The 856,939-nt window shown below is 45.9% G+C and overlaps 1 protein-coding gene across 1 annotated transcript; it reads left to right on the top strand.

Annotated features, from left to right (window-relative positions):
- The first annotated feature begins 249,797 nt into the window (after positions 1-249,797).
- On the top strand, positions 249,798-749,285 carry LOC144822681 (peroxisomal bifunctional enzyme-like). The gene is made up of 7 exons (XM_078680454.1): positions 249,798-249,975; positions 341,295-341,398; positions 420,965-421,149; positions 455,799-455,910; positions 503,822-503,926; positions 656,143-656,484; positions 747,450-749,285. The coding sequence occupies exons 1-7, from the start codon at positions 249,902-249,904 to the stop codon at positions 748,718-748,720; spliced, it is 2,193 nt and encodes a 730-aa protein (XP_078536580.1). The 5' UTR covers positions 249,798-249,901; the 3' UTR covers positions 748,721-749,285.
- The last annotated feature ends 107,654 nt before the right edge of the window (positions 749,286-856,939 follow it).

Below are 856,939 nucleotides of genomic sequence, written 5' to 3'. Positions count from 1 at the left end.
GACAGCAAGCTAGTGCTGCTGCCGACCACAGACATGATTCTGCCCTTCTGCTGGTGAGCCATGCTCGAGCAGGTGAAGGTAGAACAATAGGTTTCCTGTCACAGGGAGATGTGACCACCTTCCCGACAGGGCTTATTGTATAGGGCTGGGAGTGCTTGCCAGCACCTCTGGACTGCTTTGAAGGGCACATTTGGAGCCCTCCTTTAATACTCCAGTAGGAGCCAGTTTAGGGAGCTTTTGGCTCCTGCTCTGACGTGCAACTGGACAAAGGACATGGGAGTATCCTCCCCACTGTCTAGCCACACCTCTAGGAGATGGCCCTGAGTCATTCCAACCCTTTCCCTAGGGTACTTAAGGGCTTACCTGTGGGTGATTCTTGTGGGACAAGATTCAAGCCTGAAACCACATCACTCTTTAACCATCTGGACACTTGGACTTCGCCTGGAACCGAGACCGCACCAAAGAAGACTCCTGCTGCTCCTAGTCGCGCTGTCCTGTTCAATCTTCTTCGTTATTTGTGTCTGTGCTTCTTCGAAGATTTTCCCCAGAACTGTGGGTATCAAGGGTACCCAAAGTAATTTCCCTTGGAGTGAAGGAGTCACTCCTCTGCAGGCACTGCAACGAAGCTGAACGGTCGGCTGCTCCTGATGTCCCGCAGACTTCAAAAGGCTCAGCAACACAAGTGGTAGTTCTGCAACTTCCTCGAGGCCTGCCCTCTCCTCTCTGCAAATTTGAGGCCAGTATACCTTGTTGCAACCGCTGGAACCAGACCCCTATGCACTGCGTCGACTTGACATTGCAGAGGCTTGTTGGCTCTGCACTCCAGAGATCTTCAGTCTACAAGAAGCTCCAGCCTTCGGCATCTCTTACTGCATCATCTGCACCATGGGTTTTTCTTCTTGGTGAGCTGCTCGAGGTCCTCTTGTGACTTACGTGCCTCCGGCCTGTGGGTCCTCGTGAGGATCTTCTTCTGCATCAGTGTGCTTCCCTGCTTGCTCGGGGACCACTCTGACTCTCCTGCTTTTGGCGAGTCTCTTGGACCTTGTTGGTCCAGACGTTGCTCCTTCTTCGTTCTCCACACCAGTTACGGCTACCAAGGCTTGTTGGACCTCCCACCGGACACCTACCCCCTGGTCACGGACATCCGATGTGGGACAGTTAAGGCACAGTTCCTGGTCTTCCTCAGGGTCGCCTGGTGCTCACAGCTGCAGCAACAAGGTCGCTGTCAACTCGTCAGAACTGTCCAACATCAGTGAGCATTGATCTTTCCTGCCTCCTAGTCACTTCTAAGTGGCATAGACTCTGTCCCCTCTAATTTCAGGTTCTTCACTTCCAGGATCCACCCTTGGATTCCACTGGACTTCATCATCTTCTTCTCGAGAAGCACTTTTCTCCAAGTCTTCAATTGTCATCAACGGAGGTTTCCAACATCTCTACACCCCTATGCACCTGGCTTCTCTGGTGTAGGTAACCTAGTCTTAGTGTCGTCCACGAGTGAGGTGGCTCTCCAACCTCTGTCCTCCAGGGGGATTCTTTGGGGTCCCTGGCAAGGACTCTTCTTCTGCAAAACTGCAACCATGACTTCTCCATTGACTTCCATTGGGCACACAGCTGTATTCCCACTCTCACACAGCCTCCGTGGGGTTCCTGGGTACTTACCCTGGGTGGTTCCTTGTGTCCCCAGCTCCTCTGGGTCTTTTGGTCCAAGTCCCTTCCTCCTCTGCAGTTTGTATTCCACTTTTTATAATATATATCTATTTTGGGCTACTTTCCTTATTGTAATTGAAGTATTATTGTGTATTTGTGTTTATATCTCCGGGTAGGAGATATGCCAGTGTGTTAGTGAGTGTTGTGTAATAAATATAAATATTTTTATATGTACACTGTGTTTTTTTTCCTTTAACCTACACTACATGATTAAACTCGTAAAAAAAAGCTGCTTAACACTCCTTCAAGATAAGCCTGAAGGCTGCTCTCCACAGCTACCACTTTGAGAGCTCTCTATGGTTATCAAAGATCACTAAAATCCCCATGAGGGTTGCTGGATTAGAGCAAGGTGCATCACTTAAATAAGTATGTACCATATACCAGCCTGCGACAATGACCATATCTCAAAAACTATCTTCAGTATGCCAAAGCCAGTATTTTACTATGGTTTGCTTCCCTATGTGGTAGTTGCCATCTCCAGGGCCACAAATTACACCCAGTATGGCAGCACCAGTATTTTACAGTGGATGCTTCATAAGCTGAGAAGTAGCTCAAGTATGCCATCACAAGTAACAGATACACAAGCAGAAACCAGGCTAAAAATGGCACTCTAGCTCACTCACGCTTCCTCACATACTCATCCTCACTTAAACTCACTCTCACTTTCTGTCACATACAAACATACTTATACACCCTCACTGATTCTCACTCGCAAACACACGCTCATACTTACACACTTACTGTCACTCTTAACTCCTGGTATACAGATGCTCTGCTTTTACAGGATTCAGTAGGAGCATCTGGACTCTGATCCCGGTGCACCTGGACCTGCTGCACCAGTGATAGCTATACCCCTGACTCACTCTGCCTCCCTCTCACAGTGCCCCTCACTCACACCTAAGTTACTCACATTTTCTCGCTCACTCCCTAACACTCGCACTCACTTTCACTCACTCACTTTCCCTCTTATTGGCACTCTCAAATACACTCAAAAACATTTAGTCTCACACTGATGTGATGGGCAAATCTGTCAGCACAGGTTGCTTTAGTATGTTGCGTTTGCACTTGCACAGAGATGAATAAAGGTATAAGATACCAAGCTCTGTGTATGGCAAAGTCATTTACTGGCTGGGAAGACACTACACAAATTTTTAAATAAAAAAGCACTCAAGCACATTAGATTCGATCACTGTCCTGAGTGGCATTTATTAGCACTAGTAAACCACACTCCTACCTTGATGATTTTATTAATGACTCAGAAGTAAGTCTTGAATTGTGGCTCCTAGATAAATGAGCATTTATTTGTATAGAAACAGCAACAGTATGGTCTACTAAACCATATCAAAGAGATATATTTTAATAGTGCGCATCTTGAAGTAATTTTCTGTGATGAAAACAAGCCGTAAAGTGGAATTATTACTAGGTCACTCGGCGCCTCTCAGGAGAAAGCCACGTTTGTAAATACACTATAGTACCTATCCGGGTAACAGTGCTGCAGGGTGAAGAGAACCACCTACCTCCCCAATTTTCTAGCCTAAGCTAACAACGTATATACAAACTCCCCAGCACACGTCAGAGATATCTCAAAATTAAGAGTAGACCGTGCATAGAAATAAGCACAATTAAACATAGATTCCAGATATTCTCTGTCTCCTCTTCTCCTTTATTCGGTAGATCTTCTTACAATGAAACAGCCGACACGTGTTTCGTCGGATACATGGGAATAATCCTGTGACTTTTTCAAGGCTCAATCTTATTTCTATGGTGATATTTCCAACCCACAGAAGGTGTCTGTTTTCCGCTGTGAACTTAAAATCAAGTTCCTGCGAGTCCTGTTATCACAGATTTATGTAGCTTCTAACTGGCTTATTCATTCTTGGATGCAGACGGTCTCATGCTGCCGAGTACGCAACAGGCTGCAGTGTCACATAGTTTGCTCAAGCTGGGAGGCCCGAAGTGAAACCAGGTTCTCGGGTTCACGGCCCGCAGCTCGTTTTTAGGTCTCTCCAAGACATGCAGTATACACTTTAGTTTTGAAGCTATGTGGAAGCTCCGCCCACTCGCCGCCCATCTTTTTCATTGGCTTAGGTCAGTAAATGCGGCCTTCCGATTTGTTTAAGGCTTGCTAACCCCTCCTCATGACAATTATGTTGTCATTTGTAACCTTCCAAGGCTACTGGCCCCTTTACTTGCACACTTTTTTCTGGCGGAGGTCTAATCACAACTGAGTGCACGCGATGACGTGCTCTCTTCCTGGCTGATGTTCCTTAATTTCCAGCTCCTCTTCTGTAAGCGCTCCCCCCGCGTGTGTGCGCATATCCATCATGTTACGCAACAGCATTCTGCACGTTCGAATTGTCTGTCAGTAGCACAGGCGACGTGGTTTGATTGGCATTCGCTTGAGGTGCTACCCATAAAAGGGCTGCATGTTGCGAGGTCTGTGCCTGACAGTCTGGAAGGACCGGCTCACATGGGAATCAAAAATCACCACAACTTTGTAAGGAGCGAGCACTGCCACGGCGACGTTCGTAGATTGTGGAATTTTCGTCCCCTCCCTCCCGGTCTTGCACTCTCTTCGTCCCTCGGTCCTCCCGGCGCATCCTTCTGCGCCTACTCGCAGGCGGGTGTGTGCATGCGGGCTATATATAACGATGGTATGTAATGGTTTCACGTGCTTACCGCTTCACATGCCGTTAATGGCCTGTCATTTACATAGATCATGGGCTGGTGCGTGCACAGCCATTTAACAAATGCACTCTCACTTCCGTGAGCAAGATTAAGGGGTAGTGCTAACCGGTCCCCCTAAAAAGAGTGATAGTTTGGCCTTAGTGCTATGCCATTTGCCATCTTAAAGCACCCAGCACCGCTTTGCTTCATAACGTGATGCTAGACGATAATTGATCGTCATGTATAATAGGTGTCTTTCTTCGACATGGCCTTTTAGCTGCTTGTTTGCAACACATCCTTTTGTTACATTTATTTAGCAACAAGTGATAAAGCAAAGTTGTGTGTTTCTGGACCTTGACGCGCCCCTAAAACATGTGTGTACATGTGCGATTAAATTTTAGTTGCGCCAAGTAGATGGTTCATAAAAAGCCTCATGTTTGCGCTCTTCAACTATTTGCTCAGACTCTATTTTTTTGGTCTCGCATAGGCAGGGCATGCGCTGCCTCTACGAGGCATAAAGTAATTTCTATGTGTTGGCAAGCGGCCAGTAGTTTCTCCTGCCTCTTGCCATTTGCTGAATGTTGGCATAGTTCCAGTTAGCTGGCTATTTAGTGGCTGTTGATGGCAAACTGACTTCCGTGTAGTCCGTAAGCAGTGGCTACCAACTACAGTTTCATCCGCCATATCGCACTGTTTTGTTTGTCTCGTGCATTTGGGAGGGAGGGCGAGGGGTGGGAGAAAAGTAGACCAAAAGTTGTTTGTGTGTGTAAAAGGCCGCTTTATTAAGACACAGGTGCACATTACAAACACAAACCTTGGCAACGCCTTACAAAACTAAACCTCACTAAATAAATAAATAACTACAAACTCAGCCCCCCGAACCCTCCCCCACCCCTAAAACATTTGAGCCCTCCCGCTCCCAACAATACATCAATAACAATATAACAGCATTATAACATTACGTCATCAATAAAACATTACATCATCAATAAAACATTTCGTCATTAAACAAACATACGTCATCGTTAAAACTTTATTCGTCAAACCACAATTGCAATAACAACGGTCAGGTCCTCCATAACCATAAACCCTGCCTGACCCTGCACTCCTGCAGATACCCCCCTCACAAAACTGAACGGTCAAACCATGACCAACATACCCCAGCACTTGTCAAAGAAATACTCGAACTAATACTCAACCAGCAATCTGCCTAAAACCGTAATGATACCCAAAAACACCGCACAGCACCTGTGTCTAGCGACGGATACAAATACAAGAGAAAAACCCCTGCACACCGGTGGCCCACAAAACAGCCTTTTACTTAAAAAAGAAAAATTGGAGCAAAACCCCCAAAAATGGGAAAAAACTGGGCAGCGAGGGGAAAAAAGGAACATTTAATGCAAAAATTTAGGGAGGGAGGGTGGGACAAAAAAGCTATAAGCCCACCTAGCCACCAGGTCACCAAACCTAAAATGGTGGCTGGTAGGCAGTGGGAGGGGAGTTTATAATTGGGCTATTCTGGTCCTACTAGACCAGCCCAAATCTAGAAACTTCTGTTCACTCTTAAAGTGATACCCCTCGCAGCCCTCCCAAACCGCCCGGGGGAGGAGACCTCCCGGCGGTCGGCTCCCTCCCCCAAGCCCCCCTTGGGAGGGAGGGCGAGGGGTGGGAGAAAAGTAGACCAAAAGTTGTTTGTGTGTGTAAAAGGCCGCTTTATTAAGACACAGGTGCACATTACAAACACAAACCTTGGCAACGCCTTACAAAACTAAACCTCACTAAATAAATAAATAACTACAAACTCAGCCCCCCGAACCCTCCCCCACCCCTAAAACATTTGAGCCCTCCCGCTCCCAACAATACATCAATAACAATATAACAGCATTATAACATTACGTCATCAATAAAACATTACATCATCAATAAAACATTTCGTCATTAAACAAACATACGTCATCGTTAAAACTTTATTCGTCAAACCACAATTGCAATAACAACGGTCAGGTCCTCCATAACCATAAACCCTGCCTGACCCTGCACTCCTGCAGATACCCCCCTCACAAAACTGAACGGTCAAACCATGACCAACATACCCCAGCACTTGTCAAAGAAATACTCGAACTAATACTCAACCAGCAATCTGCCTAAAACCGTAATGATACCCAAAAACACCGCCACCCAGAAAGGTAGGCGAGGAAGACACGCCTCCCTTTCTGCCCCCCAACCGCGAAGCGAAAGAGAAACCAGAAAATCAGCGCTGCATGGCCAATGCCCGGGCTAAGACCTCACGAATCTCCAACAAGTAAAGTTCCATGCCCACACGGGACAAATGAACTCCATCATCCCTAAAGAACTCAACAGACTCAAACTTAATGTCCCTGTGTGAAATCCTGCTGAAACCAAGGCTCCTACAGCAACGAGACACCTCCGAATTCACTTTCTTCCTAGCCCGATCGACAGCCCTGGGATTCACCGCTCCTCTCCATATCCTGCGAGGGATTAACTCTGTCCAAAAAACATGACACCCAGCCCACCGTTCCTTAATGAGGCCTAAATCTCGTTTCATAGCTCGCAGCAAGACTACACCTTTCGTTGCACATAGGTCATTTTCTCCCAAATGAATGACTAAAATATCCGGGCAGACACCGCCCACCATGTTGTTGTTCAAACAAGGGATCAACTCTCTCCAGAGCATCCCGCCTTTACCCTTCCAAAGAACGTTAAACATTCGATCATTGAAACCAAGTAGATCTCCAAAGTAACTCCTCGCTGCCTGGACTCTGGCCCACTTGACAAAGGAATGCCCCACTATCCAGACCGTTACCACCGAGGAGCGAGGCCCAGCAACGGATCCTGAAAAAGAAAAGAGAGTTAGAATCATGTGGAGGAGGATGACGCATGCGCCTCCTCCGCCGAGCTCCTCACATAACGCTGGAAACAGTTAGAAGACCAGCGCCCCAATCGCTTAATATCCCTTTCAGACCAATTTCTGTGAAAAGCTTCAGTGGCTGCACCTATTCTGAAAGAGTGAGTACCATAAATATTGCCATCGAGACCTATGTGCTGTAGCGCTTTGCGCAAAACCATACGTAATTGATAAGGTGTTACAGGGGTGCCATTGATATGTTGGAAAACCAGGACTTCATCGCCACCCCCACACAAGGAACGCCAGCGCCGCGCCAGCAGTAGAGGGCAAGTAAGCTTCGGAGCACATGCCTGTAACCACACACCTTTCCCCTTACCCGTCTGATCAGTTTTAGAACTGGCCAACCATACATGAACTCCCTCATCATAACAAAAAACGTCCTTCCAAAACAATCCACACTTATATTTTGAACCCAACAACTCCGATACTCTGAAAGCACCAAAAAACATGAACGCCATCAACATTGAGAAAAGACATGCCTCAAAATCATCCGAACAAACTAAAGGCAAAACCGTAATTAACCTGGCAAGAACTTGCCAAGATATAGGGGCTCTGGATCTACCAACGTGCCCTTGCTCCCTGGCCCAGCCCTCAAGCATCCTTCTACCAATTTCCCCCGCATATGGAGGATAGCCCCACCACAACTTCCCCATGAAAGCAATCCCCGCCAGTTTCCCAGCAATGGTTACTTTGGTCAAACCCTTATCCATGAGGTCCAGTATAAAGTTGACCACATCATCCGACCGACTCGACAGATCCTCCCTTCTGACAGCACCAGATTCCAGAAATTCCTTCCACGCAAGGGAATACGCAGAACGCGTGGACACAGACAGAGAACCTACCACCAATTGAACGACCCGACCTCGCCGACGTGCCACAGATGACTCGGCATCGGAGTCGGGGATCTGTCCGCATCCCTCGCCAGTCCACGGAATCTCCCCCACTGCGAACGAGACAGAGCATCCGCAATGTCATTGTCCACGCCAGGAATGTGTAAAGCACGAAAATGAATATCGTGTTTCAAACAACCAAGAACAAAAACTCTCATAAGTTTCAACACTTGTTCGTCCCTGGCCGATTGGCGATTCACTATCTCCACCACCGCCATGTTATCCACACGAAACAGCACTTTCTTGTGCGCCAATTCCTCCCCCCACAGTGTCAAGGCGACCAATAAAGGGAACAGTTCCAGGAAAGTGATGCTGCGACCTCCATTCAACCATTCATCGGGCCAACGTTCCGCACACCATTTGCCATTCCAAAAGAGCCCAAAACCATCACTGCCAGCAGCATCCGAAAACATTTGTACATCCCACTGAAAGTCAACCTCTCTGACCAAGGGGACACCATTGAAGGAGTTCAGGAAAAACTTCCACATTCTCAAATCCTCCTTGACACCAGCAGACAGACGAACACGATGGTGGGGCAAATGATGACCTGCCAAAGCCCTGCCCAGTCTCCTACAAAAGGTCCTGCCCGCTCTCACCACTCTGCAGGCAAAATTCAAATGACCCAAAAGCACTTGAATCTCTTTCACCAACACTTTTCTCTTTGACAACATCACATCCAGTAATTCAATCATGTTGACCCTTTTGTCCTCGGGCAGTCGAGCAGACATAACCACAGAGTCTATTTCAATACCCAAAAAGGAGAGGACAGTGGCAGGGCCCATTGTTTTCTCGGGAGCCAAAGGAACTCCCAAATCCTCCATGAGCCCTTGGAATGTGTCCAGAGCCTTCTGGCACTCCGCGGAGCCCGGGGATCCGACAAAGAAAAAATCATCGAGATAGTGTGTTACCAGGGTATGACCGGACTGATGGGAAAAATACCATTGCAGAAAAGTACTAAAACACTCAAACAAGGCACATGATATGGAGCAGCCCATCGGCAGCGCCTTGTCCACGTACCATTTACCAGCGAACTGAATACCTAAAAGGCTCCAATCGTCCGGGTGGACAGGCAATAACCGGAAAGCAGACTTGATGTCACACTTAGCCATCTCAGCGGCTGCGCCCGCTGTCACAACAAGTGACATGGCCACGTCAACCGAAGAGTAAGAGACAGACACTGCCTCTGGGTCAATGAAATCATTAACAGACGACCCTTCAGGCCATGACAAATGTTGAATCAGTCGAAACTGTCCCGGTTCTTTCTTCGGGACAACTCCAACCGGTGAAACAATCAAGTTATGGATCGGCCAATCGTGAAACGGGCCAGCCATCCTCCCTTCATGTACCTCCTTATTAAGTTTGTCTTGTACCACTGTGGCATGTTCAGAAGCTGATTTTAAATTGGCAGACCACCTCCGTTCCCTAGAACCTAAGTAACCGAGTCGGAACCCAAACTGAAAACCTTCCAACAGTGTAACTTTTGCTGACTGATCTTCGAAACCATGGAGGGCAATACGCAGCCTTTCTAAATTAACTGGCGTACGAGCCCTTGGACCCAGCACCCTTAGCACCTCTGTATCCCCTTCCTCCTGAAAATTGTGAAGTCGTATTAGATGTTCCTGAAACCGTTTGCTTTCCATGTGTACCCTCCGATGGCTGATTGTCCCAACACTTGGACAACGGGTGCTTCCTACCACAACCTGAGCATTCATGTTTAAATTTACAATACTCCCTGGTACAGGAGCCCCTATTAAATTCCCAACAGAAACCAGACCCTGAGTGCAAGGTTGCAGTGGCCCCCACCCCTCCCCGGGTGGGCTTCCCCTGAAAGGGCCGATAAACTAACGGCAAACCACTGGCCGTAAAAATGGTTTTCCCCCCTGACGCCGACCCCATTGTGTGTTGCCACAAGTCATTATCCAGCTCCCCCCACTTAGCCTCCGGGTCCCAAGCCATCCTGGCCCTAAATTCCTCATCATATTGAGACCAAGCAAAACCACCCCCGGTGATCTGGGCCTTGCGAATGACGTCCATGTATTTAAAAAGGGACACGCTGCGCTCAGGGAACTTTTCGCAAAATACACTGGCATAAATCAAAAATGCAGCTGTCCAGTTTTCAATAGTTAAAGGCACTCTGGGGCGTTTTGCCAGCTCAAACTCCTCCTCCTTAGACCCCTCTTTAGACCGGACTTCCCTGTGGAGTAGCTTCAGTAGTTCCACATACTCACCATTCCAAATTCGTTCCTTGGTACTTAACATGAGATGAGCACCTAACGGTTTCGTAACCCCCATGTAAGGCATTTTCTTGATTTTTAATTCTTTACTGGCCACAGGCTCTTTAACCTTGCTGGAAGCACCAGCCATAACACCACTTACCACCTTGTTCGTAACGTCTACCACATCATCTGTACCAACTGCTGTGTCTTTTACATAACGACCTTTGACCAGACGGCCATCACCACTAATCACTTCAGTTTCACCACCTGTACCCACAGACACCATCGTAGGTTTGGCCTGTGTGGCTGATTGCTCACCTGGCAACAGAGAGACCACTCTCGATGGCTCCGCCCGTGTCTCCGAGGTCAATGCATCTGGTCTGCGAGGCGCCCTACTCGATGGGCCGTGCTCTCTTCTCCCTTGCACTTGACTTTGGACCACTGGAGCCTGTAACACACTACAAGAAACATGAGAGGGCACCCCCCCTTCCGGATCCCGCACTTCACCTTCTTCAGGACTCTCCTCGTCGTAGTCCAACACCACTGAATCGACACTGGTATGTAACAAATCACCACGGGTCTTACCCAACCCGGTATCAACCACCGTACATTTAAATGATTTTGAAACTCCAGGAGGGGGAGCAGACTGTACGCGCCTGTACCTCCCTGCGCGTTGACTCTGCAGCTCCATAGCCGCCGGCAAGGCCTCCACCTATACCTGCTACTCGTTGGGGCCAGCGGGGTCACGCCAGACCCTCGTGTGCTGACCGCGGCGGGATCCCTCGGTGGAACAGAGAGGGCCGCGCTAGGCACTCTCCTCACTTCCCCTTGGCGAGATGGGACTGGACCGCGCCCTGCCAAGTCTGGACCTCCGCACCTATTCCTATCCTGAAAAGAAAAAGTTTGGACTGGTGTGCTAGGGTCCCTGAATACAACACCTGAAACAGCCCTTGGCCTCTGTATATTAGCATCACCAATCATCCCATGAAACCTCTCCAAAGAACGCCCCCTAATACAACTTCTCAAAGGCCCTCCCCTACCCGGGGAGTCGCCTATCATCTCTTCATCCTCACTCACATCCAAATTACCTCCCGCTGCCACAAAAGAAGAGGCCTGAAGAGGGGCCCCCGTACTCCCAACCTGGCCCTCAAAGTCTCTGGGAAAACCGCGTTGCGCCAAACCTGCCGTGCCGAAATGCTCCCAACCAGGAGAACCAAACATGAAATAAGGACCTCTAGCATCCCCTTGCATGGGCGCCCCACACACCTGCTTGGAAATCCCCTCATGCTCTAAAAACGTGCTCGATACACCCACATCCCCTGCAAACCTTACCTCAGGATGAGAAAACCCCCCAAAAGCATCCGCACCAGCCCTTCCAATACCCCCCAGCCCCGGGCCATGCTCAGAACCTGACCCAGTGCCTTCACCACGAAAGACTCCAAGACCCCCTAGTGACACTCTATTACCATCCCTCCGCAAATGGTCACCCCTCTCTTGAACACCAGGAAAAACAAAATCCCCAGGCCGAGAACAATCCTGGCCCAAATCAACTACAGACATAGAACTACTTACCCCCATCTGTGCCCACTCGCCCTCCCCCCTGGATCCCCCTCCAACAGACAAAACAGCCCCCACAGAGGAACCAGGGGTAGAGAATAATAATGGGCTGCCCACATTACTGTCCACCTCTCCATGTGTAGAAACAACATCCTGTGGAAGAAAAACTTGGCCAGCCTGCAGCTCCAAACCAACATGCCCTCCCAATCCACCTGCTACTGACTGACTGGAAACCCTAACATCAGCCACATTAATCCTTGGTACAGAGGGGGTTAATAACATGTGAGCGCCTGGGTCAACAGTACACTGCGTCTCTGCCACAAAATGCTGTGAAACATTCATGCCCGTCATAGCTTGCTGCTGAGCCACTCCATAACGACCTTCTAACTGCACCGAGCCCCTGCGCCCCCCTCGCGCAGACACAACGAGCTCTGGCACCACGCGGCGCCCCTCAACGGGGTCAGACGCGGAGCGCTTCTTGCTCCCTCTCCGGCCCCCCCTCCCCCGCTTGGCCGGTAAATTGCCCACTGAAGCGAGCGCATCAGTCGCCAGGCCTGGACCCCCCCGTCCCTCCGAGGCAATTGAACCCGCGCCAGGCGCCGGGCCCGGTTGCATGGGAGCCAAATACCCCGCCACCGGAGCACCTCCCGCCCCACCCTGCCGCTGAGGGAAAACCAAAGGGGCCGCTCGCGCATTCAAAGCAACAACCACGGGAGCGCCCAAGGCTATCGGCGCTCCCCCCTCCCCCGCCGCCGCACGCGCCTGCAATGAAGGGGCCGGTTTCCTCGTACGGGACCGGCCCCTTTCACTTACCTGGGCAGAACGCCTCTTTTTAGGCGATGAACACGCTATTACCGCCGCGGACACGCCGGCGGAGGCCTGGCGCTGGGGGCGCGCCGGCCCTCCTCCCACCAACAAGTCCATGCGACCTGCTTCCGACAGCAGTCGCATGGCCTCCAAAACGCGGTAATCTTCCATCTCGTAATGACAGCGCTACAGTCACCAAGACCAGGTTAACCAAAAGCACCTAAAACCTGACAATAATCTCTACACACTACTGAAAGACAAAAAAGCTATAAGCCCACCTAGCCACCAGGTCACCAAACCTAAAATGGTGGCTGGTAGGCAGTGGGAGGGGAGTTTATAATTGGGCTATTCTGGTCCTACTAGACCAGCCCAAATCTAGAAACTTCTGTTCACTCTTAAAGTGATACCCCTCGCAGCCCTCCCAAACCGCCCGGGGGAGGAGACCTCCCGGCGGTCGGCTCCCTCCCCCAAGCCCCCCTTGTGCCTGATCTAAACATGGCAGTGGCTCATGTGCAAGGCTGCGGCAGGAGCCAGTGTGCGCGAGGGGTGGGCAGAGCATGCTGTTTGTCTTCCAACGCATGCCCACGCATGCTGATTATTTATATTACGAGTGTTTCCCTGTGCCGTGTTTGCTCGCACCACCACCCCTCTCAGATCACTGTTTTTTTCCCTTCTGCACGCACACATCACTCTCGTTTGAGCCTTGTTCGAGCTTTCAGCGGCTCATAGCGCATTATAAAACCTCTAAATGAATGAGCATCACAATCAAGCTGTGGAGTGCCAGGACCTTTGAATGCTGCTTGTTCCTTTACATCACGATTGATTCAAGTAGTAAGTTACTTACTACTTCATCCTCTCGACTGGCTCAAATTCTACTTTTCCAGCGACCAAAACAAAGTGTTCATAATTCAGACTTCACGCTCTTACACATTTCTTATGGCAGATGGTTTGTTGTCGTAGCAAATGTGCAGGCAGTTAACAGCACATTTGGCACAGAGTCAATGTAATTTCCTTGATAGCGCGAGCATATCTTCAAATATTTTAACAGACATGAATCCTGTCACAGCTCGGGCAGCAATTAATAAAAAAGTTCTCTCCAAAGGCATTAAGCGCATGGTAAACATTACGTGAACACACTTGAATAAATGAACTGTCCTTTGTTTCCATGGTTGCCATAGGCGCTGCAAGTTAAAACTTTTCAAGTGATGGAGAAAATGCCCTTTGACAGTTTTCCATTCAACCTCATTTTAAAAACCAACAGGTAGCACTTGAACTTGAGTGGAAAATATGTAACTCGCCTCTAAGTTGTTATAATTATAAAAACTGTTGCTGTAATAAGTCTCACAAAAACTGGGAAAGCTAGGATTACATTCGGAGACTCCTGTCTCTTTGTCAGATTGTCTGTGTTTGTGCGCGGCTGTTTCAGTTATCTCTGCAGGCTGGTGCGGGCGGGCTTCTATTATGAGCAGCTTCGTTCTGGTTTGTTCTCGTGTTTTACTTATGAAAGGACATTGAATAATAACAACAGGAGAATTACTCCTTGCAAAATGAGCTCTTCAATCCGGCTTCAGCAATTGAGACATTACTTAACTTACTTCTGTCTGTGAGGAATGTCTGGGTGGTAAACGGAGCTTTTATAAATCACACAAGTGGTGAGGAAAGTAGAACTGGCCGGTTTTATAGCTGTAGTCAAAAGGGTGGACCACAAGACAGTTTTAACTGATGCTAACTCATAGCCTTGGTGGGAAATAAGGCAGTGCTGGTGCAAACACTTTTTACCGCTGTATTTTCAAAAAAGGTTTCTTGATGTGGTAATATATGACAAGAATGTGTGTCCTTATTTTTCATATGCATTTTGTTTGGTTATGCTCTGTTGTTTTTTTATTGTGCTGTGTTTTTGTAATATTATGCAGTTGAGTTGATCTGTGTTGCTGTGTTCTTTTCTGACTGTTTTGTTGTTTTCTGTCAGTTATGTTTAAATTGAGTGTTAGGTTGCTTTGTATTGTTTTGGGTATGTTATTATTATGCTCTGTTGTTTACTTTAGAGAGGCAAAGAAATGCTACTGTCAATTAGCATATTCTAATGACCCCACTGGGAGACAGGCCGCTGGGTGCAGTAAAAATGCTTTGCTAGATAAACGGAAGGATAAGGTTGGCATAACTCATGTCTTTATTTGCCTCTTTTTATGAAAATGTACCAAGGCCTTTTCTCCTTCTCATTCCAGATTGCTGTACCACTGTTCTTTCTATAGGTGCTTTTGGTTTAACTGAGTTTGAAAGGAAAGTGCATTCCTGCTTGGGAGTGGAGAATAGTGTTGTAAATTTTTTAGAGGATCTACATAAGTGTACTAAAGCCAATATTAGGTTTTCTCAGGATTTGCACATTACGAGGGATTTTAATATTAGGAAGGGAGTCCGGCAAGGCAGCATTTTGGCTCCTTTTTTATTTAATTTCTATATTAATGAATTGAACAGCGTTTTAAGGGAAATAGGGGCTGACTGTCCCAGGGTAGGACGGCGAGGGATCCCCGTCCTGTTATATGCGGACAATGCCGTCCTCATATCCAGGACTGAAAGAGGATTACAATGTCAGATAGAGATTTGGCAATTAACAATACCAAATCTTACGTCATGCAAGTGGGGCACCTTGCAAAGAAGAATTTCCAATTTAGAGTGGGATATTCAAAGATTCCCCGTACAAATATGTTTTCATAACTAGGGGTACTCTTTGATGATAAGCTCTCTTGGGGTCCCCTATTATTAAAAAAAAGGAGACGCTGCCGGGGTGAATGCAGCAAGTGTTTACTAGGGAAGAAACCCACTGGAGCTATGCTGCAAGTGTATCAGGCCAAAAGCCTGGCCATAGCTTCCTATGGCAGTGAAATATGGGGATATAAATTGGGAGAATCCCTCCAAATAGTGGCAAATGACTTTCTGAAACGCCTATTAGTACATCCAATTTAGCGGTCCATGAGGAGCTGGGGGTTCTGTATGTAAATGATGTACTTTCCTTGCCACCACTGATTTGCTGGTTAAAGTGTTGGTTGAACCCAGACCTCCCTCTGACTCATGTTATCATAAAAGTCTGTATGTCTCTTGATAACTCGGCTCGTATTCCATGGCTGAGGTATGTCAAGAAAAATGTTGGCAGATTAGGCCGGGGGGATCTATTTACTAACCCTGAATGTATCACAAAGAGAGATGTGGAGGAAATTAAAACTGCCTTTCTCTTAGAAAGGAATCTGGATAGAGAAGCCAAGGAGGTACAGAAACCAAGCGTGCGGACATACATAATGCTTAAAACAACCCCAAAGGCAGAGCCATATCTTATGGGGTCATTGTCTACGCACGAGAAATTTTTATTAACTAGGTTTCGTATGAACCTTTTCCACCTTTTGCTTGCCAGACCTAAATGTTGTACTAAAAATAAAGTGGCAGCTCCCTGCGGCTGGAACGGAAAGTCTCCGCAGGATATGCTGGATTTTATGTTTTTATGTCAATTGTATGAATTTCCTTGTAAACGTTATCTGGTCCCTCTTTTAAAAAGATTGAACTTTAGGCAGGCTCGACCTGCATTGGTGTATCTTCAGTTACTGAAAGAGGACTGCTTATTTTTTATAGTGGGATTTTTAAAAGCAACTGTTAATTCTAGAAAGTATATGGATTTGTAATGAGTTGTCCTCAGGTTTTTAAAATTATTTATTTCTTGCTGTACTGGATATCACTCTAACAATGCACTGTTACTTATATTGTATTTTGATGTGTAACTTTTATGGTTTGTAATATAAACCGAATAAAGTTTTTATTGATTGCATTCCTGCTTCATTGAAGACCTGTGTGAAAGATTTCCTATAGTTTCTGGTAAATGCTGACCTAATTTCAGCATTTTAACATTTTGAACCAGGAACCTCCATTTTATTCTCGTAGCAGACTTGATATTTAAGTCATCAATCCTAATTTAGGAATCTTTAAAAAAAACTCAGCAGGACATGTAGTGCTTCGGGGCCGCCTTGATAGGTGCCGTCTTCCAGCTCCAACTGCTCAAAGTATTCCAGCAACAAAATCTCTTCTAATTTTCAGTATGAAAAATGTAACTAGGACAAACCTACTTCTTGAAACCATTGAAACAGTTGCAGTTACTACCAGCCATGCTTCTTGTAAGCAACAACTAAAAGTACAAAGTGCGTGTGTATGCACCACTTGCAGGTTTTCAAAACACATCAAAAAAAGGCATTCTCATTTACAATGTAAATAGCTCAAAATGTCACAAATGCGAGACCTATTGCATTGTAAATGCTTGTTTAGACTTTTAGCTCCACACCACTCTACATAACGAAGCTGGAAGAGTCACAGCCTTGTTTACACTCCTTATGGGCCACGTGGCACCCTGTTGCTGCACTCCCCTCTGAAAGGCTGCCCTCCCTGGACGTTCCAGCTGCAGGGGAGGGGGCTCTCTGCCCCTGCAGGCTTCTGCCGTCTCCCTGTCCCTTTCTCCAGTGCTTTCAATGGAGAATTCACAGTGTATGTACCTGCCGTGAGCTCAACCGCTGGCAGTGCTTGCCGTATCAATAACATCGCTGTGCTCCTTTGCATGCATTGAAGTCGGGTAGGCGCTCCGCAGCCGCCGTCCCCCGATACTTACTCCTCCTAATATATGGCACGGTCTGTCCCATTAAAGCTATAACAGCGGCGGTGGCTTTAAAGCGTCAGTACTTGTTTCAGCTGGAGTATCGCTAATACTGCCCAACTAAAAGACAACTTTTGAAGTACTTCCCAGAATGTGCATTAACATCAAAACACATCGCCCAAACATAAACTCAACAGCAATTCACGTTTCCGGCACCCATGTAAACCAGACACTCAAATGGTTTCACCCTGAGAGTAGCTAACCCACGGACTAATTAGCCCGATTGGCAAACTTCAAACTGTCCCACGCCAGGAGTGTGCAGCCCTTTCTCACAATTTAATTGTTTACAGTCTCATAATTGTTCCCTTTCCTGAAAACGGTGGTTTAACCGACAAGTCATCAAGGTCACTCCCTTTACGGTTATGGCAGCTCAGGTGTTGATACCTGATAGTAGATTTGGGCTTAGTCTTTTTTGTGCATTTTGGAGCTCATATTTTCACTTTTCCCATTATAAACGTTCATGGCGGAAAATGTTAGAGCAGGATGACATACTCACATCTGAAAGAATACAATGTGAGAGTCTGACTCGCCATAGGTTTATCGTCAGTAACTGCAAAGATGTAACTGAATTGTAGAAACACCATCAGTGCTTTAAGTGAGCTGGGTCCTGCTGGGTCTCAGCACGGCAGTTCTTAAAAGCATGTGCTGAGACGGGTCCCTATCGGACTTGCCATTATTGCAACACCACTGCTCAAAGCCTTTGATGCAACTTCGAAGAGATTTGTTTTAGTTTGTTTACAGTCTCATCATTTCACAACTGAAGCCTTTTCAATATTATACACAACAAAGCCTTAATTGTTGCTTATTTATTTTATGCAACTAACCATTGACAAAAGCCAATAATACTGACTCGTATGTGTAATGTTACGTGTTGTAGTATATAGCTGGATGTAATGACAGGAGCAGCAAAATACCAGTCGGGGAGTTTTTATGTTTTTAAGCCATGTCCTTAATTGCATCAGCCATGCCCCTGTGAGAGATTCCACTTAAAGCCCAAAACACCATGGTACCAAGTTGAGAGACTCAAGTAATGAGGTTTAATCCAGCAAACACCTCAGATACTCTCCTTCAGCTGTCTCCCTTCCTTTTAAAATATGCTCTCAGACTCCTTCTCTGTGCATCATTCTACATTCTATGTGGAATAAGTTGTTGTACATATATAGTATTTATATTGTCTTCCAGTCTCAGACAAATTGAAAAGCTGACTGTTTGCTTTAACACTTTAAAGGCCAGATGTGTGAAGCGTTTTTAGATCGAGACTAGCAGATTGCATACAGTAAATATTGCTTACATTTTCACAGAAAATTTCAATCTGACTGCACCCAATGCTCAACTTCTTAAAAAACAAGCTTTTGCAATTCAACAGGTCTCGCATTTACGCGAGTTTGAGCTATTAGCATTGTAAATGAAAATGCCTATTCATGTTTTGGTTTTTGAAACATAAATAAAAGGCATTTTCATTTACAATGCCAATAGCTTAAGCTTGTGTAAATGTGAGACCCATTGCATTCCAAATGCCTGTTTTCCTGGGCTACACAAATGCTTCTTCTTCAGACGTTCAGTGCAGGTAGGCAATTCTTGCAAAAAAATATGTACAGATCTTTTTAAGTCTAACCTTTACGACTCCTTTATCTTACCAGGAATTAACCGCTTAACCGCTGCGGCAATTCCGCTGCAGTTGCGCGGTTTAGCAGAGTAGGCAGGGCCGTGTCGGCCAATGGACATGCGAAGCACTACGGAGGTAGTGCTTGCGACGGCTGTTGGCCGACAGAAGTATCGAAGGGGTTAAGTGGCACGAGCACTGTGATGGCAGCATATTAGTTTTGTCTTTCATAGTGATTAGTAGTGTGAACAGTCCTTTTTCTCTGCGTCATGGGAGAGTGCCTACTGGTCCAGGTAAAGTTTCATGGCTCTGTACATCACTCACCCTTGACCTGCATAGATAGTGAGTGGAGTTGTATGTGCGTGCTGGGATGTGTGCATGCCTGTGTTTGATGCCCAACATGTTGGCCTGCGGGTTCCATTTATGAAAAATATGACCTAGAAAGGCTAGGTGAGGTGAGGATTGTAACCCCCAGACAGTAGATGTGTATTGCTGACATTCCTGACTAGGAGAAAGCATACACTGAACAAAGGGAAGCAGACCCTCCTCTGTCACATCACCAGTCTCTTTGATTCCAGGAAAGGTTTCTGGTCAGTGGGACCCTGGCTCACTGTCAGCAAGATGGTGAGACTAATAAAGCTGGCACTGTGGACCAGGGAATCTTGTTAGTGAGCATATATCAGTGGAGGCTTACAGCCAGGTGTGGTCCCCAGCTACGCCATTGGCCTGTGTTTTGATTCAATCATAATTGGAGCCACTCCTGCTTGGCAGTGCAGAGTAGAGAGCTCTTCAAAGAAGCAGATACGTCCAACATACGTTACAAAGGCTCAGATCCTAAATCACATTTGCATCTGGATTTGGGCTAAACAGCTGGGAGCATGAGTCCCCCACCTTGTTTAACAGAACTGTTCAATGGGAGAAACAATCACCAGAACTCCTAGCTGTTGGAACCAGGACTAGGGACCAAGGTTTACTAGTCTCCCAGTTGGATGATTGGCCATCACCCCAGAAATCAAGACCACTTCCCTAAGCCCGGCCACCACAAACAGTGGACCTGGTGATAAGGAGCAGAGCCCCTGAGGGGAGCGAGGCCAGCGAGCATCTTGCAAAGTGGATCCAGTGAGCGAAGGATGAGATGCCCGATCTCGTTGAGAACTCTGCATTGATTAAGTCAGCAACTACCACCACCTTCTGGGTGTCATAAGAGGGCCACTGCTGAAGTCAGGGGTAAGGGTTGTCAACATTGTGCACGACTAGTTGGTGACCCCCCCTCCCCAACCCCCCTGTGTGCCAGGTGGGGGCCACAGTGAAGTAAAGGCTGTCATTCTTGTGCAGACTAGTCAGCACTCCAATGTGCCTGGAGGGGGACACTGTGAAGTAAGGGCCGTCATTCTTGAATGGAGGAAATCCTCAACCCTAGTTTGAATGAGGCCACCATGGAAGCAGAGTCATTGCTGGGGATCGTCGTGCACAGGCTGATGTGAGGAACACTTACCGATTGTGTGGAGCCACAAAGGGGGATGTTTAACACTGATGCAGGCCATCCAGAGACTGAAGGAGGCCCAGTGTATCATCGGGGAATGGCCCTGAGAAGTCGCAGATCCTCAACATTGGGAAACGAGTCCACAGAGTCTTCCACTAGTCCTCCCGCACTTGCCAGATGCTATTGGCTTAGGTAAGACTGTTTGATTCCGCAGACCTGTTAAGGAATTGCAGAAACTCAGCAGGTAGCACTGCTGAAGTTGGCTCTTATGCCCAAAGCCATACTTTGTCTCATAGGGACTAGCATGGGCAGCATCTGAATGTGACCTCTAGTATGAAATGGGGAATAACCAGACTCACTAGAAAGGGGGGAAGGGAAATGGAGATACTGCCCAGGAAGACGCTAGCAAGACAACTTAAATAGGCTGGAAATTATTCAATGTGTTACCGCTATGCATGTACTAAAATGCTACTTTTTCATAAAAAGGAAATATTTGATGAGACAATCACCTTATTATAGCTACTGTTTGTCCATTGGGTTTTGCACCTGTCTGTGCCTCACACCTACCTACACCTCGAACGGCCTTGGATATGCTCGACCCGCTCTACCACTGAGAGTGAAGTGCTGATAGGGTTAGTACTCCACTTACTCAGGACCTATGGTAGTTTGGGCTTAGGGACATTAGCAGTAAAAGAGTTCAACCCCCATGTTTGGTCACAGCAAATAATTTTTGCTGTCTGAATGGGATTTTGACACCTTACATTGGGTTCTCTCATCAGCCTCGTTCACTGATGTCACATAATATCAGTTTCTTTCCTCATTAAGTGAACCCTTCTTCCTTCACACCTCCCCACCACAGCAAACCTCACCACACCAGTTTTGTCTCTACTTGGTTCAGTGAGATTTTATGCACCCACCTTTTCTACTAAGCAATCCAATGGGTTCTATATAACACAGAATGCAGGGCTCCTTTTTAGCTAGTGCATCACTTCAAGTTAACCCTTGGAAAATAAGGAATACTATAAAGATACATCAACCAGAAGATTTACAATACCCATCACAAACTGAAACAGGGAAGCGCCAACAGCTGAAACATAATGCAAAAACATAATATATTCACATGCACAACATAAGGCCTTTTCAAGGGTATATCACTATGATTTATCCCCGGAAACATTGGCAATATCAAATTTTACACCAGTATTTGGTTTCCGACTCCAAAAGAAAGATGTAAAAGCACCCAAAATTATTTTAAAATGTACAGAAACGTAATCTGGTTTGTATCGAATAAATGGCAACTTGAAATGGTGCATCACTTAAAGGTAAACACAGAAAAATAGAGGATCCAGTATATTAAACCTGTATATATCAGGTTACTGTATTTGGTATCCACATTCAAAAAGATTTTGGAAGGAGGGAGAGAATTAGGAAGAAAAGGATTAATTTAGCAAATAGAAAACCTTTTCAATTGTAGATTTGTAATTGTTAACCCCTGAAAACTTGGAGATACCAAAAATTATAGCACCATACGAACGACTACTTTTAGTATCTCCCTCAGACACGGATGGGAATCCTTGTTGAAAAAATGCATAAACGTACAGTAATCTTCGGTCAAATAAAGGTATTTGCAACTGGTCTCAACTAAAAGGTAACCCTAGCAAGGGAGGGGAAGTGATATATAGCAATATATATCAGGTGTTATATTTGATATTCCCACACAAAAAAATTATAGGAAAACAAAAGGCCCATTTTAGACCATGTCAAATTATATATAGGTACGTGTTAACTCTTGAAAACTATCAGATCGCAAATAATAATGAGCTCTTTGGGCCCTTATATTCTATATCCCCATGAAACATTGGGTGAGTGAGCCAATGTTATGGCAAACAAAATACATAAAGATGATGTAAACTCCTGCCAAATTTGAAGCATTTCAAAATATCTGTCGCTAAAATATAACCCTTGAAAAGTAGGAGATATGGGATGTTCTAGCAAAATATCAGCTGGTATATTTGGTATTTCCAAACAAAAAGATATTGAAAATCATGAAGACCAAACCGGTGAACAGATCTGGAGGGCAGCCACAAATGCTCTGGGATGGACGGGGAGGCCGACTTTGTGGAACAGTGGTATTTTGAGAGAAGTAGGAAAGCTTCAAGGATTAACAAAATGGAATCGTATTGGTATCTCTACCATGGTAGATGTTTGGAGGGGGGACTCTATGCTTAGTCTGTCTGACATGCAGGCCCAATTTGAGTACTCACCAGTGTAAACTTTCAAATAATCTCAGGCTTCGAAATGCGCTAAAGGCGCATATCCCCCAACATACTCTGATCATGGAGTGCTCACCATTGGAGGACCGGATGCCCACAGAACAGCTACTGAGAAAGGCCATTACTCATGTATAAAAAATTGATTTATAACTCCCAGTCGCGCATACTGCACCGCTCATATTACACCCGCACCAGCAGTCGCGGATCATGCAGGTAACAGCAGTGGGGCAATGTAAGGGGCGATTTCGAGGGATGATGCTGAGGGAAAATTAAATAAATAATTCATTTTCCCTCAGCATTGTCCCTCGAAATACCCCCTTACCCGGCCCTACCGCAGTTACCTGCATGGACCGCAGCTGCGCACCAGTATACATGCTATGGGTCATAGCAGTCCAGATTTATGGCTCCAGGGGTGTGGAGGGAGGGTGACGTTTTTCCACATCATATGGACGTGCCCCATGATTCAGCTCTACTGGTTGTCACTGCAGAAGCTCACCAGAGAAGTATTGGGAATTGAGGTGCCAGACTCAGCCAAGACGTGATTATTACACATTTGGGGGGACGCTCCACCACCCCACTATAACAAATTTGTGGTTTTCCCTGGATCTGTCAGTGGCCAAAGGAAATATAGCACAGAAGTGGTGATCACAAGACACGCAGCTGCTGGCGGATGAGGAAAATATATAGATTGGTGCATGTTAACTGAAAGAACTATCCAGCTAGGTCAGAGATGCCCCTGAAAATGAGAAAAGATTTGGTCCCCGTGGAGATCATATCTGGGAATAGGGGAAGACACCCTGGTAAATCCTGAAAGAGGTGTGGAGCCCTGACTGGGAGGTTAGGGAACATGGTTAGGGCTGTGTCTATGTACTTTGCTCGCTTTTGGTATTATTTATATAATATTATGGCTGCACTACTCCCTTGAGGGCTCATGTCTGTACTATACTGCTTGTGATGTATGTGTTTTTATTAACTTCAATAAAAAGGTTTTTAAAATAAGAAAATCACATAGAAGGGTAAATTTGGCAGAAACCTATTCCAGTCATCTAGCCAATTCAAGACCATGCCAAATTGAGTATTGGTAAATGTTAAACCTTGAACACAAGGACATACCAGATAGCATCAAATAGGCCTTAATATTTGGTATCCCCTTAAAAAAAACGATGTGAAATCTTGTAAAATAGTAAAGGAAAAAAATATATACTGTAATCTCCTATCAAAAAAAGGTTATTTCAGAGAGTCTACTTTTTAAGGATTCTGTAAGGATTTGATGCTGAATTTAGAATGTATGAGCTCATCGATGACATATGATGGAACCTGGAATTTTAAAGAACAACAGCTAGAGAGTTGTGTTCAGCTGGGTATGTTGTGATCTTATCTTCTCAACCAATACGTTTCTCCTACACATCAAGATTAAGTATATGAGCATCTTCACATTGGCGACGAGGGTGGGATAGAAGTGGTTAACTATTGATTTCAAAGGTATGAAGGTGTATGGTAGAGTATACATTACTGATTACGGCTTCAATTTATTAGGTTAGCACCATCAGCGTGACTTAGGAATAATCATCAATCCCAATGCCCCTGAACCTGTAATGCGAGCTGAGCGTGAAGGAGTGAAAGAGGTTGATGTTACCGATGTTACTGACTGTGAGGATCTCATTGGAAAATATCCGGATGTATTCTCTGATAAATTAGGATTCTTAAAAGGTTTCTCACATAAAATCATATTGAAAGAGGGAGCGGAACCCGTTGTACATAAGGTGATTAATGTACCTAATGCTATGAGGGCTCTCTTAAAGATAGAACTAGACAAGTTATTGGAACAACAAATTATCGAACCCATTGAAGCCTCTGAATGGTTGGCGCCAATTGTGGTAGTGCCTAAGGCTGTAGGAAAAATCTTTTTGTGCATTGATCTTCGCGATTTAAACAAACCCATCTGGGACGATAGGGTCTTAAAAGGAAGAAGTCCTGGAGTAAAGGAGTGTCCGTTATGGTTGAAAGGAGTGGTAACTAAAATAATGTTGATCGAGAAGAAATTCAGAGGAACGTTTTAAAATCGCAAATCCAAAACAAGATGTATTATAATGAGAAGAAGGGTGTGACGCGATGTGTGAAAGCCGGAGATTGAGTGGTTGTCAAGCTAAGAGGGTTTGTTTGTGAGTCAGAGTAAATATTCTGCTCCTTTCAAAGCGAGAGAGGTCAAGCGCAATGTGGTGGTTTTAGAAAATGGAACTACCAGAAGTATGGGTGCTATTTGTAAGATCCAGGATCAAAATATGATCCAGAGTTAACTTATTGTATTATTGTTACCATGCTTGTTATTCTCTATTATTAATGTAATGTATATTGTAGCTCTTAAATGTTATCATAGTATTCCTGTTTTGTTAATATATTATAAGGGGGACCATATGTAAGGATTTGATGCTGAATTTAGAATGTATGAGCTCATCGATGACATATGTGGTATCTCCTTAACAATAGAAATACACATACATATGGTAGTTAAATAAAATACTATTTCAGTCAGTGTACCACTTAAAGACAATCCTTTCAAGTCAACAAACCCACTGCACCCAAACCCCTGCACCCCGCCCTACGCAAAGGAACTAGAGCAAGGTCACCGTGGAGCACCTCAACTCCACCCTCAGCCGCGAACCCCCCCCACATTGACTGACGCCAACTCCACAACCAAAGAACTTCACAGATGGATCACCAACTGCGCAGACGAGCTCACCCCCTTCCGCAACCCCAACAGACAGTTCGCCAGGATGGCCACCTGATTCACCACCAACCACCAAGAATCCAGACTCACCTGCACACGTCTTAAGAAGAATTGAAGAAACAGAAAATCTCCGGAAGACCGCTCCACTTACAAGAACGCCATGACAGAATACCACCAACTCATTTGATCCACCAAGAAGACTTTCATCCAAAACAAAATCCACGCGAACGTACACAACTCCAAGGAACTCTTCAACATCATTCAGGAATTCACCAAGCCGCCCAGCAAAGCCACAGATGTCACACCTTCACAGGACCTCTGCAGCAAACTCAGCTCCTACTTCCTTCTGAAAATAGGATCCCCCTTGAGGAGGAGCTTGTGCGCGCCCAAAATGGCCGCGTAAGTTAGAGGCTCCTGAGCCCCCGCCGCCCCTGGGTAAATCCTGCTGCCCATCCTGACGCCGGACCGCAGGAATCGGTGGCGGAAACAGAGCGGAGCCCGATGCTGCAATCCGCGTCGTGCTCGGCTGCCGCCAGCCTGAAATCGGAGGCCCCGAAGAGTGCGACCTACTCCTGAAGAAAGCCGGGGTCTCGAGTGGAAGGTAGACCCCGGCTGCAGTGCAATAATACCGGGGCCGAAACCGGAAGCCCCCGGCTCGGCCCCGTCGAAGCCCCGCCTTTCTTTCCTTGCTGGCAAGACGACCCCCCACTCACGCATTGCCCCGACGGATTGCGGTATCTGCCCAGCTGGGTCTGCCTCCGCCGCGGGGGTGGGGGGTAATTTTCGGCGCTGCCTGTGTCTTGCGCCCCAGCCCCAGCACATGATAAGGTGGCCTTCCTGGACTGTTTTGAATAGGCAGGGGGGCAGAACTGTTTGCTGAGGGCCCTCGACCAAAACCCTGGAGAACTAATGACGATCGGTGATGGCCCCCACAGCTGGCAATGGACTCAGAGTGGCAGAGGTGATGCCGGAGCAGAGGGGCATGAAGTGGTGGTCTCCGGTGCATGATACACAGATGCTCTCCAGCTACGTGAGCTAAGGTTGTCGCTTGGAAGGTGGTGGCATTGTGCGCATATCCTGTGGCCTGGCGGCTGGGCTGGATATGGATGACTGGCGCGGTTTGGTGGCCACTGTTGCGGCATAGGGAATTCCTGTCCCCCTGGAACGCGCGGCGGTGTAGCTGGTGGTGGGTCAGGATGGATTTGTGAGAACGGCTGTGTGCTCGCCCAAGCAGTGCTGCCAGTGAGTTGGTGCTTTAATTGCGGGCCCTCCACCGTGGCTGGCCCTGGTCTTCACTTGACTACAAAATGGCAACTAAATCGGATGCGGAGAAATAGCAAGTCAAGATGACCAGAGGAGCTAGATACGTTCAGGCCAACAAACTGGACCATTAGACGCAACCTGAGGGGTCACCTGCTGCATCCTGGAAATCGCATGACGGAAGTGCTGAGGTAATGGCCTCTACGGCGGAGCCTACGTTGCAGGATGTGATGGCCGCGATCGACGGGGTGAAAACCTCCCTGGGTCAAAAGATGGAGTCCTTGGACCATAAGCTGGACACAATAACGATAGAGGTTAACTTAATCCGGGCGGATCTCACCAAAACCGGTGAAAAGGGGAAATCACTGGACATCAAAACCTCCAGTCTTACGGATGATGTGGCTCTGTTGCAACAGGAAGTTCGTGAACTTCAAGCCTCTAATAAAGTCACCGGCCGCAAGTTGGACGAATATGAAGGTAGAGCTCGCCGAAACAACGTGCACATTATTGGTGTGCCTGAAAAAGCCGAGGGGCAGGCAGCGGACCTTTTTGTCGAGGATATTATACTTAATCATCTGAAGCCCAGAGGCCTGGGGAAATTCTTTACAGTGGAAAGAGCGCACAGGATATCGGGAGGGAGACCGCGACCTGGCGCACCGCCCCGACCAATGATTGCACGGGTGCGTAACTTTAGGGACCGATACGCTATCCTGCAGGCCTCCAGGAATGGGGGGCCTCTCCAGTATGAAAACTCCACCCTCAGTTTTTTTCCGGACTTTACGCAGGCGGTACAGAAGCAACGGCAAACCTTCATGGGTGTTAAAAGAAAACTCCGTGATAGAGGACTGAAATATGCCATGATTTATCCTGCGAAGTTGAGAGTCGAATATCAGGGCAAGGCGTTCTTCTTTGACAATCCTGAAATTGCCTCGGACTGGTTGGAGACACTTTCCTCTCGAGAGGAGCGGGGGCGGCGGAGTGGAGGAGATGATGAAGGCGCACAGGAGCAAGAATAATGACTGATATTGTTGCAGGTGGGATTGGGCCAGGGTGGGGGATGTATCCTGGCTAGCGGTTATTCGTAGATAAGTTGAGTGTAGTAATGGTTCCAACAGGTCCGATGGTAATTTTGGGGTTAGGCCGGGAACCGGGGGGTTGTACTCCTCCTCCAATTTCCTTTTTGATAGTTCAGTAGTTAGAGTGTGGGGCGACAGGCACACTGCGAGTTGGGGACTGAGGTACACCGTGAGCAGGGGTGCAGGGAGGGGGGTGGTGAGTGGGGTTTGTTTGGGGGGGGATTTTTTCTTTTTTTTTGTATTGTTTGTTGTGGTTTTTCAAGGCATTGAATTGGAAAGTGTTCAGTGGTTGAGGGGTGACTGCTCCATCTGTGTTTTTGATGATGGGGGGTAGGGAACTAAAGGTATTAAGTTGGAATGTCAATGGGTGAGGTGATAAAATTAAGCGTAGTGTGGTTAGTCAGTATTTTAAACGGTATGCTCCTGATGTGGTTCTGCTACAGGAAGCCCATTTGGTCAGAAATACATGTAAAGCGATGCATAGAATGGGTTACAGGTTAGTGGCGCATGCAGGCTTTACTACTGGCTCTACGGGAGTAGGTATTCTGACTCGTAAAACGCTCCCATTGGTTATCGATTCAGTCTTTGAGGATGATAGGGGCAGATATGTTGGTGTGACGGGTCGTTGGGAGGGGCATGTTCTGTCATTGTTGTCTGTATATGTGCCTCCTGGCATGCAAGCTCTTACTTTTGTTGATCTGGGCAAGGCTCTACTAGATCTCCCGAGTGCTCTGTTAATATTGGAAGGTGACTGTAACGCAGTTATCTCTGGAGCTCTTGACAGGCATCCCCCGAGGGATGTGGGACGCGCTCATGGCTGGTTACCTGACTTCCTCGAGACCATGGGTTTGGTTGATGGAGACTGCTCCATCCGGATCAGAAACAGTATACCTTTCATTCTGGGGATCATGGTAAATGTAAATGTAGTTGAGCTTATATAGCGCACAGCTACCCGCAGTGGGTTTCCCGGCGCGTGCTTAGGGAACCCGTCCTGGTCTTCCCCTGTGAGATATCAGGGTATCCACAAGGTGAAAGTCAGGCATCCCGCCGCGAGGGGCCGTTGTGGAGATTAAGCAAGCTATTGCCCAGAGTCGCAGAGTGTGAACCCGAGAGTCGAGGAGGCACCGGGGCGAGAATTATCGAGTCAGTGGAATTTCTAGCCCAAGACCCGCCGAGGCGGGGAATTGAACCCTGGTCCAGGACCGATCTCAGCTTCCGGGTCTGCTGCCTCTAACCCCTGAGCCACACTTCTCCAATCCAATCTAGTCATGGTAGCATGACTAGATTGGATTATTGTCTTGTCCCTTCTGTTTATGCATCTTACGTGCTGGAAGCGACACACCCCGCTAGGGGAATCACTCCCCGCTTTGGTTCCGTTTCGGTGTGGCCTTTCATTCTGAGGATAGAGTGGCCCCCATTAATCCCTGGCACTTGCGTAATCCCAAAATTAGAGGGGACCTGATCAAGGCATTAGACCATTACTTTTTTTTTTTTTTTTTTTTCGCAAGACCTTTATTGAAAATCAAGCATTTGACACAGCATGAGCCTACAACCCGGAGTTTATTCCATTAACCATCATTGTGATCCAATGTTACACAGGTTTCAGAATATTGCAGATTGTTGCACATATGGTTAATAGCTGGCATTCTAACTGAGTCTCACTTTTTTCCACTTTTTATAACAAGAACATTAGAACAACATACCCCAATTCGGCCGTATCATGTAATCTTAATGTACTATCCAGCAGTCGCTACAATTTACCTAGGGCCCCTCTCCCCCCGCCGCCCTCTCACACCTGTCCCATCAGCACTCATGCAATCATGCAACCCATTCAGTCTATGTGTGGAAGTTCCTCATTATCCTGCAATGACGTCAGATAATCCTCTAGATAGACCCACATGTTTTTGGGTCTAGACTTAGCTGGTAGCAGTTCTTCGAAAGTTTGTAACTTGTCACGGCATGTGGACATGTCATGCAACCATGTTTTTAACTTCGGCACTTTCCGACTATGCCAGCATTGTGCCACTTGTCTCTTAGCCAGTAAGAGCGCTATTGCACAGAACTTCTTCTTCAAGGCTCTTAACTGCGGTACTATCCCCAGTAAACAGAGCTTGGGTGTGCAGTGTACCTCCTCCTCCAGCATGACAGATAAAGTAGTAGTTACCTGCCCCCAGTACCCTGCCACCTTTGCGCAGTCCCACGCTAAATGTGCAAAGCCCGCACCCTCCATGTTGCATCTTTTACATCTGTCCTCCTCTTGCAGCCCAAATTTAAACAATTTCTCTGGTGTGTAATATACTTGATGGAGGAATTTAAAGTGAATCAGTCTCAGATTACCATTCGGCGTGAGTATGTGTGTCAAAGCGCATGTGGTAGCCCACTCTTCATCAGATAATGGAGCTTCTAGTAGTGCATCCCACCGCCCTCTCGCTTTAAACGCTTGCCCGTCCAGGTCCAGTTGTGCGGCCGAGTACAGCCTGGACACCAGGTGTGATAAATCATTAGTTGTGATTAATAGTTGCAGCGGTGCAAGGCATTGCGGTTCTGAAGGGAACGTGGGGTAGTGCTCCCTCAGGGCTCTATTGAGTCTGTAATATGTGAACCGAAACATGGTTGTCTGGTTATTAACATAATCTAGGTTGTCTAGGCCCACGAACTCCCCATCTCGAAACACGTCCCCCATCCTATCGATACCGGCTTTGGCCAGTAGTGACATTCCGACGCTCTCCCCAGTCACCGAGAGCTCCTGGTGGTGGTGTAGCATCATGGCTGGCGCATACAGTGGTGTCTTGTGAGCTAGTTGCCCCAATTTATGCCAGGCTTTGACCGTGGTATCTACCGTGTTTATATCCCTAGCGTGGAGCGGGGGGCGGGTGTGTGAGATGATTGCCGTGAGTGGAATAGGGTGCGCGTCGCTTTCCTCTATAGCGGTGTGGGCGAGGTAAGGAACTGCGTGATACCAATAAGCTGCATATTGTGCTTGCGCGCACAAGTAATACAGGAGAAAGTCAGGTACCCCGAAACCGCCTCTTGCAAGTGGGAGTTGCAGAGTTCGCAGATCCACACGTGCCTGTTTACCTGCCCATATCAGGGTCCGCACTAAGGAGTTAATGTGTCGGAAGATAGTCTGCGGTGGAGTGATTGGTATGTTGTTAAACAGGTATAATAGCTTGGGCAGTATGTTCATTTTAACAATCGCAATCCTGTCCGCCAATGAAAGGGGCAGATGTATCCATCGTTGCACACTGTCCTCCAGTTTTGTCAGCACCACTCCGTAGTTTGCCCTGAGCACCTCATCCGGATCTCTGTGGTACATGACCCCTAGGTATCGTATAGGATCTTGTTGCCAACCCAGCGGAAAGTCCACCGCAAACGCAGACGTGGTGTCCGTGAGGGGTATGATAGATGATTTGGACCAATTTATGGCTAGTCCCGAATGTCCCCCGAACCTTATGTATTCCCTGAGTATGGCGTTCAAATGAGTCTCCGGGTCCCGGACGTATAGCAGCATGTCATCTGCATATAAGGAGATGTGAAGTGGCCTGGCTATGAAGTTCAGTGCCAATTCTCTGTAGTTTTGACGTATCAGGCACGCCAACGGTTCTAGCGCTAATGCAAATAATAGTGGCGAGAGTGGGCAGCCTTGCCGCGTCCCTCGCTCAATCGCAAATTGGTCCGAAATATACCCATTAATCCTGACCCTAGCATTCGGTTTCGTGTAAAGCAGGGTGACCCATTGCACAAAGCGTTTGGGGAACCCCATTCTATTGAGGACTGTTATCATATACCTCCATTCAATAGAGTCAAACGCCTTCGCTGCGTCTAGCATGACCGCTACGGCTTTAACTGAAGATTGTAGATAGTGCGATAACGCAAATAGAGTCCGGGTGTTATGTGCTGTCGATCTTGTGGGTACAAAGCCGGACTGATCCGGTAGTACCAGACTAGTCATCAGTGGTGATAGCCGCTTGGCTATAAGCTTAGCCAGAATTTTCGAGTCTACGTTGATTAAAGATAACGGTCGGTACGAGTCACACTCCTCCGGATCCTTAGATGGTTTCAGGAGAGCAATAATCATGGCTTCGCGTAGCGTTGGGGGAAGTATGCCTTTCTCAAAGGCGGTGCCATACATATTTACTAAGTGTGGCGCTAACATGTCCGCATATTGTTTATAAAATTCCGGGGTAAACCCATCCGGGCCAGGTGCCTTGCCGTTCGGAAGTGAGCCTATAATTTCTTTAACCTCATCTGCCGTGATAGGCCTTGCTAAGTACTCCCTGTGTGCATCTGACAGCCACCCTATCGCTACATCTTGCAGGTATGTGTAAGTGTCCTCTGCCGGAGCCGTGGGTTGTGATTTGTATAGGGATCCAAATGAATGTACAAAACATTTCAGTATGTCATTAGCATGGGTTTGTGCGTTGCCCTCACTACTCTTAACCCTAAGTATCGTAGTCTGGCCTCTACCTGTGCATATTTTCCTAGCCAGTACAGCCCCTGGCCGCCCTCCTTCCCCAAAAGCTCTAGCCACATGTGTGCGGTTTAAATATTTCAGTTCAGAGTCTAGAAAGGTCTCGTGTTCAGTGTGTATTTCGCGAAGCTTGGCCAAGTGCGAGGTGTCCTGAGTGGATTCATATAGGGATTCCAGGTCTCTCATTTGTTGTTCGCATCTGCGTATCTGAGTTCTAATATCCTTCAGAACCCCCACTGTGGTGCTTATACAGACCCCTCTTATCGTGGCTTTGAAAGCTTCCCAGAGGATGCCAGGATCGTCAATCGATGGGGCATTAAGGTCAAAGTAATCTTTAATCGCCTTCTGAAGCGTGTCTGCATAAATGGCATCAGTAAGAGCACGCGCATTAAAGCGCCATTGGAAGGGGGGGGGTGTGTATAGTGGAACGTCTAGCTGTAGTAGGACAGGATTGTGATCGGACAGCGTGCGAGGAAGCACCCGTATTTGTCTCACCCATAGTGCCAGATCAGAGGAGCCTAGCCAGTAATCCAACCTGGACCAGCTATTGTGGGAAGCATTAACGTGCGTGGCCCCAGGTGCATCAGTGTGTCTCAATCTCCAAAGATCCTCCATATCCAGATCCTTCATCATGTGTCCCACCATTGTGCGTGATTGCTTGTGCTGTTCCACCGAATTAGCTGAACGGTCTAAACCGTCACGGAGTGTTACGTTCCAATCCCCACCACACAATATATGCGCGCTATTGTGTACCTGCAAGTGTCCCCATACCCCCCTGAAGAAATCCGGGGCATCAGTGTTAGGACCGTACACATTCAGCAATGTAACTTTCTGTCCCCTCAATGTCCCTGAAACCATTAAGAACCTGCCTTCGGGGTCCTGTGTTACTGTGTGACTTACAAAACCCACCCCTCGTTTCACCAAAATGATCACCCCCCTAGAGTATGAAGAGTACGAGGCCCTGAAAACCTCCTCCGCCCATCTTGCCCCCAGTTGTGCTTGTGAGTGTGGGGCCAGGTGAGATTCCTGGAGGAAGGCTATATCAACATTCCACCTCGTCAGGCTCGCAAAAATCTGTCGTATTTTACGCGGCTGCGAGAACCCTCTGATGTTCCAGGTTAGTACGTTTAAACTGCGTCCGCCCACCTCTCTAGTCCCCATTAGTTTTCAATGACATAATGCCTGAGCGTTCAATACAAAGCATTTGCAGATTGAATATAAGCAGTTCCCCAATAGGTGTTCCAACCGATCCAGTAGTAACAGGGACCAACTCGGAACCAGTACAAAAAGACATTACATATTCTGTTGGCCTAACAGTACAAACACACATCCCGCCCCCCCAGAACCCACCCACTCCAGCAACCCCAACCTGCCGAAGCCAGTCCCGTCCCGTGCACCAACTTAGAACTCCCATAAACAGTAACATAGTGCCAGAACCAAATTCGTATTGGGTAATACCCTCGCAGAGGTCCGCCAGGGGCACAACTCTCCACCCGGTGTACAGGTGTGGGCGATGCTAAAACAGCTGTATGAATCGCAGTTCTGGTGCATACCCGCCGCCCCCTTCCCCCCCCCACCCCCCGAACAACCAACAACCAAGCCACCGGCTAAGTGACATGACTGGCATAGTGTGTCCCAATTGCAATACAAACAGTTCGTCAGCAAGGCACATTATTCCTCCCTCCATATTCCCCCTGCTAACCACACAAAGTGCATTGGACCTCTCCCATAATCAGCGATGGAGGCCACCCATAGTTCGACTATATCGAGCATAGTACACCATACAAAGGGGCAGTTTCTCGCCAGTCGCGTATTTGCCTGCATTGGGAAGTTGCCACCTGGTGATAGCGTCACTCCATTGTGTATGCCCACACCGCCCCATGGGATGTGCATGAGTTGTAATGTACTCCCAGTGCAAAGTTAGTAGTGAGTCGCATCTTCAAATAGAGTCCTTTTAGCCCCAACTGGGTCTCTATACTCAGGCATTTTGCATATTTTGAGTCAGTCCCACCACCGGGCGAACCGGAAAACAAGTTCTCAGCAGGTTAGCAAGTGTGGAAATGAAAGGCCATGCTAAAACGCATGATTTAGTAACTGAATTGGACACTCACCAGTGGCATAACACGAAAGAACCCTTCATTGTTAGTCCGAGTCTTGTCGTTGTTCACGTTGCGAATTGTCTCTGATCTCCCGTTGAACCCTTTTGAGAAATTCTTGTGCTGCTTTCGGAGTTGGTAGTATTGTCGCTTTCTCCTTCCACACCACTCTGAGGCGCGCTGGATACATCATGGAGTAAACAATGTTCAACTCACGCAATTTAGATTTCACTGTAGTAAATTCTTTCCGGGCCTGTTGGACCGCAACTGTGTGGTCTGGATAGAATTCCAAGGAATTCCCTTGATGCTGGATCTTCCCTTTCTCTCTTGCTAGCCGAAGGATCGTGTCCCTGTCGCGATAGTTGAGGATACGCGCAACAATCGGTCTCGGCGTGGCACCGGGTGGTGGCTTCGGGGCCAGCGATCTATGAGCACGTTCCACGATAAAGAGGGGCGACAGGGCCTCAGCTCCGAACAGATCCCTGCACAATGTTTCCACGTAGGTTTCCATGCGGCCTGTGTTTGTGGACTCCGGCAGGCCCGTGATCCGTACGTTGTTACGCCTCGAGCGCGCTTCTAAATCCTCCTCCTTCGCCTTTATAACCTCCAGTAGCCTTTCCATATCTGCGCACTTTGAGGTGGAGGCCCGCGCCTCATCTTCGACCGCAGATATCCTAGTTTCGGCCTCGTCCAGTCTTTCCCCATGCTTTTCCTGTCGCGCTGCCATGGTGTCCATTCTACAAGTTAAGTTATCCAACTTGCCATTAATATCCTGCAGGTTTGACTGTATCGCTAGCAGGATCTTCTCGATGTTGTTATTGGGCGCCTGACCTGCCTCCTCTTCCGGTACCCCGTCAGTGGATTTCTGCGTTTTCTTCGTCTCAAAAGGCAGCTTCTGTTGGTGCTTGTCCGGCTTGCCCATGTTCGCAGATGGGGAGGTTGGCTTTCTGTACGTGGACCCCGAAGCCCTCGTCTGTCTGGTCGCTGACGCCGTGTTGAACCCCGCCCTTAGGGCGAATGTCTCCTACTAGACCCCCTGCACTTGGTGAAACTTAGGCTTTCCAATCTCGTAGAGGATATCACAGGCCCTCCGCGGCCCACAGCCGGTATGTTGTCGTTCTATGGCCAACACTCTCCCCCCCACTCAGTGTTAGAGTAGGCAGCCTTTCACGTTGGTGCAATATTTCCGTAGGGTTAACATATGCCAGGCGTTGTCTCTCCGTGTGGCCCGTGCCGGCGTGTAGGTTCGGGGTCCGTGAGCGACCCACCTAGAGAGGCCGCCCCGCACGTGGTCGTCTGAGAGGATACGCTATTTACAGCAGGCTCCAACCCCGGCGCCAGGGCATGCAGCGATCCGTTCACATGGGCAGATGGGGTCCGGCAGCGGTGGCCACAGGTCTCTCAGCCATGGGCTAGCCCCCGCAGGTGACTTGGCAGCACTGGCCACTGCAGACCGTTCGTTCCTCACAGCGCCCACCCCCAGCAGCCAGTACCACCCACCCTAGAGGAGCGCGGGTACCTCCACCTCTTCGTTAGCGGTCCGCACTGTGCATAACGCTGTGGACTCTCCTGCTAGCTGACCTCCCCTCCGTTGTAGCAGGCCACCGCCAGTATCCAGCTACTTCCACAGGAGACGGGGAGCATTCGATTAAACCCGCGTTTTTCGGGTCGCCGCCGCCATTTTGTCAGGCAATGTCTCCAGCGCTGGAGTATGGCTATCCGGTGCTTCGCAGCGCCACAATTCAACATGTAGGGGTAGCGGGGGGGATATCCCTCAGAGTCCTACCTCCGCCATGTGGCCCTGCTCCTTGACAGTAGTGGGGCGCCTGCCCTCCGTTCGCCCGTTGCGTGGATGTCCCAACACGGCGGCCATCTTGTCAGGCGCCCGGGTTCCTCGCTACTTTTGATCGCAAATTATCGGGTTGCCGTTGTCTGCCGGTGGCCGGTTCTCATCCCGACCTTTGCACGAACAGTTCACACATCATGTCAGGCTGCCGAGGGGCCGGTTGCGCGGGCGGGGGCGGCGAAAAACACCACAGTTCGTGATCGCCCGGCGGAGCTGCTTCTCAGGCGGCCATGTCGCCGTGCGCCCCCTAGCGCCTCCAGGCATTAGACCATTACTTCCTTGAAAACGAGGGAACTGTGCCCTCGTCTGTTACGCTTTGGGAGGCTTTCAAGGCTGTATTTAGGGGTCAGGCTCTTTCACTGATAGTAGGAGCTAAGAAAGACCGGAATAAAGAAATTGTTGGGGTGGAGGCTGAGATTGTGAGCCTGGAGGGGGAGCTGGAACGGGAGGTGACTTGGGCTAAGCAGCATTTCCTTAGTCTCAAGCAGCATGAGTATAGAACGCTGGTTACGAACAGCGCTAAAGCCCTGAGTAGAGAGCAGCAGGGTCGGCTGTATGACGTCAGTGATAAAGCTGGGAAGTTGATTGCTTGGCTGGACAAGAAGGATAGAGTGGATCGGGTTGTCCCGGAGATTGTGACAGAGGACTGGCAGGCTGCGATCTCTAGACCGAAGGTAGTAGCAATCCCAGCGCACTTGCGCCTTGTTCACCTGAAAATATTGCACAGGGTCTATGTCACGGGGCCCCGCTTGGTCCGGATGGGACTGTCGGAGACGGGTCTGTGTAGACGGGGTTGTGGCTCTGTGGGTACTTTCCCTCACATTATTTGGGAGTGTCGTTCTGTGACCGAGTATTGGAGTGGGATACATGATGTCATGCGAGAGGTTCTGGGAGTCGCTGTGTTGCCAGAAGCGCGGAGATGCCTCCGGAATATTTGGGAACCTATGGATCTAAATGTTTCACAGACCAAGTGGGTAACTTTAGGTAATATGATTGCGAAGCGGAATATAGCACAGTGGTGGGGGTCAGAGAGGGTCCCGACCGTTGAAGAATGGGCGGAGAACATGGATGGTGTATGTTCCATGAATTTTTTTTTTATATGGCGAGGGGCCGCCCCCGTAAGTGGACACCTGTGTGGGGGCTGTGGACCCGTTATAGGGGGGACATTTGTGGGCCACCTGTTGATGTGCCCATTGATATTCCTACCTCTCCATGATTGTTTATGATTATGTACCATGTTTCCCGCTTTAACCCCCCCTCTCCTTTTGCTGAATGATGAGCGGTATGGGAGACTGTCTCCCCCATGTAATGTTATTTTCATTGTTTTGATGCCTTGTGTTAATAAACAGAAATATATAAAAAAAGAAAATAGCATCCCTCTACAGCAACTTCAACAGACAGACCCCGGACACCGAACCCACTCCGCCCCCCAGCAACGACAGTCAGCCTACCATCTCCTCCTGGATATCAGTCACCAGCTAAGCCACTGCAATGACCATAAAAGGCATTCACTCATGAGCCCCCACAGACCCTTGCCCTCCGCACATCTTCCTTTCAGCTGCCGTTGCCAATGCACCAGAGCTACAATGCACCATCAACGCCTCTCTCAAAGCCAGCACATTACCCAACGAATGAAAACATGCAGAAGTCAAACCCCTACAGACGACATCCGCACGCTCCTCGACCAAGGACACACCTCAGCCCTGATCCTGTTCAACCTCTCTGCAGCCTTCGACACCGTCTCCTACCACAATCTCACCGCCAGACTCCATGACCCCTGCATACAGTTAACCGCCCTAGACTGGCTCCACTCCTTCCTCACCGGTAGAACCCAAAGAATCAAACTCCATCCCTTTCTCTCAAAACCCACAGAGATCAGGTGTGGAATACCCCAAGGATCATTGCTCAGCCCCACCCTCTTAAACATCTACATGGCCCCCCTCGCCGCCCTCGTCAGACAGCATGTGCTCAACAAAGTATCCTAGACCAACCACACCCAACTCATCCTCTCCCTCACTAAGAAGCCCCTCACCATCAGACTCCGCTTCCAGGAAGGAATGAAAGACGTTGCATCCTGGATGAGCAGCAGCTGCCTAAAGCTCAACTCGGAGAAGACAGAAGCCTCATCCTGGGACCCACCCCGTCTGCATGGGACAACACCTGGTTGCCTCTGCCCTCGGCAGCCCCTGAACCCTCAGGGACTACGCCCGGAGCCTCAGCATCATACTCGACTCCTCCCTCTCCATGGCCCGAAATATCAGCGCCGTTGCCTCCACCTGCCTCAACACCCTCCGCTTCCTTCGCAAGACCTTCAAATGGATCCCCCCCCGAATCAAGAAAGACAGTCACCCATGAACTCATAACCAGCCGATTGGACTATCAACAAATCTCTGCTACACAAGCTTCAGACCATACAGAACACCGCTGCCAGACTCGCCCGGGCATCCCTCGACACAAACAGATCACCCCTCACCTGCGAGACCTCCACTAGCTCCCCGTCAAGAAGAGAGTAATTTTCAAGTTACTCACCCACGCATACAAATGCCTCCACAACACCTGACCCCAATATCTCAACAAAAGAATCGCCTTCCACGTACCCAAGAGAAACCTCAGATCTGGCGACCTTGCCCATTCCCTTGCCATAACCCCACATATCCGCAGAGCCAGAACGGGTGGAAGAGCCTTCTCCCACGTCGTGGCAAAGACCTGGAATGTGCTCCTGATCAACATCAGACATGCCCTCACTCTGCACATCTTCAGGAAGACCCTCAAGACCTGGCTCTTCGACTGACTAGAACTGCTCCCCCCCCCAGCACCTTGAGACCCTCATGGGTGAGTAGCCTTCTTCACAATTCCTTGATTGATTGCAAGGTAGGGCATATGAGATATATATGCAATTAAGTAACCCTTGTCTGTGACCATGTAGAGGAACAAAGCTGGATGCAAAATTCCATTATAACGTCATGTGACTCTGAGGTGATTTGAAATATCTTGATTATGTGTATTGGGGGACTTTATTCCTCTTAATATATGGTCATGCCATTACTGTTCTCGTAAACTTCTTAAATCCTTGATCTTTCATAATAAAGAGAGAGTGTTGCACAAAAGAAGAATCTGTAGTGCAAAATTAAACACACCAAAAAGAAGTTCCATATTTGTTCCAAAAATATATTAGAATCAGTTTAATACAAATCAGGCTGAACAAAGAAAACTGTGGCACAGATTGTCTAGAAACATGCTAATAGGTTCTATCTTTCAAATGATTAGCTATATCATGAAAAACATAAACATGTTGCCAGAAATCAAAATAGTATACAAGATGGCAGTGGTAATAACGAAAAGTTAGCACCTCCGTTAGGTTTGTAAGTACAATATGGAAGCAGATATAGCATGCTCAGATGAATAAAACACTATGCTATCATTTTAGTGTGTGTCAATATATGAAAACTCAATTTCACATATAAATCAAAAAATTATAGACAATTCAGAGCACAGCAATAATGTAGTTTTGATCCGACACTGTGGTTGATCTAAATTAAGTTAGAATAACATTCCAAAGTAGCCAAAGTTGAACAGCACAACAAAGTCCATATATACACAGTATTTACTTTGGCTATTTTAGAATGTTGCCAGAAATATCTGCTAGTTGCTGATGCCACCAGAAGAATATTTTTGTTTGTTTTTGCTATCTAAACTGCAGCTTTAAGTATGCTCTATATCCTGCTTTTTCCCTTTGATGATTACTCTGGCAGCAGGGTTTGTGATGTCAGTTCTCAATTGTGATAGCTTATTACAGTTGAGCAGCGACATCAAATCTGTTATTATAGGCCACTAGTGATGCACAAGTTGCCTTTAATATGAAATTATAGACAAACTTCCATACAGGAATGGTAGGCTCACATGTATTGTAACAATTTATCAAATGTTCTAGTTACAGAGACCAGTACATTCAAAGTGTGAGATCAATTAAAAGATGGCTTACAATATATCCACTCTCTAACTATTACACACCTGTACTTTTGGATGGCTTCAGAAGTATCTGCAAGAGTATGAATATGGTGTATAATAACTTGCTGAAGGATGAGTTCATTGATGTTAATGTTGAGTGGTTTTGTTAAGTGCACAGTTACCCAGAGGTGTTCTGGCACACCCATGAAATGTCCAGGTCACGGATGAGAAAAAAGGGGGCCTAGATGTTAAACAGCCAAGTTTTTAGCTCATTCCTGAAAATGAGCAAGTTGGGGGCAGAGCGTATGAAGTAAGGCAGTTTGTTCCAAGCCTTGGCCATTCAAATGATAAAGCTTTTTCCACTCCAGCTAGATTTCTTACATTTGGTGATTACCAGGGTTTTGGCATCCAAGCAACCAAGTATTCTATTGGGTACATACCAAGCGAACTTTTGTCTAAGGTGAGCAAGACCAGTATTGTGTAATGCCGCGAAGGCAGTGCACAGAGCCTTGAATCTGACCTTGTTCTTGACAGGTAGGCAATTCAGTTTTTGGATTGCTGGTAAGACTGAACTTAATTTAGGAGAACCAGACAGAGGTGTAGCAGCGGCATTTTGAAGCACTTGCAACTTATTGAGATGTTGCTGCTGCACGTTAAGAAATAATGTATTACAGTAATCGGAATCCAGCCTTGACAAGAAAAGAGTCTGAGTCTCGGCATCCCTCTCTCTCCCCATATGAAGCCCCCAATGAGATGCTGGAGTTGGGTCACCAGTCTAGGCAGAGGATATAGCGGTAGAGTCTGCATGATGTACAGGATGTGTGGAAGGAGGGTCATTTTGACCCCCTGTAATGGCCTGATAATTCTGCCAATCACCAGGACACACGACCTTATCCCCTCCTGGGACCCAAAAGGACACAACACTTCACCATACTTACCCAAGAAAGGAATAATACTAATAACTAACTAGAATATATGGCCATTGCCGAGAATCTCGCAAACAACAACAATGCAAGAACATTACCACTGGCAACAACAACTCAAACAACGCATCCCGGGGTACAACAACGCAAATGAGGGGCCACTAGGTACAACAACGCAGCAAAGCCCACCCAGGTAAGACTACATAATCACCGCATACTCCTCCTAACAAGGCCTTCGGGTGGAATAATTGTTATTTTGGGCTTACCTGGATGAGAGCGGGCCGTCTCTCCTTCTACAATTACCTGCAGGAAGGGAAACTTACCATCCTTCCTGTGCTACAGCATTTGGGTCAGAAAGGCCCTGACCTCCCATCCCAAGGAACACAAATAATTATACACTCTGGGGTTTCTTTATTACACAATGATAGACGGACAAAAGAAAGAAATCACTCTTATGTCACAATAGGCCTTCTTCAAATCAGTACCTAAGCAATTGCTAAATGCAATCAGTAACACATATATAGAACTTATATGTATATAAATGTATGGAACCTGAAAACAGGAGACAATAGTTAGATAAGAAACGCTAGAATATAAGAGTTAGTGAAACACCTCACCAAGTTTCTACACATCTCGCTTCCACTTCGCCAAGGAGTCCATTTCTCCAGCCGAATCAGGATTCTCTGCTCCACCGTCACAGCTACACGTCTGTACTGTGATGAACTACCAGTGGTCGAGACCCGAACACCCCTTTAGTACAAGTGGAAACGTTGGTCCAAGCTTCTAGCGAGCCTCGCCCATTTTCTCATCAGATTCCATACCACTCCGCGCCAAGGCCCCAGCATCAGCTAGCTAGGCGTTTGTTATGACTCCGGGGCAGAGTGAGCACATTCTTCCGACAAGAACCGGTTCCTACCTGCACACGAAGTGCAGAAAACAAGTGAGAAGCAAAACACGACTCCTCACTCAGAAAGGCTCAGAAGATGGCGACAGCTTACAAAATGGAGTTGCATAAGCATAGGCCACTACTCCCGCAAAGAGCCTAAATTAGTATGCAAGATGGCATTAAAGTAGGCCAAAGCCAGTAGGCAAGCCCTGCCATTAAGCATGATACAGTTAGGAAACTTAAAAGGTATTATCGAGCCTTGCTTTGCAGCTAATTCATATTATGTAGACCTACACAGCACTATATGGGAGCAAAATATACTGAGATGGTAGTGGGCAAAGGTCATAATCGAGCTGTTTCCATAAAAATGGCTCAGTCACTACACCATCGAAAGTATATATACATCAGACAGAATGTAAATCATTACTTGAATAATAGGAAACATAACTAACAGATCTAGTCATAGTACCTGGTCGAGACATATTCAAAAGGTATGGTACACATTGAATACAACGACAAAAAGCGGTGAGAAAACAAATGACCAAGAGTGCACCACCCAGAATAGAACAAAGTAAATTAAAACCAGGCAGCCACCCAAAAACCCAATTCAACCACCCTTGATCCAAATTTTGACGAACTTCAAAGACAGATTGCGCAAGGCATTAATATGGGATTGAATAGATTTCGAATGGTCAGAGAGATTAAAACAAAATAGACCTTCAAAATCTGAATACCCATGATCATGCTTTAACAATAGATAATCAATAGCAGCCCTATTTTGTAAAATAGCTCGGTGTTCACCCTGTGCATCTAATAAAAATTCTGACAAAGCAGTTGAAGTGTGATTGATAGATTTGACCATAAGACAAGTCAGTTTACTAATGGCTCTGGAATTTTAAATCGATAGTCCAGGAATACCTACAATTGAAGCAGCTAAACTAATATATTCTGATTTGGAAAGAAAATGCAAATTAGTTTCACAATGTTCATCCAATGGAGGTGCTTCACGTACAGTTTGAGTATGAGTAGAGGAAAACAAAGAGAACATAATAAGGCTAAGTCTTGTTAAGGCACACGGTCCACCAGAAATGTTCGCTGGAATAAAGGACCAAGAAATGTTCCCACAAGAAAAGAGCCATCCAGTTAGCAGTAACACATTTTTGTAATAACTAACGGAAAAGACAGTTTGCCTACAGGTCATAGAATTACGAACTGAAGAGCACATGTAGGGTTTACGACTGTAGCACAACACCTGTACATGCTGGGGAAGTGTGAAAACGTTTTCCAATTTAGTTTGTATACATTTGCCAATTAATCGCGGGCCACACGTAAAATCAAAACAGACATCACCTTCTGTGATGTTATAAGTGGTGACAGCGAAAGTCTGGGGTGCATCGAAATCAGTTAATACTGTGCAGGAAGCACAATAATCGTACACTGACAGTCGACTTTTCACGGTCTCAATGCTAATACTTTTGTCGATGTTTGTAACATTGAAAGCATCAATCAGAACAGCTGTCGGAGTTGGAACCAAGACTAAACATGTGGAAAGGATGTCAGGGACACTTCTCATGTTCGACATGCAGAAATAGGAATTGTTGAGTATCCTGCGTGCAAGATTCTCCCAAATGTTTAATTTATCAGTCAATTGACTTCGTCCTGTGCTCTCGGACGATCGTCTCGCTTTCGATTCTCCCCGGCCGACCTCGGCCCCATGCGTACCATGCCGAAAGGAGTACAGCGGCGACAATCCATACAGTGACCTAGTGAAAATAAGTCAAAAACAGGCATTATTCATTCTCGAAGATAACATTTGTCAGCTGGGACACAGTCCACTCTACCTGTCCAGGTTTCATGACTAGTATTGTATTATCATTGCCTGTGGCAATTATTTCAGCCAGTTCAGGGGGTTGATTAGGCGACTGTACCCACACTCTGGCTCCTGGATTTTTATCAGTTGAGCCAAAACCTCCTTCTCCACGTACAGTTAGGAGGGTCGGGCAGTCCCTTTTCTCACCTCACCTCCAAAGACTGGCATTATAACAAATTGGGCAACTCGATCTCCAGGCTGGACTGTTAAATCCAGATCACCACTGTTCAATAGAATAATTTTGATTTTACCTTGATAATCAGAGTCAATTACGCCGCCCAGGGGAGGAGCCAAGATGGCGATCGGAACAGTCGCATAAACGCCTCGCTCCGTGGTCCCTTCCTCCCCGCCGCCTATCCTGTCTTTAATCCTGATCGGGGTGTTCCGAATTTGGTTACCTGGGAAGAGCCTTCACTTACCGTCTTTTTCCGGGGCTCTGGCGTGCAGTGGTTTCCTCGTTCTGCCCTTGTAACCTTGCTGCCCTTCCCGGCCCTGACGCCGGGGCCTCGAGTGCTGTGTCTGCCCGGAGGTGTTCGGAGTGCCGGCGGCCCGGAACCGCTGAAGAGACCCGATGGTGGGAGCCTGAGAGCCGTGAGCCGGAAGCGCCGGAGCGGACCCACCCCCGATGGTGAGCCGCCCCGCATGCCTGATTGTTTGCCGGCCCGACGAGAAGCCGCGTTGTCCGGCACCCCTCGGGTGAGAAGCCCACTCCTGTTGATTGTCCCGCCTGGGATCCGGTGCAGGGCTCCCCCGAGTGTTGTGGGGAGCACGCCCGTTCTTCTGGTGACTCTCCTTTCTCCGCCGAGCGCCATCCGCCGCGGATCGGCTGTGTGTCCTGGGGCCTCCGGCACTCCTGGTGGGCTTGGTGGCGGATGCGACAATGGCGGCGGGCGATATGCACAAGATGGCGGATGGCCCCTCGGAGTGTCTTCCTCCTGGAGACAGGGACGTTGCTGCATTTGCTCTCCCCAGACCTCGTTTGACTCGGGCGGCCCCTACACGGAGTACGGTCTTGTTCGCCCTGGGTGCTCTGCGGATCGACCTGTCCTTGCACTGCCGGGACTTGGAGTTGCGGATCGCCGCCATGGTTGTTCAGCCATTTTGTGACGCGGTGTCGTCTCCCCGAGTTGGTATTGTTGAGACTTCTCCAGCTGCTGTGCTGGGATATCCGGCTGGGTGTTCGATTCCATGGGATCAAGTGGACCCGGTGCCGATGCAGCAGTATTTTCTACATCCTGATTTCTTTGCTTTGTGCTGGACAGCCCGGACTTTGTGCTTGGCCACGTGGATCTTTGGGTTATTTTTGCATTCTGATTGCTGCCGAGTTTTCCTGGCTGCTTTTTGTTCGCCGAGACGGTGTTCCGTGAAGATCCCACTTGCTTTCCCTGACTGGTATGGACCTACTGTATCATGCTGTTTCCTGGCCGTGGCGGGGTCTGGCAGCTCTGCTTTTCATAGACGTGGACAGGGGTGATCGTGCCTGGGTGCCTGCGGGACTTTTGTTTTGTTAATTGGCATCTCCGTGCCTCATCATTTGGACAGTTCCTGTCTTTATCCTTTATGTAGGCTTTTCTCAGTATCCCCTTTTTGACCTCGACTAGTGATCCGTTATTGCGGGTGGGGTGGTGTTCTGTTTTTCGATCGCTGGCTCCCCTCCTCTCTTCTCTCTTCTCCTTCTCTTCCCTCTTTTTCCTCTCCTTTTATCCCTTTCTCTTTTTCCCTTCGTTATTATTCCCTTTCTCTTTCTTCTATATTTCGGGTGACTCTGGGCGACAGGCACGCTGTTTAGTGGGATAGGCCATAGCCATTACAGTGATGTAGGGTGGGGGGGGGTGTTTGTTATTTTAGTTTGTTTTCTTCTATGGTCCCTTTTTTGCTTTCTTTCTAGGGGGTGGGCTATGTCCCTTTGTTCTTTCTCCTTCGTTTCGTAAGTGTCTGCACTTTCTCCTTTTTCGGGGCGGGAGGGCGGTCTATGCGGTGACCCATTTATTTGTTTGCTACGATTTGTCCTTTATTTTTGAACCTTTGAGGGGCATTGGATGTATCTGGGCTTTGCTCTACTGTGGTTATTTCATTGCGTAGGGGGCTGCATCCCTCTCGCCCCCCCCCCTCTTTTTCTGAGTATGTTGCATGACACATGGGTAGATATGCCTTCTGCCTCCTCTATACATCATAAAATGAAACCTTTCTTATCCTGGCGCTTACTGTGTAACGATTTCATTACTCGTCTATCCTGTATTCATCCTACCGTACACATGATGTTGTTCCCTTTTAACTCTCCTGATTTTGCGGCCGGCCCTTGTGGTTGTAGGCCTGCGCTTGTACTTATACCTGTTTCTCAATAAAGGTTTTTAAAAAAAAAAAAAATTACGCCGCCCAGCTCCTGGATGCCTTTTAGCGCTAGTCCAGAACGTGGGGCAATCAGATCAAAGTGTCCTGCTGGTATTTGGACACCAATTCCAGTTTCAATGAGGATATTATCTCTTTGTTTTAACACATGCTGTTTCAAAGTATGCAAGTCTAAACCAGCAGCTTCAGGAGTCGCTCTATGTGGATTCAAGGCTCCGGAGGTAATCTCCCAGTAAACAATGGTAGTCACTGCCGTATGGGGTTGCACATTTACAGAAGGGGACAACATTCGCATAATGGGTGTATCAGAATTATTTAATGGACGATTGTTGAGAATTTGTAGGGCATCAACTAAATGGTTTCTCCACTTACGTAATGAACCATCAGACAGTTTTCTCAATTGATCTTTTAAAAGGCCATTCATATGCTCATCAATCCTGCAGCCTGTGGGTCATAAGGGATATGAAAAATCCACTCGATATTGTGTCGAGCACAATATTCTTGTACCATTCTCCCTTTAAAATGTGTGCCGTTGTCCGATGGATTTTGTAATGGGTTTCCGTAATAGAGGGCGATCAAATCTAAGGTCTTAAGTGTATTTATCTGAGTAGCACGTTTATAAGGGGATGCAATAAAATATCCTGAGTATGTGTCTGTAACTGTACATATATATTGACAGCCTCTACAGGTTGGTAAGGGACCTATGTAATCTATCTGCCAAACCTGTGCTGGTGACTTACCTCGATTTAACTGACCTCTCACTATCTGTGGTATCTCTCGTTGTCGAGAATGCTGGCAAATGGGGCACTGTAAAATTATGGTTTTAATCACATCATGGGGGAGATATATCCCTCTATCTGCTGCCCACCTGCCAGTAATATTGTCTCCAAAATGTCCACACTTTTGATGTGCCCACCTCGCCAATCCAACCAGGTCAGAATTCTGGGTTTCCACCTCTGCCTCAGAGATCTTAGCATTTTCGTCTACAATAAGGTTAAACCACCTATCAAGTGAATCAATGGGAGAGTGAACATCGACATGAAACACTGTTACAATATTTTGAGGAAGCATATCCCACACCTCTTTCCACAACTCTTTTCCTCATAATGCTTTCTTATTAATTAACCAATTATGCGCGTACCATGTGGGAAGCCATGTCGCCAATCCATTAGCAGTCGACCAGGAGTCGATATAAATATGGCAAACTCCTGGTAATTCCTGTTTCAACGCCTGATAAACAGCATAAAGTTCTGCAAACTGACTGCTCCTGCCTTCACCAGTTGTGCTCAACAATTTTTGGGTAACAGGGTTGTAGGATATTGCTTTCCATTGCCTCTTTACACCAACATACCTGGCTGAGCCATCCGTAAACCACACATGCTTTCTATCCTCCACGGAGAGATCGCTAAATGGCTTACCCCATTTAACAGGGGATTCCTGTACTATCGGTAGGTTGTACTCAACATCAGTCTCTTCTATTGGCGCCTGCGCCACCTGCTCATGTAACATCGCTGTACCCTTAGGACCCACTCGAGCCCTGTCCTGTATGAACCACTTCCACTTGATCACACTAGCTTCCTGTATTGTCCGAATCAATGGGTTTTAGGAGAGCTCATAACCTATTGCATGATTGGAATCTCAGGTCTTAAAATTACATCATGTCCCAAAGTCAATTGTTCTGTGTCTACCAAAGCCCAATAACATGCGAGTAACTGTTTTTCAAAAGGTGTATAATGCTCACCAGCGTCAGGCAATTTCTTCGTCCAAAATCCTAGGGGTACTTTTGTCTTATCTTGTTTTTGCCATAAACTCCAATTCGCATATGGACCCTGTACAGTCACATTCAAATCAACATCACCATCTCGCACTGGCCACAAATCCAAAGCATGCTGAATAGCCTCTTTCGCCAGTTCAAACGCAGTCTGTTGTGGCTCACCCCACTCAAACCAATAAACAAACCAATAAATCTCTTGAGTTTCTTTCCTATTTCGGGGTACTGCAAATTCTTTAATTTTCTGTCTCACTTGTGGGACCACCTCTCGATTTCCCTGATGCCACTGAATACCGACTGGAATTTTACACTTTGTGCTGGACCCTGCAATTTCCCATCCTTTGCTTTGCAAATAGATTACAATTTGATCTAACTGAGTTTGGATTTGCTCTTGTGTCTCGCCTTGAATCAATGTCATCAATGTAATGACAGATCTGCACTCCAGAAATTAGCGGTACCTCATCTAAATGCTCTGCCACCAGCCGGTGACATATCGTAGGACTATGCAAATAGCCTTGAGGCAGACTTCGAAATGTCGTTTGTCTGCCACCCCATGAAACATGGAATTGTTCCTGACATTCGGGAGCTATAGGAATAGAAAAGAAGGCATTGGCAATATCGATAGTTGCATACCGAGTCCCTGAATGTTTCTGAGTTCTCTCTATCAATGTAACAGTGTCAGGGACGGCAACAGTCAAAGGTGGTGTGTGTTTATTCAGTTTCCCGTAATCCACCGCCATGCACCGTGAATCATCACTTTTGCGCACCGGCCACACAGGATTTTTCCATACAGTAGTAATCGGAACCACAACCCCTGCGTCCATCAAGTCTTGAATAGTAGCACTGATCTCATCATGCCCACGTGGAATTCTGTATTGTTTCATCGAAATCACTTTAGTCGCCTGAGGCACCTTTATAGGAGGAATTTTCAAGCAACCTACTCTCACAGTGTTAGATGAGATATAGGGCCAGATGTAGGTAAATAGTATTTACCGATTCTAAAATACCGAATTTTACCGATTCGGTATTTTAGAATCGGTAAAAGCTATGTAGCAAATAATTCAGTACAAATTACCGAATTATTAGGATTCGGTATTTACCGATTCGGTAATTGCCATTCATTCCTAGAATGTCAATTACCAAATCTGTAAATACCAATTCGGTAAAATAGGGATAGAGTCAAGGGTGGCAGGGTGTCACATTGACACCCTGTTGCACCCCTGAATAGTGCTTGTGTGCACATGTGGCACACATACATGCCCTGTGGGCATGTATGTCTGCCACATGGCACTGGTGTAAATGCACAGATTTGCAACTAATAGTTGGTGATCAATAACGAATCCTTAAAGCACAGAAGCACTCTTCAAAGTGCTTCCTACATGTCATTTACCGATTCGGTAAATACCGAATCGGTAAATGATGATTCGGTAAATACAGAATCGGTATTTACCGAATCTCCCCTACATAGCAAATGGCTCAATACCGGTCGGTAAACCTGAAATTTACCGAATTTCGGGTTTACCGACTGGTAATGGGCCACCTACATCTGGCCCATAGTGTTTTGTTCCAAACTGTTAATACCCATCATCTAAACACAACGTAATTCCTTTTAAAATGTCAATTCCAAACATATTTTCAGAAAGGGTCACAACTAGTACACTATATTCTCTTTTTGGTATTCTTCCGATTCTTAATTGGAGAGTAGCTTGCACTGCTGGGGTCTCTTTACCACCCAATCCTGTGATTGTGAAATACTGTCCTCTAAATTTCTTGGGATTTCCATATATCAAGGCGGCTTCCGCTCCTGTATCAACTAGGGCTCGGGCCCGTTGCATATTACGCTGCCTCCCAAAAATTTCTATATCTACATAGGGTGTATGATCTTTGGGAGCCCAATTCTGTACCGGAGCTTGACCTATTTCCTAGTCGTTTTTATTCCTGTCATGCGCCCAGGACAAATCAGGGTAAAGACTTTCATATTGTTTAGGTCCTAGATGTACTTCCTAAACTTTAGGAAGTACATCTACCTCGTACACTCTCTCTCCATAATATGAATTTCTCATATTTCTGTCACTCTGCGATCGTCGATCAGGGGATCTACCTCTTTTATTTCAAAGTCTCAGTTCTGAGATCTGCCTCTTTCATTTCTAGCACTGCGATCTGAAGATTCTTCCTTCTCGTACCGTGTTCTATATACGGGGGATCCTTCCCTTCTCCCTCGGTACACTTCATCACCACTTCGTTCCGAATGTCTCTGTTCATGATCCTGTTTATTAACTCTCCTGCTCCCTTCTTTTCTTTCTCTTTTTCGAAACATGCTCCATAATTTTGGAGTAGGTTCCCCATCTATTTCTTCTTTTCTCACCCGTCCATCATTAGAGCTGTAAACAAGTCTCGTCTAATTAATCTGTTTTTATCTGTATAGACCTCAGGTCTAGACGGTCTTTCTGACTTCATCCATTCTCCCAGTTCGCCCAACTCATGAACTGCCTCAATCACCTGCGCTAAAGTGTTCCCTGTTTGATTTATTAACAATGTCATCATTACCTGCTTATAAGCAGGAGGAGCAGTACGAATTATCATATTTCTTACAGAAGTGTTAAGTAGTCCTTCCATTAATCTGTGTGCAGTATCTAGGAAAATAGAGGTTTTCATTACCTCTTCCTTTAATCTCTGAGTCGCATCTCTTAACGTATACCATGGCTTCTCATTTACTGGCCAGTCTGATTCAGTTGGTTATTTATTACTACATCCGGGCACAGATTCAAAAAGAAAACCCAAGGTCTTTGGTTTAGAGACCTCGTCCACAGATTTAAGGCTCTTGACTCGTGAAGTTAGAGAAAAGCATTGAAGACAGAAAATCTTTTTCTTTCTTGAATCCCCTCACTCACCAGGGTTTCCCCACGGTGACATGCTTCATCAAAGGGGTCATCCCAGTCCTCTGCGAACTGAGGCGTGCTGCGACTTGTGGAGTTACGTAGGAGCACTTATGGGTAGACTATGTGAAGTGCAATTATTGGGGGAGTGGTTGGAAAGTGAATAAAAAAACCTTGCTAGTGGGCATCAACACATTTTATTATTGCTCCTAGATTGGTATGTCTAAAAGGGGGTGCACTGAGGAACCTAACTATGATGAGTCGGACCCCAGTGTGAGATCAACATGTTTCGAGCTTCCCCTAGCTCTTCTTCATGACCACACAGGGACCAGCCCAGTGGTTGCCACTCCTAATGTACCTAAATAGGAATCTAACTGTAGTGAAGTGAAGAAAAATTATTAAATAAAGTGAACGCTGCTGCTAATAAAGCATGCGCCGTTGATACATACGTTCCCTATGTCACGTTGTATATCTGAAATGGTAAAAATAAAGAGATTGCGTTAGAAAACAAAAGCCCTCCTCAATCTTGAGTGGGGGTGATGATTGTATACTTCCAATCTTGCAGTGCACCTTATGGGTGAGTTGCTCCATACTGGCGTGTGCAGCCATCCCAGACAGTTGTGATAGTGCCTAGGAACCTTTGAAAAAATTGCTTGGTGGACTCTCCAGGCAATCGTGTTTGTGCCTAGAAGAAAACAGATGCAAAACAACAGTTGATGGACAGAATGCAGAACAATGCCATACATTCACCCCAGTACAGAGATCTGGGCCTAAATCCATAGTTTTTTTGCTCACCACCCCACCCCAATTCAGACATGGCCATATGCAAATCAGCCTTGACCCTGTGCCTCATGGGAACAGTCCAGCCCGAACTGCCAAGCCATGTCTTCCTTGGACCGGAATCAAGCATCCTAGGACCGGTTTCTGGCTATCGGCCGTCTTCAGCCAGGATAGCTTGACTCCAGTGGTGTGGAGAGCACAGGACTCGCGTCTGAGCATACCCGTCCCACTCGGGGTGACAAATGTAAAACAACAGTTGATGGACAGAATGCAGAACAATGCCATACATTCACCCCAGTACAGAGATCTGGGCCTAAATCCATCGTTTTTTTTGCTCACCACCCCACCCCACCCCAATTCAGACATGGCCATATGCAAATCAGCTTTGACCCTGTGCCTCATGGGAACAGTCCAGCCCGAACTGCCAAGTCATGTCTTCCTTGGACCGGAATCAAGCATCCTAGGACCGGTTTCTGGCTATCAGCCGTCTTTAGCCAGGATACCTTGACTCCAGTGGTGTGGAGAGCACGGGACTCACGTCTGAGGGATATATGATGTTACCACGCATACTTTTACCACGCATACTTTTACCACGCATTTATTACCACGCAAATACTATTACAACGCATGCTATTACCACGAGTACCATTACAACGCAGTATAGTGTATTAAATAGAAATGTACTATTACAACGAATACGATTAATACGCATACCATTACAACGCAAATGGAATATAATGATAATTTTTTTTTGTACAATAAATACTGGAACGGGATGCAGGGAAAATAGGGGTTTTGGGTGGGGAAGTGTTTTAAAAAATGTTAAAAAAACTACAACGGAGTAATCAAAATATTTGTTATTTTAGTAAAATTAATACTCGAGTATTAAAATTAATACTCTAGTATTAAAATTAATACTCCAGTATTTGAATTAATTTTTTTAATTTTTTAAATACATTAAATAATTATAAATATTCAGTGATCCAAAATTAAAATTTTTAATTATACTTACTTTAAAAAAAAGAGGAACGAAATACATTGAAATTTGAGATTTTGGGTGGGGAAGTGTTTTTTAAAATGAAAAAAAAAACCACAACGTATTAAAATTGATTATTTTACCAAAATTTATAGTCGAGTATAAAAATTAATACTCGAGTATTTAAAAACGTAATACATTGTAATACTTATTTCAACAAAAGCATATATTTTATTACCAAAACAACGCATGCAGAAATACATTAAATAATGTGCTCATTTAATTATTACGATTTATGATTTTTTTTTATAATAAAGTCATCATATTTCATTGTTTACGTTTTGAAAAGCAATCGCCATTTTAAGTAAGTAAATCAAATATTAGTCCTACAACAATTTCAATGACAATAAAATCATAACACTACTTACAAAATGGATGCCAAAACGGCAGAAATAACCTGATTTACGTTTCTTTTAATAAAATTAAAAACTATATGTTTACACAGTAAAAGTTTACTTTTAAATTTTACATTACAGCGCTGTGTCTATGTAAAAAAACAGAAACATTAACCCTAAACATATAAATACGAGACAGAAACCATTTTAAGACCAGTTGATCCGCAACTACCAGAGTGAGCAGACGCCAAACATGACTCTCTCACCTTATCACCTCTTCAAAAGAGAAATCAAATCTCTGGAGTATAATTTTGCGATTTAAAAGTAAGTAAATAAAATAAATAACTACATATTCATATAATTAAATATTGATATAACCACAAAATAAAAATGTTTATATATATATTTATATTATCAATAAAAACGTATATTTTAAAAATTATATTATTTATTAATTTATAAATAACTGGATATTTAAGAAAGCGATATAAAACAATCCCAAAAAATATTTAATTAAGTCACAAAAAATGTATGTTAATATTTTGACGGTTAAATATTTTTCCTCAACCTTTTTTTTCAAATAGTCGAACAATTGAAAACATTTGCGCAAAGAACTATAGCTACCAAACTGTGCTAAAAAAAATTCCAGGTAAAAATGAAACATAATTATACATAATTTCGAATCTTGTGAAACGCAAATAAAATTATTAATAAAGATATTTTTCAAATTTTCATCAGGTGAAATTATTTGACCAAAAATACTACTTTTTAGAAACATCGAGAATTTCAAGGTCATCACCTTATAAGGTAAAAGAAAATATATATTATTGTGTTAAAGTTTAATTAAATTAGAGGAGACAATATTATGGATAGCGTAGTAATATTTTAAGGTAGTATAATGGAAAAATTGTATCGATGCTGTAAGAGTGTGGTCGTCCTTAAGATTTAGGATACTGTAAGAGTAAAAGTAGTATGGGTACAATAAAAGTGTATTAGGTTTTAAAAAAGTGTAAGGGTGGATATAGTGTGAGTAGTGGGAAAAAGTATTACGGATTAGAATAGTGTTGATGTGCAAATAATGTTGCTTGTGTAATACATTTTTTCTGATTAAAATACTGTTGGGGTAGAGTAGAATGGGTAACGTAATAGTCTTTAAAAACTTACAATAATAATGAGGTGGAAAAAGAGTGGGTAACGTAGTAGTATTTTACAGTTAAGAGTACAGTTAAGGTTTAAATTAGTATAAATGTAGAAATAGTGTAGGTACTGCCTGTGTTGTACCTATTCTCTGTGTGAGGGAAGCTTACACTGCTATTGCCTATACTGTACCTATTCTATGTGTGAAAGAATCTTCCACTGCTGTTCCCTGTGCTGTACCTGCTCCGTGTGTGAGGGAAGCTTGCACTGCTGCTACCTGTGCTGTACCAATTCTATATGTGTTGGAAGCTTGCACTTCTGCTGCCTGTGCTGTACCTACTCCATACGTGAAGGAAGCTTGCACTGTTGTTGCCTGTGCTGTACCTATTCTATGTGTTTTGGAAGCTTGCACTGTTGCTGCCTGTGCTGTACCTGCTCCATGCATGAGAGAAGCTTGCACTGTTGCTGCCTGTGCTGTACCTATTCTATGTGTGTTGGAAGCTTGCACTGTTGCTGCCTGTGCTGTACCTGCTCCATGCGTGAGAGAAGCTTGCACTGTTGCTGCCTGTGCTGTACCTATTCTATGTGTGTTGGAAGCTTGCACTGTTGCTGCCTGTACTGTACCTACTCCATACGTGAAGGAAGCTTGCACTGTTGTTGCCTGTACTGTACCTATTCTATGTGTGTTAGAAGCTTACACTGTTTCTGCCTGTGCTGTACCTGCTCCATGCGTGAGAGAAGCTTGCACTGTTACTGCCTGTGCTGTACCTATTCTATGTGTGTTGGAAGCTTGCACTGTTGCTGCCTGTACTGAACCTACTTCATACGTGAGGGAAGCTTGCACTGCTGGTGTCTGTGCTTTTCTGTCCTATGCGTGAGGGAAGCTTACACTGCTGTTACCTGTGCTGTACCTGCAATAAACACAATAATAATAATAATCAACATTTCTCTCACTTATTTTAGAGAAAGCGAACTATATATAAACTGACAACCCAAGAAAACATCAAACAACAGAACAATCTGACCACATTTTCCAACAAAAACAAGCAGCTACCAATAAGGTAAATAAATTCATAAAGTGCTATTGTAGTTAAAGTGCTGAATAGTGTAAATGTATTAATTACTATTCCAACTCCAGGTAAGTGCTGCAGTAGGGAAAGTGCTGGATAGTGTAAGGATATTATTTACTATTCCAAAACCAGGCAAGTGCTGCAGTAGAGAAAGTGCTGGATAATGTAAAGGTATTAATTACTATTCCAACATCAGGTAAGTGCTGCAGTGAAAAAAGTGCTGGATAGTGTAAGGGTATTAATTACTATTCCAACTCCAAGTAAGTGCTGCAGTTGAGAAAGTGCTGGATAGTGTAAGAGTATTAATTACTATTCAAACACCAGGTAAGTGCTACAGTAGAGAAAGTGCTGGATAGTGTAAGAGTATTAATTACTATTCCAACTCCAAGTAAGTGCTGCATTAGGGAAAGTGCTGGATAGTCTAAGGATATTAATTACTATTCCAACTCCAGGTAAGTGCTACAGTAGGGAAAGTGCTGGATAGTGTAAGGGTATTAATTACTAATCCAACACCAGGTAAGTGCTGCAGTAGAGAAAGTGCTGGAAAGTGTAAAGGTATTAATTACTATTCCAACTCCAGATAAGTGCTGTATTAGGGAAAGTGCTGGATAGTGTAAGGATATTAATTACAATTCCAACTCCATGTAAGTGCTGCATTAGAGAAAGTGCCAGATAGTGCAAACATCTCAATTTTCTACATATGTACAGTCAAAAGTTTATCAATTGCAATAAATAATTAGTTTTCTGCTTCAAATTTACAGACACAATGTTTATAAAACCAATTAAAAAAACACAATAATAAAAATCAACATTTCTCTCCCTTATTTTAGAGAAATAGCTCTATATATAAACCGACAAACCCAAGAAAACATCAAACAACAGAACAATCTGACCACATTTTTCATCAAAAACAAGCAGCTACCAATAAGGTAAATACATTTATAAAGTGCTATTGTAGTTAAAGTGCTGGATAGTGTAAGAGTATTAATTACTATTCCAACTGCAAGTAAGTGCTGCATTAGGGAAAGTGCTGGATAGTCTAAGGGTATTAATTACTATTCCAACTCCAGGAAAGTGCTACAGTAGGGAAAGTGCTGGATATTGTAAGGGTATTAATTACTATTCCAAAACCAGTAAAGTGCTGCAGTATGGAAAGTGCTGGATAGTGTAAGGGTATTAATTACTATTCCAACATCAAGTAAGTGCTGCAGTAGAGAAAGTGCTGGATAGTGTAAGGGTATTAATTATTATTCCAAAACCAGTTAAGTGCTGCAGTAGGGAAAGTGCTGAATAGTGTAAGGATATCAATTACTATTCCAACACCAGAAAAGTGCTACAGTAGGGAAAGTGCTGGATAGTGTAAGGGTATTAATTACTATTCCAAAACCAGTAAAGTGCTGCAGTAGGGAAAGTGCAGGATAGTGTAAGGGTATTAATTACTATTCCAACATCAGGTAAGTGCTGCAGTGAAAACAGTGCTGGATAGTGTAAGGGTATTAATTAATATTCCAACTCCAGGTAAGTGCTGTATTAGGGAAAGTGCTGGATAGTGTAAGGGTATTAATTACTATTCCAACTCCAGGTAAGTGCTGCAGTAGAGAAAGTGCCGGATAGTGCAAATATCTCAATTTTCTACATATGTACAGTCAAAAGTTTTTCAATTGCAATGAATAATTAGTTTTCTGCTTCAAATTAACAGACACAATGTTTATAACACCAATTCAAAAAAACACAATAATAAAAATCAACATTTCTCTCCCTTTTTTTTAGAGAAATAGCTCTATATATAAACCGACAAACCCAAGAAAACATCAAACAACAGAAAAATCTGACCACATTTTTCATCAAAAACAAGCAGCTACCAATAAGGTAAATAAAATTATAAAGTGCTATTGTAGTTAAAGTGCTGGATAGTGTAAGAGTATTAATTACTATTCCAACTCCAGGTAAGTGCTGCAGTAGGGAAAGTGCTGGATAGTGTAAGGATATTAATTTCTATTCCAACTCCAGGTAAGTGCTGCAGTAGGGAAAGTGCTGGATAGTGTAAGGATATTAATTACTATTCCAACACCAGTTAAGTGCTGCAGTAGGGAAAGTGCTGGATAGTGTAAGAGTATTAATTACTATTCCAACTCCAGGTAAGTGCTGCAGTAGGGAAAGTGCTGGATAGTGTAAGGATATTAATTTCTATTCCAACTCCAGGTAAGTGCTGCAGTAGGGAAAGTGCTGGATAGTGTAAGGATATTAATTACTATTCCAACACCAGTTAAGTGCTGCAGTAGGGAAAGTGCTGGATAGTGTAAGGGTATTAATTACTAATCCAACACCAGGTAAGTGCTGCAGTATAGAAAGTGCTGGATAGTGTAAGGGTATTAATTACTATTCCAACTCCAGGTAAGTGCTGCATTAGGGAAAGTGCTGGATAGTCTAAGGGTATTAATTACTATTCCAACTCCAGGTAAGTGCTACAGTAGTGAAAGTGCTGGATAGTCTAAGGGTATTAATTACTATTCCAACTCCAAGTAAGTGCTGCATTAGGGAAACTGCTGGATAGTGTAAGGGTATTAATTACTATTCCAACACCAGTTAAGTGCTGCATTAGGGAAAGTGCTGGATAGCGTTAGGGTATTATTTACTATTCCAACTCCAGGTAAGTGCTACAGTAGAGAAAGTGCTGGATAGTGTAAGGGTATTAATTACTATTCCAACTCCAGGTAAGTGCTACAGTAGAGAAAGTGCTGGATAGTGTAAGGGTATTAATTACTATTCCAACTCCAGGTAAGTGCTACAGTAGAGAAAGTGCTGGATAGTATAAGAGTATTAATTACTATTCCAACTCCAAGTAAGTGCTGCATTAGGGAAAGTGCTGGATAGTCTAAGGGTATTAATTACTATTCCAACTCCAGGTAAGTGCTACAGTAGGGAAAGTGCTGGATAGTGTAAGGGTATTAATTACTAATCCAACACCAGGTAAGTGCTGCAGTAGAGAAAGTGCTGGAAAGTGTAAAGGTATTAATTACTATTCCAACTCCAGATAAGTGCTGTATTAGGGAAAGTGCTGGATAGTGTAAGGATATTAATTACAATTCCAACTCCATGTAAGTGCTGCATTAGAGAAAGTGCCAGATAGTGCAAACATCTCAATTTTCTACATATGTACAGTCAAAAGTTTATCAATTGCAATAAATAATTAGTTTTCTGCTTCAAATTTACAGACACAATGTTTATAAAACCAATTAAAAAAACACAATAATAAAAATCAACATTTCTCTCCCTTATTTTAGAGAAATAGCTCTATATATAAACCGACAAACCCAAGAAAACATCAAACAACAGAACAATCTGACCACATTTTTCATCAAAAACAAGCAGCTACCAATAAGGTAAATACATTTATAAAGTGCTATTGTAGTTAAAGTGCTGGATAGTGTAAGAGTATTAATTACTATTCCAACTGCAAGTAAGTGCTGCATTAGGGAAAGTGCTGGATAGTCTAAGGGTATTAATTACTATTCCAACTCCAGGAAAGTGCTACAGTAGGGAAAGTGCTGGATATTGTAAGGGTATTAATTACTATTCCAAAACCAGTAAAGTGCTGCAGTATGGAAAGTGCTGGATAGTGTAAGGGTATTAATTACTATTCCAACATCAAGTAAGTGCTGCAGTAGAGAAAGTGCTGGATAGTGTAAGGGTATTAATTATTATTCCAAAACCAGTTAAGTGCTGCAGTAGGGAAAGTGCTGAATAGTGTAAGGATATCAATTACTATTCCAACACCAGAAAAGTGCTACAGTAGGGAAAGTGCTGGATAGTGTAAGGGTATTAATTACTATTCCAAAACCAGTAAAGTGCTGCAGTAGGGAAAGTGCAGGATAGTGTAAGGGTATTAATTACTATTCCAACATCAGGTAAGTGCTGCAGTGAAAACAGTGCTGGATAGTGTAAGGGTATTAATTAATATTCCAACTCCAGGTAAGTGCTGTATTAGGGAAAGTGCTGGATAGTGTAAGGGTATTAATTACTATTCCAACTCCAGGTAAGTGCTGCAGTAGAGAAAGTGCCGGATAGTGCAAATATCTCAATTTTCTACATATGTACAGTCAAAAGTTTTTCAATTGCAATGAATAATTAGTTTTCTGCTTCAAATTAACAGACACAATGTTTATAACACCAATTCAAAAAAACACAATAATAAAAATCAACATTTCTCTCCCTTTTTTTTAGAGAAATAGCTCTATATATAAACCGACAAACCCAAGAAAACATCAAACAACAGAAAAATCTGACCACATTTTTCATCAAAAACAAGCAGCTACCAATAAGGTAAATAAAATTATAAAGTGCTATTGTAGTTAAAGTGCTGGATAGTGTAAGAGTATTAATTACTATTCCAACTCCAGGTAAGTGCTGCAGTAGGGAAAGTGCTGGATAGTGTAAGGATATTAATTTCTATTCCAACTCCAGGTAAGTGCTGCAGTAGGGAAAGTGCTGGATAGTGTAAGGATATTAATTACTATTCCAACACCAGTTAAGTGCTGCAGTAGGGAAAGTGCTGGATAGTGTAAGAGTATTAATTACTATTCCAACTCCAGGTAAGTGCTGCAGTAGGGAAAGTGCTGGATAGTGTAAGGATATTAATTTCTATTCCAACTCCAGGTAAGTGCTGCAGTAGGGAAAGTGCTGGATAGTGTAAGGATATTAATTACTATTCCAACACCAGTTAAGTGCTGCAGTAGGGAAAGTGCTGGATAGTGTAAGGGTATTAATTACTAATCCAACACCAGGTAAGTGCTGCAGTATAGAAAGTGCTGGATAGTGTAAGGGTATTAATTACTATTCCAACTCCAGGTAAGTGCTGCATTAGGGAAAGTGCTGGATAGTCTAAGGGTATTAATTACTATTCCAACTCCAGGTAAGTGCTACAGTAGTGAAAGTGCTGGATAGTCTAAGGGTATTAATTACTATTCCAACTCCAAGTAAGTGCTGCATTAGGGAAACTGCTGGATAGTGTAAGGGTATTAATTACTATTCCAACACCAGTTAAGTGCTGCATTAGGGAAAGTGCTGGATAGCGTTAGGGTATTATTTACTATTCCAACTCCAGGTAAGTGCTACAGTAGAGAAAGTGCTGGATAGTGTAAGGGTATTAATTACTATTCCAACTCCAGGTAAGTGCTACAGTAGAGAAAGTGCTGGATAGTGTAAGGGTATTAATTACTATTCCAACTCCAGGTAAGTGCTACAGTAGAGAAAGTGCTGGATAGTATAAGAGTATTAATTACTATTCCAACTCCAAGTAAGTGCTGCATTAGGGAAAGTGCTGGATAGTCTAAGGGTATTAATTACTATTCCAACTCCAGGTAAGTGCTACAGTAGGGAAAGTGCTGGATAGTGTAAGGGTATTAATTACTAATCCAACACCAGGTAAGTGCTGCAGTAGAGAAAGTGCTGGAAAGTGTAAAGGTATTAATTACTATTCCAACTCCAGATAAGTGCTGTATTAGGGAAAGTGCTGGATAGTGTAAGGATATTAATTACAATTCCAACTCCATGTAAGTCCTGCATTAGAGAAAGTGCCGGATAGTGCAAACATCTCAATTTTCTACATATGTACTGTTAAAAGTTTTTCAATTGCAATGAATAATTAGTTTTCTGTTTCAAATTAACAGACACAATGTTTATAACATCAATTCAAAAAAACACAATAATAAAAATCAACATTTCTCTCCCTTTTTTTTAGAGAAATAGCTCTATATATAAACCGACAAACCCAAGAAAACATCAAACAACAGAACAATCTGACCACATTTTTCATCAAAAACAAGCAGCTACCAATAAGGTAAATAAAATTATAAAGTGCTATTGTAGTTAAAGTGCTGGATAGTGTAAGAGTATTAATTACTATTCCAACTCCAGGTAAGTGCTGCAGTAGGGAAAGTGCTGGGTAGTGTAAGGATATTAATTACTATTCCAACTCCAGGTAAGTGCTGCAGTAGGGAAAGTGCTGGATAGTGTAAGGATATTAATTACTATTCCAACACCAGTTAAGTGCTGCAGTAGGGAAAGTGCTGGATAGTGTAAGGGTATTAATTACTAATCCAACACCAGGTAAGTGCTGCAGTAGAGAAAGTGCTGGATAGTGTAAGGGTATTAATTACTATTCCAACTCCAGGTAAGTGCAACAGTAGGGAAAGTGCTGGATAGTGTAAGAATATTAATTACTATTCCAACTCCAAGTAAGTGCTGCATTAGGGAAAGTGCTGGATAGTCTAAGGGTATTAATTACTATTCCAACTCCAGGTAAGTGCTACAGTAGTGAAAGTGCTGGATAGTCTAAGGGTATTAATTACTATTCCAACTCCAAGTAAGTGCTGCATTAGGGAAACTGCTGGATAGTGTAAGGGTATTAATTACTATTCCAACACCAGTTAAGTGCTGCATTAGGGAAAGTGCTGGATAGCGTTAGGGTATTATTTACTATTCCAACTCCAGGTAAGTGCTACAGTAGAGAAAGTGCTGGATAGTGTAAGGGTATTAATTACTATTCCAACTCCAGGTAAGTGCTACAGTAGAGAAAGTGCTGGATAGTGTAAGGGTATTAATTACTATTCCAACTCCAGGTAAGTGCTACAGTAGAGAAAGTGCTGGATAGTATAAGAGTATTAATTACTATTCCAACTCCAAGTAAGTGCTGCATTAGGGAAAGTGCTGGATAGTCTAAGGGTATTAATTACTATTCCAACTCCAGGTAAGTGCTACAGTAGGGAAAGTGTTGGATAGTGTAAGGGTATTAATTACTAATCCAACACCAGGTAAGTGCTGCAGTAGAGAAAGTGCTGGAAAGTGTAAAGGTATTAATTACTATTCCAACTCCAGATAAGTGCTGTATTAGGGAAAGTGCTGGATAGTGTAAGGATATTAATTACAATTCCAACTCCATGTAAGTGCTGCATTAGAGAAAGTGCCAGATAGAGCAAACATCTCAATTTTCTACATATGTACAGTCAAAAGTTTATCAATTGCAATAAATAATTAGTTTTCTGCTTCAAATTTACAGACACAATGTTTATAAAACCAATTAAAAAAACACAATAATAAAAATCAACATTTCTCTCCCTTATTTTAGAGAAATAGCTCTATATATAAACCGACAAACCCAAGAAAACATCAAACAACAGAACAATCTGACCACATTTTTCATCAAAAACAAGCAGCTACCAATAAGGTAAATACATTTATAAAGTGCTATTGTAGTTAAAGTGCTGGATAGTGTAAGAGTATTAATTACTATTCCAACTGCAAGTAAGTGCTGCATTAGGGAAAGTGCTGGATAGTCTAAGGGTATTAATTACTATTCCAACTCCAGGAAAGTGCTACAGTAGGGAAAGTGCTGGATATTGTAAGGGTATTAATTACTATTCCAAAACCAGTAAAGTGCTGCAGTATGGAAAGTGCTGGATAGTGTAAGGGTATTAATTACTATTCCAACATCAAGTAAGTGCTGCAGTAGAGAAAGTGCTGGATAGTGTAAGGGTATTAATTATTATTCCAAAACCAGTTAAGTGCTGCAGTAGGGAAAGTGCTGAATAGTGTAAGGATATCAATTACTATTCCAACACCAGAAAAGTGCTACAGTAGGGAAAGTGCTGGATAGTGTAAGGGTATTAATTACTATTCCAAAACCAGTAAAGTGCTGCAGTAGGGAAAGTGCAGGATAGTGTAAGGGTATTAATTACTATTCCAACATCAGGTAAGTGCTGCAGTGAAAAAAGTGCTGGATAGTGTAAGGGTATTAATTAATATTCCAACTCCAGGTAAGTGCTGTATTAGGGAAAGTGCTGGATAGTGTAAGGGTATTAATTACTATTCCAACTCCAGGTAAGTGCTGCAGTAGAGAAAGTGCCGGATAGTGCAAATATCTCAATTTTCTACATATGTACAGTCAAAAGTTTTTCAATTGCAATGAATAATTAGTTTTCTGCTTCAAATTAACAGACACAATGTTTATAACACCAATTCAAAAAAACACAATAATAAAAATCAACATTTCTCTCCCTTTTTTTTAGAGAAATAGCTCTATATATAAACCGACAAACCCAAGAAAACATCAAACAACAGAACAATCTGACCACATTTTTCATCAAAAACAAGCAGCTACCAATAAGGTAAATAAAATTATAAAGTGCTATTGTAGTTAAAGTGCTGGATAGTGTAAGAGTATTAATTACTATTCCAACTCCAGGTAAGTGCTGCAGTAGGGAAAGTGCTGGATAGTGTAAGGATATTAATTTCTATTCCAACTCCAGGTAAGTGCTGCAGTAGGGAAAGTGCTGGATAGTGTAAGGATATTAATTACTATTCCAACACCAGTTAAGTGCTGCAGTAGGGAAAGTGCTGGATAGTGTAAGAGTATTAATTACTATTCCAACTCCAGGTAAGTGCTGCAGTAGGGAAAGTGCTGGATAGTGTAAGGATATTAATTTCTATTCCAACTCCAGGTAAGTGCTGCAGTAGGGAAAGTGCTGGATAGTGTAAGGATATTAATTACTATTCCAACACCAGTTAAGTGCTGCAGTAGGGAAAGTGCTGGATAGTGTAAGGGTATTAATTACTAATCCAACACCAGGTAAGTGCTGCAGTATAGAAAGTGCTGGATAGTGTAAGGGTATTAATTACTATTCCAACTCCAGGTAAGTGCTGCATTAGGGAAAGTGCTGGATAGTCTAAGGGTATTAATTACTATTCCAACTCCAGGTAAGTGCTACAGTAGTGAAAGTGCTGGATAGTCTAAGGGTATTAATTACTATTCCAACTCCAAGTAAGTGCTGCATTAGGGAAACTGCTGGATAGTGTAAGGGTATTAATTACTATTCCAACACCAGTTAAGTGCTGCATTAGGGAAAGTGCTGGATAGCGTTAGGGTATTATTTACTATTCCAACTCCAGGTAAGTGCTACAGTAGAGAAAGTGCTGGATAGTGTAAGGGTATTAATTACTATTCCAACTCCAGGTAAGTGCTACAGTAGAGAAAGTGCTGGATAGTGTAAGGGTATTAATTACTATTCCAACTCCAGGTAAGTGCTACAGTAGAGAAAGTGCTGGATAGTATAAGAGTATTAATTACTATTCCAACTCCAAGTAAGTGCTGCATTAGGGAAAGTGCTGGATAGTCTAAGGGTATTAATTACTATTCCAACTCCAGGTAAGTGCTACAGTAGGGAAAGTGCTGGATAGTGTAAGGGTATTAATTACTAATCCAACACCAGGTAAGTGCTGCAGTAGAGAAAGTGCTGGAAAGTGTAAAGGTATTAATTACTATTCCAACTCCAGATAAGTGCTGTATTAGGGAAAGTGCTGGATAGTGTAAGGATATTAATTACAATTCCAACTCCATGTAAGTCCTGCATTAGAGAAAGTGCCGGATAGTGCAAACATCTCAATTTTCTACATATGTACTGTTAAAAGTTTTTCAATTGCAATGAATAATTAGTTTTCTGTTTCAAATTAACAGACACAATGTTTATAACATCAATTCAAAAAAACACAATAATAAAAATCAACATTTCTCTCCCTTTTTTTTAGAGAAATAGCTCTATATATAAACCGACAAACCCAAGAAAACATCAAACAACAGAACAATCTGACCACATTTTTCATCAAAAACAAGCAGCTACCAATAAGGTAAATAAAATTATAAAGTGCTATTGTAGTTAAAGTGCTGGATAGTGTAAGAGTATTAATTACTATTCCAACTCCAGGTAAGTGCTGCAGTAGGGAAAGTGCTGGGTAGTGTAAGGATATTAATTACTATTCCAACTCCAGGTAAGTGCTGCAGTAGGGAAAGTGCTGGATAGTGTAAGGATATTAATTACTATTCCAACACCAGTTAAGTGCTGCAGTAGGGAAAGTGCTGGATAGTGTAAGGGTATTAATTACTAATCCAACACCAGGTAAGTGCTGCAGTAGAGAAAGTGCTGGATAGTGTAAGGGTATTAATTACTATTCCAACTCCAGGTAAGTGCAACAGTAGGGAAAGTGCTGGATAGTGTAAGAATATTAATTACTATTCCAACTCCAAGTAAGTGCTGCATTAGGGAAAGTGCTGGATAGTCTAAGGGTATTAATTACTATTCCAACTCCAGGTAAGTGCTACAGTAGTGAAAGTGCTGGATAGTCTAAGGGTATTAATTACTATTCCAACTCCAAGTAAGTGCTGCATTAGGGAAACTGCTGGATAGTGTAAGGGTATTAATTACTATTCCAACACCAGTTAAGTGCTGCATTAGGGAAAGTGCTGGATAGCGTTAGGGTATTATTTACTATTCCAACTCCAGGTAAGTGCTACAGTAGAGAAAGTGCTGGATAGTGTAAGGGTATTAATTACTATTCCAACTCCAGGTAAGTGCTACAGTAGAGAAAGTGCTGGATAGTGTAAGGGTATTAATTACTATTCCAACTCCAGGTAAGTGCTACAGTAGAGAAAGTGCTGGATAGTATAAGAGTATTAATTACTATTCCAACTCCAAGTAAGTGCTGCATTAGGGAAAGTGCTGGATAGTCTAAGGGTATTAATTACTATTCCAACTCCAGGTAAGTGCTACAGTAGGGAAAGTGTTGGATAGTGTAAGGGTATTAATTACTAATCCAACACCAGGTAAGTGCTGCAGTAGAGAAAGTGCTGGAAAGTGTAAAGGTATTAATTACTATTCCAACTCCAGATAAGTGCTGTATTAGGGAAAGTGCTGGATAGTGTAAGGATATTAATTACAATTCCAACTCCATGTAAGTGCTGCATTAGAGAAAGTGCCAGATAGTGCAAACATCTCAATTTTCTACATATGTACAGTCAAAAGTTTATCAATTGCAATAAATAATTAGTTTTCTGCTTCAAATTTACAGACACAATGTTTATAAAACCAATTAAAAAAACACAATAATAAAAATCAACATTTCTCTCCCTTATTTTAGAGAAATAGCTCTATATATAAACCGACAAACCCAAGAAAACATCAAACAACAGAACAATCTGACCACATTTTTCATCAAAAACAAGCAGCTACCAATAAGGTAAATACATTTATAAAGTGCTATTGTAGTTAAAGTGCTGGATAGTGTAAGAGTATTAATTACTATTCCAACTGCAAGTAAGTGCTGCATTAGGGAAAGTGCTGGATAGTCTAAGGGTATTAATTACTATTCCAACTCCAGGAAAGTGCTACAGTAGGGAAAGTGCTGGATATTGTAAGGGTATTAATTACTATTCCAAAACCAGTAAAGTGCTGCAGTATGGAAAGTGCTGGATAGTGTAAGGGTATTAATTACTATTCCAACATCAAGTAAGTGCTGCAGTAGAGAAAGTGCTGGATAGTGTAAGGGTATTAATTATTATTCCAAAACCAGTTAAGTGCTGCAGTAGGGAAAGTGCTGAATAGTGTAAGGATATCAATTACTATTCCAACACCAGAAAAGTGCTACAGTAGGGAAAGTGCTGGATAGTGTAAGGGTATTAATTACTATTCCAAAACCAGTAAAGTGCTGCAGTAGGGAAAGTGCAGGATAGTGTAAGGGTATTAATTACTATTCCAACATCAGGTAAGTGCTGCAGTGAAAAAAGTGCTGGATAGTGTAAGGGTATTAATTAATATTCCAACTCCAGGTAAGTGCTGTATTAGGGAAAGTGCTGGATAGTGTAAGGGTATTAATTACTATTCCAACTCCAGGTAAGTGCTGCAGTAGAGAAAGTGCCGGATAGTGCAAATATCTCAATTTTCTACATATGTACAGTCAAAAGTTTTTCAATTGCAATGAATAATTAGTTTTCTGCTTCAAATTAACAGACACAATGTTTATAACACCAATTCAAAAAAACACAATAATAAAAATCAACATTTCTCTCCCTTTTTTTTAGAGAAATAGCTCTATATATAAACCGACAAACCCAAGAAAACATCAAACAACAGAACAATCTGACCACATTTTTCATCAAAAACAAGCAGCTACCAATAAGGTAAATAAAATTATAAAGTGCTATTGTAGTTAAAGTGCTGGATAGTGTAAGAGTATTAATTACTATTCCAACTCCAGGTAAGTGCTGCAGTAGGGAAAGTGCTGGATAGTGTAAGGATATTAATTTCTATTCCAACTCCAGGTAAGTGCTGCAGTAGGGAAAGTGCTGGATAGTGTAAGGATATTAATTACTATTCCAACACCAGTTAAGTGCTGCAGTAGGGAAAGTGCTGGATAGTGTAAGAGTATTAATTACTATTCCAACTCCAGGTAAGTGCTGCAGTAGGGAAAGTGCTGGATAGTGTAAGGATATTAATTTCTATTCCAACTCCAGGTAAGTGCTGCAGTAGGGAAAGTGCTGGATAGTGTAAGGATATTAATTACTATTCCAACACCAGTTAAGTGCTGCAGTAGGGAAAGTGCTGGATAGTGTAAGGGTATTAATTACTAATCCAACACCAGGTAAGTGCTGCAGTATAGAAAGTGCTGGATAGTGTAAGGGTATTAATTACTATTCCAACTCCAGGTAAGTGCTGCATTAGGGAAAGTGCTGGATAGTCTAAGGGTATTAATTACTATTCCAACTCCAGGTAAGTGCTACAGTAGTGAAAGTGCTGGATAGTCTAAGGGTATTAATTACTATTCCAACTCCAAGTAAGTGCTGCATTAGGGAAACTGCTGGATAGTGTAAGGGTATTAATTACTATTCCAACACCAGTTAAGTGCTGCATTAGGGAAAGTGCTGGATAGCGTTAGGGTATTATTTACTATTCCAACTCCAGGTAAGTGCTACAGTAGAGAAAGTGCTGGATAGTGTAAGGGTATTAATTACTATTCCAACTCCAGGTAAGTGCTACAGTAGAGAAAGTGCTGGATAGTGTAAGGGTATTAATTACTATTCCAACTCCAGGTAAGTGCTACAGTAGAGAAAGTGCTGGATAGTATAAGAGTATTAATTACTATTCCAACTCCAAGTAAGTGCTGCATTAGGGAAAGTGCTGGATAGTCTAAGGGTATTAATTACTATTCCAACTCCAGGTAAGTGCTACAGTAGGGAAAGTGCTGGATAGTGTAAGGGTATTAATTACTAATCCAACACCAGGTAAGTGCTGCAGTAGAGAAAGTGCTGGAAAGTGTAAAGGTATTAATTACTATTCCAACTCCAGATAAGTGCTGTATTAGGGAAAGTGCTGGATAGTGTAAGGATATTAATTACAATTCCAACTCCATGTAAGTCCTGCATTAGAGAAAGTGCCGGATAGTGTAAACATCTCAATTTTCTACATATGTACTGTTAAAAGTTTTTCAATTGCAATGAATAATTAGTTTTCTGTTTCAAATTAACAGACACAATGTTTATAACATCAATTCAAAAAAACACAATAATAAAAATCAACATTTCTCTCCCTTTTTTTTAGAGAAATAGCTCTATATATAAACCGACAAACCCAAGAAAACATCAAACAACAGAACAATCTGACCACATTTTTCATCAAAAACAAGCAGCTACCAATAAGGTAAATAAAATTATAAAGTGCTATTGTAGTTAAAGTGCTGGATAGTGTAAGAGTATTAATTACTATTCCAACTCCAGGTAAGTGCTGCAGTAGGGAAAGTGCTGGGTAGTGTAAGGATATTAATTACTATTCCAACTCCAGGTAAGTGCTGCAGTAGGGAAAGTGCTGGATAGTGTAAGGATATTAATTACTATTCCAACACCAGTTAAGTGCTGCAGTAGGGAAAGTGCTGGATAGTGTAAGGGTATTAATTACTAATCCAACACCAGGTAAGTGCTGCAGTAGAGAAAGTGCTGGATAGTGTAAGGGTATTAATTACTATTCCAACTCCAGGTAAGTGCAACAGTAGGGAAAGTGCTGGATAGTGTAAGAATATTAATTACTATTCCAACTCCAAGTAAGTGCTGCATTAGGGAAAGTGCTGGATAGTCTAAGGGTATTAATTACTATTCCAACTCCAGGTAAGTGCTACAGTAGTGAAAGTGCTGGATAGTCTAAGGGTATTAATTACTATTCCAACTCCAAGTAAGTGCTGCATTAGGGAAACTGCTGGATAGTGTAAGGGTATTAATTACTATTCCAACACCAGTTAAGTGCTGCATTAGGGAAAGTGCTGGATAGCGTTAGGGTATTATTTACTATTCCAACTCCAGGTAAGTGCTACAGTAGAGAAAGTGCTGGATAGTGTAAGGGTATTAATTACTATTCCAACTCCAGGTAAGTGCTACAGTAGAGAAAGTGCTGGATAGTGTAAGGGTATTAATTACTATTCCAACTCCAGGTAAGTGCTACAGTAGAGAAAGTGCTGGATAGTATAAGAGTATTAATTACTATTCCAACTCCAAGTAAGTGCTGCATTAGGGAAAGTGCTGGATAGTCTAAGGGTATTAATTACTATTCCAACTCCAGGTAAGTGCTACAGTAGGGAAAGTGCTGGATAGTGTAAGGGTATTAATTACTAATCCAACACCAGGTAAGTGCTGCAGTAGAGAAAGTGCTGGAAAGTGTAAAGGTATTAATTACTATTCCAACTCCAGATAAGTGCTGTATTAGGGAAAGTGCTGGATAGTGTAAGGATATTAATTACAATTCCAACTCCATGTAAGTGCTGCATTAGAGAAAGTCTTATAATCAGAAGGGGGAAAGGATCACTTGTCCTGCTTAAACCTTGGGTTCACAAGTCGAGGAACTGGTATCTCCCAACAAATATGACTCTCATACACGTGTATTCAGATGATCTCTCTTCAGCGGTATATACTGGGTACCCGCTTTTCTACACGTGCGTGCGTAATCATTGAGTCATTTTTTGTATTGTGCACCCTCCACCAGGAGGTTTTGCCTTAGGTTTAAGGCAGTAGTGATCGTGGAAAGTGGGGGGTATAGTGGTGGTGTCGTTATTAAAAGTCCGGACAGCCAGACAGAGACAATTTTAATAAGTCTGGATTCGGACTATAAGTAAAAAGTTAGGTGCACTTTCTGAATTGGTTAGGGATTCGAGTGCATATTGTATATAGGGTTTAAAAAGAGGTCAACATGTTTCAGCCTTTGGTAGTCAGAGGATCTTAGGCTTTCGTCAGGACCAATGGGGGTGAATAAATAGTGAGAAAATCGTTGTGAGAAGAAAAAAGGTATATTGACCTGATTCTTCGTGATTCAAGGTTTCATTGTACCTGAAAAAGAAAACACACACACAGACAGCAACAAACAGGGAGACGGGGTGCGGGAAAATACATATTATGTACAATAGTACCTTTTTGTTATTAAGGAACTAGAAAATGGCAATACTTTTCTTCATACTCATTTCAGGCGTCAACTCTTCCTTTGTCATACTTCGGTGGGCAGAAAAGACTAATACTGTATTGAGGTGCCCATAGTTTTAACATTGTACTCTCTCAGTGCGTGTTCTATGGTGAGAACCGTTGTAATTTGTGGCCGCTTTGTGGTTGCATTCACACTCCAGTCATACCATGCTTACTTTCACATATCATTCAGGGGTGTGATTTTTACGTGCTAAAATGAATTATTCACATGCTCTTTTGACCAGAAATTGTCCGTGGGTCATTATTTCGGGAGTGCGTGATGCGTGACTCGAGTGGTGCCCAGTGCGCTATGTGCGCTTTTGTTCCTTGTGCATACCTTGTTATGTTAGAAGAATTGCTTCCTCGGGGATTTTAGGCTGATCGAGAGAGGCCTTACTAGAGGGGTATTAAAGGAAAGATATTACAGGGCGCGGTCTTGTACTTGCGGTTAGTTCTGGGACTCGGTGCGCTCGGGTGTCAGCGTTACCTTAGTGCCTTCTTACTCGGTCTTTGTCGCATGTGCTGGCTCTGCCTGTCATCGCCCGGAACTACAGGGCGGTGTATTTCCGGGTGGATTTAAACATAGTGATGGTAGAGATGGAAGAAATACTTTCCGCTCGTTCTTTTGACCATTACTACTTTCCCATTAACTTCACAGGTAGACATTATTAAAAATAATAAATTGAAATAAATGATATTCGGTAGCAACTTGGATTATAAGATTGATTATGCAAAGAATAGGTAGATGCACCAAGTTCGGAAGAGATACTTCACGATCGGTCTATGACGGTGGTTAATACTCTCGTTAGGTATCCTCAATACTTTTGTCATTTGACTCATGGGTGGGTAACAAGGTGATTAGTTCAATCTATAGTAATTATGTTGCGAAGGTAGATGCACTGCTGAGTGCAGCCGTTTTATGCCGAGTTGGTGGCCTAAGGTGCACGTATGGGAAAATGCAAATTTTAATTTAGTATGTTGAGGTTGGCATGGGAATTGCCAAGCCTTATATGTAGGCACACAGGTTCTATTGTTGCTCTCATAAAGCACTATCAGAAAATCACTGGTGTGTGGTGTGAGCAGGATTATCAGGCCACTTGTGTTCTACACTTGAGGTATAGTATTATAGACGGGCTTGGAGTATTGATTATCTATTGAGGGACAGCCAAGGAACAGAATCGTTAAGGCCCTGGGTGTCTGTTTTGAGCCTGTGGACCCAACGTTGTTCCTTTTCGAACAGTATCTTGGCTGCGTTTCTGTCTACTGTGTCTAGGCTTTCTAGGATTACCCAGTGCAGGTCATTGGCTGTATGTTGTTTCTCTTTGTAATGCGATGACATCTTTGTCGTGCTTTTCTTACAGTTGACATTGCTCCTGTGTTCACAGAGTCTCTGTTTTGCTTTTCGGCACGTCATCCCAATATATCGCATGTCACAAGGGCATGTGATCATAGTTAGTCCTGTCATCGGTCTGTTTTGGGTGACTTTCAAGTAGAGATTCTCTGGGTTGGTTTCTGGCTCGTTTTGCACAGGAATTGATAATTCTTTTAGGGTAGTCTCTAGCCGTTAGTTTTTCACAGAGATCAGTTGCTTGGGATTTGTAGTCTTTTATGGAGCTACAATTTCTTCTCAGTCGTAAGAACTGACTGTACGGAAGGTTTTCTCTTAAAGGGCGGGGATGAAAGCTATTGAAGGATAACAGACTATTTTTGGCAGTAGGTTTGAAGAATGTTCGTGTTTTTAAGGTGTTTCCTTCGGCAAAGATGGTTATATCTAGGAAGTCAAGGCTCTGCGCATTGGATGTATATGTAAAATTCAGGCATTCATCCTGATTGTTCAACCACCTATGGAAATCTGTTAATGATTCTTTGTCTCCTTTCCAGATTAAAAAGATATCGTCAATATATCTCTTCCAGAAGAGTATATGACGAAAGAAGGGGTTGTTTACATTCTGGATGTAAGTCTGTTCAAAAGTGCTTACATAGAGACCCGCCACGCTGGGAGCAAAGGTACTCCCCATAGATGTACCATGTTGCTGGAGATAGAGGGTGTCTTTGTATTGGAAAAAGTTTTCCATGAGGGCCAGTCTGCAGCATTCCATTACAAAGTGTCTTGGAGTTCGATGGTGCCATTCGATGTTGAACAATATTGATTCGAGAGTCTCTAAAGTTTTCTGTTGTGGAAGGCTTGTGTAGAGGCTCTCGACGTCTAAACCTACTAAGAGCATGCTGTTTTCTGAGTACTCGAAGTTCTCTAACTTATTGATCAAGTCTCGTGTGTCTTTAAGGTAGGTAGGCGTGGTTTGGACCAGTGGTCTCAGGTACTGGTCCGCAAAATTGTGACAATGGCTCTAGAATAGAATTGATCCCCGAGACAATTGGTCTTCCTGGTGGGGGCATCTTGTCTTTATGTGTCTTGGGTAGAGAGTAAAAATATGGCGTGACTGGTTCTTTTGTTACCAGATAGTCCGCCTCTTTTTTAGATAGCCAGTTGTTACACTCTGCTTCCTCAATCATAAGGGCTATTGTCCTTTGTAAACGTGGTGTTGGGTCAGTTGTAATCACTTGGTAGAATTTGGTGTCTGCTAATAGAATCATACATTGATTGTCATATCCTTCTGCTGATAGTAGGACTACACCTCTGCCTTTGTCCGCAGGCTTGATGACTATGTCATGATTATCTTTCAGTTCTGTCCATGAGTAGAGGCGGTCTCATACACGTGTATTCAGATGATCTCTCTTCTAGTGAACTTTCCACGATCACTACTGCCTTAAACCTAAGGCAAAACCTCCTGGTGGAGGGTGCACAATACAAAAAATGACTCAATGATTACGCACGCACGTGTAGAAAAGCGGGTACCCAGTATATACCGCTGAAGAGAGATCATCTGAATACACGTGTATGAGAGTCATATTTATTGGGAGATACCAGTTCCTCGACTTGTGAACCCAAGGTTTAAGCAGGACAAGTGATCCTTTCCCCCTTCTGATTATAAGAGTTAACCACGGAGACTGAAAGGATCTTCACTCTACCTCCCCCATCCCCATGATTATACATGTCAAGCAGCGAACAGCTGTGGGAGAAAATCTCATAGGCACCCATAAGAGCCTGTGATATCATACTGCCTAACAGAACATTGTCATCATGGCAGGAAGCTTTGGACTCAGTTACACAACTGAGGACATCGATGAAATTTTGGCAAGACCGCCTCTACTCATGGAAGGTGACCTCAACCAGACTCTGTCTTCGACAGCAGAATGGGACGAGTTAACAGAAGTAAAGAAAGAACAAGTACGAACAGCAGTACATGGCATAATCATGACCGAGTATCTCCGAGTCAACGCTGCACCCAAAGGCCTTTGGGTGACGAATGCACCACGCATTTTCTTGAAAGATCTAGCGTTTAGAAAACATTGGTCTTCCATATCATGGAAGTGCACCAGAGACTACCTAGTGCTGATAATAAAAACTGCGACAAGACTCACGGACGAACTCGCGATCAAGATCGAGATTTTGGAAACAAAATTGAACAACACAATCAACATAACCATCTACAAAACTCGTCTTGACGAGATAAACAAAGAAATGAAAGACAGTCAAGAATATCTAACACAGACGAAATTGCAGAAACTTGCAAAAGAATGGAAGAGGTTCTCCTTAGAACGCATTCATCCTTACAGTAGCAAAGACTACAAACTCAATGATAACTCAGACACAAACAGTATGTCATCAGACAACAGCTCAGATCAGAGCGGAGATGATACCACAACACGAGGTCGTGGGAACTTCAGGAATAAAAGAGGACAACAAAGAGGCCGCGGCAACTACTGGCGCCCCCCTTTTTTTCAAAACAATGGACAAGGAATACCATTCCACCCATTCAACCCCCAGTTTCAAGGGTGGCCAAACCCATATTTCCCGATACCCATGAACCACCAAATGCCCCCACAAGGTGCCCAAAATTACCAGCAAGGCCGTCCTTTTTTAGGGAATGGCCAGAACAACCGGAGGTCCAGGCAAAAAGGAATAACATGGTCCGACCAGACGCGACAGGTTCAAACCAGAAGCGTCACCAAAGCCAACACAGGACAAGGTCCGACAATCTAATAGTCAACCTAACAGGACTAGAATTGACAGAGAACCAAACAAGCGTCCTGAACAAAGGATTAGGCTACGTGCCAACCCCAAAAATAGATATTTTCAGAACTAAGTGCGAACTTGCAAACTTTTGCCGCACGCTGAAACTGAAAGCGTTTTTCAAAGGAGAACAACAACCTCAAGAAGGAGACACCTCTTTAAGAAACAAGTCCACCTTTTGCCCACTTAACTCGCAAGTACCCATTGAGATTAGTACATTTGAACAGGCCATCATGAAGGAAGTTGAAGAACTAAATCAACATCCTCCGAGACCTTTCCAGAACCTAACAAAAGCGGAAAAAATCGCTCTGACAGAACTGAAAGATAATCATGACATAGTCATCAAGCCTGCGGACAAAGGCGGAGGTGTAGTCCTACTATCAGCAGAAGGATATGACAATCAATGTATGATTCTATTAGCAGACACCAAATTCTACCAAGTGATTACAACTGACCCAACACCACGTTTACAAAGGACAATAGCCCTTATGATTGAGGAAGCAGAGTGTAACAACTGGCTATCTAAAAAAGAGGCGGACTATCTGGTAACAAAAGAACCAGTCACGCCATATTTTTACTCTCTACCCAAGACACATAAAGACAAGATGCCCCCACCAGGAAGACCAATTGTCTCGGGGATCAATTCTATTCTAGAGCCATTGTCACAATTTGCGGACCAGTACCTGAGACCACTGGTCCAAACCACGCCTACCTACCTTAAAGACACACGAGACTTGATCAATAAGTTAGAGAACTTCGAGTACTCAGAAAACAGCATGCTCTTAGTAGGTTTAGACGTCGAGAGCCTCTACACAAGCCTTCCACAACAGAAAACTTTAGAGACTCTCGAATCAATATTGTTCAACATCGAATGGCACCATCGAACTCCAAGACACTTTGTAATGGAATGCTGCAGACTGGCCCTCATGGAAAACTTTTTCCAATACAAAGACACCCTCTATCTCCAGCAACATGGTACATCTATGGGGAGTACCTTTGCTCCCAGCGTGGCGGGTCTCTATGTAAGCACTTTTGAACAGACTTACATCCAGAATGTAAACAACCCCTTCTTTCGTCATATACTCTTCTGGAAGAGATATATTGACGATATCTTTTTAATCTGGAAAGGAGACAAAGAATCATTAACAGATTTCCATAGGTGGTTGAACAATCAGGATGAATGCCTGAATTTTACATATACATCCAATGCGCAGAGCCTTGACTTCCTAGATATAACCATCTTTGCCGAAGGAAACACCTTAAAAACAGGAACATTCTTCAAACCTACTGCCAAAAATAGTCTGTTATCCTTCAATAGCTTTCATCCCCGCCCTTTAAGAGAAAACCTTCCGTACAGTCAGTTCTTACGACTGAGGAGAAATTGTAGCTCCATAAAAGACTACAAATCCCAAGCAACTGATCTCTGTGAAAAACTAACGGCTAGAGACTACCCTAAAAGAATTATCAATTCCTGTGCAAAACGAGCCAGAAACCAACCCAGAGAATCTCTACTTGAAAGTCACCCAAAACAGACCGATGACAGGACTACCTGTGTCACAACCTATAGTCCAATAACAAACCACGTGAAAAAAATAATCAACCGTAACTGGAGGATTATAACATCCAACACCCTGACCTGGTCAAAACCAAGATTTGCAAACAAAAGGAGCAGCAATATAAGAGACCTTCTGGTCCACACAAGACCACCTCCTAAAAAGAAAAAACAACAACCAGGCCTATGGAATAACCCTCCAATCACTGGACACTACCCCTGTGGGACCTGCGTAGTTTGTGCAACCACAGAACCAACAAAAGAACTGCAGTTACTTCCAGACTTTTCATGGAAACTGAAAAAACACACCAACTGCAACACTAGCCACGTTGTATATATGATCACATGCCCTTGTGACATGCGATATATTGGGATGACGTGCCGAAAAGCAAAACAGAGACTCTGTGAACACAGGAGCAATGTCAACTGTAAGAAAAGCACGACAAAGATGTCATCGCATTACAAAGAGAAACAACATACAGCCAATGACCTGCACTGGGTAATCCTAGAAAGCCTAGACACAGTAGACAGAAACGCAGCCAAGATACTGTTCGAAAAGGAACAACGTTGGGTCCACAGGCTCAAAACAGACACCCAGGGCCTTAACGATTCTGTTCCTTGGCTGTCCCTCAATAGATAATCAATACTCCAAGCCCGTCTATAATACTATACCTCAAGTGTAGAACACAAGTGGCCTGATAATCCTGCTCACACCACACACCAGTGATTTTCTGATAGTGCTTTATGAGAGCAACAATAGAACCTGTGTGCCTACATATAAGGCTTGGCAATTCCCATGCCAACCTCAACATACTAAATTAAAATTTGCATTTTCCCATACGTGCACCTTAGGCCACCAACTCGGCATAAAACGGCTGCACTCAGCAGTGCATCTACCTTCGCAACATAATTACTATAGATTGAACTAATCACCTTGTTACCCACCCATGAGTCAAATGACAAAAGTATTGAGGATACCTAACGAGAGTATTAACCACCGTCATAGACCGATCGTGAAGTATCTCTTCCGAACTTGGTGCATCTACCTATTCTTTGCATAATCAATCTTATAATCCAAGTTGCTACCGAATATCATTTATTTCAATTTATTATTTTTAATAATGTCTACCTGTGAAGTTAATGGGAAAGTAGTAATGGTCAAAAGAACGAGCGGAAAGTATTTCTTCCATCTCTACCATCACTATGTTTAAATCCACCCGGAACTACACCGCCCTGTAGTTCCGGGCGATGACAGGCAGAGCCAGCACATGCGGCAAAGACCGAGTAAGAAGGCACTAAGGTAACGCTGACACCCGAGCGCACCGAGCACCAGAACTAACCGCAAGTACAAGACCGCGCCCTGTAATATCTTTCCCTTAATACCCCTCTAGTAAGGCCTCTCTCGATCAGCCTAAAATCCCCGAGGAAGCAATTTTTTTAACATAACAAGGTATGCACAAGGAACAAAAGCGCACATAGCGCACTGGGCACCACTCGAGTCACGCATCACGCACTCCCGAAATAATGACCCACGGACAATTTCTGGTCAAAAGAGCATGTGAATAATTCATTTTAGCACGTAAAAATCACACCCCTGAATGATATGTGAAAGTAAGCATGGTATGACTGGAGTGTGAATGCAACCACAAAGCGGCCACAAATTACAACGGTTCTCACCATAGAACACGCACTGAGAGAGTACAATGTTAAAACTATGGGCACCTCAATACAGTATTAGTCTTTTCTGCCCACCGAAGTATGACAAAGGAAGAGTTGACGCCTGAAATGAGTATGAAGAAAAGTATTGCCATTTTCTAGTTCCTTAATAACAAAAAGGTACTATTGTACATAATATGTATTTTCCCGCACCCCGTCTCCCTGTTTGTTGCTGTCTGTGTGTGTGTTTTCTTTTTCAGGTACAATGAAACCTTGAATCACGAAGAATCAGGTCAATATACCTTTTTTCTTCTCACAACGATTTTCTCACTATTTATTCACCCCCATTGGTCCTGACGAAAGCCTAAGATCCTCTGACTACCAAAGGCTGAAACATGTTGACCTCTTTTTAAACCCTATATACAATATGCACTCAAATCCCTAACCAATTCAGAAAGTGCACCTAACTTTTTACTTATAGTCCGAATCCAGACTTATTAAAATTGTCTCTGTCTGGCTGTCCGGACTTTTAATAACGACACCACCACTATACCCCCCACTTTCCACGATCACTACTGCCTTAAACCTAAGGCAAAACCTCCTGGTGGAGGGTGCACAATACAAAAAATTACTCAATGATTACGCACGCACGTGTAGAAAAGCGGGTACCCAGTATATACCGCTGAAGAGAGATCATCTGAATACACGTGTATGAGAGTCATATTTGTTGGGAGATACCAGTTCCTCGACTTGTGAACCCAAGGTTTAAGCAGGACAAGTGATCCTTTCCCCCTTCTGATTATAAGAGTTAACCACGGAGACTGAAAGGATCTTCACTCTACCTCCCCCATCCCCATGATTATACACGCATTAGAGAAAGTGCCAGATAGTGCAAACATCTCAATTTTCTACATATGTACTGTTAAAAGTTTTTCAATTGCAATGAATAATTAGTTTTCAGTTTCAAATTAACAGACACAATGTTTATAACATCAATTCAAAAAAACACAATAATAATAATCAACATTTCTCTCCCTTATTTTAGAGAAATAGCTCTATATATAAACCGACAACCCAAGAAAACATCAAACAACTGAACAATCTAAACACATTTGTCATCAGAAACAAGCAGCTACCAATAAGGTAAATAAATTTATAAAGTGCTATTGTAGTTAAAGTGCTGGATAGAGTAAGAGTATTAATTACTATTCCAACTCCAGGTAAGTGCTGCAGTAGGGAAAGTGCTGGATAGTGTAAGGATATTAATTACTATTCCAACTCCAAGTAAGTGCTGCATTAGGGAAAGTGCTGGATAGTCTAAGGGTATTAATTACTATTCCAACTCCAGGAAAGTGCTGCAGTAGAGAAAGTGCTGGATAGTGTAAGGGAATTAATTACTATTCCAACTCCAGGTAAGTGCAACAGTAAGTAAAGTGCTGGATAGTGTAAGAATATTAATTACTATTCCAACTCCAAGTAAGTGCTGCATTAGGGAAAGTGCTGGATAGTCTAAGGGTATTAATTACTATTCCAACTCCAGGAAAGTGCTACAGTAGGGAAAGTGCTGGATAGTCTAAGGGTATTAATTACTATTCCAACTCCAAGTAAGTGCTGCATTAGGGAAAGTGCTGGATAGTCTAAGGGTATTAATTACTATTCCAACTCCAGGTAAGTGCTACAGTAGTGAAAGTGCTGGATAGTCTAAGGGTATTAATTACTATTCCAACTCCAAGTAAGTGCTGCATTAGGGAAACTGCTGGATAGTGTAAGGGTATTAATTACTATTCCAACACCAGTTAAGTGCTGCAGTAGAGAAAGAGTTGGATAGTGTAAAGGTATTAATTACCATTCCAACACCAGATAAGTGCTGCATTAGGGAAAGTGCTGGATAGTGTAAGGGTATTAATTACTATTCCAACACCAGGTAAGTGCCGCAGTAGAAAAGGGCTGGATAGTGTAAGGGTATTAATTACTATTAGTACTCCAAGTAAGTAATTCAGTAATTAAAGTGCTTAAAAGTGTATATGTATTAGATACTATTCCAGTTCTGGGAAAGTGCAACATTTAAGAAAGTCTTGAATCTTAAAAATGATTTAGTAAGTATTCTAACCCTGAGTAAATAATGCATTTTTAAATTAGCAACAATCTCTAAAGGTATTACTCACCATTCATACTTCTCACAAAATGCTGTAGTATGAAAGCTAAATCTTGTAAAAATAATTATAATTTTTATAAATGCCCAAAATTTCATAAAAACTCTTTTTTTTTCCCCTCTAGAACATGACTACTCATCCAACTGCAAATTTTATTATGTCCCGAAAAGGAAACCGACTATTAAATCATGGAGGATACATTTATTGTAGGGAAAGAATAAGTTTAACAAGGAATCATTGGAGGTGCGTGAATTACTTTTCAACCCGTTGCAGTGGCAGAGCGGTTACGGTTGATGATATTATTGCAAGTACAACTGACCATAACCACTCTGCCTCTGCAACGGAGGTTGATGTAAGAGAAACGGTAAATGAGATGAAAGTAATGGCAAGCACCTCCAATGATTCTACAGGAACAATTTTAAGAGAGGTTGCTCAACATGTCCCTACACATATAGCAAGTAATATGCCTACCATCCATAATTTGCGTAGAATAATTCAACGTCAAAAGCAGGCAAGTAATACCCAAACTAATACACCACATACCTTTTCTGACATAGTTATACCTCATGAACTTACAATATCTTTTTCTGATGAATCTTTCCTTTTACACGACAATGAAAACCCTCAGAAACGTATATTAATATTTAGTACTCCCCGTAACCTTGTAAAACTAGAAAGCAGTGAAATTTGGATGATGGATGGGACGTTTAAAAGCACACCCCATCCATTCACCCAAATTTATACAATACATGCTAAAATTAACAATAGTGTAATCCCCCTAGTATATAGTTTGCTGCCTGATAAAACTTCTGCAACATACACAGAATTTTTGTCTGTTATTAAATCCAAAACTCACCAAAGTCCTAGGAAAATAATTATTGATTTTGAATTGAGCATGATCAATGTGATCTCCAAAATGTACACGGATACCCAAATTCAGGGGTGTTTTTTCCATTTTTCCCAGGCATTCTGGCGTAAAGTACAAAAACACCCCTTGTTACAGAATATTCATCAAACAGCAAACTACAAGTTGAAATAAAAAAATTAACTGCTCTTTGTTTTGTCCCTCCTGAAAGTGTAGACGAATACTACGCTGCCATTATAGAATCAGAGTATTATTTAAGAAATGAAGAAATATTGGCACCTATTCTAAATTATATGGAAGACACATGGATTGGACACCTAAGCAGATCGGGTCGCAGGAGGAAGCCGCGTTTTCATGTGGAGTGGTGGAACTGTTATTCGAGTTGCTTACAGGGAGAGGCTAAAACAAATAATGCCATAGAGGGATGGCATAACTCCTTCAACCATGTAATTGGCAAAAACCACCCAAATTTCTACTCTTTTTTGGAAACTTTGAAGAAGGAGCAAAGTTTCCAAGAAATGAGAATTTCTCAAACTCTTACAGGTAAACTAAACTCACGAATTACTCAAAAAACAAAGGAAATGTCTGAACGACTATTGGCAGTATTGCAACAGTTTTCGTTGTGCGTGGCTTTGGATTACCTGGAAAATCTTGCTAACATTCTCTCATTTTAGTTTTTTCCATAACATTACTTTCCTGCTTTGCCCTAAAATTAATTCCTCATTAAATTTAAATTTGGCTTATTTTTAAATAAAAAATTATTTTTTCCAAAAATAAGTCGCGGTTCCTTTTTTAAATTTTTTTTAACACTCTATAATACAATATATTTGAGTGTTTTTCTACTAATTGGTGAAGAAACCAATTTGTAAAAAGTTTATTATTATTTTTTTGCCCATTCTGGATTTTAAAAAAAAGCATTATTGATAAATTCTCTAAACTCTTCTCTACTTTACTGTATCTCAAAATATTGTTTTATTAAAGCTTCTACAACGACCCTTTTTTATTGGCAAATGGATTAAAAAAATAAAAATTGTTTATATTTTTTATGAATTATTAATTTTAAATATCTGATACAAATTTTTTCGAAATTTATAAAGATATTTTTTTCATACTTTGCAAAAACTTTGTGTTTAGTAACGATTGCAAATTTTTATATAATTTTTTTTTCGAAACAACATTTTTCTAAATAATTAAGAAACATAACACTCCATATTATTCAGATAAAAGAAAGACTTGCATAATCTTGTAAAATATTATCTCACTGCAAAATTATTAAAATGCATAATATTTTACAAATATTTTCTTAAATGAATAAGTATTCAAAATCATTTCAAAGTTCACAAACACGTAATCGCAAATTTCAATCTCATTCTAATAATTACAATTTTCCAATGAATCAATCAGAATCGCTGACCAAAATAAAACCAAGAGAAAGAAACATTACTTTCTGTCTACCAACTTTAATCACCAAAATCCTCCAAATTTAAACAAAGTTCGCAATTTTTTTTTCCCGTTTTCCAAAAATATGAACAAAAAGGCCAATCCATTTGCCTAAATCAAAAATAAATCAATCATTCTTTCCCATAGAAGCTTTTTTAAACGATAAATTAACCTTTCATTTCTGTCTCTTTTATTTTCCATAATATTTCGGAACATTCAAAAATGCTTTTTTTAAACAAATAATTCAACAAAAATACATGCATCATAAATATGAAGCATATACATGAAGCATGAACGTAAACATCTTTTTACATATTTAAAAAGTAATGTACCTTTTTTGTAATGAAATATACAAATCGATATATTTCAACATGGAACCCGACTTAGACATATTCTCGATATATGATTAGCGACATGCATTTATAAGTTCGTTAACATTTTTTTTTTAAGAGCAACCTCAACTTATTCTTCCCTTACAATAAATGTGTCCCTTTTTAAAGATTTTACAGTTTAATAAAGCTTTAGAAGTTTCCTACCTGAACGCAGATCAGCTTCCTGCTGCTTCCTCCAACGATGATCTTCAAAATGGCCGCTTACGCACACGTGAACGTTATGACGTCATGAATGCATACAACGAAAAAAAGGGACTTCTTTTTGTAAAGAATATTATTTCTTTGTTGTATTTTTCAAGAAATGTACATGTACTGCAAAATAAACATAAAATATGTAATAAATTTAATAAAAAAAGTACTTTAATATAAAAATATATTTATGATTAATAAAATTTCCAATTAAATTTCTGGCTCGGTTGTTTGAATTAATTTATTTATCCTGTATATAATTAATTATCTACACTGTCTATATATTAACTGTCATGTCTCCTTACCTGTTTTCTTGCTTCTTTAACTTTTTTTTCTCAGTCTATCCTCTTCTTTAAATCATCCTAAATCTGTATCGCGGGACCCATATGCAATGTCATAGAAATAAATGAAGGACAAATCTTACCATAGAAAACAGTGTTAAACCGTGGGAACCAAAACTTTCAATATGGTTTTGAGTAATTTATTAATGTTAAATTTACAATACATTTCCATTAAATATTGATAAATAATTACTTACATTTTCTAGTAAGTTTATAAAATTGTAAACATTTATGAAAAATTAAATTAAAATTTTAATATTCAATTTTTAATATAAATTACTATACATTTTTACATTTACATTAAATATTGATAAATAATTACTTACATTTTCTACTATGTTTATAAAATTGTAGACATTTATAAAAAATTAAATAAAAATTTTAATATTCAATTTATAATAGAAATTACTATAAATTAATTTGAAAATAAACATAATAATAAAATCAAAATAATTAATATTTCAATGTTTTTAATTAAATATATTTAATTATAAATAATTAATTTTTATCTATATTAATAAAATTTACATGTAAAAAATAATAACATAATATTGCTCAATAATTTATTTAACACATTAAATACATTACTATTAATTACAATATAATATAAAATATTTGTAAATTTAACCTAATTCAAATATTACTTATTATTACAATTTTAAAAATACTTAACAAATAATATTACTCATTTAATAAATTATTATTGATTTAATTACAATGAAACTTATTTTTAAAAAACACTGCATTTTTCTGCAAAATTAATACTCGATTATTAAAATTAATATTAATATTACTTATTAGTACAATTTTAAAAATACCTAACAAATAATATTACACATTAAATAAATTAATATTAATTTAATTACATTGAAATTTATTTTTAAAAAACACTACATTTTTCAGCTAAATTAATACTCGAGTATTAAAATTAATATTAATATTAATATTTAAATTAATACTAATTTAATTACAATGAAATGTATTTTTAAAAAACACTGCATTTTTCAGCTAAATTAATACTTGAGTATTAAAATTAATATTAATATTAATATTTAAATTAATACGCGAGTATTTAAATTAATATTAATATTAATATTTAAATTAATACTCAATTATTTAATAATTTAATGAGCTAATATTTAAATTTATATTATATATATATAAATAATATAAATATATATATATATATATATATATATATATAAAAACATAAATATTTAGTGATCCAAAATACATAACAAATAATATTACACAATTATTAAATTATTTTAAATAAACACTGCATTTACATTAAAAATGCGTTGTAAAATACATGCGTTGTAATAATACATGCGTTGTAATGGTACTCGTGGTAATAGAATGCGTGGTAAAAGTATTTGCGTGGTAAACGATGCGTGGTGATGGCATTGCGTGGTAAAAAATGCGTTGTAATGGATGTATACCACGTCTGAGCATACAGATGTATAGATGTATAGGCATTTATATAGCGCACTACTTACCCGTAGGGTCCCAAGGCGCTTCGACCGCTGCGAAACCCTTCCTGGCTTCCCTGAGAGATGGTCCCTTAATGGGTATCTCCAGGGTGAGACCAGGCATCCCCGGCGGTCTGGTGGAGCCGTTAGTGAAGATGAGGCAAGCTAATGCCCAGAGTTGCCGAGTGTGAACGCTGATCAGAGTGGGCACCGAGGCGAGAGAATTATCGAGTCCGCTGACCCTGGTCCAGAAACCTGCCGCGCCGGGAATCGAACCCTGGTCCCGGGCCGTCCTCTGCTCTCGGGTCTGCCGCCTCTAACCAGTGAGCCACACTACTTCACTACCCGTCCCATAGCCAAAAACCGGTCCTAGTATGCTTGATTCCGGTCCAGGGAAGACATGGCTTGGCAGTTCGGGCTGGACTGTTCCCATGAGGCACAGGGTCAAGACTGATTTGCATATGGCCATGTCGGAACTGGGGTGGCTTGGTGAGCAAAATAACGATGCATTACACCCATATCTGTGACTGGGGGTGAATGTTTTGCCATTGTGCAACATTCCGTCCATAATCTTGTGTGTTTTGCTGTAAAAGAAAACAGAGGCATGCTTGTCTAACGCGCAGCGTGCTTGTTTTACCCCAGCCATCAACACTCATTCACAATTTAAGCAGTGACATACAGAAACACACTTCATACACTAGTATGGTTAGATAATTTGTTACTTATTGGTTTGAGATATCTTGCTTCATGGACTCGGGGGGGGGGGAGGAGGGCGCTGTTCTCCAACCCCAGCACCGGCACCAACGACATCACTCCGTCACAAGACCTCTGCGACTCCCTCGCCTCGTTCTTCCACCGCAAGATCGCCGACATCCACAACAGCTTCGGCGCACCACCCACGCACCCAACCGTCGAACCAACGACCCCCACCGCCACCCTCCGCACCTGGACCACGGTGACCACAGAAGACACAGCCCGCACTATGAACACCATCCACTCCGGATCACCGACCGACCCCTGCCCACACCACGTCTTCAACAAGGCCGACTCCACCATCGCACCCCAACTCCGGAACATCATCAACACCTCATTCAACACCGCCACCTTCCCGGAGAGCTGGAAGCACGCCGAACTCAGCGCCCTCCTGAAGAAACCTACAGCGGACCCCACCGACCTCAAGAACTTCCGCCCCATCTCGCTCCTCCCTTTTCCTGCTAAAGTTATCGAGAAGATCGTCAACAGACAGCTGACCGCCTTCCTCGAGACGAACGGTTCCCTCGACCCCTCGCAGTCCGGATTCAGAGCCAACCACAGCACCGAGACCGCCCTCATCGCAGCCACCGACGACATCCGGACCCTGCTCGACAAAGGGGAAACAGTGGCCCTCATCCTCCTGGACCTCTCCGCTGCGTTCGACACTGTCTGCCACCGCACCCTAGTCCAGCGCCTCAGCAGCATCGGTATCCAAGAGAAGGCACTGGAGTGGATCATCTTGTTCCTCGCCGGAAGAACACAGAGAGTCCGCCTCCCCCCGTTTCGCTCCGAGGCCACCGAAGTCATCTGCGGCGTCCCGCAAGGATCTTCACTCAGCCCCACTCTCTTCAACGTCTACATGAGACCACTTGCAGCCATCGCACGCCAGCACAACCTCAACATCATCTCTTACGCCGACGACACTCAGCTGATCCTCTCCCTCACCAGAGACCCCGACACCGCCAGAACCTGCCTACACGAAGGGATGAAAGACGTCGCCGAGTGGATTAAGGACAGCCGCCTGAAACTGAACTCGGACAAGACGGAAGTCCTCATCCTGGGATCTTCGCCCTCCGCCTGGGGCGACTCCTGGTGGCCCCCGGCCCTGGGCACCGCACCCAAGCCAACCGACCACGCACGCAACCTGGGCTTCATCCTGGACTCCTCCCTCTCGATGAACAGACAAGTCAACGCCGTCTCCTCATCGTGCTTCAACACCCTGCGTATGCTTCGCAAGATCTTCCGCTGGATCCCGACCGAGACCAGGAAGACTGTCACCCAGGCACTCGTCACCAGCCGACTGGACTACGGAAACGCCCTCTACGCCGGAAACACAGCCAAGCTACTGAAAAGACTCCAGCGCATCCAGAACGCCTCCGCCCGACTCATCCTGGATGTCCCCCGACGCAGCCACATCTCCAGCCACCTGAGGAACCTGCACTGGCTCCCCGTCGACAAGAGGATCACGTTCCGGCTCCTCACCCACGCACACAAGTCTCTCCACGACCTGGGCCCCATGTACCTCAACGACCGCCTGACCTTCTACACGCCCACCCGCCAGCTACGGTCCACCAGCCTCGCCCTCGCAGCCGTACCACGCATCCGAAGAGCAACCGCCGGAGGAAGATCCTTCTCTTACCTGGCTGCCAAGACGTGGAACTCCCTCCCCATCCACCTTCGGCTGACCCAGGACCACCTCGCCTTCAGGAAACAACTCAAGACCTGGCTGTTCGAGCAGTAGCATACCCGCTCCCCCAAGCGCCTTGAGACCCTCCCGGGTGAGTAGTGCGCTATACAAATGGTATGATTGATTGATTGATTGATTGTCGCCTTATGAAACAATCCTGCTGGGGATGAAACATAATGAACGTAAGTACTCGTGTTTGACAAAGGAAAAGGTTATTGGGACAAGGTTATGCAAAAAAACGCTAGTAAGTGAGTTACACGTATGACTCATGGTGTATGCGCCCATGGATCGTGTTGAATCCGAAAGTAATTGCGGACTCTGGTTATGGCCAGCTGATCCTGTCGGTTGGCAATTGGCACTTACTTCCAGTAAGTGAGTAATATATGTATGACTCAGGGTGTTAGCACCTAAGGGTCTCTTGAAAACTGAAAGTTATTTTGGTCTCCAGTTATCGCCCGCTGATCCTGTCAGAAAGCTATTGGCACTTACTTCATTACAGGGGCCACCGCGTACTAGCACCTATCCTCATCCCCGCCGGACCGCATATTGGCATGTATCCGGCGAGGGATCGGTAATGTAGCTCTCAGGACTGTGCCGCGTGGTCTGCAGAACTAGACCGTGTGGGATGTTAGAACATGGCCGCCGTAGTTGGGAAGGGTGTCGGCCATCTTGGATGGATACGCGGTTGCGATCCATCATAATCCATGCTGTAACCCTCATCGGATCGAGTGTTTAAGCTCTGGAAATATTTTAAATCATTGTCGGTTGTGTTACAGAGATAACTAGAGCGGTTTTTAACACCCACCTAAAATGTTAATAATATTTTAGAAAAAATGATAATGCATCGTGTTTATCTGTAATTAAATACCCCTCAAGTTTCCTGTGTTTTTTGACCTGCCCAAGGTGGTTGGATAAGGGCAGATACACATTGTATAATAACATGGGCCCATATGGTTATACTTCTCTGTGACTTCTATTCTGCCAGTGCATCCTGGGAAATAAGTGGCGCAATGACACTGAAGTTAATGCGTGCAAGCTGGTCGTCTTATGTATCTTGGATACAATGGGTCAATAGGATGCGGTCTGGGAATGAAACAAGTACTCATGATTCTATGTGAAATCAAATGAACATACCCCAGGGTATATCATCATTGAGGCCCTCGGTGTCAGTGCGGAGTTTAAAGACCCAGCACTGTTCCCTCTTGTGCAGCTTTTTCTCCAGGTTGTCTTTAATATTGATATGTTCTAACACCACCCATCTCAGATCGTTGGGTGTGTGTTGATTCTCAATAAAATGTGAGGTCATTCTTGTGGTTGCATGTTTGCACCTTATGTTACTCCTGTGTTCCACTATGCGGGTACTCACTTTTCTAGTGGTCATACCTACATAGTGGTGGTTGCACGGGCAAGTAATCAGGTAAACTTCTCCATTTGTGTTGAAGTTTGAGAATTGACGTAGTTTCCAGGTGGTGTTGTTGTTAAGAACAACCGTTTTGGTAGCAGTGGTCAGGTGGCAAACACTGCAGTTATTGCAGGGGAAGTGCCCTGTTGGTAGTGGGTGGAGTCTCCGTATGCTGCCTTCATTGGTTTTGGTTGTACTCAGTCGTGTGTGCACTAAATGGTTTTTTAGGTTCATGCCACGTCTGTGTCTGAACATCTTTATTATTATTTTTTTTTTTTTATGCGATTTTATATAGCGCGGACTTTACCCAAATGTGTCAGAGCGCTTTACATAAGAACCAGTTGCAAAACATAAGGACTTAGGATTTTATGTGTTACATAAAAGATACACACAGAAAGAAATTGCAAATGTACAAGATGTAAAGTCACACGAAGAAGAGACTGGTGATTATAATTAACTCTATATACATAGGGGAGGGATATGAATGGATGTACTCTAACAGTCACATAGGAATGGTAGAGAGTACAAAGGTCTACTGCATATACTAGTGATTAGAGTTATCTCTATATACATAGGGAAGGGATACAAATGGATATACTCTAAGAGTCACATAGGAATGGTAGAGAATACAAAGGTCTACTGCATATACTAGTGATTAGAGTTATCTCTATATACACAGGGAAGGGATATGAATGGATATACTCTAAGAGTCACATAGGAATGGTAGAGAATGCAAAGGTCTACTGCATATACTAGTGATTAGAGTTATCTCTATATACATAGGGAAGGGATATGAATGGATATACTCTAAGAGTCACATAGGAATGGTAGAGAGTACAAAGGTCTACTGCATATACTAGTGATTGGAGTTATCTCTATATACAGAAAAGCAGAGTTCCATTAAGTGGGGTCGGAGGGGGGATGCACCAAGGGAGGGACAGAGAAGGGCAGGAAAGTGAGACAAACGAGAGAGGGAAGCAGATAGTAATGAGTAAGACAGTGAGGAGTGTGTCAGAGGCAATTGGAGAGACAAAAGAAAGGTCGCTGGGACAGAGGGGAGGTCAGAGATCGCTAACATTGCAGAGGAGAAAGGTAGAAGAAGAAGCGAGTCATAAAAAGAAAATGGCGGGGAGCATAAAGGTCTAAGTCCGAAAGTCCAGGAAGAGGGCTGCCATAGCCAGCACGTCCGGGGGGAGAAAGGCAGTCCGCAGCAAAGTCACAGCCTCATCGTCCATGAGGAGCTGGGGCAGAGGAGTTCAATCTGGAGGCCAGGGGTCAGGGAAGAAAGACCACAGGCGCCAAGGCAGCTGATCGCAGAGCGGGAGGCAGCAAAGTCTAAAACAAAGTTTAAAGGGAAGGAGGAGGGGGGCCTCTCACCAGAGCCCAATTAAACATGCTGTGGGTGGTGGCGTTGTGCGTGGGGGGCTCAGCGGCAGCCAAAAAAGGCTCTCAGTGTTCCGACAGACCCGCAGTCTGCCCCCGAACCGACCCGGTGAGCCCCGGAGCTTCTCCGCAGAAAATGGCGCCCACCCTGGCGCTGAGCTGTTGGTGGTGGAGGAGAGAAGTTGTCTCTTGCATCCTGCTGTCCCGCTTTGCCCGGTTCATAGCCAGAGCTGAGAGCCTCCTCTGCCGATGTCTGAGAGAGCTAGGGGGTCCTGCATCGGGCCTCCGGACCTGAGCTCCGATGTCTGGGAGGGCTGGGGGTCCTGCATCGAGCCTCCGGCCATGGTGGTATGTATGTTATGTTTAGACCCCCGCTGTTAAGTATGAGCCAATGTTTTTTCACTATCTTGGTGACTTGGTCAGAGGCCACATTAAAGGTGGTAATACAAATTGGTCTCTTGGGTTCTGAGTCGTTGGTTACTTTGGGTCCAAGTGGGGCTTCTCTGTTGTTGTTCGCGGCCCTTTTGCATGCTCTGGCTACAAGTTGTTTAGGATAATTGCATTGTTGGAGTTTTTCACTGAGGTCCTTAGCCTGACTTTTGTAATCCTGTTTATTGGTGCAGTTCCTTCTAAGGCGAAGGAATTGCCCAGAGGGTAGATTTTGTTTGAGATGTCGAGGGTGGAAACTCTCAAACTGAAGGAGACAATTTCTAGCTGTTGGCTTGAAATGGGTTGTTGTTATCAAAGTACCCTGTTGTGCTAATATATTCATGTTTAGAAACACCAGATGAAATCTGCTCATGGTGTGGGTGAATTTTAAATATGGGTCTTGCAAATTTAGCCATCTTAGGAAATCATTAGCATCCTCTTCAGTGCCTTCCCAAATCAGTAGAACATCGTCTATGTATCGTTTCCACATAAGGACGTGGTGTAGATGGGGGTTGGTGTTATTTAGAATCTAATGCCTCTCCAAATGGTGCACATAGAGTCCGGCCACGCTCGGTGCAAAGGTTCTACCCATGCTGGTACCATGTTGTTGGCGGTATAGGTTGTCCTCAAATCTGAAGAAATTCTCCGTAAGTGCCAGTCTTCAGCATTCCTGCACCACATGTCGTGGGGTGTAATAGGTACACTCATTCTCAAAAAGGACCTCCTCTAGTATCTCCAGGGTTTCTTTATGAGGGAGGGAGGTGTAAAGACTCTCCACATCCAGGCCAATCAGTATGCTGGATGTGGGGTCAAACGTTTGATCTTTCAAAAGGCACAGGACCGCTTTAGTGTCCTGTAGGTAAGTGTCAGGCTTTTGTATGATGGGGCGTAAGAACGCGTCCGCAAATTTGGACAGTGGTTCCAGAATGGAAGCTATCCCAGATACTATTGGTCTCCCAGGTGGGTTTTCCTGATGTTTGTGAATTTTAGGGATGGTGTAAAAATAAGGGATGACTGGTTTGGTATTCTCCAAAAAGCCAGCTTCCTTCTTACTCAACTAGTCATTTGTTAGGGATTCTTCAATGAGGATTGCTATCTCAATTTGAAGCCTCTCAGTGGGGTCTTCCTTGATGAGTTTGTAGTTTCTCTCATCGGCTAGTAGGCGTAGGCACTCTTTTCTGTAGTCTACGGTATTTTATAAGACAATGGCCCCTTCTTTGTCCGCTGGTTTTATTGTAATTGTGTCATTGACGGATAGTTGATGTATTGCCTCTTTCTCCAAGTTGCTCGTGTTGTGGAATACCTTGATGGTCCTTGGATCCAGATCCTTCACTTCCTTCATTACAGCTTTTTCAAAAGCTAATAGTTCCACTGGTAGGTTGGCAGGTAGTGGTGTAAAGTTAGACTTTTTCTTTACCCTGTGTCACTCCTTTGATTTTTGGTCGGTGTTTTATCCTTGAAGAAAACTTCAAGTTTGATTTTCCTCATGAACTCCTTGAGTTCACAGCAGAGTTTGAATTTGTCCACAGAGGGGGTTGGTACAAAACCTAGCCCCTTCTCCAATACTGTCAGTTGTGTAGGTGTTAGCATCGCATCTGATAGATTGACAACTAGACTGTGTTGTTGCTTGTCGTAGGATGGTCTGGGGGACCAATACTCCGGGTGTGGCTCCTCAATGCCTCTAGAGGTTGTGCCCACTGTAATTGTTGGCCTTTTCTGTTCCGTCCTTTTTGCATCCCCTTGCCTCGGCCTAAAAAAGACTGATTTTGTTGACCTTGTCCTTGGTCCCATTGTTGATATTGTTGTTGATGGTACGCCTGGGGGAATTGTGGGGGCCCATAAAAAAATGGTGGTGGTGGACCAAATGGTGGAGGACCTGGGTACATCGGCCAGTTGGATGGTTGTCCTTTTGGTACCTCCCATAGTTACCGCGTGCTCTTCTGGTCCTCCGGTTGCTACTGCAATTGTAACCGTTTGATGAATCCGAGTTATCAGAGCTGGAATCAGTTCCCTCGCAGTCCGTGTTGTAGCCAGGGTTTCTCCCACTCGGTATGTAATCATCCTTCACGTCGGGGTACACCTTCTCATGTGTGAATGATTTTTGGTCCTTCCTAAGTTTTACGTACTTGGTGTCTTTTAACCCAATTTCAAATTCGGTCATAGTTTTGTTAAGTTCTTCTAGCTGCTTTTTTAATTCTGAAGTGCCCTGGTAGGACTTCAGGCAAATCTCTAGTGTATGGATATCTTCTTTCAGTAAATCAGATAGGCTTGCTGCAGTTTTTATTATCAGCACTAACCAATCCCTGGTACAGTGCCAGGAGATTAGGGACCAATCTTTTTTGAATAGTTTGTCCTTTTGAAAAATGAATGGTTCATTGCTTATGATTAAATCTCTTGGTGCGATATTGGCCCTAAGGTACTCTGCCATCATGATCCCATGGACTAGTGTCTTGATCTGGTTGCGTTTTAATTCAGTTAATTCATCCCAGCACTGGCAAGCTTCGCTGTTATCTTTGTTAGGTGCTCCAGTCAGTGGTAACATGGAGACGATAACCCTGTCTACCTCTTCATCCGTAAAGGTAAGACCCGTTACCTCTGCCATGGTGGTTTTGGTAGTGATAACCTATGTTAGTGTGTATTGTGCTGTGGTCAACTGCTATGGGTTGTCAGCAAAGAAAGCTTCCGCGGTTTAAAAACTACTATGAACAGAACGTAAGTAGGGGGGAGTAAATAGGAGGAGTTGAGACTAGGTCGTCCTCCGGGCATACAGATTTAAAGGTTACTAGGCACTATCACAGCTGTCTGGGATGGCTGCACGCACCAGTATGGAGCAACTCACCCATAAGGAGCACTGCAAGATTGGAAGTATACAATCATCACCCCCACTCAAGATTGAGGGGGGCTTTTGTTTTCTAACGCAATCTCTTTATTTTTACCATTTCAGATATACAACGTGACATAGGGAAAGAATGTATAAACGGCGCATGCTTTATTAGCAGCAGCGTTCACTTTATTTAATAATTTTTCTTCACTTCACTACAGTTAGATTCCTATTTAGGTACATTAGGAGTGGCAACCACTGGGCTGGTCCCTGTGTGGTCATGAAGAAGAGCTAGGGGAAGCTCGAAACATGTTGATCTCACACACGGGTCTGACTCATCATAGTTAGGTTCCTCAGTGCACCCCCCTTTTAGACATACCAACCTAGGGGCAATAATAAAATGTGTTGATGCCCACTAGCAAGGTATTTTTAATCACTTTCCAACCACTCCCCCAATAATTGCACTTCACATAGTCTACTCATAAGTGCTCCACCGTAACTCTGCAGGTTGCAGGACGCCCCAGTTCGTAGAGGACACGGATGGCCCCTATGATGAAGCATGTCACCGTGGGAAAACCCTGGTGAATGAGGGGACTCAAGAAAGAAAAAGATTTCTTTCTTCAAGGCTTTTCTCTAACTTCACGAGCCAAGAGCCTTAAATCTGTGGACGAGGACTCTGAACCCAAGACCTGGGGTTTTCTTTTTGAATCTGTATGCCCGGAGGACAGCCTAGTCTCCACTCCTCCTACTACCCCCTACTTACGTTCTGTACATCCGGCCACAGCCATTTGTAATAGGCTAATCTGGTTATGAAGCCCATAGTTTCTGAAATGTTCCTGAATTGTCGGGTCTGTGCTTATCGTACAAAATCTCAGTGCACGTCCTTGGTCTAACATCACACCTGCAGCACCCAAGTCATAGATGCGGACCATCCATGTAAGTAAGTTCTCACCAGGTCTCTGCCAAAACCTGTCCAAAATATCATTAATCAATTGTTGCGTAAAATTCTCCAAGCTATCTAAAGCTATTCCCCCCTGGGGGTATTGTGGACCACCCTGTAGCTTTCTCCAATGTATCGGCTGCGCATGCACCTCTCTACGCTCCTCTGATTTATTCTCGGTCTCAGTTCTAATAGGCTCTGTTTTCTTGTCCTCTTCCTCACCCGAACCTGAAAACTCTGAAGAATCCCTAATATTTCCATCCCACTTCTCGTGATCCCAGTCAAGCCCTGCTTTTGCAATGACTAAGTGTACTTTCCTCTTATTAACTCTCCCTCGCTTGTTCCTGTATTTGTACTTTGCAATGCGCACTGCAGCCCTTTCCGCTACGTCTGATAAGTCTCTATCTTGTCAAACAATAATTTATTTTGACATGTTAACAACCTAGTGGCATTCTTTGCTTCAACATACTGTTCTTCCAGTTCTTTACACTCACGCTGCAACTTCACATATTTCTCTTGTATCATTCTGTAAGCATTTAGCAAAACCCATCCTCTCCGTCCTAATATAGGAAACTCTTCTCCTCTGATTACTGGCACTTTTTGCAAACATGAAACCACCTGAGCCGGTTCGGCTTCGAACAAACACGCATTCCAGTTTTTACTCAAACCAGCACATTTAGCCCATTCATGAGCCAATACTCCATACGAAGTCAATTCCCATCCGGGAATTTCCATTGACAATTGAGAGTCAACCTTTGTTTTCCTAGAAAACATAACCTTCTTTTTCCCCTATAATCCACTTCCTCGATCCTGTGAGTCACGACGCCAAGATGTAATGGCTTGATAATTCTGCCAATCACTAGGACATAGACCTTATCCCCTCTTGGGACCCAAAATGACACAACACTTCACAATACTTACCCAAGAAAGGAATAATACTAATAACTAACTAGAATATATGGCCATTGCCGAGAAGCTCGCGAACAACAACGCAAGAACAGTACCACTTGTTTGCGTTGTCGGGGTACGACAACGCAAACAAGGGGCCACTTGGTACAACAACGCAACAAAGCCCACCCAGGTGAGACTACATAATCACTTCATACCTCGGGGTGGAATATTTTGGGCTTCCCTGGATGAGAGCGGGACGTCTCTCCTTCTACAATTACCTGCAGGAAGGGAAACTTACCATCCTTCCGGTGCTACAGCATTTGGGTCAGAAAGGCCCTGACCTCCCATCCCAAGGAACACAGACAAATAATTATATACTCTGGGGTTTCTTTATTACACAATGATAGAAGAACAAAAGAAAGAAATCACAATGTCACGATAGGTCTTCTTCAAATCAGTACCTAAGCAATTGCTAAATGTAATCAGTAAAACATATATAGAACTTATATGTATATAAATGTATGGAACCTGAAAACAGGAGACGATAGTTAGATAAGAACAGCTAGAATATAAGAGTTAGTGGAACACCTCACCAAGTTTCTACACATCCCGCTTCCACTTCGCCAAAGGGGAGTTTGTTTCTCCAGCCGAATCAAGATTCTCTGCTTCACCGTCACAGCTACACGTCTGTACTGTGATGAACTACCAGTGGTCGAGACCCGAACTCCCCCTTTAGTACAAGTGGAAACGTTGGTCGAATCTTCTAGCGAGCCTTGCCCCCTTTTCTCATCAGATTCCGTACCACTCCGCGCCAAGGCTACAGCATCAGCTAGCTAGGTGTTTGTTATGACTCCAGGGCAGAGTGAGCACATTCCTCCGACAAGAACCGGTTCCTACCAGCACACGAAGTGCAGAAAACAAGTGAGAAGCCAAACATGACTCTGACAGGGGTCTCCTTTATAGTTTACTCCTACCACGGATTAGGGTTCCGCCTGCAGCCCCCCCTTGCATAAAACTGTGTTATTGTACTGGAAGAGGGCACTTCAATACACCAAAAGGCCCCCCCGTACTCCCCCAACATTCCCTTACTGGGGATACCTACTAATACTGGTTTAATCTCGAGGAGGGCCCTCTCCGTGTGGGAGCAGGAAGGTGTATAGACCGTTGGAGCATTCTTTACCGAGGGCACCCTAGCAGATCACGATAACTTTGTCCGCACTCAGGGGGTCTCCCCGACACTTATTTTATTACACGCAGCTACTTCACACTACATCAACGCTGGTGATCCCCTGACGGTATTGAACCCCCTAAGCATTAACTAATATATGCTACACATCTCATGGGAAGAAGACGTCACCTCACCCGCTGGCTATATAGAGGTGTTCGGGCTCACTCAGGGATTCCATTACTGCCACTTCGTGCTAAATGGTTGTTGGAGCTGGGACGGGAATTGTTGGACAAGGACTGGTCCACTGTTTTGGAATTCCCTAAGAAAGTGTCCTGCAATGCTAAATTTAAATACATACAGTACATGATTGTCCACAGGGCATACCTCTCACCATATCGCCTTAACTGTATGTTTCCTAACGCACAACTCACCTGCCCTAGGTGTCAGTAAGAAGATGCAGACCTCATTCACATGCTGTGGGGGTGCCCGCATTTACGCATGTTCTGGCAAACTGTGGGAAATAGGGTGCAGGAGATTACTGGAACAACTGTTTGGTCTTTGGCGGAAAGCTGCTTGCTGGGTCTGCATAAACGGCCTATGGGACGGAGGGTCCAATTTAGATTTGCTGACCTGGCTGTACTTATAGCAAAGAGAGCCATCACAATGCAGTAGAAATCTGCTTCCCCCCTACACCTCTCTTATGGCAGATGAAAATGGTACGCTGGGGCACTGCGGAGAGTGTGATTATTAAGCAGGAGGAATTTAGAGGGCTACGTAAGGTCCCTATCTCTTTAGATTGGGACCAGATGCGTGAAACATTCAAAGCCATTGATATGCGGACCCCTCCATCATCACAGAGCGGCCCCACCCCACATATCGCATCCCCAAGAGGAGAACTGCTTGCTTTCTGATAGGGCCGTTCACCCCTTGTCACTCGGAAGATCTAGAGATCTGTATATATGCCTGCTGTGGAATGATATGTTATTTCATGTGTAGATACAAGCTTTATTCACATTACGCTGTAAGTTAGTAGACCAGGAACTGGGAAGGGGGTGGGGGAATTTTTTGTATTCGTATTAAAGTTTATACTGTTTAGTTTGCACAATATTCATTGGTCTGCTAGGACTCTGCTACCTCGCTATTTTATTAGCATGTATATCTCATTTTTTCTACTCTTTAGCTAATATATCACTGTCAGCATATGTATTCTTGGATATTACTGTCCGCATTATCATTTACATCCTGGAACTAATGTATGCACTCATGTTCTATATTTATTTTTCTTATTCTTAGCGCCCAATTGTTATGGAACTGCACCGCATTATTCTATTTGAAAACTTAATAAAATTGTGTTTAAAAAAAAAAAGAAAAAGAGAAGCAAAACACAACTCCTCACCCAGAAAGGCTCAGAAGATGACGACAGCTTAGAAAATAGTCGCTTAAGCATAGGCCACTACTCCCGCAAAGAGCCCGAATTAGTATGCAAGCCAGTAGGCAAGCCCTGCCATTAAGCAAGATACAGTTGGAAACAGAAAAGGCATTATCGAGCCTTGCTTTGCAGCTAATTCATATTATGTAGGCCTACACAGCACCACATTAGAGCAAAATATACTGAGATGGTAGTGGGCAACGGTCAAAATCGAGCCGTTTCCATAAAAATAGCTCTGTCACTACACCCCCACCAACCGGCCCAGCCACAACATTGCCCGCTTTTTCCAGGTACAGAGCTCCCGTTGTGTTTTAGCTAGGAGATCTGAGTAGTTCACAGAGGATATCTTCTCGACAGTGGGGAATATATGTAGTCCCTGGATAGTAATGCCTGCGGGAGCCCACTTGAATGGAAACTGCATCGCCAGTTGTTGTTGATCGCCTTTAGGAAGGGTGAGGCTATGGGCCTGTGTCTTACGAAACCAAGCTAAAGGGCTCTATATCCGTTAAGAGGGCGGGTAAGGAGAGCACAGGTTGTGTGAGAACCACATCATCCACATAAAGCTAAATCTTGTGCTCTCTATCTCCCATCCAAATCCCAGTAATCGTAGGTGCTGCCTAATTCTCACCTTGAAAGGCTCCATATAGAGCGCGAAGAGAAGGGCTGAGAGCGGGCACCCCTGCCTAGTCTCCCTCCCAATCCAAAAGGGACGGGAAGCAACCCTGTTTACTCAGACACAGGCCTCTGGGACTTTGTATATGCAATTCACCCAGCACGAGTATTGCTCCCCAATGCCGAATCTATGCAGGATCTTTCTCAAGTAGGGCCAGTGGACCCGGTCAAAAGTCTTCTCTGCGTCGACCGACAGTAAACTGCAGGTAGTTGCGTGCCCTGGGTCTTATCCAAAAGGTGGCATAGATGCCAGGTTCCATCGCTATAGCTACGTTCTGGAAGAAAACCAGATTGGCCCGGGTCCACCAGCCCTTGCATGTGGAGAGCAAGATGGGCTGCCAGGATACTGGTAAAAATCTTAAAGTCTACATTTAAAAGGGATATTGGCCGATACGATATGCAATTCAGGGAGTCCTTACCCTGCTTGGGTATCACAATGACCTCGGCCATTGACATCAATGGGGCCAAACTCCCTGTATCGCTAAAAGTGTTGAACAGACGGGCACTAGTGGAGGGAAGGGGACTCCTGGGCAAGATGGCAGCCACGTCAGTGGCCGAGTGAGCACTGCAACTGACCGCATCCCCGACTGAACTAACCCGTGCCCATACTTTTAAAATACAGATGATTAACAGCTATAAGCAGCAGCATATAACTATCGCCATCTGGAAATGCTCGGGAGCTTACTTACAAGACGGAGATGGAAAGATTCAGTATCGGGCTCCTGGGCATCGCCTCTGCTTTTGGTGCGTTATACCTTGGGGGGAATCAGCCGGGACGCACTGAGGATTTGGAGTGAGGTGCTGAGGGTAAAGATGCCTCCCAAGAATACCAGGGGAGCTAAACAACGCGCTGAAGCCCAGACAGAGATCTCCTCGGGCAAGCAAACAGGAAACGCCCAGAAAGAGACAGAACGACAGGGAGAGGCTACAGAAGACACACTCAGTGAGCTACGATCTGGGAGCTGTCGGGCTGTGGAGCCAGGGAAGAAAACTCCTGCTATTAGAAAAGCAAAGAGCTGTAAACTGGGCAGTTCAGCAATGGAGGAGGATGCTGTATTACTGCAATGTGATGAGGTGAACGGCGAGAACGCAGGGGATAATGATATTGGCTGGAAACAGTAACAAACTAGGGGAACTATGAAGGACAAATGGATAGTGGCTCTGCTGTATTTACCCGTAGGGTTGCTGATGGCTCAAGTAAATAGCATGTCACAACTTATGCGATGGGGGGCCAGGACCCGGTCTAAATACAGCAGAATTTATTTCTGGAGACTTGGAAAAAGATAAAAGTACGAGTACCGGTGTTAACGGCAAAAGCCAAGCATCTGTAGTGGGAGAACAAGTGGGAGACCAAGTTGACCACAGTAAGGCCCAGGCTTTGATTGAAGGGGACATGGTTGAAACATTTTTCTCGATGTCTGACCACTCAAATTCATCAGGAGACGAGTTGGTACAATTGTCCGTTGGTCCAACTAGTTCGCCAAACGGTCAGTGGAGCAAGACTAGTAGTATACACTTAGATGAGACTTCTGGGAACTGGACTAGGATGTCTGGCCCGGATATTATATGGAAAATAAATCCATCTACAACGATAGCTAGAGAAGGGTCTAACACAGTGACTCTAAATAATCAAACATCACCATCTGTAGGCCCAGTTGACCCTCTTGAGGAGATGGGGGCATCCAAATTTAATGGAACAAACAGAAGAAATCTCTCTGGCAGTTATATACGAGACAATAATGTCACACAGGGAGGAGACCCGGGCAGAGAGTCAGAAAATACAGGGGGCCGGCTGCAAATTACAAAATTCACTTCAACGAGTTGTCAAATCCTGCTCCGAATTTACTGAGCGGATAACGGAGGCTGTGAATCGTATTTCTAATGTAGAGGATGCAATAACTGCTCAAAAGACAGTGATAGATGACTTGGCAACGCAACGCAGTGATATGGCATGGAAACTTGAAAACATGGAAAACTGACTCCGCCGCAACAATTTAAGAATCCTGGGAGTTCCGGAAGGCATTGAAGGGAGTGACTCGCGGAAGTTTGTGGTGGGACTGTTCACCGAAGCCTTCCCTGAACTGACGCAGTGGGTATGGGACAACGAAGTACAAACAGCCCATCGGTTCCCCTTTCGACAGAACTCTAATCAGGGGACTAGTAAACCGGTGCAACCAAGAGCAATCCCTATATGTTTATCTATTTTTTTATCCAGACAAGCCTTGTAGGATCTGGCTAGGCCAGACAGGAAGAGAAGGGGGTACAGGGTTGAATATTTTGTTCATCCTGGTTTTTGCCATCAAATGGTGGAAAAAAGGTGGCAACTTAGGCAGTTAATTTCTCCGTTTCAGGCTAAAGGAGCCCAAGCATTCCTCATGAACCCCGCCAAGCTTAAGCTTATATATAAGGATAACACCCGTTTTACATCAGCGGTTAAGGCCAAAGAGTATCTGCATGATATTAAAGTGTAAATTATGGTATTATGAAAGGATGCATGTATAATGAGAGGAATGCTATCCGGGCTATACCACCGTTGTTTTTTTTACATTTATTTTTTACGTTGATTCGATGACGATGTGCTATAGATTGTCTTTTAGATTTAGTATAGCTGCATTAATGTATCAAAGTATATTAGAGAAAGGTTGAGGACTTGCATTTAGCAGTGCACAGGTGTGGAAAATTCTGGGGGGCAAGGGGAGGCAGTCTGTGCTGGGGCAGGGCTCTCCATCATCCAAGACCCATGGGTCTTGCAGCCTCTATGGTTGGGTGGACAGGGGGGTCTCTACTGGCAGAAGAGACAAAGGGGTGGGAAGGGGAGAGTTGGATGGGGCGCTAGGGAGGTTGGCTGCTATACGGGCACAGGGCTTGGGAAAAATGGGGTAAAAAAGCCAATAAATGTTTGTTTGCAGAGTAAAAGAAGCAAGTTATTATGCTGGGAGAAAGGGATCTGTTGGTTTTCACAGTATGAAGAAGGTTAACGATGAGTGTTTTCAGTCTGTTCATTTAATGTTCGGGGTTTGAATGAGAGAGCTAAGCGGCAAAGGGTAACGCAAGCAATTAAAAAATATGGTCCGATGTGATTTGTATCCCAAAAACGCATATCCCTTGGTCCAAGCGGAAGGTTTTAGCAGAACAAGGGTATAAGGTATTGGCTTGCACCTCACAAGGGACTACAACTAGAGGTGTAGCTATATTGGCTAAAATACTCAATATAACGGTAGGGAAAAGTCTTGCGGATAAATATGGGCGCTGGGTCATTGTTGAGTGTAGCATGGCTAATAAAAAGTTTACAATTTGTTCTGTGCATGGTTCCAATCATGACGAAGCCCAGATAATGGATTATTTAAATATCGAGCTAGCTTCCTGGGTATCTCCTCTGATTCTATGCGGGGATCCCAATATTCAGCTGGCAGAAATCATGCAGGGCTCTACCGGAGATAAATATCACGGTCGGAAACCTAAGGTTTACAAGGCCCTACGGCAGCTTATATATGATCATGGGTTGGATGATGCCCGGCCTCGATTAAAGCAGTCAGACCCAGGATACACGCATTACTCTTGTCCACATTCAAAAAGTAGCAAGGCTTGATTATTTTTTGGTTACTAAAATACCAATGGGCAAATACAGACCTTCCCAAGAATAACCTCAGATCACAACCCAATGTTCTTAAAAATTAAAATGCTGGGAGTGGTTCAACCTCGGGGAGTTTTTTCTTTTGATCGGAAGTTATTGTTAAATGATCAGTACGTCAGCCATATAAAACAGTGGTTGAAGCAATTGCTAGACATAAACCGGGATACCACTAAAAATGCCGTTTTGTGGGATGCACTAAAAGCAACACTTAGGGGGGAGACCCTGAGTTTTGGACAACATTCAAAAGCAGCAGAGACAGCTAACTCAGGAAATGCATGAAAACCTCAAACAAGCTGAATATGCGCTAATTTGGGCTGTGAGAGAAAAGAGGGACAGTTCCCTAGCACAAGAGGAGGTAGCACGCTATAAGACCAAGATAACGAGGAATGGGCTAAAGGCAGCGTCAAAAAATATGTGCATATCGAAGGGAATGCTATGAGTTTAGGGAGACTACAGGCAGATGTTTGGCCAAGAAAATCAGGAATAGGCAGGTAAAAGACACAATTACTGCAATAAAAAATGAGGGCAGATGCACAAGATGTGGAATAGAGCAAGCTGATAGCATCCATATGTTTTATGACTATCCAGAGCTGAAGAAATTGATTCATAAAATGGAAACCTTCCTGGCAGAGGTGACAGGGGAACAGATTGGGATTACCCAGAAGGTGATGATGTTTGGGCTATTGGATTATTCATTGATGGAAGAGGGGGGTCTATCAATATGGATATTTTTATCTCTGTAGCAGTAGCCATATTATGTATTGCGTCGTTATGGAGGGAGAAAGAGCCACCATATTTTGAATTGTGGAGGGACGGACTCTATACAATATATAATTTAGAATTTAGTCTGTATGCTTTAAAAGGGCTCCATAAGTGTAGGCTAGGAATAAAAATATGGGGGACGTTCTCAGAATATTTAAAATAATTATGATATAGCAAATTGGTTCGCCTTCTCTATATTTTATGCAAGATTTGGCCGGCTTTAAGGTCTGGCGACTAGATATGTATATTATAATGGTTTCTTCTCTGACTGAATTACAATTGCTATGAGGCAGATTGATTTTACAATGATGTTCATGTTTTTTGTTTCCTTTTCTTTCTTTTATTTGTTATGTACTGTAAGGACATGTATATCGTGATCCCTCTTGATTTGTTTTTCTGTGTGTGAACAAAGCTTCTGTAAATGTTTATTGAATGGCTATGGCTTCATAAAATATAAAAAAAAGAAAGTGTTGAACAGACTGGTGAGGAGGGGGACGAGATCTGACGCAAATACTTCGTAGAAGTTGGCAGAGAAGCCATCCTTCCCCGGGGGTGAGTCCCTGTATGGTCCCTAAAACCTCGTTGGTTCGGATATCCGCTTCAAACCCTGTAGCGTCCGAGGATGGGAGGGAGGACACCGGCACCTCGTGTCTGTATTGTTCAGCAGCCGAGGGATCTAATTGGTCGGCCGTGTAAAGAGCCATGTAGAAAGACTCAAATTCGGCTGCAATGTCCTTGTCCGACCTGAGTACATCTTTCCAATCATTCCTAATTGGTGCGATGCAGCTGGAGTTTGTCTGAGTTCCGAGCAGGTGTGCTAGTAGTTTCCCGGCTTTATTCCACCCCTCATTGTAGAGCTGCCTCCCGGCAGGGCCTGACTAACGGTCCAGGCCCAGCAATCAGGGTTTAACTTCCCCCCCACCCACGCCCGCCGAACCACAGAGCAGATTGGAGTGTGCATTCTGGCTGTGAACCACATTATGGACTACGGTCTTGCCTTTGTGGGTTTTGGCACCTGCTGAAATAGATCAGATTCCCCCCCCCCCCCAGCCCGCGCTCGTCACAGTTGCAGATCAGGATCCCCTAGGCCACACCATAGTATGAATAACCCAAAGGGTTGGGCTTGTCCTTACCTCTACTAGTGGAGACCACTTAAGTCAAGATTATAGAAGGAGGAACAAGAAAAGTAAAAAGGAGAAAGAAGAAAGCAAACAACTTAAACTGGCGATCTGCTGTCAATCAGCTGTGAATCGCACCAACATGCATGGGTCCATGTGTCCGGCATTTGGTCATCTCATCCAATGAGGTGGGCTCCCCCAACCTGGGCCGAAATTGCTCACCCCAAGGTCTGTCTGTTGGTTTTCCCAGCTCATGAGCCTCAGTGAAGTATGTCCCATATTTCACTCATTCAGGGGGTCGCCAACTCCTTCGCGGCTCTGTATTTTTTGCAACAGAGCTTCCCTCTGTTTCTGGCTTTCCTGTTCAGAGTGTTTTGCACTTTTCTCTGCGATTCGTTTTGGGTGGCCGTTTTGATGTAGTTTCGTCCTCTAGTGACTTGAGCCTCTTTCTTCTCTGTCGATTCCCAGGACTTCCTGTGCTTCTTTGAGGGATCCCACCGCTCTTTGTTCCAGACAAATGTCTGTCGAAATGGATGCCCCCACCGATAGCAGACGCCTTGGTCCCGTAAGTAGGACGTGGCTGGCTTCAAGGCTTTGCTGTGCTGGAGAGTGAGGGGCGAGAGATCCTTGAAGATGCCCACCTGTAAGCCTTCAAACGCAATGGTCGCTTTGTTTTGAATAGAAGACATAATGATCACCTTCTGCCTATAAGAGTGGAGACAGGTAAGGATATTTTGCTGCTGACCCGGTCCGGAGGCTGTTCGGCCAGCTCGATGGGTGCAGTCCCGAATGATCTCTTCGGTCCCTAGTGCTAGAGCAGCTTGTCGAAAGAAGCGAGTCACTCAAACTTCCAACTTGCCCCGTCTGCTTGAAATAGCACACCTTTAAGGTGAATGTTGGATCGCCTTGAGCGGTTTTCAAGATCCTCCAACTTGAGGTAGAGGTCCTCGTTTCGTTCATGCATATCTATCTCTGGGTTGTACCGTGATTTCTTTCTCTCTGCGGTCACCATTTCTTTGCAAGGAGTCCACTCTGTCTCCAATTTCCTGGATCTCCGTCTTCAGCTGCTTGATGTCCGAGACTACATCCTGCCGTAGGCCTGCGAAGTCCTCTCTAAGCATGCTGAATAATTTCTCCAGGAAGCCTCGAGTGATCAGATCATCTGTGTGTTCCCAGGTAGGATCCATGTCATTCTCGTGGGGTTGTGGCACCTGCTGGTCAACTCTGTGTCCTCCTGTTTTCTTGGTGCCTGGTTTCTGTAGGAGGTCCTTATTTGTAGGGTAATTCTTGGATCATTGCGTAGACAATTTTGTGGTCAGGGGACTGCCCAGTTGGCAATGGCACATCGTGGCCGGCCATCCACCAGCCAGTCCCTGGGTCAGCAACCACCGTCTTTCGCCTCTCTGACCTAGGCTGCCAGTTGCCCAGGGGTGGGGCCTTGGGACAAAATCGAGGTTCCGACCATCAATGCTCCCTTACTTGTTCCCGTCTGCGGCGGCCTCTTCCCAGTCAAAGGAGCAATGTTTACCCACCGGGGGTAGTAGATACCTGCGACAGTCAAGATGGCTGCCTGGCCTACAGTGTGCGCTGGGCTCCAAAGGCACTCCCCAGGGCCCGTGTCACTTGCTCCACGTCACCACTTTCCTCCCCAGGGAGGGCTACCGACCGCTCAAATGCTGCCCAGGTCTGCAGTGCTTCCAGAGATTTGTGCGGAGTCGATGTATAGGATCTAAATTCTGCGCGTTATTACAGTCTGTGTGCACGCCCCATGCCCCCTGTGAGGGCCTACCTACCTGCCTGAAGGATCCAGGTGTCCGACGGGCCGTTCAGTATTTCCGGCGAGGGCTTTGAGTTGCAGCTACAGCATCACTATTATATTATGCCGTGTAGGGTCTCAAGGCCTAGCTCAGGCCTTTCACTCGGGCTAACCTTAGAGGTATCCAGCCATGTGAGGTGAGGGACACACATCTTTCACTGCCTCAATCGCCTCACTGACCTCCGTTTTGGCCTCTACCTTAGCTGCGACGTGATGGAAGTGCCAGTCCCCTGTGGAGAATACGCTGTTGGTGGGCGCCCAGCAATGTTCAGCCCCGTTGAAGGCCGTGTAATGCTGAGCGGGATCGGCGGCCTCAGTAATCATCTCTGCCACTGCTTCTCAGCTCTCTCTTGAGCAGAGGCTGTGTGCCACCAGCTCAGGAGTGCCACCGGAGCTTTGTCAGCACCGCCACCAGTAGTCCCCACGAGTGGCAGCCTGCTCCTGCACCACCCGAGGGGCGCAGGTATTGCGCTGTGGTCTGGGCCTCAGAGCCGATCCGTGGTCGCCGCCTCTCACGGGGCACCCAGGGGCAGAGCTCCTTCCTTTTTAAGACTGCTAATTCTGGGCACACAGGGCTGCGATTTCCCTGCTCTTGGGGTCTCAAGTACCGGTATGGATGCCTGTGTCGGCCCTTGTGAGCGGAGCTCCGAGAAATTGGTGATACTCCGCCGCCATCTTGGCCACGCCCCTGGAAATGGTCTTTAGAATTTGAAATAATACATTAATGGTGGGCTCTACAACTTGCTGGATTATACCAAAAGTGGCTTCCAGAACAGGTCACAATACATCACAGTTGGCTTAGAACTGCATACAGCACCAAAGAAGTAGCCAGCAGAAGTGGGCCAAATACTTCAGATATGCTCCCTTTAAGTAGTAATGGTATGATCTCTTAAGATAGGGCTCTGATATTGGACACACTGCAAAATGCATTGCTTCTAATATTAGGAGCAATACCGCAGATGGGGCATTCAGAACTGCACATAATAGTCCAGAGCTGACTTCAGGCATTAGACACAGTGCTCCAGATCTGGCCTTCAGTCCTGGACACAAAATGATAGATGTGAAATCAGAAACTTGACACAATATTCCAGATGTGACCCTACGAACTGGACATAACACTTATGATGTGGCCTTCAAGAAATGGATACAACTCATCAGATAATGGGTCTCTAACAAGGCACAATACTCTAGATAAGAACACTGGTTATGGACACAATATAATTGAGGCCTTCACAACTGAGTGCACAACATTTCAGATGTATTCAACAAAAATTAACCAAGTACTACTTTTGATGCTTTATCGGTGATTTACACACCATAGATTGGTAAAATAACCTTTTTCTGCTGGTAATAATTACCCACTATTATGTGCAGGGGCACTCACTGCATGGGGCACCATCACACCATCATGCCTAATGCATTGGAATAAGCATATCCCACATAAGCCAATCCATAAACACCACCCTGTCAACCATGAACTCGTGAGGACACCCAGGAATCAAAAATGTTTTGCAGCATTGCACGGTCATGGAGCCCAATATAAATAATGCAGCCAGAAAAGTGCTTTAGGCCTCGGAAGAGGTGAGGAAATGCTATAAAAATCACCACACAATACAATATCTGACCCTCTACTCCCCACATTCCTTTTGATGTCTCCATAGTCATGTTGTGTTAATTACCCAAATTCAAGGAGCTTTATTCGAATTATAAAAGCAAATTCATAAAAGCATACCGATAAAAATACACATTAAAAACTCTAAGTGCTATACATATTGAGTTACTAGATTTACAGTAGATAATTAAAAGGAATGCACAGATTTCTAAGAACATTAAAAAACAGATTTCATAGTATAAATCCGGGACACTGTTAGAAAATTCATTTTGATTTTTGATTTTTACAGTTACCATGGGCTAGGCATGATGAGGAGCATATTAAATTTACATCGAATTTCTGTGCCTTACAATTGCCTTTAGGAAGGAAGTTACAGTTCCAATAGTTTTCTCGTTTTCTAAAGATTTTAATTTATCATATGCCCCTCTGCAGGTTCGCAGGCCCCATGATAGAAGTAAAGGCTTCAACAGGTTTTCCTGGGATAGGAATAAAAAGTGCAAAAGAGGATACAATGAATGCTAGACTGATTGGAAACGTCATCACAAGGACAAGTTCTTTTTTCCTTGGACCAGTCATTACACTGTGGGAAGGTTATTAACCTGAAAAATGTATCTAGCCGGAAACGAGTCAGGAGCATACGGTTAAAGGGGGGCTGCTCAATCAGCAGATACAGCTGAGCCCCTTCAGTAACTGTAATTAGGTAGTGATCCATGACTGTCCTCTTATGTTTTTCTGCCCGCCATCTTTTACTCTCCTGATGTTGCAAGAGAAGTTTTTTAAGGGCAGCTCTAGACACATTCATCATACTATCGGGTTTAAAAAAGAATTCAGGGTGCCCAATTTCTTTCAGCAGGTCCCTGACGTAGCAACACCATTTGATGTTGCCGGCTCCATCTGTTGCCAAGCAATCCTTTAATATCTCTCTGATAGTTTCTGTATTGGCCCACACATTGTGCCAAAGGAGGACTGGCGAGGATTTAATGATATCGGTAACATATGACAGTCCCACTTCCGTGTGAGCGACATATGTTGCTGTACTCTTTGGGGTGGCCAATAGATAGCGAAGGAATCGGTTTTCGACGCGTTGAATGGATTCCACCGACTCCATCCCCCAGAGGCCAGCCCCATATGTCCGGTGGAAATACATTTGGCCTTAAAATCTGAAGGAGTTCTTTTACTGGTCTTCCACCTAACTTTTTAGCAAAGTTCACCAGGGCACCAGTAGCTCTATTGAACGCAAGACCCCTGGCTGTTACTGCTGGTTTCCATGAGCCCCTTCTTTAAAAACGTATACCTAGATAGCAAAATGTATCAGTAGGTTCTATCTTTTTGCCATCCAGGAAAATTGGGCAGGGTGTCCTTCGATTCTTAATTCCACAAGACATGGTGAACGTTTTAGAGACGTTCACACAAAGGCCTCTGGATCCCATAAATTCTGAGAATTTTGACACTGATTTTTGTAAACCGACCCTAGTCTGGGACATAATTGCCGCATCATCTGCGTAGAGAAGTATGGGTATTGATGTCCCATTTACTGTGGGATAATCGTGGTACACCTCGGTCAAGATGGATCCAACCTTATTTATATAAAGGGTAAAGCTCAGGGGCGCCAAGATGCACCCCTGTCTTACTCCTCTGGAACATATTAGAGCACTCGCCCAGCCTGCCAAATCTAACACGTGCACCCGCCCCATGGTAGAGTTCTTTGATGAACGTAAGGATTTGGTTGTCCAGGCCTATATCAGTTAGTGTTTGCCAAAGTATGCCATGGTCAACGCAATCAAATGTGGAACTGAGGTCCACATAGGTTACGAAAAGATTTTGTTTTTTGGCATGGACGTAAATTGCAGTTATCATGGCTAGGTTTAGTCCTTGCTCAATAGTCCCTTTACCTCTCCTGAACCCGTATTGCAGGTTGGAATCCACCTCTTGCTCTTCTAGCCAGTCCTGCATTCTATTTAGAATGATCCTGCCTGCTACCTTCATTAGGCCATCAAGAAGTGAGATTGGCCGGTAGCAAGCAGGATCATTCCGATCCCCCTTTTTATAAATTGGCACCAGGATAGCCTCAGACCAGGTGGCTATGAAGCCAATGTTGTTTGTGGAATTAAGAACATTGGTAAACAGGGGTGCCCAGAGGTCAGGGACAGTCTTAAAGATGTCTGTTGGTATGCAGTCCGGTCCTGGAGCCTTCCCCGCCGGGATTTCTATGTGTGCCTTGATCACTTCATCAAGATGGTACTGAAAGCCCAGTGGGAAAGCGCTACACTGATTCTGTGGCAACAGTGCCTCCGCATCACTAGGAATTGTTTCCTGGGTGTCTGTAGTGTTGTAAAGACCCTCGAAATGTGTGACTCAGGCGTGGGCAGGGATAGCTTGATCTATTGTGGGCCCTGATGTCCTTGCAGAAATGGGGCGTTCACTGCCCTCCAGAATGCAGTATTGTCATTCTGTTCTGAAGCTTCATGGAGGGCTAGCCACGCCTGTATTTTTAGTTCTTTTTTCCTATTTATTAGTGCGGCCCGGTACGCACGCCTAGCTGTTTGGATGTTTTCCCTTGACCTTGGGCATGAATGGAGTGCCTTTTTTAGGGTGGCAAGCGCCTTGGTACAGGTCCCATTAAACCATCCTTGACTTCCCTTTAGGGGGTTACGGGGTAATCTCGTCAGCTGGTCCTTTATACCGGAATAGATTTTTGCAAATGAGTCAACAACCTTTCGGGGGTCGACTACATCTGAAAGGCAGGATATAAATTCCTCGTAGGTATTCCCCACCAGCTTTTGTAAGAAATTGGAGGGAACTACCTTATCCCATTTAATGCAAAACCCATTGGTGGTTGCTAGTGTTGGAGTGAAGTTGTATATCGGATTATCCTTTCGGTTTGAGTCACCATCATTATCCTTCAGTGTTACGGAGATAGGATAATGATCGCTAATTGGAGAGTCAATAGTGTCCCAGTTTATTACCAACCCTGCATATCGATATGATAGGAGCGCAAAATCAATGATTGAGTTGCACCCCCTCCCGTTGTCGGTTGGTTTAAATAATTTGGCGGGGATGCATAATTCATTTATAAATGACAGCGAGAATTGGGCTAAAATGGAGTTAAACAACTCCCCTAGTTTTGTATAAGGGAAATGACTCGGAGCCCCTTCTTTGTCGTCACCCATCCCGCATATACCCGCTGGTCCCCGAGGGCATAGGGGACAATTAAAATCCCCTACCCATAGTAAGGACATGTCTCCTCCCATTCACTCCTCAATTTTAGTAAGCTCCGTCTGTAGTTTTTTTTTGTTTTTTTTTAAACATGTTTTTATTGCAGATCCATAAATCGACACCAACATAAGGCCACCTTCTCAGCCATACACAATATAAGGCACATTTCAAAGATAAAATTGCACACAGCCATTTAGCCCACATCCCGGAGGCTGGGCGGCGTTCGCGCTCAATCCGTCAGATATGGTAAGGAAACCTCCTCATATAGGCGGTCAGGGAACCACACAGTCTAGTATCCGCTTTTCTATCACCGCCCCCCCCCCCCCCCCGGTCCCAGTACAAACCTCCAAAGTGTCGTTTAACAGATGGTAAAGTACGGTAAACCCCCTACTGCCTGCTCTGCCTATCGCGCGTCGGTGCTCCTCTATGCTAGGATCCCCCACTGTTTGACCCGGGTCCCTTAAACTACCCCCATAACCCACCCCCCCCTCAACTGCTGCTGATGTGGGCCGCCAACTGAACTACTCCATCAAATCCATGCTGCCTAAAGGATTTCTGCCTAGTTATCTTCATGTCCCGTGGAACCTCCCTCACCAATCAGCTCCTAATCTTCCTCCACAGTCAGGTAGTCCTTCAGAGCCTGTACAATTGGTTCCCATGCCCGTGCCATTTCTAGAGCCTTCTCATTCGCTGTGCGAGTGGCCTGCCGCAACCTCACCACCCCTTCACATCTAGCCCATTTCTGCAATTCGTTCATCCATCTCTTAGGCGATGGGCCTTCCTTCGACTTCCAATGCCAGGTGATCTCTCTCTGGGCCAGTATGAGTCCTAAGTCAATAAATTTGCTTGTGAGTTTCGTCTTGGGCGTGTGGGGGAACCAGAGCAATAGACATGCTGCCATATCGTATTCCACCTGTCGGTCAGTAACTGTATTGAGAAGCTCCCCTACCTCCGACCAATATGTCCCCAGCTTAGGACATCAAATGGTCCAGCTCCACCTCAGGTGTTAGGCATCGCGGGCACGCTGCATCCAGCACCTGAAAGTATCTTCGTATTTTCCCCGGGGTCAGATAGGCCCTATGTATTACAAAGAAATGTACTTGCTGGAAGCGGGCATTCCTACAACCCTTCCATGTTCTGTTCAAGATGTGTCCCCAAACCGTATCTGGTATAGGTTTTCCTACGCTCTCTTCCCAGGCTGCTTTCAAGGATACAAGCGGCTCCAGTCCCTCATGCAACATTCTAGAATGAAGGCAGGTAATCGCCCTAAAAGTGCCCGCCGCCATTACTGTATATTGACAAGCCATCGTCGTACAGGGCTCAGTTAACCCCGTCCTCCAGTGCTTCTGGATCGCCGCCGTCACCGCCGCATGCAAGAGAAAGCCCCCGTCTGGGAGGCCAAACTGTTCTTGGAGCACCCTGAAGGGTACCAGTACCCCATCAATATACAGGTCTCCCATCATTTGTAGGCCCAGGTCCTCCCAATCCAGTAGTGAGGACCAGTCCCCCCCATGCGGCAGCGCCGTCAGCATCCCCAGAGGGATCTCCGGCGCGTATGGTCGATTCGCCTTCGCTCTCTTCAATACTCCTATTCCTCCACAATCTTAAGCTGTTCTCCTCCATGGTTAGGGTCCGTATTTCTAACTTTTGTTGCATAACTATGTAAGACAATATATGCCTCTGGATGCCCGTTCCTCTGGTTTCATCTGGGCCTCTGAACTCTCTAGCAATGTGCTGCGTCAGTACCTGTAATTGCGCTGCCAGATAATATAGCTCGAAGTCAGGAACCGCTATTCCCCCCTCAAGCTTGGGCCGCATCAACTTATTCAATGCTACCCTGCGCCTGCCATGTCCCCATATAAAATCAGTGGTCAATGTCCGCAACTCTTTAAAAACCTTCTGGGGTATCCACACCGGCAGTGTGCGGAAATAGTAAAGCAATCGGGGCAGGGCCACCATCTTTAGCAATGCCACCCGACCCTGTACCGAGAGGGGAAGGGAGGCCCAGAAGGCCATGCAGCCCCTCAGGGCCCTAATGCAGTGTCCTACATTACCCTCAAACACAGTCATGGGTTCATGATATACTCGTACTCCTAGATATGTAAAGCACGCTTCTTCCCAGACTACATCTACCGTCAGGTGTGGGCGAGGCATATTTATCCTTACCGGGAACACGCATGTCTTGGTCCAGTTAACCCTGAGGCCCGACAGCGTACCAAAGCTCGACAGCAGTGCAACTGCCCCTTCTAGCGCCGGTCCCGTGTCTTCCAAATACAGCAGCAAGTCATCCGCGTACAGTGAGATGTAGTGCAATTGCCCACCGCTCACAATCCCGCTGTACGCCGCGCCCGAGCGCGCCTGGGCCGCTAGGGGTTCCATTGCCAATGCAAACAACAGCGGGGAGAGCGAGCAACCCTGCCTCGTCCCCCGGCACATAGGGTAATCCGCGGATATCACAGATCCAAGTTTCACCCTGGCCGTTGCAAAGGAGTAAAGAACCTTCGTCCAGCGCCTAAACTGTTCCCCTAAACCGAACTTCTCTAGTACTCTGTCAAGGTATTCCCATTCTAAGCTGTCGAAAGCTTTCTCAATATCCACTGACAGCACCACCGGCCACTGATCAGGCTCCAGTTGGCATTCCAGTTCGCGAACCAGGCAACGAATATTAATCGATGTGTTCCTAGTGGGTATGAACCCGGCTTGGTCCGAGCGGATCAGTGTTGTCATATGTGGCAACAATCTGGTGGCCAGGATGCGACTCAATATTTTATAATCCACCGTCAACATGGACAGCGGTCTATACGAGGTGACATCAGTTGCTTCTCTGCCAGGCTTCAGCAGCGGCACTATCATCGCCTCCCTCATCGACGGAGGCAGGTGCCCCAACTTTAGGGCCTCAGTGTATACCTCAAGTAATCTGGGTGCTAGGACGTCGATGTACTTCGCATAGAATTCAACCGGTAGGCCGTCGACCCCCGGCGTCTTGTTCCTAGCCATTTGTTTGACTGCCACTCTAATCTCCAACAGCGTTATCGCCCCCCCCAATTCCTTCGCGCTATCTTTATCGAGCACAGGAAGTCTAACACTCATCAGGTAGTCCTCAATGTCGGAAGCCTCAGCGTCTAGTTGGCTCTGGTATAATGTGGTATAATAGGTCAGGAAGCGCAACAACACTGCCGCCTGCGAGTGAACCACCTCCCCACCGGCCTCTCGTATGCTCATAATCGGGATTCCCCTAATTTACGGGTTCGCAGGTCTCGCCAGCAACGTTCCTACCTTGTCCCCCTCTGCGTGCACCTTGGTAATATACAACTTATAATCATAGCTCCTCAATCGCTCTGTTTCCTTTGCTACTAGTTCCTTAGCCTCCAGTAGGCGGGTCTGCAATTCCGGTCGTTCCGGCCTCTGCTGCTCTAGATCTCTCAGTATTCTATCCGCCTTCTCCACATCAGCCAAGACCGCTGTCCTTTCACTCGAGAACTGACCAATACATATGCCTCTCACCACCACTTTCAGGGCATCCCACTCCACCGCCCTAGTGTTGGTCGTGCCACCATTTTCTACAAAGTAATGCTCAATACCCTGCCGGACCGTGTCACTGAACACCTGGTCCTCCAGCGTGTCAGGCCGCAGCCTCCATGTGGGTACGGCTGACCTGACGCGCTGCCATTGTATAGATATCAGCAAAGGATTATGGTCCGAGAGGATCCTAGTCAGATATTCTGTGTGTGTCGTCATGGCAGCTATTTGTCCACTGCAGAGTATGGAATCTATTCGTACATGTAGAGCGTGTAGTGCTGAGAAGAAGGAGTAATCCCTAAGGTCAGGGTGGTGCTCCCTCCACACATCAATAAGGCCCCATCTCGCCTGCCAGTCCTTCCTGTGTCTAGCTAGTCTGCGCACTGGGGAGTCAGTGAGTGGTGGGTGTGATCTGTCTAGCGATACATCTGTAATGGAGTTAAAATCCCCGCCCAGTACTATAGGTCCTGCCAGATAGTGAGCCAGGGCACCAGTCAAACCATCAAAGAAGCGGGCCTGGTCCATATTAGGTGCATATATACTACACAAGACCACATCACGGCCGTACAGTCTCCCCTCCACCGCCACAAATCTACCTTCGGGATCCACCATGTGGTTCGTGGCCCGAAAAGGGACTCCCGCTCTCACCCATATCAACGCTCCTCTGGCAAATGCAGAATAGGTTGTACCAAAGACCTGGCCCCGCCACCTCTTTTGCAGCACGCTACATTCCTGCTTGGTGAGATGGGTTTCTTGCAGCAGCGCTATTTGGATGCCACGCCTAACCAGATGAGCATGCACTTTGCCCCGTCTCGACATAGTTCTCAGTCCGCGGACGTTCCATGTGAGACATTTCAGATTAGGTAACGTCCCCATTGTAGTCAGCTCCCAGGCGCCCCCGCAGGATCATCCTCCCGCCCACATCAATACAGCATGAACCTGAACTGAAAATTCCCCTTAAAACACCCGCATCCCTCCCCCCCAGAACAGGACCCAATAACACATTATCAGCCCCCGTCCAAACTTCCAACACAGCACACATGAATCTATTCTGTGGTCGCCACCACAGAGAGCCTTAAGGGCTATGGGAGGGTGGGTCAGGGCCAGCGGGGGGCGGGTCATGCCCCCATCCCGCGTCCAAGATCCCATTCAAAAGCCCTTCACAGTACCTGTCGGTCTGTTGCCTACCGGGGACGACAGTGTCATCACAGCGTTAAAGTAATAGTCCACCTCCAACAGCATCACTCATTAAATAGTCCATCCGCCGTCTGAGGGGTGACCAATGGACCCCCAGCGCTGTCTTCGTCCGACAAGTCTGCCCCCGACTTTCTTCCATCGTCTCCGGATTCCGAGCCCACCGATTGTCCATCACGTTGCGAGCCCGTTATGGCTGCCGTTGCCACCAGTGCCCCCTTTCTGTCCGCTGCAATCTGGCCATCCTGCATCATCTTCTTGAGTTTATTACGTTTGCGGATGCGTTGCGATTTGCGCACCTAAGACTGGCCTTTGCCATTCTCGGTCGCCCCTACCTCTGCGGTCCGTACCAGCCCTGTAGGATTCCAGCCAGGTCCATGCCTCATCTGGTGTCTGGAAGAAGTGGGTCGTCCCATCTATTATCACCCTTAGCTTGGCTGGGAAAAGCAACAAATATTGTATCCCCTCGTCTCTCAACTCCTTTTTTACAGCCAGAAACGAGGCCCTGCGTTTCTGGACCTCCTGCGTGTAGTCCGGGAATATCGTAACCGCACTATTGTTCACCTGAAAAGGCCCTGCCGACCGCGCACGCTGTATCAACAGATCCCTGTCCCTGAAGTGCAGGACCTTGATCACCACTGGCCGGGGAGGGCGGCCCTGTTGTGGCGGTTTGGCCGGAACCCTATGAGCTCTTTCCAAGGAGAAAAAGGGGGATAGGCCTTCCGGTGCCACCACCGTCCTGAACCAGTTCTCCATATAGGCGACCGCATCATCTCCTTCAGAATTTTCAGGCAGGCCGACGACCCGTACATTGTTCCTCCTATTGCGACTTTCGGAATCTTCCGCCCTTCTTTCCAGAGTCACCAGTCGCTCCAGTATATTGGTCAGCTTGTGTTCGGCCGTCACCACCGCAGGCTTAAGTTCCTGAAGCAACTGTTCATTGTTTTTCACTCTGTCAACCAGCTTTGCGTGGTCCGCCCTTAACCCCTTCCATGCTCATGACAAGGTCAGCTCGTCATGAGATACACTGGAGCTGTGCTAATGACGAGCTGACCTTGTCATGAACAATGGGATTTGGAGAAAACCAGCACCCAGCGGGAATTGCCTTAGCACCAATGTGGTTAAAAGACCCAAACCTGTTGCGACCTGTGCTATGTCTTGATGGAGGGATTCTTTGGTCGCTGTTATGGCGTCTAGTATCCCGTCCAGACGCCTGTTCAGTCTCTGCTCCTGCGTCGTTCCCTCCTGATCGATAGGGTCAACGCGATTGGATTCCAACCCTTTCGCCGGGTCCTGCCCCTGTTTCGTCGCCATCGCTTGGTTAGTCGTGGGCACCTAGTTCTTCGGACCCTCGGGTGGTCGCTCCCAATCGCCTCCTCGGTTGAATCCAAAATGGCCGCTCTGGTGACGCAGTTAGCACTTCCCAAAGTTCGGCATCTTCCACCGTAAAGTCAGTGGGTCATGAACATTCTTCACACCCGTAGACCCCCGGTACACGCTATGTTCATCTATCATGAATCGATGATTGGACGGGACACAATCGAATAGTGTGCCAGAGGCTGTGGTGCCAGTTCTACCCGTCTGGGCCAGTGCTACAGAGGTCTTCACCGCTCAGACGGCTGCACAATGCGGCCCATCCAGTCCATCTCCTTGCAGGAGCTGCCCCCTCTCCTTGTAATCCTCTCCAATCTGACCACTTCGCGCCAAGGAGCCGCTTCACATCGCCAGTCCCGTCATCTGGTGATCGCTCGGTTTATGGCATGCGCTCCTTCGTGGTCCCAACCGATCCCGTACTCCGCCGAGTCGGAGTCCCAACGTGGAGTCGATACCCAACTACTTTTTGGGTGAGGCTAACACCTCTGCGTGGCACCGCTCCTCTGCCGGGTCTCCTCAATCGTTGTTATTACGGTTTGCAGTCGGTGATCGGGGTCCACTCCTCACGACCGCCATCTTGAGCAGCAGATGTCGCATCTGTATTTTCGAGCCTGGGAAGCCTCAGGGGATTTCAATCCTTTCCGCCCTTCGTTAGTAGTGGCTCCGTGGGATGGATCACACTCTGTTCTCTCCCTCAATTTCTCACCAAACGCTTTAACCGAGCCGTCTCGCTCCCACGGCGTTCGGCTCCTTTCGGGGGGCCCACTTCAGTACGGGGCTGCCCCCATCTTGCACTTGAGCCGCGGTTTCGTCAACCTCGTGAACCACGCTCTCCTCTCGCCGCCTGGCCCCCTACGTCGTCGATAAGGAGCTCCTCTGCTGCCCCCGGTATTCCGACAGAGTGCCAGCACCAAAACCGGCGCTAAGGCTAGGTTTATCAGGAGAAATTTCGGGATCGGACGCGGAGCTACAGGCTCACGCCGCCATCCCCATCGGCGTCCAAGCCACGCCCCTCTCCGTCTGTAGTTTGTTAATGACATTTTCTATTGATAGGGGAGGAATGTTATTATAAAAGTTCACCAGCACCAAGTTTTGTAGGAATCCCCATGATGTAACTATGATTTGGTATTAATCATCAGTTAGGAATTTAACATTGGGGGATCCCGTGGTGGTTGCAATGTAGGTGCTTTGGCTCTGAGTAGCTGGGGTGAAGAATGTTTTATAGCCCACTATGTGTAGTTCAGTGTTAGCCCAGGTTTCTTTGACACATATAGTACCATAATGTAGTGTGAGAGATTGCCATATCGGGTCATTGATTTTGGAAAGCAAATCTGCCACATTCCAACTTATAATGCTGCTAGACGATGTGGGCTTCATGGTGGAACCTGTTTCTTTAATCTCGGGAGGGCTCAGTTCAACGCTTCCCCCAGGGTGTGCAGGACAGGCAAACAGCTTGCCCCCCTCAAGGTTTGTTGTACGGGAGTTTGTTAGTTGTTCAGCTAAGAAGGACTCGGATCCCACAGTAAGACTAGCATTGCCATCAGTATTAACTGGGTCCATGGGTAGAGGACAGAGTTTTATTGGACTAATATATTGTTTTTCTTGAGAGTTATTTAATGCACTGGTCGCCTGGCTATGGTAACGAGAACCATTATTGCTCATGTTTAGTTGAGGTGTTAGAATATTTTTATTTCTATCAGGGCTCCCATCCCCAGCAAGCGCCGTGGGGGTTTCCACAGCGATATTGGTTACATAGGATGCCTCACTCATCCAGTCCTCACATTCACCTCCAATATTAACTTGTGCGGGGATCTTTATATTGTTTGTGTAGTTACTTTGACCCACATTCGACTGAGGGAATATTGTTGAAGGACCCCTATCGGCATTTAAAGAGGCAGTGTGTATTAATACACAAGGGACCCTGTGTTTTATGCTATTGAGTCAATCGACTCCATCCAGTCCTGTGAGCGCATCGAATCTATTTAGGGTAGTAAAGTTAGGTATCAAGCCCCTCTGAGAACCTTGATATAGGTTCATTCGACTAGGGTGCTGAGATAGTAGGGACCTGGGATAAAAATAACTCAGATCGTGTAGTTGAATCCCGTCCCCTCCAGGCTCATGGTACCAATCATTCAGGTACCGGGTAGCCCTCCAGTCCCTGAAATTGATTAATATGACATCGCCCTGGATGTCTTTGGGCCTCTGTCCTACCCATCTAAGCCTTCTCACGTTAAGAATTTCCCTGTTGATATTAGCGGGTAGTGGCCTATTATTTCTAAGCCAGTAGATGACTTTACTTTTTAGTTCTCCGTATCCTTCTGTTTTCCCTGGTTTTAATTCTGGGACCCTTGACAGTATAGCAACACAGGGGGCCGCTTCTGGCGGCAAATCTATTTGTCGATTTGGACCGTTACTTTTGCTTGGATCTGAGTTGCCCCTACCAGTGTTTACCTGCCTTGTCTCAGACTTGTTTACGTGGGCCACCGCAACGTTGGTCCTGGGTGTTTTTGGAGCGCTACTTAATGTGGGTCTTTTGTCAGTCTGTGCGTGTGTAGAGTTGGGAATATTATTTACCTTGTTTGTATTGTGTGTGACAGATTCCACAGTTGGAGGTGTTGTGCTTATGCTGACAGGCAAGTTCTTTAGTAAGGCTGTGTTTGAGGTGACAGCAGCTTCTATAATCCCCAGATGATCAGGTATCCTTTTCACTCTTTCGATCAGAGGCAGGAGTAGTGACTTCACTAGGGCATGGATGTTCTCAGTTAGCTCATGTATTAGGGGGATAGGTGTTGCAGTCTGGGCTACGGTTGTTTTCCCTGTTCCAATGGTATGATTTCTTAAGGAGTGTAAGGAATTCTTAGAGATTTTGGACCGACTACCTTCATGGCTATTTCCCCCCCTTTTCCTCTTCAATGTGTTTCCTTTTGGTGGTACGTGGACCTGTGGATCATTTACTGTATTAGGTTTGGGGGGTTTCTTCCAGGGTTATTCCTAGTATGGAATCGGTGTTTAAATCACCGCTGGAATCCTTATTATTATATGACCTGCCAGGCTCAGGTGATGATGTGACATCTTTGAGCAAAGACGGAATGCTAATATCGCTGTAAGGTGACCTTTCCTTCTCAGTAATGGGCGTCGGTGTAGTAGCCAGTTGGAGGGGGCCTAAAGATGAGCGTTTATTCTAGAGTTCTAATGACAGGCGGCGCTCAGTATTAGCAATCTCCTTCTCCAGCCTTGAGGTTGCCCTGGTGATAAAGTGGTCGAGCGTCCCCCTCATGGAACCACCCTGTAACAGAGTAGACTCGCAGTATACTCCTGTTCATGATCACGGGACATTACAGGAGGTTTCACCACCTTCAACACCCCTCTTCTACCCTTCACAGACCGTCGATACCGGACCCAGCACACAGGAGAACGAAGAGATACACTGGCCCTTTAATTCTGAAACAGCTGAGGAATGGGCAGGTCTCTGCGATGAGGCGGAGACGTCTTATACGGAAGAACGCCAAAGCCAGGTGTGCTTGTTCACCCGGAGCGAAGAGGAGTCGTGGAGAAAGAGTGTCGAGGAGCAGAGCGGAGTTGAGGAGGAGACGGAGAGAGTGGAGGACGTAGAGAGCGAAGGAGCAGCAGTGCCTGTGACGGAGGAGAAGCCAGGAGGCCAACGTCCTCACGAGTCGCCCTGCCACACACCCAGGGGAGGTGTGTGGCTAACCCAGGTACGCAATACAATCCGGAGCTGGGTTGGTATCTCCCTGTCCCGGTTTTTCCCTTCCCCGAGCACAACCCTCTCATCTAGTACCTTGTACAAAAGAGTGTTGCACGGGTTATTGCGTCCTCACACCTTTTCCCCATCACTTGTATATTTGAGAACACCACTCTCACGAGACATTTTTGTCTGTTTGAACCGAGAGGCAAGATGGATACGGAGGAAGTAACGCCCCGACGGAGTCCTGAAGGCTATCGCCGACTCGACCCAAGCAAACATCGCCATAGGAGGTCCAGTAGAAGTCGATCTCCACGTCGAACTGTGCCCCTAAGGAAAACGTGTACTGATCATCTATATAACATAATAAAACCCGTTAAAACTAAGACCCGCTTATTGCCCATTTCTCTCGAGCCTGTCACAGTGGTGGAGAATGCGGGCAGCGACACCATCTGTATAGAGAAGATGGAAACAGTCGTTCAACAACTAGTGAAAGGGCAAGAGAGACTAGAGTGGGTCGTAGAACAACAATTGACGTCGGCACAAGCAGGACGAGAAATATGGGAGAAAGCTTTAGAAACACGACCCGAAATTTCCCAGCCATGGAGTGAGCCCATACAGAGGGGTGGAGGCGGGGAAAGACCCATTACACACGGAGCACCAGCAGTATCCCTCCAGAAATACCAACCCGGAGAAGACCCTGACTCTTTCCTACTGAACTTTGAACGAGCAGCTAGAGCCTGCGGATGGCCAATAAGTAAGTGGCCCTTCTTCCTGGCACCACTCCTAGGAGGTGAAGCACAGGCCGCCTACCAGGTAGCAAACCCTACCGGTGATACTCCTTACAAGGATATAAAAAAAAAAATAGTAGACCATCTAGGTCTCGATGCCGAGGCCTATCGCCTGCGTTTTCGAAAAGAGAGAGGGAACACCGGAGAAAATCCAAAAACCCTTTTTTGTAAGACTCAAAATGGCAGCCGATATATGGCTTACTCCAGCGACTAGTACCAAGGAAGAAATACTAGATCGCATTTACTTAGAACAATTCCTGGAGGCTCTCCCCTATGCCACTCAGAGGTGACAACACCATAATCTGACAACCAATCAGGCAGTTGAGATGGCCTCCACCTTTTCTCGAGCACAACCTAAGCACCCCAGCTGGGACAATGAAAGATCCTCCAAATTGATTCAAAAACCCGAGAAACGAACAACGCGACCATTGGACCCTCCCCGACCTCGTACATGGAGGACCGAGCATGCGGGAACCTCAGAACCCCAGTGTTTCGACTGCGGTAATTGGGGACTCATCGCCCGACTATGCCCCAAAAGAAGTACCGAAGAACCGATGGAGGTGGGATACCTACCTAAAGCCGTACTCTATTCTGCAGAGATGGGAGGTTCCTACAGAGTAAGTGTCAAGGTGAATGGTTCTTCTATACAAGCACTTTTAGATTCAGGCTGTCGGCAATCGGTCATTCAATCCCAACACGTGCCCTTTTCTTAGTATATTCCCCGGGAGGAAGTAAATATCAGATGTGTACACGAGGATAATAAACCTTACCCTTTGACCAACGTACCAATCCAACCCGCCCTGGGAAAACCTCATACTATTAGGGTGGGAGTCCTCGCAGAAGACTTAATCATAGGGACAGATAACCCGGAATTTTTACATATGTTTAAAAAAACTTTGGAACAGGACTCCCCCGTCCAGCATCGATATATTTGTCGTCCAAGAATAATCACCAAAGAAAATAATCACAAAGAGACAACCGAAGTTGTCCTACGCTTCGTAAAATTGTCGGAACATGCCACTACGCCAACCCGAGGCTCCAGTAAAGCAGCCGGATATGATTTATACAGTGCTTATGAATATGTGATTCCTGCACAAGAAAAGGCACTAGTAAAAACTGACATCCAAATTGCTGTTCCCCCATGATGCTATGGACGAATAGCGCCACGATCTGGATTGACGGCGAAATACTTTATTGATGTAGGAGCTAGGGTCATTGATGAAGACTACAGAGGGAATGTCGGAATCATACTTTTTAACTTTGGAAAAGAGGAATTTCAAGTAAAAAAAGGCGATCGAGTGGCCCAGCTGATTTGTGAACGCATATCCTATCCTACCTTGGAAGAACTAAGCGTTTTAGATGATACAGAACGTGGTTCGGGAGGCTTTGGGTCCACTGACAAATCTCATGGTCCATTTCCGGCGTTACTCTCTCCAGATCCCTGGGTTATGGATAAGAGTTTTCGGTTCGCACAGTTTAACGATCCTACCCTCTACAATGCGTGGGAACAGGCTCACGAAGGTCAAGATAAAAACATCAATGTCTACCCCAAGTTCGTGATACGCGACGAACTACTGTATCGACAAGGAAAACCAGACGATTCCCTTCAACTCCTGGTACCCACGTCCTTTCGGGACCAAGTATTGTTTTTCGCCCACAGCCATTTAATAGCCGGACATGCAGGGTCCGAGAAAACTGCCCAAAATATCCTCAAAAAATGTTTGGGGCCAGGAATTTATAAAGACACATCCGTGTATTGCAAAGAATGCGGTATATGTCAGAGAAAGAATATGACCAAGCCACCATCGGTCCCACTGCAACCATTGCCCATCATTGGAAAACCATTTGAGAGAGTCGGCATGGACCTCATTGGACCCCTGCCCAAGACCAGAAACGGGTTCCAACACATACTGGTGGTTGTTGATTATGCCACCCGGTTTCCAGAGGCTTTTCCATTAACCACCGCTACGTCGAAACAGGTTGGTGAAAAAATTATTGAGCTGTTCAGCCGAGTGGGATTCCCCAAGGAGATCCTAACGGATCAGGGCACCCCCTTCGTATCAAAATTGATGAAGGAAATATGCCACAACCTGAATATCCACCAGATTCGTGCCTCAGTATACCATCCTCAGACGGACGGTCTGGTGGAACGTTATAATCGCACCCTGAAGACGACCCTTAGGAAGATGATGGAAGTCAGCGGAGCCGACTGGGACCAAATGCTACCCTTAGCACTGTATACTATAAGGGGACAGAAACAAAGCAGCATGGGAGTATCCCCCTTTGAACTGCTATATGGACGGTGTCCACGCTCTCTCCTGGAGATGACCGAAGATGCGTGGGAGAAAGAGACACCAGAAGAAACGGTCGCCACACTAGACTATGCCAAAAACCTAAGAGCCCGACTCGGGAAACTAAGAGACTTGGCTTCTACACACCTTGAATAGAGCCAGAAGCGACAAAAAATTGCCTATGATAAAGGGAAAAAGTGGAGACAGCTCAAAGTAAACGACTGGGCTCTGGTTCTCCTCGCCTCGTCCACTCAGAAATTTTGTGCTGAATGGGTCGGACCCTATAAGGTGGTCGAGACGATAGGGAGGACCAGCTACAGACTACAGATAAGTCCGCACAAACGACAATCTTACCACATCAATTTGCTAAAGAAGTGGTTGGGTCCTTTGCCTGCAGGAGTGAATATGGTATCTGATCCACAGCAATCCTCCTCCACACGTGAACAACTGATACTAAACGATGAACTAAGCTCACAACAACAGAAAGACCTTCAGGACATGTTGCGGAGACATGATTCCTTATTCTCTAATAAACCAGGAAAAACAACACTCGCAGAGCATTGCATAGATACACCTCCCGGCAAGAGAGTTAAGATTCGCCCTTATCGAATACCAGAGGCGAGACGCGCAGCCATCAGAAAGGAGGTCAACGACATGTTAAACATGGGGGTTATTCGACCATCAAAAAGTGACTGGTCAAGCCCCATTGTCATGGTTCCAAAACCCGACGGTAGTCGGCGGTTTTGCATGGATTTCCGTGCCCTGAATGAGATTTTGCTTTTTTTTTTTTTTTTTTAAAACCTTTATTGAAATACGCGTATCAGTACAAGCGCAGGCCTACAACCACAGGGGCCGGCCGCAAAATCAGGAGAGCCAAAAAGGAGCAACATCAATGTGTACGGCAAAATGAATACAGTATAGACGTGGAATAAAGTCGCTACACAGTAAGCGCCAGGATAAGAAAGGTTCCATTTTATGCTTTATAGAGGAGGCAGTAGCCATATCTACCAGGGCGTCATGCAACATACACAGAAAAAAGGGGGGGGGACGGGAGGGATTTAGCCCCCCACGCAATCAGGTAACCATAGTAGGGCAAGGCCCAATGACATCCCATGCCCATCAAAGGGTCAAAAATAAAGGACAAGCCATAGCAGACAATTGAATAGGACGCCACATAGACAGCCCACCCGCCCCGAAAAAGGAGAAAGTGCAGACACTTGCGAATCGAAGGAGAAAGAACAAAGGGACATAGCCCACCCCCTAGAAAGGAAGCAGAAAGGGACCATAGAACAAAACAAGCTAAAATAACAAACACCCCCCCCACCCTACATCACTGTAATGGCTATGGCCTACCCCACTAAACAGCGTGCCTGTCGCCCCAGAGTCACCCGAAATATAGAAGAAAAGAGAAAGGGAGAAATAACGGAGAAAGAAAAAGATGAAAAAGAGAGAAGAAGAGGAAAAAGGAGAGAGAGAGGAGAGGAGCCGGCGATCGAAATACAGAACACCTCCCCACCCGCAACAAAGGATCAATAATCGAGGTCAAAGAGGATACTGGGAAAAGCCTACACAGAGGATGGAAACAGGAACTGTTCAAATAACGAGGCCCGGAGATGCCATTAACAAAACGAAAGTCCCGCAGGCACCCAGGCACAATCACCCCTGTCCACTTCTACGAGGAGCAGAACTGCCAGACCCCGGCATGGCCAAGAAACAGTACGTTATAGTGGGGTCATACCAGTCAGGGAAAGCAAGTGGAATCTTCGCGGAACACCGTCCCGGCCACCAAGAAGCAACCAGGAAAACTCGGCAGCAGTCAGAATGCAAAAGTACACCAAATATCCATGTGGCCAAGCACAAAATCTGGGCTGTCCAGCACGAAGCAAAGAAATCAGGATGTAGGAAACACTGCAGCATCGGCACCGGGTCCACTTGATCCCATAGAATCGAACACCCATCTGTAGATCCCAGCACAGCAGCTGGAGGAGTCTCAACAATACCAACTCGGGGAGACGACACAGCGTCACAAAATGGCGGGGCAACCATGGCGGCGATCCGCAACTCCAAGGCCCGGCATTTCAAGGACAGGTCGATCCGCAGAGCAGCCAGGGCAAGCGAGACATCACTTCGTGTAGGGGCCGCCCAAAGCAAACGAGGTCCGGGGAGAGCAAATGCAGCAATGTCCCTGTCTCCAGGAGGAAGACACTCCGAGGGGCCATCCGCCATCTTGAACAAATCGCCCGCCGCCATTGTCTCGCCCGCCTCCAAGTCCACCACGAGCGCCGGAGGCCCCAAGACACACAGCCGATCCGCGGCGGACGGCGCCTGGCGGAGAAAGGAGAGTCACCAGAAGAACAGGTGTGCTCCCCACAACTCTCGGGGAGCCCTGCACCGGATCCCAGGCGGGACAATCAACAGGAGTGGGCGTCTCACCCGAGGGGTGCCGGACAACGCGGCTTCTCTCTCCGGTCCGGCAAGCAATCGGGCATGTGGGGCGGCCCGCTATCGGGGGTGGGTCCACTCCAGTGCCACCGGCTCGCGGCTCTCAGGCTCCCACCATCGGGTCTCTCCACCGGTTCCGGACCGTCGGCACTCCGAACACCTCCGGGCAGGCACTGCACTCGAGGCCCCGGCGCCAGGGCCGGGAAGGCCGGCAAGACAACAAGGGCAGAACTCAGAAACCACTGCACGCCGGAGCCCCGGAAACAGACGGTAAGTGAAGGCTCTTCCTTAGTAACCGAAATCGGAACGCCCCGAACAGGATTAAAGACAGGATAGGTGGCGGGGAGGAAGGGATCACGGAGCGAGGCGTTTATGCGACCGTTCCGATCGCCATCTTGGCCCCTCCCCCCGAGATTTCGCTTTTTGATGCCTACCCTATACCACGGGTAGACGAGCTTATCGAGAAACTGGGTGACTCACAATATATCACCCCCTGGACCTCACAAAGGGGTATTGGCAGGTGCCCCTCAGGGAGGAAGACCAAAAAAACCCTGCTTTTTCCACAGAGGACGGACACTTTGAATTTACAGTCCTTCCCTTTGGCCTGCACGGCGCTCCTGCCACGTTCCAGTGACTCATGAATACTGTATTGAAGGGTTTGGCAGAATTTACCTGGGCATATCTGGACGACATAGTCATCTATAGCCCTGATTGGTCCACCCATATCTCCCACTTACACACCCTTTTTAAAGAGTTGGAAAAAGCTGGCCTCAGGATAAACGCAAAGAAATCCAAAGTGGCCTTCCAAAAGGTGAAGTACCTAGGCTATTTACTGGGACATGGAGTCATAGAGCCCCAGATTGAGAAGCTACGGGCAATAGCCGACACCCCATTCCCTACGAACCGGAAAGAAATGAGGTCCTTCCTAGGGTTGGTTGGATACTACAGGCGATTCATCCCACAGTTTGCTCATGTAGCTGCCCCTCTCACGGACTCGCTAAGACATCAAGGAAAATCCACCGCCCCTATTCACCCAAGACTACCATGCAGGATGCATTTCACAGGTTGAAATCAAGTCATCACGTCTACCCCTGTCCTTACCTCTCCGGACTTCTCTAAACCTTTTCTTTTGCACACCGACGCCTCGGACTATGGTATTGGGGCGGTACTCTCCCAGGTGGGGTCAGACAATCATGAGCATCCTATCCTATACATAGGCCGAAAATTGTTCCCTCGTGAACTAAAGTATGCAACAATTGAAAAAGAATGCCTCGCCATAAAATGGGCAGTGGAGAAACTCGCTTACTATCTAGAAGGACACCATTTTGCCCTGTACACAGACCATGCCCCCCTGTTGTGGATGGCTCGCAACAAATCGAACAATGCCAGAGTTTTGCGATGGTTCTTGTCCCTACAGCCCTATTCGTTTACAATACATCATCGCAAAGGTTCAGACAATATAGGGGCTGATTTCCTGTCCCGTCACCCATTCCCCGATCGTGAGTGTCCAAGAGGGGAGGTGTGTAACAGAGTAGACTCGCAGTATACTGTTGTTCATGATCACGGGACATTACAGGAGGTTTCACCACCTTCAACACCCCTCTTCTACCCTTCACAGACCGTCGATACCGGACCCAGCACACAGGAGAACGAAGAGATACACTGGCCCTTTAATTCTGAAACAGCTGAGGAATGGGCAGGTCTCTGCGATGAGGCGGAGACGTCTTATACGGAAGAACGCCAATGCCAGGTGTGCTTGTTCACCCGGAGCGAAGAGGAGTCGTGGAGAAAGAGTGTCGCGGAGCGGAGTTGAGGAGGAGACGGAGAGAGCGGAGAGCGTAGAGAGCGAAGGAGCAGCGGTGTCTGTGACGGAGGAGAAGCCAGGAGGCCAACGTTCTCACGAGTTGCCCTGCCACACACCCAGGGGAGGTGTGTGGCTAACCCAGGTACGCAATACAATCCGGAGCTGGGTGGGACGTAAGGGCGGTTCCACTGTATAAACTTGGTATCTCCCTGTCCCGGTTTTTCCCTTCCCCGAGCACAACCCTCACATCTAGTACCTTGTACAAAAGAGTGTTGCACGGGTTATTGCGTCCTCACACCTTTTCCCCATCACTTGTATATTTGAGAACACCACTCTCACGAGACATTATTTTTGTCTGTTTAAACCGAGAGGCAAGACGGATACGGAGGAAGTAACGCCCCGACGGAGTCCTGAAGGCTATCGCCGACTCGACCCAAGCAAACATCGCCATAGGAGGTCCAGTAGAAGTCGATCTCCACGTCGAACTGTGCCCCTAAGGAAAACGTGTACTGATCATCTATATAACATAATAAAACCCGTTAAAACTAAGACCCGCTTATTGCCCATTTCTCTCGAGCCTGTCACACCCCCCCCAAGAGATTTCCTCCCCTTTGAAGCCCTTGGTGACATGGTCCACAGAATATATGGTCACAAGCTAGAAGACTTTGGGAAGATTAGAAAAAAAAACCCGCCCTAAGAAACAAAGTACTAGCAATGAGGTGTTGCGTTCAGGGACTAAATGTCACAGTACCTTATAGTCAAAGTCCCAGGTGGCCAATGTTCAATGTAAGGGGGGTTGCCCAGCCCAGCCTCCTCTGGCCTCCTCTGGCCACAGAGGGCCCGCCCTTTGCCCGGGCTTGGCCCGGCGCCGCTCGCGCGCATCCCGCGACGCGTAGGGAGCGTCGGTCTTTTGTGTGCCTCCTGGCGCGTAGATGGCCGTGTGCGGCCGGGACTATTAGCTAGCAGGTAAGGCTCTCCCTTCGCGGTTCCGAGCGACGGCAAGCGCAGCCAAAGTAACAGGTCAGCAGGTCGGGAAAGTTCCCATAGGCAACAGCAGCTGTTCTCTCAGTTTAAGCAGCGTCTCCCGCTCCTCTGCGGGAGCGTCGGTCTTTTGTGCGCCTCCTGGCACGTAGATGGGCGTGTGCGGCCGGTGAAGTCCCGCTATGACTTATGGGAGGTGTAGTCCCCCCGCTCTGGGGCCGCAGGTGTTCCAAGGTGCGGCGGCCGGGGGGACTATTAGCTAGCAGGTAAGGCTCTCCCTTCGCGGTTCCGAGCGACGGCAAGCGCAGCCCAAGTAACAGGTCAGCAGGTCGGGAAAGTTCCCCTAGGCAGCAGCAGCTGTTCTCTCAGTTTAAGCAGCGTCTCCCGCTCCTCTGCGGGAGCGTCGGTCTTTTGTGCGCCTCCTGGCGCGTAGATGGGCGTGTGTGGCCGGTGAAGTCCTGCTATGCCTTATGGGAGGTGTAGTCCCCACGCTCTGCGGCCGCAGGTGTTCCAAGGTGCGGCGGCGGGGGGGACTATTAGCTAGCAGGTAAGGCTCTCCCTTCGCGGTTCCGAACGACGTCAAGCGCAGCCCAAGTAACAGGTCAGCAGGTCGGGAAAGTTCCCCTAGGCAGCAGCAGCTGTTCTCTCAGTTTAAGCAGCGTCTCCGTTAATTACCCATTTTGATTACTGTGAAATGTAGAATACAAATTGTTGTAGGACAATGGAAATGTGTGATGTATCCAGTGGTGGCTATTTAATAGCTGTCAGCCACTGGCACCATAGCCTCATCAGGCAGATAGTGCATTTCCCCCCACATACCAATAACAGATCTAGGCTAGGTTTCTTAAAAAACCAATTATGTTTCAAAGTTGTCCTTTGATTTTGCATGCACTTCACTTGAAGCCCTAAGCAAATGACTAGTTAATCTGTGTCTGTAACTGTAACATTTCATTGTAACTATTCTATGTATGAGGCAAGCTTGCACTGCTGCTCCTGCCTGTTCAGTCCTGATTCTTTGTGAGGTAGTGCACATTGAACTGTTGAAGACCACAATGTGCCCCTAGTATCCTTAGGTCAGACAGCACTTTGCTTGCTATGATTTTTTTAGTCCACATTGTAAAGCTGTTAAAATGTAAAATCTGATTCTTTCATTTTTTGATTAAGCTGTGCTTCATCCATTTTCACCCCTGCCCTACTTTCAGCCTGGCTATCTTTTTGACATCACATCTGTATAGACATGAGTAAAGAATTGCAGGTTGGGACATTGTAGGCTGTGTAAACATGCAGAGACAGCTTGCTCGAAGGTTTTCAGGCAATAGTTAAGCCTCAAGTAAAGTCTACTCAGAATAGCATATCTTGCTGTTCAGCCTTAGGAGGTAGCAATTGAACAAGACACAGAGGCTGTTGATTCTTGCCTTGCCTCATTTGTGTGTTTTTTTCCAAAGTTCTATTTACCTCTGGGCATTCCTTGTTTGTGATCTTCCCTATAAAAACCCATGTAACCATCCTTCAAGTATGCTCTCTCCTTGAGTAACGCCATGGTGCTCGTTGGATGGAGACCCATTCATGAAGATTAATAAATGACCTATGGTTTGACTTCGCTACAGTGTCGCTACAGCTTACTTGATAAGGACCTGTGGCAAGAGTGGTGACCCTGCACCTGCAGATTAGAATTAATCTGCTCCACAAATTGGCGCCCGAACCTTCGGCCCCATCAAAGGCTTGCAGTTGGACCAGGTAGAAGATCGGGTCGGTAAGATGAACTTCGCTGAGGTGCGCCCCACCTGAAGAGACTAGTGTTGCTCATGGTCCAAGGTGATTTCTCAGCTCTCCGACTCTGATCTTCCTGGCGGCTGCTGGCCTTGACTGGGGTAAATCTGTAGTGAACCAGTTCATTTGATTAAGATTTGCTTAGTATTTACTTGGTTTAGTATTTCTCTGGTATCTGCTTGAAATTTTGAAACTTAGCCTTTGTTTTTGGACTTGCTATTTTTTTTTATAAAAAAAATTTCTTACAGGTAAATGTGAGAATATTTTTTTATGTCTCTGTTTATAGTTTTTTTTAATCTTATATAACATGCCTGTGATTAGCACTCTTTGTAAGTTTTGTTGTTGCTGCTGCAATAAGCAGAGCATTTTGGAAGCAAGTCAGCCTGCGCCACCAGAAGGTACGCCGAATTTTGAGATGTACATCAAATATGGTATTTGTCCCATCATGTATAATGCATTGTGGAACAAATATACACAAGGGGATCCCCAGTTGCAATGGCCATTAGAGGGAACCATGGACCCTCACAAATTCAAGTATCTAGAGAAACAGTTTTTTTGTTTTGTTTTTAAAGAAAGTTAGACAAGCTATGTTTGACAGTTTGCGTATATGGAGGAAAGAAGTGAAGGAGCGGCAGCTCAAGGCAGGGAAGGTACAAAGGAAGCAGGAAAGGAAAACAGAGTATCAGAAATATAAGGAATTGAAGGATAAGAATGTTCAGGAGAAAAAGGCATGTTTAGAGCATAGATTACTAACATATAAAGAATATATCGTTAGACCAACCATAGCAGTTCAGGTCCACCAAGAAGATGTGGACTCAGATATTGATGGGTTGTTGATAGAACGACCCCCGTCCCCATATGTACCCTTAACACCTCTTCCCCCTGGACCTCCAAAGGGTGCCCCCTGTACCCCCGGCTACCCCTCCTTTGCCTGCGGTTGCCCAGCTCCCTATTTTCCAACCAGTACCGGTACATCCCTTACCTCCTCCATACCAGGCCACTGCCCCTGAAATGATTGATGATCCCGTACTTCCTGTATCTGCCTCCACCCCTTGAATTCTTCGTTCTACTGTACCTTAGTTTCATCAGAACGCAATACGGTTGATAGTACTGAAGTGGTTAAGTAATTTAGAAATGGAAGTAGAAGAAATGATAGATCAGATACAGGATTTTTCAGAGGGCGAACTTCTTTGCCTGATAAATAAGCTTTTTCATCAACTTAAAGTCCAATGGGAGATGATTACAGGTCAGAATGGCCCAGATGATATTAGAGCTATTAATCAACAGTGTCAGATAGGGGCCTTTCCTGTAAGTAGAGGTAATGCTGCCATAGTAATGATAATGGAATATCATAATGATCTCTCTTCCTCTCCCAGAATTAGACCTATGAGGGACGATGCACCACAGTTCATTCCTGAAAGAGAGAATGCAGATAATGATGACCCTAATAGTCCCAATGCTAGAGAGCTTAGGGTCTAGCCACATCCCTAAGTTCTTCTGGGGTGGGGGTGGTGCCCAAAGTCTGCGGCCACCACCTCGGAGACCACATCGAGGGAGCCCTACCTACAATCAGGACCTCTGCATTGCATTCATTCAACTTTAGGCAGTTGTTCGACATCCAGACTGCCAGCTCCTAAAGACATGTAGAGAAGTTGGTATATAGGGATACCACTAGTTGCGTGTCATCTGCATATGACACAACACCAATGCCATATTTGTCAATGATGTCTGCCAGAGGGGCCATATAAAGATTGAAATGAGTGGGGCTCAATATCGAGCCCTGCGGGACTCCTTGAGCCAGCCTGATGCTCTTAGAAAAATATGGTCTTTGAGAAACTTGGAAGCTTCTGTTCTGTAAGAAAGATCTTAACCAAGTCAGGACCAGCTTGGTTAATCCTCCCCCCTTGAGACGTTGTGAGAGAAATGGATGGGTGACGCTGTCAAAGACCACACTGAGATCTAACAGGATCAGTGCCACCGTCTGCCCCTCATCCGCATGTCTACGAATGGTTTCTGTGGACAGGAGCAACGCCGATTCTGTAGAATATATTGCCCGAAAACCCAATTGCGTGAGGTGGAGTAGACTGAGCTGGTTCATATGTGTTGTTAATTAAGTGTTGACCATTTTTTCTGCAATTTTAGCAAAGTATGGCAGATGAGAAACCGGTCTCAAGTTTTCCAGCTGACTTGTGTTCACCTCCGGCTTTTTCTTGATGGGGATAACCACTGCCTCTTTCCACCTTTGGGGAACCACCCCTGATTCAAACGAAAGTTTGAGGAGGTGACTGATATATGTGGCAATGATGTCCATGCTCTCCCTCCTATTTTTAGGTTTCATGGGATATCTTGGAGCCTGACTTGATGCTTAGGGCCATAGCTTAAAGATCGTCCAAGGAGGGGAGGTTAAATCTGGAGAGGCAGAATGCCTCCTCCATATTGTACACTCCCGTCCTATCTGACCTTCCTCTCAGTGCCTCTTCCGTGAATCTTAATGATTCACACTGTCAAATACATAAAACGCCCTTAATGTTAATTAAGCCACACAAAAGCTTCACCAAATAGCTGCAGAAATACACCAGGAAAAAAGAGCATGGACTTCGTCAGAATGGTTTTGAGGTATTGTTTCTGCTTGAAATTTTTTAATTATTGGAGCCATCTTTCTCACTTGCTGTCTTTGCATTCAACATGCCCCTGTGACATGTACAGCTTATAAAGCTACTTGTAACAGTGCCAAGCCTTCCCCATTAATGCTCATGAATTGAATAGAGAAATAATGATGCATACTGAAATTCATGAATTGATGAATATTAATGTACACAATTAATACGTGTACCTCTTAGAATGGATTCAGTACCGCTGAAAAGGAAGGTCTGTTAACCCTTTCCGTGTGCAGGGAATTCCCGTGCTGTGCGGGCGTTTCCATCAGTGGGTGGGGATTCGGACAGCCGGGGGCCGTCCTGCGCACACGCCCACCGTGACGCGCGATGGCTCCCGGCCGTCACGAGCATGGAAGAGGTTAAAATGTAAAATCTGATTCTTTCATTTTTTGATTAAGCTGTGCTTCATCCATTTTCACCCCTACCCTACTTTCATCCTTGCTTTCTTTTTGATACCGCATCTGTATAAACATGAGTTAAGAATTGCAGGTTGGGACATTGTAGGCTGTGTAAACATGCAGAGTCAGCTTGCTCGATGGTTTTCAGGCAATAGTTAATCCTTAAGTAAAGTCTACTCAGAATAGCATATCTTGCTGTTCAGCCTTAGGACGGAGCAATTGCACACGACACCGTGGCTGTCGATTCTTTCCCTGCCTCATTTGTGTGTTCTTTCCAAAGTTCTATTTACCTCTGGGCGTTCCTTGTTTGTGATCTTCCTTATAAAAACTCAAGTAACCATTGTTCAAGCGTGATCTCTCCTTGAGTAACTCCATAGTGCTCGTTGGATGGAGACCCATTCATGAATGTTTAATAAATGACCTATGGTTTGACTTCGCTCCAGTGTCGATTCCTCCTTACTTGATAAGGACCTGTTGCAAGAGTGGTGACCTTGCACCAGCAGATTAGAATTAATCTGCTCCACAAATCTTAAAAGAGCAAACTGCAAGTCTCAGAATGGAATGTGATGTACACTGTAAAGAGAAAACTTACATAACACTTAGGATACAGCGACTTCGTATTTCCTCGGCATGAGGTCCCCTTAGAACTTTGAGCGCAAAACAAGTCGAACTTTCATGTGGCATATGGCTGCCACCTATACTCTAAACCTCATGCACCAAGAATGCAGAAAGTGAAACCAGAAATCAATCAATCATGGCTTACCCACATAATCAAATACAGTGATCCTAGGGAAATATGTTTTTTCATTAAGGCTCTCTTTTTATGTCTTCCCTGAGACAACGCACATGCTATTGCTTGCGTTGATCTATTATTTCTAAAAGAAAACTTGTAAAAAGGGCATTGAGCCCGTCTATTACTTCCCATTGGTTGTCTTCATTGTCACTCGTATTTTCTTTCTTTTCATTGGTGAGCATGTCTGCACGTCAGCTTCACTATGTCCCCGTGTTTTTATTTTGTTCCCTGGAGCATAAACCAAGTATTGATTAACCCCTTCGCTGCTAGGCCTTTTCCCCCCTTGTGCTAAGCCTGTTTTGGGCAATTAGGGGTAGTTCGCGCTTAGGCCCCTATAACATTTTGTCCACATAAGGTATCCATCCCAAATTTGCATATTTTTCTTCCAACATCCTGAGGATTCTACAGGTACCCAGGGTTTTGGATTCCTCTGGAGCAGACAGAGAAATCAGCCAAAATGCAGCTACATTTGTTTTTTGAAGGGAAGGGAATGGTGCAGAATAAAGCGTCTGTTTTTTTTTCCTGCAAATGGTATCAATGAAGGGTTTGCGGTGCTAAAATCACCATCTTCCCAGATTTCAGGAACAGGCAGACTTTTGTCAGAAAACTAAAATTTTCTGCACAGTTTTGGCATTTTACTGGCACATAGCCTATTTTTCCTATTTTATATGCTTTCAAACTCCTTCCAGTTAGTGGTAGATATGGGTGTGAATCCAACAATGGATCATGGAAATCTATACATTTCTGAAAAGTAAACAAAGGTTTGAATTCAGCACAGGGTGATTTGTGTAGATGCTTCAACATTTTTCTATAGAAACTAATAGTTGAAATAAAGAAATATTGAAATTGAGTCAAAAAAAAACCAGCCATTTGTACCTATGTATTCACCTGTAACTTCTTCCAAGTATGGTAGATTTTTTAAAGCAATATACCGTTACGTCTGCTGGACCCTTCTGGTTGCGGGGATATATAGAACTTGTAGGTTCACCCAGAACCTGAGGTACCTAGAGCCAATAACTGAGCTGCACTTTGCAAAAGTTTTTCATTGTGTATGTTGTTTGCAGTAATTAATTTGGTAAAATATAAACAGTGAAAACTAGGTATCAAAGAAATCTATGTATTACTGAAATAGGAAGCAAATATGGAGGTGAGAAGCTGTGGTTATTTGCACATTTCCGAATTTGTGCGTACCAATACTAGCATGTGAATTAGAGGGCAATTTTCAAAATGACTTCTTTTTTATACATTGTCTTACATTTGGAAGTCAGAAATGCATAGAAAATTCAATTGATAGTAACACCTGTTCTACTATTCTTAGTTCCCCAAAGTCTCACGATAAAAATGGTACCTCACTTGTGTGGGTAGGCCCAGTTCTCACAACAGGGAATGGCACAAATAGCAAAGTGGACACATCACATTTTTCTAGCGAAAGCGGACCCGTTTATTGCAATGTGCCTAGATGAGGCTTTTGGACCCTAGCACGTCCAGCACCTAGGGAATCCTAGCAAACCTGTACCCCAAAATGTAATTTAGTGTCTGAGACTCCAAAGCTGATTGCCCCACAACACAATTAATGGGAGGGACCAGAGTTCACACCTGAATCGTAGCTACAGTGATATGTGTATCAAAAGGTTAATCCAAAATTGATGTTTACCAAACAAGGGGGTGCCCACAAAAATATGCTAAGATATGGCAGCGGTGGGTGGATCATAGAGGCATAGTCTTGGCCACGGTCTCCCTGGTGGACTTCCTCCTTAATACTGAAATACAACAATATAATGGTGGATCGTGAGGCTCCTTGGTGTCCATACTGGGCTGGTGTACATGATGATGAGAAAATTAGCATATCAATTGTGGGTAGGATGGTGAAATTGTTTTTGTATTTACCAACTGTGTTACGGAAGGTGGACAGTAGGTTACTGCTGCACTGTATTATTTGATGGGCCATGTTGGCCGGAATGTAATGACTAAAAAATCAATATCATTTGTTATAAAAAAAGAAAAAAGGTTAATCCCAGACCCCCAGCCCCACTCTTGATTTTCTTAATAGCCCAATCTCCTTTCCTCAGATGCTTCCAGGCCCCTTCCCTGTAAGCTATCACTGAATCAGTCTTTTGAAATGTAAAGAATCTTCCTTTTCCCTCCAGTCAGTGTCCCACCCAGCTTACAGGAATACAGCAATACACAGATCTGTCTGGTGGGGTTCCTTTCCTCCACATGTCTTCACCGGAGAAGCCTGGAGTTTTCAAAATGGAACCCAGGTCTTTAATGTAATGTACTATTCCAGGGACACTTACTCAGAGTAATTCACCAGAACACTCACTGTCCAGCATTAGTACCTCCATGCAATGTACCATTACATGCACCCATGCATTCAGCACACACACTCAATCTGCGTGTATTTTCCAGCACTGAAGCTTTTGTATATTAAACCAGTGTACCATTTACAAACACACATGGCCACTGTGCACTTGTTGCACAGCGCTTCACCCTTCATATATTGTACTTCAAGCAAGTACACATACCCCGAGGACATGCTCTCATTGCTCACACACTGCACAACACTACACTACATCTTTCATGTCATGTACTCCTTGAAGGTATACATAAACTCAGCACATGCACTTATCTCACATTTACTACGCAGTACTGCTCTATCCCTGTTCTGTACCCATCCCAGAGACAAATACAACCAGCGTAGAGTCACTACTCCTATGCTATGCAGCTCTCCACATCAACCTGAATGGGCCAAGGATGAGCTAAGCACACAGTAGCAGAACTTTTAGAAAGTGTGTTTTGGACCTCGCCCTCTCTGCAGGGTCACCCCCAAACTATATGCCTTCCTACTTCTACTTTTTACTGAATTCATTTTTGCTGCCCTTAGTACTTTACCACTGCTACCCAGTGCTAAAGTACTTGTGTTCACTCTCCCAAACATGGTATATTTGGTTTACACCTTTTAGCATATTTAACTCAAGTCCCTTGTAGAGTGGCGTACCATACATCCTGTAAATGATATGCTTCCAGTTGACCTGCAGTGCTTATTATGCCACCTACCTTAGTAGCCTCTAAAACTTGCCCCAAGCCTGCAATTGCAGCCTGAGTGCAGTGACACTGACATGTAGACTTAGCATTTATTGCCTCATGCCAAGCCTTAAACTTCCCTTTTATTACATATAAATCACCCCTAAGATAGGCCCAAGGTAGCCCATAGGGCCTGTTGCTATGTAACTGTCATGAACCCACTGTTCCTGCACCTATCATTACAAGAACCCACTGTTCCTGCACCTATCATTACAAAGGTCTAAATATGTAAAACTCCTCAGTGGCTACTTAAGGAGATTTACATGACCTTTTATATCCTTTATGAAAGCCCACCCCTATCCCGTGCATCCTGCACTCCTGGTATGTGTAATGTGTGTTTCAACATTATGTATTAGCAAGAAAACACTGGATGTTTGTTTTTGCAAATGCTTCTTGCAAATATTGATGGTGCCGACTTCTAATTTATGATTGTAGTTTAATGCGGGACAAACGCTCAGAATCTATACTTGGAACAATGGTTTTCCCTTCTGAATTGTTAGAACTGAAGAACTGAGAAGGGCTTCAGAGGCACGTTTGCGTTAGCAGTTTCTCTCACGCTGTGTGATTCCTGAACACAGCGTGAGAGCGTAGAGACGCACACGGCAGAACGGACGTCCACGAGTGTGGCTGGAGTATAAAAGCCACACCCGGACTTCCAGAAGGTGCTTAGCCTTCCAGCTCTCTTCGAGGGAACATCGCGCTTGGCAGTAATACTTACCAGAGGACATCAGAGATTCTTCAGAGCACCCAGGTTTCCAGAGTCTTCAATCCTGATCTGCTTTCAGAGTCTTCTATCCTGGTCTGCATTGCACGATGATTCTAGAAAAGAGAAGAAAGAAAGCTAAGTAAAAAACTCTTTTTTCTTAAAGGCGCCCACCGCAATCAAGAACTTTAATTCTTGGAAAGAAAAACAATTTTTGGACACTCTTTTAAAAAACAAGGGGACAGATTCACAAACTCAACAGTCAGAAAGAAGAATTACAAGTTTACTTATTTTATGAATTCACAGGACAAATCTGGAGTGTAAAGAAATGTTAGTGTATTTGTTTTTGCAGTCTTATTTTGATTTCTTTTAGAAGTGAAAGTCGTGATGAGCGTCGAGCAGGAGGTTTACTAAGTGAGTTAAAGAATTGAAGAGCAGCAATTATTGTGAATAATTTGAGTTAGGGAATGTGTACAAATTTATCTTTGTTGTTTCTTCTAGAATGTGAACAAGGTCAATCAGCACATACTCCAAAGAGTAACATCCATCTGACGCACGCCCCCCAAGGACAACACTTCAATTAACAACATCCCTGCTGACCAGACTTCATTCACAACGACTTCCAGGACGTGAAGCCTAACTTGGTAGATCGCAGGTAGGAACCTTTAGATTCTCAAGTAATGACTATTGCTTAGAACTTAAACTAGGATAAGTAGGTTAACAACATAGAACAACAATATCAGGAGGACTTTTCTTAAGGACGTTTCTTGTTCCTTCGCAGGTTGACTACAAGAAACCTCCTTAGCGTCTGATTCCGGCCTCCCTCCCTAACTACTATCATCAACCCTAGTGTAAAATCGAAATCACAGGTTGTAGGATAGGGTTCCTGGGAGTTTGGCTCATAGCGTCTCTGCAAAATTCCATCAAGCACCTTACAGGTAAGGGTTCGAGACGACACAGGTATGAGTGCCTTGATAAATCTGACAGAAGGCTAAGCCCATGAACATTGTTTTGCCCAGACGCTATGAAACAAGTTTCGCAGGATATAGCTGCAATGTTAGCGGAGATAAAATCAGAAAATGCAGAATTACGGAGAGACGTGTCTGCATTACAAAATAGTATGCAAACTCCTAGTCCTACGACATGGAGTTTCCCTTCAGAAAAGAAGCCTATACTAAAACCATCCGCCTTCCAACCAGCCATGCAAACTTTATATAGTGGAAATACTACTCCTATGACCTCAGCTCACACTCAAATACAGGTAGCAACACCGGTCACGGTACCCCTGGCACCCTCAGAGAGATTTTATGGAGATTGTAATAAATTCACAATATTCTTGAATCAATGTCATTTACATTTCGTGGCAAAACCCACCATATTTCCTGACGATTCTGCTAAAGTCGCTTTTATTATATAATATTTGGGAGGTGATGCAGCTTTATGGTCAGTACCGTATGTAGAAAGAGACGACCCAATTCTATATGATCTTAGACGGTTTAAAAACACCATGAAACAATTATTTGCAAAGCATTTATTTGTACAATCAGCAGATCATGAATTACACAGTTTAAAACAAGGATCTTCAGATCTCTTACACTACATATCCACCTTCAATAGGTTGGTCATTGAGGCAGAACGGCCAGAAGAAAAACGGGTGTGGTTATTCTATCGTGGTTTAAGGGAAGAGTAAAAAGACATGGTCACACAAATCTTGGATCCTCCGACTGATTGTGAGGAATTTATTGATCTTGTTGTAAAACTCAATCACCGTATTTCTGAAAGAAAGGGCGAGAAAGGAAAGTCTGACTACAGAATGATTGTATTGAAAGATAGGTCTAGCACTAAAAACCAGTCTTCAGCTAATTTAGACATGGTTGAACCTATGCCAATAGGAACCATTAGAGTGCATTTATCGAAGGATGAAAAAGAAAAGTGTAGAAAATTAAACCAATGTTTATACTGTGGAAAAACAGGACATTCTGTAAAGGACTGTCCAACTCGACCCATAAAACCGAAAACTAAAACCGCTGATTTTGTCGCTATACAGCAGTCGGAAAACTAAAACACTCGGTGGATGGGGAGGAGCTACGTCAGCAAACAAGATGGCTGCTTAGGCTCCCGGCTCCGCTGACCTCCGTAACCCGCCGCGATATCCTGTACATTATCCTGACTTTACGCCCGGTCTCTGTGTGCATGAACTGTTCCACACTCCGATGGTGAAATCCGGAAACTTTTATCGGCTTGATGGAAGAAGTTCTGTCGTGTTGAAGTTTGCGGCCTGCTCCAGCGGTGAAGCCGGGGCCTCGAGTACTTTCACAGCCGGGCTGCAGTGCAACAACATCGGCCAGAAGAACCAGGCTGGGTCCGGTCGACCGGAGTGGAGGCTTTGTTTAAGCCCGAATTTGGCGGTGATCGTTTCAATTGCTCATTATCGATGGAGGAGTGATCCCGCTTATTGCTGGCTCTGAGTGGGGGTTTCCATCCCGCGGACCCGGTATCGGGGGCGCCGGAGTTCGTGGTTCGGGGCCCCTGACCTGCGGCCTTAACGGTGTGGGCAGTGGCTGCGAGCAAAGACCGGTCACCCTCCGCATCTGTTTGTTCGCGATCCTGTTTGTCCCCCCCGAGGATGCCGGATTCACCCGGGGAGGTGATTGAGATTGATATCGGGCATGAGACCGTGAATCGAACGATGCATGAGCCATCGCTGAAGTCAGTACTAGCGGAAATTTGGGCGTTTCGATCACAGGTTGATGTCTTATTGAGCAAATTGGACTCGCGCCTATCAGAGATGCTCCTGGTAGACCCAGACCCGGCCTTACGATTGAAACAGGAATCTGCAGCCATTCAAACCGTGGCCATTTTGACTCCGTGCGAGAGCCCCGTGAGGAAACCGGCATTGGAACCATCGGACGGTGCCCTGGGAGACCGTGTTCCCGAGGATGGTATGGTATCACCGAACCTTCCGCCGCTACCGGCTGGGGAGATATCAAGAGGCATTCCCCTCCCGGAGACTTTTGTTTGTGACTTTCCTTTCACTTTATGGTCGTCTTCTCCTCTCTTGGTGACTCTACGACTCCTGTGCAGAATACATTGGGACTGTTCGTCCAGGAGGGAGAGGTCTTCAGCGTCTAAGGTTCCCGTGGACCTACTGCCTGCGAGTCGCCATGGATTGCTTTTTGATGACTCTTTTCTCCTTTATTACCTCTTTGTGTGCCTTTGGGTCTCGATGGGAGGGGTCCGTGTTCTTGTTCGGAAGGGCCAAGGTTAGGATTGACCAGGTCGGGAAGGGTAGGAGTGACTTTCACAAGTGTTCGACCTGTAACTGCTTGCTCTGAGAGGCTGGGCGGTGTTTTCCGGTACCCTCTACTCTCTTCTATACTGTTGTCATAAGTGTTCTTTTATTGATCGGGGGTGGCTGTATCTGGCGGGGGGTCTAAAGGGGCTGGGAGCCCGAATGTCCATGCCCTCCTCCATTCTTTTTCCTTCCTTTAGGGTTTTAGTTATTAGGGGCGACAGGCACGCTGCTAGTGGGGTTAGGCTGTAGCCATCTGCAGGGGTGCAGGGTGGGGGGCTGGACGTTTTTTTTTTTTTTGCCTTTTTTATTTTCTATGGCCTTTCTTTTCCTTCCTTTTCTTTCTTATGGATCAGTATAGCTACGAATCATTCGGACTTTTCTCGTATGCGTGTATCTAATGATCATGCTTTTCTGCTATCCGATTTCCGGGTGGGCAGGCTCCGAGAATTGGCGTAACATGGAATGTATATTGTGTGTTCATTTGCATCGATCTGTATTCTTTGGCGCCGATTCTCCGTCACAGTGGTTATTATGTGTCTATCCTGTTTCTTACCCTGTCCCCCGCATTATCTGGTTTGATTGTATGGCACCTGATCCTCTCTCATATAATATAAAACGAAACCTCTGACTCATTCTGAAACTTAATTTTGCATTCTTATACCAGTTTTGTCCTGAATCGCCGCCGAACCTCTGGGTTGTCGGCTGATGGGCTGTGTAGTACTGTAATATCGGTGGTCTTAATCTATCTAGCGGCCAGCCCCCGCGGTTGTAGGCCCATGCCTGTATTTTCTTGAATGCTATAATAAAGGTTTAAAAAAAAAAAAAAAAAAAACACTCGGTGGATAAAGAGGTCAGTTTACCGAGTGAGCAAACCAGTTTGGCCTCCATAACTCCAACTGCCTCTCATTGTCATCTTAGTATAATAATCTTGCTTCAGTCACAGAATGATAAAACTAGATCTTGGTCTCTTGATGCTCTGATTGATTCAGGAGCTACAGGCAACTTCATAGATACTCAATTGTTCGTTGAGTTGGGTTTACAGAAAGTAGTGAAAGTCTCTCCAGAGATAGTTCGAGCGGTTGATGGGAAAGAATTAACTTCAGGACCTATACAACATCATACTGAATTATTAAACATGACTTGTGCTACAAAGCATGTTGAGGAGATAACTTTTGATATCATTGATGCTCCTCAGTTTCGTTTAATATTAGGCATTCCGTGGTTAGTACTTCACAATCCTTACATAGATTGGACTAATAGAACCATACTATTTAAATCAGATTACTGTCATGCCAAATGTTATCAACAATAATATCCTGGCTCGGAACTTTTAATACAAGGGTATGGTTTTCCAAAAGACTCAAAAAGCATCCTGATAATTGAAGGAGTTCTAGAGGAATATAATGATTTAGTGGATGTTTTCGAAAAAAAAAAGGCCAACACTTTACCACCTCATAGGTACTGTGACTGTCAGATTGATTTACTTCCTGGGGCAACTCTACCTTGCAGTCATATATATGCTCTGACAGAGAAAGAGAACAAACATTTACGCACTTATCTAGATGAGTATTTAGCAAATGGTTTTGTAAGCCACTCTAAGTCCCCGGTTTCCTCCCCCCTTTTTTTTATTCCGAAAAAAGGGGGAGAATTGCGCCTATGCATAGACTATCGCGCCATCAATAATGTGACTGTTAAAAATAGGTATCCGCTACCGTTGATACCATCGTTACTTGACCAAATCAAAAACGCCACCATTTATACGAAACTGGATTTATGCGGAGCATATCATCTGGTAATAGTCCGTGAGGGCGATGAATGGAAGACAGTATTCCGTACTAAATTCAGATTATATGAATATCAAGTCATGCCCTTCGGACTCTGCAACGCTCCAGCTGCATTCCAGTTTTTTATAAATGAAATTTTAAGAGATTTTCTTGACATCTGCTGTATTGTCTATATAGATGATATTCTCATTTATTCAAAAACTAAGTCTGAGCGTGTAAAGCAAGTACGAGCCATTCTGCAACAGCTTTTGCTAATTTCTTTATTTGTAAAATTGGAAAAAAGTTTGTTTCATGTCACCACAGTGGATTTTTTTAGGATATATCCTCAGCCATTCTGGCATAGAAATGGACCCAAAAAAAGTTCAAGCAATTATAGGATGGCCTAGTCCAACCACTGTAAAACAAATCCAAAGTTTTTTTAGGGTTTGCAAATTTTTATAGGCGATTCATTAATAATTTCTCAAAAATAATCACTCCAATCACAAAACTGTTTGAGACAAAATACAAAATTTGAGTGCAATTCAGAAGCAGAATTGGCTTTCCAAGGTTTAAAAAATCAGTTCACAACAGCCCCAATTTTAAAACATCCAGATCCCACTCAGCCTTTCATAGTGGAAGCTGATGCCTCCCAATTGCTATAGGAGGTATTTTATCCCAAAGAAGTAAAAATACTGGACAAATACATCCAATTGCATATTATTCAAGGAAATTGTCTACCACAGAATAAAATTATGCCATTGCCGATAGAGAATTATTGGCTATAAAAGTTGTTTTCAAGGAATGGCGACACTATTTGCTAGGGGCTCGACATCCTGTAACTATTTACACCGATCACAGAAATTTACAATCTCTAAGATCTGTCAAAGCATTGTCTGCTTGCCAATTACGCTGGACTTTATTCTTTAATGACTACGATTTTATCATCACTTACAGTCCAGGAAAGGAAAACAATAAAGCGGATGCTTTATCAAGAATTGGTATTAGTGATGAAATGAATATAAAACAAGAGACTATTCATCCAATTATTCCAGCAGAACGCTTTCTTATAGGCCTTATTGATTCTGATGTACTATCTGATATTGAGATTGCACTTAAAACACACTCAAAAGAAGAATGGAGCAACAGTTATCCATTATTACAATGGAAAGATAACTTATTGTATATGAATGATCAAGTGTATGTCCCCACTGAGTCAATTCAGAAACGTATATTACAAACATATCATGATTCACTTCTATCAGTCCACCCTGGAGTCACTAAAATGTATCAACTAATTAAGAGACGATTTTGGTGGCCATCTATGTTCAAGGACATTCAAAGTTATGTAGACACTTGTACTGGTTGTATTCAAAACAAAACAATTCACCATGCTCCTAGTGGTTTACTTTTGCCCTTACCTTTACCACCACAGCCAGGGCATACAGTTTCTCTTGACTTCATTGTAGAACTACCTCGTACCAAGAACTCTGATCATTCTTCCATAGGTATGTCTCCCTTTTTTTGTGTGCATGGTTTTCACCCCAAAGACATGTTAGGAGTAGACAAAAAATCAACCTTAATCCCAGCTGTTACTATGTGAATCATTTGGTAGCTGTTCAACAAAAAGCCCAAAACATTTAGCTCAAGCGAAAGAAACACAAAAAGCCTTTGCTGATAAACATCGATCTAAACCACCACTTTATTCAGTAGGAGACAAGGTTTGGTTAGCTACTAAAAATTAAAAACTTAAAAGCCATAAGACATTTCATCCACGATTCATAGGTCCCTTTACCATAGAAAAAATGATCAATCCTGTCAGCGTAAAATTATTTCTTCCATCGAAATATCGTTTTCATCCGGTATTTCATGTTTCTTTGATAAAAACATGTAACTCAGAAACAAGATTATTACATCGTCCCCCGGCTATCAAAGTTGATGGCGTTCCAGAACTAGAAGTAAAGGCAGTGCTCGATTCAAAAAGGATTAAAGGCAAATTGTTTTACTTAGTAGATTGGAAGGGTTAGGGCCCAGAGTGTGCTCATGGGAACCACTTGCTAATTTACAAAATGCTCCAACGGTTCTAAAAACATTTCATGCCAGGTATCCTGACAAACCAAAACCTGTCCCTATAGTCTTAGGGAGGATTCTACAGAGGGGGTACAGTCATGAACCCACTGTTCCTGCACCTATCATTACAAAGGTCTAAATATGTAAAACTCCTCAGTGGCTACTTAAGGAGAGTTACATGACCTTCTATATCCTTTATGAAAGCCCACCCCTATCCCGTGCATCCTGCACTCCTGGTATGAGTAATGTGTGTTTCAACGTTATGTATTAGTAAGAAAACACTGATGTTTGTTTTTGCCAATGCTTCTTGCAAATATTGATGATGCCGATTTTTAATTTATGATTGTAGTTTAATGCGTGACAAACGCTCAGAATCTATACTTGGAACAATGCTTTTCCGTTCTGAATTGTCAGTACTGAGAAAGGCTTTCAGAGGCACGCTCGCGTTAATAGTTTCTCTCACGCTGGGTGATTCCTGAACACAGCGTGAGAGCGTAGAGACGCGCACGGCAGAACGGACGTCCAAGGGTGTGGCTGGAGTATAAAAGCCACACCCATACTTCCAGAAGGTGCTTAGCCTTTCAGCTCGCTTCGAGGGAACATCGCGCTTGGCAGCAATACTTACCAGAGGACATCAGAGATTCTTCAGAGCATTCAGGTTTCCAGAGTCTTCAATCCTGATCTGCTTTCAGAGTCTTCTATCCCGGTCTGCATTGCATGATGATTCTAGATAAGAGAAGAAAGAAAGCTATGTAAAAAACTCTTTTTTCTTAAAGGCGCCCACCGCAATCAAGAACTTTAATTCTTGGAAAGAAAAATAATTTTTGGACACTCTTTTAAAAAACAAGGGGACAGATTCACAAACTCAATCAGGTCAATCAGCACATACTCCAAAGAGTAACATCCATTTGACGCATGCCCCCCAAGGACAACACTTCAATTAACAACATCCATGCTGACCAGACTTCACAACGACTTCCAGGACGCGTAGCCTAACTTGGTAGATCGCAGGTAGGAACCTTTAGTTTCTAAAGTAATGACTATTGCTTAGAACTTAAATTAGGATAAGTAGGTTAACAATATCAGGAGGACTTGTCTTAAGGACGTTTCTTGTTGCTTCGCAGGTCGACTACAAGAAACCTCATTAGTGTCTGATTCCGGCCTCGCTCCCTAACTACTATCATCAACCCTAGTGTAAAATCTAAATCACAGGTTGTAGGATAGGGTTCCTGGGAGTTTGGCTCCTAGCGTCTCTGCAAAATTCCATCAAGCACCTTACAGGTAAGGGTTCGAGACCACACAGGTAAGAGTGCCTTGATAAATCTCACAGTAATTGCAAGGTTGTACATGTACTATTAAGTTTTACATGTCCTGGTAGTGAAAAACTCCCAAATTCATTTTTCGCTGCTGTGAGACCTACTCGTCTCAAAGGATGACATTGGGGATTCTTTATTACGTTTAATAAATTCCTAAAGGAGAGACAGCAGGTATGCCATGTTTGGTACCTATAGAATTGTAATGATAAACCCTCTTTAATGGTAAAGTCAGATTTTTCATTAAAATTTTGAAAATGCCACTTTTAGAAAGTTGGCATTTTCCTGCCCTTAGCTGTTTGTGCCTGCAGCTCGTCTTGGGTCACATGGCTGGTTGTAGCTGACAGACTTTGTGAATTCCTCCCAGACAGTCACACAATAGAGGGATTAGGTGTGCCTTAATGGGCCATCACTGAAAGGATGGGGGAGCGGACCTGAGCGCAGCCCCACTTGCACCTGAATAGGCTGAGTCCTGTCTCTTCAAAATAGGTCTATCAACCAAGTATTATCACCGCAGCCACCTTAGAGTCGGGGCAGGGTAGTTCAAAGAACACACTTCAAAAAACATTTCCAGAAGCTTCTCCCACCTTCCATTAAAAGGGCACCAGGGTATTAAAGAGGACCTTCAGACCCACTCTTCAGTTCACTACTGGACCTGAAAAAGGACTTTCAGAGGACTGCCTGCTGATGTGACCCGCTGTACACTCTGCCAGACTGCTGATGTACCTGGAAGGACTGCTTTGCTGCCTGGAGCCTGCCTTGAACCCTCAGAGGCCGGCCAGCCCTGTGTTGAGTTCTACATCTTCACTTGCAGCCGGGATTGCTAGAAGTGACTCAAAGGGCTAGTTTGCTGGCCTCCTGTTCAGAGCCAGAGGTCACATATCAGGCTCCCACCATCTTGAACTGGCACCTGGACCCAGCCTGAGTGAATCCTGAATCCCCAAGAGGTCTCCATCCACTTCTGGGACCTTGGTTGCGGTGCTAAATGTGCTCAGCTGACCAATTTCCAAAACTGAGGACTTAACCATAACTTGGACAAAATGTGCTCTGGGAGCCAGGAGGAGACTGAGACCAACCTGCTTGTCTATCTGCAGGAGGTGCAGCGCAGGTCAGAATGACTTTGCGACTTGTCTACTTCATTCTCCACTGCAGCAAATCTGTTTCAACTGTCCTGTGCCAAAGGGGTATGCAACCTTGTGGAACTGTATTCAGCTACAGCCCTCTGTTTCAACCCCATGGGGATTTTCGACTTCCATCTCGGTAACCAAGCCCGAAGGTAACATTCTTCACCACAGCTTCGCTCCACAGCCATCCAAAGATGACGATTCCTCCTCGGACACTACTGCAGCCTTGCTCCGTTGAACTTCTACCTTTCCGACATTTTTCTATCATACTTTTTTAAGTCAGAAGGTAATGGCTGCCCGGGCACAATCACTTGTATACGGACCACACTCCATCACGGTCGGCTTTAAATTTTGACTTTCAGACGGTATCATGTGACCAGATGTCCGCTGTTGGTGCTTTGCTCTGTTAGGTGCTAGATTTCACATAAATCTTTAAAAATTCATAAATCTGGTTCACTGATTGGATTTTTATTGTTTTGGTGTCAAATTATTTATAAAAATGTACTCTGTTCGTCCAAATTGGATTTTTTTGTGTTGTGTTTTCACGTTATTTACTATTTGAGGGCTTCATAAATACTTTACACATTATCTGTAAGCTACGCGTGACCGCTTTTTGTGCCACGCTACCCAGGGTCGAGCACTGATTAATTTAGTGATTTTTTGTGGTTCACTCTGCAAGGGACTGTGACTGTTAGTTGACCAAGGCTCATACTCTAGTCATCCAAAACCCCAAATTCTCAGTGATTGAGTCTGCAGGTCTCACGCCATTGACAGAGTATAAAGGCCTTGTTCACTACTAACAATCATTACATGGTATTCTGTAAACACAGCACTTGTGCTGCTTAACTCCTGGTGTAGGCTGTAGCTTTCCACCTCAATGAGGGCAGTGCTTTCGGTGCAACAAGACCGCAATCCGTGAGACAGGCCTATGTCATGGTGCACAGGCTTGATCTGTTTTTGTCTCTGATTTTAAAATTGTGCATTCGGGATTCAGACAACAGTACAGTTGGGCACTCAGGGCAGGAGTACATGTCTTTACCATGAAGAGGACTTTTCTGTCCCACAGGGATTTTTATCTGAGTTGGGTTCCCCAAGGAAGTGGACAGGGGCACCAACTTCATTTCCGCACAGTCTCTGTAGTATTAGTGTGGGGTAATCTACAAGTTCTCCACACCCTATGATCCATAAATCAATGGACTTGTTGAATGGTTCAACAAGACCTGAAAGGTATGTTTATAGCTCATGAGGCAGAAGTGGGACGTCCTCTCACCTGCCTGCTCTTAGCCTACATGGAGGTGCCACAGAAAGGAGTTGAATTTAGCCCATTAAATCTTCTTTATGGAATCCTGTTAGGGGGATGTCTCAGTCTGGTGAAGGAAAGGTGGACACTAGCTCTCAACCCCTCCCCCCCCCCACAGCAGTAGGGGTCAGTGACTCTCAATAGGGAAAGGGCATGGAGCAGAGGGAGAGCCAAATGCAATGACAGGCATTGTAATAAATCACAATGCCTTTAGGCTGAAAGGCCAAAGCTCTCAATCATGGCCTGTTAACATATTTAAAATGGGCTGTCCCTGAGAGCACTGGCGTTAAGGCTCAAGGCAATGGGAGTTTCTAATAGTGCCTATCAGTTGGCCAAAAAGATAAGAAAACAAAGAAATTAACTTACCTATGATTCTTTCTCGTCCTGTTTTCTTCTTGAATGCCTTTAGTGCAACAGCACCTCGAGGAGCCTCAGCCAACCCCTTCTGCAAACCCGAAACTGCTTTCATGCTGCAGATGAGTAGCATGAAAGCAGTGGCAGGATTGGCTGGAGCAGGCTACCTCTATGCTCCTGCAGACACTGGGTGCCTGTGGTTGCTCTCCACCCAGCTAAGACAGCTAGGTGTAGAGTTTTACACTGCCATGTCAGACTGGCCATCGCAAGGCAGCCGGCCAAAGTGAATTGCACAGTGTAAACAGGCAGAGTGTGCCCTGTACCACTGCTACTAGTCAGCAGCAATGGCGCCACCCACCAACACTGCTTGGGCTGGAAATAGTGAAAAATAAAATGGTAATTCATTTTATCACTACTTTATTTTTCACCTTTTCTGCACTGGCTGCAATTTAATCCGCTTGTTTCTTACAAATCCTTTGTGTAGTTTCTATTGAATAGACAATGAGGTCTCTGCTGCATTTGGTGCTGATGTAGGTGAAACCTTTTTTATATTCTGGGTCCTCGGTGAATATGACAGGTGTATTTTTACTTGAAGGCCCCAGAGTGTAGTGCCTGCTCTAAGGTGTACCAATAAAAAATGACCATGCAACTCAGTGTGTATATGTTTCTTCTTTAGGTCTTCCCTGGACGGGAAACAAGCAGCCTGTGACCGGTTTCGGGGTAACATCCCTCATCAGCCAGGCTACCTTGTATCCAGTGGCAAAGTGAGCAAGTTATCCACGTCTGGGTATACCCTGCCAACTTAGGGCAAAGAAAGCAAACACAAGGAGATGATGGGGTGAACAAAGCAAATACAAGGAGATGATGGACAGAGCGCTGAAGCCTTTCAGACACTCACTTCCAGTCACAAATCTGGGTTGAATCCATCATCGTTCTTTAGCTCACTTTGCCACAGCTATTTGCAAATCAGTCTTGACCCTGTGACATATGTAAACAGTCAAACCTGAACTGCCAAGCGAGGTCTTCCCTGCACCGGAAACAAGCATCCTGGGACCGGTTTCGGGGTAACACCCCTCATCATCCAGGCTAGCTTGAATCCAGTGGCAAAGTGTGATATACATAGGCAATATAGGCTCAGGTAACATCCCAATCTTTCACCTATATTCATCCCTACACTACATACATACCAGCCTGCTAGCATGGACCCTTTACCTCGTTATAGTACTGCTTACATAACATGGGGTTTTCCCTGAACAAAAGCCTCTTACTTGTATGCATAAGGATCCTTGGATGTACAAGGTTCATTCCAGTTGTCATCCTAAGTCTGACAGTGGCACAGCAAGGTAGAACCCCTGGGGATACCTTCGGGTATATAATCATCACATCAGGACTTCCATGCCGACACACTGATGTTAGACGCTTAAGCCCCTGCATGCAGCTATTCCGGCTCGCAGTGGTCTGACATCCCCTGCGGGGTGTCCAACCCGAGACCAGGGTCAACAGTTTCTCACTTCAGGTAATGGGGGTTGACTTTATCCTAGAGGGATTCTTGGCTTAACACCTACATACATACATGCTAGGTACATTCAGGCACATCTAGTTAGGGCAGCATCGTATGAGTATGCATTTTATTGTCATGTATTTTATATACTTGCTTGTATTAATGGTTGTAGCAAGATGGTAGAACTTTAACATCCTTTTACTTTCCTATTACTTCTATTCATCTATATCTGTTACTGTCTAATGGTTGTTTCAGCACACCTATTTTACACTAGAGTAACAACTGTTCAATAAGTACTTATTGAAAACGTCTCTAGCGTTTATTCTGTGTATCTCTCTGAGACTCAGTAAGCACGAGTGACTGAGCGAAAAGTAGAACACTGTTTCCACGGTCCTGAGAGGTCAGGGTTGTCATGTTCAATAGTTGCCAAGAACTATTCTCTCCTTGATAAGAGGAGTTTCTAGTGGCACTGTGAGCTAGCTGGTACACAGGCCAACATACCGGGTGGGGGTGTCTAGAATCAGTCTGACACCAATCCCACAGTATATGTTGTCTAAATGTGCAGATCCTGTATAAGTTTAATAGGAACTACACAAGTGAACAAGGGACCTACGCCTGGTCATATCCTGCCAATTTAGGGCGAACAAAGCAAACACACAAGAGGATGGACGGAGTGCTAAAACTTTTCAAACACTCACTCCCAGTCCCAGATCTGGATTGAATCATTCATCGTTCTTTAGCTCACTTTGCCAACCAAGTTCAGACCCAGCTATCTGCAAAGCAGTCTTGACCATGTACCTCATGGGAACAGTCCAGCCACAACTGCCAAGCCAGATCTTCCCTGAACTGGAAACAAGCATCCTGAGACCGGTTTCAGGGTAAAACCCCTCATCAGCCACGCTAGCTTGAATCCATTGGCAAAGTGAGCAAGAGACCCACAGCTGGGCATACCCTACCAACTTAGGGCAAACAAAGCAAACATAAGTAGATGATGGGACAAACAGAGCAAACACAAGGAGATGATGCACGGAGTGCTAAAACTTTTCAAACATTCACTCCCAGTCACAGATCTGGGTTGAATCCATCATTGTTCTTTAGCTCACTTCGCCACCCCATCAGACCCAGCTATATGCAATTAAGTCTTGACCCTGTGCCTCATGGAAACAGTCCTGCCCAAACTGCCAAGCCAGGTCTTCCCTGAACCGGAAAGAAGCATCCTGGGACCGGGTTCGGGGTAACATCCCTCATCAGCCAGACTAGCTTGAATCCAGTGGCAAAATGAGCAAGGGACCCACGTCTGGACAAACCCTGCAAACTACGGAGAACAAAGCAAAGACAAGGAAATGATGGACAGAGCGCTAAAACTTTTTAGACACTCACCCCCAGTCACAAATCTGGGTTGAATCCATCCTCGTTCTTTAGGTCACTTCGCCACCTTCGTTCAGACCCAGCTATATGCAAATCAGGCTTAACCCTGTGCCTCATGGGAACAGTCCAGCCCGAGCTGCCAAGCCAGGTCTTCCCTGGACCAGAAGCAAGCATCCTGGAACCAGTTTTGGGGTAACACCTCTCACCAGCCAGGCTAGCTTGAATCCAGTGGCAAGGTGAGTAAGGGAGCCACGTCTGAGCATACCCTACCAATTTAGGGTGAAGAAAACAAACACAAGGAGATCATGGAGGGAGTGCTGAAACTTTTCAGCCACTCACCCCCAGTCACAGATCTGGGCTGAACCCATCATTGTTCTTTAACTCACGTCACCCCCCCAGTTCAGACCCAGCTATGTGCAAATCAGTCTTGACCCTGTGCCTCATGGGTACAGTCCAGACTGAACTGCCAAGCTAGGTCTTCCCTGAACCAGAAACAAGTATCCTGGGATCGATTTTGCAGTAACACCCCTCATCAGCTAGTCTAGCTTGAATCCAGTGGCAAAGTGAGCAAGGGACCCACGTCTGGCGCAAACCTTGCACACTTAGAGCAAACAAAGAAAACACAAGGAGATGATGGACAGAGCACTGAAACTTTTCAGACACTCATCCCCAGTCACAGGCCAGACTGGGAACCAAAACCGACCCTAGCACAGTGCTCGCCCACCCCCCTCGGAGGGTTGGGGGTGCGGCCGAGCTGTTTGCTAGGGCTGGTTTTGGCGATTTTGTTACAGGGGCTGATATTGCAGCTGGGCTGCAAAAACAGCCCTGTAACAAAAACGGCCCATCAGGGTCCCAAAACCGGCCCCCACTGTGGCGGCCCACCGTGGAAATGCCCAGTGCCCGCTATAGCCAGTCCGGCCCTGGTCACAGATCTGGGTTGAATCCATCATCGTTTTTTAGCTCACTTCGCCACCCTAGTTCAAACCCAATCATTCTTGACTCTGTGCTTCATGGGAACAGTCCAGCCCGAACTGTCACGCCAGGTCTTCCCTGGACCGGAAACAAGCATCCTGGGACCGGTTTGGGGGTAACACCTCTCATCAGCCAGGCTAGCTTGAATCCAGTGGCAAAGTGAGCAAGGGACCCACATCTGGGCATACCCTGCCTACTTAGGGTGAACACAGCAAACACAAGAAGATCATGGACAGAGCATTGAAAGTTTTCAGACACTCACTCCAGTCACAGATCTGGGCTGAATCCATCATCGTTCTTTAGCTCACTCTGCCACCCTAGTTCAGAACCAGCTATATGCCAAGCCATATCTTCCCTGGACCGGAAACAAGCATCCTTGGACAAGTATCGGGCAACACCCCTCATCAGCCAGGCTAGCTTGAATCCAGTGGAAAGGTGAGCAAAGGACCCATGTCTGGGCATACCTTGACAACTTAGGGAAAACAAAGCAAACACAAGGAGATGATGGACGGAGCACTGAAACTTTTCAGTCACAGATCTGGGTTGAATATATCATTGTTCTTTTTTTTTTTTTTTTTGTTTTTTAAACATTTTTATTAAGTATTTTTTTTAAATTTTCTGCAAAATTCCTCTGTATATGTTACAGCACAGTACAACAGTACATCAGGTTATTATATAACATAACCACATTACAGCATGCTTCTAGTACATGACATCATAAGAGGACCCCCAAATAAACATACAATATATCTCCATACAATAAAAAATAAACACACAACCATACAGGAAAAAGAAAGATACGAAGCTTGCGTATTGAGCTAACCCACCTTATATGCCAGACCTTATATAACAGGTATCAACATTTCCCCCGCATGTACCATCCCCAACCTGCGGCTTTTCCAGTTTGTGATAGGCTGCCATATCCTTTGACCTAATAGCTTAGCTTTCCTACCTTTCCTATCATAAATTGCCTTTTCTAGATTATACATAGCAAGTAGGCTTGCAATCCATGCTTGAAACGGGGGGAGCCTTGTCCAACCAAGTCCTTGCTATGCATATACGAAACACCGCAAGGGAGACAAACATAAATTCTACTGGCAATCCATCTGCCATATCCCCCACCCCCAAAATAATTAGTTCATCTGTAAGCTTTATCTTAATCTTTAGCGTAGTATCCATAAACTCCTCAATGGCATTTTTTAGGGTGTACAATTGAGGACATCGTGCAAACATATGTACGATGTCTGCATCAGTTGAGTTGCAGCGGGGACATGTTATTCCAGTCGTACCGCCCCATTGGGCAATTCTAGCCGGAGTGTGGTACAGTGAGTATACAGTCTTATAATGTTGGGATTGTAAGGTAGCTGAACATAGCACCGTTCTTCCCAAATCCAGAGATACCTGAAAGCTTTCTGAATCTGCCCCCAGTTTTTCTATCCATTTTAGAGCATATTTCACCCTGTCATCAATTTTACTTGCTTTCAGCTCCGCATACAACTGCCTAATGGTGCACATATTAGAGCCTTCTATATACTCCATGATTTTACATTGCCCCAGCCCTACAGGGCCACCCTGTTTTTGCAAAAGGAAGCTTTTGATTTGCAAGTACTTGTAGAAACTGCGAGGTTCTAGCCCGAATTTTGCTTGCAGCTCCCCAAACTGTAATATACTCCCCTGACTATCCAATAAATTGCCCACTTTCACAATCCTCTTGCTATTCCAATCCCTCATTGTGATATCCCTAAAAATGTCCCTTGGTAGTGAACAGTTCGTATACAGTCGTGTATAATTATTATACCTTCCTAGGCCAATTTTCTTTGTAACCCCTTTCCAGACCCTATAGGCCGCCATTAATGTCTTGAACCGTGTGCGCTTAAAATAGCTGAAGTCAATTGTATTTAAAAGCCCATTCTCTGCCCCCTCACCCAAAAGTGTAGTGTAAACATTGGTGAACCCTAAGCTGCCCTCCACTGTATGACCTGAGCCTCCCCCTCCTATCAACCCCTGACAGTACTGCAGGGCAGCAGCCCAGTAATAAAGCCTAAAGTCTGGTGCTCCCCAGCCACCCCTTTCTCTGGATACCGTTAGGTGTCGATAGGCTCTCCTTGTCTTCCCCTGAGCCCATATAAACTTATTCAAAATTGCTTCTAGTTTATTAAACCATATGTTGTCAAAGAGTAACGGGATGGCTCTAAACAGATAGAGGAGCTTCGGGAATGTTACCATCTTAATTACGTTGATACGACCCATCAGGGTCAGATGCAGATTGGTAATCCTTTCAGTATTCTCTTTTACCTTTTCCAGCAAGGGGCCCATGTTTATCTCCACTAGCCTATCTAGGTCAGTTGTGATTTTTACTCCTAAATACGTATGTTGGACTTTGGCCCTTAGGGCAGGTTCACCCCTAGACTTTTTGCTTGAAATGGTGACCTGGAGATGGTGATTTTTGGATTCTGCGCACTTTCACTGTGTCCCAGTGGAAAGTGCGTGCGCACTCTGAGTGCATGTGCTGAGCTAGGCCTGCCCGCCCATAGGAATGCATGGGGAATGTATGTGTCCCTGGTAGTTCCTGATGCGTGGGGTGTACAGGCTTGAGTCTGGTATGTGTGAACTCGTGAGAGTGAATGCTGCGAGATGGTGTATGCAGCATGTATGTGTCTAGTAGCGAAGCGCCATTTCTAGACATGGCTGTACGTGTGCTGTGAGGGTGCTGGCGTGTGATTGGCTGGAGCTGGCTGGCATGCCAGGCTCCAGGAAGTCTGGATGGGTCTGCCCGGTGGTGAGTGGGAGATTAGCATGAGTGATGTGTGGGAGGAGTGTACCTGTGTCCTGGATGGGCTGGGTTTTCCCCACACAATGCTGGCTCCGCCCCCCTGTGGAGAGTCTAATGACCCAAGCCCTGCCAGTGAATAGAGAGGGTGGTTGAGGTAAACAGAGTACTCAAGAACCAGCTGCGACTGGTTCCGCCCCCACTCTGCACCCTTGAACAAAGAAATGCACTGTATAAAAATGGGGCTGTGTCCCCACAAATGTAGTTCTCTTCCAGGATCCTGAGGGGGCTGCTGCTGCTGGGGCCAGGAGGAACCGCCACTTGGACTGCCTCCCTGCCTGGAGGGCCAGTGAGCTGGCCCCTGGCCCAGCCTTGCCCCCCCCCCCCTGCCTACCAAGGAGGACTTCTGCTGGGCTTATTAGCCCCTAGCGCCTGGGAGCACTTTTTATTGCCTTTTGGCGCTTGAGAGCGCTTTGCTGTGACCCAGCGCTTAATAGCGCTTGAAATTGCCATTTTAGCGCAGGGAGCGCTTTAAATTTCATGTGGCGCTTGAGAGCGCTCTGGGTGCTTTTGGCCTGCGTGCTGTGTTGCCGGCCGAGCGAGTGGCACCTCGCTTCATATTTTTAACTGGAAGCCGGTGCCCACCCGGCATTGCCCAGAATCGTGAAGCCTCCCCCCCGGGCCGCCGCTCTGCCTACGGCGACCCGGAAGTCCCGCCTCCACTCCCCCCAGCGCCGCGCTGCTATTGGTTGCAGCGCGACCCGGAAGTCAGGCAAAGCCCAGGAAGACGGGGGCGGGCCTGGTCGTGCTCTGGGCTCCACGGAGAAGGGAAGCCCGGAGCAGAGAAGACTGAGGCTGACCGGCGAGGCCCCGGAGAGGAAGAGCCCCGCCCGCGGTACCAGAGAAGAGTCCCGCAGCCTGCAGAAGCCGGTGAGTGCACCAGACACGGGAGGGGCGCCGGGACACATTGTCGGTGTCCGCCCCCCCCCCCCCCTCGGCAGCGCGACCTCGCTCTTTGTTCTCTGAGCCCAGAGGAGGCTCACGGGGGCCTCTGTCTTGCTTCAAGAGCCCAGAAAGGCTCATAACGGCGGCATTTGGTTGTTGGAGCCTGCGAGGCTCAGGGGCATTTTTCTTGGAGCCACGAGGTGCCCCGGGGGCACCAGTTGTTTTGCAGAGCCCAGAGAGGCTCGTGAGCCCCACCATTGTGTTTTGAGCCCAGAGAGGCTCAAGAAGGGGAATTGGTGTTCGAGAGCCTGAGAGGCTCGTGGCAGCCAGTGCTGGTTGAAAGCCCACGAGGGGCTCAGGTGCATTATTGTTGGCGAGCCAGAGAGGCTCACAGCCCCCACTGTTATTTCCAGAGCCCAGAGAGGCTCAGAGGGACCAGACATTTGCTAGAGCCCAGAGGGGCTCAGGGGGAAATGTATTTCTGCAGAGCCTGTGAGGCTCCCCCAGCGTGTTGGCCCCATCAATTGCTACCCAGTTGCCCAGCACTTTGTGGGCAACTACTCCGTTTAGGCCCCCCTGACTTTGGACACAGGGCGTCCTAGCCCCAACAAGGCCAGAGGGCCTAGGGACAGTCACAGAGGGTGACTTACGTGAGTTTGGCGCAATTGTACTTTTCTATGCACCTCTGAATGTATTGTGATGCATCATGTGTTTTCCTCCCTTACACCTCTGAATGAATGTTATGCATTGCATCATGTGTTTTCCTCTTACACCCCTACAGGTATTGTAATACATAGGTGGTTGTTTTCTCCCTAGTACAGGTGGTGCTAGTGAGGTCCTGGTTACCAGTGATTACTGGTTGTGTGCTATTTTGTGCTATATCCTATGTACTAAGTGCTATTTCTGAAAGTGCTACTTCTGATTCCTGACAGTGGTCCAGGTGGCCCTGTCTTGTACATATCCCTTGTAAATTCTGCCCGTGCCTCTGGCACATTGTAAAGTGTGTGTTTTATCTAATGTGTTTTGGTGTAATACAAAGGCTATTTTTATATAACCTTGTGTGGAGTTTCCTTTGTGGTGGGCCTTTGGTTGTTGTTGCTGGGGTGCGTGCGCAAATACTTAGCCTACATCGCCTCCAAGTTTAGCCTTGCTGCTCGCGCCACGTTACCTAGAGGGTGAGTAGGGGTTATCTTGGCGTGTAACTCCCTTGCCCTGACTTGGGTGTGGTGGTCTCTGACTGACTTTGGCGAAAGCCCTGGCCAGCCAGGGATCCCATTTCCAACAACGTAGCTTCTAGAACCACTCTTATATCCTGATAATTGACCAAATTATTCTGTACAATCTGTGTCTTTTCTTTATTTAGGGAATAGCCCAACACTCCACCAAAAGCTGCGGCCTCCTGCTCTATTTCTGTAATTGCAGATTCCGGATTTGGCGTGACCACTGCCACGTCGTCTGCGTAGGCGAGTATTTTATACTCATAGCTATGTAGCTTTACCGGACAGATATTGGTATTCCCTTCCAGCTTACGCAGAAGGGGATCCAGATATAGCGCAAAGAGAAGTGGCGAGGCCGGACAGCCCTGCCTTGTGCCGCGCCTTATTCGTATTTCGGCAGTATACCCTCTGTTTATCCTCACTTTTGCCATAGGTTCCACATAGAGAGCCTCTATGGCCTTAATAAAACCTACCCCCATACCGAACCAATCCAAGACCTTCCATAGATACCCCCAGGAGACCCTGTCGAAGGCCTTTTCTGCATCTAAAAAAATAGCTGAAACAGGGTCCCCCGTGGCTCCTGCTGCATCCAAGATGGTGACCATCTGTCTTGTGTGCTGGGTGGTCCCTTTCCCTAGTATAAAGCCGTGCTGTGTTACATAAACTAATCCCTCAATCACCTTACTTAACCTTTGTGAGAGTGTCTTAGAATAAATTTTTGCGTCAGCGTTCATAAGTGTTATTGGCCTATACGACCCCGGCTCCAAATGTGGGAGTTTGGTTACTGCATTTTGAACTTCCTTCAATGTCAATGGCATCTCCAGTGCTTCTCTCCTCTCGTCACTCAGCTCCTCATGTGGAATACCTGTTAGATAATCCTCTATCTCAGCCTCTACATTACCCAGGTCTTGATCATATAGATCAGAATAAAACTCCCTAAAGACTTCCCGCACATCCTCTACCTTATTCACCACCCTTCCCCCTCTATCCTTAATTTCTTTTATTTCACCAGCTGCCATATTTTGTCTAATACGGACTGCTAAGAGATGGCCTACCCTTTCATTAAATTCGTAGCATTTTTCCTTTTTCGTCAAGTAATTACTTGCTGCTTTACTTGCCAAGCTCTCACTAGCCTCAGATTTTTTCAGCTCAATCCCCAGTAAGATCTCCTCCAATGGTTCTTGACTAATGACTGCTCGAGTAAGTTGCTCTTCCAGTTCCATCAGGTCCTTCAGTCTTTTTGCTAATGCTGATTTTTCAGTTTTACCCCTATGGAGTGTATAAGCCAGTGTTTCCCCCCTTACCCCTGCTTTAAAAGCATCCCAGACCATCCCCGCAGATGCCGTACCTCTATTCCCTTCCCAGAACTGCCTAATCCATACCCTCATTTTAGTCACATAGTCTTCTTCCCTAAGTAACCCTCTCTCAAACGTCCAGTTATACGCTTTGTGTTCTCCCCCAGGGTTCTGGGGGATAGTTAATACTAAAGGATTGTGGTCTGAGAAGACGCGAGGGAGCCTCTCTATTTGTATATCAGAAACTAGTGAGCTGGAAACCAAGAAGTAATCTAATCTGGCTATCACCCTATGAGGAGCAGAATAGAAAGTACTGCATGTCCCAGTTGGATTGTTGGCTGCCCAGACATCTACCAGCGCATTGTGATATACTAAATTGCCAATAGCCCTACGTGTTTTCTTTTTGCGATCCCCCTGAGCCCCCCTCCCGACAAACCCAATCCTAACAAGCCATTAACATTAAAATCCCCACAGCAGATCACAGGTTCTGGCCAGAGGGCTAGTTCCATATCTAGGAAGTCAAATACTTCGGGTTCATCGTCGTTTGAGCCATATATGGAGACAATAGTGTAACACCCCACAGATGTTTCCCCTTCGATCATGACCCATCTCCCCCCATCATCTTCCTTTTTCTTCTTCACCTGTATGACTCCTTTTTTAGCGATTATAGCAACGCCTTTTGTTTTGGAATCCTGCTGCGTATATGCTAAGACCTCATAGCCAAGCTGATCCATGAGGTATTTATCCTTACCCCTCAAATGTGTCTCCTCAAGACATATAACATCCAGCTTCAGTAACCTAAGCATCGCTGCAACCTTCTGCCTCTTCCCGCCTTCGTTTAGTCCACAGATATTAATAGAAGCAATTCTTAACGCCATCTGATCTTAAAAAATGAACTAACCAGTCGCCTTCCTCTTAATGTATCTAATACCGGTTTGTTCCTATGTATCATCCTCTCTTGTGCTGTACATGTCCATAATTCATCACCACTCCCCCTCCCCCCGTCAGCCCCCCCCTTGCCAACCCCCCCTACTACAGGCAAATAGGTCAACCACGACCTATGTGTGACCGCTCACTGTTGTAGCGTCGCCTCCCCCTCCTCCCCTCCTTCCCATCTCCACCCAGTCTACTGGCATATCCAATACTCTCCTGTACATTACACTATGCTTCCTTGGCTGGCTCCGTGCCTCTATTATTCTTTCCCTTTTGATTCTCCATGATCTCTGCAAGGTACTCGCCTGCCTTAATTTCCTAAAAGAACATTCTGACGCGACCCCCTGTAATGACTTTTAATTTTGCGGGAAACATCAAGTATGCTTCAGATCCCTGTCGCTGAAAGGGAGTAATTAATTGCCTAAGCTTCCATCTCCGTTCAACTGTCGCGTGACAGAAGTCTGGCCTTGAAAAAAAGGTAACCCCCTCAAAAGTTCTCTTTTTGTCTGGCCTAGCCGTCTCCATGACTTCCTGCCTGGCCAGAAAATTCCCAAAAAAGACTAGCATAGCCCTCGGCAATGAGTCCTGGCTGCCACCTCTTGACTTTTTCTGCGTAAGTGGAAATCTATGAGTTCTCTGAACTTCAGATTCCCATTGCCACTGCTGCGCCTCTGGGAATGTTCCTTTCAGCAACTTGACCACATACTCTCTTGGGTCCTTCCCTTCCACCCCCTCTTCCAGGCCAAGAAGTCTCAGGTTATTCCGCCGCTGGCGGTTCTCAAAGTCCTCCAGTTTCCATTGCAAGTCCTCGACCACCTTCACTTGCTCCATTTTGTACATCTGCCAGTCCGTTACCTCGTCCTCCAATCTGCCAGTCCTTTCTTCCACTTGAACAACTCTCTCTTCCACTTCTTCATATTTTTTATTCATTTTCCTAATACTTGCTTGGATTTTTTTAGTATCCTGTCTGGCTCTCCGGCTTTCAGTTCTGGCCTCTGCGTGCATTTGTTTCAGCATATTAAACATTCCCTCTAATGTAGCATGTGATGTTGATTCAGCATTGGTATCCTGAGAGGCATGAATGGCATGAGTAGCAGCCCCCTCTTCTATATACTGCTCCTGGTATACTTTAGAGGTATTGCCGTAGTCCCAAAGTAGTTTTCTATTTGTACTAGATGCCGATCTGTCCCTATCCCGTCTTAGTACTGATCTCCTTTTCTTCTGTGTTTTCTTGCCTCTAGAAGCGCTAGAGCAGGATCCCTCTGACTCTGACTCTGACTCTGTAGATAATTCTGTAACACTACCCTCCTCCTCCGTATGCACTTGTGAGGAGTCAGAACCTTCAGTCACTGAATAGAACTTCTCTCCTTCTGGGGATCGAACTCTCCTTTCCTTGGCCCCCTTATGCCCCTGCTTGGAGGCACGACTTTCCACACTTCTCATACTTCCCCAAGTTGCAGTCTGCAGCAGTGTATTATTACCACCAGGGGGGGGGGGGGGCGAGATCGACCTGCATCAAGGCTTCTAACATTGGGGAATTATTATAATTTTCAATGTCCCTCAAGCCTGCCCCTGCCTCCTCCAGCTCCCCTCCGCTCACCGTAGCTGTGCTCTCTGTGTTCTCCTTTCCCAGCGCGGCTTCCGCGGGAGGCGTGTGCAACAGGAGCTCCTGTTGCTTGGCAACTGCCGTGCTTGCGTCCTCGAGGACGGTGAGCACGGCTCCAGCGTTCGCTACCGTGGGGGCCTTGGAAGCCTCGGAAACCTGATTCTCCGGTTGGATTCTGCCCGCAAAAGCCTCCGTGACGGTAAGCTGCCTCAGGTCTTTGCTGGCAGCGGCGGTGATCGCATGCTTCGAACCCCTGCCTTCCTTGGGGAGCGTGCTGCCATCCGACTGTGAGCGCCGCTGCTGTTGTCCTTTGGTGCCGGGAGCGCCTGCCTGCGCTGCTGCCTTATCCAGTTTATCTTTGGCAGATTTCTCTGTTTTCTCCCCCTTCTTGGGCTGCTGGGGTTTTTGGAGGGTACCGCTTGCAGGAATAGTTTTTTTGCTCGTATTTGGGAGCTTCGGGACTGCACCTGAGCGATGTGCCATTTTCACGGCTGCCCTGACTTTTTCCCCCCCGAGCGCATAAATTCCTCCAGTGCCTCCCGAGGTTGACGAAAGTTGCAGAGAGGGATTTCCGTACTGTCTTAGCTGTGTGGAATAGAATGCCAGTGCGTCCTTCGTCCTGGATCTTGCCAAGTCCTTGAAAAAACAGCATATCTGTTCAAACTGCCAACCACATATTCCGTGGGTCAGGAGAGGGAGTAGGTGCGACTACTCTCTACAGCAGCTTAGCGGCCATCTTGCCCCTAGCGTCCTTGTATATCATTGTTCTTTAGCTCACTTTGTCACAGCTATATGCAAATCAGTCTTGATCCTGTGCCTCATGGAAACACTCCGGCCCAAACTGCCAAGCCAGGTCTTCCCTGTACCGGAAAAAAGCATCCTGGGACCGGTTTGGGGTAACACCCCTCATCAACCAGGCTAGCTTGAATCCAGTGATAAAGTGAGCAAGGGACCTGTGTCTGTTCATACCCTGCCAACTTAGGGCAAACTAAGCAAACACAAGGAGATGGGGGACGGACCACATAACAAATCCTGTTTGACATTCCTAGATTTTGAAGTGAGAACTTCAGAGGATACACTACAACTCTACACTGGAAACCCACCAACAAGAATAATTGTCCTACACTGTAGAAGCTTCCACCCTACGAACCTACAGGACAACTTGCCTTTTGGGCAATTTTTAAGAATTCAAAGAAATTGCTCCAGGAAACAGGATTATTTCCTCCATGCAGACATTCTATGAAAACAATTAAAAGAAAGAGACTATCTGCACAAACTATTGGAACAGTAACAGAAGACTACATTTCTGGGATTGGTGAATAGAAAGTAACAGAGGACTACATTTCTGGGATTGGTGAATAGAAAGTAACACTGGACTACATTTCAGAGAAGCTAGGTACAGTGAAAGAGTCATGGGACTATGCTCCAGACTAATGCTTTCATGGCAGTCATCTTGGTGGGGGCAATGTATTGCTAACATTTGCATTTTTGTTTAGACAATTAGTCCAATTAAAGATAGAGAGCATGAGCATTCAGGCACTTATATTCCCCTGCTTATTCACCCTTCATATATAATATTAACTTAATTACAGAGGATTTAATAATAAGGTACGAAATCTTTAAATCATAACCATGTCAGGGCATCATCTAAAACCTGACGGAAGGAATTCATAATCAATACTAAACCCTCCTAATCTCTCCAAAAATGCCTCCAAAACTTTTAAACATTACCTACTCAGAAGAAACCCAGAAACTTTAATCTTAGACCCATCTTTCAACATAAAAAAGGTACGATTATTAACGACTTTATTTTCTTTACTTCCAAATGGCGAAATACCTTAAATAACTTGTTGAAAATACAGGAATCAAAAATATTCCTTATGGCACTAAGATGCTAATAACACCCTCTCGAAAAATGAGAGGAACATTTAGCATAATTTGTTTCGGTACGTTTCTCATTCAAGCTGCCAACAAATACCTGGAACGATTTGATGAATATTTCTCAACATTAAAAATCCATGTCCTTAACAGCCCCCCTCAAGAATCCGACCAAATAAGAATTCACAAGCCATCGCCCCACATGGGAATCAACCAGCTGTGATTGAAAACTTCATCTTGATAGAACCCCAACAGATGAATCAAGCTATGACGTTAGATTGCACAATCACCAATGAGCACCAACAGTTAAATCAGGAAGCCAATAATTCTAAAGATAGGAGTAACAGCCCACATCTATCTATAGCTACATCATCCACCGATAACCACAGTGACTATAGCTCCTATCCAAGCCAGAACACTGATCACAACCTTCTACCGGGAACAGATAGTAGGTTGGAATCAACAGTAGTTGACCAGGTTAACTGGAGAGGCTAGCATATGACCGACACAGGAAAATGCGAACCAGTTTCTAGACACAAAGAAACATGCACAAAACATCTTAAAAGTTGTCCCTATCCCTCAGAGATATTCAAAGCTAGCATTCAAACTGGGGCACCCACACAACTTCCCACCATTACTCAACCTAGAATAGAGTCTGAAAAGATTAGAGCCCCTCAACATAATAGGAAATTTGATAATCTCAGTCAATCAATCAATCAATACATTTATAGAGCGCACTACTCACCCGTAGGGTCTCAAGGCGCTAGGAGAGGGGGGTGCCGTTACTGCTCGAACAGCCAGGTCTTGAGCTTCTTCCTGAAGGAGAGGTGGTCTTGGGTCAGGCGCAGGTCGGTCGGGAGGGAGTTCCAGGTCTTGGCGGCCAGGTAGGAGAAGGACCTTCCTCCTGTTGTCGCTCTTCGGATGCGTGGGACGGCGGCGAGGGCGTGGCTGGATGATCTGAGGTGGCGCTTGGGAGCGTAGAAGTTGATTCGGTTGTTGAGGTAGCTCGGGCCTTGGTCGTGTAGGGCTTTGTGTGCGTGGGTGAGGAGACGGAAGGTGATTCTTTTGTTGACGGGGAGCCAGTGCAGGTCTCTGAGGTGTCCGGAGATGTGGCTGTTTCGTGGTATGTCGAGGATGAGTCTGGCTGAGGCGTTCTGGATCCGCTGGAGTCTCTTCTGGAGCTTGGCGGTGGTTCCCGCGTAGAGGGCGTTGCCGTAGTCCAGTCGGCTGGTGACGAGGGCCTGGGTGACAGTCTTCCTGGTCTCGGTGGGGATCCACCAGTCGATCTTCCGTAGCATGCGTAGGATGTTGAAGCATGACGAGGAGACGGCGTTGACTTGTCTGGTCATGGAGAGGGAGGAGTCCAGGATGAAGCCCAGGTTGCGTGCGTGGTCCGTTGGTTTGGGTGCGGTGCCCAGGGCGGGGGGCCACCAGGAGTCGTCCCAGGCGGAGGGCGAGGAGCCCAGGATGAGGACCTCCGTCTTGTCTGAGTTCAGTTTCAGGCGGCTGGTCGTCATCCACTCGGCTACATCTCTCATCCCTTCGTGCAGGTTGGCTCTAGCGACGGCGGGGTCGTTGGTCAGGGAGAGGATCAGCTGGGTGTCGTCGGCGTAGGAGATTATGTTGAGGTTGTGTTGGCGTGCGATGGCCGCGAGGGGGCTCATGTAGACGTTGAAGAGGGTGGGACTCAACGAGGATCCTTGAGGGACGCCGCAGATGACTTCGGTGGCCTCTGATTTGTACGGTGGTAGGCGGACTCTCTGAGTTCCTCCGTCGAGGAAGGAGGTGATCCATTCCAGTGCCTTCTCCTGGATTCCGATGTTGCTGAGGCGCTGCACCAGGGTGCGGTGGCAGACAGTGTCGAATGCCGCGGAGAGGTCCAGGAGGATGAGGGCCGCTGTTTCTCCGTTGTCCATCAGGGTTCGGATGTCATCGGTGGCGGCGATGAGGGCGGTCTCGGTGCTGTGGTTGGCTCGGAAGCCGGACTGTGAGGGGTCGAGGGATCCATTCGTCTCGAGGAAGGTGGCCAGCTGCTTGTTGACGGTCTTTTCGATGACTTTGGCCGGGAACGGGAGGAGCGAGATGGGACGGTAATTCTTGAGTTCGGTTGGGTCCGCTGTCGGTTTCTTGAGTAGAGCGCTGAGTTCTGCGTGCTTCCAGCTCTCCGGGAAGGTGGCGGTGTCAAAGGAGGTGTTGATAATGTCCCGTAGGTGGGGTGCGATGACAGCGTCGGCCTTGTTGAAGACGTGGTGAGGGCAGGGGTCGGTCGGAGATCCGGAGTGGATGGAGTTCATAGTGCGGATGGTGTCTTCGGTGCTGATCGGAGTCCAGGCGCTGAGGGTGGTGGTGGGGGGCGTTGGTGCGGTCGTGGGGAGCGTTGTTTGTGGGCTGAAGCTGTTGTGTATGTCCGCGATCTTGTTGTGGAAGTAGGAGGCGAGGGAGTTGCAGAGGTCTTGCGACGGGGTGATGTCGTTGTTACCGGCGTTGGGGTTGGAGAGCTCTTTCACGATGTTGAAGAGTTCCTTGCAGTTGTGTGCGTTGTTGTCCAGCCGGTCCTTGTATGCATTTTTCTTGGTGGCGCGGATCAGTTGGTGGTGTTTCCGGGTGGCGAGCTTGAGGGTGGTCATGTTGTCCGTTGTTGGTTCCCTTCTCCATACTTTCTCGAGGGCTCGGCAGTTCTTCTTGGAGCTCTTGAGTTCGTCGGTGAACCAAGGGGTTTTTCTGCTGCCGGGTCTGCTGGGCGGGGCCCTTAGAGGGGCGAGTTCGTCCGCGCAGTTGCTGATCCACTTCGTGAGGTTGTCGGCGGCCTGGCTCGGGTTCGCTGAGCTGGCAGGAGGGTGCTGGTTCAGGGAGGCGGTGAGCTGGTCGGCTGTGATCTTGTTTCAGCTTCTTCGGGCAATCTGTTGCTGGTGGTGGTGGATCATCGTTCTTTTGAAGGTGAAGTGGACGCAGCTGTGGTCCGTCCAGTGGAGTTCTGTAGCGTGATTGAAGGCGATGTCTTTGCTGGATGAGAAGACGGCGTCAAGTGTGTGTCCGGCGAGGTGGGTGGGGGTGGACACCAGCTGCTTGAGTCCGAGGTTGGCGAGGTTGTCGAGCAGGGTGGTGGTGTTGCGGTCGCTGTTGTTCTCCAGGTGGAAGTTGAGGTCCCCCAGGAGGATGTAGTCGGCGGAGGGGAGGGCGTGCGGGCTGATGAAGTCGGCGATGTCCTCGCTGAATCGTGTGCGTGGTCCCGGGGGTCGGTAGATCAGGGTGCCTCTGAGGGTGGTCCTTGGGTCGGTGTGGATCTGGAAGTGCAGGTGTTCGGCGGTGGTAAGGGTGTCGTCGGTGTTGGTCGTGATGCGGATGGTATCTCTGTGGATGATGGCGATGCCTCCTCCCATCTGGTTGGCGGTGCGGTCCCTCCGGGTGATCTTGTAGCCCTCTGGTATGGCGATGGCGATGTCAGGCGCTGAGGAGGCGTTCATCCAGGTCTCCGTGAGGAAGGCGATGTCAGGGGCTGTGGTGTCTAGGAGGTTCCAGAGTTCGATGGCGTGTCTGTGGACGGAGCGGGTGTTGAGCAGGATGCACTTGAGGTGGTTGCTGCTGGTGTTCGGCTTGGCGGGTGCAGGGTAGGTCCGGATGCAGGTGAACTTGCAGGCGTGGCAGCTGAAGGGTCCGTGGGTGTGCTTCGGGGTGGCTCGGTGACATCCCGGGATACCGCCGGTGTTGAGTGCGAGGAGTTCCGCGGCGTTGTAGGTTCGTCGGGTCGGCTTCCGTCGGTGGGGGCCAGGGGTCCTGGCACTGGGCGCGGTCCAGGCGCGGACGGGCGCAGACGGGCTTACCTTTGGCGCGCCTTCGGCGCACAATCGGCGCGCCCGCTGCACGTCAACGCTGCGCGTTCACACGGTCGCCATATATGGCGAAGTGCGCGGGGGGGGCGGAGCAGCTGGGAGGCGGGAGCGGGGAGGGTACAGAAGTAAAAGGGGCGGGGTTAGCGGCGGTGGCGGGAAGCGGGGAGGGATGACGAAGGGCGCTGCAAGACAGGGAAAACGGCAGATACGGCGGAAAAACCAAAGTACAGAGATCAGGCAATACAGAGACTAAGGCAACAGGGAATACAGCAGAAAAGCAAATACAAAAACAGAAACCAGGCTATACACGGACAAAGCTATAATCACATCAGGGGCAGGTCGGGCGGCCACGGCACACGCTGCTCGAGGCAGGGGGCGTGGTCACTCGGCGGCAGGGAAGCAGTATCGGCAGGGAGGCACTCACAGCAGCTGGCGGCCGTGCGGTGCGGGGGTGTCCTAGAGCTAGGTCACACTCACCTGCGTCGCACGGTCGCCATATATGGCCAAGTGCGCGGGGGCGGAGCAGCTGGGAGGCGGGAGCGGGGAGGGTACAGAAGTAAAAGGGGCGGGGTTAGCGGCGGTGGCGGGAAGCGGGGAGGGATGACGAAGGGCGCTGCAAGACAGGGAAAACGGCAGATACGGCGGAAAAACCAAAGTACAGAGATCAGGCAATACAGAGACTAAGGCAACAGGGAATACAGCAGAAAAGCAAATACAAAAACAGAAACCAGGCTATACACGGACAAAGCTATAATCACATCAGGGGCAGGTCGGGCGGCCACGGCCCACGCTGCTCGAGGCAGGGGGCGTGGTCACTCGGCGGCAGGGAAGCAGTATCGGCAGGGAGGCACTCACAGCAGCTGGCGGCCGTGCGGCCGTGCGGCGCGGGGGTGTCCTAGAGCTAGGTCACACTCACCTGCGTCGCACGGTCGCCATATATGGCCAAGTGCGCGGGGGGGCGGAGCAGCTGGGAGGCTGGAGCGGGGAGGGTACAGAAGTAAAAGGGGCGGGGTTGGTGGCGGGAAGCGGGGAGGGATGACGAAGGGCGCTGCAAGACAGGGAAAACGGCAGATACGGCGGAAAAACCAAAGTACAGAGATCAGGCAATACAGAGACTAAGGCAACAGGGAATACAGCAGAAAAGCAAATACAAAAAACAGAAACCAGGCTATACACGGACAAAGCTATAATCACATCAGGGGCAGGTCGGGCGGCCACGGCCCACGCTGCTCGAGGCAGGGGGCGTGGTCACTCGGCGGCAGGGAAGCAGTATCGGCAGGGAGGCACTCACAGCAGCTGGCGGCCGTGCGGCGCGGGGGTGTCCTAGAGCTAGCAATCTAGCAAGACTTCCAAAGCCATGCTTTTCGCTATTAGTGATATGAAGAACCTGTTGTGTTTATCTCAAAAATGGCTTTAAAAAATGGAGGTTCTACAGAATTCCATTCATGAAACACAATTTATACTTCGTTCTACCCCTATGGCTGCGTCAAGCAGAATATTCCGTCCCCGTAAGCAACTCAGCTATCTGACAGACAGTGAGATCCAAACCATTCTGTCTTCATACGAACCAACCCCCACTACTCCCACTAAGATAGGTGAAAACAATATCCAAACAGTCCCAACGAATGCTGGCAGAACTGCTAAGACTAACAATAGAAGGCTACATTTTAGCAACCTAAAAATGTGTTATTAATTCCTGACAAGATTGTCTCGTCAATGATCAATCCACAGAAAACACATTTGTTGCGCACTACTCAACTGTCGGTCAGCAAAAAAGCATGCTGCAGACATAGCCGACCTCATACTAAACCAAGAAATTGATGTAACAATATTAACAGAAACATGGCTATCTGACTCTTCTTCCCCATGCATATTTCTTTTAGTCCCCCCAAATTACTGTATTATGAGACAGGACAGACGTGACAAAACGGTAGGAGGCATTGCTTGTATACATAGATCAGACATTACCATCACAAAAATACAATCTGACCCTTTAGAGTCTTGTGAATATCTGGGCATGTCTTTAAGATCGTCTGATAACCAAAACTGTAAACTCCAAGCACTCTACCACCCCTGGGTAAAAAGACCAAGTTCATAGACCAGATGATAGAAATCATCACGGCCAACTCTAATCTGCAGTCTAATTATATTTTCCTAGGAGACTTCAATCTTCATTGGGAGGATCATACTGACAGTCAGATCACCATTTTCAAAGCCTTCCTGGAAGATCACTCGCTGGTCCAAGGATGTCATCTACCTACCCACTCCAAAGGTTCTACCTTAGCTTGGATCATAGCTAAAGAAAAAGCTTTCGATAAAATTGTAATCAACCCCTGCAATTGGCCTGATCATCACATCATTACCTTCGAAATACCTCTCATAAAAGCCAAAATGTCTTCACAACCTATTAAGCCAAAAAATTGACTTGTGACACTAGAGGAATCAATACGGATAACGTTGCAGCTCATTGTGAAATAGAATTTCAACCACCTAAGAGCATGGTTGACGTCAGTGACCTTACAAAGCAATATAACAAGACAATGTCGAGCATTATTGAAGACATAGCTCCTTTAAAATTCAAAAGGATCACTGAAAAAGTCAAAAACCCATGGTTTAATATTGCCCTTAATGAAGAAAGACGTTCACTGAGACTTTCAGAGCGAAATGGCAACAATACCCTTCATCGCCCCACTTAACCCAAATAAGACAGTACAGGAAAGCCTACAATAAAAGCATTCTAAAGTCAAAAAAAGACTTCTTCAGGAAAGAACTGGATAATGCAATAAACAGACCAAGGAAACTATTCGATCTACTAAAAGATCAATCCAATAAATCTGCCAAATCGGCCCAGCCACTATAAAAACAAGCTTAAATAGTGAAGATTTCTCTTCCTTCTTTACAGACAAAGCAAATTCATACCTTAAATGAACATCAGTTTCAACTACAATTAGATAAACCAAAAAACAATGCTCGATGGTCAGTATTTAAGCCTGCCAGTGACCTAGACATTGCAAAGATCATTTCGACCACTAAACCTAACAATCACCATAACGATCCTTTACCTGCAAAGTGTTGGTCTTCGATAAACCATCTGCTCATCCCGTCATGGGCAAAGGTCATCAATGCTTCGTTGACACAATGCCAAATATCGGTCTGCCTAAAAACGGGGCTAGTCATTCCACTCTTAAAAAACCAACAGAGAACCCCTCTGATCCCAACAATTTCAGACCAGTAACAAACCTTCCCTTGCTAGCCAAAGTCCTGGAAAAATGTGTGCAACAACAATTGAGCCTTCACATTTCGGAATTCAATCTGTTAATTGACTTCCAATCAGGATTCAGACTAAACCATAGCACAGAAACAGCAATTCTGCACGTCATGGATGCCGCTTTACTTGCCCTCGACGATAACCAAACATGTCTCCGAATCCTGCTGGACCTTTCGTCGGCTTTCGACACGGTAAACCATGCTAAAATACTGGATCACATGAAAAACAGAATGGGGCTAGAGGGAATAGTCCTGAAATGGTTTAGTTCCTTTCTTGAGAACAGATCGCAAAAATTCATTATCAACCAAGCATTGTCAGGTGCAACCAGAAATACAATCGAAGTTCTGCAATGGTCAACACTATCTTCGGCGTTATTTAATCTACACGTAGAACCGCTCACGGATATACTACAAAAAGCAAACATTTCTTTCCACATGTTCGCAGATGATACTCAGGTGTACATCAAAGTCACATTGACAGAAGAGATAAGTGCCATGAACCAGGCATTAATGAGAACCCTCCAATGGCTAACCATCAACCACCTGTAGCTTAACCCTCATAAAACCGAATTCCTGCTGATTACGCCCCAGAAAAGCACATCAAATATAGTAGAATGGACCAACCTAATCACAGTTTTAAAGTGTACTCTGAAAATTGTTGGCTCTACTAAATCTTTGGGAATTATACTGGACAAAAATCTGAACATGTTAGCACATATCAACATGTTGGCAAAAAATGCCCCGTTTCATTTAAGCTACCTTACAAAACTAAAACCATTCTTAAATAAGACAGACCTCAAAACAGCAGTTCAGGCATTGGTCATATCAAGGATCGAGTATGGATGCACAACTCTGGCCAGGCTCCCCAAGATCTCAACAGTCCCACTGAAAGCTTGTCTTAATGCAGCCACAAGACTAACATCTGGATCCAAAAAAGTCGACCATATATCCCTTCATTTGAAAGCACTCAAGTGGTTGCCCTTTGAAGCAAGAGTTCAATTCAAGTTGGCATGTATCCCTCACAAAGCAATACATTACAAAACACAAGGTTACGTTGCCCAGAAACTCACTCTATCAGGAGGGTGCCGGTTCTCCAGGAGCCACGCAGACCTACTACTGAAACCGGCTCGCTTTTGTAAGAAAAGAACTTCTGACCGAGCATTCTCCGGTGCAGCTCCTAGAAACTGGAACGCTCTCCCGCCTAACATTAGAAGAATCCCATCCATCGCGGCATTCAAAAAGGAAGCAAAACCATTCTATATGAGGAAATATCTCCCTTAATTTTCAACAGTCTAGCTATTGTCTACGGACCTGTCATAACCATATTCTTGCTACCCCTCGTCGATCATTAACCCTTTGTGGGTTTGTATACATGTATATTAAGCTTAATGTTTAGTTCTAATCATGGTACAATAACTGATGATTTGGAAACATAAATGGCTTTGGTTTTGGAAATGCAATTGTAAAGTGCTCTGATACCCTACACAGGGTCATGTTCGCGGTGTAGAAAACACCAAATAAATATATAAAATAAATGAATAAACTCCATGAAATGAGCCTTGTTCACACCACGAGAAGACTTAATAGTGAATAAACATTAGGAACAATTGACAAAACTAGTGTGCGTGACAACATTATGTCCCCAAACGTACAGCTTCAAAAAAATCATCAGCAGCAACTGGCACTTAATAAAGAATTCGGAAGACTTGTTGGAGCTTCCATATTTGCCATGAAGAAAAATACCAGCGTAGGGAAACAAATAATACAAGCATGCTGCAACCAGCAATCCAAAAAACATTTTGTGATGGAATTTAAAATCAGTACAAGGAGATTACAAATGTGGTAACTGCACAGTGTGTGGCCAGATGAAAGAAGGCACAACATTTACTAAAGCAAGCATTAAATGGAAACCCAATCAATTTTCGAACTGCATGATGAAAAATGTGGTATACGCATTGATTTGCCCTTGCAAGAAGATGTATATTGGGAAAACCAATCTAGAGATTAGGCAACGAATAGTCCAATATAAATCTAGCATTAAGATAAAAATAGCATCAGCGCCATTGGTGAACCATTTTGCTGAGATGAAACATTAAGAAAAAGATTTCAGGTGGATGGTGTTAAGTGCCATCCAGTCCAACCCCACAAGAGCCAGATCTGGAGGTGATTCTGATGAGAAAGGAAGCATACCTCATCCTGAAATTTAACACAGCAAATCAGGGTCTTAATGAAATGTCAGCAATTAATAAATTATAATTCGACTCAGTTTTTCCAACATATAACCATGTGAAGAACCGGGGTTTAACCCAGCGGCGTCAGGGGCACGCCTAAGATCTTCGAGTTCACCTGTCTTGGTATTCAAAGACACGGAATACTTCTGGATGGCGTCAGAGACCAAGTTTATTAGCTGCAGCTAGTAACAGTGATCCTAGAAATACATCACTGTGTAAATTCTCAGGAGACTGCTCATTTTACTAAGGCGAGACGTCTCCTTTTATACCCAATATTCACATAATAAATGTACACCCACTGCACAAAATTCTAGTCTATAAGATACATTTTCAAACAAAGTATCACATAGCAAAAACTCAATTTACAATATCCCAACCCAAAAGTTAATTATTAGGAATGTCCCAAATTCAATCTCCACAAGCCGGCCAAACCTATAATTGAAAGCATAACCCATGTAATGAAAAAACATTAAAAAAAGAAACAGTAACAGATGCTGAACAAGATAAGGCATGTGCAAGGAAACTAAAAAGATAACGATGCCCTGAACATTGATTGGCAATCTCAGACAAAGATCGATCAGGGAAATTGGCTTTGCGAGGTCAGTTTCAGGTGAAGAGGTCAGTTTCTTACAGTTCATTTCAGAGTCAAAAAGAAACCTAGTTAATGTATACATGAACTAAGAAGGACAGGCCACTTTGTTCGCCAGGCTACCTTTACAGGCCTACGTTAGGGCAACACAAAATGGTGGCACAGAACAAAATGGAGTCAGACTCAAGAATTACAGAACCTCAGACCTTTCTTTTGCCATTACGTAGGCAATAACCTAAGACTCATGTTAATCTGAATCTAGGTCTATATCGATATTCATTAGGTCATCAAAGTGTTGCTGTATCATCATTTTATTATTCTCTACTTCTCTCGGGACAGATCTCCGAACACACATAGTAGCACAAAGACTACAAATGGCGGGACCACACTGGATGCCAAGACAACAAGAGAAAAGAATGGCTAAAACCATACCAAGGAATGTCAGAAACTTACATCCCCATTTGGACAGCAGTCCCCAAAACCAGCCCATCAATGACCAGTCTCCTTCGTCTACATGGATAGACTCAGAGATCTTATGCAACCTAGAGGTGGCTTGGTACACTGTAGGGGCATTATCTGGTATGTAAACACAGCAACTGGATCCAATCAATTTACATACTCCTCCTCGATCTGCAAGTATGATGTCTAATACCATACGATTCTGCAAAGTCATAAGGCGGTCCGCTTGAAGCTCATCTGTAACATTACTAAGAGCACCTGCTGTCTCATTAATAGTAGCTTCAACAACGCGGACAAGCTGTCGAATTTTTCTACTATTGATCATAGGACCCCAAAAGGGCAGGAAGCCCTTGAAGAAATCTCCTACTTTGTGTGCGGCAGTATCTTCCTTATTGAAGACACCTCTACCATATCTCGTTCTATGATAGTCTGAAGCAGTAGTGTATGTAGGGTGAGGCAAAAACGCCACAAAAACATGTTCCTGAAAAATCAGGTGGCAACCATGGGTAGGCTCTGTCATGACAAACAAAATATGTGCCTTTAGCTGGCACAAACAGTGGAGAAGTCCGGGATGAATAGACATAGGTTTGAGCACACACACTCTTACCTAGCTGAGCTTTCGGATTCCGACCAGTACCTTGCAAACAAAAATGGCCTCGGTGGAGTACAATCCAAATAGGGGGAGACCTTTTTCCTCTCTCCTTCTCTGTCAAGCTGGTACTATAGCTAGTCACGTTCCAACCAACATAAGCCTGCACCTCATCCTTAGGGATAGCATTATATGCATCAATATCTCGGATCATAGCTACTATTCCCCTTATCAAGGCACTATTGCTGGAGTTCTCTTTAAGGGAACGTAAGGGGCGTACCTCATTTGCATAGATAAACATGGTCTGTAAAGCCCACACAGACCCATTAAAAGAAAAAGGCAAAACCAAATATGGTATACCTTTATCTGTCGTATGAGGCATAAGACCACAAACCCAACAATTAGTGGTATTTACTACTAACTGATGCTGATGCAACAACTGTATGAACGCGTTGTTGACAAATTCTGATCTCCTTGTTTGTTCATGTTCAGGCAATGTATAAAACTGGTGCAAAGAAACAGTAGTGAAAGAAAGCATAGGTTGGGAGGTGGGTGCAGATGTCTGTTGTGTAACATAGACAATCCAACCCACACAAGCTAATGTGATACTTAAAAACATCAAAAAGCACAATATTATAAAACATTTGCTATATATCAATGTACAAAATCTTGTCTTAAGATCTATTCTCTCAACATCCCTTTCAGTTACAACAGACTCCATCCTCTAGCGTGCTTCTCGCGGCAATTTTCCTTCTTCACTCAGGTGTGCGTCCAGGCGTCCTAGACGTCCCTAGAACCGCAAACCTTTCGTCAATACGTGGGCCACCCCTTAAATTTTATACCGTGACCCTGCAGCTGAACCCGGATGGTGGCTCAAAAAAGAAAAAGAAAAATAGTCTCTTGTCTGAAAGAGTGTAATTCACAAAAAAAATCAGATTTTATTTGTCCTTTTTAGACCTTAAGTTGTAGCGTTCTTTACCAGGCACAGTTTGATCCTGAAAGAGTGTCTCTGGATACGTAGTATCAAATCTCAAACACGGCGCCACAGCTTCTTGCAAGACTTCATTATCCACACGTTCTGACTGAGTCCATTCCAAATGTGCATCGATAAAAGGTACAAATCTTGGAACCCTTTCACTCTCGGAATCGGCAACACCTTCCCGGACCCACTTATCGTGCGATAAGGGCAAAGGTATCTTCTTGCAATGGGTACCATGTACCCAGTTTTTCTTGCCGAACACCTTAATAGCAGTCCGAGTTGATAACAGGACTTGGTATGGACCGGTCCATCTTGGTTCCAAGTTCTTTGACCTCTGGAAATTCCTGGTTAGAATCCAGTCGCCAGGTTGAATCGTGTGGCCTGCGTCTACAGAAACTGAAGGCAAAGTGTCATGGACCTGTTGGTGAAGAACACGCAATTTAGTAGTCAAATCATGTAAGTAGTTAACCAACATAGGGTACTCGATATCACTGTACTTCTTAGGCCTCGGCACACCCCAGACATTCGCTGGGCATCCAAAAACAATCTCATATGGGCTAAGTCCCACACGAGAATGTACTGTCGTTCTCGTGGACAAAAGTGCCAATGGTAAGGCATCGGGCCATGTCAGACCAGAGCTCGCTTGCACCTTGGCCAACTTCAGCTTCAGAGTGCCATTATAGCACTCGACCAGGCCTGCTGACTGGGGGTGATTCGCAGCGTGAAATTTCTGTTTAATACCCAGACTCGCACATACTTTCTTCATAATCTGACCCACAAATTCACTTCCATTATCACTCCATACCATCCTCGGCAAGCCATATCTGGAAAAAAATTCTTTGAGCAAAACCTTGGCTGTAGACAAGGCAGTATTATTCTTTAGGGGGTAGGCCTCTATCCATCTAGAAAAGGCAAAAACAACCACAAGGACATACTTCAAGTTATTGCATCTTTCCGTATGAATGTAGTCTATCTGCAGCACCTCGAACGGATACGTTGGAGGGGCAAAATGACCCGCTGGAGTTGGGGTTCCCTTTCCAGGATTATGCATCAAGCAAATCATGCAGTATTTAACCAAATTCTCAGCACACTTAAGAATTCCACCATTCTGCCATACCGGAGCCAACAACTTACATATCCCTTTTGAACTAATGTGAGCCAGCCCATGAGCCATAGTAACCACCGGGAGCACATATGTATCCGGCAACAACCATCGCCGGTGCTCTGACAACTCAACCCAACAGCCTGTCGAATCCAGAATTCCCGTACTCTCTCTCCACATACTCAATTCTTTCTCAGTAGCTTCTGCCTGAATTATCTTCACACTCTCTGTTGTATCTTCACACATTCCTCCTTCCACAACCCATCTGGCAGGACCTGCAACATACATCAGACTCGTCACATATTTCGCTGTTTCTCTCGCTACTTCATCTGCAAACGCATTCCCTCGACCCACATCATCCGTAACCTTCTTATGCGCACTACACTTTACTATCGCAATTTGGGTCGGCAAAGTAAGTGATTCAAGAAGTTCACTCACTAATTGTCCATGCTGAATTTTCGTACCATGGGAAGTAAGAAATCCTCTCTCTTTCCACAAACGACCAAAACTGTGAGCCACGCCAAATGCATATTGGCTATCAGTAAAAACATTCACTCTCTTTCCTTTTGACAACACACACGCTCTAGTCAATGCTATCAACTCCGCTGCCTTTGCTGAATTCTGTGCAATACGTGCTGTTTCAACAATCGTCTCTCCATTCGGAAGCTTAAAGCACGAACCATCTACCCATAGGGTACCATCAGGAGTCGAAAGAGGAGTATCTTTCAGATCAACTCTACCCTTCGTTTCCTCCTCTGTCCGGAAGAAACAGTCATGCTGTTCCTGAACATCTGTCTCTACAAAAATTGGCAACAATGTAGCTGGATTCAATGTGTTGCACCGCTTGATGTGCACATGGCTAGCCAAAAGCGTCAACTCATAACCTGACAAACGTGCACTGGTAAGATGTTGAGTCTTTGTTCTGTTCAATAGGGTATCCACTGCATGTGGAACCATCACAATCAATGTATTATCCAATACCAAACCAGCAGACTGTCAGATAGAAACAGCCGCTGCTGCTGTAGCTCTTAGACAACTAGGCAACGCCCTAGCTACCGGATCTAAAGTGGCTGAAAAATACGCACATGGGCGCTGCTTGTCTCCAAATTGTTGCGTCAACACTGACAATGCACAACCTTCTCTCTCGTGTACATAAAGTGTAAAAGGTTTACTATAGTCGGGGGTACCCACCGGAGCAGAACACAATGCATCACGCAATTCAGAAAAACTCTTCTGACATTCGTCAGACCAAGGAAGAGGGTGTGGTGTGTCCTTAAGAGTAAGTGCCAACAAAGGTTTCGCTAGCAAAGAAAAATTCGGAATCCACTGTCTACAATACGAAGTGATACCTAAGAAGGCACGCACCTCTCTCTGTGTGCATGGCACAGTCATTAGGGCAATCGCTTGAATACGCTCTGGGGTCAATCGTCTTCCCTCCTTCGACAAGAGATGACCTAAGTAGGTCACTTCTTGTCGGCAATACTGCAACTTCGAAGGTGACACTTTATGATGACAGGTGTCGCAACAAAGAAAGAGTAACCTCTTTACAAATCTCTTCATCATCAGCAGCAACCAACAGATCATCAACATACTGTATAAGAGTAGCACCAGAAGGCAATGCAAAAGTATCAAGCTGAGTTTTCAAAGCCTGACTATAAATGAAGGGACTCTCACAATAACCTTGAGAAGCGCGTTTAAACCGGAAACTGCGGCCTCCTAAAGAGAAGCCAAAAATATCCCTACTTTCCTCAGCAATCGGAATACTGAAGAAAGCGTTCTTCAGATCAATAACAGAAAACCAAGCAGCTGAGGCAGGGATCATAGTCAATAAAGCAGTAATGTCTGGGACAACAGGAAACTGTGGTACAAAAATCTTATTGACCTCTCGAAGGTCAATCACAAACCGATACACAGGTGGCTGAGAAGAGTCAGTACGCTAAAGGACAGGCAGAACAGGACTATTACACACATTACCTCTCGTTTCTTCAACCACACCTTTCTCAATCAAATCATAGATAATCGCTAAAAAGAGCTCTTTCGCCATCACTGGAAATTTTGTACTGAGGAATGCGAGGCAATTTAGCATTCGACTTAAAGGTAACAACGTAGGGTGGAATCTGCAAGAGAGCAACATCATTAGGACCTGTAGCCCAAAGTGTATCAGGGAGAGAACGCAGTTCCAGTGGAAGGCGATCCTTAGACAGATACATCGGGGAAATCACTTTCTTACCCACTGTAAGATGTACTCCCAAAGGAGAACAATGTAATGTTGCATGCAATCTTTTCACCAAGTCCAAACCCAACAAATTCTCGCCACAGCCAGTCGTTAGAATAAGGGGAGCCTCCAATTCACAAGGACCAACAGAAAGGGGCAAAGGACAAGAAACCGGGTTACAAACTGGGGCGCCAGAAAATCCTACTAAAACATTAGTCAAGCCAGACAAGGGTGCGCCAGGGAGTTTAGAGTGCATGATAGAACTCTTTGCTGCACCAGTATCCAAAAGAAAAGGTTCTGCCACACCTGATTTAATCACTTGAACATAAGGTCCACTCTGGTCTACTGGAACTGACACTACTCCCTCCCTTTGTCCATGGCTGTCCTAACTATCATTAAAACCAGCACTCTCACTTCCAACATAATAATCATCAGTGTAGTACTGAGCGGACTGAACGGTCGGAACATTCTGTTGGTCAAAATAATTTATAGAATTCTGAGGGGAAAAGGAACGTTCATTCTGGGGAAACATACCACGTCCCCTACCCCTAGGTACTTGTTGGTAACCACCACGACCTCTCAGACCAGACATACCATTCGCACACTGTAGCAAGATCAGGCAACTATTCTTGAAGTGACCTTCCTCTTTACAATAAGCACAATGATTAGGGCCTAGCGGGAGTCGCGAAGCAAAAGACTCAGGCTTCTGCAACAGTTTCTGAAACTGTGGGGGTTGCTGAAACTGACGCTGATTAGGGCGAGGCGGATAAGCCTGCTGCAGAAGAACTTTCGTTTTTAATTCTCTAGTCTTCTTCTCTACTTTATCCTTCTCATCTTTATCTCTATTCTCATAGTATTGTGCAGTAGCTAATATCTGGGCCGAAGAAGAAACAGCCCATGAACTCTCAGAGTCCTTTAACTTATTAGAAAGTTCAGGATGTAAATTAAAAACAAACTTATCTACAAACAACCTCTGACCACCTTCTGTACTCATGTCCTGACCACTATGATCAATGAATGTTTCCTCAAACCTAGTGAAGAAATCAGACACACTCTCATCTTTCTTTTGTTTGTATGCTGCTAACTTGTCCCAATTCACCCGCAAAGGAGGCATCATAGTTTTCATTAAATTAATAATCCTACCAGGTAGTTCTGCAACTAAGGGTTCAGGTTTGGCACCTCCTACCTGCCGACCATCTGCAGCAATAATATTAACCCACGTATCTCCTAACTCTGGCGCTTGATCCTCGCGACGGATCTTCGCCCACAAGGGTTGAGGAACTACATTACCCATCAACATATCTATGTCAGCTAAATTCATAACACACGCATCAACTGTCTGAGACAACTCCTTGTAATAACCAGCAGGATTTTTACGGGGGTCAGGCAAGGTCTGCTTAAGAGCCAGGACCTCAGCTCTCTTCCAAGGGACATGCACCCACACTCGCTGAAAATGAACCGGTGCAGCCGCAATACCATGAGCGGCATCAGCCACAACTGCCTCTCTCCATACAGGGGGAACCTCTCTCATAGGATACTGCTTCACTTTTCTCCTAACAGAAGGGTCAGGTTCGAACAATAACTGAGGTGGAAGACTAGACCTAAAAGTGAGTAGTGTCTCTACCGCTTCTTCAACATCGGAACCCACTATCGTTCCTTTAGCAAATTCAGACTGAACATTAATCAATTCCAGTGGAATTGAACCCAACTCATTATCTTCCCACTCATGACGAAGGAAGGTACACATGACATCAAAAACATACCTTTGTTTTGGTGCCTCCCTCTGTAGGAAGATATCCATAACCACTTGTGGACCGTACTTGGAGGCATTCGAAACCCATCTACGAGCAAGGCGATCTAACACTGCCCGCTCTTCGGGACCAGGAAGCTGACTACGTCTCTGCTTACGTTCAGAAACAGGGGTCATATTCAGTGACCCAAAGAAAGGAGACAAAAGACTAGTGACAGTCTCAGTCATTCGTTGCCGAGCAGAAGGAGAAGAAGTTAACATGAGGAAAGGAGACAAACAGGCACATGCATCATCATTGCATTTTGCGATTCCTTAATTGCGAAAAATAAGGAAACGCAATTAAGGAGTTGCAAAATGCAATGCATCAAGAAATTGCATTAAAATTTGCGATTTCTTATTATTCCTTAATTGCGACTCGCAATTTGCGAGTCGCAATTAAGGAATACCTCCCCATTCATTCCTATGGGCCTAGAGGCCCATAGGAATGAATGGGAAGAAATTCTCAATTTGCGATTAGCAATTAGCGAATCGCAAATTGAAAATGCGATTTCAAGGGTGCAGGGGTGTCCAAAGGACACCCTGTTACACCCCTGAAATCAATCTGTGCACCTATGTTGTGCAAACACATACCCTTAGGGCATGTGTGGGCACAACATGAAACTTTGAAAAATGCACAAAAGTGCATTTTTCAAAGTTTTCGCAAATTATCATGAGGTTCAACCTCATGGTAATTTGCTCCCCTTAATTGCGAAATCGCAATTTCTAAATGTTTCATGCATTGCATTTAAGGAATCGCAAAATGCGATTCCTTAAATGCAATCGCAATTTCAGAATTCGCAAATATTTACGAATTCTTAAATTGCGAGGGCCTTGAACCTTCATGCATTCCAAAATAGGATTTTGCGATCGCAAACGGACGATTTTTGCGATTCGCACCATTTGCGATCGCAAAATCCTTTGATGCATATACCTGAAAGTGTTTTGAGGCAAGAGAGACGTAGGGACAGAAATAAGAGAAGTCGAAGATAAAGGAGTGTAAGGCAAAGGAGTTTGAGGCAAGGCTGGTGACAAAGCTGGCGGCACTGGAGGGGGCTGCGCCGCGGGAGGAAGAACCACCTGTGAAGCAACAGATGGCTGGACAACAGCAGGGGGTTAAACGACAACAAGGGGTGCAACAACTGGAGGTAACGGAGGTGCAGTAGCACCCTGCACATAAGGGGTTGGTAATCTCAGTAAATGTGACATCAAAGGATCCTTTTCAGAGTCTTCAGTCACATTTGAAAGGGGAGGTGGCAAAGCCGGGTAACATTTGTCAATGGCCATGCAATGTTGACTATCTGACACTTCAATCGCACGATCTTCTTCATCTTCCTTAAACTGCCTAGCAGCTTGCATTACCGACATATTCCTTTCCTTACTATCTCTCTTAGCTTGCTTAATTTCTCGCTGTTTGGCTTCCTTACGCCAAAGGTGGAAAGGGTCAAACATCGCCGGCCGGGCTTTCTTCTTAAATAGCGCAACTTCTAGGTTATCTAAAACATCTGATTCAAAACTACCATGTTGGGGCCATCGTAAAACACCATCTTTCCTTGTATAACGGACCCATACTTCATTAAAGGTAATTGGACCCACACCATGCTTTGAATAGAGCTCATAAGTTGGAGTTCCAACCGGAGGTATCGGACACAAGTCCTCCAATCGGGAATCCTTATTACAACTACAACAAAACCATTTCCTAATTTTGCTAAAACCAGGCATCTTTAGCTCACTAGTCTTGCTTCAAACTTCAAGGGGTTATCAAAAATGATACACTCGTAAATATACGAACCCCTCGGGAGTGACCCACTTATACTTAACCAAAATGTCTGTCACGCCACCAGAAGACCGTCTAACGTCTCGCCTTACAAATCATCACAAGAGGGTCCAAGACAGGGCGACAGTCAGGGCAGCAGTCCTTCTCAGCCGTCGGAAAGGGGAAGCCTCGCAGAAAAAACCTTCAGTCCACGTCGACATGCAGGGGTCAATGAAGGGGCAGCCGTCCTCCAGAATTTCCTCACGGGGCTCCTCACAATTTTCGGGCTTGGAACAGTACCGCTGAAGTCGCCCCATGTTGGGCACCAGTTGAAGAACCGGGGTTTTAACCCAGCGGCGTCAGGGGCAAGCCTAAGATCTTCGAGTTCACCTGTCTTGTTATTCAAAGACACGGAATACTTCTGGATGGCGTCAAAGACCAAGTTTATTAGCTGCAGCTAGTAACAGTGATCCTAGAAATACATCACGGTGTAAATTCTCAGGTGACTGCTCATTTTACTAAGGCGAGACGTCTCCTTTTATACACAATATTCACATTATAAATGCACACCCACTGCACAAAATTCTAGCCAATAAGATACATTTTCAAACAAAGTATCACATAGCAAAAACTCAATTTACAATATCCCAACCCAAAAGTTAATTATTAGGAATGTCCCAAATTCAATCTCCACAAGCCGGACAAATCTATAATTGAAAGCATAACCCATGTAATGAAGAAACATAAAAAAAGAAACAGTAACGGATGCTGAACAAGATAAGGCATGTGCAAGGAAACTAAAAAGTTAACGATGTCCTGAACATTGATTGGCAATCTCAGACAAAGATCGATCAGGGAAATTGGCTTTGCGAGGTCAGTTGCAGGTGAAGAGGTCAGTTTCTTACAGTTCATTTCAGAGTCAAAAAGAAACCTAGTTAATGTATACATGAACTAAGAAGGCCAGGCCACTTTGTTTGCCAGGCTACCTTTACAGGCCTACGTGAGGGCAACCCAAAATGGAGGCACAGAACAAAATGGAGTCAGACTCGAGAATTACAGAACCTCACGTGTAATGGACCTACAGTGTTCCCATGGGGAACTACACATACCAGAATGCACCGACCTATGACCAAACAATAGACACTTGTCTGCATATATCTAAATTGTAAATTGTAAATAAATAAATTGATACTTGTATAGCGCACTACTCACCCGCAAGGGTCTCAAGGCGCTTGTACTAATACCGCTGTGGAACCCATCCTGGCTTTCCCTGTGAGGTGTCCACTCCTGGGCACCCCAAGGTGGAGGCCAGGCATCCTTAGCGTTGTGGGGGCCGTTGTGGAGATTAAGCAAGCTATTGCCCAGAGTTGCAGAGTGGGACTCCATGATTGGAATAGGCATCGAGGCGAGAATTATCAGGTCCGTGGAATTTTTGAGCCCAAGACCCGCCGAGGCGGGGAATTGAACCCTGGTACCGGGCTAGACCCCTGCATCAGGGTCTGCCGCTCTAACCATTGAGCCACACTTCTATGGAGTACAACGAGGCCCTCTCCACTTATAACCCTTATGGAGTAATGGTGAAAGCACCAAAGAACCAGGAAGGAATACAAGAATTTGAAGTAAGATTGACTTTGACACAAATTCAAGATGATTGTAAATGCATAGTGTTCCCTAAACCGTGATGTCCCCTTCCCCGAGTCAAGTTCACATTTGATGAAACGAGATTGAAACAATGTATTGGCAACTTCTCTGTTATTGTTATGTTTCTTGCTCTTTTCCATGGCCAGGAGCTCAAAGCGCCGGGACACTCCTTTGGAGTAGCCGTTGCGCTATAAAAGTCCCATTTTAACATTAACATTAACATTAACATTAACTTGAATCTGGCGCAGCTGAAACCTATTTAGGCCACCGCACAGACGCGGGCTTACAATTAGTTTCATTCAATTAATAATTATATTTTTTGCTGCAATCAGTAACACATAACCCCCTTGTCTATTACAAAAATGTTATATTGTCATACCCAACGCATGGGACAATATCCAATGTGCAGTGTCAACGGCTTTAGCAAGCGGCCGCCCACCTCGCTAGATCGAACCCAGTAACGTTCCCTTTCAAACTGTTCCAGCGATTCTGCTTAGCTAAGTCGGACCACAATCAGGATTGAAAACAAAGTACTTTCATTGAACAGCTACTTAGCCCCTGGGTTTATAAATAAAAAAATAAAATTATTTGGGGAAGTCTTTGCACTTCAAATAATGCATCCATGAACAGAGACAATACCTAACATGAATTATGCATCCGTAGCCGGACTGGTGAGCATTTACTGAATAAAAACAGGATCGAGCAAAACAATTCACCTGGAACAATGCATCTAAACAGGTAACTTGCCTGGCCCTGAAGATACAAGGTATACATCAGAATATTGGGAGTGAAAAAACGCCAAAACTATCAGATAGGTCACAGGTGACAGCTAATACAGTTTCGAACATATTATTTTACAGACACACAAGAAAACAACCAGCCCTAATCCTGGTGAGAACCCCTAATCACCAGTGGTTTGAAATGCGTCAGCGAGAACCATCTGGGATTTCTTCTTTCTGACCTCCCATCAGAATGGACAGTAAAAAAGATATTGTAAAATCACGAACCCATCCATACTAGATAACATTGAAAGCCCAATGAGGACACTAAGAGGGCCATGATATTTTAGAGTAATAGTGATAGGCTCATCTAGTTCATAAAATATCTTACTGATTTCAACAATTGGCTATACATTTGTGTCCTTAAATGTACTCTTCATTACTTATTTTATCGAATGTAGAGCACTCTTTGTTACTTATGTATTTAATGTACAACAGTCACTACACAGTGTGTGTCACAATTTTGTTGTCATCAAATGTAATAATGCATCGTCACTGTCTTTTGTGTGGTAGGCTTGAATAATGCTAAAGATGAGGGATTTTCCTTTTCATGACACGTTAAAAAGCAACGGCTATGTTGGAATGAACTGTAAAATGAATACCGAGGCCAAGTCTATTGATCTACTTGTTCTTGTCCATGAGTAATGTGCCTCTAATTAATACAGCCATCTCTCTTGTTTAGTGTGCTTTTAGAAAGTTGCCATTTTCGAGCCCTATTTAATGCCTGTTCCTGGGTCACATGATTGTGTGTAGTGGGCAGATGGATTTTATTTATTCCTCCCAGACAGCCACACAATAGAGGTATTAGGTGTGCCCAGGTGGGCCATCACTGGCAGGATAGGGGCTGAAATGGGTACAGCCAGACTTGCCACTGAATAGGTTGTGCCTTGCCTTCACATAAACAACTTGTCATCACTACATTGTACAAGGCAGGAAATATCCATCACTTCTAAGGGAATTCTCTAGAAATATTTCCTACTTCGAAGAAGGCACCAGGTATAAAAATAAGACCTTCAGACATCTCTTCAGTCCACTTTCTGTACCAGAAGGACTCACAGAGGTCTGCCTACTGCTGTAGCATGCTGTCTACTTAAGAAGACTACTCTGCTGCCTGAGCACTGCCCCTTGTGGCAGGAGCTGGCCTTGTCATAGCTCTTTATTTGCTAAATTGCGGCCATGCTGAACAGCAGCAATACTGCTGTACAACATGGCTAAAAGAAATTGACATAGCCAATAGCTCTTCCTTTGGAGAGACCTATTGGCTTTGCCAATGCTTGTATTAATTGTCATATATAAGAGCACCTTCAAATGCATTAGAGTTCAGGATGTGCTCTATACAGAAATTTCTTGTGTTTGATTTAATAGACTATAATATTGCTTCATCTATTCTAAGAATCTAGATCACTGGTTCTTAACCTGTGGTCCAGGAACCAGATAGGTTACACATGACAACTGACTTTTCTTCTAGTTCACTAATGTTGCTGTCCTCAGAGTGCGGGGGGATGTTTCTAAGTTCATGTTAAAAACTATCACTTGTACTAAAGCGAAACACTTTCCCATGTTAAATATACGTTTTGAATCTTGGAGACTTTATCAGATTTTTACATAATGTTAGTTTTACATGATTTACATGGCAAACAATTTAAAGCCTTGACTAGGCTTCCCCTCTGTAAATTTGTTGCCTCGCATACCACAACATTTCCCTCCTTGGGCTTTCTTTTTTTCTGCCCCAGCCCTCTGCTTTAATTCTCTTTCCTCCACATTTTTAGGTCTCGCTAAAGCCAGCAAGACATTTAGAAACTGGCTTTTAAAAGTGCTACCAAAGCCTTTTGCCGGCCACCAGCGTGCGGTCATGCGCGCGTGAACTTGCACAGGCCATCTGGCTTTTGTAATGGCTCATTAAGCCATGCTCCTCCACCCCCTCAAAGGCACAAGGCTAGGAGAGAAGAGCACTGCCTGAACAACACAAAGGGTTCCTTCCAGGTTACGCAGGTGTTAAAACATGCAAATCGTGCTCACTTCCCAGCCCGCAGCTCAAGGACTAAATACAGAGGCCTGCAATGCGTGATTAAAGGGACATCTCTCCCATCCCCCAGCGCCTTGAAACTCATTCTGCTGTAGTTAAATAACCTCTTTAAACTAATCCGGGAAAGTTGCGAGCAAGAGTCAGTTGACTCTTTCGAAAGGCTGTCAAAACGTAGCCGTACTTTTTGACGATGAATGGGCTAACTGAAAACCTGCTTCATTAGCGCTTTTAAGAAAATGATGCCTACACAAATGATTTTTTTTTATTTCGATTTTCGTAAAAATGTATAAATCAATGCATAAATATAATTTACATATGCATTGTTCGTGCAAAGCTTTACAAAGGTCACAAGCGAGAAAATGGAGCGGTCTCTGCCAGCCCGTCTGCCTATTGTTACTGAATTATAACAGTTTGTGTACTTTGCATAGCAGGAAGAGATGGGCCTTTTAACCTTCCAATGTACCTTGAGGGATCTGTGGGCACCCTATGATCTAACTAATGTACAGCCTGTGATCCACGACTACAACTCCCAGAATATATTGGCAGTGTGAAATGAAGTCCGTGACTGGAAGGCAGTGTCTGACGCATTGTCTGGTGTTCTTGGTAACGCACTGCCTTTTAATGACCTTTACTTGGTGGCTCGTGGCCAGGAGCGCAACACCCATTGGACTCAAAGGGCTTCAGCCCCCTCCATCGTGTGTGGCAGCCCGGGATGAGACAGCTTCCCGGGCACACACACAGCCGCTCCCGAGCACTTCACAGGTCTTTAAAAGACCATTCGCTTGTTAATGAGGTTTTGTTGTTGTTTCACCCCTTCTAAGACCCCTGCAGCTCTACTCTGCCTATTGCTTAAAGTTTCAGCCCCCCCCGAATTTTTTTCTTAGCCCTCCCCGAAATTTGGCTCTAGGAGCGCCTCTACTAGTGGCAGTTGGGTGCCTTCCTGTGTATGCAACGCCATTCCCTGCCTCGGTTCCCTCGGAAATCCTGCCATGAACGCGCAAGCCTCCTGCATTGTGCTTTATTTGTGGCCTTTGATGTGACTTGTTCCCGTCCGCCTGGAAGGGATGGCACACTTACCATCTTAAATCTCACTCAACAGAGAAGTACTAAAAACAATATCCTATCCTCTGGGATCCAAGATAGGCTGGAGCTACAAATCATGTAGCTGTCCACAAGGGAACGGTAAATCTCATATCTACTCAGACCCAAGACAAACAAGGGGAAGACAAAAAAATTCTTAATACTGCCCTCACACGCTTTGCAGTGTCATGCTTCATCATAGGGCCGCATCATGCATCCAGGTGCAGACCAACACTCTCGATGGAGCGCAATGTGTTTTTTCGATGAAGAACAGTGGTGAGGGTAGACAAAGTAAGAAAACGTAATAGAGCACACAAAAGACACTTACAAAAAACGTGATACAACTCAAAAAGGGGAGGTCTATTCCCCTGTAAAACGGGACCAAACAGTGCAGTACATATACTTAAACCAACCTAAGGGTCAACATAAATTATGTTATTCTGTCTGTAAACCCCTGGTAGGATTAAAAATACACTCATGGGTATAAAAGGGAGGTAACGACCCCTATAGCCCCACTGCAGATACCAACATGTTTCTGCCAATATTATGCCCCGACAAGGGTCACGCTGGCATTCATCAGGGTGTTGATCCCTAGTTAGTGGTCTTCATCCAAAATCGGGTGTTTTACCTTTTTATTTGGTCTGTGGAACAGTATCCAATTCTTTTGTACTCTGCGGAATTTGCGAGAGGGAGCAAATTTATGCGTTCACAAGCATTTCTCTGAACCCAGGACATAAGTGGGACTGTGCTCCCGCCGTCACATAGTCACAAGAGACGCGCAGGCTATTGTCCTCACGTCAGTCCACCGTCGACGGTCCCGGGTTCAGAGAAATGAGAGAGATCAGAGATCAAGAAAAGACAGTTTATAGCACTGCTTAAATAAAACTGCTGAGCAGCAGCGCACCAGTGGCGTGCGCGTGCTGCTGCGCAGGCTTGGGGCTCCCTCTGCTGAGAGGCTTCAGAGCTTAATGCTACAATGTAGCATGAGGCTCACGGGGACCGACATGACGTCACATGCTGGAGCCGGAATAAATTTGTGGCAGGCAGGAGTTGCAGCAAATCATCGTGGCCTGGGCTGGCAGCGCTGCCTGTCCACACCGCCGGCCGTCACCTCCTTCCTCACTGTGTGGCTCACCTGTCTCAGTGTGAGGCACTGGTAGCGGCCGTAAATTCGACCCCCACCTGCCGCGTAAATTAAATTCTTGACAGAGAACTCACTGGCTGTGGAACGCGGGACTCTGTTCTCCAGGACACGCTGCATGCTCTTTGCAATTAGCTGATTGATCACTGTGAAGGCCCGCAGGGAACTCTTCAGTCTCGTACCCTTTAAGACCACTGGTGGATTGAAATGTGTCTGCAGATGCGTCGCCTCTTTGCATTTCTGCAAATGGGAAGCATTTTTTCACAGGCACATAAAAGCTGTGGTGAAGAATATGTGTTGCCTCTGAGTACGTTAGGGGTCATGTTTGTGACAAACATCATCTGCCATTGAAATGCGGGGCCGGGGTGAGCTTGCCACTGCAATACACAGGGCTCGGAGTTTCAGGGAAGAAAAATGTAATACATTTTTTTTAAAACGAGGCACAAATCGAGTCAAACACTCAAGTTTTGTGCCAGATGAAGTTATAATTCTGTTACATAAGTTGCAGAGAGATGGAGGAAGGGGGACCCTGGGATAGTAACGAGAGTGGAGGGAAAGAAAGGTATGGAACACGGAGAGAGGCAAGAGGAAGTAGGGGGAAGAGAAGAGGTAGGAAGGAATAGGAGAGGAGAGACGGTGGTGAATGGAAACAGGCTGAGGCAAGAAAAAGAAAGGAGAGAGCAAGCGGATGTGTTGACCCTAAAAGATCAGATGTAAAAATCGGTATGTAGAAGAGGGTAAGAAGATGAAAAAGATACAAATGACAGAGAAAGGAGCATGGTCTTGGACTGCCGGCCACCTCCCCCCTTAAAATACTGACTGAATTACCCAACTCAACCAGTCAACACATGGGGGTCTTTGGAAGTCAAGGGGGGGTACAGGGCCCCCCCCCCTGGCCGTATTTATTAAAATATAAAAACAAATCAAAAATTTTAATCAAATAAACATTTCTGACAATTATTAAAATGCACACTTTTCAGAAGATTAGATTGACATCCGTTTCGACATGGTATGATGGGCTAACCTTAACAAATAGCTAGTACAGCGTGTTTCCTAACGTAATCTAATCATCCTGAAAATTAAACTGCATTCTAATATTTTTAATAAAGTCCTACGGCAAGGTCGCCAACCGGTGTCAGATCCTTTTACAGCTGCGCTCTCACGTTGAAGATGCGCATGCGCAACCCAGGGCACGTTACACCCACGTGCGCTCCCTGAACTCCATTTAACCATAACAGGAGGGCCCAGACACTCGCGCACCTTAGTGACGTCATAGTGTTGTGAGGGGTGGCTACCAGCCTGAGGAAAGCGTAGACTCCCTCCCCCGCACCCTTTAAAACGGGATATCATATCCTGCCCCTGAAGTTCTGAGAGAGACCAATGGCCCCTCCCGCGGGCGGCCCCTTTCGTGAATGGGTCCGCCCCCCCGTAAGGACCTTAAAATGCTGCTCACCGATTAATGACCTTACCGCCAGACACACATAATAAATACGACATTGCTATTCTAAAAGGAAAAAGGCCTAAGGAGAAAATTGTTAATACACAGCAAAGCACAAAACATATACATATACCGATACTCCTGTAAGCGGGAAAAAGGCCTAAGGAGAGAATTAGTTAAATATCACGGCACTGCACAAAATATTTACATCAGTTCTACCTTCCAGTAAACGGGAAATTCAAGGCCTACTGGATCAAACCCCCTAACCCTATAGTCCGGCACATTGACAAACCTGATTCTTACCATTTGCCAGGCCCCAAGGTCTGCCAACAAGGGATGGAGGGTGGGGAAAATTACACGGCCCCACGGTGGGGCGAGGAGCGAGCCTGGGAGCGCGGGCACAAAGAGGCCGCTTCCCGCGCTCCCCAGGCTTTTAACCCTTTCGCCGCCGCGACCCCGCCCCCTCGCCCCGGAAGCACACCAGTACTTCCGGGGCGAGGGCGCGGGGCAAGCGGCCCCGAAAGGGACGGGGTGTGGGAGGGGCCGGGCCCCGCCATGCTTGCGTGGGGGCCTATTGGCCCCCCCTTGTATCATGGTCTTGGACTGCCGGCCACCTCCCCCCTTAAAATACTGACTGAATTACCCAACTCAACCAGTCAACACATGGGGGTCTTTGGAAGTCAAGGGGGGGTACAGGGCCCCCCCCCTGGCCGTATTTATTAAAATATAAAAACAAATCAAAAATTTTTATCAAATAAACATTTCTGACAATTATTAAAATGCACACTTTTCAGAAGATTAGATTGACATCCGTTTCGACATGGTATGATGGGCTAACCTTAACAAATAGCTAGTACAGCGTGTTTCCTAACGTAATCTAATCATCCTGAAAATTAAACTGCATTCTAATATTTTTAATAAAGTCCTACGGCAAAGTCGCCAACCGGTGTCAGATCCTTTTACAGCTGCGCTCTCACGTTGAAGATGCGCATGCGCAACCCAGGGCACGTTACACCCACGTGCGCTCCCTGAACTCCATTTAACCATAACAGGAGGGCCCAGACACTCGCGCACCTTAGTGACGTCATAGTGTTGTGAGGGGTGGCTACCAGCCTGAGGAAAGCGTAGACTCCCTCCCCCGCACCCTTTAAAACGGGATATCATATCCTGCCCCTGAAGTTCTGAGAGAGACCAATGGCCCCTCCCGCGGGCGGCCCCTTTCGTGAATGGGTCCGCCCCCCCGTAAGGACCTTAAAATGCTGCTCACCGATTAATGACCTTACCGCCACAGGCCAGGTAGTTTACCGACTGTCTGCCCCCCCCCCAAACCGCCTACACTGAAAGGTCATAACTTCCTAATCCAAAAACCCTCTACCCCTGCTATTTAGTTCCCTATCCCTAGGGCATCCCCGACTCTGTCCACTGGACCCCCCACCCTGTGAGTAGAGCCTCTAATAAACGTCAACCCCTCATTATCAACCGACTGTTAGTCTACTTGGTCCTGAGATGACCCCCTGTGGGATATTCTGCGATTAATGTGTATGAAATAGTTTCTCAAACCAAGTGTTGATCCTCTTTATCGAGTGATTCTTCACCGAGTGACTCCTTGCACTCGCCTAGTCCCCCCCCCCCCTTTTACGTGCAGCCTGGGGAAAACTGAGCCCCCCCTATGGTGCAGTCTGTGTCCTAACACCGTTACCCCATGTCCTAACATGAATGAGGGTGTGGGGGGGCACGCCTCTCGAGGCTCCCTGCAGATGCTATGACCGGGGGTATCCTGGTACTACCATTCTACCCTTCCCACTGGCATACTGTACAGTCTGCTAACCATCCACACCTAGCCACTACGCTCTGGAAAGTGTTAAGTGTATGGTACTACTTTTACAATGGAAATCCCTACTTCCTGAACAGGGGAATTGAGGCGTTGCATAGGCCTATCATTCCTGGGGTTGCCGAGGCCGGGAATGCACACCCTTGTGTACTGTCCCATCTCTACCGTTGTCACTACCAATTGTTGACTATGCATATACCATGCTGACACTGGTGGCCCTGCGTGCACAGGCGCCGTTACTGTAGGTATACCTTTTCCTGTTACGGTAAATACTTCCATTTTTTGTGGAACCACATCCTGCTACATTACTGCCGCCAGCCCAATGTAAGGGCTTACACACCGAAACAATCAACTCCGTGTTGGCACCTCCTGCGTCTTTTGATCGCTCGCCCATCACACTTGCGTTGTTGTTTGCCATCCTCTACCTGAGGTCAGCATCCCTTGGGCAGTCCACCTGTAGCAGCTGTTGTGATGCGTAGCCCTCCAGATATCCACCATGGACTCGGCCATACATAAATGAAAAAGATAAACACAAACCATTAGTGTTTCTGGCGATAACTGCTGTACACGTGATAATCTTAAAGTGCCATCCCTTGCCACGTTTGAGATACTATTAGCATCAGATGCATACTCCTAAACACTTCCGACTAAGTGTTGAGCATAGCCTCAGTTTGTGTCCCCTGTAGCGTGACTGTACTAGTGTCACGAAGAGTGCCCTGTGACATGGCCTTCCTTAACGAATACTACCCAGTGTGTAGTGCAGTGACACAAAGCATGGAGTCCCCAGTACATACCATAACGCCCTCATGACTCCTTAAGGATTATTCGTATCTCAGTTTAAAAGGAACAGTCCGTTTGTATTAGCACCCACCCAATCACAACTTGATGAGATATACGTTTTCTATGTATCGAACCCCTCGTGCCTGACTGTTGGCTTGGACCGTAACGCGTAATATAACACAGGGGCAACCATAAACTATATATATTATTCCTAAGGTACCAGACTGAGCATCATTCCCTTAACAAGTTGCAGTAACCGGTGGCCCTCCAACTGCCACACATTATTTTCCACAATTCATAGTATACCGCCACCTATTGTAAATCATGATGCAACATTAGTTTCAACCGATCAGGGTTTAATGTATTACCGTTCATCAACCCATTCTGCTTCCCCCAGTTCCGCCCTGTTCATATGCACATCTGTCTGCCCCTCCTGCCCATACAGGAGCTCCAGCAGTATCAGAGACGGGATTTAGGCATAGTCCCTACCTTCCACTTTAGATCAACTCTACTATAGTGAGTCCTTTGCGTGCCCTAAGGCCTCTGAGAAAATTTCTTGAAACTAACAGGCCTACTATGGAATGGCAATTTCCTGGCTAACATTTGGTACGGCTGACTTATTTAGGAAATAAAACAGGGGGGGAAGAATTAAGTGCCAAATGCTGTTAAGTAAACACGCAAGTGCACCCAGGTGACCCAGAACTAGTATTGTCAATATTCCTGATATATGTATCCCTTACGTAGCCACTTTACCATGGTACCGTTGGTAAGTAGCCTTACCTCGGTCCGGGGGCGTCAAAGGTTTTCTTCCACTGTAACCAGGCTTACATCGCACTGTGCCGGCTAACCTGTTCTACACCTTTGATAGATCTGGCTAGATCAATGTTTAACGCATTTAGCGCCCTCTACAGAGCCTCTCAATGAACAGGAGTACCACTATAAATCAACTGTAAGTGATGTAGACAAAACCGGGTTCTTTGCCTCGTAGCTTCTAAAGGGACCCGAGGGAAGTGTTCAGAATAAATACCTATATCCATATCTATATCCCCCTGGTGTGGTAGTACTTTAATTTCCTCACTCGTGAGAATTTTTGCCTGGTAAAACCATCTGCTTTTCCTCCCTAGCCGCCTGAGCCTGACGGCTGCTAACCACAGCTACCCCTAGGGTAGCTTTCTAATAAGGTTGTCCTTAATCTACCGTCAATAAGGGTCGCCTAGACTGGTGCAGAGCGCCCCCTATAATGTCAATCAACTCTCTCGCACTATGCTCACATAATCTAGCTCCCTGATCTGGCCAGATCAATGTTTAAGGCCTTCTGAACCATCTACAAAACCTCTCAGGAAAAGGAGGAACACTACAAACAAAATGTCAGCAATGCGGACAACCGGAGTGGCAACACCCCTGATTCTCACTCAAGATTCACCAAAGAATCCACTTGAGGACTCCCTTTTCCCAGTGGCCAAGCGGAAGAGAGAAGAGTTGGCTGCTCATGTAATAACTACATGACTATGAATCCTGAGCTTCGGGCTAGTCCCTTCGTCTAAACGGGGCAAGAAAACAAGGCCCTAGACTTGCTGCTGTAGTAGCTCGTAATTCAACCAACTAACATTTCATGGCAGAATGCTATTCCATACCGATGAGAAAGGAGGGGGGGGGGATGCCTAAATGCCAGTCCCTAAACCATAGGTCCACCTACTAGCATATATCTGCCCAACCTCCTTACACCCGCATGAGAAAAGGCGGGGAACTTAACATTTAAATGGTGCCCTTGGCTCAATCTATTATAATCACGGCGATTATATGTGACTCATATGTCTTGTATTCCTCAGTGTATTAAATAACATTTCCTATACCTTTATTTACACACTTGTATGATTTATTGTCTCTGTATCAGGTGTTTATGATGTAAATGTCATGGGGGGGGGGGGGCGCCAACAAAGATTGTCGCACTGGGCGCCACCAACACTAAAGCCGGCACTGCTTTCCACCATTAAATTAATACTTTAGCTCAATCCCAATTTGTTTGCGTAGCGCAGTAAAGTACGACTTAGTTACACCAAATGTTTGTTAGTTGGGCTTAAAGATCCTCACTACAGGTTCCCTGAAATGTGACGCACCCAACATAGGAATGATCCATAATGCTAAACACAGATGTTAGTCTTTAATTGCATCGGCCACGCCCCCTTGCAAGACCCCACCCCCAGTTTTTCCATCCAACTCGAAGTCCTGAAAAAAGGCAGTAGTCAAACCTAAATATAACGAGAAAAGTTCTCTTTAGCGGGCAGCTAAATCTTTCTGGAAACCGAAACCATGTACGAGCCACAAGGAGGAAGGACAACCTCTACTGGCCTCGGGTGGCCAGTTACCAACATGACTCGTACTAATGGAAAACCATGTTTCGAGACCAGTACTTTACTTTTGCGAGCTATTGAATCATAGTACCGACAATCAGACTGGTTGCAGTGTGAGAACATTACTACAACTCCCAGAATGCACCGATGTATTGAATACAGTGGTGGAGCCGCCTGACAAAATTGGTATTTGTTGGTGGTTTTATAAACATTTCGTAATATAAACAATTTGTAGAGCAGTACTTTTTTGCTAAAATATACAGTCGTCAGGCACGTAGAGAAAAGTTAAATACTTTTCACCAGTCCGGTATTTCACATATTCCTGGGGTGTGTGCGGCAACTGCCCTCCTCCAATAGCAAAGCAAATAACCATGTATCTGCCCTCGCCCACAGAGACCTACAAAACCCAAGTTATGGAAGCTTTCTGTTATGGCATCATGTGTCCTCATGCAGACTTTGGCATAACCCTTTTCACACATGGTGCTCAAAAAGGCTTCCTATTTTATTATACGATTACCCCATATGTAAGATCTGGCTCGGAGGCCTAGAAGTAAAGGTTCTCCGCCCCAAACGACACCCGTGATGACATCACTTTCTAGGATAGTATTTCTGAAAAATTAAACTGCAGAATGTAACGCTAAGGCCTTTGGGAAAAAAGAGCAGCGCCCACGTCATAAAGGTTTCTTGGCTCTCTACTGCGGAAGAGCGACGAAATTTACATATCTTTCCCTGTCAGTGTTTTCAGACAAACAGCACACTCTGGCAACTTCCTGATGCAATCAAAACTGCTCAGCACAACAACCCCGTAAGACCTTGACTTTACCTTTTGCAAAGGAGCATCAAAACAGATCCTGGGACCAGACCATTTAGTGCCGGGGCAATGTTTTAATGTACAAAAGACCGGTGGGACCGGAACCAATTAGTGCTGGGGCAATGTTTTAATGTACAAAAGACCGGTGGGACATGTTTTCAAATATCTATAAATATGTATTTGTCACAGTTTCATAAGTATTGTCCTGAATACACGTACTGCAATGTTGTATAACACTTCAATGTCTTGACGAAGAGCCTTTCACAAATGGTTGTTAGAACCGAATTGTGGCTAATCATAAGCGGGGAAAAATTCCAGTTCCAGCTATAGCACAGCATAAATAACCCACCAACTGATGCAAGCAGTCACAGACACGAATATTTCTTAAAAAGCCACACTGCGCAACAAAATGAGACAGTGCCGCCAATGGTTATACTGCTAAAGACAAGCCCCGCAAGATTAAGCAAATATCACGTACTGAACCTTGAAGATCAATGTACTGGCATAAAACAGGCAGTGTCATACAGATCATAGTAATAGCGTTAATTGGACATGTACAAAACCAGGTCTACTCGAGCTGCATGAGCATATATTAGTAATGACAAAACACCCCGCCAGGTACTACCCTGATTAATTGGCATGCGCTTCTGCCTGCATTTCATAAAACGATATCATTTGGCCTTTTCACCAGCCACATTCCCAAAATTGTGCAATGCTTGATTATTTATATCACACCCCCTCTGGTCTCCCCTCCGTTCCCTGCCCTAGCTGAGCCTGCTTAGCTTCAAAAACGAGAAGGGACAAGAGCCAGTCACCGGTCGATGAAACTTGCCCGGTATAGCAAAGGCAGCCCCAGCTGCTTGTGGCCGCTCTCTGGAACCTAGCTGAGCCTGCTTAGCTTCAAAAACCAGTTACCGAGGTCGAGAAAACTTGCCCGGTATAACGAAGGCAGCCCCAGCTGCTTGCCGCTCTTGGGAACCGCCGACGAGCCCCACCCGCCCCGCACAATACCTTGAGTCCCGCTGGCGTCCCAGAGCTGCTGCGCGCCTCGTGCCTTTCACTTCACCGGTCACGACTAGACGCCGGCCCCAACGAGAAGCCGACAAAGACAGTCCTTCTATTCGAGCCCGCTAAATGCTCCGTGCCTCGCCTCCACAGCGTCGCGATGACCACGTACTCCTTCGCGGGAAAACCTTCGAACGCCGCTCAAGTCTTCGCGCCCGACCAACCTGAAAAATAAAACTAGAGAAAATTACACGGCCCCACGGTGGGGCGAGGAGCGAGCCTGGGAGCGCGGGCACAAAGAGGCCGCTTCCCGCGCTCCCCAGGCTTTTAACCCTTTCGCCGCCGCGACCCCGCCCCCTCGCCCCGGAAGCACACCAGTACTTCCGGGGCGAGGGCGCGGGGCAAGCGGCCCCGAAAGGGACGGGGTGTGGGAGGGGCCGGGCCCCGCCATGCTTGCGTGGGGGCCTATTGGCCCCCCCTTGTATAGAGGCTTGATGGAATGCAGTGTTTCATTCCAGTTTTCAATCTATGATGCCAGCTCTGCTCTAACTACCAGTGATAAATGAGCTGAGGATGGAACCACCTTCCTTACATGGTGGAATTATCTTTTATTAATTTTACGACAGTGAGATTATCTTTTATTTATTTTATCATAATCATAAATTGCTTTCATAGCTGCTGCCTAGCTGAGATTATTCTCTCTTAAAGGGGCTTATTCTGACAAGAAAGCAACAGGCCTCTCCTGCACCACTAACAGGCATCACCAGTAAGCATTCCAGAATGTTCTTTCTTTGATGACATCGTCTTGGATGTTGATACCTATTGTTACATCTAGATGGCCCCTTTAATTAATGGTCTTGTGTAGCACACACAGTATGATTCCGACAATCTTGTTATGCACAAATGGGTGTAATGTCAGATATTTATTTCCCTCAGCTTCGTTCCTTGATTTTGCTCGCCAGAAAGTGTCAATCATAGTCGTTGAAATATCAGTCATAATTACACTGAAATTATGAAAATGTCACTCATAGGAATCTGAAACCTTGGCAGCCAAGCTTATAAGGTTCAAAAGGCGAGACCTTTTGGCTATGCTGAATGAAGTTATCACTGGCTATCCTAATGCTTGTTAGGGCTCGTGCTCTGCGTACACTGCGCAGCAAAAGTCCTGTTCTCGGCGTTTTGAAAATGGACCTTGAAATGCCACATAGCTCGTGCGTGTGGCTTTCCAAGGTCCATTTTCGTGCTGTTTCTAAACAGAACACGCAATAGACCATAGGCGGACGCGTAGCTCCGCCTATGGCCTATTGGTGTCTGTTACGCGCACCAGAGGCCATATGTTTTGAATTATCACGGCTATAATTCAAAACATATGCTCGCAGTGGCGCGCGCGCACCACTCGCTGACTTTTTTTTTCTGTAGTTCGATTCTATCTCATGGTCTCTTTCTTCTACAAAAAAAGACCGAGCACGTAAGACTTTTGAAGTGCCACATGTTTTGGCCTTCCAGTCTCATACAAAGCAATGCTTGGTAACAGTTGAAAAGAGATAACGGGTGAAATGTGATTTCTCATTAACGTATCCTGAGAAAAATGTAACTATAAGAATTTAAAAATAAAAACATTTCTGCTAATATTGGCTTGCATGCATGTCAATAGCCACAGTGTTACTGTCGTCACTAGAGACCACCACCGTATGTTTATATCTCTGGCTTGAACATCTCCCTCCCCCAGATCCATGACTGCTGCCACCTTAAACTCCATTCAGCGACAGACAGAACCGGCCACGGAAGGGCTCTTACAGGGGCTCCCAGGAGGGAGGAGGGATTCGTGCGGGCTGAGGCCATTAGAAAGTAAGAAAGATTCGAGGATCCCCCGCCCGGAAAGGTGCCTCGCCTTTACGTAAGGAGTCCCTGGAGCAGGCTGGGCTGGGCTTGCATTCTTTGCTGGGCGCGTCAGAGGCAGGCGGGGAGCGCACGCATCCGCCGCCACCAGCCCCCACCTCCCACCACACATGCGACATAAGCTGAAGAGTGGCACCCCCTCAAACACACAGGCCACTGAACACAGGGAAGTATCTTCCCCCACTAAATACTGGCAACCCGGAGGAGTATCGCCACCCACACGCACAACAGCACTAACTGAGCGGTGAGAGCTCCCCACAGAGTGAAGGCACCACAACTCCGAGTTGACTAATGCTCCTCCACGCATCAATCAGTGCATCCCAAGGGCTGTCCACACAGGGCTATAATCTGAGACCCTCCGAGATCCCCCTTTCACATTAAGCTCCCGCTGTACCCCAATAGGGGGATTCCCTAAAGTGCGCAACAACATTCAGCTCACTCAGGTTTTTCAGGTCCACTGGGGAGTTGGCAAACTGTTTGTTATCTGCCTTTTGGGACCTTGTGAGGCATGAGCCTCTCAAACGTGAAAGCAACACCCTACGGGCCACCCAACCCGTGTACACCGATTAAATCCAAGGGGTGTCCTTGCAAATGCATTGCCGAATGAACTAGTTCTCACAAACCACGCTAACTAAACAAGAGGCAAAGGTACGCAGGGGGGCAAGTCCTCAGTTACCAAGGCGTGACTCGCTCAAGATATCCGTTAAAGTATATCTTGGGAACCAAATTGTGTGGTAAGACACCACCCATCAAAATAAAGTGTCCTGACTACTTTCCCAAAAATATTCAGAGGCCCAACGCAGGCTTACCCCAGAGTTCGCATCGAATGGCATTGCTGAGCATGGCAGGGTGTGGAAAGGCAACTGCCCATTCAGTGCCAGCCAGCATTGCCCCCTCTTTTTAAAAAAAAAATATTTTTATTTGCATTTTGTTCATAACTCAACTGTACAGTCATGTAATTAGCATCACTCAACCCCCTACTCCCACTCCTGCCCTTCCGGCATCGTACTTGCTGTTACGCTTTATATCATACATGTTCAGTGTCCATCGATTCAATGTACTGGTATCTCTCAGCGCCTCCTCCCAAACCCTCTCTCCATTGCCCATGTGGACTTGTAAACTGGTATTGAGCTCACCTCCCTCCCAGCCCCCCATCTAAACCAAGTGTCGCCACCTGGTCCAAACCCTACGGAACTTCCTTGGACACCCTCTAGATTTATAGGTCACTCTCTCGGCAGCCATTTAGAGATCCAACCCTCTTCTCCACTCCTCCAGCTCCGGGGAAGTAGGTGACCCCCAGTATTTCGCTATGTTTTTTTTGGCTACCACCAAGGCCAGAAGCAGAAAGGTTAGGAGAGGGCGCGGTAGGTTCACGTCGTTAGTCATTCCCAATAAAGCCAACTTGGGCTCCTGTACAAGTGGAACTTCCAAAACCTCCCTCAGTTCCCTAAAGATGTGGTTCCAGTAGATTTGAATCACATCGCATGTCCATAGTATGTGATAGAAATCTCCGTCTTCTCTGTGGCATCGGAGGCATCTAGTGTCCTCTATTTTCCCCATTTTATGGAGTCTCACCCTATCATAATAGGTTCTGTGAAGCACGTTGTATTGGATGAGGCGGAGCCTAGACTTAATCGCCACCTCTCGGGGATGCATTAACACTATGTCCCAATCTAGATCATCAAGTTCTCCTACCTCACCTTCACAAGTATTTCTAAGTTTCGCCAGATCCCCTAGCATATTGTTGGTTAATGTTTTGTAAGTGAGCGAGACCGCTTTTCCCTGGATCTGTTCTTGCAGGAGCCTACCCTCCAGTGGTGCATATTCTGGGAGCCCAGATAAGTGTATGTTTTGTGCCCGCCAAGCATGACGCAGCTGCGTGTATTTGAAGAGCTGTGAGTGCTGAAGCCCAAACTCCGACTTTAGGGTCCGAAAGGATTTCAATTCCCCCTTAGCGATCACGTCTCCTATGGTGGAGATTCCAATGTCATCCCACCGTTTAAATCCCTTAAGTTTATGAAGTTCAGTTAGCCACTTGCAATGCCATAATGGCGTCTGCCGGGTGGGTTTCTTCTCCCAGCCTGTACGTTTCGTGGCCTTGTTCCATGCACGTAACGTAATAACAGTCGCTGGAAGGAGCGGCTTCCGCACAGAACCCCCGTATAAGTAGTACAGTAGATTGTGTGGGGACAGTTTGTGTTGTTCTAGGGCATATGTGGGGTGGTCTGCCTGGGTATGTAGCCATTCATTAATCGGGGTCATGTGTTCCGCCCAATAGTAGGCTTTTAGGTTTGGGAGCGAGATTCCTCCACTATATTGATGCCTTTGGAGAGTGGTCAGTGCTATTCTAGGTTGTTTACCCAGCCAGAGAAAAGCCCCGAGGTCCGAGTGGATTTTATGCAGCAGCGCTTCCGGGAGTAAATAGTATTTGTTCTGTAGGGCGTATAAATATTTGGGGAGAATAATCATCTTATACATGGCCACTCGGCCTAGGAGTGTAAGTGGTAGCTGTCTCCAGCGCTCCATATCAGCTGTGGAGTTCAGCATGATCCTCTCTATGTTTTTCCGAAGCGATAGTTTCCTATCAAGTGTGATGTAAATCCCTACATATTGAAAGCCCTCCGTCGTCGTAATTAGTTGCCCTGGCAATGTCGCCCAGCGCTCACTGCCCCTTGGGTCGTATAGGATCGATTTATGCCAGTTTATTTTGTAGCCGGAGTATCTACCATAACATTCCAGTTCCAGGAACATCTCCGGGACAGCGGTTTCCGGGTTGGTAATGTATAGGAGTACATCATCGGCGTAGAGGGATAGCTTCTCTTGTGCTAGTTCTGTATCGGTTCTTCTGAATCCAGTGATCCCTGGGTTTTGCCGGACCCTAGCGGCTAGAATCTCGATGGTAAGTGTGAATAGGAGGGGGGACAGAGGGCATCCTTGTCGGGTCCCTCTCTGGATCTGGAATTCACGGGACAGTCTCCGATTCACCTTCACCCTAGCTCGTGGCGTGGTATAGAGGAGCCGGACCTAAGTCTGAAACTTAAAGCCAAAGCCAAATTTTTGTAGGACACCCTCCAGGAACGGCCAGTGGACCGCATCGAAGGCCTTCTCCGCGTCAAGGGAGAGAAACCAGTGCGGTGACTCTCTATCTCTCACCTCCTGCAGCCAGTTGTGGGTGCATCTAAGGTTCAGCATGGTGGCCCTATCTGGCAGAAAGCCGGTTTGATCTAGATGTATGAGGTCCGGAATCACCGACCTCAATCTCGCCAAGACAGTCGCGAGGAGTTTCACCTCAGTATTCAGGAGGGAAATGGGTCGGTAGGACGCGCAGTCCTCTCGTGGTTTGCCCTCTTTATGGATCGGGATGATTGTCGCCATAGAGAGGTCCGTGGGGAGTCTCCCCTCCTGATATGCTCCCAGAAAGAGGTTCCTCAAGTGGGGAGCCAAAAAGTCCATCGTACAGTTGAAAAATTCTGCCGGAAAACCATTTGGACCCGGTGTCTTTCCAGATCTTAGTCTAGCAATGGCTACAGAGATGTCTTCCACTGTGATGTCAGCCTCAAGCGTCTCAAGGGCCTCAGGATCTAACGAGGGAAGGTCAGTCTGTTCCATATATTTAATAGCATCTTCACGAGTCCCTAAGTCTTTGGCGGTGTAGAAGCGTTCGTAGTGAGTAGCAAAAGTCTCAGCAATGTGTACATCCGTGCTAACAAGCACCCCTTCTGCATCTCTAACATGTTCCACCCATCTAGCTGCCCGTTCCTTCCCACTAAGCCACGCCAGAAGTTTGCCTGATTTATCCCCAACGTCGTAGAGGCGGTGGAGGGTAACCAGGTTTTGAGTCTTTGCCTCATCAGTCACTTGTTCTCTATATTGGTGCTGTTTATCAACCAATCTCCGAAGAGTCTCGACATTTCTCGTAGTCAGGTGTTCTCTCTCTAAGTCTACGATGGCCCGCTCAACTGCAGCCACTTCCCCCTGGCGTTTTCTCCTTTCCTCTCCCAGTCTTTTCTGTATTCTGTCTCGCATCACGGGCTTCAAGGCTTCCCAAAGGGTCACCCCCGAATAAACTGAACCCTAATTTTCGGCGATGTAAACCCGCGTATCCGCTCTCACACCTCTCAACACCGCTACATTTTGGAGGTCCCATGCAGCAAGGCGCCAGGAGGCCACTTCGGCACCCCAATTCTGACCCAGTTTCACTAACAGTGGTGAGTGGTCAGAGATTCCCCTCGCCTTGTATTCCGCAGCAGCCTCTACAGTCAAGTCCTGTCTGGACATGAATATGTAATCCAGTCTCAGGAATACCTTATGTGCGGCCGAGTAGAATGAATAGGCTAACTGGCCCGGGTGCAACCATCTCCAGATATCCGTGAGGCCTATAGTGGTAATCAGCTGGGCTAGGGGGGTCCGGCTCCCCCCCTTAGCTGGCACCCCCGATCGGTCCATCCCTATGTCCATTACATCGTTGAAGTCTCCACCCACTATTTGAATGGTGTCAGCCCTGTCGAGAAGTATGTTGGCCAATGTCCTAAGTGTGTTCGCCTGTAGTTTGGGCGGTGCGTATACTGATATAAGCGTGTATGTGCGTCTAAGCCATGTCCCCTGAACCCCCACACAGGTCCCCAGTGGGTCTACCTAGGTGCGCGTAGTACAGAACGGGGTGGTGTTCTTTATAATGACTGCTACCCCTCTTGAATCAGTTGTATAGCCCGCGTGTGCCAGAACTTTGTCGTCCCCTGGCTATGAAGGGGCAGTTGGTTCCCTTAAGATGAGTTTCCTGTAGGAAAGTTATATCTGGGCCTAGTCTTTTAAGGTAGAAGTTCACCAGTCCTCTTTTAATCTTATTACCAAGTCCGTTCACATTCCATGTCAGGACACTAAGTTTCCCGTGGTCTGTAGGTTGTGTTGCTAATGCACTCGCCATTCTAGGGTACAATCAAGACGGTGTGAGCAATCTCTGGTGTAAGAGTGTAGCGTGTCACGCCAATGCACATGACTGTGTTCAACCAACTGTTTCCCCCTCCCTCCCAACCAACTTCCCTCCAACAAAACTGTACGAGGAACCCCATCTCCACCCTCCCCCTCCCAACCTTTTCTTCCCGTCCATCCCATCCGTGCAACCATTGACTTACAGGACTTTCAGGTGGTAAAGGTCTGTCGCCCTCCCACTAGCAACCCCAACTAGGTTATCTCTAAGGCTCTAACTGAGGCTCCCACCGGGTCTCCCGAGTCTCAACTGCCCAGCTAACAGCAGGACGGGTCTACCCGTGCCGTGTGGGGCGATAAAGGCGCCAGCAAACCAATAAACAATGGTATGAGTCTACACCAAAAGAAAGTGCTTGTAACTTGCGTGTCCCCAGAACGAGAACTGCTGTTTCGAATCTCAGCTCCATCTTTCTTCAGGAGTGGGAATCTTGCGTTTCAATGTCGTGCTCGTCTGAATTGCCAGTCGCTCCATGTTCCAGCTCTCGGATTGCTGCGACTAGAGGATGAAGAGATTGTTCCGTCGGTTCCTCCATGTCCGACATATGATTACTTCCCTCGTATTCCACCTCCGCATCTGTGTGGTGTGCCAGGCAGCTGAACCTGGATCCCGGCACCGGATCCTTCCCTGCAGTCGAAGCCTTATTCTGGCCCCCTCGGCCCGTCGCGGGGTGATCCGGATATGGAGTTAATTGCGAGTGCCTTCTCGTCCGTGGATTTTGCGACCTTTGAGCCTTGGGCGGACTCCTCCGGAAATTGGCGGCCGCCATTTCGGTTTGGATTCTGTGACATTCCTCCTCGGCTTCTCGTAGCAGGGGGCGCTCTTCTAACCACTGCCAGGCCTCCTCCGGTCGGTTGAAAAAGTGAGGCTTGCCCTTGAAAAGAACTTTCAGTTTCGCAGGGAAGAGCAGCATGTACGATATGTGCAGATCTCGCAGCTTTGCTTTCACTGAGTCATAGGAGCGTCTTTGTTTCTGTACATCCTGACTGTAGTCTGAGAAGATCATAATATTCGTGTTTTCAAATCGAAGTTCTCCCTTTTTTCGTGCTTCTCTCAGGATGAGATCCCTGTCTGCGAAATTAAGAAATCGTGCAATGATCGGTCTCGATCGCGCCCCCTCCGGCGGTTTCACCAGCAAGGCCCTGTGTGCCCTTTCGATGACAAAACAGTTTGAAAATGGGGCCTGTGGAAACGTTGACATTAGCCAGGAATGCAAGAAGGCCGCTACATCTGTCTTCTCGATGCCCTCTCTAAAGCCCACGAAGCGTAGGTTGTTCCGTCTCGCCCTATTTTCGGCATCATCCACTCTCCACAGCAGCTGTCTGTGTGATGCTTGTAGCTCCGGCATATCTTTCTGGAGGGTGGTGAGGGAATCCTCTGCTTCGCCGATTCTGGTCTCTGCTGTGGTCACCCTCTCATTCAAATTCCGGAAGTCTTGGCGCAACAAGAGGACTTCAGAGCCCACCTCACCTATTTTGGTCTCTAGTGCCGTTCTTGAGTCCTGGATATCTGTCCTTGAGGCTTGGATCGCCTCTAGAAGCATGACGGTATCCGTGTTGGTGCCCAGCCCCCCCAGGGGTCGTCTCCTTCTGTGCCCCTGTCGTTGCATAGTTGTCGATGGTTTCCTGTCTCGCCGGTCTCGCCACCGGATCTCTCTTCCCCATCTCGCCTTACCGACTAGTTCGGGTGTTGACTTGGATGGCGGCACGTGGGGGGGTGGCTCGCTCGATTCACGTCTGGCCCAGCGAGCCGCCTTGAGCGGAGAGGTAGAGTGGGCGGAGAGGGTGCGGGGCCGGGTCGCAATCCGTGCGACTCTCGTGTACTCACCGGAGGGGCCGCGCCACCAGCCAAGTCACGCAGCCAGTAGCGGGCTCTCTCCCCAACAGTCAGTGTCAATGGAGGGCCCCCGGAAAGTCCGACCCCTATGAGACTAGTGTGGCAGGCCTCTTGATAGCAATGACGGATCGTAGGCTCAGCGGGGTCCCCCAGGCAGTCTCCGGGGAGCCACCTACCTCAGGCCTCCCCGGGAGGGTCGCAGTGCATCCGGGGTCGGGGCTCCGGGGTCCCAGGCCTCGCCGCCGATAAGTTCCCGATATGGTTTATGTCGGGGTTGCCGCACAGCGGGGACCTCCGTTTCAGCGTGTCTCCCCCGCGGGCGCCAATGTTCTGACAGCGATGTTTCAGGCCGTGGGACCCGGCCGTCGCATAGAGTGTTCAGGATCAGATCCTTTTCCGTGTAGGAGGGGGGAGGGCAGTCGTCCACTCACCAGGCACTGCAGGAGTCTCCCATATCTAACTGGCTCTCGATGTCGTATTCCCAAGCGCGGGGGGATCGTCGCCGCAGCGGTATGCCTCGTCAGGGCTGGCCTCAGTGCCATAGGTGGTGTCCGGTCGCCGAGTCAGGGAGGCCCACCGATAGGTCTTCCGGGCGTCTCCGCCTCTCGGCCTCTCCCGTGCCACAAATCCTGCAGTCCTCCGCCGGGACGGCCCCCTCTCGGTCTCTGCACAGCCCATGGCAGGGCCTGGCCGGGAGTCAGGACTCTGCTGGGCGCTTTCTCATCCCCCGCGATCGCCGGTGGTACCGGCGCCCTTGATAGTTACTCCCAGAGGAGGGGGGCGGGGGCCGCTCCGCTGCCAGCCGGGCTCTCTCTCCGTTCCCGGATGGGTGAAAACTCCCAAGTGCGGCAGGCTACGAGGCTGGGGTGTAGCTGTGTTCAGGCCGATGGAGCGCCACCAGCCGCCATCTTGGGGGAAGTGGTTTCGCGCCAGCGAAACTTCCGAGTTGAATTTCAGCTTGCAGTCGAGAGTATTTCTTGGAATTCTTAGCTCCACAGATGCAGCCACCAGTCCGATCAGTAATTTTTCGGTTTGTTGTAAGTTTTGGCAGTGTTAGATGTCGGATCTAGTGCAGATTCTACAGGAGCAACGCAGAGGCACGTCCTACCCGGCCATGTTGCTGGCACGCCCCCAGCATTGCCCCCTCTTAATAGAGATTTGGAGGTAAGAAGATTATCTACAATTCCAGAGTAACGTGATCGAGGGGATTACAGTAATGCATTGAAACAAGTTCGGTCACGAAACTCACGCACTGTCTAAGAGAAGGTAAGGGAAACAGGTCCCCCACCACACACACACAAACAAACCCACCCCAGGGCCTTTCCCTCGCGCTGGTCGCCACCCACCAGTATCCACATACTAAACCACACTGACAGAATTAACACGGCCACCCCAACACATTATAACCCATTAAACAGCCTCAGACTTTGCGCCTTTTCTTACACCGTCACGGAGGGCGAGTAAGGACGCTCCCTCCGGGGATAATTACCCTGGGCACAAAAAGCACGCCTGCCTGCCCGCCCACACACCCTGGAGCTGTCAGAGGGTGAATCAGGCCATTAGTTTAGATCGTGTCCACACAGCACATTCTCTTACCAGAAGTGTCCCAGAGGCTCAGCTCTATCCGCTGCGTATCAATCTCAAAGCTGGCCGTGTAGTTCTCAAACACTGTGGGGACGTAATTCTGAAGAAAACAGAAAAGGGAGGTGGTTAAACACCCAGACTAGAAACACACATCAAGGAACTGACTCCAGGGTGAGAGTGACTGCAGGGTGAGAGTGACTGTAGGGTGAGTGACTGCAGAGTGAGTGACTGCAGAGTGAGTGACTGCAGAGTGAGTGACTGCATCGTGAGAGTGACTGCAGAGTGAGAGTGACTGCAGAGTGAGAGTGACTGCAGAGTGAGAGTGACTGCAGAGTGAGAGTGACTGCAGAGTGAGAGTGACCCACTTGTGGGACACCCCCGCGCCGCACGGCCACAAGCTGCTGCGTGTGCCCCCTGCCTGCCTTCTGCCTCAGCGCCGGCCTCGCTGCCGCCTTGCTCGCTCCCCTTTGGTTTTCGCCGGTTTTGCCCTAAATTTGTGCTTGTTTTCTTTTTGTGCCGTATGATCGTTTCTTTAGCTGTTTTCCACTGTTTTGCCCGCCATTTGTGCCTGTATTCTTTGTGCCGTTTTCCTTCCTGTTTTGCCCTCCATTTGTGCCTGCTTAATTGATTGTTACCTCTGTGCCGTGTCTGTCTCCTTCCTGTTTGCCCGCCTACCTCGCCGCCCTCCGCTCTCCCTCCCCGCTTCCCGCTTCCCGCCACCGCCATTTGCCCCGCCCCTTTTCTCTTCTGTTCCCTCCCCGCTCCCGCCTCCCAGCTGCTCCGCCCACCCGCGCACTTGGCCTTAAATGGCGACCGTGCGACGCAGGTGAGTGTGACCCACTTGTGGGACACCCCCGCGCCGCACGGCCACCAGCTGCTGCGTGTGCCCCCTGCCTGCCTTCTGCCTCAGCGCCGGCCTCGCTGCCGCCTTGCTCGCTCCCCTTTGGTTTTCGCCGGTTTTGCCCTAAATTTGTGCTTGTTTTCTTTTTGTGCCGTATGATCGTTTCTTTAGCTGTTTTCCACTGTTTTGCCCGCCATTTGTGCCTGTATTCTTTGTGCCGTTTTCCTTCCTGTTTTGCCCTCCATTTGTGCCTGCTTAATTGATTGTTACCTCTGTGCCGTGTCTGTCTCCTTCCTGTTTGCCCGCCTACCTCGCCGCCCTCCTCTCTCCCTCCCCGCTTCCCGCCACCCCCACCGCCATTTGCCCCGCCCCTTTTCTCTTCTGTTCCCTCCCCGCTCCCGCCTCCCAGCTGCTCCGCCCACCCGCGCACTTCGCCTTAAATGGCGACCGTGCGCTCGCGCAGCGGGCGCGCCGATGGTGCGCCGAAGGCGCGCCAAAGGTAAGCCCGTCTGCGCCCGTCCGCGACCGGATCGCGACCAGCGCCAGGACCCCTGGCCCACGAAGATCCCGACCGACCCGCCTGACGTACTCCGCCGCCTCCCTCATCGCACTCAACACCGGCCGACACCCAGAATGCCATCAAGCCACTCCACGACGCACCCACGGACCTTTCAGCTGCCACGCCTGCAAATTCTCCTGCATCCGGACCTGCCTCGCACCAGCACCCGCCAAGTCGAACACCAGAAGCACCCACCTCAAGTGCATCCTGCTCAACACCCGCTCCGTCCACAGACACGCCATCGAACTCTGGAACCTCCTAGACGCCACAGCCCCTGACGTTGCCTTCCTCACGGAGACCTGGATGAACGCCTCTTCAGCTCCCGACATCGCCATCGCTATCCCAGAGGGCTACAAGATCATCCGGAGGGACCGCAACGCCAACCAGATGGGAGGAGGCATCGCCATCATCCACAAGAACACCATCCGCCTCACGACCAGCACCAACAACACCCTGACCACCGCCGAACACCTGCATTTCCAGATCCACACCAACCCGAACACCACCCTCAGAGGCACCCTGATCTACCGACCTCCGGGACCACGCACCCAATTCAGCGAGGACATCGCCGACTTCGTCAGCCCGCTTGCCCTCCCCTCCTCTGACTACATCCTCCTGGGGGACCTCAACTTCCACCTGGAGAACAACAACGACCGCAACACCACCACCCTGCTGGACAACCTCGCCAACCTGGGACTCAAGCAACTGGTGTCCACCCCCACCCACCTCGCCGGACACACACTCGACGCAGTCTTCTCTTCCAGCACAGACATCGACTTCAGCCACGCCACAGAGCTTCAATGGACGGACCACAGCTGCGTCCACTTCACCTTCAAGAGAACGACGACCCACCACCACCAACAACAGGCCGCCCGCAGAAGCTGGAACAAGATCACAGCAGACCAGCTCGCCACCTCCCTGAGCCAGCACCCTCCTGCCAGCTCAGCGGACCCCAGCCAGGCCGCCGACAACCTCACGAAGTGGATCAGCATCTGCGCGGACGAGCTCGCCCCGCTGAGGACCCCGCCCAGCAGACCCGGCAGCAAGAAAGCCCCGTGGTTCACCGACGAACTCAAGAGCTCCAAGAAGAACTGCCGAGCCCTCGAGAAAGTCTGGAGAAGGGAACCCACACCGGACAACAGGACCTCCTTCAAGCTTGCCACCCGGAAGCACCACCAGCTGATCCGCGCCGCCAAGAAAACAGCATTCAAGGAACGGTTGGACAACAACGCACACAACTGCAAGGAACTCTTCAACATCGTGAAAGAGCTTTCCAACCCCAGCGCAGGAAACAACGACATCACCCCATCGCAAGACCTCTGCAACTCCCTCGCTTCATACTTCCACAACAAGATCGCGGACATACACAACAGCTTCAACAACCAACCAACGCACACCATGACCGAACAATCACCCCCCACCACCACCCTCCACGCCTGGACCCCGATCAGCACCGATGACACCATCCGCACGATGAACTCCATCCACTCCGGATCACCGACCGACCCCTGCCCTCACCACGTCTTCAACGAGGCCGACGCTGTCATCGCACCCCACCTGCGAGACATCATCAACACATCCTTCGACACCGCCACCTTCCCTGAGAGCTGGAAACACGCCGAACTCAGCGCTCTACTCAAGAAACCAACAGCAGACCCCACCGAACTCAAGAACTACCGCCCCATCTCGCTCCTCCCGTTTCCAGCCAAAGTCATAGAGAAGACCGTCAACAAGCAGATGGCCGCCTTCCTCGAGACGAACGGATCCCTCGACCCCTCACAGTCCGGCTTCCGAGCCAATCACAGCACCGAGACCGCCCTCATCGCCGCCACCGATGACATCCGAGCCCTGATGGACAATGGAGAAACAGCGGCCCTCATCCTCCTAGACCTCTCCGCGGCTTTCGACACGGTCTGCCACCGCACCCTAGTGCAGCGCCTCAGCAACGTCGGAATCCAGGACAAGGCGCTGGAATGGATCATCTCCTTCCTCGACGGAAGAACACAGAGAGTCCGCCTACCACCATACAAGTCAGAGGCCTCTGAAGTCATCTGCGGCGTCCCTCAAGGATCATCTCTGAGCCCCACCCTCTTCAACGTCTACATGAGCCCCCTCGCGGCCATCGTACGCAAACACAACCTCAGCATAATCTCCTACGCCGACGACACCCAGCTGATCCTCTCCCTGACCAACGACCCCGCCTCCGCCAGAGCCAACCTGCACGAAGGGATGAAAGAGGTAGCCGAGTGGATGACGACCAGCCGCCTGAAACTGAACTCTGACAAGACGGAGGTCCTCATCCTGGGCTCTTCCCCCTCCACCTGGGACGACTCCTGGTGGCCTCCCGCCCTGGGCACCGCACCCAAACCAACAGACCATGCACGCAACCTGGGCTTCATCCTGGACTCCTCCCTCTCCATGACCAGGCAAGTCAACAACATCTCCTCGGCGTGCTTCAACATCCTACGCATGCTACGGAAGATCTTCCGGTGGATCCCCACCGAGACCAGGAAGACCGTCACCCAGGCCCTCGTCACCAGCCGACTGGACTACGGCAACGCCCTCTACGCCGGTACCACCGCCAAGCTCCAGAAGAGACTCCAGCGGATCCAGAACGCCTCAGCCAGACTCATCCTCGACATCCCACGAACCAGCCACATCACCGGACATCTGAGAGACCTTCACTGGCTCCCCGTCAACAAAAGAATCACCTTCCGCCTCCTCACCCACGCACACAAAGCCCTACACGACCAAGGCCCGAGCTACCTCAACAGCCGGATCAACTTCTACGCTCCCAAACGCCACCTCCGATCAGCCAACCACGCCCTCGCCGCCGTCCCCCGCATCCGAAGAGCGACTACAGGAGGAAGGTCCTTCTCCTACCTGGCCGCCAAGACCTGGAACTCCCTCCCGACCGACCTGCGCCTGACCCAAGACCACCTCTCCTTCAGGAAGAAGCTGAAGACCTGGCTGTTCGAGCAGTAGCGGCACCCCCTCCCCCCCCCAGCGCCTTGAGACCCTACGGGTGTAGCGCGCTCTATAAGTGTCACTGATTGGATTGACTGCAGAGTGAGAGTGACTGCATGGTGAGAGTGACTGCATGGTGAGAGTGACTGCATGGTGAGAGTGACTGCAGAGTGAGAGTGACTGCAGAAAGAGAGTGACTGCAGAGTGAGAGTGACAGCATGAGTGACAGCAGAGTGAGAGTGACAGCATGAGTGACTGCAAAATGAGAGTGACTGCAGAGTGAGAGTGACAGCATGAGTGACAGCAGAGTGAGAGTGACAGCATGAGTGAGAGTGACAGCATGAGTGACAGCAGAGTGAGAGTGACAGCATGAGTGACAGCAGACTGAGAGTGACTGCAGAGTGAGAGTGAGAGTGACTGCAGAGTGAGAGTGACAGCAGAGTGAGAGTGACAGCAGAGTGAGAGTGACAGCAGAGTGAGAGTGACAGCATGAGTGAGAGAGATTGCAGAGTGAGAGTGACAGCATGAGTGAGAGTGACAGCATGAGTGAGAGTGACAGCATGAGTGACTGCAGAGTGAGAGTGACTGCAGAGTGAGAGTGACTGCAGATTGAGAGTGACTGCAGATTGAGAGTGACTGCAGAGTGAGAGTGACTGTAGAGTGAGAGTGACTGCAGAGTGAGAGTGACAGCATGAGTGACTGCAAAATGAGAGTGACTGCAGAGTGAGAGTGACAGCATGAGTGACAGCAGAGTGAGAGTGACAGCATGAGTGAGAGTGACAGCATGAGTGACAGCAGAGTGAGAGTGACAGCATGAGCGACAGCAGAGTGAGAGTGACAGCATGAGTGACAGCAGAGTGAGAGTGACTGCAGAGTGAGAGTGACTGCAGAGTGAGAGTGACTGCAGAGTGAGAGTGACAGCAGAGTGAGAGTGACAGCAGAGTGAGAGTGACAGCAGAGTGAGAGTGACAGCGAGTGAGAGTGACAGCAGAGTGAGAGTGACAGCATGAGTGAGAGAGACTGCAGAGTGAGAGTGACAGCATGAGTGAGAGTGACTTCAGAGTGAGAGTGACAGCATGAGTGACTGCAGAGTGAGAGTGACAGCAGAGTGAGAGTGACAGCAGAGTGAGAGTGACAGCAGAGTGAGAGTGACAGCATGAGTGAGAGAGACTGCAGAGTGAGAGTGACAGCATGAGTGAGAGTGACTGCATAGTGAGAGTGACAGCATGAGTGACTGCAGAGTGAGAGTGACAGCATGAGTGAGAGTGACTGCAGAGTGAGAGTGACAGCATGAGTGACTGCAGAGTGAGAGTGACAGCATGCGTGACTGCAGAGTGAGAGTGACAGTATGAGTGACAGCAGAGTGACTGCAGAGTGAGAGTGACTGCACAGTGAGAGTGACTGCAGAGTGAGAGTGACTGCAGAGTGAGAGTGACTGCATGAGTGAGAGTGACTGCATGAGTGAGAGTGACTGCATGAGTGAGAAGACTGCAGAGTGAGTGACTGCAGAGTAAGAGTGACTGCAGAGTGAGTGACTGCAGAGTAAGAGTGACTGCAGAGTGAGTGACTGCAGAGTGAGCGTGACTGCAGAGTGAGCGTGACTGCAGAGTGAGAGTGACTGCATGAGTGAGAGTGACTGCATGAGTGAGAGTGACTGCATGAGTGAGAGTGACTGCAGAGTGAGAGTGACAGCATGAGTGACAGTAGAGTGAGTGACAGCATGAGTGAGAGTGACAGCATGAGTGACAGCAGAGTGAGAGTGACAGCAGAGTGAGAGTGACAGCATGAGTGACAAAAGAGTGAGAGTGACAGCATGAGTGAGAGTGACAGCATGAGTGACAAAAGAGTGAGAGTGACAGCATGAGTGATTGCAGTGAGAGTGACAGCATGAGTGACTGCAGAGTGAGAGTGGCTGCAGAGTGAGAGCGACTCAGCAGTGTGAGTGTTCCAGAGAGAGCAGAGTATGCTTGTGCGCCTACACGGTGCACTGACACACAGGAGCTAAAACAAAGACCAGCTGAACACGTGTCTTGGGAGCTTCATGGAGGCAGCCGGCCCTCTGTGAGGGGAGCAGCAAGGAGGGGACGCCTCAACCAATCAAGCGCAACTACTCACAACCTACTGTACGATTACAACACAGGCCAAAGGGCAGAGCTAGGTCTTTTCGCATTACGTAGGGTGAGCAGTGTGTGAATGTGTAGGGTGAGCAGTGTGTGAGTGTGCAGGGTGAACAGTGTGTGAGCGTGCAAGGTGAGCAGTGTGAGCATGCAGGATGAGCAGTGTGTGAGTATGCAGGGTTAACAGTATGTGAGCGTGCAGGGTGAACATTGTGTGAGTGTGTAGGGTGAGCAGTGTGTGAGTGTGAACATTGTGTGAGTGTGTAGGGTAAGCAGTGTGTGAGTGTGTAGAGTTAGCAGTGTGTGAGTGTGCAGGATGAGCAGTGTGAGAGTGTGTAGGGTGAGCAGTGTGTGTGTGCAGGGTGAACAGTGTGTAAGTGTGCAGGGTGAGCAGTGTGTGAGTGTGCAGGGTGAACAGTGTGCAGGGTGAGCAGTGTGTGGGCTGGGTGAACATTGTGTGAGTGTGTCGGGTGATTAGTATGTGAGTGTGTAGGGGCAGTGTGTGAGTGTGTAGGGGCAGTGTGTGAGTGTGCACGGTACAAAAACTCGAACTAAGTCCACCACACACTCTCACCACCACACTCTCACCACCACACACTCACCACCACACACTCACCACCACACACGCAACCACACACACACACTACCAGCCATCAGTGCACGCTTTCACCGGGCACAAACACCATCAGCCGTCAGTGCACGCTTTCACCGGGCACAAACACCACCAGCCGTCAGTGCAGGCTTCCACCAGGCACACACCACCAGACGTCAGTGCACGCTTTCACCAAACAGACACACACCACTAGCCATCAGTGCACACTTTCACCAGGCACACACAACACCTGCCGTCAGTGCATGCTTTCACCAGGCACACACACCACCAGCCGTCAGTGCACACTTTTCACCAGGCACACACACCACCAGCCGTCTGTGCACGCTTTTACCAGGCACACACACCACCAGCCGTCTGTGCACGCTTTTACCAGGCACACACACCACCAGCCGTCAGTGCACGCTTCCACCAGGCACACACACCTCCAGCCGGCAGTGCACGCTTCCACCAGGCACACACACCACCAGCCATCAGTGCACAATTTCTACAGGCACACACACCACCAGCCATCAGTGCACACATCAATTGTTAACACATCCACAATTAACTAAAGTAGCAATTGCAGTATGGTGCACTTTACTTTTAAACATATTCATCTAAAGCGCAGCAAGCCACCATTGCTACAATTCCAATCCAACCCACATAATTCTACTACACACCACATGCATACACTTCATAACACATGGCTAAAAGACATTGCCATTTACAATGCCATTAGCTCTAACTCAAATAAATCCGAGACCTATTGCATTTCCAATGCTTGTTTTTCTACCTTTTCCGTTCTGTTCAGCAACGAAAAGCTGCAGCCACAGGCATGTGTGAGATAACTTATAGTCTGAGCTGAATTTGATATTCCACAGACTTGAGTATTCAGGCAACCCGGACGTGTCTGCTCCTCCTGCCGCTTTCTAGTTTATATTTCAAAAGATACCCGAAGGGCGCGGGAAACACAATACCAGTAGTCATGTGACTTTCTCTTTTCCCATTAATCCTAGCTGTACATTTACGTACAGATAATGCCTTTACTGTTTACTCGATATCCCCTTCGAGCTGTACTGGAAATAATCACGTGACTACGAGGAGTGAAACGAAAACAACAGAGCTGAGGTAAAATCAGTTCTGTGGCTAATGGACGAGTGTGAGGAAATCTGGCAGTAGCGAGTTTAATAATCTAGGCATATGCTCAGCAAATATGCGTTAAAAGGAGAGAAGGCTACAATATTTGTTTTGGGATCATATTTATTTGCATTTCACTGTAGAAGTTTCAATTCAATTTTCAAAGCTTTATTCGACAGCATGTCATAAAAGCAGAAAAAACATCTTATCACAAACATTATAAATACTACATAGCAAAAAAATTACAATGTTAAAAAGTTATAGAAGTTTCCTTAACTCCCCCACTGCCTCCCCAGCGCATTGCGACTTTGGACTTTGTTTTGCCTGTTTGTGGAATCATTAACATGATTTTAACGGTTTTAGAATGTTATTTACTCCTGTATCCAGGCCAGGTCCAGGGATTGACCCAGAACTTTTTTTTTAACTGTTGTGACTTTTGTCACGCCCTTATTGATATTTAATTGCATTTCTGTATCAACTTGTTTATTGAGTAACTTGGAGGGCAGGGGTTTCGGGGTAAAGGGCCATGTGATTCCAATGCCCTTGGATAGGCGGTTTCCTGTTCATTGCGTTCAGATGACTATAATGCATTCTGGGAGTTGTAGTTTATATTTTCTTTAATTTCTTTTTCTTCAGGCCTCTTCTGGATACAAATGACTGAGTCTTGAAAATCTATTGATTTACAACCCCCTTTTTTCACCCACTGCGCTTTGTCTATATTGTGTTCCTGCTTTTTTAATTGATTGTTTAACCCCTTTGCCGCGGCGCGAATTTTACTGCGGTGAGCGGGTGGGGTTGTGGGCGCGGCTCCGCGGTGCTCATGACTGCTCCCGGTCGTCATGAGTCACGGTAGGCGTGTGCTCAGGATGGCCTGGACTCGTCAGAACTCCACCCACTGATTAATTTGCCCGCACAGGTGGGAAATTAATTGCGCCTGGGCGGACCGTCAACGTTCTGACGGCTTCAGGCCTCATGATGGCCTTCATGAGCACCGAAGTGGTTAATAAACACATTATTTTCCATCTGGATGTATACAAACACAGTTCTAAATGTAGTTCTGTGTCCATTACTTTATGTTCTTTTGGTAGGGGCCACTGTTTCTTGTAATACGTTCTATACCCACGGTCCTTCTTGACTTACAGGGTTCCCTTGTTTCTATGCCAACTACTCTGTATAACTTGGCACTTGAGAACCTGTTTGGAAATTTCCCTTTATCGCTAATTTCTTATTTTTGTAGTATTACTCTTTAACTTTTAATTAACACAGAACTCTATTATTGAGTGGGACCTATTCCTTATCTGAACTGTTTTACTCTCCTAATTGATGTTTTGGTGTGCAAGTTAAAGTGCAAGTTAATCTGTGCGTGAACTATCTGAGGTCACAATTTTAGGGTGTTCAAATTTTGGGGTGAACGTAGCAAAGTTTAAGTAGCTGGCATTAACCCCTCTATATATACACACCCATATGACATAGAAACAACAATATGTACAGGGTGTAATATAAACCTGTACCTTGTGGCTAAGTATTCAATTTTTCCCCTCACTCATTATTAACAAATTTGCTTATAACAAAATGTCTAAGTCCAAAAGGTTTGATTGAAATGGTCAAAGTCAAACACTGTTCTTTTCCAGTTCCTCTACCTTTCTCGCATATGACATGACACTGGGCTGTGTAGGAATTCGAGCAAGTGTTTATCTTTCCATATTCCAACCCCAATCTGCACTTCTTAAATTGGAAAGGAAGTTTCCAGGTGAAGTTATTTGTTTGTGGTGTGTCTGTTCATTGTTCTGCTGTAGCTCATACCATTATGTAGCAGGAGTCACTACTCTCATCTGTCTTATCATCATGTATTCGTACGTCCATGTACATCTGTGTGGGTGCGTCTCAAATGGGTGGGGCTTTGTTGGCGAATGCAGGTGGCTTCCGCCCCTCCTCCCCAAGCTTCCCATGCATTTAATGATGTGCCTGAGGATGGGTTTATTTATTTTACATTTTTAGAAAGTGCCAGAAAGCTACCATAAAGATGCTTTGTGTACTGTACACGCAAACAACATAGGAAAGTAAACAGCTTGTACGTACCTTCTTCAGACAGGAGAATGATGGATTTCGGAAGTTTCTAGGATAAACCATTTCAGCGGATCCAGGTAGTGTTTGAACAGGTGAATTCTTTCTTTTGGAGAAACATCCTGCCTCTTCTCTTCATCTAACAGGAGAGTGTCTGGATCAGAATGGCTTTAACTCCACTGCACATCAGGACTAGGTGCTTTGCCACTGGTGGCCTGCTGCAGGACCTCACATTGAGGCTAAAGGGAATGGCTAGTTCTCCTTCCAGTTACAGGAGGTGAATGTCCACTTCGCCTTGTGAATGTCACCTATCTCACGACAGAGGCTTGAACATTTTTTTTTTAACTTATATTTATTGATTTTCACAATAAATAGACAAAAGACAGTACTGTTGAACATTTACTGTGTTTGATGTTCATTTCAGGTCAATATGCATACATATGTTATCAAAACAATCATTATTGATGACGATCCTGGATAGCAGGGTGAGAGGGAAATGCATATACATCACTATCACATCAGTGTCTACCCAACAGACGATTGACTGTGTTCCCCGGCTTATCCCAATACTTTGAGGGGTGTGCTGCTGTGAAGGCCACGTGTCTCCCAGATCCTGTACAGCTAACACATAAGAGTGGAATGGCTGCCTTATGTTGAGCTGCATGGAAGCAGGCGGTTCCATCAGTGCATATGTATCGCTATTCGTGTTGCAATATGTCATACTGCGTAACCATGCTTTTGATGTGGATGAGAATTGGCTACCCCAATTTAAAGCTACTTCACTTTTGGCAATAAGGAGTGCAATTGCGACAGAGTGTCTCTTAGGTTTAGGGAGGTTGTGTGTGTGTCCCATAAGTGCCAGTAGCGGGGACGGTGTGAGTTCCATATCAATCATACAGGAGAGCTCCGTAAAGACTGCTTTCCAATATCTAGTGCACTTATTACAGGTCCATGCCATGTGTCGGAATCCCAGGTGCGCGGTGGGACACCGCTGACCGCCACTGCCGAAGCGGACGATCCACGCGTCAGAGAATCAAAAAACTACAAAGACCGGCATGCCTAGCGCACTTCTCGCGCACCCGGAAATGCGTATTTAATGCGCATTGGACGAAGGGCCACTGTCGATTATTTTGGACGCTGACCGGCCATCCATTGTGTCCCTCTGGCCCTTGGATCCCGGGACGACGGAGCCGGGTGCATTGTTCGGCATCGGAAGGAGTCCTGCATTACGGACCTCTGGGACTCTGCTGCAGGAAGCGAGCGGCTGCTTGTTTCAGTATCCAGACTTGGAGTCAGGGTAGAGCGTTGGTTGTTACGCTCCCGTGACGAACAGGTACAGAGACGCCCACCAAGGGAGGTGGTTGCCGCGTTTCTGTTTTGGGGACTTGAGTGCCTCTTCTGACCCCTTGGTGGAGCGCCCGGCCGGGTGTTCCCGAGACGAGTGTCAGACCCCGACGACACTTGGCGAGAGAGCCCCATCAGTCGTCCTCGAACGGCATTTTCGGCCGTTACTCTGCACAGTGTCCTCTGTTGGCTGGACACTGGGACCGGTGCCCATGCAGAGGACGGTTGGACCACAGCCCTACAGAGCCCTGGGCTAACGACTGATGGGTATCGTATGACTTACTTTCTTTTGGCAAGACTAAGCATTGCCTGTACTATTGTTTTCCCTAAACTAAGTGTACTTGTGTTTATTAAACAAGTATCTAACTGTATCATTGCTTATCGTGGGGGTTTTCTTACCGCTAGAATCGATCCCGAGAAAACAGGGAGATTACATAATAATCGACCTACTCCAACCAATCCTCTCCCGGTCGAGGCAAGAAAACCATGGCCACCCTGGATGATGTGGTGGCGGCTTTGGCAGCCGTCCAAGTAGAGCTGACGGCTTCCAGACAGGAAACGGCGGACCTAAAAGCTAGGTTTGAAGCAACGCAGCGGAATCCCTTTGATGCCGGCAGTCAAGTAACACCTCCAACTCCGGCGGTGGTGGTAGAGATGCCTGTGTTCGTTCCTCTGGCCACTCCGGAACGCTACAGCGGAGACCCCGAGTCAGTACAAGTATTCATGATGCAGGTGGCATTGCACCTATCCTGGAAACCCAAGGCGTTTCCCACGAGCCAGGCCAGAGTTGCCTTTCTCATCTCCTACCTCGCTGGAAACGCGGCTCAATTGGGGGTGCCCCTGGTGAGCAGGGACGACCCCATCCTTTGCGATTGGGGGGCGTTTCGTGAGGAATTCCTGAAAGTATTCGACCGACGGGCAGATACATATACGGCGGACCGTGAACTACTGGAACTACGTCAAGGCACCCACGACGTAGTACAATATTTGAACACCTTTCGCCGGTTGGTTGCGGAAACCAAATGGCCGGTTTCAAAACAGATAGCCGTGTTCCACCAGGGACTGAGCGAAGAGCTCAAGGATGTTGTGGCGCAGATCGACCCCCAGCCCAAAACTTGTGAAGGTCTTATTGCCTTGGTCCTACGCTTGGATCATAGGCTGGGGGAACCCAGAGGAGATCACAAAAGGAAAGGGAAACCCATGCCAGTCCCAGGAACGCCAGGAGCCGTAGAGGGCGTCGTCGCTGCCAAGGCCGAGCCCATGGATATCGGAGCCGTTCGGGCGAGTCTTACTTCTACGGAAAAGGAAACCCGCCGTAAGCAAGGCCTCTGCCTGTATTGCGGCAAAAAGGGACACTACGTCCGTGAGTGCCCTGCCAAACCAAAATCCAGCCGCAACAGGTCCTTTAAACCAATCACCGCAGCAGTCGACATCCAGTCGGAAAACTAACGGACTCCCTGAGAAGCGAAAGGTCCTCTCGGAGTCGCTCTACCATCCCTTCTTTGTCGAGTCCTTCTCGGTCGCAACCACAGCACCTCTACGTCACAGTCCAAGTATCCATAGACAACCGGTGGAAGGCAGTAGAAGCCATGGTTGACTCGGGGGCCACTGGCCTATTCATGGACGAAGAGGAGGCCGGTAGGTTGGGGATCACCCTTGTGCCCAAGGATCGCCCTGAGGACGTATATGCCGTGGATGGAAGACGACTGGTTACCGGCCCCATAGGGCATCACACTGGGGTACTACCGGTAAGATACGGGGTAGCTCACGAAGAGAGCATCGATTTCAACATCATCCGCGCCCCGAGGTACAGGATCATCCTGGGTTTGCCGTGGCTCGAGAAGCATAACCCGACCGTGGATTGGGTTACCCACCAGATCAGGATGACATTGCCGTATTGCAGTCAACACTGTGGGGTACAGAAAGGGCTCGCACTCGGGTCTGGAACGGAGTACACGGTGGCCACAGCAGCCGAGAAGGCAGTTGCGTTACCAGGTGTTTACCGTGCCTTCCAGGACGTCTTCGATGAGGCCCGGGCTGAGGTCCTCCCCCCGCACCGGATCTACGATTGTCAGATCGATTTGGTTCCGGGTGCCAGTATCCCCAGCGGCAGGCTGTACGCTTTAACGGAACCGGAAAACCTCCATCTGCGCTCATATCTCTATAAACTCCTGAGGTTGGGGTTCATCCGACCCTCCAAGTCTCCAGCCGCGTCTCCCCTTTTCTTCATCCCGAAGGCCAATGGTGAGTTGAGGGCCTGTGTGGACTTCAGAGAGTTGAACGCGGTCACAGTAAAGAATCGGTATCCTCTGCCGCTCATAAACGTCTTACTGGAACAGGTGAAACAGGCCCGGGTGTACACTAAACTGGACCTCAAAGGGGCATACCATCTGGTGCGAATGCGCGACGGCGACGAGTGGAAGACGGCATTTAAGACCAGATTCTGCCTCTTCGAGTACCTCGTCATGCCGTTCGGGCTCTGCAACGCCCCTGCGGCCTTTCAGTACTTCTTAAATGAAGTATTCAGGGACATCATGGATGAGTACGTCGTGGTGTACATTGACGATATCCTCATCTATTCCAACACTGAGGAAGAACATGTACACCACGTGGCCACGGTACTCCAGAGACTCTGAGATCACCTGCTGTTCTGCAAACTCAGCAAATGTGACTTCCACGTCACATCCGTGGAGTTCCTGGGAGTGATGCTGAGTCCGGAGGGACTGGAAATGGCAGAGCGCAAAGTCAAGGCTGTGGAAGATTGGTCAACACCACAGGGGGTGAAGGACGTGCAGTGCTTCATTGGGTTTGCCAACTTTTATCGCCGCTTCATCGACGGATTTTCAGGGTTGGTGGCCCCGATTACACAACTGCTGCGTAAGTCACAGCCCTTCCGATGGAACGCGGACGCTCAGGAAGCCTTTGTGGCGCTAAAGAAGGCCTTCATTTCTGCCCCTATCCTGGCACATCCGAACCCTGACTTGCCATACATGGTGGAGGCGGACGCCTCCGAGGTCGCAGTAGGAGCCATCCTGTCGCAACGGCACCAACACTCCGGAATCTTACACCCCGTGGCGTTCATGTCCAGAAAACTGAACCCCGCGGAACGGAACTACCACATAGCGGAGAAGGAGCTTCTGGCCATAAGGGACGTTTTTGCGGAGTGGAGGCACTGGCTGATGGGGGCCAGGCATGATGTCACGGTGTACACTGACCACCTCAATCTGCAGTTCATGATGGCGGCGAAACACCTGTCGCCTCGGCAGATGCGGTGGATGCTGTTCTTTTCCGGTTTTCGTTTCCATATCACCTACAGACCGGGCTCGGAAAACAGGAAGGCGGACGCGCTGTCCCGTCAAACGTCTGCTCTGGCTCCACCTCCTGCGCCGGTGCACTCCATCATACCACCGGGCGCGGTGATTGGGGCGGTGCAGCCGGACCAGTTCCTTAAGGGCATCCAGAAGGGGATACAAACGTTCGCCTGGAAACGGTGGCTCTCGTGTCATAAGGAATGGAGGGTGGTAGGAGGTATGCCAGTGCACGGTAGCCGCTTGTTGGTGCCCACTCCCCGCTTACGGAAGCAGGCCTTTGAATGGTGCCACACGTCGCCCTGCGCGGGCCATCTGGGGTTTGAAAAGACCGTGTCCAGCCTGGGAAGATACTTCTGGTGGCCGTCGCTGCGTTCAGACGTCCGCAGATGGGGGGATGAGTGCTCGGTCTGTGCCACCGCGAAAACGGACCATCGCAAGCCACAGGGCTTGCTGCAACCACTTCCGTCGCCCAGTAAGCCCTGGGAGAGCATTTCCGTGGATTTTATCGTGGGGTTACCGAAGGATCAGGGCTGTACAGCTGTCATGGTGGTAGTGGACTATCTCACGAAGATGGGACACTTCGTGGCCTGCAGGCAGGTACCCACGGCGGGCCAGCTAGCCTTGCTCATACTGAAGAACGTGGTGCGGTTGCATGGGTTGCCCACAATTATCGTGTCGGACAGGGGCGCACAGTTCACGGCCCAATTCTGGAGGAAGTGGTGTTCGGCGCTACACGTCACATCGGCTCTGTCGACGAGCTATCACCCGCAGACGGATGGGCAGACGGAACGCCTTAATCAGTCACTCAAGCAGTACCTGCGTTGCTTCGTCGACCAGGGGAAGGAGGAGTGGGTGGATCACCTATGGCTAGCGGAGGTCGCTTACAACAATGCCACCCACAGCTCAACCAAGTCGTCTCCGTTTTACACCAACTATGGCCATCACCCCAGGTTTCTGCCTTTCGTTCACCCTGTGAAGGTCCTTAGGGTGCCGGAAGCCGCTAAGAGAGTGGCATGCATCAAGGAGACTCCGGTTCAATCTCGTGCCTGCCTGGAGGCGGCCAAGACTGCGTACAAAGCCACAGCCGACAAGAAGCGACTGCCCAGTCCTCTGTATAAGGTGGGGGATTACGTTTGGGTATCCCCCAGAAATCTGCGGTTCCGGAAGCGCAGCGTATTTCAACCTAAGTTCATCGGCCCGTATCGCATCTCTAAATGCCTAGGCCCTGTGAACGTGCGCCTGTGTTTGCCCGGCCACCTGAGAATCCACCAGGTGTTCCACGTATCCCTACTGAAGCCTGCCGCTCGGAGCAGTCGGGTGCCTTCGGGCCAGTTTCGATGGACGCCGAAGTGGAGTACGAGTTGGCGGGGATCCTGGACTCCAAATGGAGGGGCAACAAGCTCTGGTATCTGGTGGCGTGGAAGGGGTACGGGCCGGAGGAGCAGTCATGGGAGCCCGAGGCGGGCATCCACGCCCCACGGTTGGTTGCTGCTTTTCACAGAAACCACCCTGCCTCCGCGGGTCATGTTCGGGGGGGGGGAGTTGAGGGGGGATGTACTGTCGGAATCCCAGGTGCGCGGTGGGACACCGCTGACCGCCACCGCCGAAGCGGACGATCCACGCGTCAGAGAATCAAATAACTACAAAGACCGGCATGCCTAGCGCGCTTCTTGCGCACCCGGAAATCCTTATTTAATGCGCATTGGACGAAGGGCCACTGTCGATTATTTTGGACGCTGACCGGCCGGCCGTTGTGTCCCTCTGGCCCTTGGATCCCGGGAGGACGGAGCCGGGTGCATTGTTCGGCATCGGAAGGAGTCCTGCATTACGGACCTCTTGGACTCTGCTGCAGGAAGCGAGCGGCTGCTCGTTTCAGTATCCAGACTTGGAGTCAGGGTAGAGCGTTGGTTGTTACACTCCCGTGACGAACAGGTACAGAGACGCCCACCAAGGGAGGTGGTTGCCGCGTTTCTGTTTTGGGGACTTGAGTGCCTCTTCTGACCCCTCGGTGGAGCGCCCGGCCGGGTGTTCCCGAGACGAGTGTCAGACCCCGACGACACTTGGCGAGGGAGCCCCATCAGTCGTCCTCGAACGGCATTTTCGGCCGTTACTCTGCACAGTGTCCTCTGTTGGCTGGACACCGGGACCGGTGCCCATGCAGAGGACGGTTGGACCATAGCCCTACAGAGCCCTGGGCTAACGACTGATGGGTATCGTATGACTTACTTTCTTTTGGCAAGACTAAGCATTGCCTGTACTATTGTTTTCCCTAAATTAAGTGTACTTGTGTTTATTAAACAAGTATCTAACTGTATCATTGCTTATCGTGGGGGGTTTCTTACCGCTAGAATCGATCCCGAGAAAACAGGGAGATTACACCATGTGTGCAAAGTCTGCCTCTGGGGAGCGACACCTAGGACACGTGTGTGGGCGAGATGGGTCCATGTGGTGTATTCTACTTTGTGTCATGGATTCCCGCCAAAGAAACTTGAGGTGCAACAACTTGTGCCTGTGGTTAGGAGAGACTCAACGTATTTGTATACAACAGCGACGCTGCTGTGACTCAGAAATGAGATGGCCCAGATCCCCCTTCCTGGCGGCATGCACTCCAGCATCCCTACTTGGGAGTAGAGATAGGGTGGCTTTATAAAGTTTGGATATAAGATGGAGCCCACTCATATCTGTGATAACTCCTGTCAGAAGAGGAAATTCAGGGGGTTTGAGTAAATAACTGGGAATTCTGGCCCTCTAGGCCCCCTATAGGTGTCGCTATACAAAGTGGTCCATTACTGTGACACAGCCAAAACGCAGGTCCTCTGTACGCGAGTAGATATGGCCGCTGGGAAACAAGTCTCCAAATGTTGCCAGGGGAAACTTTTCTAACGTGCGTTTCACAAACATCTCCTGCTGAATGGGAGTCCAGCCATTCCCCGCCAGTGGCAGTGAAGGGGCGTATAGGAGATGGGACCCAGTCACTCTAATCAGATGACGCCAGGCCCAACTCGTTGTGGATAGCATCTGAATGCCCTGCGGGTCGCTTGGCACCCCTCTGGAAGAAGTGTATTCAAAGGTGTCAGATGTACGAGGTCTGCTTCTGGCCTAAGATAGAGGATCCCGGAATCAGCGTGGTACCGGTGCAGTGCAAAGCTAGCTTGCACAACAAAGTACTATATGCGAAAAATTGGAACCCCAAACCCACCCTGCTCGTACGGCAACATCAGGGTTTCCCAACTTATCTGATGTTGTTTGCCTCCACACACAAGCCTAATCAGGTGTGACTGAAGATTTGGAGAAAAAAACCTGTTATATAATGGGATGGGGATGTTTTGAAATAAATACAAGAATTGAGGAAGAACAACTATTTTAATACTGGCAATCCGCCCGCCATTGTCATGGATAATTTTAGCCAGCTTCTCAACCACCGGGCCGTAGTTGAGCTGCAGGATTCGGTCAGCATCCCTGAGTATGTGACTGCCAAGATACTTGACGGAGTCCTCACACCATGCCAAGGGATATTCCTCTGTTCTGTCACAGGGCGCGGGAGTAAGCGGGAAAACCTCTGACAGTTGATGCGGAGGTCCGAGAGAGCGCCATACCTTGTAACTTCACGAAAGATTGGCACAAGGTTTTCGTCGGGGTGCTGCACATAAAGTATATTGTCGGCATACAGAGTGAGGAGCGAAAGACCAGTATTGAACTGCAAACTGCAATGAAGATGTTTCTCTTGTAGGTAACGTACCAAAGTGTCCAGCACCATCACAAACAACAAGGGAGAAAGTGGGCATTAGAGTGCCTTTTAGACTAATGCACGCTGTGGGTTGTGTATATAACAACTTGATTACTGTCAGGAACCATCCCAAGTCTGCCCAGCGTGGCGTATAAAAATGGCCATCTTTGTTGTGGGGCAACATCTCGCCCCAACCAGTCGCACTTTTGCGGTATTGTGCCATCCTAGGCAACATCTTTATAAACGTACTCCTTTATAAACGTACTCCTTCTTATTTCAATGTTTATCCTTCTTCTTTTACTCATTATTCTTATTCTTAACATTGCTTAAATTCCACACGCGAAGTGAACATGCTATTTCCCAAGTTTCTTGTGTTCTCACTGTGTCCATCTGGACCTCTGAGAAAGACCACGACTAAGGCATATTTCATTCAGGGCAGCATTTCGTGCTTAAAAGCACTTCTTCAGGGGTCACTACAATCAATAGAGAACAACCAGTCATTATTACATTAACATTTGCTGCACACGTATTTTGCTTTATACTGAAGTCTTTCAATATTTTATAACCAAATAGTTTTTTACTGTTATTAAAACGTAAACCATATCCCTCCCTTCTGCCCAACCAACAACTGCTTCCTTCTTGCGCTCAAAACATACCAATATCTCGACCCTCTCTCCCTCCTGATCCTGTGCCTCTCATCCCCTTTTTTTCCGGTACAAGACACATTCTCCTCTACTTCCCCTCCGTTAACAAAACCTTTTTCTAAACACACCTCAATCACTACATAGCTTCACCTTCCACCTCTAATCTAACCCTCCCACACCGTCCCTTGTACATATCCTTGTAGTTAAACCCACCTTAAATCCGCCCTATCGCCTGTGACTATTTTTCCAATTCACCTTATAATCAAAAATACTCTGCATTTACTCCCCTCAACAATATTTCTTCTGACAAACTCCACATACCTGCCCTGAACCGTTAAAAACCTTCCATCCTCTAGGCAGCTGCAGTACAAGCATGTCTGCGCCCCGCCCTCCCTCTCGCTTTTAACCTTTCTTCTAATCACCCAATTAGCGCACTACTGAGGTTGATACCGTTCCCTCAGCCCCGTAATTAATCCCCACCATAGCTGTTGCATAAAAAACTCCATTTCCCACAAAGCAGTTCGTGTCAGCCAACCACACCAATGTAAATCTCATTATTTCGTACCAATGATGCATCGTAAACACTGTGTGTACATGAATGATCTGAATAATATAATGTCCATCTGTTAATCACTGAACTCTGTCCATAATGAATCACGATGGAAAAACGTGTGGAATCGCATATTTTCTCTTCATCTTAAAGCTTCAACCATTTTCAACCAAGCAGGTGCAATCCCGATATTGGGCATTCTTTATAAATCATCATGTGTAGGGACAGGATGCACACTTTTTCTTAAAACAAAAAGGGGATGAGAGGCACAGGATCAGGAGGGAGAGAGGGTCGAGATATTGGTATGTTTTGAGCGCAAGAAGGAAGCTGTTGTTGGTTGGGCAGAAGGGAGGGATATGGTTTACGTTTTAATAACAGTAAAAAACTATTTGGTTATAAAATATTGAAAGACTTCAGTATAAAGCAAAATACGTGTGCAGCAAATGTTAATGTATTAATGGCTGGTTGTTCTCTATTGATTGTAGTGACCCCTGAAGAAGTGCTTTTAAGCACGAAATGCATTGGGTTTTTAGGAAATAAACGCTACCCTGAATGAAATATGCCTTAGTCGTGGTCTTTCTCAGAGGTCCGGATGGACAGAGTGAGAACACAAGAAATTTGGGAAATAGCATGTTCACTTCGCGTGTGGAATTTAAGCAATGTTAAGAATAAGAATGAGTAAAAGAAGAAGGATAAACATTGAAATAAGAAGTACGTTTATAAAGGAGTACGTTTATAAAGATGTTGCCTAGGATGGCACAATACCGCAAAAGTGCGACTGGTTGGGGCAAGATGTTGCCCCACAACAAAGATGTTTGATTCCAATGTGCTTTTTGGGCATTGCACTACACCAGTCTGCACGCACAGACAGCAAACATTGAAAAAGTTCTGGTGAATTTGAAGAAAAAGTGTGCATCCTGTCCCTACACGTGATGATGTATAAAAATGGCCACCCAGGAGAGTCGAAGACCTTGTCCGCCTCAAGCAGCACAGCCGCCGCGGGCACTGAGCAAGGTGGCAAACAGTGTGAGGAGATTCAGGGCAGTCAACTTGCATGGGATAAACCCCAACTGTTAAACAAATAATCCCTTGTACCATGATATATGTAACATCACCTTGACCACTCCTAGATTGAAAATTTGCTATTGCCTATCAAGCGACCACCCTGGTATTGTTCCCAGCCCACCCGACAAATAAAATCATATGCTAACTCGTTCAATTTAGAAAATTACAAAACATGTTTTATTCAATTACTGATATCACGATATAAAAAGCCTTTTTATAAAACCAGTTAAAATCACACAAATATATCTCAAACAATTCATAAAATAATCACAATATTACACAAAACATCAATCACAGTACGAACCAACATGGACAGAAGAGAAAAATAAGTTTTTAGACAATATAATCTGTCATTAGATTGAACACATGCTGTGGGAAAATTATAAAAAATCCGGCCTAGATGCACTCCTTATCTTGCAAATACAGGACCGAATTAACCCAAGGATTATGTGGATCAATATGCGTCGACACGTTTAGATGGTTAAAATTATTGTTCCATCTTTATCAAGACCGTAGATTAAATTTTTTGTGTTGTAGTTCCCAATTTTTATGTCCTAGTTCAAGTTGTCTGTGTGTGTCCCATAAATTGCTTTTGCTCATAACAGTCGACACCACAAGGAAGGCCAGTGTCGGCATTTCAGCTATTGGCAGTATTGTGAAAAGGGCTGACTAAGATGGGTGTAGATGCAAACGGGTATGGGACACATTCTTTAGGTCTCTCTTGAGCCAGCGCATGTGCTGCTCTGCGAGGCATTTAGTAAGGGCTTTTGAGCTCTAAACACACGCTTCTGCGTGCGCTTTTTTTTTAATTAGCGGGCAATTTGCCTGTGCATGTCTTTTTTTTTTTTTAAAACACAGCACACAATTGGTACAAGGCGGGTAATTGTCCCGCTTGTTTGTTCCATGGCCTAGGGTCCTCGGGTGTGCGCGTTAATGCCATCTGTTTCCAATTATTACGTTTGCGTTAATTGGAAACAGATGGCGCTCGCGCTGGCCCTGCCTTTTTTTTCACCCTTTCACAGGGATTAAGGCTGCGCTTGTTGGGGGCGTGGCCTGGCGGCGACTAAGATGGCCGCATAGATCTGCGGTGCTCCAGTGGCGAACCCTAGAACCCCTGAAATCCGTTAACTATCAGGCAGACAGACGGTATCCAGTACCGGCGTAAGAGAGATCTGCCCTTCCGACGCCTGCCGCTGCCTCCCCGGTCTCGATCCGACCCAGGAAGGCGGAGAAACAAGGACAGATCTGTGCGGCCCGGGCGGGATATGCCCGCCTTTGAAGCACCGGCCTCGAGTGTTCGCCGGGCGGAGAAGAGGTGGTGAGGTGGCGGTCTTTGCCATTCCCGGCCCCCGGGGACTCCTGCGTGTGGCGAGGGGAGGCCTCCTCCTCCCTTTCTGGATCAGAGGCGTCGGACGTGGGCTCCCTCCCCCCCTACCTATCTACCGGGGGAGCGGGGAAGTGGCATACTGGCCCGCACAGCCGGCGGGAAAACAGTGGTGGAGCGATAGGTCACCACGCGTGAGGAGCCGTGCCCGCACCATCTGGGGCCCCCGTGTTGTCCCGTGTGGAGAGACCGCCAGGAGACACTTGACTCCGGACCCAGGACCACAGAGGTGAGTGACCGCAGGCCGCAGGTGCCAGGCATACCGCGGCGAGGTCACAGGGCTGTGGCGAGGAGTGCTGCTCGATGCTGGGGCGTCCAGGAGTAATATGTACTTTGTTCTCGCCCCTGTGCGGACAGGGAGTGCGACCAGCCGCCCCCCCCCTTGCAGTGGGTGAGGGAAGTGAAGACCGGGACCGGCCGGCCATGAGGTGCGGCTACGGGGCGGCGAGGCCCGCTAATCCAGCGCCAGACCCCTCCCCCCCGGACAGCAGGGCACTGTGGGAGACCCGCGGCGGCGGCGGAGGGGTGCCAGGGGGACGGCTGGTCCTGACCCGGGCGCACGAGCAGTGTGGGGCTAAGAAGGCTTGTTCCCGCTCCTCTCTGGGACGACCGGGTACGAAGGACCGGCGGAGGGCCTGCAAATTGCCGCGTGCTCTCTCCAGCGGCCATGCGGAACAAGAAACCCACAGCGACCCAGTCCAACACCATGGACAATTACACGGCGGACCCGAGCAGTAGCGGTCAGCCCCACCCCGGGTCGTCTGAAGAGCCCAGAGAGCCGTCTCTCTCCTCCATCATGCAGGCCATTCAGTCACTGGGCACCACACTGGAATCTAAGATAGACAAAATGTCTATTGAACTGACGCTTCAGCGGGCGGACCTGAACAAAACGTCCAAAAAAGCTACGCAAAATGCTACCGCCATCACGGACCTTCAGGGAACCGCCAAAACGCTGCAGCAACAGGTCCAACAACTCACGCACCAACAGAGGCAAATGGCGGCACGGCTGGAGGACCAGGAAGGGAGAGCCCAAAGGAACAACCTCAGGGTGGTAGGTGTGCCGGAGAAAATGGAAGGGGCCAGTGTAGAACTGTTCCTGGAGGATCTCATTCTGAACACCCTGAAACCCAGGCGTCTATCTAAGCTCTTTGTCATAGAGCGGGCGCACAGGGCGCCGATCCCGCCGCCGCGACCAGGGGCCCCGCCAAGAACCATCCTCGCACAGATACTAAACTATAGGGACAGGGATGCAATCCTACAAGCGGTGAGGCAACATGGAGATCTACGTGTGGAGGATGCTACGATACGCTTCTTTCCTGACTTCACCCTCAAGGTCCAGCAGGAGCGTAGATCATTTGACGCGGTTAAGAGGCGACTCCGAGAGCGTGGCCTCCGCTACATGAAGTTCTTCCCGGCGCGATTGAAGGTCCTGGTGGAGGGAAAATCCGTCTTCTTTAACACCCCAGAGGAGGCCCATGGCTGGCTGAAAGAGCGCCTTCAACAACAGCGGGTGGCCCGGACCGGGAGGGAAGCTGGAGGAGCCCGGCCCCCCAGTCTCCGGCCTCGTCGATGGGGTTGACGGGGAGGGCGCGACGGCAACGAGAGAACCAGCACCAACAGACTACAAGAAGGACCCGCAGCCTCTCGGCCTCGCCGGACCTGGAGTGAGGAGGTGGACTATATGGACTCGCACTGGTAGCATTTTGCAGCCTCGCAATGTTGGGGGTAGCGATGATTGTCAGCATGGGTGGCTGGCTTTGTATGGGGAGAGGCCTCGGCCTGTGCAGTGGGCTCTACAAGACTTGATGGATAATCTGCACGGGTATTTGACTTTATTGCTAGCAGCCAGTCCGGCGGGGAACCAGAGCTGGATCATGGGTGGCACTTACTTTAATACATGACACTGAACTAGCCTGGGATGCTCGTCGGACTGTTTATCAGACTGCGAAGGGGGGTCAGGGGGGGAGCACTGGATGCTGAACTAGGTTGCTCCGCTCACCCCTGAGTTTATCATTCGACTGGCTACAGGCGCTCTGCTTGTTGGGGATGTCTGGCACGGTTGGCCGGAGTAGCAGGGTAGCAGGGTGGGGGGTTGTTCAGGGGAAGGTTAGGGGGAATGTTTTGGTTGTTGTCTTTTGCTTTTGCATTGTTTACAGGCGTTGACTCCATCGACACACACAGGGGACGGGTGGGAAGGGGGTGGGGGTGGGGGGGGTCGGTGGGCAGTGCCCACTCAATTCAACAGATACAATGGCAGAGTCACCCACATGTAAAGCGCAGCACATAGACATCCTATCCTGGAATGTGAACGGCTTGCAGAAGAAGATCAAACGCACTGTGGTGCTGCAGTACCTTCGCAGACACGCCCCAGATGTTGTCCTCCTACAGGAGACGCATCTCCTAGGGAACCACTGCAAGGCCCTGGACAGATTTGGTTACACTCTCTGCGCTCACGCGGGTTTCACATCCGGATCTAGGGGAGTGGGCATACTCATTAAGAACTCCATACCGTTGGTCCCGGGGCGATGCTGGTCAGATCCCTTGGGCCACTTTGTGGCACTGTCTGTGAAATGGGAGGGTCGCATCTTGAACCTTTGCTCACTATATGTTCCTCCGAAGCTGCATGCATCCACGCTTCCTGATGTGGGGAAGCTCCTGCTAGAAATGCCTCCAGGAATACTGGTCATGGGAGGGGACATGAATGAGGTGATGGATAGAGACCGAGACAGATCAACATCTACACTGGGTCGGGGAGGTGTGAGCCACCTTAGGGACTTTGTTCAGGCGCTGCCCTGATCGATTTGTGGAGAACACATAACTCGCACCTACGACAGTACACACATGTCTCCGCAGCTCATGGGTCCTCTTCTAGGATAGATTACATATTCACACAGGCAGATGGCGTGAACCTGTTTCGCGACGGCCATCACAAGGCTAGGGGGATCTCTGACCATGCGCCAGTGGGGGTGCAGTTGTTGGGGCCCAAGCAGGATTGGAGCGTCCCACCCAGGATTAACTCCTTTATATTCAGAGACAGTGATTTCCAGGAGAGGTTCAGAGAGAGGGTCGCTTTGTACTTTGAGGACAACGTAGGGTCAGTGGATGTAAAGGTTACAAGATGATTCCACAGGAGCGTCAGGAGTCCGAAGATAAATCCACAGCCTTCCCCTGCGGCCTTCCGACTCTATCGAGCACTAGAGCTCGAGAGGCGCGCCAGGGGAAAACAGGGAAACAAAACAAGGAAAGGTTGGGGGAAAAAATGTGTGATGGTAATCTTCAGACAGGATGTTTTTTCCACTTCACTTGAGTGCTTGGTAAGGAGTTGGCTGTAACACAAAGAAGTAATAACATGTATCTGAATACAGCAATATTCTACAATCACTACAACCGTGACCCATATGAACCTCTCCTACCCTGTGTAAGCTTGGAGTAGCTTAAATATCGCAGAAGGGTTGTGGATGGACCTCTTGTAAGGAATTCTTTTGAAGCTATAGAAAAAGATGGTAATATCAGTAAGTACAGTGTGCCTGAAATACACGCAGTGTAATATATAAGGACCAATACACTGCTCACTCTGGTGTTTGTGTAGTGCTCGAAATACTCCTTTACAATGCAGATGGAACGCTCCAACTCTTATACCAAAACACAGGATAGCTGTACTAACATCTGTGGAAACATACATATATTCAAATACTGCAATAAGTCATAACACGTAACCAATGAAAATGCAGCGCTACCGCGCTGTTACCGTGATTCTAGAAGAGTAGAAATGCGAAATGCCCTCTGGTCCACGCAAGAATCAACTGCCAAATAAATGATATCCCGAGATAGCAGTATTCCACAGTGAAAGAATGGATTGGGAGATTTATATATAGGGAAGGGGAAAGAAGTGACACACTGGGAAATGCAAAAACCTTACTAACTAACTAATCAGGAGCACTGCAGTAAACCCAGCCGGGCAGCGGATAGCAAGACCGGCATGCCGGGCGAAGCAACTCCAGTGGGGGAAAAACAAAAAGAGTGATAGCCCGGCCTGTCAGCGGAGCAAAAACCCGGCTGAAAGGCGGAGCAGAGGGAGCAAACAGAAGCACGGAGATAGAGCCCGGCCGGTAGGCGGGGAGAAAGGTCTGGCCGCCGTGCAGGGCTTCACAACTGAAGCAGACTCACGGAGACTCCGTGAATGGAATTCCAACAGGCGAGCGCTAGCTGGAAACAGCGCTCGGGCTGGAACCCGCGAAGGGAGGGAGCAAATACCGGAGCCCGAGTTGGACAAGGGGGCCGGGAGCTCCCTAGGGGGAAATGCGGAAGGCACAAAATACCGGAAGTCAGGCAACTGGACAGTGGGACGGAAGTAAACCAAGGGAGCTAGACGCATGAACGTGAAGCGTCTCTCCATGGGTCAGAGAGTCTTATATAGTGAACGATTAAAGGGACAGTGTAGGAGGTGGAGAACGTGTGAGGCATGACAGTGGACTCCCCCGGGATAGTGTGGGAGGCGTACAAGACTGTAGCCAGAGACTTTGTACAGGCTGAGGTGGGGCGGAGACGCAAGGACAGGCATGTACAGGTGGAGCGATTAGAATCGGAGCTTCTGGCACTGGAAACTGGGACAGGGACCACTCCCACCCAGGATCGTGACATACTGCATAAGGCGCGCCTCTTGAGCAAAGAAATACGGGACGTCCTGACGGAACAGGCAAAGTCACACGCGCTAGCCACACAGCGGAGGGTGTACGATCTAGGAGACAAGGCGAATAAAATGATCGCCTGGTTGGAGAAGAGAGACAGAGACCGCAGTTGGGTGTCGAACATAGAACGAGCGGATGGATCAGTGAGCACCACAAACTCGGCAATCGCGGAGGACTTTGCACGATACTATGAAGAGATCTATTGGTCGCACACGACGAGGGACGAACAGGAGTGCTGTTCTTTCTTGGCCCCTCTGCAGCTCCCGGTACTGGAGCCTGCAGACAGGGAGCTGCTAGATGCAGATATCACGGTCAAAGAGGTAGAGGAGGCTATGGGAGACCTGCAGACAGGGAAAGCCCCCGGGCCCAACGGGTTCCCAGCGGAAGCATTTGGATGTGTGGCTAGCCTCACGGCACCCCACATGTGCAACATGTTCCTCGAGGCGCGGGAGAATGGACAGCTCCCGAGGGACCTACGATTGGCCACGATCGTGGTGATCCATAAGGCAGGGAAACCACAGGGGGAGTGCAGTTCGTACCGGCCCATCTCCCTCCTTAATTACGAGACAAAGGTCCTGGGGAAGATCCTGGCCACGCGCCTGGGTGCGGTGATCCAATCGCTGGTACACCCGGACCAGTCGGGCTTCATGCCCCACAGGAGCGCGAGACTGAACCTGCGCCGTCTATTCGGGGTCCTGCAGACGGTGACTGCGCGGCAGGAGGTGCCGGCGTCTCTGCTCTCTCTTGACGCCCACATGGCCTTTGACAGTATCGAGTGGCGATACATCTACGCAGTCTTGGAGAAGCTGGGCTTCGGAGACAACTTCTGCTCCTGGGTGAAGCTACTCTACACAGGACCACTGGCGAGGGTTCGGGTCAATGGGACTATGTCACGGGAATTTCAACGGGGTCGTGGCACCCCTCTTTGCCCTGGCATTGGAGCCGCTGGCGCACTGGGTGAGGACGGACCCGGGGGTATAGGGTGTAGATGTGGGAGGCGGATGGGAGGAACGCATATCGCTATATGCGGACGATATTTTGCTCTACACCTAGCGGCCATCGGACTCCATACGGCGACTGATGGTCGTATTACGCACGTTCGGAGAATACTCCGGTTACAGTATCAACTGGAGCAAATCCCTGGGCTATGTCTTGGCGGGACCCCAACCACAGGCAGTGCCCGGCTGCGAGGGCCTTGTTTGGCGCACAGCTTTTCACTATCTGGGGATTTGGGTCACGCCTTCCGACACTGAGTTTTTCCAGCTCAACGTGCAAACTCAACTGAACGGCCTGCACAGTGACGTACAGCACTGGCGAACCCTTCCAGTCTCCCTAATGGGCAGGGCCATTCTATTCAAAATGATGGCCTTGCCCCATCTGCTATACATGCTGCAGAGCTCGCCATTCCCGATCCCGGAACAAGTCTTCAAAACGGTGGAATCGGAGCAACGCTCCCTGTTGTGGGGCCGGGGATGTCCAAGGATTGCTCTTCGAAAATTGCAACGGGGTCCTTACGATGGGGACTGGCAGTGCCCGATATCCGCCTGTACTACTGGGCGACACAACTGATCAATATCTATGGATGGGTGTTCGCCCCACAGGAGGAACCGGCATACCGAGTGGACCGGATGGTCCTGGGGGAAGGCTCCTATTTAGCAGCTCTTTACTCCAAACCACGGCGCAACCAATCCTTGCCTCCCCAAACGGCGGTAGTGGTAGATGTATGGCACCGAGCATCAAAACTGCTTGGATGGGGAAGGAGACTCACGGCCCAAACGCCCTTATGGAAGGGGGACTTCCATAAAGAAGTGGTGAAACTCCGTGACCTGCGACAGTGGAGCCTGATAGGTATAGATACGCTGGGGGACGTGTGGAGGAGGGGACAGGCGGTGGAGTTCACGACTCTCCAGTCGGACTTCCAAATGGGAGACGGCGAATTCCTGCACTATCAACAATTCAAACAAGCCCTATATAGACATCTGACACAGGGGGATCAGGTCCCAGAATATGCCCCTCTCGAGGACAGACTGCTGTTAGACCCCATGATTGACAAGGCCATATCACTTACTTACAAAAAGCTCATTAATAACGCTCCTGATATCCTGGGGCCACTGCGGGAGAAGTGGGAATCCGACCTTGGCTTGCTAGAGGACGACGACTGGAATGAAGCCCTACAGTGTCCTAGGGAGGTAGCGATCCGAGCCAGATTCAGATTGGTGCAGTTGCGCATCCTCCATAGGTCTTACACCCCACGAACGGCACTACTCAAGATGGGATACGCAGCGTCACACTTTTGCCTGAGGGGCTGTGGGGAAGAGGGAACATTCTTTCACATCCTCTGGAATTGCCCTAAAATTCGTACATATTGGGTGAACCTGAAAGACATAATGGAGGAGGTAGTGGTGGCAGAGGTTCAGTTGGAAGCTAGGTGGCACGTTCTGGGGGTCACGGGGGACATTACGTGGCCCAAAGGAGATAAGATGTGGCTGGCCTTGGCGAGTATGGTAGCCAAAAGGAACATCGCAAGGCTCTGGGGGAATGACTTAGTTCCGACAATTGAGGAGTGGGAACGGGATGTAGATTGGTGCCAGAGGGCAGAGAAAGTCATCTATGACAGCAGGGGGTGCCCAAAAAATGGGAGAAGATATGGCAGGCATGAAGGAGGTATAGAGGAGAATGGATGGATACCCCGGATGCCTCACCTTAGGAGTTCCCCCAATGAGATACCACGTACTACATACCTTGGACACACCCTCTCCTTGGGAGGCCCTGGGCACCGACTGGTAGTAGAGTCTGATCACAGCACCGAGGGATGGGGGAGGAGGGTAGCAGGGGGGTGGGTTCTGGCCAAGGGAGGGGAGGGGTGGGGGAGAGAACGGGGCGGATTAGTGGACCAGCTTATATTCGGTGGGGGCAAGACCTGGGGGTAGACTGTGGTACTACCCATTAATGACTGTTGTAATCTACTCAATTAATGTATAAAGACCACTGCTTTTTCGCCAATACCTGATGTGTCTTTTGATGGAGCTGTTTTGTTTCAATAAAAAGATTTATAATAAAAAAAGGCTGCGCTTGTTACTCTTGACCCTTCGTGGAATGTTAAGATTTATTACTTTGTTTTTTTACTTTGGTGAAATGTCTTGCACGTTTTTGCTTTTGTGTAGCTCTCTGTTTACTATTTTACACGGGCATCTTTATTGTTGCGCAAATCGTCCGACTCTAACGATGTCGCATTAAGCTGGATGTAAATACTCTCCCCAAATCATTGGACCGTTGTTAACTTGTATGTGGTCAGCAGTTTGAAGATTTTCATTCTGTGGCACAGCACTGTCCAGATGATCGCCCCTCTGCGCTTTCACACCCAAGGAGAGCATCACGCAGTTAAGCCTTAATTCTCAGATAGAAGTCGAGAAGGGGTAGAGACCTGCACAGGCATCTGCTCAGTCGACCATTAAATGTTGACCATTCAAACAGTCCATATGTCAAACGCTATCGGGTCAAAGTGTTTAAAGAGTGGTTATTACCAAACGGTGCTCCCCTCACCATCTCCAGAAGGAGGTCACCTGCATGTTACGTACACGCCTCCGCTCCAGAGGCTTGTGACGCTCGGCTGCCCCGGGCTCATGTCGGCTTCTTAATGGCAACCTCCACGCACAGTCCCACTGGCCCCGGACTGGAGCTCATCATCAGCACTTCCTCGGGCGGGAAGCAGTAAAACAGTGCATCTGCCATGGTCAACTGACACCTTTCATCCCCAGTGATGTTGGGTACACTTAAAATAAAGTAGGAAGAGGACGCTTGGAGTGAGGTCAAAAGTACGAGACCCTTCTGGGAAATTGACGACCTCTTTCTAGGAAAGGCCGCAATTGATCCACATAGTCTATTTAGCAGGGCACATAGCAAGACACTGACTCGAGCAAAAGTGAAAATGCAGCTTAAGTGGTTAAAGTTCCTGCTGCCGAGATCTGTATATAACCTACACCTTTCCCGAAGCATGTGGAAGAGTGCAGTTGTGTTAGGCCCGTTGTTTAGGGGGGTTTAGTATACACAAACAGGGCGAATCAAGTCTATGATTGTTGAGCATGTCTGAGGGATGCCCATCTTGACAGTTGTGAGCTCATATAAAGTGACATGCGCCCAGACAGGCTGCAATTCTAGCTAATGCTCAAAAGTACTGCAACTAAAAGCGAGGTGTTCTTGGCTTAGAAGGTGTAAAACCGCAGATTCCTCATTTGTGTTTCGGAGGTAAATCGCTCAAATTAGATGCTGAAGGAAAATCTTTGTGTTCTACCAGACAATGTAGAGGATGTTATGTTTTGCTCGGTGCTCTTTGGACCACTGTCACTGTTTAATGGGGTCCGTGTAAATACATTTTGTCCATGTGTCAGTTTGGGCTGTGGTAGAGGAAGGCGGCTAGCTGATGTCGGCTCTTTCTGCAGGCCCTTTAGGCCCACCTTCTTCCCTGCCCCGCTTTCCTTCCATCACTGCAGAACTGGCATTGGGTGCATGCTAAGAGTGGTCATTGTTTCTCATTATGGAGGCTCTAAATGGCATTCTTATAAAAGTATAGTGGCTTTGGACATGTAAGCGCTCTCTCTCTCTCTCTAAATCTTTCTCTCTAAATATCTCTCTAAATCTGTCTCTCTCTCTCTCGCTCTCTAAATCTCTTTCTCTCACTAAAAATCTCTCTAAATATGTCTCTCTCTCTCTAAATATCTCTCTCTCTAAATCCTTCTAAATCTCTCTCTCTCTCTTTCTCTCTAAATACCCCTCTAAATCTGTCTCTCTCTAAATCTCTTTCTCTAAATCTTTCTCTCTAAAAATCTCTCTCTCTCTCAAATCTCTCTCTCTCCCTCTCTCTCTCTCTCTCTCCCTCTCTCTCTCTAAATCCCTCTAAATCTCTCTCTCTCAGAATCTCTCTCTCTAAATCTCTCTCTCTCTCTAAATCTCTCCCTCTCTAAATCTCTCTCTCTAAATTTCTCTCTCTCTCTCTCTAAAACCTCTCTCTCTCTAAATCTCTCTCTCTCTAAATCTCAATCTCTCTTGCTCAATCTCTCTCTCTCAATCTGTCGCTCTCTCTCTCTTAATCCCACTAAATCTCTCTCTAAATTTCTCTCTCAATCTGTCGCTCTCTCTAAATCTCTCTCTCTCTCTTTCTCTCTCTCTCTCTCTTAACCCCTCTAAATATCTCTCTTTAAATCTCTTTCTAAATCTGTCTCTCTCTCTCTCTAAAACGTTCTCTCTAACTCTCGTTCTAAATCTCTCTCTAAATCTCTCTCTCTCTCTCTCAAATCTCTAAATCTCTCTAAATCTCTCTCTCTCTAAATAGCTCTCTCTCTCTAAATCTCTCTCTTTCTCTCTAAATCTATCTAAATCTCTCTCTAAATCTCTCTTTCAAGCTCTCTCTAAATCTCTCTCTCTCTCTAAATCTCTCTCTCTCTAAATCTCTCTCTCAAGGTCTTGCTCTCTCTAAATCTCTCTCTGTGAATCTCACTCTCTCTAAATCTCTCTCTCTAAATCTCTCTCTCTCTAAATCTCTCTCTCTAAAACTCTCCCTCTAAATCTCTCTCTAAATATATCTCTCTAAAACTCTCTCGCTCTAAATCTCTCTCTCTAAATCTCTCTCTCTCTAAATCTCTCTCTCTCTAAATCTCTCTCTTGCTCTAAATCTCTCTTTATAAATCTCTATATAAATCTCTCTCTTTTTCTCTCTAACTCTCTCTAAATCTCTACCTCTCTCTAAATCTCTCACTCTCTAAATCTCTCTCTCTCTAAATCTCTCTTTCTCTTTAAATCTCTCTCTAAATCTCTCTCTTGCTCGATATCTCTCTTGCTCTAAAACTCTCTCTCTCTCTCTCTTTCTCTCTCTTTCTCTCTCTTTCTCTCTCTTTCTCTCTTTTTCTCTCTCTAACTCTCTCTCTGAATCTCTCTCTCTCCCTCTCTCTAAATCTCCCTCTCTCTAAATCTTTCTCTCTAAATCTCTCTCTCTCTAAATCTCTCTCTCTTTAAATCTCTCTCTCTAAATCTCTCTCTAAATCTCTCGCTAAATCTCTCTCTAAATCTCTCTCTCTCTCTAAATCTCTCCCTCTCGCTCTAAATCTCCCTCTCTCTAAATCTCTTTCTCTCTAAATCTCTCTCTCTCTAAATCTCTCTCTCGCTAAATCTGTCTCTAAATCTGTCTCTAAATCTGTCTCTAAATCTCTCCCTCTCTAAATCTCTCTCTAAATTTCTCTCTCTCTCTCTCTCTCTCTCTCAATCTCTCTCTCTCTAAATCTCAATCTCTCTCAATCTCAATATCTCTTAATCTCTCTCAATCTCTCTCAATCTGTCGCTCTCTCTCTCTCTAAATCTCAATCTCTCGCTCTAAATCTCAATCTCTCTTTCTAAATCTCTCTCTAAATCTTTCTCTCTAAATCTCTCTCTCTCTCTTTAAATCTCTTTCTAAATCTGTCTCTCTCTAAAACGTTCTCTCTCTCTAAAACGTTCTCTCTCTCTAAAACTCTCTCTCTCTCTCTAAATCTCTCTCTCTCTAAATATCTCTCTCTAAATATCTCTCTTTAAATCTCTGTCTAAATCTTTCTCTCTCTCTCTCTCTCTCTCTTAAATCTCTCCCTCTCTCTCTAAATCTCTCTATTGCTCTCTAAATCTCTCTCTCTAAATCTCTCTCTCTCTAAATCTCTTTCTAAATCTCTCTCTCTAAATGTCTCTCTCTAAATCTCTCCCTCTCTAAATATATCTCTCTCTCTAAATCTCTCTCTTTAAATCTCTCTCTCTAAATCTTTCTCTCTCTCTCTCTTAAATCTCTCTTTATAAATCTCTATCTCTCCAAATCTCTCTATTGCTCTCTAAAGCTCTCTCTTTCTAAATCTCTCACTAAATCTCTCTCTCTAAATCTCTCAATCTCTCTAAATCTCTTTCTCTCTCTAAATCACTCTCTGTGAATCTCTCTCTCTAAATAGCTCTCTCTTGCTAAATCTCTCTTTATAAATCTCTCTCTTTAAAACTCTCTCTCTAAAACTCTCTCTAACTCTCTCTAAATCTCTCTAAATCTTTCTCTCTTGCTCTAAATCTCTTTCTCTAAATCTCTCTCTCGCTCTAAATCTCTCTCTCTCTAAATCTCTCTCTCTCTAAATCGCTCTCTCTCTAAATCTCTCTCTCTCCCTAAATCTCCCTCTCTCTAAATCTCTCTCTCTCTAAATCTCTCAATCTCTCTAATTCTCTCTCTAAATCTCTCTCTAAATCTCTCTCTCTTTAAATCTCTCTTTAAATCTCTCTCTCTCTCTCTCTAAATCTCTCTCTCTCTAAGTCTCTCTATTGCTCTTTAAATCTCTCTCTAAATATCTCTCTCTCTAAATCTCTCTAAATCTCTCTCTCTCTAAATCTTTCTAAATCTCTCTCTCTCTGAATCTCAATCTCGCTAAATAGCTCTCTCTCCCTAAATCTCTCTTTATAAATCTCTCTTTAAAACTCTCTCTCTCTCTAAAACTCTCTAAATCTCTCTTTCTCTCTCTCGCTCTAAATCTCTCTCTCGCTCTAAATCTCTCTCTCGCTCTAAATCTCTCTCTCGCTCTAAATCTCTCTCTCTAAATCTCTCTAAATCTCTCTCTAAATCTCTCTCTAAATCTCTCTCTCTCTAAATCACTCTTTCTCTCTCTCTCTGTCTCTCTAAAACTCTCTCTAAATCTCTCCCTCTCTCTCTCTCTCTCTCTTAATATCTCTCTCTAAATCTCTCTGTTAGACCTGGCACCATTGGCGTGGGTCTCCCTTCCATTTTTGCTGTTGCCTCATGTGTTTTTCTGGTGTTAGATGCTTTGGGCACTGTGCCACTGCTGTCCAGTGCCACAGTGCGAGTGCTCCCTACTGTAAATTGATGTATTGATTACTGGTTCCATGATTGGATGTTGGGTTTACTTGTCAGACCATAGTACAGTGCACTGAGTGTGCCCAGGGCGTGTAAATCCAAATGCTGCTAGTGGGCTTGCAGCACTGGTTGTGCCACCCACAGAAAAAGCGGCCTAGTAAAATGTGTCTAAGGTCTGCCTTTGCAGAGCCTGCGTGCAGTCTGGTACTGTCATGCTGACTGGGCAAGTGCACCCACTTGCCAGTCCCTAAACCTTCCCTTGTCTTCATATTAGTCACCCCTATGGTAGGCCTAAGGGCAGGGTGCATTGTAAGTATAAGGAAGGACAAGCCCTGATGTGTGTGGCATGTCCTAGTAGTGAATTACAGCCATTTTCGTTTTTCACTATTGCAAGTCTACCTGTTCTCCATAGGCCAGAATGGGCTGCTGGATTGTTACATGTTTATAATCCTAGCAAACTCAGAGAACATGGTAGAAATTCGAGTTTAGTGTGCCTGGAATAATAAAATACATATTTTAGTAAAGTTTAATTTAATATTCTGTGTTTGCAAATACCACTTTTAGAAAGTAGGTATTTTCTTGCCTAACCATTTGAGCCTGCCTCTGCGAGGTTGTGTATTCCTTGTCTGGGTTTGTGTGTGACAGGGCTGGGGAATTCCAGGAGACAGGCTGGGGCAGCCCGGTGGTGAATAAGGAGATCTGCATCTAGATGGGAGGGAGGAATTGCACCTGGGCCCTGAATAGGGCTGGGCCTTTCCCCTACAATGCTGGCTCCACCCCCTGTGGTGTGTCTGATGTCTCTGCCCTGCACACTGGAAGAAGAGAAGGAAGACTGTCAACAAAGTGCTCCAGGACTGTACTTGCCTTCCACAATGTTGGCTCCATCTCCTGTGGGGTGTCTGATGTGCCTGCCTGAAGTATTGGGACCCTGATCCCAAGAAATTAGAAATCTTCTGGACTTACAAGACGAAACCTCTGCTGAGGAGAAGGAACCTGAAGGAACTGAGGAGAGACTATTCCCAAGCTGAAGTGCTGCTTGGGGAATTGGCCTGCAGTGGTTGCCTTGCTGCCAAAGGGAGGAGAAAGAACTTTGTAGACTCTTCGTTCAACTTGTGCAAAGATCTCCAAGGGCTTGGAAGAGAGTTTGCCCCCTGACCGAAGTCCCAGGACCAGTGGACTTCATCAGCCTTTGTGAATTGCTGCTGGAAACAAGTGGCTACAGAGGCAGGGAGCTGTGACCGACTCTCACGACCGGCCCGGTGTCCTGTAGGCACCGCACCAAGCAACGTCCGCCTCGAAACAACGCAAGCTCTGCGCTCACTGACTCCGTCCTGATGCCGTCAACGAGCCGTAGCCTGCACCGCAACTGGAAGGACACAGCGACGTGCAACGCCTCGCTACACCGAATCGAACTGGTCTGACCAACACGGTCACTGCTGCTGATTTCGAGTCCTGTGACCGCACCAGAGTTGGGCACCGCCTCGCACGATTCGCGACGCACCGCCCAACTCGCACCGCTGTCCGGACTGATCGACGCCAGCTTCCGAACTCCGGCTTGTTCGCCGCACCGCAAGTTGCAAGCACCGCATCAAAGCACCGTCTCGCCCTGCAACGCAAGCCTTGGATCCACCGACTCTGTCAACGGGCCGCTACCTGCACCGCATTGAGGGACAACGCGTCCTGCAACGCTTCCTTTCTGCACCGAGATGATCACCGGAACCGGCTCGCACATCCGTGCCGGCTGCCCCAAGTAAAAGGTACTGTGACTAAGTCTGTTGACCATTTGAGTGGGCCCGTACCGACGCGGTCTGCTGGATTTGCTAGACTCTTATATTTTTAACAACGATGTAGCCCGTCCGGGCTACTGACTCGCACAGAACTTTGATTTAAGCCTTTTTAACAAGAACTCTTGAAAGCTAATAGTACTGTGGATTCTTTGTGTTGTTTATTGGTCTTGTGCTAACTCTATATGAAGTACAACCTATTTTTGATATAAAACCTGTGTGGTGTCCATTTGTAGTGTTGTCACTGGGTTACTGTATGTAGTCATAAATGCTTAACTTACACCGCCTCTGAAATAAGCCTTGACTGCTTGCGCCACTCTACCTAGAGGGTGAGCAGGGGTTATTTTAGGAGTGTAATCCCCCTTACTCTGACCAGAGGAGAGCGTCCCTATTTGTCACAAGTACCTACCTGTGCCAACTAGAGACCCCCAATTCTAACACTCTCCCTCTCTAAATCTCTCTTTCTCTCTCTCTCTCGCTCTTTCTCTCTCTCTCTCTAAATCTCCCTCTCTCTCTAAAAATCTCTCTCTCTCTCTCTCTCTAAATCTCTCTCTCTCTCTCTAAATCTCTCTCTCTCCATCTCTCTCCCAATCTCTCCCTCTAAATCGCGCTCTCTTAATCTCTCGCTCTCTCAATCTCTTTCTCTCTCTAAATCTCTCTCTCTCTCTGTAAATCTCTCTAAATTTTTCTTTCGCTCGAAATGTCTCTCTCTCTCTAAATCTCTCTCTCTAAAACTCTCTCTCTCTAAATCTCTCTAACTCTCTCTCTCTCTCTCTGACTCTCGCTCTCTCAATCTCTTGCTCTCTCAATCTCTCGCTCTCTCTAAATCTCTCACTCTCTAAATAAATCTCTCTCTCTAAACCTCTTTCTAAATCTCTCTCTCTCTCGCTAAAACTTTCTCTCTCTCTCTCTTAATCTCGCTCTCTCAATCTCTCTCTAAATGTATATCTCTCTCTCTAAATGTCTCTCTAAATCTAAATCTCTTGCTCTCTAAATCTCTCGCTCTCTAAATCTCTCTCTCTCTCTCTCTCTAAATATTTCTCTCTCTCTGAATCTCTCACTCTCTAAATCTCTCTCTCTAAATCTCTCTCTCTAAATCTTTCTCTCTCTAAATCTTTCTCTCTCTAAATCTCTCACTCTCTAAATCTCACTCTCTAAATCTCTCTCTCTCTAAATCTCTCTCTCTCTAAATCTTTCTCTCTCTCTAAATCTCTCTCTCTCTCTACATCTCTTTCTCTCTCTCGCTCTAAATCTCTATCTCTCTCTCTCTCTCTAAATCTTTCTCTCTCTCTATCTAAATCTCTCTCACTCTCTATCTAAATCTCTCTAACTTTCTCTCTCTAAATATCTCTCTCTCTCCATCTCTCTCTCTCGCGCTAAATATCTCTCTCTCTCTATCTCTCTCTCTCTCTAAATCTCTCTCTCGCTCGCTCTAAATCTCTCTCTCTCTCTCTCACTCTATGTAAATCTCTCTCTCTGTCTCTCTTTCTATCTCTCTATCTCTCCCTCTAAATCTCGCTCTCTCAATCTCTCTCTCTCTCAATCTCTCGCTCTCTCTAAATCTCTCTCTCTGTAAATCTCACTCTCTCTAAATCTCTCTCTCTAAATCTTTCTAAATCCGTAGCTCTCTCTCTCGCTCTAAATCTCTCTCTAAATCTCTCTCTAAATCTCTCGTTCTCTCTCTCTCTCTATCTCTCTAAATCTCTCGCTGTCTCTCTCTCAATCTCTCCTCTAAATCTAAATCTCTTGCTCTCTAAATCTCTCGCGCTCTAAATCTCTCTGTAAATCTCTCTCTCTAAATCTCTCGCTGTCTAAATCTCTCGCTCTCTAAATCTCTCGCTCTCCAAATCTCTCTCTCTCTCTGTAAGTCTCTCGCTCTAATTCTCTCTCTAAAACTCTCTCTCTCTGTAAATATCTCTCTAAATCTCTCTCTCTGTAAATCTCTCTCTAAGTCTCTCTCTCTCTCTCTAAATCTCTCTCTCTCTCAATCTCTTTCTAAATCTCTCTCTCTCTCTATCTTCCCCCCTTCTTCTCAATTTTTCTTCCCCCTTACGGCATTGTCTCACTTTCAAACTCATCCAGAATCTTTTATTATTTTCCAACTAGCGCTTTGAAACCCGCCGGGTGGTGTTCGCGCTCACCCACAAGTCCTCTCCCCCCTACCCCGTTTCCCTCAGTCGTTCTCTGTGGTAAGCGTTCGGAAGAACCCGCAGAGCTACAAGGCGCTATATAAATGCAATTAAGATCCAGTCAATGAAAGATGGTTCACTCAGGGTGAATGTTACTCAGCAGCAAAGCAGGCTGTAGCTCTCTTTCTCTGGCTGTCTCTCCAAATTCTCAGTCGCAGGAATTACAATCTCAGAAGTGCAGAGTAAGACCCCATAGACACAGACAAGTAAGCGCTGGAGATCATGTCATCGCCTTAAGATGATGACCGCCTGACAGGAGCCAGACGCAAGGGTCGCTCCTTCGTAGCCACTTTGGGACTCTACTGATGCATAGGTACGTAGGTCTGAGGAGTGCGCACCAGTAATGGAAGAAGAAACAAGCATCTGCAATGCAATGTGTCTAAATACACTCCACATAATACCACACAGTGCTACATAATTATATGCTACATAATTACACTGCACTCAATGAAACATACACTCCACACAATACCACTCAGTGCCACCAAAGTATATGCTGCATAATTACACGCCACATACTTACACTGTACTCAATGCAACATAAATACACTCCACATAATACCACACAGTGCCACATACTTATATGCTACATAATTACACTGCACTTAGTGCAACATACACTCCAAATAATACCGCTCAGTGCCACATAATTACACACCACATAATTACACTCTACTGAATGTAACATTCACTCCACACAATACCACTCAGTGGAGGAAAAAGTTGCCAGCAGTGCAAAAAAAGTAGAAGACAAATTTTTGTTACATAGCACTGAGAAAGTCACCATGGAAGAACCCCAACAGGAGGATGTGGGCAACCTTGGACAAATTCCTAGGCCCCTACGAACCCCCATGAAAGGAACCAGCCTGTACTAACTAGAGGGTCTACCTACGAAAGAACGACAAGAGCAGGACACCCCCCCGCCCACCTCCTAATCCTTCACGCTCTAGATTTGTATGGTGAGGTTTTAGTTTTGTAAGGAGAAAGAGCCAGAGTTTATATATGTGATGCACACTTGTTTCAATAAAAGCAGCCGTTTTCACACTAATCCGGTGTACGTGGTCTGTGCTGCTCCTCTTATCCCCAATGGGGTTTTGGGGCAGCCGACCACAGGGAGGTCTGCCCCCTGGGATAATTTGTGGAATGGAGCAGTCTAGCAAATACTGTGGGTTGGGCTCAATTTGGGTAGCTTTGTAGCCCAGGGGTTTAAAAGCAGTCATTTTGCACTGCCAGCTACCATTTTAATAGTGGTGACACAGTGGCTGGTAGTAGGTCCCAGTGCTCTTTTTCCCTCCTGCCCACTCCTTAATTATGAGATTTCAGGGTCTGGTTATATTGAGGTTGGTGTATCTTGGCTAGCTTATAATTGGAAGAGGTGTACGTGTAGCTTATAATTGGAAGAGGTGTACGTGTAGCTTATAATTGGAAGAGGTGTACGTGTTGTTTACAGTGACAATCCAGGCTGAAAAGGAACGGATAGACACGCTCACTCCTGGACGAGGCAGGAAGTTTAAGGTTCATTAGGAAGTTAAGTTAGGTAGAGGTTAATAGTGGCAGTAAAACAGTCTGGGAGGTTAAAGGTCTGTGTTACTGAATATCAGCCCAAGAGAAGGTAGATACGTTATTTATGTGATGTGTACCTGTTTCAGTAAATGTGGTCTTTTTCACACAAATCCGGTGTAAGGGGTCTGTGCTGCTTCCCCACTTCCCCAATCCCTATATTGTTTATCAACCAAGAACAGGATGTGATATTCTTGCCTTTTAGACATGCACCTTTTATTATCTTTATCATTTTTCACGTGTGTGCATCATTGTTGAGAGAGCCCCGAGCATGTTTGCTTCACCCTCACCCACTGCGCCACTGTCTGCTGCTTAAAATACTTTTATGTTCATTGTTTGAATAAATAACCATTTTGTTTCCAGTCTAGTTTTATCTAATTGTCTAGGAACTACTGTTTTGAATCAGTGTGTTATGGTGTTATGTCTTGTAGTACAATGCAGTAACTGAAAGGCAACATGAAGCAGCACTCTATGAAATTTCGCATTAAATATATGCATGTGTCATGTTCTGTATCATATTGTGTGCACGGCCTTGTTAAAATTGATCCGCTTTACTGTGGTGGGGTCATTTCTTACAGGGAAGCTTGGACTTCTGCAGTCTGTGCTGCACTGATGTAGAGGTGAATTTCTGATTGTGCATGGGAATGAAGCTTGCACTGCAGTTGCCCATCTTGTTGTGTTTGAATGAGAAATGCAGAAAACATTTTTGTGACTACTAAAAACAAAATGATTGATATTGGAAATGAATTTAAGAAATGACCTCGCCAGGGAGTGACAGGCAGTGAGTAAAGAGGGCTGGGGGTGGAATCGGGGCTGTGCACGCTTGCTATTCGCACCCTGACCAGCTGAGGGTGTCTGAGCAGCACTTTGAGCACCGGCATCTATTTATTATTTTACAAATAAAGCACTAGATCCAGTTTTTTTTTATGTAAGCGCCACATGCCATTAAACTCTAAAAAGTGCATTTTGAAAATCAACTTGAAATTTAAATAATAAGATAATTCGCATAACTAGGGGCCTCGTTTAGTTTATAAAAATAACCATTTTTATTTATTTTTTATTTTATTTTTATTTAATGCATTTTCAAAAAGCGCGGAGATTACCCGAAGGTGTCAGAGCACTGTGCAATAGAACCAGTTATGTTACATGAGAGAACTGTTGCAAGAATAGAACAAAGAAAAATAGCATGCAATAGAGTCGAAGCAACGCAGGCAAAAGGCACACAATCTCAAGCACAGCATGAACAGACTGTACAAGCAAAAGTAAGAATAAATATGACAAATTTTACAATGAACAATAGCAGGCAATAGAATCAAAACAACGCAGGAAAAGGAACACAATTTTAAACGCAGCAAGCACAGGATGTACAAGCAAAAATATAAACATATGTGACAAATTTACAATGACTAAAGAACTTCCTGGCGGGGTCTGAGAAGGAGGGAATCAAGTGACAAACGCCCCTCTCAGTTTGGTAGAAACAGCTTGCAGGGTTAAGAAGTGTTTAATGATTACTTAAAGATTAGACACCGAGGGTAAAATACGGTAATATGAACTGACTGGGTGAGAGTGCAAACTGAGGCCGGTGTTTTGGCTCACAAAGGTGCACGCGCTGCTCTCGCCAGGACCCGGTTGGCCAATGGATTGAGTGTTTGTGTGAAAGGGGCGGGTCCGAGTTCTGCTGCACCCCTCACCTACAGTACAAAGTATTCAGCGTCGGGCACAGGAAGCGAAGCGTTGTGCATCTCTTCTTCCGCCATTTGACTTATTTCTGTGTGTTTTTCAGTGTCTGAAGAAGGGAAATGTCGGCTTTTAAGCACATTTTGGGTCCAGTCGCTGTGATTACTATACGCAACCCGCCTGTGAACGCATTAAGGTAAGTAGAATCACTGCCGTTTTGCGTTGAAGCTCTTGCTTCTGAGGGTTGGCGCTGCAGGGGATGGCTGTTAAATACGATGTCGCAGAATAAAAGCATGGCCGTGCACAACTAAGGTACTGTTCTCGAACCTGTAAGTTAAAGTATACAATCATTATGCTTTACCGTAGTGTCTTTTTCTTTAAAACGATCATTGACCTGTAAAGGTTAATGTGGCATCCAGCACCCGCTGTGCCAGATTAACGCAATTCTATTGGTCATTATTAGTCACTTCTGGTTTTGTTTTTGGTCGTCTTCATGAGTGGCTTGCTAATTCTGATGATGGGTTTGCTCACTCAGTGTAGAGCCGAGCACATATTTTTATTCGCCTTTATTACGTAACGTGAATGCATTTATGTAGTACATTTCCTTATGTTAGTGCTTTATTTTCTGACCATACAGTGAGTAAGCGTTGCCTCTTTCTGTTTCTGAACTGTGATGTCTAAAATAATGCGCTAACACTAACAACATTTTGCGCCCTGTTCTGAATTTGCAAGTTGTACGAAATTACTAATCGACCAGAAATTTTCACCAGTTCGATTTCTGCAGGATACTTCTTGGAGAGGGCAAACTTCCTACTTTGTCAGGGGGGCTGAGCTATTTATTGGGTAAAACCTGTGGCCTCTCGGACATCAAAAGAAGTGAAGTCACAGGACGAGATTTCGTCTGCCGTTATAAAGAACAGACCAGCTTTAAAGCCTTCAGGCAACACACCAAAGTTCATTCAGCTCCAGTGCCAAAAACATGACCCACTGAAGCTTTAAGTTGCTGTCATAAAGAGTGAAGTGAGACAGGCATCTGAAACGCTGGACAATCCTGCAAAACGGTCCACCACTGTACTTTTGACCCTGAAGCTGTGCTTGGTAATATATATATTTTTTATCAACTTTTTTTTTTTTTTTTAAAGGCCTTAGACTGAAACATGTTAATATACATGGAATGACAACCAACATCTAATACAAAAGGCAAAAGCGAAAGGCATATTTTCTGTTATTACCAGTAACTGATTAGTTAAATCACTAAGGGTGCAAACTCTTCTAAATCGCTTTGAAATCCCAATCATTTTATTTACGCTATCTGCCTGCAGCTAATTTAAAGGAAGATTGATTTTAACTTTTTTTTTTTATATAACTCTTTTTATTAACTTTGCTCATGATCTCATTCAAAATACAGCAGTGTTCGTATGACATGAAGGAGAACAACAGTGGATCATACAATCCTAGGCAAGAAAAGCGATACAATAGACTGGTTACTCTTATACCCCTTGACCACTTCCCTGTGTGGCTCGGTACTTCCTCCAGGGCCCCCATACTTTCTTCCATTTTTTGGCATAGCCCCTGGACTTGTAAATGGTTTCCTCTGCTCTCTGACACCAGTCCAGGTCCCGCAGCCATTGGTCCCACAGTGGGGGTGCCTGCGCCCCCCAGCAACTGGCTATGTTGCGTTTCGCCACCCCGGCTGCCATTGCCAGCCATATCTCATTGTAACTGGACCAGTCTGTGGTTCCTTTGATCATAAGTAATAGCCAACGGGGCTCCACCGGGACCGGCGATCCCACCACTGTTGCCATTGTACGAGCTACCCTGGTCCAGAAGGGCACTATCTCTGGACACTCCCACAGGACATGGTAAAATGATCCCTCCCCTGGCATCCCCTCAAACACAGGGGGATAGACTCTTCCCCCAGGAATACAAGTGGTTTCGAGGATAGTACACTCAGTGCGGGATTTTTAATTGTACAAGGCGGAACCTATTTAGAATCGCGATTTCACAAGGGCTTTGCAGGGCGTCCTGCCAATCCGCGTTCCTGCCAATCCTCGTCTTCCAGGACCCCGACATCTCTCTCCCACCTCTCCCGCAGGGACACCAACTGGTCAGGCATGTTATTTATGAGATTACGGTAAATCGTGGACGTGGGTTTCTCTAGAATGGGATACACGAGAAGCCTGTCTTCCATAGGGGAGTATTCCGGGATTGAGGCATCTTGTGTATGTGGGAGCGCAGGGCATGGGTAAGGCGCAGATAATGGTAGTGTTGGGAGTCGTGTAGTTGGTATTCTTTTTTAAGATAATCGAAGGATCTAGGAGCACTCCCTTTCCACACATCCCCCAAGTACTCAATTCCAATCAGCTTCCATCCCTTGAAGCCGGTTAATCTTGTCACCACCGCTAGCTGATCTCCTAGCCAAATTGGGGTCCTACCCGTCAGGGAGCCCGCCCATCCAAGGAATTTATTGGCCTCCCTCTAGCACTGAAGCACAACCCCTGGGTGTGAGGGTAGATCCCTACGCTGTCTCCGGGCATACAGCAGTGGTTCGCAGTTGCCTCCCGGCATGACATACCTATCAACTCTATAGGCTGATTCTGAACCTTCCGCGTATACCCTGTCGTTGACCACTTGCAGCTGGGACGCTCAGTAATACAGTTGGACGTCCGGGAGGGCCAGCCCCCCATCATACACCCCTCTTGTGAGCTTACGCAACACTATCCTTGGGTTGCCACCCTCCCAAAGCCGGGTCCGCAGTGCCTGGGTTATGCGCCTGAACACCCCGCCAGGGACCGGATATGGTGTGTTTTGTAGGATATATAGCAGTCGCGGCAGAACCAGCATCTTGAATAATGCAGTTCGCCCCATAAGGGAGAGAGGCAGGGATCTCCAGTGGTTCACGTCTGAACCCAGTCGCGCCAGGTGGGGCTCGAGATTTTTTGCGAAAACCCCCACTTTATCTCTGGTGATGTAAACCCCCAAGTATTTGAACCCATCACTCACGACTGAGGCAGGACACCTCGTCGAAATACGTGGGGGGGGGGCGTGAGAGGATATAGCAATGACTTGGCCCAGTTTATCTTGTATCCTGAATAGCTGCCAAACAGTTCAGAGAGATTGAGCGCCTGTGCTATTGAGTTGTAGGGTTTGGCCATATCAAGGACAATGGCATCCGCGTATAAAGACATATGCTCCTCCCATTCATCAGTAAGTGACAGGCCCCAGAAAGACCTATCCCTCCGAATCCAGTGAGCCAGCAGCTCAAGGGCCAGGTCGAAGAGGAGGGCAGACAGGGGGCACCCCTGCCTGGTACCCCTGCACAGGAGGAATACTCAAGACATCGCGCAATTCTCACCCTCGCAACCGGCTGTTCGCACAGCAGTTGAACCCAGCAACAAAACACCGGACCAAAGCCCAGTCGCTGAAGAACCATGAACAGGTTAGGCCATTTGATGCTGTCGAAGGTCATTCAGGTGTCCAGCGCCATCAATGCCATTTGAGTGCTGTCCTCGCCTTATGTCATATAAAGGACCCCATAAAGCCAATGTAGGTTGTGCTGAGTGCTCCTGTGTGGCATGAACCCTGACTGATCGACATGTATCAGGTCTGGCAGAACAGGGAGCAGTCTCGTCGCTAGGGCCTTAGCCAAAACCTTGGCCTCCACATTTAGAAGTGAAATGGGCCGGTAGGATGAGCATTGGTCAGCCGGTTTCCCCGCCTTGTGAATGACCACAATTATGGCCTCCCGCTGGTTAGGTGGGAGCATCCCAACCTCATGTGTTGTGATGAACATGTGTCTAAGAGGTTCAATAACAATGTTCGCCTGTCTCTGGTATATTTCCACTGGGAGCCCGTTAGGTCCCTGTACCTTACCAGCCTGAAGAGAGTTAAGGGCTTCCCCAAGTTCCAATCGCGTGGGTTCAGCCTCTAGGCAATCTTTTTGCTCCGCAGACAGTGTGGGCAGCACAAAGTCCCACAGGAACTCCGCACAGTCCTGTTCCGTCCCGGTGCCCACCAGGGTGTAGACCTTCTCATAGTATGACGCAAATGCCTCTGCTATATCCCTACCGGTGTGCGCCTGGATCCCCAACTCATCCCTTACATCGACCACCCAGGATCGCTCCCTATCCCGGCGTTCGAGCCACGCCAATAATTTCATACTTTTATACCTTGCGTCGTATATCCGATGTTGCATGGCAAGGGAGTAGGCCTGCGCCTCGACCTCTGCCAACAAGCGGAGTTCCTTTTGCTTGAGGGTTAATTGATGACTATGGTCTAGCGAGGGCGTCTCGCCGGCACCCCGTTCCAGGGACTCAATTTCTTTTTCTAACTGCTTGATCTGCATTGACTCTTCCTTTTTCTGGGCGCCAATCAATGCTTGGGCCAGGCCTCTCAGGACCGTCTTGGAGGCTTCCCACAAAGTTAGCTGGGAGTTGACCGAGCCCCGGTTCTCTGCAAAATACTGTTGGGAGCCCTCCCTTAGCTTATCCCTTATTGAGTTGTCTTTGAGGTGCCAGGGGTCTATCCTAGGGAAGGCCGCCCTGGTGGTCACCACACCCTTAAGGAGAACACTGACCGGGGAATGATCGGAGATTCCTCTGGCCATAATGCAAGGTTCCACAAAATCGCCCAGCTGGTCTACCCTCATGAAGAGGTTATCTAACCTAGCGAAGGATCCATGCCTAGCGGAGTAGAAGGTGTAGTGCCTATGGGCGGGGTGATGTGTGCGCCATAGGTCACTAAGACCCACTGCCGTGACAAAGCCCTGCAGTCCAAATTCCTCCCTGTTACCCTGCCTCTTGCTTGAGCGATCTAAGTCAGCATCCATGACCGCTTTGGTGTCCCGTCCCCCCCCGCCCCCCCCACCCAGTACGACAAATCCCAGGGAACATCCGCCAAGAAGGCGCCCCGTTTTGTATACGTTGGGGCATGGAGGCTGGGTGGGATGTAGCACGAAACCATGACTATTGTTCACCCCTCCCATCTGGCCGCCATACACCCAGAGTCTTCCGTCCATGTGCCTGTGATTACCATTGGCAGGGTATTGCGAACCAGGGTCCCTACTCCCCTAGAGCCAGACGTGAACCCAGAATGGGCCACCATTTTGTAGTCAAAACGATCAAGGGCCCTGCATCTGTTCCCATGTAAGTGCATCTCCTGTAGGAGAACTATGTCAGGGGAGTGCCGTTTCACGTGTTGTAACACTAGTGTCAGCTTGATTTTGTTGCCCAGTCCATTAACGTTCCACGTCCATATTTTCATTTGTGCTTGTTCACCTATTCGTGTATGGGGGCCAACACTTCCTCGGATATTTCATACCCCACTGCCTGTCTTTAAGACCGGATAACCAACCATTTGAATTAGGATAACTATGAGCTAAACATGAACTTGCCCTAGACCCAAACCCCCATCGCTCTCCCCCCTCCCTGCCTCCCTGCTAAGTGGGCCCCCAACCTCAGACCTTTCAAACTTGCAGAGTGCCTGTCGTCCCATTATCCTCAGATCAACTGAAGAAGGGAACATAGACCTACAGTTCGCAGAAAGAGACATTCATTATTACTGGAGTAAACACCACGTGAATGAATAGTTTAGAAAGACCCCTAACCCACCTCCCTGGGCCCACCTCCCTGGTTTTAACTTTTGACTGTGATCTTGGAGTGCACAAGAGAACCTGCATTTATGATCCTCTTTTTCTGGCTGCAATAAAATGTTTTCCAATAGTATGTTAGTCTACTCACTTGAGGTAACCAGAAACACCCACCACTGCCAAGTAGATCCATGTCCTTTGTGATATATTCTCCGAGTCCTGGTGGTTTATCTGAATGTATATGTATTCTATTCTCCTTGTTCCCCGTTCTGATTCTGTGCCCTGTTCTCTTTTGCCTTCTGTTTCCTTCGCAATTGTATTGCCCTATCTGTTTATTGTTTCTTCCACCCTGTTCCCCGTTTAATTCTGTGCCCTGTGCCTTTTTGCCGTCTGTTTCCTTCGCCATTCCTAAACCCGTTTTCTCGCCGCTGCGTCCCCTGCTGCACCGCCCCGTTCGCCCATTCGTCCGCTCCCTCCTCCCAGCTGCCTCCTCCCTCCCACCTCCCCTTCTTATGGTAGCTGCTGCGCCGCTGGCACGCCTAAGGCAACCCCCTCTGTGCCTGGACCGCGCTCAGAGCCAGAACCACTGCCCTCCCGTGAACGCCATGACACCTGCCTGCCCTAAGATTCCAGCACCCTCCACGCACTTCATGCCGGACGATCACACACCTGCTGCCTGGCCGCACCGATGCGGACCCAAGGGACCTTCTCCTGCCGGACCTGCAACTTCACCAGCATCCGACCCGCCAACCCACCTACTGGGAAAGAACCCAACGAACTTAGATGCATTCTTCTCAACACCTGCTCCGCCCGCAAACACGCCGTTGAACTCTTCGACCTACTCGTCTCCACCTCCCCAGACGTCGCCTCCTGACGGTGACCTGGCTGAACCCCTCCTCGGCACCCGACATCGCCTTAGCCATCCCGGACGGCTACAAGATGTCCCGCAGGGACCGCACCAATGGAGTAGGAGGAGGAATCGCCATTGTAGACAGGAACACTCTCAGAGTCTCAACCAACACAGACGACACCCTCAGCACTGCCGAACACCTGTACTTCCAGATCCACACTGATCCCAACACCACCCTCCGAGGAACCCTCGTCTACAGAACCCCCGGACCCTGACCACAGTTCAGTGACTCCATCGCCGACTTCGTCAGTACACACGCCGTCACCTCCACAGCCTACATCCTCCTCCGAGACCTGAACTTCCACCTCGAGAACAACAACGACACCAACTCCACCACCCTGATCAACAACCTCAGACTCAAACAACTCGTCACAACACCGACCCACTCTGCCGGCCACACGCTTTACCCCATCATCTACGCAAGCTCCCACGTCTCCTTCAACCACACTACCGAACTCCACTGGACCGACCATTGCTGCATCCACTTCACCTTCCAGAAACCCAACACGCACCACCGCACTCAACAGATCCCCCGCTGCTGCTGGAGAAAAGTCACCGAAGACCAGCTAACCACCACCGTTGCCCAGAGCCCACACGCCGACCCCACCGACCCCGACACCGCCGGCCACAACCTCAGACAGTGGATCTACGACTGCGCCAACACCCTCGCCCCGTTCAAGAAACCCTCCAACAGTCACCCCAGCAAGAAAGCCAGCTCATTCACTGAAGACCTCCAGGCCTCCAAGCAAACCTGCCGAAAACTTGAGAAGAAATGGCACCGTGAACGGACACCGGACAGCCACGCAGTCCACAAGAACGCCACCTGCAGACACCATCACCTCATCAGATCCGCCAAAAGGGCCTCCTTCAAAGACCACCTAGACAACAACACACACAACAGCAAAGAGCTCTTCAACATCGTGTAGAAACTCTCCCACCCTCGCAAGACCTGTGCTACTCCCTTGCCACCTTCTTCCATAGCAAGATCGCAGACATCCATGACAGCTTCAACGCCACGACTGCCCTGACTACCACTGAGATCTCCGCCCCCAAGTCCACCATCAGCAACAACCCCCTGCTCTCCTGGACTAACATAAATGACGACGACACCATCAGAATCATGAACACCATCCACTCTGGATCTCAGTCAGACCCTTGCCCACACCACATCTTAAACCAAGCCAGCACCACCATTGCACCCCATCTCCGGAAAGCCATCAGTATCTCCTTTGAGACAGTGATCTTCCCAGAGAGCTGGAAGCACGCCGAGATCAACGCCTTACTCAAAAAACCCAAGGCCGACCCCAAGGACCTCAAGAACTTCCTGGCCATCTCCCTGCTCTCGTTCCTGTCGAAGGTCATCGAGAAGTCTGTCAACAGACAACTGACCCGCTACCTTGAGGAAAACAGCATCCTGGACCCGTCCCAGTCCGGGTTCCACAGCAACCACAGCACCGAAACTGCCCTCATCGCCGCCACAGATGACATCAGAGCCCTGCTAGACAACGGAGAAACCGCGGCCCTCATCCTCCTGGACCTGTCAGCCGTCTTCGACAAGGTCTGCCACCGCACCCTACGTACTCGGCTCCACGACACTGGGATCCAAGAGAAGGCCCTGGACTGGACCACCTCATTCCTCTCCGGTAGAACCCAGAGCGTCCGCCTCCCCCTTTCCACGCCGAAGCCACCAAGATCTGTGGCATACCCCAGGGCTCATCCCAACACTGTTCAACATCTACATGGCACCGCTCGTCCACGTCGCCAGACTGCACGACCTCAACATCATCTCCTACGCAGATGACACCCAGCTGATCCTCTCCCTCCCCAAGGACCTGCACACCGCCAAAACCAACCTCCACAATGAAGTACTGGGTTTTTCAGAACCCAGCGGTGCCAGGGAACACACCCTAAGACTTCGAGTTCTTCCTGTTTCAGACTACAGAAACACAGAGTCTTCTTGGTGAAGTCAAAGATCGAATTTATTGGCTGCAGCCAGTAACAGGTATCCTAGAAGTACAACACAGTGTATATTCTCAGGAGACTGCTCAACTTACAAAGCCAGCCTTCCCTTTTTATACAAAATATTATGCTTTAGGCAAAACATTCCTTATTTTACAGTTGACCATTCACATATTTTCACTACAAAGGAAAAGCAGATTCATGATGACAAGCCCATATTTCAGTTTGTCCAGCCCACAATCAATTACCCGGCAAGGCCCAACATTTTCATCAGATATCGGCGGACCCCTAATAAAATCGGGCACCTCCTCCTCGTAAAGCAAGTCATAAAGCAAAAGACAGAGACAGGTGTGTGTAAGATTAGGCATGGTTTGTATGCGATGAAAGGTTTATGGTATGTTGTGCCTTGATACTAATCTCGATCGGCCACTGGGAGAGGAAATGGCTGAACAGGTTTGGCTTCAGGCAGTGGAGTCAGCTTGCCCAGGTCACAGAGAAGTCGAAAAAGGTGTACGTGTCCTTCAGATTCGTTTTTGGCCTTAGTCCTCGGCCTATGTGAGGGCAATCACAAAATGGCTGCCGTACACAAAATGGAACCCGAGGGTTCAGGACGGAATCTCTGTTTTGAGGGTGATCGAATGACTCGAATACGACGAAAATACTCGTGCATAGTATACTCGTCATTCTCGGTCTATTGATACTAAAATCGTGATGATACGACGATGTTTATGACACGGGTCCAGAATTTTCAGTACCACAGACCCTCCTTTTGCCCTTACATAGGCAATAACCTATACTCACGCTAATCTGAGTCGAGGTCTATATTCATAAAGTCGTTGAGATGTTGCTGTAGCATCATCCTATTACTTAGCTCGTCCCTCGATACAGGTTTCCTTACACACAATGTAGCACAGAGGCCACATATAGTAGGAGCACACTGTACGCACAGACAGAACAGGAAAAGAATGGCTAAGATCATCCCAATGACCATCAGAATCTTCCATCCCCAGGCGGATAACAGTTCCCAGAACCACCCCATCAACGACCAATCTCCTTTATCCACATGAATAGATTCGGAGATCTTATGTAGTTTGGAAATGGCCTGGTACACTGTTGGAGCGTTATCTGGAATGAAAACACAGCAACTGGATTGGATCACTTTACATACCCCACCTCGGTCTGCAAGTATGACATCTAACGCAACTCTGTTCTGAAGAGTCATAAGACGATCCAACTGGAGCTCAGCAGTCAAGTTACTAAGGGCACCGGCAGTTTCAACTACAGTGGACTCGACCACCCTTGTCAATTGCCTTATGTTCCTGCTGTTAACCATGGGTCCCCAAAACGGCAGAAAACCTTTCACGAAGTCTCCAAATTCTTGTCCTGTAGTGTCTTCTTTACTGAAGACACCTCTAACTATCCTTGTCTTATGGTAATCTGCCGTGGCTGTGTAAGTGGGAGGCAACAGGAACGAAACAAAACATGTGCCCGAAAAGTCAGGGGGCAACCATGTATAGGCTCTATCATGGCAGATGAAATAGGTACCCTTAGCTGCTAGGAACGAAGGGGAAGTCTGGGACGCAAAGACATACGTCTCATTGCAAATACTCTTCCCTAGCTGAGCTCTGGGATTCTTGCCATTACCTTGCAGACATAGATGACCCTGATGGGGTACAATCCAAATTGGGGAGGATCTTTTTGCTCGCTGGTTCTCACTCAGAGTGACTCCATATCCGGTCACGTTCCATCCAATGTACGCTAGTGTCTCATCTCTCGGGATAGTTTCATAGGAAATAGCTTCCCTAATCATATCTACTATACCCTTAACTAGAGCACTATTCTTCGGATTATCTTTCACAGAACGTAGGGGGTGGACTTCATGAGCGTAGATTAACATTGTTCTGTATGCCCACACAGAACCATTATGGCTGAATGGCAGGACCAGATAAGGGATACCTTTGTCCGTAGTGTGAGGCATAAGACCACACACCCAACAGTTAGTCGTGTTTATTACTAGTTGGTGTTGGTGCAAAAGCTGAACGAAGGAGTTATTAACGAACTCTAACCTTCTAGCGGACTCATGTTCAGGCAGAGGATGAAAAGAGTGCGAGGAAATAGTGGAAAGAGGTGTGGGCGGTGTAGTGGGTGCAAATGTCACTCGAAAAGAGAATAAGACATATCCTATTAAAAACATCATTACACTAAACAACATGAAAATGCATAATATCAAAAAACGTTTCTTGGTCATCATTCTGCAAATTTTAGCTTTAAAGTTTATTTCTTTGGCAGGTCTCTCCATCTCGAAAAACTCCATCCTCTCTAATTGCTGCTCGCGGTGGTAGGGTGTTCTATGCTAAAGAATGCTTCTGTCAGTCCAGGGCAACTCCCTTAGACCAACCAGAACTGTCGACCTAACGTCTTCGGCCGCACTCCAAAGACTTCGGCAACCGCGACCCTACAGCTGAACCCGGATGGCGGTTCGAAAAACAAAAATACAGAAATTTCTCAGATGAGAGAGCTGCACGTTCTAAAAAAATAGCAAAAATTCTTTTTATTTGTCCATAGTTCTCGGCCTTAGGTTATAACGTCTTTTTCCAGGTAATGTCTGGTCTTGAAACAAAAGTTCAGGTTCTGTAGTGTCCAATCGAATTGACGGTGGCACAGCTTCTTGCAAAAGATTGTCACTTTCACGTTCAGAATTCGTTCCTTTTACACGTGCATCACTGAAAGGCAGAAAACGAGGCACAGTCTCAGTTTCAGAGTCAGCGATACCCTCCTGGACCCACCGGTCGTACGGCAGAGGCAAAGGGACCCTCTTGCAGTGTACACCGTGGATCCAGTTCTTCTTTCCTTCCACTCGAACGGCTGACCTCGTTGACAAAAGGACCAGGTGGGGGCCTGTCCAACGGGGCTGATCGTTTTTCGTCCGCTGGAAATTTCTCACCAAGACCCAGGAGCCAGGATCGATGATGTGGCCTGGATCTGCAGAAACCTGAGGCAGAGTATCGTGAACCTGTTGGTGTAAAACACGCAATTTAGCCGTCAATTCATCCAAATAATCAAGCAGTACAGGGTGTTCGATTTCACTGAATTTTGTCAGCCTTGGCACTCCCATATGTTGGCCGGACGGCCGAACACTATTTCATAAGGACTAAGTCCCACTCGCGAATGCACAGTCATTCTTGTTGATAGGAGTGCTAAGGGCAGAGCGTCAGGCCATTTAAGACCAGAGCTCGCTTGAATCTTGGCCAATTTCAGTTCAGTGTGCCATTGTAGCATTCTACTAGTCCAGCTGATTGGGGGTGATTTGCAGCATGGAATTTTTGCTGGATACCTAGCCCTTCAAATACTTTCTTCATCACTCGACCCACAAATTCACTCCCATTATCACTCCAGACCATTCTCGGCATTCCAAACCTAGGGACGAATTCTTTGACAAGGGCTTTAGCTGTGGATAAAGCAGTGTTGTCTTTAAGGGGATATGCTTCTACCCATCTTGAAAAGGCACAAACAACGAGTACGTATTTCAAATTGTTGCACCTTTCCATGTGGATGAAATCTAGCTGCAAAAACTCGAACGGATACGTAGGAGGTGCAAAATGACCAGCTGGAGTTGGGGTTCCCCTACCAGGATTGTATTTCAGACACACCATGCAATTCTTGACCACATTCTCAGCACACTTAGGAATTCCAGCATTTTGCCATACTGGAGCCAACAACTTACAAATCCCTTTCACACTAATGTGAGCCATTCAATGGGCCATTGTAACCACTGCAAGCACATACGCATCGGGTAGCAACCATGGCTGATGCTCTGACAATTCAACCCAACAACCATTTGTATCCAATTTACCCGTACTTTCTCTCCACACACTCAACTCTGTAGCTTCAGCTTGAATAGACTTCACACTCTCTATCGTATCTTCACACATTCCAACGTCACCAACCCATCTTGCAGGGCCTGCAACATACATTCGACTCATCACATCCCTTGCTGTTTCTTTTGCAATTTCATCAGCAAATGCATTGCCACGACCAACATCATCAGTAACCTTCTTGTGTGCACTGCATTTCACAATCGCGACTTGCAACGGCAGGGTCAGTGCCTCAAGAAGCTCATTCACCAACTGACCATGCTGTATCTTGGTTCCATGTGAAGTCAGGAACCCACGCTCTTTCCACAATCGTCCAAAACTATGAGCCACACCAAACGCATACTGACTTGTCAGTATATATGGTAACTTTCATTCCTTTTGATAACACACACGCTCTCGTAAGTGCAATCAACTCTGCTGCTTGAGCTGAATTATGTGGGATACGTGCAGCTTCAACAATCGTATGCAAAGTCGTAACAGCATATGCCGCAGTCGTATCACCATTCGGAAGCTTGAAGCATGAACCATCCACCCATAAGGTACCATCACACTTCACAAGAGGAGTGTCCTTCAGATCTACTCTCCCTTTCGTTTCTTCTTCTGTCCTGAGAAAACAATCATGCTGTTCAGAGGCATCTGTCTCTGTTACAATCAGCAACAACGTAGCTGGATTCAACGTGTTGCATCTCTTTATGTGCACATGACTCGCTAACAGTGTTAACTCGTAACCTGACAATCGAGCACTAGTTAAGTGCTGTGTCTTGGTCCTGTTTAACAAAGTGTCCACTGCATGTGGAACCATTACCACTAGCGTATTATTCATCACCAAACCAGCAGACTGCCTAATAGAAAGAGCTGCCGCCGCTGTGGCTCTCAAGCAACTCGGCAATGCTCTAGCTACCGGGTCCAAAGTCGACGAAAAATACGCGCATGGACGCTGCTTGTCTCCAAAAGACTGTGTGAACACTGACAAAGCACAACCTTCTTTCTCATGGACATACAGTGTAAAGGGCTTCCCATAGTCAGGGGTACCCAACACAGGAGCCGAACACAATGCATCACGCAATTCAGAAAAACTTTTCTGACAATCTTCAGGCCACGGAAGGGGATTAGGTGTATCTTTACAGGTCAATGCTACCAAAGGTTTGGCCAGCAAAGAAAAATTCGGTATCCATTGTCTGCAATATGATGTTATACCCAAGAAAGCACGTACTTCTCTCTGTGTCTTTGGCACACTCAATTTTGCAATTGCTTGCTGGGACAGTTTCCTTCCCTCCTTCGATAAGAGATGACCTAAGTAGGTCACTTCTTGTCGACAATATTGCAATTTTGAAAGAGACACTTTGTGATGTAAATCAGACAAATGACGTAACAACGACAACGTGGCTTCTTTACAGATTTCCTCAGTATCTGCAGCGACGAGTAAATCGTCGACGTACTGAATAAGGGTAGCGCCATCAGGTAAAACAATCGTATCAAGCTGTGTTTTTAATGCCTGACTATATATCGATGGACTTTCACAGTAGCCTTGGGGAGCGCGTTTGAAGCGGAAGCTTCGGCCATCTAAACTGAATCCGAAAATATCCCTACTCTCCTCGGCAATCGGGATGCTGAAGAAAGCATTCTTCAAGTCAATCACCGAGAACCAAGTCGCGGAAGCTGGAATCATAGTCAATAGGGCAGTGATATCAGGAACAACTGGGAATTGAGGCACAGCGATTTTGTTCTCCTCTCTAAGATCAATGACAAACCTGTAAACAGGTGGCTGAGAAGGGTCAGTACGTTTCAAAACAGGCAGAACAGGACTATTGCAAACGTTGCCTCTTGTCTCTTCAATTACATCTTTTTCAATCAAATCATAAATGATCGCTAGCAATGCTCTTTCACCTTCACTAGAGATTTTATATTGGGGAATGCGTGGCATTTTAACATTGGCTTTCAATGTCACAACATATGGCGGTATTTCCAAAAGACCTACATCATTAGGACCAGTAGCCCAAAGAATATCAGGGAGAGACGACAATTCTGTCGGAAGTTTATCCTTTGACAAGTACATTGAGGATACCACTTTCTTACCCAATGTAAGTTGTACTCCCGAGGGAGAACAATACAATGTCGCGTACAACCTTTTCAACAGCTCTAATCCTAACAAGTTCTCACCACAACCTGTTGTCAGAATAAGGGGTGCTTCGAGTTCAGAAGGTCCAACAGAAAGGGACATAGGACTAGAAATCGGGTTCCTAACCGGGGCGCCAAAAAAACCTACTGAAACATTCGTCTCGCCAGACAAAGGTGCGCCAGGGAGTTTAGAGTGCATAATAGAACTCTTTGTAGCACCAGTATCCAACAGAAAAGGTTCTGACACACCTGATGTAATCACCTCAACATAAGGTCCACTCTGATCTACTGGAACTGAAACAACTCCCTCTCTTTGTCTATGGCTGTCCTAGCAATCATCACCTTCCATATTCTCATCTTCCGCATAGTAGTCATCAGCATAGTACTGAGTTGTCCTAACAGACGCGTTATTCTGCTGATCAAAACTATTCATTGAATTTTGAGGCGAAAAGGGACGCGAGTTCCAGGGGAAATTTCCACGTCCTCTACCTCTAGGTGCTTGTGGGACACCTCGACCTCTTGTGCTAGAAACACCATTCATACGTTGTGACAAAACAGGGCAGCTACTTTTGAAATGACCTTCTTGTTTGCAATATGCACACTGATTAGGACCTACAGGAAAACGTGGTTGAGAAGGCTCGAACCTTTGCGAGTTTCTCTGAAACTGCTGAGGTTGCTGGTAATCATGCTGACCACCACGAGGCGGATACGCCTGCTGTAAAAGCACCTTCGTCTTTAATTCTCTAGTTTTCTTGTCTGCTCTATCCTTCTCATCTTTATCCCTATTTTCGTAGTACTGTGCAGTAGCCAATATCTGTGCTGAAGAGGAAATGGCCCAAGAACTCTCTGAATCTTTCAATTTCTTACACAACTCGGGAAGCAAATTATGTAAAAACTTGTCAACGAATAGCCGTTGGCCACCTTCTGTGCTCATGTCTTGACCACTGTGGTCGATAAACGTTTCTTCAAACCTAGTGAAGAAATCAGACACGGTTTCCTCTTTCTTCTGCTTACATGCAGACAATTTATCCCAATTTACACGCATCGCTGGCATTAAAGTCTTCATGTAAGTAACGATCCTACCAGGGAGTTCTGCAACTAAAGGCTCAGGTTTAGCGCCACCAACCTGTCTGTCATTCGCAGCACTAATATTAGTCCATGTGTCGCCTAGCTCTTGCGCATGATCTGCATGACGAATCAAACCCCATAAAGGCTGTGGAACAACATTCCCAAACAACATGTCAATATCGGCTAGATTCATAATGCATGAATCTGCGGTCTGTGATAATTCCTTATAATACCCTGCAGGGTTTTTACGGGGGTCAGGTAAAGTCTGCTTAAGAGCCAAGACTTCAGCCCGCTTCCATGGAACATGTACCCAAACATGCTGAAAATGAGGCTGAACAGGTGGATTAGCTGCTAGATCCCCTTCTTTCCAAACTGGGGGAACTTCTCTCATCAGATATTGTCGCGCTTTTCTCCTAGCAGAGGGATCAGGTTCAAACAACGATCGAGAGATAGCCTCACTCCTAAATGACAATAATGTCGCAACTGCCCTCTCAACATCGGAACCCACAATCGTTCCCTTTGCAAACTCGAACCGTACACGGCACACCTCAGGCGGATTGGATTCCAAATCATTATCCTCCAATTCCCCACAAAGAAAAGCACACATTTTCTCAAAAACATATCTCTGCTTCGATGCTTCCCATTGATGGAAGACATCCATAACAGACTCTAACTCATATCTTGTAGGATCAGTAACCCATTTATGTGCTAAATGATCCAACGTTTCCCGCTCCCTAGAGTCAGGCAGTTGACTACGCAACTGTTTGCGCGTTGACACAGGGGTCATACTTGCTGCTCCGAAGAGAGGATATAGAAGACTAGTAACAGTATCAGTCATTCTCTGGCGAACAGAGGGAGAAGTTGATGAAAGGACAGGAGGAAAAGCAGAGTGAGGCAAGGCAGACGCAGAGGCAGTATCAGAAGGAATACCGGGAATGGTAGTCGGTATAGTAGGCAAAGTCGTAGGAAGTAAAGGCGAAGCAGATGGCAAGGTCGGCGGCCCTTGAGGAGGCTGCGCCGGAGGAGTAGAAGCCAACTGAAGAGGAGCTGGCGGCTGTGGAAGAACCTGAAGCAAAACAACTGGGGGTTGCACAACTAAAGGTTGCGAAGGTGCTGTAGCACTCTGTGCATAGGGGGGTGGCGAACTCAACAAATGAGACATTAAAGGGTCTTTTCCTAGTTCTTTTGCTGCATCTTGCTGAAGAGGCGGCAAAACTGGATAACATTTGTCAATCGCCATTTTACGTTGCCTGTTCAACTGCTCACTCGCTTGTTCTTCTTCGTTGTCTTTAAACTGTATAGCAGCTTGCATTATTGAGATCCCCTTTTCTCTTTTATTTCTTTTTGCTAATTTAATTTCTTTCTGTTTGGCTTCCTTTCGCCATAGGCGAAAAGAGTCAAACATTGCCGGCCGGGCTTTCTTCTTAAAAAGTATAACCTCTAGATTATCTAGAATTTCCGTATCAAAACTACCATATTGGGGCCATTTGAGGACACCGTCCTTCCTTGTGTACCTAATCCATACTTCATTATACGCGATAGGGCCCACGCCGTGTTTCACGTACAGCTCATAGGTTGGAGTTCCAATTGGAGGAACCGGACACGAGTCCTCCAATTGGGAATCCCTATTACAACCAAGACAAAACAAATTTCCAAGTCTGCTAAGACCAGACATCTTCGCTCACTAGTCTAGCTTCAAACTTCAAAGGATTATCGAATACGATAGTCTCGTGAATACACGAGTCACTCGGCTTTGGTACTTGCAAGTTCCAAATCAAAGATCCCAAGGGGATACCCAAACTAAGAACCAAACTAAGGACTGGGAGACGCTCCACTTATACTTAACTGAGGTATCGATGACGTCACCAGAAGACTCGTCTATCGTTTCGCTCTCCAAATCATCAAGGGTCCAAAACAGGGCGATAGTCAGGGCAGCAGTCCTTTGTAGCCGCCGGGAAGCGGGGAACCTCGCAGCAAACACTTTCGGACCACGACGACATACAGGGATCGATGAAGTGGTTGGCCTTCCTCCAGAATTTTCACACGAAGCTCCTCACAAACCTCTGGCTTGGACCGGTACCGCTGAAATCGCCCCACGTTGGACGCCAACTGAAGTACTGGGTTTTTCAGAACCCAGCGGTGCCAGGGAACACACCCTAAGACTTCGAGTTCTTCCTGTTTCAGACTACAGAAACACAGAGTCTTCTTGGTGAAGTCAAAGATCGAATTTATTGGCTGCAGCCAGTAACAGGTATCCTAGAAGTACAACACGGTGTATATTCGCAGGAGACTGCTCAACTTACAAAGCCAGCCTTCCCTTTTTATACAAAATATTATGCTTTAGGCAAAACATTCCTTATTTTACAGTTGACCATTCACATATTTTCACTACAAAGGAAAAGCAGAGTCATGATGACAAGCCCATATTTCAGTTTGTCCAGCCCACAATCAATTACCCGGCAAGGCCCAACATTTTCATCAGATATCGGCGGACCCCTAATAAAATCGGGCACCTCCTCCTCGTAAAGCAAGTCATAAAGCAAAAGACAGAGACAGGTGTGTGTAAGATTAGGCATGGTTTGTATGCGATGAAAGGTTTATGGTATGTTGTGCCTTGATACTAATCTCGATCGGCCACTGGGAGCGGAACTGGCCGAACAGGTTTGGCTTCAGGCAGTGGAGTCAGCTTGCCCAGGTCACAGAGAAGTCGAAAAAGGTGTACGTGTCCTTCAGATTCGTTTTTGGCCTTAGTCCTCGGCCTATGTGAGGGCAATCACAAAATGGCTGCCGTACACAAAATGGAACCCGAGGGTTCAGGACGGAATCTCTGTTTAGAGGGTGATCAAATGACTCGAATACGACGAAAATACTCGTGCATAGTATACTCGTCATTCTCGGTCTATTGATACTAAAATCGTCATGATACGACGATGTTTATGACACGGGTCCAGAATTTTCAGTACCACAACAAAGGCATGAAAGCCGTCGCTGAGTGGATGAAGACCAGCTGACTGAAGCTGAACTCGGACAAGACGGAAGTCCTCATCCTCAGCTCCACCCCCTCAGCCTGGGACGACTCCTGGTGGCGGACCGCACTGGGAACAGCTCCAACACCCACCAACCACGCACGTAACCTAGGGTTCATCCTCTACTCTACCCTCTCAATGACAAAGCAGGCCAACGCCGTCTCGTCCTCCTGCTTCAACACCCTCCGCATGCTTCGAAAGATCTACAGGTGGATCCCCAACGAAACAAGAACAGTTACACAGGCCCTCGTCAGCAGCAGGTTGGACTACGGAAACACCGTCTTCGCAGGAGCCTCGGCCAAACTCCTGAAACGACTTCAACGCATTCAGAACGCCTCTGCACGCCTGATCCTCGCCATCCCTCCCTGCAGCCACATCACACCCCACCTAAGATACCTGCATTGGCTCCCCGTCAACAAGAGGATCACCTTCGAACTCCTGATCCATGCACATTAGGCACTCCACAACACCGGACCAGCATACCTTAACAGACGACTCCGCTTCTACACACCCAACCGCTAGCACCGTTCCGCGGACCTCGCCCTCGCCACAGTCCCCCGCAACCGAAGAGTGACCTCCGGTGGCAGATCGTGCTCCCACCTCGCCGCCAAGACCTGGAACACCCTCCCCATTCCCCTACGGCAGACCCAAGACCCGCTAACCTTCAGAAGACTCCTCAAGACCTGGCTATTCGAGCAGTAGCAGCACTCCCCTCCCACCCCAGCGCCTTGAGACCCTCAGGGGTAAGTAGTGCACTTTACAAATGTACGTATTGATTGTATTCTAGGACATGTAGTTGTGCTTTTAGCATAGTAAGACCAGGCTAAACAAAGTAAGCATGCCAAGAGTTCTTGGCTTAAAAGTCTAGACTGACTGAAGGTGTGAAACTTGTCATGAGCCCACTTGGCATCTACCAACATCACCTGTAGAAAAGCACCATATACAGAGTTTTGCAAATAGTATAGTAGAAGTAGTACTAGTGGAGTGCGAGACTTATTAACATGTACAAATATGCCCCAAAATCTGCAAAGGATTGCAACATCAGCTCAGCCAGTTGTGCTAGGTTTTGCGACCTGTGTTAAGGGAACCAAGAATGAGTCCATTTAAGGGCAACATTGTGTATTCAATTATCATCAACCTAGCCTCCCGGAAGCATTTTTGAATTAAAATGTTCTTTTTCTTAAAAACAGTGACAAAATTAGCAACAGCGTTTATTATTTTTAGGGATCACATTTCCAAAAACCCAGCATGAATTACTGTCCCTGATGCGGCCAGTTCTAAAGCATCTTTAAGCAGAATATGAGCCATAATCAATGAAGGCACGGGTCCCTTCATTAATGTATGAATGGTTTCTTCAAAGCAAGTTGAAAAAGCACTGTACAGTGCCACTTTTTCGTGTCAATAAAATAAGTATCACGCTTGTATTTTTTGCACTTGCATGATAGTTTCATTTTTCTTAGTATACATAAGAGCCTAAAAAAAACTATTAGTCCCAGAATGCAACATCCTATTGGCTGAAAAGTCTGTAATGATGGTACATGTGATCCAATATATCTTTGGAGTTATTAAAATTCACAGGAAAAGCAAAGTATGCATATGCACTGGACACATAAGCCAATGGAGAGGTACATATTGGGAGGATGTGTGTGAGAAGACGGAGAAATCAAACCAATGGGAAGAGGTTGATACTTCTAAGAGAAGGTGTGCATAAGGTCAAGTAATACCTGTAGGAAAGTACCCCTTGTTGACATAGTCACCCTCACCTCTTGCCCTAGTACTGATGCTTTTTAACTGAAAGTGCATTGGGTCCCTCCTAACTAGGCCAGTGCACTGGGTCCCTCCTAACTAGCCCAGTGCCAGTGCTATTTCCTTTTAAAACAGGTAAGTGTCTAATTGTAACCCAATTGACAAGGACTTTAGCACCCCTGTAAGTCCCTAGTAAATAGTACCTCTGGTACCCAGGGCATGGGTACTAAAGAGGGTCCTTGTGGCAACAGCATGGATTATGCCACCCAAAGGAACTCGCACAAAAACTACATGTAGCCTGCCATTGAAGGGCGCATGAAATGGTGCAAACCATTTTGAAAACACAACATGGCACACTCCATGTTAAGCAGATGTACAGGACACTGGTCATTAGGAGTTATGCTGCTATGTAATGACTTCACTGAAATTAATGGTGTTTTGGTATCAAACACCTCGTCTGAATAAATACACGCCGATGCCAGTGTTGGATTTGTTATCTATGCTACTATTATAAAGGAAGAACTTTGAGGCTTTGAGGCGGGTAAACTCGGGAACCACAGCGCCAATCCACACACCCGATACATCTTTGTAATCCTCAGGGTGTGCAGATGGACATAGGCTATATAAAGTAAAAAAAAGACGTTATATTTAAAAAAAATTACATTAAAAAAAAAGTAGTCGCTGAGAAGTAGCGCCGGCCGCGACCTGCGTGCTCATGTCAGGAGCGCGAGGAGGAGCAGCGGACATGGCGCGGGGGAGGAGCGGTGACGAGCGGCCGGTGAGGAGCAGCGGACCGGGCGGACATGGCGCGGGGGAGGAGCGGTGACGAGCGGCCGGTGAGGAACAGCGGACCGGTGGGAAGAGAGGTGAGCGGCGGAGCGGTGAACTGAGGAGCGGCGAAGAACAGAGGTGAGCGGTGGAGCGGTGAACTGAGGAGCGGCGGCTGAGGTAAGGCTCCGCGGGACAATGTCGGGGCAGGTGGGGGACTCAGAGCGCCTCAACACGGACAATGTCGGGTCAGGCGGGGGTCGGGGCAGGCGGGGGACGGGGACTTACGGACATTCTGTTGACAGACCGTGGTAGAGGCCTTTGCATAGTGGTAAGTCTGTCACCCAAGCTGGGCTGTGTTGATAGGTTCACCGGATTTCGAAAATCAAACAACGGAACATTGCTTAAACAAGGAAGTAAGACTGCAATTTATCATCGATCATTGGGCACAGAATGACTTAACCAAAAGTGATCAGCATCATAGAAAACAGTGAGTCACTGAAAGGAATTAAATGCAACGTTTACACACAGTGTCCTCTGTTTTATACTGCCATAATTGTGTACTTTTCAGCATTTCACAAGGTAAGGCTCCGGGGGACAATGTCGGGGCAGGCGGGGGTCGGGGAAGCCTGATTGCTCCCGGACAACGTCGGGACGGGCTGCTAGTTATTTATATAACATACGGTTCCTTTTGGGAAAAATTATTTGTATACTGAAATACACAAAGCGCAATCACTTAGATGAAAGTATGGGAGAGGGAGTTAGGGAAGCCTCCATACTGCGAGCATATCTAAGTAATAATACAAACACAAAAGACCGTTCTGAAGATGTACAATATATAATGTGCAACAGCATATATATAATATTACGTGTTCCATACAAAACAGGAACCCATGGAAACAAATATACAACAAAATATGAACCTACAAACATAAGAAACAAGGGTTTCCAGCACCAAAAACAAGCAACCTAATTTTGATGTACACAACATTTCTACACTAAGCCTTTCCATTCAAAGGATTGGACTGTAGAGTTTGTATAGTATTGTCGCCGAAGTTTCAACCCACTATGACATATGGGGTCTCACCAGGACCATATAATAAGAGAGACAGCTGATATAAAACCATTGCACCCCAAAAAATGTGCACACCCCTGAAAAGTGACCAAATGAAAACTACTTATATAGGGAACCCCTTGCAGGAGAAACCCGGAAACGATATCACAGGATTGGCAAGCCACCAGGACAGCCAAAGTCACAGCAATCCATCTGTGACACAGTCGGACAACTTTACATTCAAGAATGCCTATCGGGGGAGTAATGGAACAGTCTCACTTGGGGCAATTTAATATTAGGCAGTCTAAGCGACAATAAATACTATAACTGTATACACAATCGGATGGTAAGCGAAGGTGGCTACATCCGTTAGCCTCACTCTGTCTCTGGGAGTACGTTCATTTATTATGACATGCACCGAGAGGGCACCTTAGAGATATCCCCTGACACATACCAGTATTTTGGTCTGTTGGCCGCCTGGACTCTTACTGCCTGCCACCACAGACTAGTTTCTGAATCCCCTGCTCGGGAGAGCCACTGCTCTGAAAGTCAGGAACAATGCCCGCTCCAGAGGAAGGTGAACACACATCCAGCAGGATGGCTAGTGAATTAGCGTACAAGGCCCGAGGCTTCAAAGCCTTGGCCACCTTTGATATGAGACCCTGACTTCCTCTAGACTTTGAGAATGCCACCACCTGCCCTGGAGTTCATTTGGCACCAGACCAGGTGGGAAAATTAGCTAGTAAGTTGGCGTGTCGCACTATAAGGCTAGGCATACCCCTAAGGTAGGCCACTTGAAGTGAACACTCGAAGAAGGGTTTTGCCATCTTGATTTTGGTGAAACTTTATAACTGTGGGACCGGTGTATGCCTTCTCTCCACAGAAAGTGGTCATATAAGGGTGTAGTCACCCCAGGGGCAGGTAGCCCATTGTCTACTACCGTACACTCCCCTAACTTCAGTATTTAGGTGTCTCCCTGAGACCAGGAACTCAGATTCATCTACCTGGGAACAGAAGAAGGACAAAGAGCCAAAAACGCTAGCACTGAGGACCAGCACTAGAATTGGTACCAGACGCTGCCTGACTGCTGCTCTCCACATGATAATTGCAAGAAACAACTCATCCTGCCACTGAACAGCCTCCCCAAATCCTTAAAGGTCTGTTCGGTACTTCAGCAACCAGGCAGCATCTCCCTGGAGGTGGAGAAGCCATCTCTCTGCATCTGACCGATTCATTCTTTTGATGACCATTGGGTCCAACAAGGGAGCAACTCGCCAGGAGGAGGTCACCGAGAGTCCAGGAAGTCAGCCCCATTACTTCACCAAGTCTCGAGACATGGGTACCAGAGCCCTTGCAAGCACCTAGGCTTGTTGTGGTCCTGCTCTAACACCACCAACGCCAACACCAACCTGGTGACGAGGGACATCCGGATCTCCAAGGTCATCACCGAACGTGGTCCTGCTGTCTTCGTGTCTCTCCCTCTCCAGGTCACCAAAACCAAGTGACAGCCTCTGACTTGAACGACTCACCGGACAAAACACCTATGCACCTGAGCCCCCAGCCTGGGTCCATGTAAACCGACTGTTTTCATGCTCCAAAGACCCTTAGTAGCCAAGCCCCCCTTTGGGTTCTGCTTGCCTGGTCCCCCAGTCCTCCCTTGCAGCCTTTCTTTTTGCAGGTACTTCTCTATTGACTTTACCACGTAGCGCTCGAGGCTACCAACGCTCCCAGCACCTCTGCATCCGGACATACCAGTGCACGTAAAACTGAACTGCTGGTAGTTTCTTGGACCGTGGTCTCCTAAGCCCTTTAAGTCCAGGAGAAGAGCCCTGAAAACCATTTGCAAGTATTTCAATGCAGTGTATGTTTCTCCCTTTGGATAACATCACCGCTTTCGAGCCTCTTACCTCAAAGTCGTTATTTGAGCGGTTTACTGTTTTACTGCAAAAATCCTAACTCCGAAAGTACTTACTGATCTTGATGATCTTGGTGTCTACAATGATATAAAATGTTATATTATTTTTTTTAATTGGGTTCAGATTTCTTTTTAAGTGTGTGTCTCATTTACTAACTCTGTGTGAACAACAAATGCTCAACACTCCCCTGTGATCAGCCTAAGCTGCTCGCCCACACTACCACTGGAAGAGCACTTGGGATTATTAAAGTAACACTACTTAACATACTTAACACAAAAAAGGGGAGAGGGTCAGCTACTCATCTACCCCAAACCCCCTCGTTCGACATGCTAACACCAAGAGGGGTAGAGAGGAGAAAAAAAGTGATTCACACGCAGTGGCTCAAGTTGTGTTATTGAAAGCTGCCCTCACTCACACACAAACACCCTGGTGTAGCCACGCACAGGATGGAGCATAGAGAAGGGGGAAGACAAACAACATAAAAATAAATCAAAATGGTGTATATATGTGCTATAATCAGCGACTGGGGACAGTGATAGAACAGGTGCAGTGAAGAAAGTGGTTAAAACCGGCTCGTGGGTAACCTATCAACCTTTATTCCAGGGTCCCATGGCCAGGATTAAAATAGTAAAGGATGGGCGTGTTATAGAGATGGCAAGGTACTCACAACACCCCTCCTTAAACTGCCAATGTCTGACTGAGTGTGTGAGTGAGGGCAGTTTTTAACAACACAACTTGTGCCACTGCATGTGAATCACTTTTATTCTCCTCTCTACCCCTCTTGGTGTTAGCATTATTAAAGAAAGCCCCTGTAAACCAATAAGGGTCGTCTGGACTGTTTGCATGGTGCACCCCTACATTTGGTACACTACATAAACAGCCAGTTTCCTGCAATACCTAATTACTCTTCGCTTCCTAAAATACCTACTTACTCTTCCAGCAAACAAATGTAAAGACTTTATTGCAAATTAACACAAAAATGAAACCTCATGTTTGGAAAACAAGTCTACAGTAAATCCTAAGGAACACAAAATATTTCTGCACATGTGAACAACTGTGAGCTCTATAGTGTCATGTGATATGCTAGAAGAAAGTTTAAAAGTCACAAAAGTTCAGTGCCTAGTCTACCAAACACAACCCAGACAATGTGTTCTGACAACTTTTTCCTGAAATATATTCCTGTGTCATTGACAAATGCTTTTCTCGTGGCAGTAATATGTTTAGTCAAAGGGCACGTGCTTTCAAAGAGTACAACTGAATTGCCCCAAGGCGCTCTTAATAAGATATTGGAACTGGGGTGGACAAAGTTACTTGCCTACGACCGCACAGTTTGGTAAAGTGGGGTAACGGATTCAAAGTGCAGCCTCCTGAAAAAAAGGCTGCAACTTGGACAGTGTATGAACAGCTACTAAGACTTTTGTCATCTGCCCAGCTTCACCCCAACAGTCAACCAGCTATGAGCAACATGTAATCAAGAAGTTGTAACCCGATATACACCAAAAAGTAATTTTTAAAACAAAACCTCGCACCCTCACAAGTCATTATCATCTTGCACAAAAGGGAAAAGTTATGCTTAGCTGTACGATAAAGATCCAAATCCAGAAACACTGACCTCAGCCTGCACACCTCCTGTGTTCCAGCCAGAGTCTTGCTGTGGGTCACAGCCCACCCTCTTGGCACCTGGCCGTTTTTTCCAGAAAACATCTTTTTTTAATTGCCTTGGCTTGTGCAGCCCCTTTGCTCCCCCCCACCCACCCACCACAGGCAAACAGTAAATCGAGAATGAAGATCTTAGTGTTTCGGATCATTATTAAACATTGCAAGCCAGCCTACCTTTGCTGTTTGCAGTTAAATGATCTTCCGATCTCAGTGATTACCCCAAGCAGGCAGACAGGAGGCACAAAAACACTGGATTTGTTTGACTCATTATGCTAAAATTTTATTTTGTGTATCTTCTGCACTTTGGAGCCAGTTTTCACTGCCGACGATTGATTGTGTGTGTTTTAAAATTTTTTTTTTAAAGTCTGTCATCAATGTTGCTTTTTAAGAATATATAAGTGTAAGCGTATTTACATGAACCTAGCCCCCACATCTCCAAATCCAACAGCACCACAACCGCCCAAGAGGCTAACACTTAACTCTAAAAACCACCAGGTTTTTCTGTCCCCATCTTGAGACCATGACAAGTGTTTCTTCCTTATTTGCACATCTAGTTATTTCATGCTTTTTTGCCAAGTTCCCCATCCCAATCATGTTTCAATGCATCAGCTGCGGAGTGTGAATGACCCAGGTAGCCTGCAGTGGTCGTGGTTCGAGATACTTGCCCCCATCATCGGCCTGCTGCTGGGTCTGTTGACTTCATGGAGAGTGCGGCGTGGAACGTGGACAGGGTCGGATTGGGATCACAATTCGGCCCAGGCACCCCTTAAAAAAGTGGCCCACATTTGCGGATTTCACCCATTTATAAAACAGCATTTGGCTAGTCTCATTGGGCTCATTTTTAGGAAATGTTTGATGAATTACTTATTTTAAAGCTTATAGAGCCAGACACATTGGTGAAAGCTGGAAACACTACCTTTTGGCTGGTAGAGTGAGGTGAAATAAAGTGGCCGAAACGCCACAACTCCTGATGCAGACTCTTAAAACATGGCAAACAGAAGATTATTTTTTATTGTAGTTTTAGAGTAAACTCAGCCAGAGGGCAGTGATTATATGAGCACCAGTCATATTAAAAAAGATCAAATTAATGTTTGTTTTAGGCCGTAGCCAATTAAGTTATTTGTCCAGAACCACAGCATGTTGCGCTGAGGCTTGAAATCGAACCTATTTCAAAAATTCAGCAGCGCTGACCCTAACATTACATCCTCTCCATTTTTCTCGCTGAAAGATGCCTCACAGCGAGGCCTATCCAAACACGCACCCGTCCATCTACTAAGGCCTGAAAGACTCTGAAACTAAGTTGCCAACAACAGGCCCCCAGCGGTGCCCTTTCACTTACCCTTCAACCTCCCCAGCCAAGTATAGCAGTATAGCATCAGGGCGATGACATAGCAGGGGAGGGGTAAAGTAAAGTACAGAGCTGCCGTTGCACCAGGGAGCTGAGGCGATAATGGCCCACCGGCTGCATAACCTGCTCCCAGCTGGGCCCCTCAGATTAACAGCAGAGCAGGGAAGTGAACGTATGTCCCGGCCCCACGGGGGTCAAGGTAAAGGCTGCAGGGAGAGAATACTGACCGAGCGACGTTACTGCAAGCTACCCCCTCGAGCCTGTCCTGATGATTGCTCCATATTACAGTCACTGGGCTGGGAAGAGGCAGTAAGGCACTCTGGGCCGGTTGATAGAGCTAACAAAAACCGGCCCACCACAGGTGACCCCTAGGCACCAGCCCATCCACCGATGCCCGACTGCCCGCCTTCCCAGTCCGATGCTGAACGTGGAGACGTGCCTGAAGAGCAGAAGTAACTGAGGGGGCCCAGCCTGTGATGACCGGAGACGTGAGGGGAGCTGCTGCAGAGGCTGGGAAGTGAGTACTGCGAATGGCAGCCTGACCCAGATGCTTCGGGGAGTCGGGCCGAGGCCCTGCAGCTGCGGCCGATGCTCTGCCTCTGCGAGAGGGCTTAACCTGGTCTATCGGTGCTGTGGAGCTCATGGCTTGCAGTGAGGGTTGTGTAGTGCTGCAGCAGGTTGGCGACCCCGCCGGAGTGCACTGATGGCGAGATGGCTTCTTACATTAGGGGCTGGGACCGGCTGTGGATCTGTGGAGGTGCTGGAGATGGCGGCAGAGAGCATGCAGCTTGGAGAGTAGTGGCTGCATTGCGCTGTGACCCTCCAGAACCCAGGGCCAGCTGGGCCTGGCAGATCTGTCAGCACAGAGGTACTGGGGACGTGGAGGAACCAAGGAGACCACAACAGGATTCATTGAGCCTGCCTGAACACTGAGAGGAGGATGGCTCTCTGCCCATTGGTGAGCGCTGAAGATCCCAATCGATTCTCGAGCGCTTCTTATCACCAGTGTGTTTCCAGGCACTGGGGAGTGCTGCTGCTGGGACACTGCACAATAGAGCAGGGGTATAGACTTAAAGCCACAGACATTACTGCAGCAGGAGCCGCCCACCGCTGGCGTTGCACTCAGCGCCCTGAGATGCCTATTTGCAGCTGCAGGGGTCCCTGCCAGATGAAGCTAGGCTGGGCCCTCCCTCTTGGAGCTAGGATCCAGGAATCCTTCACCAGAAATCAGCAGAGCTTCGCGGGAAGGCAGGACGCCCCCAATATATTATTATGGGGAAAAGTAAAAACAACGGTAGTATTGTTACCTCACACCACACTGTTAGCATTGACTCTATGTTAGAAAGAGTTGTGGGGATAGTCTCCAATAATAATAATAATAATCCACATTTGTAAAGCGCACAATCACCCGTTAGGGTCTCTAGGCGCTGGGGGCCGTCGGGAAGATTAAGCGAGCTATTGCCCAGAGTCACATGGTGCTGGGCTAACCTGCCGCCGGAGCCGGGGATCGAACCCTGATCCCCAGATTCCAGCGTCAGTCGCCCTGGCCGCGGCGCCACACCTCTCCCTTGAGATAGACCTAGTAGAGCGCAGCTTATCACTGGGCCCTGAGAGGTTGCCAGTGCCTCAAGCCGAAGGTGGGAAGCTGTCTAGTAAAATAAAATCTAAGGAAATTACCTCCTCACAACAGAGGACATTTAATTCAAGCGAAAGCATTGCACATGCTCATAATGTGGTCCCTCTTGAGCCTGCAGCTTTGGTGATAGACAACTGCTCACCTGCTGCTCCGACTGTAAAGCGAAAAAAAACCTGGTAAACCGATGCCCACAAAAAGGAATCAGCCTAGCCGAGTTTCCAGTACCAATAACCCCCTTTTTACCTTGATACACCTAGTACAGGCAGCATCAGCCCCTAATCCACAATCAAAGCACCTACCCCATACACTGACCCCGGACACTGAGGGAACTGCTGGCCTGCTCGCAGAGCTCCTGTTTTTAACAGTACTAACAGTACTGTTCTAAACTTAATATCATACTAGATGATAAACTCAAGCCATTGTTGGAACGTCTGGTTAACATCGAGAAGAGCCTGAACACAATTCAGAACTGCATAATGGCAGGGAATGAGGTTGAGGACAGGGGCAGTGTACCCCATGTCTACTCCACGAAACATACTCCAATAGGGCATCTATTTACCAGACTCTAAATTTACCCTCCAGGGATGGGTTAACTAATGCAGCCCCAACTGAGTAGTCCCACAGATTAATCAAGCCTGATTAAACAAACCATCATACGGGACATTGTTATCGCAATTAATGAAAGTACTACACAAATGGAACCAGCATCCTCCATTGATAGAGGGGCAAGGCTGGAATCGCCTACCACCTGAAGTCACACCCACAGCCGCCCACATGTTGTAAGGCATGTTCCCATTAAGGATCAACTGGACTTACCACCTGCAGCATGGCCATACATAATGGTCCTAGTCAGTGTGCCCCCAACTGAGGGAATCCCAAAGTGAAACATGTTGGGAACTGAGTAACAAATGTATGGACTGGTTCACTAAACATAAACATTTTAATCCAGCAAGATGTAAGGACATTTTGATGGTACGGAGGGTTGGGAGGCTTGGTCACCAGAACAAAGATCTAGAGGATGACTGTATTGTCATTGATTTTGACCGACCCCAGATAGTGTTTAATATGTTAAAATAGCAGTAGGATTGTGGTGGCCCTAATTCCAAAATCTGTTGCCTCCCTTTGGGTTACTTTTACGGACCAGTACTATTAGGAAGCCTTTTTCTCCCACAGATGATCACACACAGTAATAGGTTCTCTATTTTAGAAGGCCATGATTTTATTTGTTTATTTCAATTTATATAGCGCATTATCACCTATAGGTCTCTAAGCGCTTGTACATGGAGACACCGGACATTACAGAAACAGGCAACCAGCTTATAACACGCCCCATGCATCTTGAAAAAGCACAGTTTTTAGCATCCGACGAAACGGCAGTAGATTAGACTCCTTCCGACGGTGCAATGGCAGTTTGTTCCAAACTGCCGGAAGAATGGTTGAAAAGGCACGTCCGCCCAAGGTGGACAGGCGGAAGCGAGGGCTGACCAAAAGAATATCCTCTGACGAACGCAATGTCCTCCCAGGAGTGTAACGAGACAGTCGGGCTTTGATGTAACTGGGCGCATTGCTATATACTGCCTTGTGCGAGATGCATAGACCTTTAAACAATGCTCTCTGCTTAATAGGGAGCCAGTGTAATTGGCGCAGGAGAGGCGAAGCATGCGTACTCCTGGGTTTTTTAAAAATCAGTCTAGCGGCATCGTTCATAACGATTTGCAGCCTTGAAAGTTGTTGCTGCGGAAGCCCGACATATAGGGCGTTACCATAATCCAACCGTCCTAGGATCATCGCTGACACCACGCTCCTTAAGGTAGAAAAAAGACAACAGTTGGGAGATTTTACGAAGTTGCCTAAGGAGGCCGACGCATGTGCCCACCACAGAAGACACTTGCTTCTTCATAGACAAATTACCATCAATGTGGATGCCCAGACTTTTCACCACGACTGCCGGCACTGGAGTCCTACCCAACTCCTTGAGCCAGAAACGATCGTTCCAAGGGTTGCCCGAGATGGTGATAGGCAGCACCTCGGTTTTATCTGGATTAATCTTCAAGGAGTTGGTGGACATCCAGTTGATTGTATACTTTAAGATGTTATGCAGCCTGGCTTGGGCTCCTGGCGAATCCTCAATTTGGATGATAATCTGTGTGTCGTCAGCATAGTTGTATATCTGACAATCCATCTGATTAAGAGTTGAAATCAGTGGCTGCAAATAGATGTTAAAAAGGAGCGGTGAAAGAGCAGAACCTTGCGGAACTCCACAGGTTATGGTCGCTGCTGTAGATACTAGGTCTGACAACTGAACCCTCTGCGATCTTCCCTGCAGGAAGAAGTTAGCCAGCCTAGTGCGGTCCCCCCGATGCCCAGATCTCTCAGACGCTTCAGCAGTTGACTATGACACACCGTGTCAAAAGCGGCGGAGAGATCAAGGTGCACCAGGGCACCGGGGATTGGCTAGACTGACTGAGATCTAACCCAATAGATGAGGGTGGGCCCGCATTTACCAATATGGCAACTGAGTCATCCCCTATAGTTCCACCAACTCAGCGCACATACAATGATAACCAAACATTAAAAATCCTGAGGTAGAATATTGCAGGATTCCACTCTAAACTACTGAGCCTGGAATGGCTTACCTTTATTAGCAAGTTCGATACTTTAATGTTTCAAGAGACCTGACCTACCCACAAAATATTTGTCCATGATTTTGCTTGATATTATAACTTAGCATTACCATCAAAATCAGGCCATGCAGTAGGAGGGCTAGCTATCTGGGTGAATACCAAACCATGGAGCCTGTTTGAAGGTTAAAGAGCCGCACAGTAACAGCATCCAGGCAGTGAGGTACCAGAGAGGCCCCACTACATATCTAATCAACTTTTTTATAACAATGATTTTACGAAAGTACGGAACACATATTTTCCAATTTAGTTTGAATACATTTTGTCCTTACAGAGTGCTGTAGAGGATAGTGGCCAATTGGCTGTTTTTTCTTTGGCTGTGATTTTAATGATAGTTTGAATTCAGCACTCACCCATTCCCATTCCCCGAATACTACTGTATGCATCAACACTCCTTCATGTGTACAGACCAGATCCGGCAATCGGGGACTTGACCTGGCATCGTTTTTGGCCACTTGTGAATTAACCAACGTTATGGATGTGATAGGTAACTGCTCAAAAGGAATTCTTACCTTCAGGGGCCGATTTGTAAATTTTATGAAACCCCTGGATTTACACACCGATTTAAAAAAATCATACATAATGACATGTGGGCCGAATAAATTTAACCTGGAAACACTTAAGGTGGGGAAGGCCTCTCTAAAATGCACTCACACTTTCTCATATCTGGGAATAACGTTTACAGATGATGGTTTATGGACTGAACATGTTACACAGAGCAACTATAAATGATCAAGAGCTGTTAACTTGCTGCTTAGCTTGCCACGGTGTCGGGAGGAACTGGGAGCAGAGGAATCCCGGACCGGTAATGCTGACGCTATCCTGTTAACAAAGGTACGTGACAACGGTGGTCCCTTTAATTCCCCTCACAGGGAGAAGCTCAACGGCGTGATGTCAGCATCGGAGAGCCTATCCCAGGGCTCTAAGCCCTTGACGGAGGAACCAGGAGAGACGAGCAGCGGACGGGTGATGACGAAGGAAGATGCCGATGAAAAGAGGGGAAGACGCTGTATCTGAAGTCGAGCTGGAAGACTCTCGCTAACGAGGAGACCAGCACGAAGGACCCCCATTAGGAAGCGGAGCCCGGGGAATACCTCGGAGGAGTCGGACAACGCGCAACAACCCGCCACACTCCAGGAGGAGGGTGGCTCACCCAGGTACGTCAGCGTATCCTGAATATCGTCGTACCACGGGGAGGGCACGTATAATAGGGGGAGAACACCGCTTTCTTGCTATGGGCTCCACATCTCTATAGAGAAACTGTGAACGCTCCCTCACTGGGCCCATCCTTAAAGTGTCACAATCAGACAGCAACCACTGACGAAAGTTTCCTTTTCTTTGTCTTTTTATTTTTCCTTCTTTCTTGTTTCGTGTTTCTTCCTGGACGCCCTGAACTCCTATCTCGGACCCGGGCTGAGAGCAAAAGGCAAAAGCAAGCCCAAGAACTGGCGTAGTAAAAGAAGAATCCAAGGACTGCATACATTTGTTTTGTATTCAATTTTTTCGAATAACCTGGCATTTTAATAAATACTCCCAGCAAATCTTCTGTGTGTCTTACGTCATTAGAATAGGGGTTCAGCTCCTCTATCCTACACACAGGCAAGGAAGGGAGGAGCCCTTCTCCCTCTTCTGCAGATTTGTAAAATACACTGTTGACCAACATCCACATGCGGGCAGAGGTATGGGGCATTAATAAGTCTAATACTATTCAAATAGAAGAAAACAGGTTTTGCAGAAGAGTATTAGGGGTTCCCATTTACTACAAACTCGGAAGGATCACCAACCGTTCATAAAAAGGAGCTTCAAAATGCCCTGTATAAATCTCTCAATGGTGACGGATTGGCAACTGAGGTTTTATAGTCCAGCGTAGCAGCATATATTAATTTAGGAGCGGACAGATTACTGGCGCTGTATTTAACAAAACCTTTTGGGCGATGGGAGAGATGTTTGTCTTTTCAATTCAATGAAATATATGCTATGCTTCCCCTTAGGGTTTCAGTAAAATTTGAACTCCACCCCCTGCCCCTGTATTGGGAGTTCAGGCCAATCACTACTACACTTTTTTTATTCTTTTGTGATTTTTAAACTATTTACACAAAAAGAATCTTGCGTCCCCTAATTAAAAGGTTTGCAACCAGTGACTATAGAGAAGTATACAGGAAGTGCTTCAACTCACAGAGGATAACCTTTTTTAGGTCTCGCCTAGCGTTGTAGCGCACATGCACTACTCGCTCTGTGAGGCGTATAGTAATTGATAAGATTTCAGAAGTGATGTTAAAGCCCCACCCATGATTTTTATTGGCTGGCGTCATCATTCATGCTAAACGCTGGCTCTTGATTGTAAATGAGGCTTCTTAGTTACCTCCCTGTTTCCTTCTGCGTCGGCCCATCCGGACTCTATCACTTACTTGCGGCGTTACACGTTCTCCTTTATTAGCCAGTAGGCACTATGTTTTTTTCATTCTGCTTTGGCAGTGGCGACATCTTGTTCTATAAAGTGCATACGGCGGCCACGCAACTTTATTGTTGTGTGCGCGCGCCCCCAAAATGCAGCGCTTTATATAAACACCAGTTCTCTAGCTATAGAGTGGCCTCTCTTAGTTCATTGTGGGCTCGCCCAACACAGCGTTTTTTTTTTAAATGTCAAGCTTTATCTCTATCAATGGCGGTCGTGTGTCTTTTCTTATGTAGCGCGCCACCACCTAACTCAACACTTGTGACTGCATGGCAACCACTGTGAGCTCTGCACCGAGCCACGGCACAAAACAACTAAAGAATATGGCACAGCGAGGACACCAGCGTCACAGGCAGGAAGCTTGCACCAAACGTGGGGCACGGACAGATAGCGCGCGGCCGCCTAACTCAACGCTTGTGACTGTACGGCATCCACTGTGAGCTCCACACTGCGCCCCATTTGTTTAATGTATTTGCTTAGTTATATAAATTATTTATTTTTTGTCTGCACCACCGCATTCTTTCAAGTCCTGTAATTATGCACATAGCGTTGATGCACACATCAATGGATGTGTTGCTTGCAAGTCATTCCTCTAATGGAAACTTTGCACAGCATGTTTGTGTAGTGCTAGGCATTGACCCCGACGGACATTGTAAACATCCTACCACGGGTGCGTGTATAGCTAAGGACCTCCTCCCAGAATGTTTTGAGGTGAGGAGAACAAAAGCTGGCAGAGGAAAGAATCTTACGGGCCCTGTTATTTGAGTACTCCTTCTGTATCTCGCTCCCTCACCTGTACTCCTTTTCATCTCGCTCCTCCACTACATTAATGTTTTTTTTTTGTTTTTAAATGGGTGACTGGTCCAGTCACACATTAGGAGTGCTATTGTTTTAATGAGTGGCCAGTGCCGAGTTTATACATTTTTTTGTTTGTCGTGTGTCGCTTGGCTTCTGTTTGAGATGTTCATTGGTAATGCCTAAATGCCTCTCGCTGCATTTTTTTGGGGGCAGTTTTGTATGGTGTCCCCTCACCCCCACAGCCCCCTGTTTTTGGTTTCACATACAACCACCCTTCTTCCCTCGTCGTTGTGTCCCCCTCCCCCATCGGTTCCTGCGCCAGCAGCATGCCTCCAGGACAACAGACGCAGCAGATCTTGGATTTTTACAGCATATTATTCATGTGCATCAGATGGCTTAGTGCAATAAGCTGAAAAAACAGGTAATTGTGTAGGGTCTGGACATTATTGATATTTCATTTCCACAAGGGAAGGTTGTTGACCAAGTTATTGGAGTTGGCAAATGTTACTAGCTACATTATGAGTTCTCCTCGGCATCTATCATCTAGAAATTGTTATTTCAAATGTGACTTAATCCAGCACTGCTTTTGAAGTGCTAGTGCTGTCCCGTTTAAAGTATAATAACTGTGCTAAAAAGTGCCAGACGTTACATTAAAAGTAAAGTATCATCCGCTAAAGGACTTGTGTTATGGAAGTATAGCGAGCCAGCTTTGAACTGCTGCATTGTCAAATTAAAGGTATTGAGCTCCATCCCCCTCCCCACCCCCAGATACTGGGGCAGGGTTGTCTTTAGGGGGTTGTGTGCACTGATTTTGGTGTGGGCGCTGTCTTTAAGAAGCATTTGCAATGCAATAGGTTTCGCATTTACGCGAGTTTAATGTATTGGCATTGTAAATAACAATGCCTTTTATTTATGTTTTAAAAATGGAAACAAAAATAAAAGGCATTGTCATTTGCAATGTCAATAGCTTAAACACACGTAAATGCAAGACCGATTGCATTGCAAATGCTTGTTCGGTTGGAATGTTCTTAAAAGCTGCAGTTCGGGCACATATGTCAATGGACATAGACTAGCAGTGGTCTATGGTTGGATTAGAGGACATGGTCATGAATTTTAATCATAATATTTTATATAGAATGTTAGTTTTTACTGTTTTGTGAGATTTTAACAATTTTGTAAGGATACCTCTGTATCAGAAAAGAGCAAACTGAATTGTATACGCAAGGGTAGCGTCAGGTTGTTTTAATCATTAACATGGCGGACCATCAAGTAAGTTTTGTTTTTAGGTTTAAAGAGCTTGCGCTGCCCAACTAAAAATTCTCACGTTTTGCTATTGGGAAGGGGCACTGAGAAATCGGATATTGTTTTAAAATGTTACTTTTTTTACTGTGTCATTTTATGGTATCCCCTGTGTAAACTGAATAAGGATAATGAAATACATTTATAAATACAATTCATCACAAGTTGTGGAGAACCCCACGTGTGGTCTGGTTGAGATCAGGAGTATGGTGTTGCAGGCCCACACATCAGGGATTGCCTTCCTCTAGTCAGCTCCTTGCTGTCCTCCGCTCTGCAGTGTTCCTTAAAATGCTGTTGTGAACTAGGCTTGTCGGGCGGAACCTTTCCTGTCAAGACAGACATGCGTGTGGCAGGCCTCTCCATCAGGTTGATGATCCGCTCTTCCCTCATACACATTTAGGTTTCTAGCATTCAGTTGCGCATTGAGGGTAGCAGAGGGTTTTGTGGATGCTTGAAAGGCGAATTTGCTATACTATCTCCAGTTCTAGGCTATCTAAGGAAAGTGAAACTTTCCCCAAAATAGCCTAGGGAGCTTATTTAATATTCGAACTCCCCTTCTTCTCAAAACATTGCAGGATTGAAGTATTTTATAATAGTAATGAAAAGCTGTATTTTGTTTTGCAAGGAAAAACCACTTACGACAAAAAACAAGGAATATCGACCCCCTAGGGACCTTCTTAACAGGGAATGCCTTGCAAACATAGCAATGTATTTTTGAATGATGTTATGACTTGTCTTTTAACAAATCTAAATGAAAGCTTATTAAACTTGTCACAATTTTTTTTAAATTTGAAACCAGTATTTGCTCCTCAAATCCTCTATAGATTGGTGTTTTTTTATCCTTAATGTTTGCATTGCAGCAGTGTTCAGCTGTAATAATTGATTTCTATTCTGTAAGATTCCCAATTTGCAAACAGTTTTGTTTAATTTAGGTGTATAGAATTAGGCATTTCCAGTTTTAATTTCCAGATCATAAGTAAGAGTATTGGTACTGTTCAATTTCCCCCACCACACTACTGGGCTCAGCCGACTGTAACAAGACTCTCTGCTGGGGTAACCACGTGGTCTGTTAAAGCATCATTAGTCCACATACAGTTTTCTTCCCAATGTCCTCTACTGGCTGCCTGTGATGCCCCAACTATGAGAACCAAATGCACGAATTGGGCAAATGGGCCGGCTAGAAAGACAAGTCACTATGGCACTTATACCAACAGTGAGACTGATCCCTGGTATGATAGGATGAAGGACCGCAATAATTCATAAACAACTAGCTTACCCTTCGCGCGTTGCTGTGATCTCAGAAGAAAGGCAATTTAAGGAAACTTGTCATGATAACATTTAATTTACATTGTGTCATTTTTATTGAAATTTATTCATTTTAATATGGAAAACATTTTAAAGTGTTGTTTTAATTCTGTTTATTTATTCGAGTGCTTGTGGATACACGGTATTTTTCGTTTTTCCGTCTGGTGCGTACACAAATAAATCAGAAGGTTTTCCAACGAGTGAGCTGGCCACATACATTTGTCCATGTGAGAAGCACGGATTCTCCAAATCTAGTCCACACACTTGCAGCGAGTGTCCTTGTGCTTTGTTGATGGTCATTGCAAAAGCGAGTCGCACCGGAAACTGTAAACGTTCAGTATTGGAAAGATTATGAGGGCCCTGTGGACCCGGGGGGGCCGATATTTAACAATTTTTTATTTAATATTATTTTTTTTGCCAGAAACCTTCGCGGAAGTGTACTCAACAACTTCCCAAAGTTTCATGCCGATCGGATGAATGGTGTAGTAATGCCTAAAGGACAAACAGACATACTTTTGTTTTTATATATATAGATGAAGGCGGGAACTTACCCTGGCACATATCAGTTTGAGAGCTGTTGCCTCTTCCCCTGACTCCCTATTGAATAGTAGAAATACTATTTGGAATCACTATGCCGCTGAGGCAGAACGAAGACTGCTCTGTTTTTGAGATCCCACGATTGGTCACATATAAAGTTTCAACACAGACATACATTGCTAACATATCTATGAATGTGCAGACCACCTTTACCAAAAGACTAATGGCTAAAGAATAACCTGGCAGCATTGTCATTTTCTCAGAGCTTGCATGAAGATGTTTGGAGTCTACCTCTAATGCAAAAAGAACAATTGATGGACAGAATGCAGAACAATGTCATACATTCACCCCAGTACAGAGATCTGGGCCTAAATCCGTTGTTTTTTTGCTCATCATGCCATTCCAGTTTGGACCCAGCCATATGCAAATCAGTCTTGACCCTGCGCCCAATGGGAACAGTTCAGCCTGAACTGCCAGGCCAGGTCCTCCCTGGACTTTAAACAAGCATCCTAGGACCGGTTTCGGGCTTTCAGCCCTCATCAGCCAGGATAGCTTGACTCCAGTGGCATGGAGAGTACGGGACCCACGTCTGGGCATACCCGTCCCACTCGGGGTGACAAATGCAAAAAGAACAATTGATGGACAGAATGCAGAACAATGTCATACATTCACCCCAGTACAGAGATCTGGGCCTAAATCCATCCTTTTTGTGCTCACCAGCCATATGCAAATCAGTCTTGAGGGGGGGCGTGGCCGAACAGCCACGATGGCGGACGGCTTTCACTAGCGCTCCGTGCCCGGCCGGGTTATATATCCTGATTAACACGGATTTGCAGGGGACATTGCCTTGCAAAACCAACAGCAACTGCTGCGGGGCTCTGTCCGGAGTCCGAGAACCCATGTTCCAATCCAGTTTTAAATACCTGGGAATATACGTATACCGAAAGCCGGAAGACCAACTAGAGGGCAATATTTCTAGAGCCATTGCCGGCCTCTGGGGTACCGTGGGTTTTTGGACCTCGCTCCCCTTGTCGGTCATGGGCCGCATTGCGATAGCGAAGATGGTAATGTTACCGCGCCTGCTGTACTACTTCGTGAACCTTCCCATATGCGTCCCACGCCGTACCTTTGAGTCCCTAAAAACATTATTGATTACCCTGATATGGGGGTCGGGCAGGCGGCGGATTAGTTTACGGAAATTACAACTCAGCACCTCACAGGGAGGATTGGGTGCCCCAGATTTCCAAGGCTATTTTTATGCAAGCCAACTTCAATGGTTGTCTTACTGGCTGGCGGGGAGGAACCTCCACGAGATCGGATGGTTGGAAGGCCGGCTGAGCCGAGGGGAATTACACGCTTTACTACTACCCAAGAGTAGAATCCCACATGAGTGCCACTCACTGCTCCGAGTTGCCCTTCTGTGCTGGAAGAAAGCTTTAGCTTATACGTCCCCCGCCCTGCCATATGCAGATAACATACCACTGCTCGGGATCCCGACACCACAGGGACGGCTCACTAGACATGCCCTTAGAGACTGGACGGCGAACGGGATCGAGGGGGTGGGCAGCTTCTTCGGAGACGACTTATTGCTAGACCACCGCACTTTCGTGCAGGTGACTGGGACCTCGGACAGACATTACCTACTACATGCCACGATCTCTCACTACATCAGGACGACTTGGGCGCCACAACGCACCCACCCACAGCAGCATGAACTAGTACACCTAATGTACTACATGGGGGCCGGCGGGCACCTGGTACGATGGCTGTATACCGGGATTAGAACCCATGCCGCAATCTCCCTCGACACACTACGAGAGCTCTGGTCCCGAGATACAGGGGAGGAACTCACTGATACGACTTGGCGGGTGGCATTGGAACACTCTAGGAAGGTCTCCAGAAACGTGAAGTTCAAATTCATTCAGGCCATGATCCTTCATAGGGCATACCTCACCCCGAAGAGGATACACAAGATGTTCTCCAGTGCCTCCCATCAGTGCCCGCGCTGTGGGACGGATGAGGCGGACTTCCTCCATATGCTCTGGTCGTGCCCGCGGTTGATGGGGTACTGGGGGGAGGTGTGTCAGACACTACGAGAGGTGTCTCGGATTCAGGTAAAGGACAGTGCATTGTATTGCGTAGTCGGGGCCCGGCCTCGCCCTAAGACATTAAAACCCAAGCTGAGATTTGTAGACCTGGCCCTCCTCCTAGCGATCAGGAAAATCACAATGCAGTGGAAGTCCCCGAGAGCGCCCAGGGCGGAGGCATGGCGAATCGACGTAGTGAAATGGGGTAAGGCAGAGAGTACTGCCCTTAGAAAGGAGGAAGAAGGGGGGGGGGGGGCGAAAAATCCCGATGGCACTGGAATGGGACACTATGCTACTAACACTGGAGGGTATTGACCAGCCCTTGTCCCAGGACACCTGAGCACACTGATACCTGGAGGAACTAAGGTGACACGTGAAAGGCATTGAGAAGAATGGGAGTTGGTTGAAAAAGGTTTAATTGCAAAATCCTAGTGGAGACTGAACAGTGTTGGGGAGCGTAGACCGATTAGGCAGGAGGAATTAAGCACCAGAGTTAGACGGGTGGGGGAGGGCTAGTTGGGGAGGGGGTAGGAAGGGGAAGGGACAGCCCCTGAAGTTAACAGAGACTGCTACTACTGTATGCAAACTTGGATGGAAAGACTCAGCAGTTGGGGCTCTGATTATGGGAAGTAGATAGGGAGAAAATTGAAAACCGTGACGTATGACCTGTTTCAGATGACAAAGTATGCTATGTTGGTAATATGCATTCACGAATAAAGTAAAAAAAAAAAATCAGTCTTGACCCTGCGCCCAATGGGAACAGTCCAGCCCGAACTGCCAGACTGGAGGTGAATGTTTGCATTGTGCAGCATTCTGTCCATCAATTGTTTCTTTTTGCATATGTCACCCTAAGTGGGAAGGGTATGCCCAGACGTAGTTCCTGTGCTCACTACACCACTGGATTCAAGCTAGCCTGGCTGATGAAGGGTGATGCCCTGAAACCGGTCCCAGGATGCTTGTTTCCGGTCCAGGGAGGACCTGGCTTGGCAGATCAGGCTGGACTGTTCCCACAAGGAACAGGGTCAAGAGTGATTTGCATATGACTGGGTCTAAACAGGGGTGGGGTGGTGAGCAAAAGAATTATGGATTAAACCCAGATACTTGTGACTGGGGGTGAATGTTTGCATTGTCCAGCAGAATTACGTCCGTCAATTGTTTTTTTTGCTGGAGTCTTCCTCGAGGCACCACCAACCCTGACTGCTTTTTTGGCACAGAGCTGTGGAGTGGGTAGGTTTGGAAAATGGTTTTGGGGAAGGAACAGCCGAGATGGAGATCTGAAAGAGAACAATTAAATTTTTAAAATCTTTAGTGCTTAAATTCCCTCTTTCTCTATTGCTGATTGAGATGAACATAAATGATTAACCTGCTCCTTGGGGTAGTTTCTGGGGTTATCCTGAAGTGAAGAGAATTTGCAGTGTCACCAGAACAGCTGCTGTAATAGGAAAACAAACCTTATGAATTCTTACTCTTCATCAAAATACTACATTTATCAAGTCATCTCAGTCTTTAAGTATTTTAAAACCAGAACCTACCGCTATATATGACTTTGGGTCTTGTTGTCTCTCCCCATTGATTAGGGAGCAGGACAGTCTTCAATCACCGTGGTTTTAGAGAGTCAATATGCAGACGCAAACTACTTTCACACCAAGGGAAACTTGTATTCTTGGAGGAAAAAAAGTGTTTCCGCCTTTCCTTTGTTAACAGTTTTTACCTTGGAGTTCAGAGTTTGTTTATTCCTAGAACTCCTTGTAAACATGCTTTCAAATTTTAATCTATTTTTTATCAGATTGTGTACATTGAAATTGGGTGTTCCGAAGTATTGAAATGGCTAACTAGGCCCTTACGGCTTAAGACCTGGCTGGTCTCCTAAACTCACTAGAATCTGCTCTCCGCTCTGCTTTGCACAATCCAGATGGATGCCACCTAATATTTGACAGAAAAGGCAAGCAGCGAAGGGCTCCCGGGGTGGCTTTGCTTTTGAAGCAGTCCAGGACCCAGGAACACAGGATCAGAAGACAGTCTCTGCTTTAAACTTCCCAAACAGTGAACATGTGTACTGGTGTGGAGCCGGCATTTTTACTCGAGCCCCATCCGATGACTCAGTACACTGGAGAGAGCACCATTGAATCTGGGAAGTGTGCCTCACCCGATGCCTGGTGAGTCAGCAGTCTGGAGAAAGCACCGAAGAACCTTGGAAGTGTATGCTATCCAACGAGTCAGCAGCCAGGGGAGCACCGGGCAACTATGGATTGTTATGCCTCCGCACAGGCACATTCCCATATTAATGATGTATTTCAAGAAAACAGTTTATGACATAGTTTATCAATTCTGCACATTTCTTATATTATATTACAACAAGGTAATAAATATAGACTTCTCAACTATACATTTTGATTTCGGTACCACTGTTGCCCATTTCTCCTTTGAGAATTCCGCCACACCAGCTGAGAACCGCATACGTGTGCTAGTGTGTTGGTGGCCCGAGAGTGCACACTGCAGAGAACCCATTAGACATAAAAACAAGGAAACCGAGACAAATTCACCAAACTCCTTTAAACTAGACAGCCACCTGTATGGCAACTATGGCATACGATCAAACAGAGGTACTGCTGCAAGACCATTCCTCCACAGCTACTGATTAATCCTCTAACCAATTCAAAACTCCAAAGCAACCCACGAGGCCAAGATCAATGCCATGGAGTGGACGTGACCCTCCTACGACAAGACTACCAAATGCAGTTGAGAGCGATATGGAAGCTGAAGAAAAAATCTCAGAGCTAGTGGACACAGTCAAATAACTGTGATCTACTGTGGCACTATTGACAGCGATGTGAAAGCACCTTATTTAGCAGGGAGAAGATTCTGAAGGTTGATCACGAAGGAATAGCCTATGGTTTGTGGCCTTTTTGTTGGCTTTCTAGAGGCTATTGAAGGAAGAGATCCATAACAATTCTTAAGAACCTGACTAATCTCCTATCCCTGATGCTTATAATTGAGCATGCCCCCCAGAGCACTGTTGGCACAGCTGCCCCCAGGTGCCCGTTGTGCCCTATCATAGCTAACTTCCTAAAGTGCCCGGATAGAGAGTTAATCCTCCATAAAGCACGAAATATCGGCAAGAAAATATACAAGTCCAGGAAGAGTCTAATTTTTTCTGATTATAATACCTGCGTCCAAAATCAGCACAAAACATACGATCGGTCCAGTTAAAACTCAGGGGCATATTTATAAGAACATTACGTGGCCGTAGCATCAAATTTTTGACGTTGTAGCGTTTTTTTTATTGCCATATTTGCAAGTTGCTGCTAACTCCAGTTAGAGGCAATTTTCTAGAGTGAACGGGAATTTTTCATATTGGCATTCCTGTTAGTATGACTTACCGAACATGAGATGAAAGGTAGGTGTTCCCTCGTAAAAGCTCCAGCAAAACACACAACACAATATTTACAAGGATTTCCTCGTATGTCACAAAACCAAAAAAAGGTATGCTAAGTCCAATTAGAGTCAGTTTTTTAAGACCAGAAAATACCTGGTATTAAGATTGGTGAAAAAGTTTGGGGCCACTTATAAGATGTTTGTGTGCTGGATAGTACTGTATGGAATATTGCTGCGCTGCCCTGTGCCAAAACAAAAGGTCGGGAATGCTCCCTTTCAAGAAGATGGTGCGCATTCCTGGGACCCATTCATGAAAAGTGTTGCATTGCTGCGATAAAACGGCGATTGGACACTTTTCACTGCGCCCTCCTTGCGACATCAAAGATGCGCCTTATTTACTGTACGGCGCTCCACGTCGCAATCCATGAAAGGTACATCTGGAATCCTGATGTATGTGTCAGCGCTAAAGTCCCGCATTGCTGCAGTTGTGTCGCAAGCATGACGCAACTCCAGCAATGCATTGGGCAAGCCTTGCCCTATGGCACTGCATCATCTTTATGCTTGCCATGAGGCAGGCGTAAGTTTTTGAATCAGTGGCGTCCTAGAATTGTTTCAGTGAAATCTGATAGATTTCACTGCACCACTCCTCTGAGGATTTATTGCTTGAGAACTCCCACCCTGCATACATCATACCTGGCGTACTTATAATGTGGCGCAGGGCTTTACAAGGTTTTGCATATGCCTAGATGCGTCACTTCTTATATACGGTGCACCATGTTGTAAAATTCCTGATGCAAGTATATCAAGAAAATGACACACGGCGACGTTAAACTGTCACAAGGGGTTCATGATTAAGCCTCTGTGTCTTTTTCCCCTACGTCAGCGCACAATGGCTGCAATTCACCAATGCAGGCTCTCTTGCATCATGGTGCAAGGGTGACTGTGTCGCGGAGTTGATTGTTTTTTTGCAGGAAGGGACACCAACCTGCAAAAAAAACTTTCAATCCAGGGTGTTTCCTCTTTCTCAGTTTGCTGCAGAATGCTGCACACATAGATAAATTGAAAAAAAGGAGCAATTAAAACGTTTATCCTCTTAGAGCCTCCCAAGCGCCACCCTTTTCGGGTGGTTAGATTCTGTCGCATTCCGAAGATTTACAGTTTCTCGTAAACCTGGGAATGCTTCAGATTCCATTGGCTTGGTGTGGAAACGCCCTCAACACCCATTGATCGCCCCTTTCACACTGTTTAATGTGTGAAAAAAGGCACATATTTACAAGGCCATGAAAAGCCACGTAAAGTGAGTGTAAGTGTCCGTGTAAACATGCTGTGGCACATTGCACCACCGGAACGCCAAACAACTGATGTCACAGCGTTGCAAGAGTGCCGATAGGACCTCATAAATGACGCCATTGGATAATTGAAGAACTTCCACAGTTCATCCTTGGCAAGGTCAACGATGCCACGGACCTCCTGCCATTGCAGCTGGGAGCACCAAGGAGACCACCACCACTCCTGACATGCATTGCTAACCTGAACAACTGCTCCGTTCCTTTTGAGTGTTGACTGGATCTGACCCCCTCTAAGTGCTGACCTCAGTAGACCAAAACTTCAGCAACAGGAAACTAGAGACCAGGAACCGCAGAAAGCCAGAGACTCTCCGGAACTGTCTTTAACTGTGGAAGAAGGAGGGATGCACAACAAGTCAATACTAAATTAGGTTATCTGCCATCTGAGGAGCCACATCCGGGGGTTGCACAGACTCCACCAGATGACCACGTCGCAATGGACCCCACGTCGCTGAGGGAGCTTTCTGGGGAAGTGTTGGGATTCTGTCTCTGAGCATGCAGTGCCATCTGCCTCTCTTGTATAACCTGCTGCAGATTGGGGGACTTTGTAGTTGTGGCAGGGGACGCCAGCTCCATCTACACCTCCCAGTATGACTGGCTCCATGAATGACAGCTTGTTGGGCAGACCCTTCACTCCCTGTCCGCAGCACCTGGCGACAAGAAGATTACAGCCAGATCCAGACCTGTTCAACGGTGTCAATGATTTGCGTGTCAACATCTGAGATCACTCGCAGCCTTTACAGGTAGAAAAGGGAGTATTTGATGCCCAACTTTCGTAGCCATGGCTTAACCACTAGAGACGAGTCCCTCTACTTTTGCACAACCATGGCATAGTCAGGGAAGAAAATAACTGTGGCGTTATCCACTTTCACATCCCCAAGCTTGCATACCACCCTCAGGACAGTGTCCCGATCATTGTGTGAGGCGGAAGAGAAAGTGTTTAGGACCTCTCCCTAGCAGCGGATGGTTCGCCTGCACTCAATGGGCCTTTTTCCACAACAAAGAATGAGTAGAGTGCATCTGCTGGCAGTAGGTCACGCAACCATGTCTCAGTACATGCCACTGCATCAGCCCCTTCTGCTCCCTCGGGCAGACCGAACACCCTCACGTCGTTACGGTGGAAGCGGCCCTCCGCATCCTCTGCTGTTCTTTGCAGTGACTTCACACGTGCCATTAGCTGCTGCACCTGTAACGCTGTGCTCAGGGTAATCGGGGAGCACTTTTGCCAGTTCTTGCTCAATGTCATGTACCTTGCAAGTTGGCTTGTGGTGATCTGCGCATTCCAGGGTGAAATCGACTGTGATTTTGTTTATGGCCCTCAAAGGAATTGCACGTTTGTTTGAGGGAGGTACCCGCTGCACGTACAGAGTCTAGTTTGGAGTCTAGGGTGTCCTCTGTCACATGCCCTGCCAGACAGCGAATCCCAGCCGCTCGGTTCACCGACACGGAGGTGCGTCCAAATGTCAATACCGTCCCCGTCTGCAGACGGGATATTGTTGTGCCAGACACCAAGGCACTATGTATAATATGCGGTGCATTGCAGTGTGGCCGGCCAGCCAGCCCCTCTCCTCCAGTCAGGTGTATGCTAGCCAAGAATCTTCGTTCCGGCGGCACCATTGGAAATCCCCCGTGCACCCAGATCTATAGATTTATAGTCTATTTGTGCCTCTAGAGGCTGAAAAGTGATGTTGGGCTGATTAACGTGAATTTTTGGGCCGTTAATTGGCCTCTCATGACTTTTTTACTCACTAATGTCAAATTTTTATATCCCCTTGACGCTAGTGTTAGCAGCAGTTTTCGCCGCTACTAGCTGATACTATCGCCATGTAGCAACGTCGCTTACATAGAAATGAATTTCGGCGATATTGGGAAAAAAATAGCTGTTAAGCAACCTCAAATTTGCAATTCTTGTAAATATACCCCTGAGAGTAATGGGAATCAAATATATATCCTATTCTCAGCTAAAATAACAGGAATCTTTCAATGTAAAACCTTTTTCTTCGAGCTATAGGATCAAGTATGGAATTGGATCAAAGAACTTCAGATACTAGCGTATAGGGAAGTACGATGTAAATCAATCAATCAATCATAGCATTTATAAAGCGCACTACATACCCGTGAGGGTCTCAAGGCGCTGGGGGGGTGAGGTGTCTGAGGCGCTGCTACTGTTCGTAGAGCCAGGTCTTGAGAAGTCTCCTGAAGGTTAGGCGGTCTTAGGTCTGCCGCCGGTGGACGGGGAGGGTGTTCCATGTCTTGGCGGCGAGGTGGGAGAATGATCTGCCGCCAGCGGTCACTCTTCGGATGCAGGGGACGGTGGCGAGGGCGAGGTCTGTGGAGCAGAGCTGGCGGTTGGGGGTGTAGAGGCTGAGAAGGTTGTTGAGGTACGCTGGTCCGGTGTTGTGGAGTGCCTTGTGTGCGTGGGTGAGGAGTTTGAAGGTTATCCTCTTGTTGATGGGGAGCCAGTGCAGGTCTCTAAAGTGGGGTGTGATATGGCTGCGGCGGGGGATGTCGAGGATCAGGCGTGCAGAGGCGTTCTGGATGCGTTTGTAGCCGTTTCAGGAGTCTAGCTGGGGCTCCGGCGTAGAGGGCGTTTCCGTAGTCCAGTCTACTGCTGACGAGGGCCTGGGTGACCGTCCTTCTTGTTTCAGTGGTGATCCACTTGAAGATCCTGCGAAGCAGGCTGAGGGTGTTGAAGCAGGAGGAGGAGACGGCGTTGACCTGTTTCGTCATGGAGAGGGTGGAGTCGAGAATGACCCCTAGGTTGCGAACGTTGTCGGTGGGTGTAGGGGGTGCTCCTAGTGCAGTAGACCACCAGGAGTCGTCCCAGGCCGAGCGGGTGGGTCCGAGGATGAGGACCTCCGTCTTGTCCGAGTTTAGCTTCAGTCGGTTGTTTCTCATCCAGTCGGCGACGGCCTTCATTCCTTCGTGGAGGTTGGTTTTGGGGGTGAGGGGCTCTTTGGTGAGGGAGAGGATCAGCTGGGTATTGTCTGCGTAGGAGATGAGGTTGAGGTCATGTCGTAGTGCGACGCGGGTGAGTGGTGTCATGTACACATTGAATAACGTTGGGCTGAGGGATGAGCCTTGAGGTACGCCGCAGATGATCTCGGTGGCTTCGGAGCAGAAGGGGGGAGGCGGACTCTTTGTGTACTGCCGGAGAGGAAGGAGGTGGTCCAGTCCTGGGCCTTCTCTTGGATTCCGGCGTCATAGAGGCGTGTTCATAGTGTGCGGTGGCATACCGTATCGAAGGCGGCTGACAGGTCCAGGAGGATGAGGGCCGCGGTTTCTCCGTTGACAAGCAGGGTCCTGATGTCGTCTGTGGTGGCGATGAGGGCAGTTGCGGTGCTGTGGTTGCTGCGGAACCTGGACTGGGATGGGTCCAGGATGCTGTTCTCCTCGAGGAAGCTGGCTAGTTGTTTGTTGACAGCCTTTTCGATGACCTTTGCCGGGAACAGGAGCAAGGAGATGGGTCTGAAGTTCTTGAGGTCCTTGGGGTCTGCCTTGGGTTTCTTGAGTAAGGCGTTGATCTCTGCATGCTTCCAGCTCTCCGGGTAGGTTGCTGTCTCGAAGGAGATAGTGATGGTTTTCTGGAGATGGGGTGCGATGGTGATGCCGGCTTTGTTGAAGATGTGGTGTGGGCAGGGGTCTTCCGGGGATCCGGAGTGGATGGTGTTCATGATCTTGATGGTGTCGTCGTCATTGATGTTGTTCCCGGCGAGCAGGCGGTTGGTGGTCGAGGGAGCGGGGGTCTCGGCGGTTGCCAGGGTGGTGACGGCATCGAAGCTGTTGTGGATGTCTGTGATCTTGCGATGGAAGAAGGTGGCCAGCGAGTCGCACAGGTCTTGTCATGGTGGGATGTCGTTGGTGTTGGAGCTGGGGTTGGAGAGTTCCTTGCAGTTGTCAGTCGCTACCTGGGTCAAGGAATCCCCAGATTGTAAACCCCTCAAACTTAGCGTGGGGCTTTGCCACGTGACCTGACAATGTCACTGGTTTGGGGCTATCTTGGGAGGAGGAATAAACCCAAGTCTTACTGACTTATTCGTGTGCTATCTCTAACTTATGGAAAGTATTTTGACTACTCTCATATGTTAGAAATAGAGTCTCTAGTTGGCAGAGGTATTTACCCTTGTCCAAGTATGGGCCACAATCTTAGTCAGGGTAAGCCAGAAACACACGCTAAATTAACCTGCGCTCATCTTCTGGTTGCTTGACACAGAGCTTAACTTAAGAGGCATTGTGAAAAGTATTTATGCACACAACACACAGTAACACAGTGAAAACACAAAAAACATACTCCACACCAGTTTAGAGAAATAGAGAATAATTTTATAAATAAAAGAAGACAAAAATCCAATCAGTAGAAGGCAAGACATTAATTTTTTAAGATTAGATGCAAAAATAGCGCTTAAAAGCAAATAGCTCTCAAAGAGTTAATTGGTTATGCTGGACTGCGACTAAGTCCAGAGTTCAGGCCACCAGCAATAGAGCGCAAGCCTGCTACAGGACCCACGTATGGCCCGCTGAGCAAAAGCACCTTAATCCTTGTTGCAGCACTAGATGCGTTGATGATTCCCTACGAAGTTGGGGTGTTGCTCCTGACTTCTCCACGCAACTGCGGGTATGTGTTGGTTCTGTTGTGCGAAGTGTCTGTTCCGAGTGTGGCTGTTCCAAATATGATGCGCTGGGTTAATCTACGCTGGAGGGGTGATGCTTCTATCTACTCCATGCAGTGGCAGTGATGCGTTTGTTCCGGAGCAGTGGTCCTGGATTCGATGCACCTGTTCCGAGTGTACTGCGCTGGTCCAGTCCCTCCAACAGCGGTGATGCTTTGATCCTGATATCGCAGGAGGAGATGCATTGGTTCTGATTGGCACAATGGCATAGTTGCGCAAGTTCTGGTTCCTGCAACAGCTGTGATGCATCAATTATGATCGTGCAGCAGGAGATGTATCGGGTCGGATCGACGCAATGGTGTCGATGCTCCGGTTCTGGCAGATGCAGCTATTTAAAATCAGGTCCAATTCCCCTGGCCTGGGTGTGCACCATTGGCAGGGCAAGACTTCCAGCAAGTAAAGTCCAGGTGCTTGATGAAGATTAAAGTGAAGTTGTTGATATTCCAGAGACTTCGAAAACAGGAGGCAAGCCAACAAGCTCTTTTAGAGTACATAGGTTCTGGGGTGTAGAGATGCAGGTCCAGTCCTTCTCACTCTCAGGCAAGAAGCAGCAGGCCAACACAGCAAGCAGTTCAGCAAATTGTTATTCCTTCTTGGCAACACAACAGCCTTCTTCCTGGTAGAATGTCTTCAGTTCCAGAATGTTCCTGATTTGGTGGTGTCAGACGTCAAGTGCTTATACCCAGTTAGGCCTTTAAGGTAGGGAGAATTCAGAGAGATGCTTTGAAGTTCACAAAACCCTGCCTTTCCTGCCCTGGCTCCAGACACACCCCTGGAGGGTATGTAATCTGTGAGAAGTTGATGTAATGTAAGAGGTTGTTCCTACATGGCCATATATATCAATTATGTGCATACATCTATAAATATCAAAAGTGGGTGACAGAAAAGATTTGTACTAAACAGGAATTATTCAAAGAAATATATATATTTTATTTTTCCTTTTTTTTAATATAAGTTCATATAAATAATGTTTTAAATCAGAGATTACATAAAAGATATGCATCCATTTACTTCAAAAAATCAGAAATAACACAAAAAGTCATAAATATAAACAACAAGAAGAATACCCCTTGGTATCAATCATACCAATCAACATACTTGCGTACTAGCAGTCATACCACAATCAAACCACATACTCAGATTGAAAAAAGGAACTGGATTATAATTAGCAAGATCAAAAATGCTATTGTTGTTGTTGGGGCCTCAAGATGTAATCTTCGGCCCTTGTAGCGGGTCTACGCGCGTTTCGGCGGCTCTAGGCCACCTTCATCAGGACCTTATTCATCATATTAGTGTAAATACCAGGGGATCTGAAAGATATGTATAAAAAAGAAATCTGTCACCAAACCAACATCACCAAGTAAAAATAATTCATAAAAAATTCATTCACTGTTTAGTTAAAGCACGGGGGCTCATCAACGTGACCATAGAGAACAAGTTATACACAACTTCAGAACATATGTACACAAATAAACCTTTACATAATATTGACCTAATAAAGGAAACTGTGTCATAAATCGCATTCTCAAAAGACAAGGCAAAAAGGACAGAGACTTTCATACTGCGAAGGGGAATTGGGCACATGATGGCACACAGTATATAGATTAGTCTACTCATAATACAACTCAAGAAAATCCTATCACCTGTGAAAATATCGGTGAAATCAAGGAGGCATTACTATGGGGGAACTAGTTAAAACTCTTATGTATTCAGAGGTGGAAACCTTACCAATAACACTGCTCACGGCGGAAACAGAAAACGTCAGAACTTCAAAACTTCATGTCAGAGCTAGGCAAGCACTGTATCTCATCTAAGTGGCTGCAAGAAAGATTATTTGTATCACGATATAAGCACTAGAGATAAGACTAGTTAAGGGTGATAAGGTTGAATCTATGTATTATATAAGGCTACACCTATTTAAAGAGGTTTTTTTGAAACCCTAATTGACATACCGGGATGGTGCTTGAATCTCTGTTTAACTGTATCTTCTGTCTGGTGTCGGGGTATTCAGACTCAGATATGTGTGGCCGGCGAGGGGACTGAATTCCGTTACTTCATAATCTAGAGTGGATAGGAAGATCTAAATTAGCTAGCAAAGTACACTTAAACATTTGCATCCAAATGGAAGATGACTACGCCATATGATTATGCGTGATCTTACTTATGTGGGCGACGACAGTCCAATTCATAGGTAGTGGGTATTTCAAAGTCCTGCAACCCTGAAACGTGAGAATATCGGGAAATGTTAGTAAACAGGGAGAAGGGAGTCGACAAGCGAGGTGTGCACGAAGTCTAATGGTCACAGTTACGAGACCGCATAGGTAGAGTACCACATCTTGCAGCATATATTGTTATCCTGAAAAAAAGGGGGATGCCTCTAAGGTCCCCAAATATCGTAGGATAGAGTATCCGAAGGGCATATTATAAAATAATTAGACCTTTCTAAGCTCGAAATGCCAAGCCATCCGAGCCGCTGATAACAACGTATCCTATTATTTTAGCATCAGAGAATTTACTCCGACAGCGCCTACAACGATTAAACGAGTTACTCATGCGGTTCGCCTACCTTGTTTTTCGAAACAACACGACGTCGACCCTCACCGTTGACGAAAACCCCGACAAACATTCGGGTGGATCAGCTGTACCTATTTAAACCATCTTGAAGGGTCGGAAATCTCGCGAGAGATCGCATGGTATTGGCGTACTGAAGGTGCCTCCAATAATGAACATAGAAATAGGACTATGACGAAAACTCCATCTTACTAGGGGAGAACTCCTAAGGCGAGTGAGTCCACAAACTCAAGGTAAAAGAGGACGTGTCTCGTAATAGACAACAACAATGGATTAAAGATTCCTCTTTTGCTGGGGAGTCGTGTACCTAAAAACTAACATGGGGAAAAGAAAAAAGCCTACATAAACAATAAAAACCCAAATTTGTCAAAATTATCACATATATAGGTCATATATGCGGAGTGTATAAAAAGATGGGCAGTGTTCCCATATAAGACGCTTAATGATACGAATAACACTATCGTCCAGGGCACCTGTAAGGAAGAGACAATAGTCAAAAGGGTGTAGCCTAAAGACTGTACGTGAATATCTAGAGCTAATGAACAAATGAATCGAGAGGTGAAGTATTTACTTGGTCACATGCCAAGACAATTCTTCATTCAAGCCTCGTTTTACGCTATCCAAGAGGTAGATCCAAAAGGTTTCACGTTTTTTACGAGTGATTTCATTCGATTGCCCCATTTTGGGTGTAACCTTTTCCAAAATAGACCATTTAATCTAATTTTCCTTATGAGATTTTTCAAGACAGTGTTGGACTAAAGGTGCAGACAACTTTTTGGTCCTAATGGCAGACTTGTGTTCGCTGAAACGGACGCGAAACTCACGACCCGTCTCACCCACATAGGCCAAACCACAGCCACAGAAAAGAATATATACGATATTACTACTACGACAGTTTGTAAGAAATCGCAGTTTAATCTGTTTTTCATTGTATTTAATTGTGTCAGATGTAATGGCTGAGTCACAGGCGTGGCAAGAGCCACATCTGTGATTGCCCACAACCACTGGCAGTCCCGTGACGGAGAGCTGATTGTCGGACTGTGAATTTTTTGTCAGTGGTCTGGTATGCACCAACATGTCACGCAAATTTCTGTTCCTTCTGTATGCGAGCATTGGGAGAGGCAGTGGAGGAACGCTCTCGTCAGTATTCAAAATTCTCCAGTTTTTATTGATAATATTCCGGATCTTGAAATTCAATGTAGAGTGATTAATCACACATGTGATCCGATTTTGTTTGGCCCGTGTGTTACCCTGTAGGAGTGCAGATCTGTCTTAATATTTGGCTCTTTTGTAAGCATGTCGCACAAGGCGATGTGGGTAACCTCTCTTAAGTAGCCTTTCTTTGAGTGCATCTCCATGTTTATGGAATGAGCCAATATCAGTACAGTTCCGGCGGATTCGTAAAAATTCACCGAAAGGTATAGATTCCCTTTGGCAGTTCGGATGATAACTGCCAAACTCCAAGATGGTATTTTTGGCAGTGCTTTTCCTGAATAGGCTAACAGTTAGATGTCCATTGGTGCCTTCAATGCTGATGTCTAAGAAGTCTACTTTGCAGATATTCGAGTTCATAGTAAACCTAAGGTTGGTATCACTCGCATTGAGCCAAAGGAAGAAGGCCTGTAGTTGTTCTTCCGGTCCATTCCAAATGAAAAAAATATCATCAATAAAACGCTTCCAAAAAAAAATATTCTCAAAAAATGGGGCCAGTTCGTTGTAAATATTTTTAAGCTCCCATTCTCCCATAAATGTGTTTGCCACACTCGGGGCACAGGAAGCCCCCATCGATGTACCCTTGATTTGCTTGAAGACCCTCCCATTGTACTCAAAAAAGTTATTCATCAGCACAATCTCCAAGCATTGAAGGATGAAGGCATCAGGGCGGTCAGACGGGTATCTCATCAACAGGTCCGACACCGCCTGTAACGCTCGACATTGAGGGATGTTGGTATATAACGCGTCAATGTCGAGCGTCACCAGAATGTCTGTATCAGGGTTGAATGGCAAGCCCTCTATCTTATTGATTATATCACCGGTGTCACGGATATAAGAGGCATATTTTTGGGTTAAGGGGCACAAAAACCTGTCCACATACTTCGACAATGGTTCTGTACAGGATCCAATAGTCGAAATTATGGGTCGCATAGGTGGATTAGTTTCTGATTTATGCGTCTTAGGAAGACCATATAAGACAGAAGTGGTCGGAACTGCTTTGTTTAAGAAAACAAGCTATTCCTCACAGATATAACCATCCGTGAAAGCCACCTGGGTCATTTCTTGGATGTATCTGTTAAGTCTGTCCAATTCCTTCCGCTGGGCAGGTCTATAATGTTCAGTCACAGCCAACATTTGGTGGTGTCAGACGTCAAGTGCTTATACCCAGTTAGGCCTTTAAGGTAGGGAGAATTCAGAGAGATGCTTTGAAGTTCACAAAACCCTGCCTTTCCTGCCCTGGCTCCAGACACACCCCTGGAGGGTATGTAATCTGTGAGAAGTTGGCCTGGTATATGATGTTCACTATCCTAGTGAACACCTTGCCAGTCCAAACAACCCTAGGGTGATGGTTGTAAGTCAACCTTATGGACCAGCTATCCTAGAGGTAGCGTGGACAGAACAGTCTTAGGCTAAAAGACTCTTGAGGGCGTGTAAAGCCAGCTGTTTTACCATATGTAACCCCTTGAATATCAAATAAAAGGACACCACACAGGATATATATAACATATATATGTATTTATTTACTAACACACTCCTCTGAACTCTTTATGAGATCAGAGGCAAAAGTACATAACAAGTTATACTCAGAAATACTTTAAATAGCACAATTTACAGTTAGGCCCTAGGGGCGCGTAAAACCATATACTAAGTAAGTGGTATAAGAACCACGACTTTGGAAAGGAGAAGGCCTAGGGCCTTGGGAATCGCTGGGGCTACACTATCTGACCCTTAGGTTAGGAGTAGGAGGCCCACAGGCGGCGTGTGCAGAGTCAGTACTCTCACGCGAGAGTCAATAGAAAGTCAATAGGAACGTAAAAAGGTAAGTAATGAAGTTTTAGGACACTTCCGGTCTAACTAGGATTACACAACTAGCAAAACTGGACAATAGGATAGTCAATCCCTACACAAGCACCGAAGTACTCGCGTTACCTCACCCACGGGCTGCGGGTGCATAGGTGTCAAAGTGTGTCTGGTTTTCTCGTCGTTTCCTATGGAGCTGCGGAATAAGATGCTGCAGGCGACCAGGAGGAAGATGTCCGGGTGGATCCAAGGGTGTATCAGTGTTGAAGAAGACCTGAAAGCAGAGGGGACAGAGTGTAGGTCACTAGCCAGTGACCGGGTGGTACCAGGAAGGAACCAGATGTCCTCGAGGAGCAATCAGGTGTGGATGTGAAGCTTGTTGTTGCAGCCACGCGGACCAGGAGGCGTCGAGGACGACCAGGTGCTGGAGAGGAGCTATCCCACAAAGGTTCTTGCAGATGGAGGGGTCGACTTCAGGATTGGAGCCAACAAGCCTAAGCAAAGGCAACCCATGCAGGATACACAAAAGGCTTCTGGTGCAGACCAGGAGGGTCTGAGGTACTTCACATTTTCAGGAAGCAAGGGCCAGTCTGGAGCACCCAGACCAGCAATGGATTTTCTCAAGGATCGTCGTAAGAGGGCTACTAGCCAACGGGCCAGCAACCGGACAACGCGTCGAGCAGAACAAAAGCAGAAGGTCCCCACGCAGATCTCGTGGAGTGTGGAGGGCTGGTCTTCGATGCAGGTGGAGCTCGGTGTCGGGGTTTCTCAGTCCCCAGTGCACAGCTTCGAGGATGCCTCAGGAGCTGCGCTGGTAGGAAGTTGAAGACTTTCCAAGTTGCCTGCTTCCACGGATTCCAACGCCTTCCACGGAGCTCAGCTGGGCTGGAGTCGTGCAGTGGGGTCAGAGGAGTCCGGGGGTCGAGGTCTTGTCAGGCTCTGTGCTCGAGTTCGGGCGGGAACAGGGACAAAGCAAGACGTCGAGTTGCTGGATGGTGCCAGGTTGCCCAGGGTGGTCATTCCTTGGCCACAAGGGAGATTCTTCAGTCTTCAGCTTCTGTTGAATGTCAAAGGGTCCACAGTTTCGTCTTCTATTCAATTCCAGGATTAATCTAAAGTCTCCTGGGTCAGCTCCTACCTTTATACAACTAAAGGGGGCTGGTTTACTCACTAGGTCCTTCCTATGGGTCGGACCAGGAAGGGGGGTGGTTACACCCCCTTTCCTTTGTGCAGTTTCATGCCAAAGCTGGGGCTGGAGTGCCCCAGCAACCGGTTTGAACTGGGGTATGCATAGAGCACCTAGTGTGCCCCAGGCATGTCTCATTCTATTCAGCCCTCCCTGTCCCAATACACAAAATCCTGTCTGGGGTGGTGCTCGCACCTCTCCAGGCAGGAAACCTATTGTCCAGGCCTCCCTCGCTGGAAGGACTCCCAGCAGCAGGAGGCCAGACTTGTGTCTGTGGCAGCAGCGTCCATTTTGTGACGCTGGGGCTCTGGTTAACTTTAACCGGGATAGTCAGCAACAACATGTCTTCTCCCTCTAGAAGGGGGGAATGCTACCCCCGTCGCCAGAATTGGCGAGGGGGTAGTATTCCAAAGCGTATGACACCTTACACGACATGTTTAGATAAAGCCAAACCAAAGTTAGCATTCAACCCCGAGGATTATAATGCACTTAAGAGTATATGGTATGGCAATATCATAGAACAGCTATAAGGACATGGTTCCGAAAGCTGCAGACAGGCTCAGCTCATGCTAGAGCACCATCTCACACATAACCAAGCACTCTGCCTCCAGGATTGTTAAGGCCTGCCATAGGAGTGACCTATAGGTTGCTGTGTGTCTATATTTAAGGGTAGATATAGGAATACTATATCTAAGCAAGGGGTGATTACACGACCTTGCCCCAGCTGAGTGATCAGCCAGTTGTGTCCGTTTGAGTGGCCAGCCAATGGTGGCATAATACATGCTGCAGCCCCTGGTAGGCCTTGGTTACACCTATGCCCTGGGTACTCAGGGTACACTTCTACAGGGGCTGATTGGATGTACCTATGGTACATGGTGTGAATTTAGAGAGAGTGCATCTGGGCTGTGGGTCTGATTAGCAGGCCCACAGCCACATCTAAGTCGAAAACCAGTAAAGCAAAAGCAAAAAGTGGGGGTGACCATAGGAAGCAGACCCTACTCTCCTACACAATCCTTTGTGTGGTGACAGGACACAGCCCTGGTGTGAGGTCCTCCCTCCCATCCTGCTCAGGATGACCCATCAGCATGCAGATGGCTACTCAGTAACACATACTCTTCCTTTGTGTGTGGCTCTGTAGAGGGAATGCGGGAAGCTACCCACCCCAGACATGTATTCCAGAGACAGGCAGAAGGCACCATATGGTTTAAGTAAGAAAATCTAAACTTTTAAAATTGTGATTTAAATACCAACTTCACAGTAAGTTATTTTTTTTAATTGTGTGCGCAGAGACACCAAATTTGAGTGTCCCGTCTGTTCCCAATTGGAAACGACACACAAAATGCAATCTCAATGTTATCCAGTGGGAGAGAGGCCTTCTAGTAGTCAAAACGAATTTGAGTATTTCACTTGCAGGACATGTAAAGCGTGTCTTTCTTACTAAATACACTGCACCCTGCCCATGGGCTTCCAGGGCCTAGCTTAGGGGTGAAGTATATGCAATAAAAAAAAAGGTGTGGGCCTGGCGAGTAGGTTAACTTGCGAGGTCGTAATGGCAGTTTAAAACTGCACTAAACAGGCTCTGCAATGGCAGTTGTGGCTTCAGTAGAAGCCACAACCAATCCTGCAGGCCCATTAGTAGCATTTGATTTATAGACCCTTAGCACATGTAGTGCACTTTACAAGGGACTTCTAAGCAAATCAAATATGCCAATTGTGGATAAACCAATGTTACCATGTTTTATGAGTACATGCACTATAGCACAGGTTAGTAGTGGTAAAGTGCCCAGATATCTAAAGCCAACAAAAACGAAGTCACTGAAAATAGGAGGTCAGAAGGCAAAAACTCAGGGGTAACCACACCAAGGATGCCTGGTCAAACACCAAAAATGTAAGAAAATCTACTCCAAACATAGAAAGAAAACTGTGTGTAGATTCAATACTTTTTGAATCTGGGTCAAAGGGTTTAGCTTAAGTAACCATCCTTTAATTACAATTTTACAAAGCAATGCATATCTGTTTTGGCACAAGGGCAGCTTTTAAATAACTGTTAACCTTGAATGCTCTGACTCTACCTTCCTTCTGCCCCCTTTACGGGATGTGTTTAAAATTTACAAATCAATTTGAACTCTATACAGCAAGACTTTGCTGTGCACTAGCCCAATCTGGTTATTTTCAGGGTACACAGAGCATAACATGACCTGAGCTAGGATTCTCTCCAGTAGACTGGTAGCAGCATGCTGTTTGAGGGACTGATATTTCAACATATTTTTTAGATATTGGTCTTTGGCTCACAAGGTTTCGTCGTAAACAAGGCCGCAGCTCGACTATGGGATTATTGTGTGTAGAATTTTTAAAACAAATGCATTCACCCATTGCGAAATTGCATACCAGCATCCTATTGATGTGCTTTAAGTTACAAAAGAAGAAGTCAAGATGGATATCAACTTAGCTGTTTTGAATATGCTGGCCAGTGGTTTGATGATGCTGACCACTGGAGGCTTTCTACTCTTTCAAACCTATAACTTCAAGCTGCGAGGGTAAATCTCACTTACTTACTGCAAAACTGCTGCAATGCATGTGCATCACAAATCACCTGCATGCTGCTGAAAAAATTAGGAGCCAAGCTTGAAGCCATACATCTATTATACTCCATTACCTCCTCGTCCCTCTCACCATGATGAATCCCATAGTAAGGCCCCTGTGCCTCCATTCACAATCCCTTCCCAATGAATAAAAGAGACCCCCTCCTCGCTTCCTGTTACTCTTTTGTACAGATCTTCACTTTTACTTCTGGGCAGGTGCGGTGCGCGTGCTCCAGTGCTTGGGCTGGCCTGTCGCTTGTGATTCATGTGTAGTTCTGGGGGACTTTGCTGTCAGAAATGTGTCTAGTGCTATGGTGAGTGTTTTTGTTATTCCCCGGGACCATCCACGTGTCTGCACCTGCATGCGATGGCAAGATTCTCTGGTCTGTGCTACTGATGGTGGGAGTTCTGTGGCCACGCTTCCTGTGGATGGCTCTTTGCCAGAGTTTCTTACAACATGGGTGTGTTCCGTCTGACAAATGGGTAAGGTATATCGTGCAGAACGGTTATCGTATAGACTTCATCTCGCTTCCTCCTGATACGGTGTGCATCCCAACTGCTGTTCCCAGGAATCCAGTGAAAAAGGAGGCGCTGCTGGAAGGGATCCAGGCCTTGGTGCGGAAGCATACAGTAATTCCGGTGCCTTTGAATCAGGTACTTCAAAGGGTGTACTCAATCGTGTTCCTTGTTCAGAAGGTGTTCGGGGAGTTCCGGACAGTGTTATATTTCAAGCTCCTCAGCAAGTGGGTGACATTGATTCCTTTCAAGATGCTGTCTAGGTTACTTTATGACTACGGTCAACCTCCAGGATGCCTACCTGCAATTTCCTGTTCATCCTTTTTTTTTTTTATCATATTTTTATTAACTTTTCGTCAAACATCCTACAAACATTCAGCGTAAGAGGACCACCAACACAGTGGGTCCGTTTTTCAGGATGCAAATCCAAATTATTCTGTATCCCACGTCCCTATCCGACTCCCCCTCCCACCTCCCCCTCTACCCCCACCCCCCCATGTCAGGGTGCCTTCTACTATTCCTCCTATGGATTGGCATAAACCCCTCATGCTGCAGCACCCAACACCTTCCGAGGACATACACAACTACATCCTGCAGGAGTCCGGCAACCCCAAGTAGGCACGCAAAGCGTTCCGTGTCCCCCTATCTGGTTCTTCGTTCCCTTCCGGCCAAAACGTGGAAACCAGCACGTGCGGTGAGGTTCTAGGTTCTAGTTGGCCCTATCTCCTGTGTGTTCCCCCGTGGTCCCCAGTCCGGTCTCTGGTGCCTGACTCGCTGGCGCATCCGCCCCATCCCCCTCATCAGCCTCTACAGTTAACCGAAGGTCCGCTAACAGCGCGCCCCACGCCCTGGCCGCATCCAACGCTTTGTCATTAGAGGTGCGTCTCGCTAATTGTAGTGGAAGAGTCCCTTCGCTACTCGCCCATTCTTGGAAGGTCCCTCGCCACCTCAGAAAGCTGGGTCCCCCCCTGGACTTCCAGTGCATGGTGAGCTCTCTTTTGGCCATAATCAGCCCCAGGTCAAATAATTTGTTTGTTATTTTTGTGGCAGGTGTATGCGGAAACCAAAGTAAAAGGCAAGTCCCCATGCTTACTTCAATCTGACGCCCTGTTACCCCATTAAGACATGTCATAACATCGGTCCAGTATGCACCCAGCCCTGCGCAAGACCAAAACATATGACCAAAGTCAGCTCCTTCCGCGTTACATCGAGGGCACATTGAGTGAACTCCCCCAAAGACCTGTTGGATTTTGACTCGCGTCAAATAAGCCCTGTGCAGCGTAAAATATTGGACCAACTGAAACCGGACGTTGCACGTGCCCTTCCAGGCCCTTCGCACGAGCTGTGACCAGGTCGTCTCCGGTATCGACTGGCCGAGGTCCTCTTCCCAGCACGCCTTCAACCTATCCAGGGGTGGGAGTCCCTCCAGTGCTAACCTCCTATATAAACAGGTGTTAGCCTTGAAAGTGCCAGCGGCCATCGTGATATATTGGCAGCCTAATGACGTGGGGGGTTCCACCAGGCCCACCTTCAAATGTTTCTGGATTCCCGACACTAAAGCAGTATGCAATAAAAAGTCCCCCCTCGGCAAATCAAAGGCGCTCAGCAGCTCGTGAAATGGCAGCAAAACACCATCCTTATCTAGGTCCCCTATCATGTGGACCCCACGCTCCTCCCAGCCGGCCAGTGCCGGCCAATCCCCGCCATGCGGGATGGCAGTACACATGCCCAGAGGAATCTCCGGGGCATACAGGGTGGTGATTCCCGCCCGTTTCTGGCTACGCAGCCAGCATTGACGAATGGTCCGCTCATCGAGAGTGAGCTGGTCCAACCGAAGCTTCTGCTGGAGCACTATAAAGGACAGGACATGGCGCTGAATAATTCTGCCCTGTGGACCGTCGGGACCTCTAAATTCCTGTGCCACCGCCTGCGTGAACCACTGCAGCTGCGCCGCCAGGTAGTACCACTCAAAGTCTGGTACCGCCAGTCCTCCTTCCTCCCGCGATCTGAGCAGGGTTTTCAGTGCCACACGTCTCCTGCCGGTGCCCCAGATGAACCCTATTACCATCGACCGCAAGATCCTGAAGAAGGAAGTCGGAATCCACACCGGTAGCGTGCGAAAGAAGTAAAGCAGCCGCGGGAGAACCACCATCTTTAACAACGCTATACGTCCGGCCACTGACAGTGGAAGGGTACGCCAAAACCCCATACTGCCTCTGATGCCCCTCAACGCTCTGCCTACGTTTCCTTTATAAAGGAGCGAGTGGGTATGATAAATATGGACACCATACTAAGCACTCCGATTCCCAGCGCAGACCCTCTAATGCCGTGGCTCGGGTGCAATTCGGAGCCAGTGGGAATAGACAAGTCTTGGGCCAGTTAACCTGCAGCCCCGACAACTCACCGAACTCCCGGAGGAGGGCGCGTGCCCCTTGCACTGAGGTCTCCACGTCGGCCAGGTAGAGTAAGAGGTCATCAGCGTACAGGGAGATGTAATGTGGTTCGCCACGCAGCAGCACCCCCTCATAATGTCGTCCCTGCCGGGCTCGTGCCGCCAGGGGCTCGATCGCCAATGCAAAGAGGAGCGGAGACCAGGAGCAGCCCTGTCGGGTGCCTCTCTCCACCGGACATGCCGCTGATACCGAACGGCCCGTGCGAACCCTGGCGGTAGCGGAATTATACAACAGCTGCGTCCACCGGACGAAATCATCCCCCAACCCGAACCTACGAAGCACGCAAAACAAATACGACCATTCCACACTATCGAATGCCTTTTCGATATCCACCGAAAGCACCGCCGCGCCCGACGGACCTTCCCCCTCGACTTCCATGACCCGTATCAGTCGCCGTATGCACGTCGAGGTGTTGCGCGTGGGAATGAAGCCCGACTGGTCCGGATGTACCAGCGTGGCCAAGATCGTACTCAGCACCTTATAGTCCACAGTAAGCATTGAGAGAGGACGATAAGCCGTCCTTGCAGTAGGTAGCCCGCCCTTCTTTAATAGCGGCACTGTAATCGCCTCTCTGGCTGAAGGTGGCAGCCTGCCCAGTTCCCAAGCCTCACCATATACCTGGTGTAATTTTGGCGCAAGGAGGTCAATGTACGAGGCATAAAATTCCACCGACAAGCCATCCGCCCCCGGCGTCTTTTTCCTGGCCATGTGTTTAATCGCTGCTCTAATCTCCCCTAGTGACATAACAGCACCCACCGCGTCACTCTGTTCCGATTCCAACTGTGGTAACTGCGCCTCCTCTAAAAAGGTATCTAAGCCAGCCGGTGGCACCGTCAACCTTCTCTGGTAGAGTGTCGTGTAATAATCCAGAAATTGGTCGTTAATCTCTTTCTGCGAGTGAAGCAGGCCCCTGGTGGGCGTAGCCAATGTCAATATCGGGGTGCCCCTAGTGTGTGGGTTGGCCAGCCACGCCAGCAGCATTCCCACCTTATCTCTCTCCGCATGCTCCCGAACCATGTACTCTTTGTAATCAAGACAGCGAAGCCTCTCAACGTGAGCGGCCACCCGTTCCCGTGCCGCTAGCACTTCCTCCTTACTGCCCCCAGGAACGTGATTAGCTTTCTCCACCTGCCGCAGGCAGGTCTCCTCCCGTTCTATGTCGCCTAACAATGTCCGACGCGCCCCCGCTGTGGATGAGAGGCACACACCCCGAATTTCCTGTTCATCCTTGTTATCATCAAACGTTTCTGATGTTTGCTGTGGTACCTTGTCATTTCCAATTCCAGGTTCTTCCCTTTGTCAAAGTCTGCTCCCTGTGTCTTTACCAAGGTCTTAGCTCCTGTTCCTCATCTGCATAGGGTGGCTGTCTTCCCTTACCTGGAAGACTGCTTGGTGACTTGACTTGTTTGTATGTCCAGAAGGTCCTGGACTTTCTGTCTTCCAATGGATTCTTGATCAATGCGAGGAAGTCACAACTGGTTCTATCTCACAATCTCAATTTCATTGGGAACCAGTTCCAGACGGATCTGGGCATTGTCATATTGCCAGACTAAAGGATGTTGAAAATAAATTCCCATCTGATGGATTTGTTGTTCGCTCCGGTTCCGCCTGTGTGCCTTTGGATTCTGGTACAAGAGGACCTGGCGGTCACTGTGTTCTTGGTTCCATAGGCTCGTTGGCTCCTCAATAATAATAAACGCTTTATTGCATTATTAGTTAAAACCTTCGCAAACAGGTAAAACATAAATTCACAGAAAGTAGCTTCATCATTAAATAATGCTAAAAGAGATTGCGTGTGAGCAATAATTCTATAAAATTGCGGAAGATTAAAAACTAATAGGTGAGGCAGTACATCAAAACGCTTGTTCTCGTGGATAGTTGCGCTCCGTGAAGAAATGTTTATGGAGAATATTAATGTCGATGAACTCGAAGCCGGCCCAGGCTGACTGCTGACAGCTTAGGGACCAAGGCAGTAATCGTGGATCTAGTCAAAGTCCTAATCTTCGGCGTTGTCATGGTTGTCTCGTAAACCAGATGACATGGCCTGAAGACCGGTAACTTGTGGGTCTTCTAGGCTTAACTTTGCGTTTGCTTCCCTCATAAACCGGACAAGGCTGCAAGCAAGGCGGATGTTGCTGCCCTCAAAACAGGCCTTTACCGACTCCCTGCACGATCGAACTTGACTAGCAATCAGGAGCTGCTTTAGAAACTGTCTCCTTTCCACTCCCAAGCCATTGCAGATGCAAAGTAGATGTATTACGTCTTCATTTTGGTCTCCACACAATCTGCAGCAGTTAGAAGTGTCTGTACGTTTCCACGGAGGGAGGTGGCGCTTTGCTGGTAGGATTCCCAGCCTCAGATGTAGGAACCGTTCTTTTGTAATTCTTGAAAAACCTGTTCCTAAGTATGATTGGGGCTTTGTTTTTTTTATTTTATTTATTTATTTATTTTTAAAACCTTTAGTTACGTCCAAAAGAACTCAAAACATCAAAAAGGACCCCTAGCGACTTACGGGGAGACGTCAGGTACAACAAAATGTCATCGGCATATAGTGACACACGATCCTCGAAATCAGGGGACCACCGAATACCCTTCAGGGAAGGCTCCCAGCGGAGCCAAGCAGCGAGGGGTTCCAACGCAAGTGCGAATAGGAGCGGCGACAAAGGACATCCCTGCCTCGTGCCACGCCCAAGAACAAAGGGTTCCGAGGCTCTACCATTAACCACAACCTGTGCCAACGGTTGCTCATACAGAAGTTTGACCCACGCAATGACCAAAACCGAATTTGGCTAGAGTAGCCCACAAGTATGGCCACTCAACCGTGTCGAAGGCCATCGAGGCATCAAGAGAAACCAAGATGGCCGGCTCGCTGAGAGATCCCGCCCTCGCAAGGACGCCATGAAGACGATGAAGATTGAGCGCAGTGTTACGTCGGGGAATAAAACCAGACTGATCAGGGAGAACCAACTCGCCAATCACCGTGACCAGGCGGTTTGCCAAAAGTTTTGCCAATATCTTGGGTTCCGCATTTAAGAGTGAAATCGGACGATACGAGGAACAACTCTCGCGTGGCTTGCCATCCTTATGGATAACCACAATGGAGGCCAGCCTCTGGTCCCGGGGAAGGGACCCAAGGTCTTGCGATGCCGCAAACATACGAAGCGGATACAGCGCCATCTTATCAGGGCATAGCTTATACAACTCAACTGGTATACCGTTAGGACCAGAGGCCTTCCCCGAGCGAAGGGAGCGTATAGCGAGCGCAAGCTCGTCAATAGAAAAATCCGCCTCCATAAGCACCCTGTCTGACTCAGAGAGACAAGGCAGCACAAGATCACGAAGCAACAAGTGCGAATCCTCCTCAGGCATAGTCGAGACCGGTGCATACACAACCCGAAAATGCTGGGCAAACACATCGACTATCTCGACAGGGTCCACGACTCGCGTTCCATCAATCTTCTCAACAAAAGGCACCACACGATTCAGTCTATCACGCTTATCCAGCCAAGCAAGCAACTTCCCCGCTTTATCACCCACATCATACAGACGCCCTTGTTGCACACGATTCATTGCCTCAGCCGCGTCAGCCACCAAGGCCCTGTAGTCAGATTGCTTAAGAGCCAAGAAGTGCAATCTCTCAGGTGTAACTCCAAACGTTCCTCCAACACGGCAATCTCAGACTCCAACTTCACCATCTCCTCATTCTTGCGCCTCCTCTCGCCAGCCACCAGTGACAAAGTTTGACCACGGATCACAGTTTTATAGGCCTTCCATAGGGAGACCGGGGAGGACACAGATCCCTCATTTTCAGCGAAGTAAAAGTTCATACATTTGACCACCTCCGATCTAATTTTGGGGTTCTGAAGATGCCATGGATTGATCGGGGCAATCCGGCCCCCAGCCCCCGGATGTACGTCTATGTGGAGCCAGAGCGGGGAGTGGTCGGAAATCCCCCTTTGCCAAGTGCTTAACTTCTCGCACCGAGACCAACTGCACCACCGGCACAAGTATATAGTCGAGTCTCGAGAGACTTCCGTGAGCTCCCGAGTGGAAGGTATATTGAAGCCGGCCAGGGTGCAGCTGTCTCCAACAGTCCACCAACCCAAAAGCATCCAGAAATTTCCCCAGCCATAGCTGCGATGCAGGGAGGAGCCTGGGGGGGCTACGATCACACTCTCCATTTAACACGGAATTAAAGTCCCCACCCACCACCAGCAAGCCATCAGGCAACCCCAGAATTACCCCACCCAAGTCGGTGAATGTAGTAGATTGCAGACCAGGCGGAACGTAAACAGACAATATGGAGATCAACTTTCCCTCCCACCTCCCCATAACAGCTGCATAGCGGCCTCTATCATCCAACACCGTGCCATCTATCTCCAGGGGGAGGGAGTTTCTAACCAGGATACCCGCCCCCCTCGATCCGGTGGTGAAGCCGGAGTGGGCCACCAAACGGTAGCCCCGTCTGTTCAGCGCATGACATGTATTACCCACCAAGTGAGTCTCCTGGAGCAAGACCACATCCGGGGAACATCTTTTCAAATATTGCAGTACTATCCCACGTTTTATCCTGTCCCCGAGACCGTTAACGTTCCAGCTCAACACCCTAAGCCCCCTACCCCCATCCCAGAAGAAAACAGTCTGCCCCCCCACCCCGGGACAATCACATAGCAGCCAATATGAAACAAAGCGCAGCCTCGAAACAAACAAAGAGGAAAGAACCCCCCACCACCCCCAGTGAACCCACCAAACACAAACCCCCCTCCCTGCACCCCTGCGGTAGACCTGAAAGCCACCCCAACTTGCAGTGTGCCTGTCGCCCCATTACCTAACCTACAAGAAGAGAGAAAAAATCCCCAGAGGAGGAAGATTCCCTACCCCCCCCCCCACACCCCCGGGGATTCACAACATAACAGAACAAAGTCTCTGAGCCACTGCCGCAGATTCAAGGTCGCCGATGTAGACTCACTGCTCCTGGTCCTCCAAGCCACCTTCTGCGCCCCTCGAGGTCTCCGAGTCCTCCTGGCGCGTCGACAAAGTGTCCAACCAGTCACTAACCACCTCAGGGCGGTCAAAGAAAAATGCCCTATCTTCACGTTCGATACGTAGGCGGGCCGGGAAAAGCATGGCATATTTCAGTCCCAAGTCTCGAAGGCGCCGTTTCACTCCCGTAAAGCCCATTCGTTGTTTCTGCACCGCCTGAGTAAAGTCTGGATAGAAACTAATCGATGCATTCTCAAATTTAGTGGGTCCATTCATTCGTGAAGCTTGCAGATTAGCGTCCCTGTCACGAAAATTGAAAAGCCTGGCAATTATGGGTCGTAGAGCGGCTCCCAATTTCGGCTTCCCACCCGGAACACGATGAGCATGCTACACAGCGAAGAATTTACTAAGGCCCTTTGGTGCCAGATGTTTCAATACGAGGTCCTCCACCAGGATATCAACAGGCAGGTCAGCTGAGTTCTCCGGGACACCGACGATGCGCACGTTATTGCGCCTGGCCCGGCCCTCGAAATCTTCCAGCCGACTGGCAAGCAGATCAGAGGTAGTCCGGAGATTGCGGACTGTTGTCTGGAGATCCGAGACATCCGTGGTCAAGCTAGCAGTCTTGATGTCAAGGGACTTAACACGTTCGTTAGTTTTCCCCAAGTCCGCTCTGATGAGGGTGACATCAATCGCCACCGTATCGATCTTAGCCGCCAAGGTTTCGTATTGCTGGCTCATGGTGGACTGAACACTCGCAATGGCGCCCATAATGTCCTTCAGGGTCGGCTCCTCGTTCTCAGGAGAACCAACACCAGCTTCCTCTAGGGTACCACTCGACCCGCCCGGGGAGCCCCGCGGGCGAGTAAATCGATCAATAGTTTGGGATTGGGCGACCCTGCCCCCCCGGGACGGGCCTCTGGTGGTACGCTTCTCGATAACCGCCCTGCCCGCCATGACGGGCAACCAACTCCAACAGGATCAGTAGGGTCTGATCAAAATAATGTCCGTTGTGGCAAGCTCGAAACGGCGAGAGAGTATAAACCAAGCGCTGGCTGAAGGTCGGCAGCAATAACAGGTCTGGAGCGCCGATCGGCAGCAGGGCGTGCACAATAGCGACCAAAAACGAAACCGTAAGTACACCAGGGGCAGAGGGCGTGGCACATCAGCCGTTGTCGTTCAATTGCCACCCGGGTACCTCGGGGACTCAAGCCCCCGTTGGCATACGATGTAGGCCGCAATCTTCAAAGTGCAGTAAGTCCGGCATCCGGCGGCCAAATCGAATTTCGAAAAGGAAGTGGACATCAGCAGGGCATCAACGAAAAGTACCCGTCGTCATAATCAGGATCGTTCACAGGATAGTCGCGGGACGCAGAAAGGGTCTCGGGAGCCCTTAGCTCACGCGTCCATCATGGAAACGCACGAAGCTCCTCCTGATTGGGGCTTTGTTGACATGTAGCTCTGGATTACAAACCAGCCATAGGCCCTCCTGCTGAGGGCAGCTTTATCTTCTGCGAGAGATACTATCTTTACTGATTTGTTTACCAGGGCCTTGAAACTTTTTTGGGATGAGCAGGAGTCCCATAAGTCCTGTAGAGCTAGCAGCTTGATTGCTGAGTGAAGGTAACTCATGGCTGGACTGTCATTTCTCCTGGTGATTTCAGGTGTGAGTTCAATGTGCCTGGCTCGGCTCCCTTTATTTTAAACCAACACTTGGCGTAGGCCCCCTCCCATGAGATTTGCTGCTTTTGGAGTCCGAACTCAAGTCTTATTTGGGCTGGTGAGGTGAATTGCAGAAGATTGAATATCATTCTTAAGGCCTTGGCGACCACTGTGTCCAAAGTAACCTCGTCTCTTCCTCTCATTGATTCGCTTCCATAAGTGATCGAGGGTAGCAGTCGGGCTCAAAGCACTTCTAGTATAGGGAGAAGACTAGCGCCGGTTATTTTCTGCTTGATGTTTTTTAAAGCAACTACCAGTGCGGTCCCTCTGCCTTTGATGGATGCTTTCTGTTTGGAGAATGAGGCGTTTCTCTCAAATATGACTCCCAAATACTTGTACTCCTCTGTTGGCACCATCAGCCGGTCCCTCATTGACCATCGCAGGTGGGGTTTGTTGATTCCTTGGGTTAGTACCATTACTTTTACAGGTTTATGGTCAGCCCATTCTTATCGACGAAGATACTTGTGGTGTTTATCAGATGCTGGAGGCCAATTGGAGTACGGCTGATTAGTAGCAGATCATCTGCATACAAGAGGTTCGATAGAGTTAGGCACCCCAGGTTCGGGCGTGATGGTTACACATGTCCAGATCGGTGGAGAGGTCTGAGACAAAAAGGTTGAACAGAGTTGGGGCCAGGACACAGCCCTGCTTCAGGCCTTTAGTAGTTGGTATTCTGCTAGACAGGGTGTCTCCCGCTCCAACTTTAATCTGGACCCACGTTTCGGAGTGAAGCAGGATTAGCTGGTTTAGAAGGTTTGTGGGAATTCCCCACCTTGCAAGTTTGGCCCAGAGTATCCCCCTATCGACGCTGTCAAAGGCTGCTTTGTAGTCAATAAAGCAGACAAATAGCGGTTTGTTGATATTTTTGGAGGCGTCTATCAAAAGAGAAAGGGCGAGAATGTTTGTTGTAGTCCCCAGACCTTCCTGAAAGCCAGTTTGATTGATGGGAATTAGGGCTTTTTCCTGAGCCCAGACTGTAAGTTCGTTTAGTAAGAGCCCTGCATAGAATTTGGCTTCAATGTCAATTAAAGCGATGAGCCTGTAGTTTTTTGGGTCAGTCATGGCGCCCTTTTTGTGGATCGGTGAAATTATTGATCCTTTCCAGGAGTCTGGGATTCTCTCAATTTCCAGGATGTTGTTGTAAAGGGGTAATAGTGCTTCAACCCAGTAGTTCGGGTCCTGTTTAAATATGATTGGTGGAAGACCGTTGGGCCCAGGAGCTCCGTCTTTCCGACCTTTCATAATTCTGCCCCCGAGCTGCTTGGTTGTAAAGACGATGGCAAGGTCTGGTCCTTCGAGTCTGGAGTGCTGTTGGTCGCTTTCGAGCTCCAGTGAGACTTCCGTGGTTTCGCCGGCTTCTGTGTTGAAGTGACTCAATAGGTGCTTTGCCCAGATATCCTCAGTTATATATGAGTTAATTCCTAGAGCAGATGAATTCTCTAGGGTTCTGACGGTCTGCCAAAACCTGGCGCTGTTGTTGTTTTTTGCATCGTATGTCAGTTTAGCCCATGTTGATTCGTCCCTTTCTTTTTTGGCGAGCCAAATTATTTTTTTCCTGCGTGCCTTAAGCCACCTTAATTCAGACTGGATGTTATCAACTGGGCCGTGTATACGGAGACTGCGCAATGCCCTGTTGATGTTGTTTTTTAACTCCCTTAGTTCTGCATCCTGATATCGTGAGAGGTGGATTCTTTCGCTTCGTGCCTGCTTGCATGAGGCGGCGCCGACATTTTTTGGTCTTACTATTCCTTCTGTTGACTTGTTTTTTGACTTCGTTGAGTCGAAGCTTTCCATGAAGTTCTCTCATGCCATTAAACGGCTAGTGCTTAATTGCTTGCTATCCTCCCATCTTTTTTTCGCAAGGGCCCGGGGTTGTTCTGGATCGCGAGTGTTGCATTTGATTCGCCGGTAGTTTGATGTTATCGTTAGGTTTGGGTCCTCCATTGGGTAAGTGGTTGCTGTTCCGTGAGCATCGATTATAAACTCTTGGGGTTGATGGTCGCTGTAATCCTGCTTTACAATCCAAAACCCTCTTATTAGGCTGAAGATCGATAGAGACGTGAAAGTGTAGTCGATTGCGGTGTTAGATAGGGCAGTGTGGAAGGTGGCGGCCTGAGGGCGGTCTCCTGCGAAACGCCCGTTTAATGCAACCAAAGACAGAATTATCAGCTCGATCAGAAGGTCCCTCGAGATTTTGGATGGCTTGCCCCATCTGCAATCGTTCTGGCATGGGATACCCCACGCTGCGTGACGTTCTGCTGCAGGACTATCCAGGTCAATCCCCCCTGTGAGGGACATGTTAAAGTCCCCTGAGACAATATAGTTTGAAGATGGTTCCACAGTGATGAGATTTGTCAATTCGGCTCCTCAATGTCCTGATGAGGTTCATATTGAGCAATTGGGTCCCCAATGTGCAGGAGTTGACTTGTCTTCTCCCGGTTACTCCTGTAATTCAGGGTGAACTGGAATGGTGGCTCTTTCAGGCAAACATTCTGAAGGGGGTATCTTTGTGGTCTCCAGATCTTGTGATCAGGTAATCGTCACCCCGGATGCCAGTGAGAGTGGCTGGAAGGGCATGCTCAAGGTCTCTCACAGTCAAGGGTCTGTGGCTGGCGTGCCAGAGTTCAAGGTCTTCCAATTTGAGAGAGTTGGAGGCTATTCATCTGGCTCTCCTCCATGTCTCTCCTTATCTACAGGGCAGGGCTGTCCTAGCCCAGACAGAAGAGTATAGTAAAGCACGGTAAAGTCCCATGTCAATCGATGTGAGGGGGGGGGCTCTGTCTTTGTCCGCTGTTGCAGATCAGATATTGCGGTGGGCTCAGTTGACACTGATCTCTTTGAGGGCCATCTTTATTCTATGGATTTTGTCTTGTCGGGCCGATTGCCTGGGCAGGGAGATGCTGTCCTTTCTCCCCTGGTGTCTGCCGAGATGTGTCCGTTTGGGGCCACCCTTGGGTGGACCTGTTTGTGAGCCTGGACAACTCTCTTCTTCCCTGTTTTTTTCCAGGGGGAGGGTGGTGTTGGCTTCCAGGCTGGATGCCCTTCCCTGTCCTGTTTTTGGCCTGTCGGCCTTCTGTTTCCTTTCCCTCTGTTTTCTTTAATACTGAGGTTTCTGGTTCGGGTTCGAAGGGAGACGCTGAGATTGTTCTGGTGGATCCGGCACAGCCTGCTTTCTTTGGTTTCCTCTGTTGATGGAGTTGGAGGTGAGTCTTTAGTGGAAGTTTACATTGGTTCCATCTACTCTGAGGTTTTCGACACTCCAGGTGTCCTCACTGTCACAGCTCCGGTTGACGGCTTTGGGGTTGAACGGGTCAGTTCGATGTTTCGGGGCCTTTCTTTCTGCTTCTGTCACTTCTTTTGTGCAAGCCGCTCGGCGGTTGTTGACTCATTCTTTTTATGCTGGGCATTGAAAGACCTTTCAGGCTTGGTGTGATTGATGGACGTGGTCCTCTTTCTGTTGCCCTGCCATAGGTGCTGGCGTTTCTCCAGGATGGTTTTTAGTTGGGCCTTAGTCCTGCCACTCTTAGGGTGCAGGCTTTTCGGGGGGGGGGGCATGGCTGATCAGGTTCTGGTCACCCGGATAGTTAAGGAGTTTGACAATCTCCATCCCATCCCTCCGGTGGCGTGTCCTCTTTGGGATCTGAAGTAGGTTTTGCAGGCTCTCCAGTATCCTTCTTTTGAGCCTCTGCTGTCTGTGACCTTACGCCTTTTGACTTTGAAGGTGTTTTTACTGGTGGCAGTTATGTTGCTCCGTGGTTGGGTAAGCTATGTTCTTTGTCTTGTCTGTCTCCTTTCTTTTTAGTATTTGACAACAGGATTTTTCTTCGTTTGGGCCCTGACTTTGCTCCACTTGGGCTGTGCCGTCTACTTTTGTGTCCCATTATCGGGCGCTCCAGGGGCCGGAGATGCCTGATTTTCACAGTTCCAGGGTCCTGTCTTCTGTTTTGTTATCTGTTTTATTCCTATGGATTAAATTTGTATTTGCATTTCTGTACAGTTGTCCGGGTCCTTTTTTGTGACTTTGGTACATCTCACTATGTGAGTCATCACGCAATAGGGATGAGGAGGTAATGCTGTGATTACTTACCGGTAATAGCATTACTCTGAATCCTTTTCTTGTAGTGATGAATTGGGCCCTCCCTTTGAGCCAGTACAACTGTGTTGTGTTTGGACTAGGAACAGAACAGGAAGTGAGGAGTGGGGGAGGGTCTTTTATTAATTGAGAAGGGATTGTGAATGGTGGCACAGGGGTGTCATAATGTGATTCATCACGGAAAGAGAAAGACTCAGAGTAATGCTATCACTGGTATGTAATCACAGCTTCGTCACCAACATAGGGCTCACACTTTTGGCAAGGCAGCATGAGACTGCTTCAGCAAGCTCAAATCAGTGGTCCGGGTATTGCTGTGATTCTCCAGGCTGAGGGGGTTAAACCAACTACACTTCTTCATTAACTGCTTTCATTTCATTTCATGAAGCTTTATTCGGTACATGTTAGGCAAATGACCATAAAAGCATACAGGCAAAGGAAAAAACAATTACATAAAATATACAACATAAATGTAAACAGGATTAAAACATCATGCTTTTCCGATGATAGATGGATTTGCATATAAAAGTAGCAGTAAAAACACATATATCCGACGAATACACATTAAAAATCAATGTCATAGCCTCGTCAACGCTGCGGATTCCATATTTACTGAATAATGGCTTAAGGTAAACCAGTCTAAGGTGCAAGAATAAAGGACAAATTAGCATAAAGTGCAATGTGCTTTGCTTTGTGTGCCCGTCACATAGGCAAGGGCCAACAGGTTGTTTCTTAGGATGCGGGAAGGCCACCAAAACGTGGGCCAATCCACATCTGAGTCTGCTAAGAAAGAACCTGTGGGCCGGTCTGGAAACCTGGCTTAAATACAACTGTGGTCCTTCACAGTCATTATATTTGGTGAAAAAATTCACTGAAGTCAGGCGAGCGTTGTTCACTTGACACCTCTCCACTTGATATGCTAAAAATGTGTATTTTAAAACATGTTTAGGAATATCTCCTGCACCAAAGGGATTCTCTATTATATCCATACCAAAAATGTCCAAAAAAGCATCAACGGTATATTTTAGCCAGGAGATCTTTTTATAGTCAATCCCGCATGACATGTTGGTTAAAAAGTGTCTCTTCCTTATGCCATATGGCGCGCCAGATCATTAGGGGCCTTAATGAAACAAGGTCAGACAAATAATCAATGCCCAGTTCCCTGTGGGTCAGGTCAGTTGCAGCTGACGCAGGTAGGCAGAGAAGTTTTTTCAAGAAAGTATTTTCTTCCGTTTGTAAACTGCCTACATTAGAATAGCCCCAAACCCCTGCCCCATATAAAGCAATCGAGACACTTCTAGCCTTACAAATCTGCATCATGTCAATAATTCGCCTATCACCAATTTTGGAGGCAAATTTAAAAATTCCGAAGGCACTTTTAGACATATTGGACCTTACACTAACAAGTTCTTTCGTCCAGCTTCCATCGCTGGAGAAGATCACACCCAAATACTAAAATGTTCCACTTGCTGAACTTTCACTCCTTCTATAAAAAATATGTGTTTTTTCTTCGTCCTAGCACCACAAATCATGGTATAGGTTTTGCTATTGTTAATTAATAGTTTCCGTTCACTGATAAAAGCAGAAAATTGATCCATCAGGTGTTGAAGTCCTATAGGGGTCCGGAGACAGAAGCACAGCGTCGTCTGCATAAAGCAGTACTGGTACTCCAGACCCATTGACCTGAGGTGCCTCTGCATTAACAGTTTTTAGGATCTTGTCAACAGCATTAATAAAAAGGGTAAAGAGCAAGGGGGCGAGAACGCAACCTTGCCTTATTCCTCGCCTAACATTAAAATTTGGGATACATTCCCCGCTAGCCCCATATCGCACACAGGCTTGCATCTTTCCATATAAGCGGGCCAGAAAGAAAATAATTCCTTCTGGGGCCCCAAGGTCTAACAGAACAGGCCATAAGAGTGAGTGGTCAACCAGATCGAATGCACTGCTCAAATCGGCGAAGCAGAGATATAGAGGGCTTTGCTTAGCTTTGGTATATTTGCCGATTAGAAGTTCTAAATTTAAGCATTGATCCGTTGTTCCACGGCCCTTTCTGAAACCATACTGGGAGGGAGCCAATATCCCCTCTTCTTTCGCCCACTCTTCCAGTCTAGTGAGCAGCACTCTGCTTATAATTTTCACGGACGAGTCGAGCAAGCTAATTAGGCGATAGTTACAGGCTTCAGACTTGTCGCCCTTCTTATAGATGGGTACAATAATAGAGCCCCCCCAAGTTGGTGGAATCATAGTAGTTACGGCAGCATTAAGGACCAGGGTAAGGATAGGTCCCCATAGCAACGGGAGAGTTCTATAGACATCAATGGGTACCCCATCCGGACCCTGGGCCTTGCCCCTTTGCTGATTTCAATGCTGGTTACAACCTCAGTTAGGGTGATATCTAGAGGGACTATAGGCCAAGATGTAGAATTTTGATTATTTGGCCCAACTGCCTGGAATATATTTGAGAAGTGTAAAACCCAAGCATCACTACTAACATTTGATGCGAGATGGGGGCCCTATCGTCTCTAAGAAAGGGGGAATTAATTGTAGCCCAGAGCAGACAGCAGTCAGAGGTGTCCGCTGTCCGCGCTAGGTTGTCCCAGGCTTCCTGCTGCAGCTCCCTCTTCCTGATAGAGACAGCTGATTTATATTCGTGTCTAAGGGATATTACCCATTCTTTGTCCCTGGGTCTAATAGTTAAAGCCTGTTTCAATTTGGAGTAAAGAGCTGTACATGCGTGGTCAAACCATCCTTTATTTCTGCTAATTTTCTCTTTGCTAGTCCTAGTAAATATGGTGTCCACAATTATGTTAATATTAATAAAATTAGCTACGATAAAATAGGGGTCGCTCCCAGGGGTTAGGATTTCATTTATATCTGCCATTAATTTTGTTACTATTAAACTCAGCACCTTTTCGTTTTTTTCCCCGTTCCATTTTAACCTAATCTCATTAGATCTATGCGGTTCGATAGTATCGACACTTTTGGAGATCTGTGGTGATCTATTTTTCCAGATCGTATTCCGCATTATAATACCGTTATTATCACTAATAGAGGATTCATCAATGACCGGGGGCTGACAGTAAGGTACAATACCCGATGAAACCATAACGTGGTCAATGTGGGAGCTACTGTTCCTGCCTGTAAAAGTCGGAATTGGCTGGCCCTTGACATCCGACGCCGGTTGCAAGAGCTCTAACAAAAGTTGTCAGAAACTTGTTTATGGCCTCACCATACTTATTATGCGGGAAGTGTGGTGTGTTAACACCCCTATTGTTATGTATACCACAAGCCCTGGAAGTCGACAAAGAACAAATTGGGGAATTAAAATCACCTAACCAAATAAAATCTAAAACAGTTGTAGCCTGTAATGTAAGCTTCAATAAAACACCTTCCAGTTCCTCTATAACTTTGTATCGAGTATTATCGAAACAATTATTATAAAAATTAGTTAAAAGCACCTCTTTACCTTTTTTCTCACGTAACCATAAAATTTGTGAATGAGTCCCGACAGTTAGGTGTTTAACAACAGTCAGCATAAGGTTCAATGACAATAAAATAAGCAAACCGCCTTTAGCTCTGCCATAACGTGACTTGGTAGCTTCTAGATGGTAACTTACAAACCCATCAGGGCTCGGTTTAATAGAGCACCAAGTTTCTTGAAAGCAGAGGATATCATAAGACCTTATCAAATCTGTCCACCCCAACATTTTTTCTTTGGAAGCCCAACCAGCTATATTCCAACTGATAATAGAAGTCCCCCACACATTGCAACAGTTAGGCTGCACATGGGCATTAGAACAGGTATTACCGTCATCTCCAGCCAATATATCATATATATCAGCATTAATTGGTTCCGCATCAGTAGGGCCTAGATCAGAGGCGGACCTCTCAATAATAAAAACAGTTTGATCCCCTACATTGGTCGAACACAGTTCACTCATCACAACTCTCCCCAGCTCAGTGCTATTAACACCTGATTCATTTCCCAGATGAATAGGAGTCACATACACAGGAGGCTCACAATCCCGTGTATGTCAATCATTCATATCCAAAAAACTCAAGGCTTGGTACCTATTTTGTACTGGGACCTCATAAAAGGGGAGCTGAGTGGGTGTTAAAGTAGGAGTGAGTGGTCTACCTCTTCCATTACCCTGTGATGGTTTGATGAGATGACTGTAAAAATACCCAAGAGGGCGGACATGTATACTGGTCTCGTCATATGTCAATGAAGCCGCTCTTAGCAAGACTGTAGCAACATGTTGGGGGTATTTAAAATTAACAATGACGCAGTCGCCCCTGCAAGATTTACTGGCGTTACCGATCCAATTTACCCTTCTAGTAGTGAGTATTTGGTCTGAAAAGGCAACGGGGAACCCACAATGCTTGTATAGCCAAGAAACTGTTTTGTTTTTAAGCGCTTCGTGAGTTTCTGGCTGGGGTTTACTCAGATTTAAGTCAGAAGAGGGTACATTGGTTAAGACTACAACATATGGAGCACATTCAGGTGGGAGGTTAATAAAAACGGCTCTTCTTTGCCGTAGTTACCCCTGTCTTACTTTCGGGTATAGGCAGCACTTGTTCTTTCTGACGTCTTAATGACGCAGGGACAGACAAGGTTTCTTTAGTTTTATTATTTCTAATGTCAGGTGTCATTTGAACATTCGTGCTGACTTCAGGGTTTTTAGTGACACCCCTACAATTTTCGCACTTTTCGCCTCTATCGTTGTGCCCGGCTAAAAGCCCACCTAGTCTTAACACCTCTGCTGACATCTGGTCAAGCTTAACTAATAAAGGTTGGATAATTTTCTCAAGCTTTGCCTCGATGAGACTAGTTAATAAATGAAGTTGTTCTGAGCTCCGGGAGACTGCCTCATTGTTACCAGATATGATAACATCAGAATGAGTGTGTTTAGAGGCAGCTTCATTTTTCCTTTTGTTATGATTCCCCCCTCGTTTGGGTTGGACTTTCCTGCAAGTCCTCACTGCTCTAGGGGCTGGGGAGCACTGTCTAGGAGTGTCATTATCTGAATCACAACTATCCTGAGCAGGTATAGGAATAGGTAACGCTTCCGGTGTAATATCAACAAGGTCACAAGTATCATTAACTGGTGATGTTGAGATTGGTGAAGGAGCAGTAAGTATTAAGGGTAAAGCCGGGGTACTCCCCCTACCCAGCGATTTTCTCCGCTCATCATTAATTTGGTTAACAACTTTCACCAGATAATTATCCAGTGTCGCCTTTTGCTTAGACATGATTACTTGACTGTAGAGACTCGCGGTTACAAGGGGACAAACACTAAGTATAGAGTGCTGAATACTAAAGACAATACGAACAGAATATATGGCTCTAGAGGTCCTTAAAAGAGTTATAGTCAATTAAAAGCTGTATATATATCAAAGTTTGACAATATGATGATCAGAACAAATGTTATAGAAATTAGGGTCTCACTAGACTCAAGTAGAGGACCTGCGTTGCAGCAGCCAAGGTTTCTGGTCCAGCCCAGCCTCGGTCTGTCCCGGACTGTCACAGACTGTCCCGCCCTTGTCCCGGGCTTCTCCCGGCGTCGCCCCGCGTGTCCCGCGACGCGGAGGGAGCCTCTGGTCTTAAGTAGCGCCTCTGGGCGCGATGGTGGCGAGAACCGGACGTGCCCGCTAGGCTGTCTGGGAGCTGTAGTCTCCGGCCGCAAGATGGAGAAAAGCGGCGGCAGGGAGACTCACAGCGTTAGCCCCCCAGAAGCTGCAGGCAGAGACCGGTCCAGCAGGTGAGTGCAGCCTTTGTCGGAAATGACCCCCCATAAGGCTCATACCCTAGTGAGGAACTGTAACAAGTTGCTAGTAAAGAAAGAGTCCTCTTCATTCAAGACTATTACGTTGCGGTGCTCACATTTCTGCTCATTTACAGTGGTTACTAGGAAGTGGAATGAGCCAATGAAAATATCTGCAAAAAGCCGACTGCACTCGACTGTACATCATTGTTTGAGAATATTCCCAAATGACTCCTGGTGTATTTGAAAAAGGAAATAAAATTAGCAGACTTCACCTGTATGAGTGATGAGAGACCAACTGGCCTGTGGACTTGGTGTGCATCAACTTTTTTCTCACTGAGAGCTGATACATTTTCGGATATGCTGCTAGTGACATCCTACCTCTACTGTTATGCACGGTCTACCACTTGAGGGATCACAAAACAACCACTATTCAGAAGATACTTTGCAAAGAGCACTGTGGGGATTGTAGATCGTTAGCCACACTTCATACTGACCAGCGAAGAGATTGCAAGAGCCCTCTTGTCTGCGAAATGTTGACTTCGATAGGTGTTACGAAGACCAGTAGGGCATTTATCACACACAGGGTGATGTACATGCAAAATCTTTTTAAATCAGACTGATAGCTATATTCGAGACATTGAAATCACATCAAAAGGTTAAGTTGAACTAACATCTTTCAACATCTCTGTATGAGTACTACTAGATATTGTTTGCAATAAATAATGTGATGTTCTAAAGGAATGGTTTGCTATTGTTGGGTATCTGTTTTCTTATATTGAAAACTGGAGCAGAAAGGAAACTTGAGCTAGTTTTATTGAGGACTGAAACAACAGTTACAGCGAGCATATGACCTTGCTGCTGAAAAACTTCTACCTAAAGTGTACTTTATAAATGTATTTTCTTTCATTCATTCATTCATTCATTCAAAGCTGCTCCTAGAAAGTTGGAAGAAATAAAGCTTCTTTCAGCTCATTGCCAGAGAGCAGGAAATTGCAGTTGGTGGTCGATTTCTTCTGAGTCTCTGTGCTGCAGGAAGAAACCCACCTCGAGATTGACAGTGCTCCATACCTTTCAGCATGTTTCTCATGTATTACCATTTAGTGCATAATGTCAATAAGGAGAGCAGTAAGAGGGACTACAATTCTGCACTGGAACTGCCTGCCACCGTACAATAAGAGGCTACTGATATAAATTCTATTGGAGTTGGAATAACTGAGAGGACTCTACTTGACTGGATTATTTAGCCGCATGTCCTCACATGTGGCGGACCTTTAACAGCTGTAAGGGACAGTCTCAATTTGCCCACAAGCATGTCTGGGAATTGCTTTTTGGCGCATGGGAGATTGACTGTTAAGCTGTGCCCATTAACGATACAGAGGTGTTTTCAGACCTTCTCTATGAAAGGAAGTTTGTGGATCCTGGCAGATTGTGCAGCCTATCTGCAGTCTCTGGAAGATGAGGGTGTGCCAAACAGCTTCTGTTAACAGAAAAAGAAATTGTGCTGGCTCTCTCTGCCCGAGTCCCAGTGACCTACTTTGTCAACTGTGCATGGTCTGTCTAGTATTCATTCATTTCACGTATTATATCGTGAGTTCAGCCTGAGTGCTTTCAAATGGGTATTATGTGTTCCTCATCAACCACCTACCTCTGGCCTGGTAGACCAGACCAGGGTGTCAAAGTCCCTTGGTCAGACTGAGACGTTTCATTTATCCTGTCTCCTTTCTCCCTGGGCACTGTGCCCTATATCAGCATCAGGCTGCCTGCTGCGTTAACTCCCCTTTGTAGGGGCCAGGCCTGCACAGTCGTTTCTCTTCAACTATCTAAGTGACTTTATTCTTTGGTATCTCATCCCTGCAGTCTCAAACATCCCACTCTCCCTGACAAGGAAATGGTTCTCTATTGTAGTAAGGTACAAGCACACACCTGATCTGGGTGGATGCTGAGCAACTGTAGCAAATAATTGATCTCTACTCTCTTTTACTATTTGTGTACTCTCGCTATGCAGCAAACGGTTCATTACTCTGTTTTAAAAACTTGCACTTTACCTGTTCAGCCCCTGCCTGAAAAGCATCCCCAACAGCGGTTCCAGCGCTGAGAGGGAGAGCTCGCGGGAGTCTTGTCAGGCGCCATCGGCCACGCTGAGTCGAGGGACACGCCCCCCTCGAGGCCACGCCCCCTTTTACTTGGATAAATAGAGCGCTGATCCACGAGCGCGTCAGAATACCGCCACCCTCCTGAGGCACAGCCGGGAGATAGCTATAGCGTTTTTTGCACATTACTTCTTTTAAAATTGTTATTACTCTGTTTTAAAAACTTGCACTTTAAAGTAAAGTCCACATTTGTAAAGCGCACAATCACCCGTAAGGGTCTCTAGGCGCTGGGGGCCGTCGGGAAGATTAAGCGAGCTATTGCCCAGAGTCACATGGTGCTGGGCTAACCTGCCGCCGGAGCCGGGGATCGAACCGTGGTCCCCAGATTCCAGCGTCAGTCGCCCTGGCCGCGGCGCCATACCTGTTCAGCCCCTGCCTGAAAAACATCCCCAACAGTGGTTCCAGCGCTGAGCGGGAGAGCTCGCGGGAGTCTTGTCAGGCGCCATCGGCCACGCTGAGTCGAGGGACACGCCCCCTCGAGGCCACGCCCCCTCCCGCCCCATAATAATGTGCATGCACCGGAAGCGCAGCGGACGAGCGCAGCGGGCGCGACGATTGCGCGCCGAAGGCGCGCATAAGGCAAGCTCGTCTGCGCTCGTCCGCGCCGAGTCCGGGCCTAGGGCCAGTCCCCCTGTATCTCAGGCCTCAGACCTCATATACTACAGTGCTGAAACCCTCTATAGTCTCAGGACCCCCACCAGCAGCTGCTGTCAACACAGCTATCAAGCTGACACTCTGCCGCCTGTTTGTCCCAAATGCGACAACTCCCTCAAACCCAAAATACCTACTGAACTGCTACATGACTTCCGCATGTTCCTATTGAACTGCCGCTCCCTCCCTAAACATAAGGTCGAAATTGCGCTTTTAATAGAAGAACACACACCAGACATATTATTTTTAACAGAAACCTGGTTATCCCCGTCGCTGAGCCAGCGGTCATAGACGCCCTCCCACCAGGTTTCCAAAGACCGACCGGAAGGCAGAGGAGGAGGCCTGGCGATAATTTACAAAGAACAGCTTCATTGTCGAATAATTCCCGAAACCATCCCGGACTGTGAAAGCCTTACTTTTAACATTGAACTTTCACCTAACAGATGCCTTTCTGGCACCCTTATTTACCGCCCCCCCGGTTCCCCGAAGCAGTTCCACGTCAGTCTACCCTCAAATGTGGCTGAACGTCTCTATACCACATCCAACTTCACCCTGCTAGGAGATTTAATTTTCACTTTGACTCAACCTCAGATCACATAGCCGCAACCTTAGCAGATGATTTAGCAGCTCTACAACTCACCCAACGAGTCACTTCCCCCACCCATGTGAAGGGTCATCTGTTGGACCCGGTTTTTAGCAACGGCCCTGATCTCCTAACTAGTCCACCTATCCCCTTGCCCTGGACGGACCACTTTCTTATCCCCATTAGCTGGTCCGCGCCCAAACCCCCTGAAACTGCACCCACCATGAGACTCTCGAGAGCCTGGTCTCACCTAGCAGTTGATAATTGGATTAGCAAACTTGCAGAGAATCCACCTTTGATTGAAGACAAGCCCGGCCTAGCAAATAAGGCATATGTCAACTGGATTACTAATTCTCTAGAAGTAGTTCTCCCCAAAAAAGAAATCACGCTCAAACGCTCCCACAAAACTGCCCCGTGGTACACAGATGCTCTTAGGAATAAGAAACGACTCTGCAGGAAATCAGAAAGACGTTGGCGTTCTGATTATTCCACAGACAATAAAATCCTTTATCGAGAAGCCATCAGTGAATATAAAACACTGATAAAAGCGGCCCAGGCCACATACTTCTCTGAGAAAATTTTGCTTGCTAAATCCAAACCCAAGGAAATTTTCCGGATCATCAAACAACTATCAAAACAATCCCCCAGCTTGCAGGCGGACAAGTCCACCACTCATTGTAATAATGTCGCTGAATCCTTCCATCAGAAAATTAGCTCCATCTACTCTGCCTTCCCCCCGAAAAATCCCACCCCTTTAGCCCCTTCTCTCCTTCCTACAGCCCCCCCCTCCAACCAACACCTACCCACGCTGATTCACTTCCCTCTGTTGGATCTCGCTTCCCTTGAACCCTTAGCACGGAAAGTAAAATCCGGCTCTCCTAATGACCCAGCCCCGCCAGATATAATAATGGCAGCTTCGCACACGACCCTGCCTATCATAAGGGAGGTTCTAAATGCCTCCATCTCTTCTGGCACGGTCCCGACAGCATGGAAGCAAGCCATGGTCAGAGCCCTATTGAAAAAGCCTACTTTGGACTCTACTGACCTGAGTAACTATCGTCCCATATCCTTGCTCCCATGGGTAAGTAAGATCCTGGAGAAATATATAAATCAACAACTAATAAACTTCCTAGAAGATCACCACCTACTGGACCCTACCCAGACGGGCTTCAGACCGAAACATGGGACCGAGACCGCCCTCCTCATGGTCACCGAGGAAGCTAGAAAAATCCTAGATCAAGGAGGATCAGTGGCAGTGATCCTCCTTGATCTCAGTGCGGCCTTCGATACGGTCAGCCATGACACCCTGCTGCACCGCATGTCCCAGGTCGGGATTAAGGATAAAGCCTGGTCTTGGTTCCAGTCCTTCTTAGAGGATAGATCTTTCCGTGTGTTCGAAGGTGAGTCTGTGTCCACCAGCAGACCTTTGAAATGCGGAGTCCCCCAGGGCTCCTCCCTAAGCCCTGCTCTCTTTAACCTGTACATGAGGCCACTGGCTGATGTCGTCCGCCCATTTGGGATTAAGATCATCTCCTATGCGGACGACACGCAGCTGGTGGTCTCCCTGACGCAGGAAGCCAATCCACCGGCTCTGGGCGGGCTTAGAGAGTGCCTGGAGGAAATAAAGACCTGGATGTCCCTATCGTCCTTAAAACTGAATGGGGACAAAACCGAGCTGATGCTCCTTGGCCCCCCAGACCTCAGCATCCCTGCCTCCCTGTGGCCGCCCAGTCTGGGTCCCCCACCAACTCCCAAAAACAGCATCAAGAGTCTCGGAGTATGGCTGGACAGATCCCTGTCCTTCAGTGTACAAGCCACAAAACTCTCAGCCACATGTTTCGGCATCATGAGGATGCTGAGGAGAATTCTTCCTCTCCTTCCCCTGGAAGCCAAACAGGCAGCTGTACAAGGTCTAATTCAATCACGCCTTGATTTTAATAATGTACTCTACCTTGGTGCCCCGGAATCCACTCTGAGTAGGCTTCAAACAGCCCAGAACTGCGCAGCACGCATTTTACTCGGCATCCCCCGCAGACAGTCAGTGAGGGCCGGATTGGTAACCCTTCACTGGTTGCCAGTGCGCCAGAGAGTTATGTTCAATGCTATGTGCATAGCTCATCAGGCCTTCTGGAACACAGGCCCCAGGATCACTCGGGACCTAATTACCCACTATACGCCCAATAGAAGATTACGCTCTAATCAGTCCTTCCTTGCAGTGGCCCCCAGAATAAAAAGATCTAGATCCGGAGGCAGGTCTTTTTCACACAATGCTGCCAGGGCCTGGAACGCCCTTCCGTTGCAATGCAGAGCCAACCCTGATCTGTCAGCCTTCCGTAAGCAGTTGAAAACCTTTCTATTTCATCCAGTCTAATTATTTACCATTTCTCTCCCCTTCTGGGTCATAGGGCTGGTTCCACGGTTATTTTTTAGCGCTTGGACGCCCCCGGGCAGCAATTCGCGCTCTACAAATATACATCCAATCCAATCCAATCCAATTATGCCCCTGCAGGAGTGTTTGAGTCTCAATTCCTTGTGCCCTGCTCTAGGAGGGTCCGGCACTGGCAGTGGTTTTAGAATTCCAGTATTCATCCATGCCATCCATATGGATATAGTGCATATTTTCCCTTGGTTATGTTTGTTGCTAGTAAGTCCTAACTTTCACTGAGCCCTGTTAGAAGGGGCGATCTCAGAGGGCCAGGTTGTACTCACCCAACCACCCCGGGACCCACCTCTCCCACAGATCTTGCCGAGTCTTATCGTGAGGTCCTCACCGGGGAGGACTTCGAGTCTAGGATCGTACCCACTGAGCTCACACCACACTTACGAACAGACACCACAACGTTGAATTTCAATGACAAGTTCTTTATATGCAGTAAAAAGAAGGAAGCACGCTTATGTACAGAATGATCGAGGGATCACAGAGTCTCTGAGGATTCGGGAAGAGGGAAGCGGGACAGTCTTTAGCCTTTGGGCCAGTACGAGGCGTACCCTACGCACAGCTCTCAATCCTCGAGCCGGGGGATACGGGATGCTGGTTGTACTGGCTGCTTCACTCACGTCGAGTTGGCTCGGGTCGTGACGGTGGTCTCGATGGTCCAGCCGGACCAGAGTACTCCTCGAGCCGCGACGAGGTCAGCAGGGCTCGGTCCGGAGACAGTCTTGGGGAGGCGCGACAGCGTCAGCAGGGCTCAGGTGGTCACTAGTTCAAGCTTGAGCCGCGACAGCGTCAGCAGGGTTCCGAGGTCTTTGCAAGTTCGAGCCGCGACAGCGTCAGCAGGGCTCCGATGGTTAAGAGGTCAAGCTCGAGCCGCGACAGCGTCAGCAGGGCTCCGATGGTTGCGAGTTCAGCTCGAGCTGCGACAGCGTCAGCAGGGCTCAGGTGGTTCAGTTCCATGTTGCGAAGAGGGAGCCGCGACAGCGTCAGTAGGGCTCAAGGATGCAAGGTTGAGTTCGTCTCAGGGTCAGCCGCGATCAGATCAGCAGGGCTTCAGGTCCAAGATACAACTGCCCGCTAGTTGTCGGGCGGGCCCAGATATAGTCCATTGGCCCTTTGATGTCCGGACCCTCGCAGGCGGAGGTCTCATGCCCTGGGGGCTGGTCGTTCGCGAGGTCCGACGGTTGGTTCTTTGATCCTTTGACGATGGGTCCCAGACGCCAGCGGGTCTGGAGCCAGCACTGGGGGAGGCCAGAGGTGTGAACGAAACTGGCCCACACGGGAAGGCCAGAGGTGTGACAGATACCGGTCTCTCAGGGGAGGCCGGAGGTGCCATCGAAACTCCCTGGCTTATCTCACTCAGGGAGCCCTTTACCCCCCAGCCGGGACTGGCGCGCCTTTGGAGTCTGGGTTTCGCTGGGGCCGGGGTCACGCTAGGCCCAGGGAGACAGGGATCTCGGGAAGGGAAAATGGCTGCCGGGCCTTGTGGGGCATGCAATGGTTAGGCGCTCGGAGCCGGGAGAGGGACGGGATAGTCAGGCCTGGTCGTTGGTTACGAGGGTCGGACTTATCGGGAGTAGGACGACCAGGCTCGGGGTGCAGGTTACGCTAACGGGGAGGCTGCGCAGGGGACTCAGGGTGCAGGCCTGCGCTCGCAGGGTGTGGGGAGACAGCAGCGGACCGCGCCACGAGGCCGGGTCCAACAAGCCCTCTCTCCCATTGAAATTGTCAGTACATTTAAAGCTCCAAATATGAACCCGATCTCTGTTTCATGTTATTCTGTTATACCCCATTGTCTGTTTCTTGGGCAACACTAATGTTTGACTCTGTATAATGTATCACAATGCGGAAGGATCCTGAGATGGAGGCCTTTCTAGATAGTTGGCAAAGTAATCTGACAGCGGAATTCTGGATGACTTGCAGCTTACGAACCACCTCTTTGTTGGCTCTCAAATATAGGACGTTGCCATAGTCCAGTCTAGACACCATCGGGCCTGTGTAACTGTTCTTTGCGTAGACCTAGGCAATATCCAAAGTATTGTTTTGAGCAATCTTAGGATGGTAAAACAGGTCGAGGTGACCTTAACCGCTTGCTGTCTCATAGAAAGTTGGTCATTATTGATTATACAAAGTTTACGGATTGATTGAGACTGTTGGGGGAGATCACCCATTTGAGGCGGCCAATGTTGGGGACCCCAGAGATCTTTATTTCTGCCGAGGATGAGAACTTCAGTTTTCCCACAGTTTTAGTTTCAGCCATTTGGTATGCATTCAGCCAGCTATAATTTGCAGCCCTACCTGGAGAGATGACACATTGAATGTCTCCTTGATGGACTAGGAGAAGATAAGCTGGGTATCATCTTAATAAGAAAAAATGGTTAGCCCAGCTTCTTCAGCAATTGTGGCCAGGGGGCTAGCGTAAATGTTGAAGAGTAACAGGCTTAGTATGGATCCCTGTGGTACTCTGTACGGGCAATCATGGGTCTTAGAGCTAGCGGAAGAGGAAAAGACCTGAAAAGTCCTGTCAGACAGAAAACTAGACAGCCACTTGAGTGCTGATCCGACAATACCCCAAGAATGTAAAGCTTGTAAAAGGGCAGTATGAGACACAGTGTCGAAAGCAGCACTCAAGTCAAGCATTGTGAGTACCACTGTTTCTCCCATGTCCAGACATTTGCAAAGGGTTTCTGTGACGCCCAAGGGCATGGATTCTGAAGAGATGCCATCTCTAAATCCTGATTGTGATGAGTGGATTTTTTTGGGAGTCTGCAAACTGTGACAGCTGCTGACATGTTTCTCCAAGATTTTAGAAAAGGCTGGGTGTAAGGAAATAGGGTGGAAATTAGAAAGTTCAGCCGGATCAGCATTCACTTCATCAGCAGGGGTAGAACCTTAGCATGTTTCCACGCTGCTGATACTATTGCTTCACGTAGCGATGAATTAAGCAGTCCCATAATAACATGAAGCAGCAGTAATTCTACATTTTGAAGAATGGGGATGGGGAGCGGGTCCTTGTGGGAGCCAGCTCTTAGACTGGTTAGGATTCAACTAAAATATAGTGTATCTAGATGCAGCCAGTTTTCCAGCGCCTTACCAGGGGTTGCAGTGGTGGCCTGTGTCATAGAAGAAGTGGTACAGCCTGATGTCGGTGCATTGAGCTTTAAGCACAACTCTGCATTAGTAGTCATGATATTAAATTCTGTATAAATTATTTCAATTTTTCCAATGAAGATCTCAGCCAGGTTTTCACATTGCATTGTATTTAACTCCGGTGGCGTGGGTTGGCAGGATGCGCATGACCACTCTTTCACATCTTTAAATAGAATAGGACTTTAGGATTGTTATGAGCCAAAGTGATGGTGTTATTTGCATGCTCAGCAGCTTTACATAGTTCATGGTAATCCTTTTTTGCCCGTTTATAAGTACGTTTTGACTCTGGCGCATAGTTCTTCCTCCACCGTCTTTCCAGAGCTTTACATTTGGTTTTTACTATTTTTAATTTATCAGAGAACTATGGGGCAGTAGGACGATGATTGTTAATTTTTTTGCTAGACATAGGTAGACATGCATCAATAGATGCCATCAACCAGGCTTGAATATTGTCCGCATCCGCTTACTTTGTTGGGGGGTGGCAGGAATGTTGTTGAAGAGATGTTGATTAAATCGATCAACATATAGATTCTTCCAATTTCTAAACCCAACTTTGGAAGAAAACGTAGAGGAGTTTGTTTGCACTGCATCTCGAATTTTACCCTAAAACCAACCAAAAAGTTATCTGACCAGATAATGGGGAGGGCTGCCTGGCATATGATGATAGCTAAATTGGAAAAGATAGGGTCTAGCAAATATCCAGCCTTGTAAGTGGGACCTGAGTTATGAAATAGAACATTCATGGCTGATAAATCAGCAGTCAAAATGGAGCTGATAGTGCATGAAGGGTAATTAAAATGAATGTTTCAGTCTCCTACAATAGTGAAGTTCGTAGCTTCCATTAACAGAGGGGCAATAAGTTCTGGGAGCATCGATGCCCATGGGCCAGAAGGACCCGGCGGTCGATAAATCAGGATCCCAGAGAATGTAAATTGAGATGCAAGCAAGAGTTTAACCCCTTCGCTGTGGGGGTTAATCCCCCGCTGTGCTGGGAGGGAGGGGGCCGCGCACAGCGCCCGCATGCTCATGACGAGCTGAGCTCGTCATGAGGCACGGCGCACCTGTGCTCATGACGAGCTCAGCTCGTCACAGGTGCATTACCTGCAGTGGAACGCTCAGCACAGCAGGGGAATTATCCCCGCATGCGAGCGTACCACGGCTCATGACGAGCTGAGCTCGTCATGAGCACCGGAGCGCTGTGGCTCATGACGAGCTCAGCTCGTCATGAGCGTGGAAGAGGTTAAAAGAACTGGCTTCACAGCCTATGAAGGATCGGTCCTCCCATTTACAAGTGTGTTTTAAAAATAAGTGCAATTCCCCCTCTAATTTTATCTATACGGTCCTTTCTGATGATTGCATAGTTGGGGGTAGGGCGAGTGCCACATCTGGTCCTGAACTCTCATTTAGCCATGTTTCCGTAAGGAAAATGGCATCGAGCTGTGTTAAATAAGAGGTCAGGCATATCTTCCTTATGTTCGGGAAGTGATCTGCAAATTAGGCTAAAAAAGGTGAATTCTTCTGAGGGAGCAGCTTTAGTTTTAACAGAAGAAGATCGCAGTGGATTACGTTTCAAGGGGCTAGTAATAGTATCACTATGTTCCCTCCTGAGTAAAAGAGAAGCCACAAAAGCAACAGCTAGAAGTCAGACTATCTGGTGTTAGGGACCTACATTTCACTTTAGGCCGCAGATCAAATAATAATTTCTGAGAGTAAGTCCTTATGTTTTTTGAAAAAGAGGCCGGGGTTGTGGCCCCTGGACCCGGACGGGCGCAGACGGGCTTGCCTTTGGCGCGCCTTTGCTAGCGCCTTGGTAACTACAGCCTCAACAATTGTTTTTTTCTTTGGATCATGACTACCAATCAACATGACAGACTAAAGCCTAAGCCTTGTTTACTTGAGGTCTTCACAAAAAGTGAGGTATTAAAAAAAGAAAAAGGAGTGGACAATTCATCCTTGAAGAAATAAAACATAGTATCAAGTCATACATTCTAACACATTCTGCTTAGCACATTGGACAACTTAGAATAATATTCACTGGTTTAACTCATAATAGCACAGAAATGTATCCTCGTCCCATTACAACACACTCTACCCTCAGCACGCGACCCCTTCTGTACGCTTTTCAGTCCGTGCCTATAGCCTTTCCTTCTGACCTTGTCCACCTCAGTGCACAGTCTCCTATAATTACCTTTAAGGCGCTGTTTCAGTGCAGAGGGCATCGGCCTGAGGCACAGTGCTTGTCAGCACGGAGGCTCCTTGATGGAGGCCACTCTCTGTGACGCCAATGCTGCTTTTACTACATTTATAATTCAAGTACTCCAGGTCTTTATAATTGTTACTAGTGTTATTGTAAATAAAGTACAGCGGTGGTACTGTGCATGAGAATTCAATGTCTCATAATTATGCCTCTTAGTGGCCATAAACTATGAACCTTTCACGTACATTTTTCACTTTGGTGACTGGTTTAGGTATAGTTTCCGATTCTAAACGTTTACTGATCAGACAAATCAGCTAATTTCCTCATGTTTCTACCTTTTAAAACTACTGAAACAAATTCTCCTTTACATCACGTCTGATAATCAGACAACAGTTGTGGTCACTTTAGTGTTATCGAGGCTGGATTATTGGGCATGTAGCAAGGATTACTAAAAAAATACTCCAGAGCCTTTAGACATTAGAAAATATGAATCGGGCTCCAAGGGTTTGGAGGAGCCACAATGGCTCCCGATAAAAAAACGAAGTGGCTTTTAAAGCACTCTCTATTGCACATAAGGCCCTTCATGGGATAGGGCCAGAACATCTGAAGAAAAATGTCTTTGTTTTTCTCCAAGAAGATGCCTTCGATCGACAATGGCTGAAATTATGCTAGTTCCCAAGATCTTTAAAACCACTTGGGGAGGCAGATGTTTTGTTCATGCCACTTCTTTGATTTGAAATCAAGTGCTTTGCCCCTGAGTTGGGGGCTCAAGAAGAAGATCAAATTTGCGAAGATTATGAACCCTCTGGAAAACCATGTTCTGGACCATGAGCAATTTCTAAATCGTGTCCACTGGAAAGCAAATATCCCATAAAATGATGTAATCAATCTTGGTGGAGATCCCTGCTGCCACGATCACGGCCCTCTCCTTCAGAGACATTAAGGGGATTATTTTTCAAATTAACCTCTTTTCAGTGTAGCATCAGGAAACGACAGTGTTAAACTGCTCCTTCAACCCAATTTCCCAATCAAAAAAGAAACCAGGGCTATTTAGCAGTCTCAGAAACAGGAGAGGGGCCCATACCAGATGTCCACAAGATATCGTGGCCAAAACTCAGAATCTCTGTCAAAGGTACCATTTTGCATCAGACTGCCATACTGCAAGCTTCTCTTTCTTAAGAGGGGTGTTAAACCTTTTACTGCTAGGCCTCAAGGCACAATACTGTTCTTTGGAGATGGAAGGGAGCAGGACCTTTTTGAAGGTCTTGCTTAGGCAGTCTCTAGTGTTTGTTGCTAATGATTCTGCATGATCCGTAGCCTGCTGGGAATCCCTGTATACCTCCACAAGTATTCCAAGCTTTCACAGTCTACATTTTATTGATGGCCAAGTGATGCCTGACTTTCTAAAAAATGTCCCCTCTCTAGTCTTTCTGACACTCTGATAATAAAATGTATGAGAAAGTGGTCTGTCCAGATCATCGCAATGAAAATCGTGCTAATCATGAATTTAATGGTGTCACACCTTATGAGTGCCTGACTTGCCTGTCAATGGTAATGAGAATAGCAAAGCTGTCCTTTTAGTGCCCAAGTTTTTTGTACGTTTTTAATTGAATGAGTATTCTATGGGGTGATACTTTCCTCCTGGATAGCCTATGCAGTCCTGTATTTTTTTGTGAATCTTGTGTTCCCAATGGATCCATTAATTTCTTGCCTCAATCCAAGGGAGCAGAGGTATTCCAAACACACCAAACCCTTGACCATTCGAATTGGCTTCAGACCACAAATTAAAGGTTTATCAGTTCAGTCGTCAACTCTATAAGAAGATCCTGTGCCATCCACGGGGCTGAAGGAGGGCTGTAGACTTTGACTGAACTAAGACAGCAGGAATGTGTAATCTGAAGATCACCTACCAGCAGTTCCTCTAACCAGGTATCCATTGTGCACTTAATGGGGTGTAGGAAGGTCTCCCCTTCAAATATTTATGATTTTTCTAAATGTTCTGTTCATTGTACTCCCTGTTATTCAACCATGCAAGCACCTTGCAGTGCCACACATAAACATTTTTCCTTCCAAATCACAGCATGTTAAAGTGTATATGTGCTTGGTAATAATCTAACAACTATGTGTGATTTTTGTTTAATCCTTGTGTTTTACAAAAGGTTGTATGTAATGTGTGAGAGCAGAAATGAGATGTTCTAGAATGGGCTAATTCTTTGGTTTGTGTTTTTTGTCCATTAGCCCACAGGTTCAGGTGTCTCTCTTGGAAGTACTGAAGGATGTAAATCTTGATCCATCTGTAAAAGCTCTTGTCCTCTGTGGAGAGAATGGCAAGTTCAGTGGAGGTAAATATTTATAATCTGCACTTTGAAAATACTGGTTAAACTCTGTTGATGTCCATGTCAAATTAATTGAGCATCTTCTGTTACTTGACATTTCTTGTTTACTTAAGCTGTGGAACCAATAGGCTGAGACAAAAAACACACACACTTCCACACCCAACCAACCAACACATCCACCCAACAACTTATCCCCACTTACTGTGCATCCCAAATTGGAAATTAAATTAAAGTGTATTTTGCCGGTTCATTCTCAAACTTCTGAATATTGTCACTGGCACCCTCGCACATAGAAATGTTTCAGTTTTCCTCACTTAACAAGTTCAAAAATGTCTGTGTTATCCTATTCACCCTGCCACATTTTTCAATGTTTCTCTTTTCATCCTCGAATAGTTCAGATCTATTGTATGCAGTCTAGTGTAAATACCATATGCACAATCAGATTATTTGCTGCTGTAACTCAGCGCTTAGAAAAGTTTAGCTGTGCTGCCACCCCGGCATGTGATCACTTGGCCTGGAAACCCTTCAAAGAAAAATCACTCAAAAAATGATGGTCATCAGTAGAAAGCTCTTCAACAGGGTTTTCATTTGTAAGAAAGAATTTGAATACCTAAATCAACAGGACCCACAGACTCCAGTGATCTATGGGGTTCCTAAGATACACAAAAAAGAACCGAATCTTCCTTTGTACCCGATTGTGTCTACAATCTACTATTGGGGCAGCTACTGAACCTCTTTCGCAGTATGTCTTTACGCGTCTTAGCGTTCTAGTATCCACTTTTACCTCTTATGTAAAGGACACAGGACAACAAAATCGAGGCCCTCTATACTAAATATACTGCAAACTGCAGCAACTGAAGCGGTTAATAGTATACTTACCCGTATAGTTAATCTTGCAATGTGTGGAGATTGTACTGGGGGAGATTTACTTTGACTTTGGTGAAAGGGGCTAGCAGGAGAGCATCATATTCTTCCATTGTAGCAAATAGTTACATGGTCCTGTTTGAAGAGAAACATATCTTCAGTCAAATAGCTTAGTTCTTTGAAAACATAAAAAATTGGTCACTATACAACCATGATATTTTCTTTATTCGCCACGGTGAGGAAGACCAGCTAAGCAAATTCATACAATGGATCAATTCCTGTGATACCAATCTAAAGTTTACTCCTAGCATTAGCAGGGTCAGAGTTGTGTAGTTGGATATTTTGATACAACATAATGAACATAGGCTGGAGGTTTCTTTATATACAAAGCTAATAGCTAGTAATACTCTTTTACACTTTGAGTTTTTATCCCCAGTGTCAGAAACCAGGGATACCATTTAGTCAATTTCTCTGCATCTGTAGAAATTGTTCCAACCTACATGATTTCCTCAATTGCTTAAGGAGAATTTAGAGAATGGTTACTAAGTGAATCATTCAAGAGAGGAAAATATTATAAAAGAGAGGCCATTTTAGAGGAAAAACGATAGACCGAAAATGACCTATTGGTCTGTTTTGCCCGTGTTTCTAATTTAGATCAGAAAATCAGACAGATGATCAACTCTCATTGGCACATTCCTAATACCAATGACGAGGAACTTAAATTCACCTAGACCTTGATTTGCTTTTTGGAGAAATTGTAACCTTAGGTATAAGTTAGTATAGCCAAGATTTGCAAAGCAAGATCAATACTTCACATAAATCAATCTCAGGTACTGCCCAAGTGACAGGAAACCATATATGGAGACATTGTCAGGCCTGTGAAAGTACCATGACTGCTAGTGACCTGACACATATATGCATACATATTATTCTTAAGGTGGTGGCCAACTGCAGAACATTGACTGTGATCTACCTGATCATATGTCCATGTGGACTAGGTTACATTGGAGAAAAAAGGTGTGAGTTTAGTATCAGGTACTGCATGCGCAAATCAGCAATCAGAAATAAAAAAACTGCAGACTCCAATGGTATAAGAGTTTGTTGAGAATAACCCTTCAGAGAATACCTTGAAATGGATAATTCTGGAGATGATTAGGCCATTGGAAGAAAGAGATAGTATTCAACATCAGGAAAAGATGTAAGTATTAATAGTAGATATTTTCTCTAGGGACTTACAAGGATGATCTTAATGAAATGATTTTGTGCTATAGGATAATGATAATTTCTTCCCCCTGTGAAAATGTTTGTCTCTCCGCGTTGTTCCAGGATTCCAGTCAATTACATGAGTGCAAGAATACATCACTAGATAGTATAAGATACTCCCTGTATGTAAATATTTGTTATGAATAGAGCTCAGCATTTACATTCTTTCTTTTATTGATGGCCAACATTAGTGTATGGGTTTTTGACTTTGTACAGAATAACAGTATTTATATTTATGGACATCATTTAATACAGAGAGCAGAAGAGGTTGAGCCTTATTACATGGGCATGGTATTTTGTATAGCAAAAAATTATTAACCCTATTACAAGAGTGTTATTTTTTTTATTTTGGGTATTTTGTCCATATTCTGGTGTGTTGACAAGCTAACCTTGTGAAGTTATGTTGAGTTCCATCGTTTTGGAGGTAGCGTCTGATTTGGGTTACAAAATGGACATTGTGACCCTTTTGTTTGAATTGTGGGTTCCTTTGTTAAGATGATGAACGCAAAGGCAAGTTTACATAATAATTGTATGGTTGTGTCTTATTATAAGATCCTTGTCTCAGAAGACCTCAACTGGACACCATATACTACTAAGGTGACAGGTGGTTTGTTGAAGGCCACAGTACCTGTCGGACAATTTTCCTCGGTTGCCTATGTGTACCAGGTTTTCATGTTTCAGGCGGATATGTAAATAGGTTGGTGGTGTAATGCTCTTTATTTTTTAGAGAGTTGATACTTACTTGGGCCATGAGATTATGAGTTATAGATGTATGGTAGTTACTGCTTATCTCTTCTCCCTTTATATACTATTTGTGAGAAAACAGGATGTAGGGAGATAATTGATTACTACAGATATGGCTGCCGTGTTCATCACAATTGTGGTATTTGGAGCACTACCTTCATAGTGCAGCGTCTACCTACCTCCCTCCCTTACGGACCTGACCGGTGATATCAAGATTTGAACGGAGGTCCGAGTGAAGAAGGTATATCAGTTTTTGCTCATGTAAATTCCCTTGTTCACTATACATCGGGTAATACTCAAGGGTATTATTCCTTATGAGGAGAGGCAGATAAAGTAGTCAACTATAGATTGTTTGATGAGAGTTTGATCTTGTCAGTGTAACTGTAATTTTGGTTGGCTAGGTTCCTTTGAGCGTGGGGTCCGCTATCAAGTGGAAGTAAATGGAAGGGCCAGGCGTGTGGACCTTTGACATTCCACTATAGGGTTTGTTACTATCTAGCCCATCTGTAGGAGGATTCACATTTATCACCAGTGTTGAGGCCCTGTTGGTAGAAAGATAAGGGAACCAGGTACTCGATAGGTTGTCATACGTCACAGACCAACAAGTTTATTGAGTGTGGTACTGGAATTATTAACACCCTATTTTACGTTTTGGGTAGTTTTGAACTTTGTAAATAGTGGACTCAAGACAATTTGCTCATTGCAGATGTGCTCATAGTTTACTAACGGAGGCAAACCTAAGATCTGTTTAGCCTGATACATGCATTTTTTGGTCCAGTGCATCAGCGTCTGATCCCTTTTTATTCATCTAAGCAAGACACATATTTAGCTTTTTGACTGTGGGAGCATTCATGTTCACTGGTAATGTACCTTGAGCAAGCTATAGGCCGTCTGTGGCTAAATGAATCTGAGCCTTCTGATCAATCATAAACTAACATAGGGACCAGTGATAGCAGCCATTTAGCAGTCTACATGTACCTTGATCTCTCAATATTTAATGCAAACTTTTGCAGATACTCTGTCCTTCCTTATTGAGAGGCATACATGGTGGCTAAACCCTTCCAGCTCTAAAATGAGGTGCTGCTTTTTGGTTGCTATAGTGTTAACGCACATTTCATAAAATAGAGGTGCTTGATGGAGGGCAATAGGTTCCTTTTTTTAACTGGTTGCATAAGGTCCCAAGCTCTGCTTCATCTTCTTTCCTGGCCTTCAAAGGGGATAAGCAGCTTGGAGCTTTCAAACAACCCGTAAGGGGGCAATTATTTAAATGTTTACTTTTCCCAAAGTTTTAGATCACCTTGACCGCAAATGGGACTTTTATAGCCAGCATATGTGGATTATAAATATGTTTGTCATCAGTAAGCAAGCACACCTTTAAAATCTATGAGAGTAATTTTAATCTCAGGAACATAAAACCACATATACAGATGGGTTTGCTATTTATATGTTTATGTTACAGATTTTGCAGCTCTTTCAAATTAGTGTGGCTGGGGTAAATATTGATAAAGGAGCCAGGTTATGTGGCCTATATAGAACTGATGTGTATTCTGTGTGACTCCTCCTTTGAGATTGTTTTGCCCTGCCTTTACTGAGAGGTGGTTCTATTGTTGCCGTTCTAGGACGTTGAATGGGTGATATTCAATTGCTCCAGTGCACACATCCTAGACCGTATCTAACCTGGATAGTATGGACAAGTGTAGTGTAACTCTCTAACTTTGAATTGAGCATTATCATCGTGCGAAGGTACTGCAGGGTAGAAGTCGTTGGGTATAATATTGTGTGAGCACTTGTTTTGGAAAGGTCCAATTTCATTATTCTTTATTGTGATTGATTCAAATGAATTGTTGTATTATTTTAAATGCTCTAATGTGGTCTCAATGTTTATATTAAGGGTAAGTTAACACCCAATATAAATGATGTCCTTTCTCATGTGTGGTAGTGTTAATCCATTTCATAATGCCTGTGTCCTGTAAGTGGCGGGGGGAAAAGACTCCCTTTTTATCTTCAACTTGCTCAGCCCATATATTGAGGTCAACTGAAATTGAAACATGCTTGTTGTACTCTATCTAAGAGTTAGATGCCTCTTTTAGCGCATCTTCAAACAAACTGTGCACTGAGAGTTGGTATATGAGGTAGAGTTTTCATAGAGACCACTCACTGTTCTAGAGTAATTAGAATTTAAATTCTATTTACAGACTATCACATCAAAGACCAAGAAAGTGGTTAACGTAACAAACTTTGTAATTCGGCTTTCCATGAACACCACTATCAACCCAACCTGCAAACTTGATTTGTTTAATGGAGTGTTTATTGGTCAGGTAGCATGGGGTTTATAGCAATATTAGCAAAATGATTCAATGATAACTAAATTCCAACTGATCTAACACTAATGGAAGAAATATTCACCAAAATTGACCAGTATTGACCTCATAATTGACCATAATACACCAGGTGCAGACTTGATGGTAAGATGTTGTTTAAATGTTATCTTCACAAATCACCTGTAATTTACATTGATTTCAGGGATACAGTTACATTTTTGAGATCTAACAACTGATACTACAAATACCCAACATCTTCAATTTGTTTCTGATGATTGCTACTGTGCCTTGTATTGTATTTTGCCTTGTATTGGTTCTCATCTAATCTGACCACTATCGATACTCAAAATCGATTACAAAATTTTAAATACAATTCAGGCAGCTAGCCTCTTACCCTTAATGTCTAAATGGATCCACCCAGATCAAGCAGGATTTATCCCAGGCCGCAATACAACAGGTAACATCTGACGACTACTGGCCATTCTAGAAGCTGGGGAGGAAGATCGAGGGGGTGTAGCAGCCTTTGCTGTCAATATTAAAATAGCATTCGAATGGCACTATCTGTACGAAGTGATATCCCACATGGGACTGGGTGAGAGCTTCAAAGCATGGACTTGATTACTTTATACTGGACCTACTGCTAGAGTGTACACAAGTTCAAGTTCGAGCATTTATATAGCGCGCTACTCACCCAGGGGGTCTTGGGGAAGGGGTTCATTATTTGTCGAATAGCCAGGTTTTGAGTTCTTTTCTGAAGGAGATGTGGATTTGAGTAAGGCGGAGGTGAGTGGGGAGTGTGTTCCAGGTCTTGGCAGCGAGGAAGGAGAAGGATCTGCCACCCATGGTGGATTTTCGGATGCGCAGGGACTGCGGCGAGGGCTTGATTGGACAATCTTAGTTGGCGGGTTGGTTTGTAGAAGGACAGTCGTGTGTTGAGGCATTCGGGTCCTTGATTGTATAGGGCCTTGTGTGCGTGGGTGAGAAGGCGGAATGTAATTCTTTTGTTGACGGGAAGCCAGTGGAGGTCTTTTAGGTGTCCGGTGATGTGATCTTGGCGAGGGATGTCTAATATGAGTCTCGCTGATGCGTTTTGGATGCGTTGGAGTTTTTTCTGTAATTTTGCTGTGATTCCGGCGTATAGTGTGTTACCAAAATCCAGTCGACTCGTGACCAGTGCGTGGGTGACAGTCTTTCTTGTCTCTAGGGGGATCCAGCGGAAGATCTTTTTGAGAATGCGGAGTACGTTGAAGCAGGAGGATGAGACTGCGTTGACTTGTCTGGACATCGAGAGAGAGGAGTCTAGGATGAAGCCAAGGTTGCGAGCATGGTCTGTGAGTGTGGGTGCTGTGCCCTTTTTTTTTTACACAGGGAGTGTAATCTCTGCGGGTTATTTAGTGGTACAGAGAACATGGTATGGATGATCTCATGTCCTCCCTGCTGTTTGTTCTCGCTATGGAGCCCCTCGCGGCTTCGGCTAGATCTGGACATGTGTATAGGGGATTGTGTATAGGAAGACCTCATCACCGAATTGCGCTCTATGCAGCTGATTTCTCATCTTTTTGAGCATCAGGGGGAAAGACGTCAATCTGTGCTAGAGGAGTTAAGTCTATTGTCTGGTGTCAACTGGCAGAAGTCCAGGCTCTTTCCTACAGTGCAGAGTGATGATCCCCCAGAAGGGCTGACCCAGCTGCAATAGGAACCCCGATCTTTGGCTTACCTTGGGGTTGAGATTTATCATGACCGGACCGACTTGTTGAACAGGAATGTGGGTCGAGTTATAGATCCCGGTGGATTTTCGTTGATTTCGGGAGGACGCTACTGCTTTCGGTGGCAGGTAGAATAGCACTCCTGAAAATTGTGGCTCCCCCCCCCTTGCCTCCTATATTTTTCTAACACCCTTCCCTTATGGGTCCGAAAAGCATCCTTTAAGGAACTGGACTCCTTGATCACTATGTTTATTTGAGGAACAGGGCTCAGGCGAGTGGCTGTAGTGATATGCAACATGCAACAAAGGCGGGAGGGTTGACAGTCCCTGATTTCGAGACGTATTATGTTGTAGCCCAATTACAATGGCTGATCCAGGGACTGGCACAGAGGCGAAATAGGAAACTGCCCCTTTGTGGCACCATTGCTTGACCTCCTTAAAGTGTTTCTTACAAAAAAGTCAAATGACACCTGGCTTTGCCTCACTTTTGTGAATAATTTTGTGTTTTAATTTTATGCCAGTGTTTTTGTATTGTGTCCTTGGAGAGCCCTACTTTTTCCTGTGTTGCCTATTAAATCCTGACACATTGAAGTGTATGTAGATTTAGGTAGCACAAACCTAGCTGAAAAACAAATGGCTGTGTGCATTTCAATGTGCCCATACCAAGGTAAAAGAAGGTTGGGGATGGGGCAAGTAGTAGGTGGGAGTCGAGGGTAAAGCTGGTCAGGTAGGTCAGACCACACGAGGGAGTGGACGTTTCAATGGGAAAGTTCAAAGGGCAGGGTAATTTGGAGTTTCCATTGGAAGAGTATCATTTTCAGACCTCCACTGAAGGCCTGGATGGACAGAGCCTGGCAAATTGCCTTTGTGATGGTATTCCAAACACTGCAGGTGTAGTAGAAGAAAGCATGGTATAGGGTTTTCTCTTTCCTGTTTCAACTTTTTTTCTAGACTGCTGATACCGGTGCTTTGTATTTCACTTGCCTATTCGGGTGTCTTGATCTTGGCAGCCTGATATGATAAAGCGCTCTAGTTGACTGCCTTGTACCTGATTAATTTGGATTTTAGAGGATATGGGAAGGCAGACCGAGCCAGTGGGGAGCTTTGAGTGTGTATTTTGATGTGCATGTTAGCAAAGAGGCTCTTTCTAGTGGGTGTCCACTGTTTATCTGTGGTGCCTCTGAGCAGGGTGTTACCTCTTTTCACATGGCAAAGGACTAGTATTTCAACGGGCATTCTCAATTTTTCTCGTGGAGGAAAGGTTTTATTCTTCAAAATACTGTGAGCTGATGCAACCTTGTTATTTTTCCTCTGTGTTTTGAAGTTATAGTCCCCATTGATATGGAAGACAAAAATGTGCTGCTTCCAAGGCATGATGTCCTTTTCTTCCCCAGTTATTTCATCAAGCCGTAGTTGGACATTACCTTAATTGTTAACAGTCGCGATGGGGAAAAAGTTGTCTTGGGTTAACTTGAGATAGCGTCTGGAAAATCAAGGCTACAGTAAGTGTGCAGCAAGTCTTCAGGCGAGTGATGTCATTACCTGATATCCTTCTTGGGTATTACTGGGTGTCGTCTATGGATTGGCAGATGTTGATGTCCATGCCAGCCCGTATGGCTGTCGGGGGCCCCACGTGATGACTGAAAATTATTGGTGAGATAATGAGGCACTAAGGATACTGCATATCACAGGGATGCTTTTGGATCTAGAATCTCATCCAAAACCAAGTGGGCATCATTCATCAGATATGATATAAACAACTATAGGACTGTTCCATCAAAGTCCATTTTATCTTAAGAGTGTTCAGTAGGCTTTTATTTTCAGCAGTGCTAAAGTCTTCAGAGAGGTCGAGTAAAAATAGAAATGTAGGGCTCATCATTATGTCAACACATTTACCTAATAAATTAAAAGGGTTAATGTGCAGGATCGGGTCCATGTGAGCCCCACAGAACAGCGCCCCTTGGAAAGTAAGGAAAACCTCCACAGGATCAAATTCAAAGGCGAAACCATAACGTTTTATTAATTAAGGATCATTACAGAAGGCACAAATAGGTAGTAAGTCATATTCAAATTAGCATCAAAAGTGCATCAAATGAAGCCATTCGCGTAAGTAAGGTCATAATATAAAGTCGGTCTTCAATGCATGTATCTAGCCAGACACAAAAAAATAGTTCAGCATAGAACAAACATAAATCTGCTCAGTTCAAAAGTCAAATGGGCAGACTAACATAGAGTCCACACAGTTTGAAAATCAAGAACAGTCAGCAGGTATAAATCAGATGACAGACCAAAAGGAATGTGCCTTCAAGAAATTAAGCCAAAAGTCAAAGTGTAAAGTCTAGTAAAAGTCTGAGACTGCTCAGTTTAAAGGCAAGAAAAGTCTTGCACACATCTCTAAAAGAATGCCTATTTTAGGTTTCAGACAGCGGAAAAAAACACTCAGGACATGGTGAAAGTCAGCATCATAGAGTTGAGCTGTATTGAAAAGGATACGTAACACGAACTGACAAACTAATATTTAATGTAATTGTGTTACATTAAATAAAACGCATATAGAAAACACCTACATTATGCATACCAAAACTCGGGGGCTGGGGGCGGGGGGCATCTCTGGGGACTGCCTCGCCCACAAAACCTTGCACCAAAGGAGGAGGCGCTGACGTCAGCTGTGCCGTACTGCCAGCATACATGCAGTTCTTCTCCCTCAGCATGTGATTAGGGTGACCAACAGCTTGCCCGTGAATTTACTGTCATGTGCGTTGTCTTGAAGGAAGTTTCCCCGGACTACATTTGTCAGTAATTTTAACCTTTGTACCAAAGGACACATGTTCAGCAGTTGAGATGGCTCCGCTCAGGCAGAAGGGAGGGGGGATCTCCTGTGCAGTGATTCAGAGGGAGGGACAGCCAGGCTGCTCCAAAGAAATGTTAATGTGGAGACTGGGTAATCTGGCCATGCTAAAGCTGCTTGAATGAGAAATAAATAGGTGTTAATTGACCAAAAGCTGCCTGAGGTGAAAGATTTCTTCTTTTTCTTTTTTTTAAAACTGTTTTTATTTAACAAAAGATTCTGGTCATCACTTACAATTAGTCATTGGTTGCATCAGTATCACTCTTTAAAGTCGAATAAATACATGGCATTTGATGTTCTACACAGCAGAGAAAAAAGCTCAACATTTGTGCAAATTAAGGCGATAATGGTTCGTCTAGGGAGGGGACAAGAGGAGGTTCACAAATATTGCCACGATGTACATTCCAAATATTCCAGACAGCCATCCATTTCTGGGGGCAGCCACGTGCAACATACACCGTCTTTTCCCTAATCATACTCCAGCCCATGTCTACCTTCCAGGCACTCAGCGTTGGTGGTGCAGCTGCTCCCCACAGTCGGGCAATATTTTGTTTGGCTACCATTTGGCCAAGGGTCGCCCAAAGTTTGCCCTTGCTGTTAAGGTCCGTGGGCTCCCACACAGTCAGAAGGCACCTTTTGGCTTCGGGCCGAATTGCCACTCCCCAGGCTGTACTCATACATTTGTGTACCTGTTTCTGAGGTACTGGGTTTTTAGGAACCGGTACCGAACCGGTAACCCAGCGGTGCCAGGGGATCAACACACCAAAGACCTCGGGTTCTCCTGAGTCAGACCCACAGAAACTTCAGAGTCTTCCAGGTGAAGTCAAAGATTCGTTTATTGGTTGCAACCAAGGTGACAGGGTCCTAGAAGTACGTTACAAGTATATTCAGGAGACTGCACACTTTCGCAAAGTTAGGCTTCTCTTCTTATACACAACATTTACCCTTTGGCGAAACATTCCTTGGGTGCGCGGTATTTCATTTATGGTTACTGATTACAAAAAGAAAGCAGAGTCATGATGACATGTACATATTTCACGTCGTGCTGCCCATAACAAATCATCCGGCAAGGCCCAACATTTCATCAGATATCGCTGGACCCCTAATAAAAATGGTCACCTCCCCACCATAAAATAAGTGAGGAAAAGGAGTGAAGAAAGATGTGAGCGAGATATGGCAGGTGTGCGTGCTGAAATGGCTTTATGGCCGGTTGGGCCTAGATACTATCTTGCTTGGCCACTGGGAGGGAACTGACCTAACGAGCTCGGCCTGGGGCAATGGTTCTAACTTGTACTGGGGTCAGGAAGAAGTCGATTAAGGAGTACGTGTCCTTGTGGAATCAAATTCGACTCGATTAAGGCCTATGTAGAGGGCAACATGCAACTAAGGGTTCAGAAGGTAAATGACGGTTTCGAGGTGAAATTGTCACTCGAATATACCGAAAATACATGTACTTGATGTACTCGTCATTTCCGGTCTTTTGATACCAAATTCGTCCTATTTCGACGAAGTTTTTATTCTCGAGTCCGGTACTATTACGGATCCATATTTTTCAGAACCACAGACCCTCCTTTTGCCCTTACATAGGCAATTAATCTATCCTCATGTTAATCTGAGTCCAGATCTATATTCCTAAAGTCATTGAGGTGTTGCTGCAACATCATTCTAGTGCTGAGTTCGTGTCTTGACACAGGCTTCCTTACACATGATGTAGCACAGAGGCCACATATTGCAGGAGCACACTGTATGCATAGACAGAACAGGAAAAGAATGGCTAAGACCATCCCAATGACCATCAGAATTTTCCATCCCCAGGCAGATATCAGCCCCCAGAACCATCCCATTAATGACCAATCTCCTTTGTCCACATGGATAGATTCGGAAATCTTATGTAGTTTGGAGATGGCCCTGTACACTGTTGGAGCATTATCTGGAATAAAAATGCAACAACTGGACTGGATCAATTTGCATACTCCACCCCGGTCCGCAAGTATTACATCCAAAGCGACCCGGTTCTGAAGGGTCATCAGTCGATCCGACTGGAGCTCAGCAGTCAGGTTACTAAGGGCACCGGCAGTCTCAATCACGGTGGATTCAACTACCCTTGTCAGTTGCCTTATGTTTCTGCTGTTAACCATGGCTCCCCAGAACGGCAGAATACCCATTGCAAAGTCACCAAATTCTTGACCCGCAGTGTCTTCTTTACTCAAAACACCTCTAACTACCCTTGTCCGATGGTAATCCGCCGCTGCTGTGTAGGTGGGGGGTAACAGGAATGAAACAAAACATGAGCCCGAGAAGTCAGGGGGCAACCATGTATAGGCTCTATCGTGGCAGATGAAATAAGTACCCTTTGCGGCTAAAAAGGCAGGGGAAGTCTGAGATCCAAAAACATATGTTTCTGTGCAGACACTCTTCCCTAGCTGAGCTCTGGGATTCCTACCAATACCTTGCAGACACAGGTGACCTTGATGGGGTACGATCCAGATAGGGGACGATCTCTTGGCTTGCTGTTTCTCACTTAGTGTAGTGCCATATCCGGTCACATTCCAACCTACATATGCAAGTATCTCATCATCTGGGGTATCTTCGTAAGAAATCACTTCCTTGATCATGTCAACTATACCCTTGACTAGGGCGCTAGTCTTGAGGTTGTCTTTTACTGAGCGTAGGGGTTGGATTTCTCGTGCATATATGAACATTGTCCTATATGCCCATACTGACCCATTGCGACTAAATGGCAGGACCAAATAGGGGATACCTCTATCCGTGGTGTGGGGCATGAGACCACACACCCAACAGTTGGTTGTGTTCATTACAAGTTGGTGTTGGTGTAATAGCTGAACGAAGGAGTTATTAATGAACTCTAATCTCCTATTTGATTCGTGGTCAGGCAAAGAGTGGAAAGAATGCGAGGAAACAGTAGGGGGAGGTATGGGTGATGTAGTAGGCGTGAATGTCATATGAGAAGAGAATAAAACATAGCTTATCAAAAAGACCATTACGCTAAATATCATAAAAATACACATCATTATAAAAATTTTCTTTCTCATTGTTTTCAAAAGCCTCTGCTTAAAGTTCATTTGTCTGGCAGTTCTCTCCACATCAGGGAACTCCATCCTCTCTAAGGTGCTGCCCGCGGCGGTAGGTTGTTTCTGCTAAAGGATGCTTCCGTCAGTCTAGGGTGGCTCCCTTCGACCAACTGGAACCAGCAACCTATTGTTGTCAGCTGCACCCAAAAGTCTTTAATCAACCGCGACCCTAGCAGCGGAACCCGGATGGCGTTTCGAAAAAAACAAAAATAAGCAAGTTACCTAGATGGGAGAATCTGCATTTTCAAAATAGCATTTTGGAAGGAAAAACTTATTATTTTATTAGTCCACAGGTTTTTCTCTCGGATCAAAAAATAAATCACTTTTACTTTAGTCTGTTTTTCTCGGTCGTAAATGGTAGCGTCTTTTCCCGGGTACTGTCTGGTCCGGAAATAGTAGCTCAGGTTCCACAGAGTTCAATTGTTCTGATGGCGGTGTAGTTTCTTGAAAAATGTTCCCACTTTCACAATCACGTTTAGCTTCTTTTACGCGTTCATCAGTTGTGCGCTTTGAGTCAGTGCCTCCTGTCCGGACCCATTGGTCATGTGGCAGAGGGAAAGGTATTTTCTTACAGTGGATCCCGTGGACCCAATTGGCCTTCCCCTCCACTTTAACAGCCGACCTTGTAGACAGGAGGACGAGGTGAGGTCCGGTCCATCTGGGCTGGTCGTTTCTTGTCCTCTGGAAATTCTTGACCAGAACCCAGGAGCCAGGGTCAATGGAGTGACCCGGTGTCTCGGAAACCGGAGGCAAGGTGTTGTGGACCTGTTGATATAAAACACGCAATTTAGCCGTCAATTCATACAGATAGTCGAGCAAAATGGGGTGTTGCAGCTCGCTAAACTTCGTGGGCCTAGGCACTCCCCATATGTTGGCTGGCCGACCAAAGACTATTTCATAGGGGCTGAGTTTCATTCGCGAATGCACAGTCATTCTGGTGGATAGGAGTGCTAAGGGTAGAGCGTCGGGCCATTTAAGACCCGTGCTCGCTTGGATTTTGGCCAATTTAAGTTTAAGCGTGCCATTGTAACATTCCACTAATCCAGCTGATTGGGGGTGATTTGCAGCGTGGAACTTCTGACTAATGCCTAGCCCTTCACACACTCGTTTCATCACACATCCCACAAATTCACTTCCGTTGTCCGACCAGACCATTCTAGGCATTCCGAATCTGGGGAAGAACTCTTTCACAAGGGCTTTCGCTGTGGACAAGGCAGTATTGTCCCTTAGGGGATAGGCTTCTACCCACCTTGAGAAGGCGCAAACAACCACAAGCACATATTTTAAGTTGTTGCACCTCTCCATGTGTATGAAATCTAGCTGCAAAACCTCGAACGGATACGTAGGAGGTGCGAAATGACCAGCTGGAGTTGGGGTTCCCCTACCAGGATTGTGTTTCAGACATACCATGCAATTCTTGACAACATTCTCTGCACACTTGGGAATCCCTGAATTCTTCCACACTGGGGCCAACAACTCGCAAATCCCTTTCGCGCTGATATGGGCCATCCCATGAGCCATTGTAACCACTGCAGGCACATATGCATCGGGTAACATCCATCTTTGTTGCTCTGTCGATTCAATCCAACAACCATTTACATCCATTCTCCCTGTACTTTCTTTCCACATGCTTAACTCTTTCTCCGTGGCCTCAGCTTGGATGGACTTCACACTTTCTATCGTGTCTTCACATATTCCAACATCACCAGTCCATCTTTCTGGGCTCGCAACATACATTCGGCTCATCATATTCCTTGCTGTTTCTTTTGCAGTTTCATCAGCGAATGCATTTCCACGACCAACATCATCAATCACTTTCTTGTGTGCACTACATTTTACAACTGCTACTTTCAGGGGCAACGTCAGTGATTCAAGGAGCTCATTCACCAACTGACCGTGCTGAATCTTAGCTCCATGCGAAGTCAGGAACCCACGTTCTCTCCACAATCGACCAAAACTGTGAGCCACTCCAAAAGCATACTGACTGTCGGTATAGACAGTCACTTTCATTCCTTTTGATAACACACATGCTCTCGTTAACGCCACGAGTTCGGCGGCTTGAGCCGACCCATGTGGTATTCGCGCAGTTTCAACGATTGTGTGCAGAGATGTGACAGCATATGCTGTAGTCACGTTACCATTTGGGAGTTTAAAGCATGAACCATCCACCCATAATGTACCATCACATTCGGCGAGAGGAGTATCGAATAGATCAACTCTCCATTTGGTCTCCTCCTCCGTTCTGAGGAAACAATCGTGCTGTTCTGAAGCATCCGAGTCCTCAGCGATTGGTAACAATGTGGCTATGTTCAGAGTACTGCATCTTTTGATGTGCACATGGCTCGCTAGTAGCGTCAATTCATAACTGGACAGTCGAGCACTAGTCAAGTGCTGTGTCTTAGTCCTATTTAACAATGTATCTACTGCATGCGGGACCATCACGATTAGTGTATTATTCATTACTAGACCTGCAGACTGTCGAATAGAAACAGCTGCTGCTGCTGTAGCCCTTAGACAACTTGGCAATGCTCGTGCTACCGGATCCAAAGTTGACGAAAAATAGGCGCATGGCCGTTGTCTATCTCCGTATAACTGAGTCAGCACGGACAATGCACAACCCTCCTTCTCGTGGACATATAATGTGAAAGGTTTACTGTAGTTGGGGTTACCTAACACAGGGGCCGAACATAATGCTGTGCGTAATTCGAGAAAGCTTTTCTGACACTCATCGGACCAAGGAATGGGATTGGGTGTATTTGTACACGTTAGTGCCAATAAGGGTTTGGCTAATAACGAAAAATTTGGGATCCACTGTCTACAGTACGATGTAATGCCCAAGAAAGCGCGTACTTCTCTCTGCGTTCTTGGCACATTTAATTTTGCTATTGCCTGAATTCTTTCTGGGGTCAGTTTCCTTCCCTCCTTCGATAAGAGATGACCTAAGTAGGTCACTTCTTGTCGGCAATATTGGAGCTTGGAAAGTGACACCTTGTGATGCAGATCACATAGATGACGCAGTAATTCCAACGTGGCCATTTTACATATTTTCTCAGTATCCGCAGCTATGAGCAAATCGTCCACGTACTGTACGAGAGTGGAACCTTTGGGCAAAACCATTGCGTCAAGCTGACTTTTCAGAGCTTGACTGTATATTGAGGGGCTTTCACAGTAGCCTTGAGGAGCGCGTTTAAAACGAAAACTGCGACCACCTAGACTAAAGGAAAAAATATCCCTGCTTTCCTCAGCAATCGGGATACTGAAGAAAGCATTCTTCAGGTCAATCACCGAAAACCAGGATGTAGAGGCTGGAATCATAGTCAATAATGTTGTAATGTCGGGGACAACTGGGAATTGTGGCACCACTATCTTATTTACTTCCCTAAGATCAATCACAAATCTATACACAGGTGGCTGAGAAGGGTCAGTTCGTTTTAAAACAGGCAGAACAGGACTATTGCAAACATTGCCTCGTGTTTCTTCAATTACGTCTTTCTCGATCAACTCGTAAACAATCGCTAGCAAAGCTTTTTCGCCCTCATTGGATATTCTGTATTGGGGAATTCGTGGCATTTTGACATTCGACTTCAATGTTACAACATATGGTGGAATTTCTAAAAGACCTACATCATTCGGACCAGTAGCCCAAAGAATATCCGGAAGAAGTGTCAATTCTGTTGGAAGCGTATTTCTCGACAAATACATGGGAGAAACCACTTTCTTTCCTAAAGTCAGTTGTACTCCTGAGGGAGAACAGTACAAAGTCGCATACAATCTTTTTAGCAAATCTAATCCTAGCAAATTTTCACCACAACCTGTTGTCAAAATAAGGGGTGCTTCGAATTCACAAGGACCAACAGAAAGAGATAAAGGGTCAGAAATCGGATTTCTAACCGGGGCGCCAGAAAAACCTACGGAAACGTTCATTTCGCCAGACAAAGGTGCGCCAGGGAGTTTGGAGTGCATAATCGAACTCTTTGTAGCACCAGTATCCAACAGAAAAGGTTCTGACACACCCGATGTAATCACCTCAACGTATGGTCCGCTCTGATCTACTGGAACTGAAACAACTCCCTCTCTTCGTCTAAGGCTGTCCTAGCAATCGTTATTCTCCCACTGCTCATTTTCTGTGTAATACTCATCAACGTAGTACTGAGCTGTCCTGTCAGGTACGTTATTTTGCTGGTCAAACCTGTTCATAGAATTTTGTGGTGGAAGGGGACGTGCGTCCTGAGGGGCGTTTCCACGCTCTCTACCTCTAGGCGCTTGCTGACTACCACGACCTTTTACACCAGAAAATTCATTTGCACGTTGTGGCAGGGCAGGACAGTCATATTTGTAATGACCCTCTTGTTTGCAGTATAAACACTGGTTGGGACCTACGCGGTTTTGATTGTAATCGAATCTCTGCAAGTTTCTCTGAGGCTGCTGAAAAGTGTTCCGGTAGTGATTTGGATCATTATTATTTTTATTACCACCACCACGTGGAGGATAGGCTTGCTGTAGCAAAACCTTCGTTTTGAGTTCTCTAGTTTTCTTCTCTACTTTATCTTTCTCATCCTTGTCTCTATTCTCGTAGTACTGTGCGGTAGCTAATATCTGGGCTGAGGATGAGACTGCCCAAGAACTTTCTGAATCTTTTAATTTTCTACACAAGTCTGGAAGCAGATTGTGCACAAATTTATCGACGAACAATCTCTGACCACCTTCTGTGGTCATATCTTGACCGCTGTGGTCAATGAATGTTTCTTCAAATCTGGTGAAGAAATCTGACACAGTTTCTTCTTTCTTTTGCTTGCATGCAGATAACTTATCCCAATTTACACGTATCGCAGGCATTATTGTCTTCATGTAATCTACTATCCTACCAGGTAGTTCCGCTATCAGGGGCTCAGGTTTTGCACCACCAACTTGTCGTGCATCTGCAACAGTAATATTAGCCCACGTGTCACCTAATTCCTGGTCATGATCTTCATGACGAATTTTTCCCCATAAAGGCTGTGGAACGACGTTCCCGAATAACATATCGATATCGGCTAAATTCATAATACATGATCCAGCAGTTTGCGACAATTCTTTATAGTAGCCTGCAGGATTTTTACGCGGATCTGGTAGCGTTTGTTTGAGTGCTAAAACTTCAGCTCGTTTCCATGGAACATGTACCCATACTCGGTGAAAGTGGGGCAGGACAGGTGGGACAGCTGTCGCGTCACCCTCTCTCCACTGTGGGGGAACTTCTCTCATAGGGTATTGTCGTGCCTTTTTCCTACTAGATGCACTAGATTCTGATGGTGACCCAGAACTACTTCCCTTACTTCGATATGATAATAGCATTTCAACTGCTTTTTCCACATCGGGACCTACAATCATACCCAGGCTAAAGTGAAACCTTATACGACACATCTCTTGTGGGAGGCAATCCTGATCATTGTCTTCTAAATCTTCGCAAAGAAAAACACACATCTGTTCGAACACATATCTCTGTGTCGCTGTTTCCCATTGATGGAAAACTTCCATGACAGACTGTAAATCATATTTTGCAGTGTCCATGACCCATTTCCGAGCTAAATTATTCAGGGAATCTCTCTCTTGATAATCGGGCAGTTGACTTCGCAACTGTCTTCTTCCTATGTTAGGGGTCGTAGCAGGCGACCCAAAAAGTGGTAAAAGAAGATTAGTAACGGTACTGGCCATTTTCTGCCGAAGGGAAGGTGAAACGGAAGAACAAACAGATGAAAGAACGGGGTGAGATAAAGCGGGTGTAGAGATGGCAGAAGAGGTATGAGGAATAATAGATGTGGTACTAGGCAAAATCATAGAAGGGGCATTTGTAGAAAGTACAGTAGGCAAGATCGTAGAAAACACAGGAGCAATAGAAGTGGTCGGTGGGCCTGGAGGAGGCTGCACCGAAGAAGCAGGAGCCAGCTGAAGAACAGCTGGTGGGTGCTGTGGAAAAGCCAGAGGCGCAGCTTGTGCAACTAAAGGTTGCGGGGGTGCTGTAGCATTCTGCGCATAGGGCGGTGGCGAAGTTAACAATTGCGACATTAATTGGTCTTTTTCACGCTCTTTTGCTTTCCCTTGCTGAAGAGACGGCAAAACTGGATAGCACTTATCTATTGCCATTTTACGTTGCCTGTGCAATTGTTCATTTATCTGCTCTTCCTCATTATCTTTAAACTGCGCGGCAGCTTGCATTACTGAAAGTCCCTCTTCTCTCTTATTTTTCTTCGCTAATTTAATTTCTTTTTGTTTGGCTTCTTTGCGCCATATGCGGAAAGAGTCAAACATCGCCGGCCGGGCTTTCTTTTTGAAGAGTTTAACTTCAAGGTTGTCTAAGATCTCCGAATCAAAGCTACCATATTGGGGCCATTTTAAAACACCGTCTTTCCTAGTGTATTTAATCCATACCTCGTTGTAAACGATGGGGCCTACCCCATGTTTAACGTACAGCTCGTAAGTCGGAGTTCCAACTGGAGGAACCGGACATGAGTCCTCCAATCGGGAGTCCCTATTATTATTACCAAGACAAAACAAATTCCCGAGTCTAAGACTAGGCATCCTTTCTCTCTAGTCTAGTTCCAAAACTTCAAAGGAGTTATCGATTACGATATTGCTCGTGAAAACACGAGTCCTTCGGTTATGGTACTTGCAAGAACCAATAAAAAACCTTTATGTATCTCTAAGATATCACAAAGTAAGTCCAACTAAGGACTAGGAGACGCTCCACTTATACTTAACTGAAAATTATCGATGGCTTCACCAGAAGACTCGTCTCAGCGTTTCGCTCTACCGAAAATGTCAAGGGTCCAACATCAGGGCGATAGCCAGGGCAGCAGTCCTTGTAGCCGTCGAGAAGCGGGGAACCTCGTAGTAAAGACCTTCGGACCACGTCGACATGCAGGGGTCGATGAGGTGGTGGGCCCTCCTCCGGAATTTTCACACGAAGCTCCTCACGATCTTCAGGCTGATTGGTACCACTGGAATCGCCCCACGTTGGGCGCCAAATGAGGTACTGGGTTTTTAGGAACCGGTACCGAACCGGTAACCAGCGGTGCCAGGGGATCAACACACCAAAGACCTCGGGTTCTCCTGAGTCAGACCCACAGAAACTTCAGAGTCTTCCAGGTGAAGTCAAAGATTCGTTTATTGGTTGCAACCAAGGTGACAGGGTCCTAGAAGTACGTTACAAGTATATTCAGGAGACTGCACACTTTCGCAAAGTTAGGCTTCTCTTCTTATACACAACATTTACCCTTTGGCGAAACATTCCTTGGGTGCGCGGTATTTCATTTATGGTTACTGATTACAAAAAGAAAGCAGAGTCATGATGACATGTACATATTTCACGTCGTGCTGCCCATAACAAATCATCCGGCAAGGCCCAACATTTCATCAGATATCGCTGGACCCCTAATAAAAATGGTCACCTCCCCACCATAAAATAAGTGAGGAAAAGGAGTGAAGAAAGATGTGAGCGAGATATGGCAACTGTGCGTGCTGAAATGGCTTTATGGCCGGTTGGGCCTAGATACTATCTTGCTTGGCCACTGGGAGGGAACTGACCTAACGAGCTCGGCCTGGGGCAATGGTTCTAACTTGTACTGGGGTCAGGAAGAAGTCGATTAAGGAGTACGTGTCCTTGTGGAATCAAATTCGACTCGATTAAGGCCTATGTAGAGGGCAACATGCAACTAAGGGTTCAGAAGGTAAATGACGGTTTCGAGGTGAAATTGTCACTCGAATATACCGAAAATACATGTACTTGATGTACTCGTCATTTCCGGTCTTTTGATACCAAATTCGTCCTATTTCGACGAAGTTTTTATTCTCGAGTCCGGTACTATTACGGATCCATATTTTTCAGAACCACATTTCCAATAGTCTTGAATCATCGCACATTCTGAGTTAATATGCATATAGGAGCCCTCTAATCCACACTGTCTCTTACACAGACCATCGTCAACCCTACCCCATAGTACCAGCCTAGGACCGGAGATGTAGATTCAGTGTAACATTTTTAATTGGACAAGTCGCAGTTTGGATGAGAGAGCAACTTCCCTAGGGCAGGACAGTGCTTCCTGCCATTCTTCATCGTCTAGTTTGAGGCCGCCTCTCTTCCATCGCTCCCTTAATGATACTTGGGTGTCAGGGGGGTTGTTGATGAGCTTTTTGTACGTGAGGGAGATGGCTTTGTCTGGCAAATACCCATCTAGCAATCTGTCCTCCAGAGGAGAGGATTCCGGAGGGGAGGACCTGGCGGGGATGTTAGTTTGGAGGGAGAGTCGGACCTGTATGTACCTAAAATATTCTGTGTATGCTATCTCGTGTGTCTGTTGGAGTGAGGCGAATGAGACCACCCCGTTCGCTTCCCAAAGATCCCCAATGCGGGAGAGCCCGATTAGGTCCCGTTTATCAAAGCCCCTTGTCCTCCCAAGTGAGCCCAAGCGCTCGTAGTCCCACAGAGGAGTGGCGAGTGCCTAAGCTACTGTAGTGTAGTTCCTATTATCCCAATAGGCTCTGCGCATTGGAATAATACCTTCAATAGTATAGGCCTAGACCAGACGTTAACTAGGTCTTCTACTGTCGATATTAGACTTAAAGTTTTGGGTTTGCCAGCTAGCTCAGAGTTCACTAGAAACTTTCTCGAATAGGCAAGGAGGAGTTGCACCTCCCTGGATAGACAAGAAGGGATTTAGTTTCTGACAACCATAGAACATGACAACTTTGCTCTCCCCTAATCAAGAGTGTATCTCTAGAGTTGTGTGAAAACAAAAGACAACTTATTTTACTCAGTCAGTATGTGCATTCTTAGTCTCACCAGATTGTAGAGAAAAGGAAGAGACGGGCGTGTTCAATAAAAGATGTTATTTATTGATCAGTCTCTTTTCTCATACAAGAGAAATGGATCGATATTATCGCAATACTTATGGTTAAGTAAAGTGCATACAATAAAAGCAGAAGTATAAAATAATACTGTAAAAACATTTATATGGTTTCTAAGCCATATGGTGGTTTAAAATGGATAAAATAGATACATACACATATACATTTGACTAATCGTACTCAACTGGTGTTTCTAACTACGCCTACCCCAGTGTACCTGACCTAAGCCTAATACGTGGGCGGGAATAGAAAGTAGCAGTTTAAGTTAAGTTTGTTTTGCCAAGTGACTGACTCAAGATTTCTCTGCAAGGGGTTATTCAGTTCTGTACCTGGAATCTAGGATGAATGAGGGATGGTATCTCTCGTCTCTGGTCTCGATATTCCAGGCTGCCTGCGAGGGCTACCCGGAAGCGCCGGAGCTGGATTTCTCGGCAGGAGAAAGCAGCGTCTCGTTCTCAGCGCGTCAGGAAGGCGGGGCTGCGCCAGCGGGGTCTGCTCTGCTCTGGGCTTCGGCAAGTCTGGCTGCTCCGATCTCGTCACCACCGTGTGTGTTTGCTTAAGGCAATACCGGTAATATTTATACCTGTAAGGTGCCGAGATTGACGTAAGGATGGACATAGATACGTCAATAAGGATGTCATACGACTTGGTCGTTAGCACATTCTTTTGCTGAAGTTCTCGATGAAATCAAAACAATGGCCGCAGGGTTTTTCCCAGGTTGTCATAGGTTTGATTTGTTTTGAGAACTCCGTATGCCTTATCAGGGGCTGGAGGAATATCGCTTGTCTAATTAGATGGCAAGCGTTATGACCTAATCAGATAACGCGTTCCTGTGCCGTGGTGTGGCTTAATCAGATAACGGTTTCTGCATCATGGGATGGCTGCTAGTTAACTTGTTAACCAGAACAGGGTCAGGAATAGGGAGATCGATACAGAACCTATAGGAATACATCACACCCACTCCACGCTAACTATGGCCATGTTTACGAATCTAGGCATAGTAAAACATACTGTAGAGTATCGTGTATACCTTACCACCCCAAAATACATAAAATGCATTTCGAAATTATCTAATATACGGAAAAAACAGTCACATATATTATATGCACTCAAGCTGTAGAATAATGCTAAAGTAATCACGCATATGTATACATTATTGCTAATTGGTATATGAGAATTTACACATGAAATGGCTCTTAATACAGAAGAAAAAAGTTCGAGACCATTTCATCACAGAATAAAAATAATTATGAACATACCAGCGGGCAGCTAATGTCTATAAAGTTTCTAAAAATAGAAATTTTAGTTCTCTAAGAATAGTTCTTACTTTAAGCAGAAGATAAGTGTCCCGAAAAAATCGTAAAAATGTTTTGGGGCTGCTGAAAAAATCGCTGTCCGTGAGCTGGAGGGGAAATTGTTCATGTTATTTTGCTATTATAGCTGAAGGCCAAATTCAGGGAACGCCGTGTGCTAGCTTGCTCAAAAGTCTCTATTTTTGCTCTGGTGAGAACATCATATCATTTAGACTGTCGAAAAAGCTGTCAACAGCTTCCTGGGAGAGTTCCACTAACTCGGAAAAAGGTGTAACCATGCATTCGTGTGCATGATTGTCTCCATTGACGTTTTGATTAGTATTGCTGACAGAAGGTCGTACCTGATCGATGCTGCTTTCATCTTGAACTTCACTACCCCTCAATCGTAGTGGTGAAGTTTCCACGAATGCCGTCATCAGGATTGGTAGCCGTTGAGGGCAGCACAAAGCATGAGCCTTTGTCGGACCCAACAATGTTTCTGCATCCATTGGCGCATCTGATTGTAGCGTCAGACAGGTGTCCAACACGCATTCTTCTCCACACAGCAGGCACCTTAATACAGGTAAAACACATCGATGCCACATTGGTCGAAATGAAAGAAACCAAGTCATGTTCAGGTCTCTAAGCCGGGAAAGTCCCAGGATTTTTGATATCCGGTCCCGGTATCCAATGGCTCGGATTGTTTCTTCCCTTGTCGCAGGTGTTTTGTCTGTGACACGGTTTGCCATAACGAAATATAAGGACTAGGAATAGGATTCCTGCAATTAGTCCTAAAATGAGGGGAAGTCCGCCAAAAATCGAATGGACGAAATCTGGAAAAATACCCAGTATGGCTTTGAATTGTGTTAATGCCATCGAAAATACTGTCTTAAATACTTTTGAGACTCCACTGGTATCAGAAATATTTAAGATTTCATTCAGGATTTCTGCGAAATGTATGGGGGAATTAGTTGATAACAATGAGTGAATCTCTGCAGTCGTCCTTGCGACTAGGAGATCATACGTTTCTTTTGATGACGTGAGCCTGGTCGGCGTCTGAAGAAGCACTGTTTTCATTCTGCTTAAAGTATCTATTCGAATAGAAGTAATTTTCAAGTTAGGCCATGCCCTTGCCTCCCTCTCTGGAAAGGAGCTGGGGAACAATAAGTGTCCACAGCACATGACCTTCGCAGTCGTAGTTACGAGATAAGGAGTCCCGGGCATAAGACTACAACATCTGCGGTCCATAATTAGAATGTAACTCCCATTATAGAGTCTTTTAAAGAATGGTTCTATCTCTGTTGCAGGTGCGCCTAGCTGGTGACATGAAAGGTTATTTGAGTTCCCTTCACAGGCTCCATGTAAACTAATTCCATTACACAGAAGTGTACCGCTTAGTGACATCGCACAATTATTGCCACTAAGAAACACTTTCTGTCCTTTATTACTGACACATGCATGTGAATAGGGCAAGTTCCATGTTGTCTTAATGTACCCTTTTCCCAATTTTTCGTACATGCCAGCCTGTATATATTTTTGGCAGTATTGAAACCTGAAGGTTGATATTGGAATATTAATTATCCCATGTATTATCCATTCACTGACAGGTCGTTCTGACATTGTCACTGGTAATCTCTCGAGTTTCTCAATGCTCAGGATTGTATAATCAGCACCCTTTTGTGCCATACTGATTTGTTTATCAGTAAGGTTAAAGATATTGAATAGTGACGTTGTGTTTATTAAACGCCAAGGCACATAGCCTGAACGCAGATTTTGTAACGTCCAGCCAAGCTGTACAATAGAACGCAATTGAGACTGACCGTGTTGTAACAACAGTAAGTCTTGCGATATTATGTCGATTGCTGAAGACACAATGCTGTCCAAAGAAAAAATTCTGGAGGACAGAGTCATTAACCCATTGTCCACTACAGAAAGTGATTTTTCCAAATTAATACGGTCAATTTCCCGTATACTTTCTGCTGTCTCAATTTGAGTAACCTTCCAGGCCTCGTTGTAAGCTGCATATACAGAGGCTGCTATGAAACGTTTTTGACGCCGTTTGCGTGGTCCCATAATGAAATCACGCAAGTCAGCACCATCAGTAAGTAAAGTTAGGTGTTGCTTGATTTCTGTCAGTGTGGAAGTTTGTAGCCATTGAAGGCATAATTTGCCCACACTGTAGGTGGTTATTATCCCTGGGTGTTGTCTTTGGGAATATCTAGGGTCTGGCCTGGTCAATTTGAACCCCTGTGTTTTGTTCAGGACTCTGTCTTGACAGTTATTAGTATCTGTGGGCCAGATCAACCACTGTTTCCAATCAGGATGTGTTCTGTTTTGGTTTAATACATAGTTTACGTCTATCTCTTCATCTGTAGAGCTATTGCTGTTCATTGTTGGCTTTGGAATAGACGGTTTATTTAAGTCTTTGATTTTGGCTAGGCCAAGACAGGTAGTTTGTTGAACAGTGTCATTCAAAAATATAATTTGTTCTGGGATCATGCAGGCTCTAAACAATGATTCTATACCTTGTACTTGCCATTCTTTTGTACCCCAAACACTTTTTACTTCAACATTTTTGTCCCAATAATCAAAACCAAAAGTATTCATTTGTTCAAAAAATGAGTCTGAATATATAAATTTCGTGTTTGTTATCATGGTCTTTGTCCCTGTCTTATTTGACAATTTGAAATAAAATGTTTCAGCATTACTTGTGTTGAACCCTGAAAAGTATGAATATTTGTCAAAAAAGGTTCTTGAGCTTCCTTTTGGAGGGGTTGCACAATGTTCCCATTGATTATAATTTAAAACATTTCTAGGTTGTGCAGATTTATGTAGAAAATGGTTACCATAGTGGTTGTAACAGTACATACTATCATAATTAGTCGAACCCTGCAAATAATCATGTTTGGTAAATTTAGCAGACATCACTAAATCAGACATCATATTATTTATACTTTCAAAGTCCCAATCATCAGCAAATGAGCTTGGTTTTACAAAGTCACTCAACGAGATCTTGATTTGGTGTGGATATTTCAGGATTTCGACCGGACCATAAATTTCATAGTCAGTATTGTCCCATGCTACCCCACCCGGTATAGGATTGGCTGTGAAGTTGACTGAAGAAAGTTCTCTTTTCTCGACGTGTGAAGATGTGTGTGGTTTGAGGATCAAGTTGATTTTCTGACTTGCTGTGTCCATTTTAGCATATTTTCCCTCAATGAAGCGTCCCAAAGTTAGTACCATGATGAGCCAAAGTATGAGGATAAATGCACCAAAGCCCACCCAAAATTCAATCCATGGAGAAATCAGATAGGTTTCTTTCAGTTGTTTCAAAAGTTCTTTAGCTTTATCTTTAAAGGTTTTTGTTGATGGCTGTGTCTTTGATTCACTGAGGTCTTCAGAGGAATCATCGAAGTTTATGAAGTAGCCGGATGCAGTTCTGTCAATTGTTCCAATTGCTTCAGGATTACTGTTTCTTGCATATTCGTTTGTTACTTCATTGTATGTTGGTGTGTCTCTACTAAATGTTTTTATTTGGGTTTTCAGAGTTTTAAGTTCCATTGCATTGTTGCACAGTCCTTGTTGTTGTTCTGTAGGCGTTTCGAATGTGATTAGCCTCTTAGTTTGGACCTCTGTATTTGTAGCAAACCTTGGTGTTCTACTACTTATCGGGAGTCCACTTGGCCTACTGTTTGTTATCGGCCACATGATTGTGGTTTTACCAGGTCGATGGATACAACTCGGTTCTCCTTTTTACCAGCAAGCGGCGGTAGTACAACTGATCTTGTCCCGTTGATAGACAAGACAGGAACTGCTTTTCTGTAAGAAGGCCCAAATTCCTTCTTTACCGCGATCTTTTCTCTGACTAGATCCCCGACTTTTGGAATCCAGACAGGTCTTGCTGGGACAGGTGGTGGCTCTTCAGTGGTTGTTGGCTGCTGTTTCAACTTTATGTTGCTCAGGTCTTTTCTTGTTTCGTTTAAGTCCTGCAAAATAGCCAAACGATCTTTGATATCAAAGTTTTTTTCCTTCACCACTGAAGTCTGACTGTCGAGATCTAAGACTAACATCCTAGTTCCAAACAATAATTCGTACGGACTGAATCCCTTCAGAGAATTTCTTGGCAGGTTATTTAGACTACGTTGGACACTTATTAGATGTTTGACCCACCCAGCTCCCGAACCTAATATCCTTTCTGTTATAGATAGCTTTATGCCTTGGTTTTTTCTTTACACCATCCCGTATCCCTCAGGAAGGAAGTGAGAAGAATCCCGCATCGCTATGCTCATTTGGCTGTGCTTCCCCACAAGCTTGAGGGCTAAAGTGAAAACATTGGTCAAACGTAGCATGCTCCTAGCGTATATGCCATTTAGACTCGCAAATCTTTGTATAACAGTCCAGACGTCAGCCGAGTGCTGGGGATCTACATTATAAGTGGAAACTAGCCTGTATATGTTAATCGGACGCTTTGCTTTTTACTGTTGATCCTTTCTGGAGTGAAACGCCACGGTAGTATACCGTTTCTCTCGCCACTGCGATCTCTGTTGCAGTCCGGGCATTTTTTTACAAAAATGTGATGCTGCAGGCTCATGCCTGGCCACCAGTACATTGATTGTAATTCTTCCAGAGAATCTTTTAGTTTGAGGTGTCCGAGACCCTCACCCATATGTGCGTCTGCAATTAACAAGGTTCTCCTGTCCATGTTTGGAATTACTCTATCCCCCACTCCAGGGATTCGAGCAAAAGGGACGGAGTTTGCATCGATTATGTATGTATAATTGAGTGGATAGTTGATCGGTAGCGCTGAGCAGTCGCCTTTTGATGACGTTCTCACCGCCAGCACTGTTTCACCGTCAATGTATTTCACTGTACGCTTTTTTCGAGCTACGGAAGCCGATTTAGTTGCTACCGCTGTGGCTGTCTCAGCCAATGAATTCCCTGCAACGTGAACGCCATCACGCTGATGACTCAGTGTATGTATCACGTGAGTCTTTGGTAGTTCTTTTTGTAACAGAACTATTTGTTCCCAAAGCAGTTTTTGCTTTATTGTTGCACCTGTGTCATCTTTGTAACCGTTTTGAATCCATGTCTGCAAATCGTTGTTATATGATTTGACGCAGTAATATGAATCGGACACTATAAGTGTCGGGAATTCGCGATCTGCATTATCTAGCGCCATTTTCAATGCTATTATTTCAGTCTGTTGTTCTGAATTAGTTTCTACTGAGTGTGTTTTTGTTAATAGAGGTCTTAGTTTACCTCCGCGCCACACTTCTTTTGTAATCTCACATGTGGGGTTGTATGCTTGTTCTCCCCAAACGGAGGGTTGAGCATGTCCGTCTGTATAGATTACACTGGCGTATTGTCGTAAGGGCAGAATGTCGATTGGCAGAGGGAATGTTCTTTCATATTCTAGATTTTTCAATTCTTTTAATTCTGGATCAAAGTAGTATTTTACTTTGTCTGTTGTAATTGAATTCACCCATTGTATCCATTCCGGATTCAATGCTGTTGTTGGTAAATTACACGGTGTTGTTAATGCCTCAAAGGCTGATTCTGCTGTTCTGACTGTGATACGTCTACCGTCAGCTTTATCTTTTTCTCTAGCTATTGCGGTTTGAACTGCATGAACAATGTTTTCTTTAATGCTGAACTTCTTTTCAGCTTCTGTGTACAAGTGTGATTTGAATGCAATTGGTACCTTTTCTCCCTCATTAGAGGTCAGGTATGTGAATCCGCATCTTCCTGGGATGACTCGAATCACAAGATTGCGTGTGTTATCACGAGTTTCTAATTTTGTTTTTATTAACATGTCTGTTTGTAAGGATCTCAGAATTTCTGTGTGTATTTGAGTCCAATTGGTTCTTTTAAAATCTGGTTTTATTAGATCATAAAGGGGCTTGACCCTTTCTGCGTAATTTGCAATGTATGTTCTTCCGAAATTTAGGAAGCCTAGAATTGACTGTAGGTTTTTTAGTGTTCTAGGTGCTTGGAGTACGGCACATTTCTCTAGGAAATTGTCAGCCAGGCTTTTGCCTTCACTTGATAATTCATATCCTAAGAACAGGACTGTTAGATGGGCAATTCTAGATTTTTTAAAGTTGAATTTGTAACCCTCTGCTGCGAACCGAAGTATTATGGTGTTCACTCTCTTCAAGTGAGTATCCAAGTCATCATCTGTTAGGTATATGTCGTCGACATAAGATAATGCTTCGTCATCATATGTTTGTAGTAACTCTGTTACCCTCGCTGAGAATAATCCTGGGCTGTTCTTGAACCCCTGGGGTAACCGACAGAATTGTTTTTGAGCGCCATTTATTGAGAACGCGGACAAATATCTGCTCTCTGGTGCTATGTTTTGACAAAAGAATCCATTAGAGATGTCTAATGTTGTTTTGTATTTTTTGCGCACTATGTTATTCATTAGTGCAGCACTATGCGAGTTTTTTGCACTGCAAAAGTTTTGCAACATGAGTTAAGGTGTCTGTAATCCAAAACTAGACGATATGTATTGTCTGGTTTGGAGACAGGAAACAAAGGGTTGTTCATTTGTGAGGTGCAAGTTTCAATCACCCCCTGGTATTCTAATTGATCTAGGATTTCTTTTACCTGTTTTTTAGCTTCTTGCTTAATTGGGTACTGTCTTTGTGCAGTAGGTTGTGTTTTTAACTGGATTTTGTGAGGAGGAGAGTCCTCATCCCATCCTACGTGATTTTTATATAAAGCAGGAGCTTGAGCTACTGCCCACTTTCTGGCAAGTGTGTATTTTTTATGAATTGGGATATGATTTGAGAAGGCAGGCATAATTATTTCTTCGCCATGAGGGCAGTCCCTGACAAACTCTGGTGGCCAGTCTTTTTCAGCTAGAAGGATGTCATAGCCCTTGGAGAGATTATCCCAAAATAGTCCCCTTATTTTTATAGTCTTATCCCCTTCTATACGTAAAGTTATTTCATATATTTTGTGAGGTTTGCTAACTCTGGTGTCTGCAGTTTCCACTTGAAGATATTCATTCGTGTCCACTGTCTCCAGATGATTCATAAGGACTTTGCGAGCTATGCTCACTTCTGCTGCGCTGTCTAGCATTGTCTGAGCCCATTCTCAGTTTTTCAGTTGTGTCCTCAGTATTCTCGGCATTGTTAACTACTTTAATACTGGCTACCTTCTTTTTTGGAAATTGTAATTTCTTTTTTAGATGAGCAGGTTCCTTGTCTTTGGACTTGGCGTGCTCTTCTCTTTGTTCTGATCGTCCTCTTCTTTCCGATTTCTGCGAGGAAGTCTGAAAAGATTGAGAGGGGCGTGTATCAATTTCTTGATATCTATCAGGTTTCCTTATATTATCCCTATTTCTAAGGTTGTATTTTTTCCCAGAGTGCTCACTTTGGGGAGACCTGTGTCCTTGGTTTGGAGATTTTTCTCTCCACCGAGGAGACCTTCCTCTGGACTGGAATTTCTTTTCTTTAGGATTGGATTGTTTGTTTCCATCCCAGCTCTTTTTTTGTGATGTTAAATTATTATTAAAAAATACTTTTTCAGGACTTTCAATCAGTCGGGGTTTTACTGGTATTCCACCTAAACTATCTCTACCTAGTTCCTCATAGGATTTTTCTATAATTCTGGCAATTTCAGCTGGTTGGTCTGCTATATCTGTTTCTTTTAACCTTTGGCGGATCGCCACGTTTGCTGCTTCTCCCTTTATATTGGCTAGTAATATAGCCGAGACCTGCTTGAAGTCTTTTAGTAATTTCATACCAAGAGTTAAAGCGGGTTCTGGACCGTATTCATCTTGAATTTGTTTTAGCACATCTGGTATTACCGAGATGGATGGAACACCATGCGTTTTTGTGTAAATGGAAGCAAAGACTGTACCCCAAGTGTCACAGTCCTCCACGTGTGGTGCGATTCCCATTGGAAGACAGATAGTCAGAATCCTGTGTTTTTCCAACGGGGTGGTGTCTGGAAACACCGCCTCTATTTGGGTGATTTTTTGTGCTAACCAGAATGGTATTTGTTCCCGTTTAGCTGGTACTTTACCCAGGCAGGATTGTATGTTCTGCGGTGTAATTTTATTTGTGTTCCCCTGATGAGGGGTCAGTTGGGGAATTTTAATTGCTGGTTGGATTGTTGAAGTCCGCATTACATATTGGACTAATTGTCTATGTACTTTTATTAATTGTTTTAGTTGTATTAAAAGGTTTGCTGCAGACATCCCATCGATGTCTGGATGTGGTGTGTATCCGGCTAGGACCGGCCACGTTGCTCCTGGTCTACCTAATGGACCGAGTCTGGTGATGTGATTATTATGTTTTAGGGCGCCATTAAACAAGAGCAGGTGCTCTTGAAATTTAAGTGGTACTTCCACCTCCTCGAAAGGAGTGTACTCATTAGGAGGTTCCTCTGTTTTGTAATAGTGGAAGACCTTTGTTACAGCGTTTGCTGCTGGAAAGTGTATCCATGAATAGAATACCTCTGTCTGCCGATATTCGTGTGCCTCTATTACGAATATGACTGTGCCACCTCTAGGTGTCAGTCCATTTTCTATAAGTTTTAAAGTTATAGATTTTCTTATGTTGACCGCGATGAGTATTATATTCGGGTCTGTTTCTTGCATAGCATTATCAGCTGCTACGAGTTCAGCTGCTATTCTAGCTGCCTCTCTTTCTCCTTCACTGTCTGACATTGTACTGTCCAGAAGGTTATTCCGTTTGTTTGCAGATCAGGTTTCTTATGGAAACAAAGATTAGATGCACAATATTTTGGAACGGTGTATCCTTCAACGTTGACTAAACCAAGAACCATACATAGGAGTTTCCTCCTGCGAGGTTTGGCGGATATTACCTTTCACCCACTCCAGACGTCTTTGGAGTATTATGGGAAAAAAGGGGTCTGAGTGAAAAAGCACGACTGAGTTACTCTAATGTCTTGCGTTAGTTTTATCGCCTTTCCAAACGTTTGGGCGCCATGTAGTGTAGTTCCTATTATCCCAATAGGCTCTGCGCATTGGAATAATACCTTCAATAGTATAGGCCTAGACCAGACGTTAACTAGGTCTTCTACTGTCGATATTAGACTTAAAGTTTTGGGTTTGCCAGCTAGCTCAGAGTTCACTAGAAACTTTCTCGAATAGGCAAGGAGGAGTTGCACCTCCCTGGATCGACAAGAAGGGATTTAGTTTCTGACAACCATAGAACATGACAACTTTGCTCTCCCCTAATCAAGAGTGTATCTCTAGAGTCGTGTGAAAACAAAAGACAACTTATTTTACTCAGTCAGTACGTGCATTCTTAGTCTCACCAGATTGTAGAGAAAAGGAAGAGACGGGCGTGTTCAATAAAAGATGTTATTTATTGATCAGTCTCTTTTCTCATACAAGAGAAATGGATCGATATTATCGCAATACTTATGGTTAAGTAAAGTGCATACAATAAAAGCAGAAGTATAAAATAATACTGTAAAAACATTTATATGGTTTCTAAGCCATATGGTGGTTTAAAATGGATAAAATAGATACATACACATATACATTTGACTAATCGTACTCAACTGGTGTTTCTAACTACGCCTACCCCAGTGTACCTGACCTAAGCCTAATACGTGGGCGGGAATAGAAAGTAGCAGTTTAAGTTAAGTTTGTTTTGCCAAGTGACTGACTCAAGATTTCTCTGCAAGGGGTTATTCAGTTCTGTACCTGGAATCTAGGATGAATGAGGGATGGTATCTCTCGTCTCTGGTCTCGATATTCCAGGCTGCCTGCGAGGGCTACCCGGAAGCGCCGGAGCTGGATTTCTCGGCAGGAGAAAGCAGCGTCTCGTTCTCAGCGCGTCAGGAAGGCGGGGCTGCGCCAGCGGGGTCTGCTCTGCTCTGGGCTTCGGCAAGTCTGGCTGCTCCGATCTCGTCACCACCGCGTGTGTTTGCTTAAGGCAATACCGGTAATATTTATACCTGTAAGGTGCCGAGATTGACGTAAGGATGGACATAGATACGTCAATAAGGATGTCATACGACTTGGTTGTTAGCACATTCTTTTGCTGAAGTTCTCGATGAAATCAAAACAATGGCCGCAGGGTTTTTCCCAGGTTGTCATAGGTTTGATTTGTTTTGAGAACTCCGTATGCCTTATCAGGGGCTGGAGGAATATCGCTTGTCTAATTAGATGGCAAGCGTTATGACCTAATCAGATAACGCGTTCCTGTGCCGTGGTGTGGCTTAATCAGATAACGGTTTCTGCATCATGGGATGACTGCTAGTTAACTTGTTAACCAGAACAGGGTCAGGAATAGGGGGATCGATACAGAACCTATAGGAATACATCACACTACGGTTGACCGTATGCCAGAGTTGGACTAAGTGTTGTGTAGGTCCTGTTAGTGAGTATTTGTTCGGCCTGGAATAAAGTGCCGTAGTGAAGTTGCCCACTGGGAGTAGCCACCTGTCCATTCTGTAACCCGGGTCGTCACCAACACAGTAAGTGCAGTGATTTACGGCTGCGAGGTGAGCCGCCCAGTAATATTTTTTAATGTCAGGGAGCCCTATGCCTCCGTCATACCATCCAAGCGTAAGTTTGTGGAGCACTATGCCTTGTCTACTGTCCCATAATAGATCCCTTTGGATGCTTTCGACGTCTTTAAAGAACTTCGGCGGAACAAGGTCTGGGAATTTCTGGAGGGCGTAGAGGAAATTCGGTTGGGTCATCCTTTTAAAGAGCACTGCTTGTCCCAATAGTGACAGCGACAGCGTCTTCCAGGTTGTGGTGTCTTATTTGAACCTCTGTAGAGGGGGAAGAAGGTTACGCTCATAGCGGAGTTTAACATTGGCTGTGATGAAAATGCTCAGGTATTTAAATCCATCTGCAGCTGTCAGGATGGGGGCAGTCCCTTGGCAAGGGGGGGTCTCCGTGCAGAACGTATAGTAGCGACTTTCTTCTTTTTCCATGGTATTTTTAAGGTGTTGCAAGCTGAGCTGGGATGTGTGTGCTTTGCTACTACAGCTGAGTTCACAAACCACTGTTACATTACATTGTGACTCACATAGAGGATGCGAATAGCTCTTTCATGCTGGCTCTTGTTTACAATTTTGGAAGGTGTCGCAAAACCCCTTTCACAATTCAGAAACACTTTCCTCTCTCAAAACAGGTTCTGTGAATTGTAAAATGATGATCTGCTATCCGCACCCTGATTTAAAGACTTTGAAACTAAAAAAAACCTCTGACATGTGGCCCCTGGTGGATTGACCTGTCGGCATTCTTCTTGCATTAAACAGGATTTTATTTTCTTCTTGCGCTTTTCGCTGTGAAAATGCAGACTCTGGACAGTGGGAGTATATTAGCTGCAGTAAATATACATATATCAATTTCACCTTGCAACTAACCTCAAAATAAATCACAGATATGATGTGAGATTGTGTGCCGGTGCCTCATGAATCAGGATGCTTTACTAGGTCAGGGCTTTAAGTGTGCTGTGTCCGGCCTCTTCTCACCACATAGTGCAGTTCTAAAAAGCAGGTGCTCAGACGGGTCCCTATCGGGCTCTTCATGTTTGCTTTAATCCTCCTGGTGGAAGCAAAATCTTAACTCTGCAGCAGTTCCACCCTTCACTGCCCTTGATGTAACTTCAAAGAGACTGGTTATAGTACTTTCACAGTCTCATAATTTTAGAACTGAAGCATTTTCAATTTTATTTACAACGAAGCCAAAAGTGTTGCTTATTTGTCTCATGCAACTAACAAACGATTGACAAAGCCAAGAGTACTGGCTTGTTCTAGGTGGAATGTTACCTATTGTGTTATTTATCTGAATGCACTGACAAAAGCAGCAAATTTACCAGACGGGCGGCAAAATATGCTAAGCACAGATTTCTTAGCTGACGTGTTTTTAAGCCATGCCCTTAGTTACATCGGCCAAGCCCCTTTGACTAACCCCACCAGTTTTTTCATCCCACTTCAAGCCCTGTACTAGGTACTGTACATATGGCTCTCCTGGAACTTTTCTTCATCATTTTACTACAGCAGTCAGCAGAAACAGATCATGCACCATTTAAGGTCATTTGTATCCTGCGAGCTAGAGTCAGTGGAGATGTAAACCTTAGGGGTTTGCATGATATCACCTCAGTACGTTTGCTGACACACAAAACAAGGGAAGGGCATGACACTTTAGGCTATACTGCCCCACCTGTGATCCTCAACTTCTTGATATAACTATACTACTCTCTTACCTTTACCCTATTTTCCCCCACTCTTCGTACTTGCCGCTCAGATTTACTCGGGTATATCTTGCTGGCATCTTTTTGGAATGGATTTTTTTATACTGTGGACATTTCAATATCTCAAGGTTAGCACTGATCAGGCAATTCCCTAGTTATGCTTTCTTGTCATAACCCTTCTGCACATCTATATAGACATGCTACAATGATTACTGTTTCTAAGCTAATATCATCCTTCTAAATGTTAACTCATACGCGCTCCGCAAATTGTCTCTCTGCACTCCTGCTGTTGTGAAATCTGTTGTGTAGTGCGCTGTAATAGTTTCATCATGTGCTTCCTCCTACCCTTCCATATTCCTTTTACAGATCCCTCAAGCCAGTTTGAGTGGTGTCTACACAACTGAAAAAAAGAAAATAAACTGGTAGGCTAGACATTTTATAAAGAGAATGTGCGTGTTTTATTTTTCCCAGAGTTTGCTTTAACTTTCTCATGCACAATGTATGGATTTAAGACAAAGCATACTTTCAGTGCTCTGGAAATAGGAACGCACAGGGCAGGAGAGATGTGGTACTATCCTTGTGCTCTCTTTTGCTGTATATGTGAACAACAGCAGTTTAGTGACTTGGTGCAATTTTAATATTTCAGACTGGGGTGAAATGTCATGGCCACTAACAGCAAATGTACTTGCCCATGGACGTTGGCACAATTTATTAGGTCTTGCATTAGCGAAGACCTTTTGATTTTGCTAAAATGATATGTATAATATATTCATCTGACACAAAGCTGGCCACTCTGAAGACTGCACTCTAGTCCAGCAGTGCAGGACCCATTTAGCTATGTCAAATGGTTGCTGCTTTACATCTCACAGTGGCACTCTATGAGATTCTAGTAATAAAGTCCGTCTGAGCAGATCTTCCCGACCACTTCTCTCACCAAACATGCTTTCTCAGGACCATGAACTGTAAACAAAATATTGGACTGGACAACTCAGTGCAGTAACCATATAAGTAGATTATGATCATATGAAATACCACAAAAAGACCTGCAGATTTGCTCAAAACTGCGAGCATACCGAAAAAACTTGAAGTGCATGATTGTCTGAAACTAATATAAGCTTTTTTTCACTTGTATTTATGTTGGTTGTCTATTTACTTACTTATATACTATTGTGCGACCTCCTCTGATGTGTCTATAAAACGTACCTTTTTAGCAAATTTTTGTTCTGAATTTTGATTTTCTGTCCTGAATTTTGATCCTTTGTCCTGAATTTTTACACTCGCTGTCCTGAATTTGCACCCATGCCAGTTGGTCACCCTACATGAGATGCCAAAACTTAGTGGGGGCATCTAAGAGGTCTACATTGCCCACAAAACCTTTCACCAAAGGAGGAGGAGCTGTCCGCTGTGCCCCACTGCCAGCCACAGTACTCATAAGCGCAGTTGTTTTCCCGCAGCATGGGGCACCAAAACTCATTGGGATTGCATCTCTTGAAAGTATGTTGCCCACAAAACCTTGCCCCAAGCCAGCTGCAGCACTCATAAACCCCGTGTTCTCCTGGCAGCACGGGTTGCCAAAATGCAAGTTCTGGAAACTGCAACGCCCACAATACCTTGCTTCAAAGAAGTAGGCGGTGATGTCAGCTGTGCCCTACTGTCTGGCGCAGTGCTCATAAGTGCAATTGTTCTTCCGCAGCGTGGGAGTCTTGCGGGCAAAGCTCGGATTAAGGGGCGGGGGGGGCCTGTCCACACCTATCGGAGGCTGGAGGAGGAGGCTGGGCTGGGCCACCACTTTTTTGCCTTTTTTAAGGTACTGATATAGTGGGATTGGTCTTCAACTGTGGTCAAATGCCTTTGAACCTTTATTGATCACTAATGGTCCCAGGGCTTTGGTTCCTCAACCTATTATATTTCTTTGAGGATATTTATTTTGTATTTTTTTTTGAGTGAATGAGCTGGAAGTGTTGGGTTTTACCTGGCTTTGGTGTTCTCGGATAACAAGGTCCCTGCGCCAGGAATTGTAGTCATGCCCCTTGTAGCTCCCACCTTAGTAGTCACACTAGGCTTAACTTTCAGTGGCCGCAACTGAGGGTTTATATTTGCTGGGAAGGGGGTATCCTTCCACTATGTATGTTGTGAAAACCGTGTGTACAGAATGGAAAAAAGGAAGGAGCTTGATGTAGCAGCAGGTTCCACTAAAGCAAAGTAATCTCTCAAAACAGCATGGGACATTGTGTGTTGGATAGGATTGATAATTTGTTAGAAGAAATTCTCACTCCCACCACTCCTCTCTGTCTGACAATTCTAAAAACCCACCCTTGTCCAACTATCAGTAAAGAAAATAAGCGTATTCCAAAGATCTTCGAGAAAGTAAGACACAAGCTATCCTAGACGCTCCAAATGGAAGCTCCCAGGACACTTCAACTCAAGTCCCTGATTTGGGGGCTCCGACTCCAAAGCAGTCTAGTTCAGCAATTGTGTGTCAAAATAGATATTCTGCTTTGTATATTGATGGAGTGGATATTGATGGGTGGGGTTGGTGAGGGAGATCAAATGCAATAGAAAACCCAGCGAGCAACAAGCTGTCCCGAGGGATCTAGAAAGTTTAGTGGATATCATATCTGGACTAAGGGAGGAAGTCTGTGACCTGAAAAAGACTATTGCTGCCTTGGAGAAGAAAGTGAATGAAACCTTAGACCAGAATAGAACTAGGCAGGGTGAGAAGGCTGCTAAGCCACCAAGGGTGTGAGCAGGGCTTATCTTGGGCGTGTATCTCCCTTACCCTGATTAGATTGGTGGGTTCTGCCTGGCTTAGGTGCATACCCTAGCTAACCAGAAACTCATTTCTAACATTGGTGCTCAGCGGTGAGGATAGGACTTGCGTTTGAACAGTACCACAGTGACTCATTGTTGCACTACAAACTCTGCATCATGTATTTTGTTTTTCTCCTTGGTCATTTTTTGCTATTGTGTACTCCTGTTGCGTCAGCCCTTACCCCTCTGAATCTTACTGCTGCACTTGTGGTTGTGTACCTTGCAAGAATGGGGTTAGTCTATGATGAGGATGACCTGTTGGAGTACACTGTGGAAGCGTTAAAGGGGTTCTGCAGAGAAAGGGGAATAGCTGGGGGTGAGGAATTCTACCTGGGGACCTTCGCAGAGCCCTTTTCCAGTTTGAATGAAACCACAGGAAAACAGCCTTAAAAGAGAACAAGGGGGTAGTGGCCCTTAAGAGAGTGAGCTCCTGCTGGATCTAGTGCCTGGTCAGAGCAGTGGTTCCTCCTAAGGTCGGTCCCCAGAGGAGCTGGCTGATGGGTGGGAGGAAAGGCAACACCAGCTGGCGTTGGAAAGGCCCAAATTGGAGCTTGCCGAGGAGCTAGCACAGCTGGCTTTGGAGAAGAGAAAGTCTGAGGTTGAGAAAGCCTTAGTTCAGGAGAGAAGGCTGAGGTAGAAAGGGCCTTCACCAGAGGCAAACTAGTTCTTCAGAAAAGGTTTTTCCTTGAGCGTAGTTTCAGTGTTCTGGGCTCAACAGTGATACATGTGGAGTCCAGTGGTGGCAGCAATGATGTGTCCACTGTAGAAACTTCCACTCACAGAACCAAGAGTGTGGTACGGGGGCAGTAGGAAACTGTCTCTCCAGTCTGGGGAGAGTTTGTGGAGGATTGTTGCAAAGCACTGGAGAAATGGCTGATGGGTAGCACAGCAAACACATGTGAAGGGTTGTTCAATGTGATTGTCAGAGAGCATTTGTTCCGTTGTTTTCCAGGGCTCTGTCGACATCTGTTGGAGTGTAAGTTCTCTGACTCCAGGGACCTTACACAGGAGGCAGACCTCTGGATGAGTGCCAGAGGGTCTGGAAAGGCATTTGAGAGTGCTCCCAAAGGGAGTGGCTCAGATTTTTCCCGACCAAGGCAGGTAGGATAGGTTTGAGATAGCCCAGCTAGATCCCAGTGTACTCCCCAGAAACTCCTGGTTTGCTAGGCACATGCTTAGCTGCATGGTGTAGTCCCTGGGTTGGGAGACCAGGTTCAAGTTGTCACCCCTGACATGGAGGGAACGACTGCTAGCAGTGTCCCTACCGTGCTGTCCTCTGGGGGTACTGTTTCAGGTGGAAGGGTGCAGAAGTCTATGAGAGGGGGGATTGGGGAGGAATGACTCTCACCTGAACCCTGGTTCAACCCTAGGGTGCTGACCCTGGGTTGGGAGACCAGTTGCAGGCTGGAACCCCTGAATTATCTATACTTTTTGTACTTCAACTTTGAACTGTTAGAAGTTATAATATGTAGGGGAGAATTGTGCGGGATGGCTGACACTAGTGCACTGACGGTTCTGGGGTACAACTCCTAGGAGGAGGGTGAGGAACTCCAGAAGGACGAGTAGGGGGAGGAGAGCCTCACACGTGACCCCTGTCCAGCCTAAGGGTGCAGACCCAGTGCCAGAGCACCGGTGACTGGGTAGAACCCCTGCACTGGTGGGAGGTAGAGTAGAGCAAAGAAGCTATGCAGCTGGGATTACTGCCCCCACTCTGCGAGATTCCAGAGACGAGAAACCCCTGGATGGCCTGGGAACTGGTACTTGCCACTGACAGCTAAGGAATCCCCATGGGTTAGTTTAGTTGGTCTTGAGAGCATAGATAGAGGGACCCACATGGGTTCAGTTCGCCGTAGAACGGCAACGTGCCCCGGCAGTTGCGGGCCAGGGTCCATGTTCTATCGACCCCATGCAGAGAAGCCCATCAAGGTATTGATTAGTCTATCCTGGCTTTCAGCTGGAAGTGTGTTCTGTTGGACCTGGCCCTTTTTGCAGGGTTATCCCATAACTTTTTGCCTTCCTCCTGTATTTTTCTGACCCTGTTTTTGTTGTTTTTTTGACTGCTGATCAGTGCTAAAATGCATGTGCACTATCCTGTTAACTTGGTAAGATTGGTCTACACCTGTTTGGCATATTTAATTTACCTTTAAGTCCCTTGTACAGTGGTATCCTATATGCCCAGGGCCTGTAAATTAAATGCTACTAGTGGGCCTGCAACGCTGCTTGCGCTAGCCACAGAAGTAGCCTTTCAAACCTGTCTCAGGCCTCTGCCACTGCAGGGCCTGCGTGCACAGTATACTGTTACAGTGATGTGGCATTTAAAGTGCTTGCCATGTCTGAAACTCCCCTTTTACTACGTATAGGTCACCCCTAAGGTAAGGCCTAGGTAGCTGATGAACAGGGTGCTGTGTAGGTAAAAGGTAGGACCTGTGCCCTTCTTGTATGGCATGTCCTGGTAGTGACATAGAGCCTATTTGGTTTCTCACTGCTGTGAGGCTGCTCCTCTTATAGAGTAGCATTGGGAAGTCACTGATGTGTGTTACAGTGATAATTTCTAATCTGGAAAAAGTAGCATTGCCATGTTTGGTATGTTTGGGATAGTGGTGATAAATCTGGCTTTTTGGTGAAAGCGGAGTTTTTATTACTACGTCAGAAATGCCACTTTTAATAGTGGGCATTTCTGTGTGCTTATGGTTCTTTGGGCTTTGCAGCCTGACTCCAATCAACGTCTGGTTTAGACTGACAGGGGCCTGTTTTCTGCATTCACTCTAGACCAGTGGTTCCCAAACTTTTGACTCCTGAGGACCCCCATTGAGTCACCACTGGAAGCCCGGGACCCCCAAGCAATTTGTATGAGTTAAATTTCAAATATTAAAACAGTAATTCGCAAAAAATACACACGTGTGCACACAAAACAAATACTCAAAGTACTTAGGGGCAGATTTACAATAAGTGACGCATCCATGCATATCAGCAGGGATGCGCCACTTATTGTGCGCCATGCCTCCGCCACCATTAATGCGCCGCATTTACAATGCTGCGCCTCATGGGGCAAAAAAGCACAGATGCATGACGCATCTGTGCTGTAAAGGTGGCGCAGTGCTGGAGTTGTGTCGCAAGCGCGACACAGCTCCAGCAATGCTCTGGGGGGGCGAATCTTGTTAATGCTGCGTCAATCCGCAGGGTTTTGATGCAGCATGGGCCCCAAAGTGACTGAGTGAAATCTTGTAGATTTCACTCAGCCACTTTTAGGAGGCGTTCCTGCGCCGGAACGCCTCCTTCTGGCGCAAGGCTTTACAACGTGGCGCATCTCTCAGATGCGTCACGTTGTAAATACCCTGCACCATGGCGCATCACGAAAGTGACGCAACTGTGGCGTAAAAGAGGAGCAAGGGGCTTGTAAATCTGCCCCTAAGGATTTTGGGGCCAGATGTACGACCATTTCATTTAGCGCCTCGCAATTGATGACACATTGCGAGTGGCAAATTGCGAGTCGCTAAATGAAATGTACAACACTGTGTTTAACACTGTTTCGGATTCCCAATGGGGTCGCAAATTGTGAGGTTCATTAATATTAATGAGCCTCTCGCAATTTGCGAGCCTATTGGGAATGCCAGCCCTCCGTGGTATGGTGCCTGCTGGGCTCTGCAGTCCACCATGTCTGGGACTGCTTTTAAATAAAGTAGTTTAAAAAAAATAATGCAGCCCATTTACCATGCATTTAAAAAAAAAAGAAAATGAAACGTTTTCGTTTCATTTTCTAAGGGCAGTGGTCCCTGGGACCACTACCTGCCCTTAAAAAATAATTTTGCATGCATTTGCAAAGGGGAAGGGGTCCCCTGGGGACCCCTTCCCATTTGCAAATGCATTACCATCTACTTGAAGTAAGTGGTAATTGCGAGTATTTTGCGACCGCAAAACATTTGTACATGGTTTTAAGACTCCCTATTTGGATGCGAATGCCCCTTCCAAATAGCAAGTTGCAAAACCCATTTAGCGAGTCGCAAACAATTTGCGACTCGCGAAATAGGCAATGTACATGGCCCAATACGTTTTTGCATGTGAAAGCGGGTTCACGAACCCGTTCACGCATATAAAAACGGATCGTACATCTGGCCCTTAGTATTTTATATTGAATTAATAGCCCCTCTGTCACATGTATTTCATTTGTTTTATAGCATCTCTCATACCATTGTAGGATGTCAGAGCACTTTACATCACACACATATAGAGACATTGAATCGTACATGTAAAACAGTGTGTATATAAAATGTTTAAAGAGTGCTTGGTCTGGAAAAGCACAAACTCAGGATTCAGAACATAACACAGTGGCTAGCATTGACTTTAACATTAAAAAATGTATTTCCACCCAAATAAATCTTTTTAGCAGAATCAGGATAATGAATAACTGGGAAAAAACAAAAGTTACTAACTGGTACCATGCAGTTTGCAAGCACCTCTTTGATGACAGTTTATAGGTCCCTCTGCTACATTACGATTGTCACTTATGAAGTGCACAGTAACAAAAGAATATCTGTGACAAAAGCAGTAACCACGAACCTATGCACATAAAATGCTGCTTTTTAAAATGCATGTTACACGTTCTTTGCAGTAGGCACATTAACCCTCTGTGCTATATTAGTTTAGTCAAAGCTGCCACTAAACAAAACTCTCCTCACGCTCCAGCAGGTACATTAATCACTGGCTTTATCTTGACACTTTTATTGCTGCTGGAAAGCTGCTAATTATACAAGAAACTTTTCTGTCCTTTTAAAACTGTTGCCTGCGGACCCCCTGGGAATGTGTCACGGACCCCTGGGGGTCCGCGGACCACAGTTTGGGAAACACTGCTCTAGACTGTCACAAAGGGAGCTGAGGTGTGCCCCCCACATCCTGATGAGACTTCCTGAGCTCGAGTGGTGGGAGGAGTTGTCACCTGCACCTGAATAGGGCTGTGCTGCCTTTCATAATGCTTTCTCCATACCTCTGTAGTTTGTCTGGAGCCCCTTGGGGCATTGAATGGAGGTGTTGTGCAATTGTAAAGTCTGTTTGAAGTCACCTCCAGAACAAAGACATTTTGAGTATAAGTACACGGGCTGTCACACCATTTTTTTAGAAACTGTGTGGACTTGTGACTAGTGGTGGGCTGTGAACTCCGCTCTGCCAGCGGAGTTTGCAGAGCTTTGCCAACTCCGCCCTCCCTTTGGCAAAAAACTTAGATTCCGCCAAATGGCGGAGTTTGCCCCTGCTGCCCACCTGGCAATGTCAGTTCTCCACGCTGGCAAAGTTGTAGCTCTGCTCTGCATACTGGTACTTCTGGGGGGCCCACTCCGGCCAGACCATTGGTCCCCGGGATAAAGAAGGTAATTCACCCTCCGTACGTACGTCTGGACCCCATGCAGCTTCTGTGCATGGTCCTGCAGGGTGTCCCACGATGTTCTGACAGGCCGCTGTCCTGGCAGCGCCAGTGCAAGGCCGAGGACAACACAGCCCTCTAGAGGTAGGGACCGACCAGAACAGCTCATCAGGCCCCCTGGCGAGGTCTGACTCTGCTGCGTAAAAATTATTCGTCACAGCCGGGTTGGTTGAAGCAACAAATAGATGGAAGCGATACGAGGGGGTGATCGCGGCTGCGAACGGTTCGTTACCGGCGGTCTGAGGACGATGTGCAGCCCTCACTAGTTCAGGCATCGGCGTGACCCATGAAGGGTGCAGCAATATGTGGTGCGAAATCCCGTAGATGGCTGCTGCCGCCACAACCGGACGGTCAAGAGAAGGCAAGTGTCCGAGAAAACCCCGGGTCCCGTGGACACTTTGCTACTGCCCGCCAATCTACGTGTCCGACATGTCGGTGACCCAGAGGATTTTGCTGTGCTGCAACCAGAACCTTGAAAACTGCAAGGTAGGTGGACCTCTTCCATATTTAGTTTTACCTGGATTTGTACGAGTTGCGTGAAGGACTTGTACTGGTTCCAGGGTCAGGGAGGGTGTCAAATGTAGGGCGCAGCGTAAATCTGCAGAATTCCAGAGTTTTTGTGCAACTCTGCAGAATTCTGCAAACTCACCCCACCCCTGCTTGTAACCAGACCCCTCTAGCTCTACAGACTGCACACTGTCAGGAGGAACTGTTATGCTACCAGGAGGAACCGCCATGGAACTTTGCTTGTGTGCTGACCTATATCCTGCTTGTGCTGCAAGAATCCTGCTACTTTAATTCAAGGACCCTGATGTGCTGGCCTACTGCTGGTTCCCTGCTCTCGTGCTCCCCAGTTGTTCTCCAGGGTTTGGATGGCATGCCCCACTCCCTGTTTTGCTATAATCTCTTCTTCCAACGTGAGGGAGAGCTGGGTTGGAGTGCTCCTTTGTGTTATTGACAATACGTGGGGAGCGCTTTCTACTTTATCCACAATCTGCACATGTAACCTCTTCATTTGTGGCCACAAACGTGTGGAGTGCTGCTTTGCCCTCCCCCCTACCCAGTAGCATGGGCCAGAGAAGTACAGCGGTGGCTACAGGAGTTAGCATCAAATGCAGTCCGAGATGCACTCTCTATTGATACGCTGCACCAGATGTCAGCACCACCTTTCTGCAACTAGACACGTTGCCTGGTAACCAGAGTCGGGCCAGGCACACAAAGCCAGTCCGCCTGGAACCGCCACCGAGCATCGCCGTGTGAATCTGGCCCGGTGCTCCATGATCTGCAAGAGTGAGTCCCCACGGATGTGACCACCGCTTTAGTTACCCAAGGAGCCAAGTGAGTGAGTCGGGCCCCGGGAAGTTTAATAGCCATCCTGCTCTACTTTGTGGGTGGCTATGCAGTTGTCAAGGAGGCCAGTGGGTCTCCGGGAAATACGGAGGCCTGCCCCTTCCTGCATCTTGGCCTCCTAGTACGGGGCAACTACTTTGTAATAGCTAATGGTAGCTATAGTTGATTCATTCAAATGCGGGGGACCCTGTGAAGTCCCCTTGCTGATCCTGCAGTATGCAAGTGCCCCCTTCCCCGTTGGGACGCAAATGGGGGCAAGTATTCCTTTATGGTGGCATTACGGGGTGTCATCAATGGAAGCCTTCAATTGGAAGCCTTCAATTGGAAGCTTGCCACATAATTTACTTATAAGAGGTGATAGAAGCACAGGAGCTGCTGAACCCTACATCGGTGTTGTTCCTAAGGATTCCCGCATTCCCTGGAGTCGGACGGCAGGTGTCACTGTACCCACGTGGGGGAATCAAAAGTACCATAGAACTTGTGATAGAAGTGCAGGTGCGCTGGATCTATGTGATGACTGCTTTTATGGTAATCGGGTGATTCAGATATGTTTCTCTACCTAACCTAACTGCTGCATTTCATGCCTTGTTATCGTGATTTTTGTTGCTTTATACCTTAAAATGATAGGATAACGAGTACCATTTCAGGACCTGCATAATATGTACAGTGATAGTGTAGGATGTTGTTTTATGATGTGTGCAACATATAAGTATTTACTTTAGTGCACTAACTGTGATGATTGACAGTTGCCTAGTTGTAAAGTGGTTTTATGGGATTGTGATCTATGTGTTATATACAATATATTAGATTTTTTTATATAATACTGTGTGGAGTCTCTTTTGTGGTGTATTTATTGTGTCACTGGTGTGTGTGTTGCGCAAACGCTTTACGCACTGCCTCTGGTATAAACCTGACTGCTCTTCCAAGCTACGAAGGGGATGAGCAGGGGTTATCTTGGGTGTGTCACTCCCTTACCCTGATAAGAGTGGTGAGTTCTGCCTTGCTTAGGTGCATACACTAGCCAACTAGAAACCCATTTCTAACACCCGTCCTTGCTTTTTATTGGTTTGTGTGCTTGCCACTTACTTTGCCTCCGTTTCTATTGGCTGTCGCAATCTATTTCCTGTTGTTCTGCGTGGGTTTGCTCTTATCAGTGCACCAGGCCCAAGTATTCCTTTTCAGCCGTCAAACTCTTTGTGAGGCTGCTCTCTTGATATCAACAAAAGTCACCGTTCTAGTGTTCTTGCTCTTTAGTGTGCCCCTGGACGGCACAGCACTTCCTGTTTGTATACCCCTTGTAATCTGCCTGTGGCCACACTAGAGTAAACCTCAGTGAAACCAGAAGCTGCATACTCCGATCTGAACTGCACTCACTAGTCCCCACAGGGCCGAAGCAGGGACCCACTCTAGTGCTAAAGCTGCATCAGAGGCTGGCGCTCGTTTTAAGATTAAAACATCAGCCTGTGCTGCTGTAAGCCTGGCTTAAGCCATAAGTGGAAAAGTGCCTGGTTTGTATGTGTTAGTTGTGCATTTGACAATGCATGGCTTGTAGCAGCCTTGAAAAGGGTAAATAAAAGCATTGTTCTCACAAAGGCATTTAACCATTCATCTGTTCCATTCACCCTTCCATACATCCATCTAGTCACTCATTCATTCAACCACCTGTCAATCAATTCATCCCTGATCTCTAATGCAGTTTTGCTGTCGCAACGAGCACTCCCCAGTCGTCGTCCCCCTACCTCCTCCCCCACTCAGCAATGTGGACTCACCAGTCTCCCCTGGGCAGAGGCAGGGATCTACTGTAGTGCTAAAACTCCATCAGGAGGCGACACTTGTTTTAGATGAAAACATCAGTCTGTGCGTCTTTGAACCTTAAGCCAATAGTGGGAAGTGCATAATTTTTTTGTATCCTGGGACAGGTTTCGGGGTATCAACCTTCATCACCCAGGCTAGCTTGAATCCAGTGGCACAGTGAGCTTGGGACCCACGTCTGGGCATAACCTGCACACTTAAGGTGCGAAAGCAAAAGACACACAAATGATGGATGGAATGTGGAACAAATCAAACATTTACCCCAAGTCAAGAGATCTAGGTTAAATCAATTATTTTGTGCTCACCATGCCATCCCAGTTTGGACCCAACCACATGCAAATCAGTCTTCACCCTGCTCCTCATGGGAACAGGATTCAACCTAACCTGGCTGATGAGGGGTGACACTCTAAAGCCAGTCCTAGGAAGCTTGTTTCCAGTCCAGAGTGGACATGGATTGGCAGTTCAGGCTGGACTGTTCCCATGAGGAGCAGGCTCCAGACTAATTTACATATCGCTGGGTCTAAACTGGGGTGGCATGGGGAGCAAAAGAACAATGGATTTAACCCAGATCTCTTGACTGGGGTGAATGTTTGATTTGCTCAGCACTCCATCCATAATTTGTGTGTGTTTTCCATTTTGTTTGTAAGCGGTTGCCCGGAGTCCACGTCCTCTTTGTTGTGCAGCTGCTTGTTCACCACTGACTATACTGCTGATTACCCGAGGTGCTACATTTTCCTGTTTAGGGCTCCTCTGAGATTGCATACTTTCTAATTGCAGTTGCTTAGAGCACTGCCTGGCTGCAGGACAACGTGGGTGCTGTGTTTATTTATTTTTATTTATTTAGTTATAAAGTTTTATATAGCGCAAACATGACCCACGGGGGTATCAGAGCGCTTTACAATAAAAGAACATACATGGTTGAGATGGTAAACAAACAATCAAATTTGACAAATTATGCAATAGCAATATAGAATATATACATAACAGACAAACAACGTTGTGCAGTAAACAGTTAATGAACGTTAGGAGAATGTATTAGCGAACATACATATTATAACTTCGAACAGTTCAAAGTTGAGGAACAAAAAGTATAGATGACCAGGCGGACCTAAACACAACACACAGGGCGCCATGCTGACTTTTCTGTCTGCAGCTGCTTGTTTGTAGGTCAAGCCTATAGCAGCAGCGCTCATAAGCTGCTCGCTCTGCAAGGCATGCAGTATATTCAGTACGGAGTGGAAGATCCGTGGAAGCTCCACCCACTCTCCTCTCATCTTTTTCATGGGCTTGTGTCTTAAATGCTGCCTTCCGATTGGTGTTAGGCGTGTTAGTCCCTCCTTATGCCGGCCATGTCGTCATGTGTGTCCTTCCATGGCTACTGGCCCCTGTACTTCGAGTGTAGAATAGCACTACTTTCTTCCTGTTCTCCCCCCACGCAGTCCGTGCCTTCTCACCCCTTACCCCATTGTTCATGTGATATATATCCAAGACATCGTTTTTTACCCCACATGCCCTCGGGAGGCTGCTCACGTTGTCATTGAATTTCATAATAATAGCTTTGAGATACAATTTGTTCCTCGCTATCAAGTTAGTATAATGTTACACAGCCACATCTACGGTGAATCTTGTTACTACACTGACCAGTGGACCATTAATATAGTTTATCAGCAATTTGTTTATAAAAAGAGCGCTCGCCCTGTACACAATGTTTTAAATTGTTTTAAGATGGAAAAATAAAGGTGAATCCATAATGTGTTAACAGTTTTGTGCTGTAGATACACGTCTAAGGCACTAGAAGAACAGAAAAGAAAGTGCTAAGTGCAGGCTGGTTGATTCCTGTAGGGTTATGGAACTCAAGACACTTAACAGGAGAGTACATCCAGGTGCTAGTCTCGACTGGATTGATATCCTGGCCGCACTGTAAGGCCTACAAAGGGAGATAGTTTAGGGCAGTCCTATTGGGGTGAGGCAATGCGACTCAGGGTTAACAGTGCACCTGGATAGCTATATTGTGAAGTGGTATGAAAAACACATTACTGACTGGAGCTCCTGTTTCATACAAACTGTCATACAATTGTTTTACAAGATAAAAACACTGAAATTCGAAACGTAACTTTTTCTTTTTGTTTAAATTTGTTTATTAGTCTTTAACAGTTCAGATACAGAGAAGCATAGGTTCATACATGAAATATATGTTGAAATAGACTGACATTAATGTGGCTGTAGATTATACATTAGTGGTGATTTTTAACCATAATAGCCTCTTATCATTTGTATTGTCCTGGAAGTATATACATAATAGGGCTCTCCGCATAGTCGAGTTGTTTTAGATATGACATTAGTGTCGCCAGGAGCCTTGGTTTTCTGACCCCCGAGTTGGGTTGTATATCTGCTAATGTTGATACTAAATGGCTGGCCCATATCCCTGATTAATCAAATCGCCAGTGATTCTATGGCCAGGGCGAATAGTAAGGGGACACCCCTGTTGTGTACCCCTCTCTATCCGGATCGGGGCAGATATGTATTTGATGTGAGGTGCATGAATAAGAGTCGTGTATATGCCAACAGGGTCAGACCCACACCACTTCGCTGGAATATGGCGAAAAGATATGGCCATAGGAGAGTGTTGCAGCCCTTTTCTAGGCCGAGGATCAGGCACGCTGCATTAGGGAACCGGGGGTGGGCACTATCCTTCACATGGAATAGCCTTCTCAGGTTCTGGGACGTGTTGTGTCCCGGCACAAACCCGCATTGATCGCTGTGAATCAATGTGGGGAGGACTTGAGAGTACCGGAGCGTTCGTATTTTCCCCAGGATTTTACAGTCTGCATTTTGTAGCAATATCAGCCTATACGAGGCTGGGAGCCTCAGGTCTCAGTCAGGCTTTGTGAACGTCACCAGAATGGATTCTCTCAGTGAGCTTGCTAACTAACCACGCTCCAAAGCTTCCTCGAACATGTCCACCAACCGGGGGAGGAGCTGACCTAAAAGAAGCGCCATAGTATTCTAACAGGAAACCGTCAATGCCCGGGGTTTTGTTGCGTGCTAGGGCACGGATTGCGCAGGAGATATTAGCGGACACAATGTTCTCTTCCAGGGCGTCCCTATCTGCTGCCGTGATTTACGGTATAGTTAGAGGGTTCAGGAATCGTTCGATTGGTATCAGACAGTCTGATGTTGGGCATCGGTAGATATCTGAGTAGAAGGCGTGGTAGATTTGCAGTATCTCCACTTACGAGTATCGAGGAATCTCTGCCTGGTCTATCAGCTCCGTGACCGGCTGTGGCTCCGTATCTTGTCGGGCTAGCCAGGCTAGAAGCGTCCCGGCTCTGTTACTCTCTCTATGGGCCCTGGTCGCATGTGCTCTAAAGTTGTATTTGCGTAGGTCTCGTAGTGTCTCTGCGTAGGCCGTCTTAGCCATTGCTAGTTGTGCCGGGGTGGCTATGTTCGCATCTGCCTCCTTAGTGAGGGTCGCTAAGGTGGTCTCTGCTCATAAGAGCGCCTGCTCAAGTGTTTTCCGGACCCCTACTATCTGCCGTATACACTGTCCCCTTGCTACAACTTTGAAAGCATCCCATTCTAGCGATCTGGACGTTGATGTGTGGGCATTGGTTGTGAAATAGTCACGGATGCTATTCTCCTGGTCGTGTTTAAACACTGGGGGTGTGGCGGGGTCTCCATCTTAGGGTTACGATGGGGGTAATCCCCCTCCATTTCTTGCACAGTCTGTCAACTTCTAACGCCACCCTGAGAAAGATGCCCCCGGAGGTGTCCCTCAATTTCTTGTTGAACCTGTGGTGCCTGGTTGTGTCCCTGTTGGGTCGCACCCTTTCTTGTGGCACCTATGTAGCTGGGAGAGGTGGTGGTAATCTTGCTAGCCTCTGGATTCCAGCGATGGCGGTGATATGCACGCCTTTTCTTCAGCCCTCCCTTTGTGCAGCCTGGAGTCGTGCGGACGAGAGGACCGTGTCGCTGTGTGCGGGATTGGAGTGGACCGGGCCGTAGTTGTTGTTGCACTGACAGCTTCTCCTGGGCCGACAAGCCTCTCAGACACACTAGCTGAGCCCCCGGGGATCAGGGGGATGATGATTTACTTTACTGACGGCTCCTGTGGCACGCTCTCACCTGCCTTTACATCGTGGGTGGGCCGGTGCTACAGTTGGGTTGTTCCCGCTGATTACCAGTCGGCAGGGAGCTTTCAGTGTTGTCTCAGGCCCCTCCCATCTGTAGTCTCAGCGGGGAGGTCATCAACGTAGACCGGACGCAGCCATCTTGATTGGAGGCCTCACGTCCCCGGGCGCGCTGTCCGTTGCGTGCTCTGCCCCCAGCCGACAATTTGGATCACCGATCCCCTGCCGATGGGGTCTTCATCACTGGCCACACTTTAGGGGGGTTCACTGGGACTCCGCCTGCATCTGAATGCACCTTTGGACAGGCCGCCGCTCGGAGCCTCAAGCAGACGTGTACGCCATCTTGGCCTTCGTGGCCCCAACAGAAACGTAACTTATTCTCGATTTTATTGTTAGAACATTTAACAAAAGCCTAAAATGTGAAACTCGTAGTTCTGAGTGTTTTTAGAGACTTTTTCCTTCCTGTTTTACGTGTCATCTGTTTACTGAGGGTTTCAATTTGAGTTAATCCGCCATCTCCGAAGTCATTACACTGCGTTACAAGACATGCCTTTACCTTTTCTGCCATATGGCTCTGGTGTTTGTGGTGTTAATGTCGGAAAAGTTTGTACCAGTATTTTTACATTGATTATATGCAGTTTTTTGATCGTGTTTTGTTAAAGAACAGTTACTTGGCCCTTCAAAAATAGTTTAATATCTGTTTAACGGATTAGAGGCACTTTTTCTACTGCATGTTAAAAGTGCACAAGGCTGCAGAGCCGCAGCAGGAGACAGGTAATGTTCAGGCGAACAAACCCCCTAGGGTGTAATCCGTTTAGGGTCACGTGGGAACATGGATGTCTCCCGAACATTGTGCAGTCCCAGGTACAGCATGGTGACTCTCTCCAATCCTAAAATACAAAATAGTATTTATTTAAATGCTTCATTGGTAATGTGTTGTCTAACCGTTAACGCTAAAAATACAATGTTCTAGTCCTATGCAAAGTGCTAATGAAAGACCGCACAAAGATGCATTGAACATTAAGGGCCAGATATAGGTAATCCCCGATTACCGATTCTTAAATACCGAATCATACCGATTCGTTATTTAAGAACTGGCAATCGGGATGTAGGTATATTTACCGAATCAATTACCGAATCGGTAAGATTCGGTAATTACCGAATCGGTATTTACCGATTCGGTAATTGCCATTGATTCCTATGGGCCTTGAGGTGTACATGCACAGATGTGCATGTACACAGGAATTCGTTATTTACCATGAGATAGTATTTCATGGTAAATAACGAATTCTTAAGGGCCTGTGGCACTATTTTAAGTGCCACCTACATCTGGAATTACCGATTCGGTAAATATACCGAGTCGGTATTTTACCGAATCTGTAAATTTACCGAATCTGTAAATTTACAGATTCGGTAAAATTCGGGCCCCCTACATCTCAAAAACCAATTACCGGTCGGTAACGGCCGAAATCGGCCGTTACCGACCGGTAATTGGCGACCTGCATCTGGCCCAAAATGCGGCAAGCCTGGATTAACCATTGTGTTTCACTTTAAACTAAGAAGCAGGAAGAAAAATAAGTTTCCAATAATACATTTAATTTCCCAGAAAATCCATGGAAGTTTTAAGTCCATCATAAACATCCAGCAATTATTGAAGCAAAAAACAATGACAACATCCTGTCCCTGCTCCTCCTCTTGTGTTTGCAGTTCTGGTACAAATAATTCCCCTTTTCACTTCTCTCTCTGTGACTAGACTGTGTAACACTGGCGGCTGCTTTTACAAACAATGTTCTGCAAAACTATGGCCTGGTTCTGGGCCAGACGATTTTCTGCGCCCCATTTTGTGGCCATGCCAAGTACCATAATGTGTAGCTTTCCTATCATCAGGTCAGTAAGTTACTTACCAATGGTAATGCTCTTTTGGTGAATACCCTACCTGCAGATTCCTCACCTTGCAAATCTCCCCAGGCACCACACTCGATGCAGAAATTATTACAATACCTCCTACATGCAAGCAGGTAGTCCATTGTCCTCCTTATCGCCTGCGAACATGGCAGTATAGATCCGCATTCTTCACCCCCTCGCCCCTGCATGCTGACACAGTTTTCTTCTATTTTTTTAGGTTGCGCATTCGAGAGCTCTTGTATATACTTTAGTATATATATACTTATATGTGTATGTACTTTGTGGGCTCTGGAGATCGAATCACTTTAGCATTCTCTAGATTCCAGTCCATAGAAATAGTCTTCCTCGTGGACCCATAGACAATAATAATATTTTTCTCAAAATTTTAATTTTCACCGGAGGCCTTGATTTTATATTAAAAACAGAGCATTGGACTATACCATTTTCCGCTGAAAGGCAATGTTTCTCTCCATGTGTTCCCATACCTGGTGTGTCACACAGTTTGGTACTTCCTTTCCCTCCATGTTAACCCTTTTGCTGCGGCAGCTATTCCGCCTAAGGGGGTGGGGCGGCCGCTTATGGCGGAACCGCTCCGTCATGGCCCTCGGGTGGGCTGTGCTTCCGACGGAGCGGTTCCGTCATGGCCCCGCCCGTTCTTTAGAACGTCAGCGCAGGCGCGAAATCAGCGCCGCGCAGGCGCGGTGAGCGGGCCATGACGGAACCGCTCCGTCACCAGCACAGCCCACCAGAGGGCCATGACGGAGCGGTTCCGTCATAAGCGTGGGAGGGGTTAAAGAACAGTACCCAATCAAATGTGCTGCATAGCTAAATACATATAAGGAGGTCCCAAAGGTGAGACCGATTGCATTGCAAATGCTTGTTACTCTCCTGCAGTCCCTGTCTAACGCTTCTCGATGCACTCTAGAAGAGCGCATGTGTCTGCTGCCTGTCTCCCTCCTCTGTGTTGCCTGTTACATGTGCTGCATGTCCAAAACAAGAGGTCCAATATCAGGCCATGTCTTCTGACAAATTCCTGCTTGCTCGTTTAACGCTAAGATTGGTGTTTACATTTCGTTTTCTGACTGCAAAGTGAACTTTTTTGTAGCAGTACAATATGTAAATACTCGTAAATGTATTTTACAAACATTTCAAAATATACTAGCAGTTAAATCACAAATGAAGTAGTGTTTTTGTAATTCGGAAATGTGATGGAAGCAAAGATTTTAACTTGTTGTGATCAGCCCACATAGGATGCTTAAACAAACATAACAAAATTAAAAAGCTCATTATTTTGAGTAACATCAAAGGTATCTTCAAATAATTGTTTCCTAATGAATAGCATTACTTTGTTGAAAATAGTGTTTTCGTTTTTAAACAATGTATAGGATTAGTACCCTTGAAGGGGTTTTACACTGTGTGTGAACTGTGCTTCAAGAAAATGGATGAGGCTGGGCATAGTTCTCTCTGACACTGAATGCCCCACAGCATGGTATCTACTTTGCCATTTTCCAACAGTGAAATACTAGGTCTGTTTTTTGTCTTTTTTTAGGTTTCACTTGCAATAGCGCTTGTGCTATGCTTGTTAGGTTTCTCCTGCACCACGCTTGCGCTGTACTTCTGAAATCTATTGTATATAATATAAAACTTAAAAGGGGCTTCAGTAACCTATATTGCAAAACAGCTCACCATGCTACAACTTCCAACAAAGACAGCTTATTATTAATCACATAGGCGAAACCTATTGCATTTACCAATGCTTGTTTCCTTTGAAACTGAACACACCTTTTGATTTAGAGGCATGTAGCGCCACCTACTGGAATATCAAAGGTTAGACACTTTAGTCATGTAACCATAATAATTATTTTCGTATTTCTTCATTTTGCGTTTTTATTTTATTTAGTATGGGCAGGGTTAATTAGGTAGAAGATGCAAATAAAAGCAAATAAAATCAACCTGAACCGTATGTGTATGACGATATCTGCGTCACTAGCGTTTAGAATATGGAAAGCGCATCTAAAGTACATTGCAGACAGTGGGCATCTTCAGATGTATGGCGTATACCACTTCCCAAAAAGGGGAACGTGATACAAGCTAGTCCTCCTTTTTGAGGCAGTCATTAAATAGATCCAGGTACATTCAGGAAAATTTAGTGGGAAGTTGCTGTTATGAAGCTACTTTTAACCATTATTGCAGCTGTCTGTACGTTAATGAGATTCCTAATGTGGCGGCCGGCATCTGTTGCAGGTAAAGGATGATGGAAGGGAGTGGATGCTTCGTAGGCGCTGTCACTTGAGCATTGAGTCATTTTATATGATGACACTTAGGCACTTTTAGCTACGCCGGGTAATGTTAGTAAGTAACGCACGGCAGTCCTTTAAACGCATGCACTCCGAAGGGGGAGTCAATAACAATTATCACGAGGATTCCTAGACCTTCCTTTCCTGATATAAAAACAGTTAAACGCATATGATATAGCTCATGAACGAAAAGCCGCTTGCTTCTCATTTGAAAAAGGCCAACAAAGTAAGATTATCCAGTTGCTGTAAATCATCTTGTTCTGAAAGTGCGGGTGACATTTTGTAATGGTCAGTGGTGGACGTGAATTAAAAAGAAGTCTGAGAACTGTGATGGTTTGTGTAAATGGGGGTGGGGTGAGTCTGGGGCTGGGTCAAAGACGTGGCGAAACAAACACAATATTCTGTCACTTTTTTCAGTCTTTCTCCTTCGGGTAAATACATATAAAATAACGCACAGCTTAAATGAAAAATAAATGCAAGTTAATTTAATCAGTGGGATATATATATATATATATATATATATATATATATATATATATATATATATATATATATATATATATATATATATATATATATATATATATATATATATATATATATATTCTGAAACCTCTATTAGTTAATGCACTGCGGAGGTCTGTGTCTGTAACCAGAGAGCCGAACACGAAGGAACCACATGGTTCCCCTTCCAAGCTGCACTGCCAAACGAATCCAATGAACCAAATTCATATTTAGCTCCTTAGTTAATCCACTTTTCACTTCCTTTACTTCATTTTTGTACCCTTAGTTTATTCAATCCATTTTACTCGTTTTTCTTGAACATTCGCAGTTTTTCACAAAATACGCAGGAGTATCTGATGTTCCACTTTATTAAAAAACCCAATGCATTTCGGGACAACCCTTCATCAGGGGTATCGTGACATGTGTTTCACAAGCTCGTCAAAACCTTGTGCGGTGTCATATCTTGTAACCAGAGAGCCACAGAATTGAGTCCTGGTTGGTGCAGTGGAGAAAAGTAACTTGTGTTTGTTTAGTGCTTCAAGGTCCAAGTCTGTGACAGAAAGCACTGTGAATATCAAGCCATTATTTTAAACTTGCATTACACACGGTAGAAGATAGGCTGATACAAAATACACCATAAGTTTTAAGGAAAAAAAGGCTTCCAAAATATAGATTTGAGTAATACCCCGAGTGTACGAAGTGCAATCTTTGTGATAACTGTCCTTTAAAAGCACACACTTCCCAGCACAGCTGGATACTCTCTTACACTACTCTTCAAAAAGAAGAAACCTGTCTCATCAGGAAGAATCAAGTGGTTCCATCACTTAAAGCCAATGCCGACATCCAAGCTCCCTTTACATTTGCAGATTTACCAGTTGGGCACTTTTTGTTTCTTTCAGGCAAACGGGCACCCTATCAAGAAAGCCAGTTTACCTGTTTGCCCCTCCCTCTGTTTCACAGCACTGCAGACGGCTGTATGATGGTACCACGCATGCCTCAACAACGAATGCGTGAACCGTGCTGTCTCAACCATGAACGTGTCTTTACCACAAAATTACGTGGTGTAAAGACTTGTGTGGTAAAGACATGATTGATAAAGGGACATGTGTGGTAAATATCACACCCCTGCCCTGAAAACGGTCCCTTCTCCCCACCCTGGGACCTAAAAAGTAACCCCACGTCCTAAAAACGACCCCAGCCTCCCACACTGTGCCCTAAAACTCTCCCCTATACCTGTAAACTACTCCGACCCAGCCCCTCTCCGTAAGGCCTAAACCTAGCCCAGCCCTGAAAACTGTCCCTTCCCCTGCTCGAGCCCTAAACACTGACCACATGCCCCAAAATCTACCCAAACCCCAGCCCCCTGCCCTGAGCCCTAAAAACGGACCCCTACCCCTGAAAACTACCATGCCCCCTTCTCCCGGAGCCCTTAAACCCGACCTCCTGTCCTATAAATAACCTTGACCCAGAGCCCTAAACACTACCACCCCCCAAAAAAGTACCCCCCCCACAACCCCTGGTCCTTGGCCCTGCCCTACTTACCTGACCGCGCTACCTGTCTCGATCCCTCCTGTTCCTGCCCGCCCATTCCAGCATCAACACAGCGCACTGCTGGGGGAGGAGCTACGCTAGCAACCAAGATGGCCGCATAAGCTCCCGGCTCCCAGTTGCTCACAAATCCTGACGATTATCCTGATTTCTCACTGGCCTCCCATGCAGCTGATGTGTTCCTGACTCTAAAGGTGCAATCCCAGAATTTCTAGCTGCTTGAATAACGAAGATCCACCGTGTTCCATTCTCGGCCTAACCCAGAGTTGAAGCCGGGGCCTCGATTTCTAACCCAGCCGGGTTGGAGTTGAATAACATCGGCCGCTGGACGTGGGTAGCGTCCGGTCTCCCGAAGTGGAGTGTTTCCTGTCCGATTTGGATGGTGGATCGGTGGCAGTTTTCTCTCGCAGCTACGGCGGCGTGACCCATCAGTTGCTGTGGTCGGGGAGCCGCTGCCCGGAGGCCCCGCTGGGCTCCCGGGGTCGATGGGCTTGGTTCCTCGCGGGCGGCGACGGTGTTGAGATCGCGCTTTTGAGAGTGCCCTCAGTTGTCATCGGATTTGCCTGTGCCTGGTGCCCTGGAGTAGTCGACCTCCGGAGTTCAGAGACCTGCTTGGTCGCTTCGTGAGGGGCGATGGAGCGGGTGGAATGTATACCGTCGCTGCATACTGTAATGGCCGCCATTGGGGAGCTCCATTCCCAGGTCACCGCCATCATCCAGAGGATGGTCGTAATGGTTGATATCATCTGCCGGAGACCAGACTCCGACCCTTTGTTGGTTCTGGAACAAGCTGTTTTACCCGAGGAGCAAGAAGCGTCTGAGACGGAGGGCCCCGCGCTGAAGCCAGACTTGGTATCTTTTGTCGACCCCCGAACGACTGCTAGCAAGCCCCGGACTATCAAATCTACATCATGCCCTGTGTCGATACCGCCCCAGATGGACATGGATGATCTTATATTTCAGAGCGAGTTCTCCAGTGACTGTAGGACTGTTACCTCACCCTTTTTCTCCTGGATTGTTCAAATACGCTCTAGCGATTAACTTTGGTGGACAGCGGACATCGTTTGACTCTTAGACTTTGTGTACTATTATCCTGGCCTCAATCCTTCCGTACTGACTTTGAACTTTCTCAACATTTTGATACTCTCATTGGGATGGCGGATCGAGCGGACAGGGCTTGCATGAAAAATCGCAGTGGCCAGGGTTGACTTTGACTGGATGGGTTTCAACAATGACTTCATTTGATACGGGATTTGTAACCTATACTAGCGCGGGAGTTGGGTGGTTCTTACAAGCTCCCCCCGTCTGATTTTAATTGTTGCATTTTATTATTCTGGATACGTGTAGGGGCGGGTTGCTACTGGCGGGGGGTAAGAGAGACCGGGGGCCTGTTTGATATTTCCTCCTCCACTCTTTCTTTTTCCTTCTTTTAGGTTTAGTTCCGGGGCGACAGGCGCACTGCTAGTGGGAATGGGTCCTTGCAGGGGTGCAGGGTGGGGGGATAGGGGAGGGGTTTGTTATTTTGCCTTAGTTTAGTTCTATGGCCTTTTTTTCTTTCCTTTTTTTCTTTTACGAGAGACGGGTTATTTATCCTGTATTGATTTTCCTATGTATCGGGGTGTCCGATTTGTCTTCATTATCCTGAACTATGGGTGGGTGAGCCCTGCTGGCTGCTACTTCGCTGGATTGTTGATCGTACTTCTCCTTATTGATGTACCGAACTAAGTTGACACTGCATACTCCTTTGAATTGAATTTTCCACATTGATTTATTCACTCACCTATCGCAATATTGTATTCTATGTATGACACCCGATATATGTAAATTTCTCTTGTTTTCTTCAATGTGGCACTGCTCAGCCGAGTGAGGCGCTGAAGCAGCCAGCAGGCAACCGCCGCGACCTCCCGGGCTCCGCCCACCGAGTCAGGCCACGCCCCCTTTTTTATATGAAGGCGCGCTCTGGTGACAGCGCTGACTAGATACGAGCTCTTGAGGCGGAAAGCCGAGAGCGAGGGGAACCTCCTAAAGTTGATTTTAAAAACTGTACTTGTGATTGATTTGTGTTTTAAAAGCTATTTTGCACGTTGCTTACCTGATTGCTCTGTGGCACTGCTCAGCCGAGTGAGGCGCTGAAGCAGCCAGCAGGCAACCGCCGCGACCTCCCGGGCTCTGCCCACCGAGTCAGGCCACGCCCCCTTTTTTATATGAAGGCGCGCTCTGGTGACAGCGCTGACTAGATACGAGCTCTTGAGGCGGAAAGGCGAGAGCGAGGGGAACCTCCTAAAGTTGATTTTAAAAACTGTACTTGTGATTGATTTGTGTTTTAAAAGCTATTTTGCACGTTGCTTACCTGATTGCTCTGTGGCACTGCTCAGCCGAGTGAGGCGCTGAAGCAGCCAGCAGGCAACCGCCGCGACCTCCCGGGCTCCGCCCACCGAGTCAGGCCACGCCCCCTTTTTTATATGAAGGCGCGCTCTGGTGACAGCGCTGACTAGATACGAGCTCTTGAGGCGGAAAGCCGAGAGCGAGGGGAACCTCCTAAAGTTGATTTTAAAAACTGTACTTGTGATTGATTTGTGTTTTAAAAGCTATTTTGCACGTTGCTTACCTGATTGCTCTGTGGCACTGCTCAGCCGAGTGAGGCGCTGAAGCAGCCAGCAGGCAACCGCCGCGACCTCCCGGGCTCCGCCCACCGAGTCAGGCCACGCCCCCCCTTCCGGATATTTAAGTATGTGCTGTTTCCGGAGGCGCAGCGGACGGGCGCAGCGGGCGCGCCGGCGGTGCGCCGAAGGCAAGCCCGTCTGCGCCCGTCCGCGACCTGACGGGACCAGGGGCCACAAACCTTGGTTCACCGACCTCCCAGGGCAGGCCATATAGCTCGGCAGCCCTGCATAGTATTGGAAGAAATGTCGCCGCTCAGTGCATGCATATATATGCTCCCACAGAACTTCCCCTCAGTTGCCCAGATTGTAAACACCCCTTCCGGAATAATCCTTTGGTCACTGTTCCGAAATACTGCATGTATGCACTAAACTGCCGATCACTGCCCAAGCACTGTATACAAATCGCCATGCTGCTTGAGGAGCACAAGCCAGACGTGCTCTTTTTAACAGAGACGTGGCTTACGGCCCAATCTGAGCCCGATATCGTTACAGCCTTACCAGCTAGCTATCACATTTGTAGGCTCGACAGACCAGAAGGGAGAGGGGGTGGATTGGCCATTATTATAAAGGACCAGTATCACTGCCGCACTACAACATCTACCATCCCTGGCTGTGAGAGTCTGGAATTCTGTATAGAGTTTAATGCCAACCACTCTTTCTCTGGTACGCTGATCTATCGCCCCCCCTGAGTCTGCAAAACTATTCCTTCGAGCACTACCAGAGATCGTAGCAAAAAGATCCCTATCGGCGGCTAGTTATACAGTATTGGGAGATCTCAATCTGCATTTCAACTCGCCGTCCGACTGTTCTGCGAAAGAGTTAGTTGATGACCTTGAAGCCCTTCAACTGACCCAGCTGGTTACATCTTCAACCCACGAAAAAGGGAACCTTCTTGATCCTATTTTTAGCAACAGTATAGATTTAATAACAGCCCAACCTATCCCCCTCCCATGGTCTGACCACTACCTGGTGCCGTTCACCTGGTCCACCCATAAAGCCCCCCAATTATCTCCCCAAATTTCGATGAGAAGAAACTGGAAAAAACTCCCCAGCGACCTTTGGAGGCGTGAGTTAGACGCCACCCGCCCGCCATCCTGCTCAGACCCCAATCTGGCATATGGGAACTATGTTAGTTGGATTACAAATTCCCTAGACTCTCTCTTGCCTCTTTGCAAATCGTCCTCTAAGCGAGTGCAGACATCAGCCCCCTGGTTTTCTGACTCACTGAGAGAGCTAAAACGTCGATGTAGGCAACGGGAGAGAGCCTGGCGCGTAGACTTTCTCCCGGGAAAAAAGGCAGCTTATAGAGAGACTATCAAAAGCTATAAAGAAGGGATCAAGGCAGCCCAGGCAACTTATTATGCCGACAAAATCTTGGAAGCCAGCTCAAAGCCTAAAGAAATTTTTAACATACTAAAGCAATGCACGAGTGTCCCCACTGCTCCCCCTCTAACCAAGACCAAGGAGCAATGTAATGAACTGGCGGATTTTTTTCATGACAAAGTGCTGAACATATACTCCACCTTTCCAGCCATGGCCTTGAATCATGAGACGTCCGACCTTTCCAACTCGCCAAATCTTCCCTGTCTAGACCTATCTACTATTGAGCCGACTCTGGACCACTTCCCTCTCCTGGACCTTGTCACCTTAGAGAAAGTGGCTCGCCAGGTTAAGTCGGGCTCCCCTCGAGACCCAGCCCCCCCAGAAATCCTGATGCAGGCAGGAGATGCCATCCTCCCTGTAGTCCTGGAGCTGCTAAACTCATCTCTGACCACTTGTACAGTGCCCACTGCCTGGAAGCAAGCCTCGGTGCGGGCGCTCTTAAAAAAACCGAATTTGGACCCTGATGACCATTCCAACTATCGCCCCATCTCATTGCTTCCGTGGACCAGTAAGGTGCTGGAAAAACATATAAATGCCTTCCTGGTTCAGTTTTTGGAGAATCACTCCCTACTGCACACCTCCCAGACAGGCTTTAGGCCTGGCCATGGGACTGAAACCGCCCTACTAGCAGTGACCGAAGAGTCTCGAAGGATACTGGATCAGGGGGGATCAGTGGCAGTGATCCTCCTTGATCTGAGTGCTGCCTTCGATACGGTCAGCCATGTCACTCTGCTGAACCGTCTCCAGAACATCGGAGTCTCGGGAAACGCACTAGGGTGGTTTAGGTCCTTTCTGGCTGATAGATCCTTCCAGATCTTTGATGGTAATACAACATCTACCACCAAGCCTCTTAGCTGTGGAGTCCCGCAGGGCTCATCGCTGAGCCCTGTATTGTTCAACGCCTATATGAAACCGCTAGCTGGGGTAGTAGAACCATACGGCATTAAAATCGTGTCGTACGCTGACGATACCCAGCTGGTGGTCTCACTGGCCCAGGAGAACGGTGGGCAAGCCTCGGCCGGCCTGCTGAAATGCCTGGAGAGCGTGAGGGAGTGGATGACCAACTCCTCCCTCAAACTGAACGGTGGGAAAACTGAACTCATGCTCTTAGGCCCAGCCTCTCCACTACTTGTCTCCTCCTTATGGCCTGCTGGTCTAGGGGCACCTCCTACCCCATAGGAGAGCGTCAAGAGTTTGGGAGTCTGGTTAGACCATAAACTCTCCTTCTCCATTCAAGCCACCAAGTTGTCTGCCACCTGTTTTGGCCTTCTAAGAACACTGAGGAAGGTCCTCTCACTTTTACCTCTAGATGCCAAGAAGGTGGCAGTACAAGGCCTTATCCAGTCCCGCTTAGACTCAAATAACGCCCTATATCTAGGGGCGCCCGAGATGACTCTTCGAAAGCTGCAGGTGGTACAAAATTGTGCAGCACGTACCATACTCCAAATCCCACGGTCACAGTCTGTTAGACAGGGACTGAAAAGCCTACATTGGCTGCCGGTGAGACAGAGAGTGGCCTTCAAGGCTCTGTGTATCACTCATCGAGCTTTTTGGAGGACCGGATCAGCAATCAACACCAGCCTTGTCACCCCCTATCACCCTAACAGGAATCTCTGGTCCTCCGGTGCTTTTCTGGCAGTGGTACCCAGAGTAAAGAGAGCTAGGTCGGGGGGCAGGTTGTTCTCACTGAACGCCGCCAAGTTGTGGAATGCACTCCCCGTTGATCTTCGATCCACACCCGACCTACTCCCTTTTCGCAGGAAACTGAAAACCATACTATTTAGGAAGCCCTTTTAGTTCTCCCTGTGTTCCGTCTCGTCTCTGTCTAAACTCAGCGCTTGGACGCCCCTGGGCAGCAACTGCGCTTAATAAATCGATAAATAATAATAATAATAAAACCCTAAAAAAAAAAAAAAAACACAGCGCACTGCCTTAACCATGCGTATGCGTGGTTTGGGCATATGCGTGGTTAAGGCAAGCATGGTTCGGCTTGCAGGGAAGCGGAACGCATGACTCAGCCTGCGTTGTTAAGGCAGTTTCCCATCCAGACTCCCTGCTTTATGCTTTAGCATTTCTACCGTCAGAATTAATTTTCTTGGGACGGTTGCCTTTTCATAAAAAGTAGGGGAACTATTGTTATTAAATGTGAAAAGTATGGGCACGTTATACCCCCAAAATCCCACCCACTTCACCCATTGGTAATGGCATAAACCTCCATTTACCAAAATGACAGGGGTAGGGGAAGCGACATCACACTCCCATTTACCTTCAGTTTCACTCACACACACATGCTTACACATACATTCACACTTTCTCGTGTAAACATACACTCACCCGCAAGTACGCACACAACATACATTTGAAAGCATTTGCTTTATGTACCTCCGCTGCCAGGGAAAGTCATATTCCAGCTAATTGTACTTCATTTTTTTATTATACAAATAGTGAATAATGAAACATTCACTATTTGTGTAGTAAAACAAATTTAGAAAGAACGTGGATCCCCAACCAACGTCCATAAGGACGAGCTGCCACTGTGCCCATAGCACTGATTTTGCCACCTCTGATGCAAGGGATCACAAAGGCAGTGCCAGGTGTGGCAAGGGACAAGTCAGGGGGTGCAGCTGTGACCCCCTTAAATGACGTCCATGGGTAACGGTGGAGAGGAGTTATGTTTTATTTTGTGTTGCTGTGTTTTAGAACTGCAAGTGTGATGAGTGTTACCAAGGGTGTTGCGTTGCATCGTGCTTTGATTGCATGTTGCCTTTTGCCATGTTTTAATTGTGTAATGCTGTTTTGTTTGTGCTATTCTGTATTTTCATCGGCTATGTCAACACATGCTCCTTCATTTGCAGCCCAAAGCAGCACACACCTATAACGTTCCTGTGACAAGTAAGCAACTATTTACCACCATCTAAGGTGGTAAAACAGTGCTGTTTCAGATTTGCAGCTGTTTAATATTCCATCCAGCCCACAATTGTGGTAGAGATCATATCACGCTTTGTGATATGTCCCTGAGGCTTTTTACTACCCTCAAACGTATTAATTCATTCAATATGAATAAAATAGTATGGACGATACTAGGTCTATACAGCTTAATAATGTATTCTAGTGTATATAAAGTAATGTTTTATGTTTATTTTAAAGCTTTAACAATATGCTAAGACTGAATCAGTGCTTTTTAATGCCAAGCTTCATTAATGTTATCCAACAAGCTTTGAAATGGCATTCCTTCTGAGTCTACAAGGCAAATACTTATTTTTCTTTAAAGACAGATATTTATATGCACACGTTTATTCATGCGTTGTTATTCTTGGTGCGTTGGGATGTCTTATTTTACTCAGCATCTCTCTGTTTCCCATACTTAAACATGCACTTTTGCTTTCTTTCTTTCTTTCTTTTTCAGTGCATTTATCTTCTCTTCTCATTACTTTCGCAGTTTTAAAATTCTAATCTTTCCGCATATTGAAGGTCACTATGTCCTTGATTGAGCTGCTAATAAAATAGTCAATTATATCTCATTGGAGGTTATGTTTTCTGAAGAATCTCAAAATATAAAAATGTTTTCTGTCAGTTGCTCTTTGGCTTTATTTATTTTGAAAGAGTTATTGCTTAGTCAGCGGAAGACTTGACTATGTTTCAAACATCAATAAAAAAAAAAAATCAATTGATCGGGTATGGTTCGTTTTTACATTTCGTTAAGGGTAATTTATTTTGGAGGTGTTTGAGTTTCATACGTATGCTATATACACCAAAAAGACCAACCTGGGCATGTTTCGCTCCCTTGAGCGTCGCAGGGGCCTAGGGCTTCCTCAAGGCTGTGCATAAAGATGACTATGCATTAATATTTAGAGTGTAGGGCAACATAAAGATTGGCAAAGCTATTGGCTTTGTCAACATTTTTCAGTTATGTTATGTATTGTATGGTATGGTAAGACCTGCCCTATTTTATGGTTGCTATGTTATGACCTGGCATTGTATAGTAGGTTTGGTATGATACGATACATTAGCTGATTCCACGCTTCTTACATGAAACTTAATGAGGCTACGCCATTTCACCATCTTTATGGGTACTCAAGATATCGTGCATTTGATCCCTTCTCTCTGTTGGACACGCCGACTGAAAGAGCGGCCATTTTTTAGGTTAGCGCTCTAGCGGTTGACGGGCACAAGCTATTTAATGTGCCTGCCACTGCGGCCATGCGCAGCAGCCGTGCCAAAGGCAAGCCCGTCTGCGCACATCCGGAACGTGGCAGCGCCAGGAATGTTGCCCAACTTGAACCAGGTATGCATTTGACAAAAGAGTATTTACGCTCTTATAATCAGTCACCATAATTGTGGTTTCTATTTGAATGTTGACCAATGGGCAGGTCCCATCTCGTGCAATAAATGTAGACTATGATTGAGCCAGTTCACTAAAGATTTTGATACCAATATGGTCCCATCAAATGCAATGTTTGGTGGGCTGATTAACGTGTGCTCGTCTTTGATCTGATCCTGGAATTACATTTAGATGTAATTTTTATTACGGAAACCTGGTTTAAAGATGGGTGGAATCCCTAAATTGTACAGGCTCTCCCTCCGGGTCATCACACAGCCAGGATTGGGTTGAATCCCAGGAAGGAGGTTTGGCCGTAATTTATCGAAATGTACTTAAATGCTCCCTGTTTGAGCTCCCTGACCTTAAAGGAGCAGTAAGCTTGGGTTTTTGCTTCCAAATTGAAGGCTCACTTTCATATTCTGGAGAATTGATTTATCGTCACCTGGCCCGAACTCTGCGTTTCTAGAATCTTTGGGCCCCTAATTTTAAGATATTCAAACTTTACATTACTGGGGGATTTTAACCTCCACTTAGAGTTTAAAAAGAAACCTGGAGTTGGAAGCTTCTTGGACTCCATTGAGACTCTGAGCCTTGAACAGATAGTGTGCACCTCCCACACATCCTTGATGGAATATATGTTCATTAACTGTTAACTGTTAACTCCTTGATCCTGTTACCTTGGTCAGACCATGAATTTATTCGGTTTGGAATCACATGGCCTCATGTTGATCCCCCACTGCCACCTACCACAAGTACCCACAAGAAAGTGCGCAAATGGGGCAACATGTTCAAGCCCCCGGATCTAGATAATCATGCACTAGGACTTAGACCCTCCTTATCAGGTAACACCTCCCAAGATAACTAGAGCTTTACCCATTGGATGACCACTCCTAGCAATATATTTGCCCCTCCCCATTCCTTTGAAAATTAAATAGACTACTAAAGTATCAGCACCCTGGTATACTAACAAATTAACTGAATTGCATCTTTAATGTAGACAACTTGAGCGTAGATGGTGGAAAGGTTACAACTCAGAAGACTTAATTCAGTTCAAAACTGCTCTGAAAACATATCCTAAACAAATTAGGGTCGAAAAAAGCATGATGTTTAAAATCATGAAATCATTCACTCATCCTAAAATATTGAATCAAGATACCTCCCTTTCACAAATGTTATGTACAATAGTGCCAATTGTTTTAACAAAAAATTCAAAAGCTACAAATCGATTTTAACATGGGATATGTTCCTCCCATAGATATACCTACAGTATCCCAGAAGGCCATTCCCAATTTTCAAACCTTCCATACCATGAGTTTAGAATAGTCACGCCAAGCCATCCTTTCCTGCGAGTCCGGCTCGCCCTTTGGCGCTTGCTGGCTGGAAGCGCTACACACTCATTGATGTTGTCAATCCGGTTATCAATGATGTCATCAATTCTTCACTGCTAACTGCAGATGTTCCCACTGATTGGAAAGTTTCTGCGGTAAAGCCCCTTCAAAAAACAGCAACTAACAGATCCTACCACTCTTTCCAATCTACGGCCATCTCTCTTTTACCTTGCGTCGGTAATATCACAGAGAAATTGGTCAATAGTCAATTGACCACCTTCTTAGAAAAGACTAACATCCTGCATCCTTGCCAGTCTGGCTTTCAACCTAACCATTGTACTGAAAACACCCTATGAGAAATTACAGAGACCCTCAAATTTGCTTTAGACATTTGGAAATATGCAGTACTGATCCTATTAGATCTATCAGCTACATTTGATACCATCTCCCATGATATTCTAGTGAATCGTCTGAAGACTTGTCATCTTCCATCTAGCCTTGGTCTAGCTAAAGTCCTTCATTACCGACCGTAGGCAAGTGGTTACGCGTGGTCATTACCAGTCAACTGAACAGCCACTGAAGTCTGGCCTTCCGCGTGATCCGCCCTCAGCCCGGTCCTATTCAATTTATATATGTCCCTCCTTACTGAATTAATATCCTCCTTCAAAATTGAAACCACCTAATATGCTGATGATACTCATATGGTTTTAGGGCTGGAGAAAAATTCTACCACTGTAGAACAGCTATTTCAATTATGTCTTACAGAAGTAATTTGTTTGCTGCAATTTAACCATCTTAAATGTAACACTGAGAAAACTGAGATCATATTATTGAGCAAGGCCAACCTTTTTACCCCCAGTTTATGGTGGCCAAAAGATACACCCCCTCTCCAGCCACTGGATACAGTGGACTTGGTAAAGAATTTAGGAGTAACATTTGACACCCTGCTTTCTTTTCATCCACAAGTACTAGCAGTAGCTGGGAAGTGTTTCCAGTTGAATAAAACGTAATTCTTTTTTTTTAACCTATTACCTCTAATGGTGAGAAAAACAGTAGCCATTGCCCTATTTACCTCATGATTGGACTACTGTAGTAGCCTGTATGGAGGGACCAATAGTACAATTCTGTAAAACTACAGATGGTACAACATGCTGCAACTCGTCTGGTGCCTAAATGTCTTTGGCATTGGCAGCCCTCAAATCACTAAACTGGCTCCCAATTCATAAGAGAGTGCTATTTAAGATCTTGCTCATCACTTCCAGAACGAATATAGCATCTGGCCCTAAATATCTAGCAGTCAGGTTTACTCCATATGCTACGTCTCGACTGCTCAGATCTTCTTCTGCAAATCTTCTCACTTCACCCCCTTTCAGGTGCAAAACCAAATGTGGAAAATCAGTAGCTGTCCTCTGAGCTAAAGCCTGGAACGTGCTTCCTGGCCATCTTGACATTCTTACTCAGAACCTGCCTTTAGAAAACTGCTGAAAACGTGGATCTTTGCAGCCCCTGACTCTTTGTGTCTCTCTCTAATCTGATCCCCGTATAGTTCCATAGCAGCCTTGAGCCCTCCCTGTTCTCCTTTTCGTACAGCGCCAAGATGCTCCTTTGGATCGATAAAGCGCTTTATACATTTGTTATACATGCATACATACCCAGGAACATCCTGAAGATTTTCAACTGATTTTGCCAATTACAGTGTCTATGTGATTTAATATTCTTTTCCAGTATGGCTGGATTTGCCCTCACTCCCACCATATGTGCATGATCGTACCTCGTTGAGCTTCGCAGCACCAGCATAAGTCTGTCGTATTTGGATACATCAGCTTCAGCCAGTAGGATGATCAATACCATCTCAACAAGAATCTATATTCCATTTCCCTGCATTGAACACTTCTAAAGCTTCAAAGCATATTACTCCAGTTGCAGCTCGATTCTTTATCACTAAAGGATTTATCCAGTTCTTTCTCCCACTGCTTCTTTAAAGGCCATCTGTGTTTGTACTGACCTTCCAGCAAGAACTGGTAGACTTTCGCCAGCAGACCCTCAGTCCTCTCATAAGTACACAGATGTGTTTCAAACGCTGCTAGTGACCTGATCGTGGCTTCTCTAATAGTGGGGTGCAAAACGTTTTCAGACAATTTAAAGACATCCCTTTATAACGGATGCTACCCTTTTTAAGTTTCCTTTTGTGATTCAGTCACTACAGTGAATAATGTGAATACCCAAGTATCTCATCTAGTTATTGTCAAGTCTGGTAGTGTTCTCCGTGTTCCAGGTCATACGCTCGGTATTGTTTTGGTTAATGGAATACCCTGAAAAGGCACCAAACAGTTGTTCAAATCTCTGAATGACTGTCTCAGGATGGCTTGTGTAAATTATTAAGTCATCTGCATAAAGTGTAACTTTTTCTTAAACCCCTAAGACTTAAAAGGGACTCTTTCTTCCTCTGCCCTTATTTGCTTGGCTAATGGTTCAATGAATAAGTCGAAAAGAATAGCCGAGAGAGGAAATCCATGCCACTTGCCTCTTTTTATCAGAACTTTATAGGCCACAAACTTGCTTATCACGATACTGGGAACGACTTTACCGAAAAAGGCTTTAATTGTCTCAAAGTTAAAAGGGATACAAAGCTATTTTAATATGCCTCTAGGTAGGCCCAGTTCACCTGGTCTAAAGCTACATTGTAATTAAAGCTATGAGTGAACAATAAGCTATAGCAAGGTATATGCTCTAATGTCCTTGTGTACTAGACTGCTTAATTGCCCACCAGGAATGAAGCCTTTCTGATCCTCTCAGACCGACCAGCAAAGATTGTATAATAACTGTTTTATAATGAAATTAGACTGTAAGTCTCACAATCAGATGGAATTGTTTCTGGGATGTTCAATTGTCTCTGGAAATATTTTAACGCTTTTGGATTGGCATAGATTTTTAATTCTACCGCACAATCTTTGCATCTCTTAAGAAGCAGTGGTGTTTTAAGGCATGGGCAAAGTGGGCCCCGACCTTCCAAAGGGCCCCCTGGGAAATTGTTTTTTTTTGCTGTGTTATTTTAAGGATATTTGGGGTCTAGAGCAAGACCTATTCAAAGGTTTTTGCGGCCCTGTTCAAGTTTAACATATAATTTAGTATTGTTTGGCACCATGCAAGTTTTAATTAGCAGAAAATGGGTAATAAACTTCAAATGTATTTCGTCCAGAGGTACCCAAAAATGTCCTGACTGGGGCCCCCAAAATATTAAAAATGACACTGAGAGGCATGCTACATAAGGGCCCTAATTTAGCACAAACCTTACAAACAGAACACCATTGGCCTAACAATGCCTTCTAAGTGGGAAACAGTCAGAACACCTCGGTCTGAACCATTAGTGTTCCGAGTACGCAAGCTATACCATACATGCCTTAACCATGTCTTTGCCTTAACTATGCATATACGTGGTTAAGGCAGTGCGCAGTCTAGCTGTAGAAAGACCCTAGCAGGAAGATGCTGTGGTGAGGTAAGTGGGGCTGTTTTTTTAAGGGCTGGGAAGGGTCAGTCCAGGTGTTAGGGCAGTGGAAGAACCTGGGGTCGTTTAAGGGACAGCGCGGGGGGGGGGCAGGTATCGTAAGTTAGGGTGTAGGGTTGTAGGCCTTAGGGCAGTGGAAGGGGAATGGGTAGTTGGGGTAGTGTTTAGTGTTGGGGTTGGGGTAGGTTTTAGGGCAGTGGAAGGGGTTGCTGTAGTTAAAGGCACAGCGCGGGGGCATGGGTGGGGGCCGTTTGTCGTGTGGAGGGGATAGTTTCAACTTAAGCCACACATACTCTTTTCCCATGAAATTTTGTGGGATAGGCATGAATGGTAAAGACGTGCATGGTAAAACAATGCGTGGTACAAGTATGGTCACCACCCAGATAATCTAGATTCTCAACATTCTCCTCCCTCCTCCTAGCCTAATTTGCTTTTTAACCTACTTAAACACCATGAAGAACAGGAAGTCCTGTGTAATCCTTAAACGGGTGTAAACTCCGTTCCTAAACAATTTTTTTTTCTAACTGGTGTTCTGACATCACTAATTTACTGAGATTTACTTAACAAAAATATAATCGAATACAGGGAAAGCAAAACCTATTCACATCTGACGAATTTTTGGTGAGTGCTCCGATTTTTAGCACACATCTTCTTTCCTGAATCACCCATGTTATGTAGCTGAACAGGTGGAGATCTTTGTAAGCTATATCCACTGGTCACAAGGCTAAACACCTTATCCCATAAACAGTATTTGTTATGGAAACAGCAGCAGGGACTGCTAAATCGTCTGTTCACGAGGCACTTCAAGAATCTCTGACTTAGACATTCATGATTGACAGTAGTCAAATCTACAGGGAAACTACTGATAGGATGACGGAAGTTCTGAGTGCCAAGTGCAAGACCAGAATTGGATTCTCGAAACAAATACGGATCATCTATGGAATCAAAATTCTGTTGCTGAACTAACGGGAGTTTTAGCTCTGTGCTGAGTTTTCTGCATAACAGTATACTCACTATGTCATGTGTCATACAGTCTGATATACAGGAAAAGGCCAAGAGAAGTGCAGCTCCAAATTAGGAAACAGACAAATGCTGGAATAAAGGATTCCGAAGCTAAACACTAAAACACCAACTCGTGTACCAGTATTACTCCTGCTATGAATGTTTAATACAAAGCAGGCACTAACATTTCATTATAATAGGTACACAAGCTTTTTATATGGGTTTGGTCAAGGAACCTACCTATGGATATGTAACTTAGAAGGAGCCTTTGCTGACACAGTGTGGGGTGGGTGTTGTGGTCTGTCCATTCTGGGACAGGGTACACTCCGAACTAACTAACTTCAGCTCTGTAGGTAGAACTGGAATTGACTGTGTTAGTGATGGGTTTGATGCTGGCATGCAGAGACAGGGCACCTCAATGGGTAAGGTCCACAGCCCCATGGCTGGGTGCCTTAGTGGAGTGGTGTATGCTGGCACAGAGGACAGTATATGAGAGTTGTGGGTAGCTAAAAAATTATTTGGGCTATAAGCCTTGACTATTAGATATAGATTGGAGCTGTTTGTGGGTGGGGTTGATGTTGCTTATGGATTGATTGGGCCTTAGTGGTACACCCTGTAATAATGTTATGATTTGCTGGTTTAGTAGTGGCTCTTCCATGGAATGTGTTCCGAAATTGATGCTGAATGCTATATCTTAAGGATTGTTAAATCACTGTTGATTTGTGCCTGGTATGTTATTACGAAATTTAAAAAAAGAACATTATCAGGGCGCGTTGCATTGCATAAGTTGCATTTGCCACTCAGGATAGAACAGGTACCTTTAAGAGAAAATATATGTACTCTTTTCTGGACTAGTCTACTTTTATTTGTGTGTGATAGCAGCATAAAAGGACTAATTGGCATCTCACATCGTTTTTTGTCAGTATGTATTTTACAGGGTAAACCCTGACCATGGGTCTTTAACATTGGTTAGGTGTGCACAATATGCACGACAGATTACTGCATTGTTATGGGATTTTGAGAAGTCAATAACAGCGTCAATTCCTCATGACAGTGATCATCAAAATTTCTGAACAACTGAGCTAGATTGCACTTGGTGACTACATAAGGGATTATCAAACTGTGTCCCTTCTATCTCTCATCATGAATCTCTAGATGGCTCTAGCCACGTCAGTGGTGCAGCGCAAATTTGCCCATCCTTCACAGATACGCCAACATTTCATAACAGATACATGATATGAACGTGCACTTTTGTTTAAGTTTGAAAGCTTTATTGAAGGAAAATAATTAATACAAGAAGTTGACAACAGCAGAGCAAAATGAGAAGGGTACAGGCATGGGAGAAATAGAAACATAATCAGCTGGTGTCACAATGAAAAAACCAAAGCATTTTTAAAAAAGTTTGTTTGGGGGGGGGGGGAGGAGAAGGGGAGGGAGTGGGTAGAAACAATGCTAATATATTGAAGAATAAAGTATAAAACATACATAGCATGCTAACTGTCGGCAATAAAGTACAGTAAATGCACAGATAACTAGAAAACACGTGGAATAAGAACATTATCAAAAACATGAGCAAAGAAAAGAAACTACAGTAGTGAAATCTAAGATCTGAAACTACAAGCAGGAATACAACTGCTCAAGGAGGCTTAAAATTGTCAGAGGAGAGCGGAGTGTATGTCGTTTTGGCGGATTGATCTAAATATAGGGTAAGAGGCAACCAATAGAGTTCAACATTGCGAAAAGGTTGGCAGGTGGAGGCAAAGGCAACATCCAAGCAGTGAGAATGACATAATAGGTTCCACCAGCAATTTATGGAGATCTTGGATAAAGACTTCCAATTGGAGGCGATGTGCTGGAGCGCAAGGGCTAGCATAAGGTCCAGCAGACCATGTGAATGTGGAGGGAGGTCCAAAGATTCGGATAGGCTACCCAAAAACACCAAAGAAGTAGAAAAAGAAAAATTGAAAATACTGGAAATGCGAGACCATACATTGGTCCAGAAAAGTCGGACTGGAGGACAGAGAAAAAAAAGATGGAAGAGGTCAGCAGTGGGCGCAGTACAGGTCCAGCAATTAGAGGTAGAAGAAGAAAGAAAACGAGAAAGAGAAAGGGGAGAAAGGTAGAGTCTGTGGTAGAAGAAAAATAGAGATTGAGTGAGAGATGCCGTACGGGATATTAAGTGTTGCACTTGACATTTTTTCTAAAAGTGGATTTACTGTAGAATTAGTAAACTTCTTCTTGAGGTGTGTAGGGTATCCTGTGCACTGGCAATGACTTCAGTAGTAGAATGCCCAGTGGTTGGTGGGATGTACTTGTGTATATATGTGTTCTTAACCTTGTTGACTGTTGGAGGTTGCTGTGGCTGGCTGGGATCTCAATTACCTGCTACCTATTAAAGGAATGATTTCCTCATGCCTAGTCTCTATTTCTTTTGGCCTTGAGGAGAACTTAACATTTGGTGACAAGGATGGGAATATTTGAGAGGGAATGTTTTCCTTCAACCCTTCTCAAGGACAATGGTGTGTAGTTCACGCTTGGGGGTGTGGAGGAGTTCCTAAGGATAAGAAGTATAGAGCATTAAAAGGATAATTTTATCATCCCAAGAGTAATGAAGTGGTTGAAAGATGTATAAAATTGCTAAAGGAAAGTTTGCAACAAGCAGTTGTGGGTGAAGGCAATTGGGAGTATGAACTTGGGAGGAAAGTGGGTGAATATCGGCTAACTCCACACTCGTCAACAGCTATTACTCCATTTAAACTGTTCAGGGATAGGCTTCATAATAGTGGAGTGGTTCCGTTGTGGGCGAATAAGAAACATATGGTGGTGGATGGTCAAGTTGGTAATACAGAAGGCTGGAGAGAGAGGGAGAAAGAGAAGATGAGTAAAAAGGAAGAGTTTGTATGATGTACGGAAAGCGATAAAAATAATTATTATGCTGGTTGGAAACTGGCTTAACATCAAATCTCATAGAAAGAGGAATACATTTTCCAAGTTCAGTCATCCTGTAAAAGTGATCAAGCAGTTTAAAAATGCTGTAAGACAAGCGATTACAAAATTTGGAATCTGAACAGAGTAGCCTGATTTCACCCAGCAGAGGGTGAATCTGGGTCAGTGGCCGCAGGGTCCGAAATTCAGGAGATATTGGTACTGCTGTAGATAATGATGCATTATAGGGCTGTACTGCGTTGAGACCACAACAGATCCAGAAGGATATTCTGCTTCTTAATGACTGTTTATTGACTATATGTGTCCTAAACAAGTGTTACCCTTCCCTCACATGGAACCAGGGTATCTTTCATATACCAAGGGACAACGGTTCCTGTGGACTATGTGTTTGATCCTTGATAAATAGAACGCCCAATGGCATACACTTGTGTGGGAGGTGAATGTCGGAAAGGAATCAGAACTATACACTTAGTAGAATTGTCAAAAAACACTTTTACTGAATTGATTCCTTTAACAGAAAAGTCAAACAAAAAAGTTCTTAGTGTCCCAAGTGAAATAGAACCTTATAAAAGAGGGGGAGTGCTAGTGAGTGGTACAAAAGATTTCTATATATTTCAAACGACCACAATTCAATATGTTAGATAGGGAATCAGTCCTCTAGACAATGCTAAAAGGCTAAAAAGGTGGTTAATTTGTAGTATGTGTCAGCGACGTTTCGACCCTAAGGGCAATTGGGGGTCTCATCAGGACCTTATGATGGGTGGCAGGGTCAGGGGGGATTTGGTTTTCAAAGAAAATGCCATGCTAATAAAATACCAGTTTAGGTTGTGGTATACAGTTTATTTACGAGGCACGGTTACTGAATTAAGGAACTGAACAGATTCACAAAAACAGTAATATTATATGATTTGGAATATAGTCATGCTTCATCAAGAGAAACAACAATTGAATGTATAGGGATATAACTCCTCAAATGATATAACATTATGTTTACTATCATACAGTACACATAAGCATGAACCACATTTAAAAACACAAATGTATGCTAATTATTGTTTCAAGTACATAAAACATGAGAAATCATGTAACCTGTGATCATATGTCCATAAAACATCAATATCAATTTGTATAATAATAAATAAATCATAACCTTATGATATGGAACACCTGGATAAGGCCAGTGGACTCCCAGTGGGCATTCTTTTTTATTAAGCATCAAACACATAGTCCACAGGACCCGTTGTCCCTTGTAATATGTTTATAGCCTAAGTATGTTTTCTTGGGGAGTTTAGAGGGGGACATTGTGTATTGCCTTTTGTATATATGTTGTGGGATGTATTGCATTATAATTCTCTTCTTTTCATGGCTGATACTTCAGTAGTAGAATTTCCATTGGTTGCTAAGATATCAATCAATCAATCATTTGTAGAGCGCACTAATCACCAGTGAGGGTCACAAGATGCTGAGCAAGGGTGGGGGTGCAGCTACCGCTCGAACAGCCAGGTCTTGAGAAGTCTTCTAAAGGTCAGCAGGTCTGGGTCTGTCGCAGCTGTGAGGGAAGGGTGCTCCATGTCTTGCCCGCGAGGTAGGAGAAGGATCTACCGCCGGTGGATGTCTTGTGGATGCATGAGACGAGGGTGAGGTCAGCGGAGCGAAGCTGGCAGTTCGGGTGTAGAAGGTGAGATGCTTGTTGAGGTATGCTGGTGGAGCGTTGTGTAGTGCTTTGTGGGCATGGGTGAGGAGCTTGAAGGTGATCCTCTTCTTGACTGGGAGCCAGTTCAGGTCTTTTAGGTGGGCAGTGATGTGAGTGTGGCAGGGTATGTGGAGGACGAGGCGTGTAGAGGCGTTTTGTATGTGTTGGAGCCTCTTCTGGAGTTTGATTGTGGTCCCTGCATAGAGGCCGTTGCCGTAGTCCAGTCTTCTGCTGACGAGGTCCTGTTTGTCCGTCCTTCTGGATCTGGTGGGGATCCATCTGTAGATCTTGCGGAGCATGCGGTGGGTGTTGAAGCAGGAGGAGGAGACGGCGTTGACTTGCTGGGTCATTGAGAGCGATGAGTCTAGGATGAACCCCAGGTTGCGTGCGTGGTCGGTGGGTGTGGGTGTGGCTCACAGGGCGGCTGGCCACCAAGAGTCGTCCTAGGCGGAGGGAGTGGATCCGAGGATGAGGACCTCTATCTTGTCAGAGTTAATTTTCTGGCGGCTTGTCTGCATCCAGCTGACGATACTGGTATGTAGGTATTCTAGCCCTGTTGGAAGTTGCTGGGGTCTTGATTACCTGCTACCTATTAAAGGACGTATTTCCTCAAACCTAGTCTCTACTGCTTTCTGCCTTGAGAAGAACATAACAGCATGCCTTAACAGTACTGAATGAATTATTTATTAACCATACTTGACCATCCTCGCTCTGTAGACATGTACTCACTGTAAAATGAATTCAACTTGCCTCATGTGTGCCTTAATACATTGAATGACATTCACTACTTAGATGTTTGAGAAGAAACGAAAAACATACTCGCGTTATGAACTATAATATATATTAAAGCAAATTTGCTTAGGTAAAGTTTGAACTTATGTTTCATGCATTTTCTTAAAAGTGTAGTCCCTAGACATACTTCTATACGTATGTATTTTATATTATACTATATGCCTCATGTAATAAGAATCGAATGTACTAGAAACTTATATTAGTTGGTGTTTAAATGTGCAACCGCATATTAAATGTGAACCATTGGGCTAATCTTTTTAAGTTGTCTTCAGTATGCCGGCTTGCTACATAACCTATTTTTTTTACCTTTGTCTGCTTACACTACATTTCTTTCAAACATTCAAAGGCATTGTTAGCTTAATAATAGATACATTATTTTACTAGTATTAGAAGAAGAGAGCCTGATAAGACCTTGACGAAAGAACATGGAGAACCATAGCGTTAACTGAGAGGTCTATTCAGCAATGTTGCACCCTGGCCTGTGGGTGAAAAGATGATGTTTTCATTTCCAGTGTGGGATTCTCTGCAATGTGTCAATCTGCAACGTGAGAATAGAAGGTGTTGCCCAGGAGACTCCTGTGTGTTTATAACTTAGTGTTGACACCATCTGTTCAAAACACTTTCAGAACTTCTCCTGACCCTTTGGCACATTTTCCTTTTGACTCTGAGAGGTTTAGACCTCAATGCTTCCTTTTGATTATTTGATGAGTGTAGCTTAGGCTAACACTTATCCGTGACCATAGAAGACTATTGAGTGAGCTTTCGAAATGCTGACACCTTAATACTTAGTTGTTCCTTGCTTTGTTCTAATTGCCTTTACGGAAATTCTCTGATTATTGAGATTATTTAGGATTCTAAAAACATACTCTTAGCTTATACTGTGATTTGGGAGATTTAGATTTACTAATGCGTAGATGAGAAAACCTAAGATTCTTCTCTGAACATCAAATTCTTGTATTACTCTTTTGTAATGCTGTTACTAAACTTTTTGTTTGCCTGATATTGGTCCGCCTCAATTTCTTCTGGAGGTTGAGCTTTCCTGTTATTCTGTATCTTTATAGTTTGGTGGTAAGAGTTGGGTACTTGAACTTGATTGTTAACTTGCTATAAAGCTTCTTAACTATTGCGGATTGCTTGTCCTTATTGGGTAGCTAAATGGGTTTCACTATTAAATTATGGTAATTAAATGCTAACTCTTCTCACCCCTCAGTGTCGATAAGAAAGGTCCATCAGAGGGAGATAAATGATAAGAGAGTAGGCCCAGTACGATGCATCAACTGTATGCCCATGGCCACTCCAGAAGCAATTTTAGTTTGGCATAATAGATTTTCTTTTGCTTGCCTACATTCTGAAGCAAACAGTGGCACGGCAGTTGTTTTCTTGGTTGACCTTTATGAAGTGGCGTGTTTTCAGTAAAAGCAGATCTGCGCCTCCTGGTAGTGTAATACAGTCCCCAGAATAGCACTGTAATCCGACACTAGACCCGGCTCTTAATGGAGGAGGATATAACTGATAAAACCCGAATAATCTCCATCCGGTTCAGACGGTTCCTGTTGGCAGCCTTTCGGTTGCTAGCGGGTCTATCACTAACTGCTGATTAAAGCGCTGCTATACTGTACCTTCAATCATTTTAAGTTCAGAGTCATTCTTCGAATGTCATGGTGTATTTAAACATTGACTAAGTGGGCCATGATCACCTCCTTCTGTTGCCTAAATTAATACTAAAGTAATACCACCCAGAACTCCCTTGCCAGAAAGATATCGGGTACAGTTATAGCAACAATTGATTTAACATGTGTGATGTTCCGCTTGGACAAACCGTTCCTTACCACTGGCAGCTCATAGATCGCTTGTTAGTAGCAGGTCCCTCTGTTACATTTGTGATTGTGTTCTCTTTCCTGATGTAAGTATTGGCAGTGCCTTTGTCAGAGCAGCCTGAGAGTTCTGTAAGGGAGTTCCATAGTCCATCCTGGGAGGACTGTCATTACTTTCATTTAAGTAATTAACCCACAATACATATATACCACAGGTGTCAGGTAAACATAAAAAAGCCAGGACCACCGTGTTTTTATGGGAGATGGTTATCACCCTGAGGGCAGCTACTTGTTTACTCTTCGTCACTGCCTTGATGACTATGAGAGACAAGAGGCTTACATCTGTATCTCGCACTACAGCAACATTCATGAGAGCTTCTGTTAACCACATAATAAAATCTTAGGGTAAAGTCGTCCCCGAGGCAAAGAAACATTCATGCGTGTCGTACTGGCACATTGCCGGAAACTAAAGCCTTCCTCGCTCAAAGTGAGACAGGGTCATGAAAGACACGAAAGTGAGATTAAGCGGCTTTCTTCTCGGTTTTTGCTCCCAGTGTCTGTTAATCCCATGTGTTACAAGATACTTTGTTATTTTTAGTGGTACACTTAGCAAAACACATGTATTATTTTATTTTCAAACTAGTCTTTCGTGTTTGCCATCATCTTCGTAAGTGCTGAATTCTCCAGTCAGTGATTTTATTCCATGGACGGTAGGGAGAGCTCATTTTAACCACAGGACGTGATCACCGGTTGCCTTCACCGCGTGGCACAAAGGAGTTAGCTCTGTCGGCCAGAATATTCATAATTACTCTAAAGTCACATTTCATGAGTTAAGTTTCTGCAGGTCGTTATTATTATATCCCTAAATGTGTGTTAGATTTTTTGTTTATTGGGCTGACAAAAAAACAGCAGAATCTCGTATGAATGAAACTATTGATACTGTCCAATCAGGGCGATGATGGTTTGCTATTTTATCAATTATCCTGAATTCGTTATGGTGATCATGCATGGGGTTGCTCTTAGTAAAGGTGTTATTGATCCTCAGAAAAGGTATGAATATCGTGCTTGAAGTACCGTGGCAAAAACATCTAAGATATTAGCAGTAAGCAGTCATAAGTAAAGTTTCTATTTTAACTTTATTTTCTTTAGGAGCTGACATTCGAACATTTTCAAAAACGGATCCAAACAGCAACGTAAAAAGAATGAGCTTGGAGGACGTAAATGCGATGGTGGAGAAGAGTGAGAAACCTGTAGTTGCTGCGATTGAAGGGGTCGCTCTTGGAGGTGGTCTGGAGCTGGCTCTTGGTTGTCATTACAGGATTGCACATGTGAAGGTATTGCAACCTTTTCGCAATATGTCTCAGCAGTGTTATTTCTTTTGTATTACACCTTATTCATGTTTTGGAATGTGTTATTTGTATTTCTACACTGTAGTTAGTTCTCAGATTTTCAACCACTGACAAAGGCAGCTTATATTGCCACCTCTCCCCTCCCCCTAGTCTTGGCCAGGGTTCTAGATGTTTCAAAATACCTCGTAATTGAGTGGAAAGCTACCTGAGAGTGCTAAGATGGTAAAGACCTTTGGATTTCTGGAAGAAAGCAGCAATGCATCGAGTGTTTCGCTCGTATAACTCCTGTTATTTAATAATTTGTGCGCATAAATCATACTTCAATGTGGAGAAAGCAAAGCCTCTGCCAGAAAGCAACAATCCCTGATTCACTTCTCCAGGATCTGAGGACCTTTACATGCTTCAAAGGAACTTACACAGGAAACACATTTACCACAGTCACAAGTACTGAGTAGCAGTTACTCCAAAAATGTTTGAAATAAGTTTGTTTTTAGGATGTGGGATGGACCCAAACTCTTGCATTTTTAGTTGTAGATGCAGCGGCTTAGTTGTTTGATGTCGGCCCAACACATTACATACAGAAAAGAGTTTGAGTAGCCGTGTTCAGTTTGTGCCATGTTTTCTGACCCACCCTCCATTCAGTCTTGATGGGCTCGCCGTCTCATTGTAGATCAACTAGTGTATTTAGATGTGTACAATCTTTGGTGCAGTTGTAGCTGATAATAGTAGCCCTTATATATTTTTTTATTTGGCGCTTGGAATATAGTCTCATGCCTCCTTCTTCTGATGCTGTTCTGCTGCTGCCTTTTTCTTGCACTACCAAACAACGTCCTTCCTACCTTAAGGGTGCACTGATGTAGCTGCTGCCTGGTGCTTCTTTCTATTTAGGGTATCTAGCTTCTGTGACTTGATGTGGTTGCTAGAGATGCCCGTGCAATATTTCTCTAATTATAGGGGTTAGTTCCCATCAGAGGAATTACTTTTGGCATCCCTATCAACTCCATCATTATGTGTTTGAAACAAGCAGTCTCTCTTTCCTCTAATGATGCTGCCTCCCCTATTAGAGGCTTTCCTTTCACCTCCACTGTAGTTGCTTCTACTGGGTGCTCTTTTGCGTGACAGTGTTAATCTTGAATGACATGAAGTATTTACTAGGGACGTCAAAGAGTTGTTAGTTTAATGTTAACATTTAGTTTCCACTAGAGGAACCAGCCCTTCAAGTTCCTAGCGATCACATCATTGTGAGCTACCTCTGGACCCTAAATAGAGATGCTGTTGACAACTTTTACTTCACAAGCTAGATGCAGATGACACTTGAAGCATTACAGGTGAGTCGGAGAAATGGAGGTAGAGCTCTCCATTAGCAAAGCATGTGAGACATTTTGTTTACAAAAACATCTTTTGCAAAAATCTCCTAAAAAACATGTTTTACAATAATCTTGCTATCTTTGAATGCCCTGGTGTTCGCAAATATTATATGTATCAATTTGAGTAATATATTTGTGTTCAATCATCAAAGTAAAGCTCTATTGTTAAAAAAACGGCTGTATTAATAACACTGTTACATTCTTATGTTACTGCTGTTTGTTTATAGTTGTAACATACGTTTGTTACACTTTGTTAATTTGCATCTTCATTTTTGTTGTGTTATCTATACAATTTAAATTCAATCCTGGACTCTTTTAAGTAATCTTTTTTATTTTTTTAAATAATGATTTTGAATTTCATCCAGTTAACAACATTCACATCAGTTTAGAAATCCTATGTGGTGACTCTCTATTCTTGCACAATATAATTCTTCCACGGAACCTTTTCTTTACAATGGTATTTTTTTTGTAGTCCATACAATAAATGACATTCATATTAGATTTTTAATCCTATTTGATAATTTGATGTTCTTGGTAGATATAATTGACTCGTAATGTAAAATTAAATGCAATTTACTTCTGCATTCAACCTCGGCAATGGAAGTGTATGGCCTTTCAATTGAGATATTACTTATGATGTCTGCAAAATATCATGCTATTGGATCTTTGCATTTTAGTCTAAAAGTTCAGTGGTATTCTGTAAATATTATGTTTGCCTTGCATGTATGTTCCCCACACAAACCAGGTGACGCAGACAAATTATTCTGTACATTATGAAGTTACTCTTACAAGCACAAAAATATTGTATCTTGTATTTTGCTAGAATATTGATATGATGAAGTATTCAAATTAGTGACAAAATTACAATTGATGCAGACCAAACGTGGGAAGCTATCCTTTTTCCTTTCAAATAAAGTATGTTGGTTGTGTTATTGGAAACGTTTGTATTTTAAATATTTCAAGAATATATTTTTAGTGCAGCCCTTCAATATTATCTCCCCTTTACAGAAAGGTAGTTTCTGGTCATCCACTAAATCATTACATTTTGTTAATCTGCTTTGATCCTAGTGAGAATTTAGTTGTTAGTCGTATTAGATTTTCTTTTTCCTTCACTTGTGTTTTAAATACTGTTGATGTTGCATTCAACAATCATAAATAATGTTCTCTAATCTTAATAGTTGGCATTAAGGTAGCAGCATAATCGTGGATTGTTGGATGAAACTGTGTTTTTAATCAGTTGGTTCCTGACAAACAGAAATAGTCTGCTTTAATGTGAGTTAAATGACCTGAGTATCATACATTTGGCTTTCTAATGTTAATTGCACACCTGGATTTACATTGTTCGAGTTTTCATAGAAGATCTCTGGTTCTGCTTTTGACCTCTCGCATATGGCAAAAATACGTTTAGATATCTAGGCCAATATTTTAATTTAGATTGCAGATAGCCATTTTAAAAAATGTTTTCCATTTGAAATTGGTATACACAGATAGTTGCAGAGGATAGGACAACATTGCTGTACCTAATTTTTGGAGTTACCATTTGCTAACGTATCTGAAGAAATGATAGTTCTGGTTGTAATGTTGTAGTTTAAAATAGATTTATTGACTACTTTATTGTCTGTTTGTAAGTGTATTCAATCTTATGCTTTAAGGCCACCAGCATGAGGTATTTCTGTTTCTGAAATGTTAATTTCCAATTTAAAGAGAATATCCATTCTCCTTCTAGCTTCAAGGTTCGCAGCATATTAAAAAAAATCCTTAGTGCTTTGTACAATGCCATACATTTTTTAATCAAACAAGAACAAGTCCAAATATATTGCTGGGGCTTGTGCAAAAGAATTTATTACAACCATAATGGATATTTTGGTTTTTTTTTTCTTCTCTTGAGTCCTTGTCAACATTTGAATCATGAGGGAATAACTAGAATCACCAGGTTTATGTTCAAAAGAAACCCCTATGTACTTACTGCTATCTTACTTGGTTTCATTCAATAATGAATCTAAACCCTTTGAAAACTTAAAAAAGTATTGATATCTTTTTTTTTTTTTTTTAAAAACCTTTATTGAAAGACACGTATAAGTACAAGCGCTGGCCTACAACCACAGGGGCCGGCCGCAAAGTCAGGAGAATCAAAATAACAAAGCAATGTATACGATAGGGAGAATACAGGATGGATGCAAATAAAGTCGTTACATCGCCAGCGCCAGGATAAAAGAGGTTTCATTTTACATTATATAAAGGAGGCAGCAACCATATCTACCAGCGCGTCATGCAACATATACAGAAAAGAAGGGGGGGGGGGGCGGGAGGGAAATAGCCCCCCACGCAAGCAGACGACCACAGTAGGGCAAAGCCCAAAGACCTCACACGCCCATACCAGGTGCAGAATAGAGGAAGAATACCAGCAAACAAATAAAGTGGACGCCACACGTACAGCCCACCCGCCCCGAAAAAGGAGAACGTGCAGACGCTAGCGAAACAGAGGAGTAAACACCAAGGGACATAGCCCACCCCCTAGAAAAAGGGCAATAAAGGGACCATAGAATAAAACAAACTAAAATAACAAACACCCCCCCACCCTACATCACTGTAATGGCTACGGCCTACCCCACTAAACAGCGTGCCTGTCGCCCAGAGTCACCCGAAATATAGAAAAAGAGAAAGGGAATTATAACGAAGAAAGAGAGGGGAATAGGAAAAGGAAACAAAGGATAAGGAAGAAAGAGAGAGGAGAGGAGCCAGCGACCGAGACATAAAACACTACCCCCCCGCAACAATAATGCACTAATCGAGGTCGAAAAGGAGAGTCAAGAAAAGCCTACACCGGGATGTAAACAGGAACCATCCAGAATAACGAGGCCCGGAGATGCCATGTAAAAAGGGACCCACAGGCATCCGGGCACGATCACCCCTGTCCACTTTTATGAAGAGTCGAGCTTCCCAACCCCGCCACAGCCAAAAAACAGCAGAACACAGTGGGTCCACACCAGTCAGGAAAAGCCAGTGGGATCTCCGCAAAACACCGTCCCGGCAAACCAGAAGCAACCAGGAGAACTCGGCAGCAGTCAGAATGCAAAAGTTCCTCAAGGATCCATGTGACCAAGCACAGTATCTGAGCCGTCCAGCACGAAGCAAAGAAAACAGGATGTAGAAAGCACTGCAGCATCGGCACCGGGTCCGCTAGATCCCATAGAATCGAGCACCCAGCCGGAGATCCCAGCACAGCCGCCGGCGAAGTTCCAGGCAGTACAATTCGGGGAGACGACACTTCGTCACAAAATGGCGGAGCCACCATGGCAGCTATCCGCAATTCCATGGCTCGACATTTCAAGGACAGGTCGATCCGCAGAGCAGACAGGGCAAACAAGATAGCACTCCGAGTAGGGGCCGCCCAAACCACGCGAGGGCTGGAGAAAGCAAATGCGGCAGCCTCCCTGTCTCCAGGAGAAAGATACCCCGAGGGGCCATCCGCCATCTTAAGTACAGCACCCTCCGCCATCGCCACAGGTTCTTCCAAGTCCACCAGGAGCACCGGCGGCCCCAGGGCTCACCGCCAAACCGCGGCGGAAGGCGCTCGGCGGAGAAAGGAGAGTCACCAGAAGAACGGGCGTGCTCCCCACAACACTCGGGGGGAGCCCAGCACCGGATCCCGGTCGGGATTAACAACAGGAGTGGGTTTCTCACTTGAGGGGTGCCGGACAGCGCGGCTTCTCTTCTTCGGGCCGGTAGGCGAACGGACATGCGGGGTGGCCCACCAGCGGGGGCGGGTCCGCCCCGGGGGTCCCGGCCCGCGGCTCTCAGGCTCCCACCATCGGGTCTCTCCACCGGTTCCGGACCGCCGGCACTCCGAACATCTCCGGGCAGGCACAGCACTCGAGGCCCCGGCGTCAGGGCCGGGAAGGCCAACAAGGTGACCAGGGCAGAATGCCGAAATCACTGCACGCCAGAGACCCGGAGAAGGATGGTAAGTGACGGCTCTTCCTCAGTGACCAAATTCGGAACACCCCGAACAGGATGAAATACAGGATAGGTGGCGGGGAGGAAGAGATCACGGAGCGAGGCGGTTATGCGACCGTTCCGATCGCCATCTTGGCTCCTCCTAAGTATTGATATCTAAGGGTTATATCATTGATTCTGTATGAAATTCCTATTTCTGCATTATTACCACGGCCCACCTTTACTGCCTCTTTGAATTCAATGTGAGCATTTCATTCCAGTTCTAAAATTAATTGCATTCTCTTTTGGTAATATTCATAGTTTTCATATGAAACTTTAAGGTTGTTTCCTGATAGCTGTTGTTATTTGAGATTCCATATTCAAAAATCTAATGTTGTTTTATATGTGTGTCTAAAATGTGCTCACTGGATTGAATTCTGTTTATTCTGTTTTTTTCATTGTGACATTTTGTGGCAATGTAGGAAAGCAATGGTAGAACAGAAGACCCTGAATGCAGTTAGTTGAGTAGAGACAACTGCAGACTGACTGTCAATTATGTGTTTGTCTTTCTATTTTGTAAACAATGTTTCACATTCAGAAATGATGTCTAACTGGCTTAGTGATCATGATTTAGTAGGAACCAGATTAAATATTCAACAATTAACAAACCGACTGAGCTGTTTCTTCTCAGGAAGCACATATATGGTATCAAATTAAATGGTCTGACTTCAGGCGCTTTTTAAGTTTCACCTACTTCTTCCTTTTAGCTGTCTGTTGCAGTGAAGAGGACCTATTGTGTACAATACCAATACGTAGGTACTCTGGTTCCCATGGCTTATCAAGGGTTTATTTATTCATTAAGGGTTTTTAGAGACTGTGTACATGGGATGTTAGAGCACTGTACAGAATAAAGAAGCAACAACAGGTCACAGGATAGACAGTTTAGTTAGACATATGAAGTAAAGAAAGCCCCCCCCACCCCTGTCTGCAAAAACATAAATTGGTTGAGATAATACAGTCCTATAATTACATGTGGTCAGTTTAGAAGGAGAGAGAAAAGAGGAACCAGTAAATTCCCCACTATAGAGGACCCCATAACTGCACTCATTACATAAGCATGACAGGTCAGTGCATTAGGTATCTTTCGAACAGAAGAGATCTAATGATCTTCATGAAGGCCACAGAGGAAGGGTGTGTGCATTTATCCACAGGTGGTAAGTTCCAGCTTCCGGGAGTGTTTCCAGTGAAGGAGCGAGAGTAGGATTTCTCTTCCTTGAATCTGGGTGGCACTAGAAGTCTAGAAATAGCACGTCTGAGCTGCACGTGGAGTGGCTACCTCAAGGCAGAGTGATTCTCTCGTCCAGGTATTTAAGCTTCCCAAAGTGAGGTGCTTTTCGGATGCTACAGACTACCTTGAGGATCCAGTATGCTTCAATCAGGAGACACTTGACTGTGATCAGAGATGGAGTACTGCGGTCAAGGCATCTAGTTCCTGAGACTACCTTAGCAGTCTCATTGACTTCGGTCTTCAATGACGCAAGCTGAGTATTCAGCTTCCCAGCTAGAACTAAATTTCATTAGTCAATTCTAGACATTACAAGCACTTCTGCATAATTTTGAAAGTCATGCAGTGAGGTGGAAGGCTTGTCCTTGATTGCTTTGAGCATGGTGTGCTTCTGGTAGTGGAGTTAAAATGAGCAAGCAGGCACAGGTGTTTGTCCAGATAGATTTAAAGAGATTTGGTGTCTTCAATGATTTAGGGAGTGCAATTGAGTACATCTTAGCAGCTCAACCAGTGTTGGATTGGACGAGAGGTGAGCTGAGGAGGATTGGGAAGAAATCCTGTCTTCAGAGAATTTCGTTTTTATGCGGTTGGTTGATAGCCATGAATATTCTTTTTAAGGTTTGATTTAAATCAAGTACATTGTCTAGAGAAGAGATGTTTAGGTATAGCTCCATGTCATCTGCGTATAGATGATATGCAATTCTGGTATAGTGGATAATCAAGGTCGAAATATCCAAGTAAAGATTGACGAACGCAGGAGCTAGAATGGAACCCCGAGCCACCACTTGACTGGCAGAGGCAGGGTTTGATGGGGAGTCCTTTAGTTTGACTTGTTGGAAGCAGTTGTTGAGATACAAAGTGACCAAGTTCAGGACTGTGCTGCCAAGCCCAATACACGAGTTAAGTTGTTGAAGTGTGTTGTAACTGACTGTGTTGAAAGCCAAGGAGAAGTAAATAAGCATGTTGAGACATGAGTCCTCTTTACACATAATGGAGAAATGGCAATCTCTATACAGCAGCTAACCCTGATTACAGACTGAAAATTGTCTAGTAGGACATAATCCGCAATATACTGAATGAGTAGTTTAAGAAACTGACTCTTTTTGCATGATTAACCCCAAAGTTTTGGACTGATTCTGCTGTGTTTATGACTTCGAGAGAGTACTGAGGCCTGCGAACCAGACCTCGGTGCCAGGATTCTAACCCCTTACAAAATGTTTGGTAAATTGGCTATCCCCAATTGACATACACCTACTTACTCATAACTCCTTAATACATAGCACCAAGGGTATTTGGGGCATGTGAGACAGTGTGTCCTCCCAGGGCTGTAGCCCTGGTTGTCCCACTCTGTGTCTGACAAAGTACAAAGTGGCTCCCAGCTGCCGATGCAGCCTGGAAGAGCAGTTATAAACTGCTAGTTTGACTTTGCCATTTAAACCAGTGGCAAAGTCACCATTTCCCTTAGCAACATATATATGCCTCCCCTAAGGAAGGTCTATGGAGTCTTAAGGCAGGGAGCTCTATGTTTCTAAGTGGGACATGTACTTTTAATATGTCCTACCAGCAAACTTTCCAAATTGTCGCTTTACAAAGTTACTAGCTGACCTCTCAGTCTGGCTACTACTAAGATGGTTACTTTACGCTATCAAGGAAGGGTTCAGACTTCTTGAGAGTGGGCATAATAGTGTACGCTGGGATCGCGAAATGCACATATAGCTCGAAGTCATCCCGGAAGCCATCCCAGGGTGGGGGGATCCTGGTAGCATCATCCTCGCAGGGTATTTTCTGGGTATGAATATGGCACCCCTAGTACTCTGAACCTCTAATCCCAATGGAACTGGGGGAAGGACAAAAGAAGGACTGCCCTTCTGGCCATACTTGCAGCTCATTTACTTACCTGTAAACCGTTAACACTCTTTTCCCCATTGGAACTAATGTTACAAGTTTTTGATCCTAAAAATGTGTTGACCTGTGTTTTGTATGGCAGAAAAGTGACTGTGTTTCAAATCAAAAAGTGTCTTATTTATCTTTGTGTTGTATGATCCATGGTGTGATATGTAGGCATATCACCCTGAGTAGTTTATGTAATCCAATGTAATCTTAAAGAATTCCAAAGTAATCTTTATGTATTTTAAACAGTTTAAAAGCAAATACACACATGTAAAAGACTACAAAAAAGCAGTTGTGATTGAATCTGCAAAGTCTTGCATTTCATTGTAAAGTCCTGCATTTCAGAGTATATTTCACTTACCTATACCAAGTCCTGCTTGGTTCTAAAAATAGAACTTAAGTATACCTTTTTTATGCTTACCAAATTGGTCTGGATTCTGTCTCGAAGTGTGTGCTACCAGCCTTGAGTGAGTTAAATGAATTTGAATTTGTACTTGTAAAGCGCACTGCTGCCCCAGCAACGAGGCTTCCTAGTGCTGTACTCATACTGCTGTGGAACCCTTCCTGGCTTTTCCCTGTGAAATGTCCACTCCTGGGTACCCCCAAGGTGAAGCCAGGCATCCCAGCGTTGTTGGGGTCATTGTGGAGATTAAGCAAGCTATTGCACAGAGTTGTAGAGTGGGACCCATGATTAGAATAGGCACCGAGGAGAGAATTATCAGGTCCGGGGAAATTGAGCCCAAGACCCGCCGAGGCGGGAATTGAACCCTGGCACTGGGCCAGACCTCTGTATCAGGGTCTGCCGCTCTAACCATTGAGCCACACTTCTCCACATGAGTGAATGCAATAAATGCTTAAAACATCTTCCTGATAAGCCGAACGACCAACCCACACTACCTCGAAGAGAGCTGTTAGTACTTGCCTAATTTAGCCTCTGCTATACCTCTGGATACTACCTGGACTCTTTGCACACTATACCTTACTTTCGTATAGTATATACAGAACCAGCTTCCTACAACAAGCTGCAGTTTAAATGCTCACTTTTTGCTCATCCATACCCATCCATGCACCACATGGTGCATGGCACATGGTGCATGGAGGTGCGTGGGCACTTCATGTGCCTCTAGGACCACTTTACAGTGGCCTGCGAGGGAGGGATCCCTGTTTGGGGCCCCCAAAGTCAGTTTTCAGCAGGTTTCACAAGGCGGTCTTCCCTACTTGAAAAGGCTGTCAGAAAGGGACATTGTAATCCCGATGGCAGTGCCTGCCTCGGCATCGCCTCTTGTTGGCATTATGATTCCAACTGCCGCTCCGTCAGAATCTGAGATCTTGGCAGAGGTGCCTGTCTGTCCCCTGACTGCTGTAGGTCCGACCGCATGCATAGAAATGCAGCGGCTGGACCGAAGGGCTATCTGTCGTAATCCAGCCCTAAGGGTCAGTCGGATGACCTGATACCAGCACCATGGCCATCAAAGCTGAAGAAGCCCGTTCTGGCTAGTCAGGAGCTACTTTCTTTGAATTGCAATTGAACACTTATAGGCACCCCGAGAGAACGAACCTTTCTGGCTAAAAGTTGCACCTAGTCTGCTAGACCTGGGAGTGTCACCTGAGGCCTGATTGGTTGCCAAAGAGAGACACCTGCCTTCACCAAAGGATAGCATTGGACCTGCTGTGTGCAGAGATCGGTACCCCATTCACAGCAGGCCTTCTACTGGCTCAAAGAGGACTTCAAGGGACACCGACACATGTGGCCAAAGCCGCCCCACTTTATCAATGGACCAAGGAATACCCGCAAGGACACCCCTGTCGACCGCACAATTCCCAGAGCATCTTTGAGCATCCTCCACATCCTGCATCCACAGCATCAGAACCACTCCATTGAAGCCTGTGACGGTCTTGATGTAAACTGTCGAACTGGACTTGAGACTGCTTTGGTTGCCAGGTAACTGCCCAAATACTCCTTAGTGGCCCCCTTGACCTTCTCCCACCTGGAATTGGCCGCCCCACTCAGGCCGGAGTGGCTGGACACAACTCTTTTAAACTTTTCTAAAGGTTCTAAACTTTACAGTTACCAATGCTTGTTTGCACTTTGTACTAAAGATGACATTTACGTTTTAATAAAAACTTTAACCCTGTGGTGGATTTTGCTCATCATGGTGTCTAAAAACTCATACAAATATGAATTAGTATCCGATTTCTTTCATTGTTTCATGCTTCTAAATGCTTTACACCAGTTCCTTTGTTCAAACCTGGCTGCTGGAAGCAACAGCTACCCAGAGTTGAGCTAAAGGTTTTAAAAACAAGACTGACTGGACCTAAGATGGTTTGCAAGTGTTTTGCACTGTAAAATGGCACAACCATACCATTTAATACTCCATAATCCTCTGCTCACGCGTTAAGATAGCACATATTCTTCAAGGACTTTGGCAGGATCGAAATGCTGTTCATGGGCAGAAATGTTCATGGCTTCAGGGTCAGCTCTAGATTTTTTAAGGAGCGGCGTGTTTTTAGGAAGTCCGGGACTCATAACAGTGAGGAGATGATTATTGTAATTCAGAGCGGGTAGAAGAGCGGTCTAATAGCTTTGAGTAAGCATGAGAGTATAGGGTCAGAGTTGCTAGAGGCTGGATTTGTACTAGATCTAATTTTGATAAGTTTCTTAGAACCCTGAATGCATTCCAGGAGGCATTGTCTTTAAGGTTCAGAAGTTGAGGAATGAAGTTGACTGTCTTACTGATGTTGACCCCTGAGAATGGCATGCAGAGGTGTGGATAGTAAATGAAGCAGGAACTTGGCATTTTCCCAGTGGGCCGGAAGAGTGTGGGTTGTTTTTTGAGTGGTGGGGGTGTTTTTGTTACTGGGGTGGGGGAGGCAGTTTTGCATCACTGCAATATCTCCCCCGAAACAAAAGCAGCAGCAGTGCTTCTCACTTGCACTCCCCTACCCCTGTGTGGCCGGTCCAACTGAAATGCCAGGGCTGTTTTGTGTTACCATTCCGACCCTGAAAGGAAGGTTATCTTTACGCAAAGAATGTTCCATCTTTTTTTTTTTTTTCTTTAAAGATTTTATTTGCAATATAATAGTATAGAGCAAAATAGCATTTGTATTTATTACGTTTATAACTTCAGCATCCTGAGGGATACTTTGTTTTCAAACATTAGCTCCGTCTTTAACAGTTTCTAAACATAAATTTGGGTCGAACTGAACTGAATACTCTGTGTTGTATCTGAAAGTTCTGGGTGTATGTCTATGTGTTGGCCAATTGTGCCCTTCTGGTTAGTTCCCAAGCTCCCCCGCTTCCTTCCACGGGCCCCATATTTTGTCAGTTGGCTAACATACACTAGTCCATATTTCGAGCCCACTGATTCATTCTAGGAGTCCCCTTGCTGCCCAATGCGTGTTATATATCCCTCCTGGCCTTAGTGTGGTAACGTATGCTCCCCCCAGATGCCCAGGCACACCATACGTGCCAATAGTTTTACCGGTTCCCCCACTGCCTCTGTATGGTTTGCCAAAAGGCCTCCAGTCTTGGACACCTGGGCAAACCGTTCCGTTCCGTTCTATATTATAGAAATTATGTGGCGATGTGAGGGGGTTGTTAAGAGTCTGTATTCTAATTGAGTCTCTTGCTCTACCCCCTCTGGGTATCCAATCTGACTGTGAGTCTGCCAGCTTGTATTGAGCTTGGAGGTTCTCAAACGACAGCATGTCTTCTCCATCCCAGAGATCCCCAACGTTGGCCTGCCAGTATGCCAGAGTCCCATAGTGATGTTTCTAAGGTAAATTTCCCCTCCCATCCCGTTGCTTTGGTCGCCTTTTTCCAGGTCAGAATTACTATGGCCGTGGGATTCTGACTCCTCTGTATGTTAGTATACCTTTACAGTGCCCTCTGTTTCCTTTAGAACAGAGCTTACCTATCTACCATAAAGCCTGGATCACGCTTCTCCTCAAATGATCGGTCATTGATTTCACTGAGCTGCGTCGCCCAATGGTATGGGGTTTGAGAGGTAACTCCCATCCCTCATTCACCAGACAAAGTGGTCCTCTAACAGTGTGCCCAAACAGAAGTTCAAGTGGGCTGTAGCCAACCCCCGTCTGTGGAACCTCCCTGTATGCAAACAAAAGGCAGGGTAGCAGTATATCCCATCTCCGCCTGAGCTTTTCTGGGAGACCCTTAATTATACCCTTTAAGGTTTTGTTGAATCTTTCAACTAAACCATTGCATTGTGGATAATAGGGTGTGGTGAACTTGTAGTTCACTCCACACTCCTTCCACATTGCAGTCAAGTAGCTAGACATAAAGTTTGCACATCTGTCAGATACTACCTCTTTAGGGAACCCACTCTTAAGAGGGCTCTTGCCACAACAGGTGCTGTAGTGGTCCTAAGGGGAATTGCCTCTGGGTGCCTAGTGGCATGATCCACTACCACTAGGATAAACCTGTGCCCAGGTGCAGTTTCGGGATCCATTGGTCCAACAATGTCAATCCCTATACGTTCAAAGGCAACCCCCACCACATGTAGTGGTTTAAAGGGGACCTTTGTAGTGCCACCTGGTTTGCCACTGGCTTGGCAGGTTACACAGGAGCGACAAGACTCCTTGGTGTCTTTAGACCTGTGGGGCAGTGAAATCGAGGGACAATTCTGTCCCAAGTCTTGTTCTGGCAAGAGGTGTCCTGCTAAGGGAATATCATGGGCTAGTGTCAAAAGGAAGTCCCAGACTGCCAAAGGTATGGCCAACCTCCTGGCTGCACCAGGCTTGGGGTCTCTACTCTCTGAATACAGGAGTCCATCATCCCAGTAGATTTTATGGGTGCCACTAGCATTCCCAGCAGCAGCTTGCTGTCTGAGGGGTTCAAGAGAAGGGTAGCTCAACTGTGGCTGACTCAGATCTGCCCTGGAAGGGCCCCCTGCTCCTAAGAACTCACCCTGATCAGGTTCAAGCTCCTCTGGGACAGTTCCTTCTTCAGGCTCACAATCAGCTTCCGCAGAAGGCTGACCCTCACTCTGAGTCAGAGGGAAGGCACTGCCTTAACCCTACTGCTCCTTTTCTTGGTAGGAAATTGGTCCATTATTCCAGAATCCAGTGCCTGTCCAGTGTTAGACTTTCTGACCTGTGGCCTAGTCACAGCAAACTCATGTGCAGGAATTCCAAGCATTGCTGCATGGGTCCTCAACTCCACTTCAGACAAGGCTGAAGTTTCCAAATCATTGCCAAGCAAGCATTCTACAGGGAGGTCTGCACTGATCACAACTTTCTTAAGGCCAGTTACCCCTCCCCAGGAGAAATCAACAACTGCCAATGCATGGTTTGTCCTGACATTGCTGGCGTCGATCACTTGGTAAGTCTCACCAAGTATGACTTGTCCAGGGTTCACAAAGTCTGGTGTTACCATTGTGACACTTGTCCCTGTAGACCTCAGCCTCTTCCTCATTAATTAAAGGTGTTTGTCTGTAGTTGCCCAGATTACTGGGACTCACAGAGGAGGTCATATCCATACCTCCATCACAGATCAAAACAGCTTGAGTTGACACTCTGACTAGGCCAGAATCCATCTCAGATCCCAGGGTTAACCTTACTACACCCTTCTGCTGGGAACCACCACTTGTAGCTGAACTAGGGGGAACAGTTGCCTTTGGGGCAATGGTGGCTGGAGCTGTCTCCTTTTTGGTGCAATCACTAGTCCAGTGACTATTATTCTTACATACATTGCACCATGGTTTCTTTTGGCCTTCATTCTTTTTAGATTGGGGATCCCCACCATTAGAAGCTTTTGGGGGATCTTGTGAAGACTTCTGGTCTTTACCCTTCTCCCCACCTTTTTGATCTTGCTTCCTTTGGTCACCACCTTGGTTCTGTTCCTTCTGCTTCGCCCTGGTTCAGACCCATTTGTCTGCCTTCTTTCCGAATTCTTGGGGAGAGGTCAGATCAGAGTCCACCAGGTGCTGATGCAACTGCTGGTTCTGACAGTTATTAAGAATTTGTTCTCTCATGATCAGATTATACAATCTTGTATAGTCACACACTTTACTGCCCAGTAACCAGCCCTCCAGAGCCTTAGTAGCACAATCAACAAAGTCAACCCAGTCCTGAGTCTGTGCCTTCTGGATTTCTCTGAACTGCAACCTGTACTGTTCAGTGGTTAAGCCAAACCCATCTATCAGAGCACTCTTCAGGACCTTGTAATCATCAGCATCCTATTCTCTTACAATGAGGAGCTTATCTCTACCTTTGTCTGCAAAGGAGAGCTACAAGATTGCTGCGCACTGCTCCTGGGGTGCCTTCTGTACATTGCAGGCCCTCTCCAGTGCAGTAATCCATTCGTGGATGTCATCCCCATTCTGATAGGGAGGGATAATCTTGTTTAGGTTTCTATGGTCATAAGACCTATCCCTACCACTAGGGATATTGCTGCCACCATAGGGCTCCAGCCCCATCTTTTATCTCTCTCTTTCAAGAGCTAGGGTCTCCTTTTCTCAGTCCACTTCTTGTCTCCTTATACTAAGCTGAGCTTCTCTCATCCTAGCATTATGCTCCCTCTTTTCAAGTGAGGTACCCCTCTTGTGAGCAGAGGCAGAAGACCCTACAGATGTACCAGAATGATTCGACTCCTGGGAAGCAGACCTTTCTCTTCTAGGCACACCACCAAGTCTACCTGAGGGGACAAAGAGCGGGCCTCTTTGGCCTTCTTCATCCCCATGGAGATCTGGATTCCGCAGGTTTAGGTCACTGACATCTACCTGGTCTACATCATCATCAGAGTCCTGGGGAGGTAACTCACCAGTGTTCTCTTCTTCAGATGTACCCACCCCACTGCCTATCTATTCAGGATCTGATGCTTTCTTAAAGTCATCAAGCATTAACACCTCTATAAGGCGTTGGGTATTGGGATTCTGTCCTGGCTTCAAATTTCTCATGGCACACAAAGTCCTTAACTCTTGGAAAGGAAATGTGTCATATTTAGATACCAGTCCTTGACTGGCATCTGGAGCAGATCCACTGGGTCCCTCCTTTGACTCTAGTGAGGTGTGGTTTGTGCACCTACCTACACTGTTTGGTTTCCTACTAAACCTCTCTTGAGTTGTAGAAAGGGTGTGCTAGGCCCTTGACACACAACTCTAAGTTCAGTAGAACTTACTGTATTCTAAGCTTGGATTATATGTACCTAAGGTACATTTAGTGATTTTTCAAATGATATTCTCAAGATTATCTGGTAAAACAATGCAAGCTGGAATCCCACATGCTGCACATCAATGTGAGAAGTTGGCCTGGTTTTTATGGTGTATTTTGTAACACATAAAGGAATTTTGGCAAGAAGATTTTGTAGAGCACTGCCCTACCTGTCAGAGATATTGGCAGCTTCCTCCATCTGACAAAGTCAGTTTATATTGATTGCAAAGATTTTCCACGTTCTGAGCGTAAAAATCTGTAGGGCGTCCAAGGCAGACTTTAGGATGTACTGGTCTTTTACTCTCAAGAATGCAGTTGGTAAAGTGCCTGTTACTGAGCTCGCCTGAAGGTAGGCAAGTTTACCCTCCCTATGACTCCAAACCAATTCCTTCCTTGAAATTGTGGGTCATGCTTACTCAGGGTTGTACAATAGGCTCACTCTACCCATATCCAGAAGTGTATCCCTAACATGGGATTACCAAGGTAGTTTCCCAGCGCCCTGCATGCCCAAGACCTCCTTTACCTCTGCCCTATATACAGCCAATATTGGGGTTATCCAAAATCAATGCCAAAAGTTAGGGGTCTGAGAGCAATTTTTTCTGCAATTGGTCTCACCCATAAGTCCAGGCGAAGCGGTATGAGAGGGGAGCTGAGGGGGGAGACCAAAATGCTAGCTAAAAAAAGTGTTCTCAGTCTTGGCGATGTTTCCCGGAGAACTATGCCCCCATTGTTCAGACCCGTACATTGCAGTACCCCTTGTATGCACTTTATAAATCTCCACAAGCGGTCAGATAGGTTTGTGGCAGAAATTCCTAAATAACTTGGTCAGCCCCCCTCGTAGTCTGTGCTAACTTTAGGCATGTTTTGTTGATTTGTGTCCCCCAAACAATTTTTTCGGTTAGAGTGACCCCAAGGTACTCAAATAGATGTATAGGATTTGGGCAAGTTGAACTGGCTGGGTTGAAGACCATGTATTTAGTCTTCTGGATGTTATTCTCCAGCCCCATGAATTTTCAGAAGGCATCAAAGCAGTCGAGGATCCTCTGGATGCTCATGGGTGATTTTAAGAGCAAAAGGGTATCATCAGCGAGCATCATTGCCAGCACTTTGCTGTTCGCTAGCTTGGGCGCATCAATGTCCTTCCCTATGTTCAGTGCGTCAACAAGTGCATTTATAAATAGGTAAAACAAGGTGGGTGCTAGCACAGAGCCTTGTCTTACTACTCTGTCAATGGCTATTGGTGTGGTTAGTTCCCCGTGTTTACCGAACCTAGGGGCACATTACAAAGGAGGATTTTCCGCATCCTACGGGCCGGCGGAAGCCACCGCCGGCCCGGCGGACGTGGAAAATCCTCTGCGGACCCACCAAAGACCCACCGCCACATTAGGATGGCTGGTGGGTCTTGGTTTCAGTCCGCTGCTTTTCCGCCGCGGTCGGCTTACAACTGCGGCGGAAAAGCTCTAATATGGTGGCGGTGTCTCTCAGAGATGCTTTTCAGCGGCGGGTTCTCCGCCGTGGAAAAGCATACGGATCTTCACTCTGCTGGCCCCCTGGGTGAAGGGAGGTGGAGGGGTGCACATGGGGGGTACCTATGGTACCCCCCTGCATTTAAATGCAGAAAGCGGCAGGCACCGCGCGGTGCCTGCCGCTTTGTGCATGTAAATGCAATCCATGTGTTTTTAACATTGCGGCGGGTGCAGCTTGAAGTCGCACCCGCCGCAATGTTAACAATAGAGGATGTGACCGCCAGGGTGGCGGTCACATCCTAATTGCACAGGAGGGAACGCCGCAGCACATGCGGACGCTCCCTCCTACACAGGGCTCGCGGACGGACGCAAGTCTGTCCGCGATCGTAATGGGCCCCCTAATGTGGGCATTATTGCCTTTGTGTAATTGCCTGAGCATGTGACATAGATAGGTGGGGACCCCCAAATCTCTTACGACAGCTCACAGTTTGTCTCTTGGTACCAAATCAAACGCGGTTTTTAGGTCCACAAAAATCAGATAGAGGCTGCCACGATACCTTTTGATATCGTGTTTAATAATATAGTGGTTAAAAGTATAATTTTTCATGTATTTGAATGCGTTTTAGGTGATATTAATTTTAACCCTTACTATTGTTTACATAAAGTGTTTTTTTTTTAAACGCAGCTTGTAATTTAAAGTGATTTAGGACATGATTACGATCTTGATTGACAGGGTACTCCGCCACAAATGTGGCGGATATCCTGTCTGCCAAATTACAACTCTTATCCTGTGGAAGTTGTAATAAGGCGGACAGGATATCTGTCCTGTTTGTGACGAAGTATCTCATCCGCCAAGATCTTAATCAGGCCCTTAGACTTATTAAGTACATTTTTTATAATAATTTATAGTATCGGAGTGGGTGTTGATTTATAGAGGGATAGGTTGGGAAGTTAATTAGTTAATAATAATCATGAATTATTTAATAAATGTTATTGGTCATTGATATTTATTTTGTAATTACGTAATATTGATTTATTTTTGTTAAATGTTATTTGCGGACTGTTAGGTTTGTAGGGTGAGAAGGTAATTAAGTAATAATCAATTAATTATTGTTTATTTTAGTTGATTTTGATTACGTAATTTGTGGAATATTCTTTTATTTTACTTCTATTTTAGTTGTGGGCAGCTAAGTTTGTAGGGGACTAGGGTTCGTACTTAATTAATTAATAATTTATAAATATGTTATTAGTTTTTAAAATTATTTAATTCATTTTTAATTATTTAAAATACGAAATATTGATTACCGTTTGATATTTTAGCGGCTGGATGCTAAGTTTGTAGTGGTATATGGTGGGAAGTTAATGAATTCATTATTATTTGTAAATTTCTTATTTAATTGAATTTTAAATTATGAAATATTAATTTAAAAATGTATTTATTTGCTGGCTGCTAGGCTTGAAGGGGTCTAGGCTGGGAAGTTAATTAAGTAATTAACATTTATTAATTGTAAATTATTTAATCGATTTTTAAATATGTAAATTGCAGAGTAATTTTTTAAGGTATATTTTAGTTGCAGGCTTCAAGGTATATAGGGGTAAGGGATGAGAGGTTAATTAATTGAATAACAACAATTAATTGATAATTATTTTATTGAATAGTAATTATGTAAATAGAATCATGTTTTTATATTATATATATTTTTTATGTTAATCTTTATATTAAGAGTTTATTATTTTTTCTACATTCATGGTGTTACTTATATATGTAATGTTTGAGGAAAAGTACTTTCCCTACTCTTGTTTATGCTGCAGTAGGAAAAGTAAAATGAATCTCTTTTGAAATCAATGTCTTCCCTACTGCGTGAGAATAGAACATCTTACCCCTCTGAAATCCAACGCTTTTCTACTGTTGCACAGACTGGAGTGGGAATAGTAAATGTGTATCCCTTTTAAGTCTAACACTTCCCTTGCAGTTGCGCTCTTTAGAGTGAGAATAGAAAATGTCATCCCACCTAAAAGCAGCGCTTTTAATTGTGTTGCACAGACAGGAGTGAGTATAGTAAATTTTCCCCCTCCGAAGTCCAACACTTTCCCTATTATTGCATAAAATAGAGTGAGTAATGGTATAGTTAATATCCTTAGACTCCAATTGATTTCACAATGTTGGTTAAGTAGAGTTCATAGCATTAGTTGCTTTTTTATATTTAACATTATTTGTTTTAAGGATTTTTCAATTTTTAATATTTCATTTATTGACTACATTAAAATATGTCAAGTCAAAGTTACTTTATTTCGGCAAGACCATAAAAGTTTTCCTTCAATGCAAAAAAATCCCCCAACATTCCTGATCCAATCAGTGCTAATATATTGCTGCCTAAAACCACATCATATAGGATGCATAGTAATAAATATAATTACAATTATTTTAAATGGCATGAGTTGTAATATTGATAAAATCAATACTCAACGAATCGTCATTTAAACTAACATAGAACATCATCATTTGATAGCTTGTCTTCTTTTTGCCCACATCTGCCTCGAAAAAGTGGCTTTTGCTCTAGCATACAGCGCAGAAGAATCCGTTCTTAGAATCCTCAAGGCAGTGTGGCGGCACAAAGTCCCCATAAGCCTACGCACAGTTGCCAGCCGAGCTAAGCGAATCTGGGTATAGACATTAAAAAGATTTCTTATTAAATTTGTATATTTGAATGCATGTTACACTTTATACATTTGTTTATGTATTATATGGTAAAATATAAATATCCATAATACATGTGTTGTCACAATGTGCAAGTTGTTGGCGCTGTAAAGTGACATGGTTGATAAGTTGAGCCCCATTCGATTGTCTATTCTTGGGCATGTGTGCTTAGGAAAGCCTGTGCACCTGCAAGTTTATTGCTGGAGCTTTTTAGGAGCTTCATAATTCCTAAAGGTACATTTTGATAACCAGTGATCCTCAGCATAAGGTAGATACAGGCACTCCTGAAAGTGAGCGACAAAGTACATGGACAACATGGACTGGCAAAACAAATGATCACATCATGCTTAGGCTCAATACAAACCATTAGCAGTGGAAAGCAATGTGGCAACATATGTTGTTGGAATATAAACATTATTAACCGTTTATTAAACCAACTACAGGGACTAAAAGCAGGTTTTGATATGATAGACACAAGGTAAATTGTGCACAAATCACTATAGCGAATCTAAACATATACTTAGTATATACATGCATGTACACCAGTGAACTGGAGCCTGATAAAATATGTATTACTACTAATAGTACTCATAATAGCCAGGACGTTTTTCCCCCTACATAGTAAGATAGAAATTAGGACAGCTTAATTTAGAAAGGTTTTAATAGGCTCCACAGTGGTATGTATGGAAATTAAGAAACCATATATATATTTTATAAAATTGTATGGGTCACTAGTAGTGGTTTGGTATCACTTTTTTTTGTTTTTGTAGTCAATATTAGGAATACGTTGAGAGTAGCTGGGAAAACATTAGAAGACACAATGGGTAATTGACACCTGCCACTTTAATATTGATTTTTCAATACAGTTTTTGCCCCAAAAATATCTTTGTGCAAATTTTGGAGGGAACTTATAAATAGACCAGAATAGAAACTGCGTAAACATAAGTGCGATATTTAATATAAGTTGGTGATGTAATGAGAATTTAGGAAGTCAATTCTTTAGTGCAAAAAGGCAATTTTAAGAAGTAAGTTTGTAATTGATTAATACGGCCCATTAGGATGGCGGGCGGACTTTGCCCGCCCGCCATCCTCCCGGGATTGGGACCGCCCGCCATAAGGGCGGGGGTCCCGTGGGGGGGTATTAGGATGCGCCCGCCACAGGGGCAGGCGCATCCTGCATTTTTAACATTGTGTACATGCATGCATTTTTAGCATTGCGGCAGGCGGTGCTGAGTGCACCGCCCGCCACAATGCTAAAAATGCCTGCCGCTTTGTGTATGCAAATGCTGGGGGGTTCCACAGGTACCCCCTGTGTGCACCCCCACCTCGCCTTGACTCCGGGGACCCGCAGGGGGCCCCCAAAGTGAAGACCGCATGCGATGCCGCCACGGAAAACATCAGATTGGGCCCATACTAATATGGCTGATGGTGTCAAACAGACAACATCACCATATTAAACCTTTTCCGCCCAGGCGACTGGGGCGGAAAAGCGGCGGACGGTCTTTCCGTCCGCCGCGGACCCCCCGGCCATCCTAATGTGGCTGGGGTCATTTCAGTGAGGATGGCGGGCGGATTGCCGCCGCCAGGCCGCCGGTGGCTACCGCAAGCCTGGCGGGGGCAATCCGCCCACCATCCTAATGGGCCCCTAAGTTACTTTATTTGACCCAGATGGAGGATAGCATAGCAAAATACGTTTACATCTGCACCTTTACACTTTATGAAATTCCACTCAGGACTGAATTAAGATACAATTATACTAGCACGCAGTCACTTTAAAATATTTATCTATGTACAATAGGATAAGTTTATTCTGGCACTTGGACACTTTATTTAAGCCCTTGTAGTGTGAAATTAGAGTATAATGGTCACCCAAGGGCAGGGAGTGATGATTAAAATTATTGTCAGCACGGAGTCACTTTATTCAGTTACTAATGTGCAATAGGATGATGTTATACTAGCTCTGTAACACTTTATCAAAGTCCATTTAGTACTTAATGAAATGACTATGGATAATTAAGATCAGAGAGTGACCATAGGGACCATAGAAAAGACAAATTCACATGTATTCATTGAAAATATATATAACCATATACAAAATAACAAGATCATATGTTTGTTCGAAAGGTTAAAAGCACAGATAGCCATACAGGGTTTAATCATATGTAAGGAGGCAGAGTATTAAGTCAGCAAAGGAAATAAAGGAGAGTGAAGAACTAAGAAGCCTTCATAAAACAAAATAACAAGTATTTATTGCTTATTTATAATCGATTGTTGATGGACTAGTAATAATGGGAATATTGGTGTCATACTGTTAAAATATGTGGAGAAATATGTGGAAAAGGAAAAAGTACATAAAAGTAAATATATTTGTAAAATGGCTGCACCAGTTGCATGGCAAGAAGTAGCAATTACTGTGTAAGCTCATCATTAACTGTTGTGGAAAGCTTTTTGCCAGAAGCAACATGTTACAAATGTTTTTTTTAAAAGATTGCTGACAGCAAAGAATCTGTTTGTCAGTTTATGGGGGTTTTCAAATAAAATATGGAAAGAAATGCTCCTGAGTGCGCTATGTTTCTTTATGGAGGTTGTTTAGTTGGACGTGGAATCACCTCTGTGAGTAGCGGCACCCGTTGCAACTGAGAGCGTTGGCGTGAATATACGTGTATGTATATAAAATAGGTAGCTTACAGGTTACAGAGAGATAACTATTTTAATCAGTCAGTCAATAGGCTTTATTTCGATAAAAACATATCTTAAAAAGCATTCTCATAGCACAGATAAAAAATACATACAAATAGTTTAAAATTTACACAATAACAATAATTTAGTTAAGAAGGTCCAACATAGTGGCCGTGATTAAACAGTTTCATACAGCCTTATGATTCCAACTACTTAGCCATACCACACACAAACAAGGGCCGGGTATCCGACTTCAGGATACGCATAGCAACTATGTGGTGTCTGGTCCCCAGCTCCTTGCACAATGGTTTTAACCATCTCTCTCTTGGGGATTTGTAGGCAGGGCATTCAAAAAGAAGATGGGCAACAGACTCGACCCTGATTACACAACATGGACAAAAGGGCGAGGTTTGGGCCGGTATTTTCCAACGGGCAGTTAATTCACCTATCGGAAGCATGCCTATTCTGAATTTAAAGTACAGAGCCCTATCTCTAGATTTTGAAATTAGGTCAAGATAAGGTTCACGGGAGGGCATGTCCTTAATTATAAGGAACTCACTTGCAGTTCTACAGAGTTTAGGGTCAGACCTACTCCTCTCGTCCACCCAATTCCAATAGATTTTCTTGAGAAGAGACTTGGTGGGGGCTGATCTAGTTAGCCAAGCCTCCCCAAGCCCCAACTCCCCTAGAAGGGATTTAACGTCCCTGAGCCATTTGATTTCTGACCACCCGGGCAATGACAATACCTCTTTTAGGCCTTCCGCCTAGCTTGCAAGTTCTGGCACCCTCCACAAGCGAGCCCAAAGTAATAGGGGCGCAGCATTGCCAGATCTTTAATAGGGCGACATCCCATATCTAAAAGCAGGGGAAGGGTTGGAGTATTCTGGGGAAGGGCCAACAAAACCTTCAGAATTTTTTTTTCTGAGCTGGATAGCTGGTCAATATTATCGGTTCCCCAGAGCTCAGCCCCATAAAGTGCTGCACTGACACCCCTCGCCTTATAGATGTCTAATACGGGGGCTATGGGTTTAATGGAGGACGCCCGCTGTTCTTTAAGTAAGGCTCCCACCACCCTCTTATGACCTAGAAGTAACTTATTGAGGTGGGAATTCCACCGCATAGAGTCAGTTAGGCGGATGCCTAGGTAATCAAATTCTTTTACCCTTTCCAACGGAGCCAAGTTTAGCGTGTGAGCCTGCCCTAGCTTTTTTGGCGGGTTCAGTACTAACTATTTTAATAGAGAACTCCTTCCTTTGAATTGTGTCTCTCAGGCAGGCCCCGGGAAAACCAAGTTCTGGCATGAATAGTAAAATAGGTTTTGAGGGCAATGTCCTCACCATTATCTCTTTTCCCACATGGATTGCCCACTGTAATCCACACCAAAGGTCCTCCCTGATAGCCACAGGGTCTCACAACTTGCGGCAGTAAAATTTGACATTCTCTTTGCATTCAGATTGTCTGATAGAGGTTTACCAGAATACAAAAACAAAGGACACTTGAGATGCAGGCTGAGTTGGTGAGTCTGATCCATCAATGGCCTCCCTGGGCAGACTGACCTGGAAAAAGGGGAATAGTTGGTAATAGTCGTGTCCCACTATGGTTTGAAATTACTTCAGTCTCTCTCTAGCACATTGCCAGCAAGTTGAAAAGAAGACCTCAGCAGTGAAGAGCAGCTGGCCAGCTAAAAGACCTTCCTTTAGCATGTTCCCCTCAGAAGAGCCCAGAGCCCTATCAGAAGAATCCTAATATATCCTCCTTGCCCAAGAGATCAATTACGCCAGTTCTTGAGCGGAAAGAACCCCTCTAACCATCTCAAAGCTGCCATCACTCAAGTGTTAGCAACAGTGTCTGAGGGAAATTACTTAAAAAGCCATAGCTTTTGGAGGCAGCTCTGGAAAGGCACTCAACCAATATTTCAAAAACTAAGGGGCCTATTATGATTGCGGTTTTTCCGCATCCTCCGGGCCGGCGGAAGCCACCGCCGGCCCAGAGGATACGGAAAAACCGCAGCGGACCCACCAAAGACCCACCACCACATTAGGATGGCTGGTGGGTCCTGGTTTCCGTCCGCAGCTTTTCCGCCGCGGTTGGCTTACAACCGCGGCGGAAAAGCTCTTATGGTGGCGGTGTCTCTCAGACACCGTCCACCATATTAGGAAGGGCTTTAAAAGATGCTTTTCCGCGGCGGGTTTTCCGCCGTGGAAAAGCATGTGTAACTTCACTGCGGGGGCCCGTTGTGGGCCCCATATGTGAAGGGGGGTGGGGAGTGCACATGGGGGGTACCTATGGTACCCCCCTGCATTTGTATGCAGAAATCGGCAGGCACCGCATGGTGCCTGCCGCTTTCTGCATACAAATGCAATCTATGCATTTTTACCATTGCGGCGGATGCAGCTTGAAGCCGCACCCGCCGCAATGGTAAAAATAGAGGATGTGACCGTTAGGGTGGCGGTCACATCCTAATTGCACAGGAGGGAACTCCGCAGGCAATGCGGAGGTTCCCTCCTGCTCCATGGTGGCGGACGGACTCAGGTCTGTCCGCCATCATAATCGGCCCCATAGTCTGGTGAATGAATGTGATCCTGATTAGGCTCCTGTACTTTTTTAATTATTCCCTTTCTGAATACATTTCAGCCATATAATAATGCTCAGAATTTGCTTGGAAATGACAGGACAGGTACATTATGTTGCATAGCCCTCTCAACCTCAAAATTAAAAGGGCAAAGTTGCCTTTCATGTTGCAAATTCATTGAGAACTCATATTGATTAGGATACACCGATTTTTGCATATGCACGACAGAACTATAAAAATGTTACAAGATCTAAACAGAGCTCTTAAATTGGCAAGATTTATGCATGCACAAGTAGGTAATGAACTATGGGTCAGATGTACGATTGTTCCGTTTTGCGGGTCGCTTTTTGCAACTAGTAAAACATAATGCACTAATGTGTCACGGACACATTTAGCAATTTCCAATGGGGTTGCAAAGGACCTGCCTCATCAATATTCATGAGGAGAACACTCGGATTGCCCCTCCCTTATTCGCTTAATTGATAATGGGATAGTTTGGATGGGCCTACAAAAAGTGTTTCAATTAGTTCTGTTATTCTGTATCCATACATATACTTTTTTAGGTCACTCATCTGGCGCGAAACGCTGTCGCCAGCGAGACGTTATTGTTGCCGACTTGCTTCGGAAGTGGGACAGGAGATGGGTACGCGCAGAGCTTTTGGCGATTTGAGCAGGTGTACGCGCACGTATAGCCACACGCATGTGGTGTGCACATCTCCTGTCCCGCTTCCCAGGCAAGTCAGCATGCAGTTTCACTTTCCATTCCCCCCGTCGGCTCCACGTACACATCTTTGTTCATTCTGGTTTCAGCCAGCCAGTATTCCCCTTTCCTTTAACCCAATTGCATCCCTTCTCGTACGTCATTCAACTTCCTCGTGAGAACAAGGCACACGCGGTAACGGGGTCTCGGTTAAGGTCTCCAATACATACATCAGCCGCTCCGTGCTCCCACACCAGTGTCCCCAGGACGGAAATTTAAAACAAGCACAATGTATCTTGAAATACGCAAAATAAGAGTAAGTCCCAACAAAACAAGACCAAAACAAGTTTATTATTCCCACACAACGATATCAGTCGGCTAAATTACCGAAACACAAAGACATACTTTAGTCTTAACGAAATAAGAGTCAGGCAAATGTTAGGTTATTATCATTTATCTAGTGAGTCACGCAGAAACTCTTAGGCATGTTTTGGAAATGTTTACAAAACAAAAAAAACATGAAACTGCTCTTGTTTTCTTTACCATGTGCTGCGCATGACGTGACACCTTCCTTTAAATGCTGTTCCCGCATTGCACGTGTACCTTGTGTGAATGCTGAAGTGTTGCCATTTGTATATTATCAGACTGTGGTGATGTGTGCTGCCCATGCGATAGCCCCTTCATGAAGTGCTGTTTTTGCAGTGAGTGCTGAAGGTCTGGCACTTCTGGTCTATCCGATTGTGGAGGGTGGTACTATGCATGCCGTGTCCTCTTCATATAAATGGTATTTCTGCGTTGCACTTGTTCACTATCCGACTGTGGAAGTGGTGAGACTGTCACGTCACCTGACGGCTACTGGCCCTGCGCTATCCACGCCGCGTCACCTTTCTGTAGGTGCTGTTTGTGTACTGCAGTACAAAAGGGGGTGGTGATAGACGGAGCATCTGAATCGATCAAACACTCACACCCAGTCAAAAGATCTGGGTTTAATCCATCACCGTTCTTTAGCCCACTCTGCCACCCCAGTTCAGACATGGCTATATGCAAATCAGTCTGACCCTGTGCCTCATGGGAACAGTCCAGCCCGAACTGCCAAGCATGTCTTCCCAGGACCGGAAACAAGCTTCCGTGGTCCGGTTTCTGGCATTCCAGCCGTCTTCAGCCCGGCTTGCTTGAATCCAGTGGCAAAGTGAGCAAGGGACTCACGTCTGAGCATACCCTGCCACACTTATGGCGGCCAAAAGCGGTACAAAAGGGGGTGGTGATGGACGGAGCATCTGAATCAATCAAACACTCACACCCAGTCAAAAGATCTGGGTTTAATCCATCACCGTTCTTTAGCCCACTCTGCCACCCCAGTTCAGACATGGCTATATGCAAATCAGTCTGACCCTGTGCCTCATGGGAACAGTCCAGCCCGAACAGCCAAGCCATGTCTTCCCTGGATCGGAAACAAGCTTCCGAGGACCGGTTTCTGGCATTCCAGCCGTCTTCAGCCCGGCTTGCTTGAATCCAGTGGCAAAGTGAGCAAGGGACTCACGTCTGACCATACCCTGCCACACTTATGGCGGCCAAAAGCGGTACAAAAGGGGGTGGTGATGGACAGAGCATCTAAATCAATCAAACACTCAAATCCAGTCAAAAGATCTGGGTTTAATCCATCACCGTTCTTTAGCACACTCTGCTACCCCAGTTCAGACATGGCTATATGCAAATCAGTCTGACCCTGTGCCTCATGGGAACAGTCCAGCCCGAACTGCCAAGCCATGTCTTCCCTGGACCGGAAACAAGCTTCCGAGGACCGGTTTCTGGCATTCCAGCCGTCTTCGGCCCGGCTTGCTTGAACCCAGTGGCAAAGTGAGCAAGGGACTCACGTCTGAGCATACCCTGCCACACTTATGGCGGCCATAAGCGGTACAAAAGGGGGTGGTGATGGACGGAGCATCTGAATCAATCAAACACTCACACCCAGTCAAAAGATCTGGGTTTAATCCATCACCGCTCTTTAGCCCACTCTGCCACCCCAGTTCAGACATGGCTATATGCAAATCAGTCTGACCCTGTGCCTCATGGGAACAGTCCAGCCCGAACTGCCAAGCCATGTCTTCCCTGGACCGAAAACAAGCTTCCGAGGGCCGGTTTCTGGCATTCCAGACGTCTTCAGCCCGGCTTGCTTGAATCCAGTGGCAAAGTGAGCAAGGGACTCACGTCTGAGCATACCCTGCCACACTTATGGCGGCCAAAAGCGGAACAAAAGGGGGTGTTGATGGACGGAGCATCTGAATCAATCAAACACTCACACCCGGTCAAAAGATCTGGGTTTAATCCATCACCATTCTTTAGCCCACTCTGCCACCCCAGTTCAGACATGGCTATATGCAAATCAGTCTGACCCTGTGACTCATGGGAACAGTCCAGCCCGAACTGCCAAGCCATGTCTTCCCTGGACCGGAAACAAGCTTCCGAGGACCGGTTTCTGGCATTCCATCCGTCTTCAGCCCGGCTTGCTTGAATCCAGTGGCCAAGTGAGCAAGGGACTCACGTCTGAGCATACCCTGCCACACTTATGGCGGCCAAAAGCGGTACAAAAAGGGGTGGTGATGGACGGAGCATCTGAATCAATCAATCACTCACACCCAGTCAAAAGATCTGGGTTTAATCCATCACCGCTCTTTAGCCCACTCTGCCACCCCAGTTCAGACATGGCTATATGCAAATCAGTCTGACCCTGTGCCTCATGGGAACAGTCCAGCCCGAACTGCCAAGCCATGTCTTCCCTGAACCGGAAACAAGCTTCCGAGGACCGGTTTCTGGCATTCCAGCCATCTTCAGCCCGGCTTGCTTGAATCCAGTGGCAAAGTGAGCAAGGGACTCACGTCTGAGCATACCCTGCCACACTTATGGCGGCCAAAAGCGGTACACAAGGTGGTGGTGATGGACGGAGCATCTGAATCAATCAAACACTCACACCCAGTCAAAAGATCTGGGTTTAATCCATCACCGTTCTTTAGCCCACTCTGCCACCCCAGTTCAGACATGGCTATATGCAAATCAGTCTGACCCTGTGCCTCATGGGAACAGTCCAGCCCGAACTGCCAAGCCATGTCTTCCCTGGACCGGAAACAAGCTTCCGAGGGCCGGTTTCTGGCATTCCAGCCGTCTTCCGCCCGACTTGCTTGAATCCAGTGGCAAAGTGAGCAAGGGACTCACGCCTGAGCATACCCTGCCACACTTATGGCGGCCAAAAGCTCTTTTGACTGGGTGTGAGTGTTTGATTGATTCAGATGCTCCGTCCATCACCACCCCCTTTTGTACCGCTTTTGGCCGCCATAAGTGTGGCAGGGTATGCTCAGACGTGAGTCCCTTGCTCACTTTGCCACTGGATTCAAGCAAGCCGGGCTGAAGACGGCTGAAGATAGGTCCCTAGGGGCCCGATGTAGGTCACCAAATACCGGTCGGTAACGGCCGAATTCGGCCGTTACCGACCGGTATTTGGTGATTGAGATGTAGGGGCCATTATTTTACAGATTCGGTAAATTTACCGAATTGGTAAATTTACCGATTATTGAAAATACCGAATCGGTCATTTTACCGATTCGGTAAATCCCAGATGTAGGTAGTACTGTTTACAGTGCTACAGGCCTTTAGAATTCGGTATTTTATCACCCAATACAATTGGTTGGTAAAATACCGAATTCAGGTGTACATGCCCTTAGGGCATGTATGTGTGCCACATGACACACAAGCCTGGAATTGGGGTGCTACAGGGTGTCAAAGTGACACCCCGTTCACCCTTGCAGGATTCGGTATTTACCGAATCGGTAAATACCGATTCGGTATTTCCCATTGATTCCTATGGGCTTCAAGGCCCATAGGAATCAATGGGAAATAGCGATTCGGTATTTACCGATTCGGTAAATACCGAATCCTACAGAATCGGTAATTTATTACCTACATCTGCCTGCTTCCGATTTACCGACTCTTAAATACCGAATCGGTATGATTCGGTATTTAAGAGTCGGTAAATCGGAATTACCTACATCGGGCCCTAGGTCTTTTATTAATTTGGACCAACATTGTATTGTATTGTATTGTAGTATATTTGTATAGCGCAACCTGTCACCACCAAGGGCATCCTGGCGCTTTGAGCCATGAACCAGCGGATTCAGCAGCTAGCCTGTCCTGGGGAAGAGATAAGTTTTCAACGCCTTCCTGAAGGCTGATAGATCCTCAAGACTCCTTAAGGGTAGTGGCAAGGAGTTCCAGAGTTTGGACGCCGCCACTCTAAAGGAGCGGCCGCCCATCCTCACTCTCTGGAACCGCGGGACTACTAGTAGCCTGGATGAGGAGGACCGAAGAGCTCTAGATGGATTTATCCATCCTAGCAATTTCCTTCCTATCTTTTCTTTACACAAATCCAACTCCTCTTATATTTTATGAGGAAATTGTATCAATATTTTTACACTTCTTAAATATTCCAATCAAGCTACTCCGTTTTAGATGTTTAAACTTAGCCCATTTCCCCCCTTTTTTTGATAAATCCATTTACAATGCAAACTCTTCTTCCCCCTGTTTGGGGTATGGGTTCTGACTTGTATGCAGATTGTATTTCACTGACTGTTTTGTTTTTCTTTGTTCCCTGTGCCCCTTTGAGATTAATTCCCACTTTTATAACTTTGTCCCTTCAGTGTGCTTTACCTATCTCTATAACTCTTCATTCTGAACATCTTTATCATTTTTCAGTGATTGCATACCCATCAACTTTCTCTTAATGTTGTTTACTTCTTTTTCTGTCACCCTTGCCCATGTTGAGCCCTAACATCAATAGTTGAGGATTTCTGTGCATGGATGAAGGTTTTCACCTCTTTAATTTGGGAGCCTTCCAACTTATTTTTTCGTCCCCTGTTTTTATTTCATAGTCTATATGACCAATGTTTCCTAAAAAAAGAGATAATCACTTCGCCTCTTCACAAACATTGGTTGGTGCGACACAAAAACAGTGGTTGGCTCCCTTTGGGAGATAGCTTGGGTTTCAGCAAAGTCCTCTACTGGCCTTACCATGGTTGCCATACATTTGTTTATAGTTTTTATTTAATCAGCTATTGTTTTTAAAACAATAGTTTGATTTTTCATTGCCTAATTATTTAAAAGCCCTGATTCTAATATCGCATGAAGAGTATTCTGCATCAGTAGCATTACGTCAGCATAGACTAGGACGGGCAGGTGGGGGTTTCTGGTATATTATTCAAAGATTTGCTACTTAACCTTTCTTGAGAATTGATCCTTGGCCTCCTGTTATCTCCTATCCAGGGACCATTTCCACCCTCCTGTTGTACAAAAAATTTCAATACATCTTAGTACGGGACCGTTCAATACTGCCACTAATTCGCTTGGCATCTTCCTCTCTCATCTCCCTTTTATTTAGGGCCCCAGAGATAACCAAAACTTGGGGGAAGGAGAGAGTCAGGGCAATTAGGGCAACCTCCATATACAAGGACTCACTGAGGTGTTCCTCGTAAAGTAGGAGAACAGATTCTACCTCAAGTGTAATCTTATCTGCGCTTGGATCATCTGCTATGGTTCTCTCTCCGTCTTTTCAGCTCTTAAAACGTCTCCCCACATTTTATTTTATGAGGCTGCTAACTCAATTACTGACGGAATTATTCTTGCCCCTTCACTTTCTTCCAGGGTCCGAGACAAATTCTGAAGCCGGGTGCTTTTTCTCCCTCTTTTTTTCTGTCTATTCTTTTCATTGTTGGAGTGACACAATTAACGCCGGGCCGAGTACTCCGCTCCGACAGTGGAGTTTGCAGAGTTTTACCAACTCCGTGCTCCACTGAGAATGCGAAGTTGCCGCAAAACTCTGACTCCATGGTGGAGCGGAGTACAAAGCCAGCCCCCTTTAAAAAAAAAAAAGAATTTTTGAGCCACTTACCTTCTCTTTTGCACGCACTCCTCCTCGCCGCGGTACCTCCTTCGTTCCGTCCTCTTCCTTTGTCTCGGTACATATTACGTCTTGCGTGAAGTGCACATGTACAGTTCATGCAAGACGTAATACGTACAGGGACTTGAGGAGGAGGACAACGGAAGAAGGAGACACTGCGGCGAGGAGGAGGGCAGGCAGAAGAGAAGTTAAGTGGGTTTTTAAAAAACATTTTTGGACTTTTTTGTGGTCCTGGAGCGGAGCGTAGTTACAGAGTTTTTTTAAAATTCAGTGGAACTACGCGGAGCACCACTTCACATACTACATCCAGGGTTAGACACAATGTGAATCATCCCCTCCACTATTTCCCTTTAAATAACATATCTCTCTACTTGCACTTTCTTTCCCTAATACTGTTTCTCTAGTGGAGACTTATTTGGGCTGCTTCCCTTGTCTTTTCTTTTTTATAGGCATTGCCTTATATCTCACCTACGGCCATATGTATCAAAGCAAAATGGGTTCGCAAACGCCGAAATTCGCAGAATTCCGGCGTTTGCAAACCCATTTTCGCTAAATGGTATGTATGAAACATTTTTGGTGCAAAATAAGGAATCGCTAAATTTGCCATTCCTTATTTTGCGATTGCATTTAAGGAATTGCAAATTTTGCGATTCCTTAAATGCAATGTATCAAGGAAAAAAACATTCCAAAATGCCATTAAGGAATCGCAAATTACCACCAACTTCTAGTTGGTGGTAAGTTGCGAATTCTTTTAAAAAAGCTTTTTTTTAAACATCAAAAGGTGCCATTTGACGCTCATACATCCCCTTAGGGCATGTATGTGTACCATATGCGCACACATGTCATTTTCAAGGGCGCAGGAGGGTGTTCTTGAGACACCCCTGCACCCTTGAAAATATTCACAATTTGCGATTCGCAAATTGCGAATCGCAAATTTCCTCTTCATTCCTATGGGCCTCCTGGCCCATAGAAATGAATGGGAAATTATTCCTTAATTGCGATTAGGAATTTTAAGGAATCGCTAAAAAGAAGCGATTTCCTACATACATACCATTTTGCGATTTCTAAATAGCGATTCCTTAAAAATCGCTATTTAGGAATCGCAAAACGGAATGTTGATACATATGCCCCTAGACCTCTAAACTCTAAATATAAAATCAATTGTACTCTTATTAAAATCAGAATGTAAATATTACTTAAGATACTTAATATGACTATTTATATCAAACTGGAGCGTCCCCAAATAGTCCACAGTTGAACAAGTACTCTTCGTGCTGTATAATTCCCACTCCTAGCTTGGAGAATACAAGCACTACCCCACCTTTGTCAAATTCACTTAAATATCCCATATATAATCTAAATCCATCACTTTCACACCTCCAGCAGTATGAATAAGTTCTTCTGTTCATTTCGCAAAGGTTTCTTCCATCTTTTCTTCCATTGAATTTTCCCACAATCAAAAATATCTGTTCCAACCAAAGGCACTAATGACAACATCATTTTGTACCATGTAAAAAGAGAAAAAGAACTAATAAAACTATAAAAATGACTTGCTCCCTTGCCTTGCTGCTGCTGCCACCACCAAACACCCAGCCTTTTTCTTTTGTAACACACAGCAACACCAAGTGCCAGTTAACGGAGTTACCTCCAATGCACTTATGCAATCAAGGTTAGTGACCAGTTTTGTACCAAGAGACAGAGGGCTGGAGGAATCGGAATGGGAGATCAAGGGCTAAAGACACTCCTTATCATGTGCTTAACTCCTCTGCTCCCTGGGTTGTAGCATAATGGCATTAAAAATGATTCTGCTTGTAGTATTACGCTTGGAGAATTTGCATACTCTTAGCATCTACTTTTGCCTTAAAGCCTGGATTAGGCTGTATGATGGCTAGATGGCTGTGTGGTATCTTGTTCATCATTATTTATTTATTTTATTTATAAAGTTTTATATAGCGCAAACAAGATCCCGAACGATATCAGAGTGTTCTACAATACGTTGGAAGAGAGGACAAAAATGAAATGTACACAGCAATTGTGAAAATACAATAAACAGTGGTACAGGTATAGAGTATAATATTATGCAGAAGAGGCGATCCGTGACTGTTAGTTGTACCATGGAGATAGAAACCAAGAACAGCCGCTTTATGAGTACCTCCACCCCTTATGGTATGAATTTGCTCATTAGGAGTCCTTTGGCTTCCAGTTTGAAAGCCGTTGTCGAGGAGAGTCTGCATACATCCGGAGAAAGAGAGTTCCATATTTTAGGGGCAGCACCAGAGAAGGCTTTGTGACAAGTTCTCTTTTTGCTCAGGATGATCGGTTTCAGGAGGAGAGTAGATGCGCTTCTTGATGCCCTCTCCCCACAAGATAGTTCAAGTTTTTGCACCAGATACGTGGGAGTATCGTAGTGAAGGGCTTTGTGCGCCAGGATTGCAATCTTTAGCTGGATTCGAGCTTCAAAGGGTAGCAAGTTGAGAGATTTAAGAACTGGGGATATGTGCTCATTTCGTTTGGAGCCTGTAGTCAGTCTTGCTGCGGAGTTCAAAGAGGCCCTAAGTGGAGCCAAGTCGTATTTGGGAAGGCCACAGAGAGTTGCACAACCATAGTCTAACCTTGGTAAGACAAGCGCTTGGATGTGTTTCCTTTCAAAGCAAGCTACAGTGTATGTTTGTACATGCAAACAATCTTTTGTTATACTTAAATATGATGCCCGCTTATAAAAGTTGGATTGTGCCTTTTTAAATGTTAGTACAGTACCAATGGATTATCCAAATTGGATCCAAAATGGATCATCCAAACTGGATACAAATTATAAATCCCTGTCTAGCTAATTTAATGTTAGTAGCTAAAATCATGCTTTGAGTGAATGGACTGTGGGTAGCCTAGAAGATGCTTTTATGTGACACGTTCTTTATTGCCTGCTTTAGGCTCGAGTTGGTCTCACAGAAGTGCTCCTTGGATTACTTCCAGGAGCTGGTGGAACTCAACGCCTTCCTCGACTGATTGGGGTACCTGCTGCTCTTGACATGATGACTACAGGTAATTCAATTAAATGTTCCTGGACATGTGTTACAGCTTGACGTAATATGTTACAATGTGTTTTTAATAATTATAGGTTTGTTTAAGGTTACCTGATAACTCCATGGCATCAGTGTCAGGCACTTCATTCAACAGCCAAAATAATTACGGGAGTAACAATCTTGAGTCACCTGGATTAAAGCCGTAGGTGAAAAGATTTGTAAATTGGAAAACTTGGATACATAGTCCCCGGATGACATTGAGTTATCCGATAGCCTTAAGTTGATTTAATAGCAGTACCATGGCCAAATCATGAAACGATATACAGTGCCTCACATGCAGTTAAACATATGCATCACTAAGGCTAAACAGAATATTACATATCCATTATGCACTGCACATGATTACAAATGTAGGGATCAGTCCCAAACATGTATACCACATGCATAGCAGCAAACCTTCAGTTTTTCCTTCCTGTCGTTCTCTTATTTTAAAGGCTGAATTTGAAATATCAACACATTCACAGAGCCATACATAAATGTGGCATTAAAGGGTATTTTCGCAATCTTGAACGACTATAAAGCGAACATATTTTCTTACATTTGTTTAGAATCACTTTCTACAGACCGTTATTTAATATTTGACACAATCACGGCACGGTATTAAAACGGTTGATGCTGCTGCCTATCACAGTGCAAATTCTACATATAAATATGTTGTTTACATGTGAACTTCCTAATCTAGAAGCCATTCGCAAATTCAGACACAGACTGCCATTGTCCAGTTTCATGAGTACATTGTCTGTGATGAAGTTAGCTTTAGGCAATCAATGAGTTGAAGGAATATTTGGAAGCCATCTGTAGACTCTACTTGGTCACAATATGAGAGGATTCCAAGTTACTTCCTTACCAAAAGCAATTATTATGTCGTACGGGTAAGTAATGTTGTACATAAGTATACTAAGTTTTTTGGCGATGTACTAGAGGTAAGAATTTAGAATCTAACCTGGGCAACCAGTGGAAGCCTAAATCAAGATAAAGTATATTTTCACCCAGCCCATAAAACAAAAATATCTCTTTAACAATGCACCGAGTGAATAAATGTTAAGTTGAGAGAAGGGAAGAGCACAGGGCAGAATATAAAAAAAATCCTATATTTCATTAAGAATGGGGATCTAAAAGGCCTCAAACTATACCCCAAAAAAGTTTGCAGTTAAGATAACCTAAATAAGGTTTCTTACAGTAGAATTTCGAATAGTAAAATATGGTGAAAAAACTGAAAAGCTAAATCTTATTACCTTAAGTCTGAGCTTGAGTGCAAATTAGTAAATCATAGGTACCAATAATTAAAGGCTGAGCCCATGTCTGAAAAGAGACCAGAGACTAAATCCTGTACAGTAGAGCATGGTTATTGACATCCCAAGATTAAGCATAGTTAAATTTAACAAAGGTAGCACCCATATATTAGAAACGGTTAGAGGTCACATATAGCAAAGCAAATAAATTGGAACGCATGCAGCAGGGGCACTTAACAACTGAATCCCACCCCAGCTGAGATTGAGATCAATCCCATGGGACTTGCAGCAGAGCGTAGGCACAAGGAGAAGAAGATCGACTGCAGTCAAACGTCTAGAGAAGTTTCAAATAATATCGAGTTAAGACCTCAGTGGCACTCTTTAAATTGACGATTGTCCAACAAGGATGAAGCAGAGCTGCCATAGGCTAGTGTAAGCATAACAACCTATAGAAGATCTTTTCTAATGTCAAGAACAATTATGGCAGTGGTTCATTTTTTACACAACTAGAAAATATATAAATAATTTAGAAATTGCAGCTATACCTCTAGCTTGATAGGATGTAAGGCCTTTGTGTGCATCACCTAGAGTCTTGGCCTCTGGTGTCATCAGTAAACTGCTGACACACCTTTATGTCTTGTTCTCCATTGAGCCGCTGATGGCACACTGAGGAATTGGCCTTATTCTACCGCAGAGAATTGTTGGATGACTAAGCTGAGGGCATGAGCCTAGCCTAAACTCTTGCATGTTCAAAAGGACATATGAAGTGATATGGTTGCGGTGGCTGTAATGGCTGAAATAAATATTTCTGGTGATGTGCCCTAGAGAGACATAACATTCATTCTTTTTTTTGCCAGATGTTCAGCCAGAGCTAATCCTGTGTGCACAGAAACAATATGACCGCTTCTGGCTAGAACCTTGAAGCCCTCTGCTAATAGTTCTATGTCTGTTCCGTACTAGTAGTTCAAAAACCTGTCCAGTGTCCATCGCATTTCTGGTCTATTTGTTGTTTTCTTTCTATGTATGGAGGCTAACCTACTCCATCTGGACTTACGTAGGCCATGGATAGCAGTGACAAGGAGCCCCTGCTCCCGATTGTTTTTGTTTTTTGCATTGTTGACCTAGTCAATAATGTGTAAATCTTCCTAGTGTATTGCTCCAAATGATTCACTTCCATGTCATCTCTGTCTTTATGGTGTCTTTGTTTATTGTTTTTCCAGAGCCACTGTGTGTGGCGGATGAGGTGCTGGGTGTCCTTCCTTTGTAAGATTCCTTGCTGGCACCTGCTGCCACAACTAAAGTCCTGGTGCATTGACAGGGATATCACCTGCACGGAATTACCCGAAGTACAATCTGCCTTAGTCACTGACCCCCCGAGTGAGAATAAAAATAACAAACTGACAATGTCTCAATGCAGTCTGGATCATAGAAAGTCACTTGCAACAGATATGAGAGTGATCTTCTTGTTATGTTGGTTCCTCATTTTAGGATAGGAACAGTGCAGTTGAAACTGGTTTATTTCAATTAAAATTCTATAACCTCGGGCATGCACAATAATGTAATTTAAAGAAATATAAATGACTGTCTTCACTACTTCACCCATAAAACTAATAAAGGTCAAAATGAGTAATACTAGATGCAACATTTCTAACTTATTTTGTTTTATTTATTTGGAATTACTTCAGTGAGGAAGATTTCTTCAATTGGTATAATCGGCTATAAAAAAACCTTTTTAAAACATAAATGATCTAATCAAGATTGCAATGTTGTTAAATCATTCCACCCAATGTAGCATAGTCAATAGCATGTTGTTACATCATATGGCTAAGCCCATCTCTAGAGTGTAGCTAGCCAGTCTATTTTTTTCCTAATTACAAATGGTCAGTTAGTTTTGAGAGATAAGGAGGCCCTGTCCCAGTATCAAAGTTCCTTGTCTACTTACTGGGATAATGACAGTTTCAGTCCTCCACCTGTATGGAACCTAGGTGTTAGGCTAATGCAGAGAGTGTACATACAAAGGGCCTTGGGAAAACCATCAATTCAACTAAGGCTTGACTAAGGGTACAATAGAATTACAGACAGCTATGAGCTAGGTGAAAGGAGCTGGCCTGGCCTCTCCTATCATGCATTATGTATGTGAAAAACCTACTATTACCTTGTTCTCATCAACTGCCCCTCCCAGACTCTTTTCTCCAGCTTCTTCTTGTGTGGTTACCGTGCTTGGAGCGAAATGGAAAAGTGTTGTGGGGGAGTTCCTTCCACTTGGTGACCCTTCATCCAGATACGGTCACGTACTGGATGCTAAGGTCCGTTGAGTCCAATTCTTGATTACGTGAGGAAAGGACAACTTTTCCCAATAGCCACAGTGCATGCTTGCACAGAATAGTAAATGTGAAAAGTGGCAAGAGGACTCCAGGTAGGTAAAAAAAGCCCACTTGGCAGTCTTGTAGCAGGTACGAACTCCTGCTGGCATCAGGTAAGAGAAAACTGGCAAACAAGGATATTCAGAAGTAGAAGTTGCAACACCTAGAAGCAAAAATCAGGGACCAAAACAGTAGCAAGGGGGCAGAGAATCTGACAAAAAATAAGGGAATTAATGTGCTGTGGCACATCCTTCACTTTGAAATGCCTCTTTATGCTTTATGTATGATTAAAAAAGGAGCTGACATCACAGGAAAATGCTCTAATTAATCTTGGATTAGGAACCTCTAATAACATCCAATGGACAGATCACCATCTTGGGAAGGATCGTTTATAAGGCTTCTCCTCATCCTTTTCTGGCTTTCATTTGGTTGACAATGAACCCCAGGTTTTGTTTCCTTGCCCAATGATACATTTGTGAGTACCTCAATATTGGAAATCCTCATGACTGAAAGACACATGAATAGATGGACTCATTTGGTGATTGAAGAACTGTAATGTGAACTAAGAGATTGCAGACTGAGGACAGAAAAGTCTATCGTTGGCCATTGGGAAGGACAGCTGAATCTTGAAGCCATACACACAACCGTAAAATATCATTGTGAGAAGCTGGCTTGGTATATGGTGTACATTTATGTAAGTGGGCACCCTGCACTAACCCTGACAACCCTTATGGGGATTTTAGTGGATTTAGACAACCTTAGAAAGCTCTCTAAGTGGTAGCTGTGGAGAGCAGCCTCCAGGCTTAGACCAGAAGGAGTGTAAAGCTGCTTGTTTTACCAGAACATAATCTTATTGATATAGACTAAGTGAAAAAGAACAACCCAGTGTATTTATAAAAATATGCATTTCTTATATAACACTCACTAACACATACAGGTATCTCCTAGCCGGATATACGCACAATGCACACAATACTTTTCAATAGAAACCGGTAAGTAGCACATAATACCAATCCATACACTAAAATAGTGGAATGCTACCCACGACTCGAGTCCAGACTATACCCAAAAGAAGTAGAGCTGCCAGGGACCCAAGGAACCACCCAAGGTAAGTAACTAGGAGCCCCATGAAGGCAGTGTGCAGAGAGGGAACACGACTGCGAGGTCAATGCAAGTCAATAGCCAAGTCGCAGTTTTAAAGAAGAAGGACCCTTCCGAGTGGACTCTAAAAAAAAATGGACTCTAAAAAAAAAAAAAACTGTGGAAGACAGAAGGTTGGAGAACCACCCTACCCGTCGATACCTTAGGAACCAGGATACCTGCCCCAGGGGAGCTGGGAGTATAGGTGTGAAGTGGCGACGTAAACCGCTGTCGAATCCAGTAGAGGACTTCAGGAAGATGCCGTTGCTGGAGAAGGAGAAAGTGTCCGGTGGATTCAAGTCGAGAATTACCTGAAAGCAGAGAGGACAGAGTCTATGCCACTTGGAACTGACCAGGAGGCACGGAAGACGGATGCCCACCAATGTCGGGTGCTGCAGGAGAGTTGACGTGACCTTGTATCTGCAGCTGTAAGGACCAGGAGACACTATGGAAGACCAGGATCTGTTCACAAGCTATCCCACATCGGATGTCGAGAGTTGAGGCGTCGGTGTCCGTCGGGAGCACCAAAAAGTCTTTGCAACTGCAAACAACGTGGAAAGCGAAGAAGGTGCAGTGTCTGGACCAGCAAGGTCCAGGTGAGTCACCACACAAGCAGGGGAGTCGGGCAGGCCATAGCAATCAGGGGAGCCCAAAGAATATGAAGATGACCCTCAAGAGGACCCACAGGCCGGAGGCCCTGGAGTTGCAACAGTACCTTGAGCAGCTCACCAAAGAAGCAGGCCCACAATGCAAGTGTTGTGGTGAGGACAAAGATCTTGGTCCCTGGAGATGCTTGAGGTTTGGGGCTACTTGGATCCCGAAGATCTTCGTGGAAGGAAGTCAACAAGCCTTTGCAACTGCAAGTCAACGCAGTGCACAGGGGTTCGCTTCCTGCGGCTCCGACGAGGGATACTGGCCTTAAACTTGGTGAGAAGACCAGACAGGCCTCAAGGAATGTGTAGAACCACCACCTGTGTTGCTGAGCCTTTCGGAGTCCGTGGGCGCTCATGATCAACAGAAAGGGTTTGGATGATTATGGGGTCCCTCCCAAAGGAGGGGCTGGACAAGGGGGAGGATACACCCTGTCCTTTGTCTAGTTTTGTTCCAGACCGGGAGCCAGCAGCTCCCTGAACTGGTTTGAACTGGACTATGCATGGAGGGCACCAAGTGTGCTCTGCACACAAACTATGTGGCTCTGGCAAGCACTCCCACCCTGCCCCAATACACTAAATCCTGTCTGGGAGGTGGCTAAACCTCCCAGTGACAGGATAACTATTATTCTGGCTTCCCCTGACCAAGCTTGGCTCAGCAGCAGAAGGGCGGAACCGAGTCTCTGACTGGCAGCAGCTCTGGCTGGCTGTCCAGGTGTGGAAGACTGATACTCTGAGCACCGAGGGCCCCCCAGAGGATCTTTACAGTGCATGGAATCATACCTCCCACACCATTGTGTATAGAATCATACCCCCCACACCTTTTGTGGTGTGGGGGTATAATTCCAACATGTTTGATACCAAACATAATAGGATTCGATACAGCCAGTTTTGAGATGGTCACAGCATAATGACGCAGTGCCCCTCTATATGTCATATGGTAGTCTCACTTACAACCCAGGAGAAGGGACCCCATAGCTTGTAGTGGTGTCCTGCTCATGCAGGGGCACCCTCACACTTAGGACCAAGCACTGTTATATTCCATATAGGTACCCTATATAGGCCCCGGTTCACAGCAACCTTTCACCTATATCCTTCCCTACAGTTCATACATAACGGTTCATATGGACTGACCTTTTACCTAGATACAACACTGCATTCAGAACACAGGTTTTTCCCTGGTTGATGCTCATACATTATGCATGAGACTTCTTGGAAGCACAGCAGGATGAACATCTCCTGTATAATATCTATGTTAAAGTTCAAGCCCGACGTCATCCTTTAGGCCGACACAGTAACACAGCAAGGTAGGACCCCAGAGGAGACCTGTAGGGATATGTACATCATGTCTTGCTCAGACACTCAGAGGAGACCGTGACTTCCGTGCTGACACACTCACCAGAGACGCTGAGGTTCCTGCATGCAGACGCTCCACTAGCAGTGGTCTAATATCCCTTGCGGGGTGTCCAACTTGAGACCAGGACGGGGTCTCCTTACTCAGGTAATGGGGTCGACTAGACCTTAGAGGGATTCTTGGCATAACGCATAACACCTACACAGATGCCAGGTACCTTTAGTTACACCTAGTTAGGGAGGCATCGAAGGAGTACGCACTTTCTTATCATGCGTTTTATGTTCTTGTATATATTCATGATTCCTGCAAGATGGTAGAACATACCATCCCTTTACTTTCAAAGTACTGCTCACTATATATCTCGGTTACTGTCTAATGGTTGTTACAGCAAATCTATTCTGCACTAGAATAACAACTCTTCAATAAATCCTTATTGAAAAGCCCAGACTATTTATTCTGTGCATCTCTGAGACAAACGAAGTAAGCACGAGTGACTGAGCGAAAAGTAGTATATTGTTTCCACGATCCTAAGGGATCAGGGTTGTTATTTTCTGAGGTTGCCAGAAACTACTGTCTCCCCTATAAGAGGAGATTCTAGTGGCGCTGTGAGCTAGCTAACTCAAACAGGTTAACATATCCAGTGGGGGTGCTCGGAACCAGTCTGCCACCAAACCCACAGTTAGTTATCCAAACGCACAGATACTGTATAGGATATATAGTACCTACTCGACAGCAACCTGCCTTCAGGATTAAAAGGACTGCTCTTTGGGTGGCGTATTGGTTTTAAGTGCAGTGACCTTCGATATAGGTAAACCTATATTTTTCGTAAGTGGTGCTAGCCACTTACCAAACCAATTTAGGGGAGAAAGCACAGAGACTGGGGTCCTGATTTTCAGGACCCCAGTCAGACTAGTCAGAAACCATCAAAGCACCTGGCAAAAAGTGGGGGGAATCATGCAGAAGGATCCTACCTTCCTACAGTCATTTATAGAAAATGAAGAATAAATACCTTCCCACACATATACGAGTCTAGGTCTTCCGGTGAGGGAACAAAACACCTCTTCATACCTCGAACTTCAATTTTTCACTCACTAAGAGTCAGAACAGGATTGTTCAGTTACATAAACGGGGCAAGAGTGATATTTGCATTTTTTGTTCAGGGGAACATGCCTTCTAAGAGCACGAACTGAGAATGAAGTGCATGCCCTGGAGGAGTAATAATACTCAGTAAATCACCTTAGTAGGAGAAGGCATATAATAGTTAATCTCTCCTAGCTTAAAAAGTAAAAGTAATATCTTTGTTAAATTAGGTGACTGCAGTAATTGTGGTATAAATAGCCACAGTTAGACTGCTGATAAGAAATGATTGTAAAATTATGATTTTTGTGTGATACATGAATTATGACAAATGTATTCTTTTCTGGATAAATTCGCAACTGAAACGCAATACCCCTTTCTCCTAATGTAATAACTATGTCTAATTTATTAACTGTAATGGCCAAAACATACTATGTACCACGGCTTTTAGTTAGGTTATTCCTTCACCTGGCACCCTTCAAAATGGCCGCCGCGTTAGCACACCCTTCTCACTTCACAAACACCAGACTTAATATTGATCACATGGTCTCTATCACATGACATGTAGAGACTTAATGGAGGTCAGCTCCACGGCAGTTAACAGCCACCCAGAGCATCGCCTCGACTGTTTGCAGGGACCCCATTCAAGGACCTCGAATTTATATCACACGGTAAGGTTCATTCCGTCCACCACGGCTCCGCCACGTATAACGATCATAGTTCACTCATCATTCCATGCTCCTCGTTATACTGCTCTGCCAAGTAAAACGAACTTATTTCACTCCTCATTCCATGCTCCTCTTCCTTCACAGGTTGCATTGCCTCCGTAATAGCATAACTCGCCAGCCAATTCTAGGTAAGCGTTATCGTAGGTTCCTGCCCGCATTCCCCGATCCCTTATATCCCTCAATTAACTCCAGCTCCTTTCTCCCACAGTCTCTGGATAAGCTTCGCAAAACCTATTTTATACTTCGCTTCGATACTTCATTGAGATATCTTCGCGGTAAGCACGATCCTAGAAATCACCGCAATCACATTTTTCACTCACGCCATTTCTCCTTTAGCCCACGACATCCACCCCTCTGTTTTCACCGGTAGAAACTGTTCAGTGTTTCGTGTTTCACTGCACTTTATTTTAAATATTTTCACTCACGCCATTCTACTGCTCTTTTCACGGTCCTCCCAACGCCCGGAACTTATTCGTCCACTTCCTTCGACACATCAATAAATCGCTTTTAATACTGTTGAGACATGCAACCTGAATGGCCCTCTGACTAAATAGCAAAACTGTATATATGCTTGATAACCACGTTAGATCGCTCCTCTCTGGAACATTAATCTTTATCATATAAGGCAAATTAATCAATTGTTTTTATTAGGAGACGTTGCCACATAGAACTTTTGTTGGCCTTGAATTGGTTTTTACATGCCTTGACTATGTGTAATTGAATTATTTTCTCCCTCCCCCCCCCCGCACCCTAATTTTCTCCTTCAATTTTTTTCTCCTTCAATTTGTGATTATGTTTTATGTTTATGTGGTTTTAAATTCTCAATTGGGCTTAAAGTTGATAATGTATTGTTAAAACAGGCATGAATTAAATGTCCTGAGGATGATCCTCTTATCCTTTTACAGGAATAGAAACGCTGTCGACACCATATACACTATATGTTTTTGACTGTATTAATATAAGCATGTCACAATAGTGTATTCACGTTTCATCAGTCTGCATGGTTAGATTGTACGCAGACCTTTTTCTCCTTGCCAGACACTCTCCTTTGTATGTCAAACTTGTCTATATGTGGTAGTTGGACACAGGCTGTGTCCCACTTGGATCTATATGGATAACTGACTACCTTAACTTATGATATATTAAATTCTGTCCGGCTGGATAAAGAATATAGAAACATTTGATCTATATTTATTTTTTCGCTTCCATCCTACGTTGTCTAGGACCACTGTTTTAAGAAACACTATAAGTACCCAAGGTCCCTGACCAATTGCTTAAATTGGGTTCCCTTGTACTTTGAAACAACATGAATTGCAGCATCGCTGTTAGACTACAACAAGGCATAATTAGCTGCATAAACACATGGTTCTACATAATATCACTGCACTTCCATATAGCCTCTACATTTTTTACTAATCTGTGGGGTTTGACTACTAAGGAAAACATAAAATGTGTTTGTTATTAATATAAACAACAAACGATTATGGGTGGAATGCTTGTATATCATAGACAGGTCATCTCTGGGACTACATTTCAGTTCATAGCATTTCTGCCCACTTCCCTAATCAAGGTGAGAAACAACAAGGTGCTGAAACATTTACAATCAGCCCTTTTATTGTTATAATTATACATTTTTGACTTCTAACTTTATTAGTTTGATGTATTTACATAGTTGAAAAATTACCCAACCCCATTAAATCAAACAGAATTAACCTGTGCCATCCTTCTCTCTTGACCTGGTTAGGTCAATTTCTTTTTTCCACTATAAAGCCTAATCCTTACAGGTAAAGAGAGTTATTAGATGTGTCTCTCTCGTCTGCATATGCCATTTATGGAGCTTGTCAATATGAAGGGTGCAACAATGCCAAACAGGTGTGGAATTAATTTGTCCAAGTCTACGCCACATCAAATACACCACTTTAAATTGTAGCCCAGGGCAGCAAATATCTGCCCATGAATGCCACAGGTTGGGCACAGGGTGTAAAACAAATCCTCACTTTCCGGCTTCAGCTGATACATTATGACATCTTCTTGGTTGTTAGGTTTATATAGTCATGGGTAACAGAATGCTTCTATGGCCTATTTCAAATCTCCTGTAATAACTTGGCAGCCTAGGATGGCCCATGCTCTGAACTGGTACTTCGAATATCCTGTTTATCTAATTTTTGTATTGATAGTGTTCTTGTCTCACATATATTGCCAGCATCCCTTTCCAAAGGAACACAGCGTGATCTTCTCAACTAGGGCTGTAGACAATAATATAACTAAGATAGACAACACTGTTGTCCTCATGACTAGTCAGCTCTTGGATGGCTCTCCTCAGAAATCTGGCTGCAGAATTCACCCCCTCCCCCTCCCCCTCGGGCACCCTTTTAGAATGATAGTACTCCCAAGAGGTGAGAATGCAGCTGCATCTTTGACACCTTTGGTTATGATAATCTGTCTGTAGTCTAAAGTTAAATCAAAGATACTGAGAACCATGGCAGACACTGACTTATGAAAATGTTCAGCTTCAGGTATCGAGTGTGCATAAATTTTTGGTGACAGACTTGAGTACCGCTTCAACTCGCTCACGCATCCAATCTTACATATCTCATTGATGTCAGTACTAAAATCGGTAACGGAGGTCTGACCCCACATTTGATATTTTCTGGCCAAATTACCAATTGGATACAACATTTTACAATGGCCACTGACGTGCCTGAGGATCAAAATCCGAATTGATTTATATGTATCCTGATGAGACATAGGTCTTGTAGCAATATATTGTACTTCACAGTTCCAGAACTGATTCAGTTGACACTAATAGCACTATGTCCTTACAACGAAATATTTATTAATGTGTCCACATTATTCAGCATCAGCTTCCGGCTGACGCAACCAATCATACCAGTCCATAGGGGCATGGGTTGCAGTGTTAGAACACAGGTCTAGAATTATAGCAAAGCATACGTGGCTGAGTTCTGCTTAGGAGATCGCAGACCTCAGTAGAGTAGAGGTCTAAAGGTCAACAATGAGAAACAAAATAGGCACACCTATTGCTCCAATGGATTTCCCACACACTCCTGTCAGCTCAAGCTTAATGGGACGGCTTAACAACCCCAGGTGATATTTCCTTCATCTATGTTGAAGACTGAACATTTCATTTTTATAGTATCTGATGAGTTTGTGCTTCCAGTGAAGTTTCTTCTGATGTCTATTCCAGTGCCAAACCTCTCCATTTTGGGACTTTACTCTCATCTTAATAAGTCCATCTGTGACTGTCTTTAGCTTGCCAGTGGGGTCCTCATTTCTTACATCCATGAGGAAGGTGGTGGGGTAGCCTTGCTGATGCAAACATAGCAAGGTTTTCTCTATCAGGGACTCAACTACTTTTGAGTATGTTGCAACAAGATGTACTACAAACCTGATGCACCAAAGGTTCTGGTATTAGTAGTCTATTTCTGTAATGGTCCTGTCTTTTCTAATTGGAAATTCTGTAATGTTTCAAGATAGCAATGCTCCCGACTCCTTGTCTTGGTACATCCTCTTCCCATACAAAGCAGTAATTAATTATTAGTGATAGCCTATCTTCTAAAATTACAACAGCTATAGTTATTATTGTCTAACTAGATACATATGAGATCAGAGGTGATATTCTAGGGGCTTCACATTAGAGAAAGTGAAAGAGTTACAGCAAAACATCAAACACCAAATGGTCTTTGAAGCATTTAAAGCAGCTCAACTTGCATAAACCTTGATTAAACATCAGTCACCAGAGTGTAAGATTAATTTGGCCAATATCAGTAAAAAAATATATGGTGCCCATCCTAAGGGCCGTTTACGATCTCGCTAGGAAAGCCCTCCATATGACTCTGATGCGGAGGGCTTTCCTAGTGAATCACGCTATGCGAGTGCGACCAAACGCGTAAGATGCAGCCATATGCTGACAGACTCTGTTCGCTCAGACTCCCTTTTAACTCTAAGGGTAGCCTGTGTACCGGCGCTTACACAGGCTCCTGTAGCAAAAAAGGGGTGGGTGGAGAAAAGTGTACACCCTGTGGTGGGCACCCTCTGTTGTGCTTCACACTGTGCATGCTTGGATCAGGATGAACCATGTGCACCCCCTTGTGACCGATTCGGAGGGCTCTGGGTAAATGGGGGGCCTGCTACGGCCCCCCGAACTCTGATTCTGACAGCCGTTTCATCTCACTGACACAGAGTCGATACAGCTGTCCGAACCGTGCATCATGCTTGCTCGTTCAGAATCCGGCTCCATTGCGCCGCACGATTCAGCTCCGAACGAGTCGGACGGACAGGATCTGGTTTGGAAATGATTCAGTCGACCAGGACGAGATCTTTGCATTGTTCTTGGTCGTTCGGAATAGGGGGACGAATTGGATTGACTTGTTCCGGAACCCGTCTGATGGTCTTCCTAGCCAAATCATAATCGACCCTTAGTGGTTAAATCTTTATATTTTGAGATCCTAAAATGAGGTTGTTACCAATCTGAAAAAGATGTTTAAAATTCTTCATTTGGAGAACCCCCTTCTGCAAGCCTTTCTGTGTTTAGGACCCTAAATTGGGTTGAATAAGTAGTGAGCATCAATACTGAGGTAATTTTGAACATCAGAGCTAGTATCAGTGCTGACAATGCTTAAACAGAGTCATTTTTTTTACGTTCTTTCACAATAAAATGTGAGCAAAGGAACTACTACAAAGCTGTTTAAATATTAACCCATTTCTTAGAAAATCCTAGGAACTACCTGGTTAGAAGTATAAACACCACCTCCAAGCCAGATGATAGATACCAGAGTGCTGTTTTTTTAGTAGTTAATTCCAGTCCTCACTTCTGTATTGGCTAATTTTGTTAGTGCATCACTCCAGATTCATCACCTCCGTCTACACTCAAGAATACTGGATTCTTCAATTTCTGAAAATGTTGTAACTCAAAACTATACTTTCCTCTTCCTATTTCACATTAGCCATCACATCCTTTCAACTTAAAATCTTAGAAGGAGTAGGGCAGCCTCAATTTCAGAATCACTTGGAACTAAATAAATTCTTAGGTGTGATACAATCTGGCGTTCGCCTTGGGAGGGTGCACTCAGCTGGTCCTACTAGATGTACAAAATATTTTTGGGGGACTTTTGTACAGTGGCAAGGCAGCCATTCTTGTCCTTCATAACATTTCAGTTGTTGTTCAACTTTATTTCGGCTTATGTAGCCATAAAAGCAGGAAGTACAAAAGAAAAACATTTACAAACAATTATATACAGTACCCTATACCAGCAGTTTGTCACATAATCAGGTTACAATACAATGAAAGGGGGCAATCAACAATTAATTCATATCAATAATTTTGCAAATACTACATTAAAATCACGAACTTGCTTTATAAATTAAATAAAAAGATAATTTTTTATATTTTTTAAAAGCCAGATTTAAAACCTTTAAAAACCATGTTTAAAATATAAAATCAGTGCTATCTATGGTAACTTGTGCAGAGTAAGGGAGACTACGGACCCCATGATTACATTACAGCTTGTAACCAAGCTGTTTTCTAATTAGGTACACGTTGAATAGAAACCTGCTTATACAAACCACTATCAATTGAGAGGTATTAGACTTAATTATACGCTCTGCTTCTTTATAGGATCTAACCCCCATGTTTTTACAGAGGGGTCTGATCCAACGGTCTCTAGGTAACTTATAGACCGGACAAAAAAACATTAGATGGACGTCATCTTCTTTTGCCTTTTGAGAGCAGAGAATACAAAAACCGCTATCATTTTTACCCCCCCACCCACAGGTATTTGCATTCGTCTGGAGCACCCCATATCTAAATTGCAAATATAACGTTTTTGCTAGTGGTGGTCTTATCTCGTCCATAAACGGTTCAAATGCAGCATTATCCTTTACATTCAGGAATTTGTGGGTCAATATGCCAATTGATGAACTAAGGAGTAGCTCACCATTGACATAAGACCAGAAAGTGGACTTTAGGAGTTTTTTACATGGGGGTGTCATATTCTGAGGCTCTTCCCGATAATGGGATAACCCTAACCTAGTACACCAAAGAAAAATATGTTTTAACCATACAATTTTCTTGTACTCATCAATCTGAATAACTTCTAGCAATCCACTTTTATAATTGCTCAGCTCCGGAGTAGTCCAGAGCCTTACCCAATACAACAATGGCCTTAAAATAGCTTGGTGATCTGTCCGTTTAAGATCAATATCCAGGAACACTGGAACTAAGGGAGTTCTAGTTGGAATTTTTAACAACCTACGTATGAAATGATTCTCTTCCCGTTCAAAGTAACTTTTGCAGCAATGTCCCCAAACCTCAGCACCATAAAGTGCCGCTGATTGGGCCTTTGTCTTAAATACTTCAAGTGCCGACGTGATAGCTTTGGAATGACTTACGCCGTGCACTTTTAGTATGGGCATCGAATTTTGTTTGAAAGACAATCTACTTTTTACCAGATGCCCCTTCCATGAAAGGGTACTGTCCTACATAATACCTAGGTAATTAAAGCTCTCAACATACTCCAGTTTTTGATTATTTAAGGCCAAATTCTTCCTGAAGGACTTTTGCGGGTTTATGGACATATATTTCGTTTTAGACGAAGTTATTTCTAACCCCTTCTCAACACAGTAACCATAGAATTTGTTCACACGATTTTGGAGGCCCTTCGGACTCTGAGAGATGAGGATTGTATCATCGGCAAAGAGAAGTGCCGTGATTGCCTCATCTCCTAGCTTCGGGGAGTCATGATTACAATCCCTCAAATATGTAGGTATGTCATTAACATATAGTGAGAAGAGCGTAGGCGCCAGCACACAACCTTGGCGCACGCCACGAGTCACAGGGATGGGCTTTGATACTTCACCTCCCTTCCCCTATCTGACTTTGGCATAGTTCCCTGTGTGTAGTCTGATAAGTTCTTGAAGTAACTCACCGGGGACCCCCATATTTCTTAGTGTGGTCCACAGGAGATTACGTGGGACGAGGTCAAAAGCGGCCCTCAAGTCTATAAACACCACATGCAGGCTGCCCTTTCTTATGTTAACATACTTCCAGCATATGCACGTGAATCTAAATACTTAATCCACCATGCTGGTTTTTGACCTAAACCCTGCTTGATAGTTGGTCAATATCTGAGTCTCCTCTATCCATTCTAAAAGTCTATTTAAAATGTGTCTGGCAAAAACCTTCTGTAAAAGATCAATTAAACTAATTGGGCGATAATTGCCCGGGTTATAACGATCCCCTTTTTTAAAAATTGTTACAATTTCTGCCCCTTTCCAGCTATCGGGAATCGGTGTTCCAGCCACTATCGAGTTGCATAAAAAGTTAATATAAGGCCCCCATACTTCCACATCGTGTTTTAATAGATCGCCGGGGATCTTATCAGGTCCTGGGGCTTTACCTGCTTTGATGGCCTGTAATGCCTGCATAGTCTCCTCTATACTAAATTGTAAAGGAACAATACTCAATGCTAAGTTGCTCTCTTGGACTTGTATGGGCAACCCCTCTTCGCCATGTGAGTAGAGTTTAGTAAAATGGTCACACCATGTTTTTTCGTCTAGGTAAATATCCTTAGATGATCTACCCTTTCTATTCCCCTTCGATATTATACTCCAAAAGGTACTCTGATCTCTCAATTTAGCTGCAGTTAGTAGATCATCCCATAATGCATCATCCCACGCTTTTTTTGCCTGAGTCAGGGTTTTATTATATGCATACCTACTTTCTCTTATGCACTGGGATTTCTTAGTTTTAACAGCCTGAATCAAGTGGGACTGCGCTAGACGACATTCTTTGTTATACCAAGGATTAACTAACTCTAAATGACTATCATTTGGGTCCTTATCCCTTTTACAAATTTTACTCAAAAAGGGAGTTAGAGCATCTACCAGTTGATAATGTAAATCTAACACACCCTGGGTGCCTAATAGAGGCTTCTGGCAAGATGCAATGGTGTCAGAGAAAGTATTATAAATGTTTAGCATCGTCGAGTCTTTAGCCAGGATGTACGGCCATCTCAGGGTGCGTCTATTATTTGATACCTGCAGTTCCCCAGAAAAATCATTCAATGCGACCTCTACAGCTGGTTTAGATATGAAGGGCTGAGGGTTTAACCATAGTTGAAGTGGAAAATGGTCACTCTCTGTCATGATATCTATTTTAAAGTCGATAATTAAGTACCATAGACTCAGAGAGACCAATATAAAATCTATATGTGACTTGCAATTACCTTTAGAAAAGGTTGGGGCTGCTGGTCTATCAGACTGTAAGCGGCCATTACATGCCCTTAAGTCGTGCCCCACGGTCAACTGTAGAATTTGAGTTGCTGCTACAGTACATTTAACTAACCCAGTGGAATCCAAAATCGGGATATCATTTGCTATATCCTGTTCATCGAGTAGGTTATCGAGGCCCAACACTGGTTCATATTTACAGTTGAAGTCCCCCCCTACTACCACTAGTGCATTTGGTCCTAGTGTATCTAGAAAGGAATCCAGTAGCTCTACTACCTTTGATTCCTTATTTAAGTGGATGTGGTCTATTATATATATTGATTAGATATACAGATTCCTTTTTTCTTGTCACCATCTTTAATCCCAATAAATCCGGGGAAGGAATGGACAGTTGGGTAACTTCTATTTCTAAATTAACTCTTACCCAAATCACCAGCCCCCCCGACGCTCTCCCTCTTACTGACGGAATTGCGACACAGTGAAAAGTTTTATACCCAAGCCTATGCGGGATATCTAAGGCCCAAGTCTCCTGGAGGAGAATGATGTCATAGTCCTCAATGTAGGTACACCAGACCAGGTCACGTAGATTTCTAGCTAACCCTGCTATATTACATGATATTAATCTTATGGGTATATTTTCCTTGGGACTGTGTGGGGCTACATTCAACAATTTGTCTTGTATAGATGTACTATCTAGGGGAATAGTTACAGTACTTATTCCTTGCATTGGAATGTTTCCAGTAGTATTACCCTCAGACACAGTACTACTGGTACAGCATAATCCTACATCTCCTAGGCTGCCATTGCTATCCCCAGCACATTTAGGAATCTGATCGCTCACCGCTGCCATTAAAACAGGACCAAATCTAGGGCTATCATTATTAATCAAAGTGGGCACCACTATCTGTGATTGCTCAAACTCTAGATTATTTGTATATAACTTCCCAACCTGAGTATTAGAAGATGCCCCCAAACCTAGACTACCAACTGACAAGAGTCAATCGTTCTGATCCAAACTACTCAATACTTGATATTTGTTATGAGTTGGGATCTCAAAGTTTGGGCCTATGCTAGGATGTCCCCCTCTATGCAAAGAACCCTTGGCTAAATGGCTATAGAAGTATCCCAAGGGATGCACACCCACACTATTATCACCCATTTTCAAGGATGCTGCTCTAAGTAGCACAGTCGCAAAGTGTTGGGGGTGTCTAAAATTGATAACAATACATTCACCCCTACAAATTTTCCTGGCATTACCAATCCAGGGTACCCGTCTCGTTGTTAATATCTGGTCTGAATAGTTTATCTGGAACCCACAGTTCGTATTCAGCCACGAAACGGTTTTATGCTTAAGCGACTCATGGGATTCCTGACTGAAATGGGCTGTGTAGTGTCTAAGGGTGGGACATTGGAAAGTACGACAACGTATGGTTCACAATCTGGTGGAAGATTAATTGGGCTTACTTTCCTCGGTTGGTCTGGTGACCCCACTATATTCGTTGGGACCACTTTAATCTGTGTAGTCTGACCAACCGATCGGCCCATCTCACTAACTTTAGCCGTGCTTACCCTCCCCACCAGTGGCTTCTGTACAGCATTGTTAGGTAAAATGTCCCTTTCCCTTGGTTTCAAGCTCTCATCGCTAGTTGTCTTAGTTAAAAGACCACCTAATCTAGACACTTCAGCTGTTAAAAGGTCTATTTTTGCCATTAGAGGCTTAACAACAATTTCTAATTTAGCCTCAAGCATCTTGGCTATTTGGTCCAGAAGGTCAGAATTCATGTTTGTGTCACTGATAGTAGTCATGGTTTCCTTGTGACCAATGGTGCTCCCCTGCACTATATCTGGTGTTTTCTTATGGTGTGTTCCTCCCCGCTTAGTCTGTGTTTTCCTGCATTTTCTTGCCGCTCTCTTAACTGGAGAGCACCGTATAGATGCGTCCATGGAGTCATCTTGTAAATCCTGGTCCAATACATCCTGATCTACAACTAATACTGTCGGAATCTCCACTAGAGGGACATCAGTAGGAACATCAGAGTTAGGAGAAGAGGCCACAGTCAAACCACTTCCGGCACCAGGGGGTGTAGTAATTATCACCGGTGGATCTTCCAGACCCAGTGATTTCCTCCTATCGTTATTAATCTTGCTCACCATTTTGACTAAATAGTTGTCCATGGTTGATTTGTTCTTAGCCATTGTTAATAACTGAGCAAAACCCAAAGAAAGTTTGTACCGTTAGAATCACAGTTAGTTGGGGTTAGTTGAGGATAGGCAAACACAATGATAACTATAAGCTTAAAAAGTACTTCCTATCTATGGTATGAACAAATGGTGATATTAAAACTAGAAAGAACAGACATGAATATATGTCCAGGTGCTTACTTCACAGGTATAGGCACGACCAGGGGGGGTGGCCCTGCCCTGCCTCGGTCTACCCGGACTGCACAGACTGCCCGCCCTTTGCCCGGGCTTCGCTCGGCATCCCGCTCGCGTCCCGTGAGACGGGGGTCGCGCTGGTTAACCCCTTCCACGCTGATGACGAGCTGGGCTCGTCATGAGGTAGCCTCATCGCACGCTCATGACGAGCCCAGCTCGTCATGTAAAGTGCGGTTTGAAAAATCTCAGCGTGCGAGCGGAATTCCGCCCGCACGCATGCGGTTAAATGCCCCTCCCGGCGCTCTGTGTCCGTCAGTGGTGCGCGCCGCCGCTTGGCCTGCCGGGTGATGTAGTCCCGGAGCGGCGATGCGAGGAAACTGCACCCGGTGACTCCTGGCGGTGGCGGCTGAGAAAAGCTTACCCCCTGGCTGCCTATCGTTTCAGGCAGCGTCCGGCGTCCAGCTACCAGTGTCCGTGGCCTCGCAGGTAAGATCCCCCCCCCATTTCAGTTGTTTTTGACAACCACAAAATTGTATTTGCTTGGTTAGAATCAATAGCAAGAGTATCTGAGATCATCACTAGAAGTTGCTTTGCTTCCTGTCTATAAGACTGATCCAACTATGTGTTCATGGAAGGGTTTTAATCAGCTGAATGTAACTGAATGATGGTGTTGACAACACTCTTGTTTGACACCACCATTGTTCACTGTGAATGAGTTGACGAGATGCTTTTGGAATTGGAAATTGGGTTCTTCACATATGCTGATGACACACAGCTGCTCTTCAAGCAGGACTGTCAGACTCAGCACAGTTTGTCCGTTTACAAGATAATTTGTGTCTGGGTTAAGGTGAGTTGGCTAAAGTTATATGACGCTAAAACTGAAGCTCTGAACTGGGGTGTCGAAAGTCCCAGGATGCTCGTTTCTGGTCCAGAGAAGACCTGGCTTGGCAGTTTGGCCACTCTGCTTTGTTTCATCTGTTGTTGAAGCAGATCTGCAGGCCATAGTGGATCTTTACAAGACACAGAATTATCTTAAGTAACTTGCCATTGAGACTACTAACATTAACTTTATAAAAGGATATACTTTAACTTTAACCAATCCTTTGTAATTTGATATAAAAGTCTGATTTCTTGACAATAAAACATATATAAAAAATAAGTATCTCAAATATGCACATGCACTGACACCTCTCCCTTTGTTTGTACAAATACTTCAAGCTTCGTCACTGTTTTCTCTTTTGTGGAAGATATGTATAGTTTCTAATTTACTTCAGAGGAACTGCAGAATAATATATACTATTAGAATCTTGTTGTTGCCTACTTTCACCAATTGTATGGACATACTAGAAATCTATTAACTTGTACACAACATTTTAAGTAGGTAGTTACAGTTAGGACCTAGGAAAAGCATTTTTTTACTTTCTTAACTGTGGCGCCATTTGATGAATCTTCACAACATTTTCCCAAAAAGTGTGCTGGTGATTCTAGTTGTGCATGATAAGTTTCAGGGTGATCTGTGAAGCGAGGCCCGAGAAAAGTGTGGGTGGCGGGGAGAGTGAAAAAAAAGTAAATTTCCCCATGTTAATTCCTATAGGGATGTTGAACACAACTACAGCCCAAACTCATGGACTGAATTACACCAAATTTGCCAGAAAGGTAGCTTTTGGTCCACAAAGAGCCCTTTTTGTTGTTTGGTGTAAAAACATTTGGCGCCCGTCAGCGTCCCGGCGGCGGCTGGGGCTGAGAACTCTGCCGGTCTCGCACTGCAGCTGAAAAAGGTAACAATCTACAGCAGGGAGACCCTTTTGGAGCTGGGCTACACTCTCAAATGTAAAAACATCCCAGACATAGGGACATGTAATGTATTACCACGTTGCCAGTATTGCAGCTGGGAAGCCGCTAACCACACCTTGAATAGATCGTCAGCGCCTAATATACAGAAAAAGGACGAGCCGCAGCAGGATTCAATGTTAAAGAATCAAAAATATTTTAATGCTTTATTGTTAAATTGTCGCTCGCTTAACAGACATGATCTACACATATATGATATGTTATGCGAGTCTTGGCCTGATTTTCTATTCTTGACTGAAACATGGCTGTCGGACACGTCGAACCCAACCATTGCTACATTGATCCCCCCCGGTTATTCAATTTTAAGGAAGGACCGTGCTGGACTTGCTATTATTAGCAAATGAACATAGCCATTACCTGCATTCCCATAGAAGGAATTGTAGGGGTTGAATGCCTCTGTTTCCAGGCTATTCTGTCTCCCCATCAGTGCCTAGCAGGAGTCCTAGTATATAGACCCCCTGGCCATGCAGGGGCTTTCCTGAAGTCCATTAGTAATGCTATTGCCCCCGTGGCCTCTAGATTCAAACACTTTGTGGTATTGGGTGATTTCAATGTACACATGGATAAACAGGATAGACCTGAGACCATCTTGCTGTGGGAATCCCTGGATGCGCTTCACCTCACACCACAGGTTTTTGGCCCCCACTCATGTAAAAGGTCACAACCTTGACCAAATATTTGCTAATTGAAAAATCCAGATATAAACACCTCTACCACATCTATGGACAGACCACTACCTGGTGGGTATTAAATTACTAAAAGGTAATAAAAACGTCACTGACACAGGCCAAACGACCAGCTTTTACCTCTAGACCGTTGCACAAGATCACCCTGACCTCCCTCAAACATGAACTTGACCAACACCTGTTCATACCATCTGGCAATGTTGATCAGGATGCGGAGGCACTTGTCAAATGGATCGAGCTAGGAACTTCTGTCCTTGCACCCCTAAGGCTGAGTTCTATTAAACCCACAAGACGCTCAACCCCCTGGTTTAATGATACCCTGCGACCATGTAAAAAGGATTGCAAACGCCAGGAAGGAGCCTGGAGGAAGGATTTTAACTTCGATGATAAAAAGATTTATAAAGAGGCCTTAAAACACTATCACAAGAAGATACAGGCAGCAAAAAAGAGCGTTTTCGCATCCAAGATAGAGTCCGCAGGTAACAAAAGTAAAGACATTTTTAGTATTGTTAAAAATGTCTCCACACCCAGGGCTATGACGAGGCTCCCCCACCTCCCCCTTTCCACCCCCCTCTACCCCCCCCACCCGACTGGATTGGGAAATTAGCCAACTTCTTCTATACAAAGATCACAACAATCCAATCCTCTTTTGATGACTGGGGTGAGAAAGATTCTATGGTTTCCTTACAAACGGCCCCCCAGAATGATGGAGACAAGACCTCCCTCTCCATCTTCCCTCCTGTGTCTCTAGAGACATCTTTATCAATAATGAAGGGCCTTAAATTTGGATCACCTGTGGACCCGTGCCGTGCCACATTTTTGCAGGAAATGGCAAAGATCCTGACTCCCACAGTGAACAGTGTGCTGAACACGCCTCTTCTCAGCGGTCAGGTCCCGGCTGGCTGGAAGAGTGCGAAAATAATCCCCTTACTGAAAAAACCTATGGCTGATCCCATGGTTTTAACTGATTACAGACCTATCTTTCTGTTGTCTTTCTTTGCATAGACAATTGAGAAATATGTCCACTCAGTGATCAGCAATTTTGCTGAAACAAACAATCTGTTTCACCCGAGTCATTCTGGTTTTAGGCAGAATCTTAGCACTGAGATGGCGCTGCTGGAGATCTCGGATTCCCTCAAAGAGACCCTGGATAAAGGAGGCAAGGCGGTCCTGGTCTTACTAGACCTCTCTGCGGCTTTCAACACTGTGCCCCACAGCCTCCTCCTGCAGAGATTGCAAGAGAGCGGGCTTAAGGGCGCAAGGTGCAGAAGTGGTTTTCCTCCTTTATAGAGGCTAGATCAAGAGGTCTGGTCACCTCCGTTTTTAGCCTGTATGCCGCCCCTGAGTGTAGGTGTGCCACAGGGATCTATCTTGAGCCCTGTACTTTTTAATCTGTACATGGCTTCCCTGGCCTCATTGATTGAAGCAGGTGAGGCCACAATTATATCCTATGCCGACGACACTCAACTGCTGTTCACCTGTAAGAAGGGAGAGAAGTTCAACGGGGAGAAGATTAACAAGTGTCTGAGTGAAACCTTTGCTTGGTTCAGACTTACTCACCTCAAATGTAATTCATAAAAGTATGAAACTATCTTTTTCGGCACCCCCCCTCTGGACGCCTGCAAACAATAGTGGCCCCAGACATGTCTCCCCCCCCCCCCAGTCAGCAGTCAAGATTGTAAAAAATCTGGGAGTACAAATGGACGAGGCCCTACCTATAAAACCCCAAGTACAGTTGGTAGTTGGGATGTATTTTTTTCTTCTCTTGAAAATGCTCCATAGGCTCCTATTTTTATTACCTAGCCCTCACAGAAAGACGGTAGTACAGGCCCTCATCGCCTCCAGATTGGTTTATGCCAACGTCCTCTATCTGGGCCTTCCGGAGTTTTTGCTCAACAGACTGCAAGTCTTGCAGAACGTGGCAGCTAGGGCAGTACTGAGCCTCTGTCCTAGAGACTGGATTTCCCTCTATTTGAAGAATCTGCACTGGTTGCCTGTCCACTGCAGAATATTCTTCAAAGCTCAGGTCCTGGCTTTCAAAGCTCTGCATGGCATGGGGGCGCTTTACATCCGTAGAGGAATCTAATACTATGTACCAGGTAGATCTCTTAGGTCAGCATACCAACATCTAATGGTGACTCCTAGATGTATCAAAGCCCGCTGCGGTGGTCGCTCTTTCCAGGTGCTGGTGGCTAGATTCTGGAACAGGCTCCCACTCCCACTTAGGCAGGCCACAAACATACTGACCTTTAGCAAACAATTGAAAACCTGGATGTTCCAACGCACTCTGGGCTTGCTGTTCTTCCCCCGCCCACCCCTCCTCCCTTTCTGGCCTCTGTATCATTTTCGTCTCAGCGCCGGGATACTCTGCTGAGTATCTATGCGCTCTAGAAGTCCAACAAGTCCTTTTATAACATAACAAGTCCTAGAATATGGCTTCCTCAATCTGCCTTCTGAGTGTATGTCTAGCCTCAAGTAAGCACACAGACCTACTACACAGACATGCTTCGGAGCCAGATGGAAAAGTTTTGTTTACTACTGTCTGCCTAAACACATTGACCCTCTCAAGGCAGCAGTCCAGGACAAAGTCTGCTACCTGCTACAATTAGAAGTGTAGACAAGACCTGGTGTCTCCATCAGACTTCACTTAGCAGCTGTTGCTGCCTACCTTCAGAATAGCGAACACACTTCACTGTTCAGAGTCCCCATTTATCAAAGCCTTCATGGAAGGACTTAAACAAGTTGTTCCACCCAGGGTACCTCCTGCCCCTTGGTGAAACCTCAACATTGTACTTGCACGACTCCTGGGTACACCTTTTGAACCCCACCATTTGTGTCCACTGCAGTTCCTCTCTGGTTAAGTGACCTTCCTGATGCCTATACCCTCTCTTAGACAAGTCAGTGAGCTTCAAGCCCTCACTCTAGAAGAACCCTTTTCCAGGTCAGTAATGAAAATGTCTTCTTCAGGACAACATTTCTCCCTGAAGTAGTGTCTTCCTTTCTCCTTAATCAAACCATTGAAATCCTGGTATTTTTCCAACACATGTTTTTGTTGCGGAGAGGGCACTTCACAAACTAAATTTCAAGAGAGTCCTCACGTTTTACATTGACAAGAAAAAAATTACCACAAACTCAACAATTTTTTTTCTTTTACCTAACCATGCAATGGGAGCATCTGTGGCTATACTGGGTAACATTCCCATAGTCGAAATCTGTAAGACAGCTCCTTGGTCCACCTCATATCATTTTTCACCAAGCACTATTGTGTGGATGTCTTTGCTCGCCAGCAGGCTAGTGTTGGCCAAGCTGTTCTACGTATGCTTTTTCAATCATCTGTAACATCCTCTGGCTAGCCACCGCTAAGGGAGATTATTGCTTTTCCGTCTATGCATAGCATGTGTATCTATATCTAAACATGCCACAAACGGAAAATGTTATTTACCCAGTAAGCATCTGTTTGTAACATGTAGTGCTGTTGATTCACATGTTCTCAGCCATCCTCCATGGAAGCCTCAGGTTGTTGTAGATACCAATTCTTCTAATTCATTACATGATCATCTTTTCTATTCTTTGCCCCTTTCAGCCTCAACCGCCATACTGTAAAAGCAAGCTATCAATGAGGAGATACTCATGCGCATTACCAGTCATAGGTGAAGTCACCATATCTTGTGACTCGAAAGGCTTTTTTAAAGAAAAACAAGTTACTCACAACCACGCCTAACACTAGATGGGAGAAGTAGGCAGAGCATGTAAATCTACAGCACTGTATGCCTTGAACAGATGCTTACAAGATAAGTAACATTTTCCTTTCATCAAAACTTGAATTTCAAGATAATTCTCTGTAACCAAATGCCCCTAAGAACAATCCTTAAGGAAGCAATAAGTCTGGGCAAAGGAAATCTGAGATTCGTATAGGGAGGTCATGGCTCTAGCAACATTGTAGCACGATTGCCCTGCAAAGGATGCTGTGAACTACAAGGGATGTTATACCTGAAGATCCAAGATTGCCGCAGGTGGGATTGCTATTGATGGTGCAGCAGGTGCAGTATCACCAGGTCCCACGGGCTGAGGGGCCCACTGGACTCCAGTGTTTGCTTGTTTTTAATAACAGAAGGGGGATTAGGGGGATGTTTTCCTTGCTTGCATGAGGGCCCATGGTTTCTTTGTCATGCCACTTTTGCCACTGTCTCTCTAGACACACAAAGTTTGTGGCCTGCTAGGAATTGTAGTTCATTGCCAGCGTACTGCTATGCAGGGCACCATCTGTGCGCAGCCTGAATCCAAACAGGATTCGAGCTTGACTGTCTCCACGAGGCACAGGATGCATATAGTTAGGTCTGAACTGAGCTAAAGAACGATGATGGATTCAACCCAGATCTATGACTGGGGTGAGTGTCTGAAAAGTCCAACATCTCCTTGTGTTTACTTTGTTCGCTCAAAGTTTATCAAGGGGTCCCTTTCTCAATTTGCCATTGGGTTCAAGCTAGCCTAACTGATGAGGGGTGTTAACCCAAAACCGGTTCCAGGATGCTTGTTTCCGGTGCAGCAAAGACCTGACTTGGCAGTTCGGGCTGGACTGTTCTCGTGAGGCACAGGGTCAAGACTGATTTGTATATAGCTGGGTCGGAACTGGGGTGGCAAAGTGAGCTAAAGAATGATGATGGATTGAACCCAGATCTGTGACTGGGAGTGAGTGTCTGAAAAGTTTCAGCCCTCCGTCTATCATCTTCTTTTTTTTTTTTAACCATATTTTATTGGCATTTAAACAACATCGACATAAACGTTCATTCAGAGGCTCGAATCTAGCGTCCAGGGTACATAACGTGCCATTGACATTCTCTGGTGCATTTTCATCAACATTCCAGCCGAAACAAAACTAACCCCCTCTCCCCTTGAGTTGCGCTTTGGTAAACAGGCAGGTGTGTCTATACATGCTACCGGGTTCTCGTGCGTCATACTCTCAGAGACTGTGCAGTACAGTGCTATACCTTCTGACGATTTTAGGCCGATTGTCTCTCTTGTCTAGCTTCTTGTTCTGGCTCTGCCCCCCTTAGAGTGCCCGCTCCACTAATGTTGTCCTGCTCATTCGCCACAAGTTCACACACTAAGCTTTCCCAGGCTCTGGCCCTCTCCATCTTGCCTATTCCCCGGCTTGCCTCTCTGAGTGGCAATCTTCCTTCCACTCCTGCCCACCTCTCAAGTTCTTTTTTCCATGTGGTGATCCACGGCCCTCCCGGCGCTTTCCGATTCCTGGCTATCTCCCTCTTGCCGAAGACATAGGCAAGGTCCTGAAACTTTCAATAGTGGGCAATTCCTGAACATATGGAGTATGTGTGCCTCTCTTTCCCCCATCTCGGGTAAGCCACGGATTCTGCACCAAAATGTCCCCTGATGCTGGCTGGTGTTAGATATGCTTTGTGCCGCACGTAGTAGTTAATTGAAATCGCGCATTCCTAGACTCTTTTGGGGTACGTTTAAGGATGTTATCCCACTCTCCCTCTGGTATCCGTTTACCCAAGTCTTCTTCCCACTCTAATCGCAAACGCTCTAACGGCTTTTGCATATCCCCCATATTGCCTTATAGAGGCAGGACACAGTTTTAATTATTCCTCTGACAGTGCAACATACCTGTATCCTGCCAGTGCTCTCGGTTCCACACCCCCACCTCTCCAATGCATCCTAATCCTGCGAGTTACGGCCCCATGCTTCAGGAAGTGACCATGGGCAAGTCATACGCATGTTGCAGGTCTTCAAATGGAAGTAGCGGGGAATCTCGGTATAGGTCCCCCATCTCTCTTAGTCCTGCCTCAACCCAGTCCTCAAGTCCTTCCCAGTGTTTACCCTGCGAAAGATAGCGTAGCATTGTAATAGGTATGTCATAGGAACAGGGAGTAGCAGCACCCACTTTACTCAAGTATCTGTCCCAGCAGCGCACCACCACCCTAGTTGCGGTTGTGTCCTCGGAAGTATTCCGACGCAATCGCAGGAAGGATTTTCGCCAGAATCGCAGTGTATGGTGCAGTTGGGCATTGTTCCCCGTCCGGGTTACGATCCACTGCCAACAATTGGATCAGTCAGTATAGATGTGCAGCTAAATAGTAATTCTCGAAGACGGGCATCGCCAGGCCGCCCTCCACTGTGGGGCGTCGCAGTGAGGCCAACGCCATTCTCCTTCTTCCTGCACCCCAAATAAATGACGTGACAACTGAGTTGAGCTCTTTCAACATCGCTCGCGGGATCCACACCGGTCTAGTCCCGAAGTAGTATTGTAGGCGCAGCAATGTTACCATTTTCAGGACTGCTACCCTCCCAGCCACAGACAGTGGAAGCATTGCCCAGAAGTCCATTGCTATTTTCGCTGACCTTACTGCCTTACCCACATTGCCTTCCAGTAAGTCCATCACTCCGGGATATATTTAACCCCAAGGTACTGTAGGCAGTTAGGTTCCCACCTCAAGTGTTCTAGAAGAAACGGGGGGGGGGGATAAAGAGGGGGTAGGTATCAGGCACCATTGGGTATACGCTGGCATTTTGCCAATTGACTTGAAGGCCAGATGCAGTGCAAAATCGGGCCAGCAGCTCGCCTGCTGTGCTACATAAAAATATCAAGAGGTTGTCCCGATACAATGCTATGAAGTGCTGCCCCGTTCCCGTCGCCAGGCCCCTATAGTCCTGGCCGCTCCCTGGCTCTGCACGCCAGGGGTTCCATAGCCAGGGCAACCAGGAGTGGGGAGAGGGGACATCCTTACCTCGTGCCTGTTAGACCTGGCATCATTGGCGTGAGTCTCCCTTCCATTTTGACGGATTGCCTCCTCTGTTTTGATATGTTTTTGCTGGATTTATGCTTTGGGCACCGTGCCACTGCTAATCAGTGCCACAGTGCAAGTGCTCCCTATGTTAAATTGATGTACTAATTGGTTATTCCATGATTGGGTTATGTGATTTATCTGTCAGCCCCTAGTACAGTGCACCATGTGTGCCCAGGGCTTGTAAATCAAATGCTGCTGGTGGACTTGCAGCACTGGTTGTGCCACCCACAGAAGCAGCTTGTAAATTGTCTCTCAGGCCTGCCAGTGCAAGGCCTGTGTGCAGTCTAGCACTGCCATGTCGACTTGGCCAAGTGCACCCACTTGCCAGTCCCTAACCCTTCCCTTTGCTTCATATTAGACACCCCTATGGTAGGCCCATGGGCAGGGTGTATTGTAAGTATAAGCTAGGACATGCTCTGATGTGTGTAGCATGTTCTAATAGTGAATTACAGCCATTTTTGTTTTTCACTATTAAGGGCTACCTGTTCTCATAGGCCAGAATGGGCCGTTAGATTATTACATTCTTATAATCCTAACGGACTCAGGGAACATGGTAGAAATTCGAATTTAGTATGCCTGAACTCAGAATAATGAAATACATCTTTTAGTAAAGTTAGTTTTAATATTCTGTGTTTAAAAACACCACTTTTATAAAGTAGATATTTTCTTGCCTAACTATCCATGCCTGCCTCTGCTGGGTTGTGTATTCCTTGTCTGGGTTTGTGAGTGACAGGTCTGGGGAATTCCAGGAGACAGGCTGGGGCAGCCCGGTGGTGAATAGAGAGATCTGCATCTAGATGGGAGGGAGGAGTTGCACCTGGGACCTGAATAGTGCTGGGCCTTCCCTCTACAATGCTGGCTCCACCTCCTGCGGCTTGTCTGATGTCTCTGCCCTGCACTGTGAAAGGAGAGGAGGAATCATGTCAATAGAGTGCTCCAGAGCTGTATCTTCCCTCCCCTGTGCTGGCTCCACCTCCTGTGGGGCGGCTGATGTCTCTGCCCTGCACAGTGAAAGGAAGAAGAGAGTCATGTAAACAAAGTGCTCAGGACCTAGGCCTCTGCCTTCAGAGAACAAAGGATTTTGGGGTATAAATATTGGGACCCTAATCCCAAGAAATTAGATCACTTCTGGACAAGAAACCTTTCTGCCAAGGAGAAGAACCAAGGAAGCTGCAGGACTTGTACTGCCCCTCTGCCAGTGTGCTGTTTGCTGGGTTGGCTTGCAGTGGGTGCTTCATTGCCAAGGGAAAGGAGAAGGAACTTTTTAAGGACTTTCATCTACAGACTATTCTCCAAGGGCTTGAACTGTGCTTGCCTCCTGCTGAAGTCTCAGGGACAAAAGACTTCACCTCCAGCTCCCCACTGAATTTCCTTGCTGGGAATTCTGACTCCAGACACTTGCGTGCCGCTGAGAGCTGGAAGCGCGACGCATCGAGAAGAAGCGTGTCGCCGACGCAGCTGAAACCATCGCATAGCCGGAGAAGCGAGCCTTCGTCGCATCTCCCTGGAATCGTGTGTTCATCGAAGCTGCCTGCTGTCGCTGTCAGGGACTGTCCGGGACTATGTGGGGAACACAGTCAGGGACTTGGGCAAGGACTAGGAACTGGGTAGAAAACTTACACAGGAAGGGGAGTACAGCGCTGCCCAGGATCACACAGGGAGTCAGAGGAGAAAAAGGGATCCAAAGGGGAAGCCTGTACAAGTGAACAAGATGGGTAAGACTAAGAAAGGAAGGGCACTCACAAGGCAATTTAGCATTCAGAATAACTACACCCAGGATGAATGTGCAAGACATATATATGAAACAACATTAACAATAAAGGGGGGTGTGGGGTAAAGCACTCAGGAGCTCCACATGGTAAGACTGAAGCTCAGTAAGTTTCTTACCCACAACTGCTGTTACAGATACTGACTGCAAATACCCACATGTAGGATATGTATGCAAAGGCAGGGTCTGTGGAGCTTATACCTATGGTGATGTTATAAATGTAACTCAAAGACAATACTCACAGTGAACAAGAAACACCGCCTAGGTAGTCAGCTGTGCCCACGGATCCTGGCAATCAAACAGGAACACGCAAGGCAGTAACAGCAAGGGGGTAGAACTAAACACAAGCACAATAGACAAGGAGCTAGCAAGGAGGAGTGCTTAACAGGAAAGGAAGGAAATCACAGGGCACACTTGGCAGAAAGCAGGTAACAAACATACAAGGTAACAGAAGTAAGACAACAGAATAGAAAGGCTGCAAACTAGAACTGGAACCAAGGAAATGGGAAGCAAGGCAGGGACTGGAAACGGATATACAGAAGGGGAGGCTACAAGGTTATACTGCAATAGTGCAGGTTAATGAATCAAGAAAACAAAGTAGCATAGAAGGCAGTGCTGGGGCAGGAACAAGAAGTGAGCTAAGGCTCAGGAGTGAAGGCAGCACTGCAGACAGTGCTGGTTCAGGAACAGGGAACTACCAAAGCTTCAGGAGTCAAGGTAGCACTGCAGACAGTGCTAATTCAGGAACAGGGAAATTACTAGAGCTCAGGAGTCAAGGTAGCACTGCAGGCAATACTGGTTCAAGGAACCAGGACATAGCTACAGCTCAGGAAACAAGGAGTCAAGAGAGCACTGCAAGCAGTGCAAATCAGGAACAATAAATAGCTACGCCCAGGAACAAAGAATAACTATAGCTCAGGAACTCAGGAAACAAGGTAGCACTGCAGGCAGTGCTAATTCAGGTACAGGGAATAGCTATAGCCCAGGAACTCAGGAAACAAGGTAGCACTGCAAGCAGTGCTAATTCAGGAGAAGGGAAACTGCTGCAGTTCAGGAACAAAGGAGTTCGAGGCATGTGGGCTGCTGAATTCATATCTATAGCATAGATCGCCGCCTAGTGTTGGGTCCGGATGATTGCACATTGTTGTCCTGGAAGAGTCTTCGAAGTATCACGAGATAGGTGGCTCCTCCCCTGGACTACAGTGCGCATGGGCATCGACTCCATCCTCAGATTGTTTTTTTCCGCCATTGGGTTCGGATGTAATTTCGTTATCTCCAGTTCGGAATCAACATAAACTTTTCGAGGCCAGAAGGCCTTTTTCGAACCGTCGGTATTGTTTGCGTTCGGTCCCCGGTTCAGTTCCAACTCTGTTCGAGTCGGATATCCAGGGAGTCGTGTGACTCTTCGGTGATCGAGGCCCAGTCGACGCAGCAAGACTTTCGACGGCATGGAACGGAGTCCGTTCAAGAACTGTCCCGTGTGTGGATCGAAGTATCCCCACATTGACGTCCATCCAGTGTGCAACAAGTGCCTGTCGCCGGACCACGACGAAGCCAGCTATATGGCCTGTTCCAGGTTTCATTCAAAGAAAACGATTCGGCTTCGGCGCGTGGCGCGCCTCGAGGCCCGGCGCTCGGCCCCGGCACCGGTGGACATCTTCGACGACGAAGAAGCAGACGGACAACAGGTTCAGATGCAGATTTCACCTCCAACGGTGGACATCGAATACGACTACGAAGCGGATGTCGAAGGCCAAGACGTAGAAGTCGTCGACGAGGTAGGAGACGACGATGAGGCCTATGGGGCCATGGAAGATAGCTCGGAGGAAGAGCTATGCCCCGTTCGAACAATTACAAAGGCTCAGGTCGAGGGATCGCCACACGACCTTACCCAAGACCTTTTACCAGAATCCACGGCCCCGCCTTCCGGCCCGGCCACGGACACTTTGTCGAAAACGAAACCGAAACTGAAATCATCGGTGTTGACAAAAACAAAAATGGTCTAGGCACCATCGAAACCGAAGACGTCTGCTCCCCCATCGACGCCATCGTCTTCCGAGGTGTCGGGGCAATCGAAGCCAAAGAAAGCTGTCGACCCGGTCAAGGTGCCGAAAGTGGTCAAGATTGTCGAGCCGAAAACAAAAATGGCCGTCGACTCGGAGTCAAGCAAGGCCGTCGAGCCGAAGTCCAAAAAGGCCGTAGAGCCGAAGTCAGGCAAGGGCGTCAAGCCGAAGACTGGGACCCCGACGCCAGTAGTCAAGGTCGCCGATCCGAGACCGTCGGCGTCGACGTCTGCGGCCAAGGACAAAGATCGTAGCGCCCCTAAGGAGGATGCTCCTACGCCTCGATCAGAGAAGCCAAAGTCATCGACGCTCGGGTCTTCCCTTGGGGGTGGACCGAGGTCAACTGTCGGGTCGACGAAACCATCCGCTTCCTTTACGAAGCAGGTCTCGGACTCCCTCAAGCGAATTAGGGACAAAGCTTCAGCGTCGGAAACGAAGACACCTTCCACCCCGAAGCAAGCTGTCCCGACGCCGAAGACTTCGACGCCGATCCTCTTCACGTTGCCGCCGAAGGTGGCGCCGAAGGCCTTCGCACCACGCTCGGTGCCCAAGGACTCTGTGGTGTCGAAGCCGACTCACCCGGCTGGGAGTTTAAAGCATCGGCCACCCTTACTAGAAGAGCAGTCAGAGCATTTTATCGATGCCGACACCGGGAAGCTTACGCTTTATAAAAGGAAAATCACGGCATCGCAGCCTTTGGAGTCATACACAATTCATCTAAAGCGCAAAAGGCCTGCTCCAGAATCACCGGTCTTGATCGAACCAATAGTTCCTCAGACTCCAAGAATTGCAACTCCCTCACCCACTTACTCTGAGGGAGAGGATGCAGGGGATCAGGACGAGGAATACAGTTTTCCTGCCACCACAGACCCTGATGAACAACAGGACTCATGGGTAGGGGCAGGTGACCAAGGGGATCAGCACACCGTCCATGACCCTCAGGTGTACAACGTCAAGACCTCTCCCACTGAGGATTCTGCGGCATTTAATGCCTTAATTGAGAGGGCAGCTAAAAACCACGACGTGGAAATGCATGCTGACCCTGTGGAGGTGGACTTCCTCTTTGACACTTTCTCAACTGCTGAAAAGACTGTAAAGACTCTTCCTATGCTGAAGGGGGTCCTTAAGCATGCTGCGGACATTTTTAAGGAACCCACTCGGTCAAGGGTAGTCAACCCTAGAATTGAGAAAAAATACAGACCGGCACCTGGCGATCCTACCTACATCAAGGGCCAGTTGCCATTGGACTCTTTGGTAGTTTCTAATGCCCGCAAAAGGGCGAATTCGCAGACCACCGGTGAAGCTCCTCCCCCAGACAAAGAATCTAAAGTGCTGGAGGCATCGGGAAAGAGAGTAGCAGCTCTGGCGGCCAATATCTGGCGTATCTCTAACACGCAGGCACTCTTGGCTAGATACGACAGGCCACACTACGACACACTAGAGACCCTGTTGCAGCATCTACCAGATCAATATAAAGAGGCAGGGGAGATGCTTATCCAGGAAGGGAAGCTCATCTCGGACGCTTCCATCAAATGTGCACTAGAAGTTGCGGACACTGCTGCCAGGGCAATTAACACCAGTGTGATGCTGAGACGTCAGGCATGGCTTAGGATCTCCGGGTTTAAGCCGGAAATACAAACTACCATCCTTAACCAGCCGGTAAACCCTGAAAGATTATTTGGTCCTGAGGTGGATACCACCCTGGAAAAAATAAAGAAAGATACCGAGACTGCCAAGTCCATGGGGGCACTCCAGTCCCAGCAGTTTCGGGGGAGCACTTTTCGTCGTTCGGGCAATAGAGGTGTTTCCAGGGGCCAAATGTCACAGCAAACACAATTCAACAAAGGTGGGGCGCAATCCTCTTACACCAAGCAGAGTAGAGGAGGATACCGTGGCAACAGCACCAAGGGCAGAGGCAGGGGCAACAACAACTCCCGTTCCTCCGCCACCAACAAACAGTGACTCCCTGTCACTGCCCTCCGACCATCCAACACCTGTCGGGGGGAGACTCCAGCAGTTCCTGCCAGTCTGGAACTCCATCACCACAGACAGGTGGGTCAGGAAACTTATCCAGTTTGGCTATTGTTTGGAGCTAACATCCACTCCACCCAACATACCACCAAGACACCGTCCTATGTCCACAGAGCATTTGCACTTATTGCAGCAGGAGGTTCTTGTCATGCTGCAAAAAGGCGCAATAGAGCACGTGCCAGTGGAGGAAGAAGGCACAGGGGTGTATTCCCTGTACTTCTTAATCCCAAAGAAGGACGGGTCCCTCAGACCTATTCTGGACCTAAGGCCCCTAAACCAGTACATTCTCTCAGAACACTTCCACATGCTAACACTGCAGCAGGTTCTTCCATTGCTCAATCAGGGAAACTTCCTCGCAACCTTGGATCTCAAGGATGCTTACTTTCACATCCCACTCCATCCATCCCACAGGAAATACCTCAGGTTCACCATTCAGAATCGGCATTACCAATTCAAGGTCCTTCCTTTCGGGGTGACCACAGCCCCCAGAGTGTTCACAAAATGTCTGGCGACTGTGGCGGCGCACCTCAGGAGACAAAACATCCATGTCTATCCTTATCTGGACGACTGGCTGGTTCAGGCACAGTCAGCCCAGCAGTGCGCCGCCGATATGTCCCACACCATTCACCTTCTTCACGGTCTGGGCTTCTCACTGAACTACCCGAAGTCGCACCTTCAGCCAGCCCATGTGCGGCAGTATCTGGGCGCGACGATAGATACTCTGGCAGCCACGGCTCAGCCAAATTCAGTGAGGATCGACAACATCCAGTCGCTAATCCAAAAGTTCAGACCGCAACACTCACTTCCAGCGAGAGAGTTCATGCAGTTGATAGGCATGATGGCCTCCTGCATCTTCATAGTCCCGCACGCAAGGTTGCATATGCGTCCGCTCCAAGAATGCTTGGCACATCAGTGGACTCAGGCTCAAGGACAGTTGAAAGACCTAGTGTTGGTGACCGGTCGGGCATACAAGTCTCTGCATTGGTGGACTCCACACAACCTTTGCAAGGGCCGACCGTTCCAAGAGCGTGTGCCACAGATTATCCTGACGACGGATGCATCTCTCCAGGGATGGGGTGCTCATTTGCTCCATTACACGGTGCAGGGACTATGGACGACGCAGCAAAAGAAGTTGTACATCAACTACCTAGAACTGATGGCAATCTTCATGGCACTCAAGTCCTTCAAAGTACATCTGTGCAACAAAGTCGTGTTGATCCGGACGGACAACATGACGGCCATGTACTACATCCAAAAGCAGGGAGGTACTCACTCTCCACAGTTGTCTCATCTGGCTCAGAGCATGTGGAAGTGGGACATTCAGAGGAACATCTTCCTCATGGCGGAACACCTCCCGGGCAAGGACAATCAGATGGCGGATCTGCTCAGCAGGTACAGCCACCAGATGCACGAGTGGGAGTTACATCCATCAGTACTCCGCCCGTACTTCCAGCAGTGGGGTCATCCAGAGATAGACCTGTTTGCCACAAGGGAAAACGCAAAATGCCAAAGCTTTGCCGCCAGGTTCCCTCACCCACAGTCGCAGGGCAATGCGATATGGATGAACTGGTCAGGCAGATTTGCGTACGCTTTTCCCCCAGCACCTCTCATACCGCTGGTGGCAAGAAAGCTAAAGCAACACTCGATGACACTCATCCTGGTTGCTCCAACGTGGGCACGCCAACCTTGGTACACCACGTTTCTAGAACTCTCCGTGGTACCGCATCAAAGGCTGTGCCTCACACCCAGGCTCTTGACGCAGAACCCATGGCGACATTCAGCACCCAGATCCGCAACAGCTCAATCTGGCGATCTGGCTCCTGAGGTCTTAGAATTTGGCTACCTTGATTTGCCTCCTGAATGCATGGACATCATCCGGGAGGCAAGAAAGCCCACTACCAGAGCTTGCTATGCAGCGAAATGGAAGCGGTTTGTCATTTACTGTACAGAACACAACATCAACCCGCTAGATACATCCATTCCTAATATCATCTGCTATTTGTTACATCTTTACAAATGCAATCTGGCATATGCTTCCATTCGGATACACTTATCCGCCATAGCGGCTTATCTCCAGAACAGGCAGCATCTCTCTGTTTTCAGGGTGCCTGCCATTAAAGCCTTCCTAGAAGGGCTGAAGCGGGTCATCCCTCCCAGGACCCCGCCAGCTCCTGTGTGGAACCTCAACGTGGTCCTCACCAGGTTGATGGGCCCACATTTTGAGCCTCTCCATTCCTGTGAGATTCAGTTCTTAACATGGCAAGTGGCTTTTCTCATTGCCATTACATCTCTACGACGTGTTAGTGAGCTACAGGCGCTCACTGTACAAGAGCCATTTATTCAAATTCATTCCAACAGGGTGGTGCTGCGCACTAACCCTAAATTCCTTCCTAAGGTGGTTTCACAGTTTCATGTCAATCAAACCATCGAACTGCCCGCATTATTTCAGAACCCTGAGACAGTGGCAGAAAGAATGCTACACACTCTTGATGTCAAAAGAGCGTTGATGTACTACATTGATAGGACCAAGGACTTTAGAAAGACACAACAGCTCTTTGTTGCCTTCTCAGCCCAGCACAAAGGCAACCCCATTTCCAAAGCAGGGATCGCCAGGTGAATCGTTAAGTGTATTCAGATCTGCTATCACAAGGCTAAGCGCACTTTAACGGTCCCCCCCAGGGCCCACTCCACACGCAAGTTGGGGGCCTCCATGGCGTTCCTGGGTAATATTCCTTTGGAAGATATTTGTAGAGCAGCCACATGTTCTACACCACATACATTTACTAAACATTACTGTGTAGATGTGCACTCCAAACAGCAGGCAGCTGTAGGACAGGCTGTTCTTAAAACACTTTTTCAGACTTCTGCAGCTGGCACAGGCGGCCGCCGTTAATGGAGGGACTGCTATGTATTCTATGCTATAGATATGAATTCAGCAGCCCACATGCCTCGAACTGAATATGCTACTTACCAGTATGCATCTGTTCTTGGCATGTAGGGCTGCTGACATTCATATCGCCCACCCTCCTCCCCGGCACCTGTAGCGGCTGCAGACTTTCTTGCATTTACTCTTAAGCATGGCCATCGCTTACACTATTACACTCCACCTTTGCCACAATGGCTAAAAACAATCTGAGGATGGAGTCGATGCCCATGCGCACTGTAGTCCAGGGGAGGAGCCACCTATCTCGTGATACTTCGAAGACTCTTCCAGGACAACAATGTGCAATCATCTGGACCCAACAATAGGCGGCGATCTATGCTATAGATATGACTGTCAGCAGCCCTACATGCCCAGAACAGATGCATACTGGTAAGTAGCATATTCAATACTAAGGCTATGGGGTCAGGGTAGCACTGCAGGCAGTGCTAATTCACGAACAGGGAAAACAGCAGCAGGTCAGGAACAAGGCATAATTAAAGCTCAGGAAACACTGGAAACAAGAATAGCAAAAGCTCAGGGAACTCTGGAAACAAGGATTGGTCTCGCCGGTAAACAGCTACAATGACCAACCTTTGCCTGAAGGGAGCTGGGGCTTAAAAGAGCTCACAGTAATCACATGCAGCTGGTGTGAGCAGGCTAACAGCAGCCAGCCACAGGTGAGCTGAATTCCTCCACCCATCCTTGGCCTGCAGGGGTGGAGACAAAGCAGTGAGCAGGGAATTCTGGGTAATGGAGTTTCAGGCATGAGTAGGCTAGCTTTAAGTCTAAGCAGGCTGGCTTTCACAAAACCCGGCATGGATTGGGAATGGATGTCAATTCCTAAATGATGTCCAAATGCCTGGAAGTCAGGATATGCAAACAGGGGAGTGTCTAGAGGCATATTAGAACACTGGAAAGCCCCACAATTCAGCCCCCTGGTGGTGGGCACGAGAGCACAGGGAGCGAATCGTGACAGTCGCATCACCGGAGAAGCGTGACACCATCGTGAGAGTCGCCATCGCAGCACAGGAGAAGCGTGTCGCAGGGCCTGTTGCAGATTCAAAGTACAGAGTTGTCGCAAGGCTGCCAGGGCGCCATCACATCACTGCATCAAGGGCGCCATCTTCCCGCATCGCAATCGGATCATCGCATTGCATGAAGGCGCAATCTTGCACACCGCAACGGGCCCTCAGGCCGAGAATCTACACATCACCTTCGCACTGGTAAGGATCACGACGCATCTCCTACTCTGCGCAAGCATTGAGGCCCGACACATCATCTCCTCGGATCACAAAACCGACACATCTCCCCTTTTGCGAGCCTTTTGTTCACTTTGCGTTACGCATCCAGGTACTTTGTGGAGAACTTTGTTGCATTTATCATCAACTTGAACTAAGCAACTTTAATCATCTTTTAAGTAATCTTAAGTGTAGTATTGTGGATTTTTGTCGTTTATGGTCTTGTGTTTAAGTCTATATAAAGAATACTTAATTTTATAACACCTGTGTTGTGTCCATCTGTGGTGTTTTCACTGTATTACTGTGTATATTTACAAATGCTTAACACACTGAATCTGAGACAAGCCTGTCTGCTTGTGCCAAGCTACCAAGGGGTGAGCAGAGGTTATTAAGGAGTGTAATCCCCTTATCCTGACTTAGAAGTAAGGGTCCCTATTTGGACAAAGGTGAAAACCATTGCCAACTAGAGACCCCCAGATCTAACCGTGCCTCTCTCTACCCTCTGTCTAGGCAAGATGGTTCTTCCAGAGCGCACGCGGGCCGTAGGGGTTGCGTATAGTAGCCGCACCCATGCTAGGAATCCCTCCCTGAGACCCATCTTGGCCAGGACTTCATATAGGTACAGCCACTTCAGGCTGTCAAATGCCTTTTCTATGTCCATTGCGAACACTGCCGCGTGTCGCTTGTCGTATCCCTCAGAATCCATCACAGCCAGGAGGAGTCTGTTATTTATGGCAGTATTCCGCCCCGAAATAAACCCTGCCTGATCCACGTGAACCAGGTGGGGCATGAGTGGTAGTAAGCGCAAGGCAAGAATTGTACTCAGGATTTTATAGTCCATGTTCAACATGGATAGTGGCCTGTAAGCAGTGTAGTCATGGGGTTCCTTCCCTAGCTTGGGTATGGGGACAATGAGGGCCTCTCTTGCACTTTCGGGCAACTCTCTAAGCTCTCAGGACCCTTGGTACATTGTAACCAGGCGGGGGGCCGGCTCTTCTCCGTATGTTGCGTAGAATTCGGCTGGTAGACCGTCTGTGGCAAGGGTCTTATTTCGCGCCATGCCCTTGATGGCAACCCGTAGCTCCTGCTATGTGGTATTTGCTACCAGTTCTTCTGCCGCTTCCGGGCTCAAGCTCGTCAGCGGTAGGTCAGCCAGGTTTTCCATTATATCTGCAGGTTCGCCTTCGCCCGTCGTCTTGTAAAGTTTGGCATCGTAGTGGGCAAAGACCTCATTGATCTTTTCTTGTGTGAAATGTCTTACCCCCCACTCGTCTTCTATCTCCACCAGGGAGGAACCCCTATTCACCGGGTTCGTCAGTAACGCCAGGAGCGATCCTGACCTATCCCTCTCAGCATGCGTACGCTCCAAGTATTTCTTATAATCAAAGCTTCTAAGCCTCTCTATTGCTTCAATACCTCCTCCTTGGCATCTAAGAGTGCCTGTTGAAGCTCCGGTTGCCCTGGCCTTCTGCGTTCCACCTCGCTGAGAGTTGTCTCTGCCCCCTCTACATCTCTCATGATGGAGCAGGCGCGTGTAATACTTTGGCCCCTGAGGACCACCTTGAAAGCGTCCCACTCTGTGTTCAGCAATATGGTCGTTCCTGTACTAGTTTGGAAATAGTGCTCTATTTCGCCCCTAATCTCTTCCCGAAAGACCTGGTCTTCCAGGGTAACCGGGCAAAGTCTCCACGCAGGAATCGCCGTTGACGGATGCGCCCACTTCAGGGACAAGACTAGCGGATTATGGTCCGAGATGTTTCGCTCAAGGTATTCCCCAGCAGTGACATTGCGCTGAGCATAGGAAAGCATCTAGCCATGGACCTCGTGGACCGCTGAGAAGTAGGAGTAGTCCCTTCCCTGTGGGTTTAGGGTTCTCCTTGCATCTATCAGGCCCCAGCTCTGCCTCCATGTGGTGACTGCATGAGAGGCACACACCGCTTGGGAGTTTCGTAATGGGGGGTGGGATCTGTCTAAGAGTGTGTCATATACGCTATTAAAGTCGCCTTCCACTATAACAGTACCCGTGAAATATAGTGCTAGTCCGTGGCTCAGCATCACGAGAAAGGCTGACTGCTCTATGTTGGGGGCGTAGACACTGATTATACTAATCTCTCAACCCTCTAGTTGCCTCTTTATGGCCACATATCGACCCTCCGGTTCTACCACGAAGGTCAGCATTTGGAATGGTAAACCCGCTTGAACCCATATTTGTGCCCCTCGCGCATAGGCCGAATGAGTGGTGTAAAAGAGCTGCCCTCTCCACCGTCTTTGTAATGCCTGCCCTTCCTTCTGCGTTAGGTGCGTTTCTTGCCATAAGAGCTATCTGGGCTCCCCGTTTCCTGATGTGGGAGAGTACCTTTTGGGGTTTTGACATCGTATGCATGCCACTAATTTTCCAGGTCATACACTTGTATTGCTGTTTGTCAGGGTATTACTGTGGCCTGTTCGCCTCCCTGGCTGTGTGGTGCCTCCTGCGCGCCTCCCCTGCTCGTATCCATGTGGTGCCTTGCATGCTACAACTCAAGGTGTCCCTCCCCACATCCCACTTCAACAGTAAACATGTTCCCCAACTCCCACTCCCCAGGATAAGCAGGAAAAAAAAAACCATCCAAACTAGTTTGATCGAACTGCAAGCAGTCACTTGTAGACAATTCAGTCAGTCTCAGGGCGAGGCCACTCGTCAATGCTCTACCAGTCTCTGCGGCCGCCATCCCCCTCTGTAACATCAGATGTCTTCCCCACAGCATTCCCCCTTTATTTACCCTTGTACCTTATTGTAGAGGCAGGAGCGCCGAGCAGGAGTCCAGATATGTGCATCTTCGTCCACCGCACATCTCCACTAGATAATGTCATCTGCCGTCTGTGGGGTGACGTTTGGGAGTGTCACACTCTGCGCCTTTGAGTCGCTGGACCCAGTCTCTGAGCCAGTGACCGCCGCAGTCTCACTGCCCTCTGGAGAGTGGGGTTCCTTGCCTTGCCGCTGATCAGCGCTACCACTTGCATCACGCTCTGCCTTTCAAGCTGCGCCTCCTCCTGCGGAGGTGCCAGAGTCTCTGTCCAGTCCTCCGGTTCCTGGAGCGGTTTCCTCGTCGCCTTCTCTTTTCCGGGTCTCGTGGCAGCTCTGCCCCCCGTGCCGGTCCAGCCAGTCTGATGCCTCCTGAGGGGTTCTGAAGAACTCTGTGCCCCTGTTCTAGGTAACTCGCAGCGTGGCCGGGTACTGCGTCATGTATTTCTAGTACAGTTGTCGCAGCCTCTGTTTCACATCCCGGTAGAATCCCCTCTGCACTTCTCGGGAGAAGTCTGGGAAGATGCGCACCGTGGAGTTATGCACTTGTATGTCTCCTCTGAGGCGCGCCTAGACAAGGATGTGGTCTTTGTCCTTGTAGTGAAGGAGTTTCGCTATCACCACCCGCGGTGGTGCTCCCGGCGGGGCTGGCTATGCAGGGACGCGGTGCACCCTTTCTAGGGCAAAGAAATTCGATAAGCCGTTTGGTGCTACTTCTTCTCGGAGCTACTTTTCGAGGTGGTTTGTCATGCTGCAGCCTTAAACTTTCTCTGCCAGGCCTACGATTCTCAGGTTACTTCTGCGTGACCTGTTTTCAGCGTCCTCTGCCCTCCAACACTCTCACTATAGTTTCCAGCATGGTCATTCGTTGCTTCATTTCTGTTAGCACTGGCAATGCTTCGGCTAGTTCCCCCTCATTTGCCCTGACCCGGTCCACCAGCTTTTTGTGGCCTTCATGGAGCAATCCCATGTCAAGGCTCAAAAGGTACATTTTACCTCCAAGCGTTCACTGGATGTGGTAATAGCCTGCAATATATCCAGAGGCGTGGGGTCTACAGGGTGTTCCTTCTGCGTCAAGGCCCTCTCATTCTCGTCTGAAAGCCTACCCATTGTGAGCTCTTCCCTGTCCTTCTTTTTGAGGGGCTTCCCCATGGTGTCTTCCCGTCCTTTGGTGCTCCTGGTGCTGCGCGTACCCATGGGACGCTTCAGGCCACTCCTGCTGTTCGTGGGTTCGTCCGCTTCGGCAGGTGCCCTTCGGTAGGCCCCGGTGATGGCAACTCTAGGGCCTGCTTTCCAGACTCTGCAGCATTCCGGGCCCCAGCCGGCTCCTTCCATCAGAATGCCTCACTCCCTAGGGGGATCCCAGACCCTCCCAGCGTGTCACTTCCAGCTGGCTCGTCTCGCGGGCCTGTCAGCAGTCCAGGTCCTCTCGCTGCCTCCCGCCTCCGGAAGCACTGCAAGGGGTCTCTGGGCCCCGCACTGAGGACTCGTGTATGGGAGCAAGGGTAAGGCAATTCAGGAGTGTCTTCGCCGCCAAGAGGCGCGCACAAGCAATCCGGCACTTGCCCCAGCTATCCCAGGGCCTAAAGCGCACCGCATCACTCAGCTCAGCATGGTAGGCGGGATGAGGGGCACGCCAGCCCCCTGACCACGTAGTTTCTCTCAGGGAGCCGATGCATGTCCTGGTTGTCTCACCACCCGCTGGGCACCGCCATCCTGACTGAGCGCTCAACCGCACTCTCAGCTTCCAACTTTCTTGCTTTTGAGGCTGCAGGGGAAGCTCGCCTTGCCTCTGGGGCACTCCTACCCATCTCCCGAATACGGGGGTGTGCTGTGGGGCTTCGTGCCGCGTGTAGGGCTTCAGGATGGCAGTTGATGGCAGCTGGCCGATGGGAGCTCACGAGATGTGCTGCTCACTCCATCTGCGCCAGACCACGCCCCCACCGTCCAACATCTCCTTGTGTTGGCTTTGAATCCAACCAGTGCCAACACTCAGTTAGGACCTCAAGCCTTTCCTTTACTGAAAGGCATTCAGCGCAAGTGGTTTTAAAGTACTGCTTCCCAACATGTGAACCACACTAAGCTGTAAGTGTTGTCAGTGGAGTCAAATGAGCAGAAATGTAAATGTTTTATATAACAAACAACTTCCATTTCCACCAGGAGCAGCATGTGCAGGTAAGAGCTGTGCGGTGGGGCGGGGTGGGGGGACTTCCCTGACAACTATAAGGGAAAATTAAATAATTTTCTGTTGTCTCATGACTCCCTCACAACGCCCCACCCTGCTCACCACTCTTATCTGCACGGGCCGCTCCTGATTTCAACCCACCCCTTGCACATGCTGCTGAAGTGGGGAAGAGGGTCATTACTGAGCATGGGCGTAAAATCCGTTCCGCTCGCGGATTTTGCGGATTTTCGGTAAATTCGCAATCCGCGAACTCTCGCAAACTTACCGAAAATTCGTAAATCCGTGCGAAGCGGATTTTTTTGCTTGGTCGCACTTGCCAACTAGAATACTATACAATTTCGCGGGAGTAAACACTCGCAAAAACGTAGATGCGGCGTGCAGCGACAATCTCGCAATTGCGAGATTGCAAAATTTGCAATTTCGCACAAGAAATCCACCAGCAGGCAGCATAAACCTTGAAAATTAGGATTTTTTATTAGAATAACTCCTCAGGTTGACATTTGCCTGCACTTTTTTTTTGCAAGGAGTCCATTTTGGGGGGGGGGGGGGGGTGGGAGGAAGGAAGTGCCCCACAGTCTCCAACTTCCTGTTCCTGTCCAGCAGGCTCCTCTCAGTGCTTTCTTTATGTGCTGGTCACTTTGATTTGGATCTTGACCTGGAAGCACTCAGCAGGTGCAAAAGTTCAAACTCATCATTAGTAACCATTCCCTGTAGTGCTTCCTGAGGGGCCCCTCCAGAGTTCAGTTGCCTACTTGCAACTATTCTATGACCCTGCTCTGACCCTCACAGCAGGCTCAGAGAATAGCTACAAGTATAAAACAAAGGTCCTGTTAAAAAAATTACACTGCAACAGAAAGCAATTACAGATAAGGAAGCAGGTGCCAGGGATCTTGACCTGGAAGGATTACTTTTTGTGGATGCTGCTGGATATTTGGATTTTTGCAAAACTGAAAGCACTCAGCAGGTGCAAAAGTTCAATCTTATCATTAGTAACCATTCCCTGTAGTGCTTCCTGAGGGGCCCCTCCAGAGTTCAGTTGCCTACTTGCAACTATTCTATGACCCTGCTCTGACCCTCACAGCAGGCTCAGAGAAAGCAATTACAGATAAGGAAGCAGGTTCAAGCCAGGAAGTTCAAATTCAGTAACACATTAATCAGCCCCTAATTCATTTATGTCAGTTGAGGCAGGGCAGGTGTGCTATTCCACCCATAATCTACAGTGATGAACTAGAGGGTGGCATGGGTGAGCCAGAGGGTGGCATGGGTGAGCCAGAGGGTGGCAGTGGTGAAACAGAGGGTGGCAGTGGTGAAACAGAGGCTGCTGTGATGAACCAGATGTAGAAACAACATGTTCGCGACCGTTGCTACCCGAAAAGTAAGTTCGCGTTTTCGAACTGGTACAAAATCCTCGCGAACTGGCAGAAATCCTTGCGAACACAAAAAAATCCGCAAATTCGCGAGAGTTCGCGGATTTTGCGGATTTCGAATCCGTAAATACGCAATTTCGCGGATTGCCAATTCGCAAAATCCGCCCATGCTTAGTCATTACACCCCTGAAAATGTTACATTTTCTAGTTCAATAAACTCGAACATCTAAATGTAAATGTAAATGTACAGGAATTTATATAGCGCAAATCACCAAGCGGTTTCTAAGCGCTTGCTTAGGGAACCCGTCCTGGTATTCCCCTGTGAGATAACCCCAGAGTATCCGCAAGGTAAAAGCCAGGCATCCCGCCGCGAGGGGCCGTTGTGGAGATTAAGCAAGCTATTGCCCAGAGTCGCAGAGTGTGAACCCGTGAATCGAGTAGGCACCGGAGCGAGAATTGTCGAGTCCATGGACATTTTAGGGCTCAAGACCCCGCCGAGCCGGGAATTGAACTCTGGTCCCGGGCTGACCTCTGCTTCCAGGTCTGCCTCCTCTAACCAGTGAGCCACACTTCTCCACAACATCTAGCATATGGGATCAGTAGCAGCTTGTTTGTTGGTGCATGATAACGTGTAATAACTAACCTAAATTACAGGGAACAAAGCAAACTCAAATTAATCAAGTTAAAATTAAAATGTTTTTCTTTTTATTGAATCAAATAGTGCATTTTACAGCACAATTTCCCCTATGGCTCTAAAATGGCCCTCCTGAAATATTGCAGTACAACAAAGTTTTAAAAAAACAACTATTGTACAAATGAAAAACTTGCAATGCATTTTCCCCTACTTTAGATATCAACAAAAGCTATAAACTAATGTCACACTCGTAATCTCCAGGTTTGACTATGCCAACAGCCTATACAATAGCAGCTCCAGTTTCATCATATGCTAAATAAAACGAATCAAAACGCGGTTATACATTTCTTCTCTACCCCCACCCAAGAGATTGCATGACTCCGGTCGTGCAATCACTCCACTGGCTACATGTAGCTAGACGAGCAATAACCAGGGCACTCTGCATCGTACACAGAGCATCCCAAGAAAAAAGACCGCTATATCAACAAATTAAATTCATGTAATACAAACAAAATAGAACACTGTGCTGCAAGAATCCACCACATATCATACCACCTTACTATAAGGGTCCTTGCTTTCTCGGTGCAATCAACCAAGCTCTTCAATGCACTACCAGACAAGATTTGAAGCATTCAGGAGCATTTACACTCGAGGAGTGTGGTGAAAACGGCTATTTCCAAAAGTAGGGGAACCAAGAATAATAATTCGTTAAAAGACAATCTACAGTCTATAATCCATTAATGTGGAACTGCCCAAACAGCACACAACTTTCTAGGTCTAAATAAGTTATGAAGGACTGACCATTGTTTAGCCTAGGTACTATAAAGTAATGTTACTACTTATATAGCCCTTGATGCCCTCACTCATACCCTAATGTTCAAGCAGTCAATCGTAGTGCAAAGAGTTTGCATATTAATTTCTTGATTCTGCATGGCCCTCTTACACTCACATAAAACAAAACTCCTCTGGGTCATGTCCACCACCCAGTATTCTACCATTCCACAGCAATAAATCACCCATCACATACGAAACAAGCATGGAATAACTGACGAGACTGATCACGTATTGCAGGCTAACGGAGAACTCTAATTTAGACCACTACTGCTAGTGTCAACTAGCTATTCAATATGACTGCTTCTTCACATCACGAAATGACAATCTTGCATGTGATGTTAGTAAAAACAAAAAAACAAATACACCCCAGCTGATCTCTCCATCATCTCTCCCTCCAAACTATGCTCATTCTTCTGGACCTCACTGCAGCATTTGACATGGTCTTACACCCAATCCTCCTCAAAGATTTAAAGCCAAAGACCTGCTCTCCGCTGAATCGTCTCCTTCTTAACTGATAGAACACAAGTGGTCCGCCTCGCACCTTACCCCTCGGAATTCCGCAGACTCATCTGTGGAGTGCCTCAAGGTTCATCCCTCAGCTCAACCTTTTTCAACGCATACATGATCCCTCTGGCCAATGTCATTGGTGAATATGATATTAATATCTTCTCCCACTCCAACTACGTGCTTCTCATACTGTCTCTGTGACAAAACGGCTAACACAAAAAACAAGTTCAGCGCCTGCATGCCCGAAGTCGCTAACTGGATGAAAGCAAAGTGTCTCAGTTCAAAACCAACAAGACAGAAATAGTGATCTTTGGCAAGAACACGTTGCCATGGGACTCTAAAGGATGACCAGCTGAACTCAGACCCACCACCCGCACAAATCAACACTACCCTGAAGATGCTGAGGAAGATCTTGAAAAGACTTCCAAGCAACACAAGAGAAAGTCACTCACATCCTAGTCACTAGCAAGTTGGACTTCGTGAACACCCTCACCTGCGGGCTCACCAAGCAACTCACTAAAATACTACAAACCATACAAAACCCATAAACCATGCTCATCCACAGCCTCCCGCAAAGAACTCCTATCACACAACACCTCAAGGAGATGCACTAGCTCCATATACACAGAGCTCATTTCAAACTCCTCTCACTGATAAACAACTTACGTCCCACCTACATATCCTTCCACCAACCACCTCTGTTCTATAGAACTCTGACTTGCACACATTCTATGTATATATAGAACCTGATCAAGAGGACCAGTGTTCACTTACATTGCACCTAAAGCATTGGAATGATCTCCAACTCTACATAAGTGCCTCCTCCTCCCTCCAGACTTTGGCAAAACGCAACAATAATTTTTGCACATATTTCTTCTTTCACATTTTGATGTGGTGGTGATGTGTTATGTTGTTGTTTGGCTATTATGGTTTATGTTTTTATGTCCGATAACCGGAAATTGTTAATCGCTGATGGTCTTCTAATTGTTTAGTTACATTTTGTTTGAATGTTTTTCTTGCAGGAAAAATTATGCCTGCTTCCATAGCACTGAAACTGGGCATTGTTGATTCAGTCACTGAAGGCAACACAGTTAAAGAAGCAATCAACTTGGCTCAAAAAGTTATTGGTAAGTGTAGCACAGCACTGAAATCTCCGTGCTTTGTACCCTTGTGTTAAGAGTGAGTTACATTCAGAAAAATAGATTATTAATGCTCCACAGGGTTAAATTAAAAGTTATGTCGAATAAACTATGGAGTTCTCATGAACGTGAAAGCTAGTGATATATTATGTTCAGGTCATTGCTTGTTGAACTCCAGCCTTAATTATTCTTTCAGAAAAACTTTGCACCACTAGAAGGGGTGAGTGTAAATATATACAAATGGACTCTAAAGAAATAGCCTTGAATTCAGGTTATCCTATTCAACAATGTTTAACTCTGATCCCAAACAAACTCGTTTTGATTCTAATTTATTGTGTGCTGTCGAGCAATTTGGCTACTATTATACATTGTAACCACCATACAACGAGGCCTTTGCACGGCCCGCAAGGTATAAATAAATGTTGAGTGTTCGCTCGGTGTCACTCGGCGGATACCCACAAGCAGTGTCAGTGTCCAGTACTTGCGGCGCAGTGCGACGTGCCTATGAGGCCCTGCCCTAGCTGTTGCACCATTCTACACTGATGAAGAGGCTGGTTTTACCCTGCGTGCTGGGGTCATCAGTGTCTTCCAGTCGGATTAGCTGCAAACTGCGAGGTACAGGTGGGCAGTCCTGCGAGCAGTCCTTCACACAGTGACTGCCCACCATTGTACGGCTGAGGCACCCCGCCCGCAGGCGTGTGTAGTGCAGCTAGGGCCCAACTGCGTCCGCACCTCATTCCCCTTTCTGCCGCACCAGCTCATGTATCGCTGAGTGAGCGGCGAGATCAGCAAGGCCTGGACACTGTAGTGAAGCAGTGCCAGCTTGTGGTCTGGCGGTGTGCGACATCCCTGCCTTGAGGCTGACTGCAGAGCCCCGGAGGTCACACACATTAGTCAGCACTGCACGTGTGTCAGCGGTGCCGTGGTCCCCATGAACTGCGCTTCTCATCGTCCGCCCCTGGCAGCCTGAAGGGGAAGACGGGTATAAGAAAAACAAGAAGTGGAGGGGAAAAAAAACATGGATTGATAACAGACTTTCAGGGGCATCAACTGAATTAGAAAATTGTCATTTCAAAACCAAAAGAAAGCAAAAAGGGAGATGGACCAAAAGATAGCAGCACAGCGCTGGTGAGGTCAGCACCTGACGCCATGTGCAGTGCCCCCCCCCCACTCACTGCAGGACTCTTAGGACATGACTGCACTCCCTATGAACTGTGGGCACTTTGTATTTCTACGCACCATCAGACGACGGCCCTAACGTTGCATTACCCGGAGGAAGTGGTGAAAAAAAGACAGCACAAGGAGTACAAATAGCCCAAGGAAATGTCAGACCAGCAGCGAGATGCTGTGCCACCTGCTCACCGGTGTGTGCAGGCATCAGTCACAGCACTACCGCCATTCATCCAACTGGTAGAACCTGCGATCCTAGCCCGCGCTGACGCCAATGAATTGGGCACCTCCAACACTATTTCCACATCACACAAGAGACTGATGGGGCAGTGAAAAGGTTCATGATGCTCCTCATTAATGACAACGCAAGTTGTATCACATGTTTGAACACCTACCCAAACCTGGAGGAGACACTGACTTTGACGCTCTAGTTACAGCCCTCAGCAGGCACTTCGACCCCAACTTAATCCTGGCTACGAAAGGTTTAAACTAGATCAGGCCCGACAAACATACTACGAATCAATGGATGTGTTTTATGCATGCTTCCGCAAACTAGGAGGCACCTACACTGGGAGCGATCAACCTCACGAAATCAGAGCCCAACTGATCCAAGGTTACTGATCATCTACCCTATGGAAACTCATACTTCGCCAGCCAGGTGTCCCCTCAACAACATACTGATACTAGAGAGGTCCCACGCACTGGCAGACAGCAGGGCGGAGGACATGGAAGTGCCACTGGCAAGGGGCACTGCTCCATTGATCGCAACAAGGACAGTTAAGGTCGAAGAAGAACAAATTGAGGCGATACAAAGACGCCCCTCCCGGCCTTTCCACCATCTCCCAAACAACCTGAAAAGGGATGTAGCAACTGCTGACTGACACTCCGCACACCATGTGCCCAGCGCAAGGAAGGTCTCGCTCGAAATGTGTCTGCAGGAACCACTTTGCAAAAGTGTGCCACAGTGGTGTACCGTACTCAAGCCTGGGTAACAAGGGCGAAGGTGTCCCACTCTCAAACAGCTTTCCCTAGATAAAGATGAAGTGGGGCATTCAGCACAGTGACTGGACTCCGTGGGTCTCCCCCTAGGACGATGACTCAGACAAAGTTTTCAAAAGTCCTTCGCAGGAGAGATATCCACCTCAGAAGACCCCCACTGGAATATGAGATGTTATTTCGCATGCCATTACTTCGCATGCTATTACTACGCTGTTATTTCTTAGCAATAACCGTTACTACGCAAGTTTTTACTTCGCATACCATTACTTTGAAAGTGTTAATGTATGCTAAGTAAAAACTTGCCTAGTAATAAAAATGGTTTGCGGAATAACATGTCATATTTTTTTTTTAAGTCTAAAACACAACACTATAGAAAATACACTACTCTACACATCTAAAACACTACACTACCCTACACTACTGAAACACCATTACACTACCCTAAACCACTACCCCCTGCACTAACATACAAATTCCCCTACTCTGCTCCTACACTCTTTCACTACGCATCACAACCCCTGACACTACACTAAACACTAAAACGCTGAACTATACTACACTAACACTACTCCACTACCCTAAACCCTAAAACCCTGCCCCTAGCCCTGTCCCTACCCCCAAACACTACTCTGCACAACCCCGACACTACCCTAAACCCTACACTACACTAACCCCACAACACTACCCTAAACCCTAAAACACTACCCTGAGCACGACCCTGCCCCTTCCCCCAGTTCTGTCCCTACTCCCAAACACTACCCTTCACGATCCCCTACACTACACTACTCGGCACAACCCCAACACTACCCTAAACCCTAAAACACTACCCTAACCTAAAACACTACCCTAAACCCTAAACCACTACCCCCACCACGACCCTGCCTCTACCCCCAGTCCTGTTCCTACACTGAAACACTACCCTGCACGACATCCCAACACTACCCTAAACCCTAATAAACGACCCTACACTACACTAAACCCATAACACTACCCTAAACCCTAACCTTACACTACCTAAACACTACCCCCTACACTACCCTACACCCAAATACACTACTATACACTACACCTACACAACCGTCCCTACTCCCAAACACTACCCTGCACAACACCACCCTAAAACACTACAACCCTACACAAGTGCACAAACCTGCACTACCCTACACAGCCCCTACACGACCCTACACAGCCGCACTTACCTCTTTCCACACGTGGTTCCAATCTTCTCCCCCTTCCTACTTCCTCCGGCTTCCTACGTCCTCAGCAGCAGCAGCAGACCCCGGCCGCCATGACGACCTCCAAAAGCGGTGCTCGTCCCCTACGCATGCGTTGTTAGTATGCATGCGATGTAACAGCACGCGTACTAAAGGCGACGCGTTGTTACATCGCATGTGTACTAACGCATGCGAAGTAATGGTACGCAAACTAATGGATGTTTCCCCCCCCCCCCCCACTGATGTGCAAGTTACGAGTTGAGGTGGAGTGGGGGGTCTCAAATCACTGCCCTTATCGACTCTGGCGTATCTGTAAATGTCAGACACTACCCAGTTCAACAAGCTCTGGCCAAGCCCAAAGCTGGCACCCACCACAGCCAGAATCTACACAGGTGGGGGGAATGGAACCCCTACACCTGAAAAGTGTGGTAGAGGTGAAAGTAGAAAGTGAAGGAAAGACAACGCACACCAGATTCCATGTGATTAAAAGGGACACAGGCAAAGGCCTCGCGGAAACTACTGATAACTTCTTTCAAGAGAATGTGGACTCGGTGCAGTCGGCCAGTATCCTTTGGGAAGCCTATAAGACAGTGGCACGTGGACAGGCTATAGCCGCTATCACAGGGTACAAAAGATAGAAAAGGGCCGAACTAGATGATTTAGAGGCACAACTGCTTGCTGCAATGAACCTGCACGCAGACGGCCCCAACCCCCAATCTGCTCAGACAAAGCGGGTTTGTCGCGTATCAGAGGGAGATGGCTGAGGCCAGGCTTCGGGACACGCGTCACAGGGTGAATGAATTGGGGGATAAAACGGGAAAACTCCTGGCATGGCTGGAAAAAAAGGAGAGGGCGGGTCGGGTGATCGCGCAATTACGCACGCCCACAGAGTCCCTGGTATCGGCCCGAGTGATATTGTAGGGGCGCTGGCGGACCATTTTGAACAAGTCTACGCCTCGCGTTCCACGTTCACAGTAGAGGAGGCCCATGGATATATCAAGGACATTGCAATGCCGACACTCTCCACAGAAGAGGCGCAGCTGTTGGAGGCTGATATTACAGTTGTAGAAGTCCAGATGGCAATCAGCTCTCTGGCATCCGGGAAAGCGGAGGGGCCAAACGGCTTCCCTATTAAATTCTATAAACATACAGCGAACCGCATGGCCCACTTCCTCTTAAATACGTTGCAGGATAGCTTGCAGAACGGTGCGCTGCCGCGCAACCAAAGAGTTGCCACAATCATAGCGATTCACAAACCGGGCAAACCCCCGGAGGACTGTGGCTCATACCGCCCCATATCTTTGATCAACGCTGAAGCCAAAATACTGGCAAAACTGCTGGCGGCGAGGCTGACCCCTCACTTGCATTCGCTGGTGCATCCAGATCAGTCTGGGTTTATGCCCCAGCGGAGCACGGCACTTAACCTAAGGCGACTGCACGCGGTGATGGCTCAACGATCGTTAATGCGGGAACCCGCAGCCATTCTCTCCCTCGATGCGTGTATGACGTTCGATATGCTTGAATGGCCATATTTATTTGCAGTGTTACAACACTTAAACTTACATTTCTGCGCCTGGGTCCGCCTACTCTATACTAAACTAAACCGATAGCACATGTAGTGGCCAATGGCCATATATCGCGAGACTTCCCGCTGGCCCGTGGAACGAGGCAGGGGTGCCCACTGTCTCCCTTATTGTTTGCGTTAGCTTTGGAACCCTTGGCGGCGTGGATTAGATGGGAGCCCTCAATCCGCGGACTCCAGTGGACCGACGACTGGGAGGACCGCATATCATTATATGGCGATGACGTGCTTCTGTATTTCACCTCCCCGAGAAAATCCATCCTTGTGCTTCTAAATATTTGTGAAAAGTTCGACAGGGTGTCCGGCTACACTATAAATTGGTCCAAGTCCGTATTGTTTGTGCTGACCGGCCCACCACCGCTAATGCCGAAAGACTGCCCGCTTAGGGTCACTACCGAAGCCTTTAAGTACCTGGGCCTATTTGTAACTCCAGATCCTAACAAGTTCTATGTTAAAAACCTGAAGCCCCTACTGAAAAGGTTCAGACGGGATGTCGCGGTGTGGCACGGTCTGCCTGTCACAATGCTAGCGAAAGCGGCGCTCTATAAAATGATGTCTCTAGCGCGGTTTTTATATATCTTAGAAAGTATGCCATTCCCGGTGGCTCAGTCCTACTTCAACACCATTGTGGCTGCAGTGGCGGATTTACTCTGGGGGAATGGTCCAGCGCGGATTGCACGGGACAAACTAGTACACAGTTGGTACGATGGTGGAATAGCGCTTCCGAACGTGCAACTGTACTACTGGGGGGCACACCTTAAAATAATCAATTTCTGGCTTCATGCACAACAGGAAGAGCCGGCGTATCGATCGGACAGGCAGGAACTGGAGGGGGATGGACTGCTGGCGGCCCTATACAGTGCACGTAGACCATCAGGGTCATCCGGCCCAACGGCTCATACTGATCACACATGGTACCAAGCTCAGACCCGATTAAAATGTGTGCGAACAATTACACAAATGACGCCCCTCTGGGACTCGCAAAGGCTAGGACGACTCAGGAACAGTTAAGGGTTTCAAGCATGGGACAATATTGGGATCTCCACGGTAGGCGACCTGTGGAAAAAGGGAGCGATGGTCGAATTCACACATTTAGAAACTCAGTACCAAATGCAGCACACAGAAAAATTTCGATATCTCCAAATCCGGCATGCACTACTGGCGGTCATAGCGCCGGGCATATTGCTACCTGAGGCCACCCCAGTCGAGCATAGACTCCTGACAGAGCATATGACCACCAGGGCGACATCCTTCACTTACCGCAAATTAGTTAATAACTTGCCGGACCCGACGTCTAGATTGCAGCGCGCATAGTCTAGGGAGGTGGGAGATTTTGAAGAATCCGAATGGCAAGAGGCCCTGTCATCCCCGTGCGAAACAGCAATACGGTCCAGACTCAGACTGATTCAATTAAAAATACTCCATCGCACATACTACACCAGAACGACGCTATATGCCATTAAGAAAGCACCCATACTGTCTTAGGGGGTGCGGGGAGAGCACCTTCTTTCACACAATCTGGGACTTCCCCAAAATTGCAGGTTACTGGGTCAAGGTGATGCGTACGATGTCACAGGCGGTGGGTGTTTCACTGGTGCCAGAGCCGAGGCGTTGCCTTTTGAATGTGTGGGAGGCAAATGACCTCACTCATCAGAGCCAGGACTGGGTTATGTTGGGAATGATGTTTGCCAAACGGAATATTGCTAGATTGTGGGGATCTGATGCGGTGCCCGCGCTCCGACACTGGTGCATGGACTTGGATGATGCAATGCTGGCCGAAAAGTCGGTTTTTATACATCTTGGTTGCCCTCACAAGTGGGAAAAAGTATGGGGTGCATGGAATAAATTCAGAGGCTATATTTGTGAGCCACCGCCATTAGAGGGGCAGAATGCATCGCCATAGCTGGAGCACGAGAAGGGGTGTTTGGGAGGAGAGCGGTCTGTAATAATCTATCTCTATTGTATATGAGCTGTACGACATTGTCCTGAAGTCCTGTTGTGATTGCGGCTATTCACAAATATGTATCGTGTATAACTGTCATGCCCTATTTGTTTATGTCAATAAAAACAGTTTGAAAAAAAAATGTATGGCATCCTCAGATGCCATACAATCGAGGATCTGGTCTTGGTTTTCTTTGCACAGCCACTTCATGAATCACATGCAATGAGCATCCTGGAAGAGTTCCCGAAGCTGTTTTGAGGTCTGGGGTGCCTAAAAGGCCAAAATGATAAAGCTCCACATAGACAAGGCCAACAAACTCGTGGCTGTAAGGCACAGGAGGGTACCATTCCACCTGCGCCCTCTAGTGGAAAAGGAATTGGGCAATTTGGAACGGCTAGGGGTGATCGGAAAAGTGATGTGACCTACCCCAAAGTTATCACCCCTCGTGAAAGCCCCCAAGCCTAAACAGCCAGGAGCCATAAGTCTATGTGTGGACATGAAGCTCCCAAACAAAGCAATATGCTGTGAACATCACATCACTCCCACAATAGATGAAACAGTGGCAGATCTCAACAGAGACTGTTGGTTTTTCAAAGCTAGATCTTGACGCAGGCTACCACATGATTGAGCTTAACGAAGCGAGCAGATACATAACCACTTTCTCAACTCATGTGAGCCTCAATAGATGCAGATGCCTCAACTTTGGTATTTCATCTGCTGCAGAAGTTTTTCAGGACGTCTGTCCAGATTAGTCGGCGTGCTGGATATGAGCAACAAAATCCTGATCTACTTGGAGGGTCACAACGTAAGGTTAAAGGCCATGCTGAAAAGACCAGCTAACTGTGAATAGACCCTGCTCAAGCAGAAGTGCTCCTCCTACACGAATGCTGTTGAATTTTTCGTGTACTATTTCTCGAGTGACGGCTAGCAGGTCGACCCGAAGAAAGTAGATGCCATACGAATGTCAGCTGTCGCCTGCAATACATCGGAGAAGAGAAGCTTTCTGGGGATGGCCACGTATTGTGGGCTGTTAATTCCCAACCTGCCAACCCTAAACAAACCTCTTTGGGCCCGAAACAACTACGACTGCCCCAGGGACTGTAATAGCAAAGCTGACCAAGCGTTCAGAATGGTGAAGGAGGCGCTCATGGAAGATACAACTATGGAGTGCTTCAATCCTAGGCTCAAATTAGAGCTGGTTGTGGATGCAAGCAGGGAGGCCAGGGATCCGTCCGGCTGCAAGAAAAACAAGAAGGATCCTGGGTTCCCATCGCCTACGCCTGCAGGGCCCTCACAGATACCGAGACCAGGTATGCCAAAATTTAGGACGCTGAGCATGCCAGCATTTCTACCTCGATCTCTGTGGGCAGGTGTTTTGGGTGGTAACCAACCACAAGCTGCTGGTTCCCATCGTTATTGGGACCGCTAGGAATGGGCCACCACACACTGAGCAATGGGCTGTATATCTTCAACCATACTCATTCATGGTTGTGTACTGGCTGGGAATCGGCAACCCCGCAGACTACCTGTCCAGACACCCAACAACAATTGGTAACAGCGACCTGGAGGAGGCTAAAGGTTCTGATGAGTTTGTAAGCCTGATAAACCATGACACTGCCCAAAGGCTCTATCTTTAGAGGAGATTTGAGAAGCCACCAAAAAGTACACAAGCATCTTCACAGCAAAGGAAGCACTCTTTAGACATCATTGGCAACATTTTCTAGATGGGGCGAAAAGCTCTCACTGTGGAGGAGCAAGGGACAATGAGCCACCTGTGGTGACTGTGAAACGAGCTCAGGGTGTGCTCCCATTGACCTGCTGATGAAATGGTGTGCTCTGGATATCATCCCGGCAGGGCCCAACTGAAGTCCGGCTGTCATAGACATTCAAACCACCCAGGAGAAGCGGCAAGTCATGAACGGTAGAGCCAGCAAAGACCACAGGACTGTCGCCTCGAACATAGTAGTCAGAGATAAGGTAATCATGAAGGATCGACACCCAGGATGGAAATGTTGCATCCCATTCGAGAAGTAACTGTGGGAGGTCACCAACCTCCATGGAAGAAACAGTAAAACGAGGTCTTTCCACGGGATCAAGAAACATATCCTGGTTCAAGAGGGTCAGATCTGTGGAAAATAAGCAGGATAACCGCCGGGAAATAGTGAGTGATGCCTACGAGCCTGAGATGGACATGTTCAGCACTTGCATGGATGCAGTATCTGCTGAACCGGTGTCCGTGCTGGTGGCCCCGCAAAAGCAAGTGACCAGATGCTCGCCATCCAGGCGTAGGTCATGGACTAACCATGAGCCAAGGAGTCAGTGGTCACAGCCAGAAGCATGGACTATGGCCCAATTCTGTACCCAGCCGGAGCCTGAAAGACCATATGTATTATTCCCCAGTGCTATGAATAAACCACTGTTTGCAAAAGAAAATGTTAAAAGGGCTGTAGAGTGCCATCCGGCCTCTGCTATACATTGCAACCACCACACAACCGGAGGGCCGGGCACGGCCGGAGGTATACATACATGATTAATCATCGCTGGTAGTCACTTGGCGATTGCCCACAAGCAGTGTCAGTGTCCAGTACCTGCCACGCTGTGCTTGTAGCGGCCCTGCCCCAGCTGTTGCCCTATTCTGCAATTACCAACATGCTTATTTCAACCGTGGTTTACTTTGGCTCCAAAATCTGTACTTGAAATTACAAACATTCGCGGCTGTACATTGTACACATTTTTACTTTATAATCAGTACGCCTTTTCATGCAATGAAGTAAAGATACTAAAAGTAAAAACTAAAAGTTGCGCAGTTATTATGGACGTGGGAGGACAAAGAGGATGGAGGGTGAACGCACTGTCAAGTGGTGCAATTAGAGGCTATTTCTAAATTGAAACGTGCGTCAGAAACTGAACCACTCGAACCTGTTTAAACCGCATGTTTCAGCTTTTCTTCTTGAAGCAATTGGTGCTTAGAGGTCAGTTAGTCCTGAATTAAAGATGATTAATCTGGGTCTTTGTGCTTCTCGACTTTGTCTCATTTTTTTGACGTCATTCGGGGTATTAGTGTATATTGCTCTCTCTTTTCATGGTATTAACATTACTCTACCAAATATGAGATGTGTACTTGTTCACTTCAAATGTTCTTACACTTGAACATGACGTTTTTATTCATCTATAAAGAGGCATTTTGGTAGGTTTTGTATGCCTATCTCAGACTTCTTTAGTGCTCCTATTTCGCCAACACAATTGTAATATTTTTTTGCCTGGACCATGCACTTCCCAAAATGACCTTTGGGTGTATTTGTATTTGTATTTGTATTTGTATGTGAATTTGTATTTATATGTGAATTTGTAGAGCGCGGTTGCTGCCCAGGGGCGTCCAAGCGCTAGTGTAGGGCGTGACCATAAGTCACTTCCTGTGACCAGGCCTTTGACCATAACCTTACTTGCAAGAAAGTGCCCCTCTGTGCCACATTTGCAGTTGAATGTCACTCATGAGCGCATTGAAACCATGGAAATGTCAGTCTGAAAACTTGGCAGCAATGTGTTTGGTACAGTCGGGTCCCGCAGTGCCCTTCCATTTCTGGTGGTTTGCCGCACTTTTAAGATCTTAGAATATCTTGTTGCTCAAATGGGTGTAATTTCTGATATTTATGTTGCTCTTTTCTTCATGACTTCATTTTTATCGCGAGAAAGTGTCACTCATATTCGTTGAATGTCACTTATAATTACATTGAAATTATGGAAATGTCACACATAAGCAATCTGAAAACCTTGGAAGCTACTAAGGACTGATACATTGCATGGAGTATATAAACAATTTCTCTGTGTGTTTGTTCTCACTCCTCCCCCTGCTCTGGCCAGCCCCACCCCGCCACTGACTCCAATAGGAAAAATAAAATGATAATAACAATATGGTGATGCTCCTCCGCCTTAGCGGAGGAGCCGCCACTGACCACACAAATAGTCATAACTGCATAAGAGAACATAGCCTGTGTAAAAATTGCTATTACCAACCCAACTGTTTAGGGGGAAGGACGTTGTGCACGGGTTTGAGGGGTGCGGTCATTAACATGCTGAACTTTCATAAGAAACATCAGTTTGATGGTCTTATCCCACAACTAATAACAGAAGAGGTCAATATCACTGTGTGCTGTGGAAAGTTTTACCTCCACGTGAATGCAGAGAATGGCTGGGGTGAAGAGGTCCCAGCTATGACATAGCCAGTCCAGTAGGCAGTAAGAGTCTGGTGGCTCATGACCTTGGGTGTATTAATGGTTACACTGCATTGGATTCTCTGAAGCCTGACACTTTCATTCAAGAATCAATAACCTGTCAAATTCATCACATCTGTACACGTGCATGCTGCTGGGAAGTTGTAGATTTAAAGACAAGACCTTGCCTTGAGAGCGATCACAACCCTGTTGTGCTTCCTGTTTCATAATGTTTAAACAATGAACAAGCCAAAATTGAGAGAATTACCTGATTTCGGACCTGTTTCTATTAAGAGAGCTGTAATGTGTTAAAAGTTGGAACCCAATTAGGTTTCCAACGCGGATATCACTTGTTTCATTAAATTCACAGTGATAATCATCATATCTTTTAAATGCTGAGGAAATCCTAGGGCTGTTTGATGACTTTTTGGTAACCTTTTGTAACCTTGTGTGCTGTGCCAGAGTGTGCAAAATAAGGGGTGTTGGTGAAAATCTTGATTTCACAAGGAGATTAATGCAGAAAAAGTCAATATTGTTGTACTTGTTAAAGGCCCAACAGAGAAAATTTTAGACATGACTATTACAATCCAGACTTGACTATTAATAGCCGCTATATGCTTAGAGACAAATTGCTTTTTAGAAGGGGGATTAGATGATTTAAAATCTAAAAGCAAATATATCCTGCTCATTTTTAACTTTATAGAGAGATTTGTGTATTTTTTCTCCCAATTGCTTTGTTTGCAGACTCCATTTTTAGGTCGAGCGTCAGCGAAAGACCTATTGTGGCCCGTATTTGGGAATGTAGACATGAGAGGGTGCACGAGCGCAGATTTGACCTTGTGGGCGCGCACGGTGCCGTGCCCCTCTCGTGCCTCACATTCCCGTGCGCACACAGCCAGCCCCCACACCCCTGCACACATGCCACACAGGTACACGTACACACGCTGCCGCCCCCCCCACCACACACACACATACCGCCCCCACCACCACACACACACATACAGACACGCACGCATACACACGCCGCCGCCCCCCTGCACGCACACACAGACACACACACCCGCCCCTTGCATCGGGAGATCTGCCACCCCCCGAATCTCGGTACTTACTAGTTAGGCGCCGGAGCGGTCAGCGGAATCCCCAACTCTTCCTCCTCGTACTCCGGCCCGTCTAGAGTCAGGCTCCTCTGAGACCCACGGCGCGCGACACGGCACAGGGAGGCGGTGCGCGCCAGGCTTCGTCGCTGCCTGGAACATGTGCGCGCTCTCCCCAGCCTGTCGCAAGCACGCCTCCACGGCGCAGAGTGTGGTTTTTGATTGCGCAACAGTCCAGACTCTGCTACGGGTGCTCCTGAGTTCCGGTGAAGAAAAGTGTTGTGCAGTGACGGCTGCGCGAGCCAGAGACCTGAGACACTGAGTCGGCCAAGTGACAGTCAGAACAGAAGATTTAAAAAACAATTATGATGGCATTGATACCCGCCCCCGTGCTGCAGCCCTTAGTTTGGTGTACTGTTGTGCCGGTGGGCGGGACATTGAGATTGGGGCATTGGGCTGGATTTGGTTGTTCGAGGGTAGAGGCTGTGCGGCAGCATGCGCAGTTTTTATACAAATTGCCACGCCCCGGCACACCCGCCCCCAGTCATCGTCATTGAAGACAGGGGCCGCAGCAAGACGACGTTGAGGGCAGCCAGCCAGTGTAGCACGAGGCCCAGGCCAGCCTAAATCAGTGAATAAAGGCTCCAAAGCAGTGTGCCCCAGCCCACCATGTAACCGTAAGTAAGACTAAATTTAGCAGTATTGCAGTAACTTAAATTAAATAACTAGTAGTAGTAGCCTCGCTTTGTCTTTACTGTCCGCCCCCATCCTGTGGTGTAGGTTGGGCTGCCAAATGAGCCTCTTGCTGTGGCTCTGCACCAGCGCTTGTGTACAGGGCTCGGAGGCTGTTGAGCTTCCTAACTCCTGTATAATGATTTTCTTGCTCCGGTGAATACCACAAAGTCAAACATTTGTTGGCGCTATTTCATGTTGTACTGTCCACCCCACCGAAAATGTTATTTATCGCCCTAGCGCACAAAACGGACGTAAATGATTGAAACAATTCCTATGGGCGCAATGGCAGTTCTAGTTTTGGAGCTGCGATGGCCTAGTCGGAATGGTCAATCCGATGCAAGCATAAATAGCCCATTGCCATTGCAACACTGAGAGTGAAGCGCAGGCAGCTTGCGCAGTCACATTCCTGCCATCCGCAGCCTGCTCTCAGCCCCGCACCTGTGAGACAAGGAGCTGCCGAGCTAGAAGCCCAACCCTTGAAAGCATGATTTGAGGCTTTGTTTGGGAGTGGGGGGGCAATAGAGCAGTAGTAGTTTAATGGCAGTTTGAGCCTGCTTCCCCAGTGCCAAAATTGGCAGCTCTGGCCATTACGCCATATCCTCTCCTAACTTTCAAGGTTAGTTGTTGGTTCCGTTTTAGGCGGCGGAGAGGCGCTAACAAGAGTTGCAGGAGGGCTGGTGCAAGCTACCTCCTACCTAAAGAGAGCACCGGCACTTATTTTTTTACAAATTAACCACTGGCTCGGAGCAATATTACATATCGCATTATATAGGCATCCCCATTATCGTGTTTTGCAACATGGAAAACTTGCTGCACGTCACAGGAACATATTGCTCAAAATTCGATCGTACACAACTTGGAATCGTGCGCATTAAAACCTCTTTATCAGCGCGATTGGCTGATGTTGAAGTCTGGTATGCAACAACTGGTTCAAATATGTTAGCTCAATGTTTCACGCTTTATTACAAATGTCACCAAAAAAATGTTAATATTTCACTTCTGTTCATTGTATTTTATTGTGACGAAAATCCAAGAACATAATCTTCCCAAAAGTTATTTACAAAAATTTAAGCTAGTGCCATTATAAATTACAATAACTTTTATTTAACTATTAATTATTGAGAAAAAAAAAAGCCATTGTTCTTTGTAATATCAATACATCTAAGTCATGTAAATACAACACATATTGCATTACAAATGCTAAAGATGTCACATTTGCAAAAGTTAAAACTATTGGCATTATGAATGACAAAGCTATTCATTTCGCTATTCTCAAAACCAACACATAAATAACAAATTTGTCATTTACAATACTAATAGCTCAAACTTTCCTAATGCGAGACCTATTGCATTGCAAATGCTTGTTCCTCTTTCTCATCTCCCCAAACTGAGACGCCATTTTGGTGTTGCGCTCCATCTTTTTTCGGATGTTGCAGTAATTAAGTCTACCTGCAGTGGTACACCAAATGTAAGCCAGTCTGTGCCCATCTGGACACCGGTCACGGACAGCACCAGCCACGCTGCCCATTTTGCCACGGAAAATGTTAGCTCCCTTGAGAAAGTGACTGCACCTGGTATTACTTACACGAAAAAAACAGCTCTTCAAAATCAGGTCTGAATGCTTGAATTTCTGCTCCTCCCATAAGAGCTTTATAAGCAGGCCAAATGATGATTATATAAGCACAAAATATTTTAGATCCCTCTCAGTGCATGAATAGTCTGTTACTGCCGGTTTCGCAAGACATGGCATTACACTGTGGGCTTAATGCGCTCTCACTGGTGAAGCATGCCATAGAAATACATCTTTTAATCTCTACCTCTGGCTTCAACATGCTCTTTATCACCGAGACCAGGACGTAATCTGACTTCCTTTGATTTTGGGAAAGCCTGCCCGGAAGGCTACAAGATTGTACACCTCCTTCTACCTCTACGGAGAGGTGGTGGATTAACTATCATTTATAAATCTCATCTCAAACTAAAAAAATTACAACTGATGGACTTTGACAAGGGTGAATTACTGGGGTTTTCCTTGAGCATTTTATCTTCCTGCTCGGCGGCCAGATTCGTTTATTTTCGCCCTCCAGGGCCTTGCACAGACTTTGTACAAGCCCTTGCTGACTTTGCGTCATCCCGAAATATGCTTCATGCATCATTCTTTGTACCTGGGGACTTTAGTATATAGGCCGAAACTTCCAACATTTTGGAATCTTCTGCGGCTGTAGTCCTCCATCAATTGGTCTCGGGCCCCATACAAGTCCATAGACCCACTCTGGATCACAATATCTCCCCTCAAGACCTGATTAACTTAACTGAGGTATGTCCTCTAGTTTGGACTGATCACTCATTAATTAAAATGTTTTTGCAACTCTGTGAAAACATTGGATTCCGGTGACCGCGAAGGTCCCTGTCTGTCCTACACAGCCTTGCTTTAATCTATTGGGAGAAGAATTGGGGCTTACAAAAGCTCTAGCTATCACATTACCCTTAAAAAAGAGACCTCCACGTCATTACCCTTTGATGCTTTGGGATAACAATGATCTGCGAGCTGCCAGAATCCATTATAAGAAACGCAAAATAATGTGGCGCTCAAGCTTTTCCATGGGCTCAAGATCAGACTATAGGAAGGCACTTTAGAAAGTACAAGAAACAAATCAAAACCTTCAAAACAGGATCTTTTGCAATATTTGCCCAAACCATTTTCTCTATCACCCATAACCTGTCTAACCCACTCTGTGCTCAACATCAAGCTACTCCCTCTCAATCATTATGCGATGACCTAGCAAGCTATTTCGAGAATAAGTTTGAAGACATTTCGACAGCTTTCTCTTCTGACTCAAACCCTTCATGTACCTCTGTTCTGGCAAGGGATTCGAACCTGTCCTCTTCTAAGGCAGACCCGGTGCCAGTAACCCTAGATGACTTGTATCTATAAGAAAGAGAGTTTCCTAACAATGCAAACTCAATTTCATCTGTCTCTCCTTTGGATCCTCTACTCCGTAGAATCTGGAAACTGCTGTCCAACCTATGTGTCCAGATAGTTAGCTGACATCTGTAATCAGTACCTTCAGGCAGCCACTGTGCCTTTAGAGTGCAAAAAGGCACTAGTGCTCCCTTTATTAAAAAAGCCACTGGCCGATCCGACAGTACTCAGTAAATTTAGACCTATGTCTCTTATGCCCTTTCCCAGTCAAGGTCTGGAAAAATATGTCAACAGTATACTCTCTAGCTTCCTGGGAGAACACAACTTAATAGATGGGGCTTAGTTTGGGTTTCGCCCGCTCCATGGAACGGAAGGAACGTTGGTTGCTGCATTAGATGGTCTATGTATGGTGGCAGATAAGGGTCATCGGGTAGGTTTTGTACTACTTAACCTATCTGTCGTGTTTGATGGTATCAGTCATGATGTGCTGCTTACCAGGCTGTCTGAAAGAGTAGTAACAGGAAACGTTCTGCAATGGCTGGCTTCTCTCTTGAAAAGAAGAACACAGGCAGTTCATTTTAAGGCCACTGGCTAAGCCTATTAGATTTTATGGCCTAAAATATGTGAATTATGCTGATGACGCTTAATTAATCCTCACATTGGATTGCACCTCACATTCTCCAATAGCAGCTTTGGTTGTACGATGGTACAACACAGGTAAAGACATCGTATGCCTTTACCACGCAATGTTTACCAAGCATGTTATTATCATGAACATGCTTTTACAATGCATGCAATTACTATGCATTGTTTTTATGTATAAAAACAATGTATTTGTGGGGGCAGACCCCCCAGACTCCCAACTCACCTTAAATGCATGGTAAAGGCATGCTTTGTAAAGGCATGCATGTGGTAAAAATATGCTTGCTAAACAAATGCGTGGTAAAGGCACAACGAGGTAAAAACCTCATTGTAAAGGCTGTTTCCTGGCAGCATTCTATGATTGCATGCGAGATGTCTTGCAGTGGCTTAGAGCGAACTCACTGAAGTTTAATGGAAAGGAGACTGAGGTAATGAATTGTCGTACAAGGTCTCTTTTGAAACCTTTGACAGCAAAGGTTTGGCCACAAAAGGATAGCTCAGATCTGATTACAGTGTTAGTGGTTCGAAATCTGGTAGTTTCTAAGGAGAATGATCTGTCTCTTTCCACTCATGTTAATAAATTATCCTCCACTTGTTTTGTGCTAATGAGGGAACACCCTAAAATTCTACCTCAGCTGCCAATGCATCTCCGCAAGGTATTATCTTAAGCAGGCTTGACTATGGCAACGCCATATTTTTAGGTGGGCCTAGGTACAACATGTCCTTAGAATACAAGCAGCGGCTACAAAGCTGACTCTATCCCGGCTATTATTTTTCTCTTTGTCAACAGCTCTGAATTCTCTTTATTGGCCTCCTGTGGCCAAACATATTAAGTTTAAAGCACTGTGCATAGCTCGCAAAGTTTGGTCCCCTTCCAATTTGACATAAGCTGCAATGCTATCTTCTAACTAGATCATTACACTCTGTGCATGCCAATTTGCTCAAAGTTCCTAAATTTCAAAAAGCTCGCTTTTGTGGTAGATCATTTTCTATACAGGCGGCTTGCCTATGGAACAATGTGCCAGATTATCTTCGTTCTACTTTAAGAAAGCCTCAAAGACCTAGCCGTATAAGCTATAAAGTTCTTACATGCATGGATGGGTCTATGTTTAGTTTAGTGCCCGGATGCTTACACATAACAAAGAATGAATGAATTATTGGGACTAGACACATATATTGGGAGAACCTAATGAAAGTACGTGCAGAAGCCAGTGAATAATGAGGTTGCCCATAAATATTGGTGTGTTATCACCAGTAGCTCAACCACTTCCAGTGGGTGCAAGTGTGCCAGCCTTGCCGTAGTTGAAAAGCTTTTGCCCTACATCCAACCGAAAGTGAGGGAAGATTACGTAGCAGGTGTTTTTTGGTGTAGTACATGGGGTAAGAATTGAGGTCTTTTCAATCAGTCAATCAATAGCATTTGTATGGCATAGCACTGTCACCCTAGGGTTTCTGGTAAGCAAAAGCAAAGGGATTTGTGACACTTGATTGCCAGACTGTGGAATCATTCAGGTTATAGAAGCTTCCTTCTTTTTATAGGGTGTTACAGCTGGTATGTGCCATAGACCAGTTCTTTTTTCATAGCATCTGATCTGTTTGTGGCATTATTATGTCACAGAGTTCTCATGCATGTACTGCCAGTTATGAAGTGCACAACACCATAGCCTGTACTGCGTTCTCTTTCCAAGCTCTGTTTCAAACAATTTCCTGATGGTTCTGTTTTTGGGGAACTTCACACAGAACATTCTTGGCCTGGAATCCTCTTACTGTGTGCACGGGGATCCGGGGGATGCTTGTGTTACTGTCCTTGTGAGCGATAGTGTGTTAACACACGGTGTAGAGACTTGGTCGCACCGTGGGGACCTGGACTCAAATCCTCAGAAGGCAATGTCTTAAAATGATACAAAATGAATTTGGGAAAATCCGTGCAAATTTGTGCAACTTATTAAAAGTGTGTGTGTATGCACATTCATGCTTTTGCCTGTGTTTACTATGCTATAATGTATTGCGCACAGGCCTATATGTGGTGTGTCTATGTTTGCGTGTAGCCTGAATGGGCATTTGTTTTCTATCTTTGCATGGTGTTGCTCTTCTCCCCAGCTTCCCAAATCTACACCCATTTACATTATGCATTGCCCCTCATATCATATCCATGACTTATATTCACCAACCCCAGCACCCAGGTTCACCCACTGAGACACTCTGTCCTTTCACAGACTATTTAGTCTACACAACTTAGCACAAAAAACACTCACCAAATCTTGCAGATATTAACAAGTACCTTAACTAACAAAAAGCTAAGCCCACTGCTTTAACCTCTTCTCCCTATGTGTAAATCAGGTGGCTGACCTCTTGTGCTCTACACCGGCCGATGCCCCATTGCTGGCTAATCATAAAATAGCTACTTTGTTGTTTGCAGATGACACTCTCTTAGTGTCTAAAACCCCCATGGGCTTACTGAAGCTTTTAAATTGCTTTAAGAACTTTTGTGACGAGAGGGGTTTGGTCATCAACACAACTAAAACTAAGTTGATGATGCTAAATCCTCACAAATCCTTTAAAGGTAACTTGGTTCTTGATAATGTCCCGCTCGAACGAGTGAGCTCCTTTGATAATCTGGGAATCAAGTTATCTGAGGGTATGGTATGGAAGAAACATCTAGAGAGGGCATCCCTGAAATTTTCCCAGCTAACTGGGGCCTTGCGACGGGAACACTGTCTCTCGCACACTAGGCCTGTAGCCCCTGCGCTGAAGCTGTATAGCTGTAAGGTAGTAAGCAGTGTACTCTATGGAGCCGAACTGTGGGCTCTATAAACGTTAACATCCTTTCGATAATAGAAAATAAGTTTCTTAGAAGTCTGTTATCAGCCCACAGAGCACCCCCCTCCTTCCCCTGAAACTCGATATGGGTGTCAATTCTATCAATGATTTGGTGAGATTACGCCCTTTGCTTTTTTGGCACAGATTAGTTACAACTCCAGAACTGATGTCCTACGCAGCTGCTTTTAATGAAGTTTCTGCCCTGGACAAAAACCATAAAATTGGGTGGATCAACTGCATAAATACCATCCGGGCGGACATAGGTGTGCCCAAGGAGCTAGAAGGTCACCCTCCCACATACTCTAGGGACACACTAAAATCACAGTTTTGGGCTTGGGTAGAACAGAAGAACTTTATGAATACACGACATGGCTGCTTAACTGACCTGTTCTTTGATATTAAATCTAGCAGACGACTAGAAAGCTTCCTTGATTTAATAAAAGTGTCAGAAGATAGGAAATTATACATTCAATTTAGACACAGTTGCCTTCTTATAAATGCCTTCACTAATACCTGGAGGACAAATATATCACAGCCCAAGGGCTGTCCTTCTTGCCCTTGCCAATAGGCCATGTATTTTTTGATTGCCCCGCCTACACAAGACCCAGAAGGAACTGGCTTACCCCTGTATGTAGATACTTAGGGACACATGTTCATAAAGAAGCACTACGTATTCTGAAGTCAGTCGCGAGACCATTCTTTGCTTGTGCAACAGCAACATTTCTGGGTAAATCATGGTCCATTAGAAGGAGGGCCCTATCGACTTGAAGGAAGTCTTGGCAGGTGAAGGGTCCGTGGGTACGTTTCGGGGTGGCTCGGTAGCAGGCGGGGCTCCGGTCGGCGTTGTGTGTGTGGAGGGTGGCGGCGTTGTAAGTCCGTCGGGTGGGCTGGCATCGTCGAGGGCCAGAGGTCCTGGCGTGGGCGCGGTCCAGGCGCGGACGGGCGCAGACGGGTTTGCCTTTGGCGCACCTTCGGCGCACAATCGGCGCGCCCGCTGCGCGCGTCTGCCGTGCGGCCTCCATATGAGGGGCTGAGGGAGGGAGGAGCAGCTGGGAGGCGGGAGCGGGGTGGCGAATGGGAACGGCGGGGGGGCCGGCCGCAGTGAACAGCGGCGGGAAGCAGAGGGCGAGGCGGGAAGCGGGAGGGCACAGAAGGCAAAAGGGGAACGAGGGGTAAAATGAAGATTTAACAAGCACAAGTTACAAAAGGCAAAAGGGGAACGAGGGGTAACACGAAAAATTAACAAGCACAAGTTACAAAAGGCAAAAGGGGAACGAGGGGTAACACGAAGAATTAACAAGCACAAGTTACAAAAGGCAAAAGGGGAACGAGGGGTAACATGAAGAATTAACAAGCACAAGTTACAAAAGGCAAAAGGGGAAAAACGAAAGAATTACAGCAGCACAAGTTACAGGTACAAGCACGCATAATGGGCGGTCAGAGCGCAGCAGCACAGCACGGGGAGGACCACGCGGTGGCTAGGGGGGCGACCTACCTGGTGACAGGGTCAAGGGTCGGAGGGGCTGAGGGAGGGAGGAGCAGCTGGGAGGCGTGAGCGGGGTGGCGAATGGGAACGGCAGGGGAGGCGGGGCCGCAGGGAGCAGCGGCGGGAAGCAGAGGGCGAGGCGGGAAGCGGGCGGGCACAGAAGGCAAAAGGGGAACGAGGGGTAACACGAAGAATTAACAAGCACAAGTTACAAAAGGCAAAAGGAGAACGAGGGGTAACACGAAGAATTAACAAGCCCAAGTTACCAAAGGCAAAAGGGGAAAAACAAAAGAATTACAGCAGCACAAGTTACAGGTACAAGCACGCAGAATGGGCGGTCAGAGCGCAGCAGCACAGCACGGGGAGGACCACGCGGTGGCTAGGGGGGTGACCTACCTGGCGACCTACATGGAAATATTCCCGGCTGTACATTGTACACATTTTTACTTTATAATCAGTACTCCTTTTCATGCAATGAAATAAAGATACTAAAAGTAAAAACTAAAAGTTGCGCAGTTATTATGGACGTGGGAGGACAAAGAGGATGGAGGGTGAAAGCACTGTCAAGTGGTGCAATTAGAGGCTATTTCTAAATTGAAACGTGCGTCAGAAACTGAACCACTCGAAGCTGTTTGAACCGCATGTTTCAGCTTTTCTTCTTGAAGCAATTGGTGCTTAGAGGTCAGTTAGTCCTGAATTAAAGATGATTAATCTGGGTCTTTGTGTTTCTCGACTTTGTCTCATATTTTTGACGTCATTCGGGGTATTAGTGCATATTGCTCTCTCTTTTCATGGTATTAACATTACTCTACCAAATATGAGATGTTTACGTGTTCACTTCAAATGTTCTTACACTTGAACATGACGTTTTTATTCATCTATAAAGAGGCATTTTGGTAGGTTTTGTATGCCTATCTCAGACTTCTTTAGTGCTCCTATTTCGCCAACACTATTGTAATATTTTTTTGCCTGGACCATGCACTTCCCAAAATGACCTTTGGGTGTAGGCGTGGCCATAAGTCACTGCCTATGACCAGTGTTCACCGGACCAGGCCTTTGACCATAACTTTACTCGCAAGAAATTATGGAAATGTCACACATAAGCAATCTGAAAACCTTGGAAGCTACTAAGGACTGATACATTGCATGGAGTATATAAACAATTTCTCTGTGTGTTTGTTCCCAGTCCTCCCCCTGCTCTGGCCAGCCCCACCCCGCCACTGACTCCAATAGGAAAAATAAAATGATGATAACAATATGTTATCATTTTATTTCTACTTTTAAGCAGTTAGGTGACGCTCCTGCGCCATAGCCGAGGAGCCGCCACTCACCACACAAATAGTAATAACTGCAAAAGAGAACATAGTCAGTGTAAAAATTGCTATTACCAACCCAACTGTTTATGTCAATGTGCATACGTCTCCGGTTAAGGGGAAGGACATTGTGCACGGGTGTGAGGGGTGCGGTCATTAACATGCTGAACTTTCATAAGAAACATCAGTTTGATGGTCTTATCCCACAACTAATAACAGAAGAGGTCAATATCACTGTGTGCTGTGGAAAGCCTTACCTCCACCTTAATGCAGAGAATGGCTGGGGTTAAGGGGTCCCAGCTATGAAATAGCCAGTCCAGTAGGCAGTAAGAGTCCGGTGGCTTTTAAACTCGGGCGTATTAATGGTTACACTGCATTGGATTCTCTGAAGCCTGACACTTTCATTCAAGAATCAATAACCTGTCAAATTCATCACATCTGTACACGTGCATGCTGCTGGGAAGTTGTAGATTTAAAGATAAGACCTTGCCTTGAGAGCGATCACAACCCTGTTGTGCTTCCTGCTTGATAATGTATAAACAATGAACCAGGCAAAAATTGAGAGAATTACCTGATTTCGGACCAGTTTCTATTAGGAGCGCTGTTATGTGTTAAAAGTTGGAACCCAATTAGGTTTCCAACGCGGATATCACTTGTTTAATTAAATGCACAGTCATAATCATCATATCTTTTAAATGCTGAGGGTGCCGCTCATTGCGTGTTGAGGATTTCCCTGCTGCTATTGCTGCTATTCCTGGTGCCTGATTAAAGAGGACATCGTGGGATCACCTTGAGACTGCTGACGCTTGCCGCCTCACGAGCCCTTTACAAGGGGGAGTAACTGAAGAACTACAAACACCGAGGGACTGCGAGGTCCAGCAGGCTCTCTCACACACAGCTGCTGCCTCTTCCCTCGGTGTTCCTGCTCCCTGCCCGGACCTTTGAAATACCTATCGCGGCCCCGGCTCCGCGGGAGCCGCTCATTGCATGTTGAGGATTTCCCTGCTGCTATTGCTGCTATTCCTGGTGCCTGATTAAAGAGGACATCGTGGGATCACCTTGAGACTGCTGACGCTTGCCGCCTCACGAGCCCTTTACAAGGGGGAGTAACTGAAGAACTACAAACACCGAGGGACTGCGAGGTCTAGCAGGCTCTCTCACACACAGCTGCTGCCTCTTCCCTCGGTGTTCCCGCCCCCCGCCCGGACGTTTGAAATACCTATCGCGGCCCCCGCTCCGCGGGAGCCGCTCATTGCGTGTTTAGGATTTCCCTGCTGCTATTGCTGCTATTCCTGGTGCCTGATTGAAGAGGACATCGTGGGATCACCTTGAGACTGCTGATGCTTGCCGCCTCACGAGCGCTTTACAAGGGGGAGTAACTGAAGGAACTACAAACACCGAGGGACAGCGAGGTCCAGCAGGCTCTCTCACACACAGCTGCTGCCTCTTCCCTCGGTGTTCCTGCCCCCCGCCCGGACCTTTGAAATACCTATCGCGGCCCCCGCTCCGCGGGTGCCGCTCATTGCGTGTTCAGGATTTCCCTGCTGCTATTGCTGCTATTCCTGGTGCCTGATTGAAGAGGACATCGTGGGATCACCTTGAGACTGCTGACGCTTGCCGCCTCACGAGCGCTTTACAAGGGGGAGTAACTGAAGAACTACAAACACCGAGGGACTGCGAGGTCCAGCAGGCTCTCTCACACACAGCTGCTGACTCTTCCCTCGGTGTTCCCACCCCTGCCCGGACCTTTGAAATACCTATCGCGGCCCCCGCTCCACGGGTGCCGCTCATTGCGTGTTTAGGATTTCCCTGCTGCTATTGCTGCTATTCCTGGTGCCTGATTGAAGAGGACATCGTGGGATCACCTTGAGACTGCTGACGCTTGCCGCCTCACGAGCCCTTTACAAGGGGGAGTAACTGAAGAACTACAAACACCGAGGGACTGCGAGGTCCAGCAGGCTCTCTCACACACAGCTGCTGCCTCTTCCCTCGGTGTTCCCGCCCCCCGCCCGGACCTTTGAAATACCTATCGCGGCCCCCGCTCCGCGGGAGCCGCTCATTGCGTGTTTAGGATTTCCCTGCTGCTATTGCTGCTATTCCTGGTGCCTGATTGAAGAGGACATCGTGGGATCACCTTGAGACTGCTGATGCTTGCCGCCTCACGAGTGCTTTACAAGGGGGAGTAACTGAAGAACTACAAACACCGAGGGACAGCGAGGTCCAGCAGGCTCTCCCACACACAGCTGCTGCCTCTTCCCTCGGTGTTCCTGCCCCCCGCCCGGACCTTTGAAATACCTATCGCGGCCCCCGCTCCGCGGGTGCCGCTCATTGCGTGTTTAGGATTTCCCTGCTGCTATTGCTGCTATTCCTGGTGCCTGATTGAAGAGGACATCGTGGGATCGCCTTGAGACTGCTGATGCTTGCCGCCTCACGAGCGCTTTACAAGGGGGAGTAACTGAAGAACTACAAACACCGAGGGACAGCGAGGTCCAGCAGGCTCTCTCACACACAGCTGCTGCCTCTTCCCTCGGTGTTCCTGCCCCCCGCCCGGACCTTTGAAATACCTATCGCGGCCCCCGCTCCGCGGGAGCCGCTCATTGCGTGTTTAGGATTTCCCTGCTGCTATTGCTGCTATTCCTGGTGCCTGATTGAAGAGGACATCGTGGGATCACCTTGAGACTGCTGATGCTTGCCGCCTCACGAGCGCTTTACAAGGGGGAGTAACTGAAGAACTACAAACACCGAGGGACTGCGAGGTCCAGCAGGCTCTCTCACACACAGCTGCTGACTCTTCCCTCGGTGTTCCCGCCCCTGCCCGGACCTTTGAAATACCTATCGCGGCTCCCGCTCCGAGGGGGGCGCTCATTGCGTGTTTAGGATTTCCCTGCTGCTATTGCTGCTGTTCCTGGTGCCTGATTGAAGAGGACATCGTGGGATCACCTTGAGACTGCTGACGCTTGCCGCCTCACAAGCGCTTTACAAGGGGGAGTAACTGAAGAACTACAAACACCGAGGGACTGCGAGGTCTAGCAGGCTCTCTCACACACAGCTGCTGCCTCTTCCCTCGGTGTTCCCGCCCCCCGCCCGGACGTTTGAAATACCTATCGCGGCCCCCGCTCCGCGGGAGCCGCTCATTGCGTGTTTAGGATTTCCCTGCTGCTATTGCTGCTATTCCTGGTGCCTGATTGAAGAGGACATCGTGGGATCACCTTGAGACTGCTGATGCTTGCCGCCTCACGAGCGCTTTACAAGGGGGAGTAACTGAAGGAACTACAAACACCGAGGGACAGCGAGGTCCAGCAGGCTCTCTCACACACAGCTGCTGCCTCTTCCCTCGGTGTTCCTGCTCCCTGCCCGGACCTTTGAAATACCTATCGCGGCCCCCGCTCCGCGGGTGCAGCTCATTGCATGTTGATGATTTCCCTGCTGCTATTGCTGCTATTCCTGGTGCCTGATTAAAGAGGACATCGTGGGATCACCTTGAGACTGCTGACGCTTGTCGCCTCACGAGCGCTTTACAAGGGGGAGTAACTGAAGAACTACAAACACCGAGGGACTGCGAGGTCCAGCAGGCTCTCTCACACACAGCTGCTGCCTCATCCCTCGGTGTTCCCGCCCCCGCCCGGACCTTTGAAATACCTATCGCGGCCCCCGCTCCGCGGGTGCCGCTCATTGCGTGTTGAGGATTTCCCTGCTGCTATTGCTGCTATTCCTGGTGCCTGATTAAAGAGGACATCGTGGGATCACCTTGAGACTGCTGACGCTTGCCGCCTCACGAGCGCTTTACAAGGGGGAGTAACTGAAGAACTACAAACACCGAGGGACTGCGAGGTCCAGCAGGCTCTCTCACACACAGCTGCTGCCTCTTCCCTCGGTGTTCCCGCCCCCCGCCCGGACCTTTGAAATACCTATCGCGGCCCCGGCTCCGCGGGAGCCGCTCATTGCGTGTTTAGGATTTCCCTGCTGCTATTGCTGCTATTCCTGGTGCCTGATTGAAGAGGACATCGTGGGATCACCTTGAGACTGCTGATGCTTGCCGCCTCACGAGCGCTTTACAAGGGGGAGTAACTGAAGAACTACAAACACCGAGGGGCAGCGAGGTCCAGCAGGCTCTCTCACACACAGCTGCTGCCTCTTCCCTCGGTGTTCCTGCCCCCCGCCCGGACCTTTGAAATACCTATCGCGGCCCCCGCTCCGCGGGTGCCGCTCATTGCGTGTTCAGGATTTCCCTGCTGCTATTGCTGCTATTCCTGGTGCCTGATTGAAGAGGACATCGTGGGATCACCTTGAGACTGCTGACGCTTGCCGCCTCACGAGCGCTTTACAAGGGGGAGTAACTGAAGAACTACAAACACCGAGGGACTGCGAGGTCCAGCAGGCTCTCTCACACACAGCTGCTGACTCTTCCCTCGGTGTTCCCACCCCTGCCCGGACCTTTGAAATACCTATCGCGGCCCCCGCTCCGCGGGAGCCGCTCATTGCGTGTTTAGGATTTCCCTGCTGCTATTGCTGCTATTCCTGGTGCCTGATTGAAGAGGACATCGTGGGATCACCTTGAGACTGCTGATGCTTGCCGCCTCACGAGCGCTTTACAAGGGGGAGTAACTGAAGAACTACAAACACCGAGGGACAGCGAGGTCCAGCAGGCTCTCTCACACACAGCTGCTGCCTCTTCCCTCGGTGTTCCTGCCCCCCGCCCGGACCTTTGAAATACCTATCGCGGCCCCCGCTCCGCGGGAGCCGCTCATTGCGTGTTTAGGATTTCCCTGCTGCTATTGCTGCTATTCCTGGTGCCTGATTGAAGAGGACATCGTGGGATCGCCTTGAGACTGCTGATGCTTGCCGCCTCACGAGCGCTTTACAAGGGGGAGTAACTGAAGAACTACAAACACCGAGGGACTGCGAGGTCCAGCAGGCTCTCTCACACACAGCTGCTGACTCTTCCCTCGGTGTTCCCGCCCCTGCCCGGACCTTTGAAATACCTATCGCGGCTCCCGCTCCGAGGGGGCCGCTCATTGCGTGTTTAGGATTTCCCTGCTGCTATTGCTGCTGTTCCTGGTGCCTGATTGAAGAGGACATCGTGGGATCACCTTGAGACTGCTGACGCTTGCCGCCTCACAAGCGCTTTACAAGGGGGAGTAACTGAAGAACTACAAACACCGAGGGACTGCGAGGTCTAGCAGGCTCTCTCACACACAGCTGCTGCCTCTTCCCTCGGTGTTCCCGCCCCCCGCCCGGACGTTTGAAATACCTATCGCGGCCCCCGCTCCGCGGGAGCCGCTCATTGCGTGTTTAGGATTTCCCTGCTGCTATTGCTGCTATTCCTGGTGCCTGATTGAAGAGGACATCGTGGGATCACCTTGAGACTGCTGATGCTTGCCGCCTCACGAGCGCTTTACAAGGGGGAGTAACTGAAGGAACTAAAAACACCGAGGGACAGCGAGGTCCAGCAGGCTCTCTCACACACAGCTGCTGACTCTTCCCTCGGTGTTCCCGCCCCTGCCCGGACCTTTGAAATACCTATCGCGGCTCCCGCTCCGAGGGGGGCGCTCATTGCGTGTTTAGGATTTCCCTGCTGCTATTGCTGCTGTTCCTGGTGCCTGATTGAAGAGGACATCGTGGGATCACCTTGAGACTGCTGACGCTTGCCGCCTCACAAGCGCTTTACAAGGGGGAGTAACTGAAGAACTACAAACACCGAGGGACTGCGAGGTCTAGCAGGCTCTCTCACACACAGCTGCTGCCTCTTCCCTCGGTGTTCCCGCCCCCCGCCCGGACGTTTGAAATACCTATCGCGGCCCCCGCTCCGCGGGAGCCGCTCATTGCGTGTTTAGGATTTCCCTGCTGCTATTGCTGCTATTCCTGGTGCCTGATTGAAGAGGACATCGTGGGATCACCTTGAGACTGCTGATGCTTGCCGCCTCACGAGCGCTTTACAAGGGGGAGTAACTGAAGGAACTACAAACACCGAGGGACAGCGAGGTCCAGCAGGCTCTCTCACACACAGCTGCTGCCTCTTCCCTCGGTGTTCCTGCTCCCTGCCCGGACCTTTGAAATACCTATCGCGGCCCCCGCTCCGCGGGTGCAGCTCATTGCATGTTGAGGATTTCCCTGCTGCTATTGCTGCTATTCCTGGTGCCTGATTAAAGAGGACATCGTGGGATCACCTTGAGACTGCTGACGCTTGTCGCCTCACAAGCGCTTTACAAGGGGGAGTAACTGAAGAACTACAAACACCGAGGGACTGCGAGGTCCAGCAGGCTCTCTCACACACAGCTGCTGCCTCATCCCTCGGTGTTCCCGCCCCCGCCCGGACCTTTGAAATACCTATCGCGGCCCCCGCTCCGCGGGTGCCGCTCATTGCGTGTTGAGGATTTCCCTGCTGCTATTGCTGCTATTCCTGGTGCCTGATTAAAGAGGACATCGTGGGATCACCTTGAGACTGCTGACGCTTGCCGCCTCACGAGCGCTTTACAAGGGGGAGTAACTGAAGAACTACAAACACCGAGGGACTGCGAGGTCCAGCAGGCTCTCTCACACACAGCTGCTGCCTCTTCCCTCGGTGTTCCCGCCCCCCGCCCGGACCTTTGAAATACCTATCGCGGCCCCGGCTCCGCGGGAGCCGCTCATTGCGTGTTTAGGATTTCCCTGCTGCTATTGCTGCTATTCCTGGTGCCTGATTGAAGAGGACATCGTGGGATCACCTTGAGACTGCTGATGCTTGCCGCCTCACGAGCGCTTTACAAGGGGGAGTAACTGAAGAACTACAAACACCGAGGGACAGCGAGGTCCAGCAGGCTCTCTCACACACAGCTGCTGCCTCTTCCCTCGGTGTTCCTGCCCCCCGCCCGGACCTTTGAAATACCTATCGCGGCCCCCGCTCCGCGGGTGCCGCTCATTGCGTGTTCAGGATTTCCCTGCTGCTATTGCTGCTATTCCTGGTGCCTGATTGAAGAGGACATCGTGGGATCACCTTGAGACTGCTGACGCTTGCCGCCTCACAAGCGCTTTACAAGGGGGAGTAACTGAAGAACTACAAACACCGAGGGACTGCGAGGTCCAGCAGGCTCTCTCACACACAGCTGCTGACTCTTCCCTCGGTGTTCCCACCCCTGCCCGGACCTTTGAAATACCTATCGCGGCCCCCGCTCCGCGGGTGCCGCTCATTGCGTGTTTAGGATTTCCCTGCTGCTATTGCTGCTATTCCTGGTGCCTGATTGAAGAGGACATCGTGGGATCACCTTGAGACTGCTGATGCTTGCCGCCTCACGAGCGCTTTACAAGGGGGAGTAACTGAAGAACTACAAACACCGAGGGACAGCGAGGTCCAGCAGGCTCTCTCACACACAGCTGCTGCCTCTTCCCTCGGTGTTCCTGCCCCCCGCCCGGACCTTTGAAATACCTATCGCGGCCCCCGCTCCGCGGGAGCCGCTCATTGCGTGTTTAGGATTTCCCTGCTGCTATTGCTGCTATTCCTGGTGCCTGATTGAAGAGGACATCGTGGGATCGCCTTGAGACTGCTGATGCTTGCCGCCTCACGAGCGCTTTACAAGGGGGAGTAACTGAAGAACTACAAACACCGAGGGACTGCGAGGTCCAGCAGGCTCTCTCACACACAGCTGCTGACTCTTCCCTCGGTGTTCCCGCCCCTGCCCGGACCTTTGAAATACCTATCGCGGCTCCCGCTCCGAGGGGGCCGCTCATTGCGTGTTTAGGATTTCCCTGCTGCTATTGCTGCTGTTCCTGGTGCCTGATTGAAGAGGACATCGTGGGATCACCTTGAGACTGCTGACGCTTGCCGCCTCACAAGCGCTTTACAAGGGGGAGTAACTGAAGAACTACAAACACCGAGGGACTGCGAGGTCTAGCAGGCTCTCTCACACACAGCTGCTGCCTCTTCCCTCGGTGTTCCCGCCCCCCGCCCGGACGTTTGAAATACCTATCGCGGCCCCCGCTCCGCGGGAGCCGCTCATTGCGTGTTTAGGATTTCCCTGCTGCTATTGCTGCTATTCCTGGTGCCTGATTGAAGAGGACATCGTGGGATCACCTTGAGACTGCTGATGCTTGCCGCCTCACGAGCGCTTTACAAGGGGGAGTAACTGAAGGAACTACAAACACCGAGGGACAGCGAGGTCCAGCAGGCTCTCTCACACACAGCTGCTGCCTCTTCCCTCGGTGTTCCTGCTCCCTGCCCGGACCTTTGAAATACCTATCGCGGCCCCCGCTCCGCGGGTGCAGCTCATTGCATGTTGAGGATTTCCCTGCTGCTATTGCTGCTATTCCTGGTGCCTGATTAAAGAGGACATCGTGGGATCACCTTGAGACTGCTGACGCTTGTCGCCTTACGAGCGCTTTACAAGGGGGAGTAACTGAAGAACTACAAACACCGAGGGACTGCGAGGTCCAGCAGGCTCTCTCACACACAGCTGCTGCCTCATCCCTCGGTGTTCCCGCCCCCGCCCGGACCTTTGAAATACCTATCGTGGCCCCCGCTCCACGGGTGCCGCTCATTGCGTGTTGAGGATTTCCCTGCTGCTATTGCTGCTATTCCTGGTGCCTGATTAAAGAGGACATCGTGGGATCACCTTGAGACTGCTGACGCTTGCCGCCTCACGAGCGCTTTACAAGGGGGAGTAACTGAAGAACTACAAACACCGAGGGACTGCGAGGTCCAGCAGGCTCTCTCACACACAGCTGCTGCCTCTTCCCTCGGTGTTCCCGCCCCCCGCCCGGACCTTTGAAATACCTATCGCGGCCCCGGCTCCGCGGGAGCCGCTCATTGCGTGTTTAGGATTTCCCTGCTGCTATTGCTGCTATTCCTGGTGCCTGATTGAAGAGGACATCGTGGGATCACCTTGAGACTGCTGATGCTTGCCGCCTCACGAGCGCTTTACAAGGGGGAGTAACTGAAGAACTACAAACACCGAGGGACAGCGAGGTCCAGCAGGCTCTCTCACACACAGCTGCTGCCTCTTCCCTCGGTGTTCCTGCCCCCCGCCCGGACCTTTGAAATACCTATCGCGGCCCCCGCTCCGCGGGAGCCGCTCATTGCGTGTTTAGGATTTCCCTGCTGCTATTGCTGCTATTCCTGGTGCCTGATTGAAGAGGACATCGTGGGATCACCTTGAGACTGCTGACGCTTGCCGCCTCACGAGCCCTTTACAAGGGGGAGTAACTGAAGAACTACAAACACCGAGGGACTGCGAGGTCCAGCAGGCTCTCTCACACACAGCTGCTGCCTCTTCCCTCGGTGTTCCCGCCCCCCGCCCGGACCTTTGAAATACCTATCGCGGCCCCCGCTCCGCGGGAGCCGCTCATTGCGTGTTTAGGATTTCCCTGCTGCTATTGCTGCTATTCCTGGTGCCTGATTGAAGAGGACATTGTGGGATCACCTTGAGACTGCTGATGCCTGCCGCCTCACGAGTGCTTTACAAGGGGGAGTAACTGAAGAACTACAAACACCGAGGGACTGCGAGGTCCAGCAGGCTCTCTCACACACAGCTGCTGACTCTTCCCTCGGTGTTCCCGCCCCTGCCCGGACCTTTGAAATACGTATCGCGGCTCCCGCTCCGAGGGGGCCGCTCATTGCGTGTTTAGGATTTCCCTGCTGCTATTGCTGCTGTTCCTGGTGCCTGATTGAAGAGGACATCGTGGGATCACCTTGAGACTGCTGACGCTTGCCGCCTCACAAGCGCTTTACAAGGGGGAGTAACTGAAGAACTACAAACACCGAGGGACTGCGAGGTCCAGCAGGCTCTCTCACACACAGCTGCTGCCTCTTCCCTCGGTGTTCCCGCCCCCCGCCCGGACCTTTGAAATACCTATCGCGGCCCCGGCTCCGCGGGAGCCGCTCATTGCGTGTTTAGGATTTCCCTGCTGCTATTGCTGCTATTCCTGGTGCCTGATTGAAGAGGACATCGTGGGATCACCTTGAGACTGCTGATGCTTGCCGCCTCACGAGCGCTTTACAAGGGGGAGTAACTGAAGAACTACAAACACCGAGGGACAGCGAGGTCCAGCAGGCTCTCTCACACACAGCTGCTGCCTCTTCCCTCGGTGTTCCTGCCCCCCGCCCGGACCTTTGAAATACCTATCGCGGCCCCCGCTCCGCGGGTGCCGCTCATTGCGTGTTCAGGATTTCCCTGCTGCTATTGCTGCTATTCCTGGTGCCTGATTGAAGAGGATATCGTGGGATCACCTTGAGACTGCTGACGCTTGCCGCCTCACGAGCGCTTTACAAGGGGGAGTAACTGAAGAACTACAAACACCGAGGGACTGCGAGGTCCAGCAGGCTCTCTCACACACAGCTGCTGACTCTTCCCTCGGGGTTCCCACCCCTGCCCGGACCTTTGAAATACCTATCGCGGCCCCCGCTCCGCGGGTGCCGCTCATTGCGTGTTTAGGATTTCCCTGCTGCTATTGCTGCTATTCCTGGTGCCTGATTGAAGAGGACATCGTGGGATCACCTTGAGACTGCTGACGCTTGCCGCCTCACGAGCCCTTTACAAGGGGGAGTAACTGAAGAACTACAAACACCGAGGGACTGCGATGTCCAGCAGGCTCTCTCACACACAGCTGCTGCCTCTTCCCTCGGTGTTCCCGCCCCCCGCCCGGACCTTTGAAATACCTATCACGGCCCCCGCTCCGCGGGAGCCGCTCATTGCGTGTTTAGGATTTCCCTGCTGCTATTGCTGCTATTCCTGGTGCCTGATTGAAGAGGACATCGTGGGATCACCTTGAGACTGCTGATGCTTGCCGCCTCACGAGTGCTTTACAAGGGGGAGTAACTGAAGAACTACAAACACCGAGGGACAGCGAGGTCCAGCAGGCTCTCCCACACACAGCTGCTGCCTCTTCCCTCGGTGTTCCTGCCCCCCGCCCGGACCTTTGAAATACCTATCGCGGCCCCCGCTCTGCGGGAGCCGCTCATTGCGTGTTCAGGATTTCCCTGCTGCTATTGCTGCTATTCCTGGTGCCTGATTAAAGAGGACATCGTGGGATCACCTTGAGACTGCTGACGCTTGCCGCCTCACGAGCCCTTTACAAGGGGGAGTAACTGAAGAACTACAAACACCGAGGGACTGCGAGGTCCAGCAGGCTCTCTCACACACAGCTGCTGCCTCTTCCCTCGGTGTTCCCGCCCCCCGCCCGGACCTTTGAAATACCTATCGCGGCCCCGGCTCCGCGGGAGCCGCTCATTGCGTGTTTAGGATTTCCCTGCTGCTATTGCTGCTATTCCTGGTGCCTGATTGAAGAGGACATCGTGGGATCACCTTGAGACTGCTGATGCTTGCCGCCTCACGAGCGCTTTACAAGGGGGAGTAACTGAAGAACTACAAACACCGAGGGACAGCGAGGTCCAGCAGGCTCTCTCACACACAGCTGCTGCCTCTTCCCTCGGTGTTCCTGCCCCCCGCCCGGACCTTTGAAATACCTATCGCGGCCCCCGCTCCGCGGGGGCCGCTCATTGCGTGTTCAGGATTTCCCTGCTGCTATTGCTGCTATTCCTGGTGCCTGATTGAAGAGGACATCGTGGGATCACCTTGAGACTGCTGACGCTTGCCGCCTCACGAGCGCTTTACAAGGGGGAGTAACTGAAGAACTACAAACACCGAGGGACTGCGAGGTCCAGCAGGCTCTCTCACACACAGCTGCTGACTCTTCCCTCGGTGTTCCCACCCCTGCCCGGACCTTTGAAATACCTATCGCGGCCCCCGCTCCGCGGGTGCCGCTCATTGCGTGTTTAGGATTTCCCTGCTGCTATTGCTGCTATTCCTGGTGCCTGATTGAAGAGGACATCGTGGGATCACCTTGAGACTGCTGACGCTTGCCGCCTCACGAGCCCTTTACAAGGGGGAGTAACTGAAGAACTACAAACACAGAGGGACTGCGAGGTCCAGCAGGCTCTCTCACACACAGCTGCTGCCTCTTCCCTCGGTGTTCCCGTCCCCCGCCCGGACCTTTGAAATACCTATCGCGGCCCCCGCTCCGCGGGAGCCACTCATTGCGTGTTTAGGATTTCCCTGCTGCTATTGCTGCTATTCCTGGTGCCTGATTGAAGAGAACATCGTGGGATCACCTTGAGACTGCTGATGCTTGCCGCCTCACGAGTGCTTTACAAGGGGGAGTAACTGAAGAACTACAAACACCGAGGGACAGCGAGGTCCAGCAGGCTCTCCCACACACAGCTGCTGCCTCTTCCCTCGGTGTTCCTGCCCCCCGCCCGGACCTTTGAAATACCTATCGCGGCCCCCGCTCCGCGGGTGCCGCTCATTGCGTGTTTAGGATTTCCCTGCTGCTATTGCTGCTATTCCTGGTGCCTGATTGAAGAGGACATCGTGGGATCGCCTTGAGACTGCTGATGCTTGCCGCCTCACGAGCGCTTTACAAGGGGGAGTAACTGAAGAACTACAAACACCGAGGGACAGCGAGGTCCAGCAGGCTCTCTCACACACAGCTGCTGCCTCTTCCCTCGGTGTTCCTGCCCCCCGCCCGGACCTTTGAAATACCTATCGCGGCCCCCGCTCCGCGGGTGCCGCTCATTGCGTGTTTAGGATTTCCCTGCTGCTATTGCTGCTATTCCTGGTGCCTGATTGAAGAGGACATCGTGGGATCACCTTGAGACTGCTGATGCTTGCCGCCTCACGAGCGCTTTACAAGGGGGAGTAACTGAAGAACTACAAACACCGAGGGACTGCGAGGTCCAGCAGGCTCTCTCACACACAGCTGCTGCCTCTTCCCTCGGTGTTCCGCCCCCCGCCCGGAGCTTTGAAATACCTATCGCGGCCCCCGCTCCGCGGGAGCCGCTCATTGCGTGTTTAGGATTTCCATGCTGCTATTGCTGCTGTTCCTGGTGCCTGATTGAAGAGGACATCGTGGGATCACCTTGAGACTGCTGATGCTTGCCGCCTCACGAGCGCTTTACAAGGGGGAGTAACTGAAGAACTACAAACACCGAGGGACTGCGAGGTCCAGCAGGCTCTCTCACACACAGCTGCTGCCTCATCCCTCGGTGTTCCCGCCCCCCGCCCGGACCTTTGAAATACCTATCGCGGCCCCCGCTCCGCGGGTGCCGCTCATTGCGTGTTGAGGATTTCCCTGCTGCTATTGCTGCTATTCCTGGTGCCTGATTAAAGAGGACATCGTGGGATCACCTTGAGACTGCTGACGCTTGCCGCCTCACGAGCGCTTTACAAGGGGGAGTAACTGAAGAACTACAAACACCGAGGGACTGCGAGGTCCAGCAGGCTCTCTCACACACAGCTGCTGCCTCTTCCCTCGGTGTTCCCGCCCCCGCCCGGACCTTTGAAATACCTATCGCGGCCCCGGCTCCGCGGGAGCCGCTCATTGCGTGTTTAGGATTTCCCTGCTGCTATTGCTGCTATTCCTGGTGCCTGATTGAAGAGGGCATCGTGGGATCTCCTTGAGACTGCCGATGCTTGCCGCCTCACGAGCGCTTTACAAGGGGGAGTAACTGAAGAACTACAAACACCGAGGGACAGCAAGGTCCAGCAGGCTCTCTCACACACAGCTGCTGCCTCTTCCCTCGGTGTTCCTGCCCCCCGCCCGGACCTTTGAAATACCTATCGCGGCCCCCGCTCCGCGGGTGCCGCTCATTGCGTGTTCAGGATTTCCCTGCTGCTATTGCTGCTATTCCTGGTGCCTGATTGAAGAGGACATCGTGGGATCACCTTGAGACTGCTGACGCTTGCCGCCTCACGAGCCCTTTACAAGGGGGAGTAACTGAAGAACTACAAACACCGAGGGACTGCGAGGTCCAGCAGGCTCTCTCACACACAGCTGCTGCCTCTTCCCTCGGTGTTCCTGCCCCCCGCCCGGACCTTTGCAATACCTATCGCGGCCCCCGCTCCGCGGGGGCCTGCTCATTGCGTGTTTAGGATTTCCCTGCTGCTATTGCTGCTATTCCTGGTGCCTGATTGAAGAGGACATCGTGGGATCACCTTGAGACTGCTGACGCTTGCCGCCTCACGAGCGCTTTACAAGGGGGAGTAACTGAAGAACTACAAACACCGAGGGACTGCGAGGTCCAGCAGGCTCTCTCACACACAGCTGCTGCCTCTTCCCTCGGTGTTTCCGCCCCCCGCCCCGAGCTTTGAAATACCTATCGCGGCCCCCGCTCCGCGGGAGCCGCTCATTGCGTGTTTAGGATTTCCATGCTGCTATTGCTGCTATTCCTGGTGCCTGATTGAAGAGGACATCGTGGGATCACCTTGAGACTGCTGATGCTTGCCGGCTCACGAGCGCTTTACAAGGGGGAGTAACTGAAGGAACTACAAACACCGAGGGACAGCGAGGTCCAGCAGGCTCTCTCACACACAGCTGCTGCCTCTTCCCTCGGTGTTCCTGCTCCCTGCCCGGACCTTTGAAATACCTATCGCGGCCCCCGCTCCGCGGGTGCCGCTCATTGCATGTTGAGGATTTCCCTGCTGCTATTGCTGCTATTCCTGGTGCCTGATTAAAGAGGACATCGTGGGATCACCTTGAGACTGCTGACGCTTGTCGCCTCACGAGCCCTTTACAAGGGGGAGTAACTGAAGAACTACAAACACCGAGGGACTGCGAGGTCCAGCAGGCTCTCTCACACACAGCTGCTGCCTCTTCCCTCGGTGTTCCCGCCCCCCGCCCGGACCTTTGAAATACCTATCGCGGCCCCCGCTCCGCGGGAGCCGCTCATTGCGTGTTTAGGATTTCCCTGCTGCTATTGCTGCTATTCCTGGTGCCTGATTGAAGAGAACATCGTGGGATCACCTTGAGACTGCTGATGCTTGCCGCCTCACGAGTGCTTTACAAGGGGGAGTAACTGAAGAACTACAAACACCGAGGGACAGCGAGGTCCAGCAGGCTCTCCCACACACAGCTGCTGCCTCTTCCCTCGGTGTTCCTGCCCCCCGCCCGGACCTTTGAAATACCTATCGCGGCCCCCGCTCCGCGGGTGCCGCTCATTGCGTGTTTAGGATTTCCCTGCTGCTATTGCTGCTATTCCTGGTGCCTGATTGAAGAGGACATCGTGGGATCGCCTTGAGACTGCTGATGCTTGCCGCCTCACGAGCGCTTTACAAGGGGGAGTAACTGAAGAACTACAAACACCGAGGGACAGCGAGGTCCAGCAGGCTCTCTCACACACAGCTGCTGCCTCTTCCCTCGGTGTTCCTGCCCCCCGCCCGGACCTTTGAAATACCTATCGCGGCCCCCGCTCCGCGGGAGCCGCTCATTGCGTGTTTAGGATTTCCCTGCTGCTATTGCTGCTATTCCTGGTGCCTGATTGAAGAGGACATCGTGGGATCACCTTGAGACTGCTGACGCTTGCCGCCTCACAAGCGCTTTACAAGGGGGAGTAACTGAAGAACTACAAACACCGAGGGACTGCGAGGTCCAGCAGGCTCTCTCACACACAGCTGCTGCCTCTTCCCTCGGTGTTCCCGCCCCCCGCCCGGACCTTTGAAATACCTATCGCGGCCCCGGCTCCGCGGGAGCCGCTCATTGCGTGTTTAGGATTTCCCTGCTGCTATTGCTGCTATTCCTGGTGCCTGATTGAAGAGGACATCGTGGGATCACCTTGAGACTGCTGATGCTTGCCGCCTCACGAGCGCTTTACAAGGGGGAGTAACTGAAGAACTACAAACACCGAGGGACAGCGAGGTCCAGCAGGCTCTCTCACACACAGCTGCTGCCTCTTCCCTCGGTGTTCCTGCCCCCCGCCCGGACCTTTGAAATACCTATCGCGGCCCCCGCTCCGCGGGTGCCGCTCATTGCGTGTTCAGGATTTCCCTGCTGCTATTGCTGCTATTCCTGGTGCCTGATTGAAGAGGATATCGTGGGATCACCTTGAGACTGCTGACGCTTGCCGCCTCACGAGCGCTTTACAAGGGGGAGTAACTGAAGAACTACAAACACCGAGGGACTGCGAGGTCCAGCAGGCTCTCTCACACACAGCTGCTGACTCTTCCCTCGGGGTTCCCACCCCTGCCCGGACCTTTGAAATACCTATCGCGGCCCCCGCTCCGCGGGTGCCGCTCATTGCGTGTTTAGGATTTCCCTGCTGCTATTGCTGCTATTCCTGGTGCCTGATTGAAGAGGACATCGTGGGATCACCTTGAGACTGCTGACGCTTGCCGCCTCACGAGCCCTTTACAAGGGGGAGTAACTGAAGAACTACAAACACCGAGGGACTGCGAGGTCCAGCAGGCTCTCTCACACACAGCTGCTGCCTCTTCCCTCGGTGTTCCCGCCCCCCGCCCGGACCTTTGAAATACCTATCGCGGCCCCCGCTCCGCGGGAGCCGCTCATTGCGTGTTTAGGATTTCCCTGCTGCTATTGCTGCTATTCCTGGTGCCTGATTGAAGAGGACATCGTGGGATCACCTTGAGACTGCTGATGCTTGCCGCCTCACGAGTGCTTTACAAGGGGGAGTAACTGAAGAACTACAAACACCGAGGGACAGCGAGGTCCAGCAGGCTCTCCCACACACAGCTGCTGCCTCTTCCCTCGGTGTTCCTGCCCCCCGCCCGGACCTTTGAAATACCTATCGCGGCCCCCGCTCCGCGGGTGCCGCTCATTGCGTGTTCAGGATTTCCCTGCTGCTATTGCTGCTATTCCTGGTGCCTGATTAAAGAGGACATCGTGGGATCACCTTGAGACTGCTGACGCTTGCCGCCTCACGAGCCCTTTACAAGGGGGAGTAACTGAAGAACTACAAACACCGAGGGACTGCGAGGTCCAGCAGGCTCTCTCACACACAGCTGCTGCCTCTTCCCTCGGTGTTCCCGCCCCCCGCCCGGACCTTTGAAATACCTATCGCGGCCCCGGCTCCGCGGGAGCCGCTCATTGCGTGTTTAGGATTTCCCTGCTGCTATTGCTGCTATTCCTGGTGCCTGATTGAAGAGGACATCGTGGGATCACCTTGAGACTGCTGATGCTTGCCGCCTCACGAGCGCTTTACAAGGGGGAGTAACTGAAGAACTACAAACACCGAGGGACAGCGAGGTCCAGCAGGCTCTCTCACACACAGCTGCTGCCTCTTCCCTCGGTGTTCCTGCCCCCCGCCCGGACCTTTGAAATACCTATCGCGGCCCCCGCTCCGCGGGGGCCGCTCATTGCGTGTTCAGGATTTCCCTGCTGCTATTGCTGCTATTCCTGGTGCCTGATTGAAGAGGACATCGTGGGATCACCTTGAGACTGCTGACGCTTGCCGCCTCACGAGCGCTTTACAAGGGGGAGTAACTGAAGAACTACAAACACCGAGGGACTGCGAGGTCCAGCAGGCTCTCTCACACACAGCTGCTGACTCTTCCCTCGGTGTTCCCACCCCTGCCCGGACCTTTGAAATACCTATCGCGGCCCCCGCTCCGCGGGTGCCGCTCATTGCGTGTTTAGGATTTCCCTGCTGCTATTGCTGCTATTCCTGGTGCCTGATTGAAGAGGACATCGTGGGATCACCTTGAGACTGCTGACGCTTGCCGCCTCACGAGCCCTTTACAAGGGGGAGTAACTGAAGAACTACAAACACCGAGGGACTGCGAGGTCCAGCAGGCTCTCTCACACACAGCTGCTGCCTCTTCCCTCGGTGTTCCCGCCCCCCGCCCGGACCTTTGAAATACCTATCGCGGCCCCCGCTCCGCGGGAGCCACTCATTGCGTGTTTAGGATTTCCCTGCTGCTATTGCTGCTATTCCTGGTGCCTGATTGAAGAGAACATCGTGGGATCACCTTGAGACTGCTGATGCTTGCCGCCTCACGAGTGCTTTACAAGGGGGAGTAACTGAAGAACTACAAACACCGAGGGACAGCGAGGTCCAGCAGGCTCTCCCACACACAGCTGCTGCCTCTTCCCTCGGTGTTCCTGCCCCCCGCCCGGACCTTTGAAATACCTATCGCGGCCCCCGCTCCGCGGGTGCCGCTCATTGCGTGTTTAGGATTTCCCTGCTGCTATTGCTGCTATTCCTGGTGCCTGATTGAAGAGGACATCGTGGGATCGCCTTGAGACTGCTGATGCTTGCCGCCTCACGAGCGCTTTACAAGGGGGAGTAACTGAAGAACTACAAACACCGAGGGACAGCGAGGTCCAGCAGGCTCTCTCACACACAGCTGCTGCCTCTTCCCTCGGTGTTCCTGCCCCCCGCCCGGACCTTTGAAATACCTATCGCGGCCCCCGCTCCGCGGGTGCCGCTCATTGCGTGTTTAGGATTTCCCTGCTGCTATTGCTGCTATTCCTGGTGCCTGATTGAAGAGGACATCGTGGGATCACCTTGAGACTGCTGATGCTTGCCGCCTCACGAGCGCTTTACAAGGGGGAGTAACTGAAGAACTACAAACACCGAGGGACTGCGAGGTCCAGCAGGCTCTCTCACACACAGCTGCTGCCTCTTCCCTCGGTGTTCCCGCCCCCCGCCCGGAGCTTTGAAATACCTATCGCGGCCCCCGCTCCGCGGGAGCCGCTCATTGCGTGTTTAGGATTTCCATGCTGCTATTGCTGCTGTTCCTGGTGCCTGATTGAAGAGGACATCGTGGGATCACCTTGAGACTGCTGATGCTTGCCGCCTCACGAGCGCTTTACAAGGGGGAGTAACTGAAGAACTACAAACACCGAGGGACTGCGAGGTCCAGCAGGCTCTCTCACACACAGCTGCTGCCTCATCCCTCGGTGTTCCCGCCCCCCGCCCGGACCTTTGAAATACCTATCGCGGCCCCCGCTCCGCGGGTGCCGCTCATTGCGTGTTGAGGATTTCCCTGCTGCTATTGCTGCTATTCCTGGTGCCTGATTAAAGAGGACATCGTGGGATCACCTTGAGACTGCTGACGCTTGCCGCCTCACGAGCGCTTTACAAGGGGGAGTAACTGAAGAACTACAAACACCGAGGGACTGCGAGGTCCAGCAGGCTCTCTCACACACAGCTGCTGCCTCTTCCCTCGGTGTTCCCGCCCCCGCCCGGACCTTTGAAATACCTATCGCGGCCCCCGCTCCGCGGGTGCCGCTCATTGCGTGTTCAGGATTTCCCTGCTGCTATTGCTGCTATTCCTGGTGCCTGATTAAAGAGGACATCGTGGGATCACCTTGAGACTGCTGACGCTTGCCGCCTCACGAGCCCTTTACAAGGGGGAGTAACTGAAGAACTACAAACACCGAGGGACTGCGAGGTCCAGCAGGCTCTCTCACACACAGCTGCTGCCTCTTCCCTCGGTGTTCCCGCCCCCCGCCCGGACCTTTGAAATACCTATCACGGCCCCGGCTCCGCGGGAGCCGCTCATTGCGTGTTTAGGATTTCCCTGCTGCTATTGCTGCTATTCCTGGTGCCTGATTGAAGAGGACATCGTGGGATCACCTTGAGACTGCTGATGCTTGCCGCCTCACGAGCGCTTTACAAGGGGGAGTAACTGAAGAACTACAAACACCGAGAGACAGCGAGGTCCAGCCGGCTCTCTCACACACAGCTGCTGCCTCTTCCCTCGGTGTTCCTGCCCCCCGCCCGGACCTTTGAAATACCTATCGCGGCCCCCGCTCCGCGGGGGCCGCTCATTGCGTGTTCAGGATTTCCCTGCTGCTATTGCTGCTATTCCTGGTGCCTGATTGAAGAGGACATCGTGGGATCACCTTGAGACTGCTGACGCTTGCCGCCTCACGAGCGCTTTACAAGGGGGAGTAACTGAAGAACTACAAACACCGAGGGACTGCGAGGTCCAGCAGGCTCTCTCACACACAGCTGCTGACTCTTCCCTCGGTGTTCCCACCCCTGCCCGGACCTTTGAAATACCTATCGCGGCCCCCGCTCCGCGGGTGCCGCTCATTGCGTGTTTAGGATTTCCCTGCTGCTATTGCTGCTATTCCTGGTGCCTGATTGAAGAGGACATCGTGGGATCACCTTGAGACTGCTGACGCTTGCCGCCTCACGAGCCCTTTACAAGGGGGAGTAACTGAAGAACTACAAACACCGAGGGACTGCGAGGTCCAGCAGGCTCTCTCACACACAGCTGCTGCCTCTTCCCTCGGTGTTCCCGCCCCCCGCCCGGACCTTTGAAATACCTATCGCGGCCCCCGCTCCGCGGGAGCCACTCATTGCGTGTTTAGGATTTCCCTGCTGCTATTGCTGCTATTCCTGGTGCCTGATTGAAGAGAACATCGTGGGATCACCTTGAGACTGCTGATGCTTGCCGCCTCACGAGTGCTTTACAAGGGGGAGTAACTGAAGAACTACAAACACCGAGGGACAGCGAGGTCCAGCAGGCTCTCCCACACACAGCTGCTGCCTCTTCCCTCGGTGTTCCTGCCCCCCGCCCGGACCTTTGAAATACCTATCGCGGCCCCCGCTCCGCGGGTGCCGCTCATTGCGTGTTTAGGATTTCCCTGCTGCTATTGCTGCTATTCCTGGTGCCTGATTGAAGAGGACATCGTGGGATCGCCTTGAGACTGCTGATGCTTGCCGCCTCACGAGCGCTTTACAAGGGGGAGTAACTGAAGAACTACAAACACCGAGGGACAGCGAGGTCCAGCAGGCTCTCTCACACACAGCTGCTGCCTCTTCCCTCGGTGTTCCTGCCCCCCGCCCGGACCTTTGAAATACCTATCGCGGCCCCCGCTCCGCGGGTGCCGCTCATTGCGTGTTTAGGATTTCCCTGCTGCTATTCCTGGTGCCTGATTGAAGAGGACATCGTGGGATCACCTTGAGACTGCTGATGCTTGCCGCCTCACGAGCGCTTTACAAGGGGGAGTAACTGAAGAACTACAAACACCGAGGGACTGCGAGGTCCAGCAGGCTCTCTCACACACAGCTGCTGCCTCTTCCCTCGGTGTTCCCGCCCCCCGCCCGGAGCTTTGAAATACCTATCGCGGCCCCCGCTCCGCGGGAGCCGCTCATTGCGTGTTTAGGATTTCCATGCTGCTATTGCTGCTGTTCCTGGTGCCTGATTGAAGAGGACATCGTGGGATCACCTTGAGACTGCTGATGCTTGCCGCCTCACGAGCGCTTTACAAGGGGGAGTAACTGAAGAACTACAAACACCGAGGGACTGCGAGGTCCAGCAGGCTCTCTCACACACAGCTGCTGCCTCATCCCTCGGTGTTCCCGCCCCCCGCCCGGACCTTTGAAATACCTATCGCGGCCCCCGCTCCGCGGGTGCCGCTCATTGCGTGTTGAGGATTTCCCTGCTGCTATTGCTGCTATTCCTGGTGCCTGATTAAAGAGGACATCGTGGGATCACCTTGAGACTGCTGACGCTTGCCGCCTCACGAGCGCTTTACAAGGGGGAGTAACTGAAGAACTACAAACACCGAGGGACTGCGAGGTCCAGCAGGCTCTCTCACACACAGCTGCTGCCTCTTCCCTCGGTGTTCCCGCCCCCCGCCCGGAGCTTTGAAATACCTATCGCGGCCCCCGCTCCGCGGGAGCCGCTCATTGCGTGTTTAGGATTTCCATGCTGCTATTGCTGCTGTTCCTGGTGCCTGATTGAAGAGGACATCGTGGGATCACCTTGAGACTGCTGATGCTTGCCGCCTCACGAGCGCTTTACAAGGGGGAGTAACTGAAGAACTACAAACACCGAGGGACTGCGAGGTCCAGCAGGCTCTCTCACACACAGCTGCTGCCTCTTCCCTCGGTGTTCCTGCCCCCCGCCCGGACCTTTGCAATACCTATCGCGGCCCCCGCTCCGCGGGGGCCTGCTCATTGCGTGTTTAGGATTTCCCTGCTGCTATTGCTGCTATTCCTGGTGCCTGATTGAAGAGGACATCGTGGGATCACCTTGAGACTGCTGACGCTTGCCGCCTCACGAGCGCTTTACAAGGGGGAGTAACTGAAGAACTACAAACACCGAGGGACTGCGAGGTCCAGCAGGCTCTCTCACACACAGCTGCTGCCTCTTCCCTCGGTGTTTCCGCCCCCCGCCCGGAGCTTTGAAATACCTATCGCGGCCCCCGCTCCGCGGGAGCCGCTCATTGCGTGTTTAGGATTTCCATGCTGCTATTGCTGCTATTCCTGGTGCCTGATTGAAGAGGACATCGTGGGATCACCTTGAGACTGCTGATGCTTGCCGGCTCACGAGCGCTTTACAAGGGGGAGTAACTGAAGGAACTACAAACACCGAGGGACAGCGAGGTCCAGCAGGCTCTCTCACACACAGCTGCTGCCTCTTCCCTCGGTGTTCCTGCTCCCTGCCCGGACCTTTGAAATACCTATCGCGGCCCCCGCTCCGCGGGTGCCGCTCATTGCATGTTGAGGATTTCCCTGCTGCTATTGCTGCTATTCCTGGTGCCTGATTAAAGAGGACATCGTGGTATCACCTTGAGACTGCTGACGCTTGTCGCCTCACGAGCCCTTTACAAGGGGGAGTAACTGAAGAACTACAAACACCGAGGGACTGCGAGGTCCAGCAGGCTCTCTCACACACAGCTGCTGCCTCTTCCCTCGGTGTTCCCGCCCCCCGCCCGGACCTTTGAAATACCTATCGCGGCCCCCGCTCCGCGGGAGCCGCTCATTGCGTGTTTAGGATTTCCCTGCTGCTATTGCTGCTATTCCTGGTGCCTGATTGAAGAGAACATCGTGGGATCACCTTGAGACTGCTGATGCTTGCCGCCTCACGAGTGCTTTACAAGGGGGAGTAACTGAAGAACTACAAACACCGAGGGACAGCGAGGTCCAGCAGGCTCTCCCACACACAGCTGCTGCCTCTTCCCTCGGTGTTCCTGCCCCCCGCCCGGACCTTTGAAATACCTATCGCGGCCCCCGCTCCGCGGGTGCCGCTCATTGCGTGTTTAGGATTTCCCTGCTGCTATTGCTGCTATTCCTGGTGCCTGATTGAAGAGGACATCGTGGGATCGCCTTGAGACTGCTGATGCTTGCCGCCTCACGAGCGCTTTACAAGGGGGAGTAACTGAAGAACTACAAACACCGAGGGACAGCGAGGTCCAGCAGGCTCTCTCACACACAGCTGCTGCCTCTTCCCTCGGTGTTCCTGCCCCCCGCCCGGACCTTTGAAATACCTATCGCGGCCCCCGCTCCGCGGGTGCCGCTCATTGCGTGTTTAGGATTTCCCTGCTGCTATTGCTGCTATTCCTGGTGCCTGATTGAAGAGGACATCGTGGGATCACCTTGAGACTGCTGATGCTTGCCGCCTCACGAGCGCTTTACAAGGGGGAGTAACTGAAGAACTACAAACACCGAGGGACTGCGAGGTCCAGCAGGCTCTCTCACACACAGCTGCTGCCTCTTCCCTCGGTGTTCCCGCCCCCCGCCCGGAGCTTTGAAATACCTATCGCGGCCCCCGCTCCGCGGGAGCCGCTCATTGCGTGTTTAGGATTTCCATGCTGCTATTGCTGCTGTTCCTGGTGCCTGTTTGAAGAGGACATCGTGGGATCACCTTGAGACTGCTGATGCTTGCCGCCTCACGAGCGCTTTACAAGGGGGAGTAACTGAAGAACTACAAACACCGAGGGACTGCGAGGTCCAGCAGGCTCTCTCACACACAGCTGCTGCCTCATCCCTCGGTGTTCCTGCCCCCCGCCCGGACCTTTGAAATACCTATCGCGGCCCCCGCTCCGCGGGTGCCGCTCATTGCGTGTTGAGGATTTCCCTGCTGCTATTGCTGCTATTCCTGGTGCCTGATTAAAGAGGACATCGTGGGATCACCTTGAGACTGCTGACGCTTGCCGCCTCACGAGCGCTTTACAAGGGGGAGTAACTGAAGAACTACAAACACCGAGGGACTGCGAGGTCCAGCAGGCTCTCTCACACACAGCTGCTGCCTCTTCCCTCGGTGTTCCCGCCCCCGCCCGGACCTTTGAAATACCTATCGCGGCCCCGGCTCCGCGGGAGCCGCTCATTGCGTGTTTAGGATTTCCCTGCTGCTATTGCTGCTATTCCTGGTGCCTGATTGAAGAGGGCATCGTGGGATCTCCTTGAGACTGCCGATGCTTGCCGCCTCACGAGCGCTTTACAAGGGGGAGTAACTGAAGAACTACAAACACCGAGGGACAGCAAGGTCCAGCAGGCTCTCTCACACACAGCTGCTGCCTCTTCCCTCGGTGTTCCTGCCCCCCGCCCGGACCTTTGAAATACCTATCGCGGCCCCCGCTCCGCGGGTGCCGCTCATTGCGTGTTCAGGATTTCCCTGCTGCTATTGCTGCTATTCCTGGTGCCTGATTGAAGAGGACATCGTGGGATCACCTTGAGACTGCTGACGCTTGCCGCCTCACGAGCGCTTTACAAGGGGGAGTAACTGAAGAACTACAAACACCGAGGGACTGCGAGGTCCAGCAGGCTCTCTCACACACAGCTGCTGACTCTTCCCTCGGTGTTCCCACCCCTGCCCGGACCTTTGAAATACCTATCGCGGCCCCCGCTCCGCGGGAGCCGCTCATTGCGTGTTTAGGATTTCCCTGCTGCTATTGCTGCTATTGCTGGTGCCTGATTGAAGAGGACATCGTGGGATCACCTTGAGACTGCTGACGCTTGCCGCCTCACGAGCCCTTTACAAGGGGGAGTAACTGAAGAACTACAAACACCGAGGGACTGCGAGGTCCAGCAGGCTCTCTCACACACAGCTGCTGTCTCTTCCCTCGGTGTTCCTGCCCCCCGCCCGGACCTTTGCAATACCTATCGCGGCCCCCGCTCCGCGGGGGCCTGCTCATTGCGTGTTTAGGATTTCCCTGCTGCTATTGCTGCTATTCCTGGTGCCTGATTGAAGAGGACATCGTGGGATCACCTTGAGACTGCTGACGCTTGCCGCCTCACGAGCGCTTTACAAGGGGGAGTAACTGAAGAACTACAAACACCGAGGGACTGCGAGGTCCAGCAGGCTCTCTCACACACAGCTGCTGCCTCTTCCCTCGGTGTTTCCGCCCCCCGCCCGGAGCTTTGAAATACCTATCGCGGCCCCCGCTCCGCGGGAGCCGCTCATTGCGTGTTTAGGATTTCCATGCTGCTATTGCTGCTATTCCTGGTGCCTGATTGAAGAGGACATCGTGGGATCACCTTGAGACTGCTGATGCTTGCCGGCTCACGAGCGCTTTACAAGGGGGAGTAACTGAAGGAACTACAAACACCGAGGGACAGCGAGGTCCAGCAGGCTCTCTCACACACAGCTGCTGCCTCTTCCCTCGGTGTTCCTGCTCCCTGCCCGGACCTTTGAAATACCTATCGCGGCCCCCGCTCCGCGGGTGCCGCTCATTGCATGTTGAGGATTTCCCTGCTGCTATTGCTGCTATTCCTGGTGCCTGATTAAAGAGGACATCGTGGGATCACCTTGAGACTGCTGACGCTTGTCGCCTCACGAGCGCTTTACAAGGGGGAGTAACTGAAGAACTACAAACACCGAGGGACTGCGAGGTCCAGCAGGCTCTCTCACACACAGCTGCTGCCTCATCCCTCGGTGTTCCCGCCCCCCGCCCGGACCTTTGAAATACCTATCGCGGCCCCCGCTCCGCGGGTGCCGCTCATTGCGTGTTGAGGATTTCCCTGCTGCTATTGCTGCTATTCCTGGTGCCTGATTAAAGAGGACATCGTGGGATCACCTTGAGACTGCTGACGCTTGTCGCCTCACGAGCGCTTTACAAGGGGGAGTAACTGAAGAACTACAAACACCGAGGGACTGCGAGGTCCAGCAGGCTCTCTCACACACAGCTGCTGCCTCATCCCTCGGTGTTCCCGCCCCCCGCCCGGACCTTTGAAATACCTATCGCGGCCCCCGCTCCGCGGGTGCCGCTCATTGCGTGTTGAGGATTTCCCGTCTGCTATTGCTGCTATTCCTGGTGCCTGATTAAAGAGGACATCGTGGGATCACCTTGAGACTGCTGACGCTTGCCGTCTCACGAGCGCTTTACAAGGGGGAGTAACTGAAGAACTACAAACACCGAGGGACTGCGAGGTCCAGCAGGCTCTCTCACACACAGCTGCTGCCTCTTCCCTCGGTGTCCCCGCCCGGACCTTTGAAATACCTATCGCGGCCCCGGCTCCGCGGGAGCCGCTCATTGCGTGTTTAGGATTTCCCTGCTGCTATTGCTGCTATTCCTGGTGCCTGATTGATGAGGACATCGTGGGATCACCTTGAGACTGCTGATGCTTGCCGCCTCACGAGCGCTTTACAAGGGTGAGTAACTGAAGGAACTACAAACACCGAGGGACAGCGAGGTCCAGCAGGCTCTCTCACACACAGCTGCTGCCTCTTCCCTCGGTGTTCCTGCTCCCTGCCCTGACCTTTGAAATACCTATCGCGGCCCCGGCTCCGCGGGAGCCGCTCATTGCGTGTTTAGGATTTCCCTGCTGTTATTGCTGCTATTCCTGGTGCCTGATTGATGAGGACATCGTGGGATCACCTTGAGACTGCTGATGCTTGCCGCCTCACGAGCGCTTTACAAGGGGGAGTAACTGAAGGAACTACAAACACAGAGGGACAGCGAGGTCCAGCAGGCTCTCTCACACACAGCTGCTGCCTCTTCCCTCGGTGTTCCCGCCCCCCACCCATAGTGATATAATCTCCTTCCTAATCCCGCGACGCGGGACGCACGCGGGCAGCGCCGGGCGAAGCCCGGGCCAAGGGCGGGCCCGTTACAGACCGGGTAAGACCGGACCGGGCCACCGCTCTTACATTTGTATTTATTTTCACTTTACACCTTATATGTTTATTGTATTCCCATTTTTGTTTCTTAACCGGTTACCAAATGGCTCTAGAGATGTCTCCCAAAGGTAGTAGAAGCAAGCTGCCAAAGGGGGGAACCAAATTAACTGGTACACTAGATGATTTCATCATTAGGACTAATTCGGTAATAGATTTGGGTATTATTTTAATGCAACAAAGGGTTTCATTAGACCTTGCAATGGCTAGAAGATTGCCCCAGGATCCCTCAATGGCCAAATGATCGTCTCTGGGACATATAGCTACAGCCAAAACCCCAGAACGCATTGAAGGTCCTGTCCTAACATTAACACATCCAATTACGTCTCCTAACCCACTATCATTAATTCCCATACACGCTCCACTACAGCTGCCCTGTGAAAATCAATCCCTCGAAGTTATATCCCCAGTAAATCCAGATGGGACTAGTAATGATGTAACGATCTTGTCCCAGAGCCTAAGTCCCCTGAAAATGAAACACGCACAAGTCCAATGCAACTACGTGGGAGGATGGAGGGGGCTATACCCAAATGCAAACGCCCCAATCCCTCTGCCTACGCTAGAAAAAGGCAAAAAGTGGTCGTGGCACTGGCCAATGCCATACTAGTTATAGAGAGGGATGGCCGGGTGAAGTGTCAGTAACAACGACAATGGAACAGAGGGAGGACCAAAACATTGTAAATCTTGAAGTAACTGAAGGGATCCAAGAAACTTTACTTCCAAATAATTTAGGAAGTAGAGTAGGGACAGTCGAGGAGAAAAAAGGGACGTTATTGAAGGAAATAGGGGACCTTCTTAAATCACTCCTAATGCCATTGGAAGTAAGATTGACACGAATGGAAAATCAGCTGTTGGAGGTTGAAAAAAGTATTATAACATTAGCAAGTCTGAGCATAGCTGACTCAGCAATTAGTACAACCGCACATGTAGTTACAGTGTCTGTAGTACCTCGAGTAGACAACAGCACTCAACGTCCAACACAGCAGGGAACAAGTACCACACCAACAAGTACTATTGCTAAGAAAATAAGTGTACCAACTACAATCATTGCAGGTGCAGCCACCGCAAACACTATAAATAGTGCTCCAATAGTGAAAGATACCCCGGTACAGGGCGCAAACGCCAAAATTAACCAACAGATGCAGAACAGGAACCCCCAGAGGAGGAAAATAGGGGGAGGTTATATAGATCTACCACCGGATGCTAGCCCTTATGTATCTGTTTTGACGGGGGTCCCGGAACTGACTAACCAAGTTGATGAGAGTTTTTGGTCACTGAAAAACAAAGTCCTACACTGGTTAAATGTGCAAAGGCCACTACCACATCACTTAAAAAGTAAAATACTAATGGTCCGTAGGGTTCCATGGATAGGGCCAACAAGACAGACCATACCAGGTGATTGCGTGGTGGTTACATTTGAAGATCCACGTACTGTGCATCATTTGTGTTCCTGGAACCCACACGCACTTGATGGAAGCAATGTGATTCAAATTAGACCGCTGTCCTACTTCTACCCACCTAAACCGCACTTTGTGGGTGGTGAAGGGTGGACTGTGGTGAACCATAATGCTTCGGGTAGATTGCGTGGTAGGAATTTGGAAAATCCAAGCCAGTGGATGGGGTTGCCAACTTTCAATACATTCAGCTGCTTAGAAGCGGTTGACTGACTGAATCACTTGGTAGAATGTCCATCCCACATTAATGTCGGAGCACATGGATTGAATTCCCTCTCTAGGGTAAAACGAAGAGAAATTGAAAAGGAGGTAAATTTAGTAATCCCTAAGGGCATGGGAGACAAAAAGGACCATAGTCCATATACAAACATTAGACAATCAGAAGTAGCCAAATCTCTATTAGGCAATGAGGTAGCGGTATTGGTGGGAGAATGTGACCAGGGAGAGAGCCAACAAGGCGTTTTGTTACCAGAACATAGGAACATAAATAATGCCATCAGCCAGGGTGATAAAAGCTGGACGTCTGAAAACACGGTACCTCTGGCAGAGGAACCGCCAATAGAGATGCCACCAAACGGGGAACTTGCACTTGGGGAATCATCTGATGTTTCAAATATAAAGAATGAGCCACTGAAACTTGTTTCATGGAACATAGCTGGAGTGTCCAAGAACTTGAGGGACCCGGACTGGGCAGAGTTCATCGATTCCAGTGATTTCTGTTTACTACAGGAATCCTGGGCGGTAGCCATACCACACAGAGTAGTGTTCAAGCCCTTTGGAATAGGTGCTATTTCATCTAAAAGGGGAAGGCCCTCAGGTTGCTTAATAACCTGGGTGAAGGTAACCATGAGGATACAGATAGATGTAGTAGACACAAATTCACCCGACATATTAGTCTTAAAAATCACCACATGTGAAGGGAAAAGATTTTACTTAATAAATGTCTACAACAGACCGGCCCCTGCATCTAAAGAATCTCCCACATTAGCTAAACTAGACTCCCTTTTGGGTAGAATAGTTGGAAAAGAGGATCATGTCATCATAGCTGGTGATTTAAATTATAATTATGAACCAGTTCTAGGACTCATGGATATTTTTGGAGAAGAGGATCAAGCTAATAATATCCCAACACTGGAGAATATCAAACCTGTCAAATGTACAGTCTTGGCAGTTCAACTAATGAAATTGTCTGCGGAGCATGGCCTTAGGGCCTGTAATGGGCGACTCGCGTCAGACAGTTTGAAAAAACCAACATTTACTAGAAATAACTGCAGGAGCAATCTAGATTTTGTAATCATCTCCATGTCTATCTGGCAGAGTATGATAGATCTCGAGGTAAAAGAGAGGTTAGAAAGCGATCACTTCCCCCTGAGTCTATTGATAGAAGCTTCCCTGTTCCAGGGAGTTGAGCAGGCGCCATTAATTGATGTAAATAGTGGAATGAGTGATGAAATCCACATCAGCAATAACAGACGAGCACTCAAATGGCCATTTATATTGGAGCATGGTGAGATTCTCGCCGAAATTTATGCACTTTTTGCAGGAACCTTTGGATCATTTGTAAGTTCCTCTATAGCTGAAGAAAACTCTGTTTGTTTTATGTCACTTCACAAAAACTTCTTTTTAGATTTAAGAATGTTAGTCACGGAGCCAGGAGCTTCGCGCGCACCCAAGATGGTCGCGTGAGCTTAGGGCTCCCGGACCTTCGCCACGTCCACCGATTATCCTGTACTCTATCCTGACTTCGACGACAGGTTATTACTGGCGCGACCCTGCTGATCGTTTATCCGTTTTCAGACTTCGATTTGGACCCTGGGAGCCGGAGATATGGACTTTTGAACATTTCTGGCCTGCTCCATCGTACTGCCCCGGGCTTGGTTTCTCTGCCAGCCGGACAGTAATTGAACAACAGCGGATCATGCGAGTCTCCCCTGCCCGGTCTTCTACTTTCAGTTTCGTTTCTCGTGCTTCAACCGTTTTGACTTTGTCTCGACCGCCCTGGTTTGGCGCTTCCTGTCTGACCAAGATTTAACAACTGGCGACTCGACCCCCTGCTACTCATTGCCTGGTGAAAGGTCCTCATCTTTTTCTCCGAATTGCTGCGGGCGCATCGAGTGTAGCCATTTTTACTAGGTCTCAGGCTACCCTTCGGGGCACGTGACCTAAGATGGCCACCAAGCCTGAGGGAGAGAAACGCAAGACCAGACCGCCAATACGAGGGGGTTCTGTGCAATCAAATGTCATGGACATGTACACCCTCGTCAAAGGCTCTCCGGGCGGATCGACGAAATCTCCGGTCAATGTTGGAGAAGAATCCCCGATGGGTGAAGATCTGTCGTTGGGGGACATCATGGGCGCCATTGCTGGGATGAAGGCCACACTGGCTCAGCAGTATGAAGCCCTCGCCCATAAGTTGGACACGGTCGCTATCGATGTTACCCTGATCAGGGCTGACCTTGCGAAAACTAATGAAAAGGTCAAATCCCTCGATTTAAAGACATCTAGTCTTGTTACTGACGTCTCCGATTTACAGGCAGAAGTCCGCAACTTGCGATCCGCCCGTGACTACCTATCTCGACGCCTGGACGATTTTGAGGGTCGTGCACGACGAAATAACGTCCGTCTGGTTGGTGTCCCGGAAAAGTCAGAAGCATCCTCGGTGGACCTATTGGTGGAAGATCTGGTCCTGAATCACCTGGCACCCAAAGGCCTCAGCAAGTTCTTTGCTGTAGAACGTGCACACAGGATCCCGGGTGGCCCGCCTAAGCAGGGAGCCACTCTGCATACCATCATAGCTCGGATCTTTCACTTTCGGGACAGAGATGCGATCCTGCAGGCATCCCGCTTATCTGGTCCTACGGCTTATGAGAACACTACAGGCAGCTTCTACCCGGATTTCACCCAGCAGGTTCAGAAACAGCGACTTGGATTCCAGGGGGTGAAAAAGAGATTGAGGAACAGAGACATGAAATACGCTATGCTTTTCCCGGCCCGACTACGGGTGGTGTACAATGAACGAACATTTTTCTTTGAGCATCCTGGGGCGGCGAGTGACTGGCTGGACACGCTGCCTACGGGACGAGATCATTCTGAACATTCTGGACACTCCGGTGGAGCGGAGGGCGGCCCGGTGGAGCAGGAATAGGGGGCGGAATCGGCTCCCGGTCCATTGTATTGACTATCGGCTGTGGTTTGGTGCTATACCACTATTGCTTGCTAACATGTTGTCGTATTGGGGTGTGGGCGGGGGGGTGGGTGAGTCTCCCTCCTCTGGGGTTCTTTTCGTAGAATAGTTGTATGTTAGGGCGACAGGCACACTGCAAGTTGGGGTGGCTTTTGAGTCTCACGCAGGGGTGCGGGGTGGGGGGTGTGATGTATGGAGTTTCTTGGGGGTTGGGGGGTTGCAATTCATGGTTCATTGTTGTTGTTTTTTTCAAGGCATAGTATCGATGATCTCCTGTTGTACAGTGTCGCATCTGGGGTGGGGTGGGGATGGGGTTGAATTCTGGGATGGGGGGTAGGGGACTTCGGTTACTGTGTTGGAACGTTAATGGGTTGGGGGATAGGATCAAACGGGGCTTGCGACGTTTGTCTCCTGATGTTGTTTTGCTCCAGGAGACGCACTTACTTGGCAACACGTGGCACGCGATGAATAGGCGTGGCTATCGCCTCGTTGCGCACTCAGGTTTCACTTCTGGCTCCAGGGGGGTGGGCGTTCTGGTTCGGAGCTCCCTCCCTCTTGCTGTTGATGATATCATCCTAGATGATAGGGGACGATACGCCGCCATTGTGGGGCGCTGGGAGGGGAGGGTAATTACCCTGCTCTCCGTCTATGTACCGCCGGGACTCCAGACTACTACATTTGCTGATTTGGGAAGAGTGATCTTGGGAGTCCCCGAGGGTCTGCTTGTTGTGGGCGGGGACTTCAACTCTGTTGTGTTTGGGATGTGTGATCACTACCCTCCCCGGGTACTAGCGAAGTCTCAATCCTGGTTGGGGGACTTCCTTGAGGCTTTGGGGCTCACTGACTGCTGGCGCCTGCTTCATCCTTTGAAATTGCAATACACCTTCCACTCTGGGGCCCACGGCAGTCTTTCGAGACTGGATCATGTATTGATGCCCTCCTCCCAGGCCTCCTCTATACGGGAGGTGAAACATCTTGCTAGGGGTATCTCGGATCACTCCCCACTATGGTTGGTCGTGGATGCGCACCTGGGTTCAGGGGGTAGAGTGGCCCCGATAAACCCCTGGTATCTCCGTGACCCCGTGGTCAGAACAGAACTGATTAAAACGATTGACCAATACTTTGCTGAAAATGTGGGTTCTGTGTCCTCTTCTGTCTCGTTGTGGGAAGCATACAAAACAGTTATTCGGGGCCAGGCCCTCTCTTTGATTGGCAATATTGAGAGGCGTAGGCGGGAGGAGGTTGTCCGTCTTGAAAATGAAATCACCGTTCTTGAAGGGGAGTTGGAGTCCGAGATCACCCCGGAGAGGCTCCACCTTTTGGGTCTGAAACAACTGGAGTATAGAGCGCTGGTGACTGACGCAGCGAAAGAGATGAGCAGGGAACAGCAGGGACATCTGTATGATGTGGGGGACAAGGCAGGGAAATTGCTTGCTTGGCTGGATAGGAGGGAACGTGCGAGTCGGGTGGTTCCTGTGCTTGTTGATGTGAATGACGTGTGTATAACTGACCCTGCTGACATTGTTGAATGTTTCGCCGACTATTTCCGGACAGTGTACTCCCCTGTGTCTGATAGACCTGAGCACGACTCCCACTTGCTTCTGCGCGATATTTCGTTGCCACGTTTGTCCGAACCTGATAGGGATCTCCTAGAGGCTCCGCCTACGGTTGAGGAGGTCGCGACTGCCATTCGCTTGGTTCGCTCGGGGAAGGCCTCGGGCCCTAATGGGCTCCCTATAGAGCTTTACAAGCTTCGTCCGGATGTGATAGCGCCGTATTTACGGTCGATGTTCTTAGAATCACTGGAGACGGGTTCCCTCCCTTTTGACCAGAGATTGGCTTCCATAGTGGTGCTTCATAAGGAAGGTAAGCCACGTGACCGCTGCGCCTCCTTTAGGCCCATATCTCTGATTAACGTTGAACCGAAGATTCTGGCCTAGGTACTTGCTAACCGCTTGGTCGCTGTCATAGGCGACCTGGTTCACCCGGATCAATCCGGTTTCATACCACATCGCAACACGGCACAGAATCTCCGGCGCCTGCATGGAGTCCTCGCGCGGGCGGAGACTCTGCGTGAACCAGCCATCTTGGCGTCTCTGGACGCCACCATGGCGTTTGATACGTTGGAGTGGCCATATCTTTGGGCGGTTCTCTCTAAATTTGGCTTCGGCCCCACCTTTATTAACTGGGTGAAACTGCTTTACACCGACCCCTTAGCCCAAGTAGTGGTAAACGGTCGTGTCTCGACCTCCTTTGTACTCGGTAGGGGCACGCGCCAGGGCTGTCCTTTGTCCCCTCTCTTGTTTGCTCTTGCTTTGGAACCACTGGCGGCCTGGCTGAGGTGGGAGCCATCCTTGAAGGGTATTAGATGGACTTCGGAGTTTGAGGATCGTATATCCTTATATGCAGACGATATACTCTTGTATCTTACGTCGCCTCGGAAATCATTGATCGTCCTTTTTGACGTTTTGACTTCTTTCCGTAAAAATTCCGGTCTCGTCATCAACTGGTCGAAGTCTTGCGTCCATGTCCTCTCCGGCGAGGCTCCTCTCCTGCCTCACGGTTGTCCTATCTCGGTGGTGCGGGAGGGATTTAAGTACCTGGGGATCTTTATCACCTTGGATCCGGTGCTTTGTTACGAACGGAATTTGTTGCCCCCTCTCCAGCGCCTCCGTGCCGACGTGACTGCGTGGGGTAGGCTCCCTCTCTCTCCTCTGGGAAGGGCGGCGTTGTTTAAGATGATGTCACTCCCCCGGTTCCTTTATGCGCTACAAAATACACTTGACATTGTACCTGCCCGTTATTTCCGGGAGATTGAAGGTCTACAGAGACAATTGATATGGGGGGGCCGTTCTCGTATTGCTCTAGCGAAGCTGACGCTCCCGTGGTACGACGGGGGCATTGCGCTCCCGGATATCCGCCGCTATTATTGGGCCTCTCAACTGGGGGCCATCAACCACGGCACTTACGGTCCTTTGCCGGGCCCGGCGTTTGAGATGGATAGATGGCTGCTGCCCGGTGGAGACTACAACAGGGCGCTGTACGCGAACTCTGTCGGCAGGTCTCTGACGGGCCCCACTAGGACAGCGGTGCAGGTGTGGCATCGTGCTACGGCGGCTCTGGGCTGGGCGGATAAGCTGACTCGTGCCACACCGCTTTATGCATCGGAAAAACTTGGATCCCTCTGGAAGTCGAAGGGTTTCGATAAATGGGATGTGATCGGTATCAGCAGGGTGAATGATGTATGGATCAAGGGTAGAGTCAAGACGTTTGAGGAGCTGAAAGTTGAGTATGACCTGAATGATAGAGAATCCTTTCGATATGCACAAATCCGACATGCGGTTTTGTCTGTCTTTCCCCTGGGCTCGGATATTCCGGAGGCGTCCCCGCTCGAAGATCGGATACTGGACGGGCACGTCCCTGACAGCACGATCTCGCTTATTTACAAAAAGTTGATCAATACCAGGATTGACCTACTGAGTAACCTTCGAGAGGACTGGACTAGCGATGGTCTGGAACTCGATGACGAGGACTGGCAGGCTGCGATCTCTTCTCCGAAGGAAGTAGCTATCCCGGCGCGCCTCCGGTTTGTCCAGCTCAAGATTCTTCATAAGGTGTATGTGACTGGTTCTCGTCTGGTACGCATGGGATTCTCTGTGGATGGACTATGCAGACGTGGTTGTGGCTTAGTGGGCACGTTTCTCCATATTATTTGGGAGTGTCCTGCTGTGATGCGCTATTGGATTCGTGTGCATGAAGTCATGAGTGAGGTCACGGGTGTGCAGTCGATGCCGGAGGCGAGGAGGTGTCTGTTGAACGTCTGGGAGCCGAATGATTATGACCTGGCGCAGCTTCGATGGGTGACCTTGGGTAATATGATTGCCAAGAGAGACATTGCCCAATTATGGGGTGCCCAGACGCCACCGACAGTCCTGGTATGGCAACAAAACATGGACTGGTGTATGTTTAGGGAAAAGACAGTGTATGTCTCCCGTGGTACGCCCCGCAAATGGGGTAAAATTTGGACTCAATGGAACACATACCGTGGTGATATATGTACCCCCCCCATTCAGAATTGGACTCTGACTTGTCATCCTCCCGGCCTGATGTTTCCTCCACGGATATTTAGACATTTGTTTGCTCCTGGTCTCCTCCCCCCCCCTTTCTCCTCGCATACTGTTGTCATCCGATTTGCATGTGTACCCCCCCCCGTACCGAAATGACACATTTGTAATATATGCCTTGTTTTCTGTTTCTTTCTTGTTTTTTGTTATTTGAAAATCAATAAAAAGTAAAAAAAAAAAAAAAAGAATGTTAGTCACAAGAATGCCAAAGAAAAACCAACAAAAAGTACAGAATCTGTCTCACAGTAAACCATGGTATGATAGACTTTGTAGGGAATCCAAGGGGGCGCTTCTGCTTGCTATTAAATCTAAAACAGGGGAAGATGTAAAAATAGCAAGGAAAAACTATAAGCAGGTACAAAAGGCCTCAAGGAAAGCTTGGGAGGAAGAAAGCTGGGCAGACATGTTGACAGCTGTCAAATTAAAGGACAGTGTAGGGTTCTGGAGGTTAGTCGCCAATGGTAACCACGTAGGAAGAGTGGAAAAGGGCGTCTATCTTGACGAACTAACGTGGGTTAAACACTTCATGAACCTTTATAAAAAGTATGACACCATGCCAAAGGTCCCCGGCAACGATGCCCTGTGCCTCAAACATCCTATAGACTGTTTGGCATTCACATTAGGAGAAACTGAGGCAGCAATAAATTTAGTAAAAAAATGGTAAAGCGCCAGGGCTAGATAAAATACCAGGGGACTTGTATAAGCATGATCTAAAGGTATGGGTACCATACATAAATTATCTGTGTAATAAGCTATCCCATAACCTAGATTTCCCTGAAAGCTGGAGGGGGGCAGAAATTGTTTTAATTTTAAAAAAAGGGGATCGGTTGGATCCTTCTAATTATGGGCCAATCAGCCTGATGGATATTCTCCAGAAAATCTACTCGAGACACATCTTAACTCGTGTCAATGACTGGTTGGAGGAGAATGCAATTATAACAAAATATCAGGCCGGTTTCCGATGTAAAGTGAGCACAATCGACCAAGTATTCAGATTTTGCTGCCTATACTGGAAATATGTGCATATTAAGAAGGGCCATCTATACGTTGCTTTTGTTGATTTGAGAGCAGCATTCGATTTAGTGCCACGTGACCTTTTATGGAGGACATTGAGTGAAGCTGGGTTCCCAAGCAGACTGTTAGTACAGATAAAAGAACTGCACGCAGGGAACTTTGCTAGAGTGCGATGGGGCCCAAACTGACTGACTCAAAAAATACCTATTGAGCATGGCGTTCGCCAAGGCTGCATATTGGCCCCTACACTTTTCTCCCTTTTTGTGAATGACATCCCCGTACACTTAGAGGGATGTGCAAATGATTCACCGAAATTGAATGGTGAAAAGGTAACATCATTACTATTCGCGGATGATACCATTTTGATCTCACAAACCAAGAAAGGTCTACAGGCACTACTCAATTCCTTTAGTGACTACTGTAGTAAGAAAGGATTGGAAATTAATGGGAAAAAACTAAATGTATGGCCCTCAACCCACCAAAACCAGATAAAGGCTGCTTAACTCTGAATGGTGGGAAACTGGAATCGGTCCCAAATTCTTCATATATAGGGGTTACGCTAGATTCTAATTTCTCCTGGCGGCCCCAAATTGAAAAAAGTAAGTTGGTATTTACACAGAATGTAAAGTCTATTCTTAGGAAACAAGGCCTGAGTACTAGCAAGGCTGTGTCTCCAGTGGTTGAGTTATTTAAATTTAAGGTACAACCAGCAGCACTGTATGGCGCAGAAATTTGGGGGCCCATGTCGAAGGACTCCTTCCTCGTCATGGATAACAACTTTATGAGGAGTCTGGTAAGGGTTCCAAGAGGAACTCCTTTAGTGCCACTTCAGCTGGATTTAAACGTCAAAAGAACAGACCACTATACAATAATTAGGCCACTGATGCTATGGGTTAGACCAGGGGTACTCATAGTACGGCCCGCGGGCCGCTGGCGGCCCGGCAAGCCTTCCCCGGCGGCCCGCGGACCTTTCAGACATCGTACCCGAGGTTTTTTTGTTTTTTTAAAAGGCTGTCTGCAACCAGAGCTGACTCCGAGACTCTGCTGCCTGTGGGGTCCGGGCGATTTCCGCCGTAGTCAGAGTGGGGCTGCAAGGGCACTGAGAGGTGAAAATAGCCTCATTAACATGCTAATGATCTTTTAAAGACCTGTGAAATGCTTGGGTGCGGCTGTGTGCGCGCGCCTGGAAGCTGTAACAGCCAGGGAGGGGGTGGGGAGGGCACACAGGCAGGGTACTGGCCCAAGCCCAATATTTACTGCCGAGACCCCCTCCCACCCCCTGGGCTCTTGCTCGCTGTTAATGGCCCTTCTGGTAGAGCCCGCAGCCCCGCTCCGCTCACCATCAGGACCAATCATCTCCACCGCAGCCTGCGCGCGGCTATCGATGGCTTCTCTTGCCCAAGGCTCCCGCTTTGATATGATAATCCGCCCGAGTCCAAAACTCTGCAGAGATCATATTAATGTTGCTCATACCAAGCCCGGCCTCCCCGCAGCTGCGTATGCACAGATCCAATTTCAAAAGAAATTAACGAGGGCGCATTCTCTGCTTTTAATGAGTCAAAAGTATGTTTGTTAGTATGTTTCCCTGTAAAGCGCTTCAGCCGCAAAATCTCAAAGCGCTGTATTGTTAGTTGGTGTTATGTAATTCTATTGATTGTCGACTTCTTATTGGCCCCAGAGAGATGAAAGGTCGAGGGGGTGTGCCAGAACTGGAACCGGTGGTTTGCAGGCTGCCCACAAGCCCTTGCAGCGTGTGCATTATTCCACTGAGCAGATTTACATGGTTCCTTTACATTCGAAGAAAGTGTAAACTGCCTTTAACTAATAGTCGGGGCGTTTAATAATACTCCCTTGTTATTCTGCATGAAAACTCTGCCCCCTTTGGAGCTGCCACGTCTAAATATTTGGATAAAAAGATAACACTGCGACACTTGGCCCCTGTCGTTTGTGATGTGAAGTCTGGATGGCAAACTCCAGCAAAAAAAAATCAGAGAAGCTACGGTTTGGCTGCTTTTGTGATCACGCAGCCGTCCTGCCCCAGGCATCTTTCGATGCTTAAACAGCGCTGTCGCCCCTGGGCCAGGAAGAGAGGCCCCGACAGCCACGAGAGCGTCTCTCCCATCGCCCTGGGCAACGTAAAATACAAACCACTTTGTATCAAAAACATTCTTTTTCTACTGTTGGGGGTGGGCAGGGGGAGTTCAGTGGAATTAATACGATCTGATATCGTTTGCATTTTAAGAGATCTCCGGCTTGTCAGATCGCTTCGAGGTGAATGGCATTCGACTGGCAGGCGCTCTTGTCTCGGGCTATAAACATTGGCGGCGTGGATGTAATTACCGCCAGTATCTCTGGAAATCTCGGGCTCGCCGCCCAGCGAGATGCGCAGAGGCCCAGCACTTCTTTACATTGTTAGTGTGAACTGTCACTTTAAATGGGCTTACCTGCGACATAAAGCAAAAAATAGCCATGTGGTGTCATTGGAAAAGAACCACACCCTTTATGTTATGCAGATTTGTAGAGCGCACTATTACCCAGAAGGGTATCCTGGTGCTGAGCAGGTGTGAATGTAGCCAAATCTAGGACCTATTCGAAAAGCCACATCTTCGTCTTCTTGTGGAATGCAGCGAGGAGGAGGCTCTTACGTATAGTGGCAGGTCTTTCCACGCTTTAGGAGCAATGTAGTAGACGTGAGGGAAGGGGAGTGAGGGAGGGAGAGAGGGAAGGGGAGGGAGTGAGGGGATGGGAAGGGGAGTGAGGGAGGCAGGGGGGAATAGGGGGAAGGGGAGTGAGGGGAAGGGAAGGGGTGTGAATGTGAGGGAGGGAAGGAGAGGGAAGGAAGAGGGAGGGAGAGGGAGGGAGAAGGAAGGAGAGGGAGGGAGAGGGAAGGAGAGGGAGAGGGAAGGAGAGAGGGAGAGGAAGTGAGACAGTCAGAATGAGGGAGAGATAGGGAGAGAGAGGTAGTGAGAGGGAGTGAGACAGACAGAGTGAGTGAGACAGAGGGAGACCGGGGACGGAGAGAGAGAACTAGAGGTAGGGAGGGAGACAGAGAGAGAGAGAGAGAGAGAGAGAGAGAGGTGTGTATGCCGGGTATCGTAGCTCAGTGGACGAAGGCGTCTGCTGCAGGGACCTGTGTTCAACCTCATGGTTGCAGTTTTTTTTGTTCTAGGACCGCCCCCTCCACCACTGACCCGGCCCCCACCGGTGCGGCCCTCGGACACAAACCACACTGTAAATTTGGCCCCCGAGAGAAAGTTTGTGAGTACCCATGGGTTAGACTTTGGCGGGTACCTGAACTGTATGATTACAGAGAAGGTTTAAAAGAGATAATGGGATTGGACAACTTGAATACCATACCCTGGTTAAAACATGTTAAAACCTGGTTTATTAAAATAGGCCTAAATCACTTTTGGGAGAATCCAGATTCTTTACCGCCGAACCCAAAATTGGTTGTAAAAAGGGCTTTTTGGAGTTTTGTGTCTAACCAAGTAACAAATATGACTAATGCTGGAACTCTAGTGGCTAATTTTCTGAGTTTGAAGGATGAGCCTCTTTTTGAGACTTTCCTTGACGAAATTGAGCCCCCACTTGCCAAGACACTTTTTTTAAAACTAAGATATGGGAATCTTTTGACCAAAACAACCTTGGCACGCTGGACCAGAGGGTCTAATGCTAAAGCTTCAGTAGCAGATGAAACTTGTATTATGTGTGAAGATAAACAGAAAGAAGATGACCTTCATATCCTTTTCTTCTGCCCAGCCTATGCATTGGCCAGAAGAAAATGGATCAAGCCCTTATGTTTATTAATAGGAGTAAGATCCTGTAACCAGGCCTTAAGAATAATTAAAACAGACACAACACAAACAATAGTATTCAGTGTTAGCCGATTTCTGCACTCAATTTATTTTCTGAGGAGAAAAAAAAGGACTAAAGCTGTAATGCCAAAGAATTAAGTTTATATGATTAAATGTACTCTAGAAATGCCATAAGGGCCGTTGGTATTTTGGTACTGTAATGTGTTCAGAGTCAAAATTGTATAGAGGAAACTGATTCTCCATTCTTTTATATCTTTCTCTTTTAATCTACCTACGTTTTATCTATATCAAATGTATTCAAAAATCTTGATTTCACAAGGAGATTAGTGCAGAAAAAGTCAATATTGTTGTACTTGTTAAAGGCCCAATAGAGAAAATTACAGACATGACTATTAAAATCCAGACTCGACTATTAATAGCCGCTATATACTTAGAGACAAATTGCTTTTTAGAAGGGGGATTAGATGATTTAAAATCTAAAAGCAAATATATCCTGCTCATTTTTAACTTTATAGAGAGATTTCTGTATTTTTTCTCCCAATTGCTTTGTTTGCAGACTCCATTTTTCCTCATTCCCATCTCCCCAAACTGAGACGCCATTTTGGTGTTGCGCTCCAACTTTTTTCTGATGTTGCAGTAATTAAGTGTACCTGCAGTGGTACACTAAATGTAAGCCAGTCTGTTCCCATCTGGGCACCGGTCACGGACAGCACCAGCCACGCTGCCCATTTTGCCACAGAGAATGTTAGCCCCCTTGAGAAAGTGACTGCACCTGGTATTACTTACAAGAAAAAACAGCTCTTCAAAATCAGGTCTGAATGCTTACATTTCTGCTCCTCCCATAAGAGCTTTATAAGCAGGCCAAATGATGATTATATAACATAAAATATTTTAGATCCCTCTCAGTGCATGAATAGTCTGTTACCGCCGGTTTCGCAAGACATGGCATTACACTGTGGGCTTAATGCGCTCTCACTGGTGAAGCATGCTATAGAAATACATCTTTTAATCTCTACCTCTGGCTTCAACATGCTGTTTATCACCGAGACCAGGACGTAATCTGACTTCCTTTGATTTTGGGAAAGCCTGCCCAGAAGGCTACAAGATTGTACACCTCCTGCTACCTCTACGGAGAGGTGGTGGATTAACTATCATTTATAAATCTCATCTCAAACTAAAAAATTTACAACTGATGGACTTTGACAAGGGTGAATTACTGGGGTTTTCCTTGAGCATTTTATCTTCCTGCTCGGCGGCCAGATTCGTTTATTTTCGCCCTCCAGGGCCTTGCACAGACTTTGTACAAGCCCTTGCTGACTTTTTGTAATCCCGAAATATGCTTCATGCATCTTTATTTGTACCCGGGGACTTTAGTATATAGGCAGAAACTTCCAACATTTTGGAATCTTCTGCGGCTGTAGTCCTCCATCAATTGGTCTCGGGCCCCATACAAGTCCATAGACCCACTCTGGATCACATTTTTCCCCTCAAGACCTGATTAACTTAACTGAGGTATGTCCTCTAGTTTGGACTTATCACTCATTAATGAAAATGTTTTTTCAACTCTGTGAAAACATTGGATTCCGGTGACCGAGAAAGTCCCTGTCTGTCCTACACAGCCTTGCTTTAATCTATTGGAAGAGGAATTGGGGATCATTTTTTACATTCTCCCCCTCCCACCAAGTTGGTTATGGAGGAGTATGTTAACTATAAAGCCTGGCTTACAAAAGCTCTAGCTATCACATTACCCTTAAAAAAGAGACCTCCACAAATCAAAACCTTCAAAACAGGATCTTTTGCAATATTTGCCCAAACCATTTTCTCTATCACCCATAACCTGTCTAACCCACTCTGTGCTCAACATCAAGCTACTCCCTCTCAATCATTATGCGATGACCTAGCAAGCTATTTCGAGAATAAGTTTGAAGACATTTCGACAGCTTTCTCTTCTGGCTCAAATCCTTCATGTACCTCTGTTCTGGCAAGGGATTCGAACCTGTCCTCTTCTAAGGCAGACGCTGTGTCAGTAACCCTAGATGACTTATATCTATCAGAAAGAGAATTTCCTAACAATGCAAACTCAATTTCATCTGTCTCTCCTTTGGATCCTCTACTCTCTAGAATCTGGAAACTGCTGTCCAACCTATGTGTCAGGATAGTTAGCTGACATCTGTAATCAGTACCTTCAGGCAGCCACTGTGCCTTTAGAGTGGAAAAAGGCACTAGTGCTCCCTTCATTGAAAAAGCCACTGGCCGATCCGGCAGTACTCAGTAAATTTAGACCTATGTCTCTTATGCCCTTTCCCAGTCAAGGTCTGGAAAAATATGTCAACAGTATACTCTCTAGCTTCCTGGGAGAACACAACTTAATAGATGGGGCTTCGTTTGGGTTTCGCCTGCTCCATGGAACGAAAGGAACGTTGGTTGGTGCATTCGATGGTCTAAGTATGGTGGCAGATAAGGGTCATCGGGTAGGTTTTGTACTACTTAACCTATCTGTCGTGTTTGATGGTATCAGTCATGATGTGCTGCTTACCAGGCTGTCTGAAAGAGTAGCAACAGGAAAAGTTCTGCAATGGCTGGCTTCTTTCTTGAAAAGAAGAACACAGCAGTTCATTTTAATTAATCCTCACATTGGATTGCACCTCACATTCTCCAATAGCAGCTTTGGTTGTACGATGGTACAACACAGGTAAAGACATTGTATGCCTTTACCACGCAATGTTTACCAAGCATGTTATTATCATGAACATGCTTTTACAATGCATGCAATTACTATGCATTGTTTTTATGTATAAAAACAATGTATTTGTGGGGACAGACCCCCCCTACACTCCCAACTCACCTTAAATGCATGGTAAAGGCATGCTTTGTAAAGGCATGCATGTGGTAAAAATATGCATGCTAAAAGAAATGCGTGGTAAAGGCACAACGAGGTGAAAACCTCATTGTGAAGGCTGTTTCCTGGCAGCTTTCGATGATTGCATGCAAGATGTCTTGCAGTGGCTTAGAGCGAACTCACTGAAGTTTAATGGAAAGGAGACTGAGGTAATGAATTGTCGTTCAAGGTCTCTTTTGAAACCTTTGACAGCAAAGGTTTTGCCACAAAAGGATAGCTCAGATCTGATTACGGTGTCAGTGGTTCGAAATCTGGTAGTTTCTAATTTTTTTTTAACTTCAATTTTTAATGCAGAATCAGAAATGTACAATCATGTGGTCAATTCCGCCCGCCGCCGCTTATCGCCGTTCCCCAATCGTTAACAGAACACCACACAGCCATTCAGCCCACATCCCGGAGGCAGGGCAGCGAAAGATAGGAATCCGTAATTAAGCTAGGCGATAAGACAATAACATCAATATTTACTGGACAGCAGTACATTCGGGCTTGTTTAAAAGATCTGCTTTTCTGTGCCTACCCAACCCTTAATCCCAACCAACAACGTGCCCCCCCCCCGGTCAGCAGTGAAGAATAGTGAACAAGGTCAATACCCTTTGCTCTACCCAAGGGAACCTATCAAACAAACCCATCATTCTACCACCCTCTCCCTGTCCACACATTCAGCAATTATCCTCACGCCTTCCGCAGGAGCCCCTCAACCCCCCACCCTCCACCCACTCCCTAATCTGCCGCTGGTGTGGGCCAACTTCAGGATTATATCCCGTCACTCAGGAGCTTAGGGAACAACACTCATACAATTATGCGTCACCTGGAACTCTCTATTAGCCTCACTCTTCCTGGTCCCTCTCCTGCGATTGGTAATCATGCAGTGTAAGCACCAGACCCTCCCACGCCCGCGCCACCTCCAAGCCTTTCTCATTAGCGGTACGGGTCGCCTGTCTAAACCGGACCATACTTTCACTTCTGGCCCATTTTTCCAATTTCGTCGTCCAGCGCCTACTGGATGGGCCCTCCGCCGACTTCCAGTGCCAGGTGATCTCTCTCTGGGCCAAAATAAGACCTAGGTCCATACATTTACTGGCAACCTTCGTTTTCTTTGTGTGTGGGAACCAGAGCAGCAGACAGGCTGCCTTATCAAAAGTCACCTGTCTATCCGTTACTCCATTCAAGAGCACTCCCACTTCTGTCCAATACAATCCCAGTTTCGGGCAATCCCACATCATATGATCTAGCTCCGCCCCTGGGAAGGAGCACCTCGGGCACGCCGCCCCCTCTGCATGGAAATGCCTCTGTATCTTGCCTGGAGTTAAATAAGCCCTGTGTACTACAAAGAAGTGTACTTGTTGAAAGCGGGCATTCCTACATCCCTTCCACGCCCTCCTCAGGAGATGACCCCATGTTTCATCCGGTATAGGCTTCCCTACACTCTCCTCCCATTTCAGTTTCAACGCTGTGAGGGGTGTCAGGCCTTCGTGAAGCATTCGAGAGTGCAAACACGTAGCCGCTTTGAACGTTCCCGCCATCATCATCACATATTGGCACGCCATCGTGGTCGTCGGCTCCAACTGCCCTACCCTCCAATGCTTCTTTATTGCCGCTGTTATGGCCATGTACAATAGGAAGCTCCCAGTCGGGATTCCAAATTGGTCCTGCACCGCTTGGAAGGGCAGCAATTCTCCATCCGGGTACAAATCGCCCACCATGTGGAGCCCCATCTCCTCCCACTCCATGAGGGGGGACCAGTCTCCTCCATGTGGTAATGCCGTTAGCATGCCCAGGGGTATTTCCGGGGCATACGGGTGTACCACTCCTGCCCGCTTCTGACTCCTATTCCAACACAACCGTAATGTTTTTTCCTCGAGCGTCAGGTCTCTCACATCAAGATGCTGTTGCATGACAATGTAGGACAATACATGTCTCGGTATCCCCGTCCCTCGGTGCAGGTCAGGGCCCCGAAATTCCCTAGCCACGTGTTGCGTAAGGATCTGCAACTGCGCCGCCAAATAATATAGTTCGAAATCTGGCACCGCCATTCCCCCCTCGAGTTTCGGCCGACGCAGCGTGTCCAACGCCACCCGTCTCCTTCCGTTCCCCCATAGGAACTCAATGGTGAGGGTCCGTAGTTCCCTAAAGAACCTAGGCGGGATCCACACTGGTAACGTTCTAAAATAATACAGGAGGCGTTGCAAGGCCACCATTTTGAGCAGCGCCACTCTTCCAACCACCGACAACGGGAGTGTGGCCCAAAATGCCACCGAGCCCCTCAGGGCTCTTATGCAGCGTCCTATGTTCCCTTCCAGCAAATCTTCGGCTCTATGATAGATCCTCACTCCTAGGTAGGTAAAACAGGATCCCTCCCAAACCACATCCGCCGGCTGCGGCGGCTGAGGCGTATCCGCTCTCAATGGGAAAATACAAGTTTTACGCCAGTTTACCCTGAGACCCGATAGGGCCCCAAATGTAACAAGCGTGGTTATCGCCTTCCTCAGCGCCTCAGCCGTGTCCTCTAGGAACATAAATAGATCATCCGCATATAGCGAGATATAATGTTGCTCACCTCGGCAGACGATCCCTCCGTACGCTGCTCCCGACCTAGCTCGTGTTGCCAGGGGCTCGATCGCCAATGCGAACAGCAGAGGCGATAAGGAACATCCCTGCCGTGTACCCCTCTTCACCGGGTATGCGTTCGATATCACTGAACCCAGTCGCACCCTGGCGGTAGCCGAGGAGTATAAAACTCTCGTCCAACGCCGGAACCCGGTCCCTAGGCCAAACCTCTCCAGTACCTTATCTAGATAATCCCACTCTAAGCTATCGAATGCTTTTTCTATATCAATAGATAGCACTGCTGGCCAGTCATCCGGGTCCAGCTCGCTCCCCAAGACGCGTACCAAGCGGCGGATGTTGGCCGAAGTGTTCCGGGTGGGGATAAAGCCAGCCTGGTCCTCGTGAATTAACGTCGTCATATATGGTAGCAATCTAGTAGCCAGGATACGGCTCAAGATTTTATAGTCCACCGTCAACATAGACAGTGGTCTATACAAGGTCACATCCGTGCTATCTCTCCCAGGTTTCAGTAGGGGTACAACCAAAGCCTCTCTCATAGATCTGGGTAGGCGGCCTCGTTCCAGTGCTTCACTATAGACTTCTAATAACTGGGGCGCTAAAACGTCAATGTACTTAGCATAAAATTCCACCGGGAGGCCGTCCACCCCAGGTGTCTTTTTTCTCGCCATGTGTTTAACCGCTCCCCTAACCTCAGCCAATGTGATCGCGGCGCCCAGGGCCTCAGCCTCCTCCTCCTCTAACTGCGGAAACCTAACCCCCGCCAGGTAATCTTCCACGTCTCCGACCCCCGCCTCCAACCGACTCCGGTATAGGGTCTCGTAATACTCCGTAAAACACGAGAGGATCGCCATTTGGGAATAGACTGTGTCCCCCGATTCCGTCTTCACACTCAAAATCGAGCACCCCCTCGGCACCGGGTTCGCCAGTCTCGCCAGCAGCGTACCGACCTTGTCGCCCTCCGCATGGACCCTCGCTGTATACTGCTTATAGTCATAGCATCGCAACCTTTCAGTCTCTGCTGCCACTAACTCTTTAGCTTCTAGAAGCTGTGCTTGCAACGCTCCCCGCTCCGGTCTCTGCTTCTCTATCTTCCTCAGCTCCTCCTCTGCCTTCCTGACCTCCTCAAGCACCACTCTCCTTACCCCGAAGTGTTTACCAATGCATAAGCCTCTCACCACCACCTTAAATGCGTCCCATTCTAGTCCCCTAGTAGAGGCCGTCCCCTTGTTAACTGTAAAGTACGTCTCCACTCCCTCTTGAACCTCAGCTTGAAAGACCTGATCTTCTAGCGTGTCCGGGTTCAATCTCCAATTGGGAATTGCTGTCCTCACTCGCTGCCACTGGAGAGAGAGCAGCTGGGGATTATGATCCGAAATGGTCCTAGCCAGGTACTCAGTATGTGTCGCCATGTTAGCGGTGGTGTGGTCACAAAGAATAGTATCGATCCGGACATGTAGCTCATGGAGCGCGGAAAAGAAGGAATAGTCCCTATCCCCAGGGTGCTGCCCTCGCCACACATCCATCAGCCCCCATTCATTCTGCCATTCCATTCTCTGCCGTGCTACCCTACGTACCGGGGACCCAACTAGCGGCGGATGGGACCTGTCCAAGGCAGTATCTGTAATGGAATTAAAATCGCCTCCCAGTATTATCGGCCCCGCCAAGTAATGTGCCAGTATACCTGAGATGGCGTCAAAGAAACGAGGTTGGTCTATATTCGGGGCATAAATGCTACAAAGCGCCACCTCTCGGCCATACAGTCTCCCCGCTACCCCCACATATCTACCCTCTGGATCAATTATCTGACTCGTAACCTGAAAGGGAGTCTCAGCCCTCACCCAAATCAGTACCCCCCTTGCAAACGCTGAGTATGCTGTTCCAAACACCTGCCCTCTCCAGCGCTTCTGCAGCGCCGCACACTCCAATTTGGTAAGATGGGTCTCCTGGAGCAACGCAATCTGAATCCCACGTCTCACCAAATATGCATGTACTTTATGACGTCGGGACATGGTGTGCAGTCCACGTACGTTCCAAGTGATGCACTTCAGCTCAGGTAAAGTCCCCATTGCTACCCTTCCTCAGTTTCACCCCCTCCACATCTCGCCAGCCCACACCAGCATCAGAAATACCCACCCCCCGAACACCCCACAAAGCCCCCAACGCCCATTCCCCCAGAACAGGAACCAATAGCCACGCATCAGTCCCCATCCAAACCTTAATAACCAGATAAACAAATCTACCCTGCAGTAGCCACTACAGGTTGCCTTAAGGGCAATAGGAACGTGGTAGTGTACCGACAGGCGGCAGCTCCTGCCCCAGCCCCCCGCCCCATGATCCCACCTTGTGGCATGCGGCAACAACAGCGATCGAAAATGTTACCATGCACTCTTGCTCCGTCAACAATAGTCCTCACGCCGTACTCCACACTGGAGGTCATGCAGGTCACAAATCGTCCGCTGTGCGAGGTGTCACCTCCGGTCCTGCAATACTATCCACATCCGAAAATTCAGTCCCTGATTGTCTCTTATCGTCGTCCGACGCCGACCCTCCAACCAAGTCCTCTGTCTGCGACCCTGTGATTGCCGCCGTTGCTGCCAGGGCCCCCTGTTTGTCCGCCGCCATTTGTGCTAGCAATAGGGCCTGTTGAGTCTTATGTCTCTTGCGGATGCGTTGTGATTGGCGCACCCTCGTCTGCTTAGGTCGACCATTCTCACCCTTGTTCTTGCAATCTGTTCCTGCTCTGTAGGACTCAAGCCAAGACCAAGCCTCCTCAGGCGTCAGGAAGAACTGTGTTGTGCCATCTAAGATGATTCGCAACTTGGCCGGAAACAGCAATGAGTACTGAATCCCCTCAGTTCTAAGTTCCCTTTTAACCGCTAAGTAGGAGGCTCTATGTCGTTGTATATCCTGGGTATAGTCCGGGAAGATAGTGACCGAGCTGTTCTCCACCTTGAAAGGCCCCATGGAACGCACATTCTGAATCAACAGGTGTCTGTCTTTATAGTGAAGGACACGAGCCACCACAGGTCTAGGTGGGCGCCCCAGCGATGGCGGCCTGGCCGGAACTCTATGCGCCCTCTCAAGTGTAAAGAAGGAGGATAACCCCTCCGGGGCCACCTGTGTCCTGAACCAGTTCTTCATGTAGGTAATCATGTCTGTCCCCTCAATTTTCTCCGGCAGGCCAACCACCCTCACATTGTTGCGCCGATTCCTACTTTCGGCATCCTCCGTCCTTTTCTCCAGCGTTGTCAGCCGTTGTAGTGCATCCTCCAGTTTTCGTTCTATTGTCACTACCGCTGGCTTCAGATCTTGCACGACTAATTCAGTGTCTTTCACCCTATCCACCAGCTTCGAATGATCAGCCTTCAAGAGGCCCAGCCCCGTCGCGACCTGCGCGATGTCGTCATGCAGGGAGTCCTTGGTCGTTGTGATGGCCTCCAGGATCTGATCCAGGCGTTTGTTCAGCCTCCTTTCAGACTCTGTGCCCTCCACTACCTCTCCGCCATCTGGGGCCGTACTCTGCGCCGCTTCGTCCTCTCCGTTGGTTCTCGGTTTCATCGTGTCAGCCACTCTTCCCACAGTGCCGCCCGTTAATGCCCTCTGCTCCGGCCCTTCTTATTCGGGCAGCGATGAGCTCTCCGTCTGATGCCAGGAAAATGTCGCCAATGTCGGACCACGCGTCGCACTAGTAGGGCGACAGTCCCTCCGTTGGTATGGAGCCGTTCCCGCCGTCGCCCTTCGTGCAGCGCCGCCGAGTCGGTCCCCGCGCCACTATGCCAGATATGGGCCCTCCTAATACCGGCTACTGCGGTAATGCCCAGCCCTTTCGCAAGTGTCCCACAGTTGCCAGGTCCCGGGTCAGCACTATGCTCCACCTCCAGAGGGTCCTGGGATCTGCCCAGTGATCATTATCGGTTCTCCAGGCACAGGCGCTGCTCTGCCACCGGTCCGACTCTTCACCCCTCCGATTCCCGGTTGCAGAGCGAGGTATGCTGCTTCTCCGCGCTATCCCTTCAGGCAGCCGCCAATGTATGACTTCCGGCAGGTCTCGTCGGCAGCCGGTCGATAGCGCTCTCCCCGGTGCCCCTCCCGGAGCAAACCGGACCTAAGCGCTCAGCTGTTGCAGCCTTCCTCCCGCTTTTAGCGGACCGCGCGTCGCATCAACAGGGCGACAGGCCCAGTGTTGTTGTGGAGTCGTCTCCGCCGCCGCTCTCTGTGCAGCGCCGCCGAATCGGTCCCCGTGCCACAATACTAGATACGGGCCCTCCCGATGTCAGCTACTGCAGGGACACCCAGCCCCTTCGCAAGTGTCCCACAGTTAACGGGCTCCGGGTCGGCACTTTGCTTCACCTCCAGGGGGTCCTGGGATCTGCCTCGTTGTCTGTTTCGGCACTCCAAGCACAGGCGCCGCACTGTAACCGGTCCGACTCCTCACCCCTCCGGTTCCCGGCTGCAAGGCGAGGTACGCTGCTTCCTCTCGCTATCCTGTCAGGCGGCCGCCATTATGAGACTCCCGGCAGGTCTCGCCGGCAGCAGGTCTATGACGGTCTCCTCGGTGCCCTTGATCCAGCGCTCTCACCAAAATTATGCATAAATGACTCTACCTACTACCATTAAACATACTATACATTACTAGGCCCATATTAACAACAGAGCGACTGAATCATGAGGCGATAAGATCTATATATGTTGTTTTAAACTACCCACAATAAACAAGACCAGCTTGTCATTTAGAAAGTTTATTTAAACATATCTAGAAAAACTCAGGTTTTGGAATTGTATTAAACAAGCATTAGAAAAAGTCATAAAGAGAGATTTATTTAGCATGTAATAAAGAGAGCATAAATCAAGAAATATTATTCATTAGCAGAAATAAGTAAAAATAAGCATTTCCAAACCCTAACTATTTCTCTGTCTCTACCCTCATCACCTAGAAATAAAGTAATTAATAAAACTCCTTTCCTTACGTATGTTGTCCATCAGCATAACACGTCCCTCAGGAATCTCGAGCGCAAGCCAAATGTCTGCTGTTTGAGCTAATTTTTATACCCTAAACTAAGCTGAGCTAACTATTTTTCACCTTCCAGCAGATGAATTCTAGCTCGCCATTGGCTGAGCCACCTCATACCACAGTAAATTGTGACATCTTTTTCCACATGTCCGGGCTTATTCACTAGTTCATTGTTCATGCAATGAGTCTTGGCAGCACTTCCTCAGGCTGCTACATTTTGTAGCAAAAGAAGTTCAAGCAATGCAAAATCTATCACGTCTCTTCCTTTCAGCCTTGAGCTTGTCCGTTCTGAGCTTTCGTGGCACATTTCAAACCTTTCCACAGAGTCACTTTTAGCAGTTCTTTTCAAAACCTTTCAAAATAAAAGCTCATAGGCTTTTCATCCTTTTCAGAATTATTTTCTCTTGTGGTATTTTCATCAACAGGCCTCTTTTCAGAAAGCGTCATTTTTCTGCGCCACCTTTTTCTTGCGTCACTTTTTAAAAGTGCACTATTTTTCTGCAGCCATCTCTAAGCTTCATTTGTAAAACTATTATATAAACAAACATAAAACATAAATTAATGTAAGAAATGAAATTCGTTCTGTTACCCACCCACCTTTGCTAATTAATTAACCCATTAGTCTATATTACCTAGCAGAAACAAACAAATAAAGCAGCATTTATATCTACCATTCTTCATTTAATCCAGCAGGATTCTCTATGCACCTGTAAAAGAATGAATGACACCACGTAGACAAAAGCATACATAAAATAAGCACATGCAATTAATTGAACAGCCGCAATTAATAAGACAATAGACAAACAAACAAGGTTAGTTAATTATTTTTAAAACGTACTTGCTGCAACATAGAGCACATAATGTTAAACCCTTATGTTGGTGTGTGCAACTTTTATTCTAGGTTGGTTTAATAACATACATGCAAACATTAGTTTTATTAAACATTATGAAAGTCTGACTTCACAAGGCTGGACAAAATATTGTTCATTAACCTGCTCGATCAACTCCCTCATCTGGTGATTTAAATTTCACCACACACCACCAAAAAATTAGCAAAAATTTTATCTAAGAGAACATGATTCGATTTCGCCCGTGTTAGTATTTCTAAAGACTTGTCTCATCAGTTTGCCTACAACTCTCATATTCAGTTTTACGAAACCCCTCCAGTTCTATCTCTCTCTCTTGTGCCTTTCTGATTTTATAAATTCTCTTCCTTTCCTCAAGTATTTCTTTCTCTTGTGGAACATGCAACTGATCTTCAACAAAAGTGTCGCAAAAACTATAACTAATAAAGGTGTCAGTATTACACTATGTTTGTCTTGACTAGCTGAAGCTTTGCTTGTCATAATGACCTTAAACTTCTCCTTGTTAATTCCCCCCCCAAAATTGACAACTAAAACTAACCAAAGCAGAATTATTAGAAGCACCTATATCAGAGACATCTTACAACATCTCTTTAAGATTAAGCATCTTGAATTGTTTTTACAAAAAGTAAGGCATTCTCACTAAGCATTTTCACTAAGTTTGCAAAGAAAAAACAAAAATTGTAAAAAAAAAAATCAAAATTTTCTAAAAATTTCTAGCACCCCCCTTTTATAATTTTTTTTTATATACCCTTAAACCTTCTAACAGTTTTTCTTCGACCTTGCGTCACAAGTTATTTTTTCAGCTAACACAATTTCTTCAGCCTTATGCCAAAAACAGGAAACCTAAATTTTTAACAGGTAAGTACTTCAATCATTGTCACTATTGTCTTCAATCTCTTCCTAACTGCTACTATTTACCTCCACTACAGGTATCACTTCTATTTTCTTTCCTGCTTCACTTTTCTTTTCAAAATCTTTTTGACTTGATATTTCATCAATCTTTTCTTTTGATCTGTGTACCAACTTCAATTTTAGGCCTCCATTTTCTCCTGGCCAATCACCACTTCTTCTTGGTAATTTCTTCTTTGACTTGGTCACATTATATTCTGTTCTCCAAGCTCTTTTTCTCAATTTCCTTATTTGAGAATCTTCATCACTCTCATCAGTATCATATTTAGAAATTTCAATTCCGGACTCGGGTACTTCTTTACTCGGCAGCTTCACGCCGTTAGGAACATCATCTTTGTAGGTGGTACTTGGCAATTCATCTTCTTCTTTTTCTTCAATTACCTTCAACTTCCCAGTTTCAGAATTCCTGTTCCTGCTTTCAGAGCTTCTTTTCTGCTTTTCAATACTCTCCTGGTCTTGAATCACAACTTTATTAGACTTTTCTTCTGCTTCTCTGTCTAGCAGATCCTCATCATTTTCTGAATCTACAGTCACAACTTCCAAGTCTTCTTCATTCAAAGTTTCTTTTTCAATCAAACTCTCCAGATGTCGACCAACCTGTCGATCTTCAAGACCTGGATTTCTTTCAGGCTCTTCTTCAGAATCTGAATCAGCAGTGGTGACACTTTCTTCATCATAATTTTCAGGTGTAAGTGCACGTAAAGTATGGCCAGTGTCAAACCACCTCTTCAGTCTTTTCCACTTCACTGCATTTGTTGTAACAACAATAACTGGCCTCGCTTTCTTCCACCTTGGTGCTAGACAATTTCTTCTTTGATGAACTTTTTTCCTGACACAGTCACCTGGTAACAGATCATGTGCTCGCTCTTTTTCTCTTGTTTGCACTTCAGTTCCATCTTCATTAGACACAAAAATCACTGCATCTGATAAATTCCTGCAGTACTCCAATTTGACGCTATCTTTAATAGTCATTATTCTTTCCACTGGTATGAATGCCTGACTCATTACTCTGCCCATCAGAATATTACGTGGGCTTAAACCTGTCCTTTTATCAGATGTGGCATCTGTCCATTTTATACCTGTAGCTAGGCACATTTTTACATCTCTGTTCTGTATAGTACCATTCTCTTGCTCCACAACACCTGAAATTTCTGGTCTATATGTACAATGGAGCTTTTGTTCAATCTTTAAAACTTCACAAATCATTTGTAACAGTCTGTCTTCAATATGTCTTCTACCATCTGGTAACTTTGCAACAGATATTGCATCATTATGTTGCGTAAGAAATGCTTCCACCCATCTTGAAATCAAACAGATAATCACAAGAACGTAGCACAGTGTGTTATGCAGTGCCATCTCAATGAAATCCATTTGTAATCCGGTGAATGGACCATTCTCCTGTCCTTCTGTTCCCATTCCCACAACTGTTTTCTTAATTTTGTCCACTTGCTGGCAAGTCAGACACCCTTTGCAAAGAAATTCTACAATTATTTTGAATTTTGTATTGAACCAAATTCCTCTGAAAAGCTTGACCATTGAATCTCTTCCAATTTGTTCAAAACTATGGTACATTCTGTCCATGTCAGCAATCATGCTATTTGGTAAAACTACTCTACCATCTTTGTGTGTCCAAATTTCATCCTCATCTCGCTGTCTACATTCTGCTCTCAACCACGTGTTTTTCTCCTCATGAGTTGCTTCATCTTGTAAATCTTTGACTCCCTGCCATGTTTCAACTACAGATGTTAGTATTAGTGAAGCATGTTCATCATTCTTTTTGTATGCTGCACATTTCACGACAGCAATCCTTACTGCCAACTGAATGCCATCAATCAATCCTTTAAATAAATTTGCATTTCTGATAAGTGAACCTGCAGAAGTCAAATAACCTCTTTGGGACCAGAGCTGTTCATAATCATGCACAACTCCATAACCGTATTCTCTGTCAGCAACATCAGCAACTGTGCAGACACAATATGCTGCTCTCATTAAGCCTTTCTCTGTTCTTAGACAAAAGCCATCAGTGAAGTAGACATAACCTGACCCTGGCAGAGGAACATCTTTAATGTCCTGTCTGGGCTTTTTGTAAAATTCTAATACATCCTGACATTCATGATCATTTGTCAAGTTTGTTTTAATCTGTTGATCAATTTCATCTATTACTTTGATGTCTTCACTAAAAAGACCATCAAATTCATTCCAAGATATTGGAAGTACATTTATTCCTTGTGGACTTTTTTCCTGTTCTTTATTTAATCCTGTATCTGTATTGTCTGTCTGCTTATTAACATAATTTTGCAATGGCGGTGAAGCCATCTCATTCTGCTGAATCATCACTTGTAGCTGTATTTGTAGCTGTTTATTTAGCTCATTTATCTCAATCTCCTTTTCCTTTGACCATAATTTTGACTCACCAGGCTGTGTCAAATCAATCAGATCAATTTCAGACTTCTCACTAGCTAGAACTAAAGTCATCACTCTTTCTTGCTCAGTTGGAATCATTACTGGCTCATTTTCAGATACAGAAGAATACATTTTTTCAGTAAAATTTTGAATTTCAGAATTTAATGGGACCGTTAAAGCTGTGGGACTAGTTTCATCTTTTCTAAGCACTGGGAGAATAGGTCCAATTGTCACAGGAACTGTCACTTCTTCAATGTTTCTTGTTAACTGCTCAATTAAATCATTTGTACAATTTACATAACCAGGAATATTAATTCCAGAAGTACTAGGCATCATCTCATCATACCTTTCTGTTGTAACATCTTGAGAAGAGGACTGGGCAGAGACTTTATTAATTTGAACTGGGACTCTTGGCGTTACATCAATCTGTTCTGGGATTCTGCTTGAAATTGGACTTTTGCCTTGGACTGTATTTACAACATCATCTTTACTCTGATCAATAATTTCTACACTGACACGTTCAGAAATTAAATTCTCATCATAAATTATTTCTTTTGGGGGAAGTGGCGTTTCTTCTAAATATATGTCTTCATTATTCTCACCAGTCACTTCGTTACTTACCTCCATATTCATTAATTTGCTTTCACATGTAGGAACAATTTTTGCATTATCTTTAAATACATTTTTAATTTTCTGGTACCAAGACATCACTCTTTCTTTCTTTGGATAATATTTATCCATGTTTAAAAATAATCAAAATAATTACAATAGGTAAATGTGTTCACTTAATTGGCCTTATAGCGTTTGCTGATCAATTAATTAATTAATTTAACAATATCAGATGTAGAAAAACCTTATAACCTGGTCAATTTAATATATCTCCTAATTTACCTGCATCACTATTTTTAATAAACCTGGAAAGAAAAACATGAATTTGCAAAAACAGCAATATAAAGTATTTATTTTGCAACAACAAAACACCTAAATGTGATTGGGTATGTTTAAAATGTATTTATTTGCACTTACACACCGTTCTGCATCAACAGTTGTGGAAAAAGAAAACTTGATGTGTTTGCCTTTAATTTAAATAAAATGTCTTGCTGCAAAAAAAACCTTTAGACCCCTTCAACAATAATTTTAGCTCAAATCTGCTTTCTTATGACCCACACACCCTTTAAGGAATCTTTAAATCCTTTATTTCAATTACTGCCAATACTATTGCTGCACTTAGCTGCCACTGGCTACTTGTTCTAATTATTAAGAAACTGCAGCCTTTCTTTGCTCATCAGCGCTAACAAGGGAAACCAACCTCTCCAATGCTTTGCCAAGCTTTATTCTATTTCTAGCGCAATCACAGCGCTTAAATTCCCCTTCGTTAAAGTAACTCCTCGGCAGGCAACTCCTCGGCAGTCTCAATACCAAAACAAAGCGCACAGCCAATTACAGTGCCCACCCGAGCCTCAACCAATCCGGTCGCGGCTCCCTTATGACGCTACGACGTCATCCACCAATCAGCGTACAGCGGCTCCAAAGCACGACTGTAACGCGAGCCTGTCTCTCAGTAAGCTTGGGAAAGCGGCAGTGTAGCTGTAGCGTAATGCATATAAAGCATTTGCTGCTAAGACTAAGTCAGCATTAATCATTTAAAAGCAAAGAAACGTTTTTAAAAAAAGAAAAATATCACGAAGTTTACAAAGCCTTGACCAATAAGGTCGCGGCTTTTCTTGTGACACTGCGCGTCACCAGCCAATGGGTGCGCGGCTCTTCTGTGACGCGTCGGGACCCGAACCAATAGAAGGGCGGCTCCTTCGTAAATGAGCAGAGCCTCAAACAAGCTTTAGTCAACACACAACCTTCACAAAGCAAGAAGCCCAATCAGAGCGCAGACACTCTGAGACCTCGCCCAATGAGAGGGTGGCTCTGGTAATGACGCGACAGCGTTTCCACCAATGGTAGCGCAGTGGCTGTGACGTACACAGCCGCTGCGGCCTCTAGCTTGTCCCACTCGCTCCTCACTCGGGAAACAGCCCCTCCCTTCCCAAACACGATCGGAAGGCTTTTTACAGCAAATTAACTACGGAAAAGTGCAAATTAAAGCAAAAGACACTGAAACAATGCTTTTAACATCATTTGAATAGCGCTAATCAGTTTTATACTATTTAAACATCGCGAATTACTTTAAAATATGTTTAACGTGGAATACCTTAATTATAACCTAATTAACACAGAACATCCCTAAATGCTCCTAAATGCATTAAAATAGCACAGATCACCTTTTTGTACATTTCAACTACGCTGAATACTTTTTATACATTTTTAAATCGCGCAGAACATCTTACAATGCATTTAAACAGTGCAGACTTTACCTAAAGGCTTTAAAAACGTTTTATATTTACTTTCGAAACAATTTAATAACTACATAAAACAAAACCATTTGCCTGCTTCTCTAAATAGGACAGTTTTACAGTCATGCAAGAAATTCTTTGCGTGTAATAGACGACGCTATTCTCACAGAATATATATTCACCGATAAAGTAAACCTTTACTCTACCCTTCAAACAGGTAATAGCGAACTTGTTTCCCTCTGAATGCACTTAAAGTAGCAATTCAAAGTTTGACTCGAACGAAATTACAAAATCATTTACGCACTTTCAAACGGAAAGTATCCCTAACCATACACACATGAAATCTTGGCAGGACTCTAACCAGCCATGGATAACATGAATCGTCAGTAAAATAAACGACGTTACCTTACCCTTCACTCAAGCTCGAATATATTCTATAACTTTTCCCACAGTGAGTTTTAGAACGGGCTCATTGTCCCTATACTCAAAGCTACAATTTCATAGACAATACTCACTATCATACATACAATTTTACTCAACACACCTAGAACCCTAAACTTGTGTTGTACGTCCACAACACAATGATATGCGACGATATCACCTTTTGAAGCAGTACAAATGAACCTGTGTAACCTGATAACAGCGTCCTGATCACAGCGTTACACTAAACTTGCCATGGCTAACCTGGGATTTTTCACACTGCTGGAAAAAACCCTCTCAACTACATTAAACAATCTGACAACATCACTAACTCAACATATGTTAAACATTAATCCTATGAATATACCAACATATATGTGTCATGCATGTAACATGTATGTCAAAAACAACATATAACCATCCGATTGCTACCAGGGAAATTGATCCAGCGCTCTCACCAAAATTATGCATAAATGACTCTACCTACTACCATTAAACATACTATACATTACTAGGCCCATATCAACAACAGAGCGACTGAATCATGAGGCGATAAGATCTATATATGTTGTTTTAAACTACCCACAATAAACAAGACCAGCTTGTCATTTAGAAAGTTTATTTAAACATATCTAGAAAAACTCAGGTTTTGGAATTTTATTAAACAAGCATTAGAAAAAGTCATAAAGAGAGATTTATTTAGCATTTAATAAAGAGAGCATGAATCAAGAAATATTATTCATTAGCAGAAATAAGTAAAAATAAGCATTTCCAAACCTTAACTATTTCTCTGTCTCTACCCTCATCACCTAGAAATAAAGTAATTAATAAAACTCCTTTCCTTACGTATGTTGTCCATCAGCATAACACGTCCCTCAGGAATCTCGAGCGCAAGCCAAATGTCTGCTGTTTGAGCTAATTTTTATACCCTAAACTAAGCTGAGCTAACTATTTTTCACATTCCAGCAGATGTATTCTAGCTCTCCATTGGCTGAGCCACCTCATACCACAGTAAATTGTGACATCTTTTTCCACATGTCCGGGCTTATTCACTAGTTCATTGTTCATGCAATGAGTCTTGGCAGCACTTCCTCAGGCTGCTACATTTTGTAGCAAAAGAAGTTCAAGCAATGCAAAATCTATCACGTCTCTTCCTTTCAGCCTTGAGCTTGTCCGTTCTGAGCTTTCGTGGCACATTTGCAAACCTTTCCACAGAGTCACTTTTAGCAGTTCTTTTCAAAACCTTTCAAAATAAAAGCTCATAGGCTTTTCATCCTTTTCAGAATTATTTTCTCTTGTGGTATTTTCATCAACAGGCCTCTTTTCAGAAAGCGTCATTTTTCTGCGCCACCTTTTTCTTGCGTCACTTTTTAAAAGTGCACTATTTTTCTGCAGCCATCTCTAAGCTTCATTTGTAAAACTATTATATAAACAAACATAAAACATAAATTAATGTAAGAAATGAAATTTGTTCTGTTACCCACCCACGCTAATTAATTAACCCATTAGTCTATATTACCTAGCAGAAACAAACAAATAAAGCAGCATTTATATCTACCATTCTTCATTTAATCCAGCAGGATTCTCTATGCACCTGTAAAAGAATGAATGACACCACGTAGACAAAAGCATACATAAAATAAGCACATGCAATTAATTGAACAGCCGCAGTTAATAAGACAATAGACAAACAAACAAGGTTAGTTAATTATTTTTAAAACGTACTTGCTGCAACATAGAGCACATAATGTTAAACCCTTATGTTGGTGTGTACAACTTTTATTCTAGGTTGGTTTAATAACATACATGCAAACATTAGTTTTATTAAACATTATGAAAGTCTGACTTCACAAGGCTGGACAAAATATTGTTCATTAACCTGCTCCATCACCCTTCCCCGAGCGAACCGGGCCCAAGCGCTCAGCTACTGCAGCCTCTCTCCCGCTGTACACCAGCCGATCGTTACGCCGTTACTGCAGGCAGGCCAGCTCCGTGATGTGCTAGTATTCTGCGATCGCCGCCATTTTGGGAGCTCCGTCTCCGCTCACCCGGTCTTTTTCTTAAGAGAAAAAACTCGCTCACTGAGCCCCTTTCTGCTGCGGTTTCGGGCTCGGCGTGTGCTCCTGATGTTCCGACACAAGCTCCGTCACCATAAGCCACCAAAGATCCCGTTTGTCAGGATAAAAGAGGGATCGAGCGCGGAGCTACCGGCTCACGCCGCCTGCTCCATCGGCGCCCAAACCACGCCCCCTCTGGTAGTTTCTAATGAGAATGATCTGTCTCTTTCCACTCATTTTAATAAATTATCCTCCACTTGTTTTGTGCTAATGAGGGAACACCCTAAAATTCTACCTCAGCTGCCAATGCATCTCCGCAATGTGTTATCTTAAGCAGGCTTGACTATGGCAACGCCATATTTTTAGGTGGGCCTAGGTACAACATGTTCTTCGAATACAAGCAGCGGCTACAAAGCTGACTCTATCCCGGCTATGATTTTCCTCTATGTCAGCAGCTCTGAATTCTCTTTACTGGCCTCCTGTGGCCAAGCATATAAAGTTTAAAGCACTGTGCATAGCTCGCAAAGTTTTCATTACACTGGTCCCCTTCCACTTTGACATAAGCTGCAATGCTATCTTCCAACTAGATCATTACACTCTGTGAATGCCAATTTGCTCAAAGTTCCTAAATTTCAAAAAGCTCGCCTTTGTGGTAGATCATTTTCTATACAGGCAGCTTGCCTATGGAACAATGTGCCAGATTATCTTCGTTCTACTTTAAGAAAGCCTCAAAGTCCTAGCCGTATAAGCTCTAAATTTCTTACATGCATGGATGGATCTATTTTAGTTTAGTGCCTGGATGCTTACACATAACAAAGAATGAATGAATTGTTCGGACTAGACACATATATTGGGAGAACCTAATGGAAGTACATGCAGAAGCCAGTGAATAATGAGGTTGCCCATAAATATTGGTGTGTTATCACCAGTAGCTCAACCACTTCCAGTGGGTGCAAGTATGCCAGCCATGCCGTAGTTGAAAAGCTTTTGCCCTACATCCACCCGAAAGTGAGGGAAGATTGCGTAGCAGGTGTTTTTTTGTGTAGTACATGGGGTAAGAATTGAGGTATTTTCAATCAGTCAATCAATAGCATTTGTATGGCATAGCACTGTCACCCTAGGGTTTCTGGTAAGCAAAAGCAAAGGGATTTGTGACACTTGATTGCCAGACTGTGGAATCATTCAGGTTCTAGAACCGTCCTTCTTTTTATAGGGTGTTACAGCTGGTATGTGCCATAGACCAGTTCTTTTTTTCATAGCATCTGATCTGTTTGTGGCATTATTATGTCATAGAGTCCTCATGAATGTACTGCCAGTTATGAAGTGCACAACACCATAGCCTGTACTGCGTTCTCTTTCCAAGCTCTGTTTCAAACAATTTCCTGATGGTTCTGTTTTTGGGGAACTTCACACAGAAAATTCTTGGCCTGGAATCCTCTTACTCTGTGTGTGCACGGGGATCCGGGGGATGCTTGTGTTACTGTCCTTGTGGGCGATAGTGTGTTAACACACGGTGTAGAGACTTGGTCGCACCGTGGGGACCTGGACTCAAATCCTCAGAAGGCAATGTCTTAAAATGATACAAAATGAATTTGGGAAAATCCGTGCAAATTTGTGCAACTTATTAAAAGTGTGTGTGTATGCACATTCATGCTTTTGCCTGTGTTTACTATGCTATAATGTATTGCGCACAGGCCTATATGTGGTGTGTCTATGTTTGCGTGTAGCCTGAATGGGCATTTGTTTTCTATCTTTGCATGGTGTTGCTCTTCTCCCCAGCTTCCCAAATCTACACCCATTTACATTATGCATTGCCCCTCATATCATATCCATGACTTATATTCACCAACCCCAGCACCCAGGTTCACCCACTGAGACACTCCGTCCTTTCACAGACTATTTAGTCTACACAACTTAGCACAAAAAACACTCACCAAATCTTGCAGATATTAACAAGTACATTAACTAACAAAAAAGCTAAGCCCACTGCTTTACCCTCTTCTCCCTATATGTAAATCAGGTGGCGACCTCTTGTGCTCTACCCCGGCCGATGCCCCATTGCTGGCTAATCATAAAATAGCTACTTTGTTGTTTGTAGATGACACTCTCTTAGTGTCTAAAACCCACATGGGCTTACAGAAGCTTTTAAATTGCTTTAAGAACTTTTGTGACGAGAGGGGTTTGGTCATCAACACAACTAAAACTACGTTGATGATGCTAAACTCTCACAAATCCTTTAAAGGTAACTTGGTTATTGATAATGTCCCGCACGAACGAGTGAGCTCCTTTGATTATCTGGGAATCAAGTTATCTGAGGGTATGGTATGGAAGAAACATCTGGAGAGGGTATCCCTGAAATTTTTCCAGCTAACTGGGGCCTTGCGACGGGAACACTGTCTCTCGCACACTAGGCCTGTAGCCCCTGCACTGAAGCTGTATAGCTGTAAGGTAGTAAGCAGTGTGCTCTATGGAGCCGAACTGTGGGCTCTATAAACGTTAACATCCTTTCGATAATAGAAAATAAGTTTCTTAGAAGTCTGTTATCAGCCCACAGAGCACCCCCCTCCTTCCCCTGAAACTCGATATGGGTGTCAATTCTATCAATGATTTGGTGAGATTACGCCCTTTGCTTTTTTGGCACCGATTAGTTACAACTTCAGAACTGATGTCCTACGCAGCTGCTTTTAATGAAGTTTCTGCCCTGGACAAAAACCATAAAATTGGGTACTTAAATACCATCCGGGCGGACATAGGTGTGCCCAAGGAGCTAGAAGGTCACCCTCCCACATACTCTAGGGACACACTAAAATCACAGTTTTGGGTTTGGGTAGAACAGAAGAACTTTATGAATACACAACATGGCTGCTTAACTGACCTGTTCTTTGATATTAAATCTAGCAGACGACTAGAAAGCTTCATTGATTTAATAAAAGTGCCAGAAGATAGGAAATTATACATTCAATTTAGACACGGTTGCCTTCCTATCAATGCCTTCACTAATACCTGGAGGACAAATATATCACAGCCCAAGGGCTGTCCTTCTTGCCCTTGCCGTAAAGAAACAATAGACCATGTATTTTTTGATTGCCCCGCCTATACCAGACCCGGAAGGAACTGGCTTACCCCTGTATGTAGATACTTAGGGACACATAGTCATAAATAAGCCCTACGTATTCTGAAGTCAGTCGCGAGACCATTCTTTGCTTGTGCAACAGCAACATTTCTGGGTAAATCATGGTCCATTAGAAGGAGGGCCCTATCGACTTGAAGGAAGCAAATTAATTGAAACCCAAATGATCTGAACAGAAGGGCGTGTATTTCGCACTAGCACTTTGGATTGTAAATATTTAGATTGCTCGCTATCTTAATTTTGATGTTAGGACACATCTTTTAAATATTGAAATATGCTTATATTTGCACTATGTACATTTTGTATCTTTGTGATAAGCTTTTTATCCTAATTTTTATCTTTTTTTAAATAATCAAAAGCCTGTTTAGGAAGTATTTTAATCTACAGTGCCTTTTATTCTGATTATTGCCATGCAAGATCTATGTTCTTCTTTCTTTTATGGTACTGTAAAACCGAAATAAAGACTTTTGACTGACTGGCTTTACCAGTATTGGTTCTAACCATAATGTTTCTTAATGTAAGGTATGTCACTGACTGGTAGGGGGATTACATTTTTGTTATTTGTATAGTTTTACAAAACATAACCAGATACAATTCCAGTGCTCTAGAAAAGATAACAATTGCATCCTTTAGTTCTCTAGACCTGGATCCCTTGTTTGTCATAGCACTGGTGATTCCACATTGGTAAGTGTTAGGCCTGGCATCTTTTGGTGTGTTTCCCCTGTCTTTTTGCTTTCTGACTTCCTATTTGTGATGGTGTGCTGGACTTTGGTTTTGCTGGTTTATTGTCTCTGCGCACTTTCTCACTGCTGTTCAAAGTTAATGTGTAAGTGCTCCTGCTGTAAATTGTGTTTCTAGATTGGTGTTTCCATTATTAACTTATTTATTTTACTAGTAAGCCCCTAGTACAGTGCACTGCGTGTGCCCAGGGCCAGTAAGTCAAATGCTGCTTGTGGGCCTGCAGCACTGACTGTGGCACCCACACAAGTAGCCTTGCAAAGGGTTCTCAGGCCTGCCACTGCAGTGTCTGTGCACAGTTTATACTGTCAGGTCGACCTGGCCAGTGCACCCATTTGCCAGGCCTAACCCTTCCCTTTTCTTCTATGTAAGGCCCCCTCAGATAGACCCAAGGTACCCCTATATGCAGGGTGCAGTGCATGTGAAAGGTAGGACATGTACTGGTGCGTTTCACATGTCCTGATAGTGAAGGACTATGTATTTCGTTTCTTCACTATTGCAAGGCAATCTGTCCCATAGGCTAACATGGGAGTTACTTTGTAACCTCTTATAAGCATAACTTTCCATTGGGACAAGATGGATAAATGGAGTGTAGGCTTCTTGAACTCAGAATTAAAAAAACATCTTTTAGTGAAGATGATTTTTATGTTCTGTGTTTAAAAATGCCACTTTTAGAAAGTGGAAACTTACTTGACTAACCCTCTTGTGTGCCTCTATCATTTGTTTATTCACCTTCTGGGTTCAGACTGACAGGAGCAGGGATGTGCATTCACACTACACAGACACAAGGTGTAGAGGTGTGTCCTGCCTTTCCTGGGTGACTCGTAGCCAGACTGAATAGACCTGGCTGCATTTAGAGTAGTGGGAGGATTTGTCACTTACACATGAATGGACTTGACTGACTTCCCACAAAGGTGTCTCGCCCTCCCGGAGTGAACCTGGCGTGAGCCAGGAAGAACTGGTTTATGTATGCAAGTGGAACTTTGTTCATACCAACTTCAAGGGGGAATGTGGTATCAATATTTCTAACAATGAGGGCAAGAATTCTTGTCTCACCTACTCTAAGCCCATGCTTAATTTGTAAAAGAAGACGTGCTAGGGCCTGGGATGTGGTCCGTGAATACTATCGGAACGACGACATACAGCAGTGGTTCAAGGCCTACGAGATCGCCATGACTGCCCGCCGGATCGCTCGAAGTGACTGGGGAGCCGGTCTATGGGGGAGATTCGTCAATGAAGGCCGGGATGCCTTGCTGCAGCTTCCGGACCATCAAATGACGTCCTATGACCACATGAAGGCCGCCCTCCTCAGTCGATATGGGCTGACGCCCGAGATGTACCGCCAGAGGTTCCGCAACTGCACCCGGATCCCGGGTACAACCTGGATAGAATATGTGAACTATTTCAGCCGAGCCTTCGAGGGATGGATCAAGGGTAGCAACGTAACAACCTACGAACAGCTCTTCAACCTCATTGTGTGGGAGCACCTCTCCAACAACTGCTTCGTCGAGCTCAGGCAGCACCTCCTCGACAGTAAATTGACTGACCCCCGGCAGCTCGCCGCCGAGGCTGACCGATGGGAGAGCACCCGAGTGACCCGGAGTGGGCCAAACGAGCAGAACAGAACCAACCAAGGTCATCATCGTCCCCGAGGAGGAGGAGGAGGACAGGGCCGGGGCAGAGACGCCGTCCCGGCCGCTCCCGCCAACAACACCCCGCCCCCGGCCGGCCGGGGCAACCCCCCGATGCGCCCAGGGTTCCGAGCCAACGTTACGTGTCATCGATGCCAGCGAGTCGGCCACTATGCCAGTGACCCGACCTGCCCAAAGAACCAGACCCCCGGACCCTGCCAGGTGGCTGCCGCCGCCCTAGGAGAAGAGCAAGTCTCCGAAGAGCCTGAAGAGTATGAGCAGGAGCAGCCCGAGTGGGAACCTGCCGCCATGACCCTGGCCTGCCTAGGGGGAAGAGACCTGATCCCGCGGGCTCCCCTACCAGCCAACACCAGGAAATACAGCCAGTGGGTGAACATAAATGGGCGTAAGGCCGAAGCCCTGCGTGACACAGGGGCCAGTGTGACAGCCGTCCGTTGTCACCTGGTGACCCCAGAACAAATTCTGCCAAACGTTCTTTGCCCCGTCCGATCGGCCGACAATTCGGAGAGCCTGTGTCGGATGGCCTGCGTCCCCTTCGAATGGGGAGGAGTCTCCGGTATGTTAAAAGTGACTGTCCGCGACGATGCCCCCGTGGACTGCCTCCTGGGGAACGATCTCGAGAGTTCCCTGTGGGCAGCCGTTGAAAGAAGAGAGCACCTGGGGATGTTAGGCCTCCCGGGCTGGGCGTGCGTAACAACCCGGTCCATGGCCGCCGACACCATCCCTAGATCTGAAGAACCCGAATGGCCAGCACCTCCTCCCCCGATCGCTCCAGAGGTAGACTCCATCCCTACCGACACCCCGGAACAAACCTACGAAGAGGCCGCTCAGCCCCAAGACCTTCCGGACCTGGCTCAGTGGCGTCAGGAAGGGGGGCCCACCCAAGAACAATTCCGGCAAGAGCAAAAGACATGTCCCTCCCTCGAGGGACTGCGACAGCAAGCGCTCGCCCAGGGCGCAGGAGACGCCGCAGGGGCCCACTGGATCTATTGGGACAATGACCTACTGTACAGCGAACAAAGAATAGCGGAGCTGGGGGCCAGTCGAGTGCTGGTGGTGCCCCTCCGTTTCAGAGACTTCCTTCTGAACTTGGCCCATGATGTCCCCCTGGCTGGACACTTGGGGCAAGACAAAACATACAACCGCCTGGTGACTCACTTTTACTGGCCGAAAATGAGAAATGACGTCTCCACCCACTGCCGGTCCTGCCCGACCTGCCAGGCCAGCGGGAAGAGCGGCCGCAAACTCAAGGCACCTCTGCAACCATTCCCCGTTGTGACCACCCCGTTCGAAAGGGTGGGAATAGACATTGTGGGGCCCCTGGACCCCCGGACAGCACAAGGGCATCGATTCATCCTGGTCCTGGTGGACCACGCCACCCGCTATCCTGAGGCGGTTCCCCTTCGAACTGTAACAGCACCAGTGGTAGGTCGAGCCTTAATGGGGATCTTCTCTCGAGTGGGCTTCCCCAGGGAAGTCGTCAGCGACAGGGGCACGAACTTTATTTCAAAATATATGAAATCCCTATGGCAACAGTGCGGAGTCACCTACCAATTCACAACCCCCTATCACCCGCAAGGAAACGGACTGGTCGAGCGATTCAACCGCACTCTCAAGGGGATGATCATGGGGCTGGAAGAACCCCTACGCCGCCAGTGGGACGTGCTACTACCGTGCCTCCTCTTCGCCTACCGAGAAGTCCCCCAGAAGTCCCTCGGCTTCAGCCCTTTCGAACTCCTGTACGGACACCCTGTTCGCTGGCCTCTCAGCCTAGTTAAAGAAGAGTGGGAAATGGCCCCCCTGAAGACCCCTCCAGACGTCTACAAGTACCTCCTGACCCTTCGTAATCAGACCCGGCGATTCAGAGAGCTCGCCAAAGCTAATCTTGAAGCCAGTCAGGAGGACATGAAGAAGTGGTACGATCAACATGCCTCCTCCATCGAATTCGAGCCTGGCCAGCAGGTATGGGTGATGTCCCCCATCGAACCTTGTGCCTTACAGGACAAATGGACGGGGCCCTTCAAGGTGATCGAGCGTAAGAGCCCCGTCACCTACCTCATCGACATGGAATCCCCCCGGAACCCCCTCCGGGTCCTCCACGCCAACAGACTCAAACCCCACTTCGTGCGCTCGGAGCTCAGCCTGCTGATGGCTACAGACAGTGGGGCGGAAGAGGACTCCGAGCCCCTCCCTGACCTACTGGGGGCCGGGGAAAAAGATGGTTCAGTGGACGGGGTCCAACTCTCCGAGGCGCTGACCCCGGAGCAGCGCCAAGACTGTCGGGCCCTCCTGCTGCAATTTGCAAACCTATTTTCCCTCACACCCGGGGTCACCCCCTGGTGTCTGCACGACGTGGACACTGGCGACAGTCCTCCTATCCGACACCGGCCGTACCGAGTACCAGATCGGGTACGCACCTGCATCCAAGAAGAAGTCTCCAAGATGCTCGCACTCGGAGTCATCGAACCCTCGGACAGCCCCTGTGTGGTAAATAAATAATTAATTACCGGTTCTATTTTTTAATACAATGAATGAAACAGATAGCTCAATAAATAAGAGTCAGGATTCGAGGTATCTTGAGTCGACAGGCTTTAATCAGGCATAAAGGACAGGAACAGGACAGCCTGCAATAGTACGGGATGGCAGCTGCCAGGGAAGGGAAATGGCATGTAATGGGTAACTTTTTGTAACAGTGCACAGTATATATATCAAAACAATTGCATTACATTCAATACAGTAGGCGTAGCAGTAGGCGTGACTCGTAGCAGTCGCGAAAGATAAGGGCAAAATGATGTAACAAGAAGGCGTGTACAGGGCGTATACATAGACATGTGATGTAAACGTAACAGAAGTGTCATAAATGGGGCGGAAACATGGAGGGGGTTACCTGAGCAGCTGGGACCTTTAACCTAGTGGTGCGCGCAAACGGGCAATGACGTGTTACCAGGGAGAACTGGGGGCTATGACTTCTGCGCTAGAAGAGGAGACTAAAGTCTGGAGTGTCAGAGCGACATGTACCCAAGGCATATCTGGTATCTGGTGTTTGGAGTACATGTTGATAGAATCCAAAAGTTATCAGGGCAAAGACTACTAGACACTAGGACTGGTGCATGCATAATTCTACATGTATTGCGTGTGCGAGGAATATTCTATGAATATTAATACAGTATTTCTCTTACATGGAGACATAAAGGCTAGACCATGACGGAAACTATTGATGCGATTCAGTAGCTTAGGAATGCAGAGAAGGAGGGCTGGACTGATAACTAGAATCATAACATACTCTTGGCAGACTGGGAGGCAGAGCCAGGCCGGGCCGGGCACTGCGAGGCAGAAAGTAAGCGAAGGGTCAGGGATGCAGGTGGGGGCTGTATCGCTCCTCGGAGAGGGTTCAGGAGACAGGAGCTGAATCTGGTCCGGGCCCTTTTGAGGCCTAGAAACGGGGACAATTCAATGAATTAACGTGCACACCGTAAAATGTGGCAACGTAGGTTTACATAGGCTTAATATTCGTTGCTTTCATAAGGACTGGAAACTGGCATACTAGAGATGGACACAACTGTAATTGCGTCTTTAATCGATCAGAGGGGAATACATGCATATCGATCATGCACATATAGCATAATATGGGGAACACGTAGGCACATACAACATGGCAAAATTTACTTTTCCACATTCCCTCCTTGTGCCCTACGTTTCCATCAGGAAACATCAATATTCATGATACCATCTATCATTTCATATAGCATCATCTGCTCGTCTCGAATTGTCTTGGAACGGGACTTAGGACTAGAAATACAAGAGGTAGCACACATGCCGCAAATCGCAGGGCCACATTGTATACAGAGGCAGCAACTGAATATGATCATTACTGCAATACCTAGGAATGACAATACTTTCCATCCCCAGGCAGATATGATACTCCAGAGCCAACCGGACCATGTCCAGGTGCCCGGATTCTGGTGCAACTGATGGGCAATTTTATGAAGTCTGGTTATAGCTGAATAAACAGACGGCGCGTTATTAGGAATGAAAATGCAGCAACTAGATCCGATGACTCTACATGCTCCTCCTCTATCGGCCAGGATGACGTCAAGAACGAGACGATTTTGGAGCACGACAAATCTCATAGCGGATTGCTCTTCAGTTAAGGTACCTAGAGCAGAAGTAGTCTCATTCACTACAGCTTCAAGGGTTCTGGTTAACCTACGTATTAACTTACTATTCTGGATAGGTCCTATAAAAAAGAAGAAACCTTTATTGAAGTCTTGATACTGTTCTAGAGTAGTTTCAGTTTGATCGACAATCGGGGACTCGATCTCCCTTCTAGGTCTGACGTGTACTAGATGTGTGTTTCTGTGATAATCGGATGGGGCTAGAAAAACTGGTGGCAGTAGGAAGGCAATATAACATATTCCATCCCAATCAAGGGGCAGACGAACATATGCGGTCTGACCACAAACAAAATAAGAATGACGTGAGGCTTTGAAAATAGATTTGCCACTGTCACTATACTCGACAATAGTAGTACAATCACTATGTCCTACATGTGCGGAACCATTCTTTCTGACACATAATTCGCCTTTGACTGGTAGTACTGAAATAGCAGGTAAATCTGGAGTAGTATCAGACTGAACATTCAGGACCATGAAATTCGAAGAATAATTACCTAAATCATATACTTCATTTTCTAGATCTAACCCTGTTCTATGGGAGAGACCTTGCTTGTCTGGAAAACATGTTCTATTCAGAAGGGACATATCATTGGAGGATGACGTTAAAGTGGACCATGCTCCACACGAACCATTATGTGAAAACGGATAAGGAAAGAGTGGCAGAACTCCCTTCGGTGTCTGGAAAGGGGGGAGTCGACCACACACCCAACAATTAGTGGCATTGCTGGTCTGGTGTGAATAATGTAACATTCGGATGAATGTGTTATTACGCATAGCAAGACGATAGGATAGCTCGTGAGGAGGCAGATCACTAAATGTGTGCTCTACTGTAGCATTAGAAAACATATGTACATGTGAAACTGGAAAACATAAATGTAATGCATAACTTGTGCAGGTAACCATAAGACTCAAAAATAATAGAAAACATAGAACAATAATACATCTTTTAGAGTTTCGACTAACTCTCTCACTGTGGGGGTCTATCTCATACATGTCAGGAACCTGTCTAACCGTTTCACCCGAGAGGGACTTAGACAATTAAACTGGCTGACTTATTTTACTAGACCGGAGTTTCTCTTTATACTCCTGTTGCGGAGTTTTCTCTAACAGGGGAACTTTGAATTCAGAGTCTGTTTTTAGGCAGTCTTTGGGAATAAGGCAGTCCTTAGCAAAAAATCTTTTCTCGTAATCCATGGAATTTCTTTATATGGCTCAGGTGGACCCACCCCTTCCTGCCCTCGAGTTTCACGGCGGTCCTTGTTGTTAGCAAGATCATGCGAGGCTCCTTCCAGCGGGGCTCCAGCAGACTTGAACGATCAAAATTTCGGACGAATACAAGATCACCGGGAACGACTTCATGCGGTTTCACCTCGGTGTTGTCTGGAAATGCGGCGGCAACCTGTGAACGACAAGAGTGTAGGGCAGACATCAAGGAAGCTAGGTAATCTGTCAGCATATTACTGGAAACATCTGTAATACTGCGGGGTCTAGGTGTACCCCACATGTTTGGGGGGCGGCCGAATACGACCTCATACGGGGACAGACCTGATCTGGAATGTGCAACCATCCTCATATAGAACAGAGCAACTGGCAGAGCTACTAGCCAGTCTACACCTTTCTCTTTACATATTTTTGCAATGCGTATTTTCAACGTCTGATTATGTCTCTCTACGAGACCGGCTGCTTCAGGATGGCGCACACAATGGAACTTCCACTGGTACCCTAACAGAAGGGAAACATGTCTCATGAGCTCAGATGAGAATGGCTGGCCGTTATCATAATACACGACCCTAGGGAGTCCATAGCGGGGAAAGAACTCACGAACCAACTGCCTGGCAGTGGTCGCAGCTGTGTAATCTGGAACTGGATATGCTTCTGTCCACCTGGACAAAGCACATACAACTACGAGGACATACTTGAAACCTCGACATCGCTCCATCTGAATATAATCCATCTGGAGGACTTCAAAAGGGTGGTCAGGAGGTTGGAATCCCCCTTGTTCCACCGGGACACTTTTACCTGGATTGAACTGACAACATATCATACAGGTACGGACTTTCTGCTTGGCTGCAGCTCGTAAATGCTTGTTGAACCAAAGGTTCTGAATACTGTCTAACATAGCTTTTTCTCCTAGATGTGCTGGACTATGTGCGGTATTAATAATGACTTGAACCATAGAGTCGGGGAGAAACCATGTGGCTTTTCCCTTCGTCAACCATCCTTGATCTGTCTGGACCCCTCCTTGTTCGGACCATTTCTTGATTTCTTCAGGAGTAGCATGTGACTGTATGTCTATGACATCTTGTGTAGGGTCCTTGACTGTCATACAAGTAGTCTGATCTGGAGTGAGTGTCTGTGTCGCGTTAACTGGAATGTCTGGAGTCTGAGCTGTAAGCTTGGCTGTGCGATCTGCTAAATCGTTACCTTGGGAAATGATGTCAGTGACTTTCGTATGTGCCTTGCACTTCATGATAGCGATAGCTGTCGGTAAATGTATTGCATCTAACAGAGCTTGAATGAGGAGACCATGCTGAATCTTGGTTCCATGAGAAGTCATGAAACCTCGTTCTTGCCAGAGCACTCCAAAGTCGTGTACGACTCCGAATGCATAACGTGAATCTGTGTATATGTTTACTTTCAGGTTCTTGGCACGTATGCAGGCTTGGGTCAGAGCTACCAGCTCTGCTGCTTGAGCAGACAGGGTGTCAATACGATGTGTTTCTATAACTTCGGTGTCAGTAGTCACTGCATACGCGGCTACTAGTTCTCCTGCACTCGTTCTCATACATGAACCATCCACATAAAGTGTCAGGTCGGGATCAGGTAATGCAATATCTGTCAAGTCTTGTCTTGGCTTTGTCATAGTGTTAACAATTTCCACACAGTCATGTGTGGCAGGATTTGAAGTAACTGACGGTAACAGTGTAGCAGGATTTAGAATGTTGCAGCGTCTGATTTCTATGTGTGGCTGGAACAGTGTAAGTTCATAACCTGTTAAACGTGCAATTGTCAAGTGCTGAGTCTGTGTTCGGTTTAAAAGAACTTCCACGGAGTGTGGAACTTGTACTGTCAGGGAGTGTCCTAACACTATGGAATCACTTTGTCTGATAGCTAGAGCTGTGGCTGCAACTGACTTGAGGCATGCAGGCAGAGCCTGGGCCACTGGATCTAATGTGCTCGAAAAATAAGCACAGGGTTTGTATTGTCCTGCTTGATCTTGTGTGAGAACAGATAATGCAGTACCATCACGTTCTGTAACAAAAAGTGTAAAAGGCTTACTGTAGTTTGGTGTCGTTAGAACAGGTGCTTGGCATAAGGCTTTCTTTAACTCATTGAATACAAGTGTATGTTCCTGGGTCCAAGGGAGGACAGTCGATACGGCTGCCTCCTGTGTCGTTAACTGTATCAGTGGCTTGGCTAGAAATGCATACTGAGGAATCCATTGTCTGCAGTAAGAAGTGAGGCCGATAAAAGCTCTTACCTCCTTCTGTGTCTTGGGCTGTGGAAGACTCGCTATTAACTGGATACGGTCAGGTGTCAACTGCCTACCCCACTTGGACAGTAAGTGTCCCAAGTATACCACTTGCTGGACACAGAATTGTAATTTAGAAGGGGACACCTTGTGCCCCTGCTCGGCTAGAAAATACAGAACTGTAAGTGACGCACGCTCGCAGTCACGTTCAGAACGGGCTGTGATCAGTAGATCATCGACATACTGGAGCAGGGCAGTGTCAGTTGGCATGCGGATATTGTCTAGTTGTCTCTTAAGTGCTTGACTGTAAATACTAGGACTTTCTGTAAAACCTTGAGGAGCTCGTGTGAATTTATAGCTTCTTCCATTTAAACAGAAACCGAAAAGGTACTGGCTGTCTGGATGAATGGGGACACTGAAAAATGCATTCTTGAGATCGATAACTGTGAAAAATGTAGCTTCAGAATCAATGACTGTCAAAAGGGATGAAATATCTGGGACTACTGGATACTGAGGTATGATACATTTATTAAGCTCTCGAAGGTCAATCACTAATCGATATACTGGAGGTGCATTTGGATCAGTACGTTTCAGGACTGGAATGATAGGAGAATTACATACATTGGAGTCAGTTTCTACAACCACTCCTTGAGCAATAAGTTCATCAATAATTCTGGATAAGGCTGCTACAGCCTCAGGTGGCAATCTGTACTGTCTGATTCGTGGCAAAACTATACCTTGCTTGAGAGTCACTCGATGGGGTGTGATATGCATACAACCTACATCAGTTGGACCTTGCGCCCATAAATGCTGTGGTACATTCAGTAATCTTGGATCAAAATCACGCAATACATAATGACCTTTAAAGTCTCTCAAAAACAAACGGACCCCTTCTGGGGAACAGCAAATAACTGCTCCTAATTCTTTTAATGTCTTGATGCCTAACACATTTTCTGGACATGATTTCGTGAGTAACAAATCAGTGGTTCGGGACAAGGGACCAACTTCTAAAGTAACTGGTTTCGAAATTTCATTAACAATCGGCTTTCCTGAAAATCTAAGGGAAACATTTTTAGAGCCTGAGAGCGGAGCCCCTGGAACCTCGTCATGATTGATAGTAGTCCTACTTGCCCCTGTATCAATCAAAAACTTTCTGTCTTTCCCTAATACTTGACTGTGAACATAGGGACCCTCTTGATCTACAGGTATCTCGATGAGAGGCAAGCCTACCTCCCTCTCTAGGCTGTTTCATGAATACGGCTGATAATCTGGATACTCTGTCTGAGCATACTGGTACATCTGCTGTGTAACGTGCTGTGTGGCAGCTATAGGCTGCGGTGCTGTAACTGTCTGTTGTGCATTCTGTGGTGACTGAGAAGTCTGTGAAACTTGTTCTTGTCTAGACGGACGTGGTCTCTCTTTAGTCTTACCAGTAGCTATGTTGTGTTTCAGAACTGCACACTCGTTTATAAAATGACCTGGCTGTTTACAATAATTGCATGTCCCTTTAGCGGGAGCTGTAGGATGACTGGCTTGATTCGGACCCTTCTTCTGACTGTCTTGTGGAACGGATTGTGCAACTAATACTTTCATTTTCGTGTCTTTCATACGTCTTCTTTCGTGTTCTTGCTCTTCCCTGATTCTGTTCTGGTGATACTGGAGCATTTGAAGCATCTGTGACGGAGTATTAGCTTGCCAACTACTTTCGACTTTCAATACTCGATTTTTAACTTGTGGACTTGAATTCTCGACTAGTTTGGTAACAAAAAGATGAGGGTACGATTCACTACTTGTTTTCAGACCACTGTTAATAATAAAACATTTTTCGAATCTAGAATAAAAATCACTAGTGTCTTCATCCTGTTTCTGTTTACAGGCTGAGATTGCATCCCAATCTTCCTTTTTCGTGGCTAGTAACCTTGGCAAAACTTGTATCAATAACTCGGGTAATTCTTTAACTTTACCCCCAAGACCGGTACCTGGTACTCGTGAATTATCTTCAGCTTCTAGAGCTGTCCAATCTATCTTTTTCTCTCCCACCTCCCATTCTTTTTCCTTGAGTTTTTCATATACCCCTGCGGGCAACAGGACCTTTAACATTTTAATAATATCAGGATACGTGTATTCTCCCATACGGAGCATGTCTTTTAGTTCACGGTGGAACCCTGCTGGATCTTTATCGTGACAGGGAATTAACTTCTTCATCTCTAAGAGTTCCATCTTTGTGATAGGGGTGTAAACAAATACTCGTTCTAGTTCACCACCCGCTGTCCTAACTGGATGTACTTCTCGTAACGGATGCTGTCTATCTATGCAAAATGATTTACTTTCTGTAGGTGAAACATGAACAAAATGTGGATTCAGAAACGTTCGATATTTGTGGCGCTGTTCTAGAATGATACTAATTAAATCAGTACCTAAACCTCTCCATCTATACTGGAGTAACTCGTTCAATACATCATGTAACGGACCTGGATCAGAATGCTGTCCCTCATACAGTGTAATGAGGTGCTGGATCATATACATACCCACCAGTCGCTGCTCGGCTGGGGGCAGTTTCAGAAACATTTGTGCCACTATTTCGTCTGGAAAAGTGATAGAATCAGTAGTCCACCGGACTGCTGATCGGGCTAGTTCTTGTTCATGCATGGTACTAAGTTTACTATAACCGATTCGTGATTTCAGAATGTGATCGGTAACTTGAAATACTTGCTCAAGAGAACCTTGTTCTGGTGCTGGAGGAGGGAAAACTTTCTTGTGTTCTAGGCGTGAATGTCGGTCGGGAAGTCTAGTTCTACCTACATACGCTATTCTGGAGGGATTCTCGTCGTCTACCTCTTCAGTAGAAGAGTTGTCCTCTTTCTCGGTTACTTGTGCTGCTTCTCGTTTCTCGTGTATCTTTATTATTTCCCTACGGATTTTCTTGTACATACTCTCTATACAGTTCTGTGTCTTGTGTCTTCCCTCGGCTATATGGTCACTCCACCTGGTCAGGACTTTCATTTCTTCCCGATCTTTATCCGGATAATCTTGTTCTCTTATTAAACAATTAATTAGAAACTTTAAAAGCATGAGCTGAATCTCGACTTTCCTTTGAACCATGGCATCGCCAATACTTCCTGGATCTACTCCTGTACGGATGAAACGATATATTCTGTCTAGATAACCTTTCATATTCGGTAGGGTGTCCAAATATTCGGTCACCCGTCTTACACGCAATGAATACAGGACCATATCATCATCGCCTGGGACTGGATCATAACGGCATTCGGTAAGTGCTCGCTTGATATCTGCGACTGACTGAAGTTTGGGCGAACGCTGTAACGCTCCTGCATGTAGCTCGAGTAGCGTGATACGTCTGGGTTGAGGCGGGGTTCCAGGAGGACTACCCCCCGTGGCCCCTAGACTAGAATCGTCTACGGGTATCGTACGTGCTGGGAGAGTGACTGATGTAGCGGGTACATGTACTGTAGGCTGGACCGGGGGTACCGTAACAGGTGCTGTAACGGGTGCCCCGGTGGCTGGAGGAACAGGAATTACATTATTTACGGGAGCCGGCGGAACAGGATTTGCAGACGCTGGGACTGTGTCGTCCAAATAGGACGAGAGAAAAATATCAGCTGCAGTCGGTTTGTGACGTAGCTTAATCGGAACTAATGGCGGCGGAAAATTACATGGTGCTTCCGGGGTTGCTTTTGGCAAGCCCTCGGCAAGAAGAGGATACATACCCTTAATAAGGGCATTTCTCTGTCTGTCTGACTGTTCGGCTTTAACTCGTTCACCTACTTCGATTAATTCCCTTTCTTGGGCTTTTTCTGAGGATTCCCTACTTAATTCTGTTTTTCTGATTTCTTTTTCGGTTCTTCTATGAGATTCTTTGCGCCATAACTCGATGGCATCTTTCTGGGACTGTCTGGATTTCTTTTTCCATAATGCTTCTTCTACTCGCATGACGCACTCGGCATCCCACGTACCTGATACGGGCCATCTATATTTCTCTTCTAATTCCTTGGTGTAGTCCACCCATAAGTCTAGATATAATATGGCACTCAAGCCATGCTTATGATACATAAAATAACCTGGACTGTCCCTAGGCGGGACAGGAACTGCTTCCTCTAATAACCCTTTTCTGGTTTTTAACTGACGTAATTTCGAGAATAGAGGCATTGTCTAGGCTGGAATCTGGACACAATACAATACACGATAAACACAATAATAACTGGAAAAACAAATCACTCATACCACGACATTGAAAACACATTAAACGACATTTAAAATAACAGTTCGGACAGAATATTACCTGATATACTGAGAACAGAACACATGAATTTCTCGAGAACGGAACTTACTAGAATTACTAGATGCACTGCTAAACAGTACGAAACTTACCGGTCCCATAAAGAGACACGTCAGGACCCGCATCCACCTAGGTGGACACTTCGTGTTGGATCTGTGTACCCAAACCCACGGACCAGAGACAAATTAATTGACCCTGTCTAGATACTACCCCAGCAACGGTACTCACCGGGCAGCAAGAACGGAAGGCCTCGGACTGGACTGGACTGCTATGACGACGGACTACGAACTTCGGACTTCAGTTACAGGTGGGCCTCCGGATACCTCGGACTCTCGGCTTGGGCTCTGGTCGGGACTCGCCGCGTTCCTCACCGCCTCGTCTGGATGCTGGACCGCAACCTCCGTCTCCTCCGTGGGCCTGAGGGATACTTGAAGCAGAAATATCTGCACGTGCACGGTATGGTTCCGTCACGGCTGCAGAGGATCAGGGGGCCTGCGTGGCTTCGCCGGCGCGTGGGAGAAAGGGCAAGTCCCTATTCGGGCGCCATTATGTGGTAAATAAATAAATAATTACCGGTTCTATTTTTTAATACAATGAATGAAACAGATAGCTCAATAAATAAGAGTCAGGATTCGAGGTATCTTGAGTCGACAGGCTTTAATCAGGCATAAAGGACAGGAACAGGACAGCCTGCAATAGTACGGGATGGCAGCTGCCAGGGAAGGGAAATGGCATGTAATGGGTAACTTTTTGTAACAGTGCACAGTATATATATCAAAACAATTGCATTACATTCAATACAGTAGGCGTAGCAGTAGGCGTGACTCGTAGCAGTCGCGAAAGATAAGGGCAAAATGATGTAACAAGAAGGCGTGTACAGGGCGTATACATAGACATGTGATGTAAACGTAACAGAAGTGTCATAAATGGGGCGGAAACATGGAGGGGGTTACCTGAGCAGCTGGGACCTTTAACCTAGTGGTGCGCGCAAACGGGCAATGACGTGTTACCATGGAGAACTGGGGGCTATGACTTCTGCGCTAGAAGAGGAGACTAAAGTCTGGAGTGTCAGAGCGACATGTACCCAAGGCATATCTGGTATCTGGTGTTTGGAGTACATGTTGATAGAATCCAAAAGTTATCAGGGCAAAGACTACTAGACACTAGGACTGGTGCATGCATAATTCTACATGTATTGCGTGTGCGAGGAATATTCTATGAATATTAATACAGTATTTCTCTTACATGGAGACATAAAGGCTAGACCATGACGGAAACTATTGATGCGATTCAGTAGCTTAGGAATGCAGAGAAGGAGGGCTGGACTGATAACTAGAATCATAACATACTCTTGGCAGACTGGGAGGCAGAGCCAGGCCGGGCCGGGCACTGCGAGGCAGAAAGTAAGCGAAGGGTCAGGGATGCAGGTGGGGGCTGTATCGCTCCTCGGAGAGGGTTCAGGAGACAGGAGCTGAATCTGGTCCGGGCCCTTTTGAGGCCTAGAAACGGGGACAATTCAATGAATTAACGTGCACACCGTAAAATGTGGCAACGTAGGTTTACATAGGCTTAATATTCGTTGCTTTCACAAGGACTGGAAACTGGCATACTAGAGATGGACACAACTGTAATTGCGTCTTTAATCGATCAGAGGGGAATACATGCATATCGATCATGCACATATAGCATAATATGGGGAACACGTAGGCACATACAACATGGCAAAATTTACTTTTCCACACCTGGGCCAGCCCGGTTGTACTGGTCCCCAAAGCTGCGGCCCCGGGCACCACACCCGAGCTCCGGTTCTGCGTCGACTATCGGGGTCTGAACGCTGTCACCCGAACCGACTCTCACCCCATCCCCCGAGCCGACGAACTAGTTGACCGCATGGGGGCGGCCCGCTACCTAAGCATCTTCGACCTGACCGCGGGCTACTGGCAGATCGGCCTCACCCCCAGGGCACAAGAACGATCCGCTTTCTCCACCCCGGATGGACACTACCATTTCAGAGTGATGCCATTCGGCATGAAAAACGCTCCAGCCACGTTTCAACGACTTGTGAACCAGGTATTGGCGGGCCTCGAAGAGTTCAGCGCCGCATACCTGGACGACATCGCGGTGTATAGCCGCCACTGGTCAGACCACCTCCGCCACCTCCGAGGGGTCCTGCAGGCCCTCCAACGGGCCGGCCTCACAATCAAGGCCAGCAAGTGCCAAATCGGCCAGGGGTCCGTGACCTACCTCGGACACCAAGTGGGGAGCGGTCTGGTGGCCCCCCTCCAGCTCAAGATCGCTGCCATCCAGTCCTGGCGCCACCCCGTAACCCAAACCGAGGTCCGAGCCTTCTTTGGGCTCACCGGATACTATCGGCGGTTCGTAAAGGACTATGGCAGCATTGTGGGGCCCCTCACGGAACTCACATCCAAGACCAACCCAAAAAACAGTCAACTGCACTCCCGACTGTCAAGCGGCCTTCGAGAGGCTGAAGGCCGCCATGTGCACCGCTCCTGTGCTCCAGGCCCCCGACTACAGCCGTGAGTTCATCGTCCAGACTGATGCCTCAGACCATGGCATCGGGGCCGTCCTCTCCCAACTGAACCCCGAGGGAGTCGACCAACCAGTGGCCTTCATCAGCAGACGCCTCCTGCCCCGAGAACAGCGCTGGAGCACCATTGAGCGAGAGGCCTTCGCAGTAGTATGGGCCCTCAAGAAGCTCCGGCCTTACCTCTTCGGAACCCACTTCCGGGTACAAACAGATCTTCGGCCCCTGCAATGGCTAATGCAAATGCGGGGGGAGAACCCCAAACTATTGCGATGGTCCATCTCCCTGCAGGGGATGGACTTCACTGTGGAGCATCGCCCTGGCCAAGACCACGCCAACGCGGATGGCCTGTCCCGCTTTTTCCGCCTCGACGAGGAGAGTCCCCAAGAGGATGGGTGACTCTCCCCGCCTTCAGCTGGGGGGGACGCATGTTGGACAGGCCCCACGAAGGGCTCGCTCCCTCCCCGCATGACAGGGCCCAGACACCGGCTCTCCGGGGGCTACCCGCAGAAGCAACCCGCAACCCGTCCCCTCCGGGATGCCTGCTCCCGGATATCTCTGTGTCACGGGCCCGGGCCCCCGGCAGCCCCATTGCCCGGCCCAGCCGCCATCTTGGACACTGCACCACGCGGCCGCGTGGCCTCAGCTCGACCCCAACCCTGGGCCCGGCCAGGCCCCGCCATCCCGGCACCACCATCCATCCAGGAGATGAACGGACCACTTGGCAGGCTAATGGGAGAAAGAAGTGTCGATGGATCTCCCCCGCCAGGTGCCGATCGCCCCCAGCCTCCCCGGGTGCTGGCTCCACCCCCCTGCTGGGTGTCTGGACTCCCTCATCCCGGACCTCCCGACCTCCCAGTGCGAGGGTCCGGACATCAAAGGGCGCCAGACCTATAACCGAGGAGCCCCAGAGCAGGAAGGGAGTTGTATCCTGGAGTCGAGAGACACCGAGAAGAACTCATCCTTGACGGACTGCTGGCGCTGCCGCAGCCCTGCCTTGTGAACTATCGTCCTGCCTGCTGGCGCTGCCGCGGCCTTCTGCAACCTTCATCCTCGTGGGACCTGCTGGCGCTGCCGCGGCCCGTTGTAACTTCCATCTTCGTTGGGACCTGCTGGCGCTGCCGCGGCCCGTTGCCACCTACGATCTCTTCGGGACCTGCTGGCGCTGCCGCGGTCCGACCCGTCCGACCACCGAGCTCGAGGATTGTGAGCTACCGCCGGTTCACCTCAGTACCCGTAGGTACCAAGACTGTCCCGCTACCCCCTTTCCCTACTAGAGACTAGAATTGAGAGGATCCTCGTGTCCTGATCTCCTTGTATCGTACTACCTTACTTCAAGAACTGCCTATAAAAGGTGTTACTCTGATCTTCGTGTGGTGTCCATCTGTGGGGGGGGAAGTTACTTGTCTGTACGATCGCTGGAGACGGCCCTCACCGGAGGCTTCTCCCCTTGTGCTCGGCCGACCCTCCAGGTCCCCGTCTAACATGGGGCTATGGTAGAAGCTATGGGGCTCGTTTAGTTTTTGGTGCAGCATGAGCCCCCATAGATCACTACTCCACCACACTTCAGTTTATTCGTTGATAGGTGGTGGCACTGCTATATTTCCAGCGTCCGAGAATAAGCTGGCTCCGCCATCGGAAACCCTTGACGTGGAGCTAAGATGTAGGTGGTAACCAGCCCAGGTCGCTTATCGTGGCGCGCAGTAGACTCAACCTCACAGTGTTCCTGTCTATATTGTGTGGGCTTAAGCTGCCTGAACCATAATACAAACAAGCATTTACAATGCAATGGTTTCGCCTTTGGAAAAGTTAGAGCTATTGGCATTTTAAATGACAAAATTTGTATTTATGTGTTGGTTTTGAAAACAGATAAATAAATGGCATTGTCATTTACATTGCCATTAGCTTAATCTCTCGCAAATGTGAGACCTATTGTACCCTACGGACAAGCTCAGCAGACAGCAATTACTCACGAACAAAAATCATGCAATGAAGACGAGGGAAACTTCAAAATATCAGAAATTACAGCCATTTGAGCAACAAGAAACTCCAAGAAGCTAGTGCTCCCTCCTGTAACGTCATATTAAATGGCAAAATTACAGGAAGCTAAAAATAATGACACGGACAGCGGGAGGGGGGACGCATAGCTGCCAAGGTTTCAGATTGCCATGTGTGACATTTTCATAATTTCAGCGAATTTATGAGTGACATTTCAGCGACTATGAGTGACACTTTCTCACGAACAAAAATCATGCAATGAGGACGAGGGAAACTTAAAAATATTCAGAAATTACAGCCATTTGAGCAACAAGAAACTCCAAGAAGCTAGTGCTCCCTCCTGTAACCTCATATTAAATGGCAAAATTACAGGAAGCTAAAAATAATGACATTTCAGACATTGACAGCTGAAACGCTTAGCACTGAGAACTTGCTACACTGCATGAGATACATAAATTCACTTCATGGAATTCAGTTGTGCACGTTTATTTTAAGGTTAGACTACTGCAGTGCTATATTGTAGGCAGCTTTCAGAGATCCCCCCGGCCTTTTGACCAATTTTTAATGAAAAGTCTCACCTTGCTCTGGGAGTGACGGCAAAGGGAGCAGGAGCAGTGGCAGTAGGAAAATGATGACGGACAATCAGCTGCCACAGCCGCTTCCAGAAAGCCAGGGCCATGTGGGCGATTACGGACGAAAGGATGAGGCAATCGGACGGTGGCGGCAGACAATGAAACTCTGAGTCCGCAACGTGGGGCGCCCTCACAGCTGCAGTGCACGCGTTGAGGCTACAGCCCGCCAGTCACACAGCGGCTTTCCGTGATCAAGCTCCTTCCGAGGTTCAAGTTGGAGAGGCGCGTACCTAGTCCCCTCACCTCCTCGGCATGATGCTGGAGTGGCCCCAAGGCTTGGTTCAGGCTGGTAGATGGCCATCGTTGGCGCGGTAGACGGGCCGGTCGGGGACGACATGGTGATCGCCGAGAGACACACTGCAGCAGGCAGCACACGTGAAGTCGCCTCCATGTCCCCGCCCGCCGCTTCTGGATCGAGTCTCACTTCCTGCTTCCTGTGTGTAACAGGACTTGGCATGGGCTCCAGGCCGCGCCGCTACACAAACCAGTCAAGAAAAATGCACAAAAACTTGAGGGCAGGCCGGCCGCCCCGCCGCTGGGTCTTATCCGGGCACACGGACAGCGGGAGGGGGGCGGGTTAACGGGCACACAGACAGCGGGAGGGGGGCGGGGACGGACACACAGACAGCGGGAGGGGGGGTGGGAACGGGATACCTGCTAGCAACTCTAATCGCGCAGCCCACCCCTGCAAAGCACACGTTGGAAATGAAACCAACATGCCGAGACAAAAAAAAAAAAATAACATCCGCCCACCGCCGGAATAACGTCACAAAGGGGCGGGATGAGAAAAATTTGACGGAACGCCCACGAATCGCCTCGCACAATGATGGACGCCTCTATCTTCCAATGGCTAGCCTCCATTTATGGAGCTAGCCAATGGAAGACAGAGGCGGGACAGCCACCACATACTATTCTCAAAAGATTTCGCCTGCGCGAAACGCTGCTGCGCAGCTGTTTGCCAGGCGAAACCTAAAAAGGACCCGATAGCTTGGGAAAAACTCATTTCCTGAACCACTGTCTCTGGGGGACTGCTACTGTCATCCACTGATGTGGTACTCCAGTTCACAGGGGGAAAGTCAGGGCCGTGCTATGCACTAGACGTGTCCTTGGAGTCTCCGGGCTGGGATCGTCGACACGGACCCTTCTCAACATCGAGGAGAGGCACTGGGCATGGGGGCAACACCTCCCCAGCTGGGTGATCCCAAGAATTATTCCTTCATATTCCGTCATCCCCAGGGTCCGCCACTATCGGCTCCTCAGGGCCTCCAGCGTCCGGATCCGTCTTGCCCACTGGGTTTTCCCAAACTTCCAGCATCTCTGCTCACAGTCACGCTATAGGGTGCCTATGCATTCCCCGGCCTCTTCCCGCAATAACGCCCTCTTCTCCACTCTGGCCCACATGCTCTTGTTATGTTATGTTATGTTAAAAGTCTCTTCTATAGCGCACGGCTGCCCCAAAGGGGCGTCCCGGCGCTTTGGCAAAGAGACATACAGCTAAGAGACACAACGCAACAGCCCCGGAGGTCCCGACAGAGAAATTATACCGAAAAGAGCCAGGTCTTCAGCTCCTTTCTGAAGGCGAGAAGGTTGTTTGACTTTCTTAAGGAGACAGGTAGCTCATTCCAGCAACGCGGGACCAAGAATCGAAAGGCACTCTTGTCTGTCACCCACACACATCCCCTCCCCTGGTCACAACTGGGATTTCCAGGCCATTGCGACCTTCCTTTTAGCCAGGGCCGAGGCCAGATCAACAAACTAGTTGCCCACCTTATGGATCTTGGATACATGAAAGGCCCCTAACATTCATGCCTTTGCTGTGAAGGGGATGACGTGGTGAAGCGCATTTTTCAGCTTGGCCAGAACCTCCCTCCAATATATATTCAGCTGAGGCCAGCCCCCTGTCATATGGTAAAAATCAGCATCAAGATGTGTACATCGGGTGCATCCCACAGTCCCTCCATATACGACTGCAAGTCTGTGCAGAATTAAATTGGCTGTTTTTCAGGCGTGTGTTTTGGGACACCATCTTTGATTATGCTGATACCCGACCCCATTCAAGATCAGAGAGCTCATGACCAAGTATCGCTATACATTTGGCCTTCAGCATCTCAATTGGTTTTCAAACTAGCCTTTTGAGATCGTTATAAAACCATATCACATCGTCACCAGCATCTGTAGGACCGAGTGATTCTGAGGCTCCTCTCCCCTGTTACTCCATAAGGATCACTCATCAGAGCCTCGTATGTGAGAAACTAACCAGGGGGCAGGTCCATCTGCTCCATCATCTCCTCCAGGGGGATTAACAATCCCCTGTGAAAGCAGTCTCCCTCCGTCATCAGTCTGGACTCTGTTCACTCTGCCAACTGTGCCACCATAAAAAATGTCAGGGGATCTCCAAGAGGGAATCCCACAAATGGTAATGCAGGTTCAGAGTGCAGTGTTCTCCTAGTCTTCCGGTCACAGCGATGCCAGCAGTGAAGGGCAGCAGCCAGTAGTTGCCCGGTTGCTGGATCCGCACTCTTGAGTGGAGTAGTCTGGCCAGCAGAGCCCCCTGGTTGGGTTCCAGGCCAAGAGTACCAAGCTCCATCAGATGAGCGCCGCCCAACCATCAGGTAACCCACTGGAGGTTGCAGCCACAAAATACAGCTCAAAATCGTGGGCGCCCAGCCCTCCCTCACATGGTGTCCAGACCACTGATCTGGAGATTAATAAATTAATATAGTAATTGCGGGAGTGCCCTGACTGGAAGTTTGAGGGATCTCAAGAAAGGAATACCTGTGTTAAGAGTATGCAGGGTTCCCCCTAGGTTACTCTCTTGTAAGTCCACCCAAATGTAGAATATCTGGATCCTTAGATGCTTAAAGAAGTCAGGTGCCCACACCAAACCAATAGTCCTTGCACAACCAGGTACAGGCAAGTCTTAACCCTGTTTACCCATAGGTCTGAAAGGACACTGAGCTCCTCAAGTAGCTGAAGAATATGGGCCGCTCCAGAGGCCCCGTCGGCCATCAAAAAGTCATCAGCTTAAAGTGAGACTAAATGTTCATAGCCTCCTACCCTGATGCCTCCGCCTTTTCCTTCTAGTTGGAGCAGATCTGGCAGTGGCTCCATGGCGAATAATAGGGGAGACAAAGGACAAACCTGGCCTGTTCCACACTGGACTTCATATTGCTCTGAAACCATGGTGCCCGTCCATCCTCAACCAAGCCCATTCTGTGCATAACCTCTTCAAGTAAATCCCACCCAACCATATCACTGCCTTCTCAACGTCCACAGACATGATCATGGCTCCAGTCGCCATCTGTACAGCAGGCTGGTGTAAGACGTGATAGAGATGCAGAAGGTTTAGTGAGGTATTTTGTGGCTCCCTGTGGTTTTGTGACGTTACGAAACCATTCTGGTCATCATGGACTAACCCCTGTATACAGTTCCACCATGTAAAGAAATCACGCTTCATATCAGGCATATTGACATGAGAGACAAAAACACAGAGGGGAAAATAAACCCTTGCTTTGGGGGTTTGTTTCTGTAAAACAAAAAATAAATACCATCTGGCTATCAAGTGAGGGTTAGCTTGCATTGCTGTTTTCAGGAAAGGAATCCTCCTGTGTCTGCAGGAGCATTTTCTCGCTAAAAAATCCCTGTAGTCACCACATGAATATGTAAATATGAGCACTTCTTCAATGTGTAGATGGAGGCGAAAGCACCTCCCACATCGGCATCCTTGTGGCCCACATACTAATCTTTAAATGCACTCCTGTGTCATCAGACCATGTCACATGCACAGAGAGCGATCCATAGACTTCACATACTGCTCCCAAGGAGTACTTCAGTGTACAAACTCATTGTTATTGTAGGAAAAGTAACTCTCGTTTGGTTCTTCACGTTTGTCTATTCGTTATACACTGAGCAGCACCTTACCTCACAGCGATTAGCAGGTCCCTATTTCGTCTCTATTTCTCACAAATAAATCATGAGCCCACTTGTAAAGACTCTTGACTCTAGGCGCTTTCATCAGCTCATTATAGACATGTCTTCATGCCCAGAAAAGCCCCTCATCTGGGCTCACACCACAGTCCATGATGTCTCCAAAGTTACAGATGGAGTGTTGCACGGAACCTCAACTCTTAACCTGGCATTCCCTCTGATCCCATGCAGTTATCTCACATCCGAAGAGCCGAGGGGTCACCTTGCTTACTTGTTGACTCCTAATCCACTGACAGTATAGCTAGCAGAAGCGGTTACTGGACGTATATGCTTTCTAAGAGCATTTTCATAACATTGTTGATTTAAAAAAATGTTTTATTCAGGTAAATATAAAGGTTTCAAATGCCTGGAAGGCAGCTAGATTTCTGGATGTGTTACTCTGCTCAGCCCTGACCCAGGTGTAAAGCATCTGTCCTGGTCCTGGAGTCTATGGCCTTGAGTCGGTCTCAGTGGTTTTCCTTGATCGTGGGTCCTGATAGAGGAATGGAAAGCAGACCAATTAGAGACACAAACACACTTGTCTTAAATGAGTTTCAATGTCCCCCAGGTTGAGATTCTGTAGCATTGCAAATCTGAGACCCATCCATGCCCTCCAAAGTATGATTTTGCTAGGCTGAACTTTTCTCCTTCTTGGTGTAGGATACCAGCAGACTGAGCTGGCACATGATCCTACACATACTCGAGCAGTTCTCAAGTTTCCCCTGCTTATAGGAATAGCCATTGGCAGCATTTTAGGATGTGGAAGACCCCTGGATTTTCCGTATCGCTGTCAGGGTCAATACATGCTAATCTGCGTCAGATGTGGGAAACTATACTGCCAACATTCTGTCTTATGTTTATTTTCAGGTGTTGCAAATAATCAAGAAGTGCATAGACTGACATCACAGGTAATCCTCAATGGCAGTTGCCTTCCTTTATATTTGGCAAAAGACAAACAGATGATGGAAGGAATGCAACACGAATCAAACATTCACCTCCAGTCAAGAGATCAGGGTTGAATCCAGTCTCTTTTGCTCACCATGCCACCCCAGTTTAGAAACAGCTGTATGCAAATGAGTCTTGTCCCTGCTCCTCATAGAAACAGTCCAGCCCAACTGCTTAGCTAGGTCCTCCCTGGATCAGAATCAAGCATCTTGAGACCAGTTTTGGGGTATTATTCCTCATCAGCCAGGCTAGCTTGAATCCAGTGGCGCAGTGAGGTCAGGACCCATGTCTGGGCATTTCTGATGCACTTAGGGCGAGAAAGCAAAAGACACACAAATGATTTGTCACCCTAAGTGGGAAGGGTATGTCTAGTCGTTGGTCCTGTGCTCGCTATGCAACCAGATTCAAGTTAGCCTAGCTTATGAGGGTACTCCGAAATCGGTCCCAGAATGCTTGTTTCTGGTCCTTGGAGGACCTGGCCTGGCAGTTTGGGCTGGACTGTTGCCATTGGGAGTAGGGCCAAGACTGCGTTGGATATGGCTGGGTCTAAACTGGAACGGCGTGCAAAGAACTGATGAATTTAACCCATAACTGTGACTGGGGGTGAATGTTTGATTTGTTCCGCATTCCACCCACTATCTGTTCTTTTTGCAGTATAAATGGTAGCGACAACAAAGTGATGAATGTTATGTTATTTTAATTTATTGAACGCTCAAATAACCCCCTGGATGAGATGATTGAGCAAATCTCAGCCTCTTGCGATCTGTCGGAATCACATTGCAGTCCACCATTTTCTCTCACTATGCCACTCTAAACAAAGGCCTGCATTATATAGATCAGTACTGATGATGCTTCTTATGGGAACAGTCTGTCCACTTCCAGAAGGGAAAGCAGGAAAACGAGTCTTGACAAGGTGTAGCTTAACTCCTATGGCATAGTGAGCATGGGATCTACGTCTGAACATGTCTGTCACATTTAGGCTGTCAACTGTAACAACAAGGTGATGGAGGGAATGCTTGAATTAATCTCAGCCATTGGCGATTGATCAGGGCTACTTTCCAGTCCATTGCTTTTCACCCATCATGCCACAGTACCCAAAGCCCCATTGTATTTCTCTCTGATCATGACCTAAAGGTTACAGTACAAGCATTAGTGATCTCAAAGGTGGACTATGGTAGCGCAACGCTTTGCGGCTTGCCCATAGTGAAGATGACTCCTCTTAAGGTTGCCCATTAATTCTGCTGCTAGACTCATAACTGGCACTAAAAAAATACAACCATATTTCTCCAGACTTGGGGGCCCTGAATTGACTTCCATACAAAGCTCGGATACGGTTAAGATTTGCATGCATGGCATACAAAGCCATCCACTTCTAGACCCCGCTATACCTCGCTCAGAAACTGGAGCTCTCATGTGGTTCGAACACCTTCATATGTGCCAGCACCCTACTGCTTAAACCACAAAAATTCACGAAAAAAAAGACCTACAATTAAGCCTTCTCTTGTATGGCTCCGAGGATCTGGAATTCCCTTCCCCCCAAAGTCAGGGTTAACCCTTCCACTGTCCTCTTCCAAAAAGAAGTCAAAGGGCTCCTGATAAAGACATTTCTGCCTCAATCTGGCTTCTCTATCTGATTCTGGGACCATAGTCGTTGCCCTGTTGCCCAGCTGCCTGGCTTAAGAAAATGTCAGCCATTTTTAGACTGTGATTTCTTTGCTTTGTTGTTTCTGTTTTGTTTGCTTGTACACTTCTTGCTACATAATCTGTAAAGCGCTCTGATACATTCGGTGGTCATGTTCACGCTATATAAAACTTTCTAACTAAAATAAAAGTAGTGCATTTTAAATATTTTAATCTATTCATTTTTTTTATTTTACCTTTGAATGGGAATTAGATTAGTGAATATTACTTAGCTTCAAAATTAATTTTACATAGTTTCAGCATGTTAAATGTAAATGTATATCGTTATATATTTGTTAAATATTTTTGTTTTTTAAAATAGGATGTTTTAAAAAAAATGTGTTGAAGGATTTTTATAAATAGTAATGTTTATATTTGTCATAGTACTTTATCATGGATTAATAATTTAGGAATGTTTTTATATTCAAATAAATTGAATAATACTGTGTGAATCTTGTTTATTTGTTACATTCAATTATTATTATATTTGTCATGTAAGCATACACATTTAATCTAATCTATACATTAATTTTAAAAACATTTCTTTTATTGTTAAAAAAATTATTTATATTTGTTTCCAAAAATTAAATCTGAACAGTTGTTGAATATCTATCTATATCTATGTATACCTATATTTATATATATATATATATATATATATGTATATATATATATATATATATATATATATATATATATATATATACATATATATATATATATTTATTTATTTTAATATTATGTTTATTTCTAAACATACATTGAATTTCTGCATAATTCTACCTTTATTTTAAATTTTAAAGTGTTATTTACACACAAATATAAATAGTTATGGATATAATATTGATATTTTGGACTACAATACTTTAGTTGTCAATACTTAAGGGATAACTGAAGTAGTTGAAAGTGCTCATAAACTACACTGAGGGATTGTGTATGAGGGAAGAGTACTGCAAATGATTCCCTTTTTAGACAAGCTGATCAAAACGGTGCTTTGATTCTGTCAAGCATACCCAACCATGGGAAAAGAAAGTGTGCCTGGGTCTCTGCACATGTCAACTATATAAGAGAAGTGGCAGCTCTTCCGCTAATGTGGAGGAGCGTCGCCCCACTGCTTTTTTACAGTGTAAATAAAGAAAACATAAAATACCTCATTATTATCATTTTATTTTTCTCTGCTGCAGCAGCTCTGCGGCTGGAGCAGGGCTGCGCTGCTCTCAGAGCAGGGCAGGGGATGAGTGGTTTGCCCACTCCAAGTGTGCGAGAGCTTGGCTGGCCGTCTTGGGCTGGCCAAACAGTCCTGCATACTCTGCATGTTCCCCACCTAGGCTGCATTACAGCCTGGGTGGAGAACCATGGTGCTCAGATCACAACACTGATTTGCAGAGTTGTGATTGGCTTTAGGGAGCCTGGGAGCAGCTGCTTCTTGCACCACTGTTCCAGCCTGAAGAGACAACTGAAGAGAGAGCAGCAGGGACACGGCAATCAGGTATGTTTTTTTCTTTTTTTTTAAACCTCCTCACCACCCCTCGCTCCCCTCTCGCCCTGATCCATGCTGGCCAGCACTGTATTAAAGGGTGCTTTCGAAGAAGTGGCTGCTGATTTTATGGACCTGTTGCTTCAGATCAGCATCTGCTGTACTTGTAGAGGAATACTGCAGATTTCCTGGTGTAGTCCTTGTGCTAATTAGTGCTGCATATGGGTTAGTTACAGTTTTAAACAAAGAACAATCAACCTCACGAAAAACAAATTAATTCCTTTCAGTTGCAAAGAATCAGTGAATTTACTGAGTACATAGAATTCTGACATTGCCTATTCATTCCTTTGTGGTCTTAGACGAATGGCATGGGTAAGTGATTCATGGCAACACTAAAGAAAGCCATGCACATTGCTACACTCACAAGAGACCCAATCTCTAAGGTTCTGTGTCAGAACCTGAGGGACTAGTGGAACACTCCACATGATGCCTCCACAAGCAAGTTTGCTGCTGAATTGCTTTTTAGGAGGAAGATTGGCATGGGTATACCCTTGGATAAGCCTGCCAGAGAAATACAGCAGCACATTGACTCTAAGAAATGGCACATCATTCAGGATAGTAATAAATAATGGAAGAAGGTGATGCCTTTTGTAATATTTGCCATGGGGACATGGTACTAGCAAGGCCAAAAAGCATCATGCAAGGACAACCTTACTTTTGACCGTCATCCCTATATCATAACAGATGTGAAAGATCCATGCTTTTAGTATGGAGCCATGGCTGTATCTTCGCACATACACACTAGTTAGGTAAACACCCTAGCGTTGTCTAGTTGTTGGTTTGTCCATGATGCAAATGCACTATTGATAAAAGACTCCACTTCATGTACCTGCTACATTATGAACATAGACTAAACAAGCAACACATCTTTCCTTGTAACCTTTATCCAGTGTGTCATATACCCATGACCTGTCAGCTCAATGCTGGTGATGAAGTATGGCCTTCTTCTGGGTGGCCCCTTCTTGCCGTCAACAATATTTGGTGACAGTCGTCCAACCACCTCATCAAAGCTGGTGGAAGGGGAATTTTTCAGGGCTGAAATTCTGCACAACACGCTTCCTACAACATGTGCTGTGCAACCGTGGAGCCCATCACGCATGTCATCCCTCTACTATACATCATCAATGAATATGAGAATCTGAATTGTTGCGGACGTCGCCGCCGGTAAGTTACACACCTACCCATACACATTAACGCAACTACCAAGCGAATGTCAATTGAGTTTAAAGTCTCCTGTAGCATGTTGAGCATGGGAAATGAGAGAATGTCAACTATTCCTGATGCTGAGTCGAAATACAAGAGATTAAACTTTGGTGTCTTCAGTGCGCCTGAGCTATGCCAAAATTGCACCCGCGAAGTCTTCTCTGGTTCAAGCTGAGCGATCAACATATGATGCAACATTCTGATTCATACAGAAACCACTGAAGAGCTGCACTCCTGCTTGAGAGCTGTTCCACACCACTAACCCTGATTCCTGAATAATCCACCCAGACCAAATACAAGCAAAGTACCCACCCTCAGTCTTTCTAGAAGAACTGAGACTCTATTTGTGTTAGACATATGTGGCCAATGTCATTGTTGCATGTTGGCGTACTGTTGTTGGTTTGGTGAGCGATGTAGTATCACGCATTACCACTAATCCGGTGAACACCCCGATTTGTCCAGTTATTATTTGACGCAACAGTGCTGTTGAATAAAAGGCTCCGCCGCGCGTGCCTGGCACTTGGCGCACGAAGACCAGACAGAGTAGAGTACACATTCCTGTGTAATCCCCTATGTACTTTGGCACGTTTGTGATCTGAAGAACAACAGTGGCCATTACCATGTTTAAAAGAAGAACAAATGGGTCGATACTTTCGTACCTAGTGTTGGGACCTGTATATTATCCCCTTGCAAGCAGGCTAAAGTGAAATAGATTGATATGAACTGCCCTTAAAGTGCTAGTCTGTCTGCTCTCCTCCCTGCACGACTGCCACCTTAGAATCTGGGTCATATGATTTAGCTTCTTCCTACGTGCCACTATCCTTCCGTGTGCCGATATCCATCCGTGAAACCACCCGCGTAGCTAGGGGGGGCGAGGGGGGCGGTCCGCCCCAGGCGGCACAATTTTGGGGCGGCGCAGCACATGTGTTTGAACAATTTGACCGCCAGTGATTATTAGGCCTGCGGGACGTGTAGAGCCAGGGTCAAATGCAGTTCATTGGCTCCGGACCTGGCCGCTGCCTACCCCTGGGCGCTGTGCTGCTGGGCATAAGACTTGCTGAGTTGCTTGCTGCCTACCTGCCCGCCCAACGACGACGCCGTGGAGTAGAACAGCTTGGTGTTGTCGGTGAGTGTCACTCCCGGCGCACCCATTCCCTCTGAGTGCCCCCGCCCGCCCAGTCTCACTCAAATCACTTTACTACGCAGCTCTGCTATTATTGTTAGAACCTAGACCTGCGCCCCACGGTCTGCGACATGGCTGTAGCTGTTGCTGGGGGAGGTGGAGCGGGGAGTGGGGTGGAGGAGCCTTCCTGCATTTTGTGTATCAAAGTTCCAGTGTACATTCACATTTAATATCCCCACAAGTAGACTTTTTTTTATCTGCGTAATGCTGTGTCTGTGCTTGGAAAGAGTGGCGGCCACTGCAGCGGAATCCGCGAACAAGCTCTGATGCATAGCTGCCAAGGTTTCAGATTGCTTATGTGTGACATTTTCATAATTTCAGTGTAATTATGAGTGACATTCAACGACTATGAGTGACACTTTCTTGCAAGCAAAATCAAGCAATGAAGATGAGGGAAATATATAAATATTGGAAATTATACCCAATTCTGCAATAAGAAACTGTAAGAACATCTCAAAACTGCTGCAAAGCACCAGAAATTTAAGTGCACTAGAATGTGAAAGGCCCCAGGCCTGAGCCAGCCTCACTGACGATGAACTCAACATTGTGCAGATTGCAGACAGTGAGTGCAACGCTGAGCTCAGCTCAGGCGCTGTAACTTTACTTACAGGGAAGGCTACTAGCTCAGGAAGTTAGATAAAATATATCTGTGACACTCACTCCCCCCACTGTTATCTGGTGACTCTCCTATGCAGTCACCACAGACTGCATCAAAAGCACCTTGTTCTATTCTGTGCCAGCACCGTCCCTCAGATAGCAGTGCTGCAGAGAAATACCCAGTGGAATAAAAGGCCATACCAGCCCTTACTACAAGATATGTTTTGTATGTTTCCGTTACTGTTCTGTGGGGTGCACTGTTTCAACAGTATACCCTACAGAATTAAAACATTACAAAAAACACAAATATAAAAAGGCGTCTCAAGTAACAACATCAAAAATAAGCAATTACAATACCCAAACAACTAAAAGGACACCACAGCTACATAATGTTGTAAATGGTAGCAATGAGCAGGTCCAATATTAAATGAAATACAATCATGCCTCCTGACTCTTAATAAGCAGCCATACACACTCTGTGCCCAGGTGAGCATTCTACACGTGTCTTTCACCAACTTTCAAATAACAAAACAAACTGCCTGACATGGCCATCATTACTTTTCTAAATTAGTCCTTCAAGTATGAAATAAGCTAAGGGTGACAGAAGCAACAGGGCTGTCAATTACCGTGTCTGGCTGCCTTCCTTCTTTAAAACTCCTTAAATATGCCGTGGAACAAACCTGGTGTTAGAATACCTGCAATCGTTTTAATGAATCACGTTATTTTTTTAACTTTATATGTATATTCGCGTTCCTTTACAATGGGCCCTAAATAAAAGCAATACAGTGAAGATTCAAAGTGAGTCCAGAACTTACCTGGCATTGTTTTCAGAGGAGCGTTGCTTCTGTTATGGGTGCCACGCAGCTGACCTGCCCTGAGACATGACCTTCTCCGTCATTTCCGGAGTGGTAAAAAGTCCTGTGTGAACTGTCAGTGATGAGTTAGGCTCAGCTCGACCTGTGGCAGACAAAACAGGCGGGATAGGACAGGAACGCCGGTCTGCTGAAAACTTGATATCTGGGGGCTGGTGCAGCAGCTTGGGCTGACAGAGTATCAAAGTGATTTTTAGAGACGGCACCGGAAAATAATGCCCATTACTCTGACTTCCAAGGGAGCGAGAAGCGCCACTTGTTAGGCCGAGAAAACGCTCAATGCAAGTGGGAGCAGCCCTAAATTAGACCATTTAACTGTGGAGGGCACCTTATGCCTGTAATAATTAAATATTCCAAAATAACAGACAGTGCAGCAGACTCCACATACGCTGGGCCTGGTGCGTACTTCCTGCCGTTTTACACAAAGCATATAAAACGGAAAAAGAGACCCCAGTTCAGACACGGACCTGCAGGCAGCTGATCGGGCGGCGCTGCCACTAAAAAAACATTTGTAGATTTGCTCTCGCCAGTGGCTCAGAGTCTCACAGTGGCACCCTCACCTCGGCCGCCCCGCCCGCGCCTCAATCGGTTTGCGGCCCCCTAGCACGAGAGAGGCTGTGGCAGGCTGCACTCTCAGATTTAAATCCCCCGCCGCCGGCTTTACTTTCCGGCCGCCGGACGTGACGGCAGACTGTACCGCCGCACATCCGGATTAATTATTCCCGGCCCCCCCCTGTGACACCGTCGTCGGTGATTGGCTGCAGTATCACCTGTCGGGCCCCTGTGTCATGAGCCGCGCTGGTGCACCATTAAAATTAATGTGCGTCGTAGACGCATTCTGTTTCCAGGGCAACAGGCAGCTCCTGGTGGCAGAGTCTGTACATTGCAGCGCTCTCAGAGCTGAGAGCTGCAGGACAGTGTGTGTGTTTAGGAACATGACGGGCAGGCCGGCGGCGCACCTCTCTCGGAGGGAGCAGTAGAGAGAGCCCGGCCGGGCACAGTGACAGGCGCCGTTGGTATGCGTGACATTGCATTTCAGTGCGGTGATGCGGATCACCGCACTGAAATGCGTGAGCGTCACGCCTGTTTCGTGACGCTTGGCAGGACTGCTGATGTATGCAATCACTTAGAATATAATGCAGAGTGGCTTCAATTTGTCGAAGCATGTTACAGAGAGATAGAACACTTCCATCACTGTATTCAGAAACTACTAATTTAATGCATTTCTTCGGAAACAAGATCTTCATAAAATCTCCTTCATTTGGCACCACTTTTTTATTATCAAAGTATCACAGCTATAAAGCAGTTTAGAACAAATATAGACACTTGCTTTTTATTACTAATGTGCCACAATGACTGCTCTACATGCTTTCATCAGTTTTAAATGTAGAGCAGTTTTCGGAAAAATCAGACTAATTTATCTTCGACTGCATTGCTCGGTTATGTGCTCGGGAGAATGTTCGTTTGCATGCGAATTGTGGGAGGAATGGGTTGCACCTCGAATACCACACTTTTGTAAGTATCAAATCTGAGACCACTTTGAACTTTGAAGGGCTTCAGTTCTGGGTGTGTGCTATTCAACATCACTTCTTACTGTGGTTTACCAGACAATTGTGGCGGCACACATGCATCATAGGGGACATCTATAGAGTTCACTTTACAAACTGTCTGAGCCGGTCGTTCATGACAGTGCTGCGTGGGCGGCGCGGTGGGGGCGTAATATTAAAATTCTATCATTTTGAGCCAATGCGGCTATCCCGTGATGCAAAATAATGTATTAAAGCGACACACACAAGTTCAAGAAACAACTTCTCTTTAATCCTTCGGCATACCTATACATGACAAGATTGTGTGCCTCGTCCTCGACGCCAGGCCTGGCCCTTGCCTTGCATAAGGCTTCTTGAGTTGCACTGTGTGCTCCGCAGTCAGTGCTGCTGGCTGCGGCCTGCCCAATGACTAGAGCTTGGTTGGTGAGTGTGTTTCCCACGGCCTGAGCTAGGCCGCAGCCCCTCCCTCTGAGTGCCCCACAGTCTCACACACGGTGATATGAGGGTCATTATCAGGGTCGGAGAGTGGAGACTAGCAGACCCCTCCATACTTGAGAGTGACTAGTGTGCAGTGTTGTCTGTTGTGCACAACTGCTAGGCAGTCTGAGTGTTTGTCTACTGCTGACTGTCCCAGGCGCACAAGTTCCATTGGGGTCAAAGTGCTTCAGCCCCCCGTCGTGTGTGGCAGCCCAGGCTGTGACAGCTTCCCTGGCACACACACAGCTGTAGCCCAGTACTTCACAGGTCTTTAAAAGACCATTGCTTGCTAATGAGGCTTTGTTTTTTTACCCCTTCTTAGAGCCCCTGCATCTCCACTCTGCCTATTGCTTGAAGAATTAGATTTTTTTCTTAGCCACCCCCCCTTGAAATTTGGCTCTAGTTGCGCTTTGCTACTATCTGGCACTGGTTGGTTAATCTCACGCACACGTGCACTGGGCTGGTTGGCTGGCCTGTGTCACTCTGTGTGCACTTACTGCACTGTCTGTTGCCACAAGCCCCGGCCCCAGCCTTAAATCCTGTGACTGTCCTCGAGTTAGTAGCTGCCACCTTCAACTTCAGGATGACGCCACGAGTGGACCAGGATGGTTCGGTTGACTGACTCTATCCTGCCCTAATCTAAGTAAGTGACATTTAATTTTTACCTCTCCCTCCAGGCTACCTATACAGTAGGAACTTGTCTAGGTTACGATTCATGCCACAGAGGGGTGTGGGTGTGTGTGCACTGACCGATTCGTCGTTCCATTTTTTAATGTATATTTTTATACTGTCGCCGTCCTTTTCCCCCGCGCCCCCCCTACCTGCCATGGGCGGCAATCTGGGGGTTAGCCCCAGGCGCCAGAAGCTCTAGCTACGCCGTGAAACTCCTCCAAATCAACCTCGCCATCATTTCTGAGCACGTTTTAAATCTAGAAATGTAAATAACATACCAGTTCGTATCCCCTAAAGTGAGCCCAGACTGTGCTAAATTGAGGAAGGTCTCTGCAACAGTTTGGACGGACTGGTGTCTTACATAGTATAAAAGCTGAAGGGGTGGTATTTTGATGTCTTGTATAGTTAAGGGGATTGAGGGGTATGTTAAAGAGCTTGAGGCATGGTATTTGTGTGTCTTATATAGTTGAAGAGCTGGAGGAGCAATATTTTGATGTCTTGTATATGTAAAGAGCTTGTGGTATTTAGATATCTTCAACAGTTAATGGGCTTGTTGAGTGGTGTTAAGTAGCTGGAGGAGTGATATATGGATGTCTTAGTTAAAGAGCTGGAGGAATAGTATTTTGATGTCTTCTATAGTTTAATAGGAGTGGTATTTTAATTTCTTGCACAGTTAAAAGGCTGAAGGTGCGGTAATCTTTATGTAATATAAAGTTATAGCGGTAGAGGAGTGGCATTTTACCAGCTTAGGCTTTGGTAGATGGTTGTCACTGGAAATGAAAAGGAATGTTCTGATTTTTGGTGGAATGTATTAGAATTGATTGACTTCTCTAAAACAGTACCATAACATAACATTAAAAATGCAGCATAAAGGGCACAGTGCAGCAAAACAGTCAAGCAGAACGCAAAACAACCACAGCACCACATAACAACACAATGCTAAAATGCAGCACAAAAACACTACATCACAAATCCATGCTACATCTTCACCACATCAAAATGCAACACAAGAGAAGTGTACAAACATTCTTTCAGACATTACCACCTCCACAGATCTGTTTTTGTAATGCACCAAGAACTGCTTTAATTACCACCATGGGCATATAATAGCGCCAGTCAAAAATGTTTTGTCATCCACCACAGGTGGTGTCAGGGAGAAGTGTGGCGGTCATAGTTTTTATCATTTAAATTAGGCTCCTTTCGAGAGATGTCCAGACGTTATAAAACTTGGTGTTTTACTTGAGAACGGCTATTGATTCGAATTTTGAAACATATTATTAGAGAAGTTAGAATGTCACTAGAATACGATGAGTTACATCGGAATGTCTGTAGAGGGCGGTGTCGTGTTGTTTATTTGTGAACGCTTAGAGAAATCCAATTGTTGGCAGAACTGTAAGCTTTTTTACACATTGTCTTTGTAGAATCTTATGAATTTAAAAATGCATCCTGCAAAAACAACAATGTAGGCATGTTTTATAAAAATACATTAGTTTGATATAAAGAAATAGATAGTTTCTGATGTGGGAAATGATTTTCAATTAAGTTGTTAAAATGAATGACGTTTCCAGAGTTTTCTTGGGTTGCAGATGAAATCTTTGCTTGTGGCATACCTTGAATAAAAAATGGTCTTCCTCCGATCTCAAGTCCAAGTTAGGCGGTTCCAGTCTCGAGACCAACATCTCGTAGAGACCTTGCCCTACACATCCTCTTGTGGATTACTCATATCTTTATTTGCTTTTGTGCCAATCCTTAGATTGATTGGTGTTACTGCCTTTAAGAGTCCACTGAGCTGAGACCATTTGCTTCCCTGGGGAGCGCTAACTGCAGCTTGCAGCTGAATGCCAGCACTATCCGCTAAGGGGACACACGCAGACTGTAGTTGGTTTATTCATGTGGTTATAGCACCTTCTCTTGTCCTTGCAGCTTTTACTTCGGCTTTTCTTTTATGCTGAACTGTGAGTGGTTGGGGTCAGTGGTGGACGCTACGCAGCAGGGAGGTGAGGTGGAGGGCAGCATGGGGATGAGGGTGGGGCAGTAAATGGAAAAAAGGGAAAACATCACTTGCCTGGAGGCCAAGTCCAGGAGCAGAAGGAAGCAGGACGCTCCCAGAATCCCCTAGCCAATCATGGCGTTGCGTTAAGCAGCGTTGTGTTTGGTCTGAGCGCCATGTTTTGGCGCTCAGGCAGTGACTGGGAGGCTGGGCATGTTCTCCACGCAGGTTCTGTATCACAGCCTGTGGAGAACATGCAAACTGCGTGTGACTGTTTGGCCGGCCCGAGATGGCAGACCAAGCAGTCATGCGCAGTTAAGAGTGCCACCACTTCTTCCCCTGTTCCAGTCACATTCAGCACTACCCCACCCGATACGAGCTGAGCCAGGAACTGAAAAAAAAATGTATAATGACATTGAGCTCAAAGGTCAATGGTAGGGTGAGCAGACGTCCCGATTTTTGTTTGGTGTTACTAGTGTAGGTAACATGTCCTGATAGTGAAATACTGCCAATTTCGTTTTTCACTATTGAAAGGCTATCTTTCCCATAGGATAACAGGGGGAATGCTGTGTGACATGTTTACCTGCATATCTTCTACTAGCAATGCTTCTACCTTAATCATCTATCTCCAGCAACATTTTTGGAAATGAAAGTTGACCAGTGACTATCTATTTCGGCCTACTGGAGCTGGCAGAAACAAATGCCCTTGGCGTAAAGACAGTTCTCCTAAGCTACTACGAAAAAGTTGGACTCACAAAAAGTCTGCTACATGATATCTTGATTGCAGTATGTTCAGATGGAGCAGCAGTAATGTTTGGTAAAAAAGGAGGAGTAGTAGCATTGCTGAAATCAGAATTTCCAAATCTTGTACTGACATGGCACTGTTTGACTCACAGACTAGAACTTGCTGTGGCAGATACAGTTGATGAGGTTGCCGGGGTCAATCACTTCAAGATTTTCATGAACTCATTGTATGCCACACACAGCATGTCACCAAAAAACCAGAGAGAGCTAAATCTGGCCACCAGCGAGCTATGTGTACAGCTTCAGAAGATAGGGAAAATGCTTAATACTAGATGGGTAGCATCCAGTTACAGATCTGTGAAAGCTGTTTGGAACTGCTTCCCTGCCTTGTGCAAACATTTTGAGAATGCTTCTAAAGACCCATCCACACCCATAAGAGACTGGAGTAAGTATGAAGGTCTCTTGAAGAAGCTTACATAGTATTCGTTTATCATAGATTTGGGGGGGTAATGTGTGATGCACTTCAAGAGCTCAAAGACTCATCACTCTCCTTACAGAGGAGGGACATTACAATTGTTAATGCCCACAGACTTTTGATTAGTCAAGTACGTATATTTAGAGCAATGAAGGACTCACAAGGGGAGTTTGCGTCTGTGGCTCAGAGAGCAGTTGACGAGGGCAAATTCAAGAATGTTCCTCTTTTCCATGGTAGAAGTAACTCTGTTGCCCTTACTCCAAATCAATTTTACCAAAGTCTGTCTGTAAATATCAATAAACGATGTGCCCCGGATTCTGAGAAAGAACTTATTGTTATTGTTATCTGAGGTTTGTATAGCGCCAAATCACCGTCAGGTCTCTAGGCGCTTCTGACAGATGCAGTAACAACGATTGAATCAGTGAGCAGGAAGTACAGATATAACAAACCTTGATCAAATTAAACAGAAAGCTTCCCTAAATAAGAGCGTTTTCAATGACTTCCTGAAGTGGAGAAGATTAGTTTCTTTACGGAGGGGCTCAGGTAATTTGTTCCACATCTGTGGGACTTGGACCGAAAAGGATCTCCCACCCTTGGTAGCCATTTTAAAACGCGGACAAACCAGCAATTGGGAGGACTTATAGCCAGCTTCAGTATGCTAGATGAAGGCAACTTGCCTTCTGGTGATGAATGCATTCTTTATGGTGAAACAGAGATCCAGAAACTGTGTTCAGAGTTTCAGCTGCCAGCAAGAGATACTATCCAAACTTTTAGACTTTTCAAAGATTTCGGTGGAAAGAAAACCCTTAAAGCATTAAAAAAAGTTAGTAGTTTGCATGGAAACCCTGCTAGCAAGTAATGCGGATTGCGAGAGAGGTTTCAGCGCAATGAACTTAATTGCTAGTCCAACAAGGGCCTCTCTTCTTGTAGAGACCATTTCTTCATGCTTATGGGTAAAACTCAATGGTCCTCCATTTGAAACATTTGACGCAAAGCTGTATGTAAAGAGTTGGCTGGCAAAAGGTAGAAGGTCTGATAAAGAAAATTGTTGTGAGAAACCCCAGCTAAATAGACAGTGAATATTATCTTCAAGGGTTTTGGGAAATCCTGCAATAGATTTCTAAGTAATGTAAATCATTTTTACATGTTTTTTGAAGTGTTTGGTATTTTATGGCTTATACTTAATAAATATACTTTTTTTGCTGTTTTACTATCCTTTGCTGGATGCGACTTCATGATTTTCTTAAGCACACAATGCCAGTTATCTTGATTTAGACCACACCCCTACTCGGATATGCCACACCCCTTTAAGCAATTTGCCACGCCCCTTTTAGAGCACCCCCAGTTTTTTTTCCCACTTAAAGCCCTGGAGCTGCCCCTGTTTGGGGTATCCCTTTGTAAGTTAGAGGTGCAGTACTTCATTTGAAATTTCTGAAGGCAGTAAGGAAACGTTTTAAAAGTATATTGCGGTGGTCTTACAGGCCACACTGCGGTTGCAACCTGTTGTGTTGAGTGTGTTTCGTCATGTACCTACTCTCATTGAATATAAAGTTCAATAATTGGCCGTCACCATTCCACAGGCACTGTAGGGGGGAACTCTAAACAAGTACCCAATCCATCAACTTTCTTATGTGGAGAACCTGCTGATTACAGTACGAACATCGCTGCCCATATCTTTGGTTCTGCTGGAGCAGGAATCAGCTTAAATAAAAACTCTGTTTACCATCACACTGGCTGATTCCTGCTGTTTTCTCTCAAGGTCAGTGGACCTTTGCCTTTACTTTTGAGAAGAGCAGGAGCAATGCATCACATAAATTATAATCACAGTGTCTATTCTAAGTTTAGTCAATATTGAGAATTTGAGCTGAGTTAAAGGCTTTTATTTTACATTTGTTAGATAGTCATCTTTATTATAGCACAAATAAATTCATTGATTTTACTCAGGAGGAACTTTTTACAGCTTAACTCCTCAAAAACTGAAATACTGCTGTTTGGGAAGGCTTAAGCAATATGGTCTCCTGAGTGGTGGCCCACCGAGTTGGGCGAAGCCCCCCCCCCCCCCACCTAGGAGTTGCGTGAAGAACCTAGGCATCAAGATAGATGATAAACTATCCTTGGAGGAGCAGGTCAAAACGGTATCAGGCACGTGTTTTGGCACCATGAGGATGCTTAGGAAGATCTTTCCCTGGATCCCTCTGTCGGCGAGGAAAACCCTTGTCCAGTCACTCTTGGTGAGTCGGCTGGACTATGGCAACTCGCTGCTGGTGGGAGCAAGGGAAGATCTCCTATCACGACTCCAGGTAGTGCAGAATACAGCAGCCCGCATTGCCCTCAACAAGCCGGCACGGACCCCTTCAGCCCCTCTGGTGAACCAGTTACACTGGCTCCCGGTGAGGAAAAGAGCTATCTTTAAGATGCTCTGCGTGGTCTTTAGATCACTACAGGGGAAAGGCCCTGCTTATCTCAGAAACAAACTTAGATGGTATCAACCGGCTCGACAATTGAGATCTAGTAATGTCAACCTTTTGTGTACCCAAAAAATATGGAGGGCATGGAAGGGTGGTAGAACCTTTTCCTATTTGGCTGCGAGCCATTGAAATAAACTGCCACAGAACATTAGGGCCTGCTGTGAGCTAACCAAATTTAAGAAGCTTTTAAAGACATGGTTATTCTAGATGTGCATCCTCACCAATCTACCTTCTCCCATAGCGCCGAGAGATCACCTTGGGGATGATTTATTTGCACTCTATAAATCCACTAAGTAAGTAAGTATTAGAACATCAGTATTCAGTGATCAATCAAATAAAGAGTAAAATATATACCAATAAAGCACCAAGCACATTCCATAAAGTAAATAACCTCTAATCTAGGAATCAGGAGTGAAAATAAGTGTCAGTAAGAACCCATTAAGAGTCCTAGTTTGAGAGAGTGAGAGAAAGCTTAAAGCTTCAGCAAATTGAGCATGTCAGTAATTAAAAAATCAGCCAAGTACAGAAAGATTAAAGAAACTCTGTAGAGACTGAGAGCAATGTAGAATAAGGCAAGGTAGAAAGGGTATGGGAATGTCATTAAGTGGTATGGAATAATGGGTCTGAAAAGTAGGAATAACATACTATAGGAACACATACTTTTATAAACCGTTAAAAATTATGTTGCTGTTCATGTTCAATCTTGCCCTTCTCTCGTCCAATTAGCTTTCAGTGCTCTCCTGCGAACAGGATCACTCCTCTTCTTCTCACATATATACAATAGTCCACATACAGCAATGTTACTTTGGAAAATTTAAATGTATCGATCAATGTTTATGTGGAATATTTTCTCATTCAAGACTTCTTTTCCATGTATTAATCTACATAACCTTCTAAATATCAAATTGTATGTTTTTCCAATAATGTTCTATGTAGAATTAAAAAAATCTCTGTTAACGAAAAAGAAAATATTAGGCAGAACCGCATTCATTGAAAAGGACAAGTTAAAAAAGTAAAGTTCATGTTAAAATGCTGCATTATGTGAGGTTTTCTTCATTACTTCATTAAGCAAAGATTTCTAATCATGTGTTAATATTAGTCTTTGTGTAAGTAGAAACATTTTGCAGAGTTTAGATGAGAATGTTTATGCTACTTATTTATTAAAAACTATTCACGTAAAGGTCAAGAATGTGTGCTTCAGCGTTTCTAGTCAGTCAGCTTGTCAAGCATTGCTGCTTTAGCCATTAGAGGCCTAGTAAGATAAATGTGACTGCATACTTCAAATTGTTTGCCGTTTTAAGTGTATTTCATTTTCATTAGTTTGCATGTTAATACTGCACATTTATTATAACTGTATTATTTTGCATTTTATCAAAAACGCACCTACGGACCTGAACCATGAACCCAAACGTTGGAAGCGGGTAGGATATAGTTTCTTGTCTGAATGTATGGCACAAGTTACTGTCACATTTGTATCAAGAGACGCCTGCCCCTCTCTTTTTTAAAAAAAAACAACCTTTATTGTGCAGTTCAATAAAATTACAAGCACGAGCCAACAACCGCAGGGGCCGGCCGCAACACAAGAATAAGACCCACTATATTATCAAATGACACAGCTCTTCAGCCGACAACCCTGAGGTCCGGCAGCGAATCAGGATAAACATGTATTGAACTCACAACACGTTACAGGATAAGACGAAGGTTTCATTTTATGTTTAACCCCCCCCCCCCCCAACCTAAAAAGCAGGAAAAAAGAAACAGACATATCTGGTGCCATACCTTCGAACACTATGATAAAGTGAGCAGGTACAAAAATAGAATAATCACAGATCAATTTAAAGGGAACGACCGAGATGCCTGCGCTAGCAAGCACAAAACAGGATGTACGACAAAGCAATCTATAACCCAATGCAGTCGCCCGCACACAGACCCTGCCCACCCGTTGACGCCAGGATAGAAAAAGAAGTACGGTTACCAGATACTGGAATACATACGAAATCAGGATAATACCCCAACGTTATGAAAGGAGAGCGAAAGGAAAGCATGAGATAAAGAAACCATAAAAACTAAACTAACTAACAAAACTATAGACGCATCTCCCCACCCTGCACCCCTGCATGTGGCTTTCGCCTAACCCCAACTAGCAGCGTGCCTGTCGCCCCGACTAACTAAACTACAAAAGTAAAAGAAGAATGGAGGAGGAGAATGTCATACAAACTCCCGGTCACCTTTCCCCCCGCCTGAAACGAACAACCCCTGTCCTAAGACCACAGAGTACTCAAAAATATTATAGACAGAGCCAGACAGGGGAGACGTTGAACACCGCCCAACCTCCCGCCAGCAGTACGGTAGCGAATCCCTTGTCCTCTAAAGCCCCGAAATCAGACCCAGACCAACAGTCTCATCCTTGACCCCTCCGATCTTTCATGCGGACTCTGTCCGGTAACACCATCACCGCCCCAGGACAGTCAAAGTTCGTAGGAAGTTCAATTAAGATTAATATGAGACCAGTCGAACACATTGAGTCTCTGCAAGCATCCGCCACCGGTAAGATCTCCCTCACCGACATGCAGTCCAGATATCCTTTCCTCCGTAGATGTAAAAGAACCACAAGGGCGGGAAGGGACGGTAGTGACTTTCGGTTTTTGCTAGTCTTAGTCTCAAGGAGTGAAGAACCAGGTAGCTTCACAATGATCGACGGCGATGGTGAATGCAGCGACCAGAGAAACAATTCCGCAAGTATTCTGCAAACAGGTCAATAGCGTCAAAACTTTATCGCGCACGGGGTCTCCATCCTCCTTTACTACTGGCATCATGGGAGAATCAGTTCGTTGAAAGTCATGCAATAGAACAGAGCCCAGACTCGGTCGCCCAGTTTCGATGTCACCAGCGATCATTTTATGGACAATGGTCTCCATATGCAATTGAAGTGCCCCGATGGCGGCCATTACGGTCTTCAAGGACGGCTCACAGTTCGTCCGATCCGCCTCCACTCGTTCGGTTCCAAGCATGGGCGGGTTCCTCAGAGAGCCGGGTCTCTCCGGGAGAAGAGGCAAGAGCGGAGCGGACGGCAACGGAGGGTGCATTATCGGTCAGCAGTACGCCATCGCGAGCGAGGGCCCCGGCCCAGCAGACCCGGGAGGTGGCGCCGGGTCGCCCGGGACGGGGACTCCCCCCCCACAGCCACAGATGAAACCTATCGCCACTCCTTCAGTATAAAACAGACCAGACGCTCGCCACCAAAAACAGGCCAGGATAACCTCCACTGCAAGAGACCGGACCCTGTCTGAGTCCCACGGCCGATGTTATTCAACTGCAACCCGGCTGGGCAAATACTCGAGGCCCCGGCTCAGAAGCTGGGTTAGGCCGAGATCTTAAACACGACACAACTCCGTCAATCTGGGCGATAAAATTCTCGGGCCCGCACCATCAGATTCAGCAACAGTTCATCCACACAAGGGTCGGGCGTAAAATCAGGATATCTGGCAGGATCATCAAGCAGCAGACGAAGGTCAGCGGAGCCGGGAGCCTATGCGGCCATCTTGGTTGCTGCGTAGCTCCTCCCCTCCTGCCCCTCTCTTTTGATACAAGGGTGGTCCCTCTGTTCCTGGCCTTGCTTGCTCCCACCATTTTTGCTGCTGTTTTTTCAATCGCCGTCACCCTGCCAAGCCCTCTCGCCTCCCATGACCACTTATGGAGGCTGCTGTGTGGCTGCGCCACCGGTGTGCTGAAGGCATGCCAAAGGCAAGCCCGTCTGCACCAGTCTGCACCTGGAATGCACCTAGCGCTTGGAACCCTGGCCCTCCGCACTCCCATAGATATTCCACTACAGACATCTGGGCTCTGGGCCCCGGGAGCAACAACTGGGTCACACTCCACAGCTGGACCTTTCACCTACATTCGATGCCAGTTCACCACCACCCCAGCACCGACCACCATCAAAGCAACCAGCTCCACGCCAGTCTCGACTGCAGAGGCCTCCCCAGAACCATTCAGCCCCTTCCTGAGCAATGCCAGATCACTCTGTAAACATGCGACCGAAATCTATGACACCATCTCTGCTCTCGCCCCCGATGTGACCTGCATTACAGAGACCTGGCTCACAACCTCTTCCACGCCGGATATCACCACAGCAACACCCATTGACTACAAGATGAAACACCCCAATCGCAACATCTGACACAGGGGTGGCATTGCCATCGTACCCAAGAATGCAATCACCTGCACCATCATGATCACAAAATCATGCCGATCATGGAGCACATGAATTTCCAGCTCCGCACTGATGACAAAACCTCCATCAAAGGCACTCTGGCATACAGACTGCCAGGACCATGAACCAGCCTCAGTGACACCATTTCTGAATTCAACCCCTCGCCATCAAATCCGAACACTACGTCTTCCTGGGAGATCTCCGCGTCCACCTGGATGACTCCACTGACACCAACTCCACAGACCTCCTCAAGCAGCTAGTCACTGACCTCACAGAATCAATCAAACATTTGTAGAGCGTGCTGCTCACCCGTGAGGGTCCCAAGGCGCTGAGGGGGATGGGGGAGGGAACTGGTACTGTTTGAACAACCAGGTCTTGAGGAGTCTCTTGAAGGTCAGCAGGTCCTGGGTCTGTCGCAGGTGGATGGAGAGGGTGTTCCATGTCTTGGCGGCCAGGTCGGAGAAGTATCTGCCGCCGTGGGCGTTCGGTGGATGCGTGGGACGGTGGCGAGGTCAGCGGAGCTGGTGGTTGGGGTTGTAGAGGGTGAATCGCTTGTTGAGGTATGCTGGTCCCGGGTCGTGGAGTGCCTTGTGAGCGTGGGTTAGGAGCTTGAAGGTGATCCTTATGTTGACGCGGAGCCAGTGGAGGTCCCTCAAGTGGGCAGTGATGTGGCTGTGGGGGGGATGTCGAGGATGAGGCATGCAGAGGTGTTCTGTATGCGTTGTAGTCTCTTCTGGAGTTTGGCTGTGGTTCCTGCGTATAGGGCGTTGCTGTAGTTCAGCCTGCTGGTGACAAGAGCCTGGGTGACCGTCCTTCTGGTTCCGGTGGGGATCCATCTGTAGATCTTGTGTTGAAGCAGGAGGAGGAGACGGCGTTGACTTTCTGGGTCATTGATAGAGATGAGTCCAGGATGAACCCCAGATTTCATGCGTGGTTGGTGGGTTTTGGCGCAGTACTCAACGAGGCCGCCACCAGGAGTCGTCCCAGGCGGAGGGGGTGGAGCCTAGGATGAGGACCTCCGTCTTGTCAGAGTTTAGTTTCAGGTGACTGCTCTTCATCCATTCGGTGACGGCCTTCATTCCTTCGTGGAAGTTGGTTTTGGCGGTGGCGGGGTCTTTGGTGAGGGAGAGGATCAGCTGGGTGTCGTCGGCATATGAGATGATGTTGAGTTTCTGTGATCGTACGATGTTGGCGAGCGGTGTCATGTAGACGTTGAAGAGGGTCGGGCTGAGGAAATATCCTTGGGGTACGCTGCAGGTGATCTTGGTGGCTTCGGATCGGAATGTAGGGAGGTGGACTCTCTGGGTTCTGCCAGTGAGGAAGGAGGTGATCCAGTCCAGGGCTTTGTCGCGGATCCCTCTGATGTAGAGGCATGTGCATAGGGTGTGGTGGCAGATGGTGTCGAAGGCGGCCGAGAGGTCGAGGAGGATGAGGGCAGCAGTTTCGCCATTGTCTAGCAGGGCCCTTATGTCGTCTGTGGTGGCGATGAAGTTGGTTTCGTTGCTGTGGTTGCTGCAGAATCCAGATTGGTACGAGTCCAAGGTGTTGTTCTCTTCAAGGAATTGGTTCAGTTGTCTGTTGATGATCTTCTCAATGACTTTCGCCGGGAACGAGAGCAGGGAGATGGCCTGGAAGTTCTTGAGATCCTTTGGGTCTGCCTTGGGTTTCTTGAGTAGGGCGTTGATCTCTGCATGTTTCCAGCATTCCGGGAAGGTTGCGGTCTAGAATGAGCTGTTGAAGATCTTCCGGAGTTGGGGTGCGATGATGGAGCATGCTTTGTTGAAAATGTGGTGGGGACAGGGGTCTGATGGTGAGCCGGAGTGGATGTTGTTCATGGTCTTTATGTTGTCTTTATCGTTGACGTGGTTCCAGGAGATCAGGCGGCCGGTGTGACTAGGGGCGGTGAGTCCGGGGTGTCGGCAGCTGACTTGGGGCTAGGTGTTGAAACTGTTGTGGATGTTTGCGATCTTGTGGTGGAAGAAGGTGGCTAGAGAGTCGCAGAGGTCTTGTGACAGCGGGATGTCACACAAAGTAGGACGTAGGCTGGATCCCATCTTCACGTCCAGCAACAGAATCAGATACAGCAACAACTCGAAACTCACCTGGTCGGACTACTCCATTGTACACTTCACTTTTTCAGAACTCCCTGCACCGCCCCAAACCACCACAGCATCCCCTAAAGCAGCCAGACCAAGGTCACTCTGCACCAATGGCCATCAGCAGAAACCACACAGTATGAGCCATCTCCAAATCAGCCCTCAACAACTACCATGCCAGCTCAAAGTCATCAAAAAGGAAGCCCTGACCCACCGGATCGAGACCAGCACCAACCAAACCAAGGAGCTCTTCTCCATCATTGCCAGAATCAGTACACCTGCCCTTCAGCCACTGAAAACTCAATCACTTCCTCACAGGAACACTGCGATGACCTCACCAACCACTTCCACAACAAGATAGCAACCATTGTTGGAAACCTAGATTACCAACCCTGCAACCTCAGCATCCCATCGACCACTGCCGACCACCCGCTCACTGCATGAGAACAACTCAGCACACCGAACACAACCATGCATATGAACTCCATCCACTCGGGAGCATCCACCGACAGATGCCTCACCGACTTTTCAACCTCGGAAAGACAAGATCAGCAACCAGCTCACCACAATCCTCAACACCTCCATAACTACAGCCTCCTTTCCCGACACCTGGGAACATGCGGAGCTGAAACTGCTCCTCAAGAAACCTTCAGCAGATCGCAGCAAGCTCCAGAATTACCGTTCCATCTCCCAGCTTCAGTTCCCCGACAAAGTGCTGGAGAAGGCCATCAACCTCCAACTCACTGAACACCTGAAGAGAAACAGCCTACTGGACACAGCCCAATCAGGTTTCAGTGCCAACTAGAGCACCAAGACAGCCCTGATCACCCCAACAGATGACATCACACACTACTTGACAGAGGAGAATCAGTCGCCCTAGTCCTGCTTGACCTCTCTGTGGCCTTCGTCACCGTCTCCCACTAAACCCTCATCGATCGACTATGCCAGATTGGAGTCATAGATGATGCACTGAGATGGCTGGCATCCTTTCTTACAACACGCACCCAGAGTGTCCCACATTCCTCCCTTCACTCACAACCCAAGCTCACCATCTGCAGCGTACTCCAAGGCTCACCCATCAGTCCTACCCTCTTCAACATCTACATGACACCACTCGCAGACATTGTTAGATCACATCGCATCACGTCAATATCATCTCCTAGGCTGATGATACCCAGCTTGTCCTCTCGCTCCCTGCGGACCCCAACTTGAGGAAGACCAACTTCCACAACTGTATGAAGAAATTCTCTACCTGGATGAAGGACAACTGTCTGAAGCTCAACTTAGACAACACTGTAGTACTTATCTTTGGCAGAATCCCTGCCCTCTGGAATGTCTCCTGGTGGCCAGTGGTGCTCGGACCTACCCCAACACCGAAAGACCAGCTAAGTCTCCATAAAATGTCAGGTCAACACTGCCTTCTCAGCCTGCATCCACATGCTCCACAAAGTTTTCAAATGGCTCCCCATCCGCACCAGATAAACCGTAACGCAGGCCCTCATCACCTGCCACCTGGAGTACGGCAATGCACTCTGTCACCACCACCGAACTCATGCAGACTCCAGATGATCCAGATCTCAGCTGCCAGACTGATCCTCAACCTGCCCAAGAGGACCCACATCATCCAGCATTTGAAGTACCTTCACTGGCTCCCCGTCCAGAAGAGATGCCGATTCAAGCTTCTTATCCATGACCATAAAGCCCTCCACGACCAAGGACCCGCCTACATGTACTACTGCTACATTTCCACCAACTTCCCAGGAATCTCCACTCTGCTTACTTCACACAGATACCACACATCCACTGCTCTCGCTTCGGAGGATGCTTCTTCCCCCACCTCACCCCCAAAGCCTGAACCTCCCTCCACCTCTGCACCCTCTCTGATCCACTTCAGGAAGGGACTCAAGACCTGGATCTTTGACTAATACCTGCAGCAAAGCATCTAGATATCATCTCGTATGATTAGCCATGCTATACAAGTACAACCTGATTGATTGGTTGATTGATTAAGGGAATGGTTGAATCCACATAGTTAGTGGATTGGTTTGGTCTTCACACATATCTGGGCTAGTTGCTCAGCAGACTCTGAACATAGCTATTTCTTGTTCTCACTTCCGTCTGAAGACACTCCCATTTACTAATTTATGCTAGGAATGTCATAGTTGGTGCACCCCAACGTTCTTATTAAGAGGGAAATATACATGGTAGTTTTCAGGTACCATGTGGCAATGATAACATTTATATGCATGTTATTTCAGTCTCTGTTACTATCAGAAACTATTGCTTTTTTTTAATGCCACGTCAGAAACCACATATTGCTAACAATAAGCAAGACACCAATAAAATATACAATACATAATTTCATATCCTACAATATAAAAAGTATGATGTGTGTGAGCAGGCCTCTGCCGTGACTCATAATGATTGCTTTTCTTGATGGTGCTAGCAAGGCTCCCTTCTTGTGGGTTGTGTCCTGGTTTAGGGTGGTTGTTGATCAGGGCAGTGACTGGTCCAGATAGTGCAAGGGTTGGTGCCATTGGAACCTTATTGGTGAACTGGAGCTCATGCCTTTACTGAAAATATAGAGGATGGTCTTCTCACTGCTTTGGCAGTGTGAGAGTCAAGAAGTACTGACGGGCTGTATAATGCCTAAAGGCAACCGAGAGGATGTAGGGGTTGAAACAGAGCCCATGGGTCATCCAGCACCCAGAAAGTGGCCTGCAATCCTTTGGCAGGGTGAAGACCCTAGGAAGTGTGTCTCTCTAGGCAAGCAAAGAAGAGGGATTTTAGCCAGAAATTAGGGCCCTATTATGATGGCGGTTTGACCGCCACCGCCAGTACGTCAGTAGCGGTCCTACAGCCTTTCAGTCCGACTGCCGTATTAAAGTGCTGGTGGTCGAACCTTTGTCTGTTGGGGGATGGATCTCTGCCTGGATCAGTGATCCCAACCGGATATAGGTTGAAATCGTTCACCTGAATGGAGGCGTTGCTGAGGCAGGCAACACTGTCGAGATTACGATGTCCCTTTCCGATAGCTTTATTATGGCGGTTTGACCTCCATGAAAAGGCTGTCGGAAGGGGACTTGGGGGCCCCAAACAGGGTCTCGTCCCTCGTGGGTTACTGCAAAGTGGGCTTGTGGGCACATGTAGTGCCCTCAAGCACCACCCTGCACTGTGTGCTATGCACCACTCTGTACATGGATTTGTACAAAGTGCTTCTTTGCACTGTGGCTTGTGCTGTGGCCCTTTTCCTGGGCCGCAGCACAAGCTGCAGTGTAAAAGTGCTCTTTCTGACTGCCAGCAGGATGGTCATATCTTAATGCGACTGTTGGAACGCCAACTGTTTGTCAGGCGGTCTCCTAATGGTCACGATAGGGGTCTGCAGTCCAACCCACCGCTGTCCAAATGAGGCCCTAAATTTGTAATTGAAAAGAAAGTTAATTGCCCAAACTTAGTCTAAAAATGAGCATGAAACGACATCATTGCCTCGGCCTAAGCTTTCTTGCTTTAAATGGATGTAATTTGGATTGCAGCCCACAGGGCCAGCAAGAAGAGTGCTGATTATCCAAAATAAGGGATGATGGGCCCCCAATGGCAATGACTGTCCCAAGTTAAGTCTTGTCTACTAAGCTGCAGCCTTCCTTGACTAGTAACCCTGATATAGATATCAATAGAGAAATTGGAGGTAATGATAGGTATTCACTAGTTACGGGTCTTCCCTTGCTGCACAAAATGAGTGCATTATGGGGCCAGGATCATGTACATGTAGAAATAGTAGCAGAAGTCCCAGAAAGATAAAGGAGTCTTTTCAACACTTAAAATCCAATCCTCAATAGAAATTGGACTAGAGGAAATGGTTAAGTTGTCTACCACTGGGTCAGACCTAACTCAGTTGAGTATGGTCACAGTGTTAAAAGACTTGCAGAAGTGTATAGAAACCAAGTGTTCGGGTGCATAAAGGAGTTTAGGACAGCATTAAAGACTGAGTTGAGGATAGCAAGAGGTCAGTGAGCAGCTTGGACCAACCTGTCTCTGTGATGGATTGAAAGAGTGAGAAATCAAGCTTTGTAGCTGACCCGACAAATCATTTAGCACATCATTTTTATGTTTTAGCTATTTTTGTACACTATCAGGATGCTCCTCTGCAGCAAATCTGCATTTTCTCCAAAGTCACATCAGATTTTTTGCCTTTTTCTTAACACTATTTTTGCTGGCTTTAGGATTTCGTGCACTTTACCCAAGCTTAGCAGTAATGCAGTGCTGGTGATTACCCTCTAAAATATGCTGTACAATGAAATTCCCTATTTGGCCTATTTAACAACCCAGTAAGTCCATTCAAGACTCAAAAAATCTACTTGCCCACTATCTGTGGTGAGCCAGATTTGATCAGGCGTGCTATTTTAGGGTCTTCTAGCCTTTTCTGGCTAGAGAGCTTCAGCTGGCAAAGAACGGGTCTTCTCTTCTTTCGAATGAGAAATAAAGATGCCCTTACATCATTTTTTCTTGTCACGTTTGCTGTGCATTCAAAGACAGAGATGAAATGTCAGCGTATGTCCTCTTACAGATTGTTTTATTTGTAAAACTGCATGTCAGTGGTAATTTACATGGAAAATGTACTGCTGTATATGACAGTGGACTACCATATCATGCTTTAGTGAAATATTTATTAAAAGCAAGAGTTTTTAAATGTGAACTTAGAAGTATTCCTTTCACTTGTCTTGACAATGCTATTGGGGAAACGAGAGGCAAATCACTATATGCTACAAGTGGGCTACATTTTCATTATATGTGGGTCAAAAGTTTAGTCTATTAAATCAAGCAGAGTAGTTTTTGTACAGCAGAACTAGCATATCTCAAGGTGCTGTCATATGTGATAGTGAAGAAAAAGGTGATTAGGTAAAATTAAATATTTGACTGTGATCACACAATTTGAGAACAGTGTATGGGTCAAGTACATTAGAGTTGGTCAAGTAGGGCTGCAATTGTATATGGTGCCTAAAGTGCACCTGTGGCATGGACAATGAAATGTCCTATCTAGGTTGCAACACATGTACATCACCCCACATAAGTAAAAAGAATATATGCCTGTTAGGAGCATTGCTCTTTCAGGAGCATTACAGTGCTCTGGCTAGGCAGCAGTTTAAATGTACTGCAGTGATGCTCAACAGGGTAAACTCCTAGTTTTACATATGAACAAATCCCCCCTAAAGTGCTAATTATAAAAATCGAACACATTACATATTGGAGTTAGTGTGCCCTCACAGTGAATTAAACCCCAAAAGCTATTTCATATTGTAGGCCTGGCTTGACTTTTTCCTAATAGGATTAAGTGTGGTTATAATCGCCACCCCTGTTTAGTTAAGGGCTAGAAAATGTTTCAATGTTATTTGCTGCTAGGGCTTAAAAATCTGACTTCATGATGCAATTGTTGGCAAGTTTTTGTAACCTAAGCAGAAAAATACATTTGTAAACATGTACATTAGGCTGCCTGAGCCAGAACTGGCTTAAAAGCAGTTATGTAACTCATCACACCTCCAGAGGAGGAATACACTTCCTTGGATGAGGAAGGTAACAACCCAGGCGTAGAGAACAATGGGCTGCTTCTGAGCCAATTGAAGCCCAACAGGTGTTAACTACTGACCACTTAGCAGGGATTAGCTGTCTGGCAGTTGGCAGAACAAAAGGAAGCTTTAGCACGAACTGTTTTGACTTGGATATGTACGGGAGGGCTATCCCTATTCAATCCCAAGACTCTCCGGGGCAGCCAGTCAGAGTAGGAGGGAATATCAGTTTTGACCTCATCAGGTAGAGGAGGGGCCAACATCTTGAACACATACCTACCTTGTGGCAGCTTGGCCCTGCCAGGTTGAAGTAGAGGGTCGCTGGTAGTTATACTGCAAAGCAGGAGCGGACATACTGCAAAAGGAAGTGGGGGACTGCAAGAACAGTTTTAGGATTGGATAGTAGATTTACTCCAGTCACTGGCTAGTGCGCAGGATCAGTTCAATGCCTTAACCACTCACTCCCCAGAACATTCCTGGACCTGAGCATACTCAATCTGAAGATGGCACTGCTGAATGAAGAATGCTGACTGTTGACTCCAGCTGGCAGCAGAGGACTCATTTAAGGACTCAATGTCTCTAGATACCTGCTAGAACCCAGGAACTAGGGCTTTTCTTCAAATATCTAATGGTTGGTCCTAGTTTGCCTGTTTCAGGGACACAAAAAGCAGAAGGTTTCCTGACTCCGGGAGGGCCCAGCTGACTAAGGGAGAATCTGACCCTGCAGAAGACCTGGCTGGGAATAGACCTGGAGCCTAAAACCTACCCTTAAAAACTCTGCAGGACTGACCAGAGGAAGCTTTTCCAGCAGTTGGAGACTGATTTTGAGTTTTGTGGGTGGGTGTGTACATCGTCAGGGCTATGGAGTTAAGTACTCTGTCCCCTTGATGAAGTCCCAGTCTGAAAAAGTCTGAGATGTTGAGATGTCTGCTGGCCCAGCGGGCATCCCAAGCATTGGCAGCAACCGCGGTCACGACGTTTCCTGTCAATGCATTGTAAGTTTGACGAATGGCTCGTCAACATGATGGAGCTGCACTGCAAACTTACAAGATTGCTTTATTGTCCTAAAAAAACAAAAAACAAAGTGGGATTTTGTTTTGTGAAAAAAAATCAGTGCCTCTCTCACCATGGGAGTTTTCTCCCATGGCAAGGTGGGCGTCTTGCAATTTTCACTTCCGGTAAAACTTGGCAGTGACAAACAGTGAAAACTTGCCAGGTGTTTGCCCAATCTAGAACATATATAATTCATCCTCTCTGCTTGTTTTCCTGGTTGTGTTCCTTCATCCAGATAAAGCGCCGGGACGCCCCTTTGCTGGGGCAGCCGTGCGCTCTAACAGTTGAAATAACATAACATAACATATCCGAACCTCTAACCTCCTTTACTCTGTCCGGGCATCGGTACCCTCTCCACCAAACTCTAAATTAGCCCATAAGTCTGAAAGTAAAACCTTTGGCTTGTACAGCCTGTTTGGTGTATCTGCCCTCCACTCCACCCCGGCCAGCATGAAATTGTACGTAGTTGGTGGCCCACTGTTGTTTTTCCATAGTGCTTGCATTTGTTCCAAAGTGCTTTTTGTTGTAAAACTTTAACAATAAATATTGCAATTCCACTTTACCTATTTTGATGATCTTTGTGTCTTTTTGCTCAATAAATTGTTCTCTATATTTCTGAATTGGTTTGGGGGATTTAATTATATTGTGTTCTTACTTTAAAAGTGTTGGGGGTGTTTGTACTTAGCACACACGTCTCTGATCTACCTGTTGCTTTTATCATAGCTACTTGGGACTGAGCAGAGATTCTCTCAGAACTCTATTTTGACATAAGCACAGTAGGTTTATTAAATTGGCAGGGATACCCCCTCACAAATTAATAACCCAATTTCTTATTCCCATTCTTTTACAGGTCATGATGATGACCCTGTAATTAACTTACACGTTTGAAATGTTCTTGACACTTTGAGCAGACAGACCATACATTTCCTAATAATAAAGAATTTCCTATCAGCCTACCCCAACTACACACATTTGTAACAAGTAGTGATCCAGCGGCCTATAGAAAATATATCATAAACAACGCTACCCAACTTCATAACCTATAAACAAAATTCTATACTAAATTATGGACCCATTTATAAACCTGACATATTTTGGGCCTACTGAATCAGGTGGTCAGATTAAATCTATATATACATTATCTACAAAATATATAAAATTTTATACATCTGCGGAAAGAATATTGACATTAGAATAAAACCTAACCATTTAAACGACCACCATTGGCGACGTGATCTAGCTAATAGTAACCTACACTCCTGAATAACCAAGACCAGCTTGTTTGTCAAAAGTAAGATTTTATTTACTAAATTATGGTATATAAGTTGATAGTTTTATAAATGAATTTTATTAGCAATAAAGCAAGCATGATTGTAAAGAAACGTGAGAAAAATACAATTTAAGCAAGTGAATCAAAATTAAAGTGAATATTTAAAGTTTAGCATTTCTAAAACCTAAGTTCCTAACTAAACTAAATAGATAGAAATTAAAGTAAAGTTCTTTGAGGATTCTTACGTGCTCCACGCAATGTCCGACAGCACTTCACCCTCATCGGAAAGTCAGAAAGCAGCAGCCAGCCCATCCCTAGGGGCATGACTTTTTATACCTTTCTACGCTAACTAAACTACGCAAAGGAAAGTTTTCAGAAATCTTCGACGTCCCATTGGCTGAGAGTGACAAGTGACATGTCACCCACATTTCAAAAGTTCCATTAGGTCACTTTTCTTAAGGACCATTGTCTTTTCTGTATGCAACCAGGAGCTTCCTAGGTTTGCTACAAATGTCTCATTACTTCCAATTGACTTCCGCGGATGCCAAGTTAAGGACTGACAAAATGTTCTTTTTCGACCTTGGCCATGTCCGACAGAATGATGATAGCACGTCAGCTTTTGCTTTGTGAACGCAGTTTTTGACGAACATTTTATTTCAGAATGGGCGTCTCGTGACTTTTGCAGAAGTAAAATTCAACTTTTTTGTAGCTCGAGCAGGCTAGGCCCAAAAGCAGGCAACTTATGCTTTCTAGTATAAAACAAACACAAGAAAAGTATTAATGTAAGAAATAATGTAGATTCTGTATCCACCCCAAGATTTACTAATTAATTAACCCACCCGATTAATCAAATGTTACCTAGCCAATGCAAACAAATAAAGCAGCGTTTATATCTACCAGTCTTCGATAATCCATGAGACTTATATGCACCTAGAATAGTGGAAATGACATTACACAGACAAGGAAAAGCAAAACAAGCACATGCTTCTTTTATGTTTGCAGCAGTTAGTAATGACAAAAACGAAAACAATAAATTATTTTATTATTTTGCACGAACAAAAAGATGCAACAATTATGCACGTTTATGAGCACACATGTTAGTCCCCCCATGTGTAAAGTTTAATCTAAGTTGTATTAGCACGACATATCACAAATCATTAATATTATTATTCATGTTATGGAAATGTGACTTCACGAGTTTAAACAAAATTTTGTTTTCTATCTCGCTCCATCAACTCCCTCATCTGGTGATTAACAAATCACCACACTAGCACTCACATTTTTGGTAATTTAAATTTCTAAGAAATCGATTCAAATTCATTTGTATTAGTAAACCTAAAAGTCTGTTTCTGCATAATCTTTGGAATTAGCATAACGCTCTCTATGTAACTCCTGTAATTCTATTTCTCTTTCTTCTTCTTTTCTAAGTTTATAGATTCTTTTCTTTTCTTTCAACTGTTTCTTTCTTTTATGTAACAAACAACCTATTTTGGTTAAAATAAAAATGAATACTATTACTATCAAAGGTGCCAAAATCTTGCCAAGAATTGAACTTCCGATATCATGAAACCAGTTTTTAATTGCTTGAAACCTTTTTGAAAGTTTCCCTGTAAAATCTTCTTCTTCTAAAGGAATTATCTCTGAATGCATTTGTGTAATATTCTTAATGTACATTTCAATATTCTTACTTTCGTCAGGTATATATGTGCAACAATGTTGTACATGTAAAATGCCACAGACTCCTCCCTCTTTTGCTAGGATTATGTCTAAAGCAAGGCGATCTTGAATTACCATGGATCTAATTGCAATAACTTCAACATTTACTAATTGAAACCCATCAGCTGTGTCAGTTGATAATCTATCAACTATAGTGGACAATTTTCTAATTCTCCCTGCATTTAAGGTTATACCAACAAAAGGTATTACTGCTTGAAAAATGTCTCCCAGAACTTCAGTAAAAGTTTCTCTTTTAACTCTATTTACATAATTATGAATTTTAAACAATCCTTCTGAATCTCTGTCAACATGAAACACTTTAGGAAAAACAATTCCCACATAACAAGTTCCATACCAGTGGTCTGGAAGGTTGTAATAAGCTTTGTCACCACAAACAAAATAAATCCCAGGAAAGATTGGATCCTTTCCACCTTTGAATCCCCAACCTCCCATAATCTGATAAGTATCTTCACAGTTACTTGCACCTACAAAGTAATTATCAAAAAGTGTATTATCTCTTCTAATGCAAAGCTTTCCACTAACTGGTTTGTCTATGTGAATTGCAATATTTTCAAGCATTTTGCCATTTAACTTCTCATCCTCTTTCTGCCAGAAACTTGACTTAGTCTGCTTGACTAATTCATTCCTCTTATAAATTGCTCTTCTCTCCTCTACCATATTCAAAAATTTCTTCCCTTCAGCACTTAATTTGCAAGTTAGATTATTTTTATAAGCATACTCATAAGTAAGTTCGTTAGTAACAAGGAAAAATTCTCTCATTTGCTTTGCTTTCTTATGCTTATTTAAAGCATTTTCAATCTTAATATTTGCAAAAATTTCATCATAATTTGAATAGTAATATTCTAAACGTCCAGTTTGATAAAATAAACTAGTTAACACACTACATGTTACAGCATAAGTGAGAGGAAGCATATTATATGTTACTCCCTCAGAAACAGAAGCAGGTAATTTAACGCAGACGTAGCAGTCTTTTGCATCCATTACCTTAACATATTCACTCAATAGCTTTGTGAATGTATTACTTGAAAAATCACTAATTGATTTATCTTGATGAATGTTAGGCTGATGATCAATAACTTTTGCAGACGCACTATGTTTAGTTTGGCTAACCAGAGCTTTGTTTGTTATGTTAACTTTGTGTAATTCTCTATTCATCTCCAAAGGGATAATCACAGCTAAAATCAACCAGAGCAGAATTAAAATGAGCAGACACACCAGAGTCATCTTACAGCATCTTTTAAAAACAGAACACTTTGAAGTGCTCTCCTTAACATAAGGCATTTTTGGTTAGTTTAGCCTCAAAAAATAAAAATAAATTTTTAAAATTCTAAATTTATATTTACACCCCCCTTTTAAAATATTTTTTTTTTTTTTTTTTTTTTTTTAAAACCCTAAACAAGATTTCTTCGACCTTATGTCATACATAAGTTTTCTTCAACTAAACAGTTTTTCTTCGACCTTGTGTCAACTAACAATTTTTCTTCAGCCTTTTGCCACTTTAATATATCTGTACTTCAATCATTGTCACTAATTTCTTGGATTTCGTTTTCTTCTTCACTACTATCATATATGTCAATAACAGGTGGAATTACTAAGTAAGTCCACTCAGGAGACTTGTATTTTTGGTTTGGTCTTACTATTCTCTTTCCTTTTCTCGATATCACTTCAATTTTTCTTCCAACTCCAACTTCTTTTCCAGGACTCTTTTGACTACTGATTTCTTCAACTTGTTCTTTTGGTTTCTTGATCAATCTGACTCTCAATCTTCCACCAGGCCAGTAGTCTGCTTTTCTCACGTACTTCTTCTTTGGTTCAGAATTATTTGATTCTGACTTCCAAGTCCTTTTCTTTCTGTTTTCACTTTCACCATCCACGTCACTTTCTTCAGTTTCGTAGTCTGAAATTTCAATTGACTCAGGAACTTCTCTATTCGGCAATTTCACTCCTTCAGGAACTTCACTTTGTCTTCCATCACTGGTACTCGGTAATTCGTCTTCCTCCTCTTCTTCAATTACCCCCAACTTCCCAGATTTCGGATTTTTGTTCCTTACTCCAGAGTTTATTTTCTGCCTTTCGATACTCTCCTGGTCTGAAACTTCTTTTTGTTCTGCTTCTTTGTCTTTAATAGAGACAACCGAATCCTCAGTTATCTTTCCTTTTAACAGATTCTCTTCACCTTCAGAATCTATTTCAATGATTTCTAAGTCTTTTCTTGTCAAATTTCCATTCACTGGCACAGTTTCCAGATGTCGACTTTCTTGTCTATCTTCAGAATCTGGAATTATTTCACCTTCTGTTTCGCCTTCTACTTCAGAATCAGAATCATCTGTGGTATCACTTTCAACATCAGAACTTTCAGGAGTTGGTACTGGAATAGTATGACTAGGATGAATCCAGCGTTTCAATCCTCTGCATTTTACAGCATTAGTAGTGATGGAGCGAGATAGAAAACAAAATTTTGTTTAAACTCGTGAAGTCACATTTCCATAACATGAATAATAATATTAATGATTTGTGATATGTCGTGCTAATACAACTTAGATTAAACTTTACACATGGGGGGACTAACATGTGTGCTCATAAACGTGCATAATTGTTGCATCTTTTTGTTCGTGCAAAATAATAAAATAATTTATTGTTTTCGTTTTTGTCATTACTAACTGCTGCAAACATAAAAGAAGCATGTGCTTGTTTTGCTTTTCCTTGTCTGTGTAATGTCATTTCCACTATTCTAGGTGCATATAAGTCTCATGGATTATCGAAGACTGGTAGATATAAACGCTGCTTTATTTGTTTGCATTGGCTAGGTAACATTTGATTAATCGGGTGGGTTAATTAATTAGTAAATCTTGGGGTGGATACAGAATCTACATTATTTCTTACATTAATACTTTTCTTGTGTTTGTTTTATACTAGAAAGCATAAGTTGCCTGCTTTTGGGCCTAGCCTGCTCGAGCTACAAAAAAGTTGAATTTTACTTCTGCAAAAGTCACGAGACGCCCATTCTGAAATAAAATGTTCGTCAAAAACTGCGTTCACAAAGCAAAAGCTGACGTGCTATCATCATTCTGTCGGACATGGCCAAGGTCGAAAAAGAACATTTTGTCAGTCCTTAACTTGGCATCCGCGGAAGTCAATTGGAAGTAATGAGACATTTGTAGCAAACCTAGGAAGCTCCTGGTTGCATACAGAAAAGACAATGGTCCTTAAGAAAAGTGACCTAATGGAACTTTTGAAATGTGGGTGACATGTCACTTGTCACTCTCAGCCAATGGGACGTCGAATTGCCTGTACCACTCAACTGGTTTTTCCCTCAATTTCGGAAAGTCATTTGTAAATAACAGAATGTCCTGTCTCGACCAAGGGACATGAACATATCCTCCACCTGCAATTTCTCTCATTGGGAATTGTTTTGACAATTTTTCCAATCTTTCATCTTCCTTCTTTTTCGTCCATTTTACTCTCCATTTATTCAGTTCTCCTAGCTTTTTGATATAGACAATCAAATCTTTTATATGTACTATTCTTCCCATTGAGTTCAAACTCTCAATGTCACTTTCTGAAAAGTCTAATCTGTAATGTTTCGCAAAATTCTTTTGTTTGCTCACATCAATTTCAAGTTCTGCTGCTAGATCCTCTAGTTGATCATATTTATTTTTTGTTTTCCATTGTATGCTTTTGCAAATGAACAGTAGTTCATCATCTCGATAGTAATTTAAACTATCTGGACCGATTGTTCCAATTATTAATTCTTCGATATTCGCTTTTAATTTGGCCACATCAAGTTTTGGTGTGGTTACCCTGACTTCAGGACTCCCTATATCTGATATAGCACCCATTGGTGTTTTTGGAGATAAATCCTCATTAAAGGTTAAATCAGGCATTCTCGATTTAGAAGAGTTTATTTCAGATAAGTCTGAATAAAATTTTTCAGCAGCTTTTTGAATTTCTGTATTTAAAGGAATAGTTAATCCTGTTTTGTTTGTTTCCTTTTGGTCAAATACAGGCTGAACAGGACCAATCGTTACTGGAACTGTCACAGCTTCCATGCCTTTTGTCATTCTTTTTATTAATTCTTCTTTAGATCTTAAATATTCATTATAATCAGCATCTTCAACATTTCTTGCCTCTCTTGTATAATCTTTTGGAGCTTCTCTTGCCCTTGGAGCCATTGTAAAATGTCTACCTTCATTTCGAACATTATCAAATTCTGGTCTTCTAGGAGTTTCAATGATTTCACAATTATTTGGATAAAGTTTAGGAGCTTCATTAATTGGAGGTGCACTCGGTGAAGTTTCAGTAGAAACCACCGGAGTAGACCATGATCTAGGAGGTCTCAAAGGCTGATTCTTTCTAGCAGTTGTATATATTTCTTCCATAACTGCATCCTCAGATTTACTTTCCATAGATTTCCCTGTAGGAGTACCCATTACCATTTCCTGAATTAAATATAATCCTTCACTCATGTTTCCCTGTCTCCACATTCGTAATCTATCTTCATGAGTTTCTCTTCTCCAAGGTGGATTTTTAGAAGGTCTTTTAATTCCACTAGCTTCTCTTTGTAACTGATACATCTCGTCTTCCCACTCAACTAAAGCTTCAAATTGAGTTGGTCTCGGTTTCGGAACAAGAGCGTTCATTTTCTCTCGTAAATTTCTCAAGACTTTTACATTAAATGAACCATCATCAGGCCAAGTTAAAACACCGTCGTTCTTAGTATAGCGTTTCCAACTATCGAACCATAAGACAGTATGATATCCATATTCACCTTCCATATACGCTGCAGGTGTTTTATACTTATGAAGTAGTTTACCACCTCGCGTTTCGATTTTCTTATCAGGTGAAAATAAATTCTTAAACTTCTGAAATAATGTTGGCTTTTTCTCAACATGTTTAAAATGATAACTCATTTTTAAGAGTTAAATCTAATTCACAAAATCGTTCGTAAAATATTTCCGGGATGTTCCGCAAAATAACCAATCCGTGCGCGAAACACACCAACAAGCCAATGACAGTTGAGCTACGTCACTTTTTTGCTCAACCAATAAAATTGGAGTTTTTCTGAAGGACCAATCAGCTTACAGGTCGTCAGAGACTCAAGAGCCAATCAGAATATAGCTTGTGACGTAGGTCACCCAATCCCAGCGCGGCTCTGTGACGTACACAGCAGCTGCGGTTTCTCGTTTCTCACTCCTGGCGCTTACCCCTCCTTCACAAAATCTTTTCACAGCGCCATTTTAAGAACACTTTTCAGTGTAAATTAATTCTTAACAATGACTATAAGGACAACATCTGTTCGTTTCACTATTTAGGATAGTTTACATACATTCAAGTATCCACACTTCGGAATAGACGGCGCTATTCACACTAAGGATAATATCCAATTATCAGTAGAGTAACCCTTACCCCACCCTTCTAACACGTATAATTATGAACTCGCTTTGCTCTGAACGCACCGCGAAGTGACAGTTCTAAGAGTTCCACTTGAACATAAAATACAAATCAAACTCGCACTTTCACACTGAAAATTCCCTAATTTCAAACACACATGAAATCCGTACAGGACTCTCACCTGTTTATAGAGATCATGCACCGTTAGTAAAATAACGACGTTATCCGTACAGGGCTCTCACCTGTTTATAGATATGAAACATGTACCCGTACAGGACTCTAACCTGTTTATAGATAATCATGCACCGACGCTAATTTACCCTTCACTCAAGCTCGGATATAACTAATACTCTTATCACAGTGAGTTTTATGGAAGGCGCTTTGTCCCTATTCTCATGCTGCTTTAATTTCTTAGAAAACCCTCACTATACAAGATTCACACCTAGCCCTAAAACTGTGTTGCTCGGCGACAACACTATGGTACACGGCGATACCTCTTGTGATACTCGGCGATATCACTACAAACAGAACAGATGGCTTGCGTGACTAACTTCTCGCCACACAATCTATACCGGTATAGCTTACAGATAGCACGAAAAACGAACTCAACATGTGTTAAAACATCGATCCTATTTCCATACCATAACGCTTTAGTAACCCTTAGCAACCAACATATTACCTTGGTTACTCTTAGCAACCATCAATTTAAGTAGCACACTCTCAGAAAAGCAGGCACTTGAGATCACTTGCCGGTTGGCTGTATTCTTTGTATTCTTTAGGGGTTGTGCTGACACAGGCAGAGACAAGAGTTTCATGGTGGCAGCTAAGCACTGTATATACAACTACACAGGCTACTTCAAGATGCCACATTCTACTGTAGCGACTGCAGGATGTGATAATCAGAAGTTTAAACCTGGACAAATTTTGCACCTCTGGTTGGGGCCAACAGCATTTTATTTGATGTGCATCACATTTCCATAGTTGCAAAGGTTACAGACTCAATATATCTCAAAATGTGGATACCTTTGTTTCTCATAGAAGTAAAGAAACTGTTTGTCACTGCTTTTAAAGCAGTAATTTATAGAACATTTAATGGTCCATGTCTAGCATCACCAGCCAAAAAGATAGTTGATCATTTTGTCAATGTTTAGACTATGGTATTTTCCATTTGTTCATTCTTTAAAAATAAGTATATCTCTGGCTGAATAAAATCAAACCTTCATTTCAGTTTTTTGATCCAAGTATTAATGTGTTTGTTGTTGTTTTTAATTTCTTATGTTAGACTTTATCCTTTATGATTCCAAAACAAAAGTGTTTCTCTTTTAAATCCGAAATGAACCTGTATAGTGTTAGTGTTATTGCCCCTTTCCCAGCAGCATTAGTCCTATCAACATGGTTCACTCTGGGTATAAACTACCCAGGAACATTGTCAAGGTGAATAATATCAGTGTTTACATCTGGGCTAGCAGCACGTCCGATTCACAAGTCAGTCTGCCTCATATAGTCATCTGGCTCAGTATTTGAAACTGAAAGAACAGTCCAGGTGAGTAGAGCAAAAACTTAGTTCATATGTTACCTACATTGGAACAAGCATGTGCACTTACTTTTCTGACCACTATTCCCCACAACCAAAGTTGGCTGAGAGCACACAGCTGTCCAAGTCTGTATTAAGTAGCTGAAGCGACTAACACTTTTACACAGTGCAAAACAGGAAAATACCCCACTCTTTAATACTGATGAATATAAATGTGGCCAATAAATTTGCAAACTTAGGTCTGGATTAGATTGTTCGCAGAGAGTTAATGAAGGTGTGCCAGCATTACTAAGGTGATCATTTAGACCCCTGTGGGTGGTCTGCCAGAGGTGTGGGGGTGAGGAGGACCTGGCCCGGCCTACCTGATGGTCAACCATCTGCTCTAGCTTGAAATCCCCCCATCTGACTGGTGGAGATCTCTGTTCTCTAAAGGGAGCCACCACTACCCCAGCTCTCCTGAAAGCACTGTAGGTATGCCATGTTAAAGTTCCCACTCAGTGAACTGTTTTGTTTTGAGAAAACACTCTAGGAGTTCTCTAACCAAAAAACATAAATGGTCCCGATGTGCTGGTAGTTTTTATCTCTCACAAAAGTTTACAGTGGAAGAGGCATAGGTTCACACTGGCACAGCCAGTGGAGGCTCCGCCAGTATGAACAGTTTGCTTCTGCAGACTCTAAATCCAATTTAGGGTTTCTCAGGTTTGGCAGAGTGGAATCACCCACTCCGACAAGCTCTATATGATGTCCTTAGTCAAGGTTTGGCTTTGGACAAAAGATTGAACCAAACCAGATATCAATGCACTTGGGGTCGAATAATTTTGAATGGCTTGAACTCCATATTGTTAATGCTGCAGATGGGAATGAGAAAGGGCTGCTGATTGTCACTGCTCCAATTCATCTTATGCGTGATGTTCTTAGTTGTTATGGTTAAGAAATTGTGAATTTTGAGAAAAATTATGTGAATTTTATAAGAATAAATATTAATGGAACTAAATACAAGCTGAATATAATTGTGTATTTTGGAGATTCACCCTTTCATAATCAGCTTTAAGGTGATTTTTTAAAATTCTTTTTATTCTTAACAAAACAACAGCACAGATTTCCTTCATTACACTTGTCGAAACAAAGTAGTCAGTATTGTGGTACATACAAGTCAGTAGTGCTATAATAATTCTATTTCAGCTGGTATCCACTAGAATATTAGACGTCTGACTCTTACGGGGATAATTGCGGCGGTAACTCAGGTGGCTCACAGATGTTCCCTCTATATGTATTCCATTTCCCCCAAACTTGCATCCATTTCTTAGGGCATCCCCTCAATGCATACACTGATTTCTCCCTGAACATGCACCAATCCATATCCTCTTTCCATTCCCTCAGTAGTGGAACCATCTGCACTCCCCACTTTCTATTAATGTTTCTCTTGGCAACCATCAAGCCCAGTGTCCCCCCTGTTTTCTCCTTGTTACTCAAGTTATTTGGTTCCCATATATGTAATAAACACTGTTTGGCATCTGTTGTCACTGGTACTTCCATAGCTTCTCCCATACATGAGGTGACTCTGTTCCAGTATCTGCCGATATGAGGGCATTCCCATATGATATGAAAAAATGTGCTCTCTTGGCCACTTTATTGTCTACATCTAGACTGCTCGCTATATCCCATTTTGACCAATGTTGGCCCTGTGACGTAGATTCTATGTAATATTTTTAGCTGTAACAGCTTTAGTTTGGAGGATATTGCTCCTTCCTTTGGGGATGCTAATGCTTCAATCCATTCTTATTCTTCTAATTCTGTTAGGTCATTTTCCCATTTAGCACGAAGATGTGGAAGTGAGTCAGGTGAGTGATTTATCAGTTAGGAATATATTAGGGAAATGGCCTTCTGGGGCATGTACCCATCCAGGATTCTATCCACAAGGGGTGAGGACTCAGGAGGGGTTTCTCCCTTTGAGATTGCCGCTTGGAGGGCGTGTCGCACCTGCATGTTGCGGAACCGCTCGGTGTCAGCTTACTCCTAACTTTCCTGGAGGGCCGAGAAAGGCATCACCTCTCCCATAACTCAAAGGTCTCCCACCCGTGTGATGCCTATTGTATTCCATTTATCAAATCCCTTTGTTCTCCATAGGGAACCCAGTTTTTCAGTATCCCTAGTGGGGTAGCCTGTGTTATAGTCAAGCTTTAAGGTGATTATGAATAAAACTGAAATGAAACATTTTGTTAGAGAGAATCTAACAATGGACTACATTTTTGGTTCAGTTCATAAAATGGTTGAAGTCCTTTAAATCTAGCAAATAATGGCGACTTGTAAATGTAAATTAATGTTATCCCATGGCTGTTCATCAAAGCTCTCCCAACATGTATTTTTAGATCTACTCTGGAATATTGATATATGGCATTAGAAACCTTTCTTGGGGTAGGCCATTATAACAATCTCTCAATTGAAATTACTGATGTAGACAAACAGGAGGAAGGGAAGTTAGGGTGCATACTTTGGGGAAAGAGACTTGGCAGGAATGGGTCAGTCAACAATTCTTAGTTCCACTTTCACAAATAATTTTACATTTCACATAAGAAAACGTTGGTTGGTTCCACTAACTTAAATAACACAAAGTTCTTGATAATCCTGAATCAAAATCCGTAAAAGTTATTTTCAAATTTCATTGTGTGTTCCCAAAACAAGCCTATCCAAAGGCACATTTTTCTACTGAGGGGGAGCTAAGAGATGGTTCCCAATGTGTCTTTTGTGTCATGGTTGATTGATATCCCTTTGCCAACCACCAGTGCAGACCCAAACGTGCCCACCTACCTGGCCACCTTACAGAGAGCTTTTTTTCCCAGTTCACCAGAAGAATTTCTGCTTGAGCACCAGAAGGTGGTACCTCATCTGAAAGGCAGAAGAAGGTGAGCGGTAACTGAAAGCACGCATTTAGAGAGCGCAGTGTCTGGAAACGTGCAGCTTTGATCTGTAGGAAGACCTGAACAGCTCTCTGAAATCGAGAAAACATCCTTGATATTTGGCTCCTTGATGTGACTGTTCCTTTCAAAACCAAATGTGAATAGCAAGTGCAGTTGAAAGGCAACAACCTCTTTAAGTAGAGGTGCAGTCTCAGAAGGCATGCCATCAAGCGTGTTTCAGAACGTCAAAGGGAAACAACAGTGAAGTCTTCAGAGTCGGCACAAACAGATGAGTCATCAGGGTCAGAAAGTCATTTGAGCATGTTCCAGAACTGACACCTGCTGCCAAAGAGAAACAACAAATGAGTCATCAGAGTGAGCACAAACAAATGAGTCACATAATGAAGCCTATTTCTGGCATGAGTGTTAAAGCACTGAAAACAATAGCAATAAAGACATTACAGTGATACATCATATCTTGTTATTTAAGTATTGGAGCTTTATGGGTACAAACATGCTGATGAGATGGACTTTTAATACTTGTTTTAATACTTTTGTCAAGGAGTTTGTGACAGATTCTTACAGATCTTTTTTAGTTACTGAAAAGCTTATGAAATGTCCTCACTGTTACATTAACACATCCTTATACCCCTGAAGCTCATTCTTTAGTCGGAGAGAAATGTTTTACACAAATTAGATGTTACCATGATTTTAATAGTTTCAGGACTGAGCGTCTCATAAAATTCCAATTACGATTTACTGCTTTCTCACAAGTCAAAACTGGTCAAACTGTGACAAGCTAATTGATTTCAAGGGAGAATGTGCATCTGGGCTTCTTTTGGTGAGAAGGTTGAAAACACTGTTTCAGAGAGAACCAGGTCTCTTTCCACACTATCAGAGGCAACCACTTGTATCTTTACTACAAATATTCTTATGGGTAAGATCTGGAAGTTTAGCATATGAACACAGAAGCCTGCATTCACATACAATACTGTGTGTTTTTCATGTTACAGCTTTGACCAGGTTTAGATAATTCCAGGAAATTGTACTAGATAGCTGTGACCTATATGTATGTCACAAACTGTCACAAATTTGATATTTAGGATCTATGTTAACTTCTCCACACCTTTATTGATTAAGTTGATTACGTATTTACATAAAGTGCAAATATTCATAAATGTCTTGCTGTACTTGGTTCTTTCCTCTCTCCGACATCTCCTCACCCAGAAACATTGAGCTAACCATTACTAGATGTCACACTCATTGTCCACAGGAACCACTGTTCCTCGCTATATAATAGATACCCTCATTCCATGTGAGTAGGGTGTGGCTTGTTTTCTTACACACAACCTTATTTGTTATTGCTTCCAGGTAGACCTGGCCAGGCCTACTCCGCTTTCCATTCTTCTGAGGTTGGGAAAATAATTACAGCTAAATTCAGTGATAGTAACCACTGTTACTTGATGCTTACAAATGGTAAAAGTGCGGTATAAAGTGCTATATGAAAATATTTATTAAACACACTGTTGGCATGTTTGTAGTCTAAACAAGCTGATGGATCTTAGGAGATAAATACTCTGTTATTGCCGGTTTATACATTAGTTTATTGTTTAATCCCCCTGAAATGATTTGTTCTTCCCAGGTCAGCCACTGGATTCTCGACGAATTTGCTCAAAGCCCATCCAGTGCCCGCCAAATGTGGACTCTCTTTTTAAAGATGCAAAAGTGAAATTAAAGAAGCAGTTTCATGGAGCCAAATCTCATCAAGTTTGTGTTGAGGCGATCCGAGGTGCAGTTCAGCTACCATTTGCTGAAGGAATTGTGAAAGAAAGAGAATTGTTTTTAAGTCTCTTTAACTCAGACCAGGCCAAAGCTTGCCAATATGCCTTCTTTGCTGAGAGAAATGTGGCCAAGTGGACAACACCTTCAGGAGCGAACTGGAAATCTGCCTCACCTCAACCTATTGGGACAGCAGCAGTCATAGGTAAATAGATGAGAAGTGCATTCTACTGCAAAGCGGATTATTGATGAAAGATATGTGTAGATGTATTTCTAATTTAAATACAGTATCTATCCATCTATCTACTTATCAAAAAATAACTAAAGTACCGTTATTGTTATAAATTATAACAAAAAAAAAACTGAAATTCCCCAGTTATGGTTGGCTCAACAATCCATAATTGCACAACAGACATGCAAGCCATAACTGACTCATCAACTGAACTGCTCATACCTTGCACCTTACTGGAACGAATGCAAATGCAAATACAAATGACATAAACAATCTTTTGGGGTGATTATGTATCACATTTCCATTAACACATATATTGAGCATTGTAAATATAGTACTGTTTCTGGTTTTGAGGTATGTGTTATTTAATTATGGCGAATGGGTATACATTTTGTGAGGTCATAAGCATTGTATTTGATGTACGAGATCTGGTTTGCAGGTCTTGTGTGTGTGTTATAGTTTGTGGAGATAGCCACAATTGATTGGTGAATTTCAATTGTTTGGGTGTTAATTTATTTCTTTCAGTGAATTTCTGTTTTTTTGTTAAATATACTACATCTACATTCTATAAAGCATTCCCTTTCCTACGATCTTTGGTCATGCACTGCATGGGTTGGCCAGAGGGCCTGGTCACTGGCAAGACCCAGTGACCAAACCCCTGCTGCAGTCGGCTTTGGACGAGCACAGTGGAGGTTTACCACAAGGACTTGGCCCTGCACATCAAAGATCTTTTTTTTTACTTGTAAACTTTAGGGAGGGATGCCTCCAATTAGCCTGGCAATCAGGATTTTTTTTTATGTTGGAACCATGCACATTACTTGTAATGATGGCTGCAAGATAATTTTATTTCCTGTAAGCATCTAGTCAGAGCCTTTGCTTCACAAACTAAGTTTGAAGTCCGCAGATCTGAAAAAGACAAGTGGAAAAAAAACCTCCCTCGTGGAATGGGAGGGCAATTTTTTTATTTGGTTCGGTTATCATTAGTGGAACTGTGGTCCAAACATCGCTAGCTTCTTACCCTTGGAAGTCCACCCAGCACATTTTTGTAATGATAAAGTCTCAAAAACAGTGCAGTAAATTTTCACTAAACCAATTAGAGGCACTAGTGAAACAAGGTTCTAGTTTCATGACAAGTTTGGTGTAATTTTTTTCCCTGTAGCAGAAAGCAATGATTCACATGGTAGTTAAAATGGGAAACGTCTCTTTTTTGACCCCCTCTTTATTACCCTTTCTTTTGGATGGATCTGCATATAACTTTCAAACATGTAATTAATTTGGTTAAACTTGTTTTTTTTAAAGGTTTTGTACAAATTCATCAAACAGCAGAAACGTATAGAAGCATAGACAAACCCACTTTATCTCTACTGTAATAATGGGTCATGGAGCTATTGGCTTTGCCAGTGCTTAATTGAATGCTGTAAGTACATTCCAGAATTGCTGCCAGTACATTGATATATATGTACGTGCATGTGCAGCCATTTTGGAACGCATTCTTTAGGATAAAAGTTATTGTAATGGCTGTCCATGCACCAGCAATCATGTGCATGGAAGGGTCGACATCCGGAATAGTTATTACAATAAAGAAAAAAAGTATTCCATGATGGCAACCCATTCTCATGTTTGCATATGTCTTCACAGATACTGATGCACAGGCAGCCATTTTTCTACTTTAATTTATCCTTTCAAGATAGGCGATATCACATTTCAGAATGGCAAATTAAAAATAAAGATGGAGTGTCAAGATCGCACTAAGCAGCTGCTTGCCCCTTGCAGAAGTAATCATTTTAATGCTGGCAAGAAGGGGATAGGAGGAGGGGCAATGGTGCGCAAGGAAACTAGTGGCCTGGTATCAGTGTATAGCAGCCGGCCCCTTGAAAAAGCACTGTTTAAACAATGAAGCAGAAAAGATGGAGGGGGAGGCAGGCGGGGTTGTAAGCAGCAGTTAAAGAACAGAAAGGAAGAGGGTTTAGAGTGCCATGCGCTCTTCTGGGGTGTCAGCAGTAGAAGGGTTAACGCATTCAATCAAAAGGATGGTACAGCAGGAATAGTCCAAGGACAGAAGAATAGGGAAGAAAGACATCAAATCAAGAGTAGGGATCTAAGACAAGAAAGCCACCCAATCATGACCAGCGGCCTGACACAAAGCCCACTTTATGTATTCGACAAGGTATGGTTTGCAAGGCTGTTGTGCGATTAATTGATTGCAGAGCTAACCATAACATGCAAACGTCAGTTTTTTTTCGATTTTAGCTCACAACCATAACTCTTCTTTAATTGTGGTTTAATTGTGGTTTTTAATCGAATTTCTAAGGTTTTTGTGAAACATACATTAACAAGTCATAACCAATTCTTACCACATTACTTTAACCTTATATTGTTTCAGTGAATTTCTAGGGCTTGCAAGCCCATGTTTTAGTTTGCAGATCTGAACTAAACTACAGGAGAAAAAGTTCCTGTTTCCAATCAAGTTTGAATGTTTTTTCAAAATAAGTCCAGATATGGTCTGCCTACTGGGACTAACAATTCAGATACCACTCATTTTTGTTATCACTTTCCTGCCTACCCTAAAACAATTTTTAAATGCCAATTTCCTAAAACCTACTGAATGGATTTACACCAATTCAAGCAAAAGCACATTCACTGTCTAAGCAGCTTTTTGGGTTAAAAATTAAACAAAGCCTATACATTATATTCTAAAACAAGGACAGGTTTTGGTGGGTTCAAATCTGACTTTTAGAGACTTTTTTTGGGAGTACAAAGCATGTTCTTTATAAAACCACATATTTTAGGTATGAATTGTTTCCTTTTTACTAGAGACAACCAAACAGTATATGTATTTCACCCTGTATTACATTTTTGGCATTCTGGGGTCATCAACAGAACACACCACTCTATTGTGCACTTAACATGAAAATGATGCATTTTTTTTATAACCAAGGGCATATACATTAAGAACACTAAAGGAAATATTGAACTGTTTCAGTCATAAAAAGAGGAGAAAACGGTTTCATTATGTATTTCCAAGGTTGGAAATATAGTAAAAACTCACATTGCTTTGTACAAAAAAAAAAAAAAATCTGGATGTAAAAATGAGGGATCTATGAAGCCACTGATAGTGCGTTGGCAGACAGATACAATTTTCCTTCAATAGATCTTTGTGGTTGGCTGAGAAGTAAAGGAGTTAGCCTTCAATAAAATAATTCAAATTCATGTAGCCCAGTTGAACACGCAATTAGGACCAGGAATAGGTTGCTAAAGTTAAGTGGGTTTATTACAGTTAGTAGTCAATTTAAATAATTGCAAATGAAGCATCATTTGAATGCAGAATTCGGAAGGACGCGTTTATCAGCAACGTAAATTCAGTTTGATAGCATCAGTATGTGTTTAGCGCTGCTCCATTCCCCCCCGATTGCGAATCTAGTAATCACAATCAAGATGCAGATCTTATCAGATGGACCAATGAAAATCTCAAAGGTTTCATACATTTTCGTCTGGATTCCTCAAGATGTTTCATGTCCTCATAGTATCTACACTGACTCTCGCCTAATTCAACACCTGCTCTCCTTCTTTTCATTCCCCTTTTTGCGTTTATATTCTGATTTCCCTTAAAGATCAAAACCAGGAACATTGCACAAAGAGCAGTTATCACAAGGGGCTTTGACATCGAACCCACTAATCCACTTACTAGAAAACAAAACCACCTACCTACTGAAGCAAATCAATCTCCAATTGCTTCCCAAGCACCTGCTCCTTTAATTCCTTCAAATCAGTGATGATTATAATAAAACTCTTCAAATCTTTACACTTGTAAGATATGCAAGTACAACATTGTTGGACCTTTAACATCCAACAGACTCTGCTTGTCTAAAGCAAGGTGATTCTGTAAAAGCAAAGACCTTACAGCAGCCATTTCAGTATCTACAACTAATAAAGCTTGTGCTATACTGGTGGATAGTTTATCCCCAATGATGGACAACTTTCTAATCTTGATGTTATTTAAAATCACACCCACAGATGGCAGCATTGCACCACAAATATCTCCTACTATTTCTCCAGCATTACCTCCACTTGTGTGCCTTTACTTCTTTTCCCACACTGGATCATCAATATGTTCAACATGATAAATCTCAGGAAAAACTATACCTAAATAAAATGTACCATACCATCCTACATATTCTCCACAAACATAAACTCCAGGAATAGCCGGATCTTTGCCTACTAATAATGGCTCCCAATGTCCTTTAGCTTCAAAAATGTGTTGACATTCACTCTTTTTCACAAATGTTGTGTCAGTTGTACACTTTTCCTTGAATATGCATAATTTCTCTTTGTGCTTCCTATCTAGACTCAATTTCAATTCAATTTATAATCTTTATTCGATGATTAAAAATCACCATAAAAGTTCAGATATACATTCAATACATTTGTGAGTTAAATGAAACAGTATAATCCATTAAAAACAATCATAGGAATCTCACATTCCCCCCCCCCCTCTGGTTGCTCTTAAACGAACAACTACTTTAATAAAATTGATGATGCCGCACAATGTCAGGGGGTCCGACGCCTGTTTTAAAAAAATCTGAGCTTCTTTAGCACATTTTATGTTAGATTTTTTCAAAATATCTACCAAGAATCTACGTCTGGGTTCAGAATAAAATTAACATAACAATACAAAATGAAGGGAATCCTGCGGAGACCTATTGTCGCAGCCGCAGGTTCCCTTCTGCTCAATGGTGGATGAATACCCTAATGGTGATCCCAATAAATATGGTAAAAAATTGAGCCTAAAACGGGTCATTAAAAACCTTTCCTGTGCGTTGTGTAACAAATACAGGTACGGTTCCACTGGCGTAGCTAGGGGGGGGCGAGGGGGGCGGTCCGCCCCAGGCGGCACGATTTTAAGGGCGGCAGCCGTGCAGCATTGGCCTGTAATAATTTATTTGGCCATGGGCTGAACTGACTGCGCAGAAGTCATTATGCTGACTTCTGCGCAGCCGAGTGTTAGCTGCTTTCACGTGACATGGCATGGCATCAGGACTGCAAGAGCGTGCTGAGGGGGTCTGGAGTCGGTGACAGGAAGTTCACTTTCTCCTGAGACAGGCAGGGCCCCAGTGCGAGCGGGCTGTAGTAGTTACGATTTCTTTCTGTAGTTAAAGTGGCAGCCTCTCACTGCTCGCAGGGCTGCCTGTGCCAAATTGGACACGGTGCCTAATCATGCTGCTCTGCGTCGACCGGACCTGTTTGGAGAAGAGAGGTCACAGAATGTCATCAGAGAGGCGCTGCCTGGCTCACTGAGGTATTAATAAATATTTTTAAAACTAACAGCCTGAGAAACACCGAGCTTGTAGCTCTGCTCACTGCTCTCCAGGCTCATGGGTGGTGCCGCGGTGGGTTAGGCTCCGCTCCATTCCGATGATTTATTTACAGATTTCATTTCATTTAGATTTTGAATACCATTTTTGCCCTAATTTTACCTTCCAGCAACCTGCTTTTTCCTGAAGTATAACAATCTTTAAACTTCCACCTGCACTTCACATGGTTTGTTTCCACTCCTGGTCATTTTACCCAAGAAACTTATGAACAAAAACTTTTTACCACTAGTCTGCTTTCCGTTTTTTTAAAAATCCATTCTGGCTATTTTATTTTAGGAAGTGTATAAACTGCTGCTCCTAGCTTTTTGCACATGACTGTTTTTTAACTGCAGGTGTAAAGTATAGGATGAGAGGAGATTCCACAAGTGTGAGAGCGTTTTTGAAGAAGTGTTTTGAAGGAGTATGTGCATGGGAGAAAGCAGAAGAAGGGTGTTGTGTTGCTTTTGGCACCTGTTGAGGAGAACTGCATTTCAATTTCTGGTACTTTGCAGCAGTTTTAAGATAATCTTAAAGTTTCTCATTGCTCAAATGGGTGTAATTTCTTGTATTACTGTTTCCCTCGTCTTCATTTCTTGATTTTGCTCGCAAGAAAGTGTCACTCATAGTCGTTGAATGTCACTCATAATGACATTGAAATTCTGAAAATGTCACACATAAGTAATATGAAACCTTGGCAGCTATGCTCAATAAGTTTAATTGGAGAGTTATTGGAGAGTACCAGCACTTCTCAAGAGTGACTAGTTGTTTAATTACAGAGTACCAGCACTTCTCAGAAACAAGCAGGTACTCTGGTACAGGGTGCCGGCTCTTCAATTTTTCCATTTCTAGCTTTGGAAGGCATAGGTAGGTAACATGCCTCAAGCTACTGTACATTTTTCAAGGACGAGCACAGGAAGTGATTTGTTTATGCTTGTTTCGTCCTACGTAAGTTCTTTCACACCTAATTCCAGAGCTCAATATAGCAGCGGGCTGCCTGTGGAGGAGAAGTTGTGAGCTTCACCTGACTATCAGCGGCGATACTATGGGCCAGATTTATGTCGGACTTGCGGCACTTTTGCAGCGCCATTGCGTCACTTCTGTGACGCAGCGGCGGTGTAAACCATACGCCACGTTGCGACATACTTACATCGTGACGCATCTATGGAGATGCGTCACGGTGTAAGGCCTGCCCCACATGAAACCTGACTCAGGTTTCATGTGGGCGTTTCCACGCAGGATGGGCGTTCCGTCGCAGGAACGCCCCTGAAAAGTGACTCAGTGAAACCTACAAGATTTCACCGAGTCACTTTCCCAACGCTGATGCGTCAAAACCCTGCGCCTGCTTGGAGCAGGCGTAAGGCTTGATGCTCGACGTTACAGATAGGGCAAGTTGGAATAGTGCTGGAGTTGCATGCCGCACGCAACACAACTTCAGCACTGCGCCAACTTCACGCCCTAGATGCGACACGCATCTGTTTATTCCTGCGCCATGGTGCGCCGCATTGTAAATGCGGCGCATCATGGGTGGAGCAAGGATAAACTTGCGCGTCGTATCTTTCCTGGCACATCTCTGCCGATTTGCAGAGATGCGTCAGGCAACATAAATCTGCCCCAGCGTGTTTTTCAGACCTCTTTCAGGTGCTCGCCGTCCTTTTTCCCCAGCACCCGCCAGGGGGGCGGCAATCTGAAGGGTAGCCCCGGGCGCCACAAGCTCTAGCTACGCCCCTGTACGGTTCCATTCCCTCTGTAATCTTTACGAGGTTATATGCGCACACGGTGGTCTTAGCCCTTTCTTGTTCTGTCCTCTGAGCGACTTTATGTGCAAAGAACGCTGTTTTGACAATTGTCTTATGCTGGGTGGTGATCGCTGACGGATCAGTGAAGAGTTTCCCTAGGCCCAAATTTGCCAATACAGATTTTACGTAGCTGAGCCACGGGATTCTCGACCATTTTTCTCTGCCCAAGCAGTCCTTCAGTATTTCCCTGCTTAGGCTCGCCTCCGGATTTATCCAGGTTTTAAGCCAGGCTAAAATTGGCCTAACTTGTATTAAATCTTCAAGGTAGGGGATCCCTAACTCCCTGTGTGCTATTGCGGCTGATGGATTGTGTGGGGCTTTCAGGACGGAGCGCAGATGTTTATTCTCCTCCCGCTGCAGTTGGCAAATATTTACAAAGCCCCACACCTCTGCCCCGTAGGTGACTTTAGAGCAACACATTGAGTTATACAGGATCATTACCTGTTCGGGGCACCACCTCCCCAACCTTCGACCATAACCAGCAATTGCCCCATTAGCCATGTTCATCTTGCGGCAGCGATCCTCTATCAGGGCATTACATTTTAGTGACTCATCAAATAGTATGCCCAGATATGAGAATGATTTGACTGTCTCCATCTTGTGACTCCCTATCATGAATGTACATTTCCTAGAGGGTTTTTTCCCAGCACATAAAACTTAGGATTTACCCAAGTTGACAGAAAGGTCTAATGAACCCATAAAGGAAACAAAACCATCAATTAAAATCTGTAAACTCTTAGGTGTGCGTCCGAGGAGGACCGCGTCATCTGCGTAAAGTAGCACGGGAAGATGACGCGACCCTACCCGTGGACAATCAGATCCCAACTGTGAGAGGTGCTGTTCTAGGTTGTTAATATAAAGGGAAAATAAAAAAGGCGCCAGAATGCAGCCTTGGCGTACCCCGCTTCTGCATTGGAAAGAATCAGTGCAGCCACCCCCAATGTTATACCTAACTTGCGCTGAGGTATTACTGTGCAATTCCCTCAAAATGTTAATAAGGCCTACCTCTATCCCCATACAGGACATCATATTCCAAAGCTTGCCTCTGTTAACATGATCAAAAGCAGCTGCCAGATCCATGAACCCCATGTACAGGGATTCATCACTGGTCACAATGTATTTAGCAGCTATCATGTAGAGGTTCAAGCATTGATCGCTCGTGGAGCGGCCCATCCTAAAACCGTACTGTACGTCTGAGATTATGTTATTTGCTTCTGTCCACTCGGACAACCGGTTTAAAATCCCCCTACCCAGGATTTTAGCGGATACATCGATGAGGGAGATCGGGCGGTAACATTGTGGGTCATCCCTGTTACCCTTTTTAAAGATGGGGACAATATTAGCAGTTGACCAGGAGGGCGGTAAACCGAAGTGAATTGCGGTGTTAATGACTCTCGTCATTATGGGGGCCCATAATTCCACCGAGCTAAGGAACAAATCAGGCAGGATTCCATCCGGGCCAGGGGCTTTATTCTTAGACAGCCCGTCTATCCCAGCCTTGATTTCTTTTAAAGAGAAAACTACAAGCTGAACATGGTCGGCGTTCCCTATTTTGTGCTGTATGTCTATTTTGTGGTTATATAGACCCCCATAGCGAGAAATCCACCTATCAGGCATGATATTTGTTCCTAATTTTGGGGCCAGATCGTCCTGGAAAGTAGGTCTATTTAAAATTTTCAAAAATTCAGTCATATCCCTCTTTTCGCCCGCTTCTCTAAGGTCCGCCCATCCTTCTGCTTGTAATGCCTTCTTCCTTCTGCACAGCTCGCTATTGTTTTTTTTCCTACAGGATGCAACCTTGATGACGTCCCTGGGCTTAATTTTAAGACTTTCTTTAAGCTCCCTCAGGGCTTTAGAACAGTCTCGGTCAAACCATCGCGGCTGGCTGCCTGACTCTTTTACCTTGGCACTGGTCTTTAACATCCCATCTACCAGATGTGCTATATTTGCAAAAGCTGTGAGTAGCTCCCTCCCTACAATTGTCTCATCTAAACATGCCTCAAAAGCTTTTTTCCCCTTCTCCATCAATGCCTCGTAGAACTTTTCCCCGTCAATTTTAGCCCACCTTAGGCGTCTGCCCTGGTCAGTAACCCTCTCGGATGTCGCTACAAGCTTTTCCCGAATTGGGACGGGCAGGTGCAATATGTCTAACACCAAAGGATTGTGATCACTAAACGGGTTCCATTCAATGCCCACCCTGGAGATTCTATTAGTAAAAGCCCTTGAGGAAAAAATGTAATCAATGTACGTTGAGCATCCTCTGCCCTTATCTAGACTCAATAATGCTTCATTTCCTGCTTCGTGATGCTCAATTTCTTCTCAGCCAACTGATAACAATTTTAACTTTCTTTGATTTAGTTTCCATCCCTCTCCTTCTGTCTTCAACTAAGTTTATATAGTTCTTCCATACATCTGTTACGATAAAAGTCACATTGTTTCAATGAGCATAAACGGTGTCTAGTGTCAAAGTCGGTTTGAAGAATCCTTCAGTTCTCTCTATTTTTTTGCCTCAGGGTGATGATTCAAATGGTTAAGTATGAGGTCTTCTGAAAAAATCTAATCCTAATGCCAAAAATAATACTGAAAATGACCATCTCCATACAAAAGACTCATTAATAGGCTACAAGTAAAACCATAAGTCGAAGGATATGATGCTATGTGATACTCTCTTTAGCTGATGAAGGTTATTGCTTACAGGCATAGCAATCCTTTGCTTCCATAGTGTTAATGTACTCATGGAGCAACTTATAAATAAACATTTGAAAAAATACCATGCCTAAATGAATCTATGTGTAATTCCCTCTCATCCAGTGAATGCAATCTATTATCAGTAGATCTCAGCATAATAGGGGTGACTCTAGATCTAATCTCAGTTGAACTTGGGATATGGGTGAATATAATCCTTCAAGCAACATATTCAGAACTAAAATTACAGCTGTTTAACACACCTGCTAATATGTACCTACGTCTACTACTATTATTGCTTTGCTTAGCTTTTCTAGGATCAGACCGTAGGGTGGAAAATAGCAGCAGCAGAGTCTTTGCTGGGGGATTTGCACCTAAGCTGATGATAAACCAAAGTTCGAATGATGTGCAATAAATTATTTACAAAGTCTTTGTGAGTTTTCCTTAGCCCTACTCCGTGTTCTTAATGACATTGTTACGCTCCTTCAGCAGCCTTGGGCCTTTGTACTTTTCTTAGTTTGTTTAGCAAAGTCTAATTAAATTCTCCCTATTCAAAGGTGCGTTTTAAAATTCAGTCTAAAAATCAAGCTAATGATAATTTGTGTCAATCTGTTCAGTGGCAAGGTTAAATTAAAACACAGTTAGGCCACAAGTATATATTCACAGAGGTTCAGCTGGATTTGCACTTTGATCTTCCAGGTCCCAAAACTCTTTGTCTTGGTCATCTGTTGCACTGTTCATTCAGGTGCAGAATACCTTCGACAGGGTACTCTAGCTCTTTTTGATCTCCTTAGTGCAAGCCCTTCACCTTCACTGTCACTTAGGTCAGAGTTCTTCATATTCTCTAGAATAGTTGGTGGCACACCTTCCTCAGGCAAACTTGCTCTTTCTCTCTCTTTCCTTCTTGGCCAATGATCTCTAGTTCTCACACACAATACTTTAGCACTAGCTCATTCATTAGCGTATGAATCTGGCTCAGTCAACACCACAGGACGAGACTCTCCTGCCTCAGTATCGTCTGTTGACTCATCAAGGCCCCGCTCAAACCAAACATGTGCTGCTTTAGGCTCATGTCTGTCCCCAACAGCTTGTCTAACCTTCTCCTTATTTCTTTGCTTGGTACTTCTGGGAGAGGTGCTGTCACATCATCAAGGGGGCACTCAACTCTGCGAGCGTGGGTAGTATTTTCCAGTTCGTGAGACCACTGGACTTGACAGCAGTCGTCATTAAATGACTTGGTAAGAACCACGCCAATGAGGCTCCAAGCATGTTTTCCTAACATAATTCTTCACCAGAACCCAGTCCCTGGGTTTGAGGTCATGGCACTGCTCCTGATGTGGCGGGCTGTGGCGACTTCAACCTTTTGAGACACAGAACACACCATGTCAGCCAGTCCTTTGTAGTAATTAAGAATCATGCAAGTACAGTTGGCAGTCTCTTCACTCTGCCCAAGATTATCTCATGAGGAGACAATCCTATCCTCCGATCAGGAACACTGCAAAGAATCATCAACACAAGAGGCAAAGCATCAGGCCATTTCAAAGATGTTGAAGCACACACATTGGCTAGTCTGGATTTCATCATTCCATTCACTTATTCAACAATTTCTCAAACCTCAGGATGATACCTGCAACGTACTCTCTGCTCCACTTGCAGTGCTGCTCACAACATTCTCAGTCCCTCATTATTAAAATGAGCTCCTCAGTCTAACTCCAGGGAAGCCGAGAGCCCGAGCCTAGATATTAACGTCCACAACAGCAACTTTGCTACTGGGAGACTCATTTCTATTCAGGTTGGGTAAGCTTTAACCCAGTGTGAAAAGACTCACACACTCACCAGGACATATCTCAGCCTGTTACACACAGGCATCTCAATGAAGTCCAAAGGCATCCTGTTGAATGGACCTCCTGATCCCCCCTTGTGACTCAATGTTACTGCAGTTCTGGTCTCGGCGTTCATCTGTTGAAACAAAACACATCTGTAGCATAATGCTTCAGCCATCAACCTGAGCCTGGGGTTAAACCATGTCTGTTGAAACAAGCACATCATGGCACCCCTCCCTAAATGAGCAGGGCCAGGATAATGTCTAGCCATCTGGGGCAACAGACTATCTGGTAACGCAGATCTTCCTCTGCAGAAACCCAAATATCATATTTTTTCACACAACCTGCCCAGACCCCACTTTGGTGTTCTGCCTCTGTCAATTCTTCCTCTAACCTCTTAACTTCCTCCCAAGTATCAGCTGTGGTTCACAAAATGATGTAATTGGTCTCATCTGTTGATTCGTTGCAGTACTTGTTGAATGTAAAGGATCCATGGGCAGACTAACGTGCAACTTTATCTGCTTATCTGTTATAGACTGCCACATAATCTTCCAGACTGCGGTTTTCAGAACATTTTACAACCGCAATCTGCGCAGGCAGCTGTAATGCTTCGAGCAGCCTTTTCACATCGTCCCCTTTTGGTTTTGGGAACCGGAAGAGGTAATGAAACCCCTCTGTGACTATAACTGTCCGAATTTGTGAACAACACTAATGCTGTAGTGACTATCAGTGGAAATCATCACTTTCAACTGTTCAGAAGCACAGAACACCTTAGTAAGAGCGATCAATTCAGCAGATATCATTCCTTGAAACCAGGAAGCTTCAATTATTCCTGAGAATGCAAAACTGCATACGCAGCTCTCAAATTTCCTTCATTGTCTCATAGACCAGATCCATCAATAAACAGAACAAATCGGACTCAGGCAGTGGCTCATCTTGGATATCTAGTCTCGGCTTGGTGTACAGTTCAGTAACATCAAGACAGCCATGCTCTGCTTTACTTTCATCGTTATTATTGTCAAGCAAAGGCAGCAGGGTTTTAGCCTTTAGAGTTGCTCAACACTTTAATGTCACATTATATGGTGCCATAATGATTTGCTCATATCTGGTCAAGTGGTTATTTGTCTGCTATTGGCTTCGAGAACGGCTCAACAATATTTCTACAGAGTGGGACACAAAGACAGTCAAGGGATGACTTACCACAATACTTTCCCACCGCTCAAGGCTGATACCGGTTTCTACCACTGCTTTAAGGCATACAGGCAACGCTGTAGCTACGGGGTTAATGGTAGCAGAAAAGTAGGCAATTGGTCTTCGACTATTACCATGTAGCTGTTTAAGAACTGGGAGAGCACAGCCCTCTCTCTCACTGCAAAGAGCAAAGCTGCTTTATTATAATCAGGCATTCTTAGTGACAGGGCACCACAGAGAGAGTATCTCTCAGCTCTAGGATGGCAACCAAGCAGTTGTCATTCTAAGGTACCGGATCAGACACATACTTCTGTGTCAGCCTCTGCAAAGGCTTGTCCACTATGAAACAGTGGATTCTTTCTTGTGACACCTTCCTTGCCCCCTTCTCTGTGTGATGTGCAAAATACAGGGCTTCCTTTTGACAATAGTGTAGCTTACTTGGGAACACTTCATGTCCATTCTCATCCAGGTGCCAGGTGGTTCAACGGAGCAATAGTGTCTTATTGACAAGCCTCCTGTGTATTCGACGCGACCAACAGGTCATCATCTACTGCACTAAAACTGAGTTACAGGGCAGGATTAAGGACTCAAGAGTCTTTTTGAGGATCTGATTGAAGATGGATCGAATCTTTGCATACTCTTGTGGGGTCGGCACCATGCCAAAACACGGTCTTGGAAAATAAATGTGAAGAGGACCCTGCTGTCCTCATGCAATGGTATGGGAAAAGAAAGCTTACCATAAATCGATGACAATGAACCATACGGAATATGGAATAAAATCACTGCTGAATTTGATACCACGGGACAATATGGTACCAAACCACTGGACAACATGGCACAACAATAGTGTTTATCTTTTACAAATCTTGGACAATACAGTATTTACCACTAGGCTTCTGCAAGCCCATGATGGATGAGTTACCTGGACATCCCATTCTCTTTCAAAATGCCTTGCTGTATCATTGAGTCATTCACCGGAATAATCTCAGAAAATGTTTCTGGGGTCAAAATATGTTGCTGGGTTCTTGGGTACTAAACATTTGATTATATATTAATGCGAACAAGTTCAACTCCTTTGAGACTTATGTCATTTACTGAAAAGTCCCAGACTTGTAGCTTCACTGTGTCCATTTAATCTGTGGACAAATCGTCATTTGTAATCAAAGACAACACTCCAAATGGGGAAACATCCTTTACAATGCAACTTTTACCACGCAGTGCTATTACAACGCAGGTTTTTCAACAAAAACCATTACAACGCATTGCGCGGGGGGCGCTCTAGGATAGGGAATAGATTTAATTTACTATCCAACACCTTCCCTAGTGTCCACGGGGACTGGAGTTGGAATAGTAAATTAAACTATTCACTATCCAGCACCCCAAAGCGCTATGTGTTGTAATGGTATGCGTTGTAAAAACCGCGTTGTAAAAGCATGCGTGGTAAAAGCATGCGTTGTAACGTCATACATCCCTCCAAATGTGTAGACCATGCTTTGCCAATTTAAAGACAACATCTTCACCATGGGCCTGAAACTCCCCACCCTTCGGAGTGCAATAAATAGTGCAATTCAGTTTGCACAACAGGTCTTGACCTAACAAAATGGAATCACACACCACAAACCGGTGATACGCCTCAAAATTCCCTATTTTAACAGGCACCTCTCTTGCAATTTGCTGGTTTGCAACTCCTGAAACTTGGATTCTTTTGCCCAAGAGTGGTAGGTTTGGAACTTCCACTGTTCTAAAAGTAGAGCAGGTAGCACCAGTATCAATCAGGAATGATATGGGATGGCCATTCACCTCAACTTCTACAAATGGACCTCTAGTTTACCTTTAAGACTGCACCAAGCACGCAGTTCTCATTCTCCCTCATGCGCCGTCATTGTAACAGGGCAGAATCGTAATCTTCAGATGCTTCAAGCATAGGAAATTGTTGAAACGCACTTTGATGTTGGATATAAGTTGGATTCAAATTTGGGACTGAATTTGAGTTAAATCGGGAAACATTCACATTCTACTGTGGCAATGGGGCTTGTGAACCTGCGAGCTTGTGGGACATTCAAATTGTGCATTCTTGGTCTCTGCATATTCTGTGACTATATGGGGGTTATTATTCTGGAGCAGCGTAAATCCTTGATTCTGAACCTTATTCCCATTCACCATGTTACTAGGATTAAGACTGCATTTCTGCTTCCAATGCCACAACTTACTGCAATAACAAGTATACGTTCTTTTAAAAGTGGCCACATCAATCTCTGTACTTGGGTCAATTGGAACACCACAACTTCTGTTGTGGCAGCCCATTTCCACCTTGCATCATAGGAGCTCCCTTCTGAGTCCTTCCTTACATAGAACCAGCATTTCCCACAAAAGGTTGACTTGGATTTCCCCTCTCTGCAGCTCTCGCCTCCACCACTATCAATTCTTCTTTCAGCCACTTCTGCTTCATCTTTATTTTATTACAATAGTATTTTGTGTACCTCAAAATGTCATTGATTGATTTATTCTGCCAACAAATCAAATGCTGTTGAATCATTGAACCAATCTCGTGTCTTAGTCCTGTTACAAACTGAAACACAAAGTTTCCATTATCTTTCAGCTCGAGAGTTTCCATTCCACTGTACAGTTTAAACACCTGCAACAATCTCTCATAATAGATTTGCACTGGTTCCTTGGGTCATCCTGTCAGTCTTGACCCAAGCAATATCTTCAGCTGGTATTTTCTCTTTCAAAAAGGTCATAACCTGTTGATACTTTGTCATCACCAATGGTGAGGGAGCACTTGTCATTGCATTTCTTGGATGGATGCTCTTTCTCTGGCTACTCAGTAGCCACTTCACAATCTTACCACAAATCACTCTGTACCACAATGACGAAAAAGGATTTCAGATCCACCCACAAGACCTTTGAAATCTTTCACAAATCATTCAACTTATGTAGACCATTCCATTGATTTCTCTCTCAACTTGGGAACAACATTTGTGAATGACACAAGATCACTTTTACTCCAAGGTACATGGGCATAACTTCCACCAAGCACTTTTCTCAACTGATATGCTGTAGTGCCCTCTCCCTCCACTGTGGACGAAGCCAGCTCTCTTCTAGGTTTCTTTTGTTCCTTCGCTTTCACCCATCTGCCTTCACATTTATCTAGTTAATTCCATTTCTGGATGCTTCTAATTTATTTCTTAATCCGCAGTCTCATTCCTGATGTTCTCATGCTAGTTATGCCATTCTCATCAAAGCATACACAGTAGCCCTTCTGCAAAGACTTAATCCTAGTTAAATCGACCTCATACTACTGAGCTAATTCTGATAACCTTTCATGAGCCTGTCCTGCACGTCAGGTAATATCTTTACACATGTACACAAGTTCACTCTTGGAAGCTATCTAATCAGGAGAAACCAAGATTTCCCAATATCATTTTGTCCAGTTCTAGCTTTAAGTTCACCGCATCCACTGTATTTTCTCTCACTGGAGACGGAATTACCCCTCTGCTTGGTCTTGAACTTGCAACTTCTCTTGCAGTTTTAACTAAACCTTTAAGTCAATTATAAAATTCTTGAGCACTAGGACCAGTCTGTGCTACAGAGGCATTTTATGTTATCCCTTCTCTGGGAGTACAGTGGTTAACACTCTGAGGTGTGTTCCAAATAAACATGTCAGAGTTTGGTGACCTTTGAGCAAATCCTCCTGTAGGGGTTAATCATGACTGGTACATAGTGGGATCTGCACTTGTACCACAAGGGGTGCTCCCTTGAGTCGGAACTAAAGGGGCTTGAGCAAATCCTCCTGTTCTCACGTCCATAGGAGTATTACCTGTGGCACCTATTCCAGTAGGAACTGCCAAATTATGTGTTGTTCACTTTCGATCCAGGTTTATACAGGGGAACTACGAGGCTAATGGTGACTGGGACAATAAGTGCACCTGGGGCATTCAAAATAATAGGAGTATCTGAAGAGACCGTAGTTATAGATTCCTTACCTTAGCATTACCCCCAGGCGTCAGACTGGATTCAGAGAAATGTTTTGTTAGCAGTACCCCAGTGTGTCAGTAGGTGGCGTCGATCGACTCTGCGTTCGTCTTCGGTGTTGTGGTCGCCGGGCTGATGTTGCTGTGTCTACTTAGACGCCTCCGCAGTGACGTCAGTTCTTTCTTTTTCCGTGGCAGCCAGCTCAGATCCGGAGAGAGTGTGCCCCGTCATTTTTTGACTAAAGCTTTTTTCGACATTTGTCAACATCTTTTTCCGAGTCCTTTGACTTGTGTTGCACGAAGTGATGTCCCACCATCAAACCGGCTTCAAGCCTTGTGACTCCTGTCATATGGTGCTGTCTGTCACGGATCCGCACCTCGTGTGCCTCTGGTGTCTTGAGCGCGACCACGACCCGTAGTCGTGCTCCAGCTGAGCCCAAAGTCTTTGCGGGAGCAGTCCCTAAAGCTTCTGGGGGACCGTCAGTCGGCTCTGCGCCACTCTAGGTCCCTGTCGAGAGGAAGGTTTAGGGACCAGTCGCAGAGCCATCACCACTTGTCATCGAAGTCTTCGCACTCCTCGGTTAAGTCGAAGCACAAGAAGAAGGCAAACAAGCATCGTCGCTCTTCACCTTCTCCCCACCTATGCGTTCGTCTTCGGTGTTGTGGTCGCCGGGCTGATGTTGCGGTGTCTACTTAAACGCCGCCCCTGCGCGGTGACGTCAGTTCTTTCTTTTTCCGTGGCAGCCAGCTCAGATCCAGAGAGAGTGTGCCCCTCAGTCACTTTTTGACTAAAGCTTTTTTTTACCTTTGTCAACAACTTTTTGGGAGTCCTTCGACTCGTGTTGCACATAGTGAAGTCCCACAATCAGACCGGCTTCAAGCCTTGTGACTCCTGTCAGATGCTGCTGTCTGTCATGGATACGTACCTCGTGTGCCTCTGGTGTCTTGAGTGCGACCACGACCCGTAGTCGTGCTCCAGCTGAGCCCAAAGTCTTTGCGGGAGCAGTCCCTTCTGGAGGACCGTCAGTCGGCTCTGCGCCACTCTAGGTCCATGTCGAGAGGAAGGTCTCGGGACCAGTCGCAGAGCCATCACCACTCGTCATGGAAGTCTTCCCACTCCTCGGTTAAGTCAAAGCACAAGAAGAAGCCAAAGAAGCATCGTGCTCTTCACCTTCTCCCCACCTGTAGGCCGTTGCGACGCAGGAATGGGGGCGTCATCGCTCTCTGGCTGTGCCTTCGGAGCCCGCTTCTGAGACGACTCTGCGCTTCCCTCCCTTTCCGGGAGGCAGAGCGTCCCCTGCCCAGCTTCGAGCTTTCTGCGAAGAGCGGCATAGCATCTTTAGGCAGCCTCACTCCGCCGTCGCGCCTTTGGGCCCTGTGGACTCGGCTGGGAGCCCTGGGCCTTCGAAGCTGGCGACTTTGGCGCCAGAGGGTCCCTGAAGATATAAGCCTTGACCCGGATTGGTGCTGGTTGACCTCACGGTACCTTCCCCGGCGCCAATTCTAGTGACGACACCCCCGATGTCAGTTGTGCCCTCAACCAGATTCGACCCCAGAATTACCCCCGACTTGGACACAGAACCAGACTGTCGTCGACTGACGCCGGTGCTGACCAGCACTTTTGCACCACTCTTCTTTCCTGGCGTTCCTTTTCGCCCTGACAGGCAGCCAGAGGAAGAAGAGGAGGATTGGGAGGGGTCTGTTGACCCTCTTGCAGACTAGCTTTAAGAGCCAGTCTGTAGAGAGGGGTTGGGTGAGGCCAGTTGTCTGGATTCCTCTCCAGACCCTGGTATGCTTTCTCCCCCTAATGTGGCTGCAGAGGAAGGAGTCTTGTACGCTGTTGTGTTGCGTAGGGCGGCTGAGGCCTCGGGCCTTGAGCTTCCTACGATGGCTGTCAGGACTAACCTCCTGACTGAGGTGCTTCAGCCGGCAACAGCCTCTTCAGAGCCCCCTGCTGCCTTTCAATGAGGCCCTCACTGACATCCTACTGGGCACTTGGTCCAAGCCCAGCACAGGGGCGCATGTGAACATTATGATCGCCCGACGCCACTACCGGGCTGCCACTACCGGGCTCCGGGCGACCCACTTTTCCTCTCCCAACACCCTACCTCCGAGAGCTTGGTGATCCAAGCCTAGTCCTCAAAAGGAAGCGTATTCCATCCAGCTCCGAACACTGCATGTCTCTTGGGCCATTATGTATACACAGTGTGGGCTACGGCTGCTCAAGTGCTGCCACAGTGCCTGGAGGAAGCCCGGGCCATGTTCACCCAAGCTGTTGCTGAAGATCGAGACGCAGCAAAGTTCACTGTGGGCTGGATACCGCTGACTCGCTGGGTAGAACGAATTTATCGTCAGCAGCCCTGAGGCACTACACCTGGCTGAAGACCTCTGGCTTCTCTGGGATGTCCAATCTACCCTTTTGGACATGCCCTTTGATGGCTGTTGCCTGTTTTGCGATGCGGTGGATAACGCACTCGAGCATTTCAAAGACTCTAGGGCTACGGCCAGGTTCTTGGTCCTCGCAGTCACTACTCGCCCCATGCAGTCTGCCTTTCACCTTTTTCGTGGCTACAGAAGAGGAGCCCACTACGTTCCACCCAGAGCCTCAGGCCTGCGCAAGCTGCCCAGCCGGGGACGTGGGACCCAGCATCTCGGGTCTGGAGGCTAGAGGGCGGGCCGGCCACCAATGCCCCCCTGCAGCAGCCTCCAAACCTTCGTAGTCCGACTTTTCAGGGCTACTAGTTGCCAGTGGGCGGCAGGATCAGCCATCACCACCCCCCCTGGCACAACATTACGTCAGACAGATGGGTTTTGCAGATAGTCCGAAGAAGTTACTCCCTCCCCTTCGAGACTACACCTCCCTCCATGCAACCAACACTCCATTGCATGTCGGAGGATCACTTGGCCCTTCTCCGCCAGGAAATCATGGCTCTGTTGGCCAAGGTAGCTATCAAACTAACCCCTGTGCCAGAAAAAGATTGTGGTTGTTATTCCCACTACTTCATGGTACCCAAGGAGGACAAAGGCCTGCATCCTATATTAGACCTCAGAGATGACAACCGCTTCCTCCGGAAGGAGAAGTTCAGAAGGTTAACCTTGGCTCAGGTATGGACTTGCAGGACGCTTATTTTCACATCCCCGTCTTGCCTGTCCGTCGGCGGTACCGGAGGTTCACGGTAGGCCACGAGCATTTTCAGTTTACTGTGCTCCCCATTGGCCTTAGCAATGCCCCTTGGGTGTTCACAAAAGTGATGGAGGTGGTCGGAGCTCATCTGCGCAGATCAGGGGTTCCAGTCTTCCACTATCTTGAAGACTGGCTGTTGAAGGCAGGCTCGCCCCAGGCTGTCGTCTCCTACCTCCACACTATGGCAGAATTCCTGCATTCACTGGGGTTCACTATCAATGTGCCGAAGCCGCACCTGATGCCTTTCGGAAGCTCCTTTTCATCAGAGCAGTTCTGGATACAGCGCAATTTCGGGCCTATCCTCCCGAAGAGCAAGTCCGGGATTTTCGGGCTATGATACCGATGCTTCAGCCTCTATCCTGGATTTTGGTGAGAATTACTCTGAGGCTGCTGGGCCCCATGGCCTTCTGTATCCTGCTGGTAGATCATGCCAGATGGCATATGCAGGCTCCGCAGTGGGACATGAAGTTCCAGTGGGCGCAGCATCAGGGCAATCTTTCAGATGTCGTCCAGATCTCGAAGGGGCCTGTGAGTCAATTGCATTGGTGGCTAACGAACCAGGATTGGATCAAACTCAGATCCCTCTCCCTTCCCCAACCAGAGTTCATAGTGGTAACAGATCGATCACTCATGAGATGGGTGGCGTGACAATGGGTAGGCGGAGATCAGAGGCCTCTGGTCTCCGGTAGAGTCCAGGCTCCACATAAACCTTCTGGAGCTTTGGGCGATCTGTCTTGCACTGAAGGCATTCCTGCCCTCTGTCAGAGAAAGAGTAGTGCAGGTAATTCATGGACAACACCACTGCCATGTGGTACTGCAACAAACAGGGCGCGGTGGGGTTGTGGACCCTATGTCAAGAGGCTCTTCAATTATGGACATGGCTAGAACATCAAGGCATATCCCTGGTGATTCAGCCCCTGGCTGGTTCCCTGAACACCAGGGCTGGCAAACTCAGGTGCCAGTGCATGATGGATCACAAATGGCGTTGTCACTCAGAGGTGGTGCAAGGTCTCTTTCAGCATCACAGCATTCCCCATTATAACCTATGGGCAAGATAGCCTTACAATAGTGAAAGAGCATGTCATCTGCACTACATGCTCTACCTTCCACGTACACTGCACCCTGCCCAGGGGGTACCTTGGGCCTTCCATAGGGGTGACCAATGTGTACAGAAAAGGAAGGGTTAGGCCTGGTCAGTGGGGACACTGACCAGGTGGACATGGCAGTTCACAGACTGCACACAGGCACTGCACTCATGTGGGTGGCACAATCAGTGCTGCAGGCCCACTAGTAGCATTTGTATCACCAGCCCTGGCACACTCAGTGCACTTTACTAGGGACTTCTTGGTGATACAAATATGTCAATCATGGATAACCAATTACAATCACAATTTACACAGAGAGCATATGCACTTTATTTATTTATTTCTTTATTTCGGCCAAACGGCCATAAAAGACACACATATATACATACATTAAATCATATATCATAACAATATACGTGCATCAATACATTTAAAACAATAATTTCAGTAATGGAGTGCAAGTTAATTTTCACCAATCAAATCATAAACATCATTCATTTAGCAGCAAAGTTCAGTTTTTAGCAGCAAAGTTCAGTATTTAAAATTAATCCAGCTTAAAAGCACCTGTCCCAATTTCTTTCGGACAATAAACACAGAGTAGAGAAACCTACTGATACTGAATACAATAAACTGTGCAGTATTAGTTTTTAGGATCCTGTATGCTGTGAAACAGGATCTGGTTCCTAAGAGAACACACATGGGTTTAAGCCATCTTTTCCGAGCTTTCAGATATGCTTTGCATATAAACAGCATATGGACCTCATTCTCCTTACATAAATCTGAGCACATAGGACATCTCTCACTTGTACTATTAGGACAATCCGGTTTTTTCTTTGTCCAACGCTCAATGTTGGAATTCAGCATGAGATTCCCATACCTAAACTTCAGGAAAAGAGTCTTGGCAACAGGGGGCTCTATTTCGTCCAAGAAGGATTCAAAACACGGTTCACTTTTGAAGGATAAAAAGTGTTTAGTTAAAGTGCCAATTCTACTTTCATGAACATGTCTATTATCCATAAAGCACCAGTAGGCTCTTTTTACCATGGTTTTAGCAAAGGCGGGTAGATTCTCTGGGTTTTCCCAGAATGAACGCAAGCCCAGATTAACGAGCCATTTTTTAACATGCCCGAACCACCGAAGGGAATTGAAAGAATCTAAATTCAATACTTCTCGAAGACCATTCCTGTAATCTATCAGTTCTGGGGTGGACCAAATCCTTATCCAGAACATTAATGGTCTTATGATAGTTAGGTGGTCTGTTCGTTTGAAATCCAAATCGAGCTGGAGAGGTATTAGTGGTGTACTGGTTGGGACCTTTACAATTGTTCTCATAAATTTGTTATCAAGGCCTTGGAAACTCTCCCTGGCCCAAGGTCCCCATATCTCAGCCCCATATAAAGCGGCAGATTGAATTTTAAATTTGAAAAGTTCAAGTACAGGTGTTATACTTTTACTTGTACTGGCATTCAATCTACAGATTATTGGTTTAGCATTATGGGCATATGACACCTTACTTTTCTCGATTTGGGCCTTCCATGTTAACTTAGAATCGAGTACTACCCCCAAATAAGTAAAGTTCTCCACAGTACCTAGAGTTTCCCCATTCAGGGTCAGGTTCCCTCTGTCCGGTCTACTAGGATTTAAAGCCATACATTTAGTTTTATCAACATTTATTTCTAGCCCTTTGGTCACACAATAGCTGCTGAAGGAGTTTAAGAGTGCCTGGAGGCCCTTCTTTGTTTGGGATATTAAGATGGTATCATCCGCGAAGAGCAACGCAGGCACTCTCTCTCCATTCAGCTGGGGTGAATCATTGTTACAAGCATTAAGATAATCAGGGACATCGTTGATAAAAATGGAAAACAGGGTGGGGGCCAAGACGCATCCCTGTCGGACACCACGCTTAATCGGGATATCACGCGTCAGTTCGCCATTCGGACCCCATCTGATGTTTGCATGATTACTAGCGTGTAACTCGATAATGTGGACCAAGAGGCTTCCTGGCAGGCCGGCTTTGTTTAACGATCTCCAGAGCAGGTTGCGAGGAACAAGGTCGAATGCCGCTCTCAAATCAATAAAGGCTACATACAAATGACCTTTCCTAATGTGAACATACTTCCAATACAGACAGCAAAATCTAAAGACCTGGTCTATCGTGCTGGTCTTAGACCTAAAGCCTGCCTGAAATTTGGAAAGTATAGCTGACTCCTCCAACCAGTCATTTATCCTAAATAGCAGATGCTTTGCATAGAGTTTTTGCAGGATGTCCATTAAACTAATAGGTCTATAATTTGAGGGAACAGATCTTTTTCCCTTTTTAAAGATCGGGACAACTTCTGCTGCACGCCAACTATCAGGAAAGTTACAACTTACAGACAGAGCATTAAACAAACAATTAATATAGGGAGCCCAAACTTCAGGTTCATGTTTGTAGAGGTCACCCGATATTTTATCTGGACCAGGAGCTTTATTATTTTTTAATTCATTAATTGCCCTATTTGTTTCTTCCAAGGTAAAATCAAGACATACAGGTAGTGGAAGTGAACATGAGAACTCCTCCTCCTCGCCATTGACATACTGTTTATACAAATTGGTAAAATGCGTCACCCATGTCATTTCATCAATGAACGAGTCCTTCACAGGTCTTCCAGCATGCCCCCCGTTTGCAACCAACCTCCAAAAACCAACATTATCATTATGTTTTGCAGCAAACAACATGTCAGCCCAAATTGACTCTTCCCATGTTTTTTTCGATACCCTTTGGACTCGCTTATACTCCTCCCTGGCGAGTCTAACATCATCTTGGGATTGATTTCTAATCGCATTTAGGAGCTTCCTCTTAGCCATTTTACAAGCATAATCATACCAAAGTTTTCCATGGCATCCCACACGTACATTTTGCTGTTTCTTCCTTGGCAATTTGGACATGTGGATTCTTAATTCATCGAAAAAAACCTTGTGTAACTCAACAAAGTGGTCACAATTGTCAGTGAACAAGGGTTGTCCTACTAAGGGTGTAAAAGTCCTATCAAACAATGAATAAACTGCAGCCAGGGTCTTGCCTTCACTTAGGAGATGCGGCCATTTTAAAGCACGTCTGTTATTATTAATTGTATGTGCATGCTCGCATGGATCATCAGCAACTATCTCACTTAGGATGGGGCCGTGGGTGTCTCTGATTATCTGTGCATCAATAAAAAGTTCCAGAGGAAAATGATCACTCTCGACCCTTGATGATACTTTAAAATCAATCATAAAATGCCAAATAGTTAAAGAAACAAAAATAAAATCTAGCCTGCTTTTTGATTTCCCAAAAGTAGGTTGTTTTGTTAGGTCTGAGGGAAAACGACCATTACACGCTCTAAGACCGTGATCAGCTGTTAGCCTCAGTAATTGAACCGCCAGAGTGGTACACGGGACATAGTTTGAGGTCTCAAGCTGGGGAATATTATATGCTTGATCCTCATCTTGGAAAACATCAGAAATCCCAAGGATCGGTTCGAAATTACAATTCAAGTCACCCCCCAATATCACAGTGACTTCGCCCACCACCCTTTTCAAAAAGGTATCCAGGATTTCCAAGGTGGGCGAGACCTTGGAGTGCCCTGTAGGTCTGTTATAGACATTGACAATATAGTATTCACCCCCTTTTGCTGATACAATTTTTAGAGCCAGAATATCAGGGGTTCCTGTGTCTATGAGATCAACTCTTATGGCTAGAGTAATTTTAAGCCATATGATCAATCCCCCAGATGGCCTTCCCCTATCGGACTGAATGGCCTCAATGCCAAAGGTTTTGTATCCCATCCTGTGCGGGATATCCAGTGCCCAAGTTTCTTGTAATAGGCAGAAATCACTGGAGTCGACATAATCTGCCCATTCTGGGTCTTTCAGATTTTTGCCTACTCCGGCGATATTCCATGACAGGAAAAACAGCTGTGGGATTAACTCACTACCAGAGGAATCGCATTCGGCAGTGAGGAGCATTGGTGCCAAAGGGGGGGCTACTCTATCTTGATGTGGGTCATCTATTTTTATCTCTTCATCAGTAGTCGGAGTCCCTGATAGAATACTGGTCTTAGCACCAGCACAGTCCTCAACATTATCAGTGCGTGCTAAGGTCAAAGTTGGATGGCTTTCCATATGTCCGAGACTATGATCAGACACTACGGGGGGACTAACAAGAGGCCCTGCAATCTGGGTTAAAGAGACCGTTGCTACTACATTGATCGTAGGTTGCCTTATGAGTCAGTCTACCTCCTCGAGGCTACCGAACCTATTCTGGGTCGGTAGGCCATTCCAGCACACAAAGGGATCTCGGTAATTGGAGGAATGAATCCTCCAAGGATGGCGCTGTACCAGGGACCAACCATCTTCCCGTGGTTTTTTGGGGGGTGGCGGATAAAAGAAAGACAAAAGTCTAGGAATAACGCGGGAACCTTCACCATTGGGGCAAGAGCAAATGTAACGTGCTGTATGTGGGTCCTCAAAGGTCACCACTATACAGTCCCCAACCGCAGATTTCTTTGTGGGGCCCACCCAGGGAGCACGACGCACCATCAGGACTCTGCTCTTCCGACCATTAGGAATTGCACGGTTCGCATTGAGCCAGTGCATTGTCTTGTTCTTCAGGGACCAATGGTTCTCGTAATGGCCATTTTCAAGCTGAGAAACGCCCGTCAGAACGACCACGTAATCATTAGCCTCTGGGGAAAGATCAATGTAACCCCCTCTAAAGTTATTCTTTACAGAAGTACCCTGGGAATACTGTTGACGAGATTCTGTGGGGCATGGTTTAACAGGAGGGACTGCAGTAGGCTTTGGAGTGGGTACGGAACAAGAGCGGGAGGGGACAACAGGTTTAAGAATTGGAGCAGTTTGGTTCACACCCACAGTTCGTGGCTTCGGAACCGGGCGTTCCGGTGGTAATACAGGGGGAGGAAGAAGAGATGCCTGTAAAGTCGAATCCTCTACCCCAAAGCCCTGGTTTTCTAGACTTCTCAAGCCAAGAGTGGCCAAAGCAATAATGCTTTTCTCCATCTCCAACAAACTGTTTTCGATGGATGAGAGTCTAAGAGCAAGAGGGGAAAGGAGTTTCTTGAGTGTTTCCCAAACTATGCCTATAAATTCCCCATCCTTCCCTTCCTGGCCCTCAACAGATGAGCCCCCCTCTTGTACTGTGGTAGTGGTTGGAGCGGGAACTAACCCCTCGGGAATCCCCTCTCGATGTGTCTGTTCCCTAGGGATAATCCCTTCAGTTATATTGGGAAGTGATACAAAGGGCAGTTTTGATTTCTGTGCCACCGCAACTCTTGCCTTCTTCCGGTAGTAAGTATACCGGGAGGTCTTTTTCCTTTTTGGGAAATTACCCGGATTTAAGTTAATTCTAGATGAGTTAAAAATTACTGGGGCGGGTAAATTAGAGCTGGGGTCCTTCGTGTCAGAGAGAGATTTTGGAGTTGCCGGAATAGAGAAATTAAAACTGACATTCTTCATAGGAGACAACACAGGCGGGATCATATTACCTACATCCACAACTGGCCCTAGGGCCTGGGAGGCAAGTTGTAGAGTTGGAGCCTGGTGGACCTCTGCCTGCAAGACTAATGACCTAAGAGTGACGGGTCGCTCCGGGGTAACAGCAGTAGCTATATGCCCAAGTGAAGATTTTTTGGAAACAGCAATTACCTCCGATAATCTTCTAGCGACTGCCAACTCAAGAGAGACACGGGTCTGCAGTTTTGTAATTTCCTCATCAATCGCCAAATTAGTACGAGTGATAAAATCATCCATTGGACCACTGATTGAGGTGCTTCCCTTACCGGTCTTGCTACGGGTTATCCTAACGGACATAATTATACAAAGATAAGAACCCAAGTAAGGCCTCCTATGGATTACAAGTGATTACAACACCAACCCCAATTAGACAATATAGAAGAATGGGCGAAAGAGGGTAGGCCAGTCCAGTCCTCGGCCGTCCTCGAACGGCCTCAAACGGCCCAGTCTTTGCCCTGTCTTCGCCCGGGCTGCGTCCCGCGCTGCGGGAGGCGGAGATTATGATATAGGGGGTGTGGGGGGCGGGCCAGCAGGGAGAGCGGACCGGAAGCTCTTCCTTGGTCTTGCAGGGACTTCTGGGAAATGAAGTCCCCGCACACTCGCAGCCCCGCTGACGCCTCGCGCCCACAGCCGCCTTACCGCCACAAGGATGCCCCGTTGTGTTAGTATTCACCGCTCCCGTCGAAGCAGCACCCGCGGAGCAGGTGCGGCGAGATGTGGGCTTGGAGCTTGGAGCGCTGGTGTAGGATTAAAATGATGCCGCTGAGCCTCTGGCCTCGGAACAGGAACTGCTGCTAAAACGAAGTAAGTGTCCCACTCGTTGGAGGACTGGGTCGCCTCTATATATACATACATTAAATCATATATCATAACAATATACGTGCATCAATACATTTAAAACAATAATTTCAGTAATGGAGTGCAAGTTAATTTTCACCAATCAAATCATAAACATCATTCATTTAGCAGCAAAGTTCAGTTTTTAGCAGCAAAGTTCAGTATTTAAAATTAATCCAGCTTTAAAGCACCTGTCCCAATTTCTTTCGGACAATAAACACAGAGTAGAGAAACCTACTGATACTGAATACAATAAACTGTGCAGTATTAGTTTTTAGGATCCTGTATGCTGTGAAACAGGATCTGGTTCCTAAGAGAACACACATGGGTTTAAGCCATCTTTTCCGAGCTTTCAGATATGCTTTGCATATAAACAGCATATGGACCTCATTCTCCTTACATAAATCTGAGCACATAGGACATCTCTCACTTGTACTATTAGGACAATCCGGTTTTTTCTTTGTCCAACGCTCAATGTTGGAATTCAGCATGAGATTCCCATACCTAAACTTCAGGAAAAGAGTCTTGGCAACAGGGGGCTCTATTTCGTCCAAGAAGGATTCAAAACACGGTTCACTTTTGAAGGATAAAAAGTGTTTAGTTAAAGTGCCAATTCTACTTTCATGAACATGTCTATTATCCATAAAGCACCAGTAGGCTCTTTTTACCATGGTTTTAGCAAAGGCGGGTAGATTCTCTGGGTTTTCCCAGAACGAACGCAAGCCCAGATTAACGAGCCATTTTTTAACATGCCCGAACCACCGAAGGGAATTGAAAGAATCTAAATTCAATACTTCTCGAAGACCATTCCTGTAATCTATCAGTTCTGGGGTGGACCAAATCCTTATCCAGAACATTAATGGTCTTATGATAGTTAGGTGGTCTGTTCGTTTGAAATCCAAATCGAGCTGGAGAGGTATTAGTGGTGTACTGGTTGGGACCTTTACAATTGTTCTCATAAATTTGTTATCAAGGCCTTGGAAACTCTCCCTAGCCCAAGGTCCCCATATCTCAGCCCCATATAAAGCGGCAGATTGAATTTTAAATTTGAAAAGTTCAAGTACAGGTGTTATACTTTTACTTGTACTGGCATTCAATCTACAGATTATTGGTTTAGCATTATGGGCATATGACACCTTACTTTTCTCGATTTGGGCCTTCCATGTTAACTTAGAATCGAGTACTACCCCCAAATAAGTAAAGTTCTCCACAGTACCTAGAGTTTCCCCATTCAGGGTCAGGTTCCCTCTGTCCGGTCTACTAGGATTTAAAGCCATACATTTAGTTTTATCAACATTTATTTCTAGCCCTTTGGTCACACAATAGCTGCTGAAGGAGTTTAAGAGTGCCTGGAGGCCCTTCTTTGTTTGGGATATTAAGATGGTATCATCCGCGAAGAGCAACGCAGGCACTCTCTCTCCATTCAGCTGGGGTGAATCATTGTTACAAGCATTAAGATAATCAGGGACATCGTTGATAAAAATGGAAAACAGGGTGGGGGCCAAGACGCATCCCTGTCGGACACCACGCTTAATCGGGATATCACGCGTCAGTTCGCCATTCGGACCCTATCTGATGTTTGCATGATTACTAGCGTGTAACTCGATAATGTGGACCAAGAGGCTTCCTGGCAGGCCGGCTTTGTTTAACGATCTCCAGAGCAGGTTGCGAGGAACAAGGTCGAATGCCGCTCTCAAATCAATAAAGGCTACATACAAATGACCTTTCCTAATGTGAACATACTTCCAATACGCACTTTAGCAATGAACAGCTGTGGTAAAGTGCCCGGAGTTCTATGGCCAACAACCACAGGTCAGGAAAAACAAGGGAGAAAGAAGCAAAAAGTTTGGGAATAACCCTGCAAAAAGGGCCATTTCCAACAGGCCTTATGTACAAGGCAGCGTTAAGTCACGTTAAGTGGCTTAACGCTGCCTTGTACATATGGTGCAGCCCCTATTGCTACCACATGTCACTCACTATAGGTGATGTTGTGGTGGCGATAGGGGCTTGTACATGGTAAAACTCTAACGTTATGTTTTTTCTAAATCCAAATGTAAACCACTGCTGATATTCACCGGGCAGCCTTTGAAAAGGACTCACGTGTTTACTAAGAGTTATGCTTTTTTGACATGTAATAGATGGCAGGAACAAATCAAAGAAATCTGCAATGAAACGACAGTTGAATTTTGAGGTTATTTGATTGCCTTACTCTAAATACAATTACACTGACTTTAAAATTAAAGCATGTCTCAGCTCTATAATAATACATGGGCAGACTTAAATGGTATCTAATGTATCAAAAATGGATTTAAATAAAGTCCTGGTTATGTGGAATTTTTGTTTCTATGGCTAATCTTTAAAAACTAATTAAAATGTTCCATAAAAGGGTTCGAAAGAAACCACACTGGTATCCCACGAGTGAAGGCATATAGTGAAGGTGGCAGTTCTTTATGACCTACTAATAAAGATGAAATGAAAACCTCCATAAAACAGGTGTGAGGAACCGTTTCCAGCAATAGGGCACGTGTTGTCGCCGAACCTTTCTGTGTTAACGATCTGTTTGGGCGGCGTATCCAATATACGAAAGGTTTGACGTCTTTTTAGGTCTCGCCTTTTCCATTCCGCAGGAATGGATTGGAGAGAATTCTAGTGGTCAAAATACTCGTCAAACTATGGCTTTTTCGGTGCGGTTTTCTTCGAGTGCAGGTGGCCACAGGCACGCGCTTTTGGGCCATAAACATTCACGGCCATCTGTTCCCCAGCTCCAGCACCTCCCCTCTCTCTCCCCGCACACAGCCTTACTCGGATTTCTCCTCCCCCTCCCGAGCTAGCTTCCCCCAGGCCGTGTTCCCTCCCACCTTTCCTCCTCTCTGTCCCTCTCTCTCTGTACATCCTTTAACTTTGTCCACCTCCTCCTTTATCTCCGCTTCCCGTCTTTCTCGCTGATCTCCTTGTACTTTCTCACATGCCATCCCCTGTCTCGCGTTTCTCAACGGTTCTGTCCCTTTTCACATGCTTTGCCCTGCTACTCCATAACCTGGTTTTCGACCCTGCTATGCCGAGTCTTGTGGTTCAGTGGACGAATGCAACCACTGTAGCGGCCTGTGTTCACCTCATGGTCACAGGTTCAAATATTGGTGGGTCCACTCAGCCTTTCATCCTTCTGAGGTCGATAAAATAAGTACCACTGAGTTGGTTAACAACAAACATCAGAAATTCAGCGTGAAGATACCCTTCTGAGTGAACGTGTGCTTTAGGAATGCACATGCTATGTATGTATGTTCCAGTACTACAATACCCATAAAGCTCTACCAATGTAAATCAGCCCTTAACGTCTGTATCGCCAATTATTCCGGTACTGTGGACCACTTCCAGTTCTGCCCAGTGATTTCCAGGATGGTCTTCAGGCAACAATCCACGAATTGAGTATCAGACCCCACCCGTAGCTGGGTCACTACACCTCCACCCTCACTTACAAAAACCAGGGCTGTTTCAAATCCGCGGCCCAAACAGCGCAGCCAATACACCCAGTCCCTAACCGCAACAGACCTTTTTATAGTTAAAAACTGGACAACGCAAAGTCCTGGCAAAGCGCTGGCTCCACAGCGGTCACTCTTCAGGAACTCGAACTCTGCCAGGGCACCTCACTCCTGATCTTCACACGGCTCTGACGAGGAACCTCCTTCCTGAGACACACAGAAGAAACACGGGACCGATGCTGTACCCCACCCACGCTGCCATGCAAGAGTCAAAAGGCACAGCAGACACCCAGGACCAACGCTCACATAAATGTCTCCGATGTACTTTAACCCTGAGGAACATTAGGCAAAGCTCCGCTGACGCACCACACTCACATCGGCACTTAGTACACACAACGTGCTGCTATTGTGCACAACGTGCATTTATAAAGCACATATACATTGGAGCTGAATTACAGATGTTTATTGTTGTCAATGGCACTCATTTCATCGACCTCGAAACGATGAAAGGCTGAGTGGCACCACCATGACTTGAACCTGCGATCACGAGTGCGAGCACAGATTACTGGCGTGGAGGGATTAATCTACAGGCCCCAGGACCTGCACTTCACTCCTAACACAGCACTGATCTTTGCATCTGCCACTAACCCCCCTCCCACCCCCCTCTCCCCTCCCTACACACACACACACACACAGTTATTATTAAATCATGGGTGCCTCTTAAAACGTGTGCTGCTTCCTCGTGGCTACTTGCAGGAATTTTATTGATGTTCATCAAACCATCCCTCCCCACCGTGCGCTCGGCCGGCCTCCCTTCTCCTCCCCCCTAATCACCACCCCCTCCCTCTCCATCGTGACTCGCATCTGCTTCTCCTGTCCACCCCTGTTGCGCTCTCCCCAGGCCCCCCTTGCCTACATAACATTTGGTCTTGTGCTGGAGTATCTGTCATCTCTTGCGGTATTCTTAAACCCTCTTCTCCTCCTTTATCTCAGCTCCCGTCTTTCTCGCTGATTTCCTTGTACTTTCTCACATGCCATCCCCTGTCTCACGTTTCTCACCGGTTCTGTCCCTTTTCACATGCTTTGCCCTGCTACTCCATAACCTGATTTTCGACCCTGCTATGCCGAGTCTTGTGGTTCAGTGGACGAATGCAACCACAGTAGCGGCCTGTGTTCACCTCATGGTCACAGGTTCAAATATTGGTGGGTCCACTCAGCCTTTCATCCTTCTGAGGACTCCCTCTCCAATCCCTCTCTCTCTCCTCACTCACCTCTCTCTCGCCTCTCTCCCCTCTCCTCACTCACCCCTCTCCTCACTCTCTCCAGGCCTGACTCTTCCTCCCCTTTCACCACTCTCCCCTCTGCCCTCTCACCACCACTCTCCCCTCTCAACACCACTCTCCTCACCACTCTCCCCTCTCCTAATTGCATTGTTTCATGGCCGCCAGGCCGTGACACCACATCAAAGGGCTTCTCCTCCCCTAATTATTTTTTTACGGCCGGCCGTATTTTAAGTTTCACGCCCGCCATACAACATACAACCACACATACAACCACACGCACAACCACATCAGTGCACGCTTTCACCAGTCACACACACACCACCAGCCGCCCGCGCACGCTTTCACCAGGCACACACCACCAGCGTCAGTGCACGCTTTCACCAGGCACACACACCACCAGCCGTCAGTGCACGCTTCCACCAGGCACACACACCACCAGCCGGCAGTGCACACTTCCACCACAGCACCACTCAGCACCACCACAGTACCACTCAGCACCACTACAGCATCACTCAGGGGCACCACAACATCACTATGCGCTACACCCCATCAATCTGTGCAACCATTCAACAACAACTGGTTCAAATATTTTCTGTCAATGTTTCAAGCTTTATTACAAAGGTCATAAAAATATGTTAAATGTGTTCACTTCTGTTCTTGTTAAAACATTGTGATTTATCAGATCAATACATGTAAGACAGGGGAAAACTAAACATGTACCTTTACTAATGCTATAGATGTAACATTTGCTAACTTTATAACTATTGGCATTTCTAATAACAACATTAATACTTTTATATTTTGAAAAACATAAACAACATTTTTTTTTTACATTTTACACACCAAAAGCTCAAACTTTTCTATTGCGAGACCTATTGCATTGCATGCAATCACATGTAGCTTACGTTACGAGCAAGATGGCTACCGGCGTTCATCCAGCCTATCAGTGCCACGCATCGAAAGCCCCCGTGTCCCTATTACCCAGAAGCCCAGCACCATAGAGAGACACAGGACAGCTAGCACTCTCCTAGATGTCCATGCTCTACAAATCGGGACATTAACGATAAATGTATTTTTGGTCAGAGGAGTTAAAACACCCTTTTGTGTCTGCAAATAAATCATCATTTTGGGACAGAAATAACAAGGAACACCAATCCATGCAGTTATTCAAGGACAGAGGTCTGAGGATAACTAGCACCAAGACAGGTAATAGACTGTGACCGGCCAACTGCAAAAATTATTCACGCACGGCAACACGCACACGTCGACAACATTCAGACGTGCACTCTCTCCAAGCATAGCCCCCCTGCCTTTAACTTGCGGAAACACGTACACTAAACACAAACAGCCCACAGACTCTCTCCCATTCACGCACGGCAACACGCACACATTGACAACATTCAGACGTGCCCTCTTTCCAAGCATACCCCCCCTGCTTTTCACTCGCGGAAACACGCACACCAAACACAAACAGCCTACAGACTGTCTCCCATTCACGCACGGCAGCACGCACACCAAACACAAACAGCCCACAGGGAGCATAAGACCAGCACACGTGGTAGTAATGAAAACTATACAGAGTCCAGCCGCTGCGCACTAAATTCGATCTTTTGGGACTCACATGTAGCTTACGTTACGAGCAAGATGGCTACCGGCGTTCATCCAGCCTATCAGTGCCATGCATCGAAAGCCCCTGTGTCCCTATTACCCAGAAGCCCAGCACCATAGAGAGACACAGGACAGCTGGCACTCTCCTAGATGTCCATGCTCTATCCGCACCACCACAGCATCAATCCATGCAAAAATTCAACAACAACTATTTATAAAATCTTCGCTCAATGTTTCAAACTTTATTACAAATGGCACAAAAAAAATTTAAGATTTCACTTCTAATCTTAGATATTATTCACCAAAAAAAAACACTGAACATAATATTCACAAAAGGTATTTAGGAAAGTTTACAATATTGCCATTATACATTATAAATAACTTTTATTTCAATATTAATTAATTAACAAAAAAAAGACATTTATATTAGTAAGATATATACATCTAAGTCACGTAAATAAAAAACATGTGGCATTGCAAATGCTATAAGTGTCACATTTGCTGAAGTTAAAAGTATTGGCATTGTAAATCACAAAACATAAATATAAAATTTCATTTACAAAACCAATAGCTCTAACTTTCCTACTGCGAGACCTATTGGCAACACCAGTGCTTGTTTGAACAAGTCTCTAAAAGTTCAACAACATCTCTCTGAAACGAGCTCCTCTTCCGTCCTCCCTCTCATTTAAGCGCACGCTCCCTGTTCCCTTCACGTGCCTGATCCCAGATCTCTTCGGTGCCCTTTCTGCCAGCGGCAGGCGTGCGTGGGCTGTGAATGTCTTCTAGCCCGCTCCGTCCCTGTGATGTGACTGACGCCTACACTATAGGACCGATCAACTGGCGCTTCCCAACACCTGTAATCTATGCGAATGTGGCTCGGAAACCGGTGAACCCGAGCAGATGCACACGCCTTTCGTTAGAAATGTCTGATTTATCCCAAGTATTTAACCAAAGAGATACCATCTGCACATTACTTTAACGTCTCGAATTTGAGAACTACAAACCAGGATCACTTTGAGTTTGTAAGGTACGCTTTATTCATACCTATTTTATTTCATTATTTTTCAATTTTTCAGTTTTTTTTTCATCTAAGAAAAACACTATACATATTTACAATTTTACAAAACAACATATATATTCAACGACATTTAGCAATATATAGAGACAGTTTTCATCACATAGAAACAATTTCATCAACAGACATCAATTATTATGAGATGCCCTATCTTGACACTAAATAACAAAGCTACGTCACTTTTAACTAAATATTTCATCCATAACAAATTAATGCAGGAAAAAAAGTAAGAAATACTCACAGCAAGATCATTCTGAAAGACCACACATGAATTAATTAGTCTAGAGGACTTCCAAGTCAATTGCTTCTAAATAAGCCGACGCGTTTCGAACCCTGTCACGTCAATTTTCGGGTTCTCATCAGGGCTCTGTTTTTTACTTGTCTGTAAAATATACATAAAAAACGACATTGTTTTAGTTCACTATTCTTCCTAATAGTATCCCATGTATTTGCTTATCTCATTCTAGTTTCACCTGTTTTTCAGCCAAAACTCGGTCCACAGATTCGCTTTATTTTCAATGAGGGAGAGGTGTCCTTCTACTCTGATGCCTACAAAACAAGTGTGAGATACCATCACTCTGTGTAGGGACTATAAAAAAAAAAAAGATTTATCCCAAAGGCACGGACCAGCTGTTTTGTGCTGTCACGCTCGGGCGTGGCAGTCGGTGTCTGCAGCATCCCTGTGTCCTGATTCTCGTCCTCTGATGCTGAATTTCCTATTCCTGGAAGTAATATTTAGGACCTAGCTCCGGTTCTGAATAGAGGATCCCACTATGTTATGCTTGATGGCTTACAGTCCTTTATTTCTTATCCTCGGTTGTTTCGTTTTATACATGTTTCTATTTCTTAATCTTTCTTCTGTCTGGACATGCTGTTTACCTTCTATACTAGTATGAAATGTTCCTAGTTTGGCACCCCACTGGAAGGTTAGCCTCAAGTTTGACCACGTTGGAAAGCTGTGAGCCAGCAGGACTTCACTGAGAGGGGCTGAGCTGAACCCAGGTGCTGTCTGAGCAGCCAGCACTGGCACTCTCTTCTCCCCCTCACCTCTGTGAGAGGTGGACTTTCCCACAGTGAGCAGCTGTGGATGTGTGAAGGGGGCCTATGATCTTTCATGGGCGCATCGAAATTGGCCCATCCTGATTATAGTGCAAAAACTGCCTCCCCATTTGCATTTCTGTGTCACCTATGAGTAATTAAATAATGTTTAGGGGCTAATTGTAAATGCTCTAGAAGTATCCACCTGCCCGTAGGATGTTTACGCAGATTGCATAAAGATGTTGACTTTCTGCCCATAAACCACTTAGAAGCAGAAACATCAAAGCTAGCATTTTGCAATGCACCGCCAACAAATTAATTTAGAAATGAGGTAAGCCATTACTGAACGATTTTATCCCCAATTACAGAATTAGTTCTGCAGAGACCCCTCTACTATAACACACTGATGACTACATTTAAGAATTACCCCCATTCTAAGCGCTGTAGAAAATGTGTAGTGCATGTACAAATGTATATATTATCTTCCACTTACGCCCTCGTTTCATATTGTGGCCTGCTGCGCTGCCACTTAGGGATCTGTTAAAGCCAAAATGTTTTCTTGACAGAGGCAATTTTAGAGGCTTAAAGTGCTCTCCTGCTGTTCGTGCTGTCTGCTGGATAATGCATAATGCCCTTATTAAATTTTTAACTTTGCATTTTAAATTAGACATCGTGATTCCACTGGCGATTCACCATCCTGTCACATTTATTAATGTCAGCAGTGTACATTATAAGTGCATTGATTCTCCCTATCTCTCTTTTAAATCAATTGAAGTAAGTCCGTTTTAGCCTTTCTTACTTAATGTGATCTTAAGGCCTTACAACACTATATCCTCTGCCCATGCAACGCATATCTCTCTCTCCTCTCTCCTCTCTGATCTCTCCTCTCTTCTCTCTTCTCTTCTCTCTTCTCTCTCCAGCCCCCTGGTCTCTCTTGCAAAAAGTCCTCCTCTCTCTGTTTCAACCTCTCTGTTTCACGAGTAAACCCGGAAAAAAATATTTGTTTTGCAGCGTTACCGCCTGCTCCTAGTGCTTTACAAGCTGCAGAAAAAATTAATTTATGAGTTTTTTGACATTATGACCACTCATGGATTGGGTGTGTCTCAAGACATGGCCCCACTATCGCCCCTCTGCTGGTGTAACCCGCAGAGTGATGATGACATTTAGACTGGCTTAGCCTACGTTTGTATACCCTGCAAATACCCCCTACCAAGCACTTGTTTTAGGAAATTCTATCGCCTGCAGCTGAAGGGCCACTCGCTGAGACCCCCAAGGATACCAAAAGGTCAATGAATAGGTGAGTACTGAGCTAAACCATTTAGTTTTAGAAGGTTGAGCTGGACTATGCTCAGGGACACCAAATGTGCCCCCAGTGCAGACATCAAAGCAATCTCAGAGTGCACCCACCCAGCCCCAATACACTAAATCCTGTCTGGGAGGTGGTCACACCTCCTTGTGACAGGAAACTTATTGTCAAGCCTTCCCCTGCTCGAGCTTGGCTTAGCAGCAGGAGGGCAGACTCGTGTCTGTGGCTGACAGTATCCATTTTGTGATGCTCAGGTCGGGAAAGCTGGTACCAGGTAGCCCGGTATGTCACATTTGTCCCATCTAGGAGGGTGGAATCATACCTGCCCCACCAGTTACTGGCAGGGAGGTATGGTTCCAAGATCTTTGACACCAAACACAACATGTTTCTATGCAGCCGTTTTAAAAAAGTTAGCATTTACCGCAAGGTTATAATGCACTTAAGTATATATGGTTGGCTGTATCACAAACCACCCCGGAAAATAGGTTCCGAAGGCTGCAGAGGGGCCCTGCTCATGCAGGTGCACCCTCTCACATAAAACCCAGCACCCTGCCTTCAAGATTGATAAGGCCTGCCATAGGGGTGTCTGATAGGTTTATATGTGCCGTGATATAGAGTAGATATAGTGAACCTTTATCTAAGTAAGGAGTGCATGCACCGCCTTACACAGGCTGCTGTAGCAGACCTGTGGTGTCATTTTGAATGGTCTCTCAAGGGTGGCATAATACATGCTGCAGACCCTGGGAGGCCTCTGGGGTACCTAGACACTGGGTACATAGTATACCATATACTGGGGACTTGTAAGGGTACCCCAGAATCCTATCTGAAGTGTACCTAAAGTACATGCAATCAATTTAGAGGAGAATGCAGCTAGACTGGGGTCCTGGATAGCAGGATCCCAGTCAATCTAAGTCGAAAACAGTGAAATATCAGCAAAAAGTGGGGGTAACTATAAGAAGCAGATCCCACTCTCCTACATAGTACTCTTTGTATATTGGATAATTACATTCCTTTGAAATATTGCTTCCACTCGGATTGTCCCTCACCTTACCTCCATACTTCATGTTGCCATTTAATTGGGACAGTACCCTATCACTTTAAAAACTGCGGTGGTCAAACCACTATTAAAAAGAATTAAAAAATTATCAGCCTATCTCTCTGTTGCCAGTCCCTGCAAAAATCTTGGAGAAGCATCTTAATCTCCATCTTAGCTCCTACCTGGATCAACATCATCTGCTTGATGGGTCGCAGCATGAATTTAGGAGTCTCTGATCGACGTCGCCTACTGATTCCCGTCTTTCGGGAACAATCACTGAGACACAGTAGCGAAGCATCGACTTTGTGTTTTAGTAATAATCCAGCCCAAGTATTAGCAAGAGCTGGGAAGTTCGTCAATACTATTTTAATTGCACTGCATAAACGCCCAACATTAAGAACCTGATCATGTTTTTATATATTTTAAAATTTTAATCTAACATGCATTGTTCTGTTTGTACATTACGGTTTTTATTAACTGTATAATAAAGAATCAGAATCAGAGTGGCCCCAGTACTGAGACTGCGTTAACTTCTGCAATTAATAACATCCGCACCTAAGTTGATGGCGGGTACACCTCTTTACTAGTTGTCCTAGACTTAACTGAAGCCTTTGATACAATCTCACCCCTGAGATTGGTCGGCCGTCTCAAAGAAATTGGGGTCACAGGCTCCGCTCTGAAGCTTCTGTCCTCTTTTCTTACTGACCGGTCACAAAAAGTAAAGTTGACTCAATTCTACTTTGACCCCACTCATACCTTATGCAGAGTCCCACAGGGCTCTTCATTGAGACCAACCCTGTTTAATATCTATGTTGCCCCACTGGCCAAGGTCTTTAGATCTTTTGGGCTGGAGGCTCTGTCCTATGCGGATGACACACAAATTGTTGTGTCAATCACCAATAGCATAGAGGCATCGCCAGCAAATTAAAAAAATTGCATGCAGGCTGTAGCCTCCTGGTTGGTAGATAATTACCTTAGATTCAATGATGACAAAACAGAAGTCTTGGTCTTTTGTAGTCAACAAGCTATATGGTCCCATGCTTGGTGGCCTGAAATGCTTGGCCCATGGCCTTGTCCAGCTCCAACAGCAAAAAATCTTGGTATCATACTTGACAGCTCTCTTTCTTTTGACATTCTGTTCGACAGAACGGTTTCCACTTGTTTTGGCATCATTAGGGTCTTGAGGAAGATCTTTCCATGTCTTTCCTTTTCCTCTCGAAAGCAGTCAGCTGGTCCTTTCCAGATTGGATTATTGTAATGCCGTCTATCTGGACATCAATAAGGGATTCACTCACAAACTGCAGCTTGTACAAAATGCAGCAGCCAGGCTAGTGATGGATCTTCCTAAATTCCACTGTGCTTTGTCGTCTATTCGCAAGTTGCACTGGCCTCCTCTAGGCCGGAGAATTTTATTCAAGGACCTCTGCCTTGTTCACAGAGCTCTTCATAATTTAGGCTCCAAAGGCATCAAAAGGCTTTTTCGAAGGTATGTTTCTACCAAACATTTACAATCTGCCAGTAAAAACTGGCTTGTAGTTCCCAGGTTCAGGAGAGCCAGGTTGGGGAGGGGGGGGGGGGGGCACTTATTCTGTCGCTGCCTCTAATTCTGGAATACTCTTCCACGATCAATCTCTGGACAAGATTCTCACTCAATTTTCCGCAAGGCCCTGAAGACCTGGCTCTTCACTACTTAATTGTTAGGATCCGTTCTGTGCCCCCTGCAACCTCTGGCTCTATCCACAGCGCCTTGACGCCTTTGGGCAAAGTTTGCGCTTTATAAGACTAATATTTTTTTTATTTTTTTATTAATGTTGCTGTCCTGCTCTCCTAGTATTTTTTTTAACACACACTTTATTCAGTTTTCATTGTTATGCATGTATTACAGTACATCTTCTTGCATTTACAGTAGTTGATGAGTGTGTACATGGATCTTAGTTACACGTATCAATATCTTTACAATTTTATTATCTTTAATTCTGGTACATAGTTTTTCACATTTATGTAAGAAATAGACGATGTGTAGACATTAATCCTGTTTCCTATGAATACATTTGTAGCATTCTAACTTACCCCCCACCACCCCCACCCAAACAATAAATCTATACCACAAGGAGAGAAAGAACATCCAGAAAATAATACTGTTGCAGTCTAGGTGTCTGTTGTAATACAGATCCCCAGTGGGCGATCAGGGCAGAGCAATAGGACTAGCGGGAAGAAGGGACGGGGACTGGCAGAGGGGGGGGAGAAGGGGAGGGGGGAGGTAAGAAACAGAAAGGGTCCATGTCCGGAGGGGGGGGGGGTCATATTATCAATACAATACCCAGCACTTATTTTTATCTTGACTCCTTGACAGCCAGGCTCAGGCGGGCCCCATACAAAAGAAAGGATGGGGGGAGGGAGAAGTAACAAAGGCCCCCAGCTTTCCATCAGTCTTTGGGAGCAGTTGCAGTATGCTTTGAAATGTTCTAGCAGTTGGACCCATTCCATTGATATTGTTTTTTTCCTCAGCCCCCTATACTCTTCGCGCTGTAGCACCTCTCTCTCAGCAGTAGCCCATTTAATAACTTCTTCCTGCCATTTCCCTTCATGCGGTGCTGTATGTGATATCCAGCGCTGCATAATTAATCTCTTGGCCAAAATCATGGCGAGCCCTGTAAAAAGGCACAGTACAACTACCTTTTTGGGAAGGGGGTAAGACCCAAAATACAGGCCTCTACCGTAGCCCAGGTGGAACGTTCAGTAATTTGTGTGAGGCCCTGTGTGACTTCCATCTATGACTTCCATTGTGAAGTAGTGTGGCTCACTGGTTAGAGGCGGCAGACCCGAGAGCAGAGGACGGCCCGGGACCAGGGTTCGATTCCCGGCGCGGCAGGTTTCTGGACCAGGGTCAGCGGACTCGATAATTCTCTCGCCTCGGTGCCCACTCTGATCAGCGTTCACACTCGGCAACTCTGGGCATTAGCTTGCCTCATCTTCACTAACGGCCCCACCAGACCGCCGGGGATGCCTGGTCTCACCCTGGAGATACCCATTAAGGGACCATCTCTCAGGGAAGCCAGGAAGGGTTTCGCAGCGGTCGAAGCGCCTTGGGACCCTACGGGTAAGTAGTGCGCTATATAAATGCCTATACATACATACATACATCTAAAAATCCTTGGGACAAGAACAAGCCCACAACATGTTCATAAAATCAGCATCCATGTGATGACACCTAGGACAATCCGAAGAGGCTGTCGGGTACACCTGGGGTGTAAGGTAAGCCCTGTGTAGTATTAGCAATTGTACAGCCTTAAGTCGGGCATTTCGGGAAACGCATCTGGGGTGTTTAAGTATCTGCACCCACTCTGTCAGTGAACTATCTGACTATCACTGTTTCCCATTTCTGGCGAAGAGACAACAAAGATACACCAAGATGTGACCGTAATCCACGATATAACCATCTAACCAGATGGCTCCCATGCCCCAGGGCTTGCATTAGTTGGAAGGTAGGAGCCTCCCTTTGATCCACCAGCCAATACCTGCGTATATAATGTGTAATTGCAGTGTTCGTTAAAAACAGTGTGTTTGGGGCAGCATTAGTTTGTGTAAATTCAAGAGGCATTAAATTCCCATCTAGAAACAACTCACCCACGGTTTCAATTCCGGCCTCCACCCAGCTCCATAATCTAGTTGTCGATAGTACTCCCTGTAATGTAGGTAGACTAACCAACGGAACGTTTGGGGCATATGGTTTGGGTGTGTTGGTGTATTTCAGCGCTAATTTCCAGTAATGGAGTGCTATCTGTAATAAGAAAGGGGGATCTCCTACCCGTGCGGCACTAGGACATAGTAGCGTTTGTAATGACCCCATTTTTAACCGTTCAGGGAATAACCTATTTCAAATAAGTTATGGCCGGCCAGCCAATAGACCAACCCCTGGGAGGTTCACACATTGGTATTAAAGTCTTGGTAGAATAACCGTTTTAGAAGCAGCCAATCGATCAGCCGTTGTTAGGGGCTAGGTGTTTCAGAACGCCACTTAAGATTTTAGAGAGTTAAGTGCTCGGACCACATTACCATCTATGGTATTCGAAGTGGTACTGTAGATTTGTATGCCGAGATATTTAAAAGTAATTGGTTCTACCCTAAACTGTACCAGACCAAACTGGAGAGTACATAATCTGTATGTATCATAAATCGAGTATGCTACAGATTTTGAGGCGTTGAGATGGATGCCAAATATTTCCCGAAACTGCGCGAACAGCGAGGCTATAGGAGTCATGCCCAAATGCATGTCTTTAAAGTATAGCGACATATCATCGGCATAGAGCAATACGGAGTGGGGAACCAAGTCAACAGGAATACCATGTGCTGGTATAGCGCAGCACAATCGTTGTGGCAGGGGTTCTAAGGCCAGCACAAACAGCAAGGGCGATAGGGGGCAACCCTGATGGGTACAACAAAAAATATTATATGCTGGAGAGATGTTGGTTCCAGTCTTTGCCCGTGCCGAGTGATTGGATTAAAATAACTCCACCCATTTACCAAACTCAGGAGGAATCCCAAATTTGGCTAACGTAGCCAACATGTACGGCCAGCTCAAGGAATCAAACGCTTGGCGAATATCCAATGAGAGGCAGCCCACTCGGGGGGAATGGAGCCAGGCTAGGTGTAATAGTGCATAAAAACGGCGGATGTTTAAGGAGGTGCTACGATGTGGTATAAAACCACATTGGTCTATGTGGATCAATTTAGGGAATAGAGGAAGGAGCTTCGATACCAGGACCTTACTGAGAATTTTATATTCTGTATTAAGAATCGAGAGGGGCCTGTAAGGTTTGCTGGGGGCTTATCAGGTTTTAAAAGATAAGTCAATATCGCTTCCCTGGCTGTGGGGGGCAAGGCTCCTTCTGTTAGCACAGTAGTATATAACTGTAAAAATTTGGGGACCACAGGTGCTGCAAAGGTGGAATAAAACTCGATAGGGAGCCCATCCGACCCAGGGGTCTTATTTCGCTCAAGTCCCTTTATTGCTCTGCGGAGCTCAGCTGCAGTCAGTGGAGCTGACAAGTCTTCACTATTTGCGTCCATAACAGTGGGGAGCTCTATGGAACCTAAGAATACTGAGGTAGCTTTTAACATGACGTTTGAGAGAGCAGCATAGAGGACTGTGTAATAGTTGTGAAATGTTCCATTAATTTCCACCTGGGTGGGGACCAGTGTATGATGGCTGTTATAGACAGCCAGAACAGGTGTAGTATAGGGTTTGGGCTTAATCAGCCATACTAGCAATGTGCTGGACCTATCTGCTTCTGCGTGCGCGCAGGGTATACGCATTCAAATCAATGACTCATAGGTGTTCTAAGAATTCTGCATATTTCATCCTGGCTTCTTGAAGGTCTGCCATTTTTTCCCTGTCTGACTGGGCTGCCACCTCTAGCATCTGGAGTGCCTCCTGCCTGGCCCTCACTAGTGTCCCATAGAGACCCCCCGGAAGGTCACCTTGAAGGCCTCCCATTCAACAGATCTGGTTGTGGCTGTGCCTTCATTTTTGGCAAAATATATAGTGATGGTATTTGCTAATGTGTCCCTAAACACTGGGTCCTCTAATTGTAAAGGTTGGTGGCGCCATGTTGGAATTGGTGTGGGCTGTCCGGCCCCATTTAATTAACAGCTCCAATGGATTGTGGTCCGAAATAGTTTTTTCCAGGTAAGTGCTTTGTGTAACGCATGGAAACAAGTCTGGTGTGCAAAGGAAATGATCAAGGCGAGTATGTAGGGAGTGTGGGTGGGAATAAAAGGAGTATTGACGATTCACGAGATGCTGCAATTTCCATACATCTACCAGGCCCCAACCTTCATCCCATCAAGCCAAGTTAGTAGCCTGCGCTTTAGCGGCTACGTTAGATAAGGGAGGGTGTGATCAGTCCAAATGCATGTCGAACACCGCATTCAAGTCTCCCCCTAACACCTATGGATATTGCGTCCAGATAGAGAGGGCCCTCAATAGGCGAGAGAGAAAGGCGTCCTGGTCAGTATTAGGTGCATATATTGACCCCAACACTACGTGCGTGCCATCTAACTTCCCTTGCAAGAGTACACATCTCCCCTGGTTGTCTATCCTACTTTCGTTTAAGAAAAAAGGAACACCCGCCCGTAGCCAGATCGCTGCTCCCCTCGAGAAGGTGGAGTATGCGGTACCATATAATTGGCCCCTCCATCTTCTCTGCACTTTGCTAAGCTCGGTTGTAAACAAGTGCGTCTCTTCAAAATATACTATGGATCTGCTCTTCTAGTGGGAGCAACAACTAGGTGATGGATGGAATGCTTGAAATAATCTCAGCCACTGGCAAACGCTCTGGCCACTTTCCAATCCACAGTTTTTCTCCCATCATGCCACCTCAGTTTGGACAAAGCCATATGAAAATCAGTCTTGACCATGTTCCACTGGGACACAGTCTGAACTGCCAAGCCAGGTCCTCCCTGCCCGGAATGCAAGCAATTCATGACAGCTTTCCCCCTGATAAGCTCATTAGCCAGATATTGCTTGATTCCAGTGGCACTGAGCACTTGACCCATGTGTGGGCAAACCCACTGCACTTAGGGCATCACCTGCAACAACAACAAGGTGATGGAGGAAATGCTTGAATTAATTTCATACACTTTCAAAAAGAACAGATGATGGAGGGAATACTGAATTAATCAAGCACTCAGTCACAGATCTGGGTTAAATCTATCATTTTTTTGCACACCATTCCAGTTTAGACCCAGTCATATGAAAATCAGTCTTGACCCTGTTTCCCATGGGGACAGTCCAGCCCGAACTGCCAGGCCAGGTCTTCCCTGGACCAGTAACAAGCATTCTGGGACAGGTTCCCGGTAACACCCCTCATCAGCCAGGCTAGCTTGAATCTGGTGGCGTAGTAAGCAGTGGACCCACGTCTGCGCATACCCTTCCATCTTAGGGCGACAAATGCACAAGGAACAGTTGATGGATGCAATGCTGAATTATTCAAACATTCACCTCCAGTCCCAGATCTGGGTTAAATTCATGGTTTTTAGCACACCACACCATTCCAGTTTAGACCCCGCCATATGCAAATCAGTCTTGACCCTGTTCCCCATGGGAACAGTCAGCCCTAACTGCCAGGCAATACACTTGCCAATTTCACTCACTGGCAAATTGCCCGGGAGGCATCTCAATCTATTGTTTTACTAATGTGAGTGTTAGAACCGGGGTCTCTAGTTGGCAGGGGTATGTACCCTAGTCCAAGTAAAGACCACCGCTTCCGACCTGGTAGCTTGGCCCAGAGCAGCAAAGGCGTAACTTCAGAGGCAATGTGTAAAGTATTTGTGCAACACACAACGGCGATGACACAGTAAAAACACTCACAAGAGCAACACCACACCAGTTTTGTATAATAATAAGAATTTCTTTATCTAAAAATTATACAAGAACCAAAAGCAGGTAAATCCAGCCCCAGGCAAGGTCAATAATAAAAAGGATTCCAGTTTCCAAGCAAGATCAATAATCAATAAGAATGAATCCAGTTCCCAGGCCTGATCAATAATAAAAAGGATTCCAGTTTCCAAGCAAGATCAATAAACAATAAGAATGAATCCAGTTCCCAGGCCTGATCAAATCACCAAAAGCTCAGGTGTGCCAAGGGCTCTTGCTGGTAATGTCTTTCTCACAGTGTCCTTGGATGGCAAAAGTTCACTTGAGGTAGGTTCTTATGGTCAAAATTCACTGGGGGAATGTTCTTAGGCCAAAGTTCCCTTGTAGCGTAATAAGTGTGCCTCTCATAGAAATGATGCTCCCAGCGCAGGAAGTGCGGCTGCCCAGGCGCTGCTGGTAATGCTAAAAAATGCCCCAGTGTCAATTACCAAGTAATTATGCCCCCGTAGGCCGGTCAGTGAAGGACGGTTCCCAGCCAAGCACAAAGCTCACACTCCAGGTACCCGGCCAACCCGCACCCCGCCCCCTCGCAGCAGCCTGGTTGCACTGAGGCGTTACCTGGGGTGGTGGTTGCGGGCGCGGGTGCGAGGCTCCTCTCCCCCGGTGCCTCGGGCTTAGCAGGCGCTGCACGGGTGGGGGTCACGGCCACACAGCGCTCCTTTAGGACAGCGCTTAACAGTGCCTCCAAGTCCGGGGCAACGACGGAGCCTCCTGCCACACAGCGCTTCGCTTCTCAGCGCTACACAGCGCGCTCCGGTCCCAGTGACGGTGACCTCAGGGCCAGTTTCAGTCGGCTTGCGCCGGAAGCAGAGGCAATCACAGAGCCCTCGGGAGGATCACGGGGCAAGCAGTGCTGAGGGCAGGCACAGCGTTACAGGGCAAATCTTGAGAGTGTGGTTGCTGTTCCAAAGGGCAGTCTTTAAAACGCTATGGTCCAAGGACAGGTAGTTTCCTTTAGCTTAAAAAGGGTGCAGTCCCAAAAAGGCAATCTTTAAAAGGTTGTTCAAAGAAAAGTAGTTCCTTTGGGATGTTGTGGAGACACTCTGGTGGTGATGTTGCAGTCTCCCATGAAGGGCAGGATCAGCAGACAGTAGTGCAGCTCAGCAGGTTGTGGGGCAGCAGTTCCTTGGATTAGTCAGCCTCCTTCCCAGTGGCAATCCTTTTGCGCAGCAGTGCTCACTCCAGCAGGGATTCTTCCAGGTCCAGCAGTGTAACAAGAATGTGAGGCCAGGACCCTCCCTTATTTAACTGCATGCGTGCGGGCGGAATTCCGCCCGTACGCTGGGTTTTGCGAAACCGCACTTTACGTGACGAGCTGGGCTCGTCATGAGCGTGCGAGGAGGCTACGCCATGACGAGCCCAGCTCGTCATGAGCGTCGAAGGGGATATTCTACAGTCCAGGGGCTAGAAAGTGGTGGAAGTCTCTGGAAGGGTCTGGGGGCAGGGGCTTCTGGAAGAGTCCAGGGAGTTCTGGTATGTTCCCTGCCTTCCCTGACCTAGCTGTCACAGTGACGAGAGACAGGCCGTTAAGGCTACAGTGGGCAGGCCATCACAGCTCATCCCAGGGAAGAAGGTGTGAATCACCACTCCCACCTCCCAACCCAGGCAGGCTATCAGTATGCAGAGGGGAGGGGGGGAGTCTGCAGAGCCTAATCTAAGTGTAGGCAGGAAAAGGTCACCTTTATAAAAGTGGGATCCCTAGCGTAGTAATGCCCAAACCCTATATATCATTGTAAAGGGTTCCCGCCCCGATTCCAACAAGACCAAACATGACAGACTTATTAGGTCCCTGTCAGAAGTTATCCCATAAGGGGAGGTTCCCAATGTTAGCCTATGGAGGATTAAGCCTTACTGCGGTACCAGTGGCTTGTGGCAGATATGCCAGCCTCACAAGGTTTTAGGGGAGAGCACCTGCACCTCAGCACTGTTTAGCAGTGGTGAGGCGCCCAGAGTCCTAAGTCCAACAAAAGGTAAGGTAAAAATGAGAGGCTAAAGGGCAAAAAGGTAGGGGAAGACCACCCTAAGGCTGACAGGTCCAACACGTGTCCCCCCCAGCTGAAAGTGGGGAGAACTACCCAACCTCTAGGGAGTTCTCATCACTAAGGCGGAAAAACCTAGAGAGACCGTCAGCATTGGCGTGGTCTACTCTGGGTCTGTGTTCCACCCTGAAGTCCATCCCCTGTAGGGAAATGTACCACCTCAACAATTTGGGATTCTCGCCCCTCATTTGCATGAGCCACCTGAGGGCTGGTGGTCAGTCTGAATCAGGAAGTGGGAGCCAAACAAGTATGGCCTCAGCTTCTTCACAGCCCAGACCACCGCAAAGGCTTCCCTCTCTATCGCACTCCACCGCTATTCTCGGGGGAGTAGCCTCCTGGAGATGAAAGCCACCGGTTGGTCCCATCCCTCCTCATTGAGTTGCAAAAGTACTGCCCCTATGCCATGCTCTGAGGCGTCCGTTTGGACAATGAACTCTTTGGAGAAGTCAGGGGCCCTGAGCACAGGAGCTGTGCACATGGCCTGCTTTAGAGAGTCAAAGGCTTTTTGGCAAGCCTCTGTCCAAATGACTTTTCTAGGGTATTTCCTAGAGGTTAGCTCAGTCAATGGGGCCACAATGGTACCATAGCCATTGACAAATCTGCGGTAGTAACCTGTGAGGCCCAGGAATGCCCTGACCTCAGTCTGTGTTTTGGGAGGCTGCCAGGCCAGGATGGTTTCTATCTTGGCCTGTAGGGGCTGCACCTTGCCCCCGCCCACCAAGTGTCCTAAGTAGACTACCGACCCCTGCCCTATCTGGCACTTGCTGGCTTTGATAGTCAGGCCTGCCTGCTGCAGGGCCTGAAGCACTTCCTGGAGGTGACCCAGATGGTCCTCCCAGCTGCTACTGAAGGCAGCTATGTCCTCCAGGTAGGCAGCAGAGAAGGCCTCTAAACTGGAGAGGACCCGGTTCACCAGCCGCTGGAAGGTGGCAGGAGCATTTTTCAGTCCAAAGGGCATCACTCTAAACTGGTAGTGGCCCTCTGGGGTGGAAAAGGTGGACCTCTCTTTAGCTCCGTCTGTTAGGGCGATCTGCCAGTACGCTGACGTGAGGTCAAAAGTACTCAGGTATCGGGCAGCCCCTATTCCATCAATGAGCTCATCCGCCCTAGGGATAGGATGAGCATCAGCCTTGGTCACAGAGTTCAGTCCCCTGTAATCCACACAGAACCGAAGTTCTGGTGTGGTGCCCGGTGGGGCAGCTTTTGGTACAGAACCACCGGACTGGACCAAGGGCTGTTGGAGGGCTCTATCACCCCCAACTCCAGAATCTTAGTGAATTCACTCTGGATGCTGGCCTTCGCCTTATCTGACAGCCTGTAAGACTTGGACTTGACAGGGGGGCTGTCTCCTGTGTCCACATCATGGGTACACAGGTGGGTAATCCCAGGGATAAGAGAGAACACTGAGGAGAACTGCCCCAGGACCTGCCGGCAGTCGCTCTGTTGCTCAGGAGTCAAGGATGGGGAGAGGACCACTCCCTCCACCGATCCATCCTTCTCTTTGGAAGCAAAGAGGTCCGGGAGAGGTTCACTTTCCTCTTCCTCTGCCCCATCAGTCACCATCAGTAAGGTGAGCTCAGACCTCTCATGGTGGGGTTTGAGGCGGTTGGCGTGTAGCACCCTGTGGGGCTGCCTGTGGGTCTTAAGGTCCACTCGGTAAGTGGCCTTACCCTTCTTCTCCAATATCTCATAAGGGCCTGTCCAGCGATCCTGGAGGGCACTGAGCTCTCCAGGCTCCATAACACACACCTTCTGTCCAGGCTCTAGCTCCACAGGGTGAGAGTTCTGGTCCTACCATTCCTTCATCACCGCCTGGCTGGCCTCTAAGTTGTCAGAAGCTTGTTTCCACTACTTAGCCATTTGCTACGGAAGGCCAGCATGTAGCTCACTACATCCTGGGGAAGCCTCCTTGGAGTTTTCTCCCACCCATCCTTCACTAAACTGAGAGGTCCCCTAACAGGGTGACCGTACAAAAGCTCAAAGGGGCTGAAGCCCACTCCCTTCTGCGGTACCTCCCTATAGGAAAACAGCAAACAGGGAAAGAGGATGTCCCACTTTTTCCTCAGGCAGACTCCTGAGCATGCCCTTTTTGTTAAATCTCTCCACGAGACCATTGTTCTGTGGGTGGTAAGGGGTGGAGAACTTATAAGTAACCCCACACTCCTTCCACATGGCTTGCATGTAGGCAGATATAAAATTGGTACCCCTGTCGGACACCACCTCTTTGGGGAAACCCACTCTGGTAAAAATCCCCATCAGGGCCCGTGCCACTGCAGGTGCAGTGATGGTTCTCAGAGGAATAGCCTCTGGGTACCGGGTGGCGTGGTCCACCAGAACCAGGATAAACCTGTGGCCGGAAGAAGTCGGTGGATCCATAGGCCCAACAATGTCGATGCCCACCCTCTCAAAGGGGGTGCTAACGACAGGTAGTGGTTCCAGGGGAGCCTTCAGCTTAGCCCCTGTTTTCCCACTGGCTTGACAGGTCAGACAGGTCCTGCAGAATGTATCTGAGGAGATCCTCATCTGCGGCCAATAAAAATGTGGGACAAGCCTAGTAAAGGTCTTGTCTTGGCCCAAGTGTCCTGCCAATGGGATCTCATTAGCCAATTCCAAAAGAAAGGCCCTGTAGCACTGGGGGACCACTAAAGCCCTTGATGACCCATGCACAGGAGCCTTGGGCTCACTGTAAAGGAGCCCATCCTCCCAGTAAATATGATACTTCGCTGAGGCATTGCCTGCTGCTTGGGCTTCGGCCTGTCGCCTCATGCCCTCAAGGGTGGGGCACTCCTTCTGTGCCCGGCAAAACTCCTTCCACCTGCCACTCTGCAGGGGTAGGTAAGTCCCCCAAGGGAGCAATGTCCCCCTCCATGGACTCCGGTGCAACCTCCTCAGGTGCCCCATCCATCTCACGGGGTGACTGCCCCGGGACGGGCTTCCCACGCCCTCGGGCTCCTCCCTTCCTAGCAGCTGGCTGGGCCATTTTTCCAGGCTCCAGCCCTGGTTGACTCCCTTTCCGGGCAGCCATAGTCCGTGTGGTAGCACAAATCCACTCCGGCAACCCGGCATCTCCACATGAGCTTTGAGCTCCACCTCCTTCCAGGCAGTATGCTCTAGGTCATTCCCTAACAGACAGTCCACTGGCATGGCAGGGCGCACAGCAACTCTTAAAAGGCCTGAAACCCCTCCCCATTCAAATGGAACCTGTGCTATGGGATAGTGACCCCCCCTGTTGTCAGCCATCACAACTGGGTGGAACGCATCAGGAATTAGTTGCTCTGGGGACACCAGCTGATTCCTTACCATAGTCATGCTGGCACCTGTGTCCCTCAGGGCCTCCACCCCCTGACCATTGAGGGTGACCCACTGCCTATACTTAGTAGTATTGGGGGGCACATGGACCTTAGGAACCATCTCACTGTCTCCCAGAGACACTAGGACAAGCCCTGCCCCCTCACTCCCATCATCTAGGGACAGCTCCTCCCCAAGCGCTACACTAGCCACCCCGGGGTTTTTACCTCCAGTGGCCTGTGGTGCTCTCTTGCGACACTTGGGATTCCCCTTGTAGTGTCCAAGTTCACCAAACTCATAGCACTGGACAATTCTGGGCTGCTGACCTTTGTCAGGATAAGTGAGCTTCTGGTGGCCAGATTGGGGCTGGGACCCAGACCCTTTCCCTTGTGAATTATTTCGGGGGCCTTTGGAGAACTCTTTCTTTTTATCTCCCCCCCTCTTTCTTCTGGTGGGAACCCTGACCACCCCTTTGGGAGTCCCCCCCAGAACCCTTGTTTGACACCCTGGTACTGACCCAGGTGTCCGCCTCCTCCGCAAGCTTCCTAGGATTGGTCAACTTGCGATCATTCAGGTGTTGGCGCAGCTCTGGAAAACATTTCTCTAGAAGGTGCTCTCTTAAAAACAAGTTATACCATCCTTCATAGTCATTCACATTGCTGCCCCGCACCCAGCCCTCTAAAGCTTTACTAGCGTAGTCCAGGAAATCTACCCAGTTCTGTGTAGGAAGGTTGTGGCTATTCCTAAACCTCTGCCTATACCTCTCAGGGGTAAGACCGAACCTCTTAAGCAATGCTTCTTTCATAACAGAATAGTTGGTCTGGTCTTCTTTTTCTAGGCTAAGGAGTGTGTCCCTAACTTCCGAAGGTATGTACTTGTACAGACCACCCCCCCCAGTGACTCTCTGGGACCCCATGGGCTCTTAGTGACACCTCATAGGCAGCTAACCACTTATCAATATTACCCCCCACCTTAAAACTGGCCATCACATCTTTAGGCATAAAGACCCTGGACTCACGTGAAGCTTCCGTAGGTATGCTGCCACCACTCTTGATGCTGTTCGTCCCTGCTTGTAGGGCTCAAATTTCCAGTTCCTTCAGGTTGAGCTCATGGGTAAGTTTCTTCTCCTCCATGGCCCACCTTTCTTTCTCACGCTCCCTTTCCAATTTGGCGAGCTCCAATTTAAACTGTCTCTCCTCTCACCTGTCCTCTAATTCCTCTGAGGATAGGGTCCTTACTGACACACTGCTGCCTGCCCTGGAAGGTACCCTTGTACCTGGTAACAAGTTGCCATTTTCCACCAAGGGCAGTAGGTCAAGTTCTCCTGTGGCGCCTTGCTCTGCTCCCTGCCCGTCCCCTTCTCCTTCTCCTTCTGGGAGGGCCGTTACGCATGCCCTCAAGGCTTTCTGAAGCTCTGTCTTCTTAGCGCCTCGCTTGAAGGGTACCCTTTTCTCCTCACAGAATTCCTTGAGCTGTGCCGCCTTGTAAGTTTCCAGGTTGGCCTGCTCAAATTCCATCTTGCCAGGTAGGACCTCAGACGTTCGTAGATAAAATCAAATGGGACTTAGGCCAAAGGACTTTTAAAAAGAGCAGCCAGTCAGGGAGAATTTAAACAAAAATGTAAAATGCCAATTGGAGAGGGTAGACAAAAATTCAGTGGAGTCAGGTGTAGGGTTGTGGTGTACACTGCGTCGCTGCGTGGTGTTACACAAGCACAAGTCCTATCCCACCACTCGGTCACCAAAGTTAGAACCGGGGTCTCTAGTTGGCAGGGGTATGTACCCTAGTCCAAGTAGGGACCACCGCTTCCGACCTGGTAGTTTGACGCAGAATGGCAAAGGCGTAACTTCAGAGGCAATGTGTAAAGTATTTGTGCAACACACAACGGCGATGACACAGTAAAAACACTCACAAGAGGAACACCACACCAGTTTTGTATAAGAATAAGAATTTCTTTATCTAAAAATTATACAAGAACCAAAAGCAGGTAAATCCAGCTCCAGGCAAGGTCAATAATAAAAAGGATTCCAGTTTCCAAGCAAGATCAATAATCAATAAGAATGAATCCAGTTCCCAGGCCTGATCAATAATAAAAAGGATTCTAGTTTCCAAGCAAGATCAATAACCAATAAGAATGAATCCAGTTCCCAGGCCTGATCAAATCACCAAAAGCTCAGGTGTGCCAAGGGCTCCTGCTGGTAATGTCTTTCTCACAGTGTCCTTGGATGGCAAAAGTTCACTTGAGGTAGGTTCTTATGGTCAAAATTCAATGGGGGAAGGTTCTTAGGCCAAAGTTCCCTTGTAGCGTAATAAGTGTGCCTCTCATAGAAATGATGCTCCCAGCGTAGGAAGTGCGGCTGTCCAGGCGCTGCTGGTAATGCTAAAAAATGCCCCAGTGTCAATTACCAAGTAATTATGCCCCCGTAGGCCGGTCAGTGAAGGACGGTTCCCAGCCAAGCACAAAGCTCACACTCCAGGTACCCGGCCAACCCACACCCCGCCCCCTCGCAGCAGCCTGGTTGCACTGAGGCGTTACCTGGGGTGGTGGTTGCGGGTGTGAGGCTCCTCTCCCCCTGGTGTAGGCAGGAAAAGGTCCCCTTTATAAAAGTGGGATCCCTAGCGTAGTAATGCACAAACCCTATATATCATTGGAAAGGGTTCCCCGCCCCGAGACCAACAAGACCAAACATGACAGACTTATTAGGTCCCTGTCAGAAGTTATCCCATAAGGGGAGGTTCCAAATGTTAGCCTATGGAGGATTAAGCCCTACTGTGGTACCAGTGGCTTGTGGCAGATATGCCAGCCTCACAAGGTTTTAGGGGAGAGCACCTGCACCTCAGCACTGTTTAGCAGTGGTGAGGCGCCCAGAGTCCTAAGTCCAACAAAAGGTAAGGTAAAAATGAGAGGCTAAAGGGCAAAAAGGTAGGGGAAGACCACCCTAAGGCTGACAGGTCCAACAGTGAGCATCAGATGTGGTTAGTTGGCCGTTCAGCAATAATGTAAGTTGACGCGTGTGAATTTTCAAGAGTTGAATTGCATGAAAGACATTTTGATCAGTTTATAAATTAATCTTATGCTGTTCTAGGGTGCATATTTTAGTGCATGATGCAGGAGTGCACTGCTTTCTGTGATCTCGAAAGGGTCTGAGGACATAACAAGGAATTAACTTAAAACACTCCAGGAGTAGGTATTATTACATCCCGATCCAACAGTCATCAGATGTGGGCTGATTGCTTTAAGTGAAATTAATGGGCTGATTGAGTTTGGCAGAGAGAATAGTACTCTGTGCCAAACTCTGCATCCGCCCCCTGGTTCATAGTCAACTGGCATATTTATACCAATGGAGTAAAATGTACTCCGTCAGCATAAACCTTCTTCCAACAACATGAGGGAGTTAGGGCCACCAGGGGTAAGCTATCTGACTGCCTATCCTATATAGAGTGGGTGGTCACATGGCATTTTTCACTGTCCTTCACCACTAGGTATACCGTGGTGATGAGGACAGAAAAAAAAGAAAAAATACGCCAAGTTTTGGGGGAAAATTCCCATGGTCTAGTGTTTTTTTATTGTTCAAAAAACAAAGTAATGCGCTGGGAGTTTGTTTTTGAAAAACAAATGTTTGACAGAGCCCTCCATCAAACCTTTCCTACATTGACAGAAACCACCATGATATCTGTTCCTGCCAATGTATTGAGATGTCCCAGGTTGGCAGACATCTCTAACTTTGATGTGCTGAGTAAAGAAGGCAAGGTGGCAGACTTGTAGTCCTCTGCCACCCTGTCTGCCTTAACTTTGTTTGCCAAACCCTAAATCAAGCCTGAAGTCTTTTCCAAGACATCTCTTACTTTTCACGTATTTACTGTCCTATGAGATAAGGTATACATAGATACTAGGGGCCCGATGTACAAAGATGCTTTGCATGCTAGCATCTACAATTTCCACACTGACTTGTTAGCTATGGGCATGCAATTTGCGATGTAACCAGTACAAGACGCAATACATAATGTCCATTCGTTGTAGAGGCCACAAAATGAATAATGAATATATTAATCTGGCAGGTCATAATTTGCTACCATTGTGAATGGTTGAGAAGCTAGAGACCTACCCTGCACAGGATAGCCTATCACAATCCTTGCATTTTTTATAGTAGACGGTGTCCTTTAAAGGGGCAGGTGCTGTTTAGAAATAAATCCCATTTGGGAACACATTGTGATGGTCAGACTGTGGTTTCCTGACTTGTAAAATGTGTTTTGTAATGGCAAAATACTATTTTGAGTCACAAGCCTCCTTTTTTGTTATTCACAGAATTTTAGATTGCTGTAAAAGGTGTTCATGAAAAGAGCCTTTGTGGGTAGTCACATGTTCACTTGATTAGAATTACAGTGAATATAGCTCACTTTTGAAAGTGTAACTTCTATAGTTATTTATACATGTGATAATATAATGTCCCACACTTTTATTCTTGTTGGCAACCGACAAAAGAGTGGAAGTGAATTGGGTAACCTTCTACTCCCTAGACACATACGTATCTATTGTGATCATAGTGGCAAGTACCCCGTATTAAAATAGATCCACGTTGATTGTTATTTGCCACTTGGTGCGAACACAAAGTGCAAATATATTTGATTAATGAGATGAACCACTCTTCCTTTACGCTGGCATGTGTGGAAACAGGTGGAGGTATGCTTGATTAAACGTTTGTACATGGTGTTTTAAAAAGGATGTACATGGTTGTTTGTTAAAAGATGACCGGTTTGATCACGAGGACCTGCAATATTTTGGAATTGAATTAACTCCCTGGTATTTTACTATGCATGTGAATTTCAGCATGGGTGTATAGTTTGTGTGCGTGTGTGTGTCTGTCTGTTTGCGGGTGCCTGCATGTGTGCCTGCACATTGTGTTTTCGTATCTATGCAATATACAAGGCCAGGCCCGTTGGCTTTTTCAGCGGGTGTTTGGTATACTGTTATGAATCCTGTAAAGTGGCATTCCAAGACCAATGCCTTTTGTAGATACCAGAGAAGGGATAGCGTGTGATCCAATGTAATTGCTAGATTGGTTGACTTTCCAAAGCCATGCTTCAAAATGGGTTTCGAATTCTGAGCAGTATTTTCTTTCACAACTTTGACTGGATCACATAATCTGGTATTTGTTGAAAAGAAGCCTTGTTTTTATTGCATATTAATGCATTTGTCTGACCATGGTAAAAAAAATTCCTTTCTGAATAATCTATTTTCCATCCTGCATAACCTATTACAACGATTTATTTCAGAGGCCAAGTAACTACAGATATTAACAAGCATTGGCGATGACAATATGTCTCACATTTGCAAGAGTTTAAGCGTTTGGCATTGTAAATAAGAATGTCTTTAACATATGTGTTATAGAGTGGAGTAAATGTATGTGGTGTGAAGGGGAGTTCTGTGGGTTGGATTGGAATGATTAGTCGTGGAATAGGGTGGTGTGTAGTAGAATTATGTGTCATGATGTGTAGTGGAATTATGTGGATGGCAATTAGGTGGTTTTTAGTGTACTGAAATTATTTGGAGTGGGATTGTGTGTTATGGAGTGTGATTATATGGTATCGCATTTTATGTTGTCTAGTGGTATGTTGTAGAGTTATGTGGTGTGTTGTTGAATTTTGTGGCATGATGTGGTAATCTGTAGTGTGGATTGGATGTATGTGGTGTGTTGTGTAAATGTGTTGTTGAGTTGAATTATGTGGTGTGTTGACAAATTATGAGATGTGGAATGGTAATGTGTGGTGTGGAATTGTGAATAGCCAAATGCAGCATTAAGCAAATGAAAGATGACCAGTCAACCTTTGCGAAAAGCCGTTGCGCCGGAAAACGAGTCGCCATATGTGTTTGTAACTTTTGACATGTTTGAGCTAGAAACAATTATAATAGTGGCTATTGCCACAGTCTAACATATTTTAAATACATATACAAGGAAAAGAAATAACATCACATCACTCCATAGTCAGTACTACATATGCCACACTTTCTTTCTTAAAAGCCACCCATGCTGTTATTAAAAAGTAGCAAAAAGAGTTTGGAACCAGGTAGCGTTGAGATATGGCAGCAGACAACCAATAGAAGCCAATGAATAAGAGATCCGGGAAAGAATACCTCACATACTAATGCCAGCCGCCTACAGCATATATGCAAATGATCTGATTTTGATTTCTGCTACCCAAAATGGTTTGATTTAAAAGATGTCTCCCGCCTAAAATCTCTGCTTCAATGTACAAGTCTATGGGAAAAATCAATTACCTCTATTTGGTTTTTTTTTGTTTTAAAGCTGCTGCCTACCAATTTAAAAATGCTACCAAGTATGCTGCAGAGTTCTGGGAAATGCATTTTGCAGGAAGCTCTCCTTAATGGACAAACAGCTTCCTGCATCGCTAATAAGCGCACAGCAGTGGAGGGCTGAAAGTGGTGCTTCTATACTGGAAACGCTACCGCTGTCATACCTTAGACCTACTCAATTTGATGCCGCAGCAGTCCAGGAGTGGATTTAAAGAATACACAAAGGGAACCTGCATCTTGGGCGTGCCTTGGAGGACTTAATGATAACTTATGGATCTTGTTTGAAAACTAGGTCTTAAACTATAATAGAAAACTAAATACCAAAATCTGCCAATGTCCTTAACCCTTAACTGGATGCTGTGAATTCCACTAGTGCTATACATCAATGGTGTCCATGGTTCCTCGCTGTTATTTTAAGAAAGAAGGCAGCACTCTAGTTCTTTTTACGACCGTTGCTCCCACTGGCCTACATGAAGGTCCATGTGCAGCTTGGGCTTCTTCTGCGACGTCCGCTCATTCTTTTTCAGTGACCCATTCTAGTGCGATACGGTCTTTCAGCCATCCCTGGTACTGTACTCTAACACGTCAGTCTGTTTTAGTCCTGGTTATGGAACCGAGAATGCCCTTATCTGCTCAGTCGATGAACTACGGCGGACCACCGATATCGGACAATCGGCCGTCCTTGTCCTCCTAGATCTATCGGCTACGTTAGACATGGTCAACCATCACATTCGCATATCCAGCCTCTCAGCAGTGGGTGTGGGGGGACCAATGCTAAACTGGTTTATCTCATACCTGTATAGCCGCTATCAAGCCGTATATCTCGCCCCGTTTTGTTTCCAATTTAGAACAAGCATTTGCAATGCAATAGGTCTCGCATTAGGAAAGTTTGAGCTATTGGTATTGTAAATGACACATTTTTTATTTATTTATGTGTTGGTTTTGAAAATAGCGAAATTAATAGCTTAGTCATTTACAATGCCAATAGTTATAACTTTCGCAAATGTGACACCTATAGCATTTGTAATGCAATATGTGTTGTATTTACATGACTTAGATGTATTTTTGTACAGCAGTCATACTGAACTCGAATATTGAATAGTGATTTTAATGTGATAATGAAGAAAAATGAGGCATTGAAATTAAATATTTGGCGAAGATCACATATTTTGCGACCAGATAGATGGGTCATGCGCACTGCAGTTAGTTCTATTCGATTATTCATGTCACTAGACCTGCAGGTTTGGTAACATTTTAAAGATTTTTTTGAGGCCTGACTCGCCCAATAGCTACCACCCAGTCAGAAAGGCTATGCAGTGGATGAAACAGTAAGTAGGGAATGCTACAATGTAATACATGTACCCAATACTTGCCCGCAGATGCATGCACACTCCTTCAACGATTTGATATCTAACTACAGAAAACAAGAGTTCTAACCAATGCCCCCACTTAATTGCTTTAATTGTCTAAAGAGTCTACCGCATCTCCCTGGGATGTGCCCAGCAGCACTTAAGACTACATGTTGTCCTTGAAATCATCTTAAAAATGAAATATTAGGTTGTCGGGCAAGAGTGAGCAAGCTCAGGAAACAATATCTAGTTTGCCCACAAAAACATCAGCGATTGGTATGGGTTGGACAACTCAGCCGTCAACCCAACATAATGAGTTATCTTGGAAGATAAGGATCCCATATACTCTGGCAACTTTCAGATTGGTGCATCATTCCGGAGTTAAAAATGCTGGCTTCCTTGTATTTTATGTTGTTAACTGGCACACAGTAGATTCTGTTTCAGACTGGTATATTGTTACCAATATCCAGTGTCACTGATACTAGTTCAGCGTACAAAATTAACTGTGAGAAGTCTTCCATGTTGATAAATACTAGTGTGGCAGAGTCTTACTCCCACCACTATAAGAAGTTATTTTCTGTGCTACGGGTCTTGGATAGGTTCAACTTCCTTTTCTGAATCCACTGTGTGCAACTACATGTCAGAATGACTATATGGGTTACCGATTACAAGAAAGATCCCAGAGGGCTACATAACAATCCTCAAGTCAACCGAGTAATTATTGCAAATAATTTATTCCACAGCAGTGTAGTAGTAGACAGAGCAAAAAGTGAGCGATCTGACCTTCATGAGCCATCCTTCTAGATTGGGCCAATACCTAGCTGGAGGAAATAAGGCTGAAAGAAGTTTAGAATGATTTTTATAGTTGGCTAACACTTGGCAAACGTAAAAAAGGAGTCACGTGTTTATTAGTTGTAAAAGCTCTGAACCACAACTATTCTCGGGGTCGCTATGTTAGAGATGTTCTATGGCGAGTCTGATAATCTGGAGACAATACCAGCAACCTAGATCTTGGAAAGACATTTTCTGGGGACTAACAAACATAGTAAAATCATGAATGGATGGTGGTACATGCTCTTTGTTCGGCTGCTCTTGCATTTTCCAATTATACTCAGTGAATCACCTCGTCTGTCCACGAAATGGCATATTCTACTGAAAATGCTTAATAAGACTGACTATACTACATACGATTGGTGCTATCAAAATCCAGCGTTTTCATTAAGAATTATCAATTATTTCAGCTATTTTGTGTACTTTGAGATTCATGGTGATTTGGACATGGTGTGTCAATGAGCACTTATCACTCAGCTGCGATTGATAATGCATTTTATGGTAGGTATAAGTAAAATATGAGTAGCGTCACAAAGAATACATAGGATTTGCCACGTGAGGCCAATAAAAGCGTGGTCAAAACTAACTTGAATTTGGCTGGGTCCAAACTGAAATGGTATGGTGGGCAAAAGAATGAGTGGGAATGCTACCTGAGGTATTGCCATTAGTTAGGTTTATTGCAAGCATTTCTCCCATCACCTTTTGTATGTTTGATGTACTGCCCTAAGCTGCAAGGGTATGTATGCCCAGACGTGGGCCCCATGCTCACTAGCCCACTAGAACCAAGATACACCAAACAATACCAATCATAGACTAACTTATCTTGGGTTGCTTGTGCTCTGGAACCTAGCCTACATGAGCAGTTTCGAATGCTTCCCCTAGCGATAGCCAGAAGTTTAACTTATTGCAAGCATTCCTCCCAACATCTTTAGTGTGTTCGAGGCTAATGACTGAACCAAGTGAAAATAACATTTGCGCCAAATGAAATCTGGTGACATATAATTATATAAAATAAAAACATCTCGCCCGTGGGGTTAAAGTAGATGTTCCCGTGACACGAGGCTATCCGACAGGCATGTGTGCTAATGACGCTTCCATCAAAAGGCAGCTTGAGTGTGAAAGAGTAAGCAACGCCAGTAAGAACAGATTTGCATTTATATCGAATCGCTTGAAATGTGGGAGTACCTGATGTGTGCTTTACTTCTTGCATTTGACAGGGCGAAGACTCTAGGCTAAGAGATAAAAATGCAGGCCCTTTACTACATTTCAGCCTTTTCCTACCCAGAACCGCATTGCGCCTTAGTGGCCGCCAATGAAGAGTGGGAGGGGTACCATGAGCTTTCTGCGCATCTGACAGCACTGCTCTTTGTCTCGCGCACACAAACGGAAATACCGGCGGCGATTGGGGCGGTGGTGAGGGGGGTGATCACATTACAAGGGTGGTGGGGGCTTGCGATAGGGAGTCTACATCAGCGGGTGGCACTTCCAGCTGGAAACCGTTAACTCTACAACTGCCTAGAATTCTGGGAGAGTGTATGTCAAGAACTCTGCGTGCGCCGTTACCGGTCGCAACGGTTTAACACCCAGAGTCCGGAACATACAAAGGCATTTTCTTGAGGGTTGAGGCGCGACGCTTCTCTAGCCTGCGTGAGAAGGGTTGTCTAAAAAGGACTTGGTTCTCGCCGCTCGTTCTCTGACATCTAGAGGAAAAGTCTCTGTCCCCAAAGGGGCCGTGGAACCGCAGGTTACCACGACCACCCTTCCGCCCCGCAAGACGACCCTCACACCCTTCACATATCCCGTACCTCTTCCGCGGTCTGAAACTCGTCCATCGTCAGCCTGCGGCAGCCCCTTACCAAGAAACTGCGCACGCGCACCGCCCCTGGTAACGGATACACACACAGCCACGCGTGGCACCGCCCCCGCGGCACGCGCTGCAGTGAAACTAAGAAAGGACTCCCCAAGGCGCTGTGACCTGCACCCGCTTATCCCACCGCCCACATCAATTGACACAAAGAAAGGACTGCAACGGAAAGAACAAGCACCGGAGCTGGCAGGAGCCGGAGCCGCGTTTCAAGCACCGGAGCTGGCAGGAGCCTACCCTGCGGGTGCCGAAGAAGGGAAGAAGAGTCCTGCTGCTGGGCCCTGCAGCTGAGGAGAGCCGCCGCAGGAATGAAGCCGGTGAGTGGGTTGCTGAGCCGGGGGGGGGGGGGGGGGGGGGGAGGGAGCATGTGTGCGCGCGAGTGCGGGGGGGGGCGGGCTGTGTATGTGTGTGTGCGTGCGTGTGTGTATGTGTCTGGAGTGCGTGTGTGTGACTGTGGGGGAGGGGGGTGTGTGTGTGAGCGAGTGTCTGCCGTGTGCCTGCGTGTGCATGCGCTCGCCTGTGTGTGCGCATGCAGAGGGGTGGGGGGTGGGGGGTGGGGGCTGCCTATATGTGAAGCGCTCTGATACCTGATTCGGTTCGGGGCTGGGGGAAAAAAAAATAAATAAAAAAATGGCAGAGTTACTCTGCGCATGCGCGGGTGAGACGCGCGCTCCCGCGGTGAAAACCGCGAAGGAAACGCTTGTCCACATCGGTGTCCACATTCCCATTAATGGGCAACAATAGTAGTCGAGCAGACACTCCGTCTGCTCGACCTAAAAACAACACAACCCCAGGGCTCTTCCCTTAGCCCTATCTTGTTTAATGTCTACATTAAACCTTTGATCACACTCCTAAAAACCTATAATGTTAAATTAATCAACTATGCGGACGACACCCAACTAATTTTGTCATTGAATATTAACCAGGAGGGTACCATCAAAAACTTTCAAGCATACATTCTTGGCATCCTTAATTGGATGAATTCCAATTTACTGAAGCTGAATTGAAATAATACAGAATTTCTCTGCTGCTCCTCCAATAAAATTCCGGTGTCCCTACCATCACATTTCTGGCTGCTATCCATGGAAAAGCCCTGTGGCAGTACAAAACCAGGGTGTGACCATCGACCAATGACTATCTCTAGAAAACCAAGTGAATAAAATCACCGGAACCTGTTTTGCTCTGATACGTGCTCTTTGGATGCTATAGCCTCGATATACCTGCCAGGTCATTGATCTCCAGAGGGGTAATACTAAGTAGGCTGGACTACTGCAACGCCCTGTTGCTAGGAGCCCTTAGTTACCTTCTAAAAAAGTTAGAACGTATTCAGACCATTACTGCCAAATTGACACTGAACAAACCCCGATATTCATCCACCACAGAAGCCTTGAAGGAGCTTCATTGGCTACCTGTCAAGCTGAGAATAGTTTTCAAATATCGATGTATTGCTCACAGGGCATTACATGACAAAGGGCCAATACTTCTTCAAAATAGAATAAAAGAGTACACCCCTGGCAGGAACCTCCACTCTACTAATGGTAATTATGCCCAGGAGATTAGGTATAAGAAAGTTAGACAAGGAGGACGCACTTCACGATTAACGCGGCCCGGCTATGGAATAGACTTCCAGCCTCCCTACGTTCTCAAATTGATTTACAAAAATTCAGGAAGGCACTGAAGACCTGGTTATTTCCCCACTAGTAGCCACTGTTTAGCTTTCCATCTGTTATATCTTACACAATAGTTCAGCGCCAGGATATCATTTTTGGTCACAGTGCGCTCTATAAATAACCCCTACAGTACAATACAATACAATTAGAGTTCTGTTTGGCTCTTGTTTTAATATGTAAATATTATTATGAATAATAATTAATATTGGCAGAGGCAACCGAGTATTTAAAGACGTCCTATACGAAGACAATATGTAGGGTCTGAGTTATGGGATCTCTTAGGTTTGATGGAAAAAGTAGCAAACCTTTTAGAATGGTACCTGTGTTTATTAAAGGTATGTGCGCAGTGCGTTAACTGGGGCATTTGATAAAATGAGGTAGCAATAAAAAAAGGAGTCCCCAAAGTAGCATGTGAAAACTTGCAGCGTAAGGAAACTCTATTTGTTCGGTGCTCCTGAGCACAAAATGGAAGTGATATATCAGGAGCACCAACCAATGAAGAGTCAACAAAGAAAAGTGACGCTATAGAGAACAAATGGCAAGCTGCAGGTAAATTTCAATCCATATAATGTTCACAGCAGGTCTTCCAGACAGCGCCTGCATGCTGTAGGCTTGACCTAAAAAACAAACTGAAAGTTGAGCAGTGTAATAGAACTCAACATTTTTATCTACTCAGTTTCTAAACGGCAAAACACATCAATTCTTTAGAAATCCTATAATAGACACTAAATGTATTTTAGTGTAAAATATAAAACTTGGTAAAGGTAACGCGAGCAGATTTATCTAAATGTATACCATGTTTCTAGATCCGGGTTTTCATTTAGGAAATCTGTGTATTCTGGGAATTGTTATTTGTGTTTTTCTAGTTGGACTTGGTCTCTGTGCATACTTCAATGATTTGTAAAATGAAAGACACGTACTGAATATATGTTTTAGCTACATAGAGCAATCTCGCATGGCATGGGTTAGACCTAGAGAGATGCATCTGTGCATCTACCGAATTGCAGTGCTGTGTGTGCGTGCTTGTAGCAGAGGCCAGTCATGGAATGGGCATGCAAAGAAGGTAAGCAATGCAAAGGGCACAGAGTCTGAACTTTCAGTCACTCAGCAGAAGTGGTTTCTCCAAGGGGGTGTTCAAAGGCAGAAAAAGCGTGAACTCTCCAAATCTTTATGCCCCTCAAATGATATTTTGTCTGCAGATTTTATTTTATTATATTCATAAAGCTACAGATATCTGAAAGGGTACCCCAGAGCTGAAGACCCTGTTTATTTACACACGAACTAGAAGAGACTGAATTCTGGGTAGTCATCAAATTATGATTTCTTTATCAGCTAATGGGCAGCAAGATTGTTGGACTGCCTTTCAAGGTCCAGAGTTAAAGAGTTCCAACTTTTCACCACCAGACGTGTGAAGGCATGTCCCCCAGTGTAGGCTTTGTTGGTCTGGCTAAAGAAGAGCAAAGTGCTTTTAGGTGGCACGTAGAAGAGGGTAGGATTTCTCCCTAATGACAAGTCCCTTTGCCATTCACTGCCTTTTGGCAGATGTTGAAAATGGCTCATTTGGCAAGGGAACTGGAGAGGCATGCCCAATGAGGTAGACACAACAAAAGCCAGGTTGTCATGTTCTGAGGAAGAGGTGTGGCGCCACGGCCAGGGCGTCCGACTCCGGAATCTGGGAATCACAGTTCGATCCCCTGCAACGGCGGCAGATTAGCCCAGCACCATGTGACTCTGGGCAATAGCTTGCCTAATCTTCCCGACGGCCCCCAGCGCCTAGAGACCCTTGCGGGTGATTGTGCGCTTTACAAATGTGGATTTATTATTATTATTATTAAGTGAGAAAGTTAGGTGATAGCCATATATACAGGCAGTCCAGGTTATAGTGAATTACAGTCGTGCAGATAAAAGCCTATAGCAGCCTGGAACACAGTTAACTGACAAGAAGACATCAAGGAGGGGGGAACCTGAGCTTCTGATATAAAGGAACCCTTTTGTAGAGAACTTGTTATGAGTAGAAAGTATCATGGTCTGATCTAATAAAAAATCTTAAATTACGAGCATTGGCGACAGGGTTGGGCAGTACACTTAGATCGACACTTGACCAGATCGTAGGCAAGGTGCAAATGATGAGGCCTTTGGTCTTGTTTGAATTTAATGTTAGTGACTTTTTACTCATCCTGAAAATCGTTTTGTTCAGACGTAAATTTACAGTCTAAACTGAGAATGATCATGTTTGCGTCTGCCATAAAGGAAAACCGAAGGATCTTAATAGAGAATGCAGTGGAGTGTCATAAGACTAAACAGAGTAAGAGTCGGAGAGGAGCACTATGGAAGTAGACTGAAAAGGGGAACAACAACCATGTGCGAGTAGCCAATGAGAAAGAGAGAGAACCATTAAAGTGCTGAGATCTGATTTCAAAATCATAAACTTGATCATTAACTCAATGAGTATAGCATGGGACATAGTACTGAAGACAACTGAGCTGTCTAATAGGGTTAGAGTTGCTGCCACTCCCTGATCTGTGATCAGCCTTAGTTAGTCTGGAATGAAGACCAAGCCAACCTCTATATCGTGCATCATTGAAACCTCTTTTGAGAGGGATCAAGAGCGTCATTGGAGAGAGTTGTCAGATCACTTCATGTTATCTACATTTGCAACAAAAGGAAGTGAAGGTATAGGTTGAAAGTTCTTAAGAAATACCTGATCAGTAGATTAATTCTTAAAAATGGCCGCCACTAATGCCCTCTTCGTGGATGCAGCATCTGAGGCATTGATGAGATAGAGATTGATATCCTTAATATTGGACAACATTTTTGGATTCTAAATAGATTGTGATCCAAAGAAGGATCCAGCTATCCCACTTTTATTTACGGTATAGCAGACCTAGCAATTTCAGTAGAAATTAAATAAAGTTTGTCCGAATATTAGATGCATTTGTTAAAAGGTCTGTCTGCATAGTAGAGTGAGTGAGCTCAGTAGGACCTATAGCAAAAGATGCTTAATTAAATGTCATTTGACTGAGAATGACATTCACAAGAGGCTCACATAGAGTGCAGTGCTGGATGGTGCTGTTTTAAGTGAAGAGCAAGAAGGCTGTGTAAGATGTTGTATGCCTTTAAGCATTTCTCTTTTAGGATTGCTAAGGGCTGGATACAAAAATAGTACATAATAATTTGATTTTCTTTTTGTCGGCTTTCAGAGTGTAAATATGTAGACTAGAATGTGTAGGCTGGAATGCCAAGAGTGTCAAAGTGGTTTGCCTTTTCACTTTTCAGCAGCAATTTACACTGAGAAGCATGGGATAATGGCAATGATCAAAAAGAAGTAGAGTCTTTGGTGGCAGCAAAGAGATCCAGAGCTTTGTCAATCACTCCTTATAGTTAGGCCATGGATGAATATTTGTAACAATGAAGTTACTTTAGGTAACGGTCATTCTGACTCATACTCTACTACCTACAGATTGCTCTTCTCATGAATCTCCTTCAGGCACCAGAATGGATTTAGAAAAAACACAGAATCTCTTCTACAACTGATGGTAGTGACATGTCACTCACTCAACACTGGCACCTCCCTGGATGTTACATTATGGAGCTATATAAGGTGCCACCGGTGCTTTGATCTCTGTTTTTTATCTTTTTCCTCCCACAGTCTTAAAGCTGGAGACAAAATCAAAAGTAATATATGTGTAAAGCTAATCCATACCTAATCATCAAGCTTAACAAACGCTTCCCAGAATGAGGGAGCATGTGGTTCAGTGAGGAATCTGCCGGTAGAAGTTTCCCTCAGAAACAAATGTTACTTGCATTCTCTAACAATCTTTCTGGTAACTGTTCTATTCGCCTGCATATTTCTCACTCGTAAATCAATTCCCAAGCAGTAGCCCAAGATGGTGGCTCTGAAGAGAAGAACTAGCCAAAGGGTTCGAAAATTGAGAAGTCAGGTTGGAACACCCGTTAGCCACTGAGCGTCAGTTATCAAAATGGAATCCCGGCTTCTTCGCAATACATCATGTTATATAATTTAAATAAAACATAAGCCCTACTAGAGGGAAGTTCCCACTTAAGCCTAGCTATCAGGCACTAGACGTAACAAAGGCAAAGCATAGGGAGAAAGCTGAAAGTTGCCCAGACAGTAACTCTGTATTCCACTAGATCCATCATAGACAGGAGATTTTGGTGATCTTTCAATGATAAGCTTTGAGAAAGTCAATTGGTCTGCTGTTAGCTTGCTAACCTTTTAGCTTTGTCAGTCCTTGCTTTATCATGGTTTTTGAAAAACTCTTTTTTTTAAATCTGCAAGAATAAATGACAATACTTTCACTGCCAACAGCCTATAAGAGTGGGATTTGACAGCATATTAAGACTGCTAGTTCCACGACTTACGTGATCTCCATCTTTACTTTTGCTGTTGTTTTCATAATTCCTATCTTAATACAGACACTTTTTGAAGTAAGTTAAGTTAAAGACCACAAGTCCTAACTTCTCATCCCGCTCATAAAACACTCCCGTACATGTTCTGTCACTCCTGCTGGAAGACTGTAAGATGCATTCACCTTTATGCAAAATGAAAGCTAAATCCCAAGACACCCTCTTCTGTTCCATAGTGTGCCATGCACTTCTAAGGATGCATATCTCGTTAATACAGCCTTCTAGACTGTGTGAAACACCCACTAATAATCATCTGTACCTGTATACTGCCATGAGTGTGATGGTTCCGTCACTCATCAATCCTCACTGGCTATACATGCATTCCACCATTCTCTTAGCAATCCTCAGGGTACGCTAAGATTTCCAACTCGTCACTTTGTAATTCTCAGGACATTTTCAAGTTTATCATTTACAAGCCCTTAGAAAATGGAGGTAGGGGCTCAGAGGAGGAAGGGGGAGAAGGAGAGAAATTAAAAGGAAGGAGCAAGAGTGAACGGAAAGAAGAAAACAGGTGGCTTAGCAGAACGCAAAAAATGTATTAGAAAGAAAGGAGGAAAGTGGGAAAATGGAAGAGAAATTGAGTGAAAGGCAGTAAAAGGGCAGGAAAGAGAAATGCAGAAAAGATGGCGAGGAAGATGGGTCTGAAAAAAGTAGTAAAGGAGCAAAGATAGTGGCAGAAAGAAAATACATGAAATAATGATGAAGGTGGAGCTCAAGTATAGAGAATATAGATTGAGAAAGAAGGGCGTCCAGCCTGAGGTTTCATTAATGTGATCATACCATGCAGGGGATTTAGCTTCCTTGGACCAACTCTTGTTTGAACGAAGACGTGTACCTCCACCCCTCAACCTGCCCATGGGAAAAGGAATCAGCCTCTTCAGTCCCTTGCTCTCAGATGTGAGAGGTACCCCTGACACCAAAGTTATGATTACTTCATCTGCCTGCCAAGTCAGGCACCTGGTGACATGTAAGCTCTTAATCCCAAAACCCAGATTATTTTAAATATTGAGGGTTCTTCTGAGAATCTGTTTGTTATCTTGTTACTAAATTAAGATCTTCGGACTTTAGAGGCTGAATCTTCAGGATGTTGCATCATTCAAAGGTTTCCTAGGGAAAGGTGCTTCAAAATTAATTAGCATGCTTGTTTCTTTAGCAGGAATCAATTTACTTGCTGTGGGGGTGATTGTAACATTGAAAGTTGCACAAGCGATTCCTTTTTAGGTGCTTAGGCCATGCTCCTATTTTTCAAACATCACGTGGTCCTTAACTTATGCCTTTGTTTGCCAATGTTCAATACTGACACTTATTTAAAGAGAGTTTTGCTACATACTGCACGTGACGTGGAGGGAAATGAGTGCTGCACATCATTTAAGGGGAGGGCAGAGTTCTTCTAATTACCAATGCTCGGAGTGTAAAAAATATCTCTGTTGCTGTGGGCCCCAGGCTTGGCTTAGGCATGGGATCACATAATGTCTGTCAGTGACCCCTGGTAGGCCAGAGTGACCCGATATGACTGGCAATTGTCCGATATGTGTAATACTGGCTGGCCCACACTAATCCCACATTGCCATATTCTACCTGGCCCATAGTTGGGGCACAGCAAGGCAGCCCATGCACAGGTGTGAAGGATCTGCCTGGGCCTGCAATGTGCAGGGGTGCTCCGGCCTGGCACTGAATCAATGGCTGCCTTGTCCCATTGCTGCCTTGTCCCATTGCTGCCTGTCCTCACCCACCCGCTGCCCCACTCTCCCTTGCCCCGGCAGAGCCGTCCTTATCACAGCATGTAGCTGTTTTGGAGGTCCCTAGGGATCACATGTTAGACAGTAACAACCCTGGCTGTTCTTCCAGAGAGGCGAATTCTATCCTCCATATTAACATGAGCAGGACCTCCTCTAACTATGGTTAAGAAGACTATCAATGAGGGTCCTGTCATATTACAAAATACTACACCCCCTTAATTAGTCTTTCTGCAGTGATTTGCCCAAAATGTGCTCATTTTACTTCAGCAGTGCAATTTGGTATTATGGTATATTAACAGTCCTTTTTATTTATTTATCAATGTTATGTAGCACAAAACAGACCAAACAAGGTGTCCGAGGGCTCGCAATGGATTAATAAATCAATGGTTACATGAGACGGTGCTTCAAGAAATGATTTCCGGAAATACATTCAAGGGAGGGAGAAGATCTATAGAAAGCATATATTTGTAATAGTGCAGCTAGGAAGGTATATTGGGATATCCAGGGAAGTGGTGTTCTTTCTGGGGTAAATGTCATTGAAGCAGGACTTTCAACTCCTTTTTGAAGACTTCAAGGTGGTCTGAGATGTGAATGAGGATGGAAATGAATTCTGGATTTTAGGCATGCTTCCTAAAAAATACTTTCATAGGGCCTGATTCCAAGTTCGACGCAATGGCGCCAGCTCAATGCCGGCTCCGCTGCGACAAACCCGCGCAAGGACCGCCAAACATATCACTAGTTGAACTCGTGTGACACAAGTTCACTTTGTGATATGGTCAGTGGTCCTTTGTCTTTCCCATGCTGGTGCCTGGAAAACAGGCACTGCAATAGGAACGGCAAAAAAGTTCCAGCACGCATGGATGTGGACGTCCACGCCGTGCTGGAACTGTGTGGGAATACAGACAAGGGGTACATGTTGTGCCCCCCTGAATATATACCCATCGGCGGGAACCATCGAGTCCTATGGGCCCCCTTTGGTCCTGAACCGCCAGCCTTTTTTTTGGCAGGACTCAGGCCATGAAATGCTGGTGGTGGCCAGTCCCTGCTCAGCACATTGCGTTGTTGCGCAGCTGCGGCACCGCGAGGGGACAACTGTTCCCTAGGGCAGCTGGCGGTCCACCGCTGATACGACTTTAACAGTCGTAATACGGAAGACTGTGGACTGCCTGCGCGAGTCTTGCAGTCGTAAGACCCCTCGACTTTAAATCAAGCCCATAGTTTTTACTTTCTTGATCACTGGGGTTTCTAGTAATAGAATGCCTCATCTTCTTAGAGCGTGTTGGTTACCACATATGTTTATTTTGCTGGTCAGATAGTTTGGGGTCCCTTTGTGGAGAGCTTTGTTGATGATTCCTGCTACCATGAATTGGATACTTTCTTCAAACAGTATCTACTTTGTTGTGGACAGTAGAACGGTTTGGTGATAACAACTATCAGGGAATTTAGTCAGTGTAGTGTTCATAGTACACGATATATGGACACTTGTTAGAAAACGTCTTCAGGGATAAGAGACTTAAGTCTCTTATTCTAGAAGAAGACTTTCCTATGGTTCTCCGATGAACCATATCGTGCTCAGGGGTGTGGAATTTAATAAAATATCTACTTGTCCATTGGGCAGGTTGCTTCATAAATCGAATTGTCCTGTAACAAAATCCACTTGTCCCTTTGGTGCCATGAAGTGCGGCGGCAAATTATGGCAACAGTCTCATTATATAAGAGCTCTGATATAGCCCCTCTGATTATGCCAGGGATCATACAATAGTAGTGTTTGAATACTTGCAATCCCCTTATGTTGCCACGTTTCCGCAGACCTTCATACTGGGGTTGATGGTACTGGTAAGCAATAGTTCCAGGGTTAGAATGCCCATTTGAGTGTGTGCAAACCTACTAAATTGCATGTTTTAAGGGTTTCCAACAACTCTTCTCTAATCTTTTCTCTAATCTTTTCCCATACTGAGAAATGTTGGAAATTTATGCCTGACAATGGCAGACATAAACCTTCTTCCAGAGTTGGGGAAAAAAGTGGTTGGAGGGAAAGTAAACTTGCAAACACACAGATTTTCGCATGAGCAAACCTACACATGCATATTTGCTTATGCTAAAATGCAGATCACAATTATTTTGTAGGCGTACTCTTGTCCCACTGCTGTAAATTCTTGGGAATTCAAAAGAGCCGTATAGCTGCACTTTATGCAAGGACATATACCACTGGTGCACTTTTGAGACTTTCTTAAATGATTGGGCCCCTAATTTGGTCTGTCGTGGACCACTACGTTTTGCATTTGTTAAATTTCTGTCTCTCGCTCTCTTTCAGAAGGAGCATATTGGCAAACAAAGTAGTTTTGTTCAGAGCCAGTAACTACAGTGGCAATGTGTGCTTTTTGAGACCAAAAATAATGTTAACTTTTGCCAATGTTTGTTATAATGGTGAGGGCCTTAAGCTCCCACACCAATAAGGTTTTACAAAAACCATGCCAAAACTATTGACATAACTATAAGCTGACCACCAATTTCAGGCCTAATGACTTTGCCAAGGCTTGTTTAGTTTTATTTCTCATAATCCTATTGAAATTGGCTGTGCTAATTTTCCATTATGAATATTTTAGGGAAATATTATCATGCATCAACACTTGCTACTAAATGATGCTGCAAAGAAAAGGTACCTGAAATTTTACAGTAGCTTAGCGAAATGTTTTTTTTTCCTGCTTTCATTTTTTTAAGAACATTTTATTTTGAAACTAAAGAATCATCAATCTTGTTTTCAAGCTTCTGCAAATATTTGCATAAAATCAGAGAACATTATACTTAGCCTCATATTGCTAAACTTTGTGTATACATTTTTATACTGAAACCACTGTCAGTAGTGCAATCAGAGCTTACAACATTTACTTAAAGCTCTCTCTATAATAATAAAGGCTTTCAATTAATGAACCATAAATACAAGTTTGAACAGCATTAACAGCTGGACAAAAATATTACCTTAATTGCAGACAGTGCTCTTCCCAGTTCCATAATGTGGTACTGCAATCTGTCAGCCAAAGGGTTGGTGCTGCAGGGGGTTGGGCCTACTTGCCCCAAGGACAAAATACACATTAAAACGTGTTGCCCTTGACCCCAACCAATATATCCTGGGTGTTGGGCTATAGGAATTCCACATCCCTGTGTGCTCTCTTACCATAGTAGGAATACTCAAATCTTTATGCCCCATCATCTGCATGAACTTCCTATAGGTTTGAAAACAGAGCCGAATATACTCTTTCTAGAATTCATCTCTAATGCTCTCATCGGAAATACATTGTATCCATGCTCTCTAATGAAATGAATGTTCTGACAATTTTGCTTAGTGTGGGTTTGTTTTGCCGGATGTTTGGCCCCATTTTCACTAAGCACATAAAGCTGTCTGTGATAGATTAGATCTCTGACTAATTTGTTGTGAATCTTTTGGGCATATTCTTTTTGTGTAGTTGAAACTCTCTTGCAAATTGTATTTCATGTTTCTTTTTTAAATGTTAAGGTTTATTAGAAGTTAATTTATAAACCATACATATGAAAGCAATTGTGGTTTACAACATGATAATGAATACATACACTAATTGATTATGATAATACGAGTAAACCAGAATTAGTACTAATAACGAAGTAATAAAAACAAGTAGCAAGTTAAATGGAGAAAGAAAAATGGACACAGTTAAAAAGGAAAGGGAAGAGGAGAAGGGGAATTAATAGTAATAGAGTTAAGTATTCAGTTCTATTCAGAGAAGGAAACAATGCATATTTTAGAAAAGATACAAATATAAGCTATAAAACATATGAAAAAAACAAAGGAACATTTTTATTGCATAACTACCTAAATCATTGCAATTAAACACTATACATCCAAGTAAATAATCAGGCAATACTAATAACACATGCGTCAATGATTGTGTGATAAGTTAGAAAAAAAAGAAATGAGGGCCGCCAGTATTTCTGTGTTTCCTATCTGTCTTGCAACTGCCGCGCAAGAGTAAAAATAAATCCAACTTATAAAACCTCCTTGTTTGTTCGGATAGTAATAGGATTATATATAAAGTGCTTTGTGCTTTGACTTTACCGTGCAAATCCACCCCTCCCCGCTAAAAGGAACTCCTTTGGTAGGTCCAATCCCTGGATTTCACACTGTTGCTGGCCATAGCCCTGAAGTTACACTATAGATGGCTTCTTACCTAATAGGTCCTAAAAGTGCAATATTTCCCATTGAGAGTGTGTGTGTATGTATGTGTGTATATATATATATATATATATATATATATATATATATCACATAGTCGCCCTTCATAATGTGTGATACAGGTCACAGAACTCATCAAACGCCGTCCTCAGGGAGTTTCACCTCTGTTTATTTTTTCATGTTTTCAAAGGTAACAATAATTTGAAGTGCAAAATAAGCAAACAGGTTTCCCAGGACAACATGTTTTAGAATCTGCATTCTACTGAGTCCAAAGATATATATATATATATGTATATATAGCTTGGGAAAGCTTGGAGCATACAATTTATTAGGTGGCCGACCCTGCCGCCGGGCTTGCATCACCCCATAACAGGGGGCCAAAGGGTTTGGTATTCCATCTACCCGAACCTTGGAATCGCCGGCTATGGATAAGGACAGCGACCGCCCTTGGGGCCCATTCAGGGTGTTTTAACTCTTACCAACGGCAACGGGCTTAAAGATCCGGGACTTCCATAACCATAATGCCCCACACGATATATAATTAGCCCATCTGGGGGCGTGGCAAACAGCAGTATTTCAGGAGGAAGACCGGGAGAACGTCATAATTCTTCGCCATCAATAACCTTTGAAAAAGAAGATTTCTCTTCGAAACGCGTCAGGAGCTGACGAAATTGCTGTTAGGTATCAGGTGTTTGTTGCGGTCCGTACCGAATGAAGGCTTGGTGTCTCAGGCGGGCATTGGAGTGCAGCCCATAGCTTGGGAAAGTTTGGAGCATACAATATATATATATATATATATATATATATATATATATGTATATATTCAAACAAGAAGCAAACATCCCGATCTGGACATTAAAGCTGGTGATTTTCAAAATTCATATATTTATTGCATATTTCTCACTTCATCATTCACGCATTCAGCTTGTTAAAACAACCTTGTTCACAATAATAACATGTCCCCTGTACGCATCTTATAAAGCAGTTTGCAAGTTAAAATAAAAGTGACAACAGACAGCACACTCTCATTAACAGTGAAGAAGGCCAAGGTAGATATTTCGACACATTTAATCAGTGCCATCTTTAAATGTACAAATTCTGCAAACTTTAAATAACTGCCTTCTTGCTTGTATGAAGGCAGAGTCATCCAGTACAAAAATCTCTAGATAATAATGGGTAACTATAGACACAAATGGATAGAATTAAAGGTAGAACATAATATTAATTCATAATCCTTCCATGTTTTCACATATATTTAAGGAAATTTCTCATTAAAATATACAGTGCTCTCTTGTTCCTAACATAGGTCAAAACATTTAAAAACAAACATGTTTTCCCAATAAAAATCCATGCATGAGAATATATAGGATTTTGTGAAGAATTAAAGTGCTGTAGTGTCACATCCCATGGCCAGTGCCTTAATAATAAAGTGCTTATATTTCAACTTTTATTTTCACTGTCTTCTAGTGTCCTCCACCTAACATAGAGGGACCTAGGTTCAATCAGAACAAATAGTCTTTTAAGTGAATTGTGTCCTAAAGTATCTCAGTGCCTATATATAAAAAAAATGCTAACTCATCAACAGAGTGTTCAATAGGAATTAATATGACTGGAGCATTCTAACCGAAATAAGTGTAAAGGTCTTCGTCTTTGTTAAAAACGTTGGGTTCTTTGTTATCCAATTCCAGTATATAACAGGATTCTAGTCTTCTTAAATCCTTCTCTCTATCCCCACTCTTCTTTTCTTGGGTGTTTGTGCAAAGCAACTATATTTCAAAAACACAGGATTGCTTTCATGACTTTCTCAAAATGCCTGGCGATAGGATAGCTCCAGTCCTTATTAGAAATAGCACGAATATGTTGCAAGATTATTTTGTGTGCTGGGAGTTCAAACATACAATTTCTCGCACAGGCATTTCAGAATATACCCAGAAAATTAGACTTGCTTCTGATCTTTATATTATTTTGAAACGGCGTGAGCAATGATGTCAAATTTTCACCCATTTCTACAGGCTTTACATTTAGAACAATTTCAGTATCCCTCATGTCTGTTGAGCCAAGTTCTACCTACAGTCCTGGTAGTAAGATCACTTTTGACCAAATAGTCCCTCATGGACCTAGATTTTCCTTTGGTTATCTGGGGTTTTGTGTTCACTATAGTACCCAAGACTGTATCCTGTTTAACTCGGTGTTAATATTGATTCAAAATGGCTCTAACCTTTATGTGTTCTTATATGTAGTTATAAACCTGTGTGGTCCTGTCTCACGGGATAGCCTCCTTTTTGCAGTGTTTGAGGGTTCAAAGAGGGCATCTTCCCTTTTCAGGGCCCTTACTTTTTTAGATGCCCCTTCCAACATAGACTTTGAGTGTTCTCTCTAGATACATCTATTTTTCATCTCTTCTTCTATCTTGGTGAGCTCCCCTATTGTGCTGCATGTTCTTCTCGCCTGATAGAATTCCCCAAAAGGTATGCTCCTAATAAGTGGTGCTGGATGTGAACTATGTGCATGCCGTATGGTGTTACCTGCTGTGGGGTTCCTAAATACCGCGGTCTCCAAATTCTCTCCATTGGCTTTGATCAAAATATCTAAAAATTCAATTGTTGTAGTGCTCATTTTTACTGTGAATTTCAAATTCAGATCATTGCATGTAAATCACATATGAACTTATTTGCCTCTGTGCCTTGTCTATATACCTAAGCCACAATACGATTTGGGTTGTCCACTGTTCCATGGTTGTGCACCGAGCACCTGCTGCTCCCACCAGCCACATGCAAATTAGCATATTTGGGGGCGAAGCAGGTGCCCATGGCAGTCTCTTGTTTTTGACGGAACAGTTTATCAAACATTAAGATATTAACATCTGATTATGCATTGCAAAACCTGTAAGTCTCATTCTTAGGAAATGCTGGCTGGCCCTAGGTCCATCCTGGCGTTTAATACTCGTATACAATGTGGACACATCAAGTGTCATCAATAACATATTTGGTTCCCATTTCACATCATATATCTGCGCGCAAGGGGTTAAAAATTGCTTTAATTATTTCTTTCAGAGATCCAGTGTGTGATTTGAGTATCTGCTAGTAATTATTTGCAAGGCTGCTCATGCATTCATACTTTTGTTGAACCAGTCCGAACTCTAACAGGGTCAAGCAGTTGCTTGTGTACTTTTGTAGCCCTGGCACTGTGCTTTTTGCAGTGTGGACTCCATATGCCCTGGAAAAGCTTGATGAACGTATCTTTCAACCTCTAACAACTTAAATAGTGTTCCTCTCCTGACCGGTATCGTCGTGGAGCTGTATAGATTCTTCTGTGATTTTCATAGTGCATTTGTGGTTGCTTGTGTTCTGACTTTCATCTTGGCCTGGTGTGCATTTGCTTTCCCTGTGTCGCATAACCATGCGCCTAAATATTTGTTGGTTCTTACAGTTCCTATCATCCGGTTTCCCAGCCTCCATCTCAAGAGTTTTTAGGTTTTGCCTGCGTAGGCTGCGCAGTCTCGCTGGCGAGATCTAATGATTTTGAGGAGCTTTCACTAGTGGACTTTAAGCCCCGCCCCTCTTTGCCATTGGCCAGCGTCACCGTTTATACTAAACGGTGACCAGCCATTGGGAAAGAGCTTTTGCTGACGTACACTTTTCTCTTTTTGAGACGGCCCACTTGGACGGGCTCGTCTGTCTTCCTTTTGGCGTAACAGGTTTTTTATCTTTATGGGGACAAACACATGGCCCCCATAAAGATAATAAAGCTTTTACGCCCGAAGGAAAGCGGGCTGAGGCCGTCCAAGTGGGACAGCAGAAAAAGAGAAAAGTGTACGTCATGGCAAGCGCTTTATTTTACTCCAAGCTGTGCTTCAAACCTGGTGAATGTTGTGGAGTGCTTCTCCGTGACACCAGGGGCGCTGCCTACCCAGTTCTGGGAGCACCAGGGACAGAGCAGATGCTCTTCAGAGGTCCAGCCCTTCATCACCGATGCACAGTGGCAGCGGTGACTGGGTCCAGCAATGTCTGGGAACACCAAGGGCAGTGCGGAGTGTCCTGCGCTGCTCCTGTCTGCGTGCTCCAGGGACAGAGCAGAGGCTCCCGAAGCGCCCTGCTCTCTGCATGAGTTTCACTGGCATTAGGGACGCTGGGCCGGGCAGCGCCCGGTTTTTGGCAGCGCCAGAGATAGAGCGGTGGCTCTCAGAGGTAGGGCTCAGGGGTACGCATAGTGGAGACAGGTGGACGATCCCTGTCTGCCTATAAAGGCTCCAGGGACGAGGCCGAGGCTCTCCAAGCGTCCTGATGTCTTCACCAGGGTTCTGGGGGTAGCGACATAGGGTCGGGCAGTGCCTGGTTTTTGGGACGTTAGAGACCAATCCGAGGCCCTTGAAGCGCTCATCAGCTCATTCGTAGAGGCTGTTGGAACAGAGGGTCCAGCGCAAGCGACAAAGCTCTCAATTGGTGTCTGACTTTGGCAGCATCAGGGAGAAGCAGTGGAAGTGCCTGGTGTGAGAGGGACACACGCTGCACCAGAGACTCCAGCAGCGCTAGAGAAGCAGAGAGTACGGGGAAGAAAGAGCAGCAAGGTGCCTCGCTGCAGAGAATATGATTAGTCAGTGTGCGGCGCTGGGAGAATCAGGGAAAAAGGCTGCAGCAGTGCCTGCTGTGAGTAGCACCAGGCAGTGCAAGGATCGTCCGGGATACCGGTGTTCGTAGAAGCTGGGATTAGCAGCACCAGAGAACCACAAACTGAAGGGGCAAAAGCTCTAGAGTGTCTAGAGAGTGCCACACAAGGGGCGGCCGCGTGTGCTGTGAAACCCGGCAATAGGAGCACAGGGGACAGAGGCTGAGAGACAGAGATTCCAAAGATGCTGGGGATTAAAGGGGCCAAACACTGAGCTTGGGGAGGCGAAAGCTACAGCGATGTCTAGCGCGTGCAGCACCGGGGGCAGACACTGAAGGAGTAGAGACTCCAGCGGTGTCTGGCGCTTGCAGTACCGGATGCAGCCATCGTAGAATGAGAGGCTGCAGTGGTAGCTCGCACTTTCAGGACTGGGATAGACACTGAAGGATGAGAGCCCCCAGCGGTGTCTGGCGCTTGCATCACCTGGGACAGACTTGGAACAAGCATTAAAAAATGCAATAGGTCTCGCCTTTTATTAAGTTAAAGCCATTTGCTTTGCTATACAATACCATTAGCAAAGCAAATGGCTTTAACTTAATCAAAGGCGAGACCGATTGCATTTTTAATGCTAGTTCTCACGTTCTGCCCAAAGACTACCACTTCAGTCTTACTTGCATTAGCTGCTTGCTTTTTGGCCTCATTATATAAGTTTAGGCAATCTAGACCTCTTTGTGAGCCTACTCTTGTGTGATCAAAGATTACCAGGTCTTGCGTGTATTGGAGAAGGTGCAATCTACAAGCCCCTCTTTTTGGTGTAACCAATGTAGCTCCTTGAAGGCTATACCTATTTTTGAATATTCCATTTTACCCGGGCGGATATTTTTTCCGGCAACTTCGGTCGGAGCTCATAAGACTGGTGTGGGGAGGAAAGTCGCCTCGCCTAGGTTAGGACATATTGGTGAAGCCCTATAATCAAGGCGGGTTTGGTATACCAAATTTTGAATTATATTACCTAGCAGCACAAGCTCATTATGCATATTTCTGGGTACGCCAGCCTCGATACATGCCCCAACTAGCGGTTGAACAATGGCTGGCCTATCCTATCCCGATAGAAGGGGCATTCTATGCCTTGGTAGCGGGTAGAGATAAAACACCTACTACGATATTGAGCACGGTGACAGCATGGTCCCGACTTACTGCTAAACTGGAGGCTGTAATGCTCTATGCGCCTTTGCTACCTCTGGCTTACCACCCGCGTTTGCCCCTGCTACAGGAAGCGGGCTTTCGCAAGCTAATACATAACATACATGTCGCAACATGGGGGGACCTATACCATAATGGCACATTCCGTTCTATGGACCATTTGTATGAGGGCATACAACCGACACCGCTGGACGTCTTCCTATACATTAGACTTCGCCAGGGTCTGAAGGCTCTTACACCTGACTTTCCACAGGAACCCCCGACATTCTCGCCTCTTCAGCTCATACTTCAAAATGACACCCCTTGTAAGCTTGTCTCTACGATCTATAGGTCAGTACACACACAGATAGACTACCCGTCTTTAACTGCTAAACTGCGATGGGACCGAGAATTGGACGCGCCGCTTACGGATGAACAGTGGGTGTTCTGCCTCCAGCAGACGGAGCGCATCTCTGATAGCAGCAGGTTTAGGATCCTCCATTATAAATTTATACACAGGTTGTACTACACCCTTGTCCGCATGCTCAGATTCAAGCTTCGTACAACTGACACTTGTGATAGGTGCCACGCCCAGGGAGCAGATTTTTTACATCTAGCGTGGGGGTGCGGGGAAGTACGACAGTACTGGGACCAGGTGTTTTTAGCTTTATCCAAACTGATTCATGTTGACCTAGATCCCTCCCCTGTTTTAGCCCTTTTGGGATATGTAGAACCCCTACAGGCGACATACCGCAAATTTATCGCTCTAACCCTCTTAGTGGCCAAACGACGAGTTGCATGTAGATGGGGCAGAGGCAGAGCGCCCAAATTTAAGGATTGGATCCATGATCTTACATATTGCCAAGACCAGCTGAGTACCTATGCTGAACTGCTGCCACTCGCCTCACGTCCCAGAGATATTTGGGCCCCTCTACAAGGTTACCTAGGACAGATGCATGATGATACCACTGATGAGGCACTCACTTGATGCTAAACAGGCCTGGGCTCCTAGATTCCCCCATTGCTATGCATGTATATACATGGAAATGTCACTATGGATTTAGGGACTTATGTGACAGACCAGGATGGCCTTCATTAGGCAGATAGCACTGTTCACTACATAGGCAGGTGCAGATTTGGGAGCTACGCAGGTGTATACGCCCTGGGGACAGGAAGTTCGTACACCGCTCCTCGAACTAGCTCACTGAGGCAGGCCCCCCTTTAGTGCAATAGATTGGCAATATGGAAAGCGGGACTAAGAGATGTGATATTATCTCATATGCTATAGATTTAATTGCTGTATCTCTGATGTCTATTAATAAAGTTCTGTGCTATGGATCAACTACTTTATGCATGCCTTATGTACTATGAAATGTGTACGACTCAATGCTTGTTGCGAATGTACTGTAACTGAAAATATCAAAATAAAGTTTATTACAAAAAAATGAAAAAATAATGTAGCTCCTTGAAGGGTTTTACCTAGATCTACTCCGTAAAGATAAAAAAAGCACCACGGCTAGGACGAAGCCCTGTTTCTGTCCGATCCGGCTTGGTGCAGCGAGAAGGGCCACGGTAGTCTCCACTCGAAACAGTTTGGAGACACTAGAAACTCAATATTAGCTGCTATCAGACCCCACTAATTTCTCATCATGGAAGATAACTGCACATGTTAAAAATTCCCGTTGCAAGGTCCCACTCGTAAGGATATCCCTCGCTCATACTACAGACTTAAGGTTCAAGGCAGATCCTGAGGCAACATCAGAGTGTGACACCTGTATTCTTGAAATCGACTTGACTATTCAGCCATCCAATACAGGCCCTCTTTTTCAATTCCTTGTTCATATTGAAAGGGCAAGTCTTTTTATCCATTTATATGAGTACGCATCGCCTCTATCATCGATAAATGAGATATTATCAGAGTAACCCATTGTGACGGAGCCCTGATGAAGGCATTGCCGAAACGTGTTGTTTTCAACATGTGTCACCAATCTCTGCATATTGTATTATAGTCATATGATTATGCAAATCAATTATCAAGCTATTGGTTACAGATTGATTATGAATCTCTGAGTACTATAACGTGCCAGATCAATTGTATCAGGAGATATAGTCAAAAGATTGTCTAATGTGATATCAGATGATTATGAAACTGTGGTTCTAAATATTAGTATTTGGGAATATGTATTTATTAATTTTGTATATGTCATTTTTTGATGTGGGAGCTTTTTTGTATCTAAACTATAAAAAAACACTAATTTTAAATAAAAAAAGACTAAAATATGAATATACTGATCAAAATTATTCTTTTGATGACATTTATAAAAAGTTATCAAATATAGATATTCAGAGTCCGTATGCCCTTTCTATAGCTAACGGTACTGTGCCTGGTGTTTTTCTTCTTTTTCAAAACTGTATTTTCCTTGGTAGGGTTTATCCTAATTTCCAGGGGCCCCGTTCAGTTTCCAGAAGCTGTCCGATCCGTGTACAGCCTTTTGGAGACTGTGTCCCCAGTCCGTTTTATCCTCACCCAGGTGCTACTATATAGGGAGATAATAGCCTTTGGATGGTTATCTAGGATGTTCCAGCTCTTTAATTTTTTCTACAGCTTATTTCTAGAGACACCATCAAATGCCACTGAATACTCCACAAAGTGGGCGAACACTAGCAAGTTGTTTTTGGTGTTCACCTGCTGGGCCAAATATGATAGCGCTGCTATGTTATCAATTGTTGAACCACCCTTTTGAAACCCTGTTTGGTAGAGTTGTAGAATGTCATTTTGCTTTATCCAGTCATTTAACTAATTTAAAAGACTGCTGGTGTATCCTTTACCTTCTATGTCAAACAGAGTTCTCTGGATCCATTTTGTCACCTTTGTTGGATATCAGTTGCAACATGGAGCCTCGCCAGGAATCTGGTACGAATCGGCTTTTGCCCTGCATTCCATATACAGAGTAGATAATGACTTTAAACAGCCCACCTGGGAGGCTGTTGGGCCCTGGTGCACCATCTCTTATCTTTTTTTCTATTTTTTTCAATAATGTGCTGTTTCTGTGCCTTATAGTCTTCTATATTTGGGGGGCCCTTTGCCTGCCGATATGCTATCTGTCAACAGAGTGACTCTGACCCCTTGCCGCAATGCACTTGGATCAGTTAAATATATATTTGCTACCTGCTCTTGCCATGCTTCCACCGTTACTGTATTTCGCCAATCTATCTTTTCATTCTCTAGTTTGCTTACATAATCCCAGAATTGCTTCTGTTATTTTTGCACAGCTCATATATCTTAATCTATTCGTCTTGTGTGTGTCTTTTTTTAAATTTCCAGGTGAGATGTTTATTCTCTTGGTTGGCTTGCTTGCACGCCATCTCGGTGACTTGTGTCCCAATTTTTTGGTGTATCCTTTTTGCCTGCTTTAGGGTTTGAATGCTATCGCTTAAGCCTCTAGTATCTTTTAACTTGCTCCTGGCTTTCCATTTCCTCTTATGTGTTAGCGTCTGGGCCCCTTGTAAGAGGGCATTGCGCAGGTATGCTATCCAGGTTCTGCAATTTTGTAAGGGCAGGATGGGATTTTCTTTTTTCTGATCATTTCCCTTCTCCAATATCCATTTCTCTATTCTTACTGAGATATCTACAGTCCACTTGATCCTCTTTAGCAACTTGTGCCCCTATTGTTGCTGATGGCCTCAATTTGTCCTTGTTGTTTGACGTTAAGTCTGAAATTTGCTTTAAGCATGGCATGATCGATTGGTTCACTTCACCTCATCTCAAATTCCTACATCCATTGCTTGATCTTACTTAAAAACATATAATCTATAGTAGTGCAGTTATTGAAATAGATGATGCTTGGTGCCGTAAGTTGTTCTTCAGAGGCCCAAATCTCTGACAAGGCCAATTAATAAGCTTGAAGGAAGCTGCTAAATTCTCTTTCCGCTGGTGTACTCCTTCTAATAAGAGCTGCGTCTGTTCCCAGATGGTGGAAATAAAAGTCTCCTGTTACCACGCAGGCACTAGACCGGTATTCTAATGCGGAGATTGCCTTTTTTGCTGTCTCCAGCTTTGCAACTCCCTGCCCGTTTAGGGTTGCATTTATAATTAACAGATCCTTCCCCTTTGTGCCATCTTGAATGCCCTCTAGTATGACACTCTAAAGAACATAGGAATCTTTCGGACACACTTCAAAGGTGTCTTCTAGAGAGTGCTTCACATATATTTATTGGCCACCATGGGGCCTGCCACATGAGTATACTTTCCTTGACTGTATATGGAAGCCAGCGAAACCCTCAAGATTTACATCGTTGGTTGTCCATGTTTCCTGCAGGCAGAGTAAATCCTCTTCTTGCAGTGCCTTCATAGCTGATCTGTTGCGCTGGACGCTTAACATGCTGGCGACATCCCATGAGATAAGATTATTGGTAGTCTTTTTTGCTGTATGATGTATTCCTTCGCTTTTGATAGCTTGTTTCGACCTCATTGTCCATGCGGTCCAATGCCCCTCCTTTTTGCTATGAGTAATTGTATTTTCTGGTCCACAAGGAAGATACTGTATGGTCCTGTCCTTCCCATCGCTTTTTCTCTGCTACATTGTATTTTTAAAGATTCTTCTCTGAGTTGAGCCCACACTCCGTCTGTACTGTAGCCTGAGATTTTGGAAGCCAGTAGCTTGTTGTATGGGTAAGGCCCCTCATAACATGCTTTGTACGGTTTTTACTGCTTGTGTAAGAGCCACTTTGCCTGCCTGCCTGTTAGATTGTTGGGCACATGGGGATATTTTTATGATATGATAAAGTTATTTGTTGAGCGCACGTACTACAGCAGTTTCTTGGCGCTAAGGCAGAGGGACGTTGACAGAGGCGGAAGGAGGAGACTAGTTGTAGGCCTGAGAGAAAAGACATGTTTTTAGTGATTTCCTAAACTGGGGGTAGGAGGGGATTTGACGCAGTCCCGGGGGGAGGGAGTACCAGAAAAGTGGTGCCAAGGACGAGTATCTGAGGCCACCGTGATTTTTCCGTTTAAATGGACAGGGGGTTAAAAGGTTCAAACTGGCAGAGCATAGGTCGTGGGAAGGAACGTAGCGCTGTAATCTGGAGGCGATAAAGACAGGTCAGTGGGAGGACATGGCTCTGTGAATCAGTCAGCCGATTTTGAAGAGACTGCGCGGAGTCACTGGGAGCCAGTGTAGACTCTTGAGCACGGGTTATGTGTGGCTGAACTTTAGTTGGCCATGGACGAGTCTGGCAGCTTGATTCTGAACCATTTGAAGCTGGTGTGATTAATATGCAGGGATTCCGGCATAAACTTAAACATAAACTTCTGTACACATATGCCCCAATCCTCTAAGCAAGTTTTCCTGCACAATTGAATCTACAAGCCCAGATATCTTCCATGTGGCTGTGGTGTGTTCCAGGATGTTAGGTTGGCTGCCACCGTCAAATTGAATGCTTAGATCTTTGCTTGATATTCACGACAAAAATCCAACATACAATAATCAAAATATGCTCTTTGCAAGAATAACCTTAAAAATGCAGTTCCCTGAAGTTGGTAGCTCCATCCAGGGCAAACGCGGTGCTGAAACCAACCAAATCCAACAGTTTCGGACTAGCGTCCATGTCAGAAGCCTTGTAAACAGTACCTTTTGGTTCTGGCCAACCGCATTGGTGCGGGCTGGTTTGGACAACGGTTGCGGTGTCAAATGGAGTGGTGCGGCGTACGGTGCCATCAGGTTGCGTTGCAGGCAACGGTTCAGTGACAGTCCAGTGGCGTTGGTGAGACTGGGGCGATGGTGCGTAGTGGGGCTGTGCTCATTGCAGTGCTAACAAGTCATGGTGCAGGCAGCGATGCTGGTTGATGGGAGCAGGCGTCTGTGGGCCCAGACTGCAGTGTGGCATGTGGTGGGGCGTCATGTAACATACGAGCGGTGCCCCCAACCACGGTGCAGACAGTGACGGCGATGTCAGCTTGCAACGGCGTCCCTAGTGGGAGCAGGGTGGCGGAGTGAACAGAGTGCGGTGCCCGCAGGTTGTGGTTCAGTGGTGGCGGTCAGCTTCGCCGGTGAGACCAGGGTTGCTATGTGAAGTGCGGCAGTGCCCACTGTGGTGTCTTCAGTTCACAAAGCCAGCAGCGATGATAATATTGGACTGTGGTTTCCCTCTGTGGCAATTGGAATCCACGGTCCCAGAGGCGGTACCCAGAAGAAGGTAAAGTCTTTGCTGTTCCTGAGACTGCTTGAACAGTGGGCAAGCTCTACCTTAAGCCCTTGGAGATACTCAGTAGAAAACGTTCAGTCCAGTCCTTGCTCTGCCCAAGACAGAAGCAGCTGCTGCAGGCCAACTCAGCAACGCACACAGCAAAGTGGTAGTCTCTGCTCACAGTTTCTTCTTGACAGGTCTGGGCCCCAATATTTTTGCTGCATTTTTCGTTGTTCTCTTGTGGCAGAAAGGCCCTGTGCTCAGTCCAAACCAATTCTGTCCTCTCTGGTCCAGCTTCATGGCAGGAGGTGGAGACAGCATTGTGTAAGGCAGACCAGGCCTATTCAGGTGCAAGGAAATCTCCTCCCATTACTCTAAATGCAGCCCAGGTCTATTCAGCACAGACCTGATTTATCCAGGAAAAGGCAGGACACCGCGATCCCCGCATTGGCTGTCTACAGTGAATGCACATCCCCAGCTCCTGTCACTGCAAAGCCTGACTGTCAATCCACAAACCAGTAGAGGCACACAGGATGGCTAAGCAAGAAAATACCCCCTTTCTAGCAGTGGTATTTTCAAACACACATTATAAAAATCACCTTTACTAAAAGATGCATTTGTATATCCTGAGTTCAGGCATTCTAAACTCCACCTTTCTGTCTTGTCACCATGTAAGATGTCTCAAAATATACCCTGTTCTATCCTATGTGACAGATAGCCTTTCAATAGTTAAAAACGAATTACACTGTATTTCACTATAAGGACATGTCGCACACACCAGTACATTTCCTTACGCTAACATACGCTGCACCATTCCCATGAAGGTACCTTGGGCCTACCTTAGGGGTGACTCACATGCAAGTAAAGGGAAGGTTAGGGCCTGGCAAGTGGGTGCACTTGCCAAGTCAACATGGCAGTAAAAACTGTGCGCAGACATTGCAGTGGCAGGTGTGAGATACCTCTACATGGCTACTTCTGAGGGTGGTACAATCAGTGCTGCATGCCCACTTAAAAGTGTTTGATTTACAGGCACTAGAATTCTCAGTGCACTTTACTAGGGACTTACCAGTAAATCAAACATGCCAATCATGGAAATAGCAATTCATAACATAATTTACATAGGGAGTACTTGCAGTTTGGCACTGATCAGCAGTGGCAAAGTGCCCAAAGCATCTAGACCAGCAAAACGAAACCCATCACACACCCAAAATATATAAAGCAGAGGCAAAAAGACTGGGGAAAAGCACACCAAGGATGCCAGGTCTAACACTTACTAACAAATGTAAGTTTCTTCAAATGTAGAAGAGTTGCTGAAGACAGAAAGACAGAAATAAAACGCAGCTCTTGGTTTGACCTAATCTGATATTAGGCTGTCATTCCCGTAAGCCCTTGAGAAAATATATTTTTGAAATGAAGAACCTGAAATGTGTTATATAAATTAGGCCAATAAAATCTAGTGTGTGGATAGAAGTCAAATGCAATTTACACCTTTGAGAAACAAATTATTTCTCGTGTTCTACAAGGGACTATGATTTATAGCAACCATCCTGCAACTGTAAAACACAAACAATGGCAAAACCTGTCTGCTTCATTGTGTTAACGCCTAGAAATGCAATTATATACATTGCGCACAGACCAGTTTTGCCATGCCTCTCTCAATGCGCTTGTTTTCTGCCTCTATCTGACGTTTTTTAAATTTCCTGAACTGGCAGCACAAACAAGAGGCAAACAAGCACTGGTAAATGCATTAGGTTTCGCATATGTGTTTAATAATAAGCTTTTTTGTTGTAAGTTGTAGCTTGCTGAGTAGTTGTACAATATAAGTCACAACGTTTGTTAAAGTGTTATGATTTTTTATGGACAAAGAGGCAATATATTGTGCAGTTACTAGTGGTATAGTAGGAGTAAGTAATAGCAACATTTTGAAAAATGAAAGAGGGCAATAATAGAATTAATTGATGTAATAGCAATATTATGTGTTTAGAGGAGTTCTGACAACTTTTGGGCCCAGTGCCATTGCACCTGCTGCACCATTCAAATCATGACGCTATCGCCTGTAAGGTAACTCCACTTGTGACTGCCTGTTTAGTAGTACAATTTTGCAATATTTGGTGTTTAGCGGAGTTTCTGGAGCTTTGGGCCCTGGTGTCACTGTACCTGCTGAACCATGGAACTCATGACCCAAGTGCCTGCAAGGTATCTGCACTTGTGACTGCTTATTTCGTAGTTACATATAGCAATATTTGGTGTTTAAATGAGTTCTGACAAAGTTTGGCCCTGGTGCCACTGCACCGGCAGCACCATTAAAATCATGGCCCTGGTGCTTACTAGATAACTGCACTTCTGAGTGCCTGTTTAGTAGTAAAAGTTAGCAATATTCTTTGTTTAGTGGGTTCCCTAAAGCTTTTGTCCCTGGTGCCGCTGCACCATTCAAATCAAGCCCCTTTTAACTGCAAGATAACTGCAATTTTGTCCGCTTCTTTATTAATAAAATATAACAATATTCAGTGTTTAGAGGAGTCCTGACAACTTTTGGACCTTAGTAAAATATAGCAATATTAGGTGTTTAGTGAGGTGCCTAGAGCCTTTTGTCCTGGTGCTACTGCACATGCTGCACCATTTAAAGCATGACCCCATTTCCTGTTAGATAACTGCACTTTTCACTGTCTTGTTTAGTAGTAAAATTTAGCAATAATCTGAGTTTAGTGGGGTCCCTAGAGCTTTTGGTCCCAGTGCCACTGCACCTGCTGCACTCTTGAAATGATTACCCTAGTGCTTGCTGGATACCTGCCCTTATGACTGCCTGTTTAGTTGTAAAATATAGCAATATTAGGTGTTTAGAGGAGTTATTTTGGGCCTATGCCAGTGCACCTGCTGCACTATTCAAATATTGACCCTGTTGCCGTCAATCTAACTGCACTTTTGACTGCCTGTTTAGTAGTAAAATATAGCAATATTTGGTATTTAGTGGAGTTATGACAACTTTTGGGCCCTGTGCCACTGCCACTGCACCTGCTGCACCATTCAAATCATGACCCTTTTTGTCTGCAAGGTAACTACGCTGGTGACTGCCTGTTTAGTTTGACATTTTAGCAATACCCTGGGTTCATTGAGGTCCCCAGAGCTTTTGGCCCTGATGCCACTGCACCTGCTGCACCATTCAAATCAAGTCCCTTTTACCTTCAAGGTAACTGCAATTGTGACTGCCTGTTTAAGTAGTTAATATATCAGTACTTTGTGTTTAGAGGAGTTCCGACAATTTTTGGGTCCAGTGCTACTGCACCCGCTACACCATTCAAATCATGACCCTGTTGTCTGCACTTGTGGCTGCCTGTTTAGTAGTACAATATAGCATAGCTCTTGTATATTAACTTTGTTTTTAACGTGCAAAGTTTATTACAACATTTAGAATTTGATCATAATGGCCAAATAGATTCATTTGAAAAAAAACAATCCACTAATGCCTACAAAGTGCAAAGAAAGCAAGCATTCCAGCATATTGTTAGAAGCTGTCCGCCAGTTCCACGGGAAGAGGTCTTATCTTTACAGTGAATGGGGCTTAAACTGGGGAACAGCTTTAGTAGAAGTATCGTAAATGCATGCAGCCAGGTGGTAACTGATAAGAGCCCCCTTATAAGATATATTAAATACTGGAAGCAAAACCTAAAAAGAGGCATGTTGCACAGATGCAAGGCACAAATCATGTGCATATGTCACACTTTTTCCCCTGCTTTTTGATGATACCTTTTAACACATCTACATGCCATTTGTGCTGTGACATTTTACTCACACCAAGAAAAAAGGCATTTTTCTACAGTGTTTAAAGGAAAATACGTATTTTAGACAATGTTGTAAGTTCTAGTATTGTTCAGATAAGACTTTGGGTAAGCTTTATGAACCGGCGGACTTGACTCCACCAAAAATGTTGTACCAAACGTGGGCTCATAAGAGCTATGCTCAAACCCATCTGCACTGATAATGCCGCATGGTGGATAGGCGTGCATGAGAGGCAACAAGTTCAGATGGCAGGAGGTTGGTGTGTAGCATCAGGGCACCGAGTACCATGTGATGCAGTGCACAACACAAATAAAGGCTCCTACCATAACTCCTCCATTGTTTATTTGCTGTACCCATTAACAGATGGAAAGAAAGCGTTGTACTCAAAGCCACAGCAATGGTTGCCTTTACGAGAGAGTCTATTTTTTCATAATTCCTGATGGCAAGCTGCAAATGATGGCATGGAGTAAGGTGGTGTACTATCTTATTTTTCATTCCATTGCCGAAAAGCTCAAGAACTTAACAAACATGATAAGACTGTGTTGTTCAAAACTCATTGAGCATTGCAGGACGATTGTCACAACCTCATTGAAGGTAGAAAACCCAAAATGCTGCTGCCAGACTTCTCACTGACCTGAAAGCAAGGGAGGGTGAAATTAATAACCCAATTGCCTCCACTGGTTCCATTAGAGTCAAAGTGATTCTCTGCTCCACCTAAAAGTGTGTAAAATAGGCATACCTGCCTATATGACACCCCCTTCCTCTGGCACACCAGTAAATTAGGCTGTTCGCTTAAGCTTTGTAATAGTGTGCTCCACATATGTTTGACTGGAGCGATTGTGGGTAATTCTTTACATAAAGATTGTGGGCCCAATTCACAAAGTTCCAAAATTACGGGCGAGATCTCTGCCTACACTTTGACATAATTTTCTGTATTCAGAGAAGGAAGACTGGGAGTCTGTGCTAGGCACAGGTTTCCAGTTGGACTTTGGGAATGTCATGTGCCATTCTCATCAGGATCCTATTCCTGCTATGCAGACTTCTCCATAGCAAAGTACTGCACTTATTGCAGAAGTCTTCATAGCCATAAATTGACTATCATGACTGATAATTAATTTAAGAGCTTCTTTAACACATGGCGCGGATAACACTACTTACATAGCTTTCACCACTACTATAGCCACCCATTGATAAGTGATCTGTATTATTTTGTGATCAAAGTTGTTAGTGAAGCAAATGGCAAAGTGGTGCAATTTACAAGATATTTGCCTATTATGTGGCTCAGTTCAAGTGAAAACCCAATAATCACAGTAAAATATTCATGCCATTTACAGTGTTTCAACAGGTTACACTGAAGCATACGTTTGCCCACTAATTAGGATCCAGATTATTTAGTTATGTTTTGTTTATTTTCTGTTCTCTTAATAGAATTGATTTGCACTTATGATGCAATTACTTGGTCTGTAAAAGCGCAGGAATCCTTGGTTCCCTCTTGGTGTTAGTAGAATGGGTCCTGTGGCCCTCTGAACAGCAACGAGCAATGGAGTGAAACACGTCAAGGGAATAATAGTGCTTGGAGGTGTGTAAACCTTTTCACATTCTTTCCACATATTTGTTTACAATGGTTACTTGGATGTATAAATCCCAGCACATGCACCTCATTGTAGATATGGTTTCTCATGGTATCCTTTAACATTAAGCCATTCTCTTTTTTGTAGGCCTCGGAACCATGGGCAGAGGAATTGCTGTAAGCCTGGCGAAGGCTCAAATTCGAGTAATTGCCGTTGAACAAGATGAACAACTGCTTGAGAAGGGAAGCAAAGCTGTGACAGCCATCCTGGAGCGTGAGAATTTGAAAAAGCAACACCTTGGGCTTGGAGACAAGTCGAGTAGCTTTGGCTCTGTTACATTCACATTGGACTTTAATACACTGAAAAATGCAGACTTAGTTATTGAAGCAGTGTATGAGAACATGGCATTGAAGAAAGAAATATTCCGACGGTTGTCATCAATTTGTAAGCCAGAGGCATTCTTATGTACGAATACCTCAGGCTTAAATATTGATGAAATTGCCGCTGCCACGGACAGACCCCATCTTGTAATTGGCACACACTTTTTCTCCCCAGCACACATGATGAAACTGTTAGAAGTTGTACGTGGCTATCATTCATCTCCCACTATCATTTCCACAGTCGTGAACCTATCCAAAGCTTTAGGCAAAGTAGCAGTAGTTGTTGGGAATTGCCCATTATTTGTAGGTAATCGATTAATGGTACCATACATTGAACAGTCGGGTTTCCTCTTGGAAAATGGTTGTTCTCCAGAGGAAGTTGATCAAGTGCTCGAAGAATTTGGCTTCGCTATGGGTCCCTTTAGGATGACCGATCTAGCAGGCCTTGATGTAGGCTGGAGGTCTCGTATGGAGCGTGGTCTGACTGGACCAAAGTTAGTGACTGGAGCACCGGTCCGTCAGCGTGAAGGAAAAAGGTACAGCCCTCTACCCGATATGTTATGTGAGAAAGGAAGGTTTGGACAGAAAACGGGGCGAGGCTGGTACCAGTATGAAACAGTAGGTGGCAGGAATGCAGTGCCGGATCCATGGGTTCACAATTTTTTACATGAATACAGAAGAGCTCATGCAATCAAGCAAAATAATGTGAGCCAAGGTGAAATTTTGGAATGGTGTCTATACCCTCTCATCAATGAGGGCTTTAATGTGTTAGAGGATGAAATAGCTTCAGGGCCCGAAGACATTGATGTGATTTACAACAATGGTTATGGGTGGCCCAGGCACATGGGTGGTCCCATGTTCTATGCTTCAATGATTGGTTTGCCCAGAGTACTCGCCAAACTGGAAAAATTGTATGAAAACAACCCTGACATCCCTAGCTTGAAGCCAAGTAGGTTATTGAAGGAACTTGTAAAAAAAGGAAGTCCTCCGGTGAAAGAATGGAGATCACAACTTGGGCATCAGAACAGCAGGCTGTGAGTTTTCAAAATGCTTATACTGTAAGAATGCTCACCTGGTGTTATCCTAAATCAAAATATTATATTTCTGTCAACATTAATTAATTCTTCTACCACAATATTCTTGTCGTCCTATTGATTTCTATAAAGCACCGTAGGCATATGATGATTATGATTTATAATTGAGGAAGGCAAATGTAAATATATTGTAAATATTAAGGAATAATCCTTTTGAAGTTTGTTGTGGCCTCTAATCCTTTACTTTAACAAGAAGTATCCTGTAGACTTGACTTGCATTTGTTGCCATTCATTGATGGACATCGGATGAGTTATCACCAATCATCGTAAGTGACTTAAAGTTAAAGCTGCTTTTTTATGATGTGAACTCATTAATGTATTCGTCAAAATTTCTCCACATTACATTTGGCTGTAGTTCCTCTAAGCAGATAAATGAAAACGAATATACGTGACCTGCTCCCAGTCTCTGGAAATAATCATATATTATATTAGAGTATATTTGCTATTAAGAGCAGACTGACATCTGTTTGTGCAAACTATCGTGGTGAAGAATAAAGACCTGCTCCTGACTTTTTTACTCTTTAACACATTTTGTGTAAACAATACTCAAAAGATTCATTGAATGTATGCAGAAAGTAACATATGTACTTTTGATATGCAACTGGTGGTAATGTCCTATTGTGTGATGTTTAACAAGAAGGTCTACGGAGTTTGCAAACTATAATCAAGCATATATTTTAAAAGAAAATAGAATTTTGAAGAAACTTAGAAGCAAAAAAATTTGAAATTACCAGAAAAAATATAAATAAAAAACATTTTTTCAAGTCCACTGCTGTGACACAACCATCTTCATGACTTGGATTGAATAGAAACGCACCTGTTCATAAAGTTTTCCATAAGACTTCCATTACCGACCTTAAAATGATGGCAAGCTGAGCAGACTCTGTCAGGATTCAAACCTATGATTTCAGGTCACTGCAATGTTAGCAGCGAGAGAGTAACTGATTGAGCCATCTTCAGACAAGTACGGAATGAGTGTTAAGCTTATAAAACACTCTGTAACCTTCATGTGTCCTGACCCTCAAAGCAGTTCTTCCAAAAGGGGTATAGAGAGGTTAGATTGAAAACAAGCGAGTCATCAGTTACTTGCAAAACACTAGGGATGTATTACAGAGAAAGGGTGCATTGTATCACTGTGTGCCATGGCAAAACCATTAACTTGGTGCTGTGGGCACAAACTGGGACAGAGAGCCCTATCACAGTAAATATGTTGTCAGTCGAGCAGTGAACTCACACCTCCTTTGTGAACAGCACTTTAGTTAAAAGATTTCAGCCAGTCTGCATTTCAAAACCGCAGGTGGAGATACAACCTCACTTTCAAAGGGGAACAAGGAACCCCTGCAGGTATGTGCAGTGAGTCACTGACCCCACCTGCAGGGGTGCCTAGTGGGTTCCTGATCCCCTTGATCTATGTTCCTCCTACAATGGAGAACTTATCAGGGTGCACTGATACTGTTAGACATGGTCTACACTGCAGGGTCACCCCCAAGCGTTTTGCCTTCATCCCTTCTGTTTTCAGAACTCGTTTTTGTTGGCTCTCAAGTTTGTTTTTCACTATTGTATGGCCTACCTCTCCCATGGGATACCATTGGGTTACCTTATTACATTTAATAAGTGATAAATGTTTGGTGGGAGCAGGTAAGAATGTCATGTTTGCTGTCTGAGGAATAATAATTTTAAACCCTGTTTAATGGAGAAGTTGGGTTATAAAGTCAAAGTTCTGAAAATACCACTTTTACAAAGCAAAAAAAGATGGAGTTAGGCCCAGATCTCTGTACTGTCGTGACTGTACATTGTTCTGCATTCTGTCCAGCAATTGTTCTTTTTACTTTTACAAAGTTGGCATTTGTTTTCCATAAACATTTGGAGCCTATCTTGTTCCTACGTCTCATGACTAGGTCTAGTTGTCAGTTGGTCTTTGTGTATTCCTTCCAGACATCTCACAATAGAGAGTGTGGCTATTGGCAGGATGGGATATCCTGACTTGAGGAGGGGGGCAGAGCTGTCACCTGTCACACATGCACTTCAGAGACACTGCCTCTGCTCACACATAAAGGACCTAACACTAGCCTAGTGTGCCTGCAGACAGACTGGAACCAAGACAGGGATGCAGGACCGTTCTGTAGGGGTAAGACTCCAAATGTTTCTTCGACTTCAATGTAGGCACCAGCTATGAAAATGGCACTCTCAGACACACACTCCAGATAACTTCTGGATCTATGGAAGACTTAAAAGAATGACTGCAATGCTACCCTGCTGCTGAAAGGCATGCTGTGCTGCCCTTCTGCAAGAAGGACTGCCATGCTGCCTGAGGAAGGGGAACCGGCCCTACACCTTAACCCCAGAACCCCCAGAGCGACTCCAAGGTCTAATTGGCTGGCCTCCTCTCATGATCTGCAGGGACATATCAAGCTCCAACAACCTTGAACGGTACACCTGGATTCTGCCTGCAGTGAGTCCTGACCCGTCAAGTGTTGCCCCCCTCAGCAAGTCCTGGTCCCTTGGAAGAGGGGCTAAAGGTGTTGTATCAGCCTATCTGTGGTCAAAACTGACACGCCATGATGCAACTTGATGGAGGAAGTTGCAGCTCCTCATCGGAATCAATGCAGCACAACACGACTTGACGCATGAACTTGCTTCGCAGCCCTTGCAGCTCCTCATCATAGCCTACGCAGCACAACACAACTCGATGCAGCCCTTGCATTTCTCATTGCAATTGATATCGCGTGACACAACTCGTTGCAGAACTCTGAATCGCAGCTCTCCAGTGAAAGCAACTCAGTGTGACACAGCACCCCTCATCAGGGCCATAAGGTGCAATTCTCAGCGGGGCTAAACGGGTCCCTTGTATCCGGCCAGCGATTTACCGTGGTTGGCCTAAATTTGTTACTATGTCCTGGTCCAGTGCAACCAGATGACCCGAGTTGGCACTTTCTGTTTTAGGCACTATTTTTACCTAAATCTTTAAGATTGCTTATCACTGGTTCTACTGATTAAATTGTTGTTGTTTTGGTGTCAAATAATTTATTGCATCTTACTCTTATTTTCTAAATAGGTGTGGGATTTTCCTTGTGCTGTGTTATGACTTTATTACTGTTTGAGTGCTACATAAATACCTTACACATTACCTCTAAGTTAAGCCTGACTGCTTTTGTACCAGGGGATTAGGCACAGGTTAATTTAGTGACGTTTTGTGGTTCAGCCTGATAAGGATTGTGGCTATTGCTTGAAGGGTTTCACCTCCCTCAACTAAGAACCCAGTTTCTCAAACCCACCTAATATGTGGTGGAAAATCAGTGCACCTCTTGAAAGCTTCCTTGACCCTACATCTGTAATATGATGTGGATGCACAGCCAAATAGTTCTCTCATTTTCATAGAAATGAAACCCCACCCCTTGGGGTCATGCTGAGCCCCATGTTGCACCGAATCCCTGACAGAATATTGACCGTCAAAATATCGACTTTCAAAAATATCGAGGTCAAAATATAGAATGACAGAATATCGACTTGCTATCTAAAAACAGGTAAGTACAAAAATATCGACTCCAAAATATCGATAGGAAAAAATATAGACTGTCAAAATATCGATTTTTTTAAATATCTTAAAAGTAATTTTAAAGTAATATATTAATAAATATAATTATTTTAAACATACTTAAAATACTTAAATAAACTTAAAATTAATAAATAATTAATGTAACTTTAATTAAAGATTTTTTTTTAAACATATATATATATATATATATATATATACATATATATATATTGAATCCCAATTGCTTTTAGCATTGCCAAAGCACACGACATTGCTCCGACCATCCGGTCCTTCTTTTCATGCATGCCTTTCCGCTTCACCTGCTTTGTGATCTGCCTGACGCGTTTCGGGGTCGGAACCCCGTCTTCAGAGGCTGCAATAATGGCACTCGGGAAACGCTTTGCTTTGTTTCTGACTCATTTTATTAAACAAGCCCCCCAGTGGGCGTTGGCTGAGTGCCTCGTCATCTGGTATGATGCTGGGACTTGTAGTCCGCAAAGCGCAAATTGTTTGTCTCTTGTAGTAAGTCCGAGTGCTCATTAAAAAATGTGTATGCTCGTCATAAAATACCTTCGTAGGTGGTGTCACATTAAAGCATGCTGCATCAGTTGAGAAGCGCATGCTTGAATGTGACACGATCCACTTAGGAATTTTAATGAAAAGCATAATTTTAGAAATGAGCACACGGACTTACTCAAAGGAATATTAATTATCGTTTCAGAGACTACAAGTCCCAGCAAGTATCAGTGTGACGATGCACTCAGCATACGCCCACTGTGGGGCTTGGTGATTAAAAAACAACCGGAAATGCTAACTGAAACGATCCCTGTGTGTCATCTTGTGCAGCCTCTGAAGACGGGGTTCCGACCCCGAAACGCGTCAGGCGACCGAAAAACTGTGAAGCAGAAAGGCATGCATCTTAATAAAGGCTGGATGGCAAGAGAACTGTTGAGTGCTTTGGTGAATGCTAAGGGCATTTGCGTTTTGATACTTTACACGGCGGCCCGGCCGTGACCAAAGGCACCATCGCCTGCTGGGAGAGAAGTGACATCCAGCAGCACGAAGCCCGAGTCAGATACCCTTCGTGACTCGAGGGCACAGCGCTCTTTAAGAAATGAAGCATGCTTGAATGTGACACGATCCACTTAGGAATTTTAATGAAAAGCATAATTTTAGAAATGAGCACACGGACTTACTCAAAGGAATATTAATTATCGTTTCAGAGACTACAAGTCCCAGCAAGTATCAGTGTGACGATGCACTCAGCATACGCCCACTGTGGGGCTTGGTGATTAAAAAACAACCGGAAATGCTAACTGAAACGATCCCTGTGTGTCATCTTGTGCAGCCTCTGAAGACGGGGTTCCGACCCGAAACGCGTCAGGCGACCGACAAACTGTGAAGCAGAAAGGCATGCATCTTAATAAAGGCTGGATGGCAAGAGAACTGTTGAGTGCTTTGGTGAATGCTAAGGGCATTTGCGTTTTGACATATATATATATATATATATATATATATATATATATATATATATATATATTACCTACTGGCGGTCGCCAGTAGGTATATATAGTTAGGATTTTTTCTCTATGGGATTTTTGAAAATTCTATGTCTAATAACTTTGGCGTTTGTGGACGGAATTGGCTGAAATTTTCAGGAAAATGGCACATTTTGTTTCTGAGCAGCCCTTGAAAATTTGGGGGGGGTTCGTGAAGGGGGGGCCGAGAAAAAAGGGGGGTCCCAAAACGTGTTTTTAACATTGAGTTTTCCATAGGGCGGTTGGCCTCACTTTTAGCCCGAACGGCTGAATGGATTTGCACGAAACTTGGCAAAATTGTAGGGACTGGTAGCCCGATGTGCCTTTTGTAGGTCTCAATATATGTGCTTCAGTGGATTTTGAGAAATTAACGTTCAAAAAAAGATATATATCTGTAACAGCGGACCGGGCAGCGCTCCAGTTCGCGTACTTTTCGCGCAACGGAGCTTTGTGAAGCGAAGCTGATTGGTTCTCCGGCGTCTGTAAACATTCCAAACAGTCCATAGCGGCCGCCATCTTGTCTCTCGGTAGGATCGAGAGACAAGAGGAGGCCAAAGCGAAGGGGCAAATGACCATAAGGGGGCATAGTAGATCCTCGCTGACCCCCTAGGTTTGATGTGGAGGTTTTAAAAGGGCCCCGCGGGGCAAAAAAAAATAATAATAATAATAATCGAACGGCTGAATGGATTTGCACGAAACTTGGTAAAATATTAGGGACTGGTAGCCCGATGTGCCTTTGCTAGGTCTCAATATATGTGCTCCAGTGGATTTTGAGAAATTAACGTTCAAAAAAAGATATATATCTGTAACAGCGCTCCGCTTCGCGTAACGGAGGTTTGCGAAGCTGATTGGTTCTCCGGCGTTTGTAAACATTGCAAACAGTCCGTAGCGGCCGCCATCTTGTCTCTCGGTAGGATCGAGAGACAAGAGGAGGCCAAAGCGAAGGGGCAAATGACCATAAGGGGGCATAGTAGATCCTCCTTGACCTCTTAGGTTTGATGTGGAGGTTTTAAAAGGGCCCCGCGAGGCAAAAAAAAAAAAATAATAATAATCGAACGGCTGAATGGATTTGCACGAAACTTGGCAAAATTGTAGGGACTGGTAGTCCGATGTTCCTTTGCTAGGTCTCAATATATGTGCTCCAGTGGATTTTGAGAAATTAACGTTCAAAAAAAGATATATATCTGTAACAGCGCTCCGCTTCGCGGAGATAAAATTATATCTGTATTACCTAGCTGTTGCTAACACCAGTTAGCGACGGCTAGTAGGAGATAGCGACCATCTTGGGCCCCACTTTGCATGTGAGTGATATTTATCACTAATGACATGCAAAGTGGGCATGCCAAGATGTTAGCGACTGGAAACAGTCGCTAACATCGCTATCTCCTATTATCAACTTTTGGAAATATTCGCGATAAGCGCGAATATCTCCAAAAGCTAGCACCTGCCCTGAGCAGTTCTAAGGCATGTTATCCAATGGGAGGTGGATAACATGGCTAAGAGCATTAGCTCGGTAATGCATGAATATCGCTGAGTTTTCAGCGATATTAATGCATTGCGGTCGTTTTTTATCGTATTTGCGATAAACCTTGATAATAGCAAGGTTTATCTGCGATAATTTCTGACGATGCTTAGCGGTAAAAAAATCGTTGCTAAGCATCGTTAGGGATAAATATCGCTTAACTTTGGTAATATGCCCCAACGTCTGTTAACGTTCGATTCGAAGGAAATCAGGAAGTGTTGAAAAACATTGTCTGCGCCATCTTGCCTTTTTTCAAATGCCACACTTTTGTCGTGCACGGCAGTCATTTTAGATGCCTTGACCAGACCCACTCTGTGCACGCTGTCGATCCTTAGCATGACTCCCCACCCTCGCAAGCATCTCCCCCAGGCAGTGGTCACCCCCGCTCTCTGTCTTATGCATGGGTAATAAACCACCCCCCATCTGCGCTGCTCTTCCCTGAGAATCACACCCTGTGCCCGCCCGACACCTCCCTTTCGCCCTATTCACTACCGCACCCTCTGACACTCCTTTTCCTCTGTGTCCGATTGTCCAGGCCGGTCCTAGGGTATCAGCTAGCCCTGCAGATGTAGTTTATGGCCCCAGCTGTAAAGAATCACCCCTCTTCAAAGGAGTTATAGTAGATCAAGGCCCACACTCGATGAGATCCGTCACAGCAGACGCGTTCCTATTATCTGAAAACCATCCTGTATTGTGATTGGGGAGGGGACCGAGCCTGAAGCGGAAGATTCCAGGGATGACTCTTTGTACATCAAAGTTTTTACAATTATGTGTCACATTAAAAATATATAGCACTCCAACAAAGTAGTAAGATTATAAAACTTTAATAACTTATAAATATATACAAGAAAACAAAAACAGTAATAACATATAAACATTTTTAGGGAAAAACAACGAAGTAGCGGTCGGCTGTGCCAATAGTCCCAACGCAGCACAACGTCCAGATTTCTGGCGTGGGGCGTCGCGGGGGGTGGGTCATCAGTAGCAAACTGTTGTGCGAATAGTTCCAAGGCAGCAGAACGATGGCACCAAGGTGATGTCCAGTAAGTTGCCGCACTGGTTTTGGTATCCTACAATGCTGCTCCGAATAACGGCGTGGGGCGCCCCGGGGGAGGCGGCGTGAACGGGCCTCTCCAGGTGGAGTCTTGTCTGTTGTAGTGGGGCGCCCCTTTACCGTTTCAGTTGCCATTCCGTCCGTTTTTGGTCCACTGTGTCAAAAGCCGCAATTCAGCTGAGTTGCACCCACTCTTGCGGTGCAGCGATAGGCGGCTGTCACAGGACTCTCAAAATGGCGGCAGGCTCTTTCCTTTTTGGGCCTGGTCCACTGAAATGGCCCTGGGACACCTTGGAAATCGGACGCTTGTCTGCTAGGTCTTGGACCCCATTCTCGAAAGCGTCCCCTCCGCCTTGAGGATTTATCAAAAGTTTTGGGGGCCCCCGACTTCTGTAGGCTTCTGGTGGGGAGCGGTTGCCATGATTGCTCGCGGAATGACCACGACGGAGCCACGAGATGGTGGTGCTCTCATGCTGAAGCCAGCTTCAGTCTGAAACATCCAGAAACAAGGTGGGGCTTTCATCGTTTGGGAAAAAAAAAAAGTTTTCATCCAATGAAAAGTGTTGTTTTTAGGTCATATGATCAAGCCTTCCATCATTAGGAAACCAAAAGTAAAATGAACCAATGAAAAGTTTTATAAACAAGTCACATGACCTGTTATGCGGCATAGGGTATAAAATGCGGAGAAAATACGTTGGCACGTGAGGCGGCGTCAGTAGCGGACCGATGTGCGAATAGGCCGAAGGCAATACAACGCGCCAAGATCCGGATGGCACCGAGGTGGTGTCCAGCAAGTTGCAGCACTGGTGTGGCCATCCTACAATGCTGAAAGTCGGCGTGGGGCGCCCCGTTGGCCTGTGAGTTTGCGTCAGTAGCGGACCGATGTGCGAATAGGCCTAAGGCAGCACAACGCGCCAAGATCCGGATGGCACCGAGGTGGTGTCTAGTAAGTTGCCGCACTGGTGTGGCCATCCTACAATGTTGAAAGTCGGCGTGGGGCGCCCCGTTGGCCTGTGAGATGGCGGCAGTAGCGGACCGATGTGCGAATGGGGCCAAAGGCAGCGCAACAATATTTTCGGAATAAAAGACACCACAAGGCGCTGAGATGCCAAGATCCGGATGGCACCGAGGTGGTGTCTAGCAAGTTGTGGCACTGGTGTGGCCATCCTACAATGGTAAAAGTCGGCGTGGGGCGCCCTGTTGGCCTGTGAGATGGTGTCAGTAGCGGACTGATGTGCAAATGGGGCCAAAGGCAGCGCAACAATATTTTCTGACTGACACCACAAGGCGCTGAGATGCCAAGATCCGGATGGCACCGAGGTGATGTCTAAGTTGCGGACCGATGTGCGAATGGGGTCAAAGGCAGCGCAACAATATTTTCTGTATGGAAGATACCACTAGGCGTGATCCGGATGGCACCGAGGTGATGTCTAGCAAGTTGCTGTACTGGTGTGGTCATCCTACAATGCTGAAAGTTGGCGTGGGGCGCCCCATTAGCCTGTGAGATGGCGTCAGTAGCGGACCGATGTGCGAATAGGCCGAAGGCAGCAGAACGCGCCACCGTGGTGGTTTCATAGTTGAGAGGCACTTCATCTGCAGTGGGGTGCCGAGATCCGGATGGCACCGAGGTGATGTCTAGCAAGTTGCTGTACTGGTGTGGTCATCCTACAATGCTGAAAGTCGGCGTGGGGCGCCCCATTAGCCTGTGAGATGGCGTCAGTAGCGGACCGATGTGCGAATGGGGCCAAAGGCAGCGCAACAATATTTTCTGAAGAGAAGACACCAAAAGGCGCTGAGATTCCAAGATCCGGATGGCACCGAGGTGGTGTCTAGCAAGCTATGCAGTTGAGTTGTGTGCGCACTTGCGGCGAATAGGTCGAAGGCAGCATAACAATGTTTTCTGAATAGAAGACACCACAAGGCGTTGAGATTCGGTTACCACCGAGGTGATGTCTAGCAAGTTGCCGCACTGGTGTGGCCATCCTACAATACTGCTCCGAATAACGGCGTGGGGTGCCCGAAGGGGGGGCGGGGGGGGAGGCGGCGTGAACGGGCCTTCCTAGGTGGAGGCTCGTCTGCTGTAGTGGGGCGCCCCTTTACCGTTTCAGTTGCCATTCAGCTGAGTTTCGGCTGCTCTTGATGCTACAGCGACAGGCGGCTGCAACAGGACTCTCAAAATGGCGGCCTGTTCTTTGGATTTGGGCCTGGTCCACTAAAATGGCCCTGGGACACCTTAGAACTCGGACGCTCGATTTTTTTTTTCCTTTCCTGTACATGCAAAAAAAGGTAAATGCCCGGTACGTTACACGCTTCATCTGCCACGATGAACTCTCCAGAGGAACCGAAAAAAATATAGTTATGGTAACTATACCATGCATCGTCATATGGAGAGGTGGCACCAATTAATTATAGTGCTGCATAAAAGAGAGATTTGGAGGAGAACCCCTGACCTGCTAGTACATTCATCAAAGAAGTGGCACTGACAGCATCAGAGGCAAGGGAAACGGTCCCAAATATTTAGAAGAACTTTTGAAAGATTAAAATGACATGTTTAGATTGTGGCAAATTAATTTCATGTGGACAGATGAGTGTTACTCTAATAAATACAGCATATGAACATCATCATAGTCGATGGTTGGTAGAGACATTTTGACTATATCCTGGACCTGCCCGTCCTCGCCCAAAATGGCGCCGGAATAAATGGGACTCGTAACTCCTTGTTGTGTACTGGTTGCAGAACCTTGAAATCACGAGATACGTATGCAGTTTTGAAGCACATGGCGGGCGGGGACGAGAATTGATTGAATATTTCGACATCCCTATTGATATTAAGTTCTGATGTGTTATTGATTACTGTACTATTGAAAGTTCGAATTAACGTCACCCATGGTACTTGCCCGCAAATGTATATCTAGATAATTTTATTGTAACTGGCCCTGTCGTATTTTAATTATAAAATGTACGTCCACCGATTCCGTAACTGTTAGACACCTTAGTTCTTGCAACCTAATGGCCCGCCCGTTACGTTCCTCTACAGTGTAAATGTCTACTCATCATATACGATTACAGTTTGCTCCGTGGCCGGCCCACGTGGTTATAGGCTCGTATTTGTATAATGAAATTTTCACAATAAAGGTTTTTAAAAGAAAACATGGTAGTAGTATATACATTGGTAAAGTTTTTAATAATAGTCACTGTTTTAGAATCATTAAAAGGCAAGTGAAATAAAGCAGACCAATTACATGAAGGGTAAAAGGTATAATACGAAGGAACGCAGTAAAGATAAATGGTCAAGGGCTGTTGTGTTTTCTATTCCTGCAACATAAAGTGATCGATAAGAATCTCATATTCAGGCGTATCGGCGACTAAGACAGCAGGTCGACCCTGTTTTGCTCAACGGCTCCGTCATGGGACGAAGAAACGCTCTTTTTCTCGAAAAAAGAATATATTTTACTTGCAGGACAGTTGTAAATTTTCCGGGAAAGTACATTAGCCTGGAACATTATAACATATATTTAAGAAAAAATAATGTTCGGAAGTAATAAAAAGCGTAATTTTTAGGTCATATGACCAAGCCTTTCATCATTAGAATAAGAAAAGTAAAATGAACCAATGAAAAGTTTTATTAACAAGTCACATGACTTGTTATGCTTACGTTACGCGCTGCGCGCCCCGGATGACTTCCGGATGCACTAACGCGGCGCGTCATATGACGCATTACGCGACAACGCAGGTCCAGAATATAGTCAAAATGTCTCCACCAACCAGCGGTCGGAGCACAACCCCTTTCAGCAGGCTAAATAGTTCTGTTAAATGACAACAGAAGGGACAGGCAACAAGAACCATCAGTCAAAGAGGGGAGGGCTAGTTCTTCTCTACCGGGTTACATTGGGGCGCTACCGGAACTGATCGAATTGGTAGTCTACAGTGTTTCTGGATGTTTCAGACTGAAGCTGGGGTTAGCATGAGAGCAGTACCATTTCGTAGCTCCGTCATGGCCATTCCGCAACCAATCATGGCAGCCGCTCTTTATCGTTATTTTGGGCGGGGTGGGTGGCGGAGCCGAGCTGTTTTGCAGCCATCATTGTGTGGAGGTTAGTTCATTTCACTAGTTTTGTATTTGTCATGAGGGGTTGTTCCTAATGTTTCTATCTTAGCGAGGTCAAAAAGAGATCCCGTTAGTGGCCTACTGATTTTGCTCGATTCCTTTTCTTTTTTTTGACACGATTTTTCGTTATCTGCAAAGACTAAACAGAGTATTGCGACTCTGTGTTTGTTTGTAAATAGAGAATGAACCAAAGAGAACCAATTCTAAAACAGTAAATACTTGGATAACAATCAATCAAATGGAGAGAGAAGCAGGCACGACGTATTACAACGGGGGCAAAGGCCTGCGTTAACTACCCTTAACTATGTGCAAAGAGAGAGTACTCCTAATAGAAATGAGGGGGGGGGGCACCATTCAAAGCAGATCAGTGTGCATAAACACGAAAATGTTTTCACTTACCACGTACTTGACATTCGACAGCTTATGATATTTGCTATTAAAAAACCATTGAAATTCACTGAAAAAACCATAGGTTATAGATCATATATATAGTTAGGAATTAGCATTTACAAAACCTTGAAAATTCACTGAAAAAACCATAGGTTATAGACCATATATAGTTAGGAATTAGCATTTAAAAAACCTTATTTTACTCACACAAAACCATTGAAATTCCATATATAGTTAGTTGCACTAACTATATATCGCGCACCCGCAATCCACTGCTGATGATGTCACATATTACATCATTCATGACATGGTCAGTGACATCACTGATGACATCACTGATGACATCTCAAATGACATTATTATTATTATTATTATTAGCGAATTTTATATAGCGCCCGGTTACCCTTGGGCATCCCCGCGCTGATCCAAAGGAAGACACTGCCACTGAAACACAAGAACTAGACAGTAAATAAATGGGTTTTTAAAAGCTTACGGAAGCGAAGAAGACTCGTTTCCGAGCGTAGGTACAAAGGCAGAGAATTCCATAACGTGGCCACATTCACAGAGAATCTTCTACCCCCAGTTCTTGCCTTCTTCACCCTCGCAACCTGCAGCAGGCATTGATGGTCTGAACGAAGGGAACGAGAGGCCTTATACGGCTGCACCATGTCCCCCAAAATAGGTGGACCTTTCCCCTGCAGGATTTTATGGGCCACACACAGTGACTTAAATTTCACCCTGTCTCTGACCGGGAGCCAGTGTAGCGCCTTCAAAGCAGGGCGGGCCGATTGACGCTTAGGAAGGCCCATCAAGAGCCTAGCGGCCGCGTTCTGAACCTGTTGCAGTTTGTTCAGGGTGGACTCTGGAGCACCCAAGAACAACGCGTTGCTAAAGTCCAGCCGCGAGATAATAAGCCCCTGAATGAGCAGCCTCCTAGAGGCCACTGGAAGGAGGGGTAAGATCTTCCGGGCTGATCGAAGCAGGCCAAAGCACACGCCAGCAGTCTTCTTAGCATGTGTTTTAAAGGAAAGGTCCTGCTCGAGCCATACCCCCAGGCTCTTGATCTCCTGCTTGGGGATGGGTGCTGGACCCAGACAGATGGGCCAGCTGCTGGGAGAAAGAGATGACAAAGAATTCCCCAGCAGCATCAGTTCCGTTTTGGAGCCGTTAAGCTTGAGGGCTGAGCTGCACATCCACTTGAAGATCTTATCCAGGCACGTGTGCAGCCGGTCGGGATGGTAAGCCGACTGGGAAAGGCCTACCACCAACTGGGTATCATCAGCATAGCTGATTATCTTGATCCCCAGAGGCAGTACAACACTCTCCAGGGGGGCCATATAAACGTTGAAAAGGGTAGGGCTCAACGATGAGCCCTGTGGCACACCACACTGGAGAGGTAACGAAGATGATTTCTCGTGGCCTTCCCACACCTCAAACGACCGGCCTTCCAAAAAGGAAGCAAACCACTTAAGGGCCAACCCGGATACCCCCACCCCTGACAGCCGTTGGAGAAGCACTTGATGGTCTACAGTATCAAATGCAGCACTAAGGTCCAGGAGGATCACTGCCACCGATCCCCCTGAATCCAAAATGCTTCTCGCATTCTCCACGACTGCCAAAAGGGCGGTATCGGTCCCCTGACCAGGACGAAAACCTGTCTGGGAATCGCCCAAAAGGGAGTTGGCCTCCAAGAAGCCCGATAGGCGACTATTCACCAGTTTCTCCGCCACCTTACTGATGCCGGGGAGCAGGGATATAGGCCTGAAGTTGGAGAGATCTGCTGGGTCCAGATTAGGCTTCTTTAAAAGAGCCTTGACTACCGCTCCTTTCCAACCAGGGGGTACCACACCCTGGGAAAGAGACAGGTTTATGAGATCCGTCACTGGGCCACCGATGGTGTGGGCTACCTGCTTCAGGTATTTCATAGGAGCAGGATCTTTTGGAGAGCCACTTTTCATAGTTGACATAATTGTCACAACTTCCTCCACAGTGACAGGGCCAAAAGAGACCAACTCTGCTGTTCGCACCCTAGGCTGAGGGCTTGTAGTGCGACCAGAGAAAACATCCTCAGATGACTGGGGGAGAGATGCCAAGATGTTGTCAATTTTGGTTTTAAAAAAGGTGGCCAGCTCTGAACACTTCTCCCGAGGATCCTCATAATTGACCGGAGGTTCGGGAATTTTCAAGAGTTCTTTGATGACTCTGAACGATTCTTTCGAGGAGTTGGCCGCCATGCCTATTCTCTCCTCAAAGAAACCAGATTTTGCTACCCGAATAGCAGACTTGTAGGTGCTTAGAGCCGTCCGATAATTTTTGCGGTTCGTTTCGCTCCAGTCCTTCCTCCAGGTCCGCTCAAACCTCTTACAACCTTTCCTCAACGCCCTTAACTCAGAAGTATACCACGGCGCCGATCCCACTCTCTTCCCTCTAGTAAGTTGTTTCTTTTTGGGGAGGAGAGCGTCCAGCGAACTAGTGAGCCAGGAGTTTAACTTCTCATCTGCGACCAACGGATTGGACCCTAACGGGGGCCGCGATGCCTCCAGGTGAGCCGCCCAAATGTCCACTGGGAGTCTGGACCAAGCTCTTTCTACGGTGTATACTCTGGGGGCCGGCGCAGCTGGGATGTCAAACTGCCACCGTGCAGACACCATAAAATGATCTGTCCAGGGCAGAGCCAGCGCAGGACCTGACTTCAGGTTATCCGAGTTCGAAAATATGGGGTCTAAAAGGTGGCCCTTCACATGAGTAGCACCCGAATTAGCCAGGTTAATCCCGTAGGCTTTAAGATCGCCTAGCAGATCAATTCCCAGGATGTTAGAGGGATCCTCAAGGTGGATGCTAAAATCGCCAAGCGTAACAAAGTTACTTGTGGAGGAAGCGAGAAGTGCGATAGTTTCCAAAAGAGAGTTAGAGAAATTACCCATAGTTCCTGGTGGGCGATAGATCAACAGTCCCTTCAGAGATGAAGTAGGGGATATGCGAATAGAAAACTGACAGCTCTCACAGTCGCTCACCCCCCCATCCTGAGCCTTGCAAACGAGCGAGTCCCTATATAGGATGGCAATTCCTCCTCCCCTCCCCACAGGTCTATCAAGATGAAAAATTAGATAGCCTGGAGGGAGTGCTCTTACCATGTCGGGGCCCGAACTGGCAGAAATCCAGGTTTCGGTGAGGAATAACATATCTAAATCGTAGTCCATAATAAGGGAGTTAATTTCAGTCGCATGACTAGGTAGGGACCGACAGTTCAGCAGTGCTATTGAAAGCCCTGGTTTCCCCGGAGTCGAATCCTTAGCCACAATACAAGCCCTACAGGGGATGAACGGGGGCGCACCCTCCTGAGAGAATGTACAAGTGGTAGAATGCAACCTCCGCCCAGCCATGAGTTCCTCCCTCCCGTACCTAATACAGGTGAGATATGGGGCGAGTGAAATGGGCATACGGACAGGCCCTAAGCCCGTCTGGGCCCGGACGGGCACAGACGGGCTGAACTCTGGCGTAACTCCGGCGTCAATACGGCGTTCCCGCAGCGCGTTACCGCTGCGCGACGCCATGGCAGGTTATATCCTCGCAAAGCGAGTAGAAAGAGGACTAGCGGAATACACTACACTCACCCAGTATGGCCGCCACGTGCAAGGGGCCGAGGGACCCGCCAAAGGCGGTGAGATAACCAAAATTACAGTGCAGGTAGGATGACAGGCGTGGGGGTAAGCGGGCCAAGCTAATAGTAAAATCAGGGGCTAAGTGACACAAATTAAATAACAAAGATGGGACCAAAAAGCAGGATAATTTAAAACCGCAATACTGCCGAAATACGAGCGCTGCAGATAAGCGCTACCGCTGGAATGGAAGCGCTACTACAATTTGCCTGGTTATATCCTCGCAAAGCGAGTAGAAAGAGGACTAGCGGAATACACTACACTCACCCAGTATGGCCGCCACGTGCAAGGGGCCGAGGGACCCACCAAAGGCGGTGAGATAACCAAAATTACAGTGCAGGTAGGATGACAGGCGTGGGGGTAAGCGGGCCAAGCTAATAGTAAAATCAGGGGCTAAGTGACACAAATTAAATAACAAAGATGGGACCAAAAAGCAGGATAATTTAAAACCGCAATACTGCCGAAATACGAGCGCTGCAGATAAGCGCTACCGCTGGAATGGTGGCGCTGGAATGGAGATGACATCACTGATGACATCTCATTTGACATCAATGACCACATCACTGATGATATCATTCATGTGACAATACAATGCATCTCCTCATATTTCAATATAACCTCTGTTTCACCCAGTGTTAAATACAGAGTATAATTTTTGAAACCATTGACACACCAATACTAGTTACTACATATGTACTCACTGATTCCTACGTCTACACACACATTCACTCATTCACCCATACAATCATTCATACATACAATCACTCATCTTTACAACACTATCATATGCACTCATACACCTATACAGACACTCACACTCTGCCACTCATCCATGGAGTTACTCACACACCTAGTCAGTCCTGTAAAGAATCAATCACACTTCCATTTTCTTGTCTATACAGTTAAACATAGAGCACCTTATATTTTCAAACATATACTAACACATACTTACCTTGTTATACAATCATTGATATAAGTACACATTGATCTGCACAGAGTCACACACCTCCCAGCCAGCCACACACACACTGTCTCCCATACAAATACTTGGACAATCAATCAATAACCCATATAGTTACTCATATAGCTATTGATCAACACATGCAACAGTTTACAGAACAGACATAATGATGCACAAATTAAGACAGTTTAGTCACTAACCCATGCACTCAGTGAGACACATTTAATCACTCACTCATACAGTCAGTCATGCACCTACTAAATCCTTCGTCCAGACACTTATACATCCACTCATTCTTCAATATGTAAGACATATTTAAACTTTACAGAAACATAAAATCACTGGATGTTGTTATCTGTGATGTCATCAGTGATGTCATTTGAGATGTCATCAGTGATGTCATCAGTGATGTCACTGACCATGTCATGAATGATGTAATATGTGACATCATCAGCAGTGGATTGCGGGTGCGCGATATATAGTTAGTGCAACTAACTATATATGGAATTTCAATGGTTTTGTGTGAGTAAAATAAGGTTTTTTAAATGCTAATTCCTAACTATATATGGTCTATAACCTATGGTTTTTTCAGTGAATATATATATATATACATATTATTAACAAAACGTATACAATATTTTTTTCATTGGATAGTGAGAGGGTTAAATTTGCTATTCACACTCCAGAGAGTGCAATAGTAGGGAAAACGTTGGATAGCGTAGGGATAAAGATTACTATTCCCACTCCAGAGAGCGCAACAGTAGGGAAAGCGTTGGGTAGCGTAAGGTTAAAAATTACTATTCCCACTCCAGTGAGCGCAACAGTAGGGAAAGCGTGGGATAGCGTAGGAGTAAAAATTACTATTCCCACTCCAGTGAGTGCAACAGTAGGGAGATTGTTGGATAGCGTAGGGGTAAAAATTACTATTCCCACTCCAGAGAGTGCAACAGTAGGGAAAGCATTGGATAACGTAGGGGTTTAAGTAACTATTCCCACTCCAGAGAGTGCAACAATAGGGAAAGTGCTGGACAGCGTAGGAGTAAAAATTACTATTCCCACTCCAGTGAGTGCAACAGTAGGGAAAGCGTTGGATAGCGTAGGGGTAAAAATTACTATTCCCACTCCAGTGAATGCAACAGTAGGGAAAGCGTTGGATAGCGTAGGGGTAAAAATTACTATTCTAACTCCAGAGAGTGCAACAGTAGGGAAAACGTTGGATAGCGTAGGAGTAAAAATTACTATTCCCACTCCAGTGTGTGCAACAGTAGTGAAAACGTTGGATAGCGTAGGGGTAAAAATTACTATTCCAACTCCAGTGAGTGCAACAGTAGGGAAAGCGTTGGATAGCGTAGGGATAAAAATTACTATTCCCACTCCAGGGAGTGCAACAGTAGGGAAAGAGTTGGATAGCGTAGGGGTAAAAATTACTATTCCCACTCCATAGAGTGCAACAGTAGGGAAAGCGTTGGATAGCGTAGGGGTAAAAATTATTATTCCCACTCCAGAGAGTGCAACAGTAGGGAAAGCATTGGATAGCGTAGGGGTTTAAATAACTATTCCCACTCCAGAGAGTGCAACAGTAGGGAAAGTGTTGGACAGCGTCGCAGTAAAAATTACTATTCCCACTCCAGTGACTGCAACAGTAGGGAAAGCGGTGGATAGCGCAGGGGTAACAATTACTATTCCAACTCCAGAGAGTGCTACAGTAGGGAGGCAGGTCAAAAGGTGCTCAGAGCGTAAGGAGCATCGGTCCCCCTCTCCAATTGAATAATAGAAGTAACCGGGGAAAGGCTAGGAAAGTCCTTTTGGATGAGCGCAATCTTCTCCTCAAAGAAGTCTGCAATTTGGATAGCGTAGGGGTAAAAATTACTATTCCCACTCCAGGGAGTGCAACAGTAGGGAAAGCATTGGATAGCGTAGGGGTAAAAATTACTATTCCCACTCCATAGAGTGCAACAGTAGGGAAAGCGTTGGATAGCGTAGAGGTAAAAATTACTATTTCCACTCCAGAGAGTGCAACAGTAGGGAAAGCGTTGGATAGCGTAGGGGTAAAAATTACTATTCCCACTCCAGTGAATGCAACAGTAGGGAAAGCGTTGGATAGCGTAGGGGTAAAAATTACTATTCTAACTCCAGAGAGTGCAACAGTAGGGAAAACGTTGGATAGCGTAGGAGTAAAAATTACTATTCCCACTCCAGTGTGTGCAACAGTAGTGAAAACCTTGGATAGCGTAGGGGTAAAAATTACTATTCCAACTCCAGTGAGTGCAACAGTAGGGAAAGCGTTGGATAGCGTAGGGGTAAAAATTACTATTCCCACTCCAGGGAGTGCAACAGTAGGGAAAGAGTTGGATAGCGTAGGGGTAAAAATGACTATTCCCACTCCATAGAGTGCAACAGTAGGGAAAGCGTTGGATAGCGTAGGGGTAAAAATTATTATTCCCACTCCAGAGAGTGCAACAGTAGGGAAAGTATTGGATAGCGTAGGGGTTTAAATAACTATTCCCACTCCAGAGAGTGCAACAGTAGGGAAAGTGTTGGACAGCGTCGCAGTAAAAATTACTATTCCCACTCCAGTGACTGCAACAGTAGGGAAAGCGGTGGATAGCGTAGGGGTAAAAATTACTATTCCAACTCCAGAGAGTGCTACAGTAGGGAGGCAGGTCAAAAGGTGCTCAGAGCGTAAGGAGCATCGGTCCCCCTCTCCAATTGAATAATAGAAGTAACCGGGGAAAGGCTAGGAAAGTCCTTTTGGATGAGCGCAATCTTCTCCTCAAAGAAGTCTGCAATTTGGATAGCGTAGGGGTAAAAATTACTATTCCCACTCCAGGGAGTGCAACAGTAGGGAAAGCATTGGATAGCGTAGGGGTAAAAATTACTATTCCCACTCCATAGAGTGCAACAGTAGGGAAAGCGTTGGATAGCGTAGAGGTAAAAATTACTATTCCCACTCCAGAGAGTGCAACAGTAGGGAAAGCATTGGATAGCGTAGGGGTTTAAATAACTATTCTCACTCCAGAGAGTCAACAGTAGGGAAAGTGTTGGATAGCTTAAGGGTAACAATTACTATTCCCACTCCAGTGAGTGCAGTAGTAGGGAAAGTCAATACTTCATATATAAATATAAATAACATAAATATAAATTTCATTTAGAAAATAATTACATTATTTTTAAATTGTATAGTATATATTAATTATTGAATTAAAATTACTAATTAATATTAACTAATAATAATAATTACCTACAAATAATAATTTACCAATTACCAATAAATTAATTTACAATATAAAAAATAATAATAATTATACACAAAAAAACGATTTAATTAATATAATTACTTACAATCAAATTACTTCCCACCCTATTCTCACTCCAGAAAGTGCAACAGTAGGGAAAGTGTTGGACAGCGTAGCAGTAAAAATGACTATTCCCACTCCAGTAAGTGCAACAGTAGGGAAAGCGTTGGATAACGTAGGGGTAAAAATTACTATTCCAACTCCTGAGAGTGCAAAAGTAGGGAAAGCGTTGGATAGCGTAGGAGTAAAAATTACTATTCCCACTCCAGTGAGTGCAACAGTAGGGAAAGCATTGGATAGCGTAGGGGTAAAAATTGCTATTCCCACTCCAGAGAGTGCAACAGTAGGGAAAACATTGGATAGCGTAGGGGTAAAAATTACTATTCCAACTCCAGAGAGTGCAACAGTAGGGAAAGCGTTGGATAGTGTAGGGGTAAAAATTACTATTCCAACTCCAGGGAGTGCAACAGTAGGGAAAGCGTTGGATAGCGTAGGAGTAAAAATTGCTATTCCCACTCCAGAGAGTGCAACAGTAGGGAAAGCATTGGATAGCGTAGGGGTTTAAATAACTATTCCCACTCCAGAGAGTCAACAGTAGGGAAAGTGTTGGATAGCGTAAGGGTAACAATTACTATTCCCACTCCAGTGAGTGCAATAGTAGGGAAAGTAAATACTTCATATATAAATATAAATAACATAAATATAAATTTCATTTAGAAAATAATTAAATTATTTTTAAATTGTATAGTATATATTAATTATTGAATTAAAATTACTAATTAATATTAACTAATAATAATAATTACCTACAAATAATAATTTACCAATTACCAATAAATTAATTTACAATATAAAAAATAATAATAATTATACACAAAAAAACGATTTAATTAATATAATTACTTACAATCAAATTACTTCCCACCCTATTCCCCTATAAACCCACAACCCGCTACAGAAAATAAATTACTAAAATTAACATATTTATCAATTAATCCATTAAAATGAATTACCAATTATATTTTAATTAATTACCAATTAATATTTAATTAACAAATAATTCTAAATAAATAACAAGAAATAAATTAACATATTTAATTAATTATAATTAAATTACTTCCCACCCTATACCCCTATAAACCCACAACCCGCTACAGAAAATAATATTACTAAAATTAAAATATTTATCAATTAATCAATTGAAATTAATTACCAATTTTATTTTAATTAATTACCAATTAATAATTAATTAACAATTAATCCAAAAGAAATAACAATATATAAATTACCATATATAATTAATTATAATTAAATTACTTCCCACCCTATTCCCTATAAACCCACAACCCGCTACAGAAAATAAATTACTACAATTAACATATTTATCAATTAATCAATTAAAATTAATTACCAATTATATGTTAATTAATTACCAATTAATAATTAATTACCAATTAATTCTAAATAAATAACAATAAATATATTTACATATTTAATTAAATTATAATTAAATTACTTCCCACCCTATTCCCCTATAAACCCACAACCCGCTACAGAAAATAAATTACTAACATTTAAATATTTATCAATTAATCAATTAAAATTAATTACCAATTATATTTTAATTAATTACCAATTAATAATTAATTAACAATTAATTCTAAATAAATAACAATAAATAAAGTAACATATTTAATTAATTATAATTAAATTACTTCCCACCCTATTCCCCTATAAACCCACAACCCGCTACAGAATTATATTACACAAAAAATAATAAATAATATTAACTTACCTTAAATTCGATATTTTTGTTGTCTATATTATGTCTAGTCGATATTATGTCCATTCTATATTTTTGATTCAATATTATGTCGATTCTATTCGATATTAAAATTTTCTATTCGATATTTTTGTTGTCTATATTATGTCTAGTCGATATTATGTCCATTCGATATTTTTTACTCGATATTGTGTCGTCGATAATAAAAACTCGATATTTTGACTGTATACCGTTGCACCAGCGGAATCCATATAATAGAACCAGCCTCACCCTTTGCAATACCAAAGTGCATCAAGGACACAAATAGTGGACACAAACGTCCATTGCACCCTAGAGCAGTATGTATAACACGGTTCCAGAAGATCAAAGTTAGACATTAGAAGAGGAGGACGGCCGTACCACAATGTAGCAACTTAAAACAGCCAACTTCTGCAGATACCAGCATACATATGTTTATTTCTCCCCTTTATTATATCACTCCAAAGAGATGCTCACCTTATAAAAGAAGGCAAGCCTGAATATATATATATATATATATATATATATATATATATATATAATACAACTAAAGAAAACATCTGCCCTGTTGATCTATCGTGCCTAAAAGCAATTAACGAGAGCGTGGGTGGATTGCACTAGGTTGCAAACCTGAGCCATCCACTGAAGAACGCCTACTCTATTGCCTTCGTTTTATTATTTGAATTGCATGTTATCCTTCTGTCTAAATGGTTGAACGTGTTGTTCAGTGGCGTTACCCTGACACAAACCCCTGCATTCATAACAACGTATTACATCAACAATGCAGTAAACATCCTTGGCCTCTTTGAAGAGCACTCTGTCTAGAATTGCTAGACGTATTTCAAGTGGCTTGTCCTTGACATATATGACGAATATCGCATTCGTTATCTTCGTAAAACGTCTCCACAAACAATGGATTGACTGCAACATGAAGTGTCCAGGCGAAACATTTCTTTTTACAAAACTGAATGTCTATATTTAATGAAAGATAATTTTCGCAACTACTGTTTTGTTTCAACAAGAAATCTTTCAAATGTAAATATTTTCAGTTTGTTTTCAGCCCGAAGAATGCCACTGGGCCTTATTTCTCTTGTTTCAAGTTACAAAGTCAGAGTTCAGATTTGGTAAAAGCACTTATATATTCAATTACTCTGTAATAACGGATACCCACTCTTTCAGTGCTCGAAAGAAAATGTAAGTACGTTTTATGCTTATCCGAAACTTGTCGGTGTGCGTGGCAACCGAGATCTTTCATGTACTCCAAATGGGAACTACTACTTGCAAAGGCAGTTGGCGCCGTTACCATATCAATATCTTTCTCGGCACACCCGTAAAAAACAAAGCTGGCTCTTGGTGGAAATTAACTATGAAATTGATGAGCCGATTGTATCAATAGAATGGAAGTGAATACAGATATTGGGAATAAATCTGCGCCGGTTAATAATACAGGTTCCATGCGATTTAATGAGTTTTTAGCTTCTACGCTTAGATCTTGGATGAGCCGGGAGACGAGCCCAGAGGAGGCACACTCAGAGTATTTACGTTCTTTTGAAGGATTGCATAAAATGATTGTTGGCACGTTTAACTGCATTTTCGCATTGTTTTGAGAAAAATTCATTGAAGATTAACACCAGTTTCTCAATATGTAGTGCATACGTTTCTTTAGATTTCATCTAACCAAGACCTTTCCATTTGTTTTTTGTTTTTAATTCCTTTTTTATTTATTTATGTTGTTAAACGTGTGCTTCTTGTGTGTCTGCTGCTTTTTGGTGATTGTTGTGGAGTGGAACTTTTAAAGCCATTCCATTTATCCCCACAGCTTTTGTTTTCTTTTGTGCAAAATTTCTTGCGTATCTTTTGACGCCTAGGGAATTTTCCTGAGTGGAATATTTTTTTAAAAATCCGTTTATGAAGGTTAAAGGAATATCCATCCATCATTACAGCTGTTATTGTAATGAATTCATCAACTACTTTATAGTTGTCCAGACATTTCACATAGTTCTTGTATTGCATGTCAAATCTGTAATTGCACATGAATATTTGCAAAATAGTTACACACATTAGGCCGTTCAATACAAGGGACACCGCCTCTTCAATTATTCATCTTTGTGCAGCTGTACGTAAGGCTAAAGACAAATTCAAATAGTTCATGATTACTTGACAATCATTCTGATTCTCCAGCACGAATAGTTTCTGGAACAGATTTTCCCATCCAGGATCACTATTGGTCTTTAGCTTACACTGAAATGAATCATGAAATGTACTCTTCCTGTCCTCATCTGCACCCCCCCCTCCCCCGAGTATTCAACCACGTGGCACTAACACACAAATACGCTGAAAGTATAAACCTAACATATGTCTGGTGGCAGTTCAAAGCACAGACAGGATGTGATGTTCTTATCTTTTGGTAGAGTCATGTAAGGTATCATAGAATGCTTGCTGGCCAGAGCAGTCCTCTATCGCAAGGTGAACCATAGCCTTAAACTAGGCATTTGGGAGCTCTCTGTCATAGAATGTGGCCTTCAGGCCCAAATAATCGAAGATGGAGTTAAGTTTCCATATGTTTGCTGGTCTAAGCAGTGATGAAGCTGAAGTTATTTTACATCAATACGTTTCAGCAAGAAGCTGAGAGGAGAAGTCTCAATGGAAGGCTCAAGGTGACTTACGGAACATCCTGTCTGCTTTCTTCATATGGAATTGTGTTTTTTTAGCCCTAGACACTAGTCTCTGTATGCAAAACGATTGTCTCCTCCTCTCTTCACGCTCCTTCACTTCCTCCTTCCTTGCTCATTGCTAGTTCGTCTGGTCTCCTATCCTCCTATGTCAAAAGGAAAGATTCAATCCAATGTATGTTCAATGCGTGTTTAACTTTGGTTATCCCTTTGGGGGCGTGGCTTAGTAGAAGATGGAGCGAGTCACACTCCTGTACGTGTCCTGATGGCTAATTCTGAATAGACAATAATCCTTGATTAAGAGGTGACTACCCAACACGAGCTCTGTTTGCCTTGGGCTGTAGTTAATTTGTAAAAAAAAAAAGAAACCGGGCCAAGGGCGTAGGAAGTGTGAGGGATATATCCCCCCAAGAGTTTGCAGTGGGGAGACAAGGGTGGGGAGGACAAAGGGACAAAACTATTTCCCATTTCTCTTCTGTCATGTGCGGGCCCATTGGCATGTCCAATAACTAGTGCTTTGAAGTGCTACTAGCCCTGCACTTGACCTGTGACCTTCTCTTTTGTTGTGCTGCATACCTCCAGGAATTTTTTCCCTCCTCACGGGCGCTGCCGCTGCTGCCTGCAGCCTGCTCTTCTAGGACAAACTAAGAGTCTTTAGTTAGGTTTAAAAAAAACATGTCCTCATTCACCATCAGATACATTAGAGCCTGTTAACCTCACTCCCGTGGCCCCCCTCTCAAGTAATACAAAGAAAAATTTACCCACACCTCCATCTATTTTGGATCGGAAATCCGATCAAGGAAAAAGGTAGACTAAATTAATTGTGTCTATCTTGGCAATAGTCATTTGCTTCTTTTATTTTAAATTATTTCATGGGGAAGAATTTTTTTTTCCGATAGGCCAAATTAGGAACACATTATCAACTAAACAAAATATCACATTGACGTAAAACAAAATCTGCACAAAAATCAATTGTTACATATTATGCATAAATTACCACACAAATTGACAATACATTTAAACACATAAAAGATTTTTTCAAAAATTCAATGCATAAATACATTCAAAATCATCAAGCATGTAAAAAAGAGCTGTTTCTATACACACTATTTACATGTATATTCAATTGCATTGCTTTACGCATTGAGTCAGAAAATACAAGGAAAAAAGATTCCTGATTTCTAAAAAGCAACAAATCCTAGTATGTTAAGTAGGTGAAGCAAGAATCTTCACATAGCCGACGCGTTTCGAGTTCTGGCCTTGCAATTACCAAACTCTCATCAGGGCAGCTTTAATCCTGTCTTTGACAACTGTATAATAACAGTATGGAGTTCTGGCGTTCAATTATTCTCCTACGGAGTGCTTTCCCAGTGTGAATGACACTGGAATCATTCTCGGTGTGGCACAGCTCTGTATTTTCGATGGTCGCTGTTTGTTTGCAAAATAATGTCAGGCTCTATTTGTTCCAAATATTTTAAACAGGAAACAAATTACGCTGAAAGCGCATGGCGTTAATTGGAGTCTGTTGCTCATAAAATTGTTCGCCCCTCTCAAGTGGCACCAGCTGGAGAGAACTCTGTATCTAGATGGTTATGCTTTACACGGGGCCTCTCTATGGATTGGTTCTGTATCTATCGAGGCACCTCACAGAAACCAGAAAGGTTAAGTAATTAGTGTAAAGGCTTAATCATTGGACTGATTTAAGTTGTTTTCATTAGATCTATCCAAGCTATTCAACCATTTTCCGCATGGTTCCCAAAAATCTTTTCTGCTATCATTTTCTTTATTTAATCTGACTTTATCTAGCTTCATTGTATACTTAATTGAGATCACCCAATACAAAAAAGTTGGGGGAATATCCTTAACCCATTTTTTTCAGATTTCCCTTCACACTAATAAGATCAGGTATTAACATTATCTATTTTCCCCTCTTGACATAGACTCATAATAATCCAAAGAAAACAGTACTTATGCTTACCTTCGTGTTTATACCAAGAATAGATTCCAAACCTCTATTTATCTCTGCCCAGAATTGACACAGCATTAGGCAAGTTAAAAACATATGGACATTGTTCGCATTGATCTGGAAACACTTAGGACACTTTGGCGCTGGGCCCTTCATAATTTTCAAGCGCTTAAGAGGAGTCCAATACACCCTGTAGATACAAAAAATATGGTTTCTTTTTAAATTCGCAGGTTGTACTGTCGTGTGTAGAATTTCATGATATACTTGCCATAGGTCTTCAGGGTTGCAGCCAGGCAAGTTCTCTCCCCACAGCTCCGTTGGTAGTTTAAATTCGTCCTCTTCCAGGTCAATAAGTAACCAGTACAAAGTCGACACTTCTTTCTTCTTTGCCATTTTCTTTGATAGTGTCGTTTCCAGTTCATTGGATATGCCCACGTCTGTCCCAACAGTTTGATGCCAACTTTTTATTTACCAATATTTAAATTTAGATAGCTCTTTATCAAGTAGTACTTGCATCTGTTCCCATGATAGCAAAACTCCTTCCGGAGCCAACTGTCCCCATCGCAGAATTCCTGCTTTGATTAAGGTAGTTGATTAGACATCCCTGGTCCGTCCTGGTGATCATGGTGTATTCCAAAGGGGAGCGAGAGCACTGAAATAACTGATTTTTAAAGTGTTCCTAATCTTGGCCCAATTACCTGCTAAACTGTTTAAAACTTCTAGGCAAACTTTTTTGAAAAACCTTGGATCTCCATACTTGTATAGAAAACGCTAGGTTCCATTCTCTACCTCTCGAAGCATCTCCTTAAACATTACGCCTATATCAGACCCGTCTGGTAAGTCTATGAGCATTTTACCTGCCCTCAATTAGAATATCTTTGCTTATCAAACTAAATCCCAGAGACATAGCCCTCCTTTATCTTTTTTCTCGCATAGCTTCTTCCACGATATCCGGGTTCCTTTTGAGGCCCAGATAAAGGTGTTTAGTTTTGACTGGATATTCTTCAAGGTTTTCTCATGAAATGCTAGTGGGATGTTTTGTAGTAGAAAGATTATTTTTGGTAGCAGCATCAAATCAGTGTCAGAGGTAGATAAGCCCAGCCTGTTATGGATTTTTGTTATTCTTTCCCGACCTTTTGGAGATTTGTTTCTGTGATTTTTTCAATATCTTGAGTGATCAATATTCCTAAATATCTTATTGTTTTCTTTGTTGGATAGAGACTGTTTCTCAGATTACAGGTCATGCATTCAGTTTTAGCTTTGTTTATTTCATATCCAGAAATGTGACCAAATTCTTGTGCTTCTTTGTATATTAACGGAACTGTGGTATTCCAATTAGTCGTGAATATCATGAGATCATCGGCATATAATGCCACCTTCTTCTCCCAATCTCTAAATTTAAAAGAGGGTATATTGGGGTGTACTCTAAACTTCTCAGCCAGCGGCTCAATGTATAAATTAAAAAGCATTGGAGATAACGGGAACACTGATGAGTACCTCTGTGGATTTGAACTGGTTCAGAAAGATTGCTGTTTACTAAAATTCTAACCATGGGAGCCTTGTAAATCAAAGAAATTGACCAGCAGGACTTTTTACCTAGATTGTTCTCTTTTAATATATATTTCAAATAGGCCCAATTTACTTTGTCCAAGGCCATTGTGGTGTCTATAGTTATTATTGCCAAAGTAATTTTATGTAGGATCGCTAAATCCATTGTTCCAATCAAATTATAGGTAAGGTCTCTTATTCCCCTCCCTCTAACAAATCCCTTATGATCTCCATGTAGCAAATTCTCCGTCACTCCATTCAATCTCTCTGCCAATATTTTTGTAAAAATGTTACAATCTATATTGAGCAGAGAGATAGGCCAGTAGGAGTCGCATGAACAATGTGATTTAGAGGGTTTGAGGATTAATGCTACCGTCGCTTCATCCCAAGAAGTTTTGTATATCTCCCCCTTCTTCAAAAATTTGCGTAAATAGTGATAACATAACAGGAATCAGGACTTCTTTTAAGGCCTTATATAGTTCCACCGGTGGCCCATCTGGGCCTGCTGCTTTCGCAGGTTTGCCTGATATTATGGCCTTCCTGATCTCATCCATCGAAATCGACATATCCATATTTCGAGATTTTTCGTCAGTGATTCTGTTTGGAGGCATCTGACCGAACCAGTTTCTAATTTCTGTTTCTTGACAGCTTGAGTTACTTTGTTGATTGCTGTCTGCATCCTACCCCTCCTCAGCCTGACCCTACCGTATTTGACTGTTTCACATTGCTCAATTAAGCCACTCAAAGAGTAATGTTTGTTTGAAATGTTTATTTTGAGCGGTTGAACCTCAAAGTAGCATCAGACATAGTCAAAGCACTCATCGTGGGTTCAGTGTGTCATATGTGTTGGTCTTTCCTAATATTTACACAAATAACAATTTAAATACCACCAGGTTGTCATATTTCTTTTATAGAGCTACTCAGCCCAATCAAGAGTGTTGGATTCCTTTACCTCACACATACACATTATACATTGACAATAAACCATATGTGTGTGTAAATCAATTTACAGGATGTGTTACATAAGATTGTGAGGTTTACAAGGTGTAGGAGTCACATGTCCTTTCCTTCATAATTCGCTGTGCTATATAAGAAAGATTACAATTTATGAACTGCAAGCAACTGAAGGATCTCTGTGCTAAAACCCACCTACCCATCTACATAAAATAAAAATCCATCATGTGTGAGTGTGTGGCATGATTTGCTTTGCAGGAGACATATTATCCCTCCGTGCTATTTTGATTCAAAATTGGAACTAGACAAGACCCCTGTCTCCCCAGCATGTTCATTAACCTCCAGAGAAATCGTACGCCTATTATTTCCTGAGATTTACTGGGCACCTAAAGATTTATGCAGCAGGTGCCTTAACCCCATAAGATATTTCAAAATACAGACTTTGCAGCCAATTAGGCAGAACAGATATACTGCCACATTTCTCCTTGTTGCCAATTTCATTCTGACAGCATTTTAATAACTTGATGTGTAAGTAGAGGCCTAGGTCTTGCTCTGGGGTTGCATCATTTTTATAGCACAACTGCGATGCTCAAAGTTGTTCAATATTGTAATACGCTCAAATATACTCATGATAGACCTGCTTAACATATGTGATTTAAAAAAAAAGTTTTTTATAGCCAAATTCAACCAGAAGGTATCGAAGCGCTTTCATCAGCACCAGTTAAGCTACAGAAAGACACATTCATTTTTGGTAGCCATGGGGAAGATTAAGTGATTTGCCCAGAATCACAGGATGTTGAGCGTGCCTGCTGAGATTCAAACCCAGTTCCCCAGCTTCAAGGTAGTCCGCTCTAGCCATTAGGCCACATCCTCTCCCCTTAGAATCTGATGTCATTTTTCATGATATCCCTCCCTATGTGGTGATAGGTTGTGATGGAATGCACTGTGATGTCACTTACATTCTGCCTAACTTGGTTAGTGCCCCACTTCATTTAGGACTTGTGCCCTGGTGGGAGAAGTATAATGGAGATCTGGTGTTGGTGGTTGTAGGAGGCTGGTTTATTATATGGTGCACACGCTCAGGAGTGATTCACCTTGCACTAATCCAGGCAACCCTTATGGTGATTTTAGTGGTCTTTGATAACATAGAAAGATCTCAAAGTGGTTACTGTGGAGAGCAGCCTTCAGGCTTATCTTGAAGGAGGGTAAAGCAGCTTGTTTTACCACATTTAATCAACAGGGTAGATCAAGTAAAAAAGAACCACAGTGTTTATAAATATGTCTATTTATTATGCAACACAATCATTAACACATTGGCATTTCTCCTACCTGAAGATATCAACAATACACACAAGAATACTTAAAAATAATTAGGTTAGTAACACAAATATACACTGGCCTCCAGGGGGAGACCCAACCATATACTTAGAAAGTGGAATGGGAACTGCAAAGGTGAACAGGACTTAGGCCAGATGAGTCTGAGGAGCCGGGGACACAAGGAACCAATCAAGGTTAGTACCCAGGAACCCCACGGAGGATGTGTGCAGAGTGGAAACACAGCTGCGTGCCAAATCGAAGTCAATGGAGAAGGTGTGTTGCAGTTTTAAAGAAGGACACTTCCCAGAAGACACCCCTGTCGTGGTTATCTGCACCAGGGATACCGGGTGCATGGGCGTAAAGTGACATCAGAACCTGCCGTAGACGACAATGGAAGACTTCAAAGAAGATGCCTCTGGAGAACTCTGTGAAGCTGTACAGTGTAATCGAAGACTGTATTCTTGAAGAGGAAGCACTGCAAGCAGAGGGTACAGAGTCTATGCCACTCTGAAGTGACCAGGCGGCACGGAATCACAATGCACATCCGATGTCGGGAGGTTCAAGAGAAAAGATGATGAACATGGTGCTGCAGCTGTCAGGACCAGGCGATGCTGAGGAAGACCAGGAGCTGTGCTCGAGCTGTCCCACATCAGATGTCAGTGTCCAGCGGGAGCACCAACAAGCCTTGGTAGTTGCAACTGCCATGGAAGGCAAAAAGTTGTAACTGTTGGGACCAGCAAGATACAAGGGACCCACCAAGTGCTTGAGAGTCGGTGCAGTCCCTGAGCAAGCAGTGGAGCCCACAGAAGTAAAGGAAGATCCTCAAGAGGACCGACAGGCCGAATGCATGGAAGTCGCAAGAGGACCTCAGGCAGCTAATAAAAGATGGAGGTGAAGAGGATGATGATCTTCAAGGAATGAGGTGCAGAAGGCTGGAACTTCTTGCAGCCCAAAGATCTCTGGTGTGCTGAGACAACAAGCCTTGGCTACGGCAAGTCAACACTGTGCACAGGGGTTTAGTCCCAGCAGCTTCAACGAGGGATACTGTCCTCAAAATTGCAGAGAAGATAGCTTAGGCCTCTAGGGAGCTGCAGAACCACCACTAGTATAGCTGGGCCGCGGGTAGCCGTTAGGGCGACAGGAACAGCAGACTTGTCAGCTTTGATGCTGTGCCTGCAGATGAAGAAAAGTGACTCCTACGGATGTCCTTGATGCCCACAGGCCTTCTAGAGAACCTGGATGAAGCACAGATACAGAAGACACAGAAGGCGTGAAGAACAGCGAGACCCGGAGCAGCAGGAGTCTTGGTTCAAGTCGAAGTCCAACAAAGTTCAAGTGTCCAGACGGTCTTGGTTTCAGAGGTGAGTTTTGTTCTACAATGAATCGGAGGACCCACCCATAGGGGTGCTCTTTAGTACCCTTGGGAAAGGGTAGTAACGACTCAAGTGTCTCTCCAAGAGGAGGGGCTGGAGAAAGGGGAGAATACTCCCCCTTCCTTTGTCCAGTTTCAGCCACAAAGGTATTGCCTCAACTTCTTCAAGGTCCAGACCACAGTAAAGGCCTCCCTCTCAATAGCTGACCAGCGCTTCTTCCGGGGGTGTCAACATTCTGTTTAGAAAAGCTACTGGTTGATCCTAGCCCTCTGCATTAAGCTGTGATAATACTGCACCTATCCCTATCTCAGAAGCATCTGCCTGGACAATGAATAGTTTGGAGTAGTCAGGCCTTTGCAGAATTGGAGCAGAGCACATGGCTTGCTTCAGGTCATTAAATGTCTTCTGACAGCTAACTGTCCACTGAACTTTCATAGGCCTCCTTTTGGAGGTAAGATCATTATGGGGTGTCACTATAGATCCATACCCCTTTGCAAACCTCCTGTAGTAGTCGGGCCCAAGAAAGCTCTGACCTGAGTCGGGGTAGTGGAGGCAATATATTCCATGATGGTCTGAATTTTGCTCTCCGATGGTTGAACTTGGCCTCCGCCTACAAGGTGGCCCAAGTACACAACCTTACTCTGCCCTATCTGGCAATTTGTGACCTTAATAGTGAGGTCTGCCTTCTGCCGGGACTCAAGTACTTTTCTGAGGTGGATCAGACAGCTATATCCTCTGGAGATGCTGCGCTACAGGCTTCCAGACCTGTTAAGACTCTATTTACCAGCCTCTGAAATGTGGCAGGTATACTTTATAAACCAAGAGGCATCACAATAAATTGATAATGTCCTCTGGGAGTTGGAAATGCTGTTTTTGGTTTGACATTCCGAGGTGGACCAGACAGCTATATCATCTAGATATGCTGCGCTACAGGCTTCCAGACCTGTTAAGACTCTATTTACCACCCTCTGAAATGTGGCAGGTATACTTTACAAACCAAAAGGCATCACAATAAATCGATAATGTCCTCTAGGGGTTGGAAATGCTGTTTTTGGTTTGACATTGTCATAGAATCAGATTTGTCAATAATCAGCAGTCAGGTCAATTGTACGGATACATTTGGCAGAGGCCATTCGGTTCATCTGCCTTTGGAGTTGGATGAGCATCAGTCCTAGTGACTGCATTGAGGCCTCTATAGTCAACACAAAACCTCATCTCTCTCTTACCATCCTGTATGTGAGGTTTTGGTACAAGGATTACAGGACTAGCCCAAGAGTTACCTGAAGGCTCAATAGGCCCCAACTCTAGCATGTTTTGGACCTCTGTCCTGATGCATTCTTTGACATGGGCAGGCAATCTGTAAATTCTACTCTTCACAGGCATGCTGTCACCTGTGTCCACTTCATTGGTATATCAGTTGGTTTGACTGGATGTCAGAGAAAAGAGACCAGGAAACTGATTGAAACCTGTCTGCAATCAACTTGCTGTGGATCAGTGAGGCTGTCTGCCAAGACTACTCCTTCAACTGAGCCATCAACAGAGTCCTGAGAGAGAAGATCAGGGAGAGGGTCACTCTCTTTCTCCTGTCTATCAACAGTGGCCATGAGCAAGCTTATGTCAGCCCTGTCAACAATTGGTTTCAGGTGATTCACATGAAGTAACCTGTGGTGACTAGGCAGGTGACCTCACCTTTCTTTTCCATATAGTGTGGATGCCACTCCACATGTCTTAGAGAGCTGCTTTGGCCACAGGCTCCAACACCCACACTTTCTGTCCTGGCTAGTAAACTGCCTGTACAGCCTTTTGGTCATGCCAAGCTTTCTGAAGCTCCTGTCTGGCCTCAATATTTTTGCTGGCCTTTTTTATGCACTCAGCAATGCAAGAACCCAGACTGAGTACATAGTCTACTATGTCCTATTTAGGAGGCTTGAGAGATTGTTCCAATCCTTCTTTGACAATACATAATGGGCCCCTAGCTGTATGTCCAAACAGAAGTTCAAATGGGCTGTAGCCCACCCCCTTCTGAGGAACCTATATGTATGCAAAGAGAACACAGGGTAGTAAGACATCCCATTTCATCCTCAGGTTTTCTGGGAGTCCAATGATCATACCTTTGATGGTCTTTTTCACCTTTCAACAAGCCCATTGCCCTGTTGATGGTAGGGTGTGGTAAACTTATAGTTAATACCACACTCTTTCCACATAGCAGTGATGTATCTAGACATGCAGTTAGCACAGCTGTCTGACAAGTCCTCCTTGGGGAACCCAACTCTTGAAAAGATTCACATAAGGGCCCTGGCCACTATAGGAACCGTAGTACTAGAGGGACAAGTCTCTGGATATCTAGTGGCATAATCCACCACTACTAAGATAAAAGTATGTCCAGGTGCTGTTGAGGGTTTTAGGGACCTATAATGTCTATCTCTACCCTCTTAAAGGGAACCTCAACCACTGGTAGTGTTATTAAGGAGGCCTTTGTAGTGCCATCTGACTTATCACTGGCTTGGCAGTTGACACAGGAGTGATAAAACTCCTTGGTGTCTTCAGAGATGTCGGGCCAGTGAAAGTGGGAAACAAGCCTGTCCCAAGTCTTGCTTTGCCCAAGATGGCCAACCTCCTGGTTGCGCCAGGCTTTGGGTCTCTCCTTTCAGAAAACAGGTGCCCATCTTCCCAATAAGTCTGACACACTGACATTCCCAGCTTCCTCAGTAGCAGCTTGCTGTCTGAGTTGTTCAAGAGAGAGGTAGGCCTTCTGCTCCACACTGAAGTCTTCCTTGGAAGGCCTCCCTGTTCCCAGTAGTTTCTCTTCCTTGTTAGACCCAAGTTCCTCTAGGATCGTTCCTTCACATGTACTGAGATCATCTCCCTCAGGAAGCTGATTCTGACTGGGAGTCTGAGTGGAGGATACATCTTTACCCTTCCTGATCCTTATCTTGAGAGCAGGCTGAGCCATGTTTTCAGGATCCAGGGCTCCCCACGTACCTAACGTCTTGGCCTAAGCCCTAGTGACAGCAAAGACACTGGCTGAAAATCCCATAACGTCTGAATGAATTCTGAACTCCACTGCAGAACAGGCTGAAGTTTCAAACTCAGTGCTCAGTAGACAGTCCATGAGTAGGTCTGAGGATACCACCACTCTCTTTGGGCCTTTCACCCTTCCTGGACTGAGATTGACAACTGCCATTGCTAGCATTGGTCACTTGGTAAATCTGACCAAGTAGAATCTGCTCAGGACCCACAAGTTTCTCTATCACCTTAGTGATACTGGCACCTGTGTCCCTGTAAGCTAAAGTTTAGTGACCATTTATGGGAGGCTGCTGTCTGTATTTTCCCAAGTTAATGGGTCTTACAATAAGGGTGGCAAGCTCAGTGCTACCATCACAGACTAAAACAGCCTGAGTGGGTGCTCTGACTAGGCCAGAACACACTTCAGTTCCCAGGGTTAACCCAGCTAAACTCTTGGGGCCTCTACAACTACCAATGCTATTTCTATTGCCACTAGGAGGTTTAGGAGTAGTAGCAGTATTGGTGCTAGACTTAGCGAAATTGACGTCCATTGCCCTATTGACGTTTTTCTTACACATATAGCACCAAGGTTTACTGTTAGAGGAGGAAGAGGATTGGGAACAACTCCAGAGGAAGATTTTTTAGGACCTTCAGAAGACTCTTTCTTTTCTTTAGATTTTCCCCCACCTTTCTTTTGGGCCTTAGAAGAATCTTGCTTCTTCTGGTCATCACCACCATGAGACTTTTGTGTTGCCCTGGTGCAGACCTACTTGTCTTCTTCTTTCCCAGTTCTTGGGGAGTGGTCAGATCAGAATCCACCAGGTACAGGCGCAGTGGCTGATTTTGACAGGTAAGGATATGATTCCTTACAAGTAAATTGTACAGTCCTTCATAATCATGGACATTACTTCCATGAAACTAGCCTTCCAGAGCCTTAATAGTACTATCAAAAAAGTCTTCAGTGAGTGTCTTCTGTGTGTGCCTAAAAGTAACCCTGTATTGCTCACTGGTTAACCCAAACCCATCTATGAGTGTACTCTTCAAGACTTCATAATTGTCTGCATCTTCTTCCTGTACAGTAAAGAGTTTGTTTCTAACTTTGTTAGCAAAGGAGAGCCTCTGGATAGCTGCCCACTGCCCCTGAGGAACATTCTGAACTTTACAAGCCCTTTCTAAAGCAGTTATCCACTTATGGATGTCATCAACCTCCTGGTAATGAGGGACTATCCTGCTCAAGTTCCTGGTGCCAAAGGAGTGTTCCCTGACCATAGGTTCACCAGTGCTGCCATTATTGGATCCTAATGTGAAATTTTTCCTAGCTCTCTGGACTTCTAGGTTTTATTACCTAGGGCCAACAGTTCCTTCTTGATTTTGAGTGTGGCTCCCTCAAGTTTAGTATTAAATCTTTTTATTGAAGCCAATACACCGACCAGTGCTTTTGGAAGCAAGGGCCGAACAAAGACAAAACAATTGCTGCGTCAGTGCCAGTGCTGGTGTGCCATGATGCAAATTAAACACAGCAAGTCGCCTACAACCCAACTGGGCCGGCCGCGATTGAAAGACTGAGAAGCAGTCGGGTGCAACTACAATGCATTCATTATTGAAAAGAGAACGGAGACCCACCTCCCCCCCTCACCGTCCCTCCCCCACCCCTTCCCCCCTCCCTCCCCCTTGTCCGCTGAGGTAGAAGAAAGGAAACACGAAAGGACCCAATAGCAGTGGCCAGGGCCTCACGTAAGGAGCCCTACGTCTGGAGTGTCTTTTTGCGGGGTTTTGTCTTAGGCTCGGTGAGAGGTGTGTCTGCGAGATGTAGCAGTCGCAGGTATCTAGGACAGCTCAATTCCCTGTATTCCCCTGTAAGAAGCGTCAGGAAAGGCCGCCAAAGATCAGCAAATTCATCCCCTCTGCCCGCCGTGGTCAGGGAAAGCTTTTCCATTCCCAGAATGGTCCATAGCCTATGCAGCCAACCCACCTGCATCGGTGGCTGCGGATCTCTCCAGCGAGCCACAATGTTTTGCACCGCAGCCCCCAACGCAAGCGCTATCAGTCTCCCTCTCATAGACTTCAGTGGGTACATCAACGCGTTGGGTAGTCCCAGCAGCACATAGGCAGGAAATCGGGGGAGTTGGGTGTCTAAGTGGAGGTCTATCAGGTCTAGGATAGTAGTCCAGTACGTCTGCAGATGCTCGCAGCTCCATAGCAGGTGTTCCAATGTGCCTAGCTGCCCACAACCCCTCCAACAACGGTCACTGACATGGGGGTCCCAGCGGTGTATGCGTTCCAGGGTGTGATACCAGTAGGAGGCTACTTTTGTGAGTGTCTCTGTGAGGCCTGAGTGGTGGGCCGAGTGCCTGGCTCTGTGGTAGATCCCCTCCCACTCCTTGCGTGTGAGCTGCCTTCCCAGGTCCTTTTCCCATCTAGCCTGGCTCGCGCTGTAAGTGTATTTGTTTGTGAGAAGCAGGTGCTGGTATATATCCGAGAGTAGTTTCTTTTCCGACGTGCGCGTGAGCAACCATTTTTCATAGGGAGTAAGAAAACGCTGCGCTCCTGGTTTGATCGACGGCTGTAACACCCAATGTCGGACCTGCAGGTAGGGTATGCGGTCCGTCTCCGGTATGCCATAGGCCTCCTTCACCTTCTGGAATGGGAGGATGCCCTGAAGATCAAACATGTGGCCAATCTGCCGGCAAGGCGTAGACCTCCAATTCACGAATGCCTGCGCATCCAGGCCCGGGGTGAACTCAGGGTTGTCAAATATCGGTGTGAGCGGGGAGGGAAAGGAAGTGAGATCTCTCCGGACCGCCACCTTATCCCATACTTCCATGACCGTGCCGGTGACGTACGACGCATACAGATTGGGCAGCCTATCGCGTCGGGGCAGGAAGGGTACCCCCTGGAGCGTCCGGCCTGCCACTGCTTGGTCCTGAAAAAGCCAATGTTTGCTGGATTCCAGCTGATACCACTCGACAAGCGAGCGTAGCTGCGCCGCTTGAAAGTACAGGGCCAGATCAGGTATTCCCACTCCTCCGTATGCCGGGGGGAGCGTGGCAATTAAGTGCTTAAATCTGGGGCGGCGACCGTTCCACACAAAACGCGACAGATCAGCTTGTGTTTTCTGGAGCCAACCTGTCGGAGGACGCAGCGGCAGCGTCTGGAAGAGGTATAGGGCCTGTGGGAGCAGCGTCATTTTAATAGCAGCAATGCGGCCCAGCCAGGACAGCGTGAGATGCTTCCACTTCCGGAGGGTCTCGGTTAGGCGCGCGCCAAGTCTGGCATAATTGGCTTCCGCTGTGGCCTGTATCGTGGGCGCTAGCAAGACTCCAAGGTATGGAACAGTGGACGTAGACCATTGTAAGTCAAATTCGGCTTTGGCTTCTGCTAGCACCTCCCGGGGCAGGGACACATTCAATGCCTCCGATTTATCCAAGTTAATTTTAAAACCCGAGGCTAGGGCGAACTTATGCAGCTCAATAAAGAGCGCCCTCAGGGATTGCATTGGGTCCATGAGTGACAGCAGAATATCGTCTGCGTACAGGCTGACTTTGTGCATGTCTCCACCAAAGGGGATGCCCCTGATAAGCTGGTTTTGTCGAATCCGCTGCGCCAAAGGCTCCATGTAGAGCGCAAACAAGAGGGGAGAGAGCGGGCAGCCCTGCCTGGTTCCCCTGCCAATCGGGAAGCGTGGCGAGGTGTGGCCGTTCACTCGCACCGTTGCGTTAGGTTGCCTGTAGCAGTTGAAGATACGGTTTCTGAGAGCAGTCCCGAAGCCGAAACGCATTAACGCTTGGTCGAGATAGGGCCAATGCACTCGGTCGAACGCTTTCTCAGCGTCGACCATGAGGAGCATGCAGCCCGGCTTCGTCCGGGAGCCGGCTTCGATCAGGTGGAGGACACGTTTAGTGTTGTCGCTGGTCTGCCTTTGGGGGATGAACCCAGCCTGATCAGGGTCCACCAGTTGTTGCATATATGGGCCCAATCGGCTGGCTATGATACCCGTATATAATTTGAGGTCAATGTTCAGTAGAGATATTGGTCGGTAGGAACCGCACTTGGACGGGTCTTTACCAGGCTTGGGTATCACCGAGATAGCGGCCTCCAATAGTTCCGGCGAAATGGCTCCGGGTTGATCAAAGGTGTTAAACAGATCACGCAACAGGGGGGCCACCTGGTGACAGAATTTCTTATAGAAAGCCGCAGGGTAGCCGTCCGGTCCCGGGGCTTTACCCAGCTTCAGGCGAGATATCGCCGAGATGACCTCCTCCAGACCGATGGGCCTATCTAGAAACTTCGCTTGGGCCTCGTTCAAGGATGGGAGCGTCGCCCCATCTAGGTAATCGCTGCCCTCTTGCAGGTCTAGCCTATCTGCTTCGTACAGGTCAGCATAGAAGCTACCGAACTCTGCTGCTATAGCCGCGTCTTCAGTAATCGGGTCTCCGATATTAGGCTGAATTGTTCGAACGTGTTGCCGCTGGCGCTGCTCCCTCAGCTTGCTCGCTAACAGCTTCCCACAGCGGTCCCCCCCAGTGTAGTAGGCATGCTTTAGGCGCAGGGCTGCAAATTCCGCCACATCCTGGTCCAGGGCAGCGAGCATCTTCCTCTCCGCGCATAGTTGGCGCCAGGCCCTGGATGCTCCCGTGCGTTGGTGCATCTGCTCCAACTCTGCCACCCTCTGCGTGAGTTCAGCCCTCTTCTGAGCGCGCTCCTTGTTGTCCGCCGCGGCCACCGAGATAAATTCGCCCCGCAGGACCGCTTTAAGCGCCGCCCATTGAGTGGCTTTGGAGGTGTCATCATTGGCATTGTTAACAAGAAAGAGGCCGATGGCAGTCGTTATTTTCGCTACCGTGGCCGGGTTTTGCAATAGGTTGACACGCAGGCGCCAGTGCCGTTGCGGCCCGGGAGCATCTGGCACCAGAAAGGTCGCCACCACTGGAGAGTGATCCGACAATGAGGCCGGAAGGATCTCGACATCCTGCACGCGTGTTGCTAGCTGGGAGGAGCATAAGAAGTAGTCAAGTCTCGCATATGATTTATGGGCTGCCGAGTAGTGTGTGTAGACCGTAGCTTGGGGATGGGAGAGTCTCCACAGGTCGACTAAGCCCAGGTCCTCAAGGTGGGCATGTCCCGCTGCGGAGAGCGCCCCTACCTGACCAAAGCGCTGATTGGAGCGGTCCGCAGTGTTATGAAATACCAGGTTGAGGTCCCCCCCCAATAGTAAGTGTGGATGGGTATTGGCAGTGGCAGCTTCTAGCGCTGAATGTAGGTATCGCTCCTGACCGTCATTAGGCGCGTACGCTGAGCCTATCAACAACGTCTGTCCCGCTACCAGGAAGCGGTGTACTAACAGCCTACCCTTAATCTCCGCCTCCTTTTGCAACACTTTGCCCCTAAAGGAGTGCGCAACCAGGATCGCCACTCCGGCTACCTTCTTAGATGCCGATGAGAAAAACTGCTCTGGGAAGAAGCGGGATTTAAGCCTATGGTGATCTGTGGGCAGCAGATGTGTCTCCTGTAGGAGGCAAATGTCAGCTTGCGAGTTCCGCAGAAAAGAGAGGACTGCCCTGCGTTTGTTCGGATTATTAAGCCCCCTCACATTCAATGAAAGAACTGTCAAGGGCCGTGTCATCCCGGGTATGTTGTGAGGACAGGTGCGCTATGCGTGGAGCCAAACAGTGCGATAAGAAAGAAAAGTAAAGGGAGAAAACGGATCCTCTCAGCACTAGTGGACAAGGAGGTCCCACCCCCCACCCCGTCCCAATCCCCAACCCCAAAAATGAGCCCTCCCCGGCATCCCCAACCGCGCCGATCCTCCCCCTGCCAAGACCCTCCCCCTGCCCCCCCCCGCCCCCAACCAAACCAATGAAAGCCAAGTAAACATCATAGTCCCAGGTCAGTCAAATGGAGAGTAGACCTGTAGAGTGACCAAAGTCAAGAGAGACCCAAACCTGTTGGGGTCAAAATATGGACAGGGGACGTGGTATCAGCGACCTTTGTGGCTCCCCGCCCCACCCCTCTCTGTGTTGTTACTGTCTATGTATGCTCCCGCTGTGAGTGACCTAAGGAGGCCCAGAGGTGTCTTTCGCCACTTCCTTGACTGCAGAGGCGTGTTCTTCGGCGATCGTTTTCTGGTCCGGATGTGCGCGTGGCTTGTGTTGTCGCCGTCTGCGGACTGTCTGCCAGCCTTCACGTCGGGGCTGCGACTGATGCTCTTGTGACGACTCCGTATGAGTGTCGTCGCTGTGGTCTTGTTCCGGCAGCTCGATCCCCAGTAAAGCGCAGGTGTCCTGGAGGGAACGCATCTGGTAAATGGTGCCATCCCACCGAAAGATGAGCCGAAACGGGTGACCCCAAGAGTAGGGCACCTCTTGGCTCCCTCAAGTTTGAGCTGGTGGTATTCCCTTTCTAAAATATCCTCACTCTTGCTAGAAATTACATCTGTTATTTCAGTGCCAAGATGCACCGTTGCTGGGGTGAACGTGCGCTTTACAAATACACATGTTATATTATGTTATTGAAGTGGCAGAGGATGTTGAAATAACCGAACCCTTTGTGCCCTCCCAGGAGGAATAAAGGGGTCTTACCTCTAGGGCCTCCCTCTGTGCCACTAGAACTATTACCCCGGGGACTAGAGTTCTCCAGTAAGGGGTCTTTAGACTCCTCCCGGACATGCTCAGAAGCAGAGTTATGGGTGTTGGACACCTCTGGCTCATCTTCTGGAGCAGCACCATCCATATCCAACTTATCCTGCCCATCTGACCTTTTTTCTTGGTAGCAATACCTATTTCCCAAAGATTACTTCACAGTTGCAGACTGTGTATCCTCAGCCAAAGGAGCAAGAGGTATGTCGCCCGACGGGCCCTCCATCCCGAAGACTGAGATTTCCTGTGAGGGAGCCTCTTCAGCTGATATAATCCCTTGTCTTTACAACTTTAGCAACATCTCGATAACACAGGTTATGTCTATGCTTAATCAGATGTGATCAGGATTACCCTTAGATCCCTGCCCCCTAAAATTCTCCAGCTGGCTCCAGAACCCACAGCCAGCTTCCTCACGGGGATCTTCAATCAGATGTTCTCTATGGGATATTTCCCGACTGCTTGGAAGAAGGCATCTATTCTCCCATTGTTGAAGAAACCTAGCTTGGACTGTCAAGATGCGAACAGCTATCGGCCTATCTCGCGGCTTCCCATGCCCTCTCGGATCATCGAGAAGCCCATGAATACACAACTTACCAAGTTCCCCGAGGATAACAAGTTATTGGACTGTGCACATTTTGGCTTCAGAAGTCAACATGGTACTGAGCTGGCTCTGATAAATGTGTCGGAGGAAATTAGAGAGGTTCTGGATAAAGGCGGGAAGGCAGCACTGATCCTATTGGACCTCTTAGTGGCCTTCGATACAGTTGACCACAACCAGCTTATTAGTCTCCTTTTTTCCATGGAAGTTAGAGGTAAGGCACTGGCCCTTCGAAAATCCTTTCTCACTGACAGAGAACAGAGGGAGGAGCTCAAAGTGCATAGCTCGTCTTAGTTCACTTTGCCAAGCGGAGTGCCGCAGGGCGCCTCACTGAGTCCAACACTTTTTAATCTATATTTTACCCCCCCACCGTGCTCATAAAGTCCTTTGGCTTCAAAACAGTGTCACACGCCGATGACACGCAAATTGTGCCATCCTTTGCTGGAGACCATATGGACACCGCTCAAAGATTTCAAGATTGCTTGCGCAAAATTGTATGAATTCAAGAAAAACCGAGGTGCTCCTTTTTGGAAACGATACCTCTTTCTGGGGTCCCAAATGATGGCCACAGCAAATGGGCGAAATTCCCACTCTGACCAATAAAGTGAAAAACCTCGAAGTCTTTATTGAGCCCAAACTATCCTTTGAGGGACACATTAACACCATCACCTCCTCATTCTTCTATTCGAAAGATCCTTCCCTTCATTCCACTAGAGCTCCAGAAAGCAGTGGTGACAGCACTCATACTGTCCAGACTGGATTATTGCAACAGACTATTCCTGAACATACATACCCATCTCCTAAATAAAATGCAAGTCCTACAAAATGCAGCAGTCTGTCTATCCCCAAACATCAATCTGTAGCACATGCTCTATCTTCCTTGCACTGGCTGCCAGTTAAAAGAAGGATCAAATTCAAGACCCTCTGCACAGCCTTCAAGGAACTCCATGGACTCGGACCGGCTTTCTTGACAAACAGGAATAGTTAAAAACATGCACGTTTGTCATGCGGTCATTGCCATTTGAGCCCACATAGACTAATATGCTCATTATGTCGCCCTTGGCTTTCAGATTGGGACTTCGGAAGAGCACCCCCCGAGCCTCGATAATCTTGCTCATAACCCTAAACATTGTAAATATTGTAACTATGATCGCATAACAAACGTGCATGTTTTTAACTATTCTACCTCTAAATCGATCTTCAGTGCACAATGTTGCATGATTTCATGTAAAAGTATTTTTGCATAATAAATCTCTATGCACAGTGCGCCGTGGACCACTTGGCACGGCCTCCTAGTGACCCTCACTCACCGCACGGTACCTCAGCAAGCACAGCCGACGGGCTCCACAGGGCGCCAACACTACCCTCAATTGGGCCTCCTGGCCCAGGCACCCTATTTGTTGTAGCCACTTGCCTGCTCGAGACCGCACTATTACTACCTTGGCAATCGCACGCTGCACTTATTAGCCAGTACTCATTTCCTTACAGACACAGCATGCAATGACTCTTCTTATGTCGCTGCGAGCATGTGCAACATTCCAGCACAACAATCACTGCAGTAGTCACTTAGACAATGACTACAGCACTTCCATACATTGCCTTAAGATTGCATTTTATGTTGCGACAAATTATATGTCTTGTCTTGTCCTTTTTCCTCCCGCATCAGGTTATTTTTCGAGTGTCAGTGAGTACGCCAACACTTATATCACACCTTAGCGCGTGTGTAGGTACCGCACAGATATCACGTGGCATCATTCATCTTTGCCACTCACTAATTACTCACCTGGTCCTGAAGAAAGCCCTTTCACTTTTTGAACGGGCTGGGACATATAGACCGCACACATAGTCAACTAACAGTAATAATCCCCAAATAGTTGCAGTACACATATTGCTTTTAACCATATCCTGGGCCACCAATATTAAAATTTAAAGCAAGGATTCTCAGAGATATTTTTAACTTTAGTAATTCACCTCACATCACATACCTGCACAACACTAGCTCTACTGTAATCAGGCATCGTAGCACAACCGGGGGGCTCTCGGCCGCCCGGTTGGGACCCCAATGATGATGCATGACACCAACCAGGTTGGTGTGTGAGGGGTCTTTTAAGAACACCTAATGGGTCCATGTTCACACTACACATAGTTATTGTTGAGGTTCCGTGATTTTCGACTTCGCTTCGTAGTCAGCCGCCATTTTGTGACAGTCGCCATTTTGTGTTGCCCTCACTCAGGCGACACGGCGAACATAATGTTTTTGCCTTTTCAGCTGCTCGCCTCTCCTGTTAAAGAGTAACCCTTTGTCCTTGTTTAAGAAACTGATGTCAGGAACCGGCCGAGTTAGTTAATCCATGTCTAGACTGATTGATCCTTGTCTTAGTTGGCTGTGTGGGTCTCACCATTCTTCCTTTATCTTATCCTGTTTAACTGGCCTTCACTATTCTTTCTATGTATTCTCTTGTTACACAACTGTCCTTTGAGGCTCGCAAATACGTGCTGCCACCTGCAAATTGAATTACATGCACTAGCATTGATTAACTTGAGGGGAGGGGAGAACACGGGGTCTGAAAGAAGGGCGTATACAAGATACCCGATAGCTTGTTTTCGAACTTTTCCAATTTGTCAGTTGAATTTGAATTTGAAGGGTTTTGTATAGCGCTCATACACCTGGCGGTTTCTTGGCGCTCACTGGTAACAGCTACTCAGTTGGTCGGAAGAGGGGGGGACGGTAAAGAGAATCAGGATGAAAAGGCTTGGGTAAAGAGAAAAGTCTTGAGATCTCTGCGGAAAAGGGGGTATTGAGTGCAGGATCTGAGGGACAGTGGGAGAGAGTTCCAAAAAGCTGGGCCCGTGGTAGCGAACCTGGAACCACCCCATTTCTTCCGTTTGAAACGGGGAACCACGAGAAGGTGGTGAGAGGAGGATCGAAGGTCTCGTGATGGAGTATAGGGTTGAATCGCTGAGTTGATGAAGGAGGGGGCGGATCCTGTCCTGGCTTTAAAGATAGTGCAGCCGAGCTTGAATAAGACGCGCTGCCGGACAGGGAGCCAATGGAGGGAGATAAGAAGAGGGGTAACATGGTGTGATTTAGAAAGGTTAAAAACCAGCCGAGCGGCCTGGTTTTGAACCAGCTGGAGGCGCCTCATGAGGTAGTCAGGCATGCCATGGTAGAGGACATTGCCATAATCTAGGCGAGATGTCACCATGGCCAGTAGAATTAGTTTGAGCGCGTCTGGGGCGAAAAATCGTGAGACTCTGCGGATAGTTCTGAGTGAGAGAAAGGCTGATGACACCACGACAGAGACTTGGGAGTGTAAGGAGAGTTGGTTGTTGATTTTGAAACCAAGGGTTTTGACAGAGGATACAGGAGTGGGTGGGGGACCTAGTGATGGGGGCCAGAAGGAGGAGGACCAGGGACTGGAGCAACCACCTGTCAACACCAACTCCGTCTTATCGGGGTTGAGTTTCAGGTGGTTGAAATTCATCCAGTCCTGGATAAAAGTCATGATGGACTGAACCTTGGACATGGACTCTGGGGCAGAGGAAAGGTGGAAGATGAGCTGGAGATCATCTGCATAATTGTACGCAGAGACCTCCAGCTGCTGCAAAGCAAAAATGAGGGGGGCGATGTAGAGATTAAATAAAAGGGGGGATAATGAGGAACCCTGGGGTACACCACACTGGATGGGTAACGATTCCGCAGAGAACTCTCCCAGACGAACCGCCTGAGTCCGACCGCTCAAGAAGGAGGACAGCCATAGTAGGGCTGTTCCTCGGATTCCCGCCGCCTCGACCCGTGAAAGTAAGATGGTATGGTCCACGGTGTCGAATGCGGCGGAAAGGTCTAAGAGGATCAGGGCCTGATGTTGATCGGTGTCCATTCCTTGTCGGAGGTTATCCAGGACTGATGTTATGACGGACTCAGTTGAGTGGGCTGGGCGGAAGCCAGCCTGTCTTGGGGCCAAGGCCCCATGACTTTCCACGAAGTCACTCAGTGATTTGACCACGTGTCGTTCCAATACCTTTGCGAGGAAAGGCAAGAGGGAGATTGGGCGAAAGTTAGCAGGGTCGGAAGGGTCTGCTCCAGGTTTTTTGAGGATCGGTACGATCACTGCCGATTTAAGTGCTGGGGTAACGACGCCCTGAGCCAGTGAGCTATTGAGGAGCGCTAAAGGTGGTGAGGGGCAGAAGGTGTAGATCTGCTTTAAGATGTAAGCAGGGCAAGGGTCCAGCGGGGAGCCGGACTTGACCAACGGAAGAATTGAGAGAAATGAGTCGGTCGATAGGGGAGGAATTGAGTCCAGATTAGCAGTGGCTGGAGGACGTCGGTGATCAGTGAAGATCGGGGATGGGGGGGGAATTTTAATTTTAATTTTCCTGATTTTATCTAAGAAGAAGTGATTAAGGGAGTCACATAGTGATTGAGAGGGTGATGGTTTGAGTGAAGCTCTGTCGGAGAAGGCGAGGTCTTGGATGATAGAAAAGATTTCTCTCGGCCTGTTCTCCGCTAGTTGGATTTTAGAGGAGAAATAATTTTTCTTTGTGTCTAGTATGGCTTTCTTGTACTGAGTGAGGAGTTCAGTATACCTAGTTTTAGCAATGGGGCAGTAGTTTCGTCTCCATTGTCGTTCGGCTTGGCGGAGAACGAGTTTTTGGTTCTTTAGATCGTCTGAGAACCAGCGGTTTGCGTCTTTAGAGCGCTTGGTTGCAATACGTTTTAGAGGGGCTACAGTGTCGCACCCGGCTCGTAGCCAGTCGGTGATGGCGTCTACCTGGCCAGAGGAGGGTAGCGCAGTCAGGTCGGGGCTGGAAGAGGAGAGGAGGGTCGATAATGCTTCGATGTCGACACGATTCCATGAGCGCGCCCAGACATTCCTCGCAGGAATGGGCTTAGCTGGTGGGACGGGGGCTAGGGATAGGGTGATCAGTGAGTGATCCGACCATGGACATGGGGAGATTGAAAGAGAACTGATCGGGCAGTCGCGCTGCCAGATTTGGTCTAGGATATGACCCAACCTGTGCGTGGGAGTATTAACGACAGATGTAAAGTTGAGCGACTGAAGAGAGTCTGAAAATTCCTTAGACGTGGCGCATTCCGCAGGGTCGGAGGGCCAGAAATTAAAGTCTCCCAGTACAATGATGGAAGAGTGGTTGACAACCAAAGTCGCCGTTAGGTCTTGAAAACAGGGGAGGAACGTTTGGGGGGAAGACGGGGGTCGGTACACCAGGACACAGGTCAGAGGGGGAGAAAAGGAAAGGGATCGAACCACTAAACAGTCTGAGGTACCCATGGAGGGGGAGGCCAGGGGGTGGAAAGTGAGCTCCTTACGTGCGATCAAGGCTACCCCTCCGCCAGGCCTGGCCGAGGGGCGGTCGGCTCGAATGGCATAGTAGGTGGGGGGGAGTATCGCCAGCAGGGAGGGAAGAGAACTGTCTGAGAACCAGGTCTCAGTGAGAAATAATAAATCCGGTTGATGGGATTCCAGTAGAGTGAAGAGATCAAGCTGGTGTTTTACTGCTGATCGTGTGTTTAGATACATAGCCGTTATTGCTGGAGGGGGGAGGGCGTCTAGAGGTGGGTTCGAGGAAGTGGTCTTTAGGGGCGTGAACGGGATGTTAGAGTGGACTGACTTGTGTATAGTTAGTAGTCCCAGGTCAGAAATACAAGCTAAGGCAGCGGCAGGTAGAGTCCCCCTACCTTGCTGAGCAATGAGTTGCGAATGGGAGTATTGAATGCGAGGAGCAGGGTATGTGGCCTCGGGTCTCGGTCGGTCGCGGACGGGCGCAGACGGGCTTTCCTTAGGCGCGCCTTCGGCGCGCAAACGGCGCGCCCGCTGCGCTCGTCCGCTGCGCTTCCTGTAGAGGCACATACTTATAGGATAGTACGTGGATGGGCGGTGGGCGTGGCCTCCGAAGGGGGCGTGGCCTGTCAGTCGGCCGTGGCGCTGGCAATCGCTTTGCGCGCCGGATTTACAACAGCGGAGGGTCCGCTTCTGTGTAGCATAGGCTCTGGGTAAGAGTGCGCGTTTTAAAAGCAAAGAAATTCACAATAGACAGTTTTAAAAAAATGCGAGCGCTCTCCCGGCTTTCCGCCTCAGGAGCAGCGTGTCAACAGTAAGGGACGCTCGTGATCAGCGTCGCTTTTGTTCTGTGGGCGGTGGGCGTGGCCTCCGAAGGGGGCGTGGCCTGTCAGTCGGCCGTGGCGCTGGCAATCGCTTTGCGCGCCGGATTTACAACAGCGGAGGGTCCGCTTCTGTGTAGCATAGGCTCTGGGTAAGAGTGCACGTTTTAAAAGCAAAGAAATTCACAGTAGACAGTTTTTAAAAAATGCGAGCGCTCTCCCGGCTTTCCGCCTCAGGAGCAGCGTGTCAACAGTAAGGAGTGAATATTGTAAATGTGTACTGTATAAAAGACTGTACGCCATGGAATGAAGTGGCAGTCTCCTGAGAACTTACCACTGGTGTACTTCTAGGACCACTGTGCTTAGCTGCAGCTAATAAACTTGATTTTCTACGCCTAACAGAGTGTTTCGTGTCTCTGTCTGATAAGGCAGGTGAACCCGGAGATATCAGGCATGCCCTGCGCCGCTAGGCCCATAAGGCCCAGTTCTCCAATTGGCGTCCAAACGTGGGGCGACTTCAGTGGTAGCGGTTCAGCCCGAAGATCTTGAGGAGCTTCGCAAGAAAATTCTGGAGGATTCGCAAACCACGAGAGCGACCCCTGTATGTCGAAAGTGGACCGAAAGTCTTTTTCAGCGCGGCTACTCCTTTCCGACGGCTGCTGACGACTGCTGCCCTGACTGTTGCCCTGCCTTGGCCCTCTGGTGATGATTGGTATCGCGAGACTTTAGACGTACACCTGTTGGCGTGAGAAAACCCTTAGTTAAGTATACGTGGGTAGCTCCCACTCTTTTTTTGTTTCGGGTTTTTATTCGACAAATGCATTAGTCGAAGCTGAGGGGTAAGTACGTTTGTGCTGTAATAATTATCTTAAACCCCTTGAAGTTTGAGATTAGTCCAGTTCGTTACGAAATGCCTGGACTTAGTAAGTTTAGGAAAATTTGTTGTTTTAGTTGTAACAGGGATTCCCAGCTCGAGGACTCTTGTCCAATTCCTCCGGTTGGAACTCCCACTTATGAGCTCTATTCTAAACATGGTCTTGGTCCTATTATTTTTAATGAAACATGGATTCGATATACAAAGAAAGATGGTGTTCTGCAGTGGCCACAAAATGGTATCTTTGAGCCTGACATATTAGACAATTTGGAAATGATTCTGTTTAAAGAAAAGCCCGGCCGGCAATGTTTGACTCTTTCCGCCTCTGGCGAAAGGAAGCTAAACAGAAAGAATTTAAACAAGCAAAAAAATATAAGAAAGCACAGGATATGACAATTTTACAAGCTGCCCAACAGTTTAAAAATAATGAAACTGATCAGGTGATTGAAATTTTAGAACGACAGCATCGTATGGCGATAGATAGTTGTTATCCAGTGTTGCCTCCTCCCACAAAAAGTAAAGATCTTGATGAAGATCCTTTAATGTCTCATTTGTTGCGATTACCTCCACCCTATGTATTAGGTGCTAATGCACCCCCATTACCGCCTGTTGTTCAGCACCCTGTTGTTCAACCAGTTGTTCCAGTTCCTCCGCAATTGCCTCTTCCAGTAATTCCGTCCCCGTTTCCTGTGCCACCGACTTCCGTACCTCAGTCTCCTTCACCGTCAGTTTCTTTTACTACTGATAATTCTTCCCCTGCTGTGCTTAACATGATGTCTCCAGTTTTACTGTCTGATTCTCCTACGGCTCATCAACGATTGGTTGAGACCGTTTCGGGTCTTTTGTTACCCTTCTTCGGGTCTCTTAATTTGACTCCTGCTTCGTCCCGAAGACAATCCCGTAGTCAAATTCCGGATACTGACAAACGAATTAGGTTAGATTCTCTCGCTCCTAATTGGATCATGAGTGATCCACAGTATAGTGTGCATGATATTTTAGACACTTTTCTTCAATGGAATGCGCCTACGCAGAGGTATGTCTTTAATGTGATGTGTAATATTCTTCTCAAAGCATGGGGAGATAGGGATTTGGATTTACCTCCTCAGAGTTTGTTCGAGATACAGGACCAGTTTGATAAGGGACTTATTGTGGATTCTGATGTAGAGCATGCTGTCCAAAAACTTGTTACTTTTCGGTCTTCCTTTTTCTCTCAAGCTCCTCTTGAACCTGATCCTGCGGTTCGGCGTAAAATTAAACACTATCCTATGTGAGAAGTACCTCCAGTATGAAGGGAAGTGGATCAGGATGCTGTTCCGCCTGTCCCTGCTCATTTTCAGCGTATATGGGTACATGTCCCTTGGAAACGATCTGAAGTTTTAGCGCTTAAGCAGTCTCTACCGGACCCTCGTAAGAATCCTGCTGGGTATTATAAAGAGTTGTCCCAGACCGTTAATGTGTGCTTTATGAATTTAGCAGATATTGATTTGCTTTTTTTTTCTTTTTTCTTTTTTTACCAGGCAGAAGCAGGAATCATTTTACAGTAATAAAATATAAGATACAAGTACATAACATAAATATTTAGACTGTACAGCAGGTACTAGTGACTGAAAAGTAAATCAAACTGCGACGAAGCAGTAAAAATAAAATGAGAAATCAAATTGAATACAGCAATAGGCAGTTAAGATATCAGATAACATACATACATTTTAAGTCAACCAATACCACTGGGAATAATGCCATCTTTCCAATTAGTTATTGGGCGCCAGAGTGTTTCCCCGCGTGACCTAGAATTTACTCCTCTTGTTTCAAATATAGCAGTTTCATATCTATAGACCGCCAGAAAGCGTGCTAGCCACATCTGAAAGCTTGGCGGATCTACCTCTTTCCAGCGAGCAGACAAAATTATCATTAAAACTGCCATACCTATAAAAATTAGATTTTCTTCAGATTTCGCTAATTTTAGAGAGTGATCATGGCCTAGCAAAAATAAGGTTTCTGATTTTGGTATTTTATGCCTGAATACCTCTTCCCAAAAGGAAGCTATCATGTTTTTAATCAGGATCAAAGCAGGACAATTGTAAAACATATGGGTAAGAGTTGCCGGTCCTTGGGTACACCTAGGGCATAGATCCTTCTCACGTTTACCCCATGCAAACAATTTAGCGGGAGTGAAATAGAGGTCAAAAACAGTTTTATATAGTTGTGCTTTGAGATTGCTCGCCCTGAGTAACTTTTGGCTCATCTCTAATACTCTATTGATGTCTACATTAGGGTTGTTTAATTTTGTAGCCCATTTATTTTCAGTCTTATCAAGATCATAATTCTTCATACTCAAAAGAATATTATACAAGGTTCCAATTCTAGTATTTATTCTAGGTATTGCGTCCAAAATTTCAATTTTAGAAAGACAAATTAGGGACTCTTTGGCCTTTAATTTGGCAAATATCTGTGCAAATTTTAAGAAATCTCCATTAGATAGGTTATATTTTACTTGTAGATCAAAAAAGGTGGTTTCAAAATCATTCGTTAAGAACTCGCCAATTGTTCTAATTCCCAGCTTGCCCCGTTTCTTTAGCACGCTAGTGAGATCTTGGCCTTGAATGGCATTGGAGTGCCAAAGCGGTGTATATCGATTAAGCTTCTCGATTTTCATATATTTAGCCACTTTATTCCAAGTTCTCCAAGCGCTGGCCATAATTTCTCCCTTAAAATCTTTATAATTTCTTGTCTCGGTCTTCCGTAAGAGTAGGCCCTTAGCCTCCTGACCTACGAGAAGCTCGTATATTGAGGGTATTTCTCCAAAACCTTATGGACTCTCTGAATTATAGCCTCTATTCATTGGTGCAAGCTGTTTTATCTGTGCTGCCCAGTAATATAAAATTATATTAGGTATAGTAAGGCCGCCTCTATCAAAAAGGAGCGATAATAATGTAAGGGATCTCCGAATCTTCCCATTTTGCCACACAAATTTAGATATAAGTGAGTTGATCTGTACTAACGTTTCCTGTTCAATGGCTAATGGAATTGCCCGAAACAGATAGAGGCATCTGGGTAACGTATTCATTTTAACATAATTGGCTCTTCCTATAATAGAGAGATGGAGGCTATTAACCCTTTCGAAGTCATTCTTGATCTTAATCGGTAGTGGATCAAAATTAGCTTTTATAATTAATTTAGTGTTTGCACAGAGAACAACTCCCAAATATGTAGCTTTTTCAGCTCTTCATTGGTCCAAGCAGGTCGTATTGTCAGTACATACAATAATCGTTTTTCCTTTGTTGAGAGAATAACCCGAAAAGCGCACAAATTCAGTAGTAACTTTCTCTATTTCACGAATAGCCTCGATCGGTTCAGATGTAGTAATCGCGATGTCATCGACGTAGGCTAATACTTTTGTTTCAAAATGATGACTAATAACAGGTTTAATATTGTTGCTTTCTAATAATTTCAAAATAAAGGGGTTAATATATAAAGCAAAGAGCAGGGGTGAGCACGGACACCCTTGTCTAGTGCCCCTGGCTTTGTTGATATATCCAGAGAATAACCCTGCTGCCAGGACTCTTGCTTTGGGGCGAAGATACATTGATTTAATAGAATTAATAAATTTGGGGCCAAAATTATTACGTGACATAACTTCACAAAGAAAGTCCCATGTGACGCGGTCGAAAGCTTTCTTAGCATCAAGCAGGATCATTGACATCCGTCCCCCCGTGGCAGTCATGGCATCAAATAAGGCAATTGCCCTACGGGTGTGTTCTGTAGTTCCTTTACCAGGAATGAAGCCATGTTGCCACGGGGAGACAAGATGTTCAATAACCCTGCTGAGTCTGAGCGCTAATACCTTTGTGTATAATTTAGAGTCCGAGTTGATTAGGGATATGGTGCGGTGGGAGGTTAGGTGTTCGGGAGATTTTCCCTTTTTTGGAAAAACGATTATGTTAGCCACGTCCCAGGAGGCTGGAGGGACACCATTGCACTGTATCCCAAGGAATAAGTCATGTAGGATAGGGACTAATTGATGGCTAAGAATCTTAAATAGCTCGATTGGTAGTTTATCGGGGCCTGCTGCTTTACCGGATGACAATAGTGTTAATGCAGCACCCACCTCTGTCAGTGTGATTTCTTTTTCGAGATCTTCCTTGGTAGCGTCATCTAGTAATTTCTCTTAAGTCTTAGTAAAGCTCTTTTACTCCAAGGAATATGTGTCTCCTGGATGCACAAAATATCTACGGGGTTTAATTTTACTAATTCCCCTAGTCTAAGGCGTTTATCTCTAGATAAGAGACCCCCTACATTCCAGGATTGAATACTAAGTTTAACCATTATTAATGTAAAAAAGTTGACTAATAGCATTACTCAAATATTATTCCATATCCTTGTCCTGCTGTATCTCATTTCTCAATATCTCAGAGCTTAATTTTGTTCCTGTTACTGAACCTGGTTCATATTTCATTTCCCCCCCCTTTCTCCACACCCCCCTTTCCCACCATCCCTACCCGAGACCCTCCCCCAATCCCTCCACTTCTCCCTCTCCCCCCCTTGCGCAGGCATTCAGACTCTACCAGAGTCTATGTGATGAAGTTGCTGCACTTCTACTGAGCTACCGTTCCTTGTCATAAATAACAAAAAAATAGATGAATAAAGGTAAAGCTTAAAGTAAGAAAATAACATTATATACCATAGCCATGACCAACGTGACCTCTAAATCTTGTCAGACATCAGTATAATTCTTGGTTCGTACCAACCAGACATCTAAGTATCAAAAAAAATATATATCAACAAATGTTTTACATATTGCTAAACCATCACGAAGAAATGCTGAAATGTTGTTCTTTCTTAAGCATATACAAATTGTTACTAGAGCTACCTTTAAGTTTACACAAAGTTGTCTAAGATATTTCATCTAGATAGGCTTTTGCTTTTACCTCGGACTGAAAAAACTTTGTCTGACCACCATGAATAATCTTAAGTCTAGCAGGATTATTCAAGAATGCCAGAGCTCCCTTTTCCTGAAATGGTTTGATCAATAGGCGTTTGCTTTTACCTCGGACTGAAAAAACTTTGTCTGACCACCATGAATAATCTTAAGTCTAGCAGGATTATTCAAGAATGCCAGAGCTCCCTTTTCCTGAAATGGTTTGATCAATAGGCGCAAGCGCCATCGTCTTTTCACGGTTGCGTGGCAGAAGTCAGGCCTTGAAAAAAAAGAAAAATCACTAAAAGATAGTTTTCGATCAGGTCTTGCTTTCTCAGCCACTACCTGCCTTAATAGAAAATTTCCGAAATATACTAGGATAGCTCGTGGGTATATCCCTGGCTTAGGTGGCGGATTGAACGGGACTCGATGGGCCCGCTGAATTTCCAGGTCCCAATTCCAGTCTAGTACTTCAGGCATGGATTCGCTGAGAAGTTTGATAATGAAAGCTCGCATATTCTCCCCCTCCATTTTCTCGGGCACTCCTAAAATACGCAGATTATTGCGGCGTTGTCTGTTTTCAAAATCCTCAAGCTTCCATTTAATATCCATCAGTTCTGCCTCCTGAAGCTTCATTTTCTCGTGGTTTTCAGAGGAGTCTTTTTCTGCTGACATCACCCTTAGTTCCATTTCTGTTACTCTTTCACCAATGTGATTACACGTTTTGGAAAGTTTCTTGACCACCCCCTGCATTTTGCGCAATGCTGCGCGAGATCTTTTGCCATCTAGCGCAGTCTCCTCCCTATGAGCTGCTATCGCTTGTAGGATGGTTTCCACCGCCGTGGGAGGTATCTCCAGGGTGTCGGAGCTGGCACATTGGTTAGTTTCAAAACGATCTTTAGCTAACTTGTTCTGTATAGCTCTAGCTCCTGTTTTAGGCTTAGCCTTGACAGTGTTAACATTCTGCCTTCCTTCCCCATTGCTATCTTCTGAAGAGTATGGATGCGGTTCCGAATCCTCATCATCCTCATCCTCCTCCCCTTCCGTAGACTCAAAGCTCTCTGTCCATTCCCCCACTGCATCTGCTTCAACTTCACCGGTTTCGTCAGAGAAGGAGTAAAACTCACTAAGGTCTTTTTCGCCCTCCGGTAGTTGACATATTTGTAGCAGAGTTGTATTCGGTAATAAATCATTAATACCTTCATTTACTATAGTCTGCTCAAGGGTTGTTTGTGGGGGTACAGATGGTGATACCTCTTCCGGGGTTATTAAACGTGAAGTAGGTGTTATAGATATGATCTGGTTATTAATTAATATTGCTTCTGTGCTCAGATTAACCAGTTCATTTTGTACACCTAGGATATTTCCACCGGGACCTGAGAATGACGTAGCACGCCCCTCTTCAGCTCGCTTCTCACCATTTTCTGCCCCTATCAATTCACTGGTTTGCATAGGTTTAGAAGTTTCACAGGTATTAATATTGATACTGACATTGTTCAGATCATCTGCGTTGTTACCAGCTATGGGCAGAGGAGTGACAGTAGTATTTGAGGGACCAGATACCCCAATATCTAAGCCTGGTGTGTTATTTGGCTGTGAGGTGGCTGTGCTGTTTTGTTCATCATTCAAGGGTGGGGTTGACACTAGCTCAACTTCAGTCTGCAAGTTAGCTTGAATCGGTGTTTTCTTCAATAATAAGTCAAGTACAGACCTCCCACCCGTATTACTTAGCTTTCTATGTGATGCTAGAATTTCTTGTCTTGGGGTGTTGTTCGCGGGCAAAACCGGCTGTTTCTTTGTCTTTGAACTCGCTGCTTTAACCTGCGTGTTATCGGATTCTTCACCATCCAATGGACCCTCTCGTTGTTGCCTCTCTGCCTCCTTGCGCAGCACTCTGGCTGCCTTCGCGATCCGTGCTCTGGTTGCGGCGGCTGAGGCACTTTTCGGCGGCATTACTGCTGACCTTGGCTTCCTCAACGTTCTCTTCCTTTGAGGATCGCACCGTCTGATACGCCCACTGAAGCGCCGCTGTCAGCGTAGGTCTGAGTCCACCTGAAACACCGTGCGGAAAAGCCTCGGACCCCCAAGCAAACACGGGTAGGCTCAGATACTGTTCACGGTTTTCATTTACTTTGTAGCACTGTAGAAGCACTTGTATCATAACGCTTTTGCAAGTTAGCATCAAGGAGTAACAAGGACCCGTAGGCGGGAACGAAGGCAGGAACGAAGGCAGAACGTCAGCTCGTTAGCTCGGAGTCCTCCGCTTACCGCAATTCCGATACTCCGATACTCGGTATCTTGGTCTACAGTTTCTTTTTAGTCAGCAGAAAAGCCCATATCATTCATGAACCGATTCTGTCCAAGATCAATCTCGGTCAACCATAATCAGCATAATCAGCATAGAAACATCGGAGCTCAGTGAAGTGCTGCAAACCGGTCTATCGCTTAGACCGCCATCTTGCCTCCCCCTGCAGGCCCGCCGCAGATATTGATTTGCTGATGGGTAATGTAGTTCCTCAAGCATTATGGGCTCCGATTCGTAAGGCAGATCACGATCAAGCTTTGGGTGGTAATTGGGCTGCTTTAACTGCCGCAGATGCGCTACAAGTACGTGGTACTAAACCCGATGCTTTGATCACTGAATTGCCTGGTAGAATAATAGCTCTGATGAAAACGATGATGCCTGCCCTTCGAGTTAATTGGGATAAGTTAGCTGCTTGTAAACAGAAGAAAGATGAGAGTGTTTCTGATTTCTTTACTCGTTTCGAAGAGACTTTCATTGACCACAGTGGTCAAGATATGAGTACGGAGGGTGGACAGCGATTATTTGTGGATACATTTGTGTTTAATTTACTTCCTGAATTATCGCATAAATTCAAGGATTCCGAGAGTTTGTGGGCCGTTTCTTCGTCTGCCCAGATATTAGCTACTGCTCAGTATTACGAGAACAGGGATAAGGAAGAAAAGGATAAAGCAGAGAAAAAGACTAAAGAGTTGAAAACGAAGGTTCTTTTGCAACAAGCTTATCCCCCTCGTTCTGCTCAGAATCAATCGCAACAGCCTCCACAGTTTCAAAGATTATTGCAGAAACCTACATCTTTTGTTCCACGATCTCAGTTGGGTCCTAATCAATGTGCCTATTGTAAAGAGGACGGTAATTTCAAGAATAGTTGTCCGGTTTTGTTGCAACGTAATGGTGGACTCTCGGGGCCACGAGGTCGTGGTGGTTTTCAGTCAGCACCCAGGGGTAGAGGACGAGGTGTGTCGTCTCAAGGACAGCCTTCCTTGCCCCCACAGAACACTATGAATTATTTTGATCAGCAGAATTCTCAGTCTGCACAGTATTACAATGACGATTATTGTATTGAGAACGACAATTCTGTCTTCTCCACTAGCTAGGACAGCCATGGGCAAAGCAAGGGAGTGGTATCAGTTCCAGTGGATCAGGATGGGCCTTATGTTAACGTTGTTACATTGGGTGTTTCAAAGCCATTTCTTTTGGATACCGGTGCAATGAGAAGTTCTATTATTCACTCCAAACTCCCTGGGGCACCTTTGTCTGGCTTAACAAATGTTTATGTAGGATTCTCTGGAGCCCCAGTTAGCAACCCAGTTTCATGTCCCTTGGCCATTTCTGTTGGTCCTTACGATTTAGAAGCTCTGCTCATTTTAACGACTGGTTGCGGTGAGAATTTGTTGGGCTTGGATTTGTTGAAACGCCTACATGCCACGTTGTATTGTTCCCCCTTTGGTGTACATCTTACGTTGGGTGATAAATTGATTTCTCCTATGTATCTGTCTAAAGATCAACTTCCACTTGAATTGCGTTCACTTCCTGTTACGCTTTGGGCCACGGGTCCCAATGATGTTGGTTTGCTCAGAATACCACCTTACGTGATTACTGTCAAACCAGATGTTCAGTTGCCACGTATTCCTCAATACAAGATTTCTAGCGATGGTGAAAGGGCTTTGTTGGCTATTGTGCATGATTTAGTTCAGAAGGATATCATTGAAGAAACGAGAGGAAACGTTTGCAATAGTCCTGTTTTGCCTGTTCTTAAACGTACCGATCCTTCTAAGCCACCTGTGTATCGTTTTGTAATTGATCTTTGAGAGGTCAACAAAATTGTTGTCCCTCAGTTTCCTGTTGTTCCAGATATCACTGCTTTGCTCACAATGGTACCTGCTTTGGCTGCCTGGTTCTCGGTTATCGATCTTAAGAATGCTTACTTTAGTATTCCTATTGCTGAGGAAAGTAGAGATCTCTTTGGTTTCTCTCTCGGAGGCCGAAGCTTTAGATTTAAACGTGCACCTCAAGGCTATTGTGAGAGTCCTTCCATTTATAGCCAAGCTTTGAAATCCCAATTGGATTTCTTCTCTTTGCCTTCCGGTGCTACTCTAATTCAGTATGTGGATGATTTGTTGGTGGCTGCCGATTCAGAAGATGTCTGTAAAGATGCGACTATTTTGCTTTTGCGCCACTTGTCTGATTTACATCATAAGGTGTCACCCTCTAAGTTACAATATTGCCGACAAGAGGTTACCTATTTAGGTCATCTCTTGTTGAAGGAGGTAAGGCAATTGACTCCAGAACGTATTCATGCAATTTCACGAATGTCTGTACCATCCACGCAAAAGGAAGTGCGTGCCTTTTTGGGTATTACCTCCTATTGCAGACAGTGGATCCTAAATTTTTCCCTACTAGCTAAACCTTTGTTGGCACTTACTCTGAAAGACACACCACAACCTCTTCCTTGGACTGACGAATGTCAGAAGAGTTTTTCTGACTTACGTACTGCTTTGTGTTCTGCTCCTGTGTTGGGTACTCCAGACTATAGTAAGCCTTTTACACTCTATGTGCATGAACGTGACACAACAATTTGGAGACAAACAAAGGCCATGTGCCTATTTTTCGGCTACTTTGGATCCAGTAGCCAAGGCGTTATCTAGCTGTCTCAGAGCAACAGCAGCAGCAGCGATCTCTATTCGTCAATCTGCTGGATTAGTATTAGATCATACAATTGTTGTCATGGTACCACATGCAGTAGATACTCTCTTGAACAGAACGAAAACGCAACATCTCACGAGTGCTCGTTTATCTGGATATGAGTTGACGCTTTTAGCAAGTCATATACACATCAAACGATGCAATGTTTTGAATCCGGCAACATTGTTACCTACTCCAGAAGAGGAGGATACACAAAATCAGCAGGATTGTCTTCTCCGAACAGAGGAGGAAACTAAAGGCAGAATAGATCTAAAAGATACACCATGGGTAGATGGTTCGTGTTTTAAGCTTCCTAATGGTGATACGACTGCAGCCTATGCTGTTACCATTTTGCATACAATAGTAGAAACTGCACGCATTACACACAATTCAGCACAAGCAGCTGAGTTGATTGCGCTGACGAGAGCATGCGTGTTAGCGAAAGAAAAGAGAGTGACTGTTTACACCGATAGCCAATACGCCTTTGGCGTGGCTCATAGTTTTGGTCGCTTGTGGAAGGAAAGAGGATTCTTTACTTCCCATGGGACTAAAATACAGCATGGTCAGTTGGTTACTGACCTTCTTGAATCACTTGCCTTGCCTACCCAAATAGCGATTGTAAAGTGCAGTGCGCATAAGAGGATCACTGATGATGTAGGTCGAGGGAATGCATTCGCAGATGAAGTAGCGAAGGAAACAGCGACGAATGTTAAGAGCCATATGTATGTTGCAGGCCCTGCAAATTGGGTTAGAGAAGGAGGTATGTGTGAGGACACAGTGGAAAGTGTGAAAATGATTCAAGCAGAAGCGACTGAGAAGGAATTGAGCAAGTGGAGAGAAAGTAGGGGAATGTTGGATGAAACAGGATGTTGGACGGAATTGTCGGAGCATCAGCGATGGTTGTTACCAGATGCCTATGTACTACCTGTAGTTACTATGGCGCATGGTCCAGCTCATATCAGTGTGAAAGGAATATGTAAGCTTTTGGCTCCAGTATGGCAGAATGAGGGTATTCCAAAATGTGCGGAAAATGTAGTGAAGCATTGTATTGTTTGTATAATGCATAATCCAGGAAAGGGAACCCCAACTCCGGCAGGTCATTTTTCTCCCCCTACGTATCCTTTTGAGGTTTTACAAATAGATTACATCCATATGGAACATTCCAACAACCTCAAGTATGTCCTTGTGGTGGTCTGTGCCTTTTCCAGATGGATAGAGGCTTACCCCCTAAAGGATAATACTGCCTTGTCCACTACCAAAGTCCTCTTGAAAGAATTCTTCCCAAGGTTTGGTTTGCCGCGCATTGTCTGGAGTGACAATGGAAGTGAATTTGTGGGTCAAATTATGCAGAAGGTGTGTGCCGGTCTTGGGATTAGACAGAAATTTCATGCGGCAAACCATCCTCAGTCAGCAGGTTTGGTAGAATGCTATAATGGCACTCTCAAGCTCAAATTAGCGAAGATTCAGGCCAGCACAGGCCTCGCTTGGCCTGACGCTTTACCTTTGGCACTTCTCTCCACGAGAACAACTGTGCATTCTCGTTTAGGACTTAGTCCTTATGAGGTCGTTTTTGGACGCCCAGCCAATGTTTGGGGAGTCCCTCGACCTAAAAAGTACTCGGATATTCCATACCCATTGTTGGTTGACTACTTGCATGACCTCACCACTAAATTACGTGTTATTCATCAACAGGTCCAAAATGCTTTACCGGAGGCCTCCACAGATCCAGGTCATTCCATCCGACCTGGAGATTATGTTTGTGTGAAGAATTTTCAGAGGAAGAAAAATCTGGAACCTCGTTGGGGGCCGCCGCGACAAGTCCTTTAAACAACACGTACAGCTGTGAAGGTCGCCGGAAAGAAAAATTGGATCCACGGAGTGCACTGTAAGAGGGTACCCCTGCCTTTACCCTATGATCAGTGGCTTCAAGAAGGCATTGGCGATAATTGTACCTTTTAGTAGTGCACGCCTGGATTGGACAAACTCTGAAAAAGAAGATGATGATGTGCTACAAGAAGCTGTACCACCCCATCTAAGACTGGATACGACGAACCCAGAAACTTTGTTTAACGACCAAACGGTACCTGGCAAGACCCGGTACGACCGAAGGTCCAGGTCGATAAAAGACAATTGAATTGCGTTTTCTTTTTATGTTATTACTGTTTATTGGAAAAGATATTTCCTTTCCACTGTCCATCAAGTTGCAGGGTCACGGTAGGAGTCTTGAGCTGTGACCTGAATAGTGACTAGGTCAACAGGACTTGCAGTGTCATAGGACGGCTAATGATCACAGCCAAGTGATCTAGGAAGATTATCGTGAGCAACGCCTTTAGAGTAGTGGATACTCAGATGGAAGGGAATTATGTTATGATTGTGAAAAGAAACAAATACAAGAAATTGCTATTTAGTCGATGTGGCGTAGCACTATGTATTCTAGTATGTTTATGTATTTTATTAGCTTTTGTGGGTTGGATTGTCCACACTGTGCAGCAAGCACCTGTTCCGACTTCTGTTCCTTTGCTCTTTTCTTCTACTGACTCCCCGCATAAATTCTACACACTCCCAGACCATGATCAAGCTAGAAGACCAGAATATTTTAACAATTCTTTCGTCCAGTTGTTACATCAGCATCAACTGGTAGTTAACACTACTGATTGTTGGGTCTGTGGGCTTTTTCCCCATAACGCTGAGAAAGGGATGCCATATTTAGTTCTCCCGTTTTCATATGAAGGTTCCGCTTGGGCTTATTTGGCTATGTTTTCCAATGCATATCAGAACCAACTCCGATATCCTCCTGGTGATATCTATGCTGGTGGATCAGACTATAGTAATAGGCCTTTGATAAAAGGAATAGTGACTATGGCTAAAATTGCCGACATTAGTAAGATTCCCGTGGACGAGAAATGAGCATATGATGGTTGGAATGTGACTCGCTACATTACTCACCTTACTGATAGGGCTAAGGAAAGAAGATCCCTACCAATTTGGACTGTACCGCATAAAGGCACCCTGTGTTTGCAAATAACTGGTCAGAATAATAAGAATAAACAGGAAAAGAGTGATTGTTCTCATACTTACATCTATTCCCCCTTGATTTCTTCTCTGCTAGTCCCATCTCAAGGTACATAATGTGTCTGTCATGATAGGGCTTACACATGGCTTCCGGCCTATTTTTCAGGAACATGTTATATAGCTTTTCTTCTTCCCCCTGCATACACTGCTCCTTCAGGACACCACAGGAAAAAATATGGTAGAGGAGTTATTGATTCTGGAGACACAGCTGGACAAGAGGGAGGAGACTTCATTAAAGGGTTCCTCCCCTTTTTGTGCCCAATGGTCAATAGCAGAAACATTAGACAGTTGGTTTGTGTTGTCGAGGCTACCATAAATGTAACTTCCGAAGCCTTGAGTAATTTAACGGCCGAACTTCAGGCGGATCGTCTTATGACTTTACAAAACAGAATGGTGCTAGACATTGTTCTTGCTGATAGAGGAGGAGTTTGTAAATTGATTGGGTCTAGTTGCTGCATTTACATTCCAGATAATGCTCCTACAGTTACCAAGCCATTTCTAAGCTACATGTCATTTCCGAGTCTATTCATCAGGACTCAGGAGATTGATCTGTGATGAGATGGTTTTGGGGACTACTGTCCACATGGGGATGGAAAGTGTTAACTTTTCTTGGAATGATTTTAGCCATCATTTTCTCCTGTTGTCTCTGTTTGCAATGTGGCCCCGCTCTCTGCGGTCTTTGTGCCACCTTGTGTGTTCCAAAGCCTGTGTCACAGCAAACAGAATACATTAAGATGATGTTGTAGCAACAGCTCAATGACCATTGACATTGACTCAGACTAGAGTGAGTCCTTTGTGTTTTGCCTGAGTAATGGAAAAAGTCGGGTTTGAGGTTCCGTGAATGTCGAATTTGCTTCGTAGTCAGCCGCCATTTTGTGACAGCCGCCATTTTGTGTTGCCCTCACTCAGGCGACACGGCGAACATAATGTTTTTGCCTTTTCAGCTGCTCGCCTCTCCTGTTAAAGAGTAACCCTTTGTCCTTGTTTAAGAAACCGTTGTCAGGAACCGGCAGAGTTAGTTAATCCATGTCTAGACTGATTGATCCTTGTCTTAGTTGGCTGTGTGGGTCTCAGCATTCTTCCTTTATCTTATCCTGTTTAACTGGCCTTCACTATTCTTTCTATGTATTCTCTAGTTACACAACTGTCCTTTGAGGCTCGCAAATACGTCCTGCCACCTGCAAATTGAATTACATGCACTAGCATTGATTAACTTGAGGGGAGGGGAGAACACGGGGTCTGAAAGAAGGGCGTATACAAGATACCCGATAGCTTGTTTTCGAACTTTTCCTATTTGTCAGTTCTGTATGTTTTGGGAGTGAATATTGTAAATGTGTACTGTATAAAAGACTGTACGCCACGGAATGAAGTGGCAGTCTCCTGAGCACTTACCACTGGTGTACTTCTAGGACCACTGTGCTTAGCTGCAGCTAATAAACTTGATTTTATACGCCTAACAGAGTGTTTCGTGTCTCTGTCTGATAAGGCAGGTGAACCCAGAGATATCAGGCGTGCCCTGCGCCGCTAGGCCCATAAGGCCCAGTTGTCCAATGTAATGCATACACATAGTGGGTACGTCCACATTGTTTAAGTCTAGCATCAATTTGGGGGCCTGGATGAACCCCCCTGTCCTATCCCTCGCTCTCCCCTTGGTTTTTCCAGTAATTTTGCAGCGCACAGCTGTGAGAGCTAACGTTTTTATCAAGGTAGATTGCACTGAGTCTAGTTATACTATGGCAGAGAATCAGGGCTTGGGTTTCACCCTGGACGATGTTAACAACATCTTAGCTAACCCTCCACTTATGGCAGACTTCAACGTAGCGACATCGATTGCCCAAATGGCTGATTGAGAAAGCCTTAATGAGAAAAAATGTAACTGCATAAGAACAGTTCTCCACGGGGTTATCCTCACCAAATATTTGAGAAACAACACAGCCCCGAGAGGACTCGTAGTCACGAATGCTCCCCGCATCTTCCTGGAAGACAAGACCTTCCGCAAGAATTGGGCACAGATAGCGTTGCGGTGCACACGTGACTGGATCATCCTAATTATTCAGACAGCCAAGCGCCTCTCTGAGGCCATCCTCATTGAAATCCAAACCACTGAGGCACATTTCAAAGCTACTCTTACCTCATTTAAAAAAAGATTGAATGAGACCAACAAGGAGATCAATGAATATAAAGAAAGCCTGACACAAAGCAAAATTAACAAATTTCCAAAAGACCTCAAAAAATGTTCTTACGTGTAAACACCGTTACGCTGACACTGAATACAAAGATCCCAAGAGGACTGGTACATCAGAAGGGTCTTCAGACGAAGACTGATCAGGGAGCAGTAATTTTAGCTCAAACAACTATAGAAGAAGGCAGCAGGGAAGGGGAAGAAACACCGTTTGGCAATAACCATGGATACAAGGGCCACCAGGACCAAACATCCACCACTTAGCCCCATACCCCCAGATGCATGAACAATACGGATACAGCTGAAACAAGCCCTTTGGACCCCCACCACCGCCTCCTTATATGAATCAGAACCAACGATTCCCTTTTCTAAGCGGAGGCCAACGAGGCCGGGAAAGAAGACAACAAGGGAAAAAAATCCATCGGGGAGACGACCTGTACGAAGGAGCACAGACGAGGAGCAAAACCAAGGAACATCAACCAGGCCCCAGCACGGGATGAGCCTAGTGACCAACCTCTCGTCCCATATTTTGACACCAACCGAACTTGCAGTCTTAGAAAAAGGACTCGAATTTGTACCTACGGCCAGACTAGACAAATTACAGCTACACTGTGAGCTAGCGGCTTTCTTTCGGAAACATAGATTGAAAGCATTCTTTGAACACTCACCATCCCAACAAACCATCGAGAAAGAGGGAGATACTCACTTCAGAGTAAAATCCACCTTCATGCCACCACCCAATGCCATCCCTCCAGAGGTTGCAGTCTACCAACTGGCTGTTTTCAAGGAAATTGAAGCACTTGATGAGAACCACACCTTCCAGAACACCAGTACAGCCGAACGCCTAGCCATACAAACGCTGAGATCAAACCACGCCATTGTCATAAAACCTGCTGACAAGGCGGAGGAACAGTTATCATGAACAAAGAAGACTGCCGACTGGAATGTGAAAGACTCCTCAGGGACACCAAGAACTATGGAAAACTCACCCAGGATCCTAGTGAGAGTCAGATCACACATCAACACACTGGTTGAAAAAGCAGAAACCACAGGACAAATCTAGCCCAGTGAAGCCAAATTCTTAACCAACATGACGGGCAAAATACCATACTTCTACATAGTGCCCAAGATACACAAAAACAAGTTACCCCTACCGGGGCGCCCCCAGTGTGGCCGGCCTCTATGTATATGATTTCGAGACCAAGTGCATATTTACCAACAACATTTCACGGATCCCTGAAATAAAATTCTATAAACGGTACATAGATGATATCCTATTCATCTGGGAAGGAGATACAGTCACTCATAACATTCTGCCGATGGCTCAATACCTGTGACCAGAACCTCAAATCACACACAGATTTGATCACCACAAAACCACATTCCTAGATCTTGACATCGAAGCTGACGATGGTTACCTAAAGAGCAAAACGCACTGTAAACCTACGGCCCGGTACTCACTCCTACATTTCTCCAGCTTCCATCCCAGGTCCCTGCGGGAGAATCTCCCTTACGGCCTGTACCTTCGGCTGCGAAGAAACTGCAGCAATGTGGCAGACTTCAAAGACCAAGCCAAGGACTTGAGTAACAAACTACTGGAGTGTGGGTACCGTAAACACATCACATATAAAGGCAGGAAATGAGCACGGAACCAAAACTGCAAGGGGCTCATTGAAATACAGTCACGTGAAGCCACCCCGACACCTTTGACATGTGTCACAACCTTCAACACCGTCTCCAACAAGGTCTCCCACATCATAAAATAACATTGTCAAATCCTCAAGACAGGGAACCTCAATTGGGACCCCCCATATTATCACACAAAAAGCTAAATCTATAAAAGATGCCCTAGTATCAATACAACCGGTCCAACAGCAAAAGCCGGGGCACACTGCCCTAAATGCATGGGATCTCCCAAAAGTCACCGGCCACTTCCCATATGGCAATTGCAGCGTATGCCACCAAGAACCTCTACCTAGAACCAGTCAAGACATGGCAACTACGACAACACACTAATTGCAACATGGAACATGTGATATACCCTATTGTGTGCCCCTCAATCTCACCTACATTGGGATGACAAACAGAAAGGTGAATACTAGAATCTGTGAACACCGGAGCACCATAAGTTGCAGAAAAAACACCACAAAAATGACCAACCACTTCCTCGAAGCAGGTCATACGACACACGACATGCGCTGGGTCATCATGTAGGCACTGGACCTAAATATGCCGAATATACAACACCAACTACTACAGAAAGAACAGAGATGGATCTATCGGTTATCCAGCCATAAGACAGGTCTCAATGACAATATTCCATGGAATAGCCTCAATAGACCATAACAGCATGTACTCCACCTCTATCAGACACTTCTGTAGATTACAAATGACACCACAGTGTCCAAGCCTAACTTATGACTCCCTTCTTAAGGCTTTAAAACATGTGACCTCAACATATTAGAACATTTCCATGATCAAAATGACCTCCAGCCCTACTATCGGCCACCAAGTGGCACACACTTGTGTACACTAAGTGGCCAAGTCCCCAAGCTACCACTCTTGCCCACTGTCTAGGGGCTCTGAGACTAAGTCTGTTTTAGACACCACAAGGATCCAGCACGCAATACCCGCGCTAACTTGCACAAAGCCTCCTTGACCCACTCTGTCCACAAATAGCATTTACAGGTGACATGTCTCCAATACAATTACTCATTCGAGCCTCTCCACTCCAAGATGTCAGCCGAGTTGGATGCCCAAAGTCGGGCATCCAGTCTAATCTTTTAACCTACAGCATGCCTGTGCGCGCATGCGCAGTAGTCTGATGTTGAGTCACTGCCAATTCAGACATGCTACCCGACACATACCGGGGCTTGGTCTTTCACTACAAAAGCTTCTTCCCTCGCAGCACCCTGCACCGGACGGGACTACGGGGGACTGATACAGGTTTGAATTGGGGCACTCACCGAGACCAAGTAAGTCAATGCGCACTCCAACATTGTTAGCCATTTGAGCCCACATAGACTATTATGTTCATTATGTCGCCCTTGACTTTCAGATTGGGACTTCAGAAGAGCACCCCCCTAGCCTCGATAATCTGCATAATAACCCTAAACATTGTAAATATTGAAACTATGACCACATAACAAACGTGCATGTTTTTAACTATTCTACCTCTATATCGATGTTCAGTGCACAATGTCACACGATCGCATGTAAACGTTTTTTTGCATAATAAATCTCTATGCACAGTGCGCCGTGGACCACTTGGCACAGCCTCCTAGTGGCCCTCACTCACCGCACGGTGCTTCAGCATGCACAGCCGATGGACTCCACAGGGCGCCACCACTACCCTCAACGGGCCTCCTGGCCCAGGCACCCTAGTTGTTGTAGCCACTTGCCTGCTCGAGACCTCGCTATTACTACCTTGGCAATCGCGCGCTCGCACTTATTAGCCAGTACTCATTTCCTTACAGGCACAGCATGCAATGATTCTTCTTACGTCTCTGCGAGCATGGGCAACATTCCAGCACGACAATCTCTGTAGTAGTCACGTAGACAATGACTAAAGCACTTTCTTACATTCCCTAAGGATTGCATTTTATGTTGTGACAAATTATATGTCTTGTCTTGTCCTTTTTCCTCTCACAACAGGTAATTTTTAGAGTGTCAGTGAGTACGCCAACACTTACACCACACACCTTAGCGCGTGTGTAGGTACCGCACAGGTTTCACGTGGCATCCTTCAACTTTGCCACTCACTAGTCACTCACCCGGTCCTGAAGAAAGCCCTTTAACTTTTTAAACGGGCTGAAACATGTAGACCGACACACATAGTCAACTAACGGTAATAATCCCCAAATAGTTGCACTACACATATTGCTTTTAACCATATCCTGAGCCGCGAATATTAAAAGATATTGTTAACTTTTGTAATTCACCTCACATCACATACCTGCACAACACCAGCTCCGCTGTAATCAGGTGTCGTAGTACAACTGGGGGGCACTCGGCCGCCCGGTTGGGACCCCAATGAGGAAGCATGACACCAACCATGTTGGTGTGTGAGGGGTCTTTTAAGAACACCTAATGGGTCCATGTTCATACTACACATAGTGATTGTATTGCGCACACATAGTGGGTCCATCCACATCGTTTGAGTCTAGCATCAATTTGGGGACTGGGACCAACCCCCTGTCCTATCCCTCGCTCTCCCCTTGGTTTTTCCATTAAAAACCCCTTGCCAAGCCTTAAACTTCCATTTTATTACACTTGTCACCTCAAGGTAGGCCCTAGGTAGCCTATAGGGCAGGGTGCTATGTTACTAAAAGGTAGGACAGATACATTTAAGTTTTGCATGTCCTCGTAGTGAAAAACACCTACATTTGTTTTTCACTACTGTGAGGCCTACTCTTCTCATAGATTAACATTGGGAATTGCTTAATACATTCTTTTAAGCTAGAATTCCTGGTTAGAAAGGAGTAGCTGTGTCGTGTTTTATATCTTTGGAAGGGCAATGATAAATCCTCTTTACTGGGAAGGTTGGATTTCATATTACTATTTTAGATATGCCACTTTAAGTAAGTGGACATTTTTCTGTTCTGACAGCCTCTTTGTGCCTGCGGCCTGTCTCCGATACTCTCCAATATTAGTCCAATTGCATTTTGAGGTTTAGAAATGTCGTAAAGAGCATGTTATTCTTCCTTTTTTCACCCCACCGTTCCTTTACTTCGTGCATGAAGGTGTAAGATTGAAAAATATGGGGGGCGTGGCTTGGCGCCCGACGAGGACGGCAGCACGGATGTGAGCGCTCCGGGTTGCTGAGGGCTTTCGCCGCCTCTATCACCCTGCCTGCACCTGCAAAGCACCATCTCATCGACCGGAGACCGCCGTCGACAAGGGGCTTTAAGATGCGGTCCTTTTCAAGTAGCGGAATTGCCGCTTTGCCGACTTTTGCAGCGGACGCGGCTGACTGAAAGTCGCGCCCGCCATTTTGTTTTCCTGCCACCGAGGAGTATGACGCTTCTGCCTCGCCAGCTTTCAAGTATGCCACGGAGCCCCACACATCATTGAGTCTTCCTACTGAGGTACAGTCCACTGCTCTGCTTCACTGCTGCATGTGTGTGCCACATATCACTTCTCTGCGCATTTTAACGAAGCTTCACTCAAGTTTTATCTGATTGGCGGCCATTTTAAGCCAGTGAACTTTTCTTTCTGAGGAACTCTCCCCCTTCAGTTGCCTCTTCGCTGAAACTGCTGTCTTCTCTCATGCGCATGTGTTTGGCGCTATTTACAACTCAAGACAGTTTTAAGCGTCGTTGCTGCACGTTCTCCCTTTCATGCTCCCCCTGCGTCCATGATATCCTCTCCTTGATGGACCTCCTCGGCTCTGTAACCTGCTAATTATCTACACGCGTCCTCATGGTGGTTTCACGCCCCCATCATCACTGCGTTAACTCCTTCCTTTAGCGAACGTGTTGCTGTTTCATCCATTTTCCTTGCGACCTGGTACACCTGCATCCTATACGGTTTGCCAGATATAGACTTTGACGCACACTTTTCATCGCCTCTGGATGAGCAGAGACTATTACTGAACTTCACCACTAACTTTTTTCTGCTTCCCTCTTATGGAAAAAAAGGCATCCCACCGCACTACCAAGCCTCCGCGTCGTGTCTTCCTTAAAAACTCTAAAGTCTTCTCTGCATTGGCGCACCTCGAAGCTTCTCAAGGTCTTGTCACTCAAATGTCGCAGTCCAGTACGGAGCGGTCCGTCCATCCTCCAGGGAAGATCACGACGAAACGCCTTCACAAAGACCCTCCATCGCCACCGGGATCCACATCAACTGTCTCAATGGAGTTACTATTGGAAGAGATCCGTGCTCTTAGACCCTTCATGGAAGAAACGAATACTAAGCTGCAGGTTCTTACTGACAACTGGTCCCAGATGGATGCCAGAGTCACCAAGGTGGAACATTCTCTAACTTCTCTCCAAGAGTCTTCCTCTAAAGTATCACACATGCAGTCTCAAATTTCCTCTCTTCAAAAGCAAGTTGAAGAATTGGAGAACCGAAACAGACGCAATAATCTTCGTATCTACGGCCTGGCGGAAAATTGTGAGGGGAGTGACCCCATTGCCTTCTTCAAATCATTTCTGCCCAAGCTACTTCATCTACCTGAGGATACTGTCCTTAACATTCAGCGTGCACATAGGTTGGGTCGCCTTCCCTCCACTTCTTCTCCTTCTTCACGACCAAGAGGTGTCATTATGTACTTCTTAGAGTACACTGACCTCCTCAAAGTTATCTCAGCGGCTCGTGCATCACCTCGGTTGCAATGGATGGGCTCCAGTCTTTTCTTTGCGCAGGATTATGCAAGAGCCACAGCCAGCCGTCGCAAGGCCTTCTTGGATATGCGGCCAGAACTCCGAGCCATTGGAGCCAGATATGGTCTTTTTCATCCTTGCCTATTCAGAGTGACCTACAACAACAAAACTACGACATATGACGATCCTGTCCGTCTTCGAAGCTTTTTGAATGCAACCCAAGCCTCTGATATGGACTTCTCTGGCTCCTCCTCAGCTTTTCCCGCCATGATTCCTGCATGAAGAAGCGTTGAAGTCCCAATCAAGACGCATACTTGTCTTGCACTGTTAAATGCATTACTGTTGGTTTATGCCACGTTTTCTGGCCGTTCCTGTTTCCCTGTTCTTCCCCTCTTTTTTCGTCGTTTATCTCATATCTCCGTTCGTTAGTTCGTACGATTCCCCACTGTTTTCTTCACTCGTCTCATTGTACTTTATTATTGTTCTGCTCTCACCCTCTTTCATTTATTTCCCTTACCATTGGTTTCCCCCTTTTTTTTTTCCTTGCAGGTTTCATAAAAAGTATGGCGTTTCCCCTCCGACCTGTTGGTTCGTTCGCTTCTGGCGCTTGCTTCCTCTGCCTGGCGCCCCCCCCTCATCCACTTCCTCATGTATCCTCCCCCTGGTGCTCAATCCTCCTCGTTTCTACCCTCCGTAAGTATGTTTCCCCTTCTTTCCTGGTTGTTCACTTTCCTTCTTGTATCTTTTTCACCTTTAAATCTCCCAATGTCCTCTGTTTCACAGGTGTCTCTCTTTTTTGGTTTTCGAACATTTCTCTATTCTTGTCCTCTCATTATCATTCTATTTATTTCACGGACTGTTCTATCCTCTTCTTCAAACTATTCGCCTCTCTTTTCCTCTTTACTACCCTATTTTCTCTCTACTTCTCCTTTTGCTCATTATTGCACTGTATTGATTTTCATCAATTTCCCTGATCTCCCTGATCCTTTTAATCTTCTGGGTCTTTTTTCCACTCCCTTTTTCTCTTTTGACTTCTTCTTCTTCTTTGACATGATATGTCTCTGAAAGTACTCACATGGAATGTTAAGGGCGTCAATTCCCCTATCAAATGACAAAGAATCTTATCTCATCTTTCACGATTGAATGTGGACATTGCTTTTTTACAAGAAACCCATTTATCTGCTGATGAATCTGCTAAATTGAAAAGAAGTTGGGTGGGGGATGTTTATTATTCTCCTGGAGATGGTAAACGTAATGGCGTTGCTATTTTATGTCACAAGGCTCTTTCTCACTCCTTGCTTGCTCAAGAGTCAGACGCCGAAGGTCGATGGATTTATGCCAAACTCTCTGTCAAGAATGTTCCAATTTCTCTCCTAAATGTTTATGCCCCTACCACTGGTGATCCCACTTTTTGGCACTCATTTTCTCAACACATCACCAGGTTCATTGATGATAATTTTATACTAGCAGGTGATTACAATCAGCCCCTGGATCCCTTTTTAGATAGGAATTCTAAAGCACACTTTATCCCTAACAAATCTCATAAATCCTTTTCTCAAGCTATTTCCCAACACAAACTCATTGATGCCTGGCGTCTTTGTAATCCAGACCTTCAAGAATTTACCTTTTATTCTCCATGTCACCATTCCCAATCCCGAATTGATTACGTCTTTGTTACCCACAACATTGCCCAAACTCTTACATATGCGGAAATTGGCCCAATCTTACTCTCTGACCATGCCCCTACATTAGTTCAATTGGACATCCTACCCAAATCAACGGGCCCTAAACGTTGGCGTTTCAATAATTCTCTCCTCCTGGACCCTAAATTTACCACCTCCTTCACTTCCTTCTCCCATGAGTTCTTCTCCCTAAATGATGATTCCCCTGTCCCCAAACACACCATTTGGGATGCCTTTAAAGCGGCGGCGAGAGATTTCATTATTGGATTCGTTGCTAAAAAACATAGAGCTGCTCGCGATTTTACTAAGGCTATCCTTTTGGATATTAAGAAATTGGAGCATTCTTATTTCACCTCCCGCTCACAGCAAACTTTAACCGCCCTGGTTAATGCTAAGATGAAATTCAACAAAAAATCTACGGACGATGCATCCTTGTACTTGTTAAAATCTAGTGCCAAATTCTATGGTGGCAAAAATAAGGCTGGCAAGATTTTAGCCAATTATCTCAAGGTGAAACATAATAAATTAAACATTGAATCAATCTACGACACCAATTCAAACCTCAAACACACAGACGCAGACATCCTCACCGAATTCTCTACCTTCTACAAGACCTTATACTCTTCTGAAACTCAGCCTGCCTCCCACGCTCTGGACACTTTTTTCTCCTCCATTCAAAAACCATCTCACTTTCCACTTGACCTCTCCCATTTAGAACTTGATATATCCCAAAAAGAACTCCTTAAAGCGCTTCAAACCCTTCAAAAAGACAAGGCCCCTGGGCCGGACGGCTTTACAGTAGAATTTTTCCTCCACTTTTCAAAGCTCCTTATCCCTAGACTCCACTCCCTCCTTGGCACCTTCCTCTCCTTAGGTTCCTCCTCAGGCTCTTTCTCTGACGCCCATATTTGCCTCATACCCAAGGAAGGCAAAGATCCTCAACACTGCAAGAACTACAGACCAATTTCTTTGGTCAACATTGACTATAAGATCTTTGCAAAATCTCTGGCAGCGCGTCTTGACCTTCTTCTTCCAGACCTTTTGGGTGAGGAACAGTCGGGCTTTGTCAAAGGCCGTTTTATCACTGACAACACCAGGCTTCTCTTTAACATCCTCTCTAAATCTCGCCCATTACCCTATCCCCTTGCGGCCATTGCCCTCGATGCCGAAAAAGCCTTTGATAGGGTTGAATGGACTTATTTATTTCACACCCTCCGTTGGTTTGGTTTTGGTCCTGTTTTTATATCCTTAATCTCACTACTTTACTCTAACCCACGTGCAGCGGTGTGTGCTAACGGGCAGATATCTTCCTTTTTTGATCTAAAAAGAGGGGTTCGCCAAGGCTGTCCCCTATCTCCCTTTCTTTTTAATTTGGCTTTAGAACCCTTCCTCTCCAAGCTTCGTCAAAATCCCTCCATTCATGGTTTCCAACTGTCCAATTCCCACATCAAACTAGCCGCCTATGCGGATGACATTTTGCTATTTATTTCTGACCCTTCCGTTTCCATTCCTGCCTTTCTTACTGAAGTCCAAGCTTATTCCCAAATATCTGGCTATAAACTCAATAATGATAAATGTGAGATCCTCCCCTTGACTAAATTCACATTCCAACCCGATTTTGCCGCCTCTAATTTCACGTGGAAATCCTCCAATATTAAATACCTAGGGATGCATGTTACCCCTACCATTCCAGATACAGTTTCCCTGTGTTTATCCAAATGTATTCAAAAATTAACGGATCTCACATCCAAGTGGCACCCCCTTTATCTATCCTGGTGGGGTCGCCTGGATACCATTAAAATGATGCTGTCTCCCCTTGTTCTCTACACCCTCTCCAACATTCCGGTCCCTATACCCTCAAAATTTTTCAAAAAGATTAACTCTATTCTAATCTCCTTTCTTTGGAATAAAAAGAAACCACGAATGTCCCTACCACGTCTGATTCGTCCTAAATCAGAAGGAGGGGCTAACTTCCCAGACTTCCCTGCTTACCACAAGGCGTTCCAGTTGAGGCAGGCCTCTTTTTGGCTACAAGACCCTACCGCCCCATGTCCTTTATGGGCCAAATTCGAACGCCTCCTTCTCTCTCCCTTCACCTTTGCTGAATACCTCTCCTTTCCTCGTAAACCTGCCTCTATTCCTACTCAAACCATAAGTTTACCACTAAATTACTCATCTCTTCCACTCACTCACCCCCTACTACCATCGCTGATTTCCTCTCCTCCCCCATATGGCATAATACATCACTACTCATCCGTAACAGACCCTTTTTCTGGAAAACTTGGCATACCCGAGGGTTGCAATGGATCTCCCAACTTTTTTCTCACTCCTCCATCCTATCCTTCGACACCCTCCGCTCTCTTTATGACTTACCCGCCTCCTTTGCTGGTAAATACCACCTGCTTAAAAACGCAGTCTTAAAAAAATACAATAGCCTCTCTCAGCCCTGCTCACCTCCTGCTTCACCTACCTCCACTTCCACACTTCATTCTTTCTTGCGTACTACACCGAAAGCAGCTGCAATTTACAAATATCTTCACACCGGTGAGACCCCCAGATCTAAATCTAAAGTGGAAGAATCCTGGGAGCATGATCTGTCTGTCTCTTGGCCGATTTCCTTTTGGGACAAAATCTGGATCAAGCTCCGCAAGTCTTCCAGAGCAGCGACCCTCACTCAGACCCTGTTTTTTATTTACAATAGGCTTCTCTTCACACCCTCTGACCTCAACAAACGCTTCCCTAACACTCCCCACACATGCTGGTCTTGCTCGTCATCGCAAGCTAATTTATTTCATATGTTATTTCTATGCACTCATGTACGTAATTTTTGGCTGCAGGTTTGGACTCAAATTAATTCAATATTCCACACCTCCATTCCTTTTTCTCACACGCATATCTTTATGGGGAGCCTTTCCCCTTGTTGGGATGACGCTGATCTAAAACCCCAGATCATTGACCTATTACTTGCCGCAGCCTTCCAACAAATAACGGTCAACTGGAAAGACTTCTCCAAGATTTCCTTCAAAGCATGGTGGTTTAATGTATGCCATAATCATAGACTCGATACTGCTCATGTTTTTCCGGCATGTATGGCTACAAAGCGCATGGACTTGTGGACTCCTGTCGCACTTTATCTGGACTCCTGTAGTAAACGCCTGTTTCACCCTTCGCCTCCACAACAGGAAGTTCCTAAACCTCCTTAATTGCTCGATACATTCCACTTATCCTCTATTGTACCAATTTTTTCTAATGTTCTCATGCTTTTCATATTTTATGCTTAATATGTCTTCTCTTTTCCTTTCCCCTCTTTTTCATTTTTGCACCCAGATTTCTTTGATTATAATGCTTACATTTACATGACTGTTTTATTCTGCTCAGATTCTCATTTGTTACCACGTTGTACTTTGTTTTGACACCTGGTTTTCTCTCTTATTATTCTCAAATAAAAATTTTCTTGAACTTAAAAAAGATTGAAAAATATGTTTCTTCACATTTGGTTAAATTGCTTTGTGAGTGTAAATAACAATTAAAGCATACTTGCAAACTGTGACTGCAGGCCTACCTTTATTAATGTTTCACTACAATACTATGCGATTGTATTCGGTTAATGGATCGTACGGCTCTCATACAATGGGCTATTTGTATAAGGTCACTGGAAAGTTTGAAAGATTATCCTTGTCCCTGCCAAAAAGTTAGTGCCTCCAACCCCCCTGGCCGTTGCTCTCGTCAGGAGGCAGCTTGCACCAGCTTGCACTAACCAGTTAGCCAGTTAGTGCTGCCTAAAACTACTAACCATGAAAGTGGGGAGAGGATGTGACGTAATGTCTAGAGCTGCCGACTTCGGATCTGGGGAACCAGGTTCGAGTCTTGGCATTGGCTCAACATCCTATGATTCTGGGCAAAACATGTAATCTCTCCGTGAATGTGTCCATAACTGATGCTCGTGAAAAGTGCCAGTGTTGATGATTAATTGGTGGTGTTGAGTTCTACAAACCGCTGGTTCAAATCAAGCACTGGCATTGGGGTACGCTGGAGCGCAGTAAGGGCCTAAGGAGCAAAGATTAGAGTGTGACCTGATGACCACAGTGCTAATTCACTGCCTGCAGGGTGCGAACCAGCGACACAATTGCCGGTCCTGACTGGAGGCCTGAGTAGGTCATTGAATCGCAGTGGCAGGAGAAGAGGTGAGGCCAAAGGCAACCTACATGCACTAGAGGACCTGGCTGCTCCATAGGAAAGCCACATTGTATTAAATCAGTCGATCCAGCCACAGGCATTGGTAGCTGGAAAAAACCTGCTTTGCGGGTCAAGATCAACAAGCGAGAACCTCAAAGGGGGTGGGAACGATCACAGCATTCAAGGATCGAAACCCTTAGGCTCCCTAGGGACACAAGGCGCAGTGGGTAAAGTGGGAAAAAGCCCTCTAGCACAAAGACACACTGCCAAGCTGACCTGGTGAGACATTAATATAACTGGCTAGTGTGCAACTGACCCCGGGATCTTGTCCCCACAATAGATGAGGTCCTCTGCCCCCCTCTCCCGGAAAGAACCAGGCAGGTTTACTACTGGAGGTCAATAGCTGCCTATTACTAATAATAATAACCACCTTGTTGGTGTTTCTGAAAAAGTAGGAAGCCCCCATGCAGAATTATTTTTGGAAAAATAATAATAACAAACATATTTGATGACAGGGCACACAGGGTTCTGGGAGTGCCACCTGCACCTATGGTGGCTAGAATATTGAATTTACGTAATTGTGATCAAAGGCTGCAGAGAAGCAGGGAAAATAATCCGAAGAAAATTGATAAAGAAAACGAACATGTATTCTTAGACTAGACCCACAAAGTCAGTGCCATTGGCACTGTTTTTTTAAATTAAACAAATGCACCGCCAGAGGGACATGAAATATGCACTACTTTACTTGGCCAAGTTGAGAATGATAGCGGATGATAAAAGAAGCTTCTTCATGCACTCAACGGAAGCCTGCCGTTGGATGAAGTCTGCAGGGATTACCAGAGTACCCCTCTCCCAAAAATCTCATGGGGCCAGGGCTCGAGAAGGAGAAAGAGGAGAGCCAAGGAACTGGAGGATGGCCAAAGATAAAGCAAGTGGTGCAGGAGGGAGCACGGCTAGTATAGGATGCCTCGAAGTACAAGGATAACTATAGACACACTTCAGAGTCCACACGGGGTTCACAAGATGAGACAAAGACTCTGATGGACCCTTGACCACTGATCTCTTGGGGCCCTGGCCGGGGGTCGCACCAATGACATCAGATACCATTTGCTTAGAAAGGTGTCATTCCCACTGATGAATGAGGTACTTTGGGTCCATACTTCCTTGGAGGGTGCCCAGAATGCGCCAGAGCTCTCCATGTTACTCTCGTTTTAACAGTTCCTTGGAATGCTATGATATCATATGCTCCTGAATCACACAGCCACACAATTTCCGAATAGTAATGAGAGTTTTGATTACAATAATTTTTTGATGGGGTGGTGAGGTAGTTCCACAGTCCTCGCCCTTAGGGGTGGGAATAAATACACTCCGAGCACAGGGACTAACAGGGATAGGACACAAGATGAACTATCCTGCCAGTTGCAGAAATACAGTAAGTTGTTGGTCTAGTGGGCTATAAGTCCTAAAGGGCCATTGACCTCTTTGGTATGTCACATACATCTTGTATATGTACTGGTTATATGTTCTGCCCTGGAAGGTCAGGGGTCTGAGGACACTCTCAAAATGCCAATCAATACAATTCTCCTGTCTCCAGAAGACCCTCCTAACAAAAACAGAGTTGGATAAAATGAAGTGTATATCGAGAGGTCTAATAGGGGGCACGACAAATTCAAGTTTCTCCACGGTCTGGATTGCCACAGTGATGCCATTAAAGATGAACCATACCATAGTGGATAATGAAGGAAGCTACTTAATTATTGTGGGACATTAGATGGTATGGACCTGGTGTAGGCAAGTATCTGTGCGCCTAATGTGAATCAAATCAAATTTCTGGACTTGCTAGATGGAAAGCTTGCAGATGTGCCTTATGGTGCCTGGCTGTTGGGAGGAGATTATAATATGGTGTGGGATGTCCAGAAGGATAGATCTGTGCTGGCTTTTCACAGGGCAACACATGTAAGAAGACTTCCTGGCAATTTACGTCTTGGTCTGGTTCACACATGGTTAGTTAGCAGAGGCATGGAGATAGCTTCCCCCTATAGGAACAAATATTCTTATTATTCTAGCATACATATGGTAAACACCAGACTGGATGTGTTTCTAGGTAAGCTTGGAGTGGCATTGGACTTTACTGAGGCAGAATACTTGAGTGGAACTCTATCTACGATGCTTTGGATGCGGTAGAGTGTGCGACCCCGACCACCATACTGGCCTCTGGGTGACTCGCTCTCTGATGTCTATTTTGGAACCGAAGTGGGGAAGTACATGACTCACTTTGTCACTGAAAATGAAGAGATGGGTAGAGATACTGCCACTGAACGTGAGGCTGTCAATGTTCTAATAAGAGGGGAATTTTTAAAGACTACTGCTCAGATTTACATGAAAGTCATGCAGTTCAGTGCAGCAAGTACAGTTGCTGCATTGCGTGAAAGAGCAGAACAGCACCATATCTAGTAAGATGTAGCACTGTCATACACTTTCCCTGCACTGTTGCACTTTGGGCTTCCAAGTGCAATGCAGACACCCTCGTGCACACTTTTTATTTCTGTTTTGCAATGCAGCACACATGCAAAATGGAAACACAAGGAAACATTATAAACATTCTCCTCTTTAGGCCTGGCTTGAGGAGGTGCAGGGTTTTGGTGCAATTTTCTGTCTATAATTCTTTGTACATGGGGATTTGTGTTGAAAGCAGTGAGGGGTTGCATGGGCCTGTTCACCACCCCTGGAATGTCCCCTTTACACAAAGTAACGAAAGACGGTGTATTGCACAGCTTCGTATTATGTGTTGGATTGTAAATCTCACCACAACGCTTTGTGTCAGGTTTGGAATTAAAAAGGAACACAAACCCTACGCAAAGTGTTTGTAAATCTGGGCCTGCATTTGGGAATACGATATCACTGACCTGACAGCAGACTGCATAAGAAAGTGCACGAATTGCGAGTTAGAGGTGAGGTCTGATCCATTAACTAACGGACAGAGAATTGTAAAACAAAAGGAACATTACATAGGCTTAAGGAGTTGAGCTAAAAGGAATATGTGACCAGACTAACACAGCGAAGGCGGATGAGGAGGACGCCTACTGTAATGGCTGGTTCAAAATGAAGATGGATGGAAACCTATGTATGCAATATTAATTAGTAGAGATGGTATGTTGCACACACAACAGGTTATCAACAACACCGTTGCCAAATATTATAAAGTCCTATATTCCACCCAAGACATATGGGGTGACACCTTGGTGCAGTATTTGGCCTTAATTGATATGTCTGCATTACCCAAGGAAAGTATTCCCTCTTTGAATTCCCTGTTTTTCCTAGACGGGTTTAAATGATCATAAGACTAGCTTGTAAAAGGGAAAATACATGGAATGGAAGGTTTACCACCCAAAGTTTAGAGCACTTATAAAGAGGTTGTGAAAAATACAGTTTTTGTAATGGACGAAAGCTCCTCCATTTTGTATTTTCCAGCAGCCATTTTGAGTTAAGTTTTCTCTAGCCTGCCACCTCAGCACATATAACATGGCCACTTCATCTGCACAAAGAAACGATGATACATCGATCGACCCCAGAGCATATGTTTGTACTCTGCTTTATGACACACAAGTAGAGCAGGGTGCATTGCTTAAAGGTCAATGACTCATTTGTTTAACTTTCCTACCTAACTACTGCCAATGTATTACAGTTAACTAAACACTGCTGATGGTGACAAATACCTGTTGACACAAGAGACATAACCTTTTGTTCCATATCCGGATGAGTAATCAAGTGAGCGCCTGACTCTGTAACCACAGGCCCGCCTATGTTTATACTTGGCACAAGTTATGCATAGTTCTGCTTTATTCTGTGTATCACAAGATTATTGATGACTGATGGGGTTTAGTGAGTAATCTTTATATTTGCGTTCTGCATGCCAAATATACATATTTTCCGAGTGACTGGTCCTGACTAGTACGTGGGTCCGTCCTGGGATCATTCATCATCCTTGGCAGTTGCTGATTTGTGTATTCATTCCCACCTACGCTTATTCCAGCACAAAAGTATATAAGGCTGTCTATGACTTTGTAAGTTGTCCACTTCTCTCATAGCCACATGGAGCTGTGAGGTGGTGTACCCGCTCGAGCGCAATAAATCTTTTTATGTTACAGTTACCTCCGACTGCTGGTCTTCCTTTGTGAGCATACCTGGGCGAGGTAGAAGAAATCCACTTCGACAAATTGGCGACTCTGGTGGGACCTCTCCGTGGGACATCCAACGGCTAGCTGAGTCCGTGGTTGAGAGGTGCGACTGAGGACCGAATGATCGTAGGGGCCCCTGCACGAAGGAGACGGCGTTTCTCCGCAGCAGCTGCCATCTGAAGTCCCGACTGGCCTCTTGACACAGGATTCCCCGGCAGAGGTCCACGAGCTGATCCCTTCTGAAACAGACGTGTTGTCCGAAGACCAACAGTCGGACGATTCAGGACACACCACAGATTGGTGAGATTGTTCTGTTGCATGTTTTATTAAAAAGAAGTTTGGTTAACTAGGGTTGTTGAATAAGTTTTGAGTAAAAGAGTAAAAGGATAGTTATAACTAAAAGAATAAATAGGAACAATGAAGAAATGCATTTCTAAAACGTTCTGTTGTATAAAGTCAGGTCACCAGTTGGACGAAAGCGTCCCCGCCCCTGTTGAAGATAGTCCAGGTTGGATATTAATGATAAAAAAGGGAATAAATGTGAATTTATACAATAGAATATGGCATGAGTACACAAAAAAGGATAAAGAATTACAGTTTCCTATTGATGGTACCTTTGATTTAGCCAAGTTACAGTATTTACAGCAATGTATGATGGAACGAAAAGTCCGACCTGCTATGTTTGAAGCATTTCAAACATGGGAGAAATATGCTAGAACTAGGAACATGAAACAAAAACAAGATAGAGAGAGAGAAAAGAATAAAACAACTACGGCCAAAGTGGCAGATTATAATAATATGAAGATAAGTGAGAATATAGAACAGCATGACAGAGAATTTAGGATGAAAACAGAAAAATGCTTTATCGCAGTAGACCAAAGGAATTGCCCTCCTCTTGATGAGGTATTAGAGGACTTGTTAGACAAACCTCCTCCATATAATATTGTCCAAATACCGCCACCCCCACCAGGTCCGGGTATTGGGGGCCAACAGCCTAATATTGTTGCCCCACCCCAAGTACAGCATGTTCCCCCTCCTGTTGTACCGGTCCAACAGCCATCCACTCCTGTTGTACAGGCACAACAAACGGCCTCTCCAACAAGTAGTTTGCAGGGCGTGCATGGGTCTGTAGGAAACATCCTAACAACACCGCCTGCTCCAGCATCTTCCAGCACAATGCTGCTTCCAATACCAATGACGCCACTTGCTTCACAAACTGATTCCCCCGCAGTACGTGCACACAAAACATACGATTGGATGAGTTCCCCTTACCTTGGTTCACCAAGAACGGACAGACGGGTATCAGACATGTATGCTAGACCCACGCGATTAGGCATAGCAGAGAAAGATGTTATAAAAAAAATGACAGAAAAATGGATGGACTTAGGGGAAATAACTAAAATAGAAGCCCGGGAAACATTTGAAGGAATGGAGTTAAGGGCTAGGAACTTTGTCATTAATAGTATGGCAAATAGATTGTTCAACCATTGTCAACTCATAATGGACAACAGTATAGTTTTTTTACAATCACCAGGATGGTTACGACAATTATGGAGGGATAGCGAAAACTCCATATTAACAGACACACAATGTGAGGATGCATTTAATGCTTGTTATCATTACCAAAAAGAACTAGATACCATTATGTGTGATGCCACTAACAAACATATCCATCAACACTATGGCCCAGGACCAGAACGCAGAGATAATAATACCTCAGCTTTCCCTATGAGAGAAGTACACCCAATTCCTGATCCAAGGGGTGGAAACCTCCCCGCCATCAGGCAATATGTGCACACCCCATGGACGAGGGCTGATTTATTGGCCCTAAAGAAAGAGTTGCCTGATCCTAGAAGTAATCCGAAAGTGTTTTATGAGCATCTTGAATCTGCTCTTAGTTTAACGCCCATGATATTGAAAGATGTTGATCTTCTGTTTGATTTTCTAGTACCGCAGGAACTATGGCGTCCAGTTAGAGATCATGATTCCGCAAATATTAACTGGACAGCCATAGCGGCTGTGGATAATCTTAGAGCAGCAGGAGAGGATGTGCCACAAGTGTTAAAAGATTTACCTGGACACATTATAACACGCATGCAGGAAATTCTGCCTAGACAAAAAGTAGACTGGGATAAAATGACTGCATGTAGACAGAAGGAGGGAGAAGAAGTGACTGATTTTTTTAGCAGAATAGAAGAGATTTTTAAAGGACACAGTGGACAGGACATCCAGACAGTACAAGGAAAGCGCATTTTTGCTAATCAGTTTGTTAATAACATTTTACCTGAGCTATCGGACAGTATAAAGACATACGAAAGTACCTGGACTGCTAAAGATCCAGCTGAGTTATTGACAATGGCGTGCTATTATGAAAATAAGAGAAATTCAGAAAAGGGAAAAAAGGATAAGCAAATGAAGGAATTGAAGACAAAAGCGTTAATGCAGCAAGCTTTTCCTGACAGAGGAAGGTCAAGAGGACGTACAAACTTTCAGAGGGCAGGTGGACGTAGTCGTGGGGTTGGTCGCGCTGCTTCAGCTCCGGCGCAACAGAGAGCAGGGTTAGGATATAATCAATGTGCTAACTGCTATGAGGAGGGACATTGGAAGAATGAGTGCCCTTACTTACAGGGCAAGGGTCAAGCTATGAGAAATAATGCGAACACTTACAGGGGAAACTCAACTCCGCGTGTAGACAGAGGGAGAGGTAGAGGACAGCAAAGAAATTACAGTGACACTGAGCAGGCAAATTATTTTGACAATAATAGGAACAATGCGTATTTCACTCAAGATTATACACCATATGATGACAACGAGGACTGGACACAATAGGGATGCCCAGGAGAGGACAGGGAGCGAGTGCAGATACCAGTGGATTCTTCAGGCCCATATGTAAAAATGGTAGTTGAAGGTGAGGAGAGGAAATTTCTTCTAGATACTGGTGCCACTAATACATCGATTTCCCACCGCTTGCTCCCCCATGTTCCTCTCTCGGGAAGATTAGATAAGTCGGTGGGATTTTCAAATGCTGTTGTCACAAGCCCCATTTCACGACCATTGGACTTCACAATTGGTCCTATAACAGGGAGTATGCCATTTGTACTAACAGAGAAATGTTCGCTAAATTTGCTTGGTTTAAAAGCTTTAAAAATGATGCATGCTACTATATACTGTACACCAGATGGTGTTTACTTAACTTGTAAGAAGCAAAAAGTGTCTAGACAATACATGGTTACAGATAAAAATCACATTCCGCCTGAACTGCGAGATATTGATCCAAATTTATGGGCACATGGACCAAACGATGTAGGGAAAATGGATATTGAGCCAGTGCATATTACAGTAAAGCCAAATGTTAGACTACCTCGCATCCCCCAGTACAAAATATCAAAAGAAGGTGAGGAAGGTCTGAAATTAGTTATCTCAGACCTATTGCAGCGGAAAATAATACAAGAAGTTACAAGCAGTCCCTGTAACAGTCCAATTTTACCTGTGGTTAAGCGTGATGATGGAACAGGACAGATCAAATATAGGATGATTGTTGATTTGAGAGCCATAAATAAAATAGTGGAACCACAATACCCTGTTGTACCCGACATTACAGCAATGTTTTCATCTGTGCCACCTTCAGCCCAGTGGTTTACCGTCATAGATCTGAAGAACGCCTTCTTCAGTATCCCCATACACCCAGACAGCCAGTATCTGTTCAGTTTCAGTTTCCAAGGGCGATCGTATAAATTCTGTCGGGTTCCCCAGGGGTATACAGAAAGCCCTAGCATCTATAGTCAGGCATTAAAGAGACAACTAGATGACTGTGCTTTACCACCAGGTACAGTATTACTGCAATATGTGGATGATTTACTGTTAACAGCTGAAACAAATGAAATTTGTAAGCAAGCTACGCATGCTATTCTAACTTTTCTTGCTTCGCATGGACACAAGGTTTCGCCAGCTAAGCTACAGTACTGTCAACAGGAGGTAACCTACCTAGGTCATCTCCTGTCGAAAGGTGGGAGGAGATTATCATCTGACAGAATACAAACAGTGCAGAACATTCCCAGACCTAGAACACAAAAAGATGTGCGTGCATTTCTTGGAATGGTCTCCTTTTGTAGGCAATGGGTACCAAATTTCTCTTATCTGGCCAAGCCATTACTGTCCTTGACTCACAAAGATGTGGAAGATCCTGTTCCTTGGGATCAAGAGCATCAAGATAGCTTTGTGGCTTTGAAAACTGCTTTATGCAATGCACCTGCTTTGGGCACACCAGATTACACTAAGAACTTTGCATTGTTCGTACATGAGAAAGAAGGATGCGCAATGGCTATACTAACCCAGAAAAATGGAGAGAAGAATAGACCATGTGCCTATTTTTCCTCAACATTGGATCCGGTAGCAAGAGGTCTACCGAACTGCCTCAGAAATGTTGCTGCGGCGGCTGCTGCAGTAAGACAGGCAGACTCTATTGTACTTGGACATCCAGTTGTGGTTTACGTACCTCATTCAGTAGACATACTGCTGAACAAAACCAAAACTCAACATTTAACTAATGCCAGGTTGACTCAGTATGAGCTAATACTAATGGCCACTAACGTGACCTTGCAGAGGTGTAACACCATAAATCCAGCTACTCTGATGCCTCTCCCTTTGGAGCAGGATGAAGTACAACATGATTGCGTGATTGTTACTGAAACTGAAACAAAAGGTCGAGTAGATTTGGCAGACACACCTATGCAAAATGTCGATGGAACACTATTTGTGGATGGCTCTTGTTTAAAGAGACCAGATGGAACTACCTCTGCAGCCTATGCAATCACAACAAATAAGACAGTTGTTGAAACATGTAAAATAGAACAGATGTCTGCTCAGGCAGCCGAGTTGATCGCCTTAACTAGAGCATGTGAGCTCTCAGAGAAGTTAGCCGTAAACATTTACACCGACAGCCAATACGCCTGGGGGGTGGCACATAACTTCGGCCGGTTATGGGCCGAAAGAGGGTACATCACATCTGGAGGTGCAAAAATACAGCATGGCACCTTGATTACCAGACTGCTAAATGCTCTTGCATTACCGACTAAATTGGCTATCATGAAGTGTAGTGCACACAAGAAAATTACAGACCATGTAGGTCAGGGAAACGCTTTTGCCGATGAAACAGCAAAACACACTGCATTGAGTGAGTACACCTTAACATATGTAGTGTCACGAACTAAAGAAGAGGAGACAAATATTGACCCATACAAAGAGATAAAAGACATTCAAGACTTTGCAAGTAAAGATGAAAAGAAGCAGTGGGTTAAGGAAGGATATTATTTTGACACACATTTTGGGGCTTGGATGCACACACTTGGGGATTTGAAAAAGTGGGTCCTGCCCGACAGTTTTCTCCTACCCATGCTTCACATGGTTCATGGTCCTGCACACTTGGGGGCTGATGGAATGACAAATACCATTGAAAAGATATGGGTCAACAAAAACATTAGGAAGACAGCTGTAAAATTATCCAAGAACTGTATGACCTGTGCTCTCCATAATGTAGGAAAAGGGATACAAGTACCACCGGGTCATTTTAGATTGCCAGAATACCCCTTTGAATGCCTTCAGATGGATTACATAGAAATGCCCCCTGCCAATGGCAAGAGATATGTTTTGGTTGTTATATGTAGTTTCAGTAATTGGGTGGAGGCATTCCCTTTGAAAGACAACACCGCATTAAGCACGGCCAAGATGTTGCTGAAAGAGTACTTCTCACGCTACGGCTTGGCCAGAAGCCTCTGGTCTGATAACGGGGTACATTTTTCGAATAAAATAATGGATCTAGTATGCCAAGGATTAGGGGTACAACAAAAATTTCATTCAGTGTATCATCCAAAAGCGGCAGGGCTTGTGGAGCGCTGCAACGCTACATTGAAAAATAAACTGCAAAAAATATGTGCATCAAGCACTCTCAGTTGGGTAGATGCTTTGCCCTTAGCCTTGTTCTCCATGAGGACAACTGTTACATCCAAAAACAGACTCTCTCCATATGAGCTCGTTATGGGGAAACCAGCAAATGTATATGGGTTTGCCTCTCCACCAAAATTGCAAGAGTTGACGCATTCTGCTTTATTGGATTATTGTAAAGAACTAACTTCTGCCCTGTCTACCATTCGCCAACAGGTCAGAGACACTTGGTCCCCGCCTCTGGAAGGAGAAGTGCATGATATCAGGCCCGGGGACTGGGTCCTGACCAAAAACTTTGTGAGGAAGAACAGCCTACAGCCCAGGTGGAAAGGGCCAACGCAGGTTTTGTTAGTCACACAGACGGCGGTTCGATGTGACGGACACAAAAACTGGATTCATCTTTCAAACGTGAAGAGAGCACCACCATTCTGGCCAAAGCTGCCCCCGGAAGAGGACCGTTCTGACCGAAGGACTGGTGACTGCACTCCTGCACGCATCGATGATCAACCAGCTGCATCAGGATACAATCTACGCCCAAGGAAATTGAAGAGTGCTTAGGACGGAGCAAGCACCAACTGCCGCACTGAATAGTGCCAACTTTAAAGGACTAACTTGTGCAGTGAGGTTAGTAGAATAAGGACACTGCCAACTCTGATCTGCAAAGAGAAGAAAGGATCACCTCCGAAGCCCAGCGACCCATAGGAGGAGAGGGTGTGAGGTCGAATTTGTGTTATTTCCACCAATTGCAAGGTCTGTAACAGTGAGGCCTATAACGAACACTGTTGAACTGCCGCACTTGTGAGATTGTATATTTCAAAATACGAAATATTTCGAATGGTATATTTGTTTGGAAGAACAACAAGACACCTTCCTTTACTAGAGATGGAGGATACATATTCCACCCTTAAATTGAACAAAAAGGGGCGTTGGTACTCCAAACTATGCATATTTTGTATGTTGTTTTGCATAATGTCTTTGGTCATTGGTTTACTATATCTTCTAGAGCTCTACCATCCTATTGCAAAAACAGCCCCGCTTCCATCAGAGCTTCCCTCTGACTTTGTCCCCTCAGTTACAGTACCACCAGAGGATATGGATCACAGAGAGGAGATGCGTCACAATTCTTTCCTTACCTTACTTCATCAGACCCACCAAGTCATTGATAAAAATAATTGTTGGATCTGTATGCAATTCCCAGCTTATGTAGATGAAGGTATACCCCTTCTCCAAGTACCCCTGCCATTTGAGGCGTCCTGTTATGCATTACACATTGCAATGCTGAAAGTTGAGTTAATAAGAGTTTTCAGTAGCTTAGTAACTCCCCGTTCTACCACCAGAACATCAACTGCCTCCTTGTATACCCATTATGACAAAGACATTCTCCAGGCAGGGAATTGCTCTGAAGTTATTTTGCCCAATGCAACATTCCCCTTTTCAAATATATTCACCCCACTGTCTTTGATAAAGAATGATAGCACACCTCCGCTCCAGAGGGACACAAGACAGGTACCATTTTTGAAAATGAGGCAGCGTAGTGTACTTGGGAGTATATGTATCAGGAGTAACGGTACCACTGACATGGGGAATAGTACCAATTGCAATATAACATTTGAAGTGTCTTCCCAGGAAATAACTGTTCCACTTTATGTTGGTGACTCAGTCTATTTCATTTGTGGTTCCAGGGCCTACATTTGGCTGCCAGTGAACTGGGGTGGCTGCTGCCACCTGGGTCTTGTAACACCAGCATTGTCTGTAAAAAGTACTGCAGAAGTGAATAGAGCATCCAGAACTCTAAGGGGCAGGAGGAGTGTTGATCAAGGAGATACAGTGGGTGAGATAGCTGGTGATGTGCTAAAGGCCTTTGTTCCTTGGTATGGCCCTGCCATAAACTCCAGAAACATACGTAGGTTGTCCCGTCTATTAGAGGCGACTATAGAGGAGACCGCAGGTGTAATTGAGAACATCACAGTTGAGCTGAAGGCTCTTAGACTCGTTGCCCTTCAAAACAGGGTTGTGCTAGACATGATGTTAGCAGAACGGGGTGGAGTCTGTAGGGTGATCGGGTCCTCCTGTTGCTCATACGTTCCTGACTCATCTACATCAGTTAGAGAAGCTGTCAAGAGACTATATGATATAGGAGCTCAGGCCCATAATGATGTTGGCCCCTGGGACCCTGTAGGTTCCTTTTGGAATGCTTTATCTGCTTGGGGCTGGAAGATAGGGATGTTTCTGGTGATTATCTTCCTCGTGGTGATTGGGTGCTGCATTTTCATTAATTGCCTGCCCATGTGCTGCCAGTGTCTGGGGCGATTGCTTAAACCACCCCCGATGCCCCCTGTGACAGTGTCCAATGCACTTATAATGAGAGATATTGTAACTCAACAATTGATGGATATTGATATCTCGGATAACAGCCCCTCTGACACCAACACAGTTGACTATGTTAATGAGCGCAATGAGGCTCACTATAGTAACAGCCGGCCTATCTACGAACATGTACATTAGGCCACAGCAAAATGTTGGACCTTGCGTCCAAAGGGTCGATTGTGAAAAATACAGTTTTTGTAATGGACGAAAGCTCCTCCATTTTGTATTTTCCAGCAGCCATTTTGAGTTAAGTTTTCTCTAGCCTGCCACCTCAGCACATATAACATGGCCACTTCATCTGCACAAAGAAACGATGATACATCGATCGACCCCAGAGCATATGTTTGTACTCTGCTTTATGACACACAAGTAGAGCAGGGTGCATTGCTTAAAGGTCAATGACTCATTTGTTTAACTTTCCTACCTAACTACTGCCAATGTATTACAGTTAACTAAACACTGCTGATGGTGACAAATACCTGTTGACACAAGAGACATAACCTTTTGTTCCATATCCGGATGAGTAATCAAGTGAGCGCCTGACTCTGTAACCACAGGCCCGCCTATGTTTATACTTGGCACAAGTTATGCATAGTTCTGCTTTATTCTGTGTATCACAAGATTATTGATGACTGATGGGGTTTAGTGAGTAATCTTTATATTTGCGTTCTGCATGCCAAATATACATATTTTCCGAGTGACTGGTCCTGACTAGTACGTGGGTCCGTCCTGGGATCATTCATCATCCTTGGCAGTTGCTGATTTGTGTATTCATTCCCACCTACGCTTATTCCAGCACAAAAGTATATAAGGCTGTCTATGACTTTGTAAGTTGTCCACTTCTCTCATAGCCACATGGAGCTGTGAGGTGGTGTACCCGCTCGAGCGCAATAAATCTTTTTATGTTACAGTTACCTCCGACTGCTGGTCTTCCTTTGTGAGCATACCTGGGCGAGGTAGAAGAAATCCACTTCGACAAGGTGTTGGCCTGAAGCTCCTGACTATATATGAACATACATTTATTAGCGGAGCCCTTCCAGAATGCACGTGCACAGCAATATTTGTTTTTACCTGAATCTGGGTGGGACCCATTGGATGTTAAACTGATACAGGCCTCTCTTGCTATTGAATTCTGAACATAACTCCTTGCAAAGTTGTTGGATCTTGGAGGATTGGTTCATCCAGACAAAAACGCTTTATTTCAGGACGAAGCAACCTTCTAAATCTGGGACGGCTAATCATGATATTGGACAGGGCCCTTAATATGCCCCATGTTCAGTCATTACCTTACTAGATGTAGCAAAGGTATTCAATACCCTTGTACGACGGAACATCGAAATCCCTAACCCCGCCTGCCTAAACAACGCGGTCTGAATAATGACTGCATTTTAACCACACATTGCTTTACCACAGATTTTTGAGGTAAAGGCATGCATGGTAAAGGGGTATGTGTGGCTAAATTCGCCACCCCCTCCCCACCGCCCTAAAGTACAAACTCCCCATCCCACCCTGAGATGCAAATACACCTACCCCCTCCCAACCCTCATGCTTTGCCCTCCCCCTGCCCTAATGCCTAAAACCCTGTCCCTTAACCTGACCCTGGCCAGCACTGACCAAGCCCTAAGAACTGCCCCGCCATCCACTAAGCCCTAAAAACTACCCCGACTTTCTCCCAGCCCCGAAAACTACACCTGACCCCCCCAGGCCTGAAAACTTGCCCCACATCAGCCCCGAAAATTAGCCCCACCTCCAACCCTTAAACCTCCTCCAACTCCCCAGCCCTGACAACTAGCCCAGAAACCAACACAGTCCTGAAAAATACCGCCAACTCCCCCCCAGCAAGCTACCTTGACCCACCCCAACCCAGAAAACTACCCCAACCACCCTAACCCACAAAACTACCCCGACTCACTCCCAGCCCCCAAAACTACCCCGACCACCCCAGACCAGAAAACTAACCCAGACCCACTCCCCCAAATTAAGCCGAAACCACCCCAGCCCACAAAAGTACCCCGACCCTACCCCAGCCCCATTTATACCCCTGACCTACCCCCAGCTCTCAAACAACCCCGATCCCCCGACCCACTCTCAGCCCCACATACCTCACCGCAGACCTCTCCCTGCTTCTGTCTATCCACAAGCCCAACTGTGCATTGCCGTAACCACGCACAGGCATTGTTAAGGCATGCATACTAGGGCTTGCGTAGTCAGAACACTCGTGGTTTATACCGTGGTGTCCTGCTGTTCCCGGCTAGCACCTGCTTTTTATACCGAGTTGTCCTCCGTGAAGGTGCAATGGGTACTATACTATGGTAAAAAGGTATCTGAAATTGACTGGGCCAGTGTTCTTGGTTACACAAAAGTATGTACACCACAGATATCTCTCGCCAGCGAAGATGGCCAGAATATTCCCTGGGTCATCAGGCCTTAGCACCAGATGCCGGCAACTACAAACCAGCTTTCTTCATATGACGCGGGGATGCATGCAGGATCAGTCGTATTGATCCTCAGTAGTTAAACTAACAGGTGAGGTGGGCAGGGAAGATGATCCCCCAGAGCCCTCACTGTGCTTGCTGGGTGCCATGAAGTGCCTAAAACAAATCGAAAAGCTTATGTTGATTTCTAGATCTACAGTTTATATTGGCCAAAGGGAATATACAAATGTACTGGTGACAAGTTGGGGGGTATCTTGGCAGCTACAGAAGCTAAATCCAATGATTTACCACCTTAGAGTGCATATGTGTTAACACAGAACGATTAAGGAAAATAGTAGCATTGCTCATCAACAGTGATGGAAAACTGCAGTTGGAGGGAGGGCTATGGGTCATTCTGCTGAGCGGGGTTTGTTCGGGTGACCCTTGGCCTCTGTTGAAACAGATGTATCCTATTCTTCACACCTCGTCCCACACAGTATCTGCTCATTTGCGGGAAGTGATTGAAGCCCTTGTTGGTACTGGCCAGATGTGGCTGGTGAACTTTCAATCTGATGGGACTTACACATCAGTCCATGTTTCACCGAACAAGCAAGAGAGTCCAACTCGGTATAAGGCACAAGAAATGTGTTATGCTTGAGGCTGGACCCGCCTCAGTACCCTGGAAAATTATTTGTCCTCATCTGCAAATTGATGGATCGATCTTTCATTATAAACAATTCAATTACTAAATTGTTTGCCTGAAAATGTTTCTTCATAAGATGCATAAGAGTTTGTGTAATTTGAAATCCGCTATGAATGCAAAAATACCCAGACTCCTACAAAATAATGTGTGTGCTACTCTGTCCTACACAGCACACATGGCTATTCTACCAATGGGTACACACTGGCCACTGCCAGTGCATCGAAAGTCTGTCCCTGCATTAGTCCTACTACTCCACCATTAGGACACGCGTCACATTGCCATGGACCTGATGTAGTGTCTAGAATGGATGCTGCTTTCCCTGTCCCCCTTACTCTCTGCCCGTAGCAACAAGACCTCTGATCTTGTTCCACTGTGAAACAGACACCTTTGCCATTGCACCTTATCCCTTTCCTACAGCAGCAGTTGCTGCTTTACCACTGGCAGCACCCAGCACCTGGAACACACAGTTCTCCTCCAGTACACCACAGCATCACAATCTTAACATACATCTCTCTATTCTCCCATACCCTGGAAGAAAACAACTCTCATCTGCCAGCGCATCTTTAGCATTCGCAGGCGGCACTCCACCCATTCAATAAGTGGAAAGCTTGAACACACACAAAGCTGAGAAGCATAGGCTTTCTGTAGTCTGTTCTATATTAAGCCTTAAATAAGATGGATGGGATGATGACTGACATGAGACCATTGAAAAACCAAAGGAGATGATGGACGGAGCGTTGACAATACAAACACTCACCCCAGTCAACTGATCTGGGTTTAATCCATCACCGTTCTTTAGCTCACTCCGCCACCCCAGTTCAGACATGGCCATATGCAAATCAGTGTTACCCTGTGCCTCATGGGAACAGTCCAGCCCGAACTGCCAAGCCATGTCTTCCCTGGACCGGAATCAAGCTTCCCAGTACCGGTTTCTGGCATTACAGCCCTCTTGACATGAGACCATGACATGAGGAATTAGGATAGTCCCTAACTTTAGGTGGAGCTTGTCAGAGAGACCTTGACATTTGAGGTGAGCAATTTTAGATGTTGTCGGTCACTCTCTGCTGCTGTAGAGTGCAGTTCCATATCCAATATGGTCCCACTCCTACTTCTTTTCTTTAATAAAACCATGCACTAAATCTGTTTTGAATAAGCAAATTAAAAGCATTATAATGTTATTTTCACAAGGTTTGCTTGATCGAATTTTAAATTAAAATGTGTCCAATAGATCAGAGGTGGGATTCATGAGCACAGTCTCCCAATATTCTACCACTAACAGAGCCATATCCTAGTCCCACATTCTTAGTGGCACAAGTTTTCCCAGAGGTGGGTCCCATGTACACTGTGGCACTGGAACCAAGCTATATCCAACTGGTAATCCCTAATAAGGGCGAAAAAAATGTTTGGTTACTCGTGTTCAGGACCTGGCATGGTAGTTTAAGCTGTATTGTTCATATTGGGGTAGGGTCAAGATTCATTTGCATATGCCTGGGTTCACACTTGGGTGGCATTGTATGCAAAATAGAGATGAACTGGGATGCTTCCACAAGAAATTACCAGTTGCTGAGGGTCATTCATCCATTCCATCCATCACTTTTTGTGTACTGAAGTACAATTCAATGCACAACAGCTATTGTTTGAGGTAATACATTTGCCTATATTCTCCTGAAATAATTTAAATATAGCTCTCCATGTATGTTTATTAACATACATATTTAACACACACACACACACTCATACATATATTCCAAAAAAGCTAGGAACTTGGATAGTCCCCAACTTTAGGTGGCAAACTGGTCTTGTTGTTGTTGGAGCGCAACTACAACACCAGGGACTCTCTCAATCTGTCCACCTCAGATGCCTGGTTTTCTAGCAGAGCTTTTAATGATAGGATTACATTGTGATGTTCATGCTGAGGTAGAAAACCAACAAATCCTTTTGTTTTGCCCTTTTTGCAGCAAAGTCTTTAAACATTAGATTAGCTTGTGCTATTCACGGTGAGCTGAGTACCACTCCAGGCACAGTATTACAGCATTGAAGTAATAAAATACCAAGCAAGGCAACCTAGAATAAATAGAAGCAGCCCCCAACACGTTTCTCTGTTATTATATCTTGTCAGAGAGACCTAGACCTTGAAATCATTTAAATATTGCTCTCAGTGTATGTGTATAAACATATATATTTAACACACACACCCACGAACACAAAACAAACTAGGAATTAGGATAGTCCCTAACTTTAGGTGGAGCTTGTCAGAGAGACCTAGACATTTGAGGTGAGCAGTTTTAGAGGGGAAACAACCTTTACAACGCAACTTTTACAACGCACTACCATTACAACGAAACTTTTACAACGCAAAAACTTTTACAACGCATACCATTACAACGCATGTTTTTACAACGCAAGTACTTTTACAACGCATGCCATTACAACGTAAGTATTGGTAAGTATATAATTATATTTAATATTTTATATGTTTTTTTTTTTAAGTTTTCAGTTTTTGGGTAAAGGGGTATTTTTAGGGTTCAGGGTCAGTTTTCAGTTTTTGGGTAAAGGGGTATTTTTAGGGTTCAGGATCAGTTTTCAGTTTTTGGGTAAAGGGGTATTTTTAGGGTTCAGGGTCAGTTTTCAGTTTTTGGGTAAAGGGGTATTTTTAGGGTTCAGGGTCAGTTTTCAGTTTTTGGGTAAAGGGGTATTTTTAGGGTTCAGGGTCAGTTTTCAGTTTTTGGGTAAAAGGGTATTTTTAGGGTTCAGGGTCAGTTTTGGGTTTTTGGGGTACAGGGGTATTTTTAGGGTTCAGGGACAGTTTTGGGTTTTTGGGGTACAGGGGTATTTTTAGGGTTCAGGGACAGTTTTGGGTTTTTGGGGTACAGGGGTATTTTTAGGGTTCTGGGTTAATTTGTTTTTTTTTGGGGTACAGGGGTACAGGGTAAAAAAAAATTAATTAATTAAATTTAATTCAATCAAATTATATTAATTATAATTAATTTAAAATAAAAAAAATATTATATACTTACCAATACTTACGTTGTAATGGTATGCGTTGTAAAGGTATTTGCGTTGTAAAAACATGCGTTGTAATGGTATGCGTTGTAAAAGTTTTTGCGTTGTAAAAAATTCGTTGTAACGGTATGCGTTGTAAAAGTATGTGTTGTAACGTCATACATCCGTTTTAGAGTGTCAATGGTGTGGTATAGAGCTCCAAATAAAGGAGCTGCTCTTCACCTAAAACATGGGAACAATCCAGAGTTTCATTTATACACCACTCTAAGCCAAACATGGTATTGCTTTGACTCTCTAACTGTAACTCAAGTCAATGAGGGACCGGACTTCCAGAAAGCAGCTTATGTAGATTTTAACTGCTTTGCTGAGGTGAAAAAGAATCAAAGCATTTCAACTATTACTAGCCTTGATTACAATGTCAAATGGCATTTTCTGTGTGCATTATATACAGCGTGAGCTCTATGTGCATAGGGAAAATACAATTTAGACTTCATAAATTAATAATTTAACTTATAAATGTAAAAACCATTTCAAGGACACTCGTTTTGACTTACTAGGCCATTACATTTACCATTGCACACATGATCACTAATCACATAACGTCATTTATGTGTATACAGAAAGCACCGCATTCACAATAGAAATAGGAAATGTATTATCTACATTAACAAGTTGATGTTCACATCCCATAACTTATTAAACGTATTACTTAATTTTCATTTTAGATAAATATTATTCTACCCAATTTTATCCTTTGCTTGGTGATATTTCGGGTTTCTTATATCCAGATTATCTATCTGGTTGAAAAGCTTCTCGCCCTTATACTTCCCTGGTGGGTCTTGTGCAATGATCATCTAAAGTGTCAAAATGCATTACAGAGTCTTAGGTAGTTTGCAATGAACCGTGTCCATTCAATCAATGTATACATCTTAATCTATTCTCATTCTTCCCAAGTGGGCATGCTGTTTGGTGAGTTTCAGAATGAGCACAAAAACTCTGGAAAAATATAAAGAACATTTTTCATTAAGACTATTTCAGATTCCGGTTCCCTAGCTAGAGACAAAGCAGCAGAAGTCTTAAAGATGCACATATACCTCTTCATCAATATTTAGACCTGGTAGTTTTGTTGAATCCAATGTAAAAACATTCAACAACTTATCCTATACAGCTCTCTTTCCCTGTGACTCCTGGCCTTCCTCAGGATGCTATCTATTACACTATAGCTCATAGTGGCTGCACCCCTTCCCCCCATGATATTTCTGAAAGTGTCTTGCACTTATGGTATCATATGGGAGCTGCATGCCCCTTATGAAAGTTCTAAAAGGGTTTTGCACTATTGGTATACACAAAAATGGTGTTCTGCGATTAGGTACAATACACACTTTGATAAATGCAAGAGTAACTCTGTGCAAAGCAAAATGAGTGTCTATGAGAAAATGTTTACATTTATGAGATAAATTATTAATTTATAAAGTATGAAAAATGATTAGATGATACAACATAAGGTAGTATTTTGTTTATGTTCACTATGCCCTGTAGCACTCATGCTGTGTGTAATCCACAGAGAAAATGTACAAATATTTTATTTTGTGCAAAATAAAATGTTCAACAGTATGTTTAACACTGTTTGCGATTCCCAATGGGGTAGCAAATTGCAAGGCTTATTCATATTACTGATCCTCTCGCAATTTGCGAGCCCATTGGGAATGACAGGCCCTCCCAGAAATGTTGGCCTGCTGGGCTCAGCAGACCACCATGTCTGGGGCTGCTTTGAAATAAAGCAGTTTAATTTTTAAATGCAGCCCGTTTTCCTTAAAGGAAAACGGGATGCATTTAAAAAACAGAATGAAAGGTTTTCGTTTCATTTTTAAGGGCAGGCAGTGGTCCCTGGGACCCCTTCTCATTTCCTAATGTATTACCACCTACTTGAAGTAGGTGGTATTTGCGAGTGCAGTCACAAAACATTAGTACATTGTTTTGAGACTCGCTATTTGGAAGGGAACGCCCCTTCGAAATAGCAAATCTCATAACCTATTTAGTGAGTCACAAATACATTGTAGGTAGTTATAGTTAGGACCAAGTTTCCATAGGAAGATCATTTTTTTGTTTTGCTTATAACTTTGCCATAGTTTGATGAATCTTCATGACAGTTTCTAAACTAATTCCTTGTTCATATCAGCTCCTATGTTGAAAGTTTGGGAGTGATTCGTCAAGGGGGGGCTCGAGAAAAAAGGGGGTCCCAAAATGTGTTTTCTCCATGTTAATTTCCATAGGAAACTTTAGACAAGGCTACAGGTCGAACGGGTGAACGGAATTACCCCAAATTTGGCAGGGAGAAGGGTCTTGGTCTGGAAAGTATGCTTTTGTTTATTTGGTGTAAATCCGTTCAGTAGTTTTGGAGAAATATCGAAATGTACAGCTATTGATATTTAGGAATTCTGCCATCTGATTGGCTGAGGCGTTACAAGCACGAGCTTGCTGCTTATTGGCTGCAAGCTGTTGCAACTAGGTAGTGTTGGCAGCCATTTTGTGATTCTGTTGAAATGATTAAGCGGAGAAAATGGTGAAAAGAGTAGGAATCAGGATGATAGGAGCACTATAACCTCTGTGGGAGAGTGCGAAGTGAAGTACTCACTCCTACCGGTCTCCAAGTGCGGTGTTGCTCAGAGTGACATGGTGCTGAGATGAGATGCTGCTATACTCGGGTATTAAACAGAGAGCCTAAACCGTGAGCTCATTGCTGTAAAGTGATGTGCTCTGGTCTTTGTAGCATACCTGTGCAAGTGGAGTTAGTAGGCGTGTATACCATACAGGGAGTGGGAAGCGGACTACTGACCCCTACCATGCGTTTATACTATACCGAAGTGGGAAGTGAAGTACTCGGGGATCAAATCAAGCTGATTGCTGTAAAGTGATGGACTATGGGCGCTGTAGCATACTGGCCGCTGTAGTATAACTGTGTAAGTAGTGTTAGTATTTGTTTATACTATACAGAGAGTGGGAAGCGAACTACTCACCCCTACTGGTCTGAAGACTCAGGGATTAACCTGTGAGCTCATTGCTGTAAAGTGATGTGCTCTGGGCACTGTAGCATACTTGTGGAAGTAGTGTTGGTTTGCGTTTTTACAATATACGGAGTGGGAAGTGAACAACTCACCCCTACCGGTCTCAAAACTCGTGGATGAAACCATGAGCTCATTGTTGTAAAGTCATGTGTTCTGTGTAGTATTCCAATGTAAGTCATAGGAGAATGTTAGTATGTAATGCTACTAGAATGCTAAAATGTAGGGCTGTGATGAGGGGAATCTTGGGGAGTTTGTACACGGTGCTGGAGAAGACGGTTACCTTGCTGGCTGCTCCTATTGGTGGCTGTTTAAGCTGTCTCCTTTTCCTGCAATAAATCAATTTATCGGATCCACTGCTGTCTGCCTCTTCACTACATAAATTTGGCGACGAGTGGGAGAAGGTAAAAAGAAGGCAGCACTCACCAATATTTCGAGCTTCCTTGCGTTCTGCTGAAGACCTGTTTTCTTCTTGAAGCTGTTTCTACTCATCCTAGGGTCGTCGGCTCATCAAACTATGTCATCCAACCTCTGGTAGAATTTATATTTTTTGATTTTGGGCTTCCTCTGCCTCTTTGCTACACTCTGGTTGCTGTACTACACGTGTGCAAGTAGTGTTAGTATGCGTTTATACTAATTCTGTAGTTATGCAGTAACCAATGCATCATGGCCCTGTGGAGCCCCACCTCCCAGGCGCAGCTCATACAATGTCCCGGGGTGTGCATCCGCGGGACATTTATGTTTGCTATTACAGGGCGGGAGCATGGCTTCCACCCTGTGATAGCAAATCCTTGTTTGAGAGGAGGAAAACCTTGTATGGCTTCAATAAAGCGGATCCGGGTAGTAAAAATGGAGAAAAAAATGAAGTGGGGTTCACCCTTTCATTTAAATGAGCTCCCTCGTGGGTAATGTTCCGTGACCAATCCTATTATTATATTGCGGGGTCTCTGCAGCACTGGGGACCTTAATCTCACATGTAAATTAGGCACGGGAGGGCACAAAGACGTTTTGCAGCCTAGGGGATCGCCACCTCCCTGGGTATTGTTTACTAATTGTTCGAGGCCAACTCAAGTCCGGGGATTGCCACCTTCCGGGGCTTTACTTAAATATGCAGGGTGGGCCTCACCAGTCCCTGAAGCCTCGGTGGCCCTAGGCAGTGCCTTATCGGTTCTGTAATCACACGGGCAGTACTCATGGTGTTATAAAGTGATACACTCATAGAACCCTTGCAGTTGTAGAATTACCCAGACTTCATTTATGTCATAGTCTGTTGGTTTATATTCGGTAGGTGCACCGCAAAATTACAAATGTTTTCCCTCATAACCTCCTATCAACCGCCAATTTTCACAATAAACTGCAGACAAGTGTTGTCAGAAAAAAAGACCCATACACTCACTTATTTATTGGTAAAAAATAACCTTTTTTAAAACAACACACATAAATGGAAATGCAACTTTATTCAAAGAAACAACAGTACAACATGAAATAAGTGGGTGGGACTCCTCCGGAAGCAGCGTACAAAACCTGCAAGACAAAAAAGAAACATAAGTATGTGTGCCCTGTCCAAGAGAAAAAGAAAGGTAGTCAGAATGAAAGGAAGAAAGTGAGAATGGGACAGAGAGCGAGTGGGTGGAAGGGAGAAGGGCAGAGAGAGTCAAGAGAACAGAGGGTGGAGAAGACAGAGCGTCTGCCTACTGCACCCAGCCCTCACTGTTCACTTCCTGTCACCCGGGTGTCTGGCACGCTGGGGTCCGTGAGAAAGAGTGCGGTCCAGCAAGTCCCTAAAATGAAACAGATATGAATGAGGCCAGAGATTGCATTATTATCTATTGCAACATCGCTTGCCTGCACCTGTGCCCCCAGGCTGCTGCACCCCAGGCCCTTCCCCAGCACTGTGCCTAATTGCAGCTCCTGTGCACCGAGGCTTTACTGCTCACCTGCCACTACCGGTGTGTCCAACGACATGCCGGTGTGAGCTCCAACTCCGGGGTGCCTCTCTCAGGGTAGCACAGCAGGTCTCCGGTCTGGGACGATGTCTTGATACCACGATGGGAGGCGTCAGAATGCCCAGGGCATCATCACGGGCTGGGCACCAGCTCCGCCCATTTTGGCGCAACCAACTCAGTGTCTGAAAAGGGAGAAATAATATAAAGCTGGAAACGTCTTGAGGTAAATGAAGGTTTAGTTCAAGCTTAACAGTTGAGTGCATCCTTCCTTCTTGAAGTACGATCTACCAACTTTTAGTGGTAATCGTGGTTCAAAGAGGAGTCTGAGTGTACACTGGCGGTGCCACTGTGTAATTATAAGTGAGCATGATTCTCCATAGGAAGAGTTTTTGTTTTAGTAATAATTTTTACGTTATTTGATGAATCACAAAATATTCGAAAAAAGTTCATTCACCTCAGCCCTTTCCAAGAAAGTTTCAGGGTGATCCATCAAGCAGGGGCCTAGAAAGAGAGGGAGTCCCATAGCATTTTTCCCCCATTCACATTCCACAGGTAAAAATTAACAGTGATGGAGATAAAAAGACTGTACGTTTGGGAGAAAGCTAGATACCGAAAGTGTGCTTTTTGTGAATTGGTGCAAATCTGGTCAGCCATTTAAAGTATAAAAAATAGTGATATCTGTTGCCGCAGGTCTCATGCTTGAAAAAAGCCAAAACATGCTTTCTGATTGACTGGTCCTGTGTGACATAAACGTGACTGAACAAGATGTTTGTCTGGCCGCAATAATAAGAAATTCAGCTTCCCCTGTACAAACCCAGGGAACCAGCCCAGAGTCCCCAAAAAAAGTGAAAACTATTATAAGACCGCACACCCTAGCCCTTATGCGAGGGGGGGTCATAGGGACCATCCCTGTGCACAAAATTACAAAAACAAATGATTGTGGGTTGTCACGGTGCCTCAGCAGTTGCCTGGGACCCAGTGCAGCTCTCTCCTTGTGGCCTTAAAAAGCCTTAGTGTAGGGGTCTGTGGATGGTTGGCTGCACGGAGGAGGTTGCATGCTGACCCCGTACCCAACCCTTAGCCGTGCACAGGCTTAGGGTTTGATGCAACAGGGTTGGTGACCTTCCAGGGGTGGACACTTGGAAGAGGTTGTGCACAGGGCCCGGCCACAGGAAAATGTATTGTAATAAAATATTATTTTACGGTTAAAAAAAGCCAATAAAAATTCATGACAAAACAATAGTTAAACTTGAATTATACATGAGGAAGGTAGTAAGTTTTTAACCTAGGTTAAAAAAATCTAGAAATTCACTGTAAAATTCCACGCCCATTTAAAAACTAAAAAAAGCATTGAAATTCACCAGTTGGTGCTGGGCAAAAGAGGCTTTTGTACTTTTTTCAGATAAAATGGAGAGACAGATTCCCATGCAGGTAACACAAGATCGATTCACACATCACTAAAGAAGCCCCGGGCCTAGGGAGGTCTAGCATGTGACTCAGGATAACTAAGTGTGTAAACTGGGGATTCCCTTTTTAAGGACAGTTCCCCTCACACACCAGTGGTGTCATGCTTCATCATGGGGGTACCTCCTCACGTGGGAACCTAGTCCTCATGTTTGCTACAACCCCCTGGCTGCGAGGGAGGAGCTCAGGGATGTTTTTCAAATGGAAGGTGGGTATAATAAAACAGCATTAAAGCTCTGTGTGGACTGAAAAACAGTGCAGTGATATATTGTGAGTGAGTAAAAGTAAAACTGGCTATGGGGTCAGCTATAACACTACATTTAATTCAGCTGCCCAGTGTCAGGATTAAAACCAGAATATCGCTCGTAGTACAGGTGCCAAGATTCAAGGCCCCTGTGCTCTTACAAGACCAAGATGGATTACTAAATAGGGAGTATGGCAAAATTTAATTATACAGATTGAAGAAATTGATGAAATACGAAATGGTCAAGTGGTAGGAAAGCACTTTCTTACAGAAGTATGTGGATGTAGGTCAGGTCCCCAGAGGTCTCCACATTTTACTGGTACCTAGTAATGAGAGAATAAAACTGTTCATGCTTGTTGAATGGGCCAAGAAAAATTCATTGGCCTCAAAACAGATGCGGTGATTTTCATAAAATATTAATTTTGATAAAATATGGCAACCTTGATAGAGAGGAGATTCACAAAGAAATAACACGATTAAGTGATGAATGTAAAGGATATAAAGAACAAACTACAATTGAGACGTTTGAAAGAGAAGTAGGATTACGACTGGCGAAAGAGGAGGAATTAAGAAAACAAAAGACAGTATTATAATACCAGGACAAAAGGAGCTATAAAAATGGACAAGTAACATTTGCTAGATGTTTCATACTCTTGCGTAAAGAACATACCATAGAAATAAACAGGCTGAAACAGGAATGGATACATATGGATTTAAGTTCTGATGTGAGCTCTGGGCCAGAGACAGATGCAGATGAGCATGGTACAACTAGGGAACTGATACAGCGCCAACTATTTTGAAGGAGTACAGCTTTTTGAGGTTGAAAAAATCAATAGATCAAAATAAACAATGGTAAAAAGAAAGAATACACATTAAACCACCACAGGGGAGGCCAGTGCAGGAGGCGGAGTGCAGACCCAGCAATGCAGGAAAAGAAATCAGAGGGTGTGAACATTGACATCAAATTGGCAACAGGGATTTAACTGCTGCAGAGACACAATTGCTTAATTTTGGGCTCTCTTTTTGCCTGGAAACATCATTTATATATTTACAATCAAGGGTTGATGTTAATAAAAATAAGCAGGTTGGTTGGAAGTCTTTTATGGCCCTCAGACTTCAGATCAGGAGGCCACCCAGCTAGCTCTTGGAGTCACTCTGGGTTCAAGTGATGCAGGTCCAGTCCCCTCACCCAAGCAAGAGGGCAGCAGGCAGCAGGTCAACACAGCGAGGCAGTAGTTCAGCAAAACAGCTGTCCAGCAGAGTGGCAGTCCCCTCAGCAGCACAGCAGTCTTACTTCCTAACAGAGTCTTCCCAGTTGGGTCTTTAAAGTGGGGAGACTTCAAAGACAGGCCTTTGAAGGGCACAGAGGTCCCGCCATTCCTGTCCAGACTCACTACAGGGTGGTATGCAGCCCTTTGTGTGGGGACAGAACACAGCCTATTCTGGTGTGAGGCTGGATCCAGCTCCTCCCTCTCATCCTGCCAGGATCGCCCATCAAGTTGACCTAAGCTTCATTACGTGTGGCTGTTCAAGAGGAATACACAAAGGCCAACTGTCACCCACCACAGAAATGTGTCCAGAGACAGGCAGCAGGCACCAAATGCCTAAATTAATAAAATGCCAACTTTCTAAAAGTTACATTTTCGGAATTGTAATTTAAAATCCGCATTCACCATAAGTTAGGATTCCAGAGACACCAAACTGGAAATTATACTTATAAAATATAATGTATTCCCAATGTTATCCTATGGGAGAGATGGGCCTTGCAGTAGTGAAAAACAACTTCGGGAGTTTTTCAGTACCAGGACACATGAGAGACCGCTCATTTGCTTAAAAATAAATAATCATGATTAAATGCATTTATCGCTTTGAATATAATAATCATATACGGCCATTGTTGCATTTATACTCTTATATTAATCCTATCACTAATGTTCTTTGAGAGAGACATCCATTATGACTGCTACATTTGGTCATAATGTCCTCAAACACATATTCATTTATCAATCTTTTTGATTAGAATATGCAATAAGATAAATGGGGGGAAACCATAATTGGTATTTTGACAGTATTAACCTATTTCGTATTTTTGAAATTTTGATTAAATTAATCTTCCTTTGGAAAATATGGAAAATAAAGATACATCCCAGCTTATTACTGATATGCAGGCAATAGGACTGCAGCAGCTGGTGAAGGGCCCCATGCATGAAGCCGGACACACGCTGGATGGCCTGTTCACTAATGACCAAAGCATTGAGCTGGGAGCAATGCTACCTCTGATATGGTCTGACCACCAAGCCATTACTTTTAGGATTCGGATGCTACCACTCAAACCCCCTCAGACTAGCGTTAGAGCATCAGTGGGGGCGCGGATGTGGAGAAATGTAGATATACCACATCTTTCAAATCTACTGTTGTCATCAGCCCCGGAAAACGGAGGCGATACTGAAACCATGTCCATTAAATTTCAGGAATGGATCTCAAAAGCAGCGGACGAAGTTGCACCTGAAAAAACCTATCGCCCCAACAGAGCGACTCCTTCTGCTCAATGGTACACAGAGGAGCTACGGCTCCAGCGCCAGTTCTGTAGAAATTTAGAAAGGCGCTGGAGAAAGCACTATAGTCCTTCGGCTAAACAAGAATATAAAAGTGCTCTAGCAATATATAAAAAAGCCATCAGTATACAAAAGAATCTGTTCTTCACTGGTCGAATTGAGCACGCACAGAACTCAGCTAGGATGCTATTTCAAGTGGTGAACTCTCTGTCCAATCCTCCAGCTGGATCTACAATAGAGAATTCGCAGGAATTTTGCACCGCACTAGCCACATTTTTCACCACTAAGGTAATGGATATTTATTCCACCTTCTCCAAAGAGCTGGCAGGAAGAACTGCTGATTTAACCATTCAATCAGCACTGAAGTATCCTTCCCTTACTCAGTTTCAGTCAGCTACCGAAGATCAGGTCAACGTACTTATTGGCAGGATTAAATCAGGCTCTCCTTTGGACCCATGCCCTCTGACCATAATGAACCAACTACACAATGTGGTTACTCAGCCGCTGACCAACATATGTAATACCATCTTTAAAACCGGTGTCTATCCACAGATCTGGAAGAAGGCTATTGTTAAACCTTTGATTAAGAAGCCTTCCTTAGACCCTACCATCACTTCCAACTACAGACCTATTGCCTGACTTCCCTTCCCTGCCAAAATAATAGAGGCAATAATGAATAAACAGCTCTCTGAGTTCATTGAACAACATAAGCTCTTGGATGATACTCAGTTCGGGTTCCGGAAGGAACACGGAACTGAGACAGCATTGGTAAAAGCCTCGGATGAAATTCGAGAGATCATGGATTCGGGAGGCGCGGCAGTGCTTATCTTGTTGGACCTGTCTGCTGCCTTTGACACGGTCGACCATGTCATCTTGGTCGACCGTGTCGCAGCTCTTGGAATCAGTCATCTGGCTAAAGATCTTATAGCCTCTTTCCTAGTCAATCGTAAACAGGCAGTCAAATTGGGCAACTACTACTCGCCCACTTCTGAATCGCTCTGTGGGGTCCCTCAAGGATCCTCGCTAAGTCCCACGCTTTTTAATATCTACGTTGCGGACTTGGCGAGGGTCATTAAATCTCATGGGATGCGATTGACTACTTATGCGGATGACACCCAACTTGTGTTGGCAGTACACAAGAATGGTCCAGTGGTGGCAGCTAAGTTTCAGGAGGGGCTACTGGATGTACAATCATGGATGCACAGTAACTGCCTGAAACTTAATGCAGAGAAGACCGAAGTGATTACCTTCGGCAAGATCTCCCCCGAATGGTCCTCAACATGGTGGCCCAGTCAGATGGGCTCCCCCCGGTTCCTGCTGTTAAGGTTAGGAATTTGGGAGTTATCTTCGATAACAAGTTATCATTTGGTTACCATGTAAATAAGGTGGTCTCTGCTGCATTCTTCGTGTTGAAGAAAATAAAAAAAATAAAAAATAAAAACTCATGCCATACCTGCCTGCCTCGGCAGGGAAAACACTCATTACCACCTTAGTGTTTTCAAAGCTGGATTATGGAAACGCCCTCTTCCTTGGTACACACAAATACATTTTGAATAAACTACAGTCTGTGCAAAATATGGCAGCACGGATCCTACTTAATATCCCCTGGCGACACCCCACTTCAGTAGCCATACGCCATCTACACTGGCTAAGGGTGGAGAGCAGAATCAAATTTAAGGTGCTCTGTATCGCCTATAAGGCCATCTATCAGACTGGACCGAAATTCCTAAAAGAAGCTTTTCAGGTGTACATACCTGGAAAGGATCTAAGATCAGCGGCAAGCTGTTTATTGCATGTCCCCCGTACAAGAACAGCCACATGGGGAGATAGACGTTTCCTGGTAGCAACTCCCAAACTGTGGCACACACTCCCCATGCATATTAAAACAGCACCAACACTCATTGCCTTTCGCAAGGCCTTGAAGACATGGCTATTCAACCAATAAGTTCACGCTCTGAATTTTGTGCATCCCAGAGTATCTCACTGCGCCTAGACACCCAAGGGTAGTAGTTGCGCATTAAAAATTCCAAAAATAAATAAATAAATAAATAAATAAATAAATAAATAAATAATGATTCATTTTGAGTTTAACTGATGTAAGATTATATTGTTTATCAAAGTAGTTTGATGTAGAATTAATATTTATTCATATGTATTGACTGTTAAGAATTATGAGTTGCCTATTCCTGTATGGCAGCCTCTTTATATGAGATTATTTGCCATACCCTTATTACTATAGGGTACATCTTTTGTTTCTTTGCTTGAGTGCTTGAAATGCGGTTTGTTACAACATGGCTACCAGCGTGAAAAAGGTTGTGATGTCAGACGAAATTGGCCAGTTTCCTGATTTTGCTGTATGGTATCACTGATTAAATAAAATATATGTGGACCTGCTCACTGAGTTTCTTTGTTTGAGTGCACTGGAGGAAAGAGTTTTTGTTTATACATCTATGTATATATATATATATGAGTGTATGTATATATATATATTCACTAAAAAACATAGGTTTCAAGCAGGTTATAGATAGGAATTATCATTTACAAAACTTAGAAATTCACTGAAAAAACTATAGGTTTCAGGGGTGTTATAGTTAGCTGGACATTATACTCATACAAAACTATTGGAAATCCTCCGTTATAATAAGACGTGCTAACTATACCTCGTGCGCCCACAGAGTGGCAGTCCACATATAACATTATTCATGACATGGTCAGTGACATCACTGATGACATAACTGATGACATCTCAAGTATCATCAATGTTGACATCACTGATGACATCATCCAGTGAATGTGGTTTAGTTTGAAATTTAAATATGTATTATATATATATATACCAATCTGTATTGAAGATTGAGTAGATATATAACTGTCTGGGTGGAAGATTTACTAGCTGTCTGACTGTCTGTTTAAGTGAGTAATTAAAATTAACTCACTTAATACATGGATTAGTAACTAAACTATGTGAATGTGTGCATCACTTTCTCTGTTGTTGTATAACATGCTGCATCAGTTGGTCACTAACTACATGATTGTGTATATTAGTAATTGATTAGTTAGGTGAGTATTTGTAAAGGACACTGAGTTTGTATATGTGGTTGGATGGGTTGTGTGTAACTCTAAACATAGATGTGTGAATGGTTGATTGACTAAGTGTATAGGTTTAAAAGTGCATGTGGAAACAGTTGTTTGGGTGACTGAGTGTATTTATTTGTTTGTTGGTGACTGAATATATGTTTTACTTGTACATCGTCAACAAAGTAAAAAGATAAAAAGCATTGTATGTGAGACTTGGTGTATATAAATACGTATATGTAAGAGTCAGTGATTGTGAGAGTAACTATATGAATGTGTATATAATTGTAATGGGGATTTGTTAACATATTAACTATGAGTTACTATGTGTTTGAATAAATGAGGTGTTGTGTGTATATTGTGTAAGTGAGTAAATGTAAGTGTGATACATTTTTTCATGAGTGAGTAGGATGACTGCATACCCCAATACGATGACTGCTGATGTGTCAATGTCTATGTATGTGTATGAGTGCATTTCATAGTGTTCTATTAATTAGTGACAGCATCTATAAGTGATTCTGTTGTTGAATGGGTAGTTGTGTGTGTAAACTTAGGAATCAGAGAGTGGGTATGTAGTAACTGGTATTGGTGTGTCAATGGTTTCAAATATGGTACTCTGTATTTTACAGTGAGTGATAAAAGGTTATACTAGTGTATGACGAGGTGTATCAGATTGTCACGTGAATGATGTCATCAGTGATGTCATTTGAGAAGTCATCAGTGATGTCATCAGTGATGTCACTGACCATGTCATGAATGATGTAATATGTGACATCATCAGCAGCAGTCCTGCCAAGCGTCACGCAACAGGTGTGACGCTCACGCATTTCAGTGCGGTGATCCACATCACCGCACTGAAATGCGTTGTCACGCATTTTGCCACCTGTGCCAGGTGCGCCACCAGCGGCGCCTGTGCCCGGGCTCTCTCTGCTGTTCTGAGAAAAGTG

Source organism: Lissotriton helveticus, chromosome 3_1, assembly GCF_964261635.1.
Source record: "Lissotriton helveticus chromosome 3_1, aLisHel1.1, whole genome shotgun sequence".
NCBI classification, from domain to species: domain Eukaryota; kingdom Metazoa; phylum Chordata; class Amphibia; order Caudata; family Salamandridae; genus Lissotriton; species Lissotriton helveticus.
This window is presented reverse-complemented; position numbering and strand designations above follow the sequence as displayed.

Excerpts from the sequence above, each read along its gene's own strand:
- LOC144822681 (XM_078680454.1), top strand. The coding sequence starts at position 249,902 with ATGTCGGCTTTTAAGCACATTTTGGGTCCAGTCGCTGTGATTACTATA. Across the intron at positions 341,399-420,964 it reads GAATGGCAAGTTCAGTGGAG|GAGCTGACATTCGAACATTT; the intron begins GTAAATATTTAT and ends TATTTTCTTTAG. Across the intron at positions 503,927-656,142 it reads CTTGGCTCAAAAAGTTATTG|GTCAGCCACTGGATTCTCGA; the intron begins GTAAGTGTAGCA and ends TGTTCTTCCCAG.